Here is a 1,136,139-nt window from a genome sequence, read left to right on the forward strand (position 1 = left end):
GCGCACCTGTAGTCCCAGCTACTCAGGAGGCTGAGGCAGGAGAATTGTCTGAACCCAGGAGGCGGAGGTTGCAGTGAGCCGAGATCACGCCATTGCTCTCCAGTCTGGGTAACAAGAGTGAAACTCCATCTCAAAAAAAAAAAAAAAAAGAGCAGGAATGCCTACTCGGTGTCCATAGAAGTCAGAATTAGTGGTTACAGGGTGGAGTTCTGACCTAGAGAGCCTTCTGGGGTGAGGGAAAGGTTCACTATTTCTATCCGAGGGGTGGTGCCAGCAGTGTTTTACATGTAATGCAACAATTAACTGAGCTCTACGCTTCCCTCCTGTGTACGGTGTGTGTAATATACTAATAAAATTGTTTGTAAAATTTCACTTGGGCCGGGCACAGTGGCTCACGCCTGTAATCCCAGCATTGGAAGGCTGAGGTGGGCAGAGGTTGGGAGTTTGAGACCAGCCGGGCCAACGTGGAGAAACCTCCATCTCTACTAAAAATACACACACAAAAAAATTTTGCCAGGTGTGGTGGCACGTGCCTGTAATTTCAGCTACTCGGGAGGCTGAGGCAGGAGAATCTCTTGAACCCAGGAGGCAGAGGTTGTGGTGAGCCGAGATCGCGCCATTTCACTCCAGCCTGAGCAACAAGAGCGAAACTCTAAAAAAAAAAAAAAAAATATATATATATATAAAATAAAATTTAAAAACCTCACTGGCAGGTAGGGTGCGGTGGCTCGTCCCAACCCAGCACTTTGGGACGCCCATGTGGGAGGATTGCTTGAGCTTAGGCATTGGAGACCAGCCTGGGCAGGATGGCAAGATCCCATCTCTAGAAAAGCTCAAAAATTAACTGGGAGTGGTGGTCCCAGCTACTCAGGAGGCTGGGGTGGGGGATCACTTGAGCCCAGGAGGTCAAGGCTGCAGTGAACTATGATCACACCATTGCACTCCAGCCTGGGCGACAGTGAGACACTGTCTCAAAGAAAACAAAAATAAAGAGGCACTCAGTCTTGGGATAGACAGCTAGGAAAAGTTTTTGTCCTTTCCTGCTACCTTCTTTTTCTACCTGAAGGGAAGCGGTGATGGCTGGAATCTCAGCAGCCATTACAGATCATGAGGGTAGGCTTGTGGGTGGCAGGCATGCAATAATGGTGTACAAATGAAGTCTACCTCCAGAAGGGACGCCTTCTCCCTTTTATGTGACAGAAAATAAAGAAAAATGTTATATGAGCCCCTGCCATGCTGGGCTTTCATTATAGAAAGCTGAAGCTAAATATAGCCAGTACAGGTGCATGCATGAGAGATTTTGGCTTTGTGCGCTAGCTTGAGCAGCTGGGAATGGTACTAATTATCTTCTCAATTGCTTGACTGAAAATTGGAGGCCTGGATGGCTCGTGAATTCCTCAGTGTGTCATAGAGAAAGGAATCCAAAGCACTGAGGAGCCAGGAAGCCTGGAGTGCGTGCCGTGTGCCGTCAACTGCTGTCCTCTGGACAGACCCAGGAAGCCCTCCTCCCATGAAGCCCAGGGAAACATGCAGGGAAGGAGGCACTGGCCTCCAGGAAATGCCCTGTGGCTTCTCTGTGTAGGTCAGAGAGGCTATCTGGAGATGCTGAAATTGAAAGTGCTTCCTGGCCGGGCGCGGTGGCTCACACCTATAATCCCAGCACTTTGGGAGGCCGAGGCGGGTGGATCACGAGGTCAAGAGATCGAGACCATCCTGGTCAACGAGGTGAAACCCTGTCTCTACTAAAAATACAAAAATTAGCTGGGCATGGTGGTACGTGCCTGTAGTCCCAGTTACTTGGGAGGCTGAGGCAGGAGAATTGCTTGAACCCAGAAGGCAGAGGTTGTGGTGAGCCGAGATCGTGCCATTGCACTCCAGTCTGGGTAACAACAGGGAAACTCCATCTCAAAAAAAAAAAAAAGAATAGGCACTTGACTACTGAGCTGGGGAGAGCCATGTCCAAGTTCTGTCTTCCATGTAGCTAGCACGTGTTCAGAGTAGCAGTGCTGGGCACACAATGACTCACACCTGTAATCCCAGCACTTGGGGAGGCAAAGGTAGAAGGATTGCTTGTGCCCAGGAGTTCAAGACCAGCCTTGACAACATAGTAAGACCTCATTTCAGAAAAAAAAAAAGAAAAGAAAGTGCTTCCTGACAGCCATGGGGAGGAGGGGCATGGGACCAAAACAGGCTGGCACCTTGCAAAACCCTCACCTCATCTGTAGCATTCAAAAAGCTCATGATCAGGGCTGGGCCAGGTGGCTGACACCTGTAATCCCAGCACTTTGGGAGGCTGAGGCAGGCGGATCACCTGAGGCCAGTTCAAGACCAGCTTGGTCAACATGGTAAAACCCTATCTCTATTAAAAATACAAAAAATTAGCTGGGGGTGGCCTGGGGTTGGGGGGTGCTTGCCTGTAATCCCAGCTACTCGGGAGGCTGAGGCAGGAGAATCGCTTGAACCTGGGAGGTGGAGGTTGCAATGAGCTGATTGCACCACTGAACTCCAGCCTGGGCAACAGAGCGAGACTCCAATACAAAAACAAACAAACAAAAAAAAACCAGAAAGAAAAGAAAGGAAAAGCTCAGATCCGGTGAACAGGCACTTTGCACCATTACAATAGAGTCCCGGCCGCTCACCCAATTCCTGGATCACCCCGAGCCCTGCAAAGGAAAGGTGAAAATCTCTTAGAGAAAGGACCCTGTAATAAAATGAAAAGGACTTACAGTACCAAGAATCCGCTTCCTGGCCTTCCCCAAAGGTCCTCCTGGCCGTTAACCCAGTGACTGAGCTGCAGGGCAGGGGCTCCGGGGCTGAGGATGCGGTGAGGAGCCTCTCCTGAGTTACACCAGGTGAAGGAAGACACGCCGCTGTTTCAGGTGTGGCTGGCTGGGTAAATGAACATGGCCCTGCACGTGGATGCAGCAGGTGCTGATGGCAATTCCTCCCCCTCCCTGTCTGTCTCATGCGTGTGCACACACACGCCTGCACACACATGCGTGCACACACACATGTCCTGCCTTAGGAGTGCACTGGCTATTTCATTCTGTCTGCTTCCTGCCAACCCATGACGCTGCAGTCGTCACACTGGACCAAAGTGAACACCAGTGGGAGCCCTATATGTGTGCCCCTTGGTCCCTTAGAAGCAGGCCCAATCTCGGCTAGATCCCTGTGAACTTTCGAGGGGACACATGCCCTACTTGGGGAGTGGCTCCTGTCTCTTTACTAGAGACCCAAGTCTGGTGTCAGAGCATGAGGCCACCCGTCTGTTAGTGCAGCTGCCCTCCCTGTGGCCTTAGGATCCGAAAGGCCAGGAGGAGGAGATTGAGATGCAGGAAGCTATGCTGAGGGGCCTGAGGGGCCTGTGGCAGGCCTGCTTGGAGGACCACCCAGGAGCATGCAGCGGTTTGGAGCTGAGCAGGGCCCTCCTTGGCAGGAAGACTCACTCCTTCCAGCACCACCAGCTTTGGCCCAAACACTTGAGCGTGGGTCCTGAGCTGCCCTCCGTGAGCTGGAAGGACACAGGTGGACGTGGCCCTCAGGAGCGTGGGCAGTCCCTCGAGGCACAGGTGATTGGCATCTCACCAAGGTCTCCCCACCCTCTACCCAGGGCACCTGAGGCCTCCCCCAGGGCCTGATGGGGCATTCCCTAATATCTGTGATGGAGGTGGGAGAAAATGCAGCCTGTTTCAGATTGGACTGAGGGCTCATTCCAGATGGGAGTGGTCTGTTGCCTGGCAGAAAGGGACCTCGCTTTGGGCAGAACCCTGAGTGGTCAATCTCATTTTCTGTGTGGCGGGTGGAAGGAAGTGGGCCTGGGTCTTGTGACCTGTGGAAGCGGCTCAGGGTTTGGTAAGATGCCAGGGCTGGAGGGAGGAGGGTGGAAGAATCAGTACCTGTGAGCTTTGGGAAGACGGCAGGGACAGGTGTCTGGAAATAGCTACGGAGGTTCGGATACTTCTGCCCCCTGACTGTTCCCTGAAAGGCCCCATGGTGGTCTCATGCTGGGTGCCTGCCCCAGCATGTGGGGACAGATGTGCCTCCCCAGCCTCCAGGGCCTGCTCTGCTAAGAGGTGGCCTGGCAGGAGGGAGCAGGGCTTTGCTGCCGCATCACCAAGGCTGATGGGAGCAGACCTCATGCTCCATGGCCCTCATTCAGTGCCGGCTCCCTGATGGCTGTGGCTTTCAGCCAACCCTTTCCATCGGAGGAGGCAGCCACTCGCTCCCCAGGAATCAACACTTACTCTAGATCTAAATGCCTCCAATCCATACGGCACTCAGTGCCACCAGCCCTTCGCTGACCAAACACCTTTCTCACCCTCCCGGCCACCCACACAAATGCAGGTGACTCAGCAGCTGCAGCCAGGCTGCAGCCTTGTGGTCACCTGTGTCACCCATCATGCATTCAAGGGCTCATGAAACAGGAAGGCTGGAACGAAGCCTCAGGCTCAGGAGGCTGGTGAAGGGCAAAATGCAAGAGCCTGGCTCTGCGGACGTGCTGGGCATCAGATGAGCCAGGCCCGGAAGTCCCGGCCTCCAGATTGCCCCGTGCATCCTCTCACCACTCACTGGAGACAAGAAGACGCTGTCCTCCCCCTGCGGACGCACCAGCTCGCATAGCCCATCTGTAGTTCTTCCTGTTCAGAATGCGCAGGTGTGGGTCAGGTGCCCTGAGCAGCACCCATCACCTGGAGCAAAGGTTCTACCTGGGCTCTGCTGGCACAGGGGTTCCACACCCAAGAGAAGAATGTTTCCACTACAAGATATCTCCACATCCCCTCGAATTGGCAGTGAAGATGGGGATTCACCTCTGGGACCACTGTGCCCGTGGGTGAGCAGGTGAAGAAGGGAAGAGTGTTTGGGAGGCTGGGATGGTTGGTTCTGACTCTCCCGGGGGAACAGGGCTACCGCCCAAAACTGCAAGCAGCACCGAAGGACTCAAGTGATTTCTCACACCCCCGCATCTACCAGCTCCGCGCAGGACTACAGCTTCCTTGCAGGCAGGACCCCGGGGCTCAGAGTTCTCTGGAAGAAAAACTCCAGTTACCTTTCCTGGCCCTGAGATGCCAGGGAGTGCAGAGCAGGAGAGAGGAGAGCTGCTGTTGGCCTGGACTGAGTGGAGAACTGGAGGCTGTGATTCTGGTCTCTGCTGTGTCTGCCACGCCTCCACCCTGACGTCATGTTTCCTTCTTCTTCCTGATCTCACTGTGGTTTGTCCCCAATAGAGGCGTTGGAGGTGGTCCATGGTGCAATGTAGCCCATCAGCTGCTAAAATGTAAACAGGATCAAAAAAGAAGTCGGGGAGGTAGGCGGGTCAGAGTGGCGCCTGTAATTCCAGAATTCTGGAAGGCCAAGGTGAGCAAATGGCTTGAGCCCAGGAGTTCGAGAACAGCCTGGGCAACAACATGGCAGAATCCCGACTCTACTAAAAATAAAAAAATAAAAAAATCTGGGCATGATGGCTCACGTCTGTAATCCTAGGACTTTGGGAGGCCAAGGCAGGTGAATCGCGAGGTCAGGAGTTCCAGACCAGCCTGGCCAACATGGTGAAACCCCGTTTCTACTAAAAATACAAAAAATTAGCTGAGCGTAGTGTTGAGTGCCTGTAATTCCAGCTACTCAGGAGGCTGAAGCAGGAGAATCGCTTGAACTTGGGAGGCGGAGGTTGCAGTGAACGAAGATCGCGCCACTGAACTCCAGCCTGGGTGACAGAGCGAGACTCAGTCTCAACAACAGCAATAAAAATTATCCAGGCATTCTGGCGCACATCTGTAGTCCCAGGTACTTTGTAGTCCCAGGGGCTGAGGCAGGAGAATAGCTTGGGTCCAGGAGGCAGAGTTTGCCATGAGCTGAGATGGCACACTGTACTCCAGCCTGGGCAACAGAATAAGACCCTGTCTCAAAACAAACAAAAAACATGTGGAGGAGGGGATGTCTTGCCAGGATGGTGAACCTTGGCTGGGTGCACAATCTGGAGGTGGGGGGTCAGGGGAGCAGCTGCCTTGGTGGGCAGGAGGTTTTGTGAGCCTGCTTTTGTTCCCAGCAGTAGCTGTGGGGAAAGGGTAGGTAGGGCGTCTGCCACTGTCTGGCTGTCTAGCACCTGAACCTCCTTGCCATTAGGGGAGCCCCTGTGCCACCTCCTGTTCCAGAGGCCAACACAGTCCACACTCTTGTCTTCCCAGACTCTGGTACAGCGGCAAGCGCCAGCCTGAGCTCGGCCCAGCCAGTGCCTCGTTGGGGACTCTGTGCCTGCAGTGGGCCAGGGAGAAGCCTGGCTGGCAGCAGGCAGCACTCAGTGCCCAGAGCCTGCTATGGCATTATCACGGATGTCCCCCCCCCCGGGCATCCAGTGTGCCCCCAGCCTCCCCTGAGACTCTGTGCTTCCCAGTATCTTTCTAGCACACCTCTCCCCTGCCTCACTCAGCCCCGGCCTGGGTGTCTTTTATTTGTGGTCAAGCATCCTGTTGGTGAGTACTGACATTGTTTCCAATTTTTCACTCTTCCAAGGCTGAGATGAGTCTCTGTCCCCTGTCCCTGTGCACACGGATATCCAGAGTGAAGCTTCCTAACTCCTGCTGTTCTTTCTTCTTCCCTCAGCTTCCACAGTCCGCTGTCTCCTGGTCTCCACCACCCAGCCTGGTCATGTCTTCCAGAGACCCGACCACTCCCGGAGGTGCAGCCCTGACCTTGCCACCTCAGCACCCTTTCCTTCCTGTCAGACATGAGCAGGGGGTCATGCTCTCAAAAGCACACACACTCATAGGCCCAGCGCAGTGGCTCATGCCTGTAATTCCAGCACTTTGGGAGGCTGAGGTGGGCAGATCACCTGAGGTCAGGAGTTTGAGACCAGTCTGGCCAATAAGGTGAAACCCTGTCTCTATAAAAACACAAAAATTAGCTAGGCATGATGGCGGGCACCTGTAATCCCAGCTACTCAGGAGGCTGAGGCTGGAGAATCACCTGAACCCAGGAGGTGGAGGTTGCAGTGAGCTGAGGGTGCACCAGTGTGCTCCAGCCTGGGTGACAGAGACTCCATCTCAAAAAAAAAAACAACCCACACATCTATGCACCCACAATCACACACCCACGTGCACACACTCAGAGGCACGCACCCTCTGCTTGTGTCACACTGTGTCACTGCTCCAGGCTGGGATGTGCTTCCTGCTCCCTGTCTCCCCCACTAGCCCGCAGCTTCATGAGGACAGGGACTCTCCCTCATTCCCTGCCCCCCAGAGCCTGGAACACCCGATGTCCCAACACGGTATAGACCCAGTAACACTTTCTGTACAAACAGATGTAGCAACCACAGTGTAACTGTAATGATCTCAGAGCAGTGACAAAGGCAAACTGAGTGGGGGGGTGGGGTGGGAATCCCAGAGCAACCTCGACCTCGAGGGCGTCTTGGTGCTTCCCAACCTGGAAACTGGTGGGCTGGTGGGAGAACTCCTGGTGCACACTTGTGGAAGCTTCCCAGTAATTTCTACAAGCTGAGCTCTCGGGGGAGTAGGGGGACATCTGGTGGCCGGTTGTTGAAGGTTGTTGCCGAGAGGAAGGGAGCCAAGAGAGAAGCCTGCAGCGAGGGCATCCTGGGCTTCTTGGGTTCTTACCACCCTTGCTCCTGCCGGCCCCTGACCCACGCCATCTAGTCCACGCCCGAGGAGTTGGTCAGGTAGAAGGGGCGGATGACTGTGCGGAAGCTGCTGAAGTGCCCTGCTGGGCAGGGGAAGAAAGAGGTGCCCTTGGAGCTGTTGGTGTCCAGGGCGCTGGGAATCTCGGCCTTCCGACCCTCGAAATCAGTGACGTCTGCCACGAAGAGCCCTTCGCAGAGCATGAGGGCTTTGTTTTCGTAAGCGATGGTACTATCTGAGGGGCCCGACTTGGTGAGGCCCAGGACAGGCAGCTCGTCCGAGGAGCATGAGAAGCCATAGTTCCAGCAGCTCTGGATGGTGGGGAGGTAGACCAGGGACCAGGACACCCACTTGTCCTGGAAGAGGAAGCTGGGGTGTTGTGGGGTCTGGAAGGACTGGTAGGGGTAGTAGTATCTGTAGTCGAAGGGGGCTTGGATGGCATTAGCAGAGTATTTGAGTGAAGAACCCACTGTGGGCCGATAGACCAGCTGTGACTTCCGTGCACTCCAGCGACTGTCCGTCACAGAGGCACTCCAGGTGGGCGAGGTGTAAATCCGGGGCTTGTAGGCATCCTCAGTGAGGTTCAGGCCTTTGTACCGGGCCAGCAACTGGAAGGGCACGGTGTGGAACTCCAGGGCCTGCAGACTCTTCTTCTGGAACAGGGCCTCGTGGCTCCAGTACAGGGACAGGTTGAACTGCAGCTCAAAGAGCTCCTGAGGGAGCATCATGGGGAAGCGGACCTTCTCCACCAAGCCCTCCAGCTCCTCGTGGGAGGCATGCTCCTCCCAGCTCCAAGTGTCCACGGCCTTCAGCAGGGCCAGCTCGCTGGGCACAGCCAGGTCGCTCCTGAGCAGCAGCAATTGGAGCAGGTCTGTGGGGACACTGGGCCAGGCCTCAGCCTGTGTCAGGGCCTCGAAGTTCCAGGCCAGGAACTGAAGGCAGAGCTTCTCCAGCAGGGGGTCCCCAGTGGCCACTGCGTAGGCATACAGGTCCAGGGGCATCTGGAATGAGGGGTCCCGGGGGAGGAGGATGGCAAAGAGGCTTCCGCTGTAGCCCTGCAGCTGCTTGGCCCCATAGGCAGAGGCCAGCTTGTGGAAGCACTTAACCGATGACAGGGTGATGTCGATCCTTCGTGAGTAGAAGTACCTGGGAAGGGTGAGGGAGAGCTGATGCCGGCCTCACAGGACAGCAGGGGAGCCCTGAGCCCGCCTCTCCAGCACAGCCATCTGCGGCACACCAGAGTGTGTACAGCGTGGGAGCAAGTATGCGTGAGTGCAACTGTGTGAGTGCATGTGTGACTGCGTGTATACATGTGCACACATGAGTGTGTGCAGGTGTGCATGTGCGTGTGGGTGTGCTTTTGAAGAGGGGAGGAGGACAAAGCCCCTGGCGGCCCCAGAGCCTGAGGACAAGACAGCTCACCTGAGAAAGTCTCTGACCATGGGCACGCACTCAGCATCCACATGCATGGTGACATTGCTGCCCGGCTCCTCCCACAGGGCCTGGGCCTCCAGGTTGGCAGTCAGGATGACTGTGTGGCCACAGAAGCCCAGGGCGTCCTCACCCTGCACGCTCACGTTGATGGACAGATCGCAGCCCTGCTGGCTGTCAAAGATCTGACCAAGGGCCTCTGAGAGCTCTCCAGAGAGGTCCAGGGTGTGGGTGCTCCTGGTTTCTAAGAACGGGAGGGAGGGAAGCAAGCTGTGTTAGGACCCGGGGCGCTGCCACTCTCTGGGGTCAGCGTCTTCATCTAAAAGTGGGGATTTGTGTCTGCCTCATCCACTCTGGAAGGCTCCTGGGAAGATGAGGAACAGGAGAGACCTGCAGTTTCGGATCCCTGGGTCCTGAAACCCCACCCCTTCCAGCCCTGAGGTCCCACCCATTCCAGCCCCGAGCCCCACCCCTTTCAGCCTCGAGGTCCCACCCCTTCCAGCCCCGAGCTCTACCCCTTTCAGCCCCCCCCCGAGGCCCACCCATTGCAGCCCCCGAGGCCCACCCCTTCCAGCCCCGAGCCCCACCCCTTCCAGCCCAGGGTCTCACCACTTCCAGCCCCGAGCTCTACCCCTTTCAGCCCCCCAAGGCCCACCCCTTCCAGCCTCGAGGCCCACCCCTTCCAGCCCTGAGGCCCCACCCCTTCCAGCCCTGAGGCCCCACCCCTTCCAGCCCCGAGCCCCATCCCTTTCAGCCCCGAGGCCCACCCCTTCCAGCCCCGAGGCCCCACCCCTTCCAGCCCCGAGGCCCACCCCTTCCAGCCCTGAGGCCCCACCCCTTCCAGCCCCGAGCCCCACCCCTTTCAGCCCCGAGGCACACCCCTTCCAGCCCCGAGGCCCCACCCCTTCCAGCCCCGAGCTCTACCCCTTCCAGCCCCCGAGGCCCACCCCTTCCAGCCCCCGAGGCCCACCCCTTCCAGCCCTGAGGCCCCACCCCTTCCAGCCCTGAGGCCCCACCCCGTTCAGCCTCGAGGCCCACCCCTTCCAGCCCCGAGCTCTACCCATTTCAGCCCCGAGGCCCACCCCTTCCAGCCCTGAGGCCCTACCCCTTCCAGCCCCGAGGCCCACCCCTTTCAGCCCTGAGGCCCTACCCCTTCCCAGCCCCGAGGCTCACCCCTTCCAGCCCTGAGGCCCCACCCTTTCCCATCCCGAGCTCTACCCCTTTCAACCCCGAGGCCCCACCTCTTCCAGCCTCGCGGAACCAGAGCAGCTGAGACCTGGCCAATCCTGTCCAGATCCCCGCTAAAGGTCCTCTGCTGCGTTCTGCTCCCTCGGATTCAGGCAGCAGTCCCGCCTGGGGACTTGGTGGTGCTGACTCGGAGCCCCACTCCCCAGCCTCATTCAGTCAATCACCACAGACGCTGCCTACCTCAAACCAAAACCACTACCTGCTTAGATGGCCTGAAAAGTCAGGGTCCTGTGGCAACCCCATTTTAGAACTCTGGGGGTCCCCAAGCAGCCTCCTGTGAGGCACAAGGCCTGGAGAAGTCATGGGAGGCTCGCGGGTCGGGAGTCAGTGTGCTGCACCCTTCCCCCTTCTTTGAGCCCTCTCAAAGCCTAACTCAAAACTAAATCCCATAAGTTCTTTCTTTGCCACAAAGGCTTTAATAGATTTGAAGTAATTGTGAGGTTTCAACCAGGTGGGCTCGCCCTGGGCCTCCTCACACCTGAGGCCCCAGCTCCCTCCCACCTGCTCTTCACCACAGCTCCCCTGCCACAGGAGCCTTTGCCCTGCACCCACGGCCCCACGTGCTCCTCCCACCCGCCTCCCCCCACCGAACCCCCGACAGCCCCATGGTGTCTCCTGGGCTTCCCCCACTGTGAGGCCAGGCTCAGCTCCAGCTACTTGTTTGTCCCCTGTGAGCACAGGGGCTCCCTGGGATTCGATCCCTCCTGTCTTAGGGGCTCCTGACAAAGGGTAGTGGGTGGCAAGCCCAGGAAGAGCCACCTCGGCAGCAGGAGAGGAAAGAAAACCATGAAACTCAAATCCAGCCGGGTGCAGTGGCTCATGCCTGTAATCCCAGCACTGTGGAGGCCAAGTTGGGTGGATCACCAGGTCAGGAGTTCAAGTCCAGCCTGACCAACATGGTGAAACCGTCTCTACTAAAATACAAAAATTAGCCAGGCTTGGTGGCAAGTGCCTGTAATCCCAGCTACTCAGGAGGCTGAGGCAGAATTGTTTGAACCCAGGAGGCAGAGGGCAGAGAGCTGAGATTGTGCCACTGCACTCCAACCTGGGTGACAGAGTGAGACTTCATCTCAAAAACAACAACAAAAAACTCAGATCCAGGGGCTTTAGCCTGCAGAGCTGCCTGGGTTCCCTGCAAATCAGGGTGGGTTGGGAGAAGCAGGCTGCGGCTGTCAGTAACTGGGCCTCCTCTGCCAGGATGCGCTTGAGCCTGTCACGCTGGGGAGTGTTTCCAAGCGGGCACTGGCATTTCAGGTCAGGTGGAGCCAGGTGTCGTGCTCACTGGGGCTGTGTCTCACTGCCTCCCACTCAGGTTCCTTGGGGTGTTTCTCCAGAAGGGGCTGGGGAGGAGTCTGGGCCTGGGGGACTGGGAGCTGGTGGGCTCTCTGGATTCAGGGCCTCTCCATTCGGAGTGGGCAGGTAGTGGTGGAAGGAACCTTTGTGTGCTTCACGTGTGTTGGGGAGGTGCTGGGAGGGGCAGGGGCCACAGGCCCCCAAGGCATGCTGGAACCCCCCACTCACCGTTGGTGCACACCACACCAGCGTCCCTCTCGTGCCTGCAGTTGCTGTGCAGCCAGCCCAGAGATGTGCAGTCAGCCAGCGAGGGCTCAGTTCCCGTGCACTGGACCTCATCCAGCATGATGGGGCCCGATCCTGTGGACGCAGCAGATGGCAGGGCTGGGGGCCTGAGGACTGCACCCAGCAGCCCCACAGCGAAACTCAGCCCTTTGTTCCCCGCGCCGGCCGGGCAGGTCCTTCACCGGTAAACCATGGTGGATATTCCAGCGTGGGTTGGATTTGTGATTGCAACGTCAGGCCATGAACTTAGCCTTCATGCTTATAAAGCTTACTGGCTGCTGCAGACATCAGATTCATGTGTTCTAATTGTGTGCCTATCCCTGCGACATCAGGTTCATATACTGCAATTGTGTGACTATCCTTGCTGCTAAATAGTGGGTGGATTATTTCTCTTTTTCCCAGAATCGCAACTGCTGCATCAGTGAAAATCTTCTGCCTACAGACTTCTCTTTTGAGGGGAAATTGTTTCAAGAATATAAACTCCCTGGAGTGGAGTTTCAGGGCCAGAGCAAATGAGCCCAGCTAAGGTCTTGAACCTGCCCAAGCTCCAGCCACCATCACAAGCCAGGCATGGGTGACACAGTTCCATTGGAGCAGGACCCACAGGGCTTCTGCGCCATCCAAAGTGTTTGCTTTCAGGCTGGGTGTGGTAATCCCAGCACTTTCAGAGGCCGAGGTTGCAGATCACTTAAGGCTAGGAGTTCAAGACCAGCCTGGCCAGCATGGCAAAGCACCGTCTTTACTAAAAAATACAAAAATCAGCCAGGTGTGGTGGCAGGTACCTGTGATCCCAGCTACTCAGAAGGCTGAGGCAGGAGAATCACTTGAACTCAGGAGGCCGAGGTTGCAGTGAGCTGAAATCACATTGCTGTACTCCAGCCTGGCCGACAGAGTGAGACTCCATCTCAAAAAAAAAAACTTTTTGCTCTTGCTAAATTAATAGGAATACAGTTTGCATGTCTTTGAAGCCTGGTTGTCTTGTCTTAGGGGATTCACCCCTCCCAGGAGCTGGCTATGCTGTGGGTCTCAGCCCCAGAGGACAGGGACAGCAGGTCCTACCTTGCCCAAAGGCAGCTCTGCCCAGAGCCTGCGTGGCGTTCTCAAAGCCCAGGGCCCGGCAGACGACGCTGGCATCAGTCAGATCCCACAGGCTGTCACACACAGTGCCCCACTGGCCTCTGTAGAAGATCTCCACACGACCCTCATTGGCAGTGGCCCCATCAGCCAGCCGCATGTCACCATCGTTCACGGCTGCAGGGAGAGACCAACAAGGGTGAGGCTGGAGCCTGCAGCGCCCCCCCCACGCGCCAACCTCTAGGGCCCCCACGCTGTCCTGGGACTCCCCTGCTGAGCTTGTTTTCCAGTGCTTCAAGGTCCCCCTGCCTCTCCGTGAGGGGCACCTCTGTGAGGGGGAGTGGAAGATACATACAGACCCCCTACATGGAGGCTAAACATGCCGTTCCTTGTTTTAGGGGTCTCAGCCCTTCACTCCATAGACAGAACGGGGCAGAGAAGCCCTGGGTTCTCCAGCACTGGGAGTGGAGGTGGCAGGACCCCGAGGGAAAGGCGGCTCCATGCTAACCCCTCCTGAGGGTGTCTGCAGTTTGCGGGTGCTGGCCTAGTGGGGACAGCAGGCCTAGGGACCCCTGGGAGCACAGGCAGAATACTTCCAGGGCAGAGAATGGGATTCCTACCCCACACATGACCTTCTGGGACTCTGCCCACTGACATTCGCCCCTACAGGAGCTGGCAGAGCCTGGTAGGAGCTGAATTCAGTTGGGGGCACGTCTGGCTTCTGTGGGGCCCCCAGGATGAGCATGAGTCTCCAGGGGCTCACAGGGTAAAGAATATGAGGAAAGGCAGCCAGGACCCTCTGGAAGCTTGACCTGCATCCAAGGCCATGGACCCCACAACACCCCGTGACTGCTGCTTTGATCAGCTCCTCTGGTTCCCTCTGGATGGAATGGAGAATTCCCTGGTGTCCTCTCTATAACCTGCAGCTCACCTGAGCCCAGGTGAGCCCCTGGAACCTCCAAGCCATGATCACTCAGGATACCGGAAGAGAGAAGATTCGGCTAACCACCGGGCCTCAGACCCCAGGCACAACCTCTTTTGGGCATTGTGCACAGACCCAGGGTGCAGCAGCCTCACAGACTTTTGCTTTTGGCATTTCCCAGGGACTCAGCTCACCTTGGGTCCCTGCAACCAGCAGCCACATCCAGAAGAGCCTCAGAGGGACCATGGCCTTGCCTGGACGCATGGATCCTGCTGTGGATGGAAGCGGTGGAGTGAGGCACCGGAGCCCGGTGGCCCGATGCCGGGGGACTGGCCTGCCCATCCACCCTTCAGCCCGACCTGGGCTGTGTGGCAGGCAGGGTACCTCTCCTGCAGAGCCCACTGTGGTCTTGGTAAGTGTGATGGACGCTGTGGTTGCCCCCACAGGGGCTCCTCACCTGGTCTGCAGCATGGTCCTGGAAAGATGTGTTAGACTTGGCTAGATGAAGGGGTGGGCTGGGGGTGGCCCCTGGCAGTAAGGACAGCAAGAATTGGTGACTGGAAGTGAGTGAGCCCATCTCAGAAAACCAGGTGCCGGGCAAGGCTGCCGCACAGGCATGGGGGAGGGTGGAGCGGGAGGAGGCCATGGGCGAGGGCCTTGGAAAAATGGCCAACTGGCCAGGTGCGATGGCTCATGCTGTAATCCCAGCACTCTGGGAGGCTGAGGTGGGTGGATCATTTCAGGTCAGGAGTTCGAGACCAGCCTGGCCAACATGGTAAAACCCCATCTCTAATAAAAATACCAAAAAAAAAAAAAAAAAAAAATAGCTGGGCACGGTGGTGTGAACCTGTAGTCCCAGCTACTCAGGAGGCTGAGGCAAGAGAATCGCTTAAACCTAGAAGGCAGAGGTTGCAGTGACCTGAGATCATACCACTGTACTCCAGCTTGGGTGACAGAGCAAGACTCTGTCTCAAAAAAAAAAAAAAGTGGACAATGAAGCACCAGGCAGGCACCATTGCTGCCCTTTGGGTGGCAGTGGCTGGGTATATTTCCCTGATTCTTTCATATGGAAAGTTGAGACCGGCTATCTGTGTTGACCCCTAGGGTGCCTTCATGTGAATTGAAAAAAAGGTACCCTTCGTTGGGGTGGGTGCAGGCCTAGGCTCAATGCACAGACCTGAGAGGGCCAAGCTGATTTCCAGCCCACTTGCCCCTTTGGCTGGTATCCTTGTGTAGTAAGCAATCTGCCCAACTGTACAGAGATGGGCCTGGGAGCAGCAAGGATAGCTCCAGGCCTATGTGCAAACAGGGAGGAGTGACCCCCATTTGCCTGTGTAGAGAGAGGGGTGCCCTGGCTGGGCACGGTGGCTCACACTTGTAATCCCAGCACTTTGGGAGGTCGAGGCGGGCAGATCATAAGGTCAGGGGTTCAAGACCAGCCTGGCCAACATAGTGAAACCCTGTGTCTACTAAAAATACAAAATTTAGCCAGGCATGGTGGCAGGCATCTATAATTCCAGCTACTCGGGAGGCTGAGGCAGGAGAATCTCTTGAACCTGGGAGACAGAGGCTGCAGTGAGCTGAGATCGCCCCACTGCATTCCAACCTGGGTAAAAAAGTGAGACCCTGTCTCAAAAAAAAAAAAAAGAGAGAGAGGCGGGGGTGCCCACCTGAGAGCTGGAGGCAGGAGCTTACCTGGCTGGAGCGGCTGTGATGGCTGTGCTGGAGCCTCCTTGCTTCCAGCTCCAGGAGCCCTCTGCAGACTGGTCCTTCGACCCAGAAGCCTCTCCCAGTATGGAGCGTGGTCAGGCTGATCCCAGGAAATGCTTCAGGAAACAGTCAAGTTTCGATTTCCAGAAACCATCTGACATAGATGCCTTCTGGGATTGGCTGCTGACGACACTCCCGGGGGCCCCTCTCTTTTGTCTCAGCTCTGCATGTGGGTGTCAGTGCCGGGATGGCAGAGGCCCAAGGCGGGAGTCTGGCTGGAGCAAGGCCCGAAAGAAGACTGACAGCCACAGTCAGTTGGAAACGCCTCCAGGCCGGCCAGGGGCTGGCGTTTGGGGGACAGGAGGGGAAGAAGCAGAGGCTGTGGGCCCAGACAGTTTGTTCCTGTGGGTGACAGAGCGCTCTGAGTCCTTTCCTGGGTCCAGCACATTGCTGGCTGGGTGGACACTGCACAGGTGGTTGCTCATGTGCAAATCCACCCTCTCCGAGCTCTTGGCATGCTCACCACACAGAGGGCCTGTTCCCTGCAACGCTGCGCGGTACTGTCCCCTGTCCCAGGGGAGGGAGGCCCTGAGAGCCAGGTGTGCAGCTGGCCAGTGGAGGAGCTGGACCCCGCTCCAGCACCTGACCCTAGACCCTGTGTTCACACTGCTGGACCTGTGGCTGCTCTCCTGTCTCCCCCTCAGCGGGGCGGGGGACAGAGCCTCTCTGGGGTGACATAATGGTTCTGTCCACTCATACCCATTCCTTTTCCCTACTCTGAGCACCCCTTCCCACTCCTGGCTGTGTGGTTCCCAGAGGGCACCCGGCTCTTGGCCTTCAACCACCCCAGGTCTGGCTGTCTGAGCCCTGAGGGGCCCTCCAGGCCACATGGATGGTTCCAGGGTGGAGCTGTGAGCCCAGCCAGCCCAGTGAGAGCTGGCTTCCGAGTGAGAGGATGTGGGCCCAGGCTGCTGGGGCCCATGGGGCAGAGCAGAGAGAAGCAGAGATGCTCCCACCTGCACCCCTGGGTCCAGCTGGCCTAATCTGTGGTCAAGCCCAGGCTTCACCGCTCAGTGAGGCAATCAGCAGCCTCTCATTTCTTCACTTGCAACCCATGGTTCTGGGTTGAGCCTTGGGATGTGCCCAGGTCTCTCTGACCAGTGGTTCTCAGCCTGGCTTGGACAGAAGAATCATCAGGGAGTCTTACAAACTCCTAATGCCCAGGCCCAGGAAGTCACCATCTCTGGGAGTGGGGGACAGGCAGGGGCATTTTAAAAGCCCCCAGGCAGTCCCAACGCGTGGAAATCCCTGGTTCCCTGGCAGCTTAGAGTCTGAGACACGGGCCCAGAGGACAGACACTGAATGACTGTTTCCCTCAAAATGTGAGGTTTTAGGCAGCTGCGCGGTTCGCCTGATCCCTCCAGAGGAACTGTGGAGATCCAGGGGCAGATGCAGCTGGAAACAGAACTGGCAGAGAAGGCTGTGGGGAGTTTGAAAACCCCATCCAGATTAAGGGCCTCAGTGCCAGCTGACACAGAAACCCAACATCCTCCCTTCTCGGCAGTGCTAATGACTTCTGCCCAGGTAGTGGCCAGGGAAGGGCAGGAAAGCATCTCTGGGAAGTGCTGGGGAAAGGTTTGTTTGTTTTTTCAGACAGAGTCTCGCTGTCACCAGGCGCCAGGCTGGAGTGCAGTGGCACGATCTCAGCTCACTGTACCCTCTGCCTCCCAGGTTCAAGCAATTCTCCTGCCTCAGCCTCCCGAGTAGCTGGAACTACAGGTATGTGCGACCACGCCCAACTAATTTTTGTATTTACTTTTAGTAGAGACAGGGTTTCACCATGTTACCCAGGATGATCTTGATCTCTTGACCTTGTGATCTGCCCGCCTCAGCCTTCTAAAGTGCTGGGATTACAGGCGTGAGCCACTGCGCCCGGCTGGAGAAAGGTTTTAAAACTCAGGTGCCGAATCTTTAGCCCCAGATCATGGGAAAGTCCTGAGCCATCCAGGCAGGTAAAATGGAAGACCCAGAAGCCTCCTTGTGGAATCAGAGCCCAGTACCTGCTTCCCTGGGGCTCACAAGGGCTTTCTGATGTGTGATGACCACGGGGTGGCGGGAAGTGCTAGGGGACAGGCAGGGAAAGGGGCAGTGGCTCAGTCCTGAGGTGAGAGCCTCAGACTCAAGGGCACTGCTCTCATCAGGAAGCCGCTCCAAAGACGGTAGGGAAAGCGCGGGCGTTTCAGAGAGGAGAATGGTGAACTGGCCTGTAAGATCATCTTTTGTGCCTCTACCCCAAACCCCTTGATGTTTTGCAAAGAGAGGAACGCTCCCTAACAGCTAATATGGATCTCACCTGGCATGACTGTAAACCTTGCTGTGAAAGGCAGGCATTTAATACTTCTAGCCACAATGGGACGCAGCTGCTCTTATATTCCCTGTTAGAGATGAGAAAACAGACGCTCAACGAGGCATCGTAATTAGCTCAAATTGTGCACCTTGAAGAAGAACTGGGAATTCAAACTCATCCTTTTCTTTTTCTTCTTTTTAAAAAGTGGCTTTGTTGCCATATAATTTACCTGCAAAGTTTTGGTAAGTGTGTAGAGATCATCCTATGACAGCATTATTACCTAGGGTGTTTTAATCACCCCTACGAATTATCTTATGCCCCTCTGCAGCCAGCCTTCTCCCCCCAGCCCCTTCCCAGCAGCCACCTGTCAGCTTCTGCCACTGCTGGTTGCCTTTCCTTGAATTCCATTTTTTTTTTTTTTTTTTTTAAGACAGTCTCCTTCCGTCGCCCAGGCTGGAGTGCAGTAGCACAGTCTTGCTCCCTGCAACCTCCATTTCCCAGGTTCAAGAGGTTTTCATGCCTCGGCCTTCGAGTAGCTGGGATTACAAGTGCGCCCACGACCACGCCCAGCTAATTTGTGTGTTTTTTAGTAGAGAAGGGGGTTTCTCCACATTGGCCAGTCTAGTCTCAAATTCCTGACCTCAGGTGATCTGACTGCCTCAGCCTCCCAAACTGCTGGGATTACAGGCATGAGGCACGACTCCTGGCCCCTAGAATTCCCTTAAATGGAATCACATTGAACTTGATGTTTTGCATGTGCCTTCTTTCACTTACCACAGTGCTTTTGAGATCCATCCCTGCTGTCTCTAAGATCGGTAGCTGGCTCCCGGTTTTGCTGGGTAACTGTTGGTGCCTGTTTGCACTGATGGACATTTGGGTTGTTCCATCTTCCACTATTATGCATGAAGCTGCTGAAAATATTTGGATACAAGTCTCTGTGTGAACTTAAGTATTTCGTTTGTGTAAATACCTAGGAGCAGGATTACTGGGTCATGTGGTAGATACATGTCTACATTTGGAAGAAACTAAGACTGTTTTCCAGAGTTGCCGAACCATTTTGCAGAGTCCTTCAACGTTGCTTTTCTTTTTCAAAGTCAGGTCTTTAGACCCATGAAGAAGTATACTGTTGTATTCTTTTGGATCTTTGATTTCTTTCATCTGCATTCTGTAGGTTCCGCATGTACATGCTGCACAGCTTTTGTCGGATTTATATCCAGCTATTTCCTGATTTTTGGTGCTATTGTAATTGACAATGTTTAGAATTTTTCAATTTCTAGTTGTTCACTGCAGTTATAATAAACTTAAATTTTGTATGTGGAATTTATATATTAAATGTGACATTAATATATTAAATTTAGTATATGTAGTTTTGGTTTTTTTTTTTTTTTTTTTTGAGACCAAGTCTTGCTCTGTCACCCAGGCTGGAGTGCAGTGGTACAAACACTGCTAACTGCAGCCCCAACTTCCTGGGCTCAAGTGATCCTCCCACCTCAGCCTTCCATGTATTGGGGACCACAGGCTTGCTTGACCACCTCCAGCTAATCTTTACATCTTTTTGTAGAGACTGGGTGTTGCTATGTTGCCCAGGCTGGTCTTAAACTCCTGGGCTCAAGTGATTCTCTTGCCTTAGTCTGCCAAAGTGCTGGGATTACAGGTGCGAGCCACCGTGCCCAGCCTCGTAGTTTTTGAAGATTTCTTAGGCTTGCCTAGCTAGTCAGTCTTGTCACTGGCAAATAAAGACAGTTTGACTCCTTTTCAAATCTGAACAACTTCCTTTTTTTTCCTTTTGCCTAATTGCACCAATAGGATGAGGAATAAAAGTGATGGGAGCAATGTCACTTCCCGGGTTGGGTAAATGTGCTGTACTTATGTGATCAGCACACTGAATGCTGCACAGAAACACCACGGCTGGCCCCGCTTACCTGTGGTTTCGCTTACCGCAGTTTCAGTGACCCGTGGTCAGCTGAGGTCTGAAAATACTAAATGGAATATTCCAGAAAAAATTCCTAAGTTTTAAGTTGCACACTGTTCCTATTGTGATGACATATTGTGCCATCCCGCTCCTTCCCTTCATCACAAGGACATGTATGGTACAATAAAATATTTCGAGGGAGGACACATGCACATGACTCTTATTTCAGACTGTTGTTATAACTGTTCCATTTACTCTCTTACTGTTCATCTGTTACTGTGCCTGGTTTATAAATGAAGCGTTGTCACAGGTATGAGAGTAGAGCAGGACTTTCCATACTATCTGTGCTTTCAGGCATCCACTTGCGATGTATCTCCCACAGATAAGGGGGATGGATACCAAGTGTCTGAGACAGTTCTGAATCCATTAATTTGCCAAGGTTAAGGTTAAGGTTAAGGGCAAGGTTAAGGGGAGGCAAAATGAAACATGACAAAACGGGGAGTCACTGAACCAGCCTGTGGTCTGTGCCTTTCTCCAAAGATGACTTTCAGGGCTTCCACGTTTAAAGGGGAAAAGCAGGCTGGAGGGGAATAAGGGAGGGTCTGGTCCTACTACTGACTCCGTGGGCAAGAGAAGAGGAGCAGAAGGGGAACAGTCAGTCATGTATTCTCTGGTGCTCAGTAAACTGGCACTTCACGTAAGATAAGGTGAGCACAGAAGCCACCTGCGGAGGTCTTAACCTTTCCTCTGTTGCAATCTGCTTCGGAACAAAAGCCAAGGCATGGCTCAGCTCTCAGCTTCCTTTTTTCCCCCTTTTGGCAAAGTGAATTGGGGTTTTCATTTTCCTTTCACAGCACCTACTGTATTTTTGCAACTTCTATGTGGTTCAAACTCTTATTTCAAAAGAAAAAACGATGGGAAAAAAAGTACTGAAAACAGACATTCTTGCCTCGTCGCTTGGGGGAAAGCATTCAGTCTCTTAGTTGTGGATTTCTCACAGGTGCCATTCATCGGGTTAAGGACGTTCCCTAAGGGGTTTTTTTTTTGCCTTTTGTTTTGAATTGGATGAATGGGTGTTAGATTGTCAAAAGCTTTTTCTGTATCTTTTGAGATTATCATGCTTTTTCCCGTTTTAGGTTTTTTTTTTTTTTTTTTTTCTAAGATGGAGTCTCATTCTGTCACCCAGGCTGGAGAGCAATGGCATGATCTCGGTAAACTGCACCTCTGCCTCCTAGGTTCAAGTGATTTTCCTGCCTCAGCCTCCCAAGTAGCTGGGACTACAGGCATGTGCCACTACACCCAGCTAATTTTTTGTATTTTTAGTAGAGACGGGGTTTCACCATGTTGGCCAGGCTGGTCTCTAACTCCTGACCTCAAATGATCCACCCACCTCAGCCTCCCAAAATGCTGGGATTACAGGCGTGAGTCATTGCACCTGGACCCTTTTTAGTCTTAATATAAAATATTATTTCATTGATTGATTTCAGAATATTGAACTAACCCCGCATTCCTAGGATAAACCACACTTACTGTGAGGTATTCTTGTTAGAGGTGTTTGAACCAGAGTGACTTCATCTTGAATTGGAGCTGGGTAAAGCACGGCTGACCCCTGCTGGGCTGCATTCCCAGGAGGTGAAGGCACTCTTGGACACAGGATGAGACAGGAGGTCAGCATAAGATACAGGTCGTACCTTGCTGATAAAACAGGCTGCAGTAAAGAAGCTGGCTAAAACCCACCAAAACAAGACAGCCACGAGGGTGACCTCAGGTTGTCCTCACTGCTACCCTCCTGCAAGTGCCTTGACGAAGGCTAGGGCAAGGTCAGCAAGTTACCCTACGTGGTCTAAAGAGGGGAGGCATGAGCAATCCATCCCTTGTTTAGCATACAAGAAATAACCATAAAACACAAAAAGGGACCAGCCAGCAGCCCTGGGCTGCTCTGCCTTGGAGTTGCCATTCTTTATTCTTTTACTTTTCCTAGTAAACTTGCTGTCACTTTATTCCACGGACTCGCCTGGAATTCTTTCTTGTGTGAGACCCAAGAACCCACTCTTGGTGATCTGGGTCGGGACCCCTTTCCAGAATGTTTCCAAAAACATTCTAATTTTCAATTATTGATGAATTGGGCTTGATAATCTGTGCTAAGGATTTTTGCATCATGTCATGAGGGATACTGGTCTGTATTTTTTCTGGAAGGTATTTGTCTGGTTTTGATATCGGTATAGTGGTGTCCACATATAATGGCTTGGAAAAGCGTTCCCAACTTCCGGAGTCATGGAAGGTTTTGTGCGGGTACAATTCACCAGTGAAGCCATCTGGGCCTGCGGTTTTGTGTGAAGATATTTTATTTTTGCTTTATTTAATTATCTTAACAGTGTGAAGGGATAACTTACCTTGAGATTTATCAATTTAAAGTGTACTGGGGCTGGGGCAGTGGCTCATGCCTGTAATCCCAGCACTTTGGGAGGCCAAGGCGGGCAGATCACTTGAGATCAGGAGTTAGAGACCAGCCTGGCCAACATGGTGAAACCCTGTCTCTACTAAAAATACAAAAATTAGCTGGGTGTAGTGTTGCATGCCTGTAATCCCAGCTACTTGGGAGGCAGAGGCAGAATTGCTTGAACATGGGAGGCGAAGGTTGCAGTGAGCTGAGATTGTGTTACTGCACCCCAGCCTGGGAAACAGAACAAGACTATCTCCAAAAAAAAAAAAAAAAAAAACGCATACTGGAAGGCAGGACGAACATGTGGAATGAAAGAAACTTAATCTTGGTTTTTCGTCTAGTCGGATGAGTTGCATGCTGGACATGAGTGTGGAGTAGGCAGTTACTACCCCCGAGTCCCGCATGTCATGGCTTCTTAAAGAGACAGTCAAGAGCTTACATGCAGTTCCTTATCCTGGCCCTGCCTTGGCCGATGTGCCCTGGGTTCTTCTGGAACGGCTCTCCCGTGGATCCTTGCCGAGAACACCTGGTTCTCCTTGCTGCTCACTCTCAGAAGAGACAGAGAACTACACGCCCTCAGACGCTTTATTGTTTACAAAACTGATGGGTCTCGGAGGGAAGGAACACAATCATTATGCTGACAGCAGCGAACAGAGGGAAAGAAAAGGTGAGCTTTAGAGTAATGGCAAATCACTGCCTGTGTGAAGAGGCTGCTCCCGGGCACCTGGGCTGTGGCTCAGGCACTGATATGAATACCTCAGCAAGGTCTCAAGTCCCCCAACCTTCCTGACTGCATCTCTGTTTTACATGACCCAGCCTGGACATCGAGGACAATGATCAAGGAGGCGGTTCAGAGACACAGCCAGGCAAAGTCAGGACAGACTCGGGGCTTCCAGGCTACGCCCGGTGAGAGCTGAGCTCTTCGGAAACGTGTCACATTCGGCATTCACTTCCTTCACTTCCTCCGCCACTTATGACATAGTGAGGGAAACAGACAAGCAGCTCGAGAGGGGTCCCTCCTGGCTGCCCTCCTCATAGCTGTGCTTGAGTTTCAAAAGAGGTTTTCGAGGGACCGGCACAGGGGCAGCCAGAGCCTCGCCCTCCCGTCCAGCATGGTCCCTCTGATGACGGGGGTGGGGTCGGGGTGAGGTAGTGCTGTGCGAGAGCACTGAGATGATGGAAACACCCTTCTCAGCCTGACCTCGGTCTAAACTCCCACTCTGCCTTCACCCTGGAGTGCCGGGAAGACAGCAGCGGCCCAGGCCTGGCCAATGCTCATGTGAGGTTTCCACAGAGAAGAGGCTGCAAAACTCCCTCTGGAAGAGGAGAAACAAAGGCCATGGAAAGAAACCCCAGGGAAGTGACAGGCCTGATTCACAGACCCTCCCCAGGACAAAGGAGCCCTGGGGCCACAGGTCACCTGAAGCCACGTCAGAAACCCCAAGGCAGGGAACGGCAGGGAATAAAAAATTCAAGTCGCTCATAAAAGTCCTGAAAGGCGTGACAATTTCTGACAGTTGCTGGGAAAAAGCAACATTTTATCTTTGCATCTGCTGGCCAAGAACTCTGAAACCTGATGCTTGGTTCACCAACTGTCACTCCGTCCTGCCAATCTCCTCTGCGGCTGGAGCGGGCTGGACTTCGCTCTGCGTGATAAGAGGTGGTGATTCCGTTTTATAAGAAAGGAAACTGCTTCAGTGAAAACGGGTTAATCATTAAAACTTCAAAGTGCTACATGGCCCCAGAATTCTCCCGAAGGGAGAAAGCAGTCACTGGCCAGATGAAGTGGAGATGGATTTATCAGAGGCCTGCCTGTGCAGCTGTGGGAGACGCATCCTGAGGGGCCTGCCCTCACTCGCTAATGGCCATGCAATGCCCTGCAATGGAAACATTTTCTTTTCCAAGGATCTGCAGGGGTGGACATGATGCCCCAGGCTCAGAGGAGGAAGAAAAGGGTGTGACCTGGGGGTCCCCAGCAGGCAGGTCCACCTCATGCTCACTGTTTTCTTGGGGTGAGGCACAGTGCTTGACAAATGGTAGGAGCTCCAGGGATATTTACTGAACAAAAGAACATAGAAAACAAAGGTGAGACGGAAGAGAGGGCCTGGCCACTTCCACAAGCTTTGACTCAATGCCTGAAGTGACCAATCTCACCACCAGAGGGCAGCATGGGGTGTTCAGAAGCACCCCTGCCCAGCCCAGGACCGGGCTCCCTGTCCAGGCCTCCAACCCAGACACAGTTCCCAAAAGCACAAATCAAACAGAAGTGCCCTCCTCTGGTTTTTATAAAAGCTGAGTCCTGATGGCCTTGCCCAACGTCTCCTGTTTTGAGCTAAATGAACTCGATGCCTTCGTACTTCACGCTTCCAATCTTGGTCTCGGGCAGGAGGAAGCGCCCGTCCAGCGTGAAGGCCATGATGTAGGTGGCCACTCTGCCGCTGTCCTCTTCGGACTTGAGGGCCACGATGATCTGGTCGTCGGTGTTGGGGATGAACTTGAAGGACGAGAAGCCGTGAGTGGGGACCACTTCCCCAACGTGGCTCACGGCAATGTCGCTGAAGTCGGGAGAGGCGCTTAGCAGCAGGTTGGTGCCCTTGTGCTCGTCATCCTTCTCACTGTACCGCTCTTGGCTGGCGCGGCGCGGCAGGAAGAACCAGCGCTGTAGCGTGTCGCTCCAGCAGGCAGACTCGTGGATGAGGTAGCCTGGGGACCGGGTGACCGTGGGTCAGACATGCACGTGGCCTGGCGCGCCCAGCCCCACGCCATCAGGCCGTGTGCAGCAAGCACGGGGCTGTGACCGCCAGGGGCCCACCAGCCCGCAGCAGCCCCCTCCCCAGCTCTTCAGGCTTCTGTGTCTACCGTTATTCCACACCCGGAACTTGTAGTACCCCCTTCCATCCTCCGAGAGCTGCCTGTGAGCTGCATCAGGGCTCTGGCTAAATGCAGCTTCCTTGGTGCCGATCCAGAGGAGCTCAAGGAAAAGGAAGAAACTCGAATTGGATGTGGGGAGGGATCTGGTGGGGAGGCTGCCAGGAAGAGGAGACAGTGCCTGGGCCCAAGGTGTGACTCAGTCACTTCCTCCTGAGCCTCAGGCACCTGAGGCCTGCTCCATCCTGAGAAAAGGGAGGCCACTGTGCTGCCAGCCCTGTGTTGGTGTGCACACCACAGCCCAGCACCAGCGGGGGGCGGACAGGGCCTGACCCCCAAACCACCCCCTGTGCAGACAACAGGGCCACAGGCTGGGATTCCAGGAGGCCAGCTGCCAGTCGGGTGGGTGGGGCAGGAAAGAGAAAATGGCTAGCTTGCCCCCAGAATCCACTGGCCTGAGGGAAGCCACCATCACAGGCAACCAAAATCACTAAAATCAAGCAAGAAACAGGCCTGGGAGGCCAGGCGTGGTGGCTCCCATTGGTAATCCCAGCATTTTGGGAGGCCGAGGCTGGTGGATCACCGGATCACCTGAGGCGTTCGAGACCATCCTAGATAACATGGTGAAATGTCATCTCTACTAAAAATACAAAAATTAGCCAGGCATGGTGGCACACACCTGTATTCCCAGCTACTGGGGAGGCTGAGGCAGGAGAATCACTTGAACCCAGGAGGCGGAGGTTGCAGTGAGCAGATAGCACCAATGCACTCCAGCCTGGGTGACAGAGCAAGAAAAAGAAGAAAAAAAAGGATCCTGGAGGCAAATGCAGGTGGGAAGTAGGTTCCCAGCGAGGGGCTGCAGAAGCCACACTGCGGGGCTGGGGAAATCTTACCTGGTGGCCGGATGCCGGCAGCGGCCCGCAGAGCATTGTAGTTGGACACCCAGTTCTCGTGGTCCACGCTGCCCTTGTGACCCACCACCTTTACCCATTCCGGGTTCTCATTCACCACGTCACCCGTGGTGGTCGTCCACTCCTTGCCCAGGCCGCCCACGTACAGACGCTCATCCTTCACCGCCAGCCACTCGGCCTTGAAGCCTGGCCAAGCAGAGCAGCATCCTGAGGCCCCGCACCTCCTCCTGCCCTCCCCTCAGTTCCTGAGGGTCCAGCCACCACTCGCAAGTCTCCTCTGATCCCCAACTCCCTGCTCAAGCCGTAACCCCCAACCTCAAGATGATCGTTCAAGGCTAGAAAAGCTGAGAAGTGCAGCACTCCAAAGGGGCACGTGTTTCCTGGGGAGTGTGCGCGCACCCTTGGCCGCACCTGAGCTCTGACGGAGCATCACTCTAACACCTGCAGCTGCAGAGGGGCTTGGCGTTGGGGCTCCCAGTCTTCCTTTCAGTGTATTTGTTCAGAAGCTGTTTTTGCTTTTTCTGAAACTGATTTATTTAAAGTCAGCCTGACTTTGAAGGCTCCACCCAGTTCAGGCTGTGTGGAGCTTGTGTTCTTCCAGAGGATTCTTACCATCCCTAGAGCCTGGTGTGCTCACTTCCGTTTGCTTTCCCTAAATTCTGCCACCCTCTCACCCTGAGAGCTGAAGCTGTGCCCCTCAACCCCCTGAGACCACAGCAGCTTCTGTATAGGGCCCTGGAGGGACCTGCTGTCTCCTGGGTCCCTTGTGCCATGAGATGCTCTCCACCCCCTGGGTCTTCCACCCCACCCGGATGACCTGAGCACAGCCCAACTCCAAAGCTCCCTTGACCCCACTTTCCTCCCTACCCAAGGGAAGGACAGAACTATGCCAGGGTTACCGAAAACCCGAAAATGCGAGGCAGGAAGTAGGCGACCAGCACTTTCTCTGCTTCCTCAGGTGAGGTCTGTCCCTGCCCGGCCCTGTGCAAACACTGAAGGTTTTATCACTGGGTGTGAGAGGGCTTGGCCGGCCAGGAGTTGTGTGTGCAGTTACTCCTTGACCTGAGAGAGCCTGCGGTGGCATGTAGCTTTCTAGAAGGCAGGGACCCACTGCCAGCCCAGACAAATGGAGCCATGTGCAGCTCCTCTGCCAGCGTCCTTGGTGCCTCCCGGCCCCTCCCTGCCCTGCAGAAGCAGCACCTCCTTTCTGGTGAACAAAAAGGCGGGACTCAGGCTGCACTGCACGGGGGGTGGCCGCAGCTCACTTGCCCCACCCTGCTGGGCTTCAGGGAGAGGAGGGCTGGGCAGCAGGGAGAGGAGGGCTGGGTAGCAGGAGTTCACCCTTCAGTAACATGAAACCAAAGTTTGGGTTTTACGTGAGAACCATCTGACCCATGGCTGTTGAGATACATCCCAGCATGCTCCTGAGAAGCTCTGAAGGTTCCCAGAGGTTCTCACGGCAGCCGCAATGCAGCCGAAAAACATCCAGGAAAGATCCCCACTTCTCCCACAGGCCGCTAGTGATAAGCTCTCACACCCAGAATCTGCTCGGTGTGAAGTGACAGAGGCTGCCCTCCCGCCTAGGGGTCAGGAGGCCGAAGGTCAGAGCAGGAGGGAGACATGTTCTCCCATCACGCCGCCGCCTTCTGGGCATGTGAATTCTTTACACTTGCCTGTGTTTGCCAGCCAGCCCCGTGCCCCTACACTCACCCACATCTCCATAGCCCTCGGGGTCCACTTACCTTTCTCCACGGTGCCGTCGCCGTCAGACAGAATCACCCAGGGCACGGCTTTGCTGCCTGCGATCTGGTAGACGACCCCTGTCCGGTCATCCACGGAGTAGAGCTTCCCATTGAACACAATCAGGTCAGAGAGCTCCATGCCTCTCCCCTTCTCCGCCAGGTGGGACTCCAGGACCCCGTGGTCTTTGTCCCACTCCACGGCCACCCTGTCCCCGCTGTCTGACAGGGTCAGGTGGCCCTTTTTCAGGTAACTGAACCAGGTGTTCTCCTCTGGGGCCCTAGACTCTGTGTCCAGGTCAGCGATAACTGCAATTCGGTACCGAATCCCAGCCGGCGTCCTTTGTGGGGGCGAAAGGGGGTAGGTGTCATTGTACCAGTTGGCGGGTGTCCGGCTGAGCCTCCAGTTATGTGCGTTGTGGGTGGGGGGCCTGCCGGGGGCCGGGCGGTGGGAGCAGAGCAGCCAGAGGATGGCGGCCCCCAGGAATAGCAAGATGACCTTCCAGCGGAGGCGGAAGCGGGGGTCCGCAGCCTTGGTCATGGACGCCAGCACAGGAAGGCCCCCCACACTGATCCGGAGGGAGTGCATGGACTCATTCCATTCCGGGTGCTCAGACAGCTGCAGGGACATCAGCAGGGCAGTCAGGCAGGTCCTGCATAGCCAGGGAGGGAGGAGAGAAGTCAGTGTGCCCACAAGCTCAGTCCCGGCTCAGTTCCGGAAGCTGAGCGCTGGAGGCTGACTCTCCCGGAAGAAATGGTATGTCACTTTGTGGCCATTCTTACTCCCTTGGCTTCATGAATCCCTGACTCTAGCAGCATCTTTGTTTACTTTCATTCAGCAAGACGTGAAGTCTTTCCAGAGCAGAATTGTTCCATCTCCTGACCCAGCTGGCATGGTAAGGAAGCTGAGTGAGAGACGGGAGTTCCATGTGGGCTGTGCTCTGTGATCCTTCTCAAGAGAGAAGTGCCGGAAGTCAGGTGGGAGGGGAAGGTTGATGGGTGGGGTGGGATAGGGTCACAGACAGGGTACAGGTCTATATTTTACTCAAATGCCACCTCATCCAAGAAGCCCTCCCTGACTGTCCTGCTGCCGACATCACCCTCCGTCCCTGAGTCCTTGGCACTTGTCCCCACCTGATGAGAATACAGTACACAGTTATTGGTTTGTTTCTGTCTCCAGCTCTGTATCCCCGGCATATCTGTGCCTTGGCTCCAAAGAACTGCTGGGCTCATCGTGGGGCCTGGCTTAGCTGCAGGCCCCTTCCAGGCCACCCTCCACCCCAGGCGTGGCTCTGTGGAAGAGCCCCAGGGTCAGGGTGCTGGTGGCAGCCAGGAGCTGCAGCCCTTCCCCGCTGCTGCCAACCCCACTTTCTGGGCATACAGCACGATGGTCAGTGCAGCCACAGGGCGCCAGGCCCGTCTGCACCGCCTCGGTGAGAGCTGCCTGTTTCCAGACAGCCGACAAGTGCCACTCGGGGTGTGGGGAGACGGCTCCCGATGACCATTGACCCTCATTGAACCCTGGCCTGGGAAGCTTCCCTGGCTGGGTCCTCAAGCAAACAACAGAACAGCAAATGTGTGGCTTTATGGGCAGACGCTGTCCTCCCGGCCAGGGCTATTGTCCCCTGTCCTCTAATAGGCTAGAGTCCTAGTCAGCTCTTCTGGGAAGGGCTTGGGGACTCCAGTGGCTTTGTGCAATTCTGGGCCCCAAATGCGTGGAGCATGAGGCCCTGGTGCATAGTGGCCAGGGACAGACACCCCCACCAGAGATACCCCTTCTCCAAGCTGCGGGCCGCTGGGCTGAGAAGATGCAAAAGCAGGATGACAGTTCCACGTGGAAGCCTGCCCCCGGAGCTTTCGGGCAGGTTTTAGCCCCCAGGGCCAGGTTCAAAGAGTGAATAAGGCCTATAGGTAGGGCCTGCTGCTCAGAGTGAGCATCCTAACAGGAGAGCGGAGCTGCCTGCAGTTCCTCCAGGCCCACAGAGAAGACTCCTTGCTCCCTTAAAGGGGCAGGCCTGTCAGGACCCCCTGAGGTGGTTACAGGGCTGGTCATTGGGGCCTTCCAGGCAGCAGGGCTGGAGTTCCCAGCACTGGACATCCTCCTCTGGCCAGGCCCGGGCCCCGCCCCTCCCAGCCCCTTTTCCAGCTCCGAGGCTTCAAATCCCAGCCAGGCCCCAGAAGTCTCCTCTGGGCTCTGAAGTACTCTACTTCACCTCCTGTGCAAATTCCACCTACATTTCTTTTTTCGTTTCTTTTTTTGAGAAAGGGCCTCACTCTGTTGCCCAGGCTGGAGAGCAGCTGCATGATCACGCTCACTGCAGCCTCAACCTCCTGGGCTCATGTGATCCTCCCACCTCAGCCTCCCAAGCAGTTGAGAACCACGGTCATGTGCCACCATGCACAGCTAATTGTTAAATTTTTTATAGAGATGAGGCCTCATTATATTGCCCAGGCTCGTCTTGAATGCCTGGGCTCAAGAGATCCTGCTGCCTCAGCCTCCCAAAGTGCTGGGATTGCAGGTGCCAACGCCCGCACCCCACCTTACCTGCATTTCTGACATGTCTTAGACACGTTTCAAGACACAAGTACTATTCAGCTCTTCCCTCAGCCTAAGTGCTCCTGATCTCCCTGTGGGAAGGGTAGTGGTGACTCGTGGCCACCGTGTCCACAGTGGCCTGGTTCAAGCTCTCTTGGGACCCTGGGAGCTGTGCTATTCTGTGTGAATATTATACTCCGATAAAAACATAAGACAACGCCACCACAGAAAACCTGAGTGGCCTCATCCTCTGCTTTCCCTCCTCAACACTGACTTTGGGGCAGGTTCTGTCCTCTTGCACGGCCCTTCCTCACTGTGCCACACCAGCTGCCTCCCTCCATCCCCCCGGCTGCTTCCCCACCCCCAATGCTCACCATGGAGTCCCTGTGCCAGCTGCCACCCCACCACTATCCCGACACTCCCTCGCCACCCGCCATGAAGGGGCGTCCATTAGATGGCACACTCCCAGCTTCGGCGGCTTCCTCAGCTCCCTGGGATGAACCCACTCTGCTCCCATCACTCAGCCCTCACACTGCACCGTCTCCTCTGCCTGCCACCAGCCATGTGGGCCTCCTTCTGTCCCCTGACCACATTGGCCTCGTCCCCAGGGCAGAGCCTGCAGTTCCCCTGCCTGGAACAGCTGGGCCTGCTCTTCATACAGGCACTCAGTTTCTCCAACAGGGCATCGGCAACTCAGGAACACCTGCCCGGCCGCCCTCCCTCCCATGCAGCTCCGGCTCTCCCACCATCCCTCCCACCATCCCTGCCTGGCTAGGTGAGTATTTATGCTCCGGGCAGGGACTTGCCCACTGTCACAGCCCTAGCACCTGATGCACTGCCAGGCAGGGAGCAGGTGGTTTGCACACATTGGCTGAAGGGACAGAGATGCCAGGTGGGCCATCAGCTACTTCAACAGCCCCTCTGCACCCTGCCAGGGGCCCACCTTCATCCTACTGTGAACCCACGGCCCGGATCAAGCCCCAGATCAAGCTGCTCAGCTGCCGCACATGAGCTGTAGGCCCAGGAAGACGGTGCCTGCCAGCACAGCCTGGGGTCAGGCACTGTGCTGTGCCGCCGCCGGCCCCTGGAACCCTCATGTTCCCCATTCAACTCCCCCAGCACTCAGTGAATCACTGCACCTTCACCAATCCTGACAAACCTCAGGCCCACTTCTCCCAGGAGACCACTCTGTGGCCACCTTCAGCAGCTGAGGCCCGTGGGTGCCACGCAGGTCAGTCCCCCCAGCCGCCAGGTGCCTGCTCTTCTGGTTCCTCCCTCCCATCCCCAGGTGGCCCAAGTCTCCCACCTTGTCACCATCTCACCTCCAGACCCTACACTCCCAGAGACACTCAACTGCTGCCGAATAAATGGTGAATCTGAATCAAGGAAAACCCTTCTCTGAGTCCCCAGCACCTCTGTCTCTCCCCACCACTGCCCAGGCCCCTCACCCACACCTACACCCTCTCTTCCTTCTCGGCTAATCCTTGAAAGCAGTCGACCTGAAGCCTGCACCAGCGGCAAACCCAGAGACCACATCCCCCGGTCGTCCCTCCTGGAGGTAGGGAGGCACTCTCTGCTGGCCTCCTCCCAGGCAGGTCTTCCAGTCCCCAGTGCTGGCAGGGGACAGAGCCCACTGACCTCTCCCAGGGCCTGGTTTCTAGGGTGAAGACCCCCACACCTTTCTAGCCTGACCCAGTCTCTCAGCCTTGTCCCACAGGCACCGCAAACAAGGTCCTCCTCCCCTGGCCCTCAGGAGCCATCATGGGAAGCAATTAGTACTAACCCTCCTCCCTCCTCAGCCCCACATGCATCTGCCCAGCTCTAGACCTGTCCCCTTCTCCCCACCCATCCACACAGCCCAGCTCCAGTTCCCTCTCACCCTGGTGACTCTCAGAGGCCTCCTAATGATCTAGACCAAGCTTGTCCACCATGTGGCCCGGGATGACTTTGAATACAGCTCAACACAAATTCGTCAACTTTCTTAAGACATGATGAGATTTTCTCTTCAGCTCATGAGCTATCAGTGTATCTTACATGTGGCCCAAGACAATCGTCCCAATGCAGCCCAGGGAAGCCGAAAGATTGGACACCCCTGATCTAGACCATCTGGGCTCAGCCAAGGGACTTCTCGGCTCAGTTTACTTCCTGGAGCCATGCTGACGGCCAGGCCAGATGCTCAGGGTAGAGAACTCTGCATAGGGCCTGGCTGCTACTGCCTCTCATTCACTCTACAAGCACCCTCTCACCTGCTGGAGAACTGCAAACTACCATCCCTGGGCCAAATCCAGTCCCCCACCTGGCGTATAGACGCGGCCTGGTGTGTGGACGTGGCCTGGTGTGTAGGTGTGGCCTGGTGTGTGGACATGGCCTGGTGTGTAGGTGTGGCCTGGTGTGTAGGTGTGGCCTGGTGTGTGGACGTTGCCTGGTATGTAGGTGCACATGGCCTGGTGTGTAGGTGCGGCCTAGTGTTTAGGTGCAGCCTGGTGTGTAGATGCAGCCGATTAAAGCCAGCTCAGATTCTTTCCTGGCATGCTGAGTCCAACTGCAGAGCTGGGTGGTCGCGACAGACTGTGGAGGCTGAAAACACCAAGTCCCCGTCCCCTGACAGATCCCTGGTCAAGACCATCTCAAATCATCCTTCACAAAACCGACAGAAGAATTCTTCCAAAAAAGCAAATCTGGATTCAAACTCTAGTAGATCTCAATGCCTTCCATCTAAAGGACAAATGTCTCAGCCTGCAGAGAAAGCCTCACTGGGTTTCTCTGCCTGTCTTCCCAGGAGCGGGACTGCTCCCAGGTCCCTGTGCAACACCGCACGCCTTACTGTCTCGGACTCCTGGCATCCACACTGCTGCAGATGCTGCTCCCCAGCTGGGATGCTCACCGACCACACGGAACGGTCTTGCTGATTCCCCAGAGCTAACAGAGGGGCAGAGACGCTGGGGACTCAGATTACCTTTGGTTAAACAAGGGAGTGACTACTTTCAGTGACAAGAGAACTCTGTGTACCTTCCAGAGAATTCCTTTAACTTCAGTACCAGAACACCTTCCCCTGGGCTTCATCTCTCCTTCAGTACCCCAAGAAATTACTTTTATTTTGCTGAAAAGTTTCAAATCAGATGACTCTGCCACGGCCTGTGCTGTGTATCAGCTACCACTGGCTGGAAACTGCCTGGGGTGTCTGGGTGCTGGGGCCTGCTGCAGACAAGAGCTAGCATGTTCTTTGCTGGTGGGTGAGGGTAGGGGGTTCTTTGTGTGTTCCCAGACAGGAACAACAGAAATGAACCGGTGAGGGTAAGACATAAGATGGATAACAAAGCCCTTTCCAGAAGAAAGGGCCCCTGTGAGGCTTCTCCCTGCACTCCTCAAAGCTTTAAGCAGTTTAAATGTTTGCTTTATTGTAAAAAGAAGTTTTTCAACCCCAGTGCCTGCAGCATAATGTTCTGATTTTAGATAATCAGCAACAAGAGGACCCAGAAACTACAGCAAAGTCGTGGGTTCAAGGTCAGCCAGGCTCTCCTGTTCAGGCGGGGCTGCAGGCTCAGGGGCCTAGGGGACAGCACCCCTGCTGCTGCCTGGAGAGCACTCACAGGAGTGGCAACTACCTGAAAGGCTCATAGGGACCATGAGGCATCTGTCCATCCCACAGGATACTCCCAGAGCAAGAGTGAAGCCATGAGTTAGGGAGGAGGGGTTAGGGTGAGGGGAGTTAGGAAGGGGGGCAGTTAGGAAGAGGGGGAGTTAGGAGAGGGGAGTTAGGAAGGCGGAGTTAGGGAGAGGGGAGTTAGGAAGGGGGAGTCAGGGAGGGGAGTTAGGGAGAGGGGATTTAGGGAGGTGAGTTAGGAAGGGGGAGATAGGGAGAAGGGAGTTAGGAAGGGGGAGTTAGGGAGAGAGGAGTTAGGAAGGGGGGTTATGGATAGGGAGGCTGGGAGGGAGTTAGGGATGGGGAAGTAAGGGAGGGGAGATTTAGGGAGGAGAAAGTTAGGGAGGGGGAGTTATGAAGTGGGGGTTGGGGAGAGGGAGGTTAGGGAGGGGGTGGTTAGGGAGGGGGATTAGGGAGGGGAGATTTAAGGAGGGTTTGGGGAGGGGCGAGTTAGGGAGGTGAAAGTTAGGGAGGGGGAGTTAGGGAGGTGGATTAGGGAGGAAGAGTTAGGGAGAGGGTAGTTAGGAGCAGGGAGTTAGGGAAACAGTTGGCTTTTCTCTGTGGGACCGCGGGGGCCTCTTCCTGCTGCTTCCTTTTCCCAGGAGCAAGCCATGGGCTCAGGGGCCACCTACCTCCCGAGGCTATCCCCAGGCCTGCCGCTGCCCTCTCTGAAAGTCTATGTTGAAGGGAGTGGTGACTCCCTGGACAGCAGACAGCCGAGAGAGTCTGTTTCTCCCGCTTCCTGCAGGGGTGGAATAGGACAGGTGGCAGAACCAGCAGCTTTAGTGAGGGCTGCCCGGCTCCTCCCTTTCAGGGTCTTGGAAGGGCAGGAAGCAACAGCATCAGGTTGAGAAGACACTACATCCTAGCCCCCACCTCATTGGCAGGGACAGGCAGGCAGGTGGCGGACACGCCAACCCTTTATCCTTGGAGAAGAGCTACCTAGAGAGCAGGCAGGCAGGCCTCACAGTGCCCACTGTGTTCACAGAGCAAACCCCGCTGACCTCACACTCTTCAGCACGGCCCAGGCAGCAGCCAGGGCCTCCAAACACCCATGCTAACAGCGCCAGAGAACACAGTGGTGCATCTGAAAGAAACATTTATTAATGCCTGCTGTGGGCCAGACGCCTTGAAAATGTTACCTGATTCCTGCTTTTGCACCTGCGAGGCTAATTATCGTACTTGAAAATTCCGTTTCAAATCCACACTGGGGTGGGCAGCACAAGGAAACCAGAAAGGAGGGAGAAGGTCACAGGGAGCCTGTCCTTTAGGGTTACTGAGGCCATCCTGCCTCCACAGATAGCACCCTCCTTAGAGCCAAGCTCAGGATCTTACTGTCTTCTGCACCTGTCCCCAGTGTCCCGTATCTGGCACACAGCAAGCAGCAGGCGCCGTCCTGTAGACCAAAGCCTGGCAGGGGTCATGGGCTGCACTCCTTTCTCAGGCTCTCAGGAGAAGCCATTCCCGTGCCTCTACCAGCTTCTGGAGGCACCTACATTCCTCGCCTGGTGGCCCCTCCTCCTCCTCCAAGCCCCACCCACCACACATCTCCAAGCCTCTTGGCCTTCACTTCCATCTTCTGTTCTTATGGACTCTGTGATGACACTGGGCTCCCTGGGAAAATCCAGGATCATCTCGCTATTTTATGGTGGGCTGATTAACAACCTTAATTCCCCTTTGCCATGTAATGTAGTATCTTTACAAGCTCAGAAGGCAGGACGTGGACACCTCGGGGAGCTATTACTCCACCAATCGCAGGAGAAAGATGGGGAAAGAGTCCCCAGGTTTTCCAAGGGCCAGGACCAGTCACTGTCTATGGGGTAGGTGCACAGCTTCAGACCCTGTACGGTTTGCACTTACTGCACCGTAAAGAGGCTGTGTCTGCTTAATTTTTATCATTGATGTTATACTTGGAGGGATTTTAGCCAAAAAGTGACCTTGGAATGTCCCAGTTGAAAGGGACATTCCAAATGGCACCACACATCTGGAAAGCTGTCCTTTTCCAGAATGTGTGAAAATAAAGGGCTGGGATCATCCCCCGATGGAGCTGGATCAGGACTGGCTTCTACACCACAGTGGCGCCTCTGTGAGCCACCTGCCCACAGCCACTCTCTCATTTCACACTTTCCTCAGGGCCTGGCTCCTGGGACACTAAGGCTGCATCTCCAGGACTTTCATTCAACCCAGCAAGACCCTCAGAGCCATTCTGGGGGGTCCCAATTTCATCTCTGCCCCACCCCCACATGGTAGCATCAACTCTTGAGCCAGACTTCGGCACCTTCCTCACTTCCCATAGATCCATCCCAGAGGAACGGGGAAGCAGTGTCCTGCCTGGGAACCAGGAGCAGTGGGCTCCACCTCCCCACTGCACACAAGACAGAGACGAGGAGGGGCCAAGAGAAAAAACAGAACAACTGCACAAACAGACTTCTCCATCGTCAGAATCATTCTTTCCTAATTAACCGTCTTGATTAAAAGAAAAGGAAAATCAACGTGAACATTCTTAAAAATCAATATAAAAGTTTTTAATTCGCTTGATATTGGCACTTCACAAGAGCTTTCCAGGAAATTTTGACAGCTGAGAGAGAACTGAATTAAAAGAATCAATGCTATGTCCCTTCAGCACCCCGGTACCATTCTACAAACAACAGAAAAAGGACTTTTGTCATAGTACTGACCCATTTCAGGATGTGGACAATAGTTCCAGGTCTCAGACCTTCTGTTTGTGAAAGAGAAAACACTACAGCATTTATACGTCTACTTACATGGCTCAGAAAGTACTGAGACTCTGATGACGGGCGGTATGTACTTGTGGGAGCTTGCACAGGCACAGACACCCCGAGAGCCACATCCAGGGAGCAGGGTAAGAACGCCCACAGAGCAAGGAGAACTGCTCCTCCCACATCCTGGGTCTCCTCAGAACTCTGCAGCTCAGGGGGCCCTGCAGCTCAGGTGCACAGTGAGGTGGAGTACCGGGAGCTGACCCAACACATTTACTAAGCTGCCAAGGGCTAAGAAACTATGGTTATAGCCTCAGGATAAGAAAAGAGACCTCTGGCGAACAGAAGTGTCAAACCACAGATGTGCTCCTCCCGTGGGGGTGGGGTCTCAGGGTCCAGGGGTCCTACCCCACTGCCAGTGGACGGTTTCCTCTACCACCTTGTGACATGTCATTCTCTTTTGTGATCAGATTCATTTGGACATGAAAAAGTGACAGAAGACCTAGAATTTGGGACAGTGCCTGGACAAATCCATGCTTCACCTGAGTCCTGGCCCTGAAGACGCTTGGGACTGCCCCAACAGGAAACCCTTGCCACATCCAGAGGGGAGAGGGCTGGCTCCTTCAATGTGCCTTTCAGCAGGGGCCTGGGCTGGGATAGAGGGCTCATTGAGGCCAGTAGGGAGGAGCACGGGGAGGAGCCTGCAGCCATTCCACAGGCTCCAGGCAGACTATCAGGCTGAGAGGCCTGGGGTGGGGCTGGAGGGAGGGTCTGTGGCCCAGGACCTTTCTCAGCAAGGCTCCTCAGAGGGAGAGGGAGGAAGAGCTGGGAGGCGTGGTGGCTCCAGAAGGGCTGCAGCATCAGCTTCCTTTCCGGAGCCTTCTAGGACCTGACACTTGTTTCATGTTTGGTTGATTACACCGGAGGGCTAGCCAGATTCACTTGACACCAAGAGACTCACGTTCCCAAACCTCTGCTTTGTTGAAAATGTGGCAGGAAAGACTTGAGCATACAACCCCAAGAAGAAAATGAGAAATGGAGCTGGGCACTGAGACTGCTATGGAGACAGGGGCCACTAAGGCGGAAAGGTGCTTGGGAGAGAGGGACGTTAGCGTGGTCACAGGTGCTCTGTGCCAAGCCGAGGGATGCAGAGGGCAAGGGAAAGACCATTCGGAGGCAAAAGCAAAGGCAGCAGGCAACATGGATGGGCAAGGAGGTACCAGTCCCGGGGAATGAGAGAATCCAGACCAGAGGGCAGCAGGGGTGTGAGACAGGTACCGTGGGGAGGGCAAATCCTTTTTTTGCAGAAAGATGAGACTGAGCTGTGCTGCCTGGAGGAAGGCTCTAAACTGGATGAGGGCAGGGAGATCAAGGACTGGGATGGGGTGGGGAAGCCTCGCCTGCTACAAGTGTGACAAAGTGCCAGTAAGACGGAGAAAATGCCCTTATCAGTCAAGAGAGGCCCTGCATAGACCAGAGGAGGGGCGTCTGATGTCAGAGAGTGGTGGGAGGGGGTCATTCCCGGGGGTGTGCCCCACCCTAGCCAGAGGCGGGAGATGCCCACACTAATCAGAGGGAAATGGTCCCCACACTAGTCCCAGGGAAGAGGTGTCCCAAAAGTCAGAGAGGGTGGTGTCCACCGCCTGTCGGAAGACGGGAACTTTCCTCACAGGTCAGAGGGCGGCGTCCCAGTCCACTCTGCAAGTCAGGGGACAGAGGTCCCGCATGGGTGGGACGGGAAGCGGGCCTGAGGGGTCAGGGGGCGGGACGCGGTGGGGTGGGAGGGCGGCGGCAGGCTCCGGGACGGGGGCATGGCCCTCCGAGTCCATGGCGGGGACAGGGCGCCGGCGGCCGCAGAGTCACTCACCCGCTGCGGGGCCAGCTCCGGTGCCCGCGGGCGGTGGGGCCAGGCGGCGCGAACGGCCACGACCGAGCAGGGCGGCGGACTTCCGCCCCACAGCCGCTCGCCCCGCCTCCGGGCTCTCGCGCCAGGCAGCGTCTGCTCTGCGGCTGCGCCCGAGCGGCGCTGGTGCTGCTGGGAGCTGTGGTTTTTTTGTGTCCTGCGCCGGCGCGCTGGAGGAGTGGCGGGCTGGCTGCAGGCTGGAGGGGCGCGGGAGTCGGCGCTGGCACAAGAGGGCCCTCTTCCACCGCGTTGCGCTGGGAGGTGGGCCAAGCAGATCTTCTGGGGTGGGAAGCATGGCGGGGGGAAGGTGAAGCCTACCGAGGAGGGAAGTTCTCATTCCCTGAGCAAGACCCCTCGACCCTCGTGGTCTCGGGAGGTGGAAAGGCGTGAGCCACCCTCTTTCTCAGAAAGACAGCCCCTCTCCTTGGCCCTTCAAAACAGCCGCCTCCAGAGTGCTGCTGACCAGTTTCAAAAGCCAGGATCACGGAGGTCTGAGGCTGTAGGGTCCCGGGGTGGGGACGGTGGGGATGTTTCTCTGCAACCAATCTGCAATCCACAAACCTCCTGCCAAAAGAGGGTCTCTGATTCCTCCTTTCCCCTCCCTAGCCGCCGAGAACTTTTAGTGCACTGTGTTAAAAGGTTTCCCGGCCCCCCACCAATCTCAAAGTCCTAAGGAAGAAGGCTTGGTAGCCTTGGAGCCTCTGGCAGGAGAGCTTGGCAGGAGGGAGCACCAGCCCCCTGCCCACCTGCACTTTCAGCTTTCCTGCTCCATGCTAGCTACCTCCCCCGGCTTTCCCAAAAGCCTTCCGGTCAGTAACAGACACACAAGAGGAGGAGTTCAAATTATATAAATGATATGCAGTGAAAAATTAGCCTTACATTGCCGCTCTCCGTTCCCTGCCCAGAGGCGATCGCTATTTCTAGTTTCTTGTGATTCCTCTGAGAGATGTTATATGGTATTTAAACACGTCATAAACACATATCTTAAATTACCTTTAAATAGAAATGTGCTAAACACAGTGTTATGCACTTTTGGCTTTTGATTTTGGAGAGGAGACAGACCTTTCTGGAATTCATTAATGTTTCTGTCATGCTAAACTGAGTCCCAACCATGTTTCACATAGTACTCATTGTTAGGTCTCCAAGTCCAAGCTTGGCCATTATAGCCTTGGTGTCCCACATGTACACCTCCGGATGGTCTCCAGAAGCCAGAAGGTCTGAGGTAACGGCAAGTAACCAGGTGGTCACAGAAAGAAGTGAAACAGCTTGTTCCTGCCTCATCTAATTGCTCTACCCCTGCAACCTGCAACCATTGTTTCTGCTCAGCCTTGTGGAATTTCCCCTCTGGATACTGGGTTTCTCTAGGCACCCACCCCTGTGACTGTGTAATTTACAGCACCCTCCCCTCTGCTTGCAACCCATATCCTGCACCCTCATGATAGTGCCTGTTTGTAACAGATGACCCCTACCCTTGTGATCATGCATCTGTGATGCCCTTCCCCTCCCTAAAATAGATTATCACCTTTAACTGACCACTTGTCCCAACCTATAAAACCAACTCCTATCCCACTGCCCTTGGCTGACTCTCTTTTTGAACTCAGCCTGCCCGCACCCAGGTGAATAAACAGCCATGTTGCTCACACAAAGCCTGCTTGGTGGTCTTCTTAAACGAGCAACGTGCCTAACACTCATTATATTCAAAGCTTTGATTTTCTAAAAGATCTACACATGCCTTCCAGCTTAAGAAACAACACATTATTCCTGTATTTTTAAAGCTCTCCAGGTTCTTCTTCCTATTCTCAACTCCCCACTACCTACCCCGAGGTGGTAGCCACAATCCTGAATGTTGTGTTAATCATTCTCTTGCCTTATAATTTTAGCACACAGGTATGTGTCCCTAAACAATATATTGTTTAGTTCTGACTGTTTTAACCTTTGTAAAATGAAATAAAACTGTATTCAATGGATGAGAGATCCAGTTCCTCTGTCAGAGGCCTTTGAACCAGAGCAACTCCAGCTTGAATACGGGCTGTGTGAATGAGGCTGAGACCTGCTGGGCTGCATTCCCAGATTAGGCATTCTTAGTCACAGGAGGAGATAGGAGGTTACAGGTCACAAACAACCTGCTGATGAAACAGGAGGCAGTAAAGAAGCTGGTCAAAACCCTTCAAATTCAAGATGGCAATGAAAGTGACCTCTGCCATACTTGCTGCTAATTATACGCTAATTATAATGTATTACCATGCAGAAAGACACTCCCACCAGCGCCATGATGGTTTACAAATGCGATGGCAATGTCAGGAAGTTACCCTAGATGGTCTAACTGGCGAAAGAGCCCTCAGTTCCGGGGAAATCCCTGCCTCTTTCCCAGAAAACTCATGAATAATTCAACCCTTGTTTATCATATGAGCAAGAAAACAATAAAAATAGCCAACCAGCAGCCATTCTTTTATTCCTTTACTTTCTTGATAAACTTGCTTTCACTTTATTCTGTGGACTTACCCCAGATTCTTTCTGGTGGAAGATCCATGAACCCTCTCTTGGGGGCTGGATCAGGACCCCTTTCTGGTAACATCTTTCGCAAGAAACCACGAAGGGATCATACTGGAGAGACCTCTGACCCAAGGGAAATAGGCTGAGGCACCAGTTGGCCAACTTTGGGTAAGCAGTGGGTATTTTACCCAGGGTAATGGATGGAATTGGGTTTGAGGCCCCAATTAGGAGAGTTAGAATCCCTTCTAAGACACAGGGAGTTAGAGACCCCTCTTAGTAAACAACAAGAAGGCTTGTTGAAACGTGGATTCAAGACCCAACTGAGGAAAATTAGAAGTGACCCTTGGTAAGACCCCTCTTGCCTAAAAATGGACTCAGCCCTGCAGGATGCTAACCGCTATTCTCTTTGGATTTATTTGCCATGCCCTCTTTGCTGACGGCAGTGGGAGACAGGATTAAGTATGTGCAGGATCATGGGACCTGGGAATCTTTTTTCCTTCTCCAAAGGGGAAGACTTGAGAGCTGATGGGACTGCTAGGAAAGATCCCTTTTAACAAGCAGCTGCCTGAACTTTTGATTCAGTGTCACAGTAATGGATGGGTCTTTCTCCGGCTTCCTTTAGCTCCTCACCTCCGAAATCTACCACAGGCAGTGGTCTTCTCCCTTCCCTTTCCTCTCTCTCTCTCTCTCTTTCTTTCTTTCTTTTTTTTTTTTAAGAGGCGGTTTCACCATGATGGCCAGGCTGGTCTTGAACTCCTGACCTCAGGTGATCCACCCACCTCGGCCTCCCAAAGTGCTAGGATTACAGGGGTGAGCCACCGCACCTGGCACCTCTCTCTCTGTTTCTCGCCTTTCCCTCATCTGTCTTCTCTGTCACTCTGGATGACTGTCTACTCTTCCATGTTGTCCAAAACCACTTGTTGAAACTTCTGGTTGGCAGTCATTCCACCCAACTTTGAATGGATTAGAGACTACAGAGACCGACGGGGGAATTTTTGAGCTTGCCAGGTCAGTATTTGGTGCTGAGGGGGTGGCTAATGTCTATGTTTTGTCAAGTGTGTTTTGTTCTGCCCGGAACGGACAATGTGGATTTGGTTCCTGCAATGCAACGTGCTGAGCAGCACCTTGCAAAATTGAGAGGCTTTTGCCTGGGTTCCATGAAGTGGAAAACAGTGATAATTCCTTTGTGGTGTGACTTGGCCCCCACAGTTATGGTGCTGTGAGGCAGGGTGGCTAGGGCTGCGTAGGGAAAGGGATCCCAGAAACCTGGCATGTTGGCAAAAGGGTAAGAATTTCTTACTCGTCAGGCCTCTGAGTAATTATAATTGTCTCTCCCTCTCTGTGCAAACCATTTGAGTGAATGCTAAAAATCATGGTCTCCTCTGCAAGGTTTTGATGAATGGGAGAAAGGATTTGTGAGGCTAGTCTTAGGCTGTGATGAATCTGGTGCACTTTGCGCTATGAATTTGTCTTTCTGTGTCATTCTGTCATAAATGGGATATCATAGGATAGAATGTGGGCCTAGGACCGCTGTGAGCCCACTATTTGGGCTGGCCCAGCAAACTGGTCAGCTGCCAACTTTGCTGCAGGCCACTGGAACAAAAACTGGATGTGGATTCCCCCTCGTCTTGTGTTATGTCCTTGGGAGCTTGACCTTGTGACCATGTGGGGGTACTTACTCTCGGTCTCCACCACCCGCGTGAGTCATATTTTAGTACCAAAAATACATAAAAGAGTTCTATTTAATTGGCTTAAAGAAAAACAAGCAGTTAAATAAAATATTTCACCAGAAAAATTAAAATATTAATGCCTTTTTGTTCACATGACTTTAGTAATCTTTGGAAAAAAAAGGCAGTTTTAAGGATTATTGGTAAAATAAAAATGTCTTCGAAATTTAGACATTAGGTCTAAATTAGTCAGGTCAGATACTATGTTCGATAAACTACTTCTTTGACTTTTGATAATTGTTCAACTTACCTCCTTTGGAGCCATTACGTGGGAACATATGGAGTTAGCCATGCCCCTAGCTATGCTGGAAAGAATCAGACCTTATCTGCACCTTTGTCTGGTGCCCTAAGCTCCACACCTGATATACAAATAAAATCACTTACTTACCAGGGTTTTTTTGGGCCAAAAATGAAAGTTCCTAAGAGTTAACACTGTAATACGTGTAACAGATTACTGGAGAGTAATCTCATGCACAGAGTATAAGGAAAGTATAATGTGTACTTGGTAAAAGATTATAAGAAGGCATAGGAAGACAGGATGTTTTGCCTGGTTTGGAAGGTTGAAAGATTGTTCTTAGATAGGATGAAACAGAAGGTTTAAGCAGCTTGTGGAAGGGTTGTGAAAGATGAATCTTATAGAAGGAATTCTCTGTGTGAACATATTGGCCAAAGTTAAAGGAGTATTAGTCAGTTTCTCCCTACATTGAACACTGGAATAAGAGCACAACAGGGTTTTCTTAAAGCATTGGGATACTCTTTAACAAAAAAAAAATTGTAAAGGGTTATAAAAGGTTTATGAAAATCTTACCTTATGGTCAAACTGATTGAAGTCAGAAAAGTTTGTCTGTAAAGTTTTACTGGGAATCGAATTTGACATCAATAGTATACTATTGCAAAGGTGAAATTTGGCTTTCTCTCTTGAACAAGATTTTCATGTAATATTAAAAGATAATGAAAGATTTTTGTTTGCCTTTTAAATAAACTAGAGGAAGAAGAAGGGAAAGAAAAGAGACAGATTGTTTGGAGAGTTAAATCTTCCCTCTATCAATGGGTAAAGGTTTTTGTCTTTTTAAAATTGTTGAGTTACCATTTTGGCTAAATAAATGACTTATGGTGACCTGGAATTTTATTTTATAATATCAAGTGTTTTAAACTTTGATATTTGACAAACTTTCCAAAATCAGATTCTAAATATGTATTTTTCTGACATGATTAATCCTTTTAGATGGTTAAAAACCCTAAAGTCCAAAAGAGACTTATTTGGTATATTAAAATTGTACAGGAAGCATTGTCAAATATGAAATGGTGTTTGGCTTTCTTTAGACCATATTTGAATAATATGTTATTGGTATGTGTTCTAAAATTACAGGAAAATTCCTATAATGACTTAGTGTATGTTATTAGTGACTTAGTGTATATTATCAGTAATAATTATAATTGTTATGTAAAATTGTGTGCTACAGAAGTAATGAAATTTCCTTGTCAATTGCATCTTTGACTGTGGCTGTTCTAAGACTTTTTGTCATTCACAGACAATTATTGTCTTGTTTTAATCCTCTTCAAATGAAGGTTTATAACCAGCTATAGGATACTGACAATTACTCTTAAATGCAAGCCTCTGATAACTTTGAAAAGTGTGCCATTAAAATACAGAGGAAGAAAAAAGCTTCCAAGACTCTTTTGGAAAAATAATGTGTTCTTAAATATTGTGCATAACAGAAATTAATTGCACAGACTAATGAAAGATGGAAATAATCTTTTTATGACTTTTTTCTTAAAATGTTGCTGATCCTTTCTGTTTTGTTTTTCGGAGTCAAGCAAACTTTTCTTTTGAACTATTTACAGCTTTTAACAGTTGAGTAAAATATATCTCGGTAAACAAAATTTGGAGCATATTTCTTTCTCTCTACCTGATTTATCCAAAATTTGAAAACTATTTGTGAGTATTCTTAATTTATGGCAAGATATTAATAATTATTTGCATAAGTGCAATAAAAATCTGTTTTCTTTTGTAACAGGACACAATTGGAGAAACTGGTTTATATCAAGGCTTTGAATGGAATGGTATGCTTTCAAATATAAACAAACTGCCTTAAGGAATCAAAGTTGACTTATAGAGCTAATAAAATGTCCTTGGGAAAACTGGCTTTATACCTTGTCTGTGCAGCCCCTGTACAGGGTTCCTGACATGTAGTAAGTAGAGAATGTCACTTTGTGACAGGTCCAGAAGCCCTAAGTTATATTGGGACCTTGAGAGGATCATACAGGTAATTGAAGGTATAAGCCCATGGCTGGGCAAGGCTTTAAAAAAGTCAAATATAAGATTCCTTATGGAACAAGGTTCCATCAAAGCCAATTTTAAAAAAAAGAGCCTATATGATGAATAATTATTCTTGCTGCACTTTATGCAAATAATCATGCCAAGTATGGTAAGACTAAAGCTTATTTCACAAGCAAGTCCTACCATTATTTGTTTTTAATAAAAATGGGGACTAGAGAGAGAAAAATTATGTTTCAAAAACTGTGGTACGCCCATTGTTAGATTCTAGTCTCACTGATTGTTTTTTTTTCCCCTACAATCTAGACTGACCCTGCTTATTTCTGTGAACCAACCAGTGATCTCTGGCTACAGCTCAGAACAAATAATAGGGATGGGTAACATAAGAAAAATCTGGATTAGTATTCTAATGCGGCATATATTGGAATCTGTTAGCAACCCCATATCAGCTTAGTTCCAACAGTTGGGCAGTTATTGGAATGCCTTCTTATTTAATTTATTTGGGACAAAGCATTAGTCCATTCAGACACTGCTATAGAGAAATACCCCAGACTGGGTAATTTATAAAGCAACAGGGTTTAATGGCTCACAGTCCTGCAGACTATACAGGAAGCATGGCAGCATCTGCTTCTGGAGAGGCCCCAGGGAGCTTTTAGTCATGGCCTAAGGCAAAGTGAGGGCCAGGTATCTTACATGGGAGGAGCGGGAGAAAGAGAGAGAGAGGGAGAAGGAACCATACACTTTTAAACAACCAGATCTCATGAGAACTCACTCACTATCAGGACCAAGGGGGATGATGCCAAACTATTCATGAGATCCACCCTGTGATCCAATCACTTCCCATCAACTTTGGGGATTATAACTGGACATGAGATTTGGTGAGGACACAGATCCAAACCGTATCAGATAATTTTACTTATTTTGCTTTACTATTGTGGAATATGTTGCTGTTGCATACCTTGCATAGGAATGGAGAATAAGCTTGCCCAACACTGAATATTTGCTAATCTTCCAGATACCACCTTTTGTTGGAACTCAGAGTTATGAATGGCCCTCACTGTGCTGATGCTTTCTCACTGAATTCCTCTCTACCCTGAATACAAAAGACCTTCCTAGTCAGGTGGGAATATCTTTACTCCTATTTAGCCTGAAGAAACTACAGAAGAGGAATCTTCCTACCTTTACAACCCGTAGGATTAAGGGTCCTCTTGTGAAATGGAGGGGGAAATATGTCAGAGGCATTGGAATCAGAGCAACTTCAACTTGAATAGGGGCTGGGTAAAATGAGGCAGAGACCTGTTGGGCGGCATTCCTGGGAGGTTAGGCATTTTCACCCCCTGGGGTCTGAGATGAGATAGGAGGTCACAAGTCCAGGCCACAGAGACCCTGCTCAGATAACAGGATGCCATATAAAAGCGGGCCACAACCTGCCAAAACCAAGATGGCAACAAAAGTGACTTCTAGTTGTCCCACTACTCATTATATCCTAATCATAATGCATTAGCATGCCAAAAACACTCCCACCAGTGCCATGCCAGCTTACAAAGGCCATGGCAACGCTGGAAGTTTCCCTGTGTGGTCTGCGAGGGGAAGGAACCCTCAATTCCAAGAAATTTCTACCCCTTTTCCAGAAAGCTCATGAACAATCTACCCCTTGTTTAGCATATTATCAAGACATAACCATAAAAATAGCCAACCAGCAGCCCTCAGGGGCCTTCCCTCCTTCCTTCCCTCCCTCCCTCCCTTCCTCCTTCCTTCTCTTTCTTTCCTTTGTTCTTCTTTCCTTCCTTTTTTCCTTCCTTCTTTTCTTTTTCTCTTTCTTTCTTTCTCTCCTTCCTTCTCTCTTTCTCTCTTTCCCTTTCTTTCTGAAGGAGTCTTGCTCTGTCACCTAGGCTGGAGTTCAGTGGCATGATCTTGGCTTACTGCAACTGCTGCCTCCAGGGTTCAAGCAATTCTCCTGCCTCAGTTTCTTGAGTAGCTGGGACTACAGGCACATGCCACCATGCTTGGCTAATTTTTGTTTGTTTGTATTTTTAGTAGAGATGGGGTTTCACCATGTTAGCCAGAATGGTATCGATCTCCTGACCTCATGATCTGCCTGCCTTGGCCTCCCAAAGTGCTGGGATTACAGGCGTGAGCCACCGTGTCTGTCTTACTTCTCACCTGCTTGCCTGCCCTCCCTCCCTCCCTCCCTCCCTCTCTCCTTCCTTCCTTCCTTCCTTCCTTCCTTCCTTCCTTCCTTCCTTCCTTCCCTCCCTCCCTCCCTCCCTTCCTCTTTCCTTCCTTCCTTCCTTTTTTTTTTTTGACAGAGTCTCACTCTATTGCCCAGGCTGGAGTGCAGTGGCACAGTCTTGGCTCACTGTTACCTCCACCTCCCAGGGTCAAGTGATTCTTATGCCACAGCCTTCTGAGTAGCTGGGATTACAGGTATGTACCACAGTGACAGGCTAATTTTTGTATTTTTAATAGAGACGGGGTTTGCCATGTTGGCCAGGCTGGTCTTGAACTCCTGACCTTGTGATCCACCTGCCTTTGCCTCCCAAAGTGTTGGGATTACAGGTGTGTGCCATTGCATCTGGCCTCCTTTACTGTCTGATAAATTCGCTTTCACTTTACTCTGTGGACTCATCCGAAATTCTTTTTTGCTCAAGATCCAAGAACCCTCTCTTGGGGTCTGGTTCGGGACCCTTTCTAGTAACAGCTCCACAGACACCATGAGATGTTTTAATTTTGCCAGTCTGATGGTAATAAGTGTCTGCTCATTGCCTGATTATGGCCAGGTTGTGTATCTTTTCTTATACCTTTTGGCCATTCACATTTCTTCTTCTGTGGATGCCCCAACATCTCTGTGTGTCTTTAGGAATTGATCCATCCTTTCCCCATGAATATGTGTGCAATGCCAGTTTCGTCATAGATCAAGTTTTCATACACACATGGGGCATTTGTCGGGAGGGGCTTTCTATTACATCGTACTAAGATACTTGATCACATCTGTTCAGTACCAGTATCTTCAGTATTATGTCTTTATAATAAGCTTTCCTAGGGTGTAGGACAAGTTCCCTCCTACCCTACCCACCTTCAGCCTTGTGGGATTTTGAGTGGAGTTGCTTTGAATCTATAGTTTCATTGAACAAGAACTGAGATTTTGTAATAATATTGGGTCTTCTAAGACCATGTTTTGCTTTTCCATTTCTTTGGATTTTCTTTCACGCTTTTCAGTAAGAGTTTGTAGTTTTTTACTTAACAATATAGCTTGGAGATTGTTCCGTATCACATGTAGAGAGCTGCTTATTCTCTAAAGAGCTACACGGTATTCCCCTGTGCGGAATTTATTTTACTAGGCCCCTAATGATGCCGTTTGAGGTTATCTACAATCTTTTTTTCACTATAGCAATGCTTCAGAGGATATCCTTGAACTCACCTATTTGATCAGCACTCTAAGTTTATCTGTAGGATAAACCCGTAGCAGAAAGGTCACTGGGCCAAATGGTATTTACATACTGTGAGCAAACATACTGTACCTTCCAGAGAGGCTGTGCCATAAAATCACTCTCCTTAAGGTCAACACATACAATCAGGCTGCCAGTGGATTTTCATTCTCCTTGTCTTCTTTGCATCATCAGAGACTTCACCATAGCCTCCTCCTGGAAATTCCCTTTAGTTTCTGTGTCTCTGCGGAAAAGACAAGACATTCTTCACTGAATCATTCATTCACGTGTTTACTGACACATTTACTCGTTCGTTTCATAGTTAAGTGCTTGGAACTGGGGAGTCCACCAGGGGGCCCTCCCATCTTATTTATCAGGTAAAATATTGCCTAATTGTCCATTATGCCTGTCTCCCTGTAACTGAAGGCATTCATTGCCAAACAGAATAAATGTTTAGAGATGGGGAAACTGAGGTGTAGGGAAATTAAATGGCTTGATAGAGCTGTGAGGCATGTACATGTCCTCAGGGGAGAACCTCTGCGGAAAGGCGAGGCTTTCTTGGAGAGGGAACGTTCTTGCCCTCCTGGTTTTCTGCAGGTGTGAGGACCATAAAGAAGCCTATTCACCTGGTCTGCCTTGCAGCTGCCAGTCCTGATCTCCACCTGTCCCGAGCTGCCCGGAATACAGGCAGCGCCATCCGGGAGCCACGAGCATGGGCCAGCGGCCAGGGAGGCTGGATCTGCCTGCCAAGTTTCCACGCTTCCATCTCAGCAGCTTCTTCCAAGCTCTGTGGAGACTCTCCCCACCCCCAACCCTTGGCTGTGGGACATCACCATCGGAGCCGGCCGGTCGCTACCCTTGGGAACAGAAATCAAAGTTTGCAATACCAGTCTCTGCCCTTGTGGGATGACTGGGCGGCCCAACCCAAAATAGTTGGGAAAGGCGGGATGGGAGGGCTGCAGTGGGAAAAATCACAGTGCTGCTAATGACAGGCCTATCTGGAACCGAGTGTCTTACAGACTTACCCGAGGTCACGTTGCTTTTTCCTACAATGAGCAAACAGACCCAGTGAGCGGTGGTGACAGGCCCAGGAAGAGAGAAAGAATTGCCAAATCCGGGAGGACCCGGAACGTGCTGCCTCCCCTGCCAGGGGTTCCAGGAAGTATATCTTCCCTGTGAGCTTGGAGCTTCACATTTTATGACCTATCCTTGACTGAGACTATGGGATGATTTGGGAATATTCAGGAAACTCTTAGGGGTTTTCGCCCAGACACCCTTGTGCAGATGTGAGCTCCTAGGGAGCTTTAGGATGTGTTTGGGGAGCTGAGAGACCTTGGGGAGGGGACTCAGTCTTTCTGGAAGTTGGCTTTGACTTCTGACCCATAGTCCCAGGGTTGCTGGAACCCCCAGGTACTGTGGCTGGCTTTGTTTTTGATTTCTGCTGTGTTGTTTGTCCTGACTCTCGTCCTAGCACTCTCAGGATCTCTGCCCAACAGGAAAGGATTTTGCCAAAGGGAAAACCCCCTGTCTTTTGTTGCTTGGGGGGCCTAAGGCAGGGATGGAAGAAGATCAGCCACTCTGCAAGGACAGCCCTTGCTTGCCCAAGTTTCTGTCTTCCTGCTTACAAGGATGAAGCAGAGGTGAAGTTGATTACAGAGCATTAGGAACCTGGCATGCTCTCCATTTTGGACTTTTTATTGAGGACTGGCTTGTGTTCTCTGGGAGGCTGGCCTTGTGAGTCTTTGCCCACCGCCTGCTGTCTTGAGTTGTGAGCCAAGATGGCAGCACCTAAGATGTACTCAGACCTCAACTCCTCTTCTTTGAAGCTTCTCACACCTCTGAACCTTGGGTCTCACACAAGATCTCAGGAAACCCCAGGTTCTTTTTGTTACATCTGATGCCACTCCTCCCCATCCCCAGTTTCTGCCTCAAGGAAAATGAGTAGCCTCTTTTCTGATCTCTTCCTCCTCTCCTCTTCCCAAGAGCAGGCAGATCCAGGGTCCCGGGCTGCTGGCCCATGCTCGTGGCTCCTGGATGGCGCTGCCCATGTTATGGGCAGCTCAGGACAGGTGGTGAAGTCAAAGAGGAGGGAAGGAAGATTATACTTGTCATGATGATAGTTGCATCCATCAACCTTTTTATTAATCGTGTGTGAAACTACAGGTTCGCAATCACTTCTCCCAAATCCTGGAAATGCAAAAACTTTGAAAACTTAGTTTTCCTCTAAATTTGGCACTTACAAATTTGGCAGAACAAATTGGCCTGAACTGTCCTGAGGCTAAGGATGGCTTGCCTTTGTCCCACTGTCGCACATGCAAGTGTTTGATGAAGGGGCACCGCCCACAGCCCTCTGGGTAAGATGCTCCGTGGGATATTTGCATCTGACTCTGGACACAGCTGGCCTCCTTGGTTCCAGATAAGAGACCCTGGACCTATCTCTGCCTTATTGATAAGGAAGCTAAGGCCCACTGAAGTACGGTAGCATCCCCAGGCTGCCTCAAGGTAGGACAGAGCCAGGACAAGGGGCTCCCAGTAGGATGAGCCAGGCGCTGCTGGAAGAGATGGCCAGCTTTCAGCTGTCTTTCTAGAATTTCATACTACATTGGGTCTCTAGAGTTTCTGTCTTGGAATTATGTTAAAGATAGTTGTTTCTCAGTTCTTCAACACCAAAGCTATCTTGGATGGGGTAAAGAGAAAGAATAACTCTTCCATCATCCACAATTACTTTTTTTTTGAGATGGAGTCTCGTTCTGTTGCCCAGGCTGCAATGCCACAATCAGGGCTCACTGCAGCCTTGACCTCCTGGGCTCAAGGGATCCTCCCACCTCAGCCTCCCGAGTAGCTGGGACTACAGGTGTGTGCCGCCAAGCCCAGCTAATTGTTTTATATTTTGTAGAGACAGGGTCTCACTATGTTGCCCAGGTGGGTTTCAAACTCCTGGGCTGAAATAATCCTCCTGCCTCAGCCTCCTGGAGTGCTGGGATTACAGGTGTGAGCCACCACATCATCCTCATCTCTTTCTCTTTTGAGTCATCCTTTGTGTCCACCTTTGTGAATTCTGATATCTGCCCAGGACTTCTCCGAGTCTGAGGCTCCCGGGCAGCACAACGAGGAGCCTTCCCATTGCATTGAGGAAGTTTCCCAGCTCATAAGTTCTAGAAAGGCCCAGATTCCCTGAAGTATGGACAAAGGTCTCATAAGGGCTGCGAAAAATGCTGTTGCTTTCTCTGGTACCCCTGCAGCAAGGGCTATTTGAGGATAGAGTAACTAAGGAAAGGTCAATCTGTGTGCTAGGCCTTGCTCCTGGTGACTGGGAAACGTCCTCGCGTCACTTACAGGAATGGAGACAAGCTTATCTGTGGCTTTTCCTGTATCAATAAGCAACCAGGGATGTAGGTTTTGCCAAGCCTCAGACATGTATGCCAAGAACACAGGCGAGCCCTGATCTCCTAAGCCTCGCAGAGGCCCTGTCTCTAGTTGGTTAAGTAGTGTTGACTTCATGTTGCCATCGTGTCCTCTGAGTTCCCCCTGAGTGCCAGAGGCCTGGCAGCCTTTCTCCCTGTACTCACAGGAAGGGCTGGCACACGCAGCCAGGGCCTCTGTGGAGTGGCTGTTGGGCGGCTCACCTGCCCGGAGGCGTCCCCTTCTGTTCTCATCCATTCATCCTCATGTCTACCCGAGTGCTGGCCTCACCCCGCCTGGGGCAAGGCAGCTGGCATCGAGCATGCACCCTCTTCTTCCTCTCCTCTGATTCTTTTCATCTGTCCCGTTGTTGGTGCAGCGGATGGGAGCACATTCCAGGCAGGGAAAGGTAAAGCCTCTAGCGCTCTGAATGTCCCAACCAGCATCCCTGTTTTCATATTTCCTGTTTAGATGTAGCCAGAGACAGGCCCTCACAGGAGTGATGACAAAACCAAAAAACCCAGGTACAGCATCGAGTCGAAGGGCAGATCAGAGAGAACAGGGCAGCAGGGCTGAAAAGAAGCAAAAAGAAAGTGGGGAACGCTGCTATCATCAGAGCAGACTTCCCATCTCTGGCCAGATCCTCCCCTGCTAGTGATATGGTAATTTTCCAGAGAGAGCTGGGCTGATGCAGAGTCGGAGGATAGAGACTGGGCCCCAAACAGGGCCGGCTCTGGAGAAGCCCGGATTAGGGATCCGGATTGGAGGGCGGCCTACGGGGATGGTTCAGAAAAAATGTTTGTGTATGATTGAGAAAATGTCAGGTCTTCACATCAAGGAATGAGAGGCCTGATAGAGATGGAGGAATGCTTCCATCACCGTGGGTCCACTCCTAACCATTAGATCACAGAGCTCTCAAGACCCTGAACAAAACAGCACAGTGGACCATCGTCTTCCAAAGATGTGTGTGCGTGCACACTCACACACACATGCACACACACGCGCGCGCTCACGCACACATATCGCACACACACGCACAGACACACGCACACATTCGCACACACGCACACGCACACACACACATACACACACGGGCGCACACACACACTTTGGCATTTTTTTGTAGGGTGCTCACAGATTCCCCCAAATCTCTGAGTCCCGGATGATGTGCGGGGTGTCTCAGGTCTGACACTGAAGACCTGACCCCTTGGGGTTGGCTGCAGGGGATCCCCAGGCCTTGGAGCCCACCCCCTGCTACCAAGTGACTGGGGGTGCTCTGCCCTGTGGGCACCCCCGTCCTGCGCGGGGCATCCTCGCCCGGGATCGCACCCCCTCCACCTCTGCACAGCCCTCCGGATGCACGGAAGCGGCCCTCCCCACTGCCAGCCTGGCGCGATCCCCAGGGGCGGGAGGAGGCGGCCGCCGGCGTTCCTCGGGGCGGCGGGGCACACACAGTTAATCCTCCGCGGCTGCTGTTTGGGCGGAAAGCGCTGGGAGTGTTGGCGGCTCCTCGCGGCTCACATCTGGCTGGGCTTCGCTCCGTGCGCGTCTTCCCACTTTCTGCGTCTCTTCCTTTACTTTCGAGAAACCGTGCTTCCGCTTCTGGTCACAGGGACCTCGGAGCCTGGGTGGCGGACCAGAGGTGCTGGGGGGACCCGCGGCTGCTCGCACCGCCCCCACCCTCATTCTGTGCACCGTCGGCCTCGAGGACTGGTCTCCCCGCTCTGTCTCCTTCGGCGGGTCTGCGCGTCTCCCCGAACCCGGTGGGGAGGAGGCTCGGCCTCCGGGAGATGCTCTAAGGGCGGCGCGGGAGGAGCGGCCGGCGGGACGGAGGTAGGTGGCCCAGCCGCAGGGACCCGGCGCCACCCCGCCCCTGTCCTCGTGGCTTCAGCCCGGTGGCCAGGGCGGGGCGGGCAGACACCTGGGCCGGGAGGGCCGGTGGGAGCGGTGGAGGCGCAGGGGCAGAGGGACCCCAGATTTGGGGGAAGCCCTGGCGCCCAGCCCTGGCTCAGCCACCCGCATAGGCGCCTCTGTGCGGAGTCGCTGTCCTGGGGCTCCCTGCCTGCGGAGGAGCCGGACTCTTCTGCACATGGATACTGTCGGGAGCCATCGCACCTTCCCCCCAGCTTTTTGTGGGGGGTTTATCTTGCTTCACTCTTCTCTGGTGCGTTTCTGAGGGTGTGGAAGAGGAGTGGTACTAATGCCCACGGCCGCACCTGGCGGGGATGCCCTCACCCCTCCCCAGTCTCACCGGGACCACCTGACCGCCGGGTCTGCCAGGCCCATCTGTGGCCAACCTGGGTCCTTCATGGAATAGGAAGGCTGACTTTGGTCCCCGAGTCTGACAGCCTTGGTGTCCTGGAGGGGGCCCAGCTTGGGAGGGAAAAAACAATGTTGCTTCCCCAGGGCCCTCCTGGGAAGCGAAGCTCTTGGTGCCCGTGCCGCTGGGAGAGGTCCCTGGCCTGGGGCTGGAGCCTCTGAGCCACCTGGGTGCTTCTGGACCGCACCTGTCGACCTACTGCCCACCACTCAGCCCTCCAGGCTTCTCCGCGGGTGCAGGTGTGGTCCCCACCCTTAGCCCGGGTCACCCTCTTCCAGCCCCAGAAAGCCAGATTCTCTTCTATGGACCCTCCATCGGCTTCAGGCACCTTTGGGCCAACTACTCCCTGCTTGGGAGGGAGGGAGGAAGCCGCCCCTCTGTGAGGTGTTCCTGACTCTGCTGCCCCACCTAGTTTCTAGGAAAGGAGGCAGCACGACATGCTGGGAGCTTTCTCATCCTGAGCTTTGAACATGAGAAATGCCATGAGAAACTGTTCTCTCCACTGCTGGTCACTTCACGGCCCCAGGGGAGCATGTGACGTCCTCACAGGCTGCCCAGCCTCTGCTTTTTATAGTGCGAGAAAGTACCGCTCCCCGGCAGGCAGTGGAGCCATGAGCAGCTGCAGATGGAGGCACTGGCTGTTGTGTGTGATCAGGAGACCTGTCCAGTACCCGCCAACCAGGGAGGAGGGAACCAACACAAGGGAGATGGGAGCCGAGGGCTGAGGACAAGCAGAAGTTTCCCCACCCTCCCTCTTAGACCTGTAGAGCTGGAGAGACCCTTAGAGACAGCTCAGCAACAGTGGCAGCCATCAGCGTCATCATCATGTGAGCCACAGATTTGTGTGTCTGCTTCTCACATGGCAGGTGCTGAACGTTATATTAATAATTATTATAATTGTTAATTCGCAACAGTTCTATCAAGGGAACTCTCACTTGTGGAAAGAACAGAGCTGCAAAGCTCAAGAGGCTCACGGCTTGCCTGAGGTCCCAGAGACAGGGATGTAGGACTCAAGACTCTGATCTGTGTCTTTAGCCCAAGGGCATATGCTTTTCTTTTTTTTTTTTGAGATGGAGTTTCGCTCTTGTTTCCCAGGCTAGCGTGCAATGGCAAGATCTTGGCTCACTGTAACCTCTGCCTCCAGGTTCAAGCAATTCTCCTGCCTCAGTCTCCCAAGTAGCTGGGATTATAGGCGCACGCCACCACGCCTGGCTAATTTTGTATTTTTAGTAGAAACTGGGTTTCACCATGTTGGTTAGGCTGGTCTCAAACTCCTAACCTCAAGTGATCCACTCGCGTCAACCTCCTAAAGTGCTGGGATTACAGGTGTGAGCCATCGCGCCCAGCCTCCAGGGTGTATGGTTTTAACACTCCTCCCTGCTGTTGGGAATATGGCACTCAGCTCTTCAAGCTGAGGCTGGTAACTTCTCTTTCCCAGCTGCCAACAGAGAATGCCCAGGGGCAGGAAGGACACAGGTCCGCTACCCAGGGACTCTCAACTTCTCCCGCCTCTTTCTTCTCTTCTTGTCTTGCCAAGGGAGGTGTCCCCGGTGAGCTTGTCAGGGAGGCAGAAAGCAGGGTGCAGGAAGCCTTGGGTGGGCACTGTGTGGCCACAGGACGCCACTGCCCCTCCCAGGCAGGTGCCGCCAGCTGGCAAGGGATGCCCTCCCAAGTGGGAGCAGAGAAAGCCCAAGCTGTCCCAGGAAGGGTATGGGCTCCCTCCTTGTTCCTGGGAAGTGACCCCCTGTCCAGGGCAGCCAGCACTACAGAGGTTTTTGGAACATGCTTCTCTCTGTTGTTCTTCCTAGTGCCTCCCCCCAGCTGTAATTAGCATGACTCATAGACCAAATATTCTGGCATTGAACTTTGCTCATCAAAACAAAGATGAAAAGAATTTCGTAGCTACAGTGTGCACAGGGACCGGAGCTTCCCATTTGTGTCTTGTCCTCAGGGGTCCCTGTTCCTGGGGTTGGGGGCTGTGACTGAGGCTCCAGAGCCTTAGGGAAGGGGTGGGGATGACAGACACCAGGAAGGGCAGGAAGAAGGAGCAGGTTACCGTCCCCTGGACAGTCCTGCCTCTGCCTGACAATAGCAGCCTCCGGAGATGTTCAAGTGGGGATACTACTTCTCGGGCCATGGGCTGCCATTTCCCCTGCTAACCTGCTGAAACCAGCCTTCTGCTGGTGTCGAATGGCACAGGGCAGCTCTCTGGAAGAACCCTGGCATCTCCCTGACTCCTGCATTCAGGGTGAGAACTCACCTGCCCACTTTAGAGAGCAGTCTAGAAGAAACAGCAATGCCAGCTCAACAACGAGTTTCTTTTAGGCTCTCTTGGGGCATCCCAGCCAGCTGCACTCACGAGCTTGGGATCCTTGGGGCCCTACCCTGGGGTCTGTGTTGGGGTCCTTGGCCTGGAAGGGCCAGTCCTGATCTTAAGCAGGGACGTGCAGCCCCAGGGCATGCTCACCCCTTTCCTCCTTCCGGAGCTCCCCCATGAGACGCTCCACCTGCTGCCACCACTGCTCCAGTTCTCCGGGAGAGGCAAGCGGTGTGAGCAGGAAGGGGCTTTGGAGCCATGTGGGAAGGATCTGTATCTCTGGGTCCTTGTTGAGGTCATGGCTGTGACACTTGTGCTGGGGTGATATGAGCAGCTCCTGGCACATCAGCACCCCTCCAGCTGCCGGTTCTTGCCCATATTCAATTTCCAGAGCTGGGCTTGGCATCTGAATGTGGTTCAAAGGGGGATGGTTTCCAGCAGGGGCACTGGGACCCCCACAACCCCCATAGCACACCAGGCACCCCTGTCTTGGCTCTGAGGCCCCCTGGAGCCAACCCCTTCTCCAGCCTCAGATGGGGCTGGCACAGACTACAGGCCTCTCCTCGGGCCCCCGTCCTGTCCAGGACGGCCATCGGGATGGCTGTGGCCCAGCCCCAGTGTCTGCCCATCTCCCAGGCTCCTGTAGGAATTTTCCTTGACATGAGACAGAGCAGAGCAGGAGATGGCAGGCAGGAAGGCAGGCATCGAGGGGAGGAGGAGAAGAGGCAGACTGCAGGCGGGCAGGCGGGCATGGGGAAGTCAAGTTCTCAGTGCCCTGTGCTGGGTCAAATGTTGCTGTTGGCCATGGCTGAAGCCACACTTGGTAGAATGCCCAAGCCCTGTGCTTTGGGTTGTACCCATCCCCCTCAGCCAGTCATCTGGATGCCAGCCACCCTCTGCCCTGGGACCAGCAAAGGAGAAGGGCCTCGCCTGGGAAAGCTGCCAGCCCTGGGTGGGTTTGAGGCGGATGTAGGCCAGAAGGTGGGCAGGGCCCACAGATTCCTGGGGCCAGTCTTCAGAGCTAGGGACGAATGTGTTCAGAAACACTTGGCCCCATTCTGCTTGTAAAGAGTCTAAAGTGAGAGATGGAGGGATCTGGGTGGGTTTGGGGGTGACTATGGAGCTCTTGCATCTTCCGTCATTCAGGGAAGCCCCCTCCCCCATGAAAGGATATCGATGAGGGCAAGACCTGCGGCCCTGTGGGTCCTCCCTGCATGGGGCGTGAATCAGATTCCTTTGCAGCCCAGCACTCGGGTCTGCTTCTACCCATCAGAGGGCACTGGCGGGGAGAGAACATCATCTGTACCCCTGCATGTGGGCCTTTCCCTCCCTTCTTCAGAGCTTGGAGCATGCTGGCCTCTCTTCACCCTACAAAAGCAGTGTCCTCAAAAGGCACATCCAGTGGGCAACACTGCCCAAGCCCCTCACATTTTAAGGGGTGTGTGTGTGTGGATGTTCTTGGTGATCCTGTGCCTAAACCCAAAGGAATTCAACTGCAGTGGCGCATTTGAAGATGCTAGCAGGCTGGCACCAGGGAGATCGTAGCACATTGCATCAGGGAAGATGGTTGCAGGTTTCCCTGGTGCCCCGTGCCATACCTGGCATGGGGTGGGCTCTCAGTAATCCTCTGTCGAATGATGAATGCAAGGGCTCAGCTGCTGGAGACAACCCTCAAAGTCAAAGGCTGCTGCAGCTGTTCCAGCCACAGGCAAGTAAGCAAATTGGTGGGCACCCTAGCCCTGAGCGGGTGGGAACAGGCGCTGGCCCATGACTTGGGAGGAGGAGGAGCCTATGCTCTCTGGCATTTTTCTGGCCACCCCTCAGGGTGAAGTGTAATGTACTTTGCTGTCGGCTATACCTAGGTCTAATCTGAGCTCCAGCACCTCCCCACTGTGGAACCTGGGGCAGGCGGCTTCATTGCTCTGAGCCCATTTTCGCATTCTAAGGATCAGGCTCAGTGGTGAACTGAAGGCACCATGGCCAGAGCCTGGCTCTCGGTGCCTTTTCAGGGGTAGTGGGGCTTTGTCAGAAGGAATCGCTGATAAACACTGGGCTACTCCTGGTCCAGGAACAGGCTGGTCATTGCACATCATGCAGGGGATGGGCTGCAGGACTGGGCTCCATTTCCTTCTGTTCCCCGGCTGCAGGCCACGGGCCCTACACAGGCAGCCTCCTTCAGCAGCAGCGGCCAAAGACCAACAAAGCCCCCTGCTGCTGGGAAAGCGTTCTCTCTGGCTCGCCTAATTCCAGTGCCACCCTGCTGTGCTCCCTATGACCCGTGCCCTTCCTGGCCCTAACACCATAGCTGCCAGGGACTCTACTGCCTAGGGGAAGGGACATCTTCTTGTTCCATTCAGCACGAAATCCAGCTCCCTGCTGGGTACGTAGTAGACACTCAGTAAACATCTGTTGAACGAATGAGCGAAAGAGCGTGAGACTTCAGCACTAGGCCGATCTGTATTCCTCGTGGCTCCGCTTGAGCCTCTAACGACGCAGCATCAGCAAACCCTCTTTTCTCCCCAACCCACTTTCCTATGCATCCAGTTGAGTTTCCTGGAATCAACAAAGTGCTCCCTTAGTCCCCAGGGTGGGGCTTATTTGTCATTTTTCTAAGTGGAAAATAATGTGTATTTACTGTGAAAAAGGATGCGACTATTACAGGGGAAAGAAACAGAGAGGCCGAAAGAAAAAACGGTAACAGCATCTGTATTCTCATCAGCGCGGATCATCGCTGTTGGCGGCCTGGTGGGTGGCCTTCGGGTCTTTGTGGTTGTGCGTGCGCGTGTGCACGTGTGTTTGGGTCTGCATGTTTTCAATCTGCATTTTCACTCGTTACTGCTTTATAAACTTTCTTTTCTTTTTCTTTCTCTCTCTCTCTCTTTCCCTCCCTCCTTTCCTTCCTCTCTCTCTCTCTTTCTTTTTTGAGACAGTCTCGCTCTATCACCCAGGCTGGAGTGCTACGGCGCCATCTCTGCTCACTGCAATCTCCACCTCCTGAGTTCAAGCAATTCTTCTGCTTCAGCCTTCTGAGTAGGTGGGATTACAGGTGCATCCCACCACACCACATACTAATTTTTGTATTTTTTAGTAGAGACAGGGTTTTACCACGTTGGCCAGGCTGGTCTTGAACTCCTGACCTCAAGTGATCTGCCTGTCTTGGCCTTCGAAAGTGCTGGGATTACAGGCGTGAGCCACCGCACCCGGCCCAAACATCTTTCCATGTCAGTAAATATTCACCTATTTATAGAGACTCCCAACTGGTGCTGCTGGCTGATTCTGTGCCCCCAGTCCCTCCATATTCTTTCCTTCTTTCAACGTCTTTAGAAAAAACACGTTTCCTGGTCTGCCACAGTCCCCACCCCGCCGATTGTGGAGTTCGCCACTCTAATCAACCACCTCGTTTCTCTAGTTTCCATCATGTGGATGCACTGTAATTGTTTTTTTTTTTTTTTTTTTTTTTTTGAGATGGAGTTTTACTCTGCCACCCAGGCTGAAGTGCAGTGGTGCTATTTCAGTTCACTGGAACCTTGCCTCCCAGGTTCAAGCAATTCTCCTGCCTCAGCCTCTGGAGTAGCTGGGATTACAGGCACGTGCCAGCACGCCTTGGCAATTTTTGTATTTTTAGTAAAGACAAGGTTTCACCATGTTGGCCAGGCTGGTCTCAAACGCCTGACCTCAGGTGATCTGCCCACCTCAGCCTCCCATGCTGGGATTACAGGTGTGAGTCCCCGAGCCCAGCCATGTATTTCAGACTGTCTTCCTGAACATCAGTGTTTCTTAACCTTGGTGAATGGAGGCTGTGGCTTTGTCTCTTTGAAGGAGTAGCCTTCTGAGTTCAGATAAGAGGAGGATTTCTGGGGAAGACGGCCACATGGCCGCATCAGGAGTCAGCGTTCTGGTGACAGTGACGTACCTTGGATCCCTGCATCCCCACCCAGAGTTAGAGAGAGATTTGGACAGGTCTGTGGCTGGGGCATGTCGTCTTTGGATGATGGCTCTGTACTTGGGATTGGTTGGAGGTGAGTGGAGCATTCGAGCCCTGCTGAGAATTAGACATCAGATGCTGGTGATTCCTGAGAAATGAGATGGGGCTCCCATGTCCCAGGGACTTGGAGTCGTGGGGATGGACCAGGAAACCAGCGACTGTAGACTGGTTCTGTCCGGATGTGGGGGAGGGGCACCTACAGCATGCCCTGGGTCTGGGCAACTTCCAGGAGGAGGTGGCCTCAGGCTGAGTTCTGGAGAATACACAGATGGAGAAGGTAGAGGAGAAATGGGTATCCGGGCAGAGGAAAGAGCTTGTGTCAGAGGACGAGACCTCAAGTGTCACCTGTTAGGGACTGAGTGGCTCCAGAGGGCTGGAGTGAAGGGTGGGGAAGAGCCAGATGGAAATGCTCAGGGCTTACTGCCTCCTTTATTGGCATGGGAAGCCCTTGAAGCCAGGGGTGGCATTCAGATTTGCATTTTTCAAAGCTGCCTCTGGAAGCAGTGTGGGAGACAGATGGGAGGCAGAAAACCAGCCAGGGCTGGGGAAGAAGTGACGAGAGGAGAGGAGACGTGCAGGGGTTGGCAATGGATGAGCCGTGGTGGGGGCAGGGAGGGTGGCATCCAAGTGGCTCGCAGGCTTCTGGCCCAGGACCTTGCATGATGGCACGCATAGCTTTCACCAAGCCACAAGCCACAGGAGGAGAAGCCAGTGTGGTGAGGGTTGGGGAGAAGCGGATGAGTTAATTGGGGGGTTAAAAGTCTTAGGGCAGAGCAGGTGGGCGAGGTGGTTCACGCCTGTAATCCCAGCACTTTGGGAGGCTGAGGTGGGTGGATCACCTGAGGTAACGAGTTTGAGACCAGCCTGGCCAACATGGCAAAACCTCATTTCTACCAAAAATGTAAAAATTAGCTGGGCATGGTGGTGGGCACCTGTAATCCCAGCTACCTGGAAGGCTGACGCAGGAGAATCGCTTGAACCAGGGAGGCGGAGGTTGCAGTGAGCCAAGATCGCGTCATTGTACTCCAGCCTGGGTCACAAGAGCAAAACTCCATCTCAAAAACAAAAACAGAGAAAAAAAAGTCTTACAGCAGAGCAGGGGAGGTGTTCAGCAGACGATTACATATGTGATTGGCTATGTGGCTCTAGACGAGTGCTGCCCAGCAGACCCTTTAGCCGTGAGGCAAGGTGCTGAGAGCTTCGCTGTTACGGCAGCTGCTAGCCACGTGAGCACCTCCAATGTGGCTCCTGTGGCTAAGAACTGGGTGTTCCATTTTGTTTAACTGAAATAGCTCCATGTGTCTTGTAGCCACGGTATTGACTTGAACATTTGCAAGCCCAGGTCTCAGCAGCCAGGTCAGTGGTGGGGACGTGGACTGGGGCATTGTCAGTTGAAGACATGGTGTGAACCAACACAGGCAGAAAGAGATCAGGCGCGGTGGCTTCAAGCTGATAATCCTACCTGCTTTGGGAGGCCAAGGCTGGAGGATTGCTTGAGACTAGCCTGGGAAACATAGTGAGACCCTGTCTCTAAAAAAAAAAAAATTTTTTTAAATAAGCTGGATGTGGTGGCATGTGCTTGTAGTTCCAGTTACCCAGGAGGCTGAGATGGGAGGATCACTTGGGTCCAGGGGTTTGAAGCTGCAGTGAGCCATGACTGTACCACTGCACTCCAGCCTGGGTGACAGAAGGAGACGCTGTCTCCAAAACAAATAACTGTAGGAGAGTTAGGTGCAAGAGGAGCTGAGGGCCAAGGCACAGCCTGGGAGAGCACCTGTCTTTGGGGGTTGATCAGGAAGGCTGAACACGGGGAGACAGTGTGGGCCACACCCAGGGCTGAAGAAGAGGGCCGTCAATATTGGCAGATGCTGAAAGTGTGCACGAAAGCAGAGTGCAGAAGGGTGTTGGGTGCCACGACGGTCATGGGTGTTCGCAGCTAAGCAGTCGGGGCAGGACCAGGCAGGAGGGGGACCAATGAGACCATGAGATGAATTCTATTCCTGACCCAGACGCCCTAGGCTTGGGACAAAGCTCCATCTTATGCCAGGCTTCCTCAAGAGCTGCCTGGAAAATGCTGGGGCTTATCCAGGCCCCAGACAACCCAAGACATCCGTGCTGCTTGTACAGGGCTGGGTGCAGTAGGGCACCAGGCCATAGAATTCCCAGGCTTTTTCCGCCCTCTGTCTTGGGAGCAGTCAGCCCCCAAGGGTGTCCCCACTGCTGGTGCTGGGAAGCGGGCGGTGGGCCAGGCCACCTGCAGAGTGGGCGCAGGGCAGCCGGCAGTGCCTCTTCCCTCTCACACCATTCTCAAAGCAGGGGCAAGCCTGCCGCCCGAGACTTTCCAGCTGGGAGGTGAGCTGAGGACAGCTGCTCTACTCAAGGAAGTCTTTGTTTCCACTGGGAGTGAATGGAGCTCTGGAGGCTGGGCTGGCCGAGTGCCCCAGAGCCCGATGCCTGGCGGCTCACGAGGCCTCCTTGTTTGCAGGGCCTGGGCAAAAATTTACAGTGAGTCCCACTCTTTGCTCCAGGTGAGTCCTTCCTGGTCGAGATGCAGTTGGTCCAAGATGGGAGGGAGATGCTTTAGGATGGGAGAATTCTTAGCCTCTCCTCTTTTTCGTCCCAAGCCAGGCCTCAGTCCCATCCAGGGAAGAGGAAACCTCTGCTAATTAACTAGAAAGTAGCCCTGGAAGAACCTGTATTCATCCCTGGACTTGGGCTTTGGAAGTACCAGTTAAACACCTGAGCCTTAAAAAACAAACCCTCCTTCTGCAATACAGAGGGCAGCTTTTTGCAAAAGTGAGAGAGGGAGATTGCAGGAGGAGATGGGCCCCAGGACCTTGGCATCTCTCAGGAAAAGGGGCTGCTTCCACCTGACAGAGTTCCTTCCATAAGGGACCCCCCAACCACCACGAGGTCGAGGGGAAGAGGGAGTCTGAGAACAGCGAGGGCAGTGCAGTCACAGCAGGGAACATCAGCTATTCAGTGGGCTTCTAGAAGAGCTAAACACATGTCATTCATCACAGGGGAGCCACACTGCCCGCCTCCCGCCCATCACTAGAGGACTTTGGTCAGTGGGCAACTAGTGTGACAAATGGCTTCTGGAAGCAGGGGAAAGGGCTGTCAGCAGATGTCACCTGTCGGAAGAACACCCCGATGTGGCACCCCAGTACCTGAATCTTCTTGCAACAACAGGAGGGCTCTATGTTTCTCAACAGAGTTTTACTGGACGTCAGAGCTGAGGGGAAGTGGACTCAGGGCTTCTGTCCTAGTTGGGAGGATTCTGGGATGTTCCAAAGGTGGCAGAAGCGGGGGTGGCACGAAGGGGTGGTGATGGCTGAGGGGCAGTTGATGCTGTGTAGAAACCAGGAGTGTTTGGGTGCTGGGCCGAATCATATATATATATATATATATATATATATATATATATATGTGTGTATTTTGTTTTTTTAAGAGAGAGTCTCACTCTGTCACTCAGGCTGGAGTGGAGTGGCACCATTTCGGCTCACTGAAACCTCTGCCTCTCGGGTTTAAGAGATTCTCCTGCCTCAGCCTCCTGAGTAGCTGGGACTACAGGCATGTACCATCATGCCTAATTTTTGTACTTTTAGTAGAGACAGGGTTTCACCATGTTGGTCAGACTGGTCTCGAACTCCTGACCTCATGATCTGCCTGCCTCAGTCTCTCAAAGTGCTGGGATTACAGTCGTGAACCACTGAGCTTGGTCTTTTTTTTTTTTTTTTAGATGGAGTCTGTCTGTCGACAGCCCAGGCTGGAGTGCAATGGCATGATCTTGGCTCATTGCAACCTCTGCTTCTGAGATTCAAGTGATTCTCCTGCCTCAGACTTCTGAGTAGCTGGGATTACAGAAACACACCACTGCACCCAGCTAATTTTTGTACTTTTAGTAGCAATGGGGTTTCACCATGTTGGGCAGGCTGCTCTCCAACTCCTGGCCTCAAGTGATCTGCCCACTTCACCCTCCCAAAGTGCTGGGATTACAGGCATGAGCCACTTTACCCAGCCTGAATTCAATTCTTGACCTGGAAAGCACTAGGTGTGGATAAAATCTTATGCCAAGCGTCCTTGGGAGATGAATGTAAAATTTTGGGGGCAGTGTCCAGACTCTGGAAAAGCCAGATGAAGACGCTTGTCTTGGGGGAGCTGAGGTCTGGGGGACAGTGGAGCCCCTGGAGAGCATCTGATGCAGGCACAGGACAGAAGGGAGGGTTGACCTCTGGGAGCTATTCAAGCAGGCTGGGGATGGGTGAGATGCAGATGGGAGAGAGGAAAGGGTCTAAATGACTCCCAGATTTCTGGCCTGCTGTCTGTCCGGTTCCTGCTTCCTCCCCGATGACTTTATTTTAATCTAGAACAGAGCTGTCCAACAGAACTTTCTGCAATGATTGAAAGGTTCTGTCCTGCATAATATGGTAACCACTGGCTACATCTGGATTTTTATTTTTGTTTTTTTGAGACAGGTTCATGCTCTGTTACCCAGGCGAGGGTGCAGTCACTGCAGCCTCAGCCTCCTGAGATCAGTCAGTTCTCCTGCCTTGGCCTCCAGAGTAGCTGGGACTACAGGCACCATCATGCCTGGCTAATTTTTGCATTTTTTATAGAGATGGGGATTGATATATTGCCCAGGCTGGTCTTGAACTCCTGGGCTCAAGTGATCCTCCCACTTTGGCCTCCCAAGATGCTGGGATTACAGACATGAACAACTGTGCCTGGCCTACGTGTATTAATAGTTATTGAATGCTTGCAATGTGGCTAGTGTAGCTGAGGAACTAAATTTTGAATTTTCTTTCATTTTAATTAACGTGCATTTAAATAGCCACACATAGCAGCCGCTGTACTGGACGACACAGGCCTAGACCATTACCCACTTAGCATTTAGATTCAGCATGTGCTGCTTGTCTTGAGCTATAATTGGGTACGTGTCTGTTTCCTTCACTAGCCTGTTATATTCCTGAGGTCAGGGAATAGATTTAATTTATGGTTGAATCACTTCCTTCCAGGCTCTTGCACAATGCCATGCAAATCACGGGCATTCAGTAAACCCAGCCTGTGTTCGACTGTCAGCTGAAAGGGCAGCTTGGACTTGTCTGCCAAGACTCCTTGCAATTCAAGGAGATTATAGGCTTGCCTCGCAGAACAGCTGCTCACCTGATGAGGATTAAAGGGAAAGGAAAACAGTGTTTACAGAATGCTTTTGTCAAAAGGCCCTGCGCTGGGTGGAGCATCAGGACAAAACCCAAGCTCACGGTCCCCAAGTCCAGGTGTCCACTGTCAGCACACAAGCGTGACAGCATGGAGGTGGGGCAAGAACATAACAGGACCCATGTATTTATGTGAGATAGAGTCTTGCTCTGTCGCCCAGGCTGGAGTGCAGTGATGTGATTTTCAAGGCTCACTGCGGCCTCTGCCTCCGCCTCCTGGGTTCAAGCGATTCTCCTGCCTCAGCCTCTGGAGTAGCGCCACCATGTCTGGCTAATTTTTTGTGTGTTTGTTTTTGAGATAGAGTCTCTGTTGCCAGGCTGGAGTGCAGTGGTGCGATCTAGGCTGACTGCAACCTCTGACTCCCTGGTTCAAGTGATTTTCCTGCTTCAGCCTCCCGAGTATGGGATTACAGGCATGCGCCACCACGCCCAGCTAATTTTTGTATTTCTGGTGGAGGTGGGGTTTCACCATGTTGGCCAGGATGGTCTCGATCTCTTGATCTCGTGATCTGCCTGCCTCAGCGTGTGCCACCGTGCTTGGCCAATTTTTGTATTTTCAGTAGAGACAGGGTTTCCCCATATTGGCCAGGCTGGTCTTGAACTCCTGACTTCAAGTGATCCCTCCGCCTCGGCCTCCCAAAGTGCTGGGATTATAAATGTGAGCCACTGCGCCTGGCCAGTAGGCCCAATGTGGAACAAATATAAGGAACCGTGAACGTGTGGGTGATGACTGTCTCCTTAAAGAATCTACCACAGAGCCACAAGGCGTGTGAAGGGATAAAAATTATTGTTATTGCCACAGGATCTCTGTTGCCCAGGCTGGAGTGCCGTGGTGCGATCGTGGCTCACTGAAGCCTTGACCTTTTGGACTCAGGTGATCCTCCTACCTCAGCCTCTTGAGCAGCTGGGACTACAGGCACACACCACCATGCCTTGCTAATTTTTGTGTTCTTGGTAGAGATGTGGCTTTGCCATGTTGCTCAGGCTGGTCTTGAACTCCTAGGCTCAAGTAATCCACCTACCTTGGCTTCCCAAAGTGCTGGGGTGACAGGTGTGAGCCACCGCACGGGACCAAGGGATACAAATTATGAACAAGGAAGTGTCCTCAGGCTTCCTGTCCTCCTCCACGTCCTGTGTTCAGCCTGATTTCTCTTTGTCTGCCTCCCTCCTTCTGGAAAGGGGGATGTGTTCTCGTCGGGGACAAGGCTAGGTGTAGGTGGATGGGTGCTGAACAGCTGCTGGTCCTCAGGGGTGTGGAGGGAGGAAAATGGCCATGAAATTACTGTGGAGATTAGCTCTTAGTAGTCACAGGATTTGGGACAGGCAAGTAAAGAGCTTGAGTCACACTGGAATTGTCTTCAGTTGCCTTCACTGGAGACCTTGCAATGCAGGCTGGAGACACAGGCACGTGGGTCTGGATTCACGCGGGTTACACACCACTGGTCCACGTGTGCTCATGGCACTTTCCTGGAAGCGTGTAACACGTTCCTCCAGACAGCCTCCTCGGGGACACGGCCTCCCCACTGTAGGGAGGTTTTTGCTGGAAATCACTAACCGTGTTCTGGGGCCAAGTTTGGTTAGATGTTGGGCAATAATGTTTTTGCCCAAAAGTGACTAAAATGATCATAATGCTATGAGGCTGGCTTTGCCATGGGATTTGGTAAAATGGTTAGATCTTTTCAAGAAGGAAAGGTTTCAGTCTAGGTTTGCTCTGACTCCAAAGAGGAGGCTCTTGAGGAGAGCCACCACCGCAAAAGCGACCCTCGGCCTATCAGCCTGAGCCTGGGACTCTCTGCTGCTTTCTCGGCCCCACCCCACCCCGGGGGACAGCCTCATCCCCAACCCAGCAGCACCCTGAGCCCCATCTCTGCTGACCATGGTGCGGAAAATCCTTTTGCTAGACTAGAAAGAGATACACATTTTTTTTTTAAAAAAAGGCTGGTTCTTAGTTTCTTAGCGAGGGGCAATTCTGCCCCCAAGGGACAGGCATGTGACGGTGTTTGGAGACATTCACTAGAGGCGGTGGTGCTAACGGCATCTGTGGTGGGTCCAGGGTTACTGCAAGCATCCTGCAGCACACAGGCTAGCCCCACCACAGGAGATTCTCTAGACCCAAACATCAATGGTGCCAGGGTTGGCCGGGTGCAGTGGCAAACACTTGTAATCCCAGCACATTGCGAGTATGAAGCGGTGAGGTCAGAAGTTCAAGACCAGCCTGGCCAACGTGGCAAAACCCTGTCTTTACTAAAAATACAAAAATTAGCTGGGCGTGGTGGTGTGCGCCTGTAATCCCAGCTACTAGAGAGACTGAGGCAGGAGAATAACTTGAACCCAGGAGGTGGAGCTTGCCGTGAGCCGATTCATGCCACTGGCACTCCAGCCTGGGTGGGCAAGGAGTGAGATTCCATCTCAAAAAAAGAACAAGCAACAACAAAAAAACCCTCAATGGTGCCAGGGTCGAGAAACCCTAAAGTACAATAATCCAAGGTAGTTTTTAAATGCCTTTTATAGTTACTTTCCAACTTATCTGAAATAAATATGTGTGTATATATATGTGTACATATGTATTTATATGTAAATATGTGTATATATCTATAATTTGGGATTCAGAAAAAAATGTTTAAGGAAAGGAAAATCAGGCTGGGTGCAGTGGCTCACGCCTATAATCCAAGCACTTTGGGAGGCTGAGGCAGGTGGATCACGAGGTCAAGAGATCGAGACCATCCTGGTCAACAAGGTGAAACCCCGTCTCTACTAAAAATACAAAAATTAGCCGGGCATGGTGGCGCGTGCCTGTAGTCCCAGCTACTCAGGAGGCTGAGGCAGGAGAATTGCTTGAACCCAGGAGGCAGAGGTTGCGGTGAGCCGAGATCATGCCATTGCACTCCAGTCTGGGTAACAAGAGCGAAACTCCATCTCAAAAAAAAAAAAAGGAAAGGAAAATCTCTTTTCCTTTTAACTGCTACAAGTTTGCCACTTAAAAGGAAAAAACAGAGTAATTATTAAGGCGCCAAGTAGAAACAGAGGAAATACAGAAATAGAGAAATAAACAAATTTAGAGAATTCACTCTGACAAATATTTGCTGAGCACCAGTGCTGTTCAGGGTGCTCAGGATGCTTGACTGGGGACGTCCCAGCCCTGGAGGAGGTGACACATGGTATGCTGAGTAGACACAGGCTGGACAAACTCTCTGCAGTACGAGACAACAGGAAAAGCAAAACTATGGTGCCCGCCTATAATCCCAGCACTTTGGGAGGCCAAGGCGGGTGGATCATGAGGTCAAGAGATTGAGACCATCCTTGGTCAACATGGTGAAAACCTGTCTCTACAAAAATATAAAAAATTAACTGGGCATGGTAGTGCCTGCCTGTAATCCCAGCACTTCAGGAGGCCGAGGTGGGTGGATTGCTTGAGCTCAGGAGTTTGAGACCAGCCTGGGCAACACGGTGAAACCCTGTCTTTACGAAGCTAGCGGGGCATGGTGGTGATGCCTGTAATCCCAGCTCCTCGGAAGGCTTGAGGGGGGAAGATGGCTTGAGCCTGGAGGGTGGAGGCTGCAGTGAGGTGGAGTGAGACCCTGCATAAAAAAAGAAAACTCAAACAGGATGGAGTTTTTTTTCCCAGTTGAGATGTCTCCAGCCTGGGTGACAGAGCGAGACTCCATCTCAACAAAAGCCCCCTAACGCCGTCTCCTCCCAGGCTCCAAAGCCCCCGAGCCATGGTGTGCCTGGAAGACGTCCCTGGCTCCCCGACATGAGTTAGATGTCGTGGTCACCTGGGTGTGTGATGTGGGCAGAGGAAGAAACCTGTCTCAGGACTTTAACTTCCCTTAAACATGAAAGGAGCCAGAGTCTAGCCCAGGGCCTTTGGAGATAAGCCTTTGCTTTCACCCTTTGTGTCTCAAGAAAGAGCTGGAGTCCATGCAGGCCTGGCAGCTGGGATTGTGGGACACTTCTCACCCACTTTCTCACTGGGCAGCTATGAGGGGGAGTGAGGTATTGCCTCAGGGCTTGCGATTTTTTGAGTTACATGTTTTGGTGAAAGAAGAGAGGTTAGAGTTGACCACATCGCCAGCCCCACGGAGGGGAGGTTTTCGGGCCACCTGAAATGGCTGAGCATGCGACTCCTGATGCCAGAGTTCCGGGCGAGGGGGGCGAGCTGCTCACAGGGTGGCAGGTGGGTGTTTGCCTAATGTGAGCCCACGCACCACCCCTCGCTAGCTCCCTGGACTCCCCATCCCCTCGAGCGCCCCTTTTTAGAAGGACCGTCCCAATCCTAGATGAAGAGGGTCCTGACCCAAGTTTTTGCCAAAAGCTCCAGGAGTGAGAGACATGTGGTTGGCTTCCTGGAAGGATGACTGCTCTCCGGGGTGGGCTTCACACATCCCTAAAGTAGTTGCCAAGGACACTGGCTGATATGCCACCTGGCGGCCAGAAAGCAGCTTGGCACCGCCTTCCTACCCACCTGCCCACCGGAAGGACCCGGTCAATGAGCCAGCGTTGCTTTGAGTCAAGGGATGTAGATCAAAGCTTACTTGGGCTTTTTCTTGCTGTCCTAAAAAGGGTGGTAAACAATTGTCAGTGGGGCCAGGGGCTGATGGACTCTCCTTCTGGAGAGGCTGAGTGGGCAGAGACAGCACCTTGCTCAGCAGCACTCAATGCCAGCCTGACTGGCTGAGGCTCTGGGGCAGTGTGTGCACACATGAGGGGATGTGTACATGTGAGTACATGTGTGCATGAGTGGATATGCATGCCTGTGAACACGTTGAGTGTGTGCATGAATGTGAGAGCATGCATATGTGCATGTGAGTGTGCATGTGATGTGGGTATGTGTAGATGTGAGTGCATGTGATTGTGTACACGTGTGGATTACATGTATGTAAATAGAGGCATGTGTGTGGATTGCATGTGTGTACATGAATGTGTGGATTGCATGTGTACATGATGTGGGTATGTGTACATGAGTGTCCATGTAAGTATGCATGTGTTGTGTGTGCATGTGTGTGTAGATTGCATGCGACAGTGTGCATGTATGGATTACATGTATGAGTGTGTACGTGTATGTTAACATGTGTGCATGTGGTGTGGGTATGTGTGCATGTGTCGAAAGTGCATGTGAGCATGTGGATTGCATGTATATTGAGTGTGCATGTGAGTGAATGGGATGCATGAGTGCATGTGATGTGGGGATATGTGTGCATGTGTGCACAGGTGTGGGCTTATATGTGTGGATTGCATGTATGTGTGTGCATGTGTTGAGAATATGTGCATGTCTGTGGACTGCATGTGTGTTGTGTACATGAATGGGTTGCATGTGTCTATGTGAATGTGTGTGAATGTGTATGTGTGTGAATTGCATGTGTTGAGTGTGTGCCTATGTGGATTGCATGTATGTGAATGTGTGCATGTGTGTGGATTGCATGCATGTTGAGTGTGTGCCTGGGTGTGAATTGCATGTATGTGTGCATGTGTTGAGAATATGTACATGTGTGGATTGCATGTGTGTTGTGTACATGTGAATGTATGGGTTGCATGTATGTGAATGTGTGAATGTGTGTGCATGTGTGGATTGCATGTGTTGAGTGTGTGCCTGTGTGAATTGTATCTGAATGTTGTGCATGTGAGTGTGTGGATTGCATGTGTTGAGTGTGCCTGTGTGTGGATTGCATGTGTGTTGAGTGTGTGCCTGTGTGTGGATTGCATGTATGTGAATGTATGTGCATGTGCATTTGTGCACGTGTGAGAGTTAGTGCGTGTGTGCCTTCATGGGCGTGAGAGTGGATGAGTGCGTGTGAGTGTGGCTGTCCTCCCAAAAGCCGTGTAACTGCAGTGCTTCCCACAGCCTAGTGGGGGACTGGGAAAGCACCTCTGATTTCCAGGCCATTTCTCTGTGCAGCTCCTTCCTAACTTGGCGCCTTCCCCGTGTGTTTCTTTCCTACCAGGGCCCAGTAGGAAGATGGGCTCCCATGGACAGGGACTCTTGCTGGCATGCTGCCTGCTCCTGGCCTTTGCCTGTGGCCCGGTCCTGAGCCGTGTGCCCCATGACCAGCGGGAACAGCAGGCGTGGGAGGGGAATGAGGAGCTGCCGTCCCCGCCGGACCATGCCGAGAGGTGAGGGGCCATGAGGGTGTAGTAGCGGGAGCTCCGGCTCTGGCTAGGCTGAGCCTGGGGTTCAGGGCCTGCAGGGGCTGGTTCACCGTGAGATGTGAAGATGAGAAAGCCGTAGCTGAGCTGAGGCGTGGCCCTGCTGGAGGTGGGTTCTGAGGGATGGACAGGCCCTTCCTCCTTTCAGTGGCTTGGGCACCTCACGTGAAGCTGGACAGTGATCCCGCCTCACCCCAAGTCTAAAGGAGCGGGGTCTGCAATTGGCTTTGCAGCCACAGCCGACTTCCTAAGTAAGGAGCAGACCAGGCTCTCAACCCACCCTCCAGTTTCTCCTTTTGTTCCCACGTGGTCCATTGAGAATGTCTGCCAGGGTTTGAGGCAGGGAGAGGTGACGAATGGCCTTGGGAGAGATGCTGGCCCAAGAGCTGGTGTCTGCTGCCCATGCGCCTCACAGACTGCAGGACAGGAGAGGACAGGGGAGACTGGGCAGGCCAAGTGCTGGCTTCCCTTGAAAGGTCTGGAGGACTCTGGCTGGCATCTGCCTTCGTGTCTGCAAACTGCAATGGCGGAGACTCCAGTTGACCTGGGATGTTTCCTGGGGAAGCACAGAGTGCTTCAGCAAATGCCATGCATCCAGCCTGAGGTCCTAGAGACCCAGGGACAGCTCAAGCCTGGCTTGGAGTCTCTTTGTTCTTTTGAGCACTGGGCCGTCTTGATACTTGAGGCTTCAGGGTAACTTCAGTGTACAATACGATCGGGCAGGATTTGAGGCTGAGTCACACCATTCTGTCCTTCCTCTCCCTCCTCTTTCTTTGATTGAGCTCCTCCTATCAGTCAGGCCACCCCCATGCACGGTGGGGGGACACACGAGTGGCACAGTCCTGGCCTGCAGGAGCTCTGAGACTGAGAGGGAGACAGACCCATGAGAGACAGGGGCAGCGTGGCAGGCTCTGTAGGAGGGGCGCGCTCATGATGCTGGGGGCAGCAGAGGGAGAGGCAGGACCCAGGAAGACTAAGAGGAGGGAACTAGGTCTTGAAGGACACCTGGGGCCTCCCAGGTGCAGGAAGGAGGGGAAAGCCACCTGGGAGCCAGAACGACATGTGCAGAGCCATGGCTGGCAGTGTTTGTTGGGCTGGTGGGTGGTTTGGGATGGTGAGACCCAGTGCTGGAGGCCGGAGGCAGCTGGGTCCAGCTGGGGAGGGCCTCGCCTGAGCTCAGTCCTAGAGAGAACAAGAGGAGTCATGGGCAAGCTGCAATTGGAAAATTGCCCAGGAATGCCCGAGGGAGGCAGCAGAGAGGATGAACTGGTGCGGAGAGGGGCAGATTCCAAGCAACAGTCAAAATGGCAGTGGTGCATCAGAGATGATGAGGGCCCTGGGCTCGGGTCTGGAGGTGCCTTGAATCTGGGAACCCAGGACTCTGCTGAAGGTTGCAGGGGGCGGGGGTAGGGGACACTGAAGTCTCCACCCTGGGTACCCACTGTTGACACCAGGAACAGAGCTCAAGAAGAGACAGTTCCGGGGCGATGGGATGGGGCTGGGGTTTCAGTTTTGCGCAAATGACATTTATCTCCAGATGGAGACTTCTGGCGAGAAGTTTGAAGTCAAGGTCTAGGGTTTAGGAGAGAGGTCGGGGTGAGTAGGGGTGAGATTTCCATCTGGGAGTCCTGGCTTATGGGTGGGTGGCTGAACTTGGGGCATAGAGATCCATTTCCTGGATAGCCTGGGGCGTAAACGTGGAAGCAGTGTTAGATAAGGAGCTGGCCCATCAAGGGGGACTTGCTGCCCCCATGGGTCTGTGCAGCTCCACAGCCTGGGCCAGAAGAGCCTCAACCCAGACCACATGCAATGCCGAAAGGGGCTGCAAGGTGGCAGCCGGGAGCCACTGCCATCCATCCTCCCCGCGGGCCGGTCCTTCCAAAGTCAGGTTGGGAACGTTGCAGTCTCCAGCGGCTGCAGCTCAGAGGAATCCTAAAGATCCAGTTGAAACGTCTCATTTATAGATGAATCAGCCTCCTACGTTATTTGCTAGCATCATGGATATATGACAGGGAGTCCTGGCATTGTCTTACGTCACCCACAAATCCCCTCCTAGGGGTGTGGATTTCTCCTGAGCAGCCCCTGACTTGCATGGCGCTCAGTGGTGTGTTTCCAGGACTGTCATTACCTTTAGCAAAGGGCAGGGGGGCTCATTCTGTAGGAGGACCCCAGCGTGGCCCGTGATCCCGCCAGCACGAACATAGAGACCGTGGGCCCAGGTGAGAGGCGGAGGAGGCAGGTCAGGCATGCCAGACCTGCTGGTGGCAGGAGAAGCGTTTCTAGGCCCGAGAGTTCCTGACTTTCACTGTGATGATTTATTCCCTCAGGGCTGAACAACATGAAAGATACAGCCCCAGCCAGGGCGAGGGGCTCCCGGCTTCCCAGTGTTTGCGCTGTTGCGACCCTGGGACCTCCATGTACCCGGCGACGGCAGTGCCCCAGATCAATATCACCATCTTGAAAGGTCAGACAGCTGCAAAGACAAGCACAGGGGTGGCCGGGTGGCTCTGTGCCAACCTGGAGGAAGGCATGGAGTCGTCAGGGTGGGGCTGAGCAGAGTGGCTCCCTCGGGACAGTGAGCAGAGGCAGGCAGGCTGTCATCCACAGGGAAGGCACAGGAAATTCTGATTTTGAGGCTCTGGCCTTTCTCCAGGAGGAGGGATTGGAAAGAGGCCCGTAGGGCCCGGAGCAGAAGGAGCCCAGAGGCTGCTCAGGGCCTTGTCCCTCCACTTGTGTTTAGACGCAGGCTTCTAAACCCTTTAATTTGGGGTTTGGTGCCCCCAGTCTGCATACTGAAATGCCACCCCCTCGCCGTGGTCCTGCAGATGGCAGATAACCCTACACAGCCTGTGAAATCTAACTGGGAACACTTGCCACCTAGACCCTGAGCCGAGCCCGGACATCTGCAGTTCATTTGCTCAGAGCGAGTATGGGTCTGGCCACAGAGACTGTTGCTTTTGGATCAACCTGTATGATCCTTTTTTTTTGGCCCGTGCTTTCCAGAAGGAAAAAAAGTTATTGCTTCTGGGTGAAAATAGAACAGTCGTTGAGGTTGAGCCTGTTTGCTTGGCTTTGGGAATCCAAATACCCCTGTGCTGGCATGGGAAGCCGCCCGTGGTGGGGGGCTGGGGGCAGGATCGAAACTTCTGCCGGGTCAGGGCTGTGAGGACGAATCGGGATTGCTCCAGGGGCCACAGCGTGAAGAACCAAGCCTCAGGACGCCACCTGATTGCTCCATTAACAGCACGTGTTTGCCTGTCCCTTTTAGGCGAGAAGGGTGACCGCGGAGATCGAGGCCTTCAAGGGAAATATGGCAAGACAGGCTCAGCAGGGGCCAGGGGCCACACCGGACCCAAAGGGCAGAAGGGCTCCATGGGGGCCCCTGGGGAGCGGTGCAAGAGCCACTACGCCGCCTTCTCGGTGGGCCGGAAGAAACCCATGCACAGCAACCACTACTACCAGACAGTGATCTTCGACACGGAGTTCGTGAACCTCTACGGCCACTTCAACATGTTCACTGGCAAGTTCTACTGCTACGTGCCCGGCATCTACTTCTTCAGCCTCAACGTGCACACCTGGAACCAGAAGGAGACGTACCTGCACGTCATGAAGAACGAGGAGGAGGTGGTGATTCTGTTCGCGCAGGTGGGCGACCGCAGCATCATGCAGAGCCAGAGCCTGATGCTGGAGCTGCAGGAGCAGGACCAGGTGTGGGTGCGCCTCTACAAGGGCGAGCGCGAGAATGCCATCTTCAGCGACGAGCTGGACACCTACATCATCTTCAGTGGCTACCTGGTCAAGCACGCCTCCGAGCCCTAGCTGGCCACCCACCACCTTTCCTCTGCCACCTTCTGCCCCTGCGCTGTGCGGGCCCCACCACCTCTTCCCCCATCCCTGGACTCCGCCTCCCAGCTTTGGCATTCAATGAGATACCCTGCATGCCTGCAAAGCTGGAGCGGCCAGTGCTCCCAGATCCTGCAGCCTCTGGAGAGAGCTGACGGCAGATGAAATCACCAGGGCAGGGCGCTTGCAAGAACCCTTGGGGGACTTCCACTGCCTCTCTGCATGCATCCTCAAGTGACCCCATGCAGTGAGACGTGTGTGGCGGCAGGGCGTCCCAGGGTGCGGCACTGTGGCTCCAGTCCTTGGAAACAATTAGGCAAATTCTAAAGGTCTCAAAAGGAGCAAAGTAAACCGTGGAGGACAAAGAAAAGCGTTGTTAGTTTTCTTTCCAGCCAGCCTGCTGGCTCCTGAGAGAGGGGCTTTTTCACTTGAGCTCCACTTAAGAGAGGATCCAACGTTAAAGCCGTGGGGCCCGGGGAGGGGGCTGGGGGCAGGAAACCACCTCTGGCTTAATTCTTTTAAGCCACGTAGACACTTTCTTGAGGGACAGCTGGACCTCGACATACCTGTGGCCTTGTCCAAGAGCTCAGCTGGTCTTTCTGAGTCATAGCTGCAAAGGGATTGGGTCTGGGGTCGAAAGCGTCAGCCCCCCAGAGGAACCGCTGAGTGTGCTGCCATTGGCTCTGAGCTGGCAGAAGCAGCCAAAGGGCTCCTGACAGTGGCCAGGGACCCCTGGGTCCCCCAGGCCTGCAGATGTCTCTATGGGGACAGAGCTCCTGGTGTATCCATGTGTGGCTGCTTCACCCCCTGTGCCACTCCAGAGCCCTGGGTGGGGTCCCTGGTGTCAGCTTTCTGTGCTGCCTCCTGTGTGGACCAGCCCCAGAAGGCCCCAGGGCCTTGGCTTCTGTTTTTTATAAAATGCCTCCGGCAGCACCGCAGTCTCCTTGTGGGCTAAGCAACCCCATTTCCGTATGTGCTGTGTTGGTTTGCAGCGAGGCTGATCCAGACCCCTTCCGCCCCCTCTGCCCTCACCCCAGCCTCTGACCAGCAGCCTGAGAGGGACTCTCTCTGGGCTTCAGAGCAGGGGGAGTTGGAAGGGGCTAGAAAGCTCCTGCTTGCCTGTTTCTCAGGCTCCTGTGAGCCTCAGTCCTGAGACCAGAGTCAAGAGGAAGTGCATCCCAACCCCCCAGATCAGGACTGACTCTCCGGAGCTGGGTGGCAGGAGAGGCAATACCCCTGCGGCAATTTCCAGACTACCTGGAGCAGGGCCGCGGTGTCTCTGCAGTGCTCTGGCATGGCTGCCAGCGTTCTCTGCTCTCCAGGAACCTCCAGCCCCTCTCCACCTCACCCCACGCTGATGCCCAGGGTCACTCTTGCTGCTTGCTGGCCCCTAAACTCCCAGTGCCTATCTTCCTTCCCTCCCCATCCCCCACCTGTTTTTGACTAATCCTGCTTCCCTCTCTGGGCCTGGCAGCCGGGATTGGGGTCCATATATCCCTCTCTTTAAAGAACTTCCTCGGGTCTTCTGAAAGCCGAGTTCCCGTGGGCGTGCCTGGAAGCAGAGTGTCACTCACTGTTTACTCACGCTCCCCCAGCTCTTTCAGAAAACATAAACTCAGAACTGTGTTTCTCAGCATACTGCCTCGTCCGCTTGCTCATTAAACTGAATCCTCCACATCTTCTCTCTAGCCCAAGGCCCACTCCTGCCTGGGAGGCCCTCAGCTTCGTACCTGGGGACACTGGTACCCAGCAGGGGCATGCTGGCCTTGTGTCTTGCTCCTCCCTTGGGCGCAGGCTCCCATGGGTGGGGCAGCCAGAGCCTGTCTCAGCTGCAGCTGGATGTGTGCCCGAGTTGGGCTCCGGGGGCCTGGGTAGGTCTGGGGACTCGTGAGAGGTGGGTGGGAGGCAGGGGCTTGTTCTCCTGAGGCAGGTATCTGTCCCCCAGGAGGGAGAGACACGTGGAGGTAGCAGTTTGGCCAGGTTCTGCAGCCTGAACACTGTGTTCCTTTCCGAGGGCTGCCGTGGAAACTGAGGTTGGGGTATGGGTAGCATAAGGCTCTAGTGGAGGGTCCTTTCTGTCCCTTCCAGCTCTTGGTAGCCCCAGGCACTCCCTGGCTTGCGGCTGCATCTCCCCAGGCTCTTTGCCCGTCTTCATGTGGCCCTCCCCTCTGTGTGTCTCAAATTGTCCTCTCCCTTCCCTTACTATATCTGCCGTTGGATCGAGAGAGTCAGGTAAATATTTAGGGCCCACTGTAAATCCAGGATGGCCCTCTCTCTAGATCCTAACTTAGTTACGTCTACAAACACTCTATTTCCAAATAAGTTGACAGTCACAGGTAGCAGAGGTGGGACTTGGACATATCTTTTTTGGGGGGATACAGTTCACCCACTGCAACAGCCTGCAGCTTGAATACACCCCTCAGCAGCCCCCTCTGTTCTCCAGCGGTGCAGGGCAGATGTTCCTCCTTCTCCCCATCACTTGCCAACTGGGTTAGCAGCCAGGCCCTGATGCAGCTGTCAGTGGGGAGCACAGAAGCTCCCTTGCTCTCTGGTGCCAGCAGGCTGCAAACAGCTGATCTCCTTCTTCTGCCTGCCCCTGGGGTGAGCCCACGTGGTCATGCTTGACCTTGGGCTAGGCCAGACTAGATCAGGCAGACCCTGCAATCCTCCTCACCGTGGGAGAAGGAGCAGGCCTCCACCTCCGGGGAGTTCAGGCCACTCAGCAGAGGACGCACTTCCCAGGCAGTGGGGAGCAGGGGCTAAGCGCCCTTCCCAGAGGTGTCTAGAGGGAACCAGCCAGCTTCATACAGGTGCCCAATGACCACCCTCTCCGGGGACAGAGTCATGTGGACCATGTAACATCTTTTTTTATTTTTATTTTGAGATGGAGTCTCTCTCTGTTGTCCAGGCTGGACTGACCGCAGTGGTGTGATCTCGCCTCACTGCAACCTCCGCCTCCCGGGTTCAAGTGATTCTCCTGCCTCAGCCTCCCAAGTAGCTGGTACTACAGGCATGCACCACTATGCCTGACTAATTTTTTGTATTTTTAGTAGAGATGGGGTTTCACCGTGTTAGCCAGGATGGTCTTAATCTCTTGACCTCATGATCCACCCACATCAGCCTCCCAAAGTGCTGGAATTACAGGCATGAGCCACCATGTAACATCTTAGAAGAAAGTCAAGGCGTACATCTTCATGACCTTGGATTAGGTAATGATTTCTTAGGTATAACACCAAAGGTACAAGCAACAAATCCCAAGCTCGCATGGGAAAGGAGGCAGGGTCTCCTCCAGGGCCTGCCCCATGCTCCTTTAAACACCCCTCTGTCTTTGTGGTTTCCCCACCCCCAATCTTTTCAGGCTGGCATTTACGCTCCACCCATTCTTCCTCCAAACATTTCCCTTGCTCCTGCTTTGTGGCAGACCATGTGCTAGACACTGGAGGCATAAGGACAGATAAGATATGGTCCTTGGCTTCCTGAGGACTTTCCCAGGGTTTTGACTGCAGTGTGACACAGAGGCCAGCCTTCTCAGAAGAGCTGCATGCTTGGTACCAAGTGATCTGCTCCACCTGATCCCCTCCCCACACAGTTGATCTTGATGGGGTCCTCTCCCAGTTTCCTGTTCCAAACTGGTGAGAAATTGGCTAGCCATCTCAGTTGCAATACAAATATCAGTGTTTTAGCAAAATGACTTAGATATGGCTGATGACTCAGCCAAAGGAAAGAACTGCTTATATGAGGACTTTCAGGAGCTTTTGTAGTCAGTCAGGGGTGGGATGGGGAGGGCATGACCCAACACTAGTCCTCAAAGAGAATTTTCTGTAAGTTCCCCTATGGGAACACAGTGGCATGATGGCAAGCTGATTTTATTGAGCCATAACGACTGGGATGAAATGAGACATTGTTGCCCAAGTTATTTAAAAAACAGAACGTAACAGAAAATAATAAATAGTGCTAGAGGTCCTGACATGTGAAAGAATGGAATTGGGCCCCTACCTCACACCATATACAAAAATTAAACATGGATCAAAGGCCTAGATATAAGAGCTAAAACTACAAAATTCTTAGGAGAAAGCCCAGGTGCACATCTTCATGACCTTGGAGTAAGTGATAATTTCTTAGGTATGACACCAAAGGTACAGGCAAAGAACACCAAAAAAAAAAAAAAATAGATCAACTGCACATCATCAAATCTGTAAATTTCTGTGTTTCAAAGGACACCATTCAAGCAAATAAAAAAACAACTCAGAGAATGGGAGAAAATAGTTGCCAACCATACATCTGATAAGAAACTTGTCTCTAGAATATATAAAGAACTCTTGCAACTCAATAATAAAAAGACAAATAATCCAATTAAAAATGGGCAAAGGAGCCCACACTTCTCCAAAGGAGATATACAAGTAGCCAATACACACATGAACAGGTGTAATCATCAGGGAAATGTGAGTCAAAAACCACAGTGAAACACAGCTCTATGGCCAACGGGAAGACCGTAGTCAAGAAGACAGATGACAACGTTTGTCGGTGAGGATATGGAGCTGCTGGAACCCTCACCCACTGCTGTCAGGAATGCAAAATGGTGAAGCCTCTTTGGAAGACAGCCTGGCAGTTCCTTAAAATGTTAAGCATAGACCTACAGCTGACCCAGCCTTAACACTTCTAGGTATATACCCAAAAGACATGAAAATAGGCCGGGCGCGGTGGCTCAAGCCTGTAATCCCAGCACTTTGGGAGGCCAAGGCGGGTGGATCACGAGGTCAAGAGATCGAGACCATCCTGGTCAACATGGTGAAACCCCATCGCTACTAAAAATACAAAAAAAATTAGCTGGGCATGGTGGCGTGTGCCTGTGATCCCAGCTACTCAGGAGGCTGAGGCAGGAGAATTGCCTGAACCCAGGAGGCAGAGGTTGCGGTGAGCCGAGGTCACGCCATTGCACTCCAGCCTGGGTAACAAGAGCGAAACTCCTTCTCAAAAAAAAAAAAAAAAATTGAAGGCATGAAAATATATGTCTATGAAAAGCTTATAGATCGATGTTCATAGCAGCATTATTCATAATAGCAAAGTAGCAGGTACAGCCCAAGTGCCCATCAGCTGATGAACAGTTTATCTATCCAGTGAGTATGATTCAGCAATAAAAAGGAATGAGGTACAGTCACACTATGACATTGGTAAACCTCAGAAACGTTATCTAAAGGGAAAGAAGTCAGACACAAAAGGCCATATGTTGCATAATTTCATTTATACAAAATGTCCAGAATAATCCAAACTAAAAGTTACTGAATTGTACACTTTAAACGGACAATTCTATGGTATGTAAATAATAAACAGCGGTTATAAAAACAAACAACATAAAACCAGAAAATCAGGTGCCGTGTCCTTCTCTGTTGAGGGTCAGGAAGTCCTGGAGCTCCAGAGTCATGACCTTCAGAGTTGGTCCTGTTGTTCTGGGCTTGGCTTATGATGGCGCTGGGCCAAGGGCCAGTGAGATGGGATGGGAGTGTCAGGGTTGCTTTCTCCAAGAACATTGTCGAATAAGCATTTTTGAATCAACTGGTGGGTGAGATCACAGAGTCCACGGGAGGCTGATGCAGGTCCCAGGAGAAGCATTCCACCAGGAATGACTAATCGAAGACCATGTCTTCCTTTCTAAAGTCCCTCCACAGCTGGGGCAGGCATGGGAGGCTACAGTGACCTCAAGTGCTCCCATATCCAGCCCCTCCTAGGGCAGAATGGAGTGAGCCCATTTCTCATTATGCAGATGGCCAGGCAAGGACAAGGAATTTCCACTTTAGAGACTTTTGCAGATAGGATTAGAAGTCCATATGGTCTGAAAAATTTGGAAACCTCCTTGTCTAAAGACAGGAAATGCTCCAACTGATCAACTCACATAGCCACTACATTAGGTTCTCCACGCAAACCGAGATCCCGCCTACTATGATATTCCATAAGAATGTATTAAATGCTCACCACGTAGGGGAAAAAAATCTCTTACCATGTAGAGTGTTTTATCACAATCAAAATATAAAATAACTATCCTTGCTACATTCCAGGAGATAAAAAAAAACACAGGATCGATAATCGTGACAGAAAACTTTAATGATGATGATGATGGTGGTGGTGGTGATGGTGATGATGTGGTGATGGTGATGGTGGTGGTGGTGATGGTGGTAATGGTAGTGATGGTGGTGGTGATGGTAGTGATGGCGGTGGTGGTGATGGTAGTGATGGCGGTGGTGATGGTGGTGGTGATGGTAGTGATGGTGGTGGTGGTGACGATGGTGGTGGTGGTGATGGTAGTGATGGTGGTGGTGGTGACGATGGTGGTGGTGGTGATGGTAGTGATGGTGGTGGTGGTGATGATGGTGGTGATGGTAGTGATGGTGGTGGTGGTAATGGTAGTGATGGTAGTGATGGTGATGGTGGTAGTGATGGCGGTGGTGGTGATGGTAGTGATGGTGGTGGTGGTGATGTAGTGATGATGGTGGTGATGGTGGTGATGGTGGTAGTGATGATGGTGGTGGTGATGGTAGTGATGGTCGTGGCGGTGGTGATGGTGGTGGTGGTGATGGTGGTGGTGGTGGTGGTGATGGTGGTAGTGATGGTGGTGGTGATGGTGGTGGTGATGGTGGTGGTGGTGATGGTAGTGATGGTGGTGGTGGTGATGGTAGTGATGATGCTGGTGATGGTGGTGGTGGTGATGGTGGTGATGGTGGTGATGGTAGTGATGGTGGTGATGGTAGTGATGGTGGTGGTGATGGTAGTGATGGTGGTGATGGTAGTGATGGTGGTGGTGATGGTAGTGATGGTGGTGGTGATGGTAGTGATGGCGGTGGTGGTGATGGTAGTGATGGCGGTGGTGATGGTGGTGGTGATGGTAGTGATGGTGGTGGTGGTGACGATGGTGGTGGTGGTGATGGTAGTGATGGTGGTGGTGGTGACGATGGTGGTGGTGGTGATGGTAGTGATGGTGGTGGTGGTGATGATGGTGGTGATGATAGTGATGGTGGTGGTGGTAATGGTAGTGATGGTAGTGATGGTGATGGTGGTAGTGATGGTGGTGGTGGTGATGGTAGTGATGGTGGTGGTGGTGATGTAGTGATGATGGTGGTGATGGTGGTAGTGATGATGGTGGTGGTGATGGTAGTGATGGTGGTGGCGGTGGTGATGGTGGTGGTGGTGATGGTGGTGGTGGTGATGGTGGTAGTGATGATGGTGGTGGTGATGGTGGTGGTGATGGTGGTGGTGGTGATGGTAGTGATGGTGGTGGTGGTGATGGTAGTGATGATGGTGGTGATGGTAGTGATGGCGGTGGTGGTGATGATGGTGGTGGTGGTGATGGTAGTGATGGTGGTGATGGTAGTGATGGTGGTGATGGTAGTGATGGTGGTGATGGTGATGGTAGTGATGGTGGTGGTGGTGATGATGGTGGTGGTGGTGATGGTAGTGATGGTGGTGGTGACGATGGTGGTGGTGGTGATGGTAGTGATGGTGGTGGTGGTGATGATGGTGGTGGTGGTGATGGTGGTGATGGTAGTGATGGTGGTGGTGATGGTAGTGATGGTGGTGATGGTAGTGATGGTGGTGGTGATGGTAGTGATGGTGGTGGTGATGGTAGTGATGGCGGTGGTGGTGATGATGGTGGTGGTGGTGATGGTAGTGATGGTGGTGATGGTAGTGATGGTGGTGGTGATGGTAGTGATGGTGGTGGTGATGGTAGTGATGGTGGTGATGGTAGTGGTGGTGGTGATGGTAGTGATGGTGGTGGTGATGGTAGTGATGGCAGTGGTGGTGATGATGGTGGTGGTGGTGATGGTAGTGATCGTGGTGATGGTAGTGATGGTGGTGATGGTAGTGATGGTGGTGATGGTGATGGTAGTGATGGTGGTGGTGGTGATGATGGTGGTGGTGGTGATGGTAGTGATGGTGGTGGTGACGATGGTGGTGGTGGTGATGGTAGTGATGGTGATGGTGATGGTAGTGATGGTGGTGATGGTGGTAGTGATGATGGTGGTGGTGATGGTGGTGGTGATGGTGGTGATGATGGTGGTGGTGGTGATGGTAGTGATGGTGGTGGTGACGATGGTGGTGATGGTAATGGCGGTAATACAAAAAAGCAAATGGAAACTCCAGAAGTGAAAAAGAAAACAAATGAATCTAAGAGCCAGGGCAAAATGGCAAAATCACATCTTTACCAAAAAAATAAAAAAATTAGCCGGGCATGGTGGCACACGCCTGTAGTTCCAGCTACTTGGGCAGCTGAGGAAGGAGGATGACTTGAACCTAGGAGGTGGAGGCTGCAGTGAGCTGTGATTGCACCACTGCACTCCAGCCTTCCAGCCTGGGGTACAGAGCTAGACCCTGTCAAAACAAAAGGGAAAAAGATAAAAAGAAACTAAGAACTCAGTGGATAAATATACCATCATACCGTACAGAGCCAAGGTGAGTGGACTGCCTGAACTCAGGAATTTGAGATAGCCTGGGCAACATGGTGAAACCCCGTCTCTACTAAAATACAAAAAATTAGCAAGGCATGGTGGCATGCGCCTGTAGTCCTGGCTACTCAGGAGGCTGAGGCAGGAGAATTGCTTGAACCCGGGAGGCAGAGGTTGCGGTGAGCCGAGATCGTGCCACTGTACTCCAGCCTGGTTGACAGAGCAAGACTCCATCTCTTAAAAAAAAAAAAAAAAAGAAATAAAGAAAGAAAATAATAATCTTGGAAACCATTTGGAAAGTTCTCAGAATGCTAAACGCAGGGTTGCCACATAACTCAGTCCTCCCACCAAGTATGTACTCAAAAGAAGCAAAGCTGAGCTCCCACACAAAAGCTTGTCCTGCAGTGTTCTAGTGGCGTTATTCATAATAGCAGAAGACACAGAACAACCCAAACGTCACCCGCGGGTAAGTGAATACATAAAGTTGGTGTGTCTGTGTGATGGAGTATTATTTGGCTAGAAGAGGAATGAATTAACGACGCATGCTACAGCGGAAAATGAACCTCCCAACATTCCACTGTGTGAAGGGAACCAGACACAAAGACCACATACTGTGGGATTCCATCTGTACGAAACCTCCCAGGAGGGCACATCTGTGGAGACAGAAGGCAGATGAGAGGTTTCTGCGGGCTGCACGAGTGTGGTGGGGGACTGGAAAATGACTGCTAATTGGTTTCTTTTTGGGGAGACAAACTGTTCTAAAATTAGGTTGTGGTGACAGTTCAAAACTCTGTGAATTTTGTTGTTGTTGTTCATTTGTTTCTGGAGATGGAGTCTCACTCTTGTCACCCAGGCTGGAGTATAGTGGCATGATCTCAGCTCACTGCAACCTCCACCTCCTGGGCTCAAGCAACTCTCCTGCCTCAACCTCCCGAGTAGCTGGGATTACAGGCATGTGCCGCCAAGTCTGGCTAATTTTTATATTTTTAGGAGAGACGGGGTTTCACCGTGTTGGCCAGGCTGGTCTTGAACTCCTGACCTCAGGTGATCTGCCCGCCTCAGCCTCCCAAAGAGCTGGTATTACAGGTATGAACCACCACACCTGGACAAATTGTTAAAGAAGACATTATATAGTGACGCTTGTTAAGGCATGGTAAGGCAGAACTTATCAGGAGCATTGAGACAGCTACAGGGACCATGGCTACGGGGTCCTGCAGTGGAGGAAAGAGACTGGGCTCAACCTGTAACACAGCATGGGCAGGTGGGCGTTTATAGCCGAGGAGCAGGGTGGAGGTCAGTGGGTGGAAAATTCCTAGGAGGAAACGTCAGGGGTGACGGGGTTCTGGCGATAACCATCAGGTTTTTATTGTGCTCAGCAGCTGTGGGGTATGTCGGGCTTTGGGTCAGTACTGCTTCCCAGTACATATGTTAGTTATGTGGATGGATGCTATGCTCTCGTCTATTCAGTGTGCCACAGCATTAAGTCTTATCAAAAATGTACATACCTTAATTTAAAAATACTTTATCGGCCCAGACACAGGGGCTTATGCCTGTCATTTCAGCACTTTGGGAGGCCGAGGCAGGGGGATTGCTTGAGCCCGGGAGTTTGAGACCAGCCTGGGCAACACAGTGAAATCCCATCTCTACAAAAAAAATCCAAAAAGTTAGCTGGGCATGGTGGCATATGCCAGTAGTCCTAGCTACTTGGGAGGCTGAGGTGGGAGGATCGCTTGAGCCCAAGGAAGTCAAGGCTGCAGTGAGCTGAGACTGCACCATGGCACTGAAGCCTGGGTGACGGAGTGAGACCATGTCTCAAACATCAACAACAACAACAATAATAATAATAAACGACTTTATGGGCTAGGTACACTGTCTCACACCTGTAATCTCAGCACTTTAGGAGGTTAAGGTAGAATATCGCTTGAGCTTAGCAGTTTGAGACTAGCCTGGGCAGCAAAGTGAGACCCCATCTCTAAAAAAAGTAGAAAAAAATTAGCCAGGCATGGCGGTGCACAGCTGTGGTCCCAGCTACTCAGGAGGCTGAGGTGGGAGGATTGCCTGAGCCCAGGGAGGTTGAGGCTGCAGGGATCCATGATCGCATCTCTGCACTCCAGCCTGAGTGATGGAGCCAGACTCTATCTCAAAACATTATAATAATAACAACACAACTTTGGGAGGCCAAGGTCACCTGAGGTCGGGAGTTTAAGACCAGCCCGGCTAACATGGTAAAACCCTATCTCTACTAAAAATATAAAAATTAGCCGGGTGTGGTGCTGGGTTCCTGTAAGCCCAGCTACTGGGAAGGCTGAGGCAGGAGAATCGCTTGAATCCGGGGGGGTGGGGGGGGTGGAGTTTGCAGTGACTGCATCACTGCACTTCAGCCTGGGCGACAGAGCCAGATTCTGTCTCAAATAAAACAAAACAGACACAAAACAAAACCAAAACTCTTCAAAGAAAATGACCAGGGCTAGAATTTAATATTAGAAGCAGCAGAGTTTTCTTCTGAAACATGCCATGTCATCCTCGGTCTTAAAACCCCACCTCGCCGCTATTCCTCATCACACTGACCCCAAACCCAACACACTCCACCACTGCTGACTGCCACAAGAACCTAACGGCCAACACCAGAGTCAGGGAAACAAGTTCCCCTTTTGTGTGTTTTCTTTAAACTAGCAACCCACAACCCCCACAAAAAAGAATAAGAGAACGCCCATGAGCCTTAATATGGACCTGATCCCATGGGTTCCCATCCCCCCGCCACGTACACATCCTCTCCCGCCGAGGCTGGGTGAATTCCCTGCTGTCTCTGGACTGCCCATTGGCCTCTCGGGTACCCTGTTCTCTCCAGAGTCTGTGAGTGATAACTTGATCCTGATACACTGTGTGTTCTGTAACGATGCTGCCTCTAACCTAACGCCTCCTGGCCAGGGCTCTTCTAAAGAGTGGCTGTCTTGATAGGGACACAGGTCACACAAGAGCCACAAGAGCTTCCAGTGGAAATGAGTTTCCTGGGAGAGGGACACTGGGTCACATGTAGGCATTAGGCCATCCACCAGAATAAAGCAGCCTCCCACAGCCAGGCACGGAGGCTCATGCCTGTAATCCCACCACTTGGGGAGGCCAAGGGGCACAGATCACCTGAGGCCAGGAGTTCAAGACCAGCCTGGACAACATGGTAAAACCCCATTTCTACTAAAAATACAAAAATTAGCCCGGTGTGATAGCAGGTGCCTGTAATCCCAGCTACTCAGGAGGCTGAGGCAGGAAAATCGCTTGATTCCAAGAGGTGGAGGTTGCAGTGAGCTGAGATTGTGCCGCTGCACTCAAGCCTAGGTGACAGACCGAGACTCTATCTCAAAAAAAAAAAAAAAAAAAAAGAAGGCTCCCATGAAAGGCATACTGCAAACACCCACCAGGACTTCCCCTGGAGCCCTGTGAGGGCTAGAGTTTATAGCTGCTCTCCGGGGAAGAACTAAAGGCCACACTGGAAATCCCACCACCCCTGAGGGGTGCACTTCAAATGGGTAAGATAGCAAATCTTATGTTACGTGTGTGTTACCACAAAAAAAAAATCTGGGCACTGGCACCAAAACAGAGATATAGACCAATGGAACAGAACAGAGGCCCAGAAGTAACACCAGGCGTCTACAACCACCTGATCTTTGACAAATCTGACAAAAACAAGCAATAGGGAAAGGATTCCCTACTTAGTAAATGGTGTTGGGAAAACTGGCTCGCCATGTGCAGAAAGCTGAAACTGGACCCCTTCCTTACACCTTATACAAAAATTAACTCCAGATGGATTAGACTTAAATGTAAGACCTAACACCATAAAATCCCTAGAAGAAAACCTATAACACGGGCATGGGCGAAAACCTCATGACTAACCACCAAAAGCAATGGCAACAAAAGCCAAAATAGACAAATGGCATCTAATTAAACGAAAGAGCTTCTGCGCAGCAAAAGAAACTGTCATCAGCATGAACAGGCAACCTAAGGAATGGGAGAACATGGTTGCAGCCTACCATATGACAAAGGGCTCATATGCAGAATCCACATAGAACTTACATTTACAAGAAAAACACCAACCCCATCAAACAGTGGGCGAAGCATATGAACAGATGCTTCTCAAAAGGAGACATTTATGCAGCCAACAAACATGAAAAAAGCTCCTCCTCCCTGGTCACTAGAGAAATACAGATCAAAACCGCAGTGAATACCATCTCATGCCAGTTAGAACGGCCATCATCAAAGTCAGGACACACCGGATACCGGAGAGGATGTGGAGAAATAGGAACACTTTCACACTGTTGGTGGGAGTGTAAATTATTTCAACCATTTGAAGACAGTGTGGCGATTCCTCAAGGATCTAGAACTAGAAATACCATTTGACCCAGCAATCCCATTACTGGGTATATACCCAAAAGATTATAAATCATTCTGCTATATAAAGACACATGCACACGTATGTTCATTGCGGCACTGTTCACAATAGCAAAGACTTGGAACCAACCCACATGACCATCAATGATAGACTGGATAAAGAAAATGTGGCACATATACATTATGGAATACTATGCAGCCATAAAAAAGGATTAGTTCATGTCTTTTGCAGGGATATGAAGCTGGAAACCATCATTCTCAGCAAACTAAACACCACATGAAAGCCAAACACCACATGTTCTCACTCATAAGTGGGAGTTGAACACGGACATAGGGAGGGGAACATCACACACCAGGGCCTGTCAGGGGTGGGTGCTAGGGGAGGGATAGTATTAGGAGAAATACCTAATGTAGATGACAGGTTGATGGGTGCAGCAAACCACCATGGCACATGTATACCTATGTAACAAACCTGCACGTTCTGCACATGTACCCCAGAACTTAAGGTATAAAAAAAATCTGGAGTAAAAACAGCAGGGGGAGAAGTGATGGTGGTTGGGGCTGGGTAATGAGTACATTGTGTTTTGAATTCTACCTAATATGCATTGTGTGAGGTGCACATATAATCTCTTTAGTATGGAAAACCAAGCTAGCAGCTGGGGATGGTGGCTAATGCCTATAATCCCAGCACTCTGGGAGGCCAAGGCAGGTGGATCATCTGAGCCCAGAGGTTCAAGACCAGCCTGGGTAACTTGGTGAAAACCCACCTTTAAGAGAAATACAAAAATTAGCTGGGCATGGTGTCACGCGCTTGCGGTCCCAGCTACTCAGGAGGCTGAAGGAAGAGGTGTAGCAAACATCATTGTTGTCTTTTTTTTTTTTTTTTTGAGACAATCTCTTTAGCCCAGGAGGTTGAGGTCATAGGGAGCCACGATTGTACCAGCTGCATTCCAGCCTGGGCACAGAGCCAGACCTTGTCTCAGAAAAGCAAAATAAAACAAACAAAAAAACCCCCAAACTTGCATAAAAAGCTATATGCCTTTATTATGGAAAAAATATTCAAATAGAAGCTAGCTATTTTAATTTAAAATAAAGTATCAGGCCAGGCATGATGGCTCACACTTGTAATCCCAGCACTTTGGGGGGCTGAGGGGGGTGGATCACCTGAGGTCAGGAGTTTTGAGACCAGCCTGGCCAACATGACGAAACCCCATCTCTACTAAAAATACACACACACACACACACACACACACACACACACACACACACAGCCAGGTGCATGCCTATAATCCCAGCTACTCAGGAAGCTGAGGGAGGAGTCCTGCTTCAACCCGGGAGGCAAAGGTTTCAGTGAGCCAAGATTATGCCACTGCACTCCAGCATGGGTGACAGAGCAAGACTGTCTCAAAAATATAAAGCATCTCTCAGATGAAAAAACATATCTCATATATATATTAGTAGTAACACTACAGTTGCCATAGACAGCGATTCCTCTGATGGATCTGGGCAAGTCCTGTCAAAGATTCCCCATTGTAGATGACATTAAGAACATGCATGATTCACGGGAGGAGGCCAAAATAATAACATTAATGGGAGTTTGAAAGAGCTTGATTTCAATCCTCATGGATGCCTTGGAGTGGCCCAAAATCCCAGTGGAGGGAGGAACTGGAAAGTGGGTGGAAACAGCAGAGAACTAGCATTAGAGTGAAGCCTGAAGATCGGGCTGACTTGCTGCAACCTCATGATCAGACTTAAATGGACGGGAGCTGCTTCTTACGGATGAGCAGAGAATCTGCTCCTGGTGAAGATACCGTGAACATTGTTGAAATGACAATACAGGATTTAGAATAGTCCATACATGTAACTGATGAAACAGCAGCAGGGTTTGAGAGGACTGATTCTAATTTTGTTTTGAGATGGAGTCTTGTTCTGTTGCCCGTGCTGGCGTGCAATGGCATGATCTTGGCTCACAGCAACCTCTGTCTCCCAGGTTGAAGCATTGCTCATGCCTCAGCCTCCCAAGTGGCTGGGATTACAGGTGCCTGCCACCACGCCTGGCTAATTTTTGTATTTTTTAGTAGAGGTGGGGGGTTTCACCATGTTACCCAGGCTGGTCTCAAACTCCTGACCTCAACTGATCACTTTGAATCCCAAAGAGCTGGAATTACAGACGTGAGCCACCACACCTGGCCTGATTCTAACTTTGAAAGAGGTTCTTCTGTGGGCACGATGCATGCTGTGGAGAAACCCTTCTGGGATGGAAGAGTCCCTCAGTGTGGCAAACTTCATTTATTGATACAGTGTCTCACTCTGTTGCCCAGGTTGTGCAGTAGCACAATCATGGCTCACCGCAGCCTTGACCTCCCCAGGCTCAGGTGATCCTCTCACCTCAGCCTCCCCAGTAGCTGGGACTACAAGCTGTTCCACTACACCTCACTAATTAATTAATTAATTTTTTGTAGAGATGGGGCTTTGCCCTGTTGCCCAGGCTGGTCTTCAACTCTTGGGCTCAAGCAATCCTCTTGCCCCAACCTCCCAAAGTGCTGGGATTACAGGTGTGAGCCATGGTGCCCAGCCCTGTTGTCACATTTTAAGAAATTGCCACGGTCACCCTCATCTTCAGCAGCCATCACCCTGGACAGTCAGCAGTCACCAACATTGAGGCAATATTCTCTACCAGCAAAATTATGACAACTAGACTTGCTGAAGGCTTAGATAATCACTAGCAATTTTTAGCAATAACTTTTTTTTTTTTGAGATGGAGTTTTGCTCTTGTTGCTCAGACTGGACTGCAGTGGATCTCGGCTCACTGCAACCTCTGCCTCCCAGTTCAAGTGATTCTCCTGCCTCAGGATTACAAGCGTTTGCCACCATGCCCAGCTAGTTTTTTTTTTTGAGACGGAGTTTTGCTCTTGTTACCCAGGCTGGAATGCAATGGCACGATCTCGGCTCACTGCAACCTCCGCCTCCTGGGTTCAGGCAATTCTCCTGCCTCAGCCTCCTGAGTAGCTGGGATTACAGGCACGCGCCACCATGCCCAGCTAATTTTTGTATTTGTAGTAGGGACGGGGTTTCACCATGTTGGCCAGGCTGGTTTTGAACTCCTGACCTCAGGCGATCCACTTGCCTTGGTCTCCCAAAGTGCTGGGATTACAGGCATGAGCCACCACACTTGGCCACAATAATGTATTTTTAAATTAATGTGGGTACCTTGTTTCTTAAGACACAATGCTATTGCACACTTAATAGACTGCAGTATAGTGTAAACATGACTTTAAAATTAGATGTTTTTATTTTAGAGATGGGGTCTCACTCTGTTGTGCAGGCTGGAGTGCAGAGGTGCCAACACAGCTCCCCTCAACCTCCAACCCTCAGACTAAAGCTGTGCTCCTGCTCCAGCTTCATGAATAGCTGGGACCACAGGCATGCGCCCCCACACCCCGCTAATTTTTGTATTTTTCTGTAGAGACCTGGTCTCACAATGTTGTTTAGACTGGTCTTGAACTCCTGGGCTCAACTGATCCTCCTGCCTCAGCTTCTCAAAGTGCTGGGATTACAGGCTTTAGTCAAGGTGCCCAGCCCACAAACGTAGCTTTTATAGGCCCCAGGAAACCAAAACATTGTAACTCACTTGTATTAGTTGTTTTCATGCTGCTGATAAAGACATACCCAACACTGGGCAATATACAAAAGAAAGATATTTCATGAACTTATAGTTCCATGTGGCTGGGAGGCCTCACGATGATGGCAGAAGGTGAAAGCACATCTCACATGGTACCAGACAAGAGAAGAGAACAGAGCTTGTGCAAGAAAACTCCCCTTTTTACAACCATCAGATCTTGTGAGACTTATTAACCATCATGACAGCAGCAAGGGAAAGACCTGCCCCCTATGATTCAATTACCTCCCACTGGGTCCCTCCCACAACACGTGGGAATTCAAGATGAGATTTGGGTGGGGACACAGTTGAACCATATCATCACTTTATTGCAATATTTACTCTACTTTGATGGACTCAATTGAACTTGCAGTATCTTTGAGGCAAGCCTGTCCCGAATTAATTACATTGTTGCATAACAAACCACCTGCCTAGTGGCTGAAGGAGAAACATCAGTTCCTCACTGGTCATGATTGTGGGGGTTGGCAGGTGGAGCTGCTGGCTTTATTTGGCTCATTCATGGGGCTTTCTGCAGCAGGCAGTTCAGCTGGAACCGGGTGGCCTATGATGGCCTCACGCAGGAGTCTAGGGCCTCAGCTGAAAGGGCTGAGATAGCTAGGTCTCTCTCCCCCCATCCTCTTTCATCCCAGGCTTCGGAGCGTGGCGATCTCAGCACAGCGCTCCAAGAGGGCAGGAGAGGAATCTGTGAGACCTACTGGGACTGGGCCTCGGAGTCACACCGAGGCCCCTCCAGCCAGTCACAGGGCCAGCGCAGGGAAGGGGTGGGTAACAGACTTGACCTTGTCATGGGAGGAGATGCAGAGAATCTGCAGCCATCTTTAACTCATCAGAGAGGCCACTTACAAAATGTCATTTACCCAGAGGAAAATATATATATATATATATACATTTATATATATATATATATATATACACACATTTATATATATATATATACACACACATATATGTATATTCACACACACACACACACACACACACACACACACACACATATATATATTCGAGATGGAGTCTTGCTCTGTTGTCCAGGCTGAAATGCAGTAGCACAATCTTGGCTCACTGCAACCTCTGCCTCCCGGGTTCAAGTGATTCTCCTGCCTCGGCCTCTTGAGTAGCTAGGTTATAGACCCCACCACCATGCCCAGCTAAGTTTTTGTATTTTTAGTAGAGATGGGGTTTCACCATGTTGGCCAGGCTCATCTCAAACTGCTGGCCCACCTCTGCCTCCCAAAGTGCTAGGATTAGGGGCATGAGCCACTGTGCCCAGCCCCAGAGGCAAATCTAACAATTGATGTGTGAGACCTGTACACAGAATTGTAAGAAGTATAAAATCAAATCCATGGACAGCACGTGGATTCTTATTCTCTGAAAAGACGCCAAGACAGGATAGGAAGTCCATGAGATTTATTTAGGGAAATGATTGTGAGGAATAAAGAGGGGAGGAGGCTGCAGTGGGGACCTTAGAGCACGTGGGAAAGAGAGAGCAAGGAAGGGGGACTGGGTTGGAAGAATCTCCAAATATGGCACAGTTTCTGGAAAGGTTCACCAGGCTAACGGGCAGCCCTTGAGCTAACGTGATCCTGTGCAACACTGCTGTGTTCAGTCATGGGCTAGGAGCAGCCTGTGGGCAGCGTGGCCTCAGCTTGGCTTTGTGAGACCCTCAGAGACAGCAGCTCAGCCTTCTGGTCACCTATTCCCCTGTGCCGGGCAGGAGATCTGGGCGCTACAGAAGCTTGGCCTCCACAGAAGAATACCCCATACTCACACCCTGTCAAACCCAACTCCATAATGATGTCAATGTTTTCCCAACCTGGAATTTCAATTTTATCTCAATCCAAATTCCAACAGAAATCAACAGAACGGCTGGGCTCAGTGGCACACTCCTGTAATCCCAGCACTTTGGGAGGCTGAAGCAAGCAGATGACTTGAGGTCAGCAGTTGCAGACCAGCCTGGCCAATAGAGTGAAACCCTGTCTCTCTACTAAAAATACAAAAATCAGGTGGGCATCATGGCCCCTGCCTCTAATTCCAGCTACTTGGGAGGCTGAGACAGAAGAATCGCTTGAACCCAGGAGGCAGGGGTTGTGGTGAGCTAAGATGGCACCACTGCACTCCAGCCTGGGCGACAGCATGAGACGCCATCTCAAAAAAGAAGAAAGAAATAGAAAGCATGATTTTAAAAGTTATATGGGGCCAGGCACAGTGGCTCATACCTGTCATCCCAGCACTTTGGGAGGCCGAGGCTGGTGGATCACTTAAGGTCAGGAGTTCAAGACCAGCCTGGCTAACATGGCAAAATCCCGTCTCTCCTGAAAATACAAAAATTAGCTGGGTGTGGTGGTGGGTGCTTGTAATCCCAGCTACTTGGGAGGCTGAGGCAGAAGAATTGCTTGAACCCGGGAGGTGGAGGTTGCAGTGAGCCAAGATTACACCACTGCATTCCAGCCTGGGAGACAGAGTGAGACTCCATGCCATAAAATAAAATTTATATGGAAATATAAGGACCAATACTGTCCCTGTTAATCTTGGAGAAAATCGGGGTGTGAGGACTTGTGCTGCTAAGCATCAAGATTTATTTTAAAGCTTTGATGTGAAGACTCTAGGATTTGCACAAAGACAAATGGAATAGAGGACTCGGGCACGCGTGGGTGCATGGCTTTCCAGAAGGGGGCACTGCAGAGCCATGAAGGAGCCTTTCTGGAAATCATGTGATGACTGGAGGGACATAGGATAAAAATAAAACGTGTCCCCTTCCCTCACGTCGTAAATAAAGGCAATTCCAGGTGAGCTGCAGATTTGAAGGTTAACAGCAAAACAATAATGCCTGTAGAAAATAACAGAGGATGGCGTAGCCCGTGAGGTCATGCCTGAAGTAAGGAAATCTCTTTAGAAAAATCCGCAAAACTGCAAATCGTAAGAGAAAAGACTGATGAACTTTACTACAGTAAAATTAAGGACTTTTTTATGGGTTAAGGAGGAGCTAAAAGTAGAAATTACAGAGTATTTAGAACTTCATGAAAATAAAACACTACCCATCAAAACCTATGGGGTAACCAGAGAAGTGATTCTCAGAGGGACACGTGTCCCTGAGACTGCATGCATTTGAAAACAAAAAAGATTTGAAAATAAGTGAACCCCAATTCACAAGTGCAAAATCGTGGACTAACCCAAATTCCCATTATTCAATGAGTGGGTAGGCAGTTAATTATACATGTAGTAAATATATATGATGGAAGACTACTCAGCCATAAAAAAGGAATGAATCAATGTCATTGCAGTGACCTGGATGAGATGGAGACTGTTATTCTAAGTAACGTAACTCAGGAATGGAAAAGCAAACACCGTGTATTCTCACTGACATGTGGGAACTAAGCTAGGAGGACGAGGAGGCATAAGAATGATACAACGGACTCTGGGGACTTGGGGAAGGGTGGGAGGGGCAAGAGATGACAGACTACAAGGGTGCAGTTTACACTTCCCAGGTGACGTGTGCAGCAAAATCTCACAAATCCCCACTGAAGAACTTACTCATACAACCAAACACCACCTGTACCCCAATAACCTATTATTGGGGTAATAATAGGGAAAAATTAAAAAAAAGAAAGAGAATAGAAATTAAGAAAAAGTGAACCCAACTTTCCACTTTTGAAACCAGAAAAATGGCCAGGCCAGGGGGCTCACACCTGTAATCTCCGCATTTTGGGAGGCCAAAGCAGGAGCATTGCTGGAGCCCAGGAGTATAAGACCAGCTGGCCAACATGGTGAAACCCTGTCTCTACAAAAAACATATTAGCTGGGCATGGTGGTATGCACCTGTAGTCCCACCTACTGGGAAGGCTGAGATGGGAGGATCGCTTAAGCCGGGGGGGGGGGGGGGGGGGAGGGCGGGGGGGGCGGTGGGAGGGCGGGTGCAGAAGGTGTAGTGAGCTGAGATCTTGCCACTGCACTCCAGCCTGGGTGACAGTGAGATCCTGGCTCAAAAAAAAACAAAAAACAAAACAACAAACAAACAAATACACACCCCCCCAAAAAAAAACCAAACCAGAAAAACAACGACATAAATCCAAAGAGCACAAAAATATTAAAAGCAGAAATTAGTGAAACAGAAAACAGAACAAAATAATGAGCTTGTTTTTTGAAGAGATGAAAAGACAGTCCTTCAGCAAAAAAGCATGAAAAAAAAAGGAAGAAGACACAAATAAACACAGAGAGACAGCATAACCAAGAGATGAAAAAAGATGACCGGGAACAACTTATCCCAAATTTGAAAACCCTGATGAAATGGACACTTTTCTAGGAAAACAGTAATCAGCAAAATTGGCCCAGAAAGAAAGAAAAGTCCAACCGGATATGTCAATAACCAAAAAGGCAGATGAAATACTGAAGACCTACCTCCCGAAAGGCGTCTGAATTTGTAGATGTAAAACAGACAAACCCCCCACACAATCAAGCTAGAGAATTATTAGCCAAAAATGCAGGAGAAAGCTTTGGTGACCTTGCAGAGGGACTGCGCTGCTAAACTGGGGAAAATAGCAAAGTCACAGTGGACAATATCGGTCCATCCGACCACACTGAACTATAACCTACTGATGTTACAAGAGACGCTGAAGGAGTTCAAAGACAAACAGCACACATATTTGCTCCATTTATAGACAGCAAAGGCAAAATATGAGCATCTGGGCCACGCAACAGACCCCTACATACCAGGAAGAAAAGAGCATAATTGGCTGGACGCAGTGGCTCAAGCCTGTAATCCCAGCACTTTGGGAGGCCGAGGCAGGTGGATCACCTGAAGTTGGGAGTTTGAGACCAGCCTGACCAACATGGTGAAACCCCGTTTCTACTAAACATACAAAATTAGCTGGGCGTTGTGGCACATGCCTGTAATCCCAGCTACTCAGGAGGCTGAGGCAGGAGAATCGCTTGAATCCAGGAGGCGGAGGTTGCAGTGAGCCGAGATCGTGCCATTGCACTCCAGTCTGAAAGACAAGAGCGAAACTTCGTCTCAGAAAAAAAAAAAAAGCATGATTGAAATGAACAAAGGGCTTAATGGGATTGTCACAGAAGATGTAACACAGGTCCAAAGGGCTAACTGACATTACAAGCTGTGCAGCTTGAAGTTTTTTTGTGTGTGTCTCAAGTTTTTTTTTTTTTTTTTTGAAGACAGGGTCTCGCTCTGTCACCCAGGCTGGAGCGCAGTGGTGGCATCTCAGCTCACTGCAGCCTTGACCTCCTGGGCTCAAGCAAGCTTCCCACTTAAGTCTCCGGAGTAGCTGGGACTACAGGCGTATGCCACCATGCCTGGCTAATTTTTTGTATTTTTCGTTAGAGACGGGGTTTTGCCACATTGCCCAGGCTGGTCTTGAACTCCTGGGCTCAAGTGATTCATACATGTTGGACTCCTAAAGTGCTGGGATTACAGGAGTGTGTTCCCACGCCCAGCTGGTTCAGATTTTTTTAAGAGACAGGCCCTTGCTTTGTCACCCAGGCTGGAGTGTAGTGATGCTGCTTTAGCTCACTGCAGCCTCACTCCTGGCTCAAGCTATCCTCTTGCCTAAGCCTCCAGAGTAGCTGGGAATCCAGGTGTGTACCATAACGCCTGGCTAATTTTCTTTAGAGATGTGTCTCCGGAGTAGCTGGGACCACAGGCACACACCGCCAAGCCAGGATAATTTTTTGTATTTTTTGGAGAGATGGAGTTTCTCCATATTGCTGAGGCTGCTTTCCAAGTCCTGAGCTCAAGCGATCCTTCCTCCTTGGCCTCCCAAAGTGCTGGAATTTTACAGGCATGAGCCAACAGGTCCAGGCTTGAAAGTTTTACATGTGCTTTTTGCTTTTCCTCCAGCTGGTCTGAGGCATGCATCCGAATGAAGAGACAGAGATCTATTGCAGAAGGAATGCAATGAGAATGAACAAGGTAAGAAGATTTTGAATAACAAAAAAAAAGGATACCAGCCTTGCAAGCAGGCTGCGGTTTTGAGAGGGTTGTCTAAATTCCAGGGTTCACCCCACTCATCTTAGATACAGCTACTGCAAAAAAATGCCAAGATAGTATCAGCTTAAATAAGACAGACGGGTATTTACAGAAGGGTATTTCTCTCATTTGAGAGTCTGGGCTGGCCGGGTGTGGTAGCTCAGGTGGGGAGGCTGAGGTGGGCAGATCACCTGAGGTCTGGAGTTTGAGATCAGCCTGGCCAATATGGTGAAACCCTGTCTCCACTAAAAATACAAAAAAATTAGTCAGGCATGGTGGTAGGTGCTTGTAGTCCCAGCTACTTGGGAGGCTGAGGCAGGACAATAACTTGAACCCAGGAGCTGGAGGTTGCAGTGAGCCTAGATCATGCCACTGTGCTCCAGCCTGGACGACAGAGTGAGACTCTGTCTCAACAAATAATAATAGTAAAAAGAAAATAAAGTCTGGACATAAGCAGTCCAGGGCGACACTGGTCTTGCTGTTGGGGACCTAGGCCCCACCTACCCCTTCCACAAGTGGCTTCCATCTCATGGTCTCAGATGTCTGCTGCCGTTCCTGCCATCACATCCTCGTCCCTAGCTGGCGACCAGCAGAAGCAAGGAAGGAGAAGTGGAGGGCGTGCCTCCTTTTTTGCAGGCACAAGCGCAATTGCACATATCACTTTGTTTCTTGTTTCATAAACCAGAACCTTCTCATAAGTAACTATACGCTGAAAGTGTAAGTGCTGCCGCTGGGGAATGCTGTCTTTATCTGGGCTACCACGTAGTCAGCAAAAGCGTGGGGCTTCCGTTCCTCAAGTGTGGGTGAGGAAGCAGCAGTTCCTGCCACACTCTTCAGTATCTCAGCAACCACGTCTGGGGGTGGGGGGCAGGTGGTGTCCACTTACCTGGTTCTCGTTTCTGGCTCCCTGGGGGGCCATGAGGGAGGAGGCAGAGGAAGGCAGAGCACGCAGGTGTGAGTCTAGATGCCCACTCTGGGCATGGCTGAGGGGTGGTGCGGTGGCAAGGGCAGGCACTGTGGGGGTGGGGGCATCTGCAATAGGAAGCTGAGGGAACAGCATGGTCAGGCGGGGAGGCCCCAGGCTCAGCTGTCCCAAACCAACCAGGCTTCCTGTACTGGTGTGAGCAGAGGCCAGGACAGCCGAGAGCCTGCAGTGAGGTGTCAGAGGGGCCCCTATAACAGGACAGGGTGGCTCTCCCGAGGCTGTGGTGCAGATTCACAGGAAGGAATGCCAGACTGAGCAAATGCACAGGCAGCGTCCTAGTTCAGTTTGAATTTTAGATAAATATGCAATAACGTTTTAGCATATGCTTGTTATTTGGAATTCAACTGGATTTAACTGGGTGCTCTGTATTTTACTTGGAAACCCTAGAAGGTTAGCGTTTTAGAGGGCCCACTCAGGCCTCAAATGGGTCCAGAGCCCCAGCGTGAGCCAATGTGAGCTCAAGGGCAGACATGGCTCCTCCAGGCTTGGTCTGACCCCCCAAGAGACCAGGAGCCACAGGGGCTAACAAGAGGCCACAAGATCTGAGTCCTCTCTGTCCTCAGGGGCGTGTGGGCGACTTTCACCTTCTTGCTCTTCTAGACCAGAGGCCTACTCTTTGGAAAGGAGAGACGAGAAGGGAGGTTTGGGCATAATTTTTTCCCAGAGACTAAGCATTACGCAAGGGCTGTTCAAAGTATCCCTTAGAACTGTGTTCTAACCTGGGCAGGATGAAAGTTTATCAATTTGTATTGATAAGCTACAGGTGAGGGCTTGGGAATACCTGGGTAGAGACACACCAAATCAAGACTGACTATGTCCGGTGCACTCCTGAACATGGCAGGAGTTGTGGGTAACCCCCCATATAGGCGCCGAGGAATGAGAGCTAAGCAGAACCCTGGCACAGTTAGGGCTTGAAGAATATCTCACTTTATAGTGTTACTACTCAGCTATTTCCTTTTATATAATTCTTTACATAATCATATATTAGTTTATAGAAATAGCGCTTGAAGAATCCCTTTATATAATCCTCCATATATAATCAAATAGTAGTTGATAGTATGAGTGCCCAAAGAATATTTCCCTACATATATACCTATAATGATATCTTAGTTCATAATCGGAGGAATGCCTGGAGTGGACACAGGACAGAGCATGAATTAAGGAATCAGCAGCTTATAATCGGAGGAATGCCTAGAGCAGACACAGTGCAGAGCATGATTTAAGGGAAAAACAGTTATACCAGGACAAGAATCCATGGCCCAGGCGGCAGCGTTCACTATCCTAAAGATATCCGCTGGCTGTATGACAGGCTTGGGGTGAGAGCCACTCCTCCTGATAAAGGAGTTGTAGGACCTTGCTCCAGTTCTTGTGGAAGGCTGCCCTCAGAACGGCAATCCACCTTGGTGACTGTGAACTTTATCAGCTCTTGCTACTGTGCTGCTTGAAAAGCATCTTCCCATAGAACCCATTGGAAGCTGACAGAAGGTGGTGGTAACCTTGACAGCTCTGTCACTGCTATGTGACTTAAAGCATCCCCCTATAAATCTTCTTAGAAGTAGTTTCCCACAGATAGAAGTATTGCACACTGCACCCTCTTCACTGCGCACGGCCCACCTTCATACCTCGGTGACCTAATGGGGGTGGACCCCTTACTGCGCACGGCCCTTGCCTTCATGGGAACGGGCCCCTTGCTGCACACTGTCCACCTCCTGGCCTAGGTGACCTAATGGGGGTGGACCCCATGTTTTATTGCTCACGACCCTATCACTATCCTTAAAGATGACTTCACTCACTGCCCTGCCCCCTAACCTATACACAATAAATACTCACACTTTTGGACATTCGGGGCCTCACCTGACTCCGCTTATAGGTGGTGTGGCCCCCTGAGCCCAGCTGCCTTTTCCTTGTACTTCTGTGTCCTGTCTCTTTATTTCTCAGATCCTGCACCTCAGCACAGCATAAGGCTCACCCCACGACCCTGTGGGGCCATCAGCCCTACAGGAGTGAGCCTGGTGATCCACTGCCCTCGCCCACTGCAAGGGCTGAAGCCCCAGAGACGAGGCCTCTGCCATCTCTGTTGTCCCCATGGGTCAGCGTGTCCTCTGGCCCGTCCTTCCTACCTAACTTGCTGGCCTGCACCATGGCCCATATTCAACAACCTCAGTCATAGTTCCCACCCTTGGCGTTTATGGAAGCTTGGAGCCTCATAAAGTTCAAAGTCTGCAACAACAAGAAAGGCCCAGTCAGCTTGGCTCGGGCAGTAGCCACAGCCCGGCACTGGAAGCTCCTCGTTGCGGAGGGGCGTTGGGTCCTGGAGGGAGGAGAGCCTTGGCCTGCCCTGTGGGGCCCACCCTTGAGTTCTAGCTTCCAGGCCTCTGTTTTATCATGTTTCCTGTGAACTCCTTCTGTGCCTAAGATGCTGGGCAGTGCCACCCTTGCAGAGGCGCCACTCCAGGCCCTGCACACTTATGGGCAGAGCAACTACTACTGTTGAACACGGGTTTGGGGCTGTGGAAAGAAATCTGTGTTTCGCTGGAAAACTATGCATCCTACAGAGGGCACCAGCTCCCACGTGGTCAGATACTAACTTTCATCTTTTTTTTTCTTTCTGAGACGGAGTCTCCCTCTGTCGCCCAGGCTGGAGTGAAGTGGCACAGTCTTGGCTCACTGCAGCTTCTGCCTCCCAGGTTCCAGTGATTCTCTGGCCTCAGCCCCCTGAGTAGCTGAGATTACAGGCATGCACCACCACACCCGGCTAATTTTTGTATTTTTTTTTTTGAGACGGAGTTTCACTCTTGTTACCCAGGCTGGAGTGCAATGGCGCGATCTCAGCTCACTGCAACCACCGCCTCCTGGGTCCAGGCAATTCTCTTGCCTCAGCCTCCTGAGTAGCTGGGATTACAGGCATGCGCCACCATGCCCAGCTAATTTTTTTTTTTGAGATGGAGTTTCGCTGTTGTTACCCAGGCTGGAGTGCAATGGCGCGATCTAGGCTCACCGCAACCTCTGCCTCCTGGGTTCAGGCAATTCTCCTGCCTCAGCCTCCCGAGTAGCTGGGATTACAGGCACGCGCCATCATGCCCAGCTATTTTTTTTGTATTTTTAGTAGACACAGGGTTTCACCATGTTGACCAGGATGGTCTCGATCTCTTGACCTCGTGATCCACCCGCCTCGGCCTCCCAAAGTGCTGGGATCACAGGCGTGAGCCACCTCACCCGGCCTCATAGTCTTTTTTTTTTTTTTTTTTTTTTTTTACAGCTCTTTGTAGGTTGTGAAGATCTGAGGGACATGCACATTGTTTTGTGCAGTAGGGGTGCCACAACCTCCCCCGTCACCACTTCTACGCCCAGCCCGTGGAAAGACCCCTTCTGCCTGCTCCCACATCCATTTCCGGGCTCCACCTCCAACAGGAGCCTCTCTTGGGAGTCCACTTTGGACCGGATATATATTAAATAATAACACTGATCTGGTTCCTTGGTTGATCAATGAATAGAATAAAATCCTTAACACGTGTTGATATTTATACTGTAAAGAGAATCAGGATTTTACCGTTTTCATTTTTTGGGAGGGAGGACGGAGTCTCACTCTGTCGCTCAGGCTGTAGTGCAGTGGCGCCATCTCTGCTCACTGCAACCTCCGCCTCCCAGGTTCAAGTGATTCTCCTGTCCCGGCCTCCCAAATGTGCTCAGATCACAGGCGAGAGCCACCGCGGCCGGCCTGAAAATTATCTTCTAATAGGGATTAGCTGGATGAGTTAGTCTCATTTCCACCATTTGGTGACTTTGTGCCCTTTGAGAGACTGCCTAATCTCTCTGGGATAAACCTCAATTTGTTCGAAAAACGAGGCTGGTGAGGCTCAAGAGAGAACTCGCAGATTGGGGCCTTCCGAAATCTTCTAGAGCCTTCTAGAACCCTGGACTCATACCCAAAGATGGGCAATAACAAAACGACGACGAACCCTGGGCTCGAACTCGACCAGACCACGTCCCTCAGCCCCGCCCACCTTCGACCCTGCCCCGCCCCCGGGCTGTCTCCGCTACAAAGTCCCCGCCGCGGGGCCCAGTGGCCGGGAGTCCCTTCCTAGCGCGGCGTGAGCGCTGCGCACTTCCTATTGGCCGAGCGCGGCGCGGGGGCTGGCCTGGGCCTACGATTGGCTCACGGGTCGGGCGACGCGCCACCCGCGCGGACGGTGTCATGGAGGCCGCGGCGGTGGCGGTGACCCGGTCGGCTGCGCGGCGGCGGCGGCGGGAGCGGGAGCGGCAGGGGCAGGCGGCCGCGGAGTCGGGGACGCCGGAGGAGGAGCAGGAGCCGCGGCCGCCGCGGCGGCGGCGGCCAGGGAGGAGGTGGGACTGCGGGGCCCGAGGTTCCCCCGCACTGGCGCGCCGAGGGGCGGGGGGCCGGCGCGGGTGTCCGCTCCGAGCACAGCAGGGGTCAGCGGGTGGCAGCGTCCCTCCGCCCCGGTTCTTCCCGCCGTCCCTGTGCCACTGCCGGGCAACCGCCTCCGGCCCCCGTGCCTGATCCCCAGAAATGCAAACTCGAGTGGCCGTGGGGCCCGGCGGGAATCCCGGCGCCCCGGCCAGACCCCTGCCTCCCACGCCGCCAGTCTGTGCGGAAGATCCCGGCGGCGGTGCTAGTGACTCAGTGGATGCCAGCTGGTGGAAGGGGTGGCCTTCTGCAGGGGTGATATTAGAACTGAGTCCTTGGGGAGGAGGAAGCCTTCAGCAGGTGGAGAATGGGAGTAGGGTATCCAGCGGTGGGGAACAGAATGGGCCAAGGCACAGAGACAGAAAGAGACGACGTGCCCCACTGGGCCAGGCTTCCTTCCCTTCTGGGACATCTGCCCGCCCAGTAAATCTCCCCTCAGTAGGTTGTGGGGGCGGGGCGGGGAGAGGGGAAGTTAGGAGCACTGACTTGGCTTCTGGAAACTGCAGCCATAGCTTTGTTAAACCCAAAGCAATGAGACTATTGGCATTTCAGCCTCGTGATGGCGGGATGGGGGCTGGCAGGAAAGGTATTTTTGGACAGGAGGAATGTGGAGATGGCTGTTTCCCTCCTAGTGGAGGAATGACAGGTGACAAAGGTGACCTCGTGTGGGTGAGGATTGCTCTGAGAAGGCCCGGGAGGGGGCAGCTGAAGGATAATAAGGACATCAACAAGGGAGGGGGCTTGGGAAAAGGAAGGTGGAGAGGAACACTTTCTGTGGCATCTCTGTTTGAATCTGCCCCACCCCTGCAGTCCTCAGGGTCTCTCAGTGCCATTCTGGAGGCCCCGGGTCAGTGTTTGGTGGTGGCAGAAGCTACCGAGGACTCTTGGCCACAGGCCTCTGAATGGCAGTGGGGTGCAGACAGATGACAGCTCCGTGAACAAAGAAGTGGCCTTGGGTGATAGTCACTGCAATGTCTTTCTGATCTTAAAATAATTATAATTTTTTAGGCCAGGTGTGGTGGCTCATGCCTGTAATCCCAGCACTTGGGAGGCTGAGGTGGGTGGGTCACCTGAGTTCCAGATTTTGAGAGCAGCCTGGCCAACATGATGAAACCCCGCCTGTACTAAAAAGACAGAATTAGTCAGGCGTGGTGGCAGACACCTGTAATCCCAACTACTCCAGAGGCTGAGGCAGGAGACTCACTTGAACCTGGGAAGTGGAGGTTGCAGTGAGCTGAGATCGCGCCACTGCACTCCAGCCTGGCGCCTGGCAACAGAGCAAGACTGTCTCAAAACAAACAAAAAATAATAAAAAAATAAAAATAAATAAATTTTTTAACAGGAAGTGGTTTGAGATGTACTCAGGGCCTTTCCACGTTAATGTGCTAAAGGAACTCTTTCTCCTTGTGACATCCATGCATGAACAGCACGGAAGGCGCTGAGGGAAGCATGGCCTACGTAGAAAGCCTGGCCCCTGCTGTCTTACGACCTAAAAATTGCCCTTTGGCCATAGCAAATCCTGGGTACCCTGTGAAGTGTATATGTCTGGTCTTTGGAGTGTGATATTTGGGTGGCTGCTTTAGAGGGTAAGGTTTATTCTATTTATTGTTTTTGAAACAGAGTCTCGCTCTCTCACCCAAGTTGGAGTGCAGTGGCGCAATCTTGGCTCACTGCAACCTTCGCCTCCCGGGTTCAGGTGATTCTCCTGCCTCAGCCTCCCAAGGTGCTGGGATTACAGGCCTGCGCCATCATGCCTGACTAATTTTTGTATTTTTGGTAGAGAGAGGGTTTTGCCATGTTGGCCAGGCTGGTCTTGAACTCCTGACCTCAGGTGATCCACCCACCTTGGCCTCCCACAGTGTTGGGATTACAGGTGTGAGCCACTGCGTCTGGCCTAGGGTAAGATTTATTCTTGGGAGTAATCATTGCCACGTGTCCATGCAGAAGCCAAGCTCTGGTTGCTAATACAGGGGACCTCAGGACTGTCACACGCTACTTCATTGCTTTATACAATGTTTCTATAGTTAATATTAAAAATGTAAGCCAGATAATCTCTCTCCCTCCATGTTTAGGTAAAACGTGTCCATTTGCTTCTAAGTCTATTTTTAAAAAAAATTTATAAATGTACAACTCCTTCTTTGCTTAGAATCAAAGATGATGAAGAAGAGACAGTTTTTCGAGAAGTGGTCAGTTTTTCCTGGGACCCCCTGCCAGGTGAGGAGACGGAGGCTCTGAATACTGACTCCACCTTCACGCCTGGGGCTTTGGGGCAGGTCAGCCCCCACCCCCTCTCAGGTTCCTTCTCTGTTATTATCAAAGCGTTTCCATTAATCCTGTGACAATTTCCATTCATTCCTTGATGTTTCTGTCCTGGACCAGTTAGATATTATGACAAGGACACCACTAAACCTATCAGCTTTTACTTGTCTTCGCTGGAGGAGCTCTTGGCATGGACCCCCCACATGGAGGATGGCTTTAATGTGGCCCTGGAACCCCTGGCGTGTCGCCAGCCCCCTTTGAGCAGCCAGAGGCCCCGAACTTTGTTATGCCATGATATGATGGGCGGGTACCTGGATGACAGGTGAGGACCTGGCCTCACATTGATTGTTTTCCTTTGCTGGAGTGGGGGCTGGAAGGGTGGGAGAGAGTGCCATGTGTAGAAAGAGCACTGGGTGGGGAGTCAGGAGATGGGCATTGGAGGGACTGTACTGAGAGGAAGGCAGCCCTCAGTGTTCATCTGTAAAAAGGGAAGATTGGGCTGGGGGTGGTGGATCACGCCTGTAATCCCAGCACTTTGGGAGATCAAGGCAGGTGGATCACCTGAGTTCAGGAGTTTGAGACCAGCCTGGTCAACATGGCGAAACCCTGCCTCTACTAAAAACACAAAAATTAGCCAGGCATGGTGGCGAGTACCTGTAATCCAGCTACCCAGGAGGCTAATGCAGAAGAATTGCTTGAGCCATGAGGCAGAGGTTGCAGTGAGCTGAGACTGAGCTACTGTACTCCAGCCTGGGCAACAGAGTGAGACTGTTTCAAAAAAATAAAGGGGGGAGGGGAAGACTGGCTTAGGTAATACCTTATGTCCCATTTGACTCCTTAAAGCTCCTCTACTTGGAGTCTGGTAGATTGGAGTGGGCACAGCAGGCAGGGGGTCCCCTTCAGCTGCTGGCCCCCACCCTCGAATCCTCACTCAGTTTGATGTTCGCCTCTGCTTAAGCTCCGATCCTGTTCTGGGTCGCTGGGCTCTGGCTTTGATGCACAGAGATGTCACACACCGCACCCACCCCAGCTGCAGACGTCCCATCCGAAGTTACCAAGGAGTCCATGTGGCGTTTTTACATGTCCATAAAACAATCTTGGACCCTGTGATTGATGGGAAGGCTTGAGTCAGAGCCTGTCATCAAGGTAGAGACAGAGGCAGGTGATGAAACCTTGGGCACAGCTCACCCCGCTCTCAGCCCCAATCTTTGAATTCCAGGAGACTGTGTCCTGAGGGACTCCCTGCCCCTCTGCATAGAAGGGGAAAGCAGAGATGGGACTTTGACGTGAGCCTTCCTGCTTCCCTTCCCTTCTCTTTGTTCATCTGCTCATAGCGAGTGGCGATGCTCCGTCCATCAGATTTGATGGCAAATGCCTAATGTCCCGGTCAGAGCACTTCGCCTGCGGCCGCAGGAATAGCAGCTGACTCCTGCCTCTCTCCCTGGCTGCACCGTGCCTGGACATGTCGGGCTTCCGGGAGTCTTGACTGAATGGAACTAAGGAGAAACCTTTGGGGATCCCTGTGGTCTCTGTGTCCTTATTCTGTTTTCTAGGACCTGACTATTTTTTTTTCTTTTTTTTTGAGACAGGGTGTTACTCTGTCACCCAGGCTGCAGTGCAGTGGTGTGATCTGGGCCCACTGCAGCCTTGACCTCCTGGGCTCAAGTGGTTCTCCCACTTCAGCCTCCCAAGTAGCTGGGACTACAGGTGTGCGCCACCACACCTGGCAAGTTTTTTCACTTTTGAGGGGAGAGGTGGTTTTGCCATGTTGCCCAGGCTGCCCAGGTTTAACCCTGGGTTCAAGTGATCCCCCTACCTTGGCCTCCCAAAGTGCTGGGAATACAGACCTGAGCCACCGCAGCCAGCTCCATGCTGTTTCCTTCCCCAGGTTCATTCAGGGCTCGGCGGCACAGACCCCCTATGCCTTCTACCACTGGCAGTACATCGACGTCTTTGTGTACTTCAGCCACCACGCAGTCACCATCCCCCCAGTGGGCTGGACCAATGCTGCCCACAGGCAGGGGGTCTGTGTGCTGGGTAAGAGCCAGGCGCTCACCTCTGTCTCAGCCAGACTCAGCTCACCGACTGGGGGACCCCGTGATTAGGAGGCTCGGGCTTTGCCTGCTTCTCAGTGCGCAGAGCCCCTCGCTGAGGGCTGCCTCGGCTGCAGGAATGGCAGCTGACTCCTGCCTCTCTCCCTGGTCAGGACAGGCATCTACGGGTTTTTTCTGGAAAGGACCAGATAGTATTTTCAGCATTTCAGACCATTGGGTCACTGTAGTGATTATTGGAGTGACAGCAGTTAAACAAATAGGCGGGGCCGTGTCCAATAAAATTACATTTACACACATGGGTGGTAGCAGGCATGGGCCCCAGGGCCACAGTTTGCCGATTCCTGGGTCAGAACAGGTCAGGCTGTAGCCTCAATCCCCATCGTGTCACCAGGACTGCTGGTCCCCGCTGGCACGGTGTCTGATTCACTAGCTATATGGGGGTTTGAATGTCTACCAAGTGGTCAGGTGATACTGAGGCTGCCGGTTGGGGAACCCTGCTTTGAAAACCGGTCGAGGGAAAGCGATTCCTGCGGCCGACCTTGTTTCTCTGCTGTCCTCACAGGGACGTTCATCACGGAGTGGAATGAAGGGGCAAGGCTCTGTGAAGCCTTTCTGGCCGGGGACGAGCGCTCATACCAGGCAGTGGCCAACCAGCTGGTCCAGATTGCTCAGTTTTTTCGTTTCGATGGCTGGCTGATCAACGTCGAGAACCCTCTGAGTGTGAGCGCCCGGCCCTCGCCCACCCCCGCTCCTTGCTGTTTTGCTGGCCACCTCCACCTCTCTTTCCTCGGCCTTACCTCACTCCACACCTGGGCTGCAGGTGGCGGCAGTGCCCACTCTGAAATCTTAGTTACTCGAAGTGAGACAGAATCTCCTCTGACCTCCTGGGCTGGCTCGCCTTTCCTGCTCCTCCTCTGCTCACTGCTGGGGCTGGGTGTGTGGCTTCCTTCTCTGGGATCCTTCCCTTTCTGTGCACTCTTTTCCTGACTTCTGCTTTCGTGTCCTTCCTGCCGCAATAGGAAAGGACAGTCGTCTGTTTGGCTGGACTCCACGTTCGAGGCCGTGGCGGGGAGGGCCTTTCAGGACTGCAGCTTCTGTGGATCCATCTGCTCTGGGCCCCCGTCTGTTCAGCACCAGATACTTCTCAAGATAGACGAATCTGGGGCTCACCGACGCTCTCACCTCCTTCCCCTCTTTCAGCTGGCCGCTGTGGGGAACATGCCTCCTTTCCTGCGGTACCTGACCACACAGCTGCACCGGCAGGTCCCGGGGGGCCTGGTGCTGTGGTACGACAGTGTGGTGCAGAGCGGGCAGCTCAAATGGCAGAATGAACTCAACCAGCACAACAGGCGAGCCTGCAGACGGGGCTGTGAGGGGCGGTGCCTCGTGCTATGAGGGGCGGGCGCAGTCTCCCTCACGGAGGCTGCACATGTATGACTGCATTGGGTAAAAACACAGAGAACGCAGAGTTCTAACAATCTGAGCCTCAGCAGATGCCATGCGTGCTGGGCAAGAGTTTCAGGTCACCATCTGGGGCTGCTCCCTGCCCTTGGGGACCAGGCTGTGTCTTAGGTCCTGGAGGCAGCTCCCAGCCTGTGAATTGCAGATGCCTCTGGGCTCTAAGAGGGGGAAGGCTGAGACTGTGTGGGGTGGGGCGGTGGCCCCGTCCCTCTGGGCCTCACAGCAGGTCCTTGTTGTTCCTCAGGGTCTTCTTCGATTCCTGTGACGGCTTCTTCACCAACTATAACTGGCAGGAGGAGCACCTGGAGCGGATGCTGGGGCAGGCGGGGGAGCGCCGGGCCAATGTGTACGTGGGCGTGGATGTGTTCGCTCGGGGGAATGTGGTCGGAGGCCGATTCGACACAGACAAGGTGGGTGGTCCCCTTTGCCCAAGGCCATGGCCCAGTGCCTCCCCTGGGACCTCATTTCCTCATGGACCTTCCATTCCCGCCCGCATCTCAGAGGAACTACAGCAGCTGTTCTTTCCGGAGCAGGGACCCTGTGGCACTGAGAAACAGGGTGTCCTGCCTGGCCAAGCTGTGTCCCCACTGAAACCCCTTCCCAGCCATTTCTACAGTTGGCTAGTGTGTTTCTGCGTGGATGTTACTGGACAGAGGCGCCCTGTGCCCTGCCGTCTGGTCTTCATGGGCCTAAGCCTCCTGTCACTGCTGCATTCTTTGACCTCCCCTCCAGGGAAGCCTGGGTGGTCTCGGAGGGGTCTGCTGCACCTCTCATGAGGCTCAGGGGTGAGGATGGGGGAAGCGCCCAGGGTTTGGGGAGCGGCAGGTATCACGACGAGGAGCATTTACTGGCAAGGCAGGTCACACCAGCATAGAGGAAGGAGCGGGGCCGGGCTGGTGCCCCTGGCGTGGGATGCGCAGGGCTCTGCCTGCCTCTGAACTGTCAGTCCTTCCCAGAGCCCCAGGGATGTTGTCAGATTAATTTAGCTTCAGATGAGTAAATTAATCCAATAATGGGAGAGCCTCTTTGCTGCCCGGGATTCTGATAATCGAATGAGAGGTGTGCCAGAGGGCGAGGGGACCGTGGCCACAGCCAGTTAGCTCCTCCTGCCCATGCAGCAGCGCTGACCGCCTGGCCGCCTCTCCCACCTCCTCTTCTGGCCGGCTTGTGGAATGACGGGAGTGACGCCCTGCAGCCCCCAGGTGCAGTTAGGAGGGAGGCGTTGGACAGCTTCCCCATCCCGTTTCCCAGCTGCCCTGAAAGCCCCTACCCCTGCCACCAGTGTCCAGGAGCCCGTCTGGGCTCTGTGGTTCTGGCGTGCCCAGGGTCTCCCTGACGTCTCTCTCCTCAGTCGTTGGAGCTGATCCGGAAGCATGGCTTCTCCGTGGCTCTGTTTGCTCCTGGCTGGGTGTACGAGTGTCTGGAGAAGGAGCATTTCTTCCAGAACCAGGACAAGTGAGTCCCGCCATCCTGGGTGCTTAGTGCGGGCTGATGGGTGGGAAGGGTCCCTGGTTTCTCTAAGACATGTTCGTGCCCTTTAGTGACCCTCCCTGGGGGGTGGTAAAGGAAGATGAAGGGAGAAGAAACCAGCCACCCCGGCTGCTTCCAGGTAGGGACCAAACCCAGGACTGCTTCCTGCAGACGTGTTTCCAACACCTCCGTAGCTGGGGAGGCTGCAGTCCTCCCAGAAGTCCTGTCTTGGAGGGTGCAGGAGAGCCTCGAGTTTCCACCAGCAAGTTCCAGGGACACTGGGAGGCTCCCTCCGTTCCTCAGGATCGGGCTGTTGCCCCATGTCTCTGGCAGGTTCTGGGGCCGGCTGGAGCGTTATCTGCCCACACATAGCATCTGCTCCTTGCCTTTCGTCACATCCTTCTGCCTGGGCATGGGTGCACGGAGGGTCTGCTATGGCCAGGTGGGTGTACGCCTTCCATCGCGTCTGTCTTCTGGCCTCAACTGGGACAGGTGGGAGGAACCTGGGGCTTGCTTGAAGGTGCAGTGGTGGTTTGCCCCTCCCTGCTGCTCCAGGCACATCTGCCCTGTTGGTATCTGCTGAGTGCCCCCGTTCTGCCCTTTTCTTCAGGAGGAGACGGTGGGGCCCTGGTACCACCTGAGCGCCCAGGAGATGCAGCCCTTGTTTGGAGAACACAGGCTGGGAGGGGATGACCGGGGCTGGGTGAGGACACACTGCTGCCTGGAGGACGCCTGGCACGGGGGCAGCTCCCTGCTCATCCAGGGTGTGATCCCGTCAGAGGCTGGAAATGTGGCTGTGAGGTGGGTGAGTGACGGGGGACGTGCGGGCCCACCAGCTTTTCCCATCACACGTGGTGGCTGTGGAACTGGGCAGATGGGGCAGTGGAGGCCAGAATGAGGACAGAGGACAGTCCCAGATTGGTTTTTTAAAATTGTGGTCAAAAGTGCATTCACATGAAATGTGCCATGTTCACCATGTTGAAGTGAACTGTCGGGAGTGTGGACTCTGCGTGTGTTGCTGTGCGACAGATCCCTAGAGATGTGTCATTTTGTAGGACTGGACTCTCTCCGTTGCTCATTAGCCCCCCATCCTCCCCCAGCCCCACAAAGCCACTGTCTACTCTGCATCTGTGAGTTTGGATACTTTAGATGCCCCATATGAGGAAATCATATAGTATTTCAGAATTGAGATGTTTCAGCCCACAAAAGAAATCTGGCCTTGGGGAGGACTTGTCCCTGGCCACGGACAGGACCACTCTGTGGGAGTGTTTGCTGCTCAGGCACCCCGATCCCCAAGGGATGATTTGGAGCTGGCTTCTATTTCTCAATGATTTCTCTGTGGCACTTAGCACAGGACCTTTCTTCCACAGGTTATTTTCCCTGCAGGTCCCCGTGCCCCCCAAAATTTTTCTATCCATGGTATATAAGCTTGAAGGGCCTACGGACGTCACAGTTGCTTTGGAGCTGACAACGGGGGATGCTGGCAGCTGTCACATCAGTGGCATCTCAGTGCTGAATGGTGAGGCGATGGGGGCCCAGGCCTGCCTCTGCCCAGGGAGAGCTCAGGGGACAGAGTTGTGGAAAGGGTCATGGAGTGTGGGGAGGAGCTGGTGTGGACAGTGCCTTTGCTAGAGTCAGGGCATCTATGGTCAAGGCCTGGACAGGGAGGATTCACTTCTCAGCCGCAACCTCTGCCTTGTGGCCTCACTGGGCCACTGAGGCATCTATGCAGGGTAGACACTGGCCCCTCCTGGAGACCTGAGCTGCACACAGGCTTGCTGCTGGCCCTGGTGTGGAGAGGGGCAAGGAGATGGGGTGGGAGACAGCAGGCTGGAGGAAGCCAGGACGGGTGAGAGTGTGGCCGACTCAGACATGAGTTTCGTTTGTGCCTGGTTGCTTCTCAGTACCTGCGAGCATCTGGCTTCATGGGGGGTCTTCTCTGGACTTCAGGGGCTCCCTTGGTGGTCCCTCCCAGCGCCTTTTCCTTTGAGATTCTCCTTTTTCAAGTCCTGTGTCTCCTCCAGCAGAAACAAGCTCAAGACACAGCCTCCGACCCCTCCGGGTACCTCCCACCAAGCTGGCCAGATGGGTGGGCCGCTGCGGCCGGCAGCTGAGCGGGGGCTGGGTCCAGCAGTAAGTCCCCCTCCGTCACTCACGTCTCTGTTGAAAACCCCAGAGCTGGAGGGATGGAGGGGCCCTAGGCTGGCCCCTGGGTTTTGGGCAGCCCTGAGACATAAGCCCAGGACAGTTGCTGGAAGCCCTGCTGTCGGCCCGGGGTCCCCCTGTGGCTTGGGGCCTCTGGACCGGCTCACCCTGGAGCACTGGGCTGAGCCCGGCCTGTGATCAGCCCTTTGGCCCCTCCAGTTGCTACGAGGTGAGCCTGCGTGGGTGCCTCTTGCTGGACCTCTTCATTTGCTTCACACGGCCGCCAGGTAGCCGGGAGGAGGAGAGCTTCACCTGTCGCCTTGGAGAGATCCAGGTGACACTTCCCAGAGGGGCTCGGGCTGGACTGGCTGTTTGTCCAGCTGGAGTGGGGGTGGAGGCTGCCCCAGGCTGCTCCCTTTTCGGGTTCAGTGGGGAACTGGGGCGGGGGAGTCAGGGAGGGGAAATGTGTGGGTGGGGGTGCCCTCTCCCAGCCCCCTAGCTTCCAGCCATGCCGAGCCTTTTCTCCTGCCAGGTGGTAGACGCTGCCAGCCTGCTGTCCCCACTGCCCCAGGTGCAGGCCGTCACTGTCTCTCACGTCCGCTGGCAGCCGGCCACCTCTGAGCGGGAGGGACCCCCTGCTGTGCTCCAGCTCAGCTGCACCCTGCACTGGTCCTTCCTCCTGACGCAAGTCCGCTGCTTCCGGATCCACTGTTGCAGAGGGACGGGCGATAGCTCTCCAGGCGGGGAGCCGCCAAGGTCAGAGAGGCCCACGTTCCTGGGGTTGGCTTTTGCCACCCAGTACCGGATAGTGGACCTGCTGGTGGACGCCGCCAAGCCTGGCCAGGATCGTCGCATTGGGTTTCTGGTGGAGCCTGTACCCAAGGAAGGGTTCCAGGTGCCTCAGACCGAGTGGGGCCGGGCGACTCTGCTCTACTCGGCCCCTGAGTGAGCGGATGCTAAGGCCTGGTGGTCTGGCCTTGGGCTGAGGCCTCTTCCCGGCCATCTGGCCCTGGCCTGTGGTGGGCCTGCTAAGTGCCGGCAGTGGTGGCGAGACCCAGGTCACAGGGCTGGGGCGGAAGACCCCCGGGCTGAGTGCTGTGGCTTTTTGGTGGGGGCGGGGGGGGGTATTGGTGACAGGAAACCAAGTGGGGGGATTGCAGTGTTGGTCACTGCGAGGTGAGTGGCAGGCCCTCTGTTTCTGCCTAACCCCTCCCCACGGTACATGGTTCCCACGTGAATATGAAAGGGGGGAGGATGTTTAGGACAGAAAATTCCATAAAAAGTATTTCCTAATAGGCTGCAAGATACTGATGCTGAGAATGATTTTTTTCCCTGCAGATGAAATTATGAGAAAGGTGCTTAGATTGTGGCAGGCAGGCAGGCTTTGGGGCAGGCCCCAAGACGTCCCTGCAGATGAGGATGAGCTACAGGGGCTCCCAGGGTGGGGCTGCCTGCAGGTGTCAGGAGAGGATGCCCTGGAGACCCCTCCTCCTAGTGGGAAAGGCCTCTTTCCCCTGAGGAGTGGGTATTGTGGGCCAGGCCCGCTGCTGCATGTTCCCTGGAGCTGGCAATTTACTGTGCTGCTGAGCATGAGGTCATCTCTGCAGTATTCTCACCAGCCCCTGGCCCTGCTGTGTCCCTTCCGGGCTGTGGGGGTGCAGGGAAGTGGCCCTGAGGCAGTCTGCACTGTGGCCCTGCCTCTGCCCAGCGAGAGGCCATGGGCTCTGGACAAGCTGCCTTTAGGCTCAGGTCACAGGTCAGGCCAGGCCAGCAGCAGCATCTGTTCCCCATGCCAGCCCAGCCCCCTCCTACGTGCAGGAGCTGCAGGAGCCTTGGGGTCTTTTCCAGCTATTCTGTTCCTTCACCTCCTCCCTTCTCAGCCTCACCCAAGCACCAGGGAGACCTCCAGGCTTACCCTTGAGCAGGAGGTGGCACAGGTGCGTGGGGTGTGAGGGAGGCCGGGTCCTCAACGCAGGCCGCCTTCTGTCCTTCCTGCTCTTCTCTAGCTGCCTCCCCTCTGCTAGGCTGCCCAGGAGGCTTCCTGGTGTGCTCTCTAGACCCCACAGCCTTGGGTCATCCTGCGGCTGGTCTCGGTGGAGTCTGTTGTGGTCCTTCCATGGAGTAGGTGGCCTGAAGTCCTTCGCTTTTGGGGGGGGTTCCCCTTGATGTTGGACAGTGAGGGCTGGGATGCCCTGTGACCCCAGCCAGAGCCCACACCTATGGGCTGGCATCCCCATCATTTCGCCCTGCAGTGAGGGCAAAGGCCGCCAGGTGGCAGCCCAGTCACACCCGCTCCCATGTGCGGAGGAGGAAGGCAAGGCAGGTGCCCAGCAACCGCTCTGAGCTGGGGCTCCTTTCAGGGGCTGAAATCTGCCTCTTTCTCCATCTTCCCTGTCTGCCAGGGTACTCGTGCCAAGCAGAAGGCCCTGGGATTAAAGGTCTGGGCTTTTGTCTAATTTGGAATATTCTTCAAGGATGTGGGGAAGGAGGGTCCCTCTGCTGACCCCTGTGGCCTGGAACCGCCGGGCGCTGTCTTGGGTGGAGGGCAGGTAAACACGAGCTGACTTGACTCTTTTCAGCTGTGACGGTTCCTGGGAACCTTTGAGCCTCTCTCTCCCATTTGGGACCAGGGGGATTTGGGGAGGGGCTCCTGGCCTCTCCATGTCCTTTGCGGTGGTGAGGGTACAGCATGCAAGCTGCTCTTCCTTCATGAAGTCTTTTAAGTGCTGGTTTCTCTGAATATTTTATGCAGAGGAGGGAAAATTTATAATGGCAATTATTTTCTCACAGTCTGGTGAGCAAGCAATTAGGAGTAAGGGGGCTTAGCAGAGCGTGGCGTGTGGCAGAAACACACCGTCCTGGCTCCCCAGCCCCACCAAGCGATTCTCCTGCAGGGCTTGCGTGCGGGAAAATTAACATACTGGCGTGTAAGCCTGCATCCCTCTGCTGGGTGTAACTGCTCTGAAATAAATGATCCGATGCTGTGAAAAACCCTGGAGTCCTGGCGTGATGGGCAAGGGCAGCACCGGCCCAGCCTCGGATGCTGGCTCCCTGTTCAGCTCTAGCCCCCGCCCATCCTGGGGGGGGCGCTTCTGAGCTCCGGGTTCAGGTTCTGCCACTCACCTTCCTGTCCCATCTTCAGCTGACCCTTTGCAGCTGTGCTCTAGCTCCTGTGGATTTACCTTGAAGCAACAACGGCTCCTCATGGGCCCCAGCTTGGGCTAGACGGGTGCAGAACCAGCTGGGGCACCAGCCATGTTTGCCTCTGTACCATGTCCCCCCGCCCTCCAGGTCTGTGCTCTCTCTAGCATTGGATTGACCAAGCACAGCTGTGTGGTCACCAGTTCTAACCCTTCTGCCTCCTGGGGTTCATTTTTTTTGAGGGTGGGGGAAGCACAGAGTCTTACTTTTTTGCCCAGACAGGAGTGCAGTGGCATGCTCTTACCTCACTGCAGTCTCTGCCTCCCAGGTTCAAGCGATTCTCCTGCCTCAGCCTCCCGAGTAGCTGGGACTGCAGGCATGCACCACCACACCTGGCTAATTTTTTATTTTTAGTAGAGACAGGGTTTCACCATGTTGGCCAGGCTGGTCCTGAACTGGCCTCAGGTGATCCGCCTGCCTCGGCCTCCCAAAGTGCTGGGATTACAGGCGTGAGCCACCACACCCAGCTTCCTGAGGTGCATTCTGCTTTATGAGGTCACGCTGTCCCAGTGTGTGCTGTGACCAGGAAAGAACGGACTGAGGCTGGCCTCGATCTGAGTCCAAAAGGCAGGCATGACACAAAGCTGCCATGAGCTGCCACCACCCAGCCCATCCTGGGGCGGGATGCAGAGGACCCACATGGACTTGAGGACTGGGACTGGAAAGTCTTTTGTCTAGAAGGGCCTTCTGATGCCACTGCCACCTGGCTACAGACCAAGGCAGGGCTTCGTCCCACCCTGTTCCTGCACTCTGGGCTGCCATGCCCTCCACCCACTGGGTCCGGGAGCTGCCAGAGCATACAGAGTTGTCCTGGTTTGAAGAAAGAAATCTTTATTAATAATCTTAATAATACTGTTAATTTGAATGGTCACACCTTGGAAGCATACAGAATGGTAAGAAAGGAAGCCCGGGGCTCGGCTGCAGTCCTGGGGATCTGGGCCGGGGCGGGGGGTGAGCTGCTGCAGGAGAAGGGTCCGGAACAGCAGAGGGACGGGCTCTGTACAGAGGACAAAGCCAGAGGCAGGGCGGGGGGCTATGTACAACGGGAATAGAAAAGGAGAATTCCATTTCGAGAGCTTCAGTAGCTGATGCTGAATAGAAAGTGAGGTGTATTTTTAAATTTTTGACGTTTCATGAGAGAGTGGAGCTGCGCCGGGAGCCTGGATTTTTTGCTGCTTGCTTACTCAGTGCTCCCTACCTCAAGAGGGGCTCCTCCCTGCCACCTGCTCTATTCCTGCTCTGCCTGCCCGAGAGCTTGGCTGTCCTTGGTGCTGCTCCTGCCACCTGGACACCTGCCCCGGGAGCAGGGAGGGGCATGCTCAGGCTCCCTCACCCCCTGCCCTTCCCGTGGGCCTCTGCTCTGGCTGCATCCATCCATGCCCACAGCCACTGTGACTCCTAACCTTGCAGTGCAGCCGGGTGCTGGCCCATCCCTGGGTGTCCCTGGTGGGACTGGGTTCACAGGGGCAATGGCAGGGAGGGCTGGGTCCCAGCAGGCAGCACGAGGTCAGCCTCAGTGTGCACAGGCCCCCGGTCTCCTCCAGAAAGCGAGTGATGGCCAAGAGCAGCATGTCCTTGGCCTCAGGGCCCGCCTGGCCATGCTTGGGGTGTGAGGAGTGGCTCCTGGCTGGCCGGGGTTCTTTTGTTCTCTGGGGTGCTCCTGAGTCCTGGAGCCAGGTCAGCCCTTTCTGTTGGAGTCGGCCCTGGGCTGCTGTTGGACGGCTTCCTCACCAGGCTGGGGGCACGGGTGGGACTGCCGGGCACGAGGGAGGTGGGATGCAGAGGATGCGACACAAGGGTGACGGGGCCCAGTGAGCCCCTGGGATGAAAGCGCCCGCACCCCCAGCCCCGCTGGCCCTGCCCCGGCACAGCTGGCCACAAAGGTAAGTCTTGTTCGCAGTGCCTCCCTGCTCAGGCCTGGCCTGCTCCGCGCTGCCGAGCCCCATACTGCCTTGGGAGTAGGGGGCTGGGAAAGGAAGACTGGATGGAAAACAGAGCCCCCCCAGGGGCCCCGAAAGGGAGGCCCCTTCCCCTCCCTCTTCCCCACTGCCTGAGATGGAGGGGGGCATCCCCACTGCGCTGCCAGCCTGGGCGGGGACGAGCGACGAGGCCGGGCCGTCCTGTCCCGGGGCTCCTTGCGCCCCTGCCGCGTGCTCCCTCGGTGCGGGCGTGTGGCCGGGAACAGGACGTGGATTCGCTTGGATGCCTCTTGGTTTGGTTGGTTGGATCTTTTTTTGTTGCTTGGATCTTAACATCTTTTTTTTTTGTTTGTTTTTTGTTTTGTGATTTTTTTTTTTTTTTTTTTTTTTTTTTTGCCCTTCATGGTCCCAGAAGGAAACGGTGGAAGGTTTTCACTACAACAGAAACAGAAAGGCAGGACTTGCAGCTTCTCAGGGGCAGGTGCGGCAGGCCTGAGGGCAACAGGCCGCATGGCATGGGGCCCCCAAAAACTGCTCCCCAGCTTCCAGGACCCTCATCTTCCAGGGCTGAGTGTGGGTGGATGCCAGGATGGGGCCCAGGCAGCCCGGGATGGGAGGAGATGGAAATGGGCAGGACAGGGCGAGGGGAGAGGCTGGGCCAGTGCAGGCCCCAAGGCAGCCTGGGTGAGACCAAGGAGGGTGAGGGTCTGGCCATGGGAGGTGGGGAGCCGGGTTCCCCATGGCAAGGGTCCGGCGGGTGGCAGGACCTCGGCCCTGGCTGGTGGGGAACCTACCCCTCCAGCTGGCCTTCCTGTCCCAAGAGCCCAGCTGTGGCACACTTGGAGCCTGAGGCTACTTTTCTGTCATGGAGGTTCAGATTTGTGTGCCCCAGGCCAGCCCCAGGAAAGGACCGTACCCATCTTGGCTGGCTTTTCCCAGTCGAACCAGTGGCTGCCCAGGGCTGTGCTCCACTGAGGTCGCAGCCAGTGTCTCTCCAGAAGTGCCAAGCGCCAGGCTGGCCAGTCCTAGGGCTGGGGAGGGAGTGGCCCATGGGCCGCAGGGCCCTCCCTGCCTACAGTCCCCCTAATGGAGGGCGGGCCTGAGCAAGGGCACATCTGCCCCTCATCGGCTCTCCTGTTGAGGACCCCTCCTTCTGGGATGTATCCCAATAAAGACATTTCGGGGACTGGGGACAGGGAGAGTAGGCTGTGCCTCCAGGACAACCCCCTCCTCCTGGCCTGGCTTCCACCCTGTGGTGCTAAGGGGCACCCTGATGAGAGGCCAGGACATGCCTTTTCACATTGCTGTTTCTTGCAGCAGCAGTGCTAAGGAGTCGCGGAGACTGGCGTGACCACAGCAGTTTGCACACCACGCGACATGCTTATGACTATGTCAAGGATTATCGTCAATAAAATTTAATTAAAAATATTAGTTTCAGCCGAATGGGGCAAGGAGGGGCAATGGCTGGTCCTGTGGTTGGCTGGTAGAGGCCGGCGGGAGCACCCTCAGCCGGGGACCCACACCTGGTGCCTGGAGCCCCTCCCTCTCTGCGTCAGGGCGCTGCACACTAGGGCTGTGGCATGGGGCTGGCTGGGTGGCTCTGGGGGAGGCCCTGCTGGGCGTTTCTGCCACTCTGTGCAGCCTGGCAGGTCAGGACATGTGGCTCTTGCCCACACCCCCGGCTCGGGGGCTGCCTGGTCTCCCGGCCCAGCCTGGACCCCGCGGTGTGCATACCGTACCTGCATGGCTTGGGTGGTACAACATCAACAAATGCAAAATAGGAAATCACGGTTTCAGACATACAGGAAAAACCAGGGTCAAAGACACACACACCAGCACGGGTGGGGTGGGGAGACCAGCTGGCTGGACAGGAAAACTATGGATTTTAGAGTCGCTGAGGGCCAGCCGTGCGTGTCGCTGGCCGGGAGGGGTGCACTGTCTTCCTGGTGGCTGTGCCTGGTTTTGGGCTGTTGGGTGTGGTTTGTGAGAGGCAGTCAGTGTGAATGCTGTTAGGGGCTGGGTCTCTTGCTAGTAGGGGGTGAAGCGGCTGTACCCTCCTCGGCAGAGGCTAGCCTGCAACATCAAAGATGAAAAACAGCCAATCAGTACCGCCTTTTGGAAGAGGGGGAAAAAGCAAAAAGAAAAAAAAAACCAAGGGAAACCAAAAAGAGAAATAGCTAAATCTTGTGTTCGTTCCCCCTACAGTCCTGGGGGAGAAAGGAGCTGGGTTGTCAGGTCAACAGGAGGGCTTGGCCTGCCTCTGTCGTGGCAGTTTGGGGCCAATGGTGGGGGGTGCTCTGGGGTCATGGCCAGCAGTGCTTCTGGGTCATGAGCTTTGAGTTGTGTCTGGCTCATGTCTCTGGGCTCAGGCCTGCCTTCTCACTGTCCTTATCCAGAGGGGGGGTCCCAGCTGAAGCCCCACCTCCTTGCACCCCAGCAGGGCAGCACAAGGCATCTTCAGAGGATTGAGGGAACTCCTGACGGGTTCCTGGGCCTTGGCTCAAGAGCTTGGGGCCAGTGAAGCTGGTTATGCTGGGAGAAGCAAGTCTTCTGGGCACAGTGCCAGAACCTTGCTCTCTGGGGGTCCCTGGGTCCTCCTGGGCCCACCTAGGGCCCAGCCCTGTCCTGCTGGGGAGAACTGGTGCTGGGTGTTCCAGCCTCCCATGTCCTGGGCTGCCCTCAGTCATGGAGGGCTCCAAAGGAGACTCCCACCCTCCAACCACCCAGTTTTGCCAGAAAAGGGAAGAACACGGCAAGTGTGTTGAGAAGAAAAATTGGGGAAAAAATAGAAAATCTTAAAAATAAAAAGCGAAGACACAAGAGGGAACCCTCTGTGCATTAATGAAAGCCTTTAGCTTGCAGCTGCACGGAGGGCCCGGGAGCCAGGGGATCGTGCCTCCATCTGGGTGGGGCTGTGCCGTGCCCTGTCAGATCCGCTCCTGTCAGTCTGCTGGGGGTGTCTGAGGCTCGTTAAAAATGGAAAAAGACAAAACAAAAATTGGAGGGAGTCATCAAAACCAAGGAAGATGGGAAAATCCATCTTGCCTCTGAAGCTCCTCCCTCCTTACTCCCCCAAGATGTTTTCATCTTTGATGCTGGATGCCAAGATAGCTAAAACTTCACATCCTGGGGCTGGGACCGGTGGGCACAGGAGGCAGGTGTCCGCTGGAAGCAGCTCTGGGTGCAGAGTGAGCTGGGCTGCACGTGTCGACAGCTGGCCACACACACACACATACAGACACGCCACCCGCACACCTCCCGCCCCGCCCTCTCCACCCCAGCCCAAGGGAGGAGGCTGGGAAGAGCAGGCAGTTTCCTCAGGACCCCAGGAACCCCCAGGAAGCTAGGAGCCAGGGCCTGGTGAGAAGCAGCCAGTGGCCTGTACTCCCTTCCTGGGTGTGAGGGGCTGCAGTGGTGCGGGCGGGCCGTGGGGGTGCAGCATGGGCAGAAACAGCCCCTGGGGGGCCCTCGGGAGCCTCTGCTGGGAAGGGAGTGGCCCTGGTTTAATTTCAGTTTTCCCGGTGGTGGGAATGGAGAGGCCTTAACAGGACTTTATTATAATGATGGGGTCAGGGAAATGGATCAGGCACACTCGGGTGCTTCCCAGAGGACCATATGGCCTGGTGGGCTGACCAGCCGTTCAGCCTGCTTCCCCGAAACCAAGAGTGGGCATGAGGGGCAGGCCCTTCCCTCTTCCTAACTCACATCCAGGCCCAGCTCCTTCCAAAGTCTCCGGGACCAAGGCACTGGTCAGAGGGCTCGGCCTCTCCCCCCAGGGCCTCACCACCCACCCCAGCTGCAGTGCTGTGCCCCGCTGTTAGGACTGGCACCCAGGGCTGGTGGGCCCGGGCTCCTTACCATGGTTCCAATGCTGTAGGTCGCCGCGGGCCCAATGGTGTGATGGTACGGGTCAGCAGCTGCATAGACTCTGCCGTAACTGGAGAAGAGCATGGAGAGGGTGTGGGAGGAGGGTGGGGCATGGTGAGGGGCGGCAACAGCCTCCCACCTCCTTCCAGACACTGCAGGGGCACCCTCCAGCCAGGTCCCATCTGCAAGGTACCCTCCCTCCTTCAAGGCCTACTCCTCTTTCTTGTTGAGAAGGAAGCTTCTGGAACACAATAGATTACACTCTCAATATGCCCACTGAGTGCTGACCCTGACGGCAGGGGGTGGGGGAGTGTGTTCTACTCAGTGCTACGTTGGGGGGAAAAGCGTCCTCACAGAGCTTGCCTGCAGGGAAAGCAAACTTCCACCCCAAAAAGAATGGGGTAAATGCTGGGGAGGGTTTCAAGAGAAGAGAGGGAGGGCCAGTGGGAGGGACCAGGGACACTGCCCTCAAGAACGTGACACTGCGCCCCTCACAACTTTCCTTTCACCAGTTTGTCTGTGCAGGGAACTTAGCTCCTTAGAGGGCAGAGCTGGGCCATGGCGCCCTGTGCACACATAGACTTGACAGGCAGATGGAGCCAGGGGCTTCCGGGAGGGAGGGGTTGCAAGCAGTCCCCAGGCCAGAGTGGTGGTGGTCAGAGGCCAACAGGCCAGATGCCCAGGGGGAAAGGCACTAGGCTAGGCTGCCCAGGGAGGAAGCACTGAAGCATCTGCCCCCGAGACAGCCACGGTGGGCGCGGGGGCAGGGGGCTGGGAGTCAGAGATGCTGTCTGCTATCTGGACTTTCCACAGTCTCCCCACGCGGCAAGCAGGAGGTGACTGAAGTCAGGAGCTCACTGGCTCAAGGGCCACACTCAGCCCTGCTCCAGTCCTGACCCTGCTCCCACCAGCCCTGGAAAGGTGGGTTACGCCTCCTGCCTGTCTGGGCCCAGCCCCCCAAGGGATCCCTGCCCATCTTTTGCCCATCCTGCTGTGGCCCCTGGCCTTACCTGTCGCTGTAGGCTGCTGCTGCTGCAGCGGGCTGAGCGTATCTGTAGGCTGCATAGCCTCCCTGCAGGGTAAGTGGGAGGAGAGACAGCAGAGTGGCTTAATGGGGCTCCCCAGGGAAGGGGTGAGTGGGGAGAGACAGACCCTGTGCAGGTGGGGCCCGGGAGGGATGTAGTCCTCCCAGTCTCGGCCAGGGAAGGGGTAGGTGGTGCTTGGCCTGGGCCCCTAGCTCCCTAATGCAGATCTGAGGACTGCAGATGGCCAGCTGGTACAGTTTGGGGTGAGGCACGTCTGCCTTCCACTCCATTCATTCACTCATTCATTCACACATCCATCTGTGCATGCCAGCACACTAGCAGGTACCGATAACGCATCTGGCTGGGTGCTAGGCCTTGGCACAGAAGAGGTGCTCACAGACCTGCCACCAGGCCAGTGAGGCCTGACTTGGATGCTGAGGGGCTGGGAGAACCCACAGTGCCCCCCCGATGGTGTCCTGGACACCAGGAAGGGTCAAGGGCAAAGGGCAAAGGAGGACATGAGCTCAGATGATGTCCCGCATCAGATGCGCAGGTAACTGAATTGTGGGCAACTGCCCAGGACTGAAGGGAGGCTGGGTACAAGGGGTGGGGCCATCGATGAGTCTGAGCCAGAAGCAGCAGCAGGTGCTGCCCCATGAAGGGGGAGAGAGGCTAACAGGCTTCCATCAAGGTGGGTAAGACCACAGCACAGGCACGCAGGGGCCCTGTCTCCCGGCCCCTCTCCAAGCCCGTCCTGGACATGGGCACGTTAGGGGGCTCACTCCCTGACCACAGCATGGTTAGGGACGTGGCAGAGTTCCACTACCCCCAGTATATGAACCCTTGCCAAGAAGAAGATGCCTTCAGCTTACAGGGCTGCTGGGTGACCCATTAACTGCTCCATTGATGGACACAGGTCACTAGACTGTGCTGTGCTGGGACTCCCAGGGATGTCATGCTCTGGGCAGACATGGCGCCCTCCCCCTTGCGGCTTCAAGGGTGGGGTGGGATGGGAGGAGTGGGGAGATGCTGACTTCTCACTGAGACAAACAGAAGGCCTGATCCCACCCGCCCCTCCCCTCCGGGCTGCACTTACATAAATCTCAGCACCATAAAATCCATCCTGATACACGACCCTGGAAGCAAACGGACAAGAAAGTGGTGGGAACGCTGGAGAGGTGGGGTAGGCCGGCTCCGGTGTCTGCTGAGGAGGGAGGGGGCACGGTGCCAGCCCCGCCCACGGGACTGGCATTTTAACAAGCGTTTGCTCCAGTGCCCTGTTTTGGTATAACAATAGAGTAACACCCTTGCTGATCAGCTCCTTTCTCCCACAAACCCCGGGGCCCATGGCCCACCCGACCCCAGGCAGCTGTGCCCTCCCTTTCAGTGGTGGAGGGCACCAGATCCCAGGGAATAGGACTGAGAGGGCTCAGAGAAGTCCCTCGCTCAACTCAAGGGTGGACCACGCCCCCATTAAAGCATCCGGATAAGGTTCAGGGGCCCTGAAAGTCCCCGTAAATGCCAGGGACCTCGGCAATGCCTGCCGTGATGGGGATAGGGGTGGCGGTAACGGAGGCAGTTGCAGGGCTGCGTTCTGGGGGCTCCCACGACCCCCTCCCCCAGGTCTGGAAAGGCTGCCTAGCCCCTCGCACTGTGCAGGGCCTCCCCAGCTCCCCCTCCGGCTCCCTCCTCCCCGCCCTCCAGGCCTCCCGGCCCAGGTACTCACGCTCCGTAAGTGGGGATGGGGGGCGGGGGCGGCGCAGCCCGAAACGTATTATATACGGCCCGGCCCCGGCCCCGAAGATGTGCGCCCCGGTAGGCAACGGCTGTGCCGGTGGTGGGGTAGGGGAACCCCGTCACTGCAGGAAAGGGGGCCGAGACATGTGTGAGAGGCACGGCGCGGGGCCCACCCTGCCCCGCCCCTCGGGCCCCCGGAGCGCCGCGGGGCCGATTGGCTGGTCTCATCCCATTCAGGCCCCGCCCCAGCCTTTACCTGCATAGAATTCAGGCCCATAGACGGCGCCGACCACTGGATTTAGCTTCCAGCCTAAAACAGAAGCAGAGACTAGTCACTGCCTTCCGACCCTTTTCGCCTAGGCACCCCAGCGATACCAGTGGAGCCCTTGGGAACACTCCCTGTGCCAGGCCCTCTCCCCACTCCGACTCCACAAGTGCTGGGTTCAAAACACCAGGGCCTGCTGGTTCCTGACCCTTCCGCCTGAGGCTGTTAGGATTCTTTCCAAATTGTGATCCTCCCCAGCCTGCCCCTGAGCTACCCTCAGCCCTTGGCATCATCCCCAGAAGCCTGGGGTACCCACCTCCCAGAAGAGAACTGGGGAAGGGAAGTGGAACTTGTAATCTACCTGCCTGCGGCCATAGGTGGGATGAGGGTTTCTGAAGTCAGACTCAGCACCACCCCACCATCCAAGCTCCAGTGGCCAGAGGCTGCAGGAAAGGCCCTTGGCCTCTGCCCATAGCCTCTCCCCACTGCCTGCCAAAGTCCTCTCCCACTCCCTCTTGCCAGTGCTGGGTCCAGCTATCACTTTCCTCCCATCCTCATCTTTCCTCAGAGGGGCTTCTGGGAGGCTGGCATGGGGTGCAGGTGGAGGAGGAAAGGCCGTTTGCACTGAGGATAAGAGGATGGCCGCTTTTCCCCAACGCTCTGTGTGAGCCACAGACTGTCTGAAACACACTGGGTCCTCACTGCCCAATAAGCCATTGCGCCCTCCCCATTTTGCAGATGAAGAAACAGAGGCCTGGAGAGGCACCAGCTGGGGAGTGGCAGAGCCAGGGATCCCAGCCTGCAGCCCCCAGCCAGACCCATGTTCCTGGCCATGCACTGGGTCCCAGGCTGTAATCTACACCCCAGCCTCTCCCTTCCTGCAGTTGGGCTGGTCTTCCTCTCCCACGGGTGGACCCAGGAGCAGGGCAAAGACCTGCTCCACCTGGTGGCCTCTGTGGGGGAAACCAGCTGCCTTGGAGCGGGTTCTGGCTCTAGGCATTCTGACAGCTAAGCAGGAGGGCTCCTTTTCAAGGCCCATCCCCTCACCCCTCCTCAGTGGACCCAGGTCTTATCTTTGCAGTGTGCCCTGTGGGCCCGGCTCCTTGTCCGTTTGCACTGGCTGGGGAGGAAGAGCAGGGACCAGAGCCTACTGGCCAGCAGGGGAGATATATCTGGAGAGGGTGGCAATGGCCCCAGGTCACGTGTGAGCCCCTGACCCAGATTCTACCAACCCCATTACAGGACAGGCAGACTGGAGACAGTGAGGACAGAGTGGCAGGGTCTGTTCCTCCCTCAGATCACCTCTTCACCCCACCCTGCATCCCCGGCCACCAGCACATGACCTTGTGTCTGGACCTCATTGCTGGGACTTTGGAATCATCCGGAGGGAAGAAACATTTTTTTTTCCCTGGGGCCGAGGTGGGGACAGGGTCTTGCTTTGTTGCCCAGGCTGGAGGGCAGTGGACAATCACTGCTCACTGCAGCCTTGACCTCCTGGGTGCAAGCGATCCTCTTATCTCAGCCTCTCGAGTAGCTGGGGCCACAGGTGGCTGCCACCACACCCCCAGCTAATTTAAAACATTTATTTGTAGAGACAGGGTCTCCCTGTGTTGCTCAGGCTGGTCTTGAAGTCCTAGGCTCAAGGGATCCTGCCACCTTAACCACCCAAGTGCTGGGATTACAGGTGTGAGCCACGACATCAGGCTGAAAGAAATGTTTTGTTTTCTGGGAAAACCTCCAGCCCCAAGAGCTGACTCTTCCTACTAGAAGGTCCAGGATGGAACAGAGTCCTGGAGACCCTGAACCCCAAGCCCAGGCTCCCCCAGGCTCCATCCAGTGGCTCCTCTGGGTCCACTCTGGGTGAGTGACACTTAGAGGCTGTATGTTTGCCTCACATGGCCCTAGGCACCTTGACCTGTTCCTTCTGGCTTCCTGGGTGCCCCCACCTGTCAATTCTAGCTCTCTGGGGGCCTTCACCTGTCTCTGCTGGCTCCATTTCAGTGTCTGGACCCCAGATGGCAGAGGCAGCCTGAGACTTGCCTGGATGGCCTCCATTTCTAACATACATAGTTAACACCTGGGCAAACCTGGTAAGTTTGTTTTCTACAGTGGAAACCTCTGCCCCCAGCTAATGAGCTTGAGTACTGGGGAGTGCTGAAGCCAAGTCACACTGCACTCAGGCCACCAGAGCCCATGGGTGGGCAGAGGTTGCCACCTCCCTCCATTCCCTGATGTCCCACTGGCATTGGTTCCATGCCCCTCATGAGTCTCAAAGCCCGAGGCCATTCAGGAATGGGTCCGTTCTGAATTCCGTGTTTCCCTGAATTCTCATTTCTGCCCAGATAGCAGTAGGTGTGGCTCTTGGGTGCAGAGTGGGCAGCTGGTTGATCACCTATACCCAGTAAAAACATCTACTGCTTTTGCTTCCTGTGCCAAGTGCCAGATCACAGAAGAGTCACACCCAGGAAGCACTCGGGATGCTTGCAAAGCGGTAGCACTCTTGTTTTTTTTTTTGAGATGGAGTCTCGCTCTGTTGCCCAAGCTGGAGTACAATGGCACGATCTCAGCTCATTGCAACCTCCGCCTCCCGAATTCAAGCAATCCTCCTGTCTCTGCCTCCTGAGTAGCTGGGATTATGGGCATGCGCCACCATGCCCGGCTACCTTTTGCATTTTTAGTAGAGACGGGGTTTCACGATGTTGGTCAGGCTGGTCTCAAATTCCTGACCTCAGGTGATCCATTTGTCTTGGCCTCCCAAAGTGCTGGGATTACAGGCATGAGCCACGGCGCCTGGCCCACATTCCCAAATTTTTAAAAAGCACTTGAGATGAGTAAGTCTTCAGAAAAGCAGGGTATGAGGCTGAGAGAATCAAGTCTAACTTGGGCCAGGCCAGAGTCCCGGCCCCACGCCAGCACCAGACACCAGGAGAAGAGCTGGGGAGAGAGGTGGTGCATCGGGCAGTCCTGTCCAGGCTTCTGTGCTGGTCCCCACCTGTGCTAGGAACCACGTGTGGCCTACCACATGGGGCCATGAGAGGCCGGGGTGAGCAGTCTGAGAGTCCAGGCCAGCAGGGAGATCCATCCTGTCTAGGAGCAGTGCTGAGGCTTTTAAGGGGTCTGAGTGAGAAGCTGCTCACTGTCAAGAATGAGAAGAGGCCCCAGCGCATGCCTGCTCACAAAGCAGGCCCCTCGCCTGATGGGAGTGAAAACTCGCAGCAGCCACCAGTGGGCCCTCTACCTCTCCAGAGCCAGCACTTAGCATCGGCAGATCCCTCTCCAAGGAAGACTGGCCACCTCCATTTGCAGTGTGGTGTGCACACGCCGGATTCCTCAGTTTACCCATGCATGCTGTGGACAGCAGGGTTCAGCCTGGGGTCTCAGTGCCCCCACCCACCTCGCAAAGCCCCAGGAAGGCAGTTCCTGTAATCACATCCCACGCAATCTGAGCACCTCCCCACCGGGCCCTCGCTCATGGCGCTTAGAGATGTCATTTGTCATTGAACAGCTCTGGGGGGTGTTGTCACTGTTCCTGCTTTGCAATGAAGAAACTGGAACTCGGGTCTAGAAGCACATCCAAGGCCTCCCGTGCCCCCGCTGCCCTCCCTGAGCCTGTCTACAACTGCGAATCGGTGAAGCAGGTCTCAGCACAGGAGCCTTCAAACTCAAGGTCCTGGGAGGAAGGAAGTCCTAAGCCAGGAAGGCACTGCTGTCCCACTGTATCAGATGCCTGCATGTGAGGCCTCTGGGGGCCACACACGCCTGGGAAAGCAAGACTCCAGGTATGGCTGATTGTATGGGGCCAGGAGCGGGGTGAGTGGTCGCCAGCTCTCCCTCTTGCCTCCTCTGCCCCACCTGCTTCTGACAGGGAGCAGAGCAGCAGCCCGGGAGCTTGGACACTGGGGGTGGCAGCTGCCTAGAATCCAGGAAGGTCAACCCACTGTAGCCTCAGCTCCCCCAGGCCTCTGTCCTGCCCATGATCCCGGCAGCCTTCTGCCCCTTACCATTGGTGTAGGGGTTCCCCGTCTTCTTATTGGTCATAACTCGGGCCGTGGCATTATTGACCTGTCCAGAGAGGGAAGAGAGAGGGAGAGGGAGGATTAGCCTCCTGCTGCCTGGAATCCAGAGCCTTGGTCCCCACTGCTCCCAGCATGGGCTAAAGCCCCGCCTGGCCCAGGACACCCAACCCAGGCCTGCTGGCCTGTGTTCTTCACATGGCTATTTCCATAAACTGAGTCCCAGGCTCCTAGGCACCCCGGGACGGCAGGAGAAGCTCCCTGGTGGACTCTCCACAAAGTGCTCTCTGACCAGAACCAGCTAAGAGGCTGGCCTCCAGGATGCCCTCTGCTCCCTGAGGATGCCAAGCCTCACCTAGGCACGGGAACCAAGATGGCTACATGCCCCTCCCAGATAATGCACCCTCCCCCGAGGCCGAAGTCCTCAATGCTGCAGAGCACAGAGCTCTGCCATGGGGCCTGTGTGCCCCAGGAGGACGAGGCTGCCAGGGAGGGGGCTCTAGGCACACAAGCCACCTATTTTCCACACATAAGCCCAGGTGAGGCTGTCCAGGGGCAGCCTGGGATGGAGAAGACGAGGCACGTGTGGAAGGGAGTCGAGAATAGCAGAGGTGATGGGCCCCAGGAAGGGGTCTGGGCTGTTCTGCCTCCCCCACATCCTCAGTGTGAGCCCCGAGGGCATGGGGCTGCAGCCTGGCTGAGACAGTGCTGTCTGAAGTCTGGAAACCTCCTCTCAGGCCTTCACCGCCTGCCCGAGGACTCTGCCTTGGTGGCTGGCCCCGGCCCTCCTCCAGCCACCCTCTGGCTGCTCTGCCTACTGGGGGACCCAGCTCCGGACACCCAGGCTGCAGCAAGGAAACACAGCCACTAGCACTCTGGGCCTCCGGGGAGCGGGGAAGGACAGGACAGAGCAGGGTGGGTGTCAAGGAGGGACCCAGCGCCCCCTCTCCCTGCTTCTCTTCAGGGCCGGGTACCTTCCTCTGCCCTGGCCATTGCCAATGCTAACTCTGCTTCTACACAAACAAGGGGTGGAGTGGGGCCCAGGTGGGGCAAACTGCAGGGCCTGGGCCGGGCCATGTGGGGATGGGCTGGGGAGAGCCGCCGCTCCATGGTGAGCAGGGTCTGGGGATTAATGGCTCCTTGGCAGGGTGGGCTGGACATGGTCCTTGAAGCTGCTGAGCCCCAAATACAGGATTTCTGGGGCTCCTCCAGTGTCTGGTTGGGGATAGGGCATCTCCCAGGAAAAGGAAGGAAGAGGCAGGGAAAAGGGGACCTCGGTGAGCCTGAAGGGGTGACAAGTGACAGGGCTCAGCAGGCAGTGACCTTGGCCTTAGTGCGCCCCTCCTCCCACCCCAGGGGACCCTGGCCAGGCTCTCTGAAGGGTGCGGCAGTGGCGGGGTGGTCGCCTGGGGGAGGCGGGGAAGGTAGGCGATCTCGGGCATCCCTGCCGCAGCACACTTATCTGAGCACCTCAATTTTCCGTCCCTCTACGATCGTCCCATTCAGCTTCTCCCGGGCTCGGTCAGCATCTGAGCTAGTTTCAAAAGTTACAAACCCAAAACCCTGTGAGCAGAGGAGAGGGAAGGACAGACACGGAGAGAAGGACATAGGGCGAGGAAGAGGAGGAAGAGGCGGAAGAGGAGGAGTGGGTGGGGACCAGGGGAAGGGGGAGAGAGAGAGAGGGGGTTGAGTCAGGTGAGTTGAGGCAAGAGACGCAGGCAGCCCAGAGGTTTGTTGTGGGGCCACCGGCAGGATGCCAGGAGGGGTATGGGCCCTGGGAGGGCAGCTGCTGGCCTGGCCTGGCCTGAGCCCAGCCTGAGCGGACTGCCTGGCATTTCCAAAGGGCCAGGCCAAAGCCACATAAGAGACGCTACCTGACCACGGACCAGGCCTGCCCACTGAACCCCACCTTGGGGTGGGGGGCCCAGGCTGGGCTTCAGGACTTGCAGGGGCAGCCCACCCACCTCCACCCTCAGAGCCCAGGGTGGAGGGTCATGCCTTCCCGGAAGGGGAGCAGGGCTTGCCTCCGCTGGCCACCCTCCCCAGCAGGCCCTCTCTGCAGCCCCTCCCTCAAGCCTCAAGGCCAGTGGTCCCCTAGGGTGAGCAGTTAGTGGGGGTGGGGCCCGGGCGCAGGGGCCCAGGGCTCTGGGGTGCAGGCAAGAGGTCCTGGTGGCTCAGAAAGAAAAAGCAGCGGCAGCAACAACACAGACAGCTGGGGTGGGGGCGGGGCGGGGTGGAAGAGCGGGGAATACAAGCACCCGTGTCGCTCAGGGGTCCTCGGGCGTGAAGCTCTCCAGGAAGGAAACGCACATTTCACACGTTAGCCTGGCGGGACCTACAGCCGGCGCGGTAAGGCGGCAGCTCCGTGCGGCACCCACCTTGGAGCCCCGCTCGTTAAAGATGATCTCCACGTCTAAGATTCTTCCGAATTGCTGCAGAGACAGAGAGAGGGGGAGCAGGGCAGACGGGAAAGGAAGGTTAAGACCAGGCCTGGCTTGTGCTCGGCCCTAGGCTCCCAGCTTGGGAGAGGAGCCCCGGGATCCCCTTCCACCTCTGGCCATGGAGCAGCTGGGACTTGGCCACTTGGACGGGATAATGGTGGGGATGGGGGCCCAAGGCGTCACCAAGAGGGTCCTTGGTGTGGCGTGGGGGCAGGGACGGCTCTCCCAGCCTCTCCTGGAGGCCCATGTCTCCCTTCCATCTTGGGGAGTTTTTCCTGCTGGGACACTGCCTCCAGCTGCCAACTGGGGATGGGAATGGGCATATCACCAGTGACCCCCTCCTCGCCCTCCTGGGACTCGGCCACTTGGAGAGGGCTACAGTGGGGATAGGGTACCCAAGGCATTACCACCACCCCCACCTCACACTAAAGGTCTGCTGAGAGACCCTTCTCCAAAGGAATCTGAAGGGGATAGGGAGGGACATGAGTCCCCGGAAGGGAAAAAGTGCCACAGAGAAGGGGAAGTGCCGGGGTCAGGAATTGGAGGTTGAGGCCACTGGGGAGTAGGACCCCTGGTTGGGAAATGGGACCCTCAGGCCTCCCTGAGATGGGGAGGAGGTTGGACAGGGTCAAAATGGGGTAGAGGGCATGGGACGAAGAGGGAAGTGGAGGGAAAGCCTGCTCAGGCCCCTGGGACCCTGCACAGCCTGTTGTGGGGCTGTGCTGGTGTGGGGTGCTGAGCAGCAGTGACCTGGACCCAGGCCTTCCTGTGCAGGACGTGAGGGCCAGCAGGGCCATGATGTTCTGCTGCCTTCTTCCCGCCCGTTGTTGGCCACAGTCCCCATGGGACAGCCCTGTCTCTCTCACGGGTTCTGAGACCACGAGCCTGTGAACGGCTGGCCGGAACAATAGCTCTGAGGCCCCTAGGGCCTGTCCTGAAGCCTGCAGTGCAGGCAACTGATGGGGGTTTCTCAGCCACCTCCACAGAGCCCTGGAGGTGTGGGGCATGGTGGGCAGCAAGGCCCAGTAAGGCCAGACAGCGATGAAATTCCAACTCTGCCAGGTGCTGAAAAGAGGGGGCAGCAACCCCGTCCTGCGGGGACCCAGGCCCAACTGCCAGGTGCTGAAATGAGCGGGTAGCAACCCCCGTGGTGCAGGGACCTAGGCCCAAATCTGCCAGGTGCTGAAAAGAGGGGAATAGTAACCCCTGTCCTGCAGGGACCCAGGGAGCTGACGGGGGATGGTGCCCTGTCCTGCAGGGACTGAGTGAGTGTATGTAAACAGGCCCCTGGCAGGGGGCATCCAGACAGGGCCCAAAATGCCACCCACCGAGGGCATCCAGCCAGAGCCCCAAAATGTCAGCTGCTCTTAAGGGGCAGCCCCAGGCCCAGAGAAATGTGGCAGTCTGCCCAGGACCCAGGATCGAGAAGGGACAGAGTCCTTGCCATCTGATAATTCTAGGTCATGCCAGCCCTGCAATGAGTCTAAGCCTTAAATCCAACCAGGCCTGGCTCCTGAGATGGGAGGTGGACTTCTGGGGGTCACATCAGGGGGCAGGTGGAGGGGGACTTCTCCACCCTGGAGCTGCCTGAGGCGCCTCCAGTCTGCCTGGCAAACCCCAGTTGGGTCAGGGTGGCATGAGGAGAGAGGCTGGGATTCAGGAACCAGAGGCTGCCTACCTGTGCAGCAGAGGTGGGTGGGCGCACGGCAGGCAGGGGGAGGAGGAGTTTGGAGGGAGGGAGGAAACACGGCCAGGCCGTGTGGTCCTCTGTGGCTGGGGCAGGCCTGGGAGCCAGGATGAGCTGCCTGGCTGCTGCTCCTCATCCACCCCTCAGCAGCCCCAGCACTGGCCGGGCACATTCAAGTCCAATAACAAAGTGACCCAGGACCCAGGGGAAGGCCTGCACATTCTCACACTGACCCGGCCGGGGCTGAGGCCTGCAGTGGAAAACCTGGAGTCCAGGACAGGCCTCCCTTCCCATGCACTGTACGTCCTTCCCAAGCTCCCACCTGGAAACCCAGGGGACGCAGGCCCAGAGAGGTTGATGCCTGGCCTCCAGGCACACAGGACAGGCCAGAGCTGGGGCCGATGCTCTGTGGGAGGCTGAGCTGCCCCTCCAGATACCCTCTGATGAGGAGCCAGAATATTGGAATGGGGCAGTCATAACCAAAATGGCTGCCAGGCCCCAAGGTACTCTATGAAACCCCTGAGGTCAGGTGGTGTGGGGGCCATGGGTGGATTTCCAGCTGGGCGCAGGGGGGTGGGGTTTGAGGGGCAGCAACAACAGATCCCCCAGTCCCTCAGCTTGAGGCCTTCCTCTGCCCTGCCACCCTCCCGGCAGGTTCAGGTCAGGGCAGGGCTGGGCTCGGGAGGAAGGAATCCTGGGGCCTGGGAGGCTCCCTGCACTGTGGGAGGCAGGAAGCCCTGGGAGCATGCGTGGGCAGTAAGGCAGGGCCCGTGGGCACCACCCTGGAGCTGGGGCGGGTGTGGAGGGCAGCGCGGGCGGGGCCGCACACACTCACCCCGAACATTTGCCGCAAGTCGGGGTCCCTGAACCGGAAGGGGATGTTGGAGACGTGTAGCCGCTTGGGCTGCCGCTTCTCTGCAGGGTCGGAGGGCTGGAGCGGCTGGCTGTCCGTCTGTGCCGCCTCATCTGTCTGCTGCAGGGAGAGGACGGCTGTGGAGGCTGCCTCCCGCGTGCAGGGCTGCCCATGCCTTCCACCAAAGGGAGTGGAGGGTGTCAAGGCCAGATTCTCCCCACCGCTCTGGGCCTCTCCCATCCCTGGGCTGGGATCCTTGGCAGAATCTGGGTGGATGGTTTCCATGAAACACTGCACAAGAGCACCTGAGACAGAGGCCCCACCTCCTGGCCTTTGCCCAAACCATGCCAGGGAGGCTGCCTCCCCAGGGCAAGACCTCCTGGCCTGCTCCATTCTCCGCTCCCACAGCCCAGGTCTCTCAGCCCCACTGACAACTCAAGGCAGTTCTGGGAGCCCAAGGGCCATGCTGGCTCGCAAGCGCTGACGATGAAGTGGAGACAGATGTCAGCCTGGCCCGAGGGTCCAGCTATCCGCAGGTGCTGCCCCTCTGCATCTCCCCCCCCCACCCCGTCCCCTCTAGGCTCCTCCTTATTCCAGCTACTGCCAGCACTCAGAACCTTTGAGGGTCACCTCCAGAAGCATCTCCCAAGGCAGGGGGTGGCTGAGTCAGTCCTTTATGACCAGTCCCCATCTGGGCTCAAACGCAGGTGGGGAAATGGGCTCCCGAAGACTTGGGTCTCAGGAAATAAAAGCCTCCCCAGCCCCCAGCTCCCAGGAAGAAGACAGGGGTGCCCCCCAAGGCAGGGCAGTGTGGCCCGTGGGAAGCTCCTCTTGCATGCTCCTCAAGTGGACTAGCCACGAGCTCACAGCAAGGCTGGCCTTCAGCCTGGCTCGGTCCCGGCTGCATCCACAGGGCAGGAACTCCGGGTGTGCAAGAGGTGCTTCATCCACTGGCGAGGTGGATGCACAGGTGACTGTCCGGGTGGCCATTAGCTCACCACGACGGGGGCCCAGGCCGGAGGTGCTCTACAGGCCAGTCCCATGAATACAGCCAGACCGCAGGGGCCAGCCTCGAAGGCTGTTTTCCCGTTTGGCCCACTGGCAAGGCGGTGGATGGCACAGAAGCACCAGGGTGCAGGATAGGCCCTCTGTGAACAGGCACAGATGGGTACATGCCCCGGCTCCCACGGGGTGCCCTGGAGGGGCTCTCACTGTCCCTACTTCCGCCAGCTCCTGGAGCTCAGCTGCCCACAGGAACAGCAGGCTGACAATGTATCTGTTACTGGCTTCCTTCACCTTCCCGCCTTGATGCCATGCTGCCCATTATGGGTTTTGTGAGATCATCTCCCAGATACACCCTTTGCGCTTGAATCCTTGGCTCTGGGCTTGCTGACACTCCCAGGGGACAGTTGGAAGCCACACATGGAGACCCTTCCTCAGAGGCCAACTGGCTTCTGGGACAGGAATTCAGTCGAGTGAAAGGTAGGAGGGTCTTGGCTCCAGCCATCCGGATCCTTTCCAGAGCAGTGGTAGAAAAGGCTGGGTCCTTTAGAGGCCTACACTGCAGTCGTACAAATGGAAGGCTGGCAGCGTGGTCTCCCATGTGGCCTGCAGAGCAGAGGCAGCCAGCCTGGGAGCAAGAGGAGAAAAGCCAAGACGAGAGGTCCCAGAGAGCCCCCAGAGAGCCATTCCCACGCATCTCCAGCCAGGAAAGCACCTGGCTGCTGAAGCCACTTTCCGGCAGGCATCTGTCTCGGGCAACCAAGGAGTGCTGAGTCAGGATGCTGAGCAGGGAGCCTGGGTCACAGTGCCCGAGGCCTCATCCCATGGCAGAGGAAATGGAGCCCAGAGGAGCAGAGCATTGCCAAGGTCACACTACAGCTATATGGCCAGAGCTTGGTCCCTCCGGTCCTGTCTGAGTGGCTGTCCGTCTGTCGCTAATCCCTGCATGGCCACCTTGGTTATCCTTTCTGGAAGGACAGGCCACTCCTCTGCATTTCTGCATGTGGTCAGGAGGCCTCTGACCAGGCTCCAGGGCAGCAGGTGCCCCTAGGTGACCAGAGAGGAAGTCGCCACTTCCTGGGCTGCTCAGGGAGGTAGAGGACATAACCTCCCCCATACCGAAGCTTCCTCCCTGGTGACAGCCCCTAGCTCCGGCAGTGAGGCAGGTGGGGAGTGGGGTCCAGAGGGCTGCAGGACTGCGGGGCGCCTGTGTCCATGTCCCTGATGCAGCTCTGTCCCCTGCATTGAGAAGTGAGGAAGCGGCACATATCTCACAGCCTGGGAACTGCCGTCCTGGCACTCACCTGGGCATGCGCTACAGGCCCCATCTCAGCAGACTGGCCATGTGGTATGCTGACCCAATTCTGACGAGTGTGTTCTCAAGGCGTGAGGCTGCGGGTGGTCCCCCATCTCTCTTGGGACCCCAAGAGGTGGAAAGCAGCCATGGTTCTTGGAGAGCAGGAGCCCCCAGGCTTGGAGAAGCTGGGTGGCTGCTCCTTAGGGTTCCCTGACATGAGCCACCCCCATCAGTGGGGGCTGGACTTTGGCATGGAGGCATCCGTGGTGGGCACAGCTGGCAGAGCCAGGAGGGTGGATGACAGATGTCCAGAGCTCCTGGTCTGGCTGGCATCTGGCCCCCGGGGGGGCAACACAGGGCTGCCACCCCCATCAGTGGGGGCTGGACTTTGGCATGGAGGCATCCGTGGTGGGCACAGCTGGAGAGTCAGGAGGGTGGATGACAGATGTCCAGAACTCCTGGTCTGGCTGGCATCTGGACCCCGGGGGGGGGCAACACAGGGCAGCTGACTCTGGCTCCACAGGGGCATGTGGGGGGCTCCTCCATCCAAGCCTGGGGACCTCGACATGCTCAGCAGCCCAGCTTCCCAGTTCTGCTGCCGTCTGCTTTGGTCCCAAGCCTTCTTGCAGAAAGCAAGCCTGTGCTAGACTTCTGAGGGGATGACCTCACCCTGAACCCAGGTGAGACCATCCAGGAATCCGCTGATCCTTATGAGGTCTGAACCCACCCTCTAGTCCGAAAGGCACGGCTCTTTCCTCCTCGGTGGGCAGGGACTCGCCCTGTGCCCTCTGCTGCTCTTGGGTACAGGTGACTGAGTCATCCCAGCCTGGTTACGGGCACACAGCTCCGGCCTCTAAGCAGCAGAGGGCGGCCACATTGACAGGAACCGGCCCCACCCCCACCCAGGGGAGCTGGGACACCCACCCAAAGCCTTACAGGGGAGCAGCTGAGGGTGAGGTGGGAGGCGTGGGGTAGTGGGGTATGAGTGGGAGGAGCCATGAGTGGGACCAGGACACAGGTGAGTAAGCAGCCGCTCTGCCCTTGCTCCTCCAGCTCAGCCCTGGGCAGAGGGCAAGTGGGTCCCATGGCTGTGAAGCTGGCCGGTGTGCGGAGAAGCCCCGAGTGTGACTGCACACGAGCTGCCCCGGGCTGGGGCCCTCCTCCCACAGATCACAGCAGTCAAGCAGCCTCCACCGCTTTGCTACCTTTCTCAGGGGCTTTCCCCATTTTTTTTTTTTTTTTAAAGCCGACTTTGCCTCTGGTTCTAAAATTCGGGGAAAGAGAAAATATCCTTCCCTCCCTGCTGGCCTGGAGGTCCTGATTCTGTGTCCTTCCCAGCTCTGTCCTGGCCCAGCCATTATGGATGCCCCCCCAGCCCATTCAAGTTCGGGGTGGGGGTCTAGATGCCATAAGCATCTCTCACTCTCCACATCCTCTGAGGAGCCTGCACCCACTTTCGCCTGGGCCCCCAAGCTTGGCACAGTGAAAGGCAAAGGGAGTGAGCTCTCGGCGGGGGCTGGGGAGCACAGGCAGACCCTGGACAGCAGGTGGGACCTGGTGGTCGTGTTGGCATGGAGCCAAGCGGTGCTGCCGTGGCCCAAGATGAACCAGCATTTGCAAATCCCTTCCTCTGTAGCGCTGTCTCTTCTCATTCCTCCAGAGACCTCCTGGGCACTCAGGCAAGGACCCGATTTGGTGAGCCTCTGGCGGGCGACCAGTCACCCTGGGAGGAGGGGTTCTCCATGTGTGGTCTCAAGCCATCCACTGGGGTGTCTTCTTCAGCCCCTCCTTGGGTGGAGCTGTCGGTTCCCACGTGGCATTTGAAGGACACAGGACTCTGAGCCCGGCTGCTGGCCTCCACACTTGTGGCATGGGTAGCCGACTGCCGCCTCGTCCACTCCCACCCCTTGCCTGGGTAGGGGCATCTCAGCTGAGCCTCGCTGTGGCGTGGCTTTGGGGACCAATGCCTCCTCTCTTCTGCCTTTCTCATGTCAGCCGCCAGCCACAGCCTACCCCTCACCCCTTCTGTAAGCCGTGAGAGCCCAGATCACAGTGACCGAGGGCTGCGGCTCCTGGTGGAGAGAGGGCCTTGAGCAGGACGGTGAGGCAGCAGTTACAGATGACGTGGCCCAAGAGGAAGATTGGGGAAAGTGCGGGAGCTTCTGAGAGGAGGCTCAGGCCCGACGGATGGCGGAGTGGAAAGAGGTTAATCTTGGGGCTGCAGGTCACCAGGCAGAGAGGCCTCCGGGGACCTGGAATGAAGCCAGAGGTGCAGAGCCCAGATCCCCAGTGGGCAGTGGGGCAGGTGATGGCCCCTTGGGCATCAGGCCCTTCTGACCCAAGGGAGGTCCCCTCTGGCAGATGGAGGAGCCCACGTGGGCTCTGGAAAACAGTGGTCTCATTCCGTCTCCCTCTACATGGCTGAGCCTCTACAGTGACCCTCTGTGCTTTGTCTGGCATTTTCTTTTTCTTCAAGACGGAGTTTCCCTCTTGCCACAGGCTGGAGTACAATAATGCAATCTCAGCTCACCGCAACCTCTGCCTCCCGGGTTCAAGCAATTCTCCTGCCTCAGCCTCCCCAGTAGCTGGGACTACAGGCATGCGCCACCACGTCCAGCTAATTTTGTACTTTTAGTAGAGATGGGGTTTCTCCATGTGGGTCAGGCTGGTCTTGAACTCCCGACCTCAGGTGATCTGCCTGCCTTGGCCTCCCAAAGTGCTGGGATTACAGGTGTGAGCCCAGTTGTCTGTCATTTTCTATCCATATGCTAATCTCTCCCTCTCTCTTGTTTCCCTCGGAGGCTCACTTTGTCGCCCAGGCTGGAATGCAGCGGTGCAATCTCAGTTCACTGCAACCTCCACCTCCTGGGTTCAAGCGATTCTCTTGCCTCAGCCTCCCGAGCAGCTAGAATTACAGGTACACGCCACCATGCCTGGTTAATTTTTATATTTCTGTAGAGATAAGTTTCTACCATGTTGGCTAGGCTAGTCTCAAACTCTTGACTTCAAATGATCTGTTCACCTCGGCCTTCCAAAGTGCTAGGATTACAGGCGTGAGCCAGTGTGCCTAGCCCATGCTAGTCTCTTAGCAAAATGAAGATTCCTTGGGCATAAAAACAGTGTGTGACCCCCAAGGGCCCACAGTGCCCTTCAGAATGGCTTTCCAAATGAATGAGGAAACTTTCCAATGGAGATCTTATTTGTTTGGACCTGCTTAACATTATTCAGATATCACAGTCACTCCTAGGCTCAACTCCAATTACCGAACATTGTTTTTCCTTCTGTGCTTTTTAATTTTTATTTTTATGTTGTAGTTTTTTAACATAGAGATGGGGGGCTCACTGTGTTGCCCAGGCTGGTCTTGAATTCCTGGGCTTAAGCGTGTGACCCTGAGTGAGTGAATAAGTCACTGCTCCAGATGGTGACCCCTGCCAGGGAACACAGACTCTGGGGTGGCTCAGGGCAGCGAGATGGGGTCCCAGGTCCTTCTGCAGGCCCTCATCGTACTCTGTACCCTGTGCTGCTTTTGTCCAGAGAAGGCAGGTGACTTTATGGTGAGAGGTGAGAGCAGCAGAGCCTGCATGCGGGTGTGGGCGGTTTTTGTCGCATGTCCCTTCCCATCCTGGATGAGTGGAGACGCCCCTGCCCCACCAGGAAGGAGCCTCCGTATTTCTGGATGGTGGAAAGAGGTGTCCTGCTCAGAGGGGAGGAGGCTTCCCAGGGAATGACACAGCTAGAAAGCCACTGGAGGTGGTCGGGACTCACCCGAGGACGCCAAGACCACACAAATCAGCACGTGCTCTGCCTTCTGCAGAAGTCTCAGTATTGGTGAGGGACTAGTGGCCCCCAGGAACCCTGCTTCTCTCTGCAGGGTCAGCTGTGCCCCTGTGACCAGGGGTTGGGGGTACATCCCACCTGGGTGGTGGAGGTGTCATGAAAGGCCCTGAGTTGGCTGAACATGGACTTCCCACTGATTCCTGGCTGGAAATCCTCCAGAGGGGAGGGCAGCAGGGAGAGGCCTCATGGTTTCAGAAATTCCAGTTAGGCCTTTCCCAGGCTGGGGCCCAAAGTGTATGAGGGCCCTGGAGTGGAGGAGACAGGGAGGCAGAGGTGCAGGAATGGGGGGCATGGGCCACTGCTCTCTCCCAGATGCCATCAGCCCCAGGTCCTAGATGCAACAAGCTGCCTGTGGGAGCTCTGGACCTGGACAGGAGCCTGCTGTCTAGTGGCCGGCTCTGCCACAGCTACCAGCGGGGCTGGTGATATACGGGCTGGACAGGCATCCCGAGTTTCCCCTTTCCACTGGCCAGGGCCACGCCTCCTGCCAGGGCAGCTCATGTGCACCAGCAGAAGAAAGTCCCCTTGGGGGAGAGGGCAGGAAGCCCCAGTGGCCTGGGTGGCATCTGGGTGCAGGGAGTGTCCGGGGGTTGCATGCCCTGACCTAGTGCCAAGCTGGGCAGCAGGATCTTGGTGGGGGGGGTACCTGGGTGGCACTTCATGGGTGGCGGGGAAAGAAGAGACCAGAGTACTTGGTGGCTGCATGAGGGCCCTTGAGTGTCCAGGAGCTCAGGGAGACTCCGACTTAGGCAGGTCTGGATCAAAGCTCTGAGCTCACCCCACTTCCTATCCCAAAGCTCTGGACCCCAATACCAGTCTGCTTGGGTCAGGGCCAAGGGGAGGCTGGCGTGAGCTAAACAGTCCCTGCTGAGACCACAGGGACAGGGCCTGGGGACACCAGAGCCTGCATAGAGGTGTTTGGCCTTCAGCTGTGAGTGCCGGGTAGCCTCTGGGAGGAAGGGGCTCCTGGAATCTAAAACACTCTCTCCAGCTGCCTTCCAAGGTAGGAAGGTTCCACTTGAACAAACACTCCAAGGTTGGAGGGCACACGGCCGCCGAGGCCACCCACGTCTTCATTCTTTGTGGGGCACCATGCTGAGGTGGCCTGGGTCCAGGTCATAGAGAATGACTCTCTCCTCTGAGTCCCTGGATGAAAGATCTGCAGACCATGACCCGAACTCTGCCAGATCTGAGAGATCCTAGCCCGAGGAAAGGAAGGTCAAAGCCATCCGTCTGTCCCCCGGGCTCTGGGTGCTCCCCGCCTGGGCAGGCTCCCTGCGAGGCTCTGGAGGCTGGTGGCTAAGCAGTGAGACCCCTATCCTCCTAGTCGGAGAGAACTTCATCAGGATGCAGCGCTCGCCTTTGCAGCAGCTGCTGCTCACTCGGATTCTGTCCACAGTCTGTGGACTCTCACGGGCGAGCCAGGCCCAAGACAGCCTCCCTTTCTGACTTTTCCATCCATGTGTGGCAGGAACCGGGGGACAGGGCTGGGTCCTTTCTCCTCTGTAGCCTCCATGCCAATTCAATGCCTGGCACACGGCAGGTGCCCGGCAAACGTCTGCTGAGTGAAGGAAGACTTTACGTGTGTCCCAGTAGGCTGTATCTGGTGGCACCAGGCGTCCAGGAGGCGTCTGTCCTCAGTTCTGTTGCTCAGTTCGAGTGCTAGGTCCGTCCCCGCTCTGTTATCTGTGCATCTGACCCTCCTGCTTCCGGCTTTCTCCTAGGACAAACCCCTGGGTCTCACCATGAGAGACACCTCGTTTGTCCCTAAGGTCAGAGGTTTGAGCAGACAAGCCGTGTCTACCGGAGTCTGTGGGAAAGAGACCTCACCTGCTCCAGCCCCGCTCGTTTCCGCTGAACCCGCCCTGGCTCTTGGGATAATCTTTTCTAAGCACACACAGGGTGTCAGTTTGATGAATCAGAACCAGAGCAGCTGGGGAAGTATGGCTTGGCCCCTGCTTCTACCACCCTAGGGCCTGGCCTTTTCCATGTGTGGCCTGTGGCTGTAGGAACCCCGGGAAGACATTCAGGATGCTGGGGGGCTAGAAAGGCTGATGGTCTCGGGGCTGACTGAGGCTGGGCAGGGCTCCAAGCAGGGAGGAAGGGCACTGGCTGGGTGCCAGGTGAGGGTCAGGTCCAGCCTAGGAGGCAGCCGGGGGGGCTCTCTCCGCAGAGGGCCTGGGTGATGCTGGAGGAAGCCTCTGTTCATGCACACACTGAGGGAAGGCTCCTATCTGGACCCACGCAGAAAGTTGGGAGCCAGGCTGGACTGCAGAAGGGCTGAGGGAACAGTTGGGAGGGGACCCCCATTGGGATCCGACAGGACGGTGCCACTCCCAGGCAGTGCAGAGAGCTCTGGCCTCCTGCCCAGCCCTGCCAGCTAGCACAGCCAGCAGCTGGGACAGGGCCAGCAGGAGCTCCAGAGCAGGGGCAGGGGAGGCACATGGGGATCTCAGTGGAGGGGACCAGAGAAAAGGAAGAGGCTGGCAGGGGCTCCGAGGAGTGGCAGGAGGCAGGGCCTGGGCTTTTGTACCCCGGGCCCACCCCAGGCCTGCCGCTTGGCCACGCCCTGCTGGCTCTCTTTGCTCTCAGGAAATCTGAGAAGTGAGGGCTCAGCACTTTTGCCTGGGAGCTGCATTACAACCACATAATTGAAGCTATCTGATTGGAGGCCAGCCAAGCAGGTAGATTACAAGTGATTAGAAATGATAGGAGGGCCTGCAACCCGAGACAGCTCGGAGGGCCCTGGGTGGCCTCTGAGGCTCTGCCTCTGCCCTTCACTTTCCACCAACAGGTCTCTGGCAGCAAGGACACCTCCCCAGCTTGGGTGAGAGCTTGCTCAAAGCAGCAGAGCCAGGCCCAGGCGGCTGCCACCCCGCCCCTCAGTGCCCAGTCGTCCCTCCAGACGCCTGCTTGTCACAAAGCTCCTTGGTGCTGGGGATCCAGCAGGGCTGGGAGCACCTTTGCCGGGGGTGACGACTTCTGGCCCAGGAACCCCGTAAAAGGCCTGTCATCCACACACACAGGAGGGCAGGCCTCTTGGGCTCCTGGTCCTGCTCCTGTTATCCTCCACTGCAGACACAGCCTGGGGCCCAGGACCCCCTGAGCAGGCCCCCCATCCAGCTGACACCTCAGGCCCTCCTGGGCCACCCTTCTTCTGGGTGGGTGCTGTTCCCTGAAGTTCCAGGTCTGGGCCTGGGTTGCGGGGGCCCTTACCGGCACTGTCTGGGTCCCGGCGATGGGCTGTGTGCTGGCCTCGGAGCCTGGTTGCTCAGGGTGGGTCTGTGCTGGTGTGTACAGGGTCATGCCATGCTCTGGGGGGACTGGGGTCTGGCCGGAGTAGTCCTGCGTGGGGTGCGGTGGGGGAGGGGCATACTCGGCAGGGATGCCGTTCTGTGGTGGAGGGGGGTACTGGGCGGGGGGGTAGGGCTGGGCCATTGCTTCAGGCGGAGCCGTGGCGTCCTGATCGCTCTGTGGAAGGAGAGAGAGCAAGTCCTGGTTAGAATCTTGTCCCCTTCCCAGAGCCCCTGAGGATGGGGCCTTGCAGCTGAGCAGAGCTTCTCCAGCAGTACTTTCAGCAGCCTTTTCCCAGCCCCTACATGGGGGGGTCCCCAGCATGGGCAGCTCAGAGCAGGAGTGGGTGCTTCGCTGGGGATGCCGAGGAGCCTAGCTCTGGACACCCCTGGGTTTGAGCCCGTTTACTCACACTTGTCAGACCTGAGGACACGAACGACTAAAGGGTTTTTTTAAACCACCCGATTTTTCTAAAAATTAACCATTTTAAGTTAACTAGGCTCATGCAGCTGTAAATGATAATAGAGTGTTCCGTATACCTTCTGCCTAGGGTCCCCACCGTAATGTCCATAAAACTATCGCCACCGGGAAACCTGGCATGGATTCACTCTAGACACAGAATGTTCAAGAAGACTACTCCTCCTACCCTTTAGAGCCAACCCACCTGCTTCCTGAAGAATTTTAAGTCTCGGCGGGTGGATCACCTGAGGTCAGGAGTTCAAGACCAGCCTGACCAATGTGGTGAAACCTGGTCTCTACTAAAATTACTAATCCCAGCTACTCGGGAGAGGCTGAGGCAGGACAATCACTTGAACCTGGGAGGCAGCAATTGCAGTGAGCCAAGATCACGCCACTGCATTCCAGCCTGAGCAAGAGCAAAACTTCATCTCAAAAAGAAAAAAAAATTTAAGCCTTGATTTTGTCATTGGAAAGCAGAAGTGAGAGGATGACACCCAGACCGCCCTGGATCCCTGGACGTGACTGCAGAAGCTGCACTCCGGCCTCCTGTCCCCCCAACCAAGGCTTGTCAGTGGGGCTGGGAGGGTTCCAGCATCTGTCTCAGGGATCTCTGAGGAGCCCATGAAGATCTGTCTGTGCCCCTCGAAGGCTGGCTGGCTGGCCAAGGGGGAAAAACGGCTCCCCAAGCCACTCTCAGAGGCTCTTGAAAGCCCAGTCCCTCCGGCAGGGCCCCAGCAGCGATCTAGGGCAGTCCCTGTCAAACTGAAGTGCCTGGGCCCGCAGCATCAGCAGCACCTGGGAGCCTGTGGGTGGGCCATGCAGATTCCAGGGTGCACCCCAGGCCTCCTCCAGCAATCTGGGTGCGGTGAGAACTGCTGACCTAGGACCTGAGAAGTAGCCCTGGAGGGAAGCCCTATGACCCCAGGAGGAGGGCTGGGGCCTTCCACAGGTTGGGAGAGCAAAGTGCAGCTGGACGCAGCAGAGGGGATGGGTTCTGGCCTCCCCCACTCTCTGTCCTCCGCTGCAGACACAGCCTGGGGCCCAGGACCCCCTGAGCAGGCGAGGCACTCGCCCCCCAGGAGTCTGCAGTATGGAGGCCCCACTGCCTGGAAGGACAGATGTTGCCTCTGCCTGGAGTAGCCCGCCCGAGGATGAGGACCCCTGCTCAGATGTGGATAGATCTGACAATCACAGCCACCCTGGCAGGGACAGGCAGGAATCCGAGTCCTTGCTGAAGGTGGGGTTTGCAGTGGCAGGGAGGCCACTGCCCGGCAGGGAAGCAGCTGCTCACCTCCCTCTCCCGTACCTCTGCCCCATGATCCTGTCTCCCGGGGCCACGAACACTTTGTTCACACCACACACGTGAATGAGCACCTGCTAGATGCAGGCAGAGGCTGGGGGCTGCCTGTGCAGGGTGGTCTCTCTCCTGCCTCCCTCCACATCCACACACCCTGTCTGCCTAGCTCCTGTCTTCCTGGGCTCCGGGCAGTGCCCCCCCTGGCTGAGGAGGAACCCCTCGTACCCATGTTCCCGGCACAGGTGGACCTTGCATGTCCACCTCTGTCCTGCCTCCCCTATCCCCTGCCTGTCCTCTGCATCCTTCATTCATTTCTACGAATCTGCCCAACACCTTTTTTTTTTTTTGGAGACAGAGTCTTGCTCTGTTGCGCAGGTGGGAGTGCAGTAGCCTGATCTCGGCTCATTGCAAGCTCTGCCTCCTGGGTTCAAACAATTCTCCTGCCTCAGCCTCCAGAGTAGCTGAGACTACAGGCGCTCACCACTATGCCCAGCTAATTTTTGTATTTTTAGTAGAGACCAGGTTTTACCATATTGGTCAGGCTGGTCTTGAACTCTTGACCTCAGGTGATCCACCCACCTCGGCCTCCCAAAGTGCTGGGATTACAGGCGTGAGTCGCCATGCTCAGACAACCCCACAACTCTTGCATGGGTACTGTGAGGTTTGTCAGTGGGGCCGGGAGGGCTCCACCCACTGTCTCAGGCCCATGCCTGAGTGCCAGGCCCATGCCAGGGCAGGGGCTGTGTGGGTAGCAACCCCAATACCTCTGCTCCCTGCTGGTGGGGCTTGCAGTCCAGTGGGGAAGGAAAGCTTCAGAAAACACCCACCTGGATGTCAAAGCCTTGTTACAGCACTGGGAGCTGCACTGGGCCTGGCAGCAGCAGGGAGATGCTCCCCAAGCGATGGTCCCAGGCTGCGTGTTCTGCTTCAGGCCCGGCCACATCTCCTGTTTATTGGCCCCAAACCCTCTGCCCAGGGGCCCAGCAACCTGGGGCAGGTGTGCCCAGCTGGAAGGGTAGAGCCTGCGTAGCCCAGCTGTGCCCTGCTCCCTGATGCCCCCAGTGCCCACCATCCCTAGGCTCTGCAGCGGGGGCTGTCTCGGTGCTCGCCACCCTGTGACAGACTTGCTAAGCGAGAACCTAAGGAGCAGAAATGCGGTCCTCCTCCTGTCCCCACCCCTCTGCAAGCAAAGCCAGCTGGTCCCCTCCCTCTCTCTGCAGACTCAGAAACTGGGGCGGCATTCGAGCTCCTGGGCCACGGGAGGGAAGCGCGCATGGGTGCATGCACATGCTCGAGGGAGGATGCCGGCTCACTGCTCCGAGGCAGTTGCTGAGGCCCTGTCGTTCGCTGTTAGCAAACGTGTTGGTGACCGAGTCCAGTGGGAAGGGGTGGATCCGTGAGGGAGGAGGAGAGGGAAGCGGGGGCACCCAGGAGGGCTGGAGAGCATCTAACTAACACCCAGGATGGCCAGAGACAAAATCAGAAAAACCGGAGCAAGAGAGTGAAGGGAAAGTGGATGGTGCAGCACGAGGGCCCTGCAGACGTGGGGGAGATGACTCTGCTGATAAATATTTGATTGCAGCCTTCACCAACTTGCACCATCTTTCCAGCCCCGCTCCCACCTCCTCCAAGGCCTGAGAAAGGGTGGGCTCCTGGTCGGGCGTGGTGGCTCACGCCTGTAATTCCAGCACTTTGGGAGGCTGAGGTGGAAGGATAGAATTGCTTGAGCCCAGGAATTCGAGACCATCCTGGGAACACATTGAGACCCACTCTACAAAAAAATAAAAAAAATGAGCCAGGTGCACACCTGTAGCCCCAGCTATGCGGAAGGCTGAGGCAGGAGAACTGCTTGAGTCTGGACCCTGAGGCTGTAGTGAACCAAGATCACACCACTGTGGTCCAGCCAGGGCCACAGGGCAAGACCCTGTCTCGGAAAAAAAAAAAGAAAGAAAGGGCAGCTCCTGTCCCATCTGCTTCCTTCTCACCCTGCCTCCAACCCTCTGCAAGGCCTCATCCCTGTCACTCTACTTGGGGCTGAATGATAGCTGCTGGGCTGGAGCCCAGAGCCCTGAGCTAACAAGTGTCAGGGGAACCTGCCAACATAAAGGGGGGGCTCCGGCAGTGTGTGCCAGATCCATGGGCATCTGTGGTGGCCCCTAGGAGATGGGGACATTTTAGGGACATTTGTGACACCAGAATAAAATCAGTGTATTTGAGCCCATGGTGCTTCCTGATTTTAAAGATGTTCACTCATAGAGTGCACGTGTCCCCATTTCCCAGCTAATAAAACTGAGGTGCAGAGACAAAGTGATTTGCCAGGCTAGTACAGGGCAGCCTCAGAGAGCAGCGCTGGCAGCCGGGACCACAAACCCACCGTCTACACCTCCACATGGAACTGAAACCATGCCTGGGGGGCTGGCAAGGAAGGAGAGGTTTCACAGCTGAGTGTAGGGGTCTAGACCCTGGAAGGCACAGGGATGGGCTCCAATGCCCCCTTAGCTACCAGGTAGTCCTGGCGACTGCCTGTCCTGTCTGCACAGGTTCCTCCATCTGAAACCTGTGGTCACCACTGAGCCTGGGCAGAGAAAATGCAGAATGAAAGCCAGCCAGCGTGACTCTGGGGGTCTCAGGGCGACCAGCATCATCCCTGCCCTCCGTGTCCTCCACACCTGCACTGGGGTGGCTTTGGTCCTGCTAGCGGCTCTCAGAGCTGGCTGCTCATCCCAGTCACCTAGAGAAGTGTCCACACCTGGGCTGCACCCCTGAACAATGGAGGCCACTTAAACCAACGTTTCCCAGGAGACTCTGACATGAAGCGCTGGTGGAGAGCCCCGGACCAGACTCTGATGGAAAAGCAAAGTGTATCAGGTCCATCCTGAGAGGGCTTGTGAATGCCCAGCACACAGAAGGCTGTGCAGCGAGGGTCTGTCCCACTGCTCTGCTCTTTCCCAGGTCTGCTGGGCTCAGAGTCAATGAGGGCCTGGGCTTGGGTGGTGTGAGTGGAGCAGTTTCTGCTGGGCTATGGGGCTTACCTCCGATGACCTCATTGTGGACCAGCTTGTGGAAGGGTCTGGTTCCCCAGAGGACTATGAATTCTCAGAGAATGGGGGTCACTTTCCTCACCCTTTGTCCCCATATCCCTGCACTCAGCACAGCACTCTGTTGTAGTCAGAAGAGTCTTAGTGTACATGGATGGGTGGGTGGATGGATGGACGGATGGAGGGGACGAGTGCATGGATGAGCTGGTGGGTGGATGGAAGGATAAATGGATGGTTGGATAGATGGGTGGATAGATGGATTGCAGGATGGGTAGATGAGTAGATGAATCAGAAGGTGGGTAGCTGGATGAGTGAATGGATGGATGGAAAGGTGGACAAACGTGTGGATGGCCGAATAAATGAGAGGGCAGATAAATGGGAGGGTGGATGGATGAGTGGATGAATGAATGGATGGGAGGATGGATAAAGGAGTGGATGGATAGAGGGATAGCAGGGTGATGGAAAGATGGATGAATATATGGAGAGAAGAGGGATGAAAGATTAGTGGGTGTGTGGATCATGGATGAACGGGTGGGTGGGTGGCGGACAGAGGGGTGGGAGGTTGGATGGATAGATGGGTGGCGGACAGATGGGTGGGTGGGTGGGTGGATAGATGGATGCATGGATGGATGGGTGGATGGATAAATAAATGAATGAGCTCAAAGACCATGGAAAAGTTGTTATCCCCCTTCCTCTACAAACTTGCCCCCCTCCTCCATCATCACTTGCACCTGGCACTGCCATTCAGCTCTCACAACCCGAATGCTGATTTCACTCCTCCTCCTCCTCAACCTTCCAAATGTTCTCCTTCACCCTTACTCTTGGTGAGACCTTGCTTCCTGCTTTCCAGGAACCAGGAGACAATATCCACTCTCACTTGCTCACCTCCCTGCCTCGTAACCCACACTGTTACACCAGGCCTTCCCTTCTGTCCCTGGGGATGAGCACCCATGCTCCCAGACACGACCAGCCACTGGACACTAGAGACCCGTGCTCCTCACCATCATGGGCTTGAATCTCTGGGAATTCGTGCCTTGCACCCACAGCCATCAATGCTTCCCTCCTTCTAGCACCCTGGCAGGCTGCAGTCTCTCCCACGATAGGGAAAGAAAACCCTCCTTCACACCATGGCCCCTTTATCCTGCGAACCCAATTCTCCACTTCCCTTGGGGCAAAACTTCCCAAATGAGTTATCCATACCTGTGGCCCCAATTCCCTCACGCCCATTCTCTCTTGATCCCACTCCAAGCCAGCGTTCCTAGGCACCATTCCCTGAAACCACCTCTGTCAAGGTTTTGACATGCACCATGCAATGGCCACTGTTCAGTCCTCGTCTGGCCTGGGCCTTCAGCAGCGCTGGACACAGTTGGTGGCTCCTGTGTACAGACACTTCCTTCTCTTGGCTCCGCTGCCCCACCCTTGGTGGGTTCTACTGACTGGAAGCTTCACTTGCCTTGCTGATTCCTGGGCGTCACTCCAACACCTGGATACTGATGGGCCCCAAAGCTCCGTACTTGGACCCCCTTCTTCCCCGGCTACACTGACTTTCTGAAGGTTTTGATTTAGTCTCAAAATTGAAAAAAACCTCCCCAGAATTCCAGCTGCCACTTGCAGTCCCTACTTGGAGATCTGATACACTTTGGGGGCACAATGTGCCCCTGAAGGGACATCTAACCTCCTGTCACCCCCCCCAAGGGACCTCTGACCTCCTCCCCATCGCCCCCTCCCAAAGGGACCTCTGACCTTCTCCCCGTCACCCCCTCCCAAAGGGACCTCTGACCTCCTCCCCATCGCCCCCTCCAAAAGGGACCTCTGACTTCCTCCCCATCGCCCCCAACAAGCCCATCTCTGTGGTTGTGCCCATCTCAGGAAACACCTGTCCCTGGTCCAGCACACAGTCCTAACCTGGGCATCACCCTTGACTTTGTTCTTTTGGTCCACACCCCACAAACAATCCAGGAGCAAACCCCACTGGCTCTGCCCACACACGCCTTGAACTGCCCACTGCTCCCACCCTGGTTGGGCCACCATCACCTCCTGTCTGGTCCTCTACGTCCTCCCTGGCTCTTACAGTCTGTCCTCTGCAGAGTGGAACCCAAAGTCCTGAGATGCACCCCCAGGGCCCTGCACAGCCCCTGCTCCTGCTTCTCTCTTCTCCCTTGTCTACTCCAGCCACAAATGTCCCTGCTGTTCCTTGAACGTGCAGCGCCACCTAAGCAACCTGGCACACAGGTATAAAAAAGGTGCTCACCATCACTGATCATTAGAGAAATGTAAATCAAAAGTATAATGGGATATCATCTCACCCATTAAAATGGCTTAAATCCAAAAGACAGGCAATAACAAATGCTAACAAGGATGCGAAGAAAAGGGAACCCTCATTCCCACTGTTGGTGGGAATATAAATCAGAACAACACTATGGAGAGCAGTTCGGAGGTTTCTCAAAAAACTTAAGATACAGCCACCATAGGATCCAGCAATCCCACACCTGAGCATACACCCAAAGGAAAGGAAACCAGCATACGGAAGAGGCATCTGCATTGCCGTTCGCTGCAGCACTGTTTATAACGGCTACGATCTGGAAGCAACCTCAGTGTCCATCAGCAGATGAATGGATAAAGAAAATGGGTGCACACATGGAACGGAGCACTATTCAGCTATAAAAAACATGAGGGCCTGTCATTGGCAATAACACGGATGGAACTGGAGATCATCAGGTGAAATAAGCCAGGCAAAGAAAGACAAACATCCCACGTTCTCATTTATTTGTGGGACCTAAAAATCGAACCGGTTGAACTCACGGACACAGAGAGTAGAAGGACAGTGACCAGAGGCTGGGAAAGGGAGGGGGTGGGTTGGGGGAAGGTGGGATGGTTAATGAAATAAAATCTACTATTTGGTAGTGGGAGCTATCACCTACTAACATGTAACAGGGAGACTACAGTCAACAATAACTTAATTGTACATTTAAAAATCACTGAAGGAGTGTAACTGGATTGTTCGTAACGTGAAGGATAAATGCTCAAGGAGGTAGACGCCCCATCTTCCATGATGTGCTTATTACACACTGCATGCCTGTATCAAAACATCTCATATACCCTGTAAGTATACACACCTACCATGTAGCCACAAAAATTAAAAATCAGAGAAATGAAAACTGGTGTCTCTTCATCCTGCTGGCACTTCCCCGCCCCGGCCCAGTGCTGCCCGTCCCCCTCTGAGCGCCTCTCGGCATCCATGAACACCACCAGCCTCTGCCCCCAGAACTAGTCAGGAGACCAAGGACTCTGTGCCCCCTGCTGCTGAATTTCCAGCATCCAGAGCGGTATGTGACACACAGAAGGGACACGCTAACAATGTCCCAAATGCATGGATCCATGCGCAAATGAAGAAAGAAGCCCGCGTGGGCATGCTGGCTGACCAAGCTCCAGGGCACCCCAAGGGCCATCTCATCCAATCCCCACAAGCCTGTTAGGGAGGTTCAGGTGCCGGCCTTGCTCTGCAGATGAGGAAACGCAGGCTTGGGCAGACACTCTGATAGCACCTGGCAGGCAGGCCCAGGTACCTGCCCAGGTTCACGGACAGACTGTCCCCTCCCACGCACACTACTGCACAGGCACACTTCAACACAGCTGCAGTGGAGGCCGTGGTTGGCTCACCCCAGTGTGTGAGTGCCATGGGGCGTGCTCTTTACAACTCCAGGCCTAGTGACCACATCGGGAGCCTGAAATCGGCCCTGTGGGAGCATTTATATCACAGGAATCGGCAAAGGCTGCACATCGGGGCTGTGTGTGGATCTGTCACAGGAGACAGGGCTGTCAGACACCTGCCAGCACACCACTGCCCGACTCCCTTCAATCACACATCAAGGTGCTCACCGTGGCTGCCCTGGAGGCCCGATGTGGTGGCAGGTGAATGATACTGAACAAGGCTGTCTGCAAAGACTGCACTCAACATTTTTAAATTAAATGCAATTCATGCAACAGTTAAGGAGTCCCTCCTCTGGGCCTGTATTTAAAGGTGAACGAGACAGGGCTATACACTAGAGGGTTTCTGGCACCACAGGGAGCTGACCATTCCCAGCAGCAGCAGTGAGAGCTGGAAGGGGGTGAGCTCCAGAAAGGCTGATGTCCATGTGCCTAGACAGGTCAACCGGGGCCGTGACAGAGGGGGAGAATGGGCTCGGGTGTGCAGGCCGAGGAAGGTGTGGCGGGGATGGTGGCAGGGCCAGGGCTCTGGGATACCCTCTGCATACCTTACTGGCTCTGCTCCACGAGGCTCGCCAGCCTGGCCTGGACCCCCTTCCCCTGTGGCTTTCTGGTGACAGTGGGGGATGGGAGAGAAGTGTGGGCCTGGTGTACTTATTTCCCTGGTTCCCCACTGGGAGGCTGTCATGGGCTGGCTCTGTCCTGGACCACGGTGGACTGACCTCGTCTTGGGGCCCAGTCCACACGCACCCCACTCCCTGGCTCTAGTCACCGCTTCCTCCACGTGTTCCTCTGAGTCTGGTATGGCGACAGCTCTGTTCTTGCCAGTCCCGGGGTCCTGTGGTGTCCCTGGTGGTCCCTCCAACCCTACCCTCTAGACACCTCCTTTAAAATAAACTCGACTCCAATTATACGGGAATGAGGGAGCCACCTGCTACCTGTTGGATCATCCTGCTGACGTGACGGTATGGGGTGAGGCCCTCCATAGCCCAGGACAGCAGGCGAGGCTCGGGGTAGGCTGGGGCTGCAGCCCCCGATTGTCCGAGCTGCTCGGCTTTGCCCGGGCTGTGCTCTGGATGGACATGCCCTTGGTCCCAGGACCCTGTGCACTGGCCCCACCACCTCTTGTGCTTCAGCACTTCAGTTTGCAAGCTGGGGACACTGACTCATCTGCCTAGAGACAGGGCTGGCAAGAGGACCCTCTGTCTTCCAGACCTAAGCTGAGGACCCTCAGAGGTCTCTGCCCACATCGCTGGCCCAGTGCATTCTCTGCCTGGTCTGTCCCTTGGCCAATGTGCTCTCCAGTCCTGCCTGGTAAGGTCCCCCAGCCTACACGTGGGATGATGGGCTGGCAGGCTGCTCAGGGAGCAGGCGGCGAGGGGACGGGCCAGTCTGTCCGCCGACGGAGCCCCGCCCTGCCCCACATGGCCTGGCCGCCTTCCCTCTGCACAGCCCTTCCTGGCTCCCTCTCCTCTCCGGCCCTCCAGGACAATGAAGCTAATTGCCCTTAGATGCCTCCCTCCTGTGGGAAGGGCGCCACGTGGCCCTGGGCTGGCAGGGCAGGCTGCAGTGGGAGTGAGGCTGGGCACCGGGCCATGTCTCCAGCACCTCTGGGCAAAGCCAGTTCCAGCCAGAAATGGGAAAGGGAGGGAGGGAGAACGCGGGCCCCCATCCGAGGAGCTGTGAGGTGTGTTACAGCCTGTGCCACCTGCGCAGGTAACCTGCCTGCCTGAGGCGAGTCCACCCACCTGCAGATCTGTGCTGCCCTCACCCTCACAGCCACCACCCCCCACTGCACAGTTAATTCTGCTGACCTGAAGAGGTGAATGCCACAAGCTGAGTTTCACGGAGGGGACACTGAGGCCGGCGCTATGTGGTCTGTGAGCAGGAAAGCCCCTCCCCTCCCTCAAGGCCTGGGACACCTACGAATTCCTGGACACATCCTGCCACACTCACAGTTTGAATGTGGCTGGTATACACACGTGTGACAGGCTGGTGGGAGGAGGGGCTTGCGGCTGTCAGCTGCACATGTCCCTGTAATGGAGACCAGAACTGGACAGATGGATGTCCACTTCTGGAGTCTGGGGTAGGGGCCAGAGTCTGGCACATGCGGTGCCTTCTTGTGGCAGGTGGCAATTAACAGGCAGCCACGCCCTGCCTGGCCCACAGCCCTCCTGAGATCCTGGAGGAATCTGGTGTTGGAAGGGGAGGCTGGGGACCCAGGGGCTGACCTCTGGCAGGCAGGGGGTATGGGTTCCAGTCCCCAGGGTCCCTGATGACGGGTGGACCAGGTGACCTTGTTACTCTGGGTTCCCTTGCCTGGAAGCAGGGGTGGTCCTTCCCTCCTCCCCTCTAGACCCCCGAGGGTGTGCATGCGAGGCCCTGTCTCTGCATGCCAGGAATTCTACATCCTCATCTCTGGCTGTGATTGAGCAACCTGAACACTCCTTCAGTTTCAGAATCTCAGAACAGGTAGTTCCTGCAGGAGACACCCAGCCCAACCCACCAGACAGTCTCCTCTGTTGCCTCCCTGACCGGCACCCCAGCTGTTGCTCAAACAAGCCTCCTGATGGGCGCTTTACCGACAGGGAGGCTACTCCAGCCCAGCCGAGAACAGCTCTGCCACTCACTGAGCTGCAATCTGCCCTCCGGAAACTTCCACCTGGCGCCAGGCTTTGCACACGTCCCAGAGACCTCTCTGCGCAGGCTGGCCCTCCGAGGACGCACAGAATCCGCCTCTCTATGATGCTTGGCTGAGGTGAAACCTCATTTCCTGAGTGGCCAACTGCTACCAGCCTTGCCCGTGCTGGCTGCTCCTCAGTACGACACCAATGCTGCGTTCAGTCCCAACTTACAGGTCAAGAATGACAGGCAGATGGCTCTGTTCAGATCTGAATCTGGGCCAACCTCCCAAATTGTCACCCAGTGTCACCAGCATGCAGGTGCCATGTGCCCACATGGGTTCACCTTTCCTTCCTCAGGGGCTGGGAGCAGCTTTACGTCTTGTACCCGTGTGCAGAAAGGGAGGCTCCCCAGCTGTGCCTGCCCCGGTGGCCGGTTTAAGAGCAGAGAGGGTGGTTTCCACCAGCCAGATCACAACCCAGAGAGAGCGAGTGAACAGGAATGGCGAGTGGGAGTCCCAGGGGAGAAGCAGGTGTCCACAGCGGGGAGAGAGCAGAGGAGGTGGGAAGGACAGGAGGAACAGGAGGCCAGGCATTTCTGGACAATGCATTTGTTTCTTTCTTGGCGGTAATGTTCCTATTTTCTTTTCTTGTTTTAATGTGCACATTGTAAGTCAGTGAAGTTTCAGGGAAAATAAAAAAACGGATGAAGCTGAAGCTGGGAAACGTGATGTCAAGGGAAGGCCCAGATGCCCCCAACCGGCACCCTGTGTCCCCCCCCAGGAAGAAGACGAATGCCGGTTCCTCTTCCTGCCTGCTGGGGTTGGGCCTGGCTCCTGGAACCACGTGCTGCTGTGGTTAAAGCTGCACTGGGCTGGAACAGCACGGCTTATGTTGGTATCTCCAAGGAGGGTGTGGCCCTGCTCCTAGGATACCCGTGACCCCAGATCCCAGGAGGTTGGAGCTGAAAAGTGTCTCAGAGAACGTTCTGTCCACTTTGTCAAGGAGAAAATGGGCATCAGAGAGGCCGACTTGCCCCGGCACGCTGCTGATGCGGACAGGAAGTGCTGGCGTTCTTCACATCCGCACCATTGGGAAAGTGAGCAGTGGCATGCATGAAGCTGCCCACAAAAGGTACACCATGTGACTGCTTGGTGCCAGGTTCTAGATGTCCGGGGCACACCAGTGGGTAGAGTCCTACCTTCAGGGAGCAGGCTCTTGTTGGAAGCCCTACCCAGCATTAGCTAAACTGGAGATGGGGGATTTGACACTCGGAGGTCACCCACTTGCCTCTCTACAATGCTTGGCTTGGGTGAAACCTCCAGATTCCCGAGTGGTCAACTGCTACTAGGGGCTGGGTGGGAGGTACCCTCGAAGGCTGGGCATGTCCTCCTGGCACTGAGCATTTGCTTCAGTGACTCCTAAAGAGGCTCCCCCATGTGTGGGTGAGAGGGGAACTGCTTCCCAGGAGCACAGATGCAGAAATAAACCAACACGGCCCGGCGTGGTGGCTCACGCCTGTAATCCCAGCACTTTGGGAGGCCGAGGCAGGTGGATCACCTGAGGTCAGGAGTTCAAGAGCAGCCTGCTCAATATGGTGAAACCTCGTCTCTACTAAAAATACAAAAATTAGCCAGGCGTGGTGGTGGGTGCCTGTAATCCCACCTACTCAGGAGGCTGAGGCAGGAGACTCACTTGAACTGAGGAGGCGGAGGTTGCAGTGAGCCAAGATGGGGCCACTGCACTCCAGCCTGGGTGACAAGAGTGTGACTGACATAAAAACAAACAAACAAACAAACCATCATGAGAGTTTTCTAGGATCCACTGAGATCCCAGAAGCAGGTTTCCCCCAGGTGCTTTTGGACCCAGGATCAGCCAGGGCTTTCCAGGCACGGAGGTCGCAGGTGGAAGAGGGGACAGGAGGGCCCGGGCAGCCAAAGTGCTCTCTCCTGCACCACGTTCCTGCCTCCAGACTCAGCTGCTTCCTTTGCCCAGAAACAGGCCACTTCCACAGCTCTGGGGCTCCTGATGCCAAGGTCTGTGGTTCCGGCTGGACTGGGAGAGTGTGCATCCCTGTCAGATGAGAGCAGAGGCTCCGACCAGCCTGGAACACCCCCGAAAGCCAGGTTGTAGCCGGCAAGAAGGTGAGAGGCCTGGGAGCCGGGGGCTGCCCCTGCTCCTGTGGGGACTCCTCCCTGCCCCCAAGCCTGCCGTGCCAGGACAGGCAGCTCAGGAGACCTCCTGCTCCAGGGCAATCTCATGCCTCCTTACCAAGAGCTCTTCAGGAGGGTCTCAGACCATGAGACCCTGAGCACAAGTGCTTGTGCTTCCATCACTGAGTCCCCAGACGCTGACACAGTTCAGGCGCATAGCAGGTTCTCGGGGAATGCTGAGTAAGATTGGGGATGCTGCTGATGACAGCGGTGATGGATGGCAGTCGAAGGTTATGAGTGCCCAGCACGGGGTGAAGTGCTCAAAGTACATCATTTAATCTTCAGTGAGCTGAGCTAGCATTCTTGATGCAAGGGAAGAAGCTCAGAGTGGGGAAGTTACTTGCTCAAGCACACACACCAGGATGTAGCAGACCTGGGATTTGAACCTAGGTCTGTCTGACCCTGGAACCACCTGCTGCTGCCCAACAGGTATGCACTGCTTTCCAACTGGGAGCAAAAAGAGGGTTTGCCCTCTACCCAGGGCAGGGAGGAGGGGTGGGCAGCAGGGTGATGCTCTCCCCTTCCCCAAGCCCCCCAGGCTCCTACTGAGCCAGCTGTCCCGGCTTCCTGAATTCATTCTAAACTAGCAACCAACCAGCATTTCCCGAGTCCCTGGTATGCACCTACTTGTGTGCTTGAGGCTGTCCTTCAAGGTGCAGAGGACACACGGCCTCTGTAGGGGCTGACTCAGGACCTCCCTCACTCCCATGGGGAGAGGTAGTGGTGTGCTGGTAACATCAACAGCTGGCTCTGTGGGGAAAAGCCTCTTTGTGGCGTTTGTCAATTTCCCAGGTGTTAACACTCCCACCATCGCTGATTCTAAGCTACCAGGCTAAAGTCTCTGAAGGTGCAGCTGAGAAGAGATAGTTGCAGTCCAGAGCTTATATGAGACTCCAGCCCACCTCTGGGAGAAGAGGAGGGGGAGGACCTGCCCCAGCCGGGCTCCAATTCACCCTCCTTGCCCCAGCAAGAGGTCTGGGGAAGCCCAGGGATGGGAGCTGGCGAGCAAATGGGAGCTCTGCAGAGGAGGGTGGGGGCTGCTCCTCAAGGTGGGAGGAGGCTGGAAGCACTGCTTGCTGGGGAAAGGCTCAGGAGGCCTGGGGCAGGCACGCACCTCACGCACCTGAGTGACTTGCTCCTGCCCCATCCAACCCCTTCTGTCCCGACAGCAGGTTTCATATCTCTTATTAATTAGGGCTGTCGGATGGCCCACCACACTGCATATTACTTCATTCAGGGACCATTAGGTCTCCGTGTTCCATAGCCACTGGCTCTCAGGCCCCCTTCCCTGCTGCCTTCTCCATGAGGACTTCCCAGAAGGCCCAGGGCAGATCAAGAGTGTGCCCCCACCCCTCAGACTGAAGGGGCTTCAGGGATCAGCCAGGCAGAGCCGCAGTGCAGGTGAGCAGGGCTCTGAGGCCCAGAGTCACTGAGCAAGCCAACAGCCCGCCACCAAGTCGCACGCTCTGCCACCTGCTGTCGGCAGTGGAGGGCCGCTGCGGTCCCTGCCACCACCCAGCACCCTGTGCCAGGAGCGTGGATTTCCCCACCCTTTCTCTCCTTTGTTAGGTCCACAGCTTCACATCTTCCCCCAGGGCCTCAGGGCTCTCCCACAGTGGCATGAGGGCAGGCGGTCCAGCAGGGAGGTGCTGGGTGGACCACGGGCCGGACCTCCCTGCAAACTACAGGCCTTGGCGTACAGCTGGCTCTCCAGGCCCTGGGGGACACGCCTGGGTCTCACAGAGCCCCAACACAGCCCAGGAGTGAGTGGAGTGCCCTGTCCCTTGGCCTGGGCTTGGTGCAGGGTGGGCACTGCCTTGCTCTAGCTCTGGCCTCCCTGCCTAGAGGCAGGACCTGGCCCAAGCTCATCAGTGAAGACCCCGAGCTGCTGTGGTGACAGGAAACGGTGTGCCGGAACCAGCTCCGCATCTGCGAGGCAGCATGCTCTGCGTGCCCTGTGTGTGTGGTCACGTGTGCTGCAAGTGCCCTGTGTGTGCTGTGTGTATGGTCATGTGTGCTACATGTGCCCTGTGTGTGGTATGTGTGCTCATGTGTGCTGCGTGTGTCCTGTGTGTGGTATGTGTGCTCATGTGTGCTGAGTGTGCCCTGTGTGTGGTGTGTGGTCATGTGTGCTGCATGTGCCCTGTGTGCGCTCATGTGTGCTGCGTGTACCCCATGTATGCTGTGTGTACCCCGTGTGTGCTGCATGTCGGCAGCACCAAACTCCTTCCGTGTGTGCTCATGTGTGCTGTGTACCCCGTGTGCTCATGTGTTGTGTGTGCTCATGTGCTGTGTGCTCGTGTGCTGTGTGCTCATGTGTGCTGCGTGTGCGCCATGTGCTTGTGTGCTGCGTGTGCCGTGTGTGCTCATGTATGCCCATGTGTGCCCCATGTACCCCGTGTGCTGTTCTCCGTGTGTCACATGCTCACTGTGTGTGCTCTGTGTGTTATGTGCACTGTGTGCCCTGTGTGTGCTGTGTGGCCTGTGTGCTCATGTGTGTGCTCTGTGTTTTCTGTGTGCCCCATGTGTGGTGTCTGTGCCATGTGCTCATGTGTTCTGTGTGCTGCATGCTCACTCCCCATGTGTGCTTCATGTGTTCTTTGCATTCTGTGTGCTCTATGTGTGCTCGCTATGTGTGTGCTCCACGTATGCTCTGCGCAATCTCTGTGTGCTCCATGCATGTTCCATGTGGCCTCCGTGTGCTGTGCTCTGTGCATGTCGGAAACAGCACTAGGTTGTCTGTGCTTCTGGACAGGAAAACAAGCTCCATGTCTGTCTTTACAATCTTGCAGCTGAATGCTGGTAGCACCTCCATCCACAGACGTGGCAGCAAACGCCAGGGCGTGAGGCCGGCTGACCCGGGACCCACCATCCCATTGCCACTCGCAGAAGCCTCAGGCCTTCCTGTCATGCCACCACTACTCCACTATCTGCCACCTTCCCACTCACTCAACTCCAAACCTGGGCCTGGTCTCTTGCATGTTAGGAAGCCACGGATGATGGTTTCATGTATGCCTATTTTCTCTCTTGGTAACTATATCTCAATATAATCGGTTTCCTTCATAATCCTCTATGTTTTATTTTGTGCATTTAAGACCATTATTGGGAGAAGGGGTCAGACACTGAGGGGTTCAAGGCAAAGATTTGGTAGAAACCTCTGGCCCAATGATGCCAGGGGCCTCTCTGCTCTGATGGCTGAGAGCTGGCCCAGAATCCTGCTCCGCCACCTGGCCCCAGCCCAACCCCAACCCCAGCTCCAGCCCAGACTCAGTCCCTCCCTGCTCGGGTCAGTACAGATCTCAGCTGAAAAGCCCCAGGCGAGGGGACAGATTTTCACACGATTAAGTGGTAATTCTCTCCAAGCTTACTGCATACAAATCATAAATAATGTGGCTCCATAAATCCTCTTCTCCCACCAGCTTCACCTCCGCCCGACTCTGCGTCTTGCCTGGGGAAATTGGCAAGGAGCTGGGCATCTGGCTGATGGGGCTTGGTGGGTAGGCGTGCGGGGAGGTGAGCAGGGGGCGGGGAGGCGCAGAGTGAGGTGCTGGGAGGCAGGTTCACCTCGATGGTCAACCAGACTAAACACCAACAGGTCCCAGTTCTTGGGGTGTGGGGGCGAGGCTGCTCAGACCTCAGCGCAGGGGCGACCACAGGACTCTTTCCTCTGCCTCCAGGGAGGAGGGGGAGCTCATGGCGACCTCCTGCCCCTGCCCACAGGAGAAGGGTGGGGAGCAAAGGTTTAGAGATCCCTGTAGGTTACCAAGGCAGGGGCCAGTGGGAGAAGCCAGAGGAGGCTGCTGGAGAAACCCGGGGAGCGGGTCCCAGAGGAGGTCGGGCCCAGCCTTGTCCACCCACGGTCACTACCGACTCTTAGTAGAACTGCACTGCAGCTCCCGCCTCACCCTGCGCCTTCCCACTCACTCAGGTGAGATCAGTTTGCTGAGCACCTCCAAGCCATCTCTGGGATACCGTGGTGAAAAACTATCACCCGTGTGGTGTCACAGACAGCCTTTGCGCGGGGCTTCTCTGCTGTGACCCAGGTCTTCCCTCCTCGATTCCTTGAGGTGTCCAAACACCTCCTCTGGGAAGCCTTCCAAGCTACCCCTACCCAGCTGTGATCTCCATTGTACTCAGTGTCTCCTCCTTCCTTACTGAAGTTCTGCTGAGGTGATGCTGTGAGTGGATAAGCAGATGAGCACACGAGCATCTGTGGTGCACACGGCATCTGGCCCACACCTGAGGGTGGACCCGCAGATACCAGGTTCCTCCTCAGTGGGACGGCAAGATCATTATCCAGGCCAAAGCTCCCTGCCAGGGCCTTGCGAGGACAACGCAACAGGTCAGCTGTCAAGTGACCCACCCGAGGAGAAGTGCCGCAGAGAACCCGCCCATCCTGGCTGTGAATATCAGAGCAGCCCCTGGGCCCCTCTCCCCCAGGGTCCCAGGGCAGCTGGCTCCACCAGGCAAAGAGGCATCCCTGTTTCTGTTTTCTGCATATACACTAAGGAATACTAGCATTATTAATGGCCCATGGTCTTCATTTAGCAAATGGAACAGGATGTTACACACAGTGCCTAGGACATGAGGTGGGCAGGCTGGGGTGGAGACGGCGGGAAGGCAGGACCCACTCTTGTGTTCTGCGCCCAGCAGCCTCAGGTCTGGGACATCCCCCTGTCCCTCCCACGGTGCCCTGGGGCTTCCAGCAGCCACCTCCTAGTTACTGTGAGTTCCAAGAAGGCGGCTTCAAATGAACATTTGCAAAACGTAATTAGGAAGGTAAATTTCCTGGCAATGAAGATTACATAATGCATCCCACGGCCACACACCCACCCGGTGGAATCTGATTTGAAAACTGAATTTATTCATCATTTGGAATCAGTCCCCTGACGATCCCTTCTGTAATGAGGGCATCAGGAGCTGGTGGTCCGGGCAGTGTCTCTGGGAGGGAGACTGTGGGGACAGAGCCCCTGGGTGCTGATGCCTGGTCGGTCATGTGTGGCTGTGCGTGGCAGCTGCGCACATCTCTGCGGCCTTGTGGCTGGGACACAGTGAGGTCTGTGGCGCATGGTGAGCTTGGAGACTCTGCCCCTCAAAGTCCAGCCTGAGGACCCTGTCATCTGCTAGAAATGCAGATTCCTGGGCCACACTCTGACCTGCTGCCTGGGAATCACAAACCACAGGTGTCCCAGGGGAGCAAGCCGGTTGGCACCTTGACCACGTACGTTGGAGCCACCCTAGGGCCCTGGCTGTGGTAGGCCGTGAGCAACACCAGGAGAGCGGAAGAAGCTTCCATGCAGGGACACAGGGGAGGAGGCAGTTCTCCCAGGCCTGGGCCCAAAAGGACACGCTGCTTGGAGCATCAGGGACAGCAGCCATCGGTGGACACTGGCATTCCCACCAATGGTGCTGAAACAGCCGGGGGGCCTTGAAGAGGGGTCTGGAGAAAGACCACAGAGGGCAGGCTTCTAAGTCCATGGGAAAGGCCAGCTGGGTACCCTTAGTCATAGCAGAGCTTGAGGAGGGGGCAGAGACTTGGCGAGGCAGGGGGGACTCTGAGTGCCATCCTCCAAGAATCACACTGAGTGACCCCATCTAATCCCATAGATGGTGAGGCTAGGGACACAGCACACCCAGATGAGGACACAGTCACGAGGTGAGTGGCACCAGCTGGTCTAGAAACTAGGCTTGGGTGCAGGAGGTGCTTTCTGCTTTACCTGTTGGTACCTGCCCAGTCCACTGCCTGGCCACAGCCAGGGAGACAGTCAGGGCCTAAGGCCACCCGGAGCTGTGTTTAACTTGTGAAATGGGACAGGCAAGGGAAGGCGGTGGGGTCCCTGGGGAGGTGGGATGGGTGGCGGTGGGGTCCCTGCGGAAGGAGCCAGGCCACCGTAAGTGCTGTTCTCTCATAAGGAAAACCTCGCTGCCCAGCCATCGGCCTCTCCTCCAGCAGGATGCACCTCCCGGAGCCACACCCCTAAGGTCACCGTTGGAGTGGGCTGTTCTGGGCTGGACACAGGGAAGCTCCCTGGGAGACCTGAGCCCTTCACAGGAGGCCCCCATTCCCAAGTGCAGGAGCAGGGCTTCCAACCCTGGTTTCTGAGCAAATGCCTGGGCTGCCCGTGACTGGCCTGAACTTTCTTCCCGGTGCTCCCAGTGCAGTGGGGACATCGGGTGAGGGATTCCCTGTGGCATGTTCCAGCCCATCTCCATACAGGATCTCTGTGGACCACTCCTTGCCAACCTTTCCCCAAAGGACCAGAAACTGTCCTCACCCGTGTCCCTAAAATCAGCAGGCAGCCTGGCATCCCAGGGTTCCCTGCCCTCCCTGCTGTTGGTAAGGCAGCATCCAAGGACTCAGAGACAGATGCTTCAGGCTGGGGGACACCCGAGGTCACAGAGTCCCTCCCTGAGACACCAGCCAGGGCACTGCAAGCTGCTGAGAGCTGAGCACGGGTGGCATCCACAGCTCCTCAGCCACTCATGCTAGATGGGGTCATAGTTCTTGGTATCAAACTCCAATCCCCCGGGCTGCAGTACGAACCCATTTCCTCCTGCTTTGTTCTGTTCCTAGATGGGCAGAGGTCTGGGTCTCCCTCCTGCAGACCTGGAAGGTGTGGACCAAGGTCCTGGCACCCCGTGGGCTGCCTGCTTCTGTTTCCCTTCTCCACACATGCCCACCTCAGAGATGGGAGACATTTGCCCTGGAGAATCTGCTGTGTCCATCACGTTCTCCCCAGCTCAGCCCTGACAGTCCCTGCAGTACGCATGCACCCCACACTGCTGTCACCCCCTGCCCAGCCCACAGCTGGGCAAGGCCCTCTTCCCTGTGACCCCTCCTAGCCAGAGGGAGTGCCAGGGGATGGGCCGATTGCACCCCTAGGTCAGGTGGTGGAGCCTGGGCTGGGTATGCACTTCCTCCACATGCTGGTACAGGCTGTGGCAGGGGTGTGAGGATAAGGACATGCCCGGCCCAGGAAGGAGGGGACCCCACGCTGGGAAGAAGCCCCCCCCCACTGCCCCCAGGCTGCCAGACTTCTTGGTCAGAGTGGGGCAACCCGCAGTGAGACAGGCCCCCCACGTGCTGCTGGCCACTCACCTTTCCAGGTACAGGGGCCCCGGCCTCTTGCCTAAGCTCTGTGGGCCAGCTTGGCCTGGCCTAGCACTGCCTGAGCAGTGGGAGATGGGAAAGGCGCTGGGAAGCACCGGGAAGCTGATGACCCTCACCCGGAACCGAGCTCTCAGCCAGGGCCCTTGACCAAACGTCTGAGTCCTCAAATGCTTGTCCCAAGGCAGGTGTCGGTGCCAGGGCAGCTCTCATCGGAGCCTGCTCTGCCCCCATAAATCAGCAGCAAGCTCCTCCTGGCCTGTGACAGCCGCTTCCCAGGAGACAGCTGCCACCGGGCAGGGGCCATGCCTCTCATACCCTGAGAACAGAGCGGACAGTTCACACTTGCTCTGAGAAGCAGGCCCTGTCCCAGGGAACGGCCTTGCATGGTCCTGGGATTCTGCACACTCAGCCACACGCCTCTGATCTCCACAACCTGGTGTCCCCTAGGCCTCCCAGAAGGGCCTTATCCTACTCGAGGCCTTCCCTTCACCAGAGGCGCCCCATGTGTGGGTTGTGAACCCCAGAGGGGTAGTTCCTGGATGCATCCTGAAAGAGACACACAGGTGCTCACGTGCACGCACTCACACATACATGCAGCCCCTGTGCACACATTCAGGCCTTGTGGACGTGTGCCCCAGTCCCTCTTTATGAGTGTGCATGTGCATGCGCACACACATGCAGCCCTGTTCACATACACTCCCAAGACACGCAGTCCCTGTGCACATGTGCGCGCAAACACACACACATTCCCAGTGCACATTCTCACACAAGCACCCCTGGATGAAGGAGCATCCCCAAGCCCCCAGACCATTGTGAAATTATCAAATGTCCCTAGGCAGGGGGTGGGCAGTCACCCCCTGTTGAGAATCACTGAGCCGGATGCGCCTTACCTGACCCCTCCACACACGCACGCCTGCAGTGACTGTGCATGCAGCAGCGCACCTGCATACCTACAGACATTTCTGAATTCCCAGGCCACCTGCCCGGACTTGGGATTGCTCTCCACTGCCTGCCCCCTGGCAGCAGCCCCATCCCCCGTGGCCTGAGCGCCTCCTTTCCTCCCAGCCAAGCTGCTGGCGCCTGGCCTGGCCCAGGCACGCGGGGAGCGTGTTGGGGGGAGGGAGGCGGATGGCTTCTTTTCCCGTTAGGCGCCTGGCTCATGGAAGAGGCGAGTGTGGATCTAATCTTCGGCTGATTAAATGTCCCTCATTAATGAGTTTCTTTAATTAATGAAGTTTTTGGGTCTGCTCCACTTGCTTTATTCCAGCCACACTCTGCCTCCTCAGCACAAAGCGGGGCCATTTCCTCCCGGGTAATTGAGGGAGCCGCGGCCCATTCCTGCCGACGCTGCACTTTGCTGATTGCGCCTGTCAACTTGGGGCTGACAACTCCATTTTTAAACATTTTCTTCTCTAGAAGCCATGTGCACATGTGTGCTGCACGGGCGGAGACACATCCCAGGCGGCCCCCCACCCCACTCCACGCACTGTCTCTGTCACATGCCAGGAACACACACATGCCCACTCACACGGACAGGTCTGACCTGCAGCCCAGAGCCTCTCCAGCCACCCAGAGGGGTGCATGTAACTGAGACTGCGAGGCACACGCCCACCTGCAGGAGCAGCATGTACCTGCCTGCACACGTGCACCAGGCACACCCACATACAGACCATGTGTACCTCCACATACCTGTATTCCTCATGTGTATACACACCATATATGCTCTCACACTGTGCACTCAACCCTGAGCACGTTCGTGTGCATGTCAAAGGCATGCACACCCACATGCACACACCCTACACATACACAATGCACATTCACACCATGAACACTCACTCCCAAGCGTGTGCACATTCACACTATGTCACATCCCCGTCCAGGTCTGCACGCACTGTGCATGCTCACTTCTGGGCACACACACCACACCTGTGTCCAGGTGATGCACCCCTTCTCACCCACACACATGCACACAGCACATATACTCATAGTCCTGCCCTGGCACGCTCACACCAGGGCTCGCACCCATGTCCACATGCATTCCAGTTCACACACTCACGTAAGGCACCCTCCCCATAAACATGTGGCCCCCACACACAGGGAGACCGCAGACACACAGGCGTCAGGCGGGGCTGTGCCCACCCTGGTGGAGGAAGAGCTAGCTATGGATGCCTGCCCACGAGGTGACTATGTCCACAGGTCCACCTGTCATCGAGAGGACCTTCCCAGCCGCCCCTTCTGGCTGCCCACCTGCTGTGACTGGGCGCCAGCTCCAGGCTCAGGGGCCTGGAAGGACAATTTACACCTTCTCATCAGCCCTTGAAGAGCTCTTGGAATTAAAAGCATTCATCTTCTCCTGCTGACTGGGATGTAGACTCCTTCCCCATGAGACTGGCCGGAACTGGGTAGTCAGGGTCACAGCTCCAGAGCCGAGGAGGAGGAGGTACTACCTGCCAGATGCTCCTGCCAGTGGGCACATGGCTGCGGTGCGGTGGGGGGGCCAATGGGATGATTCCTTCTGACCAGGATCTGGCCACCGACAACCGTATAAAAAGCAGATCCTCCACAAAGGCAGACAGGAGTCCTTCTGCCAGGAGTGGCTGTGCCTGGGGCAGGACAAGCATCTCTGCACTGATGATGCTGGAGGGGCAGTCCCACTGTGTGTGTCTGGGAGGACATTTGGCTGACATAATCCCAGCCAGATGACGTAGGTGTCACCATCCCCATGTTACCAATGGAGAAATGGATGTCAAGAGAAGCCAGTAAGTCTCAGGCTTCCCTTGTGGGTAAGGGGCAGAGACAGGCCTGGTGCACCACTCTGTCTCACTCCCCAGCCCAGCTCTCCTCGTCCCACAGCCCTGCCAGGCACCCCCACCCTGTGACTACCCCAAGATGGTTCTGGCGTCCCCATGGGTGGCTCTCCCACCCAGCAATGACTGCCTCGCCTATCACTGACCAGACTCTTCCTGCCCAGCCCTCTGCAGAGTCCTCACCACACCTGAGGGGCACCTGCTGCAGTCTCCATCATACAGATGAGGAAACCGAGGCTGCAAGAGCCTACCTGGCTATGAGCAAGTCACGAGGCTCAGGTATAAAAGCCCAGCTCGTCTCCGAGCGCAGGGCTATTTCCATCTCTCCACCCTGAGCCCTGTTTCTGTACCTCCAGCCCTGGCCCTCGAGAGTGAACTCTGCTCAATGCCACACCCAGCCTCTGAGCTGAGGCACCACCACCTGGGCGCCAACCACACACCTGTCTCCAGGTGCCGTGCGTGGGCCAGACACAGTCAGCATGTGCCAAGCACCTGCCACAGGCTGGCACCTGCACCCACTTTAGCCGTAAAGCTCACAATGGCCCAGGTGGTGACAGTCCCTGCTTTTGCAGATGGGGAAACTGAGGCTCAGAGAGAGAGAAGGATGAGCTACAGTCCCACAGCTCAGAGGCACAGCACGATAGACCCACCCAGGCATGTGCCACAGAGCTTTGGTCTCCCACAATGTTCTAGAAAAGCGCTCCATGGCCAGACTTCCTGGGGGAAATGCCACCATGCTGTCCCCAGAAAAGGCCCAGAGAAGTTCTGCAGTAGAGAGATAGGTTTAACCGTGCCGACCACACCGCCTCTCACACTTCTTGACCCGGAATCGTTCTTTTTGCTAAAGACCTATTAGAAGTAGAGATATTTGGGGAACAGAGCCAGATGCCATGCTGAGAGCCAGGGGTGGTCCTTTGAAAGGATGCCTGGCTGTGCTCACAGAGGGTCCTCTTCTGCCAATGCTGCAGGCTCTTGCTGGGTGACAGAAGGAGCCCGGGTGGCTTCCCAGGGATGGTCCTGGGATTTCCTGAGCACTCCCTGAAGACAAAGCCCTCTACTTGGAGAGTGCAGGGCAGCAGCTGTCTGGTAAACAGGGCACACCCTGGCTCACACACTGTCTACAGGCAGAATGGAGGCCTGAAAAGCCCCTGGGGTGATAAGCATTGTGGCTGGGGACAGAACTGGGAAGGGCCAAAGGGCTCTGGTCTTTCTGCAGTAAGTGAGAAGGACTGCACCTAGGATTAGAGTGACTGGGCTCAGGAGCTGGAGTCAGGACAGCAGAACACTGTTGGGGGCCAGTAGAACACTGCTGGGGGCCCACTGGGAGCCCTCCTCGCTGCTGGGCATTACCCGGAGAGCAGCGAAGGCAGAGGCCCTGCCTAGGGGTCCAGGACGGTCCCTCCTGGGCATCTGATTCTGAAATCGCAGTTCTTTTTTGAGACAGGGTCTCACTCTTGCTCAGGCTGGAGTGTAGTGGCACGATCTTGGCTCACTGCAACCTCTGCCTCCTGTCCTCAAGCAAGTCTCCTGCCTCAGCCTCCCATGAAGCTGGGATTACAGGCACATGCCACCACGTCCAGCTAATTTTTGTAATTTTTAGTAGAGACGGGGTTTCACCATGTTGGTCAGGCTGGTCTCGAACTCCTAACCTCGTGATCCGTCCTCCTTGGCCTCCCAAAGTGCTGGGATTACAGGCGTGAGCCACTGTGCCTGGCTCAAATCACAGTTCTATCACAAGAAGCCAGGGCTGGATTTCTCTTCCTACAGAGGTTCAGAGAAGGTGAGTGTGGGGGCTGAGGTTACACAGCACCTGAGCAGGAGAGGGTCAGGTGGTTGGGGTGGGGCCGAGTATCCTGATGTCCTAACACTTACAGAAAGCCACAGTTCCTTGGCAATGCGCCCAGTTGGGCAGGCTGGAGCTTGAGTCCTGAGGAGTTGGGGGGAGGGTCTCTTGTAAGTCCCTCACCTCCCTGGGGTCCTGTTTCCTCATCTGTAGAGGAGGCATAACAGAGCCCCCCAGCCAGGCTGTATGAGGACACAGGTGAGCGGACGGCACCGTACCCCAAAATCACAAGCGAAACTGACAGTGATGCGGGAAGTGAGCATTAGGCAGCCAGGCCTCCCATACCTGAGCTCGTAGGGAGAAAGGGCCGCACACAGCCCAGATAGCAAAGAAAGCCTGAGAAACAGGAGGAGACGCAGTGGGGCCCGGATGGGATCCTTGCCCACTGCCTGAGTTTGTGGGAAGACAGAGGGAAAAGGTTGGTGCTGTTATCATTTTACGACGCTTTGAAATACTGTCTGGATGGAGGGAAATTAAATATCGCAGCTTTTAACTGGAGCCACACCGAAAACACAACCTTGCAGTAAATAAAAAGACGATTTGCCACCGTGACACTTTCATTTCACAAAACTCCCCGTGCGCCTCATTTGTAATTATTCCCTCCTGGCCTCTGGCCCCTGACTGTAGCACCTGCCTCTGGGGATGGGGAGGTGGCTGCGGAGCCCCCAGGGGTGGGAGCAGCTCTGTCCTGGAGGCAGGAGGGATCTGAACGTGGTTCATTATGATTGAGATTAAACTGAAAAATCAATTTTTAATTGAATGTATTCTTTGAACAGGTGCTGTTGCCCATGGCTGAGCACTAATGGAATTTCCATCCTAAGCCACCCCTTCTCCTTGACGACCCCTCCCCAGACTTCTGACCCCAGCAGGACTGACCCAGCCCGCAGATGTGCCCCTGCTGGGGCTGTAACTAAACTCGGCCCGTGGGGCATAGTGGCAGGAGGCTACTCGTGGGTGTGAGAGGTGGGGAGGGGCTGGCTGGCGGAGAGCCTGTCTTCTCCATGTAGATTGGCTGGCTGGCTGGGAGGCGTCAGGGCCGCTGCTGTTTCTTAGCCCAGTGTGGGCTTATGAAGTTGTTGAAAGATGGGTCTGGGTTTCTGGGCACAGGGGCAGGTACGCAGGCCCCAAAGTCCTCTACTTCCCAAAAGACTTTTCTACCAAGAGCCACATTCAAGGATGGAGGGAGAACCAGGCTCCTGGGAGTACTGCCCCCCATAACCCTGAAGACCATTGCCCCCACCCCTGCAAGTGGCCCCTCTTGGTATCCCACTGAGTCTAGGCGCAGGACTAGAAGACGAAGGGGGAGGCCCAGGGCAGTAGCATCCTAGCGCATGGTGGGCTGCTGTGTGAAGGAGGCTGGCACCTGCCTCCCATCTGTAAGGGGCTCACAGCAGGCTGCATGGGCTGGGCTAACAGTAAAAAGGGTGGGACCACCTGCCCACCCTACTTTGGACCCCACAAAAGGGTGGGTCCCTGTGCCTGTTTTGGACAGCCTCACATCTGAGAGTGGCGACGGGCACCAACCACATCTCTGCTGTGCCAGCTTGCCCGAGTCCACCCTGTTCTCTGCCCACTCTGCCTTTGTTCTCACAGGCCCCCTGAGGAGTTCCCTGAGCCTGTTCCTGGGGAATCTGGATTCTGGGGACAGTTCCATCGATGGTGCTGTCCTCACTGGTTGGTGGGGGCTGGTCTATAAATCCGTCTCAGCCATTTCTCCTTCTCCCAGCCAGCTCTGCCTCTGACCCTCTTCTCCACTCCCTGCTTCCTCCACAGCTCTGAAGCCAACCCACCCACAGCACAGGGATCTCCTCCCAGGCTTGCCACAACCCTGCACAGAGAAGTTCCTTGATGAGGCTGGGCCTTGGCCACCAGAACCAGGGTTCTTCCCACCAGGGACACCTCTGTTCTGGCCACAGGTGACCCCCTTCACCCCGCACCAACGCCACGTGCAGGGGCTCCCTAGGGACAGGAATGGAGCCCTCCTGCAGGAAGCACTGACTCATGAAGACCTCCTCCATTTTCAGTCTGTGAGGACCCCTGCCCTGCACGGGCTGCCCCCTTAATGGCCACCCCATTCCTATTTCACTGCAAGCCTGGACGGACACCCCCATCCTTCCACTGAAGGGTAGCCATGAAGGGGGGCCGAACTGCTTGGCCTACACCTGGATGGTGGCAGGGACCTGTGCCCAGCTCTGCCCGTGATACACTTTGGAGAAGAACACATCTAAGCCACAGGCATTGAGGGGCCCGGAGATCTCCCTGCAGAGGATGTTGTGTGTGGGTAGAGGGATCGCTGAGCTGGCTGAAGAGGGTGGCCTGCGTCCCCCTGCCTCTGAGCCAGGCCAGGCCCTCCAAGCCGTCCTGGTGGTCAATGGGTGGCCAATAGGCCTGCCCTCAGGGCAGGACCCGTGAGGCCTGAAGAAGCCCCATTCTACCCCTACCCTGTGGCTGCCTTGTTTAAAAATGGGCCAAGATTTTGCAGGAAGGCCACAGAGGATGGGGTGGGTAGGGTAGGTGGGAGACGCTTATCAAAGAGGTGCCATGTGGCCTCCAGCCTCCCAAGGGCCCTTCCCAGGCCTCCCAGCTGCTTCCTGCAGGCCTCATTCAGCTTTTTCCTGGCATGAGGCAGGTCCGAGTCTAGATGTTTCTAGAAGCTCAAGCATGCCCTGCTCTCCACTGCTGGGGCCTGGGTGACAGAAGTTGGGCATGGAAGGGGCAGGGTTCATGCCGAAGACCTGAAGCCAAGCCCAGAGCTGAGCCGCAGGAGGAGCGAGGGGCACCCTCCCTCCCCAAAATCCCCTTCCTTCCGCCCTGGGACCACGGTTCCAATCTTTCCTCTGTCCCCAGCTGCTGAGTGCCTCCCCGAAGCCCACAGAACCTCTCTGGGTTTCAGTTTCCCCAACTGAGGACTAGGTGCCCCTCCACTCGGGCATGGGAAGGCAGAGGCCAGGTGCCAAAGACCAGTCTGAAGTGCAGATAAATGCCCTCCCTTCAGATGGCTCCCGGCCCACACACGGGGCACACAGGCCACTGCTTTGCCCACCTCTGAGCTGTCGCCAGGTTCCGAGTCCAAAAGAGGTAAGCCCACTGGTGCCCCCACACGCTGGGTTCCCACCTGAGCCAGGCAGGAGAATCTGCGATGATGCCTCCGGGCTCTCAGCAGGGAACCCACACTGAACTGCAGCATGGCGGGGGTGGGACAGGGTGTGAGGATGCTTAGTCGCTGCTTGTCCTAAGATACCTGGGGAAACCAAGAAACGGCCCAGAAAGCAGCTCAGAAGCCCCGAACCCGAGTTTGGACACAGATTCTTTCCTGTCACCGAGTTTGGCCAGGACCCTCAACACAGGAGCCCGTGCACGTCACGCCCGAGTGTGCACCTGTGTCTCCTGGGGTCTTGCAGAGACTGATTCCGTGGTATGGGGTAGGCCGAGTGTATTTCAAATAAGTTCTCTACATGTGTGGTGCTTCTGAAACACAGCCATGCCCTGAAATCATCTCAGAAGCTTAATAAAGTACTGGTGGCTAGGTGCCAACCCTGGAGGGTCTGATGTCACTGGTCTGGGGTGACGTCTGGGCACAGGAACTTTTAAAGGCTTCCGAGGTGATTCTAATGTGCAGCCAAGTTTGGGAAGCACCTGCTCACTGTGCTCTCCGGAGCCAGCCCACAGGCCAGCCCCTAAGCTGCCCTGGCCCCAGCAAACAAAGCCAGTCGCCTCTGAGGGAGCCCGCCCCGCCACCCTGGCCTTCCTCTTGGGGTGCAGAGGCCTGCTGAGCACTTCGCGCAGTGGCAGCAGGGAGGAAGTGGGGTGCTGGCTGCTCTGTGGTTGTGTTTTCTCTGCCACCGCCACAGGCAGGGCGTTCGGCGAAGTGAGCGCACCAGCCCGCTCCGCACCTGGGGCCCAAACCTGGGCTCTCAGCCAGGTGACGGTGCCCTGCAGGGGACATGGGGTGATTTTGGTACCAGGGACTGGTTTCGTGGAAGACAATTTTCCCACACACCAGCGGAGCAGGGGGCGGTTGGGAGGGATGGTTTTGGGATGAAACTGTTTCACTTCACCAGGCATTAGATTCTCGGACGGAGTGCACAGCCCAGGTCCGTTGCTCGCTTCTTTGAGAATCTCACGTGGCTGCTGATGTGACAGGAGGTGGAGCTCAGGCGGTGATGCCAGTGACCAGGAGTGGCTGTACGAACAGAGGAAGCCTCACTGCCTTGCCTGTTGCTCACCTGCTGTGCGGCCCGGTTCCCAGCAGGCCGAGGAGGGGTGGAGGACCCCTGGTGTAGGCTGTCACAACTCGGGGTGCCCCTAGAAAGGCCAGAAATGCTGCTCTGCCTCCCACAGGTGCCCACCAGAGATGGACCCGGCCCATCCTGGCCGTTGTACCCTGGGCCACGTGATGGGAGGCTCAACCTCACCCAGGGCAGGCAGTTTCACCACCACATTAGAATGGGTCCTGGAGGGTACATGACTCTGTCCTAAATGGGTGCTGCCTGGGCTTGAATTCAGGAACTGGGTTTAGTCTTAGACCTGTTCTTTCCCTCTCTGAATTGTTCTGGTTCAATGTTGTGGGCCTGGAAGGGCTCTACATGGCATTCTGTTTCCGGGCAAAGCCAGTCGGTTCCCAGGTGCGTGCAGAGCAGCCAGACAAGCCTCGTGCCTAACTGGGAAGCAGCTGAGGGGCTGGTCTCTGTGTGTGTGACCAGCTGCCATCTGTGAGTCCAGCCCCGCCTGGCTCTGGAGCAGAGCTGTGCCCGCCCAGGGCCCAGAAAAGCTTGTCCATGGTGGCCCATGCCGGTGGCCTGTGCCAGCGGCCTGTTGGTCATGTGGGACTGCTGCAGGAGGTCCTCCAGAAGCTGGGGAAGATGGTGGGTCTCCTCTCTGCAGGCTCAACCTCGCCTAGGGGACAAGGCAAAGGCCTCAATAGGGTGGGTGTCCTGCTGCTGGCCCCTGGGCAGGGTGTCTAGCAGCTCCTTGGCTGACCCTCTGACTTGAAGGAGGCAGCCCCTTGCCTGCCTCCTGGACACACCCAGGGCCCAGATCCTTTACTTTGGATCTTATGGAGAACACAGGACAAAAGAAGAAACTGTGCTGGCCTCCGAGTATCCTGGGACAAGCCCCTGGAGCCAGGTTCCCAGCCTGCTGTGCTGCTCTCTGGACACCGGAGCCAGGACCCACCAACTCCAAGGCTGATCCCCTTGTCCTCCTGCCCGTGTTGTCCTCAGAGACAGCACTGCCCAGGTTAGGAGGCCACTATGGTCCCAGTAGGGGCTAGCCATCTGGCCTTCTGGAGGAGGCAGGAAACCTGCCCAGTGCCCACCTCTGCAGGTACGCCGGGTGCTCACAGCTGCATCCACATCTCACACCAGCCCTACGAGGGCCATGTTACAGAAGCAGAAACCCAGATGCAGAGAAGACAATTAACTTGAGAATGTCAGAGCTGGGGTTTGAGCCCAAAGCCTAGAAGAGGCTGTGAAGGCTGTGAGGTCGCCAGCCTTCCCCCAACTCCCTGGGAGCCTTGTCTGTGCTATGCACCGAGAGGCCTGGGGAGTTCTCTGCTGCCCTGAGAGGCAGGCCCTGGTCCAGAGATCAGAAGGAGCTCGCTGGGGAGTGTGGGGCCTCACCTTTAGGTAAGAGGCTCCTGGGGCCCACGGCTGTCCCCTGCCCTTGGCAAAGCCGAAAGCAGGTAGTTGGCAAGACCCCAGAAGGCAGAGCACGTGAGGCCTGGTCAGCCTTGCACACCCCTGGCTCTGGGCTGGCCACGGGCCTCGTCCACCACCCACGAGTGTGCCCAGGCAGGCTCTGTGCCCCTGGCACCCAGCACCTGGCCAGGGCTGCCGGTGGGCGAGAAGGCGGTAGCTGGCGCAGGCTTTGCCAAGTGCCTTCGATCCAGCCTCTCTCTCATGCTAATGACTGTCAACATGAAACAGAGGCTCTGAAGGGGAAGAAAATCACTCTCTGAAAAGGAATTGACTGATCCTCATCATTTCTCAAGGAATCACTGACCTGTGAATATTTCATTACCCAAAATGCTGCACCATCTATACAGAGCCACCGCCGCGGGGCCCAGTGGGAAGGGTGGATGCACAGGGACAGGCTCTGGCCGGCGACCCAAATTTCCTCACCTGTGGGACCCCAGGGTGTGGCCCTGAAGAGTGGCAGATGGGAGCATGGTCACCTCTGTGTCTCGGAAGTGGTCATGGCTAACACTCCTTGCCGTTCTGTTCCATGCCTGGGGTCTCCATTCTGGTAGGCGGCCTGGGGTCCAGTTTCCACAAATAGTCCCCTACTCAGCCTCCCAGCTGCCTCCAGTGGGCCTCACTCAGGAACTAATTCCTAGCATGGGGCAGGTCCAAGCCTAGATGTTTCTAGAAGCTCAAGCATGTCCCATGCCCAGTGCTGGGATCTGGGTGATAGGAGTTGGGGGTAGGGGGCAAGACTCATAGCGCAGACCTGAGCCACAGGAGGAGGGAGAAGCCCCCCTCTCCAGCCCTGGGACCACAGTCCCAATCCTGCTCTGTCCCTGGAGGCTGAGGGCCTCCCACAGGCCACTGAGGTTCTCTGGGTATCCGCTTCCTAATCCTCGCCTGAGGCTAACAGGTGGGGCCACCTTACCGGCTGATGAGAATAAACTAAGATCAAGATCTAATCTCAGTCCCTGACAGGAAGCAGCTGCTCCCTGGAAGTGAGGATAGCTGGGCAACTCTATCCTGGAAGCGCAGGCCACAAGGTCCGAGGACACAGAGAGGGAGGCCCACCCTGCCGGGGCTCCTGCAGCCTCCAAGGGCCCTGTGGGCCTGGCTGGGGGAGGCTAAGCTACAATCCCCAGAGGATGGGAGAGGCTGGGACCATCCTCGAGGGCCCTGATCAGCTCCTGAGTTTGTAAGATCATGAGGGAAGCGGGACAGCCTGGGCTTTCTCCAGGAACCTCAAGGGGCTGCAAAAAAAATTCATTCAAGACACGCTAACCATAAAGCCCTCATGCTGTGCTGGGCTTGGACTGGGTGGGATTCGAACTCCCAGTCTGCAGCTCCCCCACCCCCCCCATGACAACAGTACACCCTGAAGCTGAAGGAGCATAAGGAGACCCTGCAGGGCCCTGAGGCTCCCATAGCACCCAGGCAGAGACCCCCGCTGCCTGCCAGAGAAATGCGACGTCTGGCTATTATTGTTAGGGTTACACCGGGGATGGTGTTTCCAAATTAGCAGAGGCAGGGGAAGGCGGCAGGGCATCCATCTGGGGATAAGTAGAGCATGGGAGGCAGCATCTCAGGACCCCTCCCTGACGCAGCACAGCCTCCTGGAGCCCAGATGCAGGCAGTGGGGGGAGTGGGGCGGGAGGGGGGCATGGGGGAGGACAAAGGGCACTTGGCTCGGGCCCAGCCCTGACCCCTCCTGGTGGCTCTCTCCACTTGCTGGGTTGGAACACGGTCAGTGCTATCCTGGGGAGGAGTGGGGCTGGACACGAGGGGACCTGGCCGCAGCAGGAGGGACTTTGATGGGCTCCAGAGAGGAGCTTCAGCAGCGAGGTGCTTCGGGCAGTGGGAAGTGTGCCTGGGGGTGTCTGTGGACAATTCCTTCTTTCGGACTGCTTGATGGCCGCCTTCTCTGCCAGCTGGACTGTCCCCACACACTGCAGAAGGCTGGGGGTGTTCTAGGGGCTCATGCCCGCCCGCTTTCTCCCACCTTGTTGGACCCAGGACTCTGGGACGCTGAGTGGGGTCAGGCAAAGGCACCCACAGGTCCCAGGAGGACAGGGCAGGGAGGCTGCTGGGTGTTGCCATGAGCTGAGCTTCCTCGGAGCATCTCTGAATGCCGGGGCAAGGGGACAGAGATGGCTGCCAACCTCCCCCTCTGCGGCCTGGAGATGGGATGGGGACAGCCATTACAAGCAGCGACTGTGGCTGCACTGAGGACTCAGGCTAAGTGCTGGGGATGGGGTGGGGAGGGAGTGGATCTAGTTGGGGGCAGATAAGCAGGGGCTCTCAGGTATCCACAGGGGAGGGACAACCAGGACCTACCCTTGAGGTCAGGACAAGACGGTGGTGGCAGCAGCGGGCCACAGCCGCCCCGTCCCAGGAGACTGAGGCTCCTGAGGCACGAAGTCTGCTGGAGGGTCCTGGCTGGGCCAGGGTAGCTCTGCTTGGGTAGGGCACTCTGGGCCAAGGAGCAGGGGGCTGCTGTGGGCCCAGGGAATGCAGACAGTAAAGGCCTGGCCTCTCTCTGGGCTCTGCAGGCTGCCAACTCCCCAACTCAGCTCCATCTGCACCCCCCATGCCCTGCTCCCCAGCCCCGGCAGTTCCTCCAGCGCCTCAACCTTACCCTGGTCCTGTGCGCCCCTTGCTCAAGACAGGAGGCGGCTGAACTGCCCGACACTGCAGATGGCCAGACCAGCTCGGCTTCTTTGAGAACCGGGGGAGGTGGTGGGAGGTGCAGGCCACCAACACCGTCACTGAACGAGGGGATGCCTGACCACCTCTGGGGGCAAGGCCAAGCCTGCCAGGGGCTGCGGCAACAGATTCACCTCTCATTGCCTCCTCTCCCTGGCAACCCCACACCTGCCCTGTGTTCTCAGCCAGAGCAGAGGCAGGTAGTAACGGGCACCTCCGGGAAAAGAGGAGGGAACAGAGGTGACGGTAGCTCTGGGGCCCTGGGCCCTGGGCCCTGGGCCCAGACCTGCAGAGGCCACATGGTGTCTCTGAGGGGCCAGGGGGCCTCAGGGCTGTCACCTAAGCTCCAGCCTCAGAGTCCCTGTGTGTGCAACGGGAGGACGAGGGCTTGCTCACGCTTCATGCCGCCCGAGAGGGAGCCTCAGTTGGCAATGCCTGGCTCGCTGCCTGCCAGAGGAGGGCTGTGCGGCTCTCACCGGGGCAGGCCACCTCTCCGGGCCCTGCTCTGCAAGGGCTCAGCACACACACACCCCTCCGCCATGCTGGGCCCCGGACTCTCCTAACCACAATAAACGCAGCTTTTGGCGCAGGTTCTGGGTCTGATCCTCGCACTGCCATCCCCGCCCAAGGCAAGCAACGAAGCTGACAACAGACCCCGGGCGCTGACCACCCCCTGCCCTGGGAGGGCTGAGGGGCCTCAGGAGAAGAAAAAGACAGGCAGCCCAGAGGGAGGAGTGAGATCCAGTGTGGCGGTGGAAGGGACCCCGGGAAGCGGTATCACGGGAAGGAGGGGAAGGGGCTTCCTGGCAGGAAGCGAAGGCACCAGGCTAGGAGTGGACCTGCAGGGGAGAAGGGGAGATGAGGATGGGAGATGCAGGCTGAGCTCCCACATCCCCTCACCCCATCTGCCAGTCCCAACACATGATGGCCTACAGCCAGTCTCAGCTGGGAGCCTGAGATGGTGTGTAAGTGGGCGAGTGGGGGCCCACACGGAGGGGCTGGGGTGGAGAAAGCCCCAGAGGGCTCCATCCCTGCAGGGTCTGAAGCCACGTCCAGGCCCAGCTGCTCTCCAGAGCCTGGGATCTGGACACCCTCGGGGCAAGATTTCAGGGCGCCTCCTCCAGCCCATCCTCAGTGGAGCTGAGATGCGCTGCTTTGGGTCAGCAAATGTGGACACTGCCTTCCACATAAATCAAAGCGCTGCGCCAGCCGAGGCCCAGACAGCCGCAGGAGCAGTGCAGGCTCCAGGGAAGCAGACTCCTTAGGGGGGACTAGGGTGGGGGTGTCTCTTTCCAGCTGGGCCAGGGTCAACCCAAACTTGAGATGAGGGCACTCATTCTGTGTGCTCCCCATTTAACTCCCCACAAGCGCCCTGGTCCCTCTGTGCAAGTCTGCAAGCCGCAAAGGTGGGCAGAGACCCTGGGAGCTGGGAGAGGCAGCGGGACCCTGGAAGGAGACAGATTAGGGGAAAGAGGGAAGGAAAAACAGTACAGCCATCGAGAGGGCTAGAGCAGGGCAGACACGGCCTCGGGGGACCCAAACCAGATCCACATTCCGAAAGGGGCAGGACCAGAGGCGAAGCAGGGCCGAGGGGCAGAGCAGCCTGGGCGCAGGCGCCAGGACGTGCCCCATCCTCCGACACCAGGAACACCACGCCGGCCTCCAGGCTGTGGCCACGTTGCCTGCTTCTTTCTTGAGGGTGTTCACAGGCTGCCAGCACTCCACACCTCTGACTATGCTTGGGGGGTTTCCAGCCCCTCTGGTGAGGGCAGGGGAGGCCTGGGGGTGCCTGGGGTCGGGTGGGCCCACGGTCCAGACACCCTGCCACACCCTGCTCCCTAAGTGCAGGGCAGGACCTCTACCTGCCAGGGCCACCCTCTTTCCTCTGTCCCCGTCTCGCCCATAACTGATGGAGCAACTCACTTTTCCTGCCTTGCCCTGGGCGGGCTGTGTCTGCCCCTGACCCCTGGGCCTGCTCTGGGGTCCCTCCCATTTTGCAGAACTGCTGACCCCCAGATTCTTGGCTGGGGTGGCAGTGGTGGACACAGCAAGCAATGACCATCCATGGTCACCCCATTTCCTTGCACCCCGTTCTGGCCAAGATGCCCAGAGGGTGTGGCCAGGGAGGCAAATAGCACAGGCCTTCTAGAAAGAGCTGAAGGAACTTCATGCCTCATTGAGAGAATTTCCAAATTCTCTCTGCTAGAAAATTGTCTCTTTCCACGAGAAGCCCATTTTTCGGTTGGAGGGGTGGTAACAGGTGTGAGCCCAGCTGAGTCCCAGTGTCAGGGCTGGGAACTTCAGAATGACAGGAGTGGCTAAAGCTGACAGGTCCCTGGGAATCACGGTGGGCCAGGCTTCCCATTTAACAGAGCCCAGAGAGGCAAAGGGGCTTGCCCAAGGACACACAGCACTGAGAACACCAAGCTCCCCAACTTCCCATTTGGGTTTTTCTTTTCCTTCCTCCCAATCGTCACTTGCTGCACAGACATTGTACATACAGGAAAAGAAACCAGGGGAGAATCACGTCCTCAATGTCACCACCTGCACCTTGGCAACCTGGCTTCCCACCTCCTCCTCCCGCCTTTGCCAATGGGCTTTCTACCTGGCAGGGACCGTGGATGTCGATATTTGGCACCTGCCATTGCAGCCCAGCCCTCTCCCACCACATGCCCTCCCAGGCCTGAGCCTGCTGCCCATGGTGGTCTCCAGTCCCATAACCAACTCCACCCTCAAGTGACAACCGCAGAACCAACTGTCCTGAGGTGGGTAGGGGAGGGCCCAGTTCCAGCTCCCACAGCAGTCCGAGAGATGGAGTTAAAACAGCACATACTGGACTGTGCCTCTCTGCTACCTGAAATCTCTGATGATTCCCCTTCACTCTGAAGAAATGCACCCTCCTGACCTCAGCCCACAAGGCCCTACTGGTCTCCTTCCTGCCTCCCTATCCAGTCACGCCCGGACTGGCTGGCTCTAGTCACCAGAGTCTGCAATCAGTTCTTTGAACACGCTAAGCTCCGTTGCCTCTGGGCCTTCATATGTGCTCTTCCCTGTGGCTACAATGCTGTTCCCTCAGTCTTCCTTGCCCAGCGCCTTCTGTTTCAAAGCTGTCCCTCAGAGATGTCCTCCCTGGCCACCCTGTCTGAAGGGGGTTCCCCTGTTGGCCTCTGTCTCAGGGCCCTGCAGACTGTGAGTCTGTGAGGACCAAGACCTCATCTTTCATTCTCTGCTGCACCCCAGGTGCTGTCACGACGCCTGGGACAGAGCAGGTGTTCAGTAAAGGAGTGGGTGTCTAAGCAGATGAGTGGGGAAGAGTGGTTGGAGCAAGGAAGCCAGGAGTCTGTGCTGAAGGGCTCAGGACCTGACCGGGGAGGTCTGGCTGAGGGTAGACAGAATGAGGAAGGATGCCAGCCAGCCGCCCAGCCAGGCACAAGCCAGAATGAGCCAGTATTCGGCTGGGTCTCACCGTGGCCTCTCCCAGGGCGAACCTACCCTGCCCAGTCCCCACCTGGCCTGGACTGGGGTGGGGTGAGATCAGCTGCACCAAAGGCGTCAGTACTCGGAGCCACCGACACCTGCCCCACTGCCCCGCAGGCGGGTCGCTGCTTCCCTGGCAGGCCAGTGTCGGGGCCTCCCCAAACCCTCCCCTCAGCAAGCATGAGCCCCCCTGCCAGGCACCCGCACACGTACAGGCGGGCAGTGCACCCCCATCTCCCTCCCGCTCTCCCGAGGGCCCCTGGGACCTGTTCCTCCCAGGACGCCTCAGCCTTAGTTGGGTGGCACTGGCAGCCCAGCCTCAGTGTCTGAGGAAGGGGAGGCAGCCGTGTCAGGCATACAGAGGGTGGGTGGGGGAGGGCGCAGTGGGCAGCTGTGAATGGGGGCCACCCTGTCAGGGCATGTGAGCTCTGCCCAGCGGTTCCCAGGGCAGCAGCAGCCTCTGACTGAGTACTGTGCTAAAGTGGCCAGCCGGTGTCACGTCCCACTCCGCCCAGGGCTCTGTGTCTTGGTGAAGTTTTACTGTGGACATCGAGCCCACCAGGTGGGGGTGTGGCTGCCGGAGTGCTGCTCGGAAAGTGCCCCACACCCCCCAGCCCCAACAGTACCCCCGGCAATCACTCGGACTCCTCAACACTTGTCCCCTCCACTCCTTGGGCAGCCCCAACTCAGCAGAGGAGCCGGGCACTGCCTGCTCTCGGGCAGGAAGCCAGTGGGCAGGGAGGTCCGGGCAGCAGGCTCCCAGCTCCATCAGACGGATACCTCGGAGCGGAGCCAGCATGAAATATTCATGCAGTAAATGGTGCAATTTTGTCTGCATTCAGCCGACTTCATGTATATTTCAGAGTATTATGAAATGGTAATGTTGTGTGACACAGTCAAGGCGGCCAGAGATGGGGCAGGGGACCTCGGGGTGAGGATGAAGTGGGTGGGGAGAAGGACTCTCCCTTAGGGGCACAGGACGACCAACTCTCTGACTGGGGTAGGCAAGAGAACGGGGGTGTCAGCACCTCCAGAACGGGAGAGGCGAGGACTGGAGGGTGGGTGGTGGGAGCCCCCAGGGTGCCACAGCCTGGTAGGAGGAAGCCCACTCCTGTGCCCCCAAGGTAGAGGCATCTCAGAGGCACTCCCCTCCTGATGGTGGCTGGGGACAGAGCTGGTCCCACCCATACCTCTCCTCTCTGATGGCCACAGGGCCTGGGTGCCTGGCCAAAGCCTTGGTACCAGTCCAGCACCACTGCCTCCCAGGTACATACAGCAGGGCCTCTTGGGGATGCCCCAAATCCAGACCCTCCTTGGCCCTCCAGCTGGGCTTCATTCAGTGGCCTCGTCCCTCAGCCCTGGTGCCTGAGTCCAATCTGGCTGCTGTTCTAGGGACTGACACGCTTGGGGGCAACAGGAAGAAAGTCTTGGGAAGGAGAACGCACCTGCCTCTTTTGCTAGGCTCTGAGCCTTCTGGGGGTCTTGGATGCAGAGAGATGGGGCATGCAGGGAGGCTGTTCTTCAGCCTCTGCTGTCCAGGACTCGGGATGTTTGGGGGTTCCATGGTGGCCATCCCAGTCCTCTAGTCTTCATCCACCCAGAACCAACCCTCCCAGGGCCTGCACCAGAGGATGAGCCCCTGGCTGGGAGGGTCCCCATTCTTAGGGACAGTGACCCTGGACACCTGGCAGCCCCACACACTGCGGGGGCAGGGGACTGGGTTTCTTTGGCCACCCTCACCCCTTTCCCACATCTCCAGTTGGGCAGGTCTAGGGTCCTCATGATCAACAGGGAAAACAGACAAAATTCAGCCCTTGGGCCAAATCTGGCCCACTGTTTCTCTGCATAAATAAAGTTTTATTGGAACCTGGCCACACCCACTTACTCACATATTGTCTGTGGTGGTTCTTGCGCTACCAGCATCAGTGAGGAGCTGCAACAGAGACCACACGGCCCAAAAAGCCTGGCCTTTTACAAACCCGGCTGGCCAGCCCCTGAGCGGGACAGCAGGACAGGGCGAGCCTGGCTTGCTGGAGTCCTCGGCTTCTGCTTATGGGAACTGGCCCTTCTACAGGAGGCCTGGGAGGAAACAGGGCACGCTGGCAGGCACAGGGACTCCATGCCCTTGGCTGGCTGCATTTGCCCCGCTGTGGCAGCTGGGTGAGAATGAATTTCATCTCTGGCAAGCTACAGAGCCACACTGTCTGGTCTGCAGCCTCCCCCGCCACTGCTGTGGGCCAGGGAGGCGGGGGAGGGGGCCCAGGGCAGGAGCCTCTGGAGGACCCCAGGGACCCAGAGAGACCCCTCTGGTGTCCTGGTCCTGACACCTCCCTGCTCTCTCCTTCGCATATCTGGCTGTGGGCTCCATTCTAACTCCCCATTTCCCACCCCACGACCCCCATTCTGTCCTCACGTTCCCTCTGCTTTTGCCCTGGGCTGGCGCCTATTAGCACCCAGGCGCTGTCCAGTGTGTAGCTGGCCCTGTGGCCTGGCCAAGAGCCCACAGCTGCCCATCCCCTCTGTGGACAGCCCACCTGCTGTCTACACACCCCTTCCACAGACACTGACTGCAAAATTTCTCCGTGAGGCCCCAGAATCTGATCAGGACCCTCCAAAGGGACCTGCCAAGAACACGGATGCCTGGCTTCCCCCTGGGTCACTGAATCCAGCCCACAGACAGTGAGAACTGGCTGGTGCCACTTACTGATGTGCCCAAGGGACCCTGCATGGTGAAGTCTGGGGACCCAGGGGTGAGGCTGTGCAGGGCTAGGTCTCCCTAAGTCCCTAAAAGCTGAGACGCCCTCCCAGGAGAGCCAGCTCTTCAGGGGGACAGAGGCCAGGGCATAAACAGTCCCTTCCGGACCCACGCTGTCCCCACCACCACCTCTTAAGGCTGGCAGTGCCGTGTTCCACCCAGCTTGGCACATGGTAGCCCTGATGACCAAGGGCACCCCACTCCCTGGCTGGCCAGCCCCAGATGAATGATGAGTGCTGTTTATGGTCACTGCAGGATTGGAGACGCAGCATGGGGGTGGCGGGGTTGACTGCAACCTAGGATGGGGTTGGACGGTTGGGGGAGCTGCCTCTGCTGCTGAGAGGGACTGAGCTGTGCCACCTCCTCTAACTCCTACACTCAAGTCTGAACCCCTCATACCTTAGAAAGTGGCTGTGCTTGGGGACCCGGACTTTAAAGAGGTGATGACGTTAAACTGCGGCCACTGGGGTGGCCCTAATCCGATATGACTAGCGTCCTTATAAAAAGAGGTGATTGGGACACAGACACGCACACACGGGGACGACCATGTGAGGACGCGGGGCGAAGGCGGCCATCCGTGGCCAACAAAGGGAGGCTTCCAAAGGAACCAACCCCGCCCACACCTGGGTCTCAAACTCCCAGGCTTCAGAGCTGCAAGAGAGAAACTTCTTTTGTTTATGCAACCTGGTCTGTGGCAGACCAGCACAGCTACTTACTAGTCGGCTGGCCCTGGGCAGGCTTCCCATGCCCTCTGCCCCTCAGTTTCCCCTACTGTAGAATGGGATAGCAATGTGCCCACCTCTCAGGGTGAGCCAGTGAAGATGTGAAGAGCCTGGGGCGGGCTGAGCCTGCTCCTGTTCTTCCACTTCTCCACACCTCTGAGGCTGGGGGCACTAGGCACCTGGCTTGTAGCTCTCACTCCTGCTTACTCCCAAGCACCCCAACCAGAGCCCCTACAAACAGAGCCAAATGGGAAAGAAGCAGGCTGGGTCTGCTTCCGACAGCCCCTGCTAAGGACGCCGAGCCATGGCTGGCGAGGAAGGCGGTGAACAAAGGGCTCCGGGGTGAGCAGGGCATGGGGGTGTCCAGGTCAGGAGCCGAGCTGCAGGTGCAGCCCCATTTATGTGATTTTAGGACCTGGAAAGGGACCTGGCTCAGCCCACGTGGGAGTGTCTTCTCTAGCGTCCCCAATGGCTGCCCCAGGATGGCTGCTGGGACTCCCAGAGATGGACACTCAGGGATTCCAGGGGTGCAAAGGAAGGGACAGTGGAGTGTGCTGTAAGGCTTAACCAACACTGCTTGAGCACCTGCTGTATGCTAAGTGCTTTCATACTCAGCGAAGGCAAGGCTGCAGGCCATGTCCAGCTCATGGATGGAGACACCAATGCCACCCAGGCACCAAGATAATGCAGCAACCAAGGCCACACGAGGAGCAAGTGGGCATCTCTGTGGCAGGTGGGTGGCGGGAGTTGGTGTGAGTTGCGGAGCGGAGACTCACAGAGCTGTGCTGGGTGGCCAAGAAGGCTCTGACTTAATGCCCAGCTCTGGGTGAGCTGATCTGGGGGTGCCCGGGTATCCACTGCAAAGAGAGCAGGAGGCAGGGGCAGTTTGGGACGGGAGTCCCAGGGGCAGCGCTGGCCCAGGCAGTTTCTCCTCACGGATTCTACGCTGGAGATAGAGGTGGCTCCGGGCCTGACTGCCTGTGGCCCTGGGTCTCCAGGAGCTGAGACTGGTGCCCCCGGCTTAGCCCAAGCTGCCCAGGGAAACCACCCTGTGGACCGAGCCCGGCATACCTGGAGGGCTGGGCTCCACACGCATCTGTGGCAGGCTCCTGGAGACCTCTGCGTTCCCCCCCATTCTCAAGCAACATGCCTTTGGGAAATGCTCACCTGGTCTCAGCTGAACCCAGGAAATTGACTGCCACTCACTCACACACTCAGAGTTCAGCTGGGGTGTTAGCAACACACGCACAGCACCGTGCCCATACCCATGCTGCATGCCTGCAGCTGGGGGACACACACACACAGAGTGATGTGCAACCGTCACTTACATCCACACTGAAACACACACACGACTTCCACATACACCCTACAGCTGCTGAGGAACGTGAGGACAGGTCACTACTCCCACCTCCCTTCCAGGACGAGGGCAGCCTCAAAACGGCTCGGCGACTTCAGCAAGGGTGTATGTGCGCCCACCATGTGTACCTGTGTCCCGGAGCACTTCTCCCTGCCACTGTTGATGCAGCCCCCACTGCCCCCTGAAGTGCAGACAAGGTGGGGGGCAACTCTGCCCAGGGCCTCCCTGGCCCCGGGAAGGGCCAATGGGCAGTGAGGGCTGCCTTCCCCAGGAACGCTGTGCTTGAGTAGTAAGTGACTGTCTAGCTCCGGCCCTGGGGGATTCTCCTGAGATCCGTGAGTAGATGAAGCTGGGATTAGGGAACGCAGACACAGCTCCAGGAGAGGAGGAAAAATCCATGTGTGATTCATGATGCTCTCCCAGACGTAGGGCGAGGCAGGCGGCCTGGAGCCAGGGCTGACACCTGGAATCCTAGCATTTCCCCGAACCCAAGGGGTGGAGCTGGGGCCCACGAAGGCCCCTGTGCAAGGGGCGAGCATGTGAGCTTGCAGCAGACAGCCCGGCAGTGTCCCCCAACCTCAAGCTGCACGGCAAAGCACGACAGACCCATGATGGTCTCTGATGGGGTCTCAGCTATCCTGTAAGGCCAAGGCATAAGTTCTAGGAGCTGGGCAGTCCCCGGGTATGTGAGGCAGTCACAGCCTGCAGCTGTCCCTCCTGCTGTGTATCCATCCCAAGCTCACTCTGGAGCAGGCCTGGGCTCCCAGGGCACCCCCATATCCCACCTGCCCAATCTCAAATGAACTTTTGGGCCAGAGAACTCTCTGAAAAGCGACAAGGACTTGGGATTCATTCATTCATCGATTCATTCACATTCATCTTTTTAATAAACATCTTGGCAAGTGCAGTGGCCCATGCCCGTAATCCCAGTACTTAGAAGGCCAAGGTAGGTGGTCATTTGAGGTCAGGGGTTCGAGACCAGCCTGGCCAACATGGCATAACTTTGTCTCTACTAGAAATACAAAGATTAGCCAGGCGTGGTGACGCACGCCTGTAATCCCAGCTACTCGGGAGGCCGAGGCAGGAGAATCACTTGAACCCAGGAGGCAGAGGTTGCAGTGAGCCAAGATCATGCTACTGCACAGCCTGGGTGATGAGTAAGATTCCATCTCAAAAAAAAAAAAAAAAAAAAAAAAATCTTGCAGACTGGGCACAGTGCTGACTGCTAGCAAAGCCCAAGGCAAGGAAGGTGTCTATCTGGTCCTTGCCCTCCAGGAATTTGCAGGTTAGAAATACCGCTGCAGATAATCTGCAGCAATACAGAAAACAAAGCCTGGCTATGGTGGGGCTGTCCAGCCTGAGGCACTCAGGGGAGGCTCCCTGGAGGAGGTGGCTCAGCTGGAGCCTTGAACGATGCACAACAGTGAGCCAAGGAAGGAGCCAGCACAAGTCAAGTCACAGAGGCAAGAAGCACAGACGTTTGTTGAGCCCAGGGGACAGGTCAGGTTGGAGGAGGGACGTGAGAGGCCCCAGGAAGCTGGTCCTCTGCTGCCAATGACCCCTCCATGGAGGTGTGGAGGCACTGCACAGCCTGGGCACACACCCCATCCCCTCACTTGGGTCTCTGCAGGCCAGCGGGGAAGCTGTTCCAGGAAGGGACCTCGCCTTCTGGAGACAATGTGTCCTCCTGCAACCCCTCCCCCTCGGGGGTGTATGGAGGCCCTGAAGCTGGCCTGCCTGTTCTCACAGCTGGTGGCTGAAGTGCCCTTGCTCCTCCAGTTGTGGTTCTTCCGTTTTTTTGAGACAGGGTCTCGCTCCGTCGCCCAGGCTGGAGTACAGTGACGCAATCTTGGCTCACTGCAACCTCCACTTCTCGGGTTCAAACGATTCTCCTGCCTCAGCCGCCAGAGTAGCTGGGATTACAGGTGTGTTCCACCATGCCCAGCTAACTTTTATAGTTTTAGTAGACAGGGGGTTTCACCATGTTGGTAAGGCTGGCCTCAAACTCCTGACCTCCTGATCCGCCCGCCTTAGCCTCCTAAAGTGATGGGACTACAGGTGTGAGCCACCGTGCCTGGCCACATCCACAGTCTAGGGGAACCAGAGCCTCCTGTCACAATCAACCCACAATAGTCGAAGGAGACTATGAGGCCACAGCAGGACTTCTGGGGGACAGGAAGGGAGGAAATTCAGGAGTAGACAGTTCATAAAACAGCTCTCAGCCTTCCTTCCCTAGTTGCCCCTGCTGAGCATTGGGAGCCAGAAAAAGGAGGACGAACCTCGGGTAATGTTCATGCTCCTTTGTAACCTCCGGTCCCATTAAACTAGCGGCACAATCCCAGCTTTACCTTGCAGAGCCAGATGTAATGGGGCATTAGAGGGGAATTGAATTTCCCTTTAATTACAATGGCCCACAGATATTGTTTAATTTGTAATCGGGAGTTAATGTGGTTTTCCCCTCTTGCAGTCATGGGGCCGCCTGCACACACATGTTTTCATTCACCCGGCTGGGGTGTGGGGCCCACCCGGCAAGGTGAGACGTCAGACAAGACTGTGCCCGGCCCGAGGAGTGCCGTGCCCCGCCCTGCCTCTCACCTGCCTCCAGCCAGGCCCACCGCACGGAGGACGTCAGTGTGGCTGTCACATGTTACATGCATCGCACATGCATGGAGCCATTCTAATAGGCAGGCAGGAGCATAATTTTTCCTCTAATTACATATTCAGCACTTCTGAGAAAATGAGATTTTAGTAATTCAATTGGACTGAGAAGCGGGGCTATAATAAAATGAAATTTGTAACAATCGTGCAGTTAAATTAGTTAAATGGAGAGGAAGGAGCTGTGGAAAATTGACCCCTCGATCTCCTAAGGACTAATCAGACATTTGAACTGAGTTGTGCTAACAAAGCCCTTGGGTGGTGCGGGTGGCGGGGGTCTCCCTGGGCAGGTGAATGTGGGGACAGTGGGAGAACAGGGAGGGGCAGAGGACGGCTCAGGGCCTGGGGAAGTAGGTGCTGGATGGAAAAAGCCAGCGGCATGTCTTCTGATCAAATGGTTCTCAAACTACCGTTTTCAGAACATCCTCCGGTGCCACCTGGAGGGACAGAGTCACCCAGAACAAGGTCTGTGTCACGCAGCTCCTGGGTGCTCTAGAGCAAAGGCACGCCAGGACTGCCTGGGGGAGAGAGGACAACACCAGGACCAAGACTGTGCCCACCTCGCTGCCAACCCTAAAACGGAGTGGTCCAAGCTGGGATAGAAGAGCAGCTTCCAGCCGGGCATGGCCACTCTGACAGGGAGGTGAAGAGTGGACCCATCTCACCTGGGAGCACCTGGCCCGGGGACCCCAGCTGTGTCCCCTCCAGCCCAGACCAGCTCCCTCCAGGGGGCCAGGCAGCACACTTGGCTGAACACCAGGTCTCACAGAGGAGGCGACTGTTCCTGTCCCACCCGCTGGAAAACTGCAGCCCTGGGGCCTCACGGGCCCAGGCCTCAGTGTTCTAAGGGTGTCAAGAGGGGAGGTGTGGACCCCAAGACTTTGGGGGAACTGAGAAATCCCAGAAAAAAGGCTCCAGTGAGGCTCTTCAGGCTGTGGTGGGGCCGTGGTGGGGCAGAGTGGGGAGGCGGGGACATCCGAGTATTCTGATGCTGCCCCAGACCCCTCCGGTTTGCAGAGATCCTGCCATTCAGGAGAATATTCTCCCCAGAAACCCTGGCCATGTAAAAAGTCAGGGAAGTCCCAGAGCCAGTGGGGAGGATGGGAACCAGGAAGGATGCTGCTGCCACCTGGGCCACCCAGCACTGGGTGCAGAGTTTCCTGGGAGGGGAAGGCACAGAGAGATGCCACCCACCCACCCACACCCCGCCTGCTGCCCTCCTGGCTGATGCAGAAGCTTTGCCAGCGGGGTGCCCCACCTCCCTCAGGCACCTGGGACCCCAGTATTTCCCCACACCTGGGATAGCCAGATGCAGAGCAGGTCTCCTAAATTCAGCTCCTCCTTGCCCAGGTGCTGTGGGTGTCTCCAGGACAGATGGTGTCCAGACAGGTCTGCTGGAGCCCACCCAGCCCAGGCCTCCGGAACTGTTACGCTGAGCCATGTAAACAGGCTGGGGCCACTTGGATGGGGGCTGGTGCCTGGGAGGGTGGAACGTGCGCCCTGCCCTGCAGCCTGACCATGCAGCACATTCTAGAACATCAGCAGAAGTGGCTTCCTGCTTTCCCCTGCAGGCAGGCCCACCTCCACCCCACGGCTCAGATGGAGGCAGCGGGGAAGTGAATACGGAAGCTGGGTTCGGGAAAGGGTGAGATGGGGAAGCTCAAGGTTTGGGATGGGGTAGAGAAAGAATGGGCTAAGAAGATCCCAGAGACCCCAGGCTTCTGGAAGGGGTGGACATGGCCGCGCCCCAGGGTCCCCACTTGGCAGGGGCTGTGGCCACAGTGCCCAGGCCGAAAAGTGCAGCTGCTCTGCGGGAGCCTGAGGTTAGGGTGTCGTGGGCAGCTGGGAGAAGCCAACAGCTGAGGACTTTCTGTGGGCGGCACCGTGCTGAGCTCTGGGGCCATTTTGCTTCACCCTGAAGACTCCTGAGATGCAGGTGCTGGACTGTCCTTGGCTGTGGAGTCCACAGCTTGGGTGAGAGTCTCTATTGGGGGTGAGAGGCTTCACCCTTCAGTCTTAGGGGGAGGTTTTGCCAATGAACACCTTGGGTGCCTTGGCACATGGCCAACTTTGCCAATGAAAATGATGCCAGTGGCTCTTGGTGGGAGACCCGGTGTCAGGTGTGGCCACAGCATGGCAGAGCAAAACCAAAGTGCAGGAGTGGAGGCGAGCCCTTCTCCTGGCAAGGGCGGGGGTCCAGGTGCCCTCCTGGGAGCCTCACCTGGGTGGTGGCTGTTCTGATGCCCCAGAAGCTGGTCTTCCCATGGGCATGGGCGGCAGGCTGGGAGAACCAGGGAGAGCCACGCTGTGGAAAACGCTGTGGCCCTGGCAGGAAGAGCTCACCCTAATTTCACTCAATCCTCTTCTCCCTGTACCAGCATCACCCAAGGGACCCAGTATTTCCCTCATCTTTCCAGCCTTAGCACCGGGAGGAAAATGAACACTCAGAATGACATCTGAGACTAGACCACACCCTCATCTTTCTAGAGCAGGAGGAAGGAGCCTCCGACATGGGCCCCTGAACAAACGCAGCTGGGCACACCTAACAGGCAGGGTGGGAGGGGCAGGCATGGGGAGGGACGGGAGGCGGGAGGCACAGGCTGGCATCCTCTGCCCTCCTGCGCAGCCCTCTGGGCTGGCGTCCACCTCCCAGGCTGCGATGAGCCATTCCGATATTTATCCTTGTGTCATCTTCCGAAAGGGGAGTGAAGAGAAAGCAAGAGGAGGGAGGGAGGAGAAACAAATTGGAGTTTCTCATTTCAAAGTTAATTAGTCTAATTAGGTCTAATTAAGAGCCCCCAACACAATGCAGCTCACAGATGAAGTGGTGGCTCCTCATTTCCTTTGGTTCTCATTTTAGACTGAGCTGGGAAGGCATGGGGAGGAGGTGGTGCCTGGGGAGGCCTTGGAAGGGCACAGCAGGGTCCCATCCCTCGTGAGGACAGGTGGTGGGGAACCCTGGGCAGCGCTGGCAGGTATACATCTCGATTCCTGCACACCAGCCATCCCGGCGGGGTGACGGGATGAACTTTTAAATCCTATTCTCAGTGCTCCCCTGTTTCCTGGTTCTGGGGCCCCCTGTAGAAATTCTGGCTTCACCAACCAGGGTCCCTGCCTCCTTCCCCAGGTGTCACAGAGACAATCTTCAGACCTGAGCAAGGGCTTGGGTCCATGTCCAGGATAGGCCCCTCCCCCAGGTCCTGTCAGAAGTTAGCCCAGGTCACAGGACCATTAGGGGCTGATCCTGGTTTGGGGGCCCTGTGCCTACCTGGATCACCCCAAATGAGGGCAGGCCAGTTGCAGATGCCACGAAGCACCTTGAGGCTGTGGGCCTTCTGCCTGCAGCAGGGCTAGGAGCCAGTGACACAGGCCGGCCGGGCTGCTGAGGACACTGAGCCAAGGCCCTGCAGGCCTCACAGGCACTGGCTGGAAAGGGACGTGCCCACAGGCCTCGGGTTTACACACAGGGAAACTGAGGCCCAGGGAGCCAGAGTGAAATGTGGCACAGGTCTATACCTGGCGTGTGGCAGAATCGTGACTGGAACCAGGTATGACAGATGGATACAAACGTGGGCACAGCCCACGCCCACCCCTCCTGCTCCCCCCAGGGCAGGGTGAGGGCAAACCTTGGCCCCAGACAAACAAGGACTCGACTCTGCAAACACCAGCATGGGAGGGCTTCCTTTCCCTCCTGCACTCCACAGTGCAGCCTCCCGTGGGGTGTGCTCAGGAAATGAGGCCGGGGCAGGTGTGGGGAGCCCGCTGGCAGCTGTGGCCGCCCCGGGCTCCGACTCAGGCCGCCAAGGCTAAGCCGAGCAGCAGTGGGAATGGCCGGAGGGGCTGATGTCTGAACCAAGATCAAAAGAATTGAGTAGGCTCAGCTCTGAGCCACAAAGGAAGCGGGTCCAGAGCCACCCATGGGGAGCAGAGATGGGGGACGGGAAGGAGGGGGCTTCAGAAGGGTCCCGAGGGAGGGCAGAGCCTCAGGGAAGGCGAGGTCGGGGTAGGAGCCCAGCCCCCTCCCCACATGCAGGTCAGGATGCAGACCGTCGGCCCTCACCACCCACCTGGCTGAGGGAAGCTCCCGGCCACTCAGAGCCCACCCACCCCTCCTGCCAGGGCCGTCCCAAGCCAGGTCTGAACGTGGATGGGCTGGGCTCACTGGGAGAAATGAACAAAGGGAAGTGGCCAAGAAACTTTTTGGGGGATGGAAATTCGGAAGCTGGCTTCTGGGATGGTCGCACAACTAAGGATGTCTTAAAAGTCACTGAATTGTACACTTTTTCCAGAGTGAATTTTACAGTATGCAAATTATACCTCGATGAAGCTGTTAAAAAATAAGCAGGGGAAGAGACGGGTAGCCATGCCTCTGGGGGCCTAGAGACGGCCTCGAACAAGGGACCAGGTGGAAATCCAGAGAACCCAGCTCTCTTGAGACCCCGGCGAGGTGGGCACGCCGCCCCCACCACAGGTGTGTTTCCAAGGGCGGCTGTCTCAGCCACTCTGGGCAGCAGTTCTTCTCTTCTGTAAAATGGGAAGATCGACTACATCCTGGGGCTTCTGGAGGCTCAAGTCAGAGACTTCCAGAGTGCCAGGCACATGGCCAGAAGCAAGCCCAGCTACAATGCCAGGGACAGTGCCAGCCTCGGGGGTGCCAGCCCCTCTTCCCTTCCTCTCCTCCCTCTGGGGTCTCTAGCAGGCTCTGCAGTCCTCTTTGTTGAGCACCCTACAAGGAGACACTGACTTGAGGGGTGCAGGTCATGGGACCTCGGCTGTAAAGGGGCTGCATGGTCCCCGAGCAGCCTCCCGTGGGTCATGGAATCCTTTCCTGGCCACCACAGGCTTGGCGGAGTTGAGGAGCCCCTTCACAGATGAGGGAACCAGGCGCTCAAGCCTGTCTCTGTCTCCCTCCCTCACCCTGGGCTCAGAGGCTAAGGAGCCCAGAGGGTTCTGATATCCTGCCCCATGCTCAGGGAGGTCCGGCACCAAGGAGCACTGGCTGAGCTGCTGCCTGAGCCCCATACCGGCCATGCCCTGAGGAGGCCCCCACTAGGCAGGGAACCTGCGGCCTGTGCCTCCCAAGCACGCTTCCAACCCTAAATTCAAACACGCCCCGCCACCAACTCATGAACAGCACAGCTGCATGGCACCGGCCTGAGAGTGTTCGAACCGTGAACTGACCACACAGAAACAGTCAATATAAACTACGCATTTCATGACCTTATCTTAGCAAGGTCTTTACCGGACATCACAGATCCACGGCTTGAGAGATGAGAAGAGGCCTGTGGCCTTGGGGGCTGACCCCGCAGCTGCCCTATGTCCTATGGCCCCCCCAACTCTGCCAGCTGGGAGGTGTCCTCACCTCCACTGGCCCATGAGGAACCTGAGGCTCTGAGGGGAGAGGGGTCACTGGGCAGGTGGGCAGCCTGGCCTGCTTGTCCACACCCGCTAATGAAAGCACTGAGGTGGGAAGGCCTCAGGCAGGCCAGCCACACAGGGCTTCGGCCTCTCTGTGGTGGCCTCCTCTGTCAGCCAGTGTGTTTGGGAACATGGCCCATTTGCTGGTTCATCTCCCCAGCTCACCCTGTCCTCCCACTGGGCTTACACACCGGGTGCACCCTTGCCGAGCCCCGGGTCACACGAAGGCCCTGCAGATACATGGAGGGCAGAGACCCCACTCAGTCCTCGTGGTACCAGGTCCATAGCAATGCCACCGCGGCCCTAGATACACAGCTGTGGTACACGCCTGCCACCCCAGAAACATAACCAGCACCCAAAACATGCACACAGGCTTCTGCCACACTGCCACTGAGGGGGCACCTTCCAAATGCCCCCCAGCCCTGCTCAGCTCCCAGGAAAGAGCCCAGCTGCACAGGGCTGATCCATGGAGACCATGTGAATCCCAGTGTCATTTTCTACCTGGGGCTGTGAGCCTCGGAGAAGCTGGGCCTGTAAGAGGGATAAAGGCAGCACTCGCAGCCTGATTCAGACATGAGGTGGGTGCCCACCACTGCCCGGGCCCAGGGCAGTTGGCAACCTGGGTTTCCTCAGAGGGGCTGGGTTTTTCTTTTACACACACCCCAGCCATCTTGAACTCAGATGCTAGGGTAGCAGTGAGGATTCCACATAGGAGAAGGGCGGGACCACCCCCTGGGCTGTGCAGAGAGGGGGTCCCTCTCCTTCCCTGCTCCTTCACCCAGTGTTGCCAGGACAGGCCTGCAAACTGCTTCCACAAGGCCCCTCTAAAAGCAGGTAAGATCACACCCCACCCAGGCCCCAGGACCCTGCCTGCCGCCCCCAGGGCTGCTAGTCCTCCGTGCAGAGTCCACGCCCTCCTGCCACGGGACCCTCGAGAAACAGGAGGCAGCACAGACGGCCCCACCTGGTGTGGTCCCATGGCATGAAGCAGCCACAAACGGCAAATCCACAGAGGTGGGTGGGGCAGCCACATGCAGGCGGCAGGGAGGCTGGCAGAGGCTGGGAGGGGAGAACGGGAGGCGGCTGCTACTCAGCATGGTGCTTCTTAAGATGCTGAAAACATTCATGGAACTAGAAGTGATGATGGCTGCACAACGTTGAGAATAAACCGAAAACCAAGGAACTGCACAGTTTGTGAGGGTACCTTTACGGCGTGTAAAGCCCACAGATACAAATGATTAACAGGAAAGGAAATGAAGAGAGGAAGGAAGAGAAAGAAGGAAGGAGAAGAGGAGAGAGTGAAAAAGGAAGAAAAAAGGAGGAAAGAGAGGAAAGGGCAGGAAAGAGAGAAGGAAGAAGAGGGAAGGGAGGGAGGAAGGAAGGATGGAAAGCAGGGAAGGAAAGGAACGAGGGAGGAGGAAGGAGGGAAGGCAGGGGAGGAATGGAAGGGTCAGAAGGGACTGCCTCAGCTGCAGCAGGTGCTCATGGAGAACAGCAGGTTAACGGTGTCAAGTTTCCAGGAGGGCCAGGGGTTCACAGCTGGCTGGGGTACCAGCTCCAATCCAGCCAAATGGGCCAGAGGGGAGATCAGAGGAAAGAGCTGGATCTGAGGGCCCCCTGCCAGGGGCCTGCAGCCCAGTCTGGAGCCTGAGGGAGGGCTCCAGGGCCAGGGGAGGGAAGATCTTTTCTCCACCAGGGAGCCAGGGCCTGTGGGCTCCTGAGGGCTGGGGTGCAAGGCCTGGTCAGTGCAGGCCCGAGCAACCCATCCCCCATGTGTCTGCATCATCCTCAAGCCAGAAACCACCCCTCCGTGGTCTGTCCGTCAGACCTCCCGGGTATACCTCTCCGGCTAAAGCCCCCCGTTCACCCCCACTGTCCCTGCTGCCGCCTTTGCCCACACCCCTGCTCTGGCCGACCTGGGTCTGTAGCTTTCCGGCCCCTCCTTTTCCATCCAAGATGAACTTTTCTGACTCGTAAATCTGATCCTGTCGTTCTCTACTCAAAGACCTTCTGTGGCTCCCTATCACCTACTGGAAAAAATAAAAATCTCTTAGCCTAGAGCTTAAAACACTCACTCCCTTGAACCCTGGGTACCAGGCACTCCAGGAACCCCTGTGATCCCACTAAACCCTAGTCTTTCCATGTAAACTGCTGCCTCTGTGTGGATGGCCCTGTTTCCAGATCACTGCCACAGGTCTGCACCCTAAACATGGAAGGCAGACCCTCACTCCTGAGACACCTGCCTAGGTCTCTGGTGGAGATAACCCTTATTCCTTCTAGATCTGAGCTGTCCACCTCAGCAGCCACTGGCTCCACGTGGCTGTGGAGCACTTGAAATGGGTGAAAATTACACAGTGGATTTCGGAGATTCAGCATGAAAAGAGAATGCCAACTATCTCAATCATGTGGATATTGATTAAATGTTGCAATGAAAACAGTTTGGACTGGGTTACAGAAAACACATCATTAACAGAATTTCATGTTTCCTTCTACTTTTGTAGATGAGGCTTTAGAACACCTCACATCGCCCGTGGCTCCGTTACCCCGACGTCTGCGGCCAGGGCTGCTGTAGGCCAGGGGATTGGCTAATGTTTTCTACAAAGGGCCAGAGAGCAAATACTTTGAGCTTTGCTGGCCGTATGGCTCCTGCTGCAATGGCTCAGTTCTGCTGGCGCCCAGCAAAAGCTGCCACAGACAACACGTAAACAAATGAGCGTGGCTGTGCTCCAATTAAACTTTCAGAAAACCACACGGGGACACATTTGTTCCACAGACCCCTGCGCTAGGTCCAGGGTTTCCAGACTTTTGAATCCCACTAATTACTAACATTTAATTATTTTTTTATATAAATTAAAAACAAACAAACAAACAGAAGGTCTTGCCATGTTGCCCAGGCTGGTCTCAAACTCTTGAGCTCAAGTGATCCTCCCATCTCAACCTCCCAAAGTGCTGGGATTACAGGTGTGAGCCACCACACCCAGCTGTAATATTCAATTCAAAAAGGGTGGAGGATGGGGAAGATCCATTAGAATTGCCAAACTTTGGCTGGGCATGGTGGCTCATGCCTGTAATTGCAGCACTTTGGGAGGCCAAGGTGGGCAGATATCTGAGGTCAGGAGTTCGAGACCAGCCTGACCAACATGGTGCAATCCCGTTTCTACGGAAAATACAAGAATTAGCCAGGGGTGGTGGCGCACACCTGTGATCCCAGCTACTCAGGAGGCTGAGGCATGAGAATCTCCTGAAGTCGGGGGTGGAGGCTGCAGTGAGCCTACGTTATGCCACTGTGCACCAGCCAGGGTGACAGAGCGAAAGTCTGTCTCAAAAAAGAAAAAAAAGAAAGAAAAAGAAAGAGAATTGCCAACCTTTTATATTACCAGATAAGGTCGTTTTAAAAGATCAACAGTGGGTATCACTATCACATCACAAAAATGGGCTCAACACAAAACGTGACCACCTTTATCTTCATGAAAACCATCACTACATTACTCTGATTTTGCCCACTTTGCCACAGATAGGTGAAAACTTTGTCACAGACACAGCCAGTTGTCGCCTGGTGCAAGATCTGGGAGGGGACCAGCCTGAGTCTGGTCTCAGGCTTATGGCCATGGGGGTTTCTTCGAGGCTACCCCATCCACATCCCCCTGGTGCTCCCCATGTTCTAGGGCAGTGGGACTCCCTGGGCCTCCATCTGGTGCCGATTCCAAGTGGATGGGGAGCCATAGGGCCCGAACTTCTAGCTGGCTCTCCTTATCGCATGGCCAGAGGGCGTATCGAGGCCCTAGAGTTGCTGTGTCCAACAGAAAAGAATGCTCTATATCTGCCAGCACGTTAAACCTTGAGACCCTTGTGGCTACGGGTACTGGAAATGTGGCTCATCTGAACAGAAGGGCTCTGTTGGTGTAAAATCCTCACCCAATTACAGACAGTACAGACACAAGAACGTGAACCATCTGTAACAGTTTATCTCATCTGATTATTCTGGGGGATAAGATTTGAGGTATGCTGGGTTAAACAAAATGTATGATCAAAATTCGTCTCATCAGTTTCTTTTCACTTTTTAAATACGGCTACTAGACGGGCATGGAGGCTCATGCTTGTAATCCCATCACTTTGGGAGGCCAAGGCGGGCGGATCACCTGAGGTCAGAAGTTTGACATCAGCCTGGTCAACATGGTGAAACCCCGTCTCCACTAAAAATACAAAAAATTAGCCAGGTATGGCAGTGCTCGTATGTAATCCCAGCTACTAGGGAGGCTGAGGCACGAGAATCATTTGAACCCAGGAGGCAGAGGCTGCAGTGAGCCGAGATCACGCCACTATAGTCCAGCCTGGGTGACACTGTGAGATTCTGTCTCAAAAATAAACAAATAAAAATGACTACTAGAAAATGCAAATTTTCCTGTGGCGAGCACTGTATTTCTACTGGACAGCGTTGCTTTGGAGCCTCTCTGAGAGCCAGCCGGGCTCTGCTGAATTCCTCTGGTGACAGGGAACTTACCACCTCACGAGACTGCCCATGCTAAAAGCATTAGCCCTGGAGACGTCCTTTGAGGTGTCCTTCCCACTGCCATCCCACCCTCCGGTCCTGCCAGCCCTGGGCTGACTGATGGGAAGGGCCTATTCTCTCTAAGGCGCCCACCTGCAGACTTTGAAGATGGTCCGCTAAGATCCCAGTTAGATGCCCCCGATGCTCTTAGCTGATCTTCCCGTCAACCTTCTGAAACGCACAATGGCTTGGCAGCGACAGCATGACACTGGATGTGCAGTGGGTCTGGGCGACCCTGACCCCATCCTGTCTGCTCACTGGGTGATAGAGCAGGGGTTCTGGGAGGAAAGCAGTGAGCTGGAGCCACTGCGGGATCTCAGACTTTCCTGATTTCACCCCACGATTCCCCCACCGCCTCGCTGTGCAGCTGGAGATGGCTTCACTGTCTACATCATCCAGCTATCGGGATGGGACGGACTCTCCATGGGCCATCCTGAGGCCCTATCCCCACGCTGAGTATGGAGCTTGGCACGTGCCACGTGCTGAAGCGGAGCCTGCTGGGGGTGGGAGGTGTCAGCGACATCTTCGTTACCCTTGACCCTAGGGTCATGGAATCTCCTGTCTCCTTTTGGTTTCCCTGGATTGGTTAGTCTAGTTCCTTCCAAAGTCCCATCTGCTCAGCTACACCGGGAGACGCAGAGGAAAAGAGAGAGCGTTTTGGCCCCAAATGGGGAGAACAGGGCTTCTTCCCTGGCATGGTGGTGGGGACCAGGGAAACCACCAGGGTGAAAACACGTGGTAGAAGGTGCCCCGGGGCAGGGATGAAGTACTCATTATCACGTAGCTGCCCTCTGTCTTGCCCTATAGTCAGTCTCCCACACACATGCACACAATGCACACTCACGCCACACGCACACAATGTACTCACATGCACTCACAGGCACACATTGACACACATCCACAATGCGCACTCACATGCACTCACATGCCACATGCACACGATGCACTCATGCACTCAGACACATGCACACACAGACACGTGCCACACACACACAATGCACTCACGCAGACACACGCACACACACACATCCACAATGTGCACTCACATGCACTCTCACATGCCACACGCACACAATGCACTCACATGCACTGATACACGCACACACTGACACACATCCACAATGCGCACGTACATACACGTCACACAGACACATGCATACACAGACATGTCCACAATGCACACTCACATGCACTCACATGCCACATGCACCCAATGCACTCAGACACATGCACACACACATCCACAATGTGTACTCACATGCACACATGCCACACGCACACAGTGCACTCACATGCACGCAGACACACGTCCACAATGTGCACTCACATGCACTCTCACGCCACACACACACAGACATGTCCACAATGTGCATGCACACTCACACGCCACATGCACACAATGCACTCATGCACTCACACACACAGACACACATCCACAATGTGCACTCACATGCACACATGCCACACGTCCACAATGTGCACTCACATGCACTCTCACACGCCACACACACACAATGCACTTGCACAGACACTTCCACAATGTGCACGCACATACACTCTCAGGCCACACGCAATCACTCATGCACTCACACACACTGACACACATCCAGAATGCACTCACATGCACTCATGTCACACACAATGCACTCACACAGACACACGCGCACATACAGACACACATCCACAATATGCACGCACATGCACACATGCCACATGTACACAATGCACTCACACGCACTCAGACACATGCACACTGACACACATCCACAACGCGCACCCACATGCTCACACGCACACAATGCACTCACACGCACTCACATACACACTGATACACATCCACAATGCACTCACATGCTCTCACATGCCACATGCACACACACACTCAGACACATGCACACTGACACACATCCACAATGCGTGCTCACATGCACATGCACCATGCCTGGCATGCACTCACACGCACACAATGTACTCAAATACACACTGATACACACACACAATGCACTCACATGCACAAAGATACACACAATGCACACTCACATGCACTAACACATGCCACACAGTGGTCACTCACACAAAGACACAATGCAGTCACACACACACTGACACACAATGCACGCTCACATGCACTCACACTGACACATGTCCACAATGCAGTCACTCACACACACTGACATATGTCCACAGTGCAGTCAGTGACATACACAATGCACAGTCACATGCAGTCACCCACATGCACACACTGACACACATCCAAGGCACACTCACATTACTCACACACAATGCACACACATGCTCTCACACACACACGAACACATGCACACAATGCAGTCACTCAAGCACACACACACTGACACAATGCACAACCACTCAGACGCGTACACACACACTTGCCCCCCTCAGGATAGGGCCCAGCACAGTGAGGAGCAGGTGACATCTGTCTAAGTGAGACTGAGGCCTAGGAGCAGGCGACCTGGGCCCAGCAGAGCTGAGCTTCCCCTTACAGGGTGACACCATGAACCCAGCAAAATTCACCTTCATCTGCAGCAGCCTCTGCCTGGACTGGTTCCTCCTCCCCCTGCTTGCAGGCCTCAGCTCAGGGCCTCCTCTGCCCCTCTGCGAGGCCCCCTCGCTCTCCCAGGCATGCCCCTGCGCACTCTTCCCTCTTCCTTCCTCTTCCTTCACACCTGGCAAGTCTACCTGCCTCTTTAAACACACCCTATTTCCCTTCCCCACCTTCGTGATAACTCCACCAGGGCAGGGGTACTCACAGGGGTCTGACACAGGGCTGAACAGCGCATGGGCAGCGTGAGGTCCCTCGCCCTGAGCACCTGCCAGTTACTCACTGGAATCCTCGCTCTTGCAGATAAGGAAACCGAGGCTCCAAGGACCCCCGGGAGCTCACTCTAGGCCACCAGGCTGGTCACTGAATGGGCCCAGGACAGCAGCCTACCCCACCCATCCCTCTCCTTTGGAGTACCTGTCATAATGGCTTCAGATGGACCTATGACCACTCCCAAGGAGTGACTCTCCCAGGATCTCCTGGTGCGGGTGCTGGCCAAGCATGGGGTGACTGGGGTCCTCTCCCGCTGGCATACTGCCCACTGGAGTGTAAGGAAGCAGGCTCCTTCCTGTCTCCAGGCCTGGCAGACACGCCGCCGGGATCACTCTCTCCTGCCTGGCTGCTCTGGCTCCCCAGTGCCCCCCGGACGAGCTCCCCAGGGTCAGATGCTCCAAGCTGACTCACCACGACTCAGACACTGGGCACGCCCAGCTGCCGGCTCCTGGGGTGGCGCCTCTGAGGGCGGTGAAGAGGCCAGGCTGAAGGCCGGGACTGGTGCTGGGCAGGTCCGGGCTGTGGGGCGCAGCAGCCTCTGCAGCCCCAAAAGCTCTCCGGAGAGAAGATGTAATGCCCTGCCTGAGAGCCCTGGACACAGACGCCCTGGCCAGAAGGGCAAGACGGCTGGTGGGTCCCCACTCCCTCTGACCCCCTGGGGGCTCACAGGCACAGCCAGGGCTGCGGAGATGTGCCTGTCGCCCCGGGGATCAATTCTGTGGTTGAATTGTGTCTGTGAACCCCAGAAAGGGCCAGACAGAGTCATTTTCTCCCAACTCTAAACGCAGGGCCTACCACAGTGCTTGGCCCCAACAGCAGTGTCTTGAGGAACTGGTGGGAGGCTGGCCTCTGGCGGTGGTGACCCCCACCTCTTTCCTTCTCCTTGTCTGTGGATTCCCTGAGCTGGGCTGGGATCCCAGGGCGAAGGCATGGTCCTTGGGTACAAAGACGCTGCCTGCCCCCCAGAGGTCTGGGCCCAGCAGAGACAAGACTTGCTCCAGCACCCTTCCATGGCTGTCAGGCCCATTGCTGTTGCAGCTGGTAGGGGACACACTGGCCACGGTTGGACTGGACCCACGGGCACCAGAGCCCGCAGTACCCCCAAAGCAGGGCCCATGACATGAGCCCAGCAGCTCAGCAGAGCAGCCCCAGGCTTCCTGCCCAGGCCCAAGCCCCTGGCCCCAACTAGGGTCTCCTGCCAGGGCTGAGCTTGCTGCCGGGAGGGACAGTGAAACCACAGACCATGTTCCAGCTGTGCTGGTCACACAGGAAGTCGGAGTCAGTCCTGTGGTCTTGAGTAACAGGATCTGTAAGATCCGCACAGCCCCCGACGAAGCCAAGTCACCGCTGGGCACGTGGGGTGGCTGGAGGGGGTTGCCCAGGGGCCTAGTTAGAACCTAGAGGACGAAGAGGGGCTGGAATCTTCTCTGAGGAAGTAGGGGTGCTTCTCCCCGAAGGAGAGAAGCAGAGAAAAAAATGACTGTGGCAGAGAGCAGAGAAATTATGCAGAGAAGGAAGAAGGCGAAGAGGGAGAAGATGAAAAGCATGGAAAATTCTAGGGGCCATAACTGATCACGAAGGCAGCAGAGAAAGGGTTAATACCAGTCAGGAAGATTGAGACAGGTGCTCCAGAGAAGGAAGCCCAAAGGAGAGAGAGACAGTGACCCAAGAGCTCCTTCACAGACGTCCCAGCTGCTGTCCCAGCTGGGTCGGAATCCACTAGCCTCTCCCCATCCCCGCTGACCCCACCATGTCCCCTGGGTCCCACACCACCAGGCGCTCCAAACCTCCCTCTGGATGCCTGCCCATGGGACTGCCTGTCCTGGTCCAGGTGCCACATGGCCTCGCCTGGGCTGAGCTGGGTGCCAGGGGTTGCGGGCACCTCCCCAGAGCTGGCCCAAGGCCACCAATGGCCTCTTCCTCTCACCCCCGCCCTCTCCCCACCTTCGGAACCTGATAATCTGCTTTAAGCCACCTTTGGGTAGTGTCCCCAGGACCAGAGGACAGGAGACAGAAGGGCACGTGGGCTGGGCTATCTTGGCCTCCACCTCCACCAAGGACAGCAGCCGTTTGTGCTTCCCGAGTTGTGTGGCTCAGCGTCTGCCCCGCAGGTCTGGCGGGCAGCAGACACCCTGCTGTGCCAGGGTGGAGAGGAGACTTGAAGGCACATTCATTGTGTGGCCGCAACGTTCCTCCCTGCCCTCTGGTAACCTCCCAGCATGCTGAACAGCCGCCAGCTTACCCCCTCCCCCCGGCCTTGAGCTAAACCTGCTCCTCTGTCCCGTACCAGCTAGACAGCCAGGGGCACAGTGGCACTGCCCATGCTGCCCACCAAGCCAGGGTCCTCAGGTGGGACAGGTGGGAATGGGCATTCTCTCCATTTCCACCCCAGAGCCTGGGTGCAGGCGGACCTGGTTCCTAGACCCTCCATAGGCAGGGGTGGGGGATATGTTCGCGGAGTGAACATTTTACTAGTGATTCCTGGGAACTGGGGCATGATTCAAACCTTAGTATGCTTAGCCACCAAGACGAAGCTTTGCAGCCTCTTTAATGGAACTGAAAAATCCTACCACCCTGTGAGAGGCAGAGTTAGCTGCTCCCCATTGCCTGGACCATCCCTGGCCCCCACCCTCTCTAGCCCTTGAGATATACACATCTGTCCACATTGGGAGGAGACCCGGTCTCTGGGCAGAGACGACCCACAGGGAAGTTGGAGGTCCAGGGCTGCTGGCCCCACACAGCCCACATGCTTCGCTGGGTCTCAACACTGAGTGACCTGCTACCCCTCCTCCAAGCAGCTTCCATCTGTGCCAGGGGCTGGAGCCTTCTCCTTGGCCATCAACGCCCAGCTCCTACTTGCTCCTTCCCCCTGCCACGTCCACCATCCAGCCAGAGCTCCCTGCTCAGAGAAACCCACTCACCCACAGAACAAGACACCACACAGAGGATTCCGAGACAGGACTCTTTCACTTTCCCGAACCCAAAGGAATCTCCTAAACGTCGCTGGGTGTCAGGGTTCAGGGCAGATCAGGCTAAAGGCCTGTAGGAACGCTGAGAAAAAGCTTAAGCCATGAGAAGGCTCCAGATAATGCATGCTTTCTTCTGCACATGGCCAAGAAAAGTAGTTGGAAGGGGACCAGAACGTCCCAAATCTTCGCTGTTCAGGAGAAAGCGACGTGGACTCGAGCCTCAGTTCTGGAATCTGCTGCCTGGATTGGAATCCAGGTTCTGCTTCTCAGCAGCTTCCCGAGTCAGTATGTTACCCAACTTCCCTGTGCCTCAGTTTCTCCAATAGAAAATGCGCATGTCCACGCTCTCAGCAGGTTCCAAAACACACTTCAGCTGCCAGGGGCAGAACCCACAAATGTAACTGAGATACTTCAGTGACCAAATGACATCAGGGGAAAGAGGTTTCACCGCATAGACTCGCGGCTCAAAGCGAGGGCCAAGAACTAACCTTTTCCCCTAATCCTTCCTAGGGAGTGAGGGCTCAGGCCTGCTTCGTGGGTTCCTTCAGAATAAACATCACCTGACCTCAACTACTTGTCTGGTTAAATTCTCCAGTTAACAGGACAGTGTTTCAGATGTGGCTGCAGCCAGCACACCAGACCCGGACAGCAGTGGATGCTGAAGATGCCACGGGTACATGATGCAGTGCAGTGCCCTCCTCCCCGCGCCAGCCAGCAGTGGGCCATTCTCTAGCCACCCATGCTGACCCGCAAGCCAGCATGTCTCAGACGGGGTTCCTGGAATCCCACCAAGTCCACAGGGGACGCGCCAACAGCTCAGGGAACAGAGACGGAACGCAAGGTGCAAGGGGCGGTGCTGCGTCTGCCACAGTAATTAATCCTGATTAAAAATGCCTGTGATTAGCAGCCTTGCTACCTTAGAGGGAAGAGAGAATGATTATTAATAAGAACAGTGCCTCCTAATGAATCTCAAAACAGACCCCAGAATCCCCGGGCCCCTCGGTGGAGCCTTTGGGTTCCACAACCGGAGGGAATGTGCCCTGCTATCAGCAAGTCCAAGAAGCCATGGGCACCGTGACGCTGCGCGGAAACACCGCATCCTCCACGGAAGCTTCCGGTGCCTGGTGAGGCTCACCTCGGCGAGGGAGGCTATCTGTGATTTCACCTTGATGGAGCACAGATGAAGAGCGAAAGCAACAGAATTCACGACGCGCCCCCCAGGAAGCCTCCGGGTCTTCTCAGGGCTGGCCCCTCTCCCCCCGCCAGCCCCCTCTCTTCCCCTTACAGTATGTTAAGACCCTCACAGCCCTCTCCCCCAGAGCCATTTCCCGGCTTGCCATCGGATGGAATAAGATTCTCTTTTATAGGACACTGCAGTTTAATAATAAAGTAATTACCATGACAAAATCGAATTTTTTCGAGCTTGGGGTTTTTTTTCCTCCTATCCTCTAAAACTTGCTCCAATGGATGCCCAGGCTGGGCCTCCCAGGGTGCCCTGCTGATAGTCTCGATTTTCAGATAAGCTCCTTCTTGCCCTGAAAGGTGACCAGTATCAGCCCCACTCCTCCTCACTGGCCACAATGCACCAGCAATAAAGCTTCAGGATTCCCAGGAGGGGTCAGGTGTGGGGGGGATCGTGGCACCCTGCAGGGAGCTAGACTGGCCCTAAGTGGGGCTCCTGGAAGTGGGCTGAGTGGCCAAGAAAGCCTCAAAGGGCATGAGTGGGTATGGCCCAGGATCACCCCTCATGAGCTCTCAACAAATGCCAGAGCTCAAAGCACAGCAGGAGTTCTGGTGTCAGATGACCCAAAGTCATCCAGGGAGGGTCAGAACTCAGCAGTATCACCACTGCCGCTGGGAGAGGGGCTGAGAAGACAGAGGGTCCAACAAGTGACTCTGATAAATCACAGAATTGTGGTGTCTCAGGAGGGACACGCCCCATCCCCAGCCTACCTGGGGTCCCACCCAAGGCAGCAGGAGAAGGCTAATGCTTCAATAGATCAGAATTCCACTGGGTGAGGTTTTTAGTTGGTAATTTCCAGTTTGAAAGACTAGAGGCTTAGAAAGCGTGCCTGTTTAAATGCTGCATCTTAATGCGCCTCAAACTACGTCTCCTGTCTTGCTTGATTTCACGTCTTTTGCTCCCGCTCTTGTTATCAAATGTGCTGTTGAGATTGAATATACAGCCTACATATGGCGCCAACACTCACTCACGCAGAGGACCTGCAGCCCCCACCTGGGAGGCTGGAGCACCGCCAGCTCTCATTTCTGAAGGCCTGGGTGGGTGTAGCCCCAGCCCCTTCCTCTTGCGGCCTCTACCTCCAGAGGCTGCTGCAGGCTCTGGCTCTTCCAAAGGTGGTTTGGGATAAGCAGGGTCCCAAACTGAATTTGTTTTCTGACGGCCCTGGACTGCCCCAGCTGTGTGTACTCCCATAAAAACACACACCCACAAATAGCCAGGAAATTGCTGCATTCTAGACCTTTCTGAAGTCCACTGAGACACACGGCCAACCACCCAGCAGAACAGCGGCGGGTGAGGGAAGGAAAGTGGGTGGTTCAAAACCTGGTGCAATGGCAGGCGATGGCTTTCACAGGGACAATCTGGGATGGCTTCAGCTCCTTGGAGGTCCTTTTGCCTTCCCACTGGCCCTACAGAAGGCTCCGAATGCCACAAGTCAGGGATGCAATCACTTAGCACTGAAGAAATCAGGGTGTCTTCCTCATGGGACATGTTGGTGGACTCACCCCAACTATGAGCACTGGTCCAGCTCCAACAAGACAGCGCCAAATGTGTGGCTGCCATTTTCAAAGGTTTGCCTCGACTTCATTTTAACTCAGCCCTCACATTCAGCCTGTGAGGACTATGTCATACCAGGAAGACACTGAGGTTCAGAGTGGTGAAGTCACTAAGACAACAGAATCAGTGAGCCAATGGATTGGTCTCCAGCCCAGGACTCTTACTCTGAACCCTAACTCTACCAGCAGAACCCAGAGCTACACTTCCTGCTGCCTAAGACACTCCTGCTGTGCCTGGGGGAGTGCAGGGCAGATCCTAGCTACTGGGAGTGTGGTCTGCCCCAGTAACCTCACCTGGGCACCCCAGAGATTCCCGAGTCAGTTTTGTGCTTCTAGAAAGCTGGGAGGGGCTGGGGACCCCCCCCCTCCGCCGGGGAGGCCTATCCTGACTCCCCGTGATTCAGTGTCAGCTGGGAATTTGGGGCAATGGTCATGGTCTGGGCTTGGACAACTTCCTGTCTACGGGTCTGGGGGCTCCCTAGTGGCTCCTGGGCTGTGTCCAGGGGTCTCCAGATGTCACAGGTGGTCCTGGGAAGGTGACACCAAGGCCAAGGGCCCCAGGCTGTAGGCCACTGCCAGCCACCTTCTGCTCCTGCACCAGCCTCTGCTCCTGCAACAGTCCCCTGCCCTCTGCAGTTGCTATGTTTGGAAATCCCTAATGCATGGGCCCTTGCAGCAGGCTGACCCAAGTGTTCAGCAGCCTAGGGGCTAGATGCCCTGGGCCAGCTCAGAAGGCCTCATCTTTGCCTTCTCTGTCCATTGTTCCTCCTAAACCACAGTCTAGCTCCGTGGAGAGCCCAAAGGGCACAAACAGGTAAGAACCTATCACCCAAAGGCCCAGACCCCTGGAGTCTCTGTCTCCAACACACATATTCTCACACACACACTCTCTCTTCTCCATTCCTTGTTCGAACCTTCAACGAGTGCATGGAGGTGGGGGTGGGGAGACCTCTTCCTGTGGACTCTCGGCCTGGCCTGGCCAGCTTCCTTGGGGTAGGCACCCTATACCCTCTCCCTCCAGTCTCCAAGCCCAACACAGGGTGCAGAACAGGGCCTATGGAAACCCTCCCACTGGGCCCAGCAGGCCCCAGGATGCAGCCTGAAGCGCTCACAATCCCACCAGGCTCCTCCAGCAGCCGCCCCCACCCCTGCAGGCCCAAGCAGAGGGTGAGAGTGGGAACAGAAAAGAAGGCAGACGCCACAGCGCAGGGAGGGAAGGGCAGGCCCAGAGGTGTGGGCAGCCAGGGTGGGTGAAGCCAGAGTATTAAAGACCGGGCCAGGCTGGCGCCAGGAACCGCGGCCCACAGAGGCCGAGGGGCCTGGGAAAGACGAGGGAATCCCCTCTGTCCCCAGTGCAGGCCTGGGACTGCACTAATTCCGCATTGGGTGGCAGCGAGGACCCCTGCCCCCTCCCCCCACGCCCTGGCCGGCCGGCGGGCAGGCGGCTGCTGATGTTCTGTGCGCACCTCCCCACGGGGCGCCCTGGGGATGTAGGGGCTCAGAGTCGCCGACTTTCCTGCCCCCACCCATCCCCAACTCGCCAGCTGGAGCTACCTGCGCAGCACCCAAGACTGCAAAAGTCTGGCCCCAGCCCCCTCCCCGGCCAGAGCTCGTGGAGCCTCCCTCGCCTGGCGGGTGGCCCGCCTCCCCGGAGGCCCGGCGCGCGGTCTGCGCTGCAGCAGAGCCCGGCGCCTCCACCGCCGCCTCCGCGCGGCCCCCCGGTTTTCCCGACGCTGCCAGGGAGGATGCCCGGCTCCCCGTCCCCGAGTCCCCAGCGGCCCGGCGCGAAGTTCCCCAAAGTGACCCGGGCGCCGAGAACCCCCGCCCCCTCCCCTCGGGCTTCCCCGGAGACTCCGCCCGCCGCCCCCTCCCGCGCCTTCGGAAAAGTTGCGAGCTACGCCCCAAACTCCGGCCCCCCAGCCCCGTGCTGCACGCGCCCCGGGCGCCCCCGCGCAGGGGCGCAGTTTCCTCTACCCCAGCCCAGGCGCCATGACGCGGGGAACGCGGCGGGGGCCACCGGCGGCGGCGGCGGCAGCGGCGCGGAGGCGGCCAAGTGCGGGCGTGGGCAGCAGCGCGGGGCGCACGTGCGCCGGGCCGGGGGCCGGACCCGGGCCGGGGGCCGCTTACCTGTTGGAGGTAGAGGAAGGCGGGTGGGCAGGGCACGGAGTGCGGGAGCATGCTGCCGGAGTGGGACAGCAGGAGGCAGCCGGAGTTCGCCATGGAGCACAGCATGGGGCGGCAGGGGGGCGCCCGGCAGCCGGAGGAGGCTCTGCGCTCGCTGCGTCCCTCGGAGTGTGCGCGCGCCCTGCCTCCCGGGCGCCCTCCCGGTCTCTCCTCCTCCTCCGGGCCTCCCCTCCCCCTCGTGGCGCTCTTTAAGAGGGAGGCATCGAAAGGAGAGCTGCGCGCCTCTGCCGGGTGCTCTCCCTACCCGGGTGGGGAGGCTGAAGAGAGCGCGCGCGAGAATACGGCCGGAGACAGTCTGTGCGCGAGAGATCGGGCGAGCGGGCGAGAGCGGGAGTCAGTCACTTTGGAGCCTCCGGAGCCCTGTCTGCAAAGAGTGGTGCGTGTGCGTGTGTGAGTGCGCGCGTGTGCGCGCGTGTGTAGCGGTGGGAGGGGGAGTCCCTGGCGTACTCCAACATCAAACGGAGCCCCGCGCGGAGGGAAGAGAATCCGGAGCGACGGCACAACAGCTGATCCTACACTTAACCCCTCGCCCGCCGGCGCCGGGGCAGCCCGCCCTTCCGCCCTCCCACGCTCGGGCCCTCGGGCGTCCCTCCTCCTCCCAGCTGCCAGCAGTTGCTCCCGGCCTTGAGGTCCAGAATCTCCCTTTGCCCCCGTTCCGTCCTCCGGCCGCTGCGGAGAGGAGGAGCGGCTCCGCTGGCTCTGCGGCCGACCGACCGGAAGGCGCCTCGTCCTGCTTGGCGTTCAGAGAAGCGCCTTTCCTAAGGGAGGCCGGCTCAGTGGCGGGGATGTCGGTGATGTAATGAGGGCATCTACGCAGAGGTTTCCGCGCTGGGGAAGCTTCTCGGGCTGCCCAGGGCTTGGAAATCCAGCCTGAGCCCCCAGGAGGGCCTCACGACCTCCTGCTGGCCCCCAGACCCCATCACACATCCCAGGCTCCTGCCACACGCACCTGGGCTTGTGGATAGAAGATGGGGGTGGGGGACACGGGCACGGGCCACAATGCATCTTCCCCTCCCTGTACCCAGGTACACTGGACTTGACGTGTTTTGATCCCACGGCAAGGCGTGCACAGGTCTCCACCTCCTTGGCCCACTCAATGCGTGGCAGAGGTCTCGGCATTGCCCCTTGTTCCACCGTGTGCACACACCTGCAGCTTCAGCGGCCACATGCACACCCACTGGCCTGCCTCGAGTCCACATTCACCAGCCCCCCAGGGCCAGGACAAGCCACAGGTGAGCTTGGCTGCAAGAGGGATGGACTGCCAGTGGCCACTGTCTGATGCAGAGCCAGTGGGGTCACGCCTAACCTTGCGTCTTCCAGGAAAGGGGCAGATCCCAGGCGCCCAGTACCCATTCTGAAGGCACCTGTCCTACCTCAGGGCACCTGTGATTCTGCTCCTCTCACTGCAGATAGTGAGCCCTGAGCTCAGGGAAGCCGGCCTGGGACCACGTGGCTATGGGCCTGGCGGTCATGTTGGACCACTTGCTGTGTGATCTCAGGAAGGTGGATTGTCCCCTTGGGGCCTTGGTTTCCACATCCAGCCCGAGAGATGGGTGGGATGTTGTCCAAGGTCCCTGTTGCACCCACTGAGGACATGCAACCTGAGGGCCATTGAGGGAGAGGGAGCAAGGAGGGAGGGAGAGATGGGTGGCCTCTCTAAGCCCAGTTTAGGAGGCTCCATTTGAACAAGGCAGGTGGGTGTGGACATCTGGGACCATTCTCTCAGGTGCCCCATGTTCATCTTCCTCATGGAGGAACAGGGATGTGGAGTCTGGGATGGAGGCAGACCAGGGCTGGGGGAGAGATGAGGCGGGTGAGCTGGCCATCTCACCATGTGGTTCGACCTTCTGAAATCCTGCTCTGTGGTCCCTCTGGGGTGGTGCTGGCACAGGACAAAGATGGGGGGCTTGTCTGGCTCCCTGGGGTCTTGGCTATGGACTCCATGAGGCCTTCCCTGCTGTCAGTACCTTGGTCTCTCAGCCTAGGACAGTGGTGGGGTTCCCAGAGCGAAGGCCTGGGCCAGGAGGATGAGGCCAGGTATAGCATTTGCAAGCTGAACCTCGAAGAACGGCTCCCTGTGAGTGTGGCATCCCAAACTGGCCCTGGCTGCCTCCCTCCTGAGTCAGGTTTTTCTGACTTGTTCCAGATGCCATCCCTCTTTTATCTTCTCCGGTCATCGGTCCGTCACCACTGCCCTGCTGCCTCTTCCCTAGAAGATGCTCAGGAATTCGGGATAGCCACATAGCATTCAGCCTAAACCCAGGCTCCAAATCCACCCTGCCTGTGAATGATTTGCTCTTAACTTGCCATTGTGACCAAGTATCTCTGTGGAGTCAAGGCCTCATCCCTTCCAGAAAGGGATTTGGGAATGCTTCCTAAGCCATGCCTGACGCAGAGCCACTCTTTGAGTCAACAGTACTGGTTTTCCTTATTGAGAAGCCACTATATGCAGTTACTGTAATCTGTGCTGAGCTGCAGAAGTCAAATTCTCTGCCCTGGAGTGAGCACCCGGTCTAGTGGGGAAACCCAGCTGGTAAACGAAGACTGCAGCCTAATGTACTGAGAGCTGCAGCAGCCCAGGACAGGGAGAGCTCAGATCTGGGGTGGGGCCGGGGAAGGTTTCCGGGAGGCACCCCTGAGCTCAGTCATTGGCCTGAAGAAAGCCGGGGTGGTCCCTCCTGTCTGACTGTGCATCACTTCTGGCAGCCCTGCACCTGGTCACCTGCGTGCGTCTCTGCCCAGCCACCTGCCTTCCAGCCACACCTCCAGATTGCACCGGGCCTGGGAGCATGTCTGGACACCTGCCTCCGTCAGGCAGCTCATCACACCCAGCTCCAGAGGACTGAGAATAGCAGAACAGAATGAAAAGACCTCCAGAAAAAGGAGCTGAACAACGTGTGTGTCTGGCTTATTTCTTGGGCCAGGGGCTGTGCCTGCTGCCTCTCATGCTGAGCTTCAGCACCAGCCAGTTATCAACAGCACACACCTCAGTGCTCTGCTGTGATTGTTTCAGAGTCTCACGCAGGCCTGACTGTGCCGACTCCACCAGCAGGAGCCATGCCCTCATCACCTCCTACCTCCAGTACCTGGCACTAGGGCGGTGCAGAGTTCTTCAGGTCCCCCAGGCCCCGTGCAGCCCTCCCGAGTCCCTGGTGCCTCGTGGACTGGGGTGGGTGGCCCTGAGCAGGGGGTGGGGGAAGCCTGTGCTCCTGGTGGCTCTGCTGCCCCCGCTCTCCCAGGGCGGAGGGAGGCTGCGCACCGGGAAGAGCTGTCACTCCGGTGCTAATATTCACTCCTTAAAAAAAAAAGGCAAGGAAAAAATATCCCATTCGCCCTGAATCTGCGAAGGGCCTTGTTAGGCAGGCAGGAACTGAGCTGTAATTATTTCTGCGCTCCTGGGCACCACTATAAATACCAGGCAAGGGAGGCACCTCAAAAGGTTCTGATGGTTCCAAGGCTTTGGAGATCTCCTGGTTCCTTCCTGCCCCCATCCTGTGTCACCTTCCCTGGTAGGGGCCCTGGAGGGTGTGGGCACTGCCTTTCCTCCAGTTGGGCAGGGCCTGTCTTCCCCAGCTTCCCTGAGCATGCCTGCCTGGGAAATCCTGGCCCACGTAACCTTGCCGGATGCCCTGAGTGTTTTTAGCGTGCACCTCTGTGAAATGGGTACACAGGGTTCTCCCTGGGAGAGCATTTGCTAGAAAGTATGCAGGGAAATACTGGCCTCCAAGGTGGCCTGTGCCTTTAACAAAAGGTGGGCCAAATGAGTCCTGTGCTCAGATGACTTGGGGGAGTATTTTTCCTACCCACGTTCTTTGGAAATTCCCAAGGAAGCAACTCCGCGCTCCCTTTAGGGGAGGAAGGGGGGTGAATACCTCTTCCTCCTGCCCCTCTTTCCCCTCTGGGTGCCCAGGCCGACTGTCCTTAGGTTTCACCTGAGCCCTGAGGACAGTGTGGAGCTTGGCAATGGCATCCCAGGACAAGGAGTGAGCTCAGAGTCTCTGATTGCAGCTGGGCTCAGCCGCACCAAGCTGAGCCTTAGTCAACAAATACTTGGTGCTTTCCACAGAGGCAGACCTTCCTGCCCCAGCCCTGGGGTATTTGGCCTGGGCTTGGGCATGAGCACTGGGGGAAGAAGGGGCAGAGTGGCAGAATGGGATCGCCACAGTGGGGTGGGAAGTGCATGGCTCAGGGCAGGGAGGGTGTGTGCACGCCTGTGTGTGTGATGGGGTATGGGGAGAGCCAGGAAGCCACTCTGACCGGCCAGAGTCCTGTCACCACGGAACACTTTCCCTGGGGAATTACTGTCCCGACTTGGCAGCCAGAGCAACAGGGTTGGAGTCAGGGAAAAGTCCAGATTCCCAAAGGAGACGGCTTCCCTATTTTGGGAGTAGGGGGATGTTTCCACTTTGTCCTGGCCTGTTTAATCTCATTAGAAGGGCAGAAAAGCTGGCAGAGGATCCCCGAAAGCAGGGGTGAAGCAAGCCCAAGGACCAGCCTTTGGTGCAGCCCTGGCTGGCGAGGCCTCGCTGGAGGTGGCCAGCAGAGGGCCCACTCACACCGTCTTCACTGGCCAGCCTTCGAGAAGGGGCCGCTGGAGTGCTCCCCATCCTCAGCCCCCTCTGCCAGGGGTCCTCAGCCAGGCAGAGGGAAAGCTAAGCCCAGTTCAGGCTTCTGGGGCCAGCACCCACCTTCCGGCTCAGCCAGGGGTCCCCCACCCACTGGCACTGTCCCCCTGGCCCCAGCAGAGACTGCAGCAAAAGTAAAAATCGGCGTGCAAAGGAAGTTTATTTATCTGTTTAATTAAGAGGCGTTTGCCAGCCACATTCGGGTCCATCCGTCTCACTTACAACCATGTCCCAGCAAAATTAAACATAATAAATACAAGGAGGCTGAAAGCGAAGGGCACACTTGAGATATATGGGCAGAGCCAGGAGTTGCACAGGGTTGCAGTTATAAGCACATCTTTCTTTTGCAAGTTCCTCTCCCCTCGGGGGCCCAGGAGCCAGAGGAACACGCTCAGAGAAGGGGCTGTGGGTGCTGCTCACTCTGCTCTTTCCACCCAGCACTGTTGCCAAGCTTTATTTATTTTAAATGAGCCCCCAGGACTTCTCCCTTCTCCTCTTCTGTGGAAGAGGAGCAAGCTCTGCACCGAGCAGAAGGAACATCTGAAAGCAGCCAGCGCTGTGATGTTCCACCCCAGGGCGGTGGGTAAGAGGCCTCGGAAGCTGCAGCCCTGGAAAGCTCGTTGCAAGCTCCTGCTGCATCTGGGCCATGAGCTCCTGGCAAGGAGGCAGCCTGGGCTGAGCAGAGCCTGGGAGAAACAGATCTTTGGTCTTTGGTGCCAGCTGTGGCCAAGCCACCATTTGGCAAACTGGCCCTAGAATCCCACAGAAGCCAGAGGAGGAAGAGGGGGCACTCTGGTTTCTGTCTCTCACCTGAAGGCTCAAGAGCCTGGCCATTTACTTAAACTTCTCAGGAACAGCAGCACACAAAGGGAGAAAATGGCAATTTATGATGATTGATTGTTCACGGTAACAATACCTTGTATCTGCTCACTGCTTTCCTAACCTTTTCCGAGAGCCATGATGTAACTCACTTGATCATCACAAGTCAGGTAGGAAAGGTGTAATGGTGCCCATTTGATAAGTGACGACACTTTTAGGGTCACAGAGGTGGTACAAGGTCACACTAGTTAGAGGCAGTCTGGGCTAAGAGGCGAGACTTCCAACTTGGATTTACAGGAACCCTTTTCTTCCCTTCGACTACCATGCTGGGCTCATGCCCTTCTGCAAACATGCTCATCATTAGCCCTTGGCTCTCTGTCTCCTAACAGGATCCACCCGAAACCCAATCTGTTAATGTAATCGTCATTTGCAACAGCCTGGGCATTTCCTAATCACACCGCTGCTCCGTCAGTGCGGCAATTATCTCGCATTTCCTCTTTCTCATTAGGCAGGAGGTCGAGAAGACTCAGTGGGTTGCTGGGCCTGGTGATGACACCAAGGAGAGGAGCTGCCGCTGGACCGAGGAAGCCCTTCCTCAGCGTTCCTAGCTGATCTGCACAGAGCTCGGTTTCCTGGGCCCTCACCCCGCGCTCAACCTGACCCGCCAGCCCGAGCCCTCCTGTCCTGTCCAAGCCTCTGCATGGGTACTTGGTACCTTTGTGCCCAGACCATGCATGGCCACAGAAAAGAGAGTCCTGAGTGGCTTGGGAAGTTGTATATTTCCTTGGAGATGATGACTCCAGCTCAGACTGGGCACCCAGTGAAATGCCCCTGGATGGTTGGGTCCCTGGTGCGGATATGACATGACAGCCTTTGCTCCAGCCAGGGTAGGGATCACAGGACACCAGCCAAGGAAAACCTGCCTCAGTCACTGCACCACGCAGCCCACCCAGGAGGCACCCAGCACTAAAGCCACACCTGGTACCCCCACTTGCTGTCCTTCAGTATCAGGGTCAACTCCAGCCTCTTGCTTTGAGCACACCTCCTTCCCCCAGTCACAAAACAGAGCAAAGAAGAAGAAAAGAGCCCTCAGGGACAAGGGTGATGGGGCTGGAAGGGGAAGTGGCATCATGTCGCCCAGTCCCGGCCTTCTAGCTGGCAGTCACCGAAGCCTTCAGTGACATGTGCTGTCTTTTTTTTTTCCCCCTTGAAGCTCTCCACTGTGGGACACCCTGCCATTTCTCTGGGGAGCCCAGTTGGGTTTTTATCACTCGGACTCCCAAGAAATTCTGCCTCATGTTGCACACAAACCTTTCTGTCTTAATTTTATTCAAAGGGTGAAGGCTTTGAAAGAGTGACAAGGGGGATCTTAGATCAGAAGCTGAAGTCACCGTCACCCCCTGTGACTCCCAGGAGGGATGGGGCCACTCACCAGAGCTTGTAGAGTGAAGGTGTGCGTAGAGGGAGGGGTCTGAGCGGGCACAGCTCTGGCAAACCGAATAGGGAACAGGAGCTCCGCCCACTCAGGGCGTCCAGAAGGGGAGATTGGACACACATGTGGGTACAATTTGGGTCGCTCCCTTGCTGTGGCCGGCATGAATTTGCATCACGCTCGGTGAGAGTTGAACTGAGGAAATGGAGCATTCAGGGTTCCTGGGTAGAGACCCACAGGAAGAGGTCAAAGTTGGTTCAGCATTGGGGGCGGGGGGTCTGAGCTGATCCCTGGGTGGAGGCAGTAAGGGTCCGTCTCCAGCAATGAAGTCACTGGGTGCCCCCTTTGCCATCCATTTTTAGAAAATCTTACTTAACAGAGAAACCAATGCTCCTTCCTCCAGCACTGGGCAAGGAGAGGCCTGAAGGAGAGAAGCCAGGTATAGCACTGTAGAGAGGGAATTATGGCCCGGGGCTACCCTACTCCCAAGGACAGGGAAGCTAGACCTCCAAACTCTGAACAGACCTGAAAGGCTGGATAAAGCATCTGCCTGCAGCCCCAGCCCCAGAACTCAGCCTGCTTGAAGCTAGGACCTCCAAACTGACCAAACCTGAAAGACTCTGGATAAAGCATTTGCCTGTATCTCCTGCCCCAGCACTCAGTGAGTTAAGAGGCAACCGCGAGGCCTCTGGAAACAGAATGTGAGGGGCAGGCACTCTGCTGGTCCCCTGCCCCTTCATGCTCCCTAAAGCCAAAGCATCAGCTCATTAAAAGCTCATTAGGAGCCCGAGGCACACAAAGGCCCAGAGAGGCGTTACTGTCCTGGCATAGTATGTGGCCCTAGGGAGGCCGATGCACTGTCAGGCGGCTGGTGCCAAGCTGCAGACAGGAGCCGGGCCACAGAGTGATGAGGCGGCCGGCGGCAGGAGGTGGGGGTGCAAGGCTTTTTCAGCGAGGCCTCATGGGAGCTGAGCTTGTCTCAGGACTCAAGGGAGTGGGGACAAGCATGTCTGCCAGGAAGCAAAGGAACAGATGCAGACAGTAACCTGCAGACTCACCTCCCCACACCTCCACAATCACAGAGGCCAGACACCAGTTCCTTTCTCAGGCTTTGAGAGCAAGGAGAAGGGAGGGTTAGACAGGGCCCTGGGCAGCCGCTTCCCTCCCGGCAGCCTAAGACACACCAGGGAAGTTGTGTGAGTTGCTGCCGGTGAGCAGAGATGGGGCAGTGGATGCTGATGTGTTTTAGTCCCTAACAGTTGCCAAAGAGCAGGGGAAGTGGCCTGTCTGCGGGGTGTGGGAGCTCGTCTTGAGTTAGGTGTGAGGCTACTCTGGGGCTACCACCCCTGCTGCCTCCACTTCCCTCTCCTCCCTCTTGATCCTGGGAGTAAAACTCCCCCCTTTCCTGATCCACTCTAGCATTGGGGTCCAGCGATGTTCTGGCAGCAACACAGCTCTCCAGTTCCAAGGCATGAGGTTTCTGAGAATTCACTGGCAAGGAGGTTTGGGGAAGTTGGCAGCCAGCTGAGGGCCCTGTGCTGCTCTTAGCAGCTCCTGGCCTTTCCTCCCACTGAGAGTTGCTGCATCAGGATTTGGTGGGGAGAGGGGTGTCTGTTCCTGCTCTTCCTTCCCTAGGATGCTGTGACTTTTGATTCCTGCTTGATTAATATACAGCCAGCAGAGACTGTATTTAAGGCAGCTTTAATTCTCTCAGGTCACCAAACTCGGGAGCAGCAAAGCTGCAAGGAGCCAGCCCCGCAATAGATCAAACACCAGGACCTTCAAATCGCTCTGCGGCCCAATTTCTCATTGCTGCTGCTGCCTGATAACCCTCCCAGCCTGGAGCCAATAGCTCCTTTTTCTGGGGGTGGACATGGGGGCTGGATGTGGATGTCCATGGCTGAAACCCTCCTGGCAGCACGGAAGGAGAGCTGGAAGGACTGGGCACTTCAACCCTGCAAGAGCCAGCCCGTCAGCACCGGGGACAGCTCCAGCCAGCCCAGGGAGCCACCAGTGCTGCCTACACCTTTGCCTTCCTGGGCCCAGAGAAGCATGGGTGTCAGTGAACTGTCTTGTTTTGCAGTGGCAGCCAGTGGCTTGCCCTGCTGATGGCCACGTTTCACCAAAATATTCTCGTCTGCTGAGTTAGCCTCCTGCTTCCTGTTGGGCCCTACACACTGGCTCCATCTCCCTTTAGGAGATCCAGCTTTCTCCATCCCTGACCCCCAGCGAGAAGCAGGCTGCTGTCAGGACTATCTGTCTGGCCTCTATGCAAGCCCCTGGTGCCCAGGGCTTCTGTGGGCCCAACAATTTCCTTCCTGGCTCAACCCCATCCACTTCCAACTTGCCTCATTAGCATCTCCTGAAAGGCAGGCTAATTCCTCTGCTGAGCTCCTGGGTGTTCACTTGCTTGGTGGGGGCAGGGGTGGGCATGCCAGCCTGGCTGCCATTTCCTCCCGAGCGCATTTTATAGGCCTGGTCCATGTTGCAATTCGGGAGGCACCATGGAGCAGCACAATGTGGGGAGATTACACTCGGAAGCCGGGTTTGTAAATTGCCTCCCAGTGGGGGCAGGGAATGTGCCTATTAACGTAGAACCTGGTGCACACAACCATTCTCATTTAAGAGCAGGATCTTCCCGGATCAGACTCTGATCAATCCTTGCTGCCACCAACACACCATATATTAGGAAGAAATGTTTGCATCGAAGTTGGAGGAAGCCCCAGACTCACCTTCCCACGCTAACCCCCTACTGCTGTTTTATTAGGATTTTCTCTAAGCCCAGCCCCACTGGATGTATTCCCCCTGCTCTGCCTCTATCCACTAAAAAATATCGTCTATGGATTTTCAAATTATTGCTACACTTCCTAAGAGAAGGATGCAGTGGTTAAAAATTAACAGCAAATGTATAGGAATTCTATATGGCAATTACAGAATTATAATGAAGTGGTTGCCACTTGGCCGAGTGTGGGTAATTGGAAATCCACGCTGGGAAGACTAGAATCTTTACTGTACCAGAATTGTATTTTTCAGAGCAAATGCCCTGGAGAGGGTCAACGGAGCCTTGAGTTGGCCAAGTTCTTCTCAGGAGGAAAAAGTGGCCCGTTCAGTGCCTACTGGGAGGCAATTTAAAAAGAGAATCACTTCTACCGGCCCACAGGAAGGTGGCCAGAAACACTGGGGGAGGTGGGTGTTCTGGGCTAGGGGGCAGCCCTAATGGTGGAGGACGCAGGAGAGCATGAAGGGAGGGAGGACAGGTCATCGCCAGCAGAGGGAAGGCCCACTGTGGTGCAGATGGAGCCAGACAGAAGGCAGCACTGAAACCCTGATGTTCACCCTGCCCTGTGGCTTCATTTTCCTTGGGAAAAAAATTGCTAAAATAACAGAGATTGGCCGGGTGTGGTGGCTCATGCCTGTAATCCCAGCACTTTGGGAGGACAAGTCGGGCAGATTTCCTGAGCTCAGGAGTTCACAACCTGCTGGGCAACATGGTGAAACCCTGTTTCTACTAAAATACAAAAATTAGCCAGGTGTGGTGGTCTGCACCTGTAGTCCCAGCTACTCAGGAGGCTGAGGTAGAATTGCTTAAACCCCATGAGGTGGAGGTTGCAGTGAGCTGAGATCACACCTTTGCACTCCAGCCTGGGTAAGAGAGAGACTCTGTCTCCATTACACACACACACACACACACACACGCAAAACAGATCACTTTATTGTGAAGACATCGATGGTGCTCTTCTTTCACATGGTACTTCCTCACTCCCACAACTGCTGTGGTAAAAATGGACTCCTCCACAATTCTTTAGGGTCTTAGTGGATGAGATGTGGAGCAGGAGGCTGTACTAAGGGAGCTCTGCCAGGAATCTAGGTGTAAACTGCCTCCTGGAAGCCGGGCGTGGTGGCTCACCTATAATCCCAGGACTTTGGGAGGTTGAGGAGGGTGGATCATTTGAGGTCAGGAGTTTGAGACCAGCCTGGCCAACATGGTGAAACCCCATCTCTAGCAAAAATACAAAAATTAGCCAGGTGTGGCAGGCGTGCCTATAGTCCCAGTTACCAGGGGACTTCTGCTGAGGCAGAAGAATTGCTTGAACCTGGCAGGTGGAGGCTGCAGTGAGCTGAGATCACACCAACCACTGTACTCTAGCCTGTGTGACAGAGCAAGACTGTCTCAGAAAAAAAAAAAAAAAAGAAAGAAAAGAAAACCAAAAACCACACTGCCTCCTGGTTCTTCAGGCATTTTGTCTAGACCTGGTACCGTTGAGTGCAGGCACCATGGCCACATGTGACCTTTCAGAACTAAAACACGGCCGTTTCGCATGGAGACACTCCCTGTGTATGTGTAAAACACATGGGATTTTGATGACTTGGGACCATAAAAAGAGGGAAAAAATTGTTTGTACATAGATTACGTGCCAAAATGTTCGTTATCAGACACACTGGGTTTCATAAAGTGTGTAAAGTGAGTACCCCCAGTTTTTTAACATGTTCAGTGTAGGGGCTGGAGAGTTAAGCGTTCCCATATGTGTTCTGCGTCATGCTTCCACGGGCAGATCTGGTCTAGAGCACAGGCAGATATCTTCCCTCAGCCCCACCGACATCAGCTCACCGTCATCCCCATTCCCTGCAGCACTGCCTGGCCCTGGGTACCTCTCAAGAAGAAATGCAGGCCGGGCGCAGTGGCTCACACCTGTAATCCTGGCACTTTGGGAGGCTGAGGCGGGCGGATCACCTGAGGTCAGGAGTTCCAGACCAGCCTGGTCAACATGGCAAAACTCCATTTCTACTAAAAATACAAAAAATTAGCTGGGTGTGGTGGTGGCTCTCGTGCCTGTAGTCCCTGCTCCTTGAGAGGCAGAGGCAGGAGAATCATTTGAACCCAGGAGGTGGAAGTTGTGAGTTGACATTGCACCACTGCACTCCAGCCTGGGCAACAGAGTGAGACTCAGTCTCAAAAAAAAAAAAAAAAAAAAAAAGAAAAGAAGAAGAAGAAGAAAAAGAAGAAGAAATGCAGAATGCAAAGCCAGCTGCATCTCTTCTTAGAGTGAGGCCTCACGCAAGCCTGTGTGTGCAGGAAGCCTGCACGGATCTCCTCATGCCAAGCACAGACACTGCGCAACAGGGTCTGCTCCATCCATGTCTGTGTTTCTTGGTTTCTATTCACCTGATCCTGATATCTGAGACTGGGCTCCTTATTTTGTCTGGCCATTGCCACTGTGCCGGCACAGAGTGTCTGCTGAGGCCAGTGGTGGGGTAGGGGGTGGCTTTCCTTCTGTGCTCCCTCCCCGTCGGCAGGACAGCACCAGGAAACCAGTGCTCTGTTTTGGGGCTTGGGGATGAGCTCGTGGGCAAACACTTCTGCCTCCTAACCTGCAGCCTGCGCTAGGAGAAAGTGTCCCAGCCGCTGGCTCCCAGGCGGCTGCGCTCACTTGCATCTGGCTCCTGGGTGAGCTTATTGATTTTTCTTTCCAAGGTAGAGGGAGAGGCCTCGGAAATGCCATTCCAGTGAAACTAGGCACAGTGATAATTATCATCATCAGAACGCCTTGGACAGATCGGATCGCAGGCGCCCAGAGCACCTTCAGCCTCATGCTCCACCCCCTCTGAAGACAGAGGGAAGAAAGTGGGAGGGTAAATATTATTCTTCCCATCTCGTTCGATGGTGAAGCTGAAACCCAGGGTAGAGGAGTGTCCCAAGATGGGAAGTGGAGCCCAGGACATGGGATTTCAGTCATTGTCCCCCTCTACTGGAGGAACAGAAGCAGAGCGGGCTTGGATAGTCTTGAGCTCCTAAAAAACCTGTGGTCCCATATTCATACCTTCCACAGCACACCCTCCTCCAAGCAGGAAATGGGGGTCACTCCAGCCTGGGAGGCACAGACCTGGAGTCCGGCCAATCTCTGCCATCGACCACCAGTGGGACTCTGAGCAAGCAGCTCAACATCTCAAGCATTAGTGTCTGTGCCTGTAAGAGTGAGACGGCCGTACCTCCCTCGGTATTGAATTCCCACAATACCTTGTGGGGATTCAAAAACATGTCGTACACAAACCAGCTGGCACATAGTAGATGTTCAATAAATCATGTTAATTAATTCAACAAACACTTATTGAGTGTTCCTTGGTGCCATGTTTTGTTCTAGGTCCCTTCTCTCTGCAGTGCCCAAATGAGACCGGCAATGAAATTTCCTGTCTCTCGACCTGGACAGACCACACTTGCCCTGCTCATCTCCCAGGCCGTGGCACAGAAGGTGCAGTTGACTCTCAATTATCTATGCAAACGAGTGGAATGTTCCACTAATAATTCAGAAAGAGCAGAGAGTCTACAGATAATTCTTATTTTAGTTAGGAATGCATCATGCTTATTTTTGCGTGGGGTTTACCTTCCTGATTACTGTTTGTTCTGGCTTATGCTCACGCTGGTTTGTAATCTCAGAACTCACATCGGTGTGGTGAGGGGTGTGCCATGGAAGTGTACTGGGGCTGCCAAGTGGAAGCCAGCCACAGACCGCCTCTCTGCATTGCCCCCAGCACCCCAGGTGGACTGACGCCTGCTAAGAGGGAAGTAGTAGGCACTGGGACTGCTTGGCATCTGCCCAGGAGGAATGGTGGCAGCTCCTTGCATGTCGCTTTAAGGCTGTGCCCATATGGGTGACTGGGCACTGGTGGGCACACTGGCTCCCGTGAGCTGTGTTTCCACCCCAGGAAGTCAGGCACAGAGAAAAGTGGCATCTTCCTGTGCTGCCTTCCACGTGCTGTTCTCTGTCCGGGTCTCTCCTCTCTGTGCCCCACTCTGCATCTTTCTTTGCGTCTGCATCTCTGTCACTCTCTGCCTCCCCTTAACGGTGCCATTCAATGCATTCTTCTCCCTGGGACGAACCAGAAAACAGATTCCTTTTTTTTTTTTTGAGATGGAGTCTCACTCTGTCACCCAGGCTGGAGTGCAGTGGCATGATCTCGTTTCATCGCAACCTCCACTTCCTGGGTTCAAGTGATTTTTGTGCCTCAGCCTCCCAAGTAGCTGGGATTACAAGTGTGCACCATAACACCCTGCTAATTTTTTTTTTTTTGTATTTTTAGTAGAGACAGGGTTTCACCATGTTGGCCAGGCTGGTCTCAAACTCCTGACCTCAAGTGCTCTGCTGGCCTTGGCCTCCCAAAGTGCTGGGATTTCAGGTATGAGCCAGTGCTGTAAAGATATTTCTCTCTACAGACACATCTTCCATGCAGCCGGGCTGGGGGTGGCTGGGGCTTCTGTCCAGCTGGGCAGCTCCTCCTGATGCTACTCCATTCCCCTTTGTACGCAGGGAGGGATGGAGAAAACACCAACCCAACTTCCCAAACTACTGGCAGGCCAGGAGCTGGAAACACAACAAAAAGCCTGAGTCTCTGTGTCCTTCCTCTCCTCCCCGCACTCCTGGTATGGAAGGGGGTCTGCCCTGCACCAGGAAGCCAAGATGCCATCTATCTGTGAATGCGGTGTGTGCTTCTGACGTTCTAAGCATGCCGAATGAATCCACCCCAGGTGTCTCTGTCTGCGTCAGGAGAGTGTGGGGTGGGCTGTCATCCTGGAAGTGCTATGGGTGCATCACTGGGCCATTCTCAACACTGGACCAGACCAGAAAGTGAACTCATGGATGCCCACCACCTCTGGCCAGCCCTTTCTGCCCTTGCCCTGGCACTGCCCCTCTCCATCCCACACAAGGGGACCTTGCAGGCACAGGAAGGATGGAAGGACAGCCTGCACCTGAGGGGTGGTGACTCAGGGGATGTCCTTCCAGCTCTCTTGGGCCTCAGTGCTAAGGTGACAGTGGAATGCTGACATCTGTGTCCCACCTGCCAGCTCATGGAGTATGTTCACAAATGTCACCTCAGTATGCCTCACTCAAGCCTGTGGGACAGATGGGTACAGCTGGAGACTGAGGCTTGGAGAAGCTCAGGGACTTTCCAGAACACATTGCCGACGTCACGGGTCACTCTGATAGGATTTTTAGAGATGCAAGAAGCCTCCCTGGTTTTGAACTTTCTCTCTCTTTTATTTTTTATTTTTTTTTAAGACAGTCTCGCTCTGTTGCCCAGGCTGGAATGCAGTGGCATGATCTAGGCTCGCTGCAACCTCCACCTCCCAGGTTCAAGCTATTCTCCTGCCTCAGCCTCCCAAGTAGCTGGGATTACAGGTGCCCACCACCATGCCTGGCTAATTTTTGTATTTTTAGTAGAGACAAAGTTTTGCCATGTTGGCCAGGCTGGTTTCAAACTCCTGACCTCACGTGATCAGCCCGCCTCAGCCTCCCAAAGTGCTGGGATTACAGGCGTGGGCCACTGTGCCCAGTGGAACTTCCTGATGCCTAACGTTCTACTGCTTCCCAGTGGTTAAAATAAAAGTATCTCCAGCAAAGTTGCTGAGTTTGTGAGGCTGTTGACTGCAACTGGTTTTCAGGGAGATAAGGAAAAGACCCAGAGAACAGTGGGAAGCAAGTGGGGGCTGTCTCCGTGGAGCGGAAGCGGCACAGCAAGGGGTGCAGCTGTGGGCGGGGCGGGAAGTCACACTCTGGCTGGCTCCCTCTGCCTTCTGAGAATGTAGAGGAGCTTTCAGAAAAGACCTCCCCAGCCCCCGACCCACCAGCTGTGGAGCTGGCCACGCCCCTTCAGCAGGGCTTCACACCTGCATGGCACTCCCTGGCTCTCATTCATCCTGCCTTTCTTCCCCCAGCTGGCCAGAGGGTCAGACTCAGAGGAGGGAGCATTCCCAGGAAGCTCCGACCCTCTGCCTACCACCCTATGCAGGAGCTGCAGATCTTAGGCTCTCTCGCAGTGGGGGGTGGGGGTAGAGGGGGAACAGTCCAAGTGGAATTTGAGGAAGAGGAGAGGAGAAGCCCAACCATCTGGATGGCCTGAGCCCAGCTGTAGACAGGGCTGCCAGACACCTCTGCGGTGGGAACAGGTGACCTAGAGCACACTGGTTTGGCCCCAGTTCAAGAAGTAGTTAGCTATGCTCTCAACGAAGTCCCCAAAGCTTTAATTAAACTTCAGTAAAAGTGAGGCTCAGTCCCTTTGTTGCATGAGCCTCATTTCCAGCAGTGACACGTGGCTCCTGGTGACCGTATTGACACAGATATAGGACATTGTCACTGCTGTAAGATTTCCGAAGCAGCTGAACAAATCCACCCTGAGAGCTTCAGCTGTGTCAGGAGAATGTCTGTTGTACAGCCCTGCTCTAAAGCTCCTGAATCTCAGCTTCTTTTTCTGTAAAATGGGGAGAAGAGGGCCGGGCGCAGTGGCCCACACCTGTAATCCCAAGACTTTGCTGAGGCAGGTGGATCCCTGAAGACAGGAGCTCGAGATCAGCCTGGCCAACATGGTGAAACCCCATCTCTACCAAAAGTACCAAAAAAAAAAAATTAGCTGGGCATCGTGGTGCATGCCTGTTATCCCAGCTAATTGGGAGGCTGAGGCAGGAGAATCACTTGAATTGGGGAGGTTGAGGTTGCAGTGAGCTGAGATTGTGCCACTGCATTCCAGCCTGAGTGACAGAGCCAGAATCCATCTCAAAAAGGGTAGGGGGAGAAAAGTACCTTCCCTAAGTCCTTCCCAATGAGATGACAGATGGTCAAAGCCGAGTGTGCAGATCATCAGCAGAGCGGCCTGTGCCCAAGCTGCTAGACAAACCCTTTTAGCCACAGCCACTCCCAGGGAGCCAGAGGGTGGGGCTCCAGGGAAAGCCACAGCTCCTTGATCAGGCAGCCGGCATGGGGGCCACCAGCTGTCATTCAGGCGCCCTGCCTAGTCTAAGAGCAAATATAAGAAAAAGAAGAAAGCAGCCCCACAGACAGAGCCACAAGACAGGAGTGGCCGCAGCACAGGGCCAAGAGGGGCACAGGTGCAGCTGGAGGGACAGCGGTGGCCGAGCAGAGGCCAGGGACCCCACATCACCTGGCTCCTTGCAGAACCAGAGGAGGGCTCTTGGGGGAAGGCCCTGGCGGGCTGGGCTGCCAATGTCTCAGCCACATCCCTGTGGAGTTGAGAAACCAGGAGAGTTCTGCTGGGCTGCCGGGAACCCTGATGTGAACTCAGTAATAAAAGCAGGGGGGAACTTTGCATGGAGGGTACAGCTCTGCTGGGGAGGGGAGAAAATTCACAAAACTAATGTGGGAGGCACCTGGGACCCCTGGTCCTTACCACCTGATGTAGTGACAAGTCCCCTCCTTAGACCATATGAGGGAGGCCAAGGCAGAAGAAATCCACCCAGCCTTTCACTCCGTCCTGCATCCTCATCTCTGTGTGTGGCGGGCGGCTGGGCTGGCCCAGTCCCGATTGTCTCAGGATAAGCCTGACCCTCCCAACCCTTCGCTGCCCTCGGCCCCTCCCTCAGCCATTCCCACACGCCCGTGTTCTCCCCAGCACCCCTTCTCTCCGCTCTTCCCACCCTCTCCTTGTGTGTCCGTTTTAAACATCACTTCTTCCCCAAAAACAACAACAACAACAACAACAACAATAAAAAGTGGTGCATGAGCTCATCCTGACCCAATGGAGCTGTAGCCGGCTCCGAGGCAGAGCCCAGCATTGCCGACACACAGCGTCCGTCCATCTCCCCCGGGGATGCTCTCTCCTGGTCTCCAAGTTGGAATAGATCTATACTTCTGGGCTCAAAAGGTAATCATGAGAGGGGGAATTCTGAATGGTTTAAAAAGGGAATGTGGGGGGCAGCCTGGGTGGGAGAGGGGAGAGTGGGAAATAGGAGGGTATTTTGCTCCCAGCACCCCCAGCTGGGCAGATGCTGCCAGAACTCCGATGAGCTCAGGGAGGGCTTTCCAGGGCTGGGGGGCCCTGCCAGGCGTCTCAAGGCTGCCTGGGCTGCGCTTCCTGGTCCTGAACCTTCCTGTTCTTCCAGCATTTTTCTCCTAACTCTGGGGCATTCATGATTTCTGTCCATCCTTTTAAGAGGGGATTGTTCGCCATTTCTCCTCTCTCTCTTTGTATTTCCCAGAACACAGGAAGTGCTTCTGACAGGTGTATCTCATCTTCCAAAATCATAATCCTCCCACCACTCGGAGGTGGCGGAGGTGGCCCACAGCCCCTATGCCTGCCCAGGGCCAAGCTCACCCATAGCACCCCTGCTTTCTCTGTCATTACCACTTCCCACGTGCTTTCTCTCCTCCACACTTCCTCCACTGGAGGCTGGGGGAAATTGACGAAGAGCCTGGGGCAGACTTGGGCAAACTTTGTGAAAAGTTGCCTTCCACTTGCTGGCCTCCTCTCTCTGAGTCTCCTCCCCTGCAAGAGACCCCAAATGCTCGGCTTCATGCTGACACCGTCTTCTCTCTACAGCTCCTGTCTCATCCTCCTCCTCCTGCCGGCTTCACTCAGAGCTGTCACAGTCTCAGGGTGCTGACACGTCTCTGGAATCTCAGCAGTCATTATTGGGAGAATGCCCTCGGTCCCCTGGGTGCACTAACAGGCTTCGCTGGCATGGAGGGTAGAGTGGGGAGGGTCCAGGAAAGGAGGGCTCTGGAGGAAGACACCCCGGGGTGTGGGGTGATCCCTTTGCTTGAGCTGGAACGTTCTGTCCCACTGTATCATCTTCTACAGGGACCTCTTATCCCCAGTAAAAGGGGAGGAGCCCGGGAGCAGAGTGGGATTGGCAGGAGAGGCAGCCCTGGGGCATCTTTGGGTCTGTGTCAGGTACCACACTTATGTTTAATAATAGGTGACTGTTCCCCCAGACCCTGAAACCCCCCCACCATGGTGTTTCTGTGTTCGCACAGAGGTGCCTTAGTGAGCCCTGCAGAAACAATAGACGCACAGGCATGGCTTCTGCTGTGGGTAGAGAAGCTCTGAAGCCAGAACCTCACAGCAGGCCACTCACTTCTCTGTATCCTGGTAGAGTCAGCCACTGCAGGGGTGCTGGGAGCCAGCCCTTACACAAGCGCAGAGCAATACAGCTTATGAAAACTTCACCAACACAAGCTTACAAAGTCTCACAACCCCATGGGACAGTCATGACTATGTCAGTGTTACACATGGGAAGAGTGAGGTCCAGGCAGGGGGCTTGCCCAACATCACCTGGCTTGAGCCTATGCAGCAGACACCTCCCCAGTCCCACCTCCCTCTCACCCTTTTACACCAGCCTTGGCTGTGGCTGTCAGAGCACTCATCGGGGATTCCACAGCCCCTCACCCTAACACTCTGCACAGCGCTGCCTCCCCTGGGCTCTCCCATTACTGCCATGTGGGATCCCTGCGGAGCACACTCATCCACGCAGATGTACTGCCACGCCTGGAGGTGCAAAGGACAGACCCTCCATGTGGGTCAGTCCTTGATCGGAGGGGGTGGGGACCTGCTGAATAAGTTGTCCATGGAACCTCGAGGGTACTAAGGCCCCGGTGGCCACAGTGGTCTCAGCTCAGTAACACATCGTTGAATTCCTCCCCTTCCTCCTCCTCCTCCTTCTTTTTTTGAGATGGAGTTTTGCTCTTGTTGCCCAGTCTGGAGTGCAATAGCATGATCTTGGCTCACTGTAACCTCTGCCTCCTGGGTTTAAGCAATTCTCCTGCCTCAGCCTCCTGACTAGCTGGAATTACAGGCGCACATCACCACACTCAGGTAATTTTTTTGTATTTTTAGTAGAGATGGGGTTTCTTCGTGTTGTCCAGGCTGGTCTTGAACTCCTGACCTCAGGTGATTTACCCGCCTTGGCCTCCCAAAGTGCTGGGATTACAGGCATGAGCCACCGAGCCCGGCCAGATTCCTCCTTCTTTCCCTGTTTTACTCTCCCTAGTGCCCCTCCCTCCAGTGTGCTTCCCAAAATATGCTACCTGCATGCAAGCACTTCTCTTGGGGTCTGGATTTCGGGGGCTCTCAAGCCAAGGCAGTTAGTTCCTAAGACACCTAGAAAGTGGCCCCTCTGGAGGGGCCAGACATTGCTAAAGACCACACTGCTGGTGACAAATGGGGCCGTGACAACCCCTGGCCTGTGGGAGCATCGTGATCACACAACCCTCACCAGTGGAGGATGGGGAAGAGGGGCAGGTGCGTGTGAAGCACTGGCCAGGCTGTCCCTGTGGCAGTGGCTTGAGGGTGAAGGGGCGTGTAAGGACTTCGGGCTTAGAAGCTTTGAAAAAGGAAAACGACTGTCTGAAGCTAGCTGACTGTCAACTCAGGGCCCCTGGCCTTCATGACAACATGTAACTAGACCTTCAGCTTCTAAAGTCCAGGAAGTAATTGAAAGGGCATTAGAGTCACCAAGGAGCCTGAACCCACACACGGCACTTCTCCCCTACCTAAGTCCAAGCCCTGTGGGAAAGAGTGAGACTCTGGGATGAGCGCATTTGTATGGATGAGCCTGAGAACTTTGCCCCTAAATTCCCTGAACCCTCTGTGCTGGTGGAAGTAGCCCCTTCCATCCATTCTTGCTAAAAGAAAGCAGACTTTTCTCACCTGGAGAACCAGCAAAGACCTCAACTGAGAGTTTCTCACGAGCTAACACTTGTTCCCACTGAGCACTGCCCCTGCCTCCCCCACTGCCATGACAGCAATAGCTAGAGTTGGGGTTCAGCACAGGCCAAGGGGGCAACAGCCCCAGCTGAGGAGGAAACCAGACACACACCCAAAGAGTTCCAAGACCCAGCGGACACACACCAGCAGGCGCCAGGGGGCAGAGGGAGCAGCGCTTGAGGGGGTGGGGTGGGGTAGAAGGTCTGACTGAACAGAGGAGAAATGACGGACATGAAAGTGACTTTTCATGACTCAGGGCCAGTCATGAATATCCTGGAAAGGACACATGGGCCAGTCCAGTGAACAGCTCCTGGAAGCACAGACATGCCAACAGCATTCAGTCAATGAGGTCAAGGTGCTGGAACTACTTTGACGGAGTATTAAAGAAGGAGTCAGAAGGCCCCAGATGGAGTGACCACCAGAGAACCGACTAGATGACCCTGGGTCCCAGGAGGGTACAGGGGCCAGTCCCTTCACTAAGGCAGTAAGAAATGCATTGCTGGGGCACGGGACCGCCAATGCATTTAGAAAACTTAGTGGTGAATGTGTTCATTTAGTGGCATTAGAAGATGCTGCCACTAACTGGGCTCCCTAGTATCAATGAGGATGAGAAGATTCCAGAAGAGCCAGGGCCAGATAGTTTTATGTAACCATCAGAGGCAAGGTGGAAGTAAATACCACCGGGGTCAGCAAGGCTTTGGAGATGACCAGGGCTCTTTGAACTACGGAAGTCCATGCTAATAAGCCACGGTGTTCCTGTGGATGAAATGGATGGGTGTCCAATTAGCGTGTTGCTTGACTTGTCTAGCCAGAAAAAACAAGAGCTGAGAGCAGAGGACTCCTCAGTCATCACAGTGGGAAACTGCAGCACCATATCCAGCTCCAGGTCCCAGGCAGTTCTCCCGTCAGAGCTCACTGGTGGAAGGGAGACCAGGTAGGACTTAGCCATGGACTGCGATATTTATAATGATAGCCTCCCCATCCTTCCCCAGACGGACCTGTGGATACTTGCCGGAGAACCTGTGTCCTGGGGAAGGGGACTATCAGAAGTTTGCAGGCAGCAGGGCACACGGTTAGAGCAGACACTGATACCAGTGAAACGAAAACACCATCATTTCCCCCAGGTAGAGTAGAGGTTCATGGAAACTCAGGGATCTATGACAGCCTGAACCACATCCCTCTTACAGCAGCTCTATCAGGTTCATGGACCCATCCTGTGGTTTGTTCTCTGGTCTCCAAGTATGCATTTAGACAGATACACTCGGCATCTAGCATAACCTGAATATGAGTTCCCTGACCTGGGAGGGCCAGATGGGAGCCTATGAAGCCTCCCTAACCCCCAGCTAAGACAGCAAATCAGAAAAAACAGCAAGTGCCAGGGAACTTGCAAAAATGATATCTACCATCAAATATTTTAAGGAAGCAAGGATGGGGGTCCCCATCATATCCCTGTTCAAGTCACCTCTAAGGACCCCACAAGCACCGATGAATCATAGTGGGTGGCGGCGGATTACTGAAAACTTCACCAAGTAGTAGCCTCTGGTTATTCACAGCAGTGTGGTATTTACTGGAATAGCTCCACAGGGAGAGCCTCTATCAGTTGGTATATGGTGATTGATATGAAAATGTATTTTCCAGTCCCTGTCCATAAAGAGTCAAAAGCAGTTTACTTTTTTTTCCCTTAAAGTAGTTTGCTTTTACATAGGAAGTACAGCAACACACATCTGCTATCTTGCTACGAGGCTGCCATCATTTTCTTGCTCTTTTCCACAAATAATCTGCAGGGACCTTGGCCGTTTTGACATTCCAGAGAATATGCTCATCCAGTACATGGAGGAAATCAGGCTCATCAGACTAGACAGGTGGGAAAGAGTGAGTCCACCGAGTGCCGGAGGAAGACCTGCATGTGGGAGGGTGCGAGGTAGAGCCTAGCAAGAAGGTGTATGGCTTGTCACGTCAATGAAATATTTAGAGTCTGGGGCTTTCTGGAACATCCCCTTGAAGATCAGGTAAAAGCAAATCATTGCACGCCTTCCACCAAGAAAGGGGTTAAGAACTTGGTGACCTATTTGGATGCTGGAGGCAGCGAATATTCCCCTTGGGAATACTGCTGTCATCTAACAGTTCCAAGGGCTACCTGTTTTGAGTAGGTCCCAGAGCAAACGGGGGCTCTGCAGCAGGTCCGAGCTCAGTGACGGCGTCCCGGTGGTGCCCATGGTACACTGTGGTGGAGAAGGCTGTGTAGTCTCTGGCAAGTCTCAATGGGAGACGCAGCACTTACTGCTAAGGTGGCGGAGGCTGGCTGCCATCTTGAAAACTGTGATGAGCCAGACATAATATGGGAGTGCAAGAGGTGGGTGGTGGCAGATGCCTCCTGTGTCCAGCTGGCCTCCACTAAGTCCTTCTTTTCACTCCAGCCTTTGCTGCAGCAATCAGATGTCCACAGATATAGCCTGATGGCATCTTGCCTTAGTGAGTCTCTCCAGGCCACTGAGCCTGCCAGCCAGTTAACACCCCATGGTGCACCCTGCCCTGTGGGCCATGGCCATGTGGATGCAGCCTTCCCTCTTCCATCCCTGAGGTGGACAGCTCAGAAAGTGTCTTCTCCACCCTCCTCAGAGAAGTCCTAATTGGATTGAGCCTTGGAATCGCTCCCCTCATCTCATTGACTCAATAGTGCACCTGGAATGGCTTTCTTCCTTCCCATTTCACTCCTCCCAGTCCCCTTTCCTACGGATCATTTCCCAAAATAACCCTCCTGCATACAAACCCTTGTCTCCAGCTCCGCTTTGGGGAGAAAACTCTAGATGAAGACAGATAAGATTTGAATCTGAAGTTTCCCACGCAAAGAAAAAAACCACACAGCTTTTCTCTGTTTGCCTGTCTCCCCAGTAGAAGAGTTTCCAAATGCTTACTGGGTTAAAGGTACTTCTGCCTAATATTATAATCAGTAGGGTTGTTTTAAAATTCAGAAAACAGAGGAAAGTGTGAAGATAATTGCCTGTGGTCTAGTGAGTTTACTGGGGTTAATGGTTCGTATTTAACAGGAACCGAATGCTCCTTTTCCATGTCATGAGGACAAGTACAGGGCTGAAACTTCCTCTCCATGTGCCCAAACTCACTGCTGGACCCAAGTGAGACCCCCCAGTGTCCCTTGATTAGCCACCTGCTCAGAGTCAGCGAGCTGCGCTCAGAGGGTGCCTGGGCGCTGTTCCACCCCTAGTGAGGCCTGAACCTTTCCCAGCATGGCACCAGGGGCCCTTTCGAGCTTCACCGAGAAGCCTCCCGGGCTATTCCTTGTGGCCAGGCGAGGGCTGGGTCCCTGGGCCTATGGGCTGTGGGGTGGGCCCACTGGGAAAAGGGATCTGGGATTGCTTGGGACAATCTCCAGGGATAACAGGACACTCTGGAACACGCCCTCCTCTCTCAGGCCGGAGCTCCCTTCCCGCTTCCAGGGTGGTGTCTGCAAGTGTCAGCGCTGCCCTGGGAGGGCTTGCCTTCAGGGACTTTCCCGTCGGCCTCTTGAAGACTGGGGTGCACACCAGGGCACCTCTGGCAGCGCCTCCGCCTCCGGCACACTCACGCCTCCTTTCCCTCCTCTTCTCTCTTCATGTTCATCCTTGGCTCTGTCGCAGCCAGCCAGTCTTGCCCCCGAAAGGAGGAATGGTTATTTGTTTAGCTATACAATTCATCAGTGTCTTGGCTCTTTCTTTTAAAACAATATGGGCTACAGGTCCGGGACTGTGGGAGCCTCCGCAGTCCTCGGCTGGGCTGGGTGAACGGTGGCCCTTCTCTGGCCAGGCTCTCGGCATCTCCCTCCCTTTGTTCTCCCCTCACTCCCTTCTTCCTGTGGCTGGAGGGAAAGGCTTATTTACAGTCACTGCAGAAACACTCCCTCTCTCCTCTGTTGGTAGAACCGTAACCAAGCAGATACAGCAGAGCCGGGATGCTGCCGACAGTGCGGGTCTCCAGCTGTCAGCCCCGAGCTGTGGCTCTCAAGACAGGATTTAGGCACAAAACCAAGACTCTTGGTCCTTCCTGCCCAGCCAGGCTGGCTCTGTCACACACACACCCAGCCAGTCCATCCCAGCCAATAGCCACAGGCCTTGACTGCCTGGAAACCAAAGGGGCTCCCCTCAGCCCTCCTAGCAGTCTGGGAAAGAGGTGGAGTTGGGGGTTGGTTGGGAAGGTTGGGTCCAGGAGAAGAGGCACTCGCTTCCCTTCTGCTGGGGTCTCCAGCCCCTGGCTGACTTCTGTCTTTGGAGAACTTCCAGCTTCTGGCGGTTTCTCCGGGTGGTATCTTTGAAAACATGGTAAGCTGTTGATCTCACAGAAGCGTGGGTGCCAGGCAGGTGGCATTGAGCAACCCTGAGGGAAAGATGCCCACTTGGCTGGTGGAGGCCCTTCCCAGGCAGAGGCAGAGGGAGAGGGGAGAATCTTGGTGGGGAGATGTCATCTGAAGCCAGATGTATTCTGACAGTGTCCCCCGCTTGCTCCTAGGGCCCTGCTCCTGCGTTATGGTGCCCACGGGACCTCACCCCCATCTCCATCCTGGCTGCTCTCTCTGTACCTGCCCTTTCCTCCCCTCTCCCACCAGGCCACTCATCTGAGTTGTGGCTGGTGAAGCGGCCGGGCCAGCCCTCCTGCACAGGCTTTCTGTGGTGTGCCCTATCCCGGGAGCAGGCCCATGCCTCCTCCTGGGTTCCCTCTTTGTTTGAACCCCATCACCATGCTTGCACCTGGCCTGTATCTATTAATGCATGGCTCCAGGACCTCCAAGGGGGCAGGGACAAGGCTTCATCCCCGTGTGTCTCCGGGGCTGAGTGTGGCGGGCAGCACAGAGGCAGTCAGGACACACCCACTGAACCAAACGGAACTCCCACTTCCAAAGCACCATGGAACAAAACATGGCCGTTACTGCAGGGTAGCCTCTTGTCCCCCATACTGGAGACTTGCCTTTTTCCTCCTCTAGGCAGTGAGCACCTGTGCAGAGGGATGGGCCACCTCGGTATCCCCAGGGCCCAGCACAGGTGCCTGCATATTGTACCTGCCCCATAAAAATAAACAGGAAGAGCTGGGCGCAGTGGCTCGCACCTATAATCCCAGCACTTTGGGAGGCTGAGGCAGGTGGATCACGAGGCCAGGAGTTCGAGACCAGCCTGGCCAATATGGTGAAACCCTGTCTCTACTAAAAATACAAAAATTAGTTGGGCGTGGTGGCGCCCACCTATAATCCCAGCACTTTGGGAGGCCAAGGTGAGTGGATCACCTGAGGTCGGGAGTTCGAGATCAGCCTGGTCAATATGGTGAAACTCCATCTCTACTAAAAGTACAAAAGTTAGCTGGGCATGGTGGTGCACGCCTGTAATCCAGCTACTCGGGAGGCTGAGGCAGGAGAATCCCTGAAACCCGGGAGGCGGAGGTTGCAGTGAGCCGAGATTGTGCCACTGCACTCCAGCCTGGGTGACAGAGAGATACTGTCTCAATAAAAGATAAATTCATAAATGAAATACACAGGAGGAGGTTGCCTGCAGAGACACAGCAAGAGGTAGGGTACATGGCTCACACGTGCTATGGAAGGGCTGAGTTTCTGTGTGTGTACCTGGTGCCTTAGTGAGCCCTGTAAAAACAACAGACGCACAGGCTCGGCTCCTGCTCTGGCTGGAGAACCTCTGAAGCTCAAGGGAAGAGTGTGCCTGCCTGTGGGGAGGGATGTAGGTGAGGAGTGCAGGGGGCCACTCAGTTAGGGCAGTGGGCAGGCGCTTGGTCCAGGAGGGAGGCTCTTCTTTTGTGAACTCTTTTTATTTCAATATATTTTCAGAGTCGGACCCCTGGCGTCTTCACGCTAACACTTCATTTATCTCTGGCTCCATCTGCTCTTCATCTCCGTGCAGTGATAGTTTTTACCTCGCTCTAATCAGGAGTCCTGCTTTTTTGCTTGACGATGTTCAGAGACGGCTTCCCTGGTATTGGACTTCCTACCCATCAGGTCTGACGGCTGCACAGTATCCCATCGAGTGGCTGCTGCATACCTCACTTAACTATCCCTTGACGGTAGACAGGTAAGATGTTGCCAGCGGGATTTCTTCTGCTGCTATAAATACCTTGGCACATCAAACTTTTTTCACCTTTTGAATTATTTCTGAGGGATATGGTCCCGGGGCGGGATTATGGAGTCGAAGGGTTGGGTGGCTCTTGTCACATTCTGCAGGTTGCCCTTTCAGAGACAGGGCTGGGGTAGGTAACGTGGAGGAATGCCCTACTGCCCTCTACCTGGCAGGGTTGTGCGGCGTGGGCGGAGGCTGCAGCCCGCAGCGGGAGCTCCAAAACGCCATGAGGGTGTTGAATTCTGGAGGTTACACCACGTTCTCCAGCGTCCGGCGGTCTCAGTCCTGGCTCGAAAGCATGGGGCCGCAGAGCAGAAGGCGGGAACACAGGCTTCCCAGCATGAGGCAGGCTGGCCTGGTGGGCGGCTGTGGCTTCCATCCCCTTCCTGTGGAGGGGAGGGACTAGGCCTGAATCAGGATGCTCATTTTGGCTCAGGGCAGCCTGTGCCTCTGACCTGCCAACGCCAGCGTCTGCCGCCTCCCGCCCGCTCAGCCTCCGGAACCGTGAGCAGGACGTTCCGGATCCGAGCTGTTGACAAGCCACAGCAGGCAGGAAGATAAATGGAGGGGTCCTTAATCCCAACTTCTTTCCATAATTAAGTTTTGAGATCGCCGTATGCTGAACCCAGGTTTCAGCAGAGCTGCTGGGACCGGCTCCAGGTGGATGCTGGTGCACGGTAACAGGGGTGGGGGCTGTGCTGCCGCTGCCAGCAGCTCGGAAGAGCCCTGCTCCCCCCAGGCGATGCCTCTTCTCCATGCTCAGACCCTGGGGGTCTGGACAGATGGCGGGGCCGGGGTGGGGGGCAGCTGCAGACACCCCAAGGTCAGAGCCCCGGGCTCCGGCAGGGCTGTGCCCTGGTCCGTCTCCAGCCCTGACTCCCCCAATCCTAATATGACTTCCCCCTGTTGGTTGGGTTATTTCTAGATCCCATTCCCAGAACCACAGGCAAGTCTCCTCAAAGCAACCACAGTGCTTTGTGCCCTGGTCCTCCTTAAACTCTGGACCTGCAGTTATGCCCTCACTTGGCACCTCTCCTGGGCACCCGGGTTGTGCCAGGCTGACTGCACAACAGGACAGGAATATGGGGGGAGGGAACAAGACATATGAGGCCCCTGCCCACCAGGAACTCCCGCAGCGGGCCCAGGAGGGTGTGGCCAGGCCAAGCTCCTGAAAGCTCTGGTCTCCTGGGGCATCGGAAGACAACCAGCCAGCACCCTTCCGCCTGGAGACCTGCCACATTGGGGAAATTGACCACACCCAAAGGTGGGGCCCTGCCTGGGAATCTTCGACCATGCCAGGGACAAGATGGCGGAAAAATGGCCCCAGGGAGAAGGGCAGGGGTCTCTGGACTCTTCTCCAGGAAAATCTTCAAACCCTAGACACCCTCAGTCATGCCCTGCCCTGGGTTCTTCCGGGCTGGGGCTAGGGGACAGGGCTGCTCTGCTCAGGCTCCTGGGTTACTCCTCTTGCCACCTCCCCTCCCCATTTACACCGGAGGAAGACGCTGCACCTGCCCCAGACTCTCTGACCGTTCTTCCCTTCTCTCCTGCAGCCAGGCTCCTTGTGCTCCCTGTTCCCAACTTCTCCCTCCTGTAGGACCCCTGCAGGGACCACCCTGCTTTTAGGGGGTCAAATCTCACCCCTCAAGCCCTGCTCTGCAACCCCCCTATCCCACTCTGCACTTCCTTCCTTGTTCTTCATAAAGAGTAGATTTCAGAGCAATTTACTTCTTTCACAAGCAAATCCCAAAGCCTAGTCCTTCCCCAGCCCTGCAGTCCTTACTCTCTCTGCTCTTTTTCAATCACAAATGTCCTGAACAGACCCCAAACTACCCATGTCTCCCCTTTTGTCCTAGAATGAGAAAAGCAGGCTGTGGGGGAGGGTCAGGGGAAGAGGAGAAAGTGTCAGCCTCTAAACAGGAGCCAGGCTCCTTTCCTCCCTTAGGACACCCAGCCAACTTCCTGGGGTCTAGAAACAGATGTCCTCTCAGCTACAGTTTTTGAGTTGGAGTCTGGCTCTGTTGCCCAGGCTAGAATGCAGTGGTGTGAGCTCGGCTCACTGCAACTGCCATCTCCCAGTTTCAATCGATTCTCCAGCCTCAGCCTCCTGAGTAGCTGGGATTATTCAGGCATACGTCACCATGCCTGGCTGACTTTTTGTATTTTTAGAGGAGACAGATTTCATCATATTGGCCAGGCTGGTCTTGAACTCCTGACCTCAAGTGATCTGTCCACCTCGGCCTCCTAAAGTGCTGGGATTACAGGTGTGGGCCACTACACCCAGCCTGGACATGAATATTTTAATGACAGTGAAAAAAAGGTTAAAGTTCCCGTTTCTCTTGTGAGAGAGTCAAGGGTTTAGGGTGGTGTTGTGGGAGCAGGTGGCTCCCCCGCCTCTCTGCCCTCAACTCACCCAGGAAGAGGAAGGACTTGGGGGAGCACCTGCATCCTCGTGCCTGTGGATTCTGCTGCAAGGGAAGCTGTGTCTTCACCAGCAGTCCAGGCCTTGCCCAGCAGTGTCAAGCCCCCAAAATATGTACCCACATCAGCTACCGGGACCTGAGTCCAGCAACAGCCAGATGGGGCAGGGTGAGATGAGGGCCAAAGGCAACGGCTGGTCCTCTCCTTCCCTGCCTCCCGTCCTGCTGTCCAGAGGTTCCTCCTCTAGGGACAGCCCTACCCTCCCCGCCCTCCCCTTTACCCACACGCTTGTTGCTTGGTGAGATTTCCCAAGTCCTTCCATCTTGGACATCCTGAGCCTTCCTGGGGACTGTTACGGCTCAGGCCACTTTGCACCTTATAGGGTGTATCCATTCGGCACCGCCAACAACGCTGACCGACTGATGGCTCAAATCTCTCCTCTTGTCTTCAACCCCTACCAGATATAACTTTGCGAACATGTGTACTCCAAGGATGACGGGCTGCGAATGTCACGGGAAACCTGACTTTCCCCGTGACATTCGGCCACACCCCATGCACAAGCCCAGAGGGTCTCCCCCGCCACTCTGTACTGGGCACCGCTGGGTTTTGGGAATTGCGGATGTGGAGGAAGCCAGGACCTTGAGTGCTGCCTGTGACCTGTGGCAACAGCCCCGAAACGCTCAGCAGATCAGACCTGCTTCTGTTTTCGAAGGTGGTGCCGGGGCGGATGTTGGGTGGCCCAGCGGGCCACAGCCGACCCTCGCATGGCACTGCCCTGCCCAGGCCGGAGGGGCTGAAATAAACGGATTAAGTGAGCTTCTTGGGTGACCCATGATGGACCTCTCTCTGGGAAGTGGCCCTCACCAGAGCTTTACCACCGTGGGTTCCAGGCCCCTGATAAAGTCTACCTCTCTGTTGATGCACAGGGCTGTCTCACAATGGGAAAGTGGCTGTGCTGGTTGCCGGCATGGAAAAACACTTTGCTTAATGATTTTTAATAAAAATCAGACATGGTTGTGGAGGGGCCTCCTGGAGGAAAGCCCTGTCTCCTCATTAGTTAGACAAGCTCTCCCGCCCGCAGGTGGGTGTGGGGCTCTCTTCTAGAGGATAGTGATGCGAACACACTGGATCAGTGTGACTGGGAGGATGCTGCTGCCCACCCACCCTGGCACCCAGGGAGGAGAAGAAGAAATGGGGAAGAGGGGCTCCATAGGGCAGGGCAAGTGGCAGGGACATCTGGGGTCTCGGAGGAAGCAGGAGGGGTTGGCTCTGGCTGTCCAGGGAGAGGCAGGAGGGGCCTAGGCTCCCAGGTGGGGCTGAAGCGGGGTCTGGACCAGGTGAGGGGTATTCTCCGGACTCATGGGAGGGCGGCCATCTGGGAAACCAAGGAGCGGAGGCCGGAGGCCTGGGGGCTCCAGTACTAGGTGGCCCTAGGAAACAGACACTCAATCCTCATTACAAGGCTTTTTAAATGCACAGACAGGATATTAGCGTTTAAACAGCTTCTATTACTCCAGGGCAAACTTTAAAAAACATAATATTTATGGAAAGCCTCATTCAGCTCACCCTGTTTGTTCTTTATTTCTCTGGCAATTACTGCTAATTTGGAGATGCTCTGCTTTGGCATCTTTGCCTGGTGCCGGTCAATTATGAAGCCACCCACTGGTGCTGCCCCCACACCCGTCTCTCCTGCCCCTGAAAGACCTGGTGGCTGCAGGGCTTTGGGGAGTGACACTAGCCCACGCGGGCTCCCTGCCCTTCCCCTTCCCCTTCCTGGGCAGAGAGATTTTCACACGCCCCAGGCTGTCTTCCAGCACCATCTGTTTGTCCCATCCGGTAGGCTCTGGGGGAAGAGGGAGGTGCTGGCCGCTGCAGGGCCCCGGCAGAAGCTCCCAGGCCTTGAACTGCACGTGCCGCCCTCCTGCAGCTCTGAGCTGAGCCCAGCAGTACTGAGGCTGTGGAGGGCAGGGAGAGCCTTTGCTCTGGGCTGCAGCCCCTGTCAACCGAAGAGTCACACTGGTTTCCAGACCCATGGATGTTCCCTGGTAGGAGCCACCTCTGGAAAGTGCCCTGCCCATGCTCAGAGGCGTGGTCCCTGCTCTGCCATGCTGAGAACGTACCACTGTCAACATGCTCCCTGCCTCCCGCCAACCTCCCTTCCTTCTCCATCTGCTCCTTGAGTCCTTGCCAAGCTCTCCCCTTTCCAGGGTACTGCTGGAACCATTGACCGCTCAGCCTCATTTCCTGCCCACATGGGGCTCACCGTCTGCCAGTGCCCTGGGTAAGGCAGGTGCCCTGGTGTGCAGGGACTCACAGAAGATGGGAGGGAAGGGCAAGGAACAGCAAGTGGGGGAACAAACTGGTCCCCAAAGGCTGTGCAGGGCTGGACGTAGGACAAGGCCTGGGGTGGGGCCGGGGGAGGATGTCGGGGCAGAGGCCCAGCAGGAATGTGTCCCCATGCCTGGCTTTGCTGTGGGCAGCTATGCCATGCTGGGCACAGCCCTCTCTCAGCCTGCCCTGAAGCGAAGCACTCAGCACCTTGGTGTATGCTGGTCACATGGCTGGGCTCAGCGTGTCCTTTGCTTTTCTCTCTAAGGCAGTGGGAAGCCATTAGCGGCTGTGGACACTGGTGTAGGCATTTGGATGTCATCCTGAGGGCTCCCCGAATGGAGGGCAGAGCCGGTGTCAGGTTTAATCCGGTAGCCTCTCAAGCAGTAGGGGCAGGGCTGGAGCTGATGGTCTTGGGATCACCCAGGGGTCCAGCACTTGTCCCCTGTCCCCAAGGGTCCTTGGCCCAGCAGGGGTCAAGATGCAACTGACTGGGCTTTGGAGGCCTGGTTCTTGTTCTGGACCTCACAGTTGAGTTGGTGACCTGAATACATCCCTGCCACCTCTGTGGCTCCTCGTGGGGAGAGCAGCCCAGTCTGTTTGCCTCCCCGGTGTTGGTGAGGTGAGCTGAGGAGCCATCTGTGAGGAGGTTCTGAGAGCCACAATGGTCTCTGCCGTGTGCCATGTTCTTAGGACATGTGGTCCACGTGAGAAAGTGGTGGCCATTGACAGAAGAAGGCGGAGACCACACAGCAGGCGGGGAGGGGTCTCCTGGGCTGGGACCACTTGGAGGGCCTGGAGCAGAGATGGACTGGGGGCAGGTAGGAAGGAGGGGCGGGGTGTTCCAGGAGCAGCTTAGAGGCAGGACCAGCATGAGGCCAGGGGCTGGGAGTGTGGAAAAGGAGGAAGAAGAGAAGCACGTGGGGCTGAACCCATCTCCTGCAGGGAGGAAGGTACTGTGGCTCTCCAGACCCAGAGCACAGGCCCCATAGCTGGTGTGGGCTTCTCTGTGGCAGTGAGCAGAACCCAGGTGGGTGACAAGAGTCTCGTGCCCACTCACCCTGGGGTCCCCCCGTCCTGCTGGCAAATATCCCTGTCCTGCTTGACCGGGCATGGAACATGCAAACAGTAATTCTCACCCAGCCTGCACACTGGCGTTGCGATCTCACTTTACAGAGGAGCCACCGGAGACTCAGAGAGACCTGGCGACCTGTCCAGGGTCACACAGCTGCCGAGTGGCAGAGCCAGATCCCAGGGAAGGCCTGAGGAACACGAGTCCCCTGCCTCTAGCACTGGGCCTACTGTCCAGACCCCAGGAGCCATTTTACCCCCCAGACCCCTGTCTCCCTGTCGGGGTGGTAGCCCTCCTCCAGGGGGTGTCCCCAGATGAACCATCCAAAGGCAGAGATGCCCCCAAAGCAGGCAGGCCCCCCACCTCGGGCCTCTCTCACAGAACCGCAGTGACCTCCACACCCCCTCTTGCCTCCCTACACCACCAAGCTGAAAGGGCCTGGGGCAGGTTCCTCCCTGCACCCAACCCCTGCTTTGCCAAGGCCAGGCCCCCCCTTCACAAGCACAGAAATCATCGGCCACAACTTTTGCCAGTTTGGAAACGGGAGCGGCAATATCTCCAGTGCTGCCCTTGAAAAGCTACGCCCATAGGAGGTGAAGACATGCTCATTCGGGGATGGGAGAGGAGGCTGCACCTGAGTGGGGAGCCCTACAGAGCCACTGCTGCAGGGAACACCTTGGCCAGGCCCCTTCCTGCACTCAGAAGACTCATTTCCTTATTCAGTCACTTATTCATTTCACTGTTTAGGGTTCCCAGAACCTCAGCCAAACATCAGACACAGAGCAGGTACGTGGAACAAGAACTGAATAAGACCCGGCAAGGGAGCTCAAGGGAGCTACCGGCAGAGGGGAGGTGGAGGGGTGAACGGTAACAGGAGCACCCAAGGATGAGGGCAGGGGTGCAGAGGGGGAAATGACATTGGCTGCGGGATGCTCTGGGAGGGCTTCCTGGAGATGGTGACAGCTAAGCAGCCTTTGACTCCATGCCTGCAGCAGCCCCTAGTGTCCCCCTGCCTGAAAGCTCACTCTGAAGTTAAGCAGGAGCCAGCTAAGGGGGGTAGGGTGGGAGGGAGGGAGTTTTTTTTAGGTGGAACAAGCCTGAGGGAGAACACGGCAGATGTTGGGATTAACCTTGGAGCAGCTCAGCTTGGCTGGCCCACGGTGCTTAGGGAAGGGCTGGAAGGAGGTGCGGGTGAGGTGGAGCTGAGAGGGCAGGGTGGGGAGAAGTTGGCGCTCCTTGTTGGTTGGGGCAGGTGGGGCTGGGGATGGGCCTGGAAGCTGAGTGGGAAGTTGGGGGTGGGCAAGAGGGAGGCAGGACCCACCCCAGGAGCTGGGGTCGGGCAGATGGTGGCACCCACTGGTGATGGGCAGGGCAAGGATGGAGGAGACAATCTGAAGGAAACAGCAGTTTTCAAGGCTCCGTTTTGAGTGTGAATTTGAGGAGTGTGTGGGCACCAGGTGGACAACAGGAATGGCGCTGGTGAGGCTGTGAGGGGGCCTGGCGGGTGGCAGCGTCTCGGTGTCGTCTCCCACACTGGGGTGGTGACATGGCTCAGGGAGGGAGAGCAGGCGAGAAGGAGGGTCCTTCTGTGGGGGCCCGGTTCTCTGTCCAGCTCCGAATCCCAGCCTGGAAGTGGAGCTGGGGAGCTGGCTCCCGGGTAGATGAGGTTCCTGATCAGGTTCCACCCCATCCTAAATAGCCTGCAAGGTACAGCAGAGGAGCCTGGCCTGGCCCCAGGGCTTGGCTGAGCAAGGCTGAGGACAGGCAGAACCTCTGCTGGGGAGAGGGGGCATTCTGGGAGCCAGACCCCCAGAGGAGCCAGGCAACCAGACCCCCACCAGAGAGGGAAGCCCCCTCCGGGCTCTGAAGGGGCTCCTGGGCCAGCTCACATATGCCAGGTCAGGACAGGGAGCTGAGATGGGGGAGGCCGGGAAACAGTAGTCCATTCTGCCTGTGGGTTCAGGGAATGTTTTTGGGGAAGTGGCCCCTGAGGCTGGCCTTGAAGAATGAGGAGGGGGACTGGTGGGACATGTCAGGACATTCTTGGTGGAACAAAGGCCTTTGTGCAGACTCGGAGGCTGGGGCACCTGGCCCCAATTTTGCCCTGAATGGGAGCGAAGTCAGCAGAGCTCAGCCTGTGGGGTGACAGGTGGTGAGCCTGACCATGGCCATTCAGACTCCCGGGGGCCATCAGCCCTTCTCAGAGGCTGCCGTGGCTTCTGTAAGCCTCAGCCTGCTCTGCAGACCCCTGCTTGGCCCATGGTCCAGCTGCTTGGTGTGGGCCTCACAGGCACCTGTGCAGGCTCAGGCTCTCCCAGTGGGGCTCCTGGACCTTGAGTCCTCCTCCTGGTGACAGGGCTGGACTGTGGCTGGGGAGTCCCAGTTGCAGAGCAGGTCATTTCTGGACCTGGGAGGGTAACCTGGAGGAAGAGGTACCCGGATATGGGTGGCCCCTGCCTGGGTCGTGTTCCTGGGCTGAGGCTGCTGGCTGGGCCAGGGGAGACACTCACCCTACATGGAAAGCACAGGAAATTCACGATTTCCAAACCACCTCTGTGCAAGCCTAGAGGCTGATGATCCCGGGATATGCAGCCTTCTCCAAAGTGTGAGCATGTGCACACACACACACACACACACACACCCTAAACCTTTCCTTCTCCTAGTTCTGCCCAGCTGAATTAGGATGGCCTGGTCCTCCCCTCACAGTGAGGCCCCTTCCTGTTTGGCCTTGTCAGGTGCTGCCCCTTCCCACCCCTACTCTGGTCTTTCATTTCCTTTGCCAAAAGGCACAGGGGCTTGCAGAGGAAGGTGGGGGAGGCCGAAGGGTGGGGGCACTTCCTCTCCCCAGGACCTCTGCAAGCTGCTCCTGTCTGGGCTCAGAGCCCCGGGAGGCCGGCTCCGCCTAGCAGGGTGATCCTTTCCTCCTTCCCAGGGTCCAGTTTCCCACACCTGATTTTGAATGGGAAGGGGAAGAGTAAAGGTGCAGGATAAGGAGGAGGGGAGCTCGTGGGGCTGGGGCTGGTGTGCTGGGTTCCTGGGAGCCATTTAAAGTTTGGGCTGGGGGAATTTGCCAAGGTTTTCCTTTAAGACCAGGCCGAGGAATCGCCCAGAGAGGGCTGGGCTAGCGTAACCCCTGCCGGCATTTCTGGAGCCTGGGCGCAGCCCCCTGTCTCAGCCCCACCTTCTACATCCGAGGCCCACCCAGAAGAGTGGCCGAAAGCCAGCGAGCGCTCCCTGCCTGGGGACACCTCCGACTGCACCCCTGCCTGCTGGGCCCTGGGGGAAAGGCCGGCATGGCCTGGGGAGGCACGGCGGCGGGGGGGTGTGGGCACGCTGACCCTCCCAACATCTCAGCCCCAGATCTGCCCAGAGTGAAAAAGCAACACGCAGTCCACGCTTGGTACATACCCAAAAATACATCATCATTTTGGAACTGCGGCTCCACGGCAGGCTCCTGGGGAGGCGGGGACAAGACCCAATCAGGGGAGCAGCGGCTGGAGGCAGGTTGGTGGGGTGGGGGTTCGGTCCCCCCACACTGGCGCTCAGTTTAGCTGTCACTTGCAGCTGTCTTAGCAAGTGCGATTCTCTTCCCTGCCTCCAGCTCGCTCCTGCTCACTCTGGGTCCTCCAGCTCGCTCCTGCTCACTCTAGGTCCTCTACCCCTCCCTGTGTCTCTGCCTCTGTCGGTTTATTTCCCCAGGTTGCTCAGCTCCTTGCCTGCTCTCTGCTCGCTCATCGATGGGGTCCTGCCTGGCACTGCCCCATCCTGGACATTTCTGCTGTCCAGATCTCTGCTCGGAGTTGAGCTACAGTGTCCTAACTCCAGCGCTCGCCAAGGAGGGGACACGGGGGGGGGTGGGGGGCGGGTGGCACAAACCTTCCAGCCTGGCAGATCTCACGGATACTGGAATGGAGACGGGATGGGGACAGGGATGGGGAGGACATTTCACTGAAGGTTAGTACAATTCTCGGAAGGCCTCTCTTGGCTTCAGATGGTGGGAGATGAGATTTGGAAGTGATGGAGAGGTAACACTGCCTGGAGACCCCAGCCCCCAGTCTGGAGCAGCAGGGAGAGAGGAGGAGCAGCTTCTGCAGAGGTGGGGTGGCGCAGCTCTCTAGGCCTGGAGCATGGGCCAATCAGAGACAAGGCGCAGAAGTTGAATGTGCATTGGGTGCAGTGGGGGTGAGAGGGTGGATTGCAGGGAGGTGGGGCCGCCTGCCGGAGAGTCTGCGTCTAACGTCTGTCCTGCCTCAGCATTTTCCAGGACGCCCTATCCAAGAGGGACTTGGGTGCCTTCTCCACTAACCCATGCTGCTGGGGGCCGGGGCCTTTGGGGACTCACTGCCCTGCAGTGGGGATTTCTGCTTAGCGCTGCTGAAAGGCCCATGCTGGCTGAGCTGTGTGGACAGGAGCCTCCCAGCCAACCTGCCTTGCTTACAGCCCATTGTCTCTGGCCAGTGCCACCCATGTGCTGCATACACCCAGTGACCCAGCCCCAGGGCCAGGTGGGGAGGCCGCTCCACCATCGGCCTGAGGGCCAGAGCCCGTGTGCTGTCACCTGCTCTTTGAAGAGATGAGAGAGACTTCTTTCTATGGTTTTCAGAGTTTCTTCCAACAAGAAACACTGAGGCCCAGAGGCCCGTTCATGTTGGGGGCTGAGGGTGGGCGGCTGTGAGGAGTCCGACGCCCCTGCTCTGCTAGTTCTCATGCTTCCACTCTTCCCTCTGGAGAGCCCTGTCCCCCTTGGCCCTGGGCTGGTGGCCTCAGGGGCCAGCCCCAGACTGAACACCCAGGACTTCCTTTCCCTGAAGGGTGACTTGGGTTTCCCAACCCAACCGTGTCCAGCTGCGGTAAGGTGGGGTCCAGGCGAATTCACGATCGTCCTCAGGGAGTGCTCACCCCAGATCCACACAGGTCCCCCACCCTGTCACTCCTCCACTGGGGACCTGGCTGAGTGGAAGGAGGGCCAGCTGGGAAGGAGGAGGTGGGGGTCGGCCACTGGAGCCTCTGGCTCTGCTCTCTGGTTCCCCTCCAAGGCCCCCACCCATAGCTCCCTGGCTGGGCAAGCCCAGGGGCAGCGCCGGGATGCAGGCAGCATCTTCAGCTTTGAGTCTGTGGGGCTGACACAGATGCCTGGTGGAAGCGGGCAAGGGTGGGGGTGCAGATGGGGAGGGTGCAGAGGGCAGAAGTATGAGAGGAATACCAGAAGGCAGAGCATCCTCTGCTCACATTGCAAGCTCTAGAATGAGACTGCCCGAAAACCTCCACCAGCCACAAACACTGCGGGGGTGGGAAAGCAGGTGTCCACCAGAGCCGATGCCCTAGGGACCTGCTGCCTGATTTCTAGCAGGTCTAAGGACCTTTATGGCTCCCTGGGGATCAAACACTTTGTGCCAGCTCATGCCAAGGAAGCAGCCCTGGCCAGAAGGTACAGAGGCCTGAGATCCATCTAAACCCAGCCTGCTGCTGCCAGCCTTGCAGGCTGTGGGCCACGTCACTGCTCTCTGCCTCAGTGTCCTCATGTCCAAACTGGGGCGGCAGGGCCAGCCCTGCTCCAGGGTTGCTTGGGGAAGTTCCTATCTCCTGTTCTTTTCAAAGGGCTAGAGGTCTGGGGAGCCTGAGCTGGCACAATCCCCTGCACTGGAGACTCTGGGTGGTGTTCTGTGGCCCCTTGCAGCCACATTTCCCCCTGCATATGTCCAGAAAGCTGAGCTTTGGGCTCAGAAAGCTCACAGGATGGCAGTGCCTGCCAGAGATGGTCGTGAGCCCCTCCTTCCTGTCCCCTCACACACGGCCTGGTCATTGCATGTGGACTGGGCTGGCCCTGCCCTGGGCACATGGGCAGCTCCTAGAGGGTAGAGGCTCAGCCACACCTGTTATGTTCAGGTGGCCAGCATGGTGCAAATGCCCAAATGCTGGCTGTGGGGCTGAATAGAGAATGAAGAGGTGGCCGAGCGAGGGGTGGGCTGCTCTTTAGAGAGGACAGCTGAGAAAGAAGCAGTTTCCTCTGGATCCTGTGCCCCTGGGCTCCAGTCTGGAGGGTCTGAGAAGACAGTGGTGAATCTCCCAGGCTGCGCCTTTGGGGTGTGGAGGTGTGGTTGTGCTACCTTTTCCTGCATGCACTGGGGTCCTGCCCATATGGCGTGTCTGCCTTGAGCAAGCTGCCTGTCTCCTGGATCCTCTAAGTTCTAGGGTGGCCACTCCATCACCCTCCTCAGAGAAATGAGCTCACAGGCAAGACCTCTGTCAAGTTAAGTTCCAGGGTTTCTGCTCTAAAAATCCACACTTGGAGTGGACATGGGGCAACAGCAGACCACACATGCAACTGTACGTGTATCTGTACACACACACATGACGCCCCCAACACACAGCTGCGTGTACATCTGGACACACACATGCATGGATGCCCTGATATCCCCTGCACACACACACACACACACACACACACACACACACACGACTCCCCCCCATACACAGCTGCATGTACATCTGGACACATACATGCATGGATGCCCTGATATCTCCTGCACACACACACAGCTGCATAGCATGTGTGATCACACACACACCTCTGCATGCAGGAAATGTACCTTTCTCTAGAAATGTACCAATGTGGCAGCCCCGCTGGGGCAACCCCCAGTGGACAGAACACTTCCATACATGCCCTGGAGGTCTCAGCTGGTCCCTGTAGACCCCAGCACAGAGACCCGACCCTGTACCTGGGCCAGGTGGTGACATTTGCTGCACATTCTGCCTGCAGCCCTCTAGGCTGGTGGCTTGAGACGTGGCAGGATGCCGCATGTCTGGTCAGAAAGCCAGCAGTTATGAATAAATAATGATGAAGGAGGAGAAAGTGGGGCTGGGGTGCAGGATGCTCCCCCACCGAGGGGTTCTGGGGAAGGGATTCTGTGGCCTGGGCAGCTGTCCTGGGCCAGCGATGCATTCCAAGCTCAGCTGCTCTGCGGCAGTGTCCCTTACCCCAGCACAGCGATAAAGCAAACAACACTTTCAATAATTCAGCAGCAGGAGAGGGGACTTAGGAAGGGAAAATCCACCTCAGCATCGAGAGAGGGGCCAGGAGGAACAAGGCGAAGGTGTGTCTATTGGGGGGCAGAGAGAGACAGCAGAAGGGAAGATGCGGCAGGCTGAGGGAAGGCCATGCGAATGCTGCCTCCCGCACACCTCGCCCACTCTCTGCGTGTGTCCTGATCGAAAGAGTCTCTGGGCAGATTCTTCTTCCCAAACAGTAATATACAGTGGCCACCGAGGCAGGACTGCCAGCAAGAGCCTGAGACTCACCTGGCCCCTCCCCTCCCAGGACACAGGAAGTTCCTCTGCAGCCTCCCCACCATGGATGCCTCCAAGGACCAAGGACAGAGAATTCAGGGGGCCCACCCCCTGGCTGCCAGCTGTCACCTTCAGAAGTTCTTTTAAGCAGCCTGAAATTCATCTCCTCCAGACTCTCCTTGCTGATCTTAGTTCCACCATCTGAGGCCACAGGCATTGCGTGGCCTTCCTCCTCCACAGGCCAGGCGGGCCCTTGAACTTTCCAAGACAGACCAACCAGCTCTTTCCTGGTCTGGGCACACAGAACTGGTACCTGGGGCCGTTTCCCTTAGGGTGTGTTTGGACATCCACCTCATCTTTTCCACTTGGCTACGAAATATCTCCTGGCCCTGGCTGGGAAGTCCAGGGTGAACCTAACATTCCAGGTGGCTCTGAGGTCCAGGGATCCCTTCCAGTGATTGGGAGCAGACCTCACCTCTGCCATCTAAACAGAAGCAGCTTTGGATGGCAGCCACTTATCCCTGGAGTCACGATGCCTCCGGGTTTCCCGGGACACGACTGGTTTACACCGTAATGGTTAACAGCGCTCCAGTTTGAAGGATAGTCTTCCAGTCTCTCTAACTGTCCTGAAGTTGTGATCAATGGTAGCCCCTAAGTCTTCTTCCTCCTGTACTCATCCCACTAGTGTTTTTGGAACTCAGAGCAAGATTTTACAGTTAGACTTGTTACATATAGTTAATCGCACCTCTGGCGCTAGGCTGCAGACCAGGCGAACTGTTAGCTATTCCTCTCATCAGCAGACCGATCACAATTTGATCATCACACCTACTAACAGGTTACATAAGCCGCCGGCAAAAGGCGTGACTAAGACGGGGTTGAGAACGGAGGCTTGTGGCACACCGTTAGAGACACCCCAGGAGCCAGTGCCCTTTGACCATTCACACGTCACCTCCGAGAAACACGCCCCTATCATCCAGTCCTCAATGAAAGGAGACCAGCAAGTACACAGCCCACATGGTACGCACTGTCAGCCTCTCTTCCCCTTTGGAAAGTTCAGCCATCTCCCAGTCTCAAGCTCCCTCCCCGGGCATCACTCACTGGCCAGCCCCCTCCCCAGCACTGCTCTTACCCCACTCCATTCTTTTTTTGTTTAAGACAGGGTCTCACTCTGTCACTCAGGCTGGAGTGGCAATGGCACCATCTTGGCTTTACTGCAACCTCCACCTCCCGGGTTCAAGAGATTCTCATGTCTCAGCCTCCCAAGTAGCTGGGATTACAGGCATGCACCAACACACCTGGCTAATTTTAGTATTTTTAGTAGAGGGAGGGTTTCACCATGTTGCCTAAGCTGGTCTCAAACTCCTGACCTCAAGTGATCTGCCGGCCTTGGCCTCCCAAAGGGCTAGGATTAAAGGTGTGAGCCACGCATCGGGCCCCCTGGATCAATTCTGTAAGTGCTCAGCTGGGTGCTTGGTTGCTGGATTGACTCTGGAACTCCTTGTAGCCAAGGGAAGTGTGTGTCTGTGCCTCGAGGACCAATGGACCCCAACTGGGCAGGGGGCTGCTGGGTCCCTTCTGCCTCATCAACAAATCCACAAATGTGTGTGGGGTGCCAACTGCAGGCTGGGCGCTGTTCCACACAAGGGACCCAGCTTTCAACCAAACAGGCTAACTTTCCTGCCCTCCGGTGCTTTATCCTGTACCGGGGAGGAAAATCAACAAACATAATTAATTAGAAAATCCTCTTGCATGTCAAAGGGTGATAGTGGCGGGGGAAGTAGGGTGGGGGTCTGGGAGGGCAGAGGAGGGGGCTGCAGTGTTCAGCCAGGTGGTCAGGGTGGGCGTAACTGATGAGGTGATGTTCAGGCCCATCTGGATGAGTCCAAAGAAGGGGATCTCAGGCTCTCTAGGGAGAATATTCCAGCAAAAAATACCCCTGGCAGAGGGCGTTCCACATCATGGGGATGTGTCTAGTTATTCAGGGAACCAGTGAGGTGGCCCATGGGCTGGAGTAATGAGAGTGAGCAGGCAGCAGTGGGACAGGTGGTCAGATCATAGGAGGTCTTATAAGGGAGGGTACTGTGAGGACTTTGGCCTTTCTCCAGGAGAAGTAGGAGTCACAAGAGGATTTGGAGCAGAGGAGGAGCATGGTCCAACTTGGAGTTTTGCAGTTCTAGCATCACCCCCAGCAGCGCATTCCCTGAACAAGAGGTGGGCCAGGTGTCTAAAGATGAACCTCACGACTATCTCCGCTCAGCCTGAGGATTTTGTGAGGGCTGCTGTTCACGGGGAGGTGGGGGTGGCTTCCTGGCCTGATTAGCAGTCGCCTGCTGTCTATCCTTCCCACCGTGGCCAAGAGAATGCATGGGGTCTGTGACTGCACCCAGCGTGCCCTGGGCAGCACTCTGCAGGGCAGGAGCCTAGGATGCGGCAACACTCAGACCTGAGCTCAAATTCCAGACCAGCTGCTGTCCTGCTGGGAAGCTTTGAGGAGATTACTTAACCTCTCTGAGCCTCTGTTCCCTTTTTGGTAGAGTGGGGATGGCAACATCTACCTTCCTGGGGTGATTATGGTGGTTTAGCAATCACCAAGGGGGAGGGTCTGGCACACAGGTACTGGATAAAAAAGTCACCACTAATCAAGGGACATGGGCATTTGCAGGTATGTGAGTTAGGAAAGAGGGAGCTCGAGGCTGGTAAATTTTCCACCAGCGTGAGACGGGATAAGGACAGATTCTGGCTCTCCCAGATTGCTCGGGAGGCTCTGGGACCTGGCAGGCCTGGGGGAACCCACTCAGCATTCTGGACAGTGACCTCTCACTCTGGCCTGCACGGAGCATCTGCAGAAGCAGCAGAAGGCTGCGGTGCTTCCAACCCTGCCTCGCTCCCTTCTCACTCTCCCTCCTTCCCTCTCCCTCTAACTCATCTGCAAGCGCCAGCCAGTTGGCAGGCTAGACTCCCAGCAAAGGAGCCACGGAGACTTCTTGCTGGCTTTGGCCGAGACCACCAGTTCTGTGTGCTGAGTCCCCAGGGGCTCATTCCAGCAGAGTAAGACAAAGTAAGTCCCGAGAGACGCAGTGAAGCAGTGGCCGGCCGGGAACACCTGCAGAGGCAGGTTGGGCCTCAGTTTCTGAGTGCCTTCCCCTTTTCTTCCTGGGCTGGTGTCCTTTAATCCCATAGACCAGACACAGGTGCCCCATGGATGTCAGAAATCCAGCCCACCCCCGGGAGGGGCGAGTGCTGTTTGAGCCTGAGCTCACTCAGGGCAGAGGCTGTGTCCGGCTCCTCTGCATCTCCAGCATGTCGTGTGTGCTCACAAGAGGAACAGGTCACTCGTGCCACTGAGGACTCTGCCATCGAGAAGGACTCAGCACGGGGCCTGGCTCACGGTCACCTGCCTGGGGCTGGCAGCATGGGGAGGCTGCCTGGAACTGGCGGCGTGGGGAGACTGACTGGCAGGGGCACCCTCTGCTCTATGGCTTGTAACTGGACACATGAGATGGCCGAGAGGCCAAGCACTCCGGGAGGCCCCGACCAGCCCCAGGGACGCAGGCAGGTGGCCTCAGTGTCCAGCGAGGTTGGGAGGAATCCAGGGCAGGGGAAGGTGTGCTCGGGCCTCTGTGTTGGTCATGCCGAGGCCAGCGAGGTCCTGAATTGTAGCCATCACTGTGCAGGGTCCTCCACTTTGCTTAGCAGGGAGCAGATAGGTACTGCAGCTTTTCAGACACCAATAGGGATCACACCGGCCTTCTCTGTGGACCTCCCCCTTCCCCTGTGAATCCCTCTGGCAGTTGGCATCAGTGCAAGGCCTGCAGGGGCAGAAGGACCTAGGTGTGGGCAGCCAGGCTGGCCGGGGGCTCATGTCTTCCCTGCCCTTCCTCCATCACAGGGAGCTGGGCCTCCTCCTCCTCCTAAGCCGCTCACAGGCCTCTCTTGTTGCCTGTTCTGTCTTAGGTGGAATTCTGTCAAGGGCTCACTATCTTGCCTGTCCTCCCTGGCCCTATCTGCAGGCTCTCTGCATTCCCTCTGGCCCAGGCCTTGGCAAAGCTGTCCGCTCCAGAGCAGGCTGGGTGGCCATGAAGCCGGGGAGAGAGGTGTGTGTCCTGCTCTCTGCACCGTGACGCCTCCCGCTCCCCGAAAACCAGGGAGAAATTACTCTGCCCAAGCGGAACACGCCTGGACAAGTCTCCTCTCCAGCTGTAATTAATACTCTGGGGAGAACACAGGCGCGGGGTTTTTATACTTCCACACAAACACACAAACACACGCACACACACAGACTTCTTTCTGCTCTCCTCCGATTCCAGCTCAAATGTTTAATGCCCTGCTGCTTTCATGGGTAGCACAAAACCACCCAGCTGGATATATCCAGAAAGCCAAGGGAGACACCAGGGACCCTCTTCTGGTTCTGCGATGCAGAACCTGAGAGTTTGGGAGCTGATTTGCCAGCAAGCAGTGCCCACGCTGCATCCCTGATATGGAGCAAAGCAGCTTTGGCCTTCTCAGAGTCAGACGTGGCTGAGAGTTTGCGTTAACCCTTTGTGGTCAACATTCTGGGGCATCTCTTTATTTCCCCCACCACAGAAGCTGAACTGATGCACTAGCCCAAACACATGCATGTGTACACCAAGCACTCCTACCACCTGACGCGTATTACAGAACCCTCTGGTGAGGCAGGAGCCGTGCAGTCCTATGAAGCTAGGACGCTAGCAACTGTGACAGTGGAAATGGTCTCTCAAAGGACAGGAGAAGACCAGGCACGATGGCTCATGCCCGTAATGCCAGCTTTTTGCGAGGTCTGAGGCGGGCAAATCACTTGAGGTCAGGAGTTCAAGAACAGCCTTGCCAACATGGTGAAACCCCATCTCTATTAAAAATACAAAAAGTTAGCTGGGCCTCGTGGTGTGTGCCTGTAATCCCAGTTATTTGGGAGGCTAAGGCAGGAGAATGGCTTGAACTCAGTAGGCAGAGGTTGCAGTGAGCCAAGATCGCACCATGGCATGACTGAGTGAGACTCTGTCTTAACAAAAAACCAAACCAAACCAAAACAAAACAGAAAGGACAGGTCTGGGTGTGTTGGCTCTTGCCTGTAATCCCAGCGCTTTGGGAGGCTGAGGCAGGCAGGAATTTGACACCAGCCTGACCAATATGGCAAAATCCCATCTCTACTAAAAATACAAAAATTAGCTGGGTATGGTGGCGCATGCCTGTAATCCCAGCTATTCAAGAGGCTGAGGCAGGAGAATCTCTTGAACTCTGGAAGCAGAGGTTGCAGTGAGTTGAGATGGTGTCACTACACTCCAGCCGGGGTGACACCGCGAGACTCTATCTCAAAAAAAAAAAAGAAAAGAAAAGAAAAGAAAAAAAGCAGAGAGGAGAGCTCATGTGCGTCCTCTGTGTCTCCCACTGGTCAGAGAGCTCCTTTGGGGCGGCATGAGGAGGCACAGATGGGGGTAGGCTCAGAAATTCAAGCCTATGACATCTGCAGTCTCCTACAGGGAGCCTGGACCTCTCCAGGGAGATTCTCAGTGTGAAAAGAAGCCAGAACAATGAGGGCTGTGGCCCTGCCTTGGCCACTTCCAACGTGGGCCTGGGCAAATGACTGACCCATCCTAAGCCTCAGTTTCCTCATCTGTAGAATGGGGACACCAGCGCTGCTCCTGCCTTCCAAATAGGCCTATTGCAAGGATGACACAGGATGGCAGGTGTCACTTGCAGTAACCTGTGTCCAAGCTCCTTGTCAGTGGGAGATACTGTGTCCAGATAAAGGATTGAGTGTGCCTGAGCCAGCTGAGGCAGGTGCAGGGATCGTGATTTGGAACACCAAGCAGGCTTAGCTTCCCATGGGTCCTCTTCAGCTATTCTCACTGAGGGCGAGGAGGGTGTACCTGGAGGCGCAGTGGCACATGGTGAGAGAGAGGCTGGTACGTTTGCTGGGGGCCTCTAGATTCCCTTCTCCCTGGTATCTGACATTCCCCACCACCCAATCTTTGAGAGTTGGAGGTATTGTTTCTCTCTCTCTTTCTCTCCTTATTCGTTTTTTTTTTTGAGATGGAGTCTCGCCGTGTCACCCAGGCTGGAGTGCAGTGGCACAGTGTCTGCTCACTGCAACCGCTGCCTCTGGGTTCAAGCGATTCTCTTATCTCAGCCACCCAAGTAGTTAGGATTGCAGGCATGTGCCACCAATAATTTTTTATATTTTTTAGTAGAGTTGGGGTTTCACCATTTTGGCCAGGCTGGTCTCGATCTTCTGACCTTGAGATCTGCCCACCTCAGCCTCCCAAAGTGCTGGGATTACAGACATGAGCTATGGCACCCAACTCTCCTTATTCTTTACAATCAAAATTTTCCTGAGAAGAAACGCTGTGAAGCGCCCTTGCTAAGCCTCCAGAGCTAAGTCCCGGCTCCTGCAGAGCGCTCCCCGTTGAGGAGAGGAGGCTCTTCTCAAGGCCTGGGAAGCAAAGGTGTTTGTCTCTACACTAGGACTGTGTGTCCCAGGCCCACGAGTGCTTCTGACAGCCCTGCACGCTCACTCCTTTCCCCCGAAGGGGACTAGGGACAAGGGCCAGGCCCAGCCTGTGTATGTGCCTGGATGTGTTCCAGCAGCCAGGCAGTTACTGCGGAGACGGATCTGGTGTGACGAAGAAAAGCGTTCTGCTTCTGGTCAAGATGGAGAAATGGGGACTGATGTGCCTGCCTCCTAGAACAATAACAAGCTGAAGAATAGTTTTCATGACACTGAACAAGACACCATGAAGTGCAGCGACCCCCAGCGCTGGCCATAGAGGAGTGGCACAATCGTCCCAGCTGACTGGAGGAAGTTTTCAGGCCATGGTGCAGGGACCCCACGTGAAGCCTCATGTACTCCCGAGTTGAGGAGACAGGGCTGAGAGGTGGGGAGACAAGGTGGCTAGAGTTGTAAGACAGAGCAGGGAGAAGGAGCTGGACAGAGAAAGAGCTCTATAGATACTCAGAGGGTCCCACTGAGCACTCAGCTGAGCACTGATCAGCACAAGCTTGGGAGGAAGTCACCCAAGGCTGAGGCAAGAACTCCCTGGAGGGACGAGGGACTAGGGACCCAGTGCTCAGCACCCTCACAGGGCCAGGAATAGCTCAGTCCTCACTAGTCAGATTGGACCGGGGGAACTCTTTACTGTTCATGGGGCACTGGGTAGAGCATGCAGAGTCTTGCCTTAGTAGCAGGAACAATACAGCCCCGGGCACATTGGGGCTGTATTTATTGTAAAATAAGATTGTCTTTGTTAACACAATCATTTATGTAGAAAACCTGATGCAATTGACACAAAATCTACTAGAACTAGTAAATGGATTTAGCAGGACACAAGATCAATGTACAAAAATCTATTTTATTTCTATACACTAACAATAATCAATCAGAAACGGAAAGAAAAATATCATTTTAAGAAGCATTAAAATACGAATGACATTGGCAATAAATCTAAGAAAAGATGTGTAAAATCCATACACTGAAAACCACAAGTCATTGATGAGAGAAATTAAAGAAGTTCTAAATAAATGGAGAGAAATACCTTGTTTATGAGTCAGAGGGTCCAGTATTGCTAAGGTGTCAGTGATGGCTGTATTTGTCCATTCTCATTCGGCTGTGAAGAAATACCCAGTAATACTGAGTAATTTATAAAGAGAAGAGGTTTAACTGACTCACAGTTCCACATAGCTGGGGAGGCCTCAGGAAATTTACAGTCATGGTGGAAGACACTTCTTCACAGGGCGGCAGGAGAGGGAATGAGTCCAAGCACGGGAAATGCCAGACACTTAGAAAACCATCAGATCTCATGAGACTCACTCATTATCACCAGAACAGCATGGGGAAAACTGCCCCCATGATCCAAGTACCTCCACCTGGCCCCGCCCTCGACACCGGGGATTACAATTCAAGGTGAGATTAGGGTGGGGACATGGAGCCAGACCATATCAATCCCTCAAACCTACAGATTCAATACAATCCCGATCAAAATCCCAGCTGGCATTTTTTTTTCCTTAGAAATTCACACACTAATTCTAAGATTCATAAGGAAATGTAAGGGGCCTAGAAGAGCCCATACGACTTTGAAAAAGAAGGACGAAGAACAGGAAGATTACCTGATTTCAAGACTTACCGTGAAGCCATAACAATCACTGTAATAGCTGTCGGAGGCCTGGTGTCCGGACAGACCAGTAGATCCAAGAAACAGAATATCGAACCCAGAACAGACTCACAAACACTGACAACTGACTTTTGATAAGACTGCAGGGATAATTCAATGGGGGAAAGGATGATCTTTTTAACAAGTGATAGTGAAATCATTGGACATCCCTAAGCAGAAAAATAAACTTCAATCCACAGCTTGCCCCGTGCGAAAGCTAATTCGAGATGAATCATAGAATGAAATGTAAAACCTGAAACTGTAGAACATCTAGGAGAAAGCACAGGAGAAAAAAAATCTCCTTACATGTTAGCAAAGAAGACATAATAAATGCCAAATGACCCCGTGAATAGATTCTCAACATCATTAGTCACTAGGGAAACATAAATTAAAACTCCAGTGAGCGGCCACCACACACCTAGTCAAACAGCTCGTTATAAAGACTGGCCACACTGAGGGCCGAGGAGGATGAAGAACTGCTGTTCTCACCCGTGGCTGGTGGGAACGCAGAGTCAGGTGGCCACTCCGGAAGAGTTTGGCACTTACTTCTGGAGTCAAAATGCACTTCCCTTGGGATCCAGCCATTTCACCCATGAGAAAAGGAAGAATATGTCCATGCACAGACTTGCACGCAAATATTCCCAGCAGCTTTATTTGCAACAGTCCCAGATGAGAAGTAGCCCAAATGTCCTCCAAAGAGTGAATGGGTAAACGCCCTGTAGTCCAATCCTGGCGTGAAATACTACTCAGCCAGAACAAGGAAGAAAGTATGTATAGGCACGACAGCACCGAGGAACGGCCAAATAACTACGATAAGTGAAAGAAGCCAAGCAAAAAGTGACTAGAGATGCTACGATCTATTTATCTAAAACTCCAGAAAATAGCAAATGTTCTACAGTGACAAGAAGCAGAGTCCCTGTTTGCCTTGTAAGAGGGGATTGGGTGGGGTGTGAGGAAGAGATGAGGAAGGGGCACAACATAATGGTTGGGGGTGGTGAATATATCCATTATCTTGATTGTGGTGATGGTGTCATGGGTATCCATACATATCAAAGCTTATCAAATCGCACACTCTATGTGAAGTTTATCATACGCCCATTGGACTTCAGTAAAGCTATTTAAAATATAAACATGCAAAAATCCAAGTCTACAGGGCCAGGCAAATTGCCACATCAATACTTAGAGTGCAAATAGATTCTTCCTTTTCTTTTTTAATGGAGTCCTCTTTGTTGCCCAGGCTGGAGTGCAGTGGTACAATCTCGGCTCACTGCAACCTCTGCCTCCAGGGTTCAAGTGATTCTCATGCCTCAGCCTCTCAAGTAGCTGGGATTACAAGGGCCTGCCACTATGCCCAGCTAAGTTTTGTATTTTTAGTAGAGAAGGGGTTTCACTACATTGGCCAGGCTGGTCTTGAACTACTGACCTCAGGTGATCCGCCTGCCTTGGCCTCCCAAAGTGCTGGGATTCCACAAATGGAATCTTTATATTCTGTAAATGACTCACCTGGAGGCTCCTTCTGATGCTTCCCTGTAAAATAGATTCTGTTTACAGTGGTGGCATCTCAGGAGGCAGCTGTGTGAAGGCTGCTGCCCTCCTCCTGGTGAACACTTGGGAGAGCCTGTGAAGCCAGCCCCGGTGCCACTCCTGTCTCCTCCCACAGAGAGCTGCATCTAACTCGACAGACACTGGGCAGCCAGTTGGTAGAAGGGACCCTGTTATACACGCCCACCATGGGAAGCCTGATGCCATGTGTGGGGGACCCCTGGGCTCTGTCTCTCTGTCCTCTCCTTGCTGGAAACTGGGAAAGCCCAGAGTCCGAGCCGCCTCTGCCCACAGCCCTGAGTGGCCCCACAGCTTTTAGGACAGAAGGACCTGGCTCAGCTCTAGCCCCAGGCCATTTGCTCAGTGTCCATTTCCAAGCCAAGGGTGGGCTTAGGGCAAATGCAGTATAAAAAGATTGCCAGACTTTTCTAGTTTTGGCTGAAGATGATTTCCGACTCCTTTAACCCTGATGGCTCTTCTTTCTGTTCCTGATTTTTGAAAAACACTACGCTGGCCTTGTGCACGCACCACCCAAAACTCAGGAGCTAGCAGAAGAGAGGCCACCTGAGGGCCAAGGGCTGCAGATACATGGCAAACCTGCATTTCCCAACTCTGTTAACAATAAATATACATGACGATGGTTTCCAGCTTGCAATGGTTTGACTTATGATTGACTCACAGTTTTTTGACTTTATGTTCGTTGGGTTTATTGGGGACATTCAGTGCATTTTTTCTTTCTTTTTGGAGATGGAGTCTTGCTCTGTCCCTCAGGCTGGAGAGCAATGGTGTGATCTCGGCTCATAGAAACTCTGCCCCCTGGGTTCAAGCAATTCTCCTGCCTCAGCCTCCTGAGTAGCTGGGATTACAGGCGCCTGCCACCACACCCGGCTAAGGCTGATTTTTGTATTTTTAGTAGAGACAGGGTTTCACCTTGTTGGCCAGGCGGATCTCAAACTCCTGACCTCAGTTGATCCACCCACCTCGGCCTTCTAAAGGGCTGGGATTACAGGCGTGAGCCACTGTGCCTGGCCTGCATTTTCTAATTTTATTCATAATAAATATGTATCACAGATGGTCACCAGCTTACCACGCTTTGACTAACGATTGACTTACACTTTCTTGACTTTATGTTTGTTGGGTTTATTGGGGGCATTAAATGCATTTTTTCTTTTTTCTAGAGTCTCGTTCTGTCACCCTGGCTAGAGTGCAGTGGTGAAATCTCAGCTCGCCGTAACCTCCGGAGTTGAAGTGACTCTCCTGCCTCAGCCTCCCGAGTAGCTGGGATTATAGATGCATGCCACTACACCCAGCTAATTTTTGTATTTTTAGTAGAGACAGGGTTTCATCACATTGGCCAGGCTGGTCTTGAACTCTTGACCTCAGGTGATCTGCCCGCCTCGGCCTCCCAAAGTGCTGGGATTACAGGCTCGAGCCACTGCTCCCGGCCCACTAAATGCATTTTCGACTTATTATATTTTCACCTATGGGTTTACTAGGACGGAGCCCCATCAAAAGTTGAGAAACATCATACTTTTATAATAATCCCCCCAAAGTAAAACTCTGCAAGTAAATCCGAGGAGGGGGTCAGCCACACGTGGGTAGTCAGGGTTGGGGGTACAGAGCGAAGGACTGACAGGCTCAGGCAGTAGCAACCAGTCCCCCAGTAAGGGTCGACACTGGGAACTGAGCTGATCTCTGAAGCCCCTTCCCCGAGGAGACCGGGCCATGGAGGTGAGTCGGACCACCCTGGACCAGCGAGCTGGGGCTGCCTGAGGGATGGGTGGCCAAGAACTGAGCACCTGGTGAGGGGACCTCGGGGCTGGGGGAGGGAAGGGATCAGGAAGGACATGATACTCCTTCACAGGCCAGCCAGAATCGCCTAAAAACCATCGTCCTCCATCCTTACCCCATTCATCCACTTCCCTTTCAGCCCCTCTGCCCTCCATTCCTGCCTTCCCAGCACATGTTGGGGTTGCCCATGGGGGACAAGAGAGAAGACAACACAGAGGTGCTAAACGGCGCCCAGCCTCCCTCCGCAGCCCCCAAACTCTTCCTCCCTCTGGTGGCCAGGAAACCCCAGAAACTCCTGGCTTTCATTATCAGAAGCTCCCGAGATGTTCAACATGCTCATATCTGTCAGAAACTATTCAGGAAAAATAGAGAAAGTCTTTATACCTTTTATTCCGCCAATTTTCCCCGAGGCACTCTGGGCTCTCTAAGAAAAGAAAAAGAGAGAAAGGAGAGAGAATCACAATCAATGCTGTCATCATGCATCTGGTCGCTGGCGATGCTGTTTGCTCATCGACTAGGGAAGTCTGGAGGCGGAAGCATCTCCCCAGGAGTCCAAGGAAACCTGCCCAGGTTAACCTCCGGTTGCCATCTGCATCTCAAACATGGCTGGGAGGTGGTGTTTATATAATAGGCAGAGCTAAAACAGAACAGGGCACTGTGGACTGGCCACCCAGACTCGTTTTCTCTGACTCTGGCATGTTCCTTTTTTTCCCCCTCTTTCTTTCCTGTGCCTCAAACTCCAGGCAATCCCTTTCCCCTTCTCCTAGCACCCCTGCAACCTGGTTTTGAGGTTGTCCACAAATGTAGGCTCCATGGCTTGTCCACAGATGCAGGCCCCGTGGCTTGTTGATGCTGACGATTAGCCCCACACTGGGTTTCCTCTACCACGCTGCGGGGATTTGCTTCCTCCTCCAGCTGTGGGTGGGGGGTCACTTTGAGGACGATCACAACATGCACACTCATTTTATTTATTCGTTTGTTTTTGGAGACAGGGTCTCACTCTATCACCAGGCTGGAGTTAACAGTGCAATCTTGGCTCACTGCAACCTCTGCCTCCCAGGTTTAAGTGATTCTCGTGCCTCAGCCGCCTGAGTAGCTGGGACTACAGGTGTGTGCCACCACACCCAGCTAATTTTTTGTATTTTTGATAGAGATGGGGTCTTGCCATGGGACTCAGTGTGGTCTCAGTGTGCCACCTATGGCTGACCCCCTCCTCGGATTCACTTGCAGAGTTTTACTTTGGGGGGATTATTATAAAAGTTTGTTGCTTCTCAACGTTTGATGGGGCTACGTCCTGGTAAACCCATCATAAAGTGAACATATTATAAGTCAAAAATACATTTAATGGGCCAGAAGCAGTGACTCGAGCCTGTAATCTCAGTACTTTGGGAGGACAAGGCAGGCAGATTACCTGAGGTCAGGAGTTCAAGACCAGCCTGGCCAATGTGATGAAACCCCGTCTCTACTAAAAATACAAAAATTAGCTGGACGTAGTGGCGTGCACCTATAACTAACTCCTCAACCTGCACATTCATTTTAATATCATTAAAGAAAAGTCAGTGAGCAAATTCTAAATCCCACCAAACATAATTCTAGAGACAGTAGCTGTGTGTTATTGTGTATCAGTGATGAGGACAGACTGGCAGGGACCACACTGACTCACTTTATCGTCTGAGGCCCAAGGCCAGGGTATCTGCTCCTGCCCAAAGTCACAGAGCTAGCTCCCGGGGCCTGGGACTGCACACATGTGCCGGGACACCTCCCTTTTCTGAGTAGGTCATTGAGGAGTTTGGAAACAACGGGGTATGTGTACAGCATGCTTTAAACAAACAGATTTTCTTCCTTCATTTGAGTAATGTTTCATAATTTTCCGTGTACATGACTTGCACATTTTCTAACTGTGGTAAAATATACATCATATAAAACGTACAATTTTCAGCATTTTCAAATGTACAGTTCAGTGGTATCAAGTATGTTCACACTGCTGTCATTCCCCACCACTCTGATGCCTGAACCGTCTCACTCCCCGAAAAGGAAAATCCATCCCTGTTAAGACACCACTCCCTGTCCCCAGCCTCCCGTGCATTTGTGAATGCGTGCATATTTCTTTACGCTTAGCCTAAGAAGTAAAAGCAAGTGAAATGCTTCTGGAGTTGAAAGACGGTCAGACTCAGCCTCTTTGTTGAGATGTAGAAAAACCACCACCGCTATCCTCATCCACATCACTGTAAAAAGGTAACCACGGTGATTTATCCTGCATGTTTTATGAGTCAGGCATTTCCTGTACACTGTTTCATTCCGCCCCCCCCCCACCCCACGACAGCTCTAGCAGGCAGATCCTGGGTTCCTGGGATTACAGGCACGTGCCACTGCATCTGGCACACTTCTTACTCCTCCCATTCTTCAGATAAAGAAACCAAGCCCCAGTTGGCGAAGCAACTGCAGCCACAGTGACTGGGTCAGCCGACCCGTCCCCCAGAGCAGGTTCCCCAATCTCCGCTACCACCCTCCCCACCGCCGCCCTGTCTCATCCACAGGTGGGAAGGAGTACCCTGCCCTGTGGGAGGCGAGAATGAATGTGGCTGCAGATTGCACAGGGCCTGGCTTCCCTGCTGGAGTCTGTGTAGATCACAACGGCAGTACTGCATATGTCACAGGTGGGTCCCTCCCAGCCCCATCAGGGAGGACTGTGGGCGGAGGAGCAGCTGACCTTGAATTGGGCACTGGGCAGGCCATTTCCAAGGTGGCCCCGTGGAGCTCCTATTCTCCTCCCCAGGAAAATGGAAAAGGCAACTTCTGGCCCATGGAGCTGTTTCCATGCACAGCTCACAAAGTGGCACTGAGAAGGGCAGGGGTGATGGGAAGACACTGCCAATGAGTCACTTCGAAAGGAAATGTGTCATCTGAGCGGCTTTCACCAACTGCTGCCTTTGCTGATTTGGGAGATTTTTGTTTTCTTTTTTTGAGACGGAGTCTCACTCTGTCACCAGGCTTCAGTGCAATGGAATGATCTCAGCTCACTGCAACCTCTGCCTCCTGGGTTCAAGTGATTCTCCTGCCTCAGCCTCCCAAGTAGCTTGGATCACAGGTGTCCGCCACTATGACTGGCTAATTTTTGTTTTTTCAGTAGAGACGGGATTTCACCATGTTGGCCAGGCCGGTCTCGAACTCCTGACCTCAGGTGATCCACCCATCTCGGCCTCTCAAAGTGCTGGGATTACAGGCGTGAGCCACGATACCCAGCAGAATTTTTTTTAACTGGTGATTTCTTTTCTTGAAGTGAGTTGTGCTTCCAACTCAATACAATTTGGTTCCATTGAATCCAGCCCCACTGAAAAAACACACAGCGGGGCATTTGGATGTGGAGCCAGGACCTGAGTGCTGGAAGGGTCATCTGCAGATCTGCTGGAGGCGGGACCTGGCCCGAGGGCTGAGAAGGCGAAGAAGGACTAAGCCAAGCATTCGGGATTTCGCCTCTCTTCCCGAATGCCTCGTGTGTCTGCCCTTTCTCCTCCACTGGCCCAGGTTCTGTGCCCAAGCCCTCGGATTTCCTCCCAGCACAAGAACAACTTTCAGCCCTGGAATTCCCAGTCTTTGGGCCACATCAGCCCAGATGGGAGCTGGCAGAGCGCCCCGTCTGCCCCACCTTTCTCGCCTCTGCGGTGGGGGGGGCCCCCGCCCCCCCGCCCCACCCGTCCCACCTTCCCCGCTTCTGCGGGTCCTTCTCTTCCCAGTGATTCCTGATATCCCCTGAGTTCTCTTACATACGTCATACACTTGCGAGCATCTTTATTTGGTCAAAGTGCAACACGTCCTACCCGCACTGCGTGAACCCAGGGGCTGGGCCCCATTTGAATCACCAAAGAGTCTCCATTTTTGAAAGCTCCAGAACTAGAGGGTGGTCAAAGAGCCAGCCAAGCTTGATGCCTCAGCAATGGGTCCAACCTGTCTCCCTGGCGCTTCGGCCAGGAGTTCCCTCAGCCCAGGTTCGTCCTCCATCCTTTCACAGAACCTCCAGGTCATGGAGTTCCTTGCGCCTCCCCAGAGGCCCTTGTGTGTGGGAAGGAAGGTGGTCTCCCTGCGGAGACTACATGGTCTCCCGCCCATGTAGTGGCACAAGGAACTCCGGTAGTGGCCTGGCTGCCCGTCCCTGGGACGGCACCTGGCTTCGTGTTTCTGAGATGAATGTCAGCCCCTCTCCTCTTCTATGCTCTCAGCATTTTCTATCTCTCTGGCTTCTGTCCCACCTGCCCACTCCTGGAGTTGGGGGAAGGAGGGAGCCCTCGGGCTGGGCCTTTCGGATGCCATCCCACCGCGTGCTCCCAGGGTCGGGAAACACGCAGCTGAGTCTCAGCCTCGATGTTAGCAAACACTGCTCTCAGCCGCTCAGTGGGATAATCATTTATGGTAATTTTTGCCTCATGAATCGGGTTCCTGGAGGAACACAGGCATCAGCACAGTGGCGGTGAATCCCGCCCCGCCCCCCCCTACTGTACACCTGCAGTCACGCCCTCAGCAAAGTCCAGAGAGGGCAAGACCCACCTGCCAGGCTCAGACTGTCTCCACACTCCCAGCCCACTCCCCCAGGAAAGGGTGGGTGTTGCACGGTTCCACACTCTTCCCCGAGGAGCAATGTGGGCTGTGGATGGGGTGGGCGCCCAACGTGGAGCCCCTGGTCTGCCTTCCCACAAGACTGTGAAGCCCCCATGGGCAGAGACCATATCTTAGAGGTCCTAGTGTCCCCAGACACTGGTGTGGCATCCATGGTGCCACCATGGATGGGAGGCAGTGGATGTTTACTGCATGAATGAACAAAGGAATGAACTTGTAAAGGTGAGTGTTTGCCTCCAGAGGTTAGAACTGGACCCCTGTTTTTTTGTTTTGTTTTTGTTTTTTTTTTTGAGACAGAGCTTTGCTCTTGTTGCCCAGGCTGGAGTGTAATGGCACGGTCTCGGCTTACTGCAACCTCCGCCTCCCAAGTTCAAGCAATTGTCCTGTCTCAGCCTCCCGAGTAGCAGGGATTACAGGCATGTGCCATGATGCCCGGCTAGTTGTTTTTTTTTTTTTTTTTTTGTATTTTTAGTAGAGATGGGGTTTCACCATGTTGGCTGGGCTGGTCTTGAACTCCTGACCTCAGGTGATCCACCTGCCTCGGCCTCCCAAAGTACTGGGATTACAAGCGTGAGCCAACGCGCCCAGCCTGGCCTTCTGTTTTGAAGCACAGGATCGGATCCTTTAAGAGTGATATTTGCTCCTGGGGAATCCCAGCCACGGCTGTGCATTTATCCACCCGGAAAGGACTTTTCTCAAGTTCTCCTTCCCTGTCCCATTGCTCCTTTAGGTCCCTTATTCCACCTGGCTCACAGCTCAGCCTCCCACCTTCTCACCAGTTCCTCCAAAGATGAGGTCCTTGTGGGCTTTTCTCTGCAATTCTCCTCCAGGACATGTGATTTATTTAACTCCGACCAAACGACGGAGGTCTCCCACCTCCCACAGACTTTAACCCTAGCTATCCATAAAAGATTTCATTCTTCAGAAATTAAACCGTGGCTTCCTTGTGTGGCCCTTGAAGAGCACAAGTGTCCGTTAGTAAAATTCATTGTTAGTGAATCAGGCAAGACAACTGACCAGAAAAAAAACCCTCATGCTGAACTCAGACCCCTCCCACTAATCGGTGGCTCTTCAGCTGCACGGTCACCCATACATCTCTTCTCTCCCCAGTTAGGTGCGAGTTACTTGATTCTGGGGAAGGTCTAGGAAGGCACAAAGCAAGTGGAACATGGATTTCTTCCTGGCTGTGTCCTGGCTCTTTGATAAAGTCAATTTATTAACAGCAGCCGCGTCTTTTATTTAATGAGCATCTACTATGTGTCAGGCAGTGAATATAATCATTGACCGAAAGTCAGTCCCATTAGGGACACATTCCTACCCTTGATTCCAAGATGAGAAAAGGGATGCTCTGATGCTTTCTGATGCTTCTCCTTGTCTGTTTCACTTTGTTTTTGAAATTTTTCATTAAAAAAATTTGGGGCCAGGCACGGTGGCTCATGCCTGCAATCCCAGCAGTTTGGGAGGCAGAGGCGGGTGGATGGCCTGAGGTCAGGAGTTCGAGACTAGCCTGACCAACATAGTGAAACCCTATCTTTACTAAAAATACAAAAAGTTAGCTGGGCGTGGTAGCAGGTGCCTGTAATCCAGCTACTCGGGAGGCTGAGGCAGGAGAATCACTTGAACCTGGCAGGCGGAGTTTGTGATGAGCCAATATTGCACCATTGCACTCCAGCCTGGGCAACAAGACTGAGACTCTGTCTCAAACAATTTTTTTTGGAGCAGGATCTTGCTCTGGTTGCCCAGGCTGGAGTGAAGTGCCACAATCATAGCTCACTGTAGCCTCGATCTCCTGGGCTCAAGTCATTTTCCAGCCTCAGCCTCCCAAGTAGCTGAGACCACAGTCATGCACCAACATGCCTGGCTGGCTATCTATCTAGCTATCATTTATCACAATTTTTTTGGTAGGGATGGGGTATCTCAGTATGCTGCCCAGGTTGGTCTTGAACTCCTGGCCTCAAGTGATCCTCCCACCTTGGCCTTCCAAAGTGCTGGGGCTACAGGTGTGAACCATGGCACTCAGCCTGTTTCACTCTAACTAGGTAAAGCCCTCTGTATAACACCATCCTGCACTTCTGGGGAGTTGCTATGTGGAGATTCCATCATTTTGGGACACCTGCACCTCTTCTTAACTCCACTGGAAAGAACAACTGAATCAGTCACAAATGATGGCTGAGAAGGGGGGCAGAGAACAGAGGGACCTGTCCTGGTGCCAGGGTTAGGAGAGCTGACCCAACGGATGCTGTCGTGGAAGGTGGCGAGGAAGATCACTGTGACCACATGGAGCTGCCTGTGTGGGAGGAAGCTTGAATGTCTGAAGCAGGGAGATGGTCTCCATCTCTTTGGCTGCCATGATAATACCATAGACTGGGGGCTCAAACAACAGAAGTGTCTTTCCCCCAGTTCTGGAGGCTGGAAGTCTGTGATTAGGGAGTAGCGTGGCGGGTGCTGGTGAGGGCTCTCTTCCTGGCTTGCAGACGGCTGCCTTCTCACTGCATCTCCACATGGCAAGGAGGCAGCGTGAAACCAGGCTCCCTGGTGTCCCTTCTTTTAAGGGCACTAGTCCCATTGCACAAGGGACCCTCCCTCATGAACTGATCTAACCCTAATCACCTCCCAAAGTCCTGGTCTCCAGATACCATCCCTCAGGGGGTCAGGGCTCCCACATAGGAATTTTGGGGGGTGACCAACATTCAGTCCAGCACACACAGTTTCCGCATATTCACTCTATTCTCTGCTTTTCTTCCTTCCATGTTTTCCTAAATGTGCAGTGACAGTGCCTGGACCTAGTTTGTGGTCAGAGTAGATTTACTGGGCATTGTGCAAGTTCCCGCAGCAGAGGCACTGGTGCCAGGAAAGGGCTCAGGAGCTCTGGTTCCCAGTGTGCTGCTGCTGGTGGCGGGGTGCCACCTGGGGAGCATTGGGATGGGGCTGGGCCATTCGGAGACATGCCCACGCACCGCTGTCTTGTTGTGTTACTTCGGATTTTATGAGACGATCTGCTTGTGCTCATTCCCTAAGGGGACTTGGAGGTGAAGGCACAATTTTGTCAATAAAAAATCAGCTGTGGGTGGCTTCAACCTGGCTTGTGATGATGGTGATCAGAGCAGGAGAGACACATCCATTTAATCTGAGGAGAGGGGAGGGGAGGAGAGGGTAGGGGAGCATCAGGCAGGGGAGGGCAGGGGAGGGCAGAGGAGGGCAGGGGAGGGGATCTGGCTTATGGCTCTGAGCCATCATTAGGGAGACCAAGGAGTTCTAGCAGGTTCTGGCCATCACAGTGGCCCCTGCAGTGGCTTTGGGCTCTGAGTACACAGCCCATACTTAGGTCCATCACTGGGCCCTTACTGGGCCTCCACAGAGCAGCAGGGCAGGGGTTAGAGTTACATGCTGTGCTCAGAGCAGTTTGGCCTCCTCTCCCAGGAAGCCCAGCCAGGGCTTGGAAGCAACCTGCCTGCAGTCCCACCTTCAAGGTCCCTCCGGGCACGCTAGGCCTTTAGTTCCGCTCCAGTGGGGCCTTACTCTCCCTCTGCCTGCGTGGACACTGCTGTGGGCCCCATGACAGCAGCATGCACACCTCGTGCTTGCCGAATGCGTGCCAGGCCTCCTGCTGGGGACTGTGCTTTTCTGGGTTTTTATCACTGATGATATCATTCCAGCTTTCCAAACACCCCTGGGGGCAGGTACCACCATCACTTCCAGTTTCCAGACATCAAATCTGAAGCCTGGGGAAGTGAAGCAGTTGGCCCTAAATGCCTCAGCAGGTGCAGCTGGGGTTCTCGTCGAGACCCGCCTGACCACAGCTGATCATTCTGCTCAGGGCGAGCACTCCTGGATAGAGCCTGGAGCATCAGAGAGAGTAGGGGGCAACCCCACTTGGCCCCGGGTGCAAGCCCACTGTGCTTCTTTTCCCATTGCTGGGTCCAGTGCCAACCTGCCTCCAGCCCCAGCACATGTGCCACCTCAATGCACAGTGTCAACCCAAACCTTCTGTGACCAGTTGACTCTTCTGGCTGTGCTGGGCTCTGCAAGGCCCATGTGCCTTTGCCCAGGGATGTCATTTGGGACTGCAGACTTGGCCACAGTCAATTGCTTGAGTGAGATGTTAGGGGTTCTGTCTGGTGGGGTGAGGTCTGCAGGCACCTGGGGCTGCCCTTAGGTGGGGGGCTGTGGGGAAGGGGCCGTCTTTGCCTGAGTGGAACTTAGCACACACCTGTGGACTGAGCTGAGCTCACTGGCCTACCACTGAGCGACATTTACAACACCCAAGGCGTGCCAGGGACTCCATCGCCTATCCTCCACCTGTCCCCGTCAGTCAGGCTCAGAAACAGAAGCCCAGAGAAGGGATTTTCCCAAGGTTGACACAACTTCTAAGGGGCAGAGCCAAGAGAAGAAGGCCCAATGCCACCAAGCAGATGGCAGCGGGGAGACAGAGACCCCACTAAGGCTGCAGAAACGACCCTTGGGCCCAGAGGTGTGGGGCGGGTGGGAGAGCCAGAATGGCATCTACACCCTGGAGTGCCTTGAGACAGCCAAGCTTAGGGGGCTGGAGCCCAGCGTTGGGTCATCTCCACCCATCCATAGACACCCACAGCCTTCTGCATGCAGAGAAGATGCTGCCACACGGGCTGGAATGCTCTCCCCGGAGTCCATGTCTGCCCAGAACCTCATTTGGAAACAGGCTCTTTGCAGATGTAATTAGTGAAGATGAGGTTGGAGTGGAACGGAGTGAGCCCTCCATCCAATGCCCGGGGTCCTCGTAAGAGGGGGAGAGGACCCCAGGGGACACACACGGGGAGAAGCGGTTTGAGGATGGACGTGGAGATTGGAGGGAGGTAGCCACAGGCCAGGTCGCACTGAAAACTGCTGGGGCTTGGAAAACAGGAGCCTGCCCAGAACTTTCAGACGGCAGGGCCCTGTGACACCTGCATTCCAGACCTCATGGCTCCGTCTCCAGAGCTGTCAGAGAATAATACATCTCTGTCCTGTGAAGCCTCCCAGTGTGTGCTCGTCTGTTAGGGCAGCCTCAGGGGAGTAGCTCACCTGCCCTCCCCTCGGCTGTCTCTCACCTTCAGGGCAGTGCCCACGAGGGCTGTGGGGCACAGTGGGCCTGGCTTTCACCCCGTGCCTGTACCCCACTCACCCTGGGCTTGCTGGGACTGGTTTCCAGAGCACGGTGGCCCTTTCTTCACGGTCATTGCCCTTCCACAACTCCATAATGTTATTCCTGACTACGCAAACCCTGTCACATATGCCCCTCCTAGAGCCCTCCCTTCTCCTTCCCTTCCCTTCTTTCCTTTCCTCTTTCTTCCCCGTTTCCTTTCCTTCCTTTTCTTTCTTTCTTCCTTCTTTACCTTCCCTCCCTTCCTCCCTTTCTTCCTTCATTCCCTCCCTCCCTCCTTCCCTCTCTTCCTCCTTCCTTCTTTTCTTTCACTTTCCCTCCCCTCCCCTCTCCTCTCTTTCTTTTTCCCGTTCCTTCCTTTGTTCTTTTCCTTCTTTCATTTCCCTTCCCTTCCTCTCTTTCTTTCTTTCCTTTCTCTCCTTCCTTCTTTCTTTCTACCCTCCCCTCCTCTTTTCTTTTCTTGATGGAGTCTCACTCTGTTCCTCGGACTGGAGTGCAGTGGCACCACCTCGGCTCCTCCCACCTCAGCCCCCTGAGTAGCGCCGTCTACAGGTTCGCGCCACCACACTGGGCTCATTTTTGGGTTTCACCTTGTTGTACAGGCTGGTCTGGAACTCCCAATGGGGAAGACTGGAGGAACCTAGAGGCCACATGCCACAGTGGCCTCACATCCCGCGAAAGACCTTTCAGACTAAAGGACCCCAGGAAAATGGTTCTTCCTTTGATGCATATTTGGAAGCCACTTTTTTGTTTTTTTTTGTTTGTTTGAATTTTATGTGGTAAAATGCCCATAAATTAAAAGGTACCATTTACACCACCGGTCAGTGCATGGTTCACTGGCATTAGGCACGTGACACTGCAGTTCCCCCATTCCCACCACTCATCTCCTTGACTTTTCATCTCTCCAAACTAAAATTCTGTCCCCATTAAACAACCCCCTCCACTCCCCCTCCCTCAGCCCCTGGCGACCCCCTTCTACTTTCTCTCTCTCTGAATCCAACTGCTCTAGGGACACTCATTACACAGAATCAGACGGTATCCGTCCTTTTGTGCCTGACCATTTCAATCAGCATAATGTCCTCAAGGTTCATCCCTGTTGCAGCCTGGGTCAGAATTTTACAGAATTTCAGTCCTTTTTAAGGCTGAGTGATATTCCATTACATGGACTCTAATGGGATATATTTATCCATTCATCTACAGAGGGACATTTTTTTTTTAAACATCTTACTCTGTCACCCAGGCTGGAATGCAGTGGCGTGATCTCAGCTCACTGCAACCTCCACCTCCTGGGTTCAAGTGATTCTCCTGCCCCAGCTTCCTGAGTAGCTGGGACTAAAGGCATGCACCATCGTGCCCAGCTAATTTTTATATTTTAGTAGAGACGGGGTTTCACCATGTTGCCCAGGCTGGTCTCGAACTCCTGACCTCAGGTGATCCACCTGCCTCAGCCTCCCAAAGTGCTGGGGTTCCAGGCAGCAGCTACTGTGCCTGGGAGGACATTTGGATTTTAATCCACTTTTTAAGACAATGAGAATCATGTCATTGGCCACATTTCCCATTTTTCTCCAGCCACGAGCAAGTCAGAGGAAATATAATTCTGGCTCAGGCTTGCTGGTGGTATCTAGAAGCCCCACAGCCTCATTTTCCTGCCCTCCGCCTTCCATTGTCTGACCTTGACTTCTGTCTGCTGACACGTTTCTGTCTGATTTCACGTGGCTATGACAATGGATGAAACCATCTACAGAACGAGATGTAGACAAGCTGAAACCACCCTGTCTAGGTCATTCTCCAAGTCATCCCTGATGGCACAGCGGGCTGTGTGCCTCTGGGAGGGAGAGCTGCCTTCCTCTCCCCGCCCTGCAGCCAGGCACAGGGCACAGCGTTGCATGAGAGCCACACAGCCCCACCCCCGACTGCGCATGGACTGTGTGCCACGAGCACCTCTGGGCTCCCAGATTTCTTGGTCACCTTCCCTTGCTGGTGTCTGATTACGCTGAGCAGGATGTTCTTCCTTCTAATTCGTACTTAGGGGAAGTGGAGTCCCCGTCTGAGCTGTCCCTTTGGAGCTGGCGCTGCCTGCTAAGTTCCCTCCAGCACTCAGCTGAAACGGAGTTCGGTAATGATGATGTCTGGATGGCCATCCGGTCCCCACGTGGCTGCTGTGTCCTGCTCCTGTCCCCCTGCCCCTAAGCGTGGAGAGTGAGCCTGGCTATGTTCACAGCCATGGCTGGGATTTCTCTCCTACGAGGGTGAGGTTTTAAGACCCATCTGACATTCCTTGGCGAGATGAAAACTGAGACCTGAAGAGAGGGACATGGCTGGACTGAGGATGGGAGCCTCCCAGCAGAAGGGTTGGGAGTGGGGGGGCATTGGGTTTGGTCCTCCCCAGGTGTGGCTGTTAGCAATGTCAATGGGATGGGGGGTGGGTGGGAAGAATGGCGGAGACAGGAAAAGCAGCTGAGTTAATACAGGGCAGACGCCACCACTCAGCGCACGGGCAGCTGGAACACACCGCTTCTTAGATGAGCGTGCTTCCTTATCAATAATTTAGACATGTCCTTTCTCCTTTGGGAGATGGGAAAAATCTCATTTCCTGAGCAAATCCCCTAAGAAACCAACCTGTTCATTCCTTTAAGATTTTCAGAAATGCGTCTCCATCAACCTACTTACAAAATAAAAGTAGTTAATAGGCCAAGCGTGCTGGAGGCTGGTTGCTAGATCAGATGGTCTGTGGAGCCCACGGGAGCCGGGTGGGAGTCAGAGAGATGCCCGGGACGACGGGTGGGATATGGCCAGCCCCATCCCCCTACCCCAACTACCTTCGGTAATGCCACAAGATAGACACACATGGAGAACATCATCGTGTTTTTTTTTTTGGAGATAGATCCTTACTCTCTCGTCCAGGCTGGAGTGCTGTGGCATGATCTTGGCTTACTGCAAACTCTGCCTCCCAGGTTCAAATGATTCTCCTGTCTCAGCCTCCTGAATAGCTGGGATTAGGTGTGTGCCACCATGCCTTGGTAATTTTTGTATTTTTAGTAGAGTTGGGGTTTCACCACGTTGGCCAGGCTGGTCTCGATCTCCTGACCTCGAGATCTGCCCACCTCAGCCTCCCAAAGTGCTGGGATTACAGACGTGAGCTATGGCACCCAACTCTCCTTATTCTTTACAATCAAAATTTTCCTGAGCAGAAACGCTGTGAAGCGCACTTGCTAAGCCTCCAGAGCTAAGTCCTGGCTCCTGCAGAGCGCTCCCCGTTGAGGAGAGGAGGCTCTTCTCAAGGCCTGGGAAGCAAAGGTGTTTGTCTCTACACTAGGACTGTATGTCCCAGGCCCACGAGTGCTTCTGACAGCCCTGCACGCTCACTCCTTCCCCCCAAAGGGGACTGGGGACAAGGGCCAGGCCTAGCCTGTGTATGTGCCTGGATGTGTTCCAGCAGCCAGGCAGTTACTGCGGAGACGGATCTGGTGTGACGAAGAAAAGCGTTCTGCTTCTGGTCAAGATGGAGAAATGGGGACTGATGTGCCTGCCTCCTTTCGCTCTATTGCCCAGGCTGGAGCGTAGCAGCACAATCTCAGCTTACTGCAACCTCTGCCTCCTGGGTTCAAGCAATTCTCCTATCTCAGCCTCCCAAGTAGCTGAGACTACAGGTGCTTGGCTGTAGCACCCGGCTAACTTTTGTATTTTTAGTAGAGAAGGGATTTTACCATTTTGGCCAGACTGGTCTTGAACTCCTGACCTCAAGTGATCCACCCACCTCAGCCTCCCAAAGTGCTGGGATTACAGGTGTGAGCTGCTGCGCTGAGCCCCCATAATGTTTTGATTTAAGGCAACAACTAGATAAGCATTTGTAGAGTCAGAGAACAGCAATACAGTGATTTGCATTTGGGGAAAAATCACAGGGTGAGGCATCTGCCGCTCTTCCTGTGCCAGAGAAGAGAAAGTGAGGCAGGACCCTGGCTGTGCGCAGAACTTGGATCTGGCAGTTGATCCACGTTTTGGGTTAAGCCTGGGATGTCTGGTAAACCTCCCGGGGGTTACTCAATGTCAAAGTGCCTCCGTTTACTCACATGTAAAAGCAGGGGTGACATCGGGACCCCCACCTCTAGGTGTGGGGATGAAAGGCAGCCAGGCCTCAGCACAGTGCCTGGCCCATGCTGGGGGGACACAGCCGCCCCAGGCAGTCAGGGCAGGACCTGCTTGGGGCTGAAGTGAGTTGGGTGGGCAGACTCTGAGCTGCAGGTTTCACCCAAACAGGGCAGAAAGGGCAGGGCTCTCCTGTACCTCCGGGGCCCAGGAGAGGGAGGGACGTTTGGAACAAACCCCAGGAAGGCTTCTGCATCTCTTGGCCCCAAGTGATTAAAAGCCTGGGGCCAAGACATGCAGAGTCTTCCTAGGGTTTGTTCCGAACGTCTGTCCCTCTCCCAGTTCAACCATTGTGGAAGACAGTGTGGTGATTCCCCAAGGACCTAGAAATAGAAATTCCATTTGACCCAGCAATCCCATTACTGGGTATGTACCCAAAAGATTATAAATCATTCTGCTATATAAAGACACATGCACACGTATGTTCATCGAGGCACTGTTTACAATAGCAAAGACCTGGAACCAACCCACATGCTCATCCATGATAGACTGGACAAAGAAAATGTGGCACATATATACCATGGAATACTACGCAGCCATAAAAAATGATGAGTTTGTGTCCTTTGTAGGGACATGGATGAATCTGGAAACCATCATCCTCAGCAAACTGACACAAGAACAGAAAATCAAACACCATATGTTCTCACTCATAGGCAGGTGTTGAACAATGAGAACACATGGACACAGGGAGGGGAACATCTAACACTGGCGTCTGTTGAGGGGGGCTAAGGGAGAGACATTGTGGGGAGGGGAGGGTGGGAAGGGATAACATGGGGAGAAATGCCAGATACAGGTGACGGGGGGATGGAGGCAGCAAACCACCTTGCCGTGTATGTATCTATGCGACAACCCTGCATGATCTGCACATGGACCCCAGGACCTCAAGTACAATTAAAAAAGTGGGAAAAAAACCCTGAATTTCTAAAAAATGTAATTAAATTGGAGCAAAATCGAGATTAAAAAAAAGGCTGGTGGCTTTGAAGTTATCGACAGCCAGGTGTCTGTCCCTGAGGGTGGGGGTCCTAGGCACGTCGGTGGGGTTCACCCGACCAAGGTGCCCTCCTGTCCGGAAAGAGCTCAAACCTGGACGAATGCAACATCACTTCCATGTGTTAAACGGCGCTCCGCAACCTTAGCTAGTGTCCCTGGGAGGTGACGATGTTCAAAACGAAACCGGGAGCAGCTCCCATGGGCAACGCTGGGCCGGTGCTGGGCGTCCCCTGCCGTAATGGCTGGAGTGCCGGGCACCTCTCAGAATCCTCTCCACAACCCTGCCAGCAGGGTGCTTGTGTCCCTAGGCACAGGTGAGGAGCTGAGGCAAGCGGGTCCCTGGTGGCTTACTCTCTCTGGGGACTGAGGCTGGCAGCATCCAGCCTGAGCTAACAGCAGGCCCCAGCTCTGCAGAGATTCTCTTTCTGGGAGGCCTCAGAGCCCCGCAGCTTAGCAGGCAGCCGGAGGGCCCACATCCCCTGCCTCTTCTGTGGGAGCGTTCCCACCTGCCACTCGCCAAGCCCCTATTCTGAGCTGGGACCTGCCTCCGCAGGCTGGGATGCAGTGGGGGCTTCCAGCCAGCAGGGCCAGAGCCCAGAGCAAGGCTGCCCGCCCTGGGTCGGCCACACCGCTTCGCTTCTTGCAGCGGACAAAGGACTCCTGAGACCACTAACCCTCCCAAGCCCTGGAGAACCATCTCTGGAACCACCCTGAAGCCTGGGGACTCAGGCACAGGAATGGATGCCTGCTGGGGTGGTGGCAGCCAAGCACGCTTAGGTGTTCAAAGCCGCTGTTTGTGCTTGGGATTCTGGCTGGGGAGACGCTAAGCTGTGAACAAAGTCAGGGCCCAGAGCCCACTCGTAACCACCTTCCTCTGTTCCCAGAGTCTCGGTCCGCTTGGCTCCAACCCTGCTGTAGTCACCGTCTTTTACTGTCTGTATCCTGATGCTTTGACATCTGAAGCCTTGCTGGCCCTGTGGAGATGGCCCCTCCCAAAGGAGCAGATTCCTAGAGGCAGCAAACAGCGGGCCTCTCACCTGCAAACCAGTCGACCAGATCCCACCCCCAAGCCCCTCCTCTACTGGGGTCCCATGTTCCAGGCCACTGTTTACCTGTTCTCATCACCCCAGAGCCCGGTACAGACGATCAGAGCCAGCCCCACAGCCCAGAGCTCCCTGAAATCATCCAAACCAGCCAGCCCCAACCCCCTTCCCCTGCCTCGCCTATTCCTTCCTAGGAAACCACAGTGAAGACCCCTGCCCATGCAAACCCCCATTCCCTCTGCCTCCTGACCAAGCCTGGTACCTCCCCAGGTGCCTGGTGCCAGGCCCCCTGTCTCTAGGGATCTGTCCCTAGATAGGCTTCTTCTGCCATGCCAGTCATTTCTGCATCTCCATGTCTTATTGTACCCCATTAAAACACATTCCAGGTCTCCTTGGGCACCCAGCAGCCTCACCATCCTAGCTGCACCTGCTGCTGTCCCTGGCATCGCTATGGCTTTTGTGAGAGGGAGCCAGTTTTAAGGATGAAACCTGACTGCTTCCCCAGGGGGAAAGGAGTTCCTTAGCACTTGGTACAGCTCAGAGGCTGCTGGCTCAACCAGATTCGGCGTTTTCACGGCCGGAGCTGCCTCAGAAAGACTATGACTGCCCAGCAGTTGCCTTTTGGGATTAACACATCTCTACTCACACGATCAGTTTCAGCCTCTCGCTGGATAAGGCCTCAGAAGTGAAAAGTGAACATGGACGTCTATCACACACATGTCCCAGGAAACATCTGCCTGCAACTAACCTGCATGGAGCAGCGGCTAATTTGCAGATGGTGCCTGTATTGACAGTTGGGTTTATTTAACAATAGATAGTTGCTGTCTTCCCTGGATTCTGTTCACACAGAAGGTCTTTGCTGAGACGGAACACACGATACATTGTGAATGTGTTTACACGGACATTCCTGAGGCCCTGGCGCTCATGGTCAGACTTTAAAGAATAATAACAAAAATAATTTTTGTTGCAGGAGGAGTCCCTGATGAGGGCGGTTAAATGAGCTGATCACTCAGCCTGGGCAGGCTGAGCACCATGCAGGCTGACCCAGCTTCACTGGCCGGCAGATACCGAACGAACATTTGCCTCAACAGATAAAAGTGCTAGGGTGAGCTTCATGTGTCCTCCCATGCTTTGAGGACCTCTGATTTATAAAATTAAAGCAGCATCCAGATGCTACAGGACAGTTGGCTGTCCTGTTTCCCTCTCTCCCTCCCTCCCTTCCTCTCTCCCTCCCTTCCTTCCTTCTTCCCTCCCTCCCTCTCTTCCCACCTTTCCCCCTTCCTCCCTTCCCCCCTTCCTTCCCCCTTTCTTCCTTCCCTTCTTCCTTCCCCTTTCCCTCCCCCATTCCCTCTTCCCTCCTTCCCTCCTTCTCTCCTTCCTTCCTCTCTATTTCCCAGGCTGGAGCACAGTGGCACAATCTCAGCTCAGGGCAACCTCTGCCTCCCAGGTTCCAGCGATTCTCCTACCTCAGCCTCCCGAGTAACTGAGACTACAGGTGCTTGGCTATAGTGCCCGGCTAACTTTTATATTTTTAGTAGAGATAGGCTTTCACCATGTTGGCCAGGCTGATCTTGAACTCCTGATCTCAGGTGATCTGCCCACCTCAGCTTCCCAAAGTGCTGGGATTACAGGTGTGAGCTGCCGGGGCTTCCCTCTTCTTTGTCCCCTTCTGGTCCTAGTGACCTGCCCCGGATGCTCTTTGTGGCCTGGCTCTATCCGCCACCTGCTGCCAAGAACTGCATGCAGGTTTCCAGTCCAGATCTCTGCTGCCTCCTAAACCTTACTCCCTGATTACTCCTGCCAAAGTCACTCAGCATGTGGGACAGAGAAGAGATGAGGGCCCCTCCAAAACCTCCTCCACCCCTCCCCTCCCAGTATAGTCAATGGTACTACAGTTGATCTAGCACCCCCAAACTCACTGAAATTGATCCAGCACCTCTAAACTCATTGAAATTGATCCAGCATCCTAACTCAGATCTCTGGCCACACCCCTCTCCCTCCTTTCTCCCCAGTGCCCACCCAAGTTGTCTCTAGGTCCTATTCATTCTTCTTCCTTATCACCTCCTGTGCCTGTGTGACTCCCGCCACCCCACAAATCCACATGGTTCAGGCCCCCTTCTCTCCCTAGAACATGGTGCAGCCTCTGAACTTGGTCCTGGCTCAGAGACCCTCCCATGTTCAGCCTCAACTCAGCTGTCAGACCAGTCGGCTGCATGGCAGGCAGGTTCTGCCCCACTGTAGGCTTCACAGCTGCCCATAGGCTGGGGGAAGGTTCAGGACCTCTTGGGGCTGGGGCCGAGGATGCTCACACCTCATACCTGCCTACCTGCCTGGCTGCTTCTCCCTCAGCTCTCCCACCAGGGATCTGCTCTCAGGCTGAGGAGAGCTTCTTCCAGCTCCCCAGTGGCAGAGCTCACACTCCAGGATCTTCCTCTCCCTGCCTGAAAAGACCAACTCCATCACTCTACCCAGCAGCTTCTTACCTGGAGACCTGGTGGCCTGAGCCTTTCTCCATCTCAGCAGGGTGTGAGCCTGCTGACCATGTCTTGTGCCTCTGGAAGCACACTTTGTCCTGGGCTGGCCCACACCCTCCTGGTCTCCTCGTGGCTCTGGCCCTTCCTCTTGCCTTGACCTAGTGGGTAACTGAGTATCCTGGGACCCTTTCTCTTTCCACCCTTTACTTTAGCTCCAAGCAACTTTGAAGCTCTGGCTTCAACCCCCACCCTGATGCTCGTGATCCGTGCTGGTCCAGCCTTTTGCTTCCCTTAGTGTCTCCAGGACTTTAGTTGAGGTCCGTGTGGGTCCAGCCTTTCGCTTCCCTTAGTGTTTCCAAGACTGCTCTGCCCCACGTGTCTGAGGATCAGGGTCTTCTCCAAGAAACCTGGTCCTAGCTTGGTGGTCCCTATTTTAGTCAATGGAGCCATCACCAATCCAAGTGAGCAAGTCAGCTGGGATCCACTCTGACCCTCCCGCTCCTCCTCCCCCATCCTCCAATCCATCATTGTCTGTCAGTTTGACCCTAGAATGCTTCTCTCACCTCCATAGCATGGGGCACTTCACCCACTCCTACACCACCTGAACCTCTTCTCCCAGATCCATCATCCTTTCCTCAGACTCTCATGCCCCCAGCTCTAACCCCATATGGGACAACTTGGGATTGCTTCCACTTTAAAAGCCTCTGAGCTGTCCGCCTCCCTCTTGACCCCATGAGGGGATCTGTGCTAAGCTCCTTTATGCCAAGGCGCGTCTCACCTGAGATGTCTGCAGAAGTCATACTTTAGCCCCTCTGATCCCAAGGGACTGAAGAGCTTCCAAGTTGATGTGGATGGGGCGGGGGCTGTGCTCATCACCTCCCCGAGGGCCCTGTGTTCAGCAGAATCATTCCCACTGCCCCAGATGTCCTATGCCCTGGAACCAGTGCCCACCTTCAGACACAAGCCACCATGCCCATCTACTTTTTATATTTCAGTAGAGACCGGATTTCACTATGTGGGCCAGCATGGTCTCGATCTCTTGACCTCCTGAGCTGCCCGCTTCGGCCTCCCAAAGTACTGGGATTACAGGCGTGAGCCACCGCACCCAGCCCTTTTCGGGTCTTAATGTGCACAGAGAGTGAGGCATGGACCCAGCCTTTCTGCCTCTCCAACGAGACAGGAGGGCAGGGAGCTGAAAGATCTCCAATCTGCTGACCCCACCCTCCCTCCTCTATCCAGCCTGGCAAGCCCCAGCTCCCCAAACCCCAGCCTTCTCTGCCATCTACACTCAGCAAAATCAAGCCACTCTCTGAGCAGCCTCTGCTTCCTGGATGGAGCCGCTGACCTGACCCTGCAGAGTGGGTGCTGTGTGGGAAGGCCAAGAAAAGGGAACACGTGAAGCTTGACAAGGCTGCCTCGGGTCCCCCTTCTTCTTTCAGCCACGTTGATCCTGGCTGCCGACAGACACCCCAGAGGGTGATAACCAGGAGTCCTCCTAGCACAAAGCACCCGGTGCTCCCTTAAGAGCTGCTAAAGCCAGACAGGGCCCATCCTTCCCCCGCCTCAAGTATCCATCCTCCACCACATGCACCCGGATGCAAAGCCGGGGAGGACTCAGATTAATTTAACTTTTAATTATATTCACTTAACAAGATTATCCAGCTGAGGTTAAATAAAAAAGTCTGCCTCCCCACCCAGATGAAAAAACCCCTTCTTTATCTATTTATATCCCGTATATACATAACCAGAAACGAATATTTCTTTATGGACCATTAAAGGCCTAATGTTTAATTTATAGCCGCTTTCTCTGGCGGGGTGTCCAGGCACAATGTCAACATTTTTAATTAAATGAATTTTTTTTATCACAAAGGAAGATATATATTTTTAAAGCCACATTTGCGCCAGTTAGCAACAGCCCTGAGTCGCTGCTTCCAGGTGGCGTCGTGGGTTGAAGAGGGTACTGGGAAAGGGGGGATGTCTCTGCAATTTCAAATCCCAGCCTGGCCGGTCTGTCTGCAGTTAAGGTGGGAGGGGCGCACCCAGATGAGGGCACGGCGGTGTGCCTAGCAGGAGAGGCCCCCAGCTGCTGTTTGTTGAACACCTTCTGTGTTCAGGGCAATGCCCTAGAGGGTTGTCACATGCCATCATCTTCAATTCTCCCAGCAATGGTCCATGGGGTGGTCGTGGGATGGGAGTATCCTGGAGGAAGCTCAGAGAGGTTCAGTATCCTGCCTGAGGTCACACAGTAGCAGATGGATGAAGAAGCCATGTGGGGGTCCAGGTCAGATTCCCAAACCTAAGCACTTTCCTCTTCCCCTACACAGCCTCTGAGAGTGGGCACAGGAGGGAGACTTCTCCCCAGCTGGTGTCAGGACTTCTGAGTCCTCCATGGCGAAAACCAAGTCACTGCAGCGCCCAGGTCCTGGACAGGGAGGCAAGTTCCCCACTGCATCCCCAGCATCCAGGACATGGGAGCCTCTCAGAAGTCATTTGCTGAGTTTTGCAGTTCATGAGAGTCAAGGTGCTTTTCCAGAAGGTTCTCAGATGTCCTGGCTTTAGGGAGCCCCTGGACCTTGATGTCTGGAAGAGGCTAGCTTCTGCCCAGTGCTATTCCTGCCTCGTTCAGAACCCTGCCCAACCCCCAACCCCCAGGTGGCAGCAGGTGAGGAACCCCACTCACTCCTGAGACCCTCAGCCCCAGCTCCACACCCCCGACCCTTTCCCTAGTCCAGGATATGTGGCACTGGGGCCCAGCCTTGAGGCTGACCAGCTGGGCTCTTGCAAGCTGACCTCCAAACACAGATGGAGGGAAGGCCCTGAGTTGCTAAGCCCGTAAGGGACCCTGACTGAGGGTTCTGGGGCTAGAGACGGAGCTTCAGGAAGCTGAGCCCTTGAACCCTCAGCTGGTAACCAGTGCTGGCCTCAGGGACCTCCCACTTGCTTGGGTTGGTCTGATGCCACCAGGGGCCACTTCTGAGCCCTCTTGGCAATTCGTAGACTTGCTCCCATAACGCACTGTTAGTCCAGGCTGTGCATGAAAAGCCCACCCTGGACAGTATCCGAGTGGACAGCTGCCTTGTCTTGGCTGGGCCTAAGAGAGGTCCCAGAATGTCTGGAAGTGCTAGATGGCCCCGGTTATGGCCACTTCGCTGTGATCAAGGTCTGAACTCTATAAGGACAATGTAGGGTTTCAGGCTGACAAGCTGGGAGGGGCAACACCCCAGGCTCTCACTCTAGGTAGGGTATGGGGCAGCCTAGGTGCCCAGAGGCCTCTGTCCTGGGCAGGAAGTGTGGGTCAGAGCAGGGCGAGGGAGAGCTTCTCCTCCGGACCTTGCTGATTTCCTGCCCCCAGGGCCTCTATCTGCTTGGCCTCCCCTGCTCAGCCAATCCTTCCACTCCTTGGAAACCTGACCTCTCTCCAGGCTTTTCCCATGGGGCCCTGCCCAGGCCACACCCTCCCAGCCAGTCTTGTGCTGCCTCCAGGACAGAGACTGGGAGCTAAATGGCCCTGTGGTCATGTGTGCGTGTCTGTGTGTGTACTGGGGGTGTGGCATGAGGAGGAGCACTGGAGAGGGAATCTGGGGTGATAGTGCCATAGAATCACTATGGTGGGTCTCAGCCCAGTAGCCAGACATCAGTGACGCTGTTAAAAGAGACACTTAGACACTCCAACATCTGCCCTGTTCTTCACAGGGAATAGTCCCTGCCGCCATTCTCCACCCTCAAGCCCTGGCCTCCCATCTGTGCTCAGGAACAAAGCTGTGTTCATTTGAACCAAGGGTAGAAATTAGAGACCAGCATGAGCCAGCGGCCTTTAATGGGGGGCTCCATCTTCCCCTGCCACCGGCACCTCCCAGGAAGACTCGGGAAGCTGCTGAGTCAGCAGTGCATGGGCACGGTGGCGGCTGCTCAGCAGCAGCATGGGGCCTGGCCTCTTAGCCTGCTGGTCTCTGTCCCAGGGGCACCTGCAGCTCAGGTGCAGCGTCCTGGGCTTCTCCTTCTACCCTGCTACAATTCCCCTTCCTCGAGGCTGCAGACAGGAAGACCCTTCTGCACCTCCCAGGGACGGTGGCTGCTGCTGGAGCAGGGTCTGAAGCTATGCCACTCCCAGGACTCCCTTCTTCTGCTTGGGGCCAGGGCTCTTGGACCCGCTGCCCGCCGAGCACGGAGGGGCACAGCTGCCTCCCCGGCCAACTCCCTAGGGAGCTTCCAAAGCAGCCACCCAGAAAATGCCTGGTCATAGTCCTCTAGGAATTTCTGGTGCTGCCTTCCAACACCATGAACTTCCCTTGTGCAGATGGAAGGGGCTGACCCACCAGTCCAGGGTAGGGAAGCCTCAGCCCATTTTCAACCTCCCACCCTGCCCCAGCCCTGCCAGGTGTGCTCCTCCCACCTTGCTCAACCTTCATTAGCTGTGGAGGTCAAGAGCCTCATCACTCTTGTAGCTCTGCTCCTCCTGCAGGGAGCACGCCTGTCTCTGGGGCTTCTATTCCCATAAACCAACCCTTCCTTTCTCATGTGGATCCACTTTAATTATAAAGCTAAATAACAAGAAGGAAATATTAAAATTAAAAAAAAATCCCCACACAAAGCAAGTTTGCTTGCGCCGGCCACCAGCTCCTGGAGCTGGAGCCCAGAGTGAGGATGGCACCACGCCACTCACTAAAAGCATGAGTGTCACTAAATCAATAATTCATTTACTTTAATGAGATAAGTACTTTGAAAACTAATTGCAAACCTGCTCCATTTACTCCGACCCGTTATAGCCCTTAATGTAAATCTCAGAACCATGGCCGTGGGAAGGAGAAACTCTTTAGGTGGAAGACACCATATCATCTTCCCTTTTCTTCTAAGACAGGGAAAGAAGTTTGGCCAGGCACGGTGGCTCACGCCTGTAATCCCAGCTCTTTGGGAGGCTGAGGCAGGCGGATCACCTGAGGTCAGGAGTTTGAGACCAGCCTGGCCAACAAGGCGAACCCCTGTCTCTACTAAAATACAAAAATTAGCTGGGTGCAATGGTGCATGCCTGTAATCCCAGCTACTCGGGAGGCTGAGGCAGGAGAATCGCTTGAACCCAGGAGGTGGAGGTTGCAGTGAGCTGAGATCATGCCACTGCACTCCAGCCTGGGTGAGAGTGAGAAAAAAAGACAGGGAAAGAAGTTCATGACCCAGATGGGAGGAATTTGGGGAACTGGTGAGTCCCGTGGCTCCATCTGTCCTGCTGTGAGAAAGGGGGAGGGTCACCCAGCATGAAGCTCGACTCACATCCTTCCCCTGGGAGAGAGGTGGCACTGGGAAGCCGGAATGTGGCAGCGCACACTTCAGTCGATGCCGGGAAGCGACTGTCCTGGGCCTCCGGGACTCCTGTGAGTCCCTCCCCCAGCAGGTGTTCTGAGCAGTCCTTCCCTGAAGCCCTGAGCCCCAGGAGGGACGTGCGGTTCCAGAGATGCCGGCGTGGGGATAGTTTTCAGCTCATGCTTGGCAAGTGAAGTCCCAGAGAGTCCAATGTTCCAATAGCTTCCCCAGAATACAAACCTGAGACCAAAAAGATGCTCCGACAAGCAGGTGCCCTGAGGAGTCTGCTGCCAAGATGCTGAGGGCACAGCCTGTGCTGAGCGGAGGACAGAGTGGCAGACTCGGAAGCTGTCCACTACCAGGGGCTTGGCCAAAGGGCTGCAGGACCAATGGGGCCAGGAAGACACTTGGGTCCTCCTCATTGTCCTTTGCTTTTTTTTTTTTAACTCTGTGATAGTCTTGCTCTGTCACCCAGGATGGAGCACAGTGTCGTGATCTCAGCTCACTGAAACTCCGGCCTTCCAGGTTCAAGCAATCCTCCCACCTCAGCCTCACCTAGTAGCTGGGATTACAGGCACCTGCTCCCACGCCCAGCTAATTTTTGTATTTTTAGTAGAGATGGAGTTTCACCATGTTGGCTAGGCTGGTCTTGAACTCCTAACCTCAGGCAATCCACCTGCCTCAGCCTCCCAAAGTGCTGGGATTCCAGGCGTGAGCTACCATGCCCGGCCTGTCCTTCGCTTTAGTTTTGGGCAAAAAGAAAAAAAAAAAGCAATGATGGTACATTTTTCAGCTTCTAATCTTGGGATGGGGGTCTCAAATCCGTCTTATCTCTCCCCCTTTATCCCCTTCTCTCCCACAGTCTCTTTTTCTGGTTTTTTGGCCTTACTGGGAATAGACACCAATGCCTACACAGAAGTCCAAGGTTGCTTCTTGACATTTTCAGGAAGAGCCTGCAGAGTTCAGGGACTGTGACGCTAAACATCCTGGGAAATGCGGAAGAACCGACTTCTGCTTTGCTGCTAGATGGTGGTGGAGTTCCCCAAGGTGAACAGCTCAGCTAAACCCATGCAGCTCTCAGGGCTGACCCAGTGCAGGCAGTGCCACACTCACAGGCATCGCTGAAGCACCAGACGGCAGCCTCCAATGATACGCCACAGACACAGAGAAAGTATCTGAAACGGATTCCCGCTTAATTCTCACACCCTGCTCACTACTCCTGTACCAAGGCAAAAGCAGAGGATAAGATCTCCATCCCTCAAAACCCACCAGGTGTGTGGCCACGGACCACAGGCAAGGTTGCTGCTGTCACAATTCAGCATTTACTGAGCACGGGAATGTGCGGGGCCGACCCTTCTCACCGGGGTCCTGTCTACATGGAATACAGGTTCTCCAGGCTGCATGGAGCCAGGGCCACTCATACCACTCAGCGCTCGGATCCTGGGCAGATTAAAAGGAGCTCTAGAGTCTTAGGCCAAAGGGAGCTTGGCGATGTGCTTCTCTGGTGCACCCGGCAAGAGAGATGGACAGGTCCTTTGGGAGATCGGGACTGCTTGGTGGGGACTTTTCCCAGAGCTACTGAAGGGGACCCTGCTCAGGAAGGGCTTACCTGCTAGTGGGAATGCCACCCTCACCACTCCATCGTCCTCCTGTTCTGCCAGTGACCAAGAAGGGGCCCGAACCTGGGTTGCCTTGTACTTGACCCAGCTGTCACAATCTCTGCCATGGCAGGTCAATGCCACAAGGAAAGTCTGTCCCCAAAGTTGCCCTGCTTTCTCAGCGCTGCGCTGGAGGGAAGGCTGAGCTTTTTAAGCGGCTGCAGCTGCTTTTGCAGAGTTGCTTATCACTTGCAATCCCAGCTCTAAGTCATTGCTCAAAACCAGGAACGTCAAAATTCTCTTTTCCTGATAATTCTGCCCTTCAGGGTAAAGTGTCTGCAGGGATGACAGCAGGGCACTGGTGGGTGCCGAATGCTGTCTTTCTGTTCACCCACTTGTCTCTCCGAAACACTGACCCAGCACGCCGATGGTGTCTGGCCCACCCTGGCATCTGTGGACTCTGCCCCAGTGGGGGCTGTGCTGGCCTCAGGTCGAGGGTGGAGCAGGAGCGGGGAGTGGGCATGGCACCGATCTTGGGCAGAGTCCACCTGCAGGACCTGTAGCCCTGCAGCGAGAGGATGTGTTCTGGGGTCCCAGCCCTTCCATGGCGAGGGCAAGTGCCTGGAGCCCAGAGGCAAATGGGAAGCTGAGGACAGGGGCAGGAGGCATGGGAGATGGATCATCGCCAGGAAAGAGCCTCCCTGTGCTTGAGAAGACAAGCTGCAAACCAGCCGCATCTGTGAGGCAAGGCCTGAGGAGGGAAGGGGGCAGGCAGGTCGCTGGGGGCCCAGGTGAGATGCGTCATTGCCCCTGGAAGGGAAGGGCGCTCAGCTGAAGCAGGAGCTGCTGGGGGGGTGCTGAGAGCAGGGACGTGCTGCTCAGTAGACCTGGCTCCCTTCGCTGAGCCTGGCAATCCTGCATTCCCCAAGAGCCGGGAGATGCAGGCGCAGGCTGGGTGTGGCCCGGGTGTCTAGGGTGCCCCCACACCTCAGGGTCATGGTAGCCACAGGGACTCCGTGGCAGGTGCGTTCTCAGCACTTCGCTGCATTTTCTCTCACTCCCCCCAGAAGAAGCTCGTCTGGGCATGATCCCCGTTTTACGAATGAGGAAACTGATGCTCAGAAGTGTCAACTGTGAGTGCAGGGGGGATGTGAATCCAGTCAGGTGGGCTGGGCAGCCAGCCTTGGAGCCCCTCCTGGCCGCTGATTTTCCCTGGGTGGAGTGAGGACTGTGGGAGCCCCCCTGGTGTGTGGAGCCCTCTGCACAGTGGAGCACTGCCTGCATGCCCTGTGTGCCCAACCAGCACTTACCCAGTACCCCGGGCCTGGCCCAGCCCACCAGCCATCTGGTTCAATCAACAAATAAGGATGTAGGGAAGTAAGAGGAATGGGAGCCTGCCTTACCCAGCTCCCCACACTCCTCTCCACTGGCCAGAGTCAGTTGTGGAGGACCCTTGCCCTGCTGAGGCTCAGCTTCTCCCAGGCCCCTTCCCACAAAGCAGCTCCACCCACAAAGCAGCCCCACATGCCGGCTACCTGCTTCTCGCCACGGTGGACCCAGCATGGTCTATGGCCTCTGCCCCACATGCTCTGAGCCCTGAGTGGAACCTAGATGGGGTCTTGCTCTTTCCCCTGCACCTTGGAGCTAGGACCCCTTAGAGGAAAGAATGTGGTCCCAGAAGGGCCCCCGGAAGAGCCATGAGGTGCCCACAGTGGGCACCAGTAGAGCAGAGATGCCCACTGATGCCACCACAAGTGAGAGGTCAGCTGCTGGGGTCAGGCCCATGCCCCTGACTCTGAGGGCAGCACCTATGGCCAAGGCCAAAGCCAGAGCCCCAGGGGCAGCCAGAGAGTGGTGGCTACACTGGCCCGAGGCTGAGGACACAGCCAAGCTGCAGCCAGCTTGCCCGGCCTTGGGACCTGATTCGACTGTGATGCCCCTCACCTAGGGATAGGAAAATGACCAAGGGAGACACGGTAATGTGCGAGAACGGGACATAAGAGGGGATTTTCAGTCCACATCACAGAACAACTCCAAATCCTTTCCCAGCTCCGAGGCCCACCTGCTCTGGCCGAGTGCCAGGCTTCATCACCCTCCTGCCTTCTCCACGGGCTCCACACAGGCTGCTTCCTTGCTGGCCCGGGCACCTGCCAGGCACACTCCACCCAGGGCCTTTGCACCAGCTCCAGCCTCTCCCCCGTCCATGTATGTCCCTCCCTCCCTTCTACCCCAGGGCCTTTGCATCAGCTCCAGCCTCCCCCTCCCCCCGTCCATGTATGTCCCTCCCTCCCTTCCACCCCGGGGCTCTGGCCTCTCCCAACTCTGTTTCTTACTTCCCTTAGATCTTTGTCCAGATAATTCTTTTCACCTCAATTAAAACCAAAGCCTTCACACACCCCATCCCATGGCCTTAGCTCCTACAGCACCCTGCAAACATATTTATCTGTTCTCCCAACTGCCCATCTCCCCCACTGCAACGTAAGCACTGCAAGGGATTTTTATTCGCTTTGTCTCCGAATGCGAACACTGATGTGTCTCCAGAGCCCAGGCCTGGCACAGAGCAGACAGTAAATGTGTGAGTAAATGCAGGAGGCACAAGCACCCCCGAAACCATGGGCACAGGGTTTCTCTTTCTTTTTTCCTTTCCTTGTTCTCTCCCGAGACCCAGGACCTGTTTTTCTCTTGCAGAAAGTGGTGTCCTAAGGGGCATGGACTCCTTGGAAGGAACTGGAGGCAGAGGATGCTGGTGGTGGTGCTCCATGGCCAGAGTCCCCGAGGAACCTCCCAGGCCTGTGAGGCTCTCACTCTCCTGCACGGGATTCCCCGGAGGGCACGTCACGGTGCAGATTCAATGCGGCAGATCTGGGGTGCTGGGGGTGCATTTCTCACAATGTCCAGGTGGCGTGGAGGCTGCTGTCTCAGCAGGAGCCCACACACAGGCAGGTACGTGGCAGGGCCCTCCCTATCCCATCCCTGCCGGTCGCCACAGGACCTTGTGTGGACCCAGGATGAGGGCTGCGCACCCCAGGCTTCCCCTGTTCATGCAAGAGGCTTCCCTTCCTGTTTCTTGGCGGTTTCTGATGGAACCTGAAGAGGGGACCTCAGGTACCCACGGCTGGCCCAGCGGAATTGTGGGTTTGCTTTTACTGGGCTTGTGGAGTGGGGAGGTGCACGAACACCTGCGGTATTCATGCAGGACTGCTGGGCATCCGGACTCCTTCACACACTCAAAACCTTGCTTTCAGTTCCTCTGAGATGCCTTTTGAGGTTTGAAATGACTTTTGAGATTCTTTTGAGTTTGAGTAACTTTGGGCTTCCCTTTCTCCACCTGGGCTGTATTCTAGACCGAGACCACTGCTCTGGAAAAGGCCCTCGTGGTCACAGCTCAGCAGGCACAATGTGGCTAAGCGGTGCCCAGGCCAAGCCCAAGGTGTGGCGATTCTGAGCCTCAGCTTCTCCATGGAGGCTCCCACAAGTCCAGAGCTCTGCAGCCGGGGTCAAGTCCTGCAGCCACTGGGGATGTGGACGGGGGCTGTGGGTAGGAAGGGGGTGGCCAGGACCAGCCTGGGAGCCAGCCAGGACCCTGCACAACCAGATCCCACCGAGGGGACACAGCCCCTCACCTTGGTTTCCTGGCCGGGACTTGCACAATTCTCTATGAATCCCACCTTGGTTGTTCTCCTTTCAACAATTGATGGGCAGATCTCCATCTATCACACAGGGTCAAACTGATCAGGAGCCTAAATTAGGTCAGCGCCGCTGTCCGCTCAGAGGGTAGGACCCCTTAATCCTGCTCCAGTCTCCAGAGGTGGAGGGAGGTCCAGGCTGGGAAGGGCTGTGGGCCCTCTCTGCAGGCTCACGGTGCTGGCTGTGGACAGGCCTATGGGGCAGGAGCAGAGCTGCAGATCTGTGGCTGCCCCGTGTGCCCCACAAGGCTGGAATCTATCTCTATGTGGGGCATGAGGATGGCCGGGCCGAGACTGGTCCAGTAGCTCCAGTTGCTCCCTGTTGGGTGGAAACCTACCCATATGCCTTCAGCCATGAGCATTGGGCAGCCCCGATAGGGCGGAGCTCCTGCCTGCTTCTTGGCTGCAAAGCATCAGCTCCAGTTGCCTTCTCCTTGTTTCAGGTGGTCTGGCTGCCAAAGCTGTTGACAGACACTTGCTGGGCTGATGAGCTCTGCAGGTGAGGCTGGAACTGGGAAGGCCTCAGCTGCTTCCCCCGGGAGGAGTTGCTCTTGGCCACTCTGGGTGGAGGCGACTTAGCTGAGCAGGCTCCGGGCCTTCAGCTCAGGCAGTGTAGCTTGTCCAGGTCTGGGGAGCCCCCTCCTGGGTTCCCAGGGCCCTGTGAAGCCACTCTGACCTGAGCAAACCCTGGGGCCACCCCCTGGCTCGGCTGCCTCCCCCCATCTTTGGAGGGCTCAGACTCAGGAAACACTCAGTCTAGAGGGAGAACACAGCAAGGGCACACTTTCTGTGATTTCTGTTCTTTCTTCTCTCCCGGTCCAACATTGGGAAGGTGGCCAGCACTTTTAAGGAGCAATCCAAGTGAATGCTCGTAATTTATAGGCACTTCGTAAATTCTGCAGTACTTGAAATTTGTGTGATTTGTTTGGAACACTGGAAGGCACGTGGACTTTCTGCGGACTTGGAGGCCTTCTGCTCCTGGTCAGGGTTTTACTGGTCGTGGCAGGGCCCTGGGTCCTGGTTGGGAGAGTCCTGTGCTGCTCGTGGCAGAAGCCCTGGGAGCGGCTTCCTGAGGCAGGAAGGCAGAGGCCGCCCTGGCTCGTCGTGAGCCAGTCCCACCTGCTCTCTAGGGTGGCCAGGTCGTACCCACATGGAAGGCAGACCAAATGCCCCAAATGCCACCACACCCTCTCTGCTCTGAGCCCAGGCTTATGAGAGCTAGGACTCTGCCTGTGGTTGCCTAGAACGGTGCCTGACTCACAGGGGGAGTCCACGAATGCCTGGATGAATATGCGCTTACAAGCGGCAGAACTATGTCTCAGCGAACCCCTGGATAAATGCACGCTTGCAAAGGGCGGAACTACATCTCCAAAAAGGTATGTCCATTCCTCCTCCCCAGAGCCTAGAATGTGCCCTTTGGAAAAAGGGTCCTTGCAGATATGATTACATTAAGGGTAGTAAGATGAGATCATCCTAGGTTTAGGGTGGGCCCCAAATCCAATGGCTGTTGCCCTTGAGAGAAGGGAGGGAGGTTTGGGACACACGAGGAAGAAGGACTTGTGGAGCCAGAGGCAGAGATTGGAAGATGCAGCCACAAGTCAAGGAATGCCTGGAGCCCCCAGAAGCTGGAAGAGGCAGGAAGGACCCTTCCCGAGAGCTTTGGTGGGAGCACGGCCCTGCTGGCATCTTTTTTTTTTTTTTTTTTTGAAAGGGCGTTTTGTTCTTGTTGCCCTTGTGTAGTGGCATAATCTCAGCTCATTGCAATCTCTGCCTCCCCGGTTCAAGTGAGTCTCATGCCTCAGCCTCCCAAGTACCTGGGATTACAGGTGCACACCACCATACCCGAATAATTTTTATATTTTTAGTAGAGATGGGGTTTCACCATGTTGGCCAGGCTGGTCTCGAACTCCTGACCTCAGGTGATTTGCACACCTTGGCCTCCCAAAGTGCTGGGATTACAGGTGTGAGTCACCATGACTGGCCTATTTTTTTTTTTTTTTTTTTTTAAGATGGGGTCTCTCTATGTTGTCCAGGCTGGTCTCGAACTCCTGGGCTCAAGTGATCCTTCTGCCTCAGCCTCCCAAGTTAGTAGAATTACAGGCAGAAGCCACTGCACCTGGCTCCTGCTGACATCTTGATTTCAGACTTCTGGGCTCCAGAACGGTGAGAACCCATTTCCATTGTTTCATGTCACCCAGTTCGTGGTCACCTGTCACAGCAGCCCCAGGAGATTGATCTACAAGCTCTGATCTGGAGCTCTGGTCTGGCAAGAGCAGATCCTCCTTGTAGCTTCCCCAGTTCACCCACCCGGGCCTGTTTCTGTTTTCCTCCCTGGGCCCTTAATAAGGACGGGCCCAGGGTATAGGCGGGTTGGTGTGTCCCATGCGTACTGCCAGATGGGGTGTGCCCTGTAGACCGGGCCTCAACTCCCCCATGTTCTGTGCCTTCTCCTTGGCTCCTGCACCCGCTGGAAGGTTCTGTGGGGTAAGCTGGGTGGGAGCAGAGGGAAGTGTCCAGCATTGCTGGTCTGGCTGCCACCACTGCCCTTGGAGGCCCTCAGTGCGGAAGGAGGGGGTGCAGATTCGTGGTAATCATAAAAACTGCACCAAACTACTCCAGAAAGAAGCCCATGCAGCCTCCGTTTCAAGTGGACTCCCCACCACCTGCCCTGCCGGATGCCACGCTCAGCAGTGACTGCAGAGTGAGGCGGGCAGATGCGGTCCAGACCCCCGTTCCAAAGGACAAAATCAGAACACAAACAGTTCCAAAGAACAAAATCCTCTCCCTGCCCCTCAGCCTGGAGGAACTCTGGAAATGAAACCAGGCTCCATGAGCTTGCTCCTGTTTTTAAATGTAACACCGTGTCCTCCCTAAAGTCGGCCCTGGGGGGCCACAATTGTTAACTGTCTGCAGGCGGTCGTGGGGAGCAGCTGGCCTCTGGGGCTCCCACAGCCTCTTGCTTAACGAGGGTTTCAGCAAGACACTGTCCTCTCTCTCGGCTTTTCCTTTGCCTAATAGTCTCTCACGAAGGACCTCATCAAAAGGTTTTTGAAAACGCAGGTAAATGATGTCCACTGGGCTGCCAGAATGACTGCCACTTTATTAACTTTTTAGAGCACTCTGGTGAGTTGGAGAGTCCGATTTCCTTTTAGATATGTGTAGCTGTTTGACCTTATTACCTCTGGGCACATGCGTCTGTAATTTCCAGGGTCTCCCAGGCTGATGGTAGCGACTTTCCAATTTCCAGAAAGGGCTTAGTTTCTGAACGCCTTTCAAGATCACTGCTATTTTATACTTTCTAATTCCGTTAGGTGAATCCTCTCCCATTCCGGAGATTTAGTGGGCTGGGATTTTGCAGGTAAGCTTATAAACGGCTTCCTGAGAGCCTGCGGCTAGACAAGACTGCCAACCCTGGGCAGGTCGTGTCCAGCTCCAGGTGACTTTGGACAGGTGGCTCAGAACTGGCTTGGGGAGGGGGCCCCCAACGTAGCTCAAGTCAAGGAGGCTCAGGGCATAGCATCCAGACTGCTTAGGCAGCAGGAATTGAAATCTATACAAACACTGTGCAAATCTGTTCCTGCTATAACAGATTTAGACCAGAGCTGGCTTTTCCCACAGGGCCGCTCACCTGGACTGGGCAGGTGAGGCTGTCTGCTCCAGCCTTCCTGCCCCGTTCAGCCTTCTGTGGGCATTGCCCTGCCCTGCATCCTTTGATTCCAATGGGAAAAGATCCTGGTGATAGTGGCCTGTTCCCCCAGGGCAGACACAACCTTGAATGAAGTGAGCAAGTTTCCGGTCTGGCCTGGCCTCCATCCCCAGCGGCTGTGGGAGCCTGGACTTCCTGGCGAGTTTCCCTTGAAGACATTTCAGCCTCTTGAAGGGAAGTGTCCTCCTCCTGGTCCAGGCACCTTCTCACCTTGTTTTCTTCCGCTTCTAATTTACCTGCTAACGTTAGTGCTGTGCCCCCCGTCTCGTCCAGATGTGATTCCTGTGCTCTGTTGGGACTGTTCCATGAGTCTAGCTCTTTCTGTGCTTTTCTTTGGGGGGTATGATTTGGAATTGTTTTGCTGAGTTTCTGTGTTCTGTGACTTGACTTGCAGGGGTGCTGTTATGGGGCCTGGTTCCCAATGCAGAACTCCAGAAGTGCACGGAGTTTCCCACACGCCAGGACGGTCTAGGGAAAGTTCTCAGATGACTCATGTCGGCGCCTAGATAAGATAGCTTCAGGACGGGTGTGATGAGAGGGCTGAGACTTCAGACTGGCTTAACCTCAGGAGAGGGAGGGGGCTGGAGATTGGGTCCAATCAGGTGGACAAGGACATCATTCATCATATCTACATCATGAAATCCTGATTGGAAAAGCTCTGGACCTCTAAGTACTGTGGAGCTTCCTGCTTGGTGAACACGTGGGTTTGCCTGGAGAGCCATGGGGTGAGGGCATAGGAGCTCCACAATCCTGCTCAGACCTCGCCCTCCCTGTATCCTTTATAATAAAACTGGAATCGTTTGTATGTAGCTTTCTTGAGTTCGGTGAGAGGTTCTAGCAATGACTGAAGCTGAGGAGCTCATGGGAAGCCCAGAGTTTGTAGCTGGCTGGTCGGAAGCTGAGTCTCGAGACTAGCAGCTGGCTTGGAAGTGAGCGTGGTCTTGTGGGGGACTTGGCCCTGCACCTTGGAGTCTGAGGCTGACTCTGAGCAGTGAGTACGCCGGAACAGCACTGAGCCCGCCCACTGCGGTGGGGGTGGTGGGGGCGGGTGGCGGCATGTGCCGATCACCTCCAAAGTGTGCTGTTCCTGCCTCTCTCCTGAGCTCAGAATCATCTTTCCAGGTGTACTGACCTGTCTGCTAGGGTCCCTCAGATACCCGAACCACTCAGGCTGATCTCAGTACCCTTCCATAAAAGCCTCCGCCTCTCTTCCTGCACTCCCCAGCTCAAAAGCGGTTACCCCTCCCCTGTGTTGCTCAAGTCAAACTCCGGTGGCCCATCTGCCATGCCTCAGTCTCCGGTACCCAGGCCTGTCTTTTCCTATTATGTAATATGGCCACTTTTCTTCCTTCCCTTTGCCACTGGGTGCGAACAAGGGTCACCATTTCTCACCAAATAACACGACGATGCCAGGCCAGGACGCACCACTAAGGGCATTTAAGACTGGTCCCCCTCCGAGTGCAGGGCCTGGGAAGAGGAAGGAGGGGAAGAAGGCTGTGCTGGTGGCCCTGCTCCTCCTCCCTTGGGCCTGGGGAGCAAGGTGGGGCAGTCCTCCTGCTTTAATCCACAAACACACAGAGGGACGACGGCCTATGCCCACTGGCATGACCGTGACAATATGCCTTGCACCGAGCATGTACTATAGGCGATCTTCATCCCCAGTGGCTTCCCTGTTAGGAATTTGAAAAATGTTCCCGTGTTTCAAGGGGCATCCTGCTGGGGCTCTGCCTCCCAGAGGTAGCACTGACTCCCTCCGGGGCTTGGAGACAAAGAACAGAGTATGACTTGTGTCCACCAGGAGTGCCTGGCAGGACCTAGCTGCCTCCCACTGGACGGGTGACGCTGCCCTGCCTGTGCCAGCAGATCTGGGGTGTTCTTGGAGCCCCTGCAGCAATCTGAGTCAGCCCTTCCACAGCCGGCCTCAAAGCCCCTGGGGGGTACCCAACACCAGGGACTGCGGGCCACCTGCACTCTCGTTATTTTTTGTTGGTTATGGGGACAGGGCTGAGACCAAAGTCTGTGTTCAGAGCACTCTGCCTGAAACCTGGTGTAATGAGAATTTTTCAGGATGCTTTGGGCTCCAGGGCTGTGAGAATGCAAGAGAGTGTTTTGGAGTGGGGGGGATAGGTGGGTTGTTGGGGGAGATGTGCAGAGGCCTGTACTTAGGAGGTTGCCCTGTGCCCAGAGTCCTCATGCTGGTCCCCCAGTGAAATCACCAAGCCAGGCTCAGCTTGGCAGGCTATAGGATAAACAGGGATTCTGGGGGAACTAGCAGATGAGGCTAGTCCTGGGGGGCAGCATGAGGCTGGCCCTGGTTCTGGGACATATAGGTGGCCCCAAGATGGGCATTGGTATCGTGGAGCTCAGCCCCGTTGGCGGTGATGTCTGATCCATGCAGATCTGGGATGGCTGCCGTCAGGCGCCAGGAGCTAGCTTCAGTGCAAGAAGAGTTAAAGTCCAAGGACAGGAAGACCCCCAGGCTGCAGGGGGCCCAGGGCCTCCCGTCACAGTGACGAGCAGCATTTGCAGGGGGGAAGGAGGCACCTTCTGCCAAGAAGTGATCTGACCTGGCCTGGCCAGCCAGAGCTGCCCCAGGCTTCCGCCTCCTCCGTTTCCTGCAGGTCCATCTCTTCCAGGGTTGGTGATTCAGCACAGGTGCACCCCAGATTAGCATCCAGCACCACCCTGGCTGTGTGGAGAGTGGGTCAGGTGTCAGCAGAGCTGCTGAGCTGGGGCAGGGGTGGGTGCTGACCCCCTGCACACAGTTGGCCGAGTGAAGGCCTTGTGCCCTGGCGGGTCCTCCCACCAGCAGCATCCACCTGTCTGAGCACTGGCACCACCTGTCTGGGCTCTGGTACCCCTCCTGCAATTGTTCTCAAGGCGTGCTCCTGCCTTTTGGCTAGAGACTAGGGTGGGGTTGGATATCAGGATGGCAGAGAGTTTCCTGCCCATGTGACCTGGCACAAGCTTCAGGACCTTGCTGCCTCAGTTTCCTCATCTGCAACACAGGGAATTAGTACTGCCTCATCTGGCACCATGAAGATGAAGTGAGGGGATTTTAAGATTGCTCAGCAAAGGGCCTGGCCCGTGGTAAGTGTTCAGCCAAGTCGAGGCATCTCAGCTCTTCTCTGCACTCAGGCAGGAGGGAGCTCCTTGGCGCTGCTGTGAGGCTGAGGAGTTGGAGCTTCCATATCTGGATGAGGGTCTGTGCTTTCTTCTCCCACCTGCCCTCGGCAGAGACTGTTCCCAGTTGTGGGGCTCAGGGAGCCTTGTGGGGTAGGGGTGCAGGGCTGACTCAGTGGCACCTGGAAATGCCACCTCCGGGCACCCAGTAGGGTCCCTTCATCCCCCAAGAGGTTGGGGCACATAACAGATGTCTCCACCTGGCTCACTCCCTGATGCTGGCCCCAGACTTTTCTGTCCCCAGGAAACATCTTCCCTGCCTGTGGCTTCAGCCAAAGCCCGGGAGGCATGCTTGGCTCCTGGCCATCTCCCTGACCCCTGCCCCTGCCAGCACAATCCAACCAGGCAGTCTCTCAGCCCTTCCTCCAAAAGCGACCCAAAATCCCCTTCTCTCTACATTCTGCTAGCACCCCGATCAGGTCTCCTTCACCCTTCCCCATACCAGGGTTCCACAAAGCCTCTGCAGGCCTCCCCATCTCACCCCTGTCCTGCTTCCGTCATTCATCATCCCCAGAGCTAGGGGCCGACCTGGTCCTGCCTCAGACTCTTGGCTGTGGCACCCTTCCTGAGCCAGCCCGCCTCTCCCCCATCCCTTCTCTCTCCATGTCTCTCTCTCCCCTTCTCTCTTTTTCTCTCCCTTCTTTCTGTCTCTCTCCCTGCTCCCCTGGCCTCATGCTCCTTCCCTCCTCACTAAAGTTTCCTCCCAGATTCTCCTGACCTTCTCAGCTTGTTCCGGGCTAGGGCCTGCACACCAGCTGTCCCTGTATCTAGCTTGCTCTGTCCCTGATGTCACCGGGTCATTAGGTCTCAGAGAGGCCCCTGACCACCAGGCCTGAAGCACAGCCTGGGACTCACACTTGTTCTGTTCTCTGCTGAGCACTCACGTGACCATAGTTTCCTGTTTGGGAACTAATGGTGTCCCCCTCCACTGCCAAGATTGTGGGCTTCATGTGCTCAGGGACACCCATGCCCCCAATACCTGAACGGTGCAGACCACACACTCACTGAAGTCCCCGAAGGGAAGGGAAGGGATGGGTGAGGGCCCCTCCCCACAGACACAGAAGCACAGGAGGTATCAGGCAGGGTTTGCCATCACGAGCCTGTGCCTGGCTCTCTGCCAGGTGCATCCCCGCTCTCAAAGGACTTAAGATCTGGCTACAGCAGTCCCCCTACCCCACGTCACCCCTACCAACACCGTGTAGTCAGGGGCTCACAGTAGGCTGTGGACGGCCAGGAAGTGGGAGGCTGTCAAGCTGGGCTTGGAGCTGGAACACTCGGAGGTGGCGTTTCCTTTAAACACAGAGTCCCCGGAGGACCTAGGTGTTCCACCCCAGTGTATACCCAAGAGAAACAAAGATGTACGTTCAAACAACTAGCTGTACCTGCATATTCACAGCAGCGTCATTCACCACGGCCCCAAAACGGTAAACAACCCCAATGTCATCAAGTGCTGAGGGGCTCGACGCGCTTCAGTTCGTCCACACAATGGACTCGTGTTGGGCTGTAACCAGCAAGGAATTTGGGACACACGCTGCAGCACCAATAAACCCTGAAGACGGCACACTCAGAGACAGAAGCCACGCAAGGGCACCGTGTGGCATGATCCCACTCATGTGATGCGTCTGGACAGAGCCATCCAGGGATGGAAGGCAGAGGACAGCCCCCAGGGGCTGGCGGAGGAGGACATGAGTGACTGATGGGTCGGGTTCTTCTGGGCAAGGAAATGCTCTGAACTGGATTATGGGGATGGCTGCTCAACTCTGAGTACACTAAAAACCAAGGACAGAAAGACCCAAGCTGCAGAAAGACCCGGCTGAATTGTACACCTTAAAGCAGTGAATGACATGGGAATCATTATCTCAATAAAGCTGCTTTTTAAAAAAAAAAAATAGAGTGTTTTTGAAACTGCTGCAGTGACCAGGTGTGTTCTCTGCAGTCTATGTGCATTGATTCACCCAATGGGCAAGCTCTGGGAGGCATGAACAACCACTACCTCTTTTGTATGTGAGGGAAACTGAGGCAGGGAGCATCTTCTTGCTCAAGGTCTCAGGACTGGGAAGGGGTGGAGCAGAGTTTGCAGCCAGCTCCCTGGGGCTCTAGGTCCTGCAGGCTCAGCCGTCCCATCTGCTGTGGCTCCTAGTGATCACATCAGCCTTGGCCTTCTCCAAACTCCAGGGTGGCGGTGCCAGCTCCACTTTTCCCTGGAGGGTGGTGGGTGACCCTGGGCACATTGGGCCTTGTGTTGCACGAGGGACTGGAGGAAGCCCAGCCTGCTTCTCTGCCCTTTCCTGGCACAGCCCACAATGCCCCCCAGGCTGGCACCAGGTTAGGGTCCTGCACATACAGCACAGCCTGGTGCTGCGCCACCTGCCTGGCTCTGCCAAGATCTTTCAAAGCTCTGAGGCCTCCAAGGATTCCAGTGGGGGTGGGGGGTAGTGCTGCTTGACGGGTACCTTATACTGTAAATACAGATATAAGCATTACAATTGAGTTTAATATTTAATACAATTGGGTTAATACGCATTCCAAACTCCATAAATAATCATTAGCTGAGGGTTCTAATTGTGCTGGTGGGATCCAACTTCATGACTAATTTAAAGACCAGAAGACATTCCCATACTCAGCTCCCCGAAACACCATAAATTAACCTGCAGCCCAATCTCTGCTGTTAGAGCTGACGTGGTGTGTTTGCCAAGGATGGCCTGGCCGCTGCGGGCCTCTGCCCAAATCTCCCCGCTCACCACCTGGACAGGGAGGGGTGGCACGTAGCGTGCTGAGCCTTGAAAATTCCACTGGGTCAAGAGCCAGGTCACTGTTGCAGGTGGAGCCTTGGAAGGAGGGTTGGCTGGATGTGGGGGCTGGTGGGGGCGAGCTGCTTGCAGGGGAAGCAGAGGACAGGGCAGGCCTGAGGGCTCAGCGGCAGCGTTCGAAAACATGGACCCTAGGCATATCCCCGGAGCCCCCAGCAGCCCGGCACGTTGGGCGGGGGACTGCAGAGATGGGAGGCTGTCTCCACAGAGCTCTGGGGAGGGACTCCAGAGCTGCCAACCAAGCAAAATCCCAAGAGCTTTACATGCAGGAGGGCAGGGGCCATTTTCTAAAGCTGTCTGGAGACTTCTGTGTGACACGAGAGAGACTGGAAAGGAATGTACACAGAACGCCGACATTTCAGGGGAGTGTGGTGATAACGAGGGGCCACACCTGGAACTGCGATGGGCCCAGGAAAGCTGGGATGCTGGCCTGCGGCAGCCATGGGGGCCCTCGGGGGTCCAGTCCTGGAAGTGGGAGCACCAGGACTCCACACCCCTGCTCCCCAGACGGATGGAGCTCCCTGGCCTGTGGCTCCAGGCCACCAGCTGTAACAGCATCACGGGAAAGAGGGTCTCTGTGATGACCCTCTCAGCCTCCTCAGAATGGCTGAGGACCCTGGCTCCTGATACCCCAGAAGTGGGGCCCCTGATGCCAAGCTGTTGGCATCACCCTGGCTGATGGGTGCCTGCCACATGCAACCTGCTCCCAGAGGGTGGGGTTGAAGCCAGAACCCTGCTGCCCCTGCCTCTTGGTGGGCACCCCCTGCCCAGCTGTCTCCCACTGGGAAGTGGCCTGTCCAGTGGAGTGGGGAGCCAGGGAGCATGCAGACCCCCACCCGGCCTGTGTGCTGTGGGTGTGGCCTGCTGTGCTGCCTGGGTCTGTGCCTAATCTTGGCCTGGAGAGCTGCCCTGCCAACTGCAGCCCACACGGCTTGTGTCACTCTGCCTGGCATCCTGGTGCAGTCTCACACTAAAGGTACCCCTGATTGAAGCCCCGACCCCGTCCAGGATGAAGATGCATCCACATGCCCAGGGCAGCAGCCCGTGGTCGGCTTAGTGGAACAGCCAGGGCACATGATGCCAGAACGTAAGGGACTGAGTCTCCTGGCCCAGCGCCTCCAGGGACAGATGAGGAAATGGAAGCTGTGGGAGGAGAGGTGGGGGAGTGGTGCCAGCAGCCGGCTCTGGTTGAGCACCATCAAGCCAGCTGCTTCTGCCTCTATCACCCGACCTGCATCTCCACACGCTCCTCTGACAACTTGCAGAGGCACTTGTTAGTTATACGCCCATTTTACAGATGAGGAAACTGAGGCTCAGAGAGCTTCAGCCATCCAGTTCTTAGTGGCAGAGCTGGGACTAAAGTCCTGGCTTAGAACCACACTGTGGTAGGAGAAGGGAAGAGGTCAGGGGAGAGGTGGCAATGGGGTGAGTGGGTATGGGAGGTGGTCACAAGGCCTCAGGAACAGCCAGGAGAAAAAGGCACAGAATTGGATTAGTAGGAGATATCTCTGCTTCTCTAGGTTGGACATTTTGGGGACACCAGTCCTGGCACACAGTAGGTGCTCACTATTTACTGACAGGGTTCCCTGGCACTCAGGACATTCCTTCCTCCAACGTTTGCATTCTGGGACTTCTAATGTTCCAGTTCCCTCTCATCATTTTTCTGGACCTAGATGTTGAGATTCCAGTGGGTAGGGGGCGCATCCCCACCATCCTCCCGGCACAGCATGGCATGGCCTGGCACAGTACAGCGCCATCACAGCGGGTTGTGGGCACATGATAGATGCTGGGTGACCAAATAGAATGAGTGCATGACCCAGTCCAAATAACCTCTGCGTGTTTCTGCCAGCCAGCTGTTTCTGGCCACCTTGCTCTGTCCAGCTAGCATTGCTCAGTAAACACAAACTCACTGCAGACAGGCCTCAGCTCCCTGTGTCCAGCCAGGCCCTCCCGCTGCAGACAGCTCTGCCCTGCAGGCTCGCGGGTGCAGATGCAAACCTTGCTCCTTGGGAGCTCTGGGCTCCACTTCTCACCCCAGGGGAGGTGGGGGTCACACTCTGAGAAAAGGGGACACAGGTTAGTGTTCGTCACTAAGAGTTTGGAAGAAAAGGACTCATGTTGTCTAGGGAGGAACAACTGGAAGGTCTGAACAAGTCCAGGCACCAGAGACGTGAGGTGTGCTCCAAGGGGCACCGTGTGTGTGTGCGCGTCTGTGTGTGCCCGGTTTGCATGTGTGCCTCATCTGTGTGTGTGTGCGTGTGTCTGTGTGTATGTGCCTGGTGCGTGTGTGCTTCATCTGTGTGCCTGGTGTGCATGTGTGCCTCATCTGTGTGTGTGTGCGTGTATGTCTGTGTGTGTGCCTGGTGTGTGCCTCATCTGTGTGTGCCTGGTGCATGTGTGTGTGTGTGCCTGTGTGTGTGTGTGTGTGTGTGTGCTTCTCAGAACAATTCTAGAATCGTAGTGGGTAGTCCAGAGGAAAAAGCCTGTCACAATTAAGAATGCCACCACACTCCTATGGGAAGAGCAAAGGAGCAGCTAGAGTTGTAGACAGAAGGCACACCATATACATACGTACTTACACACATATGCACACACATGCACACACACAAAAACCACACACCATACATACATGTATGCACACACAAACCACACACCACACACACACGTGCACACACACAAACCACACACCACACATACACACACATGTACACATTCTCACATAACACATACATGCACATGCATACATACACAAATCATACACACACACATGCACACACACAAACCACACACCACACATACACACATGTACATACTCTCACATAACACACACATGCAGATGCACACATACACAAACCACACACCACACATACACACACACGCACACACACTCATACCACACACACATGCGCTGCACACAAAAGTCACACACCACACATGCACACACACGTGCACACACACACACCACACATGCACACACAGCCCCATAAATGCATACACACATATGCACACACCTCCCACCCACACACACACCCTCTAAGGAAACCATCAATGCAACAAAAAGAAAACATGTGAGTCCTGTTGGGGCTGCCTGTGTGAGTGGACACTGGAGGAGGCACACCGAAGGCCTGGGCATAGGACGCATGCAGGCTGGAATGCAAAGCCCACCCATCAAAGCTGTGATGCCTTCCTGCGACACCTCAAACACCAGAGCTCAAGCTGTCCATGGAGGGCCTCACCCCTGCCTTGAGGGACTGGAAATGCCTTGAGAGTGAGCTCAGGCTCCGTAACACCTTTGAGGAGAACATGCTGGTTCAGAAGGGTGTTCCTTTTAGGGAGTCATGTTTTGGTCACAGTCGTGTAAATGGGCTTTGTGGCACACGGCAGGCAGGGGTGGCGTGGCACATGTGCACATCCTTGTCTCAAAGCCCAGCAGAATGAACAGAAGCGTCTAGGTTTGCCTCTGCTCTCCCAGGAACCTGTGACTGCACATCACCCTGAGACCAGGACAGAGTTGCCAGGCAGGCTGGCCTGTCAGGAGGAGCTCCTGCAGGCGTGTGGGACACAGCTCTGCCATCCATCACATATTACTTAGAACATTCTGGGCAGAACTTCCCATCAATCAGGAGTATGGGAGAAGAGGCAGTGAAGCGAGCACGTGGGTGAGGACAGGGGCTGCTGAAAGATGATCCCCTGTCACCTCCAGACCACATCTATCGCCCCACTGGCAGGTGGCAGTGACAGATTTCACAAGTGCTTCAGAGCCAGACACACCTGGGGCCCAGCCCTAGCACGGACCAGCTCTGAGTGTCTTCCAACCTGAGCTGCTTTATTCGTAAAATGGGAACAGCCTTGTGGCATTGAGGGAAGGATTCGGACAATGATGGGACTACCCAGGTGCCTCGGGCCTGGAGGAGCCGCGGGCTTGTGGAGTTAGCTTGGGTTGGCCCTCCTGCCCTTTAGATATTTTGTCAGCACTCACGTCTCTGCACGGCCAGCCTGTCCTGCTCAGTGGTCAAATAAACCAGTGGTCTTGGCTGGAATGCCACCCAATGGTGGATGCATTTAACTGTCCTCCTCAAGGGCTTTTCACGCATCAAAAGGTGTTAAAATCAGTAAGTAGCCTTGAGGGTTTTTTTTTTTAAGTAAAAGATGCATAATCTTGCACTTGGCCAAGCTCACCTGACCTGGCACTGGGTGCTTGGGGTCCCAGCGAAGGGAGCCATCATCAGGGAACCAACAAGCCATTAGGCTGCAAACAGACACAGGCACAGCCCAGTAATTTTATCATTGTTGAGCTGGTCCATGGACTTTGCGGAGACAAATATATCAGGAAAGAAACACTGAGAGGGCAGGGGACGGCTGGAGAGTGACGTGAATTCAGAGGTTGTCGGCTGGGGTTGCAGTTTTACTTGCTTTCTGAAGTAGTGCTGACCAAAGGCCCCGAAGCTTATTAGGAATCCAGGCAGTTCTGGAGGGGGCTTGGAAGCGCCACAGGATGGGCATGGGGAGCTACGGGCGGAGGAGACTTTCCCACAGACAAATCCATGAGAAGATTGATTGAGAACACGGCCACGAAAGCAGGGGTAATGGAGGGGATGTGAGGAGGAGAGGGACCTCACCCCGCTGGCTGAATAAAGTACAGGAAAACTTCCATGTCAAAATGTTTTTCCCTAAGGGATTCGCTGATGCATTTCCTTTCTAGAAAAGGGTTCTTTTCTGCTCTCAGGAGCTTAATTTCATTCGGAATGAAAAATGATGAGAGTGAATTGGACCAGCAGCTTGTACTCAGCCTGAACTGCTGGCTCAATGTGCTTCATGTTTATTTAGCTGGAAGTCTGGTCGGGAAGTCATTACCTTTACCAAAGCAAAGAGAAGAGGGTTGTGGGCTGGGCAGGGAGGGCCACGCCATGGGTATGTGGGTGCTGGGTGGGCTGCTGACTCAGAAGGGGTCCTGGAGGAGGAGGCCATAAGAGGCACTGTGCAGGGGAGACCACTTCTGCCCTGCATCTGCCTGGACTCCAGGCAGCTGTCTGTGTTCCCCGGGCATCAGGGGCCTCAGCCTGCCTCTTCCAAACCCAGCACAAGCAACACAGTATCAGTCCAAAGTGTGAGGGCAGCTGCAGGCTGGGCCAGTTCCTGGCCCAATGGAGGCTGGAGAAAGAGGCTGGTCTCGTGGACACCCACAAAGCCAGACAGACGCTCAGCTCTGCCTGGTGCCTGCAAGCATCGACATCTTTGAGGTGGTTCAGGTGGAAGACACCCAGCCAGTGGCTCTCACTGTATTTTAGCTCATGTGAGGATCAGAACCAAACTGAAAAGGAAAGAAGCCATCAGCATCACAGGCATACAATCTGAGTGATTTTGTTTTCAAAGCAGGCCTGGAAAATTTTAATTTTCAGGAGAGAAATCAAGGCAGGGGCGGGAAGAAAATGCTTGCTAAAGGCGTCAATATTTTGTTACACAGAACAGAAGCAGCCGCCGTTAGAAGGTTTTGCCTCCTTCGTGGTTCTCTGTTCATAGCTTCTAGAATAAATAAGGGAGATGGAAGTCTCCCTGTGCTAAGGTAATATTCTTATTTTCTTTTCTTTCTTTCTTTCTTTTTTTTTTTTTGAGATGGAATCTCACTCTGTTGCCCAGGCTGGAGTACAGTGGTGAGATCTCAGCTCACTGCAACCTCTGCCTCTCGGGTTCAAGCAATTCTCCTGCCACAGCCTCCTGAGTATCTGGGACTATAGGCGCATGCCACCAAACCCAGCTAATTTTTGTATTTTTAGTAAAGACAGGGTTTCACCATGTTGGCCAGGCTGGTCTCAAACTCCTGACCTCAAGTGATCTGCCTGCCTCGGCCTCCAAAGTGCTGGGATTACAGGTGTGAGCCACCACATGTGAATTCGGTCTGGATTTAGAAGTACACAGAATGACGGTGAGATCTGTTGTGTATACTTGTGAGAAGTCTCTAGAACCTGGTGGGAGGATGCCCCGGGCAACCCAGAACTGCCTTTCGAGACCCTCTGGCTGGTGACACTCCTGATATCAGATCCCAGTCCCTGCCTGTCATGCGGAGCAGTCAGTGGCCGTGGTGGCTCCAGCCTCCCTGTTTGTGCTTTGCTGGATCCATCGCCTGGAACTCTATGACTGCTTCGAAACCAACTAATTTCCCTTCGTTTGAGACGCTGTGTCATTTGCTCATTTCAGTCCGTATCAACGGAAATGCATTGTCAGGCCAGGTGATTCTAAGCTGGGCCATGTTTCCCTGGGCATCGGCACGAGCGGACTGTCTGTCTCAAATGCAGGGTTGCTCGGGAGAATTGTTTATGAAGTCTGTGTGCCACTTGGGGTTCAGAAAATATTTTGGGGAGAGTAAAACCTGAGTTATAATATTTAATAACTTTCCTCAATGTTTTGTTATTCCAAATACACAACCCAAATGTTTTGGTTTGTTCAGAAAATAACAGCAATAACAAGAAATTCATAAAAAGATAGGGAGGGGAGTGCATGGTGATGGAGATGGGCCCTCATGGGAGCTGAAGGCTCAGAGCAGTCACAGGGAGACGGCTGGAAGCAGACTTGGAGGAAGAGATGGGCCTTCTCTCTCTCTCTCTCTCTTTCTTTTTTGAGATGGAGTTTTGCTCTCAGTCACCCAGGCTGGAGTGTAGTGGCTTGATCTCGGCTTACTGCAACCTCTCCCTCCCAGGTTCAAGGGATTCTCCTGCCTCAGCCTCCTGAGTAGCTGGGACTACAGGCATGCACCACCACACTCACCTAATTTTCGTTTTTTTTGTTGTTGTTGTTGTTTTTCTTTTTGAGATGGAGTTTCGGTCTTATTACACAGGCTGGAGTGCAATGGCGCGATCTCGGCTCACCGCAACCTCTGCCTCCTGGGTTCAGGCAATTCTCCTGCCTCAGCCTCCCCCTGAGTAGGTGGGATTACAGGCACACACCACCATGCCCAGCTAATTTTTTTGTATTTTTGGTAGAGACGGGGTTTCACCATGTTGACCAGGATGGTCTCGATCTCTTGACCTTGTGATCCACCTGCCTCAGCCTCCCAAAGTGCTGGGATTATAGGCTTGAGCCACCGCACCCGGCCTAATTTTCATATTTTTAGTAGAGAAGGGGATTTCACCGTGTTGGCCAGGCTGGTCTCAAACTCCTTACCTCAGGTGATCCACCAGTCTCTGCCTCCCAAAGTGCTGGGATTACAGCGTAAGCCACCATGCCCAGCATGCCTTCTCTTTTATGACTGCCCTGATGGACTTAAGGGTTATGAAGGGGCTGGAGACGGCAAGCTTGGGGCCCTTCATCCTCTTTGGGCCCTGGTGTTCGGAGGGAAGAAGGGCAGACACAGTAGTAGACCTCGCTTTGTAAATGGTCATGGATGCAAAGCCTTGTATGGATATTTGCAGCCTGTGTGTCACCCGGCAAGTAATGCCACTCCCTGTGCCTCCATTTTCTCATCCACAAAATGGGAGTGGTGCCACCTGCCTTGCAGAGGTGATGGAGGATGAGCAAGATGATGCTTGAAAATCTCCTGCTATGAGGCAGGCTCGCTGCAAAGAACAGCCAAGCCCCTTCTCTGGGCCTCAACCCTCTCCCAGCTCCCGCACAGAGAAACTGCCAATGGTGCTGTCCTCCTTTCCTGCCCTAGCCAGGTGGATAGCCAAGCTGCGATTAATATGCCCACAAGAATTCCCATTTGCTCTTTCCTGATTTCAAGCCATGATTAGCTAATGAAACAGACCTGCTGATGAAAAGTCCCATGTGGATGCAAATGGGGCTAGTTCGTAATCATATATTCCTGCTAATTTACATGATACTCCCAGAGATGTTGTACCTTCATTCCTGACCATCTTCAGCTAACACGGGCTCCACATACTCTAGCACACAGTCTTTTCTGCCCTGCAGCCTCTCCATCAAGTAGGTAATGATCTGTAAACAAATACTGAAATGCACGAGAGAGGAGCTCGTCCTACAGGAACCCTGCAGTGAGTCCATGTGGCTTCCCAAAGATCCACTGACAGTGCCAGAAACCACCTGCTCCTCTATCTGCTTTGATAAGGCTGCATTTTTGTGCATTGGGTTTTTTTTTTTTTTTTTTTTTGAGATGAAGTCTCACTCTGTAGCCCAGGCTGGAGTGCAATGGCGTGATCTCGGCTCACTGCAACCTCTGCCTTTTGGGTTCAAGCGATTCTCCTGCCTCAGCCTTCCAAGTAGCTGAGATTACAGATGCCCACCCCCATGTGTGGCTCATTTTGTATTTTTAGTAGAGACAGTGTTTCGCTATGTTGGTCAGGCTGGTCTCAAACTCCTGGCCTCAGGTGATCTGTCCACCTTGGCCTCCCAAAGTGCCGGGATTACAGGTGTGAGCCATGGTGCCTGGCCTGCACATTGGGTTTTGTTCAAGTGGGTACATCTGTCCTACACAGAAAGTCAGTGGGCAGAGTGGTTACTGGCTCGAGACTGTTCCCCTCCAGCTGAGACAGTGATCTACTAGAAGTTGAGTGCTCATGCAGTCTATTGCAAATAAATGTCCCCGTCCTGCCTCTCAGAGCCCTTGTGAGGGCCCTCTGATGTCATGTGGCTACTTTGATTGGCATTGCAGAGACTGCTCAGCTCCTGTGTCCTAGTGGCACCACCTGGAACTTTCTAGGACCTTCTGCCTCTTAGGAGAGCCTGGCAATCCCTGGCTTCTCAGCTACAGGTCTTGGACTCAGTGGAGTGAGGCCCTGAACGCCCCCTTGCAGCCCCTTTGTCTATGCCCCTGGCTCCCCTCTGCCATTCTGGCCCAGAAGTATAGATATGACTCTCCCATCCGCATCCCCTCCTACATCACCAAACCGCCCCAGCACCTCTCTCTCCCTGCAGCCTGCTCCCAAAGACCAGCAAAGCCTGTTGAACAGAAAACACAGAGAGAGGGTACTTCCCGCCCGGACCCTGACGCTTATTAACTGTGCACTGAGGGTTTGCACATCCCTGGACTGGTTTCCTCCTGATGTGTGACAGAGCTTAATATGCTGCGGCTCTGGCCTCGCCAGCCGCCCCGAGAGAGCTGCCTTTCACAAGCCTTTTGTTAACCCCCTACTGGGCCGATTCCGTGACTTTCTGGTTCTTCTCCCTTGGTGTTAAGAACGGGAAGGGTGGGGCCCTAAAGAGGATGGAGCCAGGCTGTGCATGAACACAGAAGCTGGAGAGGGAGGTCCCACCCTGTAGAACTGCTTGCTGGGGGAAGGTGGAGGTGCCCAGCGAGGAGATACCCGCTGAGGACCCCTGGTGCCCTCCTCAGACATTGGCAGAAGCCTGGTCTCACAGCATGGGCTAAGAGCACTGTGGAGTCAGGGTCCCCCAACCGACCCTATGCTCATGTCATATGGGGTCCTGTGGCCAAAGACCCTGAGAAAGCAGCATGAAGCCAGGTTCACTAGGGTGCTTCTCCACATCACAGAGGCCCTGATGTGGCTCACAGGGCTCACATGGGGTCAAGCGGGACAGCTTTACCCAGAGGAGGACAACTCGCTGTTGGCAGAGCAGTGATAGGGCCTTTTGTGGAGCAAGGGGTGCTCTTTTCAAGAGGACAATCGCCTCTTCGCCCTGGTGCTCTGAGCATGTCTGAGGTCCTCTGCTCGCGGCAGAGGGTCCCCCTGCCTTTCTGCTCCCAGGTGAGACAAAGGCTGACAATTGGCACTCCCACCTGGAAGGCACCAAGCTACCCTGCCCCCCACAGCTCTCCCCACCCACAGGGAGCCCTGGGCACAGAGTTTCTGTGCAACGAGGGAAAGAAATTGGGTTTCAATGGATTCATTTTCCCTCTAGATTAGGTTTGCATTGAGTAGGAAGTGGGGGGGTGTGGAGGGGGAGGAAGAGGTGGATCCGAGGGGGTATCAGGGATGCTGTGGCCTCCCAGAGTAGTGTCTCTGGGGGTGGGGGTGTCAGGGACACCTTGGCCTCCTGGCTCAGTGTTTCTGGGGGTGGGGGTGTGAGGGACACCTTGGACTCCCGGCTCAGTGTCTCCCCTTGCTGCTCTTCGGGGGCTCCGGAATATGCTCGGCAAATCCACAGCATGAGCGTCTCCAACCAGTGCCCCGGGCAGGATCAGACCCACTGATGTGAGACCAGCCAACAGCCGGCTGGGGCTAGCCAGGGGCCAGGCCAGGGTCCTGGGGCCTCTCCCACCCTGAGAATCAGGGATCCTGAGGTGGCCTTTGCCCTGTGCCAGCACTGACGAGGGTGGCAGAAAAGCTTAAAGAAAGAAGGGCTCAGTTATGGCTGGAGGGACAGATCCCACAGGGGTCCGGGCAGAGTGGGTTCCCCTGTCTCAGAAGCTTCCTGGACACCGTAGCCTGTGCTGACCTCCTGGCTTCCCTGCTCCTGGGATTGATCATCTCGTGGGATTCGCTGCCAGCTGTTTCTCAGGATTGTCACACTGTTCTCCGTGGGGCACCGGGCTCATCGTAGGCAGTGGGTGCGGGTGTGCATGGGACGTGCTCTGCCAGTTGTCAGGCCCTGCCGGGCTTTGTTGCGATCCCTCTAAGGCTCCGCATTTCACTCCCACACACACGGTGTAAGTCCCCACAAGGCCCTGCCTGCTATGCCCAGCACCTTCCAGATTCCACCTCTGAGATTTGGCTCAAATGCCACCTTCTCAGTGAAGCCTCTGATCTCCTCCTTCCCCTCACCTCCCTGATGCCCCTGCCCTGCTCCCACCTGACATGTGATGGATCACACCACTTGCTCACTGCCCGTCCCCTCTTGGGGCCAGGGAAGCTCACCAGGGCAGGGTTTCTTTGGGAAGTCTGTTTTGAGAAAGGTGATCCCTGCGTCCAGATGCCACAGGCCACCAGAGAGGACGGATGGGCACACAAATACCATCAGAGAGAGAAGATAGACCCCATCTGTCTGCTCAAAGAAAGTCCTTCCATGATGAGAGGAGTCCCAAGGCTTCTTTTGCAGACTGAACTTCCTGGTATTGGGCTCCCATAACCACCGCCCACTTCCATTCTCCGCAACCCCCAGCAGCTGGGTTCCCAGCCCCTCCATCATGGTCAGCCTGTGGCCAAGAGACTCTCCAGATGCAAAATGTGACAGGTGGTTTCCGTCCTTACTGTGCCTCTCCCCACCTCCTTCGTGATCCCTCACCCCTCGACCCAGAGGCTCTGCTCCCCGCTTCAGTGGCCCACACTCCCGTTCAATGCCTGGGCGCCTCTCCCACGGCCTCTTTCCCCTGGGCCTGCCTTCAATTCACTGGTCTTCTCACCTCACAGCAATGTGCTCTCCTGAAAGGATCTTATTTACCTCCATGGTTCATGTCCCCCAAAATATAATGCCCCCCAATTGATACAGCTGACCCCAACATCCTCCCTGATTGTAGAGTTCATCAGAGAGCTAATGGGGAGGAGTAGCGTGTTCTAGGCAGAAGGAACACCGCATGAAAAGCACAGTCCTGATCCTGTTGGGGACAGAGTTGTTTAGCAAGGATGGAACATGGTGGCAGGGACTGAGGGGTGCAGGCCAGGGACTGGGGTGGGGATGGTGCATCCACGGGGATGGCTGGGGGAGTCACTCATGGCCGCCTTCCTGTCATTATCACATTCAGAAAGTGACCTCACCAGAACATGTCATCTCTAACCTTCTGCTGCCCCCCAGATCCGAAAAGACACCCCCCTACGGCAGAGCCAGGGGCCCCAGCCCTCTCCGATAGGACCAGCACAGCCTCTGCCCACGTTGTAGTCTCAGGCCCAAGTCAGTGGGTCATGACACGTGGCAAGAGCCATCTGGAGCCCTGTGGCCAGCTCGAGCCTCAGTCCCTTCAAGGCAGAGGGATGGGGATGGTCATAGAGTGTTCTCCAAAACTCAGGCCTGTTTCTGCCCCAGAAGTTAGTTTTGACACCCAGGACCAGCTTTATAGACCAGCGAGCACTGGGACCCAGCGGCCTCGTCAGCCATCAGCAGCCACAGAAGGAGCCCAGCACTCAGCCCCTGCCAAGCCCTTCGCCGGCCTTTGCCCCTGACTTCAGAGCTGAGGTTCCCTAAAATCATCTCTGCTTTTCTGCTCAAGCCACAGCTTCCCCTGACTTCTTCCTTCTGTGTTGGTGACAGCCCAGGGTCTGTGCCTTTTCCAGTACGATATTAACTCTCTGGTCCCACTTCCCAGCTCATGGGACAGCCCTCTGGGGCTTTTCCCCTTTCTGAGTCATCTTTAAAGCTGCTTCCTGCACTCAAAGCTGCCTCCCAGCTCTTGGCCTCCAGTTTAGAGCTTCCCCCAGAAAGTGGTGTATTTTATCTTTATGTGTCAGGATTTATATAAAGAGGGGATAGTTCAACTCTAAATGTAATGAGTTGGAAGAACAGCTCTCTGGTGGCTTTCTGTAGTGAACATGACATCAATAACATTGATTGCTAAAAATAACTAGTAACACTGGTCTAGGGGTGGCCAGGGACTGCTCCAACCCCACCCTAAACCGGATGCAAGGAAGACAGGCCCTTGCTTCTAAACAGACACGCCTCCAACAGGTGAGTTCCCAGAAGAGTTCAGACAGAAGGCGGAGAATCAAGATGCCCAGGGGGTCTGAGGGGGTGAGCAGAAGTTTCTCAGACATTGGAAGCTCCTTGGAGGGCAGGTAGCCAGTGGGAGAAAAGCAGGTGCTTTGGTGGGGGTGGGGGTCTTCACATACCAGAGTGAGATGCGCACATCCAGAAGGGGAACCTTCTCAAGCTGGAGGAGGCATCTTGGAACCTTGTGAAGGAGACCTCTTGGGAGGCCCACAAAGATGGCCAAGGAACAGGGAAGGAAGGAGTGGGGTGGGGCTGGCTCACAGCTAGGAATGCAGGCTCTGGGGTGAACCAGCTGGGTTGGATTCCTGGCTAGCTCTGTGGGACGGGGCAAGCCATTTAGCCTCTAGAGGCCACAGGTTCCCCATCTGGAAAGTAGAGACATGATTCTCCATGCTGTGACAGTGTCACAGGCTTCCTGTGGGTATCGGAAAACACAGCCATGTGCGGTTCTTCGCCTCATGCCTGGTGCCTGGGGGACAGTTCAATACACACCTGCCGTTGCTGCGTTTGTTCTTGGTATACTCACGGGGGGGGCTCCAAGAGCTAGCAGTTAGCAAACGGAGTCTGAGGTTGACACAAACGACCCTTGCTAAGGGCCTTCCGAGGTCAGGCCCAAGGGAAATAAATGATATTTGGGATGAATGTTTACCAAAATCAGAGCAGCAATCGTTTCTGACAAGGCAGACAGACAAGCATAGGTACGTGCATCTCATCACACCTCCAGAGGCTTCTCCTCTGGGTTTGATGACTGGTGGCTGGAGAGGCTCCACTTTAAACGTGCAATCAATTCTCCCATGCCCTTGGCCCTGGCCACTCTGCCCTTGACACCACTGGCTGTCTTCTCCCAGAAATAGTTGTGTTCATGGATTGGAATCTCTGCTGGGGCGAGGGGCGCCTGCAGCAGGCGGCTCAGCTTGGATCAGCCTGCATGGCTGTCTGCCTTTCTGGAAGGATTAGCTTGTCTAACCTCTCCCAGTGCTTCCCACCCATCTCCTGGGACTTCAGGAGAGGAAAGGCAAATGAAAGGTGTGGCACTTGGGGCTGGAGGAGAGAAAGACCATGGGAAAACGCCAGCCTGCAGTTGAGGAAGAGAGTTATTTAGTGGGTCAACAACAAAACGAAGTGGATAGAGAAGAAATGACTTGTTTTAAAATTAATAGCATAAATGTCAACACTGATGGCCAGAGCATCTTTGTGCGGCGGTTTTCTCTCTCGGATGTGCCCTGGGCAGGAGGAAAAAGCGAGAGCTCTCTCTGCAGTGCTGCGTTTCGGATTCCGGGGTAACTTCATCAGCTGGGTTAGAGTGTGGTAGATAAGAAGTTGCTATGAGGCTGTGTTCAGTTGGCCTGCATGGATCTGACGTTAAATACAGTAGAAATCTGCGGCACTCAGCTTCAAGTGTGGGAATTTATTGAAGTCTTGCAGAAGCTCTTGGTTGGGGATGCTCCTCCTCTGGGCAGGAAGAATGGGGCTGAGGGCACGCTCAGAGCCCTGTGTCAGGCGTCCACCCCCTTGAGCCTCACAGTCCCTTACTGCGTCAGTAGCAGGGTGTGCAGGGCTGGAATGGCTCACTGCCCAGGAAGGCAGGACCAAACGGGGAGTTTTCTCTGATGTCTGCTTTGATCTGTGTTCTCAGGGACAGGCAGCAGTGTGGAAGAGTCCCTGTATTCACAGAACACAGAGAGTACATAGCCCCTCTCCCCTGGCAACTCCTGGAGCCTTTCTGGGCCTCATGTGGCTCCTCTGTGTTCAGGAGCAAGCAAGGGAACTACCTTTGCAGGTTGGCTATGAGAAACTAGGGCACCACGTGATTTAGTTAGCTAATTCCAACATAAAAACTTCACCACGGAGCTGAACCTTGGATTTCACAATGTCCAAGTCTCAGACCTGGGCTGGAGGCATGGGTTTAACTATAACCAGCCTCCATCCCTACTGAGATGCCGCAGCTTAGGATCCCCAAAGCCAGCCACGGAACTCCCACACTAATTCCCCCACCCTTCATTCCAGGGCTTTTTCTGGTGATCAATATTTTGGGGTTGCTCTGGATTACTATGAAACTTCCAATAATCATACTGTGGTAATAGAGGGGTTGTCTGAAAACCACAGGAAGCCAGGAGATGCCTAGCACCAGGACACGTCACAGGACCTGATGAACAGCCTTAGGTGGGGACTAAGAGCGAAGCCAGGGTAAGGAAGGGCAGGGAAAACCGCACTCATGTGCATCTTCACAGACCCCACAAGTGTCAGGACCCCTGACACCTCCAGTACAGCATTTATTCCACACTGTCTTTCTTGTCTATGTGTCTCCCCACTAACCAAGAGCAACCAGGGGATAAGGGGACTGTGGCACCAGTTGCTAGGATGCGTCCAGCACATGGACGGTTCTCAATGAATGCTGGTTGGAAAAAGGAACTAAAATGTTAGTCTATAATGTAACGTGGTTACGCTCACACTTTTTTTTTTTGAGATGGAGGGCAATGGTGCAATCTCATCTCACTGCAACCTCTACCTCCCAGGTTCAAGTAATTCTCCTGCCTCAGGCTCCCGAGTAGCTAGGATTACAGGCATGCGTCACCACACCTGGCTATTTTTTTTTTTTTAGTAGAGATGGGGTTTCACCATGTTGGCCAGGCTGGTCTTGAACTTCTGACCTTGTGATCTGCCCACCTCAGCCTCCCAAAGTGCTGGGATTACAGGCATGAACCACCATGCCCAGCTACGCTCACACTTATACTCAGCACTGTACACACACACACACACACACACACACAGAGGCACACAGGCACAGACCCCGTGCACTGCCCTTAGAAGTGTTTGATGCGGCAGAGGACACTGCTCTCACTGTGTAATGAGGGAACAGCAGTACGCCAAGTGCTCAGAAAAGATCCTTTTGCTTTCTTTCCTCCGCTCGATTTTGCCACTAGAGACCCTACTGTTGTATTCTGATTCCACCAACATGAAACTACGTTTGGGGGGAAAATCACCTGCTGCCTTTATATTAGGAAAGTAAGAAGCAAACAGACTTCATTTTGGAATTTAGTCTTTCTTTGGGGAGTTGGTATAAAAGACAATTCCTCCCTGGAGGCTTTACTTTGGTTTTATAGGTTTCTTATATCTGCCACCACCTTCCATCCCCCTTGAAAACAGGCCCCTGAAGAGTTGGCTTGGCTGGAACATCGCAGACCAAAGTCTGAGGAGCACTTCTCTTTTACAGTGCCACTGTTAGTAATGCCTCACGTTTATATTATGTTTCATAGTTTTTCAAAGCCACTTAAAGATATTGTCTCATTTGACCTTCCCATCAGACCTGGAAGGTCGACAGAGCGCATCTCATGATCTTCATTTAACAGGTAAGAAAACTGAGAATCTGGAGGGTAAAGTGACCTGCCCAGGGTCACATGGGGTCAACAAAAATGTTCCAAGTTGCTTGTCTGCTGCTCATATCAAGTCTCTTTCTCCCTTTCTCTATTCCTCCCTCTCTCTCTTTCTCATTCTCTCTTTCTCTCCCTTTCTTTTTCTTCCTATCCTATCCTATCACAGAGTCTCACTCTGTCACCCAGGCTGGAGCGCAGTGGTGCAATCTTGACTCACTGCAACCTGCACCTCCCGGGTTCAAGTGATCCTCCTGCCTCAGCCTCCCGAGCAGCTGGGATTAGACATGTACCACCATGCCTGGATAATTTTTGTATTTTTAGTAGAGATGGGGTTTCACTATGTTGGCTGGGCTGGTCTCGAACTCCTGGCCCCAGGTGATCCACCTGCCTTGTCCTCCCAAAGTACTGAGATTATAGGCATGAGTCACTGTGCCCAGCCTAAGTCATTCTTTATTTAGATAAGCTGCTGCTTTGGGGCTGACAGATAAGGAGGAATGCTGCCCTATAGCAGTGGCATGGTCCACAAATGAGCCGGATGGAGGAGAAGAGAAAAATAGGGAGGCTGTCAGGGACCCATTCTGGTTAGGATTTCAGCCCCAGCTGCTGTTACAGGATGGGGAGATGAAACAGCATTGAGAAAGAGCCCTCAGCTGGCATGGGGTCAGGTAGGGCAGAGGAAGCAATGGCATAGACTCACAGAGTCACCTGTCCGACTTCCAGAGCAGGCACAGATTCATACTGCAGCCTACTATACATGCCTGCCTTATAGAGTCAGAAAAGCAAGGCAAATTGAGCCAGCTTTCTAATCTTCTCCAACAAGCCACCGCTTTTCCCTAACAGGTTCTCCACACTGATAAACTTCTTCTCCAGTCCCCTCAGCAGAATTGTGGACTGGAGAAGAAGTTTATCAGATTAGATGGGGCCTACCTTTCACCCAGTTCTAGTCTTGAGTGTCTGTGCTCGACTCTGGTAGCAGACACCTTTGCTTTATTTTTTTTGGACAGAGTCTCACTCTGTCTCCCAGGCTGGAATGCAGTAGTGCAATCTCTGCTCACTGCAACCCCCCACCTCCTAGGCTTCTGCCTCCACCCCCCGAGTAGCCGGGATTACAGGTGCCCACCACTATGCCCAGCTAATTTTCATATTTTCAGTAGAGACAGGGTTTCACCATTTTGGCCAGGTGGCCGGGCTAGTCTCAAACTCCTGGCCTCAAATGATCCACTTGCCTTAACCTCTCAAAGTCCTGGGATTACAGGTGTGAGCCACCACGCTTGGCCAGACACGTTTGCTGCCTTTTGCTGTTGTTTTGAAATGGAGTCTCACTCTGTTGCAACCAGGCTGGAGTGCAGGCTGGGCTCAGCTCACCGCAACCTTCGCCTCCTGGGTTCAAGCAATTCCCCTGCCTCAGCCTCCTGCATAGCTGGGACTACAGGCATGTGCCACCACGCCTGCCTAATTTTTTGTGTTTTTAGTAGAGACAAGTTAGCTAGGATGGTCTCAATCTCCTGACCTCGTGATCTGCCCGCCTCAGCCTCCCAAAGTGCTGGGATTGCAGGCGTGAGACACCTCGCACCAGGCCGACACCTGTTTCTTAGAGAAACAGGAAAGATGGGGAATGGAGGCGGGGGTCGGAGGGAAAGGCAGGAGTTCAGCACCAAGGACAGCGACCCACGGTGGGAGGCGCTGCCAGCCGGAGCCACTCTCTGGACTGGGAGCTGCGTTGGAGAAGGCCTTGGTTCAGCTCTGCCCCGTGCCCCACGGGGCACACATTTATCATCTGGAAACAGTGGCCAGTGCTCAGGAAGGCTCATGCCACTTCAGACCTGCCTTCATTTAATTCAAAACACAATTGCTCGTCACTTGCTTTATAATTCATTTCCCTGCCAACTCCCTGTTTGAATAGCTTCCTAAAGTTTTGTCCATCAAAAGGAAGAGATTCTCTTTTGGGGGTGGGTGAGACTTTGCCATGGAATAGGTCAGGGGCCAGTTCAGGCAGCGTGGACTTTCACTGCGATCGTGGTGTGTTTCTGTGTCACTTGGAGTCTAGCTCGTCCTTCCTAACACCCTTGGCCCTGGTCAGAGACTCCATGTGAGAGAAGATGGCCACAGGGAACGTGTCTGGATTTGGGAATCTTCTCGGAGGCCACGGTTTTACCTGACACCAGTGGCTGGGGCCCATGAGCCATGCAGCATGCAGATGACATCTGCCTCGTGTGTCCTCGCTAAATCCACAGCGCTAGAAATGCATTTAAAGGCAATCCTGCCTGCCCACAGCAGATTTTCCATACCCTGGCAATCGGAGCATGGTAAGGACGAGACACAGCTGCCAGGTCTGATTTCTTAAACCAAGATTCGTTTTGCAGGGAGAGCAGGAGGAAAAAATTAATGCACAACCTGGCAAGGTGAGGGATCGAGGGAGGGATGCCTGCCGCCTTGGCAGCTCTGTCCACTTCGGGTGGGAGCCAATTCCTTTCCAGCAAGTGACTTCCAGCTCAGGAAAGGGGAGGGGCTTCCCACAGGCAGCCTGGGATGAGCAATGCCTGGCTCAGGGTCTGAGTGCTGATGGAAAGATCAGAAGTTGTTGGCTTACAATTTGTTTGATTTGTTTTTCTCTGAGTTTTCAGTCATTCTCACCACGTCACACCTGGTTTCCTGCCCTGCCCCCACCATCAGCTCCCCTCGCTCCCCCAGCACCGTGTGTCCATCCCACAAGGTTGGATGAGCCGAGCTGCTCAGGCACAACTTGGGGGTGGGGTGAAAAACGTGAGATGTGCTTGAGGATGGGTGATAGCAGCACTGGGAGGGGGCTGTGCAGCCTGATTGGGTCTGTCTGTGGCAGTGGGGAAGGGCAGTTATTTGTAAATAATACTTAATTGAGGAGATTTAAATAATAGATGAGCCAGTGTCATTCCCGGTGGCCCAGCAGTACTGACGGCCACCTTCATTCTTCCATTTCCCAGTTACAGTTGGGTGGGGCTGGACCTGGGGAGGGGGTGTCCAGAAGGGGGTGGAAGAGGGCAGGGCAGCAACAGGGTGAATTAGAGATTTTTGTTGTATTTAATATCAATTCATTTTGAAGGCCGCTGGCACAGCCAGATTTAACGGCTCCAAATTTATGGGGCTCCCCAGTGCACAGACGCAAAAGGAAAATACAAAAGAACTTTAAAAAAAACGACCTGCCATCACCAAAAAATTAAAATGTTAACCCTCACCAGCAAAAAGCCACAAACATACACACACATACACACGCCACACACACACAGTCTGATTTTCATTTCTCATGTGGTCAAGGGACTCGTCTCATTATGTAATAATCACATCATTCGCTAGAGCTGGGCTGGGCTATGCTGCTCCAAGGGCCGACTTTATGTGACGTCTGCAGATAAAAATCACAAGTATAGAGAGGACGTCACTAAAGGAACACGCTGAAGAACAGGCACAGTCCCCCGACTGGAGCAGGGTGGCCCCAGTCTAACCCCTCCGGCCGGGCTCCCAGGAAAATGCCCAGAGGAAGAGTTCATGCCTGGCCTCCAGCCTGGGAGGTCTGCTTCCTCCACACACATCAGCTGTAGACTCTCCTCCCTCCTCTCCCTCCTCCCCTTCCTCCTCTTCCTTTTTTCTTCCTCCTCCTCCTCTGTCTTCTCCTCCACTTGTCCTTCCTCCTCTCCCTCCTCCTTCTTTTCTTTCTCTCCTTCTTCTCCCCTTCCCCTTCCCCTCTTACTCTCCCTCCTCCTCCTCTTCCTCCCTGTCATCCTCTCCTTCCTCCTCTTTCTTTTCCTCCTTCCTCTCCTCTCCTCCCCTTTCTCCTCCTCCTCCTCCCACTTCTCCTCCTTTTCCTCCTCTTCTCTCTCTTCTCCCCTCCTTCCTCCCTCTCCTCTTCCCCCTCCCTCTCTTCTTTCTCTTCCTCCCCCTCCTCTCCCCAGCAGCTCTGGCTTTTTCCTCCTGATCTTGGCCAGTGTCTTGCTCTGTGTTTGTTCATTTTCTTAAAGTGAACCCCAAGGCCCACTACCTGCCCCCTCTTCTCTGAGCAGCCATGAATTGGGGACTGGGGTCACATAAGAACTGAATGAGAATGACTCCCAGCAAACGCTGACACCCTGGACTCCCATCTAGGGATTTAGAGAGTGCTCCTTCCACAGGCCCCATGGGATCCAGCCTCCCAGGCAGGCTTACCTATGACCAAGGTGCCCTTCATGTGAGCCAGCCCTGTGGAGAAGCACCAAAGCTGGGAGGCTGCTGCACCTCCTGGGCCAGCCCCAAGAGGAACTAGTACAGCAGGTAAGGTTCATCTCTCCCTGTTGACATAGCTTCCTGGGTCCATCCCCCTGGTACGACTGAGACCCCTTCTAATCTGCAATCCCAGCGTCCCAGGAGCAGGCTGTGTGCTGGTCTCCAGGAGAAAGGAGCAAAGCTGATGTAGGACAGACCCTGAAAAGCTGTGGGGCCTAGTGCCTGCCACAGAGCAGGGGCCACAGGCCAGGGCACAGCATGCCTTTTCCAGGGACATGGGGGTCAGGCCCAAGTCGTGGTTTGTTCACAATAAACACAGCTGGCCACACTGACCAGTCCATAGGTCCCAGCCCACCTGGGGGTGGCCCTCAGAAAGTTATGCCCTTGGAATCGGGCCACAGGAGCAGGTCCTCAGGTCCTCAGGCAACTCAGGTCCTTGGTGCTTCCTCGCCCCACTCCAGCTACTTTTTAGAAATTGTTCTAGACAGTTGAGCAGAAAAGCCTATTTGTCTGATGCTACCCAAATGGTCAAATTTAAAAAAACAAGCCTATGAATTACAAACAAAGCATGTGTCTGGGAAGATGGAATGGGTATTAGTGTCCCATTCTGGTAGCTTCTCCTTGTGGAGAGTTTGCTATCAAGTAAATATAAAATGTCTTTGGGTTAAGTCACTGGACTCAGCAGCATCTTAGAGTAAACAGTTGAAGGTAGACGTGAGGCAGCTCAGATCAGGCAGGTCCAGGAGCACTGGGAATGTCCTCTGGAAGTCAGAAAAGCATCTGCAGCTACTTTGCAGCGCCCCATTGAGCAACACCCCAGGGAAAAGGAGCTACATTTGCATTTAATGGGCAGTTTGTTAGATACCAAATAAGTGCTGGGCACTAGGAAGGCGTGGGTGGGGTCAAAGCTAAATTGCAACAAATCTCAGCTTTTAGCTGCTCCCTCCTGGTAGAGAAGGGACTGGAGGCAGAGTCTGGTGTCATGACGGGTGAGTGCAGAAAGCAGAGAGGCGGCACTGGGAGAGTCGGGGCTAGCTTCTCGGAGAGGACGCCTGGATTAAATATCAGAAGACAAGCAGCTTTTGACTAGCAAGGGCTTTCCAGGCCAGGAAGCAGCATGGCCAAGGGTGCAGCAGTCAGCAAGGCAATGCTTCACTTGATGGAGAGGGTCAGGAAGATTCTGCGGCCACCAAGTCACCAAGTTGATGCTTGGTAGAAAGCGGGGCACTGGGAGAACCGTGTTTCAAACCCAGAACCTGCCAAGGAAGCCAACTCAGGCCAGTGATGCGTCAGAAAGTGCCCCTGAGATCTGAGGGTCATCTCAGCTGGGCAAGCTGGGGGCCTCTCCTCTGGACACTGCCCCCACTTATACACCCTGAGTTAGAAGTGTCAGGGGTAGTGGGAGAGCTGGAGTGGTTTTTCAACCAAGGAAGTGGAAGAGTAGAGGGCTGTAGTGTGGGCATCGCTGCCACATGTCACTGCCACTGGACACGAGTGATGTTGACCTTGATGGCAGAACAAGACAGCAGCAAACAGTCTCCAGAGGCGCAATCGATCAGGGCTGGGTGGTGGCACCGGGCGGCAGCCTGCTGATTTGAGGCTGGGAGGCGGGAGGCCGTGAGTCTGTAACTGGAGAGGTTTGTCTGGATTCAGCATTGCTGAAATCCTCCCTGGCAGCAGATGCAGCTGGCCTTGGAAATATGGGAGGGACATGGGAAATGAACTGATAAGTAAGAGGCCAGGTGCAGCATCTCGGTGCTGGCAAAACAGAGGCCAGAGAGGGCGGGATGTAGGGGTGGGTCCCATTCTGGAAAGCTAACCTGGCAAACCCTGCCCAGCTTACCCAGACACAACCTGGACAGTGTCAGGCACTGTTAGGGCTGAGTTTTGTCCTCTCAAGATTCCTATGTTGAAGTCCTAACCACTGGTCCCTCAGAATGGGACTGTACAGGTGGCCCTCTGGATCTTAGGGTGCTGCATCTGCAGATTCAACCAACTGCAGATCAAAAGTATTAGAAAATAAATAAAAATAACAATCCAATGATATCAATGACAGGAGTGAAAAAATACAGTGTAATCGCTATTTACATGGCATATACATTGTATGAGGCCTTGTGAGTCGCCTAGAGGTGATCTGGAGGGTACAGTAGAGTGCCAGTGGGTTACATACAGAGGGCCACGCTGTTTCATACTGGAGTCTTGAGCATCATAAGATCATGGGGTTTCTGGAACCAACCCCCTGAGGATACCAAGGATCACTGTGTTTAGAGATACAGACTTTGAAGGGGAAATTTGGCTAAACTGAGTTAATTAGGGTGAGTCCTAACCCAGCGTGACTGGTCTCCTGAAGAGGAGATTAGCAGGGACGCAGACAGGGGGATGGGCACGTGAGGACATGGAGAAGATGGCATCTACATGCCAGGGGGAGTGGCCACATCCCTGCCTCCAGCATTTCCTTTTAGACAGCACCTCAGTACCCCACAGGGCTTTCCTTGATTAGGCCTTTGAAGGAAGCTGCCAACACCTTTCTATTTTATTTATTTTATTTTATTCTGTTGAGACAGAGTCTCGCTCTGTGGCCCAGGCTGGAGTGCAGTGGCATGATCTCGGCTCACTGCAACCTCTGCTTCCCAGGTTCCAGTAGTTCTCCCACCTCAGCCTCCCAAGTGGCTGGGCTTACAGGCACCTGCCAGCATGCCTGGCTGACTTTTGTATTTCTAGTAGAGACAGGGTTTTGCCATGTTGGCCAGGCTGGTCTCAAACTCTTGACCTCAAGTGATCTGCCCGCCTCAGCCTCCCAAAGTGCTGGGATTACAGGCGTGAGCCACCATTTCTGGCTTTTGCCGACACCTCGATCTTGGACTTGCATGCTCCAGAGCCACGAGAGAAGAAATTTCCATGGTTGGGGCCACCCTCTCTGTGCTGTGTTATTGTAGCCCCAGGAAATTGATACTGGTCCCAAGTACCCAGCATTGCCCTGGGAAGCACCCAGCATCCAGCAGAGATGGGAAGAACCAGAAAGAAAAGTGGGTGATACCATCCACATGGGGAGATGGGATCCTACTAAATTGCAGCCCTGATTAAAAAAAAATCTCTTTTATTTCTTAATAAAAATGAAATAGAGGCATAGACTTTGGGAGGAAATCCTGGAGGAGGGGAGAATCTGTGTGGGGTAAAGAAGCTTAAAACCGTGAACAACAGAAAGATCTACCAGACAGTCAGTGACGAGACCAGGAGGCCAGGGCAGAGTGGACCTGCGTGTTCTACCAGAACTGATGGGGGGACTGTTTCAGATAAAGATGACACTGCTGTGACTATTGTTACTGCTGTTTTGCCCGATGTGATCAATGTCCAGGGCATCTGGTTTCCAGGCCAGCGTTTCGAGACTTGGGGGGAAACCCAGATGTGACCCTGTGCCTCTGCTCCAGAGACCTTGGTGAGGCACTCGGGGCTGCAACTGTATTGTAAGTTTCTAGAAGAGATGAATGGGTCTTGGGAGAAAATGGACATTTCAGTGTTTCCTTTCCAGAAAATTCTTCCTTAGGTGGCCACAAAGCTTTCATAAACGAAGTCCCAAACAGGAGGGGCATGGCCGCCAGGACTGACGCAGGGCCCCTGACTCCTGCCTTTGCTCTGAGAGAACACGCCCTTCTTCCCTGCTGTTGCCTCCTGAAACCTCACGGGCCACCAGGTTACCCCTTCCCAGTCCCTGCCCGTTGGGAGTTTTAGCACACATAGGGCCCAGGGAGTGACCTCTGGCTAGGAGAGGCTCCCCAGCCTCAGAGGCCACTCTCTGGGTCCCGGCCCATTTAATGTAGTTCCTGTCATATGAAGAAGGACTTCACACACCTGGACCAAGCCCTGTAAGAGGCCCAGTCCTCTGGGGCCTTGACTTATACATCTGGGTCACACCCAGACCTGGAATCCCTCTGGGGTGAGCAGTTAATAGAAGACAGGGTGTCCCAGGGCGCTGCAGCTCTGATAAGCCTTGTGCAGTGCCGGATGAAACGCTGCCTGGTGGAGTGTGTGTTTTCAAGCCTGAGACCACAAAGGTGTACTCCAAACAGTCTGGCACTCAGGGTAGCCCTGACAAGGCTCTGGCCCTGCTCATCTAAAGGCCGTCTGTGGGCCAGTCTCACAGGATTTGCCTTTATGTATGAGAAAGCAGGGGAGGAGCACCCACTGGAAAGCGAGTTTCCAAGTCGGTCCATCTTCCATCACACAGTGGCAAGACAGCCATAAAAATCCAGACCCACCCACAGCAGCACTACTCCCAGTGGCCAAAAGAGGGCAGCAGCCCAGGTGTCCACCCTGGAATGGATGGAGAAGCGGACTGTGGTCCACCCATACACTGGAATCGACAGGGCTTTAAAGAGGAGGGAGATCCTGACACAGGTCACAGTGTGGATGAGCCCCGAAGATGTTATGCTGAGTGAAATGAGCCAGACTCAAAAGGACAACTACTGTGTGATTCCACTCACGTGAAGTCCCGAGAGTCATCAACTCACAGAGATGGAATGTGGGATGGAGACCTCAGGCGGCTGGTGGTTGGGGTGTGGGGGTTCTAAACTGGGGGTAGGTATTTTTTAATGGGAACAGGGTTTCAGCTTTGAAGACGAAGCGTTCAGGAGGCGGATGGTGTGATGGTTGCACACAACGTAGATGCACTTATACCACTGGCCTAAAAACAGTCAAGATGTCAGCGTTTGCTCTGTGTGTTCTAACATAATTAAAACAAATGTGAACAAATGTGTGCACCCGCTGAGCTCTCACTGTGTGCTGGGCACTGTGCTGCTTCCTTCACATGCAATAAATAAAGACCCCTCCCCTTCATCAATAGCCGTTCAAGAAAGAAGTTATTGTCCCATTTCATGGATAAGAAACCAAGGCCTAGAGGTTAAGTACATGATCCAGGCTCACTCGCCAATAAGACGAGCCAGGGCTCCACCCAGATGTTTCTCTTCCTGGCAAGCACTACAGAAACCGACGGTGATGGCCAGGTGCGGTGGCTCGTGCCTGTAACCCCAGCACTTTGGCCAGCCAAGGCCTGAGGGTTTCTTGAGCCCAGAAGTTTGAGGACAGCTTGGGCAGCATAGTGAGACCACATCTCTATAAAAAAAAGATTTTTAAAAATTAAAAATGTTTAAATTGGTTGTGATGGTGTGTACCTGTGGCCCCAGCTACTGGGGAGGCTGAGGTGGGAGGATTGCTTGAGTCTGGGGGTAGAGGCAATAGCGAGCCGTGATCACGCCACTGTACTCCAGCCTGTGCAGCAGAATGAGACCTTGTCTCAACTAGAATATAATAGTCCATTTTATCCTATGAGTTTTAATTCACCAAATTATTTTAGAAATATGTATACCTGAAATTAAACATAAACATACCAGAAATATGTTTACTGATTATTTGGTATATGGTTACATAAATACACACACAAACGCTTCGCCTGTGGGCAGCAACCTCTGAGTGGTCTTGGGGAGGTGGGGGCCTCAGCTGGACTTGTTAGGACAAAGATGCTCTTAGGGGCTCCACCGTGTGCCCCTCAGGTGCTGAGGAGCCTTCAGACGCTAATCTGCAGGCCTGGGATTTGGGTTTCTTTTAAACCTTGTTTTATTAAAAGTCCCCTGAGCATCGTTTCCTCTGAGGTTTGTGTGCTTGCCTCCTGAAATAATAAGTCTTGTGGGCTGGGGGGCACTGACCTGACCAGCCTCATCAACATCTATCTCCCTTTGTCCTTTAGAGAGAAATGATAGTTTATCCCCAGGAACGGTTGCTAGGAGCAGACCACCTGATAAATAGATGTGAGTAATAATGAGTTAATTAACATCACCTTTAGCTGACAATGAAGACATGTGTGTATGTGCCTGTGTGTGCTGCACACAGTGTGCACATGTGTTTGTATGTGTGTGTACATGTATGCCTGTGTGTGTGTGTGTGTGTGTGTATACATGCCCACACGTGCCTCTGGCGGACCTGGGAAGGATCTCCATGAAGGAAGGAACACGAAGTCAGATGCGCCACCCACTCTGCAGCTGCCTGTGACTTGGGGTTTTACCCACTGCAGGAAGTTTAAATGCCCCAGGGAGCCCATTTCTCAAAGAAGCTCTTTGGAGTGTATGTTTGCAGACTCCTTCCTAATGTGAATAATCACTTTCTAATTCCCGTTTGGAGAATTAATCTTCTAGTTTCTTAGAGTGTAGCACAGAGTTTTGGACATAGGGTCGGTGGCGAATGCGTGTCTTAGCACTTGCAAACAGGCTCGAGGGATTGGTTAGGGTTTTTCTGTGCAATGGAATGATATTCAATCACGAAGAATGAGGTTAACAGCAACCTAAAAGTATGTTCCTGAAAATACTGTCTAGTGAAAACAACAGGTCACAAAACAAAAAATATCTATGTATATATATGCTGGAAGATGACACACATCACACACACCGAGGTGTAAGCTGCGGTTATCTCTGACAGATTACTTGTTTTTTTGTCGGTAATTTCCACAAAAACATTTATCTCTTGTGTAATAATAAAAAGATACTGACCTGACTTTAATTGAAAAAGAAAAATATTGATCTTGCGGAAGGTGCCAGACCCTCCTGACCCCAGGGGAAGGAAGTTGATGGGATCAGAATGATAGAGGATGGAAATGAAACCCGGGGCCTCTGACTTGGTTCCAACTCTCAGATTCCCCGAAGGTGCTGGTGGCCACTGGGCTGCATGAGGGAGGCCTGGCTGTGAAAGGGGCTGTGTTCTCGGGGCAGAGTCTTGCTTACACCTGCTGGTGTCTGTGGGAGAACCAATCCCTCACCTCCTTCCCTCGGCTCCTCCCTCACATCGCGTCTCACGCCCGTGCTCTCCATTACTTCCCACGGATGCCATCCTGAGCCCCGTGCCTAGGGGGCCGGGTGGATACCCCTGTAGCCCTGCTCTCAGAGGATGCTATTTCAGCAGGGTGGGTGGGTCGCCACCCGGCCAGGGCAGGAAGCACAGCTCTGGTTATTCTTAATCAATCATCAATCCCTCTGATGGCCCCGGGGGCTCAGTTCCTGAAGATCAGGCAGATAAAGCAGAGCCAGTAAAAGTTCTTGCCTGTGTGGTGGGGAAGGGGAGAGGTGGGGGTGGGGGACTAGAACCCTGTGGCCAGCCACGCCCTGCTGTCATAGCTATTACTGGGGTGAAGGGGTCAGTTTCATCCTGCCTTTCAATCCCTATGTTTTTCTTTTCCACCCATCCCAGCTCCCCAAAACAGAATAAGGTAAGAAACCCTAAAAAGCTCCACAAAATAATGAGCAAAAAACAAGATGAGGCAGAGCGGTCCCTGGGGGCTTGTCGTTTGGTTTCAGAGACATAGGCTTCTGCCTCCATTTCCCAAGCGTGGGCAGAGCCCCGTCCCCTTGTCCACCTGCTCTGGACAGACAGACGTGAAATGGGCTCTGGCGCCCCCTCCAGTGAGCCCCTGAGCAGGGGAGAAAGCCTTTGGAGGAGTCACTGTCAGATCTTTCTGCCTCTCCCCCAGCCCTGCGACCTCCTCCTGCGCAGACTGTGTGGACTGGGGCGGGGGGACCAGCTGCACAGCTCTGAACAGAACAAACTCCTGAAAGGGCAGGGAGCCTCCACTGGGCCATTTTTCAGACTTTAATTCCATTGAATGAGACTTAAAAAGGCCTTTCTGTTTGCTCAGCCCAAATTCCCTCTCTGCCGTGGGCAGCCAGCCTCTCTCCAAGGAGAGCAGAACAACCAGCAGAGAGTGCACGGCCTGGCTGACTGTCCAGGGCTGACCTGCCGTAGTCTCTAGCGTCCAGCCCTGGGCAGTGGCTGTGCAGGCCAGTGGCTGGAGGTTGCCCGGACTCTGCCATCACTGGCCACCCTGCTAGAGCTCAGCTAAGGTCAAGTTTCATAAAAGCGGCAGCATCCACAGTCTGACTTCATGTCCAGCGGGTGAAAGCCAGAAAGCACAGACGGAATCTAGCCGATAGGGCCCCAAGCTCTGCAGAAATATCCTGAAATGAGGCCTGCAGGCGGCTGCTGCAGCCAGATAACCCACATCCGGTCTTCAGCTCTGCCAGTTCCCAGCTGGGTGGCCGTGACCTCCCTGAGCCCTGCTAAGAACACCCGTGCACGTCAACGGCGGAAAGTAAATGAGACGGGGCTGTGAGACGTTTCCCCGACCCAAGGCACTCAGCAGCGCTAGCTGACAACAGGCCAGGCCAGGGCAGCTCACACATCCATGCAGAATGCCAGCCACGGCCCGCACTCATGTGACTCTCCTGAAATTCGGCTGATCAAATGAATCAGTGCGGCAGAGCCTGCTGCCAGCCCACCCTGGCACGCCTGCCCTCGGAGCTCCCCTCCCCTCCCTGCTTTGCTCCTGGGGGCTCCCTTCTCTTACTGTTTCCAACTCAGGCTAAATGATTCCTGCTGCAGCCTCCTGGCCTGGGAGAGGATGAGGATGGGGTCTTCCTCGGGGGCCATCCCAAGGCCACTTCCTCCCTTCCCTTCCACGCTGCTGAGTCGGCAGAAGGACATGAGAGTGTCCAGGCCAGAAGGAAGGTGTCAGAAGGTCCAGGGCGCCCTCCCTCCCTCCTTCTCTTGGCCGCCCAGATGCCAACAGCCCCACCGACCTCCTTGGCCTCCTGTGGCCGGTGACCTCCTCCACCCTGGTTCCATGGACTCCTGGGAGAGCTCTGACATGGCTGGTCCTCAGACCTGCCAGCCTGGGTGTTGGGCCTCTGTCAGGAGGGATATGAGAGGCTGGGGGAAAAGGAAACCCCTCTCCTGGTTTGGGGCCTGACAGCCATGAGTCTTGGAGAGCCTGGGAGTGTCTGGCCCCCGGCCCTCTGAGGGAGTTTTCTGTGATATTTATTAACCCACTTTCTCTCTTGGCACTCAGAGCAAGGAGGGAACCTCAGCCAAGGCTATTAATAGGCCAAGGCCATCCCTGGGGAGAAGAATGAGCTCATACCTACAGCACAGGTGCCAAGTATAATAAAGGCTTCCAGCTCGGGCCTAAATATAGGCTGCGGCCACCTCGGGGCGCAGAAGGAGGGCCTTGCATGAGCCGCGAGCACTGGCTTGGTTGCCATCCGGCTGGCCGCTTGGGCAAAGCTTTTTGACACCTGTGCTCAGGACAAGCTCCACCGGGAGAGGATGTATCGGTCACACAGTGCTGTTCTGCCCTAGGTCAGCCCCAGTGGGAGCCACCCAGGAGGTGGGGGAGGCGAAACGGCATGCAATATAAATGACTCCTGTAAACAGAGAGTTTTAATAAAAGGCAGTGAGGGGATTTATGGGCAACCCAAGGATAATTACAATTATTTATCTACTTACCTCCCTCGCTGGCTGATCAGTCTATTAATTATCTATTATATACTCGCTGATTTGCATTTCAGTGGGGGGACTGGGGAAGGGCAGGTGAAAAACACAGAAGAGTTGGGGAACCCTGTGGTGGGGACCCTCCTCTCTGCAGACCAAAGCTCCCCCTGCAGACGCCCTCATGTGTCGCTCCCCCATTGCCATGGGCCACCCCAAGGCCCGAGAGAAGCCCCCATCTGAGAACCAGCTTGTGGGGAGCAGAAAGCATTGCGTAAAGAGACTCGTACCTGTGTGCAGAGGGATGGCTCCAGGAACAGGTTCCCAGCGGGAGGGGCTGCAGACCAGCTCCGGGAAAATGGTGGCAGAATTTCCTCTGGCTGCTGTGACTTCACATTGCATTTTAAAAAGAAAACAAGAGAACGAAACCATTTTCAACCTCTGACTATCTGGACCACATTAGACACACACTCTCTTGATTTAAAATATTACAGGACAGAGGGTCACGGGAACTATGTCTTTTGCATGATGCAAACAGGAATGCGTCAGGTTGGGAGAAGTGGTAAGAAGGTGGCCCTGCTCACCACCTCATGGGTAGAACTTGCCCTGAGCTCCACAGACCTGGAAATTGCAGGTGAGACTCACGGTATCAAAACCGAAGCTGGGGTTAGAGGGGAGAGTGCCAGTGGGTGATGGGGTCAGGCTGGAGGTTGGACAGATGGGGGATGGCCCAGTTGCCTGTCCCCAAGACGGGCCCTGGGTCTTTCTCAAGCCAGCAGAGCCTCCCTGCGGATAAATCAGCAGCAGCAGCCCCATTACCAGGCCCAATTTCCAAGCCCTGGGCTGCATCCTAGAGGACGTGTAACGGCCACTGTGGGTTGAGCAGCCCCCGTGGTTTGCACTTGCAGCCTGGCTACACCCTTGATGGGAAGCAAGGCTGTTTTCTTGTCAGAACCAGTCAGTGTCACCACGAGCGACTGTGGATTCTCCTTCTTCATCTTAGGCTCCCCTAGGATTGACAGTGTGAATGCCTCTGGCCACCAGGCTTCCCTGCTAGATGCTGGGTGGGGGCAATGTCAAGGGGGCACCTGGCTTCTGCCTCTTAGTGGCTCAGTCTGCTGATCTGTGTCAGCTGTGAGCAGGGACTAGGTCTGCCATGGTCTGAGTGTTTCTGTTTCCTCAAAGGCCGAATGTGATGGGATTTGAAGGTGGGGCCTTTGGGAGGTAATGAAGTCATGAGGGTGGGGCTCTCCCAGTGGGATGAGTGCCCTCATAAGAGCCTCTCTCTCTCCTCCAGGTAAGAATACACCAGATGTGTTGGCACCTGCATCTTGGACTTTCCAGTCTCCACAACTGTAAGAAGTAAATGTTTGTTGTGCCAGGTGTGGTGGCTCACACCTGTAATCCCAGCACTTTGAGAAGCCGAAGTGGGCGATCACTTGAGGCCAGGAGTTTGAGCCCAGTCTGGCCAACATGGTGAGACTCCATCTCTATTAAAAATACAAAAGTTAGCTGGGCATGGTGGTGGGTGTCTATGATCCCAGCTACTAGGCAGGCTGAGACAAGAGAATCACTTGAACCTGGGAGGCAGAGATTGCAGTGAGCTGAGATTACACCACTGCACCCCAGCCTGGGCAACAGAAAAAGACTGTGTCTCAAAAAAAATAAAAATGAAAAAGTAAATATTTGTCATTTAAGCCACCCACATCTTGTTATAGCAGCCCCAGTCCACTAAGACAGAGCCTCATGTGGCTTGTGTTCCTCAAAGCAGCTGACAGTGGGTTTTGTACAGGTAGGAGGAAGGCAGATGGGGCAGCAAAGGGTATCACATGATCAGGGACTCCACTGAAACTCTGGACTCTTCCTCCCTCCGCCTCTTCTGAGCCTTCCTCACCCACCCTGTGCCTCTGTTCCTGTGGGCACTGCCCTATCCCCTACATGCCCTCTACCCCACCATCCCACTTCTCACACCTGCTCCTTGCTCCCCCTGCCCCACCCATGGGGCCTTCTGGTTGGATTTGACCTGAGGGTCCTCGCACATGTCGTCCCCTCCTCCAGGTATTGGACAACATCTGCTTGTTCAGGCCTCCTCCCCCCACCAGAGAAGCCCCCAACCATCGTATCGGAGGAAGCCCCTGCCCCATTGCCTGCCACATCTGCTCCCGGCCTGTCGCACCATAATACGGGTTGGCTCTGTGTCCCTGCCCAAATCTCATTTCAGATTGCAATCCCCACATGTGGAAGGAGGGACCTGGTGGGGGGTAACTGGATCATGGGGGCGGTTTCCCCAGTGCTGTTCTCGTGATGGTGAGTGAATTCTCATGAGATCTGATGGTTGGAAAGCATTTGGCAAGTTCCCCCCGCCCCGCCCCGCCTTTCATCTCCTGCTACTACGTAGGATGCACATTGCTTCCCCTTCGCCTTCCGCCATGATTGTAAGTTTCCTGAGGCCTCCCAGACACCAGGAACTGTGAGTCAATTAAAGCTCTTTCCTTTATAAATTACCCAGGCTCAGGTAGTTCTTTAGACACCACAGTCATAAGGCAATGTCATCATGTACTTCATTTGTACACGATGCCCTGAAACGGAAGCTTCCTGAGGACACGTGGAGTGGCTGCATGCCTCCATGCTGGAGTAGGGCTTGGCATGCCATAGGTGCTCAGGGAATGAGTGAGGAGTGAGGGGTGAGGAGTGAGGAGTGAGGAGTGAGGAGTGAGGACTGAGGACTGAGGACTGAGGACTGAGGACTGAGGACTGAGGACTGAGGACTGAGGAGTGAATGTGTGAATTTGTGGCTGCCCCAGATGCTGTCTTCCAACTCCTATTTGCACTCCTAGCCTTCAGCATGTCCTTCTTAGCATGGATTCCCCACCCTGTCCCTAGAGTAGAGTTTTAAAGCACAAAGGTTGTTTAAAATCCCTTGAAGGACCCTCAAAGTCTGGGGTTTAAGTCCAGATTTCTGAGCCTGAGGGTCTAGGCCCTTCACAGTCAGTTTCACCTCCTTCCCAGGGTCCTCTCCCCATGATTGGTGCAAATCTCAGCCCGGCCGTCCCGCCCAGGCCAGGGTGAGACCTCCCCTATGTCCCCAGCGCAATCTGTCACCACGCTCCAGGTTCCTGTGGACTATTTTCTGCACTCCTCCCAGCAGAGGCTCCCATGGGTACCCCCAACCCTGTCTCTTTTTTCTCTCCTACCTGACCCCTGGCCCCGCCCTGCTTCCCAGACAGCCAGCAGTGGCTGTCTGTTTCCCCACTGCAGAGGGTCCTGTCCTGTCGGGGAGGCAGAGCTCTTGCAGGCTCACAGAGGAGGACCTCCACCCTCCTCCCACATTCCCCGGCCTCTGCCTGGGCATTTCTTTGGAGGGAGCACTGCTCTGTCGCTCACTGGCAGCACAGACAAGTCACCCCCAATGCTGCCTTGGCATTAAACATCTAATGCAAGTTAGAAGCCCATTTTCCATAACGCTCAGAAACAGTGCTGCTTCCAGGAGCTCACTGCCCTCTAGGCCCATCCATCGAACCCTGGTCAGCAGCTCTTGGGGTCTTGGGACATTTGATGGTCAGTGTTAAGCATCTACTTGGCCAGGCTGTTGTCCCCTGGGATTCAGTCCAGCACGAACTCAGGTGTTGCTGGGTGGTATTTGGTAACTGGCTAATGACTAAAATCAATTGATTTCAGTATAGGATACGGCCTTTCATAATGTGGGTGGGTGGGCTTCATCCAGTCAGTTGAAAGGCCTTCACAGCAAAAACTAAGGCTATCTGGGGAAAAACATTCTACCTCAAGAAGGCAACACCAGCTGGGCATAGTGGCTCACGCCTGTAATCCCAGCACTTTAAGAGGCTGAGGCAGGTGGATCACCTGAGGTCAGGAGTTCGAGACCAGCCTGCATGGCGAAATCCCATCTCTACTAAAACTACAAAAATTAGCCGGTCACGGTGGTGGGCACCTGTAGTCCCAGCTACTCAGGGGCTGAGACAGGAGAATACCTTGAACTGAGGAGGCACAGGTTGCAGTGAGCCAAGATCGTGCCATTGCACTCCAGCCTGGGCGACAATAGAGAGACTTCATTTCTAAATAAATAAATAACTGCAGCACCAATTCCTGCCTGAGGTTCCAGCCCATCCTACAGAGTTCAGATTCAGCAGCCACTGCAATAATGTGACCTAGTTCCTTAAAATCGGTTCTATCTATTTATCTTTCATCACCTACCTACCCACCTAGGTCCAATTGACTCTGTTTCCCTGGAGAACCCTGAGTCAGGGCCTCTGGGGTCTCTCCCAGATTGGGATTCTGGAGCTGACCCTGTCCATCAGCAGAAGCAGCCAGCTCCGCCACCTGCCCTCATCGTGGGGACCCTGGTCTAGTCTGGCCCAGTGCTTTCACTGGGATGTAGACCACCTCTTCATGGTCTACCCAGCATGCTGTTTGGGATGGTGGAGTGGGCAGTGGTGCCTCCACCATGACAGAAATCGGGTGAGGAAGGAGGCTGCCCAAGGCCTCATGTCTGCTGAGGGACAAGGACTGCACTCTCACAAACCTGGAACACACCAGCCCTCCCAAGCCTATGTAAGGTCAGGTGTGGCTGTGATGAGATCGACCCAGGTGCCAGCTTCAGCTCGGGCCTGAAAATCCCTCTCCTGTCAGAGCTGACATTTCAGGACAGGCGTCTCCCCTCTTCCTTCTCCTCCCCCTTCCTGACTATCGCTTCTCAATTCTGATGATGTATCAATAACTGCAAAGCAAAATGCCACAGTTAGCAGCGCCACCGTACTGTAACTAATCATTTTCTGAATCGATTCTCAGGGTTGCATGTGCACAGCGAGGTGGGGCTGCGGCTGCGAAGCCACTGCAGCCTTCAGGAATTAGGCGCACCCGGAGAAGTTTCAGGAGACAAAGAGGAGGGCTGGGAAGAGCAGGGGGCAGGCAGCAGGAGAGACAAGGGAAAGCGCAGATTTTCAAACAATGAGGGCCAGGGGAGGTTCTCAAAGAGACAGAGAAGCTGGCGGCAGCAAACCATGGCCTGACCTGCCTTCCTAGGGCGCAGCAGAGGTGAGGAAGGGGCTGCGGCCTGAGCACATCTGATGAATGAGGTGTGGTGGGCAGGAGGCAGGTCACCAGCATTGCGAGGGCAGGAGCATGAGTCTGCCGGGCTCTGTCCCATGCTCTCGCAACATCCGAGCGAGGACAGTAGGCCAAGCCAGACCAGGGTCCCCAAGATGGGGGAGGTGGCGGGGCTGGCTGTCAGGTGACAGGTGCCTTCCTGGGATGGGGACACAGGGGAGAGGGCAGATTACTGCACACCCACCTGTTCCAGGCAGCAAGAAAGACTCAGGCCCAGGAAACCCTCCAGCTCCTTCGTGCACATAAAAAGACCTTAGGGGTCTCCGGAGCTCATGCACTTAAGATTTTATTGGCTTAATAAACTGTGCTGCTGCTGCCAGAGGGTCTTCCTTGGCCTAAGCACATGTGAGGATGGTGGCGGGGAGGGTAGCTCTCTGAGGCTGCTGTAGTCTCCTCGAGTGGGAGAGAGCTGGTGGGAGTGGGAGGGAAAGGACAGGCAGCTTAGACAGGGCTGCAGGCCACACTGGGACCGAGGGAAGCCCTTTTTGCAGTGTAACCCATTAACCCTTCCAGTGACCCTAAGAGGAAACTGAGGTATAGAATGCTAGAGAACCCACTCTAAGGCACACAACCAGCATGCCAGCAGACCCGGGGGCCAAACCCAGGGGAGCCGGCCCAAAGGCCGGCTCGGCCACCTCCATGCTAAGCTCTCACTCTCACTAAGGTCGACCAGCTACTGACTCAGTTTCCCTATCTGTAATTTGAACTCTAATAGCTACCCCCTTGCTTCTGGCACCTCCCAGGCTCTTGCATACCTCACTGGGGTGAGAATTACCAAAGGGGTAGGGCAGACAGGGCTGGGGGAGGTGCCACCTGACTCCAGGGGCTTTCTTAGCGAAGTGTCAGAGATGGGACGGATATCCCCACAAACACCCAGAGCACGGCCCTCCCAGTGAAGCACAGAGAATACCTCGGCCTGGGTCCATGCCTCACTTCCTCACTCACTCACTCATCGACTCATTCATTTAGCCATGCTGCACTGGGCCTGTTCACCTGATCCCACCCCGAGGTCTCACCCCAGACCCTCTGCAGGTCCCACAGCCAACCATCCCAGGCTCTGGTCAGTGTAGGGGAGCAGCTACAGAGCCCCTGCAATCCCAACCAGAGTCCAGGAACACACTCAGGGGAGCGAGCGAGGGAACGGGCTGGGCAGGGCCTCATCTATTCTTCCTGGAGGCAAAGTGAGGCTGGGCCAGGCCTTTGTTCTGTCATGGGCATGCCTTGCCCAGAGCCTCCCTTCCCACTTCCAGATCCCTGGGGCCTGTGGCTTCACCCCAAGCTCTCAGCAAGGCTCCTGAGGCAGCAGCATCTCTGTCTGGGGATGGAGGGGCACTTGCTCCCGAGTTTCAGAGCCCAGGTCTTGAGACTTCCACACCCCCCACAGCCACCCAAGCCAAGGGGCTCCCCTGCCCACCCTTCCAACTCCAAGAGCTACTGTGTGGCCACCCCAAATATCTTCAGCCTCTGAAGACAGGAAGGCTGATTATCCTTCCTTGCGTGTCCGATACTTGCCCTAAACTGCTGGGAGGGTCTGGGGTCTCAGGTAGCCGGAAAGCCTCAGAGGGCAGCGAGGGGTCACAGTCCTGACATGGCGTTTCAGTCACAGGCTCGCGATCATTCCTGGGGGTCTCCAGACAAAGGGATGTAGGATGTAACAAGAGAGCCAAAACTTTGTGAATGGGTCGTACTTTGTTTATTTTACCAGAATGGCTTCATGTTTTGCTCTAAATCTGTCTGAGGTGCAGGCTGCTTTCCTGAGTAAGAAAGTAGGAGCTGGGGTGCCCGCAGCTCCCCAGGAGCGTGCCGGACCCCCAAACCCACCGAGAAACAGAGGACAGAGGCGTGGTGGCCAGGAAGCTCCAAAAAACAGCACGCCGGAGCTGCGCTCTCGTGGGCCCAGTGAGAACGATGGGCTTGGCGTCAGTGACGCTGGGAGGAGACTGAGGTCATACATGGGGCGGGTGGGACAGGCAGGTCCAGATGCCCTAGATGGGACCCGGACAAGATCTGCCACCCACAGCCAGGTACACGCCCGAGACAGAAGGCAGCCAGCAAGAATCTCACGCGGCATTCTCCGAAATAGCCGCACTTTGCCAGCTGCCGGGTGTTTCATGAATGAAAGAGTGGACAAAGAAAATAGGGTGGGTTTCTAAGTCAGATTCGATACAGTAAATAAAAGGAACAGATCAGAAACACACCTGAGCTGCCAGCACCACGTTCAGTCAGAGGCAAGTCGCAAAAAGAGGTCATGCACGTGCATTTGAAGGAGACCTGAAGCAGTGTGCGCTCTGGCTCATACTTACACGTGTGCGTAAATGATTTTTCAAGGGACAGAAATAACGGATGCCAAATTGGCGCTCAGAGCGGCCTCGGTGTGGGGAAGGGGAATGGGGCTGGGGCTGCTGGGAGGGGACTTGGACTTTATCTGTGAGCCTTCATTCCCTTTTTTTTTTTTTTTTTTTTAAAGATTAATGCAAGATAAAGTGTTAGTTATTGTTAATTGCAGGTAGAGGGGGGTAGACATTTATCTTTTACCTTAATTATAAAAATGCTCCAGTTTTTTTTTTGAGATGAGCATGGTTAGATTGATGGCCACTTGCAGGAGAGAGACCCTGATTACACACGCGTGCGTGACACACAGGTGGTGTCAAAGCACAGTGGTGTGTATGATTAGTGGCTCTTGGCTCCGCAGCATCTCATTGGCTGGTGGCCTGATGACCAAGGAAATGGAAGATGTACAAGGTGGCGTGATTCCAGAGGGAGCCACATCCCAAGAGGAAGTCAAAGCCATCTCATCCCCAGTGACGGCCTCGAGACCCTCTGTGTCTCCAAGAGCCAGGCTCCCCTGCGTCCGACCCTCTGGGGACCCAGGCCCTGGTCTTCTGAGCAGAGCGTTCTCCATACTCTTGAGAAGGAGGCTAGCAAGTGCTGGATGCAGAGGTGGCTTCTCTCTCTTCTCACGCCACCATCTGCAGGCTGACAAGGAAGACAGAGGGGCCGTGAAAAGAGCCACATCTCCCATCCCCTGACTAATGGGACCCGCAGGGTGGGGGAAGAGCAGCATCTCCCAGGCTGTGCCTTCACACTTGCTGGCCGCTGCGGCTGGACAGATGTGCACCCTGACAGATGTGCGCCCTGGTCCTTGCTTTGATCTCACACGGTTACACTTTTAGTGTTACAAGCTCATAAAAGCCGCACGATCAAATTCCAGGTCATTACTCAAGGAAAGGGACCCCTCTGTGGTCGACAGCGACAGTTTCAAACCAATTAAAATAAGCCTGGCGTTCCTGCAGGCTGCCGCTGTGCCACCACCCTGGGGGTCTGGGAGGGCCTTGCTTGCAATGAGCAAGACGTGGGAAATGTTAATGAAGATGCTTAAATGGCACGCTGAGGGGATTCTAGTAAATAAGGCCACGCGGAAGGGGTTGGGGAGAGGCCTCCCGAGCTAACCCTGGAGAAAACTTCAATAAACACGAGATTGGACTAGAAACAATTGACTCCGCCAGGGGTGGGTCCGGCGGCAGCGCTGGGAGGGGTCTTTGGGGGAGGAAAGCTATTTCATTTCCTATTAGCTCCCCTTTGCAAGTGTCTGTGCCCCCTGCTGCTGGCATTGGAATCTGCCAAGGCCTGACAGCACCCACTGAGCAGGCTGGGAGCACCAGGGTATAATTTGCCAAGTAAAAATTGGAGACGGTGGGAGAGGCTGCGCAGAAGAGGAGAAGGGGTGGCTGGTGATGGTGGAGGGCAGAGGGGCCGAGGACGGGGCTCTGCAGTGGCTTTGTGACTGTCTGTCAGTTGCTCCAAAACTCTGCAGGGTCCTGTTTCGGGAAGATCGACCGTCACTCCTGAAACAGAGACGTTTCCAGAGAACACCACCCCAAGCCCAGGCCGGCAAGTAGATGGGGCCAGGTCAGCAGGCTGTGGGCAGTACTGTCCAGCTCAGTGCAGACTCAGGGCCCACCTGAGGTGTGGGCAGCCCCCTGCAGCAGGGGCTGTGGCTATGGCCTCTGCTTCTAGCCAGGGACCATTGCCCAGGAGGTCGGCAGTTCACAGCTCTGCTCAGTGCAACGGAAGGCACAGCAAATGTGAGAAAGGGAAGGGGGCTCTTGAGCAAGACAGCAACGTGAGGAGCCTGGGCCACACAGCCTGGGTCCTTCCTCCCAGAGCCCTGGCCCCAGGCCCCTGCACATCTGTTTTTGTGGGCCTAACCTTCCAGCCTAAATAACAAAACCTCATTCCAGTGACAGTTTCCAGATTTAGCAAATCAAACTCGTGAATATGCAGTTAAATTAGAAACTTCAGATAAACAACAGATAATGTTTCCCTTGTTTGAGGAGAAGTTCATACTATGCAGTATTTGGGAAGTACTTACATTAACAATTTTCCACTGTTTATCTGATATTCACATTTAACCAGGCACCCCGTATTTTTATTTGGCAACCCTAGCTTCCAGCTGTCTGATCACTCAGCTTAAACACACACAGGCACACATATGCCAGCACATGAGGTGTGCACACTCACCCACACATGTGTACATGCACGCACACACACACACAGGTGTGTGCAGACATGTGCACACACACATCCTTCAAAGAAAGGAGCTGACCCCCCATGAATGCTACCAGGAGCTGGCGTTTCCTGTGTGCTCCTTCATGGAACCCTCCTCCCATCCCTCCATGGCCACCCCCCTCATTCAGACAAAGAGGCGCAGGTTCCAATTGCCACTTGTTCAAGGCCACACAGTCAGCACACGGTCTGGCTGAAATTGCAGACCCAGTTCATTCGTATTCCAAAGTCTGCACTCTTTCCACCAAGCCAGACCCAATGCATCAAATTTTAGATGTTTCTTTTCAAACAGAACGGCCGTAAGGAAGTTGCTATTGATTCTGCAGTCAGGTCAATGGCCTTGGCTCGGACCCACGTGGACCTCAGAACAAAGATGCAGGTTTGAGCTGGTGAAGCCCCTGCGGGCTCAGTCTCACTGGGGTTCATCAGTGGGGCTCGGGGGAAGTATATCTGGCTTCCACACAGAGGCTGGTGTTTGGGTCCAGTCCTGAGCAGGCGCTGGAAGCGGCACTGATGCCCATGGCGAGGCATCCTGGACATGGGAGAGGGGACGAACGCAGACCTGAGATTGTCTGCAAAATGGCAAGCAGTCCCTAAACTCTGGCTTCCACTAATTAACTAGTTGCTTTCCAGGTAACTAGTAGGCACTTTAGGCACTTGCTATGTGGTAAGAATCACAATCTTAAAAGAATAAGAAAAAGAGTTGCAATCTTGGATGAGGCCAAGGTGGACCTCGGGGTGCCACCTTGTCTACGTAGGCTGTCCCTTGGCAGGGAAAGAGATTCGACCTGGCTGACAAGTCTTGTTCTTTATGTGAGCAGGACAGTTCTCAAGTTACATGGTAACTTCCCTATCCCGAGTTGTTGGTTTCGTGATGATTTTACTGGGAATGGGAGTTAAGCTTGCCATTCTGTCATTTCTAGAAATGTCTTTACCTCCTTTAAAAAAATTGTCTATGGATCGGGAAAAACCTCTAGCCCCTTCTTACTCAGGCCTCATCTCCTAAACTGCCGGGCTGCTGCTGACAAAGTTGCTGAGTAGACAGAGCTTACAACTGGGGAGGCGTCAGCTGGAGCCCTTGCCATGGAGGTGGCTGATTCCTGTCATGAGTAGAACAGGAGCATTTGGGGTCTAAAGATCTTGATGCTCCAGGTGGTGTTTGCTCAGCTGGCGGCCAAGAAGCCCAGCAAGGAGGGGAGAGGAGAAGGTCTGTGTGCTTCACCCGAAACTCCAGCGTACAGGAGGACGCTGCTGATTGAAAATCCCGTAACTCCAGCATGGAGGATGCTGCTGATCGAAAATCCCGAAAACGAAACTGCTGGGGGCAGAGGAGCCAGGGAGGTCTGGGAAATAGAAACAGCAGCAAATTTCCCCACTTCACCTTCATAGCCACCGCCCCACACCATGTGCCCTCCCCTCTCAACAACGCAGTCGAGCAACCATCTGAGCCACAGCATACTGGTGAGGGGTTCACGATTTGCCTAATGAGAGGTTTTATTGGCAAATTTCATACTAAGAGTTGGGTGTTGAAATTTGGCTATGGAAGGAGGGAAGGCGTGGGGTGCAGGGGAGGGAGAGGACACCACTGCCAGATTTGGCTCTCCCGGATGCAGCCCACTGGAAAGTGGGTTTAATTATAGGCAGGCTGTTGTTTTTCAGGTGACCTACTTCCCAGATGGGTTTCCTGCGTTTCTTTCCTGTCACAAAGTTATGATACATTGGAGCCGGGAAGGAAGAAAAGTCATGCTATGTCACCAAGAAGTAGGGGACCTGGGGGCTCAGTGATCCACAGCAGAAAGGAAGAGGGGAGGAAGGTGGGAGAGGCAGAGAAGGAGAAGAGGCAGAATGGGGACTGGTGGAAGACAGATGGTGTGTGGGGCTCCTGCAGGTGCGGAGATGAAGCCCTGTCCTGGAAGGTCCCACTTGTGCTGCTGGAGTGTGATGACCCAGGGTTTGGCCTGGGTTCTGGCTTAAAGCTGAAGACCCACTGGCCTCCGCTCAGCCTGAGCAACCTGAGAAGCCCCCTCCGAGATCAGCCTGGGCTGATGGTCTTGTCCGGGCTGATCATCTTGTCGGGTCTGATGATCTTGTCCAGGCTGCTGGTTTTCTTAGGTGGTATGCACAAGGCTTGAGCAGCTTGTGTGTCCTGAGACTAGAGACCTTTCCAGAAGGCTGTGATGGACTTGCTTCCTGACCACTGCTGGTGTGGCTCCTGGAGGGGGTGGTTGGAATTCACTCCTGCATGGAGCCCCTCTTGGTGCTGACCCTAATCCCAAGGCACCACAGGGACCTCCCAGAACTAGAGGGACATTGCTGGCCGCCCAGACCCCTACCCATGCTGGCAGCCTCTGACAGAGATGGATCTGGATACCTTGGCTACTCAGCAGGATCCCAGGTGGTCCTGCCTGGGGCACAGACTGGAGAGTACACATCCGGTCACTTCCCGCCTTCAGGCAGGAGCCCTCATTAATGGCCTTTGGTTCTGCGAGAATTGGTGCTACTTTAAACACTTTCCAGCAGGGAGCTCCCCATACCTGCCCTTCCGTGGCAGACCCTGCCCATATCTAACCAGCTTCACTTCCAGAATGAGTCCTTCTTCCCGTCTCTCCAAAATCCTTTGCTGTGAACCATGAGTCTGTCCCTGCATTCTGTCTGGAGAGTGGCTGCTCACTACCCTCTGGGTGTTGCGGATAGAGCCTTTGACTGAAACCATGCGCCTCACTGCGGGAGCCCCGCCCGCCTGCTCTTGGTGTGTGTCTGTCCTCCCCACTAAAACCTTGGAGCAGAACTGCTGCTGTTTGCAGCAAAAACAACTTCAAGGGACTGTTCAGGTCTCAGACTTGGAGTTCAGCTCTCCCCACCTCTAACAGGTAGGAGGAAAACAGATTCTTCAGGCTCCTGAGAAGCCACCTTCTCTGCACATTCAGAGTCCAGCACATTCTGCCAAAAGCTCCCATCACGGCAACACTGGCTCCTAAATGTAACTGGTGGCACTGCCAGGAGCCATTCACAGAAGCATGAGGGTCCCGAGGGAGTGGATCCTAGGAGCCCCCGTGCCACTGCCAATATTCACATGCCGCGAGGCAGCTCACTGATTGAACTGGTGGCCTTTATGCTGAAGATTGAGATGGGCCCACAGGTCAGATAAGAACTTCAGTGAGCTCAAAGGACATCCAGGAGCCCAGGGCACAGGGACCACTGTCTTTCACGGGCACATTTCCCAACTACAATGTACAGCAACGCTGGGGTCTCTACCTCGTGTCTCCCCCGTGTCTTCACCAACTCCTCAATGTCAGGGAAAGAAAGTGAACAGAAAATCAGGACCACCTGCACTGGCAGCGGGACCTACAGAGGCCACGGCAGTCAGGTCCCCTGAGCCAAACATTCAACCGGACCCCTCCAGATCCGGCCCTAACAAGCCCATTCCTAATCTGAGCTGTGCTTTGAAAACTAAAAAATGCAGGGGGCAGGGAGAAGAGGGGGCACCCCAGGAAAGAAGGGAGAGAGAGCAAGAGCAAGAAGCTGCTCCGAAGAAGCCCTTCAGAGCATGACACAGAACCACAGACATCTAATTTTCCCATGGAGTGCACGTGAGAAAGTTCTCATTCAAACTGTGGCGATGTGGGAGCTCCACCGTCCCAGTGTCCTAGCAGATGAGAGAGGGGATGTCAGGGGCAGAGGGAAGGAAGCAGTGAGTCCTCCTCAGCAGGCACAGAGGACCCCATAGGGTGAACAGCACAGGATGCTAAAGAGCAGGAACTGTGAACTGGGCCTTCAGGAATCTGGACTCTTTTTTTTTTTTCTTGAAATGGAGTCTTGCTCTGCCTCCCAGGCTGGAGTGCAGTGGCACGATCTTGGCTCACTGCAACCTCCGCCTCCTGGGTCCAAACAATTCTTCAGCCTCAGCCTCCCAAGTAGCTGGGACTAAATCTGGGTAATTTTTGTATTTTTAGTAGAGACAAGATTTCACCATGTTGGCCAGGCTGGTCTCAAACTCCTGACCTCAGGTGATTTGCCCACCTCGGCCTCCCAAATTGTTGGGATTACAGGCATGAGCCACCGTGCCCAGCCAGAATCTGGATTCTAAGGCAGGAATGGAAGCTGATCTTTGAACTATTCTCTATGTTACCGGCACACCAATTATAAAATAAATATAACAAGTGACAGAGAAAAACGCCGGGGCCAGGAAAGAAGAGATGGGTGTGACAGGGAGGGGTGAAAGGACTCCCAGGTGAGGGTCAGTTCTGAGCTGTGCTTTGAAAATGGAAAAAAATGCAGGGGGGCAGGGAGAAGAGGGGTCACACCAGTAAAGAAGAGAGAGCAAGAGCAAGAAGCTGCTCTGTGGAGCAACCTGGCGCGCAGTGGAGGCTGGGGCTGCGGGCTCAGAGCCGGGATGCAGAAGGGCTGGGGGAGAGTCCCAAGTCATTAAGTCAGATGGCACAGGTAGGGCGCCCAGGCAAGCTGCCAAGCACAGAGCTTGGCACCAGCACACCCTGAGTGGAAGCTAGCTCCCTTCCTCTCCTTTCTCCATGTCAAGAGTAACAGATTGGGGTAGTACATTGCAGAGCTGAGAGCCTGGCTGGAGAAGCTCGCTTTCCCAGGGAAGATGAAACATGTGTCATGCAGCATCTGAAGGCAATGGTGAGCTAAGCATGACCCCGAAGGATGGGGGTACGGAGGAGATGCAGCCAGAACCCCAGCCACTGAGACAGGGATGCCTAGGCAGGGGCTGAGGATGGACCAAGCAGCTTCTAGGGGTCTGGGAAGGCCCCTCTGGGCCTGTGTTTTCATAGACTCATGCTGCAGAGGGAGGATACCAGGCTTGTTTTTGGTTCTCGAGGGGGGTCTATGATACTCAGTGAGCTCACTGGCAGCCATCTAGCTCCCCAAGTCCCTTGCATTGAAGCTGCCTTCCCAGCTGTCTACACAGCTGACTGTCTACACAGCTCAATTGCAAAGCACTCAGATAAGCGTATTGGACTGTTGGCACTGCATGTGGCCAGCTGGCCCTGATCTCACTTGTCACAAGCATTAGTTTGGAAGTAAGAAGTACATTGAGGCATTGTGCTAGGGGACATGAGGGCTGGGACCCAGGCAGGCCTGGTTTAGACAGATTTCTCAAAGCCTTCCTTAGGAGGGGCTTCTGCAAAGCATTCAGCTTTTCTGAGCCTCATTGTCTCGGGTGTCAAAGGAGGACTCTTGTTGTTCTGACTCCATGGTCACTGAGGTTGGAAATGATGCTGGTGAGAGACACACAGCACTGGCACACAACGGGAGCGAATCTGTGATTGTTTTCCATGATACCGAGAAAAGCATGGAGCTAGGGGATCTCAAGGAAGCTCTGTGGATCTGGAGAGTTTATTTCCAGGAGCTGCTTACTCTCTCAGTGTTTGTGCAAAGCCACTGCTGTGGCAGAGACATGGATGAATGTTCTCCCAAGTTCATATGACCATCCCCTGAGGCAGTTTCCCTGAGATGGGGACACAAGAGCTGCTTGTGACACGTCAACTGTACTGTGAAGTGAGGTTTTAAGCCCCACCTTGCCAGCCCAGGACACTGGGTGACAATAATGGTAGCATGTTTTGCAGCCAAGATGACAAGGTAGCATGTCATGGCAGCTGAGGCCACCAACAGATGCAGGGTGCTCAGTGACTCTACCTACCCGCCCAGCTGGACCTCCTCCCCAAGCCTCCCTCTGGTGGGGGCTTGCTCCTGGCCTTCGCCCTGCATTTGATGCTGCCAGGATTACTGAAGAGGCAGCGCGCTGCTCAGCTCTCTTCTGCCTTGGCCAGAGATGGCCGTGTGCTGGCAGGAGAGGCATGTTCTGCTCGTGGCTGATGGTGCGTGGAGCAGTGCACCAATGCGAGCCCGCAGTGAGGGTTCATTACCGTGCAGATGCAAGTGGGCAAATGGAGACCAATTGTTTGGGCAGATTGCTTGCTGTCTAGCTAGAGAGGCATGGTGAGACTCAGGATCTTGCATTTCTAGGCTATTCTGCAAATCTTCAGGTGCCCATTTCTAGGAGGAACTGAATCACTCAAGGGCTTCTGTGGTGCTGCGTGCAGCAGGTGGGAGATGGAGAGGCCTACTTCCTCTTGTTCAGCCCTTCACAGGGGTCACTGCTGTTCCTGGGAGCTTGCCAGGGCCACACAGCTCACCTTAGCTCTGTATCCTTCCATGGGTCAGGCTTGGGGACTGCCACCCTCTCAGAACCTCCCTGCAGGAGGAAAGGGCTGAGGGATGAGAAAGGAGTCACTTGCCAGCCTGCAGGGAGCTGGGAAGGAACAGGCTTTGGGGGCTTGGGCCACTGTCACAGCCAGGAGGAGCAGCAGCACTTTCCCTCTGCTTCCAGAGCAATCTGCCATGGCCCAGTGGCAGCCCCAAAGCTGGCTGACATCTGGCAAATGAGCGGTGGGATGTAGCTTGAGCTTCCAGAGTGTGAATGCTCCATTCTGGGGAGACCCCAGAGGCTCAGGAAGCCTCCGAAGTAAACTGTTTTGAAGGGCCAGTGAGGGGACAAAGCTGGCAAAGCCCTTCCATTGGCAGTGCCCATTCTTGGATGGAGGGCATGTACCTCATCCCCATCCCCTAGCAGTAGCCCCTCTGGTGGGCAGACAAGCAACTGATGTGGGCAAGCATTTATGCAGATGAATCTGCAGGTGTCCAGTCTTTGAGCACACCCCCCTAGCTCTGCTGCTCAGAAATCCTCGCCCTTCCCTGATCTGGAGTTCAGAGGAGCTGGCTCCTGGGTAGAGGGAAGGGAGACCCTCAGAGCAGGCAGCCTTCCTGCTGCAGTGCGGCCACAAGGCCACCACCTGGCAGAACAACCTGCACCTGGAGGAGGCAGATGCTCATTCATCACCTGTGAAGCTCAGCCCCTGCTTCCTCGGCCTCTGGGCAGGGAGAGAAGTGGGGAGAGAGCTGAAGGGCCATGAAATACTGCCCACAGTTCAAGGTGCAGTCACCATCCCAAGGACTCTCCTCTGCCTGGGATTTTCTTTAGGTTTGTGTACAAACACCAGAGCTCAGGCCTTGTGTATCAAAGCAGGAAGGTGTCTAGGAACTGCAGAGGTTTAACACACTCAGCGTTAAGCATCCCCAGCCTTGATGACTCTAGATGTCAAAGCCCTTCACGAATGTTGAGGCCTGAGCCAGTTTTCCCCCAACCCTGGGCAACACCACCCCTGTACTCATTCCTGCTGTGTGCTAGGCCCTGCATCAGGGAGGAGCAGAGAGAAGAAACTGAGCCGAAAAACAAATGGTGGCAGGGGAGCTGCCCCCCCTTTGCATCCCCAGCCACCTGGGTGGGCTCATCACTGGGGATTCCACAGGTGGCCAGAGCAGCCTGTGGGTGTGGCCTTCCCTGGAGATGAAAAGTTTATAGCTCCCTGGGCTCAAGGGTGGCAGGAAATTTGGGGACTTGGGTCATCTCACTGGAAGAAACAGCTATGGCATCAAAGGGTCCAGCAACATTGTGGGGGAAATCTACTTATCCCTAAATATCAACTACCCAGTTATTTATGTTTTCCCAACCAAACGGTCCCACTGACCTCAGTCCTCCCTGTGGGAGACCTGATAGAGACTTGTCCTTGGAATGGAGGGAAAAGGGGGCCGAGAGAGAGTGTCTTTAAAAGGTCACTCAAAGCCACCTCTTCTTGGGACAATACCACCTCCAAAACCTGAACAAATAATAGATAAAAAATAAAATAAAATAAAAAGCACAACCTAAATGTAAGTACAGCTGCAGTGGCTCCTCCTTCCCTCCCCTCACCCCCCCATTGCATCCCTGCTTTGAGCTCCAACCTCTTGGATATTTATTGTTCGCTCCCTCCTAAATCATTCCTGACGGCTGGACTGCTCACACTCCATTACAGGGAGAGGCTGTGCAGAGTCGCAGTTCCGTTTAGCTTGCAGAAAAAGGAGCCTCCTAGGAAAAACCCACCCGGGAGCTGTCCAGTGCTGAACTCCGGCATGATGGACGATTATGGACCATCTGCACTTTCAGAGGGGGATAGATTTATGAGCGGGAGAGACAGCTAGAAGAGTGTCCATTACTATAACTCACTGGCCTCTTCAGAGATATTCTAATCAGGCATCCTCTCCTACCACCGAAAGGCCCAGGTTAAGAACTAGCAAGAGGGGAAATCAATTACATACTTCAGGGGCGGGTTTTTCCAGAGCATCACTGTCAGTGGTGTTGGGGGTGAGGGCACCAGGAGGCCGAGGGGTGGGGGTGGATGGTGGGGGCCCCTCCACCTGCCAAAGTAGGCTTCCCAGCAGCATTTCCTAGCACCTCTCATCACACCACTGCTCTGGATTTCTTGCAACTGGTTGAGAAGCTAGGAGGCGCCTGGATGTCCCTCCCTTCTCACCCTTCACAGATCTGGTTGAGATTTACTGACAACCCAGGATCATGCAGAGGGCCGCAGTGAGAGTATCTGGGTCTTCGTGGTCATCCGTGCACTTTGACACTGTTGTGCACAGGGGAAGGGAAGAGAGTGAACCTCGACGGGACGCTGGCCCAGGGTCAGGCCCTGTGCTGGATGCCCTCTGTACATTGTTTCACCATAATCTTATTCTTATTTTATAGGTGAGAGAACAAAGGCCCATGGAGGTGCCAGGTTTCCAGACCAGGCCTGTCCAACCCTCTCTAGACAAAACAATGTCCGCAGGTACAGTTGGCAGTGCAGAGGTACCCCTGGGCACTCCCTGCCAGAGGTGGCCAGCTCCCTCTCCCCAGCTCCCCTCCAGCAGCATGACTCCTGACAGGTCTCCTCTGGGCCCGGACCTCCCAACCTCTGATGTGGCCTCAGTGTGAACCCCCAGGCCCTGTCCACTTGGACACCAGCCTCCTAGAAAAGACAGCTACAGACAGACTCCTCTATTTCTACAGGACTTCAGAGTTTACAAAGCACTTTGACACTGCTGAACCTGACCGCAGCCCACTGCAGTGGGTCTAAACGTATAATTCTAGTCCCGTTTTAAAGATAAGGACACTAAGGCCCAGAGAGGTTAAGTGGCTTCCTTGAAGCTGCACAGCTCACCAGGAACCAAGCTGGAACGAAGCCCATGCCTCCTGGCTCTGCAGTCAGGCCTCTCTGGCCTCACCCTCTGCTTCCCAGGAGGCTGCTCTGAGCATGGTACCCTTGAGCACTTCCTTCTCCACGGACCAACCTGGGCTGGGTGTTCCCCATGCCCTCCCCAAAAGGCTCTCCTCTCTGTGGTTCCAGATCTCCTCTCCTTTACCCCTTCCCTTCCCTTCCCTTGAATCACCACCAGGTCAGAGAAGACTGGATTTTCAGTCAGCAAAGTGATGACACCACACTTGAGGGTGTCCTTGGTTCACACCTCCCTGGGAAGTCCCTCCAGCTCATGGGGAGGCCTTGGCAACCTCACCCTGGCACAAGCTCTGAGACTCCAGTCAAAGGCTCTGAACATCAGGAAATGCTCCCCCAACCTCCTGCCGGGACCCTGCTGTTCTCCAGGATGATGGGTCAGTAGCTTGAGTGATGGCATCTAGCTTGGCAGCAGTGGCCACTGACAAGTGCTCTGGAGCCAGGTCCTGACCGGGATGAGATCAGCCTGCAGCTGAGAGCAGCAGAAGCTCAAGGGGTCTTTCTTTTGTTGCTTTTATTTATCTTTAAAAAACCCCACAAAACTGCAAAAAGTCCTCCCTGCCTCACCTGGGAGCTCACCTGTGGCTTTTTCACTTGAAAATCCCTTCTGGTTTTGCCAAGCCTGCTGCAGTCATCCACTGATTCCTTCTCTCTCTTATGCACATGAACATTGAAGACAGCACCTGACCTTGCTCTGGGCTATGGGGAAAGGTTCTCTGCAGGAGGTCACACCCCACTGAGCAGGGCCTTATGGGGCATGGAAAAGGCGGTCAGGTGGAAGGAGAGTGGAGGGCACAGCCCACCAGTGCGAACACGGGCAGGACTCACGGCATATCATTCCACATGTCTGGAACGGAGGTGGGGATGGAGCATAGGAGGCATGAGGTAGGATTGGCAAGCAGGGGCAAGGACCCCTTTCCCAGAAAAGCTTTCCCTCAGCCTCTTGCCCTTCAGAACTGGCCACTTTCTGCTGAGCATTCAGGCACAGGGTCACACGCTATGCAGACTGCACTGTCCATTGTGGCAGAGCCATCTGGTAGCTGGGGTGACCCTGGCCACAAACTGTGGCTGAGGTGCCCAGCCCCATAGCCACTGGCACATGTGGATTTTGAACACTTGAAGGTTTTTTGGAGCCAGCATGCCTGAGGAACAGAATTTATCATTGTATTTCATTTTAATTTGATTAAATGGAAATGGCCGCCCGTGGCCTGTGGCCACTGTTGCAAACGGCACAGCTCCGGGTGGTGAGATGCTGCTGCTGGCACCCAGGTCTCACACAGCCTGACCCCCGCAGGCCCTGGCTGCATGCCTCCTGTTCCCAGGACCCTCATGCTCCCAGGCTTTGAGACCTGAGCAAATAGCCGGCAACAGAGCAATGAAGGGGGAGTATCTCTCTCCACCTGGAAACATTTGGCTTCACTTGTGAAAACAGCATCAACTTGATGAATGGCTGTTTCCTGCACTTTGTGAAATTAAGTTCTCAGCTTGGACCGAGCAGCTCATGGTTAGCTGTGGCTGCCCAGGGACAGAGATGGGGCATGAAGAGGGAGCCTGGGCAGCAAAGGGCTCAGGCTCTGAGGTCCTGGCAGCTGCCACACATGGGGCGGGGGAGGGCATGTAGGCAGAGAGCTGAATCAGCAGGTGCCCCAGGCATGGGCTGAAGACAGAGGGGAAGAAATAAAGAATTAAAATGCAAGAAAGGACCCACCTGGCTGGGAGGGTCAGAGAGGAGGCTGGCTGCAGAAAGAAGTCCCCACCCTGCCCACTAAATCCCAGCCCTGGCCCCTGGGGCACAGTCACTGGAGAGCCAGCCCTCTCCAGGGAACCAGTCACATCCGCTCTGACCTTGCCATGGCCCTCCTTCCATCTCAGACAATGGAGAATGGAGGGATCCCTAATATTTCCAACCCAACTCCACTCTCTATGGAAACAAACTCCCTTTCCATGCCATCATCATCATCATCATCATCATCATCATTGTCTTCCTTAGCTCTTGGTGCAGGGTACCCGTCATGGCCATCCTGGGGCTTCTACCAAGGGCTCTTCACCCATCCTATCTCCCATCCTGGTCATACTCCTGCCTGCGATCCTGTGCACCCTGGGGAGGAAGGCGTGAAGCGGCTTCCCCAGCCTCTTCTCTCACAGTAGCAGTTCCTGTTGATGGTGTTACGTGGTCATGCCATCAACCCAGATCACCCCCAGAGCTTCCTTCATTAAAGGCCCGTGATATAACCTGAATTATTCCACACTGTGTCCTCTCTTCCTTCCCTGGAAGGAGCTCTGCAGGCCTGGTGGAGGCTCTAAGCAATGCCCTCTGGTCCATGTCTCTCATCTGCAAAGGTCTAAGGAAGGTGGAGCCTCCCCCACACCCTGCCCTGGCCCAATGGCCAGCCCTGGTGCATCTTCAGGAAAACACAGAGTATCAGATGAAGTGCAGAGGATCATGTGGAACACAAAGGCCCCAGCCAACACCTGTCCTGGGTTCACCCCTTGCTCTCCTGGGAGGTCTCCAGCTGTGGCTCCTGTCCTGGTTCCTCGTTACGGGCTTCTCTTTTAAAGAAATGGTTGCTCTTACATTTTAGCCTGGTGCCACCAGGGGTCCCACCTGGAATTCAGCTCCTTCTCAGACCCTTCAGCCCTGACCTCTCATGCTGATCTGTCCGGAATGGAAGAAATCTCTTGTCCCTCTAGCACCTCTGCTCACACCACTAAGTCACAGCCAGGAAACAGTCCCTTACGCCCACCGAGGCCTGCCTCTCTCAGGTCTCCATTCAGAGCTGAAGGGCTAAGTTACCCAGAAAAACTGACCATCACATGAACCCCAGAAACTCTTGTGTGTGCAAGTGCATGTGGGCATGTGTGCTTCTCCAGGTGAGGCCAACCCCACTGTCTTCTCTTTCCCCTGTCCCCCCAACCCACAGGAGACACTAGGCAGTGCCAACCTTACTGAGGAAAAATTGAAGGGTTTGGGGGTCCTGTCCCCCTGACTCCCAGTAGACACTAGGCAGAGTCACCCTCATTAAGGTGAAATTGAAAGGGTTGGGGCACCATGCAGGTTTCACTGCCAGGCAGGGGTGTCCCCTCTTGCCCCAGATGGTTCTGGAATTGCCCCAGGACTACACAGAAGTCCCCTGGTTTCCTCCCACTCAGACCCTGACTGTCACTGTCAAAATCCCCTCCCTGAGCACAGCGATGCCACCTGCTGCGGTTTCCTTTCCACACTGCAGAATCTTGGGTCATTCCTGCAGATGCTTTAAATAGATGAGGGGATGCCCAGGTTCCACAAACTTCTCCATTTTACAGAGGGGGACTTTCAGGATGGTCCTGCCTGTCTCCTCAGGCCTCCCCCACACCCCTGACTCTCACCAGGTTCTGGCTCTGGGATGGGCAAATCCAGCCCCATGGCCACCATGTGGGCTTTGGGGACATGAAGTCATGTTGGGGGGCTTGTGCCATTGGGGTCTTCTCTAGGCCTGAAGGTCCTCGGGTTGCTCCTTCTCAACCAGGTCCTACTCACTCCCAGCTAAGGCCAGACGCTCCCTTAGGAGAAGCCTTCCCTGACTCTGCGGCCAGCGGGCCCTCTTCTCCCCTCCTGGTCTCAGGGCTCTGACAGTCTGGGGCGGTCGCTGGCTATGCCTCACTGTGCTCCGACACCCTGCCTCTCGGGTCCACGCATCATCTCACTGTAGTGTTGCTCTTGTTTCATGAACGTGGGTCTCATCCCCCTCATAGACCCCTACATTTTTAATAAACCTATATCTGCAGCTCCAGCCCTAAGCATCTGTTTCCGAGTATTTACTGAGTCTGTCCCCTCCCAGACCACCCAAATCAACATGGAAAACTGCAAGAGCTGTGTTCCTGACACCCTGCGTGTTTCTGTTCACCGACAACCCCTCCCTGGGCCTCAGTGACCTCAAGTCCTACTCTCCCCGTGGCCGCCGTCTCCTGTGCTCAGCCTGAAATTCTTTCCCCTGCAGTTTCCCACTCCCTTCCTTACAAGTGGCCCCTGGTCACCACGTGTCTGGGATGGCTGCACTGCCTCTCCCCCTCCCATTCTGTTGACATTACCAGAGTCAACAAGCCCCTTCCTGCCTCCAAAACCTCTGGGGGTTTCACTCTCAGGGTGGGTGTCAAGGCCCACCCCAAGCTGACCCTGGGGACCTCATGGACACATTCACCTTCATCCCAGAGGCCTCTGCCTCCCTGGAGCCCTGGGGAATGCCCCTCCCATGGCTGCAGCCTGCACCACTCAGTGTGGTTATTAGACATTTCCACAGATGCAGATTTAGATCTCCAAAGAGACTGAAGACATTGCTTCCCAGAAGACGGCACACTCACTGTTGTCCTCTGCTACCCCGCCCCGGGGCTGGGCATGTAATTGACACTGCAAGGACTTTCTGAACTGAACATGTGCTGTGGCCTGCCCACCATTAGCACCCCGTCTTCCCGCTGGAATTGAGGCCACCCAGCTCAGCCCAGGTCTTTAGTGGCACTACAGGGGACAGCACAGAATCCCAGTTTTCTTGACTGTTTTTCTCAATGCCCATAGAATCACGAAGGGTCCTGACCACCCAGTGTGAAGCCCTCCTGTGAGGCTCATGGGGCCAGCCTGGTCCTCTCAGCAGAGACGTGTGCCCCCCAAGATGACAGCCACTTCCCACTGCTCCGGACTCTTCTTTACGTTTTATTTCAGGGCTGAGCAAACACGTGTGCAGACAGGATTGAGGGCTCGATAAGAAGCTAGGAGACCCTGCCTGCCCCCGACTTCTAGAGGCTCCAGAAGCAGCCCCAGGCCTTCCACCAGGTCCACTTAGGTCCCACCCACGGGGTCATCTAAAAACCAGAGCAGCTGTGAACTAGCCATCTTAGCAGCTGCCCGCCCTCCTTCCCGAACCCCTTGCCTCTTCCTGCTCCTTGTCTTCTGCCGTCTGGGCTGGAATTCTGTCTCCAAGTTGGAGATCACTCTAGGCACTGAGGACTGGAATTTGAGCCCTAGGAGGAGAAGGAGCCATTTGTAGCTCTTTTCTTTTTTTATGCTGCTGAGCAAAGCAGGGATCAGGCTGAGCACAGCTGCCAGGGAGGTGTTTTGTGATAAATCAATAAACTGCTCGGGGTGGGAGAGGGAAAGGGAGAGACAGGGAGCCCCAGGGTGCTGGAGAGGAGGCAGGCTCTGGGGCCAACGGGAGCCCCTGAGTCAATGAACAAACAGAGATGAGAGACGGGGTGCAGAGGGGAGGGGAGCATGTGAGAGGCAGCCACAGACACAGACAGAGACACAGAGAAGGGTGGAGGCATGGGGAGACAGAAACACAGAGACAGAGAGCAGAGACACACACAGAAAGGATCAGAGAGATGAAGACAGGCAGAGACAGAGAGACAGAGATAGACAGAGAGATAGACAGAGAGAGAGACAGAGACAGAGAGACAGACAGACAGAGCCTGAGAGACAGACAGCAGAGACATAGAGAGACAGAGACAGAGAGAGAGACAGAAAGACAGATCCTGAGAGACAGAGAGCAGAGATGCAGACAGAGAGACAGAAACAGAGAAAGAGATGGGCGGAGAGGTAGACAGAAAGACAGAGATGGAGAGACAAAGAGAACTGAGACACAGAGAGGGACAGAGTCAGAGGGGCAGACACAGAGAATGGGGAGGGAAAGAGACAGAAAGAGAGACAGAAAGAGAAACACAGGAAGAGAGAGAGATGGGGTATGGGAGAGATGGACAGACAAAGAGAGACAGAGACTAGAGAAAGGGGAGTGAGAGACAAAGAGACAGAGACATAGAGAGAGAGAGAGAAACAGGCAGAGACAGAGGAAGACTGGAGAAACGCCACCGTGTCTGTGCAGGGTGGGCTGGGCCGGCTGGGAAGAGGCGAGACACTTGCTTCGTGCCACGCGCAGGCAGACAGTGAGAGACCCTGCCAGCCTTTACCAGGGAGGAGACTGACCTTCTGAAACCGCCCTATACGCAGCCGACCAGCACACAGCCTCAGTGAGGGCTGCACCCATCAAAGCATTTGGGGGACAGTTTCCTCGCTTTCTGAACTATTTTCATTAAAAGAAAAAGTTGCCAGGCTGGTTCCGGATGCCGGCCTCCTGCGTAATGTGCTCTGCAATGCTCTTGCTTTCTTTTGTTCCAGAGACACAGAACTGTTTAATTCTCATCCCTTAAATCAATACCTGGTGTCATGTCATCTAGAGCCATTATTTTTACACCATAGAAAAATGGAGACCGAGCACAGTGTAAAGAAGAGACAGAGGAGACAGAAACCATTGCTTCAGAGGCTGCAAGTGGAGACCTTGCTCGGAGCCACCCAGCCTCAGCATCATCCAGCTGGCTCTGCAGGTCTCCTGGCTCCCAGAACAGAAGCACCTGGAGGAGAAGCAGGTGCAGGAGAGGAAAGGTCCTGGGGGAAGAACGTCCCACGACCCCAGAGGGGTCTGTGTGATGGCAAACCGCTTCTTCCCAGAGACACACCCACAGTCAGCCCACAGGATGGGAGTTCAGCCCAGGCTAAGTCTCCCGCCAGCCCCCCAACCCTGTGCTCCTCACTGTCCATCCCCATCACAGTGCCTCTGCCCCATTTCTGCCCTTCACCCCACGAGCACCCTCAGCTTCCACATCCTCAAGAGGCATCGTCCTAGGACCTTCCCTGCTGCCAGATGCCCGGTGTCTCCTCTGTCTCCTCCAGATTCTGCCTACATTACTGCTTCACCCCTTCCTAGGAACTGCAATCTGCCTGCATTCCCGCCTCTCCCTCAGGCATTCCCAGTGATCTCCTCACTGCCAGATCTAGCAATCCGTCTCAGTCCTGGCCCTTTCTTGTTCCTGTTGCCTTTTGCCTGATGATCCTTGAAACTGCCCTTTTCCGTCACCTCTTCCTGTTTCTACCCTCCACCCATTCCCAGGGCCCCAATTCCTTCCCCATGCCTCCAGCTACTTCCTAAAGCACCATCTTTAACTTGGACCTCTCTCTGTTGAGACTCCTGTGTCCCAGCAGACACTTTCACCTGGAGATGTGCCCCAGGTGACTTCACCGGCACCCAGTGCTCCTCCTGTATCTGCTGTCTCAGGCAACGCCATCGTCGCCAGCCTCATGCCATTGGACTACAAACTGGAGTCAGTGGGTTACAGGGACCTGTTGGTGTCCTGGAACCTGTCCCCTTCTGGGTATCCACACTGCTTCTGACGCTATGGCTGGAGTCTTGGAATTGCATCCTCAGTGGTCAGATCTTGGAGCCACTGTTTGAAAATCTCATCTCCTCCTTACCTAGAGATGGGCTTCTTAACCCTTCAAGGCCCCTGGAAAACTTCTTCCCGGAAAAGACACATGTGCACAAAATTTTGCAACCATTTCAGGAGGCTCACGGGCCGACTGGAGCCCACCCATGAGGCCTACAGTGGAGGAACCCAGGTCTGCAGCCCAAGACAGAGCTCTCCAGGGAACCAGGATCATCGCACTCCAGCTCCCACACATCCTTCCAGCCTCAGTTTCTTCATCTGTCACATGAGAGCAGTAAGGGGCCCACCTTGGAGGATGCTTGTGAGCTTGAAGATGCAGTGAAAACCACATCGAGCTGTGCCTGCGCCTGGCGTGTAGCAAGTGCCTCGAGTCTTACCAGCCAGCCCAGCCCACCCTGCACAGACACAGTGGCGTTTCTCCAGCATGTCGGATGCCTTCCCTCACCAAAGCTTGGACATGCTGTCTGTCTAGAATATTCTCTGTCAGTCAACCCTCTCTTGCCCTCCAAAACTTGGCTCAGATGCCGCCTCCTCTCTGCCACCTGGAGCCTCTCTGGGGCTCCCAGAGTTATTGGTGTCACATTGTGTCTGCCTCTGCATCCAGGTACTGCAATAGAGGGCCGTGGCCTCTCCCTATGTAGACAATGCTGCCAGAGGACGGGGCTGGCTGGTTCCAGCTTCTCCTGCCCCCTGATGATGCACAGGCTCCAGCACTCAGCAGGTGGCCAGTGTGTGTGCATGTTTCATTTGAAAATGGAACAGATGGAGACGTCTATTTGCCACCAAGAGGAGGTGCCCAGGACAGAGTCCAGGGGAACTGCATGTGACTTCTCTCACCCTGGTGGGGGCTGAGAAGTAAATTGTCATAAACCTGTGGATGTGTGTGTGTGTGTGTATATATATATATATATATATATATATATATATATATATATATATATATATATAAATTGGATCAAGAAAATGCAGTTGGGCTGGGTGTGGTGGCTCACGCCTATAATCCTAGCACTTTGGGAAAACACACACACGCACATATATATGTGTGTGTGTTTTCACGTGCACGTATTGTTATTTACTTAAACATGCGCAGACACTATCGTCACCACCCTCATCTTACAGTGGAGGAGGCTGAGGCCTGATATCTGGCCAGCCCTGACACCTGGGTCCTCTGGAGTCAGGACTCCAGCCAGCCTCTCATCTCTGGGTCCAGGCTTCCCTGGAGTGTCCGCATACACACCCCTTGACGCTGTACAGCCAGCCCCCGCCATCGGGCTCCTGCTTCCCGCCCTGGTTTTCCTCCAGCGACATCTACGCCTGCCCTGGGTCCGGACCTGCTCCCCTATGCTCACGTTCGCGGGTGCCGCCGGGCTCCACCTGAGCCCCTCCAGGCCCCACTTGCTCCCCTCCTCTCGTCCTCCACACCTCAGATCCCCAAAGCCTTCGCCGGCAGCAGACCCTCATTTCACCCACCCCTGCACTCCACGTGGCCTGCAGCCACCTTAGCCTTTTCCATCCAATATTGGAAATTTCCAGAAATGCTACCCTCATTCTCATCCTTAGCCCATTCAACGGTTTCTACAGAAAAGAAAACCCGCTGTTTCTCATACCTGCTGGTGTGCCTGCACTGCGTCTAAACACCTCCCTCCCTCCTTGCTGTTCTCCACGGAGTCCAGGGAGTGTCATCCACATTCCTTCATTTCACTCCATCACAGCCCTGTTCTTTTAAATCTCACCATTCTGGCCGGGCATGGGGGCTCATGCCTGTAATCCCAGAACTTTGGGAGGCCAAGGTGGGCAGATCACCCGAACTTGGTCAGGAGTTTGAGACCAGCCTGGCCAACATGGCCAAACCCCATCTCTACTAAAAATACAAAACGTAGCCAGGTGTGGTGGTGTGTATCTGTACTCTCAGCTACTTGGGAGGCTGAGGCAGAAGAATCACTTAAACTCAGGAGGTGGAGGTTGCGGTGAGTCAAGATCACATCACTGTACTCCAGCCTCGGCGACAGAGACTTCATCTCAAAAAAAATTAAAAAGAATAAATTCCATTGTTCCAGGTGGGGCAACCGAGCTTCTGAAAAGCTGAAGACCCTGTCTGGCTGTGCATGGAGACAGAACTGTGCAAAGGGGTGGGTCACATTCAACTGACCTCAGGTGACCTACCTGCCTCGGCCTCCCAAATGCTGGGAGGCCCCATCCTCTCTCCTCTGCACTGGACCTTCGGTAAAGAATGTGCAGACCTCAGGGTGGATCCCAGCCCTGGCTCCCCACATGGAGCTCATTCAGCAGGATCGCAGCAGGGAGGTGGCCGTGAAGCAGGAGGTGCATATAATGACTCAAACAGAGGATCCCCCCACACTTTGGGTTTTACTGCTGGCTGATGGTCTTCAGGAGGCAATTAAAAAGGAGAGCAAAAAGGTGAAATGGGCCAGGCGCAGTGGCTCATACCTGTAATCCCAGCATTTTGGGAGGCCGAGGCAGGTAGGTCACCTGAGGTCAGGAGTTTGAGATCAGCCTGGCCAACATGCATCTGTTTTTTACATCTATTTCATGTGTTTGCTGGCATACTTCTCCAGAATTTTTTTTTTTTTGAGACAGCGTCTCACTCTGTCACCCAGGCTGGAGTGTAGTGGTGTGATCTCAGCTCACAGCAACCCATCTCTACTAAATACAAAAATTAGCAATGCATGGTAGTGCACACCTGCAATCCCAGCTACTCGTGAGGCTGAGGCAGGAGAGTTGCTTGAACCCGGAGGCGGAGGCTGAAGCGAGCTGAGAACGTGCCACTGAACTCCAACGTGGGTGACAGAGTGAGACTGTCTCTCAAAAAAGAAAAAAACAAGGTGAAGCGCTCATATTTCAATCGTCCTGACTCTCACACTACGGGAAAGGACCACATCATCTCGGCTCCTCCTATGATCAGACTCCAGGCTGGAACTTTTCAAAGGAAATATTGTGCTTACCTAATAAAAACATTAGTCACAGCTGGAATGGAGCCACATGCCCTAACAAGCTTCTCCTTGGCATCTCTGGCACTCCCACTGCTATTTCCAGAACTACTGCTCAAAGCCCACGCATAGCACAGCTGCATCCAGGCACATGCACGCTTGTGTGTTTGCACTGACATGCATGCCTCCTGTCTCTGTGTGCACATGCATGTGCAAGAAGAGATCATTCACAAATCGGATCAAGAAAATGCAGTTGGGCTGGGCGCGGTGGCTCATGCCTGTAATCCCAGCACTTTAGGAGGCTGCAGCGAGCAGATCACTTGAGGTCAGGAGTTTGAGACTAGCCTAGCCAAGATGGTGAAACTGAATCTCTACTGAAAATACAAATATTAGCCAAGCCTGGTGGCTCACACCTGTAGTCCCAGCTACTTGAAAGACTGAGGCAGAAGAATCACCTGAGCCCAGGAGGTGGAAGTTGCAGTGAGGTAAGACTGTGCCACTGCACACTCCAGCCTGGGCAACAGAGCAAGATCCTGTCTCAAAAAAGAGTTTACTGTATAACACACACACACACACACACACACACACACACACACACACACACCTTATAGCCTACCTCTGAAAGAAAAGAAAGTAACAGGCATGCGTCTCTTTTTGTCAAGTTTTTGCATCTATTTCATGTGCTTGCTGGCATACTTCTCCAGATTTTTTTTTTTTTGGAGACAGAGTCTCACTCTGTCAAGCAGGCTGGAGTGTGGTGGCTTGATCTCAGCTCACTGCAACCTCTACCTCCCAGGCTCTAGTGATTCTTCTGCCTCAGCCTCCTGAGTAGCTGGGATTACAGGCACCCACCACCATGCCTGGCTAATTTTTGTAATTTTAGTGGAAAGGGGGTTTCACCATGTTGGCCAGGCAGGTCTCAAACTCCCGACCTCAAATGATCCACCCGCCTCAGCCTCCCAATGTGCTGGGATTACAGGCGTGAGCCACCATGCCTGGCCTTCTCCAGACATTTTTTAATGGGCTGGAAGGAACTGCAGTTTCTTTGTGATCCTCCCAGTTGTCGCCTGCAGTGTTGGGACAAGGACCGGGACTGTGGTTTGTGTAGGTAGCTCTCCATGGTGCTGCCCTGAGCTGAGACTATCGCCAAACAGGGAAAGTACTGCAACACCTCTATGACTGTGGTCTGTAAAATTTCTGTCTTTCCTTGGAATTTCAGGGTGATGGTGGTGAGGTGGGAAGAGTCCCTGTGAAACGGCTTTTCCAGAATTGGGTTTGGATCCCCCATAGCTCAACTCCCTAGGTCACCACTGTTGTTAGCCCGAGAACTTATTCATCAAAGAGTTCCTCTCATCTGCATTGGTTTTCAGCAAACTATACTCACTTAATGGGTCGACATACATCCCCCAGGAGTGGAATCGGTGAATATACCACTCACTGCTCCCTGTACTTTCTAGAACTTGCATTGCTACACATGTCCCCAAGTGCTTCAACAGCCACAGAGGGAGAAGAGGCAGGGGGCAGGGTTAGCTGTGTGTTCTGGAGGACACCTTCCTGATGACTGTTGCTTTTCCTTGTTAGCCCTGGAGACAAATAAAGAGCTCGCTGAAACTTCCTTTGCCCTGTCTCTACTCTTCCTTCCCATAATCCTTAGGCTCGTGGCTGTGTTTGGCTGTGTATCAGACGTTTGCATCAAAGCCACAAGTGAGAAGGACAGTGGTGGTTCTATAAAAATTAGAGTTGTGCTCTATACCCACTGAATCTGAATTCTAGGGGAAAGAAAATCTGTTTACCGAGTTGTGCAGGTGATTGCTTTTTTTCTTTTTCTTTCTTTTTTTTTTTCTAGACAGGGTCTCACTCTGTTGCCCAGGCTGGAGTGCAGTGATGCAATCATACCTCACTGCCACCTTGATCTCCCAGGCTTAAGCAATCCTCCCTCCTCAGCCTCCCGAGTGGCTAGGACTACAGGCATGCACTACCACACTGCGATAATTTTAAAATATTTTTGTAGAGACAGGGCTTTGCCATGTTGCCCAGGTTGATCGTGAAGTCTTGAGCTCAAGTGAGCCTCTTGTCTCAGCCCCCTAAAGCTCTGGGGTTACAAGCACGAGGCATTGTGCCCAGCCTTGACTCTTAGTCACGCTATGTTTGGAAAACCATCATTCTCAAAGTGAGAATTGCTCATCACCTGCCTCCACAAAGGCACACTGCAACGCCAGCATTACCCAGGAACTCCTTAGAAAGACCGATTCTCACTGGAGCTGGGTGTGTTCCTTACTGGAGCTGGTGGTGATGGCGGTGGTGGTGGGAGGTTCCTTAAAACACAGATTGCTGGGCCCCAACCCCAGAGTTTCTGATTTAGTATATGCGGAATGGGGTCTGGTAATTTGCTTTTAAACAAGTTTCTGGAAGGTTCTGAGCCTGCCAGTCTGGAGATCCTGCTGAGAGATGTGCTGTCTCAGAGGCGATGGCCCAGGCTGGCACAGTGAGTGTTGGGCTGGATGTTGGGATCTGGGTCATAGTTTCGATCCTAACCTTAGACAAGTCACCCACGTCTCTTCACCTTTTTGATTCAAAAAATTTTTGAAATAAACAGGAATGGGTTGAATGGGGGTGCAGGTCGTTTCTAGCACCTGCATTCTACGACTCCAGCCCTTGCTGAAATGCAGCAGTCACGGTGACGAACAGCTAGCGGAGAAGCAGAGCCCCACTGGTGCCCCCCGTTCTCCCTCTATCTTTTAGACTCCTGTACCCTGCTGATGTGAAACCTCTGAGCATGGACCGTGGCTCACACCTGTAATACCAATGCTGGGAGGCGGGTGGGTGGATCACCTGAGGTAAAAAGTTAGAGACCAGCCTGATGAACATGGTGAAACCCCATCTCTACTAAAAATACAAAAATCAGCTGGATGCAGTGGCACACGTCTGTAATCCCAGCTACTTAGGAAGCTGAGGCAGGAGGATTGCTTGAACCTGGGAGGCGGAGGTGGCAGTGAGCCGAGATCACATCACTGCACTCCAGCCTGGGCAATACAGACTCCATCTTAAAGAAACAAAAACCGAAACAGAAGAAAAACCCTCTGAGCATGACCGAATCTATGTTGGGAGCCAGGCTGCCAGCGGCTGCCTTCCACAAGCCCTGCCTCCCAGAGTGAAAGATTCTATTTGTTCTTCCCCATGGGGCAGGGCTCCCAGAGTTGTGGCCTGAGCTACCCTCAGTACAGTGATTCTCAGGCTTCTGTGTAAAGACAGAATGTGTTCCCCTCCACACCTCCCCAGCTGCACGGGACACAGTGACTTCACTGCACATCCTGGTATCTCTGAAAAGCGATGTGATTTGGGGGTGATTAAAGGCAACCCATGTTTGATGAGCACGTAATTACTGCCTGTTTTGTGACACGGGTCTGGCACTCAGAAACCTGGAGACGCAAGCCGTTGCAGTTTTCCGTGACAGCCTGACTTTATTTGATGAATAAAAAAAGGAAAAGGAAAAGATGAAAACATCTGTAATGAACATCTGGATTCCATTGCTAACCATGAAAGCAAATTCCTCAGAGTCAGCACGCCGGAGAGGGCTGGGAAAGGGTGTATTTATAAACAACTGTGGCACTTGAATCGGAAAAAATGGCCCCAAACACCACCCTTTCCTGTTTGAAAACCTTTCAGAATGGAGCAGCATTGAGTTCAGTTCTGTGTCTGTGCAATGGAGAAACATTTACACCTGCAAGTCAAGCTCTGGATCAAACAAGCATAATTACAGCCTCTGGGCTCAGCAGTTGGTTCCCCTAAACAGTCATCTGAAGAAAAGATTCAAATGCCTCCCAGTGTTTGCGGGCATGTATGTAGCCATGTGAGTGCACAGACATGCACATGGGAACGCAGACGTGTGCACGTAGGCACAGTGTGTGTACACGGTCATGCACACCTGTAGGTGTGTGCAGAGTCTCACACACACAAGAATGCAGGCAGGGGCACACAGGTGTGTGTACGTGCACGAGCACAGCTGTGCACACAGAAATACAGGCATATGCTCGTGTATGCCTCATGTGCGTATGCACACACGTAAATGTCCAAGAGTTCATACACTGCAGCCCACTTTTTTACAGCCTCCTTTACTTCCTCATCCTGTCCAGCTTCATGCCCTGTTATATCTTCCCATGATTCACACACTTCTCTGCAAGTTCTGCCCTCTTTGTGTGGAACAAATTGAGTTTGTGGAAGCTGTTGCTGGGTCTGGCAATCACAGCACAGTGGCGGGTGTCACGAGCCAGGGAAGCCGAGGCTAGGCACCATAGCTGTGCCCCAGCCCTGGCTGGCTGTCCTACATGCCACATGGGCTATACACACAGAGGTTCCTTGTTGTCACCTTGGAAAGCCTTAGGGTCAATTTCCCTGCCTGCAGAGGCAGTCACTGCCCTTTGGTGCATGCATAGGGTGCAGAGCCAGGATCGTCTCCCTCACTCCCTCTCTGAGTTCTGAGCTCCAAGCCCCTTGCATAACAATCTCAACAGGAAGAGGAGTGGAGGGCCTGTCTGCTCTCATCAATGATGCAACCCTGCAAACCCTCTAGCCAGGGCTAAGGGAAAAACGATTTACAGCCGGTGGTTCTTAATAGATGGAAATATCTGTATCTGTGAATGCAGGTGATGCGCTAATGCGAAAAGAGATGAAAGAAGTGGAATTCATTTGGAAAATTCTGCCTTTGGCCCCCCAAGGCTGGGGAAAGAGGGTGTCCTCCATCCTCCATGGCTGGCCCCCTCCCTTGCCTCCTTCTGGCCTCCCTGTGAGCTGAGGGCAGCCTGGCCTGACCTGTTACCTGGCCTAAGAGGTGATAAAAACCATGTGCTTCCCTAGCCTCGTTGTGCAGCTCGTGTTTGAGGCTCTGGCTTTATCAGTTTTTATTTCGTGTAATATTCATCACACTGGTTTATTTATGGGGCCCTTGTTGGGAAGTTATTTTTCAGGCCTGGTGAATAAAACATTAGACTTTGCGGCTTGTCAGGGTGACTGCAGCTCCTCCGATGTCAGCCTGACAAACCGCCTTTTCTTTTTCCCAGCGACTGCACTTTTAGAGAAATTTATTTGTATTTTGTTGGGCATTTGTTGTTTTTTTTTTTCTCCTTTTGGCTGGTGGATGTTGGTCAGAGTCGAAGTTTCTCTCTCTTGTCTGATTAAATGCTGGAGCCTTCACTCGCTGAGAAAGGTAGTATGTTGAGCAGGAGGAGTGAGGTGAGTGCCTCGGGCCTCCAGAACCCAAGTCCTGGTCTAGAGGAGAGCCTCGGGGTCCCATGGCCTGTGGTGAACCCCCTCCTGCAAAGCCTAGCCGCTCAACCTGGATATTCACAGCCAATGAACAAAGTGCTTTAGTCATGCAGGTCAGAGCCGAAGGATGACCTGGAGGAACCGCTGGGGACATTCACGGGGCTTTGTGGGGAAAGGCAGAGGGCGCAGGGGTATGGGTCCTAAAATCCTCATGAGAATAATGGGAAAAAAATCCCACTAAATTAAAAACAAAACAGGCTAAATGTTGCTTTCAGCAAGTTCTCAGTGAGAAAGTCTGCACTTAAAGAAAACTAGGATGAAAAGACTTACTTTACAATGGGGCTTGTCACAGTATTTCTCAGTGATTCTCATGCACTTAAAATGTGGATTACTTTACATATGACTTTTCAAGGTTTGTTAAATAGAGAAAGAGAATGGGGCGGGGGAGAGAGGAGAAAGAGAGAGAGAAACCTGGTAATGCTGTATTTCAGATTGAAGAGTGTTGAGTTTTTCTTTCTTTCTTTCTCCCCAGAAATCAAAAGGATTAAGAATACTTCGATCAATAAAAATGCAGCCGGTTGCTGGTGATTCACTGTGACTTGTCCTTTAGATGGTCTAGTGCAGGGCATCTCTTCATTAAGCGAGATCTGGACTGTTGTCATCCTTGTCAATAACTCATGAAATCAGCCACTCTTTTAAAACTAGAGGAAGGGCAGAGTGCGGTGGCTCATGCCTATAATTCCGGCACTTTGGGAGGCTGAGGCAGGTGGATCACCTGTGGTCAGGAGTTTGAGACCAGTCTGGCTGACATGGCGAAATCCCGCCTCTACTAAAAATACAAAAATTAGCAGGGCGTGGTGGCGCATGTTTGTAGTTCCAGCTACTTGGGAAGCTGAGGCACGAGAATCACATGAATCTGGTAGGCAGAGGTTGCAGTGAGCCGAAATAGCACCACGGCACTCCAGCCTGGGCGCCAGAGTGAGACTCAGCCTTAAAACAAAGACACAAACAACAAAAACTGGAGGAAGAAAATGTGATTTGCCTTCTTGGGCAAGGTCCCCACCAGACCAAGGGCATCTGCTTCCCTCCTTGGATTCCCCCCTGGATCGGGTGTCAGCTGGGATGGCTGCACATGACCCCTAATAACGGAGGCTACCATTTGTGGGGTATGTGCAGTCAGCCAGGCGGTGAACAAAAGGATGCCATCATTCATCCTCCTTCATTCATGAGACAGGTCCTGCCGCCCGTCGCACAGCTGAGGAGGCTGAGCTCAGAGGTGGAAGAGCAGCCCAAAGTCACCCAGAGGTGCCATGGGGCAGGATTTGAATGCAGAACCTGCCCACAGTCTGAGCTGTTACACAAAGCTCCCTGCTCATGGGGTTGCATTACATGCACAGGACCGTGGGATCAGCCCCCAATCCTCTCCAGAGATGTCCCATTCAAGTGGCGATGGGAGATGCCAGGAAGATGCCACCATCCATTAGTGTCTGTGACAAGGACAAATGCTCATGAAAACCATGGTCAAATCTCCAAGAGAGGTTACTGTTGGCTGCATGTGCCCCTGTCAGAGGTGTACGCAGATGGGATGGATGATTTCAGAAACAGGATGGTCATACACAGCCAGGGGTCTGTGTCCAGGGTCCTGAGGCCAACATCTTTTCCTCCAGATTTTAGGGGTTGAGGTCAAATGTAAAAGTGCAAATATATTTTCCAAAAAACCCCGTGATTGGGGAAAATTTTAACTGGCTAATTTGAGTCAGGGTAAATGAAAAAACTCCAGAGTGCCAGTGACTACATCCTTTGAAGGCTCTACCATTCTCAAAAGCTTTCAAACAACCTCTGGTGAGTCTACAAACACCAATAAAAACAAGGCGGACTACACCTCTCTTCCAACAGCCACCCCCTGCCGGAGCTGCTGTCCTCGCCCTCTATCCCCTTCCTCACAGGTTTCTCAGTCATTTTCCTGCAGAGGATGGATTCATTGGATACATGCCCTTCTCTTGGCTTTTCTTCTTTGTTTTCTATTTTTATTTTTTGGATTCTCATTGTACTGCCCAGGCTGGAGTACAGTAGTGCAAGCTCGACTCACTGCAACCTTCACCTCCCAGGTTCAGGCGTTTCTCCTGCCTTAGCCTCCCAGGTAGCTGGGATTACAGGCGCCTGCCACCATGCCTGGCTAATTTTTGTATTTTTAGTAGAGACAGGGGTTTCCCCATGTTGGCCAGGCAGGTCTGGAGCTCCTGACCTCAGATGATCCATCCACCTCGGCCTCCCAAAGTGCTGGGATGACAAGCGTGAGCCACTGTGCCCAGCCATCTGTTTGCTTTTTACTCCACCCCGAGCTGCCTCTGCCCCTCATTGACACTCTCCTTTCAAGGTCACTTTGACCCTCTGATGGCAGAAGTTGCAGCCACTTGCCTGTCCTCAGACTGTACTTGACCACTCCCACCTTCCTTCTAGAAACAAGTTTTTCTTTGCTTTTGTGACACTAAACTGCTGACTGTTCTCTGCTGTTTTTGCTTAAGTCTAAATGCTGGAGATCTTCAGAGGACAATTCTATCTTCTTCAACAGCACTGTTCCTCTGAGAGCTTCTCTTTCCCCCTGTTTGTTTGTTTTTAAGAGCTGGTCCATTTTCTCTAAATCATGAAATTTACATGCACAGAGTTGCCTGTAGTCTTCCCTTATTGTCCTTCTAATGGCTGCAGGTCTGTAGTGATGTCTCCTGTTTCATTACTGAGATTGGTGATTTGTGTCTTTTGTTTAACATTGTCAATCTTGCTAGATAGAAGTTCATCAATGTTATTGCTCTGTTCATAAAGGAATCAAACCAATTTATGCTGCCCTTCTTATGAATAAGAAGCCTGATGATCACTGCCTTTTCTGATACTTGGATTTTTTAGGCTTTTGAAAGTCTTGCCAATCAAATGGAGGTGAAATGCTACTCATTGTTGTGTAGATTTGCATTTCCCAGCTGATTAATGAGGTTGAACATCTCTTTTTATGTTTATTGATTATATATTCTTTTCTGTGTCTCTTCTATATGAAATTCCTGCCTGTCCTCTGCCTTTTTCTCTATTGGGATGTTTTATACTTTTCTTCTTGATTTTCAGTTCTTTAAACATTCTTGATACTAATCTTTTGTCAGTTGTGTGTATTGCTAATATTTTCTTCTAGTCTTTTCACTTTTTAAAGACTTTTCACTTTTTCTAGACCTTTCAATATATTGAATTTTAAAAGTTCTTAATTTTTTATTAACTTGAATATACTCAAGTCTGTCAATCTTTTTTATACTCATCTTTTTGATGTGTCTTGTTTAAGACCTTTTCCTCTATATTTTCCTCTGAGCTATATATATATTTTGAGATGGAGTCTTGCTCTGTCACCCAGGCTGGAGTGCAATGGTGCAATCTTGGCTCACTGCAACCTCCACATCCCGGGTTCAAGAAATTCTCCTGCCTCAGCCTCCCGAGCAGCTGGGGCTGCAGGCACACGCCACCATGCCTGGCTAAGTTTTTTGTATCTTTAGTAGAGTTGGAATTCCACCACATTTGCCAGGATGGTCTTGATCTCCTGACCTCATAATCCACCTGCCTTGGCCTCCCTAAGTGCTGGGATTACAGGTGTGAGCCACCGCGCCTTGCCTGGTGTCTTAATCTTCTAAATCATCATGTTACTAGGCTCCATTTGGGTATTAATCAGAATTGCATTGGCTGTAGTCAATGTAGATCAATATGGGGAAAATGGCAGTTTAGTGATATAAAACCTTTCTATTCATTTATTACAACTCCTCTGCTTACACTTCATTTTATATTTTGCCTGCATAAGTCTTAAGGATTTTAAAATTAAATTTATTCCTCGGTATTTGACATTTTCCAATGTCAAATAATGTCTTCTCTAAAAATAATGTCTTCTCTTTGAGTTTGTTTGCTGCTGGTATATAAAACACGGATACAGATAACTTGCTAAACTCTGCAGTTTCTAAAAGATGCTGCATAGATTTGCTCAAGGGTTCTACATAAATGATCATATCATCTGAAAATAATACAATTCTTTGTTCTTTCTGATCCTTATACATCTAACATCTTTTTCTTTCTTTCTTGCGCTGCGAAGGAGAATGCATAAAGGGAAGTTTTACTATGCCTTCACATCTGAATGACAATTTGGCTGCATATAAAGTGCATGCTCGATATTCTTTTACTCTGTACTTTGAATATATCTCCCCATTGTCTTCTTGCATTGCTGTTGAAAATCCTGAGGTCCATATGATAACTTGCTCTTTGTATGTGATGTCTTCCTTTCTGGAAACATTAAGAACTCTTATCTTTGTCATTCTTAAATTCCATTGTGAGTGTATACAGCTTTCATTTCCCTCTTCTCTCTTCTTTTTGGCGCTCTGAGACCTTTTCAACTTGGTCTCTTTCATCCTTGTTCTTTAAATCCCAGAGATTGTATCTCCACATTTTCTTCAAGTATGTCCTCTGCTATAGTTTTATTTTTGCCTCTTTGTAGGATGTCTGTGATCCAGATGTGCTCAACGTGAGCACGGCAGCTCCTTTCCTCCTTGCCTTAGAACTTTTCTTTTGTATTTTCTTTTTCTTTGTGCTTTTCCCTATGTTTTTCTGGGCTGAGACATCAAGCTCGTCCTCCAATTCATGAACGCACTCCTCTAGTACTTTTCTCTGGCATTTCACTCCTTATTTCCACAGCTACACCTTAATGCCGAACATTTCAGCTCAGTTCTTTTGTATATCTTCTTGATCTTATTTCACACTGCTAATACGTCCCTCATCTCATTTAGGAGGTTTATTAAGCTTACTTTAAAACTTGGTCCCTCTGTTCTGGTGTTTCTGTTCTGATGGAATCTGGAAGCTGTAACTCAGTTTGTTGCCTTACAAAAAAAAATGCTTGTGCTTCTCAAATATCTTGTTATTTTGCCTGCCAGCTCATTCCCTCCGGTGGAAGTCTGCTTCTCTGCCCTGCCTGGTCTGAGGAGAGGCCAGCAAAGGAAGCTTATGTGATCTCAGGGGGCAGTAGGTGAATGCACCCCAGGTACAGAGGTTCCAGAAAATCAGCCAACTCCATCTACTCCACCAAACTCCTCCCTAGATCAGCGCTTCCCCATTCCCCTCCTGAGAGAAGCGGCATTCAGAGGGACCTCCCCAAGCCGGAAGTAGTATGGTCTCCTGGCGGTCTGCAGAAAAGTGGGGGAGTGACTACTGGGGTCAGGTGGGCTGCGCCTGTTTTGCTTGGCTCCCTGTGAGAACAGGTCCCTCTGCTGCTATGCTGTATTAACGCTTGCACCTGAGCCCTGCATGGCCACAGGTGCAGACAGGCACGGTTTCTCCCAAGGCAATGGTGGCTGGAGCTGGGGTAAGAAAGAACAGATGTCAAACTTTTCCCTTCATGCTTATTCTTCCACAGCTGTGCTTGGCCCATCCTTGCTCCAGGCCAAAGCCATAGCCCCTTGCACACGGATTTGAAACCCCTCACCCCCTCCATCTACTGTCTCACTGGTTTCCCTCTATTCTTCCCCTAGAGGTGAGTTTGAAGCAAGGAGCTGGAGGTCTTGCTGGTCAACATCAGAACAAACCCACTTTCTTTCTTTTCTTTTCTTTTTTTTTTTTTGAGACAGAGTTTGGCTCTTTTTGCCCAGGTTGGAGTGGTTCACTTTGCAACCTTCGTGCCTTCTCCTCCCACCTCTCAGCACTCACCACACAGCCGTGCTGGGTCTGGGGTCACTCTCACTCACCGACTTCCTGCCTCACGGGGCCCCTGCTCTTGCTCCTGCTTCTGTCTGTCACCTGTCACCCTTCTCCTCCTCCACTGCTTCCAATTCCTACTCACCCTTCAGCTCCCCACTGAAATTCTGCTTCACAGAGAACCCCCTTACCTCCCACTGAGCACATGACCCCCAGGGCTCCCTGTTGCATTTCCCTGACCGTGCTGACCACTATTCTGTGTTTTCACTTGTTTGTGCAACTGTTGTCTGATGCCTGGTGATCCTGGCAGGCCCGACAATGCCTGAAGATGATGCCCTTGCTTATTTCCTTTCCCCTGTGTCCACAGGGCCCAGCACAGCCCTGGAATACAGCGAGCGCTCAACAAAGATGCATCATGTAGGTGGATGTGCCAACAAGAGACACCATCCCTGGTGGATCCCAGCAGGGCCTCACTTCCTGGGGAAGCTGAGGCAGGGACAGCCGTGATCACCAGATCGAACAAGTTCCCTGAGCCTAGACCATGGGACCCACAACCACCATTGGGTGCCCTCCGCTCTAGGAGGAAAGGCTCCAGAGAATCACAGTCCACACCATCCTCTCCACCAGTCATCCTCAGGTCAGGTCTATACATCCCTGGCAGATCCATTCCCACCCCACCTGCATAGAGAGAATCAGACACTCAAGCAGCTTGCAGAAAGGTTGGCCAATGGTGGCCCAGGCACGGGGAGCAGAGAGCCCGAGATGCCCTCTCTCTGTCTGCTGTCCTTCCTCCCCAGGTAGTCCTGTTTAATTCTCCAGTCCCTCCCTGGTCAGTGTAACTGATTCTTGGTTTGAAATGCTCTCTCTGAAGCTCTCAGATGGGTCTGCCTTCTCCTGGGGGGACCCTGACTGAGACATCCTGTGACTATAGGTTAATGGTTCTTAGAGTAAAAGGCAATTTCATTTCATAGTTCTGTATTGATAGGGTGACCAGTGAATCCCAGTTTTCTGAGACTATCCCAATTTTAGCAGTGAAAGTCCACATTTCAGAAACCCCTTAGCCCTGGGCAAGTCCAGCCATGCTGGCCCTGGGGACACGGTGGAAGGCAGGTGTGGCTGTGACCCCTTCCCCGCCACACCTCTGTCCCAAGGAAAGCAAGAATGACTGTGGCTCACACACTAGTAGGTGTGTCCCTGTGGCCTGGTGCTCTGCAGGGAAGATGCGCCATCCTGTGGGAGCCTCTGACAAGGGTTGTGATGGACAGGGCTCAGGCAGGGCAGCCTGTGGGGTGGCCCGAGCTGGCCTGAATCGTGAGGAAAGAAGGCCTCTCTGAGCTCAGGCACACCCATGGTGCCTCTCTCACCCTCCAGTGCCCTGGCTCTCCCCGCATTTTTTTTCTCTTCCTAACTCTCCTTCCTACCTTTTCCCCTCCCTGGCAGCTCCTGGTAACCTCCAATCCACTTTCTTTGTCTCTGAAGCTGCCTTCTCTAGGGACCTCATACACAATGAAGGGTTTGGTATTTGCCCCTGTACGGCTGGCTCTTTCACTGGCATGATGTTTTCAACGTTCCTGTGTGCTGTAGCACATGCCAGAATTCCCCTCCTTTTGCCAGGCTACATACTATTCATGGACAGACCATGTTTTGTGTGTCTGTTCATCCATCAACAGACCCTTTGCTTCCAGGCTTTGGCTGTTGTGAACGATGCTGCTGTGAACACTGGCATGAGAGTCTCTGGGTCGCTGTTCGTAATTCTCTGGGGCATGTCCCTTGAAATGGAAGTGCTGGGCCACGGGTGGGGCTCTGCATAGCTTCTGAGACACTGTCAAACTGTTTTTCCAAAGCAGCCGCAACAATTTACATTCCCATTTGTAAGAAACAAGGGTCCCAGGTTCTCCCCATCCTTGTCCACTCTCATTTTTTTATTTTTTGAGCTGGAGTCTCACTCTGTCACTCGGACTGGAGTGCAGTGGTGCAATCTCAGCCCACTGCAGCCTCCACCTCCTGGCTTCAATCCTGCTGTCTTCTCTTCTCTTGCAGACATCTCACTGCGTGCCAGGTGGAGACCTGTCGAGGTTCTGACTTGCATTTCCTTGGTGATGATGGTGTGGAGGATCTTCTCATGTGGCTGTTGGCCATTTGTATGTCCATTTGGAGAAATGCCTAGTAAGTCCTTTGCTCATTTTTAAAAGTGAGTCATTTGCCTTCTTGGTGTTAAGCTGTAGTTCTTGATGCATCCTGGGTTTTAAACTCTCATCTCAGATACGAAGTGTGAATGTTTTCTCCCATCTGTTCATTGCTTTTCCGCTTCCTCGATAGCGTCCTCTGATGCCTCAGGTTTTAATTTTGAGGAAATACAATTTTTATTTTGTTGCCTGTGCATTTGGAGTCCTACCTCCCCGCCCCCCGCTCCCCCGCCGCCCCATTTTTAAGGCCTCCTTTACATTTGTTTCCCTAGAGAGTCGTTCAGGGCCCTCAGGTCCCTTAGGGAAATCAGGATGGAAGGGGATCTTAGAGGCCTGTGAACCCAGGCTTCTCCCAAGAGGAGAAGCTTCTCTATTCCTGGTGGAGCGGGCACATCTGCCGGGACCATTAGCACCATCCCCATTAGTGCCACCTCGTTCTGTGTCCTGCCTTTTCCTCCTTTCAAGAGAAGTGCTGTGGTTTGGCTTTGGGTCCTCACCCAAATCTCATGTTGAATTGTGATCCCATGTGTTGGATATGGGGCCTGGTGGGAGTGATCACGGGGTGGTTTCTAACGGTTCAGCACCATCCCCCTAGTGTTGCCTTGTGAGTGAGTTTTGATATCTGGTTGTTTAAAAGCGTGTGGTGCTGCCCCCTTCCATCTCTCCTGCCACCATGTGGAGATGTACCTGCTCCCCCTTTGTCTTCTGCCATGATTGTGAGTTTGCTGAGGTCTCCCCAGCCATGCTTCCTACACAGCCTGCAGAACTGTGAGCCAATTATCAATGTCTTTTCTTTGTAAACTGCTTAGTCTCAGTTCTTTACGGCAGTGTGAGAATGGACAAAGACACAAGTTCCCTGTGGGAATACATGGTCTCCACATGCTTTTCATTCACTGGCTGGGCACGGCTGCCTCGATCACATTCCCAGCTTACCCCTAGAACATTCCCTCTGGAAAGGCAAAAACTCCATCATATCAGAGTCCACACTTCCTGGGGTTCCCTTACATCCACAGTGAATGAAGAAAGGCAAAGAATAGTGCACAACAAGGCGTGGCTGGCAAAGAGCCTGCTGCCCCCCAGAAATGACCTTGCAGTGTCAGGTCACCTGGAGACCAGCTGGTGGGGCTCAGCCTCACAGGCTCTGCATCCCCAGGCTGTCTGTGCCTGGGAATGGGTCCTCCTGCTGGGCACTGGGGCCACGTCAGTTCTGCTCATTGACAATGATGGCACACTCCAGCAAGCACTGCCAGAGCCTCCCTTTTGGGCAAGCAGACGGGGAAGTTTGCTCAACAACACAAAGGCACTGGGAGCATCCACCTGGAGTGGGAGAGGGAGGATCACAGAGGAGCTGCCTCAGGACACAGGATGACATGGTCTGACCTGACGCATCTGCTGCACAGGAGAGACACTGTCCCATGACAATAAAACTACGAGCCCGAGTTGGCCTGGACGGCCTCACCCTGAACAGCACATCAGGGAGCTGCTCACCAGGGCCTCTGCGGCTGCTATGGACACTGGCGTGCAAGTGCCCATTTGAGTCCCTGCCAAAGTTTCCTTCATCCCAGGGTGGCTGGTCCCACACTGACTGCACTCCCATCCTCTCCTCCATGGGGTAGGATCTCCCCTTCCCCTGAGATCTTCAGTGCCTCTAGCCAGCTCCGTGGCCTCTCCTGTGAGTGGGCACACACTTGTATCCTCCTCCTCCTCCTCCTCCTCCTCCCTGCCACTCACTAGGTGCCCAACCTGGGCGATGAGCAAGCTTTGTTTGTTTAAGCAAAAAGAGACTCATCTAACAATCTTAGGTACCGAATTTCTGGGAAATCCAATATAGCGGCTAAGATGCCACTAAATGAGAAACAACATTGCCTGGAGGAATACCCGTCATTCACTGGTGCTGCCGTGAAGCTACGGACCAAATGCGAAACCTCCAGGAAATCGCTGCAAGAAAAAGCCACGTGACTCCACTCATGGCCTCTCCAGAAACCCGCATGTCTTCTGGGGCCTGGAGCTTGCCTGACCTCCTCCGTCTCAGCCAGGTGCATTCGTGCACCACTGAGGCTTGGCCAGGTGCCTGGCTGAACGTGGAGGAGCACCAAGCAGGGTGGTCTTGAGGCACCAGGGGCCCCTACTGACCCTCTCTCACTTCCCTGGGTGAACCCTGCATTGTCCTGTCTCACAGACAAGGTGTGCGGTGGGGGCCGCTCTCCGTGTCCCCACTCCCAGTACTGCCCACTTGACTGTGGACCTCCAAGACCTCTGCACCTCTCTCACAGGATCTTCCCTTTCACCACTCAGCTCTTATTTTTGTTTTTAATAGGCTTAATGTTTTTAGAGCAGTTTTACGCTCACAGTGGGATGGACGGGAAGGCATAGGGTTCTCAGGGACCCCCTGTCCTCCTTGTGACATGCACAGTCACCCATTGTCCACATCCCCCTCCAGAGGGTACATCTGTTCAACAGGCAAACTACGCTGACAATGTCATCATCACCCAGCATCTGGGGCTTATGGAGGACTCACTCTCGATGTTGTGATCCCGTGGGTTTAGGCAAATGTATAATGACGAGTGTCCCCTATTCAAGTGTCATGCAGGGTGGTGTCACTGCCCTAAAGAGCATCTGTGAGCACTGGGGCCACATCAGTTCTACTCACTAACAATGAATGGCTCACTGCAGCTAGCCCAGCCAGAGCCTTGGTCTCAGGCAGACGGATGGGGACATTTGCTCATCAATACAAAGGCACTGGGAGCGTCTGCCTGGAGCAGTGGGGTGAGGACGCCCCAGCCCCCAGCATCTACAGATACTCTCAGTGGGTCCATAGTTCAGCCCTCACTCTTGGTGTTTTCAACGTTTTCCTCAGAGCTAATCCCAGGACAGACTCACTTCCACCACGGGGATGAGTGGGAAGCGACCAGCGTGGAAGGCAGTGGAAAGAAGACAGCGTGAAGCAGACAGCATGAAGCAGACGGCGCGAAGCGGATGGCGCGTTCAGTGCAAAGCAGGTTCCGCTGCCTCTGGGGCAGCTGCGGGGGGAGAGGAGCCCTCAGGAGGCTTTCTCTTCCCAGATGTGTGAGAGACTCAGGCACAGGAACCTCACCCCCAACGCCGGCCCCTCAGAGTGGGGTTCATTTCCACATTTCATGATTAATCATGACTATAACTATTTTTAGTTCCACAAGATGAGGTAGTTTAACATGCTGTGCATTTCTGCAAGGTATCCTTGATCCTTCTAAAGTAAAATTAAAGGCTATAATTAGCTTACTTACTAGAGAACTGCACTTGGTTCGGTGTCAGCTAACAGTGGGCTCCCCTCCCCGGCGGTGGGATTATTCATGGGTGTTGTTTTGCTAACAGTCTGCCCCTCAAATGAGGGCTCTTCCTGCTGGCCTCTCCTCTTTATTGCCCCGTATGGGATCATTCTGACTCTCGGATTCTACCTTCTCGCCAACTTCCACGAGGTTTGAAACACGACCATGTGATCAACACGTTTAACATTTAACATGGGGCACGGCACTGTCTGGGTCAGGGGTCCCTGTTCAGAGCTGACTCTCCCTGAGAATAAAGTACTTCTGAGTAGAGGCATCGGGGCTTTGGCTCTGAACAAATGTGTGAAGCCTGCAGAACCATCGAGGTCTTTGGGGAGACATGCAGTTTGCAGAGCAGGCTGACTTCTGTTTTGAGGCACTGGGGCACAACTCTCATTGACTTTGCCAGGCAAGCATTTCCTCTCTGCATGGGATACCCACCCCTGTTTCCAAATGCTTGTACCCAAGCCAAGTGGCCCCGGGTGATGGTGGCAGATGCAGCTCCCCTCCAACCTCTCCAGGTCCTGCTGCGTGGGAAGCCACCTGCTCCTGGATCCCTGAGTTCAATGCATCATGGCAACTAAAAGTGGAATATATCCCAAGCGTGTGGATAAACTGCTTTTTTTCTTTCTTTTTGAGACAGAGTCTTGCTCTGTTGCCCAAACTGGAGAGTCTAGTGGCTTGCTCTCAGCTCACTGCAGCCTCTGCCTCCCAGGTTCAAGCAATTCTCCTGCCTCAGCCTCCCTAGTAGCTGGGATTAGAAGCACATGCCATCATGCCTAGAAAGTTTTTGTATTTTTAGTAGAGATGGGGTTTCACTATGTTGGCCAGGCTGGTCTTGAACTCCTGACCTCAGGTCATCTACCCACCTTGGCTTCCCAAAGTGCTGGAATTACTTTGAGCCACCGTGCCTGGCCGAACTGCTTTTGAAAAATTATGTTTCTTGTAAGTGCAAGGAAAATTCCAGCTCTGCTAAACGCTTGACATCCTTATGTAATATGTGACTTAGGTAATTTCCATAGTCTGACATCTGGCTCACTCTTAACTCCAAATATCACTTTGTCTGTATAAAGTCTTTTTCCTCTCCTGAACCGGAGCATGAACGTGGAGATGCGCTTTGGGCGTTCACCCCGACTGAAGTCTAAACTCAAGTGTTCTTGGCTCTTGACTTGCAGCAAGAACTTGAGCTGACATCGGTCCTGGCTGCTGCCTGAATGCTCCTGTTTGTAACACTTGGAGAGGCACGTTCTTCCAGGGGCTGGACGTACTAGCAGACTCTCTGGCAGACAGGGTGGGGGAGAGAGGAGCTACCTTATCCCTCTGGGGCACTGCCAAGGTGCCTCTGTAGTGGGGCACACCCTCTTTACCTCTTAAGAAAGTTTTAATTTTTTTATGCCATTGGAGAGGGACATAATTTAGTGATAGGTTTGAATAACTATTTGGAAAATAACCATTTCTTTCCTAAAATATGTCCAGAGAGAGACCAAAGTTAAGAATTTGTTGGGGAGAATCATAACAAGTCAGTTTCACCTTCCAGTTACAAAGGTGTTAAAAGAGCATCTAGGCCTGCCTGGGCCAGCCACTGTCCCTGCTGTAACTGTCGGTCCCCCTCAGCCAGCTCCTGTCAGGCTGAGCCTCCCAGTGGCACTGAGATGGGACTCTTGGCTACCTGCTTCATGCTTGAGAAGCTATTCCCTAAAGTGTCCCCCTGAGCACTGAAAACAGAGACTGGGCACAGTGGGGTTATGGTGCTCTCCGTGTCACATTCCTGCTCTGTCCCAGCCTCACCGGGGCCCTAGACACTCCCACACCCACTGGTGACAAATTCGGCCTCCCCAGGTGCTGTGGCTGCTGCTCTTACACACACGCCCTAAAACGCAGTTGCAGGCAGGCTGTACACACATGTAGTGTGTGTGTGTGTGTGTGTGTGTGTGCTGAGATTGTAGTAAGCTGAGATCATGCCACGGCACTCCAGCCCGGGAGACAGAGTGGGACCACATCTCAAAAAGTGTGTGCACACTCACCTTTAAGCAGAAAAAGAGCCACTTGCAAGCTGCCCCAAAATAAACACCAGCCAGGAGCAAAAGTAAGCTTCATTTCAATGTTTAAAAAACTCTGAAAGAGGCTGGGAGTGGTGGCTCATGCCTGTAATCCCAGTACCTCCAGAGGCCAAGGCGGGTGAATCACCTGAGGTCAGGAGTTCGAGATTTGCCCAGCCAACATGGTGAACCCGTCTCTATTAAAAAAAAAAAAAAAAGTTAGCTGGGTATGGTGGTGCACACCTGTGGTCCCAGCAAAACTCCATCTCAAAAAAACCCAAACCCAAACCAAAAAGCCTCTGAAAGAGGATTTCAGTCCTTGTGCTGAATTATGTATGTTCACTGCCGCACTGTTTACAATAGCAAAGACCTGGAACCAACCCAAATGCCCATCGATGATAGACTGGACAAGGAAAATGTGGTGCATATACACCATGGAATACTACACAGCCATAAAAAATGATGAGTTCATGTCCTTTGTAGGGACATGGATGAATCTAGAAACCATCATCCTTAGCAAACTGACACAAGAACAGAAAACCAAACACCAAATGTTCTCACTCATAGGCGGGTGTTGAACAATGAGAACACATGGACACAAGGAGGGGAGCATCACACACTGGGGTCTGTTGGGGGAAACTGGGGGAGGGACAGCAGGGGGGTGGGGAAGTTGGGGAGGGATAACATGGGGAGAAATGCCAGATATAGGTGATGGGCAGCAAACCACATTGCCAGGTATGTACCTATGCAACAATCCTGCATGATCTGCACATGTACCCCAGAACCTAAAGTACCATATATATATAAAATACGCTATTTTTTAATCCCTCTGGGACCTAGCGGTAGACATGAGGGGGAGGTAGTGAGCTAGAACTGTCTTTCCCTCCCCAGCTCTGGTGAGGAGGGTCATGCCATGGGAAGATCCCGCCATCCACACACTGCCCTCCCTTCTGACTCAGGCTGAAATCCCGCCTGCTCCAAGAAAACCTTCAAGTCTACACTGCCTCTCCCTTTTACTTTTTCTTCTTTTTGAGATGTGGTCCCACTCTGTCTCCCAGGCTGGAGTGCTGTGGAATGATCTCGGCTTACTACAATCTCAGCCTCCTGGGTTCAGTGATTCTCCTGCCTCAGCCTCCCAAGTAGCTAGGATTATAGGCATTCACTACCACACCCTGCTAATTTTTATATTTTTAGTAGAGATGGAGTTTCACCATGTTGGCCAGGCTGATCTTGAACTCCTGACCTCAAGAGATCCACCTGCCTCGACCTGCCAAAGTGCTGGGATTACAGGTGTGAGCCACAGCCTTGCCCTCTTCCTTTCCTGAGTTCCAGTCACACACAGTGTTTCCAACACCTGGTTTGACTGTTCCGTTTACCACCAGGATCCTTGAATTTCTCATGTGTATCAGCTCTACCTTCCCACCAATTGCTAGAGAGCCACTTGGGAACCAGAACAAAGTGCCCTTCCCTCTTTTCCCAAGCACCCCCAGAGCGTTCTTGCAGAGCAGACACCAAGAGTGGCACAGGGAAGCCACCCTCTGCCCCATACCCAGACCAGGGAGGCACAGAGCACCGGAAACTTCCATGGGTAGGTTTGCACCAGGCCAGGTGTATCCATCAACACATCCTGTAATCCTCTCAACAACTGTATTTTATGAGTAAGCAAGATTCAAATTGGTTAGATGGATTTCAGCACATCCTAATCCACCTCTTAATGACCCCACAGACTCAGGACAAGAGCTGAGGGGCTGGGTGATGGCAGCACCTACTCCAACCCTCTCCAAGGCTGCCAGTCTTAGCAAAGGAAAACATAGGATATCCAGATTCTTTTGAATTTCAGATAAACAACAAGTAATCTGTAGTACTAGTCTATCCCAAATATGGCAGGGAACATATTTACACTAAACACTATTTATTGTTTTTATTGTTTTGTTTTGTTTTTTTGAGACAGAATCTCACTCTGTTGCCAGGCTGGAGTGCAGTGGCATGATTTTGGCTCACTGCAACCTCTGCCTCCTGGGTTCAAGTGATTCTCCTGCCTCAGCCTCCCGAGTAGCTGGGAATACAGGTGCATGCCACCATGCCCGGATAATTTTTGTATTTTTAGTAGAGATGGGTTTCACCACATTGGCCAGTATGGTCTCGATCTCTTCACCTTGTGATCTAGCCACCTAGGCCTCCCAAAGTGCTGGAATTACAGGTGTGAGCCACTGAGCCCGACCACACTATTCATTGTTAATCTGAAATTCAAATTTAACTGAGCAGCCTGTATTTTGTCTGGTAACCTAGGCTCCACATCCTTTCCTCAAAATTCAAAGAGCATATTTTGCTGAAGGTGTGGCATCAGCCCTCGAAGGATGGGGACAGCATGTGGTCACACCTGCCTTCTCACTGGCCCCGAATCTCTGCACCCAGACAGGCCAATCACATTTGAACCACTTAGTGGAAACTCCTTGGCAGAGAAGGGAAAGTCACCAACTTCTCCACCCAGACTAAGGCAGGACCACAGGACAGGGCTCCAGGGAGGGCTGGCTCTGCAGGGCCTTCTCCATGGCTCTGCCAGGTTTGACTATCTCCTGGACCTGGTAATTCGGGTCATTAATTTTTTTTAGATAGGGTCTCACTCTGTTGCTCAGGGTGGAGTGCAGTGGCGATCGTATCTCGCTACAGCCTCAAACTCCTGGGCTCAAGCCCCCTGAGCAGCAAGGACTACAAGTGCCTGCCACTGGGCCCGGCTAATTTTTGTATTATTTGTATATAGGGGGACTGACTCTGTTGCCCAGGCTGATCTGGAACTCCAGAACTCAAGGGATCCTCCTGTCTTGGCCTCTTAAAGTGCTGGGATTACAGGCGTGAGCCCCGATACCCAGCCTAGCTCATTGATCTTTATTTTTTCCATGTTGGCATTCAGGGTCCTTGTGACTGGATGTTTTGCCTTTTCTCTTTCCGAACTCCATGCACCTTAACTTAAGGAAACACCGCAAGCACGCTGAGCTCATGTGCAAAATACTTAAGGGTATTGGAGGTTTTGTAGGGGGGTGCCCAACTAGCCCAGCTCTCCACCCTAACGACGATATCAATATTTGAAGCAACCAAGAAAAGAAAAGCCAGGGTACAGCAGTGAGCTTGGAAACAGAGACTGGCCTGTCAGCCTGGGCCAGCAGGGAACCCTACACCCTGCTGGGCACACTGGTCAGACTGTAGTCCTGTGGACGCTGCTCACCTGCCCTGCCCAGTGCCGCACCCTGGGGCCCCCACCCGTCAGCTTCTGCAAAGGTGCTGGCACTCAGCAGGGATGTGAACAGCTTTCCTGATGCTCCATCCTTATTGAAGTGAAATCCACGCAGCCAGCATCAGAGATGATAAAGTGGGACAAGCTCTCACCACTGCCAGTGGAGGGATACCTGGCTGAGACTCAAAACCCCTTTTACAAAAATCAAACCATTAAAAAAGTAGCCAGGAAGAAGCCAGGAGGTTTCCTCCACCGTCTGTTAATTTATAGGGTTACTGGTGTCAGCAATTTAGGAGAAGTTAAATTATATCACAGCCCCACTCACGACTCTGCCATGGAAACTCAGAAATGTAATCACAAATTTTAATTGAGAAAAATTGCTCTGGATCAAATTCCATGTGTGTGTGTTTTTTTTTAAGAATGGATTAAATTACGCTGGGGGGAGGGGAGTGACAATATGAGTTTTAAATTAGTTGTGATAAAATTGAGGTGTGATTTGTAAACCAATTTGTGTTTTGTGTATTGTGAGTAATTATTGGGAGAGAGAAGGCTATCCGGGTGGTTTCTGCTGAATGCTGCATGCCTGGGAAGAATGTCAGCTTTTGGAAATAGAAGTTAGTTCACTTCTCAGGCAAAGGAAGGGAAAGGAATAAATGGTCAAATCCCTCATAAGTCAGGAAAGACACACATTTGGCTCCAAAGGTTTGGAAGCGAGTGACAGACAGCTGTCACCCTCCCTCAGCTCACATCAGGCTGTTCCCCAGACCCACCCATCTGCAGGCAATTTCTCCTGGACCAGTCCGGTTCACGGCTTGCCAAGCCCCAACCTGGCCTCTTCCCTCTCCCCTGGCTGCTGGTCTGCACCTTGATCCATCTGCCATCGGGGTTATCCAAAATTCTAATCAACGTGCTTACCCACTGACAGCTCTGTGCAGCCGGCATGAGCTTGCGTCTCCCACTGCCTTCCTTGTGGAGAGATTAAACATCTCTCAGGTGCTGGGAGACCCCGCACAGTCCCCTTAGTTACTAGAGTCACCAGGACCTGTAGCACCTTGCCAACACCCTGGCCACCACCTCTTGCCTCTGTGCCCATGCGGCTCTCTGCGCCCCAGCTGGAGGGGGCCCGGCTGGTCAGCAGCTCTGCCAGGCGCCATCCAGCGCTTCCCTAGGGGACACGAGGCCCATGCTTGTCTCTCCTCCTCCTCCCAGCATCCCCTCCCTCACTCTGCCCTCAAATAGCATTTCACTCCATCATTCATTCCTTGGTCTTTGGGCCAAGGTCACGTGTGTGTGCATACATGTGCCTTATGCAGGGTGCCCGGTGTCATGTCCTGCACTTACTTATTTATTTTGAGAAGCAGACAAAGTGGAGGTGTTGCTGGTTCTTGCCGTTTTATCTTGATTTAGTCATTTTTATATGGCTCGAAAGGCATAGGCAGATTTCTCTGTTTCTTTATTTGTTCATGAAAACTTCAATAAAAATTTTATAAAAATGCCTTATTTTGGTAGTTAATTGCCATTTCCATTTTAATATGCAAGCGGTGTCGGCTCTTCTCTGAGATTCTCCAAGTCTCTCTGTAAATAATACAGCTGCCTTGGACGAATGTTCCCTGCCTGCTGTGTACTTACTCAGCCATCAAGGGGCAAACGCAGCGGATAACAGGTCACTCCCTCCGCGAGGATCCGCTCCAACCAGCTCGCACACGGCCCTCCTCAGGCCACGGCCAACAGAGTTTGCCCCACACCTGGGCCTTTCAGCCCAAGGTGAGCACCCCGGAGAACTTCTCAGGTTTTCAGTTATTGTCCTGCCTTTGGGAAAAGGCACCTGTCTCCCTGTGTTTCGCTGAAGCCTGATTCCAGGCCCTCCAGGGCAAGGCTGAGATCCCTGGCCAGCATCTGCATAGGATGGTGGGAGAGGCTGAGAGCAGCGTCTTTCAGAGCCAAACAGGGCCCCAGCTCTGAGGCACAGGGAGAGGATCGCCCAGGGGGCTGGGGGTGGGGGTAGCGGTGGGCATGGAAGGATACCTGCACTGGGCCTGGATGCTACCAGGCTGCAGGGAGCAGGGTGAGCAGTGTCAGCCAGAGCCTGGCTGTGGCTTGGTGACTAGACGGGAACCATTGTGTTCCTGCATGTGAGGGGCCCACAGGCCTCTTTGCAAGGCCTGAATACCTGGCGCTCCAGGAAAATGAGAGCCAGCCTGTGGGCGACTGCTTCCTGTGACTGAGCCAGTTCCTGGAGCCTCGTCTCTGCCAGCTCTGAGCTGCAAAGGCCATTAGAAACCATGGGAGGGGCCTCCGAGGAGCTCTGGGGCTTCCCCGAGGCCACTGGAGCTGAAATTTGTTGTCAAAGCCTCAGGAGAAGGGTAAAGTGGAAACATCAGAGAACCCTGAATGCCCAGCTCTGAGCGCAGACCTCATTCTCCGGTGCTTCAAGGCCACGCAGGTGTGAGGGCCCCACTCCCCAATTGGTGTCCCCAAATGCTGGTGACGCCCTGTTCTGAGTCCAGGACCCCTCTAGAGTTGGAGCAGGGTAAGGCCCAGAATATCTCACAAGTCAGACCACCTTCTCCATGTCCAGAAAATGGAGAATTATGAGAAAGTGAGAATTCCACGGCGTGAAGCACTCACAAGCGAGGTTTCCGGGTCACAGTGGGCCATGGGGGAGATGGGGGGACAGGTGCGTGACTCCTGCCTCTGAGGAGGCTCCTGCACTGCTCAGCGTGGCCAGGGGTCTGTGGTCCCAGCCAGGCTGATGCACAAAGAGGGGACATGGCTCACAGGTGACATTTAGGGTCAATGTGCAGAAGAACCAGGGGACAGTTAAAGGGCAAATGCACCGTGAACCGAGCCTCTCTTGGCAGTGCCAGGGACAGGAACAGGAGCCCTGGGAAACCCAGGAACTCCATGGGCTGCTCCCTCTGGAAAGGGGGCGCTGAGGTGTTCCCAGCCCTGGTCACCTCCACCCCAGACTTCTAGCCTCTTCTGTCTGGCTGCCTCCGCAGCTTTTCCAGAAGCCTCACGAGTATCTCAAATCTGGCATGTCCGACACAAGGCTCAATTCCCCTCCCTGTTCCTCCCCAGCTTCCCTGGGGGCTCTCCGTGAGCAACACGCGTCTCACCCGGGGGGCCCAACCGAGATCAGGGCCTTCGAGTCCCTTCCTTCCTTGATGCCAGTATCCAGGTGTGCCAGGGACCTCTGAAACACCTCGAGAGACCCCCAGCCTCCACGCTCACCCCCATAACCCCTCTACATCCCAGCAGCCTGGGTCCGACTGAGGAAGGTCAATCAGCCCGCACCCCTGCCCCGCTCAGAACTCTCTAGGGCTGTCCACCAGACAACAGGCTCCTCCAGCCTCCTAACTCTCACCCCTCGTCCCCCTTGCCCACTCTGCTCTAGGCACCCTGGCCTCTGGCTCCTCCACAAATCACAGCCTGTGCCCCACTGTGCCCTCCTTTCCCACCAGGCTTTATGGGCTGTGACTTCTCAGGCCTCAGCTCAGATGCCAGGTACTCAGAGAACCCAGCCCCACAGGAAGCAGCATCAGCCACCCACCCCATGGATTTTTGGGACGGCACATACCACTCTGGTACCATTCACTCATTCACTCAAACAGCCCCATGCCCAGAAGGCAGGTTCTGTGGGAACTGGGGTTCAGCCTTCCACTCTTCCACACCCCCACCCAGAGTGGGCCTGGCACAAAGTGAGCAGACGGTAGCCATAGGTTGACAAGGTCACCAAACCCCAAATCTCCAGTTCCTGCTGTTCCTGGCATGAGGTTTTAGGCCAGTCCTCAAGTGGCTGTGGGTTCACAGCCTATAGAAGACGCACACTTGGGTGTTCCTAGAATGACGGGGCTGATGGAGATAAAGCTCCAGTTCAGACACAGGTGGACTCTGAACTCTGCCTGGAGAGAGATGCTCTCTGCAGCTGGGGACAGTGCCACTCTCCCAGGCCACGCATGTCTCCCAGGCATCTGATGGGTGCCTGCCTGTGGGTCAGTGGGCAGTTAACAAGCATGTTGGCTTCACAGGCACTGCATGCAGCTCTGAGGATGAAAAGATGGGTAAGACAGAGGGCCGGGGTTGAAGGATGACAGTGTGCTGGCGAGTGACGGGGAGCAGGTGTGAGCAGGTTGGATAGCCCATTGTTTGCTTTCTGGTGGGAAAGCATGTTCTCCACTGATGGGGTGCCCCATGGGGGGCTGGGGACCTACAGGAACACATTAGAGCCCATCCAGCACAGCCCCCAGGGAGAGGACCCTGAAAAGCCCTAGCATGTCTACCCAGCCCACCCATGTGGCCTTTCCCACAGCCCGGGTGGCTCCTCAGCTGGAGATGCTGCTCTTTGTGGCCAGGGCTACTCAGCCAATGTGAGGCTGACTCCTGGTACTCAGGGAGTGGCTGGGCAGGAGCCACCCAGCTGTGGGGCTTGGGCAGTGGTCAGCCCATGGTTCAGAAGGGCAGCATCCAAGGCAGAGGGCAGATGCTCCCTGGGCCAGCCCTGGACACATTAAGCAGAGTTGGTGAGGGAGGCTGGTCTCTTGGTATTTGGTGAGCCCCCAATGAAGCCCTTCTACCCTGAACATGTTAGTTTCTGCTCTGGATGTGCACACACCTGCACACACATGCACACACACGCACACACACATGTACACACTCGTGCACACACACCCACACAATACACACATATGCACACACTCATGTACATACACCCACACACTCATATACATACGTGTGCACACACTCATGTACACACATGCACACGCACACATGCACACACATACATGCTCATGCACACATGCACACTCATGCACAGGTATTTCTGGGGAGAATCTTAACTCCTTGCTCCTTTTAACTCCTTTCAAAAATTACTTAGGCTTGTTCCAGTTTCATTCTCCTATGAACAAAATATCCATTCCAGCAGAACTGGGAGGGGTGACCGTAAGTGTGGGGAAATAGCAGCCCCTTTGATGTTCAATAACAGGGAAAACTCCTAAATGAAAATCCACTAAGAGAAAATGAAACAGAAAGCTGCCTGGGCATCAAAAATTGCAAAATGAAACTGTTAAAGAATAAAACTCATTAAACGCCTGTGATAACACTTTATTTTAATAGTACATTTAATTCATACTTAATTCCAGTGTGCTCTAGCAGCTGCCCTGGCGCCCCTACACAAACACCAGATAAATGGATTATGGCGAGTCGGGAGACAGTGCCCGCTGAAGCCATCATGGCGGCAGGTGGAAAATGCTTTCACAGAACATATTTCCCATACCTGAATCACCAGCACACTTGATAACACCTTCCACAGCAGTAACCCTAAAGGAATACATCTTCCCGACACTGACAGTGCAGACTGAACACTTTTACCCCACATTCTATGCGGACACTGCTATCCGATTTGGAGCTCACAGGATTCACGAGGTAGAGACGGCAGGCTCAGGCGCCTGGCAGGGTCAAGGGGTGGTAGTGCCTGCCACCCAAGAGGGAAGGGGGCTCCCCAAGAACACAGCAGCCACACCTCTGGGTTCCCCGGAACCATGGAGATGGCAGCCCTTCCTGGGTACCACACTCTCACACCAAAGATGCCATCAGCATCGTTACCAAGCTCAGAGTTCTGCCGCCAAACATTTCCGATCAGGATCACCGATCACCAATGGAGATGAAGCTCCCATTCAGACGCAGGTGAACTCTGAACTCTACCCAGAGAGAGATGCTCTCTGCAGCTGGGGAAAGTGCCGCTCTCCCAGGCCAAGTACGTCTCCCAGGCATCCGATGGGCACCTGCCTGTGGGTCAATAGGCAGTTAACGAGTGTGTTGGCTGCACAGACACTGAGTGCAGCTCTGAGGATGAAAAGACGGGTAAGGCAGAGGGGCCAGGAGTTGAAGGATGAGGGTGTGCTGGTGGGTGGAAATCTGATCCTGATCAGAAACCAGGAAGGCAGCATATAGGGACGCTTCTGCCCACGGGGACATGCCATGCCACAGCCTGGAGCCCCTGCATGGAAAGCCGCCTCGGCAAAAACAACCAGGGCAAGTTTCGAGGCCAGTAAGGCAGAAGCATCAGCCAACCTGGTCACTCGCAAAGCTAACTGGACAGCTGACGAGAGGCAACCCATGGCCAGCCTGTGCTCCAAGCCCTGCCCAGGCACCACACTAGCCTTTCCAGTAGACGATCAGGCACGTCGGGCACCATCGCTGGTAATGCGGCTGCTTCCTGTATAAAGAACAGCACAGCTCAGCCACTGAGTCTCTGACCGCATGGCTCTAGCTGTCCTATGCTGTTTTTTCTTTTTCTTTAAAGTATTTATTTAATTCTAAAGGAAGGGTGGGCTCCGGCAGCTAACGCTTGCTCTAAAAGCAAGCCGTGATTTTATGGTATATTGTGCCAGCACCACATTTCAATCTTATCAAAGTCAGTGTCCCCAGAGCCCGAGAAATCAAAACATCATGAACAGAGCACCACTTCCCGGCTCCAGCTGTCTGCTGGCGAGAGCACTAGCCCAGTGAGCAGTGCCTCACTGATGCTTCCACCATGCACAGGCCACCTCACCACTGGCCCAGCGTCTGCTCAATTAGAGGAGGATGAACGCAGGGCCCCAGCCCCACAGAGGCAGCGTTTGAGGAGCTGGAAGGCTTCTGCCTGTGGACACCAGCAGGACTGAGTCCCGGCCCCGCAGGATGACCCTTGACCCTCCTAGCAGATGCTGTGCTGGCCCACCTTCACCTCCCTCCAGGGAGCTGCTCTCACCACAGCTTCGGGGACTCTGGGCAGCTGACGGCTCGGAGAGCACTGTCCTCGGAGAGAGCCACCTCGCCCAAGGTCCCTGGGGAGGGTCCACATCCATGGCAGGTGGGCGGAGGGGTGCAAAGACCCATCCTTTTGCCTCAAGGTGGGGCAGCTCCCAAGCTCCACATAGGTCTGCTGGGCCAGTGTTGCGATTGCCTCATGGCCTAATGCCTCCCTTGCCCAATTCTGCTGCCTGCGCTCCCGCATGGGTGCTGACCCCAGGGCTACACGTCACCATCACAGCGTCAGCTCGGCCTCAGACACCCTCCTCTCCTTCTCTTCCTCCTCCTCTCCCTCCACCCTTCTCCCTCCTCCCCTCGTCCTTTTCTTCCTTTATCTCCTCTTCCTCCTCCTTCCCCTCCTTTTCTTCCTTCATGTCCTCTTTCCCCCCTCCTCCTCCTGCTCTTCCTTCCCCTCTTCCCCCCAGTCTTCCTCCTCCTCAGGTGCCCTGACCTTCTCCCACTGCTTGACCCTTCTCCAAAATGAAAATCACTTTGGCCAGATTCATGCATGCATCACCTAGGAGTTAGCGCTGAGCATTCGTGAGCCCAGGGCCCCAGGCATCAGGAGAGACTGGGAAGAGAAGACACGCGGTAGGAAGGCAACGCTCTCCCTGGTATTAAGGTTTACGTTGCGTAAGTCAGATTTACTCAAGCCAATAACATGAAAATGTTTCTCCAGCCACCTACCACGGGATGCAGCAGAGGAGAAAATGGCACCACCACTCACCCCTCCAGGGAGGACAGGCAGAGGGAGCCACAGCTGGTGGACACCATGGTGGGCCAGACAGGCAGCTTTCTGTGGTAGCCAAGGCACATGATGGAGGAGGAATCAGAGACTGCCTGGCCCCCAGGAAGGCTGCTCACCTGGAGGCAGGCACCGTGGATGACCCATAGACAATTGCTCACTATGAATGGGTTTCTCCTGCCTCCAAATGTCTGGGGCACCCCAGCATAGCTCTGTGTGCATCCAGGGATGGGGAATTAACTTCAGCCAAAGATGAACAACCGAGCTGGAGGGACACTTGAAATTCTTACAGGAGATTCTCAGCACACGGCAAGGTGAGTCCCAGTGAGAATTGCTTTCATTTCCTGCTAATGAGATTAAGAGGTGTGGGGGCAGAAGTTCCTGTCCACACTATTCTTCATTATGCATTGGCCCCATCTTTCCGTCCAAGGGCCCTTCCCACACAGGGGATGGGTTCTTTCACAGAACAACTCTCCCCCTCTCCAAGGCCATGCACGCTTCATTCTGCAGAAGGGCTGAGCCTTATCTAAGTCACAGGGGGCTGCAAAGATGGGGGTCCCACAGGAGTACCAGCTGAGGAAAGAGGCCCCCCCAGCCCACTGACTCGGGGCTGTGGCCATGCCATGCCATCCAGGCTGGGGACGAGGAAGCCAGGATCCTGGGGCCTTTCCTGCCTCTGGCTTTCCCAATGCGGCTTCATAATGCTGTTTGACTGTGTTAATTTCCAAGCCTGGCATGCCTGCGTTTGAAGATGGACAAAAAGGCTACACTTGGGAGCCAGTCATGGGTTCCACTGGCTCCCTGCACCCGCTGCCTTGGTCCCGGCTCCTCTGCAGGACAACTGAGAAGCCCATGGGTGAGTGACCTCGTGTCACCGTGGACACCACCACTCCCTGGATTGTTAACCATCTGAGAAGGCACTGGAAGAGCTGACCAGGTTCCAAGCAGCAACCCACCAGGAGGTCCTCACACACCAGCCCAGCGCTGGTCCCGGCCCACACTCAGCCTCCTCCAGCCAGACACATGGGCGTCTGGGAGGTCGACCCTTAGCCAGGGCTGATACTGTTAGGGCCATGAAAATGTCATGATTTCTTTTAAAATGAGAAGAACACATGAACTCTAAGGGTTCAATGATGCTTCTGTCTTTGTATCCACACTGTGGCAAAATCTACTTTTCACTAATTTTTGATGGTGGGAAATGACCCACGCAGGGCTCATGACAGTCGGGATGCAGCCACGGGTTAGTGAAGCCGGGAAAAGGCAGGTCCCGGTCACCTGCCCACCGCCACCTGCTCTCCAGCTCACAGCCCACTGCACAAGGAGGGCGAGAAGGGGCTCCAACCACACCAGCTCCACCACTTTCGGACAGGCTGGGGGCAGCCCCTCCGAGCCATCTCGCTGTGCCCAGGGCAGCTGGTGGGCATCCAGTGGCCCTACGCACACTCTCCAAGCACACAAGCAATGGGCAGCTCTGCGTGGGGAGGGGCAGCCCGTCAGCCGGGGTTGACCTGCAGCACCGGGTGCCAACACCATCCTCCCACCTCCCCAGGCATGGAGCCACCTCCACATCTACACCCAAAGGCGCCAGCGCTTCTGCCATGGGCCGCCCCCACTCCCCAGGGAGGGCCTGATGGGGGCTCACTGGAAGGGGTGCCCTTGACCCTGGCTGTGACCCCTGCCGTGACTGCTGGGGTGAAGGACATGTGTTTCGGGGGTTTGTTATCGTGTCCAGAACTCAAACAGCCTTAACATAACGGCTTGTCTGGGGAGCCCCTCCAACACCAGGTATACACATGGCGCCTCCTCCCAGGCCTTCCCATTCTGCTACCCCAAACTCTGGATGTGTGTTCTGGGGCATGGTTGGTGTTGCTCTGGTTAGCATTTAACGTGGTTCCCCGGCCACCAAGATCTCAGTCTGTTCTGCCCGAAATGGCCTCGGGAGCCCACGAGTGTCTCGAGGTGATGTCTCCCCTCCCGAGAGGGCCTTTTGGGTCCTGCAGCTCCTGCTGCTCCAGCTCAGGCTCTCTGCAGCCTTGGGAAAGGTATCTGCTCTGATGGATGCAGGTTTGGTTGAACCTCTGAGTGTCTGCCCCCAGCCTCACCTCTCTTGTCCCCACTTTCCCTCCAAAAGAAGCTCCCATGGAGAGAAAATTCCAGCTAAGTCGGTGCAGAGTGGCCTTGGCCAAAGGTGAGCACTGGGCTGCAGGTGCACGTTCCCCCCAAGCCCCACTGCATGCCCTTTGTTGGAGTCTGGGGTCCCACAAAAGGGAAGGCTCTTGGCCAGCAAGAGAGCTCACACCTGGGTCCTCTCTGGCTCCCAGCCCTTCCTGATGCTCCTGCTTTGTAGTGACTGGGTCCTGGTGCCAACCCCATCGTCACTCGAGCACCTCTCCCACCAGGAGGCAACACTCACCGAGCCGAGAGGAAAGAAGCCACTGACAGCATCTGGACATCAGAAAATCTTCCAGATGGATTCCCCAAGGAAGCAAAGATGGAAACACCACTGTGTCCAGTAGCCACGTCCACTGCCCTCCCATCCCCTGCAGGCCGGAGCCCCGCGCAGTGCCTCACTTTACACTGGCAGAATGCACTTGCTGCTGCCTCAATACTGTGGCCAAGGCAGACACACCCAACCATGCTCACATGCTCACACACACTCGTACACACCTCACACACACACCCTGACATGCAAACACACTAATATACACTCACACATGTGCTCAGTCACAGGCATACAGGAACACACACGTGCATGTCTCTCATATACCCTGAAAAGCAGCCACACACACTAACACACACACATGTGCTCTCACACATGCAGGAACACATACATACATGTCTCCCACGCCCCCTGAAATGCAGTCACATACACTAACACACGCGTGCTCACTCATACACACAGAGGCACACACAAGTGTATGTCTCTCATACACCCTGAAATACAGTCGCAGGCACTAACACATACATGCTCACACATGCACACAGGCCCACGCTCACATACACACGCCCATGTTTCACATGCATACACCTTGATATGCACTCACACTCACCTGCATGCTCACTCACACAGGCACACAGGCACACGCATGCTTCTCTGGATCCTTAGTTCCCAGCGCCAAGCACCTCCTGCAGAGAAACTGGTGCCCCGGATGGAGGGCATGCCAAGTGCACCTGGAGCCTCCACAGGGAAGATAAACCCCACTTTGCTCTGCCTGGGCACCTGGGTTTGGAAGGTTCTGCTACGTTCCACTGTGAAATGGGCACATCCAAAGGGCTGTGAATATCTTGCTGCTTTGAAACAAATGAGGAAGCTTTGCCCATGGCCAGATTCCGGGGTAGCCCAGGGCTTCCGTCTTCTCCGCTGAATGCCCGTGCTCACCCTCCCCTCTCCTGCTCCCTGGCCACAGAGCTGCCCTGCTCCTGGGCTCCCTAGGCCCGGTGCTGTCTGTCAGGGGCTTTGGCTCCTCAAGGCATAGCACTCCTTGCTGCTCCCGAGACCACCCTGTTCTAAGAGGAAATCAAGACCCCCAAAGTGTCCAGCAGCCCTTGGGGTGGGGCCACTCAATGAGGAAGCTCCCACCACCCAAATGTGGTGGGGGGACCTGTGCACCTCCAGGACAGCCCTGGCAGCCCCCATGCTCTTTCTTCTCAAAAGTGTGGAAACCATGTGCTAAAGATGGCAGATCTTCCCAGTGGCAGGGACTGGGGCTTGGGGCCACCCCTGGGAGAAGAGCCTCACCCTGGTCAGCCATGCCCTCAGGGGACTGGCATGGTGAGAAGCACGTCTCTGCTGTGTTATGGCACTGAGGTGGGGAGCTGGGCTGTCCCCACAGGAAGCCTTGCTCAGTTCATACTGAAGCCAGGATCAGAGGATTGAGGCTCCCAAGCAGGCCAAGGAGAATATGGAGCAACCACAGCCCACAGGCATGTTTGGGAGACCCGCGGATACTTCACTTGGGCTGAGCACAGGAATGTGCCCTCTAAATGCCAGTGACTGCGAGGATGACGACGGCCACATCAGCCCTCAGCAAGGCTCCACCCAGGGCTGTACGGGCTCATTCCCCTGCACAGCCTGCTCCAGACAGCACTGCCTGCTCACAGAACTCTGTTAGCTGGCTCCCCTGGCCGGTCCTATGGCCCCCATACTATACCCCCCAATCCCATGGCTCCCCTGGGGTCCTATAGGGCCCTATCCTATATACCTCCTGTTCCATAGACCCCCCATCCTATAGACCCCCATCCTAGAGACCCCATCCTATAGACCCCCATCCTATAGACCCCCATCTTACAGACTCCCATCCTATAGACCCCCATCCTATAGACCCCATCCTATAGACCCCCTATCCTGTAGACCCCCACCCTGTAGTCTCCCATCCTATAGACCCCATCCTATAGACCCCCATCCTATAGACCCCCATCCTATAGAACCCCCATCCTATAGACCCCCATCCTAGAGACCCCCATTCTCCCATCCTATAGACCACCATGCTAGAGACCCCATCCTAGAGACCCCCATCCTAGAGACCCCCATCCTAGAGATCCCATCCTATAGACCTCCATCCTATAGACCCCCTTCTTATAGATACCCATCCTGTAGACCCCATCCTGTAGACCCATCCTGTAGACTCCCATCCTGTAGACACCCATCCTAGAGACCCCCATCCTGTAGACCACCATCCTATAGACCCCCTTCCTGTAGATCCCCATCCTGTAGACCCCCATCCTAGAGACCCCCATCCTAGAGACCCCCATCCTATAGACCACCATCCTAGAGACCCCATCCTATAGACCCCCATCCTAGAGACCCCCAACCTAGAGACCCCCATCCTAGAGACCCCTATCCTAGAGACCCCATCCTAGAGATCCCCATCCTAGAGACCCCCATCCTGTAGACCCCCATCCTATAGCCCACCATCCTAGAGATCCACATCCTATAGACCCCCATCCTATAGACCCCCATCCTATAGACCCCCCATCCTATAGATCCCCCATCCTATAGACCCCGCTATCCTACAGATCCCATCCTATAGACCCCCCATCATATGGCCCCCTATCCTATGTCTCCTTCCCAGTCCTACAGGTGCCGCTCCCCATCCTTGGATCCCCCTAACCCTATGGGCCCCCATCCTATGGCTCTCCTCAGTCTTATGGCCCCCCAGTTTTATGTCTCCCCTCTGGACCTACGGGACCCCTGGTCCATGGCTCTGCCTCTGTGTGATGGGTGTTCCAAGGCCTGGCCTGGGCACCCACCTCTGGGGATCTTTCCCCATACCAAGTCCCCTAGTCCCTGCCAGATGAACAGCCCAGCCCAGGCTAGCCTCCCCAACTGGAGACTCTGGGATGCCAGCCCCGCCATGCTTCCTGGGGACTTCCTCCCCACCCACAGGGGCAGGGCAGGGACGAAGGTGCCAGACACACTGGATTAACCCTTCTCATGCTCCAGAGAAAGGGGAGTCTGGGCAGGACATTTGCCCACCCTTGGATGGGCATTGGGAAGACCCAGCATAGAGGTAGAGCCCGTGTCCCACTGGCCCCAGGTGTGCTGCGGGAGCTGACTGACAATATGAGTCTGCCCCTTATTTTTTTGTGGTTGAATCGTGTGAAATGAATCTATAAAGGGGAGCAAGGTGGGGCGGACGGCTGGCAGGAGTCAGGGGCTGACGATGAACAAGGGCCAGCATCTGGAGCCCAGCCCAGGGTGGATGGGGCTGGCCCACTGGACTTGTATCTCACTCCTTGGAAGGGGAAGCTCACGTGGCCTCTGAGCAGGTGGGGCAGAGCCCGGACCTCCAAAGCTTGCAGACACAGGGATGATGGCAGGGGAGTGGGGTGATTCCAACCCCTTTCCACGTGTTATGAATGCACCAGCCTCTCCAGCTGTGTTCTCAGCTATGGCCCAGGCCTCAGGTCTACGAACCCCACCACGTTCTTCCCTGTCCTCCCCCCCCACACCCTCAGCTCCAGCTCCTTAAGGATCTAGTACACACCCCTTCCCACATTTCCATTTGGAGAAAATGAAGCTCAGAGAGGAAAAGGTGCTTGCCAAGGACCCAGCTCCACCCTACCTGGCTCTCTCAGGCTGGCATGCTCAGAGCCCGTGATCATGAACAGCAGGGCCAGCCTTGACCCACCCTGGCTCCACTCAGAACACACGTGAAATCATTTCTCCAAAGTGCTCTGTGAAATGGGTCAGAGGGGCCAGATGGGTGTTTTTCTCAACAAGCATCTGAGCACTTCTCAAATCCTCTGAGGACGTGAAGGCTGCTGGCCTGAATCTGTCTTGGTGGTTTTATAGCCCACACCAGAGGCCCTGGGAGTGCCAGCATCATTATGTGTGAGTTCCACACACTGCTTTCTCCTGGACAGAGTTCCCCCAACTCCCAAGCAGGAGCTGCCCAGCAAGCCACAGGCCACCCTGGAAGGATACACCTCCTTCCTCCAGGGGATCCTAAGTGCAGGGACCTGTTTCCTTCCATCTCCCTGCAGTTTTGTGATGTTCTTTTTCTTTTTCTTTCTTTTTTTTTTTTTTGTTGAGACAGTCTCACTCTCGTCACCCGGGCCTAAGTGCAGTGGCGCAATCTCGGTTCACTGCAACCTCTACCTCCTGAGTTCAAGCAATTCTCCTGCCTCAGCCTCCGGAGTAGCTGGGAGGCGTGCACCACTATGCCTGGCTAATTTTTGTACTTTTAGTAGAAAATGGTTTTGCCACATTGGCCAGGTTGTTCTTGAACTCCTGACCTCAGGTGATCTGCCTGCCTTGGCCTCCCAAAGTGCTGGGATTATAGGGGTGAGCCATGGCACCTGGCCTTGTGATGAGTCTTCTGAGCACCTGGTGCAGCCGCTTCCTCTACAAGGAGCAGATTCCAGGGAGAGGGGGAGCTGACAAGGAGAAGCCCCGGCCTTCCAGGGCAAGGCACCCCTGTCTCCCAGAGGGGTTTCCAGGTGAGGGGGCTGCTGTGTGGTGGTGGGGGTGTGGGACAGGCTGCATTGTGTCCAGGCAGAACAAGGCTGAGAGCCCTTCTTCTCTGGAAAGGACCGGCTTTCCAAGCAGAAACAGGGCCTGCTAATAGACGAGAATTAAGAAAACCCATTAAAGCTAATGAGTTGCTGCGGAAGACTTAGGGCAGCAAATAAAAACTGGAAGGGAGGGCTTTCAACATTTGCTTTAATTTAAATTGAACCAGAGCGATGAGAAAATGCGAGAGCTGGCTGTGCCCAGGTACAAGCAGCAAGGTGGGCACACACCCAGCACACGCCCAGCACACAGGACATGCGCACAGCACACACACAGCACACAGGACATGCGTACAGTACACATGTGCGGCACACACACACGCAGCACACAGGACATGTGCACAGCACACATGCACAGCACATGCACAGCACACACAGCATACAGGACATGCACAGCACACATGTGCAGCACACGCACAGCACACAGGACATGCACACAGCACACATGCACAGCACATGTGCAGCACACGTACAGCACACACACAGCACACAGGACATGTGCACAGCACACACGCGCAGCACATGCACAGCACACAGCACACAGGACGTGCACTGCACACACAGCATACAGGACGTACACAGCACACACGCGCAGCACACACAGCACATGCACAGCACACACAGCACACAGGACATGCACACACACAGCACACAGGACATGTGCACAGCACACATGCGCAGCACACACAGCACACATGAGAGTGCTCGAGGCTCCGCTTGTATGTATACGGGCCTTCCCTTGTTTCCACATGTATAGGTGCACCTGGCTTTTAAGAGCACTCCATATCAAGACAGATAAAGGAAGATGTTTTGCATTTAGCAAAAGAGTTGTTTTCTGGGAAAGATTTCTGGCAAGATTTCTTTACAGACTGAGCCTCCCCCAGTGCATTTAAAATATGATTTAACTGAAAGAAACTATTTTGATGCAGCATCCACAGTCCTTGCTCCTCTCAACCCTGTGGCTTCCCTCTCTCCCTCCGGCCCCAGCCCCACCCAGCTCCTGGCCCCTGCAGCTCTGCCAGCCAAGGGCACCACTCTCCTAGCCTCTCGGGACCCAGTCTCCTGGGCTCCCCAAGAGCCAGCACACCAGCTCCCTGTAATTGAGAGACACCCTGTGTTCCTGCAGTAATGTGTGCCCCCCCGGGCAGTGACACAGCCCTCCTGAGTTCCGTCATTTGGTCCAGACACATTTTCCTCCTGGAGATTCTAGAGATGAGTCAATGAAGGAAAATCATTTCCCAGGCAATTGATCAACAAGCATTGATTATTGATCAACCCACTCTGCAGAGACTTGTGGAAGGCTGGGTGGGTAAAGAGGGGACAGGGCGCCGTCTCTAGGAAGCGGCTGGTCCAGTTAGGTAGACAGAAAACATTCACACACACACGAAATCTCACACCACATGAAGCTCCTCAGTGTTGGGGATGTTGGGGGTGATAAGAGACAGCATCCTCTCGGCCCCTGGGGGAGGCCTCACAACTCAGGGTAGGACACACAGGTGTGCAAAAAGCTTCTGGGGGCTGAGTGGACTCAGGCAGGGAGCTACAGTGATGGAGGTGGGGTGGGGGGATGGTGATGGAGGTGGGGTGGGGGGGATGGTGATGGAGGTGGGTGAGGGGGGATGGTGATGGAGGTGGGGTGGGGGGATGGTGATGGAGGTGGGGTGAGGGGGGATAGTGATGGAGGTGGGGTGAGGGGGATGGTGATGGAGGTGGGGTGAGGGGGGGATGGTGATGGAGGTGGGGTGAGGGGGGATAGTGATGGAGGTGGGGTGGGGGGATGGTGATGGAGGTGGGGTGGGGGGATGGTGATGGAGGTGGGGTGAGGGGGGATAGTGATGGAGGTGGGGTGAGGGGGGATGGTGATGGAGGTGGGTGAGGGGGGATGGTGATGGAGGTGGGGCGAGGGGGGATGGTGATGGAGGTGGGGTGAGGGGGATGGTGATGGAGGTGGGTTGAGGGGGGATGGTGGAGGTGGGCGAGGGGGGGATTGTGATGGAGGTGGGGTGAGGGGGGACTGAGGTTCCCCCTTGGAGGCCATAAAGGACACAACTATGCCCTATTCAACCTCACTGCCAGGATGAAACCCCTTCTTTGAAAGGGCTGCTGAGCCCAGAGGCTGCAGGACACAGCCCCTCACCATCAGGTCCACGACAAGGTGAGCCTGCCTGCTGCCAGGTGAGTGGGTTCCAATCCTGGACCTACCCTATATCAGCTGTGTGGCCTTGGGCAAGTTTCTTAACCTCTCTGTGCTCCGGTTTCCTTGGCTGTAAGACAGGGGCTGTAGTCACGCCTCACTCACAGTGTGGTGAGGGGATTTGATGAGACTCTGTGGAACACTAACATCCATTTCAAGCACAGTGTGACTGCACAATAAATACATGTGGAGGTGATTCTCACCCTGATCATGGCCAGATGTGGAGTCTGAATGCCCCAGAGCCCAGCCTCCCCTCCCAGGCAGCATGGTGGGCCTGTGCCCCCCACGCAGCACCCCCTCCTTCCTTTCTCCAGCAGCCCCTGGGAGAGGAGACTGCCTTCTCCAGGTATGTCTCTGTTCACTGGTCCCAGGGACTCCCAGCCTGGAATCGACTGGTTAGAAGGAAATGATCTCCTCACATTTTTGGTCCCACTTGGAGAAAGACCGCTGTTCCTGAAGCTGCCTTCCCAGTCATGGGGTGCCAGCGAGGAGGAGATGTGGGACGCACAGGGAAGGCAGGGGTGGCAGGGGCTGGTCAGGCACCCGCAGGACCCTCTCTCTGTGAATACTGGGGAGACTGGAGCTGCCGAAATGAAGAAAGCCCAGCCTCAGGTGGGAACCCCACCTCAACACACACATAGCTGAGTGTTCAGCTGAATTGCTTTTCAAAATATTGTAAGAGAAGTCATATTCCACCGTGAGCAAACGGACTCAATTAAATTACCGGGGCCTCCCCGGCCCAGCCCACTTCATGTTTGCTCAGCTCTCAGAAGCAGAAGCTGCTGCCTTGCAGCCAGGGCTGCAGGAGGCTGGAGGAAGAAGAGGGGTGCAGATTCCAGGTGCAGTGACCACAATTTGAGGACAGTGTTTTCGGCACATGGAGAGGCTCCCAGGGGGATGGGGGGACTTCTCTGTCACCTGTTCTTTTCTATCCCTCCACCGTGGAGACCTTGTGAGCACGAGAACAATCTGGCTTCTCAGGGGTCCATTCCATCTTCCTGGATCCCTGAGGCAGGGGAGCTTTGGGAGCCCCGTCCTCTTCTCCCTTGCCCACTGCCACCCCAGCCTGGGGCCTGGCATCTGCCCCCACCAGCACCTCCTGAGGAACGAGGCTCCCTGCTCCCACCCGCCTGCTTGCTGGTGGAGTTTGGGGTGTTCTGTGTTGTTCTTAAAGAAACTGCAGCAGGCAAAACACCCCGGCTCAAAACACAAAATACTGCTCCTTCTAGAGACTCCTTTTCCTAATTAGGCTGCTTCTGGGGCGCGGCTCTGGATTGCCACCACCCAGCTGGTCTTGCATACGGGTACACAGAGAGGCACACACACTACATAGATGCACGGAGAGGCACAGATGTGGACCACAGATACACAGACACAATTACACGGAGACACGTACAGAGCCCTGCATGGTCATGCGTACAGACACACACACACACATGCGCACACACAGGTGCACACACCCACCTGTAAACAGAAACACATGTACACACACAGACACACACATGCCATGCTCAGTGACATCACTCCCAGTTGGTGACATCCTCATGACAGCCTCATCGTGCTGCAGGTGGGACTGCCGAGGACCTCCCCTCTGGTAGGAGCAGTGGGAGCAGGAAGATGGAACCGCATCATGTCCGTGGGGGAGGGCAGAGCTTCTGAGAGCCAGCATCACAATTGGGGGCCCCACTTGGGGTCTGTTTGCCCCTCTGCTCTGCATCCCTTTGGAAACCGTGGAAGCCCACTGCTTCTGAGGCATGCACGTCCCTGGTGACCCGAGGTCGCCCCCCTGTGGGAGAGCAGCCTGGGGCCATGATTTGGACACATGTGGGCACTTGGCTGCCTGCTGGGCCGGTCACCTGAGAATCCCCAACACTCCGGAGGGGGACGGGGCACATCTCTGTCAGGCCCGGGGCCCGTACAAATGCTTTCCTTTCTTTTAAAAACAGAATAAACAAACATTTAGGTTGGTGAAAATGTCTTAATATAGGATATGAATATATTCATTTTACACGAATGTAATCACAAACTATAACTTAGTATTTATGGAGAAGGCGCACGTGCCCAGGCTCCACAACTCCCAACGCAGCCCCTGAGGGCACATTCATCTCATGGGGGATGTATGGGGCCCCAGCGGGTCTCCACCGAGCCCAGAGTCCTGGAGAGCACCATGCCTCCCCGTGGGGGCTCAGCTCCCATCACACCCAAGACAAAGATCTCAGTCTCTCCCACCAGTCCTAGAAGACAAGAGCGGGTCCAGGAGGGGCTCAGAGAAAGGGACAGAGCGGCTGACTCCCCTTCTGGAGCCTGGAATAGGGTTACGAGGGGGGATTCCACCTTAGTAACACGTGAGTTAGACACAGGCATGCCCAGACCATAATTTCTATCCCAAGAGCGGGTAGAGGATATATTTAAACAATACGATGAACAGCATTAAAATATCACATTTGCCCGGGTGTCAGACTCGATAGGACATAACCCAGGGCTGCCCTTTCAGAACCATGTTTACAGCCTCCAGGAAGCCAAGGACAGGATTCGGATGGGTGGGCTGAGCCCTGGACAGAGCCTCCCAGGGGCTGGGGCCGTATGGGGGAGCCGGAGAAAGAAATCGCCTCCTGCTCTCCTGCTCCACACCCTCCCCTGTCCCCCAGCCCCACCTGGGAGCCAGGCCGTGTCCCGTGTTAATGCAGCTGTTTCCATAATTACCCCAAGTTTCTCCAGCAGGGGCCTAATGGATAACATTTGCTAATCACCGAGAATTGATCTCAGCCTCGGTCCCGTAACCCCTTCCCCGGTGAAAGGCTGGCAGGAACGTGGATCCTGCTCTCCACAGCTACACAGTGGGTGCAGGGGTCAGGAGTCTGGTCCAGCACATGCTATTCGCCTCTACTCCAGCCCCAGGGCCCAGAGGCCCCTGTCCAGGCTGCACAAGCTTCAGAAAGTGGTTTGGAGCCTGGGTTCTATGTTCGAGCCCTGGCTCTGACTGGCTGCACCTCCTGGGCGGCGGATTCTCACCTGTAGAAGTTGCCACCGGGGACGTCCCTCCCAAGCTTGATGGACACGTCCCACCACCTCTGCTACTCCCGGCCCCATCCTGGCGCAGGGGGACAAAAGTCCCACAGCCTGCTTATCTGTGGCTGTATCTCAGCTCCATACAAATAAGGCTTGTCTGTTTCACCCCCAGGGCTTAGAATGGGCCTGCACATCTTGGGGTCACAGTCAGAATTCCCGTCTCCTTGCCTGCCCTGGGGACTCAGGTCTTGGGAATGACCTGCTTCTGAGAGCTGACAAAATTTTCCTGTGAACAGAAAAGTCCAGGAAGGGACTAATTCTAACCCCTTTTCATTTTATGGGCCTCCCTCATTTACCTAAGGGAGCCACCTGTGTCTCCTCCATCTTCACACCTTTCTCAAGGTCCTGGATTTCCTACATTAAGCCAGGATGACTGTTTTGGCCAAACACCTCTATCATTTTAACCAGAGAGAATCACACCCGGGCCTTGGATGAATGAAGGCAGGTGAGCAGGGGCCTCGGAGCCTCTGCCTCTCAGGGGCAGGGATTCTGGGGGCGGGTGCCGGCCCCACAGCTGTCACGCTTGTGGTAAGGGCCACGTAGCTCATCCCCTCAAACCCCAGGTGGACTTGACTGCTCCCCCTAAGACAGCTTCCCTCACACTCAATGCCTGGTCCAGGGTGTTTCATGCTTTCAGGCCCCCAAGACGCCATCCTGGTTCACACGTGTGACCCACAGTCCCCTCCCTCTAGTTACCCACCTAAGAAGCATAGAGCAGCTCTTAGGTGGGTAACTAGTGGGTAACTCGTGCCAGCACGAGTCTATGCATACATCCTGGAGCGCCTGCGGCCGTGGCCTCCCCCGCACCCCCTTGGTACAACTTCTCCCTCCTTGTCCCCTCGTCCCCAGCTCGGCCGTCTGCTTCTCTCCCGAATTCCTACCCTGGCTCCGTTTCTGTGTTAGGCCTCTCCCTCCACCCCACTGCAGACCCGTCCTCTCCTCGTCCGTGACCCCATGGCTGTCATCTCCATCTTTCCCCAACCCTCAGCATGGCCAACCCTCCCCGTCTAAGTCCCCCACCGAACAAGTCTCCGCCCTCCCCCCCACAACCCCTCCCCCTGGCTGCCAAGCCGGTCTCCAGCACAAGGGGCGGATCTTACAGCAGAAGGGTTTAATTGCATGTCAGAATTAAATCTCTTTTGATGAAGAACAATTCAACTACGGCTCTGCCTAATCAAATTAACAAAGTCTTTTTTGATTTTCAATTATCTTCTTCACGGGAACACTTTATCCGAGGCTCTTGTGATGTGGCCGACAGGCCGTGCATTCACAATGAGCGGCCCTGGCCTGGACCTGCTGACCGTGGCCCCAGCCATCAGTGCCCCTGGCCTGGGGGAGGACTGCACGCACCCCCAGGGGCTGCCCAGAGCTCCTTGGCCTCCTGGAAGCCTTTCCTAGCTGCTGAGCCTGAGAGCAGGGGTGGTTTACTGCTGCATTCGTCCTTTGGAAACAGGAGAAAAATGGGCAAGGGGCAGGCACCTGGGGAAGGGGCTGGAAATTGTGGAGCACCAGCTTTGCCCCGGGTACCAAGCTGGGCATTCTAGATGCATTTGGTGAGCAATGGATCCCCAGTGTGTCTCAATAGACCTAGGAGCCTGGGTTCTGCCCACATGCTCTGGCGCCCCAGAGCCTGATGGGCGCATTCCACCACCTCTGCCATTCCCAGCCCCATCCTGGCACAGCAGGACAAGCATCTGTCCCACAGCCTGCATCAGGGTGGGCCAGCTACATGCCTGGTCACCTGTGGCTGCTCAGCTCCACACAGATAAGGCTTTGTCTGTTTCACTCCCAGGGCTTAGAATGGGCCTGCACACTGCAGTCTCACAGCCAGAATTCCCATCCCCTTGCTTGCCCTGGGGACTCAGGTCTCGGGAATGACCTCCTACTTCCAAGAGCTGACAAAAATCTTCCTGTGAACAGAAGCCCAGGGGCAGAACAGCAGAGCTGGGGACAAGTGTGCCAGCCTCCGCCACACTTTCTAAACACCTGAATGAGCACTTCTGTATTTGGGTGTCATTCTCTGAGGCACCCATAAGTGTCAGCAGACGCTGCTGCCCCCCAAGACCAGCTCTGTCCAGTGAAAATGCAAGGGAACCACACACATTTTTCTATTTCCTGGTAGTCACGTTAAAAAGGTAAAAAGAAATGGGTGAGATTCTCGTTAATAATTTGTTTTCACTTAACCCAGTATATTCTAAACATGTCGATGTGTGATTAGTGTAAAAGCCATGCATGAGGCGGTGCAGGGACTTTTCTCTGTGTGGACTCTGACGGCCAGCGCGTGTGTCCCCATCATGGCACCTCTGGCTGCACTGTGAGCGCTCAGGAGCTCCTGGGGCTCGGGGCTGCCATGTCAGACAGCACATCCTGGGCCACAGATGCGTTAGGGCTGGTCAGGCAGGGCATCTTCTGGTGTCCGGACTCCCCTCACCCCACACATGGGGCTTGGCAGCCAGTTGTACGGAACAGACACTTGGTGCGTGAAGAAACTGACCACCCTGTATGACTTTGGTGTGTTGAGGTGGGGTGAGGCTGGGGGCAGGACTCTGCAGCTAGGGGAACCATCCCCTCTTTCCCATTTTCTGAACTCTGGGGGACCCTCAGCAGCCAGAAGTCTCCCAGGCAGGCCTCATCGCCTTCCTTTCCCATCTCCAAATGCTTCAGCTCCCTCCCTGGACTCAAGAGCTCCAGGAGCAGGTGATTTGGAAATGCAAATGGAAAGGACCTGGCCTCTTAGCAGGGCCCGAGGGTGCATCAAGGAAATAAAACCCAAACCTGGAGTCACCATCATCACGAGATGTATTTGACAAAATGTGTCGGAGGACAGCTCAGTTCCCCGCGCACCCATCACCCTCCCAGCAGCAGCCACCAGCAGAGCTTCCCAAGGCATTGCAGACTCGAGGTCCAGAAAGACCAAACTCACACACAGCGGGACCCACAGGATGTGAGACCCTGCTGGGCTTCAGACCTCGCCCTGGGCTGGCCTAGCCAAACTCAGCCACCCAGACTCAGTTTCCTTGGGGGTCTTGTGCCGCCACTCAGTGGGAGAAGATGGTCCCATTCACTGAAGCAAGCTTTGGGCACCGGGCACTCACACGTTGGCTGTTGATGAAAACCAGTTGTCAGGACAGCAGTGCCATCTGCCCAGGCTTCTGCTGCATCCCTGGGGGGACGGGGGGGCTCTAGACCACTCAAGGTTGGGGGCTGAGCCTTTCCTGTTTGTGTCCCGCCAACCATGTCACCTAACAACCTGCATCTTGTCACAGTGGCACAAAAGCTTCTGTTCCCAAGAGCAGCACAGGTTGGCAGTGCATGGTTACTACACAGGTGGCTCCTGGGCACGCCTGTTCCCCACGTCCTCCGGGGCAGCGGGGCTCCTGAGAACTGGCTCCGCATGTGCTCACTGGGGAAGGCAACTGGTGCAGTCATGGGCTACCCTTTCTCTGAACCAAAGACCTTTTCAGATTGGCCAAAACCACACTCAGGTGTATGGTTCAGTGCCGGCATCCTCGCAAAGCTTCTGAACGCCATTCACCCCATGCGGTCCTGGGCGGCCCCCTCCTTGCCCATCTCCTTCCGGGCTCCTAGCAGCCTCACGCCAAGAGAACAGGGCTCCTGCCACCCTGGAGTCCATAATTTGGGTGCTTGCTGGTGGACACCATCAGGGGAGCCGGGGTGGGGCATTTCCGGAACGTTGCTGGCCTCCTAATGAGGGTGAGGGTGGGGAGGCCAGGGTGACTAACTTGAATGGCCGGTTTAAAGTTCCTTTATGGTGGGCTTTAGCTGTTAGGACCACATATTCTGGGCTGTGTGGCACATTTCCAAATCAATCACACACACACACACGCACACACACGCAGAATCCACATCGCAAGCTTCACCAGAGCCCTGGGGTCCAGTATCTGATTACTGTCCTCCCGACACCACGGCACAGAAGACCATGGGAAATGGGGTGTATGTACAGGCCAGGGACAACACCACATCACACAGCCTGCCCTGGGGGACAATGCCACATCACACAGCCTGCCCTGGGGGACAATGCCACGTCACACAGCCTGCCCTGGGGGACAATGCCACGTCACACAGCCTGCCCTGGGGGACAATGCCATGTCACACAGCCTGCCTGGGGGGACAATGCCACATCACATAGCCTGCCCAAGGCTCCAGCCATCCCCTCTCCTTCACCCCGGTTGTCTGGCCTCTCCCCAGGACAGCTGTTGTCTAGAAGGTGTAACACAGCTGGCCACGTGGCCACTGCCTCCCCAGGCGGCTGGAGAAGACACAAAGGCCCCCTCCGCCACCCAGGGCCACAGCAGTGCACCAGTACGAGTAGTTAACTGTATCTACCCTTCAGCACACAGACTTGTTTGATCAAAGATTTAGTCACTTTTTCTCCCCTTCCAGCACAAAATCATGGGCTTTCTTGACAGAGAATGAATTGCTGCTGAATTTCATTGCTGAAGGAACATGCTTCCCTGGAGGAGTCCCCCTGATGGCTGGCTCCTGCCCCAATGTGTGGAAAGTGCTCCTTGCAGAGTCAGAGCCTGGGGTGGCCTGGGGGTTCCTGGGGACTTTCTGTGGGTGCTCTATCAGGAAAGCACTAGAAAATGCGGTGAGAATCAGACCAATGCCCAGAGCCTTGGTGGGGGAGGGTCAGGGGACCCCCTGGCTGACTGCAAGGCTCAGGGGGCTCAGTCTCCACTGTCCCTCCATCACCTTCTGTTACAGATGGGGGCTCCATCACCTCCTATGACAGAAGGAGGCTCCATCATTCTCCATTGCAGACAGGAGCTCTATCATCTGCCACAACAGATGGGGGCTCCATCACCTCCCATGACAGAAGGAGGCTCTACACCTCCCATTATAGATGAAGGCTCCATTATTTCCCATTACAGATGAGGGCTCCATCACCTCCTGTAGCAGCTGGGGGCTCTATCACCACTTTACACATGGGGAAATTCGATAAAAGAAAGTTACTAGTCCAAAGTCAACAGCTGGAGAGTGGCAGGGCTGGACTCCAAGCCAGGGTCCAAAGCCAGAGCCCTCGTGCTGTCACTGTGATGTCAGTGAGTGACAGAGGAAGGAGCTCCTGATGTTCTGTTCCCACCAGGTCCTACAGAGCCAGGCCGCCTTCCCCAGGGTCAGTGTGAGCTCCTGGCCAACACCCACGGGCACCTTCCCCAAGGTGTTCCTTCCCCTCCCAACATCCTAGCCCTGCTGCTCCCTGTATCCCTTGGGGTCCAGTCCCTCCAGGCTGCCAGACCCTACCCCCCACTCTTAGCAGGACCAGATTTCTGACTAGCCAGCCGAGAAGGCTAAGTTTTCATGTCTCCACCCACCCCGCCTAGTGGCAAAGGGCAGTCCCCAGCACCCATGTCCACGTGCGGCGAGGCAGAACCCTGTGTTTTGAGACTGCTGTCTACTTGGGAAGACAGGTCTACTTATGAGGGAGAAAAACAGAACTCCCAATTGGAAGGCAGAAACTCTGCTTTGACAAAATTCTTTTTCACTATTTTTTTACATGATTTTCCCCACCCCATTCACAGGCCAGTACTTCTAGTACTGAACAGGGTCAGGAAAGCAGGACCCAGGGCTCCCTGGGGACCCTCTTAAGTTCTAGAAGATTCTTTACTGAGTCCTAGTGTCCAAGCATGGCGTCTGGCCACACTCGTGCTTACACACAGCATTTCCACTGGGTGACTTCGGTAATTTGTTTCTACAGTAAAAACTGATTTGATACAGCCTAGTAAAGGGTTTTATGTGCTTTTCTCTTTTTCTTTTTTTGAGATGGAGTCTTGCTCTGTTGCCCAGGCTGGAGTGCAGTGGCACAATCTCAGCTCACTGCAACCTCTGCCTCCCGGGTTCAAGCGATTCTCCTGCTCAGCCTCTTGAGTAGCTGGGATTACAGGCATGTACCACCATTCCAGCAAATCTTTGTATTTTTAGTAGAGATGGTGTTTCACTGTATTGGCCAGGATGGTCTCGAACTCCTGACCTCGTGATCAGCCCACCTCAGTCTCCTAAAGTGCTGGGATTATAAGCATAAGCCACTGTGCCTGGCCTTGAGTGTGCTTTTCATCACAAAAAAAACCCATCATCCTTAAAGGTTAAGAAAAATCGGTCCTATTATTTTAACAACTCACAGGTGTGAGTGAAAACAAAGGCAAACACACTCTGGGGACACTCGTTAGAGTCCCTGAAAACAAGTCCCAGGTCTTTTTAAAGCAACCTCAGCTTTCCAGCGAGGCCTGATGTAGGGGTAAATATGGCCGGGGCCTGCAGGGTCCCACCGACTTTACTGGAAGACAGCTGGTGCCGTCTGCGTGGGCTGGATGAGAAAGCTGAGGCCGGAGAGGACAGGCTTCTCCCACAAGCCAGATACACAGGCAGGGCCAGGGGCTCTGCCTCGCTGTGGTTCTGACCACAGCCTGCGTGCCACGCTGATGGACTGGGGGCCCCCACGCTCGGTGCAGCAGGGTCACTTCATTGGGATCAGGAAGAAGATTCTTCTTCCCTCCTGAAAACCCATAACCACACTGCTGGTGGCCCAACACTTGGAGTTCAAGGGAGGAGCCTACTCCTTTCCAACCCATACCCCAAGAGCAGCACCAGACTAACGTGTGCATGGGTATGTGGGTGCTGTACAGTGTGTGCGCCCATGTGTGAGTGTATGTGCAAGTGTAATTGTGTATGCATGTACATGTGTGTGCATGGGTGTGAATATGTATGTGTGCATGGCTTTGAATGTGTATGTGTGCCTGTGCACATGTGCATGTATATGCATGCATGTAGGAAAGTATACCCGTATGTGCATGCATGTGTGTACAAGTGTGCATGTGATTATGTACATGTGCACGTGTGTGCATATGTACATGTGTACCTCCATATATGTGTGAACATGTACCTGTGTGTGCATGCATGTGTGAACATGTACATGTGTGCATGTGCATGTGTATGGATGTGAACATGTACACATGTGCGAGTGTGCACATGTATGTGTGCATTGTATACTATCTGTGCATATGTGTGCATGTGTGGGTACATGTGCACGTATGTGTGTGTGGTTGTGTGTGTGTTGGCAGCTCTCTGACCACACAGACTGGGCCATAACTGCACAGGCCTCCTGCTGCTGCTGCTGCTGCTCCCGAGCCCCCACGTGGTCTGTGGGTTGTGACTGGGGTGGGGGTTCTGTCACAGGAGAGTCATGCCCAGGCCAGGAGAGCTTGAGAGTCAAGGAGCGGGGCTCTTCCAGGCCTCAAAAGCACCCAGGTATGACCATGGCGGAAAGAGGATGCTGGGGCCCCGTGCAAGGCCCTCTCTTAGGAAGCCTGGCCAAGGGACATTCACCTCCCCAAGCAAGGAGCCTGTTCCCTGTTTCTTCACAAACACATGCAATCGTTTTCAGCTGGGTCCAGATGCCTTCCCACCTGCACACTCCTTACTTAATCACCACAGCCAGGCATTTTTAAAAGAGATTTTTAATAAATCTCTTTTAGAATAGGGATAGAAGCTGGCTCTGAGCGCCCTGCTCCAGGAGGCTGGCTGCACAGCCGAGGGCTGGCTCTCCTTCCCACCCGCAGCTGCACTGCTCTCTAGTGGCCATGTCGGATGTCCACGTCCTGGCCCCCGGCTCCCCAGCGGTGGCCTCCAGCCACCTCTCCTGCCACACGCCCCGGGGCTGCCCCAGCCTCTTGCCAAGCATCATCCCCACAGCCCCAGTGATAATTCCTCTTGCCCCCAACCACTTATTTCTGAGCTGCGGTCCCCAGTCACCATCCTCTCTCAGTGGCAGGGAACAGATTCCCTTAACTCCTCCCAGCAGCCACGCCCTCCAATCCTTTAAAACTGGTACCTTGCCTCTCAGCTTCCTTTGCCTCCTGCAATAAGCATTTCAGAGGGAGACCTGGCCGCACCGATGGCCTTTCCTCTAGATCCTTCCTCCACACTGACCACGAATAAGAACAGAGATGGAGGGACAAGGGAGTGGGCGCGGGGTGGTGTGGTAAACACCTTGTCATAGGGGAGGAAACTCATATTAGAAGTGTGGGGCCCTGTCCTCTCTACCTCGCTGCCTTCCAGGAGAGCGCTAACAGCCAAACAGAGGCCCTCGGGTCACTCAGTCCTTGGGTGTACAGCGAGAGTTGGTGGTCACGTGACCGATGAAGGACTAGGGGTAGAAACATGAAGATCTGGGGACCCCTAAAATGAGATGCCAGATAGACAGTAGCTGAGTATTCCCCAGAGCACCCCTGCCCCTGGGGGTCCCCTTTTCTGGACTTCTAACTTCCCCCCATCAGTAACGCTGGGGCTGGTTCATACTTTTCAGGAACTCTGCAACCCAGCTGCCAGCATTGGCCAGCCCTGGAGAAAATATTTACACCAGGGGAACTGGCAAATGCTACAGACAAGCATACTTCAGCTCCTCTGGAAGAGCCTACTGTTAAATGCGGAGTCCCCCACTCCGCATCTGCCTCAGTGGGTCTCCACGTGGGTAAAGGCAGCCTCACCGACACATGAGCGTGCTGGGCCGGATCACAGACTGCCCGACTCCACAGTCTGGGTAGGACAGATGACGTGCATTCTTGTACATTCCTGGGTAACGCCACTGCTGCCGGGCTGGGAACTGTACTTGGGGAACCAGTGCTCAGTGGTTCATCGGCACAAATTAATTTATTCAAAGGCACAAAAGAAAATAGCTTAGAATGAGAAGAGATGGAGGGGGCCAGGCCAGGCCAGGGCCATGCTCAGATACTGCAGGGCTGGAGACTAGCATTGTCTGTTTCCAAGGCAAAGCGGATTTCGGCTGAGAAAGAGGCTTTGAAGCAACCAGAATCACGTCTCCGCAGCCCGCCTACTGCAAAGCAAAGCACTCCGACTACCCAGCCACCCAGCCGAGGGGCTGGCTCCACAGAGGAGGTCCAGCAGCAGAGAAGGGCAAGTCCACAACATTCCAGGGTGTTCAACCACTGGGATGCTGCACCAACTTTCAAAGTGCCCGGAGGGCCTCCGAGAATAACACGCCCCTCTGCCTCGGCATCTTGCAATCCTGAGCACGCAGACACCAGCGTCCCGGGGGGATTTCTTAGACTCCGCTCTGAGCTTGGTTTGGCACACGGTGGTTTCCTCACGACCATCACAGTCTGGTGATGCGTTCCAGCTCATTTGGGGCTCAGCCCCACCTGCCCACTTTGGGGCTGGGAAACATGCTGAGTCCAGCCAGCGTGCAAGGGAAGTACACTCTTTGTGCCACTGCCCATTCTGGTTTTTTTTTGAGATGGAGTTTTGCTTCTGTCACCCAGACTGGAGAGCAGTGGCACAATTTTGGCTCTCTGCAACCTCTGCCTCCCAGGTTCAAGTGATTCTCCTGCCTCAGCCTCCAGAGTAGCTGAGATTACAGGCACCTACTAATTTTGTATTTTTAGTAGAGACACAGTTTCACCACGTTGGCCAGGCTGGTTTTGAACTCTTGATCTCAGATGATCCACCTGCCTTGGCCTCCTAATGCGCTGCCCATTCTAAGCTTTCCAGAGGCAAGTTCAGGGTGGGGGTCCTGGCCATGGGAAGAGCACACGGAGCATCTGGGACTCAAGGCTGGGGAGCCCCTTGCCAGGGGGAACCTTCCTACTGGGACACCTAGGGACGAGCCCCTGGAGGGAGTGCTGGGTGCCAGCAGGGAGTTTCTGGACCCTTGGGGCCCAAGCCAGCTCTGCTTCTCCCTTCTCTCTTCCCCATTTTCTTCTCCACAGCCCCCAATTCCTGTGGATTCTTCCTTGGAAGCCTTTCTTGCTCTCTCCTCAAAGTTTCTCCTCCACCTGCCACCATCAGAGCCTTCCCACCTTGGGTCTGGTGGCTTGTGACCCCTGCCAGTCAGGGCCCCTGATAACAGCCTCTGTATTTCCAGAGGGAGCCTGGTGAACCTTCCCAAAACCTCACTGCCATTGTACCACACCTCGCTCCTCTTCAACCTGCAGTGACTTCCCCACTGCTTGCAGGATGAAATCCAAATTCCTCTGTGCAACCCTCAGGCTGGGGTCTCAGCTCCAGCATCTCTCACCTGACACTCAGTGACCAGCTATCTTGGGAATAAAGAAGGGAGGGTTTAAAGCCAGCACACCTGGGTTCAAGTTCCAGCTCTCGTTCCCATGATTGGTGAACGCGAAGGCAGGTTACCCCTCAGAGAAGGCTCAGAGAGCCTCAGTCTCCTCAGCTTAATAACGGGTGTTGGCCGGGCACAGTGGCTCACGGCTGTAATCCCAACACTTTGGGAGGCTGAGGCGGGCAGATCATGAGGTCAGGAGTTCGGGAACAGCCTGGACAACGTGGTGAAACCCTGTCTCTATTAAAGATACAAAAAGTTAGCCGGGTGTGGTGGTGCACGCCTGTAATCTCAGCTACTTGGGTGGGGCTGAAGCAGGAGAATCGCTTGAACGCAGGAGGTGGAGGTTGCGGTGAGCTGAGATGATGCCACTGCACTCCAGCCTGGGCGACAGGGCGAGACTTTATCTCAAAAATAATAATAAAAATAATGGGTGTTATACTAACATCTCCCTGAATTATCTAAAATGTCAAGTTCATGACTTGTCCGCCCAAATACAGCAATGCCACCGATTTTTATCTGACTCAAAACCAACCCTGCAGGTGCTGCCTTGTTTTTCAGAATGAGGAATTTAGTTTCAGGAATGAAGACATGAGGCCCAGAGAGGTACATGCACACGTGTAGATGTGGATACATGTATGTGTGTATATGCTGACCTCTGCACGCACGTGCATGTGTGTATGAGTTAGGGTGGGGGTATGTGGAGACACCAGGTCCACCAACATGCATGACAAGCAGAATCGGTGTGCATATGTTTGGGGGACAGCACACCCTCACTTGGGGCCTTGGGGCCTGAATCTGTAAAAGGCTCCAGGATGGACAAGCCCCAGGTCCCCTCCTTCCAGGTTCTGAAGCTCATGGAGCAGGGGTTTGCTGAGCAGGCACGTGCTCCACCTGGTGGAAGAAACGTGAATGGCAGTGCTCCCGCCAGGGCCCAGCAATGGTCAGGCTTTCTGCGGTCTTGGAAACAGACCCTGACAAGCGACAGGGTTCCCGTCGTGCCCGGGCACCTCTGACTGGGCGGGATCTTGGGCCAACTCTCTTAGCCTCAGCACCTTCCTCTGTGACACGGAGCCAATACAGCACATGACGGAGCTAATGGTGGAGAAAATGGAGGCAGCCTCCTCACCCTCGTCCCTGCGCCTATCAGTGGTCAGTTATGACAACGGTTGTTCCGGAATCTAAACTCACGCAGCAGAGAGAGGGGCAGCTCCGCATGTGGACTTTGTAGCCAGTGGGTCGGCATTCCGGCTCTGCCACTCACTAGCTGTGTGATGTAACCGTCTGCGCACTGTGGAGACATGAAGATTCATGAGCTAACTCTCACACAGCACTGAAAGCAGGGCCCGGCCACTCACAGGTTCATGGCAATGTTGGTGCTGCAGGTGTCCTGTGCCTGTCACCGGGGCTGTTCATCATCTTCTGGCTCCTGTTCCTGCTGGAGCCAGAGGAGAGCTGCCCTTCCCACCCATTTGAAGTGAGCACCATCATGTGACTTGCTTTGGCCAATGAAATGTGAGCAGAGGCGCGTCACTTCCAGCTGAAGTTTGCAGAACTAGCAGTGTGTGAGCACCGCACCTTCTCTTCCCTCCATCTGGTAAGCCTCAGGCGGTGGCTCTATGAGCTTGGGTCCTGAGTGAGGGCGACAGCACAGCACAATGCCCCCAGAAACCCACACACATGTGAGCCATAAATCAGCCTGTAATTGCCACAGAACTCTGACGTGGGATTGTTTGTTACTGAGCATAACTTGCTGCTAACTGAGACACTCTGACTCGGGCAGAGCTTCTCTGAGGAGAAAGGATTTCTTCTCATTTATCCTAACATGTACTTACTAAATAGGAATATTTATCAATTAATGAACACACAGTTCCTTCCCCCAAACCTAGACAACCAAACAAGAGAACCATGAAAATTTCTATTCCAAGCACATCGTGCTGGAGATCCTGAAAGCCCCGGCTTGACCACTATACAGTTTATACATGTAACAGAACTACACGTGCCCCTCACATATGTACAAGTTGTAAAATGTACACAATGAAGTATGATATTAGCAGGAGATATAATATAGCAGAGTGTGAAGGAATTTTTTCTCTAACACACAAATCCTTTATGGAGATGGATTTTGGGTTTCATAATTCAGTTCTGCCCGCGCAGCCTCCTGCTGAGGCACAGGGGAAAGGCAGCTTCGGGCACCTCTTCTACCCACACCCCAGCCCCACACTTCTACCTGCACCAAACTTGCTTATTAGAAGCTAGCAGGGTCGTGGTTACAATGCAGTGGGAGGGAGACGCTGAGTGACGGGAGCCCCCGGCCGGCGTGTAGCCGCAGGGAAACGCTCTCCATTCGCGTGGTCCCTTGCGCCACCTCGTGGCTCTGGCTGGCACTGCTGGGAGCCGGTTCCGGGCTGGCAAACTGCCCCCGCTCCTGGCCGGGGCAATAGCACATTGGATGCTGAGCCGGTCACCATGGACATCTGAGCCGGTCATCACACACATCTGCGTCCTCACCTGTGGGCCCAGGGGCCCTGGGATCTGCGGGGATGGACAGAGGGCCCAGGATGGAAAAGCATGAGGGACCCGAGGATGGCCTGTGTCCAGGTACAGGGAGGAGCTCACCTCCCCCTCGGCCCCAGTAGCAACAAATCTCTCAGATGCTCACTCCCCACAATGCAGAGAGGAGCCTGAGACCGAAGCCCAGCCAAGTCCTGTCTCCACCTGCCCTGGAGCAGGTGGGGTTCATCTGTCCACCTGGAAAACAGTCTTCAACATCCACCCCAGACTGTCACCTGGGGTGAAAACCCACCCCTTGGCTGAAAATGGAGCAAGCCATGCAGGCCTCAGGGGCCCATCCTTCTCCATCCACTCCAGGACAGGCGGCCGGCAGGTAGGGCAGCAGGTGCAATCCTCCCAGCAAGAGGAGTAAATGCTGGAAACAGCTCCACAGAGGAAACAAACAGCCCCCACTCCAAATGGGCTTGTCTGACGGCTTGGGCCGTGCCTCTCTATCCAAGGGGCTTTGTACACATGACCGTTCCAACACTGAGCCCAAGCCCCCGCGGACCCACAAGGCTCTCTCCTCATCTACCCCAGGCTCCTTGGAGCCACAGCCCTGTCCCCACTCCTGAGAAGTCCCAGGCCCTCGCTACGTGAGTGACCCGATGGGGTAGAGGGGTATAAGAAGAGGTAGGGGTAGGGCCTGGAAATGCAACACAGGTGCTCGGGGTGTGTGCAGGGGTGGGGGGTGACGCCACACGTTCCTGAGAGGAGGCGAGCTGTCAGGAGGTGGGAAGGGTGGGTGAGAACCCCGGGGGTAGGTACAGCCTTCCAGAACAGCCTTGAAGGCAGATCAGCTGCCTCAATGGTGGCCACGGCTGCCGTCACTCAGCGCGGCTGATGGGGATCCAGGCTCTCAAAGCAGTGCTCTATGTGGGCCTGCCGTCAACCCTCTGCCGGGGACCAGGGCTTTGAGGATCAGTGGCAAAGGGCTAGACTTTTTGTTAGTTCCTTCATTGCATGTCCAGCCACTATGAGCTCACACCGGACCCGGCCATGTGTGGAGGCCTCTGTCAAGAACACTTGAAGGCTCTATCTTGGGCAAGCCTTTTGGCTCCCTGTCTTGGAGGACCCCTCCGAGGGGATGGGGCATTCCACACCTGGACTGAGCACAGTGGAGCCCACCTCTGCTCGGTGCCAGGAGAGACCACACTTCCTGGGAACATCGCTGAAACTGCATCACCGTGAGCCCCACACAGGCTCCATTTGCACAGGTGAGCCTCGCTGAGGTCAAAGGTGTCTTAAAGACCCACTTTCCCAAACCAGGCTCAGCCCTCAACACACAAGCTAAGAGTCCTGGGCTGCGGTTTACGGTGGATGGTGAGGCCCCCTTCACACTGGATGGTGACAGCTGGGGCCCACCTGGCAGTCACTGTGTGCCAGGCACTGGTCCGGGGACCTCCGGTGGTCATCTCCCCCCAACCCCAAGGGTGAAACTGGTGGTCTTCAGCTTTGCAGAGGAGGACGCTGAGGCACAGGGCAGAAGCACCTTGCTTCTGCCAAGGTCAACAACAGCGAGTGGCTGAGCTGGGATGTGCCCAGGCGCCCACCATGTTGGCCCTGGATCATTGGATTGAGGCTGCCTTGGGGACTCAGGAGGCTTGAGATGCCCTCCTGGCTGTGGGAGCAGAGCATCCTGCAGAGGGGTAGACCTGCACCTGCTGGTGGGGCCACAGCTGGGCTGTGGGGCATCCCTCACCCTGGGTCTGGGGTGCAGGTGCACACACGGAGCCCGCCTGCCACTGCTTTCCATTCCAGGATCTGGGTCTGGTGTCAACCAGATGCCCAAGCTGCCGGGGCCTGAGGATGTCTGAGCCCTGGGGCCCCTCCCCAGAACTCTGAGCGTCTCAGAAGAAACAGGGTAGGCTGCAAAGCCATGTCCCCACCTGGGGCCAGGGGCCCCTGCCTCCAAAATCCCCCTCCCACCTCCTGGTTACCACCTGGGCTGCCTGGACCTCCAGTGGAAGGAAAGATACCCTTCTGGAGCAAACTGACTGGGGAGAGCCGGGGAAAAGGCTGTGGTTGAGCTCGGAGCAGAGGAGCCTTGAAGCTTCCTGTGTCTGGACATCTGAGACGCTGGAAAGGCCTCTGCTGCCCACAAGGCCTCTGGCTTCTCTCCCTGTTCATCCTGGCCTTGCCCTTTAAAATGCAGCATCCTACAGAAAAGGGGCAGCCCTTCCCTGAAATAAACCTCTGTCTTCTCTTGCACAGTGATTCCAGAAGAATTAAGGGTTTCTTTCCAAGGGGGAAAAAGACCTTCGTCTTTAATGCAAATTTTATTCTGACTCCCCCAGATATCCCCATATCCCCTCCCTGGCCCTGTGCCCACCCTGCTCTCTAAGGGGAGGGCATCCTCACAGGTACTGGTCACCCCTGCCATTTTCCAGAGAAAAAAGGGACCCGAACTCAGGAGGGCTATAGTTGTCCAGCTGGCCTGGGCAGGCCCAACCTGCTGTGTGGAGGGATGAGAGCTGCCCCCTGACCCCCACCCCGGGCCCCAGGCTGTGGCCAGGACCAACTATGTAATCTGCAGGGACCATCTCCACCTTAAAAAGTTGCTCAGAATTCCCAGATGGTGACAACTGGGCGTGAAACCCAGCCTGGGCCCCCTCTGAGCACAGCTTCCCGTGCCTCCACTGGTCACAGGGTAGGACCTGTCACCCACAGCAGGAAGTCTGCAGGGAGAAGGAACCCGTCACAGCAGCAGGGAACACACGCCGGGCTAAGCTGCAGAGCCAGAATCTTGCAAATGCTTCCTGGCTTTGAGGCTGATGTGTTTCAAGGGGTGGATTTGGGAATAAAGAAACACAGCTTTGTCACTTTCACTGTGACAGCGTTCCCAGGAGGCGCCTCCCTGTGGCCCCTCACACAGACAGGCCTTCCTTGCTGCACTTCACATCAGTAACTACCCTTTTAGGAAGTGCAAACCCCTGGAAGAGTTTAGAAAAGCCCATGGAGAGCCTGCTCGGATAGCTCATTTCCCCTCAAAATTAACCAGGGCAGAGCTAAGCTTCGGGCCAGGTCCGCTGGCCACAGTGACACAGCTCACACCTCGCTTATGTCTTTTCCTTTCCCATGTGGTCCAACGGCTGAGATAAACTTGCTGTGTTACAGGAGTCATGGGAGGAATCTGCTACCACCCCCAGGAGGCCTCCAGGTCTTCGGGGAACCTCTGCTTTTCTGGATACCTTTCTCAGTCCACAGGGGTGAGCAGGGGAGGTGTCTTAGCCTTGACAGTTCGATGCCAGCACAGAAAACTACAGCCACAAACAGAGGCCCTGGGGCTGAAGGGATGGATTTTCCATCCTGGAAAATTGTCAGATGCCGCCCCGAATCTGTCCAGCCGCTGGACAGAATATTCTGAGATTCTCAGAATATTCTCATCTGTGGTCCTGCACACCCCCACCCAGGCGGCTTTGGGGTGCAGAGAGCATCACAGGAGTTTAAAGAGGAGGAAGACGCGGAGCCGGAATGAGGCATGGCGGCTTGTCGGGCCAAGTCAGGGCTTTGCAGCTGGGCCGTCACTGGAGCCCAATCGAGTGCTTTGCAAGAAAGAGAAGATACAAGCAGTGTTGAGAGCCGCCCTGATCCTGCTGGGCCGTGGGAGGCTTGTTAGGGACCAGAACAGAGGCCTGCAGAACCTTCCAGAACCCCCACCAAGTACAGGAGCAACCCTGAGGCGCTCTGGCCTAGACGAGGCTTCATTGCATCGATTTGCACCACAGTATCAGAAAAGCGGGAATGGGTGAAGGTGTTGTCACCCCAGAATGCCGGGACGCACTGTAGGGTGTGAACTGGCGAGGCCAGGCAGGAAGACAGCCTGAGGAGCTCCATCAGCGTTTAACATGCGCACAGCACAGAAGTTACATCAGGGGTTCTCCACCAAGAGTGATTCTACCTCTTAGGGAGGGACACGTGGCAATGTCTGGGGACATTTTGGGTCATCATAACTGAGGGAGGGGCTTCCAGCATCTGGCGGGTGGAGGCCAGGGCTCCTGCTGAATGCCCTGCTGTGTACAGGGCGGTCTCCACCGTGGGCAGTGACGCAGCCCCGAAAAGCAGCAGCGCTGTGGCCGAGAGCGCAGAACCACCCTGGGAAATGTTAGCGCATTAAATAACAAGGGCGAGGGCACAGCGGCCACCTACACGGTGTTTACCGGGGTCAGGCACGCGTGTGATCACTTTTCACACGGGGACCCACTTCACCCACTCAACATGCACACGCTCAGTGGTGTCCTTCCAAGATATGTTGAAGCGCCCACCCCTGTGTGAACAAGACCTTATTTGCAAACAAAGCCTGTGCCAATGTAATCAGGTAAAGGTGAGGTCACTGGCATGAGCCCTAACCCACCATGACTGGCATCCTTGCAGGAAGAGGAGGACCCCATGTGAAACATGCATGAGATGCCGGGCGCGGTGGCTCACGCCTATAATCCCAGCACTTTGGGAGGTCGAGGCGGGTGGATCACGAGGTCAAGAGATCGAGACCATCCTGGTCAACAAGGTGAAACCCCATCTCTACTAAAAATACAAAAATTAGCTTGGCATGGTGGTGCACGCCTGTAGTCCCAGCTACTCGGGAGGCTGAGGCAGGAGAATTGCTTGAACCCAGAAGGCGGAGGTTGTGGTGAGCCGAGATCACGCCATTGCACTCCAGTCTGGGTAACAACGGCGAAACTCTGTCTCAAAAAAAAAAAAAAAAAAAAGCATGAGAGAAGGCTGCGGAATGGCAGAGGCAGAATTGGAGCGACGCGGCTGCAAGCCCTGGGGTGGCTGGCGGCTCCCAGAGGCTGAGAAGCCACAGGAAAGAAGTCCACCTGGGGTCTCAGAGGGAATGTGCCCTTGCTGACCCCTTGGTCTGGGGCTTCTGACCTCCAGAATGTGAAAGAAAAAGCTTGTGTTTCCAGCCATGTGGCAGTTAGTCACAGCGGCCATAGGAAATGCGTACAGTGGTGAGGCTATCCCCGCCTTATAAATGGGGAAACTGAGGCACCGGGAGGCAAGGGTGTGTGCCCACCCAGGCACAGCTGGTAACTTGGCAGTTTTGCTTCTGTGCATGGCTTGCACTTCTGATTAGAGTGACAGTGTCCGCACCAGCTTTCGTGAAGGGTTTTCCTGGCATGACTGCAGGTTCCACGTGGAGGGGCAGGGAGAGTTTGTCATCTGTTCAAGACAGTGGTTCAGGGAGGACCCGTCACCATCAGGGGTCATTAAATTTAGTGAAATCCCACAGGGTGGCCGTGCCAGGGCCCAGCAGGCCACCCTCTCCCAGCAGTCAGAAAGGAGAAAGACAAAGAATCTACCTTTAATTGTGTGGGAAAAGTGCTGCTGAAACCCAAAGACAATGTCCACGATGAAAACCTGTTTTTCATCTCTGCTGCTCTCATCGCGTTTTCACGCTGGCGTCTCGGGCAGATGCGGCTGGAGCTCCTCCCTGGGGAGTAGCAGACGCCACAGACCCTCGTGCGCTCCCACCTGCAGCAAGCATGAGCACGGCCGCCAGAAAGAATGCCGGCTTTCTCTCCAAGTGAAAGTTGTCTTTAATTCACTAGTGCAGGAGATCCTAACACCCACGCCAGAACCTAGACACCATCCCCATCGCTCAGAAAAGGTCTGGGGACTTCCAGATTCACCCACTGCTTGTCCCGACCCAAAGATTCTCTCAGCAGTGCTGGAAGGACAGTGGAGCCACCACACATTTAACAGGTTTCCAGCCACTTTCAGCGCTGCCACTGGGATCAGGATTCTCAGGGAATGGGGTTTGGAGTGGAAAAAAAGTCTGAGAGTGAAACAGCCATATCACAGGGCCCTGGAACTCCTTTTCTGGCTTGGGGACCCCTTAAACTCCCCATGGTGTGGACAGAGGGCTGCCACAAACTGAGTGGCTCAGAACAACATAAATTTTTTCCTTCATATTCTGGAGGTCAGTAGCCCCAAAGCAAGGGTTCAGCAGGGCCAAGCTCCTGCTGAGACTCTGGGTAGAGTTCTTCCTCATGGCTTCTTCTCCGCTGGGGCCTGCCAGCCACCCAACGGGCTCCCGACTTGTAGCCAAGTCTCTCCAGCCCTGCCTCTGCCAGCACCGGGCCTTTTCCTTTGTCTTCACACGGCGTTTTCCTTCTCCAACAAGGACACTGGCCTGGAGGGTTAGGGCTCACCCTGGTGACCTCATCTTGGCCTGATCACATCCGCAAAGGCTGTTTCCAGATAAGGTCCGTTCACGGATACCAAAGCTTGGTGCTTCAACTTATCTTAGACTCAGCTCACCTGAAACACCCACCTCACAAGGTGTTGGGTGGGTCAAGTGAGTTCACGTGTGACCCAGGAATTAACCAAATATTTTAAAAATGCAGGAGGCTCAGATGCAACAGGAAGATACAGCTGTAAGCAGCAGCTCCTGCTGTAATGCCTGTCGGCTGAGAGGCGGGAACCTTGCTGGGGGCACCTGTACCCTGTCACTGTCCTGACTTGGGAGGGTCTCTGCATCAGACTCAGGCCACCTCCGAGGCCAACACCAAGTCCCCACACTCTCCCAAGCTGGGCCGACCCCCTGAAAACTGCCACAACACAATGCCACCTGGGGAGCCCTGAGATGGGTCTACAGACAGCCTAGCTGGCATCCCTGTGCCAAGAGGACCTCCTCCGCGCAAAAACGAGACAGAACAGCAACACGTCTTCACAACCCGACTTCCAAAGCCACAGATCCTGGTGCTCGTTTTTAAATTCACAGATGCAGAAGCCTCTCAAGGGCTGCCCCGCAGAGCAGTCAGCCACGCTGGAGCTCACTTCTGGAGCTGCTTCTAGAATGACAGCGGTTCCGCAGGGGAGATCGATTCAGATGGGAACGATCAAAGAGAAAGGTAAGAACTTCGGAGCTCGGTGCACAGCAAGCATCTCCAAAGGGGCCCTGGGCCGCGGGAGCCTCGCCCCTGCGCAAGCGGCTGCTCAAGCGCGCCACCAGGTGGTAGAACTGGGCGACTACCACTTTAAAAATAGGTCAACTTCAAGCCAAATAGGAAGGAAAAAAAAATGAAGAGCCAGTCAGCCCCCCACACGACTCCTTCATGATCCAGGGGTACATTCCACCAATCAGCCAATCAACGGCACCACCTTGGGAGAGTCAACAAAATGCAAATGCCTTATTCCCCGTCCTGCGCAGCATTCACCGTGTCCACGGGAGACCCTGCCTTCTGTGCAGAGGGAGAGGGGAGGAAATGGGAGAGGGGGACCTATTTCTTTTGTTCCACTTTAAAGGAGACAACACTCCAGTATTTTCCACCTCACTTCTCCCTTCACCCCGATCCCATGCCCTGTATTTGGCTGCTTGCTGAGTTTGCCCCGTGATGGGTCATAAGTTCCTATGAGGGGCGTCCTCTCTGTGAGCCTCAGGGCACCTGACTTAGCAGTTCATGGTCTGTATCCACTCAGACATCACTGTGGAGCTGACGACCGGCTCCAGATACAGCAGCTTGACACACCAGCCCCCAGCCTCTGTCTCTCCTGTCCTGAAGTGGGACACGCTGAAGATTGGGGCCAGATTATTGGGCACACTTGGGTAAAGGGTCTCCCAGGACCCTGGAGGTATCCAGATGTGGGCATCTGGTGAGTCTAACAGCCTCGGTGGTAAATAACTTCACCCAGGAGTGGGTTGAATTGTGACTTCCTCCCCCCAAAAAGGTATGTCCAGGTCCTAACCTCCCAGGACATGTGAATGGGACCTTATTTGGAAATAAGGTCTTTGCGGATGTCATTACATTGGGGATCTTGAGATTCGACCATCCTGGATTAAGGTGGGTCCTGAACCCAATGATGGGGACAAAGAAAGTCCATGCAGATCTGACACACAGGGACATGGTGGGGTGGGGGAGCATCCTGTGACACGGGGGCAGATGCTGGGATGCTGAGTCTACATGTCAGGGGCTGCTGGAACCACAGAAGATGGGAGAGGCCAGGGAGGACCCTCCCCTGGAGCCTCCTGAGAGAGCTGGCCCTGCCTGGATCCTGGAGTCTGGCCTCCCGAGCTTTGAGAGCATGAATGCTGCTGCGGAAGCCACACAGTTGTGGTCATCTGTTCCAGTGGCCACAGGGACCACGCACAGCTCTCTTACAGATGAGACCGTCTGTATCACCTGCATAGTAGCCACCTGGGAGTCACACCGGAGAAAGAGCAGAAGCAGGGAACTCTCCGTGGCCCGCCACCAGGAGCCCAGGGCGGAGGACCCGAGGACAGCTGGGCATGCCCAGAGGCTGCTGTCCCCACGGCACTACTCAAGGAGAAAAGGGGTCTCTGGAGAGAGATGAAGGGAAGGAGCCCTGGAGGGAGGCAGGATCCACTTGGCAGCTGCTCAGATTTCGTTTGCACCTCCTTTGCCAGTGCAGAAGAAAACAAACGACCTGCGAACTGAATGAAAAATGGTGATTCATTACCCCTGATGTGTGATGATGGCTTAATTATTTTTCTAACTGGGGAGAGACGCTTTCTGACAGCAGGTGCAAATGAATTCTCCACTGTTTTAAGGAGTGATTGGCCCAGGACAGGCGGAAAACTGGAAAACCTAATTAAATCGGGAGCCCTGTGAAGTAAATGGAGCGGGGAGTTTGTTTGCTTTGCTGATGGGGATTAACGATTCCTGAGAAGCTGTAGGGCCCCCGCCGGGGGGTGGGGGGACACAGACAAAGCGGGAGCCATGTGGGGTGGTGGGGACCCCAAATTCACTGCACAGGAAAGCGTGGCCAGGGCCTGGATGCTGAGCTTCATGACTGCCTATCATCTTTGTTTGTGAAAGAGGAGGCTAGGCTATGGGAGGAGCAGGTGAAGGCTCAGTGCTGGCGAAGGGGTGGGATTTCAGAGCATGGTACGGCATCGGGCAGCCTGGGGTCAGCCAGCGTGCCTCCTGCCTCTGACCCGGATCCAGCGGGGATCCTCGGTTTTCTCATCTCTACTATGGGGGTGTGAGCAGCACCCACCCTCCCGGAGGTTGTGGGGCTGCCCCGAGGTTGCAGGCCATGTTCTTGGCAGGAGCCTGACCCCCGGTTGTGTCTGGCAAACAGGGGGCTCGTCAGGATCGCATCAGATCGTGCTCAAGGCCTCGAGCTCCAGGATGTTTGTTTTCTACGTTCCTTTCCTCTCACTTCCCTGCCAAGGGTAAGGCCAGCGTCTGGTCCCCACTCTCAGCGGAGGACACAGATCTGGGGGAGTCTGACGGGGACAGAATGAGCTGGAGGGAACCCACAGGGCTGAGGCCAGTGAGGGCAGTGGGCATGGGCAGGGTCACAGCAGTGGGAGCCCTCCATGTCCCAGGCCCCAGGGGCCTGGCTGGGCACCAGTTCCTCCCTCCCAAGCCATCTCTTTGAGGTGAGCAAATGTACACTCTGGGCAAGAGGGATGCAAGGAGCTGGAACCAGAGCACAAGTCAAAGAGCCCCAGCCTGTGGCTACCCCAGACCACGTGGCCCCTACACTGTGAAGCCTTCTGCCCAGGTCACGCAGCTGGCCCAAAGATGGCGGGAGACACAGATAGACACAGAGGGCCAGCCTGTGAGAGGCCAAGAAGGACTGGGGTCCAGTCCCAGCCCTGGTGGCTTCTCCTCCACACACATCCAGGCCACCAGCTTCCACAGACTCTCCTGGACTCTCCTGTCCCTCCCCTCCCTCTACCCAGCTTCCAGCCCTCATCACCACCCCTGTGGTCCCTCAAATCACTCATCGGGTCCAATCCTGCTCTCACAGCCTCCCTCCTGCAAGAACCATCCATGGCTCCCTGTGGCCTGGTATGCTCAGACCTCAGCTGCCTGGGCCATTCACCTGTCCATCATCAAAGTGCAGCTGTCTTCCTACCACACACCAAGTTTTAGGCAATTAACTCTTTCCTCTGTAGGTGTTTGACCTCCCAGCTAGTCTATAAAATTCTAGAAGACCAGAATTACAGATGTTCAAAGGAGTAGATAGCCTCAGTCCCATCCTCAGGACCTGATACCTAGTCTAGCCCAGGAAATCGAAGGCCTGCACAGGATCGTGCCACCCACAGCAGGCTGCTGGGACTCCCAGACCAGGAGGGCCTCTCAAGCACTCACCAGAGCGAAGCACGCTGCCCAGGTCTCTCCAAAAGTAGCCCTGTATGCATGCATCTTACAGCCAATTCCCACAACACTTTATTACCAGTATATTCAGACATACGGAAAAGTTTGACAGTGACGGCCGCACCCCACCAGCTTGATGTAACTGGGGCATTCTCCTCCACGTGAGGCAGCACAGATCTGTGCCTGTCTCCACCCGCCGCCACCCGTCAACCTAGTTTATTATTTTTGTTGAGTTTCGAAGTAAGCTGCAGACGTCTGCGTACTTCCCCACATACTTCAGCATGGTTATCATCAATGAGGGGTTGACATTTGTTCCCAATTTTTTTTTCTTTTGAGGTTAAAAACTGACAGTGAAATGCATGAATCTGGGTCCAGCACAGCGGCTTATCCCGGCAGTTTGGGTGGATTACTTGAGGCCAGGAGTTCGAGACCAGCCCGGGTAACATTTCGAAACCCTGTCTCTACTAAAAGTACAAAAATTAGCCGGGTGTGGTGGTGCTCACCTGTAATCCCAGCTACTGGGGAGGCTGAGGCATGAGAATCACTTGAACCCAGGAGGCAGAGGTTGCAGTGAGCTAAGATCACACCACTGCCTTCCAGCCTGAGTGACAGAGTGAGACTCTGTCTCAAAAACAAAAACAAGAAACAACAAAAAAAGGAAACGCATGAATCACAAATGTACACAGCTGCGCAACTTGCCTGCCAAGATGCCGACCATGGCCCTCAGGGAGGCCCCTCATGCCCCTCCCAGCCATTCCCACCTCAGCTCACGGCAATGGGATTACAGGCACCTGCCATCATGCCCAGCTAATTTTTTGTATTTTTACAGAGACGGGGGTTTTGCCATGTTGGCCAGGCTGGTCTTGAACGCCTGACCTCAGGTGATCCACCTGCCTCAGCCTCCCAAAGTGCTGGGATTCCAGGCCTGAGCCACCACACATTGCCTGTTTGCATGTTTTTTTAGTAAAAGCAGCAACAGAAATCTCGTGAATGAACAAAAATCACTCAACTATTGTATAAAGGTCTGAGAGTATCTGCCCTGTTGTTAAGGAGGCTCCCCTGGGGGAGGACAGGAAGGAGTGAGGCTTTCACTTTGTGTGTGATGTGCTTCCACATCTGACTCCAGTGCTGTGAGCTTGTCCTGCCTTCTTTCACAGCCGTATGTAATTTGGCTGGAAAGACAAGACGGGAACATGCAGTAACTCACAATGCAAGGCAATCAATGAGGTCATGAACTTGACTCCCATTCAAACTAGAAGGAGAGGGTTGTCTGGAGGACAGAGGGTCCCTCAGGACTGGGGCACAGCAGTGGGGAGTTCTGCAGGTTGGCGAAGGAGGAAGGAGAGCTTGGCAGCGGGGGGCAGGAATTCATTCAAGGTGGCTTGGGGGAAGGTGGGTGTGACACCAAGATCAGAATGCAGAGTACCCTGCGAGAGGGCTTGTGAAAGGACCCCTGTTCTCAGGGTCCTCTTTGATAAGACTGGAAGCCACAGAGCATCATTCTTTGACTCGTTTGCATTATATAAAGATCTACTACGCACCCAGCACTGGGCTGGAGCCAGAATGCAAAGATGAAAGGCCGGCTCCTCCTCTGTGGAGCTGTCAGTGTGGAACCAGGTCCCAGCTAGTTTATCTCCAGGGGGGCTCTGGAGCCCACCAGTTCCACTTCCAATCCTGCCCCCGAAGCTTGACAGCCTTGAGACCCCAGGAAGCTGCTTCTGTTCTCCAGGGTTCTGTTTGCTCGTCTGTGAGTGGGGGTAGAAGGAACCCTCGCCTCCTGGGGTCATTGTGGGGAGGGAGGCTGCGTACGCAGAACACTCAGCCCAGGCCGGGTGCAGGGCCTCTCTTTCATCACGGCGAGAATTGCCCCACCCAGGACAGGTTCACCCAGTGAGACCAGCAGGAGCGGGGCGCGGCCCCCACGCAGCACTGAGCTACGAGGTCAAAGATGGGGACCTGAGTCCACATAGTGGAATCAGCGACAGAACTTACATGGAAAAGGCTGGAGTGGCCAGCGGGCGGCTGGGATCTGAGCAGGTCGAGAGCCCGGGGTTCTGGGGCTCACAGCTGCCCCAGGAGCCAAGTCACTCTGTGGGTTTGTTGTTGTTGTTGTTTGTTTTGTTTTTTTCCTGAGATGGAGCCTCCCACTGTTGCCCAGGCTGGAGTGCAGTGGCATGATCTCTGCTCACTGCAACCTCCGCCTCCCAGGTTCAAGCGATTCTCCTGCCTCAGCCTCCCCAGTAGCTGAGATTACGGGTGCCCACCACCCCGCCCAGCTAATTTTTTGTATTTTCAGTAGAGATGGAGTTTCACTATGTTGGTCAGGCTGGTCTCGATCTCCTGCCCTCGTGATCCGCCCGCCTCAGCCTCCCAAAGTGCTGGGATTACAGGTGTGAGCCACCACGACTGGCGCACACTCTGGGGTTTTAAAGACTGCGACCTGTGAAACTACGGGTTCCCCATCTGCTGCTCAGGGCTCCCCACAGATCTAGATGTGGTTTCTAAGGGGACACTGGATGGAAGGCAGGTCCCCAGGAGACCCTGTTCCGAGAAGCCAATTCTTAAAATGCACTTAGCCCATAAGGCCCATGTTGCCTGGCTGCATTAATGCCAAATCGCATCTGAAAAGTAATAATGACCAGAATTATAACAACAGGTAAACCTGAGCCGATGGAATCGTCGCCATCATTGTTCTTGCATTAATGGTCTTTTTCACCAAGTAATTCTTCTGTTGTTATTATTTATCGAGGTGAAATTCACATTATACCAAATTAACCAATTTAAAGTGTATCATTTAGTGTCGTTTAATCCATGATGCAACCACCGTCTCTATCGACTTCCAAAACATTTCCATCACACCAACAGAAAGCCCCCACCTGGTTAAACAGCCTCTCCCCATCGCCAACCCCGCCTCCTGGCCCTCAGCCCTTGGCTACCTCCAATCTCCTTTCTGCCTCTATGCATTTACCTATCCTGGGTATTTCATATAAATGGAATCACACAATATGTGGCTAGACACAAAAGGCCACCCCTTCTGCCAAAAACACTGTTTTCAGGGTTCGTCCACGTGGCAGCCTGTATTGGAACTATATTCCTTTCTGTGGCTCAGTGGCACTCCCTTGTGTGGCCCTACCACGTTTTGTGTGTCCATTCCCCAGCTGACGGGCATTTGGCTTGTTTCCACCTTTGGGCCCCTGTGAACGGTGCTCCTATAAACATGTGTACATGCATTTCTTTGAGCGCCCACTTGCAGTCTTTTGGAGTGTGTCTAGGAGCAATCCTGCCAAGTTGTGTGGTAGTGCCATGTTCAATATTTTGAGGAACTGCCACCCTATTTTCCAGTGGCTGAACTACTTTACACCCCCACCAGCAATGCACAGGGGTCCAATTTTTCCACATCCTCACCAACACTTGCTATTTTCTGGTTTGTTTTCATTCTGGTGGCCTGCGAAGTGGCTACCAATTACTTCTGTAGATACATGGCCTTCTGAAATCCATCAGCCATGTGCACAGGATAGTGGCTTTGTCCATATGGAAAGTTATAGGCAAGAAGTGAAGCACAAGGGCAGGCAGCTACGAGGCACCATGTCTAACACCCCAGAGCAGGTGGGCCTGAGGCCTGGAGCTGGCAGGCAGCTGGAGTGTCCACATTCCCACCAAGGGGCAGGCAGGTTCCCGGAGACCAGTGTCATGGGGTCAGTGTTGGGGGTGGGTACTCCTGAGAGGCAGCAGGAGGCCAGCTCTGGGGATGCCATTTGGCCTCTGAGAGACATCCCCACCCACCCATTTCTTACTCAGCCCCTCTGGGCCCCGCTGATGGGGTCAAGTGGCCCCAGCCTGGAAGGTGCAGATTGGTGGGAGGAATGGTGGCCACCTGGCTTCTTGTGTAGTGTTTGGAATGCAGACGGTGCAAACGAAAGGGTGTGTTGTGATATCCTTTAGGTCAACAGGTCCTCTCCTTCCTTCCCACCTGCTCCTCTCTGCTGCCACTCTGCCCTTCAGCTTTGTACACCTGGATTGTGAACAGCTGTTCCCACCCTGCTGCTTCAGCTCAGCATGCGTGTGTAATGCCAGACGACCCCTGCACACAGCGCCCTGGCCGCCTGGCTACCTGGGGCAAGGGAGTGTCTCTCATGGGCGGCCAGGTTCCTCTGGGACACGGGCTCCCCCTCTGCACACAGGCTGTTCCCAGTCAGCGGTGCCTACCCTGCTGCACCCAGAACGCTTCATGCTGGTTCTCCTCTCCATGCATTGTTCTGGCTGCAGCAGGCAGAGTTCCAAGTCAGCACCTGATGTACACACATCTCCAAGTAATTCAACCAAACACAGGCCGAGGTGCGGCTATGAGGGATTCTGCAGGGTCATTAAGGTCCCAGGTCAGTGGACCCTGACAGGGAGCTGACCGGGTGGGCCTGATCTAAGCAGATGGGCCTTTGAAACAAAGTTTTCTCCATCTGGTCTCGGAAAAGAAAGCCAGAGGGATTCCACAGTGAAAGGGATGGGGCAAGGGGGAAATTCTCCACTGGTGGCTTGAAAATGGAGGGGTCACGTGGTGAGGAATGTGCTGCATGGTCTCTAGGAGCTGGGAGCAGAGAAGCCAGCTATGTGTGCCTGGACTTCTGAGCTTCGGAAAAATGCTGTTGCTTAAGCCCCTGAGTTGGAGGTGTTTTGTCCCTTATCAGTGGGGCACACATACCCAGGTCAGGAGGTGCCTCCTGCCTCCTGAGCTCTGTAATCCCTCCTGCCTCAGTTGCCCCGAAGGCTACTCCCCTTGACTGTTGGCCCCAGGAAGGCAAGCGCCCCCCAAACCAGGTGCTGACCTCTGGCACCAGCAGTGGCTCTCTCACTGTAGGTTGGAAATGAGCTGGCAGCTGCTCACAGCCCACCCCACCTCTGCACCGCATGGCTGGGCCGGGCGTTTGGAGACCTGGGCTGGGTGCAGAGTCACCACTTTCTACTCATGTGACCTTTGCTAGCGACTTTGGCATTTTGTGCCTCCATTCCCTCCTCTGTGAAATAAAAACGGCAACACGAACCACCTCGAGCACAGTCATTTCTTCGTGTCCCTGTCACTGAGCTCTGTGTCTGACAGAGCTGACACGGTCAGATAACGGGGTGGAATGTTCCCAGGACTTCCTGTGTGCTGCCGTCCTGTGCCCCATTTTCTGCATGTGTATTCCAGCTTCTGAAATGTGTCAAGGTGTCCTGAAGGCATTTTGGGGTGGGGGCACCTCATAGCACATCAGTTATGTGCTCACACCAAATGCAAAACCCCAAACATACTGAGACTCATTCTGGAATCACCTGCAGTTACCCCAAGTAGCCATTGTCTCTTCACCCACCAGGTCCTGTGTCTCTTCACCCACCATCCCTCTGTGTGGAGCACTCTTCCCTGGGGAGCACGCTCAGCCTTGGCCTCAGCTCCGGGGCCTCCTCCTCCAGGCTCCTCCCTTCAGGTCTCCATCAGTTCCCTCCTTTGGGCCTCCCTGGTCCCAGGCTTCCCTGCTGTGCCCTCCCTCTGTGCGGTAAGCACCTGCCTGCCTCCCTGTGGTCCCCACGCCCCAACCTGCGCAGGGAGGCTGTGAGTTTATGAGGCAGGATCATAGCCCCAGTCCCTGTATGACCCCGGTCTCCCAGGGTGCCTGACTCGTAGCAGTTGCTCATGCTCTGACCCCGCACACAACTAGCTGTTCTAGAGCACCCTCAATAAACGAGCCAGGCCCCCACCTTGTGGAGCCTTGGGCGAGCGCTTGGGGCCCGTCTGCCGAATGAATGAACAATGAATGCTCATACTTCGTCCAATTAAATAGAAAACATGGAACAGTGTGTGCGTGGTGTGTATGCACGTGTTGTGTAGGTGGTGTATGCATATGTGTGTATATGTGTGGGCATGGCAGGTTATAAATGTGTGTGCTGTGTATGCACGTGTTGTGTGTGATCTCTGTGTGGTGTATGTGAGTGTATGCACATGTGTGTAAGTGTGGGCATGGAATGTTTATAAATGTGTGTGCTGTGTATGCACATGTGTGTGATCTGTGGTGTATGTGTATTTATGCACAAGTGTGTATATGTGTAAGGGCATGTATATGAATGTGTGTATGTGAACGTGTGTCATGTATGCATGTGTTGTATGTGATATATGTGTGTGGTGTGTGTATGCATGTGTGTATATGTGTGTGAAGGCATGGTGGTATATGTGTGAATGTGTGTAGCGTGTATACATGTATTGTGTGTGACATGTACGTGTATGGTGTGTGTATGGTATGTGGGCATGTATGCACATGTGTGTATGTGGGCATACTGTGTATATAAATGTGTGTGGTGTGTATACACATGTTGTATGTGATATACGTGTGGTGTATGCATATGTATCTGCATTTATGCACATGTGTGAGGGTGTGGTGTGTGTACAAATGTATATGTGTTGTGTATGAAGTGTTGTGAGATGTGTGAGTGTATGGTGTATGTGTGTATGCATATGTGGGAATATATGTGTGATGGTGTGGTGGCGTGTGTGTGCATGACATATGACATGTATGTAAGTGTTGTGTATGATGTGTGAGGACATGGTTTATATAACTGTGTGGTGTGTATGCATGTGTTGTGTGTAATGTGTAAGGACATGGTTTGTATGTGCATGTATACACATGCGTATATGTGTGAAGGCATGGTGCCTGTGTATAAATGTGTGTGTGGTGTATGCAGTGTTGTAATATGTGTGTGTGGTATATGTATGTGTGTGTGTCTGTCTATGCATGTGTGTATGTGAATGTATGTGAGGGCATGGTGCATGTGTATATGAATGTATGCACGTGTCATGTATGTGGTGTACGTATGTACATGTGTGCATCTATGCATGTGTGTATATACATGTGAGGGCATGGTACGTGTGTATGAATGTATGCATGGTGTGTATGCATGTTTCATGACGTGTGTGTGGTGTACATATGTACGTGTGTGTGCATCTATGCATGTGTGTATATACATGTGAGGGTATGGTAAATGTGTATGAAGGTATGTTTGGTGTGTATGCACGTGTTGTGTGTGGGGGGGGCATGATCCCTGCCCACAGTACAGGGGTGACTGCCACCCTCTGACCCTGAGCCCCTCTTCACCCACCCCCGGCCTCCCTTCTGAACTGGAACGTCTGGACCACACTCTCGCAGCCAGAGGAACCAGCCCCTCTTCCCTGTCTCCATCCACCTCTTCTAAGAAGGAAAACTGGGCACTTTCCCAAAAGGTTCTGCGGGTTTAAAAGCCGGGGGTGAGGGAGGACGGGTAGGGGTAACTGCCTGTACATGTTACTTGCAGATGAAATTTCTGAAAGGTGAGAGAAACCAAAACAAAAAGCCCACACCAGCTCAGACCCAGCCTGGAGAGGGTGGGCTGGGCACCCCTCCCCTGCAGCGCACATTTCTGTGCCAGCCAAGAAACTGCTCTGGCTATGAAGTCTGCCCTTTCTCAATTTCCAAATTATCCCAAAGGCAGGATGTGTAGTCTCTGAGTGCAAGAGCAACCATTAACCTGGCTCTCCTTCCAGAACCTACTGCATCCAGAGGCTTTCTGAATGTCAATGGATGTGGGGAGGAACCGTCACACAAAAAGTGACCCCCGGGCTGCTGGACCCTGCACCAACAGCAGGGAATCCCTGGAGCTGAAGCGCCCCCACTCCCACCCAGCAGGCCTGGGCCGTGAGCTCTTCTCTTCCATGGCCACACTTCCTGGGGAGCAGGTTTCCACCTGCAGCGTGGGGAGTCTGAAGTCAGTGAAAAGGAGGCTCTGGGCACCGCAGCCCCAGTGAGAGACCCTTCTGCAGGTGCACACCTGGGCGACAGGTGGAGGGGAGGGGGCTGGAAGGCAGCCCACGGGGAAGCCAGCCACGAGTCCATAGGGCACAGGAAGAGCCCGCACCTGGGCACCCAGCCTGAGCCATCCTTCTGCGGCCTGGCCAGCAGCCACGTGCACTGGCTGCCACAGGGCGGGCTGCTGCCATTCCATCTGCACCTCAGCAGGGGCCTGGGTTCTGTGCCAAGTGGCCCCTAGCAGCCTCACACAGGCAGGCAGTGGTGCCCTGGGCAGGTGGCATGGGCTCTGGGGGTGGGAGTGCTGGGCATGTAAGGGGCTGTGAAGCTGTGTCTCAGGGGAAGCAGGGGCAGGACAGTACCCAGTTGGCAGAGGGGGCCCAGCTGGGTTTGGGCAGCTGGAAGGAAGCTCCCCCCGGCTTGGCTGGCCTCAGCCTTGTTATTCCACCCAGAGTTCACAAAGCCCCCAGAAGAGGCTCAGGCAGGTTCTCTAGGACACTCCCGGAGTCCCCCTCGGGCCCCACTCCTGTCCATATCAGGGACTTGAGGCAGCATTTTCTAATAAAATGCAAATCAGTGATTGCCTTGCTGAAGAACAAGAGGTAAAAAAAAATCACTGTAAACAAAATTTCTGTTGCCATGGAGACTATTAAAAATAGATTGGCCACGCTACCCCCTTTCTTCTGGGTAACGTACAGCAAGTTCCTTCACACCACATTATTACTACTTTTTAATTATGAATAATTTCCTCCTTTCCATAGGAAGATGGATTAACACACAGAACTTCCCCACAAAGCCCCCTCAGCATGTATTTCAATATGCAAATACGGCGGGTCCGTGTCCGTGCGTCCAGGCCCTGGGGCAAAGGCTCCGCGTGACCCCTTCCACCCCTCCTGGTCTCCCTGCGCTCTCAGCTTCCAAAGCTGTATCTGTCTGTCTGTCTGTCTGCCTGCCTGCTTGCCTGCTCCAGGTTGTGGATTCAGAGACAGTAAGGACAGGCCTGGGAGGTCCAGCCTGGCAGAGCTGAGGAACTGCTGCTTGGGGGAAGCAGCAGACCCTGAAAGAGGACAGGCACCTGGGAAGGCACCACATGCCCAAGGGAAGAGATGAACACCCTCTGTGCTCCCGCTGGCTAGGCAAACAGGCTCTGGTGAAAACATGGGTGTCGTAGCTCCTTGCTGCCATCTTTCCATTCAGCCAGTAGGAGCAGTGTAGCCACCGCCTGGCAGTGGGTCTGGGACGGAGTTGAAGGCAGCAGGAGCCAGGGCAGTGGGAGCGGCCATCACCGTCCAGCCCCCGTCCCCAGAGGGCTCCTGAGCCTCTGATGTCCCCAGCCTCCAATACACAGGCCTGCTCCCCCGGGCAGCCTCCACAGCCCCTCACCACGGTCCGCGTGCAGATGAAGACCCACACCAATCACAGGCTGCGATTTCATCACAGGGTTCTGGGTCTGGGGAGTTCAAGTGACTTCTGAGACCACTTGGGAGGGCCACCTGCCCAGTGCTGCCTACAAGGACCACCTTTGCCGAGGTGCCAGGGCTGAAGCCCAGCCACACCTGGTAGAATCTTTGTATTCTTTTAAGCCCAGACGAGTTCCAAAGAGCTAGACCCTGGCACAGAGTCCTGACTTTAGGAGGCTGCCTCCGGCTGGACCCTGAGTGATCCCCACAAGAAGCCGGGTGTTAAATACTCCAGGCTTCATCTTTTGATCCTAGGGGTCACAGAGTACCTCCCTGCCCCCATCCAGAGAGAAGGGGGCCCTGTACGCCCTGGAGGCCAACCCTAGCTGCCGTGGAAGGGGTGAGGAAACCTGGAGGTCCTGGACATCTTAGCTGTTGTATTTCAGCACAGCAGATGCAGATGGTGGAGAGAGAAGCTCCCTCCTGGTGTGTATAGGCAGCCCCAAGTGTGTAGGCAGCCCCAAGCTTTCCAAAGCCACTCTGCTGGCTCCTGGGGCCACCAGGGCGGGCAGCTGGACAACCAGGTGGCAGGACAGTCGCACAGTCACATGCAGCTCATTACAATGGGCACACAGGGAGCAGGTTCTAGGAGGAGGAGCAGCCTGGGTGGGGTCAGCTCCCTACCTGACATGTATGTGAAACTGCTTTTCTGCTTTCATCTGGGCCCTGGGAGGCAGCATCTGTGTGGGCCACAAGGAAGGGTCTCTGCAAAGGGCAGCCTGCAGGTGCTGGGGCTGTGGGGAAGGAAGAGGGTCTGCAGGGGTCTCTGAGCATGCTGCAGACCCCAGGGGAGCCCCCCACACAGAGCAGGCCCCTCCCACCTCCTCATGAGCAGATGCCCCCAGACTCAGAGTCTCTGCTCCCCTCTCCACTGACATAGGCACCAGAATTTCAGGAGGGTCCTGAAAAAGGCTATATCCATGCCTCCTCTGCCACCTCCAGGACCCATAGGGCACAATGGAGTCCTTCTAGCACCCCCAGGCAGGGCAGGGCTGCCCATAGGTGCCCCACCCAAGGCCAAGGGCTGCCACCTACATGGACAGGTCTCAGCTCACCCAGGAGGGCCAAAGGGCAGCTGGGGTCCCCCCTGGGAGCAGCTGGCAGCACCTGCAGCCATTGAGTCAAGGAGTGGACCCTCGGGCTGATCCCAGTAGCCTCCTTGGTGGGGAGAAGCACAGAAGAAGTAGAGGCTGGCCCTCCCCACACCCACCCTCCAGGTTGGGACAGGGCTGCTGCTCTGGCTTCAGCAGCCACTTGGACCTTTCTGCCTGCACTGCTGACCCCTTGATATTGACAAACACAGCTGGCTGTTTCATAACCCTTAGGGTCTAAAGCAACACAAATAGAGCAGCCTCTTGCTTTGAAAGTGTGTAGGGCAAACTGTGGGCCCAAGGGCTATGCTGTTTTGGGGATGCGGCTCCTCCTCCTGCTGGCTGCACCTGGCTGGCAGGCTGAACAGGGCTCACCTTCTTTACCCACAGCAGAGAAATCCCACAGCTGCCTGTCGAGCCCCAGGCCCTTAGGCATGGTGTGCAGCAGGGTTTGCACAGCAGGGCGTGGGAAGGCGGCCCCACCTCGCCCCTCCCACTCTCCCTGGCTCTGCATAAGAGGCACATCTCTCTGGGAGGGTGGAAGGGGTGACCAGCTGCTTTGCCAGGACAGCAGAAAAGGGGAGAAGTGGCTGTGACTTGGTTTATGTCATCAGCACAGCCACGGGGAGGGGAGAAAAGATCACAGAGGCAGAGAAGCTTCTCCCTGCTCCCTGTAAGAGTCTCTCAGCCTCCCAGCCTCTCCCAAAACCCCTGGTCAGAGGCAGAATACTCACTCCTGCTCAGGGGCGCCTCAGCTGAAGCTCTCAGGAAAGGAGGAGCCTGGCTCTGCAGTCCTTGAGGACATTGGAGGACTGCAATGTCACGATCCCTTCCAGAGAGCACAGTGGCCCAGCTTGCCCCTGAGTGTTAAAAAGTAGCTGTTCCCCAAAGCCTTTCTTTCTTAGAAGGATGTGCCCAGCCAGGGGAGAATCCTGACCCCACGGCAATGGGCTGCCCCATAGTCATTAGGGTGGCTGCCATTGAAAGCACAGAAAGTCACTAGGCATCAGCAAGGGTGTGGGGAAACCAACCCCCGTGCGTTGCTGGTGGGAAGGGAAGACAGCGCCACTGTGGTGGAAGATGCAGGTTTGGGGGTTCCCTCATCAATCAGATGGAATTGTCATGTGGTCAGCAGCCCCACTCCTGGGTACACCCCCGGGAGAATTGAGAGCCGGAACTCCAATGGGTACAAGCACCGGCGTTCATGAGAGTGCCACTCACCACAGCCATGGAGGCAGCAGCCCAGGGACTGTGGATGGATGGATGGAGAGACAGAACGTGCTTCATCCATACGAGGGAATACAAGCCAGCCTTGAAATGGGAGGACATTCTGACGCACACCACCATGTGGATTAGCCCTGAGGACATCACGCTGAGTGAAATCAGTCAGTCACAATGGGACCAATCCTGTGTGATTACACTCACGTGGGGTCCCTAGAGTCTTCAGATTCAGAGACAGAAAGAGCTCGGCCACCTGAGGGGAGGGCGGAGGAAAGAGGCCTTGCAGTGAGGAATCTCACCCCTGCCACAGGAGGGATCAGGCCTCTGCCCTCAGCTTCTAGGGGGATGTCTAAGCCCCTGGAATGGTCTGCTGAGGAGTGTCTTTATTCACCTGGGGTCTTGGGATAGCAGGAAGTGACAGTGTGATGTGGGGGGCTGGGGCCTCATGGGATCAGTGACCTCTGGAAGGCCTGGAGCCGCCGTGGTAATGCCAGTGAAGACTGAGGAATAGAGGAGATGCCAGGGGCTGGGGAGAGGGGAAGGGAGAGTTTGTGTTTCCCGGGGATAGAGCTTCAGGTTGGAAAGATGAGACATTCGGGAGATGGATGGTGCTGGCTGCACAACAAGGTGAATGTACTGAAGCCACTGAACAGTGCGCTTAAAAACAGTTTAGACGGTACGTTTTATGTCATGTATATTTCACTACAATTACGGAAAGTTTTTTCCAGGCTCAGGGATGTATGTGCTCCACCCAGCTGCCTAGTTCTCCCTCCTTGCACACCCACCCATGCACACGTTTCCCATGCTAAAAGATGGCCAAGTTCTTCCTACAGCAAAACAAAGGTACCTGCCCCCAATTTCCCCTCCATTGAATAATCTATGTCTTTGAGCAATTTTATAAAGAATGATCCAAACTGCCAAGTGGGAAAGCCACGTGTGTCAGCCAAGAGCCTGTGACCTCTGGCCAAGAGCAAGAAGAAAGGTGCAGAACACAGATGCCCACACACATGGGGTGCTCAAGTCGTGGGGCCAAGTCTCATGCAAGCATCACAGCTTGGGGATGCTTCTCAGCAAGGAGATCAGGGGAGAAAATCAGGAAGGGGCAGACCAAGACCAAGACAGAGAGGGATGGATGGGGCTGTGCCAAGTGCTTTGGCATTCCCCAAGCCTGGGTGGCAAATCCACTGCTGCTTGAGAAGGAGGTTTGGGAGAGGAATTCCTGCCCAAAAAAGTGAGGGAGGACATTACACCGAAGACCCAGCTCCTCATACAGCCTGGCACCAGGCGGTCGGTTAGAGGAGTGGGTACACCCTTCTCTGCGCTAGCTCAGATCAGGTCACCACCCAGCTACAAATGTATCCTTATTTAATTTATAGCAATTATACTCACATTCTGCTAGACAAATAGATTTTACAAGCCCTCAGTGAAATGTGGATAATTGCGTCTGCTGGTATCAAGGGACCGTATCGTCCAAGCTTGGGAGGAAGAATGGCTTCCTGAGTCCTCCTAATGCCGTAAATTAGCAGAGAACATTCCCGTGGCAGCTAAGCAATTATCCATGATTTCATTTTTCCCCATGCCCCCTCCTCACCTCTCTGGGCTGCCCGGCCATGCTGATGTACATGTGTGTGTGGGGATGTTTCGGGCATACATGGCTGGGAAGGGCTCTGCTGTCCCTTGAGCTGCCCACTAAGATGCCTTTTCCCCGTGAGATGCCTCTCCCCACGTTGGGATGCCACCCACCTCTGTGCTCTCCCATGCCAACCTTTCTCCTGAAAATGGCCATCGTCAGAGGGGTTTCCAGAAAATCGAAGACAAGCCAAAGCCTCACTACTGCCAAGACCTATGTAATTGCAGGGCTCTTGAAGATGCAGAAGGTCAAACAGGAGGTTCAGAAGGTGCACAGCAGGCAAGAGGGACCACCCAGTGATCACAACGGTTGCCTGTGTGCATGTGCACACACAAGTTCACGAAATCCAGAGGCACTCGGGCACCCTGAGGTTCACAAGTGCCTGTAGCTCTGCCACCTTTACACAGGGCAATTTTGGGGAAGCCCCTTCATTTCTGGACCTTGGCATGTGAATCTCGAATGGGAGACGTGATACCCACCTCCCACCTCGCACCTGCAGTCCCCTCACCAAGTGGTCACAAAATCATATGTGATGAAAAATAGGAAAACATTTTGAAATGCACAAGCACCGATGAAATAAAAGGCAGGGCTGCTCATGTGAGTTCTGGGTACCCTGGTGTCCAGCATCCTCTCCTCAAGCAGATTCATGAGTGCTGTTAACAGGTGTGCCTCCTTTTAGGCAAATCTGATGTTTAAAAAACACAAATTGGCTGGTGAGTCACTTTACAAAAGGTCCCTTTACTGTGGAAATGGAAAGTTCCTGAGTGCATTTCAGATCTACTGCCATTTTAAAAAAAACTTGTTTATCTACAAGTTTCTCAGAACATATGTGCAGCGCCAAGTCAGGGACTCCCAATTAGAACACCCCCACCCACGAGGGGAGCATGGGAGGAAAGCCTGAGTCAGCGGCCCCAGGTCGGTGCTGCAGGGCGGGGTTCTCTGCCAGCCTGCCTGCAAGAGTCCCCTGGGACCTTCTCCCTCCACGGCCATGTCTAGTTCTGTCCAGCACCTGGGCCTGCCCCCACCCCAACCCAGGAGAAGGGGTCCACGTTCTCACATGGCACCACTGTTAGCAGGTGGGGCAGGCCTGGGGGAGGGGAGTGTACGGGGAACCCCTTTGCCTCCCAGCCACTGCTCTGCACCTCAAGAGCTTGGCCACCCGAAGGGAGGGCAGAGGAAAGAGGGCTTGCAGTGAGGAATCTCACCCTGCCATAGGAGGGGTCAGGCCTCTGCCCTCAGCCTCTAGGGGGGATGTCTAAGCCCCTGGAATGGCCCGATGATGAGTGTTTTTATTCACCTGGCGTCTTGGGCTAGCCAGGAAGTAACCATGTGATGTGGGGGGCTGAAGCCTCCTGGGTCAGTGACCTCTAGAAGGCCTGGACACACAGGTCAGCCATGGACACCACCCAAGCTGCCAAGGTGAGGCTGGCGAAGACTCGGGCATGGAGGCCGAGGGGCTTCCCTGCTGGGCAGGCCCCCCCCCATTGCTGTTAAACTTCAGTGCCGGCAAGACGGGAAGATGATACTGTCCTGACCCCACGGCAGAGGGCAGCATGCTCCATGTCGCCTGCAGGTCCCTACCTCCACAGCCGCTTCTCTCAGCCAGTTCCATTCCGTGCCTCTCAGCCAAGACGAACCCTGAGCATGAGAACAGGGACTGCTGAGCTCCAGTTCCTTTATCGAAAGGCTGGAACTGAGCATGGTTCTGGAAGCCTCTGTGCCTGGTGTCACAAGTGGGGCTTCTCTAGGTGGATGGCTCCCTCTGTGTGGAAGGAGGCTGGGCCTGCCTGCCAAGCCCAGGGACCCCTCCAGGGCTGGTGGGCTATAGCCACCAGCAGGACAGCCGCTCCCACCTGGTGAAGAAAGCACGTGGGGAGGGACAGGGCCCAGGGCCTCACCCAGACGGGGGGGCGAGGCTCAGATGACCCTCACTGGCAGTGGGTGACAGGAGGGGCCCCAGAAGTTGAGGACACAAGAAACATGGACCCCTCACCAGAGCACGTGGGACCCCAGGGGCATACCCAATGTGGTCACTATGGGACCAAGCAAGCTGATGCAGGTCCCTGGCAAGCCTGAGGCCTGGGCAGCAGCCATCCTCTTTCCGCCTGTTGGGGGAGGTCTCCTTGAGGCCTCGGGAGAAGGGCAGAGAGAGAGAAGGGGAGGGAAGTGGTCAGGTGCGGGAAGGCCTCTGTGCAGGTGGCCCACGAGGCCCACGGGTTCTAGGTATCCACGCCCCACCCCAAGCTGCCCAGTCTGCAGCAACTGGCCCCGTGTCCCACAGGCTCAGCAGCTCCCCACAGAATTCTAGGTGCTGCCTGGATGAGGTGAGGAGGGACCTTGCAGGCTGCTGGCCTCCAGCCTTGTGGGGGACAGAGGCGCCCAGGGAGGGACAGAGAGGGGAGAAGAGCTTTAAAGGGGCTGTTTTGAGAGGGACAGGACTTGGAGCCTGGGATCCCTGGGGAGAAGGGGGTGGGCTGGGGAGGGAGAGGAGAGTTCCTAAGAAGCCCCTCTGAAGACGACCGCTCTGGAGAGGCAGGAGGGAGAAAGAGAAACGGGGAAGCCGGGTGCAGACAGCAGCTGGCGCGGCATTTGGGGAGGGCGGCCCGACAGCAGTGGCACAGCCTCGTCTTCCTGGTAAATCATCCTGCAGCCTCGCTGGCAACTGTGACCAAGATCAGATGCCCACCCTGCTCCCCACGTCCAACCCCCCTCTCTGTCCTGCACCACCACAGTACCCCCACCGACTCCCTGTGCTCAGCCATCCCCGCCAAGGGTGCAGAGGGCCAGCCTCACGCTCAGGCTGGTGCCTCCAGGAAGCCCGGGGGTCACCTGCCCAGGCCAGCTGCTGAGGGCTCTGTGTTTCACCCAAGACTTCCTGGCCCAGGCTGCCTTCTCTGTCCCCTGATCCCTACGCACCTCTCCACCTGCGGAAGCTGCCAGGCAGACACTCAGTCTGGGGAAGGCCCAGGGTCCAGCAGCCGCAGGCCAGGTGGGACCAGGCTGGGCATATGCTGGGTCTTCACCTGTTTCTGAAGCACACGTTTCACCCCAGCAGTGCTCACGTCTACCTGGGCGCAGCAGCGGAAACCCAGGGGCGCCCTGGCTCTTTCTTCTTCATCACCAGCTGTTATGGTCTAAATTGTGCCCCCTCCCCAACTGCATATGTTACAGCCCTAACCCCCCAGTGCGGCTGGATTTGGAGGTGGGGCCTCTGACGAGGCCATTAAGGTTCAGTGACGTCAGAGGGCGGGACCCTCATCTGATGGGATTAATGCTTTTATAGGAAGAAACAGCAATGTGCGCTCTCTTCCTCTCTCTCTGTCTCTCTCGGTGTTTCTCTGTCTCTCCAGGTGTGCACAGAAAAGGCCATGTGAGCTTGCAGGAAGGAGGCGGTATCTGCACTGGGAGTCCTCACAGCACGGGATGGGCCAGCCCCTGTGACGGGACTTCAGGAGCCCCAGGTACCATGAACTCTCCTCTGTCTCTAGCCCTGATCTCCTTCCAGACTCCAGACTGTTGGGTCCAGTGGCCAACTAGTCACCCTCAACAGAGTTTACAAAGGCCTCTCGGCATCACGTATCCAAAACCAAACTCCTCCCGTCCTGCAGTCTTCCCCGAGGAAGCCACTTCTTTCCAGTTTTTCAACCACAAGTTCTCAGCGTTGTCCTCGATTCCTCGACTGTCCCCACCACACCCCCATTGACCAGGATGCCTGGTGGACTCTGCTTTCAACGCTTCTGCTGATCCCACCCCACAGACCCCAACCCCACCTGCACCAGGGCCCGGTGCCACTGCCTCCCCCCATGTTTGCTGCCTCCCTGCCCCCCTGCCCACCCCCGGCCATTCTCAGCACAGCAGCCAAAGGGATTCCTGTAAAATGGAAGTCACATCCTCCCAGCCCTGCCGACACCCAGCACTTGGGGTTCTCCGCTGCCTCTCCAGGCTGGACACTGCCCCCTGTAGAAATGCAGCCCCCACCCCTTCGTCCTGCTCCATTTTCCCCAGAAATATTTGCCCCCCTTGGCCTGCTCAGTGCCCATAGGCAAGGTCAGCTCGAAACATATTTGTTCAAGAAACGGACAAGGAACAAACCCAGCAGAGCCGCTGCTGGGCAGGGTTGGGCAGGGCCGTCCATCAGCAAACCCCATGCAACCCCTCTCTCCCATCATCCATGCGGCTCTTGGTGACCCCGTCCCAGACACCCTGCCCGGGCACACACTCAATCTCTGCACTACCCCGAGCATGTCACATGGCCCCAGTTCCCTGAGGCCTCTGTCCCACTGTGTCCTCCACCCCGAATGCCTTCCTCTTCTCTCCTGGCAAGGGCCAGCCAACCTCAGCCGTAGCCACCACCACTTCATCCAAGGAGACCTCACTGCCCCTCTGTCAGGGTTAGGAGCCCCTTCTGCGGGCAACCTCTAGGCACCCTCACTCACCCCACACCAGGGTGCTGCCAGCCTTCAGGCCTCCCTGTCTCCTGCTCACAGCAGAAGTTCCCTGCAGCCAGGGGTGGACCCTGTTCACCAGTCTCCCAGGTGCAGAATCCTCCAGGAAATACCTTATGTGATGAATGAGCTCAAAGTAGGGGGGTCTCCCAGGACAAGTGGCATGGGAATCACAGCCTATCTGGGCCTCCCACCCCTCCTAGGAGCACAGGGGTGAGTGCCTCTCCCTCCACACTGACCGGGCGCTAGACAAGGAGGTAACAACCAAGGAGCTCCTGCCACCTGGAAATGACACTGGGGCTTGGTGGGAAAGAACCCATGGCAGAGCCTGTCCCAAGGTCCACCCGTACCCGCCAACTGAGCTCCGACTCTCAGCAGCCGTGGGTCCTGCTGCCTGTCTGCCATGCTCTTCCCTGTGACATTCCTTCCAGCTCAAGTCACCACTGGCCTGGGGCTTCCTCCTGTCTCCAGGGTGGGGCCCACTCAGTCTCCTTTACCGGGAACACCCCCTACCCCACCAGGCTTCCAAGGGCTCGGTCCAGCCCAGGCTCTCTTCTCCTCTCTGGCCTCATGCAGGTCTTTGGCTCAGGAGGACCTGCTGACAACAGCCACGGTCTTACCCCCAGGCCTGGCTGGAGCTCCAGCTGCCACTTTGGGGATCCTCAAACCGTGCCTGTCTGGACGAATGCTTGTGTATCCCGACTTGCCCCGTCTCTGCTCCTGGTAGGTAGCCCTACCCACTTAGTCACCAAAGCCCAGCCCCACCATGGTCAGCTGCAAGCTCCCGGAGGGAGGCACATTTCCCCGTGGCCCCGCTCTACACCGACACTTGTGGGCCAGCCCCACCTGTCGCCTAATGGCTCACTGTTTAGCATGTATCAAGTGACACCCATGCCCTGCTAATCCTGCTGAAAGCTTCCTGGTTTTGGAAAATAAAATCTGCGCTCCTTACCCAAGGCCTGTCATGCTCCACCCTCCTCTCTCACCTCCTCTCTCTACACTTAACCCTCCAGGCACATGGGTCTCTGTCAGCTTATAGAACATTCCCAGATCCTTCTGCCCAGGCCACTGCACCCTGCAAATCCTTCTTCCTGGAGCACACCCGTCCAGGCCTAACCCCATCCTGGCTGGTTCTCATTTCTGAGGCCTCAGCCCCCTCTGAGTGACCCGAGCAGGTCCCCTCCCTCGAAACCTCCTGGAGTGGGGAGGCTTATGTGGCTTCATTGCTCACTGGGAACCCGCAGTGTGTGGTAGAGCAGAGTCAAGCCCCTGGGGCCCCGCCAGCCTTCCTGGTTACCGAGTGACTTCCTTCCCAGGCGGCACTGCACTCCCAGGGGAAGGAGGTGCCCACAGCTGCCGAGGGTGGTACCCTAAAAGATCCTCACTTCCTTCAGAGGAACAAAGCCCGAGATGTCCATGAGACCCAACAGGACACAGAGGGGCCATGGGGTAAATAAAGGTGGATCCTACTGAGGACACAGAGGAGCCACGGGGTAAATAAAGGTGGATCCTACTGAGCTGTGCACTTGGGATCAACCTCGGGGTGGCACACACAGCCCAGAAATGAGCAGAGCAGGGATGTGGGAGAAGACAGGTGGGCTGTGGACCAGAGGAGGTGGTGAAGGGACAGAAGAGGGGAGGGGGTGAGGACGGGGAATGGTGGGTGCAGAGGCCCCATCCAGGGGTCTTGCTGCAGAGGGAATGGGAGCCAGGCCTGTGCCTGGGAAAGTGGGTGTGAGGAGGGCTCTTGCTGCAGTGGGAAGACAGACACGGTGACCAGTGTGATACTGGGAGAACCACGTGGGAGAGCAGAGAGGAGGGGAGAACAAGGCTGCCGGACTCACAGCCTTGAGCTGGGGAGGAGAGGGGGACACAGTCCACAGGCAGAGCCATGGTGGGCACAGATGCTGGTGGGCTGGGTTTGACGAGAGAGAGGAGCAGAAGGCGGGGCTGGGGCATGAGGACTTTCAGGGCCTGGTCGTGGGGCCCACCTTCCTGGCAGCACCCCAGCCCCATGTCACATGTGTCCCATGCAGGCAGGGCCCAGAGGGGAGGCAAACAGTTGAGGACGGCTGTCACAGGTGCTGGGAGTGGAGGTGTTTTTATGAACGCACAGTGTCTTTCTTGCTTGAATAGTAAATAAACCCTCAGGGGTGGGGGAGCAACACACATTATGAACCGGTAGCCCTGAGAGGTAAGGACAATGAAGAGTGATGCCAGGCAGGCTGGGAGCCAAACGACACAGCGCTCTGTGGTTTCAGTCAGACTTTGTCTCCAGCCACTGGGCAGGCACCTACCATCTCCGTTTCACCAGTGAGAAAACTGGAGTCCAAACGGGAGCTGATGGAACCTTGTGTGCAGCCCAGAAGTGCCCTGGCACACAGCTTGGCTTACTGGTCCACACCCTACCTCGTTTCCAACGTTTGGAAGGGACAGCATATCCCTAAACCTTTAGGGGTCCTTTTTTTTTCTTTGAGATGAAGTTTTACTCTTGTGGCTCAGGCTGGAGTGCAGTGGCGCCATCTCGGCTCACTGCAACCTCTACTTCCCAGGTTCAAGGGATTCTCCTGCCTCAGCCTCCCAAGTAGCTGGGATTACAGGTGTGTGCCACCACACCCAGGTAATTTTTGTATTTTTAGTAGAGATGGGGTTTTATCATGTTGGCCAGGCTGGTCTCGAACTCCTGACTTTAGATGATCCCTCCTAAAGTGCTGGGATTACAGGCGTGAGCCACCATGGCTGGCCTAGAAGTCCCTTTTCTTAGTTTATTATCTGCAGAAGCAGGGAACTGACTGACAACCTGCAGGCCCTCAGTTTTCCGCAGCCTCCCCTCTCCAGACATGATGCTCAGAGCAGCAGCTCTGCCTCTCAGTGAGCTCGTAAGAGATGCTGACGGGGGAGCCCTGCCTAGACCAACCTATTCAGAATCTGGATCCTGATGTGTCTGGGGAAGCAATACAATCGGGGAGGCTCCATATCACCCAGCACCGTTTCAGGGACGCTGCTCTAGGGAATGGAGCAGCTGAGGCTCCCAGGTCCTGGGAGACATACTTCGACCCTGTTCACAGAAAGGTTCCCCACACCAGTGGGCTGGCGGGAAGCACCCATCTCTGAGAGGTGACCGCAGGGGGACTTCCCAGGCCGTGCCTGCTCCTTGCCACACTGGTACTGTGAGATTCCCAACAAAAACAGGGAGTGGTGGGGCCAAATACACTTGGGAACCCACCAGTGATTCTGCCTCACGGACGCTCCTGATGAACACAGGCCCGTCGAAGGCACTGAGAAAGTGTGGGTGGGGCCTTTGCACCTTCCTTGATCTGGCATTTCTCACACTTACCCATGGAGCCCCTGATTAGGACACAGCTAAGACCCCAAAGAAGGACCCTGTTGGGGAAACATCCTGAGATAGGAGGTGCAGCGAGCAGAAAAGGCAGAGGCTCCTCGTGGGCACATCCACATTCACCCTTCTGACAGACCCCGTGTGCACACGCACATGCACACATGTGCACGCACACATTTGTGACATGCACACATATATTCACAATACACACATGTGCACATATGCATTTGTGACATGCACACACATTCACATGTGCACACATGCACAGGTGTGTACACATGTACACACACACTTCCCTGAGGATGCTTTGCCTCCCGGCCACATCTTTTCCAAAGCAGCTGTTGGCTGAGCCCCATGCCCCCAGCAGATGGAACCCGGCCTGCTGGTTATGGCTGGCACTTCACCTGACGTGGCCACCACAAAACCATGGCATCCCCACACTCCCTCCTCCCGTACAACTGAATGCCCAGGCCAACCCCACACTCAGCCTTAGGAAAAGGGGCTGCAAGGCATCCACCATGCTGAGACAGACCCGCCTGCAGCAACACCCTCGCTCTCCTCTTTCCCTCCCTCTCTGTCCCTTGAAGGTCCTGGTCCACTGTACCTGGCTCCTGGGTATGGCCCCAGCACAAACCCTCCTGTCTTCACAGTCACACCCCCGAGCCATGGTTCCCCCAGTCTTTGCAGTGAGGGAGGTGAGGGAGGGCAGGTGCCCTCCTGCAGACCCACCCTGGTCTGGGGGCTGCTCTCCAGCTGTGTCTGCCCTCACCCAGCCTTTGCATGCAGGAATGAGTCCAGGGACATAGCATCAGGCAGAGCCAGCTCCACTGATGGGGCCCAGAGCCCTCTTAGGCTGGTCTTAACTTTCCACCTGTCCCCAACTCAGGGCTGCTGTCCCCCGAATGTCACCACAGCCACGCCAACCCACAGGTGACCCACAGGCCTTCTGCTTCCCTCTGGTTCCCTCAGCCACACCCACAAAGAGCCTCCGACAGCCTCAGGAGAAAGAGATACAGTCTGCTTTGACTTCACCGATGCCCACATCCACACCCCTGCAGGTGGGATCCATGGTGACAGCGCCCGTAATGCTCACATCCCCAGCAGGATGGGGCCTGTGGCCTCCCCAGGTCAGGACTGGGGTAGGTGACACTCCCTGCCCTCCGGCTCACCTTCTCAGAACTGGCAGTGGGGTGCTGATAGGAAACCAACCATCTAATTTCTAATTTCCACGCACCTGCATGGAGCCTCGTCCACCCTGAGGGGCCCTGGGATGGTCACGAGTCCCACTCTTGCCCGTATGGGAGAGAAGCAGAGGAGGAACACAGAAGAAGAAATGCTTGAAGACCCCAAAAGGGGACTGATAAGGTGGTGAGGCAGCAGATGATGGGGGAGAAGAGACGCAGGTGGAGAGTGAGTCTGGCAGGCTGGGCCAGAGGAATGAGGTTATGCCATGGGCCAGGCAGGGTTTGTATTTATGGTTGGCTCTCACTTGGTCTCAGGCATGGCACCTTCACAAAGTAGCCCAGTGTGGCTCCAGCTGCCTGCAGTGGCCAAGGTTGGGTCCTCAAAGGGGCAGCTGGGAAGCCCAGGGGAGCCTAAGCAGGCCTGAGGTCACACCTGAGCCAGCTGAGACGCAGACTCTAATGCCAGCAGTCCTGCCACCCTGAAACCAGGAGCTCCATTTTACAGAAGACAAAACCCAGCCAAGGGATCAGTGAGTTTTTGGGGCCATGTGCTTCCCGAGTGAGATCCAGGATCTGACACCAGCTCCGTGGGGCTCCAGAGCCCAGCACCCTACATTTGTTCTTCTTTCGGGAGGAAGGGGAGGGCTTGTGGCCTTTGTTCTATAAATTCGTGGTTCTGCTCAACTCGGCCCTGTGCATGAGGACTTGACCTTGGCAAGGGAGTCCGTGACCTCTGCAAATGCAGAAAGGACAGTGGGTGGGAGGATGAACATCAGACGGTCCGGACAGGGGGCTGCCGAGGAGAGGAGTGGGGCCCTGGGGCGTCACCTAGCTCCCTGGAGATGCAAGCAAACCAAGCCAGCTCTTAGACTGAGTGATTTCCCCAGCGTTGCACTCGGACCGCAGGGGCCAGCCAGCCTTTGCTTTGAAGACGACTTCAGAGAGAAGGCGTTTGATTTCTACAGCAGCCCAGTCGCTGCGAGAGCCATTGTTTCTACAATAGCAAGGAAAATTCTTAGGTGAACCCATCAAAACATCTTCCAAAAAAAAGCAGAAAGCAGGTAAGAAAAAAGTGAAAGATAGACTCAAACATAACATGCCTAAAAATCCTTCAGCACATCAGTAAATGGAAAACCCCTGCCTACAGAAAAGGAGGCTTCCCCAACTACAGGTCATCTAACTGTCCTTTTAGGAGTCTCTTAATTAGAAAGGTGATTTCAGTATCAAATGTGCTTTTGAAACTACTTTTATTTCTCAAGTATAAATAGTATGTGTTTTATACTGTGCTCAACAAATATTGTTTTTTGAGACTGAGTCTCACTCTGTCACCCAGGCTGAGTATGGTGGTATGATCTTGGCTCATGCCAACCACCGCGTCCCAGGTTCAAGCGATTCTCCTGCCTCAGCCTCCTGAGTAGCTGGGATTACAGGTACCTGCCACCACACCTGGCTAATTTTTGTACTTTTAATAGAGACAGGGTTTTGCCATGTTGGCCAGGTGGGTCTCAAACTCCTAACCTCAGGTGATCCACATGCCTCAGCCTCCCAAAGTGCTGGGATTACAGGCGTGAGCCACCACGCCCAGCCTGTGCTCAACAAATATTATTTCTCATCTGCCAACAAATGCTCATAACATCGTCGGGCATGAAGAGAAAATGGACATGCTCAGAGTCCCACGGTCAGATTGCTACCTGTGGACATCCACTTCACCAGAAGCATGGCTGACAGGTGCCAAAGACTGGAAATTCACTGATACCTGCAGCCAGAAGAACAACGTCAAATTTCCTGGATCAAACCAGAGAATCATTCTTTACAGTAAAGTCTAAACACGTGAGGTCAAGCCCGATTGGTGATCATGGGTGTTGCCCACGAAAAGGATCAGGGAATCCAGGGCCCAGCTGAGGAACATGGAGGTGTGAAATGGAAGTGTGAAACACAGGGTCTGTTCTCATTGCAGCGGCTATGCTCTATGAAGACCTCTCAAGCCCTGACTTTGCAAGTACTCAACCGTCATTCCTGGCGGAAGTGCAGGGTTAGGCTCCCAAGAACCTCTGGTCACATTTTCTTTCTGTTTTTATTTTTGAGATGGAGTTTCACTCTTTTTGCCCAGGCTGGAACGCAATGGCATGATCTTGGCTCACTGCAACCTTTGCCTCCCAGGTTCAAGTGATTCTCCTGCCTCAGCCTCCCAAGTAGCTGGGATTACAGGCACCCACCACCACACCCAGCTAATTTTTGTATTTTTAGTAGAGACAGGGTTTAATCATGTTGGCCAGGCTGGTCTCGAATGCCTGACCTCAGGTGATCCTCCTGCCTCAGCCCCCGAAGTGCTGGGATTAGAGGCGTGAGCCACAGCACCTGGCCCACATTTTCATTGACTGACCAACATATCTCTTTTAACCATGACTGTCTTACATGTACAGTCAATGGCATTTGGCACATTTGCTTTGCTGTCCAGCCACCCCCTTCCATCTCCAGAACGCTTTCATTCTCCCACACTGAAATTCTGTCCTCATTAAACACTCCCCAGATCCCCTCTCTCATGGCCTGGTGACCACAGATATAATTTCTGTGTCTATAAATGTAACTGTTCTTGGGGCCTCATCTAAGTGAAGACGTACAGGGTTTGTGCTTCTGGGTCTGGCTTCTCTCACCTAGGCATCACGCTTTCGGGTTTCATTCATGCTGTGTATCGTGCATCAGGATGTCCTTCCTTTTCAAGGCTGAGTAATAGTCTATTGCTCGGATGGACCACATTTCATTTCTCCATTCAACTCTGGATGGACCCTTGGGGTGTTTCCACCTCTTAGCACTTGTGAATAATGCTACCATGAACCGGAGTATGTCTTGTCAATTCCCTGCTTTCAACCCTTTTCAGTGTATACCCAGAAGTGGAATTACTGGGAGAGTCTTTTAAAATATTTTATTCTGCCAGATGCAGTGGCTCACACCTGTAATCCCAGCACTTTGGAAGGCCTAGGTGGACAGATCACCTGAGGTCAGGAGTTCGAGACCAGCCTGGCCAACATGGCAAAACCCCGTCTCTACTAAAAATACAAAAATTAGCCAGTATGGTGGCACATGCCTGTAATCCCAGCTACTAGGGGGGCTGAAGCAGAAGGATTGCTTAAATTTGGGGAGTGGAGGCTGCAGTGAGCCAAGATCGTGCCACTGCACCCCAGCCTGGGGAACAGAGCGAGACTCCATCTCAAAAAAAAAAAAAAAGGTTTTTTTCATAGAAGCAAGTATCTACATGGAGCTTTACTTCTTGGGCCAGGCTGCAAAAGCCAGCTTGGCTCATGGAGGAGCTAATCACACCAGCATCAGTTACCTAGGTCAGTGTGACATCTGGAAATGCCACGTTTTCCCACCGGAAGCACCTGCTCACTTCCCAGTGGTCACTAACAGCCTTTGTGTGTGACCTGTTTCCTCAAAAACATCTGCCTCATTTGTTTGAAGCAGAAACAAAGGACGGTTAATTAATTTGCTAATTATTCTTCCCTCCTCCTCACGCACACTGGTATCAAAGGCCCCGTGTCCCAGATGTGAAGGGAACAGGCTCGTCTACTGATGAGAAACCAGGGAGATGCCCTAAGGCAGACAAAGGGGAAAAAAAGGCCAATGTGGTACAAGCTTTTAGAAAAGAAGACAACATAATTGCAGCGAACCTAGAAATTCTGCAGACTCCTCTTCTCAGTAAGACAAGAGGGTCCGCAGGACAAGGGCCACGGCTCGCAGATTTACACTTCACTTGGCAAGAGCATGAACAACGTCCTTAAGTAAAATGCTTAGAATCTGGTCGCCCTCCTCCCTCTTCTCCAGCTCCCCCCTCCCCAGCATTAATTAACTAGTCTCGTTTTCTCTCCCTCTCCCAGCACAGACTCCAGGTCACGTCCTCATCCTGCTGGTGAGGCCGGCAAGCTTGCCTGTGTCACTACCAATGGGACACGGATGTCTCTGCAGGGAGACACGGCCACTCAGACACTCAGGGCCAGGAGCGTCCAGGTGCCATCAGGAAAATGGTGTGAGTCACCCCACTTGCAGCTCTGTTCCCGGGGCACCCTCGGAGAGGTCCCACCTCTGTCTCTGGGCCAGGGCTCCCTCACCACAGACCTGCTCCCATCCCAGCTACCCAGATTTTAGGTCCATTGACCTGGACATCCTGCCCGTACCCCTGTCTCTTAAGCAGACACAAAATCTAGGTGTGGGGAGGGGTGTTGTTCCCATCGTCTACCACGTGGTTTTGCACTCCTCCCACGGAAGCAAGGGTAACACTCCACCCCGAGATGCTGGGCTTGGCCGGATGACTTGTTTTGAGCAACGGCATGTGAGCAGACATGGTACACAGAGGCTCCAAACGTGCTTATGCAGCTGGGCTTGGCTGGGAGAAGAACCTCCCGTGGGAGCTGCTGCCCCTGGACCCAGCCGATTCCACGTGAGCAGGACTAAGCCATGCTTGGCTGGCTCACAGCTTGAAGCAGACACAGCACCCAGCCCAGCCCAGCTGACAGAGACCTGCAGAGCCCACGAGCAAGGTGCAGATGCTTCTTGACATCTGCAGTAGTTACTATCAAGTTACTGCCTGCGCTGAATCAGCCAATACTTGACCTTGTCTTGAACTCCTGACCTCAGGTGGTCCACCCATCTTGGCCTCCCAAAGTGCTAGGATTATAGGCATGAGCCACTGTGCCCTGCCCTTGAATCAGCCAACACTAAACCAAGGCTCCTGGGAAAACACACAGCTAAGTTCCTACAGGCTTCTGGTGACAAAAGTTTTATCGATCTATCAGGACCTAACCTTGGTTTGGGGGTGTTTCCATTGAAAGACATGGTATTTAATATATACTGTCGATTGTGAACATCAAACTCACGGCTAACAGCACTGTATATCACGCACTAGAGGAAGCACCTCTGGTGTTCTCCCTAAGACACGTCACAGGCTCCTGGTCCTCAGGAACACTAGACATTAGCTCTGCTGCACTGGGCTTCAGTACCATTTTAAATGGTGAACCCCCCACAGAAAGCACAAAAACACGAAGAATATCGCACTAAGCAGATCTCAGAAAAGATGCTTTTTAGTTCGAGAGCTGAAGCTGGAAGGCCTTGTTTGACCTCAGCTGGGACCACAAGCATCCGGCCACTGCAATTTTTTTGCTGCTCTGCACAGGTGCAGGAAGGACTACGAAAGCACCCTTAACCTCAATTTTGGGATCACAAATAAATCTTAGCAAGTAGGTGAATTTGCAAATACAGAATCCTTAAATAATGAGCATTGATTGTAAATGTCTGAAGGCGTGGACTCATGGGGCAGGTTGTTACGCAGCAGGAACTGACTTACACATGATGATGACCTGGAGAACCCATGCCCCCAACTTCCAAGAAGGAGAAGTCTTCGAGTGTTGAAAACACCTGCGTGAAGTCCATGATGTTGGAATTCTCTTTATCCTATGACAGTGTAAAAATCCCAGTGTTCACATCACAGTGGGAAATAAAAGCCTGCTGTCTCTCTTTCAGACAACACAGCCTCTCTCTCACCCCAATACATTCTAGGTGAGTTGCATCCAGCTGTGTGATTTTGTATGGGGGATTTAGCCAAGGGAGCAAGGAGGCCCAGATAATTGTGCACCTTACTTAGGAAAAAGAGGATTCAATTCATAGTACTTCAAATCCTATGACTCTGAATTTTAGGGAAAGTTCTGTCTTACTCAGGTTCATTGATGGGGAGAGGATTTTTTTCTCTGGAGATACACTTTGGGGCCATAGGGAATCAGGTGATGGCTAAGCACGGCCAGGACCCTGAAGAATGAGGTGAAAGTGCTCAGAGAATGACGGTGCTCCAAGCAGGCGCCTGTCCAAGCAGGTGGAAATGCAAGTTCTAAGTCAAGACGCTTGTGGATCTGTGCAAAGAAAATACCAAGGAAGGTAACCTCACGAAAAATACAAGTTTCTCCAAAACAAAAAGACATGCTTTTGGTGGCCTCCAAAGCCTTCCCATTTTTCTTCAATCTGGGACCCCAGTAGCTGGCTCTGCTGGGTGCGTGCTGGTGCCAGTATCTGCCTCCCACCTCTGCATAGTGGGCAGTGAGTTGTGCCCTGTGCCTCTGGCCTGCCCGCTGGTGACCAGAGGAAGCCGGTTCTCAGGGTGCAGGCTCTGTCCCATGGAATGGCACCACACAGAGGCTGGAGCGTAGGCTCTGAAGCCAGGATGCAGGTCTGCCACGGAATAAAGGTGCCTGCTTGTGTTTTAAAGCAGGGAGAAGGAAGAAGGTGTGGCCGTCCACAGGCTGCCAGAGCTGATTCAACACAGGCTTGTCCCCATGCAGAATCTGCTGCTGTGTGGCACCCCTCGATCCTGGTTCCAGAGACTATGCTCCAACCTCCACATGGCTCCCATCTCTGCACCCAGCTTTACCTCCCTGTAGGGGGAGAGTCAGCACAGTCCCCACCTTCTCTGGGGCGTTTAGGGGTGAATGAGTCCACGGGAGGAAATCCCTGCAATGGTGGAGCCCGGTGCCTGTAGGCACTGACCAATGTTGGCCTCTGGGCTCAGGCTGGGGCCTCTGGGCCCTCCAGCCCTGTCCCCAGTTCCCTTTTGCTGGCCAGCGGCTGACATTCACATCTGCTTGCACTTGTTAGTTTACAGGGTGTCCCCATACAGGTGGCTCTTTATTAGTGGCATATGGCTTATCCACAACAGCCTTCAAGTCCCCGGCATCTTCCTGCAGCCCTGCACATCCCCGGCCACCTCCTCCCACACCCCAGCTTTGTGTTCTCAGGGAACGCGAGACAATTTCCACAGCCAAACGTAATTGGGAAGGTAAATCTATAGCAGCAACGGAACCACAGACTGCCCTCCATATCCACTGAATCAGCGCCAGGATCTCAGAGGCACCCTGCAGCTGTTTTCACCCCTCTAGCCCCACGCCCTCTCCAGAGGCCTGCAACCCATGAAACTGCAGAATGAGCCTTGCTTCCCTAGGCCCACGTGTGGATTCTTCATGCTGGTAGGTCCACACCACAGAGCGAGGTTCTAGAAGAATGTCAGCAACCACCCTAGGCGGGCATCTGCTGGGCATCTGCTGTGGGCAGGCACGGGACATGGGGCTGCCCATAGGATGCCTGGCCTGGACAGGCCAGCATTGCCAATTGGCCAGCTCCATTGGCAGCTGCTTTGAGGCAGTGCTGTGTAACAGACCAGGGCAGCAGAAGGCCATTCAGAAAAGCACATGTGTGTGTGTACATGTGCCTGTGGGCAGCTAGGCAGAGTGGCGAGGCCCTAGCTGCACCTAAGCATGAGTAGGGTGGAAGCAGAGGCCACATAGAGGTACCAAGACCTGGCAACAGAGGGCAGCCTGAAGTCCAGCCCCATGTGGCGGGACAGGGCCGGAGAGCAGCTGGAGAGCTGGCAGAGCCTGGTACACCGGGAGGAGTTGAGTCTGCAGGGCACCAGGAGCAGGTGGAGGAGCAAAAGGCAGATAGATCCGTGTGGCGACGGAAGGCAGCAGTATGTGCCTGGGCCCAGAGGGGACCAGAGAATTAGGAGGCCAAGAAGCTCCCACCTCAGCCTTGGAACAAAGGCGCCTGCTTATGCTTTAAAGGGGGAAGAAGAAAGAAGGCTCATGCCCTGAGTGTCTCCTACACGTGGCCATGCACAGGCTGTCACAGTGGATTCCAGCACAGGCCTGTCTCTATGCAGGAGCTGAGGCTCAAGGCACTGGGACCCCACCAGCCTATGGCCAGGGAGCCCAGGGTTCACTTTGACCAACAGCTGCCACCCACCCCCTCCCACTTGGCCCCTCGGAGAGCCAGGGGCAGGAGGACGGGTGCTGTGGCCAAGCCACCATCTTCTATCCTGGGAGGCACTCTGTTAGAGATGGAGGCCCAGACAGTGGAGTCTCAACTGAGGGTGAAAAATTTCAGTCGGCCTACAGGCTGCCCTGACTCCGTTCTTCAACAGGGACCTCTGTGTTCTCCCCTCTGGATTCTCCATGCTGACCTCATCGCCAGGTCTGTGGGGCCCACCCCTCTTTGGGGCCCCCCCTTGGATCTGGGGCTGCTCCCATCCCCAACCCCAGAGGTTGGCTGGTGCCTCCACTGGTGCCACCTGGCCCTGACTGACAGCTGCTTCTGAAAATATTGTCCATTCCAAGCTCTGGCCATGGGGCCGGGTCCATCTGCCCACCGCCTCCTCCTGGGGCTCCTCCAGAAGTGTGAAGAGACGACTCAGTACATAATGAGCCCAGGGAGATGCGGGAAGCCTGTGGTACCTCTGAGCTGAGCTGCCTGTCACCGTCACTGCCACTCTGTGATGCCAGCCCCACTCCAGGCTCTGGGATCATGGAGGACTGATCTTCAGGAGTCTCCTGGGCACCCCAGAGTCTGGAAACCCCATTCCCAAATGCCGGGCTCCCCAAACTTCCCACCCCAGGCTGGCAATGAGGCCTTGGTCCTGAAACCTGTGTTGCTAGCCTTAGGGTTTTTCCAGAAGGCATCTGGCTCCTGCCTGACTGCTCTGACCTTTGGGAATCTGAGAAGCCATGTGCTCTAGGGCCTGACACACACAGCCTTCCTTTCTTCATGAGCAGACCTGGAGAGGTACATGCACACACATACACACACGTACACACATGCAGACACAGGTACATGCACAGAGAGCCACAAGCATACCATGCACACACAGGCATGCACACACAGTCATACACACAGGCATACACACACACACACAGGCATGCACACACACATACACACAGGCACATACACACAGTCATGCACACACAGTCATACACACAGGCATGCACACACACAGGCACACACACACAGTCATGCACACACGCAGTGATACACAGGCATGCACACACACAGCCATGCACACACAGTGATACACACAGGCATGTACACACACAGTAATACAGGCATGCACACACACAGGCACACACACACACAGTCATACAGTCATGCACACACACAGGCAAGCACAGTCACACACACACAAAGTCATGCACACAGTCATGGACACACAGGCATGTACACACACATTCATATACACAGGCACACACACACAGGCATGCACACACACAGTCATATACACAGGCACACACACAGTCACGCACACACACAGGCAAGCACAGTCACACACATACAAAGTCATGCACACAGTCATGCACACACACAGGCATGCACACACACAGTCATATACACAGGCACACACACACACAGTCATATACACAGGCACACACACACAGGCACACACACAGTCATGCACACAGGCACGCACACACACAGTCATATAACAGGCACACACACACAGTCATGCACACACACAGGCATGCACACACACAGTCATATACACAGTCACACACACACAGGCACACACACACAGTCATGCACACAGGCACACACACAGTCATGCACACAGTCATGCACACACACAGGCATGCACACACACAGTCATATACACAGGCACACACACGGTCATGCACACACACAGGCATGCACACACACAGTCATATACACAGGCACACACACACAGTCATGCACACACACAGGCATGCACACACACAGTCATATACACAGGCACACGCACACACAGGCATGCACACACACAGTCATATACACAGGCATGCACACACAGGCACACACACAGAGTCATACACACAGGCACACACACACAAAGTCATGCACACAGTCATGCACACACACAGGCATGCACACACACAGTCATATACACAGGCACACACAGGCATGCACACACACAGGCATGCACACACACAGTCATGCACACACAGGCATGCACACACACAGTCATATACACAGGCACACACACAGTCACGCACACACAGGCACACACACACACAGTCATACGCACAGGCACACACACACAAAGTCATGCACAGAGTCATGCACACAGTCATGCACACACACAGTCATATACACAGGCACACACACACACAGGCATGCACACACACAGTCATATATACAGGCACGCACACACAGGCACACACACACACAGTCATACACACAGGCACACACACACAAAGTCATGCACACAGTCATGCACACACAGGCATGCACACACACAGTCATATACACAGGCACACACAGGCATGCACACACACAGGCATGCACACACACAGTCATGCACACACAGGCATGCACACACACAGTCATATACACAGGCACACACACAGTCACGCACACACAGGCACACACACACACAGTCATACGCACAGGCACACACAAAGTCATGCACAGAGTCATGCACACAGTCATGCACACACACAGTCATATACACAGGCACACACACACACAGGCATGCACACACACAGTCATATATACAGGCACGCACACACAGGCACACACACACACAGTCATACACACAGGCACACACACACAAAGTCATGCACACAGTCATGCACACACACAGGCATGCACACACACAGTCATGCACACACAGGCATGCACACACACAGTCATATACACAGGCACACACACAGTCACACACACACAGGCACATACACACAGGTATACACAGCATACTTGCACACAGGTACAGGCACACATGTATACATGCACACACACAGGTGCACAAGGCACACATGTATACATGCACACATACAGGTGCCCGTACATGTGTGCCAGTGTGCTTGTGTACCTGCATACACGCACACATCACCACCAAGGCTCTAAATGCAGCTGCAGTGAACTTCATGTTGTTGAAAAGAAAATCTCCTTCTGTGCTGCCGAGTAGGGTCCCTGGCAGCTCCTCCTGCTCTGGCCCCTGAGCCCAGGTCCTCAACCTGCAGGCCCAGCAGGAGCACCACTAGCGCTGGGTTCTGTGTATCCTATCTCCCTCTATCCAATCCATCCAGCACTCCCACAATAGTAAAAGTGAACACGAAGTAAAACGCACCCTGTTTTTCATGGAAGGATTGAGAAGGATCTGTAAGCTACTCTTTTCTCTCCTCTCCGAGATTAGCTGTTGAGCTTCAGTCCCCAGCATATGACTCTCCACTCCCAGGCCCGTGGCTCTGCTCTCCCCATCTCTAAACGCTGATCTGGCCCTCCCAGATCTCCAGGAAACAGCTTGAACATTGGCCCCCAGGATAGCGATAGCAGGCAGCCAGGCTGCACAGCCGTGGGCTCCTGTCTCTGGGGTCACTCTCCCTCCCCTCTCCTGTCTAGGAAAGCCTGGCCCAGTACCACATAGGTGGAAAGGGAGGGGTGCCCCTGAGCAGGAGCAGAGGGGAGGGATGAAATTCAGAAGTCATCACCTCAGAACTGGTCCACAGCGCGGCAGTAAGAGAAAATGAGGTCTGGGTGTGAAGTCCCTGAAGCTCAATATTTTGGTCTGTCCGTACGTGGGGCAGGAAGCTGGGAAAATCTCCATTTTTCCCTCCTCCCGAAACCATCAGCTTCTTTACAAATTCCCCAGTTCCCCTGATTTTAATTTTACGGTTCACATTTTCTCCCAGCAGAATCCCAGGATGACGAGGTAGAAAGTCTGCCTTGATTAACTGTCCCTCTGGCGCTGAGCAGGGCCCGGCGTGATAAATAGCAGGAATAAAACTGAGAGCGGCACGCAGCAAGCTGTCGGCAGACCTGACCGTAAATCCCTGCTCTGATGGGGCCGAGATGAGCTGCGGGCTTTATGGAGGGGGAGAGAGGCTGCTTGCAGAGCGGCGCCCCCCTCCCCCAGCCCCTCCCCTGCCCTCCTGACGCCACGCAGTGGATATAGTTTAAGTAAGATAGAGTGAAATCGCTCTGTTGTGTCATTGATTTTTAATGAAAACAGGTAACGAGCTGCAAATCTCACTGTGATTTCATCTCCCCTTGCCTTTGCCTGGATGTCCCGTAACCTCCTCTAAGGGCTCCATCCAATCGGCGGTGACCACGACTGGTGTCCAGGAAGGGGTGGACTCAGGATTTTTAGAGGTTTCCAGGAGATCAGGGCTGTCTTCCTTCTTTACACACATACACATGCACATACATGTGCATGAATACATGTGTGCATGCAGGCTCACAAGATATGCATGTCATGTACACAGCACAGATGCACACTGATCACATGTATGTCCATGCATGTGCAAGCATGATTGCATGTGCATGCGTGCCTCTGTGCACATGCACACACTCAGTGGCACACACCACATACATCACACACACACACACACACACACACAATTTACCCACTCTAGACCATCCTGGGAAGAGGCACTAGCCAACACTGAGCTCTCCTCCTGACCCAGCTCTACTCTCTGGTGACCTTGAGTCTGTTGTGAATAATCCAGAACATTCCAGGAGTAGGAGAAAGCACACATGTGCAGACGGGAACACAGGAGAGGCGTGGGGGGAGGAGGACACAGGGAACGCATCAAGCAGCAGGGGAGGGGAGCGTCCCCGTCAGACTCACAGGGCCGCCTGAGCCCTCACACCCAGGACGGGGGAGGGCACTGGGGGGAACCGGCTGAGCGGCAAGGAGGACACAGGCCAGGTGATAACCAGGCCTCCTTGGGAGGCCTCTGTCACTTTCACCAGCATTACAGAACAGAGATAAAGCTGCGTCTAATTTTCAGCTGAAGCAGGCACCCTGTTTACCTGTTATCAGGGTTAATAGCGTCCATCTGAGCTGCAGAGGCAGCGCTGTCCTCCGGGTGGGCCATGTGTTTCCACGGCGTTTCCCACGTCTCAGGGCATTTTTGAAAATGGTGGCTTCCTTTAGTGTCACGTTTATTGTCCCCTATGACTGCAGAGGCAAGTACCATCCTCCCCATCTCATGCACCTGCCTGATTTCCCAGCCAGCTCCCTGCCAGGGAGGGCTCCATGGGCTACACCTGGGACTTCCCACCTGGTCCGGCCAAAGCCCCGACCAGGGCAGGGAGCTCCGTGAACAGCCTCCTGGCCCGGCCTCTCCTACAGCAGGGCGCTCTTCAGATTTGCCTCACTGGCCGTCCCCCCAAACTTCATTTTTAGCCATGGAATCTGCAACGAAATAACCTCTGGACCCTGGACCCTGCACCCCAACTGTGAGAGACTCACCCAGAGGGCTGACCTTTGCTCTACAGCTCTGGTTCCCCAGCACAAGCCGCTCCCATACCCCCCTTCCCCATGGCCATCAGCCCCTCCCCACCCAAAGGAGGGCCCCCTGCACCCCCTCATTAGCCCCCACACCCCTGCTCCCACCCACAGCCTCCCTTCACCCAGGGTTTGTCCCTCAGAGGCCTCCTGGTCTCCCCCACACCGCATTCGAGGGGCCTTGGAGCTCTTTGCAGCCCCAGACACTGCACGATGAGCTGGGACCAGATCAGACAGGCACAGTTGCTGCACAGGTTGGAAACATCCCACCAAAGCTGGCTCGGGCCAGGGGTGGCTTTACAGGCAGATTATACACCTGGGGGTGCAGGGAGAGGATGCTCAGTAGACCAGGACCCCAGGAAAGGGCGTTGATGGAGGCAACCAGAGACACAGCAGAAAGATTTGTGGAGAGACAAATCGCCTGGCACAAGGCCAGCAGGAGGGGGAAATGAACTCAGCCTGGTGATGGGTCCAAGCATGAGACGTAGCAGGTGTGACAAAGGTGGGCCGGGCTCTGAGCGAGGGTCCTGGATGTGCTGCCTTCCTTCTGAAGCCTCAGGCCTGCAGGGGCGCAATAGCCCTTAAGATTCATGTCCTCCTAGAACCTGAGAATGGACCTTGTTGGAAACAGCCTCTTTGCAGGTGGAAGTGGGACCGCCCTGGATTAGGGTGGGCCTCAAATCCAAGCTAGAGAGACAGGAGACACAGAGGCATACCCAGGGAGGTGGCCACATGAAGACAGGGCAGAGATCAGAGTGACTTGAGCCGAGGGTCCCCAGAGGCGGCGGGCAGCCCTGGGAGCTGGGAAGGGGCCGGGGACAGATTCTCCCTCCAAGCTTCTGGCAGGAGTTAGCCCTGCCGATACTTTGGTCTTGGACTTCCAGCCTCCAGAATGGCAGAGAATCTGTTTCTGATGCTTTAAGCTCCCTAATTTGTGGCTATCAGTTATAGCAACCTGGGAAAGCAGGTTGGAAAATGAGGGTGGAGCCCCGGCAGCCCCAGGGTGGGTGGGAACACACAATCGTGGCCCACAGGCCTTGGTCGTCCAGGGGGTTCAGCCCTGGACCAGGCAGGTGCTCAGTGAGGCAGGTGAAACCAAAGGTCTCGTTGAATCAAAACAGGCGGCTGTAGAGAAAGGCAGACCAGCAGGTCAGGAGGCCTGGCCTCATCTTGACCCTGGAAATCTCCCCAAGCACCCCCTGTGAGGAAACACGTACTCTGGGCTCCAGTCCCAAACTTCTCAGGGAAGCTTCCAGAGCAAAGATGCTCTCCAAAGGCCCTGGGGTGGAAAGGATGTGCTGGGAGACCTGCCGGTCCTCAGCCCTCTCCACTGTCCCTGCTGAACCTGGTGCTGGGCGGGAGGAGAACCCCTCCAGTCTCCAATCACAGCTGCTGGGGACCACTGGCAAGAGAGAAGAGGAGGAAGGGGGAGGGGAAGAGGGAGAGGGAGACAGGAAGAGGGAAGGAGGGAGGGAGGGAAAGAGAGGGAGGGTGGGAGGCCAGTCAAGCAAGGCTGGGTGAGTTGGGTGTCAGGGTAGTAAGGAGCTCACCGCGCAAGGCCCCTGGTGGTGAGAGGCATATGGTAAGATCTCCAAATAGTGGTGGCTGCTGTTGCTGGGATTTCCCGATAAACTGCAGATGTAAAGGACAAACCCAGTGGCAGGAGCCTCCGAGGACTCTGCTACAACTGTGCTTCTGCCCAGCACCTGCCCTGGGGGCTGCTGGTGCCCCACCCGCGCTTCCCATAGAGTAACCTGCATTGCTTCCCTGGGCTGCTGCAACTATTAATGCGAGAGGAAGCTGGAGGCCAGAGGGGCAGGCTAGGGGGAGGGCAGGGCGAGGAGGGGAGGACAGGAACAGACGGTTTCTTCGCCTCCCAGCTGCTAGGAGAATTGGGCCATGCAGGGTTTTACCCCGTGCTTCTGGTCTGAAGTTCTCAACACTACAAAGGAAAAACTGAATGACGTGGCCGTATTGAGGTCCCAGGCCCTGGCAGTCCCTGAAGCAGGGGCCAGGCAGCTTAGCATTGGTCAGGAGTCTGCCTGCCTGGGCAACCCTGGGAAACATCCACTTGGGCCATGAGGCCCTCAGAGGCCAAAGGTGTGCATGGGCGAGACGGTGTGGCCTCTGCCCCTGTGAACAAAGCCAGAGCTCAGCCTCCCACGCACCTCCCCAACCAGCCACCTCGGAACCCCAGGAAGTCAGATCAGCTGAAGGGACCCAGCATCCAGTGCAATCCTGGGTGCTGCTGGCGCTCCCGAGGACCAGGTCCCCTCTGCCCCAATGAACTGCTGGGAACTGCTGGGCGTGTGTCCCCAGGCCTCCGCCACCTGCCTTGCCCTGGGGGAACCCAGGCCACGGCCTTGCCAAACACGCACACATATGCATGCAGTCATGCCCAGACACACACAAATGCACACTCACATACACTCGCCTCTTGCACACTTGCCAGCACATATGCTCACAGGTGCAGACTCACGCACCACACAAGCACACTCACATACATGCACAAATCCACTCTCGTTCACATGCCCTTGTTCACTGTCTCACACGCACACTCATTCTCGCACGTGTACAATCACTGTCTATTTGCAATCGCCGCCTCTTCTCCCTTGTCTAATGACGGCACCGTCCGGCTGCCTCCCTCGGCCCCCAATCCTTCATGTGCCGAGCCCTGGGGGGACCTTCTGGGGTAATGGTGGGGGCACAGGCCATGGAGAACTTAGAATGCCAACAAGGAGAACAGAAGCCCCACAGGGTGCCCACGACTTACTGGGACCATTCGGGGTGCCATAAGTGATGCTTTGTCTCACAGCACCCCTGAGACTGGTGCTGCCACCCCTCTTCCCATCTCACAAAGGACCTTCTCATCAGTTGATAGACAGTGGGTTGCTTCCACATTTTGGCTGTTGTGAACAGTGCTGCCGTGAGCACGGGTGGGTGTGCTCGTGGCATCCACACGCTTTCAGTTCTCTTGCATATATTAGGGAGCACATTTTCTTGTAAGGGGGTCCCACTGCCCAGAGGGAATGTCAGGTGATGCTCAGGCTGCTGGAGCCAAGGATGTAAACTGAGTTTCTAAACAACAGCGGCCTGGGTAATGGCCTTTGGCATGCAGGAGGCGCTGTCGGGCTCTGGGTCTTGGAGGAGGAGACTTGCTTCTCTAGGAAACCTCAGCCACAGGCCTCGGGACCGGCCTGTATTTCCAGGGCTGTCTACCCCAGCTCACAAGCATGGTGATTTCCAGATCTTCAAGACAAGCCCACTTCCAGGATCATCTCTCCCCACACCTCCTCCCCTGCCATTTCCCCTCCTCGCTGTGCTGAGCTCAGAGTCCACAAAGAGCCTCTCTCTGCACAGCCTGCTTTCCTGGGGGCATTGTCTATGTCACAGCAAAGTCTGGGTGGCAGAAGAGTCCAAGGCGGGGCATTCCAAAGCCCACCGCTTCCTCCTCCCTGTGCTCCCAGAGTCCCAGGAAGCTCCCTGGCTGGGCGTCGCCCTGTTTTATTGGTTAAACCTTCCGATTCAGCTGGGGTTTGCAAGACAGTCCCCAAGTCACTTGGCTTTGGGAAGGGTTTGCAGAGGACAGGGGCTCTCTGGATCTGACTGGTGGACCTAGGGCAGTGGCCCTCAAACAGGGGTGGGTTTGACCCTGGGGCCATTCGGTGGTGCCTGCAGACATTTCCAGTTGTCACAGCTGTGGCTGGGGGTGATGCTGGCACATGGTGAGCAGAGCCAGGGATGCTGCTCATCCTACAATGCATGGAACAGTCCCCCAAAGGTCAATAGTACTGAGGTTTAGAAACCCTTCCCTGAAGGGTAGGGCACTTGGCAGGTAACAGCTCCTCTGAGGCTCTGAACGCCTCACCCAGCATGGCCAGTCAAGCTGAGAGCACACTGGCCCTGTCAGGAACCTGCAGGGCACTAGCAATGCTGTCTCCATCTGAAGTTCTGTAATCTGCTTTCAGCATGTCTCCCTTTTTTAATCTAGCTGGAGCTTCGCACAAGCAGATGCAACCCAGGCCTCTGTCAACTTCTGAGAGGTCCATGAGCAAATCTCTGGGCTGGAGCTCTGAGCCACAGGGAAATTAAATGTACAGCCTCGTCCAGCCACCTCACTGCACAAATGGTTCCAGAAACTTCCACAGCCCCTCCACAGAGGCCATATTTGCTGGCAGAGTGCTGGCTTCACCTGGAAGGTTGTGCTTAACCGAGCAGGAATGACTTGGCTGTGACAGCCTGTTACCCTCTGTCTACTGGGCAAGGTGATATGATGCACAGGCCCATTTACAGAGGGACCAACTGAGGCACAGAGAAGTCAGGAGGTTGCCCAAGATGCAGCAGAGAGGGCTGAGGGCCTCAAATTCAGGACTGTGCCCAAGCCTGGTCTTAAAGCACCATCCTCACTCCCTTGCCTTTACCTTGTAGAGATTTTCTTGCAGGCGGTTGGGGAAGGATTTGGAGGGCTCCTTCTCTCTCTGAGGCTTCATGCCATCCATGTGAGCACTGCTTGGCAGAGCAGGCTGTGGGCCATCCTGAGGGGCAGCCAGGGTGAGCCCCAAAATAGGTGATATGGTTTGGCTTGTGTCCCTCCCCAGTATCATGTCAAGTTGTAATCCCTAATATTGGGGGAGGGACTGGTGGGAGGTGACTGAATCCCAGGGGTAGATTTCCCCCTTGCTGTTCTCATGATAGGGAGTGAGTTCACACAAGACCCCATTTGTTTGAAAGTGTGTAGCACATCCCCCTTTGCTCGCTCTCCTGCTGGCATGTGAAGATGTGCCTACTTCCACCATGACTGTAAGTTTCCTGAGGCCTCCCAGCCAGGCTTCTGGTACAACCTGTCGAATTATGAGTCAATTAAACCTCTTTTCTTCATAAGTTACCCAGTCTCAGGTAGTTCCTGACAGCAGTGTGGTAACAGACTAATACAATGGGTCAGGAGCACCCAGAAGAGGGGGTGTGAGGGTCTGGGAAATGGGGCAGAATACCCTAAACTGAAACCTTTGGACACTGTAGTGGGTCAAACTGTGTCTCCCAGAAAGATGTGTCCAAGTCCTAACCTGGGTCCTCAAACTGTGACCTTATCTGGAATGAGGGTCTTTGCAGACAAATTTAAGGTAAGGATCTCAAGATGAAATCCTCCTGCATTAGGATGGCCCCTAAATCCAGGGATCGGTGTCCTCACGAGAAACAGAAGAGAATAACACACAAACAAGACAGAGGCAGAGACTCTCCAAGTGCATCTCCAAGCCAAGGAGCACGTAGGGCCAAGAAACTGGAGGAGGCTGGACAGGCCCTCCCTGCAGCCTTTGGAGGGAGCACAGTTACACCCACACCTTGATTTCAGACTGGGGTCTCCAGAAATGCAAGACTCTATGGCTTCTGTTTTAGGCCCCCAGAAAGTGCTCACTTGTTATATTAGACGCAGGACACTCATACAAACATACTCCAGGACTGAAGCGAAGGAGCTTCAACTTAAAGGAGTCCCCAGGGCAGGGTCAACACCAGGAAGCTGGGCTTGCAGGTTCAGAAGTAGGCCATCTCCCTTTCCTCGCCGGGGCGGCAGCTCCGGAAGGGAAAACAACCCCCAGACCTCTCATGGAGGCTCCCTGACAGAGAGAAAGGGGCCAGGAGGATGTGGCTCCCACAGTGAATTTGGCTCAGGCTTGACGTCCTGGGCACCAGAAGGGTCACTTTGCCAGCCATGCTCCCCATGGTCCCTCATGTCTTCCTGCCTCGCCACTGGGTTGGGGCTGCTTTGCCAGATTGTGGGTGCGCAGATATTAGCTGGGAGGTTCAGGGAGGGGTCTGGATGGGTTTCTGGCACTGTATCGTTTTTTGCTTCCATGAAGAAAATTAACTATTACAGTAGAAGCTGCATAAAATGTAAGTGGGGAGGCTGTCACTCACCTCTCCTGCTCCCCCCAACCCCACTCACCCCTTTCCACCCCACAATCCTTCCTCCCTACAGCCTAGAACCTGGGCTGTCCCCAAACCTTCTCCCTTGCAGTTCCCAGGTCCCCCTCTCAATCTGCCTCCAGGTGAGTCAGCAAGATTTCCGGAGCTCCCCTTGAACCCCACCCCAGACACTTCTATCCAATTCATCCAACAAAAACCGTTCAGAAGCCTCCAACGACTTCCACTCCGAAATATTTTAAAATTTTGCATAATTGCCAGTTAAGATCAGTTTTCATCATTCAATTATAGGTGAATATATCAATATACTTATTCAAAACCTGCATGTGTGTGCACACACAGGCACGCGTGCGCACACACACGCACCTTGAGTCTGGCCACCTGTAGACCCAATGGAGCATCTTTGCTGGTGGACATCGCATTCTGGATGCTGGATGGCAGGGGGCTCCAGCTCCAGGCGTGCACATGCGGGGACATAACCTCCATACTTTTACACAAAGAAAGAAGGGTGATCTGGGCAGGAGAAAACTCAAGGGTTAAAGTCACGACGGGCATGCCATTGTGGTGGGTGGCTGGCTCCCTCCTGGCCATTATTAAGCAAGGTCAGCATATTTCCAATCTCTAGCCAGCCCACTCATTAATTAATCACTCATTAGGCTAATCACAGTTATCTGGTTTCCCACTAGGGGGGAAGATGTTAGCACAGTGGAATGCCAAGCCCAAAATGCAACTAATGGGCCTGCGTGAAGGCAGAAAGAGCGAGCGCAGAACGATGGGACATTTCTAATTCCTGACACACACACACACACACACACACACACACACACACACACAATAAGACAGAGGGTATGTGTGTGCAGAAACCCTCTCAACATAGGTGCCAGACTCAAGGAGGTCAAAGCCACCTGTGGGTGTGCAGACGCTGTGGGCTCCCCTCCCACCCTCCCATAGGCGAGAGTTAGGCAGAAAGGGAAAGAGGCCATTTCCAATTTCAATTCTAATCACTTCCCTTCTCAGGCTGTGAATTAAGGCCCAGGCTTGGAACAAGAGCTACTTTGGCAGTAGGAAGAATAAAAGGGGGGAAATCATTGGCGAGCAGAGGAGCACCTCCCTACAGATGTGAGGAGGCAAATGCCAAGGTATTGGCACAGATGTCCCCGTCGGAGCCATCCTGGGATGGGGATCCCAGGAAAACAAATCACCCAAAAAATTCCGAGAGGAATTACAAGTTCATTCAAACACAGACCGCCCTCGACTTACAACTGTTGTGACTTTACGGTGGGCTTGTCAGGGTATTAAACATATTTTCGACTTGGGGATCATTTCGATTTAAGATGGGTTTGTTGGGGTGTGACCCATCACAATTCCAGGAGCACCTGCAGGTGGGCTTGAGGGAGAAGGAGGCAAGAAGCACTATCAGCAACTCACCATGATCTGAAGTGCTGCACTACCGAAGATCAGGAGGAGCCTTGTCCAGCAAGGACTCCACGGAGCTCCCAGGGTGGCCCACAAGGAAACGGCTCTGTGCAAGGTGCTGCTCTCATGGATAACAATACAAGACTAGTCCCAAAAGATGTATTCCAAGAGGGGAGAAAACGTAAAAACTCTTGCTAAGGAAACAAATTCAAGAAGTAAAACCTACTCTTAGAAAAGCACAAAATGAGATTTTCTAAATCAGAGCTGGCAGCCTTCTTAGAAGGGGGTACAACATTCTCTTCCCAGCGCCCTAACTCCCAAGCCCAAGCTCAGGGCACCCAATTGCTCAGCCAAGGCAGTGCTTTCTGTCTGGAGGTTTCCACCCGCAAATGCACTAAACCCATCCTCTCGCCCGTCTTGCTTCATTCGGACAATGTGCTTTCAAAAGGCACAATTATCAGGGGACATGTGACATTTAGGGGCACCATTGGAAGAAGTTAAATCGAAACACCTGGGTGGTAAATGAGGGAAAAAATACATTAGGAAATGTGGTTTTAAATGTTTTATGCTAATATATTCAGCTCAGTCAAGTGCAGTCAACCCTGAACCCCTGGGACTGTCAGCGTGGGTGACAATCACAGGCAAAGACGTGCTGGGAAGATGTTGTCACCTTCACCAAGCTCTGAGCCCAGAAGACAAGCATGTCAACATCTCAGAAGCATCATCTTGGGGACAGAGAGAAAGCCGGGAAGTCTGTTCAAATCCTCTCTGGAGACAAATCTCTTCACCTTGACTGCAGCTCCACTGTTCAGCCTGAATCAGGGGTGAGGCACGCCCTTGAATTGAAACTGGCAGGAGGGAAAATGACCTATCATCAGACAGCAAGCACCTATGAACCATCACAGTGAGTTACCCTCAATGCAGGAAGCATCTGCAGAGCACCTGCCCCTGGCGAGGAGGCACCCCAGGCTCAAGCCTCAGCTCTGACGCTCATGGGCAGGGAGGCCCTGGGCAAACTGTGGGGTCTCCCCCAAGCTTCCATTTCATCCTCAGAAAAATGGTGACAATAACGGTACCAGCAGGATCAGATCATCATGAGTACCGAGTGATAGTATCTCAGTGTTCGGTGTTAGGTGGGGCCTCGTGCCCAGCAGATCACACATGCTTCACACCCAGAGACTCCTCCACAGAACACCTTCCTCCATGCCCACAGCATCCCTGCCACCCAGCACTGTCACCCTCGTCCACACAAATTACAGGGTGGTGCCAACACCTGCAGGGCTCTTTTGAGTCCGAGAGAGCCCAGGGGGCTTTATGCTACATTCCCTGTGGCCACAGCAGAGGAGAAAGAACTCAGCTGGCCTAGAATGATGGGTAGAACTCTGAATGGCTGAAGTTAAGGAGGACTGGTAGAAGGCATGGGGCAGAGGGGAGCATGGAGGTGGGACCTGTTGAGTGGTGTGATCTGGTGGGAACTGGGATGTTTGAGGAGGAAGGCGGAAGTGAGACTATAGGAGCTAGTTGGGAACTTAACTTTTTAGAGAGTAAGCCTAAGAGCTCAGCAGGATCATTGGCAGTGCAGGATGGAGGCTCACCCTGTCACCACCTCCGCTGCAGGGGAATGCAGCCATCATGGTGGAAGGGAAGGCGGGTGGGCATTCTTTGTGCACGCACCTTTGACACAGAAGGCGGAGCTCCAGCAAGTCACTAACACTCCACTGTCTTGGGACAGATGGATGCTCAGACATGCATGTGCTTTGTGAGTGCCCAGGTTAAGGCTGTGGGCTCTGTCTTCTCCAGGGAGACCGTCCCCTGCCCTCTGGCTGCTGGCATGCAGCAGCAAGCAGGTCATTAAAGATCACTTAGGGGTGGGGGAGTGGGAAAGGGAGGTGAGGGCCGTCGGGGGATAGCGGGGTCACAGAGCGGAGTGGGGAGCCTCCAGGAAGAGAGAAGCCACGCAGCAGGGCTGAGGGAGGGACCGCTGGGACTTGGTGGCCACAGCCTCTGCCAACTGCCGGCACCTGGCATCAGTGGAGGAGCAGGCTGGGCAGGGGCAGGCGTGGGAAAGGTGAGGGAGGGCACAGAGAGCTTGCACAACCCTGGGGCGTCGCAGGAAGAAACACCCTTGGCAGGCTCAGGGCCTTTGGACCAAGAAGCCAGTGGAAAGAAGGCAGCACCGTGGTCCCATCCTGCTCACGGTACCCCGGCCACCGGGGCCACGTCTCCCCTCCAACACTCACTGAGAAGTGCCGCTTTCAGCATGTGGCCTCATCTCTCTGGGTCTTGGTTTACTTATCTATGAAATGGGGGTAGTTGCAGGGCCTCCCTGAGGAAAGTGCTTTGAGGATCAAATGCGTGAATTTCTGCAGCAGTCCTCAGCCTGTAGTCATGGCAATGTGTCCCTTCTGTAAACCCAGGACGAGATGCTAACAGCCACGTTGTTCTACACATGCTATGCTGGAGCTGAAGCCACCAGCTCTACCAAGGCCCAGCGGCTGTACTGGCCACACTGCAAGTCCAGAGTGATGCCCAGAGAACAAACCACTCTGGGCCCTCTGGGGGTGCGGCTTCATCTCATTTGTCAAAGAGGGAGCTGTGTGGCCAGCAGAGATGGCCACAGAAGCTAGGGCATCTCAGTGGGACCCCTCCTCTCCTCCTGGTGGCAGACGGGGCTGCTGGCCCTGAGTAGCCGGCTCAGTGATCACAGAGGGACAGACCTCATCTCCTTGGCACCCTTTGGGGTGGTGGAAGGGAAGCTGGTGGGAAGCAGGGTTGTCGTCTAGAGCCCTGGGATAAGAGAGGGGAGCAGGCAGGCTGCCCGCTTCAGTCCCACAGCTGCACTGAGGTTATGGAGAGAAGTAGTGCCATGTAAGAGTGTGCACAACAGTGGGTGCAGAGACGTGTGGGTATGTGCAAGTATGTGCAGGCACGTGGGGTGTGTGTGATGTGTGTGCAGTGTGTGCTGGCATGTGCACAGGCATGTTGGCCTGTGGGGTGGTGCAGCTGTGTGTGATGTGTGTGTAGTGTGTGCTGGCGTGTGCACAGGCATGTTGGCCTGTGGGGTGGTGCAGCTGTGTGTGATGTGTGTAGTGTGTGCTGGCATGTGCACAGGCATGCTGGCCTGTGGGGTGGTGCAGCTGTGTGTGATGTGTGTAGTGTGTGCTGGTGTGTGCACAGGCATGCTGGCCTGTGGGGTGGTGCAGCTGTGTGTGATGTATGCACAGTGTGTGCTGGCGTGTGCACAGGCATGCTGGCCTGTGGGGTGGTGCAGCTGTGTGTGATGTGTGCACAGTGTGTGCTGGCGTGTGCACAGGCATGCTGGCCTGTGGCGTGGTGCAGCTGTGTGTGATGTGTGCACAGTGTGTGCTGGCGTGTGCACAGGCATGCTGGCCTGTGGCGTGGTGCAGCTGTGTGTGATGTGTGCACAGTGTGTGCTGGCGTGTGCACAGGCATGCTGGCCTGTGGCGTGGTGCAGCTGTGTGTGATGTGTGCACAGTGTGTGCTGGCGTGTGCACAGGCATGCTGGCCTGTGGGGTGGTGCAGCTGTGTGTGATGTGTGCACAGTGTGTGCTGGCGTGTGCACAGGCATGCTGGACTGTGGGGTGGTGCAGCTGTGTGTGATGTGTGCACAGTGTGTGCTGGCGTGTGCACAGGCATGCTGGCCTGTGGGGTGGTGCAGGTGTGTGTGATGTGTGCACAGTGTGTGCTGGCGTGTGCACAGGCATGCTGGACTGTGGGGTGGTGCAGGGGTGTGTGATGTGTGCACGGTTTGTGCTGGCGTGTTCACAGGCATGCTGCCCTGTGGGGTGGTGCAGGAGTTTGTTGTGTGTGGTGTGTGCATGTCCCCACAAGGGCCAGGCTCCTCAGGTTCCCCCAAGCTGCACATTCTCTCCCTCTGGGTCTCTAGGACAGGCCTAGGGTTGGCAAGCCTCACCCTGGGGCACCCAGGGGGAGAGATCTTCTCCCATGTTCTGCCAGCTTCCTCAGGCCCCCACACAAAGCCACAGCCTGACAGGCATAAGAGAGGCTCTCAAAATCATGTGGCTGGCAGAGGAGAGAAAAGGGGGCTGACTCTATGCCCAGGTGCCAAGTTCTGAGATCCCATGGACACCTCTCAGCCCAGGGTGGACACTGCTGTCCTCGGGGCTGTGCTGGGCGTTATGAACCCCCCATGGTGAGTTGGGAAGCATTTTCGGTGATGTCCTATGTAGGAAATGCCCTCTGATGAGGGAGGGGCTTCCCAGGAGGGCACCTCTCAGATGTGCCAGGCATGGCAAGGGCCCCTGGAGCTCTGCCCCACCACCTCTGCTCTGGCCCCCACGCCGGCCTGGCACCTCCTCAGTCCCTTGTGCACCTCTCCTCTATTCCCCATCACAGAAGGGCCAGCTCTCCCTGGGTGGCCGGAACCTATTCCCCACCCAGCCATACTCCCTGGGTCTGGCACATCATTCTCCTGGCTCCCAGGGCCCTCTCCCCAGGCCTCTTCTTAGCACATCCCCAAACCCAGCTTCCAGGGAGTTGGAGGCCACCCACATCTGTCCCGCCCCAGGGCCAGGCAACTCTGTCCACTGCCTCCCTACTCAGCCCCTCCTGCCCCTCCTGGCCTGCCCTGCCACCTCTCCCATCCACCAACCTCACCTCTCCTGGGATCAGGAGCACTGCCACTCCCCCACCTTGCCCACCGAGCCCCCTGGCACCCCCGATCCCTAGTTATCTGTAGGTCCTCCTGGCCTGCCCCCAAGCAAATAGGTCCACTCACTCTTGAACCCAATCAAGAAAGTCCAAGGAAGAATTTCAGACTGTCTGGCCCTGTGCATTACCACACAGGGAGAAATGGGAGTTGGGCAAGGACTCAAAGGCCCGGAGAGGTTAAGTGACCTGTTCAGAGTCACACAGCTCATTGGGCGAAGACATCTGACCCATCCTAGGGCTCTGGTGGCCCACTCCAGAAGCAGCCCTATTCACACTGACTGGAGAGACTTGGAAGATGACATAAGCCAAGCCACGTCTCATCAGAGAACCCCATGTGGTGATGGGACCACCCCCATTGCAGCTCCTCAGTGTTCGAGGCCTGGGGTTCAGGGGCTTTGCACACAGAGGCAGAAGACGCTGCTTCCCTGCACTCACTCAGACCAGACTGCTGGAGAGTCAGCCACATGCATGGAGGCCCGACAGCATCCCTTCTGTGGGGTGTGAGCAGGCCCGACAGCATCCCCTCCATGGGGTGTGCACAGGCCCAGCAGCGTCCCCTCCGTGGGGTGTGAGCAGGACCGATAGCATCCCCTCTGTGGGGTGAGTGCAGGCCCAGCAGCATTCCCTCCGTGGGGTGAGTGCAGACTGGACAGCGTCCCCTCCGTGGGGTGAGTGTAGGCCGGACAGCGTCCCCTCCTTGGGGTGTGCATGGGCCTCACTTTCCTTGTATCTTAGTAATGAGCCCCAGAGGAGGCTGGACGTGCTACTCCCAGGTCAGCAGCCACAAAAGGATCCAAAGACGGGCAGGCAACTGTGCCGTAGGAGAGGAGATGGGGCAAGGTGGGCCCTGAGCAGTGGCGTCTGCAGAGGAGGAATTTGGAAACTGTGGGCCAAGGAGAAACCGCACCACGCTTCTGCCCAGGAGAGACCACCTGAGGGTCATCCAGGAGGGTCAGTGTTAACTGAAAGTGGGACTGAGTCTAGGAGAGTGGCCATCTGGGCCCAGAAACAGCCAAGCAGGGCTCCTTGGGTCATGCCGCCACAGAGCCCCATGGAGAGGCCACAGGGCCCGTGACACCTTTGAGCAGAGGCCAGGGAGGGTGAAAGGGGGAGGCCAGGCACACGAGTGTGCGCACACACACACACACAATTACACACAAGCACAGGACGCTCAAGTTCCAAGGAACCCATCCACACACACCCTTCATTCATGCAGCCACACAGACTTCCACAGCCACATTGGCAGACACACACACTGCCACACACTCGCTCACAGCATGTGACACAGACACTCACACATTCCACACTCACACTCATCCACAGAGCTTCTCTCATGCACAATCACACACAGCACTGCACGATCGAACACACTAACAGCCCATGCTCTGCACCCACCCCTGTCACCTGCAGCGGCATCTCCAGCCCGGCCTCCCCCAGGGGTTGGCAGGTGTGCAGTGCTGCAGAGCATCTGCCTCTCAGACATCACGCTGACCAGGCTCATCCCAGGCCTGAAGGACTCACGCCGACTGGCCACACCCCAGGCCTGAAGGACTCACGCTGACCAGGCCCCACCCCAGGCCTGAAGGACTCAGGCCGACTGGCCCCACCCCAAGCCTTAATGTGCTCCCGAGCCTGTTCCTCTCCCATGCAGTCTTTATTTCTGCTGCTCAAGCTGGAAGTCCGAGCGTCCATCCTTGCTCTGTCCTCCTCTCCCAACCCTCATCCCGCCAGCTCTGCTCATTCTGTCTCCCACTCTGACCCTGTCTGTCCTCTCTGGGGTCTCCCTCCAGGCACCACGGGCATCTGGGGCTGGGTTCTTGGTGGGGGCATCCTGCGTGCTGTGGGATATTCAGCGGCATCCCTGGCCTCCACCCACTGGATGTTGGGGCAGCCCCTTCCCCAGCTGTGACAGCCCCGGACACTGCCACACATCCTCTGCTGGGGAGAACCGGCCTGGACCAAGCCCCAGCCCCTCTCACCTGAACACCTTGCTGGGTCCCAGGGGGTCTCTCTGCCTCTGACCTAGTTCCTTCTAACCGCTTACCAAAGGATTCTTTTAAAATATTAATCGGTGAATTTCAGAGATGCCATCATTTTTAAAGACACTGTTAAATACATATTTATACAAGGCCGGAGCCCCTCCTGAGTCAGACCTTCCATGCTGAACACCTCCTGGGAGTTCCCACCACACTTGAAATGATTCGAACCCCTGTGGCCCTCCAGAGCCTGCCTCTGCCCGCCCTGACCCGGCCCCCTCCATGTCTAAGCCACAGCTCTCTCAGTCTTTCAAACACAAGCTCAAGAGGTCTGGGCACATGTTGGTCCCACTTCCTGGAACAGCCCTCTCCTCTCTGTCCCCAGCCACCCACTGAGCACAGGGCTGTCCCCTCCCATCCTAAATCCCCTCAAGTTGTTCTGTCTCACAGCACCTGCCCATTTCCGTGGGAGCCCTTCCAACAGTTAGTCATGAATTGTATGCGCATACTCTAGGCAGAGGTATAGGCATAGGTGTATTGATAGAGAAGATAGGTAGGTTGACACAGGTGACACACATGTGGCACAGGTGCAGATGAGTAGGGTGAGATCTGTGGGTACCCTCTTCCCCAGAGCATGGGCCCCTGGGGGCATGGCTGCCCTACTTCCTGATCCCCTGAGCAGAAGCCCCCATCCCATGTCCAGCATGTAGTAGGGACTCGTCAGAATATTTCTGGGTTGGTGGTCAGACGGATGAGGGCCTTATGGCGTGGCCTTGGGTGGCTGTGGAAAAGGGACTGCCGTGGAGACATAGGCTGGAATTGACAGCTCTCATCGTGTGGTGTGTGCAATCACTCCTTGCTGGGGTGTCGGGGGAGGGATTGTTTTAATATGGCTCATGAATGGGGGGACGGCCTTTCTAATCTCTGCAAATGTCACTGACTTCCAGAGATCTGTGAAACACCTGACCAAGACACGTGGCCGCTAACGCGCTAACTCCTTCTAACGCACCTCATGTCTTTCTCAACATTCCAGCAGCTCTTCCTGAGGCCTGTGGCCAGCAGCCCTGTGCAGATACCCTGCAGCATCCGTGTCCAGGGCAGTTGGGCTCCTTTCTCCCCAGGTAAGCGGCAGTGGGGCAGCACAGAGCCACAGCTGGTCACAGCTCCCAAAGAGATGCAGGGAGTGAACATGTCCTAGGCCAGCCAGGCCCGGGGGGCTGTCCCCGCAATGTCCCTGCACACAAGAACCATGAGATCCCTGCCCTCAGGCAGCAAGTCCTGAGTGGGGAGGTGAGGCAAACCCTCGAGACCCTTCAGTGCGTAAGGAAACGGAACGTGACTTCTCACAGCAGAGGCGACTTGAACAGAGCCCAGCCCAACAGCATAAAGCAGCTCTGGTGCACGCGGATGTTCACTGCAGCACAGTTTACAACAGAAAAGACCCGGAACCAACCCGAATGCCCATCAATGATAGACTGGACAAGGAAAATGTGGCGCATAGACACCATGGAATACTATGCAGCTGTAAAAAAGATGAGTTCCTGTCCTTCGCAGGGACATGGATGAAGCTGGAAACCATCATTCTCAGCAAACTGACACAAGAACAGAAAACCAAACACTGCATGTTCTCACTCATAAGTGGGTGAACAATGGGAACACATGGACACAGGGAGGGGAGCATCATACACCAGGGCCTGTTGCGGGGTTGACGGAGCTAGGGGAGGGAAAGCAGGGGGTGGGGGGATTGGGGAGGGATAACATTAGGAAAAATACTTAATGTAAATGGCAGGGGTGGGGTTGGATGCAGCACACCACCATGGCATGTGTATACCTATGTAACAATCCTGCATGGTCTGCACAGGTACCCCAGAACTTAAAGTATAATAAAATAATTTTTTTAAAAAGCAAAAAAAAAAAAAAAAAGTAGAAGCAGCTCTGGTGTTGAGGAAAAGGTGTGGTTGCCAATGGATTCCTCCGGAAAACACAGTGGGTGGGGAGCCGGAGGTCCCTGGCATCCAGCAGTCACCTCACCTGGGCCACAGCACCACCTCACCTGGGCCAGAGCAGCAGAAGCTCCTATGTCCCCCGCTTCGCAGTCATGCAACCAGGCCCGGGCTCTTTGAGCGGGGGACCTATGTATGCCTCCCCAGGTGGGTAAGAGACAGGCAGTTGGGCAGGGAAGGAGCAGGGAGAGGTCTGTCTGCCAGGCCCACATGGCAGGTACTCAGGGTCTCTAAGCAGTCGGGGCACACAGTTACCCTCAATGGGACTCCCCTGCCTGACTCATATGCTCTGAATCTGTCAGAGCCTTGTTTTTGTTTTTTATTTGGAAATAATTATGGTTTCACTAGAAGGGGCAGAGAAACATACAGGTGCCTGGCACCTGTCACCCGGCTTCCCACAATGTTGATGTCTCACATAACCATCATGGCGCCAGGAAACAGAGACAGTGCAATACACGGGGCTTATTCAGATTCCCCAGTGATGTATACACGTGCGTGCCTCTGTGCATGCATGCCTGTGTGTGTGCGCGTGCACGCGTGTGTGTGTTCGTGCATGCATGTGTGTGTGTGTGTAACTTGTAGTCCTTTGCCATTTTATCACATGTGCAGTGCCAGGCAACCATCACCACAAAAGCCTGGGCCTGGGGCTTTATTTACTTCATTTTTTAAAAAGGTTGAGAACTAAGAATTGTCACATCAAGTAAGTGAGCCCCTCTGCAGTGCTAGCGCAGCTCGGCTGAGCTGGGCAGGGGCGGCAGCTTGGCTGGCTGCTTCCTGAGCGGAGGAGCCATTTCCTGGTGTCCGGGGACTCTGGGTGGCAAAGCAGGGAGAGAATAAGGACAGAGATGTTGAAGCCTTGCCCTGCAGCAGGCGGCCCCGCTGAGAAACAGCCAGCAGTTTTCCCTCCTGTTCCTGCCTTCACACTCCCCTCCACCTCTGGCTCCTGGGCACTGTCCCTTCTCTCTGTCCCTCAAAACAGCATGACTGGATTTGACAAACACAGGAGGCTGGGGCACCCACCAGTGCAGAATGTGAAGCCTGGGCGTAGGCTGCCAGGCCTCCCAGGGCTCCTCCTGTGCCCACTTTGTCCTTCTCAGAGTCTTCTCACCTGCATCATCTCTGCAGTACCCAGACCTGCAGCCCAGGCACACAGGACCCCTCCCCTAGGCACCCCAATGCCTGCTTCTCCCAGGAGCAGGGTCCTCAGGTCCCTCTTCTGGCATAATCTGCAGGCTTAGGTGGGCTCAGGTGGCTCTCAGAGCGCATAGGGACAGCAGCGATGCCACAGTATCACCTCTGTGGGGCCCTGGAGGTTCTGAGGCCAGCTCTGGAAGCAGGGAGGGCTGGTGCTCTTCCACCAGCGGGTGCTGGCCACATGGGAGGCACTGGGGAGGTGTGCAGAGCATTTAGGACTCTCTGCCCTCCAGCCGCCCTCTGAGGGTGGACTTCATTTTTCTCCAAGAAATGGGGAGTCCTGGGGAACCTAGTGTGGCCAGATGGCACAGAGCACAACGGGGTGGATGGCACTGGGCAACGTCCTGCCTGGCAGAGGAGGGGATGCCAAGAAGCAGATGGTACTCAAGGCCACAGGACACCAGGCAAGGGACCAGGCAATCACGGGGCGGCACTGTGTTCCCCTGGAGGTCAAGTCCACCACCCCCACCCCAGTCCCAGAGACTTCCAGGCCATCCTCAACACTGGCTGCCTTCTTAAAGCCTGAGAATAATGTCCTTTGACACAATGGCAGGTATTGGAAGACACCTGTTCCTTGCAGGCGGGACACAGAGATGATGATGGTGAGAGGATGATGATGACAGGGCAGAGAGGGGATTTAAGAGTGAGGGTTATGGGATTCAGGTTTACCGTTGCATTTCCTCATTCCACGAACACATTTTGAGCACCAGAAAGCTCCCTCAGAAAACAGCCACACAATGCCTATTGAGTGGCTCAAATAGTCAATCATCAAACATCCCTGGATGGATGAATAGATAAACCCAACGTGGCAGGTCCAAGTGTCAGAAGATTACTCAGCTGCAAAAAGGAGTGAAGCATTAACTGGTGCTGAAATGTGCTGCAAAAGGACAGATGTGACTGTTTCGACGAAATACTCAGGACAGGCAAATCCACAGAGACGGAACGCAGAGGAGCGGCTGCCAGGGGCTGTGGGACGGGGTGGGGAGTGATGATAACAGGTGCAGGATTTCCTTCTGGAGGGACGGCGACGTTCTGGAACTTGACAGAGGTGATGGCCGCACAACATCCTCAATGTACTGAATGCTACTGAATCGCACACTTTGAAGCAACTAATAGTTCAAGGAAATTTTTACCTCATTTTTTAAAAAACTGGGCCCCTCTCTGCTTCTTCTGCTGCCACGAGAGTTCAGTTTTGGCCTCTGCACCTCAACTCCAGCAGCAGCTTCCTCAAAGGCTTCCAGGCTACCACCCACCACACTACCACCACAGTCAGCAACCCAGAATCAAGCCCACCAGGTCTAGCTCTCCCTCCCTGCGGGCAGAGCCCACAGGACCACGGCAGCTAGGGCCATGCCCCCAGCCTCAAGGCCCACGCCCCAGCCACTCTAACCTCTCTTGTTCCACTTAAACATAAGCCACTCTATGATGGTTTAAATGTCTCCCCAAAAGTTCACGAGTTGGAAATTAATCCCCAGTGCAACAGTGTCGGGACGTGGGGGCTAATGAAGGCGGTTAGGTCGTGAGGGTTCTGCCTTCATGAACAGATTAACACAGTTATTGTGTGAGTGGGTTCATTATCACAAGAGTGGGTTTGTTACAAAAGTGGGTTCAGCCCCCTCTTGCTCACGCTCTTTTGCCCTCCCACTTTCCACCATGGCAGCATGCAGGCCCGCACCAGATGCCAGGGCCATGCTCTTGGACTTCCCAGCCTCTGGAACCAAGGGCCGAATAAACGGCTACCATTTATAAATTACCTAGTCTGTAGTCTATTACAGCAACGCAGAATGGACAAAACAGTACCTTTTTTTTAAACCTCCATGCCTTTGCTCTGTGTGCAGTTCCATGCTAACCAATTCTTCCTAGAAAACTTTTACACATCCTTCGAAATCCACTCAAAAGCCTTTCCATTGGGCCCCCAAAGTGTTTGTTCTGCCTCACTGCAAAGGATGGAGAAGCTGTAGCCTATCCATCTCCTCCATGAAACAGCAAGCTCCCCAAGGGGACTGCAGGTGGGAGGGGGACACATTACACTCATCTGGGATCCCCAGGACCCAGCATGCTGACTAACACATCCTTCCATTTCACAAATACCATTGATGGCCCAGGATTTGACGAGGAATGAATAAAAGAGAGTGAGTCACGAGAACTCAGCCCATGAGGACCTCTGCCTGCCACAGGGAAATATGCTCTTCTCATTCACATTCTTTCTGTTCTGCTTCCAAATACCACCACCCAAGTCTTCTGTTCTCCCCAGGATGGTGAGCTGAACAGCTGGGAAGGAGGAGGAAGATGGAGAGATGGCGTCTCCAACCATATTCTCCTTCTTTGAACTCCAACAGCATTTGTAGGTGGAGCGATACCATTTGAACAAGTATAGATCACGTCTCATCCTTTCCATGCCTTGTGAAGTGTCCCAGCCCTGCTGAGCGCAGGGTCTCAGCACGCTGCCCATTTCCCCATGGCGAGCATCACTTACTGCAGTGTGTTAACAGTGGACCTCCGAAACTCAGATTCACCCTGAGCCTCAGAAAACGACCTTATTTGGAAATAAGATCTTCACAGATGTCATTTGTTAAGGATTTTGGGACGAAATCACCCTGGACTTAGGATGGACCCAGTCCAATAACTGGCATCTTTGTAAGAAAAAGGAGAAGGAGGTTTGGACAGATGGACACACAGAGGGGAAGGCCACACGAGACAGACGCAGAGGTGGGAGGGATGCAGCCGCCGGTGAGGGGTGCCAGGGGTTGCCAGCAACTCCAGAAGCAGGAGGGGCAAGGGAAGTTCTCCCTCAAAGCCTCCAGAAGCAACCAGCCCTGCCAACAGGCATCTGGAGTTCTCACCTGTGGCCTCCAGAGTTGGGAGAGAATACATTTCTGCTGCTCTGAGCCACCTAGATTTTGGTAATTGGTTCTGGTAGCCCTAAAATATTCATCCACTTGCTCACACACTGTATAATTTACTGATGTGTTCACTGCCTGCCTCTCTCTCACACACAAGTTCTACGAGGGCAAGTATTTCTATCTTTATCCACCAGCGAGTACCAAGCTCCTAGGACAGTGCCCCCCACATAGTAAATGATGGACACACACTCATTAGGTGGATGAATGATGTGATGAGGAGGCACACAGGCTGCCTGAGTCTGACCACTGATGCACTAACGCTGTGACCTTGGGTGAGTTCTGTGACCCGCTAGATGGCAGATTTCTCTTCTGAAGGGTGGAAATAATGAAAAAAAAAAAAAAAAAAAGAAAACATCATGGAGTGTTACACAGATTAAATGCTTAGAAAGGCATATATGGGGCCGGGTGAAGTGGCTCACACCTGTGAGCCACACCAGCACTTTGGGAGGCTGAGGCAGGCGGATTACCTGAGGTCAGGAGTTTGAGACCAGCCTGGCCAACATGGTGAAACCTCGTCTCTATTAAAAATATAAAAATTAGCCAGGCGTGGTGGCACACACCTATAATCCCAGCTACTCTGGAGGCTGAGGCAGGAGAATTGCTTGAGCCCAGGAGACAGGTAACAGTGAGCTGAGATCGTGCCACTGCACTTCAGCCTGGGTGACAGAGCAAGGCTCTGCCTCAAAAAAAAAAATAAATGAAAGAGAGGCATATACGGTGTCTTACACACAGTTAGCCCTCAGTGTTAGATGTCAGAAATGGAGTTGCTTAAGAATAAATTAACAATGATTCTCAACTGGGGGCAAGTGTCACTCCCCAGAGGACCTGAGACAAACGCTTGGAGACATTATTTGTTGGCACAGCTTGGTGGGGGGATTGCTACTGTGTCCAGTGGACAGAAGTCAGGGTGCTGCTCAGTGGCCTAGAGCCCAAAACATCAACAGTGCTGAGGTGGAGAAGTCCTGATATAAAGAGACAAACGTTTCTGGAGAGAAAGCAGCAAGACAGAGATGAAATTCAGTCCCAGATACAGAATTACAGAAGTGGGGAAATGCATACATGCACGTCTATCTTTCCAACCCATTGGATGCCACATTGAGAGCTCCCAAAGGAGGTCTCCTGCCCGGACACAGGGGCTTTCTGACATCTGCTTCTTCTGGGACTCTCAGCCCAGGCCCGCTGTCAGGTGAAGACAAGGCAAAAAAAAACCCTCTTTTAGCATTTTTCAATTGCTCTCTTGCCACTGCCACTGCCACCGCCGCCGCCACTGCCTCCACCACCACTGCCACCACCACCACCATTGCCACCACCACCACCACTGCCACCACCACCACCATTGCCACCTTCACCACCACTGCCACCTCCACCACCGCTGCCACCGCCACCACCACTGCCACCTCCACCACCGCTGCCACCGCCACCACCACTGCCACCTCCACCACTGCCACCTCCACCACCACTGCCACCTTCACCACCACTGCCACCTCCACCACCATTGCCACCTTCACCACCACTGCCACCTCCACCACTGCCACCTCCACCTCTGCCACCTCCACCACCACTGCCACCTTCACCACCACTGCCACCTCCACCACTGCCACCACCACCACCACTGCCACCACCACCACCACTGCCACCTCCACCACCACAGCCACCAGCACCACTGTCACCACCACCACCACTGCCATCATTGTAAGGCTGGTTGCCTCGCCAGGAGCTCAGACACGCCCATCCCTCCCGCCTGAAAATTATGTCACCAGAATATACCCATCATCTAGCTCCACCTTGGAAATCCCCTCTGCACTCGGCACTCAACCCCGTCCTTGGAAATCCCCTCTGCACTTGGCCTGCCCTTGGAAAGCCCCGTCAAAATCTGCCCAATAGCACATCGCCCTGTCTGGAAATCCCGCCTATCTACCTATAGCAGCTTGCCACGTTCATGTCCTGTTTCTCCACAGCCAATCAAACGCCTTCACTCCCTCTAAAACGCCACGCCTGAGAGAAGTTGGGTGTGACTTCTCTGGCCTCTTTCCCCGGAACCACAGAACCTCGCCCAGGAGCCAAATAAATTGGTGTCTAATTGTTCTCATGCAGGCCTCAGTTTCCTCATTTTAAACTCAGCAATAAACCTCACAAGACAATAACCCTTACAACCACCACCACTGCCACCTCCACCACCACTGCCACCATCACCACTGCCACCACCACCGCCTCCACCACCACTACCACCATCACCTCTGCCACCATCACCACCACCACTGCCACCTCCACCACCACTGGTAGCAGCCATGACAATTTTCTCAGGCCTGCTCTGCAAAAGCAAACCCCTCCTGGGCTTCACCCTAAGCCCTTGGCAACCATCAGTTATGGGGAACTTGACTGCTGCTTTGCTGGACCCAGACCAGGAAATCCAGATGGGAAGACGCGGGAGCACACTAGCTCCACTTGCTCTGTGGCGAGGGCTTGGAGAAACAAGCACATATCAGGAAACGTTCACTGTCCCTTCACCACCAAGGAGACTGGCCAATTTCCTCTCCTCCAAAGTTGTTCTGATGGAAAGGGAAAATGGCCAGAAAGGTGTTTTCTGGAAATGTCAGCGACAGCCCGGAGAAGCGGGGAATGTTTGCGTGGACGGGCCTTTGTGCCTGCCCTGGGTACCGTCCATCAACACAGCCAACCGGGGGAAAATGCCCATCAAGGCGGAGCTGGGGCACAGAGGTGTCACGTGTACCTCGGCCCACAGAGGAAGGACGCCCGGTACATCTGTTGGGGCGGCCGGAGGACAGGCGACAGATTCCCCCGCAGACATCTGCCTGCCGGAGGAACGTGCAGTGATACAGACGCCGGGGGGAAGCGAGGAGAGGGGAGGAAGGGAGGCAACTCTTTTTATAGCAAGTGAGCAAACAAACAAACTGTTTTGCCTTAAGAAGCCAAAAAGGAAAAAAAAAGAAAGAGGATACATCTCTGCCACTGCCAGGAGCATAGTAAGAGCCATCTTGGTTGGCCTAGGGAAGAAATACAGGGTTCCAGGCACACTGAGGCCGAGGCCTTCCCTCCAGGGCCCCAAGCACAGCTGAGAGCAGGCCAGCCCAAGCTGCTCAGATGCCAGCAATGTGCTGGCACAGGGCTGGCCCTGTTGTGAATTAGTCCTCACTCCCTGCAGAAGCTCAGGGAAGTCGGATGGTGGCTAACCCGATTTTCCAGGTGAAGAGGGTGAGGCTCAGCCAGTTAGCAAGTGACAAACCAGGACATGGCCCCATCTCCCAGCCCCCCCCAACCCCACCACACCATCATGGGGACCCAAGCAACCCCATTCATGAGCTCAGCCTTCTGAAGGTGAGGTGGAAGGGAAGGACTGTAAGCCCCAAGCCAAACCCACACTCTGGTCTCCACCTCCCTCGTGTCTTCCTCCTCTGGTCTTCAGACCCGTGTGCCGATGAAACACACACCCTTGGCTTCCCAAAGCGGCCTCCCCTCACCCCGACACGGGAGCTGACATTGTGCATTCCATTCAGAGCTCCCTTTGTTCAGGCCACACAGAAACCGGAGCTGCTCGTCAGAGAAAAGCTCCATCCCATAATAAACAGCATGAACTATTTATAACCCTGAAAACAACTTTATTAGTATTTTTCTTCCCTCCAGAAACAATCTCACACAATCCTGCTAAGTACACACCGCAGAGGACTGGAGGGCAGCGGGCTGGGGCTGCTTCCCCTGGCCCTGCCCAGCAAGCAGATGGCAGCGTGGGCGTTAGGTACCAGCCTCCTGGCAATCCGAACATCTGTTCCCGTTAGAAAATGCTAATTGCCATCAATCAGGACAGCACCTACCCACATTTACATGCGAGCACACATGCAAAAAAGAAAATACATCTAAATTTCTCCAAGCACAATGCTCCCTGCATGCTAACTAGCCTGAGCTGTGCCTCAGCCTCGGAGGAGCAGCCCCGAGGCCAGCGTCTGGTCAAGAGGGCTCCCGCCGGGGCCTGCCCTGGGCCCCCAGCAAGGAGCAAGGTTAGGGGGCCACTCAGCAGGCAGCCCTGCACAGCCCCCCATGACCTCTCATCTGCTCAGCAGGGAGTGAGCGTGGGATCGTGGCCGGGGCAGTGCAGGCCACCTGGACAGAATGCTTCCCTAGGCTAGATGTTTCTCTCTGTGTCTCCATGAAGTCACCCCTCCTGCTCCATCTGTCCCCGACGTCTGCACCCATGCCCCTCTCCCTGGGCAAAGGTCATCCCCACAGCCCCCAGGAACGACCCAGCTGGATCTTTCAGCCCAGAGGTCATCTCCATGTCCACAACCAAGGGCTCGTCCATGAGGCTTCCTCTGTCGGAAGTGCACGTGTGGATATGCCTGACTGCTCCAAGCCAAGGCCCCAGGGCTGGCCTCCTCTGGGTTGTGTTTTCTACCCTGTGGGGCTGGGGACAAGACCTCTCCAGCATGTCAGAGGGCACTGGGCCCCAGTGGCCTCCTCCCTCCTCTGGCCTAGAAGCCCAGGCCTTGGGAGACCCTGGCACCCTCCCCTGGATTGCTCTCTGTGTAGCATCAGCCACGGGCCTTGGTGATCAGGAATAGTAATGGGGGGCGGGTGGGGTGGAAAGGAAGCGAGGGTGCCCCAGACAGGTGGGTGACTCAGGAGGGAGAAGGGCAGCCGCCATGAGTGTTTGCCCCTGCGGGAGCTGAGGGCACAGCCTCCCTCCTTCCTCGCCTGGCTTTCTGCAGAGCCTCTGACCCAGGCTGCTCCCTGGGACCTCGGGAGGGTCACCGGCAGCCCTTCTGGAGACCACAGTGACCAACAGCATGCCACAGTGACCTCAGGCCATGCGTGCCATCGAAGGACCCTCTGCGTTTCCAGAAAGTGAGCTGGAAACATTGGCCTATTATATAATGAAAGTCCCACACACACATCCTCCCCAAGAGAAAGCGATTTTGCTAATTTTTCTCCTGGGCGGCAGGCGCCGTTGCCAGCCTTGGTTGCTATGGGGCCCAGTGACTGGTTTGAGTGGTAAACTCAGGGGATTGGAGGAGAGGTTTCCATGGGAAGCCACACAGTGCAGGCGATGAGAGGCCACAGGTGCCCCCACCCAGGACAGCCCATACGACTGGGTGTGAGGAGAGCCCCCTGGACCCAGACCTGGCAGGTGACCCCACAAAAGGCATGAGCCACCTCCATGACTTCATAACAGGGTCTTTTAATGGGGACATCCCTGTATTAGAACCAGGTACAGGCTACTCAGGTGCACATGTATGACACATGCCATATGCATGTACTGCACACATCTAGGTACGGTGCAGAGCTGGCACCACCATGGGCATGTGTTATGATCTCATGGAGATGGCTCAGGCCTGTGGTGGCATCACCTGCCAGGTTTGGGTCTGGGAGGCCATCCTCCCCCACGGTGGTGTGGGCTGAGGCAGGTGGAAGATCTGGGGCCTCTCCCCAGCTGCCCGTGTTGCTTCCCATGGAAACCTCTCCTCTAATTCTTAACAGGGGCTGGTATGTGGTCTCGGTCCGCAGAGCAGCGTGCCATTCTCAGAGATGTCAGGTGATAAATGACAAATAAGGAAGTGGGTGGGGTGGGGGCAGAGGTGGGAGTAGGGAGAGAGGTTGGAAAAACACATAGAACCTTGCTTCCAAATTTTTTAAAAATTTGGCCTTCTTTTAAGAAGATCCCTCTCTTGGCACCAGGTAAACCCACGTGGATGTTGAGGACATGAGGCTACCTGATGTCCCAGGGGCATGTCCCAGCTGTGCCCCTAGGACCAGCATCCTGCTCTGCCTGTGTGACAGAGGCTCATCCCCCACGAGCAGCTGCGCTCCTGAGCTTCTTGACTGCAGAGGGTGGGGTGCGGCACTTACTCCGTGGGGCTCAGGCCCTCCAGCTCCCATCCACGAGTGCTAGGGTCCCTGTAACATGTGGCCTATCTGCCTCCCACCAGGATCAGGAGTCAGCACATCTCCCCATGCTGTGCTTTCCCTGGACTCACCATGGTCTTTGTTCAGAATCACAGTGCTTCTCTCTGCTATGGGCCTTTGAGTCCTGCCAGGAAGGGGTCTTGAGCAAGGTCTCCAGGAAGTTGGCCTCCTCCTCTGCTTGCCCCTCCCACCACACCCTCTGAGCCTTTGATTTCTCTGCAGCTCCTGAGCATGACCTGTTTCTCTGTGAGGCGCCACAGGTATGAGGACCCAGGAGATGGTTCTTCTCCAACACCTGGGGAGGACGTGGTGCCCCCTCCCTGCCTCTCACTCCCCACTTTGCAGCTTTACTGCCCGAATTGTTTGGTTTCCTGAGCCCTCGGAGCCAAGAGAGGCTCTGGTGAAGCACGAAGGACCGCAGAGCCAGGAAACACAGCCTCAGTCATTTGCCCTTCCCACCCTGACCCCCACATGCTAAGACTGAAGGAGGATGAAGTTTCCAAAGTCAACTTCACAATAACAATAGAAATTAATGAGTTCCACATAGATAGGCAGATAGACAGGGGATGATGCGTGAATAGATGGATACCTGCATAGATGGATAATAGATAGATGAGTGGATGGATAGGCAGATGAATAATAGACAGACATACAGATAGACAGGCAGGCAGACAGGTGATAGATGATTAACGGATGCATAGATAGATGATGGATGGATGGACAGGTAAGTAGACAGATACACAGGCGGAGGACTGAATAGATACATAATATATCAACAAATGGATGGATAGATGGATACACATGTGGGTGATAGACAGATACCTATACAGACATCGATAGGTAAGTAGGTAGATAGACAGCAGATAGGCAGGCAGACAGACAGGAGGGTGGAAGGATGAATGGCAGGATGGATGGATGGACAGGTAAGCTTGCCAGCAGGCAGGCAGACAGGATGGATGGATTGACTGACTGATTGACAGACAGGTGGATACAGATAGGTATGGATGTAGCTCTTCTATAGAGGAGAAAATATAGAAAAAAAAAACCCTGTATTTTCCCCTACACCTTCTCCTTTATGGGTCATTCAGAAAGGTTGGTCCAGGCCCTGACACCGAGTTGGTGGCAGAGGAGCCAAGGACTCAATCCAGATGAAGTCTCACTGGTCACGAAGGGTCTGAAATGTACGCTGGGTGGGCTCAAGTCCAGGTCTGTGCCCATCTTTCAGCAGCACTGGGGCCTCTTGACCGCCCACATGGTCCTGGGAACCCCCTCCAGGCACCAGGGACCAGACCTGACCTGGAACAAGGATGTGCATGGAGGTGATACCACTCTACATCAGGGCGCCTGCTCCTGCCTAATGCTTCCAGCCTGGACAACCGCCCTGTGCCCATGCCCTGCAGGTGCTCACACCTCCCATCTCCCTGTGGCACATGCCCTGCCCCACCACCCTTTAGGTGTCACGTTGAACCTGCCAGACCAGACTCCCTCCCTCTACCCACAGCTGCACACAACTGGATCTGGAACCCCAAAAAACAGGTTCACTTCTAGGTCCCAGCTCCTCCGGGGAGGCCTCCCTCATCCCACCAGGATTGGGCAACCTAAGCCAAGACAGGGCAGGACCTCCAGTCAAATGGAATGGGGAGGGCAGCTTGTTCACATGGAGTCAGGAGAACACACATGAAGGGTGATGGATGGATGGATGGATGGATGGATGGATGGATGGATGGATGGATAGGTAGGTAGACAGATACATAGATGGATGATCGAACAGATAGATACTATATCAACAAATGGATGGATAGATGGATAAACACATGGGCGATAGACAGATACACATACAGACATAGGTAAATAGATAGCAGATAGGCAGGCAGGTAGGAAGTCAGATAGACTGGATGGATGGATGGATGGATGGACGGATGGATGGACAGGTAGACAGATAGCAGATAGCAGGCAGACAGACTGGAGCATGAAGGAGTGAGCATGGGGAAGAGCGTGCATGAGGGAGAACCTGCGTGGAGACGGAAGGCCATCTCATCTGCAGGCCCTGGCTCCTCACCCTAAAACACATCCCGGCAGGTGCTCCAAGGAGTGACTCAGAGCCAGGGCAAGGGCTGTAAGCACATGCGGGGCCTCCTGCAGAGCACAGGTGTCTCGGAGGAGAGGCTGCCAGGGGTCATCTTCCTGATGCCATTATGTTGAGCTCCACACACAGAGCCCTGGCCCCGATGCAGACCCAAAAGTGTCCTGCAAATGTTGGAGAGTGAGTAGATGTGTCCTTCCATTTCACCTGAACTCAGGAGCTCACTACTTGAGACACAACCCCAGCCCCACTGGCCCACATGTGTGTACCTGGGACATCATCCTCTGCCCACCCTGTTGGACAGCGGGGAAAGAGTGAAGGCTGTCAACAGCAAATCAGACAGACTGGTGGGTGGGCTAAGGCTGGGGGCAGGGCTGTCTTCACTCAACAGCTCCCCGCCCCCAGGCTACTGGCTCCCCATGTGAAACGTTGCCACATTAGCAGTAGAGCCTTGTAAAATTTCACAGGGAGGTGGCATTAAAATCCTTGGACTCCAAACCCCACCTCAGCACACAGGCATCTAAGGTTAGAATCCCTTCCCCGACATCCTTCCCAGTACTTCTCAAACTAGGGAACCCCCCCTCAGCCCCGGAGGGTGTGCAGAGGTGAGATTAGGGTGGCTCGCCACACAGTCCACACGTGTGCCTCGTCCTACAACATCCGTTCCAGCCAGTGTCTGGGGGAGTAGTACTGTGAGGTCACAGCCAGCACGAGCATACAGCGGATTCAACGTAAGATGTGTGTGAAGTTTTAAGAGAGCAAATAAGACTTCAAAGAAATGTCACGCTTTCTCTGGACCCCTTCTGGCAACAGTTGCCCAGTCCCTCGGGGGTACAGGTTTAATATTTCCTCTCTTCTGGAGTCTTCTAGGGAAAACGCATGCCTACAGGGAAATGCTGTGTGCCTCTCTGTCATCCGAGACAAGCTACTTAAATCTCCCTTTGCCTCAGCAGAGTCCGCTGCACGCGTGGTCCAGCTCTGTGATGAACCACCACAGGAAAAGAAAGCACAACAGAACCAGCCCTTCCTTCCTACTCAGTGAAGGAGAAAAACTTAACAGAATTAACTGCTTCGTGGACAGTCAAAATGAGCTTTCTGCCAGCCTCAGTGACAATACCAGACGGCCATACTGCAAAACAGAGGTGAGTCCTGGGTCCCTGGCCCCCCTGCTGGTGCTGGAGGAGACCAGGACACATGAAGGGTCTCTCGTGGGACCCACCCATTGTGGCTGGCTCTCAGTCGTGGAAAGTGGGGTACACGACGAGCACTGGTCAGGGTTCAATGCTTGGGGTATCCACTGAGAAATGAGGGCAACACATTTTGCAAAGAGCGTACAAGGCCGGGCAAAATACTACCTAATTCAAAAGTCAAGACGACCCTGCCCTGGCAACTTTTGGAGCAACAGAGTGGTTTCAAATAGTGACCGATCCGACGACGTTCTGGTTCACAGATAAGAGACAGTATTCCAATGCCACTTCTGCTCACCCCTGGCCTGAGGGACATTTGTTTTGGTGGCTGAGGCAGCTGCCGATTAGCCAGCACTGTGGGTGCAGGCACGAGCTTTCTCAGCTACAAACAGCACAATGTAAAAGAGGAAGGCGCGTGCACGCCTGTCTCCTCCCCGTGAACTGCAGTATTTAAAGGACAGTCATCACCCAAAGTGCTTCGTGAAACAAGAAAAGGGCTCTGTGAGTGCTGTCAGGTGAGTAGCACCGCCTGCCTCCCTGTGGCCAGGATGTGGGCAGAGCCTGGGTGGACGCAGGCAGGGGGGTGCGCCCAGCCCCACGCGACACTCCTGCATCACACCTAGCGCCCCGTGTAAGACCCGGGATCCCACTGTTCTCTAGGGTCAAGGGAGAACATTTTGAGAGGCGACTAAAGCTCTGCCAGGCACATTCTATCAAAGACGCCTCAGGAAAACCCTTTATGGAAACCTACTATGTGCAATACTGTGGGAGAAACAGAGGAAGCTGGAGCCTGTGCCCTTAAGGAACCCCAGAAAGGAAAGGGGACCGGAGCAAAGGCAGCTCCATGCGCAAGTGACAAGGATGCGCAGGACCAGAGGGCAGGAAGCTGAGGTGGGGGCGGGCTCTGGGTCATGTCCACTTGGTCTCCACCCCAGAGAACAGCTCCCCAAAACCTAGAATGATGAGTGTGCCTGATGGAACCAATCTGAGATAAACCACAGACAGTGGCCGTGCTAGCTGGTGGCAAAGGGCTGGGAGTGGTAGCCCTTAATTAGAATTACATATAATAATTAATAATTACAATTTGAGATAGCCCTTAAATTATTTGGAAATAGCTTAAGAATCACAAGAAGTTGCAAAAATAGGACAGAAAATTCCCGTGCACGCCTCTATTATGGACTGAATTGTGCCCTTTCAAAATTTGTTCGTTGAAGCCCTAACCCCCTGTACGTTAGCTGTGACTGCATTTGAAGATGGGACCCTTACCAGGCCATACGGGTGGGCCCCATCTGCTCTGGCCAGCGTCCTTCTAAGGAGAGAAGATCAGGACACAGACATGCACAGATAAGGGATGGCCATGAGAAGACATGGGGAGAAGACGGCCATCTACAAGCCAAAGAGAAGCCTTCCGAGAAACCGGCCCTGCCAGCAGCTCGATCTTAGACCTCTGGCCTCCTGGATTTTGAGAAAACCAGCTTCTGTTGTGTGAGCATCCAGGCTGAGGGGCTTTGTCATGGCAGCCCAAGCAGGCCACACACCTCCCCACGTCTCACGAACACCCTCCATCCTCTCTCTTTTTTTTTTGAGATAGAGTCTTGCTCTGCTGTCAGGCTGGAGCACAGTGGCACAGTCTCAGCTCACTGCAACCTCTGTCTCCTGAGTTCAAGTGATTCTCCTGCCTCAGCCTCCTGAGTAGCTGGGACTACTCAGGCGCCTGTCACCATGCCCTGCTAATTTTGTGTACTTCTTTAGTAAAGATGGGGTTTCGCCATGTCAAGTCAGGATGGTTTCGATATCTTGACCTCATGATTCGCCCCGCCTTGGCCTCCCAAAGTGCTGGGATTACAGGCGTGAGCCACTGGGCCCAGCCAGCCGGCCATCCTCCATTCTCGAGCGAGGACACTGTCCTGGGTCCACTGGTCAGCTACAGAGCTCACTGAGACGTGAAAGGTCTGTGATCTGCTGTGTGCGGCCTCTACACCGGCACTTCCCAAGCTCTCTACGGTGAAGGACTCACTAGTTTATTTCCAGGTCATTCTGGACATACATTTTTGTTTTGTTTTGTTTTGTTTTCAAGACAGGGTCTCACCACGTTGCCGAACTGATCTCAAACTCCAGGACTCAAGCAATCCTCCCACCTCAGCCTCCTGAATAACTACGATGACGAGCCCTGTGCTTTTGGTGTTTAGAAAACCTATAAAAAGAGGAATCACTGGAAAAATGGAAAAAAGAAGGCACAGTAAACACAAAGCTCAGGTTCTTACAGTTAGACCCGTCAGACCTAAAATGACTCCTTCAAATGACTGCGGAGGATTCTAAATGCTCACTCTCAGCTTCCGCACTCGATGGTAGGGATCAGGAGTGGCAGCTCACCGGCAGGCACCCGTCCATAGCCCTCACTTTGAGAAGCCGGGATAGGGGTCAGGTGAGACATGTCCTGAGCCTGTTGCTAGGGAGCTGCTGTGGGTTCGAGTTCTGCATGGCCCTGGGCTGATGGTTTATTGGCAGCTCAGCTTCCTCATAGAGGCTGACGTGGAACTGCCATGAGGATTCACGATGATTCATATAAATTTGGGGATGAGAACCTTGGGTAAGATAACCTGTGTCATTCAGGGATGTAAGCCTGATGGCTTTCCAGGCCTTGCACCCTGTTCTGGACATTCTGGGCACACGGATGCCTCCCCATGAAGTTGTGCTCCGAGTGTGTTATTTGCTCTACGTTGAACTTGGGATTATCTTTGCTTTCAGGCCTCCCATGGTGCTGACATCCTGATGAACTGTGCTGGCAGCTGCAGGGGCCACACCCAGCAAGCTCCCTGCAATTCTAGCCATTACTCAGCAACGCTCCTCGATGCAAGGTCACTCAGAAACACCATCTGTCCAAGCTCCGTCTCCCTTCCTACCCTAAAGGGAAAATTATTCTGTTCCACCTTCACGTTTCTCCTCCTCCTCCTCCTCCTAAAAACACACACACTTTCTCACACACACACACACACACACATACACGCACTCTCGCATACACACTCGCACACACCCTTGAACACACCCAAGCACACATATACACATTCACACACGCACTCACACACCCAAACACACTCGTACTCACACTCGCATGCACACACATGCACTCATGCACACTCTCAAACACACGCATAGAGCTAAATTTAGGCTTGCCTTGACCTCTACTTCTAAATTAATTTTCCTTCCTCAGGCATCTGCAGGCGCTCCTGTTCTGTTCTTTCCCCCACAGAACGCAGATGTCTTTGAGAGCACCAAGTCTGAGAACACTTGGTGTATCCTTGCAAATCGGGTAAAAGAATAATTTTCTCTGGCCGGGCATGGTGGCTCATGCCAATAGTCCCAGCTACTCAGGAGGCTGAGGCAGGAGAATTGCCTGAACCCAGGAGGCAGAGGTTGCAGTGAGCCGAGATCGCGCCATTGCACTCCAGCCTGGGTTACAAGAGCGAAACTCCATCTCAAAAAAAAAAAAAAAAAGAATAATTTTCTCCCAGTTTACACAAGTCCTCGTTCGCCCCTTCACTTTGCCATGGAATTCACTGGCAACCCCCTCCGAGGAATGTACATGTCGGGGCAGAAAAAGAAAATGAAGAAACTCTGGAATCACTTTGAGAGGACTCAGCCCAGGTTCCATCTAAGAGTGAGCCAGCAAGACCCACTCAGGCGCTTAGGTGCCGTTGACTCGGCTCCTTGATAATAACCCATTTTGAACCTAAAATGAATGGATTTGTAGAGATCCGCGTGGAATGTTCCCATGTTTCTCCGCCCAGAACGTCTCCATGACTGCAGTTACTGCTGCGTGATGGGGCCTGTTTGGATCACGCGTGCACACGTGTCAACATGCCATCCTGGAGTAACCCTCCTTACTCTCCATGGATGGTGACAGTCATTTATTTGCTCTCACTGAAGACACGGCCCTTATCAACAGGAACTCAGCATCGCAAAGGAGGGTAGGCCATGCACGCGGAGGGAAGACCAGGGGCGAAATCCATGCAGGTCACCTCACTCACATTTGACTTTTGCACCTGCGAACTTCAGTGCAGCGCAAGCTCAGGATCTATTTCTGCCTAGATTTCCCCTTGTCCCCCTGTGCCATTAGTTCCTTTTCCTAGAATCCTCACGGGTCTCCCCTAGCCCTGGACTCTCACCTCCACCATCACCTCCTGGCTCGGTCCCTGCTGCACGCCCACTGGCCTGCCTCGCCGCCAGAGCCCTGTGTCACTAACTTCAGCACCCCTGCCCCCCCAAAATGTGTCCACATCTCTCTCCCCAGAGGTCTCTTTTTCCCTCTGCTTCGCTGGCCTGACTCCGACCCTTCCTTCCAATATATTCCTTCTGCACCTCGAGAGCCCCCCGGAGAGACCCCATGGCTCCCCTTCCCTGGCCCGGCTCTCCAATGCCTCCCTCTCCAACGGGCACAGCGAGACTCCCGTTTCTCTCCTGTGACAAAAGTGTGTGCCCAAAACTTGCAGCACGAACTGTTTATTTTTAGGTTGAGATTTGGGGTCTGGCTGTTTAATTCTTAGTTAGTTCTCAAGTCCGATCTCGGCAGTGGGAGGTGGGAAGTGGGTGGGGACTGAGAAGGATCTCAGCCCATTGCACCAGGCACCTCCCTCTCCTCTGGGTCTGTGAATGGCCTTCTGACCTAGGGGCCTGGGGCTCTTCTGATGTCTCCTCTTACAGCTCCAGTCATTCTGGCATTGGTTTTACTGCTTGGCCTGTACACCTTCTTATCATTGTCTTAAAATTGGCCAAGGGATTGTTCTTTTCCAGAGTCTCTCAGTATCTGGGTGAGATCAGGGCTGTGAGGGCCGGGGACACCGTAGGATGAGTTGTGGGCTGAGTTGTGGGCTGTAGGGTGATAGCACCTGGGTTCTCCTTCCTCCTTGGCAGCCTTGAAAGATACAGTAGGTAGAATCATGACCACCCAAGACATGTTCCAGCCCTAACCCCCAGGACCTGGGACTGTGGCTTTAGTTGGAAATAAGGTATTTGCTGCTGTGATCAAGTTAGGAGGTGGCCCTAATCCAGTGATGGGTGTCCTTAGAAGGTGAGGAAAACGAGAATACACACGCCCACGCAAATGCATGCATGCATGCACCCACATACACACCTGCATGTACACACCCATGTATGCACACACATGCATGTACACATACACACCCATGTATGCACACACATGCATGTACACATACACACCAATGTATGCACACACACCCCACATGCATGCACACATGTGCCATCCATGGAGTCATGCATTCACCCACATGTGCACATACATGCACACACATGTACGCACATACATGCATGCATCCACATACATGCATATATGCACACATATACACACTCATGTATGCACACATGCATGCATGCACCCACATACACACATGCATGCACACGTATACACCACACAAAAATGCACACACAGGAAGGTCACGCATGACACACAGCAGACAGGCACAGGGTTGGGGGCATGCCTCGCCATGATGGAGGCAGAGACTGGACTCACAGTGCGTCTATAAGCCAAGGCCCCCAGAGGATGGCCAGTGGTCCCCAGAGCCGGGAGACAGGCCTCGGTGTGCCGGGATGGCTTCTCCCTGAGAACCAGCCCCACTGCCTTGCTGACTTTGGATCCTGGCCTCCAGGACTTTGCAAGCACAAAGATCCATTTTGTGAAGCCTCCTGTCCGTGGTGTGGTGTGATGGCGGTCACAGGACACTGACACAGGTGATCTGAATTTTGAGCCCCACTGGCCAGGCTCACTGTCCCAGGGGCTGCACCTGGCACCCTGGGCTCCAGGGGCCACTGACACCCTGTGGGCCAGGCCCTGCTGGCTCCTCTCCTTGGATTCTTTCTCTCTGGGGAGCCGCGGCAGGACCCTCCCTTGCACTCCAGTGCTGGCACTACATCTGGAAGCTCTTCTCACCCTTAATTGTTCTTAACGCTTTAACACGAGGAGTGACTAATGGGCTCTAATTGGGAGTGGTGTCCTGGGGAACCCGCTGACAGCGCCCTCAGCGACCCGCTCAGCCTCCTCCGCTGCTCACTCTCTAAGCTCAAAAGTCATCAAGCAAAAATATTGGCCCATTCTTCTATGTTTTAAAAAATGTCACACCAATGCCAAAAAGCAGTTTTATCCTTCAGCCAACAAGTATAGGGCAAAGAAAAGGATAGAGGGAAGCCAAAAGCAGATGGGACAAAATATCACAAATGCCACTGAGGTCTGTGACATCTGCCTGGAGACAGAGTCCTTGGAGGCAAACCCCACGCTCGCTCCTTAATTAAGGAGGCGTGGAGGATTCCAGCCACACATTTCTCCCTGAAGGGGGATAAGCCCTCTCTGGTGTCTTCTCATCTCTTCCCTGACCCCTGTGAGGAGTATGTGGTGACTGCCAGGACACCAGGACTGCAGAGAAGGAGCCAGATGATAGAGAGCACAGGCAGCCAGATGATAGAGAGCACAGGCAGCCAGATGATAGAGAGCACAGGCAGAGGTGAGGGGCAGGGGGATTGGGGCCCTGGGAGAGAGTGCAGAAAACCCTGAAATGCACACAATTCCTCCACAGGGTGGGAGGGACAGGGAGAGACAGAGACAGAGAAGGAGCCAGATGATAGAGAGCACAGGCAGAGGTGAGGGGCAGGGGGATTGGGGCCCTGGGAGAGAGTGAAGAAAACCCTGAAATGCACACAATTCCTCCACAGGATGGGAGGGACAGGGAGAGACAGAGACAGAGAAGGAGCCAGATGATAGAGAGCACAGGCAGAGGTGAGGGGCAGGGGGATTGGGGCCCTGGGAGAGAGTGCAGAAAACCCTGAAATGCACACAATTCCTCCACAGGGTGGGAGGGACAGGGAGAGACAGAGACAGAGAAGGAGGAAGAGGAGGAGGAATGAGAAAGGAAAGGAGTAAGGGGAGAGGAAAAAGGAGGAAGAGGAGAAATAGCAAAAGGATGAGGAAGAAGAAGAGGAGGAGGAAGGCTGGGCGCAGGGGCTCACCCTATAACCCCTGGGAGGCTGAGGCGGGAGGATCACTTGAGGTCACAAGTTTGAGACCAGCCTGGCCAACATGGGGAAACCCCGTCTCTACTAAAAACACAAAAATTAGCTGGTGGTGCATGCCTGTAATCCCAGCTACTTGGGAGGCTGAGGCAGGAGAATCACTTGAATCCGAGAGATAGAGGTTGCAGTGAGCAGAGATCACACCACTGTACTCTGGCCTGGACAACACAGCAAGACTCCATTTCAATCAATCAATCAATCAATCAATCAATAAAGATAAAAATTTTTTAAAAACCGGGGGGAGGAGGAAAGGAACAGAAGCAATGGCGTGGGGCATTGGGCCTCATCTTGTGTTCTGTTTCTCACAGGCACATCCTGAGAGTGTGTTCTGGCGGTAAACAAGGAGGGCAGCAGAATCAAGGAGGCTCAGAATGAGGGCTGCAGTGGCTGAGCTTGGCACCCTTCCTAAACATTTTCCAAATACATTTACCAACAGAAAAGGAATCACGGATGTGTTTAGGACCCATGCCTCCAAAGACTGGCTGCAGCTAAAGTCTTCACATTAAAATATTGAATCCAAGAAGGAAATAAGACGCCCCTGCAGGAGGGAGAGACCCCAGCCACATTCCCCAGCTGCGCACCACCTGTTCCACCCAGGAGCACCCAGGACCGGCTCACTGCAGCAGGATGCGTTCACGCAGGCCTGGGAGCCACGTCCCATCCGCTTCCGGTGTAACTCCATGAAGCCATGATCTCCCTCTCCCCGATGCCAAGCAACACCCATGCCTGTGCTCCAGAAAGTCCCTCGAGCATTCCCACTGCTGATACGGGCAGCCTGCGCTTGGCCCTCAAGGGTGCCATGCTCCCCTGTGATGGATTCCAGTTTAACAGCTTTTAAAAACAAGCAGACAAGAGAGAGGCATGATGGATGAGTGCAGGAAGAACACTCATTTGAAGATGATTTATGGGAAGTCACATGATGCCATCCCCAGGGTGGGGGCTGGGGTAGATGGATGAGTTCTGATAGCGCAAGCTGCGCTACCACAACAGGCTCACGCTCAGCCCCATGGCGCACGGCAGCCCCGCTCCCGTCCCACGCTGTCTGCTTCAGGGCAGAAGACTGTTAATCTCTCAGCTCCAGAACGAAGGTGCTCCCAGCCCCCAAAAACATCTGGAGAAGAGACAACCGGCCACACTCCCTGGCTCCTCTGAGTGACCCCAACAATGCACAGCAATGTGGTTTAGAAAAATGCTGATTCTCCCATTTTGAGAGGCAAGGGGGAGGGGAAAGGAAGGGAAGGGTGTGGGTTCGAGGAGCAGATGACGCTCCGCTGGAGTTTCTGCTCAGGCCCGTCTCTTCCCTGTGGACCCAAAGACCCGTCTGCCCCAGGCCCCAGCCACTACACTACATGTGACAGACAAATCTCGTTTTGCAGATGAATTCCATCCATGTTTTTAATAAGGACTTAGAATTTACTATACAGTAAAACCCAAATTGAATCCATATTTAAAGGGATGAGCTTTAAAATGGGATCTAATAGATGGGACCCTTTCCAAGGCAGAGGAAATGAAGCAAGGCTGAGGCCATGTCCCAGGAAGAAGTGGCTTCCTCCCTACACCCTCCTCTGAAGCGGACACTTGCCTGCAGTGATGGGGAGCCATGCTCGAAGGCCTCCTTGGCAAGGCCATTACTGAATCAGAAATCCCACCCCTGCTCACTGGACAGAAGCTGCAGGCTCTTCCCTGCCCAGGTTTCTCCATCATGGATGTCCAAGCCTCTCTCAGGAAGCCCCTTCCTCTAGTGATATTCCTCTGAGCCACGGAAGGCATCCATGTGCCAGAGCTCTGGTGGCCGGGGAGTGGTTTTGGCAGCCCCTTCTCTGAAGCCCATGTCCAAGCCACAGGGAAAAGAACCCAGCACCACGTGGGGCAGGAGGGTGTCTGCAGAGGTGCAGAGCCAGGCACACCAGACCTCAGATTCATGTACCTGGCCCTCTTCCTTCGGACAGCTACCACCTACCCTCCTGAAGGTGACTAAAAGGCAGACAGAGCCTCAAAGCCACACGCAGGCCTCAGACTGCATTGCTCTTTGCTCAGAGGGGCTTCCCCCTCTCCCCTTGACCTCACCCTTCTAGAAAGGGAAGACTCTCAAATGCAGATTCCTCACTTTGCAATTCAGAGCGCACCTCCTGAATCAACAAGGGGCTAGACAGTGAATGCACCAGGAGAAGCAGCTCAGGCCCAGAAGAGCTTGTGGGGTGACCCCAGCAAGCCCTGGACTTCCCAGACACTCCCTCAGGGTGGGCCGGTCTTGTGCTTTCATGGCTGATGACCCGAGGGTGGAAGGAGCCAGAAAGCTTGGTGGGATTCCTGCCCTCTAAACAGTCACACTGCTGTGTCTCTGTCCTGGTACAGGCTGGGGTACGTGGCCTTCTCTTCTGGGTTCCCTGAGGGGTCCCTGATGGTTTAGGGAATGGGGTGACAGCTGTTTCAGCAGTGGAAGGGAGTTGTTGACGGGCTTATCTCAGACGTGGGCACAGATCCACTGCTCCTCTCCTCCTGGGTCCATGGCAGAGCCAGTGCTCCCGGGGACAGAGTGGGACAGTGGGTCTTTCGGTCGTCCCCAGCTTCCGCTCATCCCCTCACAGAAGGCGGAACATCTTCATAGGACTCAAATCAGGCCATTCAATCCCTCACTCAGAGCCCTGCAGTGGCTCCCACAACCCTTAAGACAAAATCCAAAATCCTCATCTCCAACCTAAAGGTCTTTGCACCCAGCTGAGGATCCTCCACATCATCTCCCTCCTCCACCTGCACAGCCCCCGGGCCCTGGGATGCCAGCCCTCTGGCTACTTCTCCAGCACACCCTCCCCTCGCTGTCTCCGCACGTTGGCACTGACCACTCCCTCTGCCTGGAATGCACTCCCCTCAGAACTCCCGGGTCCTACCTCCCTTCCTTCCGTCTCAGAGCACAGCATCAGCACCTGAGGCCTGCCCTTCTGCCCTGAGCAAGCCACAGCCCCCACCATTCCCTGTGGTCTTAGTGCATTGCACTTATCTTCACAGCCTCATCAGTACCTGGCATACATTTATTCTCTGTGTCCCTGCTAAAATATAAGCACCATGAGCGCCGAGACTTGACCTTGTCTCTGCTGTGTCTCCAGCACCCAACAAAGGGCTCAGCAGATCAGGGCTCGAGACTGGAATGAATAATGCAGGACAGTCTGGATCAATGAGCTATGCCCAGAAGCCCTGGGCAGAGAAGAGCACCCATGGTCCTCACCAGAGAGAAAGAAGCAGTGCATGTCTGGAGATGCAACAGCCCATGGGTGGAGATTTCCAATCCTGAGGGCTCTGGAAAGGGCATCTTCAATGGGTATTGAAGGGACCAGCCTGTGTCCCAGCCTCTGGTCTCTTTGCCCAGGGTTCTCATCAGCATCATCTGCTCAGCACAGAAAGGGTCATCCCACAAGCCTGCCTGCCTGCAACAGGCTCCAGTCCTCCCTGTTCAGGGTGGCTGACCCCCAGCTCTGTGCTGGCTATCAGCAGGGAATGGGCTGCATGAAACCCCACAGAACCCCACGGAACCCCACAGAACCCCACGGCAGTTTAGGAAGGAATTCACCTGATGTCTGTCCCTGGTTCCTGGGAGGTGATCTCTCAAACCTCTGGAGTTTCCAGGGGATAGGAGCATCTTTTGTTACTCAGAACAAGCCACCTCTGACCACACCTGACATTGTGCTGACCTGGCAGCTCACAGTGAACCTTAGGAAGCTTCAGGTGTGAGGCCTGCCGTGCAGGTGATTAGAGCGTTGGAAATTTCACTCCCCACCTCAGGGAGCAGAGAGGGGCTGGAGACAGCTCAGTCACGTGACCCAGGGAGTTTTGGTTGGTGACGTTGGGGGCAAAGCGCAGGGTGGCGCATCCTAACTCCACAGGAACAAGGGTAGGTGCTTCCTGCCCAGCACGCTGCCCGGCCTCACCCTGTGTGTATCCTTTATCACAAAACTGTCGTTTTTACTGTACTGCTTTATGTAAAATTCTGTGAATCACTGCAGCAAATTATCGAAACTGAGGGATCCTGGGAACCTCCAAATTTGCCATTGGTCACAAGTGCAGGTGGCCCCGGCAGCTTGCATTCAAAGTGAGAGCCGTCTTACAGAGCGCTTTGCTCAAACCCTGTGGAGCCTGATGCTGACTCCGGCGGTGAGTGTCAGAGCTGAACTGCAGTCACCCTCTGGGGGTGGGAACGGAGCCATTATGCCATCCCTTCTAGAGCCATGCAAAGGCTTCAGGGCCCGCCCTGGGCTGTGGGGCAATCTGGACAGCAGGGTAAGAACCCTGTGTGGGAGGGTCAGGTCCGACCTTGGCCTCTATGACAGCTTTGCTAACAGCAGACAGCGGACCCCCACGCCCCGCCCACCCTCCTTCAGGACTGACTGCCCCGCAGCCAGGCTGACGGGCTTCAGGGTAAGAATGGTCACTCCTTCAAAACTCTACCCCATACCTTCCTGGACAACCATCAACACTCCCCGTCCTACCCCACAGACACCATGACCTGAAAACTGGAGACCAGCACAGAATGCCCCCAGCCCACAACCCTTTCTGTAAAATAAAATCTCGGCATCAGACCGTGTTTCCTCCACAGATGCAAACTCTGGGGATGGGCACGGTGGACACGTGGGGCCGCCCTACCTGGTAGTGGGAGGAGACGTCTGCTTTGCTGTACAGGGAGGCCCCAGAGGGGCTATTTCTGGATGGTCCTTGGCAAGGAGGGTTGCCAGGGAAGAACAGGTATCACAGGAAGAAGGTTAGGTTCTCACAGACAGAATTTCAACCTGCAGAAGGAAAAGAAGCAAGTAAAAAAAGTTGCCTTTGAAGGAAACATCTTCCTTTTGATCTAAAACAAACATTTGGTGTTAATAAACAAGGGAGGGTGCAGCTTCAAAGCCAACTGTTTACCACCAGGGATCGGTGCCCTCCAAAGGGCACCTTGCTTTGTATGTCCCAGGGGAGTAAAAGGAACCTTGTAGAAAACACATCATTAGGACCCTATTGCCAACCAGCCACGGCACAGTCATCCCCGGTCTGCCCCTCTCCTAGCCCACTGCCACTGGTCCCCTAACCCCAGCCACTCTTCCTCTCCACCATGCTGGCCCCACCCCATTGCCTCTCCCACCACTGCCTGCTCTTGCTTCCTCCCCATCCAGCCGAGATTCCAGGACCCACCACTGTCTCCCCTCCCCCAGCTACTATGTCCCTCTCTCTTAAAAATATTCATCAGATAATGTCACTATCCTGATCTGGCGACACAACCTTCCCCTGGTGTCCTGTGTCATTTGGAAGAAATGCTTAAAGTTGCTTCAGTGGCCTGCAAGCCAGGTGAATCTGGCTTATATGATTTGGTGGACTTCCTAAGAAAATAAGATGTGACTGGGCGCGGTGGCTCACGCCTGTAATCCCAGCACTTTGGGAGGCCGAGGCAGATGGATCACAAGGTCAGGAGTTCAAGACCAGCCTGGCCAACATGGTGAAACCTCGTCTCTACTAAAAATACGAAAGTTACCTGGGTATGGTGGCAGGCACCTGTAATCCCAGCTACTTGGGAAGCTGAGGCAGGAGAATCTCTTGAACCCAGGAGGCAGAGGTTACAGTGAACTGAGATTGTGCCACTGCACTCCAGCCTGGGACACAGAGCAAGACTCCATCTCAGGGGGAGCAGGGGGAAGAAAAGAAAGAAAGAAAATAAGATGCAAGTTCTGACATGGGGCCCATGTGTTTATAGATAGCTTCCTGGTCAACCTTCCTTTGCCTGCAGGGCTCTTGACAGTCTGGCCCTCTCTCCTGGCTAACTCCCTCTCTTCCCTGCAGCCCCACTGGCTTCCTGGCCATCCCTCCATGTAGGCACATGCCTACCCCACCCCACCCCACCCCTGAACCACGACTTTGCACGTCCACTGCACGGAATGCTCTTTCCTGCACAATTGCAGGTTTCACGCCTTCCCTCCCTCCCTGCCTCAGTGCTGTGTACATAAAGCACCTTTCCAAGGCCATCCAGGAATAGAACACCCCATCAAAATAACCACCATCCCTGTGGCATTCCCTTCTCCTTTTCCCCATGAATCTCCTCCTGGGGACTCAGCACATTTGATTTTGGGTGGATGTGCTGGGATCCCGTCCCGCCTCGCCTCCAGTGGAATGCAGTCTCCATGAGGGCAGGCACTCACATCTGCTAGATTTAGTGCCGAATCTCCCATGCCCAAGATGTGCCTGGCACATAGCTGGGGTTCACTCCATATTTTTGTGAATAAATAAATGAATGAACGAATGAGCCCACAAAAGTTACTCCCCCATTAATACTTCTGAGTTTATTTAGAATTGCATCCCACCATCACAATGGAGAGCAGGAATTCCCAGGAAACAGAGGGGGCCAGAGGATTCCGTTTGTGTAGTTGGTGGGGGCTGGCAGGGGGCAGGAGGCACTCGAGTCTGGGAAGTCTTCTGCTTGCTTAATTTACTCCAGCCCAAATTGTGTGTGTGCCATCGGCCAGACAGGACACAGAAACGGTGGAGGAGATCCACTCTGATCAGCCCAAGAGACAGTTGCTGAGGTAGAGTCATGAGATGGGGTGGCCAGGGAGTGGCTGGGCTGTGTGTCCCTGAATTGCCCCCACCACAGAGAAATACCTGGGGACAACTGCCTTTTCAGCAACCATCGGTGCCAAGCCCGCTGCCCACTGCTGGACGTGGGAGCCACTGTGCAGTGGCAAAAGTGTAAGTAATATGAACGACTCCATGGATGAAATGCAGCCATGGAGGTGGTTGGAAGAAGGCCTGGGTGCAGGGGACCTGGGCAGTAGACTCAGGTGGAGGTAGCAGGCAGCCCAGGTTGGGTGGGAAGGGGTCGCACGAAGGGGTGCTGACTGGTGGGGAGGGAAAGCAGGCAGCAGGCTTCTCTGTGACCTCAGTGCTTGACTCTCAGCAGGAGCACAAGGCAAGGGCTGGGACTCACACTGTGCCAGGCCCTGGGCAAGGAAGTCTGGAGCGGACGAAAGCTCTGCAGCCTAGCCCCCTCCGAGCCTGGCGTCCACACCCTCACATAGCCCCGGCTTCCAGCTGCTCCAACGACTGGAGGAGCAGAAGCTTCCGAAAGCCTTCCAGTCTCCCCTGGTCCCCATGGGGCTCCAGGGAGAAAACAGGATGCCCTTCTGGCCCTGGAGGTGATGCCGAAGCATCTGCTTTAACTCTCAATGTGGCCTCCTCCCCAGACAGGGCTCCCAGAGCCAGCATAGAGGCAGGTGGTCCAGGGAGACTCCTGCCCCTCCTCTATCCCACACTCCCAAAGCAGAGGCGGCCCAGGACCTGGGTGGGAGGAGTGCCTGGGGAGGGAGGGCTGTTTGCCAGGCATCACCTTTCCTGGCTTGTCAGTGCTCTTGCCTTCTAGGTAGACTTCTAGGTAGACGGAGCTGCCCCCCCCAGATCAGCCCTGGCAGGGGTGACCCCACAAGAAGGAATGGAAACAGATACCATCCCTGGGGATCCTGAGTCATTCCCCAGGGCCACATGGACACCGATGCCACCCAGCCTGGCAGCTGGTCCAGGGCCAGGGAGCCTAAATCCTTGAAGGAGATGGGGAGGAATTAGAGGGAGCAAAGATGGGGGGAAGACATCAGGAAGGAACACAAGAGAAGCCCCAACCCCACCACTCCCCTCCCCAGCACAGAGATCTTTAAGTGTCATGCCTGAAACGCAGGCCACCTTCTCCAGGGGCAAATGCCTTCACTTCCCTCCAGAGGCTGAGCTAAAGGGGGGTGTCCCGGCACCCACACACCTCTCCACTGCACCTTGCAAGCCAAGATTGTGGGAGAAGTTATTTCATTTTAACTGGCCATGCCCAGCCCCACCTGCAGCCTCTTGCTTAGAGGACGGAGACGGGAGCGATCCACAGGCCTGGAGTCAGGGGGGCGGGCACCACCCCAGTGTAGCTGCCTCTGCCTGGGCTGAAGCCTCTTTGGCGTTGTGGTTGGCGCGTCCCCAGGAGCTCTGCTGCAACCCTCCCCAACCCCCCACAGGCCCAGTCCTGGGGCCAGAGAGGAGGCCTGTACGCCCTGCACCCCTCCCGCACCACTGGCTCCACAAAGGCGCTGTGTCCCAGCCCCACCGACAGGCCCAGACTGGTTTGGTTTTCCTCGACCTGAGCTGAGTGGGAGATAACTTAACAGCTTGTCCCCAGTTGTAATGGCATGTTTTTCCCACTCCGCAGTGGGAAACACCATCCATCACCCACAGAACACTGGCCTATGGCTCCCTCCACATGCACCCCTGTGCCCCAGCCCCCACCCATTGGTGCCTCGGGGTTTAGGGGACCTCAGGGCTCGCCCTTAGGCTCGCAGCTGCCAGAAGGAGCAGAATCGTGGTGGGAGGCAAAAGGTCCAGTGACCAAGTCCCCTAGAAGTCTCTTGAGGCCCCCAGCCCGGCAGGGGTGGGAGCAGAGTCCGGTGCTGCAGTGGGGAGCTGCAGGTGGCTTCTCAGGGCACGCAGCCCAGGGGCAGGGGCGGGGCAGGGACCAGGGAGGGGGAGGCCTGGTCCAGGCCACAACCTGCCATTCCCCCACTTGCTGGGACAAAAGGGTCCAGCCTGTCTCAGGATTGAGCAGCTCATTCCTCCTCACTCTCTAAGCCGTGTTTGTTGCCCCTCACCAGGAGCTGAGCGCAGCACGCTGAGCGCAGCACTCAGAGCGCAGCAGAGCCACAGGGACGCTCCACTGTTGACCTGCACAGGGAAAGGTCTCTGCGGCCTCCTCAACTCCCTCTTACCTCTCCCTCTCCTGGAAGGTCAGGTGGGGAATTCCGAGACCCCATCCTGTCCCCTACACACACTCTCACATGTGCACACATTCTCACATATGCACATGAGCACAGACAGGCCATCCCCAACCCTACCCACCACCTGCTTTGCTTCTTCAGGACCTGATCCTCTTGCTATAATGACAGGGACACCAAATAATATAGGAGTCCAGGGAGAGGCTTAAGCACCCCCAGAAGGCTGGCCATGGGTAGCAGGACCCCCGGAAGAACTGGGAAGTGTGAGGAGGGTACTACCTGGGGTGTGGGCTGTCTCTGGGGCTTGGAGGAAGGCCTCAGTCCCAGAGAAGGATTTTAAGACCCCCGCACCCCCATCTGCAGCTGGCCAGTTTCCTGTTCCCTGTTCTCAGACTGGCAGCTCCAGCCTGCTGTGGAGCCAGCCGGCACTGCTCCCAAGTCTGAACAAGGCTCAGGCAGCCCCTGGTGCTCTGCCTCCCAAAGGACTCCTCTCAGATTCTCGTCACTGGAAAGAGAAGACGGAAAAATAAACATCTAGACTTCTATAAAGTGTCATTTTTTTTTTTGAGACAGTCTCACTCTGCTGCCCAGGCTAGAGTGCAATGGCGTGATCTGGGCTCATTGCAACCTCCGCCTTCTGGGTTCAAGCAATTCCCCGTCTCAGCCTCCCAAGTAGCTGGGATTATAGGCATCCACCACCACGCCTGGCTAATTTTTTTATTTTTTGGTAGAGATGGGGTTTCCCATGTTGGCTAGGCTGGTCTCGAATTCCTGACCTCAGGTGATCCACCCGCCTCGGCCTCCCAAACTACAGACACACAAAGGGAGACGGAGGTAGGGGAAGGTGTGAGAGAGACCGAGGGAGGGAAGAGAAGGGAGGAAGGCCCCTGGGGACCAGGTGCGTTCACCCGGCCTGGACAGGGGAGGGTTGGGGAGGGCTGTGGCAGAGGTGTGGATGAGGCACATGAGGTAGCTAGAGCAGAAGCCACAGGCAGATAGCTCAAAAGAGACGTGCTGGCCAGGCGAGAGGAGGCTAGGACGGCAGGCCCTGGAAGGGCAGAGAAGGCAGGAGTCAGATGACCTGCCCCGGCTAGCCATGATGACCTTGGACTCACGAGTTGCCTTTGGTCAGAAGTGTGGGCTTGTGTTGACCAAGATGCTGCTGAGGCCGTGGGGGCCAGAAGCAAGGGACAAGCACAGCTAGAAAAGAATGTGCTGAGATGGGGGAGGGGAGAGCCTGGCCGAATCACCATCCTCATCGTCGTCCTCAGCCCTGTCAGTGTTTGCTCGCCATCATGCCCCAGTGCCCGGACAGTGCCAGCACACTCCAGGTGCTCAGCAGTTCTGGTGAAATGAATGCTGCAAAGAAGGCAGGCAATCTGGGTGAGTGGTGTGGGCTGGGGAATGCTTCTGATGCAAATTCCTAGGTGACCTGAACGCCAAGTGAGATCAAGAGGAAGTTGTCACTGCTTTGCATCTGACCATGGGATGGTCCCAGGCTCCCAGAGGTGGGGGTGAGGTGGAATGACCTTCTCATTCTGCATGGCAAAGCAAACAGACGGAGCCCACCTAAGAGCCCAGGCATCCTGAGACCCTAACACTCAGCCTCCATGAAGAGAGGACACCCACAGCCAAGCATACATCCTGGATTGCTTTTTCCCAGATCTCCAAATAGAAGGGCACACTTAGACTTCAGGATGCAAGGACAGGCTGGGGACATCTCTAGTCCTTTATAAATTAAGGGTCATCTGAGGACGTGGCTTCATTTATGGTATTCAAGATGAGGCACCACAGAGAGGCAGAAGTGGCCCGTGAGTTGAGGTGGAGCTTCCCAGTCTCACTCCCCTCTCCCCGGGTCAGCCGACAAAAAGCACATGGGGGAATGAGATGATGGCCCCTCTCTGGGCAAATGCGGCCCCGCCCGTGCAAGACTTGAATTCTGAGGCTGTTTCTCTGCTCAGGGCATCCTACACTCCATTCTCTGCAACAGCCTGGCGTGCCTTAGAACATTTCAGGTGATGGCAAGGGAAAAGCTTGGAGCAGGACCCATAGCCCTGGGTTCTCCCCCAGCCCATCACTGTGTGACCTGGACATGCTGACTATCCCTGAGCCTTTCCCATCAACTCACAGGAAGCGCCCACTGTGCGCCAGATGCAGGCCCAGGTGCTAGGCATTCAACAAGGTGCGGCAGCAAACCCATCCCTGCCCAAAGTGCCTGGGATGTCACCTTCCTTGCCCCCTGCACAAGACACACAGAAAGAAGACACAAAGGGCTTTGCACTAAATCACAGCTGCACTTTCTCGGAATACTCCAAGGAGTCCAGTGACCTCTGAAGGCCACCAGAACCACAGGCCCCCTTGTGGTGATCAGACATGGGCTTGTGAAGGAGCCATTTAGGGACATAGCATAGGGGACTCTGAAACCAGGAGCTCCAAAGGAAGGGCCCTAACATCATCTCATCCAAAATCAAGTCTGGGTTTTTATTGCATTTTGCTCATCTTTTTTTGTTAATGAGGATATCGATATCACCAGAAAGGTGCCGACATTCTTATTTGGCTTCCTGGAGGGACTCAGAAAATGGCATCTGCAAAATCTCAGAGGACTGAACTTGCACATTTTAGAATTGGGCTTTTCTCCCCAAACTGCACCTATGCTGGTTCATTTTATTGCAGAAAGGGGAATGTTTTAGCCTTCTAGTCCTGCCTGGAAGAAAGTTAGGAAAAAGAATCAGAGTAGTGCTAAGGATTCAACATTCTTTATTTTTTGAGTCAGGGTCTCACTCTGCCACCCAGGCTGGAGTGCAGTGATGCAAACACGGCTCACTGCAGCCTCCACCACCCAGGCTCAAGCAATCCTCCTGCCTCAGTCCCCCAAGTAGCTGGGACTAGAGGTGTGCACCACCATGCCTAATTTTTGTATTTTTTGTGAGATGGGGTTTCATCACGTTGCCCAAGCTGGTCTCGAGCTCCTGAGCTCAAGCCATCAGCCCACTGTAGCCCCCAGAGTGCTGGGATTACAGGTGTGAGGCACTGTACCTGGTCCAACATTCATTTTTCAAAGGAATGGAATTCTCCAAATGCACTGGAGCTGCACACCCTGCCACCTGCAGCACTTCCTCGGGCATGCAGCCCTCTGGAGCCTGCCCAGGGTGCAGGTCCGTAAGGCACTGCTCTTGTTCCACCTTTTCTTAAGCTAGCTTCTCCCTGGGTGCCAGTGGCCCCACTTCTACCATCTTTTTTGGTTAATCCCTCTCGTGATACCTTTCAGGGCTGCTGGCTCTTCTCTTCCGTTTCTCATCACCCCAATTCCTCCTCAGCCTCTGCACCCTGCAAACACAAGCTCCAAACCTCAATCAGAGTTTAAAATGGGCCTTGAACTAAGACAGCAAAACTTGCTCTTTTTTTAACCAAGACGAAACCAACATGGATGGAGCACCTCATTTTAGCAGAAACGGTTATAGGGAATATTCAGTGCTCGGAATAAATGAACCTCCTCCACCCGTTTTTAAACCACTCTTGTGAAACCAGCCGTTCCTGGCTCCCCTCATGCCTTCTGAATCCTGTCTCCGGCGAACATAATTTGGGTTTCATTCTTCTGGCATCTGGTGGGAGTCGGTGACAATTTTACTGTAGCAGCACTTCTTTTTTAATACCAGTGTGTTTTAATAATACAGTGTACCTTTTGGTATTGTTGAAATGTTACATTATTCAACGTATCCAACGGGAAAGGGAAGGGCCTTCTGTAATTTATGTGTCCTCGGTGCTGTGTTTAAAGCTTGCATAGTGGAGGGCTGTAATTTGGGAAGCAATTTTCCCCAAGGTCGGGAGAACAGTTTCTGGAGGAGAGGCTGGAGACTGCCTGACCCGGGTTCCTTGGGATAGGGGCCTGGAACCCGAACCATGAGTCTGAGCCCAGTGGTAGAGAGTACTCCAGGCACCAAACCAGGCACATTCCCCAAAATACAATAGAAGCACATCCTCAGCCCAGCTATGGCTGGCTTGCTAGGCCACTTGGGTTTCAAGCAACTCATCTAGTTTCCAGGTTCTGGCCCTTTCAGAGAGCACCATTCATGTGCTGAACATCCATGAGTCCCTCCTGCATGGGAACACCAGGTGCCCCTGTTACCTGAGCAGGTAAACCTGTTCCTCAGGAGAGGGGGGGTACGGCCTCCTACGAGATGGCAAGCTCTAGAAGGTCGGGGCCTGATTTTTCTCAGCGCCGCAGCAGAGGCCTTGAGAACGGTGCCTGGAACAGCCCAGGTGCTAAGTAAACATCCCTGAGTGAGTGCACGAACGAGTGAGGCGCCGATAGAGAGACATGGGTGGTGGGGGTCTGGGAACCTAAGCAGAGGTACTGCACCCAGGGGAGGGGGTTCTGGCTTCCTAGGGTGGGTGACTGACCCTGGAGTGAATCACAGAGGAGAGGGGAGGGGAAGGGAGGAGAGAGGAGGGCAGGTGCAGAGCCTTGGACGGAAGAGGTAGGGGACATGTCATCTAGGGAATACAAATAATAGAGGAAGTTTGGGACTGGGGGTACCAGGAGATGAGGCCAGACATGTAAGGAACCAGATCGGGAAGTACCTTGAACACCATGCCAAGGACTTTAAAAAGCCGTTTGAGGAATTTTAAGCAGCGGACGATGCAGATTTGGGTGTTAAGAAGCATGCTCTGGTGCCGGTGTGGGCCGAGTAGAGGGGAAAAACCAAGGCAGGAACCTTATTGGGGAGGCAGCACAGGTGATCCCATCGTGTGACTGTGAACACCAGGCCTCGGTGACCAGTCCCACCCACACGGGAGATGAGAAAGCCACCTCCCAGGTTTCGGGTTCGTCCAACAGCATAAATAGGGGGTCAGTTTGTGATAAGGTGAGGAAGAAGAAGGTGGCCTTGGGAGACTGTGGTATCAGAGAAGTTACAGTACAGGAGCCTTCAGCTTGGCGAGGGTGTCCTTCATTGCACCACTACCTGCAGCCCACTCTGCTATTCCTTACACCTTTTCCTATGTTAAAAATGGCACAAGGCTGCGTGTGGTGGCTCACGCCTGTAATCTCAGCACTTTGGGAGGCCAAGGCAGGTAGATCACTTGAGGACCAGAGTTCGAGACCAGCCTGGCCAACATGGTGAAACACCGTCTCTACTAAAACACTACAAAAAATTAGCCGAGTGTAGTGCCACACACCTGTAATCCTAGCTACTCGGGAGGCTGAGGCAGGAGAATTGCATGAACCCAAGAGGCAGAGGTTGTAGTGAGCCAAGATCACGCCACTGCACTCCAACACAGATGACAGAGCAAGACTCTGCCTCAAAAACAAACAAACAGAAAATGGCATAATATGATGTTTCAAGGCTGATAGGGCTGAGCTCACACTGGACATGCTGAGTTTGAAGAGCCCCTGGGATGGCTGGGAAGGTGGCTGGTCGGGGGTGGTACCAGCATCCAAGCTGGAGAGAATCCTGTCCGCACTGGGGACTGTGGCAGACGGGCTTCAAGACAGCCCCTGTGTCTTCACCTCCTGGTGCCTGGAATTGTCATTCCCCCCTTCCACCTCCGGTCATACCATTACTGGTCTGTGTGGCCAGTAGAATTCAGCAGAAGTGAAGGTTCACCAATTTCAAAATTAGGTCTTAAAATACCTCCATCTTTCTCTCACTCTGGAGGAAGTCAGCTGCCCTGTCATGGAGGCACTCAGGCAGCCCTACAAAGAGGCCCACCTGGAGAGGAACTGAGACCATAGCCAGCAGCCACAAGAGAGACCAGCTTGGAAGCAGAGCCTCCAGCCCCAGTCGAGCCTTCCCATGCCTGCATCCCTGCAACCTTGAAGGGATGCTGAGCCAGGCACCTGGCTGAGCCCCTCCCAGATTCCTGAACCTCAGAAACCATGAGCTAATAAATGACTGTTGTCTAAAGCCATTAAATTTGGGGATGATCTATTACACAGCAATAGATAACATGGGGATTACAAAAAAATATGAATGATGGCTGGAGCAGAGGCATGGATGAGACGCCAAATGAGAAGATGGGATGAGAGCAGATCACAGAGGTGGTGAGGGTCACACTGGGACACGCCAGGAGGCAGTGGTGGGAGACAAAGGCCTATGAGGAGGGATAAGGAGGAGCCCCCCAAAAGAAGGAAGACAAGGCTGAGAAATACCACAAAATCCCAAGGATGAGAGTTCTATATGGCTGCTTTTACGTTGCTATACAGAAATGCCTGAGGCTGGGTCATTTATAAACAAAAGAGGTTTAATTGGCTCCCGTTGTGCAGGCTATACAGGAAGCACAGCGTTGGCATCTGTTCCTGGTGAGGTCTCAGTAAGCTTCCACTCATGGCAGAAGGGGGGGGTGGGGGTGCAGGTGCATTACAGGGCAACAGTGGGGAACAAGAGAGAGGGGAGATGGGGGAGACACAACCCTCTTTTAAACAATCAGCTCTCACATGAACTGAGCGACAGCTCACTCATCACCAAGGGGATGGTGCCAAACCACCCGTGAGGATCCACCCCCAGGATCCAGTCACCTTCCACCAGGCCCCACCTCCGACACTGGCAAATGATTTCAACCTGAGAGTTGGAAAGGACACACATCCAAACCGTCTCAAGAGCATTTCCAGGAGAGCGTCAGATGCTACAGAGGTCCTGCTGGATCCCGGCTTCCCAGGGACCAAGTTCTCCCCCTACCCTGTCTCATCCAGAAATCCTCACCTGCCACCTCCCTGCCTGGCTGCTGGCCCCATTGCATCTCCCAGACCCCACCCCTGGGGTCTTCAACCTTCAATGAGAGGCCTTCCCTGACCACCCAAGCTAAAGGAGCCCCCAGCCCCAGTTCCCGGCCACTTTCTGTCATGACTGCCTGGCATTTGCTGCGAGTTGTAATTATGTCTTCATTTGCTTCCTTACTCAGTCATGGTCTATGAAGGCCAGGAAATATCCATCCTGTTCGATACCATAAACCAAATGCCTGATGAATCCTAGGTTCTCAGTATTTGTTAGATAAATGGATGGAAAGAAAGAAAGATGAAAACCCTGAGGTTCACCTGGAGGCCCAGTTCAGTTGGTGGAAAAACCCTTTCTCTCCCCCACACACCCGCCTCAGCAGTAGGGCTCCTTGGCTCTAGAGGAAAACACAGCTGGGCTGCGGGAGGAAATGGGGAAGGACAGGAGACTCTGAAGGTGACCCAGACTAGCTCTCCCATCATTCTAAAAGTGGGGAAGCTGGACACGGTGGTGCATGCCTGCAATCCCAGCTACTTAGGAAGCTGAGGCAGGAGGATCACTTAAGCGGAGGAGTCTGTGGCCAGCCTGGGCCACATGGCAAGACCCCATCTCATATCTCATACATAAATAAATATTAATTAAAATGAGACAGTCTGTAGGATGTCCAAGAGGCCACCGTATTTACTTAACATATCCAACAAACACTGGCAGCCTAGGCGCTGGGGCCCATTTCCTCAGCAGTTCAGGGTCTTGATGGGGAAGCTGGCAGCCACACAGGGTGGGAGAAGATGCAGTGGAAGGGGTGCAGCCTGAAGGCTGACTGTCCCCTCCCCGCTGCCTGCCCAAGCCGTGAGGCCCTGGGCAAGTTGAAAAACCTCTCTACACTTCCACAGCCTGCCTGTAAGCAGGACTGCTCCCACCGCACAGGCTGGTAGAGCATCCTCTTTGGTTCCTCACCAGCAAAGCACCTGGGCCTGGGCCGGAGCCTAAGTCCACGTTGCCATGATTTCAACCGGTAATTACAATACACTGCAGAGAAGCCACACAGAGCTCCGTGGACACAGGGAGGGGTGGCATGGACCGGGGAATGAGCGGCTTTCGAAGGAGGTAACAACAGAGGCTTGAAGGAGAGGGAGGCGTGGAGCAGAGAAACAGCTTGGAGACATAAACCCTCCCATGCCCAGGCAAGGAGGCCAGAGGGCCTGCCCAACTGAGGGCTTAGGCGGCAGGACCCAGGCTGGAAGTGAGGCCCACCGAGGACTGAACCCAACCCTGCCGGCGGGGCAGCATCTGTGGCTACTGGCACGGTCACCAACACCAGTATCTGGGCCAGGGCCACAGCCTGAGACAGCCACACCCAGCAGAGGCACAAGAGGATTCACACAGGCCATGCAGAGCTGGAGGTTAATAATGTTCCTCTGAACAGGGAGCTGGGCAGGCCCTGAGGAGGGCTTGGAACTGCCCCAGTCTGCTCCGTCTCTGAGGGTGGCTGTCTGTCTGTACAGTGGCCATCTGGGATGTGGAGGGTGGCATGTTCTCCACAGTTCAGGTTCATCCCCACGCTGGCCTCCCCAAGTGCTGTGCCCAGTTAAGGGTCGAAGCCCCTCCTCACCTCCCATCCAGTTTCCCAGCCCTCTGGGGAATCTCCACAGGTGAGTTACCTGGCTCAGGTCGGGTAAGAGGTGAAGAGAGGGACTTGTTGCTTTTCTCCAGCTTGGAAATGAGTCCTTGAAGTAGGCTTCCTGAAGGGTAGATGGGAGGGACAGCTGGCAGAGGATGGGAACACCAGGGGGGAAGTAGAGAAATACAGGGAGTTGGGGGGTGTGGGGGACTTCAGAGAGACAAGGAGGGGTACTAGTGTACAATCCAGGTTGGGGTGGGGTACAGGGGCACAAGGAGGCAGGAAGGGGGAACAGGGTATGGAGACGTGGGGTGAGGGAGAGGGGCAGGGATGGGGTGCAGGAAGGCAGGAAGGTGGGGGAGGGGTACAGAGGGTAGGGAGGTGGGGGAAGAGGTACGGGGGCAGGGATGGGGTGCAGGAAGGTGGGGGAGAGGTGCAGAGGATAGGAAGGTGGGGGAAGAGGTACAGGGGCAGGGATGGGGTTCAGGAAGGTGGGGGAGGGATACAAAGAGTAGGGAGGTGGGGGAAAGGGTACTGGGGCAGGGCTGGGGGTGCAGGAAGGTGGGAATGGAATGCATGGGACAGGGACAGGTACAGAAAGGTGGTTGAGAGACACAGGGGTGCAAGTGGAGAGAGGTGAGGGAGGGTATGACAGGGTGGTGTGCAGGGGCAGGGGAGGGGTGTGGACACCCACTGTCTGGGTGCAGGGGTGGGGTGCAGAGGTGGCTGGAGTTGCAGGGGGTGGATGGGGTGGAGGTGAAGGCAGAGGCCCCTGCGGGCTGGAACCCTGCACTCCCCCAGCCTCCGCACAGCCTGAGCAGCGGCAGCATGGCAGGTGGGAACCTGCAGCGGTATGGCCCCTAGTAAATGGGATTTGGATTCGGAACAGCTGACATGTTTTCCGAGACTGGCTTTACACCACACATGGAGGGGACCACGGCCTTAATAGGATGCTAACTTTTGGGAAGTGGAGAGAAATGGAGAGAGCCAGAGTAGAGGACCGAGAGTCCCCCTCTGGAGACCAGGGCTACTGGTGACCAGGGCTTCCCGGAGTTCAGAGTAGGCATTTTAGCTTCTGGGTCCTAAAAACCAGTGAGGCTGGATGGGACTCATTCCTTGGCATCCCGTTACAGCAGCAGGAATGACCACCGCCCCTCAAAACCCCCCAGCTGGCCCTGAGACCTCCATCTGCCCATGGTCTGGCTGCGTCTCCGGGAAGACTTTTTATTGCTCCCATCCTGGGGCTGCACCCTTCTCTCTGGGCCCAGCACACACTTCCAGCCTGCGCATCAGGGAAATAACTCAAAACCATAACACTCTTTAAAAAACACACTCGCCAGCAACCCCCACATTTGCTTGGCACAAACATTTCAAGAGAATTCCCCGGATAGCGCTGCTGCTGGAGAATTCCAGCCACTAGGAAAAAACTGTGGGAGAATTCTAGTTGCCAGGAGAAAGCTGCCCAGGCCCCGGGGATGGTGACGCACGGCCTCTCAGCAGTCCCCAGCAACCTTGGGGATGGGTTGCAAACAGGGACAGACAGCAGCAGAGAGACTTGAGGCCAGAACAGTGAGCAGAATTTCCTGGCAGGATGTGTCACTAGATCCTCCTAGAGATGGGTCTTACCTCACCACTTTCCTGACAGCCTAGGGCACAGCAATGCCCACCTCTGAGCCTCACATGCATTTTCTCAGGTATTCACGAGATTGTCATGTGAATGCCAAAAGCCTGCCTGCCTCCTACGGAGCTGGGAGCTCTTGAGGACAGTGCCTGTTATGTAGAAGGGCGTGGAAATCTTCCTGAGTGATTTGGGTGTTATCTGTGTGGAGCCAATGACTTTTCACGGTCCTTGCCTGCCTCAGGACCCCTGTCCTGGCAGGCTGTCCCTGCGCTGTCCCTCCCAGCCAGCCCATCAGCTCAAACAAGCAGGGCTGTGATGAGCCTGCACCAGCTGAGGCCGTCATGAGAGCCCTGTGAAGGTGGAAGCCCTGGCTCCACCTCCGCATGGCAGCACCCACTCAGGTGCACCGGCACTCCTCTGCCTCCCCCATGACTCAAGGAACTTTCTTGGGAGCTGGGAAAGATGGGAAAGGTCTAATCTCAATTTAGGCTGTGGCTATAATGGTGCAGACATTTGTCAAAACTCACTGGACCGTACTAAGACCCATGCATTTCATAGCATGTAAATTACCGTCAGTTTTTTGTTTTGTTTTTATTTTTTGAGACCAAGTCTCACTCTGTTGCTAGGCTGGAGTGCAGTGGCACAATCTCAGCTCTCTCGGCTCACTGCATCCTCCACCTCCCAGGTTCGAGCGATTCTCCTGCCTTAGACTCCTGAGTAGCTGGGACTACAGGTGTGTGCCACCACACCCAGCTAATTTTTTATATTTTTAGTAGAGATGGGGTTTTACTGTGTTAGCCAGGATGGTCTCGATCTCCTGATCTTGTGGTCTGCCCAACTCAGCCTCCCAAAGCGCTGGGATTACAAGCATGAGCCACCACGCCCAGGCCAGTTTTTTAATTTAAAATTTACCTCCTGGACTGGAAACTTGAGTGAAAGCCACGACCTCAGACTCCTAAGGCTTCCGATGGGCTGCAGAGTCTTTTGATCGGCCAAAGTCAGCCAATGGAACCCAATCAATATGTCTGGGAAAAAAGTAACAATCAATGTAATAACAAGGAAACTGTCCCGCAGGCAGCATCGGGAGAGCTGCCTTGGTGAGTTTCTAGCAGTAGCAGGAGGGCCAGAAACCATCCGTGTCCACCCCAAGCCTGGCTCTTTCCTCAACAGTTCTCTTGCAGTGAGGAGAGAGCAGGAGTAAACAGGGAGCTCTAGAACAATGTCCTCCTCCCAGCCCCCGATGCTGGCTGCCTGGGTGGAGTGCCAGGTAGGGATGAACATTCCATGCACAAGGCTGGTTGCACTGAGGGGGCACCTTATAGCAACACAGGTGGGCATGTTCACAGCTGCTCCCCTCCCCTCTGGAGCCAGTGGTCACCCCAGCAGGTACTGAGCCAGCACTTAGAGTCTGCCCAAGACCTCCCCAGGTCAAGAGAGGCTGCTGCAGGACTCCTGAAGCTTCCATGCTCCCCCTGGCATCGACGAGGCCCTGGTCTTGGACCAGCCACCAGAACAGCAGATGTTAGGCAGATGTGCAGGAGGCTACAGAAGGTTATGGTGGGAACAGCTGTGGATGCTGAGGAGCAGACAAGAGCAGACAGGAGAGGAGCAGAATGGAGATCTGCCTCTTTGGCAAAAGGCTCTTCTGACTACCCCTTTCCTGTCTTCTGGGTAAGAAACACAGGCTGAGGCCTGGCAAGAGAAGGCCTTGCTACCTGAGCCTGGGTTGACGCAGGGCCCATTTTGACCCTCAATGTGCTGTCCCTCGGGGATCCTGCCATGATATCTGCCTTCGCTGGAACTCATTTTCCTTTTGAGCTCCTTTGGGCAGCATTCTTACAATCCAACAGAAGACTTCTGGCTCTTGGGGAGTTTCATGAGAGGGAAAGACCCCCAAAACCAGTATGGCTCAACAAAGCTCCATCCACCCACTCATCCATCCACCCATTTACATACCTACCCAACCACTCACCCATCCATCCATCCACTCACACAGCCAATCTTCCACCCACCCACCCATCCATCCATCCATTCCTCGATCCACCCACCCATCCATCCGCCCACCTACCCATCCATCCATCCATCCATCCATCCATCCATCCATCCATCCATCTATCCATCCACCCACCCACCCACCCATCCATTTATATGCCTACCCATCTATCTACTCATTCATCCACTCACCCACCCATCCATCCACTTACCCATCCATCCACTCATCCATCCATCCATCCACTCACACAGCCATCCTTCCACCCACCCATCCTTCCACTCACCGTCCTTCCACCCACCCATCCATCCAAACACCCATCCATCCATCTACCTATCCATCCACCCATCCATCCATATGCCTACCCATCCATCCATCTGCCTACCCATCCATCTACTCATCCATCCACTCACCCACCCATCCATCCACTCATATACCCATCCTTCCACCCACCCATCCATCTACTCATTCACTCACCTACCCATACACTTACTCATCCGTCCACTCACATACCCATCCCCTCAACCATCCATCCACTTACACAGCCATCCTTCCACCCACCCATCCATCCACCCATTCACTCATATACCCATCCACATGCCTACCCAGCCACCTGCTCATCCATCCTGTCATCCATCTACACATTCATCCATACAAACATCCACTCACCCAGCCATCCATTCACTCATCCATCTACTCACTCATCTATCCACTTACCCACCCATCCATCCATCCACCCATCCATCTACCCATTCACTCATCTATTCGTCCAACCACACATATACCTACTCATATATCCATTCATCCATCCATTCACCTACCTCTTCATCCACTCATCAATCCACTCACCTACCCACCCATCTACCATCCATTTATTCATCCATTATTCATTCATTCACTCATCTATCCATGCATCCAACTTTCCATCCATCTATATATCCATCCATCCATCCATCCATCCATCTATCATCCATTATCCATTTATTCATCCACAAAGAAACCCCAATGAGAGGGGGCAAGAAGGCCCAGAGCAGAGCAGGGTTTGGAGGGCAGTGCTACACAGTCTGACACGTGAAGCGCCTACATTCTGGGCTTGGGTGTCAGATAATCCTGGATGCAAATCCTGGCTCCCTTGTCACTATCTTTGGGCAAGTTACTTAACATTTCTCAACTTCAGTTTAACCACCATAAAATGGGGCAATAATAACTCTCTCATTGGAACACTATGAGAAACAAAGGGGAGCATTTATCCAGAATGCCTGCTTTAGGGTCAGGTACACGGCAAGCATTCCACATACAGTGGCAGCTGTCATCTGCGTCATCCTCGGAATCGGCCACCTTCCACACCAGCACCAGAGTATGAGTTAATGGGACTCTTCATTCTTTCTACTTCATGTCCTTTGCCATGTGATTTTGCAGCTTTTCCTGCAAAAGAGGTGAAGTCTCCTTTCCTGTGCTGTATGAGTCTGGGCCTGTCATGGGACTTGTTTCGAAGGAGGCGGAAGAGCTGTTGGCCCATTTCCAGGCCTCGGCCAGAAGAAAGCTGTGTATTTCCACCTGTTCTGCCAATGCCATGCTTGGCTCCCTGGTTCCAGGACGGCGAAGAAATACGCATAGGTCACAGCTTCCCCTGCTAAACAAGCCAGGAGCAGGGCCACTGAATCAACCCACAGACCCACGAGGGAGGCCAGCGGGGGTCAGCCAACTCCCAGTGCCCCAGACTGGTGAACCATAAACAGAAATGATGGGGTTTTTTGTTGTTGTTTTGTTTTTTAGCGACCCCTGGTGCTAAAATGATGGTTGTTTTAAGCAACTGGTGTTCGTAGTTTGCCATACAGTAATAGCTTACTGGTCTACCCTGCCCCTTCGGTTCCCCCATTCCCCTTCTCCTTTTCCCACATCAAAAGACATTGATCAAGGAACATCTACTTCTGTCTCGCTTATAAAGCCAGAAAAGGAAAGACTTCTGCAGAAGGACCTGTGAAGCCTCAACTCCCCTGCCTGCAGCTCCTGCCTGCTCCCTGGAAACAGAAAGTAGCAATGAAGTCCAGGAAGGGGAAGGACATGGAGGGCAGGTGGGCCAGGCTTGGAGATGCAGCTGCCCATGCTGGGGACGTATTTGCTCATGTTCCTTTGTCTACTTAAGTACTTTTAATTCAAGGTAACCCAGTTTCAGAATCTCCAGGGAGTGGGCTCTCAGACGTGGGAAGTATCAGAATTTGCTGTGGAAATCACTGCCGAGGGGAGATTAGGGCTTCCACGGAGGGTGCTTAGCTCTTTCCTGCAAGCCCATTAGGGATTCCGCACGGCGCACGTGGCGTAAATCACTTCCTATTCAGGCCCGCTGATGAGGGGCTCTGAGGTCGATTTTCCATGGTTATGACAACAAAACCTAAAATTGGGTCAAACCTGAAAGGTATTATCTTCCTCCGAGCTGCTAAACGCACAAGAGTAATGAGGTTGGTTCAGCAATACACACCGGCCTGCTCGCGGGCCGCTGGGAAGACAGACAGGCCAGTTAAGTGGGCGGGCTCAGCCGCCCTGCCACACCTCCACATGTCCAGCAGAAGGTCCCGGGCCCTTCATCTTGCTGGCCACAGAGACTGGTTGTCTGAAGCCCTTGGGCCCTTCTTCCTGCATGTGGAAGCCTCACAGCTACCAAAGAACAGAATGTGCAACATCTCCAGAAAACCTGAGTCACCAGGGGTGCAGGGAGGCTGCTTTTGTTCCTGAGTCCCCCCGTCGTGACAGAAGCAGGTATGAACCTGCACAGCCCAGGGGCTAAGGATTTGCCCCAGCTCGGCCCCTTCCTCCGAGGAATCTGGGCCTCTGACTGTGGCAGATGCCATGCCAATACCTTGAATTTGCATAATGTGCCCTTCTCTGTACACATTATTGATCTGTATTCCATGCACGCCAGGCCCTGCCTGGAACCCATCCGTCAAAGCCTCACTGTCAACAGGCTTCAAATTAGACCCATCATCTCAGGTTATAGTATTTATCAAGTGACCTGTCCCACAACTTGGAGTCCTTCTTAGAAACTGCCCTGCCTTGTCTCAAGAGAAAGGGAAGAGGGAAAACAGGGGAGATAGTGAAAGCAAGAGGGTATCCCTCCAGAACACATTTTATTCTCGAAATGATGTGGCGATCGTTTATGAAGGTGGTGGACAGGGCCTGTTGGCAAAGCTGGAGACACACTGGCAGCACCCAGCCGGGGTGAAGTGAGAAGATCCTGGAGAGATGTCTGAGAATCCCATTCATTGCCACACTCACAGGCCACGTGACCACGAAGCAGGTCCCAGTGAGCATTGATATAAGCCTCAATGTTCTCATCTGAAAAATGGGGCTAATATAACCTATATGCAGGGTCTGGGGAGAGTGGAGTACAACTAGCTACAGGAAAGGGCTTTGAAACTTTAAACTATATTCTGATACATGAGTGAACCTCGAAAACATTATTCGAAGTGAAATAAGCCAGACACACAAGGACTAATACTTCACTCATGGGAAGGACCTAGAATAGTCGAATTCATAGAGACACAAAGTAGGATGGTGGGTGCCAGGGATGCTGGGAAGGGAGAATGAGGAGTTGGAGTTTGATGGAGACAGAGTTTTCTGTCAGGGAAAATGAGAGCATTCTGCAGATGGAGGGTGGTGATGGTCACACCATAATGTGAATTCACGTAACGCCTCCCAATGCTGCACTTGAAAATAATCAAGATGGTAAATTTTGTTATGTACATTTCACAATAAAAAATGGAATGTTTAACTATGATACAACTGTGCAGTGACGTTATCTTAGTTCCTGTGTCTTTCAGGAACATTTATTTCATGCCCCCAGCTTGGAACTGGAACCCTGCTCAGGCAGAGGGAACAGCTCCAATCTTGCCTTTGAACTGGAGAAAAACGGGGTTCCATTCCTTGCTGTTGCCTCTTCGGCCTTTACCATAACTCACTCCTGCCATGCCGTGGAAAAGAATGGATTCCACTCCTGGGCATAGACCCAGAGTTTGAGAGGGGAGGCCGGACCTCCCCATTCCCCACCCATGGGATTCCAGGAGGCTTGCAAGAAGGGGGACCCTGCTGACACCACCCTGGCCAACCTCCTCCAGCCTTGCAGAGAACCCTTTCAAAGTCTTATCCCAGTCAGCTCAGGACCTCTTAACAATATCACAGACTGGGGGCCTTAAAAAGACAAGAATTTCCCACAGTTCTGCAGGCTGGGAGTTGGAGATGATGGACCAGTGTGGTTGGGTTCCGTGGAGGGCTCTTCCGGGCTTACAGACAGACACCGGCTCCCTGGATCTTCACATGGGAGAGACGGGGAGACAGCAGGCTCCCTGGCATCTCCTCCTATAAGGGCACTGATTCCATCACAAGGGCCCCACCCTCCTGACCTCACTTAACCCTGATCACCTTGCAAGGCTTCATCTACAGATACCATCACATAGGGGCTTAGGGGTTAATCATATGCATGGGGGCACCCAATTCAGGCAGCAGACCCTTCAGAATAGATCTGTAGCAAATAAGCCAGTCTCCCTCTGCCCGGAGCTGGGACAGCCACCCAAAAGTGTCTGTTGACACATGGGATTTTACATGTTCAAGGAGACATATTTAAAAAAATTAAACACCAGAAAAAGTAATTTCATGATATGTTTATTTAATGCAATATACTTGCACTATTATCATTTTGACATGTAATCAATACAGAGACTATCCATGGGAGATTTCTCATCCTCTGCCTCACACGCAGTCTTACGTATTTTGTGTGGGTTTTACACATGCGGCCAGCCTGTCTCCACCCAGACTCCTATATCTCCAGCTCCACAGCTGCATGTGGCTCGGGGCTGCCCCATTGCACGGTGCAGGAGAGGATCCCCCTGTGTCCTGCAGCCCCACAACCAAGGGACATGGGGCCCCACGCTGCTTGCAGGTGTCCCCCAGGAGGGGAAGAGAAGCTGGTTCCCGGGAGCTGTCTTCTTCCCGGCTCCCCCATGCAGGCACTTAAGCCACAGCTCCTCCACACTGGCTGTCATCTGAAGGGTGCTTGCCTGATAGAATCCAGAGGGGTGCAGAGCTCACGGGGGCTCCTGGGCAAGGACAGGGATGCAAAACCCTTCCTCCTGACTTAGACTCCAGAGGAGCTCATGCACGTCCAGCTTCCAGACTCCAGTCATGGAAATGGGAAGGTGCTCCAGTGCCTCACCTCAAGCTCCTGAGCACCAGCCCCTGAGAGAGTTCCCATGACCGCATGCCTCACCTGCAGCCACTTCCGTCACGGACACATAGAAGCCCAGTCAGGGCCTGCCCACATGCAACCACTCAGTCACGTAAGCATTTATGACATTGGCATGGCCCCCAGTCAAAACCTGGCACAGAGGGAGCCTCCGTAACAGAGTGATCAGCAGCAGATACGTAAAAGTCCTGGCTTCTCCCTTGCCGAGTCTGAGAGTGGACACGGATACTTCCCTCCCACCTAGAGCAGCTCGCTCGCCAGCAACGCGGTGTGTTTCTTTATGACACGACATTAATTTCCTCCTGTTCCCGCAACAAATGACCACATACAGAGTGGCTCCAAACAACGGAAACGTCTTCTCTCACAGAGGGAGGCCAGAGGTCCAAAGCCAGTTTCACTGGGGTGAAGTCGAGGTGTGAGCATGGCCAGGCTCCCTCCAGAGGCTCCAGGGGAGAACCGCTGCCTGCATCCTCCAGCTTCTGGGGCTGCAGGGACTCCCTGGCTTGTGGCTGCCTCACTCCATCCTCTGCTTCTGCGGTCACATGGCCTTCTCTTTTGTCTGTGTCGACTCTCCTTCCTCTCCTTTATAAGAACACTGGGTTCTTATAATCCAGCACAATCTCCCCTCTCAATATCCTTCACTTAATCATAGTTGCCAAATCTGCCTTTGACATAGAAAGTAACAACTTTAGGCTCCGCAGATTAGGGCATGAATATCTCTCGGGGGTCCTTATTCAGCCAACCACAGACATGCATGAAAAACACACAGGTGTGTGCATGCGTGTGAGGAGTGAGATGAGACGGGTTCACTCTCTGGTGATGAGGCTGTTGGCCACAAGGAGATGGTTCTTGGTGAGATGTCAGCATTGCCTAGTGAGGGCTGGTACCTTGTAAGGTAAAGCACCCACTGGCTGGCCAGCTGCTCTGAGCATCCCCAGAGCGCAGCATCCGAGGCCCAGGACAGGCAGAGAGGTTCACAAGGAGATGCCACCCAGAAGCTGCCTAATGGGGTAGTGGGAGGGTTAGACTCTGGCACCATGAAGGAACTCTATCAGCTCTCAGCACCGCCGTCATGATCACTTCAGAAGAGGATCCGCAGAAGACCCTGCCCAGGCCCCGCACACCCACCTTAAACACTTCAGTGCACACAGCCCCATGTGACCACCAGCACCTGCTTGGGGGCCAGAGTACCCCTGGAGCAGCCTCAGTTCCTGAGCAACAGAGGCGGGTGCATAAATACCCCAGCTCCCTCTCCCCTGGGCTGGAGAACCCTAAGTTGTGTGTCCCACACTTGCCTTCAGGGTCCCCACTGTGATTCAGCTTCACTTGCCCACAGGGACCCTGGGCTGCCTCTCTTCCCTGTCCCACCTCCCCTTCTCCCCTCTTCTGTCTCCTTCAGCTATCCAAACACTTGTCCTTAGATACTAATTGCAGAGTCTGCTTCTGGGGAAAGCCAAACTGAGACACGGGCACTGTCAGAGCAAGGAGGTGCCACCACCAGCTCAGGACTGGGAGCAAAGGCAGAGGTGTACGAGCCTGGAGGAGTTTGGGATGAAGGTCAAAGGGGAAATGAGGTAGCTGGTGGAACAGTCCTGCACTGATCCGATGGCCCCTACACCACACGCCTCTAAGGGCAGACATTTTGACCGTGATATTGATCTCTATTGCTGCTATGAAGTGTTGATGCTGTAAACACGAGGCACCGTGCTGAATGCGTAGCCTGCACATGTCATGGAATCCAGACAACTGAGGTGGGGTCTGGCACTGCCCCTGTGTTACAGCTGAGGAAGCAAAGCCCAAGAGCACAATTGGGCCAAGGTCACAGCACTCCTAAGCAGCTACAGGTGGGTTAAAGCCTGGACGCCTCCCCCATCCCTCACTCCCATACACATCAAACACAGAAGATGCTTATGAAAAATGTTTTAAAGACCCCAGACTATGGATAAAGAGTAAGAGAGAAGTAAGCGTTTGAGGAAGAAGAGTCAGGTAAAGTCAGGAGAGAGATGAGGAAACAGATATCACGTCCCTGCGGACCTTGCTTCGCAAAGGGAGCGGCCCCTGGACGTCTCCACTTCCAGACTTTCCTCCATCAGAGCCAGAAAAGGGAGGAGGAAGCACCAGGAGGAGGGTCCATAAGGGGTCAGGAGGGACTCGAGGGGGTCAGTTTCCTGCCTGGCTGGGCCATATGGCTCTGCTTGAGAAGGAGCGAAGAAGGTACACAAACTTGCAGCTTGTCCTTGGCTCCCACCAGCACTGCATCACGCATCAGGAAATTCAAGGAGATGCTGAGTGGCCATCTGTCTGTGTGGAGAGCTGGGCCAGAGGCTGGGCTGGGTGACCTCCACACTCCCAGCCCCCTCTTAGACTCCAAGGATCGTCAGATGTCACGTTAGGAGTGCCCCAGTGGCCCCTACCTTCCTGCGGCACTGTCCACAGAGCACCTCAGGCCATGACCAAGGAGCTGGACCCCAGATGCGAGAAAAGAGCCACGGGGGCTGGATGCCACGGCCAGGCCTGGGGACTGAAGCACTGAGCAGGCCCAGCCCATTCACCTGTTCTGTTTGTCAGAGGTTGGAAGCTGGGGCTGGGCCGGGTTCCGTGAATCTGGATGGGAGACTACTTGAAAGCACCGAGGACAAATGGGTCAGGATGTGGGTCAGAGAGGAGCAGCGGCTGCTTCTGGTGCAATGTGGGCTCCTGACACTGCCCAGCTGGGGAGCTGGGACCCTTCTCCAGTGCCCCCAGGATCCAGAGATGGGAAGTTCTAAAGACAAAGTCTCTAACACGGTCATAACGGGAGGCCTGCACAGATGTGGCCTGGGATGGGTCTCTGGATGTCGCTGGCTGGTAGGTGTCTGCTTGAGAAATCGGGACCCACCCCCAGGAGGCAGCCGGAGCCCCTTGGTGGAATCTGATGCTGGCTGGGAGCCCTGGGGGCAGGAGAGTGGAGGAGCCCAGCCAAAGGGGCTGGCTGTGGTGACAGACCCCCAGGGGAGGCTAGAGAGACAGCCCCAATCTCCACACCCTGCTGCAGACCCAGCAGTGCCCTCTCCTGCCTGCTCCTCATCAGACATCACCTGGATACCTCCCCCATCCCATCAGACACCACCTCCAGGGCCTCAGAGCTCCAGCCACGCCCACACCACCTGCCACTCAGGCATTTTAAATGGGGCAGTCACCCTCTGATAACCCCCAGCCCCTCTTCAGCAGCATGGGTCTAAGCAGCCCCTGGGACCCAGACTTCTGAGGCTGGTGGGCCTTGAAATTTGGCCTCCAAGGGGGCCGCCATGATGGGGCTCCCACCTGGCAGTCCCTGCCCTGCACATGAGGTCCCCATGGGAAGCCAGGGGGTTGGCGTCGACTCCACTCTCAGCCCCAGGGTGGGGACGGGGAAGGTGGGCAGTCCTACTCCCTATTGTCCAGTCCATGTCTGAGGTCAGAAGACATTCAGGACAAACATGAAGCCCCCCCAGAGGATATCCCCCATGCGGGGCAAGCAGCACCTGGTACTGGCTCTCAGAGACATTGGCTACACCTTGCAGTCTCAGGAGGAGATGCTTCATTGATAATGGGACCCTTCTAGAAGGTTCCAGAGGATTCTCTAATGACCACCCCAAAGGAAGAGTCTCCTCTTTCCTTTACGGGTAAAAGAACCAAGACAGGCAGCAATGCAGCTGCACAGTGCAGGCCAGGAAAACCACCCCGGAGAAGCAGAGCCTCCCTGGGCCTGGGCAGCCCGCCACAGTGACAGGGCCAGCAAGGGGGCCACAGATGCCAGCACATGCCTCCAGAATCCTTCGCCAGAGAGCTTTCCTCTAGTCCTCCCAACAAAGACCTGACTGGGGCTCAGGAAGCCCCAGATGGGTGCTGTCGGGGACACATGGCCGGATCTGGCCCATGGATTAGAAGCCACAGTGGGACTGACTGGTAAACTGCCTGGGAACATGGAAAACACCAGCGGACTCCAGAGGCCACAGCAAATCGGGGACAGGAAGGAAATCCAGGCATGAAGATGACAGCAGCCCCTGCGCTCGCTGGCCTCCCAGAAAAGCCCAGGCAGTGGGGCGCTGGGAAGAGCAGGTGCCATGGAGGGCGGCGCTGGAGAGGGGTTCCTCCAGCACAGTGGACTTTCAAAGGGAAACTTCCCGGTGGTGCCACCCCAGCCACACTGCTCCCTGGAGGTTTGCCAACAGTGGGGTTGTCCTGAGCTGCCAGCCCTCCCAACCTCCTCCACCTGCCTGCCGGAGGCCAGGCCACCGCCCACCGCCTCCCTTCTTGTTATTCTCCTCAGTGCCTCCTCCTCTCTGCTCCCCAAGCCCCTGCAGGCCTCTGCGGCACCGTGCTGGCTCGGCCGAAGCTGACTGGAGTTTTAATGATTTGTCTAGGGTTGAGGTGGCCTCTCCTGCCCCAGGACCCCCTGCTGGGTCCTCAGCAGCCAGCGTCCTCCAACCCAGTAATGGGAGCTTCCAGCTGTGCATGACCCCTTTGCTGGGAGATTTGGAGAGCCCACCCTGCATGCTCCACACACCCCACACCCCACACAACACCCACATACCCTGCACACCCCACACAACACACATGCCATCCACCCTGCACACCCCATACCCCACACAACACACGCACCACCCACCCTGCACACCCCACACAACACACATGCCACCCACCCTGCACACCCCACACCACACATATGCCACCCACCCTGTACACCCTATACACCCTGCACACCTCACACAACACACATGCCACCCACCCTGCACACCCCACACCCCACACAACACACGCACCACCCACCCTGCACACCCCACACCACACATATGCCACCCACCCTGTACACCCTATACACCCTGCACGCCCCACACAACACACACGATGCCCACCCTGCATGCCCCACACAACACACACGATGCCCACCCTGCACGCCCCACACACCCCGCACACCTGTAGCTTAGCACAGCCATGTGTCCCCAGGGCAGAGCACAAGGTGGGTGGCAGGCATTCATTCGAGGTTTCTACAGGGCACAGCAAAGCCAAGGGCTTCCTCTTGCATGACAGATTTTAAAACCTCCCCAGCAGCCTCAGACCACACCCCCAGTCCACATCAGGCTCTCAGCCTCACCTGAAGGTCAGAAACACCTGGGCAGCTTGGAACCCGACCCATACCCAGGCCCACCCCCTGCTGACGGAGTCAGAGTCCAGGGCAGGCAGGCACTAGTGTAGCAGCGTTCCAGCTGGTTCTTTGACTGTTCTGAATGGCCCTGGCCCTGGGGTCTAAATCAACCACTGCCTCCATGAAGCTTTAGAGGGGTCCTGGCAAGGGGCTACAGAGCCAGACACAGCAGGAGGACAGCAGGGTCCCCAGGGCAGCCTGGTTGAGAGGAGCGCCAGAACCAGCATTTTGGCGTGGGCAGCTCTCTCTCCCCAAGATGCGGAGCTACAGAGGCTAGACAAATTGACGGGCAGAGAGGGCCCCAGTCCTCCCCCACTCCAGCCCCAGAGTGCACAGCTCAGAAAAGCCAGAGGCCCAAGCTCCCACTCTGGGACTGTGTTTGTTCACTGTGACCTTGACTGCAGGTCAGGAACACCTGGGGAGCTTGGAAACTGACCGATGCCTGGGCCCGTCCCAGGCTGACGGAGTCAGAGTCCAGGGCAGGCAGGCACTAGTATTTCAACAGCATTCTAGCTGGTTCTCTGGCTGGTCTGAATGGCCATACGATTTTCCACCCCAACCCCTCATTCCCTAATAATAATGGTTCCACAACAGCATCGCCCGGGAGAGCTATGAGGCCTCAGGGACCCGCCCTTTCCTTTCCCTCCGTCATCCATTAGCCATCACACCCCAGGCCCTGGGTGACAGCTGGGGCAGAGCCCAGGGTTAGAGTGAGGGCTGGGAGCTCCAGACGGGCATGGAGGGAGGAGCCAGGAGCCCAGGGCCTTTCCTAGTGCTTCCGTGGACTCAAGGATACTCCACCCCTCCCTGAGCCTCAGCTTCCCCAGGTGTCAAGAGCAGGCACCGAGATACATCACCAGCAAAGATCCTTCCAATCCTACGTATTTGGACATGAAGCCTGGGAGAGGAGGCATCACCAATATTTTCTAATATGCATATGTTACCTTTATAATCCAAGAAAAATCGACTTTACAACAGGAGTCAACGTGGAAGGGGCATTCACCACATCACCTCGGGTCTGTCCTCAAGTGGCCGCGTGAATGGCCTTGCATAACTCTGCCAATGGCCGGATCCACCCACCAGAATTTGGCCCTGCGGGTCAGCAGCCGAGTCTCCTGCAGCAGATGGGTGGTAGAACTGCCTGTGTGGACAGAGGTGGCACGGAAAAGCCGCCGGCTCCTCCCAGGGCCCACGAGTTTTGTGCTCCCGGCCAGCCCCCAGGGCTCTCGGCTCCCTGCACCTGGCAAGCCCCGTGCAGCCAAGCCCCCACACTAATGCTCTGCACCTGACCCACCACGTACCTGCCACCCAGTCTGACAAGCACGCAGGACACGACGAGGGGCCGAGGCAAGCTGCCCCCGCTGCTGGCACCCAGCCACCCTACCCTCAGATGACACACTCATTTCTGTGCACCGTCAGCCGTGCCAAATCCCATAACCTTCATGTTCAGGGCCACAGGGAGAGGGGCACCATGCCTGTGCAACCCTCCATCCGAGGCATCAATTAACATTCCCCATGTAAAGTTGGGGCTGTAATTACAGCAAGTGATTAACAGGCCTGAGGTAGGCTGTCTCAGAGGGAGCAGATTAACAGCAGAGCCTGGGAATGCCTGCGCTCACCTCGGAACCACCGGTGCATCTTAAACAGGACCCGGCGCCCCCACGAACCGGTGATTAATAGAGGGGATGAGGACAGAGGACGTTTCCCTGACACCAGTCACCAAACTTTCTCCTCTGGGCACCTCCCTGGCTGGCCAGGCACAGCGGAGGGTAGGGGAGGGCAGCCAGGACTTGGGGCAAGCACCTGGAAGCCCCAGGTGGGACCCCAACCACGGGCCTCACTCTGACTCCCCCTGGACCACAATGTACCCATGGGGAAGCAGCTTCCTAGGGAGAAGGAGCGGGAGGGAAGCAAAGCCCACAGGGCCGAATGCACCCCAGAAGCCAAGAACCTCGCTTTTGTCCAAATAGAAGATCCAAGGCTGCTGCTAGAACCTCCTCCAGCCCCAGGCAACACTCAGGCTGTGCTAACGGGCAGAGGCTCTGCCAGGAGGTCATCATCCATCGGGGTGCCAAGGCCAAGGCGAACACCTGCTCAGTTGGCAGAGGGCTGGCAGGAGCCTCCAGCTGGGCTGTGTCCTGAGGGTCAGGGAAGAAACGGGAAGGGACTACCCTAGGCTGGGAGGTGTTTGCAGGGTTGTGATGTTTAGATATGCACTTAGATGGAACTCCATGTGTGCAGGCATGTTGTGGGGTGTCATGCAATATGACATGCTACCTATGCATCTAGGTTTTTTTTCTTTGAGACAGAGTTTTGATCTTGTTGCCCAGGCTGGAGTGCAATGGCATGATCTCAGCTCACTGCAACCTCTGCCTCCCAGGTTCAAGCGATTCTCCTGCCTCAGCCTCCTGAGCAGCTGGGATTACAGGCCTGCGCCACCATGCCTGGCTAATTTTGTATTTTTAGTAGAATTGGGGTTTCTCCATGTTGGTCAGGCTGGTCTTAAACTCCTGACTTCAGGTGATCCACCCGCCTCGGCCTCCCTATATGCTAGGTTTATAGGCGTGAGCCACCACGCTAGGCCTAGGTTTTAAACTACCCCCCCTTTCAGTGCCTGTAATGTGTCAGGGGCTGGGGACACAAAGACAGTTTAGGGATGATCATCCTGTCCGCAAGGCTCTTGGTCTTGCAGAGGAAGAGAGTCGTGGAAATGGGATTATTGCTGGAGGGCTCTGTGAGCAAAAGCTACACAGCGAAGGCAAAGGGGATGCAGTGGTTCTGCCCATGTGGGGTGGGAGCAGCAGTAGAAAGGGCTTCATGGAGGAGGTAACTCTTCCGTGAACCCTGATGTCAGGTGAGAATTTCTCTGTCAGATAACATGGGCCAGATGCATGTTACCACCTAGCACAGTCCCATGGCCAGATGGCACACACCAGGATGCATGTCATCATCAAACATGGCCCCATGGCCTGAATGCATTCACCATTGGGCACAGCTGCCCTGACCAGGTTGCACACACCTGGATGCATTCACCATTGGGCACAGCTGCCATGGCCAGGTGGCACACAACTGAATGCATTCACCATTGGGCACAGCTGCCATGGCCAGGTGGCACACGCCTGAATGCATTCACCATTTGGCATAGCTGTCCTGGCCATACCCCCATCCTCCTGTGAACCCCCATCCCCACAGTAGGGGCCTTTCTTGGTGAAATGGCACAGCAGGGTGGTGAAAGGGCCACCTTGGAACCAAACTGCTTGAGTTAAAATCACCGCTCAGCCTCTTATCAGCCATGTGGCCCCGGGCAGGCTGCATGATCTCTCTGAGCTCCAGCATCCTCCACTCCACAGTGGGAGCCGCAAAGCTTGCCTACTGGAAAGAACCGTGGGTGATGTCAGTGAGGCAGCGCAGGTGCCGAGCACTTCACCCAGCCTCCCGGGGCCAGCACACAGAGCCATTTCTCCCCAGTGGTTCCTGGGTCTATGTGGGTGCACATGCCCCAGTGGCCTGCACAGGTGGCCTGGGTCTGCCCCTGCGCATGTGATAGCCAGCTTGCCCCCACTTCCCCTAGTCTAACTTGGAATTTGGCTAGGGCTGCCAGTCAAGATGGCCTGCCCACCATGGGCATGTGACCTGCCAATCCTTGAGGCACTATGATTGGTCCAGGGGTGGGCATGCAACCTCAGCCAGGCCCATCGGTGTCCTTCCCTGGTATTTCTCCTAACTGAAGGCCGATGGGGAGAGGCCCTCCACCCCTCTGGGGTTGCTGGGTGGGGACCATGTGTACCCGACTTGCCCATGACACGCTCCTGCCATCTGCACCCTGCACAGGACAAAGGAAGCCACTGGAAGCAGCAGAGAATGTGGCCGACACCCCTTGGATTCTGCTCACCTCCTGGCATCCACACAGCCAGGCACCCCTTCACCCCACCTTTCCAAACAGCACACACCCTCTGCAGTGGGCTACATTCAGAACATGCACCCAGGAATCCCACACACGGGAACACACTCAGCGGTCACACAGACACGCACTCCATCCCTGAGGCCCGGCACTGGTCCAAGCCTCACTGAGTCTCACTGGTCTATAGTCCAAGCCTCACTGGTCTGTTGCCTCACTGAGTCCTCTCACACCTGCCAGGCAGGTTCTGGAACCGTCGCATTCAGAGATGAGGCCACAGGCGCATGGCCACAGACACACACACAGATAGCCTGAGCCACGCCTCGTTGGTTGTGATCTTGACAAACCACCCCCGTCTCCTGGATCTCAGTAACCACACAGAGACATCCTGCCCTTCTGTGGCCACTGCCTGAAAAGCTCTGGGGCCACAAGCAAATTTCTCTGGCCGATGCCACACCCCTAGTGTCCCTCAGCAACACCCCAGCCTCCCCTAGTAACCCTGGCCCTAACGCACAGCATTGAGCACAAGCCTCTGGGTGGCACCTGTGTCCCCCATGCCACGTGGATCCACTGGCCTGTGAAGCATTTGTATTTGGCGAATGCCACAACTTGGGAAAGACAAAGATGGCCCTGGCCCTGTGCACATGGAGTCCTCTGTGCACTGTGAAATGGAACCAAGCAGAAGCTGTGGCTTCTGTGGACTTGGTGGGGAGCTTTCCAGCAAGAGCAGACAGGAGTCTGGGACCCGACACCAACCATTCCTTGTCCCTACTTCCCTAGAGCCATCACCTCTTTGATGTCTGGGCTGAGGAAGTTCTCCTGATTCTCTAGCACACTCTCAGGTGTCCTGAGGCAGAAGTTGGCCTCGGCCTAGGGCCCTAGGCACCTGGTAACACCGGGCACCACCCACGCATCTGCGGGTAGGTAGAACTTGGCAGAAGGGCAGGAGAAACTTTCCGGAGGAGCAAGGATCAAGGGAAGCGCTGGGCTTCCATCTGGATCAGCAGAGACCTGCTGTGGCAAAGCCTTGTGACAAGCCTCCCACTGCTCCCCAAGCCAGGCCACCTCATAGCTGGGTCCCCAGTGGGTGTGCAGTGCCAGCCTGTAGCTTGGGTACAGTGCATGACCCAGGGCCCAGTGATCTGGGCATGCCCCCATCTGACCCCCACACAGCTCCCTGCCAAGCCACTTGGACCCAGGTCTCTCCATCTCCTGTGTTACACTGAGCCCCTTCCCTGAGACACACAGGAGCTCAGCAGCAGGGTTACAGGAGAACTGCCACCAGAGAAGAGCCCCCGGCACACAGAGGGGACAAGGAATGTGACGTCTGGCAGCACAGTTACTTCTCAGAGTCTCTGCTCTACTCTTCCCTTCTCCCTCAGAAAACCTGTTTGCCCTTCAAATTCAACTCAATGCCACCTCCCACACTGCCCCTAAGTACCCACCCTCCTCAAGGAGGTATCTGCCCCTTTTCTGGCCCCTGCCGTGGCATCCACATGCCATGCGAGTGCGGGGGGCAGGCATCTGAGGCTCCTGATGGAGGCTACACCACTTCAGGGACACTCGCCACCCTTTGCCCCTGCACTGAGCCCCACACGTGGTTGAGCATGTCACAGGGACTAAATTGCTGTTGGGTGGATTGGCTATAGGCCTTCTCCAGCATGGCACATACTTTATCTTCTTCCTTCCAGAAGCCTGGCTTTAATTGAGGCACTCACCTCCAGGACCTAAGTCAAGGTCTCCTCCACTCTACCAGCCTCAAGTCCAAGGCTCTGTGTACCCACAGCCAAGAACATTTCACCAGGCCAACAGAGAGAGAGGAGCGAATCAGAGAGAGAGAGGCAGAGAGAGTGTGCACAGCCCTGGCCAGGAGCACCAGCTGCTGCTCTATCAGTCTGCATTCTCTGGGCATGACAAACGTTCAACACAACAAATGAAGAAAAATGAACTATTTCCATTGCCTAAAATACTCCCATCCCCATGGGGCTTAAGATAAAAGTAAGAAGGGACAGGCATTGAGTTGAGGAGAAGCCAGATGGCATGAGCTCTATGAAATGCCCATGTGTGGCACACTCCCCTCCCTGGGCACCCCTGTCCTTCCACTAGCATGCCTGGCCCTGCCCCCTGCCCTGGAGAACCAGGATACCCAGCTCCTAGGCAGAGAGACACAGGCTCTCACCCCATGTAGGATTAAATGAGGCTGACTCAGAGAGCTGCTTCATAAATATTCACACCCAGCCCAGAGGTGCTCCCCACCATAGAAAGAGCCAGAGCTCTGTCCACACTCAAGATCAGAGTTCATCCCCAGAAGGGGCCTGGGGACCCTCATTCCTCTGATTATTCCTGAGAGCCTGGCCAGTTGGCAGAGATGGGATGGAAAGTCTCAGGTAACTCAGATGAGAAGCTAGGATGGGTGAGATGGGGCCACAGACTCCGGGCCTCCCCAGGTGTGCCCTCTGAAAGCATGCTGGAGTAACACACTGTGCACGGACGGATGGACAGATGGATGGACGCAGTGCACCGCATCCATGCGCTGGTACAATATCCACCCCAAGAAGAGAGGAAGCTTTGGCACATGCTGTGATACGGACGAACTTCAAAAACACGGCACCTAGACAAGCCAGGTACAAAAGGTCACATGCTGTACAATCCATCGATGAGGGCCCTCAGGGAGTCATACTTGTAGACACAGAAGGTAGAATGGGGTTGCTGGGCTCAGGGCAGGAATGGGCAGCTGGCGTTTCCTGGGAGCAGAGCTACAGTTGGGGAAGCTGAGAACTTCATTGGCGTCAACTCCCAGCCCCTCTTAGACTCTAAGTACTGTCAGATGTCACAAGAGGTCCCTGGTTACCTCGGGCCACACTGTCTCAGCTTGACCCCTGGAGTGGCTGGAGACTGAAGTCAGCCCCTGAGTGGTCAGTCACGTCTCTGTGACTGAGACCCAGTAAAACTCTGGACACCAGGGCTGGGATGAGAACGTTCTGGAGGTGGATGGTGACAAATGCACAGCAATGTGAAGGTGCTGAATGCCACTGGGTGAACTGTGCACTAAAAATGCTTCACATGGTACATGTTATGTCATGTATATTTTATCACAATAAAAAAAAGGAGGGCTGGGCACAGTGGCTCACATCTGTAATCCCAGCACTTTGGGAGGCTGAGGTGGATGGATTACTTTAGGTCAGGAGTTCGAGACCAGCTGGCCAACATGGAGAAACCCTATCTCTACTGAAAATACAAGAATTAGCCAGGTGTGGTGGCAGGTGCCTGTAATCTCAGCTACCTGGGAGCTGAGGCAGGAGAATCGCTCGAACCTGGAGGGGGTGAAGTTTGTAGTGAGCCAAGATCGCACCACTGCACTCCAGCCTGGGCGACAGAGCATGATCCTGTTTCGAAAAACAAAAGGGAGGAAGGAAGAAAATGCTGGGTGTAGGAAAGGAAGCGTGTGGAACTCTGGGAGCCAGAGTGGGGTGCAGGGGCCCCCATTCCTGCTGGCTGAGCTCTTGCTCAGTGCTTCAGTCACTCGGCAGGGGGCAAGACTGTCCACCCGAAAACCCCAAGGTGCAGTGAAAACCCCACCCAGCCCCCACTGGCCTCTCACCCACGGCTTTAAAGAGGGAAAGCCAGGGAAAAACCCCGTCATTAAAAGTTATCATTCTGGTAACATCGACAGTAATATCGGGAAATTTCCACTTCTGAGACACGTGATCCCCGTCCTTTCCCTCTGGCAACTTCAGGAGCCTCCTCGCCTGTTCCCGACTCAACAGCAAAGCTCCCGGCAGACCCCTTGCCTTCTCGAAGGCAGCTGGCCCCAGGTCTGACCCGGTATTGATCGTGCAAATGCAGACAGGAGGCAGCCAGAGAAACCCGCTGAGACTCCCATCATTACAAGGAGATAAGACTATCAGGTGTAATTAAACAATCGCCACGGGCAGACCACTCGGCTACATCCTCCATGTCTCCCTCCCTCCTCCTCCTTTTCCCCAGGACTGCAAAATAAATTATCCTGTGAAGTCAGCGGAGGCTGAGCTATGGAGACAATCAAATAGAAATTAAATCTAATTCATTTATACTCTGAGCACAAGTGGATAATGTAGGTTTTTTTCTCCCTCTCCTCTTTTCGCCTTGGTGTTAGAGAGGACTATTATGGGAAATTAATCACGAGACATGGCAATGAAAGTGATCTATCATTCGTTCAAGTGCACAGACCAGCTATATACGGTCTGTGATAGCAGCTACAAGTGTGGAGGTGACACTGTTTGGGGGAAGGGGGTGGGCGGGGAGGGGGCAGGCGCCTCGTGGAAGTCCGGGTGATGTCCCGGCCGGGGCGCAGGACCTCCGGGTCGGATGGTGCTGTTGGGAGCCTTGCACATGAGCTTCTCTGGGCTTGTTCAGGCATCTCCGAAGCCTGCCTCATACCCCTGTGGGGAAAACGCTGTCATCCCCGAAGGCTGGGGGAGCTGGGGCCTGGACGGCTGTGGGGATAACTATCGGATTTTTCTCCAGCCACTGGAAGGGCAGGCCTGGGAGAACAGCCCTAGGAGGAGGACCTGTAGAGTCAACCAGGCCTCAGACTCCCCATCCAAAACCAGGGATGAGGCCTCCTGCCCTGCCTCCTGCCCTTCCTCCTGCCCTGACTCCTGAAACAACAGCATGGTGCCGGGTAGGGGGCAAATGAGCAAACACATGGGAGGCATTGAGAAAGGAAAAGCACAGAGTGGGGTCCAGCTCTGGGCCCAGCGAGCTCACTCCAGCTTTCCTGCTTTCAAGAGAAACAATTTGGAAAATGGTTTTCCCGTCGTAGGGAGGGTGGAGATTGCATAAATAGAACATTTCCTCCAAATGAAGGGAGGGCCGAGGCGGCTGGGGCCAGCCATCGCAGGAGACGCGTCTTCATGATGCTGTACCCTGGAAGCACCAAGAAAAGCCCCGGACTGGGACGTCCCCCTAAGGCCTGGGGGCACCAGGCCTCCGAAACATGCTCCGGAGGAAAACCAAGCAGCTGGGCAGCTGGGAAAGCCCGAGCTTTGAACTCAGCATAAAACTCGGAAGAAACAAAGGCCAGTTTCTATTCTGCTTCTCTCCTGAAGGGCAGGCAGCCCTTTCGGCAGATGGGGCCGTCCCTGGGAGCCCACACACCCCACCCCCGACAGGGCTTGCACACCCCACAGAGTCCTCCTGCCTTTGCTCTCAAGGAAGCAGAGCAAGAGACCTGCAGGTGACAGCATGCAAAGGCATGTCCTGCAGGTCCTAAGCCCTCTGGCCCTGGAATGGCCCTGGCTTTGCAGCCCATCCTGCTCAGAGGTGGGCCCGAGCCAGCCAGGACCAGGATGGGCACAGAGAACAGAGCCCCTCAAGAGGGTGGGTGCCACAGCCCTCCTTCCCAGCTGAGAGGAGACGGCCTCCCCACTGGTTCCCTCCCTTTTACCCGTCCTGTCCATGTGGTCAGAATGACAGTGTCGTCACACTGCCAAGCATCAGTCTTGCCCAGAAGGTTTGGCTCTTGTCCCTAGTTCCTGGGAGGTCACCCCTAAGCCCTTGAGTGTCCTGCCTGGAAGAGCGTCCCTGTTTACCTCGGGCCATGCCATCTCAGTTTGACCCCTGGAGTGGCTGGAGATTGAGGTCAGCCCTGAGTGGTCAGTCACGTCTCCATGACTGAGACCCAGCAAAACTCTGAACACCAGGGCTGAGGTGAATGTCCCTGGCTGTGTGCCGCCCCACATCCCTGCTGCGGGAGGAGCAGTGGAGCTCCAGGCTCGTCCCCACGGCCCTGCCCAGCCTCTGCACTGCTCCCCATGGTCTGTTTTCATTGGCATCCATTCACAGGAATAAACTGTCACCATGAGGATGGTGGCTGTGATGAGTGCTGGTTCCTTCTAGCAGCCCTGAACCTCAGTGGCCCACAATGCATGTTGAAAGTCACCAAGCCAGGTCTCCCTGTGTTGTTGAAGGCACCAAGGCCCAGGCTTGAGTGAATCACTCAAGTCACGCAGCTCCATGGGCGAGGGGGCTGGGACCAGTGCCCTTCCCCGGGACAAGGCTGTCCCCTCCCGGCCTCTCCTGTGGAGCAGGCCTTGCCAGGCAGCGTGTCAGTGGGTGGCGGAGTGACAACGCCCCAGGCTGGCCAAGCAGGTGACGAGGCAGCTGAGCAGGAGGCGGCAGGGGTGGGGCACAGGCTGCTCCCATCAGCCAGAGACTGGGGACGTGCAGGGTGGCTGCCAACCCGTGTCTCTGGGGACAGCAGCAAGGCTTAGAAAGAACGTGTTGGGCCAAGGCAGGGAGCAGCCGGGAGCCACAGCCGGGCAAGCTGCCCTCCTGCGTGCACGTGCCAGGGTCCAGGGGGCAGGTGCCAGGAACACAGGGTGCTCATTAAAACCCCAGCCCATACTCCCATACCCAGACGCACATGTTCCCACACCACTTGCTCCCCGCCACCGGCCCACCAGCCACCTCCCTCTGCCCTGCCTCACGCACAGGGCCAAAGGTCTAGAAGTGATTAATGTCCTCAGCCGCCTGAGCCTGGCACCTCGGCCTGGGGGCAGCCGGCCCCCACGACACCAAGAGGCCAGCACCTGCCATGGGGCCTCAGGCTGGCAGAGCATGAGGGTGCGTTTGTGCTGGGCTCCCCTCCAGGGCTGTAGGGAAAGAGTGCTTCAGGCCCTCCCGGCTGGCCAGGTGCCACGCACATCCTCCCACAGCAGACACACTTGCACATGGCTTCCAGACCGGCTTCTATTTGAAGTTGCCCCATGCTGCAAGAGGTCCTCACCAGATCCGGCTACACGAATTATAGGCCTCGGAGCAAAATGTAACTGGGAGGCCCTTGTTTGAATCTCACAATGGTGACAGCAGAGCACTGAGCCAAGCACAAGCCTCCCGAGCAGGGAGCACATGGGGGAAGCCAGCCCCGGCCCTGCTGCCAGAGCCTCTCCTGGCTGTGTGGGAGGGGCCCACAGACATGAGGGACACAGCTTGTCCCCCTTACAACAGAAGCTGGGGACCTGCTGCTTAGCAACCACAGCAAAGCACCAGTGCATACAGGCTCACACACTCAGACACACACTCACACTCACATACAAACACACACACAGATACACACTCATACTCAGACACACACCAACACACACTCAGACATAGACACACATTCAGACACAGACACACAGATACACACTCAGACACACACATTCAGACACAGACACATACATTCAGACACACAGATACACACTCATGCTCAGACACACACAGACACAGATACACACTCATACTCACACACTCAGACACATTCACACACTCAGACACAGATACACAGACTCACAGACACAGACACACATTCAGACACACTCAGACACAGATACACACTCATACTCAGACACACACACTCAGACATAGACACACACACTCAGATACACACACATACACTCCAGACACACACATTCAGACACATACACACACTCATGCTCAGACACACACACTCAACACACACACACCCACATACTATCATACACACACACAGACACACACATTCAGACACATTCACAAAGACATATGCAGATATATACACTCACACACAGATACACACATTCACACACACACTCATGCACAGATATACACGCAGACATATTCACATGCAGACACACACAGTCACACAGATGTACTCATGTACAGACACATGTATACACACACTCGTTCATGCTCACATACAGAGACACACTCATACACACACAGGCACATGCACATATACAGACACAGACACACACACAGACAAGTGTGGACACACAGAAACACACGGTCATACCGGCACATATATATTCTTAAGGTACTTTTTTGCTAAATAATTTTATCTCAGGTCATTGAAAGTCCTAGATAATTGTGCAGCCAAACTCAGGTCCATTGCCAGTGAAGTAGACATGGGAATTTTTCAGTGAAGTCGGTGGCTCAGGGACTCAGGGCCAGAGTAAGTGGCAAAGGAGGGCCGTACTGCTGCTCCCCCACAGAATCTGGGATCAGTGCAGCCCACATGGAGGGGAGACCCCAGAAAAACTCAGGCAACTGGAAATGTTCCTAAACTGTGTGGTTGCCTCCAATGCTGAAAACCTGTTTTCACGGCACTGTGACCCCTGCCCCCCGAACAGCTCCCTACTCTCTAAGTCTCCACCTTTGAGGATCTGGTTCTCTGGTGCTGTTTTTCTAGAATGTTCCCTGCCATTATTTTTCTAGAAACTGCTCTAGCCCAGAGGCCCCGTGTCGTGCTGTCTTCCTAAAGGCACTCCGAGCCTCAAGTCCACCAGTCTCTAGAGATTCTCTCCCTCCTCAAAAACTATCTTCAGGAGCCGGAGTTTCCCAAACTTACTTCCAGATACAGAAACTCTCCTGCTGGCAGCAGGGCTGGAGCCCTAAGGGGCCATCCCCACTCCACACCACCCCCGAGCTAACTTTTACCCAACTCCAACTATTTTCAGGGTACATTTGGGTGCTTGAGAGATCCTTAGTTGCATTAAGACAGTATCATCTTTAGAGTCCTCTCACACAACACACACACGCGCGCGCACACACACACACACACACACACACAGCCTCTCCCCCAAGAGGATATGAGATTAACCTCAGGAATATCACATCTCATCCAAAGTAAAGAGGGCTGGGCGTGGTGGCTCATGCCCGTAATCCCAGCACTTTGGGAGGCCAAAGTGGGCAGATCACCTGAGATCAGGAGTTTGAGACCAGCCTGGCCAACATGGTGAAACCCTGTCTCTACTAAAAGTACAAAAATTAGCCGGGTGTGGTGGCGGGAGCCTGCAAGCCCAGCTACTTGGGAGGCTGAGGCCGGAGAATGATTCCTGAACCTGGGAGTGGAGGTTGCAGTGAGCTGAGATTGTGCCGCTGCACTCCAGCCTGCTGACAGAGCAAGACACCATCTCAGGAAAAAAAAAAAAAGCAAGGAATTTCTGACGCAGGCTGCAGCAGGGACAGACTTCAGGACATTATACTGAGTGAGATCAACCAGGCAGAAAAGGACAATCCCATAGATTCTACTGATTACGAGGTTCCCAGAATAGCCAAATCCATAAGGACAGAAAGAAGAATGGAGGTTGCCAGGGGCTGGGAGGTTGGAGGAATGGGGAGCTGCAGTTTCCAGGGGACAGGCGTTCAGTCTGGGAGGATGGAAGGTTCCGGAGATGGTGGATAGCTGTGTGACAATGAGAATGTGGTTAATACCACTGACTTGTAAATGGCTACGATGGCAAATTTTCTGTGATGTATATTTTATCACAATCTGAACAGCAAAGTTTAAACGTCTCAGTATGGAACTGAACTTGCCTAAATGTCACCAGTTACCACCAAACCCCACTGTGTTGTAAGTGTTCACAGGGCAGGAAACGGGTTGGAGGAAGGAGAGGCCCTTCTGTGTCTAGACATGTCACTGATGTGTGGACACAGAAGCTTCCATGACTGTCCTCACATCCCTCACAGTGAAAAGACCCAAGTTCTCAGTGGCAAGTTTCTATTTTGAGTTCTGGGGTCCCTGGTGAGACAATCAAAAAGAGGATGTGATCAAGGGTCCTATCAGTCATGGACAGAGAGTTCCTGAGCCTGGTGGAGCTGCAGGTGAAGGCTCAGGTGCCAGGGTTCCAGCGAGGGATAAGGCCAGCTGCCTGCCCTCGGTACTCACAACCACGTAGGGCAGGAGACAGGCAAACACACAAATTAAACACAAGGTGATAAAACGCAGAACTAATAAAAGGCAAACTTCCTAAACCAGCCAGCAGGTTTTGAGTGGTCCTCGATTTCAGAAGGTAGACAAGAGTTCGGCATCCTGATACTTTATCCCCCACGGCCTCTCCACACCCTGTATCTCACTCCTCCTGGCCACCTTGGTGGGACTGGAAAACGTGGCCAGACCTTCACAGCCTTGAGTGGAGGAGGTTCAGGATTCCATACTGCCCTAATGACCCCCTTGTCTCTCTTCCCTTCTGACCCTCAGTTTACCCATATTAAAGCCAGGGAGTTGGTTAAATGGTCCCTAAGATCCCTTTGAAGTCCCCCATTCTATAACTGGGGACCTTTGAGTTTTCCTCCTGAGAGAGGACCCAGGATCACAGAGAGTTCTGAAATAAAATAATCCTGTTCCTCATTTGGATTAAAAAAAAGAGTTTGGTGGAAGAGTATTGCAGACAACGTTTGGGCTAGCTTACCAACACACAGCAGACACACTGCGGGTTCAGAGCCACTTCCCTGGAAACTATATTTACAAACACCCTGTAACAGCATTAATGCAGGCAAATAGCTTCACAGGAGTTTAATGGAGACCTCTCCTCCCCCAGCTTAATGGAGGCAACCTCCTGATGGTTTTAAAGAGGAAAAACAACACGCCTTCACTCTCAGAGTGCGCATTTAGGCCGGCTCTGGGATTTCACTGCCAGGTGACTACCTCGAACCTATGGCAGCACCCCCCTCCTAGGATGCCAGCTTCAGGTCGTGAAAGCTCTTTCCCCTCTCCCCTAGCAATGTGCAGAACTAGGGGTTAAATCCTGCTGCCCCAGCCGGGCCGGGAGCATGGAGCAGGCATAGGCACTGCATCTTCCAGCACACGCCCTTGCCCCACAGCAAGGAAGCCCTCGTTCACATAGCTCCTCAAACACGGCGTCATGAGTGGGTCCAAGCCAAATGTACATGCCTCTGCCCCACAGCAGGTGTGAAGGGAGCCCAAGTTTGCACAGTGCCTCAAACACAGCATCCTGGGTGGGTCCAAGCCGAATCTTCTCAGGCCCTGTTTTGCTCTGTCCTACGAGTGCTTAAGTTCTCCACGATTCCATAGTTGGCTAACAAGGATTCTTGTACATTCTCCACCATCAGACAGCAAGCACCCTGCCATGTTCCTCAAAGCGTATCACCATCATGGGCTCTGGTAAAGAAAGAGCCTGACCACGCCTCCCAATCTTTCAGGATGGCCTGAAAACCGGAGTTTAGCACTGTTGACATGTGGGGTGGGAGCATTCATTCCTAGTTGTGGGGCCAACCTGCGCATTGTAAGGTGTGGAGCGGCGTCCCTGGGCCCCTCCCACTGGATTCCAGGAGCACTCCACCCCCCACTGGAAAAATGGAAGATGTCTCCAGACATTGTCAAATGTCCCCCGGGGGCAAAATCACCCCCTAGTGGACAACTGTGCTATAAACTAAAGCACCACAGGCACATCAGGGGGCGAGAATCACCAGTTTCCCAAAAAAGACTGAGCCAGAGGCCAGGGCCTCCTGTTCTCATGCCACGAAGTCACCAAGTTACAGGTGAGTTTACCAAAAAGTGAGAAAGACTGTTGTCTTCAATTCCCTGGAAATGCTCCCCAATCTTTCCAGAGGGGCCAGCTGCCAATATCAGCTGGATTTGTGCAACACTGCACTCTCTCTCACCCCATTCCAGAATTACCTGCACTTCTATAAAGTTTCTATAATCACATACATGTAATCAAATTGAAGTTGTTAGGCTTGCCAGGAGCTCCGTGTCTGAAGGAACATTGCTGGAATTTCTTGGGAAGTAAATTATAATTCTAATCACTGTCATCTATTTTTCTAAGCTTGGATTTCTGTAGAGGAAAGTTGCTTCCCTGTTTAAGTATATATTCTATGAGTACGTTTTAATTCAAAAGAGATCAAAACTTATTTTTTCTTTAGAATTTCAACCCAGCTCTTGTGATAACTGGAAAAATGTTGGAACCCCCAATCCAGGATAAGAATCACTGACCTACAGCCTGAGCGGAAAGCCCAAGAAAAGTGGCTGGATTAGGTAGGACGAGCTGGCTGCGGAGACAAGCCGCCACCACGCCCGATGCCCGTTGGCTCTGCTGCAGCTCAAAGGTTTGCCTCCAGGCTGTGTTCAGGTTGGGGTGCACCAGCGGCACTGACACCATCCAGCCGCAACAGAGGGAACTGAGCCAGGAAAGGAAGTCCCTGCAGCCAGCACTCGGCCACTCCACCCGGAGGTGACACCAGCACTGCCACTCACCATCCCTCAGGAAGAGCTAGCAAGTCGTGTGGCCTCACCACGGGGGGAGTATGACTCCCAGGTGGTCTCCCACAGAGGGTTGGCCAGAGCAGCCATGAACCCCGCCTGGAGGGGCCATGCAGCGGCAGCCCCCATGTGCTCATGGTGAAGCCAACCTCATCTACAAAATGGGACTGGCTTCCTTCCCAAAAGAGAAGAGAACCCAGGATGGTGATCATGCATTTTGTCACCTATCACACAGTCCTAAATCCTAGGGAATTTCTGCAAGGCTCTGTCTCCCCCATTGACAAGCACTGACAAAGAGTGAGATCGGGACAGTGATATAAGTGCCCCGAGTGGTCCTCGGAGCCACCCTCAGACCAGTCATAAGATAGGAAGCACCGTGATTGGTAGCAAGGGGTCAGAGCAGAGGATAGCAGGGTTGGCAAAGGGGAAAACCACAAAGGCAGTAGGGGAAGGGCACCGCCGTCCTGAGCAAACCAAGTCCTCACGGCTGAACGTAAAACGGACATGGGCACTCAGTTCCACAGCCCGACACGTGGAGATTGAAGGGTCATGGTGTGCACAGATGAGCCAAGCAGGCCTCGGTCTCCATGGAGGGTTTTGTACAGTGATTCACCTTGCGCCTTCCCCTCATACCTACTTTGGGTGAGGGAACTGAGCACATGAGAAGGTTTGGAACAAAACCGTCGTGTGACACTAGGTCAGCCCCCTCCTGCTCTTAGCTCTGCAGCCAGCCAGGCTGGGGGCTATGAGGTAACCAGACATAGAAGGACCCTACAGGTGGGAGACTCACAAGTCACCTGCCAGCCCCATCACCACTGGCCAATCCCCCAGGTCAGACATCTGCCTCTGTCCCCACCCTGGGCAGCCTGAGCTCCACCTCTATCCTCCTGGCTGGGTCCCATCTTCTCTCCCCGCCGCTCTGGGCTACTTCTGCCTCTAGGTACAGAAGAACCTCCCTGCCACCCGCCCAGACAAAGGAGAATCTTTTAGCTCTGCTTGGTCTCCTGTCTGCACCTGGGGATGCAGAGTGTTCCCGTCACCTCTTCCCTGCCAGGAGCTTCAATTCAGCTGGCTGGAAGCTGAGCCCTTCCTTTTCTTTCTTTTCTCTCTTTTCTTTCTCCAACTGCCCTTCTGGGAGAGAGAAAGAAAGCCAGGTCTTCTTGGAAATGCCCATCCTGCCATTGCATGGATCCACCAGCGTTGAAATCTCAACACTAAAAAAGAACCCGGGGAGCGTGGCTCCACAGCTGTGCCTGGTACTTCTGTGCTCAGCGACGCCATGGGTTTCGTACCCTCTCCCGGCCAACTCCCTCCCCACCAGCTTTGTCTCTCTCATGTCTATTTTAGTGGCTGATCGGTGCGCCTCTGTTTCCCAACCCAGGGTTTACGCATGTGTATTTCTATACATTATTCCCTCCACGGAGGCTTCTGAGCCATGAAAATGGCTCCTTATGCAAATCAAGGGCTCCTCCATCTGCTTCCGATACCCCCACTTCCCCTCCTAACCTGTTTGAAGGGATGCGGTACAGGCAGCAGATGATGCGACTTTATTTTTGTAAACCCAGTTGGTCCTGGAGTGCTGGCAGCCACAATAATAGGAGAGTATGCCTGTTGCTGCCTCTCCATGGGAAACCAGCCGGGAGGGGCTCCTGGGCACAAGGGAGGGGACGGCTCGGGGTCTCAGCAGAGAGGCCGACTGGGTCCTTGCCCTCTCTGCTCCTTAATGTGCCCCTCTTCCTGCCGGGTCAGGGCTTGCTGTGGATTGAACTGTGCTCCCCACCAAAAAAAAGACACGTCGAAGCCCTAACCCCTGGTGCCTCTGAGTAGGAAAAATTAAGGTGTAATTAAGAGAGAAGTTAAGAGGAGGTCATTTTGGAGCGGGGCGGGCCCTCCATCCAGCAGGCCTGGTGTGGTCCCAAGGAGAGGAGGGGACGCAGAGACACATGCAGGGGAGAAGGTCGTGTGAAGAGGCAGAGGCTGGAGGGAGCAGTCACAGCCACGGAGCACTGGGGGCTGCCAGGAGCCGCCAAAGCCAGGAAGAGACGAGGGAGGACTCTCCCCTAGAGGCTTCAGGGACAGCGCGGCCCTGCAGACACCCTCCCCTCGCAGGGGATGACCGCCCAGCAGCGCCTCCCATCTCACAGGCGCAGGTGTGACTGGGACAGCGCTTGTCCTTCTGTTTGTCTTCACTCCCCACTGCCCCTCAGTTCCCGCTTCAGGGCCTCAGGATAGGTGCTCAAAAAATATTTGACAGAATGAAGGCGGAATGTCAAGGAACTGTCCCCAGGTAGCAGCACAGCCACAGGTAGAGGTGGGGACAGGAAAACACACCTCCATGTGAATGGGTATTATCTCTTGAGACTTCATTTAACACCTGAAGGACACTTACATGCCCCTTCCCGAAGCTGCTTTCCCTGGTGAAGGGTACCCAGGATTCCGGGCACTTCTGCAACTTTCTGTGAGTCTATAGTTATTTCAGAACAAAAGGTGATGGTCACTTTTTTTTGTTTTGACAAGAGGCTGCAAAGCCCAGCAAAGGCCAATCCATCACCACCTCACCCAATCCTGAAGCTCCAGAAGACAGGGTTTGACTTCCCAGGAAGGAAGGCGTTTAGGGAGAACTGTCTCTTCTAATCCTCTGTTTTCAAACCTCCATGGAACCAGCTGTGTGGCTCACAGCAGACGGAAGGAGACTGGGGTGCGGGAGTGGGATTTGTGCAAAGAAGTGGGTGGCTGAAGTGGGGTTGGGCCAGCCAGCCAGCAGGATGGTGCCCCGGCTGGAGGTGGTTGACCCTGCAGTGATGAACCACACGTGCTCTGCCGGGGCTCCGAAAAGTAGGAGGATGCTCATGTGAGGTCAAGGGGTAGAGGACACAGGTCTGTGACAGAGGGAGAACAGCTACGGCTAGCCCTGGGACACCACGGAGGTGACGCTGGGGTCTGGGTGCACTCCTGGTCAGAGGAACCAAGGGAGAGTGGATTGTGGAGGAAGGAGGGAAAGTGAAGAAGGAAGGGTCGAGGGCACTGCTCATCCTGTCCCTGTCCCCCGAGGCTCTAGAACAGGGGCTGGCAAACTCCTGTCAGGGACAAACCCAGCTTTGCCAGCTGGGGGAACCGAGGGTTCCCCCAGCTCCCCTCACCCCACTCCCTTGGCTCCCCCAATGCCCCCTACTCCCCAGCTCCCCCGACCCACTCCCCCGGTTCCCCCAGCTCCCCCGACCCCCCCAGCTCCCCAGACACCCCCCAGCTCCCCAGATCCCCATGGGTTCCCTGGCTCCCCAGACCCCCATGGCTCCTCCAGCTCCCCTGACCCCCTGGCTCCCCAGACCCCCACGGCTCCCCCGGCTCCCTTGGTTCCCCTAGCTCCCCCCACTCCACTCCCTCGGTTCCCCCAATGCCCCCCACTCCCCAGCTCCCCAGACCCACCCTCCTGATTTCCCTGGCTCCCCCAACCCCCCCCACCGCAGCTCCCCAGACCCCCATGGCTCCCCCAGCTCCCCGCCTGTGCTTGTGAACAACGTGCTCCTGGGACCCAGCATGCTTGCTAGAGTTCATCCATGGCTGCCTCCCTGCTGCACGGCACAGCCGCGTGCCTCTGAGAGGCTGAGACCTTCTGGCCTGCCAGGGGCCTGGAGTATTTACAACCTGGCCCTTGACAGAATTTCGCCAACCCCCACCCAATCCAAGTCATCCCCGCCGCAGAGGAGCCAACCTGAACACCCACAAAGCCTGGATGGGAGGGTGTTTTAAATGAGATTAGGCAGCATTGAGCACATCCCATGGAGAGGAGGAACCGGCATAGTGAGTTCTCTTCGTACTTGCCCCGGAGAAAGCCTCCAGCAGCGCGCCATGGACAGAGTGGGCTTTGCGGGGGCCAAGCTGGAGTGAGGCACCTGCTCTGTTATCAATTTAAAGTTGTTTTTCAAAGCAGGGATGGTACCACGGAGCAGCAGAATTGTCCTCATCACCCTGGCCCTCGGCCCTCTGCCCTCAGTGAATAGATCCCCCACACGTGGCCCCGTCCACCAGCAGAGCATTCTCACCAGGACCTGCCACAGAGTATGAAATGCGCACGGCGCAGAGCCCTGCCTCCTCCACCTTTGTGCCACAGACTGGGCTCAGTGACAGCTCGCCCGACAGCTCATCAGTCGGGGGCCAACTGACACTAGCTTCCTTTGAGGCCATGATGGAATCCATCATGAAATTCAGCACCAAGAGGCAGCCCAGCCCTGCAAGCCAGACCACAGACATCAGAGTGGAGGATGACCGCCCCAGCAATTCCCTTGATCGGCGCCAGCCTGTGTAGGCCCTGGAGCTTCAAAGACGAGTGAGCCTCTGCTCCAGCCCCAGGCACCCCGCAGTGGGGCTGGAGAGGCCATGAGCAAGCCCTGCCAGGTTCATCACCATAGCATGATCTTCTGGGGAGGTGCCCACCAAGTGCCATGGGACCACCGAGGACAGAGCCTCCGGGAGCTTCCAGAGCAGCTCTGAGAAGACCATCTACGCTGGGAAACGGGGTCTGTTTGCAGTAGTGGATTCTAAGTACCTCACATTGCAAATATTCCAGGCCTGGCCGGTTAGACGGTCTCGGCCTGTCAGAGCCACGTGGCCATGCCGTGCAGCAGGAAGGCAGCCACAACGAACGTGGTGGAGTCATACTGTGGGCTGGTGACATTCTTGGACCTCTGCCCTAAGGTCAATGGGGCTTTGCCCCCAAGTCCAGGAGCTGCTCCAGGCTCAGGACTTAACAATCATCCACGCAGAGCCTGCCTCCTTTCTCCTCGGAAGAAGCACAGGCAGACTCCTTCCCGGGACGTACTGCATGGAGAAGCCCCGCTGTCACTCCCAAGTCCCCAGACCCCACTTAGCCCCACATAGACTGTGCTCACCCATGGGGGAGGGACTCCTGCCGCCATCCCAGGAGGGTCTGCAGTGCAGGTGCCCACCCTCCCTTTCAGCCTCTGCTCGCCGCCCGGAGGCCCCAGGTGGACATGAGGAGGCTGGCTGAGTGTGCGGACGAGGGCGGCCCCAGCAAGCAGGTGGGCCTGGGCAGCTTGGCGGCTGAGCGTTCTTAGCATCCGAGGCAGCTTCACTTTTCGGCAGCCAGTGAAGGACAAGCGCCCTGTAAATTTAGAACGCGTGCTGGCTGGCTGCTTTTGGTATTCATCTGAGTTCATGGGGGAGGCGGAATAACCCACCCTGGCCATGCCCTCACATCTCAGCCCACGTCGGTGCTTGCAGAAGGGAAAACCTTTCCCAAAAGTAAGACGGTGATGGGCCCCTCTAAGGCCAGTCCCAACACCAGCCTTGGCAGCCTTCCAAGGGGACCCTCCTCTCCTCCTCACATTTAGCTAAAAATAAAGCCCTTTTTGGCAGCAAACGCACCCAGTTTCCCCAGAACATAAGCTCCCTGGGAATCTAGAATCGAAAGAGCTCTACCTCTCATGAAGCCCAGATGGGTTCCTGAAAATCTGTGTCCATGCAATTTGGGCAAATCAATCACGTTCTCCATGACTCACCTTCATCAGGGATGCATCCCTCACAGCTGACCACCGGGGCCGCTGACCACTGCTCCGCACACAGCAGGCCGGACAGTGCCGGCTGCAGCAAACCCTGCCAGAGGGGCCAGCTGCTGCCGGGGAGGGACCTCCAGGGGTGTGCACGTCAGGGGCTCAGGTTCCCACAAAGTAAGGCAGACCTGAATACAGATGACCCCCTGCCACGTGTGGGGATTCTTTTAGATCTTGGCTTAATTTCTTCTCAGGTGGCAGCACCAGAATTACCCTGGAGCCTCTCACCTGACTTCACAAAGTTGTCCTCAGGGCAAATGATCTGAGTGTGAATAACTGCCCTGGAAAGGGGAAGAGGGAGGAGGAAAAGAAAGGCTCAGTTTCCACTTTGTACACGTTATCCCATGCAGCTCCTAAAGGCAGAAGACTTAGCCCGAGGCTAGCCAGTTGCAGGCTGGGACTCCATGCAGAGCCTGGGGCAGCACAGAGGGGGCTGAGGTGGGGCCCAGGTGAGTTAATTTGCGTTGCAGAGAAGCCTCTGGATTCGGACAGAGGAGGAACCAGGTTGCAGGCAGGGAGGCTCGGCCAGAGCTGATAATGGTGCAGTGGCTACAGATATGGACAGAAAGGGTCAGATCCAAGGCGAGTGGGCCACATTTGGGAGGCTGGAGGAGTGGAAGTAACCTAGTCAGCAGTGGAGGTCCACGCTCCAGGCTGGGAGCCACAGATGCCACCACAGGGAGCTTGCTCTTCAGGAAGGAGCAGCCGGGGGCCCCTGCCTCTGTCCCCACTGTTGACAAGGTGGAAAGAGGGCATGGGGCACAGAGTCTTGGCCTTGCTGCCCTCACATTGCCAGGGCAATAACCTTCTATAATCCTGGGACACAGACAAGGCCACAGGCACCGATTCCTGCCCCGTGACCCTCTTTCCTCAGGTGACTATTAAACACGTGTGTGTGAGTGTGTGCACACATGCATGCTGCATGTTGGAGAAGGGGCAGCCCCTGCCGAAACTGCTCTCAGCAGGTGTGTGTTTGATTCAGCTGACAGACAGAAGCTCTGGCAGCGGACTTTACCAGTTTACACCAAGGGAAAGGGCAGTCCCCAGCTGGAGGCAGCATTCCTTCAAGGAAAGAAAGACGCAGCACTTGCCCTGTCTCAGGTCCACGCAAGGTCCTGACTCTCATCATTTCTTTCAGCTTTCACATGCCTGTGAAGGAAGCATTGTCCCCATTCTCTAGATGAAGGAAACTGAGCTTAGAGAAGTTCCTAAGAACCAGCTGGGGGAGCTGGGATTTGAACCGGGCATTTCATGCCTGCTCTACTTCATGGCCTCTGCCCCATGTTTCCTTTGCAGAATGGCCCCAGGGCAGGGACAGGCTGAGTTCTTTGTCCCCCCCCCCCCCCCAGCTGGAGGCAGAGAGTCGAGTCCAGACCTCAAAAATCCTCCCAAGGCTGCACCTGGCCATGCCCATTGGCTGGTGGCAGCAGAACAGGAATGGTGACGCTGCCATTGAGGGTGGCCATGAAAACCCACCCCTCCGTGCTCAACATCAAACCCATGGCTCTGTGCTCAGCACAGTCTGCACCTGCCGGGGTGGGGCCTCTGGGCTTCCATGACTGTTTCTTTCTCTCCCGGCCAACTGGGGGAGTTTTCTGAAAAGCATTTCCATTACTTCAACCCTAACAAAAACCAGCATCAACTCTGCACCGCCAGGGGCCCCTGAGCATGAGGCATTGATACCCAGCGACGGGGAACGGGAAGTTCTCAGGATGTGGCCCCACTGGGGAGCCCAGGGGCTGGTCATGGGCGCTTTGCAGCATGGGAGGGCAGCCTGGGTCATCTCTGGCCAGGGAGTCTGAGCAGCCTCTAGAAAGATCTGTGGTATCACTTTTTCCTTATTATAAAAGTTATACATATTCACTGTAGAAAATTTAGAAACTACACATATGCAAAAAGAAGAAAATAAAAATAACCCATAATCCCACTAACCCGAAATAACTCCTGTGAAAATTTTGAGCATATATACACTCCCAGACTTTCCTATGCATAGAATGTATATTTTGGGTTCTAAGTGGGATCATACTGTACATTCCATTTTGTAACTTTTTCCCTTTTAACTCTATGTCATACCAAATCATTAAGTATTCTTCCACAACAGCATTTTTAAATGGCCGAATTAGACAGCAACTACCCAAGGGATGGTTGAGGGCAGGAGAGGAAATTTCTCAACACGGAAACTGGCAATTAAGCATTCAGTATGAAAATGCCCTTTGCAAACAAACGTGTTTTCTCTCTTTAGTCCAAATTCTACAATATCAAAAAACCAAAATGTCATCTGGCTTGAGACAGGACACCCCATTGCCCATAGCTGGTGACGGCTTCGGGAGGAGCCAGCGTCACTGTTCTGCAGGGCTGCCTGCCCCTCCCTGCAGGTGGGACGTTGTCTGGATATTTCTGAGGCTGTAGGACTGCAGTCGTCAGAGGGAGGTGGGAGGGGTTAGAACGAATCCAAGGGGGTCCCACAGGACTCACTTCGGCTCTGGGAAGAGCGAGATGCTTCCCTCACATATGAAATGGGAGCTCTGTGGGGTCTGCCCAGTGATCCCCAGGTCCTAGAGGGGCTGACACCCTCTCCAGTCCAACCTCGGAAATGGCCAGAGGCGGTTCCACACCACTGGTCCCTGAAGCTTGGTAGCAAATCCAAGAAAGAGGGTGACTCCGGGGGTAGAACCAGCAGTGAACACTCTTTGCCATGCCAGCCCCCAGACCCACCCGTGACCTAACAGTGGCATCTGGAGATGAAATCATGCTCATCAAACATCACTGGTCACATATCAGGTCTCCCCAGTTAATTCCAGTTTCCCTTCTCAATGTGCTTTAGGGAAGCCCCTTCAGGAAAATGCTCACCTGCCACGTGCAAAATGGAGACAGAGGGAGGTGGTCGCCCTCCTTGGAAGTCGGTTTGACAAGTGCCCCAGGGACTGGGCCCAGAGAGACGAGGGCTGAGGGGAGAAGCATGGGAGACTCAGCTCTTGGGGGCTGCCATGCGGGCAGCTCTTACACCCAGAGGAATCCCAGCTGAATCAGGATACTTTCACCTGCACCAACAGAAACCTGACCCAAACTTGCTGAAGCCACAAGGAAGCGTGCTGGTCATGTGACAGGAAGTCCAGGCTGTGGCAGCTGCAGGCCAGGTAATTCAGCCCCTCCCTCTCTATGCCACAAGGACACGGGTCCTGTCCCCTGCCTGCTCTGCTGCCCTCAGCATCAGCCTCCCCCTTGGGCTAGAAGCCGGAGCTCCACGGCAGCACCCCAAGGTCCCTCTCAGAAGCCAAGTGCTGTTTACAGAAGCCAACTCCTGTCCTCCCTCCCCCGAAAGACACTTTGTCTCATTGGTGGGATCTGGGGATCACCCATAGGTCAGGAGAAGAGGGAGGATGACAGAGGGTCCCGGAAGTCAGCACACCAGCAAGGCCTCTCTCCAGCAAAGCTCGCTCCTACCTGCCTTCGGAGAGTGTCATGAGGGAACAGTGGCCTCCAAGCTCTCGATTCCTTCACTTTCTCCCCTGTTGCCCAAGTGAATCACCCCAAATGAATGAGGCCCTCAGATGACCCACAGGGTAGAAGGGGGCTGCTTGCCGCTCCAAGTTTCCTGGGCTTGCAGGTCAGCTGCATGGCTGGGAGGCCTGGCCAGACCACATTCTGGGGGCTCAGGATAGCCAGCCCGCAAAGACACAGCATGCCTAACTAGGCAAGGTTGTCTGTGTTGGTGACAGTCATCCTGACACAGGAATAACCTGTCCTCTACGCCCAGGAAGCCTGCAGTGCTGAGCTGTCTGCATTTTCAAGGGCCACCATCTGCCACTTACTCCAAGGAACAGGGTGGGAAGAGTCCACACAGAGAGGGGCCACGGGTTGGTCTCTGCTCCCCCTCAGTCACAAACCCCCTCCACAGCTCCCCCAACCACTGCACCCCTGCCCATGACCAGCAGCGGCAGGGTCATCTCCACGGGGCCCTCTCTCCACAGCTTCCCAAGCATCAACAGGCCCGCTCTCCCTTCCCTCTCCCAAATTCCATTCCTGGCTAGAATTAAGCTGGCCAGGGAGAGAGAGCTGCAATCCCTATGGCCAGGCAGTCCAGTCTCAGACACCCTGACTCTGTTGCCCAGACTGGAGTACAGTGGCACAATCTCAGCTCGCTGCAACTTCTGCCTCCCAGGCTCAAGTGATTCCCCTGCCTCAGCCTCCCAAGTAGCTGGGATTACAGGTGTGCACCACTACTGCCTCGCTAATTTTTGTATTTTTAGTAGAGATGGGGTTTCACCATGTGAGCCAGGCTGGTCTCGAACTCCTGACTTCAAATGATCCACTTGCCTCAGCCTCCCAAAGTACTAGGAGTACAGGTGTGAGCCACGACACCCAGCCCACCCCATTATTCTAATCACTGTCAGACGTGCCCTTGTCTTGCCCTGCAGAGGCCGGGTTATGTGTGTTCCAGTAAAATACAGCACTGAGGAAGCCTGGGCATCTATAATCTGCCAGCCCAGTGGCCCTGTTTAATTACAGCTCCAAAACACCCACCTTGGCTGCCTCAGCCCCGCCAACGGTGATCCACTGCCCTGATGGAAAGCCTGTCACCCTTGGGCCTCCTCAGCCACGGGTGTTTTCCCACTGAAGGAACCAGCCACAGGGCAAGTGTGCCCCGCCCTGGATTAGCACTTTGCAGAGGCCCACACTATATCATCCATCCTCTGATGGAGCCGGGAAGCAGGACAGGGACCTGCTTGGCAGGCATGTGTGTGATGTGTGGCTGCCATAACAAATCACCACAAACGTGCTGGCTGAAAGCAACACACATTTATCTTCTCACAGTTCTGGAGGCCAGGGTCTGAAATCAAGGTGCGGGGAGCACCCTGCTTCCTCCAAAGATGCTAGGGAAGGCTCCTCCCTTTCCCCTGGCGTTACCAGCAGTGCTCAGTGCACTTGGCTTGTGGCCCCATCACTCCCAGCTCTGCCTCTGTCCTCATGGGCCCTCTCCTGTACATCTGTCCTCCCCTCTTTTTAGAAGGGCACCAGCCATTGGATTTAGGGCCCACCCTCATTTTAACTTGATGACAAAGACCCTATTTCCAAGTAAAGCCCCACTCACATGTGTGGGAGGTTAGGATTTGGCTATGAGGGGTACACAGCCAGCCTGCCACAGTGGGTGTCCCCCACAATGCCAAAGAGGGGACAGGGTCCTTGCTCCTCCTGGGCCATGCTGGACAAACGACTCCCTTAGACTGGCCAAGTTCTGTTTCCCTAGAACCCTCGCCCACAGGTCCTGTTTCTGCCTTTGAACAAAAAGGGACAAATCTACTTCCTCCTGCCCATGACAGACCTTGAAACTGGGGAGCAACGTGACAGGCCTACCCTCTCCCCAGTCCCCCAAGGCTCCCAGCTCCAATTATGACCCTTGCCTCTCTACCCCAAATTGAGGAGGTGAGTCCCTCTGTGCCTAGCTCCTGGGCCAGGCCAGCCCTAGGTGGTCACTGTCCCTCCTACACAGCAAGTCACAGAATGGACCCCAAGTGTCCCAGGAGGACAGGCTAGTGGGGGCAGGGTAGATACTTCCCTTCAGATGTGCATCGTGCACTGTGAGTGGGGGTGCTGGTGGAGGCAGCACTGGGCAGGGTCTCCACACGCAGCACTCTGGAGCCCAGCACAGGGGTTGGGCAGAGACGCCAGTCAGCTCTTCCCCTTGAGCCGGGCTGTCCTTTCACCATTTGACTATGTTGCAAACACAAACCCCAACATGTAAAACCTCCCGAAGAGGAGCCGCCCCTTCCCTGGCTGTAGTGAATACACGCAACAACACAATGAGTCTTCTCTCCCGCAGGCTAATGGCCCTGTGGCATCAGGAGCCTCTGTGTGTGCCTGGCGTGCAGCAGGAATTTAACTAAGCCATTTGGATGGACAGAGGAATGAACGATGCACAGATGACCTGGCTTCAGCAGAGACAGGCAGCTGGAGGTTTTCCTTTCTATGCCCCTGCCCCCCACCTGGGAGCCCATGAGGCACCTCCCTGTGGTGAAGGGAAAATTTGGCCTTGGGGAAGGCAGGGACGACCAGTCAGGGCAGGAAGCCTCTGTGCCACCTCCCTTCCAAGGCCAGGTTCCCTGCTCTGGAGCTGAGCTTTCCCTGGGCCCAGTAACAGCAGGAGAGGAAAGGCGGGTGGGCTTTGAGAATCATCCTGGCCAACCCCTGCCTTTAGGGCAGTACCGGCAATGCATTCATAGAGGATCTTGGGCTCTGTGTGGTTCCTTCATACCCAAGATGAGATTGGCAGGCAACAGGTGCCCATGTGTGGGCTGGACATCTGTCATTCCCAGGAGACCCAGAAGGCCATCACAGTGAGCTCAGGTCTCAGCCCCAGAGATCAGGGGAGGGTCTGATCACAGCGGCCCAGAAGCAACGTCAACACTGTATATAAAGCCAAGCATGGGTATGACCCATATGTAAAGAGTACCCTGAAATTAATAAGAAAACGACCCCATGGAAACAAGGAAAATGTATGTGAACAGGCTGTTCACAGAAATACACATGCAAATGACCAAGAAACGCACACAAAATACTCAACCTTCCTCAACTGGGAGATGCAACTAAAATGAGATGTTTTATATGCTCAGAATGAAAAATAAGAAATAAAAACTGCTCAGGTGTGGTGGCTCACGCTTGTCACCCCAGCACTTTGGGAGGCTGAGGCAGGAGGATTGCTTGAGCTCAGGAGTTTGAGATCAGCCTGGGAAACATAGCAAAAGCAGTTCTCTACAAAAAAATAGAAAAATTAGGAGGGCATGGTGGCGCACACCTGGAGTCCCAGCTACTTGGGAGGCTGAGGTGGGAGGATCACTTGAGCCCAGGAGGTCATGGCTGCAGTGAGCCACGATTGCACCACTGCACTCAAGCCTGGGGGACAGAGTGAGGTGCCGTCTCGAGTGGAAACAAATAAGAACTGGTGTTGGTGTGGGAATAAAACAAAGACTCACACAGTGTGGAGGGATGTCAATACTTTTGACTTTTTATAAAGTAACCCAGGTATAGTTTTAGGTTAAAATGTAAGACGCACAGACCCTTGCCCCAGTAAGTCTATTGGTGGGATTTTCTCCAGGAAACCTGCATGTGGTGCACGGCAGGGTCTCTGCACTGGTTTGGGAGGAGACATTGGTTAACAACTTCAAGTTAACAGTGGCTAACAACTGGAGGTCAGAGGTCGCCCCAGAAGCATTGGATCCGGGGAGGGAGAAAGCAGACCATTAATTTTCTGTGTTGTAAGAACAAACAACTTTATAGCTCTCGCAACTGAATTTTTAAATGACCAAGACCATGATTTCAAAGTAAAGCCTCTCAAGTCTCTGTGCTGTGGCAGGTAGGGTCCTAGATGTAGGGAACAGGAACACGGGGCACGGTTAACTTTGAGTCTCAGATGAACAGCACGGTTTTGCTTCGGTGTTTAGTGTAAGCAGGTCTCATGCGATAGGCGATGTGTGGCACATACCTGTACAAAAAACCTCCGTCTTTCTTCTGAAATCCGAATTTCACTGCATGGCCTGTGTCTTGTCTGACAACCCGAGGGACAAAGGGAGGAAAAGGAGGAAAGCTTCACCAACCTCTGCCATTTTAATGGATCCACCTCCTCTCCTTCCTCATGAAAACCTGCTGTGTCCAGGGTGATGCCTCCTCCTCCCGATAATCACACGTACACACACACACTCACAGGTGTCGACCACTTATCACCCTCCAAGAACATTCTGACTCTGCCCCAGCATTTCTATGGACGCCGACGTTCAGCGTGGCTCAGACCTGAGAGCCAGGATGTCGCTTCAAACTCATCCTGCTGAGACCTGAGCCTCTGAAGCAGGGTCCGGGGCTTTCCAGCGCTGTGTCCCAGCCTGGTGGTGCCCAGCACAGGGAAGGGAGCTGGCAAATGCAGGGAGACAAATGAACAGTGTGGGCCCTGGCGCACGGCAGTGGGGCTGGCACCCACTTCCTCAAGACACAAGGCATCCGGGCCCCAGTCCCAGGCTCCTCCTCAGCATGTCAGGCAGGACTGCCCCACATCTACCCCAAAGCTGGCATCCTGGGGGGTCTGCCCACTGCCAGGTGCTCCTTCTGTCCTCTCCTCCCACGCAATGCACACTCCCCCGTACAGAGGGGCCCAGGCCACTGCTTCCAAAGGGAGGCTCCATGTCACGCGTGTACTGCCATAGTACATGGACGTGGGCTGCATTTGGGCCTGGAGGTTGTGGATTGCTCGACCTTCTGGAGCTTCAGTGCTCCCATCTGTAAAAGCAGAGGTCGAAGAAACATTCTTGAACAGGTTTCTAAGCATTTCCGAGAGTTTAGGGTCGGTGGCATCCTCAGCTGAACAATCCAGTTAGTGCCAGCTGGAGTCGACTTCCGAGCGTCCCAGCTGGACACCCAGGACCACGAGTGGCAGGAAAGTTCCCTCTCACCCCTCTCCTTGAGGCCTGGGTGGCTCTGCAGGCCCCGGTATCCTCCGAGGAACTGCAGCTTAACCCGAGTGCTTGCTGAGCCGCAGCAGCCACAGACGAGACATTAGTGTTACAACCCACACTGATCTTTGTCAATTACGCTCCAGTATTTGAGCTCTAACCAGCTTTAAATTGAATCAGGACAAAATCATCAGAATAAAAAGAGCCCAAGCCACAGCCTTTCAATTCCAGCACTGGAAAAAAAAAGTTATACATTTCATAATGGCCTTCTACCCCATAATGAACAGGAAAAATAAATTAGATTCCAAGCTAAGGGTATATTTATGCAATTTCATTATGTGCCCATGAGCAAGCCTGGTTTTCACCAAGATAAAAATGAGCTCTCAGAAACACTCACACTAAATAAATGGAGTGATTTAACAGCTTAACGGGGAGCGTGGAAGAGGAACTGAAGGACAATGTCAAAAACGAGAAAATAAAAATAAGAGAAGCTTACAATGTACCACCCTACTCGGTATACAAAGTGCCCATGGTGCCTGGAGCCTGTGGCCCGCAGCGGGTCCGCCTGTCCCTTGGGAGGAAGCAGCTCTGTCCTTAGCACTCCAGGGACCTAAAGCCAAGAACAGCGGAAGGGACACAGCTTCTCCCCTTGACACACAAGCCCACGTGATGGTGACGGGAAAGCCGCCGCGGCTCTCTCTGTACCCCAGTCAGTTACGCTGTTGCCATCAGACCCCTAGGCCTCAAGATAGTTCTTCAGGCCCACCCAGCTCCTGGCAAGACACCGCCACCCTGGAGCAGGATTTAGTGGAAGGTCTGGCTTTGTCTCAGCCCTTTCTGTTCTGATCAGTTACCTTTCTTCATCTCCCCAGCAGGGTCCCTCTCCGTTCTCTCTTTTGCTTGTCGCAGGGCCCTCACGTTGGATGGCACCAGTTTTGAGAGCAGAGTGACACCTCCTGCCAATGTCACCAGGTGGGCCACAGAGCACGGAGCTCCTCCAGGATCCCCACAAGGGGCTGCTGGGGCCTTCCTGTAAGTGTTTCTTTTCACAGAACGAAAGCACGTCCTCTGCTGCCCTGAAACTCCAGGAGAACGCCAACTTTTTTTCCATGTATTGTTTATCGTGCAGCGCTCCGAGACCTTCATGTGAGAGGTGTTTTATAAGTTCAGGTTGTTGTGAAGGTTGACAAAATAATAGATTCCTTTTTATTTTTTTCAATGGATATTTACAAAGCTGGAAATTGTTTCCTGAAAACGCTAGCAGTATCTAACTGGGGCAGACACAAATTCAGACAGCTCAGGGGTCTCTCCCGAAGGGCAGAGCAGCTTCACCCTTCCTAGCTGCCCTTCGCAGACTCACAGGGGTGCCCCAATGCTGTTAGCAAGTGCCAAGGAGAAGGGAATGAAATTGTGCAGGAAGCTGGGTTTGGACCAGTCTGTCTGACAGAAATAGCATGCCAGTCCCACGGGCAATTTTAAGTTTTCTAGGCTGGGCGTGGTGGCTCACACCTGCAATCTCAGCACTTTGGGAGGCTGAGGCAGGTGGATCACCTGAGGTCAGCAGTTCAAGACCAGCCTGGCCAACGTGGTGAAACCCCGTCTCTACTAAAAACACAAAACTTAGCTGGCGTGGTGGTGGGTGCCTATAATTCCAGCTACTCCAGAGGCTGAGGCAGGAGAACTGCTTGAACCCAGGAGGCGGAGGTTGCATTGCAGTGAGCCGAGATCACGCCAGTGCACTCCAGCCTAAGCAACAGAGGGAGAGACCCCGTCTCGAAATCTAAGGGTTTTTTTCACAAAACAAGTAAAATTAATTGTAATCACATATTTAACCCAATATATTCCAAATATTTTGGGTCAATATGTAAAATCTGTATAAGCGTTACTGGTCCTGCGTTTCACATGCTTTGTGTGTGTTCTGGGTCTTGGAGTTGGTCTGCGTTTTTCACTCTGCACATGTCAGTTCCCCAGCTCTCTCCTGTGGCCGGCAGCTGCCATCCGGGTCCAGGCAGGCACAGACCCCTGTGCGTCACAGCTGCCTCCCTCAGAACCACAACCCCAAGCCTAAAAGACAACCATTCGGACACATGTAACCCAGCATCCGGCAGCTAAGCCGTAAAGGAGAATACATCCAATGCTCAGAACCATATCTCTGCAACCTTGGTAATGAGTGATTTTCCAAAACCACCAGGAGACCAGCATGAAATCACCTCCGCCACGGCTTCCTGAGCATCTTCTCTGTGCCAGGACCACAGGACAGTACAGGTGCGGGTTTGCTGCATCTGCAAGGCTCTGTGAGCCCAATGCTGCCTTCACTGTGACTCCCTGATAAGCAAAAGCTCAGATAAGCCGCCCAAAATTGCATCACAGTGGCCCCCAGCGAAAGGCTACCTGAAACCTCAGCATTCACCCCCCTCTGAGGGTAGATTTCCACCCCTGACAAGCAGGACCCCCTCAGAACCACACAGGTGCTCAACACCCTCCGTCTCTCGCGGGGTAGGCTTCAGCCACTCAGAACAGAGCAAAACCAAGCCCTTCTTGCCAACTTCACACTCCCTCCTTCACCAGCTCCTCCTTGATCAGGGCCTCCGAGGAAAAGGAATAAACAAACAAGCTGATAAATAAACACCAACCAAGGTAGATGAAATGCTCAGTGAAGATTAAGCATGCAGCGCATGTTCCAGCCCCACGGTCTCGGGTACAAAGCCCATTAACTCATTAGTGCAGATGGAGCTTGAATTCCACAGCACGGTGTGATTCTTGGCTACCGTCCAGCAGTAATTCAGAGCTACTGGTCAACAAGGAAAGACACAGCCAGGGTGGGCCGGGTGGGGCAAGGGTGGGATGCAGAGTTAGCCCCCTTCTCCCGAGCCAGGGTGCCCCCAAGCAGCCTGAGAGGGGGTAGTCGGAGGAACTCTAGCACCAAGCAAGGGAAACGTGCACCTCGGAGCAGAGGCTCTGAAACGCCCCTCACCCCATCCCTGGGCAGTGACAGCTCCTCCAGTGTGCTAAGGTGGAGGTAAGGCCCACAGACGGTCCTGCTCTAACCTCACAGTGACCCTAGGGGTCAGGCACTTCCATGTTGCCAGAGACTAAGCTGAGCCCAGAGGGCTGGTTGGTGTAGTACCTGGACCGACACTGGCCAGTCCCTATCTCACTATCACTTGCGTGGCATTTCATCTAGCCTCGTGGAAGAAACCTGGAGATCTATACAACGGAAAAGTACCAGAATCAGCCCCCAAGGAAGCTGTGAGCTCAGGCAGGCTGGCACATTGGGCCCTCGCCGTGGGCTGACTCTGTTCAGCGCGGTGATTGCTGGTGGAAGGAGGCATCGAGGAAATACAGAAAACGGGGGAGCTGTCTCCCCAGTCACTGGGGCACTGATTTGGAGAAGGAGGTGACAGAGAAGCAGAGAATGAAGAGGAGAAAAGAGAAAGAAGGCGCAGGAAGATCAGGAGCCCCCCTTGCAGCTTCGAGAAGTCTGCTCCTCCTGCCGGGGTGCCCCACCCTCCATGCCTCCCCTGCCAACCCTGACTCCTGCCATCCACCTGCCCTCGCCGCACCTGCCCCACCACAGCCACCAGGATCCCTGCAGATGCACCTGGCTGCCTTCCCAGGGCTCAGGGTGCAAGCCTGTGTCCTCAGACTCTGTCTAGTCCCCCGAGCCGCCTCCTTGAAGCTCTTACATAACTCGGGTCCTTCCTCACCTCCTGAGCAGTGACGCCCTCCCCCCACCTTCTAGACATGGGGGAGTAACATCTGCTCTCCTCTCTCCTCTCCAAGAGAACTCCTTTCCCAACACCCGCACCCCAAACTCAAACACCACCACCCTCCCCCAAAGCAGCAAGGGACAAAAAATAACATAAAATAAAAACATGCTACCACCGCCACCCACCACATCATTAAGGGGGGGGGGGGGAAGAAAGAAAGAAAGAAAGTTCCTACAAATAAAACTCTTTCCTTCTTGTTCTAGAAAAACAATAATGAATCCTGGGGGGAAGGAGCACAGAAGGGGGCAGACAACGCTGCTCTACCTTTTCATCTCCACTGCTCAGAGCATCTTTGATTTGGCTTATTTTTAAAAAGAAAGAAGTCCATGTCGATCCTTGCACCTGCATCATGCTAAGAGCAGGGATCAGAATCCCACTCTGGGAAGGGTGTCCAGGGTCCCCATTCCCTGCCCTCTCCCTCATCCCTGCCAGAGGGGCACATCTACCCAGAAAGACAGAAGGGGCCAGAGTATTCGGGTTTTGGATCAAGAGGCCAATATTCGCCTGATGGGAGGCTCCCCAGCAACATGGAGAAGAAAAGAAAGCACAGCCTGGCTGAGGACACGGCCGCAGGGGCCCCTCCTGAGACCACCCCAGGCCTTCTGCCCTTGCCCCTGCCTGGCCTCTCACCACTTTGGCCACCTTGGCAACACTCAGTGTCCGGGGTCCCAGAGGGAGCAGGGGCCCCCCAGGCCTGACTTGGTGTCACCGGCTTCCCAGGTCAACTTCCTTCCAGGCAGCCAGTTAGCTCAGTGTCTGCCTTCCCTCCAAGCACTTCCAAGAAAACAAGAGGCAAGGCCTTAATTCCTTCCCCGGGGGATGCTGTCCGACCCACCACCTGTTATCCAATTCCGCCTCCCAGCTGACACTGCCATTCCCCTTACAGCATGTTCCCAGCTGCTCTGAGCCCTCGCCTCCCTGCTCCAGGTTCCCACAGCCACGAGGACGGCTCCAGACACACACACTCAGGCACACACATGCACACCCAGGTGCACCCATGCACACCCATCCCGCCAGCTCGCTCGGCTCACTCCATTTCTTTGGCGGTTCTCATGGGGCATGGAAGGTTCTTTGATCATTCCTATATGGCTAGTTAGAAAGACAGACTCTGTGTGTGTGTACATGTACATACGTGCCTGTATACTGCTGCACAAGCCATCATGCTTCGACTCGGATAAATCTCAAATGTGTGGCTACGTCTTGCAGATTTGCATAATGACCAATTTAAAGCAAATAATGTTCAATGGCTATAGGTGAATCCAGAGAGGTCAGAGCCACAGTCCGGCTTCCTGGAGTTTCTATCTCCCTGATCTACAGTCCGCTGCCACCGATGAATGACAACCATGCAGACCTGCCCAGGACCTCGGGGAGAGCCCGAACCGCAGGCCACTCTCGCCAACAGGGAGGATCCAGCTTGTCACTCCAGAAAGGAAGCACAGTTTACGGAGCACCGGCGGGTGTCTAGAGTCTCCCTTTTCAGCCACACAAACGGCCATCAGATGAACCTCACTGCCAAAGCCCTGCTGCTGAAATGCGGCTCTGGATAAACAGAGCCCTGTCTGCTCCAAGCCCTTGATTTCCAGTGCCCCAAAAAGCAAGACTCCCCTAAACAGGGATGATGGATGGCTTGTCTGTAGCCCCCCATACCCGCCCCCCTGGTGGCACTCCAGCAGCACCAGACGCAGCACAGGGCTTGGTTCCCCTGTGTCTGCTGGAGTTCCCAGCAGTATCTTCCTCAACCTTTTCTCTTTTTTTTTTGAAACAGAGTCTCCCTATGCTGCCCAGGCTGGAGTGCAGTGGTGTGATCTTGGTTCACTGCAACCTCCAACTCCCAGGTTCAAGTGATTCTCCTACCTTAGCCTTAGAGATTACAAGCATGCACCACCATGCCTGGTTAATTTGTGTATTTTTAGTAGCAACGGGCTTTTGCCTGTTTGAGACCAGACTGGCCTCAAACTCCTGACCTCAGATGATCCACCCACCTTGGCCTCCCAGAGTGCTGGGATTACAGGTGTGAGCCACCGCGCCTGGCCCCTTCCTCATTCTTGAGACCCGCTACTCAGCAGGGGTTCTGCCCAGGAACTGAAAGGGAAGGTGGGTGCTAGGCTTGACCCTCCTGTCCAGGGCTGGACAGGGAGCCTCCAGGCAGCAGGTGAGCAGTTACCTTGGGGCACCTGAGTCCACCCTGGGACTCAGAAATAAAAGTATCTTTCAAGCCACCCCCAACTGTTCACTTTTCTATTAAAAAATCCATTACTTGCGGGGAGGGACAAAGAGACCAAGAATAGGACCTTCAGGAGCTGAGTCCCCAGAGAAGCCCTCCTGTCCCTCTCTCCTCAGAATTGGAGCTGAGCGCAGTTGCCCAAGCACACACACACCCCAGCACACATGAGAACTGTGTGTGCTTCACTTTTGGGGAACGCCTACTGGGGAGAAGAGACCAGGGTACTCCATCCAGCGGCGGCCGTCCAACACCTATGGACACCAGCGGAGCAGGAGGGAAGACAGAGGGCTTTAGGGGGCAGCAGGTGGGGGCTGCACCACAGCCCCTCTCCCTGGACAAAGCCTGGGCTGGGTGTCTGGGCTGCACTCACACCCACGAACACGCACAGATCCCGGACCTCAGCTGACATCCCCGGCACCCCAGCGAAAGACTTGAAGCTCCAACCCTCCAGTTGACCTAGCAACCAGTGGGTTCATCTGATGGAGGCCCCACCAAGGGCTGGCGGTCCCCCAACCCCCTGGGAGGGACCGGCTTCTCTCCTTGCCCTATCCTGGGATACTCTGAACAAGTCTTTTCCTGTCTCCCCCGACTTCCTCAAATATTATGAAAACACCAAATTCCCTGCAGTTTCTACTCAGGGCTGGTGGCTTCTACCATGGGCTAAACCTCCCTTGCAGGAAGGGCAGGAGGTGGTGGTGGGCACAGCTCCCAGCACCCCCAGCTCCTGCTCAGCTCCCAGAGTCTACCCAGGAGGGCCCAGCCTGACACAGCAGTTTGTTTCAGAGGTCACCAGAGCACTGGAGTCTCTGGCCTGAGGCTGCCCTCTCTGGACAGGCCCCCACCTCACCCTTCCACGTGCTCCTGGAGCAGAAGGCCTGGCTTTCGTGACTCCCAAGTCTCAGAGGTCCAAGTCAGCATCCTGCCTATGGGAGGACAGCAGCTCCCTTCTTCTCCAAAGGGCCCGGCAGCCCCATGGCACGGCTGTTACCATCCCTCAAAGCCTGCAGGAACCGCCGCTGCACCCAGGATGCTGGTATGAACTAAGAGGCTGTCCCAGGAGCTCCAGGACAAATGCAGCTCTTCAGGCAGCGTCAGATGCTGGAGAAGGGCCAAGCGCAGTCCTCGGTTTCCCCAACTGTAAACTGGCGGACATTCCATCCTGTGCAGATGCTGCAGCCCACCGCCACTGCCATTGAGAACAGCCTGCTGCCATCTACATGGGATTTGTGTGTCTTCCGGAACGTGCTACATGGATTGCTGTATCCCCAGTGCCTGCTTCAGGACCTGGCACACCAGTACTCAAAAAATATCTGCAGAATGAATAAATGATGGCTACCTCATGGCATTTTATTTTATCCTCATGAAAAGCCTACAAGCTAGCGAGAGCCATCAGTCCCTCACTGGAGACCATGGTAACCATGGCTGTATCAAATCCACGTTGACCATAAGGGACTTTGCTGGCATAACCTCATGCCTTCCTCTTCTCCAGGCTGTGAGGTGGTGGAATCATGGTCACTGTTTTGTGGATGAAGAAACTGAAGCTCAGGACGGGCAGATGCACTGCCCAAGGTCCCTTGTCCCCAGGGCAGAGCAAACACCCATTATAACCAGGCCAGGCTTTGTCTGCCCTTCCAGGAAGGCTAAGGAAAGCCTGGCCAGTACGTGACAGCTGCACAGCCTCAGGATTTTCATGAGTCTCTCTGGGTTCTGCCAGGCACAAGCTGGCCTTACTTTAAAGTCCTAAGGGAGGTTGATGGGCTTAGCCCGCAGGTAGGAGCTACAGTAGAGAAGCTCTGCTCCCTGGCTGATCCCAGCTCACTCCTCCAGGGCTGGTCCAGCACAGTCCCAGGTATGAGTTCATGGCCTCCCTTTTTCCACTGGAGACAGGGAGAGGGATGTGGCTCCAGAGTAATTAGAGTCAACTGTGGCTTTGAGGCAGCAAAGCTCAGGTTTCTGCAGAGACCCGAGAGCAAGTGAATCTGATACCAGGGTTACAGAACCAAACACATCTTTAAGGATCAGTGATTTGTGTCTGTGTCAAAATGGGGTGGTGATTCCAGCCTCCCACCCAAAGGGGGGCTCTGGGGACACCCAGGATGATGGGGACTCTCAGTGGGGCAGGCCTGAGGCCTTCCTGTGGGCACTGGGGGAGGAGCCCCAAAGAGGGAGACAAACGGAGGCATGGCAGGTGCTGCTCCCCACAGCGAGCCTCATGCCCTATCCCTCTGACCACCACCATCGGGCCAAATATCACAATGGAGAGGGCACAGCAGCTGTGGCCCAGGCCTCGGCCTGGTCAGATCAGGGAACGTGAATTGTCATAAAACGTGAGAAAACTCCGGGCTTTACAGACATGATGGATGAAGCCACTTCACTAAAAACCTTCATGATCTGGGAAGACCACACACACCAAAGAAACCGGTGGGCAGCTGCCCTGCAGGGCAGGACATGGGCATGCTGACCACCATGCCAGGCACCGCCCAGAGCCCTCATGCATCCCCGCGTCAGTTGCTCCCTGTTGGGACCATCTTCCTTTATTTTCTGAGGTCTGGGAAACCATCCCTGGCCAGGGCCCCTTAGGGCCATGAACATGAACAAGAATAGGAGCACCCAGGCAGGAACACAGAAGCTTGGGGATAAAGAGCACTGGAGCCCAGGGAAACAAGAAGGCCAGAGGGTATCCCAGCTCCTAGGAGTATCACCCTAAAAGCTTATGGAGCTTTTGTGTGTGAAGGGCAGCACCATGAAGCCAGACCTCTTCCATGGAAGCCAGCTTATTAACTAGCTCAGGCAGGAGGAGTCACAGACTTGAGAGATTACGGTGCAAGGAAGGCTAAACTGATACAGTAAAGGGGGTCCAGACATCAGGGAGAAAGTCCAGATGCATGTCCTCAAGCTCATAGTAAGGAAGTGCATCACACACACACACACACACACACACACATGCACAAACACACATGCCTAGTACCCAAGCCTGGGATAGAGGACAAGCAGACCATTCTATACTTTTTATTTAATAAGTATTTATCAAAGTACCGCTGCATGCTATCATCATTTACAGAATGACAAAATGGCTAGATGAAGAGATGGATGAGTGGATGGATTATGAGTAGACATATGGGTGGGCAGATGGGTGAATAGATAGTGGATGAAAAGACAGATGGATGGGTAGGCAGGTGGATGGGTAGATGGGTAGATGGATGAGTGGATAAATGGATAGAAGAATGGATAAATGGATGGGTGGATGTGTAGATGGATGGGTGGGTGGGTGGATGGATGGACAGAGAGCAGGATGATGCTCTGTTGAGATAAATGGAAACAAATGGACAGAAATAATTTGACTTTGCAATAAAAAATTTCTCAAAATCTAGGATGTGGTATATTCTACATCAGCGCCATCCAATAGAACTTTCTGTGAGGACAAGAATGCTCTCTACCTGCACTATCCAATATGGTAGCCACTAGCCCCATGTGGCTGTTGAACACTTGAAATGTGGCTAGTAATCTGAACAAATGACACTTTAATTTTATTTAAATAGTCACATGTCACCAGTAGTTGCCGTATTGGACAGAACAGTTCTAGAGTTTTTCAACACACCTTGCTGCTACTTCCTGGGAGGCCCTTCAGAGTCCAGGCTGTGCAAGGGCAGTTGGAAGAGATGACTCTATGAGAAGCTGATATCAACATGAGCAGGGCGATTCCCCTCTCTCCCAGCCCCTGATTTCTGCTGAACAAGAAGGGAACTTGCAAAACCTGGGGATAGGAAAATGCTTTTCAACTTTAACATGTAATATAATTTGGATATTTGTTCCTTCAAAATCTCATGTTGAAATGCAGTCGCCAATGTTGGAGGTGGTGTCTGGTGGGGATAAGTAGATGAATGGGTGGATAGATGGGTGGGTGGGTGGGGTGGATGGATGCCTGGTTGAGTAGATGAATGGAAAGGTGGGTAGATGGATGGGTGGGTGGGTGGATGGGAAGACGGATAAATGGGTAGGCGGATCCCTCATGAATGTCTTGGTGCCAACCTCCATTTGGGTCATGGGGGTGGATCCCTCATGAAAGGCTTGCTGCCAGCCTCCTGGTAAAGATTGAGTTCTTGCTCATGAGTTCACATGAGATATGGCTGTTTAAAAGAGCCTGGAACTTCCTCCTCAGGGTCTTGCTTCCTCTCACCAGGTGACACTCTGGCTCCCCTTCACCTTCTGCTGTGATTGTAGGCTTCTTGCTCCCCTTACCAGAAACAGACGCCAGCACTATGCTTCATGTACAGTCTGCAGAACCGTGAGCCAAATAAACCTCTTTTCCTTGTAAATTACTCAGCTTCAGGTATTCCTTCATAGCTATGCAAATGGACTAATACAAAGGACCCAAAAATTTTGTTTAAAATGCAGATCCTCAAATTCAGTAGGCGTAGGGTGGGATTCAAACATGGGTATTTCTAAGAAGCTCTTACATGATGCTGATGTTGGTCCAAAGACCACATTTTGAATAGTAAGAGTTTTGGAGGCTTTCCATTCCAGAAAAACAAGGTTTTATGGGGTAGCAGAAAGGAAAGACCCTGGAAGACCAAGAATAAGTACAGAGAATCTGGCATATTAAAAGAAAAGTTCAAATCTTTAAAATTTGATAATTCAAACAAATTAATGTATTGGAATCTTTCTATAGGCCTGTATGCCATGGAGAATGCAAGGAGCTTCTGAGCTAACTCAGGATGCAAAATAAACACGTGGAAAGTTAAACAATAAATGACTTAAAGCAACGGCTGAAACAGCACACGTCAGGAGAACCTCTCATGACCCCTGCTCTTCACGCTGCAACCTCAGCCGGGCTCCTCTCCCCACAGCATACTTTGCCATAAGAATTATCATTATCTAAGTTATAGTACAATTTTCTTATTTATTTTTCCCCCCCAGACTGCAAGCTCCAGAAGGGCAGGAATTTCTATCTGTTTAGCTCGCTGCTGTATCACCAGTGCCTGAACAGGGCCTGGTGTATGGAAAGCATTCAAGTCAGCAAATATTTCTTGAATTGCAATGAATCCATTGTAATTCAAGAAATATTTGCTGACTTTAAGTCTTGGCTCCATTTAGAGTTTATGGAGGTGTAAAAATGCTCTTCAGGAGTGTTGTAAGTTTTCTACACATGCATTTTGCACATTTCTTGTTAAGTTTATTCCTAGATATTTAATTTTTGTTGTTATCATAAATAGGGGCCTTTTCTCCCATTGTATTATTATTGAAAGACAGACACACATATACATATGGACATGCATACATGCATACATAGGATTATCTTGTTGGCTGTAGTAGTATTTCACGGATTCTCTAGGATTTTCCAAGTATACAATTACATCATCTTAAAAAGGGTAATACTTTTAGCCCCTCCTTTCCAATATTTATTCTTCTCATTTCTTGTCTGATTGCATTGGCTAATGCTTCTGCTACCATATGAAATAGTAGTAGCAAGAGTAGGCATCCTTGCTTTTTTCTTAACTTCAGTGTTTCCACATTCAGAAAAAAATGGGTTTTGAGTATGATTGCAGTCATGTTGAGAATGAATCAATTTCTGTTTTGCTGAGTGTTTATCAAGAATGAATGCTGAATTTTATTACATGCTTTTTCAGTATTAAAAAGATGATAATGTAATAATTCTCTTTATATTTATTAATATCATGCATTATATAAATAGATTTCTTCATATTAAACTATTCTTGCATTGCTAGAATAAACTGCAAGTAGACACAGGGTATTATTAAGATGGTGCTCGGATCCTATTTGCTAATCTGTTAAATTTTTGCATTGATATTTATAAGTGTGACTGGTCTATAGTTTTATTTTTGTACAATATTTGTCAGATTAAGAAAAACATCTTTATTCTCACTTTAGGAAAATTGCTTAGACTTTTTCTTCTTTATCTCTGCTGTGGAATACTTTGATTGGCATTGGAAGTACCTGCTCTTTAAAAGGTTTTGTTTAAATTCCCCCGTGGGACCGCCCAGACCACACGCTCTCTGTGGGAGTAGCTTAAACATTTTCTATTTTCCATAGAAATTGGTCAGTTTGGTAAATTATATTTCTCCCTTGTTATTTCTCATCATGTGTTATATGTTCCTCGGGCTTTCTCGACTACCTTTTGTGAGACGGAGTCTCTCTCTGTTGCCCAGGCTGGAGTGCAGTGGTGCGTCTCTGCTCACTGCAACCTCTGCCTCCCAGGTTCAAGCAGTTCTCCTGCCTCAGTCTCCCCGAGTGCTGGGATTACAGGCACACACCACCACACCGGCTAATTTTTGTATTTTTAGTAGAGATGGAATTTCACCATGTTGACCAGGCTGGTCTCAAACTCCCGACCTCAGGTGATCCACCTGCCTCAGCCTCCCAAAGTGCTAGGATTACAGGCATGAGCCACTGTGCCAGGCCACTTTCTTGATTTCTAACCTTGACTATATTTGCTAGAGGTTCATCCAACTTTTTTCAGAAAACAGCTTTTATTTACAGGTCCCACATTCTATTTCGTGGCCCATTCATTATTCTATTAGTTTGTTAATGGCTTCCTCCTACTTTTCTTCAGTGTATTATTTTTTGTCCTTTTTTTTTTAACTTTTTTGAATCATAAGCCTAACTCGGTTACTTTTGTTCTTTCATTTTTATTGGCTGTGATTTAAGGCTGTGAACCCTCTCCGTCCACACTGATGGTCACCCCTCACCCAGCCCCACTGGCCCTTTCTTCATGCGTGCTTCATGCCCTGTTATGAGTCTGACTTCCTTGTGCTGTGCTGTTTACACTATGGCTTCCCCAGCAGACTGGGCTCCTGGGAGGTGGGGACCACATCCTGCTCAGCTCTGGATGTCCAGACAGCACCTAACACGGGGTCTCAGACATGGAAGGTTTTCAATACTCGTTTGTGGAAAACATTACAGAGTGGATAATAATTTTGATGTAATATACAATCGTTATAATTCTAAAACTAATATTTAAGACTTAATTCTACACCAGGCACTATGTTAGGTTCTGATTAGCATAATTTTTTTAATCCTCAGACACCCCCATGAGGCAGGTTTTCCTCTCTCTCTTTTATGGTGTAGGAAACCCAGGCTTAGAGAAGTAAGGACATCTCCAAATCACAGAGCAACAATGGACAGAACTCAGCCTCATAAAATGTGCAGTCACAAAAGCAAAGGAAACCAGCCTGAGGGGAATAAAGACGGCCGACAAGGCACAGCAGTCAGAGTGCAGGCTTGGGTGTCAGACAGACTGGCGTTGCAGTCAGATCTGCCAACACTAGCTGTGGAACCCAAGGCAAATAATTTATCTGTGCTTCAGATGTTTCACCCCTGAAATCGGGAGAAGGGTATCTATATCCCCAAAAGACAGTTGTAAAAACCACATGGGGTAATAGATACCACACACCTGACACGGCCCATGGCAAGCACTCAGGAAGTGGTGGTAGTGATGATGGTGGTGATGGCCGTGGTGATGATGATGATAGTGATAGTGGTGGTGATGATGGTGGTGGTGGTGGGAATGGTGATTATATCAGTGATAGGGTGCTGGTGGTGATGGTGATGGTGATGGTGATGGTGATGGTGATGATAGGGATGATGGTGGTGATGGCCATGGTGGTAGTGGTGGTGATGATGGTGGTGGTGGTAGTAGTGACGGTGATGATAGTGATAGTGGTGATGATGATAGTGATAATGGTGGTGGTGGTGGTAATGGTGATTATGTCAGGGATAGTCATGGTGCTGGTGGTGACGGTGACAGTGATGATGGTGGTGGTGGCAGTGGTAGTAGTGGTGGTGATGATAGTGATGGTGGTGATGATAGTGATAATGGTGGTAATGGTGGCAATGGTGGTGACGGTGACAGTGATGATGGTGGTGGTGGTAGTGGTGGTAGTGGTGGTGATGATGGTGGCGGTGGTGGGAATGGTGATTATATCAGTGATAGGGTGCTGGTGGTGATGGTGATGATAGGGATGATCATGGTGATGGCCGTGGTGGTAGTGGTGGTGGTGATGGTGGTGGTGGTAGTAGTGACGGTGATGATAGTGATAGTGGTGATGATAGTGATGGTGGTGATGATAGTGATAATGGTGGTAATGGTGGCAATGGTGGTGATGATGGCAGTGATGATGTTGGTAGTGGTGGTGGTGATGACTACGGTAATGGTGATAGTGACAGTGATGGTGATGGTGATTATCGTAATGGTGGTGGTGGTGGTGATGATAGTGATGGTGGTGATGATGATGGTGATAATGGTGGTGCTGGTAATGGTGATTATCATAATGATGGTGGTGATGATAGTGATGGTGGTGATGATGGTGATAATGGTGGTGCTGGTAATGGTGATTATAGTAATGATGGTGGTGGTGGTAGTATGGTGGTGGTGGTGGTGGTGGCGATAGTGATGGTGGTAATAGTGATGTGGTGGTGGTGGTAATGGTGATTATATCAGTGATAGTCACGGTGGTGGTGGTGATGGTGGTGATGATAGTGATGGTGGTGGTGGTGGTAATGGTGATTGTATCAGTGATAGTCATGGTGGTGGTGGTGATGGTGGTGATGATAGTGATGTGGTGGTGGTGGTAATGGTGATTGTATCAGTGATAGTCACGGTGGTGGTGGTGATGGTGACAGTGATGACGGTGATGAAGGTGGTGATGGTAATGGTGGAGATGGTGGTGGTAAAAGGCAGTGGCAGCAGCAAGGTTTTGGCAACAATTACAACAATTACATCATCCTGGAATTCCAACTACACCAATGTCACTAAACCCAATACCATACAGTGAAGACAGGCCCCATTGGACAGATGAATCAATGCCCACAGAGCAGAAGAAATGGAAGATTCTAGAATGTCAGCATGGGAAAGCACACTCACAATCATCCAGATGCAATCCCACTACTTTACAGATGGGGAAGCAAAGACCAGGGTTGGGAGAGCAGTGTGCCCAAGGTCTCACATCAGCTACCAGCCAGGCCTAGAGTAGATGCAGTTCTCCAACCCAAGCTGGTCTCCACTCCTCCCTGCTGACCCCTCAGACACCAGTGAGCACTCACTCAGTAGCACTGGCTTAGGTCCTGGAAACCAGAAGAAATAAACACAGGAGGGGACATCAGGACATAGGGCAAAACAGACAGCAATTCTATTTGGTGGAGGGAGGAGGAGGAGTGCCCTGTGTGGCTTCATAAAGCATCTGAAGGGCCAAGGAGGGGATAGACAGTGCGCTGGAAATGAGGTTGATGGAGGTAACTCTGCCCAGGCCATCCACAGGAAGGTTTACAGGAGGCTGCAGGGCAGCAAGTGTTGATTTTAGCACAAATGAGCAACAGAAGGAGGAGCTGTAACCACATCTAGAGCGGGTGGGGAGAGAAAATCAAGTATACAAATTAGGCCTATTTGAAATTAACGGCTACCTAAAAGACTCATACTAATTTAATAATTTTGTCAGTAATGAAAAAATATGAAATAGGAAGAAAAGATGGGCAAAATATTTACTGGCAAAAGGCAAAATAAGAAAATATCTGAGAAGGCAGCACATCCATCAACGTCTTCAGATGGCAAAATTCCTAGGAAGGGGGGACTTTCTGCAGGCACACAGTCAGCCAAAGGGGAGCGCAGGGAAGAGGACAGGACCAAGGACTCCTCACTGGCAGGTGTTGCTGCTGCCCAGGGGCTCACCCCGTGTCCAGCTGGCGCACAGGGCTTTACACGTCCATCTCCATCATCCCCAAAGAACTCTACTGAGAAACTGTGAAGGCCAGGCATGGTGGCTCACACCTGTAATTCCAGCACTTTGGGAGGCCGAGGCTGGTAGATCACTTGAGGTCAGGAGTTCAAGACCAGCCTGGGCAACATGGTGAAACCCTATCTTAAAATATAAAAATTAGCCAGGCATCCTGTAATCGCAGCCACTCAAGAGGCTGAAGCAGGAGAATCGCTTGAACACAGGAGGCAGAGGTTACAATGAGCCGAGATTGCACCATTGCACTCCAGCCTGGGTGACAGAGTGAGACTCTCTCTCAAACAGAAAGAGAGAGAGAGAGAGAGAGAGAAGTTGCCCAGAGAATGAGCAGGTAGGCTGGAATTCCAGCCCAGGCAGTGTGGCCCCAGGCCCTGGACTCTCAGTCTCTATCCATTCCGCTCCCCCTGCCCACCCACCCAGCAATGGAGAAACCAACACAGGCCGCCCTTCAAACCCCGAGAAGACCCAAGGTCTGCACCCCGAGAAGACCCTAGGGTGCAGGTCTGCACACAGCCAAGCCCCCATCCCACAGCTGCAGCCTCTGAGATCACAGAACATTCCTGAAGAGACCACATCTGAGGGTCTGTGGGAGCCCGGGGTGGGGGTAGCAGTGAGGGGAAGAGGAGCAAGGGTCAAGTGACGGCCACGGACCACCAGCTCATTTTCATAGGTGCCACCAAATTAGTGGCTGTTGGTGAGGCCAAAAGAACGCGTCTGAAGAAATGTTCTGTGCGAAATTGGACTAGATTGGCTCCAGTATACACACAGGCACAGGCAGAGTGAGGCTGGACAGCATAAACAAAGGCTAACGGCAGATGTCAGTGTACCGGGCAGGCGGGGGCATCTCATGGGAGGCCTCCCGGGCCACTGCAAAGCCCCAATTTTGTTTAATATCCAAGCTAATGATCTGGAAGATAGCAGATAGGTCATAAGCAAAACCTGCTGAGGACGTGGTGGGGGGCGGCACTGTAGCTGTTTGCTGGGGTGGGGGATGGCTGGGAGACAGAGGAGACCTGGAGGGAAGATAAGTAGCTCCCAAGTACATTGAGATTCAGCTTGAAGAAAAATTACAAGCACTCAAATCTAAGAAGAGGAAAAAACAGCCTGAAACCGCTATTTGCTGAGAGGAGGAAACCCAGGAAACAGGGAACGGCCCAGACCATCACAGGGGCCCACTGGGGACTGGCTTATGACGTCACATGGGGAGGGCACAGACCATCACAGGGACCCACCTGGGGACTGGCTTGTGACATCAAGGAAGGGCATGGACCATCACAGGGTCCCCTGGGGACCAGCTTGTGACATCAGGGAGAGGGCACAGACCATCACAGGGGCCCACCAGAGACCAGCTTGTGACATCAGGGAAGGGCATGGACCATCACAGGGGCCCACTGGGAACTGGCTTATGACATCACATGGGGAGGGCATAGACCATCACAGGGGCCCACTGGGGACTGGCTTATGACGTCACATGGGGAGGGCATAGACCATCACAGGGGCCCACCTGGGGACTGGCTTATGACGTCACATGGGGAGGGCACAGACCATCACAGGGACCCACCTGGGGACTGGCTTGTGACATCAGGGAAGGGCATGGACCATCACAGGGGCCCCTGGAGACCAGCTTGTGACATCAGGGAGAGGGCACAGACCATCACAGGGGCCCACCAGAGACCAGCTTGTGACATCAGGGAAGGGCATGGACCATCACAGGAGCCCACCAGAGATCAGCTTGTGATATCACATGGGGAGGGCACAGACCATCACAGGGGCCCACCGGGGACCGACTTGTGACATCACATGGGGAGAGTGGTTTGTGTTTTGTTCACTGTTTGGGGAAAGACATCCCCTCAGAGGAGCTGAGAGCACCACGTGTCCCAGCACAGGGGTCTACCTGGTGGCCTCCTTGCTCTGAGGGTTCTGGGCACAGAGGCAGGAAGGAAAATTGGAGTTCAGAAAAACATTTGCTAAATGGAGGGAGTGGGAGCCAGGATCCCCTGCCCCATGTGCTCGAGAACCAACCCAGTGCCTATGACTGGCACAGAGCAGGAAACCGTCCAGAGGGTCCAGGCACAGAGACCAGCTGGGGGCAGTTAAGGGGCAGGGCTGAGGGCCCCAGGGTGCAGGTGGATGGGAGGATCTTCTAAAGCAGAAACACCAAGGTCCACACTTCCCAGCTGCCCGGGAGGGAGGTGAGACCACAATCAGGACTGGCCCCTCCAAGGTGGCGCCAGGCCCCCAAACACTTCCCTCCTAGACAGGCTTCCTGCGCTCCCTGCTTGAGAGGAAACTAAAATTGTCGGCCTGGACACATTTGGAAATTTACTGGAGCATCCTTCCCCTGCCTTGTGGGGATTGGGTTAGTCAACCTGTTAACCACATATTCTCACCACCCACAGGGCGCGGAGGCTGCGTGGGCCTGCAGGGAGCAGGAGGGAGAGAAGACAGAGAGAGCCGAGGCCGGCCGCACAAGAAGGACATTGACAAAGGGCCGGAGTCTGCCCAGGGACGCAGGGCCGGCACGGAGGGCCTGGAGGGGCCGCTTGCTCAGGAGCAGGACCATTGTGGCCCAGAGGCTGTGCTAGTTCCACATGGGCAGGTGCCCTCACATGGTGAGCTTTTACTAGGTGTTGCCCGTGCCAGCTGCTCAGCTGAGGGGCAGCAGCTGGACTCCTGAGCATCCTCACCAGGATACTCTGGGAGCACTAGCCAGGCTGTCTCAGGCCTGGGAGCCCCAGCCTCACACGCACAGCAGCGCCGATGACCTCACCCTCTGCCACATCAGTTGCTCTCCCTGGACTAGAGCTCCCTGAGGATGGGGGAGGGGGGGTCTTTTTTTTTTTTTTTTTTTACCATGGTTATCTTACTGGTGCCTAAAATTATACCTAGCAGGCATTAAGTGCTTACTATTTATTTATAGAATGGACAGATGTATAGATGGCAAATGGTGGGTGGCTGGTGGCTGGTGGGTAATAAATGGTAGATGGGTGGATGAGTGAGTGGTAGATGGGGTGGATGGTGGATAGTGAATGGGTAGATGGGTGGGTGGGATGGGTGACTGGATGGATGGGTGGATGAGCAAATGGGTGGCTGGTGGGTGGTGGGTGGTAGATGGGTGGATGGCAGGTGGGTAGGTGGATGGTGACTGAGGATAGCGCATAGTAGATGGGTGAGTGTTGGATAGTGGATGGTAGATAGTAGGTGGTGAATAGATGGATGTTTGGATAGATGAAGGCGGGGTGGATGGCGGGTGGTGATGGATGAATGGGTAGCTGGATAGGTGGATGGGTGTGGATGGATGGGTGGGTGGGTGGGTGGGTGGTGGATGACTGGGTGAATGAATGGATAGATGGGTAGATGGTGAATAGTGGATAGATGGATGGGTGGATGAATGGATGGATGGGTGGATGAATAGTGGACGGGTGGATGAATGAATGAGCGGGTGAATGAATCGTTGGGCGGGTAGATGCATAGGTAGGTGGGTGGATGGATGAATAGATGGTTGGGTGAATGCTGGGTGGATGGATCTTGTGACACCCCTGCTGCATCTTCAGCAACTTCTAGAAAATCAGGTCCAACGTAACAGCCTCCCTCACCCACCATCAATCCTCATCCCAGCCCCAAAAGACTGAATGTAGAAGTGACTGGGCTGAAACGGTTGCTGGACGGTCACTGAGCCACAGCAAAGCACAGGGAGAGGCCGAGGGGGACCCCAAAAGCCTAACAATGCCCAGCTCTCGCCTCCACAGAGACACGTTGCAAACTGACTGCAGAGCAGTGAACTCGCATGCGTATCCACACTTCATTCTCCATCCCACTGCTGGCGGAAGGTGTAAGAGGGCAGCCTCTTTACTTCTCCCTGACTGGAGCCCAGGACCAGCCAGAACAGGTACTCAATAAACAACAACTTCATCTTTATGTTTACTGGGACAGCAGGCACCTAATGGGCAGCTACTGCCCACCCAGCCATGCTGTGTCCAGGAACATCGAGAAATGGGCACTCCAGGAACCACGAGGTTCAGTGGCTCATGTCCCAGCTCCAACTCTCCAGATCTAAGACTGCCGGCCAGCACTGTCACGGCAACCTCACCTCACCACAGCCAGAGCACTGCTGGCAGCAAGCCGTTCCGTTGCCTTCATCCACAGATGCCCCACCCACTTCCCCGCCCATGACAGCATGGCCAGGCCGACAGCCACGGCATGGCCAGCCCGAGAGCCACAGCTGCAGGTGCATGCTGAGCCTCCGCCTGGCCCTGGGTGAGTGCGTCCTCTCCTTTTCTCAGCTGCCGCGTGGGGTAGGAAGGATACTTGATCCCATGTCACAGTTGGGGAAACTGAATATGGGGATTAAATAACTTCTCCAAGGTCACATGTGTAATAAGAAGTGAGGCCAGCATTCAGGCCCCAGCCAACTCCATAGGCCAGGCTCCCCCTGCCGCCACCCAACCAAACACAGCTAGGGGCTCTTGGCCTCTCCGCATATCAGCTCCACCCTCAAAGGGGGAATGTGTCCACAATTCAAACCAATAGACCTCGCATCACAGTAATCCTCTTCCAAAAGAGGAGTCCCCAAATCTTCAGAGATTTGAAACAGATGCTTAGAACCCACAAAGGTGACTACTTTGAAAAGGGTCCTTTTGCCATTTAAAGAAATCACTTCCCTGTATCTCCCTGAGGGCTTTAGTTCACCCCAGTGCTCCCAGGGTTCAAAGGGAGGGTCAGGGATGCCAACAATGGAGCCCAGCCTTGCCAGGGCTGAGTGACCAGCAAGCCCAGCTTCCAGGAAGAGGCACTGGACAGTCAGACCTTTCCCAGGCTCTCCAGGTCCTAGACTCCTCTCTGCTTCACACACCCCCAAGGACAGGGGTGAGCAGAGACCACCACCAGAGATTCAGATGACAGAGAGCGAGCGCTGCCAAACTCAGGAGTCCCCAGACACATGGACAAGGCTGACCCCAGACCCCAGGTCCATGAGGCCATTGGGTCAGCACCTTTCCATCAGCTGGTATCACCACTAAACTGAAGAGTGATGTGTGTCCAGAGGACATGCAGTGAGTGCCCAGGACATGCAGAACCCTCGAGGCAAGCACCACTCAGCTGGGCCTCAAAGCAGGTGTCCTCACAGCACACTCTGCAAAAGGAGCCTTCCCTTCATCTCTGCCCGAGTCACAGAGCAGGGACCAGCATCCTGGGGGCAGCCCTCACCTCTTCCCAAGGGAGGGGCACACCAGGGTAAGGACTTAGACCCAAAGCAGGCCCAGGCTCCTGTCCGCACCTGTGCTGTGTCTGGTGGGGATGGGCAGGATTGTCCAGCAAAGATGTCCCTGGCATTGGGGGAGGCACATTGGGCTTTTCCTGCATGGTGCCATGAGTCCCATTGCTGGGTGGGCAGCAGAAGAGATGGGCAGTTGCCCACACAGCTCACCTTGTGGGGATGAGTTAATCACTCCATTCCCAAATGCAAGCTGGCAGCCATCAGCAGCCACCAGAGGCCACCAAAAGGGGAAGACCGGTAAGCCTGTGGCAAGCATTAGCAAATTCATTAGTGAAATTAATTCTCCCCGAACAGCTGAGACTGTTAAGCAAAGCCTTGTAGAATGGTTCGTCAAGTCCTTTTTTCTTTATTCCCGCCTGCAAGGAATAGCACACAGTCCGCGACCACTGGGAAACCAGGAATGGAAGGTCCTGAGCCCTCACCCGACTCCGCGGCTTCCACATCCACGCAGGGAGCTGAGTGTCTCTCAGGCCAGAGTCCCACGGCTCTCCCCGCTGTCCATCTCCTCTCTTGAGTACTTGTCTTTTTTCTTCTTTTCCCCTTGAAAAATCAAGTCCCATGCATGTTGGGTTTCGCTGGATGCTACAGATTAGATTGCATCTGTCTGGATATAAATAATTTACTGCTTGATGGTCAGAGGGAATTTAATTAGTTCTTGTTCTCCTGATAGAATCAGCCCACCATTGCTAAAACATTTCACTCCGAATTAGTCTGAAAGGGGCCAACAAGGCAATGCTAATTTTATACACATGACGTCCCCCGCAGCTTCTGAAAATACACATCCAGCACAAAGCACCACCCGGGCTGTTGCTGCTGCCGCTTCGGTGTCTGGGGGTGCCAGAGAAAGTCCGTGGAGGCTGGGCCGCAGCCCCGGCTGGAGAGAAGGGAATCAGGGTGGGGACCAGAACCCTGCTGCCTGCCACGTACAACCTTCTCCTTCCAGCTCTGGAGAAAAGGAGCAGGGACCTTGATGACGTGAGCAGGGTGCATGGGGCCCAGGTGAGGGGCTCGCACCCACCGCAGGAACCCAGCAGGAAACACTCGATAGAGCTGTGCTGCATTTTTTCCCCCTTTGCAGAGCACGGCTCTGCTGGACGCCTGCCTCCCACCTGCCTGGGGAAATCACAGCTCAGATGAAAACCTGGAGATGAGGCCTGGTGCCAGCAGCACTCGCCCACCGCCTCTGCCTCCGCCTGGCCCCTGCACGGCAGCAGAGCAGGTGGGGGAGTGAGAAAGCCGAGTTTGTCCTGAAGTTCCCTCTAGGAACATTTGAAATGAAGCGGGTCTCAGAAAACAAGCCAACAGGATCAATAGCCCACAAAAACCACCAACAAAAACATGTTTTAAAATATGGGCCTGGTAGCCAACGGGTCCTTGAAATAAAACAAGAATCTCTACGGAATGTTCAATGAGAAGGAAGAGGATGAACAGGCCAGAGGCTGACTCATCTATCGATCAGACTGTCCCTTCAGAGACAGCAGCCTGGTGAGGCAGGAAATGAAACGCCTCGCTTCTGTCTGCAAGGAAAGGGCAGGATCCCTGCACCCCACTGCCCTCAGCGGCCCTGTTAGAGGGAAGACGAAGGCAGCCACTTCTCAGGGTGTTTAGCTCTCTGGCCTGCAGCACATCTGATTTCATGTCGTGATTGAAAGAAGTGCCTGTTTCACCACAACTTCCCCAGCATTGCACGTTAGCATTTTTTCAAAGTCTTTTCTAACAATGTGGGCAAAGGGGTTTCGCGTTGTTGACACTGATTCGGATTTGACTACTCGTGAGATGTTTTCTTTCCATATACTAAAGGAATAGAATAGGTCTTCTTTCTCTCTTTTTTCTTGGCACTTTTTTTTCCTTTGGAGTTAAACCAATCCATTCTTCTGCGCCTTGCCCAAAGCCCCTGCTGGCCGGGAGTGTACGTCTGAGGGCGTCTTGTGGCTATTTGCTTGTTCGGTACATGTTCTCCACCCACAGAGCTGGCATTTAATAAATATTTGTTGGAAAAGCAGAGGATGGAGTTGAGGAAGTTTCCCTGTGATTCATAAAAGCATTCTCCACACAGACAAAAGGAACAAGAATAATGATTCTAAGAAAAACGTCTCCCATTAATTGAGCACTAACGATGCCACGCACCCTGTGCCAGGCTCAGTCCTCTGCACATTTCATGGTTTTGCTTCCCCACTGCCACACTCAGTCCCAAAGCAGATGGGGGGGCCTGCATCTTCCTTGGGGTCAGTATCTTACCCAAGGGCACACAGCTAAGGTAAGAAGCAGCATTTAAATCAGGCAAGCTGGCTTCTGGCTCTGCCCTGAGCCACACTGCTCTCCCCTGAGCCCAAACCATCGGGCTCTTTTTGCCAGGCAGCTCCCACGTGACTTCCTTTCATTCACTGAACAGTCCTTTCCTGTGCATTTTGGGCCAGATGAAGCAGACAAGGTTCCCAATATCAGCAAACCCAAAATGGCGTTAATCGTGCTGGGAAGAAAACCATGAGCTGGTGTAATGGGAGCCTGCCTGAAGGGGCAGCATTCTCACCTGTTACCTTGGTGAAGGTGGCATCTGAGCATAATGGCCAAGCTGGCCTTGCTGGCTGGTGGGCACATGTTAACAGGAGCCAAATTTTCCCGGAGGACACCTTAGCAAAACGACGCTGGAGCCTTAAAAACATTTATTTTCCTTGACCCAGGAATTCTACTTCTAGGAATTGATCCTACAGAAATAATCAGAGGCGCAGACCAAGATTTATGTACAAGGAAGTTAATCACAGGATTATTTATAACGCAGAAAAAAACTGGAAGCAACCCAAACAGCCACCACTGTACAGGAAGGAGGAAACAAATTATGAATTTTGGGGACATCCACGGCACGGGCCAGTCAGCAGCCACTAAAACATGTGGTTGTGGCGGGTGCTTCAAACCACGGAGTGGGGCTCACCATGTCGTACAAAGTGAAAACAGGGTGCAGACCACACATAAACATCACTCTCATTGTCTTTTTAAATATGTATTTAAAAAAAAAACGACTAGGAAATATACTAAAATGTGAAACTAGTTATCTCTGGGTTGGAAGATGAAGGTAAGGTTATGGTTGATTTTTGTTCCCATTTTTACCCTCTTCTGTGCTTTCTCTACTTTCTGCAAAGAGAAACTATTTACTATAATCATAGAAAATATTTCTTAAGAAGCAAACGATACATTTAGCACATCTTTTTTTCTTTTCTTTTCTTTTTTTTTTTTGAGATGGAGACTCGCTCTGTCACCAGGCTGGACTGCAAAGGCATGATCTCAGCTCACTGCAATCTGTGCCTCCTGGGTTCAAGCAACTCTCCTGCCGCAGCCTCCCAGGTAGCTGAGATTACAGACATGTGCTACCATGTCCGCTAATTTTTTGGTATTTTTAGTAGAGATGGGGTTTTACCATGTTGGTCAGGCTGGTCTCGAACCCCTGACCTCAAATGATCCCACCAACCTTGGCTTCCCAAAGTGCTGGGGTTACAGGCATGAGCCATGGTGCCCAGCCTAGCACGTCTGTTTTTTGACTATAGAATTCATTTTGGAGTTTTACTTGGATTGTCAAAGTCCTTTTCAAGTAGGGCATAAAGATCTTAACACAAGACTCTGGCAGTGACCTATCTGAGAAAGGGTTGATCAGGGTCTCCTCCTTTCTTCTGCAGACCACACTCCTATGAATGCAGCCCAAGACCACTCTGCATTTTGGAGGCAACTCTGTCACACTGCTGGCTCACACTACAGCTTGCTAAGTCATACATGCGGCAACCACCTAACTCTGTCTCACCATCACAGGCTTGGAGATGTTGGCTATTTGGACCCCAGTAAAGTATTTTGGGTTCTACTAAATTGTATTTTGTTGGCTTCAGCCTCCCATTCTGGCTGCTGAGATATATTTAGATCCTAAGCCTGTCTGTGAAGCACTCTCCTCAACCCTCCCTGCTCCATGTCATCCTCAGATTTGATAACTCTGCCACCTGCACCCCATCCGAGACATCAGCACCCACAAGGAGCAGGGAGAAGGTGCGGATGGAGCCCTGTGATGCACCTCTAGAGACCTCCCTCTACATTTCTTCTACTTCGTAATCAGCTTTCATTTGTTACTCAACCAGTTACGAATCATGAATGAGCCTTCCCTTTTCGTATGCATATCTTGCCATGGTCCCTGTTTAAGCCTCACCAGGCTGGGCCCGGGGTCTCCACTTGTCCACTATAAGAAGTGGCCAGTGCTAAAGAGTCTTCCTCAGTAGCCCCATCCTCCATCACCACGGTCCTGCAGCTCCGGGGGACTCTCAGGTGCATGCAGGAAAACCGGGAGGATCGGACTTGGCCCCGCATCGCACCCATCCACGTCGGCACATCCCGGAGGGGGCCAGGGGACGGGGGAAGGAGTTGAGGCCCACAGCAGATACTAAAGCCAAACTCGCCAGAACCCCAGTCTTTCCATGCTTTGAGGAAACTCTTTCAATGATGGACAGAATCAGCCAGTGGAGGTGGGGCTGCGCTGTGCCCCGGGAACCCAGATCGCTCCAACCACGATGCTAACCTGCCTGTGGGCCTATCCACCCCAGAGGCAGAAGCCACGCTTGCTGCCCTTGATAACCAGTGTCTGTAGTTCATTCGTTCAATGGGACATCTAGAACCTTCAGCCAAGCATTGCCCCAGAGGGGACATAAGGCCACTACAATGGCTGGGCCCTTTACCTGGTGGGAAACACAAGAGTCACCAGCAATTTGCTTCACTTGTTCTTAGAGCAAATTACCTAGCACATCTGCACCTCTGTTCTCTTCTGTATAAAATGAGGTCACACTAAATTATTGTTAACTGAAGTCACCCTGCAGCTGAGACTCACTCCTCCTATCTAGCTGCAATGTCAGGTCTATCACCAACTTCTTCCCATCTTCCCCTTCCCAGCCTCCGATACCCACAATCCTCTCTCTGCTTCTGTAAGCTCAACTCTTTTTAGCTCCCACATATATGAGTGAGAATATGAGCTATTGTTCTTTTCTTTTCTTTTTTTTTTTGAGACAGCGTCTTGCTCTGTTGCCCAGGCTGGAGTGCAGTGGCATGATCTCAGCTCACTGCAACCTCCACCTCCGGGGTTCAAGCAATTCTCCTGCATCAGCCTCTCTAGTAACTGGGATTACAAGCACCTGCCACCACGCCCGGCTATTTTTTTTAATTTTTGGTAGAGACAGGGTTTCACTATGTTGGCCAGGCTGATCTTGAACTCCTGACCTCAAATGATCTGCTCGCCTTGGCCGCCTGAAGTGCTGGGATTTATCTTTCTGTGCCTGGCTTATTTCATTTAACATGATGTCCTCCAGGCTTATCCATGTGGCCATGAATGACAGGTTTCCCGGATTTGATCATTACACCTTGTATACATGCATCAAAATATCATTTTGTATCCCATAAATATGTGCAGCTATTGCGGTATTAACTAAAAATAAAGGGAATAAGTAAATAAATAAACAAGGTCACTCCTTGTCCCTACCTGTCAGGGCTGCTGTAAGAATTCGCTGAGATGCTACGTGCCAAGTTCCTGGCAGGGAGGGGCCATCGTTAACAGAGGCCTTGCTGGGACTCCATCTACAGGCTCTCCACGGCCAGGCTGACCAAGTCAAATCAATAAAGAAAACCTTCTTTCCTTCCAATTCAACACATTCAGAATTCAAAAATCAGTCCTAAATTGATATAAAATAACCTGCCTGACCTTTACCTCTGCACTTTCTATGAAGAGATCGTTGGCAGAGCAAATCGATAATGTCAAGTCTTCTGGAAGCCTTCAGGGGTGCTCCGGGACCACAAGGGTGCCCACGCTCTGGTGACAGTCACACCACAGGTACTTCTTACCTTCCAGAGCAACAGCCTGCTGGGGGGCGTGGAGGGGGGGTCACACATCTGGAGCACAAAGACTCCACCTGGTCTTGGAAGCAAACAGGCAAGGCCCCCGCTAAGCCGCACTGTGCCGTGAACCCAGCACAGTCACCGCAAGCGAGCCGTGTCCTGAGAGACACAGAACCACTTCCTTTCTTCGTACAGCCTGGGTATCTCAAATATGAAAGTCCAGAATGCTCCAAAATCCAAAACCTGAGCACAGACGTGCGCTCAGATCAAACACGGAAGCATTCCAGTTCTCAGATTTTCAGGTTTGGGATGCTCCACTGGTAAGTAGAAGGCAAGTATTCCAAAATAAAATATTAAAAATCCAAAATCTGAAATGCTTCCATTCCCAAGCATTTTGGATAAGGGGTGCAACTAGCAGCTCTAAAAAGCAAACTTCTTCTGGTTCCCCTGCCTCCCACCACCCTAAAGCTGGAGGTAGTGCCCCTACTTCAACGTTTCTCCCATCCTCGCCCTCCGCCCCACACCTGCCCCTCTGTCTTGCAGCACCAGCAACAGCGACCCCCTACTCTATCATGAAGCACCAGCAGCGCTGACCCCTACTCTGTCATGAAGCACCAGCAGCGCTGACCCCTACTCTGTCATGAAGCACCAGCAGTGACCCCTACTCCATCATAAAGCACCAGCAGTGACCCCTACTCCATCATAAAGCACCAGCAGCACTGACCCCTACTCCATCATGAAGCACCAGCAGCACTGACCCCTACTCCATCATGGAGCACCAGCACCAGCGACCCCTACTCCATCATGAAGCACCAGCAGCACTGACCCCTACTCCATCATGAAGCACCAGCAGCACTGACCCCTACTCCCTCATGAAGCACCAGCAGCACTGACCCCTACTCCATCATGAAGCACCAGCAGCACTGACCCCTACTCCATCATGAAGCACCAGCAGCACTGACCCCTACTCCATCATGAAGCACCAGCAGCACTGACCCCTACTCTATCATGAAGCACCAGCAGGACTGACCCCTACTCCATCATGAAGCACCAGCACTGACCCCTACTCCATCATGAAGCACCAGCACCAGCGACCCCTACTCCATCATGAAGCACCAGCAGCACTGACCCCTACTCCATCATGAAGCACCAGCAGCAGCGACCCCTACTCCATCATGAAGCACCAGCACCAGCGACCCCTACTCCATCATGAAGCACCAGCAGCACTGACCCCTACTCCATCATGAAGCACCAGCAGCACTGACCCCTACTCCATCATGAAGCACCAGCAGCACTGACCCCTACTCCATCATGAAGCACCAGCAGCACTGACCCCTACTCCATCATGAAGCACCAGCAGCAGCGACCCCTACTCCATCATGAAGCACCAGCACCAGCGACCCCTACTCCATCATGAAGCACCAGCAGCACTGACCCCTACTCTATCATGAAGCACCAGCAGGACTGACCCCTACTCCATCATGAAGCACCAGCACTGACCCCTACTCCATCATGAAGCACCAGCACCAGCGACCCCTACCAGTAAACCCATCATCGGTACTGCCCCCACCCCCAGGACAAACGGGCACTCCGCTCTCCCCGAAAAGGGGTGTGAATTTTGTTGTGAATTTTGTATGGAGATGGGAGGGAACTTGGAGCACCTGATCCCCTGCCTGGGAAGACTCAAGAGACCACCATGTTGGGTATAGTGAACAAAAGGCTAATTTCCCAGCTGTCCCCCAATAAAAAAAAAAAAAAAAAAAAAAAAAAAAACCTTCACCCTGAAGGCAACTGGTTGGCCTATAAGCCAGGTTCCTGCATCCCACTCATAAACCACCAGCAAGGGCAAACTGGCCAGACCCCCAGGTCCTGCTCTGTGGGAAGCACCTGAGTCAGTGAGACCCCCACCGCCCCCACATCCCAGAGCTCAGGATATGAGGATGTGCTGAGGGGCAATGCAGGACACCTGCCTGCTAGATGGGTAGGTGTCTGCCTTCTCCTCAACCCACCCACCCTCAGGAGGAATACCCCCACTGGCCTCTCAGGTAGTTTTCTTTTTTTTTTTTTTTTTTTGAGACGGAGTTTCACTCTTGTTACCCAGGCTGGAGTGCAATGGCACGATCTTGGCTCACCGCAACCTCCGCCTCCTGGGTTCAGGCAATTCTCCTGCCTCAGCCTCCTGAGTAGCTGGGATTACAGGCACACGCCGCCATGCCCAGCTAATTTTTTGTATCTTTAGTAGAGACGGGGTTTCACCATGTTGACCAGGATGGTCTCGATATCTTGACCTCGTGATCCACCCACCTCTGCCTCCCAAAGTGCTGGGATTACAGGCTTGAGCCACCGCGCCCGGCCGTTTTCTTTCTTTTTTGAGATGGAGTTTCACTCTTGTTGCCCAGGCTGGAGTGCAATGGCATGATCTCAGCTCACTGCAACCTCCACCTCCTGGGTTCAAGCAATTATCCTGCCTCAGCCTCCCAAGTAGCTGGGATTACAGGCAGGCACCACCACACCTGGCTAATTTTTGTATATTTAGTAGAGACGGGGTTTCTCTGTGTCAGTCAGGCTGGTCTTGAACTCCTGACCTCAGGTGATCCACCCACCTCACCTCCCAAAGTGCTGGGATTACAGGCATGCGCCACCGCATCCAGCCTTCGGTAAAGTTTCTTCATTCTTGCTTTAGGGAATTTTTTTCATCGTGGAAACATCTATAGCAAAACAACAACAAAAAGAACTTGCCATTTCAAACCATTTTTCAGTGTACAACTCAGTAGCCTTAATTACATATCAAACGTTGTGCACTCATGACTATGACCCACTTCCAGAATTTTCTATCACCCCAAACAGAAACTTCATTCGCCTTCCACAATAACTCCCCACTCCCCCCAACCCCTGGCAACTACTCAACTACCTCCTGTGCGTATGGATTTCTATTCCAGTTATTTCCTATCAATGGAATCATGTGACGTGTGGCCTCCTGTGTCTGGCTTCTTTCACTCAGCAGACCATTTTCAAGGCTCACCCATGCTGCAGCCTACGTCAGCCTTGTTCCCTTCTGTGGCTACATAATATTCCATTGTGTGGATATTCGACATTTGGTTTACCCGTTCATCTGCTGATGGACATTCGGGCTGTTTCACTATTATGAATAATGATGCAGTGAACATTGGCATACAAGTATCTGTGTCCTTGTTTTCAATCCCTTTGGGTATATGCCAGTAGATTTCTTTCTTTAATCTGCCAATCTGCATTTATTCCATTTGCTATTACTTAGGGAGGCCTGGTGCCTCCCTGCAAACATTGTACCAGATGCAAGATATTCTCGTGGCCAAGGTCAAAGTCTAAGCATTTGGATGGAGAGAGAAAATTGAAGGATGATGGATAGATGGATAATAGATGGACAGTGTATGAACAGATGGATCATGGATGGATGGCGGATGAACAGAATAGTAGAGAATGGACAGACAGATGGATGATGGATGGATGGATAAGTGGATTATGGATAGACGGTGGACGGATGAATGGTAGATGGACAGATGGATAATAGATGATGGATGATGAATGGATGGATGATGGATAGATGATGGATGATAGATGGGCATACGGATAATACATGGAGGATGAATGGATGGACGGATGGATAGACATCACAGCCACGTTGCTCCTCCCCTCCCCCTACTGACTGGCATAGCAGCAGTCTAAGAACTGCTGAGCTGGCCTGCCTTCATTTGTCTCAAAACTTGTCTGTATCCGAGTGATACTTCCCACCAACAGTGTGGGCTGCTGCTAGCTCTCAAGCCCTCCTGTCCCTCAGGGTCACCTGGACAGCATTTTCAAAGTGATGTTTACAGGCCCCCTGGAGACCCTGACCCCACACTCTAGGGTGGAACCCACAGGCAGTGCTTTTCATGAACTCTTAGAGGATCGGCCAGGGCTGGGAACCCCTCACGCAGGGCTCACGTGCTTCCAGGAGTTGGCCTGCAGGCCGGGTTGCTTTGCATGGCTTGCAATAGCTGGGGGTTGCTTTTAAAAAATAGAATGTCATGTCTCGGGAAGGATGAAGAAACGTGTAAATCACAGATAAGAGACTCTTACTGGAGGATGAGGAGGGGCCCTGGGAGGAAAGGATTTTTTATAAAACAGAGTGGCAGGGAGGAGGAGCGAAGCCAGAAATGCTGCGATGAAGTTAATCTATTAGGTAATTATCGTAATGCCAGCTCCATGTCCCCGGCCCTGGCCTAGCTGTCATTTAACTCGTTGAAAAGGATGTTTCTCATTACTGGAATTTTACCCTTTGGACTAACAATCTGGTGGCATCAGGCATTCAAGATTCTCAAGGAATCCCAGGGTCCCCTAGCATCTCTGGGTTCTTGAAAGTCAGCACTGTGGTTTCCAAATAAATATGCCCAAATCGGGAAAATGGCAGAGCCTGCCCTAGACCCAGCAAATGATGGTCCCTGCTGTACAACTGACCCCTGAGCGGAGTCCTGACCTGGCCCCTGTCAAGCCTGCCTAGGACAGGCCACAGCCAGGACCCCCCGCCCCTCTGCCCATGCCAGGGTGGGTCTCCTCCTCTCCATCAGCAGCCCAGAGCCTTCCTCATGGCCTGGCCCCACCATAAAAGTGATGCCAGTATTTTTTATCTGGTTTTGTGTGTAGTGTGCCTTTCTTTTCTTTCTCTCTCTCTCCCATCACAGAAACTCAGATTTAAATGCAACTATACCAGGATAATTTGATCAGGGCGTCTTAAGCCTGGAGTCTCACATTTGTGATCTACAGTTTTAATTAAGCTTTGAATCTCCAGAGCAGGATCTCGTGTTATCTTGCTGCATTGCACCAAGCAGGGGTGGTGGGTCAGGACACAGCAGACCTGGCCAAGACTGGACGTTTGTGAACTTGCTGCGGGGGTCCACCTTCCTCTTCCTGCTCCTTGGAGTAGACTCTAATCCAAGGATCCCTCAAGGTTAGCCCCTTTTCTCCTCCTTCCTGGAGGCTGCCTGGGCTCTTTCTACAAGCCTCATTCCACCCAAAGAGGAATAGGAATGCATGGGGACCCAGGGAGAGTGTGAAGTCCTCACCCCAACCTCTCAGTGCACAGATGCTGCCCAAAGGCCCTGGAGAGGAGACAACAGCGTCAAGCAGGAAGAATCCAGGGCCTGTGGCTCAGGCACTCAGTCAACATTTCCTGGCCACCTACTACAGTAGGGGACAAAAGATCCCCTACTGCTGGCTGACAAAGCCAGCAGCAGCTGCCCTCGCCCCTCCAGCCCATTCCCAGTCTGCAGTGGGAGTGCCTGTTTGAGAATGCAGGTTCCACGTGTCAGCCCTGGCTTAAGCCCTTGATTAATTTCATCTGTCAATCGAGTCTACCTATCCCTACCAAGGGCCGGCTGTTCTGAGCAGGTGGATGTACAAACAAGAGCCCTGGGGCCCCCTTGATCTTGTCCTTCGGGGACTGACCCTTGGGAGGGTCGAGGGTAACAAGTGGATGAGGCACGACATTGCTGGGCATGACTTCAAGAGCCCAGAGGGAACAGGGTCGGCAGCAGGAAGGCCTGTGGTGGCGGCACAGAACGGGCAGAAGACAGTGCCTATGAGCCCCTGGTGTGGTTTGCTCACTTCCCCAGCATCCCCTCTCACTGCCAAGCCCTCACCTTCAGGACTTTTGTCATAAGAACGCCATTTTCTTGAAGCCATTGAGTGCGAGTCATGACTTTGTACTAAGTACTCTCTCATTAAATCCTCTTGGCCATCCTGGGAGGCAGGTGTTTCTATGACTTCCCATCTTACACTCGAGGAAACTGAGGCACCAAGAGGCTATTAGACTTGCCCAGGGTCACACAAATATTAGGGCCGTGAGGACAGGGCTGGGAAACAGAGCCAACCAGAACACCTGCTGCCCAGACCAGGGCACTCCCCTCCTCTGGCAGTGAGTCTTTAGGGAAGCATTCCCCTGCCGCCTGGCTCAGCTGTCCCTGTACCCACAGACTTTGGGGCAACTGGAGTTGCTTCTCCTTGACCAAGGTGCTCATAGCGGCCCTGGCACCCAACACCTGGCACGTGCCTATCCACTACGCACAGCCATGGATGAAGTCGAGGCTGATCCCACCCCTCATGCCCCCTCCCCCAGACCCCTCCCTGGTGGGCCCTGAAGGCCTTCAGCCTCTCAACAGGGTCGGGGGAAGGAGGGGTGGGGTGAGCCAAGCTCAAGGCATTGGGAGCTGGGCACTTTCCTGGGAGGTGGCCCCAGGTGGGTACCACAGCCTTAAGTACTTATTAACCAAGGCAGGAGGGCAGCCAGCCTGTCTGATTACTTTATGGCCTACAGCGGTTTGCAAACGTGCATGTTTCCCTCGGCTCATCCATCTCATAACAAAGGCCTGGGGAAGCTCAGCTGCTCATTAGGACTCTGAGGACCCAAATCATGGCCACGCCATGGGGACATGGAAGCTGCCATCCGTGCTGCCCCAAGGTGCCTTCCAAATTCCCCACCCACCTTGACCCCACTCAGGCTTGCCAGATGTCGCAGATAAGACAGCATGGCCATTAAAACACTTATTCCAGAGAGAGGATAAAAATTGTAGAAGTATACCCCATGAAGTCTTCGGGACATACTCATACTAAATGATTATTGTGCATCTGGGATTTCGGTTTACCTGGGTGTCCTGGGCACACCTGGCAGCCCTACCCCCATGGCACCTGCTTGTACCTCAGTCACTTCCTCTTCTTTCTGTTCCCTCTCCCTGAAGACTCCCAGAGGGGCAAGAGCCAAGCCCAGCCACTCTAGAAGTCACCCTCTACAAAGTGCAGCCACAGAGCCACCGGAGATACTTTCTCCAAGCCTGAGCCAGATGAGAAGGAGAGAAACACCAAGGCTGTGAGGAACAAAGGCAGAGGGAGCTGGGCATGGAGACCATGCTCTGGAAGGAGCTGCCCTTGGCACCACGTCTACACGCACCTGCTGTCCACGTACCCACTGTCCACACGTACCCTCTGTCCACGTGCAGCCACCTATGGGAGGCCTCTGGGTGATGCAGTCCCCAGCCATGATTTGAGGCCTTCCAATCTTGCAGGACCTCGTGCAGCCTGGAAGAGGGGCTCCCAGACTGAGCACTTGGAGCCCACAGCCCCGGAGACCCTCTCTGGTCTGCAGAGGGGCTCCAGGCAAGGAGAGAAGCCCTTCAAGCTTTCACCCTGGCTTCCCCGGCACGGGAAGAACAGGCACCTGTCCCTTTAACAAGCCCTCTCCATCCTGCAGCTGCGGCCACTTGATGTGAATGATTGCTGCTGAGAACCTCATCTGGGATTTTCCAATGCAATGATTCAAGCCTAGCTGTGTTCAAAAACTTCCCTGTCAAGCCTAAGTGATGATTTCCGCCTTGCCATCTTCCTCTGGAATGTTCTGTCCCCTCCCCTCCCCCCTGTATCACCTGCCTCCGAGCTCCATCCTACTTGGGGTTTTTCTTTCTGAATCTGCCAGTGGGGGAGGGTGTCCAAAGCAGAGCCAGACCGGCATGTTCACCAGCTGGAGAAAGATAATGCCTCCTTCTCCTCCCTGGCTCAGAACAACATTCTCTAGGAATAAACTAAATTCAGAGGTGGGAAACCATGCAGGGAGGAGACAAATGGAAACTCCGGCTTCTCCACCTGTGAAGAAGGGGTTGGACCCCCAGGGACGGGCTGCAGACTGGGGGAGGTAAGATGACGCTCGAGGGACCGGATCAGCAAGGAAAGGATCCAGAAGGAGAAATCCAAGGAATTGTTTAAAAGTCTTCACGGAGAAGTTACAGAAGATGGATCTTCATCCCTCTGCAACCCTTAGGATTAAGGGTCCCCTTGTCAAAAGGACGGGGGAAATAGGTCGGAAGTGTTTGAACCAGAGCAACTCCATCTTGATTAGGGGCTGGGTAGCATGACGCTGACACCTGCTGGGCTGCTTTCCCAGGAGGTGAAGGCATTCCTAGTCACAGGATGAGACAGGAGGTCACAAGACACAGGTTGCAGAGACCCAGCTGCCAAAACAGGATGCGGTAAAGAAGCCGGCCAACACCCACCAAAATCAAGATGGCAATGCAGGTGAACTCCAATCGTCCTCACTGCTCACTATGCTCTAATTTTCATGGATTTGCATGCTAAGAGACACTCCCGCCAGTGCCATGACAGTTTACAAATGCCATGGCAACGTCAGGAAGTTACCCTGTATGGTCTAAAGAGGGGAGGAACCCTCAGGTCCAGGAAATTCCCACCCTTCTTCCAGAAAACTCATGAATAATCCACCCCTTTTTTAGCATGTAATCAACAAGTGATCGTGATTCCCCCGCTGCGCTGCCTGTGCCACTGCGCTGCCTACGGAGCAGTCATTCTTTTAGTCCTTTACTTTCCTAATAAACTTTCTTTTCACTTTAAAAAAGAAAAAAGGCTTCGGAAGTTCACTGAGCAAGAGTGTGGTAAGCCACTGCCACACTGGCGCCGGAGACAGGCCAGGGTCCAGCCTCCAAGGTGGGACCTGGAGTCCTCCTCAAACCGTCATGTGTGCCCCAGCCACGTGGGGATCTCACTGAAGGGCAAGCTCTGAGTCAGCAGGTCTGGGCCAGCCCCTGTGTGATGCTGCTGCTGGTCCGAAAGCCATACTTGGAGTGGCACGGTGGCTTCCAACTCTTAGTGCACATGGGAACCAGGCAAGGAGTTTCAAAATGACTGCTATCCTGGGGCCCACCCCCTAGGTTCTGGAAGCAGCATGGGTGCAAAGGCTGTGAAGCCCCCCGGGGGATTCTAACATGTGGCCTGGGCCCAAACCCCTGATCTAACAGGAAAGGCTGCTGGTTCAACATATACCAAGCAATTAGTTTTCAATTACAGTGTGGACGTCCTGCAGACAAGGACAGGTATGGAATGCTGTGAGGGCATGCAATGGGGAAATGGAGGCTTTTGAGTTAGGGGGGCAGGAACGAATACTTGGGGGAGGCGGGAAGAGCAGGGGTGGCAAAGGAGGCCCTTTCCAGGGCCCTGAGGCCAGAGAGGCAAGGTGCTAAGGACTCTGGGAGGCCACAGAGCTACAGGGGAAGCGGGTTAAGGTGCAGGGCAGCCGGCAGGGCTGGGGGGTGGACCTCATGCTATAGCCAGGAGTTCCGTCTTCCAAAAGCCACCGGAAGCCCTTTGAGGGGTTTTGAATATAGTAGTGACAAGATCAGACTTCAGCTTAGAGAAGTGGGTTGTAGGGAAGCACACAGGAAGAAGGAAGAGAGTCATTTAAGTCCTTGTCACTCACCCTTTGAAAAACCAATTCTAAATGAGGCTAAAAACTGGAGAACTAGGGCACCTCTGTCTTAGCACTAAGCAAGGGGTCAAGGCACTTCCGACTTCCAGGAAGGAGCTAAGTCCCTGCCGGGGGCAGCCTACCAGAGCAAACCCGGCCCTAGATCCCTTTGACATCACATGCTATTTTTAGTCTGGCCCCTCCCCGGAGGGCTGCAAGTTATTTCAAGGTATTCCTGTGATATGAGCAAGCCCACTTTCTCAGTTAGGCTGAAACCACTGATCAAAACCAAACTTCCAAGCAAAAGTCGCCAGTCCTGTTGGGAGCTTGGAGGGACGATGTGCTAATCAGTGTTGTGTCCCAAATGGCCAGGCTATAGTCTCCAGGGATTCAGTCCAACATAGATTGGGTGTTGCTGAGATGATATTTGGCCATTGCAGTGAACATCTACAATCAGCTGACTTCAGTAAAGGAGACGAGCCTCCAGAAGGTGGATGGGTGGGTCTCAACCAATCAGTTGAAGGTCTGAAGAGCAAAAACTGAGGTTTCCTAGAGAAGAAGAAATTCTTGCCTGAGGACTGCAGCACAAATCATGCCTGTCCTAGAAATTTCAACTTGCCAACACCTGTAATCATGTGAACAGATTCCTTAAAATAAATCTCTTGATAGTTGGAGGTATGAGGATGGAGATGAAGATGACAAAGAAAATGAAGATGGAGATCACTGAGATGATGGAGAAGATGGAGGTGATGGAGATGATGGAGAAGATGGAGGTGATAGAGATGATGGAGAAGATGGAGGTGATGGAGAAGATGGAGATGATGGAGAAGTTGGAGATGATGGACATGATGGAGAAGGTAGAGATCATAGAGAAGATAGGGATGGTGGAGAAGGCAGAGATGGAGAAGATGGGGATGATGGAGAAGGTAGAGATGATGGACATGATGGAGATGACGGAGAGGTTGGAGATGAAGAAGATGGAGATTATGGAGAAGATGAGGATGATGGAGAAGGTAGAGATGGAGAAGATGGGGATGATGGAGAAGGTAGAGATGATGGACATGATGGAGATGATGGAGAGGTTGGAGATGATGAAGAAGATGGAGATGATGGAGAAGATGGAGATAATGAACAAGATGGATATGATGAAGATAGAGATGATGAAGAAGATGGATATGATGAAGATGGAGATGATGAAGATGGAGACGATGAAGAAGATGGAGATGATGGAGAAGATGGAGATGATGAAGATGGAGATGATGGAGAACATGGAGATAATGAAGAAGATGGAGATGATGGAGAAGATGGAGATGATAAAGAAGACAGAGATGATGAAGATAGAGATGATGGAGAAGATGAAGATAATGAAGAAGACGGAGATGAGGATGGAGATGATGGAGAACATGGAGATGAAGAAGACAGAGATGATGAAGATGGAGATGATAGAGAACATGGAGACCATGGAGCAGACAGAGATGATGGTGATCATAGAGAAGATGGAGATAAAGATGGGTAGAGAGAGCCTACTGGTTCTGTTTATCCAGAGAATCCTGACTAATACAGAGGCCCACAGCTCTGGCCCCAGACACTTGTAGTCCCCTCCCACCTGGCTATGGCTTGATGTTTACTGCTGTCCACCTTCCTATCTTAAAATGGAGTTCCTGAAAGCCCCAAAACCCAGACCCCAAAGGCCTGACAAACATGGTGGGGGATTACTCAAGCCCATAGAACCTGCACACAAGTAGCACAGAGCATGGAGGTCTCGCTCCAGACTCTTCACTCTCCAGACCCCCATCCCAGCCTCACTTGAACCCCAGGAAGTGATCTTGGCTTTGATGAAGATGGAGAGAGCTAGTGCAGGATATGTCTGTCTTCCAATGGCCGAGATCTAAACTTTTCTAAAGTCAGATTTCCTGACAGTTCTGGCTAGAACTGAAAAGTAGCGGGTAAATAACACATTGGAGAACCTGGTGGGGCGCAGGATTGCTGAGGGAATCGGGCACCACACACAGGGCAAATGGCACTGTCCACGGGGAAGCAATTCCCTGAAGATGGAAGAAAGTCAGCAATTCTTCACACATGCGGGCAGACTCACTTAAGCAGGGGAAATGCACCAGAGGAGAAAGCAGTGATGTCCAAATTTGTCTCTGAGCTTGATTATTTAAACATTTCTCATCAAACTTGAAGAAATAAACTCAAAGGCCATTTTAATGGCATACATAGGGACAAGAAAAGCGCCTGTGTTTCCAGTGCCAGGTTCCCTTGCATGAACGACAGAAGCTTCTGCAAGTATAGTCAAAGGTGATGGGTATCTTTGCCAGCGAAGATCCCACTTCCAGCACACAAACATCTGTGGCTTATCCTTGCTGACTTGTTTCAGAATTGGCTCCAGCTCCCGAAGCAGGTGGTCAACCCACTTCCTCCCTGGAAAACCCGGAGGAGAAGGGGAGGGAGGGAGGGAGGTGGAGGGGCCAGGGAGGCCAGCATTAGGAGGACTCAGGCATGGCGCCCTCTGGACCAGAGCAGCATTGAGCACCCTTTGTGAAAAGCTCTGCAATGCCAGGCTAGGTCCCCCTGGTACGAGGGTGACTCTGAACCACTGCCACAGAAGATGGAGCTCAGGGGCCCATGCAGACCCGGTGTGGGCATCAGTGCCCACAAGCTCCTAAAAATAAGCATCCGCTCAGCTTGGAACCCTGCTGTCCCTCCACCTGGCCCCAGAGCATCCTCACTTCCTCAGCCTGAGCACTGCTGGCATTCCGGATGGGCAGGGGGCAGAGCTGAGCCCCGCCCGGGTGGCGGTGGAGGGAAGGGGGGTGGCCCAAACTTGTCCAATAGAAAGGACCACCTGGAGCGCTTCCCTCACCCGTAGGGGGTTTTGGCAATGCCGAGGACAACCACAAAGCTGGGAAAGTCAGGAGCTTTGCAACAAAACCAGCCCTAGGGAGCATGAAGGCACTCAAGCTCTCCAATCCCTATCCCCAAACAGTGCATGGTCAGTCAGGAACCCAAAACAGGCAGCCCATCAGATACAGAGCAAAACCAAACAAAGTCAGGGTGCTCACTGCCTGGCACCTCTTGGGGAAGGCTGCCCACTGCCTAGCACCTCTTGGGGAAGGCTGCCTGTGCATCCTCTTCCATGTGGCCACTTGGGTGCAGTTCCTTGGAAAGGTGGCTGTGGGTGCATGCACACAGTCCCCACTCAGTCCCTCCTGTGCTCCTGCCCTCCCCTGGAGGCAGGTGGATGAGGCGAAGGCCGGGACGTGCCAGCCATCCTGAGACCCCTCTGGGCCAGGCCCCGGCACAACCATGCACCTTTTCCACATCCTCAGCAGAGACTCTTGGTCTAGATGCTGCATGAATTCACCACATCTGTCTGTGGGAGAGGAACTCCCTAACTTGGCTCTGAAAACATAATAATAAAATAATAAAAATTTAAAACAAAGTGCAGCTTCTTCCAGAAAGCCAGAAGTGTGGGTAGCTGGTGTAGGATTTGCTTGGCATTGGGATTAGAGCACAGCAGATCATTCCAGAATTCCACCATTCTCCTGGTACAGGGTCTCTGCCCAGGGCTGAGCTCAGGGCTTACCCCATCTCCGCCAGACCCCAGTGGCACAGCTGTGGTTACAGGGAATTCCCTGGTTAGTTACATTCTCTAAGATGCAGCGGCCTTGACTCGGAATGGCTGTGCCTCAGGATTGGCCTCCCGCCCCGGCAACGTCCTGAGCATTGCTTGGTCTACCTCCCACGTGTTTCCATCGCGTTCCCCCTTCCCTTCTGAACAGGACAGGCCTTCATGCCTTTCTCTTCCTAGCCAGCTCTGCTTCCCACTCCTGCCCTTGCCTAACTGTTCTCCATGCCCTTTGGGGGAACCTCATCTGGTCCTGCCCTGTGGGGAGGCACAGACCCGACCGGGCTCCCTGTCCCCAGCCCGAGGCGGCCCAGCCTGACACTCCTGCTGCGGTAGACAGGGAGCTGCCTCCGCTGCCGGCCGCTGGCCCGTGGCTCCTACCAGAAAAGCCCACAGGGGAGGCAACAGCACATCAGCCGGTTTGCTCCCCAAAACCAAGAACCGCACCCACATTTTGGCTTTGATATTCACAGGTCATTTTCCTTGGATACTCAAGAAGGTTTTGTCTTGCAGACCAATCTGCACAAAGCATGGCCTGGGACCCGCTCGGGGCCAGGCAGAGGGGTCGGCGGTGCTGAAGGAGGCTGTGGAGAGGAGTTCATCCGGCATGCAGAAGTGAGGAAGGAGAGAGGGAGGCGAGCTCCAGGGCCAGCAGGAGCTGGAGAGGACGGGCCGAGAGCCATCAGGAGACGGAGCAGAATGTGGTCAGTCAAGAGCACGAGTTATTGGCCCAGGCGTCCACCAAGACTCGGCACCATGGCGGGGAGTCACTGGTGAGACGGTTGGGGAGCCACTGGCTGCCATTCGCCCTCTGTTGTTGTCTCTAAAATGGGAACAGAGGCCACGGGACCTGAGGTGCCCCCGGGGTAGCTGCACCCGGTACCCTCCCAATCACATCTCTGAGAACTTGCCATCCCAGCCCCATCTCCCGAGTGTCCCCTGGGCTCCTGTGCTCCGTCCACCCACCACAGCTTTGCTTTTGGGATCGTCTTAACTGCAGTCCACCCAGTCCCTGCCCCAGCCCCACCATCACTATCATCTCCTCCTCATCCTCCCGCTGCCTTCCTCCTCCTCTTCCTCCTCCTCCCCCTCTCTTCTTTGATCATCCAGACTTGATCTATCAGCCAACAGCTCCCTCATCCCACCCCCAAGCAACAGTGTGTCGTATCTTTTCGTAGGTTTAAAGCACAGCCCCCCAGCCAGGCAGGCAACCCCATTGGACCAAGACAAAACCCAATCCCATTCTTACTGCTTCCATCCCTCTGGGCACAGACAACTACTGAGCGGTGCCCCCCAACATCAAACCACTGCCAAAGGCTGAGGGACTCCAGCCAAGCACCCCGGCCAGTCAGGAGCAGGAGGCTCCACTGCAGCAACAAGCAGCTGCCAAATCATGTCACTTTTCACAGCAAAGATTGTCTTGCCCATACTATGTTCCTATCATGGGTCCATCTTGCTCCTCACGCAAGGGGCCAGGCTGATAAAGCAACCTCTCTCCGGAACATTCCTGGTGGTCATGACAGAAGGAAGGAGGAATGGCCACCCTCCATCCTAACCCGTGGCAGACGTGACTTCCAGCCCCATATCTATGACTTTGGTCATTGACCAAAGAAAGGCACGGAACTCCATGACAGCTCCACAGCTGGGCAGAGTAGAGACACCAAATACTTGTGACCAAAGTGAGCCCGTCTCAGTGACACCAACCTCGGCCAACACAGATAATAAAACACCTGCGCACTCAGGATGCCTCTGGGTTTGCAGAAACAAGAAGGAAGGCTTCCACTCGGGCTCAGGGTGGATCTGACCCCTCCTCCAGGGGTGGCCCTTAGCTCGGCCAGATTGCAAGCTGGATGCTCTGGACACCAGAGCATCAGGCGGGAAAGAAGATGGAATGAAGCAAGAGAGACAGAGTCGCTACGTCACTCATGTCTTCCATTTCCATGCACGTGTGCACCATGGCAAGAGAGACAGCCCCACAGAGAGGGACATGCCTTGTAGATGCTCCCTGGCCTGCCCTGCCCCAGGGCTGAGGATGCTCTGCCCACTATTTGCTATGCAGGAGGTTTCCACTTGGTTTCCTGTTGCAGGAAGAGAGGAGAGCTGTTCTTGTGCCCACACAGCCAGGGGCTGGAGGAAGGCAGGTGCCACCTGCTCCGGACCTGGCAGGGGACCATCTCTTGCCGTTCCAAGGAGTTTGGAAGCTGGACCCAGAGGGACTTGGCATGGTTTCCATAGACACTGCCATGGAGCATCTGCCATGGAGCCAGAGCCACTTGGCCACCATAGGGAACCGTGCTAGCTCAGAGGCCAGGTTGCCCCTCTGCTAAAGCCCCCCACATGCCTGTGTGTGCCTGTGCCTGCGTGTGTATGTGTGTGTACTTGTGTCTGGCCCTGGAAAAGTGGGCATTCAGACTCACTTCCACTCTGTGTCTGCTCCTCTTCCACCTCCCCACAGCCTCTCTTTGTCCATCCCTGTTGACTTGGGGAAGGGGAAGATAAGATCTTTCTCTACTCAATAAATCTCTGATCAAGATGCAATTCCAACTGTGTGCAGTGGCTTGTACCTGTAATCCTAGCACTTTGGGAGGCCGAGGCAAGAGGATTGCTTAAGCCTATGCGTTTGAGGCCACCCTGGCAACAGAGCAAGACTTCATCTCTAGAAAAAATAGGAAATTAGCTGGGCATAGTGACGCATACCTGTAGTTCAGCTATTTGGGAGGCTACTTAAGCCCAGGATATTGAGGCTACAGTGAGCCGTGATCACGCCACTGCACTCCAGCCTGGGAGTCAGAGCGAGACCCTGTCTCAAAAAAAGAAAAAAGATGCAATTCCTGGAAGGACCTGAGTGGCTAGCAGCCCCCTGCCCTGTGTGACAGCCCAAGGGATGTGCTCAGAGAGATGCTCCTTCCTGAAGGATGAGTTGCTCTTCAGGCCTGTCGCAGCTTCCCAGAGCCATGGACCTCTGGTACCTGCAATGGCCCTCTGGTGCCCGCCTCCAGCAGGGCTTCCCACAGATGTGCCAAATCATAGGCTGTCATGGGCACTGCAGGGGACTTGCAAGCTCATTTCTGAGGGTCCACATCAAGCATGAAAGACCCAGACACACGGAAAACAAGGAACGGAAGCCATGCCATGTCAACACTGGGTGCTGAGTCAGAGGAGCGCTGGGGACTGCACGGTGTGGACCCAATGGCTCTTGCTTGACATGTGACCCTGGCCTCCCCAATCCTTGGCGTCCTCGTGGTAAAGCGGGCTCCTCTTTCGCTGGGATGCTTTGAGGATGCAGTGAGCTGATGTGCATGAAAGTCTCCGACACAGCCATTCACTGACAACCTCGGCCACTGTTTAGTCTTTAGAGAGTGAGCACCATGGCAGGTCCTGGGACCCCGTGGTGACTAAGGTCGAAGGGCCCATGACCTTACAGAAGACAGACAGATGTCACACAGTGCCCCACAGTGATTGTGCTCAGCTGGGGTCAGAGCTTCAGGGGGCACGTGGGGTACAAGAGGAGCTAACTGGGACCCCTACGTGGGGACAGTAAAAGAAGTCTTCCTTAAGGGAGTGACATTTGAGCTGAGCTCTGAAGACCAGGTTGGGATCAATGACAAGGCCAAGGGGAGAGGGAGAGGAGGCATTCCAAGCAGGAGCTGCCCGTGCAAAGGCCCTGAGGCTCCAAGAGTGCAACCTCTGGAGGAACGGACCGGCCAGGAGGAAGGTGGCTCTGGTAGCATTTTGTGAAGCACTGTGATCATGTTTGCATTTTTAAAAGATGCTCTGTCCATGCTCCCCTCCAATCCACCTCCCACTCTGTAGCCAAAGCCTGTCAACCCAGACAAGAGGCCAAGGACATAGTCCAGGCTGAAGAAGGTGGTGGCTGTGGGAAGGAGGGAAATGAACAGAACGAGGGCTTTAGGAGGTCAGATGGGCCTTGAAAGCAGAGGTGGCAGGGGATGGAGAGCACAGAGGGAGGTGCCCAGCCTCTGCCTTGTACAAAAGTGGGATGGGGCGGTGCTGTCCTCTAAAATGGAGTATGCTGGGAGAGGAGGAGGCAGGGGCAGGAACCACAAAAGGCCTGGGGCTAAGGACAGAAACAGACGGTTCGAAAAAGAAGATATACAAATGGCCAACAAGCATACGTAAAAACACTCAACATCACTAATGATCAGAGAGATGCGACTCAAAACCACAATGCGATGGCACCTCACTCCCAAGAACAGCTGTAACCAACACACCCAAAATAAGAGATGCTGGCGTGGATGCGGTGCTCAGGGAACACTTCTACCCTGCGGGTGGGAATGTCAACTAGCATAGCACTGAGAGACAGTGTGGAGCTTGCTTAAAGAACTACGAGTACATCTGCCCTTTAATCCAACAATCCTACTACCAGGTGTCTATCCAGAGGAAAAGAAGTCACAGTACAAAAGAGATACCTACACATGCTGTTTATATCAGCACAATTCGCCATTACAAAACCATGAAGCCAGCCCAAATGCCCATCAAATCAATGAGTGGGTAAAGAAAATGTGATCTACACACACGCGCGTGCACACACACGGATGCACGCACACACGTGCTCACACACATGCACACGCACACACACAGACGCACACACACGTGCACACGTACGCATACACAGAGGATGCGTGCACACATGGACGCACACACACGGATGCATTCACACACACGAACACACGCACACATACACACACGGATGCACGCGCACACACACACCATGGAATACTACTCAGCCAAACAAAGGAAGAAAATGATGGCATTCACAGCGACATGGATGGAACTGGAGACTATCGTTCTAAGAACTAACTCCGAAACAGAAAACCAGGCATCGTATGTTCTCACCCATAGGTGGGAGCTCAGCTAGGGGGATGCAAAGACACAGGAATGACACATTGGACTCTGGGGACTCAGGGGAAAGTGTGGGGGCAGCAGGGGATAAAAGAATACTCATTGGGTACAGTGTCCACTGCTTGGGTGATGGGAGCACCAAAATCTCAGAAATCAGCACTGAAAAGTTTATTCATACAACTGACACCACCTACTCCCCAGAAACCCATTGGAATAAAAAAATTAACTAAAAAAAAATTTTTTTCATACTTTAAAGAATTTATATTTTTTGATTATAAACGTGACTGAACACAACTAAAAATTTTTACAAGGCCGGGTGGTGGCTCACACCTGTAATCCAGCACTTTGGGAGGCCGAGGCGGGTAGATCATGAGGTCAAGAGATAGGGACCATCCTGGCCAACATGGTGAAATCCCGCTCTACTAAAATACAAAAATTAGCCGGGTGTGTTGGCAGACACCTGTAGTCCCAGCTACTCAGGAGGCTGAGGCAGGAGAATCGCTTGAACCCAGGAGGCAGAGGTTGCAGCGAGCCAAGATCATGCCACTGCACTCCAGCCTGGCGACAGAGTGAGACTCCATCTCAGAAAAAAAAAAAAAAAGGAGGATGAAGCGTCAAGGAACTCCCAGCAGCAAAGTTCCAGCAGAGGATGAGCCCAGGAAGCAAGAGGGTCTGAACTCAGCATGTATGGATGAGCCTGATGGGCCGAGAGACAAGAGAAAGTGAAATGGCAGGACGGGAGGACGGGCTGGGTGAGGCCAAGCAGTGAGCAGGGACTGGGCTGGAGAGGAGCTGGACACAGGCCTTCTTTGACTAAGTCTTCCCGTGTCCTGGCAGCGCTGACCTCCAACTGAGCTCCAGCACCCACCAACCAGCCTTCCCATCTCCCAGGCCAGGGCCCTCGGACCGGGGTGATTCCCAGCATGGATGCTTGCACCTGGTGTGGACTGAGCAGAGATGCCCCAGCTGTCCATGGAAACATTGCCTTTGCAGTGTGGCCAGGCAGGGTCTACTTCCTTGCCCTTTGAAGCGGGGCTGGCCTCCAGACCAAACCATGTCTTAGACACGAGGGTTCACCAGTTCCAGGTGGGGCCTCAGCAGGCCTTGCTCACTTCTGGTTCTGTCTGGGGACCCAGGCACGGACGTGTGAGCAAGCCTGAGCGAGCCTGCTGGAGAAGGAAGAGCCAGGAGAAGCAGGCTCAGTCAAGTCCGACAGCCTCCGGCCTGCCTGCCAGCTGACCACAGAGGCCCCAGCAAGCCCAGCTGGGACCAGCCAACCATGACCCAGCCCCATAGACTCACGGGCAAGAATGACAACGCCGACTTCAAGCTACCGTGTTCCGGGGCGTTTTCATGAGGTGGCAGTCACTAACTGGTACAGCCTTCCCCCAGGGGCATGAGGACGCTCCTCAGCTTCATCCTGCTTCCCAGGATTAGCTAGAACCCAACAGAGCCGTGAGGCTAAACCCATTCTGGTCGGGCTTGTAATTGAGTTACTGGATGAGATCTTCGGTTTTATTTTCTCTTTTCATACGTTTTCAATCAGAAATATCAGAAGCTGTTTTGAAGGTCCCTGCAGAGTTCCCAGAAGCATCCTCTCCCAGGTTTCTCTGGAGAGCCTGTCTTATTTGTTGGAGAGTGTGTTCTCCTGCAGCTTTTCAAATGCTCCATTCTCCTCTGACGGCTGCCGGGGCTTTCAATTGCCTAAGAGATGATGACGTGACTGCAATGGCCGTCGATACTCCTTTATGACTCTGAATTTGCATCTGTGCGAGGCTGGTAATACTTATCTGAATTCCAAGCACAAACAAATGAAACTTATTTACAATAACTGGGAAAATTCCACACTGGAGGTAAAATTAAAAATGGCTTTGCCGCTACAGATGCAGAAACGAGTCCGAGCAAGACCACTGGGAATTCACTCAACAACCGGTCGGTCCCGAGAATCCTGTCGCCAGAGTAACCGGCAAGGGCAAGGCAGAAAACTGGATGATGGAGGCCCAGACCACCCACCCTGTGGTGTTTCCACTCTCCAAGACCCCCCGCAACCCTGAGAACAGGAAGGTGGAGTGAGAAGAAGGGAGCACAGCTGGTCACGAGAGCCCCTTCCACACTCGGTCACTTGTAGCACTGGCATCCTTCCTGTGCAACGTAAGGGGTAGCCGTGGTGCCACACTCCACGGGAGAGGCCCCACGGAGCCAAGGTGGTGCGACCTTACACAACATGTCCACGGCAGCCAGATCCCAAGACCTCCATCTTGCAGTCCAGTGTCCTTTGCAGGCGATACCAGCAAGGCTGGGGACCAGCCCCGGCCATTTTCATCCTAACTGATCTGTTGTGATGGCCAGGCCAGTCATGTTCAGGAGAAAGGGGGGGCACTGAGAGTAAGCAGGAGACCCCAGCATCATCCACAAGCCCAGCGAAGCCACCCAGCCAGGACCCTCAGCCCCACGCTGCACAAGCCACCCAGCCAGGACCCTCGGCCCCACGCTGCACAAGCCGCCCAGCCAGGACCCTCAGCCCCACGCTGCACAAGCCACCCAGCCAGGACCCTCAGCCCCACGCTGCACAAGCCGCCCAACCAGGACCCTCAGCCCCACGCTGCACAAGCCACCCAGCCAGGACCCTCAGCCCCACGCTGCACAAGCCGCCCAGCCAGGACCCTCAGCCCCACGCTGCACAAGCCGCCCAGCCAGGACCCTCAGCCCCACGCTGCACAAGCCACCCAGCCAGGACCCTCAGCCCCACGCTGCACAAGCCACCCAGCCAGGACCCTCAGCCCCACGCTGCACATGCTGCCCAGCCAGGACCCTCAGCCCCACGCTGCACATGCCGCCCAGCCAGGACCCTCAGCCCCACACTGCACATGCTGCCCAGCCAGGACCCTCAGCCCCACACTGCACATGCCGCCCAGCCAGGACCCCCAGCCCCACGCTGCACATGCCGCCCAGCCAGGACCCTCAGCCCCACACTGCACATGCCGCCCAGCCAGGACCCTCAGCCCCACGCTGCACAAGCCACTCAGCCAGGCGAGGCCCCCACACAGAGCAGCAGTCTGGCCGGAAAGCTTCAGACCACAGGCCTCAGACCAGGTGGCACCTAGGAAGGGGGAGGGTATGTAGCCAGGGTCCCCCTTGGAGGCAGGGGAAAGGCTGGGAGAGTAGAGATGAAGGAGCCCAGGGGGAAGTGGGCAGAGCTACTTCACAGGAGGATGGAACATTTGAGTAGGGTCTTCTTTCTTTTTAGAGATGGGCTCTCGCCCAGGCTTGAGTGCAGTGACACAATCATAGCTCACTGCAACCTTGAACTCCTAGGCTTAAGCAATCCTCCCACCTCAGCTTCGTGAGTAGCTGGGACAACAGAGGCATGCCACCATACCTGGCTCTTTTCAAAAATGTTTTTGTAAAGAAGGGGTCTCACTATATTGCCCAGGCTGGTCTTGAACTCTTGAGCTCAACCCACCCACCCACCTCAGCCTCCCAAAGTTCTGGGATTGCAGTCGTGAGCCACATTACTCAGCCTGAGTTGGGTCTTGAGGCATGCATAGGAGTTTCCAGGCGGGGTGCGGTTGCTGGAGGTGGACCATGCAGCCCCAGCTCTAGAGCTGGCGGTAATGTTCACAAACAAATGGCTCTGAGCCTTATGTGAGCCAGGCCCGAGACTGGGCATTTTCTCCCGTGTTTTCTAATGTACTTGGCAACCGATCTTACTCTCCCTGAGGGACTCCCAGTGTAAGGAGACATTCAGGGCCTCATCCTGCCACTAAGATAAAAAACATCCTGAGGCCCTGAATGTTGGCTTCAGATCCTCCTTCTTCCACTGCAGAAGCTAAACACAGACCTTGCTGCAGCCAGGAAAATAATCAGAGTTGACCAAGTACTGCCCACCCTCCCCCAGGTCAGGAAGGACCCACACGCCTATTTCTCTTTGATCTGTGGAACGATGGCCCACCCACACCCACTTTGCTGCTGCTTGCTTCCCTAAGAATGAACAGCAGGTGTCCCCACCCTGAAGCAGCCCTCCCCGGAAAGGGTCCAAGGTCCTGAGCTTGGACCTGGGTGGTATAGTGAGATCCCATCCTGAGCTCGGACCTGGGTGGTATAGTGAGATCCCATCCTGAGCTCGGACCTGGGTGGTATAGTGAGATCCCATCCTGAGCTCGGACCTGGGTGGTATAGTGAGATCCCATCCTGAGCTCGGACCTGGGTGGTATAGTGAGATCCCATCCTGAGCTCGGACCTGGGTGGTATAGTGAGATCCCATCCTGAGCTCGGACCTGGGTGGTATAGTGAGATCCCATCCTGAGCTCGGACCTGGGTGGTATAGTGAGATCCCATCCTGAGCTCGGACCTGGGTGGTATAGTGAGATCCCATCCTGAGCTCGGACCTGGGTGGTATAGTGAGATCCCATCCTGAGCTCGGACCTGGGTGGTATAGTGAGATCCCATCCTGAGCTCGGACCTGGGTGGTATAGTGAGATCCCATCCTGAGCTCGGACCTGGGTGGTATAGTGAGATCCCATCCTGAGCTCGGACCTGGGTGGTATAGTGAGATCCCATCCTGAGCTCGGACCTGGGTGGTATAGTGAGATCCCATCCTGAGCTCGGACCTGGGTGGTATAGTGAGATCCCATCCTGAGCTCGGACCTGGGTGGTATAGTGAGATCCCATCCTGAGCTCGGACCTGGGTGGTATAGTGAGATCCCATCCTGAGCTCGGACCTGGGTGGTATAGTGAGATCCCATCCTGAGCTCGGACCTGGGTGGTATAGTGAGATCCCATCCTGAGCTCGGACCTGGGTGGTATAGTGAGATCCCATCCTGAGCTCGGACCTGGGTGGTATAGTGAGATCCCATCCTGAGCTCGGACCTGGGTGGTATAGTGAGATCCCATCCTGAGCTCGGACCTGGGTGGTATAGTGAGATCCCATCCTGAGCTCGGACCTGGGTGGTATAGTGAGATCCCATCCTGAGCTCGGACCTGGGTGGTATAGTGAGATCCCATCCTGAGCTCGGACCTGGGTGGTATAGTGAGATCCCATCCTGAGCTCGGACAGATCTTTCAGGAACAGCAATGCTCAAGGGTGGGGAACTTAAGGAACTGCCTCAGAGGGGGCATTCACACTGGGGCTGCCCTTACACAGGACCATGCACACTGGCAGCCACAAACAATGGCAGGGACCCCCTCGAACTGCGTGAGGCTGCCACCCGAGTTGGGGTGTGGACCACTGCAGGTGAGCTCTTTCTGGGGGCTCTGAGTGAGAATCCGCCCCAGGCCTCTCCTGGCTTCCAGTGCTCCCCTGAGTACTGGGAGCCTGTGGCCCACTGGCCCCAGCCATGTGGTGTCTTTCTCTGTCTCTCCACATCACCCTCCTGTTTGTGCCTCTGTGTCCTGATTTACCCTTCAGATGAGGACATCAGTTCTGTTGGATTAGGGTCCCCCATGCCCTTGTTCTAACTTGCCCCTCTGAAAAGACCCTGTCTCTAAATAAAGTCACATTCTGAGGTCCCGGGGCTTAGGACGTCAGCACAGCTTTTTGGGAGGACATGATTCAGCCAGAACAGGTAGCCTCTTCCCTCCCAGTCACCTCCCTGCTGCCTGCCCAGGCTCCTGGAGTGTCCCAGGGAGGGTGGGGGCCACACCAGAAATGCACATCGAGGAGCTGGGACCCCCTGGAAGGGGCTCTGGAGAACAGCAGTGAAGAGGGGCCACACGTACCCCAACACCCTCCATGCACCCCGACATCCCCCACACACCCTGACACCTCACACGCACCCCGACACTCCCACGCACCCCAACACCCCCATGTGAGTTTGGCCTGCATCGTCCCACCACGGGGGGTCTGTCCTTCCAGGTCTCAGCCAGGCCCGGGCACGCTGGGGAGGACTGTCAGTTCAAGGGTGGACACCAGCGTTTGATGTGGAGATTTGGCAGTGAGAACGGATATGCCTCAGCACGAGGTTTATATAAAATGACAGCTTCTGGAAAATGAAGCCCTCAGATTAAAAAGGAAGAAGAAAAGGAAAGAGGAGGAAGAGGGCAGCGGGGAAGGTGCCCTCCATCCCCCATGCATTCCCTGGAGGGCACTGCAGGGGCTGTGAGAGACCGGGAAAGAAATGCCCCATTTGGAGGTGCCCAGTGCGCCTTAGCTTTGCCCCAACACCGCCTCCCCCTCCTCATTCAGGTCAGATCCCCTCCCAGGCCACAGCTCCTTCCTGTGCCCGCAGTAAGAACCCCAGGGAACGAGGCCCTGGCAGGGGACAGACAAGCGCCAAGACAGCATGTGGTCAGAGACAAGCAATTATTTGGAAACTTGCACATTACCGACGTTTTAAAAGGGTGGGGGCTAGATGGAGGCAAAGACTCCAGAATCCTTCCCAGGAACACCGCAAGAGCCAAGACGATCGCACACAATTGCCCTTTTGTTTCAGAGGCACATGGACATTCCTGCAGAGCTGGAAACTCACTCTTCACACAAATAAGCTTCCAAACATTGCAACCTATTTGTTGCTGAGTTTGGGTCTGTTATTTCCTTCCCAGCCCACTTGGGTCGCTTTTTTTTTTTTATGACCCGAAATGTAAGTTGCCTTCCCTATGAGTCTCCTGGGCTCAGACGAGGTCTCAGGAAGTCTGCCTCCCAGGACATCCCAGCTGGAGCTCCTCCAGGAAAGGAGGCTTCGGAAAGTCCGGGAGACCAGTGAAGTTCATTCTGGTGCCTGGCACCGAAAGTGGAGCAGGGGCCGGACCCCTTCCCCTGCCTTCCCCCTGGATGCCGTGTGTCTACTCCCTGGTGTTCAGTGGCCCCTTTCTCACCAGAATGGAAAGGACTCAGGGTCATCAGCTCAGCCCTGGGGGAAGAGTTCTCATCTCCACAATGCCTGGGGGGAAAATAGCAAGCACAGCCAGCGTGGACCCCACCCCAAATCTCAAAGAAATCTTCAAAGAACCCCAAGAAGGGGCTTCAAGACTGTAGCCAACTTGTCAGAATTCACCAAACATCCAACCTCTCAGGAGTGCAAAGAGGCCTGTGAGCAGTTTTCCCAGCCCTCGGAGGGACGAGCCGTTCCTGTGTCTGCTGGGGCCCCTGGGAGCAGGGAACTCTCACCGTCCCTTCCTCGCAAGCCTGCTTACTATTCCAGAAACGAGTCTAGAAGGAGAGCCAGGATGAGGGATAAAGGCTCCCACAACAGGGGAGATCCCAGAGAGGCCCCCTGAACCCGGCAGTCACACAGTTCCGGGGGTCGGCACCCATTGCCATGTGTCCCCCGTGGCACAGGTATTACCTGGACCAAGGTTTTAGAAGTCACTGCTGCAATGAGCCCACCTGCCTTGGGGGCTTCCTTTGTCTCAAAACTCAGGGTGTTATCACAGCCACGCTGCCACTCTAGAATTCCTGGGGACAGGAGACACACCAAGGCCAGTTCTGGCACCAAAAAAGGAGAACCCCCGGCCAGACTCTGCCCACCCGAACACTGATGGACACCAGACTCCTTGGTACACATTTATTGGGCACCTACTGTGTTCCAGGCACAGTCCAAAGTGACAAAAGCAACAGTGGCAAAGGTCCCAGCAGAAGGTGGCAGCCCCCACCCAGCCCCCAGCCCCATCCCTGTCTTCTTCCTCTTGGGCCGCCTGTCCCCTCTGGAATTCAGCGCCAAACAGTAGTGTGTTCTTTGTCGGGTCACTGCCTTTGCTTGGAGCCCCTGAAAACAGAGCCTAGGACACAGATTGCTGGTTTGAGAGCAAGGCCAGGAAGCTGGTGTGAGGTTATCCGGGAGCCTGACGAGGAAGAAATAAAAGCTGTGAGTACATGTGTGGAGGGTGTGCAGAGGGGTGTGCATGTGTGTATGTGTGCATGTGTGTGATACGTGCAATGTGTGTAGGGGTGGAGTACTGTTGTGTGCATACATGCATGCATATGTGTGTGGTGCATGCATACGTGTGTACGCATGTGTGTATGTCGGTTGTATGTGTAATGTGTGTGGAGCATTGTCATGTGTGTGGTGTGCATGTGTGTATGTGTGCATGTGTGTGATACGTGCAATGTGTGTAGGGGTGGAGTACTGTTGTGTGCATACATGCATGCATATGTGTGTGGTGCATGCATACGTGTGTACGCATGTGTGTATGTCGGTTGTATGTGTAATGTGTGTGGAGCATTGTCATGTGTGTGGTGTGGGCACACCGGTGTATACATGTTTGCATGTGTGTATGTGTGTGCGTGTGTGTAGTATATGTGGTGTATGTGTGTTTATACAGTGCTATTGAATGGGTCACCCTGTGGGCAACTGGAGCTTGATCCCTGGGGACCTTCCAGGGCACCCTGTCGACTGCTTGTCCCTGGGAAGGCTGGGCAAGGAGTGGTTCCCTCCCCACACTCCCACCTGCGAACACACTCCCTCCTCTCCCACCGAGCTGAGCCCAGGACAGTGGGCTCAGGGCACTAGGACTCTCCCAGGATGGCCACTCCCAAGGTGGTCCCGGCAGGCCCCAATCAAGGCCATTTTCTGTTTCAGACTGGGCACTGCAGGATGGGACCCAGGCAGTCCTGGCGCATCCCAAATGTTCTCCGTGATGGCAGCATCCCACAGCCACGTGCTCCCCTGCCCCTTCTCCCCCCTCAGCAGGAGCCTGGCACACCCCTCACCCGCCACCCCTGCTCCTATGGCCCCCTGCACTCCTGACCTCGCAGACCCCAAACCACAGACTGCTTAATGACAGCAACCGCAGAGAGAAGCATGCATGCTCAGAGGTAGGGGTCAGGGAAGGCCGTCCCCACTGGGCTGTTGCCACTCTCGGGGACAGAGGCGGGTGGCAGCTGCTCCAGGGAGGGGCGCAGGTGCAGGGGAAACTCCTGAGACAGGAAATGTATGTCCACAGCCCACTCTTGGCAGGCAGATGCCCCCAGGAGACCCCACATCCCACCAAGGCAGACACCATCTGCCCTTCTCTGGCAGCTCCTGATCCTTCCTCACACCTCTGGCTCTTTTTCTGTAAACTAAGTCTCCGGTTTCTGGAGGGCACGTCATGTGTGCACGCCTATACATGCGTCCCGAGTTTTTATTCCAATCCTTAAATGAGGTCTTTGCTGAGAATTTACAATTCCCCTGTGGCCTCAATCTTGCAAAGATTGCTTTTTTAACGCTGTGAGGCCTTAATTCTAATAAGCCTCCTCCTTATTACAGAACCAGGTCACACAGCCTTGACACTGCCAGAAAATCTCTCATCGGCCGCTGGAGGGTGGGCGCGGAGAGAGGGGCTGCCAGAGGAAGGGGCAGAGAGCCGGGAATGCCGGGGAGGAATCCTTTCTTAATTCAATGAAATTCTAAAATAATCTAATTTCTGAGAACCAGAGCGGCCTGCTCACTTTGGATAACTTTGTGAGGCGATTGCTGCTCCTACAAACGTTCATTTTCTTTTTTGTGTCTTGATTCTGAAGATGACAAGAGGAGCCGGGGAGCACCAGAACCCGACGGGCACCCCCAGCACCGGTTCAGGCCCCAGCCTCGGGCAGTCGGTCATCTGCAGCGACCTAGCATCTGTTCTTCCTGCCCCCAGGGCCAGGGGAGGAAATTGAGGGAGGATGGCACCAGCAGGCTCCAGGACAGAAACCCTAACCCACGGGCACCTGCTGCGGCAGGAGGCACTCGGACCAAAGGGTTTGGGCACCTGGGAATCCATCAGTCAAACTCTCCCTCCCCCTCTTCCTGACGCAGTTGTGTTTAGGTTCAAGGGGATACAGAGGAAGCACACAATGGAGGAAAAGGAACCTGCCTCTGTCTGACTCGTCAGGAAGGAGCAACAGTCCCTCCTGCACTGATTAAGCACCTACTACGTGCCAGGGAGAGGAGAGGCATCTCCTGACCCCCCTTCTCTGCCAGAAGTAGAAGGATCTCACAGCTAATGGCTGAGATGGTGCCAGAATGTTCTTTAAAACCCCTGGAAGCGTTCAAGACTTAGGGGATGAGTTCAAAAACAAGGTATTTCTTCTAGAAGGTTCTGCATAGGGAGCTGTGGAAATGACACCCTGCAGGGCAGTGGAGACAGACAAGAGGCAGAACACACAGCCCCGACCCCCTGGAGGCACCCAGGCCACAGCAAGGAAAGAGAAGGAAATGCCTTGCTGCCACCAGCAGCCAGCCCCGTCCAGGCCCTGTGTCCCACACACTGACTCCAGAAGCTGCCCACTCAAGGCCACCCGGGCCCAACACCGACTGTGCGGCCCGGCCCCTGCGCAGGGAAGACTCCAGCCACACAGATCCAGCGCCTTCAGGCTCTCGTTCCTGTCCCTGGACCTGCAGGACCCAGCAGCACTCTTCCTCAGGGGCAGTGGGGGCAGGGCCAACTTTTTAAATGTAGAATTGTAAATCAATGTGGAGTCTAACATCAGGCGCCTTACAAATCAGAGGCCATTTCTAAAACTTGGCTGCCAAAGAGTGCCACGTCCAAGCTAAGGTTCTGACGTCCAGGGGCCAGGGGTGGACACAGCTGTGAGGCCTTCCAGGGTCCCCCTGAACGTGCAAGGAAGCACCCACCCAGCACTTCCCCAGCCTCGGCGCACCCCAGAAGCCTCCACTGGGAACTTCTGAGCTATAACATGTGGTTCCTCTTATCCTCCCTCCCCTGTGGGTGCCACAGAGGGCCAGAAGGTTTGCATTTACTGGGTCCCCAAAGAGGAGACCAGACTGGACCAGGGTTGGCACCAATGCTGACCAAGACAGCCCTGAGGACACACCCCCAGGAGCCGCTGATCCCACCCCTGGATGACGCTCCCCATCCCACCCTTGGGGTAACAGAAGGAATGACCCCCACCCCACCTGGAGGGCCATCAGTATTGAGAAAAAGGAGCCACCTTCCAAGGCTGACCATGATGGAGCCACCAAGGCGCAAGGTCAAGCAGGCCACAAAGAAACTGGCGCACAGACACGCCTGGAGCAGACTCAGGTCCCCAGCCTGGAACCCGATCCCCGACTGAGCCCCACAGTGCCCCAGCAAAGAACATGCTCAGTCAGCAACTGCTCACAGCGCACCTGCTTTGTGCCACGCACTGGCTTACACACTGAGGAAACCAGGTGAAGATGAGATAGTGCTTTAGGATTAAATCGCACTGACGGTCCTGCCAGCTTTCTTTTCCACCACAATGGACTGTGGCTTCCACATCCGTGGACAGCAGCTGCTTGAAACCCACTGTGTGTGTGTGAATAGTTCATTCCCTCCTTACCGCTTCAAACCAATCTCCTGCTGCATGGAGCGTGTCAGCAGTGGGGACACCTGTGGGAGGTGGTGTGCCAGCCGCGCAGAGGGGAGGATGGACCTGGCGCCTCACTCAAAGCCGGCCGCCAAGTCACGAGGGGCTCCTGTGCATTCCAAAAACCCTCCTAGAGGAAGAGCAAGGTGGCAGCCCTTGGCCCGTGGGCAGCAGATTCTTGGATTCTGCAAAACATAATTGTGAAGCCCAATCTGCCAGCAGAGAAATATGCAGCGCATTCACAGGCTAAATATAAATAATATCGATTCGTCTGCCATCTTGAATTATCCATTTCACTTCTGCTTTCCATTAGCATCAATAATCGCAAGTGGACTCCCCTGTGGATGGGGTACATCACGCTCCGAAGGATGCAGCCAGTCCCAGGGTCACACATCTGGAGGAGCCTCGGGATATCTTCCCAAAATATCTGGCATCTTCTAGAGCAATTCAGAACCTTCCTGACACTTTTTCCTCCCTCCGATCTACTCCTCACTCAAAGCCCAGGGAAGAGGGGTGACTCAAGGAGACATCTGAGACCCCCCTTTCGGAGGCAGTCTGCTCTATTTGGCAGCTGACTCTGGTACCGGGAAGCAGTTGCACATGCTCCAAGGTTCACTTCCAGGGAAGGTAAAGGGAGGAAGCTCCTGGGGCGGATCACAGCCCAGCTAAACCCTCGGGGCAGAACCAGGGCCCATTTCCTCTCCAGGCCAGAAGCCACAGTGGCTTTCCTGAAGATCAGCGGGGTCCTTGTCCCTCTGACAGCCCTCTGCCCCCAGGCCTTGGGCTTTCTAATCAGCAGGCAGAGAGCGTGCCCAGCACCAGCCAGGAGTGGGCCAGGGACTCCGGCACACCCTTCCACGCCAGGTCAGCGGAGCCTCTAGAGACAGAAATAACCAGGGCACAGAAACCCACCAGGGCCACCTATCGTGGGCCCAGCCAGGCCACAGAGCTAATGAGGCACAAAGGCCCCTGCCCCCCAGCCAGCTGTCAGAATTCAGCAAACGTCGATTGAGAATGGACTGTAAGTGGACAGCCTCACTAGGTGGTCTCAGGAGGCGTGGATCAGCGGCAGTCCCTGCCCACGAAGCACTTACAGCCCAGTACGGGAGACAGAGCTGCAGACGCCCACCAGGATCTGTGATTTTTGTTCTTCCTTCTCAGTGCTGATTCCAGCTCCAAAAAAGTGCTACGGAAAGCAGGTGCTGAGGCCCAGAGGGAGGCTTCTCATGTCCTCTACGTGCCTGTCTACATCAGTACACCCCACTGGCTCACCGCCTTAGATACATCCAGCGATAACCTATGACCTCGCTATGTCCCATGTTGATAGAAGGATCTAGAACCTTTCTTCTAGCCTTAACCATCTACTTAATGAGCCACACCACTCCTAGGATTCTGCAAGAGAAATGCCGGGGTCACCCCTGGCCTCAGCCTCCCTCCTGCTGGCCACATGTAAGAAAGGACTTCACGAGGGGGACCCCCGTGGCTGCCACCTACATTCACCCCAGATGCTTCCTGGAGAAGGCACCTGCCCTCACACTGCCAGCTCAGGAATCTGCCAAAAAGACGATGCAGGAGCCTGACATCACCTCCTGTCTTGCTGCTAAAATATCCCTGCAATGGAAAAGCAAGACTGGCCCAAACTGGGTGATCTGGTCTTGACAGCCCCGCTGAGCTCCAGGGACTCTGGTTTGCACTGGGAATGAGAGGGCTGGCCGGGTAAGATGGCAAGAGACACAGTCCTCCCACGGGCTTGTGGAGGAGCTCTCTGCCCACCCCCAACCGGGACAGAAAGAGGGGGTGCAAGGGAAAACAACAAGAGCCCGGCCAAGAATAAGCCCCTGCTGTCGCCTGTGTGTGGCCTTGTAGCCCAGCACCAGGGCTTGGGGCAGTTCACCCTGCCTGACAGGAGGAAGGGATGCCCCAGTGAGGTGGGGAAGCAGAGGCAGAGGTTGAAACCACTTTGGACAAGAAGGGCCGTGGAAGGTCCTCACCTGTCACTACAGCTCGACACTTGGAAGGTACCACCTGATTTCAGCCCCTGCATCCACGGCCACCTACTAAGTGCCTCCCATGGGCAGGGTTGGCTCCTGCCTTCCCAGGAGAAAGGGAGGACAGCCTCACCTGAGGCCAGCAGGGAGCAGACACCCCCAAAAGCCGCTGGGGCTGTAAAGCCCCCCAAAGTGAAATGAACTGCCACTCTGTCCACCCCATGGGAGAGAAACCGTCAGACCTGAGGCAGGGGGCATTCAGGGCAACAGCTGGCCACAGCACGGACTCTCCTCTCTGCAGCTAAGTTTTGGGCTGCATGGGCCACGTCTGGGCCCTGGGACTCCCCATGGATCCATGGCAGGTAGGAGGATGGAACCCCACTCTCTGAAGAGCAGAGAGAAGTCCGGCCAGAAGGAGCCTTAGTTTCTTTATTCCTCCTTGACCCACCCTCTTCCCACCATCCCTCACTAGCAATTCTCCCCAAAATCCCCCTGCAGAAATCTGCCCTCCAAGAGCATCGCCCAGGCACAAGCCATAGGAGCAGGAAGGGCTGCCTGCTGGAGGCTGGCCAATGCCACTGCCTTTACACACATGGCCAGTACAAAAATGCACTCGGAGAGGAAGCTGGTGGCAATGCAGAGACAACCATACACACACGCACATGCACACACACGCTCATGCATATGCCCGCACACACACATGATCATGCATATGCACACACACATGCACACACATGATCATGCATATGCACACATGTACATGCACACATGCTCATGGGATGCACACATGCATGCACGTGCACGCACGCACGCTCATGCATATGCACACACGTGCACCGGCATACATGCTCATGCAATGCACACACATGCACACATGCTCATGTACATGCACACACATATGCACAAACGCTCATGCACATGCACATGGCATGTGTGCATGCACGCTCACACACATGCACATGCACACACATGCATGCATGCACACACACGCTCCTGCACATGCACACATACATGCACACACACATGCACACGTGCACACACCCTCCTCGTTGTTAAGGACCTTAACTTAGAACCATATATTCTCTGTTCTCCTGGCTATAATTATTTTAGCGTGGGAGACAAATTCTGTCTCCAGCATCTCAGAAGTGCAACGTTGAAAAATCATATCCTGGAAGATCCCTACCTTCTCCAGCTCTTTTCCTCCCTACCAGAGCACAAACAGGCCTTCTAAGGGGTGAAGCTCAGAGGCTTTCATTTCTCCTCCGAGCAGCTCCACGTAGAGCAACAGAGACGCGAGGACCGTGCAAGTAACCATGGCAACTCCAAGAAGTTAAAAAAAATAAGTTTGTGAGTTGTTGAGTTGTTATTTGGTGCTAGGTGGGTTGGACCCTTGCCTTCCTCTTTGAGATGACAAGGCCTCTGAGCGGTGCTTTTCATCAGCATTGTGGGTATCGTGTGGAAGGCAGCCCCTCCCACCAGACATCTCATGACCTTGGAAGCTGGAAGCAAGTGTCTCATGTCAGTCCCACAGAGTCCCAGTCAGGTCTGTCCTCAGATCAGGTTGGTCTCCGTGGGATGACCTTGAGCCAGTGTGGCCCCTTCCCAACCTTCCACCCACCCACAGAAGTGCTCCATTCCTCCGGGACCCCAGGAGACCTGACATTTACAGGAACTCATACAGTTCCTGCCTACTCCACAATCCAGACCCCCCAGGATCCCAAATATTCATCCCAAGACACCCACAGGGGCAAGTTCCCATGCATGCATCTCTTAAGTCGGGGAGAGGGTCAGGCTAACCCTGGGAGTGTCCTGATATGCCAGCCAGCATGCGTGTGTGCGTGTAGAAGAGACCGGTACAACCACCCACACACAACACAACCCTGCCACCCACACTCCAAAATTCCCAGGGCCCCTTGAAGGACCCAGCTGGCCTTGGTGGAGGCAAATGGGAGCTGCTGTCCTGGGGCTAGCCCTTCTCTATGCAGGCAACAGCAGCAGGTGTTCGATGCCAAGGGTCATCCTCATGCATACCAGTGGGGTATGCATGTGCTCACACAGGCACAAAAGCATGCATGGACCATCCGTGCCGTGACTGTGAAGCCACCACAGCAGGCCATGTCCTGTGGCTCCCAAGGGCAGGCTGCCTTGACCGCCCGCTGAGCACCTCTGGCAGAACAATAGTGGAGGCCCAGCCCCCCAACAAGTGTTTGTTGCAGGTGGGTGCCAGGAAAGCTGAGGAGCACTTGGGGCCAGCGCACCACTTGGGCCACAGCTACAGAGGCAAAGGGCTGGGCTATCTGGCTGGGGAAAAAGTAATCTTTTCTTAAAGGGAGAAAAATCCTAAATGGCCCTCACAGCCTCTCGGCACACGTAACTGTAGTATCCAGGTTAATGAAAGGCCTGGCACATGGGCTGAGTAATAGCAAACACCGGCCCTGCGCCTCACGTGCAGCAGCTCCTAGAAATCAGACCACGGCGGGCAGGGGCTGGGGGCAGGGGCAGGAAATAAAGAGCGTTTCCAGGAATGGCAAGTCTCCCACGCAGGATCATATCATCAATTAGCCAGTGGGAGGGCCGAGGAGCACTGGCATCTCATTTCCACAAAGACAAAGTTTCCTTGAGGAAATTGCCAGTGTCTTCGAGGTACTGAAATAACACACAGAACAAATGAGGAAGGAGGGCTGCAGGGCTTGGCTGATGCTCAGAAGCCCAGTTCCTGGCGGCCTTGCAGAGGTGCGTGTGGGTTTAAAGACACAAGAGGAGCCTGCGATGCCCAAGAGGCAAGCACCAACACCCACACACGACACACATGTGCTCACGCATGCACTGCACACATATGCTCATGCATGCACACATGTACATGAGTGCACATACAAATGCGGAAACACACTTGTGCATGTGCACATGTGTGCATGCACGCACACATACAGGATGCACACACATGCCTGTGTGCACACTCTACACACTCATAAGCACACATGTGCACATGCACGCACCTATGTGCACATGTGTGCACAAGACACAGGCACATGCACACACACACTCTGCTTGCAAGTGGGGGTCCACCATCCTGACTCCCAAATGTTTAGGTTTGAAGCTCTTGCAGAGGCCAGATGCCATGGAGACAAAACACCCTCTAAACACATTACCCAGAATTTTCCCTTCATTCCCTACAGCACATGCCCCATTTGTGAGGAGACCCCCAGGGTCTTCAGGCTCTGACTCTGATGGAGCTCAGAGTGTGTCAAACCCTTGAACAGTCCATTCCGGAACCTTCAAATCCACACCCAAGGGGGCTCCCGCCTCGAAGGCCCGGGGAAGCAGTCTAGCTCAACCGTCTAAGTGGAGGTGACTGATTTATTCTGACCATCCTGACTCTTAACGACACTGCTCTCCTCCAACCGTGCACGGCTTTAATTGTCCATCAAGCAGGGCAGGGAGGAACCGTAAATCTTTCCTCCTGCTGCTCTGAGCTCAGCCTGCTTGACCTCCAATTGCCAGCCCCTTGCCTGCAAGCCGCCTAGAGAAGTCCGCTGGCTCTGAAGGTGAAGGAGGGGAGTGAGGAAGGGGAACACAGGAGAGGCAGAGGCTCGGGGTCAGGAGGGGAACAGAGAGAGCCAGGCAGGCGGCAGGAGAAAGCAAGCGGCCAGCCACCATCCTCCAGCTGCTCCACCCCTGGGCCGCTGCAGAGGAATGAATGCCTCAGCCGGACTGCAGCTTCGAGGGGCAGCAGCTGGAGCGTCTACACACCTCGCCTCCCAGGCTCCGCCTGTCCAGCAGCGGGACCCTGATAAAGTGAGCCGCCCCTCAGGGAGTCTTGTCATTCCCTTGCCAGGCTATAAAACATAACAGCCCCAAAAGGAGTCCCCTGTCGGGGATACTGCTTCTCCATCCAGGCGTGCAGTTGGGCCCCAGCTAGGGGCACAGAAGCCCCTCTCAGGGCAGGTGACTCCACAAGGGCAGGGACAACCAGGGGCCACATAGCCCCAGCCGTGGCCCAGGGAACCGAGCTGGTCCAGGAGGTTTAGCCACAAGCTACAAAGCATGCCCCCTCCCCCTGCAGCAGACTTAATATTTTCTGTAATTTTCGTATATATTAATGCATTTCAAAGTGGCGAACATTATAGTTATGATTATTACCTAAACACTTCCTTTATAGCCCTCATTTTCTAGTGCTCATTACTTTCTGAAAAATTATGCTTGGGGCCTGAAATTTCCCCAGTCTGGTCTTGTGAGTTTTCTTCTTAGGTTTTGAGCAAAACATATCCAGGAGCAGGAGAAATGACTTCTCCCTACATCAGTCTCCTTGGTGACTTCTGCCAAGGAAAGAATCCCATGGGAAGGGGGCAGCCTGTGTCTTTAGCATGTAGATACTGATACTGGTATCAGTGACCTGGCCTGAGGTGCGCCTGTCTGTTCTGGAGAGATGGCTCTATTTTTAAAGTCTCTCCACACGACATTCATCTTGTGTATGCCGAAGCATGGGCGAGTCGGGACACTGAACGCTGCTTATTGCCATGCTGCTGATGCACACGCAGGCAGACGTATTTTCCAACATGAGGGGAGATCTGCAGAAAGGCCCCGTCCGTGGCCTGGGGGTGCTGGCAGAGTTAAAAGCATGCAGATTCTAGGAGTATCTTCAACTGCCCTAGGATGAGATCTGCCAGTGAGAGGAAAATGTACCCGCTGGAAGATGGCCTTTAATCTCCCATAAAGTGGTCCCAGACACCATCACGAGCCTTTAATAGTGAGGAAAAGGGAAGCTGGCTCCCCCATCAAACACAGGCCATCATCCACCTGCTCTCCCTCCCACCTTTTGGCCATCAGCTAAAGGTTCCCAGCTGTCAAGATATCAAACAGACTTCTGGACGATAAAGCCCGACACAGCGTTGGCTGTCTGGGAGTGTTGATGATGTTACGCCACTGACAACAGTAATTCTCACTTTAAATTTCTTCTCTTTTCTGCTAAGATTCCAAAATACTTGAATAACGTACCCTTGGATAGCACCCCTGTGAGGTACACAATCAACCACTATGGGTCTCCTTCACAGCAGCTGGGAGCACCTGACCAGGGAGGTGGGTGCACCACATCCTCTGTCCCAGGCCTACGAGGAGCCTGTGGTCCCTCGGGTCTCCAGTTCCACCTCACCTGACCCTGCCGTGGGCCCCCGGCTGTGCCCGACAGCATCACGTGGCTGATAGAGTCACTATTCCAGAAAGACAGCATGCACGTCATTTCTTCCTAATGGGCTTTGCAAAACTGTACTTTGGTTTCTCATGAGACCTGAAATCCAAAAACACCTCCACGTGGAAGGCAGGGGTGGGCTGGAATCGCTCAGCCTGCCCGGTAAGCGATGTGGCAGCAAACTACAGGCTCAGAGGAGCCGGGAAGGGCTGGGGAAGGGAGGCCATGATCCTTCTTCCTTTCCTACCCTCATGAGAAATCCAGCTGGCATGGTCTGGAGCCTCATCTCTGATCGTCCAACGCCACACCCTTTGTAAAAGCAAGAGGACCAGCTGCAGCCCCCTCTCTCCTTGTGATACTCTTTTTTTCTTCTTTTTTTTCTTTTTTCTTTTTTTTTTGAGACAGAGTCTTGCTCTGTTGCCCAGACTGGAATGCAGGGGTGTGATCTTGCCTCACTGTAACCTAGACCTACCGGATTCGAGGGATTCTCCTGCCTCAGCCTCCCAAGTGGCAGGATTACAGGCGTGCACCATCATGCCTGGCTAACTTTTTGTACTCTTAGTAGAAATAGGGTTTCACCATGTTGGCCAGACTGGTCTTGAACTACTGACCTCAAGTGATCTGCCCTCCTCGGCCTCCCAAAGTGCTGGGATTACAGGTGTGAGCCACCATGCCCAGCCCCCTGGTGGTACTCTTGACACCCCGCTGGCAGTGGAGGCACAGGGAGAGGGCAGCGAGACATCAAGGGGACACAGCAGGAGCCCGTGACCCCGGACGGCGTGATCAGGGTAAACGTCTGAGTCCGCGCCCCACAGACAGGGCCTTCACTTCCTTCTGCCTAGCTGGAGGGTGCTCCTGAGGACATTGGCTGCTGGGGGCCCCTCCAGGGAGCCCTTCCAGGTTCTCCTCATGACCCCACCCTCTCCATAGAGACATGCCAAGAGTTGTTTCCATCCTGGTATCTGCGGGTTGATCAGAAACTCTTTTAAAGCAGCATTATATTGTAGCCACAGGAAACAGTCAGAATCCATTCCTTAACCCTGACCGAGGAGCGACGTGCTCGTTCCTCTACCAGGTGGATAGCCCCAGGAAGAGTCCCACTCAGCAGCACTGCTGCACGTCAGTAGCTTTACAGAGATCACCTAGTCCACACAACCGTCCCTGCTTCTCAGCTGGGTAAACTGAGGTTCCAGAGCCTGCCCTGGCTGACAAGGCTGGGAAGGGTGCATGCCTCCCTAGCGGTATGCTGCAGGCACACTGCCATCATCAGAAGTCAGCTCTGGCCTCAGGCTGTCCCTGCACAGAGCCCTCCCAGCAGCCAGCAGGTGCAGGCTGAGTCCACTCACCACACCCACAGGTTGTGTGGCCAGTCCTGATGGGCTGTGAGGTCTCATGCAAGGTAATGTATGTACTGCCTTGTACAGAAGTCACTTCCATTTCAATGCATGTGTAACTGTGTGGGCCCCAGGGCAAAGGGTGATTCTTATAAGAATCAGCTGATGGGAGTGGGGAGCTGCCAAGATGTACAACCTCAGAGCCTCCAACAAGTAAGGAAACTAACAGGGCAGAGACTCGGCCCTGGTGAAGGGCAGGTGTCGGGAGCAAGTCAGTAGTCTTCCCAGAGCCCATCAGGAGCCTGTGCATGGACCCAGCTTAAGGCATATTCTGGGTTTCCTTTTTTTGCTTGGATCTCAAGGTGACAGGTAACATCGGGACATAACGGTGTGTGTGGCTCTCTCATGTGATACATTAAAAAGTCATCCTCATATCTCACTGCTGAAAACAAAAAGCTTTTTAGCTCTTTAGCCCTTCTTGTGATTGCTTTTTAAAAAGTGGGGTGGAGTGGGCTGGGGTGGGGTAAAAGGAGTTATCACTCGGTGCTTGATTCCAAGGTGCCCAGAAGCTCTTAGGAACAGACCCTGCAGCTTCAGCCAGCCCCCAGCCCTCAAAACTTCCAAAAAAAAAAGGAGTTATTTTTTATGTAATCCAGGAGAGAAACCTCTAATTTGCATTGAGTGAGAGTTTGAAGCTCTGAAAGTTTAGCGAGAAATGATTTCTAAGGGCACCAGGATGTTTGTACTTCTTTAAATCCTTCTCCAAATTGTGGTCCTTTCTAATACAAGGAAACTCTATGTCCTTTGGCCTCAAAAGAGGTTCCTATTTTTCCATGAAAAATCTCATTGCTGAGAACAGCCTGCTTCTCCGTGTTCTCACGACCTTTGCCTAAAAGAAAACAATCCCAGCCGGGCGTGGTGGCTCATGCCTATAATCCCAGCACTTTGGGAGGCCGAAGTGGGCGGATCACGTGGTCAGGAGTTCGAGATCAGCCTGGCCAACGTGGTGAAACCCTATCACTACTAAAAAAACAAAATTAGCCAAGTGTGGTGGCTCATGCCTGTAACCCCAGCTACTCGGGAAGCTGAGGCAGGAGAATCACTTGAACTCAGAAGGCGGAGGTTGCAGTGAGCTGAGATCATGCCATTGCACTCCAGCCTTGGTGATAGAGCAAGACTCCATCTCAAAAAAAGAAAAAATGATCCAGAGATATGAGCCTGGCCAGGAATCGCTATCTGTCTGGTGTCCAAGCATGTGAACTGCAGGATGCGAGCAGGGACAGGACAAGCACCCGGACTCCGGAAGCTTCTCCTACAGGAAGCACCGTTCCTGCCATCCTCATCCCTGGGTCTCACCTGGTGTCACAGACAAGGAGCCGTGGGTGAGAAGGACTGCAGTCCATGGTGTGTGCCAGCTGCGCACAGGCAGAACTCTGAATGTGCCCTCAGTTTGCCTGGTACTCTGCCTCCACTACGTATTGGTGGCCCTGCAGAAAAGAATCTGATCTGGATGTCTGGGTTACTTTTGTTTGTTTGTTTTGATGGAGGGAGAATTTTGAAGCAGGACAAGATGGAGAAATAAAGGCACACAGGATTCTCCTCTCTGTTACAAAAGATCTCCACCAGGCCTCCAAACAAGGACATGAAACTGTTCAGGGTCTGGCTGGTGGCAGTTTTCTACGCTCAGGCAGTTTCCTCGCCAGCAAATGGGATTATTTTCTCAAAGGGCTAAAATAGACATACCCGGCCACCTTCGTCGCCAGCTGGTTTCCACTCAGCCCAGCACTCCAGGAAGGGTGGGCTCTTCCCCAGGGAAGCAGCAGCCAGCCCAGTGGAGGCCTGTGCACATGGAGCTGACGGCCAGCAGTGGGTCCAGGAGGGAGGTGGCCAGGTCCAGTGCAGTGGCTTCACCCAGGCCGCTGTTCTTCTAGAAACTTGGGAGAAAACTCTCAGCACAGCTGCTAAGCAAAGCCATAAGCAAGTAAACTCCTGCTGAAAATATGTATATTCTCGGTGTTTCTTTTTTCTGCTGGGAATATGTTACGAGCACAAATAATTAAACCTCAAAAGAATACTTGCAATACCAACTGCTTGGCTCTTGGTGGAAAGAAGAAACCACAGAGGCTGAGGACCCACAACTCAGGCTGACGCCGGCAAATTATAACCCACCTCTCCGGTGAAATCTGTGGGGCCTGGCCCCGACCTACACGGAAGGAGTGGAGACTGGATCCAAAGGAAGGCTGATTTTCACTTCTACACAGCCTCCCCAGGCCGCAGCTTGCTCAACCCACAAGGGGAGCACTCCCCACAGAGGAGACCACCCCATCCCTTGTTCTTCTGTCACCTTTCCTCCGACTGCAGAGCCTTCGATGTCACAGTCTTGTCAATGTTTCGAGTACAGACAATTGGCAGGAGCAGCAGCAGTGAGGAGGGAGAGGACAGGCAGAGAGACCACCTCGAGCTGCTGGTCTGTCAAAACCTAGAGACCAGGAAGAAACCAGAAGGACACCCAGCCACGACAGTCAAGGCCTCCACGTGTCTTATAGGTAAGGGCCAGGACCAGAGGCCTGATGACACCGAGCTTCCCGCACCCAAGAGTTGTCCTTTGCTTTGGGAGAAAACATACTTGTCCCCTTAGCACTTGTAATTTCCGTACAAGTCCTATCACACAGTGGAGCCCTAAGTTTAAAAGATGATTGATGGTCTATTCCCAGGCCAAGAGGATGACTCCCCTGGCACCCGAGCAAGAAGTCTCCAGAACGGCTCCTTCCACCTAGACCCTGGCCACGATTTCCAAAATGCAACTGACAGACTATGAGCTTGCCCCGAGCTACAAATAAAGTCACGCACTTGATGCTGTTTATGATTCTGGTCTCCTTCTAAGGCGTGTTTTGGTGTCAGTTTATGTGTTGGAGAAACTGTGGTAGCAAACTAATTTACTAAGTGCACTGCACTTCAAAACATCTATTTTATACACCAGATCAGTCTGCGTCATGTGGTATTTCTTGAAGGGAGGTGACTCATCTGTCTGCGGGTCCCCAACCCTGCCGTGTACACAGCCATGCCCGCCACGCAACCAATAACCAAGAGCCATCCTCAATGCTCATGGGCTGTGTAAGGAGGAAACCACACACCGAGCATCCATGCCACACACAGAGCACAGGAGGAAAAAAAGGAGTGAGGGAGAGGAAAAAAGGAGTGCGGGAGAGGAAGAGACAGACGGACAGGGAGAGAGGGAGATAGGCCCAGAATGTTCCAGAGGACAGCCTACTTCAGAGAGGCAGCAGAAAGTAAGATGTTGAGGCTGCTTGAATGTTTCATGAGCCTGAGAAAATACCTCGCTGGTTTAGAAAAGAACGTGGAGAGAGGCTGCCACTCACCAAAGGGTGGAGGAGCAAATGGGGGTATTCATAGGGCCAGTGCCTGTGCCGGCAGCAGAGGCCTGTGGCAGGCAGGGATTTAGGGGATGGCAGTTTCCCCAGGAAAAGGGTCCCTGGGGTGGGTGGGTGGGTTTCAAGATGGCTTTTTCCCCTTCACTTGTTTAAAAATAAAAAATTCCTCACCAAATGTCAGCTGCGTGTCGGGTTCCATTTTTCTTTATAACAGAGTATCAAGCAGGAGTGTGGAAATAAACACAGGGAGACAACCGACCAGAACTTGTAGGCTCTGGGCTGGGACGGGCTGGGCTGGAGGAGGGAAGCCCCACCCTGCATGGGCTGAAAAACAAGGTTACAATTTCGCATTCAGCACTGGGGCTGTGGCCCACGGAGATGCTGTCCTGTCTTTACTGCCCCACCCCCCACCGCCACCACTCCAGCACTTCTGGGTGGGAAAGGAGCGTGACTTGTGCACTCCTCCCAAATTGCACAGGCATCATGGGTCAGACCATGCTCTGCATATATGGGGAGGGGGCAGATAACTGAGCAGAGCTCCTGCCCTCGGCAGCAAGGCACCCCCAACTGCCACATAACAGCGTGAAGTTGCCTTAGGCCAGGGCTGAATGTGGCTAGGAGAGAGGTGTCAAAGAAGGCTGCAGGGGAGAGGCAGCAGGGCTGAACCAGCCAGGGAAGACAGCATTTCTCTGGCCACTACCGTGCTTGGTGCATCCCCAGACACCAAAGAGCCGGATAATCTCTCCATTTCACTGATGCGCCATCACATGCTCCAAGTTGAGTAAGTGACAGGCACAGGACAGAAGGCACACTCTGGAATGGCACCCAGGAGGCCTCCTGGCTGTAATTACCTCTTAGAAGACCCTGTGCTTTGCTGGCTCTTGAATGAGCCTCGGGAGCCCTCCCCAAGTCTTCAGCAGCCTGAGGGCAGGTGCCCCCAGCGCCTCTAGCGGCCCCAAGACCTTGTCAGAGGAGGGAGGGTGATGAGGGCAGGCGGTGGAGCCCCCAGCCCTGTCCTCGGTGCTGGTGCCCGCCGTGAGCCCGCTGAGCCACTCAGAGGCAGGGGTAACCCATGCCGCCACCTTCCCTCCAGCCCAGCTTCTGGTCCCTGCGGAAATGTAGTGAATACTCCCAGCCCTGCTGTGGCTCCCGAGCTAGGTCCCGGTGTATAGAGCATCTGCAGCAAAGGCCCCATCTGAGAAAGGGGCTGAGCCTCGGGACTTCCCTGGACTCCTGGCTCTTCCTGGCAACCCGAGGTGACCTGAGGTCCCTGGCGTGGGCACGGGTCTCTCTAGACTCCAGGCCCCTAAGGGAAGGTGGATCAAAGCCATGATCCAGGTTCCCTTTTGTTTGGGGTGGGCGGGGGAGGGGGGCAGCTGATAGAAATAGGCAACTCACGCCAGAAAACCTCAGCTGTGCAAGTGCAAACAGCCCAGAACCAGTGGCAACCCCCACCGCGGGCACGCAGCTATCTCGCCAGGCCCAGGCCTTCTCGGCTGGAGTGCAGGTGCGCCCCTTCAACAGTGCTTCTGCTCCTTAACCCCTTCGGTAGTCCCCACGTCACCCACTCTGTCGCCCTCCTTGGGACAGCCTTGCCCTCCCAGAAGCTATTAGCCAGGAAATGAGGGGTTCAGCGTCGGTTCCAGGAGTGTGCGCTGAGTGCCGCGCCCCCGCAGGAAGGCCTCCAGCCCCAGGGGGAAGGGCGGGGGTGGCAGCCTCGGTCCTGGGCCGAAGGGAGCTCCTTGCCCGCAGGAGGCAGAGGGAAGGCGTGCGCCCGAGCCTGGATAGTTCCAAGAAGCCTTCTCTCCTCCGCCCCCACCCCTCCGGCGCTCAGCGGCCTGGGGTGAACTACCCACCCCCCTCAGCAGCCCATACCCTGCTTTCATCAGGCAGGGCCTTCTTGGCAACTTTTCTTCTCTTTCCCTTCACAATTTTCGCTCACCTGGAGGGTCTGGTTTTAATTAGTGTAATATGCCCGTGAACAACGCAGCCTAATTAAGACATCCGCCCGAATCCGCGATGCACACTTAATGAGCAGGTTCTGCCGCAATGTTTACACTTTTATTTTTTCATTATTTTTTGCAGACCAGTAAAACCGAAGCCGACTTCCGGCTGAAAGACCTCATTACGGAGACCCCACTCCATTAGCCTCCTACCTGCTCCACGCTAAGTGCCAGGGGCGCCCGGGTGCGCGCCCAAGGCGTCCCCGAGTCCAGCCTGCGTTTTCAGCAGGAAATTAGCCACCGCCGCGCCCGAGAAGCGACTTCGCCTCGAGCTGGGGCAGGAGGGGGAACCTAAGCCCAGGGATGGATCCCTTGGGTCTCTGTCCTTAGCCTCCACTGCGGGGTGTCTCGCGCTTCGGGACCAGAGGCTCCGCAGGAGTCCTTTTTAAAAGTGATCATTAAATAAATCAGGTCCCCTGCCAAAGCCGGAACGGAAAGGGGAGGGGGAGGCAGCTCTGTCATCCAGGAGTTTCTCCCCACCTCGCTGGGCCCCCGCCCCGCCAGTGGACTCCAGGGACATCTCACCCCCACCCCACGTGAGACTAGGGATCCCAGGGCCCTTTGGGGACCCAACGGGTTCCCGAAGCCCCTCCACTCGGGGCGCCGCGCCTAGATCCCCGCGCCGACACTGCAGGGCTGCGCGCCACGGAAGGCTCCGCGCCCGGGGGAGGGAGGCTGCCACGCGCAGCTCCAAAATGACCACCGGCTTCCCGCCCCCCCCCCCCACCCCACAGGAGACCACCCTCCTGAGGGGACGAGCCCCAGACGCCCCTGGTAAGCCCTGACACCGACCGGGGCCACCGGGGCAGAAAGTTTGGGCCAGGGGCGTGCCCGGTTTCCCAAGCCTGACCAGCGGCTCGAGCCCCTGGGGGCTGCCAAGGCTTCGGAGAGGCAGCCTCCTCTCCCGCTGGAGCCTTCCTAACGCGCTAGCTCGGAGACTCGGCCGGGAGCGCCCCCAGCCCGCCCCCTGGAGGGCCCTGCGCGCCGCTCGCTCACCCCTAGCCGCTCGGCCCACGCGCATGCTGCTGCGCCGCGGGCCCAGCTCCTATCTAGGGAGCTGTGGCAGCCCCTTCCTCCCCACAACTCCTTTGGGTCATCAACCTCTCAGCGATCCTCCTTCCAGAGGACCCGGCAGGGCTCTCTCGGGGCCTGGGGACCGCTACAGAAGCACGTTGCACCACCGCCGGGTCGCCAGCCCCTCTCCCACCCGCTCGGGCTCCGGCTGCCTCCCCGGACGCGCCCCGCGGAGCCGGGATCTCCGCGCGCCTCGGCCTCCCCCCGCCAGGGAGTTCCCCGCGCCGGGCATTGTGCCGCCGCCACCACCGCCACCGCCACCGCCACGCAGCGCGCGCGGGACTCCCCGGCGTCTCCATGGAGCCCGACCCCCGGGCCTTCCCGTTCACAAAATCTCCCCTCTGGGCTACGGCGGGACAGAGCGTCCGGACCCCAGCCCCGCAGGGACCCAGGGACCGGACCCCACGCAGGGACCCCTAACCCCGAGGGCGCCACCCCTCCCCACGCGCCCTCAGGTCAGCCCCGGCAGCGCTCCGCGTTCCGCCTCCCGCCGCAGGGTCCCGTGCGCCCCTCCCGACAGTGACCCCCTCCCCCAGCTCAGCCCGCCGGTAATGACCGCCACAGGGCTAGGCGGGCGACGAGGGCCGACTACTCACGGGCTCAGCGCTCCCCGCGGCAGGTGACGGGGGGCCGGCGGCCATGCCCCGGCTGCATCCCGGCCGCTGGCTGAGCGGGCAGCGGAGTCCCGGGGCCGCACAGGCACCCGCGAGCCGGCGGCAAGGGGCGCGCGAGGCCGGGCTCTGGCGGCCGCGGTGGCAGCTGCTTCTCCTCCGACCACGCAAGCTGCTGAGGCCCGGCTGGGGCCGCTGTCCTAGGAGGTTCTGCTAGCTCCGGAGCAGCCCCGCGCTCGCTCTTCCCTCGCCGCCTCCCTTCTCTTCTCCTCTCTCTTTCTCCCCCCCTCTCCCTCCTCTCTCCGCCCTCCTCTCTCTCTCTCTCTCTCCTCTCTCTCTCTCTCTCTCTCTCTCTCTCTCTCTCTCTCCCTCTCTCTCTCTCTCTCTCTCTCTCTCTCTCTCTCTCTCTCTCTCTCTCTCTCTCTCTCTCTCTCTCTCTCTCTCTCTCTCTCTCTCTCTCTCTCCTCTCTCTCTCTCTCTCTCTCTCTCTCTCTCTCTCTCTCTCTCTCTCTCTCTCTCTCTCTCTCTCTCTCTCTCTCTCTCTCGTTCCTCTGGCTCGCTCGGCTGGAGCGAGGCGGCAGCAGGAGCACGCGGCGGCGGCGGCGGCGGCGGCGGCGGCGGCGGCGGCGGCGGCGGCGGCTCCGGCGGAGCGCGCAGCGCGCTGCCAAGGGAGGGGGCTCCGGAGACCGCGAGGCCAGGGAGGGCAGGGAGCGGGGAGAGACATGGCCGGGTGGGCTTAGGCCGTCGGCACTCTGCAGCCTTCAGCACCATCCCTCGGGGCAGGAGCTTGGAAGAGGTGGGTACACAGCGAGGATCTCAGAACCCAGTGGTGCCCTGGCCCCCTCAAGGGCAGCTCCGAGCCTGCAGCTTCTTTCCACCTCCAGATTATCTTGGGGGCTGTCCAGCCCGGGTGACCCCTACCAGGACCCCTACCCTGGTGACTCACTGTCCCTAAGGGCCATTTTTCTGTCCCAGGCCCAGGGATCCCCAGCAATGGGACGTGGTCACTGAGCATCAGGGGCCAATGCCACCCCACCCCGCATGCCATGCCATGCCTTCGAGTGGCCCGCATGCCCCATACCCCTTACCAAGCCCAGGTGCCCTGACTTCTGGGGGATCACCGGAGAGGATGCGATAGGGCCCACTCCAGATTGTTAGTCCAGACTGGCCAACCAAACTTCCAACTGTCCACCTGCTCGTGGCTAGAGAGGAAAGGCTGTGGGGGTCAGCTCAGGATTTGCTAAAATCAGATCAGGCAGCTCCTGTCCCCAGTCCCAGCCTTCCCCAGCCTCTCGGGTAAGGGGCCTGGTGTGGGGTCTGGGAAGGTCTCTATCCTTGGTGCAGCGAGAGCAGGAGAGCAGAGGCTGAGAACACGGTGGAGTGGGGACCCTCTGGACAGGCAGGAGAGATCTACCGCTGGGGTCAGCCCACCACTGGCACACTGCACCAGAGGTGGGAGAGGTGGGCAAGAAGGCCCAAACAGGTTTGTGCAGGCCTGAGCAATCGTTTCCAAAACAAAAGACATTCCGGTGCAGCACCCGGGCTGGAGGAACTGGCCTGCACCCTCAAAGGACATTTCCAATCTAAACCCATCCCCGGGTTGCTTTTGCTCCTGAAGGCTGCTCCTGGAACAATTAGCCTCCTCCTTGCACCTGACTGTCCTGCTTTTCCGTGTGAGGCAAAAAGCATGTCATGGAATCTCGGGTTTGGTAGGGGTCTGGAAGACCTGGAGGCTGGTAAGGGTGGGGCATGGACTTGGAGCTTCTCCGTGCTAGGGGCTCTGGGCTGCTGGCTGCCCGCCCTGCAGGGCAGCAGAGATGGTGGCCAAGACAGTGGCTGCTGCCCTCTTACGATCTTCATGTTTTGAATTTGTGGCCCTCTAGCCTGTCTGTGTCACTGATCTGTCTTGGCTGGTGGGAATCGTGTTATACAATTCCAAGCACACAGCTAAACACCCTACAGCTAACCAGCAGATAAACGCCTTGTCTACGAGCAAGGCAGCTGCCTGGTTGACTGAACCTTCCCCAGCCCCCGGATTTGAAATGGCGCATCCCAGCTCAAAAGCCCTAATTGGGCCTCTCGGTTCTCTGCTGTCAGATGGTCCAGGCTTCCTGGCCTCCAACTCCCCGGCTGGGCCCAGTTACTGCCTGGCCGGCACCGGTCTCCCTGCAGGCAGGGCTGTGCCAGCAGCGCCCCCTGTCGGTCCCGCCTGTCCCCTGACCACATTTCTTCTCCCCTGGGAGTCCTTTCCTCCCTGGTCCAGACCCTACTGCCCTTCGGAGCCTCCTCACAGAAGCCTCTCAAAGAATGAGGCTCGAGCCCACCTCTGTCTCCCTTCAGCTCCCCATGCAAGTTCTGCCTGTGTCTGTGAAGTGGGGACACATTTACCTGGCAGAGCTGTGTGCCCGAGTGGAAAAGGTGTCCCTGCAAAGCACAGGACCCCATAAGTCACTCCTCAGGGACGTTCTAGAAGAGCTCTCTGAAAACAGCACCAAATCTTATTCCAAGCGCCACTGGGCCCAGCCCCATACTCGGGACACAGTGGCCCTGCTGAGACACCCAGGTGGCAAATTGAAATTGCCCTCTGTGGTTTGGACTGGCCACAGGGCCTGCGCGTGAGGACGCCCCCTGGGGACAGGCCCCTGCCAGGCCGGCTTCATTGCCAGCCCCAGAGAGTTTGCCCTTCACGCTCGGCTGTCATAGACGGATCTGGCCGGAAGAGAGCGCGTGTCGGGCCTGCAGGATACAGCAGCACTAACCAGGAGCGTTTCCATTTGGGGATATCACCTAAGAGAAGTTTTTAAACCTCTGATTTGGAAACTTTAATTTTTAAAGAATGAGCACACGGGGAGGACTGGAGCGTCCTTGGCAATACTCACGAGGAGAGAAACACAGGGAGGCTGGGCTTGGGGCCAACAGGACAACTGAACACACAGAGCTCATTCCGTCCCTCTGAAAAATCCCACTAAAACTACGAAGAGAACATTTGTGAAAGGGGCTGGACAAGGTGGCTCACGCCTGTAATCCCAGCACTTTGGGAGGCCAAGGCGGGTGGATCACTTGAAGTTAGGAGTTCAAGACCAGCCTGGCTAACATGGCAAAACCCCATCTCTACTAAAAATACAAAAATTAGCTGGGCGCAGTTGTGGGCACCTGTAATCCCAGCTCCTCGGGAGGCAAAAGCAAGAGAATTGTTTTAACCCAGGAGGCGGAGGTTGCAGTGAGCCAATATTGCACCACTGCACTCTAGCCTGGGCAATAAGAGCAAGACTCTGTCTCAAAAAAAAAGAAAAAAAAAAAGGCATAAACCCCCAAAGACCTGGAGAACAGGAGAAAAGAGAATGGTAGCTGGCTGTGGGCAGCGGGGAGGCACAGGATAAGTGGCAGCCGGCCCTCATGGAGCTGAGTCTTGGCACAGTGGCAGGGAAGGCTGACAAAGGAATCTCCCAAAGGCTCAGGACCAGTGGGACCCAAGGCCTGGGGAAGCCTGGCCCTCTGGAGATTTATTCCCTGGTGATGCTGAAGCAACCTCTGTGGCCTGGTAGCCACCACACACTGTGGACCGAGGGGCATCCTGCACAGAGAACCCCCTTCCCCCCAACAGCATTTGTCAGGATCCTGACCTCCAGCCCCCAGAATCTCCTCTGGGGAAATCTGATCAGCACCCAGAGGGGAAACCCGAAGACAGCTTTGCTGCTTCCCAGTGCAGGCCCCACTCCCTGCTCGGAGCTGCCAACCAGCTTTGCAGCCCCCTAAGGTGAGCAGAAAGCCAAAGAGGACCAAATGCCTGCGGAAAGCCTTCCCGAGAAAGAGCCGCCAAAACACCCACAGCGCGGGGCCTACTTCGTGGAAACAGCCGTTAGGCAGGGAGGAGAAAATATCAGAAATAGTCATACTTAATATCCTCCCAGAGATCAGAGGACATACCGCATCCATGAACCAAGAGCAGGGTGCTATTTTAAGGACATTTAGAGAACAAAAAAAGCTGGGAAGTTAAAGCATGAGCGCAGAAACAAAACATCTCAACAGACTGGCCAGAAGAGAAAAGTAAGGGGATGCCGCAGAAGGCAAAGAGGAGAAAAAGAAGAAACAGGGGATGAAAAACTAGATGGTCAATTCGTGCAGCTCAACGCAAAAGGAATCTTGGCCCCTCCCCCACCCCACCCCGCGGGGGCCCCCCCCCCACCATAGAGCCTCCAGAGAGGAGCAGGAGGAAAAGAAGAAAGAAAATCATCATTTAAGAATCTTTTTTCCAGAAATAAGTTTCCAAATTGTCAACAAAATCAATGGAAATTGACCCATATCAAGGCATATTATCTTGAAAAGCAAATCACTGGGAATAAAAAAAAACAGTTTCCCCAAGTTTCCAGGCACCATAAAAAAGAGCAGAAACGAGAATAGCTTCAGAATTCTCAAAACAGGGCAAGCTAACTAGTCATGAAGTGTGCCTTCAGAAGCTGACAGAAAATGATTTCAGGACTGGAATTCCTCGCTTTGCAAAATTAACGATCAAATGTGAGATTAAAATAAAGACATTTGCACATGCAAGGTCTCAACAAAATTATTTCCCACACTCCCTCTCTCAGCTACCAGAGGATGTGCTCCAACAAAACCAGGGTGTAAAGCGCGAAAGAGGTCAATGAGAGAGGGAAGAAACAGAGGATCTAGTAAGTGGGGAGGGATCCATAGGGCAGCTGTGTACCGGGCAAGAGGTTGCCAGTCCAGATGACAGCAAGGTGGTAGCATGTCCAGATGGTGGCATGTCCAGCTGTCTAGGGCTCAGACATGTGGAGTGCTGTCATTACCAAGATGCCTCCTGCCATTGTACCAGCGCTTCAATGCCAGGCGAGCCCAGCCCTGCTCCCCTGTGAGCCCGGCAGCTCAGGCCATGTTGCAGTGGAGTGCCTGTTTGCGTCTCCACGCACTGCCACCTGTGTAAGCTAAAGACCCTCATTTCATGCCACAGAAGCACCTACTTTGATCTACTCTTAGCAACAGGAGGCAGTCATGGAGAGCAAAGAGACAGAAAACACACGTGAGCCCACCAACCCGCCAGATGTCCCAGGCAAGGAGGCCCTTGGCTCCCTAGGAGCCCTCATGCCTTGCTCACGAGCTCCCTAAAAGAGGCTCTTGTAAAGTGTGGGGCAGCTGTGGTCCCAGACTTTCACCTTCTCTTCTCCCAGGCTCCTCCATCTAAGGGTAGCAGCCCCAAATCATCACGGACAGAATCGTGGCCCCACTTTCATATTCAGCACTGGACACGTCCACGGATAGGAAGGAGGTGAAGGTCCAGCTGCAGAAGAGTCGAAGAAAGCGGGGCCTACTTTTCCCTTGCTGGACGTGGGTGTTCTTGTGAGGTCCACACACAGCCGGCACTGACGGCCTGTTGGAGAGCCGATGTCACCCCATCAGCGGCTTCGCTTGCTCTCTCAGCCCAACAGAGTCAATTATAAGGTTACTCAATACAGCTGCAACCTCCTTGTTAAGACTGGATCACTTGGCCAGGCTCGGTTGCTCACGCCTGTAATCACAGCAATTTGGGAGGCCGAGGCAGGCAGATCATCTGAGGTCAGGAGTTCAAGACCAGCCTGGCCAACATAACGAAACCCCTCTCTACTAAAAATACAAAAATTAGCCTGGTGAAGTGGCAGGCACCTGTAATCCCAGCTACTCGGGAGGCTGAGGCAGGGGAATCCCCTGAACCTGAGAGGCAGAGATGAATGCAGTGAGCCGAGATCGTGCCATTGCACTCCAGCCTGGGCAACAAGAACAAGACTTTGTCTCATATAATAATAATAAAAGGATGGATCTCTCTCTACATACACACACACACACACACACACACACACACACACGTTTCAACTTCCCCACTACTGCCAGGCCTGCTGACCGCTGTTGTATGCATCAGGTCTCCCCTTCGGGCCACCATCCAGGCGCCCTGTGGGACCCTGTGCAGCCCCCCATCAATAACTCCCACTTAGGGAGAGCCCCACACACCCTGAGGGAATGTATGATCAACACACCCCACTACTGTTTCACAAACACACGGGCAGACAGGCAAACACTGACACTCTGTTGGGCTCTTGGGGGTTATGCGCCTGTCTGGGCTCTGTGGAATGTAGGTCACAAGGAGACGCTGGAGGTCAGAGATGCTGGCCAGCTAACTTCAACAATGACATCACGGGGCCGGGCCGCACTCTGTCCAGCAGCTGGAGGAGAGGCGCTCACACACCCAGCCTCAGCCTCAGCTGTGTCCGCCGGCTGGCTCTCCGCTCTTCACTTTGGTCCCAGGATTTGTTATCCCTCATTCTCCTGACCCTTTTTCCTGGCAGATGGTGGCACAGTTTCACCTGGAAGCTAGAGCCTTCCGATGGGAGCAGCTTTCTCCCTGCATGCCTTCTTCCAGCTTCATCTCACCTTCCTCCTCCCTTTCAAATTCTCCTTCCATTTTCTCCCTCCATCCAGCCCTCTCTTGCTCCATCCTCTTCTGTCTCTCCTGCTCTGGGGGGTGTTAGCCCACAAGCCTAAAAACCTTATCTGGCCTTCCCCATCCTTCAAGAAGCGTCCCTAGATGCTCCCTCTCCCCTCGTCCCCCTGCCATCCTTGTCTTCCCTTGATGACAAGCACCCCCACCTCCACGCCCACACCCACTGACACCCCAGGGAAGCGGCTCTCTGGGGTCACCAGGGAAGGTCCAATCAGCAAACAGGAGGCCTGCGCTCCCTCCTGGGTTTACTTGATTCTTTACAGCAGGTACCGCTGCAACTGAGTCCCTTTCTAGAACCCTCATCTTTATCCTCCACCGCTGTGCTATCTCCCACTCCTCTCTCCCGAGGTGCACGGCCGGATCTCCACCTGTCTTTCTCTGCTTCTCCCTAACCACCAGCTTCTCCTTTCTCCCAGGTGTTTCTATTTTTTCTCCCAGTGAGCTCCTCCCTCCAGTGGTCTCACTGTTGTGGAAGTCATCTCTGCATTTTGAGCTGGAAGTGACTTCAGAGATCATGTTGCACAGCCTCCCCATATTACAGATGAGAAGACTGAGGCCCAGCATGTCCCAGTGGCTTGCCAGCAGCTCTGGGCCCTGGCCTGGGATGCTGCCGACTGCGCCGGCCCGCTGCCCCGCCACCTCTTGTCACATGCGGGGAGCAGGCAGGCACATCTGCAATGTCACATGTGCGCTTCCAGGCTTGATATTTCATTTAAGAGCGTGCGGCTCCATATCAGTGCCCAGTGGCTTTCAGTTCTGACATTTATCTTCTTGAGAGGAGGATGAGCCACTTGCACATCGCCCGTCTCTCCTCCCACGTGGCTGGGAAATGTCAGAGGGAGGTCCAGGCAGCCTGGGGTCCCACATCCACACCACGAGGATTCTCTTTTTTTGTGCTGCTTCATGACACAGCTGCATTTGGGGAGCGGCGATAGCCTGAGAAACGCACAGGTGGAAACAGCAAAGGTTTTCTGAGGCACTGCCAACTTCTGCAGCCGGGACAGAGGCCAGTGTCACCTGGAACTGGTGCCGAAGTCCACTCGGGGGCCCACGGGTTCTGCCTCATCTTCCATCTCCTTGTCTTGAGTGGGACATGAGCCGTATCTCTGAGCTCAGCCTGTGATTGCACAATAATACCACCCAGAAAACAAATTAAAAATAGGAAAAATCCATCCAAGCCGTGTGTCTGCTCAGGCAGAATAGTGTCAGATTGCTAGGCAACTCCAGGCAGTCCTGGGGGAAGGAGGGCCGTGCTCAGCTTGTTCTGCAGAAGTAGAGTCCTTGTCCCTTTTGTGTGGATGTAGTCAGCCGAATCTCGGCAAAAGTCATGAACAGAAAGGAGAGGCAGGCTGCACAGGCTGGCGGAGCGCACATCCGTCTGGACAAATGGATTTTCCGGAGGACAGAGAAGAGACAGGGGCATCCACGTGATGAGAAACATCTGGAGACGCACTGGAAAAATCAATCTGATTTCTCCGTGCTTCCCGAGATCCAGGTGTTCATAATCATGTAGGCAAAGCGTCCGAATGCTAATGAAGCCTTTCCTCCCAATATCCTGCGTCTCCTTCACAAGAGGCAAATGTAAACTAGGCTCAGCAGGCCTGGGAGAGACAGGGAGCAGGAGGAGGAGCGAGAGAGACCCGGGCAGGGGAAGCCGGGAAATGGAACTGGGAGATCACACGGGCCCAGTCGGGGTTTCTGCTCCCAGGAAGGAGATGGAGGCAGCAAGGCAAGAAAGACACGTGCATTTCCACTGTTCAGTCGGAATCATAATCACGTCAACATGTTAGTGGGTGCTAAGACATTGGCTATAAGCATCAAATACTTTTCAAAGAGGGAGGCAGGGGACGTGGCATCGTGAAAAACAGCACGAATTTTCCAGTGGATTGTAAGCTCTTTGGAACACCCGGAGAATAGCGCCTTGACAGCGTCTTCCCATTTAGGAGGTGCAGAGATGCCTAGGGCCAACACAAAAGCATGGACTTACGTCCTCGGGCTGCCACAACAAAGTCCCACAAAATCCGAGGCTGAAAACACAGAAACATATTCTCTCACAGTTCTGGAGGCCAGAAGTTTGAAATCAAGGTGTCAGCGGGGCCAGGGTCTCTCAAAAGGCTCCAGAGGGACTCCCTAATGTGTGTCCCTCCTCTCCCCTGAGAGCCGTGGAAAATTCCAGATGCCCCTGGGCCTGTGGCTGCGTCCCTCCAGCCTCTGCCTTTATGTGGCCTTCTCCTCCGTCCTTTTGTTTTACAAGAGCAGCAGTTAGTGGACTTGGGACCCACCCTGATTCTGTATGACTCCATCGTAACTAACCATACCTGCAAAGGTACTCTATCCACAGAAGACAGGCTGTGACGTTCTCGGTGGGCATGAACAGGTGATGGAGAGCGGCTCAGCCCACTACAAGGACTTGTTAAGAGACTCAGGCAGGCCTCGGGGCAGGTGGACTCCAGCGATCCTCTCATCTCCTCCAACGTCCCTGATGGACAGGGTGTTACCCAGGGAGCACTACAGGGACAAGCCATCCACCACCTCCCCTCCCCCAGCCCTGGGGGAGCCCCACTGCTGGAAAACGTCCTTTTCAACAGAAACCAAAGTCTCCCCTGACTGTCTTCCAGTTTGTAGTTCAGACCTACCTTCTGTAGTAACAAAAAGTAACAAAAACAGCGATCATGGCTCCTTCCTGCACCATGGAGCCCAAGCCAACCACACACACACACACGCACACACACATGCACACATGCACATACACATGTACACACTCGCATGCACACGTGTACAAGTACACACACAAGCACACGTGCACACACATACACACAAGAACACATGCATACACACACATACACATGGGTGCACGCACGTACACACGCACATGCACACATGTGTACACACCATCCTGTAGGTATTTACAAATGACCCCGTTCACACGCTGATGCCCTCCTGGAACCCCACACGATTCTCTGGCAGTTCCTCAATGGACCCAGACCTGGCTCCACCCTCCACAGCAGGGCAAATGGCAGCGGGGGACCATCATTCCTGCCCTTCAGACCCAGGCTTTCCACTGTGATGTCCTCAAAGACCACATCACATCCAACCTCATTTCAGGCTGGTTTCTTCTACACCATTCCTGGGCACATCCAGATATCAAAGCGGTGCTTATTCACTTACTCCTGTTAAAGTTAATCCAACTGGCCATCGTGTGTGTGTGTGTGTGTGTGTGTGTGTACATGTGTTGCCCAGGTGGGAGTGCAGTGGCATGATCTTGGCTTACTGCAACCTCTGCCTCCTGGGTTCAAGCAATTCTCCCGCCTCAGCCTCCCAAGTAGCTGGGACAACAAGCACGTACCACCACTCCTGGCCCATTTTCCTATTTTTAGTAGAGACAGGGTTTCACCATGCTGGCCAGGCTCATCTCGAACTCCTGACCTCAGGTGATCTGCCCACCTCAGCCTCCCAAAGTGCTGGGATTACAGGTGTGAGCACCACACCTGGCCTGTCCTTCACTTTGTATCATCCCAAAGTTGAAACCCAGCACTGAAGGGTTCAAAGTGAGCCGGGGGAAACTGTTGAGCAGGAATGAAGCCCTGAGCAACCCTGCAAAGCCAGTGATACCCAGCGGGGAGTCATTGTGAATCTATACATTTTAAAGGTACAGCTATTAAATAACCATGGTAAAAGCACGTCTCTACCAATAGGCAGAAGTGAGGCTTCACTGAATAGCATTGGATGGCTTTTGTCATTAGAGCTTGCAATACACCGAGTGCATCAATAGAAAATTCCAACCCGTACAAGTGTCCGTAAACTTCTCAGTGATGACGCTGGGTCAATGTCAGTTTCATCCAGGCATAACCCAGTGTTCTTCAGAAACCAAGTTCAGGACTCATGCATGCCACTAAATGCTCACATGTGAATGCAGGGCTCAAGGGGACATGGGAGGCAGCGCCTCCGGACAGCCCCTGTGGGCAGCCTGCTGCTAGCACATTACTCTCACCCGTGTGAAGGCACATACATCATACAAGATGGAGTATGTGTTCATGACCCACTTAAGAGACACCCAAATCCGGGGAAAGGATGAGGGACAGGCAGTAGAGAAGCCTACTCTCAGACCTCTCAGACCCTGAATGGTGAGTGTCTTTGAATTCACCCTTAACATAAATTTCCTTCTTAGTTCAAGATCTTTCCAAAGTAGGCATTTTCTAAGGTGTCTTTCATGCTCATCCTCCTGGAGACTCTGTGCGGGCTTCTCTTCAGCCATACACATGTTTCTAGGTGACACAGGCTAACCCAGCCACCACCCACAAAGGCAGCAGCTGCTGGTCACCACTGCCAGCCAGACTCACATCTTGGCACACCTCTGGACTACCTGCCCATGGAGCCTGATGGGGTGGGGGGTGGCAGTACTGAGCCCCTCCTTCCAGTTCCAACCTGCTCTTGGAGAAACGTCTGTCATGTGGAGTAGCAGCCCTGCACCCTGCAGCCTCCCTGGGCTCTTCCTGCCTCCCCAAGACTCAGCCAGAGGAGGTGGGGCTGGGAGAGGGCCTCTCCCTCTCCCAGGACCAGACCACCACCGCTCCCCTTCCCCCATGTCTGAGTTGGTGCAGGCCAGCGTTGTAGAGGACCTCAGACTGTGGGTGTAAACATTCATTCTCCCGCAGATCTTGAGGCGGATGTCCAGGATGGAGATGTCAGCGGACAGCTTCCTTCGGAGGCCTCTCTCCTGCTGGCAGGTGGCTGTCCCCTTGTCGTGTCCTCCACAGCCATCCCTGTGTGGCCTGCATTCCCTCTTCCACTGTGGACACCAGGGAGGTTGGATTAGGGCCCCTCCCACCACCCCATTTCACCTGACTCACCTCTTCAAAGATCCTCTCTTCAAATGCGGTCGCATGCTGAGGTCCGGGGGCTGAGGACAGCACCATATGGATTTGAAGCGTCCGTAACACACCTGCTCCTTCTATGCACGTCTCTATTCCACCACAGCCACAGTGATTCCTGTTCTGCAAAAGGGCGGAGACGCCAATCCTCCTTCCCCTCTCTAGCTGCCATTCCCCGTCAGCCGCGGGCCCCGTATCTACCACGCCCTGTCCTCTGTGCCTGCCCCAGCCCAGACCCTCAGCTCCCTGCCCCACACCGATGTTCGAGCACACCTGCCAGAGGAGCCATTACCTCCCCCGCAGAATCCTTCCAGGCTGGAGAGGAAACCACCTCTGCTCAGGGTCCTTCCCTGGCCTCTGCAGCGGCGCCCATCCCCTCTACAGATTAAGACACTGAGGACTTGATAGTCACAGAGTGGGGTGTGGGGTCAAGACTGGGCTTCTAGAAGCAACCAAAACTACCGAAAACCTGGTTCAAGAACACCGCCATGCCCACTGCTGCCCTGGGCCTGGGCGCTGAGTTGGAGATACCCACAGGAGGGAGGTGGAATACTGGCCCCCAAAATGCCCACTTCCTAACCCCTGGCACCTGTGACTATGTGAGGTTACATGGCAAGGAGGAAGGAGGGCTGCAGATGGGACTGGCTGCTCACTGGTGACCTCGAGATGGGGGATGACCCTGGATGATCCGGGGCACCCAGTATAGCCATAGCGTCCTTCAAAGTGGAGGAGGAGACCGGGCAAGGTGGCTCACGCCTGTAATCCCAACACTTTGGGAGGCCGAGGGGGTATAACTTGAGGTCAGGAGTTCAAGACTAGCTTGACCAACATGGTGAAACTCTGTCTCTACAAAAAAAAAAAAAAAAAAATTAGTTGGGCCAGGTGGCACATGCCTATAGTCCCAGCTTCTTGGGAGGCTGAGGCAGGAGAATCACTTGAACCTGGGAGGTGGGCTTGCAGTGAGCCGAGATCGAGTCACCGCACTCCAGCCTGAGCAACAAGAGCAAAACTCCATCTTAAAAAAAAAAAGTGGAGAGGGAGGCAGGAGAGTCGGCATCCCAGATGTGATGATGGAGGTGGGTCTGGGAGAGCTGACTGCAGGTAAGGGTGAGGGCTTCCGTCCTGAAGAAGGAAGAGGGAGCTGGGAGCGAAGGAGAACAAGCAGCCTCTGGAGACCAGAAAAGGCACAAAACAGACCGCACCTTAGACACTCCAGAAGGGCACACAGCCTTTCTGCATTTTAGCCACATTGGACTTCTGACCTCCAGAACAGCAAGATAATGAACTTGTGTGTTTTAAGCCACTAGGTTTGTCTCCATTTGTTACAGTGGTCCTAGAAAACTTAATCTACCACTTCTGCAGCAAGAAGGGTGACCCTTCAACCACCCCCGCTACAACCTCCCCGACATAGAGGGGATGCCTCGTCTCCTTCCCTGAGACCCATCAGCTCCTGGATCGAGGTCTGCCATGGACACACCTGCTGAGCCAAGTCCGGGCCACATGGCTGGCCCTAGCTGCAGGGGAGGCTGAGGAAGTGAGGGAGCCAGCCCTCACCCTACGAAGGTCCATCATTCCAGAAAGTCCCGTATCATGGAGAGGCCTCCAGTTAGCAGGCAGCCAGAAAGACGGGGAGGAGCCCCTCAGCAGGGGATTTGGTGGAGTCTGAAGACTCAAGTCCAGTAGGAGTCACAGGCGCCCTCTCAGAGACCAGCAAGTCCGAACTCAATCCAGGGCCAGGCGAAGGGGGCAGCTCACCTCTAGTGCCTGGAGCCACCTCGGTCCTCTGTCCAGAGCTGGGTGAAGGGGGCAGCTCACCCCTGGTACCTGGCACCACCTCGGTCCTCTGTCTCCATTGAGGATTTTCTTGTCACCTGCTCTCCCTTGTGTTCATGACGGCCAAGGTGCTTTGGCACTTTTGGAAGTGAGAACCCTGCCAACCCTCCACACACAGACAGCCTTTGGTGCCTGCAGATACCTCCCCCATGTCACTGGCAGTTCTCCACCTCTGAACTCACCCTTAGAAGGCGCCCCCCTCATCCCTCAAGGAGAACCGTCCGGAGCTCCCACTTTGGGCATACTCACTGCTGGCCAAGCCCAAGGTGGGGGGCTCCACCACAAAGCAACCCAAGGGCAGGACTCCTGCTCCATGGACTCAGGGACTCAGGGGAGGGTGTGTGTGTGTGTGTGTGTGTGTGTGTGTGTGTGTGTGTGTGCATGATTGCTGTATGACTGGCATACAGTGCACCACCCATGGTTAAAGCATACAGTTTATATGCTGTGGCACGCAGAATGCCTGTGAAAGCATCACCACCATCAGGATAGGGAACACACCCATCACCCCCAAAGCTTCCTCCTGCCCTGATGTGCTCTCCCTGCCTCCGTCTCCTATATCCTCCACCCCAGGCAACCACTGCTCTGCTGTCACTGCACATGAGTTTGCCTTTTCTGGAGTTTACATAAGTGAAATGACACAGTGCATGCTTCTTTTCTGCCTGGCTCCCTTCTCTGAGATGCAGCACGCCCTTGCCTGCACCAAAGGTTCACTCCTTTTCATTGCTGAGTAGTATTCCATCACACAGATGTGCTACAATTTGCCTCTCTGTTGTTGGTGCACATTTGAGTTATTTCCAAGTTAGGGCTACTGTAAATCAAAGTACTATGAACATTTGAATGAACATGTGCTTTTATTTTTAAAAATAAATGAGTTGGGGCCAGGCACAGTGGTTAATATCTGTAATCCCAGCACTTTGGAGGCTGAGGTGGGAGGATCACCTGAGGTCAGGAGTTCAAGACCAACCTGGCCAACATGGTGAAACCCTGTCTCTACTAAAACTACAAAAATTAGCCAGGCGTGGTGGCAGGTACCTGTAATCCCAGCTACTCAGGAGGCTGAGGCAGGAGAATAACTTGAACCCACCCAGGAGGTGGAGGCTGCAGTGAGCCGAGATAGATCCATTGCACTCCAGCTTGGGCAAGAAGAGCAAAACTCCATCTCAAAAATACATACATACATAGATGCATGCATACATACATACACGAGTCGGGTAAACGTGAGTGGCCCACTCTCACCCGCCCACACACATATAGAGTGGGGCAGCCACGGCCGCTAGGGCACGGGACGCAGCGCCCCTGACTGTCAGCAGAAGCCCCAGCTTTGGGAGTGAGGGGTTTTGGGGTACCAGGCGCTGTTTACAGTTTGCAGTCACTGCAGGGGAAAGGCGAGCTAATGACCAGTTAGTGGGAAATAGTTTATTGAAGTGAACAGAACAAGAGCACATTAAAATTATTCAGATTGTGGCCCAGGGCGGTGAGCAGCATCCTGTTTTCTCATAGTTTAGATGAGAGGGAGAGTGCAGGAGGTGGGGGAGCAGGCTGGGGGGAAGGAGATGCAGGGAGGCCTCAGCCAGGGGTCAGGAGGACCAGAAGCTTCCTCCGAAGGTGAGCATCTTCTAACAGACCCTCCAACCTTTGCACCTCCCACCCCATCGCACTCTGGCCACAACAGTGCCTCCTAGCCACCTGTCTTTGCTTATTAACAGAAGAAAAGGGGAAAGCCTTTCTTCCCAGCCAGGGCTGGACACTGTCTCACCACCTGTCTCAGCAGGCCAGCCCTGTAAGCAGGAAGCGGCCACTGTGCCTTCTACAGGGGAGGAGTGGGCCTCCTGGTGTCCCCGGGGCTTGTTTAATACTAAAATTATCATCTCCCTTCTGGAACCAGGATTCTCTCAGCCCCACCTGCATTCCCCTTTCATGTAATAGCAGAATTCTTGGTATTCAGCTGGGCACCTCATGTCCAGGGTAACGACCACGCCTCCCAGGCTGGGTGTGATTCCGTCATTACACTCCCACCAATGGGATATAAACGGAAGCGACAGCTCCAGCTCCCAGGTCACACACTAAAGGGGGCATCCCCCCATCTCCACCGCAGGTTCGGAACATGGTGAATTTCGAGCCTTCTTGGGCTAAGCATGTGGGTCGGCACCCTCAGGACAGGAAGTTCCAAGAGAGAAGGTCCCCAAGCCTCCGGTGACCTCCCAGGGCTCAGCCACCTGCCTCCGGATGGTCACTTCAGAGAAAATTAACTTCCAACGTATGGAAGGCCCACAGAAGCCTGGAGCCTCCGTCATGCTCAGCCTCGTGTATGTCTTAATGGAAATAGCATTTCTATCTCAAGTCTATCTCACTTCAGCCTCCGACCCCAGAATGAACCAGGAAGATGCACCTGGCAAATAATACTTTTGACATGTGACTAATAAAATAAGGAAAGGAAAAACCTGGGGCTCCGATGGTCACCTGATTTGCCAAGAGCCACACATGGAGATGTGACAAGGCTGGGGACTGTGGCAGCCCTGGCCCTCCCTGTCCAAGGAGTATGCCCTCTGAGGAGGCAGGTCTGTGACTCTATTTCCAGAAGTAGTGATAAAGGACCCTGGGCTCCCAGGTTACTTTGGCCACCTGATGTCACCTTCCCTCCCAGGTGCATCTTCAAGATAGCTGCCCCTACCCCCGGAGTGTCCAGGCCGGACCAGCTGGGGCCCACAGCACCTGAGAAACAGAGACAGCCTCCAGGGTGAAGCAGAGGAGAGTCTAAGCTAGGACTCAGCCTGCGCCGAGGGCCTGGGAGGCCGGGCTCAGCTCCGCCTGCCTGCCGGGGATGGGACCAGGGCTCAGCTTTCTCCTCTGCTAAGGGGAAAGACCCCACAAGCCCTTAGGCCTGACTCCAGGAGTGAGACCTGTGATTCCATCTGCAACAGCCCGAGGCTGCCCACAACAGCCAAAGAATAACAGCCCGTGCCTCTCCAAGGCTCTGACACCTATGCAGCCTGGTGCCTTCTGCAAAACCTCTTGCTGCTTCTCTCCTCAGGGAGTGGCAGCGGAGGTGGCTGGGGCGGTAGGGAGGAGGGATGAGGTGCGTTTTGTTGGAGAAGCCCTTCCTCTCCCCTCCTCCTTCTCTGGGCAGCTCGTTCTTTTCCAAAATAACTCCTCTGCCTCCCTCCCCTGGTTGCTAGTTTCTGTCTCCTCCAGGCTTCCAAGTGCCCCCTGCAAGGGCAGCTGGCAGAGGGAGCTGGGGAGACCAATGTTCTCAAGATGCAAAAGTGCAAGGGTAGACAAGGAGATCCCCACGGTCCCCCTCAGCCCCCACCTCTGGGTGAGCCCCCATCATCCCCCTGGGCTGCCTCTCTCTCCTGGCGGCAGACCACCTGGACAGAGGCTCTGCTCAGGCCTGCTCCCTGCCCAAGGGTCCCCACAGCATCCCAGGGCTCAGGGAAAGGGGCTACTTGAGCATTCAGAAGCCCCTACAGGGCCAGGCATGGTGGCTCGTGCCTGTAATCCCAGCACTTCGGGAGGCTGAGGTGGGCGGATCACAAGGTCAGGAGTTCAAGACCAGCCTGACCAACATGGTGAAACCCCATCTCTACTAAAAATACCCAAAAAAATTACCCAAGCATGGTGGCACATGCATATAATGACACCTACCCAGGAGGCAGAGGCAGGAGAATCGCTTGAACCCGGGAGGCTGCAGTGAACCGAGATCACGCCACTGCACTCCAGCCTGGGAGACAGAGACAAACAAATAGAAGCCCCTACAGGGTCAACTCCCCCTCCTCTGCTCCAGGACCCCCAGCTTCAAACAAACAGGTGTGCTGACCTACGCTTGAGCAGGCCAAAGCCCTGGTCCCCAGCTGCCCTTGGCTCAAGCCAGCCCTCAGCCAGGCACATCCTCCTGTTCCCCACCCCAAAGAAGGACAGGCCTAGGGGTGACCAACCCCAGCCTGGCCCTGATGCGCCTCCTGCTCAGACCTCTGCAAACCAGCTCATTTCTCCGTCAAAGACTCCCCTGGACTGTGGGACCCCAGCTCTGATCTGAGCTCTCAGGGCTGACACAGGAAATTAGGGATGGGTGAGATGCAACCCTGGTTCATCCCATGGCAACAGAGTCCTTGTCTGCCATGACATGCCGGGGGTTAGACTCTGAAGGGGCAGGAGCTGGGGCCAGCAAGGGGAGCCCTGCACTGTTTCTTTTCATGGAGGTAAAATTTATATTACATAAAAGCAGCCATTTAAAGTGTGCAATTCACCGGCACTCGGGGCCTTGACCATGGTGTGCAGCCAGCACCTCCATCTTCCTGCACCTTCCATCATCCCCGAAGGAAAGACCCCACCTATGAGGCAGCCATTCCCTGCCTCCCACCACTGGGCTGTTTGTTCGTGATGATACATAGACAGAAGGCAACCTTCCCCTATTATTCTTGCTTCACAGCACCAGCTCCTTGGAATAGGAGCATCACACTGTCCTTGTCCCCTGGGCTTGACCACTGCCCCAAGCAACACCATGGGGCGTGAAGACCACAGCAATGTCCTGAGCTGCCTTTGAGATCAATTTTACCATTTGCCCAAAGAAAGGAGAAGCTCATGCGGGGCCTTCGTTCATTCATTGACTCAACAACTATTCTTTGGCATCTTCGAAGCACCCGGCTCTGGGGCAGGTGGGGCCCACAGGCATGAGCAAGATGCAGTCCTGCCTCCACATGCTGGGTGTGGAGCTGAGGAGACAGATGGGTGAACAGTGGATAACAAGACCACCTGGTAAGTGCTCTGAGAAGAACATGAAGAAATACTCCACCTACGGGGCGCTCCACCATCTTCTCCCAATATTGTTGTCCAGATTTCATGCAGCCATCTTCCCCTCCCCAGCAGTCTTTAAATACCTGCCCCAGGGCCACATATGCCAGGTGGCATCTCAGCACGCAGGGACTTGAAGAGGCCACCCGCCAAAGAAGACTGAGAAATGACCCCAAAGCAGGGACAATGATGAATCCCACCCATCACCAAAGCAATGCAAATCTAAACAAAAAAAGCCCACTGCCATTTTTTCCACCTGCCAGATTTTGAAAATGCCAATTCCACCCAGTGCTCTGGGGGGTGCGGGAGATGACCTCTCATTCGCTTGCTGGTGGGATTCAGAGTCAGTGCAGTCTTTCTGGAGGGCAGATTGGCACTCGGATCAAAAGCTTCCCAAATGTGTTTAACCTTTAACTCGGCAATTCCACTTATAGGAATTTACCCTACGGAGAAACTCAGGAACAAACGCAGACTGAGCTGGGAAGATTTATGTACTAGAATACTTGCGCCATTGCTTATGCCATCAAAAGATTGAAAACGAGCTCCATGTCCAGCTCCAGGGTGCTTGGTAAATAATTTGTGCACTCATTAAAAATCCTATTGTAGAAGAATATTGAATGCCATTGCAAAGCGTTCGTATAAACCATTAAACGAAAGATTTCTAAAACAATGTGCAGTGCAATCCCATTAGGCGCCCCAAGCCTCCAAAGCAGGCTGGAGGGACACGCTCCCGGGCCTGGTGGCGGTTGCCACTGCGTGAGCGGATGACGGGCAATGTTGTATTTTCTTTTTTGAATTTTATGATTATATTCCAAATTTCTACATTGGGCCTGAATTGTATTTGTCATCAGGAAAACCATAAGGGAAATGTTTTTAAACTTGATTAGACATGTCATGGAGCCAGTTTCTCCCCCAGCTGCCCTTGGCTCAAGCCACTCCCCAGCCTGGCACATCCTCCCGTTCCCCACCGCAAACAAGGACAGGCCTAGGGATGACCAGCCCCTCCTGCTCAGACCTCTGCAAACCAGCTCATTTCTCCCTCAAAGACTCCCCTGAACTGTGGGACCCCAGCTCTGATCCGAGATCTCAGGGCTGACACAGGAAGTTAGGGATGGGTGCATAGATGCAACCCCTGGTTCATCCCATGGCGACAGAGTCCTTGTCTGCCATGATGTGCCCGGTTTAGACTCTGAAGGGGCAGGAGCTGGGGCCAGTGATGGGAGCCCTGCACTCTGTTTCTTTTAATAAAGGTGAAATGCATATAATGGAAAAGTAGCCAGGGGAAGGAAGACTAGAAGGCTGCTCCCTGATCAACATAGGGTCCGCCTGTAGGGTTTCCACGATTCTCCAGAACCCCACAGTCTCAGGCCTTTGACCAAGAAGACTCCAGAGCAAGCACCTTAGGGAAACGCGGTTGGCCAAGCGTGAGCACCCCTGTGCCCCGACTGGCTACGGCACTAATGATGCAAAGGAGTCGTCGCTCAGTCAGGGGGATTGGGCCTCGTTGCTGTGGCTTTTGTTTGTTTTTCAGTGGCCAGACGCAAACGTGTTACATAAGAGCCACCCAGAGGCGGCCTGCGCTATTCTCGGAGGAAGTGTGGGTACTGAGTCACTCCATCCTCCCTCTTGACAGTCCTTTCCAGGTTCAAGTTTAAATGGGTTTGCTGGTAAAGGCCGGGCGTGGTGGCTCACACCTGTAATCCCAGCACTTTGGAGGCCGAGGCGGGTGGATCACCTAAGGTCAGGAGTTTGAAATCAGCCTGGCCAACATGGTGAAACCCCGTCTCTACTAAAATTAATACAAAAAATTAGCCAGGCATGTTGACAGCTGCCTGTAATCCCAGCTACTCGGGAGGCTGAGGCAGGAGAATTGCTTGAACCCAGGAGGCAGAGGTTGCAGTGAGCTGAGTCTGTGCCACTGCACTCCAGCCTGGGCAACAGAGCAAGACTCCTTCTCAAAATAATAATAATAATAATAATAATGATGGGTTTGCTCATATCAGGCTGTTAGGGGCTCTCCAAATGCTGGTGAAGCAAATGGTCCATTGCAGAGACACGTTTCTAATGTGGCTTCTCATCAGTGGCTTCTCGGGAAAAGGCCCAACCCACAATTATTATTTGAACACAAGTTCTAGAAGTTTTGTCATTACGAAATAAATATTTTTAAAGCTGATGGTTCAGGAGAGGAAGAGAAGTAAGTAACATTTATTGACTCCCTACTATGCACTAGACATCTAACTTGTGTTTTCTCATTTAACCCCCAAAATAATGCTGCGGGGTCTGTGTGACCAATCCCAGTTTACAGATGTGGAAACAGTGACCCAGACCTGCCAGCTTTGCTCAGCACCTGACTGCAGGCTTCCACTAAAGCAAGCAACCCAGACAAGCACAAAAGCCCCCGCCCCCCAAGGTAGAGGCTGCAGTCTCTTCATAACCTCATGGCCGGGGACAGCCATCAGAGCCAGCATCCACTCAGACAGGAAAGCAAGTCTTCTCCCCATGCCCCGTACCAGTGGCTCTCGCATTTGGATGAACCAGGGCGATTTCTAAGTCTGGACGTCCAACCTGCAGCCCACACAGTGTGCGGTCAAGCCCCAGGGTGGGGAGGCTCACATCAGGACACTGAAACCTCCCCAGGCGGCTCTGGTGTGAAACCCACTGCAGGTGGCGGAAGGAACCCTCCAGTCTCCCAGTCACCACACATGCCTTAGCCCTTTCAAGAAACTCATCAGGAAGTGTGGGCTCAACATTCTATAGATACCTCCAGGGTCAAGAAGGAGACCTGGGCCGTGAGAGTGCTTCCAGGAAGAAAGCTGTGGACTGCAATTCACACAGCGCAGGGGGCTATTTGGAGGCTTAGTGGACCCAGATGTGAATTTACAAGCCAGTGTCAGATGGCAGGTCACACACCCATCTGCCTTTCAGGGACCAGGACCTCCCAGACCAAGAAGGAATCCACCTTTCACACCCAGACCGGGGTCCCTGAGGGGCCGGCAGAGTTGACCTCACAAGCTGGGAAGCACCCCCCTCCCTGTTGTTTCTCATGGCACTGACCTCTGATGGTTTATTTCCTCAAGTCACCGAGGAAGTTTCTTCTCACCGAAGTGTCTCAGGAATCCCCAGCAACCCTCCCCAGTGGCTGACCTCATGTCTCAGGAGGAGATGCCCACACCTCCCTAGAGCTGGGAGCAGAAGACGGAGAGATGATGGAGACCCATCTTCACAGGTCTAGTTCCAGGACACAGGCAGGCCAAGCCACCCTCAGGCTGCTCTCACTGGAGGAAGGACGCCAGCTCTGTGGGTCCCTGGAGTGTCGTTTATAATTGCCCTTGCATGGCGCCCTGATGGAGGGTACCCAGCAGTTCCCTAAAGGTTCTTGCTGCCCCCAGAGAATGAACGGCTCAGCGATGGCAGAGCTCGTGTCACACGCCTGCCCCTGTCAGGGCACGAGAGATCCTGGCAGCTGATGCACTGTGGTGCCTGCAGCAGGGCAGGCTGCCCAGGGAGACAGGGACCCCCACCCCTGACACACTGCGCTACAGGAATGAAGTCCCCCTTCCTGGAGAATGCAACGTTTCAGCAACCAAGAGACAACTCTATTGGGAGAACAAGAGCTAATTAAATTTACTGGGATCACTGAAGAGGAAATTATTTAATATTCTGAGCGGAATGTAATATTTGAAAGCATGAAGCCTCGGTCCGTTGTAGACGGGTTTCCCATCACTAGGGTCTGCACCAGGCAGGGTCGGTGTACAGATGAGGGGCAGGGCTGGGGATGTGCTGCTTCTGAAAACTGGAGGAGATGGGAGGGAACTGGAAATGGGCAGGAGGGCAAAGTCCTCTTCTCATCCTGGACAATCCTGCTCCGCATTTCCAGTGGGGCCCCCTTTGTGTCTCTAAAGTGATAGAAAATCACAGATGTGGTTCCGGGACCCCACGTTTGGGGTCTCTGACCGCTGCCTGCCTTCGCTCCACCTATCTGTCACCCAGGGTCATTGCTGGCCAAGTCACATGGCGAAGTCAGAGGATCTGGAAGCAAATGCTCTTCCCTGGCAGGCATGAGTCCCTGGCCACGCACTCCTGTGGTGGGGGGCAGTGGCTCACACCTGTAATCCCAGCACTTTGGGAAGCTAAGACAGGCAGATTGTTTGAGCCCAGGAGTCTAAGACCAGCCAGGCAACATGGCAAGACCACGTATTACTAAAAAAAGAAAATTAAAAAGTTAGCCAGGCCTGATGGTGCACACCTGTGGTCCCAGCTACCCAGGAGCCTAGGGCGAGTGGACGGCTTGGGCCTGGAGGTCGAGGCTACAGTGAGCTATGTTCACACCATGGCACTCCAGCCTGGGCGACAAAGCAAGACCTGCCTCAAACAATTAATTAATTAATTAAAAACACTCCTGTATCCCACGGGGGACATTGAAAAAGAAATGGGCACTTTTACCAAGTCTCTAAGACGCCCACGTTTAAACCCAGTCAGGATTTGCTCAGCCATCTTTCCTAATGTCACTCCGCAGACCCTCCATGACGTCCTTCAAGGAGAATTTCTCCGAAAGGAGCTGTCAGCCCATGTTGGCCACGCCCCACGGCGCTCACAGGGTCACGACTCAGCTTCCAAATTCCGGGGCTCGGTTTCCTCAGATACCCTGGAGAAACTGTGAGTACAGAGCCCCGGAGCCACAGCTCAGACTCACCTAGGGCTCCTGCACTGGCAAAGTGGCCTCTGGGATCATCCCTGGGGAGCTTGCCCGTGGGGCCCCAGACTGGAGCCACTGTCAGCGCCAGCAAGCAGAGCCACCACCAACTGGGGCAGGTCTGGGCTCAGATCACTCTAAGTGTACCCCCTCCCCAGGAGGCGGGGACAGCTGCAGAGAGAACACAGAATGTGTGTCTGTCCACTGTAGGGAGGTGGGGCTGGGCGGGCCAGTCCCAGCGTGAGCCCTGCAGGGCCCTGGTCTCATGGATGCACAGGTGAGCCACCTCCTCACTGCCTGACCAAACCCCAGATGGGCAGATGCCATGGCAGGCCCCAGCAAGACTTGGTGCCAACCAGACTCCGGCAGCTGTTTTTCTAACTGTAAGGGATTCTGTGTGCTCCACACCCTGGGGGCCTGGAGATCCGACATGCCTGGTAACTGAAATTAGAAGTCAATAAACTGAAGGCCAGGGAGGTCAGTAGAATATTCCACCATGAGGCCTCAGAGGCTGCTCTCGGCGTGCGATCCTGGCTCCTTCTCTGTCCTTCCAACCCTGCACCCCGATGAGCGGGAGTTTCCAAGAGCCCCGTGTCCTGATGTGCCACCCTTGGAAGAACAAAACCCTGAGACAAGCTCGTATTTTGCTTTTTATAATTGTCTCTCCCACTTTGCTTCCTGTTCAAACAGATTATCATACACATCTGTAATCCCCACTTAAGCACCTAAGACCCCCTCTAAAATAACCTATTAATCGATTCCCACTCCTGTCTGCTGCTATTAATGTGTTTGTCTTTGATGCCTTTGGCGGCTCATCCCCTTCCTCGCCGAGCTTATCTGGCTTGCCCGGCATTGGGCATCCCATCCAGGGGCAGGAGGGGCAGCCGCCTGCAGCCTGGAGGGCAGGGCCACCTCCACACCTCTCCCGTGCTTCGCAGATGCCACCTGCACACTCTGCTTTCTGTACTGGTGGAGATCGGTAAGAACTGCAGATCCACCTGCCGGTGGCCATGCGTCAGCCCTGTCACCTCACTATCAGAGCCACTGGTGAGCCGGAAAAGCTGGGGACACCTCCCCTCATTTCCCGATAGGAAGAGTGAATCCCACTTCCACCTACAACCCCTATTCCATTCCAGGGGATCCAAAGGCCTTTCACCCCTGCTGTCCCCAAGACAGGCTCAAACCCACTCCCAAAGTGGGCTTTCTGGGCCAACCAGCCATGGACGCAGTGTGCAGCCTGCAAAGCCTCCTCGGACCTCAGAGCTGCCCCGAACCCCAGCATTCCCACAGACCCACAAATGGGGGTCTATGGAGCACCCACTGCATGGGCAGCTCTGCCTAAAGACTTTGGGTAACACAGGAGCATGAGGTACAGAGGGTCCTCAGGGAGCCTTCAGGGTAATTGACGAAGTTACCCCAAAGACAACGGGAGGGAGCACATGGTCTGTAAGTGGCTTGGTTGAACACAGAGAGGCCTCTTCTGCCATTTTCCATCCTCACATCCTGAAACTTTCCTTCCATTTCCTCAATTATAAAGCTGGGGCCAGGCACAGTGGCTCACACCTATGATCCCAGCACTTTCAAAGGCCAAGGCGAGCAGATTGCTTGAGGTCAGGAGTTCAAAACCAGACTGGCCAACGTGACAAAACTCCATGTCTACTAAAATTACAAAAATTACCCAGGCATAGTGGCATGCACCTGTAATCCCAGCTACTTAGGAGGCTGAGGCAGGAGAATTGCTTGAACCCAGAAGGCAGAGGTTGTAGTGAGCTGAGATCACCCCACTACATTCCAGCTTGGGTGACAAAGTGAGACTCCATCTCAAAACAAACAAAAAATGGCACTGATATAGATGATATCTAAGGTTCCTTCTGGCTCTCAAATTGTCTGCTTCTGTAATTCAGCTGTGAAGCATGGGTAAGATATCCCCAGAGTCTCAGTGGTGCCTGGTTAAGGGCTGGAGGGGGCAGGGAAAACTTCCTGGCATCACCAAGATGCAGCCCAGATGCTCACAGGCCCTGGCACCTGGAACCATTTGCTCAAAGGCATCACGTGGCAACCTGACTGTCTTGTCCTCTCCCAAAGCCTCAGAAGAGCAGCTGAGGAGTCCTAGGAGTCCTGTCCCAGTGCATAGGCGCTTCCCTGCCACGTTTCCTTCCTGCCTCCCCACCGACAATGCTCCTGGATGCAAAGCAAGAATCCGAGGAGGCTGAGAGAAAGCACTTTCGCCAGACGATAATATTACACATCATTTTAAAACCTTAGCATGGAGAACGATGAAACACTGTGTAAAATGTAGAAGACATTAAGGAAAAACTTTTGGCTAAAAATAAACAACTTCCATACAGGAAAAAATACACTATAAACAAAAAAAATAAAAGAAATATTACACATAACGAAAAGTTATGGTATATTAAAAAGTAAAGCACGAACAACCCGTGGGAAAAGTGCTGTTTCACAGAAAAATATAAATGGCCATTAAACATTGGAAGAGAGGTTCTACCTCACTCACAATTCAAGAAATTCAACTAATAGCAACTTGTGATTATGAAGTGTCAAAGTGGCAAAAATATTAAATAATACCAGTATAGAATAAGGTATGTGCAAAAAGACATCATTTGATATACAGTAGGTGAGTCTATAAATTGATTTTAAAAACCACTTGGAAGACCTATTTGGTGACATTATTTTGTAAATGCTCGTGCCTTTGATCTGAAAATTCCATTTCCAAGAATCTATCCCACTGATTTACTCTTACAAATCAGCCGAGATGGACGTACCATGCGTAAGTGCAACAGAAACGGGAAATACACTATAGGATTTCAAATACACTATAGGACGTATTTTCAAAATGAGCTAGAGCTATATGTGCTGATAGAACACTATATCCAAGACATATTGTGACAAAAAAAGTGCACATAAAATTCCATTTATGTAGGAAAAAAGGATTGTAAAGGATCGTGTGTGTGTACAATTTTCTGAATATATATATATGTATTATACATATACATGTATAATTTTCTGAAAAAATACACTACCAATTTTACTGCTGGGCTGTGGGAATAAAGGGGCCATTAAGAAAAGTCAACCTGGGAGATTTTAGTTTTCATTCTTTAATCTTTCTCTACTGTTTTCATGTTTTTGCTATGAGAAAATATAATCTTTTTATAGAAAATGGTTTTAAGAGAGATTTTTCTTTAAAATGATTTTAAGAGCAGAAAGTATTTACTTTTACTTAACTTCAATTGCATACAAAACTTGTTTGTATGGAATGTGATCAGCTTCAAATAGACTATTATCACTACAAGATGTTTTATGTAAGCCTCATTGTAATCACAAGGAATAAAATCTAGTGGATACACAAAAGAGAAAGGAATCAAAGTATCCACTACAAAAAAAATCAACAAATCATGAAGGAAGACAGGAAGAAAAAGGAAATACGTAACACTCACAAAACAACTTAATAAAATGACAAGAGCAAGTTTTCGCTTGTAAATACTTTAAATGTAAATAGGGTAAATTCTCCAAACGTAAGACACAGAATGTCTGAATGGATTTAAAAAACAAGATTCAGCAATATGCTGCCTATAAGAGACTTGCTTTAGCTTTAAGGATGCACTTAGAATGAAAATAAAAGGATGGGAAAGGATATCCCATACAAATGGTAAGAAAAAGAGACCGGGGTGGCTACGCTTATGTCAGATAATACGGACTTTTAAGTCTGCCAGGCACAGTGGCTCATGCCCATAATCCCAGCACTTTGGGAGGCCAAGGCAGGCAGATCACCTGAGTTCGGGAGTTCCAGACCAGCCTGACCAATACGGAGAAACCCTGTCTGTACTACTAAAAATACAAAATTAGCTGGGCATGGTGGCACATGCCTGCAATCCCAGCTACTTGGGAGGCTGAGGCAGGAGAATCACTTGGACCGGGAGGTGGAGATTGCGGTGAGCTGACATCATGCCATTGCACTCCAGCCTAGGCAACAAGAGCAAAACTCCATCTCAAAAAAAAGAAATAGAGTTTAAGTCAAAAACTGTTATAAGAGAAAAACTATATCATGATAAAAGGGTCATTTCTACAAGAAGATATAACAAATATACATGCACTCAACATCAAATCACCCAGATATATAAAGGAAACATTGACAGATCTAAAGGGAGAGATAGATAGCAATATAATAGTAGGGGATTTTAATAGTTCACTCTTTATAGTAGATAGATGATTTAGACAGAAAATCAATAAAGAAACAGCAAAACTGGCCGGGCGCGGTGGCTCATTCCTGTAATCCCAGCACTTTGGGAGGCCAAGGCGGGTGGATCACGAGGTCAAGAGATTGTAGACCATCCTGGTCAACATGGTGAAACCCCATCTCTACTAAAAATACAAAAAAAAAAAATTAGCTGGGCATGGTGGCGCGTGCCTGTAATCCCAGCTACTCAGGAGGCTGAGGCAGGAGAATTGCCTGAATCCAGGAGGCGGAGGTTGCGGTGAGCCGAGATCGCGCCATTGCACTCCAGCCTGGGTAACAAGAGCAAAACTCCGTCTCAAAAAAAAAAACAAAAAAACAAAAAAAGAAACAGCAAAACTAAGCAACAGTATAGACCAAAAGAACCTAACAGACATATACAAACTTTCTGCTCAATAGCAGAAAAATACACATTCTTTTCAAGTGCACATGGAACATTTTCTAGGATGGATCACATGTTAGGTCACAAAATTCAGCCAGGCTCAGTGGCTCCTGCCTGTAATCCCAGCACTTCGGGAGGCTGAGGCAGGCAGATCATCTGAGGACAGGAGTTTGAGACAAGCCTGGCTAACATGGTGAAACCCTGTTTCTACTAAAATTATACAAAAAATTAGCCAGGCATGGTGGCATGCACCTGTAATCCCAGCTACTTGGGAGGCTGAGGCAGAAGAATAGCTTGAACCAGGGAAGTGGAGGTTGCAGTGAGCTGAGATTGCACCACTGCACTCCAGCTTGGGCAACAGAGTGAAACTCTGTGTCCCCACCCAAATATCATGTCTAATTCTAATCCCCAATGTTGGAGGAGGGGCACGTGGGAGGTGATTGGATCATAGGGGTGGTTTCTCATGGTTTAACACCACCCGCCTTGGTGCTGCCATGGTGATAATGAGTTCTCATGGGATCTGGTTGTTTAAAAGTGTGTGGCACCTTCCCCTCTCTCTTCCTCTTGCTCTGGCCACGTAAAGAGCTAGCTCCTCCTTCACCTTTCACCATGATTCTAAGTTTCCTGAGGCTTCCCTAGAAGCAGATGCCACCAAGTTGCCTGTACAACCTGCAGAACTGTGAACCAATTCAACTTCTTTTTTTTTTTTTTTTTTTGAGACGGAGTTTCGCTCTTGTTACCCAGGCTGGAGTGCAATGGCGCGATCTCGGCTCACCGCAACCTCCGCCTCCTGGGTTCAGGCAATTCTCCTGCCTCAGCCTCCTGAGTAGCAGGGATTACAGGCACGCGCCACCATGCCCAGCTAATTTTTTCTATTTTTAGTAGAGACGGGGTTTCACCAGATCTCTTGACCTCGTGATCTACCTACCTCGGCCTCCCAAAGTTCTGGGATTATAGGCTTGAGCCACCGCACCCAGCCCATCTTTTTTTTTTTTTTAGTAAGTTACCCAGTCTCAGGAATGTATAGCAATGTAAGGACAGATTAGTACAAGGACATTATATTCAGCGAAATAAGCCAGACACAGAATGACCAATGCCACATTATCTCACTTATATGTGGAATCAAAAAATGTCAGACTCATAAAAACAAAGAAAAAACCATGCTGGTTGCCATTGCTGAAGGGTAGGAGGGAATGGGGAGATGCTGGCCAGAGGACACAAAGTTTGGTTATGTGGGATAAATGAGCTCCAGAAATCTAACTAACATACATTGTGGTGACTACAGTTACTAAAACTTGAAATTTGCCAGGACGGTTGATCTTTAAGTGCCTTCACCACAGTAAAAAATACTCTAACTGTGTGAAGTGATGGGTATGTTAATTTGCTAGATTGCAGTAACCATTTCACAGTGTATATGTACACAAAATCATCATGTTTTACAACTTAAATATATACAAGTTTTATTTGTCAAGTGTACCTCCATAAAGCTAGAGGAAAGTATTTTAAGAAAGCCATGCATGCTCTCATTTTCTTGGTAAATTTAGTGATCTCTCCCACTTTTTTATTGTTATTTATAATATGGGCTTATTATATTATAATATAATATGAAGTCTAGATAAAGTAAAAAGTACAACAGACGAAAGCTAATATGTAAATTAAAATGGACACTAAAACAAACAAAGTTAACCACAGAGAAGGAGGTACAAATTCGTGAGAAACAGAGGACACAAACGGAAAATGAATAGGAAGTGATAGGTCGATTCTGGCCATATCAGTAAGTACACAAAATACTAATGGACTAAACCTTCCAGTTACAAGGTGGAGGTTATCAGCTACAAATACAGACTGAGAATTTTTTAAAGGATTAAAATGAGCCTGGGCAACATAGATCCTGTCTCTACAAAAAATTAAATTAGCTTGGCATGGTGGTGTACTCCTATCGTCTTGGCTACTCTAAGGCTGAGCTGGGAGGATCGTTAGAGCCCAAGAGTTCAACGTTACAGTGAGCTAAGATCACACCACTGCACTCTGGCCTGAGCAACAAAGTCAGACACTGTTTCTAAAAAACAAGAGGCTTAAAAATTATAGCATAAGCAGGCTAGATGGGTGACATTAATGACAAATAAACTAGAACTGAAGACAACGGATATTAACAGAGATAAAGAGTCACATTTCATAACAAAATACTTAATTTTTAGGAAAATGTAAAATTTATAAGCATAAAGAGCCTAATAGAAGAACTTCACAATACATAAGGAAAAAATGGAAAGAATTAAAGGGAGTAATCTATAATTATAGTTGGAGATTCTAACACCCCTCCCTCAACAACTGATAGAACAAGTCAAGAGAAAATCTGAATAACATTATCAACTGCTTTGTCCTAATAGCCATTTATAGAACAGTAAATTCAGCAACTGCCAAATGCTCCTTCTTTTCAAGTTTATATGATATATCCACCAAGATAGATCATGTGCTGGGCCATTTTTTAAAAGTCCTCATACATTTCAAAAGATTGAAACTTGCTGAATATGTTTTCCAACCACATGGAACTAAATTAAAAATTAATGACAATAATATATGTGGGACAATCCCCCAACGATTCAGAAATTAAACAACATATTTCTAAATATTCTATAGGTCAAAGCAGGAATCACAAAGAACAGTTTAAAATATTTCAAACTGAATAGTAATAAAGAAACAAATATCAAAATTTGTAAAATATGGCTAACACAAAGCTTAGAGACAATGTGGAACTTGAATATGTTTATATTAAAAAAGAAGCTCTCAAATTAATGATTTAAGTTTCTACCTTAAGGAACTTTTTTTGAAAAAAGCAATTAAAAGGAAAAATCCAAATAGCAGAAATTGAGTAAATGGTAAACAGACAAAAGAGAACATTCACAAAGCTAAAAGATGGCTCTTTGAAAAGATTAAGAAAAAAAGACAAAACACAAAAGAGGGATACCTCTAGAAATCCTACATATATTAAAAGGTTAATAATGAAATATTAAGAACAACTTTATGCCAATAAATTCAACAATTTAGATGAGATGGACATATTTGTGAAAATACAACTTACCAAAATTGACACAGGATGAAATAGCACATTTGAATAGAGACTGACTACGTCATCAAAAACTTTCCCAGGAAAAAAATTCAGGTCCAGGTGGCTTTACTGGTGAATTCTAACCAAACATTCAAAGAAGAAATAATCCTACTGAAACTTTTGCAGAAAATAAAGAAAATTAAATCTTCCCAGTATGTTTTATGAGTCCAACAAAACTATGATGTCAAAACTGATAAAGACATTACAGAGAAAATCACAGTCTGACACACTTCATGAATACAGAAACAAAAATTCTCTAAAATGCTAGCAAAATCAGATTAGCAGTAACATTGTTGAATTTTCTCAGCAAAGCCAGGTTATTTGTATTTAAAAATCCTAAGGAATCTAGAACTAAAAGTGTATTTATCAAGATCATAATATACTAATCGATACTTCAAAATTAGTCGTATTTTTATGTTTAGAGGTAAAAAATAATAAATAATATTTTTTAATCCACTTGCAATGATGCCACAAACAATATATTTTAAAATAGGTTTTAATAACATGTGAATGAAGTGTACATTGAAAATTAAATATCTCTAGAAAATTTAAAGCATCCATGGAAGAAATTAAAGAAGACCTAAACAAATGAAGACGTATATCATGATTATGTGAGCAGAGAATTCCATATTGCTGCGATGTCATTTTCTTCCACTCAATATAGAAATTCCATGCAACTGCAATTGGAATGCCAACAGGCTTCTTTGTAGGAATCGACAAGCTGATTCTAAAATTTGTATGGAAATATGGAGGTCTCAGGAAATGGCGACTTCATTCTTCCAATTGTTCAGGAAAACATAACACCTGTAGTCATCCTCACTCCTCTCTTCCTTTCAGGCTTCATATGTAATCCAGCGTAAAATTATGCTGACTCTGCCTTCACAGTATATTCAGACTCTAATCACTTCCCATCAGTTCTGCCGCCACTGCCCAGGTCCAAGCTGCCCTCACCACTCACCTGGGCCATTGTAAAGCCCCTGAATGGTCTCCCAACATCCACACTGCCCAGGTCCAAGCTGCCCTCACCACTCACCTAGGCCATTGTAAAGCCCCTCAATGGTCTCCCAATAACCCGCCTTTTGATTCTCCTTCTTTCATTCATTCTTAGGTCAGTTCGTGTCCCTTCTCTGCTCAGAACCCCAAAGCCTTGCATGTAATGTCCAGCAAGTGCACATGTGTGGTGTGCCCCAGCCCTCAGTTCCACCCTCCTCCTTCTGACTCACCCCATGCCAGAAACACCGCATCTTTATGAGCCACCAAATGCCAAGCACACTTTGGCCACGGAGACCTTACACTCTTGGTGACCTCTGCCTGGAATAATCCTCCCCAGACGTCCTCAGGCCTCTTCCCCACCCTTCGAGATGATGCTGAATGTCACCTTCTCAGTGAGGCTTATCTGAGGACCCTCTTAAGACCTCATCCTTTCCGACTGCCCCTTCTCTCCATCCCCTGCTTCCAGCCCTACTCTTGCCACTGGATCTGCCAACTGCCCAGCCCAACCCAACCCAGGGAGCCCATCCCTGGCATCACCCAACTGCCCAGCCCAGCCCTGACATCATCCAGTTCACTGCCTTTCCCTTAAACACTAGATGCCTGGACCCCAGCAGCCTCCTTCATTTAAGGCACAGGGCAGCCTGGGCAGGGAAGAAGTGAAGCAGTGGTGGCAGCAATGAGCCCTCACCTGACAGGAGAGGGTCCCTCCGTGGCAGGCAGATGGGGCAAAGTAGAGGGAGCCTCGAGATCCCCCATGGAGGGGCCCAGAACCAACCTATGAAGTTTGTTGGGACTCAAAAGGAACCTGCAATAATTCGACATCCTTGATTTAGACGGATGTTCCTGCATGTCCTGCAAAAAGCACGTCCTCTCTTCACATCCACCGCTTTCAGCCACTGCCCCCCATTCTCTCCCTTGTGCTCAGTTCCACCTCTTCTCTTGGTCTCCTGGCCTCTTCCCCTCCACTCTTTTGCAACTAGTGGGCTTCGTCTTTTCTCTCACCCCCAACCCCCAGCCACTCCCTTTCCCAAAAAGGCACCTTGATCTATCATGCATGTGCCCAAAATGCACACTTGATTTTGTTCTTAGGAAACTCAGCTTCCATCCCTCGTCACACACACTGAGACCCAGGGTGCTCTTGGAGAACAAGTTTGCAATGTCTCAGATATTGTTCAGAAACAGCCGGTACAATGGAAGATATTGTCAAAAAATGTGACATGACAAGTTTAACAAAAAACTGAAAAAAGAAAAATGAGTCCCATTGTGTTACTCTGTTCTCACGCTGCTAATAAAGAATGGGTCATTTATGAAGAAAAGAGGCTTAGTGATCTCACAGTTCCACATGGCTGGGGAGGCCTCACAATCATGGCAGAAGGCAAAGGAGGAGCAAACACACGTCTCACATGGCGGCAGGCAAGAGGGCTTGTGCAACGGAACTCCCATTTATAAAACCGTCAGATCTTGAGAGACTTACTCACTACCACGAGAACAGCATGGGGGAAACTGCCTCCATTATCTCCACCTAGCCCTGCCCTTGACATGTGGAAATTACTACAATTCAAGGTGAGAGTTGGGTGGCGGCACAGCCAAACCATATCATGCCTATCGCAAAGGCCAAACCTGACCTGCCCATTTGCTACCCACAGCCCCGATATCTCTCCTATCTGGCTCTGCCCTGTTGCCAGCACCTGTCCCTCCAGTCTGTCAGCCTCCCTCCCGCCCCAGTACCTTTGCAAGTGCTAACCCATCTGCCTGGCCTGCTTGTCCCCAGATACCCACATGGTTCACTCGCTGGCCTCACTCAGGTCTTGGCACAGCATGGCCTTAGCTGAGAGGATGGCCCAGTGTACAACTATAGCATCCCCAGCCCAGCAGTGGAGCCAGCGGACAGACCAACCCCATTTCTCCTTCTTGGCTTTATTTCCTCCATGACATTTTCACTGCTGTGTGTGTGCATAATCTCCTTCCACTAGAATGAGTGAGAGGACTTCATCTGCTCATGGCTGAGCTGTTGCCCTGATGCCTAGAGCCATGCCCAACCATGCCCAGCAACGGAGCACCTTTCCTAAACAGCCATGAACTGAGCAGGTGCTGTTGGCATCATCCCACACGTGTTACCCGGAGAAAGGCTGACACATCCATGGAATGGCTCTCAGGAATAACACATTTTCCTGAAAATGGGCAGGTTTCTCTCCCCCATAGCCTCCAGTTTCCCCTCTGTCTCTCCTCTGCCTCAGCACAGTGCTAGGTCTCTGCACAGGAAAGCAGCAGCCAGCCCCACAGCACAGCAGCTGCCACTCATGTCAGCGATGCCTCCAGCTAATTCGTGTCACTGCCGGGCAGGATGCCTTAATACCTCTGCACCAGACAGTCATTACGTCTAAACATAGCTGCTTCCACACTGTCTCCTTTGGCGCTGGGATATCTCCAGCCCAGAGTCAGCTCTCTGCCACCTCCCCCAGCCTCAGGAGCCCAGGGCCATCTGCCATCCCACATCCCATGGGAGCACCAAAGAAGCACATGCCACAAGGGCACCCCAGCCCATGGGCCCTGCCGCCCCCAGCTGCACAAGGCCATGACACACTGCATGACCAGGGCCCGGTGGCTCAAGGCTTCAATCCACCCTGACTTCTGTCTCCTCCCCAACCCTTCACGCTGCTCTCCAAAGGCCTAGGTCACCCTGCCCCACCCAAAATTCACATCCGTCTCCCACCTCCAGGGCCCACCCCTGCCAGAAGGTGCAGTGGTGGAGACAGAGCCTGCCTAGGGGTGCAGTGGTGGACACAGAGCTGGTCTGGGGGTGCAGAGGTGAACGCAGGGCTGGTCTGGGGGTACAGAGGTAGACACAGAGCTGTTCTGGGGGTGCAGAGGTAGACGCAGGGCTGGTCTGGGGGTACAGTGGTGGATGCAGGGCTGGTCTGGGGGTGCAGTGGTGGGCGCAGAGCTGGTCTAGGGGTGCAGAGGTGGACACAGCTGGTCTGGGGGTGCAATGGTGGATGCAGAGCTGGTCTGAGGGTGCAATGGTGGACGCAGGGCTGGTCTGGGGTGCAGTGGTGGATGCAGAGCTGGTCTGGGGGTACAGAGGTGGATGCAGAGCTGGTCTGGGGGTGCAGTGGTGGACGCAGGGCTGATCTGGGGGTGCAGTGATGGGACCAGGGCTGGTCTGGGGGTGCAGAGCTGGGACCAGGGCTGGTCTGGGGATGCAGAGGTGGACGCAGAGCTGGTCTGGGGGTGCAGTGGTGGATGCAGGGCCGGTCTGGGGGTGCAGAGGTGGACGCAGGGCTGGTCTGGGGGTGCATAGGTGGACGCAGAGCTGGTCTGGGGGTTCAGTGGTGGATGCAGGGCTGGTCTGGGGGAGCAGTGGTGAGCACACTGCTAGTATCTCAGAAGAAACAGGTCTCAGAGTCGACAGCATCAGGCATGGTCAGACAGCATGAGACAAACTGGATGGACATGTGAATCTGGTCATGGAGACATAAGATGAGCTCTGCTCATGGCCAGCGTGGGACTGGCAAGAGTGTCCGCAGGACAGGGAGGGGTGTGGACCACACAGGTAATGGAGCCCTAGAGCTTGGCTGAGGCCTGCACAGTCAGGGCCTAATTCATGGTCATGTTCTCCCCAGAGGCAGGTCACCCAGGACCTGGGTGGCTGAGGTATGAAACTGGGTTTCCATTCTGCTCTCTATTACTGAACTCTCCAGACCCCTGCAACAGCATGGCAGGGACAGGTGTGGCCCCACTGCAGGGGCTGGTAAGGAGCCTGTGCCTGGGGCATGTCCAGCAAGCCCTGCAAACAGCAGGCATTCCACAATGTTCGCTGTGGCTGTGACTCTGACATCCCTCCAGAGGACCTGGCCACCTCTGCCTTGTTGGGGCAGATGGGGGCGTGGCAGTACATCCTGGTAGTAGGCTCCAAGGACACCCCCAGAGCCATGGCTGGATATGAAGTTGGTTACTTAACTCTGGCAGGGGCTGGGGGTGCTCTCCAAACATCCCCAAGCCATCAAGGTTTCCCAGCCTCCCTTGTAGGAGGCTGGATCCATGTGGCTGATGGGTTTAGGGCAGAAGTGATGCAAGCCGTTTCACACCTGGCCCTTAAAACCCTCCTGCTCCAGCCTCTCCCACCCACACCTATGCCCCATCACAGCCGCCACATTCCAGATGTGATGTTACATTCCAGATGGCAGGGCCATAGGATGAGGAAGACAGCTTGGCCCACACCAGCTTGGCATGAGTGAGAAATAAGTCTTTTTTCTTTTTTTCTTTGAAACAGGGTCTCACTCCATAAGAGTAACCCAGGCTGGAGTGCAATGCTGCAATTGTGGCTCACTGCAGCCTCCACTTTCTGGGCTCAGGTGATCCTCCTGCCTCAGCTTCCTGAGTAGCTGGGACTACAGGCACACACCACCATGTCTGGCTAATTATTTTTATTTAAATTTTTTTTGGTAGTGATGGGGTCTTGATATGGTGCCCAGGTTGGTCTCAAACTCCTGACCTCAAGTGATCCTCCCATCTTGGCTTCCCAAAGTGCTGGGATTACAGGTGTGAGCCACCATGCCCATTTGGGAAATAAATCTCTACTGGGACAAGCCAGTGAGATGCCTGGGCTTGCTGGTTAGCACAGAAGAACCTGGTTTATCCGGAGTCACCCAGCAGGTTTGAATGCACCTACATTAGTTTGTTCTTGCACTACTATAAAGAAATACTTGGCCAGGTGCAGTGGCTCATGCCTATAATCCCAGCACTTTTGGAGGCCAAGGTGGGTGGATCACCTGAGGTCAGGAGTTCAAGAACAGCCTGGCCAACATGGTAAAACCCCATCTCTACTAAAAATACAAAAACTAGCTGGGCATGGTGGCAGAGGCCTGTAATCCCAGCTACTGGGAAAGCTGAGGCAGGAGAATCACTTGAACCTGGGAGGTGGAGGTTGCAGTGAGCTGAGATTGTGCCACTGCACTCCAGCCTGGATGATAAAGTGAGACTGTCTCAAAAAAAAAAAGAAAAGAAGTACTTGAAAATGGGTAACTTTTTAAGAGGTTTAATTGGCTTACGGTTCTGCAGGCTATACAGGAAGCATGATTCTGTCATCTGCTTGGCTTCTGGGGAGGCCTCAAGAAACTTACAGTCAGGGAGGCAGGCAAGGGAAGTAAAGCGTCTTCTGTGGTGGAGCAGGAGCAAGCCAGGAGGGAGGCACTACCGGCTTTAAACAACCAGATCTCACAATAACTCACTGACTGTCAGGAGGACAGCATCAAGGGGTGGGTGCTAACCCATTCACGAGAAACCGGCCCCCTGATCCACTCTCCTCCCACCAGGCCCCACCTCCAACATTGGGGATCACGTTTCAACATGAGATTTGAGCACAGACACAGATCCAAACTGTACCAGTCCCCATGCAAGGACCTTCCGTCATAAAAACATGGTTTCTATGGCAAACTTTGCCAGAAGTTCCCAACAACTGATGGTGAATGATCCCCATTTAAACTGGGGGGATTCATTTTTTCCACTCCTTTCTCCAGTCACCCAAGACAAACAGATAAGAGCAGAAACAGAATGAATTAGAGAGGAATGCTGGATGCCCAGGCCTAGGGAGAAGGGCAGAGCTGGGGAGCTGCGGGGTGGGCCAAGAACGGGGCTGCCGAGGGCAAGCAAGTTGTGTTGCCCTAAGGAACCTCCAAAACTCAGGGAAAGCAGAGGACCCAGGTACTTTAAAGGCCCAGGGGAGGCTGAGGCGCTGGGGGTTCTCATGAGGACTCTGCACCCCACCAGCTTCAGTGCAACCACATCTTTCTTCCACCCCCTGAGGTGCATTTCCAGGAGGATGTGAACCAGAGAGGCCCAGAGCTCAGTGATGTCAGACTCACAGAGAGGGGGACAAGCATGGTACCCAAGGAAGATTCAACGGAAGTCTCCGGCCCCTCCACTGCCTGTTCCAGAACCCAGGACCTGCCCCAGGCAGGAGATCAGAGGATGCTTTTCTGGAGAGACTAAAGCTCCCCAGAGAACATACCTATGAATACACCAACACTTGAGAGTCACAGTGGAAAAGCAGCTGTCCACCCATGGCCCCCGAGAGAAGCCTGCCGTTGACATCAGCACCTGCCAGTCCCCAGCATCTCTGAGTACCCCTAGGCTCCAGGGTGGTGCCAGCCTCTCCAAGCCTGAAGCTTCTCCTAAAACCTCGGAAGATGGCTCTGCCCTCGTGGGGGTGGCAGGGTCCTGGCCTTCACCCTCTGCTTCCCCTAGAGGTCTGGACCTGGGCCTAGACTGAGGTGGGGCATAAACACCCCAGTTGCACCAGCGCCACCTGGGGCGGGGGATTCTAGGTATGCATTCTGCCCTGTTCCTCAGCTTCACCAGCGCCACCTGGGGCGGGGGATTCTAGGTATGCATTCTGCCCTGTTCCTCAGCTTCACCAGCGCCACCTGGGGCGGGGGATTCTAGGTATGCATTCTGCCCTGTTCCTCAGCTTCACCAGCGCCACCTGGGGCGGGGGATTCTAGGTATGTATTCTGCCCTGTTCCTCAGCTTCACCAGCGCCACCTGGGGCGGGGGATTCTAGGTATGCATTCTGCCCTGTTCCTCAGCTTCACCAGCGCCACCTGGGGCGGGGGATTCTAGGTATGCATTCTGCCCTGTTCCTCAGCTTCACCAGCGCCATCCGGGGCAGGGGATTCTAGGTATGCGTTCTGCCCTGTTCCTCACCTTCACCAGCGCCATCCGGGGCAGGGGATTCTAGGTATGCGTTCTGCCCTGTTCCTCACCTTCACCAGCGCCACCTGGGGCGGGGGATTCTAGGTATGTATTCTGCCCTGTTCCTCACCTTCACCAGCGCCACCTGGGGCAGGGGATTCTAGGTATGCGTTCTGCCCTGTTCCTCAGCTTCACCTGCACCATCTGGGGCGGGGGATTCTAGGCATGCTTTCTGCCCTGTTCCTCAGAGTTCTCTGCAGGGCTGAGTTCCAAACACATGCACTGCAGGATTGAATCACCAAGTGGCTGGTTTGGTGACATGCCCCTCCTTGGCAGCCTACCCTTCCAGGGCCCACGTGCCCACTTCCCTCCCTGGGCTTCCTGCACCTCCCCAATAAACTGCTTTCCCCCAGGCTTTGGCTCAGGGTTCTACAGGAACCCAGATAGAAAGGGTCTGTGACCTCCCCATCATCAGCTCAATGCTGCAGGTCTTAAGCATGAGGGAAGGACAGACAGACAGCGCCAGAGAGTCCAGAAAGTCTCCAGTGTGGACAACAGCAACCAAAACAGCAGACGGTGAAGATGCGGATCGTGCTCTGGGGCACCAGACATGGCAGTGTCTGCCTTCCGGTGGCCGCACCCGGGACCATCCCCTCTGACACTGTTCCAGGTTGGTCTCTGTGACCCATAGAGTGTGGCACACAATACAACTGGTGATATGGCACTTCTGAGACTGAGCTATAGGAGATGCTGTGGCTTCCATCTTGGCTTGTCCTCTCCCCTTCTCCCTTTCTCTCTTGCCCCCTTTCCTCTCTCTTTCTCTCTCTCTCTCTCTCTCTCCCTCTTTCTTTCCCTTCCCCTCTTTTTCTTTCCCTCCCTCTCTCTTTCTCTCCTTCTCTCTCTGCCCCTCTCTCCCCCTTTCTCTCTCCTTCTCCCTCTCCTCTGTCTCTCTCTCTTTTCCTCTCCCTCTTTCTCTTTTTCTCTCTCTTCCTCTCCCCCACCCCTATCACTGGCTTTGAGGGAAGCCACCTGCCATGTCAAGCAGCCATATGGAGAGGCTCACGTGCTGAGGAACTGCAGCTCCTGCCAGCAACCAAGTGACTGAGCTTGGAAGCGGATCCTTCTTCCCCAGTCACACCTTAGATGACCCCAGCCCTGGTCAACATATCGACTGCAAATCTGCAAATTAATGACACACCCCAAGCCAGAACCACCCAGCTAAGCCCAACCAGATCCCCCGCCCACAGAAACTGTGAGATAGAAGCCATTTGCTGCTTCAAGCCCCTGTGTTTGGGGTGATTTGTGACACAGTAATAGATAACTAGTACAAGTGTACACTTTGCAAAGAGAAGAAAACTTTAAAGAATCCATTAATATCATCACAGAGACAAGGAAAGATTCTACATCCCAGAAACAAGTAGAAATAATTAGAGAACAAGAATGTTTGGAAGTTAATATAATAACATAAGTTGGGGTCAATAGAAGTGCTAGAGTATAAAATTGATGCTTGAGCCCAGTAGGTCGAGGCTGCAGTGAGTTATGACTGCACCAGTGCACTCCAGCCTGGGTGACAGGGCAAGATCCTTCTCCCAAGCAAGAAAGGTAGAGGCAGGTACGTGTAGAAGAAAGGAGAGGGGAGGGGAGGGGAGGGGAGGGGAGGGGAGGGGAGGGGAAAAGGGAGGAAGGAAGGAAGGAGGGAGGGAGGGAGGGAGGGAAGGAAGGAAGGAAGGAAGGAAGCAAAGAAGGAAGGAAGGTTGGTTGGTTGGTTGGTTGAAAACGTTTCCCAGAAAGCAGAACAAGAAGGCAAAGAAACGTACAGTATTTTTTTGTTTAACTAAAGAGTTAGGTAATGAAGCCAGGAGGTCCAGCATTTGACAAACAGAAGTTCCAGAGAGAACAGAGAAAATTAAGGGGATAAATTATCAAAGAAATAATATCATAAATGTCCCCAGAACTGAAAGACGTTAAGTCTTCGGATTTAAGGGCATTCCACGTGTCCAAAACTATAGGCACACCTTATGAACATTTCAGAACACTGAGGATAAAAGCTCCAGAGAGAAGAAAATCAGGTCACATAATAGGAGCAAATCTGAATGTCATCACACTTCCCTACAGCAGCGTGGAAATCAGAATTTAGTGAGGAAAATGCCTTCAAAATTCTAGGTAAGAATAATTTCAAGCCCAGGATTCTGTAGTCAAGCAAACTGTTAACTGGAATGAGAACAGAATAAGGAGGCTTAGGATGTTACGAGAGAATGTGCTCCACTAAGGCTGAGCAGTAAACAAAAAGAGAAAGCTGCCAGATCCAGGAACATGCACTTCGGCACAGGAGGGAGCAAGGGAAAGTTCTGGACAGGAGCCCAGCAGCTGCCTGAACAGAAGCTGTGTGTGTTCCAGGTCCCCAGAACAACCTCCCCAGGCAGAAAACGGGGCTGATCAGATTTTCTGACCACATGAAAGATTGCATGAAAAGGCATGACGGGAGGTGCACAAAAACCTAAGCCATTATTAATTCCAGGATAAACAGAAAGTTGTAAAACAAAAAAAGAAAAAGTTACACTTATGATTGTCATAGTAAGAAAAACCTTAATGTACATTTCACGAAGATTGAGATTTCATGGTTTAGGTGTGAGTGAGATAAAAAACCTGATCTACCATGAAAGAAAGCTTAAAGAGGAAGTGTAAAAATAATGAATCAATACATTACAGTGTATGAGTAATGTTCAGAAAAGCAGAGGTTAATTCTGGAAGAGACAGGTAACAACAGCAAGAATAGGCAGAAGTGGGAAGGGGGAAAGAGAATGCTGGTGTTTATCATAAACGTGGAGCACAATTTCGATTTTAAAACTATTTGTGTATCTTGGGTTTGTTGTTTTGTTTCTAAGTTAGTTGAATTCTTAAGCCGGACCATAGACATTTTGATCTTTAGAGTTTTCCATGTCTTCAGAAAAGGATCAAGAATATGGGCTGAGCCTTCTAGACATGCCCCAGCCAAGGTAACCTTTTCTGATACCTCTTTCATTTGCTTAGGAATGTCTGAAACTAATTTTCCAGTGTCCTCCCTTTCCCTTCTCCCTGCCCCCAGTGCCAGACCACCTGCCCTAAAAGAAAGCACTTTGGGAAGCGGAAGTGGGAGGCTTGCTCAAGACTAGAAGTTTGAGACCAGCCTAGGCAACATAGTAAGACCATGTCTCTACAAAATAATAATAATAATAATAGTAATAAGTAATTCAGCTTTTTAAAAATAATAAAAATAAAACATTAGGGCACATGTATTGGAAAGTCTCACCAATTCATAAAAGTTGTGTGGTTTGTATAAATGAAAAAAAAAACACCTGAACAGTATGATTTTGAAATAAATACTGCTCTTTTTTTTTCATCTTCACAAACTGGCTAATCTAAAGCAAGCAGTTTTGCTAAAAGGATAAACTGGGCATAAAAGAAAGAGGGAGTCATGGAGGTTGTGGTTGTATACAGCTGACAAATGCCTTCCAGTTTCCTGGTTCAAGCCACTCGTTCATTGCACAGGCTGGTAAATCGAGCCCCAGAGAGACTGTGCTTACCCCGAGGGAGGCAGGTAACGACCATCACAGCCAGGCTCCGACCAGCTTTCTGACTCTCCAGCCCCTGAGCCCCTCTAGACTACCCTCCAGAGAATTTTTGCACAGTGGGAAGACTCTTTTAGGGCAGGTGGTCTGGCACTGGGGGCAGGGAGAAGGGAAAGGGAGGACACTGGAAAATTAGTTTCAGACATTCCTAAGCAAATGAAAGAGGTATCAGAAAAGGTTACCTTGGCTGGGGCATGTCTAGAAGGCTCAGCCCATATTCTTGATCCTTTTCTGAAGACATGGAAAACTCTAAAGATCAAAATGTCTATGGTCCGGCTTAAGAATTCAAATAGGCATGGGCACCAACCGCCCCCAGGGACAAGCCCCTCGGTATGACAGAAGGAGTCTATTACAGGAGCTCTAACTTCAACAGAATGACCTGATTTCCAAATACAAAGAACTGGGCTTACCCAGATAGCAGAATTGTGTCCTTCAGAAGAGTTCTAGCACCTTGTAGGGGAGGGCCCGTTTTTTAAACACTATCTCATTTGGAACATCTGGGAACACCCCTTTGAGAGGTGGCCTTCAGAGCCAGCATAAAAGGGCTTCATGGGTCTCTCCCTCTCTCTGAAGCAACGCTATGCAAATGCCTCCTGGCTGCTTCCACAAGGCCAGCCTACCCTCTAAGGACTAAGATCTGGCTCCGTGGAAAGGCAGTAAAAACAGAGCGCACCGTACAGTCTGCACCGGACTCAGGAGCAGATTCCAAACAATGTGACCGCGGTGTTAGCATAAGCCTGAGGCTTGGCTTCCGACAAGGGTGTCGGAAGGAAAAGGACCCACGGAATGAGCATGCCAGGCTGTGAGTTAAACATCAAATGGAAACTCAGCTCAGTCCACCCTGCTGAGCACTATTCCGTGTCCTGCACTGGTCCCTGGGGTCACAGGAAAAGCCCTGCACCAAGACCAGCGTGAAGAGGGCACAGGTCTGACCTAAGTTCACAGGGGGTAAGGGGAGACAGGGAAGTCACTGACTGGCCGGGCCCTAGGTTCATGTCTCAGCTCTGACCTCCCCAACCAGGTGACCTTGGAGCTGCGTGCCCAGGGTTATAACCATGTGCCCACCTCCCAGAGCCATCTGTAGGACTCCAGGAAGCAATGCATAAAACCCGCAGTGACTGCCACACAGAAAGTCCTCAAGCAACATAAGCTGTGACTAAGTGCCCAAACTCCTTACCCTAAACTCAAAAATAACAAAATCTCTGGAAGCCTAAAGTCTTACTTTCTAACTTTGGCACTAAAACTCATTTGGTGGTGGAACTTGACCTGAACCAGCGGGAGGCCATGGGTGGACTTTACTGACCCAGGCTGGGACTGGCTGTGCCTTTTGTTTCCAAAACGCCCATCTGTGAGGACGAGGTACAGCCCCAGACTCACTGAGACTCTTATGAGATAGAAAGCAGGTGTGGCCCATGAGTTCTCTAAAAGGAAGGTTCTGGAACAGTCAGTGTGGTCAAGGGTTGTCCAAACCTGAACCCAAAGTCTTCTCTCAGTAGGGGGTATCCACCAATACTCCTGACTCTACCAATGCCACCTCACTGCAGCCCCACACCAGTCACTTATGGGAGATATCCTCCACCCTCCCACTCCCCCACCTGCCTGACCCATCCAGACCCTAGTCCTGTCCACCCCAGCCCCTAAACTTCTGGGGCACCATTCTCTACCTTCCTGAAGGCCTCACAGAATGGCCCCAGTGTCTTCTGCAGGGAGCCCAAGGGAACCTTCGGGCTGGGCCCCCTCCCCGCCTCACTGCCCCCGACCCCGCACTCTTGCTTCTGAGATCAATCACTCTCAGGTAAACCACCTGCACCCCACGTCCTCGTCACAGCTCTGCTCTCTGAACAGCCCAAAGGCAGGCAGCTTTTCAACCCAGGGGTTAGAAAACTTGCTGTCAGAGGTCAGGAGGTGAATATGTTTTGCGTTTCAGGCCAGACGGTCTCTGCTGCAACTACCCCACCCTATACTGGTCTCCAAAGCAGCCTCTGACAATGTATATATTAATGGGCAAGGCTGTGTGCCCATAAAATTTTATGAATGAGGCTGGGCATGGTGACTCACACCTGTAATCCCAGCACTGAGGGAGGCCAAGGTGGGCAGATCACTTGAGGTCAGGAGTTCAAGACCAGCCTGGCCAACATGGTGAAACCTTGTCTCTGCTAAAAATATAAAAATTAGCTAGGTGTGGTGGCAGGCACCTGTAATCCCCAGCTACTTGGGAGTCTGAGCAGGAGAATTGCTTAAACCTGAGAAGTGGAGGTTGCAGTGAGCCAAGATTGCACCACTGAATTCCAGCCTGGGTGACACAGTGAGACTCCATCTCAAAATATATATATATAGACAAAAACAGGCAGTGAGCTGGATTTGGCTGTGGGATATAGTTACCTGACCTCTGTTCCAGCTGCACCCACTCCCTCTGCCCTGTTCCAACAGCGTCTCCACACAGCAGGTAGGGGGGCCTTTCAGAAGGCGGATATGACCAGGTCACCCTCAGCCCAAAGCCCTTCCATGGCTCCCCCATTGCAACGTGGAAGAAGAGAAGAATGAGGAGGAAGGGGAGAGAAGGGAGAGGAGGGAGAGGAAGCAGCCACACGGCAAATGGATGCCTTCTCCCGGGGGAAGATCCTCAGTTGCCTGTCCGAGCAGCTAAGGGGCAGACTTCAGCGGGTCTCGAAGCAGCCAGTGCCCCGCTGCACCCCCACACTCCCCTAGTGTGCTATCAACATTCCAGCCACACACATCAACTCCGAGGCTAGATTCTAGAAGTGAGCATAAAGAACAGCTGGGGCTGGGCGCGGTGGCTCACGCCTGTGATTCCAGCACTTTGGGAGGCCAAGGCAGGTGGATCACCTGAGGTCAGGAGTTCAAGACCAGCCTGAACAACGTGGTGAAACCCCGTCTCTACTAAATACAAAAGTTAGCCAGGCATGCTGGTGGGCGCCTATAGTCCCAGCTACACAGGAGGCTGAGGCAAGAGAATCGCTTGAACCTGGGAGGCAGAGGGTGTAATAAGCCAAGATTGCACCACTGCACTCCAGCCTGGGTGACAGAGCAAGATTCCATCTCAAAAAAGAAGAATAGAGCTGGACACCTGGAGCACCCAACAGGCTTCTGCTGTGAAATGCAGCCTTAAACTACAGGGAAGAATGCAGGGGCTCCCATGCAGGTTTCAGATGTCTGCCAAGCAATGAACACAGGTGCTTCCCTCCATTTTTAAAGAAGGCTTAAGCTCCGTTGGGCAAACGTATCAGAGTAACACCAAGGAGAAGGCCCAGCAGGGCCCCAGGCCCTCCCAGAGACACGGAGGGCATCTTCTGGACAGAGTCCCTCAGGATGACAGGAACCCAGGCTCGCGTTAGCGGAGAGAGAGACAGGCTGAGAACAGCCTGTTCCATAAGAATGACACACGAGACCTTTGAGTTTCAATGGCCCAACACAGGCAGCACAGGACTTACTTTACTCCTGGTTTTTTTTAAGTCCAGGAGAATTTGCTACTATAAAAGGGAAGGAATGGCAGTGCCCATAAAAGACAGAAAACAGATGATGACTTAGAAGGGAGCGTGGAGTCGCTCTGTTTCCCATTTCCTAATTTAAGCAAGTGAAATGGTCCACGCCTCCATTTCTCTCTCCTTCCCTGTGTCCTCCTCCACCCCTCCCTCCCTCCCTCTCTCCCTCCTTCTCTCTTCCTCCCTCTCTCCCTCCTTCTCTCTTCCTCCCTCTCTCCCTCTTCCTCTCTCCTTCCCTCCCTCCCTCTCCCCTCTCTCCCTCCCTCCATCTCTCCCTCTCTCTCCCTCCCTCTCTCCCTCTCCCCCCTCCCTCTCTCCCTCCCTCCCTCTCCCTCCCCTCTCTTCCTCTTTCCCTCCCTCTCTCCCTTTCCCCTCTCTCCCCTCTCTCCTTCTTCCTCTCTCCTTCTCCCCTCTCCCTCTCTCTCCCCCTCTACCTCTCTCCTTCTCCCCTCTCTCCCTCTTTCCCTTTCTCCCTCCCTCTCCCTCTCTCTCCCTCTCTCCCTTTCTCCCTCCCTCTCCCTCTCTCTCCCTCTCTCCCTTTCTCCCTCCCTCCCTCTCCCCTCCCTCCCTCTCCACTCTCTCCCTCCCTCCCTCTCTCCCCTCTCTCCCTCTCTCCCTCCCTCTCTCCCTCTCCCTCTCTCTCTTTCTCTCTCTCCCTGCATGTATACTCCATCATGCTTGCACCCATGGATAATTCTACCCCTCACCGTGGCCAGTCCCTGCCTGCCCAGAGTAGACACTGATTACTGATGGAGAAACTGCAGCTCAGAACAGTAAAGCTGTCTTGTGCAGAGCTGAGATGCAAACCTAAGAACCCATGCTCTCTCCATTCCCCTGCTCCTCCCCTGAGGCCAGTGTTTCTGCCTTCATTATCCCCTTGGCACAGCACTGAGTGCCTTGAAAGAATTTTGCTGAGCTCCTATTTTGTGCCAGGCATGTGCTCATTCACCAGCCCTGAGAGCACAGAAAGAAGAGCTTACATTCTAGACACAGACACAGACAGGAAACCCACAGGCAAGTCACTCATTCAACAAGATAACCTCTGTTTGCAATGAGTGCCCCCTGCGCTGGGATAGTGTAGATTCTGCTGCAGTACAAAATATACCCACATCTCATAGGTTTGCGGAAAGGTTTATTTCTGGTTTATATCACAGTTCACTGTGGTTCGGGCAGCTCTTCTTGGCAATGCTCCTCCTAGTGGTAATGCCAAGACCCAGGTTCCCCACATCCCTGAGCCATTCTTCCTGACATGAGTGGCAGCCATGGTCATCACACAGGAACAGTGAGTGCGGACCACGCGGAGGCCCATGACAACATCTGGAAGTGGAATGCATCACTTCCGTCCACAACCCCCAACCCCGACCTCCCTGCAAGGGAGATCAGAAAATAGAGTCCTCCTTTAAATCTTCCTGGAAACAGAAATAGAATTTGGTGAACACAGGCCATTGTCTCTAGAATAATAAAGGAATAAACAGGATGAGGTACTGGAGGGTGTCTGGGGCGAGGAGCCCGTTTTGGATAGATAGGGCAGGGAAGGTCCCTTTAAGGGGGTGACTTGCATCCGGCCAGGAAAGAGCACTCAGAGCCCAGAGAACAGCAGGTGCAAAAGACTGGGGCGGGAAAGCACCTGGCAAGTTCAAGGAACAGGAAGGTCAAGGAGATAGGCAGGTGGGAGCGACAGCGGGAAGACAGGAGGGCTGCACAGGCCAGGGCAGGCAATGACCCCAACATAGATCAGAGCCACACCCCAGATGCCACAAAACCTCCCTTGCTGGAGCCTCCCTACTCCCCAGAGATCTGACCCAGTGATTCTGGCCTCGGGACAGACTATATATTTGTTACTGCCATGTTTAATTTTAAGAAATAATACATATGCTCAAAAGTACACAAATCATTAGAAGAGGCTCAATGAACAGTCAGAGTGGACAGTCCAGGCAACTGCCACTGAGGTGGAGAAATAGAATGCACAGATCCCCTGAGAGCTCCCCTTCCCCCCAACCTCCCACCTTTCTCCTCCCTAAAGGGAACCACTATCCAGATTTCCATCAAAATCTAAGCTGAGTGCAATGGCTCAAGCCTGTAATCCCAGTACTTTGGGAGGCCAAGGCAGGTGGATCACTTGAGGTCAGGAGTACGAGACTAGCCTGGCCAACATGGTGAAACCCTGTCTCTACTAAAAATACAAAAATGTGCCTGGCATGGTGGCAGATGCCTGTAACCCCAGCTACTCAGAAGACTGAGGTGGGAGAATCACTCGAACCTGGGAGGCAGAGGTTGCAGTGAGCCAAGATCACGCTACCGCACTCCAGCCTGGGTGACAAAATGAGACTTCATCTCAAAAAAAAAAAAAAAAAAAAAAAAAAAAAATCTAGGCAATACCATTCAGGACATAGGCATGGGCAAAGATTTCATGAGGAAAATGCCAAAAGCAATTGCAACACAAGCAAAAATTGACAAATGGGAGCTAATTAAGGAGCTCTGCACAGCAAAAGAAACTATCATTAGAGTGAAAAGACATCCTACAGAATGGGAGACATTTGTTGCTATCTATCCATCTGACAAAGGGCTAATAGCCAGTCTATAAGGAAGTTAAACACATTTACAAGAAAAAAAACAACCTCCTTAAAAAGTGGGCAAAGGACATGAACAGACACATCTCAAAAGAAGACATACAGGCAGGCAACAAACATACGAAAAAAAGCACATCACTGATCATTAGAGAAATATAAATCAAAACCACGATGAGATACCATCTCACACCAGTCAGAATGGCGATTATTAAAGATAGATGCTGGCAAGATTGCATAGAAAAAGGAATGTTTTTACACTGTTGGTGGGAGTATAAATTAGTTCAACCATTGTGAAAGACAATGTGCTGATTTCTCAAAGATCTAGAGGCAGAAATACCAGTTGACCCAGCAATCCCATTACTGAGTATATATACCCAAAGGAATATAAACCATTCTGTTATAAAGATACATGCACGCATATGTTCACTGCAGCACTATTCACAATAGCAAAGACATGGAATCAACCCAAATGCCCATCAATAATAGACCAGATAAAGAAAACATGGTACATATATACCATGGAAAACTACCCAGCCTTAAAAAGATCATGTCCTTTGTAGGGACATGGATAGAGCTGAGAGCCATTATCCTCAGTAAACTAACACAGGAGCAGAAAGCCAAACACGACGTGTTCTTACTTATAAGTGGGAGCTGAATGATAAGAACACATGGACACATGGTGTGGGGAATAACACACACTGGGGGCTGTGGGGCAGGAGGAAGGAGGGCATCAGGAAAAATAACTAATGGATTCTGAGCTTAATACTTAGGTGATAGGAAGAGCTGTGTAGTAACTACCAGAGCACACATCTACCTAAGTAACAAACCTACACATCCTGCATGTGTACGCATGAACTTAAAAGTCGAAGACTATTTTTTTCTGTTTAAAAAAAGATTTCCATCTTGCAAATTACTGAACTTCATATGAGTGAAATGCCTGGATTCTTTGATTCTACATTATTTGGTGAAGTTCATAGAGTGTAGAAGTTCTGTTTAGAATCACAATTGTATGATATCATAATTGTATGATTTCAGTATTTGTGATGAAGTTCATAGAGTATAGAAGCTCTGTTTAGAATCATAATTGCATGATATAATAATTGTATGATTTTACAATTTATGGTGAGGTTCATAGGCTGTAGAAGTTTTCATAAGAATCATAATTGTATGATATAATTGTATGATTTCATTATTTATGATGACGTTCATAGAGCATAGAAACTCTGTTTAGAATCATAATTGTATGATATCATAATTCTATGATTTCACTATTTATGGAGAGGTTCATAGAGTGTAGAAGTTCTCTTTAGAATCATAATTGTATGATATCAAAATTGTGTGATTTCACTATTTATGGTGAGGTTCATAGAGCGTAGAAGTTCTGTTTAGAATCACATTTGTGTTTTATCATAATTGTATGATTTTACTATTTATGGTGAGGTTCATAGAGTGTAGAAGTTCTCTTTAGAATCATAATTGTATGATATCAAAATTGTATGATTTCACTATTTATGGTCAGGTTCATAGAGTGTAGAATTCTGTTTAGAATCAAAATTGTATGATTTCACTATTTATGTTCACTATTTAGGTTCATAGAACGTAGAAGTTCTGTTTAGAATCACAAATGTATGATATCATCATTGTGTGATTTCACTATTTATGGTGAGGTTCATAGAGTATAGAAGTTCTCGTAAGAATCATAACTGTATGATTTCACTATATATGATGACGTTCATAGAGCATAGAAGTTCTGTTGAGAATCATAATTGTATGATATCATAATTATATAATTTCACTATTTATGGTGAGGTTCATAGAGTGTGGAAGTTCTGCTTAGAATCACAAATGTATGATATCATAATTGTATAATGTCATAATTGTATAAGTTCACTATTTATGGTGAGGTTGATAGAGTAGAATTCTGTTTAGAATCACAGTTGTATGATTTCAGTATTTATGGAGATGTTCATAGAGTGTAGAAGTTCTCTTTAGAATCAAAATTGTATGGTTTCACTATTTAGGTTCATAGAACGTAGAAGTTCTGTTTAGAATCACAAATGTATGATATCATCATTGTGTGATTTCACTATTTATGGTAAGGTTCATAGAGTGTAGAAGTTCTGCTTAGAATCATAATTGTATGATATCATAACTGTATGATTTCAATATTTTTGGTGAAAATCATAGAGCGTAGAAGCTCTGTTTATAATCACAATTGTATGATATCATAATTGTATGATTTCACTATTTATGGTGAGGTTCATAGAGCATAGTAGCTCTGTTTAGAATCACAATTGTATGATATTATAATTGTATAATTTCACTATTTATGGTAAGGTTCATAGAGTGTAAAAGTTCTGCTTAGAATCATAATTGTATGATATCATATATGTATGATTTCACTATTTACGGTGAGGTTCATAGAGTGTAGAAGTTCTGTTTAGAATCACAATTGTATGATGTCATAATTGTAATATTTCATTATTTATGGTAAGGTTCATAGAGTGTACAACTTCTCTTTAGAATCACAATTGTATGATTTCATAATTGTATGAATTAACTATATATGGTGAGGTTAATAGAGCATAGAAGTTCTGTTTAGAAAAAAATTGTATAAATTACTAATTGTATGATGTCATAATTGTATGATTTGACTATTTATGATGAGGTTCATATAGTGCAGAAGTTCTCTTTAGACTCACAATTCTATGATATCATAATTGTATGATTTCACTATTTATGGTGAGGTTCATAGAGTGTGGAAGTTCTGTTTAGAATTGCAATTTTATGATATCACAATTGTATGATTTCACTATTTATGTTGAGGTTCATAGAGTGTAGAAATTCTCTTTAGAAATACAATTGTATGATATCATAATTGTATGATTTCACTATTTATGGTGAGGTTGATGGAGTGTAGAATTCTGTTTAGAATCACAATTGTATGATTTCAATAGTTATGGAGAGGTTCATAGACTGTAGAAGTTCTCCTTAGAATTAAAATTGTATGATTTCACTATTTATGGTGAAGTTCATAAAGTGTAGAAGTCTGTTTAGATTCACAATTGTATGATATCATAATTGTATGATTTCACTATTTATGTTGAGGTTCAGAGATCATAGAGGTTCTGTTTAGAATCACAATTGTATGATATCATAATTGTATGATTTCACTATTTATGTTGAGGTTTGTAGATCATAGAAGTTTTGTTTAGAATCACAATTGCATCATGTCATAATTGTATGATTTCACTAGAATCACAATTGTATGATATCATAATTGTATGATTTCACTATTTATGGTGAGGTTCATAGATCATAGAAGTTCTGTTTAGAATCACAATTGCATCATGTCATAATTGTATGATGTCATAATTGTATGATTTCACTATTGATGGTGAGGGTCATAGAATTTAAAAGTTCTGTTTAGAATCATAATTGAATGATTTCAATATTTATGGTGAGGTTCATAGAGCGTAGAAGCTCTTTTTATAATCACAATTGTATGGTATCATAATTGTATGATTTCACTATTTATGGCGAGGGTCATAGAGTGTAGAAGTTCTGTTTAGAATGATAATTGTATGATTTCACTATTTATGGTGAGGTTCATAGATTGTAGAAGTTCTTTTTAGAATTACAATTGTATGATATCGTAACTGTATAATTTTACTATTTATGCTGAGGTTCATAGAGTGTAAGACATTCTGTTTAGAATCACAATTTTATGATATCATAATTATATGATTTTACTCTTTATAATGAGGTTCATCGAGTGTAGAAGTTCTGTTTAGAATTACAACTGTATGATGTCAAAATTGTATGATGTCATAATTGTATGATTTCACTATTTATGGTGAGGTTCATAGATCATAGAAATTCTGTTTAGAATCACAATTGTATGATGTCATAATTGTATGATATCACTATTTATGGTGAGGTTCATAGAGTGTAAAAGTTCTGTTTTGAATCACAATTGTATGATATAATTGTATGATTTCACTATTTATGGTGAGGTTCATAGATCATAGAAGTTCTGTTTACAATCACAATTGTGATGTTCATAAAGTGTAGAAGTTCTGTTTAGAATTACAATTTTGTGATATCACAATTGTATGATTTTACTATTTATGTTGAGGTTCTTAGAGTGTAGAAATTCTCTTTAGAAATACAATTGTATGATATCATAATTGTATGATTTCACTATTTATGGTGAGGTTCAGAGAGCATCGAATTTCTGTTTAGAATCACAAATGTATGATTTCATAATTGTATAATGTCATAATTGTATGATTTCACTATTTATGGTGAGGTTGATGGAGTGTAGAATTCTGTTTAGAATCACAATTGTATGATTTCACTATTTATGGTGAGGTTCATAGAGTGTAGAAGTTCTGTTTAGCATCACAATTGTATGATGTCATAATTGTATGATTTCACTATTTATGTTGATGTTCACAGATCATAGAAGTTCTGTTTAGAATCACAATTGCATCATGTCATAATTGTATGATGTCATAATTGTATGATTTCACTATTGATGGTGAGGGTCATTAAGTTTAGAAGTTCTGTTTAGAATCATAATTGAATTATTTCAATATTTATGGTTGGGCTCATAGAGCGTAGAAGCTCTTTTTATACTCACAATTCTATGATATCATAATTGTATGATTTCACTATTTGTGGCAAGGTTCATAGAGCGTAGCAGCTCTGTTTAAAATTACAATTCTGTGGTATCCTAATTGTATGATTTCACTGTTAATGGTGAGGTTCATAGTATAGAAGTTCTGTTTAGAATCACAATTGTATGATATTGTAATTCTATGAATTCACTATTTATAATGAGGTTCTTTGATCATAGAAGTTCTTTTTAGAATCACAATTGTATGATGTCATGATTGTATGATTTTACTATTTATGGTGAGGTTCATAAAGTGTAGAAGTTCTCTTTAGAATTTAAATTGTATGATATCATAATTGTATGATTGCACAATTTATGGTGAGGTTCATAGAGTGTAGAAATTCTGTTTAGAATCACAATTGTATGATATCATAATTGTATGATTTCACTATTTATGGTGAGGTTCATAGATCATGAAAGTTCTGCTTAGAAGCACAATTTTAGGATGTCATAATTGTATGACGTCATAATTGTATGATATCAATATTTATATTGAGGTTCATAGAGTGTAGAAGTTCTCTTTAGAATCACAATTGTATGATATCATAATTGTGTGATTTCACTATTGATGGTAAGGCTCATAGAGTGTAGAAGTTCTGTTTAGAATCACAATTGTATGATGTCATAATTTTATGATTTCACTACTAATGGTGAGGATCATAGAGTCTAGAAGTTCTGCTTACAATCACAATTGTATGATATCATAATTGTATGATTTCACTATGGTGAGGTTCATAGAGCGTAAAAGTTCTGTTTAGAATCCAAATTTTATGATATCATAATTGTATGATTTCACTATTTATAATGAGGTTCATAGATCGTAGTAGTTCTGTTTAGAATCACAATTGTATGATGTCATAATTGTATGAATTTATAATTGTATGATTTCACTATTTATGGCGAGGGTCATAGAGTGTAGAAGTTCTGTTCAGAATCATAATTGAATGATTTCAATATTTATGGTGAGGTTCATAGAGTGTAGAAGCTCTTTTTATAATCACAATTCTATGATATCATAATTGTATAATTTCACTATTGATGGTGAGGTTCATAGATCATAGAAGTTCTGTTTAGAATCACAATTGTATGATGTCATAATTGTATGATGTCATAATTGTATGATTTCACTATTTATGTTGAGGTTCATAGAGTGTGGAAGTTCTGTTTAAAATCACAATTGTATGATATCATAATTGTATGATTTCATTATTTATTGTGAGGTTCATAGATCATAGAAGTTCTGTTTAGAATCACAATGGTATGATGTCATAATTGTATGATTTCACTATTTATGGTGAGGTTCATAGATTGTAGAAGTTCTCTTTAGAATTACAATTGTATGATATCGTAACTGTATGATTTCCCTATTTATGGTGAGGTTCATAGAGTGTAGACGTTCTGTTTAGAATCACAATTACATGATGACATAATTGTATGATTTCACTATTTATGCTGAGGTTCATAGAGTGTAGAAGTTTTGTTTAGAATCTCAATTGTATGATATCATAACTTTATGATTTCACTATTTATGGTGTGGTTAACAGAGTGTAGAAATTCTGTGTAGAATCACAATTTTATGATATCATATTTGTATGATTTCACTATTCATGGTGAGTGAGTTTCAAACATCATAGAAGTTCTGTTTAGAATCACAATTGTATGATGTCATAATTGTATGATTTCGCTATTTATGTTGAGGTTTATAGAGTGTGAAAGTTCTGTTTAGATTCACAATTGTATGGTATCATAATTGTATGATTTCATTATTTATTGTGAGGTTCATAGTTCATAGAAGTTCTGTTTAGAATCACAATTGTATGATGTCATAATTGTATGATATCATAATTGTATGATTTCACTATTTATGGTGATGTTCATAAAGTGTAGAAGTTCTGTTTAGAATCACAATTGTATGATGTCATAATTGTATGATATCATAATTGTATGATTTCACTATTTATGGCGAGGTTCATAGATCATGGAAGTTCTGCTTAGAAGCACAATTTTAGGATGTCATAATTGTATGATGTCATAATTGTATGATATCAATATTTATATTGAGGTTCATAGAGTGTAGAAGTTCTCTTTAGAATCACAATTGTATGATATCATAATTGTGTGATTTCACTATTGATGGTAAGGTTCATAGAGTGTAGAAGTTCTGTTTAGAATCACAATTGTATGATGTCATAATTTTATGATTTCACTACTAATGGTGAGGATCATAGAGTCTAGAAGTTCTGCTTACAATCACAAATGTATGATATCATAATTGTATGATTTCACTATGGTGAGGTTCATAGAGCATAAAAGTTCTGTTTAGAATTCAAATTCTATGATATCATAATTGTATGATTTCACTATTTATGGTGAGGTTCATAGAGTGTAGAAGTTCTGTTTAAAATCACAATTCTATGATGTCATAAGTGTATGATGTCATAATTGTATGATTTCACTATTAATGGTGAGGTTCATAGATTGTAGAAGTTCTCTTTAGAATTACAATTGTATGATATCATAACTGTATAATTTCATTATTTATGGTGAGGTTCATAGAGTGTAGAAGTTCTGTTTAGAATCACAATTGGATGATATGATAATTGTATGATTTCACTATTTATGATGAGGTTCATAGATCATAGAAGTTCTGTTTAGAATCACAATTGTATGATGTCATAATTGTATCATGTCATAATTGTATAATTTCACAATTTCTGTTGAGGTTTATAGAGTGTGGAAGTTCTGTTTAGAATCACAATTGTATTATATCATAATTATATGATTTCATTATTTATTGTGAGGTTCATAGATCCTAGAAGTTTATTTTAGAATCATACATACTATTGTATGATGTCATAATTGTATGATTTCACTATTTATGGTGAGGTTCATAGATCATAGAAGTTCTGTTTAGAATCACAATTGTATGATGTCATAATTGTATGATGTCATAATTGTATGATTTCATTATTTATGGTGAGGGTCCTAGAGTGTAGAAGTTTTGTTTAGAATCATAATTGAATGATTTCAATATTTATGGTGAGGTTTATGGAGTGTAGAACCTCTGTTTATAATCACAATTGTATGATATCATAATTGTATGATTTCACTATTTATGGTGAGGTTCACAGAGTGTAGAAATTCTCTTTAGAAATACAATTGTATGATATCATAATTGTATGATTTCACTATTTATGGTGAGATTAAGAGAGCGTAGAAGTTCTGTTTGGAATCACAAATGTATGATTTCATAATTGTATAATGTCATAATTGCATGATTTCACTATTTATGGTGAGGTTGATGGAGTGTAGAATTCTGTTTAGAATCACAATTGTATGATTTCAATAGTTATGGAGAGGTTCATAGAGTGTAGAAGTTCTGTTTAGCATCACAATTGCATCATGTCATAATTGTATGATGTCATAATTGTATGATTTCACTATTGATGGTGAGGGTCATAGAGTTTAGAAGTTCTGTTTAGAATCATAATTGAATTATTTCAGTATTTATGGTTAGGCTCATAAAGTGTAGAAGCTCTTTTTATACACACAATTCTATGATATCATAATTGTATGATTTCACTATTTGTGGTGAGGTTCATAGATCGTAGCAGCTCTGTTTAAAATCACAATTGTATGATATCATAATTGTCTGATTTCACTGTTTATGGTGAGGTTCATAGAGTGTAAAAGTTCTGTTTAGAATCACAATTGTATGATATCAAAATTGTATGATTTCACTATTTATAATGAGGTTCTTAGATCATAGAAGTTCTTTTTAGAATCACAATTGTATGGTGTCATAATTGTATGTTTTTACTATTTATGGTGAGGTTCATAGAGTGTAGAAGTTCTCTTTAGAATCACAATTGTATATCATATTTGTATGATTTCACTATTTATGGTGAGGTTCATAGATCATAGAAGTTCTGCTTAGAACCACAATTTTAGGATGTCATAATTGTATGATATCATAATTGTGTGATTTCACTATTGATGGTGAGGTTCATAGAGTGTAGAAGTTCTTCTTACAATCACAATTGTATTATGTCATAATTGTATGATTTCACTACTTATGGTGAAGTTCATAGATCATAGAAGTTCTGTTTACAATCACAATTGTATGATGTCATAATGTATGATGTCATAATTGTATGATTTCACTATGGTGAGGGTCATAGAGTGTAGAAGTTTTGCTTAGAATCATAATTGAATGATTTCAATATTTATGGTGAGGTTTATAGAGCGTAGAACCTCTGTTTATAATCACAATTGTATGATATCATAATTGTATGATTTCACTATTTATGGTGAGGTTCATAGAGTGTAGCAGCTCTGTTTAGAATCACAGTTGAATGATATCATAATTGTATGATTTCACTATTTATGGTGAGGTTCATAGATTGTAGAAGTTCTGTTTAGAATCACAATTGTATGATGTCATAATTGTAATGTCATAATTGTTTGATGTCATAATTGTATGATTTCACTATGGTGAGGTTCATAGTGTGTAGAAATTCTGTTTAGAATCACAATTTTATGATTTCAATATTTATGGAGAGGTTCATAGACTGTAGAAGTTCTCTTTAGAATGAAAATTGCATGATTTCACTATTTATCGCGAGGTTCATAGAGTGTAGACGTTCTGTTTAGAATCACAATTGTATGATATCATAATTGTATAATTTCACTATTTATGGTGAGTTTCATGGAGTGTATAAGTTCTGTTTAGAATCACACATGTATGATGTCATAATTGTATAATGTCATCATTGTATGATTTCAATATATATGGAGAGGTTCATAGAGTGTAGAAGTTCTCTTTAGAGTCAATATTGTATGATTTCACTATTTATGGTGAGGTTCATAGAGTGTAGAAATTTCCTTTAGAATCACAAATGTATGATATCATAATTGTATGATTTCACTATTTATGCTGAGGTTCATAGAGTGTAGAATTCTGTTTAGAATCACAATTGTATGATTTCAGTATTTATGGAGATGTTCATAGAGTGTAGAAGTTCTCTTTAGAATCAAAATTGTATGATTTCACTATTTATGGTGATGTTCATAGAGCGTTGAAGTTCTGTTTAGAATCAGAAATGTATGATATCATAATTGTATGATTTCACTATTTATGGTGAGGTTCATAGAGTGTAGAAATTCTGTTTATAATCACAATTGTATGATATCATAATTGTATGATTTCACTATTTATGGTGAGGTTTATAGAGCGTAGATGCTCTGTTTATAATCACAATTGTATGATATCATAATTGTATGATTTCACTATTTATGGTGAGGTTCATCTGTTTAGAATCACAATCGTATGATGTCATAATTGTATGATTTCACTATTTATGGTGAGGTTCATCTGTTTAGAATCACAATCGTATGATGTCACAATTGTATGATTTCACTATTTATGGTGAGGTTCATAGATTATAGAAGTTCTGTTTTGAATCACAATTGTATGATGTCATAATTGTATGATGTCATAATTGTATGATTTCACTATTTATGGTGAGGGTCGTAGAGTGTAGAAGTTCTATTTAGAATCATAATTGTATGATTTTAATATTTATGGTGAGGTTCATAGAGCATAGAAGCTCTGCTTATAATCACAATTGTATGATATCATAATTGTATGATTTCACTATTTATGGTCAGGTTCATAGAGCATAGCAGCTCTGTTTAGAATCACAATTGTATGATATCATAATGGTATGATTTCACTATTAATTGTGAGGTTCATAGAGTGCAGAAATTCTCTTTAGAATCACAATTGTATGATATCATAATTGTATGATTTCGCTATTTATGGTGAGGTTCATAGAGTGTAGACGTTCTGTTTAGAATCATAATTGTATGATTTTAACTACTGTTGAAGGGTCTTGGTCCAGGTTTCTTCAATCTTGAAGCTGTGGAAAATTGTGCTGCTATGTGTTTTCAGTGGGAGACATCTAGGGATAGAGTAGCTGGGTCTAGGGATAGAGTAGCTGGCAGGTGGGTGTTCAGTTTTAGCAGATTCTGCTAAACATTTTTCCAGAGTGATTGTTCCCGTTTACATTTCTACCAGCAATAAAGGAATGCTCCAATCATTCCATATCTTTACCAACCCTTAGGACTGGCAACCTATTCACTGCAGCCATTACAGTCCCTAGATGGCAGTATCCAGTTCTGTCTGATGACTAGCAAAGCAGTTTGTAAAGTGCTTGTTCAAGTCTTTTTTCCCGTTTTTCTGTGAGCCCTTTTTTGGCAATATATACTGCAAATGACTTCTTCCATTTGGACCTTGCCTTTTTACTCTCTTAATTGTGCCCTCTGATTGTGCCCATTACTCTTATTCTTAATCTAATCCAGTTCATTAATATTTCCCTTTGTGGATACTCTGAATCATGAAGATATTCTATGACTTTTATGTTATCTTCTAGAAGACAGATTTATTTATTTATTTTTTTTTTTTTTGGTACAGTGTGAGGTAGGGATCAAGCTTCCTTTTTATTCTGAGATGGCTCTTCAACTGATCCAGCACCATAGGCTGCAAAAATCCACCATGCCCTCCTCAACAAGGCCACTTTTGTCATGCACCAATCATATATCATACACCCACACGTGCTGGTTCGATGCCTGGGCTCTCTGCAGTCTTCACTAGTCTATTTGTTTATCCTTTTATTAGAATCCTTTCACTGTCTCTTGGTGATTCTGACATGCAGTCAGGGTTAAGAATCAATTCAGAACCTTGAAGTTCATGGTAACAGGTCTGAGTGTTAGTCTAAATGCAATTATGTGGAAACCCAATAAAGAATTTGCAGAGGAAAAATAGATTAAATTTGGAGCATGGGAAGAACAATGGTAGAACCATGGGGAAGGCACCTGTGGAGTGGGTGAGAGAAACAGGTAGCAGGCCTGAAGCTGAAATCTCAGAGCAATCCAGCCAGCTGCTCTCTTCTCCCCTCTCCAGACCTCCAGACCCTCCCAGACCAAAGTGCAAACAAGGAATGACAAATGTAGGAAGGAAACGTCGCTGTTTAAGTCTTCAGCCAAATTTAAGGAAATCTGATCCCTCCTGCAGCCACGTTTTATTCCCTGGTTACCCTGGCACTTCCTATAATTAATGGCTAGGTTTTAATTAAACATTGATTAGCCACTAATTAGTCTAATGATTCGTCTTGGGGAGGAGACATGGCTGTCAACACTGCAAAGGAGAAAGGAGAGACGGTGAAAGATTATGGCTTAGGTAGAAATGCTATTTCTACCTTCCTCCAAGCCAAATGTTTTCTATGATTTGGGTCTATTATAAATGATGTTTTCAATGTGAATTTTCCTAATCAGTTTGAGCCTGATGAAGTCCTAGGTGACTGATGACAGGAGGGTTGAATCTATTTGCCTTTTCATCAGATTTCAGACTCTTAAGGCAGCTAAAGAGCTTCTTCCCACTTAGAGAGGAATTTGTTTCTGCTTCCACAATGAAGTCAACCTGGGCTGAGGCTGTTCTCCTCCCAAGTCCTTTGTAGTGGCGGGGGTGGGGGTCTGACCTTGCCACGGACTTCTGAGATGCAGACATCTCAGGGTGTTTCCCCCAGAGAAGATTCCGCAAACACCTAGTGCCCCATGTACTTGTTCCTCATTCTTTGCCACTTTGTCCAGACCTCCTCCCAAAATATTGACACAGCTTTGGTTTTATCTGCAAACAGAATACCACTTGTGTGTAACTTGCTCTCAATCAAGGATGTATTTGCCCCCTCTGACCCTCAGCCAATAAGGAAAGCTGAGTTGCTATGCATGGACACAGGTCATATTAAATTACACTGGAAGATATCCTACTAGAAATTAATAATGCAGTAAATCTTGGGGTAGGGGCTGGGACGGGGGTGATGGGATAATATTGGTTAATCATTCCCCCAAGGATCTTTTGTAAGTTTGAATTTATGTAGAACAATACAAAATTCCCTTGAATCCCAATCTTCATGTTGAGCATAAAGCTTGGGAGAAAACAAAGACATGAAACTTGAAATCCAGATAGGACTGGGGCAGAGGGAAAGATGCTGACTACGGAGGAAGGCAGGTCCCGACGAGCAGATCTCGCCAGCCCTGGAAAGCCTCTGAGTTTGTCTTTTGGGTTCCTGAGCTACCAGAAACGCCTCTGCTGGGGTGGGAGAAGGCATGGGAAAGGCTCAGAGATGGCTGGGAATACTCATGCTGTTCTTTTTGTTTCTTTGAACACACACGTTAAATGTACCATTCTCACCATTATTTTTGTTGTTGGCTTTTTTTTTTTTTTTTTTTTTTGAAACAGAGTCTCACTCTGTTGCCCAGGCTGGAGTGCAGTGGTACAATCTCAGCTCGCTGCAACCTCTGCCTCCTGGGTTCAATCAATTCTCCTGCCTCAGCCTCCCAAGTGGCTGGGATCACAGGTGCCCGCCACCATGCCCAGCTAATTTTTGTATTTTTAGTAGAGACAGGGTTTCCCCATGTTGACCAGGCTGGTCTCGAGCTCCTGACCTCAGGTGATCTGCCTGCCTCGGCCTCCCACAGTGCTGGGATTACAGGTGTGAGCCACCGCGCCTGGCCTATTCTCACCATTTCTAAGTGCACGGGTCAGTGGCACTACCTTGCCATTATTGTATAGCCATATTAGACAACACCTCCACGCCCTCCTCCCCCCAGTCCCTGGAGACCACTGTTCTCCTCTGTCCTCAGTTTGACTACTGTAGGAACCTTCTGTAAGTGGAATCGTGCAGGATTTGTCCTTTTGTGACCCGCTTATTTCACTCAGCATCACGCCCTCAGGGTTCACCCATGTTAGTGCACGGGTCAGAATCTACTTCCATTGTTAAGGCTGAATCTTATTCTGTTTTCTGGAAAGATCATGTTTTGTTTAAGCATTCTTCTTTCCACAGATGCTGAGGTTGCTTCTGTCTTTTGGCTGGGAAATCCTCAAACTCCTTGATCTGGCATTCAGATTCAGATATTTGAGTCTTCAGATGAACAGACGTCAGGTTAGACGGGGCCCCGTACAAGTCCCCCGCCCACCCACCAAACCTCTGCCTTGCTCTGTTTAAATCAGCAAGGAGAAGCAAGATTTGTCTTGAGCTCTCAAGACTCTATCAGAATTTTTATGTCTCTATTAAATCCCCTTTTTATCTCTCCTACTTGCCATTTTCCAATAGCTTTTGCCAGAAGAGCACATGGGACACATTCTACACAAACTCTTATCATCTTGCTGAGATGGGCCCGGAGCTGCTGAAGCCTCCCTACCTGGGAGAGGCCTGGCGTGGAGTGGAGCAGAGGAGGGGCCTGAAAACCAAGGCTGGGATCCAAGCTGCAGCTTTGCCAGTGACTTGGGCAAGGCCCCTGGCCTCTCTACTCCCAAGTGTAGATGAGGGCTTGTGCCTCTGGCTCTGACAGCCTTGGGATGCATTGTTTAAGGACTCTGCACAGTTGCAGGGGCATAAAAAGCGGCTGCTCCACAGCCCCACAGGATCCATGCCAAGTGTGTGCACACAGCCAACAGTGGCACATGTGGAGACTCTGGCTGTCAGCCCCAGACTTCAGAAATGGAAGGAAAAGGGCTGAGCGCAGTGGCTCTTGCCCATAATCCCAGCACTTTGGGAGGCCGAGGCAGGTAGATCACCTGAGGTCAGGAGTTTGAGACCAGCCTGGCCAACATGGTGAAACCACAACTCTACTAAAAATAGAAAAAAGAAAAAAGAAAAAATATATATATACATATATTTATTTATTTATCAGGTGGATGTGGTGGCACAGGCCTGTACTGTCAGCTACTCAGGAGGCTGAGGCAGGAGAATCACTTGAACCCGGGAGGCAGAGGTTACAGAGAGCCAAGATCGCACCACTGAACTCCAGCCTGGGCGATAACAGCAAAATTCTGTCTCAAAAATAAAAAAATAGAGAGAGTCTGGGCACAGTGGCTTTTACCTGTAAACCCAGCACTTTGGGAGACTGAGGCAGGTGGATCACCTGAGGTCAGAAGTTTGAGACCAACCTGACCAATATGGAGAAACCCTGTCTCTACTAAAAATACAAAATTAGCTTGATGGTGCATGCCTGTAGTCCCAGCTATTAGGGAAGGTGAAGCAGGAGAATTGCTTGAACCTGGAAGGCGGAGGTTTCAGTGAGCTGAAATCGCACCATTGCACTCCAGCCTGGGCAGCGAGAGTGAAACTCCATCTCAAAAAAATAATAATAGAGAGAATGAGAGTCAAGCAAAAGAGGTTTCCCTTATGAAACCGTCAGATCTTGTGAGACTTACTACCTTGAGAACAGTACAGGGAACAGCCCCCATGATTCAATTATCTCCCACTGGGATCCTCCCACAACACATGGGAATTATGGGAACAACTCAAGATGAGATTTGGGTAAGGACACAACCTGACCACATGGCACTCCACCCCCACTGCATGCCGACAGCGCCAAATGTCTGGCTCTAGTCCAAGGAGTGGAAATGAAAAGTGCAGCGTCTCTTCCAGGATGAGGGGCCACATCCCTGTCTTGGAGAGGACACTGTCACAGGACGAGGAGCGGCCCAGCCTCTCTTGTGAAGGACACCGTGAGGAGGAGCAAGCATACATGTGGCATGCTGCATTGCAGGAGTGGTGGGGGGACTGCTTGTCACAGCAGTTAACAGGACTGACTGATACACCTCCTGCCCAAGCCCCAGGGTGACCTCTGGCCTGGTGAACTGGATCAAGGAATCTGTTTTGGAGGGAAGCCATTCCCATGCCTGCTCCTCACAGACGACACTAACATGGGACTCAGCCACGCACTCTCCCTGCTGAAGAACGGCTCTGCTCAGCCTCCCTAGTTGGGGCAGCAAGCCTTTGTGGAGAGCTGATGTGTGCCAGGAGCTTGTGGTACAGGGAGGAATAAAACATAGCCTTCGGCCTCAGGATGCCAACAAGATAAATGAAGACAGATGGGCCGTGGGTGGGAAGATGAGGTCCCTGGACACTTGGCCCAACCAGAAGCTCAGGAAATGCTTCTTGGGTGAGATGAGTCCTCAGCTTGGTCTTAAAGGATAAGCACCATGGGCCGGGGGCAGAGAAGCAGAGAGGGCAGTCCAGACAGAGCGCACAGCACAAGCAAAGGTGCAGAGGCAGGAGGAGGGACGTTCGGGCTGGTGCTTGGGCACCTTGCAGAATCAGATCTGGCCCACAGACCTGGAACCTGCCAGAGGTGCCCAGCAGCATAGAGTCATGGGCAACCAGGAGCACTGGCGCTGGTTACAACAGGGGAGAGGCATGAGCGGGTCCCACACTAAACACGCCAGCCTAGCTCAGTGCAGGGCATGGCCTAGGGGGACAAGGCCGGAGGAGACCCTGGAGAGACGGCCCCTATGGTCCTGCCAGTGCCCCTGCTTCTGAAAGGCATGCAGCAGGCACAGAGCAGCAGGGCTGGTCACAGAGAGAGATCAGGTCAGATTTGAGACTTAGCTTGAAAACATCAACACAGCAGCGTTACTGTAAATGGTCACCTGCCACCTGGGACAGAAATTGAGGGAATTTCAAAATCCATCTTTCTCTCAAAAAGAGACCCCTTGATTAGGCCACAAGGGGCAATTGATAATTATTCCTACTGAGCAAGAAAGAAAAGGCTGCAGCTGTCATGCTTGAAGGGGACAACTGTAATATCTCTGAATTATCTCCCCTAGCAGCCAGAGAAGGAGCAAGCACCTGAGCAGGGAGGAGCATCTAAGCAGGGAGGAGCACTTCAGTGGGAGGAGCACCTCAAGGATAACCTGAGTGGGAGGAACATCTAAGCAGGGAGGAGCACCTGAGTGGGAGGAGCACCTGAGCAGGAGGAGCATCTGAGCAAGGAGGAGCAACAGCGAGCCCCAGCTGCCTGCAGCTGTGCTACTCAATGCACACACCCCAGCCTGGGGACTCGCTCCCCTCTGTCTCCTCCCCTCTGAGCCCAACACTTTCCGCTGACTTGGCAAATACCCTGAGACAGATTCTCCCTTCCCTGCACCAAGCTGCTCTTGCTCTTGCTCTGTCACTGAGCCAGCTGCTGCCATTTTGAGGGCATGCCAGCCCACAGGCCACGTTTCTGTCCCAGGTGGCAGGTGACCACTTACAATAATGCTGCTGTCCTCCTACAGCCCAGGCCCCCATGCCTCAGGAAGCTCACTTCCAGACATGAAGGATGACGGCACCCTGGCTTACCTGGGCTCAGCACAGGGGCACTTTCCAGGCAGACAGCATATTGGAGACAGCTTCTTCCCAGCTGGAGGGGACCCCAGGAAAGTTGGTCCTCATTCTTGATGGACCTTGCGGAACGGGGGTGCATCAGGTGTCAGAATCCCAGCTGGATGGGCCTAAGGAGAGAGTGGGGAAGCCAGGGACACGCTGCCTAGTTGGATGTATGGGCGCTTCTCAGGACCCCAGGCTGCTGGTGGGTCCCTGGGAGGCTGAGATGGGGCTGGGCTGTGCTTAACCATCTGGGAGCACAAGATCCCCCCACTCATGCTTTTCTTTAATTGCTGCAAAGAATGCTTGTGACCTGCCCACCCGCCCTCCAGGCAGGGTGACAGATGCAGAAATCAGTGGACAGGCCCATGCTCCAGGGAAAAGCTTCTGGCCACCCAAAAGACTACAAACAGCAGCAAGTTCCAGGAGTCCACAGAGGGAAGGGTCACCTCTAGTTGGAGGCACACAGAAGGCTTCCTGGAGGAGGTGACAGTTGAATAGTGTTGTGAAGGACGTGCAGGATTTCAAATGGAGGAAAGAACCAGGCCCATGTCCCACACAGAGGTCCTGGGCCAACACTGCCCAGGGTTGGAGAATATCAAACAGTGACAAGATGCACATGGGGCCACCAGAAATGTAGAAGCCCCATCAGCCAGAAATTCACTCAGTCATTCAACAAACATGTGTGGGCTGCCCAGGACTGGGCTGAAGGCACTGAAGCTACAAACTGCATGGCTGAGTACAATAGCAAGGCCGGGTGGTAAGCAGCGGCCCAGGGCCAGGGGACTGAAGCTGAGAGCCAGATGGCCAAGAGCCCTCCAGCAGGCAGCTGCCAGAGACTCTGGAAAAGAGGTGAGACGGGGCCAGCCCACGCCCTCAAAGGAAGATGGTGGCAGCTGCTTGTTCATCTGGTGGGTCCCCATCCTCAGGACCAGCACACTCAGAGTGGCCACAGAAACGTGGGTCACAGTGGCCAGCGGGCTCCTGGGGAGCAGCTCCGGGGACTGCAGGTGACTTCTCTGACCATGTAAATTACTGACCACATCCAGCCAGGTCCTCTGACCTGTGCTGCGGCTGCGCCTTGCTCATCACCATCCTGAGTTTGGGGTGCTCCCTCTGGCCACAGTGGTGAGTTTTCCTATGACCTGGCAAGGCCTGCCCATGTGCTGGTCTCCCTGGCGGGAGGTTCAGGCTCCACCCTCCCCCTGCCCTCTGCATTCACTGGCAGGACTGCTGACCTATTGATCACTGTGCACTCTCATCAGATGCAGATGGGGGGAAATCAATGGGGTTAGGTCACCAAGGGGGAGGCAGGGTTGGGGGCAACCCCCCTCGTTGCAGGTCCTGCCCAGCAGGAGCCCCAGGGAAAGCAGGCTCCTCCAGGCTGGTGTGCATTTGAAAGATAAGGAGGCAGCTGTCCCCTTTCAGAATGCATTTAGGGATCTCAGTCTCTTCATGCGGGGAGGAAAGGCCCTCTCAGCTGCAATCTGGGGTTCAGCACAGCCTTAAAACAAAGCAGCCTCCTTTGCCTTCAGGGTGATGGTGGCAGTTGGCACCCATCACTGCCAGCCATCTCTTCAAGTCGAAAATCCCTGAGAGGTTACTGAGACACAAATCAGTGGTGATGAAGAGTAAAGCTGGAGCTGTGAACCCAGAGAGGACCAGGCAGCTGAGGAGTCATCTAGGGCAGCCCAGCCAGACATGTGCCCAACCCCAGCTGCTCGGCACCCACCCCAGCCCGGCAGGAGCCACTTCAGTCCCTGAAACTCCAGAAGACGCAGGCGCGCACACACACATCCCATTATTATCTTGCCGCACCGGCTGAAATTTATTAGCAGCGGGAGCGTCAAGGCCCTTTTCCAGGCTTTCATGCTTTTCTACAAAGTAATCTTCCACGGGTGCTTCTGTGTTCCTTCCCTGTGCAGAAGAGCAACATCTCAGCCGGCAGGCCCGCTGAATGCTAATTTATTTCAGGACGCGAGCAGTTGGCTCCAGGAGGTCCTCCTGGCAGGGAACGGAGGGAAGAAAAGGTATTTCTCTCTCCAACTCTCCACGTGCCGGCTCCAGCTGCCCCCATGCTGTTTACCTGCCTTCTCAGCCTACCAGGAGGGAGTAGAGCAGGGTGTCCATGGGGGCTGCAGCGGGGGTTGGTGGGGGCCAATAGCCCAGCCCGCACCCGCAGCTCCCTCCTCCAGCCAGGCTCAGAGCCATGTTCCCAATGTAAGGCCCCATGGGAATGAAGCAGGCACAAATGGCCAGGCTTCCTGGGCGAGGCAGCTGTGCCAGCCTCACTGGGGGCCTGGAAATGGCTTCTGTCTCAGTGGCATCCGGAGGGCCATTTCGGAGGATGCTGAGAGGTCTCTTGCATCCTCCGTGGTGGGGATAGGTGTGGCCCTGAGTCACAGAGGAGCACAGACAGGCTGACACTGCATGAGTCAGAGGCAGGTCAGCCCCCAGAGCAGCTACTCCACCACTCAAAGTCCCTCCCTGGCAAGTGGGGATGCCCATTGGGCCAGCCTGAGGCCCCTCTCAGCACCAGTCCCTGCTGGGTCATGGGGCCATGGTACCCCTGGTGGGAGAATGCAGAGCACACAAACAATACAAGCAATGATGTCACCACAGGTACCTGCGTGGGCTTTGCAGAGAAGAGACGCGTGGCGAGGTGAATTGACTGTCTTTAGGTTGTTGGGAGGCCTAAACAGAGGGCATTGGAGTTGAGATTTCAGTGACAGCGAGACGCAGCCACCAGCATTCACAAGCGAAGTAGGGTCACCAGGAGGCTGTGCATGGATACCTGCTCACACGCATACACTGGCCTGGATGCCCAGGTGCACACACAAATGCAGACACACACAGATGCACACATACACCTACACACATGTGCATGCCTAGATGCACACACACACACGGAGGCATGTGTACCTAGGCACATGCACACAGATGTACAGTACATATATAGGTGCACATATATCCACAAGCACATAGATAGAAACTCACGCATATATGTACTTGCACACATATACTTACATGCATATGCATATAAACATATACACATTGATGGATGCATGCATATGCTTGTACACAGGCACATACAGAGATGGACACATACGCATAAATGTACGTAGATGCCTATGTGTGTATACAAACATGAAACACACATGCATATCTCTACACACACGTAGATATATCCATACTTTTACATATACACATACACGTGCACATACATATACGTGCACACATGCATATACACACGCACAACTGCACATATACATATTCATACATGTGCATATGCACACATACAGGTACCCACACACAGGCACACATATGAAGAGATTTTTCTACGAAGTTCTGATGTCATACCACAATAGAGGAGCTGGTTAAGCCACCTTGCATGAGGAGTTTCAGGTCCACAGGGCAGACAGTGGAAGAGGGACAGTGATGTCAGGTGGCATGCGGGAGGTGGGTGAGAGAGAGGAACCCAGGCACGGGCTGGAGCCCATGAGGATGGGCTGGGCCTATGGCTGTCCTTGCTGCTTCTGAGCATGGTGGTGTGGGCATCCTGCAGAAGCCAGGCCCTCCGTCATAGAGCCAGTCACCCACGCCTGGCTCGGGAGCAGGCTGTGCTGGAAGAGTATCAGGGTTGGAGCAGCTGCAGCCCAGCAACTGCCTCTGCTCTTTGGGGGCCAAGCTGTGGGGCAAGGCCAGCACTTAGGAGGTTTCACCCTTTACCCAGCGCTAGGTGGAAAAGATGGGGGAATGCAGACCATGGCTGCTGCAGGGAAATAGTAAGAAGGGCTTGGTCTCTGGAAATGCTTGAGACAAAGAGCAAACAGAATGTGTAGGTGGGATGGGGTGCGGATGGAAAAGAGAAACCCGGGGTGCCCTGTAGCTCGGGCCCAGCACACTGGGTGGTTGGTGTTTCCACTCAGTCCCCATAAGAGGAGAGGTTTGGACAGAAAGGATCTGAGGAAGATGGGAAGGGGGAGGAGAAATTAGACTTCACCCTGCTCCCAAAATGTCCCAGCTCCCAGGTATTCCTGGGGTGCTACGGAAAAACCAAACTTTCAGTGGGGCCAAGAGACAGAGGAGCCATGGGTATGTCTGGGCCTGATTCCAGTCCTCCCCCATCCACACCTTGGAGCCCTCATGGAGCTCATGGTCATACCAGACTCAACTGCCAGCCAAGTGGTAGTGGGCTCTGCTCGCAGTCCTGGGAAAAACACACAGGGAGGGATCAATGGCATCTATAACTGGGACTTCTCCACTGTTCTACAGAGAAAGTTGGAAAATGCTTCTAGAGGAAGCACAGGGAGCAATTGTGGTTGGTGGGAATGGGTTGGGGAGACAACAGGTAGAATGGCTGGTGCCTAATCTGTCAGCAGCATCAGCAGACCCACAGGAGCCACAGATGCTGGAAATCACCCATAGAGGTGTTAAAACAATATGCTTAAGGAGAGAAAAAAAATAATCAAAAACTTGGATTTTAAAAAATGCATAGATTTGAAAAAGAACACATAAATTAAAATCCCAGAACTGAAAAATGTACTGACTGAAATAGAGGACCCCATGGATACGTTTTAAAGCGATTAGATGTAACTGAAAGAATTAGTAAACTGGAAAGTAAGTCGCAGAAAATGTGCAGAGTGAAACCTGGAGAAGCCAAAGGGCAGAAGAGAAAAAAAGAAAAACCAAAACAGAAGAGGAACAGGAGACGCACAGACATAGCGAGAAGGGCTGGCATGAAGCAGAATTCCAGGAGGGAGTGAGCCCATGGGCAAGAGCAAAATTGAAGAAGCAAGCACTGAGAATTTCCTGTAACTTAGGAAAGACATCAAGCCATGTTTTTCAAGAAACCAAACAAGCCCCAAGCAGGACAAACCAGAGGAAACCCACACCCAGACACAAGATAGCAAAGCTGAAGAAGAAAGACCATGCCATCCACCCACATCATTCAAGTGGCTGAAGAAGGACTTGAACCCTAAAATAAAAGGTGGTTTCATCCAAAGGACAGCAGGAAGCTCCTAAAAATCAAGAAGAAACCTGGGGGAACAGATTCAAAGAGAGACAGCAACCAGGTCACCCCAGGAGGCTCTAGCGATGACCTTGGCTGTACCAATCCCCCCAGGTATAAGAGGAGGGTCCCTGACTTGGTTGGGGGGCGGTGCAGCAGGGCCCTCTGGCTTCTGTGGGGGAAATACAGGTGTCTGCCTCCCTGTCTCTTGTATACCACGCTTTCCAAGAGTCCCCAGCAGTGGAGCATGGGCCTCTAGTGATGCAAAATTTTTGGTTTTACTCAACTGTCACCTTGGAGCACAGGGCACCCCAGGATAGGGCTTGGTCACATAGGTTCAAGTAGAACCTCATGCAGTCCCCAGAAGCACTGATCCAGCCACACTCAAGCACTGTTGTGGCTCTAACCAGCATCGAATATCCCCCGCTCACTGAGAATGTTATTTCAGGGGTCTCACTGCCCTTCCTGCATGCTGCCTCCCAGTCCCCTCCAAGCCCAGTCCACCAATATGTCTACATCTGAACCCCACTGGGGAATCATTTCCCCTAGGGTCCCCAGGCTGCACAGAAGTCAAAGAATGGGCCCAGCCTCCTGGCAGGAAGATTCCACAGCAGACAGTGTGGCTCCCTCATCCACAAGCTTGGCCACAGAGGCGTGGCCAATACCTCTTGGGTCAACTTCGACCCAGCCATGACATCTCTCACCCCACGAGGCTTAGGGCTGCAGAAGGAATTTGAGATCCTAGTACAAGCCAATCTGACTCTTCAGGGAACATGGACTGGACAGGGCTTGGGCAGAAGGTACCCTGGACACCAGTGGGCAGGGCTGTGGCAGCAGTGACTCACACTGGATTCAGATCCTCAAGCTCATGGCATAGTGGTGAGAACATGTCTCTTATGTGGCTCCACCCACATCACCGTCTTCGGCACCTGCTTCCCTGGGCAGCAGACGCTGTGCCTGTGTGTCCTGTCCCCTCGCCCTTACCTTAGAGTCACCTTCTGAATGCCAGCACCTGTGGTTGTTTGCCTGAGGGCTTTTTCTGGCCTTTAAAGACACTTCGTCCCCATCCGCCCCACCTCGCATCCCAGGCACCAGGATGTTCACACCCCAAGGGAGCAGCCCTCAGAGGCTAGTAGGGCTGCTGTGCGAACACCCAGCTCCTTTGCCCCCTGGTGGGATAATCCCAGGACATGAGCCATACTCCAGCAGCTGGCTGGATAATCCCCTGGATGGGTTGCCCTCCGCACCCGTCTCCCCCACTAGCAGGTTCTGCATCCCCCAACAAACTCCTTGCACCCAGTCCTTATCTCAGTCTGCTCCTGGGGAAACCCTATCAAAGCACCCACTGCAGGCTGCTGAAGGGAAGAGCTAGGAATTGGAGAGGACATCAGACCCCGAGCAAGCCAACCCCGGGGCTGGATGGTACAAGAAGGCACCACCTCCCGAAAATGGGACTAAATCCATCGAGGCTGGGGACATCAGGCAGCGGTGGGCACCTCAGGGTCCAGGGGAGTCAAAGCAAAACCCTGAGGGTCAGGAACAAGCAGCAGCCACTGAGAAAACAAGCAGTGCAGTGAACCTGACAGCTCCCAGGAAGACACACAGAGGGCCAGGGCCACACGGCAGTGCTCAGAGCCCTCAGTCATCAGGAGAATGCAGAGCTAAGCCACAGTGAGGCACCACTGCATACCCACCAGCATGGCTATGATTAAAAAGTAGAAGATAGCAAGTGCTGCTGAGGAGACAGAGAAGTCAGAGCCCTCAGCACCGCTGGCGGGGGTATAAAACGGTGCAGCTGCTTTGGAAAGCGGTCTGGCAGAGCCTCAGAAAGCTAAATGTAGAGTTACCATTGACCCACCAATGCCACTCCTAGTATATAACTAAAAGAATTGAGGCCGGGCACAATGGCTCACTCCTGTAATCCCAGCACTTTGGGAAGCTGAGGCAGGCAGGTCACAGGATGTCAGGAGTTTGAGACCAGCCTGGCCAACATGGTGAAACTCAGTCTCTACTCAAAATACAAAAATTAGCCCGCCGTGGTGGTGTGTGCCTGTAATCCTAGCTACTCTGGAGGCTGAGGCAGGAGAATCGCTTGAATCCAGGAGGTGGAGGTTGCAGTGAGCCAAGATAGTGCCATTGCACTCCAGCCTGGGTAACAGAGGGAGACTCTGTCTCAAAAAAAAAAGCTGAATTGGCATTTAAACAAACTGTGTGCAAATGCTCATAGCAACATTAGTCACAACAGCCAAACAGTGGCAGCAACCCAGGTGTCTATCACCAAATAAATGGAAAACACAGCAAGGTCTGAACTCTCATTCAGCCGTGGAGTGGGATGAGGCACTGACGCATGCCACGATGTGGACGAACCTGAAACTGTCACACTAAGTGAAAGAATGCAGACCCAAAAAGCCACATGTCACATGATTCCACTATACGAAACGCCCAGATAAGGAAGCCCATAGACAGAATGGAGACGGTGGCTGCTGCGGGATGGGGAGAAAGGGGAGGGGAGCGACTGCTTAATGATAACAGGGTTTCCATTTGGAGTGATAAGTTTTGGAAGTAGATAGAGGTGATAGTTTACGACATTGTGAATGTACTGAAAGCCACTGAATTGTTCACTTTAAAATGGTTACATGTTACATGACGTGAATTTTGCCTCATAAAAGAAGTCCATCTGTATCTCCAATTTAAATATGTCTTCCTGGTAGTGCCTATTAAAACTATATTGACTTCCTTTTATTATTATGAAAATAAACTGCGCTCAGGTGGAAAAGCAAGCAAATTTCTGCCACATGGATTCTTGGAGGGAGGGGGTGGTCGCAAACCCTGCCCAGGAGGACACACGCAAGGGCAACCGTCTGGGAATGTCACCATGGTGCCCCCCCACCCCTTATCCATGTGAGTCCTGGTACTTTCACCGTTCTCCCTAAGAAAGCATCTGCCCTGCTGAGCTGATGAGCTGCCACTTGAAAACGCCTACAAGGATTGCCTGTACCACTTCGTTCTCACACACTATAAAGAAATACCTGAGACTGGATAATTTACAAAGAAAAGGGGTTTCATTGGCTCGTGGGTCTGCAGGTTGTATAGGAAGTGTGGCTGGGGAGGCCTCAGGAAACTTAAAATCATGATGGAAGACAAAAGGAAATCAGGCACTTCTTACCTGGCTGGAGCGGAGGAAGAGAGAGGAGGGGGAGATGCTAGACACCTTTAAACGACCAGGTCTCCTGAGAACTCGCTCGCTATCACGAGAACAGCAAGGGGGAAACACCCCCAACACATGACCCAATCACCTCCCACCAGGGCCCTCTCCAAACACCGGGGGTTACAAATCGCCCAACACGAGATTTGGGTGAGGACACAGGTCCAAACCATATTACTGACGTTATGAGCAGTACCTGCAGGTGTCTTCAGTGGGACGGCCTAGAAGGAGCCCACAGGCTGGAGATTCTTGCTCAGTAGGATTTCCAAGCACAGGGTTTCCAGGAGTGGAGGGAGGGAGGGAACCCGTGTAGGGCAGGGGTGAGGCTGAACAGGCATGGCCTCAACAGGAGGCCAGCCTCAGCCGGGGCCCAAGAGAAAGCTCTGAGAGCAAATGGCACCAGCGCCCCTGCCACCATGGGACCAGCCCTTATGCCTCCTGTCACCCAGCCAGGCACCGGTGGGCAGTTCCCCATGGAGGGCTGCTGTGGGTTGACAGAGGGCTGACCCCTCTCCTCCTCTCCCCCAGTGGCCTTGAAGGCCAGAGCACAATCCCAGGGAGGGTGGCAAAATTCCCTCCTTCACCTGAAGCCAGCCCCGAGCCAGCTCTGCAGGCCTCCCAGCAGCACCGCTTTGCAGACCTGTGTGAGTGGCTGTTGCCAGCACCTTCCAGGCTGCCCAAAAGCCTCTGGAGTGCACCTGTGACAATTACGGGTTTCGTGGCACTGACAGAAGTGACAGTCATTAGAAGGCAGCCCGGGCCGCTGTGTCGGTTCTTGTTTAGTTGTGCTTGGAGTGTAGTTAATCTTAGAGCTAATGTTCAAATGGCAAGAGCAGAAATACATTGCGTTCTTTTTTTTCCCCCTCTAAATAGATGTTGCCCTCACCCGGGGCATGGCTAGGCACGAGGCGTTGCTTACAGGCCCTGCCGTGCCCCGGGACTGGCTGCCCTGAAGAGCCCACAGGGGCCGGATTCCTTACTGCCACTTCAGCCAGTGTTCCTGCAGATTTTATGTGGGGACGGGCGTCCCCCGAGTGATAGCCATGCAGACCCCAGCACCCATAGAAACCAAGCCACCAAAACAATACGGCCCAACAGGAGGAGACCCACAGGGCTCCTGAGCAGAAGGCTGGGCGGCAGAGGAGTCCCGGCAGATGGGCGCCTATTTAAGTCCTCAGGGGCAGACAGAAGGTTCCAGAGAGGTCCTCCCTGCAGCTGCCGCCTCCCGGGCTGTGCGGGGCTCAGGGGCAGTTAATGAGGCCTCATTAGCATGGTGATGGGCTGCGCCATGTCCACCGGGACCCTTTCACCGTGTTGGTTGTTGCTTTTGCTGTTAATGATGTTCAGGCTGGATTCTTCATAAAAGACACCGCTCCCCTCCTCCCCAGCCTTTTCCTAACAGAGCAATGCCATTTTCCCAGGTGGGCCTCCCTCCAGCCTCCACCTAGCCCAGCCTACTGACCCCAGATGCTTGCTTGTGCCATGACCCAAGTCGTGCCCATTGGCTTCTCCTCCCCATGTGGCTCCACAGGCCAATACCAACTTCCAGGTTTCTCCTGCTTTCCTCTGAGCAGCCCATTCATCCTGCGGCTGCCTCTGGCCCAGCAGCTCCTTAACCTGGGGATCTGGGAGGCAGCGGCTCCAGGGATCACTGGGCAGGGACCTTGCAGGGGAAGTCCAGGGCCAAGGCACCCGGGGGCCAAGTTAAGCTTGGAACCTGGAACGACTGAGCGCATGCCCCGGGAGCTGCCTCTCTGGTGAGCACTCAGGATTCTCATGAGGAGCTGGGGGCACCCGTAGTCACCTCTGAGTGAACGTTTCTTTCCCAGATGCTTTGGCAATTCAGGAACAAGCTCAGGTGAAAGGTTGGTAATAAGTGCAGAGGTCTATGCCCAGAAGTAGGGTGTCTCCTCTGAAACCACCGTGGCTTTCCACAGCCGGGCTCCAGAGTGCCAGCCCACCCCGCCCCACCCCCTACACCTCCGCATGACCTGGAATCCCTCCTCCATGTCCTGGAATCCCCTCCACACACTCCTTGAACCCCTCCATCTGAACCCTCTCCACCCCCTCCCTGAGTCCCCTCCACTTTGAACCCCCTCCACCTTTGAACCCCCTCACCCCCACCTTCAACCTCCTCCACCTTGAACCTCCTCACCACCACCTGGAAACCCCTCCCCCGCCTTGAACCCCCTCCCCCCGACCTTGAACCCCCTCCCCCCGACCTTGAACCCCCTTCCCCCACCTTGAACCCCCTCCCCCAACCTTGAACCCCCTCCACCTTGAACACCCTCACCTCCACCTTGAACCCAGCACACTCAGTCCCTGTCTCACTACTGCCCCTTTGCAGGCCTCATGCCGTTACCCGCCTCCCTTGAGTCCCCTCGGCCACCATATCTACTTCTGAAGCTCCCAGCCTCAATGCTGTGTATTCAGCGACTGCAGGGATAACACTGGGTAGCAAACTGCCGCCATGTCACTTCTGGCCTGGTGAGCCTGCAGGCGGGTCTGAGCTCCGCTGGTTAGAGACAGGCTTCACTGGCAGCTCTGCTGCAGCTGTTTCAGGAGAGCCTCCTCCAGACCAGGCTGGGCCCAGACCTGTTCCTCCTGTGTTCATTCTGAAGCCCAGGCTGCAGGAGCAGTGGCTGCCTGAGGCCTGCTGTTCTCCAGGCATCTGTCACTGGAACTCAGGAACCAGGCCAGCCCCGTGAGACCTGCGTGCGTCTTGTCCGCTGTCATCTTGCTGGACAGTCAGGCCCTGGAGCATCAGCAGGGAAGGGAAGTCCACCCTGCCTGCAGTGGGAGAAAGCCCAGGAATCCTTGCTAGGAATCATACTAGCTTGAACTCACTTCCCGGGCTACACCACCGGCCCCCCCAGCAGCCAGAGTCTAGAACCCGCCATGGGCCTCCTCCAGCACAGGCCCTGCAAGGTGCCACATACGCTGGGGTGCAAACGCCTACGGTTCTGTGGCCTCTCGTGGTACTGTTTACCTGCACCGCCCTTTGTGTGGTCCCTATCATATAGTAGATGCTCTACACACATTCTGTAAATGCACGACTGAAAACTCCTGTGAGAAGTAGAGAAGTTCCTTTCTAAAATTTCCTTTCTTGTTAAAGAATAACCGTGTTAATAACTTTGTTAAGCCCTATCCCATGTAGCTATTAGACATGCCATGCTTACAGGCACGTAGTACATTCTGTGTCCTTGTACTTTAACCAAGATATCTGTACTGGACGTGCTCACAGGCATGTCCCAGATCTCCATTGCTTTTACCTGTTTAGAAAAGTTTTAAGTTGGCCAGGCGCAGTGGCTCACGCCTGTAATCCCAGCACTTTGGGAGGCCGAGGCAGGTGGATCACAAGGTCAAGAGATCGAGACCATCCTGGTCAACATGGTGAAACCCCATCTCTACTAAAAATACAAAAAATTAGCTGGGCATGGTGGTGCGTGCCTGCAATCCCAGCTACTCAGGAGGCTGAGGCAGGAGAATTGCTTGAACCCAGGAGGCGGAGGTTGCAGTGAGCCGAGATCGCACTGTTGCACTCCAGCCTGGGTAACAAGAGCAAAACTCCGTCTCAAAAAAAAAAAAAGTTTTAAGATATTAGCCATCGGGTTTTAGTTTAGATTGTGAGGTCTGGCTCCGGCCAACGGAGATCAGACGCAGCCGTAAGGACGACCCCAAATGCATAAGGGATAAATTTGTGTGTTTTCCTTTGTTCATTGTTCTCTCGTGGCAGGATAGCTAGCGAGGGTGCCTTTCCTGCAGCCCAGGAAGTAAACATTGCATTGTTGAAAGAGCCTTTGTCTCAGTGCTGATTTTCCTTGTGGCACCCAGCATCTACTTCCGGCATCTATTTCCAACAACTCCCCATGCACTAGGCTTTCTCTCCATCATTCAGAGGGGCCACATTCACCCCAGCATCCCCATCCCCACCCCCACAGCTCAACAAGGGAGTGCACTTGCCCCACAGGTTTGGGAGGCTTGGATGTGCTAGCCCTACCCAGGCCTGAGGCAGCAGCAAGGGGGACCAGCTGTTCTCCTCTGCCTCAGCCTGCCCTGGCCTCTGCAGGGACCCCTCCAGCAGCTCTGTCGCCATCACTGCCACTCCATCATGCCCTCTGCCAGCTTTCCTAGTGTGGCAACAACACACACTCTCTAGCAGGGGTTAAATCATCAAAACTTAAAAGTCCTGGTTAAGACTCAGGGTCAGGAAGGGTCCCCAGCGCATATGCTGGTGAGAATGTAGCTTCACTTCTCCCCTGCCGAGCCATCTGGAGGCTGGCAGGCATGGCAGCTCCATCGGAATCCCACCCTGCCCCAGGCAGGGGGCCTGGGAGCCAAAAGCGGGACTGATGCTGGGTCTAGACACACTAAAGCGGACAGGAGAGATGCTGGAGGGCATTACTGACCCAGGTTGAGCATCAAAGAAACGTTTGTGGAAGGAAGTAATGAACAATGGACAAAGCATTGCTTCCACTGCACCATGCTAATGTAACCCCAAGGGGCACCATCCCCACAGGCTGGGGAGGCTGGGATGTGCTGGCTCCACCCAGGCCCGAAGCAAGGGGACCCATTTACCCAGGACCGGGGGGCTCCTGGGATGCAGGATTTTCAGTGCTCACATTAGGAAAGTAGCAGGCAAACTGAGACAAATGGGTCAGCCTACGTGAACAAGGCGATTCTTAAGCCCCTTCCCTGTGGCTCAGCTTGGGATGGGAGAAGCAGAGGCCAGAGCCCAGCGGGTCCTCCCCACACACTTGCCAGAGCCCAGGGGGTGCACCAGCCCCTGGGGGGGTCCTGCCATGGCCACCCACAAACTGCTCCAAGTGGAGATAGTGGGACCCCTGGCGGCCAGGAGCCAGACTCAGCCTCTCCAAGGCGGGGCCAGAGCCGCCTCATCTCATCTGCTCATGGACACACCCAGAGTTCTGCTGGCAGCAGGAAGCAGGCGCTGGTGGCTTCTCTTTGCTGATGTCTGTCCTGAGAGGGGGGTGGGCTTGTTTCTGGGACAGCCAAGAAGCAGAGAAGCAGGATTGCGCCCAACCCAGTGGCTTCCGCCTGGCCAGCCCACCACCGAGTCACTGTGGCTCCTTCAGGAATCACAGACTGGGGTTTCTCAGGCACCGCCGGCTCAGGTGACAGCACTGACTTTTTACAGGAGACATCTGAGCCCCTGACGTAAGCTCCGCTGCTGAGGGCCGCCGAGGCACACAACAGGCCCCATGAATGAACAGCTCCTGAGAGAGAATGAGAACATGCCTGGGGTTCCCAAAGCTCAGATCTACGGCTAAATGGGGTGTTCTGCTTTAAGCAGGAACCCAGGACGTGTGCTTCAGAAAGAGTGGGGAGAGAGAAGGGAGACGAGAAAGCTGGGGAGAGAGAGGAAAAAAGGGAGGAAGAGAGGTGGACAGGGACGGGGAGGGAGGAAAGAGACACGGTGAGAAAGAGGGAGAGAGGGACAGAGAGAGAGGGAGAGAGGGACAGAGAGAGAGGGAGAGAGGGACAGAGAGAGAGGGAGAGAGGGACAGAGGGAGAGGGAGAGAGGGACAGAGGGAGAGAGGAACACAGGGAGAGAGGGACACAGGGAGAGAGGGACAGAGAGAGAGGGAGAGAGGGACAGAGGGAGAGAGGGACACAGGGAGAGAGGGACACAGGGAGAGAGGGACACAGGGAGAGAGGCACAGTGGGAGAGAGGGAGAGAGGGACAGAGGGAGAGAGGGACAGAGGGAGAGAGGGACAGAGGGAGAGAGGGACACAGGGAGAGAGACACAGTGGGAGAGAGACACAGTGGGAGAGAGGGACAGAAGGAGAGAGGGACAGAGGGAGAGAGGGACAGTGGGAGAGAGGGACAGAGGGAGAGAGGGACAGAGGGAGAGAGGAACAGAGGGAGAGAGGGACAGAGGGAGAGAGGGACACAGGGAGAGAGACACAGTGGGAGAGAGACACAGTGGGAGAGAGGGAGAGAGGGACAGAGGAAGAGAGGGACAGTGGGAGAGAGGGACAGAGGGAGAGAGGGACAGAGGGAGAGAGGGACAGTGGGAGAGAGGGAGAGAGGGACAGTGGGAGAGAGGGAGAGAGGGACAGAGGGAGAGAGGGACAGAGGGAGAGAGGGACAGAGGGAGAGGGACAGAGGAAGAGAGAGAGACAGAGGGAGAGAGGGACAGAGGGAGAGGAACAGTGGGAGAGAGGGACAGAGAGAGAGGGAGAGAGGGACAGAGAAGGTGAGAGGGACAGAGGGACAGAGAAGGTGAGAGGGAAAGAAGGACAGAGAGAGAGGGACAGAGGGAGACAGGGACAGAAGGACAGAGAGAGGCAGAGAGAGTGACACAGGGAGAGAGTGGGACAGAGGGAGAGGGGCAGAGGGAGAGAGGGACAGAGGGACAGAGGAAGCGAGGGAGAGAGGGACGGAGGGACAGAGGGAGAGAGGCAGTGGGAAGAGTGGGGGAGAAAGAACCTGCTGAAATGCGAAGACGGAGACGGAGATCCAACCAGAAGCAGGAAAGAGGGCTGAGGAGGAAGGAGAGAGGTGGAAAGCTGAGTGAACCAAGGAGAAGGAAGGAAACGCCGTTCCATGCTCATGCCCAGAAAACAGGTGCTCGGAAATTGGCGGCTCTGAGCCTGGGGATGCCCTGGGGCTGCCCGGATGCTGCAGGGGTCAGTCACCTCCCAGAGGCAGAGCGTAGCTGGTGTCGCCTCCAACCCTCATCTCCTGGCCCGAGGTGAGCCGCACGCATTTCTACACACAGAAAGGAACTGTGGACCCAGAGAGGGTGAGCCCAAAGTCCAGGGCGGAACATTCAAGGACCAAGCACAGCCAGGACGCCCTGACCAAGAGCACCCTGGGGTGAGGGCAGGGCCCTGCCAGCAGCTAAGACGTTATAGAGACAGGCTAAAGATGGCAGCAGCAGGCAGCACTGGACTGACTGGCAGAGAGACCCGTGGGACGGGACGGAGCCCCGGGCAGCCCCATGCACTGATGTGAGCTTGGGCATGACGGAGTTCACGCTGCAGGCGGTATCGCAGGAAATAGCGCTTGGACTTGGGTTATTTACGTTTTAAAATAAAATTTGATACCTACCCCCTAACAAGTTTAAACTTTCTTCAAAGAAACGATTTATGATCTGTGGTCAGTAAGAAGGTCAAAAATCCACGAGCCATAAAAGAAATAATTGAGCAAATTTACCTGCTTAAAATTTTTAATAACTTATTCAAGGCTGGGCGGGGTAGCTCACACCTATAATCCCAGCACTTTGGGAGGCCAAGGTGGGCAGATCACCTGAGGTCAGGAGTTCAAGACCAGCCTGGCCAACATGGTGAAACTCCATCTCTACTAAAAAAGATAAAATAAAATAAAAAATTAGGTGAGCATGGTGGCGAGCACCTGTAATCCCAGCTACTCAGGAGGCTAACGCAGGAGAGTCACTTGAACCAGAGAGGCGGAGGTAGAGAGCAGAGATCGTGCCACTGCACTGTAGCCTGGGCAACAGAGCAAGACTCCATCTCAAAAAAAACTCATTAGAAAAAAACATACAAAACAAACAGAAAGTGGGAAAGCAAACTCAGAAGCCCAGAGACGTGTGCAGCACACAAAGCTGACAAAGTTTATATTCAGAATGCATTTAAGACTCCTAAAAATCAATGTTAAAAACACAAGACAATCAGAAAATAAAAGACCAAGAAAGGCGTTTTGTAAGAGGAAGTGTATATAGCCAATACAAATGTGAAGCCGTATTCAACCTCATTAGCAATCAGAGGTATGGACATTGAAGCCGCAGTGAGAAACCATCGTATAGGATCAGATAATCAAAGCATCCTTAATGGGGTAGTATCTGCCATTGGCCGGGATGTGGGCAGCATCAATCAGACATGACTGGTGGGCTTGTCACCGGTGCAGCCACTTTGGAAACAATTTGGCCTCATCTCAGAAAGCTGAAAATGTGCCTCCCTAAGACTCGACAACTCCTTTTCTTAGCGAATGTTCTAGAAGTCTTCCTCATGTGCACCAGGAGACGTGGACATTCTCAGCAGTGATGGCAGAACTGATTAAAATTGTACCCTCCACCTGGAGAACCAAGGGTCGCTGTGCACTCAGACGCTGGAACTCCACGCAACAACTCCACGCAACACTGCAGAAGTGGGCCACGGCCACGCATCAGTCCATTCGCCCATCTCAGAAACCACACAGAGTCCAAAAAAAAAGCAAAATGCAGAAGAATTACACAGTGGAATTCCTCCAAATAAAGCTCAGAAATAGACAACTGAACCACATGTGATTTAGAGTCAGAAGCACAGCAGACAAAGCTATGAAAGCAAGGGAATGGCAGACGCCACGCTCAGGATGCTGTTCCCATTTGGAGGAAGCGGGAGAAGGCAGGGAATGAAACCGAGGGGCGGGCAGGACCCGAAGGCCACGCCAGCCATCTGTGCCTCCGGCCGGCGGTGGACACAGAACACATCTTGCTTATTCATTATTTACACGCAAATGTCTCTGCATATTTCATGATGCACAGAAAGAACACAAATGAAGGCGAGAAGCTAACGCCACAGGACAGAGGGGCCAAGGGAGGAGCAGCCGGGTGGGGGGGGCTCCAGCTGCAAGAGGCTTGTTCTCGACTCCCCCGGCTGGCTGTCGGAGGCTGTGCCTCCCCCACCGTCTTCTGATGCTCTGTCCTGTCCCACAGAAGCAACTGGTCTCTGAGTCTGACAGCCGGAACGTGAGCGTCCCCAGGCTGTGAGGGGCAAGGCGCACCTGTGATCCCCGCCTGGGGGCTCATGAAACACACGTGTGGGCTGTGCTGCACTGACCCAGGCTGGTTGGGGATGTGTGGGCACAGCTGCTGGTTGGAAATGTCCATTGTGCCACTGGCTGATGGAGGAAACCACGTGGCTGAACCACCCTGAGGGGACCTGGCTTCTCCCTTCCTTGCCCAGTCGACTCCTTTCCTTCCTTCCCTCTGGTCCTCACTCCGACTTAATTCACAGCTTCGAGTGGGCTCCTTCCTGCCTCAGTGGACCCAGTGGGCAAGGAGGGGTGACCCCTAGGATCCTCAGAGGAACAAACCCTCTCTGCAGTGCCTCTCACTGCCCCCCATTTCCCCGGGTGGGCGAGGGCCACAGTGGCAGCCAGGTCTTTTTCAGTGCCTCCCTCCGCCTGCCCCGGGAGGGCACCCTAGAACCCCACTCAGCACCCACCAGTGCACAAGCCGGAGCAGCTAACTTCTGCCCAGTGGGAGGAAGACACCCTTGGGCCAGTTCTTCCCCGCTTGCCCCTCTGGGCAGACAGTCCTGATGGCCTTTCCAGGGTCTAAGGGGAATCCTGAGAGCCGGAGCTGCCAGTCCTGCTGGGGGATCACTCACCTTCGAGTGGGCTCCACCTGCTTCCCTGCCCTTCCCCTAGGTGTGGGACCCTGTGCCTCAAGCTCTGCCTTCCAGCTGCCTAGGCTGAGCCCCCAGATGACACCCCAGAGCCTCCACAGAGCCTCTGCCAAGGTCCAGCCATGGGAGGGACCCCAGCTCTCCCGCTGGCTCCAGCTCAGGCCTGCGTGGCCTCCTGATCTGGCTCCCAAACCAGCCTTCAAAGCTACTCACTGTGGCAGACACAGGAGGAATGCCGCATCCTCATCCGAAGTGAGGACAAAGGACGGAACCGCCTGTCAGCAGTGTGAGAGTGTGAACCTGCTTGGCCCAGGGTGTTCAGCTTCTACTTCTCAGGAGACAGAGGCACCAACTTTTACCAAACACTGGAATAGAAGGAAGCTCCATTGGGGCGGGGCTCTGTCTGTCTGTCCCTGGTTAACAGCTATTGAATGATGGACGGAGGGCACGTGTCTGCAGGATTTTCCAATGTCTCTGTGGACTACTGATGACAATTGGATTTTTTAAATCCTAGGGCACAGTGAGTTTCACTCTAGAAATCACACCGTGATAAATCTGAGCAAAAATCTTAAGGACAAAGGGATGGGGAGAATCTGTCTGTTCCCCTGTCTCCAGATGGCCCAGCCCATAAGTGATCTGGTTGTCCATTCTACTGGCCATCCCTCCTGTCCCCTCAGGACAGACCCTGCTTTTGGCTCTGTTACTACAGAGATCAGTGGCACCTCCCCGCTGCCCATGGCTCCTCACACACAGGCCCAGGAGACAGTGTGGGGCAGGCCCTGACACAGTCAGATGCAGCATGCAGGGCCCACCTCACCCAGGCAACAGAAGGCGCAGAAGACTTCCTGGAGGAGGTGCATTTTGGGGGCTGCATAGGCATCCACTAAGTAGAAAGGGATGGAGAGGCTGGTGCAAGCTGAGGAGTCTGGGTAAGGCTGTGGCATGGGCCACAGGGAGCTGGAGGATGTGGCCGACATGGGGCCAAAGGGGACCCTGGGGAAGAGTCAGGAAGAGCCTGTCCACCTTGCTGAGGAATCTGGATTCTATCCCATGGGAGCGCTGGGGAGCTTTAAGCAGGAAGCTCCAGGACTGATTCTGTGGTTGGGAAACTGAAAAGGCAGAGACAGAGGTGGGCACACAGCCAGAGCCACGGAGGGACTGAGTTCAGGGAATGTCGATTCCAAGTGCCTGCAGGGCTGTGCAGTGACCTGTCCAGAGAGTACGGGGACGTGGACACAGGCACCATCATCACTCCGTGGTGGACAAAGCGACAGGCTGGCCATGCAGAGGAACAGGCAGAGGATAGGGCCCTGGGAAGCACCAGAGGGCACGGGCAGGCAGAGGCCACAAGCCAAGGGGCCTGGCCGGGGAGGATGGGGAGGCCAGGAAGCCGCAGGGGGGTGTCCGAGAATGCCAAGGGCTGTGAAGGCACCAAAGTGAGACTGAAGGTGGTAGATGGCAGCCAGACCACAGTGACCGGGCACAGAGGCTTCAGAGTGGGGGAGGGCTGGGAGCCAGAGTGCAGGACGTGCCTAAAACCCCTCACCCTAAATGCCCCTGAAGACAGAGCTCTGGTCATCCATGCTGCAGGGCCCCCAGGGAAGGCGACCCCCAAGCCTCAGGCTTCCTGACCCATCCTGGAGCAGGAAGCCCCTCAGCAGAGCTGGGGGTAAAGCCCAATGCCTCCAGCCAGAGGACCCCGGAGTGTGCCTGGGGACCCCGAAGGGTCCCTGAGAGCCCTCCAGGGTTTCTCAAGGTCAAAGCTATTTGCATATTTTTAACACTGAGACAATTTGCCTGTTGCACTGAGTGGATTCTCTCATGATGGCCCAAATGCAATGGCAGGAGGACTGCTGGCCCACAGGGTCAGGGCTGAGCCCACACCCTCGACCCCGCCCTCCTCCCGCACACACTTGCAGAGGGAAAAGCGAGTTGAACAAAGTGAGCCTGTCACTCCAAGAAAAATAAATGACAGTCTTTGTTATCAATGACAATTTTTTTTTTTGAGATGGAGTCTTGCTCTGTCACCCAGGCTGGAGTACAGTGACATGATCTCGGCTCACTGCAACCTCCACCCGCTGGGCTCAAGCTATTCTCCTACCTCAGCCTCCCAAGGAGCTAGGATAACAGGAGCCCACCACCATGCCTGGCTAATTCTTGTATTTTTAGTAGAGATGGGGTTTCACCATGTTGGCCAGGCTGGTCTCGAACCCCTGACCTCAAGTGATCCACCCACCTTGGCTTCCCAAAGTCCTGGTGTTGCAGGCATGAGCCACCGCACCTAGCCAAAATCTTTTCTTTTGAAGAGAAATTAGAATTTGGGGAAATTTTATCCATTACTGAGAGCTCGACAGCCCCCCAATAGTTCCAGACTTTGCTGATGAGAACAGAGGCGGGATTAGCAAGTATGATTTTTGATATTGCAACAAAAATAGTTTTTGTTATGGAAGAACATTTTTTTCCAGACCACTGATGCATGATGATACAACATCATATGTGGCTAAAAGATTCATGCAAAGTGTAAGACAGACCAGTGGATTTTAGCATAACAGCAAACACACTCATTAGTATGCTTTCAGTTTCCACATTACAACTAACCCTCGAGAAATGACTACTCGTGAAGTGTGAGTGCAGCATCAAAGAGGGGGTGCCCCAGCTCCCCAAGCTGGGCACAGGAGCAGCTACGAGATTCCACCTGTCCTGTGACACCCGAAGGTAAATTTGCTGAGATGTAAAACCGTGCCACTTTTTTTTTCTTTGGAAAAACTATATTTCGTCATAAATATTTATACCAACATGTAATGACCATGATCTTTAATAAATTAATATTTTTTTCTTTTTTCTTTCTTTTTTTTTTTTTAGATGGAATCTCCCTCTATCGCCCAGGCTGGACTGCAGTGACACAATCTCGGCTCACTGCAATGTCTGCCTCCCAGGTTCAAGCGATTCTCCTGCCTCAGCCTCCCAAGTAACTGGGATTACAGACACATGCCACCATGCCAGGCTAATTTTTGTACTTTTAGTAGAGACAGGATTTCTCCATGTTGCCCAGGCTGTTCTCAAACTCCTGACCTCAGGCGATTCGTCCTCCTCAGCCTCCCAAAGAGCTGGGATTACAGGCATGAACCACTGTGCCCAGCCAATGAATTAACAAATATTTTTCCAATGTCTTAGTTTAATGACTAAGATAGTAAATATCTATAGATAGAACTTACATCAACAAAACCTCTTTGGGGTCTTGGGTCATTTCTAAGAGGGCAAAGGGGTCCTGGTACAGCAGTGAGGAGGGCCACCTTTCCATGTGAGGCACCTCACTGTGTCTTCTTGTTCCATCAAGAGGCCTTGACAACTAATCCAGGCCGGTGGTGCATGAAGGATGCTTGGCCTTAGTCCTCAGTTCCTGACACAGAGCTCCTGACATGAGTGACAGGGGTGAGAGGAGCTTCTTTGGTTCTAAAGAGAGACCCCTGGCAGCTTCTAGGTAGCTTCGGGGTGGGGTCCAGAAACACCAAGCCCTGGTTAGAGGGTTGGTGCTTTCAGACCTCGTACCCCTTGACCTCAGGGAGGGGAGAGGAGCTGGAGACTGAGTTCATCACCAGTGGGTAGTGATTTAATCCATCATGCCTCAGTAATGGCGCCTGCATCCCGTCCCCTCAATCACAGGGCTGGGAGGGCCTCCGAGTCAGCCAGCACGTCCACACCCCACGTCCACCAGTGCAGGGGCTCCTGCAGTCTGGACATTCTGCATCTCACTCTATGAACGTCTTGGCCTCTCCTTTTTTTTTTTTCCGACAGGGTGTCGGTCTGTTGCCCAGGCTGGAGTGCAGTGGCACCATCGTGGCTACTGCAGCTTCGACCTCCCGGGCTCAAGGGATCCTCCCACCTCAGCAACCCCAGTAGCTGGGACCACGGATGCACACCACCACTCCCAGCTAAGTTTTTGACATTTTTAGTAGAGATGAGGTTTTGCCACGTTGCCCAGGCTGGTCTTGAACTCCTGGCCTCGAGCAATTTACCAGCCTCAGCCTCCGAAAATCCTGGGATTATAGACATGAGCCACCACATTCGCCTCATTCCTCTGCATCTTTTATAATAAGCTGGGAAGACACCTTCCTGAGCTCTGTGAGCTGTTCTGGGAAATTCTCAAACCCAGGAAGGAGGCTGTGGGAAATCCAGTGCAAAGCCAGTCAGTCAGAAGTGTAGATGCCAAAACTCGAAACTGCCGTCTGGAGAAGGGGCAGTCTTGGGGACTAAGCCTTCAGCCTGCAGCTTCTGACGCTGTCTCCAGGTAGCTGCGAAGTTAAATTGAATCAGAGAACACCCAGCTGGTGCTGAGAGTGAGAGGGAGGCTGCTCTCCTGTTAAAAGAGACAGAGCCGGCCAGGCACAGTGGCTCACCCCTGGAATCCCAGCACTTTCGGAGGCTGAGTTAGGTGGATCACAAGGTCAAGAGATCAAGACCATCCTGGCCAACATGGTGAAACCCCATCTCTACCAAAAATCCAAAAATTAACTGGGTGTGGTGGCGCATGCCTGTAGTCCCAGATTCAGGAGGCTGAGGCAGGAGAATTGCTTGAACCTGAGAAGTGGAGGTTGCAGTAAGCCGAGATAATGCCACTGCACTCCAACCTGGCAACAGAGCGAGACAGAGAGAGAGAGAGAGAGAGACAGAGAGAGACAGAGAAAGGGAGAGAGAGAGAGAGAGAGAGAGAGAAAGGAAGGAAGGGAGGGCGAGGAGGGAGGGAGGGAAAGGAAAGGAAGGGAAGGGAAAGAAATCGAGAGACCTCACATTTGGCGTCAAGAGGAGAAAAACAGCCTCTCGCCAGCTCACAGGAGAAATCATGCTGATGGGGCCATTTCACAGTCACATTTCTCTTCTTGGGTTCAGTCTTCAGAGCCGGCGTCTGCCAAATCTCTGCTAGTGTTTCCCACTCAGGCTGTGTCAGGCGAACTCCTGTGCCCCTGAATCCAGTGACCCTCAGCCGTCTTCCCCAAGTGTTCAACCCCCAAAGCCAAAAACGCAGCAGGCCCAGACTGTCCCGCCTTGCAATGTCCTTGCAAGGAAGAAAGAGACGGCCGCAGAACAAGCCCGGACCCTGTGTTCTTACTTGCTACATGACACTGTGCTGAGTTTAAATATACAAATGTACGCAGGGTTTCTAATGAGTACGGAGAAATGAATGTGTGGATCTGTCACAACTATGTTTATGGGCCAGAGCTGCAGTTAATAGTTGGTTAAGAATAAAATGTGACAAGAATTAACAGAATATTTTTATTCACAATTAAATTTGAGACCTAATTTTAAAAAAAAAAGCAAAGGAAACACTACTGAATCTGATATACTCAAGTCACACCTGCTGGGTCTCCCCAAGATGCCTTCCGCCCATGACCCCAACAAAAGGGATCCTTGTCCTCCTGTTCTAAGACATTCATGTGGCCTCTCATATCAGTATCACTGCAGAGGGACAGTCCCCTCTCACAGCAAGAGACCCCCACAACCCTCACAAACAGTGGGGGGACTAGGGGTCTCAGCCCCAGCACCACCTCCACTACCAGAATCTGTGCATGGCCTCTGACCTTTGAACCTCAGTTCCCACGACCTCCTCCTCCCATTGCTCTGCATAAGTCAGCAGTTCCGTACCCCTAAATCTCACAGAAAACCTCACGGAGCACAGAGGGCCCCAGACAGCACTCACTCCTCCCTCAGCCACTGTCCTGGACCCCCACAAGCCACACAGCAGCCCCATCCATCACATCCTCTGTCTCCTGTGGCCTATAGTGTTTGGCGTCCTGATTTCCAGCTGGATCTAGGAGGCAGGCTGCCTGGGGCTCCCCTACACACATCATGAGGTGGGTTTGGACTGAGGTGGGGCTGCTGGGCTGCATGGAGCCTGTGAAATTGGGCTCCAGTGCTGAAGTCAGCCAGCACCTGCTCTGCTGTCCCACGCCAAGGCCTAAAGGAGAGAAGGCAGCCTGGGGTCCAGGAGCTGGAGTTTCCCGTCCAGTTGGTGATGACGGGGGGACGGTGCATCTGGAGAGTCTCACTGTGCTGTGCTGTAGGGCCTATGAGAGGCCCCCAGACTCACATAGACTCACAGGGCTTTGGGCTTCTCAGCAGCCTGGAGAGGAGGGAGAGGAGGAGCAGGAGGAGGGACTGGAGGCCTCCTGGAGTCCCTCAGGCCCTAGGGCCACCCTCAGACCAAGGCCACGTCAGCCCCTCTCCGGCTAGCTGCTCTAAAGGGCCTTCGTGTTCCCAACACCCAGCCAGCCTTGTCTTCCTCCGGCTTTGCTCCTCAGGTCTCTGGGCCATGAGACACTCACATTTGAATCCCTCTTGACCTGCAGCCCCACACAGGCACATACACACACGTGTGTGTGAACACACACACATGTGCAGATGAACATTAGCACACAATGCAAATGCACACACACGAACATAAACACACACAATGCAAATGCACACATATGCACAAGCACACACAAACACACACATGCACATGCACACACAAACACAGTGCAAATGCACACACATGCAAATGCACACACAAACACAATGCAAATGCACACACATGCACATGCACATGCACACACACACATGTGACTCCAGGGCTGCCCCTTCATACAGCTTTGCCTGCCTGGCTTCTCTCAGGTCCCAGTTCCCAAAGCCCTCCCCTGACTACAAGGCTTTCAGACTGGCCTTGGGTTTGGCCCCACAATGGAGGCAGAGCCAGGCACCACCTCAGAGATGGCTCAGACCACCCGCTGCTGCCAGACCAGGTCAGAAAGGCCCAAAGAGGCCACATCATGCTGAGGTCACCTGGCCTGGCTGAGGGAGCTGGGTCCAGGCTCAGCCCTCCAATTCCTGGGGTCTCTTCCCAGACCCCAGGAGGCCTGATGGGTGAGGGGATCTAGGGGCCTGTACTGTGACTGTGAATGTGGGATGCGGAGCTGGGCCAGGCTCCAGAGCACAGGCTGCAGGAAGGGACTGGGCAATCTTGGAGGGAGGAAGAGCCCACAGCCGTCCACCCTGCTTCCCGTCACGCCCAAAGCAGGTGTCGGTCAGCTGGGACAGGCCATCTCGAATTGGCAACCACCCTGCTGAAATACAAGATTTTAAGTAAGCCCCGCTCTGCAACTCTGGCCAACACAGCTCTCCACATTTGTTTGCCTAGCTCAGAAGGGGGAAAAAAATACCAAGAGGCAAGCGCTTCCAGTGAAAATGTATCCAACTCCCCATCAAAAGGTTGTGCTGTGGGCCCACGGCCAGGGAGTATTCTTGGATTGGACCTCTTCCCTTGCCCTAAATTTAACCAGCTGGAAATCTTTTTTTAAGCTGCATCCTATTCAACCTTTTGAAATAAAGATTTGCCTTTTAATGGGAAATGTGCATTCCATTGTGGAGAAGGAGCCGGCACCCTTGGCTCAGCCCCGCTCCTCCTGGCACACGGCTTCCCGGTTTTGGCTGCAAACCCAGGAGAGCTCACATGTGCGGGGGTGGAGGCCCCTGACCGTCAAGGCCACCGTCCCTGGGCCGATGGGACATTCTGAGATGGGCACAGAGGCTTTCTTAGGGAAAGCAGGAAGTTAAAAGCAACAGCAATGAAAAGACACCCTGCCAAGAAAATAAAGACGACGTTCTTCCACTTTTGCTCATGAATGTGCCTCACGGCCAGGGAGAAACACCCACACACACCGGCTGGGTTCAAATCTCACCATATCCCTCCTAGCTCATGAAACGTCCCTGTGTCTCAGTTTCCCCATCTGCAAATCAGGGCGATGACAGCACTTGCCTCCCAGGGAGTACTACACGGATTGAATCAATAGCGGTTCGGCACACTGGTAAGAGAACAGCCGGGGCCAAATAATACATGCTAGATGAAATGAGTTCTCTCCTGGAAACGGCTGGCTACCGAATCACACAAGAGGGAGAGTCTGGAGAGGGCAGAAACTTTCCATCCAGGTTCCATTCTGTGCCCTCAGGTGTGAGGCCGGTGCCATCCAGAGGCTGCAGGAACAAGATGTGGCTCTCACCAGCATGGAGAGATGAGGCAGATGTGGAGGTGGCCCCAAAGTGGGAGATGTCAGGCAGACCTGGCAGTCGGGACTGTGTTTAGGGACAAAAGGGGACATAAGCCAACCCCAAGGGAACTGGGCAGACAGAAAGGGCAGGGCCAGCATGGGAGCAACTCCCATCCTCCAGCAGACACACTAGGACGCCAGATGACGACGGAGCCTGTGTTCTGCGCCTGGTCCGGGTGGAGGCAGTGCAGGTTGGTAGGGCCCAGGAGAGGAGGCAGGCACTGTTCCAGGACCCTATGTATGTCGACAACTTGCTTTTCAAATGTATCACAGAAGTGACTGGGCCTGTGCAAGGTATGAGGACCTGGTGGAGACTTCGAATGGTGATAGAGAAGACCAGAGAGAACCGCCCATCGGCTAAGTCCCAGAGCACCTGGGGCGTCCGGTCCCTTGCACAGGAGAGAAAGTAGGCAGTGCATAAAGGAAGGCACCCTCTGGGGATGGCACTGAGGGCCCCAGCCAGCCCCAGACACTGGAGGGGGGACATGGAAAGCTGAGAGGAAGTCTGTACAGGCACAGGGCGCTGTGAGCTGTGAGTTCCAAGGACAGGACTGCACAGGGCACGGCCACCTCTGCCCAGTAGATGCTGTCCAGGAGGGCACAGGGGAGCCTGAGCAGAGTGAGGGGTGCACATGTGGAAAATGCACCCAGCTAGACCTCTACTGCACAGCTACCTGAGCACATGTGCATGTGTGTGTGTGTCTGCATGTGCATGTGTGCCTGTGTGTGCATGTGTCTGAGTGCACATACATGTGTGTGCATATGCAGGCACATGTCCCCAAGACGAAGGAGGGCAGATCCTGCAGGCCCCCTGTAAAGAGGGAGGGGACCCCTGGCCTAGAGCAGCAGATCTCAGTAAGTCCAAATCAGGGATTCGTTCTCTTCATTGTAACCTTGGGAGAAGAATTCTGGAAAGTTATGAGAACAGCAGTCACTGCCTGTGTGTGCCCAAGGTGTACGCACTTGACCGTACGCATTACACCCGGATGAAAAGTTCACTGGGATAGAATATTCGCATTGTTGTATGTCAAGCTGTACATTATTTTGGTAGGAAGGTTGGGGCTTCATGAGATGACCTCTCAGAGTTCTCAGGTTTCTTAAGGACTATAAGGGGGGTGGAATAAAGGCCCCACACATGGCCACATCCTCATCTCCAGAACTCATTCCCTGCTTCTATGAACCTACTCTCTGTGAACTCATTTCTTTGCATGGAGGAAGGGACTCTGCACATGGGAATCAGTTAAGGATTTGGAGATGGGAGACAATCTGGGTGGGTGGGTGCGATCCCAGGGTCCCTAGAAGTGGGAGGCAGAGGCAGGAAGGTCAGAGTAACATGACGGATGGAGCTGGAGGAGGGCACAAGCCAGGGAGTGCCATGCCTCAAGAAGCTGGAAAGATAAAGAAGCAGAATTTTCACCCTTTGAGCCTCCACAGGGGAACACGGCCCTGCCAACACCTTCATTTCAGCCCAGTCTAACCTCCAGACTATAAGATAATGAATCTGTGGCTGGGCACAGTGGCTCATGCCTGTAATCTCAGCACTTTGGGAGACTGAGGCAGGATGATCACTTGAGCCCAGGAGTTCAAGACCAGGCTGGGCAGTGAAGTGAGAACCTGTCTATACTTTTTTTTTTTTAATAAAGATAATAAGTGTGTGTTATTTAAAGCCACTAAATGTGTAGTGTTTATTAGGGCAGTAACAGGGAACTGTCACACACTGTAAGTCTCCAGGCACTGGGAGTCTCTCTCCACCCTGCCACCATCCTCCCAAGGAACTTCCTTTCTTCCACCACCCTCAGGAACTTCCCCCTCAACAGACAGGAATGAAGGTGCATCATTGGGAGGCCGTGTGCCATGAGCATCTTAAGGGACAACATGCCAGCAGAGACGCACGTGCGCCACGGAGGAGGCAAAGGTACCCTGCAGATGGGAAGACGCAGAGCTGCTCAGGGCGTGCCTGGCCACACACTATGGCAGTTCCTACACCCAGGATGCAGGCGGCTGGCCTGTGGGCTTATACACACCACACACACACACACACACACAGGTGTGCACGTGTGCAGTGGCCAGCTCCCTCCAGCCAGCCCATCCCTGCTGGGAGCCAGAGCGCACATCTGGACACCGAAGGAAGCAGGCACTGCACGTGTCCCTTCCACCCCGGAGTCAGGTGCCAAGACCTCCCAGCTTCCCTCAGCCCCTCCATAGTCACAGCTCAGAGCTTGCAGGTCCTGCTTGGAGGGCCATTCATCAGTCTGGTTTCCCAGAAGAGCTTTCCTGACATGGGCCTGTGTGGGCACCTGCACCCATGTGGACCTTTTGTAACCAGGGAGGCTGTGCCCCTTCTATGGGTAGTTCTGAGTGCACATGCTGGAAGGGCACACACGTGTGGGAACATGCATATGGGCATCCAATGGCATGCATGTGTGGGAAGAAAGTTGCCCAGGTGCCATGGCAAGAGACTAAAGGCACAATCGGTCCCAGCATAAATGATTAGATATAGCAATGATACCAAATATGCTTACTGATTAATTATAGCAATGACACCAATTAGACTTAGATACAATCACATAATCAATTATATACTCAATCTTATTACATTATTATTCTCTATGATTAACCTTTTCGTTAGTATTACAGTGTAGGAACATTTTTAGCCTTATAGAAATAATTGGGTGAAACGTAATTTCGAACTGAAGGGACATTATGAGAAGTGATCAGGAGGTGAGAGCAAATGCCAGCGCCTGGGGAGGCACCCATGGCTTAGCAGACCGAGAGAGGGACTTTCCCGTTCACTGGGGAGTTCAGAGAACACTCTGCTCCATCCAGCTCTCGAGGAAGGTCTGACACTGGCCAGGCTGGCCCACAGACATCCTGGGGCTTAAACACCTCTCCTGGTGCTGCGCTCCGACGGTCACTATCCTCGTCCACCTTCATGTTCCATTTTCCCACCTGACACTCTTGCAAATTCTTAGGTGTAAGAATAGCGGAATCCTAAGTCTTTGATCTCTCTGATAAGTGCACAGAAAGACACTGACGTATGTGCCTCCCCTCCTTGCAGCAGCTACCTAAGAGGGAGGGGCCCTCTGTACTGTACCTACGTGACCCTCTGAACTGTACCCACATGGCCCCCCGTATTGTAAGAATGTGATTTGCTTGACCCCTTCCAATCACGTTAGATGAGTAACTGTCCAGCCCTGCCCCCCTGCCTTGAATACAATAAATATCAGCGCGTCCATGCATTCGGGGACACTGCTGGACTCCGAGCCTTGGTAACAGTGGTCCCAGCCTAACTGAATTCTTCTCTTATCTCTGTCTTATGTCTTTCGTTCCTGCGATCTACTGTCTCTGCACACAAAAGAACACCCACCAGACCCTGCAGGACTGGACCCTGCATGCATGTGCATGTGTGACAGGGGCTGGCAGGTCCAAGGTCTGAAGCTGCCTGGAGTCAGAACCCTGTGGCCTCCTCCAAGCACCTGCATCTTCCCCTACTGAGGTCCCTGAGTCAACGTGACACTTGGTGCCCAGCCTCTGGGGTAGCCAGCCCAGCCCAGCCCTGCCCTGCCCTGCCCCGCCCACCAGAGGGTGGGAAGTTCCCTCTGGAAGTCCCTGTCACAGCTGCACCTAAGAGGCCCAGCTCTCAGCACAGGTCCTGAGGGACAGCAGTGCGGACCAAGACCGAGGAAGTTCTCATTTCCATGACAACAGCGGGCAGGGGTCATAGGATCTGCCAGAAGCTTGGAAAGGCAAGGAAAGACCCCCCTCCCCAAGAGAATCTCGGGGAGAGCGAGGCCCCACTGGCACCTTGACCTCAGGCTTCTGCTCTCTGAGACCGTGAGCGAGCACATGCCCGTTGCCTTCAGCTGCCCCATTCGGGGTCTTTTGTTACAGCAGCCGCAGGAAACGTACATGGCTCCTGCCGGGGTTTGCGCCCATCACCCACGCTCCAAGTACAAAGTGGTCCCCCAGAAACCACATGGATGGGGAGGGCCCCAGATCACAGCCAGGGTGCAACCCACCCACAGGGGCCACGTGCCCGGCCCTGCTGTTGTCCTAGGCAGGATGCCCTGTCATTCCGGTTCAAAAATGTGTTTGCTCCCTGCAGAGCTATAAAAACACTTCTTCGCTGAATTCAGAAGATCTTTCTGCCTATCCAATTCCCAAGTTCGAAGAACGATGGAAACAAGAAACACCGCCAAGCCTGAGATGGCAGAACTGAAGCCAGCCCTATTCCCCGGAGAGGAGGTGGAGGTCAGGTGGCAGGAGCCTGGGCAGAGGCTTGGGTCAGGACAGCAGCCCCACCCCTGAGGGTGAAGAGCAACATGGGAGAAAGAGGCCAGGAGCTGGGCTCTGTGCGGGGTCACTGCAGGCTGATCCTCACCTGCTTTAGCAGGGTCAAAAATATGACCAAGTATTTAGAAACGAGAGCTGGCCAGGAATGGGAAATCTCCTCCAAGAGAGACCAGAGGTGCCTGGGAGCACTTTCTAGAGTGTGCATCGTTTGCGCCTGCTCTAGGGGCAGGTGCCCAAAAGTTCCATTTTCCAAGACCACCCTGGCCTGCCAGGCCCCCATCCTAGGCCTATAAAAACCCGAGACCCTAGAGGGCACACAGAAGCCACTAGACAGCGACAGGAACACATCGGCAGAAGAAGACAAGTGGCTGGACACGGAGAGGCCATTGAGGGGAGTGCAGCCTGACTCCAGGGGAAAACCAACTCCCTTCTGGCTCCCCCAGCTGCTGAGAGCTACTTCCACTCAAAAAAACTTTGCACTCATTCTCCAAGCCCGTGTGCAATCTGATTCTTCCAGTACACCAAGTTAAGAAACGCCGGGACACAGAAATCCCTCCATCCCTGTGATAAGGCAGGGTGTCTAATTGAGCCGGTTAACACGAGCTGGCTATAGACAACTAAACTAAAAGAGCACCCGTATCACACGCCCACTGGGGCTGCAGGAGCTGCAAATCCACCCCTAGACACAGCCATGGGGTCGGAGCCCCACATCCTGCCCGTCTGTGTGTCCCCAGAAGTGTGAGCAGCGGGTCACTGAAGCAGCAGCCACTCCCCATCGCACACCATACAAAGGGAACAAGGGAACCTTTCTCGTTTCACCTCTGCCACCCTCTCCTTCTCCCTACACACTTTCTGTCTCCTCATCTCCCCACAGTCCTTCCTGCCATCATCAGGGTTTCAAAGGGACAGTCCCCTTGGCATGGAAGGAACCAGCAATGACAGTCCTGTGGCTCTAGGCAGCACCTTCAGCTCTAGAGGCCCAGGTGCTTCCTCCTGGCCACTATGAGGAGGGTGGAGATGAGGAAAGTCGATTCTGAAGCCAGAACAGAACAGTCCCCGAAGTTCCTGGTACAGTCCCCACCACCCAAGCCGTTTCCCCCGAAAGCGTCAGTTTGGAGTTTGTCTGTTTACAATCCTCAGCATCACAGAAAGGACGGGGGCAGCCATTCATTAATAACTCATAGAAGCCAGGGGATCAATTAGAACGGGTTTTCTATTTCAGGGCATGCCGGAAAAGCCACTGGGACCAGGAGCAGCCATTCCAGGAGGGGGTGGGGTGGGCAAAATGGTGGTCAGAAAAAATCCTAGAGGAGGAATCGTTTCAAGAAAAGATATTAAAATAGAAAGCAACGATCCATTGTTAAACACGTCACATGTGTTTTCCCAAAGGTCCCTGCAACTTACTTCTGGAAGAGCAAATGGAAAACTTTGGGAATGTAATTTTAATTGTCTATTTCACACCCACGTGGCCTGCTCCCTCCCCGCCCCCGTGCAGGAGCTGGGCACTCTGCATCACGATCCTCTCTCTCTGGCTCCAATGGTGGCAGTCGTGGCAGAGCGGCTGGGGACGCAGCAAGCAGGCAGCAGCCCAGTGCACGCAGGGAGCGGTCAGGCCTTCCCAGGATTTTATTGTATTATTTAACACCCCAGCCTTTCAGTGTGTGCCTGCTGCACAGTTTATGTTCCCAGCAGAGGGACAATAACTGAAGGAATATTTGCAAAAAGCTGAGTTAAGTAAATATTTTATGCCCGTTAATGCAATGGCTCAGGAATGATGTGTGGGGGCAGGCGGGCAGAGGAGTCAGTGGTGCAAATGTGCAGAGGGTGACGGGTTCTCGCGGGCTGCAGCCAAGCTCTGCCGACTCTCAGCTCACCTTTGAGGCCACCTAGTCAGAGGGTGGAGGGGGCGTACAGCACGCCTCCTCCGGGAGGGAGCCACAAGCCCCCTCTACCCTCTCTGACTTGGCTTGGTTCCAGCAGAGGTTGAAATGAGCACACCTGAAGCCCTGAGGTCACCACTTAAAAAGACAAAACTTCCCATGAGCCCACACTCTTGGTTCAATTAATTCGCTTCTCAAAGTGGGGTGCCTGGGGCATCAGCTGGTTAGAACCTCAAATTCTCAGGCCATGCCCAGACCTATGGGGTCAGACACTCTGGGGGTGGGACTCATGAGCTGTGTTACACGAGCCCTCTGGGGGAGCCCATATGGTCGAGTGCAGATTCACCGACAGGGGCCACCAGCTCTCCAGCTCCCATGTCCCTGTCCAGGAAGGCCCTTCCACCTCTCTTGGTGAAGCCGCCCTGATGGCCACACCATGGGCTGTGTCCATCTCTTAGGTTCTCAGGATCCAACAAATGACATGATGACCCAGCTAGGGAATCAAGTATCCCTCACACAGCATCACACACCTGAGGATGGGGCTGGGATTTATGTTCCAGCCCTGAACCCACCCACTGGCACCCAAACCTGCCCACTCTCACCTCAGACCCACCCAGTCTCACCTCTAGACCTGCCCACTCTCACCTCAGACCCGCCCACTCTCACCTCAGACCTGCCCACTCACCTCAGACCCACCCACTCTCACCTAAGACCCCCCCCACTCACCTAAGACACACCCAGTCTCACCTCTAGACCTGCCCACTCTCATCTCAGACCCACCCATTCTCACTTAAGACACACCCAGTCTCACCTCAGACCCGCCCACTCTCACCTTAGACCCTCCTGGTCTCAATCTGGGCCCTCCCACTGTCACCCCAGACCCACCCACTCCCACCCTGGACCAGTCCACATTCACATGGGGCATCCTGCCTACTGGAGGGGACCTGAGTCACTTAGAATACACAGAAGCTGGGGGGTGCTGGTAGCTGTCTTGGTCTATTTCACAGGCAGGAGGGGACCCAACTGCACCCCAGCAGAGGGTCTGGAGCAGGCGTTTGGAGGAACCGGAGCTGGGGGGTGGGGAGCAAGGAGCTGAGGCCCAGCCCGCTTTTATCTATCTGAATCCTTCAGTGACTGCTTATGCTGCTTGCTTTTTGTGGGGGAGACCCCGCCTTTCCTAGGCTGGAAGAGGAAGAAGACACCAGAGCACAGAGTCGAGGGCTGGGGGTTCCCTCAGCCTCACATACAGGCTTCATCCAGGCCAGGGACTGTAGCCCCAACCAGGAACCCCACCTGCCCAGGGCACCACGCCCCCCACCCCGGCAGGCAGCATCTCCTGGCCTTCCTCCCCCACCACAGGGCTCTGGGATGGGGGCGTCCGAGGGAGGGGTCTTTCCTAAAGCCAGGCAGTTCCTTAAAATGACAAGGCAGTGTCTCCCCTCCCACAGTCAAGTTCAGAGTGGAAGGTCTGCATGTGAGGATAACAGGGAACCCTGGAAATGACATGCCCCCACCCCCCACCCTTCCCTGATGCCTTGTTCTGGAAGCTTCTTCCTCCCAGCCAGATGATGTCTCCTCTCCTGAAAAAGGGGTGTGCACTCTGCCTTCCTTCTGGAGCCTAGAGAGGAGATAGGGCCTGGGATGGAGGGAGGGGATAAAGGGAGGGCAGGGTGGGGAAGCCAGGAGGGTGCTGGGAAGAGCACAGGGAGAGACAGGGGGTGGAGGCAGGGGTGGGGACTGGGTGCTCCGGTCTGAATGTTGTGTCCCCTCCAAAGTTCACCTGGAAACAGTCTCCAGTGGGACTGTGTTAAGAGCTGGGCCTTTAGGAGGCAATGAGGGCCTGAGGGCTCCTCCCTCGTGCTGGGATTAAGGCCACACACAAGAGGCACTTTGTGCCCTTCACGTCCTGCCACAGGAGGACAGAGCAAGAGGCACCATCTGGAAGCAGAGAGCCACCCTCGCCAGACACCCAGCCGCCAGAACCTTGATCTTGGACTTCCAGCCTCCAGAACTGCAAGAAAATAACTGTCTTTTCCCATAAATTATCCAGTCTCAGGTATCTTGTTCTATAGCCCAAATTAACTCAGACATGAAGGCAGGGAGGGGCACAGGTGGGAGGGTGGGGGAGGGGAGGGGCACAGGTGGGTGGGGGAGGGGCACAGGTGGGTGGGGGAGGGGCGCCGGTGGGAGGGCAGGGGAGGGGAGAGACATGAGTTGGAGGGGATGGGCACAGGTGGGGAATGGGAAGGGGAAGGCACAGGTAGGAGGGTGGGGGATGGGAGGGGCACAGGTAAGAGGGTGGAGGAGAAGCAGGGGCATCTGTAACCCCAGGACTGGCGCAGTGAAGCATTGGAGGCCACCACGTGCAGTAAGACGGCGCTGGGTCAAATGAGCCTCTGCGGAAGATCAGTGGCCGCCAGAGCCATTAGCCAGGAAAATGAGACAGAAGAGAAGGCCTGACAGGCGATCGATGCCAGGTCACCCAGGGCAGACAGGAAAGGGTCCAGCGGAGGACACCAGAGGCCAGCGACTGACATCGCAGACTGAGGAGGCAGCGGAGCTGTCTGTCACACACACCCCTGGCCACAAGCCTCCCACCTCAGGGACCTGCTGTCACTGACACAGCATGGGCTCAGTGTGGCCTGGGAGAACTGCAGGAACCACCGGATACCCGAGTCTCCTGGATTCCGGAATCCCCTGGGGGTGGGTTTCCTGGACAGCCTGCAGGCAGGGCACCCCTAAGAAAGGAGGCCCTGGGTGCATGCACAGATGGGGAGGCTGGCAGGGGCAGGTCTAGGAAGGACGAGGTACACACAGGCAAAGGAGGGGCTGAGGAATCTAGGATGTTCCACAGCTGGGACAGACCAGCCCGGTCCTCCCTCCCATCCAACTTCTCTCCACCTAAAGCTCAGGGGCCTGGGAGAGGCATGCTGGGGCTCCAGTCCAATCCCACCCTTGCTAGGTGAGAGGCACAGCTCCCTGACAGCAGGAGAAGCGTCCCTCTCTGCCCACCCTAGCACCAGGGTCAGGATGGAAGAGAGAGGCCACTCCCACTCCTCCATTCCTGCATGTTCATGGCCGCTGTGGCAGCCCTGTGACCTCGGGCAGGCTGCTGAGCCTCTGAGCTCACCTCACAGGACTCCCATGACAGTCAGGTGAGGTGACCAGTACAGAGGGGTTGCCCAAGGCGCGGCACACATTTTCCCTACCACAGAGAGTCTGCCTAAGCAGGCAGGTGTGCATGGATGCCCACATGTGTGCACGTGTGTGCATGTGTGCCCATGTGTGGTATGCATATGTGCAGTGTATGCCCATGTGCATGTGTGCACGTGTTCTGTGTGCACGTGTTGTGTGCCTGTGCAGCGTGCATCTGGGTACACATGTGCCCGTGTGTGCTGTGCCCATGTGTGTGCCTTGTGTGCATATGTGCCCATGTGTGTCCAGTGTGCATAAGTGTGTTCTATGTGTGCATGTGTGCCCATGTGGTGTGTGTATGTATGTGCAGCGTGCCCGTGTGTGGTGTACATATGTGTGTATAGTGTGTGCCCATGTGTGGTATGCATATGTGCAGTGTGCCCGTGTGTGGTGTGTGTATGTGTGTGCTGTGTGTGCCTGAGTGAGGTGTGCGTACGTGTGTGTATGTGTGTGCCCGTGTGTGGTGTACGTGTGTGTATGTGTGTGCCCATGTATGGTGTACATATGTGTGTATGTGTGTGCCCATGCATGGTATGCATATGTGCAGTGTGCCCGTGTGTGGTGTGTGTATGTGTGTGCTGTGTGTGGCCGTGTGAGGTGTGCGTACGTGTATGTGTGTGCCCGTGTGTGGTGTACATGTGTATGCACTGTGTGTGCACAGGTGCTTTCTCAATAGGGGAGAGCTGTTTGAGGGAAAGGCGACCCACAGGAGCTAAGGGCTCTCTTTTCTTCCGAAGACGCCGATTTCATTTTGTTCGCTGGACTGCAAAGGCCCTCATGAGAAAGCAGGAGCTGCCACTTCGATTTGCGAATCTCGCTGAGAAAAACGTGACACACACGTTTCCACCAGGCACTGGAGAAAGAGCCAGGGGACTTGGGCAAGACAAAAATAAAACCAGTCGGGGTGAACATGGGGAGCACATCCACCCTGCTCCACACACTCCTCTCTCTGCAAACCACAGCAGGCCAGCAGCACCCTGGCTTCCTCTCCCTCCTCCACCATGTCCACCTCCTCCTCCTTCTCTTCCTCCTCCTCCCCCTCCACCTCCTTCTCCTCCATTCCCCCTCCTCCCCCTCCTCCTTCCCTCCTCCTCTGCCACTGCCACCTTCTCTCCTTCTTCCTCCCCCTCCTCCTCCCTTCTTCCTCCACTCTCGCCTCCTCTTCCTCTGCCTACTGCTCCTCCCCCTCTTCCTCCTCTCCCCACTTCCTCCTTTCTCCTCCTCCCTCTCTTCCTCCCCATACTGCTCCACCTTCCCTCCTTCTCTGCCACCACCACTACCGCCTCAGCCTCCTCCTCCTCTCTCCCTCTTCCTCCCTCTCCCCCTCCTTTACCTCTTCCTCTTCCCCCCACTCCTTCTCCTCCACCACCTCATCATACCCCATGCAGCCCCTTCAGGTCTCAGTCCCATCAAGCTCAGGCCCGGACCCGCACAGACCCGGGTCAGGTGCTGGCCCCTCTGCAAGACCCTTGCTGGGCCCCAGGGCCACCTGGGTCCTTGCTGTCGAATGGGAGCACTAGTTGTCATGGTGACAACCCCAGCAGTGCCCAAGGGGCTGGAGCGCATACCAGGTGGCCCAGCCTGTCCCTAAGTGGATGGCTCCGAAAAGTTCTCTGGGCACAAGGCTTTTCTTTGTAATCACCCAGTCTCAGGTGGCAGGTGGCACCCAGTCTCAGGTGGCAACCGTCCCCGGGTTCTCCTGGGAAAACACGAGGCCCTCCCTCCTGGGCTTCCAGGCTGCAGGGACGATGGGCAGGAACTGCTCCAAAGCCAAGGGCCTGGGGCAGAATCAGCAGCAGCCAGTGGCACCACAGGGTTCCCAAGAAAGCCTGGAAGATCTCCACAAAGGCAGGAGCAGAGGGAGAAAGGACACCAGGGTGGACGAGGAGCAGACATGGCATTGGTGGTGAGAGGGGAGAGGAGGAGGAAGGCAGACCAAGGCTGCCCACGGGGACGAGACCAGCGCCTTTCAGCATGCCCACAGCAGCCATGCCAGTTGGGACCCCAGCCAACCAGGCACCAGCCTGGGAAGGCCAGACAGGAAGCCCCATGACGGAAGGGTGGGGATGTGCCCAAGGGAGAGGCTCAGAGGCACCCCAGAGCGGCTGAGCTCTCTGTGCCTCTGTTTTCCCACACACAAAAGGGACACAGGGTTGCAGCGCTGCAAGAGTGGGGGTAGGAGGCGGCGTGAGCCTCGTAACAAGCAACAGCGCGGCTGCAGTGGTTGTTTCTGAGAGTGCGAGGATCACAAAAGGGAGGCAGACGGTAAAAGTTAAAACGTAAAACAGGTGTGCAAAGCCAGGCGTGGGGCACAGCCATTCGGGAGGACCACGCAAGCCCAGGAGTTTGAGACCAGCCTTGGCAACGCAGTCAGACTCTGTCTTGAGCAATTAAATAAAATAAACAGGTGTTCAAATAAAACCTTGTGCAAGCACGTTCACGGGGCCCGATTCGCACTGGCCAAAGGGTGCGCGCAGGCAGTGGAGCACCACCCAGCGAGGCAGAGGGACGAAGGACTGACTCCGGCCACTACACGGAAGACGCCTGAGAACATTTGCTTGAAGAAGCCAGGTGCAAAAGGTGCAAATCCTGTGATTCCACTGATACAGAATGTCCAGGACAGGCAGCTCCAGAGACAGAAAGCAGATGCGTGGGTGGCAGGGGATTTGGAGTGACCACTAATGGCTAAGGTTTTCCTCTGGGGAGATGGGAATGTTGTGGACCTAGATAAAGGTGGTTGTGAGAGTCCGTTCTCGCATTGCTGTGAAGAACCCCCTGGGGCCGGGCACAGTGGCTCACACCTGTGATCCCAGCACTTTGGGAGGCGGAGGCTGGTGGATCACCTGAAGTCAGGAGTTCAAGACCAGCCTGGCCAATAGGGTGAACACCTGTCTCTACTATAAAAAATTTACAAAAATTAGCCAGGCGTGGGGGCGGGCACCTGTAGTCTCAGTTACATGGGAGGCTGAGGCAGGAGAATCACTTGAACTCGGGACGCGGAGGTTGCAGTGAGCCGAGATCCCATCACTCCAGCCTGGGCAATAGAGTGAGTCTCGGTCTCAAAAAAAAAAAAGCCACCTGAGACTGGGTGATTACAAAGAAAAGAGGTTTCCTTGGCTCGCCATTCTGCACGCTGTAGGGAGGCACAGCTGGGGAGGCCCCAGGAAACTTACACTCACGGCAGAAGGTGGGAGGAAGCAGCAGGCAGGTCTCATGCAGCGGAGCTGGGGAAGCGGGGAGGGGCTACACACTTTTAAACAACCAGGTCTCCGAGAACTCGCTCCCTGTCAGGAGAACAGAAAGGAGGAAATCGGCCTCCGAGATACCATCACCTCCCTCCAGGCCTTTCCTCCAGCCATGGGGATTACAGATCAGCGTGAGATGTGAGCGGGGAACGAATCAAACCGTGTCCGTGGTGGCTGCACCTAATGCCTATGTGCTAAAAGCCACCAATTCTTCACTATAAAATGGTTGATTTTATATTTCGGGAATTTCACCTGGATAACATAAAATTTTTAAAATAAAGTTGAAACAACAGCAATGGCCTGGCATGCTGGCTCATGCCTGTAATCCCAGCACTTTGGGAGGCCCAGGCAGGTGGGTCACTTGAGCTCAGGAGTTTGAGACCAGCCTGGGCAACATGGCAAAATCCTGTCTCTACAAAAAGTACAAACATTGGACAGGTGTGGTGGTGCACCTGTGGTCCCAGCTACTGGGGAGGCTGAGGCAGGAGGAGACATTGAGCTGGGAGGTTGAGGCTGCAGTGAGCTGGGATCGTACCACTGCACTCCAGCCTGGGTGATGAAGCAAGACTGTGTCCCAAAAACAGCAATAACAATAATAATGGCAGAAAGCACTCAGGAGGCGCCCCCTCTGAGCCGAACAGGATTCTGAGGGCTTTGGCCCAGTGAATTAAGGCAGGACCCTATGGGGTGGGAAATTCTCTGTTGCCTTTTTCCTGCTGAAGGAACTGAAGCTCAGAGAGGGTGAGTGAATTACCCAAGGACACACAGCCACTAAGAGGCCAGGAAGACAAGAGAACTGAGTGTGAGGAGGAACTCAGGAAGAGGCTGAGCAGGGGACAGTGGGCAGCTATCCTCACGATGGTCCCCACCTTGCAGGCAGCATCCTGGCTCCCGAAGGTGGCTGCAGTAGGTGGGGCGGGAGGGGCCTCCTGAGCCCTCAGCGGGCTCCTTGGAGGGTGATCTGGACTACAGTCTAGACCCTGGCACCCCACCTGCACTTCCCGTGACACCCCACGCTCCCACCCTGCGCCAGCTCCTCTGACTCAAGGAAATGGACGGACCCCCTTTGAAGAGCCGTTCCTGAGCCTGGGGAGCGTGACTTCAGAGCCTGTCTGAAAACACCAACCACCAAAGAAACTTACATTGTGCTCCACAGAATGCTGCCGATGGGAAAGGGCTGCTGCACGTTTCTCTTTGGAATTGGCTTTTTGTTCAGAAATTTTTTGATTAGTATCATCAACATTAGAACTCAGCATGAGACATCCTCCTGGCACCCTCACCCCCCGGGATACACCCGAGGCACCCCGCCCCTCAGAGGTTAAGAACGGGGCCAGGGAGGTGCTCTCCATGCCTTGGCCAGACATAGCACCCTCCTGCAGGCTCCTGCAAGCCCTGGGGCTGGGCATTTCCCATGCCGTCCCACCCCACCCACCCACCTTCCATCCAGGAAAGAGTGTAACTTGCCTGGGCTCAGCATCCCCTCCTTTGAGACAGAGCCTGGCCCTGTCCTGGGTGCCCCTGGTCCCACAATCCCTCCTCACTCCCATTGACGTCACCTGGTCTGGGGGATGAACCTACAGCACAGACATGTGACTGAGCATCTTCCTGTCCTGGGGCCTCTTGGCGTCAGGCCCTAGGAAGCCCCTCCACAGAGCTGCAGCCCGCCACCCCATCCACTTGCAAAGCCCCTCATCTGTAGTGGCGGCTTTGTTCCCAGGATGCACCCCACGCCCTGCTCAGGCATGGCCCCAGACCCTCAAGAGCCCCCAAAACATGAGACCACCGGCCACCTGCCAGCTGCCAGGAGGGGCTTCAGGACCCCAGATGAGCATGGCTGAGCATGCCCCAGGGACAGAAGACCCAGCGCGACAGAATCCAGCCTGAGCCACAGCCACCCACGCAGCCTCATCGTGGTTCAGCGCAGGACGAGGTGGATGAGAAAAGTCCCACCAGGGGCTGGAGCAGATGGGGCGAACTCCGGACCCCTGCCCCGCCACCATCTGTCCTGCCAGTCGGTCTGTCTACCCAGGCAGCCCATCCTCCCGGGCACCATCTGCCTGGCTGTACTAGGCCCTCCTCCTGGCTCTTCCAGGGCCCTCGGGAAGAGACAGAGCCGGAGCCAGGACCCAGAACTCCACTGCCTTGGGCCTGCCCCATCTGGCACCTCCAGGAGAAGAGGGCAGAAGGAGTTTGTCCAGGGCAGGGGCACTCCAGGGCAGCCGAAGGCCCTTGCCAGCTGTCTCACCACGAGATGGGCAGAGGGAGGGGAGAGGAGGAAGGGGAGGGGCTACAGGAAGACAAGGGCCCCTCCCCTCCTCCTCCCCTGCCCCTGTGGCCCCGGGTGGGAGGGGGATGCCGGTCAGGAGCATCCCGGCCGGTCCAGACCTCTGCTCCCCGCAGCTTCTCCTCCCTGGCGGGCAGCCCTTCTGGGCTCCTGAGGTGCCGTGCAGCCCCATCCCCAGCCCTGGGACCCCCAGTGCCTGAGAAGAGGAATTCTTCCATGGAGGGTCCAGTGCAGGCAGGGGGGTGGGTGGTGCTGGCCCTCAGGATGCCAGGTTCCCAAGACATAGGGACACGGGATGCCCCGGCTCTGCCTCCAAGGTCCAGCAGCCCCAGATCCCCCTGCTCAGAAGCCAGCGGTGGGAGGGCAGGGCAGGGCCTACCAGTGGGACCAACCTTGGGCGCAGCAATCACCGGACCCTGGGCAGACAGCAGCACAGCCTGTGAGTCCAGGGCCGGGCAAGTCGGCAAGTGCACCCCCAGGGGTGGAATGAGAGGCGCTCCTGTGGATGACGCCGGCAGCCCCCGCCCCTCACTCCACCTCCAGTCCTGAGGAGACACACGGGTCCCCCTGGCTTATGAAATGACCCTAGCCTATTGCCCGCTCTGGGTCCTCCTCACTCTGTGGCCTGCAGGGTCAGGAGCGTGACTTTGGTGTCAGGAGAGGGCCTTCAGGGAGAAGTGGGGTTCATTGTAAATTACACCCCATGAACCCGGCTGTCAGGTGAGGGCTGGGCTGGGGTCCACCCTGCTCCCTGCTGGAGAAGAACTCCTCTTCTCATGCACTGGGGGTCCCAGGGCTGGGGAAGGGGCTGCACAGCACCTCAGGAGCCCAGAAGGGCTGCCTGCCAGGGAGGATCAGCCCCAAGAGGTGCCTGGGCAGGTCCTCATGGCAGGCCGGGAGGACACTCCCTGGGCACATTCCACCCCCTCTCTATGGTCCCACAGCCTCTACCCAGGAGAGCACCTGCAGGGAAGATGCCAAGGGGCTGGAAAGCAGGAGCCCCGGCTGAGGCTGTGACCCCAACTCTGCTCCCCAGCACGTCTCAGGACCAGCCAAGACCCAAGGACAGGTGGACAATCAGGGCCAGGTGTCCACCCCCTCCCCCCCCACCCCCATCATGGCCCTCCTGTGGGACCCTTAGGAAGAGCATCTTCCGTTGACCGAGGACGGAGGACGCCCCCCTGCTGACACTCATTCCCCATGCACCCCGGAGCCTATGAGTCCCCTCCCCACCTCCACTGCACTGGGCCAGCCCGGTGCCCACGTGCCCTGGGAGCCATGGATAATCACACAAACATACATTTTCCTTGTAGGAGCTGGCAGGTGACAACCAGTGTCTACTTTCCTGCGTTAAAACACCCCAGTCAACAGGGCAGAAAGGGGCCCAAGGGAGGGACCTGAGGGAACCAGCTGGGCACTCGGCCTGCTTTGCTGAGGGATGCACCAAACTCCCATCCGCGCTCCCTGTGAGGCCCAGGAGACTCGATCCTCCCTGGTTCCCCCTGGGATGGACGTTGGCCAGAATGGTCTCCATCTCTTGAACTCGTGATCCACCCGCCTCGGCCTCCCCAAGTGCTGGGATTCCAGGCGTGAGCCATCGTGCCTGGCCACTTTTTTTTTTAGTGGAGTTTGGAGTAAACTGGGGTGGATGTTGTAATAAAGTGGGGACAGAGACCCCAGCCCTGGAGGTGCCTGAGCGCAAAGCTGGGCTATTTATGGCTGGACAGCACCACCTGGTGGACATATTGGAGATTACCAAAGCCAAGCGGCCACTTCGTTCTTGGTTCTAGGATTTTCTCAGCTGGGGCTTCCTTTCCCTCTCCCCAGCATCGGGGGCTTTGTGACTACCAGAGACGCCTGCCAGGCCTGGACAACATGACAAGATCCCATCTCTACCAAAAAAAAAAAAAAAAAAACACCAAAATTAGTGAGGCATGGTGGTCCCAGGTACTCAGGGGGCCGAGGTGGGAAGATCGCTTGAACACAGAGGTCGAGGCTGCAGTGAGGCGTGATCATGCCACCCGCACTCCAGGCAGGGTGAGAGAGAGATCCTGTCCCTAAAAAAAAAAAAAAAAAAAAAAAAAAAAAGATAAGCCCAGTTACAGGCAAGAGCCTGAACCACCCTGTGATGCCCTTGCCCCGTCATTACAGACCTCATCCATGACCCTCGTGAGAAATACTTATTTCATGGGAGGTGGCTTTGAAATCGCGATTTCTCTCATGCTCTCATATCTTTACAGTGAGTAGCTCAAGCAGTGACAAAAAAGGCTGGGCACCGTGGCTCACGCCTGCAATCCCAGAGCTTCTGTGGGCCAAGGTGGGAGAGGCCAGGAGCTTGAATCCAGCCTGGGCAACATGGCGAGACCCATCTCTACAAAACAGTAAAACATTAGCCAGGTGTGGTGGTGCGCACCTGTAGTCCTAGCTGCTCAGGAGGCTGAGGCAGAAGGATTCCTTAAGCCTGTAAACAGGCTCCAAGAGCAGTGGCTCTTGCCTGTAATCCCAGAACTTTGGGAAGCCAAGGCAGGCGGATCACCTGAGGTTGGGAGTTCAAAACCAGCCTGACCAACATGGAGAAACTGGGTCTCTACTAAAAATGCAAAATTAGCCGGGCATGGTGGCGGGCACCTGTAATTCCAGCTACCCAGGAGGCTGAGGCAGGAGAATCGCTTGAACCCGGGAGGGGGAGGTTACCATGAGCTGAGATTGCGCCACTGCACGCCAGGTTGGCAACAGCAAGACTGTCTCAAAAAAAGAAAAGAAAAGCCCCTGTCTTCTAATCAAATATTTCTGGTTTTCAATGAGCCCAATCCAGGCACTTAAAATAAGGCAGAAAAATAAGTGCCCCTAGAGAAAGGGTTTCTCTTCACCAAGCCCTCTACCAGTGGGGACGCTGGCACTCACCCACCATCCAGGGCAACTCACCCTTCCTCCCCCACTGACGGGAGGGCACCCCAACCTACCACTTCTGAAGGAAAACAATAGAAACTCCTGGCCGAAGAGGGGACAAATAAAGCCTACCATCAAGACGTGATATCTGCTTTTAAAATCTATTTATACTTTTTGTGTATTCATTGTGTAATTTTTGTGTATTCATTGTGTAATTTTTGTGTATTCATCATGTGATTTTTGCGTATTCATCGCGTGATTTTTGCGTATTCATCGCGTGATTTTTGTGTATTCATCGCGTGATTTTTGTGTATTCATCGCGTGATTTTTGTGTATTCATAGCGTGATTTTTGTGTATTCATCGCGTGATTTATGTGTATCCACTGTGTGATTTCTGTGTATTCATCGCGCGATTTTCGTGTATTCATCGTGCGATTTTCGTGTATTCATCATGTGATTTTTTGTGTATTCATCGTGTGATTTTCGTGTATTCATTGTGTATAATTGCTGAATACGAAATGAATACACAAAAGCTGTAAATAGATTTAAAGAGAGAAACCGAATCAAATCCAAACCCCACCTGTAATCAGCTGGGAAAACAGGCTGCAACCCTCTACTCTGAAAATTGCCAATTAAAAGAAAAGAATTAAGAATTTCCCTTTTAAACTATATTTCAGGATAACTCAATGACTCTAGTGGACGAGAACCAGCTTTTTGGGGGGTTTTGTTGTTTGTTTGGTTTTTGGTTTTTGTTTTTGAGATGGAGTCTCGCTCTGTCACCCAGGCAGTGTGATGGCACGACCTTGGCTCACTGCAATCTCCACCTCCTGGATTCAAGTGATTCTCCTGCCTCAGCCTCCCGAGTAGCTAGGATTACAGTGCCTGCCACCACGCCCTGAATTTTTTGTATTTTTAGTAGACATGGGATTTCATCTGCTAATTTTTTGTATTTTTAGTAGAGACAAGGTTTCACCATGTTGGCCAGACTGGTCTCGAACTCCTGACCTAGGCAATCCACCCACCTCAGCCTCCAAAAGTGCTGGGATTACAGGTGTGAACCTCTTTGCCTGGCCTGTTTGGTTGTTGTTGTTGCTTTTTTTAAGAGAGAGGGTCTCACTCCATCACCCAGGCTGGAGTGCAGTGGTGCAATCACGGCTCACTGCAGCCTTAACCTCTGGTGCTTAAGGAATCCTTCTGCCTCAGCCTCCTGGGCAGCTAGGACTACAGGTGCGCACCACCACACCTGGCTAATGTTTTACTGTTTTGTAGAGATGGGTCTCGCCATGTTGCCCAGGCTGGATTCAAGCTCCTGGCCTCTCCCACCTTGGCCCACAGAAGCTCTGGGATTGCAGGCGTGAGCCACGGTGCCCAGCCTTTTTTGTCACTGCTTGAGCTACTCACTGTAAAGATATGAGAGCATGAGAGAAATCGCGATTTCAAAGCCACCTCCCATGAAATAAGTTTCTCACGAGGGTCATGGATGAGGTCTGTAATGACGGGACAAGGGCATCAAAGGGTGGTTCAGGCTAGGACCACCGGCACCCCTGGGCACCCTTAGCATCACAGGTGCCTTCATGGGACTCTCACAGCTCCGCCCACAAAGCCTTCTGACAAAGCAAGATGAGCCTGAATCTAAGGGCGATTCTGCAGCACAGCTTCAGTTTGCAGGAGACTCAGGTTGAGGGGACCTCAGGGAAGCAAACAGCTGCTCGACAGGTGATATCTTTGCAGGACAGCCAATCTGTTTCTGCAACAAATCACAAGTGGTGGAGGGGGGGAAAGGGAGCGGGGTGGCACCTGATCTAGACTCAGAGAGGTTCAAGAGACGCCACAACAAAATTTAAACTGGGGCCCTTGTTAGGAACCCTTTTGTTCCATCTGACTGAAGCAAACAATCAGAGGAATGTGATTCTGGGCGGGGCCTGCGCGGATGCCAAGGAGTGCCTGTCAATTTGGATATTGTCCTAAGGGAGCCGCAGGTGTGCTCCAGAGTTTCCCGTACTTGGCGTTTTGGATCCCAAAGTTCACAGGAACAAAATTTAAGAACGTTTGCTACAGGATGAAAAATGCTTCGGCCAAAGAGGAAAAGCAAAGAGAAAGACAACAGCAATCGATGAGGCATGCCTGGCGTGGCGATTATTCACCAAGCAAGGGTGGCGACTGTCGATGAGGCGTGCGTGGTGATGATCAATCACATGTGCGAGTTTATTTGAAAATTTACATTAAAAAATTTTGAGGCCGGGCATGGTGGCTCACACCTGTAATTCCAGCACTTTGGGAGGCCAAGGGGAGCAGATCACCTGAGGTCAGGAGTTCAAGATCAGCCTGGTCAACATGGTGAAATCCTGTCTCTACTAAAAAAAAAAAGCAAAAATTAGCCGGTCGTGGTGGCAGGTGCCTGTAATCCCAGCCACTCGGGAGGCTGAAGCAGGAGAATTGCTTGAACCCAGAAGGTGAAGGTTGCAGTGAGTCAAGATCTCACCATTGCACTCCAGCTTGGGCAACAAGAATGAAATTCCGTCTCAAAAAAAAAAAAGAAAATTGAAAAGAGACCAAGCATGGTGGCTCACACCCGTGATCACAGCACTTTGGGATATGAAGGCAGGAGGTTTGCTTGAGGCCAGGAGTTCAAGACCAGCCTGGGCAACATGGTGAGAGGCACCCTGCCAATCTCTTAAAAAATAAAAAAAAATGTCTCCCAAGACATGTGCCTGTAGTCCCAGGTCCTTGGGAGGCCTGGGAGAGAGGACTGCTTGAGCCTGGGAGGTTGAGGCTGCAATGAGCTATGATCGAGCCGCTGCACTCCAGCAAGGGTGACAGAGCAAGACTCGGTCTCAAATACGAAAGAAAGAAAGAAAGACGTAGCCTTTCTCTTACAGGCATGAACGGGCGTCACGGAAATCTTATCAAAGAAGTCGCTCACCCTTCACCCCTGAGCCTCACCTCTGTTCCAGGGAATCTGAGTTTGAGGAAGGAAAGTCTACGGGGTCCTCACTTCTCCCTGTGGCTCCTGCCCACAGCCATGAGCCCCCCGCATTGGAGCCGGGTGCCTGAGCAAGTCCTGTCCAGCCCCACTGAGATCCAGCACCCTGGATACCTCACACCACCCCTCCTGGACTTTGTGCTGGGGATGAGCTCCACTTGGGAGCCCTGATGAGGGCTGGTCCCTCCTGGATACCCTCTGCACTGGGCAGCATGGTCCCCCCAGGAGACCTGAGTCCTAATCCCTGGGCTGTGAATGGGCTACTTCTCATGGCAAGAGGGACACTGCCAGGTGACATAGGGCCCTGCGATGGGAGACTCCCCGGGGTCATGCAGCTGAGCGCAAGGTCATCACAGGCCCCCTGTAAGAGGTAAGCGGGGGTCAGAGCAGATGTGGTGTGAAAGCAGAGGCTGTGGGGATGCCCCAGCCTGGGACTGCGGCCAGAACGCCTTGGCCTTCAGAAGCCGGGAAAGGACAGGAGATGGATCCGCCCCAAGCCTCCAGAAGGAGCAGCCCTGCTGACTCTGTGGCTTTAGCCCAGTGGGACCCCAAGGGACTTCTGACCCCCAGAATCTAAACTAATAAGCGGGCATGGCTTTGATTCTTTTGTGGATCATGTGCACGATGAGGGGGTTTTCAAGCTCTTGTGTGAGACGTGAAACGTCTTTAGAGCAGCGGCACATGACCTGCCTGATGTAGGAAAAAAAAGAGAAATAAATAAATAAGTTTGCATTGTTTTAAGCCACTAAGTTTGTGGTCACGTGTGACAGCAGAAACAGCAAATGGATGTGCCCTCCAGGGCTCTGTAACGTGCCTGCAAAGCTCAAGGACACTGCAGAGGGTCACCCTGGCCATCTGGGGGCAGGTGGTACATCAGGACCCTCCCTCCCCCATCACCACCCACCTCCCCATCACCGCCCTCCCTGCCCAGTTGCCATCCTCAAGGGCATGGGGGCCAACCTACGAAGCAGCCAGACCGGCTGGCTGTGCCAATTCCCTGCAAGGCAGAGCTGTTCCTCCAGCCTCAGAATGCAGCCAGTCCCTGCACGGTTGCACTGGGGGACAGGACCCTGGGCTCTCTCCTCTCCTCTCTCCTCTGGCCCCAGCCCTGCCTCTCTGCTCCCCCTGACCCCCAGCTCTGCTGCCTTGGGCCTCCCTTGAACTCCCAGGACAGGTCTGCAAATTGCTATGTGTGCAGATTTCCTAGGGAGAGTCCACAACCATGGTCAGAGTCCCTCGAGTCCAAAAAGAGACAGAGCCACAGCCTTGAGCAGCTCCTCGGGCCACGGGTCCTGAGCTGGAGTCCCCGAGCCAGCACTTAGTCCATGGTGATAGACACCTGATGATGCAGCCTCCTCCTACCTTCCCCAGAAAAAAGATTAGGTGAGGCTGGCAAAAAGAACATTCTTGGCTGGCAAAACACTTTCATTGGCCACCAAAGGCCCCCGTCCCTCCAGCCCAAGAAAAGGACAGCGCTCCCTCATCCACACGGGCTCTGGGCCCTGTGCCCCATGCCCTGGAGTGAGCCTCAGCCCTGCCCTGCGATCATAGTCTGGGTGCATTGTGGGGTGTGGGTTTCCCCCAACGTCCAGACCCTTGAGTCCTCGGGAGCAAGGACTGGCCTCTCTGGTTCCCCTTCACACAGCAGGTGCTGAATCAGTGCCCAGGAACTGAGGTGTCCCGTGAGGCAGCAGAGGCTGAGCTGGAGAAGGCTCCCCTGAGACCTGCACAGATTCGGGCGTGATCATCCCCGAGGCACACTGAAGGAAGCCAGGCTGCAGTGGACACAACTCCAGGCTCACACTGCAGTGGCCCGGACGCTCCTTCATGGGGCCCTGGAGGGGGTCTATGCTCTTCGCCCTGACCTTTTGGCAGGTCCTGGCTTGCCCAGGCTCAGCCTCACCCCTAACCAGGTGTCATGAGGCACCTGCTCAGCAGAGCCTATTGCGGTCCAGACACTGCAGTTGGTGATGATGAGACCAACACCGACGGCCCTAGGGCTGACCTCAAGATGCTTTCCTACCCAAGGACTGCAGCAGAGGGACACCCTTCCCCACCCCCACACACGAGCTCCAGTCCCCTGATGGGAGAGAAGGGGGAGCAGGCCCTGCAGTGACCTGCTGGCTGTCTCTTATCCACCGACGTGGCCAAAGGTGGCCATGTTATCTCCCACGGCGCGCCCTCTCCTCCGTATCAGGACGCAGTAGACATCCAGGTGCCTGTACAATAGACGTTTCTGGAGATAGCAGGCCCATCACGGGCTCTTGGGAAAGATTCTGTGATAACAGGCCCTGGGAACCGAGATGCCCTTAGTTTAGCCACACGGCATCCAGGGGACACCGCCCCTCTGGCCTTTGGGCCAAGTCAGCAGCAGCCACTCCCACCCCACCCACCACCTTCCTGCGCCCTGCAGCCTCCCCTCCCTGCCCACCAGGGTGACCGGACACTGGCCGGAGCCAGGGGAGGGGCAGGCACTCTTCACAGTTTCCCCAGGAAACCCTGGACCCTGCCCCCAGCCTGGCCTCCAGACAGTCACACCCAGTCTCCCCCTGCCCACCGGAGCTCAGCCTCTGAGACAACACGGGACCCTGTTTACATCAACGCACCTAAAAATAACCTTGTGGAAAATTCCAGGCCTGAGTCCTGAGTGTCCCCAGAGTCCACGGCCAGTGGCTGAGGGCCAAGAAGATAGAGACAAAGAGGATTTATACCCCAGCACTGAGGGGACAGTGACAAGGCAGCCTCTCTGCAGGTCCCCACAGGAAACGAAACCCACAGCTCAGCTCCATGGAGCGGGGGCTGCCCGTGGAGCCGGGGCTGTCTCTGTGGAGCGGGAGCTGTCTCTGTAGAGCGGGGGCTGTCTCTGTGGAGCGGGGGCTGTCTCTGTGGAGCGGGGGCTGTCTCTGTAGAGCCGGGGCTGTCTCTGTGGAGCGGGAAGTGTCTCTGTGGAGCGGGGGCTGTCTCTGTAGAGCCGGGGCTGTCTCTGTGGAGCGGGGACTGTCTCTGTGGAGCGGGGGCTGTCTCTGTAGAGCGGGGGCTGTCTCTGTAGAGCCGGGGCTGTCTCTGTAGAGCGGGGGCTGTCTCTGTGGAGCGGGGGCTGTCTCTGTGGAGCGGGAAGTGTCTCTGTGGAGCGGGGGCTGTCTCTGTGGAGCGGGAAGTGTCTCTGTGGAGCGGGAAGTGTCTCTGTGGAGCGGGGGCTGTCTCTGTGGAGCGGGGACTGTCTCTGTGGAGCGGGAAGTGTCTCTGTGGAGCGGGGGCTGTCTCTGTGGAGCGGGGACTGTCTCTGTGGAGCGGGGGCTGTCTCTGTGGAGCGGGAAGTGTCTCTGTGGAGCGGGAAGTGTCTCTGTGGAGCGGGAAGTGTCTCTGTGGAGCGGGAAGTGTCTCTGTGGAGCGGGGGCTGTCTCTGTGGAGCGGGGGCTGTCTCTGTGGAGCGGGAAGTGTCTCTGTGGAGCGGGGGCTGTCTCTGTGGAGCGGGAAGTGTCTCTGTGGAGCGGGAAGTGTCTCTGTGGAGCGGGGGCTGTCTCTGTGGAGCGGGAAGTGTCTCTGTGGAGCGGGGGCTGTCTCTGTGGAGCGGGGGCTGTCTCTGTGGAGCGGGGACTGTCTCTGTGGAGCGGGGACTGTCTCTGTGGAGCGGGAAGTGTCTCTGTGGAGCGGGAAGTGTCTCTGTGGAGCGGGGGCTGTCTCTGTGGAGCGGGGGCTGTCTCTGTGGAGCGGGAAGTGTCTCTGTGGAGCGGGGGCTGTCTCTGTGGAGCGGGAAGTGTCTCTGTGGAGCGGGAAGTGTCTCTGTGGAGCGGGGGCTGTCTCTGTGGAGCGGGAAGTGTCTCTGTGGAGCGGGGGCTGTCTCTGTGGAGCGGGGACTGTCTCTGTGGAGCGGGGGCTGTCTCTGTGGAGCGGGGGCTGTCTCTGTGGAGCGGGAAGTGTCTCTGTGGAGCGGGGGCTGTCTCTGTGGAGCGGGAAGTGTCTCTGTGGAGCGGGAAGTGTCTCTGTGGAGCGGGGGCTGTCTCTGTGGAGCGGGGGCTGTCTCTGTGGAGCGGGGACTGTCTCTGTGGAGCGGGGGCTGTCTCTGTGGAGCGGGGGCTGTCTCTGTGGAGCGGGAAGTGTCTCTGTGGAGCGGGGGCTGTCTCTGTGGAGCGGGAAGTGTCTCTGTGGAGCGGGGGCTGTCTCTGTGGAGCGGGAAGTGTCTCTGTGGAGCGGGGGCTGTCTCTGTGGAGCGGGAAGTGTCTCTGTGGAGCGGGGGCTGTCTCTGTGGAGCGGGGACTGTCTCTGTGGAGCGGGGGCTGTCTCTGTGGAGCGGGGGCTGTCTCTGTGGAGCGGGAAGTGTCTCTGTGGAGCGGGGGCTGTCTCTGTGGAGCGGGAAGTGTCTCTGTGGAGCGGGGGCTGTCTCTGTGGAGCGGGGACTGTCTCTGTGGAGCGGGGGCTGTCTCTGTGGAGCGGGGGCTGTCTCTGTGGAGCGGGAAGTGTCTCTGTGGAGCGGGGGCTGTCTCTGTGGAGCGGGGACTGTCTCTGTGGAGCGGGGGCTGTCTCTGTGGAGCGGGGGCTGTCTCTGTGGAGCGGGGACTGTCTCTGTGGAGCGGGGGCTGTCTCTGTGGAGCGGGGGCTGTCTCTGTGGAGCGGGAAGTGTCTCTGTGGAGCGGGGGCTGTCTCTGTGGAGCGGGAAGTGTCTCTGTGGAGCGGGGGCTGTCTCTGTGGAGCGGGGACTGTCTCTGTGGAGCGGGGGCTGTCTCTGTGGAGCGGGGACTGTCTCTGTGGAGCGGGGGCTGTCTCTGTGGAGCGGGGGCTGTCTCTGTGGAGCGGGAAGTGTCTCTGTGGAGCGGGGGCTGTCTCTGTGGAGCGGGGACTGTCTCTGTGGAGCGGGGGCTGTCTCTGTGGAGCGGGGGCTGTCTCTGTGGAGCGGGGGCTGTCTCTGTGGAGCGGGAAGTGTCTCTGTGGAGCGGGGGCTGTCTCTGTGGAGCGGGGACTGTCTCTGTGGAGCGGGGGCTGTCTCTGTGGAGCGGGGGCTGTCTCTGTGGAGCGGGGACTGTCTCTGTGGAGCGGGGGCTGTCTCTGTGGAGCGGGGACTGTCTCTGTGGAGCGGGGGCTGTCTCTGTGGAGCGGGGGCTGTCTCTGTGGAGCGGGAAGTGTCTCTGTAGAGCCGGGGCTGTCTCTGTAGAGCGGGGGCTGTCTCTGTGGAGCGGGGGCTGTCTCTGTGGAGCGGGAAGTGTCTCTGTGGAGCGGGGGCTGTCTCTGTGGAGCGGGAAGTGTCTCTGTGGAGCGGGAAGTGTCTCTGTGGAGCGGGGGCTGTCTCTGTGGAGCGGGAAGTGTCTCTGTGGAGCGGGGGCTGTCTCTGTGGAGCGGGAAGTGTCTCTGTGGAGCGGGGGCTGTCTCTGTGGAGCGGGGACTGTCTCTGTGGAGCGGGGGCTGTCTCTGTGGAGCGGGGACTGTCTCTGTGGAGCGGGGGCTGTCTCTGTGGAGCGGGAAGTGTCTCTGTGGAGCGGGGGCTGTCTCTGTGGAGCGGGGACTGTCTCTGTGGAGCGGGGGCTGTCTCTGTGGAGCGGGGGCTGTCTCTGTGGAGCGGGGGCTGTCTCTGTGGAGCGGGGGCTGTCTCTGTGGAGCGGGAAGTGTCTCTGTGGAGCGGGGGCTGTCTCTGTGGAGCGGGGACTGTCTCTGTGGAGCGGGGGCTGTCTCTGTGGAGCGGGGGCTGTCTCTGTGGAGCGGGGACTGTCTCTGTGGAGCGGGGGCTGTCTCTGTGGAGCGGGGACTGTCTCTGTGGAGCGGGGGCTGTCTCTGTGGAGCGGGGGCTGTCTCTGTGGAGCGGGAAGTGTCTCTGTGGAGCGGGGGCTGTCTCTGTGGAGCGGGAAGTGTCTCTGTGGAGCGGGGGCTGTCTCTGTGGAGCGGGGACTGTCTCTGTGGAGCGGGGGCTGTCTCTGTGGAGCGGGGACTGTCTCTGTGGAGCGGGGGCTGTCTCTGTGGAGCGGGGACTGTCTCTGTGGAGCGGGGGCTGTCTCTGTGGAGCGGGGGCTGTCTCTGTAAAGCCGGGGCTGTCTCTGTGGAGCGGGGGCTGTCTCTGTAGAGCCGGGGCTGTCTCTGTGGAGCGGGGACTGTCTCTGTAGAGCGGGGGCTGTCTCTGTGGAGCGGGAGCTGTCTCTGTAGAGCGGGGGCTGTCTCTGTGGAGCGGGGACTGTCTCTGTAGAGCGGGGGCTGTCTCTGTGGAGCAGGGGCTGTCTCTGTAGAGCCGGGGCTGTCTCTGTGGAGCGGGGACTGTCTCTGTGGAGCGGGAGCTGTCTCTGTAGAGCGGGGGCTCTCTGTGACACTGGGACTCACAAGGCGGTGGCGCCAGGCAGGGGACCCCGGAGAGCCCAATTCAGTAGAAGCTGTGAGAGGATGGGTCCTGAGACCCCAGCCCAAAGCAGGCAGTCAGGAACTAAGTGACATAGGTACGCTGGGGGCTACAGGGCAGAGGGAGGAGAGTGTCTCTGAGGCTCCCTTGCCATCCTTCAATGCCAAGTCAAGCAAAGGTGGTTTTCTGGAGCAGGCACTGATCCCCCTCATGACCCCAACTCCCGACCCAGCGGCCTCTCCCGGGGGCTGAGCAGCTCTGAGCAGGGGTGGAACCATGTGGCAGGCTGGGGCCGACTCCAGGGAGGTGGTGGGGGAGGCACCCACCCAGGCCCCACTGCCTGGGAAAAAGGCTGCTGCATGTATGGCAAGCTGATCCCAGGGCCCTGGGCAGGGGAGGGGGACATCGTGTATGCCTCTCCCTCCTTCTTACCACGGGCTCCTTGGGGGCTCCTGGCCTTGGGTGAGCAGGGGGGACCCAAGGCACCTCAGAGGGAAGCTTCCTGGGCAGACAGACAGTGTAGGCCATGGCTCCCCGGCAGAGGTGGGGGAGGGAAGGGGAAGGGAGGGCTGCCCTGCTGGGCCCACGTGTGTCCTCTGCAGCAGGACAGCCTAGCCTGCCCCTGGCTGTGCTGAGCCTTGCGGCTCTCCTCTCCGAGACACTGTGATGACAGGCAGAGGCGGCAGGGGCACGGGGTGGCAGGGGCACAGGGGCGGCAGGGGCACAGAGGTGGCGGGCAGAGGCACTGTTGAAAAACCTGCCCGAGGCCCTGCCCTTGGCATCTCCTGGACCCACCCTCATCTTCCCCGAGGCTATTCGAGTGCTTTTCCGGGTGGTATGTCCTCCGTGGGAACTCGGGAAGGCTACTCATCTTGCCGGGCACAGCCCCACATGCCGGTGGGGAGGGGATGCTAATGATCGCCCCCAGCTCACAGGTACAAGAGGGAGGCCTGGGGCAGGGGTAGCCCAGGGTCTTGGCTGAGCCACTCAGAAAAGCAGCTCAGACCCTCTACCTGCTGGGCTCATCCTCCCCAGGTTCCCAACCACGGTCCAGCAAAGCATCCTCTTCCACGTGGTGGGCTCCCCACTGGGTTCCTCCAAGGTTCTGTGAGTGAAAGCCTGGTGGTCACCGACAGAGGTCTGCAAACAGCAGATTCCTACACAGACGGCCCTGCCTTAGGACGGCTCCACCGACGGGCTCCGACTTCACCATGGAGAGAATTCGACCAGAACTCAGCAGACATGGCGCCCTGCACAACCATTCCCTTGCAGGACAGAAGGCCACAAATCGCACAAGATTCTCAACACTTTATTATAAAATAGCTTTGTGAGCAGGGCACAGTGGTTCACGCCTGTGATCCCAGCACTTAAGAAAATCAAAGCAGGAGGGTGGCTTGAGCCTGGGCAACATGGCGAGACCCCATTTCTACAAAAAAAAAACAAAACACATTTTTTAATTAGCCAGGCATGGTGGCACATGCCTGTAGTCCCAGCTTCTTGGAGGCTGAGGCAGGAGGATTGTGTAAGCCCAGGAGTCTGAAGCTGCAGTGAGCTATAATCATACCTCTGCACTCCAGCCTGGCGGCAGATTGAGAGTCTGTCTCAAAAACCAAAAAAAAGCAGGCTTTGTGTGCACTGATTTTGCCCACCCATAGACTAATGGGAGCGTCCGAGCGCAGCTGAGGTCGGCTGGGCTGAGCTGGCCAGCATACTAAATGCACTTTGTATATATATATATATACAGTCTCACTCTGTCGCCCAGGCTGGAGCACAATGGCGCAATCTCGGCTCACGGCAACCTCTGCCTCCAGGGTTCAAGCCATTCTCGTGCCTCACCCTCCTGAGTAGCTGGGATTACAGGCATGCACCACCACCACACCCAGCTAATTTTTGTATTTTTATGAGAAATGGGGCTTCACCATATTAGCCAGGCTGGTCTCAAAGTCCTGAGCTCAAGCTATCTGCCCACCTGACCTCCCAAAGTGCCGGGATTACAGATGTGAGCCACGGCGCCCAGCCAGCAAATGCATGTTTGACGTAGGATATATTCCACTTGCAATGGTTTCCAGGGCCATCACCCCGTCATGAGCGCAGGAGCCTCTGTGCGTTCAGGACCCAGCCGAGCACCATGCTTGTTAAACTCCTGCTGCTCACAGAGGGCATCACCCAAAATCACGAAGAGGAACGGACACAGCCACACAACCCCCACCACTGCCCAGTGGCCCCCAAGCTGCACCAAGGCCAGAGCGCCCAGAGACCACAGCTCAGGCCTTGCTGCCTGGAGGCCCTGGAGGCCACGGCTGCGCCAAGTCTCTGCCTCTCTGTCTGGCCCCACCCATGCCCCGCTCTCCAGGGGTGAAGGCGCCTCACTGTTCTGGTGCACCTCAAAATCAGCCTCAGTACCTTGGAGTTTGTTGTCATGTCACAGGCCACTGGGGCCATTAAATAAATAGTGGAAGGATGCGGAGGTGGTGAGGATGAGGTTTGATTGCTCGGGAAGACACCCAGGAAAGGACGGGCACAGGGGACAAGGCAGGGAGAGCTGAGGGAGGGGCCGGGCTGGAGCTGCAGGCACCTCACACAGAGGCCTGGGGAGGGTAAGGGAAGGGAGAAAAGGTCTCAAGCTTGAAGAAGAAACCCCAAGGAATGAACAGCACCAGAAAGAGACAGTGGCACGTCAGCGGCCCCCAAAAATCACTGCCCATCCAAGCCGGCCCAGGGTTCACTGGGCTGCCCCCTATCTGGCTGGGTGAGAGCTTAGTGGACAATGAGGAGGGAGTCCCGGGCACTCCCCCAGCTCCCATCCTGGCTTAAACCCAGCAGCCACTGGGGTTGTTGACTGTCTTGCAGAAAGACCACTCACCGGGAACGGGGAGATGCGAATCCTAGGCTGGGGGGCTCAGTGGGCCCTGGGGAGAGCTCCAGGCTCCTCAAAGCTCCATCCATCTCTTCTGGTGAAAGGCTTCACCACACGCCGCCATCCTGCAGGCCCCACCTGAGCGCATGTCCCGCCGTCATGCTGCATCTGCTGCAAATGTTCTGTTTAATTAGTTACACCTGCTATCATGGGTGGCAAACAGAAGCCAAAATACCATCTCTAACACAGTCTAACCTTGCACACACAGACATACGTAACATATATAGAAGAAAACTCATGTGTAGACGGCCCCACGGGGTGTAAGATTTAAAATCAAATCTTATTTTCCACCTATGTTCGAATTTTCTGAAATAAGTATGAATTATTCTTCAATTATCTTCTAAATTACCTTTAAACTTTTTACATGGCTTGAGTTACTCTTCACATGGGAGGACAGAGGTGTGGTGAGTGTGGTTTCAGCTTGTGTCTGTCCTCCACCAAGGCTGGGGACCCTGTTTTTCTTCTCCTTGCAGGGAGAACCCCAACACAAAGCGGGGTTCTTCCGGGGACCCCATCATTACTAGGGAATTGTCTCTCGACCTGCAAGACAGAATCTAGAGCTCTGTACCGCTGCTGCTGAAGTACCCCTAGCATCCTCACCAGCTCTGAAAGGCCCCAGGATCATAGGTTCTTTTTATTTTTTAATTGTTTTGTTTTTCTGAGACAGAGCCTCACTCTGTCACCCAGGCTGGAGTGCAGTGGCACGATCTTGGCTCACCACAACCTCCGCCTCCTGGGCTCAAGTGATTCTCCTGCCTCAGCCTCCCAAGTAGCTGAGATTACAGGTGCCCACCACCATGCCCAGCCGCTTTTTGTATTTTTAGTAGAGATGGGGTTTCACCATGAAGACCAGGCTGGTCTGGAACTCCTGACCTCACATGATCCCTCCACCTCGGCCTCCCAAAGTGCTAGGATTACAGGTGTGAGCCACTGCCCCTGGCCTATTTTTTAATTGTTAATTATGGTGAACATGCATGAAACATAAAATGTACATTCACATTGTGGTTCAGTCATCACCACCATCCGTCTCCAGAACTCTACATCTTACGAAACTGAAATTCTGTCCCATCAAACAATAACCTCCCACTTCCCTGCCTGCAGCCCCTGGCAGCCTCCATTCCACTCTGTTTCTGTGAATGTGACTTCTCTAGGGACCGCACATAAATGAAATCACACACCATGTGTCTTTGTGTGATTGGCGTGTTTCACTCAGCATAATGTTCTCAAGGTTCATCCATGTTGTAGCCTATATGAGAATGTCCTTCCTTTTCGAGGCTGAATAATATTCCATTGTGTGGATGGACCATGTTTTATTTACCCTTCACCCAGGGGTAGACACTTGGGTTGTTTCCATACATATATATATATATATATTTTTTTTTTTTTTTTTTTGAGACAAGAGTCTCACTCTGTCACCCAGGCTGGAGTGCAGTGACACAATCTTGGCTCACTGCAACCTCTGCCTCCAGGGTTAAAACCATTCTCCCACCTCAGCCTCCCTAGTAGCTGGGATTACAGGCACCTGCCACCACTCCTGGCTAATTTTCGTATTTTTAGTAAAAACGGGGTTCCACCATATTGGTCGGGCTGATCTCGAACTCCTGACCTCAGGTGATCCACCCGCCTTTGCCTTCCAAAGTGCTGGGATTACAGGATTGAGCCACTGCGCCCAGCCTGTTTCCACATTTTTGTTTTTGTGAATAAGCTGCTATGAACACCTGTGTGCAAGTATCTCTTTGAGACCCTGCTTCCAGTTCTCTTGAGCATATGCCCAGGAGGGGTACACATGAACACATAAACACAGGACACGCCAGGCTTGCCTGTAATCCCAACATTTCAAGAGGCCAAGGCAGGAGGATCACTTGAACCTAGAAGTATAAGACCAGCCTGAGCAACACAGGAAGACCCTGTCTCTAAAAATACATTTTAAAAATTAGCTGGGCCAGGTGTGCACAGCTGTGGGCTCAGCGAACAGGAAGTTGAGGCAGGAGGATGGCTTGAGCCCAGGAGGTCCAGGCTACACAGTGAGCCATGATCTCACCACTGTACTCCAGCCTGGGTGATAGAGCGAGATCCTGTCTCAAAAAATAAATGTAGAAAAACACAGGACACAGAACGGCCACAGAGGGGCATAGACTCACACCAGGAAATTCTAGGTGTGAGCATTGAAGCTTCCAGAGAGGAGGAAGGTAGTTCATCAAGCATACGGGTATTTTACTGGTTGCAGCGTGATCCCCCAAAACGATACAACCCTATCCTAGTTCCCGGAATGTGTGAATGTGGCCTTTTTTGGACAGAGGGCCTTCGCAGATGGAATTAAGAGAAGGATGTGGAGATAAGGTCATTCTGGGTTATTCGAGCAGACCCTACATCCAAGGGCTGGCATCCTTATAGGAGCCACGTAGGGACAGACACAGAAAGGCCTCGTGAGGATAGTGGCTGAGTGGGAGGGATGCAGCCACAAGCCAAGGACACCCAGGCCACCAGAACCCATGACGGCTGCTTGGAGCCACTCCTGTGGTCATTGGTTACATCAGCTAAGCCAGGTCTGCACACACCTGCAGAGCAAGAACTCCGGAGGAGAAGCCAGGCCTGAGCAGGGGCAGTTTCCCCTCTGGCCAGAACCTCACGCCATCAACCCAGCTGCCCACAAGGCTGCTGCCCAAACATCCCAGGCCTACAGCTGTGAGCCCACCCTGGGCTCAGCCAGAAGAGGGAGCAGTGACTAGTCAGCCCTGGGCCCCTTCAAGGAGTCAATGACCCCCTCCCTTCCTCCCTCATGCATACATCCCTTCATTCATTCATCCATTCATCCATTCATTGCTCCTTCTGTAAACAGGCCTGGCACCTGCCCTGTGCCTAGATATGAAGGCAGTATCACTGTGTCCCTTTCAGGGGCTCACAGCGGGTGGGTAAGCACACCCACAAATTCATGACTCCAGAGGGGACAGGAGGCCCAACAGAATGATCACATGGGAAGCCCAGAAGGACCCCAGCTCTGCCTGGGGCTACAGGGAGAAGCCCCCCAGACTGGTGTCTGGAGGCCCACCCTGGACGGACACAGAGGCTTTCCTGATGGGCAAAGAAGGAGAAGGAGGCCTCCCTCTGGTTTGTGAAGGAGACGGTGTCACGGGGAGCTGAGGTGAGATCCTGGGTTTTGTCCTCCAGGTGACAGACACGGTGGGGGGGGGGCGGTGAGGACAGGCTCAGCTTTATCCAACTTGGTGGAAAATTGAAAGTGTGTTCCAGGAGAAGGACAAGAAAGTCTGATACAGTCATCTGGAGGCTGCACAGCTCTGAGCTACGGGACAGGCGGCCCATCCTCTCTCCCACATCTCCCGGCTCCTGCTCCATCTGCCCCCAATGCCCAGCGCCTCCGTGGCCAAGCCTGGTGTCCTTCAAGCAGTGGCTGCCAACTCTAAAGGAACTTCACCCTGCTGCCGGGCAGGGCAAGCCCCACCCAAGGCAGCGTCAGCCACCCAGAGTCCAGGTCCAGCCCTCGCCACCCTTATCCCAGAATCAGGACTGATGCAGACCCCTGGCTCCTGGGGCCCCCATATGGAGCCCCTGCTCCCAGGAAAGCAGTGAGGGAGGATGGAGAGGGAGGGGCTGCGAGGGAGGGGAGCGCCTGGCCGTCCCCGGAGAGTACAGCTAACCCACAGCTCATAATCCTGTTAAAAAATTAATCCTCATTTAGCTGGGCGGCAAGGCAGCCGCTGAGATAAAGACCCTGAGAAGCAATAAAAGGCAACAGTGATTGATAAAGCAGCGAGGCCGCTCCTAAAACCTGCTGCAGTGAAGGTCAGGCAGGTCCCAGCAGGCAGAGAGTAGTCACCAGGTGCTGGGGTTGGGGGAGCATTGCCTCACAAGCCCCAGCTCCTGCAGAGGTGACCGCTTTGGGCAACAGCAGCTGAGGCTGATGGCGGAGAGAGGGAGACAGAGGGGAGGCTGCTTGCTCAGCTCCTCCCTGCTTGGCCTCCCTGGGTGGCCGAGGCCCTTCGGTCCTTGTCTATCTCCTAACCTCACAGCCATAAAAGACACAGCCCTCCTGGGGCCCAGCCGGTCCCAGAGCTACCTGATGAGCCCAGCCTGTCTCCTGTGGCTCCTGGTGGCCCCTGCTGTCTCCCACAGGCTTGTCCCAGGGATAGGACAATGAAGAGCCCACCCCAGCCCCATGCCAGGGGTCTCACCTGGAATCCTCCCAGACAGCAGGTGTGGTCGCCACTGCATCTGGCGTCTGCCTGCTGGGGAGACTCATTGCCATGTCCCCACATCCAGCCCCTCCTCATAGTGCATTCCATTCCAGCCTAACAGCATAAACAGCCCCATCCTCCTTCAGGGGCCCCAAAAGCCAGTAATGGACCCCACAAAAGGGCACTGAACTGGGAGGCAGGAGAGACTCACTGAGACCCAACGTTGTCACCACCAGTCACGGTGGAAAATCAGGGGAGGGCGCTCAATGCTCCACCACTCCTCCAACAGAGGCGACCACCCACAGGGGTCAGGGCCCAGCTTCTGAGCCCACACCCTCACCACGGCATCCAGGGCTCCCTGGAAGCACTGGGCTGCACCCCGGCCAGAGGAGTAAAAGAGTGATTCCCAATGTGGTCTCACTCCAACTGCAGCCTGGAGACTACTCAGAAGCAAGGAGGTGTGGCAGAAGGCCGCTGCAAGGGTCCTGACCATGCTAATGCCACCCACGGGAGATTCATTTATTCAACACCTACTGCATGCCAGGCATCAGGCCAGGAGCTGGGGTTACCGTGTTGCTCACAGTCTTCTAAGAGACACCTAAACAATGGCAATAGAATTCCTCATATTGTGTTATTAATGAGAACAGGAAGTTAGCGGCAAAGCTGACCTGGTGGAGGACAATGCCTGCCTCATGGCCTGAAGCCACAGCTGAGACACCAGCAGGCCTGGGCAGGCAGCCCCAGGGCCCAAGCTCCCTGCATGGCTCATCTGCATGGGCCTGTGCCAGCATCAAATCCACCCGGGCCCCAGGCCAAGGAGGCCTCTGGGATCAAGTCCTGCTGGGCTCCCAGAGCCCCTAAGCAAGAAAAGCAGTGAATACCCACTTTCCCACGTGTCCATAAGAAGGAGCCCTCTCCCCCACGGACACCGGTTTGCCCATAACCATCGTACCCACAGTGGCCATCAGCCCTACCTCTCTAAGCTCACATCCGTCTGCTTTAGGTGGGGAGTCCTTAGCCTCAAGAACGCTGGAATGACGATTTTAAAAATGCTTTGCCCCATCCTAGTAAAAGCAGCCCACACAGCTCCCAGACATTGGTCTCTAATAACATCTCCAATAAAACAAACCAGGCTACCTGGGAAACTCTGGATTCTAAGGCAGAGGGAGGAAATATATAAGATGAGCCTGGAGCATCTTATAGTGCTCAAAACACACATATGCACACGTGAACACATACGCACACATGTCTGCACACGTGCACGCATGTGCACACACCCACTTGTATGAACATGCACACACACTTGCACACACACATACACACATTCACACACATGTGCTACACACATGCAAGCGCATGCACAAACATACATGCATACACATGCACACACGTCCTATACACACATGCATTTACACACACTGCAGGGATATGTGACATAGACCAGGAGCCAACTGAAAAACTGCCCAGTGGCCAAAGGTGGAACCATTGGAGCTGAAAAATAGAGAAATATAGGATCACCACTCAAAGTATAAAGTACATTGTTACCAGTCCATACTGACATAAAAAAGTCATTAAATGAATAACAAATGGGGTCGGGGGGGGCGAATCCCCCACACAGAATTCCAAGTAGCCTATGCAGCCACTCCACTGTCACCTCCACTCCACTGGAGGTGAAGCGTGACCCCTCACTCTGTGAGCGTGAGTGGCAGGCACCGCCTTCCTTCCAAAGAACAGGGTATGAAGTGGGTGGAGGGCAGGAAAGACAGCAGCCTCCAGGAGACACCCGAGACTCTCCTCGGCTCCGTGACTCAGGCCGCAACTCCGGTGATAAGCCCTGTTGATAACGTGTACCTTGATGTGACCTGATGGGAACGGCTCTTGCTTGTTTGGTTCCAGTTTTTTTGAGACGGAGTTTCACTCTTGTCACACAGGCTGGAGTGCAGTGGCATCATCTCTGCTCACTGCAACCTCCGCCTCCCAGGTTCAAGCGATTCTCCTGCCTCAGCCTCCCAAGTAGCTGGGATTACAGGCATGCACCACCATGCCCGGCTAATTTTTGTATTTTTAGCAAAGACAAGGTTTCCTCATGTTAGCCAGGCTGGTCTCAAACTCCTGACCTCAAGTGATCCACCAACCTCAGCCTCCCAAAGTGCTGGGATTACAGGCCCGGCTGGGAATGGCTCTTTATCTCGGCAAACCTTCTCCCATAAAACTGTAACCCCAGCCTAGTGATAAGGAAAACATCAGATAAATCCTAATTGACGGACATTCTACAAAACACCTGACCAGCCCTCCTCAAAACTGTCAGTGTCATCAAAAACAAGGAACAGCTGAGAAACCATCACAGCCAAGAGGAGTCTGAGGAGACCTGAAGACCGAATACCATGAATTCGTTGTCCAGGGGGTTGAGGCTGCCGCGAGCAGATATCGTGCCACCGCATTCCAGTCTGGACAACAGAGCAAGACCTTGTTTTAAATAAGAATAATAACTTACCAGCCGGGCACAGTGGCTCACAGCTGTAATCCCAGCACTTTGGGAGGCCAAGGCAGGTGGATCACCTGAGATCAGGAGTTCAAAACCACCCTGGGCAACATGGCGAAACCCCCGTCTCTACTAAAAAAAAAAAAAAAAAAAAAAAATTAGCCAGGTGTGCTGGTGCACACCTGTAGTCCCAGCTACTTGGGAGGCTGAGGTAGGAGAGTTGCTTGAACCCAGGAAATGGAGAATGCAGTGAGCCAAGATCACGCAATTGCACTCCAGCCTGGGTGACAAGAGCGAAACTCTGTCTCAAAAAAATAATAATAATAACTTACCAATGCTCGCTCCTTAATTGTGCAAAGTACCACACTAATAGTCAATGTTAATAACGGGGGAACTGGGTGCAGGGAACGTGGGAACTCTGTATTGTCTTCGCAATTTTGCCGTAAACCTAAAATTATCTTAAAATAAAAAGGTTTGTCAAAACAGAAACTATGGTAGCTATTTGTATGCATTTGTCCTCTAAATTTATTTAGATTGCGCCACTGCACTCCAGCGTGGGTGACAAGAGGGAAACTCCATCTCAAATACGTGTGTGTGTGTGTGTGTGTGTGTGTGTGTACACATATATGTATATATATCTCAATGACAATCTCACTTGTATATCAAGTGACAATCTCGGCTCACTGCAACCTCCACCTCCCAGGTTCAAGCAATTCTCATGCCTCAGCCACCGATTAGCTGAAATTACAGGTGCACGCCACCGTGCCTGGCTAATTTTTGTATTTTTAGTAGAGACGGGTTTTCGCCATGTTGGCCAGGCTAGACTGCACCATTTTTCGAGAAAATGTTGTCAAGAGCCCCAAAGGCTGACAACAGGATCCCCAGTGAACAAAGTCTGGTAAATTGCTGCACCTCGAAGCAGCTGAAGCTGAACGCTAGGGCTTGGCGGCCAGAACACTTGGGTTCAAGCTCAGCTCCTCCAGTCACCAAGTAACTTTAACCTCTCTCTGCCTCCATGTCCCACCTGTAAAGTGAGGATTTTGCTACTTCCTAACGCAGGAACTACCTCCCAGCTTCAATGAGTTGGCGGTTATTGCTGACTGCCTGGACTGCGGGAAATGCCAGGTAGCCATGAGCTACTATCAACCACTGCAAACTCCTCCATGCGTTTTATGGGACCAGGGAAGAACAAAAACCTATGTGGGGTGACCCAAGGAGCTCCCCAACAAAGCGGGACTGAGGTACAGAGCGAAAATCCGGAGGAAGAGTTACCCCAACATGGCTGAGCTGAGCTGAGAGGGTCAGGAGGCTGACCTTCCCTGCCTCTCCAGACCTGGCCCAGGCTGGTAAGAGCACACTCCCGGGGGCCGATAGGAGAACGTGCAGAACCACGGACCCCACACCTGCAAGCCACCAGGATCTGCGCGCCGGCCCCAAGCACACCCCATATGCACCCAGCCTGGACCACTGCCTCGCTGCTTGCTCAGGCCCTGCCTCCACGGCGGCCCTCCCGAGCCCCACCCCACAGTCAGCTCCTGCTTAAACCCAGCAATGCCCCCCAGGCCTGGAATTCCATTATCAGCTTGGACTAGGTCCCGCTGAGGGTGACCGGAAACCTAAATAATGGAAACTGCAACGAGGCAGTGTGTTGAATTCTCCCCGGGAGGACGCAGCCCGGGGCTGAGCTACCCGGAACGCTGGGGACCAGGCGCCTTCTGCGCACCCCGCCATCCCCGGGAGCCCCTCATCAGGCGGCTCAGGGCGGCAGCCGGAGGCATCAGATGGAGGGGAAAAAAAGTCAAAAAAAGAAGAGGTGCAAAGCTAGCTTCTAGCAAGAGCCTGGGGACTGAGATGACATTCTCCTTTTGCCCCATTGGCCAAAGTGTGGTCACGTGGTCGTGTTTTGCTGCAAGGAATGCTGGGAAATGTAGTCTTTCTTCTTGGCAGCCATCTTATCATAAAAGAGGGGAGAACAGATATTAGGGGACAGCTAACCCGCTTTGCCACAGCAGAAAATCCAGACCCCGCCGTGGCCTACGGTCGACCCCCTCGGGAGCCCGGGAGCCTCCCTTCCTCCATGCCTGGTCCCTCTGCCTGAAGCCTTCCTGCCCTCTCTCCTGGCTCCAGCCATCCTATGGGTCTTCCCCAAAGCTGGTGCCAGCGAAGCCCGACCTCCTCTCCCGAAGCCGCCTGCACTCCCCCGTGCGTGCATCGCAATCTGTGTGTCCCTGACACAAGGGCATCCTTGCCCTCCCCAAGGTCTGTGCTCCCCAGGCAGGAGCCGCACCTCTGGGAGCCCTGAGCACCAGCCCAGCAGAGCAGGCTCCCCACGCGGTGGTTGCAGGAACCAGGCGGGGGCTCCATTCTGGTTTTCAGCCTTTGGTGCACAGAAGCGTGAAGAAGCGGGGTCGCTGGCACGGAGGCCTCCTTGAGAGCGTGTTCCAGTCGGCGGGGCCGGGAGGGCCAGGGGTCCGCACGAGTGGTCCCTGCCCACCGGGGTCAGGAAACACTGGCCTCGAGGAAGCTGCGGCCGGCTCTGCGGTGTCATCTGAGTTCCACGGCCATCGCTCTGAGGTGGCGTCAGCTTACTGCAGCCAGGCAAAAGCCTTAAGGAAGGCGGGGGCCACTTTTGGCAGGTGCGTGGCTCCAGATTGAAATGGTGACAGTAACCCCCAGCCACGCCCTTCCATCCCCCGTGCAATCCTGTGCACCGCCTCTCAGCAAAACCTCCAGGATCCACCTCAAACCCAGCCCAGCCCACAGCCACCACCCTGGTCTGGGCCACCAATTTCTCTCGCTCAGACACAGGCAGTCACCTCCCCAGGGAGCACGCAGTGTCTATTCTGCCCTCATTCTGGTCGTCCTTCACCGGCAAATGGAGAGGGTTTTTAAGCATTAGATCAGTTCATGTCATTCTCTTGCTTAAAACCCAACCCTGGCTTCCACTGCTTGGCATGAGAATCACCGCCGCCTGCCCTACAGGACTGGCCCTGCCTCCCCTGTCACCTGCCCCAAGCCCGCTCCCCTGGCTCAGGGACCCCCAAGTCACTGGCCCCCACCACCCTCTCAGTGAGGCTCCGGCCACCCGGTTGCATGCTGCCCCGCCCACCCGCCAGCTTCTCCATCTGGTCTTCCTTCTTCCTTTCTTTTGGGAAACTCTATCTTCTTTTCTGGTTTGTTGGTTTTACTTTGTGTGTCCCCAACTCGAATGGAGGTCACCAGGAACACCGTCTCATTCGCTTCTGTGTCCCCAGAGCCTAGAACCACGCCTGTACACAGAATGTGCTTAGTAGGTACTGAGACAGAGACATACAGAGAAGGAAAGAGGGAGAGACACAGAGAAAGAGAGAGGATAAGAGAAGGGGAGGGAGAGATGGTGGGAGGGAGGGAGGGCTACACCCTGAACTCAGGGTTCCCCTTCCACCCCTCATGTGCCCATGGTAACAAGGGAATCCCCCTCTTCTGACCCCTTGTTGTCAAAAAGTCCAACAAGCAAGAATGTCCAAGCCCCGGGCCCCCTCTGATATTCTCAAGAAGGAAGCACCCCAAGAAAGAAGGAGCACAAGATGCTGTGCTGGAGCCATCAGGTTCCAGGTCGGCTCCCTACCCTTCAGGAGCCCCTAACAGGAGCAGGAGGGGAAGAAGAGGCACCCAGCCTGGGGTTCCCCCTGGACAAGGCCATGCTGTGACCCAGGCTTGGTCCTAGCCCTGGCTACAGGAAGCCCACCCCACGGGCCCTTGCCCAGGCAGGCCTGAGGCCCATGTGCCCCCAAAGGCCTGGTGAGGGGGTCCCACCCCATCCTCACTTGGGTCCCCTGGGGTCAGAGTGATCTGGGGCAGAGGAGCCACCGGTTGCTACGGGACGGGGAGAGGATACAACTTTGCCAGTGGAATGGACTCCTGCTGCTGTGCCCTGAGCCCTGTGTCACCATCCCCACTCTAGGGAGGAGAGCCTGGAACCCTGAGGGCACAACTGGTAATAAAGGCAGACACGCCCAAGTTGATGCCAGCCCACGCACTCGAGGCTGGGACCAGAGGTGGCACCAACACTGCTGGGGAGCCCACTCCCAAGGTGTGACTGACTGGGGCCGCAGCCACAGTGCAAAGACGCACAGGATGAGATCAGCCCCCGTGACCCTGGGACTTTGCCCTCCTCCTTGGCAGAAGCTGGCCTGGCACCCCGTGTGCCTGTCCATCTGGAAGGCCCAGCATGAGATGCCCAGCGATCCTCCTCACTGTGGCTCTGGCCACACTCCTGGCTCCAGGAGCCGGGGCACCGGTCCACAGGCAGGGCTCCCGGCACAAGCTGCTCCTGGTGTCCTTCGACGGCTTCCGCTGGAACTACGACCAGGACGTGGACACCCCCAACCTGGACGCCATGGCCCGAGATGGGGTGAAGGCACGCTATATGACCCCTGCCTTTGTCACCATGACCAGCCCCTGCCACTTCACCCTGGTCACTGGTGAGCAACGCCCCGGGATGGGGCCTGGGGGCGGGTGGGCCTGAGAACCCAGGTGGCACAGAGCTCTGTCGTGTGGGATGAAGGTGAGAGGTCTTGCTCCATGCACAGGACACAGCCCAGTGCCTCATCCCTATAATCCCAGCACTTTGGTAGGCTGAGGTGGGTGAATCACCTGAGGTCAGCAGTTCAAGACCAGCCTGGTCAACATCCCCTGTGTCACCATCCCCACTCTAGGGAGGAGCCTGGAACCCAAAAATTAGCCAGGCGCGGTGGCGCATGCCTTAAGTCCCAGCTACTCAGGAGGCTGAGGCAGGAGAATTGCTTGAACCAGGGAGGCAGAGGTTGCAGTGAGCCGAGATCGAGCCACTGTACTCTAGCTTGGGTGACAGAATGAGACCCTGTCTCAAAAAAAAAAGAATTCTCACCATTGGTAGCAACAGATCTAGGATGAAGAAAAACACCCAGTGGGATTCTTAAACCATGGCCAAAGCCAGGGCAGCAACCCCAGAGGGCTTCAGGAGAAGGGAAGTGTGGTGGGCTCAGGGTCTGGGAAAGATGTGCTGGGCTTCCCACTGGTTCGCACGCCTCCCCTCCTGCACCCACCCCTCCAGGTCTCCTGGCTGTGCCAGCCTCTCCCTCTCCCTTCCATCCTTTCCATTTCCCAGCCAACACCTCCCTGACAGATCTTCCCAGGCTGTAGACAACACAGACATAGGTTTCTAAAGAGCCAAATATGGGGCTGGGCACAGTGGCTCACACCTGTAATCCCAGCACTTTGAAAGGCTGAGGTGGGAAGATCACTTGAGGTCAGAAGTTCAAGGCCAGCCAGGCCAACATGGTGAAACCCCATCTCTACTAAAAATACAAAATTAGCCAGGCGTGGTGATGCATGCCTGTAATGCCAACTCCTTGGGAAGCTGAGGCAGGTGAATTGCATGAACCCAGGAGGTGGAGGTCGTAGTGAGCTGAGATCGCACTACTACACTCCAGCCTAGGCAACAAAGCAAGACTCCATCTCAAAAAAAAAAAAGAGGGGGCCGCGGTGGCTCCGGCCGGTTGTCCTGGCACTTGAGGAGGCGAGGCTATGAGTTCAAGGCCAACCTGAGCAACATAACAAGCTCTCATTGATTAACAAAAAAAGAAAAAGAAAAAAAGAAAGTCAAATATGGGAGGCCGAGGCAGGAGGATTGCTGGAGCCCAGGAGGTAGAGGCTACAGTGAGTTGAGATCATGCCACTGCACCCCGGCCTGGGCAACAGAGCAAGACCCTGAGTCAAAAATAATAATAATAATAATACAAAGTCAAGTACCACAAAAATGGTGTTAGAGAGTGAAAAGCAAACATCACCGGCCCTCCCGAGGGGCACAGCCATGGCTCAGACCTGGGTCATCCTCCAAAGACCCTGAGCAGGTGGCCCAGGGCTGCTGCAGCAAGAACCACGGAAAGGGATCTGCGATGCCCAAGGCCAGGGCATCGCAGGCTCTGGCAGAGGCTCCCTCCTCACCTCTTCTGGCTCCTGGGGCCCCAGGAATCCTTGGCATTCCTGGGCTGGTGGCAGCATCCCTCTGACCTCTGCCTCCGCCTTCCCAGGGCCTCTCCCCTGCGTGTGTCTGGACTCAGCTTCCCTCTTCTCTCAAGGACACCAGCCGCTGACTTGAGCATCCACCCGTCTCCAGTACACATCCCCTTACCTAGCTAATTCCATCCGCAAACACCCGACTTCCAAATAAGGCTGCGTTCTAAGGTTCCAAGTGAGCATGAATGTGGTGGGACCCCATCACCCTAACACAGCCAGCGCGTCCCCACAGCAGCGTTTCTGCGACCTCGGCCCCTTCTAACCACGAAGGGAGGTGTGCAGTCCTCCCATCCATGAGCACCTTTCACTCCCCGCATCACAGATGAGCACAGGAGGAAGGGACTTTCTGGGAATCATTTATCCTCTGGCACCTTTGGACTTAGTACCATAGGCACGTGTTTCCTGTGCAAAAATAAATTCAAAAAATCTCATGGACCTCCATGCGGTTCACTGAAATTCCTGCCTGGGATTTCATCTGATGGCTCGGCCAGTGTTTACTTAATTACTTCCTTCCTGATGGCCGTGGAGGTCACCCCCAATCTTTTGCTAAAGCAAACAAGGCTGCCACCAGCATCCCTGCACGTGCGTCCCTGCTGATGTGCCCGGCCAGCTGCAGGACAAACCGAAAGTGGAAGTAGAATCTCTAGGTCAAATAATTCGTCTCGGACATGACCTTGAACCCTGGCTCCCAGGGGGCAGTCCAGGAGGAAGTCCGCTCCCCCTAGCCCTGCCCCAGGCCTGCCTCCCCACCCAGCACACAAGGGAAACTGGGCCGCTTTGGCTCACCTCTTCCAGCCCTGGGTCCGGCCTCCTCTGTGACCCCTGTTCCCTCCCACCGCCCTTTTCCCCTTCCTCCCGCAGGCAAATATATCGAGAACCACGGGGTGGTTCACAACATGTACTACAGCACCACCAGCAAGGTGAAGCTGCCCTACCACGCCACGCTGGGCGTCCAGAGGTGGTGGGACAACGGCAGCGTGCCCATCTGGATCACAGCCCAGAGGCAGGTAATGCCACCCCCGCCCACACTGAGCTTGCCCAGGTGAGGCTTGGGACCAAGTGAGGACCCCTTCCCCACTCCAAGGTCTCAGGGCTCCTAGCCTACCCCAGCTCAGAAGAGTGTGAGGCAGGGCCCCAAAAGGGGCGGGTAGTGGGTGCTGGTAAAAACTAACCTGCATCCTGCTCGGCCCATGCACGCAGCCCTGAGCAAGAGGGATTGCTCTGCCCCCCCACCCCGCCCAGTCAGAGGGAGAACTACACCCTCGGCCCTGTGGCATGGGGGTGAGGGTCAGCAGGAAAGATAATTGTGACTCCACGAGAAAGCAAGTAACCGCTAAATGACTTTCTCCCTCCCCACGTCTCTGTCTGAGCTGAACAGCTAAATTCTAAAGGGCCAAAGAGGAAATGCGAGGTGGGTTATCGTATTGGCCCAGGAATCTCCCCACTTTGCAATGTCCTGGAGGCTTCCTGGCCCAGAGGCGAGGCTTCTAGTCAACAAAGTCAGTGGAGGTTTCCAAGATAAGGCTGGAATAAATGCCAGAGCCCACGGCCACCTTACAGCCAAGGTATCCACTTGAGCTGGAGTTCCCTCACTGCAGAAGGACCCACAGACCCACTCAGGGCTCCTTCCAGGGACTCGTGAGCAAGAAGCCAAAGAAGGGACCCGGCATCTCATGGCATTTCATCCAAGGAAAGAATGTCCCTAGGGAGTGGACGGGAGGGGACAGATGAATTCTAAACAAAGCACCAAGCGACTTGGGGCAGACAGGTGGCTAGGCAGAAGGCTGGAGGGGCAGGTGGAGGGGACACAGGTGGACAGACAGACAGACTCATGCCTGGACCAGAGCCTGGCAGGGCAGACCAGACTGAGGGTGAGAAGTGGATGCTTTCTGGGCAATGTGGCCTCAAGGCAGGCATTACAGCCCAATGACGAGACAGACAGGGTGCATCCAGGAACATTTGTATAGTGACGTCTCATCTAGTGCTCAAGTCTAGTGGGCACCTGTCATTTCCTCTATGAAATTGAGTTTTCCCCCCATGGAACATGAGATCAGAGATGTTTTAGAAATGAAAGGCCCTGAAGCTGCAGCTAGGAGCAGGGGTGGGTGGACAGAGAAGGAGGTGAGCCAGAGCAAATGTGCTCACAGGCTTGGGGCGAGGGGCACCACTGAGGAGTCCTGTCTTTCATGCTGCCTTGTCTGGCAGGGCCTGAAGGCTGGCTCCTTCTTCTACCCCGGCGGGAATGTCACCTACCAAGGGGTGGCTGTGACGCGCAGCCGGAAGGAAGGCGTCCTGCACAACTACAAAAACGAGACAGAGTGGAGAGCCAACGTCGACACGGTGATGGCGTGGTTCACGGAGGAGGACCTGGATCTGGTCACGCTCTACTTCGGGGAGCCAGACTCCACGGGCCACAAGTACGGCCCCGAGTCCCGGGAGAGGAAGGAGATGGTGCAACAGGTGGACCGGACCGTGGGCTACCTCCGGGAGCGCATCGCGCACAGCCACCTCACAGACAGCCTCAACCTGATCGTCACGTCCGACCACGGCATGACCACCGTAAACAAGAGGGCTGGCGACCTGGTCGAGTTCCACAAGTTCCCCAATTTCACCTTCCAGGACATCGAGTTTGAGCTCCTGGACTACGGACCAAACGGGATGCTGCTCCCTAAAGATGGGAGGCTGGAGAAGGTGTACAACGCGCTCAAGGACGCCCACCCCAAGCTCCACGTCTACAAGCAGGAGGAGTTCCCTGAGGCCTTCCACTACGCCAACAACCCCAGGATCACGCCCCTGCTGATGTACAGCGACCTCGGCTACGTCATCCACGGAGTGAGTTGCCTGCTGGAGGCACCACCTGCGGGGGCTCCCTCCCAGGGCTTGGGTCTCCTTTTTTTCTTTTTTTGAGACAGGGTTTGCTCTATTGCCCAGGCTGGAGTGCAGTGCCAGGGTCTCAGCTCACTGCAGCCTTGAACTCCCAGGCTCAAGCGATCCTTCCACCTCAGCCTCCTAAGTAGCTGAGACCACAGGTGCATGCCACCATGCCTGTCTCATTTTTGTGTGTCTTTTTTTGTATTTTGTTTTTGAGAGAGAGTTTCACTCTTATCGCCCAGGCTAGAGTGCAATGGTGTGATCTTGGCTCACTACAGCCTCTGCCTCCCAGGTTCAAGCGATTCTCCTGCCTTGGCCTCCAGCGTAGCTGGGATTACATGTACCTGCCACCACACCTGACTAATTCTTTTGTATTTTTAGTAGAGACAGGGTTTTGCCATGTGGGCCAGGCTGGTCTTGAACTCCCGGCCTCAGGTGATCCCCCTGCCTCAGCCTCCCAAAGTTCTGGGATTACAGGTGAAAGCCCCCTCAGCTGGCTGATTTTTGTGTTTTTTGTAGAGACAGTGTTTTGCATGTTGCCCAGGCTGGTCTCAAACTCCTGGGCTCAAGCAATCCTCCTGCCTTGGCCTCCCAAAGTTCTGGGATTACAGGGGTAAGCCACCGCGTCTGACCTCTCCTTCCATCTTTGTAGAGATGGTCCCCAGTTTGAGGAGCATCAGCACCAAAGAGACACACCCCTCACTATGCAATAGTGTGTGTGTACCTGTGTGTGTGCCCTCCACATTCAGGCCCCAGGCACTGTGCAGTAGGCGTGTGTGTATGTGTGCACATCCATGTGTGTGTGCATGAGTGTGCATGCACACGCTCGCAACCTACATGTCCAGGGTAAAGTGTAGAAGTCCAGCCCCAAGGGTGACACGGAAGAGGCAGGAAAGAGGCAGGAGCACAACTTCCCCTTAGCAGGGAGCATGGAGATGCTGAGCCGGAGGCAAAGCACAGATTAGGGAGCAGACGTCTCCAGAAAGGAAGTGACCAATGGGCGTCAGCACTGGACACCGCTCAGGAAGCAGGACCTGCAGCCTGGAACTGCCCACTCCCCTCCCATTTACTCGGGGTCTGGTCTCTGTTCATTTCACAGGACCATCCCTGACCTTCCCTCTTTAGGGCGACTGATCTTTAGAGGCTCAGAATTCAGGGAAACTGAGTCTTAGAACCCCTCCAGCCCCCATGCTGGTGCTCCTTCCTAAGGGGTGGGTGCTCATAGGGTGGATAGGGTGGGTGGAGAGGGTCTGTTGCTCCCAAAAAGGACCCGACACCCTTGCCCGCTCCCGGCAGAGAGTTAACGTCCAGTTCAACAACGGGGAGCACGGCTTTGACAACAACGACATGGACATGAAGACCATCTTCCGTGCCGTGGGCCCCAGCTTCCAGGTGGGCCTGGAGGTGGAGCCCTTTGAGAGCATCCACGTGTACGAGCTCATGTGCCAGCTCCTGGGCATCGTGCCAGAGGCCAATGACGGGCACCCGGGTGCCCTGCGGCCCATGCTGCGAACAGGTGAGGGCAGGGGGCCCCACACCCTGGCCTGCTCTCTGCCCACACCCCGGCCTGCTCTGGACTGCACGTGTGTACACGTGGGTGCCTGCACGACTGTGACCAGGACACCTCTCCAGCCCTGAGTGAGGCCACCCCCCTTTCTTTCTCCCTGGATTCGGGGAACACCAAAATTCCTCACATTCCCACAACACATGACCTCTCACAAGCACCTTGTGCATCTCAGGGGTCACGAAAGGGTGAACCAAAGGAGGGGGCAGGCTTGCTCAAGAGGGGGCCGGATGGAGTGAGGGTGGCCCAGGGGGCTGCTGTGCAGAACACACCGCTGGATCCCCATGCCCCACTCCCCATCACCGTAACCTGAGGGCCTCCTTTCTGGAATTTTCCAGTATCAGCCTCCCACGCACACAGCTCCCTATCTGAATCTGACCCATCTTGGGGACAAAGGTCACCTGGAAACTGACAAGGTGGTGACCCTGGAGGGGCCTGGCCGGAGAGGGGTGGGCCCCACTGAGCAGGGCTATGGAGGGCTATGGTAGACAAGGGCCATGGGACCAAGGGAGCCATGAAAGAGGAAGTCAGGGGCTCGTGGGGAGGACCAGAGGACCCTGAGTCTATGGTGGAGGAGCTGGGTAAGGAGCCACCCCTGTCTCCCTCACCGGCCCTCTGGCTTTCCTCAGAGTCTGCTCTCCTGCCTGATGGAGGGTCAGCTCTCCTGCCTGATGGAGGGTCAGCTCTCCTGCCCAGCAGCCAGCCGCTCCTCATGATGGGACTGCTGGGGACCATGATTCTCCTGTCTGAGGTCGCATAACACCCCACGGCTCAAGGTGAGAGACCCAGAAGGCAGAGGCAGGAGGGTGGCCCCATGCTCCCTGACCCTCTACCCTGAGGTCCTAGGCAGCCAGAACAGAGCTGCTGGCCCCCCACCAGGCCAGTGACTACCACTGACCTGGTTGCCACCGAGAGGCAATCATCCTGGGGACCCCAAAGCTGACCCTTCCAGCCTCTCTGCTTCTGGTTTCCAGAGCAGACCACCCAGACCCGTGGCCAGAACTCCCACCCTCCCCCAGATGCCAGAACTCCTCAGCCTCTGGCCAGAGCTGCCACCTACCTCCTTCCTGCCATGCCTCTGTGCTCCACTGGGACAGCTCGGAAGCCATCACAGGGGGTGCTTTTGGGAGCAGAGCTCTGGGACTGTGTTCCTGGAACTCCCCGGGAGCCTCCGAGGACAGTGCTCCCTTGTCTGTCTGTGCGGCCACAGCCTACTAGGCCAAGCAGAAGAAAGTCATTCATTCATCCTGAAAGTATGTAACGGGAGCCAGCTCCAAGCCAGGCTCTGGTCTGGGCTCAGGATATGCAGCAAACAAGACAGTCCAGTCCCTGGAATCCAGGACCTGCCATTTAAAGGCCCAAGAAGGCAGAGAACACACAGCAAATGAATCCACACGAGTGCTCAGAGGGTGGTGATGGCAGAGAATAGGCGGCCACAGGCAGGGATGGAGCAGGGGCTACCTTTTCATTTGTCCGGACTGGAATGGCCTCTCCGAGAAGGTGGATTTAGGGAGAGACCAGAATGACGAGAAGAAGCCAGGCACGCCAGCCTCCAGGAAAGAGATTCCAGGCAGGGGAAAGAGCCAGTGAAAGGCCCCTTGCGGGGGACGGGCCCGGCATGTTCTGGATGAGACAGAAAGAAGGCCAGTGTGCCTGCAGGCTGGCACGCGAGCAAGCTCCAACACGAGCTGACCACAGCCCCGAGACAGGAGGTCATTTGATGCGCACGGCGGGGGTGGGGGAAGCCCCAAGCTGAGCTTACACAGGGTCTGAGGTCCGTGATTCAATGAGTCACTGTCACTGCTGCGCCAGGGACACAAATGGGAGCAGGAAGTGGCCATAGGGCCTAGTGGGACGGTCCAGTGGCAGGGATGGAGAAGCTGCAACGTGCACGGATTCAAAATGCCTATGCAACATTCCAGGAGTGTGGACAGACTAAGGGGGAGGTGAAGAAAATAGAAAAACGAAGGACGGGTCCGATGCTTGGGTCCTGAGCCACTTGCTAAAATGTTAGGGACAGGAGTCAGGGGAGCCGAGAGTTCTGTTTCGGCCGCAATCAGTCTCAGTGCCAGCAAAGGGGCCACGTGCAGCTGTTCCTGGCACAGGTACAGATGAGTCCACAACCAGGGATGCCGTGCAGTCGGGCAATTTACATTGAGACTTGTCAGTGCAAGCTATGGGACTCAGTGAAAGCCCCCGCCAGAAGGAGTGGACTGAGAAGAGATGGGGCCACAGCATTCACTGGGAAGACGGGGCTGCTGAGATAGGAAAAGCCAAGGGCTTCTCATGAGTCAAGAGAGGAATGAGTCCGGGCGTGGTGGCTCCTACCTGGAACCCCAGCACTTCCAGAGGCCAAGGCAGGAGGATCGCTTGAGCCCAGGAGTTCAAAACCAGCCTGGGCAATATAGTTAGACCCCGTCCCTATAGGAAATTTATTTTTAATTAGCTAGGTGTGGTGTTGGGTGCCTGTAATCCCAGCTACTGGTAGGGGAGGTTGAAGCGGGAGGATCACTTGAGCCCGGGAGGTGGAGGCTGCAGTGAGCCTTGATCTCACCACTGCACTCCAGCACGGGCAAGAGTGAGACCCTGTCTCTACAAAATAAATAAATAAAAGAGAAAGGAGTGGGTTTGGGGTTGAGAGAAGCAGGAATGTGGAGATGCATGAAGTGGAGAGGAACATTCATGCAAAGTGTCACACCCAAAGGGACCAGAAGACCCTTCAGCCCAAACCCCTCATGCAGACGAAGACACTGGAACCCAAGGCGTTAGCTGACTGGTCCAGCAGCACCAAAGAGTGGCCGGTGGCCTGTAAGGTACTGGTCCTGAGTACGTTCGGCCACAGCGCCTGCCTCTCTAAGCCCTGGGGGCTCTGGTCCTCGAAGCCAGTCTTCCAGCTCTTGTCAGGGACATGATAAGCTTTCCACGGCGCTAGAGACCACAACCATTTGTTCTCCACATAAACTAAGAGAGGGACTCAGAAAAAGTCATTATTCAGACTCACATGCGAGGAAACTGAAGCACAGAAAATCGAAGGCCACGGGACTATGCACATTCTCACGAGCGGCAGCCACAGTGGCGTCCCGGCAAACCAGCTCTCTAGATCCCCCTCAGAAAGCCCTGCTGTTGCCCTTACCCACTTCGTGGTATGGACACTCTCACTGTGGCCCATTTCAAGCTACCAACGTGAGGTCACAGAACGCAAAGCAGGGAAGAAGGCCGAAGAACCATCTTTCGCAAGCAGCATCTGCTGGCCTGAGCAGGCTGCTAAGAGCTGCGGGAACCAGAGTTATCAAGGCAGCCTGGTCAATTCCATTTGGAACTAGAGTGTTCTCTGTGGCCAGCTTCTTTTCTTTTTTTTTAGACAGATTCTCACTGTGCTGCCCAGGCTGGGGTGCAGTGGTGTGATCACGGCTCACTGCAGCCTAGACTTCCTGGGCTCAAGCCATCCTCCCACCTCAGCCTCCTGAGTAGCTGAGACTACAGGTGTGCGTCAGCACGCCCAACTAATTTTTTTATTTCTAGTTTTAAAAAAATAGTTGTTGCCCAGGCTGGTCTTGAACTCCTGGCCTCAAGCAATCCTCCTGCCTTGGCCTCCCAAAGAGCTGGGATTACAGGCATGAGCCAGGGGCCCAGTCACTGGGCCAGCTTCTTTTCTCTAAAGGCAGTGTTGAAAGTACATGTGGCAAATTAAAGGCACATTGTGGGGGCCAGGCATGGTGGCTCACACCTGTAATCCCAACACTTTGGGAGGCTGACGTGGGTGGATCACGAGGTCAGGAGTTCGAGACCAGCCTGGCCAAGATAGTGAAATCCTGTCTCCACTAAAAATACAAAAATTAGCCAGGCGTGATGGTGTGCCTGTAACCCCAGCTACTGGAGACGCTGAGGCAGAGAACTGCTTGAATCCAGGAGGCGGAGGTTGCAGTAAGCCAAGTTCGCGCAGTTCGTGCCACTGCACTCCAGCTTGGGTAGCAGAGTCAGACTCCATCTCAAAAAAAAAAAAAAAAGGCAGATTGTGGACCAGACGCAGCCCTTTGCCCTGACTTTACAGAGTCCTCCTTCCCCAGCAAGGAGAACAGGCAGAAGACTAGGGGCTGCTCTTCTCTCTCCTGGGATACCCACACTGACAGCCAGACCTGGGACAGTGCCAACCCCTCCCCTCCCAGCCCACAGCCCTGGGAGAAGGGTCTGAAGCCTCACATCATCGTGTACCCCCAAGTCGACACCTGCCCCCAACCTGTGCGCTCCCAGGAATCTCCACACAAGCCCTTCTCAGCGCAGCTTGGCAGAGCTGCCTCCCCCCCCCCCGCCCCCACAACCAGCCTGTTTCCCACGGCCCCTGCCTTCCAGTCCAGCCACACCTCTGCTCCACCTGTCTCACGAGACCTGTCATCAGCCTGCCCCGTCCTCTCCTCGCGGACCAACCCGTGTTGCTTGCTCTTCCAGGAAGCCTCTGGGAGCCGCCTGCAGCCCTGGGCCGGCCGGCCCGCTGTGATGCTCTGCTGAACGCGGACGGACCCTGCCTCCCCAGCTTATCCCAGGCCATAGGCGGCATGCCACTGTCCCCCGCAGCGCCAGTCCCTGCTTGGCTGTTACGGTGCTGGTAATAAACCTCGCAGCCCAGGTCCAGGGCTCCCGGCGCGCCGGCCCCAAAACCCTGCCCCTGCTCCTCCTGCCCTTCCCTGTCGGGCCCCCTCCTCCCTCAAAACCCGCTGCTGAAGCGGCGCTGCGGTCTGCGGCCACGCGGGGGCGCGCGAGAGCTCTGCGGGCGCCGGGACCTGCAGACCCCGCCTCTGTCACTTGGGAGAAGCCCGCCCGGCACCACGTACCCCTGGGAATAAAGGCCAAGCCGCGACCGTCAGCACGGGGAAGTCTTTTCCCTAAAGCCTGCCAGCTTCCCGACGGTCCCACCATTGGCACCAGCGCGGGATAAATTTCTATCTCCTTGCCAGGCTTCACAAGCCCGGGGACCCCTCCATTCTCGCTGGGGTGGGCCCTGGGTGGAAGGCTGGTCAGTCCTGGAAAAGGGGTGAGCTTCCTAAGAGGAGGTGGGGAAGGCATGAGGGGGCTCTTTGTGAATGACAGGGAAGCAGCATCTGTAAGCCACAGTGCTCGGCAAGAAATAACATCAAACAAGGCGGAAACATGGCAGTGAAAGTCACGTTGATTGACTCTGACACGGGACTTGGGCGGCCGTGGCCAGGAGCCGAGGGACCCATCCCCACCTATTCTCCTGTGCATTAAGAGCATGGGCTATGGAGTCAGAGAAACTCGTGTTCCAGCCCCGTCCCCCATCCAGCTGCCTTGACATTGGCAAAGCAGTTGATCTTCCCCAGCCTCAGTTTCCTCACCTGTAAAGTAGGATCATGAGGACCGTGCCCGCCTCCCTGGGGTACCCAAGAATGAGGTGGACACAGTAAGGGGAGGGGGTGTGGCACAGAGGCTGGCCCCAAGCAGGAGCTCAAGGATGGCAGCCCCTGGGGGGATTCAAATCCTGTCTTGGGAGGTGCTGGCGTGTCACTGCCACTCTGCAGAGTAAACCAGCCAGGGCACTGGGAGGTGAAGCCTGTGAAGTCTGAGTTGGTCAGATCTGCCTATTTCCCCACCTACGAAGCCCGAAGTCCCCAGCCCCCACCCGGGTCTCCTGCTTCTGCCTGTGGCTTCAGCACCATCCAGTCCCCAGGGCCCATCCCAACCTGTTCTCCGAAGCAGCCTGACCGGCTGCCAGGGGCTGAAGTCCTGCCTCGGCCTGAAGAGCCTGGACTTTGGCCTGGTCTGGGGGCCCCCTTCCCCACAGTCCAATTGCTCTTCCTGGAAGGACTGCCCCAGTCCCCATGCCAGTGCCTGCAGACACACCCCACGATACCCAGGCCAGCTACCCACCCACACCAGCTCTGGCTCTATGGCTGGGCCTTGGGGGACAGGGGCGGGACACTCCCTGAACAGGCCCATTCCAGTCTCAGCCCACCTGAGCCTGTCCCACCTGGCCAGAGGAGACCAGGTGGAGCCCACATCCACGTCCTCGGAGTGGTGAGCACTCACAGGTGCCAGCACTGCCACTGCAACACCGGTCTCCAAGAGAAGCCCCGCCTTCCTCTGAGCCCGGCCACCACCATTCTGGTGTCCTGCGCCCCGTTAGTTGGCTTCGCAGGGGCTGGGCCAACAGGAGCTGTGAGAATTGCTTCATCCACAGAAGAAGAAAAGAAACAGGAGAAAGAGACAGGAAAATAACCAGGCCTATCTCAGATTAAGTATTCCATTACTCCAGACATCTGGTGTCACACAGGCACCACTGAAAGAGTCCTGGTCGCTGGCTGAACCCTCGAATATCAAGCTCCCTGTGTCAGGAGCACCGGGGCTGAGGCCTGGCGGCAAGAGTAGGGGGTGGTTGTCGTATCCATGCATGCCTGGGTGTAAAACGTTGTGGCTGCCGCCCTGAGCAGCACAGTCCTGATTCAAATCCAGCTCCCCTTCTCCCACCTGCTCTGTGGCCCTGAGCGAGTTGCTGACCTCTCTGGGCCGGTTCTCACCTCTAAATCCAGGACGAGGACAGGACCTGTCTCTTAGGATGGCCTCAGTGATAACGTGAGCTAATATCAAAAACAGCTAAGAACAGGGCCTGGTGCGTGGAAGGCCTGCGTGTTAGGAAGAGACAGGATGGCAATTACCTTGTATCACATTGTGAGAAAGTCATCTGCTCTTTTAGACCCACCTCCAAGCCTTCTTGCTTCTCTGGCAAAATCTTTCTGGTCCATGAACCCCACCAGAGCCCTGAGCCTGCTGGCTTTCTTCTGTGGCGTGAAGAAAGTCAGCAGGCTCGGGGCCCTGACAGCAGGCACAGTGGAGGATGAGCTGTTGCCACAGCTTTATTCGCCTGTCTTTGTTTTTATAATCACCTTCAATTTTTGGGTAGTGCCACTAATTTTCTGTTGACATCTATTTTTTCTTTCTCCCTTTTAAAATTAAATTAAGGGATCTCTTGACAGTCCTTTAAAAAGTCTTTTTTTTTTTTTTTTTTTTTTTTTGAGACAGAGTCCCTGTCACTCAGGCTGGAGTGCAGTGGCATGATCTCAGCTCACTGCAATCACTGCTTTCTGGGTTCAGGTGATCCTCCTGCCTCAGCCTCTCAAGTAGCTAGGATTACAGGGCACCTGCCACCACACCCGGACTAATATTTGTATTTTTAGTAGAGATGGGGTTTCACACTGGCCTCCAACTCCTGACCTCAACTAATCCACCCACTTCAGCCTCCCAAAGTGCTGGGATTACAGGCAGCGAGCTACTGCATGCAGCCAAAAATGTCTTTAAAAAAATTAAATTAGCCAGCACATGCCTATAATCCCAGCACTGTGAGAGGCAGAGGCAGGAGGATCACAAGCTCAGGAGTTCGAGACTGGCCTGGGCAATATAGTGAGACCTCATCTTTACAAAAAGTTGTAAAATTAGCCAAGTGTGTGGCACATGCCTGTAGTCCCAGCTACTCAGGAGGCTGAAGTGGGAGAATCCCTTGAGCCTGGGAGGTTGCAGTCAGCTGAGCTTGTACCACTGTACTCCAGCCTGGGCAACAGAGAAAGACACTGTCTCAAAAAAAAAAGTCATATTAAGTAACAAAGAATGAGTTGATTTCAAGAGAAATGTTAAATAATGAAGGCAGCTGGGGGACGTGACAAATTATAAACAAGAGATTAGTCAACAGCAGACCTGCTGGGGTCATCAGGCTCCGGCCCACCTCCTCCACCCAACTACCATGTGTCCAGCCCAGGAAGCTTCTGGAGGGCAGCACTGGCCTCCCATGAGCAGCATCCAAAGATTCCCCCCAGTCTTCCCTGCCGAATGCACGGTGTTTCCCGGGCACCCTGCACCCTTCCTGGCAATCGGATGACCAAGTTCAGAACTGCTCAACACTGACCTTGCAATTGACTATGCAAAACTCATTTTACCATCAGCCTTGCTGAAACAGCCTCGGAAGAAAACCACAGGTGACGCAAACCATGCACTGCATCCTGGAGCCACTCGGAGCTAACTGGGGACGAGTCACACGGAGGCATCATCCACGCAAACATGTCCACCCAGATCCTCCTGTGAATTTAGCCCGTCCAGGTGCCAACAGTAACACACAAATCATCCGGGTACTGACTGGGAGGCTTCTTGCAAGGCAGGTGGTACCACCGAGACACAGAAAGCCGGCTTGCAGACAGGCGCAGTGGCTCACACCTGTAATCCCAGCACTTTGGGAGGCCGAGGCAAGTGGATCACCAGAGGTCAGGAGTTCAAGACCAGCCTGACCAACATGGTGAAACCCCATCTCTACTAAAAATACAAAAATTAGCTGGGAGTGGCGGCACCTGCCTGTAATCCCAGCTTCTCGGGAGACTGAGGCAGGAGAATTGCTTGAACCTAGGAGGCGGAGGCTGCAGTGAGCCGAGCTCCAGCCTGGGTGACAGACCGAGACTCCATCTCAAAAAAAAAATGATTAGCTGGGCAGGGTTGTGGGTGCCTGTAATCCCAGCTACTGGGGAGGCTGAGGCAGGAGAATCACTTCAACCCAGGAGGCAGAGGTTGCAGTGAGCCAAGATGCACCATTGCACTCCAGCCTGGGTGACAAGAGCTGTCTCAAAAAAAAAAGAAACCCAGCTTGGTTAAGAGGTCCCTCCAGGGTAGAGTCCGCTCTGTATGCTGTCACCAGGAGGCGGCGCTCTTGGGCCCCTCAACATTCCGGGAAGCCTTCCTCAAGCACCTTTTGAAGCAGTGAGAATTGAGAACCCCCTTCTGCTCCTCCAGCTCCTCCTCCTCCTCCTCTTCTCTGAAAAAGCTTCAGTCCTGCTGAGACTCAGCTTTGGGATAATGGTCAAGGAAAATTGTTAGCTGAAGTCTTAGATGGACTCCCAAGTGAGCACTGGTAGTTCAGAGAAGAGAACTGGAACCCTCAGGGCGAGGTTTTTTGGGGATCCCCTGAGGGAAGGGATCAATAGTCCCATCCCTAACACAAAGACCACCCTGGATCAGCGGTTTCCAAATCTGAGCAAGCCTCAGAATCACCTTGTGAGAACCGGTGCGGGGTGGGTACACACATCCACTCCCACACTCCTGAACTTGCAGGCCTGGGGTGGGCCTGAGACTCTGCATTTCTGACCAGAGCCCGGGTGATTCTGCTGCTGCTAGCCTGGGCCCCACACTCCAGAATTGCTGCACCTGATAAAGGTTATGAATAAATGAATGCATGAGTGAGTGAACGCAGGTCTAGCCCGCCCTCCTCAGGTTTAGACAGGATGAAAAGGCAGCACCAGCCCTGCGTCAGGCCCTGGGCAGAGGAGGGAGGAGACACAGTCACCTCCAGGCTCAATCCCTGTAGGGCCTGGCCAGCCCCTTCCCAGAGAGGCGCTGCCTGCGTATGCAAACAAGCCCTTTCTTTCCAGAGTCCCGGAAGCACGGGCCCACCTTCTCTCCTCTGCACTGACGTCCAGCCTCGGTCAAAGGCAGGGGCTTCCTTTTTTCAATCTCAGCCTTTTCTTGGGTCCCGGGAGGGAACAGGAGCAATTGTAGGTTCCTGTAACCGACAAGTCTGCTCGCGAGGCGGTCCTGGGCTCCCCATCTTTGCAAAGGGCGGGTTCGTCTCCCACAACCGGATCCTAAGACCTAATAGCCATGCCCGCGGCTTCCGACCTAGGAGCTGCAAATGCCCTGGTGCGGGGCGGTAGGGGGACACTCTCTGGGGAAAGAAACAACAGGAATTACTCTGCCCCCAGCCCCAGGCCCGCAGAGGACCGGAGTGAGGGTCCCGGGTTCCCCAGGCCAGCATCAGGGATGGAGCAGGGCACCACGTCCCGACCCCTGCCCCGGCTCCCACCAGGAGGGATGTCAAGGCGAGGGAGGATTCCCGGGGTGCAGCCCAGTCCGTCCGCGGGCTTCTTCGGGACCAGCGGCCTCCCCTACCCGACGCCAGCCGTCCGAGGTGAGCGAGACACCGCCGCGGCGCGGGGCTGCAGGAGCATCTGTTGCCATGGTTACGGGCGGCGCTGCGCTCGCGCCGGCAACCCGGGGACCCCGCGTCGCCGCCGCCGCCACCGCAGTCCGCGAAGCCCAGAGCCGGGGCTCGGGCCGGACCGGGACACGCGCGCCCCGCACACACGCCACACACTCTGCACCCAGCACGCTGCGCACCCGCGCACTCACGGGCACGCTCGTGCGCTTGCCACCCATCCCCCACCCAGACACAGACTCAGGACACACAGCGCACGCACCCGACACCGTGTGCACCGCCCACACCACGCCCAGCGGCTCACGCGCCCGAACGACACACTTCGCACACACCGCCGGACGCGCCGCGGCCCTGTACTCACCACATCACGCACCCACCCCACACACCCACTCGGGACCCCGACGCGAAGGGACAAGCCGTGGGAACGGCCCTCGGGGCGGCCGAAGCGCGCAGGGCTGGCGGCGGGGGTCGCACCCGGGTCCGCGCACGCGCAGCAGGCTGGTCCCCCGCCTCCGCCCCTAGCCCGGCTTTGCGCGCGCCCCGCCGCCGGAAAGCCTGGGTACTGCACCCCAGGCCCCGGCGCAGCCCACGCGCAACCCGCCCGGGTCAGAGGCGCCCGCGCCTGGGCCGCCGGGGACGCGCTCCGGCGACCGGGCCTCGGGACCCCCACCCCCGGGACGCCTCCGTCCCTAGCCCGGACCGCGTCCTGAAGGAGGTCGCCCCTCTAGCCCGTGGGGTGGGAGGAGGGACGGGGCACCTCCGGAGCGGGGCAGGGACCCGGGCCCCTCGCGCAACCGCAAAGCCGGGAAAGCGATCCCCGAAGGCCCAGAGTCTCTCCCGGCTAATCAGGCCACGTTTTTGGCTTTGGTTTTGGTGACAGATCACTGTGTGACTTTTGGCTTCAGTGTCTGAAGAGGTTCAAACAGTGGAGAGACGTAACCCTCACGGAGCTGCCCTTCACCACGGATCAATTTACATAAACGAATTTTCTCACGGTCCAAGCCCATGAAAATAAAAGCAGGTTTGGAATTGATTCTGGACTGTCTCACATAATAAATAATATTTATCTAGTGACACCTGCACCATTGGGAAGAGACAGTCCCATCCATCTCATTGAGGTATAGTCCAACAAAAATTTAACTTTTATGTATATAATAAACATAATCTGCAATTTTAATTTATTTATGCTAGTTTGAGCAATTTAATATTCAATCCAGAATAAATTTCATAAATACTGAGAGCCTTAGAGTCACAGGAAATAAAATATTTTAAATCTAAATTATGATTCAAATAATATTTCTAGATCTGGTCTAACTAAAAGGATTTACTTGACGAGCATTTTTGAGACATCGGTTAATATTTTTTAAAGTTTGAATAATTGATGTGCCTGCTCTTGTTACAGACACATGCTTGGGTGATCGGTGAATTACTTTCAAACATAAAAATATTTCTTATTAAAATAAGGTTCTGTGTAAGAAATGAAACAGAACCCAGAGGTAGAGGAGAAAAGAATCAAAAAGAACCTGCACTTACATGGGGTCACATTCTACCTTATTAGATACGCTTAAAAGGATTGCCCAAGGCAAGCTGGAGACAGACTGCACTTAGAAAAAAAGCTTTCTTGCAAAGGAGTCAGACTTCAGAAGGACTGGCTCACCAAAAACGAAAAGCCACAAGTACTTAAAATTTAAAAACCCAAGAGAATCAAGGTTGGTAAGTTTACACTCCTCCTTCCCTGGTGGGTGGCGGCAGCTTCCTCACGTGATTATGCTAATCCTAAGAGCCAGGGCGCGGATGGGAAGAGCAAAGGTCAGAGCTGAAACTCCTGTTATTGTAGAGCGCAGTCTGCAGGAAGTAGTTAAGGTTTTATAATTTGGGGACTGTGATTTTTGGTTTATCTCAGATACAACGTGGTTTGCCGGCTTGCTTTGGTTTCAACTGAGGAATTGTGACTTCTTCAGTGATATTGGAAGCAGGATAAAATGTCAGGTTCGGCTTCTACAGAGTGAACAGCTGTTTTATTTTTTAAATGTCAGATTTACACTGGACATCATATACTTTGCAGCCATGCGAATGTCATGGTGAAAAAATGGTAGCTGTCCATCTTAAAAGGTGTCAAGGGCAATTTAAAAATTCTTTTCCAGGCCATGTGGGTGAAGACACACGAAGGCCATGACACTGGACCAGTTCCTTTTTGGACAGATGGAGAAACTGAGGCTTAGGGGAGGAGAGTGACCTGACAAGGGAGGCAGTGGAAACGCCCAGCAGCCCAGGAAAGATGGCCCCCCACACACACCCCGTTATGAGGGAAAAGTACATCAACACCACCGAGAGATGCCCCTGCACACCCCCTAGGATGGCTACAACTTTTTATTTAAAAAAAAAAAAAAGCAAGGCGGGGTGGCTCAAGCCTGTAATCCCAGCACTTTGGGAGGCCGAGGCAGGTGGATCACGAGGTCAAGAGATCGAGAACATCCTGGTCAACATGGTAAAACCCCATCTCTACCAAAAATACAAAAATTAGCTGGGCATGGTGGTGCACGCCTGTAGTCCCAGCTACTCGGGAGGCTGAGGCAGGAGAACTGCCTGAACCCAGGAAGCAGAGGTTGCGGTTAGCCGAGATCGCGCCATTGCACTCCAGCCTGGGTAACAAGAGTGAAACTCTGTCTCAAGAAAAAAAAGAAAAGAAAAGAAAATAACAAGTGTTGGTAAGGAGGGGAAATGTTCCAGCCTCGTCGACTACAGGCAGGCGTGGAAAACCATGCATCTGCTGCAGAAAATTTTGACAGTTCCTCGTAAGTTACACATGGAATAATTGATTGAATTTTTTAAATTATTTGAATTAATTTATTCACACTTATATTTTAGATGGAATTTTGCTCTTGTTGCCCAGGCTGGAGTGCAATGGCGCAATCTCGGCTCACTGCAACCTCTGCCTCCCAGGTTCAAGGGAGTCTCCCGCCTCAGCCTCCTGAGTAGCTGGGATTACAGCCGCACACCACCAGGCCTGGCTAATTTTTTGTATTTTTAGTAGAGATGGGGTTTCACCATGTTGGCCAGGCTGGTCTTGAAGTCCTGACCTCAGGTGATCCACCTGCCTTGGCCTCCCAGAGTGCTGGGATCACAGGCGTGAACCACCACGCCCAGCCTCAAACTTTTAAAAATAGTAATGTATGTCTTTTAAAATGCTCATCAAGTAAACTCTTTTAGAGTTAAATTATATCTGGAAATATTAATATTTGAATCAGAATTTAAATTTAAAATTTCCTATGTACACATATGACTCAGCAATTCCACTCATGGGTATACACCCAAAATCATTGAAAGCAGGTGTTCAAAGAAAAACCTGTACACAGATGTAGCAAGCAGCATCATTCACACTCACCAAAAGGTAGAAACTAATCGAATGTCCATCAAAGATGAATGGACAAACAAAATGTGGTCTTACTATATAATGGAATATTATTTGGCCATGAAAAGGAAAGAAGTACTTAGCTGAGGATGGTGGCTCATACCTGTAACCCCAGCACTTTGAAAGGCCCAGGCAGGAGGATTGCTTGAGCCCAGGAGTTCGAGACCAGCCTGGGCGACATAGCAAGACCCTGTTTCTACAAAAAGAAGCGAAAAAAATAGCCAGGCATCATGCCACATGCCTGTAGTTCCAGCTACTCGGGAGGCTGAGGTGGGAGGATCTCTTGAGCCCAGGAGGTCAAGGCTGCTATGACCATACCACTGAACTCCAACCTGGGTGACAGAGGGACACTCTATCTCAAAAAAAAAAAAAAAGGAATGAACTACTGATACATACTATAACATGAATGGACCTTGAAAAACATGCTCAGTGAAAGAATTCAGACATAAAAGGCCACTATTGTATGGTTTCACTTTTAGAAAATATCCAGAATAGGGCCGGGCCCGGTGGCTCACACCTGTAATCCCAGCACTTTGGGAGGCCGAGGTGGGAGGATCACGAGGTTAAGAGATCAAGACCATCCTGGTCAACATGGTGAAACCTCGTCTCTACTAAAAATACAAAAATTAGCCAGGTATGGTGGTGCATGCCTATAATCCCAGCTACTTGGGAGGCTGAGGCAGAAGAATTGCTTGAACCCAGGAGGCAGAGGGTGCAGTGAGCCGAGATTGTGCCACCACACTACAGCTTGTCAATAGAGCAAGACTCCATCCCAAAAAAAAGAAAGAAAATATCCAGAATAGGTAAATCCTTAGACAAAAGGAGACGGGAGGTTGCCGGGGGCTGGGGAGGAGGATGGGAAGTGATGCTAATGGATTTCTTTTTGGTATAATAAAGATGCTTTGGAGTGAGATAGTGGTGATGGTTGCATAACATTGTACATGTACTAAATGCCACCAAATTGTATCTTATTTTTTATTGTTTTGAGACGGATTCTTGCTCTGTCGCCCAGGCTGCAGTGCAGTGGCACAATCTCAGCTCACTGCAACCTCCAACTCCTGGGTTCAGATGATTCTCCTGCCTCAGCCTCCCAAGTAGCTGGGACCAGCCCACCCAGCTAATCTTTGTGTTTTTAGTAGAGACAGGGTTTCTCCATGTTGGCTAGTTAGGTCTCAAACTCCTGACCTTAGGTGATCCGCCTACCTCGGCCTCCCAAAGTGCTGGGATTACAGGCGTGAGCCACCCTGCACAGCCCTGTTATGGGTATTTTACCACAACTAAAAGGAAACAGATTCTGAAGCCCCATCTTAAAAAAAAAAAGAAAAGAAAAAAAGCAAAGGCCATATAATGGCCGTGTTTCAGACAAGGTTTGCTCAGTGGCTTCCAAAAGAGCTGTCCCATCCTCGGGGTAGTTAACAGAAGCTTCCGTTGGGAGACTCAGCGGGAAGGGCTGGGGGAAGCCAGTCACAGGAGCGGCCTGGCCTATCCTCACCTGAGCTCTGTCAGCTCCCACCAGAGCCCGGCAGGAGCCCGCAATCCTTGGTCGGAGAAGCACAGGGAAGGTGGCCAAGGGCACCGCAGAGACCCCCAGCAAACTGCTCCTTTGGACTTCTCTGGCTGCCAGCCAAACTTTGTGAATTGACCCTCGTGACTCGACATGGAAAAGACTCTCTGTCATCCGATTCAAACAGTCATCAGATTCCTTTTGGTGTCGGAAGCAGGGCACGCCTTAGCAAACACCTCCCCAGCTGTCCCGTTTAATCAAATACCCAGGTTGAATGTATTTCCGATGTCTGGAATTAATCAGGGAAGTGGGTTTTTTATTCTGCAGCTCTCGGGAGAAACCCATTCTGGAGAACAAAGGGCAAGAACCAACCTTCTCAACAAACCAATCTGCACAGAAACCCCTCTGCAAGTCCAGTGTCTTAAATGAAAAGGTTCGCTACACACACAGCGGAGGGGCAGCTCCCCCAAATGTGTAACTGTCTAGCCGTGGGTGTATCTGTCCACGGGTCACGTCTTTCAAGCTGCACAGGCCTATAGGAGAACCCACCCAAAAAAATGCTGTACAAGGTTGCCTCTTGGTCATTCAGTTCTTAACATGGTTGCTCGTAAGACTGTGTTAAAGAATTAATGCTTTTAGCCGGGTGCAGTGGCTCTGTAATCCCAGCACTTTGGAAGGCTGAGGCAGGAGGATCGCTTGAGTCCAACGTGGAAAACCTCATCTCTACTAAAAATATTAAAAATGTAGCTGGGCATGGTGATGGGTGCCTGTAATCCCAGCTACTCCAGAAGCTGAGTCATGAGAAACGTTTGAACCTGGGAGGCAGAGGTTGCCGTGAGATGAGATTGTGCCACTGCACTCAGGGGTGGGCGACAGAGGGAGACTCTCTCTCAAAAAAAGAAAAGAATTGATTTGGCTGAGGGCAGTGGCTCACACCTGTAATCCCAGCACTTTGGAAGGCCAAGCAAGGAGGATCACTTGAGTTCATGAGTTCCAGAGCAGCCTAGGCAATCTAGGGAGAAAGCATCTCTACAAAAAATTTTTTTAAATTAGCCAGGTGTGATGGTGCACACTTGGGGTCCCAGCTACTTGAGAAGCTGAGGTGGGAGAGTTGCTTGAGCCTGGGAGTTCAAGGCTGCTGTGAGCCATGATGGTACCAATGCGCTACAGCCTCTCTCAAAAAATAATAATGAATAAGAAAAGAATTAATGTCTTCCATTTATATCGTTTTCAAAGGAGGTTTGCTCTTCTCATATGAAACTGAGATGGTCAATTCTGCAAAGAAATTCAAATGACCAGTAAGCAAGTATAGGAAAAGATGTTCATCCTTTGTAAGTAACCAAAAGTTCCAAGAACAATGAAATGCAATTTGGATCTCATGATTGATTCTGAAGGCAATACTTGAAGCTGGGCCCTGCCACTGCCCACCCAGAATGAGACCCGTCAATCACCATCACCCAGGGTTTACTCTTTCTTTTTCGTTGTAGGTTCCATATCCAGCTTTGCCGTTGATTGCACACAAGGCCTGGGGCAAATCATGAACTCCCTCTGTGCCCAGTTTCCTCTTTCCTCAGGTGAGGAGCTCCATACAGTGTGTGCACTGTAGGGAGGGCGAGACCCTTTGCTATTCCGTAGGCTGAGTGGGGCCCCATCCTGCTACAGTGACCCGAAGGCAATCACGAACACAAGGGAAAAGCGTTCTGTGTTTTGTGTTGTTTGAGTCTGTTCCTGCTGCTCTCACAAAACACGGAAGACTGGGTGATTTATCAGCAATAGAAATTTAGGCTGGGCGCGGTGGCTCACGCCTGTAATCCCAGCACTTGAAGAGGCTGAGGCAGGCAGATCAGCCGAGGTCGGGACTTCAAGACCAACCTGGCCAACATGGTGAAAGCCCATCTCTACTAAAAATACAAAAATTAGTTGGGCATGATGGCGGGCGCTTGTAATCCCAGCTACTTGGGAGGCTGGGGCAGGAGAATCGCTTGAACCCCAGATTCGGATGTTGCAGTGATTGTGCCACTCCAGCCTGGGCAACTGAGCAAAACTCCATCTCAAAACAACAACAAAAAAAGGTAATAGAACTTTATTTCTCATAGTTCTGAAGCTGGCAAGTCCAAGGTCAAGGATCTCTGCTTCCCAAATGGCACTTTGCTGCCACATCCTCCAGAGGGGACGAATGCCAGGTCTTCACATGGAAGAAGGGAAGCTATTTATTTATTTATTTATTTATTTTTGAGGCAGAGTTTCACTCTTGTTGCCCTGGCTAGAGTGCAATGGCACGATCTTGGCTCACTGCAACGTCCACTTCCCGGGTTAAAGTGATTCTCCTGCCTCAGCCTCCCGAGTAGCTGGTACTACAGGCATGTGCCACCATGCCCAGCTAATTTTGTATTTTTAGTAGAGACAGGGTTTCACCATGTAGGTCAGTCTGGTCTCGAACTCCTGACTCCAAGTGATCTGCCTGCCTTGGCCCCCTAAAGTGCTGGGATGACAGCGTGAGCCACCTCACCCACTGAGAAGCCCTTTTATAAGGTTTTAATCCTGCTGTGTGTGGTGGCTCACACCTGTGGGGACTTTGGAGGCTGAGGCAGACAGGTCACTTGAATTCAGGAATTCAACACGAGGCTGGGCAACATCGCTAAACCCTGTCTCTACAAAAAATTTTAAAATTAGCCAGGTGCGATGGTGTGTACCTGTGGTCCCAGCTACTCGGGAGGCTGAGAAGGAAGGATCACTTGAGCCTGGGAGGTGGAGGTTACGGTGAGCTGAGATTGTGCCATTGAACTCCAGGGTGGGCAACACAGCAGACTCCCATCTCAAGGCCGGGCACAGTGGCTCACACCTCCCAGCACTTTGAGAGGCCGAGGCAGGTGAATCACTAGAGGTCAAGAGTTTGAGACCAGCCTGGCCAATGTGGTGAAACCCTGTCTCTACTAAAAGTACAAAAAGATTAGCTGGGGTAATGGCCAGCACCTGTAATCTCAGCTCACTGCAACCTCCACCTTGAGGGTTCAAGTGATTCTCCTGCCTCAGCCTCCCCAATAGCTGGGATTACAGGCACCTGCCATCATGCTGGGCTAATTTTTTATTTTTAGTAGAGACGGGGTTTCACCATGTTGACCAGGCTGGTCTCGAACTCCTAACCTCAGGTGATCCACCTGCCTCTGCCTCCCAAAGTGCTGGGATGACAGGTGTGAGCCACTGCATGCAGGCGGAACACTGGTGATTTGGGCCCACATCTCCCTGTGTGCATGCTAGGTTTGCAGGAAAGCCCTTTCCCTGAACCCAGAGACCCTCTGCCAGTTTTTATTTTTTGCTTTTGATAGAGATACAGGTAGTGGAAATATTCTGCTTTTTTCTTTTCTTTTCTTTTCTTTTTTTTTTTTTTGAGACGGAGTTTCGCTCTTGTTACCCAGGCTGGAGTGCAATGGCGCGATCTCGGCTCACTGCAACCTCCGCCTCCTGGGTTCAGGCAATTCTCCTGCCTCAGCCTCCTGAGTAGCTGGGATTACAGGCGCGCACCATCATGCGCAGCTGATTTTTTGTATTTTTAGTAGAGACGGGGTTTCACCATGTTGACCAGGATGGTCTCGATCTCTTGACCTCGTGATCCACCCGCCTCGGCCTCCCAAAGTGCTGGGATTACAGGCGTAAGCCACCGCGCCCAGCAGCTTTTTTCTTAACTAGAAGAAAAGCAACAGCATCAACAGTCACAAACAGTGGTCAGCCTCTGGTCTCAGCGCTGAGTGACCCTAGGGAGCGCTGGGATCTGTGGCAGGAATGAGGGGCTGGGGAGGACACTGCCCATCCTCATGCGTCCATAAGCCCACAATGGCCCGATCACCCTATTTTTCATTCTTTTTTTTAAATAAGACATAGTTTTGCTCTTGTTGCCCAGGCTGAAGTGCAGTGGCGTAATCTCAGCTCACTGCAAGCTCCACCTCCTGGGTTCAAGTAATTCTCCTGCCTCAGCCTCCCAAGTAGCTGGGATTACAGGTTCATGCCACCACACCCAGCTAATTTTCTGCATTTTTGGTAAAGATGGAGTTTCATCATGTTGGCCAGGCTGGTTTCGAACTGCTGACCTGAGGTGATCCACCCGTCTTGACCTCCAAAGTGCAAGAATTACAGGTGTGAGCCACCATGCCTGGCCCCGATCATCCTATTTTTCATGAAATGCTGGACACTGGGTTTTTGAAGGGATGAAATCTTCCAATTAGGCTGGGCTCAGTGGCTCACACTTGCTAATCCTAACACTTTGGGAGGCTGAGGTGGGAGGATCACTTGAGCCCAGGATTTTGAGACCAGCCTGGGCAATATGAAGAAACCTCATCTCTACAAAAAATACAAAAATTATCCTGGTGTGGTGGTGTGCATCCATCATCCCACTACTCGAGAGGCTGAGGTGGGAGAATTGCTGGAGCCCAGGAGGTAGAGGCTGCAGTGAGCCATGATTGTGTCACTGTACTCCAGCCTGGGACCCTATAAGAAAAAGAAGGAAGGGGGGGAGGGGAGGGAAGAGGAGGCAGGGAGGGAGGGAAGGAGGAAGAAGGAAGGGAGGGAGAAAGAAGAGAGAGAGAAAAAGAAAGAGGAAAAAAGAAAGAAAGGAAGAGAGAGAAAGAAAAGAGAGGGGAGGGAAGGAAGGAAGGAAGGAAGGAAGGAAGGAAGGAAGGAAGGAAGGAAGGAAATATATTGAGCTATTTCCTTAAGAGCTGTGCTCTTTACTAAATGTAAGTTATGTCTCAATTTTATAAACTTTTCATGAGCATATGTTACTTTTATATATGGAAAACACAATATATTTTTAAAAATTAAAAAGACAGGCTATAAGTGTATTTTTATCATGAGCCTGCATATCTTATATATATAGAGAAAATAATATATAAAATAAATTTAAATATATATGTTTAAAACATAAAATATGAATATCTACTTTACAGAAAGCATATATTACTTTCATACACACAGAAGGAAGACACAAGACCAGCCCCTGAAATGGTGACTCTCCTCCCGCCACACACTGGTCCCTCTCACTTGGGCCTCCCCAGCGCAGACGTCTCAGTCTCACCGCCCCCTTCCTGGCACCTGGCCACCAGCTTCACAGCTGGAGACATTTCTTGATGCTGGCACTTGGGAAACGGTGAGATCCAGAGGAACTCCTTGCTGAAGGCCTCACCCAGGAGCAGGCCTTGGCCCGGCTGGAACTGCATCTGGAGTCGCACAACTTTGCATCGACAAAGACGAGAAGGGACTCTGGGGGGCTCTGGGAGGCTTCCAGCAGTCAAGGAAGGTTTCCTGCCGAGAGACTGCAGTGGGGCGACTGAGGGCAGAGGGCAGGTCCAGGCAAGCCTCAAAGAGGCCCAGCTGTGGCAGCCCAAAAGGCACACCGTCTTTCCAGCTGTTGACTTCGAAGCTGCAAGCTCAGGGCCCAAGATGGTGGAGACAAAGGCCCAAGATGGTGCTCCAGGCGAAGCCCCAGCCCCAGCCCCATCCCCCAGCCCCGGGCAGCAGTGTGGATAACCCATGTGGTCTGGAAGTGGCAGGTGGAGTGCTGGGGCGCACCCTTGGGTGGGCTTCATGTCTTGTTGGTCAGACCATCACGGCTCCACGGCCTTGGTCCAGGGAGAAACAGGGAAGCAGGAGAGACACTCACGCGGTGGGTGACCTCTGCCAGGCCGGCCCTGCTCTCCTCCCAGGGTGCTCCTGGGCCCCTGCTGTCATCCGGATGTGGTGGTTTTTATTCCCTAGGTGGAACCGCCCATGTCTCCAGGCTTGAGAACAAGCACCAGGAAGGTGAGGACCACTTAGCACTTTGTCATCCCATCACATCTTTCAGCTGGAGGCCAGGCTGTCAGCATAACCCTTGGAGGGCCAGGCCAGAAGCCTCTCCTCTTTTCAAAGAAGTGGAAGCCAAGAAGTGGGCAGGCTTGTTCCCAGCTGAGGCGGCTGAGAAGGCCAAGAGCACCTCCTCCATTCTCACTCTCCAAACGCCCATGCCAACCCAGACAGAGGCCTCAGGCTCTACAGAAAGCCAACCAGAGGGACGACAGGATAACAGAGGGGTGACAGTGCTGTAGAAAAATTACATGGTCATTGGCCAAGTGCAGTGGCTCACGCCTATAATTCCAACCATCTGGGAGGCCCAGGCAGGAGGATGGCTCCAGGCCAGGGGTTCAAGACAGGCCTGGGCAACACAGTGGCACCCTGTCTCTACAAATAATAATAATAATTAGCATGTAGGCCAGACACGGTGACTCACATCTATAAACCCAGCACTTTGGGAGGCCAAGGCAGGCAGATCACTTGAGGTCAGGAGTTCGAGACCAGCCTGGACAACATGGTAAAACGCTGTCTCTACTAAAAAAAGTACAAAAGTTAGCCAAGTGTGGTGGTATGTGCCTGTAATCCCAGCTACACAGGAGGCTAAGTCAGGAGAATCAATCACTTGAACCCATGAGGCAGAGGTTGGGTTCACCAAGATTGCACCACTGCACACGAGCCTGGGTGACAGAGCAAGACCCTGTCTCAAAAAGAAAACAGACAAAAAAATTAGCCTGTAGTCCCAGCTACTCGGGAAGCTGAGGCAGGAAGATCATTTGAGCCCAAGACTTCGAGGTTGCAGTGAACAATGATCACCACTGCACTCCAACCTGGGCAACAGAGTGAGGCTCCATCTCTTAAAAAGCAATCAGCTGAGTGCAGTGGCTCATGCCTATAATCCCAGCACTTTGGGAGGCCGAGGTGGGTGGATTGCCTGAGCTCAGGAGTTTGAGACTAGCCTGGGAAACATGGTGAAACCCTGTTTCTATTAAAAATACAAATATTAGCTGGGTGTGGTGGCAGGCGCCTATAATCCCAGTTACCTGGGAGGCTGAAGCAGGAGAATCACTTGAACCCGGGAAGCAGAGGTTGCAGGAGGCCAGGATCTTGCCACTAGACTCCAGCCTGGGTGACAGAGCAAGACTCTGTCTCAAAAAAAAAAAAGTCTTAGTGTATGTCTACAAGGCAACAAGTCCTTTGATACAATGACGATGAAATAATGTGACACAGCTGCCAGCCACGCACCAGCCCCTGCCAGGCTCCGCTCCCTCCAGAGTTCTCTTTGTCCTGACGGTCTTCCCACGTAGACTCTGCTACTCCAAACCCTCCCAACCCAAAGGCAAATTCTAAATCCAGCAGTGCTAGCCTCTGGAGGCCCTGGCCTCATCCCAGTCCCTAAGCTCTTGTTCACACCATTTCCATTGCTTGCTGCCAGCCACTGGCCTGGCCTCTCCCCAGAGGCTCTGAGGATGCTCAGCAGAAAAGCCCTGGTGCTGGGCAGGTTTTCACAAACAAGACTCGCAGCTCCTCTTGGACCCACATCCCTACCTCCGGGGACCCATAAGAGAGAAACCTGTGGCACAGGTGGCCGTGGATGGCTCCCAAAGGGACTGAGTCTGCAGCAGCATGCAGCGTCGGGCCAAGCTGATCCTACTCCACGTGGGGCATCTCCTGGGAGGCCAGGGCCGGTGGGTCCCCACATTTAGAATGACAGACAGAGGCAGGAAAAAGAGGAAGCAAGCCAGTGCCCACACAGGGAGAGATCTGTCTTAACATTCATGTTTTTCAAGAGATGACAGAAATCCGAACTTGAAGTAAAATATCCCGTTTCTTAAATTTCAGTTCTGATGAGAAAGAACATGTGCACATTAGGGAAATGCAGATCAAAGCCACCATGAGATGCTACTTTGCACCCACCAGGATGGCTCAAATCAGAAGGGCAGAAAACCACAAATGTTGCTGAGGATGTGGAAAAATCGGGACCCTCACACATTGCTGGTGAGAAGAGAAAATGGTGTGGCCACTGTGGAGGCGTTTGGGAGTTCCTAAAAAGCAAAGCATAGAATTCCCACATGAGCCAGCCATCCCACTCCTGGGTATACACCAGCAAAAACACACATGCAAATGCTCCCAGCAGCATTATTCGTAAGAGCTCAACATGGAAATACCCTCAGCTGTCCACCAGCAGCTGAATGGATACACACAATGTGTCTACATGCCATGGAAGAGTATTCAGCCATCAAACAGTGAAGAGCTGATGCTCATTACTACATGTGCACCTAGAAAACATCATGCTCAGTGCAAAACGCCAATCACAAAAGGCTACATACTGGCTGGGCACCGTGGCTCAGGGCCTGCAATCCCAGCACTTTGGGAGGCCATGTGGGAAGATCTTATCAGCTCAGGAATTTGAGACCACCCTGGGCTACATAGGGAGACCTTGCTTCTACACATAATAAAAATTTTTTAAAAAATGTTTAAGGCTACATACTACGAGATTCCATTCATATGAGATGTCCAGAATAGGCAAAGCTGTCGAGATAGAAAGCAGATTGTCAGAGACAGGACACTTGTTCTTAGGGACCACAAGGAAAAATTAACATCTAGACAAAAAGTTTTCTCAGCAAGGCAGTTGTACTTTCTGCAGAAAGGGTGCTGTTCACCAGCTATCTTGCCACAAAAGCACAATGAACAAAGAGAGGCAGAAATATTTATCCTTTATGCATTTGATCCTTAATTTTGTGTCTGCTCTCTGCTGATTGGAGCCAGACCTCACAATCTAAACTAAACTTGATTAGCTAACTACTTAAAAGTTTTCTAAATACATAAAGGCAATGGAGAACAAATGAAAAGAGGAAGTCTAAATAAGGAAGGAAGAGGAAGTTGCTTGTGAAAGGACTTAGAAAAGTAACAGCATAAATATCTTGGTTAAAGTACAAGGACAAAGAATGTACTATGTGTCTGTGAGCATGCCCGGCACAAATATCTTGGTTAAAGTAGAAGGACATAGAATGTACTTATTTCTTTATATCTACCAGCCACATAGGATAGGGCCTAACAGAGAGTTACTAGCAAAAAGCAAGAAGGCTGGGAAGAAAGTTAGTCTTTAAAAGAGACTATTATTTCTATCATGTAGGATTCTTCTTCTTTTTTTGGGGGGGGGGAATGGCAGGAAGGGAGGAGGGAGGGAAGAAGGACGGTAGGGAGGAAGGAAGGGATGAAGGATGGAAGGAAGGGAGGAAGCGGGGAGGGAGGGAGGGAGGGAGGGAAGGGAAGGAAGGAAATCAAGCAATGAGAGAGACATTGACAACCTGGATCTAGAGGTTTACAAGTTGATTTCTTTTTTTGTGTGTGTGAGAAGGAAAGAAAAAAAAAATAAGTAAAGGAGAGGAAGAAAGAGGAAGAGAAAGAGAGAGAGTAAATGGAAATATTGCTTTATTTTGAAAAAAATTGGGTATTAATAATGGCCAATCAATGTTTCATTTAAACTTATGGGTAGGTGTGATGTGGTATTGACAAGAATGTATATTTTGTGTATTTGAAGTGGAGAGCTCTATAAATATTTATTAAGTTTACTTGTTCCGGATCTGAGTTCGAGTCCTTGATATCCTTATTAATTTTCTGTCTCATTGAATCTAAGTTTCGTATCTGGGTGTTAGGATCGTTAGCTCTTGTTGTTGCATTAATCCTTTTACCACTATATCTTTGTTGCTTTAAAATCTATTTTATCTGATATGAGAATTGCAACTCCTGCTTTTTATTTATTTATTATTTATTTTTGCTCTCCATTTGGTTGGTAAATCTTTCTCCATCCCTTTGTTTGAGTCTTTGTGTATCCTTGCATGTGAAACAGGTCTGGATGTAACATGCCGTTGGGTTTTGGCTGTGTCTTTTGATTGGGAATTTAGTCAATTTAAATTTAGGGTTACTGCCATTTGATGTTGACCGGCTGTTTTATCCATTCGTTGGTGTAAATTCTTCTTTATGTTGGTGCTCTTTACTTTTTGGTGTATTTTTAGAAAGGCTAATACTGGTTGTTTCTTTCTGTGTGTAATGCTTCTTTCAGAAGCTCTTGTAAAGCAGGCCTGGTGGTAATAAAATATCTGAGTTCTTGCTTGTTCATAAAAGATTTTATTTTTCCTTCAGTTGTGAAGCTTAGTTTGGCTGGATATGAAATTCTGGGCTGAAGGTTCTGTTCTTTGAGGATGTTGAATATTGGCCCCCACTCTCTTCTGGCTTGTAGAGTTTCTGCTGAGAGATCTGCTGTAAGTCTGATAGGCTTGCCTTTGTGGGTAACCTGACCTCTCTCTCTGGCTGCCCTTAGTATTTTCTCCTTCGTTTCAACCCTGGTGAATCTAACAATTATGTGCCTTGGGGTTGCTCTTCTTGAGGAATACCTCTGTGGTGTTCTCTGTATTACCTGGGGTTGAATGTTGACCTGCTTTGCTAGTTTAGGAAAATTTTCCTGAATAATATCCTGAAGGGTATTTTCCAGCTTGGATTCATTCTCTCCATCGCATTCAGGTACACCTATCAAACGTAAATTTGGTCTTTTCACATAGTCCCACATTTCTTGGAGACTTTGCTCATTCCTTTTTATCCTTTTTTCTCTAATCTTTTCTTCGCGTTTTATTTCATTAAGTTGGACTTTGACCTCTGATATCCCTTCTTCTGCTTGAACAATTCGAGTGTTTAAACCTGTGCATACTTCTCGGAGTTCCTGTATTGTATTCTTCAGTTCCATTAATTCACTCATACTCCTCTCTAAGTTGTCTATTCTCAATAGGATTTCATCAAACTTTTTTTCAAAGTTCCTAGTTTCTTTACGTTGGGCTACAACGTGTTCTTTTAACTCACCGAAGTTTGTTATTATCCATTCCTTGAAGAGTGATTCTGTCATCAGGAGGCGCTCGTTCTCCATCAAGCCTTGTTCCATTGTTGATGTGGAACTGTGATCATCTTTAGAGGGAGAGGCGTTCTGACTTTGAGTATTCTCAGCTTTTTTACACTGGTTTCTTCCCGTCATTGTAAATTTATCCTCCTGTCGTCTTTGAAATTACCAACTTTCAGATTAGGTCTCTTGATTGGACGTCCAAGTTGTTAGTTCCCAGGGCCAGAGCAGCGGCGTTGAAACTGATGGTGCTTTTCTGCCCAGGATTCTCCTGTCTGGCTTCCTTCTTGTGTCCGTAGTAGGCGACTCTGCCTTCCCGGGGCTCCCAACCTCGGTCAGAAGGGGAACCGGTCCCGTTTACTCTTCGCCGAGCGCTGCCACGCCGAGGTGCCCTCACAGCCGCTGCGCCGGGCTCTGGTGTTGTGCTGGGGGCCCGTGTGGGTCCTCCGAACCTGTTTACTCTGCTCCAAGAGCTGCCGCGCCAAGGTGCCGGCGGAACCGCTGCGCCCGCCACGAGAGTCGCACTGGCCACCCGTGTGTTTCCTCCACTGGGGGATCTTCTGCTCCGTGTGCGACGAGAATTTATCTGAAAGTGTGGCGTCCTCTAGTTCTCCGCGCCTTCCCTGAGAGCTGCAATCCCGGGATGTTAGCGATCGGCCATCTTGGATCGTTCTCCAGGATTCTTCTTCTTTAACAAGAAGGGAAACTTTGAAGAGGAACTTTTTACTTTCTACACAGATTGAGGGTTTCCAGGAATAGGGGAGTGGGAGACAAGTATGGGAGATTCTTTTGGGGATGGTAGAAATGTCCTAAAATGGATTGTGATGATGGTTTCACAACTTTATGAATATATTAAAAACATTGAATTTTACAGTGTGCAATGGTGAGCTTTACGTTTGTGAATTATATTGCAAATAGTGCAAGCAAAACCGAGAATATCTACGGGCCAGACTCCAGGGGACAGCAGCCCCTCTCCCCTTCAAGCCTAAGCCTGAGTGCCCACCCCCAGCACTCAGTCTCACTGTGGGCTGGAAGCACTTTGGCTTGCTCCCACTCTAAGACAAAAATGTGCAGTAGAATTCCCCAGTGAATACCCTGCCCCCGACACCCTCTGCTGCTGGTGGTGGCAGCAGCCAGCCTCTGGTGAAAGCAAGCTACAACACTTGGCCCAGTGGAACCACAAGGGGCCTCATCCGAGGGAGGCAGGAGCATGAGGGTCAGAGGAGAGGTCAGCGGAACACGACTGCTGGCTCTGAAGGTGAAAGAAGGGGCCATGAGCAAAGCAAAGTGGGTGTCCTTAAAGAACAGGAAGGGGTGGGGAAACGGATTCCTCCTGGAGCCCTCAGAAAGAACCAACTCTGTGAGCACCTTGGCGTCGTCCTCGTGAGAACCTGTGTCAGACTTCCGACCTCTAAACGTGTAAGAGAATACATTTGTCTTGTTTTAATCACTAACTGTGTGGTCATTTGTTCTAGCAGCAACAGGAAACTAATACAGCAGGTGATTAAGACTTAAGTCTTCATTTTTAGGCACAGGGGCTCCTGCCCTTAATCCCAGCATTTAGGGAGGCCAACGCGGGAGGATTGCAGGAGCCCAGGAGTTTGAGACCAACCTGGGAAACATGAAGAAATCCTGTCTCTATAAAAAATACAAAAAATTAACAGGGCATGGTGGCACATGCCTGTAGTCCCAGCTACTAGGAAGGCTGAAGTGGGAGGACCACTTAAGCCTGGGGGCAAAGAGGCTGCAGTAAGCCAAGACTGTGCCACTGCACCCAACCTGGGTGACAGAGCCAGACTCTGTCTCAAAAAAAGGACTTCCTTCATTTTTAAAATTATTATTTAATAATTTCACCTGCTTACTAATACAAAGCAAGGATTAAATGATATCATCTTTGTAAAGTGGTCGTCACAGTGCCTGGTACATAAACAATCAAGACGAGTGTCCAATGACAGTTGTACAAGCATGAAAAATTGCATTTACAAGGAAGCGTATCTATACGCGGAAATGCTCACAGCATGCTGACGGATGGGAGAAACTATAAAAACTGTATGCATGGGAAGAGGCGAGTCCGGTCTCAAAATGGAGGTAAAACCGCCGCCCGGTCGCCCCCAGCCCGAATCCGGCCGTCAGGGGGAGGAGGGCCATGATCCAAAGGAACCAGAGCAGTTGAGAAAACTGTTTATTGGTGGTGGTCTGAGCTTTGAAACTACAGATGATAGTTTAAGAGAACATTTTGAGAAATGGGGCACACTTACAGACTGTGTGGTCATGAGAGATCCCCAAACCAAACGTTCCAGGGGCTTTGGTTTTGTGACTTATTCTTGTGTTGAAGAGGTGGATGCAGCAATGTGTGCTCGACCACACAAGGTTGATGGGCGTGTAGTGGAACCAAAGAGAGCTGTTTCTAGAGAGGATTCTGTAGCGCCTGGCGCCCATCTAACAGTGAAGAGAATTTTTGTTGGTGGTATTAAAGAAGATACGGAAGAGTATAATTGAGAGACGACTTTGAAAAGCATGGCAAGATTGAAACCATAGAAGTTATGGAAGACAGGCAGAGTGGGAAAAAGGGAGGATTTGCTTCTGTAACTTTCAATGATCATGATACAGTTGATAAAATTGTTGTTCAGAAATACCACACTATTAATGGGCATAATTGTGAAGTGAAAAAGGCCCTTTCTAAACAAGAGATGCAGTCTGCTGGATCACAGAGAGGCCGTGGAGGTGGATCTGGCAATTTTATGGGTCTCGGAGGAAACTTTGGAGGTGGAGGAGGTAATTCTGGCCGTGGTGGAGACTTTGGTGGAAGAGGAGGTTGTGGTCGTGGAGGTGGAGGCAGCAGAAGTAGTTATGGAGGAGATGACGGCGGATATCATGGATGTGGCGATGGTGGTAACTATGGCAGGGGTCCTGGTTATAGTTGTAGAGGGGGCTATGGTGGTGGCGGGCCAGGACATGGAAACCAAGGTGGGGGATTTGGTGGCGGTGGTGGAGGAGATGATGGTTACAATGAAGGAGGAAATTTTGGTGGTGGTAACTATGGCGGTGGTGGGAACTATAGTGATTTTGGAAATGATAGTGCACAACAGCAATCAAATTATGGACCCCCATCGCCTCAGCCCAAAAACTCCTGAAACTGATAAGCAACTTCAGCAAAGTCTCAGGACATAAAATCAATGTGCAAAAATCACAAGCCTTCCTCTACACCAATAACAGACTTAAAGAAAGCCAAATCAAGAACAAACTGCCATTCACAATTGCTACAAAAAGAATAAAATACCTTGGAATACAACTCACAAGGAACGTAAGGGAACTCTTCAAGGAAAACTACAAACCACTGCTCAACGAAATCAGAGAGGACACAAACAGATGGAGAAACATTCCATGTTCATGGTTAGGAAGAATTAATATCATAAAAATGGCTATATTGCCCAAAGTAATTTACAGAATCAACGCTATACCCATCAAGCTACCATTGACTTTCTTCACAGAACTGGAAAAAACCACCATGAACTTCATATGGAACCAAAAGAGAGCCCGCATAGCCAAGTCAATTCTGAGCAAAAAGAACACAGCAGGGGGCATCACACTACCGGATTTCAAACTATACTACAAGGCTACAGTAATCAAAACAGCATGGTACTGGTACCAAAACAGAGATATAGACCAATGGAACAGAACAGAGGCATCGGAGGCAACACAACATATCTACAACCATACAATCTTTGATAAACCTGACAAAAACAAGCAATGGGGAAAGGATTCCCTGTTCAACAAATGGTGTTGGGAAAACTGGCTAGCCATGTGCAGAAAGCAGAAACTGGACCCCTTCCTGACACCTTACACCAAAATTAACTCCAGATGGATTAAAGACTTAAACATAAGACCTGGCACCATAAAAACCCTAGAGGAAAATCTAGGCAAAACCATCCAGGACATAGGAGTAGGCAAGGACTTCATGAACAAAACACCAAAAGCATTGGCAACAAAGTCCAAAATAGACAAATGGGACCTAATCAAACTCCAGAGCTTCTGCACGGCAAAAGAAACAGTCACTAGAGTGAATCGGCAACCAACAGAATGGGAAAAAATTTTTGCAGTTTACCCATCTGACAAAGGGCTGATATCCAGAATTTACAAAGAACTCAAACAGATTTACAGGAAAAAAACAAACAAGCCCATTCAAAAGTGGGCAAAGGATATGAACAGACACTTTACGAAAGAAGACATATATGAGGTCAACAATCATATGAAAAAATGCTCATCGTCACTGGTCATCAGAGAGATGCAAATCAAAACCACATTGAGATACCATCTCATGCCAGTTAGAATGGCGATCATTAAAAAATCTGGAGGCAACAGATGCTGGAGAGGATGTGGAGAAAAAGGAACACTTTTACACTGTTGGTGGAAGTGTAAATTAGTTCAATCATTGTGGAAGACAGTGTGGCGATTCCTCAAGGCCTTAGAAATAGAAATTCCATTTGACCCAGCAATCCCATTACTTTGTATCCAAAGGACTATAAATCGTTCTACTATAAGGACACATGCACACGAATGTTCATTGCAGCACTGTTTACAATAGCAAAGACCTGGAACCAACCCAAATGCCCATCGATGATAGACTGGGAAAATGTGGCACATATACACCATGGAATATTATGCAGCAATCAGAAATGAGTTTGTGTCGTTTGTAGAGACATGGATGAATCTGGAGAACATCATTCTCAGCAAACTGACACAAGAACAGAAAATGAAACACCGCATATTCTCACTCATAGGCGGGTGGTGAAAAATGAGAACACATGGACACAGGGAGGGGAGTACTAAACACTGGGGTCTATTGGGGGAAAAGGGGAGGGCCAGCGGGAGGGGGAGGTGGGGAGGGATAGCCTGGGGAGAAATGCCAAATGTGGGTGAAGGGGAGAAAGGAAGCAAAACACACTGCCATGTGTGTACCTGTGCAACTGTCTTGCATGTTCTGCACATGTATCCCCAAACCTAAAATGCAATAAAAATTTAAAAAAAAGACTGTATGCATATATCATCCATGGAAATGCAAAAAAGAACAATTATGTCAAATATTAATATTTCTTTTTTCTGGGTGATTTTTATTCTATCTAAATTTTCATATATTATCTGTGGATGTTTTACTTTTCTTCTCTTTTTTTTGTTTTGTTTTGAGAGACAGGTTATTGCTCAGTCACCCAGGTTAGAGTGCAGTAGAGGGAGCATAGGTCACAGCAGCCTCGAAGCCCCAGACCCCAGCAATCCTCCCACCTCAGCCTCCTGAGTAGCTGGGACTGTAGGCATGTACCACACGCCTGGTTAATTTTTTTACTTTTTTGTAGAAATAGGGTCTTGCGATGTTACCCAAGCTGTTCTGGAACTCCTGGCCTGAAGTGATGCTCCTACCTCGGCCTGCCAAAGTGCTGGGATTACAGCCACCGCATCCAGCCTACAATATTCTTTATAGCAATGAGGTATTCTGTTTATGTATATCCCGGAAGAACAGCAAAGGTAATCCCACGCGTATGAACACTCCACACTATATTGAAGCTGAAAGCACACTGAGGACGCTGAGCTAGTTCCAGGTTGCTCACCAGCTTTACTGCAGTGAATGCATTGGCACATTAATACATCTCTCCGTGTGTCTCTGATTATTTGCAAAGGTAATTCCCAGGATGGTGAAGGAAGATTCTAGGACTACACGTCCCCCCACACGGTTTTGGGAGTTCCTGCCCGAAATGTCACAGAAACAGAAGCACTGTAGCAGTCCTTCGTGTCCAGCTTCGTTCATTCTGAGCACCACTTTGCAACTGATCCATGCTGATCGCTTCCTTTCGGCTGTGGAGTAATAGTCCAGAGATGGACATGCCACTGCCTCTTTCTCTGTCTCCCAGACGATGGGCATTTCAGCGGCTTCCATGTTTTAGCTATTGTATGACTGAAGCTCCAATGAGCATTGTATGATCGAACCTCTGATGAGCATCATGTGCCAATCTCTGCATGAACGTCTTTCCAATTCTCTTGGTGGACGGCTCTCTTGGTGTCCAGCTCTCTTGGTGGACAGCTCTCTCTTGGTGGACAGCTGTCTTGGTGGACGGCACTCTTGGTGGACGGCTCTCTTGGTGGACAGCTCTCTTGGTGGATGGCTTTCTTGGTGGACCACTCTCTTGGTGGATGGCTCTCTTGGTGGACAGCTCTCTTGGTGGATGGCTCTCTCTTGGTGGACAACTGTCTTGGTGGACAGCTCTCTTGGTGGACGGCTCTCTCTTGGTGGATGGCTTTCTCTTGGTGGACAGCTGTCTTGGTGGACAGCTCTCTTGGTGGATGACTCTCTCTTGGTGGACAGCTCTCTCTTGGTGGACAGCTGTCTTGGTGGACGGCTCTCTTGGTGGATGGCTCTCCGGGTGAACAGCTAGGGAGATTTCTGGGCCATCTGGTAACTACCAAACCCCCCAAATGGTGAAACCGTTTTTGCGTTCCCACCAGCAGAGTTTGAGAGTTCCAGCGTCCCCATCCTCCTCAGCATTTGGTATTGTCAGTCTTTTCAATTTCATCCGTTCTTGTGGATGTGTGGTTTTAACGTACATTTCCATTCCCTAATGAGCAGTGTTGCTGAGCAGCTTTTGTGGTGCATTTTGGACCTTGTGTGTCTCCTTCGGTGACGTGTCTGCTTAGACTGTTTGTTGATTCTCCCCGCCCCTTTCTTTTTTATATTAGTCTCCGGTTTTAATACATCATAATCAGAGACGGGGCCTATATGGGTTCTACTTTTGGAAATTGGTATTCTTTGTGGCCTAGAATATAAATAAGTTCTACAAAGGGTTTATGGGAAGCTGGCCTGGAAATGTGGTCTCAGGTTGTTCAAAATAGCAGAAACTCAACTCATGCTAGCGGAGCTTCCACGGGGGTCTCCTAACTAGGAAGGTCCTGCATGGGTCCAACGATTTAGATCCCATCTCAGGGTTCTCTATTGCGCTGTCTTCTCCTTACTCTTTTTCTCTCCAGGTGCTGGTCTCAGGGTCTCTTATGACAGACCAGCTTATCGCTATGGGCCTGGCGACAGATGCTGCTCTAACTTGGCAAGCTCAGAGGAAGCAAGAGACCCTGCAGGGCTCCTGTGCAAACACCAGGGAAGGGCTGTCACTGCCCCAGCGTGAGCCGTGTCTGTCCCTGGGCTAGGAGCAGCTAAGCTCCCATGACTGATGCCCACCCCCCACACATACACACACAAAATAATCCATTCTGTTCTGGAAACCGGTGTTCCATCAGGACAAGCTTCCCGATGGCGAGGCTCTGGTCCTGGAAGGCCCTCCTCGGTCCTGCCTGCTTGGTCTGAGACTTCCCAGACGCGTGCTCAAGTCTCACGGTGCAAGTGTGCTTTCCTTGATTGTTCTATTTCTAACTGGTATGACTTGCTGCATTTTAATGCTACCTTTCCTGGATTAAGTCTCATGAGTAGAAAATCTGGAGGGGCCATCCAGGCGTGGTGGCTTACGCCTGTAATCCCAGCACTTTGGGAGGCCGAGGAGGGCGGATCACTTGAGGTCCAGAGTTCGAGACCAGCCTGGCCAACATGGCAAAACCCTGTCTCTACTAAAAATAGAAAACTTCACCAGGAACAGTGCCATGCGCCTGCAGTCCCAGCACCTGTGGTCACAGCCACGCTTATGGACACACCACACACCACACTGTATTTAAGTTGAATACCCACTGACAGACACTGAGCTAGTTCCAGGTTGCTCACCAGCTTTACTGCAGTGAATGCACTGGTATATTCATACATTGCCTTGTGCATCTCTAAGTATTTGCTTATTTCCTTAGGATGGTCCCTGGGCATGGAACTACCTGATAAATGGGTGCGAGAGACTTGAGGATCTGGAATCACATTGGCAAACGACTTCCCAAATCACGGAAGTAGCTTCCATCCCTACCCCTGTGCACGGGCACCCATGCCCTGCATGCTTTCCTAACCTTCACCAGTGCCTCTGGATTGGTTTTTAACTGCACTGAGGAACTGACAACCTAAAACCACAAATACGCTCAGTCCTGGGATTAATTCACCCCGTGCCAGTTGCTGTAGAGCTAGAAAGACGCCCCACTGCCACTCCTGCCCTTAGGGACTTGCATCTGTGAAAAGGACATTTAAACCAAGAGAAACGTAACCATTCACAAACTGAATAAACCAGAAGACTGTCATTTACTTCCAAGGAGTTTTCAAGCTGGACAAACCTGAACAGGATGTCAGGGTGAGGACAGAAGTTGTCTTAACAGAGTGGGCTTGGGTCAGGGGTGACAAGCGGAAGTAATTCTTCTGGGGGGCTTTCTGACAAATCATGTCAACAGCCCTAAGAACACTTGGATCTTGGGGCCAGGCACGGTGGCTCACATCTATAATCCCAGCACTTTGGGAGGCCAAGGCTGGCGAAACACCTAAGGTCAGGAGTTCGAGACTGGCATGGCCAACATGGTGAAACCCCTTCTCTACTAAAAATATAAAAAATTAGCCGGGCATGGTGGTGAGCGCCTGTAGTCCCAGCTACTCCAGAGGCTGAGGCAGGAGAATTGCCTGAACTCAGGAGACAGAGGTTGTGGTGAGCCAATACAGTGCCACTGCACTCCAGCCTGGGTGCAGCGTGAGACTCTGTCTCAAAAAAAGAAGGAAAACACTTGGATCTTACAGCGGGGATGTGAAACAGAGAAGGTTGATGAACTCTGATCAGAGGTACAAAGAAAAGGGCTGGCCTGCTGGCCAGTATATACTGTCCCTGGTCCATGCCAGCCCCTGATACATGCTAACCCTGGTACCTACTGTCCTCTGATACATGCTCTCTCTGGTCTGTGCTACCCTGTGGCACATGCTGTCCCTGGTACATGCTGTTCCCTGGTATATACTGTTCCTGCTACATAGTGGCCCCTGGCACATGCTGTCTGTGTTACATGCCTGGTACCATCCCTGATACATGCTGTCCCCTGGTACATCCTGACCCTGGCACATGCTGTCTTCACCATCCTTTTTCAGGGTGACATGGTGGTACATAAACTGGTCCCACCGTTCCTTTAGCACTGGGAACCCCAGGCTGGGTTGTGCCTCCCAGGTGATAATGGGATGTCCCTTGCACATAGGACACAGAGGTCTGCTCCAGCTCTGCAGCGGCCGTTCCAGACAGTGGAAGGCAGCCCACCAGCCTGTGATGTGCACTGCCCAGGCACAGCACTGACCCCACTGGCTTCCTGCCCATAGCCCCACGGTACCCCGGGTCCCCGGCCACTTTGCCTTTGAGCAGGCAGGTAGTGCCTCCTTCACTCACTCCACCAATAGGCGCTGGTCATGCTGTGTTCCCAGAACTACGCAGAGGGACACAGCTGCGAACCAGCTGAGCAGCGGCCTGGCCTGGCCACATTCCCCGCCTAGTGTGTTAACAGTGATGGATTTCGGGTTCAGAAAGGCCTAATGCTGCATCTGCTCTCCCACATTTACCAGCTGTGTTCATTTCCTGTCACTGCTAAAACAAATGGCACAAGCTAGTGGCTTACAAAAACCCAAACGCACAGTCCTTCAGTCCCCGAAGTCAGAAGTTTGGAACGGGTCTCGCTGAGCTAAAATCTGGGCATCTACAGGGCTGGTCCTCCTGGAGGCTGTAGGGAGAGTTGCTTTCTTGCCTTTCTAGTCTCTAGAAGCTGCCTGCATTCCTTGGCTCTCAGCCCCTTCCTGCATCTTCAGAGCCAGCGCAGCTGGTCAAGTCCTCACACCTCATCACTCTGACACTGTCTCTCCTGACTCCCTCTGCCACTTCTAAGAATGCTGATTACATCGGCTCACCCAGGCAGTCCAGGATCATCTCCCCATCTCTGAAGCAACTATTGACCAACCTTAATTCTTTTTTTTGTTTTTTCTTTGAGACGTCTTGCTCTGTCACCCAGGCTAGAGTGTAGTGGCGTGATCTCGGCTCACTGCAACCTCCACCTCCCAGGTGGAGGTGTATTTTTAGTAGAGATGGAGTTTCACCATGTTGACCAGGCTGGTCTCAAACTCCTGACTTCAGGTGACCCACCTGCCTTGGCCTCCCAAAGTGCTGGGATTACAGGCGTGAGCCACCACACCCGGCCTACCAACCTTAATTCTATCTGCAACCTTCATTTCCCTCTGCCACATAACAGAACATGTTCTCAGTCCCAGGAATTAGATCTCTGAGGCCATTATTCTGCTTATCACACTATTCATGTGATTTTATGCAAATTACTTAATCTACAGATTCTTCTCTAAAGATTCTTTTTTTTTTAATTCACAAGTCTCCTGTGGAGTTTTTTTAAAAGTGCATGCCTCCTAACAGTGGTGCCAGTGGCTAGAAATTCCCCCGGCAAATACATTCACACAAGTAGCCAATGACTATGGTTCCGGATGCTCATTGCAGCATTTGGTTTAGTGGAGGCACCAACAAGGGAGGCAAAACTTGCACATTATCAAAAAATGCAGGAAGCAGCACGTGCAGTCGGCTTCATTCACCAGGAAACCAGGGCTGCAGAAGTGAGGACGTCGCCCGAGGTTGTGGCTTCTGAGTGCGACTGGTGGGATTCTATCCAAGGTACTCTGACAAAAACCCATTGGGACAAAGCACATCCAATTTGTTCTTATGACCTAGTCATTGATTTTTAATCCTTTAGGCCCAAAGTAAGTTTCAATTTTTGTTAGGCTTTGTTACGATAGCAACTCTTAACTCCAAAAATCTCCAAAGAAGCTGGGCCTACATGGTTTTATTTTTTATTTATTTTATTTATTTGTTTATATACTTTTGAAACAGTCTCACTCTCTTGCCCAGGCTGAAGTGCAGTGGCATGCTCTCAGCTCACTGCAGCCTCCGCCTCCCGGGTTCAAGCGATTCTTGTGCCTCAGCCTCCGGAGTAGCTGGGATTATAGGCGCGCACCACCACCTCTGCCTAATTTTTGTATTTTCAGTAGAGACGGGGTTTCACCATGTTGGCCAGGCTGGTCTTGAACTCCTGAGCTCAATCTATCCACCCGCCTCAGCCTCCCAAAGTGCTGGGATTACAGGCGTGAGCCACCATGCCCGGCCAATTTTATAAATGCCCTTGTATCCTTGTAGTCTGAGCTACTCCAGTGGCTGAGGCACGAAAATCACTTGAACTCACAAGGCAGAGGTTGTAGTGAGCTGAGATCACACCACGGCACTCCAGCCTGGGTGACAGAGTGAGACTCTTTCTCAAAAAGTAAAAAATAAATTAAAAATAAAAATGATATCATCTTTAGTGAACTACCTGTTGAAGTCGTTTGTCCATTAAATTTTTTTTTTAATTCTCTGTCCTTTTTTTTTTTAATTTGTAAGAGTCCTTTTTATATTCTGGATACAATTCTTTGTATTACAAGTATTTTCTCCCAGTCTGAGGCTTTCTGGCTCATTTTCTTAATGGTATCATTCGAAGAGTGTAAGTTTTAAAATCTGACAAAGTCTAATTTGTCAATTTTTTTTAAATAACACTTGCTTTTTAGAAACCAAGAGACCTTTGACAACCTAAAAGTTGCAGATATTCTTTTGTATTTACTTTTTTAATTTAATTTTTTTTTTTTTTTTGAGACAGTCTGGCTCTGCTCTGGAGTGCAGCAGCACGTTCTCGGCTTACTGCATCCTCTGCCTCCTGGGTTCAAATGATTCTTGTGCCTTAGTCCCCCAGGTAGCTGGGATTACAGACATGCACCACCACGCCCTGCTAATTTTTGTATTTTTAATAGAGATGGCATTTCGCCATGTTGGCCAGGCTAGTCTCAAACTCCTGGCCTCAAGTGATCTGCCCACCTCAGCCTCCCAAAGTGCTGGGATTACAAGCATGAGCCACAGCACTTGGCCATTTATTTTATTTTATTTATTTTTATTTTTTAGGAATAGGGTCTCACTCTGTCATCCAGGCTGGAATGCAATAAGTAGTGCAATCGTGGCTCACTGCAGCCTCAAACTCCTGGACTTCTGGGCTCAAGCCTCCTCCTGCCTCAGCCTACCAAGCAGCTGGTACTACCACAGCTGGTTGCCCCACCACAACCAGCTAACTTTTAAAAACTTTTTATTCCCCGGGCTGGTTTCACACCCCTGGCTTCAAGAAGTTCTCCCACCTCAAACTGTATCTACTTCCAGAAACTTGATCATCTTCACTTTTGCATTTAGGTCTGAGTCAGCTCAAATTAATTTCCATGTGTCACATGAATTAGGGGCCAAGGGTCTTTTTTTTTTTTTTTTTTTAACCAAGCTGTCCAACAATACTTGTTGAAAAGAGTTTTCTGTCCCTGATGATTTTCTTTTGTCAAAAATAAAATAACCAGGCTGGGCGTGGTGGCTCATGCCTGTAATCCCAGCACTATGGGAGGCCAAGGTGGGCAGATCATGAGGTCAGGAGATTGAGACCATCTTGGCCAACATGGTAAAACCCTGTCTCTACTAAAAGTATAATAACTAGCTGGGTGTGGTGGCATGCACCTATAATCCCAGCTACTCAGGAGGCTGAGGCAGGAGAATCGATTGAACCTGGGAGGTGGAGATTGCAGTGAGCCAAGATCACACCACTGCACTCCAGCCTGGGCAACAGAGAGAGACTCCGCCTCAAATAAATAAATAAATAAACAACCATATTCATGTGGGTCCATTTCTGGACTTTCTTTCCTGTTCCATGAATAGTGTTTGTGTATTCTACGCCAAGTCATAGTGCCCTGACTATGTAACTTTATAGTTAAGTCCCGAAACGAGGTCATATGAGTCCTCCAGCCCAGTTCTTTTTAGAGATCGTTTGGATAATTCCAGGTTCTTTGCATTTCCCTGTAGATTTTAGAATTAACTTCTCCATTTCTTTCTTTGTTTTCAGATGCGGAGATTTTGATGAGGATCATGTTCATCCTTAGATGCATTTTCGGGGAACTGATGTCTTCCAGTCCATAAACCCAGGGTCTTCTGTATTTGAGTCTTCCATAATTTATCTCAGAAATAAAATCATCAGCATATATTCAGAGAAGAGCAGGGCCTGAATATTTTTATTGTAGGAAATCTTTATAAAATGTGTTAGCGTTTTTTAAAAATACATTAAAATGTAAAGAGGCTCAAAGTCTTGAACCCAGGAGGCGGAGGTTGCGGTGCGCTGGGATCGCGCCATTGCACTCCATCCTGGGTAACAACAGCGACACTCCATCTCAAAAAAAAAAAAAGAGGGAGGCTCAAAGTAATCCATGAGCTTAACAGCTTCCTAGATAACTCAGGAAGCGGTACTTTATGTAAAGTTACAGGTGCAGAAGGTAAAAATCTGTGAATAGTTCACAAATCCATAAATCAATCGTCTCTTCATTGCCCTCAAAAAGTAACCACTGCCGTTGGTATCTGAGGTCTCCTCTTTGAAAACAGGCATACATCTAACAGCATACAAGTCCCTTTTGTTTGCACCACAGAAACAGCAGCGTATCTACTGGTACAATATCCCTCCCAAAAGAGAGATGCCAAGTCCCAGCACTGGTCCTTGTGAATGGGGCCTTATTTGGATACAGCATCTTGGCAGCTGTGATTAAGTTCAGGATTTTAGAGGAAATCGTCCTGCATTTGGGTTGGGTCTTAAATCCAATGGCTGGTGTCTAGAAGATAAAGGAGAGGGAGATTTGAGACACACACACGGCAGAAGGCCATGTGAACAAGGAGGCAGAGGACGGAATTACGCTGCACCCACGAGCACCAAGGACTGCAGGTGACCCCCTGCAGAAGCCAAAAGACAAGGAAGGAGCATCCCTGAGGTCTTCGGAGGGAGCAGGGTCCTGCTCACACCTCGCTTTCAAACCTCTGACTTCTACGACTTTGAGAGAATGGATTTCTGCTGCTTTAGGCCACCCAGTTTGTGGTCATTTGTCACAGCTGCCCTCTAAAACCAGTACAATACTATTCTACACTTAGCTTTGTAAAGAGTATGTACCTTGGAGGCTGGGCATGGTAGCTCACGCCTGGAATCCCAGCACTGTGGCAGGCTGGGGCGGGCAGATCGCTTGAGCTCAGGAGCTTGAGAACCTGTGGACCGCCAAATCCAGATGCTGAGGCCCTAACTCCCAACAGCTCAGCAAGGGACTACATTTCGTGATAGGATCTTTAATGAGGCAATTAAGTTAAAATGAGTGTGGCCCTAACCCAACTGGTGTAGCCCTAACCCAACAGGACTGGCGTCCTTAAGAGGAGATGAAGGACAGGCGTGGTGGCTCAGCCTGTAATCCCAGCCCTTTGGGAGGCCAAGACCAGCTGATTACTTGAGCTCAGGAATTCAAGACCAGCCAGGCCAACATGGTGAAACCCCGTCTCTATAAAAAATACAAAAATTAGCCAGGTGTAGTGGTATGTGCCTGTAATCCAAGCCGCTCGGGAGGCTGAGGCAGGGGAATCACTTGAACCCAGAAAGCGGAGGTTGCAGTGAGCTGAGATTGCACCACTGCACTCCAGCCTGGGCAACAGAGCAAGACTCTGTCTCAAAAAACAGAAGAGGATATGAGGGCACAGATGTGCCCAGAGGAACTGACCCTATGAGGATGCAGGGAGAAGACGCCATCTACAGCCAAGGAAAGAGGGCTCAGAAGAGGCCAACCCTGCCCACGTCTTCATCTAAAAGACTCAGCCTCCAGAACCGTGAGAAAATTAACCCCTGGGAGCCCCCAAAGGCCTCCCAGGCCATGGGACTCTGTTGTGGCAGCCCCAGCAGATACACCAAGGGAATAGCCAGCGCCCCATCCTGCAAGTCTAGGAAATTCAGAATCTACCACTAATTTAACACAATCCAAGCAGTGCTGGGCTCAGCGGCTGCTGAGCTGTTTTCTGATCTGACCCTCTGGAGAGGGGATTCTTCCAGTTCCTGTGTGGTCACTCATTTGCGACTCCTCTGGTCAAGAGGTTGGAGTTTACTTCACGTGGCTTCCAGGCAACTTGCTGTGGCCCCTGGGATGTCAGCAAACATGTGACCTCAGCTTCCACTGGAGCCCCCGAGGACAAGAGCCAGCAGCAAGCACTAGCCACACAAGAAAGACCATCCCAGGCCATCCAGCCCCAGCCAAGCTGAAGCCACATGAGTGACCCCGGCACGACCATCAGGAGCACTGAGGAGCTGAGCCCAGGGATGACGGGTCAGGGTGAGGTGTCCCCTTGGCTAGGCCACAGCCCCCAGGTACTCAGGCAAAAGCAAATCCCATCTCTGCTGTGACTTGAGGTGAAGCAGGTTACCCTGAATAATCTGGATGGGCCTGATCAATACATTGAAAAAAAGAAACTCCACCTGCAGACCGCTGCATCAGCTCCAGCCTGAGAGCGTCCCCGCTGCCTCTGAGGAAGGCTTGCCCTGCAGTTTGGAACCTGCTTCTCCAGACCCCACCATCACATCAGCCCGTTCCTTGCAGTAAATCTCTTTGAATACTGATTTTTTTTTTTGAGACGGAGTTTCGCTCTTGTTACCCAGGCTGGAGTGCAATGGCGCGATCTCGGCTCACCGCAACCTCCACCTTCTGGGTTCAGGCAATTCTCCTGCCTCAGCCTCCTGAGTAGCTGGGATTACAGGCACACGCCACCATGCCCAGCTAATTTTTTGTATTTTTAGTAGAGACAGGGTTTCACCATGTTGACCAGGATGGTCTCGATCTCTTGACCTCGTGATCCACCCGCCTTGGCCTCCCAAAGTGCTGGTATTACAGGCTTGAGCCACCACGCCCAGCTTTGAATACTGATATTGATATATATTGGTTCTGTTTCTCTGCAGCACCTGGCGCTCTCTGCTGAGCTGGGGGCTCTGCTTATGCGTTTGCCATTCCCTTAGCTCCTGCGACTACAGACTCTGTGCTTCGTCATCGTTGCTGGCCCAGTTCCTACCTGCGCTGCTCCTCCAGGGCATCCTGCAAATGTCCTGTTCCACCGCCTCTCACAGCACTGGCAGGAGCAGCATGAGAAGGATTCATGACCACGCCTCAATCCTGAATTCCCCTCGCCAATTACTCTCTGGATACAATCTCACAACATTGTCCTACTTCCCCAGCTTCAGAAGGCTTAGATGTGCCGTCCTGGGGTGCACATGTCCCCATGAGCAGCATTCACACAAGACAGAGCCTTGAAAGGCAGTGAGTGCAGGATGCAACCTGTACGGAACCCAAAGAAATATGAATGTGAGGCTGGGCACAGTGGCTCACACCAGTAATCCTAGCACGTTGGGAGGCCGAGGCAAGCAGATCATTGGAAGTCAGGAGTTCGAGACCAGCCTGGCCAATGAGGCAAAAGTACTACTAAAAATATGAAAATAAGCTGGGCATGGGGCACATGCTTGTAATCCCAGCTATTTGGGAGGCTAGGGCAGGAGAATTGCTTGAACCCAGGAAGCAGAGGTTGCAGTGAGCTGAGATCACACCACTGCACTCCAACCTGGCTGACAGAGTGAGACTCTGTCTCAAAAAAAAGAAAAGAAAAAAGAAACATGAATGTGTGGTCAATGGCAGCCCTTCCTACTGATGTAGCAGGGACACAGAAAGTACACGGCTTCCGCCTCAAGGAGGAATATCCTATAAGCATCCCTCAAAGACAGTGGCCATCCCTGCCAGCGTCAGGAGCCCATTCTTTCCAAATACACACAGAGGACATGCCAGGCCAAAGAAGCTGAGGCTGCCAAGAATGTTTCTCTGCCCTGTGAGTTAAACTAACAACATTTTGGTGCACAATGGCTCACACCTGCAAATCCAGCCCTCTGGAAGGTGAAGGCAGGAGGATCTTTTGAGCCCAGGAGTTCAAGACAAGCCTGGGCAACATAGTGAGACCCCCTAATTTCTACAAAAATTAAAGTAAGAAAATTAGCCAGGTCTAGTGCACACATCTTAATCCCAGCTACCTCGGAAACTGAGGCAAGAGGACTGCACGAGTCCAGGAGGTCAAGGTTGTGGTGAACTATGATCACACCACTGCACTCCAGCCTGGGCAACAGAGCAAGACCCTGTCTCCAAAAAAAATATTAGCATCATGGCTGGGTGCAGTGACTCACACCTGCCTGTAATCCCAGCAATTTGGAAGGCCAAGGCAGGTGGATCACCTGAGGTCAGGAGTTCAAGACCAGCCTGGCCAACATGGCAAGACCCCTGTCTGTACTAAAAAATACAAAATTAGCCGGGTGTGGTGGTGCAGGCCTGTAATCCCAGCTACTCAGGGGGCTGAGGCAGGAGAATCACAAGAACCTGGGAGGTAGAGTTGCTGTGAGCCAAGGTGGTGCACTGCACTCCAGCCTGGGCAACAGAGTGACACTCTGTCTTAAAAAATAAAATAAATAAACATTTTTTCAAATTGTGTTTTGTTTCTGCAGTCACCATAGATGCTTCTGCTGGGGGCCTGCTTCTCTCAAAGTTCAAAAAAGTTTCTGTATAGGAACTTTTTTTTTTTGAGACGGAGTCTCATTCTGTCACCCAAGCTGGAGTGCAGTGGTGCAATCTCGGCTCACTGCAACTTCCTCCTCCCAGTTTCAAGTGATTCTCCTACCCAGCCTCCTGAGTAGCTGGGATTACAGGCGCACACCACCAGGCCCAGCTAATTTTTGTATTTTTAGTAGAGATGGGGTTTCACCATGTTGGTCGGACTGGTCTGGAACTCCTGATCTCATGATCCGCCTGCCTCAGCCTCCCAAAGTGCTGGGATTACAGGCGTGAGCCACTGTGTCCAGCCCACTTTTTTTTTTTTTTAATTTTAACAAATGCTACTCATGGCAGCAAAAGCTAACACTGGAGACAACTCAGCATCCATCGACCACAGTCGGGTACAGAAACTACGGGGCATCCCACCACAGAACAGCAAGGGGAGGTTCAGCGGACGAAGGCAAGTCTCTCTGTTGGACCGAGAGTGACCTTCCGACCATATTGCTAAGAAAAATAGCCCAGTACAGAGCAGCCCGTGGTGTGCCACCACACTTGTGACAAAAAGAAAGAAGGAGGGCAGCTCTGAGAAACGTTCCCAGGGCCCTTGCTAGGATAGGCACACCTCTCTGGAAGGGACCCTAGGAAGAGGCAGCATTTGCTGCCTGCAGAGTGGGGAATGAGGGTGCTGGGGCAGGGAAGGAGGAAGGCTTTTCAGTATATATCCATCTGAACCTTTTTATTTCGTCACCTGGGCATGCCTCTCTCCCAGCTGAGTTGACAGCCGCCAAGGCCAAAGGTGGTGGAGGAGGCACAGCCTGACTGGCAAGGTGCCATCCTGCCCCGGTGGGAGCCCAGCCTCACAGCCTCACTCACCCAGGGAACCTGGATGCGCTCTGGGCTGCCCTCTTCTCATCTATAAAACAGGATTTCCCAGTCCCTTCTTCTAAACTTCCCTGACGCCAAATGCAACTCGTCTACCACTGAGAGTTGCCAGGCTGTTTTCTGAACAGGAATTTCTTGGGCAGATCTTTACACTCTCCCACCAAAAAGCAGCAGGATGCAAGACCTTTTTGTGTGTGTACATTAAACAACATTTCTGTGTTTGGGCTCTTTCCGACAAGAAGTAACTCGGCTGATGAAGGGGGTGAAATGAAACAAGCGTTTGATTTAGAGGGGGTCTTTCGATGCAGTTCTCCAATCTTTAAACCCGTGGGTCGTCCCTAAAGGATTTATGGAGGACGCTGAGGCCACCCCAGGAGAGAGGAGGAAGGATTAGCACACTCAAGAGGGGTGTGCTTCTTCTCATCACTGAATCCCTGAACTATCGTTTCTAAGCAAGGCTTCGCCCCTAGACTTTAGTTAAAGTGTATGGGGTTTTTTTGTTTTGTTTTGTTTTTGAGGCGGCGTCTTGCTCAGTCGCCCAGGCTGGAGTGCAGTGGTGCAATCTTGGCTCACTGCAACCTCCGTCTCCCCTGTTCAAGCAATTCTCTGCCTCAGCGTCCAGAGTTGATATTACAGGCGCCCGCCACCACGCCTGGCTAATTTTTGTATTTTTAGTACAGACGGGGTTTCACCATATTGGCCAGGCTGGTCTTGAACTCCTGACCTTGTGATTCACCTGCCTTGGCCTCCCAAAGCGCTGGGATTACAAGCGTGAGCCACTGCGCCCAGCCTGTTACTTTTTAAATTGTGAAACTATTGCATTTCACACTGGAAAATTACACTCATAAACCGTTTTGCACTGTAACAATTCTGCACCAGGCAAAGGCCTTGGAAAGAGCCAAGGTGGCATGTGTGCTGAACCGCCGGACCAGCTGAGCATCAAGGTCGCTCAGACATCACGGGATCACTTGCAATTACTAGGGCTACTGAGAAGAGGGGACAGAGCCAACCCCATCGACCCAGGGTGTGAGTGTGAATGAGTGCAGACCCTCAGAGGGCAATTTGGCAATAGCTAACTCAAAACAGTAGAGCCACGTATCTTTTTTTTTACCTTTCTCCCATAGAGAAGACACAGCTTTTTAATATGGCACTATGCATGCTATTCTGTAGCTACGCCAGCACTTTGCACACGGGAAGTTAACGATGTTCATCGGTACACTGAATAGTAAAAAACTGGAAGCAGAGACTGATCTGATTGCGAAATTAATAAATGACACCCTTTAAAATAAACGCTTCATGCAACAGAGACCTCCTGCAAGGAGTCTATCATCATAAAGAGCCCATCGTGCATTTCCCACCTCCTGTAACTGTGTTCCTTAACCACCCCCTGCCTCCAGGATCCAGTGGGGAGGCAGGGGGCTCCAGCCTGGGCCGGTCTTTAGGCGGGCTGCAGTGGACTAGGTGGTCTGAGGGGCAAGGGTGGGGGTTCTCCCAGGAGCATAAGGGGTTGCTCCAGCCTTTGACCTTGGAAGGCCTCAGGAAAGCAGCTTTCTCCACCACTTCCAGAACAGCCTGCCCATTTGCCCTCCCAGGCAAACACGGGAAACGGCAGGACCAGGCTCCATAGCCCTGTACCTGATAGAGTTGGTACCAATCTGCCTCATCTGCACAGCGCTGCCTTGGGCAGGCTGCCCTCTGTAAGAAGTGTTCTAAACGCTGAGAGCCCTGGGCTGCCTCTGGGGTGTCCTGGGTCAGGATCCAGGGGTGGACATTTGCATCATGTGTCCAGGGGTCCTTGGGCAAACTGAAAGCTTGAGGAGTCCTGCAAGCACCTGAACTGTGCTTATTTTTACTTGGGCTCTGATCCAAAAGCACGTCTGTCCTGGACATGTAATATTTACTTACTACACACACAGAAATGGCATCATGTTAACGCAGCTAGCCTGTAAGTCACACAGTAGTCTTGTCAATGTGCAGAGGAGCTGGGGGCGAATTGTTACACAAAATATGAAATATTGTGTGACGTCTTGTAAATCCTGAGTACATCCCATGCAGATCGGCTGGCGGTGGTGTCTGTTTCCTCCTTTTAGCCAACGCCGCTGATGGCGGTAGGGAGTCGGTATTTTTAGAAAACCTAAAAGTGGTGCAAACCTATTTGTAAGAAGTAACTAACACTATCTAGTTTTAGCTGCCAAGTCCAGGGTCACTGGATTGATCTCAATTCCTGACCTTTCTATTGACTTCAGAGTAAGTCATTCTTTGCTTCGGTATCTTTAATTTTCACAAGCCTAGCGTGAAAACACTTACGCTTTCTTAGTAGTATTTCAGACATGAATGCGTTAATACTTGTCCTTATCACTTGCGTAGAAAGAAAATCAGCACTAAACAAAGTCTGTACTCTCTGAATGTCCCCCCGTGTCTGTATTTTTTATATCTTTTTTGTATGTGTTTTAAACATTCTCATATACAATTTTTTTTTTGAGACAGCGTCTCACTCTGTCTCCAGTACAGTGGCGCGACCTCGGCTCACGGCAACCTCCGACACCCTGGTTCAAGTGATTCTCCTCCCTCACCCTCCCCAGTAGCTGGGATTACAGGCACATGCCACCATGCTCAGCTAATTTTTGTATTTTTAGTAGAGACGGGGTTTCGCCATGTTGGTCAGGGTGGTCTCCATCTCCTGACCTCATGATCTGCCTGCCTCAGCCTCCCAAAATGCTGGGATTATAGGTGTGATTTTGGATCACACCCTCACAGTATGTATCTGATTATTTTATTCTGGCCAAATCTGTCATATTTGTTTCTCCAAATGAATTACCTAAATATTATGTTACCCAAACTGAGTGTTTGCATTTAGGTAGATGACATACATGTTACACCTCCCAGGACACTGATTTCTTTTTCGATGTGCTAGCACCAAATTCTAGCAAGTTTATTCCTTAGGCAAAAAAAAAAAAAAAAAAAATTCCTTTTACAAAGCCTTCTTTTCTTTAAAAAGAAATCAAGCAAGCATCCCAGCATACCATGGGTCAAAGAGGAAACTGGAAGATTCCAGGGCAAAATCTTAGACCCAAGATGAATTCTGCAAGGAAACGTGAGTTGAAACTGGTCCAGCTATTTGTAGGATTACAATAAATACACCTTTGCCCTCAACTCCAGAATTTACTGACAAGCTCTACCACACAGCAATACAAAAGGAGCCGGTGGAGAGAGACTGTTAGCGGATCCCTTCAGTCCAGAGGCCAGTTTGATCCCAACACAAGGATTCTTTACTGCCTCTGCCCCGAGTAAACACCTTTCCCTCAAGCAAATTTCCCTTTCTCCTGCCTTTTTTGCAAACAACTGAATTTGCACGTTCTCGCCAGGAAATCAAATGAAAGTAACCTATTTAACCAAATAAACTGAAGAACACGACATCGACGGACAGATGGGTTCCTACAGTTCAGTATTTTTACAGTAGGCCTTTCTGTTAAAACAAAAAAACACATTTCTCCTGCAGAACCCTTTATAAATATGGTTTTGATGATCACAGTTACATTCAGTCTCCTACAACAACAAACGACTTTTGGATCTGCTCAACAGAAAGTGGACTTTGCAGCTGTGTTCAAGGAAGCAACAAAACCATAGAGTGAATTTTCAGTGAGTCAGATTGCACTGAGACCAACGAAGCTGAGGCTCCGGTCTAGCGCTTTCATTACGTGTTTGAGTTGCAGATTCAAAATGTAAATAACTTAAAGGGTGGTTGTTCATGAAATTCGAATTTTAATACCAGAATAAAAGGGTAGCCCACGGACAACGATCCGAGGGAGGACGCGGGGACACGGGGACACCCCCACTTCCAGAACGTGGTCTGGTCCCTTTTCTGCCGCGCACCATTGATCCAATGGACTCCTGCCTCCCAACCCTGACCGGCCACTACTGACCTAGTCCTAAGTTAGGAACAGCCCTGCAGACCGCCCCTTCCCCTTCCATTTCATCAAAACCGGGGAACAAATTCAGAAAAGGTGCAACTGGCTTTCTCCCTACTCGTGCCCTAAAACTCGGGGGCTGGGTTCCACTTTTCCTGGATGTTTAATAAGAACTCCGGGCAGTTCGCATTACTTCTTTCTCAAAGTGCCTGGTGGTTTAAGTTAATGCATGTTCCTCTCTCGCCTTTGGGGAGAAAGCCTGGGCAGCTGGGGTCTGCGGGCCCCTCCCCCGGACTTCGTCTTCCATTCCTTCCCCAGCCCCCGACCCGTTTTGCTCTCCTGCAAAAAAGGGAGACACCCCCCCCCACCGACCAGGAAAAGCCCGCTCAAGAAGGGTGGGGCCCCGCGCGCCCCGGAGCAGCGCCCCTGGAAGGCCGCGCCCCGTCCCGCTTCCCTCCCTTCGAGCCAGAACAATGGCCTTTAGCCCGGAAAACGGAGTCGGAAGCAAAGCCGGGCGCGCCCTGGGGGCCACGCGGGACTCGGTGGGCGCCACAGGCCCGAAGCCCCGAGGCGCCTCCTCCCCCGGCCAGGGGCCCGCCCGCGCCCCCACCCCCACCCCCACCCCCACCCCCGCCCGGGACCCTCAGTGGGAGCGCGAGGCCCAGCCCGCCGCGGACAATGCGCGCCCCGCCCCGCCCCGCGCCCGCCCCCCGTCGCTGATTGGTCCGCGCGGGATTTGGGCAGCGCGCGGGGGCGGGGCGGGCCGGGGCGCGAGCGCGGGGCGGTGGTGCGCGTGCGCGGGGCGGGCCGGCGCCGGGCGGGGGCGGTGTTTTGTGTGCAGCCGGCTGGGCGCGCGGCGGTGCGGGCGGGCCACGGGCGGCGGGCGCCGCGGTCGGGCGGGCGCGCGGCAGCATGGAGGAGCTGAGCAGCGTAGGCGAGCAGGTCTTCGCCGCCGAGTGCATCCTGAGCAAGCGGCTCCGCAAGGTGCGTGCGGCCCGCCCGGCCCCCGCCGCCGCCAGCCGCCCGCCGCCAGCCAGGCTCACGGTCCCTCTTCTCTCCCCGCAGGGCAAGCTGGAGTACCTGGTCAAGTGGCGCGGCTGGTCCTCCAAGTGAGTCCCCCGCGACACCGCGCCCGCCCTGCCACCCCCTCGCCCAGGGCTGGCGACCTGGAGCCCCTCGGCCGCGCCGTCGGGGGTCCTGGGGGCGCCCGCGGGCAGGGCGGGAAGTTCGTGGTGTCCCCGCGGACTCCTCCGGCTCCGAGGGGGCGGGGGCCGCCCGGCCCGGGGTTGCCCTTTGTTTACAAGTCCGCGGGTGCGGGGCTAGGCGGCCCCCAGCGCCGGAATCCCTCGGCCCAGGGCCCACGCGCCACGCTCACCCCTCCCCTGCCCCGGTCGGGAGGGAGGCGCGGAACGCGAGCCCCCCTCCTCTTGGCCAGATTCTCCCCGCTGTAACCTGAGCTTCCTATTGATGGATGTAGGGTTTCTTTTTCTTTCTTTCTTTCTTTTAGTGGAAGGGAGGGGATTTGGCGTCCCCGGAAGGGGCTCTGGCTCTGCACAGCTGCTCCCGCGGCCCCGTCTCCCGAGACCCCACTCTTCTTTCTTCGCTTCCCCTCGAGGTGCCCCGGCCCGCGCTCCACATTGTTCTGGATCTCGGGCTGGGCGCCTGTGCCCCTCCCTGCATCCTGGACCTGCCTTCCCTTCCTCCTCTGGCTCCGGGCCAGGGTTTGGGGGATTCCCTCTCTGCAACTTTGCATTTTATTGGGATTTGTTTTTCTCCCAGGCAGAGACTGTGGGAGTCCTCTTGTGGCCTCGTTTTAATTGGGGGGTTGGAGCGGCAGTTTCCCTTTGGGTCTGTGGTTAGTGCTGGCTTGGTGGGGGGTGGCCAGCCTCCAAAACCTGGGTTTGGACTTTGAGAAGTACCATGGTGCCCTCGGCCTGAGTCGAGGAGCGGTGAGGACGGGCCGCCTCGGACTGCTTTGCAAAGCCGCGGTCATCAGCCTGGCGCCTCATGCTGCCCTGCCCTCTGCCTTGCAGACATAACAGCTGGGAGCCAGAGGAGAACATCCTGGACCCGAGGCTGCTCCTGGCCTTCCAGAAGAAGTGAGGACGCTGACTGCACAGTTGGGAGGGCGTGTGGGGGGCGGGGTGGGGCAGTAGCTGATTGGAGAGTCGTGCTGGGCACTGCCCGCCTGACCGGAGGGTGAAGCTGAGGCTGTGGTCTGAGGTCCCTTAGCAAGATTGTCTCCAGGGTCATCTCTGTGGCTGGCTCTAAAAGTTCCCGGGCAAACTGTATCCATCCCCGATAAGACCCTAAGTGAGTGCTGCTTTGATCTTTCTGACAGCCAGACTTGTAAAAACTTTTTTAGTTGCTTCAGGTAAAGATTGTTAGCTTCTCTGAGCCTTTTCTGCTGAATAATTTACAAATGGCTTTAACAAAAATCCAAGATAGCAGGTTTGCCACAATGCAGGCCTGTCCTTCCAGCCCTGCACACGTGTGCCATCAGGCAAGAGAAGGCTCAGAGGGGGGAGCTGGAACACACAGCTCGAGGTTGTGCCTGTTGTGTCTGTCTCAAGAACGTAACATTTACTTTGCTCTGGACTGCAGAGCATACAGTACCGAGTAGCTCCATGGGGCTGGGTTGGACCAGACTTGTTTCTGTAATTCTAGATGTCATTTCTGTTGTTAGGTAGGAGGCTTGGGTTGAGAGGAAGGCCTCCTTGAGATGTTTGAGGGCAAGGGGTAATGACGAGAGGGCAGCAGCGTGAAGAGCCAGGAAGTGCTGCTTAAGCAATGGCAAGACGTGAGGCGTTGCACTGATGGCTCCCCCGGCTGCCCGGGCTGGAGTTGCCTTGTGGATAGAGGCAGAAGAATTGCTTGTTGGAGTCTTTCCCAACCAGGGTCCATCTGGTAGGTTTGTTCTCTGGTAGCAAAAGGTGCATTCACTTTTTTCCACTGTAGCAGGACATTTTGGGTCTTCCCAGTGGGGACATGACAGTGGGGAAATAAAGGTAGGGTAAGCGAAAAGAAAAAAGGTCGGCCTGTGCTTGCTGAAATCCCTTTGGAAAATTGTAATGGCAGCCCGTTTTCTGTTCCTCTCTGGGTCCCTTGAGCCTCGGGGTGGGGGGATGACTAGACCCACTTCAGAGGCTGGCACATTTCTCTGCATCTGAGACAGCGTCCTAACTTGAGAGAGATTGTGCCCTTGCCCTTGGTTTTGGTTATAGCAGAGAAGACAACAGCAGGAGTACCTGAGACAAGTTTAAAACCCATGGGTGGCCTGGATTACGTCGTGGAAGAAAGAAAATGGGGAGGGTGGCTGTTGGGCTATCTCCATATACCAAATGCCCCCTGGGCACTAGGAGCTGACCGTTACCTGCTTGTTATTAGCAGGGCTGGAGGTGTGGCCTTTGCAGCTCACAGCACTCAGTGTGCAGGTTAATATTTCAGCAGAGGAGACCCATGCAGCACCCCATTGCCCTTTTAGGAGATTTCGGGTTAAGGACCAGCACTTAATTGGAGTGTGAGCTTTGCCTGGTACTGATCAGATCTGTGTTTAAGAGGTTGCCTTCCAGGTCCCAGTGGGATGATGTTTGCCAAGTGTAATTACCAGGGCCCTTTCCCTTGAGAGTAGCCTGAAATACAAGCTTTCTCTGGGGGCTGGAGGCTCTACGTAGTTCTTCATGACTCCGGAGCTGCTGAGGCTCTTCAGGGGGTACTGTGGGTGGTGCATGCGTTGAGCCCTGCGTGCTTCAGAACACGGCACCTCTGTCATCCCCGTCGAGAGTAGAGTTTAGAAATAGGCAGGTATTTTCACAAAGGAAACAAGGAGAGCCGTGCGCCGGCAGCCAGGCTCTACAAGGGCTGGAGGGCCCCTGGTGCTCCCTGCTCGGGTGAGCGTTCTATGCATAAGCAACTGCCAAGGGGATGGGTGGTATCTCCCTGCCCTGGGCTTCATTCTCCTGTTGGAATTTAGGAGGTTGGACCATTTGTCCAGTGAGGCCACTTGTAGTTAGAATATGCTAGAATTTCCACGCAGCAGTGCTCCTGCAGGAAGGTCAGAGAAAACGGGGATCACTGGTTTCCCAGCATTGCTCTGTCTTCAACTTGTCATTACCCAAATGGAATGGGATGGCTGGTTACTGATCCTAGTGCAAAGAACGGGGTCTGATCTCTGCCTTGGGTATTGATGATATGTTTCCAGCAAACAAGATGTGCTATTACAGGCCCCCAGGAATAGGGTGCTGCAAGCCATAGAGTCCCATAGGGTGGAGGGGGTATGCACAGGGCTTCTCTTCCGTTAACTAGTGGTGTGCCTTCAGGGAACACGAGAAGGAGGTGCAGAACCGGAAGAGAGGCAAGAGGCCGAGAGGCCGGCCGAGGAAGCTCACTGCCATGTCCTCCTGCAGCCGGCGCACCAAGCTCAAGGTGGGTGTCTGTGTCTGGTGTGCTGACCCCACCTCCTAGTACCCCCTTGGGGTGGGAGCAGGCAGAGGGAGGGTTTGGGGCCCTCAGGAAGGGGGTGGCACTTCTGTCAACAGTCTGTCCCTCTACTCGGAAGACAGGAGCCTCTTTTCTTCCTGCCTCTCAGTTTCTGCTGCCAGGGACCCCAGCTGGCTGAGAGTTCCTCCCCGCCCCTCTCAGGGCCTTCCTGCTTCTGCTCCAGTCTGTCCTGCAAGCGACTCTGCCCTCTGCTGCATGGCAGGGTCAAACTGCTGCTCACAAGCACTTCTCACTCCAGGGGGTCCTCTGGGGACAGAAAGGAACAGGAATTGTGCATATAGTAGGTGCTCGTGCATACAGTAGGTGCTTGGTGGATTGCCAGCTGGATATGACTCACAAGCCCAAGATTTTGGGCTACTCCATGCCAACCTCTCAGTGCACCTTAAATCGAGGTGGCCAGATGAGGCAGGGCTGACTGAATAGCCGGGGGTGCCGGAGGAGCCTTGCAGGAGGGCAGAGGCAATGTGGGGTGATGATATACTTGTTGTGACTGTCCCGTCACCCCTCCCTGTCCCGTCACCCCTCCCGCTACAGTTATGGGCTCATCCTGCCTCAGGTATGCCTGTACCCCTGGGGTCCACAGCACGGCCCCTCCCTCCCCTGAGGACAGATGAGGCAGGACAGGGGCGGGGAGGAGGGCTGGCCTCAGTCCTGGATGTGTCTTTGATTCCCTCCTCCGAGCACTGTCCCTGGACCTCCACATGATGTGGCCACAGGCTCAGTCACTTACCAAACGCGCTTTTCCAGGAGGGTTTCCTGAATGAACGTTTTTACTAGCCTTACTTTTGTCTTGAAAATCTTCTTTTGAGCAGGAAGGCGGGGCTGCAGAAGCCCTGCTGACTGAGGAGGGCCACGAGGCAGCGACTGATGGCTGTGGGGGGAGCGGAGGCCCTCCAGGTCTGACAAAAATCACTCCTGTTGAATTCAGGAGAATCGGGCAGTAGGGAGGCGGTGTTGGAGCTGACGCTGTAAATTTAATATTTAGGGTGATGGCCAGAAGGCGAGGAGGGCAGTGGTTTGTTTCCCTGTGTCCTGGGAGGCTCAGACTGGGAAATGGGGATACTGACGCCCACTTGGTTTAGGCCGCAAAGCTGGGCCTGCTGCTTCATACAACCTGGAGCCTCGTGAGTCCTGCAAACTGTGATGCTCTGGATACAGTTAGTTCCCTCTGAATGTCTGCTCTGCAGCCCGGATTTAAATCTGTGTCCCCCTTGAAAGCTGATGGTGGACGGGGTGTTCTGCTGTGGACTCTGTCCTTACTCTGACTTCGTTTTTATGAGCCACCTATTTTTCTCTTTATTCTACCTTTAATTTTGCCTCTCACGGAACTGAGTGTGGTGAGAGGTTGCCCCTTCCTGACTGCCTCTCTGGTCTGAAAGCCACAGGAGGTGCTGGCTGCTCTGGACCCTGGGAGCAGGCAGTGGAGATGGGACATCTTTATCTTTTTTTCCTTTTTTCTTTTTTTGACATAGTCTCACTCTGTCACCAGGCTGGAGTTCAGTGACGCAGTCTCAGCTCACCACAGCCTCTACCTCCCAGTTTCAAGCAATTCTCCTGCCTCAGCCTCCACAGTATCTGGGACTACAGGCACATGCCACCACACTCAGCTAATTTTTGTATTTTTAGTAGAGCTGGGGTTCAGCCATGTTGGCCAAGCTGGTCTTGAACTGAACTCCTGACCTCAGGTGATCCACCTCCCTCAGCCCCCAAAGGGCTGGGATTTCAGGCGTGAGCCACTGCACCCGGCCAACTTCTTTATCTTTCTAGGAACCCGATGCTCCATCCAAATCCAAGTCCAGCAGTTCCTCCTCTTCCTCCACGTCGTCCTCCTCTTCCTCGGATGAAGAGGATGACAGTGACTTAGATGCCAAGAGGGGTCCCCGGGGCCGTGAGACCCACCCAGTGCCTCAGAAGAAGGCCCAGATCCTGGTGGCCAAACCCGAGCTGAAGGACCCCATCCGGAAGAAACGAGGCCGCAAGCCCCTGCCTCCAGAGCAGAAGGCGACCCGGAGACCCGTGAGCCTGGCCAAGGTGCTGAAGACGGCCCGGAAGGACCTGGGGGCCCCGGCCAGCAAGCTGCCACCTCCACTCAGCGCCCCCGTGGCAGGCCTGGCAGCTCTGAAGGCCCACGCCAAGGAGGCCTGCAGCAGCCCCAGCACCATGGCCACCCCAGAGAACCTGGCCAGCTTGATGAAGGGCATGGCCAGCAGCCCCGGCCGCGGTGGCATCAGCTGGCAGAGCTCCATCGTGCACTACATGAACCGCATGACCCAGAGCCAGGCTCAGGCTGCCAGCAGGTTGGCACTCAAGGCCCAGGCCACCAGCAAGTGCAGCCTCGGGCTGGACCTGAAGGTGAGGACGCAGAAAGGGGAGCTGGGAATGAGCCCTCCAGGAAGCAAAATCCCAAAGGCCCCCAGCAGCGGGGCTGTCGAGCAGAAAGCAGGGAGCACTGGGGGGCCCCCACACACCCATGGCATCAGCAGGGTCCCTGCTGGGTGCCCAGGCCCCCAGCCAGCCTCCACCCAGGAGCTGAGCTTCCACATCTTAGACTTACAGAGTGTTAAGAATGGCATGCCTGGGGCGGGTCTGCTCGCCCGCCACACCACCGCCACTAAGGGTGTCCCGGCCACCAACCCAGCCCCTGGGAAGGGCACTGGAGGTGGCCTCATCGGGGGCAGTGGGGCCACCATGCCCACCGACACCAGCAAAAGTGAGAAGCTGGCTTCCAGAGCAGCAGCGCCACCTACCCCTGCCAGCAAGAGGGACTGTGTCAAGGGCAGTGCCACCCCCAGTGGGCAGGAGAGCCGCTCGGCCCCCGGAGAAGCCCGAAAGGCAGCCGCGCTGCCCGAGATGAGCGCAGGCGAGGAGAGCAGCAGCTCTGACTCCGACCCTGACTCCACCTCACCGCCCAGCACTGGGCAGAACCCGTCAGTGTCCATTCAGACCAGCCAGGACTGGAAGCCCCCCCGCAGCCTCATCGAGCATGTCTTTGTCACCGACGTCACCGCCAACCTCATCACCGTCACAGTGAAGGAGTCTCCCACCAGCGTGGGCTTCTTCAACCTGAGGCATTACTGAAGCCCCCGCGCCACCAGCTGCCCGGTCTTACCTCCCCTTCCCTGTCTCGGGTTTTGCTAAGTGACTCCCAGCCCAAGCCCCCTTAAGGGTCTTGGTCGGGAGGAGGAGTAGGTGGTCTCCTTGAAGAGCAGGCTTGGAAGGGGCTTCTCCCCCGCCCCTACCCTGCCTTGCTGGCCTGGTTCCTACCTCTGTAGGCCTCTGCTCTCCCCTCCTGCCTCAGGAAACGTGATGGCACCCGTGGCTCAAGGTGACTGTCTTGAACAGAGCAGGCTTCTTCATGGCTGCATTAGTGCTGGGTTTGAACTGCCCATCCCTGGCCTGCAAGACTGAATTGCAGCTTTGCTCCCGTCTCCCAGGGTCTGGGGCATCAGGAGGGGGCTTGTGGCCTACCTCACCTTCAGCCTTGGGTGGCAGGAGAGTGTTGTGGGGAGGCAAGGCCAATGGGACTCGTGTTCCCTCCACGTGGTGACAGCTTTTGGGACATGGGGTGGGTGGGGGTAGGCCTAGTTAGCATGGCCTGAGCCAGCAGTGGTAGGGTGGGGAGCCATCCCCTGACAGCTGGGGGCTGGCTAGGGCCTTGATGTGAAGGACAGTGGCTGGCAGCTGGTGTAGAGTGAGCACAGGAGCCCTAACAGGTTTTGCAGCCATCTAGCCCCAGTTTAGGGCAGCATCTGTGGCCCCCACACAGGCCAGCATGGGTGGGGTGGGGGTGGGTTCCACCTGAAGAGCCTCCACACTTTGGAGCAGGAGGCAAGCTGTGGCCACCGCCCATCCTCCTGCTGTCCCAGTGAGAAGGGACGGATGTGACCTGAGTCTCCTTCCAGACCCACCCCCTGCCCAGAGTCCACTGAAGCATCTTCCATTTCTAAAAAGTCCAGAGTTCAGTGTCCCAAGGAAAACCTGACATGGAGGTGCTCAGGCCCAGAGGAGTCCCATGGGCAGGACCCTCGGCAGGCAAGCCCCTCCCTCCACACCCAGGACTGACTTCTGCTAAGGGACTGACTTGGTCCTAACTGGTCCCGCGACGATGGGAGGGCCAGCACTTTCAAGTCCATACGCCTTATGCCGGCTCTGCCTGTGCTGCAGGTGTTTGCTGTGGGTCCTGCCTACGTGGATGAGCCATTCCTTGAGGAATGTCACTCCCTGACAATCCCCCCTCACTGTTAGGGGTTCCCTGTTTGGCTCCTCTTCAACTGAAAATACCTGTATCATTTGGGAAGCTGGATGAAGTCTGGGCAGCCCCCCTGGTATAGGGCCTTAGAACGCCAAATCTGTCAGCCTTGGCCTTGAGGCTGTGTTAACTCAAGAGTTTGAGCCTATTCCAGGTAGTGACATGGGAGCTGCCTTGTATAGCTTCTGACCAATATCAGGATTTCAGTTCTGAGAGCAGCTTAGGCAGAGACAGAGAAACCCAGAGGTGGTAGCAGCAGGCAGTCTGGCAACTGGACCTTTGTGAAGCCAAAAAGAGAAGTTAGAGGGATTGAGTGGTCACTTTCTTTTCTTATGATTGGATGAAATCAGCCCGCAGGTGTGGGGCTATTCCAGTGCCTGACCACAGAGCAGCCCAGACTCGGAGAATGGGCTCTGGTTTCAGGGGGTCAGTCCTGCAAGACCCCCCTAGTACCTCACCGTGCCAAATAGGAAGAGGTGGCCTTGGTGTAGCCAAATTGATCTCAACAGTGTGCCTTTGGGGAGGGACCCATTTCCTTGGCTTCTTTGAGGGCCATCCATATGCCACCTAAGGCCAGCCCACAGTGGCTGTGTTGGCCGCCACCGGAATGGTGCCCACCTCGGCAAGTTGAAGGGCTGAGAGTTCCAGTCAGCTGGGCGGGAGCTGGAGGCAATAAGGGGAGGAGCTGTTCCCACAGGAGATTTTCCAGCTCCCTGCTCAACCTAGGAGGAGTGGATCCTGGCATGTTGGGCCTCAGGCACCAGCCTCCCTGTCCCCAGACAGCCAAGTCTGTGGCTCCTTCCTGCACAACACAGTGCTGCCTTCGAGGCTCCAGAGCCAGGCTGACAGCTCTCTAGGCCTTCAAGGGTGACGGCTTCCAGGAGTTGTTGGAGAAATGAGGATGTCTCGCTGGGTGCCTGGACTGACCAGACTCCTCCCCAGCAGCCAGGTCTCCAGGCCCTGAATCGGTGCCTTTCTGTTTACCAGCTACTTCAGTCCCAAAGTTTGAATCTGCAGATACGTTACTCCCAGCCACTTTGCCTTCTTACTGTGTTATGTGTTTTTTCTGGTGCTTAAAGAGTGTGTGTACGTGTGCAGGGCAAGTGCCACCACCAGGGAGCTGCACCAAATGCTCAAACTTGGTTGTCTTATGTTTACCAATAAATAAAAGTAGACTTTTTCTATTTTTATTTGCTGCTATTTGTGTGTGTCTGTCTGTCTAGGTATCTGGCACATCTGACAAGATGCATTGTTGCTTTTTCCTGAAGGTCCCACAGCGACGGTGGCAGTGTGTATGTGTGTGGAGTGGTGTGTTAGTCCCGTCCTGTTGGCTCCTGTGTTGAACAGGAAGCAGTGGCCAGTCTGCCTTCCTTACAGGTGTTGGCGTATTTTTCTATGTATATATTTTGTACCAAAAAGAGTGTTCCTTGTTTTGGTTACACTCGGAATTCTGATCTAGCTGGAGAGGGCTCTGGGCTGAGACGTTTCATTAAGGGGAGACTTTGGGGGAGGATCAAGCTTTGAACCAAAGCCAATCGCTGGCTTGATTTGTGTTTTTTAATTAAAAAAAAAAAAGCCAAATCATTCATGTATGCCACTTCTAATTGCTTTCAACTATGGCTGTTTGCTTTCTCAGAACGAAAGTAGCTGTGTTACTGCCTTAGGAAAGGGTCTGTGTTGAAACAGGACAGCCTCCCAGGGCCCACACTGAATTGGGATCAACCAGTTCAAGGAGATGCTTCCCCCAGAAGGCCCCTAATGGTGTGGGGAAAGGGAATGGAGTTGGGGACAGGTAGTGCCTAGATGAGCAGGTTTTACCCAAGTGCATCTCATGATTCTGTGGGTTTTCTAGCATTTTTGGGAAACTAGCATAGGTTGCAAGGTTTTTTCATTTTTTAGACTGATGTTAATTTATTTTGCCAGGGAAACACAGCAAATGGCGTCAGAAGATTTTTGTCCTTTTGTTAACTGTTAGTATTTCAATAAATTTTTTTAAAAAAAAACTTTTGGCCTGGTGTACATCATGAATGATCCCTGGAAGCACAATCGACTCTGCTCTTTTCCTTTCTCGAGGCAAAATAATTCATCTGGCCATGGGCTGAATACTTGTGGCAAAGAAAAATCAAAGAGTAGTAGGGTGTGGTGGCTCACACCTGTAATCCCAGCACTTTGGGAGGCCGAGGCCGGTGGATCACCTGAGATTGGGAGTTCGAGACCAGCCTGACCAACATGGTGAAACCCCGTTTCTACTAAAAAATACATTAGCCAGGTGTAGTGGCGCATGCCCGTAATCCCAGCTACTTGGAAGGCTGAGGCAGAAGAATCACTTAAACCCAGGAGGAGGAGGTTTCAGTGTGCCGAGATCGAGCCATTGCACTCCAGCCTGGGCAACAAGAGCAAAACTCTGTCTCAAAAAACAAAAGAAAAAGACTTTGGGAAAAGTTTGGCCACTTGCAGAGGGTACAGAAAAATATGTTTTTCTAAGCAAGGGATGGGGGAGCTTAAGAGTCCATATACCAGCGGGTCACAACAGGGAACAATCTGGCATCCCAGGGGACACCTGGCAGATCTGGAGATCTTGCTTGTCACGCTGTGGGGTGGGTGCCACTGGCAACTAGTGGGTAGGTACCAGGAGTGCTGCATCTAGTGGGTAGGTACCAGTGTCCTGAGGTGCACAGGACAGTCAGTCCTCATGACAGAAAGAAATGATCCTTCCCAGTATGTCAGTAGTGCTGAGTTTGAGAAACTCAATAGGAAAAAGAAACACAATGCAGGGGTGGGAGGCAGGGGCGGTGTCACCGGCATCTGCTAGGTGGCGGTCGGGGATGCTGCGATACATAAACTCACTCTGAGACTCAAAGGAAACCAAAACTCTCCCTCTCCCCACCCCCACTGTATCCAAAGATGCTGTGTCGGAAAGCCACTCTACCCCTCGAAGCCACCGTCTGTGCTAATGCTTTACAAGGATGCAGCCATAAAATTCCAGGGGAGTCACTGAGTTAGCAGCTACTGCAACTCCTAAACTAAGGCTCCTGAATAAAGAGGTGATTTGCTTATTATAGAACCTTCCTGGAGCCCTTAAGGCTTGCACCAACCTCAGCATGAATTTATTCATAAATTCCAGCCTCCAGGGAGAATAGAGCTTCTTTGAAGTCAAGAGAGAAGCTGGGCCTAGATGCTGCGGCCACAAGGTGAAAAACTACTCGGGGCAAGGCCTGAATCTTTTGGTTCAGGAGAGGGTTCCACTATAAATGGAAATGTGACCCCAGCACTAGCCGGCTCTAGGAAGGCCTGCGAATTCGAAATCAGCCTTGCAGAGAAGGCTGCTGCTGGCAGGTTCTCTTTTGTTGCCTTCGGAAGACTCTGGATGTTTTGTTTTGGAGAAAGTGGGCAGGGGCGACCCCAGCGGGCCTGTCGTCTGGTTTATCAGAGCTGCAGAAAGGGGCTGGAACCGCCAGGAAGGAGCAAGCTGGCCGAGCAGGAGCAGGCGCGGCCCCGATGGGGAGCCACGATTTCGGGACAGCCCATTTCTACAGGGATTCCGCCAGACGGGTGCCGGGCCGCGCTTGCTCGGCCTTTGTCAGTTTCTGCGCTGCTGATGTGATCGCCTAATCCAGCGCCCCGCAGAAGAATAGGCTGGGCTGCCACGGGCCCCACCCAGCTCCAGGGCCCGGCCCCAGGGCCGCGCGACCTGCCGGAGGGCGCCAGGAGCGATGGGTGCAGAGGGGCTGTGAAAACGCTGATCCGGGCGGCTGGACCTCTCCTTCCTCGCCTCGGCTCTCGTGGCTCGAGCGCCGAGCCTCAGGGAGGACACAGAGGGGGCGCCCGTGGCAGTGGGCGCCCAGCGGTGACTTTGGGTGGGGAGAGATGGGGCTTTCTCTGTTCGGGTTCGGAACCAGAAAGGCACTGGCCCCCCGGGGTGAAGGGGTGGGCGCCGACCACCCGGGCCGAGGCCGCCACCTGCAGAGGGCGCGCGCGTCCCACCAAGGTCGGCCGCCGGCCCTTTGGACGGACGGGGGAAAAGCCAGCCGCGGCTCCAGGGTGCCCGGGATGCAATCGCGCCAGCTGCAACCCGGTCACCTCCGCCTCCAAAGTCTCAGGAGGAAACCCCCGACCCAGCCCGCAGCCTCTCTCGCAGCGTTCATCAGGACCCGAACAGAATGGACGGAACAGAAACCCGCAGGGCCCTGAGCCGCGCCAGTCTTGGACTAAAGTTGGGTCCGAGGTTCCTCTGGGCCTGGAGGGCTTTTAGGTGAGAAGAGGAAACCAGCACAGGAGCCGGGGCCGGGTATGTGCGACAGCTGCCGGGGCGCAGAGGACGGCGCCTAGATCAGGATGGTGCGAAGCTAGCATCGAAAAGACGGAAAGTAATCCGATCTGACACTCCAGGAAGAGCAGGAACCTTCCAGCCCAACCAATGTGCAGGGCCAGGTTCCCCGCCGCGGTGGCCACACAAGCCCGCCCTGTCCTAGGGACACAGGGTAACCGGTCTGCCCTGAGGCCGCGGCGCACATCTGGTATCTGCAGCTGTGGCGGGGGGCGGGGGGGAGGGTTCCCCGGGAATCTGCCCAGGAAACGCAAATCCGCGAAGGCGCTCCTCAAAGCCGAGGCTGGTGATGGCCAGCGAACCCAAAAAAGGGGCAGGGTCGGCAACCTCCTATCTGCTTAAGCAGGAGCCCATGCCACTGCCCCACACGCCCACGAGTGGAGGGGGGAGGGAACCCCGTCCGAGCGGCGACCGTCGCGGGGGCCACCCCACCCACCTTCCCTTGACTCTCCCTGCTCGCGCAGAGACCTCTTGTTGCGGCGGGGGCAGCCTCGGGCGGAGGACTTTGACGCCTGGCGGCCAGGACTCTCCTCGGCCGGCACCGCTGGCCCTCACGTCGGAAGGAGACACAAGGCTCTGTGACCCGCTGCCCTGGGCCGGGGCGCCAGGAGCTCCTGTCCTCTCGCGCCCTCCCACACCGGTCACAGCTAGGGAAGGGGGAAGCTCCGCCAAGGGCCGGGCCACTGACTCCTCGGCAAGCGGCGGGAGATGCTTGAGCGGCCCCGGTCCCCGTCCCTCCCGGCGGGCTGTACGGGTGAGCCCGAATCGCGGCTTCTGGGCAGGGCGGGGCACGATGGAAGCAGAACTGGGTTTAATGAGGAGCCTCTATGGGGATGCCGATGGTGGCCTTCCTGTGCGGGCTTCACGACCCCGCCCCCACTGCTGTTAAGTCTGCGGCCAGAAAAGGCCAAGAACACCTCCCTCTCCACCCCCACCCCGCACTCTGCTCTCCCCGCACCGACCCTCGCCCAGCGTTGGGGTTTAGGCCCGCCGAGGAGACCTGGGCCGGGGAGGCTGCGGGGACTCGGGGGCGGGGGCGCGCGGGGCTGCAGTGCCGAGGCTCCAGGTTCACTAATCACATCAGCAGCGCTCTGCGCCGGCTCCGAGCAGGCAGTTGCCTAGCAATACCCGCGAATTCAATTCCTCAATCAATAGGCGCTAGGCTCTGCATTTCGGGGAGCGCTAGCAAGGTTGCATGGGTCTAGGGAGTGGGTCTCACGACAGCTCCGAGGAGCAGGCCCGGGAGGCTGTGGGCAGCGCGGCGACGCCCCGGGGACTCGGAGACCAGACACCTCTGGCCTGGGGGTGTGGCGCGCTTGAGGAGCCCGCCAAAAAGGGGAACCCCCGACCCCAGGCGCATCCTCCCGGGATCCCCAGATTCTGCCCGGGACCGGAAGAAGTGCAGCCAGCAGGTGCGAAGAGACACGGCTTCCCCCGGACGGGCTGAGAAGAGTCGTACCCCGCGGCCTCCCACGCCCACCTCTATTCCAGCTGGGTGGGTTCCCCAGTTGGGGAAGGGCCTTTTCAGGAACCATTCCCCCACCGACGGAGGCGAGGATGGCGCCGGGGGACGGAATGGATCCTCTCCTCCCGGGATGCCTCTTCCCTTTGCTCGGGGGAAAGAAAAAGAATAAAACCAAGACAGGTCTCTATTTACAAAGTATATATTTAAACACGTAAAAAGCAGTATTGGATACAGACATTCACGACCGCAGAAGATAGGTACTGAAGCTTCACTCTTGAGCTGAGGCGGAGATCGATTGGAGATTTGTACAAATCTTAGAATTAAATAAACCCAACAGCGCACACATCCTGCGCGGTTGCAGACTCCCAGCCACACGGCCCCCGGCCCCTGCCCACCCACCCCCCCCCCCAGGTCAGCGTCGCAAGAGCGAGCGAAGAAGACACACACGCACGGCCACGGACAAACAGCAGGACGAGGGCTGCAGGGACAGAAATAGGCTGGCTGGAGGAAGGTCCAAGGGAAGGGGCAAAGTCAGCCCCAGGAAAGGAGGGACGTGGGAGTGAAGGGCAGGCGTGTAAGAAGGGAAGGCGGCGGCCAGGTGAAGAGACGCGTGTCCCCAAGTCCGGTCCACTCGGTAACAGACATGCCCTTTCAGTGAAGTTTCATCTGAAAATAGCGTCGACATTTAAATAGATACACTCGGTCAACGGCGCTTCTTTATACAAAGTCTAAAATACCAGTTTTACAAATGTGAGCAGATAAAAATCCCCACTCCAGGGACTTCTCTTTATAGGCGCAATTTGATATTCAAAGACAACCAGAATCCTGTAGTACACCGTTTCCCTCCTGTCCTCTCTTTAAAGGCAAGAAAGTCTGGAGGAGAGAGGCTGAGATGCCCGAAGTACGGAGGACGAGGCTGGGGTTCCCTCCAGGACTCCCCACCCCAGGCGAAGCTCCCCATCCCCGACTCCCGCCTCGCTCGCCCCGAGTCTGTGCTTCCTCTGGAGCGCAGGGCCCCCACACCCCTCCCTCGACAAGCGAAGTTAGATACTCGCTGGCCCTTTAAGGGCGGGGAGGGCGGGGAGGCCGCGAGATCCGCGCTCTCAGGCACCGGGATGGAGTGGAGAGGACTGTTTTGTGCTTTTGAGTCAAAAGAGGGGCGCGCGTTCTGGGCCCTGGAGGGGGAGCGGTCAAGTCCGCCGGGCAGGGGCGTCCCGGGCCCCGCCGCCGCGCACGGCCTCCCGGGCCGCGGCCGTGTCCCCACTCCCATCTCCCCGCTCTTCCCTCCCCCTTTTGGCGAAGTTCGAATGTCGAGTTCAAATAGAGAACACTGCGAATCGAAAAGGCCTATAAATTATAGCTTTTGCTTTTAAGAAGGACCGGGGCGGGGGGGGGGGGGAGAAAGGGAAAAGCAAAAGTTCTGATGGGCATTCTTGGATGAAACCCCGCCTCTCCCCTCCTTCCCCTGCCCCGCTGGAGCCGCGGGGGTGAGTCCAGCCCCAGCTCCGAGCCCCGAGGCCAGGTCCTCTGCGGCACTCCAAGCGGCAAGAAGAGACTGGGTGCGAAGCCGCTGCTCCCAGCAGCGCCGGCCGCCCATCGCCCGCCGCCGCGCCTCCCTCCGTGGGTTCCGCAGGGTGGGCCTGTCTGGCCGTGTGTCCATCGCAGAGCTGGCGGCCCGCCCTCCCCAGGCAGGGAGGCTTGTCCAACTCTTCCTGGGAGGTGGGGGCCGCAGTCTCTTCTCCTGGCAAAGCTAGAGGACGCGAAAAGGAAAAGTCCACCCCAACACTTTTCTTGTAAAACAACTGTCTCGAACTCTGAGCACTGACACGCAATCCTCCCAATTTATCCTGGCATTTCGGGAATGTAAACAGATTCGCTGGATTTCTTTTCTTTCTGCGGAGTAAGGAAAGGAACGAGGGAACGGGGAGATTTTATCCACGTGACATACACACGATCTGCGTGTACCACACACACACCCTCCTTAAAGTGCATTTCCTGGTGTGGTCCTGGGAAGAAACCTCCTGTCCCTGCCTGCCGGTGACTTTTTAACTTCAACATCACACACGAAAAGCTTATTGAAGTTAATACTTTTTTCTCCCTAATAGACTTCTTGACCTTAAAAAAAAAAAAAAAAGAAAAGAAAAGAAAAAAGGAAAACTGACTGACCCCACCCCCCTTTTTTCTGATTGGGGAGCCAACCTTTTGTTGGCCTGCCTAGCCAATGGGAAGAGAGAGCAAATCTGGGCCTGGCCTTGGTGCCAGGAGTCTGGCATTGGGCTATGGGAGAAGGGAGGAGGGGTGGGTGGGCAGGCCAAGCCCCTCAGACATTCCCAGAAACCTGTACCCAGGCTCCCAACTTCCCTAGGGCCCTGGGGCAAGGGGACCCCTCCTGCCCCAACTCTTTCGGCCTGCTCCAACTAAAGCACAATGAGAGTCTCTCTCCTTTAAATAAAACAACTTCAAGAGTTGAAATATATATATTTAGATATTTTTCTTAAATAACATATTTACATCTAATAGAAAATATAACTCTAGAAATAATCTTTCCAACAAAAACTGAGGGGAGGAAGGAAGGATGAAAGGGGCTGGTGGGGCTGGGGGTGAAATCAGGGATGGGACCAGCCAAAGGCCACATCCCACCCAGAAATAAAAATCACTATGCCAAGCTCACGCTCACTGTCTCCCCTGCTCTCGTCCTGGGCACACCAACCCGGCATTCATCTTTTCTCTTTAAAAAAGCCTTGGTCCGTGTTACTTTCCTTAATGGTGACGGTCAAAAAGTTTGAGGTCACGTCCGTGACCACCACCTTCTCCAGGTTAGTCAGGGAGGGGCTCCAGGACTCTTCCTCCGGGTCCCCCAGGATTCTGGCCACTGGAATCCTGGCGATGAGGGAGGGCCTTCCCCCCTGAGCCCCCATGTCCCGGTACAGGCCCCCCACGGAGCTGGGGGGGCCTGAGCCATGTCGGACCCGGGCACCACTGGGATCCAGGGCACCCTGGCCTTTGGTCTCCAGGAAGGCAGCCCTGTGCTTTATCACCCTGGCCGGGAAGGTGTCCACAGCCAGCTTTCCCGTGGCCTCGGCTGAGCTAGGGCTGGTCACACCACACTGCACCAGGTCTGAGTCCTGCCTTCGGGCCAGCTGGATCACGCTGTGGCCGGCTGGGAACTTTCCTGTCCCGGAAGGGGTGTCGTCCATCTTCCTGCCCTTGAGGTACTCTCCGAGGCTGGCGCTGGGTTCGCCCAATGGCCTCTGTGAGGGGTCCGGGAGCTCCTTCCGGGGCTTGGGGCCTCTCTTCTTGGAGCTGTCCCCTGGCGAGCTGGGCTTGTCATCCACTCGGCTGGCGCCCCGCTCTCGTTCCCTCTCACGTTCCCGCTCCCTCTCTCTCTCCCTCTCCCTTTCTCGCTCCCGCTCCCGGTCCCTATCCCGGTCCCGGTCCCGAGGGGGCTCTGCACGGCAGGTGCTGCTGGTGCTGGTGCTGCTGGCTGGTGGGGACAAACCCATGTTCCGAAGGCCTTCTCGGGCACGTGAAGTGGAGGCCAGGTCCTGGGGCGAGCGCCCGGGGTAGGGGATCCGGATACCCCTGGCTGAGTCACTTCGGAACTCGTAAGTTTTGGCCTTTGCCTTGGCCTGGGCCTGCAGGAGAGAAGATGGTATCAAGAGTCGGGCAGAGCCCCGTCCTCCACAGGACTCCTCCTCCAGCCCTGACCTCCTAGCTTTACCCTTTGATATCTGGGAACTTCTACATGGGTGGGCGGGTGGGTGGATGAATGGGTGGCTGGGTGGGTTGGTGGTTGGAGCTGAGATGTGGCAGGGTGGGGGAAGATTTGTCTGGAAGCAGTCATTTGCAAAAAGCACACATTTGGCGTTTGATTACATATCCATTTGGGATGGGGGGAGGGTAAAGGAATTCTAGTATGGCCAAGCCCATTCCCCCAGACACGGCTTGGTGCTGCCACTGACTTGGTGACATCTTGTCAGGGAACTCCCTCCTAGATTACAAATAGGCAACATGTGTGGTCACCCCATTGACTCAAAGCCCTGAGGGCCCCTTCCCAAGAGTAACTCAACATTGTGGTCCACCACTGGACAGTGCCAGCCTACCTTGAGGAGGAAGGTTTTGGGCTTGGGTCCTCGCTTTTTGGGGCCATAGAGCTCCATCTCTCTTTCCCTGGAGAAAGAAGGGAAGGAGAAAGGGTGCGTGAGTAAAGAAAGCAAGAGGGACTCTAGAGCAGCTGGAGAGAAGCACTCTACTTGTTTCTAAGTGAGTGGCTAGGACTTGGAAGGGTCTGTACCTTTCCTCAAAGGCCGCCAGCAAGCGGGCATCCAGGATGTTTTCCTCCGGTTCCCAGGTGCTGTACCTAAAGGAAATCAGGAAGAAGTCGGCATCAGTCCCAGGAGCAGGGTGAGAGCTGAGGCTGTATGTGTGTGTAACTTTTCTCGTTGCATTGTATTGTATTTCAACGTAAAGGCAAAAAGAGGAAGAAAGAAACCTTCTGAATAACAGTCTGGGGTTGAGAATTGCATACAACCTACTTACTTCTGCGACCATCCCTTCCATTTCACGAGGTATTCCATGCGTCCCTGCGGGTGCAAAGGGGATAATGTGTGTGCATGGGGAGAAATGCATGACGAGGATACAAGAAATGCATGCGAAAATGCATGCACCAGATGAATGCTCGAAACCCCGCCGCAAAAGGCACGCGCCCACTGCATCACCCCTGCACCTAACGCTGCACAAAGTGCATGCACCGGCATTCATCGCCCACCCCGCCCCCCACCCATGCAATCCGTGCATCGCTGCAAGTCTAAGGAAAGCGCTTGGGCTCAGAGCCACCGCCGCCGCCGCCGCCGCCGCCACGGCCGCGGCCGCTGCTGGGACCTGGGGGAAGGGAAGCTGGGCTGCAGCAGGGGGAGGGAACCCGGGCCGGGAGGGGAGGGCCCGGCCGCAAGGAGGCCCAAGGCCCGGGGGCACCTACTTTCCTTATGCGCCGCTTCAGGAGGGCTTCGGCCGCGAACACCCGCTCCCCCACCGCTGAAAGCTCCATGTTGACTCGCCGCTTCCCCCCTTGGCCGCTTCCAGGAGCAGAAAAGCAGCAGCCAGCGCACGACAGACCATAATACTCTCCCGCTGACGTCAGTTCTCCTCCCCCTCCCCGCGCACTCGCTCCCTCCCGCGGCCCCCCTCCCGCGCTCCTCGGCTCGGCCCCCTCCCCTCCGCCCAGCGCTTCCTCCCGCCCCACGTGTTGCTAACGACGTTGCTAAAGCCGAGCGGCCGGAGGCCTGCGCCCCCGCACGCTGATTGGGCGAGCTCCGAGCCACGCCCCTCTCCCTTTCTCCCCCGCGTTGCTACGTGACCCGCGTTCCAATCGCCAGGGGGCGGAGTCCGAGGCGACTCCAGAGACTAGCGCGCGAGTGGGAGGGGGCGCCGCAGGAAGTGACGCTGCGGGGAGGGCGGGCCCTGCCGCTGTCAGTCTGCGGGGCTGGTGAGGGGGGTAGGCCGCCCTGTGTCCTCGCCGGGGTCCCCCTCCCCCGCCACCAAGTAGTCCCTCCGGTGCTCGACGTCCCCCACAGCTCTCGCTGGGATCCCCGCGGCGTTGTCAGCCTGGCTCCGCCCCTCGGCAGACCCCGGCCCGCCCCACCCCCCACCGCCTAGGACTCGCGCTGTCCCCTCCCCCCACCGACCGCGCCGCACAATGCACAATGCACAGGTGCTGGGGCGCCGCGGGCTGCGCGCGAACCCCGAGAGCCGGCGGCGCGCCCAGGGCCGGCCTCTCCACCGGTCCCCGGCCCCCGCCCCCGCCCCTCGTGCCGTACACCCGACCCCCGGTCTCCATGGCAACGCCCCCTCCGCCAGCCGGGTCCCGCTAACAAATCAATGTGCCTGTGTCTCAGGCTCCTGTCGCGCGGCCCTGCCCTCGGCCACCCTCCGGGCCCTGCGAGTCGGGCTGACTGGAGCGCTGGTCCCCGGCTCCGAAGCCGAGCACAGACCTGGTGGAGGCCGGGCTGCTCCTTCCGGACCCCACCAGCGGCCCGGGACCCCGCAGAGGATGTCATGCGGCTTCTTCCTGCCCCCCCCCCACCGTCCCCGACGCCAGCAGCCACCTGCCCCTGCCCTTAGCTCCCGCGGCCGGCCCCCGCCAGGCCCTGGCCTGGAGGCTCGCCTGCCCTGGCCGCCCTCTGCCCGGGGCCTGAGTGGGCTAAGGGTATCTGGGCAGGGCGCGCGGCTGGGGGTGCGTCCGGCTTCCCCCGGACCCCAGCGCCCGGCCCGCGCACTTCCTGCCCACCGCCCTTCCCACCGTGCGCGGCCGACACCCTGCGAGAAACGCTGGCACGGGAAGTTGGGGGACGCCGCCCGGTCTAGTGCGGGCTGGGCGAGAGGGTTTCACGCGCGAAGATGGGGAGCTCCTGGAGAGGGACAAGGGCCGGCCGCGTCTGCGTCGGGTGCGCACACACGCACGTGCACGGCCGACCCTGCCGGCGGCTTTGCTGCCGGTGACCCGTGGCGGGGCCGGCGCTGGGGACAGCAGCCGCACTCTGGGCCCAGCTCCCTCCCACCCTGTTCTCTTATTGCCCAAGCTCCTGATTACAACTCCTACTCCTTGGAACCCACGATTTAGTTCAAACATCGATGATCAGCCGAACTGGAAGCGGTTTCCCTTGGCCAGAGCTGGAGTGGAAGAAAGGGAGGGTGAAAAAAGAGAGAGGCAGAGAGAGAACGATGGGAAGCGAGAGAGAAGCAGCCAAGGAGTCTGACTCGAAGGGGCAGAAAGCCCAGAGCGGAAAACTGGCCTCCTGTCCAAAGTGAGGCGCGCGCAGGCGGCGGCAGCCCCGAGGTCCTCGACCCGCGGAGCAGGCAGGGAGCTTCGCCCATCTTCCCTCCCAGCCCTGACCCAGCGCCTGGAAACACGGGTTTCAGGTTTTGGCCTCGCTCCTAAACTTCACAAGGTAGCCGCTGGTCGTACAGTCACATCTCTCTGGCCTTTCTGTCTGAACGAACAGCGCGTCGAGGACGCTCAGATCTCCCGGTGACTCTCCCGGGCCGCCCGTGGGAGGCCGCCGACGGGCGCGTCCTTAATCATAAAAAGTCATTCCCGGTAACAAATAGTTTCGTCGGCCGGTGCCAGCGATACAGCTGTTTCTGTTTAAGCTTAAATACTTTCCAACAGTTTGGGCAGTAAAAATAAAGTCGGCCTCAGCCGCCTGTAAGTGTCTGGTTTCCCCGCCCAGAGAAAGCCCACCCTCCACCCTGGGTCCGGGTCGCTCAGCCTGTCCCGCCCGCCCCCTCTTGGAATCCGCTGCTTGCGGAAGGCAACCGCTGCCGCTGCGAGTCCGTCCCAGCCCCGCACCGGCCCCCTGAACTCCTCGGGCTGGCTCCAGAGCCACCATGGAAGTGGGAGAGAGGGGGCCTTCCCGGAGTGGGCCGGGGGACCAGACCCGCCTGGCCTCGCGCCCTCCCCCCACCCCTGGCAAGGTCTCCCGCACCCGCGAAGAGCGGTGGTTTTCCTTCAGATAGAGTTTCTGGAGCTGGGTTCCCGGGGGGTTGTGCTTGCCCTTGATGCCTTTACAGTCCGTGGGGTTTGCACTAGGCGTGCAGAGGGCGATGGTTTCAGTTTCACCCCGAAGAAGATATCTTTAGTCCTTTCTCCATGCGTTCTTTCCATTTTCCTTCCTTCCTTGCTTGCTTCCTTCCTCCTTCCCTCCTTTTTTTCTTTCCTTCCTTCCTCCCTTTTCTTGTTTCCTTCCTTCCTCCTTCCCTCCCTCCCTCCCTCCCTTTTTTCCTTCCTTCCTTCCATGTCCCTCTCTTTCCACCTCATTTTCCCTTCTTTGCCTAAATACCTGTGAAACTTAAGTGAAGAAATGAAACTCCTGATGCTGGCAGGTACGGCCCCTCCTCTGGACAGGGTATTAAGTAATTAGCTTACCTTCCCCACCCAATTTCCCACCCATCTTTGTGCCTGATGGCGATTATTTCAGAAATGCTTGCTCTGAACAAAATTACCGCTTGCGAAGAGTCTGAGTTTGCAAACGTCGGGGATTCCTGCAAAGCCTGTGCCAAAGGTGGAACTCGATTCAGAAGGAAAGAAGAGGTATAGGATAATCTGAGGGCAAGTAGCCCGCCTCTTGTCAGCAGCAGACGCGCTCACTCCCGCCAAGGAAGGCAATCCCCAACGGGGCAGAGTGCGTTTCACCCCTGCCTGGGGCACCCCCTTCCCCCCAACAGCCCCCAAGAGAACAGCGTTGCAGGGGGTGTGAAAACAGGTCAACTGGCAACCTCACTCCTGGACAGTTTGGAGACAAAGGGAGGTGGCGGTATGAGAAATGGGAGCCCAACTTCGGGGTCTGGCTGTGTGGGTACCGAAGGATGTCCTGTCTGCTGGGAGAGAGCGCTGGGAGAGGGTGCTAGAATGCGTGGGGGTGCGGGGGAGGAGGTTTGCAGTCATTCCAGCCGGGTCTAAACCAGACCCAGAGGACAGGTCAGCTGGTTGCATGGTCTTAGGAACCCACAGAAAGAGGATCCTTGCTCCCTACCTTTCTTATCGAACCCCCTTCCCTGACCCACTCAATTCTCGCCACCTCCCTTTTCTCCACACAACCACTTTCATTGTTCAAAGTTAGATAACTGCCTTTCCCACCTACACCTCCCAGGAGCAAACAAAGTTGTAAAAGACAAGACACGCTCGCTACTCCTAATCCCATCGCTCGGCTGTCCGCTGCAGAGGCTGCGGCTGTTGGGTTCGCGTGCGCCGCCTCTGCAGTAAATAAGGTAACTGCTTCCTATTACTTTAGCCCCATATGGCTGCAATTTGAGTGTCTTTAGAGACAGTGCGTGTGTTGGGGCGGGGGATGGGGGGAGTGAAAGTGGAAATCAAATGCTTTCAGATAGCATTTTTATGAAGGAAATTGTCGGCGATTCTCTTAACGGCCGCCCCCTCTCCAGAGACGAGCTGCCCAGTTTCTTTGTTTACGGAAATGCGGGCTCCCGCCCGCCTGGGGACACCTGCTTCCCAAACCCCGAGGTCTCCGGCCCGATTCCGCACTCTTGCGACGTGAGTGCACGGCCCGCGACTGCCCCTCCCGACAAAGGGTCTGCGACCTGCTCCAGGGAGCCCGCCCTACCCTCGGCCTCAGCCACTCAAAGGTGCCCGGACTCTGCACTCTCTGCAGCCTCCTGAGAGCCCGGAGTTTAGGGGCCCTCTTAGGCCTCCCTGGGTCCTCCCTCCGGGAGGGAGGCTGGAGGCTGGAGGCTGGCGCAGTACGAGGAGAGGGGCTGACTGGCCCCAGCGGGGCGCTGGGCTCCTGGGTCGCCGGCTAGGCCGACAAGCCCTAGCGCGTCCTGTAGCTCGAGGATGAGGCCGGCCCGGTTGTTTGGGAGCGTTTCAACTCCGCGGCTTGGCGGGCGTCGGACCTGCCGGCTCTTGGCCGCGGACGCAGGCAGATTTGGAAGCCAACCGTTTGCCTTGCGCGGCCGGCAGCGAAGTGAGCGCCGGCGGCTCCGAGGCGTGGCCTTATGGCCGGTGGCTTACCTCCCGGGGCCCCGGAGCCGGAGCCGGAGCCGGGAGGGCGTCCCGCAGTGCTGCTTCCCCGACGCCGAGCTAGGGCTGGGCGCCTGCCGCCTGCTATGGGAATGCCGCAGGGTGACCCGACATTCTGGAAACTGGTCCCAATGCCCAGCCTAGGAGACTGGAAGGGAGGTGGTCCAGGATTTTGGCCTTGGTTCCCTCTGCTAGTTATTCCCAGGAGCAAGAAGCTCCCACCTTTTCTGTCCCGCTTTCTCCTCCCTAGGAGACATCCACAGCTCCTCCTTGCTAGAGAAGCACTAGAACCGGGTGCAAAGGATACGAAGGGGCTGCCTGCTCTACAGGAATCTCCCACGAGGCTGCGCACACTCTAGAAGCCACAATTCTGCCTTAAACCCCAGAAACTGAAATCAGGCCACCTTTCTTCCCCTCCACAGGGGAAAATATTCCCTCAGAGTTAAGCAACATCTATTACTTAAGTAGTTGCCCTATGTCTAGTGCCTGTGTTATCCCAGTTAAGATTCACAGCAGCCAGGTAACATCAGTTCTATTACCCCTATTTTCTAGATGAGGAAAGCGAGGCATAGAGGGTGCCAAGTCACTTGCTCAAGGGCACAGCAGGGGTTCTGCCTGAGAAGCCCAAAGCAAAGCCCGACGCTCAAGCCCCTAAAGCTTCATGGCGGGGGCATTGGATTCTTGTGAATTTCAGTTCCTCCAAGGCTTGAGGAAGAAATTTAAGAAAAGTCCGGTGGAGCCTCCTGGGAGCGTAGAGCAGTGCTCCAGCAGGAAGACTCTCAGAGCCTTCAGCAACAAGGATGAGGCTGAAACAGGAGTTCCAGGAACTGCAGAGCGGTGCTCCAGCGGGAAGACTCGCAGAGCCTTCAGCAACAAGGATGAGGCTGAAACAGGAGTTCCAGGAACTGCAGAGCGGTGCTCCAGCGGGAAGACTCGCAGAGCCTTCAGCAACAAGGATGAGGCTGAAACAGGAGTTCCAGGAACTGCAGAGCGGTGCTCCAGCGGGAAGACTCTCAGAGCCTTCAGCAACAAGGATGAGGCTGAAACAGGAGTTCCAGGAACTGCAGAGCGGTGCTCCAGCGGGAAGACTCTCAGAGCCTTCAGCAACAAGGATGAGGCTGAAACTGGAGTTCCAGGAACTGCAGAGCGGTGCTCCAGCGGGAAGACTCGCAGAGCCCTCGGCAACAAGGATGAACTGAAACAACAGAGATGGGAGCGAGTTCTAGGTGCCAATTTAAGCCAACTGGAAGCTGGACGTTCGTGGGCAGTTTTGCTTTTTATTTATGGTAGAACGCAGTGGCCAAAAAGGTGGGTTCTGGGGTCAGCCTGCCTGGGTTCCAATGCGCTTGCTGGCTGTGTGCCCTTGTGCAAGTTACTTAACCTCTCTGTGCTCCAGCTTCTAGAACTATAAGAAAAGGAATATTAGTATGTTTTCCCAAGTCCATGGGGGGGTTCAATGAGACATGGACGAACCCCCACACTGTCAGCCACAGGCAAATGTTCAATGAATGTTCATTATTAGTTACTGTTGTTGCTGTTAATTGGTGTTTTGAGACTAGAACAAGCTCATGGGACCTAGTGATTCTGATTTGAGTGACTTAGCTCGGGCTATCCCTACTTCCCCATGAGGGGCACGCCCAGAGAGGGCCTCAGCACACACCCGTCCCCCCTGGGAAGCCGACGGTGTGCTGCTTAGACGCAGTTTTGATTCATTCCTCGGGTATCTGCCCCTGGACCGGTTGGGCCGCGTAGGCTCACTGGGAAAACGCGCGGGCGTCCCCTCGGAGCGCCGCGGCCGAGCGAGCTGAGGGTCCGGTGCCACTGGAGCACGCGCACAGCGCCCGAGCCAGCACGCATGCGCGCCGCGGGCAGGCCCCATTTCCCCCCACCCCCTCGCCCCCTCCCCGCAATCGCGCGCCCGAGCCCCGTGACTGCACCCTTGAGAAGCAGAGAGGGGCGGCCCGGAGTTGGGCCGGACAACCGCAGCCTGGAAGGAGTCCGGGAGTTCTTGGATTTGGGCGCTCAGTTCTAGTGGTCTGGGGAAAAGGGGCTCTGACGGGGCGGACTGGGCACAGCCAGGGGCGGGGGCTTCGAGAGGCGAGGGAAGGCCGGCAGGTCAAGGTCTTGGAGTCCCGTCTGAGAAGAGGACGTTATCAGAAAGCTCCAGCCCCAATCCCGCCTGGAAGATGCCGGGGGCGGGCCGACTGTAGCGGTGCCAGCCCGGGATCTGACGGCTCTATGCGTGGGCGGCAGCCTGTGGTTTCGGATTCCCCAAGTGGAGAGTTTGATCCCAGGTTCTGCCTGCACGGACAGCCTTGGCTTTGCGGTTACGGGCCACGGCCCCTGCGCGCCCCTCCTCCCGTGACCCAGCCCATGGGAATGGCAGGGAGCACCAACCCTCCCACGGGAAAACACGCGGTGAGGCTGGGCGAGGCGAGGAGTGGTGGCACCAGAGCCTGTGCGCAGAGGCAGCGGGACCTCCTGGGATCTCTTGAGCCTGAGCGCCGCCAGGGTGGGCACTTCTGCCTCCAGCGCTGCTGGATGCCACAGTCCTCCCTTCTCCTCCTGGACCCCACGCGGCTCTCCAGAGTCCCAGGGAAGCTCCAGGGACTCTTCGGACTCCCTCTGGCGCTTCCCGTTTTCTCATTTCCTACCCCGCCCCCATGCAGAAGGAACTGAAGTGACTTTTTTGCTGGGACGCCTGGACCTCAAGCCAGTTCCAAAGTGGAGGTCTCTGAGCCAGTGTCGTTCCCTTGCGAGGTTGTTCTCGCCAAGAGCCACAGTCCAGCTTCCCCTATCAGAGCTCCGAAAACCCTCCGTACCGGAGCCTGCCGGGTCATTTGAGGAGGCACAAGCTGCGGAGGCCAGCCTCGGGCCTCTCGCAGAACCTCAGGGAACAGAGGCGTCTGCCCGGCCGCCCACCCTCCGCGAGAGTGGGCCACGCGGGCGGCAAACCCGAGGGCAGACGTTTGGGAGCCGACCGAGAAGACGCTACGGTGCCCGCGAGGTTCTGGGCGAAGCCTCGGCGTCCTCCACGGCGGTCGACGCCTTGCCTCGCAGCCCGGGTGCAGGGTTTCCTCCGGACACCCCCAGCCGTTGTTCCGGGAGGAGGCGCTGTCTGGGACCCGACCGGTCTCGGCTGGCGTCGAGGCTCCGCGCACGCCCAGAAGCCGCGTTGCCGGTTCCGGGGCTGCCGGAAAGCGTGGGGCCAAGCGGCTGCTCATTTGCCCGCGCAAGCGCTTCGCTGCCCTGGCGGGACCTTGCTCTCTCCGGACGCCCTCGGCCGAGGGGTGGCTCAGCATCCCGAGTGTGGACGCTGACGGCCACTCGGCCGGGACACCCTCGGCCAGGGAGCTGGGATGACTTTTCCCTCTGCAGCTGAAGCCTCCGAACGGCTTCCCCGCCCTTCTGTAAGAAATCAGATTCAGGGAACATGGTACCGTATTTACCCGCACAACTTCCTCCCTTGACATTTTGCACTCTCGAAGTTGGGGCAGAAGTAATTATGCAAACATCTGGGTCTGTCCCGCGCCGCTACCGGCACCGTCTTATTCATCCTGAGAGCCGCACTCCCTCATTTACATAATAATGGCTTATCTGGAATAACACAGCAATCAGAGACAAAATTAATTTTCTTCAGCTAGTCCTTGAGATCCCCAAAACAGAGGCTTATGGCAAGAAAAGCTGGTTTTTGCAGAGGGTGTAGGGTTCCTCACCAGGACCGAGGAGAAAGTTTAAAGCAGTGGAAATGTGATGTTCACGCTGTTTCTGTATTTTTCTAGTTTCAACCTCAGAGCTTAGTTACTTTTTGGCCAAACGGATGAAGGGCTAAACCACCGTGGAAGTCCCAGCAGACACCCCCACCTTCACCCTATCCATCCTGGTAGGCTCCGTGGCCCTTGAGGCAGAGACGACATGGACTGTGGCTGGGGCATTGGGGCCGATGTTCATTGTGGTGGGATGTGGAGAGGGTAGACTGGCAGCCTTCTGAAGATTAAGGGGGTGTCCTGTAAACCAGCTCCTGGGTCTGAGTCTGGACCCTCCAGGGACTCAGTTTCCCACTCTTTGAACAGATCGAGACAGAGCAAGCACTTCCTGCTCTGGGATGGTCGCCTCTGCCACCGTGACAGAAGTCGTTGGATTCAAAGCAGAATAAAGGGATCCGTGGGTGGTGGAGGGCACATTATGTGCAGGAAACATCTTTTATACATTAAAAAAACTTCTTGATCTTTTTTAATATGAAGAGGAGTGGGCGGAGAAAATCCACAAATAAATATGGTAAGTGAATTTGGACCAGAATTGTAATTGCAGGACCACTTTCAGGGCAATTCCAGGCTCCAGAGAATTTTTGCAGCAAAACGTGTTTCCTCCGAGGGCACCATCCCCACTTTTGCAGTTCACAGAGCAGAGAGTGACAGGAGCGCCAGAGGGCTCTGCAGCACCTCCCCTCACCCCTCTACGGATGGACAGGAACGTCCTATCTCTTGGAAAAGATGCAAGTTTTATATTTAATGAGAAGGTGCCCACGGTTCAGGCTTGCAACTAAGAAGTTTGGTATCATTCTTAAGTTCTTTCGTAAATGAACTTTTAAGAAGTTCAGGGTTGCAGGAGGAAGCCTAGGAAGGAATGGCTGCCGGGTGGAGCGAGCTGTGGGGTGAGATGGGCAGGGGGAGGGAAAATGGGTGGAGGACCTCGGTCCCACTGTCAGAGGCTGTTTTGGGGGGAAGGGAGGAGGGTGCCAAGGGACTGTGGGGCCTGGGAAAGGGGGTGTCTCTGGAGAGCCAGGCAGCTGGGCTGGGACAGGTAGGCCTCATTTCATCTCCTTCCTCTTCCCTCTGCAATCATCCCCTCCACCCTTTAGAGGCAGTCTCTGACTTCTTTACACCACCTTGATGGCGCAGGCTGACTTTAGAGGTATCATATCCTTTCTAATATGTGTGTGTTTGTTTGAGAGATTGAAGGTCCCCTAGGGGAAGGGGACACTCTGGGGGAGAGGCACTCCAGGATACCCGAAGAGTCCAGCTGTCCCTAGGTATTTTCCCAGCCAAGAAAACTCAGGGGGAGTTGGGATTCCAGGCCTTCCATTCAGTCCCAGGATTCTACCTCAGTTTCTCCCTTTTGAAGAGTAGAGAGGACCTGGGATGACTAGAAGAGAAAGTGGCCAGCAGGAAGGCCTACTAGGGTTGCCAGTTCTCCTGTTCCCTGAAACCTCTTCTTAGGTCTGCAAGAGAGGATCTCAGGCAGACCTCTTTCTCCAGCCTGCTCCAGGCATTTTGGAGTTCTGGAATCGGGATGACCAGTCCCTTGGGAAACTGTCCTCTCTACCCCACCCCCACTCTGTCCCAAGCTGAGGGAAGGGGTTAGACCTCTCCTCTTGAGGGGGGCGCCATTCAGCCTGGAAGGGCCTGAGCAGTGGGAAGGGCACCCATTGGACGGGGGCAGGGCACTGGGCTTCAGCCTTGGCGTGGTCTTGCAGCTCCCCAGTGAGCGATGGCGGAGCAGGTACAGCTCCCTCTCAGGAGTCGGGAATGTCTAAGAGCATATCTCCAAGTCCAACCCTCACTTTGTACAAGTCAGTGTGCGGTGGTATCCAGCTGAAATGAGGGTGGGCACAGGTGGGCATGGGGAAATCGAGGGTCTTCAGGAGCAGGTGGGGGCATCATTGGAAGAGATCACAGAGATGTGAGTCCCAGGGTGACGGCATCAAGTGTAGGGAAAGAGAAGGGGAGAAAGACAGGGGATGTCAGGGGAGGTGCTCTGCTGCGGCAAACCTGAGTCGCTTTCTCCCACAGCCTCTCCAGCTGCTGCTCTCAACAGTGACTGCCAGCCCCTTCAACTCGTGGGACTAGGGGCTTGGCAGAATCTGGGAAAGTGCCTCACATGCTTGCACTGCAAGATCAGAGCTCTCTCCTGGAAATCAGCATCCCACCTGTAGAATGGGCCAGTTCTTGCCCATTTTGTTGCTATGACAGCTGTCTGTAATGAACCCACAGATGAGTGTTTTGGATCCCAGGAAAGCAGGACTCCCCGCTCCACATGCACACACCTGCTGTTTTCAAAGATGAGAAAGGAGTCCCAGGCTCGGTTTCTTCCCCAGCTTCTGTGGGTTCAGCCATCCCCTTCCCTGGAGGGAAAGCTTCCGGAGCTGTCTACACCATAGTTCTGAAGATGCCCTGGGAAGTGGGTGTGTGAAAGGCTGTAGGGCCCTGGACTGTCACAGGGGGCAGGACAGGGCAGAGGATGGAGCTAGGCAGGACTGGAAGAGATTGTGAAAGGGTAGGAAAGGGGTTGGAGCTGATACCCACCAGCCACTCACTAGGACATCTGCTAGGGAGTGCCGGGAATGTCTGCTTCTACAGTGGCTCAAATGGACGTGATGTGTTATGGTGTTTGTATTCCACATTGGTATCTAGCCTGGCACAAGAGGGTGTTCCAGAGTGCTAGTACCTACTCTGGACAGACATAGCAGTACCTACCATCCGCTGAATGAGGGCTGCTCTGAGCCGGGCTTTCTGCTGGAGGCTTCCCGGACTCTGCTTCTTTCTATTCCTCATCACAGCCCTTAGAGGGAGGCTTATTAACCACATTTAAAGACGAAGAAACAGGTTCGGAGGGTTAAGTAACTTGTTGATGACCAAGTTGTCACAAGACAGAGCTCAACCTAAATCTGTCACCCAGGAGTTTAAGAGCCTAAGGGGAGGTGTCTGGGGAAGAGCCTGAGGGGAGGTGTCTGGTAGCTCTTGCTGGTGTGGGACCAGGCACTCAGGGGAGCCAGGCATGGCTGCGCTGCTCTAGGGCTTGGGGCTGGGCGTGAGAGAGCTGCCTGTGACAGTCAGTGGCTCTAGCCAATCCCAACCTTTGGCGGGACCAGGAGCATAGCAGCCTGAGACCAGAGACCTACTGTCTTTTCCAGCCTCTGTCCAGCTGCTTAGGGAGTAGGACTGGCTGAGATCCATGGTAGTCAGTATCAAGTCCCCACGCTAGGGCTCCTGGGTTCCAGGACTGACAAGCCACACTGACAAAGAAGCCTGTGCCTGGACTGCTGCTGAGATGCACCTGCATAATGCAAAAAGTGGTGGATGAAAAGAGCGTTCCCACCCAGGCTCGCTCTGCCCTGGCTAGCTGCGTTACCTTGGAAAAGTCTCTTTCTCCAAACCTGTTCTCCCTGCAAAATCAGCGTTTGGAGCAGGCAGCTCTGGAGCCACCCGTCTGGTCTGCAGCCCTGGAGCCACCAGTCTGGTCTCCATTTTAGACATCTCAGGATCATTTGTGTAGGCATATGGGTATTCCTGAACCTTTTGGAAATACTTCTTGACTGTTGAGTGCTGACCACTGGCGCACATGCCCAGGGCAGTACACAGAACCCTGGGGTTTGTGCCCTTCCAGGAAGCTGGGGACTCCTAGTAGGAGTGGCAGATTCCTGTTCCAAACACACTAGGTACTGGCCACCATTTCCCCAATGATGCCAGGCCCAGAGCTACCAAATACCCACCTAGAAGACCCAGGACGGCAAGAGAAGCCAGGGAGGCAGAGAACCCTGGGTGACTAGACCACCACTCCAAGCTCAACTCCAGCAAGGAACAATCCAAGGGGTGCTCCTCCCTCCAGCTCCACACTGCTGGCAGCATGGCTGCCGTGCAGACTAATTCCAGGTACATTCTATAGGTGGCATCATGCTACTGGAAATGGCCTCATTGGAGGGAGAGGCTCTCTCAGCACCTCCAGGCACTGGGGAGCGGAGGCGAGGCTGACACAATCACAGTCTCGACTAGATGGAGAAGGGCACCTGAGGGGCGATGGGTATGTGCTGGGGGCCAGTCCTCTCCATCTCAGGGGCCGCTGCTCCAGGTGCATAAGCTTCTTCTGTGCCATCTACTGGTGGGGCCTTGGGAACTGTGAGTGTCGGGGAGCCTCTACTGCCTGCTGCCAGTGGTGGGAGGTAAAGGCCTCAGTCTGCACCTGGTGGGGGTGCTGGGTGGGCTACCTCCAGGTTCACAACAGCATACATCTGAACCACGGCGCCGTGCCACCAGGCTGGATAAAAGAACTGGGTCAGGGCACGTGTCATAATCAGAGAGGCCCCTGCGCACTCCCTAAACATCCTGGGGCCACTCTCACGTCCAGACCCTTGCAGAGGCAGCTCAGGCTCCTCTTCCGTGGGCAAGGAGATCAGCTACAAGTGGGGAGATAGAAAGCAAGTGGAGCGTCCTGTTTCAGATGGATATTGAGGTCGCCAGCACAGGCAGGCGTCAGTCTGACCAAGGCTGACCAGGATCTCAGAAGGCTTCACCCAGGTCCCACCACCCCTCAGACAGAGAATCCCTGGGATGACTTCTTCATGACTTCTTCCTCGCCCATATCAGGCCCTGAGGGCTCCAATCCTCTGACCTGGTGTGGGGGGGGGCTGTCCCCTGTCCCCACCAGCCTCTTGTAGCCTGCCCTCAGGAGCAGGGCCGGCACAGCGAAAGAGAAGAGAGGCGTGACAGCGACACCTCTCACCTCTCCTTTCCACCACCTGGCTGTCGCCAGGCCGCCAGCGCCTCCAGGGCACAGAGCCAGTGGGTCCTCGTGGCCGCTGTTCTCGACCTCCTGGCGCTGCGGCTACTCGCGGCACTCTACCGGCACCCCCCTGCCCAGCCCCTAAGGCTCTTCCTCGGTTCTCTCCCCGAGGCGTTCTGCTTGGTTTGCCAGTATCCCAGGCCTCTGCTCAAACTCAACACTGACTGGCTCACATTTTTTTAAACAAAAGCAATTAGATTTCAATCCCGGTTCATCTGCATTTGCACCTCGAAACGCTGGGTGGGGGGGTGGAGGAGCGGGAGAGAGAAAGGAGGGGGAGCGCGGTGGCGGCGGATGGCGCCTTCCGAGCGCTGCAGCTGGCCGGGCTGCCATTGCTCCGGCCACATCTGGCCGGAGCCGGGCGGCCGCCGCGGCCCCCTCCCCGCCGGGTCCCGGGACCCGCGCGCCGCAGCCCACTCGGCGGCGCGCTCATCGATCGCCCGGGCCGCGGCCGGGCGAGCGGAGAACAAGGTATAGCCTGTATTTAGGTTCCTGCCCTTATATGGCGATGTGCGCGAGCGCCCGCCGAGCGGCCGCACCATATAAGGGCACGCGGCGGGCGCCGGGCTGAGCTGGTGCGCGCTCATTGGCCCTCGCGTCTCTCGGCAACCGGCTCTCACGAGTGGAAACCAGCCAGTCGCCCCCGCCCGCTCCCCGCCCCCTCCCTTTCTTTCTCCCCGGGTATCTCCGCCTCTCGCCTCGGCACCCCAGCGTTGCTTAACCCCCCTTTTTGCCTGCACCCTTTCCCAATTTTTCTTCCCGTGGTCTTCCTCCTCCCCCCTGCATCGTTGTCATTCTTCTCCCGTGGCTGCTCGGCCTGTCCTCTCTCCCTCCGCGCACGCTCCCACTCCCACCCCACGCACCCCCTCCCCAAACCCGGCGAGCATCGGCGGAGGAGCGGGAAGGCCCGGATGCGGGAGGGGAGCGCGTATGTGCGCGTGTGTGCGTGCGTGCGTGTGTGTGTGAGTGTGTCGCTGCCGCAGTAGCCTCTGCAGCATCAGGTTCACTGCGTGCACGCACGGGGCTCTGGGAACAGTCCGGCTCACCCCCCCACCACCCCTCTCCGCCACCTCCCCCTCCCCAAGATAATCAGAGCAATTAGCTGCAAAAGAAATGTGCTTCCGAGGCTAGGGATGTGCTAAACCGTAAGCAGCCCTAGGTACCTCCAAATTAGCATCTCCCAGGGTGTCCCTTCGGGCTGGATTTCTGAATGCAATCATAATAATGGTAAATCGATGTCTCATTTAAAGGTTACTTTAAAAACCTGCCAATTGTTGAGGGAAAAATACATCCCGCGTGCGGGGAGAAAAATGCACTAGAAGAGCCACTCTCGGGTGTCCAGGCAGAATGCAGTGGAGCGGTGGCTGCGGGTTGTTGGTCAGGTGCCCGGCGCCGGGCCCACCCGCGGGATGGGAGCGGGCGGAGAGAGAGGCCGTCTCTATGCCTCTTGGGGATAAGACTCTCGATCGCTTTAAACTCAGGCAGAAAGGGCACTGCGGATTCGGGGGCGCCCCTCGCCCCCTCCCCAACCGCCAAGGCGCGCGCACGCGCACCCATGCACAGGTGTCCGGCTGACCCCTCCGGCTGTCACAGTTCCGACGCGCATGTTCTAGAGACGCTGTGGAGGCCATCCCCTCGGAGACCCACTCCTGTCCCGAGGTCACCCGAAGAGAACAGCTAAGACAATGGACACCCTAGTGCCCTTAGGGACTGGGCCTGTGACCGAGCTCGCCTCTAGGGCTGCCGCCTCCCGGAGGCGCCCGGCGATGCCCCCTGCTGGGCAGCCTGCTCCTGGAATACCGCGCAGGTGGGGGTCGCGTGGGAAGGCCAGATAGAGTGGGGGATGGGGACCAGGGCGCGACGACCAGCGCGACCTCCGCCCGCCTTGGGCATCATCCCTGACACTCGCCCTCCTTCCCTTCAAAATCTCAAATTCCCTAACCTGGTTCCTCCCAGAAGAAGGTAGTGGGGGTGGGCACTGCCAGGGAACGAGGGTTCGAGATTGGGGAAGGCGCTGCCTGCTGGATAGAGTTAGCTTCGGCCACCTCCTCCTCGCTGTTTCTGCGGAAGGAAGCGCTGCGGCGGCAGCAGCCCTTGGTGCCAGCATGTATCCCTCCCTGACCTTAGTTGAGATTCGCTGCCTCGGTGGTTTGCCCAGCAGAAACCAGTTTCCCTCCAGAGTAGGGACTGGGGGTGCCCTCGAGGGGGAGAGTTTGCCTGGGTTTTCGCCCAGCTTCGGATCTCTGCCACTGAGACCTCTCCGGGTCCTGCAAAATCCATGGATACCTGGGTGCTGCCTCTTGGTGCCCCCGAAATACCCCATCCCTGACCGCTCTCCCCACGCCCATTTAGCCAGGTCGTTTATAATAAATCCCTGTCTTCAAGTTTCTGCGTGCTTAGGTGCATGAATTCCTCCGCCCAGGTGGGGGAGGGGGAATGCGGACCCCCAGATGTCCCCCGACTTCTCTCCGCACAGGAACGTGTCTCCTTAAGTGCGCCTTTTCTTTTCTGCTCTTAAATCCCAGGAGCAGAAGGCGATCCCGAATCTGGAAACCCCTTTTCCTGACCTTTTGGCTCCTGGTCCCTGGCCCCTGCCCTCTTATACACTGAATTTGAATTTTCCAGCCACGGGTGGTGAAATCTGGAGTCGAGAACGCCGCTGGCGGGGAGGGATGAGAGAGAAACTTGCAGAAAGAGAAAAATAAAGCACCAAATCTACAGAGACACCTCTCCCCGGCCCGCCCGGCCTGGGTTCCCTTGGGTTGAGGAAGTGGGGGTACGGATCCGTGCGGCTGTGCCAAGAGGTCCCAACTCCAGAGCCCAACCCCACCCATGGGTTCTCTTTGCGCACTTTTCGTTTATGTCTCAGCAATCTCGGCCCTGGAGCTCCTGGAGCGATTTCGTCCCCCGCCCTGCTGCGCCCCCGGCCCTTGCCCTGAGCCCACGCCCTTGGCCGGGTGTCCAGCTCGCCCTGAGCTCCGCTTGGCGCCCGGATAAGGGTGCTCGGGCCTGTGTGGTGGGGAGCGGCGGGGTGGCCGCCGGCGCCTCTTCGGCGCGGGTGGCTCTCGGCGGGGCCGAGGCGGGGGGTCGGAGAGCGGCTCCCCGCCGAGAGGAGGGTGGGCTCTCGGCACCTGCTGAGCTGCCGCGGTGGCCGCGGTTCATGGCGCCCGAGGATCCTCCCAGATCTTCTCCGCCGAGTTCCGGGCTTGGCTCTTCTGTAGTCGGCACGCACACAGCTTTGTTATATGTTATTTTTTTATTTTTCTGCGGGGAGCGTCGGGGTTGGTCCGCCCAGCTCCAGCGCCGGAGGGTGCGGGGGAGACCGATTTCTAAATGGGTGGGGGCGGCACGCGGTCACAGAGGTCAGCACCCCATTAACATTTCCCCACTCCAGAGCAGCGACCTCGCTAGGGCACCGGGCACCCGGGTGGGGGTGGGGACAAGCCGAGCGCGCCCTTCCTGCGCGGTCCCCGTCCGCCCCACCCCGTGTCCCCTCTGTCCGCAGGTAACCGCCCCTTCCCCGTTCGCCCCGCTGCCGCCCCCGCCCGCGCCCCCAGGAGGGTCTCGGAGCCCGGCCGAGCGTCCCCGGGAGGGCACCCAGAGAGGGGCTAGGGGCTGCGGCACCCGCCCCAGCCAGGGCAGCGTGGCGACTGGCGCCGCTTTGGCAGCCATTTTCTGCAGCTGCCGCGGCCGGGGCTCTGCGGAGTGAGGCGGAGGCTGCAGCCGCCAGACAGAGGCGGCGGGGGCCGCGGGCTCGGGGTCAACGGCGGGGGGGCGCCCGGCTGCCGGAGGGGGTGGGGCGGGCGCTGTCGCCGGTGCCCCCGCCCCTCCCCCTGCTGCATTGCAGGCAGAGCGGGGCCGCTCCGCGTGGCGAGCGCCTGCGATCCCACCCTTTCCCCGCCATCTTGTACCCCGGCTGGCGCCTTCCCAAAGCCGAGCTGCCGCAGACAAAGCCCGCCCCGGGCCGGCGGGGGCTCCTGCAGCCCACACGGGCTGCGCGGCCTGGGGGCCCTGAGGCCCGCACCTTCGCCCCTCCCCTCCCGGGGGCCGGCGGCCCCCCACCCCCAGGGGGGCTCTGAGTGCGGCGACCACTTACCCAGCCCCAGAGGGCCGGTCGGGACCCCCCTCCACTCCCGATCGCCGGGCTGGACCCGCGCCCAAGCCCAAACACCGGCCCACCCCGGTTGCGGGAAAGAGCGGAGGTCCCCACCGCGCGGCTCAGATGAGGGCTGGGCACTTTTTCCAGGTCTGGGTTCCGTCTCTCTTCTGATGGGGTTGGGGAGTCACTAGCCCTGGAGCCCCCGTCATCCCCTCGTAGGGCCGCCTCAAGCGCCCGTTTTCCCACGGAAGAACTGCAAGAAAGACGGCAGCGTGGGTGGCTCTCGAGACTCCCCTCCCTGCCCAGCAGCTGCTGAAACCGGGAAAACTGGGCACTTCATTCTCTGCGATGGGAGCACTGTCGCCTCGATCCCCCAGTTCCCTCAGCCCTTTCTCTCGACGCCCCTGCTCAGGGACGCGGGACCTAGACCCTGGACTGCTGGGGGAGAGGGTGAGACACCCTTTCCTCAGCCCAGAAACACCGGGAGCCGGGAGCCGGGTGCCTGGCAGCCTGTGTTGCCAAGTGCCATGCCATTCCGTGGTAGGAAATTTGCTCCCCAAAGATTCCATTTTCCTGTCTTCAAGTCCGCAGGCCTGGCGGTGGGATGGGAGCGCCCACGGCCTGTTCCCAACAACCGATTGTATGTCCTGGGGACAGCTCGACCCCAGGGGAGCACGTGGTCGCCAGCTCTGCCGCCCTCCTCCTCCCGACACCGACTCCAGGAGTCCTCATGCCCCAGTCTGCCTAGACTCCCGGGAGCTTCCGACTGGAAAGGACAGTGGTAGATGAGGAAACTGAGGCTGGGGGGGGAGGTGCGTGACAGGAGGAGGGCCATTCCTAAAGCTGTGGCAGAGCTGCCTCTTCACCCCACCCCCATTTCTTTCAGATGTGGAGATCAAAGCCCAGGCTCACTGGTGGGTCGGGAACTCCAAGTACTCTTGGCCAACCTCGGGGAGCCTGGCGGCGGGGGGGAGGGGCACGGGCACCTGGGGGTGGGGAGCGGCCAGTCTGCTGGTCCACACCTGAAAACCGGCTTTCCCCAACCGCATTCCTGCCGTCCCCCACGCTTCCACTCGGCGGGGTCGCCTGCTAGGTTCGGGAAAGGCAGCATCCCGGGGCGGCCTCCCCACCGCCGCCCTCGGGGTTCGGTCCTCCCTCACCGACGCCTGCCAGCCTGCGTGGATTCCGAGCCCGGCTCCGGAAACCAGTCTGACCACTTCGCCCATTTCCCAAGCCTCCCTGGGCGGCGGCCGGCCAGCTTCCAGGGTGGGGTGAGCTAGGCTCGGCCGCCGCCTCGGCCGCCTTGCGATGAATGGATCTGCCCAGAAGGCCAGCGAAGGCCAGCGTCAAAGCGACGCTCCCGCCCGCGCGCCCGGGGACCTCCGCTCCCCTCCCCATGTCCCCACATTGCAGAACGGACGGTTGGATGCTCCGCTCCCAGGCCGGGGTCGCCTGTCCCCCGCCGACCTGGCGCAGAGCCGCTTTTTGCACCCGGCCCCGTGCCGCCCTGGGAGCGCTTACGGCCAGGCTGGGCCACCGAGCTGAGCCGGGAATCGAGCGGCTGGCCGCGAAAAAGGCGGCCAGGCCCGCATGGGCGGCCGCGCAAGGTCCCAGAACAGGGCCCAGAGAGTCCCCAGGCCGGCCTCGAGGGGACTGCGCGCGGGACAGGGGAACAGCTGGCATAGGCGCCCGGCCTCAGCTGCCCGGCTGCGGTGGGAGGGTGGGCAGGTGGCCCCGCAGCAACCCGCGCACAGGTTTCCAAGGCGCCAGGAGCAATTCGCCAGGTCGCTGCAAGAAAGCGACTGCGCCCCACGTCCAGCCCACCGCTCCGTCCATGAGAACCACCTGGAGGGCAGGGCCCAGTGCCCTGGTGCCACCCGCGATGTGGTGACGGCTCTGAGATGGCATGGGCCGGTGCGTGGCCGCGGGTCTGCGGTCTCGGAAGCTGTGCGGGTCTGCTCTTTGGCAGACGCCGGAACGAGGGGAGAAAATGGCTGGAGGTCGGGGCTGGGCCAAGGGTCGCGGGAGAGCGGGCTGGTGCGGCCGCTGGAGGGGAGCCGCTCGCAGGATTCGGTCAGGCGGCCCCTGTGACTCCTGGACCCGCGGGTCCAGTTTTGCGAGTCAGCAGGACCCCGCTGTGCCAGGTGCGCTTCCCCCAGCCCCGCCCCCTTCTCTCCCCATCTCGCTTTTTTGGGAGAGGAGGGTGGAGCCGTCAGCACCCACTGGCAGTGTTGGTGCTGCGTTAGGGGTCCTCTCAGACCAGCCCCTCTTCCCGGTTGGAGCTTCCGATCCATCCCTTCTCCCGCCAGGTTCCCCTTCCCAGTAATTAACCTGCGGAGGGGAGGAGGCACCGTCTGCACCTGCGGGCTTCTGCCTCCGCACGGGGGGCCTAATGGCTTGCCCATTCCTTCTAGGACAGGTTGAAAGGTTTTTAAAAGCAGGTGGGGGTGCCAGGGTGGTGGGAAAAACAAGAAAAGACACTGCTTTTTAGCTCCATGCTAGGCAGAGCTGGTCTCCTTTCTGCAGCTGCTGCTGGGAGTTGAGTGGGAGCCCACTGCTGGTTCGGGCCCCTTAACAGTCCCCTGCAGAGTGAGCGCTGGGAGTCAGCCCACAGGCTGGGGAGCCCTTCTGGAGGGAACTCCTGCTTAGGTGGGAGGTTGACCTGAATGGCATCTAGGTCCTCTACCTCTGAGATTCTGAATTTTCGGGGAACAAACCAAATGGATGTATGGCCCTTACCTGGGTTTGAATCCCAGTTCTGGCTTTTGTTCCTCCAGGCCTCCATTTCCTTGTCTGCCCAATGGGGCCACGGTGAGAACTCTGAAATAACACCAGCTGCCTGGTGCTTGGTAGACGCCACATTAGAAAAGCAGTGAGAAGGAGGGCCTCGGGTTTCCACACCGGCGTCCATGTCCTTCAGACCCCGTTGCCACCCTGACCACGGAAAGCTTTATTTCATGCTCCAAAATGTTCCTCAATTCCTGGCACTGTTCTGGGTCCTGCACCCTGGCCAGTATGAACAAGGGGTCCAGAAGGTCCCATGCATCACCAGCATGGAGGTAGCAGCAGAAGGGAAACCAGGGGCTCTGAGAGTGGGAGACTCTACCCATCCACCTCCTCTTCTTGGAGATCTCAAGATAAGACAAGAGACATCAACCCGGGATTGGGTTTCTGGGCAAAGTGTAGAAGTGAGCTCCTCCTGTCTGCACACACAGCTTCCCCTAGTACTGGGATATTCCAGATACCTTCCTAGGAGAAGCCCAGGCAGCTTCTCCCCAGTTACTGAGATGGCCCAGTTCCCTTTCTAGAAGCAGCTCACAATGCTTCCCTCATTTACTGGGATATCCCAGATCTCTTCCTAGAGCCAGCAACCAAAGGAAGAAGAGGACAAAATACCAGTGACCAGGAAGAAGAAAAACTTAGCCTCAGTCACCAACCACTGGGAGCTGATATCAACCAAAGGGCTGGAAAGCCTCTGGGACAGTTTTTGTGGGAGGCCTCCAGAGCTTGGAGAGACTGCAAGTGGGGCAGGAAGGTGGTGAAGAATCAGAGCAATGACCCTGGGCACTCTTTGCCTCACTGTTCTGCACAATGAGACATTGCTCATCTTCAGAGAACCATGCCGTTCTGGCCACCTGGCATTCTAGACGATTTTCCACTCACTGTTGGTATCCAGCCATCCTGCCATCTAGCCTTCTAACCACTTTTCTGTGCTGGTCAAGCCTAGTGCTCAGGGTTAGGGATATTTTTATGACTAAAACAGACAGCTTCTGCCCTCTTGGAGCTTACAACATGCAGTGAAAGGAGATGGATCAAAACAACACACACATGTAATTCACAACTTTGGGAAGTGTCAAGAAGCGGGGAAGTGTTGGGTGCCACTGAGAGCATTCACAGAGGCTAACCAGGGGCTGAGGTGGAGGAAAGGTCAGATGGAAGTTGTCCAGCCACCTGGGCTTCTGATTTAGGATGTGTAGGGCTGGCAGCTCAGCCCATGAGGTTGTGTCCTGAATTTGAGTACTGATGGAATAGCTATAGAAACAGAGCAACCAGGAAGTGAGGCTGGTGGATGAAGAGCCTCTTGTCATTGCTGTTGTAGGACAGGGGAGGCTGCAAGAAAACAGGTGTGAGGACGGTGAGTGCACACATGGTCACCAACAGCCTCTTTTTTGGAGGCTACTCTGAAGCCATGTTCAGCTTGGGAGGCCTCCTGCGGGGCTGACTGAGTTCTGGAATGAGCCAATGTGTTTGGATCTGAACCAGGACCTGAGCAGATCCCATCCCATATCCAGCTGAGCAGTCTCACCCAGTCTGCATTGAGTATTGGTGCCCAGTAGAGACCACAGGGAGGAGTGCTGTTTCCTAGTGGTCTTAGATGCTTCATCAGCTAAATCGTGGGGCTCTGTCCCATGGTGTCCACCTGTAAAGTGAGAGTGGTATCCCAGAGTCTCTCCAAAGCTCCTTGTGGTAACTCTAAGCAACCGTTCGCTGTATAGGGTTATCTCAGTGCACAGCTGATGCGTCTGATGTGGGGTGGTTGTGGCTGCGTGCCACTCCCGTGGGGAAGGCGTCCTGGACAGCATGGTCTTTGCACCTGATGCCTCCCTATGGCAGCCGCACAGCACTGTGGTCAGGAGACCAAGCTACATGGGCTTCAGCCCCAGATCTTCCACTGACTAGCTGTGTGACCCTGAGCTAGGGACTTGGCCTCTCAAATCATCCATTTCTTCATAGAGGTAATCATAGTATAGGTAACCTCAGCTTATTGCATGGATTAAAAGAGAGAAGGCAGGTCAGGATTCCTCCGAGGCACCTGGCTCAGTGAGCAATCTGCAGCTGTGAGCGGTTGTCACGAAGAGGCCTTGGGAACACTAGTTGGTGGTGTGTATATCCAGGGGTGTGTGTCACTTCTGGCATTTCTCCTAAATTCAAGCTGATGATAGAAGTCACCAGAGAGAGAGAGAGAACAAAATGCCCCACAAGCTGTGACAAAAGGAATCTCTATTTCGTAAATCAGAGAAAAGGACAGGGACCAGACCCAGTAACTAGTGTTTAGACATGTGGAGAGAGGGAGAGAGAGAGAGATGCCTCCTCTGCCTCCCACTACCATGGGCAGATGGGAAATACCACCGGCCCTGGGGACCCTCGGATGGTCCCTGAATGTTCTGTGCCCCGGGAGCCTGGCGGGAGAGCCGGGCCAAGAGTGGTCATGATCCCCTGGGAATTCTCCTCTTTTCTAGGCAGTAGCAGTGACTGAGGCCTTATACACAGAACTCATTCATTCAGTTGGTATTTATCCAGGCCTTCCAGAAACTGTGCTAGGCTGTGCTGGAGAGTAATAGTGAAAAAGACACAGTCCCTACCAGCTAGAGACATTGGGTCCAGCAGATGAGCAGGACAAGACTAGGTTCCCTTCAGGGCATTACTGAGCACATGGTCTCCATCTGGAACTCTAGACACATTTTTTTACCCTAACCGGGGGTGCACTGGGGATTTAAAACCCCCAAAAGCCAGGGAGCTTTCCCTCCCCATCTAATTTCTGGGCAGCTGTGCCTCTTCAGGGCGATTGGAAGGATGAGAGCCTTCCAGAGTGGCTGTGGAAAGGCTCCTTGTTCCTTGCTCTGTGACCCTGGTCCCTGCTAGGTAGGGAAGACAAGCACAGCTTTTCCTTCGGGAGCTTCCAAGGTTCTGGATGAGAGCTAGCCAGCTCTGCGTTTTGAGCAGAGAGAAGTAAGCAGCCCGTGCCTGCGGAGCCTGCAAGGCTCTTTGGAAAGGGCCACTCTGAAAAGCATTATTTATAGATCTGTTTGCCCACTCTTATCTTGAGGACAGGAATTTGGGACACCAGGTCACAAGTCAGTCTCTTCCTTTGTCAGCAGTCCATTCACCATGGCAATGCCCACACCTTCCGCACGAGGCATGACGACATGGAGACTGCTTGCCTGCAAGAGACCCAGCTGGCCCCGGGTTGGAGGCACATTTCATTTCTCTGCCCAGCTGGCCAGGCGGCTGGAGCAAGCCAGGAGATCGCCTCAAATGTTTTAAATGTCAGTATGGTCCCTCCTTGCTGGCTTGCCAAGATTTGACCAGCTAAATGGGCCTGTGTGGTGTGTTCCCTGCAGGGCACAGGACAAATCTAGATCTTTCATCAATGCCATAAGGGAGGCGAGACAGACTCCAGCAGCAGTCAACAGCACCAGGCGAACCCCCAGGGACGCTGTTCTGAGGGCTTCCACCTGCATCTTAGGAGCTACTTCCTGTTTCTTTGGGGCTTGAGTTTCCATAAGGTTCTTCCCTTGGGCCCTAATTGGGTTGTGGAAGGGACTGGTCCCATCTGGGAATCCACAGTCCCCTCAGCACCCTTGGTGAGCTTCGTGGGTTCTGCAGTCCTGCCTCGTGGCAGCCTTCTAGCAAGTCTAGCAAGTCAAAGGTCAGGCCCAGAGGCAGGTCTCTCATTCTCAGGGAACAACTTGCTCAGTCATTCCTCAGCTAACCAGGCCTGGCAGACTATTTTCTACAGACTTTGCCTCTCTCCCATCACAGGGAGGCAGGTGGAAGAGCAGAAAGCGTCATTCCTCTCTAGCATGGTCCGCTGTCAGGAAGCGGACACCAGCCCAGCACGAGGAGAGCAACTGGGGACTGAGGGGCCTTTCTTTCAGAGTTTCACTCCGTCGCCCAGGCTGGAATACAGTGGCATGATCTCGGCTCACTGCAACCTCCACCTCTTGAGTTCAAGCGACTCTTGTGCCTCAGCCTCCCAAGTAGCTGGAACCACAGTCATGCCCCACCATGCCTGGCTAATTTTTGTATTTAAGTAGAGATGAGGTTTCACCGTGTTGTCCAGGCTGGTCTTGAACTTCTGACTTCAAATGATCCGCCTGCCTCAGCCTCCCAAAGTACTAGGATTACAGGCGTGAGCCACCTCACCGGGCCCCAAGGGCTTTAGTTTGAGAATCTTCTCATTACAGGTGTGGTTGAGTATTTCTGGGGCCCAAGCTGTCTCCAGAAGCTGGTCCCATATCTGGTCCCACCATGACAAAATAATTCACCCCTCCCCAGTCTACCCTTCCCCAGATGAAATCAAAATGACTGGGAGTCCAGATTAATGACCGGATCCAAGCAGAACGTGCTGGCTCTGAGCAGCCCGGGGCCAGGCAGAGGCAAGCTTGCCAGGTACATGCACACTGGATGGTGTTGCTGCTGCTTCTGGGCTCACACTACCCAGGGCTTTCTTTAGCTCATCTCTAGGTAAACGTTCTGCCTCAGGAGTGATCACCTCTGCTTTCTTAGTGAGAGGTTCAAGGACTTCCCTTCCTTCTTCCTCCTTTGCCATTCCCTCCCCTTCCCTCCTCTTCCTTCCCCTTCCCTCCTACTTCCTTTTTTCCTTTCCCTTCTTCCTCCCTTCCTTTAGCAAATAGCCCTGGAGCAGCTGACCAGTTCCAGAAGCTGAGAGCAGGGTGACAGGTAAGAGGGACAAGGACTTGCTCTCACGGTATTTACATTCAAGCAGGGTCAGGGGACAAGTCAACAAATCAATAATATGAGATAAGGACAGCTGCTCTGAGAAGAAAAAATGGGGAGTGAGATGGAGTCCACTCTAGGCCGGTGGTCAGGGACATGGTCAGGGGTGGTTTCTCTCAAGAGGTGGCATTTAGGGGACTAAATTGTAACAATGAGCTGGCCTTGGGCAGCTCTGGGAGTAAAGCCACCAGTGCCAGGGCACAGAACTGGGAAGTGCAGAGTGGCTGGTGCCCACGGCCCGGTCTGAACCCCTAATCCTTGCTCTTTCTGCCACATCCTGCCTTCCCACTTGGCCAAAGAATCATGGTTGGCCAAAGGCGGGGCTCAGCTGTACGTTGGGAAGGGCCAGGCTGAGCCGGAGGGGGCCAGGAGCCACCCCGTACAGGGCCCTGGTGCCAGGGTCCTTGCCCTCCCAGACTCCTGTTTATGTGTGTCGAAGACATGGGATGAAGGATCTGAACATGCACTCACAGGCAGATGACCCACCCAGACCGTGCACAGCCGCGGCAGCTCAGTACTCTCCACTCACTTGGCATGTGGGGGGAGCGGGGGAGGCACTTACAGTTCTTCCCAGACCTGCCGTGAGGCTCCGGGGCCAGCGCCTATCCCCAGCCCCAATGTGGCACCCCCAAGAACCTCTTTTAAATCTCAAGCCAGCATTTCTGTTGTTGTTTTGAGACAGCTCTTGCTGTGTCACCCAGGCCAGAGTGCGCTAGCATGATTGTGGCTCACTGTAACCACAACCCCCCGGGCTCAGGTGGTCTTCTGACCTCAGCCTCCTCAGTAACATTAGTGCGCACCACCACTCCTGGCTAATTTTTAAATTTTTTGTAGAGGTGGGTCCTCACTATGTTGCCCAGGCTGGTCTTGAACTCATGGGCTTAAGTAATACTCCTGTCTTGGTCCCTCAGAGTGTTGAGATTACAGGTATGAGCCACAGTGCCTGGCCTCCACCCAGCCTTTCTGGCCGACTTACAGAAAAGCCGCAAGGTAAGTAAGGGCAGTTGCCTTTATTCTTTATCTGGGTAACTGGGTATTGACATTTGCGCCGTTTGCTTCGTCACTGTGCTCTCCCTGCTCTGTGTCTATTCCTCCCCGTGTATGTGTATATATATAGATTTCTTTTTTCTGTTTTTTTTTTTTTTTTTTCGAGATGGAGTTTCGCTCTTGTTACCCAGGCACAATCTCAGCTCACTGCAACCTCCACCTCCTGGGTTCAAGCAATTCTCCTGCCTCAGCCTTCCAAGTTGCTGGGATTACAGGCACCTGCCACCACGCCCAGCTAATTTTTTGTATTTTTAGTAGAGACAGGGTTTCACCATGTTGGCCAGGATGGTCTCAAACTCCTGACCTCAGGTGATCCTCCTGCCTCAGCCTCCCAAAGTGCTGGGATTACAGGCACGAGCCATGCACCCGACCAATGTCATTCTTTTTTTATGGCTGCCCAGTGCAGTGTTTTTGAATCACACTATCTCTCAGCCTCCTCTGGGCCTTCGTGTCTTCCTCCTCATTGTCCTGAGTGTTCCCCGTCATCCTGGGCGCTCCTTGTTGTCCTGGGTGTTCCATCGCCCTAGGTGCTCCCCATCATCCTGGGTGCTCCTCGTCGTTCTGGATGCTCCTCATGATCCTCAGTGCTCCTCATCATCCTGGATGCTCCTCATCATCCTGGGTGCTCCTCATCATCCTGAGTGCTCCTCATGATCCTGGGTGCTCCTCATCATCCTGAGTGCTCCTCATGATCCTGGGTGCTCCTCATCATCCTGGATGCTCCTCATCATCCTGGGTGCTCCTCATGATCCTTGGTGCCCCTCATGATCGTGGGTGCTCCTCATCATCCTGGGTGCTTCTTGCCCACTTCTGTCTGTTTCGTTATGATGCTTCTCCAGTGTTTGGTCCTGACCCTTTGGCCTCCTGACTTCTGTTCCTGTCTCTGTCTTTATCTCTGGTCTTCTCTTGGTTTCCTTCCTCCCTGTTGCCACCTCTTCCCTTGATTTTAGTGCTCTCTCACCCCTTTCTTATTCTCTCTCCAAAACACTGAAATGTCCATGAGTGCAGCTACCACCTAGATCAACCAGCAGATTAGTCTGCAGCTGAAGACTTCACGAGGTGCACCCTCTGGTTTGCACTTTTTCCAAAGAGGAATGAAACGGAATTGAGGAGAGTTCCCTCTGTGCAGCTGAACCTTGGAGGCATCATACTCTATCCTAGGCGAGACTCATCCAGAAACTCACCTCCAGGCCCAGGAGAAGGGCCAGCCTCAGGACCAAACATTCCATAGGAAAGCTCCTCTCCCTGCCATCTGACTGCCTTCTGCCCACCCATAGGTCCTCCTGCACGGGAGGGCGTACAGACCCCAAACTCCCCTGTGAACCTAGGGCTGGGGTTCACTGTGGTTTGGCTAGGGCTGAGCAAATACTGTCTCTGCCAAGGCAGAGCCAACTCCCAGCTCTGAGGTTAGCAGGTTTCTCACCCTTTGAAGGACTGGGCCCACAGCAGCCTTTCTCCCCACTTGGTGGTCACCGGATTGGAGGAAGACCAGACCCTCACATCTTTCTGGGTTAGGCCCCAAACCACAGTCTGGAGAATGGAAGCCAAACCACGGGCCTCTAAGAGCCACACTTGACCACTCACTCACTGCTTCGGCATTGAACTTTGAATCATGCTATCATCATTCCCATTACTAAACCCGACGTTATAGCTGGTGATTGGTAAACACTGCTCCTGATTGGAACTCAGATATCCACTTGTAAGCAAAGAATTATCTCTCTTGGGTGATATCAGTAATTCTCCTTGATGTTGACTTCAGTGTTTGGGATCTCGCTTTCCCCATTGTAAAACAAAGGGCTTGGAACAGAAACCCCCAGCCCCTCTCTATTCTGAGCTTCCAGGAGCTGTCGCTCCATCATCAGTGGGCCAACCCTTTCCTCTGGGAGGCATGGATGACTGTTCACTCCCAATGGAGCTGACTCTGCGCCAGCTGTGGTCTTGGTTATGATGGTGATTTGGTATGTTTGTGTGTGTTTCCCTTCTGGACCATCCCCTGGGACTTTCCACCCTTCTGCTTCATCTGCAGACATTTGTTTTCATCCTAGTCTATGGAGCAAGACATCACTAAGGACCAGAGTGATGCAAAAGACAAAGGGGAGAAATGTTCCTGGCCACCCGCCTAGTTCTTCCTGCCGGGCCAGGGGCTGGGTAGCTCCATCTCCAGCCTCAGGCCCTCAGCAGTCGCAGGGTTTGCCAAGTGCAGGTTAGGAAGCAGCTCAGAGGCTGACCTACCTTTTCTGTGCCTCTGCAAGTGACGCAGCACAAAGGACGTCACAGCCAAAGGCCTGGAGAGCTCATACACCACCCAACCCTCTCCTTTTGCAGATGAGAAACTCAAGGGCCAGAAAGGGAGCGCAATGGCCATGGCGGCAGCAGAGCAGGGGCCGAATCCCAAGGCTAATGGCTTCGATTCGGCTCTCCAGCATTTGTCTACCCCGGATTTCTCAGCTCACCGGCTCGATAACTCTCTTCTCTCCCCAGACTTGTTGGCAGGCAAGAGGAATAACTCATGTGAGTCAAAAGCAATTTGCAAACATAAATAATTTTCGATGCCAGGAGAGGAGACGTTGGGAAGATGCATGGAAGGTTGAGAGGAACACAGCCAGCGCCAAGCCTCCCTCGCCCTGCCGGGCACTTCCTCTACCCTCCTCGGTGCTGGTGGGAGAGTCGGAGAGCACCATAAACAAGGCAGGAAACAGCTATCATGATACTCGCTTCCGCTCTTCCTAGAAGGGATTCTGCTTGCCAATCTCTCCTCTCCCCACCCCCCACCACGCACACTCCAGCTCCTCTGGAGGCTCCAGAAGAAGAGATGGTCCCACCGCACTGGCCTGGGCTTCCTCTACCTGGCTTGTCTTTTTCCTTGTCCTCAACCCCAAACAGCAAGTATCCCAATAAAGAATGGATGACACACTATTATTTTTGTGACATTCATATTCATATTTGTGTGTCATATACCAAAGGAGCTTGACATAATTGTCCCGCTCCTAATCTGGACACTGATTTACCAAAGTGTGGTGACCATCGGAGACTGTTCTCTGACTGTGTGACAGGTATTTGCTCGGTTCTCCATGGTACTAAAGCTCTTGGATGCTGACAGCCAGCACAACCTCTTAGGAGGGACCAGAGGGTGCTGGTGAGGGAATGAGCATGGAGCTGTGTCATTTTGGAGGGCTGAGAGCATTCCACACACCTTCCCGAAGCCCACCCCGAGAGGCTGTCCAACACAGGGAGAAACAATGAGAAACCAGATACCATGGAATTAGTGAAGAATTTCTCAGATGAAACAGGAAAGGGAGGAAATCCAGAGGGGTTTACATTACACCTGGCTCAGGTTGAAAGGATTCAGGGCCAGTTGTTGGCAATATCAAACTCCAGGCTGCTTTTGAAAGGGTCTTCACTCGGGCGGCCAACGAGAGGTGTTCCTGCCAGGACAGGTTGTGTCACTGCAGAGCTCCTCCAGCCCTATGGGCACACACACGCGCACACACGCCTGTACACACATGCATCTTGGACATCCCTTGTTAATGTCAGCCCTCTGCCCCAAACTAGATAGATTTGAAAGTTTGCAGGTAATTGGTTAAGAGAAATAATCACAGCCAACAGTTAGTAAGCTGTGCCAGGCCTTATCCAACAGCTCACCTGCAGACCAGATCCAGAAATGGAAGAATATGTGCTTGGTCCTCTGTGTGTTGCTAACTGTGTGTGTGTGTGTGTGTGTGTGTGTGTGTGTGTGGTCACATGCACGCCCACATCTCTGCATCCTGAGTTGCATGTTAAAGCTGCCTACATAAGGGTAAGGTGGTTGCCATGCTGTTAGAAATGAATAAGGTGGCTGGGCGTGGTGGCTTACACCTGGAATACCAGCACTTGGGGAGGCCGAGGTGGGTGGATCACTTGAGCTCAGGAGTTCGAAACCAGTCTGACCAACATGGCAAAACCCTATCTCTACTAAAAATACAAAAAAATTAGCCAGGTGTGGTGGCGTGCACCTGTGATCCCACCTACTCGAGAGGCTGAGGTGGGAGAATCACTTGAATCTGGGAGACAGAGGCTGTGGTGAGCTGAGATCACATCACTGCACTCCAGTCTGGGCCACAAGAGCAAAACTCAGTCTCAAAAAAAAAAAGAAAAGAAAAGAATAACATGTACCACTAGAATAAATACAGAAATTCAACCAAGAGCCTTCTGGAACTTACTCCAGGATTATCCTTAGGGTCTGTTTCCCCAAATTCAACTACATAATTACCAGGGGTCTCCTAAAATCCTCACAAATAGATCAGGTGGCGAGCCAGGAGGCAGCAGGACCCCAGAGCAGCTGAGCGTGCACATGTCTGCTCTGCCCAAGGTGGGAGAGAGAGAACAGCTTCTGGGCTGCGGAGAGATGAGCCTCCTGAATGCTGGGGCTCCTGGGGGCAGCCCTGGGACCTTGCTCTGTGGGTGATATCAATGGTTTGCGGAGCAGAAACTGGCTTCCCTGCCCGACAGCTCCAGTCTCTCACAACACACTCACAGTTCCATACAGACACTTACAAGGCATTGGATTCTGAGATTTCTATTTAAAAATTGTGCAGAAGCTGAGAGTGCAGAGGACACCCCAGACACACCAATTTCCTTTCAGGAGCTCCAGGCTCTGTCTAGTTAGAGAATCCAGGCCCATGCATACATGCGTGGTGCAATGTGCAATTGATTGACAATGAGTAGTGGGCGGGGTGGGAGGCAGTAAACAGTGAATACATCAGTAATTCAGCAAAGCAGGCCCTGGTAAAGGCTGGAATAATCCAGGACAACCTCAGGGAGGGGATGGGGCCTGAGCGGGTTCTCTACAGAACCCTGGAACCTGGGAGCGGGACCCTGGGAGGCAGACAATGCTGGCTCTGAATCCTCGTTCCTCACTGACCTTGGGTAGGTTACTGAAGCCTCCATACTGCCACCTGTGAGAGAGGGACAGTGACGTTCCCCACCTCATGTAGCTGTGAGGATTAAATGAGATAATCCCCCTTAAGGGCGTGGCACAGAGTAAGCTCAATCAATGTTAACAGTTATCGTGCACTGCAGAGGGAAGACAGGAGCAGGAGGGGGGAGTTGGGGGCGTGGTGGCTACAGGAAGTAGACACTTGTATCCAAGAATAACAGCCTTCAGTAGTATTTCCTCCGCCCAGCAGTCACCTTCTCAGATGAGCAGCCACCAGAACACAGAACCAGAGAATATGCTTATTTGGAGAAGAAAGAGGATTTGGTTTTGTCCAGGTGCAGGTTTGCCAATTTTCGGCTAACTCTCTCCTGTCCCAATGCCACTCCTAGGGACCCAGGATAAAGTTGGAGAGGCTGAGGTCCCAGATCCACATATAATCCCCTCAGCAGGAACTGAGGGAAGAAGGCAGAAAGCTTTAGAGACGGGGAGAGGGGTCAGGAGAGTTCTTCAGAGGCAAATATGACTGCGTGTCCATCCCTCAGTCAAACTAAGGCTCCAGGGCCAGAAGTCATTAGAAGACATTCAGATCCGACACAGGGTGTTTAATCTTCCCTGGTGAAGAAATAACCTGTGTTTACTTAGGGGTTTTTCCAGGAGTGCCCAAGGTTCTCTCCTGACCCAATTCGCCTTCAACATCACAGCTCATCTTTTTTTTTTAGATAGAGACAAGGTTTCACCATGTTGGTCAGGCTGGTCTCAAACTCCTGACCTCGTGATCCACCCGCCTCGGCCTCCCAAAGTTCTGGGATTATAGGTGTGAGCCACTGCCCCTGGCTCACAGCTCATCTTTTAAGGTAACCAAGAAATGGCGCTGTAGGCAGGTGAAGGTTCTCTGGGGAGGGGAGTGGGGGCATCTGCCCAGTGTGCTTGCCCTCCCTTGTTTGTTCTAGAAGTTTGCTGTTCATGCTGGTGGGAGTTGGGGAGGTGCCCATTATGGGCCAAATAGCAGAGGGACCCATTCTGGTCTCCCCAACTTCTCTGGATAGAACCCCTACCTAGACCCCCCTAAATACCAGGCAAGGACCCTACCATCATGCAGTCATCCAGCAACATACCGTATGCCTCACAACATACAGTGTCATTGTAACCACAGTGGCTGGACAGGTGGCTCTCAGCTTCCATGCCTTCTCACTCCTCCTGGACTAGAATATCCCTGTGGGCAGGGACTGACCGTGTTGACAACTCAGGACCGAAATAGGGCTTCCAGATGAAATCCAGGATGGCCGACTAAAGTCTGGATTTTACGTAAACAACACATCCTTTTTTAAAAGGTAGAAATATGTCCAAAACATTTCACGGGACATACTTCCACTAAAAAATTATGCATTGTGCATCTGAAATTCAAATTTCACTGGGCGTCCTAGATTTTTATTTGCTCAATCTGCCAAAACTGGACCCAAAGCGCCCTGGAACTGTGCGTCTCTTCTCGGCTGGCCCCAGCGGGATCCAGGGATGGAGCAAACGCTGAAGGGCTGAACTTGGCTCTTCTGCAAATGAGCTGGGGGAGGGGCAGGCTACAAAGAGACCAGGGACTGGGGCGCGGCTGCTGCAGGCAGGGCCGGATTTGCAGCGATGGATACACAAGTGCTCCTCTCGCTGCACTGGGTGAGCTCCAGCCTGGATGCTGGAGGCTCAGCCCCAATAGATTCATTTTGAGAAAAAGCTAATATGTGGTCTTCCTAGTGTGCAGCGTTAAGACCCGGCACCCTGCTTTCCTTCTCTTCCCTGAGCTTGGGCTCAAAGAGAGGTTTTACCACCCTTCGCTTGTGAAGTGCTGGGCACTGAGGGACATCCAGGGTTAGGGAGAGGCAATCTACACCCAAGAGAACTGGAGCACCTGGACTCTCCCCACCCCAAAGGTCATTGGGGAGAAGCCATCCTGTCCCAATGCCAGGGTCACTGACCCACTTGGAGCATTTCCAAATCTTGGACACCTTGGAAAGCCTGTGTCCAAGAGGCCCTGGGGCAGGTGGCCATGGGGCATCTCCTGCAGGTGGTGGAGCAGCCAGCTGAGCTCTAGAATAAGCATGGAACCTGGGCAGGCTATCTCCCTATCAGAACCTCAGACGCTCCTCCCACAGGAAAGCCCAACCCCTGTGAGGGCTGAATTGAACAAGAGGCACAAGCCCAGAGACACCTGACATGTCTCAGAAGATTAGCAAATGTCCCATTCCCTCTAGTGGAAGAGGGGGCCTTGGACACTCTAGGGACAGAAGGGGACTTGGACACTCTAGGGACAGAGGGAGTCTTGGACACTCTCAGGGAAGAGGGGGCCTTGGACACTCTAGGGACAGAGGGGGTCTTGGACACTCTAGGGACAGAGGAGGCCTTGGACACTCCATTGGGTCTGGCACCATGCTGATATCCCAGTAGCTCTGCCTGGCTCCCCCATGCTTGCTGCTCAGTGTCTGCCTTCTGACCTCAGGCCCCAGGCTCTGCCCAGGACCACCCTCCTCCACTCAGAGGGCTGTGATAGCAGGCCTGGTTTTGAAGGCCTCAGGTCACCTGCTGGCCATACCTTTTCAGGAATGGGAGTGGAACAGTTTCCTTCCCTGCCCTACCAGACTGCCACCCTTCACCTTCCCTCTGCCACCCCAGACTCAGCCAGGCAGAAGCCACCCATAGGGTGGGGGCACCACCAAGGCCTGAGGTCACTCTGGTCACAAACTGCAAGTGCCTGAGCCAGGGGCCCCCTTCCCATCCTGAGTCTTCAATTTTCCTCAGCTAGAAAAACAGGGAGAGGACATCTATGCCTGGCATGGGCCTTTGTGTACCAGTCAGTGAAGGACGGGCCCAATTCTCGTGCCCAGCAGGCAGTTTGCCAGAAGCGAGATCACCCTCCTTCCACTCCCAGGGTGGCAAAGGGCATTCATTCCGTGGAGGGGGAGGAGTGTGTAACTCACTCTAAATAGGGCTGGGGTGATGGCGGGGGGAGGGGTGGGGGTGGGGGTGAGGTGGGGGGTAGGGGGGAACCACTCACAAAAGCCAGGGCTAGAAACTCCCAACGGCTTTTTTTTTTTTTAAAGAACTTCCCTTCCCCCTCCCCTCCCCGCTGGGCTCCCCTCCCCCACCTCCAGCCGCTGGTGGCCTGCAGCCAACACTGGCCACACTGTCCGCTTTCAGGCCTCCCCGCCCTCCTGGCCCCATCTCCCCAGCCTTCCCCACACTGGCTCTCTCACCACCACCCCCCCACTCTGAACCACGTTGACCTCTTCCGCCCTGGCGCCCCGCACAGGACCGGGCCCCTTGGTCCAGGCGGGCAGGGGAAGGGCTTCCGAGGCCGGGAGCAGCCCCAGCGCCGCGGCCCCTGGCCCTGCTCGGCCACCTCGGCCCGGAGGAAGATCGCTGCGTCTGCAGAAACCTGGCCACGGCCGCCGCACTCCCGGGTCGCGGCTTCCTGGCCCGCCGAGCCGCACCCCGGAGTTCGGCCCAGTCCCGGCGCCCCTCTGGGCCCTTAACCCTTTCCTCCCCCGCCACACCAAGGGCCCTCGCCTAGCCACCCCAAGGGAGAAGGGTGAGGAGTCCCAGCTCTCCTCGCTAAGGGAGTGGGGGTGGCAGGCCTCGGTCGCCCGTCCTTCTCCCGGTCCCCATCCATCTCGCAGGAAGCCCCCCGCCCTCCACCCGGGCCGCGATCGCCGCGCCTCTAGTGGGAACCTCTGGCCTCATGGTTTCCGGGGAGAGAGCCCGAAGAGCCAGGGCCTCCGCGGCTTCCTCGGCGGGGAGGGGCCGACGATGCCAGGCAGGGACGCTGGAGAGAGGCTGGGGGTCCCCGCCCCGCCGAACCTGCCCTACCGGGCGGGATTATTAGAAAGGAACTTCCCTGCCTCGCCAGGGCCTGCGTCTGGGTGTGTGGAGCCCCAGGGGTGGGGGCTGGGCGTGAGGATAGCCAAGGTTCAGCCGCTGCCGGGTGGGTGCCGAGAGGGAGAGTAGCCCCACCCGCGTGTCCGTGCCGCCCACCCCGGCACTCCCTCCTCCCCTACCCAGAACCCAGGGTTTGCCAGTGCCACGGGCACCGCCGGCCGGAAAGCCTTGGGGGCGGGGACGGCTCCCACACCCGCCCCGTAGGAATTCCCCTTTCCAGCCGGGCGCCTCTAGACTTCTCAGGGAGCGGGGTCACCCTCCCGCGCCGGCGCGCGGCCCGCGAAACCGGCCCACGTCGCTGGTGCAAAGGTTCAGCACCCGGCGCAAAGGCGGAGTTGGTGGTGAGAGGGGTCTGGCCCCTTCTTGCCTCCGACGTTCCTTCTGCGCTCATCTCAAGCAGTAAAAATGCACCTTCAACATCTCCATTTAATATTTACATTCAAGCAGGTAATAGTTGGAAGCTTATAGTTTAGACATTTCTAGTAGCAGCAGTTTCTAGAGAGCTCGAGTAGCCTTTTAACAAACTTTTTTTTTTGCACATAGAAACAACACATCCATGTGTACAGTATCAAAAAATATATACCAAGGTTACTGGTATTGCAGTTCCTGGAAGGGAGGAGAGGGAGGAAATGAAATCAACCGAAATACTGGATGGAGGGGAAGAAAAGTCAAAAGAAAATAGTTTGTCTGATATAGAATATAACATGATCTAGAGGAAACTCCATAAATCTAGGTTTTTATATTTCAATATATAAATACCTACAAATAAATATATATATAGCAGCCCGAAGGGGGGTGATCGGGCCTTTTGAGCTCAAACAATACATTTCAATAATAACACCACGTACAAACGGGAGTAGAGTCAGCACTTGACAAGTTAGCACGGTTAAAATATAATACTAGAACTCTGAGACCGAGGCGCAGGGCTGCCCTGTCCGTTCCGGGGGTCCGTCTCCAGTGGGGAAGGGCAGGAGAGGGCGAACCCCGCCGGCACCACGTGGAAGGGGCCTCCCAGCAGCCGTGGGGGGCGGTACGTGGTTACCTCTTGTTCTCGCCCTGGGGGCCAGCCCGGATCTCTCTCGTTTGGCGAGAGGGGAGCGCGCCCCGAGGCCCCAAGTGCTCAGCCCCCACCTGGAGGGAATAACGCTTCCCCTTCCGGCGCCCTCCAGCTACACCATCACATACTCCTTGAAAGTAACGGTGAGGCAGTTCGCAGTGACGTCGGTGATAATTATATTCCCAAAGAAGGGCTTGAACTCGCTCAGCGACTCGGCTGGTTCGTCCTGGGCCTCGGCTGGAGGTTTCTCCGCCGCCGTGGCGGGCGCTGCTGCCACCGCAGCCGCTGTCGCGGGCGCCTCGGGCTTCACCTGGAGGGAGTTGGGCGGTTCCCCAGCCTCGCTGCGCGTCTTGACGCAGCGCAAGTCTATAGGCTCATCCAGGTCCGAGTCCAGTAGGATGACCTCGGGCTGCGGGAGGGCGGCGGCCGGTGGCACGTCGGCAGGGCGCTCGGCGGCCGGGCTGCCCCCCAGGCAGGTGGGGGTGCTGATGCTGCGCGCCGTCAGACGCTTCTTGCAGGGCTCGCGTTCGCCGTGGGTCTCGGAAAGGCAGCGCTTGCGCACGTGGGAGAGATTCAGGCCGACTGCGTGGTTGTGGTGGTGGTGGTGGGGATGGGGATGCGAGTGCGGGTGGTGGGAGGGTGGGTGCGTGCTCCGGGCCGGGTCCCAGGCCAACAGGTCGGGCTTGGTGGTGAGCTGCAGGGGCTGCTCTCCAAAGGCCTCCTTGGTTGGGGACAGCTTGCGGGAGCCGGCATCCTGGGGCTGCGGATCGCTGGCCCCCAACACCTCCTCCTCCCTCCTCTTGGGCGTCGCCTCCACCTTCTTCTCCTCTGCACCCGCAGCCTTTTTAAAAGTCCTGTCGGCAGGGGGGTGGCGCTCCTCGGCTGCCCGCTTCTTGTGGCTGGGGGAGCGAGCCTCCCCCTCCGCCACCTCGCCGGACTTGATCTTTACCGCCTGCATGCCGTTCTCCATGTATTTGCTCATCACGATCACTATGCGCCCGTTCTTGTTCTTGTTCTTGACGATCTTCATCTTGCCCCCGATCCCGTTGCCCGTCACAGCCTCCTTGGGGGCCGGCATCATTCCGTTGGGGGGGCCCTTCTCGGAGACTTTGCCTGGAGCACCCCCCGCGCTAGCCAGGGGCTTCACCGCCCCCAGGTAGCCCTTGGCCCCTGCGCCTTGCGCCCACTTGTCGGGAGGGTGGGTCTTGGCCCCCAGGTCCGGGCAGGTGGGGCTGGGCGCCTCCTTGTGGCCGCCCTGGTACTGCAGGTCGTACATCTTGGGGTCGGGCTGGTAGGGGTGATGCTTCTTGCTGTTGAGCTGGTAATAGTACTTGCCGCTCTTGCCCGGCGGCGGGGGCTTACCCGCCCGCTCCTTGCTGTGCGGCTGGTACTGGTGGTGCTTCTTGCTGTTGAGCTCGTACTGATGCCCCTGGCCCTTGCCCTGCGTGCCCAGATCCAGCTTGGCACGGTTGTCAGTGGAGGAGTCCTGGAGTCCGGTCAGGACATTGGAACGACGGGCAAAGGTAGGCACCTGAGGGAATGGGTGCAGAGGTGAGAAGAGGGAGAAGGTGGCCCCATAGCATGCCGGGAGTTTCTAGAGTGTCCCAGCCCCCACCAGATCCGCAGCTGCCTCGGGGAAAGCCGGAGGTGGGAGGTCTAGTAGACAGGAAGCAGGTTTGGGGTGCTGGGAGGAACCCCCCAACCCCAGGCCTGAAGGCAGCTCTGGTGGCCACGTCAAGGGGGTGCCCGGGGGCGGCCGCGTGTATTCACCTGCACCACCAGCGGTTTGGGCTTTGGCCCTCTCTTCCGATACCCCATCAGCTGCTCTTGCCGTTCCCTGGTGGGAGGGTACAGAGGGCAGTGCTGTTAGCCTCAGGGTCGCCCCCTCCCGCTAATCCCAGAATCTTCTGTGATGATGCCACCCCCCAACACCTTCAAAGAGCACCAGGTAGGGCTGGAGGGACACAGAGGAATCAAGAGCTCAGGGAGAGTCAAGCCCCAGTGCCCTCCACCCTCGCACCAACCCTCCTCTGCCCAAGAGGTCCTGGGCAAAGGGCTCTTCCACTTTGATGCCCACACCTGAACCGGCACTCCCCAAGCCCTACCTCTGTGCTCAGGAGGCAGAAGCTCAGGGCTGCACCTCTGGCACTTGTGCCCACAGCCTTGGGCCCGTGGCTCTGGGCGACTCGGAGTGGACGCGGGGGTCCAGGGATGACAAACCCGCCCAACCGAGGTGTGCACCGACCTCATCCCTCCCGGCAGAAGCGCGGGATGCTAATGACCTCATTAAGATTCCGATAACGAGTGCCTCCAGCAGAAGGGAGGACTCTTTTTCTTAAAGGCCAGGCACTAAACAGGGGGAGGGGCTGTGCCCTTGTTTACACAGCGGCAAATGAGCCAATTAGAGGCTGGGGGCGGGGGCGGGCCACCAAGGCCAGAGTCTGGCCAGGTTTCTAGCCACCTGGTAAACGCTGGGCTCCTCCCAGCTGAGCAGGTGGGCGGGGCCAAAGCAGCTTGGAGAAGCACCGCCTCCAAATTATGAATAAACCCCGGGGGCGGAGGCACCGGTCACTACATCCACCTCCTGCCTGCAGACCATCTAAGGATGATCCGTAGCTAGGGCCCGGACTTTCCGGGCACTACCCAGGCCTCCACAGGAGAGTGGGATGCCTCTCTAGCGTTTGCCAAAGTTGTAGCCCATTCTTGGGCCAGAAGCAAGTTCTTCACAGACCCTAGTCACCACTCCCAAGCCCCCTCGGACTAACCCCGGAGAGTTCTGAGGTGCCCCAGGGCGGGGGCCAGGGCCTGACTCTGAAGTTGCGTGGCATTGCAACAGCCTGCACTTTAATTCTTCAGGGACCCATTATGTAACGTGGCATCAGCCGCTGACATGGTTACGGGGTGGTGAACTCCCAGGTTGGGGGGGGCAGGATCCCCCTACGTGCCCTCCTGCATTTCAGGAGGGCAGCTTCCCCGCCCGGCCGGTAGCTAGCTCAGAGGGTCTACAGTTTATATTTTAGCGCCAAACGAGCCACAGGAAATAATGCAAAATAAAAAGGGGAGGAGAGATGGAAGGCAGTGGGGTGGCCGAGCTCCAAGGGTTCCGGCTGCTCTTCCCCTCCTCGCCCTTCCCCCTTCTATCCTCTCCGAAACAGAGAACCACAGCCACGGGCGCCCAAACCCAGCTGCAGCAGCTGCAGCGTGACAAGCAACCGTGCGAACGAGGACGAGCTCCCCAGAAGCAGCCACCCCTCCACCACCAGGCAGCAACCATCCCGGCCCTTGGGCCAAGCCCCCTCTGCCTTGAGAGTGGGTGGCCCTGCCCTGCCAAGCAGCCCAGTTGGCGGGGGGGGGCAACCCAGCACCCTATGGAATCTACTCCGGACCAAGGTTAAGCTTCCGGAGGATGCGGGTGCAGACTCGAAGGCCATGTCAACTTTCCTCCAGTCGCCAACAGGTTAAGTTCAGTTCCATGACGTCCAGGCGGTTTCACAATGCCAGCTCTCTCAGAGCTGCACCGAGAAGCAGCACCGGTGCCAAGGGCCAGTGGCTGCAGGACAGCAACACCTAGGCTCCAGGGTGGGGCTCCAGGTTGCAACAGGAGGGGCCCCTGGGGAACCAGGCACAGCCACAAGTTCTCCGGGCAGCTGCAGGGCCACCCACACACCCTTCCCAAAATTCCCCCAAAACCCAAAGCTGGCCTTCCCTGGCCCTGCCCCACCCCCACCCCAAGCTGCAGCAACCGCCAAGGACGCTGGTCAGAGGAGCTGGGGCCCCAGCCATGCCCGTCCAGGCCGGTTGCGTGGGAGCTCCCACCAGCCCCCCTTCCTGCCCATTTCCTCCTACATCGTCGCCCACTTTGTCATTCCCATATACGGTCACGGGTGGCGAGCGGTGGCTGCGTGGGGGACGCTCACCTGTTCTGGAAGGCGATCAGCAGCCTGGGGTCCAGGATGTTCTCCTCTGGTTCCCACGTGTTATATCTTGCAAGGGAAAAGGGAGGGGGACAAGGTAAAAAAAAAAAAAGGCCAGCTTTCAGCTTTGCCTCGGCCTCTAGGTAGGGAGTAACATAAGGCCCTACTCCGTCTTCATGAACATTTATCTGTGAATGTGGAGGGTAGATTTCTGCAGGCCTGACACAGTCCCTGACACGCTGCCCCCGCTCAAATAAACACGCAAGGGCAGGAAGAAAGGGGAGGGGGAAGGAAAATGAAACTAGCAGTTTATTTTGCAGTTGTCAAGAATTTTAAGCATGTTACTGCGACATGTTCCAAAGCCACTTTGCTCCCCAGGAACCCTGCGTGCAAAGCAACCGAAATGCAAAGTCGCAGTCCCCCTCCTCTCCCCAGCCCCAAGTCCCCGCAAGGGCTTCAGCCGTTCTCCATTTGACCCCTAATCCGATAACCCGAAGCCGAGTGCCCCCCCCACAACCCCTCGTGGCCCAGGAGCCCGCTGTCACGGGCAAGCAAACCCCAAATACTCAGCAACACAAAAATATGCCTCCGTGTGTGTGTGTGAGTGTGCGTGTGCCTGCGCGTCTATCTCCATCCGGTGCCTTCGCATTTCAAATTAAAGAAAAAAAATTCTCCACCAAAAGCGCCGCAGTGACAGTTCCCAACATTTTCCGCCTTTCTTCTTCCCCTCCCTGCACCACTAGGAGGGAGGAGGCACACAATTGCATTTTCGTCGCTTTCTAATTTTTTTTTTTTTTTTGGTTTTGCAATATGGAGCCGTTCGGTGGAGGGAAAGGGGAAAGGAGCCATTTTCTGCTGCACATCAGTCAGTGCCTTCGCCCTCCCTCCCTCCGCCGGCCTCCCCGGCTCGGCCCCGCGTCTCTCCAGCTCCTCCGGCTCCTTTTAGTGCATAAATTAGTGATGGCATTTCCCGGAGAGCGGAGCACAACACAGGGCGCCGGGCTCGGGCTCGGCAGCTCGGCTTCCCCAGTGCCTGCCACCGACTTCCCCACCCCCTCCTCCCTCCACCCCACTCCACCCCGCCTCCCGTCCTCTCCCCCCACCCCCCCCAGCAGCTCGGCGGGTCCGCGGCCCCGAGCCCCGCGCCACGGCCCCCGGGCCCCCGGGCCCCCGCCCTCCGCCGCGACTTACTTGGGCGACCAGCCTCTCCATTTCACCAGATACTCCACTCTGCCCTGGGGGGAAGAGACAGCACTCCATCAGCTTCCGCGGGATCCCCGGCCCGGCCCGCAGCCTCCCCACCCCCTCCTCGTCTGCTCGCGGGCTGCTCCGGCCGCCGCTCGCCGCCCCCGAGCCGCCCTACCTTGCGGATCCGCTTCTTCTCGATGCTCTCCACCGCGAAGACGTGCTCGCCAACAGCTGGCAGCTCCATGGCCGAGCCGGAGCGCACCGGGGCGCGGGCGGCCGGCGCGGCTGCAGACGCTGCTAGCTCCCGCCGGCGCCCCGCGGCCGTCGCGGCCGAAGCGCCCCCGCCGCCGCCGCTGCTCGCCCCGCACCACCCCGCCGGCCCGCCGCTGCCCGCGCCCGCCCGGGCTCCCGGCTCGCGCTCGCTCAGACAACTGAGCCCCGGCCGCGGCAGCACAAGAACTCATGCAAATCCCGGACGTCAGCGGGCGGGGCCTCGCCGGGCCCAGCGCGGCGTCAGGGGGCGGGCCGCAGCGCGGATTGGCGCAGCCGGGCCTACCGGAGGCCCCGGGCCTGGGCGGCGGGGGGAGGAGGAAAGGGCGCGGGTGGGGGACGCGGAGGGGAGGGCGCCGGGGAGGTGCAGGGGGAGGGATCGGCGAGCCTGGGAGAGGGAGGCTGCAGACAGGGAGCGAGACCGGGAAGGAGAGGTGTGCCGGCCGGGGCGGAGAGCTTGACAGCCCGGCAGGGTCTCGGCGGCGACCCTCCGCCCGCAGCCCGGTGCCCGGGCCTCCCCCTCGCGGCCGGTTCTCAGTGTTCACGGCCCCGGGACCCCTGTTGGGGGCCACCAGGCGTCCGCCGTCGCTCCCAATGGCACCGAATTGCGTCACCGGCGGCCCGGGACGCGCGGGCCCAGCCGGCAGGGGGCGGAATGGGGCAGGGGCAGCTCGCGCCCCACTGCGGGGCCCCACCTCGCCTCTTGGCGCCGGGCATTTAGGAGCGCGAGGAGGGAAAGGGACAGGGCGGGGAAGAGGCTGGACTGGGTGGGTGCCAAGGAGAGCTCGAAGAACGCACGAGGAAGGGGACGGACGACCGGCCAGCCCCGGGGCCTGGCGCCCAAGAACCTCAGTAGAAAGGACTCCGAATCCGATCCCACCCCATCCTCAACGGCTCCGAATTTACGCTGGGTCCTCTTTTTGGCGGGACGACATGTCCAGTTTCTAGCAGCCTCCAGAGCCAAGCTGGGCGAGAGGCGCGGGAGGCAAAGAGAGCAGGCGCGGGAGGCAGAAAGAGCAGGCGCGGGAAGCAGAGAGAGCAGGCGCGGGAGGCCCGGGTCCGCTTGGGGGCCTGAGGGGACTTCGTGGGGTCCCGGGAAGGGCCTGGAAATAAGGAGCTGGGAGGGCGGGAAGAGATTGAGGCCGACCAGGGGAAGAACGGGCAGCGCGAAGGGGAGATGGACGGAATGGCCGAGGAGCCTCGCATTTGCCATGTGTCCGCGGACCCTCGTCCTTCACAGGCGGCCAAGCCAAGGCCCTCCAGAGGGATGCGGCCTGAGCAGCCGCGAGTGTGAAGTTTGGCACCTCCGGCGGCGAGACGGCGCGTTCCGGCGCGCGGCTCCTGCGTCCGGCTGGTGGAGCTGCTGCGCCCCATGCGGCCTGCCGAGGGCGCAGCCGAGGGCCCCCGAGCTCCGTGGGGTCAGGGGTGGGGGACCTGGCGGGGACAGGGCGGCCTGAGGGGTAGGGGCAGGAGCGCGCCTGGCCTGGGGTGTGTCTGGGCCCCGGCTCCCGGCTCTTGAAGGACAGCGAGCGGGAAGCTTGCGCAATCCCTTGGCTGAGCGTCCACGGAGAAAGAAAAAGAGCAAAAGCCGAGCGAGAGTGGAACGAGCGATGGGGGCGGGCAAAGAGCCATCCGGGTCTCCACCACCGCCCTGACACACGACCCGACTGTCAGTGGGGGACCGCGCGGGGGCTCGGGCGAGCAGGGGAGGGACCAGCCTGCGTGGGGCTCGTGTTCATCCAGGAATCCCTGGGAAGCCTGAAGACAGTCTGGTGGTGAACGCACACGTTGACTCCATTTCATTACCACCTGGCAGCTCTTGCACCACGGAGGCTGCTACTGCCTGGAGGCTGCCGCCCACGGAGACCCACGTGGCCCCTCCCCGAGGGATGCTGGGTTGAGGGTTGTCTTCTGGTGGCTGCAGAGGTCTTCGGTTTGCGACTGACCTCTAACGAGCTTCAGGCGCAAACCTGGGATTCCCTGAGTGTTGGGGTGCGGGTGGGAGGCAAGCCAGGTGGAACGACGCCTGCCTGTTTTCCCTGACTAGGTGCGGTGGGGGCGGAGGACGGCTCTTCGGGTTTATAGAAGCTGGGTGGGCGCACAGGAAAAGATTTTTCTATTGCCGTGTTTGGCTTTTCCCCGGCATTCTTGCCCAAGGCGAAGAACTGTCGCGCGGGGCTCCACCGCGGAAGAAGAGGGGTCGCGAGGCTGGCGCGGGAAGCACTGTAGGCGGCAGTCGCCGGTCTACGCCGACCCAGAGGCACAAGCCGGTTGCGCCGTCGTCCATCGGGAGGTCTGCAGCAACTTTGTCCCGGCCAGTCCCCTTGTCCGGGAAGGGGCTGAGCTTCCCGACACTCCACCCTCCCCCTCTTGAAAATCCCCTGGGAAATCTGTTTGCAGTGGGTGTTTCCGCGGCGTCCAGGTCGGGGGCGCGGGGGGAGGCCGAGCGGCGGCTGCAGCCTCCCTGCCGCCAGGGGCGTCGGACTCCGCTTCGCTCCCTGAGCCCAGGGCCATCAGGGGCCCACGCTCAGGACCTCGGGACCACACGGCAGGACCCGGTGCCCCCACTACGAGTTTGCGCTGGAGCCAGGCTGGGCCAGCCGCCGAGCTGGGGAGGAAGTGGGGGGTCCGTGCAGCGGATCTTTTCTGGAGCTGCCTGTGCCGCGGCCTGAAGCGTTTTCTGGCTCCCCAGGACTCCCGGAGGGGCCGCCCAAGCACTTCAGAAGCCCAGGGGGACCCCGGCCACCGCCGCTCCTGGCCTTTTTCCGACGACTTTGAAAGTGAAATTCACAAGCACCAGCAATTGACTTCCCTTCCGTGGTTGTTTATTTCGTCTTCGTGGATGGTAGGCAGATGGGGAGAGAGGGCCCTACCTGACATCTGTGGCTGGTCCCTAGAGCACCCCTACCAGCGGGTGTGGGGAGGAGCTCGGGTCCGTGGAAGAGCGAATGGACGCCAGGAGGTGGGACAGAATCCTGGGAAGGTACAGTGGGAGCCCCTGGAAGCTCCCCTGATGCCCCAGAGAGCCCTTCCTAGGAAACCTCCCACGGAGCTGCCCCATGCCGTCCCACCCCGCTGTCTTGGCCCCTCCAAGGGAGCGGCAGGAGACACTAGCCCTAAATCCGGGATTCCCTGAGCCTTCTGCTCGGGCTCCTGTTCCCGACCTCGGACAACAAGAGCCCCACCGGCCGCCGAGAACGGCCGCTGGCCTGCTCATTTGATACTGTCCCCTCCCAGACAGGAGCTGCTTGAGCCCTTGGTCCTGCTGCCTGACTGAAGCCTTCCAGATGCCACCTCTGTTTGGGCCCCCGGGGCCCTCAGGGGCCCCAGGAGAGGAGAGCTGCTATCTAGCTCAGCCACAGGCTCGTTCCTGGAGGGGACAAGGCTGAAGGAGTGGACCCTGGAGAGGTCGGGAACCTTTTAACAGCCGTGGACTGAAGGGTGATTACTGAGAGTCCGGTCTGGGAAGAAGCATGATCCGCGCCATCCTGGGGAAATAAACGACTTCTTAAAGGAATCCTCTCCCTGAGCCGGTGCTCTGAGCAAGGAGATGGCCACCGCCCGCCCACGGAACCCACATTTGGGCTCTGCCCTGAGGGGGCTGCCTGTGGCTTCCCGGGCAGGTCCCCGACTCGGAAAGCTCTTGAGTTGTTGTCGTTTTCGGCCCTCAGAGGTGGACTGCAGATCACCCAGGGGGGATTTACTAGTAACCACTACAAAATCTACCCAGACTTTATCAAAAGCACTCATTTCTCTCCCTTGTCCTTAGAGAAACTTGGCGCCGGCTTCAATCATATAGTCCTTGGTGCGGTGATTTAGGGGCGGCGGAACTGGTGGGATTGTGCGTGGAGGGGGAGGCAGGGCGGGGGCCCCGCACTCCACCCCTCCACCCTCCTGGAGGGGTGATTTGTTTCTCAGGGCGCCCCTCCGCCCTACGGGTCCCCACTCCAGTATTTCTGCTCTTGGCCACACCGCCCGGGAAAGATCGGCTTTCATTTGGGCGGCGAAGCCTCCGACGCCCCCAAGTTCCACCCCGGCGGGCCGTGTGGCTCGGCAGCCGGGGGTTCCTGGCACTGGCCCCACAGGGTGCGCGGGCGGGGAAGCAGGCCCGGAGCACCGCGACACCACGGCCCTTGGGCAGGGTCCAGGCATTCCTCGGGGCCACACCACCGCCCGCAGGGCCGCGTCTCCGCATTGCGGCACGATGGGGTCGCGGGCGCCGAAGCGGCACGCGCTGTTTGCTACGACGTCCGTGCCCCCCGGCGTCAGGGCGGCCACCGCAGACCCGCCCCGAGAAGGCCACCCGGCCCCCGCCCCGCACTCAGCCACGAGGCCCGGCCGGCCTGGAGATCTGCGCCCCCGGGATCCATATTTCAAATATGATCTTTGGAACCGCTTCTACCGCCCGCCGCCGCCGCCGCCACCGCGTTCACAACGGCCTGGGCGCACTGTGTGTTTTTATTTGGGTTTCGTTTCTCAAGGTCGGCCCGCGGCTCTCCTGTGCGGCTGAGGTTCACCCCTCTGCACGCCCGCCCCTGTGTTTCCCTCTCGGGTGTCCCCGTCGCGCCCCCCGAACCCAGCGGGGCCCACACACACTGCAGATTTCTTTCTTCCTTTTTCCAACCAAGAGCTGCTGCAGCGAGCCAGGGAATGAAGTACAAATCGCTAGGCGGACCCCGAAGTGGTCGTCAGCCGAAGCGCAACTGCCCCTCCAGCTTGCTCCCCCACCCCTCCCCCCGGCTACCCCTCCCAGCTCCCAGCCTCGCAGCGCGCCGAGGGTTAAGCGCGCGCCCGAGGGGGGGGTATTTGGCTTGGGAGGGGGACGAGAAAAGGGGGCGCCGAGCGTCGCTGGCTGGAAAGCTGGACTCGCTCTAGTTCCCTCTCTAGAGGGGCGGCCCGATCGGAAGGGCCCGGCGCGTCTCCGCCTCCCCCGCTGGCCTGGAGCCGGGCCTGGCCGCGGCCCGGAACCGCGAGGACGCTGCTCGGAGGCCGCGTCTGCGTAGCCCGAGCGGGGGAGGGGGCGGAGGTTCCGAAGCCGTGGCCGCGCGTCGCCCGCCAGCCGATCGATGCCCAAGGGCGGGAGTGCGGTGAATCCCCCCCCCCGGACACCTGGGGGGGCCCCCGTGCCTCTGCGGGACTGAGGGGCGAACGGAGAGGGGCTCAGGGATCCTGTGGCCGTGGGATGGCGGCCGGGAGGGCCCACCAGACCGCGGCTTGCCCTGCACTGCAAGGCGGGTGGTAACACTTCGGGCACCTCCAAAATTCCATATTGTCTGCGTGGGGCCCAGGCTTTGGACACTTCCGGAGCCGAGTCCAGTCTCAGTGAGACTTCATCCCTACCTGTCCAGCCCCCAACCCACCCCCAGCCCCGATAACCAGGTCCTGGGAGGCGGTCACCCCAGTCCATCTGGGCTCCCCGCCCTCCCGAATCCTGGTAGAAACGTTCTGGTGTCCCCTCGCCCCCACCTCCGGGAAGATATCAGGGTGTGCCCTAGAAGTCCCCCTCCCCAGCTTCTTCCAGAAGGCCGTTTCTTGAAATGATCTTGGGGATGGTCCCTGAGGACCTTCCCCCCATCCTCCCCGGACCCCTCCCTGCCCTCCCGGGCTCTCCGTCGGCTCCTTGCCTGCCAGTCCCGGGTGCCCAGGAGGGGCCCGGGCAGGGGCGCAGAGGAGCTTGCACTGGCCACGCCCTCCCCTAGGGGGCGGGCTCCCCCTGGCCGGCCCGGCAGCCTCTCCGCGCCTCTCCCGCAGGGGGAAGGAGGTCCGGACGCGGGCAGAGCGGGGGTCTCGCTGCAGTGAGAGGTGGACGGGAAAGCCCCGCACACCCCGCCTCCTGCACACCCCGTCCCCTCCCCCTCCCCACGGCCGCCGGGCTGCTGCTTTCCCAGCCAGAAACAACCGGCTCCAGGGGACTTTGAACCTGGGAGCCCCTGCGCCCTGAGCACGGAACAGGCCTCGGGGTGCGGGCCATTGTCCCAGAAGCAGGCCAGTGCTCGCGGCCCTTCCACTCCCAGCGGGAAGTCCACACGAGCAGCACACACATATCTTTTTATATGAGAGTTTGAAAGGAAATCTGAGGTCCAGAGGATCACAGAGCCTCTTGTTCTGCTATCAAAGGACCAATAAGAAGGAAACTGATATTACAGGCCAACGTTCCCAGGCAGCCCAGCCTGCTTCCCTTAGGAGTCAGAGTCCTGGGAAGGAGAGAGCCTGGAACCACAGCCCCGCCAGGAACTGCTTCCCCTAAACTGAGGTTCACTGAAAAAAATGTTCGCCTGGCTGATAAATGTCGCTTCTTAACAGAGTCCAGACATTAACGTGCTTTCCCCGGATTGCTAATTGAGGACACAAAAGCCCCAAGAAATACCCCGGGTCGGTGGAAGGGGCCCGAAGACCTAGACCTCTGATGGAGACCGTGGCCTTGAGAGGATGGGAGCTGGGTTGGAACACTGGCGATTATTTATAATCGCTGGGTGAAGCTCCAGCTCGACCTCAGTATTTCCTCTTTTTCTGGGCTCAGACAGACACAGACTGGGAGAAATCCTGTGGGTGTAGCTGTGGGAGTGGTTGGTTGATAAAGGGCATGTGTGGCACAAACCCTGTGCCCCTCGGGGACGGGGGGGGGGTGGTGCGGGTGGGGCGGCTCTCCATGAGGCCAAGGAGGCTCTGTGCAGGGCCCATGAAAATGTTCTAATAAAAAAAAAAATCGTTTATTTAAAAAATTGTGGTAAAATACATATAACACAAAACTTACCATTTTCACCATTTTTAAGTGCTCTGCTCAGTGCCATTACACACATTCATGTTGTAGTGGGGCCGTCACCACTGTCCATTGCTGCAACTTTTTCATCTTTCCAAACTGAAACTCTGTCTTTATTAAACACCAGCTCCCTCCCTGATAGCCTCCATTCTACCTTCTGTCTTATGAATTTGACTCTTCTAGGGACTTCATCTAAGTGCAATCACACAGAATTTGTCCTTTCTGACTGGCTTACTTCACTTAGCACAACATCCTCAAGGTTCACCAGACTGTCGCAGGAGTCAGAATTTCCATCCTTTTTCCTTAAGCCAATATCTCCAGGGAATTTTTTTTTTTTTTTTTTTTTTGAAACGGAGTCTTGCTCTGTCGCCTAGGCTGGAGTGCAGTGGTGTAATCTCAGCTCACTGAAACCTCTGCCTACTGGATTCAATCAATTTTCTGGGATTATAGATGCATGCCACCATGTCCAGCTAATTTTTGTATTTTTGGTAGAGACGAGTTTGACCATCTTGGCCAGGCTGGTGTCAAACCCCTGACCTCATGATCCACCCACCTCAGCCTCCCAAAGTGCTGAGATTATAGGTGTGCTCCACAGTGCCTGGCCTCCAAAACACTGAATAATATTCCCTTGTGTATATATATAATTTACTTTAAAATCAGAAGAAACTCGCTGGGTGAGGTAGCTCATACCTTTAATCCCAGCACTTTGGGACACCGAGGTGGATCGATTGCTTGAGCTTAGGAGTTCAAGACCAGTCTGGGCAGCATGAGGAGACCCCCATCTCTAAAAAAAAAAATACAAAAATTAGCTGGGCATGGTGGTGCACACCTGTAGTCCTGGCTACTTGGGAGGCTGAGGTGAGAGGATCCCTTGAGCCCAAGAGGTGGAGGTTGCAGGGAGCCAAAATCATGCCACTGCACTCTAGCCTGGGTGACAGGGCATGACCCTGTCTCAAAAAACAGACTATGTTATTTAATTTAAAAAATATATTGATTTATTATTTAGATAGAATCTTGCTCCGTCGCCCAGGCTAGAGTGCAGTGGCTCAATCTCTGCTTTCTGCAACCTCTGCCTCTTGGGTTCAAGCAATTCTCCTGCCTCAGCCTCCCAAGTAGCTGGGACTACAGGCATGTGCCACCCTGCCCGGCTAATTTTTGTATTTGTAGTAGAGACATTGCCATGTTGGCCAGGTTGGTATCAAACTCCTGACCTCAGGTGATCCACCCGCCTTGGCCTCCCAAAGTCCTAGGATTACAGGCGTAAGCCACCACACCCAGCCAACATCAGAATTTTTTTTTTTTTTTTTTTGAGACAGAGTTTCGCTCTTGTTACCCAGGCTGGAGTGCAATGGCATGATCTCGGCTCACCACAACCTCCGCCTCCTGGGTTCAGGCAATTCTCCTGCCTCAGCCTCCCAAGTAGCTAGGACTACAGGCGCGCACCACCATGCCCAGCTAATATTTGTATTTTTAATAGAGACAGGGTTTCACCTTGTTGACCAGGATGGTCTTGATCTGTTGAGCTCGTGATCCACCTGCCTCAGACTCCCAAAGTGCGGATTATAGGCTTGAGCCACCGTGCCCGGCTTAAAATGTAATGTTAAAGAACTTTCTATGGAGGAAGGGGCCCGTGAAAGTGAGGGCGAAGTCCTGCTTCTGCGGAAGTTTCAAGAATGGTACCACTGAGATCTCATGAGTCAGGACCACCAGCTTCCCATGTGGATGCCTTCAGTGGAATCAGCTATTGGCCGTAGACTGATGGCCGTGGTGGCCCAGAGTCCACCTGCCTGTGTGCCCTGGAATACAAGGACAACTTTGGGCCACTTCTCCTCACTATTGAATGCTGGCTTCTGTTCGATTCAACTAAAACAAAAAGCATGTCAGAGTAACAGGGAAAGGGGAAGAAACACACAAGCCTGCCTTTCTCTTGTGGTTTTATTCAGCGTTAGTTCTGTGGGGCTCTGGAGCATGGTGGATTCCTCCCGGATGTCCATCTGGCCTGTGTCAGGGAGTTGATTGCCCTGTGATTTGACAGTAATGATGATAATGGGGTGATTTTGTATTCTTTGACTCATTCAGATTGGAAGGTTCAGAAATAGACCCATGTCCTCCACCCCCAACCCCTTGCTTGAAACTAGTGTTTTCTTTGATTCTAAAGAAATGGCAGGATCTCATGGAAGAAGAGCCACAGAGAAAGGATGCCTCTCTTTTTGAAGGTATTGAGGATGACTGGGTTTTATCTTTTTAGCCCAGAGACCAAGAACTAGTGCCATAGAAGGCAATGTATGTTGCACAGAACCAGAGAAAATACTGCCACAGAGGCCTGTGTGGGAGAGAAGTCTTTCTCAGAACTTTGAAAAACAGCCACAGCTGTATATACGCCGAGCGATCTGAGGAGAGCTCACTCCCACATTCTGCTGATGTCACTTTTTCATCTCCTTCTTGGTTACCCACGGGCAAAGAGATATTCTCATGTGCACGAAGCCTGACTTCTGCCTTCCTTCTCCTGACAGCCGGCAGACAGACAGACGGGTGCAGACTCAATGCTAGAGGCGTTAAGCAATCAGACCAAAGGCAACTTGGCCCCCAACAATTTCTCACTTGCTTCTCAGCCTGACCCAGGGGAGCCACACCTGCCTTCTGACGTGCACATTACAGGAATTACCAAGAAATGCTATGCTGTGCTGTGGCACCTCTGTGTCCTGGAGGACAAGTCCCCGCTCTGGGGCATCTATGGTTTTCTGGAAAGGCAAGGTCGGTGTTGACAGACGTGGCCTGCTGAGCTGGTGCAGGCTACTCCTGAGCAACATGGATTGTGCTGCCGTCATTTTTCATGTCTCTCATGAGCAGTCTGATGGGGGCGATGCATGTCTGTGACTTCCCCTCAGCACAGACCCTGCAGTCCTGCAGAGGCGTTGTTAACTGGACCTGAGGGTTTGCATATCCTACTTTGGAGCATGCAGTCGAGGGGTGAAATACATCATCTACCTATGCAACTCCTGCCCTAGGTAAGCGAGCTTTTTTTTTTTTTTTTTTTGAGACAGAGTCTCGCTCTCGCTCTGTTGCCCAGGCTGGAGGACAGTGGTACAATCCTGGCTCACTGCAACCTCTACCTCCCGGGTTCAAGCAATTCTCCTGCCCTAGCCTCCCAAGTAGCTGGGATTACAGACACATGCCACCATGCCCAGCTAACTTTGTATTTTTAGTAGAGATGGAGTTTCACCGTGCTGGCCAAGCTGGTCTCGAACTCCTGACCTCGTGATCTGCCTGCCTCAGCCTCCCAAAGTGCTAGGATTACAGGTGTAAGCCACCATGCCTGGCCTAAACAAGCTTTTTTGTGAGGTCCTGGGACTGGGGTGGGGCCCGGAGGAGGGGACCCCTTGCTGCACAGTGGTAGTGGGGCTTCGAGCTGGACAGAGAGGAGTTCTCGCATCTTCTGCTGGGGCATGCATGGCCTGGTCTCTTCACTGGGGTCATGCACAGTCTGGGAGAGGGTGGAGATGTGCCTTTAAGACCAAAGGGACGCCAGGAGGTAGAATCACTCACGGAGGAGCCAGGCTGCAGGTTGCCAAGGTGAACTTGTCAATATCGTATTGAACAGGCTGGTCCGACTGGCAATAATTGTCTGTTTCAAAACAGCCAGGCTCTTGTCCTCCCTGCATGGTCCACAGGCAGGACCCTAGCTGGGCAGAGACATCTGGGAGAATGAGCACTGGGTTCCCAGGACAGAACCCACCAGCACCCCTGCCTCTCCTGAGGGTGCTTGGGTCTGAAACCTAAGGTAATCTAAGAAAGGTTTACTTCTTTCCTCATTCCTACCCTGGCCTGTGACTCGAGGTGACACAGAGAGCATGCCAGCTCCCTGGAACCTGTCCCTTTTTTATGCAGAGGACTCTGCCTGGAGGGACCCGTTCTTGAGAGTTTCCCAATTCCCTGCCAGCCCCAGACAAGTGTGGAGTGGGTAATGTTCACTTCACAGGGCAAAATGAAAATGTGGGGCTCCTTGCTTGATAATTATTACCGATTTCAAGGTGTTGGACCACGATGCCCACCTGGGGCCATTCAGATCCCAGGGCCGCATAGGTCTGTGCAGTCCCGTGAGACCAGCCCTGTCCCCTCCTCTGGCAGCTCACTGTCTCCTGGTCTCTGCTGGCTCTTGTGGCTGTGATTCGGCTCCTGTCTGGTCTCTGCTTCCCTCTGGGTCCTTTGGCTTTCAGTGCCCCCCTCCCCAAACAGACCAGCTCATTCCAGCAACCAGAGTCCTCCAAGGTTGAGAGCTGTCCTGTTAATCTCCATTATCCCTGTGGGGGGAACTAGTGGTGGTCCCGGGTCAGATGTCCAGCTCCAGTCGGGATGAGCAGGCTCACGTGGCTGAGGGGAGGAGGAGGGACCTGGAGCACGCTTTCTGGGCTGAGGCCTCATCAGTCCCCAGATCTGCTGAGTCCCCAGTAGTGGCGTTTGCACACTCGGTCACCCTTCTCTTAGCTACACTACACGTGCCCTTCCTTTTCATTTATTTATTTAGAGATGGAGTCTCACTCAGTGAGTCAGGCTGGAGTGCAGTGGCACGATCTTGGCTCACTGCAACCTCTGCCTCCCAGGTTCAAGCAATTCTCCTGCCTCAGCCTCCCCAGTAGCTGGGATTACAAGCGAGCACCACATGCCCAGCTAATTATTATTATTATTTGTATTTGTATTTTTAGTAGAGATGGGGTCTCATCGTGTTGCCCAAGCTGGTCTTGAATTCCTGAGCTCAGGTGATCTGCCTGCCTCAGCCTCCCAACGTGCTGAGATTATAGGCGTGAGCCGCCATGCCCAGCCCCTTATCCTTTTCACCCCATTGAGGTTGCACCTCCCTAGGTCACCGACACTGAGCAACTTATGCGTCGGGAACGCCCCTGCACGTGGCTGCACCCCAGTGACTTGCATGCCACACTATACGTGATTCATCTACTCATCCTAGACAGCCTTGTCTTTAGCTTCATGCGGGAGCCTCCTTGGGCCCTGGGTCCTCACATCTGGTAGAGTCTCTTTTCCTCCCAGCTGGCCCCGTGAGCTCCCAGGCAGGGGTCCAGATCTAAGGCACTGGCCAACTCTTGGCCACGACCAGCTAGGACTGTTGAGACAGATAGGAGCCAGGGCGCTGTACACCTGCTGACTGTCCCTTTGCCATGTGGAAGCTGGAGCATGGCATGGTGAGAGCAAGACTGACCTGGGCTTCTCCCAGCTCCCCTGCTGGCCACTGCTGTGACTCCGGGCAACAGTGTGTTTATCTGCAAATGGGAGAGGAGACTTTCTTGGCTCAACACCCTACGAAGTCGTCCGACATCCAATCCAAGTCCTGCCTCCTATGTCCCCGTCACCTCCTGGCTTTCTTTCCCACCACTCTCTCCCTTGCACACTCTGTTCTGGGCACACAGGCCCCTCCACGAATCCTCAAACACTCACGTGGTGTTGCTTCAGGGCCTTTGAACTGACTGCAGTCACCACCTGGAATTTTTTTTTTTTTTTTGAGATGGAGTTTTATTCTTGTTGCCCAGGCTGGAGTGCAATGGTTCAGTCTTGGCTCACTTCAATCTTGGCTCACTGCAACCTCCACCTCCCGGGTTCAAGCAGTTCTCCTGCCTCAGCCTCCCAAGTAGCTGGGATTACAGGCATGTGCCACCATGCCCAGCTAATTTTTGTATTTTTAGTAGAGACAGGGTTTCTCCATGTTGGTCAGGCTGGTCTTGAACTCCCAACCTCAGTTGTTCAGCCTGCCTTTGCCACCCAAAGTGCTGGAATTACAGGCGTGAGCCACACCACCCTGCCACTGCCTGGAATATTCTGGCTCCAATATCTGCATGGTTCTTTTTCACTCAAGTCTCCACTCAAATGTCATCTTGGTAATGAGTTGTCCAGATCGCCTGATCACTACCATCCTGGGCCTGTCCCCACCCACATTCCCAATCTCCCTATTCCTACTTCCATAGCACACTCGCCTCCTAACAGACAGTATCCTCTGAGTGTTGATGGCACCTCCGGCCTGCATCTCCTGCTGGAACATAAGAGCTGCAAGGGCGGGGCAGCCCCACACCCTTGTTTGATGTGTGCCCGGTATCGAGCAGTGCCCAGCACATACCTGGCAGGTGAATGTTGAATCAATAGGATTTTTGTGGGGACCAAGGTGAGCTCACACAGCCAGGTGAAGCTGGCCTACCCAGACAGGCTTGCCAGAGACATTGGCCACCTTCTCAGGCATTTCGTGAACCCGCTGTTGAACAGAGCCATCATTACAAATTAAATGATTTACAATTAAGTTATGTAAAGAACAAAGATAAGTGCTCACAACTGACGCCTTCCTAACGATTTCCTAATACTCCCACGTTCTCGGGTTCTTTGCGTCCCCGTGTGTGTGGTGGGAAGGCTGCGCGCCTCCGCCCAGCTCCGCCTTCCGCGCTGTTCTATTGGTAGCTTGAAACCAGCCATGGTTGGAGCTTTTACTTAACAGAAATTGGTCAACACAACAAACGCATGACTTGATTTTCTGTTGTTTGTCTAAGACTTTAGAAAGTGATAGAAAAAATGTTAATGAGGCAGATTAAACTTAAAAGTGTCTCCTGTTTATAGCCATTAGGCCATTATGTTCTTTATTTTTCTTCTTTTTTTTTTTTGAGACAGGGTCTCGCTCTGTCACCTATGCTGGAGTGCAGTGGTACAATTTTGGCTCACTGCGATCTGCACCTCTTGGGCTCAAGCGATCCTCTTGCCTCAGCCTCCAGTTGAGTACAGGCGTGCCGCCATGCCTGGCTAATTTTTTAATACTTTTTAGTAGAGATGGGTTTTTGCCATGTTGTCTAGGCTGGTCTCAAACTCCTGGGCTCAAGTGATCTGCTGGCCGTGGCCTCCCAAAGTGCTGGGACTACAGGCATAAGCCACCATGCCCTGCCCATTGTGTTCTGAATAGCACAAAAATGGAGGAAGTAGTATTTAAAAACTACGACCTGACTTATCAGAGAGGTTACTGACACCATTATGAACAAGTGAAGTTTGACCTGTCCCTTTTTGTTTCACTTTTATTTTACTGGTTGGCTTAAATGAAAATACCCACAGCCATGCAAGTCAGAACCACATCCATTTATCAAAGGCAAGCCTAGGCTGGCAACTGATCCCAGAGTTTGGCAAAAAAGCAGCAAAAGCGTTCTGCAAACCAGTCGGTATATGGAGCTTACAATGGAGAGTAGCTTCTATTTTATTATTTGTGAATGGTGTACTAGGCATCTTCTATATCAGTAATATTTATTTACTTTTTTTTTTTTAAGATGGAGTCTGGCTCTGTCACTCAGGCTGGAGTGCAGTGGTATGAGCTAGGCTCATGGCAACCTCCACCTCCTGGGTTCAAGCGATTCTTCTATCTCAGCCTTTCAAGTATCTGGGATTACAGGCGCCCACCACCATGCCTGGCTACTTTTTGTATTTTTAGTAGAGATGGGGTTTCACCATGTTGGCCAGGCTGCTCTTGAACATCTGACCTTAAGTGATCCTCCCACCTTGGTCTCCCAAAGTGCTGGGATTACAGGGGCATGAGCCACGGAGCCCCGCCTATCAGTACTATTTACAATAAATAAATAAATATATATGCATGCACACATTTTTTTTCAGAGAAACAACTGCTAATGCTAAACATGTACTAGCATCTCATACAAGGACCAGCCCAGAGGAAGTATTTAGATTATTGTAAATAAATGAGAGATATTTCATGAGGCAGAGCTGAGGGGATTAATTCAGCTCCAAATATAGCCAACCCCTAAAAAGGCCAGGAGGCAGGAGGCCTGACCAGGCAAAGGGCATGGATGGTAAGAACCAGGTGTCAGTAGGGCAGGGGGCCACGGCGGGTTAGACAGGGTAGTGGTGAAAGGCGCTGCCCAGGCCTGAGGATGGTGAACTCGGCCTTTTGGGACAGTATCTTTAGCTCATGCTCCCAGGACGAGAAGTTCCTTTCTGCAGGCTGCGTACAACCCTGGAGCTCTAGGCCTCTAGGCATCGTCCTGAAGGCTGAGGGCCCCAGGCCCCTGGATGCATGTTCCCTTATCTTTGGGGCTGCCCGATGCTGCTGCCTTCTCTCTGTCATCCCAGCTGTTTAGGGACCGACCATGTCTACTCTCCCACCATCTTATATCTGCTCAACCCAAGGAGAGCTGGTCTAACCCTGGCCCTGACTCTCCTCTTGCTGTTGGTAAAGAAATATCCATTTTCGGTTTGTTTTTAAGTATGTTTGTATAAAGTATGCTGTAGGGTGACTCATCAGGGAAGGCTCACTGAGGGAGGAGTGTGTGACTTGTCATCTAGGTTGGGGAGGAGCTGGCACAGCGGGTGCAAAGGCCCTGAGGCAGGCACCTCCTGAGTGTGTTTGAGGACCAGAAAGAGGACAGGAGAGCTGGGTGGGCAGGGTTTGAGGGCAGGCTGGAGGAAGAGAAAGGCAGTTTGCCTGAGTGTCTGTGACTCAGAGTTTGAACTTAAGTCTCATTGCTATGGGAAAGCTTTGGAGGTTCTAAGCAGGGAAGTGTGGGGACCGGACAACGGGATCAGACCCTGGGGCACAGAACAATTCCTGGGACTAGAGGAGGAGCTGTGGGATCAGCAAGGGCTGGGGGTGGACAGCAATCATGCCACTGCCCCGCCCGGCGGCTTTTCTCCTTCAACAGATCAGCGTCTCCAAGGTATCGCAGAAGCCTCATGTCTCCCTCAAAGGAGGATGAATTTAAAGACTCAAAGTCCAAAGATGGAGACACCGGCAGCCAGGTTGCATAGCTTTGTGCTCCAGCGGGGCCGTGTATTCACTCTTTGACCTTGAGCAACTGATTCCACCCCCCGTGCCTTGGTTTCCCCATCCTGAAATTAAGGCTCATGATGAAGTGGTTAGTGGTCATGGAGGTTAACTGGATTAATAGGCAAAGTGCTTAGCGCTGCATCCAGCAAGAGTGAGCGTGCCACACATAGAAGCTGTCACTGTTCTTTCTATTGTTATTATTGCTGTCGGGACTGAGAAACGGCCAGGCAAGCTGGTTCTCGCCTGTAATCCAGCACTTTGGGAGGCCAAGGTGGGCAGATCACCTGAGGTCAGGAGTTTGAGACCAGCCTGGCCGACATGGTGAAACACTGTTTCTACTAAAAATACCAAAAATGAGCCAGGTGTGGTAGCACGCACCTGTAATCCCAGCTATTTGGGAGACTGAGGCAGGAGAATCACTTAAACCTGGGAGGCAGAGGTTGCGGTGGGCCGAGATCACACCATTGCACTCCAGCCTGGGTAACAAGAGCAAAACTCTGTCTTGAAAAAAAAAGAAAAAAGATAAGGACAGAAACACCCAGAACAGCCAAGCCCAAGCCAGGATGCCTGACTACACTGCCCTGTTGGCAGAGCGGCTGGCAGGGAAGGCGGGGAGCCTGTGACCAAGGCTCGTGGGTCCAAGCCTGTTGGAGTAAATCTTCCCCAAGGCCTGGCTCTGCTCCCCGCATCTGGCCTGAGCTGCACACCCCGCTGTGTCTCTGGGGCAGTAGGTGTTATGTGGAGTCCAGGCAAAGGCTCCAGAGCTGGAGAGGCTGCACATCTGGGGCCACAGAGCCCCTGGAGCCCTCAGGACTTGGAGCCTAAGAGCTGCCACTGCTGTCCCATTGGTGCCCTTCACTCCCTCCAGCCTCGATGGTGACCCTGGGGTACAGGTGTTGGAAGGCTTTTGTCCTTAGCTCAGGGTTGACCTTCTGCTGGGTCTGTTTATTCCCAGTAAGTCCTCACTGCAGATAGAAAGGCTGGGCTTGGCGAAGACACCAGGATTGGAGCTGAGCACGAGCGCTGCTGAGGACAGGGCCCTGTCTGAGAAGCGGAATCAGGGTGTGGAGAAGTGTGCTGTGTATTTGGGGCCTTTGGCTCACTGCATGTGAGGAGGAGATTCTAATGCCCAGTTGCATGCCAGCCTTGGACACACAGCTTGGGAGGCTTGGCTGGGCAGCAAGGTGAGGAGGGGACAAGAGGATCTCGAGAGAGGAACCAGGGTGCCACCCAGCTCCTGGGAAGCCACTGGCTGGCTTGTGTCGACGACTGGAAACCGAACCTGACTATGTGATCAGGATGGCAGTGTGTTGTGATCACGCAGCTTATACCTCACCGTGAGAGGAGCGTCCTATCCCCCCTACTTACAGAGGGGAAACTGAAGCGTCCTATCCCCCCACTTATAGAGGGGAAACTGAAGCGTCCTATCCCCCCACTTACAGAGGAGAAACTGAAGCGTCCTATCCCCTCTACTTACAGAGGGGGAAACTGAAGCGTCCTATACCCCCACTTACAGAGGGGAAACGGAAGCGTCCTATCCCCCCACTTACAGAGGGGAAACGGAAGCGTCCTATCCCCCCACTTACAGGGGGGAAACTGAGAAGCGTCCTATCCCCCCACTTACAGAGGGGAAACTGAAGCGTCCTATCCCCCCACTTACAGGGGGGAAACTGAAGCGTCCTATCCCCCCACTTACAGGGGGAAACTGTAGCTCTGGTTAGGTGTGAAAAGCGGCAGCAGAGCTCGGACTCAAACCCAGGGTTGCCAGCCCCAGGCACCTGCTCTGGGCCCTCCCACCTCCGGCTGGAGAGCAGCTCCAGGGCTTCTCCTCCATTCCCTGACGCTGATGAGTCCTCGGTGGGCTGGGGATGTGCAGTGTGATTTGGAGTGAATTTAACAGACACAAGTCCCCACTGCCTCAGAATTTACAGTTTGTGTATGGGGCTTTTCTTGTTTTTATTTTTTGTTGTTTGTTGTTGTTGTTGTTGTTGTGTGTGTGTGTGTGTGTGTGTGTGTGTTTCTAGAGACAGGTCTCACCATGTTGCCCAGGTTGGTCTCAAACTCCTGGCTTCAAACGATCCTCCTGCCTCTGCCTCCCAAAGCTCTGGAATTACAGATGTGAGCCACTGTGCCCGGTCACAGGGTTTGCAGTTTTAGAGGAGGGGCTGGTCTAATCCCGGCCCTGACTCTCCTCTTGCTGTTGGGAAAGAATTATCCTTTTTTTTGGCTTGTTTTTAAGTGTGTTTGTATAAAGTATGCTTTAGGTTGAGTGGTCAGGGAACTCAACCTAAGCCAGGTACCCGGGTTGGGGTCGTGAGGGCTGAGAACGGCCTGAAGGTGGCTCATTCACCAAACACTGGGCTGAGTTGAGCACCTGGTGAACACATTCCCATCTTATCCGCACAAACACTGTGTGAGGTTGTCCTGCTTATCCTCAGCTTCCCAGAGGAAACTGAGGCCCAGAGAGCTGAGCAATGAGCAAGAGGGCATGAGGGGTGGATATTTTGTACAGATCGGGACAGTGTGGATTTTGGGAGCCACAGGGTGGATTGTAATGCACTCAACACCTGCCTCCCCCAAGTAATTGACTCCCTGGAACGTCAGCATGTGCCCCTATTTGGAATACGGGTCTCTGTGGGTGGAATTAAGGTGAGGATCTTGAGAAGAGACAGTCCCGGATTGGAGTGGGCCCTGAATCCAATGGTGGAAGAGACTGAAGCAACAGGACCCACAGAGACATTTTCCTGGCATCTGCAGTAGAACGTGGAGAAGAAGATGGAGGATGGAATGACACAGCCACAGGCCCGGGAACGCCAGACAGGAGTCCCTCCTGGAAACTGCAGGGAACACAGCCCTGATGACACCTCGATTTAGGACTTCGGGCCTTCGGAACCAGGAGAGAATCCATCTGTGTTGTTTGAAGCCCTCCAGGTTGGGGTGGAGCCAGAGCCTGCCCCTGAGGCCCTGCTGCCTGCTCAGCCTGGGCCCTGGTGTAAAAGTCCCGCATCCTTTTCTTTTTTTGAGACAGAGTCTCACTCACTCAGACTGCAGGGCAATGGCACGATCTCGGCTCACTGCAACCTCCACCTCCCAGGTTCAAGTAATTCTCCCACTTCAGCCTCCTGAGTAGCTTTGATTACAGGTGCCCACCACCATGCCTGGCTAAGCCTTTTTTTTTTTTTGATACAGAGTCTCGCTCTGTTGCCCAGGCTGGAGTGCAGTGGCACGATCTCGGCTTACCGCAACCTCCACCTCCTGGTGGAGAACTCAAACAATTCCCTGCCTCAGCCTCCCAAATAGTTGGGATTACAGGCTCCTGCCACCACATCTGGCTAATTTTTTTGTATTTTTAGTAGAGGCAGGGTTTCACCACCTTGGCCAGGCTGGTCTTGAACTACTGACCTCATGATCCGCCCTCCTCAGCCTCCCAAAGTGCTGGGATTACAGGCGTGAGCCACCGCGCTGGACCCAGCTTTGTATTTTTAGTACATTTATTTATATTATGTACTTATACATCTAAAAATACATGTATATTTAGACGGGGTTTCACCATATTAGCCAGGCTGGTCTCGAACTCCTGACCTCAGGTGATCCACCCGCTTCGGCTTTCCAAAGTGCCGGGATTACAGGTGTGGGCCGCTGCGCCCGGCCTCCATCCTCTTCTTATTATCTCTGAAGCACCTACTATGGGCCAGGTGCTGTGATGTTTCTTCATTTAATTTCTGTTCAGTGTGAAGTCTTCACTATTATCCATGTTATAGATGAAGGAACACGTCACACGTGACACCGACCTGGCACTGAGAATGTGGGGAGGACGCACAGAAGGGGAGTTCCTCTCCCCGGAGCTCTTGTTTGCCTCTGCCATGGCTCACCCAGGGCTCTCCAGAAAAACAGACTGGATAAGATACATGGAGACTAGTAAGAGGGGACCCCGGTGGGAATTCACTCACACATGACGGAGGCTGAGAGGTCGCAGGGTCTGCCACCTGCAAGCTGGGGAACCAGGGAAGCCAGCCGAGATATTCATTCTGAGTCTGAAGACCTGAAAAGCAGGAGCTCTCATGTCTGAGGGCAGCTGGAGGTGGACGGCCAAGGTAAAGCAGACCCAGTGTGGCAGCCTGCTCCAGGCCTTCCTGGAGTCCTCGGGGCTTGGTTAAATGTCACAGGTGCTGTCTACAAATCCAAGTGGGAACCTCTTTGGGAAACACCCTCTCAGACTCGCCAGAAAAAATCTTTCCCCTCGATCTGGGCATCCCTCAGCTCCCTTAGCTGACACCTGAAATTAATCATCTCATCCCCAAAATGCCCCTGAACGTGCAAGCTACAATGGGGAAACAAGCAGGTCACTCCATGGACTCAGCATGATGCCATTCAAATCCCTGCAGTTCACTGGGCACAGTGGCTCACGCCTGTAATCCCAGCACTTTGGGAGGCCGAGGTGGGAGGATTGCTTGGGTCCAGGAGTTTGAGACCAGCCTGGCCAATATGGTGAAACCCCATCTCTACTAAAAATACAAAAATTAGCCAGATGTGGTGGCGGCACCTGTAATCCCAGCTACTCAGGAGGCTGGAGAATCACTTGAACCTGGGAGGCAGAGGTTGCAGTAAGTCTAGATGGGGTCACTGCACTCCAGCCTGGGCAACAGAGCAAGACTCCATCTCAAAATAAATAAATAAAACTCTCATCGTGCCCGCTAAACATACATGAAAGTTCTGGAAGGATAAACCTCCGAGGCTGTTCCCAGTCCTGCCCTGGGTCCAGCCATCATCTCTGAGTGCCTGGATTGGGGCAGGTGGCACAGATCTACCTTCCCTCCACCAACCCGCCCCACCTTATCACTCATTCCCTCCCAAGCTGCTCAGTTCCCTGGTCTGAGCACCAGAGACCTTCTCCCAGCACCTGCCTCCTACCTGGAACTTCCTCTTCAGCCTTATGTCTGTTCCCTTCTTCTCCCTGCTCCCCTCAGAGAAGCTCCATCGCAGCTGAGCAGCCTCCCTGCAGCTCCCCTTGTGGACTCTGGCCTGCTCAGGCGGTGCCCCTGCTTTTTCAGGGAAGGGAGTTGGGGGAGGACATCTACAGAGCTCAGCACATCTCAGGAGGCCCTTTACCTGCACCCTGGGTCTCCCAGGAGCCCTCACGTTTCTTTTCTGAGACACAATCTTGCTCTGTTCACCCAGCCTGGAGTGCAATAGTGTGATAGCTCACTGCAGCCTCAACCCCCTGGGCTCAAGCCATCCTCCCACCTCAGCCTCCCAAGTAGCTGGGACCACAGGTACGTGGCGAATTTTTTTATTTTTATAGAGATGAGGTCCATTATGTTGGCCAGGTTGGTCTTGAACTCCTGAAACCCCATCTCTACTAAAAATACAAAAATTAGCCGGGCATGGTGGCAGGTGCCTGTAATCCCAGATACTCAGGAGGCTGAGGCAAAAGATTCACTTGAACCCAGGAGGTGGAACCAAGATCTCACCAGTGAACTCCAGCCTCAGTCACAGAGGGAGACTCCATCTCAAAAAAAAAAGAATATAAAATTATTCATGGGCGGGGAGCAGTGGCTGACACCTGTAATCCCAGTATTTTGGGAGGCCAAAGAGGGTGGATCACAAGGTCAAGAGGTTGAGATCATCCTGGCCAACATGGTGAAACCCGTCTCTACTAAAAATACAAAAATTAGCTGGACATGGTAGCACACCTGTAGTCCCAGCTACTCTGGAGGATGAGGCAGGAGAAGCACTTGAACCCAGAAGGCGGAGGTTACAATGAGCCGAGATCACACTACTGCACTCCAGCCTGGCGACAGAGCTAGACTCCGTCTCAGAACAAAAATTATTCATGAAATATTTACATTGTCATTGTCATTGGATCTTGTACTCAACAGCCTCTCTCTGCCGGACCTTGTCGAATTCCAGCGGCCCCCATAAGCACCCATGGCTCGTGGCTCCCACAGTGGACAGCAAGCTTCTGGGACAAGATGGGGTGACTTTCAAATCCCAGGTGGAGCAAATTCCTCTGGGCTCTGCCCCATTAGAGCTTTATGGTATGTCCCTCACAGTCATGGAGCCCGGGGCAGTATCGGTGGCTGAACCTGGTATCAGTGGTCATGTGGTCATTTACGTGTCAGGTATGGCCAGCCTGGCAGCAGACCTGGCAAGGGGGCTTCATCTGGGCCCAAACAAGTGCAGACAGCCTGGTCTCCAGGCTGCCTCCCGGGAAGACCTCCCCAGGTGGACTTAGGAAAGGAAGTCAGAGGTGGGATGGGAGGTGGCCTTTGCGGATACCCAGAGGGGCTGTGGAGTTGGGTCCCTGGATCTGGAAGGTCACATCAATCATGTGTCATCTGCTGGTCAGCGACCACTGCAAAGGCTCCCATCCCAGGAGACAGCAGTTGAGCGCTGGCCTGGAGGTTGGCTGGCTGGCAGCCGGGGCTGGGCTTGGGTTTCCTCCGGGGTAGGGCCCCTTCTTCCCTCGTACCCATCCAGGGCTTTGGTTACAGGCACTGAAGCCGCTGATGTCAGCGGGCCTGCGGCCGCCCCTCCAAGGTGTCTGTGGCCTGCCACCAGAGCAGCGGGTGGGGCGGCCTCCTGCCTGAGCCTGCTCATGTTTTAAGTGGAGACTGTGCTCTGGCGGCTGAGGGTAATTAAGGGGCTGCGTCCTTCAAGACTGGTCTGCGCATGTGCTTCTCACGGGGCTGGTGGCCCAGGCGGGGCTGCCTTGTGAGTCAGCTGCTCAGTGAGATGTGAAGAGCTGGGGCCAAGCAGGGCCTTCTGTTGGCAGCAGCAGAGGCCTGGGACTGGAACGCCAAAACCCTCTGAGGTGGAGACAGGGGCCGGTGGGGGTCATGCCATCTACAGGGTTGTCCCAGGGACTCTGACCTCCTGCCACCAGCCACAAACTCTGCTCCAGGGTGTCCACCGCCCTGGCTGTTCCTCCTCCGGTCTGCGTCCCTCTGTCCCTCTCTTCCTTCTCTTCATCCTCCCTTTGGTCCTTGTTCAGCAAGTCCCACTCCCTGGCCTCAGCATCCCGATCCTCCCACCCCTTGCCTTTGCTGGGGCTTTTCCAGGCTACTCCTGCTGCCTCGTCATTTTGTGGCTGGGATGGCGCCAGGAGTTCAAATAGAGTGCCCTCTGCCCCCACACTCATATCCACCCGGGGCCTCAGAATGTGACCTTGTTTAGAAATAGGGCTTTTGCAGATGCCATCAAATTGAGATGAGGTCATGCTGGATCAGGATGGGCCCCTGATTCAATAAAACGGCTGCCTTTTTTTTTGAGGCTGACTCACCCTGTCGCCCAGGCTGGAGGGCAGTGGTGCGGTCCCAGTCATCGCAACCTCCGCCTTCTGGGTTCAAGCAAATCTTGTGCCTCAGCCTCCCAAGTAGCTGGGACTACAGGCATGTGCCACCACACTGGCTAATTTTTGTGTTTTTAGTAGAGACATGTTTCACCATGTTGGCCAGGCTGGTCTGGAACTCCTGACCTCAGGTGATATGACCCCCTCGGCCTCCCAAAGTGCTGGGTGTACAGGTGAGCCACCGCGCCAGCCAAAACTAGTGTCTTTCCAAGAAGAGAATATGGTGGACAGAGAGGGAAGAAGTCCAAATGAGGACCAAGGCTGAGATGGGAGGGACACGGCCACAGCTGAGGTGTACCTCGGGCTGCTGGCAGCCACTGGAAGCCAAAGGGGCAGGAAGGATTTGACCCCAGATCTTCAAGGTAAGCCTGGCCCTGCTGCCACCTGGATTTTGGAGTCTGGCCTCCAGGAGCCAGAGAGAATAACTTTCCATTGTTGAAAGCACCTAGTTTTGGTTATGTGTGAAGGCAGCCCCAGGAACTCCTACAGCCCCCTCACCTGGGCTCGGCCCTTTGAGCAACAGGAAAATCCCCTCAGCTGACCGTGCTCTTATGGACACCATCAAGCCTCAGCAGGCTGCTCCTGAAATCCAGCTGTGCAAGCAGAATCCCTGAGCTCACACGCATTTTCGGGGATAATGGTCTTCAGAATTCCAAAGGATTTATTTAAGCTGGCCAGATGAGTAGGTCACAGCTGAGCTGAAACACACACTTGACAAGTGATGCAATCAGTGCTGGACTCTTGACAGTGTTTTCGGGAGATCAGGTGGCAGCAGGGGCTGGGTGGACAGGAGCTGGCAGACAGGAGCGGGCAATTGCAGTAGCATCAACACCTGAGTCGAAGGGATGGCGTGGCGAGTGGCCACAGACCCCAGGGACCAGCTGGGGAGCAGAGCATGCCCAGCAGAAGGAGATGATGCTGGCTGAGCAGAAAGATCACCAGGTGGGGTTGCAGTGGCCTGAGCAGCCAGGAGGATGCTCTGCAGGCAGCCAGTTGTAGCTAGAGGGGAAGGCTGTGTTCGGGGTGGTCAGAAACCATCTGTACTGGTGTCCTGGCCCTGCCCTGACCACGGCAGGGACTAGTCCTGGGTCTCAGACTCCTCTCTGTAGAGGGGGCCTTATGTGGCCCACCTCCAGAGCCCGAGGAGGCTGAGTGTGGGGAGGACAGTAGCCCTTGGACTTCCCATTGCTGCTTGGTGCTGTCATTAGCAGCCTGGAATGTGCTGGAGCTATAGACTGGGTCGCTCTCTGCGGAAAGTAGAGGAACGAGACACAGAAGGTCATGGGCAGTTCCCGGGAAATATCAGAGGAAGGGCAGCCGTGGATGCAGGCCAGGGAGATGGTCCCAGAGGCCGCAGCAAACATAGGTTTAAGGAGGAGGGGAGGGTCAGGGAGACCCAAGGGTGGGTCAGAGACAGGCTCCAGGGACTGAAGGGGGAACTTGGACAGAGAAGTTTCATAGACAGAAAAGAGCAGACAAGAAACTATGGAGGGTTGGAGTTGGATTTGTGCACACACACACCCACACACACTCACAAATACACACATCAGCACATACATACACAAATACACACACCAGCACACATACAAATACACACACACCAGCTCACACACACACAAAGACACACCAGCACACACACACAAATACACACACCAGCACACACATGCAAATACACACACCAGCACACACATACAAATACACACACACCAGCATGCACACACAAATACACACACCAGCACACACAAACACAGATACACAAATACACAAGCACACACATACAAATACATACACACCAGCACACACACAAATACACACACCAGCACACACAAACACACATACACAAATACACACACACCAGCACACACATACAAATACACACACACCAGCACACACATACAAATACATACACACCAGCACACACACAAATACACACACCAGCACACACAAACACACATACACAAATACACACACACCAGCATACACATACAAATACACACACACCAGCACACACACAAATACACACACCAGCACACACAAACACACATACACAAATACACACACACCAGCACACACATACAAATACACACACACCAGCTCACACACACAAAGACACACCAGCACACACACACAATTACACACACACCAGCACACACATACAAATACACACACACCAGCACACACACACACAAAGACACACCAGCACACACACACAAATACACACACCAGCACACACACACATACAAATACACACACCAGCACACACATACGAATACCCACACACCAGCGCACACACAAATACACACACCAGCACACACGCATGCACATGAATACACATGCACACACATGAACACATACATACATGCACGTGAATACACACACATGCATGCACATAAATACACACACATACATGCACATGACTAAACATACACACATGCATACACATATGAACACGTGCATACACATGAACACACATGCACACGTACACATACACACGTGCACATACATACACATATAGGCACGTGAATACACACACACACACACACACATGCACAGGTGGCAAGACTATTGTCTATGTCACCCAGGCTGTCAGAGAGGAGAGGTGAGCGAGGGGCAGGGCTGGAGGGTGGCAGGGGCCAAGCAGAGGTGTGTGTATTTCGTGACAGAAGAGAGAAGCGGTGGAGTAAGGAAAATTGAATATGATGGAAACACTGTGGGAGGGTTTGGATGGGGGTGAGTGTCTACCTGGGAAGGTGCAGAGACGGCAGGAAGGAGGGCAGATCAGGCACCTAGCTCTGGAGTGCTGGGAGGGAGGGTCTCAGGGGTGCTCACCCTGACTGTGGTCTTTTCAGGAAAGCCAAAGACAAGCTCCTTGCACAGTGTTTGTTTCTAGGGGAGGCTGGGGCTGCACGTGGGGTCAGCAGGAGACAAGGGAAGAATGGCTGCTCAGCAGGGAAGCCCGGCCAGGCAGGGCAGACCCCACAGAGGCTGAGGCTGCCCCATCCTAACCCTGTTCCTGGTGAAGACCTGCAAGCGGCCTCCAGATGCACAAAGCAGCGGCTCAAAACAAGGGCTTGGCCTGGCCGGTGTCCAGGGGCTGAGAGCCTGCTGTTCATTCAGATGGGCTGGAAGCGGCCCAACTCCCCTTCTCTCCCTGCCTGTTTGGGGTCTCAGGATGCCGACAGAGAGGTCTGAGCCGAGCATGCCGGGGGGAGTGATCCGTCACACTCTGTAAACTGTGAGTTTGCACAGAGGTGTGTGGAGGCATGTTTCTCCATTTCCTCACCTCCGGGCAGTAGTGTCTGATGAGTTTTGTTTCTTCCTTTGCTCTTTTGTGGTTTATTCTGTTTTATTTATTTATTGTTTTGAGATGGAATCTCGCTCTGTCACCAGGCTAGAGTGCAGTGGCACTATCTCAGCTCACTGTAACCTCCACCTCCCAGGTTCAAGAGATTCTCATGCCTCAGCCTCCTGAGTAGCTGGGATTACAGGTGCCCACCACCATGCCTGGCTAATTTTTGTGTTTTTAGTCAAGACAGGGGTTTCACCATGTTTTCCAGCTGATCTCGAACTCCTGACCTCAGGTGATATGACCACCGCCTTGGTCTCCCAAAGTGCTGGGATTACAAGCATGAGTTACCACTCCAGGCCTCTTTTGTGATTTTAAATTTAGTTTATTGGCAGGGCACTGTGGCTCATGCTGGTAATCCCACCCTTGCCTCTTCTCTCTGCATCTCCCAGGCAAAGGACTGTCCACTCACAAGCAAATGTGCACTGGCAAGTCTCCTGCGACCCCTCCACCTTCTCCAGCGACTGCCCACGTCCCTCTTCTTCCTCCAGCTTCTCTGTCAATTTGCCTCGGGCGGGGTCTGTGCTTTGGGATGTGATCAGTGTTCCCCAGGCGATCCTCATGTGCAGCTGGGGGTGGGGAGAGCCACCAAGTCACAGCCTTCCAGAAATTTCACCTGTCCTTATTGCCTTAACCCATGGCAAGCTGGTAAATGATTAATAGTCAGCTCTGGGGCACGGGGACAAAGAGCCCTGATCTGTATCATTAACCAGTTTCTATGGTGTAAATATTTCCACCATGGCCACTTTCAAGCTGCCAACAGGAAGTGAACTGGCTGTCAAAACTCCTGCAAATGTAACAACCCAGGACAATCCAATCTGTGGGTGGCATCTCCCTGGAGCCTGGGTCCTCTCTCTGAGCTGGCTTACCTGTCCGTCTGGAACCTGGTTAGGCCATGGATGAAACTCAGCTTCGATGCCCATTGCAGAGGGAAGTAAAGGATGCTTGCACTGAGTGACTGCTAGTGCGGGAGTTTTACAAAGCACTGCAGTGACCTCATGTGAGACTCAAGTCTAAAGTGCAGTGGGCAAGCCCACACAGCAAGCAGCTTCTAGAGCCAGCCTCAGGCCACCCAGCCTTGAGAGCCTCTGGGAGGAGGTTTTCTAGCAGGTGAGTGGTCAGATTCTGTCTCTGTCCTGCCGGATGAATGGGCGGCGCTTGGCAGCTCTCCTTCCCCCTTGCCCACTGCGGAGAAGGCTGGAAGTTGCCTGGGAAGTAGGAAGTGATGCAGGGGCTCCTGACGTCTTCTCCGCAGGCTTGGTGGTGGACCGGTTGGGCCATCTTCCAGGAGCGGGTCACTGGCTCTATGGGTGTCGAGAGGAAAGGCGAGGTCTATTTTTTGGCCAGGATGAATCCAGCAGGTGTGGTAAGTCATGGCTGCTTGCTGACTCATGAGTTGAATGGACGCTCTGGAGCTAATGGTCCTCACATATCCCGCCATCCTGATGTGGCAGAGCCTTGGCATCTTGGCAGGCCAGTTTGGTGGCATCTGGAGAACCATAGTGGAGGCTCAAGGTGCAGCCTGCTTCTCCAGCTTTTCCAGGCTTTTTGTGTGTTTATCATTTCATTTCTGTCACAAGTAGCCACAGGGCATTCTGTTTTCTGCGCTTGAGCCTTGACTGATTTTTTTTTTTTTTTTTGAGACGAAGTCTCCCTCTGTCTCCTAAGCTGGAGTGCAATGGTGTGATGTCAGCTCACTACAACCTCCACCTCCTGGGTTCAAGTGATTCTCCTGCTTCAGCCTCCTGAGTAGCTGGGATTACAGGTGTGCACCACCATGCCCAGCTAATTTTTGGATTTTTTTGTAGAGACGGATTTCACCATGATGGTCAGGCTGGTCTTGAACGCCTGACCTCATGATCCACCTGCCTCGGCCTCCCAAAGTGATATATCTTTTAACCTTGGTCACCTCCAGTCCTTTTGTCCTGTGACCTTCATTCAGGTCCCAGGCCTCCAGTTCCATGGGTTGTGTTGGAATTTTTTTTTTTAAACAAAAGGTCTCACATATTTATTATTGAATCCAACCTAATGTGGTGACACTTTCCTCTTGGTCTGGTCAGATGATCATCAGGTGAGCTGTCTCATGTGCAATTCCTCATAGACCCAGGTGCTTCTTCTCCAGGGTCTCCCTGTGGAGTTGTACCTGCTTCGATGACCAGTTTCCATCCAAATCCACTGGGGAATGGAGCGGTTTTGCTTGTTTCTTGGCCAGGAATCGCTTAATCCTGGAAGGCTTGTGAGAAAACATGGCGAGAAACAGGTCAACCACACACCGTGATGGTGGAGAAGGGAAGAGCTGCGTACTTTCACTGCCATGGAATTTGGTCGTACATACTAAGAGATGTGGAGTCCCAGCCAGGACCTAGAAATATTCTCAATAGGTCCACTTACTTGGCAAACAGTCGAGGTGGAAAACAGTGACAATCCCGCAGCACAGAGAATCCAGCAGCTGGGAGAGGAGACGCCCTCCAGCCGAGCACCCGAGGCAGCCAAGAAGCCTGTGAAGCACGCCCTGGGGCTGACCACGGTGCTGTCACTCAGAGCCACTTCCTCCAGCTTCACACACCATCTTGATTTTTTTATTTTTTATTTTATATTTTGAGATGGAGCCTTGCTCTGTTGTCCAGGCTGGAGTGCAGTGGCATGATCTCCACTCACTGCAATCTCTGCCTCCCCAGTTCAAACGATGCTCATGCCTCAGCCTCCCGAGTAGCTGGGATTACAGATGTGGTGCCACCACGCCCAAGTAATTTGTGGGTTTTTTTGTTTGTTTTTTGTTTTGAGACAGAGTTTCGCTCTTGTTGACCAGGCTGGAGTGTGATGGTGCGATCTTAGCTCGCTACAACCTTTGCCTCCTGGGTTCAAGCAATTCTCCTGCTTCAGCATCCAAAGTAGCTGGGGTTACAGGTGCCTGCCACCATGCCCCGCTCATTTTGTATTTTTAGTAGAGACGGGGTTTCTCCATGTTGGTCAGGCTAGTATCGAATTCCCAACCTCAGGTAATCTGACCACCTCAGCCTCCCAAAGTGCTGGGATTACAGGCGTGAGCCACCACGCCCAGACTAATTTGTGTATTTTTCGTAGAGACCGGGTTTTGCCATGTTGGCCAGGCTGGTCTGGAACTCCTGACCTCAGGTGATCCACCCACCCTGCCCTCCCAAAGCGCTGGGACTACAGGCAAGATTCCCTGCGCCTGGCCCCACACACAGTCTTTTATAACCGCATGGCCTTTTTGTTGGTTCACAGAGGGTGAGACGGGAGGTGTGGAAGTGAGAATGGCTGTGAGGGCAGGCATGCAGACACGGAGTAGGGACAGTTGACAGCCGGCAGGAAACTGAAAACTATAGAAACAAAAACTAAGTGCAGGAACTCAAAAGCACAACATGGGTGGGGCAGGGTCCGGAAGCACCACGGGGGCCCCTCCCTGCTCCCAAAGTCCTGAAATCACCACCACCTAGGCTCAGTCCTGAGGCGCCGTTAAAGCCAAGGCCTCAGATGCAGCCTGGAAAGGATGACCCGTGCGGGTAGGTGCAGCGAGCGAGGGAGCTTCCCTCCCGGGACCTCACAGGGACAGGAGGCTGAGACCTGGGGCTTTCCCTGCTTCGCTCAGCCACTCCTTAACAGTCAACCACATTTTCACAAGATTCTCCACGTTAGTGATTCTTTTTATTTTATTTTATTATTATTATCTTTTAGACAAGGTCTTGCTCTGTTGCCCAGGTTGAAGTGCTGTGGCATGATCCTGGCTCACTGCAGCCTCAGCCTCCCAGGCTCAAGTGACCTTCTCACTGAGTAGCTGTGACTACAGACACAAGTCTAGCCCGGCTAATTTTTGTAATTTTTTTTTTTGTAAAGACAGGGTTTTATTATGTTGCCCAGGTTGGTCTCAAACTCCTGAGATCAAGTGACTTACCTTCCTTAGCCTCCCAAAGTGCTGGAATTACAGGTGCGAGCCACTGTGCCAGGCCCCTAGTGAGTGGTTTCAAATATATTTTTTATCATAAAGAAATACATATTAACTGGAAAATGTTGCAAAATTCTAAAAGGAAAGAAGGGAGCAGGGGAAGAAGGAAAGAATAAAAGAAAGAAGAAAGGAAAAGGAAGGAAGGAAGGAGAGAGAGATGAAGGCCAGTTACTTCTAATTTTGTGACACAGAGATAGACACTGTTAGCCTTTGGAGATTTCCTTCCCATCTTTCTTCCGTCTCTGTCTCAGGCTTGGGTGGTGTCTATATCTGAGTCATTCTATGTGAATACATTAAACACATTAAATTTTAAAAATAATGAGGCTACTTGCAGTGGCTCACACGTGTAATCCTACCACTTTGGGAGGCTGAAGCAGACGGATTACTTGAGCTCAGGAGTTCGAGACCAGCCTGGGCAACATGGTGAAACCCTGTCTCTACCAAAAAATACAAAAAATTAGCAATGCGTGGTGGCACATGTCTGTGGTCCCAGCTGCTAGAAAGGTTGAGGTGGGAGAATCGCTTGAGCCTGGGAGGTGGAGGTTGCAGTGAGCCGAGATGACGCCACTCCACTCCAGCCTGGGTGACAGAGTGGGACTTCTTCTCAAAAACAAAACAAAACACAAAAAACAAATAATGATATCCTGCTTTTCACTTAACCTTTTATTTGGTTTCTTTTGACTCCTCTCATCAGGATATTTGAAAAAACCAAAGCCAGTGGTACAGCGGCTCATATCTATCATGTCAGCACTTTGGGAGGATGAGGTTGAAGGATGACTTGAGCTTAGGAGTTTAAGACCAGCCTGGGCAACAAAGTGAGACCCCATCTCTACAAAAAATAAAAAATATTAGCTGGACGTGGTGGCATGCACCTGTGGTCCCAGCTACATGGGAGGCCGAGGCAGGAGGATCACTTGAGCCCAGGAGATTGAGGCTGCGGTGAGCTGTGTCCATGCCATTGCACTGCAACCTGGGCAACAGAGTGAGACTGTCTCAAAAAAAAAAGAAAGAAAGAAAGAAAGAAAAACCAAAATCCCAACTCAAACTCCAGTTGCTTGGCATCTTTCAGTGAGGATTTCTAGATTTTGTAATTAAAAATATAAGACACCCATTTAAATTTGAATTTCAGATAAACGACACCCTCCCAGGCAAACTGGGGACAGACTTACACTAAAAGACGATTTGTCGTGTGTCTGACATTCAAATGTAACTGGCCCATGTTTTGCCTGGTGACGCTCCGATCCGGTGCTGAGTGGCTTCAGATGCTGGGAGGTTGCTGGCTCCGGCTGCTGGCTCACACCTGGGGGTCTGAGTCTAGCAGATACTGGCTTGAGCCCCTCCTACCTGTCAGGCACCGGGCTGGCTGTTTTGTCCTCATTGTTTCACCTCACGAGAACTTCTTGAGCCCATATTGCAGAAACAGAAGAGAAGCTTCGGGCTTAGCAACCGTCCAGGATTTCTGGGCCGGAAAGAGGCTTGGAACCCAGATCTGACTGACTGGGGTCCCCCTTGCTGGGACGGAAAGAAAATTAGAAGGAAGCTAACCCAGGTGAGCAAGTGGGGCCAGAGAGGCCGTGAGCACACACCCTCCCCAGAGAGCCCCTCCCTAGGACACCCCCTCCCTAGAGTCCCCTCTGAGCCCTGGGGAGGCCTGGCCCCCACCCCAGCTGATGGAAAGCCCCTGACTGCCCTTGGGGTTCTGGGCTTTTGAATTGCTGGCAAGTGTCTCCTGAGCCCTCAGGGCTTATTTAAAAGGAGTTAAAGTGCCCCAGTCCCTGGTGGGAGAGGTTAAGTAGCAGGGGTGGAGGATTAAGTGCTGGCTTGGGGATGGGCGGAGTCTTTGGAAGGCTCTGGAGTTGGTTGCTCAGTCTCTCAGCTCTCATGTCTCCCGCAGACCCCCCCAACCCTTTCCCTCTGGTCCTCAGCAAGTTTCTTTTTTTTTTTTTTTTTTTTGAGATGGAGTCTCGCTGTGTCACCCAGGCTGGAGTGCAGTGGCGTGATCTCGGCTCACCACAGCCTCTGCTTCTTGGGTTCAAGCGATACCCCTGCCTCAGCCTCTGGAATAGCTAGGATTATAGGCATACACTAGGACGCCTGGCTAATTTTTTTTGTATTTTTAGTAGAGATGGGGCTTCACCATGTTAGCCAGGTTGGTCTTGAACTCCTGACCTCAGGTGATCTTCTCACCTCGCCCTCCCAAAATGCTGGGATTACAGGGGTGAGCCACCACCTCCAGTCTCAGCAGGGTTCTTAGACACAGATGTGCCCACGGATCCCTAGCAGAGGTAGAAACTGAGTGGGTCAGAAAGGCCTGGGACTCTGCATTCAAATAAGCACAAAAAGCTGTTCCCGACACTACCCCTGAAGTGCTGGCTTCTGAGACCCCACCATGTAGATCATCTTGAGAAAGGCGGCAGAGGTGACCCCTAAACCTCCTCTACCCCACCTCCTCCCCCCACTTCCCCTCCTTTTTCCCTCCCTCGCCCCCTCCTTCAGTTAGGTGCCTATCCCTTTCCTGGGGGCTGGAAGTCTCAGGAGAAGCACGGGCTGGGTGGGCCCCTCCGGTGGGCCCCTCCCAAGGACCAGGCAGCATCTGGAGGCCCGGCCTCTTCCTCCTTCCCAGCAACTCCTGAGCAGGGAGGTGGAGAGGTCCACTCCTTCGGCCCCTGCCCGTCCCACCCTCTCCCCTCGGGCACAGGCCCAGGGCCCCGGCGTGTCAGCCTTGGGGGCACAGGGAAGGAAGGGCCTTCATTAGCCTAAGAGACAGAGTAGCCACATAGTTCAGCTCCAGCCAGGGGCCAGCCTGGGACACAGGGGACTGGGCTCTGTCCTCTGGGACCACACATCTTGGACAGGCTGCAGCAGCCCCAGGCTTTTATTACGGGGCCTTGAATTGAATTGAGCTGGGTCCCTGCAGGCAGTGAGGGGAGTGAGGGGTTTGCTGAGTGCTCAGAGCCACTCCCCGTTGGCTGCTGGGCTGGGAAGGAGTTTCTGGGGTGAGTGAGGAGCAGGAGACCAGCCAACCAGCACCGTAGCGGCCCCCAGATGGGCATGAGAGGCCAGGACAGGAGTTAGCTCGGGTGCAACAGCATTGCTTGGGGCCTCAGCGGTGGGTGGGAGGTGGATTTGGGCTGAGCTGGGGAGGCCAGGAAGGTCTCCGATCCTTCATGGGTGCCTGGGCACTACAGGAGGGATGAGGATGTGCCATCTGCCACTGGCACGGAGCGGAGGCCTCGATGCAGCAAGAGGGATCTGGGCAGGGTCTGGGGGGCGGGACTTGCTTCCTGGAACACATGTTTCCAGAAGTCTCCTTGCAGACTGACGGGGTCGCAGGTGCGTTCAGAGGCAGCTCCCCTTGGTCCCACTCGGGCTGAAGGAGGGACATGCAGGCTCCTGCAAGTGCAGCGTATGATGGCAGCCTGGCCTGGAGACTTCGGGAAGGGGCTGGTGGGTAGCTCACTCCTGAAGAAGTCAGGCTTCCCGCAGGTGGTGAGCTGGGCCCACGCGGCCTTCGCCCCTCGGGCCTGTGCAAGCCCCTCCTTGGTTCCAGCGTCTGTTGTTGCTGTCCTGATGACCTCCATACGTTTTGAGCACGGGGCCCGCACGCCCCTTTTGCACCCTCCACATGTTTTGAACACAGGGCCCGCACGCCCCTTTTGCACCCTCCACTCATTTTGAACACGGGGCCCGCATGCTCCTTTTGCACCCTCCATACGTTTTGAACACGGGGCCCGCACACCCCTTTTGCACCCTCCATACATTTTGAACATGGGGCCCGCACGCTCCTTTTGCACCCTCCACACGTTTTGAACACAGGGCCCGCACGCCCCTTTTGCACCCTCCATACATTTTGAACATGGGGCCCGCACGCTCCTTTTGCACCCTCCACACGTTTTGAACGTGGGGCCTGAACTCTCCTTTTGCACCCTCCATACATTTTGAACACGGGGCCCGCATGCTTTTGCACTGGGCCTGCAGATTCTGCCTGCTGTGTGCCGGGGAGGCACCTGTTTCACCTGCAGAGGCCAAGTGCGCCTGGCAGGTGGTGCTTCTCGCAGAGGGAGGGGCTGAGTGGGGGGGGCTTGTGTCCTTCCTCCACAAGCACTGGTCCCACCACCAGCTGGAGCGGGGCCTAATGTGTGCCCAGGGAAGACTGCCCAGTGGAGGGAAAGAGAGGTTAGGGCATGGACAGTCCAAAGACCAAATGAGCCTGAAGCCATCGGGGTAGAGGCAGAGTGCGCCCAGGGCATCAGGAGCTCAGAGGAGGGTGTGGGAGGAGGCAGAACCCCACTGGCCTCTGAGATCCCCACTTTTCACCCTGTGAGCCCCTTTCACACCTGGGAAGGAGACAGAGAGAGCCAGGAGGACCAGGAGCCTGGAGGAGGGGTAGGGAGGAGGCAGAACCCTACTACCCTTGGCGATCCCCGCTTTTTACCTGGTGAGCCCCTTTCACACCCAGGGCTTCCTTTACTGCATTTTCTCCCATTTCACAGTGGGAGAAACAGATGCTCAGAGGGTTCTGGTTAGGAACCCCAAAAATGAGTATGTGGCTGGTTAGAGCAGAAAGGCAGGCTGCTGCTTCCAGGAAGTCCTTCCACAGGCCCAGGTGGAATCTCAGATTCCCGTTTCTAAAAACTCCTGGTTTGGAGACTTCTGTATGAAGCCTTTGCCCAAGGCCACCCCCTGGAAGATACAGGAGGGATGGGAACATGCCCATCTGCCTCTAGCATTTGGTTCCAGCCCCATCACAGCACAGCTGCTTTCGTAACACAGGGGAGGGACTTGCTGTGCCAGCAGCAGACAGACAGACAGACGGACAGACGGGGCGGCAGGACTGGAGTGAGTGCAGTCAGGAGGCAGTTTGGGTTTGGTTTCGTTTCTTTCTTTTCTTTTCTTTTTTAAACACCAGCTTGAAAGCCTGAACTAGATTTTATTTATTTATTTATTTGAGGCAGAGTCTTGTTGTGTCACTCCCACCTTAGCCTCACAAGTAGATGGGACCGCAGGCACATGCCGCCTTGCCTGGCTAATTTCATTTATCTTCCCTCCCCTCCCTCTTCCCTCCAGTTCCCCTCCCCTCCCCTCCCTCTCCCAGTTCCCCTCCCCTCCCCTCCCCTCCCCTCCCCTCCCCTGCCCTTCCCTCCTCTCCCCCTCCCTCCCCTCCCTTCCCCTCCACTCCCCTCCCCTTCCCTCCCCTCCCCTCCCCTTCCCTCCCCTCCCCTCCCCTCCAGTTCCCCTCCCCTCCCATCCCCTCCCCTCCAGTCCCCTTCCCTCCCCTTCACTTTGTTGCACAGGCTGGTGTCAAACTCTTGGGCTCAAGCAATCTGCTTACCTCAGCCTCCCAAAGTGCTGAGTAGATTTTGTTTTAAATTAACATTTTAATGTTGAGATAATTGCTTATTTACATGTCGTTGCTGTAAGAAGGAATATGGAAGGATCTGTGTCTCCTAACCCAGAGTCCCACCCGTGGAGCTGTCTTGTAAGACTAGAGCACAACGTGACAACCGAGACACGGATATCGATATAGTGAGCCAACCTTGCTGACATTTCCCTTTCGCTCTTACACATCTGTGTGCATTTCCTTTCTGCAGTTCTGTGACTGCGTGGCTTCTGGCATCACCACAGCAGTCACGATGCTGAAGGCTGCGGCATTGTGAGGACCCCTGGGCTGCTCTTTGCAATTGCAGTGACCTTCTTCCTCCTCCTAAGCTGTCTCCACGTCTCCAAGTCTGTTATTTCAAGAATCGTATATAAATGGAATCATACACCTTGTAACCTTTTGGGAGTGGCTTTTTCCCTCAGAATCATTCCCTGGAGACTCCTGCAAGGTCTTGTGTGGCCCAGCCAGGGCTTCTTGTTTTCCATCCATCCCTGACACGGAGGCACCACAGCCTGTTTAGCATCTGTCCACTGAAGGTCACCTAAGTGCTTCCAGTTTTTGGCTGTTATGAACAAGCTGCTGTGAACACTCGTATACAGGTTTTTTTATTTTTTATTTTTATTTTTTAGAGATAGGGTCTTGCTCTGTCACCCAGGCTGGAGTGCAAGGGCACAATGACAGCTCACTATAGCCTCAAACTCCCAGGTTCAAGCGATCCTCCCCCTTCAGCCTCCTAAGTGGCTAGGACTACAAGGGTGGGACTGCCACCACACCCTAATGTTTAATTTTAATTTTAATTTTTTGTAGAGACAGGGTCTTGCCATGTTGCCGAGGCCGACCACGAACTCCTGGCTAAGTAATCCTCCCACCTCAGCCTCCCAAGGTGTCGGAACTACAGGCGTCACCCACTACACCCAGCCTTGTGTATAGATTTTGACGTGAACAAAAGCTTTCATTTCTCTGGGATAAATGAGCGCAGTTGCTGAATCTTATGGCAACTGTGTGAGCAGTTTTATAAGAAATTGCCAAATTGTTTTCCAGAGGGGCTGGACCATGTGACAGGCCCAGCAGCAGTTTCTTTTTCTTTTACTTTTTTTTTTGAGACAGAGTCTCACTCTGTTGCCCAGGCTGGACTGCAATGGCATGATCTCTGCTCACTGCAACCTCCGCCTCCTGGGTTCAGGTGATTCTACTGTCTCAGCCTTCCGAGTAGCTGGGATTACAGGCACCTACCATCATGCCTGGCTAATTTTTGTATTTTTATAGAGTTGGGGTTTCACCATGTTGGCCAGGCTAGTTTCGAACTCCTGACCTCAGGTCATCTGCCCACCTTGGCCTCCGAAAGTGCCAGGATTACAGGTGCGAGCCACTGCGCCCGGCACCCAGTAGCAGTTTCTGAGTGATCCCATTTCTCTGCATGCCCACCAGCATGCCCACTATTTTTAGTGGCAACTATTTTTAATTTCTGATAGGTGTTTGTGGCATCTCACCGTGGTTCTAATTTGCGTTCCCCCGATAGCTCGTGGTATTAGACATCTTTTCATGTGCTCATTTGCCATGTGTATCTTCTCTTTGGTGAAATATCACCATTGAATTTGAAGTGAGTTTCTTGTAAACAGTGTCTGGTTGGGTTATTTTTCGAAAAAATAGACTGCCAATCTCTGCTTTCTACTTGGTGTGTTTAATTTACCTTTAAGGTAAATTATCAATATGTTAGGACTTGAGCCTGCCATTTAAGTATTTGTTTCCTCTGTGATTTCTCGCTTTTCTGTGGATTACTTGAGCCTTAGGATTGGGATTCCAACTTGGTTTATTTATAGGGAGGTAGAGTGCATTTATTTGTATCACTCCCCTAGTGGCCGCTCTGGAGATTACAATGTACCTTGGTAACATTTCACCACCTGCTGAAACCCCCAGCTTTCTATACCAGCTGAGAGCCTGTGGGCATGTTACGCAGCATCTCTGAACCTTGTGCTCCTTCTCTGTGACATGTAGATTGCTAAACCCACCTCACAGGGCTGTGAATGTGGAAGCCTTACTTCCACGCAGACTCTTTAACCTTTCCCCCTTTTATTTTCATTTTACATTATTTTTGAGACAGGGTCTCACTTTGTTGCCCAGGCTGGAGTGCACTGGCACAATCATGGCTCACTGCAGCCTCAACTACCTGGGTGCAAGGGATCCCCCCGCCTCAGCTGCCTGAGTAACTAGGACTACAGACACATGCCACCACGCCTAGCCAATTTGTTTACTTATTTACTGTGGAGACAGGGTCTCGCTATGTTGCCTAGGCTGGTCTTGAACACGTGGGCTCAAACGATCCTCATGCTTCAGTCTCCCAAAGCACTGGGATTACAGGTGTGAGCCACTGCATCCACCCCCCACCCTTTTAAATATCACTGTCTTGAATATCAGACAGTGTTAGAATTTTGGCTTTAATCATTAAATATGATTTATAAAGCTCATGAGAAGGATCATCTATCGCAGAGTCCATCTATTGCTCCAGGATTCCATTTTATTTTATTTATTATTATTATTATTATTTGAAATGGAGTCTCTCCCTCTCACCCAGGCTGGAGTACAGTGGCTAGATCTCAGCTCAGTGTATCCTCCACCTCCCAGGTTCCAGCAGTTCTCCTGCCTCAACCTCCTGGGTAGCTGAGATTACAGGCATGAGCTGCCACACCCAGCTAATTTTTGTATTTTTAGTAGAGACAGGGTTTCACCGTGTTGGCCAGGCTGGTCTTGAACTCCTGACCTCAGGTGATCCACCCACCTCGGCCTTTCAAAGTGCTAGGATTACAGGTGTAAGCCACGGTGCCCGTCCTTTATTTTAAAAATCATTTTATTTCTGTTTGAAAAACTTCCTTTAGCTGTTCTCTAAGGGCAGATCTGCTAGCGACAAATTCATTCAGGAAAAAAAAGATTTTCTATTATTTCATTTGTTTCAAGAGAACTTGTAATTGCTGTTGAAATATTTTTAAGCCACTTTAAAATCTGAGAATGTCTTTATTTCCCTTCATTCCTGAAGGGTGGCTTTGCCAGACATGATTCACTGTTGGGAATGCTTCCTCTGCAGTACTTGCAAACTGCCACCTTCACCTGGCCTCCGCTGATGAGAAATCTATCATTTGAGTCAGTTCTTCCGCAGGGAATGTATCATTTTGTTCTGGCTGCTTTCAAGACTTTTTTTCCTTTCGTTTTCAGAAGTTTAATTATCAGGTGTCTCAGCATGGATTTCTTTGGGTAACTATTTGGAGTTTGCTCAGCTTCTTGAATCTGTATGTTTGTCGTCTGGCAAATTTGGGAAGTTTTCAGCTACTCATTCTTTTAATACTCTTTCAGCCTCTCTCTCTTCTTCTTTTTTTTTTTTTTTGAACAGATTCTCGCTCTGTCACTCAGACAGGAGTGCAGTGGCGCCATCTTGGCTCACTGCAAGCTCTGCCTCCTGACTTCAAGTGATTCTCCTGTCTCAGTCTCCAAGTAACTGGGATTATAGGTGGACCCCACTTTGCCCAGCTAATTTTTGTATTTTTAGTAGAGACGGGGTTTCACCGTGTTGGCCAGGCTGGTCTTGAACTCCTGACCTCAGGTGATCCACCCACCTCGGCCTCTCAAAGTGCTAGGATTACAAGCCTGAGCCACCACTCACTGTCAGCCTCTTTCTTTTTCTCCTCTGTTTCTCGGTGACTGCAATAATATGTGTTTTGGATCTTCTGTTCCATTGTTCCATATTGCCCGAGGTGCTGTTCTTTCTCCCTGCACTGGTACACTTTCTGTTGCTCAATTTAGGTAAATTGTTTTAATCTGCTCTGAGGTTTACTGATTCTGTCCTCTGTTACCCCATTCTACCATGGAGTCTGTTCATTTCTGTAATTTGTATCCTATTCTTGTTGATAACTATTTGCTGAGATTTTCTGTTTTTTCATTTGTTTCAAGATAACTTATAATTGCTTGCTAAAGCACTTTTCTTTTCTTTTTTTTAAGATGGAGTTTCCCTCTGGCCCGGGCTGGAGTGCAGTGGCACAATCTCAGCTCACTGCAACCCCTCCACATCCCAGCTTCAAGTGATTCTCCTACCTCAGCCTCCTGAGTAGCTGGGATTACAGGCCTGCAACACCATGCCTGGCTACTTTTTGTATTTTTCGTAGAGACGAGGTTTCACCATGTTGGTCAGGCTGATCTCGAACTCCTGACGTTGTGATCCACCGGCCTTGGACTCCCAAAGTGCTGGGATTACAGGCTGAGCCCCCGCACCCAGCCAAGCATTTTTGTGCTGCTTAAAGTCCTGGCAGATTATTCCTACATCTGATTTATCCCAGTGTTGGTTGTCTTTTCTCATTCAAACTGTGGCCTTCTCAGGCCTTAGTATGATGAACGAGTTTTTTTAATTGTGTCCTGGACATTTAAGCTGTTACATTAGGAGGCTCTGGGCTCTCGTCAAATCTTTTGGCCAGTGTGGTGGCTCACACTTGTAATCTGAGCACTTTGGGAGGCTGAGGCAGAAGGATCAACTGACTGATCCTTGAACCCAGGAGTTGCAGACCAGTCTGGGCAGCATAGTGAGACCCCCATCTCTACAAAAAATTTTAAAAATTAGCCAGGCGTGGTGGCACCTATTTGTAGTCCCAGCTATTCGGGAGGCTGAAGTGAGAGGACCACTTGAGCCTAGGAGGTTGAGGTTGCAGTGAGCTGTGATCATTCCACTGCACTCCAGCCTGGGCCATGAGTGAGACCCGGTCTCTAAAATTATAATAATAAAATAAATTAATTAAAATAAGTCTTTTAGTAGGCAGCCATGCTGCTTAGGCTTAGCATGTGGGTCCTGCCTTACTGTTATGGGCTGCGGTTTCCATGACAACCTAATTAGCAGAACCTTTTCGGTGTTAGTTTGGTTTGCTTGGTTAATCTGGTGCCACTGGGGCTGCTGCTGGTCCCTGCTGGTTCTGCTTCGGTGGCAGGAGTGTCTGTGGGTCAGGCTGTCTGGTGCTTCTAGGTGGGTGAAGGGAGTCTCTGGCCCAGAGGGACAGAGAAGACAAAGCTTCCTCCTGCAGGTGACCCCCGCCCCTGGCGTCTCTCGGTGGGGGCGGGGAGCCTTCTCCTGCCAAGTCTGGGGAGCGGAGTGATGGGGTGGGTACCTGCTCGTTCTCTTGCTGATGCCACCAGCTCACCATGCGTTGTGGGTGGGACTCCCATTTGATCTGAGGACAGAGAGGACTCTGTCTGGTTTGTCTGTTTTTGCTGGGCCTGGGTTCCCTTCCTTCACAAGGTGGAGGGCCATGGTGCTCTGCCTCACCCGGGCACTCAGTTTACTGTCTCTGTCCATCTCTGCATTCCCCTTGGGTTGTATCGTATGTTATTTCCAGGGCTGATGGTTGTGCTTCAAGGGGAGGAGCAGAAAGAAATGAGCCTGGATCATCTTGTCTGGAATGCAAGTTCTGTTTTGTTCTTTAAGAGGGGCCATATGGGAGTAAGTTTGGAAACCAGTGGGAAGGACCTGGTGGAAGGTAGGCTGAAGATGCAGCCTGCGAGGAGAAACTGAGGACATAGTAGTCCCCCAGGGCCAGGGCTGGGATCACTACTCCATCACCAGCACCTCCTACAGCTCCCACAGGAGCTGCGCACATGGTTCAGGAGTGGAATTGACCCTGAGCTTACAGGGAGAGATTCTGCTTGTAAGGGCAGGGAAGGGAAAAAGAGTGAGTTTGATGGTGGTGGGAGGGGGGAGGATGGGGAAGATCTGATGGCCGACACATCCTGATGCTGGCAAAGACATGAAAAGTGAGGGGTGCTGGGCACTGGGAGCTCTGTGAACATAGAGGGGTTAAATGACAATGAATCCCAGCACAGAATGGTGCCTATACCCACCCCAACGTCATCACCTGGAAGCTGACATCACCGCACCTGCCAGCCTGACACCAGTGCTCCCCAACCCCACAGCCTCCTGCAATCAAAGCCTTAAGAGTGGAGCCTCAGAAGCAGGAGGGAGAAATTGATTTCCTTTCCACATGTCAAAAGCTGCTCATCCAAAACACCCCGTAGAGACATCAGGTGGAAGGCATCTGCACTGAGGCTCCTGGAAGCTTCTCCGGCAGGAAGTGGGAGCAAGGCCTGGCTCCATTTGCCTTCTGCTGGTACAGCCACTTCCTGGGTGGGGAGGGTGGAGACCAGGGGTGCTGGTCAGGGGTTCTGGGGCATGGGGTGCAGGGACCCCTAGCTTTCCTCATGCGGGTGTCAGGAATGGAAGAGAATATTATAGCAGGACAAGTGGGGTCCAACCCTTTCCAAGATCTGGATGAGCTTCTCTGTGCACACCCACAGCCCTGTACCTGCCCTCCACTCCACGCCCACCCCTCCAGGCCCTGATCATCCTGCTGGACTGTGCCCAGGATCATGCCCTTCTTTTGTATGGGTGTGTGTGAGAGAGAGAAAGATGCACATATTTCGGTATACACATGTACACATGATGTGTGAGGCATGTTTAATTTTCTCAATATTCGAAAAGCCCACAAATTTAATAAGAAACAGATAACCCGACAGAAAAATGGGCATAAATATAAACCAGTAATTTGTAGAAAAGGAAATTCACAGTCAATTGCATTTAAAAAATAGCAAACCCCAGTAAAATAGAATATTATTTAAAGATAAGGTACAATGACCAACATTGTTTCTAGTGAGCAAACATGAAACAATGTTTAGCCTCACCAAAAGGAAAATGCAAATTAAGGCCATGAAGTAATACACTGCTCACTCTTTAGGTTGCTAAAATTTAATGAAAGCACTAAGATCCACTGAGGCAAAAAACCTGGGGGAAATAGACGTGGACATGGCTGGTGGAAGTGTGAATTGCAATTACTTTCTGGAAAAGTGCTCTGCCAATACCTACTAAAATGAAAATAATACACAGAGGCTTTGACCCAGTGTTCCACTCTGGGGAACCTCTCTTCTTCAGAAACAAAAACAATGGGGTATGAAAATAGATGTAAATGAATTGCTTTTCCGGCCAGGGGCGGTGGCTCACTTCTGTAATCCCAGCACTTTGGGAGGCCAAGACGGGTGGATTGCTTGAGGTCAAGAGTTCCAGACCAGCCAGGCCAACATGTTGAAACCCCATCTCTACTAAAAATACAAAAATTAGCCAGGCGTGGTGGCATGCGCCTGTAATCCCAGCTACTCGGGAGGCTGGGGCAGGAGAATTGCTTGAGTTCAGGAGACAGAGGTTAGAGTGAGCCAAGATTGCAACACTGCACTCCAGCGTGGGCGACAAAGCAAAACTCCATCTCACAAGGAAAAAAAGGAATACTTTTTCGGCTCTATGGTGGGTGTGAAACCGGAGCAAAACAAAAAAATAAAGAAATTGGAAGTCATTTCTGAATGCGCATCTTTATAAGTATTTAACTGTAGTATATTTAGGCTGGGCACAGTGGCTCACACCTGTCATTCCAGCACTTTGGGAGGCTGAAACAGAATGATTGCTTGAGCCCAGGAGTACAAGACAAGCTTTGGACGACATAGTGAGATCCTATCTCTACAAATAATTTTTAAAAATTAGCCAGCTATTGGCTAGGTGTGGTGGCTCACGCCTGTAATCCCAGCTCTTTGGGAGGCCGAGGTAGGCAGATCACCTGAGGTCAGGAGTTTGAGACTAGCCTGGCCAACACAGTGAAACCCCTTCTCTACTAAAAATACAAAAATCACCTGGGCGTGGTGGCCCCTGCCTATAATCCTAGCTACCCAGGAGACTGAGGCAGGAGAATCGCTTGAACTAGGGAGATGGAGGTTGAGCCAAGATTGTGCCACTGCACTCCAACCTGGGTGACAGAGTGATAATTTGTCTAAAAAAAAATTTAGCAGGGCATGGGGGCACATGCCTGTGATTCCAGCTGCTAGGGAGGCTGAGACAGGAGGATTGCCTGAGCCTGGTAGGTTGAGGATGCAGTGAGCTGTGATAGCTCAGCTGTCCTCTAGCCTGGACAACAGAGTAAAATACTGTCCATTGCCCACCTCCCCCCAGCCCCCCGCACACAAATGAATTGTAGCATATTTAAACATGGCAGCCTTGAAGTGGAATGAGTTAAATCTATGCCAGTTACCATGGCAGGGAATGTCCACCGAATATTTGATAAAGGGGGGAGTACAAAATAGACACTGTATGATATGAGCTCCATTTTTTCATATGAAGCAATAAATAATCCTGTTACCCTCCCCCACTGGGGTATGAACAGGAGAGCTCTACAGCCCAGTCCCAAACTGGCTGCTGACCCTGCATGCGTTGGAGAAGCGAGGTTGGAGGAGAGGTGGGGGAAATGGTGAACTTTTCCTTCTTCATCTTTGCCTGATTCCATTTGCTAAAGCAGGAAGGTGTTACTTTTTAAAAACAACTCTACTGATGTGTGTGTGTGTGTATATATATATATATATATTTTTTTTTTTTTTTTTTTGAGATGGAGTCTTGCACTCTGTTGCCCAGGCTGGAGTGCAGTGGCATGATCTAGGCTCACTGCAGCCTCCGCCTCCCAGGTTCAAGGGATCCTTGTGCCTCAGCCTCCCGAGTAGCTGGAATTACAGGCCCGTGCTAGTAGAGACGGTGTTTCACCATATTTTCCAGGCTGGTCTCAAACTCCTGACCTCAGGTGACGCACCTGCCTCAGCCTCCCAAAGTGCTGGGATTACAGGCATGAGCCACCACACCCAGCCCTGATATATAACTGAGATAACAAAAACTCACAAATTTAAAAGGTATACTTTGATAAGTTTTGACATGCATACACCATGGAATGAGAATCCCAATCAGATAGTAAACACGTCCATCACCCCCCAAAATTTCTTCTCCCTCCATCCCTCCCTGCTTCCCCGCCCCCTCAGTCCTGACCCCCCGCAACCACACTCCGCTTCACGTCACCATAGGTCACTTACTTTTTGCAGAGTTTTGTATAGATGGAATCACACAGTCTGTCTTCTTTTTCATCTGGATTCCTTCACTTGGATAATTATCCTGAGATTCATTCCTGCTATTGGCTTTATGAGTAGATCGTTTATTTTTATTGTATAATAGTATTCAATCGTATGCAAATAACATAACGTGTTAATCCATTTATCTGTTGATGAGTTGTTTCCAGGCTTTGGCTAATACAAATAAAACTGTTGTGAGCATTTGTGTACCAGTCTTTGGACGGGCTTTTATTTCATACGTTTATACATTTCATACATTCATACATTTCACACTTCAAACGTTCATCTGTTTCATACATTCATGAAATGTATACTTTCATTTAAATACCTATGGATAAAATGGCTGGGCCACACGCTAGGTGTATCTTTGACTTTTTAAGAAACCACCAACCTTTTTCAAATTCATTGTACCGTTTTGCATTCCCAGCAGCAGTACATGAGAACTCTATTTCTGCCACATCCTCACCGAGCATTTGATTTCATCAGCCTTTTTACTTTAGATATCTTAATTGGTGGGTACTGGTATCATGTCGTGGTTTCAATCCGCATCTCTCTAATAAATATTCAGCATCTTTTTATTTTCTTATTTGCCATACATATGTATTTGCCACACATACTATAATATAAAACTTCTTTGGTGAAGTGTCTATGCAAATCTTATGCCCAGGTTTTTTTTTTCTTTTTGTCAGTTGGGGCTGTTTGTTGTCTTATGATTGAGTTATGAGCATTTTTCTCACATTCTTTCTATGTGTCCTTCATTGGATGAATTATTACAAACACGTTCTCCTAGTTTGTGTCTTTCCATTCTCTTAACAGTGTCTCCCAAAGAGCAGAAGTTTTTTTTTTTTTTTTTGAGACGGAGTTTCACTCTTGTTACCCAGGCTGGAGTGCAATGGTGCGATCTCGGCTCAACGCAACCTTTGCCTCCTGGGTTCAGGCAATTCTCCTGCCTCAGCCTCCTGAGTAGCTGGGATTACAGGCACGCGCCACCGTGCCCAGCTAATTTTTTGTATTTTTAGTAGAGACGGGGTTTCACCATGTTGACCAGGATGGTCTCGATCCAAAGAGCAGAAGTTTTAATTTTTTCTTTTTAAAACTAAAATAGCTTTGTTTAAATATACGTCATATACTATACAATTCATCCATTTAGGTGTACAACTCAAAGATTTTCAACATACAGTTGACCCTTGAACAATATGCATGTTACCAACATGGCTCCACTTATACACAGGTTTCCTCCCACCTCTGCTCCCCCGACACAGCAAGATCAAGCCCTCCTCTTCCTCTTCCTCCTCCTTCTTCCTTCTCCTCCTCCTCCTTCTCCTCCTCAATGTAAAAACCACGAAGATGAAGACCTTTATGATGACTCACTTCCACTTAATGAACAGTAAATATATTTTCTCTTCCTCATGATTTTCTCAATAACATTTCCTTTTCTCTAGCTTTATTTTATCACAAGAATCCAGTATATAATACATGTAACATGCAAAATATGTGCAAATCAACTGTTTATGTTATCTGTAAGACATAAGACTTCTGAACACAGTAGGCTCTTAGTAGTTATTTTGGGGGGAAGTCAAAAGTTATACGTGGACTTCTGACTGCAGGTGCTCGGCGCCTCTAGCCCCTGCGTTATTTAAGGGTCAACTTGTATTAACAGATATGTGCCAACATCACCACAGTCAACACTAGAACATTTGCACCACTCCCACAAATTATGCTATATCCACTAACAGTCAGCCCCATTTTCCCCATGCCTCACCCCCGCCCCCGGCCCTAGGCAACCCCTAATGAATGTTTTTAATTTTGATAACTTCATGTATTAGGCCATCTTGCATTACTGTAAAGAAATACCTGAGGCTGGGTAATATATAAAGAGAAGAGGTTTAACTGGCTTACAGTTCTGCAGACAGTGATCGGATTCTGGGAGGCCTCATGGCTGAAGGTGAAGTGGCAGCTGGTGTGTCCTTTGGCCAGATCAGGAGCAAGAGGGGGGTGCCACTCTCTTTTAAACAACCAGGTCTCCTGAGAACTCTCTCACTATCAAACAGCACCAAGGAGATGGTATTAAACCATTTATGAGAAATCCATCCCCATGACCCAATTAGCTCTGACCAGGCCCCACCTCCAACACTGGGGATTACTGCAGCCTTCTAGTAAGTCTCGACATCGGATAGGTTAGCTATTCAACTATGTGCTTGTTTTTCAAAGTTATTTTGACTAGTCTAGGTCTTTTTTTTTTTTTTTTTTTGTTAGTTCATGTCTTTTATTAACTCGGTTATTTGTCTTCTGGTTTGTTAAAGCAGTAAGTCAGACAACATTTGCCACAATAATGTCTGTCAAAGTGGCTTGCCATAAACACTCCAGCACCACATTCATCAGAAGGGCATTCTCGACGAAGGCGACTAATTTTGCCATTCTCATCCACCTTGTAATATTTCAGGACAGCCAGCTTAACCTTCTTTCTCTTGTGCTTATTCTTCTTGGGAGTGGTGTAAGACTTCTTCTTCCTTTTCTTAGCACCACCACGAAGTCTCAACACAAGATGAAGAGTAGACTCCTTCTGAATGTTGTAGTCAGACAAAGTACGTCCATCTTCCAGTTGCTTGCCAGCAAAGATCAGTCTTTGCTGATCAGGAGGAATTCCTTCCTTATCCTGGATCTTGGCCTTTACATTTTCTATCGTATCAGAGGGTTCAACCTCGAGGGTGATGGTTTTTCCCGTAAGGGTTTTCACGAAAATCTGCATTTTGGTGGCGGCCCCACGTGAGGCACAGATGGCGGATCGAAAAGCTAGTCTAGGTCTTTTTATATTTTCACCTTAATTATAGAACCAGCTTCTAATTTCTACCGAAAAAAAAAAAAAAAAATTCTGCTGGGGCTCATGCCTATAATCTCAGCACTTTGGGAGGCTGATTATTTTTTGTGTTTTTAGTACAGACAGGGTTTCACCATGTTGGGCAGGCTGGTCTAGAACTCCTGACCTCGAGTGATCTGCCTACCTTGGCCTCTCAAAGTGCTGGGATTACAGGCATGAGCCCCCGTACCTGGCCATATTGCTATTTATCCTGAAAACTTGCTAAACACTCTTACCAGTAGTTTCCTTGTGGGTTCTGTTTTACTGTCAACATAGATGATACTGTCCTCAGATAAGGCTCATTTTACTTTTTCCTCCAATTGGGATGCTTCTTTTTCTTCCCTTTTCCATAGGCTAGAACCCCCAGTACAGTGTTCAACAGCAACAGTGAGAGCAGGAATTCTTGTATCGGTCCCAGTCTTTGGGGGAAAGTGCTTCATTTTTCCCCCAAAAACATTGTGATGTTTGCTGAGCATTGTTTTCATATGTCTTTTATCAAAGTTCCCTTCTCTTCCTACTTTGCTGAGAGTTTATTTTTGTCATGAATGAATGTTAGATTTTGTCAAATGCTTATTTCTGGCTGGGCACGGTGGCTCATGCCTGTAATCTCAGCACTTTGGGAGGCTGAGGCAGGTGGATCACCTGAGGTCAGGAGTTCGAGACCAGCCTGGCTTACATTGTGAAACCCCATCTCGACTAAAAATACAAAATTAGCCAGATGTGGTGGTGTGTGCCTGTAATCCCAGCTACTCAGGAGGCTGAGGCAGGAGAATTGCTTGAACCCAGGACAAAGAGTTTGCAGTGAGCCAAAATCACACCACTGCACCTGGTTTACAGAATGAGACTCTATCTCAGGGGGAAAAAATGCTTATTTCTTCATCTATTTCGAGATAATCATGTGGTTTTTCTTTTTTACTTTGTTAATAGGGTGAACTACATTGATTGACTTGCAAATGTTAAGTCAACCTTTGCTCCTGGGATAAACCCCACTTGGTCACAATGTATTACTATCTTATTAATATATTGGTGGATTTGATTTACTAAAACTTTTAGGATTTTTACACCTACATTCTCAGGGGCTCAGGTGATCCACCTGCCTTAGCCTCCCAAAGTGTGGGGATTACAGGCATGAGCCACCACACCCAGCCCTCTATCTCTATGTAGTTCCAGAGCATTTTCATCAACTCATGGAAATGGAAACTACACACCTGATAAGCAGTCACCCCCGTCTCCTTGCTCCCCCAAGCTCCTGGCAGTGATGAGCCTGCTTCCTTCCTGTCCCTAGGGAGTGTCTGTTCTGGGCGTTTCATGGAGCTGGAATCACAGAGGCACATGCCTTCTGCGTCTGGCTTCCGTTGGCACAGCGTCTTCTGCGTTCATCCTGCTGTGCACACATCAGAATCATGCTCAGAATCAGCTGAATGCTGTTCCCTGCATGGAGAAACCACATTTCGTCTGTTCATCCACGGATGGACATGTGTGGCTTTCACCCTTTCCGACCATGACTAATGCTGCTGTGAACACATGTGTACCTGTGTCCATTTGGGTCCCCATTTCCAACTCCTTAAGGTCTATACTCGCAAGGGGAATTGGTGGGTCTGTGGCTGTTCCATGTGTAGCTGTTGGAAGAAGCTCTGTTGCCTCTTGGCGCTCCCTGCTAAGCACGTCCAAAGGAACTTTCCAGGAAGGGTCTGTGGAAGTCAGACTTCCTGAGGCCTGGCCTGTCCCCCACTCATCACAGACGCCGTAAAAGCTGCTCCTCTCTCTCCCCGCCAAAATCCAGAGGGCTCTTCTGTAAGAAAGTGGATGCCCTGGCGCCAGGGTGCTAGGATGCAAAGCGCAGCCCCATGTCAGCATTCCTGGGTCCCCGTCCCTGCCAAGACTCCCTTGCCCATAGCTAACAGGAAAGCAAACCGCACAGTTCTGCTCGAGGGCTCGAGGGCTCCTCACGACCTGACCTCACTTTGTTTGCACGACTGGCCAAGTGCAAGTCCCTGGGGGATGGAGGAGGAAAGGGTGCTCAGGGAGGCAGAGCCCTGCTCCAGGCTCAGAGGGAGGCAAGGCAGAGCCTGGAGCCCTCACCCTGTGACTCCATGCCAGGTCTCCCTGACTAAAGGTAAGGGACCCGGGGTGAGGTCCAGGCTCAGCAATCTCTGGCCAACGTGACTCTGGGCATGGGTCTTAGCCAGGGGGAAAATGGGGACCAGGATAGAGGAGGTATGGGAGCCTGGGCCAGCAAAAGGGGAGAACATAATTCCAGGGTGGGGAGGGAGGTCAGGGAAGGCTCCCTGGAGGAGGAGGTTCTGGGGGCCAAGACTTAAGGATGCAAAGCAGATAGTTAGGAGGAAGGGGACTAATGGAAGGAGGGTGACTCCAGCAATCACAAAGCTTGGGTGAGGTGGGAGAGTGGGAGCAGTGATTGCAGATGAAACTGAGTGGACGGGAAGGGGCCCTTCCAGGAAGGACCTTGATCGCCAGGGCAGATGTTTAGATTTTATCACGAAGGCCTTGGGAGGCCCTGGACAGCTCTGGAGCAAGAGGAGCTGTGGGGTTGGGAGGTCTGATCTTGTCTGGAAACCTCGTTTGGGATCAGAGAGGAGAGAGCCAAGGGAGGGACGCCCACCACCCAAATCTCTGTCTTGCAGGGCTGGGGTGACTGTTAATAAGCCACTGGCTGGGTGCGGTGGCTCACGCCTGTAATCCCAGCACTTTGGTAGGCCGAGGCCGGTGGATCACGAGGTCAAGAGATCGAGACCATCCTGGTCAACATGGTGAAACCCCGTCTCTACTAAAAATACAAAAAATTAGCTGGGCATGGTGGCGCATGCCTGTAATCCCAGCTACTCAGGAGGCTGAGGCAGGAGAATTGCTTGAACCTAGGAGGCAGAGGTTGCGATGAACCGAGATCGCACCATTGCACTACAGCCTGGGTAACAAGAGTGAAACTCCGTCTCAAAAAAAAAGCCACCAGCCAGAGAGGTAGAGCTCACACTCAGGGGCTCGGGGTTCCCTGGAAGCCTCATCCACCCTCCATCTCGCCCAAGCTTTCCTGCGAGCCGGGACCGCCTCATTTCCCCAGTCCCTTCCTCCTGAATACCCCACGCAGCCTTAAGTGCATATACCACCTTTTGCACAAAGCAGAACCACGCGGCTTCCAGCTTAGTTTACGTGTGAAAATTAAAAGACCTAAACTGCATACCAGCTTTCACGTGTGCAGCAATTGTTTCTCTGCACCCCATCACTCAACGACCAAGTCTGACACTTAACTTGACAGGTGTGGAAACAGCTCGCAACTGGGCTGCACCTGGCTCCTCAGGGGCAGGACAGCAGTGGCTGCCAGGCTGCTGGTGGGCAGTTCAGGGCCCACAGGTATATGGGCTCTGCCCCATCTCCCCGCCAAGCCCTCAGTGGACGTGGACCCCTGGGCTTTATTTCTTCAATGCTTGAAGGCTGGTTGACAGTTTGTTCTCAGCGTGGCTTTGAGTCTGGGGACCCCAGGCCAGGATTGGTCCCTGCTTTTCTGGAGCGACTGTGGCTTGGAAACAGCCATGAAGATGCCCAGCACCAGTCAGGGACCCAGGCAGGGGCCCACAGGGGTGTAAGAGAGCCCTGCCCTAGTGGCCATGTCACCAGACAGGGCTGGAAAGATTGCCTCAGGATGAAACACGGCATGTTCTAGAAGCCTTTGTGATCAGGAGAGGTAGAGATTTTCCTGAGGGTCTCAACCAAGCCCTGTGGGGCTCCTTGGGGCCCCAGCCCTCAGAGGGCCCTGCTGGTGGAGGAGGGGCTAGATCAGGAATTTTGCCTTCCTCTCCAGCTGGTGACCTTGGGCAGAGCAGCACTGGGAAAGCAAATTCTCCCCTTACTCCCACCCCATGAGCACGACCCTGAGTGGTTCTCTGTCTATTCTGGACCTCATCCTCTCCATCATCAATGAGCAGACTGGAGCCAACCACAGAAGCTTCCTATAGCTCTGGCCCATATTCTGTAGCTCTAGACAAGCCAGACCATCACGGCTCTTCCCCCAGGACAGATGAGGAGCAGAAACAGAGGGTGTTTTTCTCTAGATCATGCAGCAGAGGGATACCTGAGTGGAGGACAGAGGTTTCTGAGCCACTGCCCAAGGCTCTTGTTGGCAGCAAACCAAGAGGTCCAGTGGGTGCAGGGCAGTGTGTGTGTGCTGACACGCAGGCATGAGACCATGTGCACACGTCTCAGTGTGTGTTTGAGGGAGTGGGCTGGGCCCACTTAAACCTCACCCCAACCCTCAGCCCTTTGTCCAAACAGTTCCAGGCAGCCTGGGTAGGATGGGGCATGGGTCTCTTTTCCCGGCCTCTTGACCTCCCCTGGAGGCTGCGAGACTTCCCCTTCTCTTCATCCCCAGCTATTTTTAGGCCACCTCCCTGCAGGCAAGATCCCCGGAGACCATGGTGCAGGCAAGTGTCTGCAGCTGTCACCTGGAAGGCTCCTTTCAGGCCAGCAGCAGTGGGGGCAGGGTGTGCAGCATGAAGGGGCCAGTGGTACCTGTGGACCTGTGTTCTCTCAGTGGTAAAATGGGGAGAATGAAATCAGTGGTTGGTGGGAGGTGATGTGAGCTGATGCATGGAGGTGCTTGATGCATGGATCCTGGCATTCAGCAAAAGTTTGACATGAGCTGATGCATGGAGGGTGCTTGTCACGGATCCTGACATTCAGCAAAAACTTGACAAACATGAGCGTGGCCCCACGTCCCAGGTACACGTGTCCCCATGTCAGCCATAGGTGCTACAGTGTGTGCACAGACTTCATTAGGTCTCATCCTCACAACTGCCCCGGGGATGAAGGCAGCCCTTGCCGGCCTCCTTTCTCTCCATGCTCCACACCCTGCTCGGTTCCAGGAATCGGGAAGGAATTTGGCTCCCCCAGGCCTTAGTTTGTCAATCCTGGCAGGGAGGTGACTGGAGAGGGAAAGGTCTGGGGGACTCTCTGCAAGGCTGGCCTATTGATCTTCCTGGGCACCATGGTGCAGAGCCAAGGGGGGCTGGGTAGAAGGGGCTGGATTTACTACGTGACAGGGAGCATGAAGAGCATGGAGCACCCAGCTGGCGGCATACCTCAGGCTCCTCATCATCATCACCATCGCCCTCTTCTTCATCACTGCTCACCAGCATCTCCATCATCATCATCACCACCAAGAGCCTTCCTCTCCTCTTCCTCATCCTCATCAGCAGCATCACCCTCATCAAAATCGTCATCATTGCCACCATCATCACCACCGTCACTCTCATTATCCTTCTGGGATTGGGAAGAGGAAGCAGTGGGCAGGGTCTCATCCCATTCCTGACATTTTGCCTATCAGTGTCAACCCAGAGTTGTCGGGGGCCTCAGCCCCCATCTCCCATGTTCATTCCAGTCTTGATACCACAAGCAGACCCCATCCCAAGCCTCGAACCCTTGAATCCTCTTACTCTTCCACCCCAACACAGGTGATGGGCTGCCCAGCAAGGAAAGTCAAGGATGTCAGTCTGCACGCTCCTTCAGGAACTCTAGGGGGGCATATTGCTAAGATCTGATTCTTCACGGTCCTTCCATTCAGTGTTGAGATTGATCTTTATGATGGCTGATCATTAATTTATCTGCTGCTTCCACAGATATCAGCGAAAGACACAGTCCTGGCCCTGACCCATGCTCAGTGCTCTGGAGAGAGCCGCAGGGCAGCAGGTGGGGTACCAGATGTGAGTCATGAGACGGGGTGCCCCCTTTTGGGGCTGCCTAACCTGGGCCTGACTTTGTCGTCGTTGCTTTTTAGAAGATATTTCCTTCCTTCCATTCCCATTTAAGTTGCTTTAGAATAGGTCACACAATCACTTGCTTCAAAATTCAAACGATGCCAGAGGTTTGAAGTCTTTTTTCCGTCCCTGTGCTGGGATTGCCAGGGCCTGTGCAAAATGAAAACATGGGCCCTTTGATAAAAAATAATTAAGGATCATTAGGAAAATGCAAATCAAAACTATAATCAGGGCCAAACATGGTGGCTCACCCCTGTCATCCCAGCACTTTGGGAGGCCGAGGCAGGAGGATCTCTTGACCTCAGGAGTTTGAGACCAGCCTGGCCAACACAGTGAGACTTCATCTCTCCAAAAAAAATTTTTAATTATCCAGGTATGATAGCATGCACTTGTAGTCCCAGCTACTCAAGAGGCTGAGCTGGGAGGATCCCTTGACCCCCAGTTCAAGGCTGCAGTGAGCAGTGGTCATGCCACTGCACTCCAGCTTGGGTGACAGATGAGAGCCTGTCTCAAATAAAAACAAAAACAAAAAACCGCAATTAGATACCACCTCAAACCTGTCCAAGTGACTACTATTAAAAACAACAACAACAGAAAATGTAAGTGTCGGGTGGTGAGGACACGGAGAGGACATGGGGAAACTGGCGCCCTCGCGCACTGTTGGTGGGGAGTAAAACGGTGCAGCCACCGCAGAAACAATGTGATGGTTCCTCAAAAAATCAAACACAGAATTACCACATGATCCAGCAGTTCCACTGCTGGGGATATACTTGCTCTGATGGGAATAACGGTCCTTTCCAAAATGTATGTTGAAACTCAGTTTCCAACGCACTAATATTAAGAAGTGTGGCTCTGGAGGTGATTCATTCGTGAGGGCAGAGCCTTCGTGATTGGGATTCACATGATTATAAAAGGTCTGGAGGTTGAAGGGAATGCTGTCTTGCCCTTCCGCCTTCCGCCATGTAAGGACTCAGCAACAGGGCACCAGCTTAAAGGCAGATAGCAGGCAGACCGCAGTCCTCACCACGTACCATGCCACTGCCTTGATCTTGTGCTTCCAAGCCTCCAAAACCACAGGAAATAAACATATGTTCTTTAGACATTACCCACTCTAAGGTATTTTGTTTCGCAGCACAAATGGACTAAGACAGTATTTAAAAGAATTAAAAGCAGAATTTTTTTTTTTTTTTGAGACAGGGTCTCACTCTGTTGCCCAGGAGTACAATGGTGTGATTTCAGCTCACTGCAACCTCTGCCTCCCAGGTTCAAGCAATTCTCATGCTTCAGCCTCCCTAGCAGAGGGGACTACAGGCACCTGGCTAATGTTTTGTATTTTAATAAAAACAAAGTTTCACCATGATGCCCAGGCTGGTCTTGAACTCCTGACCTCAAGTGATCCTCCCACCTCGGTTTTCCAAAGTGCTGGAATTACAGGTGTGATCCACTTTGCCCTGCTTTTTTTTAAATTTTAGTTAGGGTCTCACTCTGTCTCCCAGGCTGGAGTGCAGTGGTACTTTCATAGCTCACTGCAGACTTGATGTCCTGGGCTCAGGTGATCCTCTCACCTTAGCCTCCTAAGTAGCTGGGACCACAGGTGCAGGCCACCATGTCTGGCTAATCTTTTTGTACATTTTGTAGAGATGGGGTTTTGCCACATTGCTCAGGCTGGTCTCAAACTTCTGGACTCAAGTGATCTGTATGCCTCGGCCTCCCAAAGTGCTGGGATTACAGCCACCGTGTCCGGCCAAAAGCAAAGTCTTAAAGAGAGGTTTGTATACCCATGTACATAGCACTATTCACAGTAGCTAAAACGTGGAAGGAATGCAGGTGTCTACTGCCAGAAGAATGGATTAGCAAATGCTCTTATCCAGACAGTGGAATATGATTCAGCCTTAAAGAGGAAGGAAAATCTGACAAATGCCCCAACATGGGTGAACCTCGTGGACACTGACATGCTAAGTGAAATACAGACACAAAGGAAATACTATACAATGCATTTTTGAGGTACCTAGAATAATCAAACTCACAGGGACACAAAGTAGAAGGGACAGTACCAGGGGCTGGGGAGAGGGAGAATGGGGAATCAGTGTTGCATGGGAACAGAGTTTCAGCTTTGGAAAGATTAAGAGTCTGGGCCAGGCACAATGGCCCACACCTATAATCCCAGCACTTCAGGAGACCAAGGCAGGTGTGGTCAGGAGTTCAGAGACCAGCCTGACCAATATGGTAAAACCTCATCTCCACTAAAAACACAAAAATTAGCTGGGTGTGGTGGCAGGCACCTGTCATCCCAGTTACTCAGGAGGCTGAGGCAGGAGAATCACTTGAACCTGGGAGGTGGAGGTTGCAGTGAGCTGAGGCTGCACTATTGCACTCCAGACAAGATTGCGACAAGAACAAAACTCTGTCTCAAAAAAAAAAATTCTGGAGATGTATGGGGGTGATGATTGCACAACCATGTGATAGTACTTGATGCCACTGAACTGTACACTTTAAAATGGTTAAACTAGTACATTTTTAAGTTATGCATTTATTTTTTGAGACGGAGTTTCGCTCACTCTTGTTGCCCAGGCTGGAGTGCAGTGGCACGATCTCGGCTCACTGCAACCTCTGCTTCCTGGGTTCAAGCAATTCTACTGCCTCAGCCTCCTGAGTAGCTGAGATTACAGGTGTGTGCCACCACACCTGGCTAATTTTGTATTTTTTTAATAGAGAAGGGGGTTTCTCCATGTTGGTCAGGCTGGTCTCGAACTCCCAGCCTCAGGGGATCCACCCACCTCAGCCTCTTAAAGTGCTGGGATTACAGGTATCAGCCACCATACCTGACCAAGTTATGCATATTTTAACACAATAAAAAATTAGAAAAAAATCAGGGATTTCAAGACGGTGACAGGAGACCATTAAACTGTGTACGGGGCCCCTCAGTGGCTTTGCAGGTGCCATGCCCATGAAGCCGACCCTGTCTGTCCCTCACCTTGGGGCTTCTCCAGGAGCAGCCAATACTGTCTCTTCTATCCCTGTTCAGAGATACCCCATCAATGCGCAATGACTGTGTGGCTGTTTTACTTTCCACCTGTTCTACTTACACAAACCAGGGCACACAAACCTCTGTGCCTGGCTGCTTCACCTTGTGTCCTTAAGCACTGCTCCATCTCAGAGCAGAAAGGGCATCCTCATTTCTCTGACAGCTCCCGAGTTGTCCATTGCCTGGAGGTGTCACAGTTTATTTAACTGGACTACCACTGATGAGCCTTTAGGTGGTTTCCTACTTTTGATAACACAAATGATGTGGTAGTGTTTGTAAATGCACACTAGCTGCAGGTACACAATTTCTCAGTTTGCCGGTGTATTGAGGAAAAATTCCTAGACCTGGAATTGCTGAGTCAAAGAGTCACTTTAAAGAAGTTGGGCTGGGTGCAGTGGCTCACGCCTGTAATCCCAGCACTTTAAGAGGCCAAGGTGGGCAGATCACCTCGAAGTCAGGAGTTCCAGACCAGCATGGCCAACACGGTGAAACCCCGTCTCTGCTAAAATACAAAAATTAGTCAGGTGTGGGGGCAGGAGTCTGTAATACCAGCTACTCAGGAGGCTGAGGCATGAGAATTGCTTGAACCTGGGAGGCGGAGGTTACAGTGAGCAAAGATCATGCTACTGAGCCCCTGCCTCGGCAACAGAGTGAGATCTTGTCTCAGAAAAACAAAAATAAAGTTAGGTTGGGTGCAGTGGCTCACACCTATAATCCCAGCACCTTAGGAGGCCAAGGTGGGAGGATTACTTGAGCCCAGGAATTGGAGACCAGCCTGGGCAACATGGTGAAACCCTGTCTCTACAAAAAAAATTTTTAATTAGCCAGGCATGGTGCCACATGCCTGTAGTCTCAGCTACTCTGGAGGCTGAGGTGGGATATCACTTGAGCCCAGGAAGTCAAGGCTGCAGTGAGCTATGATTGTACCACTGCACTCCAGCCTGGGTGACAGAGACCCTGTCTCTAAAAAAAGTTTGAACTAGAAGTCATACTAATTTATATGTATGAGAAACGTGTTTACCCACCAATGCAGAGTGTAATTAAAGTTTCTGATTCTTAACAAATAAATAACTGAAAAACTTGTATTTCAGAATGGTTCTAATTTTTGTCTTATTAAGCAGAGTCGATGTCACCAAAAGTGTGAAAGCAAAAGAAAGAAACAGACGAATTGGACTTCATCAAACGAAAAAATCTGCAGATCGAAGAACATGATCAAGAATGTGAAAAGACCACCCACAGGATAGGAGAAAACATTTGCAAATCATGTGTATTAGTCCATTTTCACACCGTTATAAAGAACTACCTAAGACTGGGTAATTTGTAAAGATGAGAGTTTTAATTGGCTTACAGTTCTGCTTGGCTGGGGAGGCCTCAGGAAATTTACGATCATGGTGGAAGGGAAAAGGAAGCAAGGCACGTCTTACATGGTGGCAGGAGAGAGAGAGAGAGAGAACGTCAAACACGTTTAAACCACGAGATCTTGTGAAAACTCACTCACTAGCATGAGGACAGCATGGAGGAAACCACCCCCATGGTCCAGTCACCTCCCACCAGGTCCCTCCCTCGACATGTGGGGATTACAATTTGAGATGAGATTTGGGTAGGGACACAGAGCCAAACCATAGGTATCCAGAATTTTAAGGAACTATTACAATTTGGCAATAAAAAGACAACTCAGTTAACAAACGGGCAAGGGCCTTGAATAGACAGTCTCCAAAGAATGTACTCAAAGGACCAGCAAACGTGAAAACATGCAGGCCTCACAATCATCGGGGAAATGCAAACCCAAATCTCGAGAAGACGCCACCTCACGCCCACTAGGGTAGCTATGATTTATTTGTTTGTTTTTTGAGCAGGAGTTTCGCTCTTGTTACCCATCGTGCAATGGCGCGATCTCGGCTCACTGCAACCTCCGCCTCCTGGGTTCAGGCAATTCTCCTGCCTCAGCCTCCTGAGTAGCTGGGACTACAGGAGCTACGCGCCACCATGCCCAGCTAATTTTTTGTATTTTTAGTAGAGACGGGGTTTCACCATGTTTACCAGGATGGTCTCGATCTCTTGACCTCGTGATCCACCCGCCTCGGCCTCCCAAAGTGCCGGGATTACAAGCGTGAGTCACCGTGCCCGGCTGCTATTACTTTTTAAAAAGGGAGAGTTGGGCTGGGTGCGGTGGCTCAAGCCTGTAATCCTGGCACTTTGGGAGGCCGAGGCGGGTGGATCATGAGTTCAAGAGATCGAGACCATCCTGGTCAACAAGGTGAAACCCCGTCTCTACTAAAAATACAGAAATTAGCTGGGCATGGTGGTGCACGCCTGTAGTCCCAGCTATTGGGAGGCTGAGGCAGGAGAATTGTTTGAACCCAGGAAGCAGAGGTTGCGGTGAGCCGAGATCTCGCCATTGCACTCCAGCCTGGGTAACAAGAGTGAAACTCTGTCTCAAAAAAAAAAGGGAGAATATCAAGGGTTGGCAAAGGATGTGGAAAAACTGGCACCCTTACACATTGCTGGTGGGAATGTAAAACGGTGCAGCTGCTGTGGAAATCGGTTTGGCATTTTTTCAAAAACTTAAACATAGAATTACCAGATGGCCCAGCAATTCCACTCCTAGGGATACTCCCCAAAGCACTGAAAACAGCAGCTCTGACATATACGCACATATTCATAGCAGCATTATTCACAATGGCTAAAAGGTGAGGACAACCCAATGCATCAATGGATAAATGTGGCCCCGCCATACGATGGAACATTATTCAGCCATAAAAAGGAATGAAATTCTGATACATGCTACAACATGGCTGAAATGCAGAAAGCGTAACCATGAGAAAGAAATCAGACACAAAAGCCTGTATTTTGTATGCTTCTATTTATACAATTTCCTTTTGGGGTGATGAAAATATCTTGGAACTAGATAGGGGTGACAGTTTTACAACAACTCAAAGGTACTTACTGTCACTGAACTGTTCACTGTAAAATAATTGATTTTGTTAAGTCAATTTCACTTCAATTTTTAAAAAGTGAAGTTGTCAGGGAGAGGGAAACCCCGAAAGAGCCGAGGCAAGGGTCTGAGGCCTCAGTCTCTTTTCATATAAATATTGAATTAGAAAAGAAATAGAGATATAGTTATATTGTTATTCCTATATAGAATCATAAATAATCACATAGCTATTCACATGTAATCATAAATATATATTTACCTCACCCTGTCACTGACCACCATTACCACCCCATCTACCCTGCTCCCTGCCCTGTATTCAATAAAAGTCAGAGCGTCCAGGCCCTCGGGGCCACTGCTGGACTCCGTGCTTCGACTGGCAGTGGACCCCTGGGCACAAACTCTCTTTCCTCTATCTCTGTGTCTTGTGTCTTTTTTTCACTGTTTCTCATCTCCACACCTGTGGAGAGGGACTCACAGGACCACAGAGGGCTGGACCCTATAAAATTGAGCATATTTTAATGTGTTCAGGAACCGTGTGGACTTCCTTGTCTTTGACCTGGGGATACCATTCGAGCATTTTTCTATTGAGTTATTGATTTTTTAGAATTGATTTGTAATTCCGTTTTTTAAAGAAAATGATCTTGCGTGATACATTACAAATCATTTTCTCAGTTTTTAAATTTTTTTTTTCTGAATTTGATTATGGTGATTTTTGCTCTGAATATTTAAAAATAATACAGTAATTATAATCAAATTATTTCTTTATTCTTGCTTGTACAGCATCTGGTTTTGGAGTAAGATTTGGAAAGATCATTTTAAAATTCCTCCACGGTTTCTTGTAGCTCTCTCTAGGTTCTCAGATTTTTGAGCCATCTGGAGTTTATTTGGCATTAGGTGCGAGGTTCGGATTCAGCTTTTTTCAGGATGGTGTCTGGGGCGTTCCAACACATTTATTACATCATCATCCTTTCTTCTCTGGGTTGAGATCCCTCATGGGTCAGTTCCTGGGCACGGGACTCAGAGACCCTAAGCCCTGGGCACTATGGGTTTAGTGAGGGGCTCTCAGGAATGACACCTATGGAGACCAAGGTAGGCAAGATTGGGCAGAGGAAGTACAGGTGCCCCTCACAGCTGTCAACCCAGCACTTTGGGAGGCCGAGGCAGGTGGATCACTTGAGCTCAAGAGTTCAAGACCAGCCTGGCCAACATAGTGAGAACTCCATCTTAAAAAAAAAATACGAAAATTAGCTACGAGCGGTGGTGCATGCCTGTGGTCCCAGCTACTCAGAAGGCTGAGATGGGAGGAACACTTGAACCCAGGAGCCAGAGGTTGCAGTGAGCCGAGATCATGCCACTGCACTCCAGCGTGCCTGAGCCTTCCTAAGAAAAGAAAGAAAAAAAGACTGTGCAGAAGGCAAAGTTGGGCCGCAGTGCAGTGGGAAGAGCGGCCTCTGCCCACCACAGGGAGCTCTGGAGCTCGGATAGCCCCACAGAGAGGTCTGATTGAGGCCAGGGGCCCGGGCCTTTGCACCCTCACGTCAGCCAGCCATGGAGAAGTGCAACATAGGGAGGCAGTGCCTGGGAGGAACCCAGCCAGGGACAACCCTCCTGCAGCTGGGGATAAGCGCCCATGTCCTGAAGGGGGATAGTGGGCAGCACAGCACAGCATCTGCGCCCCTGCCCCTCACACTGGCGGCATGCACTTCCACGTGACAAGCTCACCCCATCCAAAATGACGCCTCCAGGACCCTGGGTGCTCCCTGTATTGACTTCTCAGGGCTGAAACTAGGCATAAAAGGAAAGAGATGTAACCTTCGCGGCTCTAGAGGCCAGAGGGCTGAAATCAAAGTGTGGGCAGTGGGGTGTCCCTCCAGAGACGGTAGGGGAGGACCCCTCCCTGCCTTTTTCAGTTTCTGGGGCCCCAGGTCTGGCGCTTCATCCTTCTCACTGTGGCTCTGCTGTCACATGGTCTTTGCCTCTGTGTCTGTGCAGTCTCCTCTTTGTGTTACAGAGATACTTGTCACTGGGTTTAGGACCCACTGGGTAATGTAGGAAAATCTCATCTCAAAATCCTTAACTTCAGTACAGCTGCGAAGACCCTTTTCCAAATGAGGTCACAGTCACAGCTTCCTGCGGTTAGGCCTTGGGTTTATCTTTCTGAGGGCTCACCATTCAGCCCACGCCAGTCTCTATTCCTGGGGAAACTCACAAAGGGGAATGCATTGTCCAGACGTAACTCCTGCCAGCAAGCTCCTGCAGCTGGCACCCGGGGGGATGTCATCTTCCCCCCTGCTCTCCACCCGAGAGCCCCCTTACCCTCAGTGAGTATCTCTGCTGGCTAGGTGGTTTACCTAGTGGGGGAACCCAGACTTGAATCCTGACGCTCTGAGCCCCCAGTCACCACATCCTCTCAAGCGATGGCTGCTGCCCTCATGCATTTGCTGTAAAAACTGGGCACAGGAGTAAGAAGAGATGTTTTGCTGAATTCTCCCCTCCATTCTCCCCACTTCCCGCTAGGGAGCCACATCCCATTCTCCACACGGACCAGGATCAGCTGCCCCTACCAGGATGGTGACTCCTTTTCTTGCTTGCTGGCTCCCTAGGAGCCCAAAGTGCTCAGCCAGCAGCCATAGTGCCAAGTTTAATGGGGCCCTTGACGTGAATCCTGGTGGAAGGGTCCCACTCTGGGGATCAGGTCTTGCAGACTCACCAAACCTAGAGAGGTGGGAAAGCAAAAATTCCCCCAAGTGGGCCACTGGAGTGATAGTAAGCGGAGACATTCCTCCTTCCACCCTCTGCTTCCCGGATCAATGTATTCTCCCTACTGGGCACACGGCCCCTATAATGGTTGTTGATTTCAGATATATTCTGCATCTGGGAAGATGATGTCACATCCTCGTATCAGCTCAGCCATGCCTTCGAAAGGCTGTTGTATCACACTATGAGGCCAGTGGCTTCTGGGTGGTGCAGCACGTGACAGAGTCGGGGACCCCCTGTCTACTCCCCCTGTCTTCTCCTGCACCTTTCGGCCATTCATAGGTCCCTTGGTCTAACGTGGGGATTTTCACTTTCCATCTCCCAGGCTTTTTCTTTATTTTTTTTGAGAAGCAGTTTCACTCTTTGTTGCCCAGGCTGGAGTGCAGTGGCATGATCTCAGCTCACTTCGACCTCCGCCTGCCGAGTTCAAGCGATTCTCCTGTCTCAGCTTCTCCAGTAGCTAGGATTACAGGTGCCTGCCACCACACCCGGCTAATTTTTGTATTTTTAGTAGAGATGGAGTTTCACAATGTTGGCCAGGCTGGTCCTGAACTCCTGACCTCAGATGATTCACCCACCTCAGCCTCCCAAAGTGCTGGGATTACAGGTGTGAGCCACCACACCGGCCTTATCTCCCAGACTCTTGAGGGTGGCACGCGTGGCTTGCTTGTGCCTCTGGTCATGCTCATGCCCGATTTTGATGGAAAATTTATTTCTTTCTTTCTCTCTCTCTCTCTTTCTCTCTTTTGACAGAGTTTCACTCTTGTCGCCCAGGCTGGAGTACAATGGCATGATCTCGGCTCACTGCAACCTCTGCCTCCCGTGTGCAAGCAATTCTCCTGCCTCAACCTCCTGAGTAGCTGGGATTACAGGCATCTGCTACCATGCCCGGCTAATTTTTGTATTTTTAGTGGAGATGGGGTTTCACCATGTTGGCCAGGCTGGTCTCGAACTCCTGACCTCAGGTATTCCACCTGCTTCAGCCTCCCAAAGTGTTGGGATTATAGGCATGAGCCACCACGCCTGGCCTTGATGGGCAATTTCTATCTCACGATGGATCCTGCTGGGTCTACCTGACCTGCTGGCTTGGTGGGTCTGAAATGTTCCAGCTTGTGGCAGACTGTTCTAGCTGCACGCCTGTTGATGGGGTCTACGTGACCTGCTGGCTTGGCGGGTCTGAAATGGCCCAGCTCCTGGCAGATGATTCTAGCTGCACGCCTGCTGATGTTTGATAGCCAAGCATTCCATCTCCAGCAGGGCCTGGAGCTGTTTTTCAAACAATGTTCTCTGGTGCGAGTGGCGTGGCCTGTCTCCAGTCAGGGCTTGTCATCTGCGATGCATGGCATCTTTTTTCCTGCACAGAGCCTCTAGAACCATCGAGCCAGCAGAGCCATGAGGCCTGGGTAGCAGAGCTGCCCCTGCTGCAAAGCCACATCTTGCTGTGGGTCCTCTCAAAGCTGGCTGCCTTCCATGGATTCCCAAGTGCAGAACATGCTACCTCCAGGATCCAAGTGACCTCCAAGCACCCCTTCATGGTGGGAGCAGGAATTTGTCACTTTCAGTGACTCAGCATGCCTTAGACATCCAGACCCATACAAATCTAGGAGGCTTTTTTTTTTTTTTGAGATGAAATCTTGCTGTCACCCAGCAAGGGCACTGGTGCAATCTCGGCTCACTTAAACCTCCGCCTTCTGGGTTCAGGCGATTCTCCTGCCTCAGTCTCCTGAGTAGCTGGGATTACAGGTGCGTGCCACTGCACCCGGCTAATTTTTTCAGATTTACTAGAGGTGAGATTTTGCCATGTTGGCCAGGCTTGTCTTGAACTCCTGACCTCAAGTAATCCACCCACTTTGGCCTCCCAAAGTACTGGGATTATAGGCATGAGCCACCATGCCTGGCCCATTATAGGCTTTATCTCCTGCCCCCGGAGTGCAGCTGTCTTACGAGGTCTCCAAAGTATTAGCCGCTTCTTGCCCATCTTATCTGATTGACACGATGACATCAGTATAGTGGACTTCCATGATATTCTCCTGGAAATCCAGGCCCCTTAGGTCTGTACTATGACAGATGGAAGGAGAGTGAGCAGAGCTCTGGGGCAAGACAGCAAACATTTACTGCTGTCGGTTCCATGTGAACACAGCCTGCTTCTGACCGCCTTTGTGATCAGGATGGAAAAGAATGCACTTGCTGGGTCAATGGCTGCCAGTCACCAACCTGGCGTTAGCTGAGACGGCACACCTGGAAGAACAGCCGCCGTCGGGGCTGCCACTTAGTTGGGTTTGCAGTCTGCTCTTATCCTCCAGGATTTACTTGCGCTTTTGAAAGTCCAGTCAGTTATCAAAGTCACGGTCCCCAGCCCAGTTTTCAGACCTACGACAATTCTCAGATCCAAAACCCATTGGCTGCAGAGAGTCTGGGTCCCCATGAACAGTGTGTACAGTCATGACTCCCCCGGTCCTTCCCCAAAGACCTGTGGCCGCCTGCTTAGGTTACCAGCCACGGAGAAAGGGGACTCTTCACACAGTGTCTGGGCGAGCAGGCGGGACCGGAAGTCCTGCACCCGGAGGCCGTCTCCACTGTTCCCCCAAGGATGCAGTACTTTTTTATAGACACAGTCTTAGCTGGGGGGCAGTGGTGTATGAGGTTACGATCGCTGGCGATCGCTGCTGTAACATGACACTATACACTTGAAACAACGTCAGCTTCAAACAACATAGATTTACTATCTTACAGCTCTGAAGCTCAGAAGCCCAAAACAAGTTTCACGGAGATAAAAATCAAGGTGTCCAGAGAGCTATGCTCTTTCCTGGAGGCTGTAGGGGAGAATCTGTCTTCTTGCCTTTTCTCCCTTCTCGGGCCTCCTGCATGGCTCACGGCCTCTTCCTCCATCCTCCAAGCCAGCAGCGTTAGGCCGAGTCCTCCTCCCACCACATCGCTCGGACTTCTTACTAGTCACCTCTCCCTCTTACTCTCCTGCATTTTTTCAACCGCAAGGACCCTATGATTTCACTGGGCACACCCAAATAATCCAGAACAATATCCCCATCTCAAACTCAGCTGGTTGGCAACCTTCTTTCCAAGGGCAACCTTCACTCCCCTTTGCCATGTAAGGTGACGTAGTCACGGGTTCTGGGGATTCGAGGGCAGACATCTTCCAAGAGCCATTATTCTGCTGCAACGCTCTGAATGTTTTTTGTCCCTTCCTCCCTTCCCAATTGATGTATTGAAATCCTGACTCCAAAGGTGATGGTATTGAGAGGTGGGGTCTTCAGAAGGGATTAGTGCCCTCATCCAACAGACCCAAGGGTACTCATTCATCCTCTTCCTCCATGGGAAGACAATGAGAAGCCATCATCTGTGAAGCAGGAACTGAGCCTTCGGCAGACCTTGAATCTGCTGGTGCCTTGATACTGGATTTCCAGCCACCAGAGCTGTGAGTCCTAGACTTCTGCTGTTTCTACACATTCCAGTTTACAGCAGTTTTTTCCAGCGGCCTGCACGGACTAACACTGCCTGCCACCCAGGGGTGCAAGTTGCAAAGGCTTCCACCTGCTTTCCTCATTTTGACAGCTCTCACTGGGATGAATGGACGAGGGCAAAGGTTATGTCCACACCATCTTTACATTCAGGGACTAGGAAATGACCACTGGGTGGGCCCCTGGTGCCAGAGTGCCTGCTGTGAGCCACTAGGGCAGGCTGATATGTATTACATGGCCCTCACACTCTAACAGAAAGATTATGCTTACACTTTGGGTCCCCAGGTATCAGCTCAGGCATTGTGTGAATGGTCCTCTTTCTCTGTGTGTGGTAACCTAAGTCAATGGTCCAGGTCCCTGGGAAAGAACTGGGGGAGTCACGACTGTACACACTGTTGATGAGTTTGCACATGGGACCCAGCCTGTCCTCAGCCAATGAATTTTGGAGCTGAGAATTGCTGAAGGTCTGAAAACTGGGCCGGGGACCGTGACTTGGATAAGCAGCTGCCTCCATCTCCTGCTGGTTCACGCTTGGCTCTGCGAAGCTGTGTGAGTAAAGGAATGCCCCTGCTGGCTGCCTGTCTATCACACCCCTCGGGACACTGTGTTCTTTTCTTTTTTTTCTTTTACTTTTTTTTTGAGAGAGAGTCTCGCTCTGTTGCCCAGGCTGGAGTGCAGTGGCAAGATCTTGGCTCACCGCAACCTTTGCCACCCAGGTTCAAGTGATTCTCCTGCTTCAGCCTCCCGAATAGCGGGGATCTCAGGTGTGCACCGCCACACCCAGATAATTTTGTCTTTTTAGTAGAGATGGGGTTTCACCTTGTTGGCCCGGCTGGTCCGAACTCCTGACCTCAGGTGGTCTGCCCACCTCGGCCTCCTGAAGTGCTGGGATTACCAGCGTGGGCCTCTGTGACCGTCTCGGATTTTGTGTTAACCACCCTCAGAGCCCTCTCTGGGTCAGCGCCCCCACCCTGCTGCCATTCTGCCCTCGTTGCTTTTTATGGGAATTTGTAAGGTTGTCCCTGGATTCTACCATCCCCTTCAGTGTCTGGGAGCCAGTGCTATGCCGGCACCTCCCACAGTCAGTCCTTCCCACAGACCGGCTCGGTGCGTCTTCCCTCCCCACGCCCCTTGTTGCTTGGGTCTCCCATGGAACACGAGGGCTGGGTGCAGCGTCCAGCCTTCACGTGGAACGCCACTCCAGCACCGTCACCTCTCTCAGCCTTTGTCTCTTCCTCTGCTGTTGGTCACGGTTGGTCTGGCATTTTTGCTGTGCTCAATGTAGACAACCCTTTTCTCCAAACAGGAAAAAGAGCCATTAAAGGCACCGAAGTAGGAGGCCTTTCCCTTTCTTCCCTCTGCGGAATCTCTCTCTACTCACGGGGTTTTCATGTGCTACTTAAGGCCACTCTAAGTAGAGAAAAATTGAAACTTTAAATTATACATGCACTTCACTATTGGCCTTTATAAAGTGCGATGACAGTTTCAATGGCAAATACAAGAGCATTTAACCCATGTGGAATCGCTGAAATATCACAACTTTCGTTTCGTAACTTGTTCACGGACACGTGCTCCGTGTTTGGACGCAGAGTGGAGACACCGCACCACCAAACTCAGCTGTGTGTATTTCACTTGTTGAGACGCATGTTCTCCCAACACTTCCCACCTCCAGCCTCCTGGGGGTAAGGAAGGACTGAGCGGAAAAGAGCCGTAGGCATAGCCGGCCCCACCTTTCCCTGTCCTTCTATGACATCACGTCAGCCGACACAGGGAAGTAACGCAGGTCAGAAAGGACGTCAGGGTTTGCCTTGGCCTTCATGTTTCTTAGAATTCCGTTGCGTTATTATTTCTGTGATTGAAGCAAGTTCTGGTTGGAACAGGAAGCGTGGGTGTTTGGAACCATCTGGGTCCACTCTTCCTCAGCTGCAGATGTGACATGCTCACTCCGAGTGTCATTGAACACCCACGGGCGTGGCTCTGCTGGGACACTGTGCTCGTGGGGCTGTGCCAATGTGATACGCCAACAGGGCAGGTCTTGCGAGTACCCAGCCACGTGTGTGCTCCACTACCCCGTAGACCTCAGCCACAAAACACAAGCTCAAAGATAAAATTATTATTATTATTATGTTGAGACAGAGTCTTGCTCTTTGCCCAGGCTGGAGTGCAGTGGCGCCATCTTGAATCACTGCAGCCTCAAACTGCCAGGCTTGGCTGGGTACAGTGGCTCACGCCTGTAATCCCAGCACTTTGGGAGGCCTGGGCAGGGAGATCATCTGAGGTCAGGACTTTGAGATCAGCCTGGCCAACATAGCAAAACCGTGTCTCCACTAAAATTTAAAAAACATTAGCTGGGTGTGGTAGCATCTGTAATTCCAGCTATTCAGGAAGCCGAGGCAGGAGTATTGCTTGAACCCGGTAGGTGGAGATTGCAGTGAGCTGAGATCACACCACTGCACTCCAGTCTGGGCGGCAGAGCGAGACTCCTCAAAAACAGCACCAACAACTCTCAGACTCAAGTCATTCTCCCATCTCAGCCTCCTGAATAGCTGGGACGAGGCACACACCACGGTGCCTTGATAGTATTTTTTATCGTTTGTAAAGATGGGTTCTCACTGTGTTCTCCAGGCTGGTCTTGAACTCCTGGGCTCAAGTGATCCTCCCACCTCAGCCTTTCAAAGTGCTGGGATTACAGGCATGAGCCATTGCACCCAACAAAGATAAAATGGTGAAGAATTTCCAGCTGGCAGGGGCAGAGCATTAAGCCAAGCACAGGGTCCTTCTGTGCTGGGGGCCGTGTGTGACCCAGCAGTTGTATTCCTGCAAAACCGGCCGTGTTTATACACACGTACACAGCCGTGTGTACACGCCATTGAAATGTCTTACAGCTTTCTTGTTTTAACTTAATAATAGATCTCAAAAATGTTCTATACAAGAATATGCCTTACATATTCTTTAAAAATATACTTAGTGCTTTTAAGAGGATGCATAATATTCCATTAAATGTATCAAAACATATTTAGCCAGCTTTCTTTTCATAGACTCTCTTTTCCTCGATGTTTCCCTCTTACAAAGCAATACCACTTCAAATGTCTTCATGCACTTGAGCAAATGCTTTTGTCTCAATATTTCTACGGGTGAAGTTTCTGGAAGTGGAGTTGCTGGTTCACAGTGTATGAAATTGTATGTTATAAGAGATAACAACAAATCACCAATTTATGTATTCACCCCCTGCAATGCACACCTGTTTCCGCAGGCCTCCACCGACACGTGGTATTATCAGAGTTTTAGATCTTTGCAACTCTGCAAAAATGCCCCATTGCAATTTTCCTTTTTCTTTTATTAAATCATCACTGAGATTGAGAATTTTGTCACATTTGTCGATCCATTTGCATTTCTTCTTTTATAAACTATCTGTATTCTTTGAATGATGTTCCATTGCTTTCAAAAACAGTAAACTTTTCATGTTAGAATGATTTTAGACCGCAGACACATGTCGAAGACAGTGCAGAGAGTTCCCGTGACCCGAGCTGGTTTCCCCTACCGTGAACATCTTTCTTTAGTCTGGGTATTTGTCACAGTTGAAGAGCCAACGTTGCTGTGAATGTCAGCACTTTCTCCGCATTGCCCTGGCTTTTACCTGCCATCCTTTTTCTTTTCCAGGATCCCACATGAGATGCAGTAGTCAGGTCTTCAGGCTCCTCTTGGCTGTGACAATACTTGGACTTTCCAGGTTTTTGCTTTCTTTTGGTTTGGTTTGGTTTTTGAGATGGAGTCTCGCTTTGTCACCAAGGCTGGAGTGCAATGGCTCACCACAACCTCCACCTCCCTGGTTCAAGCGATTCTCTCTGCCTCAGCCTCCAGAGTAGCTGGGATTACAGGTGCCCACCATCATGCCCAACTATTTATTTTATTTTATTTTTTTGTATTTTAGTAGAGACAGGGTTTTACCATGTTGGCCAGGCTGGTCTCGAACTCCTGACCTCAAGTGATCCACCTGCCTTGGCCTCCTAAAGTGCTGGGATTACAGGCGTGAGCCACTGTGCCCAGCCTGGTCAGGGGTTTTGTAGACTGTCCCTCTATTGGGATTTGTCTCAGTTTTTCTCCAGGGGCAAGGATCATGGTGGTGAAGTGCCTTTCTCACCCCACCTCACGCAGGGCCCGCGCTGTTACCCGCCGTGTGGCTGTGATGGCCTGCATCGCGTGGCTGAGCGGGAGGTGTTGGGTTTCCCCACGGAAACATTACTCTTTCCCCTTTTTCATATTGCCCTGCCACATTCTGGTTTCTTTCTAATTTGATTCATGTATCCAAAGATAAGCCCTTTAAACCCGAAGGCAGAGCGGCTTTCTCTGGTCCGCCTGTGGTGCTGGGCATCTGGACTCCTGGTCTTGGTGCTCGTGGCCTCAGTGCCCACAGTGGCTCAGTTCTCATCACCTCTCCCAGCATTGCCCACAACCCAAGGCTCGGGGGTGCCTGTCCGCGTGGTGGGGTAAGGGCCCTTGGTTTCAATCCCAGCCTCAAGAGCTGCCTTTGGCAGGACCTGGCTACACGGCAGTGCCCAGGCCTGTCCTGAAATCCAGGCATCCTGCAGGAACTTCAGTCTCTACACGGCCAAAACGAATGTCTTCCCATGCAGTCCTGACTCCCCTAAGAGCCATCGATTGTCCCCAAACATTCCCAGAGTCTGCTCCGTCCTTTGCCAGCCTCGCTCTCTCTCTACCTGATGTACCGTAAAGGTTGATGATGTACCAGCCAGGCTGACCCACTGACCGGGGATGAGGGCCCCTCGGGGAGTGGCTGTCCGGTGCTAACACAGACGTTAGACACCCTACAACTTGGGGCCCCTCATCTTCCCAGCTTTCCTCCCACCAACGCTCGACCACAGGGGCAAGGGAGTTCTTTCTGTGACTCAAATTCCTTCTCTTTTCTCTTCTGCCCAAGGCTCCGAAGCACCTTCAGGATAAAATCCACCCTAGAGGATGGTTTAGGGGACTGTAAAAACAGAAACACACACAGGAATGAAAGAACCCACCCCTGTCATGGCACAAGAGGCTTTCCCCTTCCACCCTGGGCCTCCGCCCCGCCCCGCCTGCCCTGCCGCTTCAGGGCAGTTCCGAACCAAATGCTATGTCTTGGGGAAAAGGTGGCAAACAGGCTTGTATAGGACAGACTGCGCCTTTCTGTCTTTAATCATTTGCTTCTGACATTGCATTAGTTTCCTGCGGCTGCCGTGACACTCTACCACAAACGAGGTGGCTTCAGCAATGGAAACCTACTGTCTCGAAGCTCTGAGAGCAGGAGTCCCCGGTCCAGGGGCCGTTGGGCAGGTTCCTTCTGGGGCTCGGAGGGGCAGCCTGTCCTGGGCCTCTCTCCTGGCTTCTCAAGGCTGCGGACAACCCTAAGTGTGCCTCGACTTTTAGATGTGTGACTCCAGTCTCCCTCCTCTTCCCACGTGTGTGGGTCTTGTCCTCTCTTCCTTTTACAGGGTCACCACTGATGAGGTTTAGGGTTCCCCTGAAATCCAGGATGGCTGCACCAAGATCCTTAGCTAATTACATCTGCAAAGACCTTATTCGCTCCTTTCCTGAGGTTCTGGGTGGACAGGAGTTTGTGGGGAGCACTAGGCAGCCCAGTACAGACATCCTGGAGGCTGAATATGCTGTTGGGGAAACTGAGGCAGGTGTCTGCATCTGTTCACAGGATTGAGGGTAAGTGGGATGACTTTGTGAGGTCCTGTTGCTTGTTTGCAGAGTTGGGAGTGCCCTGGGCAGCAGGCTAACAGGGAGGCTCCTGGTTGCGGGTAATCAGCTCTTGGGTTCACGTGCAGAGAAGCAGCAGATGCCGGAGGCAGGACTCAGCAGAGTGAGGGGACAGCTGTGGCGCAGGCCTGAGGAACCAAGCATCCATCCTTCGGGAGCTCTGTAGATGGAGGCCCCCATGCTGTCCTGGGGTGGGGAAAGACTGCTGGGCCTTCATATCAGCCTCAGCGGTCCTTGGAAGCCCCTGCCCTGAGAAGGACATGCCATTGGCTGAGGCCTCTCTTCCACTGAGGCAATCCCCCAAGGGGGCCCACAGCAGAGGGCCACTTGATTTCTGAAAATCCAACCTTTATTTTATTCTGGAAGCAGGATCTGGTGTCCACCACAGTGGACCTTAGGTGGACCTTTCTGTCTCTGAAACTCCCTGGGCCTTGTGGGCCTTGGCTTGTCCAAGCAAGTCAGTGTGCTGACCCCCTGACCAGACAGGGCACCCACCCTTGACTGATGGCCACGGTCACCCTGACACTTGCCCATGCTCATGCCCTCCATAACCACATCTGTCCTGGCTTAGAGCCTCCCTCACCCTAACCCCAGCCAGGACTCCAGTGTGGAACCCGACTGGGGACCCAATGAGGAGGCCAGTTTTCTGGGGGCTGTCCAAGCGGGGGGGAGGGGCAGTCGTGGCTTCAGAGCAAGGGGACAGGTTTGGGAAGGAGGCAGCGGGAGGACTGGGAGCTTTTGCAAAGTGGGCAAAAATTTGGGGGCAAAATCCTTCAGATTCATGAGAAGGAGCTTAAAACGTCCTGGGTCACCAGGGATACGTGTATAAACTGGGAGAGGAGGCTTAGCAACCCAGGGCTGGGCCCTGGGGACAGATCCTGGGTTGGGATGAGAGACCTTACAATGGGCATAACCATGATGATGGTTTTGATAGCAGTCGTGTCCAGAAGCACAACAGCAGCCATCACGTGTTAAGCACAGACTCCATCCCTGCGCTTTGCATCTGTCCTTTGTTGGGCTATGCCCTGCACTGAGCCTGGGAGATCAGTATTTTCACCATCTCTGGCAGTGGAGGTAAGCAAGGCTCAGAGAGGTGAGGTCACTTGCCTGAGGTTACACAGCTGGAAAGGGGCAGAGCTGGCATTCAAAGCCTGGTATCTGGTGTCCGTCACTCCCTCCTGTGGCCTCTGTGCTGAGGTGAGTCTTCCATCAACCTGGCCTTCCCTGGGCCAGTGCCCACTGCTGGCTGCACCTGTGATCCCCAGGGCTCCCCTGGGTTCTGGAGGCAGCAGGGGCCGCCAGGCTGCCAGGCTGCCCTTCCTCCCTGTCCACCAGCCTGCAGCAGGCTAACGGAAGGGGAGGGATAATTGTGGCTATTTATTCATGGTCACATACTTGTCGCCTATGCAGTTGGGGCCTGAGGAAGGGCTCCCCGACCAGCTGCATGGGGGGCCAAGCAGCCAGAGATGTCTGCCTTTGCATCCTCATCAGCAGGACTCGGCTCCCAATTTAGAGACAGACTTCCTTGATTGAGGGCCAGGGAGCTCCCAGAGCAGCCAAGCTGACCTCTGCCTCCTGTCCCCAAACACTGTGTCCAGGAGGCCTGACCCCAGACCCCTGGTCCACACCATCTGCCTTCTTAAAAGCTGCCACCTGGGCCCTGGACACTCCTTCTTTGCTCCCACCAGGGCTGAACTCACCCACCACGGCCTCTCCAAGCCCCCAAGCCCCTGTGAGGTCAGGTGGCCACCCTGCTCTCAGGGCCCCCTTGCTCAGCCCCACTCCAGCCTCGGATGTCCTGTGTGGCCAGGAATAACCAAGTGACTCAGGCGGTGCCTGCAGCAATGACCCCACTCCCCAGGCATGTCCCCTTACAAGGCTGTGTGCACCAGCCCAGAGGGGCAGGCGGGACCACTGCCTGCCCTGCTTCATTCCTTCATTCATTCGTTCATCCACCATTTATTTATTGAGTCAGCTCTTTTGCAAAGCTCTGGGACTGGGGAGGCAGCTCTCCACCAGTTCCATGCTGCTTCTGTTCTAACAGTGGAGCTGGGCGGCCAGCAAAATGACCAGGTGGCAAAACACGGTGGACAGAGTGGAGCTGGGGACAGGGTAGCACAGGGAGGGGCTGGGAGAGCAGGCCTGCATGTGCATGTACATGTGTGTGTGTGCCTGCTTGGGTGGGTGGTCAGAGGAGGGTGCAGTGCAAGTGACCGTGGGGAAAAGCTGGGCAGGGTGGCGTCTGAACCATGTCTGGAGGACCCAAGTGTCAGGGAGAGGGCAGAGCAGGAAGCCACAGGTGAAAGCTGAGCGGGGGTGGGGGAACTTGCGGAGCAGCGGGAAGGACAGCCAGTGAGGGAGCAGAGGGAGCCCCAGGCAGCAGGAGGAGGTGGGATTCGGGGCCCGGGGACTGAGGGGGAGGTGGAGGAGGGCTCTGGGTGTAGCTGGTGGTGGAGGTGGAAAGCCAGGTGAGGGCAAACCAGAGGGCGCAAGACAGGCAACATCACGGCTCAGGGACTGTGGTTTTGTTTGGAACTCAGAGTGAGAGTCAGGCCAGGTCCCGGCCCCAGGCCCCCTGCCCGCCTCCCTCCTGGGCCAGCTCCACTGCCCGGCCCCTCCTGGAGGGTCAAGAGAAGCCCAGCTGCTGGACGATGCCACTGGGGCAGGCTAGGGGTGACCTCTCCTCGGGAATGAGGGAACGGTGCAGCCCACCCGCCTGCCCGTGGGGTAATTACTGGGGCTCCTGCCTGCCTGCTTTGAGGAGCCGCTGGAGCTCACAGCCAGAGGGGCCCGCAGCCTCACCTGCCCGCCCTGCAGGCCCACAGCATTCTCTCTTCTGGGAGGGGCTGACCCTGGCCGCTGGATGCCGCTGCAGCTGAGTCACGGGTCACCTTGGGCAGGGAGGGGCTGGGACAGGGGTGAGGCTGTGGGACGGCAGCATCACCCCAACTTTAGACGGATACTGTCCCCTGGCTGTTTGCACACGCGGAATAAAACATTTGCTTGGTTCCTTTACTCAGACAAAGCCGCTGTTGATGTTTGGTGTATTTCCTTCTAGTCTTTCTTCTATATGTGATCATGTATTTTTTTAAACAATGAAATCAGAATGTACATACCGATGAGTAACTTCAGGAGCATTTCCCCATGATACTTCAAGAATTTAACAGTTTTATGGACATATAATTAACATACCGTAAATTCTCCCACTGAAAGTATACAGTTAAATCGTTTTTAGTAAATTTCTAGTTGTGCAACCATCACTGTAATGTAATTCTGCAACACTTTCATCTTCCGTCAAAGGAAACCTGTACCCATGAGTATTGCCTCCCGTTCCCCTCCTGCCCCTGCCCCTGGGCAAACCGCAAATCTCCTTCCTCTCTCTATGGACTGGCCCGTTCTGGACATTTCAAGTCAATGGAATCACACAAAGGTCTCTTGGGACGTTGATATTTTTGAAGCCCCAGATTAAATGGCTGTCGGCGAGCCATGCATACCCATGCCTCCTTGTTGGGTATTTTGTTTTGGGCATGGCTCTGCTTTGGATGGGTCCCCGCTGTAAGGCCTGAAGGAGGGGTCATAAAGGGAGGGACAGAATTTGTGTTCCCCTCCCCAGCCTCAGTGTCCCCCAAGAAGAACACTGTCACAAGCTCTTCCCCAAGAACAGGGCCTCATCTCCTTTCCCGCGAGGTGTCCCCAGCACTGCCAGCATGGGCTGTAAGGGCTCCACAAACATCAGATGACACACACCTCAGGGCTGTGGCCTCTCCATCAGGCTTGGCCTTCCCGTACGGTGCCGTACTCCCGCCGACGCCAGGGTCACATCAGGAACTCCGATCCCAGCAAATGTGACCAGGGTCGCCTTTCTGATAGGAAGCCATCATTCTCCCATGATGGAAGGAGCCACCCAGTTGGGGTCAAAAAGGTGAGCCATCCTCTCGGAAGGAGGACTTATTGCTCGACCCAGGGAGAACCAAGGCGAACCTGGACAAAGCTGCAAAGTGCCAGGACAGCAGCGTCCGGGTGTCTTGTCAACTAATTCTAAAAGGCAGTTCCCAAAATATTCTCAGCCATGGCCAACCACTAAAACCTCTGTGGACTGACCCAAAATGCTGGCTCCCTAGGACTCTGTGGGAAGAGGGGTGTTTTTGTGGGAAGTGTGGGGCCTTGGGAAGCGTGTGCCCATTTTCCTTCCTGTGCACAAGGGCGGAGAGGTGCCAGTTCTGGCTTCGGGGCAGAGATAACAGCCTCTCCACTGGACACTGCTCAGGGTCCCTGGAAAGTCCCTGCCCTTGCAAAGTGCTTAGTATGTCACCAAGAGACCCTGGCAAGGCATTGACCCAAATGCTGTCCTCTGTGTGTGTGTGTGTGCATACACACCGAACACCTGCCTGTGGATGGTGTACATACAAACACACCCACCCTGCACAGACACAGAGGCAAGGAGACGTCCACACACCGAATCACCTCCTCAGGGGAAGACACAGTACAGTGAACCTGGCATTTCATTTTTCTAGTTTGGTTGTGTCCAAGCTGGCTCCCCTGGTGCATGTGCCCCCCTGCATCCAGGCCCTAGTGGTCCGTGGGTGCAGTAGTGTGTGGGGGACAGAGGAAGGCAGGAGCTTGCAGTGCACCCCACTACTGAGCACCAGATGAGGCCGGAGAAGCTGGCCGCCTCGCTGGCCCCCCGTGACTGCATCTGCTTGCATGCTCTGCCAGACCTTCCCACTACAGCATGGTCCCCCCAAATGCCCAGCCCTACCCACCTCCTTCAGCACAGGCCAAGCCTCCACGTCCCTCTCCCAACGCCCGCCCTCCCTGGCCTGTGCCTCAGCATGGACTCCTGCCTTCCTTCCCATCCTTATGCTGCAGTCCTGAGCAGCCCCTCCCTTCCCAAGCCATGCACCAGGCCCAGCCCAGTAAGGCCACGTGGTGAATGGATGACCCATGGCCTCCACCAGGACAAGTGGGGCTGTGCCTACCAGAGGGCTTCCCTTTGCCACAGTCCCGGGTGCCAGGGAAAGAGGCAAATGAGGGTGGTGGTGGGTCCGTCAGCTAGATCAGAGAGGGCCAACTTCCCAGAAGGTGGGAGGGTCTCTTTTCAAGTCATAGTAAGTCACACACCTGCTTGAGATAACAGTGGCACTTTTGGTATCTGCTAAAGGCAACCCTGACTCCCAACCCCACAATGCTGTCAGAGGAATTTGCATTTTGTCACAACAGAAGCGAGATGACTGGGTTGCAGATCGAACCTCAGATGAAGGAACCATCTGGTTACTTGGTTAACTTTCACACAGCGTTTGCAGGCACCGGGGTTGTGGGTTGTGCAGAACGCCCAAGCAGGGCTGCAGGCCACAGGCTGGGACCCCCTGTCACACAGGACAAGGGACCTCCCCTGGCAGCCTGTGCTAGCCCCCCAGGCCAGGCAAGCAGGGAAAGGAGTTAGGGGTTCAAGCTGATCCCCTGACATTCCTTGTCCTCAGTTCCAGCATGTGGCTCCCAGGCCTCTGGCCGATGCTGGCTGGGTCCCCTGTGGCAGGAGCCGGCCATCCTGGAGTTCAAGGGGCCCTGAAGGGCTGGCCCCACCTGTTCTTCCTCCCCAGCTGCCTCTCCGCTCCAGGGGAAGTGAGACAGCCCAGCCCAGGCGAACAGGTCCAGCTGCTCCTGGCAGCCAGTCCCGAGAACGCTGCCACACGGCCCTCCCAGCTGACCTCTGCACACCCTCAGCGGCGCCCTGCCAGGCCTTATTCATGGGCTGGCAGTGCCAGAACCTCTCCCAGAAGCGGGGCAGAGAGGCAGCTTCTCGGCCCTGTGCCCAGCCCAGGCCTGTACCCGAGGCAGGCACTGATCCCTGATCCAGGAACCTCCTCTCTCTACAGCTGGGAGTGAGCAGCTAGAGAGGGAGAGAACCTTGCTTGGTGCCACCCAGCAAGCTGGTCACCAAGGGGGCAGAGGGAGGAGCAGCTCTCGCTGGGCGTCACACAGCCTGGAACCCAAGTCCAGCTCTGCCTGCCCTAGCAATAAAGCCTCAGGTAAGTTACTGACCACTCAGTTTGAAGGAAACATCCTGTCTCCCTTGAAATATGTCCCTTTCCATCCTCTGGGGGCCCTCGCACGTAAACAGCCAGGAAGGTTGGAGCAGAGCTGGGCTGGCGGCAGTCACAGCAGCCTTCTCTCCTGAGCTGGCTCCAGCAAGTCTTGCTCAGACCCCGCTGGGTGGGGAAGGTCATTGAGGCAGGGAAAGGAGTTAGGGGTTCAAGCTGATCCCCTGACATTCCTGGTCCTCAGTTCCAGCATGTGGCTCCTCTGACAACCTCGGGGTTGTCCTGCCACCCTCCCTGGCCCCTCGAGTAGAAAGGTGCGTGAAGACCATCAAGGGTCCAAGGGGCACAGGCAGGTGTAAGGGGATTTGTGGGGGTGGGTGGGGTGGAAGAGAGAGCTTCCCAGCCCAGTGCCGGGTCCAAGCCCACCCTGCTCACCACCCCTGCCTCATGAGGCCTTCTGGGTTGGGGACGCCCTGGGGGCTTTTGCACTATAATCTCCACTGGCAACAGTGTGGTTGCTAGGCAACCTGTACAGGCCCCCATGACGTGGGAAGCCCCGAGGGGGACGGGGGTGCCCCCACTCAGGTGCAGCCTCTCCTGTGGTGGACGGGGGACGAGGTGCCGACGGCAAAGGGAAAGCACTCGCCCACCCCAGGTCCAGCCGGGAGGTCCTTGCTGGAGCGGCTCTCAGGCACTGGGGCACCTGGGCAGCCATGTGCTACCACCCAGGAAGGCAGGAGACCCAGGCTGCTCCCTGGGATCCTGGCAAGCTCCTCTTCTGGAACGATAGAGGCGGCAAGGCCTCCCCAGACTTCTCGGGGGACTGGGCGAGGAGCGAGGGCCTGCTGGTGTGAGGCGCCTGGTGAGGCGCAGATCAGAGGCTAGGTTGGCCTCCGCAAAGCTCAGTGCCCATGAGCAGTGGGTAGAGGGGCCATTGCAGGCTGTGGGATCCAGGATGCTCACGGTGCCATCCAGCTCTGGTCTGGTCCCTCTGGGGTCAGCTGGGGGCTGAGGGCAGCCGCTCTAGTGCCTCTTCCTGGGCCCTGGGAGCTGACTGCCCACAGAGCCCAGGCTAGGAGCTGCTGGCAGTCACTGTGATTAGGGGTTCCCCATGGAGTGCCTGCATTTCAGGGAGACATTAATCACCTCTGACACCAGCCTGATTTGGGGTTTAATCACCACTCACAGCCATGCATTCCAACCAAAAAGTTATAGCCATCCCCACCTCAACCCCACCAGCACCAAACCCAGGAGTGAAGCCAGTGAGCTTGGACAAGCAGCCTGTGCCAGGGTCCTGGTGGAAGGGGGGTTTTGGCAGCTGCAGGGGGGAAACGTGGCTTGGCCTCTCTCCTGGGTCTGAGGCAGGCTCCAGTTCAGCAGCCTGCCATCAGCACCTGCAAACACAGGTGAGCTTTTACATACCTGGGCTTCTGTGGTTTCCCAAGGGCTGGTGAGGAAACAGGCTTAGGTGCTGAGAAGGGATACATAGGAGCAGTGACACTCGGCCAGGGTGGCTGAGTCCCAGTGCCACCGTTCCATACCCAAAAACCTTAGCTGTGATGCTTCTCTTACCTGGAAGCCAGGGGAGATCCCCCCACCCCGTGCCTTCTCTGTGCCGACAGGTACCCAGCCTGAGCTCCCCACCTCCCACGGTCTGAGTCGACCTCTCAGAACCCTTGGCCTTTCTACAGGGCCTCCGAGGGCCTGTGGTGGACCCTGCACCTGCTCTGCAGTGCCCCCTCCAGGCTTTCCCCTCTCACTAGAGGCCCCCGCCTGGCCTCAGAGGGGCTCAGTGGGGCTGGACCACATCCCAGCTGCGTGACCTTTAGCAGGTTTCCTGACGTCTCCGGGCCTCAGCTTTCTCACTCTGTAAAATGGGAACAAACCAGGCTCAGTGAGGCTGAGTGCGGCTGCAGTGCCCGTGAGTGCTTACGTGATTCTCACTCCTTCCCCAGGTCCCCTCCAGCCCTCCCTTTTAAGCCACCCGAGGTCTAGCCTACATTCCCCCTTGCTTCTTTTGCGGGGTGTTTCTTTCTTCGGCTTCTTCCTCTCCCTATGCTCTCACTTCGTTTCATTTCATCTCCGACCCTCTGCCCTCCCCTCTTCACTATCGGTTTCAATTCTCAGCTGAAACCTCTGAGGAGGCCTGCCCGCCCCACTGCCCCACTGGCCCTGCGCGCAACACCCACCCTGCCTGGCTTCTCTGGGGCTGGCCCTCCCGTTGCCCAGGAACTGGGGCTGAGGAAGGCAGCGCTGACATCATGGGCGTTTATGCACTGCTCCTGCCCAACGCAAATTTCATCCTCGTTCTCTCTGAATCAATTCACTTTTATTGCCTCAGCTGCTCAAAAGCAATTTTTCAAGAACAAAAAGGTCAGCACGTCCAAGACTAATCAATTCTCGGAGAACTCCTGCTGCCGCCAGGGGAGCTGGGCACCGGCGGCCCCATCCTTCCCGCCAGCTTCCCCCCCTCCGCCAGCCTCCCCCACGCCAGCCTCCCCCCCGCCAGCCCCTCCCCCCACCAGCCCCCCCACCAGCCTCCCCCCCCCACCTGCCCCTCCCGCCAGCCCATCACTTTTATTGCTTCATGATGTCTGTCATTAGTGGTGTGTTTGAGACGCCCCATGGTGTTCTTACAACATAAAACCTGGGTGACTTGGGGGGGTGAGGGCGGGTGTATTGATGGGCCCTCGCCGGCTCCGGACAGTAACAGCCGAGCTGATGGATCGCCTGCCTGCCAGGGTAGTCGCTCAGGACGCCTCCAGCCACTTGCTTAAAAGCAGAGCCGGGGCTGCCTGCCTGCACTCAGGCCCACCCCTCTGCCCCTCACCTCCCCATCACTGTGGCCTTGGCATCAGCCAGCTGTTATGCCTTCCAAAAATCTGCCCCCAAGCCCACCCTAGTCCCCACCGCAGACCTACACCCCCCTGCCTGTCCCCCTCCCCTCTGCCCGCCAGGATCCTGGGCTCCGACCCTCCAATATGGTGAGGTCTACATCACCATTTTGCAGATGGGGAAACTGAAGCCCAACGTCACGGAGTAGGAAGGGGCACACGTAGACTTGGAAGGATTCTGTGGCCTGTTGCAGGTTCCAGGCATGAGCTGGGCATGGTGGAGAGTCAGGTCTGCCATTCCAGGCTTTGCTCTCCCAGGCCCCTAGCTGTCCATGCCCCATACCATCCTGACACCTGACACCCGTGTCAACAATGGCTACAGTGCATCATGGCCTTGGGACATGGCGCTCAGTGCTCTGCCTGGCTGAGCCCTGTATCCCCATGGCGACCCTACCATGGACATTCTTACGTCCATTTTACAGATGTGGAAACTGAGACAGGGAGATGCAGTGCGGTGCACAAGCCACACAGCTGGAAACGTGCAGTGGGGACTGGAACCCCTGGCCTGCTTTGGCTCCTTTAATCCTCATTTTATTTTTATTTTTATTTATTTTCTTCTGAGACAGAGTCTCATTCTGTCACCCAGGCTGGAGTGCAGTGGGGCGATCTCAGCTCACTGCAACCTCTGCCTCTCGGGTTCCAGCCATTCTTGTGTCTCAGCCTCCTGAGTAGCTGGGACTGCAGGCATGTGCCACCACACCCAGCTAATTTTTTGTATTTTAAGTAGAGACAGGGTTTCACCATGTTGGTCAGGATGGTCTTGATCTCTTGACCTCAGATGATCTGGCCTCCTCGGCCTCTCAAAGTGCTGGGATTACAGGCGTAAGCCACTGTACCTGGTCCTTTAATCCTCTTTTTAAAACACCTTAGGATATGAAATATCCAGAATGGGCAAATCCATAAACACAGAACACAGATCAGTGTTGCCAGGGGCTGGGGGGTGAAGAGGAACTGCTGAATGCGTGCAGCGTTTCCTCCTGGGGTGACCAGCACTTTCTGTGACAACAGATGATCGCTGCGCCACATTGCACATATGCCAAACACCACCGAATGGTACACTTCAGACTGGTTGATTTTATGTTATGTGAACCTCCCTCCAATACATTCTTTGAGGCTGGGCATGGTGGCTCACACCTGTTATCCCAGCACTTTGGTAGGATGAGATGGGTGGATCATCTGGGGTTATGAGTTGGAGACCACCAGCCTGACCAACGTGGTGAAACCCCGTCTTTACTAAAAATACAAAAAAAAAAAAAAATTAGCCAGGTGTGGTGGTGCACACCTGTAGTCCCAGCTACTTAGGAGGCTGAGGCAGGAGAATCGCTTGAATCTGGGAGGCGGAGGTTGCAGTGAGCCAAGATCGCGATATTATACTTCAGCCTGGGTGACAGAGACTCCGACTCAAAACAAAAACAAAACAAAACAAAAAAAATTATTATTAAAAAAAAAAAAAAGCTGAGGCTTTTCTGCTACCTGTTTGGCAAGTGTCTGGGTGACCCCGCAGCTCTGGGTGACATCCTCCGCCCAGCAGGAACGTCTGTCACCTCTCCCAAGAAGCCTTCCTGGCTGTCCCCAGCTGCTCTGAAGCCCCAGCTCTCAAACACCGTGGCCTGTTTGCTGTCTGAGGCACAAGCTGCTCCTGGCTGGCCACAGTCTCATCATGCATGGCTCTGCCTGATGATTCACGGGCTCTGTCCACAACACCAGGGTACAGGGGCTCTTGGCTGTCCTAGGAGCCAGGACGAGACATGCTCATGCACGTATTGCCAGCGTCTCCTGGGGCCCTGGGTGCTTCCTTGGCCCTTGGCCCTCCCTTGGCCTGAGCTTCCCACCTCCCAAGGTCTGAGCTGAGCTCTCAGAACCCCTGGCCTTTCTGCAGGGCCTCCGAGGACAGCTGGTGGACTCTGCACCTGCTCTGCAGCGCCCCTTCCTGGACCTCTTACATGGGACAGTGACAGGGAGTTCTGTCTTAGAGCAAGTCCAGCGGGGCTTCCGTGGGGTACCAGGTGGCCTGCTCTGCCACAGAAAGAGTAAGCCTTGTCCCCTGTCTCCCAGACTCCTGCCCAGTCTGAATGTCCCCAACGTGGGCCCCTCCCCGGCTGCCCCTCTTGCTCTCCAAGTCCAAGCCCACCAAGAGCCTAATCCCTCAGAGACCCCTCCCACCTGGGAAGATGATACTGGGGCAGGGGTCTTTTCTGATGTCCGTGTTCTGTCCTGCTGGCCTTGGGGAGCCTGCCCCTTGATAAGAAGGGGTCTCAGAGCAGAAGAAAAGCCTCAGACAGGTGAGTTTCCGTGGCACCTGGCCCCAGAGTCAGCCGCACGGCTGGGTTCGGCCCCTGCCAGGACACTGGCCAGACAGCTGGCCAAGCTGACCTTGACCAGGCCCCTTCCCTTCTCTGAGCTGGGATCGTGCCGGGAAGACTGAAAGGGCGAAGTTGGTGGTAACGCCCGGGAGAGAGGAAATGTGCTCCTCTAAGCATGTCTGTGTCTTTACGGCAGTGACCACTATTTGTGAGCCATCTCTCTGTCTTAGGCCTGGCGCTATGTGCCAGCAAAACCTGCTCCCCCTGAACCTGGCCAGCCAGTGAAGAAACGGCTGGGCCTCGGAGGTGCCACTTTACAGATGGGGGCACCAAGGGGCAGGGTGGCATGAGGCCTACCGGACATTCCCCACCAAGTGGCAGCCCCAGCGTACACACCCGGCAGGCACCACGCTGACCCGAGGCCTCCCTGCCAGCACGCCTGGCTCCCCAGCCTTGGAACTTGATCTGCTCCCTCTTCCGGACACTGGGGCTCCTGCCAAGTCCTGGGCTGGGCAGCAACTGTAGAACATTCTAAGAAATCCCTCCCAGGGTTTTCTCAGGATCCCGGGTGGGGCAGGAAGTCCCCAGGGGCTGAGGGGACCTCGGTGGCAGGTGGCGCCCAGAGCGGCATTCTCCTGAGGTCCAGGCTGTTGGTTGGGACACAGGCAGGATCCTGAGGCCTAGCATAGGGCCTCCTGCTGGTGGCCGGCACCCACGGGTAGTCTGGGGGTTCTGCCAGCAGGTTGGGGTCCCCATCTGATGCCCTCACAGACCTTGCGCCTTGGAGAGCCAGTGTGCCTGGGGCCACAGAGCCACACCTCCTGGACGCTGGCTCCACACAGCAGCAGGCGGCCTCCGAAGGGTCCCGGTCTCAGGGCCTGCTGCTGCTCCGCACTCAGATGAGTCTGTGCCGGCTCGGCCCGTTGCCGAGTCCTACTGGCCAGGTATGAGCAGGGAGTGAAAATTATCTACCAATTTCATTTCTTAATAACCGAAGAAAAATAAACATTGGTGGCTTGACACGTAACTACGTATTTTCAAAGGCAGCCAGTCCGGGGGTGCTGCCTCCAGGTGAGTTACGCACAGCTGAGCGTCTGTGAGACGTTCCTCGGCTGTCCTGTGGGCTGTCTCTGGGCCCCCCCACCCTGGCCCTCCTTTGCCGCCCTCTCCCCAGCCCCCACTACCCTTTCATGCTTCTAAATTCAAGGGCCACACTGTCCCCTGAACACACCAATCACAATGGGGTCCATTATAGTTCCAACGATACCGAAAAAAAAGGTGGGGGGTGTCCAGGAATGCAGCCGCACCCCGGAGAGCAGTACAATCAGCCATTGTTGTGCTAGAAGTTTCTCTGTGATAAGAAGGGAATCTAGAAATGCCGCCTTCTGAACTGATTGCAAAACAGAATAGAAAGTTCAAGGCCATGAGATAGCCGAGCTGGCAGCCCCTCCAGAGCAGCCCCAGGACACATATCCGGGCCTTCGGGCTGGTCAGCCCTGTCCTTGAGGGCATCTGCCCAGGGCTCCTTGGAAGGGAGCCCGGCTCCACGTCCCCCACCTCATCTCCTCCCCCTCCAGCCGGGGAGGCTGGGCTGGCTTCCTGCACTGAGGGGACCCTCCGGCCTCCTTCCTGAAGCAGCTGCCCTTCCCGGTGGGCCTCCTGAGCGAGGGCCTCCGACGTTCTCTCTTCAGTGCTGTCAGTTCTCCCACAGATGCTGCCTGACCCACCGCACAGAGGGCATGGCCGTCCTTCCCTCGAACAGGCAGGGATACTGAGGCATGGAGATGGGGCCGACGGCTAGGGCCTGAACTCCCAGCTGTGGGCCCTGGTTTCTCATCAGCTCAGGCCACTCCCCACTTCACAGACGTCCCCCGGGGTGTCTGGTTTGCAGAAAGGGCCGCCACTGGCCTTGAGATCCCGGGGTCACTTCTGGGCGCTGACGCGTACATTTGCTCTGACTGCATCACTGGGACCCAGGCCAGGTGACGCTGGGCCAGCGACACTCCCTCCCTGCAGCACCCCGCGTCCTCCTCGCAGCCACCCCTTCCCCAGCAGCTAGGTGTCCAGGCCCTGAGCTTGGCCAGCCTTTCCCCGGGACACCATCCCTGAGCTGTCATCCTCTCTTGACAGCAAGCTAGGGGCGACGATGCTGGGGTGGGGCGAGGCATGGAGAACTGATTCTGACTGAGGGTGGACTCTGGGCCAGGCTCCCGCTGGTTTGAATACAGTTGGTCTCTAAGCAGCTGTGTGACCTTAAGCAGGTGACTTAACCGCTCTGTGCCTTGGTTTCCTCATCTAAAAAATGGGGCTAAAAATAGTCCTGTCCCACATAGTCATCCTGAGGAATGGCTGAGAGCCCTCCATAGGTGCCCACAAAGCCTGAGCTTCAGCCTAAGCTCCTTGCTGGGTAGACTCAGCACTGTGGCCCAGAATCTCAGACCCTCATTCATCTGAATCTGGTACTCTTGCCATCCCAGAGGTCACCTTTCAGAAGCGGCTGGTGAGTCTGCCCCTCCCTCCACCAGCACCAGCAGCCACTTGGGAGCCCTGAGCCAGGTTCCCGGCCCTTATGCAGCAGTACCAGCCACTCACTAGGAGCCAGCAGCCACTGGAGGCCCCTGGGCGGAAGGCATCAGAGGCCGCAGCCACTGGCAGAAGGAACCCTGGACCTTGGAGCTTCCTGATGAGCTGCCAGTGGGACTGTGGGGGCAGGAAGGGCACTGTCAGTCAAGCCCCTGCCACTTCCCAGCCTCCTAGCGCAGGGCCCCATGCCCCTTCCCATGCTTGGTGGCTCCTGGCCAGCAGCCCCTGTCCTTGGTGCAGCCTCAGGTCTCTCCCCAGGATGGAGGCCTTGGTGCAGCTTCCTACCCCCACCAGGGACATAAGACCTTCCCAAAACAGTGGCCCTCGTCCTGGGGTCCCCTCACCCTCAGGGGGCTCTGGGGACCCTCCTTGCCTGCTACCCCCTCCCCCAAAGCAGGAAGGCACCCCAGCACAGTCACTATGCCCCAGGCCCTGGCCCTCAGCTGAAAACAGACCCGGGAAACACTCGGATCAGATCCTACGTGGGAGATCCCCGCTTGCTGCCTGGCCCGGGTCACATCCAGCAGACACCGGTAAACACTGCCGGGGCTGTCTGTTTCCAGGCCCCACCCAGCCCGGCCCAAGCAGGGTACACAGGGCCCAGGAGACCTGAGTGTCACAGCAGCCTCTGTGGGTGGGCAGGCCTGGGACTCTGTCCCTGACCAAGGCAGGCTGGGCATGGGTTTGCAGCCACCCCAGGCTGTGACTGGGCCTGGGCAGCCTTCCCAGCCTGGGATGCCCATTCCCTCGTGCTCATGGCCCCATGCCAGAGCAGGGCCCTCTCCTCAAACCCGGGTCCGGTTTGACTCTGGGCCACAGTCAGGCATGTCCCCAAACCCCGTGCCTCCATTTGCTCATTTGTGCAATGGTCCAGGAACTGCCCGCCCACAGGGCGCCATCAGGGCTGGAGAAGCGGTGAACGGAGACAGCTGGGCCAGTGCTGCGGTCCCTACCCCTGCCTCCACCCCGCACATCTGCTGTGGGGCGGTCACCTGAACCCTTGGCAGGTGAGGCCAGATGTGGGGCTGTGTGTAGTTGGGGTTTGTGCAGGCAGCAGCGACTGGAACACCTGAGTCAGGTGCAGCTGTGTCCACTGAGCTGGAGGCCACCCACGGTGCTCACCATGCAGAGCAGGCCCTAATCTCAAGGCTGCACCATGAGGGCCTCCAACGGGCTGGCCCAGGAGAAGTGCCTTCTGTGTTTGGTCCTTCACGCTTTGCCTCTGGTTCCTGAAATGGGCACTGGAGGTGGGCACCGTTACTGTCCACATTTCACAGGTGAGCAAAGTGAGGCTCAGAGAAGCTAAGTAACTTAGCCAAGGTCACACAGCAAGAGAGGGGCCTCGGTCAGAACCAGAGGGCCCTCAGTGCACAGGCAGAGGGTGTCGCAGATCGGCAAGGCCCTCTCAAACCCGGCTGTGAGCAGAAACTCCTCCCGCCTCCCCCGGCCCACCATGGTGACCTGTGGAGTGGCTCCATGCCCAAGACCTCTTATCAACCCATCAGCACCTGTCACATTTGCTTTTATGGTCTGTGTATTCTCGTGGGTCTGTACTGGCGCGACATTCCTTCATTCAGGCAGTATTTGCTAAGCGTCCAGCAGGCCCCCATTTATTCATTTATCATCCAGCAAACACCACGAGGCGGCTGCTGGCCAGGGCTGGGCTGGGTGTGGGCTCCCAGTAGGGGTGGCCATCACAGGGGCTCTCCATGGCAGATGTGGGGAGGGTCATGATGGAAGGGCCCAGGTGTGCTAGCTGTGCACAGAGATGCTGGGGTCAGGGGGTCTCTTCCATCACATGGCCCTGAAGCTGAGGGCTGTGGGTGCACTAATGTTGAGGAGAAGCTAACTTCCTTTCACTGGAGCCCCCACAGTTTCTGGCAGGGATAACCAGTATCCTAGTGGCTGACATGAAGTGCAAGGAGGTCACAGGATGTGCTGGAACCAGGAGTTCAGGGTTCAAGGCCAGGCCTTCTCGTGTTGAACGCACCTCTCCTGGGGCCATGGGGAGCCCTTGAGCCAGAGCCCCTCATGATGGGCATCTCACAGTGCGTGGGACTGGGCCTTTGCCATAGCAGCCCATGCAAGGCTGTGGGGCTAGAGCCAGCCATGCAGGGACTCTCCCTGCACTATTCTTCACGTAAACCATGGAGGACAAGAGGAAGGAACATCCCGGGCCTGGCTGGCCAGTGTGGTGACAGCTCTCTGTGCCTCGACCCCCAGGGATGCTTGGATCCAGGAGTGGACACAAGACAAAAGGGCAGCTTCCCGATGGGGTGGCGGGTGGGTCTGGCAGACAGGGGTTGGGGGGATCCTGGAAGAGGCCGTCCTGGCCCAGAGGCTGCCAGGCTTGGCCTGGAGCTGGCTCCTCTTCCAGGAAAGGTGTGAGGCCTCTGTGGCTCGGCACTTTAGAAAGTCAGCCCAGCTCAAAGCTTACAGGTGCACGAAGCTTCCATTTCTGTGGTTTCAAGAATATAAAAGTGGGGATGGCGGCGGCGGGAGGGGGGGGCCGGGAGGTAGTTCTGTGTGGGGGCAGCCAGTAGGGGTCATGGGATGGGGAATGAGGTGGGGGATGGAAGAAGACATGGGAGCAGTGAAGTGGGGGGGGGCTATGGGGAAGTGGGGGGGCAAGGAGGAAGGGGCAGGTTCTGTGAATTCAGCCCTCGTGGCCCTGATCTGTCTGCAGCACCCGCTCCTGCCCTTCCACTCGGACAAGGACAAGTGTTTCCTTCCCTTCCTGTCCCTCCGAAGAAGTGACCTCTTCCTATTTAGTATACAACAGGTGCTCAAGGTGTGCTCCTGACAAGCAGGACACAGCGCAGAGCTCAGCCCTCCCCTAGCCTCCCGCCGACACCTCCCAAGGCAAGAGCTGAACCTAGTGGTCTGGCTGGGGGCCCCCACCAGCCTCCCCCCCCCCGTGGACAGGGGTAGCACCTCTTGAGGACCAGAGAGTGCAAACATGACATCCAAGGTCACATGGTGAGTCCAGACCACACAGCCTCCCCCTCAGGCCCTGGGGTTGTGCAGGGGGAATCCAGAGACAGAAAGACCAGCCCAAGGGCAGAGGGTCACGCCCTGCCTGGAGTGAACCTAGATGACCAAGATATTTAACAATTCTTCTGGGGTTTCCCCAAGGATGGCCCCCAGGTGCGCCATAGTAATGAACTTCCCCTGGGGGTTCCTCCTACAGCCACCTGGGAGGGACGTGGGACTGGACGGGTGGTCCATTTATCCCACACAAGAAGGAAGAGCCAAGTAGCCCATCCTGACGGGCAGCCCCTCCACCAGGGGCCGAGGCTGGGGCCAGGCTGCTGGAGCATGGCGCGCAGGAGGGTCCAGGCCTGTGCTGCCCCCCAGGCTGCTGGAGCATGACACACAGGAGGGTCTGGCCTGCACTCCCCTCCAGGCTGCCTGTGCCCTTGTCTCCCACTCCAGCCTGGCCTGGGCCAAGCTGCCGAAGGCCAAAGAGTATCATGAACTCACAAGAGGGACCCACGGAAATCTTCCTTTGAAGAAAGAAGACACTGTAAGCCTGTGGGTCCCCATGACAAGGGTCCCATCAGGCAGGCAGACTGGACTGTGCTTGGGTTGGTGAGGACTCTGCCTGACTGCGCCTGCTGGGCCCCAGTCCTGGTGGTCACGGCTGTGGCCTCCTGCCCTCCCACCCAGTAGGGAGCTGCAGGGAGCTCCAGGGGCTGCTGCTTTTCTGAGGCCAGAGGGTCTCCTGCCTTTGCTCAGGTTTTCTGGAGGGTCACTGGACAGGGACAGGCGAGGCTGGTGGCTGAGGGTGAGGTGGAGGGAGTGGTGTGGGCCTCAGCTACAGGCGGGCTCCAGGGCTGGGCTGAGTGAGGGCTTCAGCAGGGTGGGTGGAGGTTCAGAGGCAGCTGGGGTGGGGCCTGGTGGGTCCTGTGCTGCCCTGGTTGGGAATGGGTGGTTCACTGCATGAAATCTACAGCAAGTCGGAGGCCTCAGAACTAGTGAGTTTTCTCTGACTTTCGGGACTCTCAGAGGCTCGGCCTGCTCTCCCTCCTCCGCAGCCCCTCTCCGGGATTTCACCTCGTGATGCTCCAGCCCACAATGTCACCGCCACCGTGTTATCACCTTGACCTGCCGCACACCTGATGTGGCTGGATAAATGGGCCGGGTGGGGGTGCTGCGGGACCCTCTTCTTCCCCCTGCTCCGCCCCGGCGCCCTTCCCTTCCCCTGCCTCCCCCGGTGGCGGTCCCAAGCCTTCTCGTGTCGTACGCGCCCCTCCTCCCCGCCTCGGGCAGAACCTTGCGCAGCAGCCGGGAGGCCAGGCATGTGCCGGGCGGGATGGCGCGCCCGCTGGGGTGAAATCAAAAGAAATGCAACAAAGCCCCTTCCGTGGAAAATGGGGTGGATGTGAGCGGCGCCGGCCTCTTCCTCCTGGAATGGGAATTAGAGGCGAGGATTATTTGGAGGACGCGGGGTCCCATCGTGCCCACACGCGCCTCCTCCTGCCAGGTCGGTGGGGTTCGCGGCGCAGGGACCCCGCCCCCGAGGCCTCAGGTGGGCTGGGGGCTCCGGGAGGTCGCGCCGCCCTCCGTCAGTCCCTGGAGAGCCGTTCCTGATGAGAAGCCGGCGCTCTGCAGAAACCCCACAGCAGTTCTGCGTCTCAGAGTGAAAAACGCGGCGCCTTCGTGGGGACCGCAGGAAGGAGGGGGTGGGGGGCGGTCCGGCCTCACGCAGAGCCGGCTGGGGTCTGGAGACCGTGGCTGCTTTGGGACAGAGGCGTCCCGCTTTCTGTCTAAGCCTCCCTCTGCCAAGCAGGCCCCAACCCAAGCTTTGGAACTTGCTTTCCAGAAAGGACAGCACCCGGGGTCCGTGCCGTGGGCATGGCAGTCCCTCAGGTCCGGGGGAGGGGAGGGGACACACTGGGGAGGCCACAGCGAGTCTCCAGGTATCTCTCGGATGCTTTCTGCTGGGGTATCTCCTCTAATCAAAACCATCGTGGGCCAGATTCTGGGGAGCGGGCAGCCCCCCACACACAAACAGACCTTGGTGCCTTGGATCAGTTTCAGGTAGGTGATGGGGTGGGGGGGTTCGGTGCAGAGGCTCAGAGACTGGGCCAGTTTGGTGAACCAGCAGCTAAATTTCAGACTCTGGGGTCCCCAGCCCTTTCAGAGACCCTGGGACTGCTTTGAGCTGCCCTGGAGGCTGCATTTTGACCCAGAGGATAGAGGGGAAGGGCACAGTGCTTTTGCTGTCAAATCTCCTGGGATCGGGTGGTTGGCCACCCTGAGGCCACTGCACGGGGAGGGAGAGAGGCCACTGCTCCGGGAGCACTGGGACGGAGAGAGGAGGGGAGGGGGAGGCGGAGGGGAAGCTGCAGGCAGGGAGTGGGAGGGGACTAATCCCGCAGGGTGCGGCGGGGGGTGGGGGGTGGGGGGGGTGGGTATGCTGTCCCCACTGTGGGCACCTGATGTGACACCTGTGGAGGCAGCTCCTCCTCTGACCTGCACTAACCACTAATCCAAAGCCAGATCCTGGGACTTGCCCACCCCGAAAGCCCCCATCCTCAACCCCATTGGCAGCTCTGGTGTGCATTTCCAGCAAAATCTGGAAGAGCTGTTCTTCGTCTCAGCCTCCCAGGAAATAAACAGTTCACCTCCCCTGGAATGTCCTCACCCCCTTGCCTGGGTCCAAACACCCGCCCCTCCCCCCAACTCCATCTCAGGCTGGCTGCCTCTGATCCTAAAAGTCCAATTCTGTTTGCCTGGTTGGTTGGGGCACTCATCTGTGGCCCAGTCAGACAGAAAGACCGAGACCTGGGGAAACTCCCATCTACATGAATCATGGGGCAGAACCTGGGGATTTATCAAGAAACCAAGAGGGCGCCTGGTCTTTCGAGAAAGGCAGCAAGTGTCCAGAGGAGTCTTTAGGAGCTGGACCCACCCTGCTGTTAGGGTGGGTGGTGGCATTTCCCAGGGGGCACCTGGGCTCTTGCCTGCTGGCCCGTGAGTCCCTGGTACTTTATTTCTAAAGTTGCCCACATCGGCAGGAGGTGGGTGAATAGATGGTGGAGGCCGGGTACCTGGAAACTGCTCCGGGAGCTGTGGTTGGGGTGACCCAGGGGCCACCTACCTGAGGTGTGGTCTTGGTTGCTTTTGTCTGAGTTGGTTGTTTGCTTGCAGAGAGGGAACCCCAAAGCCAAACCAGAAAACAGGCTTCCAGGGTGGTGAAGGCGAGGGCTGGAGAGCCCGGCCCACCCCATAACCGCCTCTGCACTTGGGTGGTCCTCACGGGTCCTCTACACCCCGGGCCAGATGGAGAGGCCTCTTCAACAATGGCTGTCCCAACAAGGAGGAAGCCCCCACCAACAGCACGCACTCAGAACCCGAGTCTAGGAGGCAGAATGGATGGCACCAAGGGTCAGCAGTCTACGGTGGATTTCCTGTGCCTGCCCTGTGGCAGCGCCTGACGTGACCACTGGCACCTTTGTCCAGTTCTTCCCACTGGAAATGTGGAGAATGGCTAGATGGTGTCCTCCCCATTAATTCATAAACCTGGATGGTATTTATGATCCTTAAGTCTTTATTTTAGACAAGGCCCCCGTCCTTTACCCTTCCAAAGTACTTTTAGACATTTTCCTTCTGCCCAGAATCCTCTGTGCACCCCGCTGTAGCTAGTGTCCAGACACTGGGCACAGACCTCCACTGAGCCCGGTTTAGAGCTCTGACCTCCCATCTCCGAAGGACTTCCTGGCCCTTGCCCATTACATCCTCTACTGTTAGATTTTAAAACTGCTAGACCATGTGCCAATTCACCATTGACTTGTAGCCACTAGGACCCTCGGTGTCTTTTTCTATTGTGTTCATTCATGGCTGGGAATCAACGAACTCTATCAGTAGACTTTGGGTGTGGCCTTGATGAAAGCCTCCCATTTTAATGACTTGCATGTGCCCCTCTTTGTTGAGGGGGTTTTGAGTCAGCTTCTGCTGCCAGGGAGCTGGCTGCTGTACCCAGCCTGTGGCCCTGTACTCCTCTTTTGCACCATCCTAATTTCAACCTTCAGATGTTAATTCAGAAAATTATTACATCATTCTCTCTAATGACTTGAAGAAGAAAATGTCCTCTTCTGTCTCGTTGAAGAACTGATGGCATTGGGCCTGTCAAGTCACACTTCTTTTCCCAGTCCGAGATCAAATGGCGTATTTTCAAACCACTTTGTCTAAATTGCATGGCACACACCCCAAGACCCCAAAGCTCTGCTTGCTCTCCTGAGATGCAGAAAGGAGAACCCACAGGTGGCGGAGGGGGGATGGAGGAGGAGCCATCACTTCTGAAGCATCAAAATGTCAAAATCTGTTTTCCACAGGGTCAGCAGCAGGTGTCTCCCAGTCTGGAGAGGGCATGGAAGTGCCGCAGGTCTGGACCTGTCTGGGTGGATGTGAGGGAAGGCGCTCGAACTGGAGGAAGGGCTGGCTTGAGGCCTTCAGGTTCTATGTTGGGGTTGGGATATTGAGGGTCCCCCTCACGGGGACGAGGAGGGGGCACAGATGCAGGTATGCCCGGGCACCTGAGTCTCAGCTAAAGTGGCAAAGCCAGACCTCCTGGGATTCCTTGGGTTTGGACAAAGGGTGTCCCCATGACGATGAAGAGCCTGGAGCAGAGAGCCTGCGCCTTGCCTGGGGCCCCTGTCCTGGGCACAGGAGGAAGGGGCACCCCCGTAACAACAGAGCCCGCACTAGACTATGGGGGCTCACAATGCGTTTCAGTTTGATCGAGAGAAAATAAGGTTAGGGACACTTGCTCACCTGAGTCTCTGGAGTAAGAGTCACGCCTTGGAGAAGGAGGGCAGGCCAAGGCCACACGGAAATTGGGGGTTCAAAGCTTGCCCAGCTAGCCCCAAAGGTATGGGGTCCACATGGCCTCATCCAGGGGCCAGCGGGAAGGCTTGCTCATTTGAGGATGTGCAGGGTACATGTGTGTCTGCCCCAGGAACCCAGGAAACCCCAACCCACTCCTGCCTTGCTTCCCTGGAGCGAGCCCAGGTTCCACGGTCCTGCGGAATGAATGCATGAATAATGTGGAAGAACCCCCAGCTGGAATAGGGCTGCAGACAGGATGCTTTCCCTGACATGAACAAGGACCCCAAATAACCTCCCCTCTGGAGCCTCTGCAGCTGGCCGAGATGGGAACACTGAGGCATGCATGCTGCCCAGCTGTGTGGCAAGAGAGCACTCCCCAGGCATGGAGCGGGCAACACCAGCTCTGAGGACTGTGGGACAACAGAGCCAGGCCTGCCTGAGGTACCACCCCTGAAAAGTGTGGCTCACTGGGTGGCACATGTGTCCCCTTGGCCGGCGTGGATAACTACACAGTTGGCATTTACAGGAGAAGTAGGCATAGCAGAGGCGAACATGAGCATGATGCTGCCTGTCTGGGCCGTACCCCGGGAACCAGCTGCTGGACAGGTTGGAAGGGCCCTTCCTGGAGGGACAGGTCCAGTTGGTAGCCTAAGGTGGGGTCATCGTGGGCCTTGTCCTCCTGCAGGGCTGACCTGTGGGGGTGGGATCATTCGTCCTGAGGAGCTGTCTGGTCCAGTCCTGTTGCCTTGGAGGTGGTAATGTCAGGGGCCCCTGAGTCACCAGTCCCCTCCTTCTTCACTCAGCCTCCACAGCTGTTGCAGATTCCACGGTAAGAGCCAGGATGTGGCTTCCAGGCAGGATGAGGAAGCACCTCCCACCCCCACGTAGACAAAGATTTCTTTAAACAGAGCCACCAGCCATGCCTGGTAGTGGGTGCCCTCCCCAGGCAGGCAGTGCTGCCTCTGCTGTGTTTCCTGGGAGAAGCCCATCGCTCTTCCTAGGGCCTGACCCGTGGCACCTGCCCAGCCAACCTTGGGAGGGGCACCCTGGGCATGTGGAGAGGAGGTGATGAGGCTCTCAGATGTCTAAGCCAAGGCCAGGTAGGTGGCAGGTGAGACAGGCCCTCAGACATGAGACCCCCAGTGATGTAGATAAGATGACTCATGTTGCCCCCCCCCACCCCGCCCCCTGGCAGGCAAAAGGGTAAAAGACCCACAGGAAACAACAGAAAACAGCTGGAAACCCCAGAGGGCGTTGGTGAAGGGCTGGAGCTCCGCACCCTCTGTGCTCCCAGAGAACCAGGAGGCCGGCTCCCCCGGCCGCCCGCCTTTGCCCATCCCTCCCCCATCGCTGCTGCGAGCTTCCCAGAGCTTGGCGGGGCAGCCTGAATTCTCCAACTCCCAGCCCTAGCAAGGTCAAATTCACCTTGTTTGCCTCTTAAAAAAAACTCACAAGTGCAAGACTGAGGCTTTTCCTGAAACCAGAGCCCCGCAGCTAAGGCTCAACAAAATACTGTTTGTTTCCCGGCACCAGGGCCAGAGTGAGGCTCCCAGGTGCTCAGAGTTAACGGGCACTTGCCCTCGTGAGACCCTGCGAGCCCACGTTAATTCTCCCATCACCCTCCATTGCTGCCTGCTGGGGCCTGGGGCTGCCCTTCCTCTGAGCAGCCCACCCTGGAGGCCTAGTGCTGCCCACCCACAGCCCCCACCCAGCTCTCCTTTGCACCTTCCCCTCCCCCATCTCAGATCTCGGGAGAAACCAGGCCTGCAGGCTGACCTTGGGCAGCCTCGGGCCCTCTCTGCCAGCACAGAGCCTGCCTCGCTCTGACCCAGCAGTCCCACTGGACCGTCTAGAGGCGCTGCACAGTGTGCATTTGTTGTCAGTACAGTTTTATTTGCTGTGGAATCCAGGAAAGCTGGAAGCATAGTTGGGGCTGTGGCTAGCACGGCTCAGACCAGTCCTGGACCCCAATGGACGATTACATTTAAAACACCGAACGAAACAGAATGCCAAGAACAAGTCATTTGCCATGGACGTCAGTCGTCTCTTGGTTAATGGTGGAAATTTGATGAAAAATTCCCCTAAACTGTAACAGAAACTGTCCTTACTCCAGAAGTGCTGGAGGAGAGATGGTTGCATGAGATGATCTCTTTGAACTTGAAATGTTACCTTCCTACCTGGAAATGCAACGTAATATACTAAAAAGGCCAGATGGCTGCAGGTTGTCTGCACCCCTGGCTCTGCCCAGGAGACCAGAGTCTGCAGTCCAAGGGAACCTCAAGCCCGAGTGGTAGGACCCGCAGGGCCCATACCACCCTCCTGATGGAGAGAGCTTTGCATGTGCATTCATGCGAACACACTCCTGGCAGGATGGCTGAGAATGGGTCTCCTGGCTGATTTTTCTTCGCGGTAGGAGTGGGCAGAATGGGGTGCATTTCACAGAAAAGTCACATAGAAGCTGGCCCTTGGCAGAGGACACACAGCTGGGTGGGTGTGTGGAAGGGAGCGCAGGTTTGCTAACTCAGAACCAGGGGATAGGTCTCGGTCCCTCCCCTTTATGATGCATGTGGCTGATGGCTGAGGTCAGCAGTCTCTTCCCTGAGTGGCAGGTTGGTCCCTGGGACTTCATAAATCATCCTCAGGACAGTTTTACACTCAGAGTCCCCACTGCAGTCCCAGGAGGTGGCCCGGGCAGGCAGGCGGCGTTGTTCTCCTTACAGGTGAGGAAACTGAGGCCGGGGGAGGCAGAAGGCCACATACTTGGGAGAGTCACAGGCAGCAGGGTGGGTCCAGGGCCCCTTCCACAGCACCCCCTCTTGCCCCACCATCCCCCATCCTAGAGCATGCCCTCTGGCTTCATGAATCTTCAGGGGAAATTAGCTTTCTAGTTTTGGGGTGGTTCCCTCTGACTAGACAGAGGGCCCAGGACAATGCATTCACACCCAGGAGCGGCCTTGCAGCCTGGCTTGGAAACAAGGAACTGAGGGGATCCTGAGGCTGACTCATTCCCTGCAGACTCCAAGAACCGGGCAGGCCCGGCTAGGCAGCCAGTCCTGACCTGGGCTGTATCCCTGCACGTGTGTGTGTGTGTGTTTCCCAGGGGACCTCTCCTCCTTCCTCTGAGGCAAAGTGGCCTGCAGGAGCCTCTGCAGAGCATACGGGGAGGTGCTTCCTTCCCTCAGCCCAGTGAGCCCAGGGTGGAGCCCTGACACCCCCAGCCTCCTGCAAGGGAGAGGGAGGCCACACCAGAAACACATCCTTCCGCAGGGCACAGCACGGGCAGATTCTCATCACTTGGGGGCTGTGCCCAGCATTACTTCTGCCAAACTAGAAGCAGGCAAGGGGGCTCAGAGGGCAGGCCTTACAGGATTGGACGCCCCACCCAGCACGGTCTACAGCCCGCACCCCATCTCCTGTCACCACCCCACCTCCATTCCCAGTGACCTCCAACCAAAGGCCAGAGCTGGGCAACCTCTGCCAGCCACTGCCCCTCAGTCCAAGGGGAGCCCTCATTCCAGAACCAGCATCTTCGTCTTGCCCTGATGCCCTGCCGGACCCCGCAGGCTTCAGACTGGGCTACTGTGGAAAACTGAAAGGTCAGAGGGGGGAGGGCCTCTCCCTCCTGGACACAGAAACTCCTCCCCTGTGCCCGACGCTCTGGCTGGTCAGGAACAGTGGCTGCTCAAGGAGCTGCCCCTCCCACCTTCAGACCCTCCTCCTCCACCGCAGGAGTGGGCTGGGGCCCTCCTTCTATACTTAGTCTGTGGCTTGTGAGTTCTGAGTCCTTGGGGCTGAGACTTGAGTCAGAACCTTCTGGAGCAGTCCACATTTCCCCTCTGCCCCTGGTGAGGATGCCAGGCTCCCTGCTTCCTGCCCAGATCTCTGAATGCTAACCTGACCCCCAACCCCAGCAGGACCTTCCAGGGCGGCAAGAATCAAGCCTGACCATGCTGCCCCTCAGGTGCCAGCACACCCACATCAAAGGTGCCCTCTCTTCCCAGAGGCCCTGGGCAGCACTGGGCGCCACTGTCAGCGCAGACATTAGCAGCAGGGCCGAACCATGCGTCACCTTGTAAGTATGCGCACACACGTCCGCCAGCCAATAACATTAAGTGTCATTTTAAAAAATGGGTTAAATAAGCGGCATTGCTGAGGACGGCCGTGCAGGGCTGATTATCCCCCATTTGCACGTTCTGGCGGTGGGAAGGCTAGAAGTCTAATGACTGAATTATCGCCCTAATGCCTCTCGCTGGCTGGGAATAATCCCGGGGCAACAGCTGCCGCAGGTCTTTGGCTGCTCTCCTCTAATTGCATCCAGATTAAGGGAGTTGCAGAGAGCGGGGCTTCTCCACCCCCAGCAGCGTCTCCTCCATGGAGCCCTGAGTACCCAGGTCAGGGCTTCCGAGGTCCTGGCTGGCCTGCGAGGTGCAGGCCTCACTGAGGTCTGGGCCAGCCCATGGGGAGCGTGAGGTATGAGCAGTGCCTGGCAGGGGTGGCACTTGGTGCAGAGATGCGGCTGATGGGTCTGGGTCAGGTCTTGGGGAGCAGCAGAGGTGAGAAGCTGTAGGGCCAGGAGACTCAGAAGGAATGGCTTCTACTAGGACCCTCCCAAGCGAGGGGAGCCCTGGACCTGGCCACCCTCTTCCTCCCTCCCAAACAGCACCTCAAAGGCACAAGGTATCTAGTGAAATGCAGGGACCATTCTCCTGGAGAGGGGGAGTGGGGAAGGAGTGCTCCAAAGCAGCAGTTATTAGGACACAGACTCTCTGGAGTCCCCGTTCTTCAGCCCTCCAAATTCTCAGCCTACTGCCACCTGACTGTGCAGAGGGGACACTAAAGTGGCAGGTCCGTCCCCCACCCCTTAATGCTGAGCCCAGCCACATGGCTTGCTGTGGCCAAGGGCAGGGCTGCAGGTGTGCTGTCTGCCAAGGCTTGGAGAGGCACTTGCCGTCTCTCCTTCCCTGCCTTTGGCTCCACCATGGCTGGTCTGCAGTGGGGATAAAAGAGACCACAGAGGAGTGCCAGGTCTGACCTCTGCACCAGGAGCATCTCCTGGGACTTAGCAGCCCACTGGCCCCAAACAAGCAAACCCAGCCTATACCGGCAGAACCGCCCCGCCCAGACTGCTGACTCCTGGTCCAGGTCTGTGCTGACTGCTGCAAGCCACCGGCTGCTTCGGGATTCACCGCACAGCATTGCTGTGGCAATGGAGAGAACTGGTTTCTTGGGGGGTCGGGGCAGAAGCTCCAGCCACCTCCCTAACAGACCAGGAGCCAGCCCAGAAAGGCAACCCTCTCTTCCCAGAAGCAAAGTGGATGAGAAGCCCACCCCAGCCCTGTCGCAGGACCCCCACTGCTAGACAGTAATGGTCGGTACCCCAGGATCTGGGCACTGATGGGGCTCCAGGAAAGTCTCTCCAAAAGGCTCTTGGACAGACCTGGGCTCATGGAGAAATGAGAAGAGGAGGAGGAGGAGGAGGAGGAGGAGGAGGAGGAGGAGGAGGAGGAGGAGGCGGCGGCGGCGGCGGCCGGTAAGTGGTGTCCTCCTCTTTCCTGTGGAGAAACACTGCTTTGACGTGGCATGGTCCAGCAGTGCCCACCCTTCAGGGAGAAAAGCTTCAAGTGGGAAGCCCCCTGTCCCTGTCCCCATGATGGGTCTCAGCACATCAAGGGGTTTCTCCCTAGAAGGACGCAGTGGAGGATTTTAGGAGGCATTTGGTCTCCTTGCTCGAGGAGTAGCTTTCTGTGCAAACGGCTCAACATGTCTAAGCTGGCTGGAAGCTCTCACAGCAGAGATTGCATGCCCTTGTCTGTCCATCTCTAAATTCCAGAAGGAGCAACTGACAGTCTTTTGGCGGAGGGAGAGTGTGTCGGGAAGGCAGAGAGTCCAGAGTGCTGGCTCCTTCACTGTGGTCTCTCTCACGCCCGACCACCTGAGAAGCTGACGTGTATATCTGAGTGCACAGCAGAGACTACCGGCCCTGCAGGGAAGTGGAAGAGTCTATCTCCAGGTGTCCTTGTCTCGGTTGGTCAGCTAACATACTGCCCTGGGTTGTAGCAGATCTTCAGAGGATCTTCCAACACAAACACGCATGCACGCAGGGACACACAGAGCGACCCACTCAAGCCCCAGCTGGCTGCTCTATTTGGTGGAGGTGACCTTAAACAGTGTCAAGGAACCTCATGTCACATAGAAGACCCCCACTTAAGAAAAAGGCTTCGGATGCTTCTCCAACAGCCTGAGGCTCAGGGTCCCGGGCAGGTGGGTGGTTCCCTTCATGTACCAGGAGGACGAAATGTTTAAGTGGATAAACATGACATGCCCCAGCTCCTCAAACCTGACTGCTCTTCCACCTCTCCGTCCCCATATCAGTTGGGCTGCTGGTTTTTTTAAAATGGCAAATGTCTTTCCATCGGCATCCCAGCTGTGGCTGGGGAAGCTGTGGGAAGTGTGTCTGGCTCACTCAGCATGAGGTCTCATGAGGAAGTGTGTCTGGCTTGCAGAGATGTCCCTGGACCTGGATGGGACCCCGCTCTGTTCTGCAGCCCTCGATGCTGCTGGGTGAGCGAAGCCGCCTTCTCTCATCTCTGCTCTCCTCATTGCCTGGCAATGCTGTCTGGCTGCCCGAGAGGCTGGAGCAAATCCTGGACGTGCTGAAATCCTCCAGGGCAGCCGGCAGGAGAGCCTGGCCAGCCTGCACCTCAGGCACAGTGGCCGCACGTTCCACCGCAGCATTCCGGGAGCTGGCTTCCCTCCAGGCGGCTGCAGGTCTGACTTCTGTCACTTCCGGACCCTGATTTTGTTGCTAATACGAAAAGGTTCCTCTCACATTGCCCAAAAGCATTTTCCTTAGGTTCCTACCGTCCCCTATCCCCTCCATGCCCAGCCCCACCCCCTCCCATGCCCAGGGCCTCCAGGGAGGTCCCCTCAACCCCTGTCCAACGCTGGGGGCCCGACCTATCTGCGGAAGCCGAAGCCGTCCTGCGGCGTCTTTGGGCCCTTCTTGCCTTCCCTCGGGGGCTTGGGAGAAGGCATCTCCACTGTGCCCCCGTAGGGACAGCTCTCCGAGCCGGGGTGTAGGCCGGTGCACTCCACGGCAGGCATGCAGCCGCTGTCCCACATGCCGGTCCCGCACAGCTTACATAGGTCATGCAGGCTGCAGGGGATCCGGGGCAGGAGGCGGAACTGGTACAGCAAACTCCTCGCCTGCAGAGAGAGGATAGGAGGTGAGGAGGTGCCGGGGGATAGCCTGGCAGCCCAGGGTCCCCACGGGAGTGGCTGGCAAGGAGCAACAGCAGCAATGGTCTGCACCTGGGGACTCACTGAGTCCTGGGCTCTCTGCCTGCGACTCCCCCATCACCGGCACAGCTCTGGGTCTTAGGGGGCTGCAGTGATGGGCTGTGAAGGTGAGGAAGGCCCCTGGACGGGCTTCATTGGGAGGGTGAACAGGACCACAGCAGCACAGGGCCCGGCCTCGTCCAGCCAAGCCCACCCATCCCTTTGGCAGGCCCCTCTCTGACTCTTTGCCCCCCATCTTGCTCTGCCCCCCCCCGCCCTGTCCCCCAGCAGCCCCTCAGTTCCTGCAGGATCTGCGTGCTATGCCAGAGGATACCACCAACCTTGGGATGCCACCTCACTGCCCTGAGGACCACCACAGAGCCAAAGGGCAGTGTCTTCAGGAGGAGTCTGGGAAGCGGGGGAGGGGACCAGAACCCAAGCCCCCAGAATAGCCACCCCACAATTCTGGCCACCCCACCCACCGGGCCCAGTCTCAGCGTTCCTGGCTCTGGGTTGTAAGTGAGGTGCCCTAGGGTGGATCAGCCCGGGAATTCTTCCCTCCTCAGCCAGCGAGGGAGGCTCCTGTGTCAGGGCTGGAACCCCAGGAGAGTGAGGGGACAACTGAGGCAACACAGCCAGGTGCTGACCCTGATGCCTTGGCAGGGAGCTCCCAGCACTATGGGAGGGGGCAGGGCTGGCGTCTGGGGTCTGGGACAGCCTCACCTTCCTGAGCACCAGCTCCCCGTTCATGTGCATGGCCAGGTTTCCGAAGTGCAGGAGCATCTGGTCCGTGGCCAGCTGCTGCTCAATGACGTCATCCCCATAGATGGCCACGATGGCCACGCAGATGAAAAGGTGGAAGTAGTCTGTCTGTGGAGGCGGGGAGAGTTCAGACTCGGGGTCTGACCGAGCCCCAGGCCCTGCCTCCGGGGGAAACTGAGTGCTGAGGTGCCAGCTAGGGCTTCAGAGCAAGACGTCTGGGCTCAGAGCCCAGCTCTGGGGCCTTGAGGCCCTGGGCAAGCTACATCGCCTCTTTGGCCCTCAGTTTCCCCTCCTGCACGTGGGGTCTGTCCTGGGACCCACATGCCTGGGCTGCTGCGATATCCAAAGGGGACGATGCTGAGCTCAGCACCCAGGGGCTGCTGCTGCTCTGCTGGGTGGCAGTGTGATCTCCATGACGGGAGCCAAGAGCATCCTTCCTCAGAAGGCCTGGCCTGTGCTTGTGGGGAGGCCTCACTTGTAATGGTCTTGAGCAATGGTGAGTGGGGAAGGCTGGGTCAGAACTCACTCCAGCGGGCTGTGGAATGTGCCTCTGGCAGCCACCCAAGGGTCAGCCTGTCCTCCTGGCTCCAGGCCACACCCCCCCAAATCATGCCCCAGAGACAACTCAAAGGTTTGTGGCTAGAAAGTGGGAAGATCCTAACAGCAGGCACAGCAGCTCCCCAACGGGGTGGCTGAAATGACCCCACTGTCCTTAAGCCTCTCTTCAGGAGTCCTCGCGCCCTTTGAGGACTCCGCTGCCCTCCCTTTAGGCTACCTCTGGGGCCTGCCAGCATCTCGCTATGTGCAGCAGGAAGCCCAGCCGGGTCCTGACCACGCATCCTGTGTGCTCTCTGGCCGGGATGCCTCGAGGCGCGCCGCCTTTGATGCATGCGTGTTTCCGGAGGCACAGGAAGGACGGGGGCACCGGGAAGTCCATGTTTAGTCTCTTGACATTGACCACACAAGCCAGCGGAACGGTGTCCCCAGTCCAGGCTGCAGAGCACACCATGAGGGCAGAGGCTGTGGACAACTCCCACGCCCCGGCCTGCTCCGGGAGGGACCGTGCACCAGGCTGTCCCACTCCTTCCTCTGAACTCCTCCTGACGGTCTTATTTTGGCTCCGACGGTTCCTTTCGCTACAATTTGAACTGTGGCTGGGGTGAGACACGGTGGAGGAGTTCCAGGAAGGTGGACGTCCAGCTTCTCTGGGAGAGGAATGTGGGGAGGGAGAGGGAGGGCCTGCTCTCCACGGGCTGCCCAGCACAGGCAGATTTCAGTTCCCAGGACAGGCGGGGTGTGGGCTGTCCAGCCCCACCACACATGGGCAGCAGATGGGTCACTGGGCAGTTAAAGGCCTCACCTGACAACAACCTTCCCATTCCACAGAGCTCACTCCTGGCTCCTTAGCAGCCCAGCCCCACCCCATAATACCACCAAACTGATCAAGGGACGGGACCAACTGTGGCTAAGTTCAGCCCATAGTCTGAAAACAACAGAAACTTGCTGTGTGGACTTCCAACAAAATGGCAGGCAACAAAGATGAGGCGCATGTCACACGGGCCCCTGCTGCAATTCCGACTAGATCTCATCACACTCGGACATAGAAGGTGCCCGGGACAGGGCCCACCCACTGGGCCACGCCTCCAGCCGGCTCCTAACTGCCTGAATGCAAAGGAATGAGGGCAGCAAATGTGCCACTGGAAAAACGTGTAAGGAGATACAATTTTTTTTTTTTTTGGTGGGCGGGGGTGGGGGGGAAGCAGCCTTTCGGTCCATCCTGACGCAGTTCCCTTTATTAAAGCAGATCATCCGTCCTGCACATCCATGCAGAGCAGGCTAAGCCAAGAGGGAAACCCGATCGGGCCAGGGTCGAGCCGATCGACGCATGCAAAGGCGGCCGTGGCACCGGCACTCTGTGGCTCCAGACTCGCTTTTATCAGACATCAGCCCCTGCGGTGTGAGTGAGGACGGGAGCGCTGACGCAAATGTCTTTGGGCAGATGGGTGTTCTCATCCATCTCAGGGTTCTCTGACCGAGGCTGCTGGAGCTGCCGTGGTGGAGGGAGCCCGCTCCTGCAACAGGGTCCAGCCCTCCCGGATGTGAGTTTTTTTTAAGAGGCTGATGGATTCAAAGAGACTTGCTTATCTTTTGACATCTCCAGCTTGTCCCTAATTTGGGCATTACGGCCATGTGACAGAGCCAGTGCTGTGCTCCAAGGGGAATTTACTGAGAAGATGCTGGTGACCGTGGATGGCGAGTGGGAGGTGGCGTCGCTGACGGGGGCCCTCTGGAGGGGCCAATGGGGAAGTGGGGTCTCAGACTGGTTCTCTGCACAGGAGGGTAACGTTAGCCAGCCCTCATGGCAGGCCAGTCCTGAGGGGGCAGGGCAGTGCTGGCCCCCGCTCGTGGGCACCAGTGTCCCGGGCTGCTGTGGCCTTGCGCAGGCCCCGACGGTGTCACTCACACTGATCGGTTGTGACAGGAGGGAGCTCAGCCCCAGAAAGTGGTAATGAGCGCAGTCAGTGGGCAATTTGCATCGATTTCAGTGACTGGGGAAGCGACCTTCGAGGTTTGGAGCCAGCCACGTGGGACTGGAAGGCAGTTGCCTCGTGGGGGCTGATGTGTGGCTGTGGGTGGGGGGCAGTGAGGCAGAGGGGCAGGGGGCAGGGTGGCCACAGTGGCTCAGGGGCCATGGTCCCAACCTCCCCAGCCCCAGGCCCCTGCCCTGGCTCACCTGGTAGTGGGCCCAGCAGGCCTCCCAGATCCGCAGCGCTTCGGCCTCAGGGAACTCACGCTTGAAGCACAGCAGGAGCCATCGGTGGCAGAAGAGCATCTGCAGGCCATCCTCGCCCAGTGAGACCAGGTGCTGGTAGAATCGCAGGTGCGTCAGCCGCAGCAGCTCCCGCAGGTACAGCTGAGGGCGAGGCCAGCACCCGTTAGCCCGGCCCCTTTCGGGCCTGCTGCCCAGGAGGCCCACTCCCAGGGGGGCCCTTCCTCAGACCTCCCCGACCTGGAAAAGCACACCCGGGGCCTCTGCCTGCTGCACCTGCCTGTCCCCATTACTTTATTCCACCATGAGAATTGGCTCACACCTGTCTCTGCCAGTTCCTCCCAGACCTGACTGTTCGGAGGCTGTGGTGTGGCCCAGGATGAGTATTGTTCCCCAGCGTGGCAGAGGCTGAGCAGCCACTACACAGCCAGTAAGGCTCCCCAGCCTCAGTGGACACTTGGGAGCTGTTTCCCACCTCCACCCCTCCTGAAGGTGAGTGGATCATCCAGGGAACCATCACCCCTCACTTTGGCTCTGCTCATCTTCTATGTGGAAGATCTATCATCTTTTAGAGCTGATGGAGGGCAGGAAGGGGATGTGTCTGAGCCCCAGGATGCTCAATTCCTGACATTAAGGTCACCTCCCAGTGACACGAGACAAGATTGGGGCTATTTCTGGCAGCACCTGGCCTCAAGACACTGACTTCATCAATGCCTCTGGAAAATCAATCTCCAGCAGTCAATGAGTCACCCAGCCATGTGCTGCCTTGAGCCGTCAGGGGCGAACGGTGTTGGGCTCTGTAACTGCCTCCCCAGGCAACGTGGACAACTGATGTTACACCCACTGGGTGATGCAGAGTGAGGAGGCTCGGTGAGGGTCAGCCTGCAGCCAGTGGGGGCGGGGGTTAGATCACAGCTGGGGGGATCCTGGGGCAGGGTTCAGGGGCACATGCCTCTTCCCACACCTCTGGCCCATTGTTCCCACGGGAGACTGCGCTGGAGCTGTGTGGCTGCCCTCCGCCCTGTGCCTGCAGCTGGGCCAAGTCCCCCCATGTGGACGATACCTTGCAGACACTCCACTCCCACCCCATGCAGGTGCCTGCGCCACCCTGCCTGGGATCCGTTGCCTTCCAATCCTCTCTGTTGGCTTCAGCTCTCCCAGCCTGTCATCAGCCACCCCTAACAGTTAGTGTATAGCAGCGGTCCCCACCCTTTGTGGTACCGGCGACCCGTTTCCTGGAAGACAGTTTCCCATGGACCAGGTAGTGGGAATGGTTTTGGGCTGGAACTGTTCCACTTCACATCATCAGGCATTAGAGTCTCATAAGCAGCGCAGTTCACAATAGGGTGCTAGGGTTCGAGCTTCTATGAGAATCTAATGCAGCTGCTGCTCTGATAAAGGAGGAGCCCAGGGAATGCACTCTGGCCCGCCCACCGCTCACCTCCTGCTGTGCGGCCCAGTTCCTAACAGGCCACCAACCAGCACCAGTCCTCAACCTGGGGGTGGGGACCCCATTCTATTAGAAATGCTCTGTGACCACGGGGTGGACCCCATTCTATCAGACACTCTCTGTGTCCTGGGGTGGGGACCTCCGTTCTATGAGACAGGCTCTGTAGCCTGGGGGTGGGGACCCTGTTCTGAGACATACTCTGTGGCTGCAGGGTGGGGACCCTGTGGCCCAGGCCTGTGAGGCCCTCCATCAGCTCTACCCTCACTACTTGTGATGGGTCTGGTCCAGGAAGACTGGGTTACCCAGTGCCACCACCAGGACTGCTCCACTTAGCCCAGCCTTAGTGATGCTCAGGGACAGACCCCATGTACCCTGGCTGTCCCCAGTGCCTTCCTGTCCTTATCACAGGTGCCTCCTGCAGCGCTCCTGACACCCAGTGTCCTCTGCTCACAATGCTGGCTTCCTGACCGTGTCTCCCGGCCAGAAGGGTGAGTGTCTGCTGCCTGTGCCCAGCAGGTAGTTGGTGGACACGGGCGATGTGTGCTGAGAACACTGAGTGGGGAACACTGAGTGGGTGCCCCTGGCTCCGTCCCTGCACTGCACAGTGGCCCTCAGGCCCTGCCTCATCCGGCTGGGCTCAGCCACACCGCCAACATTCAGAGCTTCCTGGTCTACATAGGGCTGATCCTTTTGAGGAGGCCTTGACGGGAGAGGTGTCAGCTGGGCACCCCAGGGAAGGAGTGGGATGTGAGGACTGACCCCGCGGGCCCCACGGGGACATCAGGAGCCCCTCCTCTTCCTATCCCCACTCAGAAGCCCTGGCTGTGTTGACCCCTGCAGGGAGCATTTTATAAGGCGCAGGGAGGACTGGGTGTGATGGGGCCTCTCCTTCTTTCCCAGCCAGGGAGTTTGGGCCAGGCTGTCACGTGTAGGGGGTGGGGGGAGGCCACAAGAGCCGCCCACACCACGTGGCCTCTGGACCTGCAGGGAGTTGGGGGGCATCCCCAGAGATAAGGGCAAAGCCACCCATATCCCATGGCAAATCCTATCCTGGCTTTTCCGCTGCCCACTGACCCACAGCAGCCAAGCCACATGTCACCACGGCAACCCTGGCTACAAGGGGAGAGGCAGCCTGGGCCCTCGATCCCTTGGATGCAACCATCCCTCTGAGCCTCACCAACTGTTTCTCCATGTCCTCGTCCCGAGGGGAGCTGACAAAGATCGTGTTCTGCATCAAACCCACAAAGCACCAGAAGGTGTCCGATTCGTCCAGGACCTCGGCCAAGATGGGCGCCACCAGGTCCGACATGCCCTGGGAGTAGCCGACGGCTGGGTTGTAGACAGCATAGTTCAGCAGGATCCTCCTGGGAGGTGGCCGAGACAGCAGAGGCTGGGGATGACCCTCACCGTGGCACACTGCCCACCCCACAGAACCCTGGGCCATGGACCCTGCCTGCCCCGCCTGCCTTCATCTCGGTGGAAGGCAGCTCTGCCACCATCTTAGAACCCAAGCTGAGGTTCTGGACACATAGACTCTTGCTTTGTAAAGGTAATGGCCTGGCCAGGTGAGGTGGCTCATGCCTATAATCCCAGCACTTTGAGAAGCCGAGGTGGGCAGATCACCTGAGGTCAGGAGTTCAAGACTAGCCTGGGCAACATGGTGAAACCCCGTCTCTACTAAAAATACAAAAATTAGCTGGGCATGGTGGGGTGCACACCTGTAATCCCAGCTACTTGGGAGGCTGAAGCAGGAGACTCAGGTTGAACCCAGGAGGTGGAGGTTGCAGTGAGCTGAGTTCATACCACTGTACTCCAGTCTAGGTGACAGAGCAAGACTCCGTCTCAGAAAAAAAAGCAGTGCCTGCTAAGCCTAGGCCCAGAACCTGAGAGCAGGAGTAAGGGGGAACACGGGTCTGATTTACAGAAGGATGGACTGCCTGTGGCAAGGGGTGGGCTGGCAGGGACATTTCTGTTGGCTGTTAATTTTGTGCAATTATTTGCTAGGCTGCAGCAGAATGTCACAGATGCCAGCCTCTGGCTCTGTGTGCCTGTATGACTGCAGGACCACCCACGGGGAGGTGGAGGGGGTGCATGGGGAAGCTGGTCCATGGTTGGTATGAGCCAAGCAAGGACAGGCTTGGTGGTGCCCAGGGGATGGGGGTCTCTGTGGGCCCCACTGGTTTCCCTGGGATGCCGTGGCTCTGAGATGCCGACTCGAGTAGCTCATGAGTAGTGTGTCCTTCACTTCTGAGGCTTTGATGTCTGAACTTGGAAAGAGAGCCCCTGTAGAAAGTCACTGGGGGCTCATCCACTTCCCGGAGGGGTTGGGAGAGGCTTGCAGACTTGCAGATGGGGAACGGGCTGGCTGGGAGGAGTACCTCATGCTCTCCACATTGGGATTGTCGTCCCCTCGGAAGAACTGGTTGCTCCGATCAGTCCGGACCACGTCTTTGTCCACGGTGAACTGCACGTTGCGCCAGAATGCTCTGTGCTCCTCAGGGGTCATGGAGAGCCTGTGTGGAGCAGAGCACCCGGCCAGGGTCAGCAGGTGGCACCTGGAGGCATCTCGTGGGGACACACTCTGGGAAGCCGCCTTCCCTCCCAACCCTGTTCCCTGGATGGGAGCTGGGCTGCTGCTGCCAGCTGCTGACTCTCCCTGACGCGACGGATGGGTGGCGTGCATCCAAGGCTCTCCCTGGTATTAACTCAGCCTCACAGGCTCCAGTGTCCCAGAGAGAAGAGAAGGTTGCAGCCTAATGGATAATGAGGCCTTGGCCCCGAACCAGCGCTCTGGAGGGAAGCTGAGCACAGGCCAGGAGCTCACCTCCTGGAGAGAGAGCTTACCGCAGCCCTGGGTGAGTGGACCCCAAGTGGGACACGACACTCCCGCCTCCGGGGCCCTTCACCCCACGAGGCCCTGCTCCTAGCCCCAGTCTTCAGCTGTGGGACGTCAGCGCCTAGTTAAGTCTGTTGAAGGAGAATTCTAAAACCTTGACATGTGAGCTAACGAGCCCGCAGTTCCGAGGCCCGAGTGCTCGGTTTAATGACTGCACTTAGCCCACCCTATCACTCACGTTCCTGGGAGACCCATTTCTGAAAGAAACTATGGGTCACGAAACATATTATCAATGCTGAATTGCACCTCAAATTGCCTTTTCAAATGACATTTTCCTCTGCGGCTCGGCAGGGCGGGCCAGGTGGTTACCTCCTCCGCTGGATGTCAGAGTACTCCTTCCGCTTCTGCAGCCGCAGCGCCTCCCGCTCCTCCGACGTGGACTCGTGGCTGTAATAGCGCAGCAGGAAGGGCCAGACCTCCCCCCGGATTGACACATCAATGCCGCCAAAGAAAATGGCCTAGAGGAAGCGGCAAAAGTTGGGGAGGGGATAAAATAGGGCAGCTCAAAGAACCCCCAAATCCCCAGAGATGTGTGTTTTGGTGGCTTTGGTGCGCCTTGATTCAGATCTCTGCAATTTGCATGTTTACAAGGGGAAAGCGGTGGCCTTCAATTCCCATACAGGACACAAACCCGGCTCATTTCAATGTCAATGCCCCCCCTGGGGTGGCGCTCAGATTAACCTGTCGTTCTCACGTCGTGGCCTAATCCCTGGTTTTGGAAATGCTGCATTTCACTGCAAACCCTTCTATGCAGGCTGACAAGGTATCCCCCCAAACCCGAGAGGGAGGTGTTCTTTTTTTTTTCAACACAGCGGCTTTGATTGCTTTATCGGTGTGTTCACAGAGAACCTCACACAAGAAAACGGGGCCCTCCCGAGGAGATGGCCCGTGGGTGCGGGCGGGCGGCCAGGCCCTGGCCCTCCTTCCTTTTCACTGCCTGGTTCCTGGCCGGCTCTCCATAGAGCCGGCCGGGCGGGCCCAGGCCTCACCTTACGCAGCTTGTACTCCTCCTCCACCTGGCCCAGCTCGTTCAGGTGGTTGAGCCAGGCAGAGACATCCAGCCTCTTGTACATGCTCTCCTCCGGGTGCGTCTCGGAGGACGGCAGCTTGGGGCGGCGGATGGAAAACTGCATGCAGGTCTTTTCGGGGGCGACCTGCTGGATGGGAGGAAAACTGGGCAAAGGTCAGGATCTCAGCCGCCAGCCTCAAGGCCAGCAGTGATTTTCCCAGGATGAAAAGCCTCTCTCTCTTCTGAAAGGAGGGCAAGGGCCGTCCCCTGCATACAAACCCCTAAATGGCGCGCGTAATTAGCCGCAATTAAAATGAAAATACCTTCATCTTAAAATCGGTTTCCCTCTGCGGCTCCCTTGTCCCCGGCCCACTGTGCCACCGCCCCCCACTCTCTCCAGCGCCAGCCGCAAAAAACGGAATTAATGCCTCGTTGGGCCTAACTTCCCTCTGCCGGGAGGGCCTGCAATGAATTACATGTGATTGGCCACATACAAAGGGATGGCTGTTCTGCGAGCAGGGAGCCAGCCTGTCAGATTGTCTCCGCGCACAGTCACGAATCCAGGGCAAAACTGCAGCTGACATTTAATTCAAAAATCAAAGGTTGTTCAATGCAGGGGAGAGAAAGCCACGCTACTGTAATAAGGGAAGCCAGCAGGAGGCTCTGTGGGAAGGAAGGGAATTTTAAAGTCAGCCCCGTTTCTAATAAGCACATACAGTACCTTAAACAGATAATTAAAGAGCTCTTATTACATTTGTACGTAGATTGAGCAAAATATGGCAGGAAGTCTTGTCAAAACATGATTTTCAAGTGCAGAGCACTGACTTTACAGAGAGCCCTGGGCACAGGTTTCAAGCCCCAAGTTGCCGCTTTGATGGCCGAAAGCTACCGTGGGTCACACCCCGTAAACCCCTGGGCCCGGGGACCCCAGACACAGGACCCAGGCTGGAGGTGGGCCCCTGGGGCGGGGGTGGGGAGTGTCAGCCTCAGGGCGTGCTGGGGCCGTGCGATGGGCTACCTGGTCTTTGAGCTGCATCTCCGTGCAGTATTTCCACTGCTGGAACACGTCAGACAGCTTGTCCAGGCCGCCGTGGTGGAAGTGGAAGACCTTGTACTGGCTCTCTCTGCTGGCGACGACCAGCTGGCCACTGGTGCAGGCCTCGTCGCTGAAGGGCCATCGGAGAGGGGAGAGGGAAGCCCGATGAATATGTAAACACGGGGTTTTTATTTCCAAGTATAATCAGAGGCCACTGTCACCAACCTCAGAAGCAGGAAACAGTGAGTCCCAGTGGAGCTAGCTGCTGGTGGGCGGGGGCAGAACTAGACCCGAACACAGACCATTACCCGCTTTGCTGAAGATGGCGAAACTGCTCCTTCCTGGGGGGCCCTGGGGCTCCTCTCTGGAGACCTGCCAGAATGGCCCTCTCCCCACGACCACCTGCCCTGCTACATGGTCCCTGCCGTCTGGGAGACCTGGGGGGTGGATGCTGGGTGCCTGGAATCCGGTTTTGAGCCCGGTGGGGCGTGTGCTAAGAGAATCTCCTGGGAACAGACTCCTCCGTTGTGTGTGGGTGGAACTCTGGGAGAACCCTCCAGGGAAACTCACTAAACATCCGTCAGTGCTGTCAGCCCAACCCCGGCTGCCCTTAGATGAAAGGCTGGAATGTGGCTCTGGGTTTAGGAACCCCCCTAGCTTCTGGACACGCCGGCTTCTTCTAAGCCCGTGCCTCTTGTTGGAGCTGTCTGTGGCTGGGCGGTCCTGACTACAAGGAAGAGGATCTGATGTGGGGAGGACGGCAGGAAAAGTGGCATCGCCCACCCGTCACAAAAGGAAGGGAGCCTCTGTCCGCAAAGCCACGGCCTGGCCCGCATGGGTGGCGGAGCTCCAGAGCATCTCCCCAGGATCAGAGTGGCCCGCAGCTGCTACTCTCTGCCCTGGTTTGGTTTCTTCTCCCAAGCCAGAGTTGGAAGCGACCACGAGCTACGTCACTCAGAAGGCAGGGGAATGAGTTTGGTAGCTCGCCCTGCCTAAGAACTGCCGGGGAGCCGCAGCGGGGAACCACTGCCTCCGAGACCAGTGCAGGAAGAAGAAAGACACCTGTGAAGACTCCAGCCAGGGCCCTGTGTCCCCACGCCGTCCACTGCAAAGCCCAGGCTGCTGGGAAAAGCACACATGGCCAAGTCCCAGGAGGCACCCAGAGACACATCCTACCTGAAGAAAAGGCGGAGGGAGCGCATGTGGCCCAGGTCCACGCGGAACACGCCGCAGATCTGCTCCAGGGCGCATACCCGCTGTGGCTCGTCCCAGCGCGGGGTCTGCAGGAGGCCGTTGCTGTCCGGGAAGCGCAGGCTGGTGTCGGAGCTGGACGGGGGGCTGGTGAAACAGTTGGTCCTGTGATGATGGCCACATGCTTCCCTGCCCACACCACCCAAAGGGGGGGTTGGGGGGCAGGGGGAAGCCATTTAAACCTACACACCAAGCTTAAACACACAAGGACAGCTGAATATGCCCAGTAAACACCTGTGAATGAATGAATGAATGAATGAATGAATGAATGAACCCCACTGCACAATTCCATTTTCATGATCGAATTCCATTCCCCTTCAATAGAGGCAGTAAGTCATCATAGTCCTGACAGCCAAGGTCACACTGACTGGGGTTCCTTGCTTATGACCTTGGCCAAGCTACCAAGCCTCTCTCAGCCTTCGTTTCCATGTGGATAAAGGGAGGAAATCAACAAGGCTTGGTTTGCCTACAGCATGGGGCTTCTGCCATGGTTTCCACAGGCTCGTCATGTTCCTGGAGGGTAATGGTTCGGTTTGTTTGGTAAGAAAACATTTGGGTTATCAGTGAGTGTTGCTAATAACATCATGAACACTTATTAAAACACTGACTATGGGCCTGGACCTGGGCTAATGCTTCTCAGGTGCTTTTATTGCATATAATCTTCACAAAAAATCCTCTGAAATGAATAGTGGTATTACGCCATTGTAAAGAAGAGGCAACTGAGGCCCAGAGAGGTTAAGTAACTTGCCCAAGGTCACACAGCTGGCAAGTGGTGGAGCTGAGATTAGAACCCAAGCTTTGTGGCCCATGTTCTCACCAGCATGTTGTGTAGCCTCTGTGCCTGCAATTCACAGTACGACCCCATTTATTCTATTATGTTTTATGAGTTTGTTACATTCCAAATTGTGAAATATTTTATTATACAGATTCAGCCACACCACAGGTTAAATCCTGTGTCTTGAGATTTTTTTTGAGACAGAGTCTCACTCTGTCACCCAGGCTGGAGTGCAGTGGCACAATCTCGGCTCACTGCAACCTCTGCCTCCAGGGTTCAAGCAATTCTCCTGTTTCAACCTCCCGAGTAGCTGGGATTACAGGTGTCTGCCACCACGCCTGGGTAATTTTTGTATTTTTTAGTAGAGACAGGGTTTCACCGTGTCGATCAGGGTACTCTTGAACTGAACTCAGGTGATCCACCTGCCCTGTGCTCCCAAAGGGCTGGGATTACAGGCGTGAGCAACTGTGCCCGGCCCTCTCTTGAGATTTAATAGTAATGTCTAGCAGATGCCTGCTGAAATAAAACCAGAGTAAAGGCAACACTCGGTACTGGCCTCCAGCTGCAGCATTCCCACAGAGACCTGGCTGCAGTCGCCGCTCCTGCCTTCCTGTTTGAGCTCAGAACATAGTGTCAGAGGTGATCAGTCCAGGCGCCTCCTCCTCCAGGGAGCACCAGGTCTAAGTATAAAGCTCCTCTGGAGGCTTCCAGCACAATCCCTCCCCACTTGCAACTTCCACAGAGAGAAAAGACTGGCCTTTCTAGAACCTGCTGCTGCATCAGGAACAGCACTGGGTCTGTGCTGTGGTAGGCAGCCTTTCTCCCCCTCCTGCCTAAGGAAGTCAGCACAGCAGGTCCTCCCACTGCTGGGGCCCTGAGCTCTCGAGGAAACCGAGTCAGGTAAAACTAGATCAGAGATGGTTACATGGGTCTATCACCCGAACTGCTGTGGCTGCACCATGGACAGACCCAGAAGGCCCAGGGCTCCCGACGTCTTCCCAAGTGGACCCTGCGGGAGTCACGCTTTGGAATCATTGCTCAAAACACAGGGCAGGTCTCGGGTCTGAGGCCAGCCCCACCGCACCCATGGATGCCGCCTTTCATAATCTGCTCGTTGAACTGTGGGGCTGCTGTGGCTGGAGAGCCGCTGCCCTGAGTGCTGCCCCCCAGCCCCACCCACCAAGTGGGGACAACAGAGGGTGGCATCCTTTCCAGCCTCCTCCCCGAGCCTTCTTACCACACCCAGCAGCAGAATCCCCCAAAACTGCACGTCCCTCCCAGCACACTGGGTCCTGTCCACCCCACAGGGCAGGCCAAGGTCTCCAGAAACCAGACACAACACAGAGACTCGCGTTGGCAGTCACAGGTGGAAGGCCCCGCCCTGCTGCTGTGGCCAGAGACTGCTGGTCCTTTGGAGGGTCAGAGCCAGTTCCAAACCAGGCCTCCCCAGTAACATGCCTGCAGGCAGATGTTGGCTTAAACCCTCTCACAACCCCTTAGGAGCAAATTATTTGCATTAATTGATTGATTGATTCATGAATTCAAGACACCGTGCTTGGGACCTACAGCTGGGGTTCCATAAGCTCAAACTAGGGCAAAGGTGATGGATGCCTCAGTTTGCTTTGACTGAGGTACGTCTGGTAGCACCACCCTGTGTGGTCATGGAGGATGAGGTGCCCCTCAAGGCCGGCCGCTGTGGGTTGGGGGTTGCGTCGTGTCTCTTCATCCTCAGCTCCCGGCCCTGGCTTGGTGCAGAACACACAGCCATTGAATGCTCATGCCTGAAGTGGAAATGTAATGTGTCTGGGAATGCTGAAGTCATAGACAACAAATTCTTAAAGAAAATAAACGACAGGGAAAATGAAATATGCATAGTGTTTTATTTTTGCTTATCTTTCTACGCACGTAAAGCAATTTGGTTTTAAGAATATTCATATATGCTGCAAATAATTTGGCTTGTTCATAAAATTATGTGATGCATTAGCACTAAAAGGATGGGTTTTTCAGGCAGTAACTCCCAAGATGCTATTAAGTTAAAAATGTCTCTTACATAAAACCAGAAGATGTTCAACTTTAGGAGATGTGGCAGTTCTTCATTTCTATCATTTACTGAGGATCACCAAAATGTGAAACCAGCAGTGTCACTGCAAACAGAATGGTTCTCTCTCCACACAGTAAACTATGCCGTGTCAGCCACGGAGACTAGGTTTCAATGTCCTCAATTCTTCACAGCTCATGTTATCAAGGGTAGCGCCTGTCTCTCCACACCTGAATCTCCACACCTGAATCTGGGGGTCCTTGCTTTGACCAATAGAATGTGGCAAACACGGTGTCAGGTGAGCTCTGAGGCCTGGGTGGCCCCTCACTCTCCCTCTTGGGACCATGTAGGTGAGACAGACAGATGAGAGCTCACGAAAGAGACACAAAACTGGCAGTCAATGCCAGAGCCCCGACACCTGTCAATGGAGCCATTCCAGACCCTCCACCCACCCGCACCTCCACCCACCCGCACCTCCACCCACCCACGCCTCCCGCTGGCTAAAGCAACCTGAGTGAACCCCAGGGAGCACAGCAGAACAGCCTGTCCAAGCCCAGCCCAACCCGAAGGCCTGTGAGTGTTTTTGCTGTTGTTGCTATTGTTTTGGTTTGGTTTTTTGTTTTAAAAAAGACCTGTATCCACCTCGCTGAAGTATGGTGGTGCAAACACGACTCACTGCAGCCTCAACCTCCTGGGCTCAAGTGACGCTCCAGCCTCAGCCTCCCAAGTTGCTGGGACTACAGGCACTCACCACCACACCTGACTGATTTTTGTATTTTTTATAGAGACAGGGTTTTGCCATGTTGCCCAGGCTGGTCTCGAACTGTTGAGCTCAAGCGATCCATCCGCCTTGGCCTCCCAAAGTGCTGGGATTACCCGCGTGAGCTACCACGCCCGGCCTGGCAGTTGCTTTAAGTTGCTAAATCTGGGGGTGGTTTATTTCACAGCAATAGATCATTGACACATGGACACATGCAGGATACTCGGGCTCTCAGGAAAAGCTTGACGGGGAGGAAGCAACCTTCAAACATATTGAGCGGTGGTTCTCAAGGTTGGGACACCAGGACCAGATCTGACCACTATTTAAAATACCCAGACCGCTAACCTTCCTCTTTTCTTTGCCCTGAGCCTTTCGAGTTGGCTGAACAAAAAGTCGATGGGAACCCAGCTGTAGGTCCCAAGCCAGTGTCTTGAATTCATGAATCTATCAATTAATTAATGCAAATAATTTGCCCCTAAGGGGTTGTGAGAGGGTTTAAGACAACTTCTGCCTGGAGGCACATTGCTGGGGGAGGCATGTGGGGGCCCCGGTGTCCGGGACTCTTGCCTGGTTAGAAATTGGCTCTGGCCCTCCAACTGACCAGCCTTCCCTGGCCACAGCAGTGGGGATGGGGCCTTCCACCCGTGGCTACAAAAGCGAGTCTCTGTGTTATGTCTGGTTTCTGGAGACCTTGGTCTGCCCTTTAGACTGAGCAGGACACAGTGTGCCGGGAGGGACGTGCAGGTATTGGAGGATATTGGAAGAGTGAGCAGGGTGTGTTGTGTGCTGCTGAGGATGGGAGACGAGGCCGGAAAGAATGCCACCCTCTGGTGGTCCCCCATAACTGCCAAAACTTGTAAGCCACCAAGATGTCCTTTGGTAGTGAATGTACTCATAAGTTTAAATGACAGTGGTGCAGCCAGACACGGTGGCTCACACCTATCATCCCAGCACTTTGGGAGGCCGAGGTGGGCAGATCACTAGGTCAGGAGTTGAGACCAGCCTGGCCAATGTGGTGAAACCCCGTCTCAACTAAAAATACAAAAATTAGCCAGGTGTTGTAGAATATGCCTGTAATCTCAGCTACTCAGGAGGCTGAGGCAGGAGAATCGCTTGAACCTGGGGGAGGCAGAGATTGCAATGAGCCAAGATGGCACCACTGCACTCCAGCCTGGGCAACAAGAGCAAGACTCCGTCTCAAAAAAAAATAAAATAAAAATAACTGTGATGCAGCTAGACAAGGGAATATATTATTCATCGTTAGAAAGAAATGAGCTGTCAAGCTGTGAGGCAACACGAGGGAGCGTCACTGCATCTTAGAAGAGGTTTGCTAAGGGAAGGGACCCAGTGTGAAAGCTGCACCCTGTGGAATTCCAACTCCAAGGCACTCTGGAAAATACAAAACCACGGAGACAGTGACAAGATCAGTGGTTTCCAGGAGCTGGCGGGGAGGGAGGATGGTGAAGCGCAGAGAACTTCTAGGGCAGTGACACACTGGCATGACGCCAGAGTGGTCACGGTGACTCCTGTCATTATACATTTGTCCAGACCCATAGCATGTACAAGACCGAGGGTGAATGCCGATAGAAACTATGGGTGATAATGACGTGTAGGTTCCTGAGTTGTAACTACTCTAGTGGGGGAGGCTGTGAGTGTGCGTATGGGGAGAGGGTGGAAGAGAGAATTCTCTGTACCCTTCACTCAGTTTTGCTGTGAACGTAAAACAGCTCTAAAAATTAAAATCTATTAAAAAAAAAACACAACAAAACAATGAATAGCCAAAGAAACTGGGATGTATATATATATATGAAAGATGAACATCTTCAATGTGTAAAAAAGCACGTAAATTAAAAAGAAAACAAATCAATGTCCAACAGAAAACTGGCAAAAGGAAATGAAAACATTTAGTAGACAATAAATACAAATAACCAATACAATTTCCAGGCCCAGGGTAATGAAATAAATGGAAGTGGAAACAAGATAGCATGGGGAGGGGGTGGTATATGAAATTGGCATCAATTAACAAATTATAAAATCTAGTGTAGTAAAGGATTTGGGGAAACTGACACTCTGGTTTGGCTCAGGGGGAGGAAGAAAATAAATTGACCAAATATTTCTTTATTTTTTTGAGACAGAGTTTTTTGCTCTCGTTGCCCAGATTGGAGTGCAATGGCACGAACTTGGCCCACGGCAACCTCCACCTTCCAGGTTCAAGTGATTCTCCAGCCTCAGCCTCCCGAGTAGCTGGGATTGCAGGTGCCCACCACCATGCATGGCTAATTTTTGTATTTTTAGAAGAGATGGGGTTTCACCATGTTGGCCCAGGCTGATCTCGAACTCCTGACCTCATGATCCGCCCACCTCAGCCTTCCGCAGTGCTGGGATTACAGGCGAGAGCCACTGCGCCCAGCCCTGACCAAATATTTCCAAATGGCAATTTGGAAACAGGATGCCAAAGGCTTAAAAGTGCTTACCCATTTTGACTTTTCACTTTCATTTCTAGGAATGAATCCTAAGGAAATAGCTGGAGGTGCCCACAAAAAAGGCAAACAGGCACAGATGCAGAAAAGCACTTGACAGAAATCCAATGCTCATTTATGACAAAACTGTCCACAAACTATGAATGGAAGAGAACCTCCTCAAACCCATAAAGGGACCCCCAAATATTCCACCATGAGCATCACACCTAGTGGCAAAAATGGGATTGCTTTCCCCCAAGAGCAGCAATGAGATAAGGATGCAGCTTCCACCACTTCTGGTCCATGTTCTCACAGAGTCTGTGGCCTCTGCATCAGGTAAGAAAAGGAAATAAAAGACATCAAGACAGGAAAAGAAGGAATAAAACTGCTCCTATTTTCAGCTGATACAACTGTTCACACGAAAAATCTCATGGAATTTATAAAACAACTTTTAGAACTAATAACTGAATTTCATAAAACTGTAGGATAAAAGGTTAATAGAGAAAAATTAATTGCATCCTTAAACACTAGCAGCGTACAACTGGAACATGAAATAAATAAAACATTACATTTATAGTAGTTTAAAAAATCCCCACATAAAACACTTAGGAATAAGCTAACAAAAGACTTTCAAGAACTTCACACTGAGAAACACAAAAATTGCCGAGATAAATCAAATAAGACCTGAAGAAATGGAGAGATATACCATGTCCATGGAATAAAATCAACATGGTTAGGATGACAGTCTTGCCAAACTGATCTACAGATTCGACACAAGCCCAATCAAAATTCCAACAGGAAGTTTTACTTATAATTGATAAGCTGACCCTAAATTTTGAGCTAGTGTAACCAGAGCAACTATAAAAAAGAACAAAGTTGGAGGATTCATCGGATTTTGAGACCTACAAAGCTATCATCACGAGAGTTTGGTGCTGGTGAAAAGATTACAATGGTGAAATAGGCAAATAATCACTGCAACATAACAGAGTCCAAAAATATTGATTATTTACAAAAGTGAAAAGACAGTTCAGCAGAGAAAGGATGGCTTTTCAACAAATGATACTGGATCAACTGGATATCTGCATGAAAAAAATTAACATCAACTCTTTCCTCCCATCATAGCCCCAAATTAACTCAAAACAGATCATGGACCTAGAAGTGAAACCTAAACTACGAAACTTCCAGAAGAATGCATGAGAGAAATCTTTGTAATCTTGGAATAGGCCCAGGTTTCTTAGAACACAAAAAAACACCAACTGTAAAATAATAAACTGGAAAATTAAAGACCTTTTTTTTCATCAAAATACTCCATTAAAGGAAACAAAAATGAAAGTAACAGACTGGGAGAAAATATTCACAAAACAAATAGTCAACAAAAAACTCATACCCAGAGTATGTATAAGAAACTCTTAAAATGCAATAGCGTTGTTAGAGTTTTCTTAGACTGGACACCAATGTATGACCATCACTTTAAAAAAAGGATAATTTCATCTTCATTAAAATGAAAACCTTCTATTCTTTAAGAGATATTGTTAAGAAAATAAAAAGATAAGCCATAGACTGGGAAAAAGACATTTGCCAGATGCTTATATGATAAAGGGTTTATCATATAAATCAGTTAAATGCTTTAAATCATCATTCTATACAGAATACAGAAAAGGTCCTCAAAACTTAGTAATAAGAAAACAACACGCTAGGTGTGGTGGCTCACACCTGTAATCCCAGCACTCTGGGAGGTGGAGGTGGGTGGATTGTGACTTCAGGAGATTGAGACCATTCTGGCTAACATGGTGAAACCCCATCTCTATTAAAAATATAAAAATTAGTCCAGCATGGTGGCATGTGCCTGTAGTCCCAGCTACTTGGGAGGCTGAGGCAGGAGAATTGCTTGAACCCGGAGGCAGAGGTTGCAGTGAGCCAAGATGGCACCACTGCACTCCAGCCTGGGTGACAGAGCTAGATTCCGTCTCAAAAAGAACACAATCCAAAAATGGGCAAAAGATTTGAAAAGACATTTCACCAATGAGGATATTTAGATGGCCACTAAGCACATGAAAAGGTGCTAACATCATTCATTATTAGAGAAATGCAAATGGAAACCTCAATGCAATCTAAGGGAACATGATGTGATCCAGTACACATCTATTGGAATGACTAAAAAACAAATGAATGAGGCCGTATGTGGCAGCTAAAGCTTGTAATCACAGCACTTTGGGAAGCTTAGGTGGGAGGGTCACCTAAGCTCAGGGGTTCAAGACCAGCCTGGGAAACATGCTGAAATCTCGTTTCTACTAAAAATACAAAAAAACTATCCAGGTGTGGTGGTGCACCTCTCCCTGTAATCCCAGCTACTCGGGAGGCTGAGGCAGGAGAATTGATTGAACCCCGGAGATAAGGCTGCAGTGAGCCGAGATCATGCCACTGCACTCCAGCCTGAGCGACAGAGTGAGACTCTGTCTCAAAAAACAAACAACAAAACCCAAAGGAATGAAGCTGACGCTGTGGTGCTGGCCAGGAGGCAAGCAACGGAATTATCTTACGTCATGGCGGGAAGTCAAATGATAGAGCCACTCTGGAAAATTGGCAGTGTCTCATAAAGTCAAATATACCCCCTACCAAATGACTCAGCAATCCCCCCCAGGTGCTGACCCAAAATACATGGAAAATGTTCACATGAAATATGTGTGTGAATGTTTACAGCAGTTTTATGCATCGTCCCAAGAAACAAGAAACAACACGAATGTCTTTCAACTGGTGAATGGCCAAACAAGCAATGGTACATGTGAACAAGGCGACACAGACACTTCAGCAATAAAAAGGAGCAAACCGCTGATGTGCGTGGCGATGGGGATGCATCTCAGATGTATTGCGTTAAGTGAAAGAAGCCAGACACAAAGGCCTACAGCAGAAGATACTCAGCCTCCCCAGTAATCAAGGAAATGCGAATTAAAACCACAATGAGAGACTCCTGCTCACCTGTTAGAATGGTTATGGCGGACAAGACTGATCATACCAAGTGTAGCTGAGGACGCAGAGGAGCTAATGAACTCTCATGAACTGCTGGTGAGATGCAACATGGCACAACCACTTTAGGAAAAAGTTCGGCAATTTCTTAAAAATTAAACACATGCCTATTTCCAGTTATTCCATTCCCAAGTATTTACCGAGAGAAATAAAAACACATGCAAAGTCTTATCCATAAATGTTTGTAACAACTTTATCTAAAATAGCTAAGAACTGGCCAGGCATGGTGGCAGTGTCTCATAAAAGTCAGATACACCCCTATTTAGGCAAAAGATTTGAAAAAACATTTCACCAAAGAGGATATTCAGACGGTCAATAAGCACATGAAAAGGTGCTCAACATCATTCATTATTAGAGAAATGCAAATAGAAACCTCAATGCACTCTAAAGGTACATGATGTGATCCACTACGCATCTAATCCCTCACACCTACAATCCCAGCACTTTGGGAGGGTGAGGCAGGTGGATTACCTGAGGTCAGGAGTTTGAAACCAGCTTGACCAACATGGTGAGACCCTGTATCTATCAAAAATACAAAACATTAACTGGGCATGGTGGCGCATACCTGTAGTCCCAGCTACTTGGGAGGCTGAGGCAGGAGAATCACTGGAACCCTGGAGTCAGAGGTCGCAGTAAGCTGAGATCACGCCACTGCACTCCAGCCTGGGCAAGAAGAGCAAAACTCCGCCTCAAAAAAAAAATTAAAAATAATGAAATAAAATAGCTAAGAACTGAAAACAACCCAGTGGTTATCAACGCAGTGTAGTAATGAATTGTGGTCTGTACATACCATGCCATTCTACTTAGCAATAACACACAGCAACATGAATGCATGGCAATATAATTACACCTACTGAAAGAAGCAGGACAAAAACCCAGCACAGGCTGTGTGATCCCATTTCCACAAAATTCTGGAAAAGGCAAATGAACCAAGCACATGCTGTCTGATCCCATTTCCATAAAATTCTAGAAAAGGCAAATGAACCGAGCACATGCTGTGTGATCCCATTTCCATAAAATTCTAGAAAAGGCAAATGAACCGAGCACATGCTGTGTGATCCCATGTCCATAAAATTCTAGAAAAGGCAAATGAAGGCCAAGGAGGGTGGATTACGAGGTCAAGAGATCAAGGCCATCCTGGTCAACAAGGTGAAACCCTGTCTCTACTAAAAATACAAAAATTAGCTGGGCACGGTGGTGCACTCCTGTAGTCCCAGCTACTTGGGAGGCTGAGGCAGGAGAATTGCCTGAACCCAGGAGGTGGGGGTTGTGGAGAGCCGAGATCCTGCCATTGCACTCCAGCCTTGGTAAGAACAGTGAAACTCTGTCTCAAAAACAAAAAAAAAGAAAGAAAAGGCAAATGAATCTAGAGTGATGCAAAGCAGATGCCACTTTTTCCCTTTTCCCAATTATTCTATTGTGTCAAAATATATCTATCAACAAATGTACCATCTCAATCATTTTAAATGTACAGTTCAGTGGTATTAAATACATTTCTACTGATAATCAGAAATAATAAGGTAATTTTTGGTACTAATTTTTTTTTGAGGGTGAGCCTCACTCTGTCGCCCAGGCTGGAGTGCAGTGGTGTGATACTGGCAGCTCACTGATATTCAAGCAATTCTTCTGCCTTAGCCTCCCTTAAATTCAGGGAGGCGGAAGTTGTGGTGAGCCAAGATCTTGCCACTGCATTTTAGCCTGAGTGACAGAGTGAGACCCTGTCTCAAAAAAAATAAAAAGAAATATTCTTTTATCAGTTGAATTGTTTTAGCAAGCTTGTTGGAAACAATTGACCATAGATATGTGGATTTATTTCAGGACTCTCAATTCTATTCCATTGATCAATATGTCTATCCTTATGCCAGTATCATGCCATATTGATTACTGCAGCTTTGTAGTAAGTTTTGAAATTAGGAAGTGTGAGTCCTAATTTTTCAATATTGTTTTGGCTATATTGGATCTCCTGTATTTCCATATAAATTTAGGATTGACTTGTCGATACCTGCAAAAAAAAAAAAGCAGCTGAGATTTTGATAAGAATTGTGTTGAGTTGAATCTGCATATCAATTTGGAGAGTATTGCCATGGTAACAATATTAAGACTTCTAATCCATGAACATGGGATGTCTTTCTAATTATTTAGGTCTTTAATTTGCTTTGGCTTTTATAGTCTTAAGTGCACAAGTCTTGTGTGTGTGTATTGTAAAGAGAATTGTTTTATTAATTTATTTTTGCATTTTTCAAAACAACCAAAACAATTGAGTCCAGAAATAAACCCACGTATCTATGGTAAATTGTTTCCAACGAGTTTGCTAAAGCAATTCAACTGATAAAAGAATAATCTTTTTTTTTTTTTTCTTGAGACAGGGTCTCACTCTCACTCAGGCTAGAGTGCAGTGGCGAGATCTCAGCTCACTGCAACCTCCGCCTCCTGAATTCAAGGGATTCTCATGCCTCAACCATCTGAGTAGCTGGGACTACAGGAGTGCGCCCCTACACCCAGCTAATTTTTGTATTTTTTGGGTAGAGACAGGGTTTCACTGTGTTGGCCAGGCTGGTCTTGAACTCCTGAGCTCAAGTGATCTGTCTGCTTCAGCCTCCCAAAGGGATTACAGGCGTGCTGAGATTACAGCCATGCACCACTGTGCCCAGCCGGGTAAAAGAATGGTCCTTTCAGAAAGTAGCATGGAGACAACTGGAGAGCCACATGCAGAGAATGGAGTCCGACCATCGCCTCCACCTGCAATAGGAATCACGACTAGTGCAGGAGCTACAACTATCAATCTCTTAGAAGAAAACATAGACACTTTGATATGACATCAACAGGACAATCAACCAGAGAGAAAAACAGATACATCTGACTTCATAAATGTTTAAAACTCAAAGAACACTATCAAGAGAGTGAAATACAACTCATACAATGGGAGGAAAATAGCTACAAATCATGTATCTGACAAGGGACTAGTACCCAAATATTTTTTAAAAACACTTAAGATGTAGGAATAAAAAGACAAATGACTTAATTTAAAAATGGGCAAAGAATTTAAATAGATATATCTCCAGTGAAGATATAAATGGCCAATAAGCACTTGAAAAATTATCCAAATCATTATTCCCTGAAGAAGTGCAAATTGAGGCCAGGCGCCGTGGCTCACACATGTAATCCCAGCACATCGGGAGGCCAAGGCAGGCAGATCACCTGAGGTCAGGAATTCAAGACCAGCCTGGCCAACATGGTGAAACCTTGTCTCTACTAAACATACAAAAATTAGCCCGGCGTGATGGCGGGTGCCTGTAATCCCAGCTACTCCAGAGGCTGAGGCAGGAGAATCCCTCGAACCTAGGAGTTGGAGGTTGCAATGAGCCAAGATCGCACCACTGCACTCCAGCCTGGGCAACAGAGCAAGACTCTGTCTCAAGACAAACAAACAAAAAGAAATGCAAGTCAAAACCACAGTAAGATACCACTTCACACCCACTGGGATGGCTATAATAAAAAAAAAGGGATCACAAGTGCTGGTGAGGAGGTCCTAGAGAAGCGGGAACGCTCATTCCATGCTGATGGGAATATAAAATAGAGCGGCCAATTGTGGAAAACAGGATGGTAGGTCCTCAAAAATTAAACATACTGTTAACATGTGACCAAGAAATTCCACTCATGGGTATATATCCTAGATAATAGAAAATAGGGCCGGGCTTGGTGGCTCACACCTGTAATCCCAGCACTTCGGTAGCCCAAGGCAGGTGGATCACCTGTGGCCAGGAGTTCAGGAGCAGCCTGGCCAACATGGTGAAACCCCATCTCTACAAAAAATCTAAAAATTAGCCGGGAGTGGTGGCATGTGCCTGTAATCCCAGCTACTCAGGAGGCTGAGGCAGGAGAATCGCTTGAACCTGGGAGGCAGAGGTTGCAGTGTGCCGAGGTCACACCACGGCACTCCACCCTGGGCGACAGAGCAAAACTCCATCTCAAAAAATAAAAAATAAAATAAAAAGTAAAAGAAAACAGATGTCCATATAAAAATGTGTATACAAATGTCCATAGCAGCATTATTCATAGTATCCAAAGAGAGAAAAAGATAAACATGTCCATCAACTGATGACTGGCTGAACAAACCGTGGCATCCGTACAATGGAAACCCGTTCAGCTATGAAAAGGAAGGAAGCACTCACACACTACGACACGGATGAATCCTGAAAACACGATGCTAAGCGAAAGGAGACAGTCACAAAAGGCCACAAGTTCTATGATTCCATTTATATGACATATCCAGAATAGGTAAATCCACAGAGACGGAAACTAGCTTAGTGGCTGTCAGGGCTGAGGCAGGGAGGGCTGGGGCATGACTGTTAAGGAGTGTGAGGTTTCTTTTTGGGGTGATGAAAATGTTCTGGAATGAGGTTGTGATGGTCGTTACACAACTTCATGAATGTACTAAGTGCCACTGCACTACACACTCTAAAAGGGTGACTTTCATGCTATGTGAATAAAAAGTCATTATGCACCCGCTCTCTCCCGTCTGATTTATCTCGTACATCTCCCAGCAAAGGGGCTTGTACAAAGCATGGACTCAAAAAACATCTGTTCTGCAATAAAAAGTTGTGAGTGGCCCCCTGACCTGCAGACACTGGGATGAGGTCCCCACCTGTGCAGAGCTTCATTCTGGTGGGGAACCAGGCAGCAAATGGTAAATGGGTCATGGGGGGCTCCAGCGGAATGAGCACAGGGTGGGAGGCGGAGGGGCTGGGAACGGCCACTCTAGAGAGGTGGATTTGGGAGGGGAAGAGCCAGCCGAGAGCCCAAGGGAAATGAATGCCTGAAATAAGCTAAGCACACCAGAGAAAGCGTCAGTCCTTATACTATGAGTCCCAGTGCAAAAGTGATGCCACGCTGGAAACGGAGATTCAGCTTGCTCTTCCATTGCCGAGTTTTATACTCCTCCCAGTGTGGGAAGGGAAGTGATCTCATATTGTAAATAATTTTACAATAATACACACTGCCCGTATTTTTCTTTTTTCTTGAGATGGAGTCTCGCTCTGTCGCCCAGGCTGCAGTGCAGTGGCGTGATCTCGGCTCACTGCAACCTCCACCTCCTGAGTTCAAAGCATTCTTGTGCCTCAGTCTCCTGAGTCACTGGGATTACAGGCACTCGCCACCATGCCCATCTTATTTTTGTATTTTTAGTAGAGATGGGGGTTCACCATGTTGGCCAGACTGGTCTCGAACTCCTGACCTCAGGTGATCCACCCACTTCAGCTTCGCAAAGTGCTGGGATTATAGGTGTGAGATACTGCACCCAGCCTACACTCCCAGTATTTTTTAAAATTGCTTAACATTTGCAGGTAATAAATAAATTCATGTTGCAATTAAAAATTTAAAAAACACTGAAGTGTGCAGAATCAGCATTGGAAGCCTGTCTCCCAAGGCATCCTGATCAGCAGTTGGGTGACTCTTCTTCCAAAGTTCCTTCTGAGCATTTACACACACTTGCAGGTGTCTTCCCATGTTGCTGGAAGACACCATTTTGGAATAATGGCTCAGGAGAAATGAGAAAAGAACCGTCTTTAATGTATTCTTCAACTTGACTCATAAAATAGAGTCAATCAGTCTTCTCTACAACAGTCAACTTCTCTCAAGGAAGACCTGAGGAAGCCAGTCCCTGACCCACCAGGAGACAGGGACCTCATAGGAGGTGAGCTGAGGACGAGGACAATTTTGACACCACCTTGACTATGAGCTGCTGGGAGGTGTAAGATGGGAGCACCACACGGGCAGGGATGGGGGCTCTAGGAGGCTTCCTCTCGGAGTGGGTGGCACGGGGGCTGGCTGTGGGGGTCTTTGTGGGGAAGACAGAGCCTGAGCGGGTACAGGGCATGTGGGGAGGGGACGAGGAGGTTTGTGGAGGACTGGCCGGAGCGCTCTGAAAATGGCCCTGACGTTGATTTTTAAAAAGGGTTCTCCAAAAGAACTGAAAGCAGGGACTTGAATAGATAAGCATCCTCGCGTATTCACAGCAGCGTCATTCGTGATGGCCAGAGGCTTAAGCAGCCCAGTGAACATGGAGCAGCGAATGGAGAAAGAAAACATCATCCCCTCATGCAATGGTAGGTTATCTAGCTATAAAAAGGAAGGATATTCTTCCCCCGCCCCCCGCGAGGTGGAGTCTCGCTCTGTTGTCCAGGCTGGAGTGCAGTGGTACGATCTTGGCTCACTGCAAACTCCGCCTCCCGGGTTCAAGTGATTCACCTGTCTCGGCCTCCTGAGTAGCTGGGATTACAGGCGTACATCACCACACCCGGCTAATTTTTATATCTTTAGTAGAGACATGGTTTCACCATGTTGGCCTGGCTGGTCTTGATCTCCTGACCTCATGATCCATCCATCTTGGCCTCCCAAAGTGCTAGGATTGCAGGTGTGAGGCACTGCACCCAGCTAAAAAGAAAGGAGAGTCTGACACAGGCTACAGCATGAATGAAGCCTGACATTACGCTAAGTGAAAGAAGCCAGACACAGAAGGTCAAACCCTGCATGATTCCACTCCTATTGGGTCCCCAAGCAATTAAACTCAGAGACAGAAGGTAGAAAGGAGGCTGCCAGGGGCTTGGGGGAGAGGATATAGGGAGCTGCTTAATGGGAACAGAGTTTCCATTTGGGAAGATGAAAGAGTTCTGGAGGTGGAGAGTGTGGTGATGGCTGTGTCCCATGTGAATATACTTACTGCCACTGAAGTGTGCACTTAAAAATGGTTAAGTCCGGTGTGGTGGCTCACATCTGTAATCCTAGCAGTTTGGGAGGCCAAAGTGCATGGACTGTGTGAGCTCAGGGGTTTAAGACCAGCCTGGGCAACATGGTGAAATCCCATCTCTATTAAAATACAAAAAATTGGCCGAGGCGGGTGGATCACGAGGTCAAGAGATCGAGACCATCCTGGTCAACATGGTGAAACCCCGTCTCTACTAAAAATATTTTAAAAATTAGCTGGGCATGGTGGTGTGTGCCTGTAATCCCAGCTACTCAGAGGCTGAGGCAGAATTGCCTGAACCCAGGAGGCGGAGGTTGCGGTGAGCCAAGATCGTGCCATTGCACTGCACTCCAGCCTGGGTAACAAGAGCAAAACTCCGTCTCAAAAAAAAAAAAAAAAAAATACAAAAAATTAGCCAGGCATGGTGGCATCTACCTGGAGCCTCAGCTACTCGGGAGGCTGAATTGCTTGAGCCTGTGAGGCAGAGGTTACAGTGAGCCAAGATTCCCCTACTGCACTCCAGCCTGGGCAACAGAGCAAGACTGTCTCAAAAAACAAAAATGGTTAAAATGGTAAATTTTATGTTATAGTGGTGCCTTCTTATCCAAGGGGGATACAACCTAAGACCCCAGTGGACGCCTGAAACCTTGGACAGTGCCAAACCCTATAAATGCTACCTTTGTCCTATACATACACACCTACGATCAGGTGTAATCTGCAAATTAGGCACAGTAAGAGATGAACACAACAATAATAAAACGGAACTGGCCGGGGGCGGTGTCTCATACCTGTAATCCCAGTGCTTTGGGAGGCTGACATGGGTGGGTCGCTCGAGCCCAGGAGTTCAAAACCAGCCCGGATAACTTAGCGAGACCCCATCTCTATAAACAATTTAAAACAGGATGAGCGCGGTGGCTCAAGCCTGTAATCCCAGCACTTTGGGAGGCCGAGGCAGGTGGATCATGAGGTCAAGAGATCGAGACCATCCTGGTCACCATGGTAAAACCCCGGCTCTACTAAAAATACAAAAAATTAGCTGGGCATGGTGGCACGTGCCTGTAATCCCATCTACTCAGGAGGCTGAGGCAGGAGAATTGCCTGAACCCAGGAGGCAGAGGTTGTGGTGAGCCGAGATCGCGCCATTGCACTCCAGCCTGGGAAACAAGAGCGAAACTCCATCTCAAAAAAAAAAAAACTTAAAACAAAAGATTATCCAGGTATGGTGGTGCACGCCATCATTCCAGCCTCTTGGGAGGCTGCAGTGAGCCGTGATCGCACCACTGCACTCCAGCCTGGGCAATGGAGCAAGACCCTGCCTCAAACAAAAACCAAAATAAAACCCTCCCAAAAAAACAACATCCCGTAATAAAAGTTCATTCTTAACATAGATCTTAGCCACCTCAGCACAGAATTCTATTTTTTCCGTACTCAGTTGGAACTTCCACCTTCTCAGGAAAAGGAAGCATTTTACGGCTTCTCTTTGGCATACCCACATTGTCAGCGTCACTGCTCTTGTGTGGTGGGGCCGTTATTAAGTCAAATAAACACAAGCACTGAGATCCTGGGGCAGCCAGTCTGATCACCCAGATAGTCGGTGGGATGGAGGAGAGGGAGGGAGACTTCATCACCCCCCAGAATGCTGTGCAATTTAAAGCTCGTGAAATCTTTATTTCTGTAATTTTCCCTTTAATATTTTTGATTTTTTTTTTTTTTTTTGAGATGAAGTCTCACTAGGTCGCCCAGGCTGGAGTGCAGTGGTTTAATCTCAGCTCACTGCAACCTCTGCCTCCAGGGTTTAACTGATTCTCCTGCCTCAGCCTCCCAAGTAGCTGGGGTTACAGACATGCACCACCATGCCCAGATAATTTTTGTATTTTTAATAGAGACGGGGTTTCACCACGTTGGCCAGGCTGGTCTCAAACTCCTAACTCAGGTGATCTGCCCACCTTGGCCTCCCAAAGTGCTGGGATTACAGGCATGAGCCATGCCCCATTTAGTATTTTTGGATCGTGGTTGACTGAGGGTAACCGAACCTGCAGAAAGCAAAGCTGCAGTGAGGGGCATGTATGCAGTAAATACTAATATGTATGTATTTTATTGCAACTAAAAAACAAAAACCAGGTGAATGTCATAGAGTTCCTTGGCTTCCTCCACCTAAAGCACATTCCCTTATCTTCCCTGGCCCTCCCAGGCTCTTCTCTGGCGTGGCACCCACACAGCAGGGCTGGCTAACCCTGAGGAGCCTGGTAGGAGGTTCAGTCCCACCTGTGGAATAGGTTCAGAAACACTCAGAGGGAGAAGCCTGGGCATCTTGCCATCAGAGTGACTTTGTGGCCACCTCCTTGTCCAATTCCTGATATGGCCTCAGTTTTCACCTTTGACCTGGAGTTGGGGGGACCTCTGTACCACATCTGGAGCCACCCCTGCAGCCGCCACCCCTGCAGCAACTGCGTCCTCTACAGGTAAGAAGGCCTGAGGAAGAAGCCGTCCGCTCTTTCCCCCCCTCACTCTGTCCTCCCCGCTGCCAGCAGGCGGGAAGCTACTTGCAAGGCGACAAAGACCTGGAACAATCTGCCAGCGTGCGCGTCACTCCTCGCCCTCCAGCAGGGCTTGGGATTTTTGGACAGTGCATTCCATTTCGTTTTGTTTTGTTTTTCCCTTCGCATTTGGCAAACCCTGTGTCAGGAAAGCTAGTCTTTGGGGTTCAAGGAAGAACAAAACAAACCCGATCTCCTGTAATCTACCTGGATTGAACGCCCAGCTTTGTGCAGCCCGAGCTCTGGCCGACCGGTATTTCTGCTGGGTCCTATTCATACCCTTGGCCCCAGCTGGCTGCGAGCTTTCCTGGGAACCCATGCCTCCTACATGGCCTACTTACAAGGCTGCTTGGAGCCAGCCAGGTGTTCTTTAAGCCCCTGTGAAGATTCCTTGTTCAGGTAGACAAAAAGCTTACTCGAAAGAATGGGACTGGGAGAACTGCAATGCTTTCTGGAGCCCCAGCTCCTGATTTCAAAGGATCAATGAGTGACAGAGGGCTGGGGGGGGTAGTGCATTAAGAGAGCCACCGCCCACAACAGGTCCGCCCCAAAGCAAAAGGCAAATTTCATTTTTCCTCCAGTCCACAACCAAGCATGCACTGCTTCGGGACCCCCAGCCAGCCCAAAGCTGCCACTGGCTGCCCACTAACCCTCCCTGCAGACCTTCGCACAGCACGGGTTCGGGCAATGCCTGCATCCGCCCACACCTGCAGAGCTTGAGCCTCACTTTGGAATGGACGGGATCTGTGCAGAGACCGGGCAGAGCCTCTGGCTTCAGGATGGCAGCAGCTCCAGCAGGCAGCTCTCCAGGCCAGGAGGTGAGCACAGACCCTCCTGCACCCTCACAGCTTCTGCAGGTTCCCAGGTAACGTCGCTGGTCAGGCTGTGGGGACGCCAGGCAGCAGGGTCAGAGCTAACCATTTCCAAGTTCTGTCTTGTCCCTGCCAGGCTACCTCGTGCACATCCAGGTCAACCTGTGACCTTGGCCTTACTTACCCTTGTCCGGGGCAAACCTGAGATTGAGGACGGAATAAAATAAGAACCAACCTAAACAGGGCAGTGATAACGCTAAAGGTTTATGCCAGGGCCCCTGCGCCTCTGCCGGCACCTCACCTGTCGGATGCCAAGACTGAGGCTCGGAGAGGCCTGTCACTGCTCACATCTGCCCCTGCACTGTCGCAGGCGGCCTCTCTTGCAGCAAGGGAAACGTCTCTTTAGGTTCTGCTATGTTTTAAGTGTAAGGCATTTTCTCACGCAGGGCTTTCAAATGCTGGCCGACAGACAGGAAGCCCGATGAACATCTGGGAGGAAGGGTTCTAGAGAGGAGGATGGAGGAAGGCCAGAGTCACGGCAGTGCATGTGCAGTGTGTGTGTTTACACGCCTGAAACACGAATGACTGTGTCGGTCGCATCTGCGGTGTGCCCACATCCTCCCCAACAGAGACAAGCCCAGGAGGGTGAGGGAAACAGCCTGTGCTAAACCAGCTTAGAGGATCCCAGCAAATGTGGAGAGATCCAAACAGCAAGACCCCTGCAGCTCCTGACTCAGCAGGGACGCTGCCTGCAAACCACCATCATACACTGGGCCCTGCGGTCTTTTCCAGGTCATTATCCTGGAGGGTTAAGTCCACCAAGGCAGGGAGCCAAAGGGAGCAGCAAGCTTGAGATTTTTCTGAAGTCTCTTCCACAGACGGTGCCTTTCCATTCATCTGAAACAAACTCCGAAGGGCTCCTCTCTATGGAATCGGACCCTAGAGGTGGAAGCTGCTCCTCCATCCCAGCCCCTCCTGTCCCCTCCTCTCCGGCTTCACACAGTCCAGGTGAGGCCTGCCCTGCAGAAGGCTACAGGGAACATCGGATACAGCAGTTTCTACCTGCCTCCTGAGCTGCTCCGGTGACTTAAAACAAGTCCCCGGACCCTCTGGCAGGAGGAACGGGAGGAGTAAAATCCAGCATTCAACCCAAGCATCTCTGCTGCCCAGGAACTCATTCTCAGTGATCCATCCACCAAAATATCCTACTTTGCCTTCCCCAACAAGGCGAGCCCTGGCCCCACGTTCAAAGCTTTCCTGAAGCCCCACTGCCTCCTCCACCCTCAGTAAGAGAAGAAAAGGAAAGACGCGTGAAGCCTTGCCCCATCCCAATGATGGCAGGTGCACAGGGACGTGCAGGTCACACGGATTACAAGGCTGAGGAGGGGATGAGATGGGAAGGGGTCCGTGTGGAGCAGCAGCCTCCACCTCTGGGTCTCTGACTCCAAAGAGGGGGAGATCACCTTCCCCGACTCCTCATCCCTCCACCTGAACCCTTCCCAGTATCTGCGACCCCTTGTGTGTCTTGGTCCCCCAGACAAGGGCAAGGTCTCAGCCATCTCTCCAACCCTTGCCCACAGGGCCTGGCATGAAAGAGGATGAGGGAGACGGAGGAGTCGTTCTCTGTCCACACCTTCCTTCCCCCACCTGTGAGACGGCGATGAGTCGGCTGGAGGCTACGGTCTCTAGGAACCCCATTAGGCTCTAAAATCCTGGCAGTTTGTAAAATGCACAGTAAGCTAACTGTTCCCAGCCACACTGCAGCACGTCTGGCGTAATTAGCATCACACACACATGTGCACAAGGCGGTACTGGATCCATCCACCCTCGAGGCTGGACTCTGCCAGCTTCCTGCTGACCACAGAGGCCGCCAGGCCCAGCTCTGGGGTCTGCTCGCAGAGCCCAGCCGGCTGTGCACAGGAGGGCGATCGATGCTGCTGCCAGGACGAAGAGGCAGAGCAATAAACCCCGGGTGGCTGCGGTGACTTCTGCTGCCAGGGTGGGCTCCTAAGCCCGTCGTCAGAGGCCTCAGTGCTGAGGGACCCCTGGGAACCTGGCTCTACTAGGCTCAAACTGCCATTTCTGACATAATGGAACGTGATGAGTGCACAGTCGGCCTGATTCTGCCATCCCAGCCCTAGAACCGGCCCCATGGTTGAGCTCGGGAGGGTCATCATCCTGCAGGCGCCGAGACAGCCTGGCTTTTCAGGCCCGAGGGACTGGGAGCAGTGAGGCAAGAGAGTGAAGGGCCAAGTGGGCGGGGATGAATCTCAGCTCCTCACGCCGCGCCTCGCTCAGAGCCAGAGCTGCTGGGAACTGGGAAGGCGATTAACTCCCCGATCTGTGCCACCACGTGAGCTAATTAGGGAAGGTGTAAATCACCCGGAGGAATCGGGCAGGCACATCCTTCAGGCTGATTACCAGCACAGTTTAGGGAAAAATAACCAGGCCCGGCCTTTCTTCTGTTCCTTTGCCAGCCATGGGGGCGGGGTGGTGCTGTGATGGGCTAGCAAGAATCTGAGGCAGGTAGGAGGGGAGAATACACCAGGCCTTTGGGTGCTGTTTTTGTTTTAATTTTTTTTTTTTTTGTAGTCAAATGGAGTGACCTTGTCCATTTCCCGGGCAAATGAAGAAACATTTCACTGAACGGATTCACGGCTGTTACGAGTTTCTGAGCTTCCGTGGGGCTGTGCACTTATGACTGTGATGACTCAGGCCGTGATGCCGTCCATTCAGCGTGATCATGCGGCGTCATTCATTACAGGCAGGAGACTCCGATGGCAGGAATAATTTGTTTGTCTTTTTCCCTCAAGGCATTTGCAAATACGCTTGGAGGCAAAGGGACGCTGGGTATGTCTAATAAATAAAGCCAAATAATTAATAGCTCGAGCAGTCTAGAGACCACTCCCAGCTGCTGCTGATCCAGCTCTGAGAGCCAATCTTTCTGTTTTCATTCCCTCCCGACTTCACCCTTAAAATATACATTACTGGGAAGAAAACAGCCAAGGGAGTTTTCTGAAACCAAGTAGAATGTTTAAATTTTTTCCCCTAGATTTTATAGGAGCTTAACGTGGGCAAACAAATGAGATTATTCTAAATCAAAGCGCCTTTGTGGGCTCCACGCTCTCTGCCAGTCGATCAGCCTCACACCTGGGAGATTATGTACAACCTAGGGAAAGGAGGAGCCCCAGGAGCTGGGCCCTGACAGGCCCACAGAAGCCCCCGGGCGACACCCAGAGCTGGGCAGGGAAGGCCAGAGCACACACGCTCCGGACCGCACACCTACTCCCTGGACCCCAGCAGAGGGTCCAGGAACTCAGGCGTCCCCAGTGCCACCAATCCGTGGCCCTCTCAAGTGATGCTGAAGCAATGTGTGGAAACCCAGGGGAGATGGAGGGGGAGGGAGGGGGAGGGAGGGGAGGGCAGAGGCTGGAGGGGGAGGGAGAGGAGGGCAAAAGCTGGAGACTTGGAGGATGGCATAGCTCCAGCCCGTGCACCTGGGCATGAAAACCTGTGTCATGTCTGCAGGACCAGGACCAAACATTCCATTATTATCTAAACACTTTTAGGGGACACAAAGAAGCTCATGGTTCCTCTCACAGGTCCAGGTTACTCAGTGCCATAAACAGGCATGCGTCAACCTCCCATTCCCTGCAAACACTCCTGGAATGTCAGCCCAGGAAGGAAATGGCCCTATAACCTGTTGGGCCCCAAACGCCATGGTTCTCACCAGGAGCAGGAAAGGACCCTGATCTCCCTTCACACCCACCAAGAGCCCACCCTGACTACAGAACCACGCAGAGGTCAAGGCCAGAGATTAGCCAGGTAGCCAAGAGGGGAAGGTCTTCACTGAGTGGGGCCCTGCTATTCACAGGCTCTGGCATCCAGGAGGTGGGCTCTGCAGGTCAGAGCTCGGGCTGATTGAGGCCAAGGTCCAGTTCCTGGCATATCCATTGGCCAAATACAGGAAGCCCTTAGGCCTGCCCGACTCAGCTGTGGACACCGGTGCCTCCCCAGACCCTCTGTGCAATGCATATTTGCACCTAGAGGAGCAGCCACCATGCCAGGGAGGGTGGCCTCAAGGTTCACCAGGACCTCCATGCCTCCCAGCACCTCCCACTGCTCTGCAGAAACAGAATAATCACCACCCAGGCTGGTGGCTTCCCAACTTTTCCCTGACGTTCCCCTAGGCAATTTAAAAATGGAGTGAATGCTAATAGTAATTTGACTAAATTTAGGTGTTCCCCTTAGGCATCTGATTAAATTTCATGAAGTCTTTTTCAGGCTTCCAGCCCAAATTCCCCTTCTCTCTTGGCATCACAGTGAGGTCTGCCTGACCATCATGTAGGGTCAGCAAATTCCACCTAATAGGCCGAGCTTTCCTTCCTTCCCAGAGGAACAAGGCACTAAGGAGAGGTTCCCAGGGGAGCACGAAGTGGGAGTCTGGGGCGCTACGTTGTTGGGTGGTGTAACCAGGGTTGTCCAGAAAAAGACACAGAACCCGCAGGCCCTGAAGGACCTTGAGGGTCACCAGGCCCTCCCTGTCTGTTCCTCCCCCTAACCAGGACACCGAAGCCCAGAGTGCAGAGGGACTGGCAAAGAGACACAGCTGGTGGCAGGAACGGGGAATAGAAAGCCAGAGCCTTCCAGATTCTCAGCCTCTGGGCTCTGCCACATCCCACACAGCTTGGTCCAGCATTTCAGCCCCGCCAGCGTTCACCAAACCGCTTCCTGGTGCCCCAACAGCAGAGGTGTGCGGGCCTGCTTGGGGCTTCCCAGAAATCTTCCAGGACTCAGCGACACACCTGGGACTACCCGAATGTGTGCCCTGGTCCCCGCTGCTGTCCCTGAAGACTGGAAGGGCAGCCTGTGAGTTGACCCAGCCTGACTGGGAGCTGCTGGGACCATGGCTAGGGGTTGGGATGCGACCTGGGCCCTGGGAGGCCCTGCAGGGGCTGGTGAGTATTCAACATCCCAACCCCAAAGCACAAACCATCATAACAATCACGGACATCCTTTGATAGGACCTTGGCTACTCATTAATATTCATTTAAATTCCATCCAATGCTCAACATGGCAAAGCTGAATTTTGTATCTGGCCCCTCATGGCAGGGGTGACGGAAGAACAGAATTTGTGTAGAAATCCTTTCCTCTTCCTTGCTCCCTCCTTAATCTACACTCGGCTTTTTTTATTCTCTGGGTCTGGTTTCAGGCGACGGGTACCTTCTGCATGGATGCACTGCTTGGCTTGGCTTGGGGGATTTGACGCAAACCAGGACCAGGGCCCTGGCTGACAGGAAATTCTATAGAGCACAATGGCTGCTGACCAGCAGTGGCGATGGACTTAGGCTGCGTCCCAGGTGGTGCGGTCACCCTCCATCTGCCCAGGCCCCGCTGGGAGAAGGCCTTGGGCCTCCACTTCCAGCAATCACCTAATACCTCCTCGGAGCTTTCCAGGGGAGAAGGGATAAGGACAGGGAGGCTTTGGGTGCCCCCGACATGTTTAACACCTTCCATCTTTGGCTCACACATCACAAAAGACGACACCAACTGAACAAACAGGCAGAGTTATATTCAAGATCGATGGTGATAAAGAAACGCGAATGCACAGGATTTTTAACCATCTACCAGCAACGCTTCATTTTCCAGAGCGGGAGGCCACTGCTGGGAGGGCTACAAAGCAGCACCCCCCACGCCGGAGATAAGGGGCACGCCACCCTCCCAGTGGCTCCCGTGGCTCTTCAGTCATCTCAGCAAGAACCTGCTCATCACTGCACAAACGCGGAACCCGCCACAGTGCAAGGCAAACCCGCAGTCATCCCTGCAGCAGCCTTGGCCCAGCCTCAATCCCACTCCTCCAAGGGAGCTCCAGGGAACAGCAGGGCCGGCCCTCCAGGGCTTCCCTGTGTGCATGCACACACACACATACACACACACGGGCAACATGCACACAAACATGCACACACGCCCACACACGGGCACAATGAACACACACATGAACACTGCACACACGGGCACAATGCACACACATGCACACACGCCCACACAGGCACAATGAACACACACACAAACACAGTGTACACACGGCACAATGCATGCAAACATGCACACACGCCCACACACGGGCACAATATACACACACATGAACACTGCACACACATGAACACACACCCACACAGGCACAATGAACACACACACGAACACAGTGTACACACGGCACAATGCACACAAACATGCACACACGCACACACGGGCACAATGCACACATGCACACACGCCCAAACAGGCACAATGAACACAGTGTACACATGGCACAATGCAAACATGCACACACGCACACACATGGGAACAATGCACACACATGCACCCATGCTCACACACGGGCACAATGCATGCACATGCACACACGTCCACACAGGCACAATGCACACATATGCATACAGGTGCACACATGTGCCCAATGCACACACATGCACACATATGGGCACAATGCACACATATGCACACAGCACGTGCACACATGCACAGTGCAAACACGCACAGTGCACACACGTGCACACATGCACACACACTCACAATGAACACACGAACACAGTGCACACATGGGCACACACACGCACAATGCACACACAATGCACACACACACATGGGCACAATGCACACACATGCACATATATGCACACAGCACGTGCACACATGCACAGTGCAAACACGCACAGTGCACACACGTACACACATGCACACACACTCACAATGAACACACGAACACAGTGCACACATGGGCACACACACGCACAATGCACACACAATGCACACACACAATGGGCACAATGCACACACATGTGAACAATGCACACACATATGCATGCACATGTATTAAAGCAAAAGTGAGATCATGCTGTTGACACTGTGTTACACCTGGATTTTTTAGTTAATATATCCAGGGCCTTAGCCCTATTGGTATGCAGCAAAAAGCTGACCCTCGTTTTGAGAGCCACTTCAGATTCCACCTTTTCTTTAAACATTCCTTACAGATAAACACTTGGGTTGTTTCCGTTCTCATTTGTCTGTAAAGTCAATAATATCACATTGAACTTCTCTGTGTGTTCACGTCTGCACACAATACACTGAAGCTGTGTGTGCACATGTGTGCAGATTCCGTAATCTCTTTAAACATTCCCTGAGGCTGGGTGCGGGGGCTCACGCCTGTAATCCCAGCACTTTTTGAGGCTGAGGCAGGCGGATCACCTGAGGTCAGGAGTTCAAGACTAGGCTGGCCAATATGGCGAAACCCCATCACTACTAAAAATACAAAAATGAGCTGGGCATGGTGACCAGCGCCTGTAATCCCAAGTATTTGGGAGGTGGAGGCAGGGGAATCACTTGAAACCAGGAGGTGGAGGTTGTAGTGAGCCAAGATTGCACCACTGTACTCTAGCCCGGGTGACAGAGCGAGACTCTATCTCGAAGAAAAAAAAATTCCCTATAGATATGATTGGGATGTTTCTTATTTCATTTTCTGTAAAATAAATAATATGACATTGAACTTCTTTGTGCACACATGTGTGTGTACACGTAAACACGGAACCTGTGTGCCATCCACAATTCCGTGGAATCCCTGTGTGTGCACACTCACCCACCTGCACCTCTGTGTGCAAAACTCCAAGCACAGACGTGTTCATCGAGGGCAAGTGAGAAGCTGGGAACAGCTCCACGTCCATGGAAGGGGCTTGAGCAAGTGAAATGTCACGTCCCTCACCAGCAGGCCACCGTGCAAATGTGAAACCCGGTGGCCGTTCAGAAGACGCAGCGGGGCGTGGAGGTTTATGGCAGGGCATGAACTGAGAATGGCAAGACAGATTAAGTAATCCCAGAGGGCTGTCGGCTGGCCCAACCCCAGGGAAAGCAGTCAGTGTGTCTTAGGAGGTTGAGTGCACACAGTGGGGCCCAGGTGTGTCCCCTCGAAGGGACTCCTGTTCCTCTGCACCAAAGATGTGCACAAGAGCTGTCACATCGACATCATTCACAGAGAAAAACACAAACTAAACCACACGGTCACCAACAGGAGTGTGGACAACCTGGGGAACAGCCATGGAGACAGCATCCCCCTGTCCCGCCGCCGGAGTAAGCAAACTGCAGGAGCTCAGGCAGGCAGAGGCTTTCCTACGCCTCAAACTGAGGCAGAATGGAACGGAGCATTGTTGAGGAGACACATGTACAAAGCCTGCTTTTGGAGAGGAAGGCAGTGCTGCCCACGGCATTCTGGAAGGCGGTTCCTCCTGGAGACCCGGGAACAGAACCATGACACTGGAGAGGAAGGAGTGGAGCCTTGCCCTTCCGGGAAGCTCTAGTTCAGACACGGGAGCTCCGGGTGATGGGGGTTCATTTCATGATCGTGTTTCATGGTTTACATGCTACAAATATTTTTTTGCATGTATCAAACATGACAAAATATTTAAATTTTTTAAAATTTTTTAAATTTGTTGAGAGACAGGGTCTTGCTCTGTCACCCAAGCTGGAGTGCAGAGGTGTGATCTCGGCTCACTGCAGCCTTGACCTCTTGGGCTCAAGTGATCCCCCTCCCTCCTCAGCCTCCCAAGTAGCTGGAACCACAGGCCTGTGCCAGCAAGCCCAGCTAATTTTTAAATTCTTTTTTGTGGAGACGGGTTCTCAAGACGTCGCCCAGGCCTCCCATTATCCTCCCACCTCAGTCTCCCATAGTGCCAGGATTACAGGTGTGAACCACTGTGCCTGGCCTAAAATTAAAAAATTTAAACCAAGAAACTAAATTTTACATATGGCCCGCCTGTCTACAACTCTGTAAAATAACTTGAGCAATGGATGCAAAAATAAAAAATAAAAATAAACACAAGGCTGAAGGAAATACACCAAAAAGTTAAGGCCAGACAGCTGGGCAGCAGGGAAAGTGTGGGAAGGTGTCCCTTCCTTGGTCTTTTCCTTATCTCCCAGAATTCCTTAGGAGCAGGTGCTACTTTTACAATTAAAAAAAAGAAGACAGGGCCGGGCCTGTTGGCTCATGCCTGTAATCCCAGCACTTTGGGAGGCCGAGGCGGGTGGATCATGAGGTCAAGAGATCAAGACCATCCTGGCCAACATGGTGAAACCCCGTCTCTACTAAAAATACAAAAAAATTAGCTGGGCGTGGTGGCGCGTGCCTGTAATCCCAGCTACTCAGGAGGCTGAGGCAGGAGAATTGCTTGAACCCAGGAGGCGGAGGTTGCAGTGAGCTAAGGTCGCACCATTGCACTCCAGCCTGGTGCCTGGTGACAGAGTGAGACTCTGTCTCAAAAAAACAAAAAAGAAGAAAGAAAGAAACAGACAAAAGCCCTCCAAAACATGAAAAACACCAAAAGTTTTTTTTTTTTTTTAAAGAGCAAAATCCACCCTCCCCCGAACAAAAATAACCCCAGGCAATCCATCCAGGGGGTCCACAGGGAACTAAGACAAGCTGGTGAAAAGACCACACCTAAGTCGGACTCAGCCCGTAGCAGAAACGAAAAGCAGGTCCTAAGGCCTCCCTCTGGCTGCCCTGCACCCGGCCTGCCATCCTTCGGCTTCGGACACTGCCCGTGATGGAGCTGGGGGGACACAATATTTCCCTGCTGGGATGAGGGCGCACAGACTAGAGGCCTGAAAACAACAGAAATGTACTGTCTGACAGTCCCGGAGGCCACAAGTCTGGGTGGGCCATGCCCCCTCTGAAGGTTCCAGGGGAGGGTTCCTCCCGCTTCTTCCAGCTGCCCAGCTCATCCTGGATCCTGGAAGCCCCCAAGCCTGCAGTGGTATCACACCCCCCTCTGCCTCCACCTCCCTGCCCCTCCAGTGTCTGTGTGTCCATCTCTGTCTTTTATTTTATTTATTTATTTTTGAGATGGAGTTTCACTCTTGTTGCCTAGGCTGGAGTGGAAAGGCGCCATCTCAGCTCATTGCAACCTCCACCTTCCAGGTTCAAGTGATTCTCCTGCCTCAGAGGCCTCTGGAGTAGGTGAGATTACAGGCATGGGCCACGCCCAGCTAATTTTGTATTTTTAGTAGAGATGGAGTTTCTCCATGTTGGTCAGGCTGGTCTCAAACACCCGACCTCTGGTGATTCGCTCACCTTGGCCTCCCAAAGTGCTGGGATTACAGGCATTGGGCCACCGCACCTGGCTGTCTCTGTCTTGTAAAGTCTGTTGGATTTAGGACCACCCTAATCCAGGCCCACCTCATCTACATCCCCCCCTTGTTCCCATCAGCAAAGACCCGATTTCCAAGTAAGGCCATAATATTCTGAGGTTCTGGGTGGACATGAATTTGGTGGGGAAGGGAGTCACTATCCAACCCAAGGCAGACACGGTTCCCCAAAACTGAAGATGCGTTTACTCCCTTTCTTTGGACAGGGAAGTTCAGCTATGGGTGCAAGGTGGGCCTGCCCCTCCAAGGCCAGGTAGGTCCTCGAGGAGCCTCTCCCAGTCCGGTCCCAGCCGCACCAGCCTGGCACTCACACTTGGGATGGGGGGCAGCTCCTGGTAACGTCGGCCAGTCCACATCAGTAACCCCCACCCCAGACTCTGAGACTGGTGCTGGGTCCAAGGGACCCCGTCCAGGGGCCGCTATTCCTCATTCATCTACATTTGCTTTTCAGACGTGCACTTCCCATCATAAACTGCGCTAAATGCCATTTAGTAGCTAATTAGCTTTCTGTGTGAAGACCTCTCTAATTGCGCACGCTCCCGCCTCGGCCGGGTCCTCGGGGACGCCCAGCTGTCCTAGGGCATTTGTTCCGCTGCCTCCCACCTCGCAGCCACACCTTCAAGCCCTGCAACAAACTGCCAATCAAGGCTGTGGAGGTCAAGGGGGACCCAATCAGGAGCCCTCTGCTACTACCAAACTCTCCCGGCGAAGCTTCATTTAAATAAGAAAGCAGAAAGGTTATGAAAAACCATTTTTCCCAACGAAACTCTTCTGCCAGGCGGCAGAAGGGGCACCGTCCTCTGCTCTTCAGAACGGCTGGTTTCTGCTTTGAAGGGTCCCGACTAGAATCTGTTTATATTTTGACTGCACTGGCATCTGCCATCCCTCAAACAGAGAGATAATCAGAAAATAAAAGCTTTTGATGAGCAGCTGCATCAATCACTGCACTGCCAAGTTCCCTATGTCCCAACGTGTGGGAGGCGGGAGGCGGCAGGCCTGTGTGCTTGGCCCGCCTCACCCACTTGGGGCAAAGCCGTCTCTCACTTTATTCGCTGGTCTTGGACTCTGGGCCTGAGGTCTATATCCCAAGGCCACATTCATGTCCTAAATGCAAGGTGGTGTCTGAGCACCTGGTAGACAAAAATCCAGGCAGGTGCAAGTGTGCAGAGTTGCCAACCAGAGCCCAGGAGCGGATTCCTCAGTGTGTCAGCATCAGTGTTGCAACAGTGGGTGAGAGGCCCCAGGATTTTTTTTTTTTTTTTTTTGAGACGAAGTCTGGCTCTGACACCAGGCAAGAGTGCAATGGCACCATCTCGGCTCACTGCAACCTCCGCCTCCCAGGTTCAAGTGATTCTCCTGCCTCAGCCTCCCAAGTAGCTGGCATTGTAAGTGTGCATCATCACGCCTCGCTAATTTTTGTATTTTTTGTAGAGACGGGGTTTCACCATGTATAGCCAGGCTGGTCTCAATCTCCTGACCTTTTGATCTACCAGCCTCAGCCTCCCAGAGTTCTGGGTTTACAGGTGTGAGCCACCACGCCCAGCTGAGGGGCCAGGATATTTTTAGAGGGCCCTTCCTGCGGAGCAATCATGTGATGACTCCCTACCCCAGGCCTTTCCATCAGAAAAGACCAAAGAGAGACCATACACACCATCTCCTGCCAGAGCCTGGCCTTTGAAGGATGAATGGCAACGGGGATGTCTGCCCTGATGGAGTGACCAATACCCGAGGCGCCCAGGTTCTCTGCCTCTTATTAATGAGCAGAGCCACCGTGGCAGGTGAATGAGCTTCCTGGCGGAAACCAATATCCTGGTCGGGTTTTCCATTCCAAGGCCTGAGCCTGTAGTGGGAGATGATGCCTCCAATCAGGTCCATGGGAAGGTGGGGGTGAATGAGAAGCCCGAGGCTGGGCCAGTGCAGGGCTGGGAGGGGGTGACACACTGGAGGAGCTGGACTGCGGTCAGCCGTCCCCTCTCACCCTCCGGCCTCTGCTGCTGTGTTTACTCAGCTCTCTTCCCCGGACGGCCTTGCAGCAAATCCACCTGAGATACATTTTGCTTCCACAGAGGGACCCTGAATTCGAGGTGGGACCAGAAAATCTCCCTTGAGGGCCACAAAAGGTCAGGGCTGGGATGGGTCATGGGGCTGTGCCCAGCGTCACTGCCCAAGGCAGAACCAGCCGCCAGCCAGGGGAAGGAGACAAGAAGGTCTTTCCAGGCCTCAGTCCCAAACTCAGCCAATGGAGAAAACTGTTCAGAGCATCGTGGTCTGGGTGGGAGCGGGAAATAAGCATTTCTTTAAAAAATTTTTTTTTTCAGACTGGGTCTTGCTCTGCCACCCAGGCTGGAGTGCTGTGGTGCCATCATAGCTCACTGCAACCTGTCTCCACCTCCTGGTCTCAAGCAATCCTCCCACTTCAGCCTCCCCAGTAGCTGGGACCCCAGGGGCATTCCACCATGCACAGCTACATTTTGTAGGTTTTGTATAGATGGGGTCTCGATATGTTGTCCAGGCTGACTTTGAACTCCTGGGCTCAAGCATGCCTCCTGCTTCGGCCTCCCAAAGTGCTAGGATTATAGGCATGAGCCACCATGCCTGACCTCTTTTTAAACTAGAGTAAACGGTTACAGGAATTTGCCTGGTGACTGGGAGTCATTACTCTTTCTGAGTGAAGGTGGGGGATGGGGGTGTCCCCATGAAGGTGGCCCCGGGTGGGCATTTTCCACTCCCAGCCTTGGCCTCGCTCTGTGGGCAGAACCCTAGGTGCTGCAGGGAGCGGGTTCTCGGGGGAAAGGGTGTTAAGTCAGTGTTGTGAGACGTGGGTTCCGCAGGGTTTAGGTGCTCCTACAAACAGCGGCTTACAGATTGGTGAGGAATTTCCCTTCCTGAAGCTTTTAACACAGATCAACGCAGGGGGCGGGGGCGGGGATGGGGGCGGGGTGTTGGGGGACGCAAAGGCTCAGAGAAACCCTCCCACGACCTTGGATTTGATGCCTGCATGTGACCTCGAGGCAAGAATCTTAAATGTTGGGAAACGAGGTTGCCCAGCAATTCTGAATGTGATTTTTAAAAAAATTAGGTGGAGGAGAACGAGATGATATTCAATATTTTCTTCTGATTCAAACAAAATACTTCCAAGTTCTTCTCTGTGAAACTGTGTGTTTAGGAGGGAGATGGGTGGTAGTGCTCCCAGAACCCATTTTATTTACCAGTCTGGCTGTTTTCCCTGACACCTACCTGGGAGCTGCTTGTCTGGCCACCAGCCCGGGCCGTGGCTCTTCAGCAAGCAGGCATCCGCCGAGCCTTTGATGTATGCCCCAAAGTCACAGGGCAAAACCACCGTGCGGAACAAACACCACCCCGAGAAGTCACCAGCCCACGAGCCTCTCCCTGGCTGCGGCTGTGGATGATTTTCCCAAACTGAAACCTTTTCCTTTTGTCAACTGTAGACACCTGTGAGACAGGTCCAAGCTCCACTGGGCATGTGCCCAAGGGGTACAGAGGGCAGAAATTGGACAGAGGTGGCCCAATCATAAGACCATGGTTGAAAGTCAAACACACCCAGAGCCCACAGTTGCCCACCTCCCTGCATGCCAACCAGGGTCCTGGTGAACCCACCTGCCTGCACCAAACAATTCTGTCAACACACACCAGCAACTTAACAAATCCACTCCAAAAAGGGGGAAAAATTAACATTGGGGCCAAAAGACTCTTTCTGGAGGGTTCTATGCACCAGATGTTGGCCCTTTAATCAGTCGTCAACCTCAAAGCAAAACTTAGGAGGCCCCTGCTTGTTTTCTCACAGAAACTCAAAGTCCAATCCCACCAAGCATGGCGCCGTGTAGCCCGGACAGCCCCATGGAATTCCTCAGCATGGTCCCGTCTTCCAGGCTCTGCTGGGCCAGACGGTGCCACCCTCCCCAGCCCACACCTGCCCACTGGCCCCATGCCCTCCCTCAGGACCCAGCACCCTCAGTCCTCCCACCGAGGGAAAATCTTTCATCAGTAAAACAGAAAAAGGTTTCCCCAAAGGAAGTCTCTTAGCCTGAAAAAACACCATGATTAGGGAAACTTGTCCATCATCTGTGACACAGACACAAACTCCCAAACACCTGCCAGTCCCTCTCGGGGCTCCCCATGGCCCAAAGGACCCCCCAGATGTGGAGGATCACTCAAACGCTCAAATGCAGCACCATGTGCCCCACAGCAGATGAAAACAAAACTGGCAGCTGTGCAGCGGCTCATGCCTGAAAACTCAGCACTTTGGGAGGCCGAGGTGGGCGGATCCCGAGGTTGGGAGTTTGAGACCGGCCTGACCAACTTGGTAAAACCCCATCTCTACTAAAAATACGAAAATTAGCTGGCCGCAGTGGCGCGTGCCTGTAATCCCAGCTGCTCATGAGGCTGAGGCAGGAGAATCGGTTGAACCCAGGAGGTGGAGGTCGTAGGGAGCCAAGATCACACCATTGCACTCCAGCCTAGGCAATAAGAAAAAACTCCATCTTAAAAAAAAAAAGGAAAGAAAACAAAATTGACCAGCACAGGAACAGCTTTCGCCCATGAGATACCTACAGCAAAGTCCCCAAAGCCAGAATCCCTCCCCGGTCCTGCCCAACGGGTTTTCTCCCTTGAGGCAGCAAAGCCCCCTCAGCGGTTGGTTCGGAAGAGTCCTGGGCTTCTGGCTTGCCCTGCTCTGACGGCTCCTGCACAGTGGCCTGGATCGGGCCCTTCTCTCTGTCCCTGCTTTGAGTAACGGGCTCCCATGCAAACACTGCGCTGGGGTATTTCCAGGATGGAAAGCCAGGGTTCGCTTCCCTGCCACGGACGGAGTCCTCATAAAGACGCCTCTACCCAACAGTCTGGCATGGCGAACCGACCTCATGCAGTTCGGAACTGTTCTCGATACTGCCCATTCATTCTCCAGCAACTGTGGCTGCTTCTGCCCAGACACTGGCACCGCCAAAGGCTGAGAGGCCAAGACACCACAACCTCCATTCAAATACATGACATCCTCACTCTACAAGCAGAGCAGAGCAGCCTCAGCCCCGGCCCTCAAGAGTCCCACCAGAGAATGGCAATGAAAAGCTTACTGGGGTCAAGAAGGGTGGAGAGGGACCTGCCCTACCCTCATGGCCACTCCAGCCCTTCTGTGATGACCCCCTCTGGGTTCCCGAAAGTCAGCCAAGCAGTCCCCATGATCCTGGGATGGCCAGGCCTCTGTGCATTGTCCATGCCCAGAAACCTGCGTGCAGATTTCCAAATTCTCAGAGACAACAGGGAGAGTCTATTTTTCTAGGCTTACTAGGTAAAGTGTTACTTCCTGATCTAATCTTGACGGGCTCTGGAAGCTTTTGTCAAGGTTTTCCCACACTTCATGTCAGGTCTCTGACATGAACCAGCTTTCGGAGCCTAACAACCAGATTTGACTTTCAGCTGCTGGGACAGAGGCTTCAAGTCAGCCTGAATGAGCCATGTGGGCAGCAGCCGGTGCTCTCACCAGGCGTGTGCAGTGACGGGTCTCAGGTGCCCAGCTAATGAGGGGCCGGCTCCAGGTGATGGGAGCCCACGCTCCTGGCCGGCGCTCCAGCCACAGCACGGCACCTGCCCCATGCCAGCCTCCCGTTCCAGCCGGGGCAGAGGTGAGCCTGGGCAGCACCTCCAGCGTCATTTCCCAATGCTTGAAGTTCATGACCAATTGTTGGGGTGGGGACCACCTAACACAGGTTCACAGACCTAATCCAAAAAGTCAGTTCTCGAAAGCCTGGAAAACGTGCACCAAAGGTTGTTTCTCACAGTCCCAGTCACCTTAAAAGAGCTTATTTTTCCTTCTCCCTGTTTATTGTGGTAAATTGTCCATAACATAAAATTCAGCACCTTATGCGTTTTTAACATAGAGCTCCATGGCAATTACGCCATTCCCATTCCTGTGCAACCATCACACCACTCATCCCATCTGCAGAACTCTTCTTCCCAAACTGAAGTTCTGTCCCCATGAAACGCCAGCTCCCCAGTGTCCCCTCCCTCAGCCCCTGGCACCCCATTCTTTCCATATCTGAGCCTGACAACTCCAGGGGCTGAACAGGTGTGGAATCGCAGACAGGAGTGGAATCACAAATCGGACACAGATTTGAGCGCTTGTGTCTTGCTGGTTTCACTCGGCACAACGTCCTCAACTCATCCATGTTGTAGTGTATGTCAGAATTTCCTTCCCAAGGCTGAACATCCCACTGGGTGTGTGTGGAATGTGTGTGAAGTGAACACCCCACTGGGCACGTGTAGAAAGTGTGTGTGAACATCCCACTGGAAGCGTGTGGAACGTGTGTGTGAACATCCGTGTGCATGAACATCCTACTGGAAGCATGTGAAGTAACACACCACGTTTCTCTAGTCACCATCAGTGAGAACTTGGGCACTTCCACCTTGGGCTACGATGGACAGTGCTGCCATGGGCAAGGGTGGACACATGTCTGTTTGAGCTCCTTCACTTTTCTCTAACACTTCTATATGACCATGAATCATCTATGGAATAATTTTAACAAGCAAAAGGTTTGCAAAGTAAATTCTCGACAAGGCTGTCCCAGATACCCAGCTGGGCTGTCCCAGAGGTCCCTGTGTCCACCCAGGGAGAGCAGGAATGCCAGAAATCAGGCTGCCTCTGGCCGTGTCAGGATTCCTGCCCACCCTATCGCCCAGCATCTCTGCTTTGGGGCCAGAGGTCAAACATGTCTGGGTTTCGTGTGGTGTCCGGGGAGGCTGAGGTTGGCGCAAGGTGGAGGGGTGAGGTCGTGCTGGAGGCTCTCCACCTCTTCACACACCAGACATCCAGAGAAGAGGCAGAAACTCACTGGGGAAGACAGAAGCTGCTGAAAGTGGACAGGGCGTAGAAGTGGTGTCTGGGTGACCCTGACTGAGGGCCTGGCCCCAGCAAACGTGTACCCCAGCCCAGTCCTCAGAACTGCTCGAGAGCACTTGCTAGTTAATATCCACGTGATTTAGGGTTCATCAAATCTGCTGGGAAGGAGGCAGGGAGGCAAGAGGGAGGTTAGGTGGGGAGGGACGCAGGCAGCGCCACCTTCCAGCCATAGGCAGGCGGGGGTGGGGCAGGAGGGGAGGGGAGGGGGAGGGCGGGGGTGTGCACTGCAGGCAGCAGCCAGCCCTGGGCTGATCTGGGGGAAGCCTGCCATCTGCTGGGCACCGGAATCCCTCCCTGAGCAGGAGTGCCACCTCCACCACCTCCCAGCAGATAGATTTTCCAAGGGGTGGTGCCGCCATCTTCACAGGGACCCTGGCAGCTCAGGGGTGGTGGTGGGGCTGTGTGGGCCAAGCCCAGTTCCGGGGTGGGAGGAAATGGGCAACACCCTGCAAAGGGCCAGGGGCCTACTGGCCCCCCCATTCTCACCAGACCTCAATGCCCTGTGTCCAAGCCTGTCCCCAGCCATGGCCACCGCCTGGCCTGCCGGGAAGCACTTTCCCCCCGTGGGCCCTACAAAGCCACCTCTCTGCAGGCTCCCCTCGTGCTGGGGGTACATAATGCGTCCTTTCACCCGGGTTGGGTCTGGCAGAGGCAGCCCTCCCCGGGGTGCCCCGGCTGGGCTCCTGACCCCACACCCCATTGCTGTTCTTGGCCTACATAGACCCGTCCCTTTCAACCGCAGTCAGGAAACTGCGTGGACAAGGACTCCCTATTGATCCTGCTGAAGGAGCAGCCTAAGACCATCTCTCCACATCTCCCAGAACGGGAAACCAAGACCCATATCAAACTTTGGCTGTTGGAAAGGTGAACGTACACATGGAGGGAGCCTGGGTCGGTGAGGGGGCGGGTAGTAGCCTTGCACCCGATGTCACTCGACACCCGTCCCGGCCGCCTGCCAGGCTGAGAGAGAGACTGAGCTACCAAAAATAATCCTCCCAGTGTTTAAATATTTACAGCGGCAAGACAGACCCTGATGCCATTACGATCTACCAGAGTCTGCTCCAACTGCCAGTCCGAGGTTCCCAGGAGAGGCCACATGTACCATCCACCTGGTTTTTGGAGTCCCAGGTTGCCTCTCCTGTCCCCCTCCCTGCCTGATACATATCGCAGGGCTCCTCGTCCAGTGATCACATAGTAGCCATGAGCCCTCTCCCTCCTTCCAGAACATTCCCATTTCCAACTCTGGTCTCATGTCACCCCAGCCCGGGCACCTATCTTCCTGGAGCTCCAGCGCCCCTCAGGAAAAGCCTGCTTTCTCTGCAGGGCCTGCACCTCATTTTGGAAACCAGTGAACAAAATGTAACCGAAGTGGCATTTGTCCATGTAACCCTGGGGGCCGGTCTCAACCCCACCCACCTCCTGGGGACAGCAGAGTGAGACTGTACAGTACCAGGCCAGCATCATTCCCAGTGGATGGCATGGAGATAGCCTCAACTCTCAGGACCTGTCCAGAGGCTACTTCTCATGACAGTCTGTGGGGTGGGGACTGTCACCAGCACCAGCCCCATTGTGCAGAAAGGAAACTGAGGCGATGAGGGTAATGACCCAACAGCACACAGCCAGGCAGAGCTGGAATGCGGCCAAGAACTTGACTCCAGGGTCCCACACTTAAAAACCATCTCTGTCACCACCTAGGGGTAATAAGGTCAGGGATATGCCCCAGGCCACCTGCTTCCACCAGCCAGTTTCAAGGAGTGTGGCCGAGTGTCTGCTTGATGGTCAGGGAAACCTTACTTTCAGGTTCCCAAAGCAGTTCCCTGAGGCCAGGGAGCATTTTGGTGGAGGGGCACCAGAAGCCCTGTGTCCTCTGCCCCCACCTTACAGGTGTTTAGGGAATCTTATTTGGATGGGAAGGGCCACGTGAACATCCCCTTCTGTTTACTCTGCTGGGAAGGATATACGGGAGTCTTTTGACCACAAGACAAAAGGTCCTCCGCCCCTACTACCCGCAACTTTTAGGGAAGATTTCATCAGGTTTTGGGTTACATTGCAACAGCCAGGCGTGGGTCCCCAAAGGCATCGTGTGAGGTCCCCTATGCACTGGGAGATAGGTGCTGCCACGTCACCGCCTCTGGGCGCCCGTGACCTCATGCTCAGATCTCTCAGAAGCTCAGGTGGCCTGTGGGGCCCCTGCCAGGGCTGCTGATGCAAGAGCTGGGACCCAGGGGCCTCTGGCTCCTGCTCCCAAGGGCAGCTCTGTGTTTTCAGAGCAGCTCAGGCCTGGAGAGCAGCAGGAGCCCCAGCCCCCGTGCAACCACCAGCCAGGGTTGCGTCAAGGCCTCCCAGAGCAGCTGTCTTGGTTTGCGAGCTGCGGTGGGAAAGGCTGACAAGTTTCATTTCCCTGACCTTGGCCAGCCTTCCTGACGCAGGGAGCACCCGTCCCCCGGGAGCGCGGCCTCTCCAGGAGCCTGAACTTCCTTCCTTTTGCTTCAGGAGGGTTGACGCTCTTATTTCCTCCCTGTCCTGACAGTTTTACTAGAAAGGTCAGCTTTTCAAAGAGCTGTCAGTCCTTCAGAAGACAGTCAACAACAGCATGGTTTTAAGGCAGCCCACCAGATGCAGCGGCTCCACCGACATCTCTTCAGAATCCAGCTCCCTTGGGGGACACACCCGGCTGGTGACTTCTGAAATCCCAGCTCAGAGCCAGGGGGTGCGAAGGCTGCGAACCCCCCAGGAGAGGAAATGAAACCCTCTCCTCTTAGAAGCCGTCCAACCATCAAGGACAAAGAAAGAGGGAGTCTATGAGGAAGGGCTGGCCAGAGAATGTTTTTTTAAAAAAGCAGGTCACCAATCTGTTAGACCCGTGCTGGTCATAGCAGTGACCCCAGGCCACACGTGGCATTGCACTTGAAATGTGGGGAGTCCACATCGAGACGTGTTCTTGGCGTAAAGTACACGCAGGGTTCCCAGGACTCAGTAAACAGAGAGAACGTAAAACACCTCCCATTGGCGGCTGTATATACTGATCACACATAGGAACGACACTATTTTGAATATGCTGGGTAATTTACAAAACTATTTCACCATTTTTGTTTTTCTTTTTTTTTTTCACTTTTAAAAATGTAGCTATGGCTGGGCGTGGTGGCTCACACCTGTAATCCCAGCACTTTGGGAGGCCAAGACGGTGGATCACCCCAGGTCAGGAGTTCAAGACCAGCCTGGCCAACATGGTGAAAACCCATCTCTACTAAAAATACAAAAATTAGCCAGGCGTCGTAATGCACTCCTGTAGTTCCAGCTACTCTGGAGGCTGAGGCAGGAGAATTGCTGGAACCCGGGAGGTGGAGGTTGTAGTGAGGTGAGATGGCACCATGGCACTCCAGACCGGGTGACAAACTGAAACTCCGTCTCAAAAAAAAAAAAAAAAAATGTACCTATAAGACCTAGCCAGGTGCAGTGGCTCATACCTGTAATCCCAGCATTTTGGGAGGCCAAGGTGGGAGGATTACCTGAGGTCAGGAGTTTGAAACCAGCCTGGCCAACATGTAGAAACCTCGTCTCTACTAAAAATACAAAAATTATCCAAGGGTGGTGGCGGACACCTGTAAACCCAGATACACTTGGGAGGCTGATGCAGGAGAATAGTTTGAACCAGGAGGCAGAGGTAGCAGTGAGCCAAGATTGCACCACTATACTCCAGCCTGGGTGACAGTTTTTTTGAAACTCTGTCTCAAAAAAAAAAAAGACCCACACAAATATGCCCAACTGATATTGGACAAAAGAGCAAAGCACTTCGATGAAGGGAGAGCGGCCTCTTAACAAACGGTGCAGGAGCGACTGCGCACCACAGGCAAAAAAATAAACGGACCTTGTACAACTTTCAGGAAAATAACTAGAGAAAGCCCTCAGGATCTCAAGCCAGCTCAGGAGTTCTTGAGCTTGACATCAAAAGCATGATTCATAAAAGGAAAAATGACAGCCTGTATTTCATCAAAATTAAAATCTTTTGCTTTGTGAAAGATCCTGTTAAGAGGATGAAAAAAAAAAAAAACCTGCAGAGACAGGGAGAAATATGTGCAGTCCAGACACCCAGCAAAGGACTGGCTTCTAGAATGTATAACCAACCCTCAGAACTCAGTAGTAAACAGACAAAACGTGGACTAGACTGTCTCCTGTCTCTTTGGGTATCTGTCTTCGCTGCAATGAAGCATTTGTATCCATTGCTTTATTACAGCCGCAAAAGAAATCATGTACTAATCGGAAGAAAAAAGGCAGGTTATTACCTGTCCCCAGAACAAAATGATCACTTCTGGTTGCCATAATAAACCATATCATGACTTTTTTCAAAATCCTCCAACCTACGTTGGTTGGAGGTCCCCAGAAGCCTTTCAGTACATATTATTGAGATATAAGATGCTTAAGAGACAAAGAGGCCTTCCACCAAAGAATCAGATACCTGGATGGCAAATAAACGCACAAACAGATATTCGACATCATGAGCCATTAGGGAAATGCTGATTAAAACCACAATAAGATGTCACTACACACCCAGCAGGATGCTTAAAAAAGTAATATTGACAACCCTAAAAACAGATGAGGGTGTGGAGAAACTAGGCATTCCTAAGTTGCTGGTGCGAGTGTAAAATGGTACAGCCACTCTATACAGCAGCTTAGCAATTTCTTTAAAAACTAACCACACAGGCTGGGTATGGTGACTCACGCCTGCAATGCCAGCACTTTGAGAGGCCGAGGCGGGAAGATTGCTTGAACCCAGGAGTTCGAGACCAGCCTGGGAAACATGGCAGAAAACCTGTCTCTATTTTTTACTAAGTAAAAAACTATTTTAAAAAATTAATCAGCCAGGCACAGTGGCTCATGCCTGTAATCCCAGCCTGTGACCCCAGATTGTCTGAGGTCAGGAGTTCGAGACCAGCCCAGCCAACATGGTGAAACCCCGTCTCTACTAAAAAAAATGCAAAAAAAAAAAAAATTAGCCAAGCATGGTGGTGTGTGCCTGTAATCCCAGCTACTCGGGAGGCTGAGGCCGGGTAATTGCTTATACCCGGTAAGTGGAGCTTGCAGTGAGTCGAGATAGCGCCACTGCATTCCAGCCTGGGCAACAGAGGAAGACCCTGTCTCAAAAAACAAACAAAAAACTAATCATACAATCAATCCACATATGACTCGGCAAGTGCATCCCTGGGAGTTTATCCTAGAGAAATGAAAACTTAGATTTAAACAAAACCCCACAGGTGAATGTTCCTAGTAGCTTTATTCACAGTCACCCCTGAACAGGAAGCAATGGTTCATGCCCTTTAGTGCGCGAGCTCATGGATGATGGAGATCCACGCCTCGGACTACTGCTACTCAGCAGTAAAGAGGAACACGTTCTCAACACACACACGACAGCTTCACGGGATGATGCTGGGCAAACACAGTCCGTCTGAAAACTGACATAATGCAGGACTCCAATCATGTACAATTCTTCTAGAGGAGTGGCTGTCAGGGGTTTGGGAGCTGGCTAGCTCTGTGCCAGGGCAGCACGGAGGAGGGCAGTGGCTCTTCGTCTAGCTAGTGGTGGCAGTTGCAGGAAGCTACGTGTGACCCAGTGGCACAGGATTCTACATACACAAGCACAGAGGGGTACCTGTCACGCCCGTGAGACCATGGACTGTACCCACCCCAGTTTCCTGGCTGAGAGAGTGTACTAGGCTTCTCTGCAGGATGTCACCACAGGGGGAAGTGGGTGAAGGCTGCATTGGGCCTCCCGGTACCCTTTTGTTTTTGCAACTTCCTGTAGTTATTTCAGAATAGAAGCTTTTAAATGTGGCTAACAGAAAAGTTTAAATCAAAGAGGTGGCTCACATTACATTTCTATCGGGCACGGCTGGCCTAAACCCGGGGTTGGAAGACCGTGGCCGGTGGGCCGAGTTGAGGCCACCCTCTGCCTCTGCACAGCCCATGAACTCAGACTTTTGTAAATGAATAGACTTTCTTTTTTAGAGCAATTTTATGTTCACAGAAAAACTGAGCAGAGGACAGCGAGTTCCCCTACACACCCCCCAGTATACACACACTTTCCCATACTATTCATGTCTGGCAAATTTGTGTGGTACATTTGCTATAACTGATGAGCCAGTATCGATACATTTTCAGTAATAACCGATGTTCGCAGCTTCTACTAGGGTTCACTCTTGATGTTGGATCTCTGGGGTTTCACAGACGCGGTGGCAAGAGCCACCATTGCAGCCTCACACAGAATAGTGTTGCTGCAGCAGGCCACAGTGGCTCACGCCTGTAATCTCAGCACTGTGGGAGGCTGAGGCGGGCAGATCACCTGAGGTCAGGAGTTCGAGACCACCCTGGTCAACAAGGTGAAAACCCGTTTCTACTAAAAATACAAAATTAGCCAGGCGTGGTGATGTGTGCCTGTAATCCCAGCTACTTGGGAGGTTGAGGCAGGAGAATCACTTGAGCCTGGGAGGTGGAAGTTGGAGTGAGCCAAGATTTCGCCACTGCACTCCAGCCTGGGCAAAAAGAATGAAACTCTGTCTCAAAAAATAATAATAATAATAAAATGAAAATAAAGAATAGTGTCGCTGCCCTTGGAATCCAGCATCAGCCCATTTATCCTTTTCTCCCCTTGAGGCCCCGGCAGCTGCTGATCTGTTTGCTGTCTTCCTACTTTTGCCTTGTCTAGAATGTCCTAGAGCTGGAATCATGGCATTTGCAGCCTTTCAGACTGGCTTCTTCCTTCCTTCCTTTCTTTCTCTTTCTTTCTTTGCTTCCTTCCTTCCTCGTTCTTTCTTTCTTCCTTTCTTCCTTTCCTCTTTCTTTCCACTTCCTTACTCTCTCTCTCTTTCTTTCTTTTCTTTCTGACAGGGTCTCACTCTGTCACCCAGAGTGCAGTATCGTGATCTCAGCTCACTACAACCTCCGCCTACTGGGCTCAAGCAATCCTTCTGCCTCAGCCCCCAGGTAGCTGGGACTACAGGTGTGAGCCGCCATGCTAATTTTTGCATTATTACTATTATTTTGTAGAAACGAGGTTTCACCACGGTGCCCAGGCTGGTCTCCTGAGCTCAAGTGATCCACCTGCCTCAGCCTCCCACGGTGCTGGGATTAAAGGTGTGAGCCACCACACCCAGCCCAGATTGGCTTCTTTCAGGAAGCCACGTACATTTCAGCCTCCTCCACGCCTGCTCAAGGCTTGACAGCTCATTTCTTTTTGTCGGTAAACAGTATTCCCATGCAGAGATGCGTCACCATTCGCTCGTCCACCCACCCACTGCTGGGTATCCTGACTGCTTCCATCCGGCATGTTGACAGAGCTGTGACGAACACTCACGTGCAGGTTTCCGTGTGAAGGGTGGTTTCGAACATTTTAAAATGTTGAAAAAGAGCCAAAGGAGAATATTTCACAACACATGAAAATTATATGAAATTCCTCTTTTAGTATCCTTAATAAAATGTTAATAGGGCGGGAGCAGTAGCTCACTCCTGTAATCCCAGCACTCTGGGAGGCTGAGGCAGGTAGATGACCTAGGGTCAGGAGTTCAAGACCAGCCTGGCCAACATAGCAAAACCCCATCTCCAGTAAAAATACAAAAATTAGGGCTGGTTGCAGTGGCTCATACCTGTAATCCCACCACTTTGGGAGGCCGAGGTGAGCGAGCGGATCACGAGATCACAAAAGACGTAGACCACCCTGGCCAACATGGTGAAACGTCGTCTCTACTAAAGATACAAAAATTAGCTGGGTGTGGGGGCGTGCGCCTAAAGTCCCAGCTACTCGGGAGGCTAAGGCAGGAGGATCCCGTGAACCCGGGAAGCAGAAGTCGCAGTGAGCCAAGAACCCACTCCAGCCGGGTGACAGAGTGAGACTTCCTCTTAAAAAAAAAAAAAGAAAAGAAAAAGACAGCCAGGTGTGGTGGTGTGCTCCTGTAACCCTGGCTACTTGGGAGGCTGAGACAGGAGAATCGCTTGAACTCAGGAGGCGGAGGTTGCAGTGAGCCAAGATTGCGCCGCCATACTGCAGCCTGGGCGATAGAGCCAGACTGTCTCAGAAGAGAAAAAAATTTAATGGAACACAGCTATGCCAATTAACATACATTGTGTAGTGGCTTCCACAATACAAGGGCGGAGTTGAAAAGCTGGGGCCAAGACTCTTCGGCCCCAAAAGCAGAAAATACTTGCTGCCTGGCCCACGTGTCAACCCCTGGAATAGATAATTACAATTCCCAACTTTGAAAGGCCAGGAAGAAAACCAACCAAAATCATAACAGCAACACCAGAGAGAGCAGAGATCACAAATACTTCCCTTCTTAGTGCTTTCCCCCACATTTATTTATTTATTTTCCTTCCTTCCTTCCTTCCTTTTTTTTTGAGATGGAGTATCACTCTGTTGCCTAGGCTGCAATCTTGGCTCAGTGCAACTTCTGCCTCCTGGGTTTAAGCGATTCTCCTGCCCCAGCCTCCCACGTAGCTGGGATTACAGGCGCCCACCACCATGCCCAGCTAATTTTTTGTATTTTTAGCAGAGATGGGGTTTCGCCATGTTGGCCAGACTGGTCTCAAACTCCTGACCTCAGATGATCCACCAGTCCTGGCCTCTCAAAGAGCTGGGATTACAGGTGTGAGCCACCAGGCCCAGCCACTCCCAAATTTCTAAAATAAGCACAATCCCTTTTGTCCCTTCTGAAGCCCATTTCTATATCATCTTTGCAGAGCCCCTCCCCCACAGCAACCTGTCTGAGGACTCCTGAGCAGACCCACCTGCTCAGCTCTAGGAGTTGACGAGTTTGGGCCATGAGGAACAACTGACAGATGACAGAAATGAGGGGCTGCTCCAGGCCCTGGCTGCATTTGGTTTTTTGCTTTTTGTTTTTCACCAGACTCACTGCTCAGCCGTCACTTTGTGCTGGAGACCGGAGCTCTGCATCTCCATTCTTACTAAAACAGGGTGATCACCACACCGACGTCGGGAGCTGCTTCCAGGATTCAGGTCAGCACCCGTAAAGCACATGCCGCAGCGAACAGTGTTCCCCTAGATTTGTGTCCACACAGAACCTCCCAATGTGACCTTATTCAGAAATAGGGTCTCTGCGATGTCACCAAGCTAACGCAAGGTCACACTGGATTTGGGTGGGCCCTATCTAACCACTGGCATCTGTGAGAAAAAGAGAGGGTACACAAAGGGACACATTCTGTCCATGTGGCAACAGAGGCAGGGGTCAGAGCGACGTGGCCATAAGCCAAGGAACGCCTGCAGCCACCCAAACTGGAAGAGAGCAGGAAGGAGCCTCCCCTAGACTTCAGAGGGGGCGTGGCTCTGCAGACACCTTGATTTTGGACTTCTGGCCTCCAGGACCGTGAGAGGACGAATTTCTCTTGTCTTGAGCGCCCAGTTTGTGGTCCTTAGTCACAGCAGCCCCAGGACACCGATATACAAGCACAATGAACGGGCCTGGCACCTCCGCCAGGTATACAGTGGTGATGACTGTTTCCCTGCCCTGTGTGGAGCCCCCTGTGCTAAGCTTTACAGGCACAGCATTCCTGAGCCCCCACAATGACAATGCCCTCACTTCACAGAGGAGTAAACTGAGGCACAGAGCCGTTCAACAACCCCCAAGCCCACCCCTAGGGGTCTTGAGTGAGGGCTTGGATTCACAGCTGGGCATCTGATCACAAAGATCGCCTGCCTACAGGCCTCGCCCAGCCAAGCCAGCCAGCCCCTTCCCTGTCTAGACATTGTGTGTGAGCCAAAGCCAGAGTCGCACACCAGAGGGCTGGGCATGGTGGAGTCCCGGCCGAATTCTTTGGCAGCCCCTCCAAGCTCCCAGAGCCGAGGGGCAGCCAGGGAGGAGGCCGGAGCTTGGCTGGGGTTCTGCTTGGCTTCTCCGCCTGGCAGCAAGTCCCCCGGGAACAGGCAATGTCCTGAAGCCATTTCTAGGCTGACAGTGGCCCCACGCCAGTCCACGGGGCTTGGACCAGCCAACTGCCCTTCCAGTAGCAGCTTCCCTGGGACCCCCAGCCTAAGCCACCCTCCAGGCACAGGCAGAGCAGCTGCTGGTGGCCACCTTGGCTTGGCGGGGGGAGTCTGGGGGAGGGAAGAACGCTGCACAGAGCCTGCCAAGTGCTACAGAAACAAGACGAGATGAGTCTGAACGACACGCACAACAGATTGCAGGGTGTCGGGCAACGGGATGTTTTAAAGAAATAAATCTCAGCTCCCGGTTACAGAAGCACAAACAAACCCAAACAACAGATCTTCAGGAGCTGCTGGCTTCCTGGCTGCCAGGCTGTGCTGGGGCCGGGAGGTGGCGGGGGTTCCTGGAGCATCCTCAGGGGGCGACGGGCGCTCCCAGGACATCCCAGGGTGCCTGGGTTGGCCCACCACTGGGATCAGGGTTTTGATCCTGAAATTTGGGAGGAGTGAAGGATGTGGCCCTTCCAGCTCCTAGCCACCCCATCTTCAAGGTCTCTCTGGGACCCTGTTGCCCCTTCCTCCAGGTGGCAGCAGTCCTTGGACATATGTGCTGCACCCACCCTTGGCCCCCACTGCTGCTGGAGTGGCCCCTAACACATGCACAGCCCTCCCTCCCCACTTACCCCTTGTCCCTCCTTGCTGTCTCCTGCCCTGGACCCTGCCATGTGCCCTTCCCACCTGCCCCCACTCTTCCCTCTCCTTCTCCCCTCCTCATCCCCCCACTTTGAGTCCCCTTCTCTCTCACTCCAGGCTCTGATTTGCTGGGCAGCTGTTGCACCCCTAACAGAGACGGGAAGGGGCAAAGTGCGTTCCAATCTATGTGTCACCGCTCACTTCGTTCTGATCCACGTGTCACCGCTCACTTCCTCGCCCACCTCCTGGAGTTTCCATTTCACCTCAGCCTTGCCTGGAGGGTTGGGTAGAAAAGGAACTGCAGGACGGTTTAGGAAATTGCCGATCGGAGCAGGAGCGGAGCTTTGCAAGGCTGAGGAGACACTCCCAGGGCCTTCCGTGGGAGATCCTATGAGGATGCTTCCCAGCACTGGTCCTCCCCGACCCGAGCTAGCTCATTGATTCTAGCTCATTCTCAGAGCCTGGATTCTTCCCCGAGAGTCTCGTTTCTGTCCTCTGTGCCGTTCGGGAGCAAGCGTGAACGGTAAGGCCATTAATAATTCAGCCACTGTCGCTGATACTCTGTCGACAGGGAGCCTTTTCCTCCTTAAGGCAAAAGCACTTATATCCACCTCACATGCCCTGCAGAGTGGGCCGGCATCTGCCAGGGAAGCCATGTCAGGCGGGCAGTGGCTGCCCCTTGAGGTCTGCTGTCCAAGTACCGGCTGGCTCCAGGCTCTAGCTGTGGCTTCACCCCCATGACAGCAGCCACCCTGAGGGAGTGGAGAGGGCCTCGTCTTGTCTTCCCCCATTCCTTTTTTTTTTGAGATGGAGTCTTGTTCTGTCACCAGGCTGGAGTGCTGTGGCTTGATCTCGGCTCACTATAACCTCGGCCTCCCGGGTTTGAGCGATTCTCCTGCCTCAGCATCCCGACTAGCTGGGACTACAGACACGGGCCACCATGCCCAGTTAATTTTTTTATTTTAGTAAAGACGAGGTTTCACCACGTTGGCCCCAATGGTCTCGATCTCTTGACCGATCCGCCGGCCTCAGTCTCCCACAATGCTGGGATTACAGGTGTGAGCCACCTCACCCGGCCTCCCCCATTCCTTTTGACAGAGAGTTTTTCAGGCCTGCTCTGCCAGGAGAGTTGCTACATTTCTAGGGTCCACCTTCCATCCTCCCATGAATGCTCCATCCAGACCTGTGCTGTCTGGTGTGGAGGCCTCGCCTCCATGGCTATCAAACTTCACATTCACTGAAGATAAAAAGACAGAAGTCCAGTCGCTTGGCCACATCTGCTGTGTTTCCAGGGCGTGGTGGCCACACACAGTGGGGAGCAGGGACAAGCACAGGACCGTGTTCATTGCAGGACACTCTGCTGATGGGGCTGGCTCAGGCACGGGGAGGACCCCGCAAGGAAGCGCCCGGGAACAGTGGCTCAGGCACCAGGAGGACCCCTCGAGGAAGCGCCCGGGAACTGTGGCTCAGGCACGGGGAGGACCCCACGAGGACGCGCCCGGGAACTGTGGCTCAGGCACGGGGAGGACCCCTCGAGGAAGCGCCCAGGAACCCTGCTGTGGCGCACTAGGGAACCGTGCTGCGGCGCACTAGGGAACACCACTGCCCAGGGCCTTGAGTTCTCCAGAGAGAAAACTCAGGTCCCAGCAGGGTTCACGGAGAAGAAAGTCTTTTCCGCCTTCAGGTGGGCTGGCGTTTCAGCAAGAGAGAGAACATTCCAGCTGCAGGGAGTTAGGTGGGAAGCGGCAATGTTTGAGGTGAAGTGCCCAGTGGGTGTGGGAAAGGGCAAGAGGAAAGCGGGGGTCAAGGAGTCCTGGCAGGACCCCGGAGTGGGCAGCACATTGCTCCCAGCCTGTGCCCGCCTGAGGCCACACCAACCCTCCTGGACTGCGTCTGACCTGGCGGGAACTGCAGGACAGAAACCACAGTACTAAGTGGCCAAACCCTGAGGCCAAGCCACCCAGCCCATCCCAACACCCCAAACCCTGTCACTGCCTGGGCTGGCCGCCCGAGAACGCATGCCGAGGACCCAGGGAGAGAGAGAAGTAAGCACTCGCTTCCCCAGGGAGAAACCCTGCTGGCAGCACTGGACCCAAGGTGGCAGGTTGGCTGCAGAGGTGACACCAGGGGGACCTCCGCGACCAGCTCGCCCTGGGGGCTCTTCATTAATTAGCAAGTACGCAGGGCTATTCAAATCTGCATCAATCAGGGCCAGGCATGTGGCTTGTGCCTGTGTAAGAGGCCCAGGCAGGAGGGTCACTTAAGCCTAGGAGTTTGAAAACAGCCGGGGCAACATAGCGGGACTCTGTTTCTAAAACATAAAATCAATGAACTGGGCATGGTGGCACACGCCTGCAATCCCAGCTCCTGGGAAGGCGAAAGTGGGAGGACCGCTTAAGCCCAGGACGTGGAGTCAGCAGCAAGCTGTGACCGTGCTGCTGCTGCTGTGCTCCACCCTGAGCAATAGAGCGAGACTCTGTCTCTAAAACCAAATGTAGTTAAAAACAATTTTATTAATCAGTATTATGCACAATTAAAAATTCAGTTGCTCGGTTGCACTTGAAAAACGTCAAGTGTTCATGAGCTGCATGAAGCCAGCGGCCACTATGCGGATGGCATGGACCTGGGTTCCGTTTGTCCTGCCAGAAGCTCTCCTGGGCAGCCCTGCCCTGAGGGCCTCCTGCGCACCTCAAGCCTCTTCACAGAGTCCAGCTGCAATGTGCAAAATCATAAGCTTCGTCCTGCTTCGTGTCTGAGTCGCTGTAAACTTCCTCTCTGCAGTATGGCGTGGTCTGTTTCACAGTCCTTGTCAATGCCACATGTAATTCTTTTTTTTTTTTTTGAGACGGAGTTTCGCTCTTGTTACCCAGACTGGAGTGCAATGGCGCGATCTCGGCTCACCACAACCTCCGCCTCCTGGGTTCAAGCAATTCTCCTGCCTCAGCCTCCCAAGTAGCTGGGACTACAGGTGCGTGCCACCATGCCCAGCTCATTTTTGTATTTTTAGTAGAGACGGGGTTTCACCATGTTGACCAGGATGGTCTCGATCTCTTGACCTCGTGATCCACCCGCCTCGGCCTCCCAAAGTGCTGGGATTACAGGCGTGAGCCACGGCGCCCGGCCACATGTTCTTCTATCTGGCAGCACCGTACTTCCAAACCTTTGACGGGTCACAGACCTTTTGGGAAGTCAAATGGTGCCCCCTCCTCATAAAAAGTAAATAAATAAAAGTGGGGTAAGATTTCAGGGACTCATGAGCCCAGGTGTGGGACTCCCTGATCCAACAGAGTGACCTCAGTCAATCCACCTCCTCGGCTGCTGGATTCCTAGGTTCTGCTCCTTTTTCCCCACTGTAAGAAACTGCGATGAACAATCTTCACACAGACACTTTTGGCTTTCTACTTTTGTTTTTTTCTTTTTAAGACAAGGTCTAGCTCTGTTGCCAGGCTGAAGTGCAGGGGCATGATCTCAGCTCACTGCAACATCTGCCTCTCAAGTTCAAGCTATTCTCGTGCCTCCGCCTCCCAAGTAGCTGGGATTATTACAGGCGTGTGCCACCATGCTGAACTAATTTTTGTATTTTTAGTGGAGACGGGGTTTCACTGTATTGGCCACACTGGCCTCATACTCCAACCTCAGGTGATCTGCCTGTCTCAGCCTCCCAAAGTGCTGGGGTTAAAGGTGAGCCACACACCCAGCCACTGCTGTTTTTCTTTCTATAATTTGGATTCTTTGTTAGGATGAGGTCCAGAAGAGACATTTTCACTTAGGAAGCAGAATCTGGTTTTCTTTTCTTTTTTGAGACAAGGTTTCACCCTGTCACCCAGGCCTGTGTGCACTGGTGCGATCAGAGCTGACTGCAGCTGCCACCTCCCCAGCTCAAGCAATCCTCCTGCCTCAACCTCCAGAGTAGCTAAGACCAAAAGTGTGCCCCATCACACCCAGCTGATTTTCTTTTTTTGGTAGAGACGGGATCTTGCTATGTTGCCCAGGCTTGTTTCAGTTCTCTATCCATGTCACCAATGCACATGCCCAGGGTAGGGTCAGTGGACACGGTCCTGGCCCCATGGCACCCTGTTTCCCCACACCCTCGCCCAACTGGCCTTTTAGACTGGACAGCACCTTCCAGCACAGAAACCAAGGGCAGGATGACCAGTCGTGCCTGCTGGTCACCCTCCCCAGCACACCCCAGAGCCTTGCTTTCCGACACTGAGGCTACAGGACCGAGACTTCCTGAGGGGAAGCTCAGGGTCTCGGAGTCTCAGGGCAGGGAGGCGGGACGATGCATTGGCCACAACAGCTCTCTCATCACCCGTCCCCCAAGTCAGCCTTGAATACTCTCTTGGTCAAGGATTTCCAGGCCGTGGCTTTGCTGGGGGCTGGGGGTTCCAAAGGAGCCCTCTGGGTTTGGTAGGTGGGCTCACCTTCTAGCAATCAGGCCCCGCCTAGCCCTACCCTACAGGTAGCACACAAATGTGTCCCGGGGGACACTGCCATTTCTAACCCTGCAGCTCTTCTGTGAACTACCTGCAAATAACCAGATGCGTGAGGGACCCTCAGCTCTGGAGAGGGGTCGGGGAGTTGGCCCTCCTGGCCAATCCCAGCCAGACACGCAGCCTGCACGTGCAGTTCTTCAGATCTGCCACTAGAGGGGACCCTCGAGCCAGCCTACCTGCTCTGCCCACCCCGGGGGGACTCAACTCCCAGTTAATTAATAGACCCCCCCACCCCTCAAAGTGGCAATGGGTACCCCCGACTCCTCAACACCAACACCCCTGCAGAGTGGCCAGTTCTCTGGGGGCCTCAGCCCTGAACACCAAGCGTGCTAGCGCTATCTCCTCCCCCCACTCTCTCCACCATCCTTGTCTCTCTCTGTCCCCCCCACCACCCCAGGGCACCAGACTTGGGCTCTCTCTCTGTGTGCACTCTCTCTCTCTGTCTCTCTTTCTCTCTCTCTCTCTCATCTCTCTCTCTCTCCCTCTCTCTCTCTCTCTCTCTCTCTCTCTCTCTCTCTCTCTCTCTCTCTCTCTCTCTCTCTGCGCCCCTTCGCATCAGGGGTTCTCAATGCTGCCTGAACTTCACAAACTCCCAGGGAGTTCAGAAAATTCCGATGCCTGGGCACCGCTCCAGCAGCCCTGGTTTAATTGGTCTGGGTGCAGCCTGGGCATCAGGATTTTTAAAGCTGCCCAGGGCATTCTCATGGGCAGCGGGGCTGGGGACGCCTGCTCTATAGCATCCAGGACAATTAACTGTCTTAGCCAAGGATCTCCAGTCCCTTCACATGAAGGTCCTGGGGGATGTGGAGGGAGTGAGGAGCACCAAGTCTGCTTCCAGGGTCTACCATGCTGTGGGGACCAGGAAGTGCAGAGGAGCAAGGAAAGGCCGGGGAAGTGCAGAGCCTGCCCAGTCCCTTCCAGAATCCATGTCTGTTCTTTTTCCTTTTTTTTTTTCAGACAGGGTATGTCTCTGTTACCCAGGATAGCGTGCAGTGGTGTGATCACAGCTCACTGCAGCCTCCGACTCCCAGGCTCAAGTGATCCTCCTGTCTCAGCCTCCCTCCCGAGTAGCTGGGATCATAGGCTCACACCACTATGCCCAGCTAATTGTTTCATATTTTTTATAGAGACAAGGTTTTGCCATTTTTCCCAGGCTGGTCTTGAACTCCTAGCCTCAAGTGATCCACCTACCTTGGCCTCCCAAAGTGCTGAGATTACAGGTGTGAGTCACAGCAACCGGCCTCCATATCTACTTTTTAAAAATAAACAAGCTCTCAGCAGTCTGTCTTGGAGACAGGCTGTTTTCACTCCAGCCTCAAGACTGAAGCACACACTTCTGGGGTGGGGGTGAGAGTCCCATCCACATCCACCTCATCCCAGCACAAAGCTGCACCTCACCATGTTCATCAGGCCTCCCCTGGAGCCGGCTAACAGGGGCCTGAGGGGCGAGCCGCGGCCAAGAGGCATTTTCTGAGCCTTGGTCAGGAGCAGCACCCCCCAGCACAGCCTCCAGGTGGGAACGGGACAGGTCCCAGGCCAGGCTCGCTGACACCATACCCCAGGCTGGCGCTCAACCTTCATGCAGACTCCGCCCTACAAGGAGGCTCTTGGCCGCAATTCAGACCCTTGAGGCATCTGCATTTTGGACGTGGGAGGTAACGGCCACAAGATCACATACAACTCGGGGTGATGCCAGGACTAGAAACAGATCTGTCAGGCTCCAGAACTTGTTCCTTCACCACCATCTGTCTCCCATCAGCTGGGGACGGACAGGCAGACAGGGTGTATTCTCAGTGGGGACTCCACAGCAGAGCAGAGAAGGGGGCCATGGGGAGCACCCTCCTTGGCCCACAAATGGCAAAGCCTCCCCAAAAGCTGGCATGAAGGTGCCCCGTCGGCTGGAGCTGAGTCCAGTTAATTAATAGACCCCCTACCCCTCACACATAAAAGCTGGTCAGTTAGGAGAGATGGGAAGGAGGAAGCCTGGGCAGAGGGGATCCCTGACTAAAGGCATGTGGCTAAGAGAGCCCAGGAGATCCAGAGGCAGAGGGGACCATGAACTTGAAGGTGTGCCCAGTGGGCGGAGGAAGAGGGAGCACCATCATTCAGCAGGGGCCAGATGGTGACGGGCCTTGGACCCTTTGTGAAAGAGATGGCACTTCATCCTGAAAACGATGGGCGGCCCCTGGCGGGTCCCAGTCAGAGGGGTAGCTTGGCTTCCAGAGTGAGTGCATGGCACTCCTGACCACTGTCCGCTGATGCCAATTCACTCCCACTCTTGGTGTGACAAAAAGTGTCTCCTGGCATTGCCACACACCCTGGGGACAGAATCGGTGAGAATCACTGCTCTAGAAGAGCCTGGAGGTACCTGGGCATCAGCGTTGGACAAAGGCTTCCCCCCAGAATCCCCACACACACACACACTTACAGCCAGGTTGAAGAACCACCAAGGCGGAGGGTGAGGAAAGGGGAACAGGGTGCATTCTCACAATACCCCCGGAGGGTAGCTATCACCAGCCTCATCTTACAAACGGGGAAACCAAGCCTCCAAGAAGAGTAAGGACTTTTCCAGCTTCACACTAACCAGTGGTGCCAGGATTCAACCAGCACTCAAGTTTCCAGCTCCTAAGCCTGAGCGCCCTACGAAAGGGGCTGCTGGACAGAGCTGACTGGCCAGGTTCTGGCTGGGGTTCTGCCACTGAGTCCTCAGCCTCAAGCCTACCACCTCTCTGGGACACAGCTGGGACCTCCCCTTCAGCTGGGCCCTGGGGAGGCCCACAGGTTCTGCTGCACCGTCGGCTTGGCACCACCAGGGGGAGCTGTGACTGAGTCCAGACGGCGGGACCCAGGCCAGGACCAGAACCCACGCAGCCGGGTTCCCCAGCCCAGGACGCCACCCAGCTCAGTGAGCCTCCTGGGACCTGGAAGCTAATGGCTTCCTTTTATCTGCACTCTCAAATAACTGAGATAAGAGTTACCGGTTCACCTTGGGGCTCGAATGGACCACATCTTATTGGAGGGACGTGATCACGGAAAACCCGCCCCACAGTCACCCCTGCTGAGGCTGCAAAGCTTGGGTCCCTGCATCATGCCCCGCTGATCCTGGGCTAAATCAGCCTGGGGTGATCTTTCACGCTGCAGGTCTGGCGCAGACCCAGCTGGGTTCAAATCCCAGCCTGGCCCAGGCACTGGCTGGGTGACCTCTGGCCAGTCACTGACCTTCTCCGAGCCTGCCTTTCCCCTTCCATACCAGGAATAATATGAGGGCCCACCTCGAGGGGCATGGGGTTGTGCAGAGCACACACATGCACCATCCATAGCCCATGGTGTCCAGCACCCAGGCAAGGCCTGGGCCGCCTGCATCCAACATGCGCCCGGCTCACACCACGAGCTCAGTAGTTACTGACCTGCTCACTGGCTGATGTCAGCCCTGACTGTTGTCTGTGGTCAGCACCATTATTTGCCTAGAAATCTAATGAGCGTAAGGACCATAGCTAGGGCATAGGAAGGGGCTGTGTGAGTCGGACACGGGCCCTCTATGCTGGCTCTGGGGGTTCCAGGCCTAGGTGACCACACTGACGCCCACCGCAAGGCCAGGAGGACTCTCATGGCAATATGCAACCCTTCCCACTCAGGAAAGTCTCTTTGGGCTCCAAGGCCCAGGGGGCCCACCGCAGGGGGTCCGCTAGGGTGGCCACCAAGGGGTCCAGGTGCTCTGGGCAGACTCCCCGGGTGCACAGCGTAGCCAAGTCTGGTGACCATGTTCAACACTGCCTGGGGCTACATTCCCTCCTCTACAGTTACAAGACAGAGGGAGGCTGACACCTCCGGGGACCTCCAGGGGCAGGTCACGAGCCCGGTGGGCTCCAGGGTGGAACAGGAGGCTGGGACCAAGCAGAGCAGCATATCTGGGCTTGGGCCAGCCTTGTGCGTGAGCCTCACGATGCCACCGGACCTCTCGGGCACTCACTTGGGAAGTGACAATCTCTTGCCCTCCCGGCGATGGGAACAGGGACCAGGACTCCAGGGGACCTGGCCTCGGTCATGGACCGGGCAGACCTGGCAGGGTCGAGGCTGCCAAAAGCAAGGAGGGAGAATGTGGAAACCCCGTGGCACCCGCTTCAGAGCCCACGGGGCTCCTGCCGCAGCCGCAGGTGGGTCGGGCAGATGCCTCCAGTGCTTACCCGGCACCGCAGGTGACTGCTTCCCGCCCTGGTCAGGCCTTGGGGGCCTCCCGAGAGCCCCTGCCCAGAGCCAGGAACTCACCTGCTGTCGCTTTCCAGAAACACGGAGCCACGGTTTTCGGCCAGAGCTGCACTGATGGGTGAGAGGCAGAAGGGCGAGGAGAAGGCGTCTGAGTCCGAGTCGAAGGAGCTGTCCCTGCTCACGCCCTCAGCGGACAGCTCCAGGGAGCCATCCTCCTCCCCGGCCTCGGGCCGTGGCTCCCGCCCCTCCTCAGTGCCATCCTGCGAACTGACTGTTGACAAGATCCTGGAGGGGCTGCAGGCAGGCTGCAAGGCTGGCCGGGCACCGTCCACCGCCAAGCCCTGTGCCAGCTTCTCGTCGTCCTCTGGCGCAGGGCTGGCCAGCACACCGTCCGGAATACTCTGGGCCACCACCAGGATGTCCTCATCTTTGGGGGTCAGGGTGGGCCGCAGCTCCGTGGGAGAGGGCTGGTGGGAGGCCCCCGAGCTCCGGGCACGCCGGCCCCGAGGGCGGGGTGCCTTGCGAATGGGGGAGCTCTCTGGTGTGATGTAGCGCAGGGCCTCCTCATCCTGCCTCTGGATGCGAGAGTTGGGGACCCATGCCAGGATGAGGGTGGCTCCCAGCATCTCATCCTTCTCCATGTACAAGCACAGGTAACCTGTGAGGAGCCAAGGGGATGGTGCGTTAGAGGCTGGGATGCTGTGGATCAGGCCCTTATGGCACCTCTGGCAGCGGCTCCTGGATGCCACTGCCCTTTAGTAAAGCGCCAGTCGGGCTTCAGATACAGCCTGGCCCTGAGCAAAAGCACCAGGGGGAAACAATGGAGCTTGAAATGAGGTCCAGCTCCACATGCTTTCTAAGAACACACGCTCCAGCAGGTCCCCGGGCACTGGTCCCCGAGCTGTGGCCTGCCATTTGCCTTTCTGGTTTTGTGTTTTTGTTTTCAAGACAGTCTTGCTCTGTCTCAAGCTGGAGTGCAGTTGCACCATCTCAGCTCACTGCAACCTCCACCTTCCAGGCTCAATCGACCCTCCCACCTCAGCCTCCCAAGTAGATGGGACTACAGGCGCACGCCACCACACTGGCTGATTTTTTGTTTTTTAGCAGAGAGGGGTTTCACCTTATGGGCCAGGCTGGTCTCCATCTCTTGACCTTGTGATCCGCCCGCCTCAGCCTCACAAAGTGCTGGGGTTACAGGCGTGAGCCACCGCATCCGGCTGAACTTGTTTTTTTTTTTTTAATAGAGATGAAGTCTAGCTCTGTTGCCCAGGCTGGTCTCAAACTCCTGAGTTCAAGCAATCCTCCTGCCTCGGCCTCCCAAAGTGCTAGGATTATAGGCGCGAACCACCATGCTTCGGTAATCGTGTTAATATTCTGCCGTCTTATCTGGGGCTTCTCTCTGTATCCTTGCCCTGGCCAAGCAAACGTTAGGGCGTGCCAGTGCAGGCCACAGCCAGGCCACAGGACACGGGGGCCCTGAAACATCCTTTTGGCAGCCGGGGAAGGGGGGGGGCGACAGGAAGAAATGAGAAGAGAGAGTCCAGAGAGCCCTGCAGCCTCACCGCCTTCGCAGACGGCACTGTGCGGCCAAGAGCCGCTCAGCCTCTCTCAATGCCTGCGTCCTACCCATCCACGGGGCCTGCTGGGCCCTGGCCACTCTCATGAGGTTGCTGTGCAAGTCAAATAAAGCAACAGATGAAGAAAGCAATGCACTTATTTGGTCTTCTTTTTGGAGACAGAGTTCCACCTTGTCACCCAGGTTGGAGTGCAATGATGCGATCTCAGCTCACCGCAAACTTTGCCTTCTGGGTTCAAGGGATTCTCCTGCCTCAGCCTCCCAAATAGCCGGGATTACAGGTGTGCGCCACTACGCCTGGCTAATTTTTTGTATGTTTAGTAGAGACAGGGTTTTCCCATGTTGGCCAGGCTGGTCTCGAACTTCTGACCTCGTGATCCGTCCGCCTCAGCCTCCCAAAGTGCTGGGATTACAAGTGTGAGCCACCAGCTCCCGGCCAGTACATTTATTTGTTGCTGCAAGTCATTTGCATGAACGACAAGGGGCCAGGCAGGCCTCAGGGATCACTAACCATCTTTTTGTCCCCCCCTCTGAAAGCAGCAGGGCTGAGGGTCTCACCCAGCCTGCCATGAGCCGGACCTAATACCCCAGAGCCTGCTTCTGTGAGGACAGCTGCAGCTAGTTACACATTCTGGAAAAGGAACCAAATGCACTTGTCTTTCTTCTGTGTGTGGCCTAGGGCCTTGGAAAACCGGGGCCGTGAGACCCTGGAGCCTGCTGGCCCAGCTCACCTGGGTGGTGCTCCCCCAGCCCCTGCAGCCCCTCCGGGGGGTGCACGCAGACATTGTTCTTGGAGTAGATGATCTCTCCATCCAGGACGGAGGGGGACCCGCTGCTGCTGCCAGCCGGGGTGAGGGTCAGGAGGTCCGAGGCTTTGGAGGAGGCCCGGCGAAGGAGGCGGCCCAGAGACATTGCTGGGCAAGTGTTTCCATCCTCCGCACGCTTTGGCCCAGGCAGGGCTCAACAAGACCTGCCTGGGGAGGAAGACAGAGGAGATGGTCAAGGGCGTGGACTTGCATCCCACCTCACAGCAGACCATGTGGCCTCGGCACCTGGTGGATGGTGGTTAACCACAGGAGCGCTTCCTGCTGGTGCACAGCTCCCGTACAGGGCAGGCCACATTCTCCACCTCGGCCAGGCCACCTGTGCGTCACAGGGACTCAACCCATGGATGCCACCAGTACCTCCCTTCCCAGGAAAACAGCCAGAACATCTCCAGGCTTTGCCAAATGTGCCCTGGGGGGCAAAATCCCTCCCAAGCAGAACCACTAAGCTACGGGAACCCTGTTCCCACCTCAACCATTTCATAAAACCCTCCAGGTGTTCTCTTTTCTCAGCTTCCCTCCTGCGTCAGCACAAATGAGCCCTTCCAATTCATCAAAAAGAAATAAATAGGCTGAGCTCAGTGGCTCACACCTGTAATCCCAGCACTTTGGGAGGCCGAGGCAGGCGGATCACTTGAGGTAAAGCGATCGAGACCAGCCTGGCCAACATGGTGAAACACCATCTCTACCAAAAATATAAAAATTAGCCAGGTGTGGTGGTGGGCACCTGTAATCCCAGCTACTTGGGAAGCTCATGCAGGAAAATCGCTTGAACCTGAGAGGTGGAGGTTGTAGTGAGCCGAGATCATACCCCTGCACTCCAGCCTGGGTGACAGAGTGAGACTCTGTCTCAAGAAAAAGAAAGAAGGAAATTTTATAAACAAAAGGATTATTATCCAGAATATATAAAGAATTCCTACAAATTCATAGTGAAAAGGAGCAACATCTCAACAGAAAAAATGGGTGCTCCACACAAGAAAAATGCCAGAGCACTGATAAACATGTAAAAAGATTCTCAGTTTCTTATTTTTCTTTTTCAGACTGGGTCTCACTCTGTCGCCCAGGTTGGAGTGCAGTGCTGCAATCTCAGCTCACTGCAACCTCTGCCTCCCGGGTTCAAGATTCTCCTGTCTCAGCCTCCCAAATAGCTGGGATTACAGGTGTGCACCACCACACCCAGCTAATTTTTGTATTTTTTTTTTAGTAGAGACAAGGTTTCACTATATTTGTCAGGCCGGTCTCGAATGCCTGATCTCAGGTGATCCACCTGCCTCAGCCTCCCAAAGTGCTGGGATTACAGACGTGAGCCACCACTCCTGGCAAGATTCTCAGTTTCAAATAAAAATTCAACACCCAACAGACCGGCAAAGAGCAATTTTAAGTCTAAAACGACTTCATGTTGGAGAGGATGAGGGAAAGGGGAGCTCTCACCAGCCCTGTCTCCTCCAAGGCGAGACAGACCTGGCAGGATCCCGCATCCCTGAGAAGCCCTGACCCACCCAAAAGTCCACCTTTAGGAACTACCTGAGGGAAGTTCTTCAGACTGCAATTTGCAGCCCTATTGTAGATCCTGAAATCAAGTTAATGGGTCAACACCAGCATAAGAGGAATAAAAGGAGAAAAATATAGAAAATGGCATCCAACACTGGCCGTGGCCAGGCTCAGCACTGGGTCAGGGAGAGTCTGCTCCATGAGGACACACCTGCGTGGGTGACAGCCTGGGGCGTATAACGTGTATATACTGTGCGATGTGACCTAAAACACTTGATGGCTCTGCCTGGGGAAACCCAAGGAGACACCTCCTCCAACACTTTACAGCCAGTTTCTACCAACCAAACGTCTAAATGGCCAGAAACCACCAAACGTCTAAACGGCTGATGAGAACCAATGAGACTTCTGTACACCCATGGAGCTCACAAACACACACACCAAGACACACCAGGGAATGACCATGTCGATGAAGAGGCAGGCACGGCCTGGCACAGGGGCTCACGCCTGTAATCCCAACATGCTGGGAAGCCAAGGTGGGTGGATCATCTGAGGTCAGGAGTTTGAGACCGGTCTGCCCAACATGGCAAAACCCCGTCTCTACTGAAAATACAAAAAACATTAGCCAGGGGTGGTGGCACAAGCCTGTAATTCCAGCTACTCGGGAGGCTGAGACAGAAGAATCGCTTGAACCAGGGAGGTGGAAGTTGCAGTGAGCTGGGATTGCGTCACTGCACTCCAGCCTGGACAACAGAGTGGGACTCCGTCACCAAAAAAGCAGGCACAGAGCCATGCTGCATCCTGGTCACTGACGGCGGATGTCCAGGACTCCGACCACAGCTGGGCTGCATGCAGGCCGCCTTCACAAAAGTCTGCAGAGGTCGGGGGGCTGAGAGAGAACAGTCTCAGAGGGGCTTCACCTTCATCTCTTTGAAGGGAAAAAAGACTTGAAGCCAACATAAGAATTAGCAACTGGAAGTGAATAAAGCAAATGTGGTCCAGTGAAATATTATTTGGCCTTGAAAAGAAAGAAAACTCTGATACCTGCTACAGCACGGATGAGCCCCAAAAACACTGTGCTGAGTGAAACAGACAGGTCACAAGAGGCGAGTGCTCAGCTGGGCATGGGGGCCTGTAATCCCAACACTTTGGGAGGCTGAGGTGGGCAGATCACGAGGTCAGGAGTTCAAGACCAGCCTGGCCAATATGGTGAAACCCCGTCTCTACTAAAAATACAAAAATCAGCTGGGCATGGTGGCGGGTGCCTGTAGTCCCAGCTAGTCGGGAGGCTGAGGCAGAATCGCTTGAACCGGGAGCCAGGACCCGGGAGGAGGAGGCTGCAGTGAGCCGAAATCGCGCCACTGCACTCCAGCCTGGGCTATGGAGCAAGACCAAAAGAAAAAAAGGCAAGTACTGCAGGATCCCACCTACGTGAGGCGCTAGAGTGGTCAGGCTCCTAGACGGGAAGCGGAACCGCGGGGGCCAGGGGAGGAGGGGGACAGGGAGGTGGCATTTAAGGGGACAGGGCTTCAGCTTGGGATGATGAAAGCATCCTAGAGGACAGCAGCGGCAGCTCTACCACATCAATGCGGCTGAACCTGATACTTTAAAACGGTCAAAGTGGCCGGGTGTAGTGGCTCACACCTATAATCCCAGCACTTTGGGAGGCCGAGGCAGGTGGATCACGAGGTCAAGAGATCGAGACCATCCTGGTCAACAAGGTGAAACCCCGTCGCTACTAAAAGTACAAAAAAATTAGCTGGGCATGGTGGTGGGCGCCTGTAGTCCCAGCTACTCGGGAAGCTGAGGCAGAATTGCTCGAACCCAGAAGGCAGAGGTTGCGGTGAGATTGTGCCATTGCCCTCCAGTCTGGGTAACAAGAGCGAAACTCCGTCTCAAAAAAAAAAAAAAAAAAAAAAAGATCAAAGTGGTAAGTTTTATGTTATATGTATTTCACCACAATAAAAAGTTAAAAAGTATCCACTGGTGGAGGGTCTCCGGGTATATTATCTCGTTCTTTGAATTTTCTGAGTTTTTTTACACTTTGGATCCAAAGATCCAGAGCTGCTTGAGGGAGGCCCCTAAATCAAGTTCTTTTCACGTCCAGCACTTGGCGGGGTTCTGGATCACCCGGAGGGTGGGTGAGTGGGTAAGGGGACCGAGAACTGGCTCCACTCTGGCAGGACACAGGGGGCAAATCGCAGTGGTGCTGGCCGCCATCCTAGGACCAGGCTGCACAGCCCTCTCTGCCTCTCCCTCCTCTGCCCCCCTCTGTGCTTCAGCCTCCCCCAACCCCGTGTGTGTATTTCCAAGCGTCTCCACGGCTGCTGACTTTCCAAGCACAATATTCGAAGATGTTCCAGCCAGCTCAGGAGTGGCCTTCCCATTCCTGTGCCTTTCATTCCCATTCCCCATCTCAGAGATCCCGATGTCAGCGTCACTTGTGAACATCACCAGTCCTGGGGCTGAGGACAGAGCTTCACCTCCTCAGCCGTGAGCCATGGATGCCCTCTGCCTGAGCTCCACCATGTCCAGGGCCCTCATCCACTCAGCTCTCCCAAGCCACCCCTTCTTATACCCCCACAAATGCCCAATGAAGGCTGCAGAAGGTCGACCCTTGGTGCAGGGGTCAGCAAACTTGTTCTGCCCCACCCACCCCGGGCCCGACAGTCTCCATGGCAACCACTCGGCTCTGCCCTTAGGGTGCAGGAGCAGCCACAGACAGTAAGTGACCCGTTTCACTGTAACAGCGAAGCTTTATTGACAGACATGGAGGCTTATATTCTAGATCATTTTTCACATGTCCTAAAAAAAATTTTTTCCACTTTTTTAACCCCCTAAAAAATGTAAAAACCATCCCTAACTCACAGGCTGTACAAGACACGTGGAAAGCTGGCTTTGGTCTGAGCGTTGCAGATGGCAGTGCCCCAGCATAGACCATCTGACCAAACCCGGGCACTCTCCTCTGCCTATCCAAACCAGCTCCGGATCAGCCTCTCCAGGAAGCCTTCTGGCCACTCCTGGCCATGCCACAAAGTGACATATGACAACCAAGTGATGAAACTTTTAAAAAAAGTCACACTGCAAACTACAAATCAAAAAATGTACTGTCCTTCTCAATGATCACTTGCAAAAGCTATGTTCTATTCTAACGCTGTCCAGAATATTTTTAGAATTTAACAATTCTTTAAGAATTGCAAGGTCAGTTAATAAGCCATTCAAGAAAATTACTCCCCTTTCTCTAGACCAGCCACGTCCACAAAAAACATTACCAGAGACACATATACAATTTTAAATTTTCTGGTAGCCACATTTTAAAACTTAAAAAAAAAAATCCAAGTGAAATTAATTTTAGTAATTTTTAACACAGTATATCCAAAATATTATTTCAGCTTGGACTACAGACGCATGCCACCATGACCCAATAGTTTTTTTTTATTTTTGGTAGAGATGAGGTCTCACTTTGTTACACAGACTGGTCTTGAACTTCTGGCCTCAAGTGATCCTCCTGCCTCAGCCTTCCAAAGTGTTGGTATTACAGGCATGAGCCACTGCGCCCGAACTATTTTATGTCCTTAAAGTCTTCAAAGTCTGCTGTGCATTTTGTACTTAGGCACATCAGAGTTCTGCCCAGCCACATTTTGGATGCACCGTAGCCTGCCTGGCCGTGGTGTCCACAGTGGATGAGGCCACAGCAGGGCTAGCGCTTCCTTCTGTGTTTCATGCAGCATTATTCAGGGTGACGGCCCCAGTCACCAGAGCTGGCTACACACAGCTCTCAGCTGCTTCTCCACATCAAAAACCTCTTTACGTGAAAATGTTTTCCCAGCACGAGGATAATCAAAAGAATGTGCTAGAAGTTTTAAAAGAGATTCCAAAATACAAGTGTTCAAAATACAGTGTTTTTTCTCCCATCCCATGAGATGTGGAATCTCACCATGGCTCTGGGAGGTGCATCCCAAGAGCCCAGTTTTGCAGATGAGACGACAGGTTCTGAGTACCCAGGGTCATTCAGTGAGCGGGAAACCCTGGAGTAGGAGACCTCTGTCCCCAACGTGCAGAACTCTGGCTCCTCCCTCAACTGCCACGTGAGAGCACCAGGGCAATACCCTGCCCCTCTCAGATTGTTCTGGAGAGTCTGGGCTCTTTGGAGACATGGAGAATGTCTGTTAAACATTAGACAAGACTATTTGCTCTCTAAAAACAATTCCACTTATTTTTAAAATGTATCTGCGGCCGGGTGCGGTAGCTCACACCTATAATCCCTGCACCTCGGGAGGCCGAGGTGGGCCAATTGCCTGAGCCCAGGAATTGGAGACCAGCCTGGGCAACACAGTAAACCCATCTCTACTAAAATACAAAAAATTAGCCAGGCGTGGCGGTGGGCGCCTGTAGTCCCAGCTACTCGGGAGGCTGAGGCAGGAGAATTGCTTGAACCTGGGAGGCAGAGGTTGCAATGAGCCGAGATCGTACCACTGCACTCCAGCCTGGGCAACAGAGCAAGACTCCGTCTCAAAAAACTAACTAAATAAATAATAAAATAAGATGTATTTGCTCTTTTGCAAGGCTATCTCATTGAAATTTAACCTAGTTTCCAAACTCTGGTCACCATCAAATTGGAAATGGAGAATCCTTGACATGTTTTTTTAAACTTTTTTTTTAGTTATGAAACACACTCAGAGAAGTAAAAGGAAGAATATGAGTTTCTTAAATTACATAATCCTAAGACATTTGTGTATTTTCTATCTTCTGTGCCCTGTAATGAATGAATTAATTAAAAAACCCACTCCCTGGAATTATATCATATCTTGCTTTCAGTTGGATCATAAATATACTTTCCCAGGTGAAATATATTTATGATATAATAAATTTTAGGATTGAGGTCTATCTTCTAAAATTCCCGTGTTGAAGTCTGAAACCCCAGTACCCAAGAATGAAACTGTTTTAGAAGACAGTGTCTTTATAGAGGTGATCAAGTTACCCTGAGGTCAATATGACCCATGTCTTTATAAAAAGAGGAAGTCAGGGGACAGGTGCCTGTATACAAGGAGTGCTGTGTGAATACAAAGATTGCACCTACCAGCAAGGGGCAGGCCTGGAGGAAGGAAGAGAGCCTGCCAACACCTTCGTCTTGGACTTCCTGTCTCCAGAGCTGTCAGAGAGAAAAGTTCTATTGTTCAAGCCACCCGGTCCCTGCCACTTTGTGAGGTCAGTCCTAGCAAATAAACACACCACATTCAAAAATTATAAAGCCAGGTGTGGTGGTTCATGCCTATCATCCCAGCATTTTGGGAGGCCGAGGCCGGCGGATCATCTGAGGTCAGGAGTTCAAGACCAGCCTGGCCAACATGGTGAAACCCCGTCTCTACTAAAAAATAACAAAAATTAATCGGGCATAGGGGTGAGTGCCTATAGTCCCAGCTACTCAGGAGGCTGAGGCAGGGAGAACTGCTTGAGCCTAGGAGGTAGAGGCTGTAGCAAGCCTAGATTTCGCCACTGCAGTCACTCCAGCCAGGGGGACAGAGCGAGACTCCATCTCAAAATAAATAAATAACAATTACAAATGCCAGCCCTCCATCTTCATAGAACCAGCTGCCATGGCGAGGCATTCGGCTTCCAACCAGTGGCTACTTAAATAATCAACTCCACTTTTTAATACATAAATCTTCATCTATATCCTCATTATTTCCAGGACCACTGTTTCCCCAGGAGGATAAACTGGACCCCAACACCTATTGCCCAGTGGGTTCTCTAAAATGTAAGCGTGCTACCAGGGATTTAAATCGTCACCAGGTTCGGAACAGAAAAATGGTGTTCTGGCCGGGCACAGTGGTTCACACCTGTAATTCCAACAATTTGGGAGGCCAAGGCGGGAGGGTTGCTCAAGCCCGAGAGTTCAAAACCAGCCTGGGCAACATAACGAGATCCCACCTCTACAAAAAATTTAAAAATTAGCTGGGTGTGGTGGTGTGTGCCTGTAGTCCCAGCTACTTGGGAGACTGAGGCAGATCACTTGAGCCCAGGAGGATGCACTGAACAGGACTGCACTACCTACCACACCCCGGGTGACAGATTATCCTATATTTATTAGACATTTGTGTTCACCTGTGAATTATCTGTCAGTGTGCTCTGCCAATTTTTCTGCTGGGGTAGTGGAATTCTTAATATTCGTAACACAGAGATTAAACTAAGATGGAATTTTCATTGATACGTAGGAACTCTTTATATAGCAAAGATCATTATCCTTTGCTGTATTTGTTGCATGTATTTCTCCTAACTTGTTGTTTACCTTTTATTGATATTATCTATTTTGACACACAGAAGTTTTAAACTTATGTAAACTGATGGTAACTTTTTCTTAGTGATTTCCTTTATGACTTTTATACTTAATATAATCCTTTACAAGCTAAAGATCTTTAAACATTGGTCTATATTTTCTTCTATGTTCAATGAACCACCACGCCTAGCTAATTTTTGTATTTTTTTTAGTAGAGACAGGATTTCACCATGTTGGCCAGGCTGGTCTCAAACTCCTGACCTCAGGTGGTCTGCCCACCTCGGTCTCCCAAAGTGCTGGGATTACAGGTGTGAGCCTCCACACCCATCCCTGTTTTTTGTTTGTTTGTTTTGGTTTGGTTTTTTTTGAGACAGAGTCTCACTCTGCCACCTAGGATGGAGTGCAATGGCACAATCTTGGCTCACAACAACCTCCGCTTCCCAAGTTCAGCCTATCCTCCTGCCTCAGCCTTCCATGTAGCTGGGATTACAGGTGCCCGCCATCACATCTGGCTAATTTTTGTATTCTTGGTAGAGATGGGGTTTCTCCACGTTGGCCAGCCTGGTCTTGAACTCCTGACCTCAGGTGACCTGCCTGCCTCGGCCTCCCAAATGCTGGGATTACAGGTGTTAGCCACTGTGCCTTGCCAGGGACATTTATTATATAAAACTTTATGGACAATTTTAAAAGAGGTGCCTTGGCTGTGACCCGGACACCCGTGCAGTTCTCACACTCTAACACGCTCTGGTGAGAGTAACGCTGGTCACAGGCAAGGTTTAGCGTGAGATGGACAGGTGGGGTGGTTTTAATTTCCTCCCCTAGGCCGCCCCTCCACCCTGCCGAATAAAACACATTTTCAGAAAGTCACAGGATGTCCCTTCCAGAGACCAAGCCCAGCAGCTCCTCTCCCTTAATGGTCAGGCGGCCCTCCAGGGGTACTGCCAATGGGCCCTGGTGACGGCTGCTGGGCGCTACCATGGTACCGTGCCCAGGCAGCCAATGCCCTCCATTCCCTCCTGATGCCCCGCAGTCTCACTCAGTGCAGCCACCGTTTCCCAGGAGCCTAGGGCAAGCTCACTGGAGACCATTCCCTGCAGAGGCCCACGACCCCTGCGGCCATTTCTCCCCGGATCTCGATTCTGCTTTGCGTGGCCACTGCTTAAAGAGATGGTCAGGGCCACCTGGTCCTTCCAGAGGTTCCTCACCCGGGTGCAGGCCAGGAGGAAGAACTGCCGCCAGGCTCCGGGGCTCAGGGCGTGGCCCTGCTCCCTCAGTGACCCGCCTGGATTCCCCGGGGGCTTCCCTCCCCCCAGCCCAGCCACAGTCACAGCCACAGTCACAGCCGAGTGTGTCGAGGCTGCCCTCATCTCCCCGCCAGCATCTCCAGCCACAGTATGAATTTCCATTCAGGTTCCAAAATCCACCTTGGCAGCGCCCTCATTCTGCAGCTCCACCGAGTCCTCCAGCCAGGGAAGAGAGATCTGAGTTTAACCCGACCCTGTCAGAGGATGGGGAGGAACGAGCTCCTGGGACAGGGCTCCCAGGTCCCTCCAGGATGAGGCCAGAGGAAAAAACACAGCAGCTCAGGACGCAGCCCTTGGGGAGTTCGGGTGAGACCCAACTCCTGCGGGGAGTGCACGGGCCCAAATCCCTCACCAGCCAGCTAGGGAGAAGAAGCTTCCAGCAACAAAGCACAGCTGTGGGCCAAGCAGCCCTCCCCGGCGCTATCCACAGCCCCCACAGCCCCCGCCCCAACCAGAGGCCCCATCTCTGACCCGACAGGCAGGGCTGCAGGGGGCACACCCCTCGGACCCCCAGCCTCGTGGAGATCCCAAACCCATGGCTGCTGCTCCCGCCCCAGAGGAGTCGGAGGCCATGTGTGTGCACCCACATGTGTGCACCCACCACACACACAGCAGACACACTACACACACATCACAGACACACACGTCACACACCAGACACATACACCATAGACATACCACACAACACACCATAGTCACACACACTACACACACATCATAGACACACACACCATAGACATACACATTACATATACACCATAGACACACATGCCACACACACCACACACCAGACACACACACTACACACATACCATAGACATACCTCACACACACCACACCATAGACACACACATCATAGACACACACACTACATACACACCATAACACACACTACATACACACCAGACACACATACCACACATGATACACCACAGACACACATACCACACACATCATACACACATGCCACACACTACACCAGACACAAACTACATACACACCACACATACCACACACCAAAGACATACCATACACGTCATACACCATAGACACACAGCACATACTACATACACATCATAGACACAAACACTACATACACACCACACACCATAGACACACACACACCACACACCCCATAGATACACACTGTAGACACACACCACACAAACACCATAGATACATACACCACACACCACAGGCACACTGCACACACACCATAGACACACACTACACACAACCCCACAAGCACACACTACACACACGCACCATATATGCGCATTACATAACATTCCACATACACCATAGACACACACCACAGATGCACACATACCATGACAGAGGCACACACACTATGACACACACCTCATGACACACACCATGAAACACACACACCAGACACACACACCCCCACCATGACACCCACCGTGAACAGACACCCTCTGCTATACCAGCTTTGCCTCCATTCTCCACCAGCACCAGTGTTGACCCCCAGCCGCTGCCTGGCCCCACTCCTTCCCAGCTGCCTCCAGGATTAGGGAAGCCCCAGGTGGATCCAGGGCCGCAGGAGCCTCCCTACCAAGCCCCACGCTCGGCTATCTCGGCTAGCTCGGCTATCTCGGCTAGCTCGGCTGTCCTGGGTTTGTAAGCACGTCAGCCACCTGTCATCAAGCGGCAGGAAGTGCAGGCACTGTGAGCTGGGCGGGGGGGGGGGGCGCCTGGGCTCTGAGGACTGAATAAGGGGCCTGGCAAATGCCCCCCAGAGAGCCCTAGAGAGCCTTGCAACAGCCCTGTCCCCTGGGCTTCAGGGCCTGCCTGCTGGGAGCATCCCCCTGCTAGAAGAGCCCCCCCTGCTTGGAGCACCCCCCTGCTAGGAGCACCTCCCTGCTAGGAGCATCCCCCTGCTTGGAGCACCTCCCTGTTAGGAGCACCCACCTTCTTGGAGCACCTCCCTGCTAGGAGCACCCCCCTGCTTGGAGCACCTCCCTTCTTGGAGCACCTCCCTGCTAGGAACACCCCCCTGCTTGGAGCACCCCCCTTCTTGGAGCACCTCCCTGTCAGGAGCACCTCCCTGCTATTGGAGCACCTCCCTGCTATTGGAGCACCTCCCTGCTAGGAGCACCTCCCTGCTATTGGAGCACCTCCCTGTCAGGAGCACCTCCCTGCTATTGGAGCATCTCCCTGTCAGGAGCACCTCCCTGCTAGGAGCACCTCCCTGCTATTGGAGCACCTCCCTGTCAGGAGCACCTCCCTGCTATTGGAGCACCTCCCTGTTAGGAGCAACCCCCTGCTTGGAGCACTTCTCTGCTAGAAGCACCTCCTTGCTGGGAGGACTCCCCTGCCAGGAGCCACCCCCTCTAGAAGCACCCTCCTGCTAGAGTGGCACTAATGGCCACTGGCTTGTCCAGGACAGTGGTCTCTGGTCCCTTGGTTGTGTCTGTAAGAGCCAGGGACCATGGAATGTTCACCTGGCGGTGTCACACGGTTCCTTCCTCACACAGCAGGAACAGAAATGCAGAGAATGGCATCCAGCCCTTCTTAAGGACTCTGGATCCATGAGACAGGAAGCCCCACAGGGAAGCGGTGGCCCCCACTCCCCCATCTCGCCACACACAGCACTCTGCACCTTCTGCTCATTCTTCTGTAAACCTACAACTGCTCTAAACAATAAAGTCCACCACTCGGAAACTGCACACAGCTGTTTAGAGCAGCTTTACTCATGATTACCAACACCTGGAAGCAACCAAGATGTTCTCCAACAGGTGACTAAACAAACAAACTGTGGTCACCCAAATACTGGAGTATTATTCACTACTAAGAAGAAAGGGACAGCCGGGCATGGTGGCTCCCACCTATAATCCTAACACTTTGGGAAGCCAAGGTAGGAAGATCACTTGAGGTCCAGAGTTCGAGACCAGCCTGGCAGATACAGTGGCGAAACCCCATTGCTAATACAAAAATCAGCCAGGCGTGGTGGCGTGTGCCTGCAATCCCAGTTACTCAGGAGGCTGAGGCACAAGAATTGCTAAACCCAGGAGGTGGGGGTTGCAGTTAGCCAAGATTGTGCCACTGCACTCCAGCCTGGGTGACAGAGCAAGACTCTCTCTCCAAAACAAACAGACGTCATCTTCTCGGGGAGGGGAGAATCTATTAGCTTAAAACAGAAAGAGGCCTGAGACCAGGAAGCTTGCATCCAAAGAGGCGTGGAGGAGGCGTGGACGAGGGTGGAGCTGTGTGGAGCAATGCAGAGAGCAGGCAGGCGTTGGCAACAGGCTACAGAGAGCAGAGTCAGAGACCATCTGGTTCCTGGACTGAGAGCCTGGCTGCCAGAGCCAGAGTTGTCTGACGGGAGAGTTTCCTAATGTCCTTGGATCTGCAAGACGCACGACTTTGAAGGGCCTTTGCTCACAGTGGTGCAGAGCAGTTTGCACCCATGACCTTAGGGACCTTAGGGGCGTGGTGTCCTGTGGGGTCTGAGGTGAACAAAGATAACCATTCATCCTGGGAGGCGAGGAAGCTGGATGTCAGAAAGCCTGCCCCAGTATGGAGCTCAGAGCAAGGGGGACACCCAGGTCCCCTTCTGCAGGCCTGGGCTCTTCTTAAGGGCCAGATGTCTTCTCATGAGTACACAAACAGAGGCGGGGGCAGCCAGCAGAGCTCCTACCACGCAAAATGAGTGAACGCTGGAAAGGGGGAGAGCCAGGCCTGCAGCGAAGAAGAGACACCAGGCTTCTCCAGTCTCCAGGAAGGACTCAGAATTAATGAAAATAGCAACGCAAAATGCTCAAAGCACCTTGTGAGGATTACTACAAAGCCCCTCCCCAAATCCTGAGAGATGAAGATGGACAGAGAAGACACTAAGGAGTCCGGGCATGGTAGCTCATGTCTGTAATCCTAACCGTATTTGGGAATCCAAGGCAGGCAGATGGCCTGAGCCCAGGAGTTCGAGACCAGCTTGGGCAACATGGTGAAACCCTATCTCTACAAAAAATGCGAACATTAGCTGAGCATGGTGGAGTATGTCTATGGTTCCAGCTACTCAGGAGGCTGAGGGAGGACCACTTGAACCCAGGAGTTCAGGCCTAGCCTGGGTGACATGGAGAAACCCCATCCCTACAAAAACATTTTAAAAATTAGCCAGGCTTTGTGGCCTGTGCCTATAGTCTCAGGAGGCTGAGGTGGGAGGATCACTTAAGCCTAGGAGGTCGAGGCTGCAATGAGCTGTCATTGTGCCACTGCACTGCAGCCTTGGTGACAGAACAAGACCCTGTCTAAAAAAAAAAAAAAAGGCCAGTTGTGGTGGCTCCTGCCTATAATCCCAGCACTTAGGAAGGCTGAGGCAGGCAGATCACTTGAGGTCAGGGGTTCGAGATCAGCCTGGTCAACATGGCGAAACTCCATCTCTAATAAAACTACAAAAAGCAGCCAGGCCTGGTGGTGCATGTCTGTAATCCCAGCTACTTGGAGGCGGGAGAATCACTTGAACCCGAGAGATGGAGGTTGCAGTGAGCCGAGATCCCATCACTGCACTCCAACCTGGGCAACAGAGCGAGACTTCGTCTCAAAAAAAACAAAAGAGATAAGCAGCTAAGGGTAGATCCTTGGCAATGAGAACCTCGTTCCCCTCGAAGGCATCCACTTCATATCTGTATTTTGAAACAGTTATGTCCTTGTCAGTTTGTATTTTCGGTTATGAGCTCCTGAGTGCGTGACACCTCCAAGGCGTTCCTTTTATAACGTGCCTCCCGGAATGCCATCTTCGTTAAGGTTCCCCATGCCTTGTTTTTGTTGATGGAAAGGATTGGCACAAAGAATTCACAGATGGAGTGAGGCCAGGATCTACAACTTGCATCTCAGCTTGAGTGTACAAAAAAAAAAACCCAATAGCCAGGCAGTGGCTCCTGCCTGTAATCCCAGCACTTTGGGAGGCTGAGGCAGGCAGATCACCTGAGGTCAGGAGTTCAAGACCAGCCTGGCAAACATGGTGACACCCCGCCTCTACTAAAAACACAAAAATTAGCTGGGTATGATGGCCCGCGCCTGTAATCCCAGTTGCTCGGGAGGCTGAGGCAGGAGAATCGCTTGAACATGGGAGTTGGAGGTTGCAGTGAGCCGAGATCGTGCCACTGCACTCCAGCCTGGGTGACAGAGTAAGACTCTGTCTCAAAAAAAAAAAAAAAAAAAAATAGAAGAATGATTTTAAAAGTAAACAGTAAAAGTGCCGGTGCTGGTTCTGAACCATCAGAACAGGGTATGATGACCACTTGACTTCTGTGCGACTCGAAGCCACTGGTGGCAAGTAGGTAGGGCCAGATTTCTGCAAAATAGGCCATTGTGTAATTCAAGAGGAAGGAACAACTTGGTCATCCCTCAACAAAAATACACAGGCTCATAAATCAAAAAACTCTGCAGAAACTCCTCCACCAGACATTCTTTCCCAGAAACCTGCAACTCTTTAAGAATCAGGGCACACCTTCAAGGACCATGGAGTCTCAGCGCCTGCAGCTGGTGGGGGTGTTAGACTGGTGATAAAGGTGGCTGAAGCCTGCTTCCAGGACAAGAGCGCTTCGAGGTGCCTGGAACCGGGGGAGCTGCCTGCAAGGGAAAGACGTGGGAAATCCCAGGAGCCCCAAGAAGAGAGGGGAGGACCGGGGAGGACCGGGGAGGAGAGGGACGGTGGACTTCGTCTTTCACAATGCTGTTGGGAACTGGGCTGCCAGGTTGGAGCTGACACAGGGCGCAGCTGTGGGCCTGCTGTTAACCACACATGGTCCTTTTCCCTCCCCTAGGAGCCACGTGGCCACTGAAACTTGGCCTGGAGCAGCCCGAGATTTTGTGACTCTGTGTGGTGGTGGGGAGGGGCCTTCTCTAGGAAATATTTACAGGGCATGAGGTTAAGACATCTGTTATCCAAAATTATTTCCCAACATTTGGGTGATTTATACCCTAGAAAAGAGAGTCCTCCTCAATGTAGAAAGTGGCAAAGTCACGAGAACACCAGAAGTGAACAAACACAGATAAAGAAATGACACGACAGTCTCCCCTCCTGGCTTCTGAAAGCCCTCATTCCATGAGGAGGCGAGCTTCCGTGGCTGCCGTGACAAAGGACACAAACTTAGCGGCTAAAACAACCCAATGCATGACCTTGTAGTCCTGGGCCTGAAATCTGGAATGGTCTCAGGCGGGGAGGCTCTAAAGGAGAGTCTGTTTCCTTGCCTTTTTCAGCTTCTAGAGACCGCCCGCACTCCTTGGCTCTCGGCCCCTCCCTGGGTCTTCAAGGCCAGCAGTGGCCGGCAGAGTCCTTCTCACACCTCATCTCTCTGACCCTGACTCTCCTGCCTGATCCTGCGATGGCACCAGGCCCACCCAGATAACCCAGGACCATCTCCCATCTCAAGGTCAACTGATGAGCAACCTTAATTCCATTCCCAACTTTAATCCGTGGCCAGGTAACCTAACATATTTACAAATTCCCTGGATTAGGACATGGGCATCTTTGGGGGCCATTCTTCTGCCAACCATACCAAGCTGAGGACACTGTAAGGAGCTGGGGGACCTCCAACCTGCTCACCCACTGACTGTGAAGCCCCCAGGCAGAGTGACTACTCTTTAAGCAGTGGGGTGAGGGCCGCGGCCTAGAGCTGAGGAGAGGAGCACGCCTGAGCCCCGATGTCCCTGAGGGCAGGGAGAATGGACACAGGGGAGCTGCAGGCTGGTGCCCAGGACCTGCCCAGGGAGCTGCCTCCAACCCAGGCCTGGGTTTCCTGTTCTGGCCTAAAGGGCTCTATCAGTTCCCAAACAGGAAAACAAAAAGAACAGAGATGCAAAAGTCTCTTCCAGAAACCTCCTGGAGGCAGCCTGGAGCCACCAGGGAAGAGGTGTGGCCCCACCCTCTTCTCTTGCTCATTCTGTGCCGTGCACTGACCTCAGAGCCACCTTGGGTCAGGGGCCAGGATGCAGTGGTCAGCAGGACAGACCTGGTCCTGGAAACCTGTGGAGCTGACAGTTCCCACTCACCAGAGGGACGCAGCTCAGGCCCACTAGTGACAGGCAGGGACAGAGGTAGGCAGGGTGTGGAGGCCACGGGTGAAGCCCACAGACGATTATTCTCCTGGCTGTGTCCCCACCACGCTGCTCAGGAGCAAAATGCACTGAGCCCGGTCACCTGCCACGTGGCCAGCAGAAACTGGTTCATCTGCTTTGCCCTGAAAGCCCAAGTAACAAAGAACAGGGAAACGGCGACACCATATTCAACACGAGCCAGATACATGCAAACATGGATTGAGCTCCTCCTCCCCCTGGAAAACATCTGCTGCTGACATGCCTTGGATGAGGCCTCAGCTCCCGCTACCTGCCCAGAGCCAGGCAGGGGCCCTGCGCATCTTTCTGGGAACCCCAAGCTTTGCAAGTCAAAGGGTGATATGGAATCCTACGGGCAGCCCAGCTCAGGCCTCAGGCCCCGGGCAGCAGGGCTTAGGGAAGGCAGCTCCTTCAGTCTCATCACCAGGATAAGCCCCTGCGAGGCCGCTATGACTTCTCCCAGCTGTGCTGAACTTCAAGTTACAGGATTAATTCGGAAGAGAAAGACACTGGCTGCACACAGAAGCCACGTTCAGGATGTACCCGGAAAGGCTGGGCCCAAAGATGAGCCTCTACACAGAAGCGAGAACAGGACAGCAAGTTGTATTTAAAATGAAGGAACTAGGGCTTGGGGCATTCACTGCAGGGCTGGGATCTTGGACCATAGGGAAACAAGACCCTGTAACCGGATGGGACCATCACCGAAACCACAGTAAGGGAAAACCCGGTGGCCTGTGTGGCTGTGACTCCTTTTGCAACTGTCCAGCAGTCTCCCCGACTAGCACCCACTCCCCGGAAAACCACAAAGCCTCTGCCTCCAAGGAGAGATCACCTGCCATATCTACACCCTTGATGGTAAGTTTCAAAATCTGATTTTCACCCCAAAGAGCCAAGGAAGTCAGGCCTCGGAGAAGAAACTCAACTCAGAGGTGAGCCTGGATCTGGGACCAAGGCAAGACTAAGCCCAAACGGTAAGGGAAGATGCAGACCCAGCCAGTAAACCAAACACCGCCCGGAGGCTGGCTCAGCTACCTCCTACTTCTCTGCATCCTGCAAACACCGATGCCTGAAGCTTCTCACCACCTGCGAGTGAAGGGAGCAAATGCATCACAAAACTAAACTCAGGTTGAGAGGACGTATTAACAACCCCCAAGAGCAACACAACTGATCCTGCTTAGAGAAAGCATTTTAGTTACAGAAGACAAAAGGCAAGAGGCTGCCAAATGACATCTGTAACGAACGCCCTTCCCCTCACTTCCAGAAGGCTAAAGTAATGACAAACTGTATCAGACCACTGAATTCAGGCCCACTCAACGTGCAAAGCAGCCCACGGCTGAAGCGGGCTTGGCACCTGCAGTACACTGGCTTCACTGTGGCCAATCCAGAGCGACCATGGAGAAAATACTGCCACATTCAGCGTCTGCAGCCAGGCAGAGCAGCAGACACAAGCAGCATCCCCTTCCAACACCTGCAGACTCACTGCCCAAGGCTCAGCAAGAGAAGGACAGGCCGCCCTGGCCGGACAGTGGATTTCTATTCTTTCTCTTCTCTTTTCTGTTATTCGCATGACGGAAGCCACCTCAAGCAGACATCGAACTTAGTCTTCCAGTGGCCCGATTTCTCTCATCCTCTGAGGATGGTTATGTAAGTACCAAAGACAGAGTAAAGAACGTATTTCAAATCAGATGCCACAGACAGCTATAAAAGCAGATTTATTAGAGAAGCAAGACCAGGTGCTCAAAGGACAGACAGGATAAAAACACCAATAAAGCCAATAGGATCGAAAACACCACCACGGGTATGAATGGAAAAAGGCTTCCCACATCTTCGCCCCGTATTTTTGGGAAGGTACAAACTTGTGCTCTCTCCTGTGCGCTGGCCTCATCAACAACCGAATATAATGCAAATGCAATAAAAATGATGTACAACGAACAATTCCATCATAACATCACTCTCTGTCCCTGTCACCTTCACATCCCAGGGCCCTCCACCCCCACCACCTAATGCTGGATGAAACGAAGTAGCTGATCTTACAAGAGAATTTAGGCCTGTGACAAAATCAGGGTCCCTCAGCCAGGGAAGAAGGGGAGCTAAAATCTGCACAGGAGATGGTGTTGCCAGGCAACCTGATCAGCTCTGCTCCCCACAGCATCCTGCAGGGACCCAGCCCCCGGCCGAGGTACAAAGAGTACAAATATGCACAAACGGTGAATCCTACGTCTGCCTGGAGTCACTTTCCACCTGATGGACCAACAAATGTGGACTGAGGAGTCAAAGCACAAACACAAAATGTTTTGGGTCAATCTAGTTAAATGTGGAAAATCCAAATAATGGTCATTAGTATCAACAGGAATTTAAGATGCGTCAGGAATTCAATGCTTCCCAAAATCCTTGCACCAAGTCTTTGAAGTAGGTAGTACTGTTATTCCTACTTTACAGATGGGGAAATTAAGGCACTAAAGTATGTGCCAGAGGAGTTGGGTTTTTTTAGTGTTTTGGTTTTTTTTGAAACAGAGTCTCACTCTATCGCCCAGGCTGGAATGCAGAGGCTGATGATGGCTCACTGTGACCTTGACCTCCCGGGCTCAAGCTATCCTCCCACCTGGCCTCCCAAGTAGCTGGGACCATAGGCACTCACCAGCGTGCCCAGCTAATCTGTTCACTTTTTGTAGAGATAGGGTCTTTCTAGGTTGCTCAAGGTGGTCTTGAACTTCTAGATCCAAGTGATTCTCCCAAGTACAGGAATTACAGGTGTTGGCCACCACACCCGGTCCAGGGTTGGTATTCGAACACAGCAGTCCATCTTTCTAGGCCATGTTCTTAACCACTGCACCTTACTCCCCAAAACTGGGCAGTGCAATTGTAGGTAGGTTCTGCAAACAACGCCTTTGTCCTGAAGCCTGGGGGATGCCTTCCAGACTAAAGTGAACTGAGATTAGCAGCTAGTGAGGACATGGGATTAGTCCCACCTTCCTGCACTTCTATCAACCACTTGGCAGGATGTCTGTAGATGAATGGTGGGCACCCACCACATGAGAGGAGGCAGTGGTACAATGGTTTTCTAGAGCCGGGATGTGCTGGGCCTAAGGCCTACTTCTGTCACTCTTACTGCATGAACTAGGGGCAGTTACTTCTCTAAGTATCACTGTTCCCATCTGCAAATGGGCATATCTGCAGTCCTCACTTCATAAGCTTGTTTTGTGGGTTAAGTGAATGCATGCATGATAATTAGGAACTGCTAACACAGTCACCATAATTGCAAGAGAATTAAATAATTCCACAGATAAAAACTTTCTTTTTTTTTTTTGAGACACAGTCTTGCTCTGTCACCTGGGCTGGGGCGCAGTGGCACATCTCAGCTCACTGCAACCTTCGCCTCCCAAGTTCAAGCGATTCTCCTACCTCACCCTCACCCAAGTAGCTGGGATTACAGGCTGGAGCTACCACACCGGGCTAATTTTTGTACTTTTAGTAGAGATGCGGTTTCAGCTTGTTGGCAAGGCTGGCCTCGAACTCCTGACCTCAGGTAATCTGCCAGCCTCATCCGTCCTCCCAAAGTGCTGGGATTACCTGCATAAGCCACAGTGTCCAGGCATAAAAACTTTCTTTAGCCACAGTCTCACCATAAAAATGCCACTTACAAAAAAATATGCGCAAAAGAAAACACAACCACCCCACTCAGGATACAAACAACCATTTGTGAACTTTGTAGTTAATACTAAAAGTTACTCCTCACTTTACTCTTCATTTGCAAAAGCTTTCGTGGTTCTTAAAAGTGTTTAGTATTCACCAATTTTACTGTTAACGTTTCTAATGAGGATTTGCTAAAACTGAGGCATGGATTTGAACACGTGCTCTGATCGATCGGAAGCAGATTTGGAATGGAATCCCCAGCCCCCGTCTCTGCACCCACCCTCTGGCAACATGCTGCCTCACGTGAGCATCTTGAAGACCGATTTCCCTTTTTATTCCAAATAAAGGAATTAGGTGTCTTCGGTAGAAAACAAAGTAGATCTTTAGGCTCAAGTCGCAGAGGCTGGCCAATCAGCCCAGCTTCTCATATGAACTCGACCCAGGCAATAGAACAAACTTTACCATAAGGAAGACAAGACTAACTTTTGTTAGGTCTTTTCTATTCATTTTCTATTTCTGAATCGAATCTACTACTTTGTGGTCAGCATGCAACACCAGCTTCCCAGTGTGGGAATCACAGGATTTCATCATTCAGTGGCTTCCGGCAGATCCCCTAGGTTACGTTTCGCAATCTTCAGTTGCCTTTTTTTTTTTCTTTTTCTCTTTCCTTCCTTTCGTTCTTTTTTTTTTTCTTTCTTCCCAAAAGAACAAGGGAGGCGAGCCCAGGCGGAACGGAAGTGAGTATCCCGACACGCGGATCTCAAGCAGCCCAGACCGCCTAGCCCTACAGGCCCGGAACGCTGAGCGCGCGCCGCTGGGGAGACGCACACTCCGGGGGCTGTGTGGGCGCGCGCTGGCACCCCACAAGTTCCCATGCCTATTCTCCGCCGATCCAGCCAGACAAAGACCGCAAGTTCCCCGGCCCACGGCTCCAGGCAGGCGGGGACCAGTCTCCCCGAATTAGGCCCGTTCCGGGCCCCCGGTGCCCTCACCCGCCGCGGGGGGAGTCCCTGGGTGCCCCTGTGTGATCGGGATCCTCCCGCAACGCCCCCGCTCCTCCTGGCGCCCTGCGCCCCAAGGACTGCGGCCGGACTCCGGCCCCTCCCCGGTCCGGCGGCTGCAGGCCCACGCGCCCCACGTGCCCCACGCGCCCCGCGCGCCCCCGCCCCAGCTCCGCCTAAGAGCCCTGCCCGGGACTCCGTGGACCCCTCGGACCCCGCCCCCGCGGCCCCGTCCGGGCTCCGATACCCACCCGGGTCCCGCTGCGGGGGCCGGATTCGCGCCGGCTCTGAGAGCCGCCACCGTCGCCTCCGCCGCTGCCGCCGCCAGTGAGGCGCGGCGGGGCGGGGACGCACGGGGAGGCCCGGCCCCCGGCCCGCCCCCAGGCCCGCCCCCGGCCGGGTTCCCGCCCGCCTTCTGGCCCAGCCCTGGGCGCAAGCCCCTAGTTCGCTGCTGGCCCTCCCTCAGGCCTCACCGAGCCCCGGCCCAGGAACTGTGCCCCGGCCGGAGCCCCGCGCCCCCGGGGAAGACATAGGGCCCCTCGGACGCTCCGCGAGCGCGATTGCCCTCCGCTGCTGCCCTCTGCAGGGAAATTTCGGAAATTTCTCCTGTTTGGGGCTAGGAAGGGACGACACCCTCGGGAAGACCCCCGGGCGTCCCTACTTCCCAAGGACTCTCCGTAGGACCCCTGGAGAGGAGCACCGGAGCCCCCCAGGGCCGGAGATGGAGAAGCGCGCCAGGCGCGGGGCACCCGACCTCCGGTACCCCAGCCCGCCGGCCACTCCCCGGCGCTTAGCAGTACGGAGTCCCGGGGTGCCCGGCCGGTCCCTCCAGGGCCTCGAGACGCCCGCTGGGCGCACGCAGACGCCGCTGTCGCTTTACAGAAACGAGTGCGGGCGAGGCGGGACCCGGGCGCAGAGAGCGATCAAGGAAATGCACCGTCGTGCTCTGATCGTAGTAGTCTAAGGGATGACACCTCGGAGGTGGCACAAAGGCCGTTTCGCCCCCGGAGGCCCCCGCCCTCGCCGCGCGCGTGGTCCTGGCCCCGCCGGATGTTGACAGCGTCGCCTAGCAACGCGAGATGGCGGAGCCCGGCGGCGCGGCCGACCGGTAAGCGGGGTCGAGGGGCCGCGGGTCTTGGAGCCTCCAGGCCGCGCTCCCCGGTCACCGCGCCTGGTGGCCCCCGCGTCGCCCCCTGCCTCGCCCCTTCGCCTCCACTGCCCCTTCCTCTCGTCTGTGTCCTCCTTCTCTCGCCGTTTTGCTGGCCTTTCCTATCCACCGCGTTCATGCCCCCACCCCCGCCAATCCTTCTCACTTCCCCCCTCCTGTCCCTTTGTCCTCTCCTAGCCTCCCTCTTTCCACTACTCTAAGCGCGGGACTCTGTCTCAAACTCGGACCCGCTGGCTCTGCAGTCACCATGGCAACCACTCGGCGTAGCGATCCCTGCGCGGAGCCCTCCTGAGAGCAGAGGGTCTTGCAGGGCATGGGTCTGTCGGATGCAGCCCCTGACCTTGCGCCTGGGCCACTCGCTGTGGCCGGAGATCAGGCCGGTCCCACTCCTTTCTCTTGCAAGGACGGATCCCCTCTCGCCGGCTTGGGGGGTGACCCACGATGGGAGAGGTCCCTGCGGCTAGGCGGCCCCGCGATGGACCGCAGTCACCCTCCTGGGGCCTGGGTGGAAGCACTGGGCGTGCACAGGGAGGGCGGCTGGGTGAAAATCCACCCACCTCTGCCACCCGGCCTCTGCTTACTTAGGCTGTTTAAGAGGATAGAAACAATTTGAAAAAAAAAAATTGGCCTTTTTACCTTAGACATTTCCATATTCTTTCATTTTTTTTTAATGTGGGTCTGTAGGTACTGACACAGAAAGACTAAAGGTATTAATAAACTGATAGGCATAAATGTAAAACAGGAGGTATAGTTTGATCTCTAATAAAGGGTGTGTGTGTTTAAAGCACAGAAAAAAAAAATGTTGAAAGACTGTAGTCCTAAATATTACCGATGATTATCTTGGGAAGGAAAGGGAAGACCACAGGACACTATCACTGTCTGTCTTGAATGTATCTGTATTCCTTTGACAGATAAAAATAGCTTGGATCAGGCCGGGCTCGGTGGCTCAAGCCTGTAATCCCAGCACTTTGGGAGGCCGAGGCGGGTGGATCACGAGGTCAAGAGATCAAGACCATCCTGGTCAACATGGTGAAACCCCGTCTCTACTAAAAATACAAAAAATTAGCTGGACATGGTGCTGCACGCCTGTAGTCCCAGCTACTCAGGAGGCTGAGGCAGGAGAATTGCCTGAACCCAGGAGGCGGAGGTTGCAGTGAGCCGAGATGGCGCCATTGCACTCCAGCCTGGGAAACAAGAGCGAAACTCCGTCTCAAAAAAAAAAAAAAAATAGCTTGGATCTTTAATTTTCAAAAGAAGCATATATTTATATATATATATTTAAAGTGAACCACGGCATTCTTGTGCTACATAAATCATGGAGATACTCCGGGTCCCTAGAACGCTCACCCTGATCACGCTACTTTACTATCTATTTCGTTTCCCCGGTTCTGTCCCAGACACAACTTTTCTGGGATGAGCTAATCCTGCTGTTCCTTCGATGTTTTATGAATTATATTTTTCATTCATTCATGGAGCTTTGTGTTTCTGGCACCTCCGCCACCAGACAGGCACGAACTAGTGCTGTGGTTCCTGAAAAATAGGACCAGGTCATGACAACAGCCTGCAGGGGAGGCCAAGAAATAATGAGTAAATCAAGAGACAGGCAGAATTCAGGAGGTGGAAAGTGCCAAGAAAAAGAAAACGATTGCTTGAAACTGTTCAATTATTTCTCTAAAACCAGGTCTCATCCGGAAGATGGATCAGCTTCTGGGGGAGAGAAGGAAGGGGATGATGAAGGCGACATGGTAAAATGCCCTGTGGGAAGTTATTCTGGGCTTGTGTTTACTAGGAATTAAAGAGAGTTAGAGGCCAGGCACGGTGGCTCATGCCTGTAATCCCAGCACTTTGGGAGGCCAAGGCAGGTGGATCACCTGAGGTCAGGAGTTTGAGACCACCCAGGCCAACCTGATAAAACCCCGTCTCTAATAAAAACATAAAAATTAGCCAGGCGTGGTGGTGTGTGCCTGTAATCCCAGCTATTCGGGAGGCTGAGGCAGGAGAATCACTTGCACCCAGGAGGTGGAGGTTGCAGTGAGCCAAGAACGTGCCATTGCACTCCAGCCTGGGTGACAGACTGAGACCTTGTCACCAAAAACAAAAAAAAAAGAAAAGAAAACAGAACAGATACATTGAAGCTTGAAACATCTCTTAGTGATGGTGAGAAGGATATAAATGCAGTTTTCCCATTGGTGTAATTACACTATAAAGAATAAAACCTCACAAGGTCCTTTATACTTTGTTTCCTGATTTTTTTCCTGCCTCACCTTTGCAGGGGTCACCACTAGAGAACAACAATGGCCAGAAAAGTGAAGAAACTGCTGGTAGCACAGAGCGCCCTGAAGAAGTCACAGCCCCAGCGGAAGCTGCAATTGAAGAGGAGGTCGAGGCTGAAGTTGAAGGACCTGCTGGTATCACAGAGCGCCCTGAAGAAGTCACAGCCCCAGCAGAAGCTGCAATTGAAGAGGAGGTTGAGGCTGAAGGGGGCGTTGCAATCGAAGAGGAAGCCACAGTGGAAGAGGAAATTGAGTCTTATGGAGATGCTGAAAGCAAAGAGGAATATGACTTTATGGAAGCTGCATCCCCCAAAAGGGAAATCAGTGCTACAGCTACGACTTACTCATATTTCAGTCCTCCTGGGGAACCGCCCGGAGAGGAGTCATGTGAGAGGCCTAGCAGGGAGGCTGGTCTCGAAGGATCCCACCCAGAGGCCACAGGTCCATCAGAATCCAGAGAAGGAAGGGTCACCTCTGCAGAGCCATCCCACGGAGTCTTAGGCCCGTCGGTACAAATGGGCCAGGTCACCCCTGGGTCAGCGGTGGGCAGATTGGTGAGTAGCCCTGAGTTCTGTTTTGTGCCAGTATCTCACAGCCCACAGGGTTTGTCACCCTATGCAGGGAACTTGGGGATACACTGTAAATACAAATTGCAATCCCTGTTAGAAATTTCTCAGCAAGGCCAGGTGCAGTGGCTCAAACCTGTAATCCCAGCACTTTGGGAGGCCAAGGTGAGTGGATCACCTGAGGTCAGGAATTCGAGACCAGCCTGGCTAATATGGTGAAACCCCATCGCTACTAAAAATATAAAAATTTGCCAGGTGTAATGGGCCACACTTGTTGTCTCTTACTCGGGAGGCTGAAGCAGAAGAATCGCTTGAGTCCAGGAAGCGGAGATTGCAGTGATCTGAGATCACACCCCTGCACTCCAGCCTGGGTAACAGAGTGAGACTTTATCTAAAACAAAAAAAAAAAACGAAGAAAGAAGACTGTGTTTTCCTTTTTAGTTAGTTAATCTGGTAGATCACATTGACTGGTTTTCAGAAGTTAAAGCAACCCCGCATTCTGAGATCAACACAGGGAGCGCTCTGGAGCAATGTGAATGCCTGTTCCTCATTAAACCCTCGGTTTATTCATATTCTTCCATCTGTGTAGACTCAGGCCTCTCTGTGTGATTCACTGGGTTATAACACACATTACGTATTTTGATGCTCAGCTTGGCCAGTGACAGCCACTGAAAGCAGCTTTTGTGCCCTCCGAGGCGCCTCCATCCTTCTGTGAGGACTCCCTTGCTTTCTGGCATAGACTACCCAGCCTCAGAATCAGACATTCCTCCAGGAGCCCTGTTTCTGTTAGTGGAAAATAGAACTTAGAAGGTATGACTTGGATGCTGGGGTCCTCGTGGACGCTGGGGTGTCGCTGTCCCCAGGCCCTCTCAGTGGCAGGAGGTAGGGTGTGTGCTTGTACTGTACAGACTTCCCCCACGTTTATACATGCAACATGTACGCAGACGTACAATCACATCTGTATTTATCGGCATACATCCCCGCCCTGGCCTTGGCTCACAACAGTACCTCTAATTCCATCTCACCTCCATAAGGGATCCCTCCCGATTTTCTCCTCTTCTTTTTTTTTTTTTTTTGAAACAGAGTCTCACCCAAGTAGCTGGGACTACAGGCACTCACCATCATGCCCGGCTAATTTCTGCATTTTTTGTAGAGAGGGGGTTTCACCATGTTGCCCAGGCTAGTCTAGAACTCCTGGGCTCAGTCGGTCTTCCCACCTCGGCCTCACAAAGTGCTGGAATTACAGGCATGAGCCACGGTGCCTGGCCTCCTCTTCCATATTTGTAGCTCCTTTCTCCCACAGGGAGAAGCCTCTCCCGTGATCCTTACTGTATTCACTGATGCAGTCTATCCCCCTGCACGTCACCAGCCCCCACTTTGACTGCCTTAGCTGCCCCCACCCCCAGCATAGCTTAGGTTTCAATTGTTCTGGAAGAGGAGAGAGGAGTGTGGAAGGGAGGTGGGGGAAGAGGATGCTTTATACTTCTGAGCTCCGACTATGGGCTAGACACTGTTCCCTACCTGGATCTGTGTTGTCTCAGAATCCTGACAACCCTGAGAGGTAGGAACGATGATTGTACCCATTGTACAGATGAGGAAACTGAGGGGTGAAAGGTCACTGCATCGTCACCCAGCTGTTGTGACAAGTGGTAGTTCTTGCTTCAAGGCCACCGTTCTGAATCAGAAAGCATCCATCCCTCCCACTCACCTACCCTGGAAACCTCGAAGACTTTCTAAAAGTCACTTTGGAGAATCGCTTGGTTCAGGATTTGGTAAGCCCTAATTAAGTTTTATGATCACAAGTGACAAATATAAAATTGAAACCACTTTTAAAAATTTATCAACAACAGGCCAGGCATAGTGACTCATGGCTGTAATCCCAGTACTCAGAGGCCGAGGCAGGCCAATCACTTGAGACCAGGAGTTCGAGACCAGCCTACCCAACATGGCAAGATCCCCATCTCTACTGAAAATACAAAAATCAGCCGGGTGTGGTGGTGCCTGTAGTCCCAGCTACTCAGGATGCTGAGGCACAAGACCCACTTGAGCCTGGTGGGTCAGAGATCGCAGTGAGCCAAGATCATGCTGCACTCCAGCCTGGGTGACAGACCCCATCCGGGAAAAAAAAAAAAGAATTTAACAACAAAACGAGGGTCTCCACCTCTGTTGAAGTGAAGTCTAGGTCACTTGTTGAGCTGTAAACCCACTTCCATCCTTGGGCCTAGTTTCTAGAAAATACACTGAACAAAGGGCAAGGACAGCCTCTGAGCAAGCCCTGCTGCCCCGGCTCTTGGTCTTTAGAGTAGGACAGCGGGGGGCGGGGGGGGAGTGGTATCCAGGTGTGTGCGTAGACGCCCAGCAACCTCTCCTCAGGAGAAGCCCCTGCTGCACACTCTGGAGATGGGTGTCGACCCTGGGCTCTTGTTAATGTTGTCATAGTTCCAGATGCCTCAGAAATAGTTTCTAGAGTCAACACCATCTGAGGAAGCGCAGGGAGGCCATGCATGGGCTGGAAGCAGAGGCAGCCGGGGCTGAACGTAGCCGGGGCTGCCTGTGCAAACTCTTTAGCATCTGTGTGGCTGCCTCCTGCTATGGATAACAGAAATAACTAGAACCTGACGTGTGGGTTATGGCAAGGGCAGCGTGAGATGAGCTTTGTAACACTGTGTTGTTGATGGGCAGCTGGACCCTGACTTACCATCTGTTCTTACCAACATCCAACCGTTCATCAGCGATCATTATTGTCAGTAGGAGTAACTGCAAAAGTCTCTTTTAAAGCTAAAATGGAGGGGAGGCCAGGTGCAGTGGCTCACGCCTGTAATCCCAGCACTTGGATCACTTGAGGCCTGGAGATCGAGACCAGTGTGGACAACATGGTGAAACCCCATCTCTACTAAAAATGCAAAAGTTAGCCAGGTGCAGTGGTGCGCACCTGTAATCCCAGCTACTCGGGAGGCTGAGGCACAAGAATCACTTGAACCCAGGAGGTGGAGGTTGCAGTGAGCAGAGATCATAGCCCTGCACTCCAGCCTGGGCAACAGAGCAAGACCCCATCCCAAAAGTAAATTAATAAGCAAACAAGTAAATAAATAAAGCTAAAATCAAGCCAGGTGTTTTTTATGAAAGGAAGACATTTTCTCATGGAAATGTCCCTAAAGGGGGCTGCTTTGAAAGGAGAAAAGAGGAAACAGTCCCTGTGGGAGACCCCGGCCGGGAGCCGAGGCTTTTCTGCATGCTTTCATGAAGCAGGTGCTCAGACAGGCAGTTTCCATCTTCATGGTGCCCAGCACGTGGAAGCAAAAGATCCCACAACTCATGCGTTCTCAAGCCCACGTGTTTATACTTAGCTACAGATCCAGACAGGCAGAAACCACTCCTTTATTATTATTATTTTTATAGAGTAAGGGTCTCACTCTGTCGCCTAGGCTGGAGTGCAGTGTTGCAATCATAGTTCACTGCAACCCCCAACTTCTGAGCTCAAGTGGTCCTCCCTCCTTAGCCTCCAGAGTAGCTGGGATAACTTTTTAAATATTTTATTTAGTGATGGGGTCTTGCTATGTTGCCCAGGCTGGTCTCAAACTCCAGTCTTTCTGCTTTGGCCTCCCAGCATGCTGGGATTACAGGTGTGAGCCAGGGAAACCTCTTCTGAATTCCTTCTGTGGGGAGAGTTAGTTGTTTTCCATTTTTAACATTTGTGAAAGTCAAATGATCTTTATATCCAAATGATTTCCTATTACTTTGACAATTATGTTAAGTTTTGAGCAATGTATCATCCGATTATAACAAAAAGAGGGAGGTTCTGTAAAGGAAAATGATATTTATTTGGGGATAGGGCATTACAATGGGAATTCGGGTTCCATAGTAAACTGTTTGCATTCAGAAAATCAAAGTTGATATGGGAAAAATGAGGAGGATGACATCATTGTTTTGCAATAATTCCCCTGGGCTGTAAGGATGAGTGACAGGGTGGCATCAGTCCAAGTTTGGACAGGCAGTTGCTGGGTAGCTGTCCTTGCAGAAGTGTTTTTTTTTTTTTTTGAAAGGTTGTGATGACCTTTATGCAGCATTGTGGATTTTGCAGAGTCTTTTGTGATAGCTTTTGTTATGAGAAATCTTTCCCTTACTGGCTTTCCCCGGCTCTGTTTTTCGGGGTTTTTTTTTTTGGTGGGGGGGTGGTTTGGGGATAGAGTCTCCCTCTGTCGCCCAGGCTGGAGTGCAGTGGTATGATCTTGGCTCACTGCAACCTCTACTTCCCAGGTTCAAGGAATTCTCCTGACTCAGCCTCCCCAGTAGCTGGGATTACAGGCGTGCACCACCTCGCCTGGCTAATTTTTGTATTTTTAGCAGAGACGGGGTTTCACCATGTTGGCCAGGCTGGTCTCGAACTCCTGACCTAAGGTGATCCACCCTCCTCAGCCACCCAAAGTGCTGGGATCAAAGATGTGAGCCACCACGCCCGGCCAGGTTCTTTTTAAACACAGGTGTCTGTATTTTGATTCTGACAACTTTCACAAAGGTAATGAATTAAAATTGAATACTTCCTCAGTGGCCATTCAGCCCTCGTTGAGTTAGTTTGGATTGTTCTTCCTGTAGACAGGGTCCACAGAGGAGCCCCCACCGAAGGTCTTCCTGACAGGCGCGAGGCACCGGCACCGCTTCCGGCTGAGCCAGGGGAGCAGCATGGAGTCCTCAGACCTGGAGGAGTTCTTCTCACTGGAGCCAGGTGCCGTGCCCCCCACTCCAAGGTCACCCTGCCCTGGCAAGGAGCAACCTGCATCGGCCCTTCCGTGCAAGTGACACCACTCGGGTCATGGGTTACCTGTTTTCCGGGTGGCTGTGAGCTGATAAAAAGATAAAAATGTTATTAACAGATACAGATAACACTTATTGGACAGTGACTGTTTGATCTCATTGAACCCTAACAGTGACCAGTGAAGTAGGAGCCATTCTCTATTTTACAGGCAGGTCCCCTAAGGGCATGAAGGCACTGGTCCAATTAGGTGGCAGAACTCGGCCTTCGCCGAGATACAGCTATGCCCAGCGCCATCCCCTGACGGCCCCTTCTCGCTGCCTCCTGGTCTCAGAGGGAGGAGGGCTGTGACAGCACCCCCAGGCCTGCGTCTGTCTGTGAACTTTCAAAGGCTTCCAGAACCCCTGTCTTCTTATGTGGTCCTGGCATCCCAGCACTGTGGACATGGGAGGGCAGATCAGGAAGTTGCAGATTCCCTGTGATACTGACGTGCAGTTGGTCCAAAACCTTGCATTACTTGCAAGTGACATGAAAACGCACATATCTAAACTAGGAAAAAGCAGGCTGGGCACAGTGGCTCACACCTGTAATCCCAACACTTTGGGAGGCCAAAGCTGGTGGATCACCTAAGGTTGGGAGTTCAAGACCAGCCTGGCCAACATGGTGAAACCTTGTCTCTACTAAAAAATACAAAAATTAGCTGGGTGTGGTCGTGGGCTCCTGTAATCCCAGCTACTCAGGAGGCTGAGGCAGGAAAATCACCTAAACCTGGGAGGCAGAGGTTGCAATGAGCTGAGATCAAGCCACTGCACTCCAGCCTGGGCAACAAGAGTGAGACTCTGTCTCAAAAACAAACAAAAAACAAAAAAAAACACAATTAGCCGGGCACAGTGTGTGCACCTGTAACCCCAGCAGCTCGCCACTCCTGAGGGAGTGAGGGAAGCTGAGGCAGGAGAATCGCTTGAACCCAGGAGGCAGAGGTTGCAGTGAGCTGAGACTGTACCACTGTACTCCAGCCTGGGCAACAGAGCAATACCCTGTCTGTAAATAAATAAATAAGTAACAAACAGAACAGGGATCTCTGCAACCTGGAAGCATGGAAAAGCCAAAACTAGAGCCTCATTTATTATTTCCTTTCTTTTGCAGTCTTTTTTTTTTTTTTTTTTGAGACAGAGTCTCTCACTCTGTCACCAGGCACGAGGCTGGAATTCAGTGGTGTGATCTTGGCTCACTGCAACCTCCATCTCCTGGGTTCAAGCATTTCTTCTGCCTCGGCCTCCGAGTAGCTGGGACTACAGGCACACACCACCTTGCCCAGCTAATTTTTGTATTTTAGGGGAGACGGGGTTTCACTACGTTGGCCAGGATGGTCTGGATCTCTTGACCTCGTGATCCACCTGCCTTGGCCTCCCAAAGTGCTGGGATTACAGGCCTGAGCCACCGCGCTCGGCCTCTTTGGCAGTCTTATCAGCTGGTTCACATTTTTTAAAAAATTCAGGCTGGGCTCGGTGGCTCACACCTGTAATCCGAGCACTTTGGGAGGCTGAGGCGGGTGGATCACAAGGTCAGGAGATTGAAACCATCCTGGCTAACAGGGTGAAACCCCGTCTTTACTAAAAACACAAAAAATTAGCTGGGCATAGTGGGGCACACCTGTAATCCCAGCTACTTGGGAGGCTGAGGCAGGAGAATTGCTTGAACCTGGGAGGCAGAGGTTGCAGTGAGTCAAGATCGCCCCACCACACTCCAGCCTGGGTGACAGAGTGAACCTCTGTCTCAAAAAAAAAAATTTCAAATCTAATCTATTAGTTAAGTGGCTATCTTTCTATTCACTGTTTATGTATAAAAAAGCCTCTCTAAAATAATTTCTTTCCTGCCTACCTTTAAAATGGGACCCTTTCTCTGGAATGTGTGGAGTCCATGAACAGACAATTCAGTGAATGATGTTTCCAACCCACAGGACGTTCGGATGCTTTTCTGTCACTTTCCCATTATGCTGCCTAAGGCATGACAGCCGCTGTGCCATTGATGCCCCAGAATAGAATCACTGAGCCTTGGCCAGGCATGGAGGCTCACACCTGTAATCCCAGCACTTTGGGAGACTGAGGCACGCAGATCATGATTTCAAGCCCAGTCTGGCCAACATGGTGAAACCCTGCCTCTACTAAAAAATACAAAAATTAGCCAGGCATGGTGGCGTGTGCCTGTGGTCCCAGCTACTCAGGGGGCTGAGGCAGGAGAATCACTTGAACCCAGGAGGCAGATGTTGTAGTGAGCCAAGGTCGTGCCACTGCACTCCAGCCTGGGTGACAGAGCAAGTCTCAGAAAAAAAAAAAGAATCACTGAGCCTTATCTCCAGCAGCTCTGCAATGGTGTCTCTGTCCCTCCCCCATTGATCCCCCCAGGGGAGCCTGATGCCCCCCCCAGGGAAGGAGACCTGCCAGAGTCCTGGGACCAGATCCCACAGTCCAGCAGCGAGGAAGGGGCCATGGCGGAGAGAACGGAGTCCGAAGAGAGTGACGAGGAAGCGGAAGACCAAGAAGGGTCCCAACTGGTGGTTTTGGACCCAGACCACGTAAGGAAGCCTTCCCAGGTTTTGTTTTTGCCTACACAGATGGAGAGTGACGCAGGCCGCTTTCTCTGCCTGCATCGTGGCCCACTCCTGATCCTGAATACTGTACTTGTATCTCACCCATTTGACCTGCCACTTCATAGGGTAGTCTCCTCTGAGGTTCATATGCCTAAGCCTGTGTTTCTCAGCCCCAGCACCGCCACCCCCCGGGGCCGGGTCACTCTGCTCTGTGTCTTGCATGGTATTGAACAGCAACCCTGAGCCCCACCACCACTACATGCCAGGAGCATCCCCCCTTGGTTGTGACAAAAATGTCTCCAGGCCGGGCACAGTGGCTCACACCTGTAATCTCAGCACTTTGGGAGTCCAAGGTGTGTGGATCACCTGAGGTCAGGAGTTCGAGTCCAGCCTGGCCAACATGGTGAAACCTCATCTGTACTTAAAATACAAAAAAAAATTAGCCGGGCGTGATGTCGAGCACCTGTAACCCCAGCTACTCGGGAGGCTGAGGCAGGAGAATCGCTTGAACCTGGAAGTGGAGGTTGCAGTGAGCTGAAATTGCACTCCAGCCTGGGTGACAGAAAAAAAAAAAAAAAAAAGTCTCCAGTCAGTGCCAAATGTTGGGAGTGTGGTTAAGGGGTAAAAGTGCCCATCTTAGGAGCCACTGCCTTGAGGGTGCCAATTGGATCACGGCTCCCTGCCCCACCCACTGGCAAGGGGAAAGGCAAATGTTGATTTCATTCACCCATCAGGAAAGCTGCAGGGCTCCAGGAGCTGCAGGAAGATGCTGGGGCTGCATGGGGAAGTTCCCTCCCCAGACCACTGCTCCACCCCACCCTCTGGCCCAGCTCACCATCATTTTGCCAAAATATGCACCCAGCTCTGCAAGTGCCTGAGATGAGACCATGAGGTGCCTTTAATTTGTGGCTTCCAGAGTATGGGTCCCAAGCAGAAGCGGGGAGCCCTCCGCATGGAAGTCGTGTGTGCCCTGCCAGAGGGAGACTTTCGGCCACCTGGCTGAGCCCTGCCTGGGAGGGGCAGAAGGGCAACCAGGAAGGTAACCACATGTGCTTTTCTGTTGTTCTAGCCCCTGATGATAAGATTCCAGGCTGCCCTGAAGAACTACCTGAACCGACAGATTGAAAAGCTGAAACTGGACCTTCAAGAGCTGGTGTGTATCCATCCAGCCTCCCACCCCGGCTGGATGCCTGCGTCCTGGTGACCCTGCTTCCCTGTTTGGTCCAGGTGGTGGCCACCAAGCAGAGCCAAGCCCAGCGGCAGGAGCTGGGGGTGAATCTCTACGAGGTGCAGCAGCACCTGGTGCACCTGCAGAAGGCCCTGGAGAAGAACCACGACCACCACTCACTCGTGGTGAGGGAGCGCAGGCAGAAGGAGGAGGAGCTGCAGACAGCGCGCGCGCTCTACACCAAGACCCGAGCTATCGCCAATGAGGAGCGCAAAAAGCGTAAGGCAGCCCCAAGGCCCCACACATCATTGGGTCTTGGAGGGGTTTCCCCAGGGGCGTCCCCAGGTGCCATGAACAGGCATCTAGAAAAGGAAGATGTGGTCGGGCACAGTGGCTCACGCCTGTAGTCCCAACAACACTCTGAGAGGCCGAGGCTGGCAGATCACGAGGTCAGGAGTTCAAGACTGGCCTGGACAACATGGTGAAACCCCGTCTCTACTAAAAATACAAAAATTAGCTGGGCATGGTGGCACGTGCCTGTAATCCCAGCTACTCAGGAGGCTGACACAGGAGAATCGCTTGAACCAGGACCCGGGAGGCGGAGGTTGCGGTGAGCCGAGATCGTGCCACCGCACTACAGCCTGAGCTACAGAGCAGGACTCTGTCTGAAAAAACAATTAAAAAAAAAAAGAAGGAAAAGTAAGATGTGTGTGTCCTGGAGGGGTTCCAACCCTTTTTAGGAAGGGAAGGCACATAAATATCTTTTTTTTTTTTTTTTGAGACATACTTTTACTCTGTCACCCAGGCTGGAGTGCAGTGGCGTGATCTTCCCTCACTGCAACCTCCGCTTCCTGGGATCAAGCCAGTCTCCTGTCTCAGCCTCCTGAGTAGCTGGGATTACAGGCGCCCGCCACCACCCCTGGCTAATCTTTGTATCTTTAGTAGACATGGGATTTCACCATGTTGGCCAGGCTGGTCTCAAGCTCCTGACCTCAGGTGATCCACCCTCCTTGACTTTCTAAGTGCTGGGATTACAGGCATGAGGAATCGTGCCCAGTCATAAATACGTTAAATGGCACCTGTAGGGCAAAGCAGCAAATGCTGACGCTGCTAACGGCCACGGTGTAGAGACTCAAAACCGACAGAGCTCCGAGGGTAGGCAAGACCAGGAGGCGGGAGCAGAGCAGGCGTGCTGGGGTTTCGACAGGTGCGAGTTCGAGAGTGAGGCCGAGGCTGACACGAGGGTGAGTGCGTGGCCAGGGCCCGGCCGTCACAGGACACGTGTGGCAGGTCAGCCGGGAGCTTCAGATCAGATGAGACAGTGGGAGCACGGCAGAGCTATGCCACATTACTGCTAAAGCAGCGCCCTTGCACAGAGCCGGCCACGTAGGTGACTGAGGACAGTGGCTTCCTCTCGCGGCTACGGAATATTCAGTCTATACTTTTCGATGTTTTCAACTTCCTCACTTAACTCTGTATTACTTTCATAATGGGGACATGACCTACATGAATCTGGAAAAAACAGAACCACATGGCCAGCCCCGTTGTTCTGAAAAGAAACTTTTTTTTTTTTTTGAGACGGAGTTTCACTCTTGTTGCCCAGGCTAGAGTACAATGGTATGATCTTGGCTCACCACAACCTCCACCCATTGGGTTCAAGCAATTCTCCTGGCTCAGCTTTCTGAGTAGCTGGAATTACAGGTATGTGCCACTACGCCTGGCTAATTTTGTATTTTTAGAGACGGGGTTTCTCCATGTTGGTCAGGCTGGTCTTGAACTCCCGACCTCAGGTGATCCTCCCATCTCGGCCTCGAAAAGTGCTGGGATTACCGGGATGAGCCACCACACCCAGCCCGGAAAGAAACATTTTAACTCCTGAGAAAAGTGGAAGAGGTTTCTAAAAATTTCAGAGTTAAGCTAAGTGGGCACTTATCAAGAACCTCTCTCCAGTTACCATCAAATTAATAGAAAACACCAAAAGGAAAGAACATGACATCCATGCTGAAATGAAAGAGCCACATCCTCCAGAAGTAATAGAACTTACACCGACCTGAAGGAGGACGCATGCCCCCACCTGCTCCCCATGCTGCAGTGAGGCCAGAGGCGTGGAGCTGGGGTGGACTGCCTGCTGGCTCCCCTCTACTAGGGCTCAAAGAGTGGGTGTGATTCTGAAAAGATCCAAACGCTCTGGTGGACTCTGTGCTCCCTGGAGATTGGGAGAGGCCGGAGCCAAGGCTCTTCAACCCAGCAACACCTGCATCAAACAGCACCGTCTTTGCCTTCTCAGAACTGAAGAATCTGGGCAACGGTCCCAGCCCTGACAGGGGTGCTGACCCTGCACAGTCCCTTAGGTGAGACGTGGGGCCCCGCGCTGGAGAAAGCCCACGGTCACCTGCCTTGTCTGGGAGGGAGACGGAGCCCAGCAGTCGCTGTATTAGGGTTCTCTAGAGGGACAGAACCAACAGGATAGATATAGACAGAGAGGGGAGTTCATTAACTCACAGGATCTCGCGGTCCCACACAGGCCATCGGCAGGCTGGGGAGCAAGGAGAGCCAGTCCAAGTTCCAGAACCGAAGAACCTGGAGTCTGATGTTCAAGGGCAGGAAGCATCCAGCACGGGAGAAAGATGTGGGCTGGGAGGCCAGGCCAGTCTCTCTTTGCGCATTTTTCTGCCTGCTTATGTTCTCGCTGCACTGGCAGCTGATTACGTGGTACCCACCCAGATTGAGGGTGACTCTGCCTTTCTAGTCCACTGACTCAAATGTTAATCTCCTTTGGCACCGCCCACAGGGACACACCCAGGGTCAATACTTTGTATCCTTCAATCCTATCAAGTTGACACTCAGTAACTAAACCTTCACACCAAAATGTGAGTCACCAACCGGAGATCCCCAGACCTGAGAAGAAACAGGCAAACCCAGCCCTGAGTCTGAAAACAGAGCATGCGGAGGTGCCAGCGGGCAGTCTCATGAGATTGCAGAGGACGTTCATCCGTAAAGAGAAAAAGTGTTAGGAAAAGGGGTATGTGGAATTTAAAAATATAATCATCGTCCCCTCAAAAGACACTAGATAAATGAGTGCAGTTGAAAACTGAATTTCTTAACTAAAAAGCCAGTTTGAGGATCCTCCCCAGAAACAGAGCAAAACCCAAAATGATGGACAGCTTGAGGAAGAGACAAAAGACATGGGCAATAGAGAGAAACCATGTCCATAAGAGAGAGGTTTCAGGAGATGAGAGGCAATAGCCAATGGCGCCCAGGAGAACAGATGCGTGAGCTCAGGAAAGACGAATCTGCAGACATGAAGACTGTGACTGGCCACGCAGCTGGAGGAGAAAATAAGCCTGCCCAGATATAGCTAGTGTGAGTTCCAAATTCCACGGCAAAAGAAAAAAACGCTGCAGGCTTCTAGGCGGGAAAACCCAGATGGCCTCTTGAGGCCAGGCCTGCGCTGTGCTTTAATCAAGGTCTCCGTCCGCTGCCCCTTGGAGGAACCAGGGAGAGCTCAAAACCAGCAGGACCCAGCCCAGCCCAGGTTTCAGACTGATTTGTTCTGGGAAGGACCAGGCATTGATTGTTTCTAGCTTTCCTTTTTACCTTGAAGCTTCCAGATGATGCTAACATGTGGCCAGGGCAGATCTTAAATGTAAATCGCAGGATGTCAATGCTGCGATTTTTTATTTTATTTTATTTTATTTTATTTTTGAGATGGAGTCTCGCTCTGTCACCCAGGCTGGAGTGCAGTGGCATGGTCTCACTCACTGTAACCTCCCGAGTACACTCCCTTTAGTCCCAGCTACTCGGGAGGCCAAGGCAGGAGTGTGCCACCATCCCTGGCTAATTTTTGTATTTTTGTTGAGATGGGGGTTTCACCATGTTGGTCAGGCTGGTCTCGAACTCTTAATCTCGTGATCCGCCCGCCTGGGCCTCCCAATGCATACAGAATTCTAAGTGAGAAGGATCATTAGCATTTAACCTACATGCCAGTTATAGACTCTGGAAATTAACAACAGGAAGCCACGTGTGAAGACTTCCGTCTGCAAACGAATCTGCCCAGACAAAACCCATGACAGTTTATTTACATTTCCACCAACAAGACTGAAAACAGATATTCTGTTCAAGAAGCTAAAAAGAGGCAAATAAGCTGAAAGAAGTAGAAAAAGAAACCAATAAGGATCAAAAGCAGAAGCTGATGAAATAAAAAATGAATTGACTTCATAAATAAAACTGCTTTTTTTTAAGTGACCAATTAAGCTTATACACTGCTGGCTTCTCTGACAACAGAAAGGAGATCATGCAGGTAACAGTGTTGGGAATGAGGACACCTTAGGGGAGGGTTTTTGCTTTTGTTTTAATTTCAAGAAAGCTATGCATTGTACTGGTTTCATCATGGAAAATTGAAAATGCCATCAAAAATCTGTTTTCCCTAAATGTACTCGTACTGGAAGGTATTATGGAAGCCTCCTAGTAACCTTTCAAGGATCAAACACTTCCTGTGTTATCAAAGCTCCGGGGGATAGAAGAATCCGGAAACTCCCCGCAGGCTGGTCCTGCAATGCTTAGTGAAAGGCTGGCGGCAAACTCGGACAGCATGCAATCAGGAAACTAATGCAGCCTTACGATCCTCAACAAAACGTTAGCAAATTAGGTAGAATTTACTTCTGGAATTCACACAGGAATACTTCACAATTTAAACATCTACTAATTTAATGCATTATATTTATAAATTCAAGGATGGAGGCCGGGCGCGGTGGCTCACACCTGTAATCCTGGCACTTTGGGAGGCCAAGGAGGGCACATCACCTGAGGTCAGGAGTTTGAGACCAGCTTGGCCAACATGGTCAAACCCCATCTCTACTAAAGATACAAAAATTAGCCAGGCGTGGTGGCACACACCTGTAATCCCAGCTACTCAGGAGGCTGAGGCAGGAGAATCGCTTGAACCCGGGAGGTGGCGGTTTCGGTGAGCTGAGATCGTGCCACTGCATTTCAGCCTGGCTGACAGAGCCAGACCCTGTCTCAAAAAAAAAAAAGTAATTAATTAAAAAATAAATAAAAGGATGGGGAAAAAAGAAAAAGGCTTCCTGGGTGGGTGCCAAATGCGTGTTTCATAAAACTCATCATCCATCCCAAACTAGGATAGAAGGAAAGTTTTCAGTATTTATCAGAAACTAACAAGAAAATGTTACCCAGGGGAAAGACTAGACCTAAAATCAGGTGTGAGATGCGGGCGCCTGCTAGCACAGCAGTTACCCCGAACTGCAATGGAGCCTCCAGCAGTGCAAAGAAAAGAAGACAAAGAAATGAGATCTGGACCTTGGAAATGAAATGCTGAAATTCTCAGCCGCTGCTAATGAAAGAGACAACGCTTGGTGGCTCACGCCTGTAATCCCAGCACTTTGGGAGGCCAAGGCGGGTAGATCACAAGATCAAGAGATCGAGACCATCCTGGCCAACATGGTGAAACCCCGTCTCTACTAAAAATACAAAAATTAGCTGGGCGTGGTGGCGTGTGCCTGTAGTCCCAGCTACTCGGGAGGCTGAGACAGGAGAATTGCTTGAACCTGGGAGGCGGAGGTTGCAGTGAGCCAAGATCGAGCCACTGCACTCCAGCCTGGCACCTGGCGACAGAGAGAGACTGTCTCAAAAAAAATAAAAAGAAAAAGCTGATAGAAACCGTAAGAAATCGATAAAGTAGCTGGATACCAGCTCTGCAGTTTCCTTGTACTCCAGTGATATAGTTAGGAATTATAGCTTTTTAAAAACCTCATTCATAATAGCTATGACAACTCTAAAATACCCAGAAATAAGTCCAACAAGGAATGAGTGAGCCTGTCTAAAGAAAAACAATACATTTTATGAAAGTTCGTAAAACACATTTAAATAAATGGAGTGCCCATGTTACCAGCTGGGAAGATGTGTGATATAAAAACGCCATTTCCCTCCAAATTAGCAATAAATCCATTGCAGTTCCCGCTACCAACCATGGTGAGATGTTTTGGGTGAAATTAAATTTATTTAACATAATTACTTACTTATTGTGGAGAAGCAACAATTCAGAATTCAAGAGTGCTACAATGAAAAGGAAGTTTTCCTCTCTCTAGCCTGTCCCGGCCCAGCCACCAGGGCCCTCCACAGACGCAATTTCGATCCTTGTGGATTCTTTTTGCTTTTGTTTTCTTCGGAGCAGCATCTCGCTCTGTCGCCCGGGCTGGAGTGCAGCGGCGCGTAGCCTCAAACTCCCAGCCTTAAGTGATCCTTGCACCTCAGCTTCCCAAGTAGCTGAGACGACTCACGTGCCACCAGGCCTGGCTAATTTTTTATTTTTCTTCATATATTTTTTTCGTAGAGACAGGGTCTTACTGTGTTGCCCAGGCTGGTCTCTAATTCCTGGGCTGGGCTTACAGGATCTTCTTGCTCCGGCCCCTCAAAGTTCTGGGATTACAGGCACCAGCCACCCTGGCCAGCCCTTGTGGAACCTTATCGAGATATTTTTGCATATATAAGCAAAGTCACAAGGGTGTGTGTATGTGTATTTCTCTCTCTCTCTCATTAAACTAAATGGCTGCATATTATACCTACTGCTCTGTTCCTCATTTTCTGTCCCTTAGCAGCATGTGCTGTGGATATTCCACCTCAAAACATAAAAAGCACCTCAGGCCAGGTGCAGAGGCTCATGCCAGTAGTGCCAACACTTTGGGAGGCTGAGGCAGGCAGATCTCTTGAGCTCAGGAGTTCGAGACCAGCCTGGGCAACACAGCGAAACCTCATCTCTACAAAAAATGAAAAATTGGCCATGCATGGGGGTGTGTGCCTGGAGTCCCAGCTACGTGAGGGGCTGAGGTAAGCCTAGGAGGTCGAAGCGGCAGTGAGCTATGATCTCACCACTGCACTCCAGCCCGGGTGACAAAGTGAGACCCTGTCTCAGAAAACAACTAACAGGAACACTTTATTCTCAACAAATTGATTTTAAAGTTCACCTAGAAGACTGAATGCACAAGAATATCCAAGACAATTTTGAAAAGGAAAGGCATGTTTAAGAATAGCAGGTCCTCAAAGAGAACTGAAAGGAAATTTACTTTGGAATTTAGCTACTGCAAACTATATTAATGCACAGGTTGCTTTTTTTTTTTTTTTTTTTTTTTTTTTTTGAGACAGAGTATCACTTTGTCACCCAGGCTGGAGTGCAGTAGCCTCTGCCTCCCAGATTCTAGCGATTCTCCTGCCTCAGCCTCCCAGGTAGCTGGGATTACAGGTACAAACTACCACGCCTGGCTAATGTTTTTTTTTTTTTGAGACAGGGTCTTGCTCTGTTTCCAGGTGCCAGGCTGGAGTGCAGTGGCACAATCTCGGCTCACTGCAACCTCCACCTCCCAAGTTCAAGCAATTCTCCTGCCTCAGCCTCCCAAGTAGCTGGGACTACAGGCACGTGCCACCACACCCAGCTAATTTTTGTATTTTTTAGTAGAGACGGGGTTTCACCATGTTGGCCAGGATGGTCTCGATCTCCTGACCTTGTGATCCGCCCACCTCGGCCTCCCAAAGTGCCAAGATTACAGGCATGAGCCACCGTACCCGGCCTATTTTTGTATTTTTAGTAGAGACAAGGTTTCACCATATTGGCCAGGCTGGTCTCGAACTCCTGACCTCAGGTGATCTGCCTGCCTTGGCTAACCAAAGTGCTAGAATTACAGGCATGAATCACTGCACCATTTTTTTTTTTTGGAGTCAGAGTCTCAGGCTGGAGTGCAGTGGTGTGATCTCATCTCACTGCAACGTCTGCCTCCCAGGTTCAAGCGATCCTCACCCCTCAGCCTCCTGAGTAGCTGGGATTACAGGTATGTGCCAATACCCCCCGGTTAATTTTTGTATTTTGAGTAGAGATAGGATTTCACCATGTTGGCCAGGCTGGTCTTGAACTCTTGGCCTCAAGTGACCACCCACCTCAGCCTCCCAAAGTGCTGGGATTACAGGTATGAGCCCCCACACCCAGCCAAAATGGTTTTGCAAGTTTAAGCACTATCCTTCAAGAACACCCGGCTCCAGGACGATATGCATGCGGCAGCCTTTTGATCTGTGATTCAGTTTTCTGTTTAGATCCAGCCACTGGAAAGGAGAGCTCTGTGCAGTGAGCAAGTGCTGCCCAGGTGCAGCTTCCTCAGTACATTGCGCCCACTTTATAAATCTATTTCCTGCAAGTTTCAATGAAGGAATCAGTTCCTTGGGCCTTGACCTCCTCTGAGAGCACAGACATAAATCTGTCACTTCATCTGGGGCGGGATGGAGGGTGCTGCCTCTTCCAGCCCCATCCTCTCTGGCCTGTGCTGCCATGGGGAAGTGTCAATACAGGGATGTCGGTGGAGCTCAGCCTGCCCTAGGTGCCCTGGTCTCATCCCGGGGCACTTGAGACTCCACCTACAGTTGCCAGCCTTTCAGTGGTAAGAAACCTACCCAGACAACCTGAAGCCTTCCCACCCGGCACTCCTTCAGTGTATCCTTAGACTACCGGGCAGATCTGCAAGACGTGGTGGGCAGTGGAACAGCTTGCTGCAGTTTGTGGACGTAGATTTCACATATTTCTGTGTCTTCCATGAGATTGTAAACTCTTTGCTGGCAAAGTCTGGGTCTCGATAGTTTAAAGGCATTTTCCCAGTCTTACCCAAAAATGTCAAGAGCTGGCCAGGCACTATGAGTCATGCCTCTAATCCCAGCACTTTGGGAGGCCAAGGTGGGTAGCTCACGAGGTTGGGAGTTCGGGACCAGCCTGGCCAACAGAGAGAGATCCTGTCTCTACTAAAAATACAAAATTAGCCGGGCGTGGTGGTACACACCTGTAATCCTGGCTACTCTTGAGGCTGAGGCAGTAGAATTGCTCGAACCTGGGAGGCTGAGGTTGCAGTGAGCTGAGATCAAGCCACTGCGCTCCAGCCTGGGCAATAAGAGCGAAACTCCATCTCCAAAAAAATAGCGGGAGGGGTGCCCAGAGTGGCTGTTCCCTGCCTCCTCCTGGGTCTCTGCATGGAGTCGAGATGCTGGGACAGCCAGCCGCTCTCTCTCTCCCCCGGCACGTGCAGTGGCAGCTCTGCAGACTGAGATGGAGAACTTGGCCCTGCATCTCTTCTACATGCAAAACATCGACCAGGACCTGCGTGATGACGTCTGTGTGATGAAGCAAGTGGTGAAGAAGGCCGAGGCGGAGAGGATGCGGGCAGAAATCGAGAAGAAAAAACAGGTATTCTGCAAACTCAACACACGTTTGATAATCTCCAGACCATTGAGCTTCAAAAGGGGCCCAGCTGTGCCACCCCTGTGAAGGCTCCCGGCCAGAGGGGGTGGCAGCCGGCCTAGGGGGTGTCGACTTGTATCAAGGGTTGGTGGAGGACTGGCCCTCAGCCATGGACACCTCCTGATGGTGCTGCGTCTCATCCTGTTTCCCAGGACCTGTATGTGGACCAGCTTACTGCTCGAGCCCAGCGGCTGGAGGAAGATGTCGCTGTGTTTGAGGCTCAGTACTTGGCCCAAGCTGAGGACACCCGGATTTTAAGGAAAGCAGTGAGTGAGGTACGAGCAATCCGACCGCTCTCATGGCTGATGCACCAGAGAGTGCCCGTGCACGGGGTGCAGGTGGGTCTATTAGACTGCACCTGCATGCCTGCTGGATGAGTGACTGCAGCCAACTGTCCCATCGAGCCAGCAAGCTCCATGAGGTCTTGCACACCTGCATGTTGCCTTCGGCATCTGTGAACATCTGGCCCACCCCAGGGCGGGGCCACAGTACATCTGACAGGGGGACAGCCTTGTTCCTATTCCTTCCCTGGCTAGCAGGTGGCGGAGGCCTCTCAGGGATTCAGGTACCTGAGTCTTTTCATGACTGCCAGGCCACCTTTCTGGGAGGACGCTTAGCAAGTTCCTTAGCCTACCGGGGCCTGTTCTAGGGAGCACTGAAGTCTTTCTAACAATTCTCAGCCCTGTGGGCAGCCAGCCTCTGGGGTAGCACCGGCATCTATGCACCATGCAGAGTAGGGAGTGGAGGTGACAAAGCGGGTAGAAGCTGCTCACTCTCGGCCCCAGATTCAGCTCTGTAGTGGCAGCAGCAGAAACCAAAGTTACTGCAACTTAAAAAAAAATGTGAGTCACCATCTGCATTTGTGGGTGTGGGAATGACATGGAGGAAACAATGAACTCTTTTTTTCTGAGATGGAGTCTTGCTCTATCGCCCAGGCTGGAGTGCAGTGGTGCAATCTCGGTTGCTCAGTGCAACCTCCACCTCCCAGGTTCAAGCAATTCTCCTGCCTCAGCCTCCTGAGTAGCTGGGATCACAGGGCACACCACCATGCCAGTCTAATTTTTGTATTTTTAGTAGAGACCGGGTTTCACCATGTTGGCCAGACCGGTCTCGAACTCCTGACCTCAGCTGATCCACCCACCTCAACCTCCCAAAGTGCTGGGATTACAGGCATCAGCCACCATGCCCAGCCAATGAACTTTTACTGGAAGCGAAGGAAGAGGGCTTGAAGCAGAGGATGAGCATGCTGGGCTCCCAGGGTAGAGGGAGGGCCTGGGCTGGGCGTTATGCAGCAATGTTCTCTCCAGCTGCAGATGCAATTCAAGTAGAGCACATCCCAATCAGAATCTCAGGAACAAACAATTCCTCAATTAACAAAGCAATTATGGAATTTTATCTGAAAAATAAATGAGGAGGGCTAGCCAAGAATGGTTTTAGAAGGGAAGATTCACACAGGGCAAGCAGACTGTCCCTGTCTGCTCAGGACTGAAGGGGCCCCAAGACGAGGGACTTTCCATGCTAACCCCAGGGGTTCCTGGACACAGCAGGATGGCAGGTCACCCTAGCACTGCCCCACCAAATATTAAAGCATACAGCAAAGCTCCGGCCAGGCCAGGTGGTACATACCTATAATCCCAGCACTTGGAGAGCCTGAGGCAGGAGGATGGCTTGAGCCCAGAAGTTCGAGACCAAACTGGGCAACATGGTGAGATCTTGTCTCTACAAAAAAAAAAAGAAAACATTAGTCCACCATGGTGGTGTGCACCTGTGCTCCCAGCTACTCAGGAGGCTGAGGCAGGAGGATCGCTTGAGCCCAGGAGGTCAAAGCTACAATGAACTGTGATTATCACACTCCAGCCTGGGCTATGGAGTGAGACCCTGTCTAAAATAAAATAAACAAAACAGTGAGTTCTAGAGGCTAAAATAATGTGTTTCAAAGATAGACAGGCAAGACGTTGAAGCCTCTGAGAGAGCCCCCAAACAAGCGGGAGTTTATATAAAAACGTAGTAGATTATAAATTAGCAGAGAGTAATGAATTATGCATCCAATGATGTCAGGACATTTGGTTAATCATTTGGGAAAAAATTAAATATTTTCCTCATACCAGACACTAAAATAAATTCCAGATGGAATCAAGTATTTAAATGGGGGGAAATGTGCCAGACGAAAACAAATGAAAATATTTATATAATCCTGGGCTGGTAGGCCTTTCAAAGCATAACACCGAAAGCAGGAAACTTACAGGAAAAAGACAAGGAGGGGCTGGGCACGGCGGCTCACACCTAGAATCCCAGCACTCTGGGAGGCCGAGGCAGGCAGATCACCTGAGGTCAGGAGTTCGAGACCAGCCTGGCCAACATGGCAAAACCCCATCTCTACTGAAAATACAAAAATTAGTCAGGCATGGTGGTGTGCACCTGTAATCCCAGATACTAAGGAGGCTGAGGCGGGAGAATTGCTTGAACCCAGGAGGCGGAGGTTGCAGTGAGCCGAGATCATACCACTGCACTCCAGCCTGGGCGACAGAGCCAGAATTAGTCTCAAAAAACAAAAAACAGAAAAAGATGAGGAGGGCAACCACGCTCTCAATAAAACCTTTATAGATTAAGGACACCACAAACCAAGTGAAGACAGGAGACAGGCAGGAGAAGACAACTCGCAGCCATTAGTAAATCCAGGGGTGCGAAGAGATGCTAATGGCTGAGGTGACATGCCGTACCTGCTTCCATATGCCAGAGATGGGTGGCCCACGCGGGCTGATGCTTCCTTTTGTATCTCCCACTCTCTCTTCGATGCCGCTCCCCCAGGGAAGGGGCCGCCCACAATTCATTCATTCCTCATTTCCAGCACCCAGAACAGTGCGAGGGGCCACAGAAGGCCCCCCCCACCATTCATCAAGTGAAGTCACAAGTAACCAAAGGACAGGGAGCCCCCGACCAAGTTGGCAAAGATAAAGGAGAGATGAAGGCTGGGTGTGGTGGCTCACGCCTGTAATCCTAGCACTTTGAGAGGCCGAGGTGGGTGGATCACCTGAGGTCAGGAGTTCAAGACCAGCCTGGTCATCATTGTGAAACCCTATCTTTAAAAAAGAAAGGAAGGAGATGAGCCCACCCCTCTGTCAACCGTGAATATACAGATTGGTCTTGATTATCAAAGTCTTTATCCAGGGTCCAGGGTGACGCAGTCAAATGCAGCCATTCCTCCCTGACCCTAACCCTAACCCCCACCCTGTCACTGCTTAGACTCCATTCCAAGGAACCTAGTAAAGACATACGCACATAACATTTTTGTATGTTAAAAACAGTAGAGCCAGGCTTGGTGGAGTGCACCTGCAGTCCCAGTGACTCCGGAGGCTGAAGCAGGAAGATCACTTGTGCCCTGAAGGTCAGGGCTGCCATGAGCTGTGATTGCTCCACTGCACTCCAGCCTGGGCGACAGAGTGAAACCCCATCTCCAAGTAAATAAATACAACAAATAGAGACTCACTGGGGAGATGATGCTCGTCACTGGCTTCTGTGTAATAGGAAACAAAGACCCCGGCTGGGTGCAGTGGCTCTCGCCTGGAATCCCAACACTTTGGGAGGCCATTGTAGGCGGATCACGATGTCAAGAAACCAAGACCATCCTGGCCAATATGGTGAAACCCTGTCTCCACTAAAAATACAAAAATTAGCTAGGCCTGGTGGCATGCACCTGTAAAGCTACTCAGGAGGCTGAGGCAGGAGAATCGCTTGAACCTGTGAGGCAGAGGTTGCAATGAGCTGAGATCAGACTGGTGACAGAGATAAGAAAGAAAGAAAGAGAAAAAGAAGGAAGGAAGGAAGGAGGGAGGGAGGGAAAAACGAAGGAAGGAGGGAGAGGGGGAGGGAGGGAGGGAGGGAAGGAAAAAAGGAAGGAGGGAGGGAAGGAAAAAAGGAGGGAGGGAGGGAAGGAAAAAAGGAAGGAGGGAGGAGGGAAGGCAGGAGGGAGGGAGGGAGGGAAGGAAAAAAGAAAGGAAGGAGGGAGGAAAGGAAGGAAAAAAGGAAGGAGGGAGGGAAGGAAAAAAGAAAGAAGGACGGAGGGAGGGAAGGAAGGAGGGAGGGAGGGAAGAAAAAAGAAGGAAGGAAGGAGGGAGGGAGGGAAGGAAAAAAGGAAGGAAGGAGGGAGGGAGGGAAGGAAAAAAGGAAGGAAGGAGGGAGGGAGGGAAGAAAACAAAGAAAGGAAGGAGGGAGGGAGGGAAGGAAAAAAGGAAGGAAGGAGGGAGGGAAGGAAATAAGGAAGGAAGGAGGGAGGGAGGGAAGGAAACAAGGAAGGAAGGAGGGAGGGAAGGAAAAGGAAGGAAGGAAGGAAGGATGGAGGAAAGGAAAAAAAGAAGGAAGGAAGGAGAGAGGGAGGGAAGAAAAAAAAGGAAGGAAGGGAGGGAAGGAGGAAGGAAAGAAAGAAGAAAGAAAGAAAAAAAGGAGGGAAGGAGGGAGAAACCCCAGCAAGAGGGCATTAGCGAAACCAGTGCTGATATTCCTGGCATCAGAATACCACACCACCAAAAACGGCACTACTGATATGGAAACCTGTCACAATGTTAATTTCTTACTTTCATTTTTTAGAGACAAAATCTCACTCTGTCACCCAGGCTGGAGTGCAGTGGCGCCATCCTGGCTCACTGTAGCCTCAAACTTCTGGGCCCAAGCAATCCTCCCATCTCAGCCTCTCAAGTAGGCAGGACTACAGGCACATGCCACTACACCCTGCTAAATTGTTTTAAATTCTTTTTGTAGAGACAGGGTCCCTTTTGGGGACCAGACTGATTGGGAACTCCTGGCCTCAAGCAGTCCCCCCACCTCGGCCGCCCAAAATGCTAGGATTTCAGGCATGAGCCACTGCCCCTGGCATAATACATGAACTTTTAATAGAGTTGGATGTGGTGGCTTATGCCCGTAATCCCAACACTCTGGGAGACTGAGGCAGGTGGATCACGAGGTCAGGAGTTTGAGACCAGCCTGGCCAAGATGGTGAAACCCCATCTCTACTAAAAATACAAAAATTAGCCAGGTGTGGTGGCGGGCACCTGTCCTCCCAGACACTCAAGAGACTGAGACATCGCTTGGACAAGGAGGTGGAAACTGCAGTGAGCCAAGATCACGCCATTGCACTCCAGCCTGGGTGACGAGACTCAAACTCTGTCTTAAAAAAATTTTTTTTTAATAGGAGCTTACAAAACAGTGTAAAATGTGACTTCATACACATACACATAGGAAATTGCAAACAGTTCTCTGTAACTGGTAGGATTGTTAGCATTTTCATTTTCCTTTTGTTTATTTGCACATTCTATTGGCATAGGGTGAATACCTGCCTTTTTGAAAAGCTGGGAACTCAGTGCAGCAGGTGACAGAAGCCAACAGCCATCGGTATGTTTTAACCTGCATCTCAGTCAACCAGGCCGTGGCTGGCAGCCTCGGGGGCACCTTGGGGAAGCCCCGCACAGGCTCAGTGTCAGGTGCATCCTGGCTGGGTTTGGGACCCCACTTGCCACCCGGGCCAGCTCCCATGGCCCAGTGACACAGAGCAGCCTCCTTAGTGAATAACTTAAACCTGAACAAAACTGTGACCCAGCACGACTGGCCATTTAGCCAAATGAAAGGGAATCAGTGCATCAAAGAAACACCTGCACCCCCATGGCCAGGCTGGTCTGACTCCCGACCTCAGGTGATCCACCTGCCTCAGCCTCCCAGAGTGCTAGGATTACAGGCGGGAGCCACTGCACCTGGCCTAGTTAACAGTAATTTATCGCACACTTTCAGATCGCTAGAATAGAGGATTTTGAATGTTCCCAACTTAAAGAAATAACAAATGCCGGAGGTGATTGATATGCTGATTGCCCTGATTCAAGCATTATACGTTGTACATGTGTCGAAATATCACTCTGTACCCCAGAGATACAGTTATAACCTGTCAGCTAAAATGAAAGGAAAAACAGAGGAAAGGGAAGTCAGTCCTGGATATATACAATGTCCCTTCGTAGGCTGCCCGATACTCCTAAGTAAGCATCTGTGAGAGGGAAAAAAGGCCCCTCATGTTGGTATCCTTAACTCACAGCATTTTAGGTTATGTCATCACGAATCAATGCTTCAGAAACCCTCACAGCCCAGCGCAGTGTCTCCAGGGCAGCGGCCTCTGTCATGCCAGGCGCTGGCCTCGGCTCCCTGTGATGTTCCAGCGCACTGTGGCTTCCATCACTGTCCACCAAGCTTGTCTGGGTGTTGTGGCGCACAGGTACTCCTGGGCCTTGGTGTTCCCCAGGATGCCCCAATTGGCTGGCTCGGGCCGCCAGCTTGCTAAAGTCACCATGCTTGCATTAGGGATGACTCATCAAGAATCCCAAACACCAATCAAAACAAGACCACGATCCAGGCCGTGCTGGGCATGGCAGCATCAACTCACTTGACCCGGCAGCCCCAGAGAGTAGGTGCCCCTGCAGTACCCATGTCACAGCTGGGGACACTGAGGCACAGTTGGTGAGATTCAGCCCGGGCAGCCATACCCCGAGCACAAACAAGCTCCTCTTGCCCTTGGAGTGAATTCCTGAACCACCCACCTCATTTTCAAGCCCCTGCCCTACACGGGCCCAGACCCTTACGGCAGTTGGCCCCTCACCGCCCTTGCCCACTGCCCCCCACAATTTCCAGCCTCTGCTCAGCTTCCTGACCTGCCTCCTCAGTCCCAATCTAGGCAGCCCTGCTACTCCCGACTAGACCAGAGCATCCAGCCCTGGTCATTCTCAAGACAAACACCTCCTTCCATCGTGGGCTCCCTATGGGAAGTAGTGTTGGGCCCATTCTGTGGGACCTCAGCCAGAATCAATGACACCACCCGCCCCACGTGGTGTCTGGGCTATAGCAGGTGTTTCACGGATGCTGGCCAGGATCCCCCTCCTCCTCTCCCACTCTTCCCTCCTTAATCGTCCCCCTCCTCCCTCCTCCCTCCTCCTCCTCCTTTCCCTCCTCCTCCTCATTCCCAAGCACTGAGTGCCACAGGCCCTGAGCAAAGGCTGAAAGCGGGTGCGGGTTTTCTTAAAAGCTACATTGGGGCCATGTCGACCCCTCTACAGATGCATGATAAAGGAAAGCACCAGCAATACAAGGAGAAGAGGCAGATGCAAGACATGTTGGGCTCTGGGGTTCTTGGGCTTTGCTGGCAGATGAAATGAGACAGCTGTCCCTGCCCATCCCCTGTTGGCTGCAGGCCTGCACGGAGATCGATGCCATCGGCATGGAGAAGAGGCGCATCCTACAGCAGTGGGGCACCAGCCTGGTGGGCATGAAGCACCGTGACGAGGCGCACAGGGCGGTGCTGGAGGCGCTCAGGTACTGCCGGGCCACGGGCGGGGAGGACCTGCAGGAACCCGGGGGTCTGCAGCAGGCCCACCCCATGCCCCCTCTCTCTGGGTCCCCCAGATCTCTGGGACAGAGGGTACACCTGGAGCCCTGGCCCAGGCTTCCGTTTGGAAAGCTTTTCCATAAGATTTCGGTAATTCTTAAATCCTTTCAAACACGACTGGCACTGGGAGGAGCGAGGCTTTTCTGCTCAGGTTTCCTGGTGGGATTAAGTAGAAATACAGAGTGCAGGGTAAAGAGAAAGGTACCTTTGGGAGGTAAAGGCATCCCTTTGAATTGCAGTATCACCATCTGAGTGCAGAAACCCCATCCCTTCCTGACTGTTCTGCCCGAGGGCTGCCTTCCAACCAAAATCCTGTTTTTAATCTCCAAAGGAAGGGGAGGGAGAGGCCTCCTCCGGGCATCCCATCACTTCTGGAGGTAGGTGTGTGGCTTGGGGTGAGGTGTTGGGGACACACGTGCTGCCTTCATTCCTAAAACCACCAGGGTGACCATGTCTCGGGACCCAGAGAGCAAAAGCCGGGCGCTGCGGTGGTGCGTGGCTCACCTCCTGAGCTTTTGATTTGCCTCCACCTTTTGTAGGCTCCACCCCTTGTGCCCAGCAAGTGCTCAAGAAAGGCTCGCTGGACAAGGGAACGAGGGACTGGCTGGCCCCTGCCAGCTCCACAGCCAGGCAGCCAGCTTGGCGGTCATCACGCAGTTAGGAGATGCTTTTCCTTTTGGGTCCTGTGATTAAAGAAATGAAACAAAACTGTTTTGTTTTATAAAGTTTTCAGACCAAGACATTTTCAAATGAATGATGTTGGATTAAAAATACTCACAGCTGGGCATGGTGACTCACGCCTATAATCCCAGCACTTTGGGAGGCCGAGGCAGGCGGATCACCAGGTCAAGAGATCAAGACCATCCTGGCCAACTTGGTGAAACCCCGTCTCTACTAAAATGCAAAAAAAAAAAAAAAAAATAGCCAAGCATGGTGGCACATACCTGTAGTCCCAGCTACTTGGGAGGCTGAGGCAGGAGAATCAACTGAACCCAGGAGACAGAGGTTGCAGTGAGCCAAGATCATACCACTGCACTCTAGCCTAGCGACAGAGCAAGACTCTCTAAAAAAAAAAAAAATCATTTCCTTAACTTCCTGAGTCATTGTGGCTTGATACAGGTGATGATGTTTGGCTGAAGATTGGTTCCCCTGTAAAGATGCAGGTAGAGGAACCAGAGTCAGCTGTGGGGGGGCAAGGCAACCGGGATTGCCTGCACACCTGGACAAGAGAGGGCTTGGCCGTCTGCCCACGTGGGTGGCTTTTTCCTCCTGGCCCAATGCTAGGACTTAATACCTGACCTTTTAATTACACAAGTCAGCTGCCTCAGACCTTGAGGAAAGTCTAGGCCGAGGTTCTCTCTGAGGGCCCAGCGCCTGGCCCAGCTCCCCGAGGCTCGTGGCCTGTGAACCCTGAAGGGGGAGGTGCCCCCTCTGCTATGTTTCAGGGAACGGTCCAGCTGTCCCCTGTCTCCCAGATCATCCAGTGTCCTCTCTGCAAACCATCCTCCTTGCCCTCAGAGATGTGGCTTCCTTGGGTTACGAACACTGTAAAAATCGCATTGAATCAGGTCTCCTTCTCCCCAGCCCTGCAGTCACTAGCGCCCCCTCCCATGACAGGCAAGGCTCTTGGTTGGCTGGGATTCCCTCCCGAACTTCCCTGCAGCTGCAAGAAAGCTCATGTGTCCATCGGTAGTCCTCCTTTCCTCCTTCGCTCTGGGGAGCGCCCCACACGTGCTGTTCTGTGCCTCCTTCCTCTTCCCAAGTCAAAACACCAACACTGCTCACTCCTGCCTTTCCACCACCTGGTGTTCCACTGGGGTACTTCTAGGGGGAGCTTCCTGACCAAGGCACCTGGGTGTCCGAGTTCCTTTTTTATTGCGACACTGCTGTAGATACGTAGGGAATGCTCTGCTCAACAGGTTGCTGTAGAATTTGTTTTGTCTTAGCCGTCAAGCCTGCAATTTCTGGGTCTAGCGGGTATTGCTAAGTAGGATTGTGACAGTCACACCCCCAGCAGCAGTGTTTCAAAGTCCCCTGACAGCTCAGCATGTTGTCACACTAGGATTGTGCCAATCTGATCGATGAAAAAAACAGATATCTCGTTTTATAAAATGTGCATGCACAGAATGTTGAGTGAGTATTTTAGCGAAATATGTACACAGACAAACACTTCACGGTGAGTGAGAGAGCCTCCGACTCCACCTGCAGCTCGGGGCACCAAGGCCCTGGGAGGAGTGAGGCCCATCTTTTATTTATTTTTTTTGCAATGGAGTCTCACTCTGTCCCCCAAGCTGGAGTGCCATCTCGGCTCACTCTCCCTCCCAGGTTTAAGCAATTCTCCTGCCTCAGCCTCCCTAGTAGCTGGGATTACACCACCACACCTGGCTAATTTTTGTATTTTCAGTAGAGATGGGGTCTCACCATGTTAGCCAGGCTGGTCTTCAACTCCTGACCTCAGATGACCCACCCACCTTGGCCTCCCAAAGTGCTGGGATTACAGGTGACAGCCACGGTGCCCAGCCAGTGTTTTAAAAGTGCAGGCCTTGGGAGGCCAAGGCGGGTGGATCACGAGGTCAAGAGATCAAGACCATCCTGGTCAACATGGTGAAACCCCGTCTCTACTAAAATTACAAAAAATTAGCTGGGCATGGTGGCGCGTGCCTGTAATCCCAGCTACTCAGGAGGCTGAGGCAGGAGAATTGCCTGAACCCAGGAGGCGGAGGTTGCAGTGAGCCGAGATCGCGCCATTGCACTCCAGCCTGGGTAACAAGAGCGAAACTCTGTCTCAAAAAAAAAAAAAAGTGCAGGCCATGTAGGACAGTGTGAGAAGTGTAAACTGTAATTGCAAAGATTTGCTGTTTGCACCCAGATAGATTTGAAGAAGCAACTTGGAGACAGGTTTAACAGGTCAGGGCCATCGTTACAGAAAGAGATTATGACGTTGCTTAGGACTTCCAGGCTAGGGGTGCAGACTGAACTACACCTCAGATACTGACTGAGATGTTCGGAGGTGTAGAGTGTCTTAGAAAATGGTACGCCCTGGCTGCTGGTTGGGACGGTGGACACTAAGCCAGTACCCTGGTGGCCATCTGGGCATCTGCGGAGCCTTCACCCTGTCAGACCCCCGTGGGGCAGGACCCCCGGCTCAGAAGCTAGGTTTGACATCACACATGCTTGTCCTGGAGCTAGTTTACATGAATCAAGCTTCCCAGAGCCTGACATGTACATGAGAATAACAGCCCATTCATGGGTGTGACGAAATAAGAACATGGAAGAACAAAATGCTCCACGCTCGGACTAGCCAATTCTAATCTATCGGGGAGGACCCAGGAGCAGATGCCACAAGCCACTCTCAGGGACTGGCTGGAGGACGGGGTGCCTGGGCCCTGGCCCTGCCTGCTTCCTCCTTCTCCCCGGAGTGCATGGCCAGCCTGTCCGCACGGGAGGGAGGTGTCCCCCAGCAGCCCTCGCCCTGGCCTTGCTGCCTTTTCCATTCAATGCCCCACCCCTCCTCCTTCCTGACATCCTGGCTTTTTTTCAGATAAGTTCATACCTTTAGATTCCAGCCAAACCTCACCCTTTCTCTTATGCCTTTGTGTCTCTTCACCTATGTCGAGTCTACAACCGAACGCTTTGAAGACAGTCAGACTTCCCTGTCCTTGGTGGGGAGGGACGGTAACCGTAATCTTGCCCCCGCGTCTCATACACATAAGCTGCAAGCTTAGCTCAGATGCTGTGCCTGTCTTGCTGCTTTTTCTTGCTGTCTTCCCTGTTTTTGCAGGAGCTTTGCACACTGTCATAAAAGTTCAGGGGAAACATGAAACATATGACTCTGTTTTCTGTTTAAATCAACCCAAGAACGCTGAAGGGCTGGTGCTAATCTCCCAGACTTCCTTTTCCCTCAATCCTGATGATAGCAGAGACGACTCCTCAAAGGCTCTTCCCCTTGGCATGGAGTGTTGTTGGAGCCTGCCCTAGGGAGGGAGGACAAGTTGGGGCCCCAGACACTGTGAATGAAGGATCAGAGCCAGGCAGCAGCCAGAGCATTCAGTTTCCTAGGTGACAGGCCCCAGGCTGAGCTTGGTCTGGTGTGGCCCCTCAAAGAGGACACTGTCCTTCCAGCCGACGGAGGAGGAAGAAGTGGAGGGCAGTGTGGGATGGGCTGGGTGTGGGTTTTGCCACAGTGTCCCCAGCAGGCCTCCTTTTGGCCTGGGGTCTGGCAGGTAGGGCCTGGTCACCACCAGTGCCCTATATACCTAAGGACACTGGTGACCCAGTAGACCTGAGGCCACAGACCAAAGACAGAGTAACACCCCATTACAAATATGCCCCATGACCGGGTACAGTGGCTCATGCCTGTAATCCCAGTGCTTTGGGAGACTGAGGCAAGAGGATCCCTTTAGCCCAGGAGTTCAAGGCTAGCCTGGGCAGCATAGTAAGATCTTGTCTCTAATATATAAAAATTAGCCAGGTGTGGTGGCGTGTGCCTGTGGTCTCAGCTACTTGGGAGGCAGAAGCAGACCAATCACTTGAGTCCGCAACCAGAGTTCGAGACTGCAGTGAACCGTGATTGCACCACAGCACTCCAGCCTGGGCAACAGAGCAAGACCCTGTCTCTACTGTATATATATATACACACACACACACACATATATATATACACACACATACACACACACACACTTATATATATATATATATATACTTTTTTTTTAATTAGCTGGGCATGGTGGTGTGCATCTGTGGTCCCAGCTACTTGGGGGGCTGGTGGGGGACTGCTTGAGCCCAGGAGGTCGAGGCTGCAGTGAGGTGAGATGGTGCCGCTGCACTCCAGCCTGGGCAACAGAGCCAGAACCTGTCTCAAAAACAAAACAAAGAGTGTCCCCAGACACAAGGCTGTGGGTCACACCTGTCAGGACTGCTGTGGTGGCTCATGGTGTCCTGTCCCTCCTTCCCACCGGGGAATGACCGTGGCTATGGGCACATCCCCCGTCCATCTGGGCCTGCCTGTGGGAGCTGGACACTGCCCTCCCCAGCAGCCGGAAGTCCTGAAGGAGCCATATTTGACCCTCGAGACCAGACAGGCCCCGCCACGGCAGCCCACAGAATCCTTACAACGTCACAGCCAACCTGGGTCACAAGGCTAGGTGAATAACCACGGTGAGCCCACAGTCAGCCTGCACATCACAGATGCAGGGAAATGGGTCACTTTCACTTTCAGAAAACAAAGTCTGCACCACACTGTACCTGGGGGCAGATAACCTAATTAGACTTCACACACCCCTGGGACCTGGAGCCGAAAATGCAGGTTCCCCTGCATCCTCTTACCTGCCTTTGTCCTATTTTCTGGCAGGAAATACAGAGGGCAGACAGGTCTTGGCCCACAGCCAGCCACAGCCCTTTACCCCAAGATGTGAATGAGTCAGCCCCACGGCCTAGCAGTCTCCTCCCAGGCCCTCAGCTGTGGCCACAGCAGCCAGGCAGGCTAACCTGAGGACAGGAGCCATGGGCAGCATCCTGGGCGAGGATGAGGCCTTGACCACAGGCTGCTGGACATCTCCTGTGTCCCCCTTCATCCTCAAAGGCACGGGGCCCAACGCGGGGGCCCTCTTCTAGATTCTACCAGTTCTTTTTGTTTCGTTTATAGACAGTCCCTGACTTAATGATTCTTGGACTTTTCCATGGTACTAAAGCAACAAGCAAGCAGCAGAAACTGGGCTCTGGGTCCCACACAACCTCCCTGCATTTCACTTTCCGCACAGTATTCAATACCTTGCCTGAGATGCCCGACACTATCATAAAACAGGCTTCGGAGAGATGGCTTCCCACCTGGAGGCTAACAGGCGTGCCCTGAGCTCGCCTGCGGGAGGCTGGGCTGAGCTGGGCGCCTGGCAGGCAAGCTACAGGAAGTGCATTTTGGCTTTTTTTTTTTTTCTTTTAAAGACGAAATTTCGATCTTATTGCCCAGGCTGGAGTGCAGTGGCATGATCTCAGCTTATGGCAACCTCCAACCTCCTGGGTTCAAGCAATTCTGTTGCCTTAGCCTCCAGAGTAGCTGGGATTACAGGCACGTGCCACCATACCCAACTAATTTTGTATTTTTAGTGGAGACGGGGTTTCTCCACGTTAGTCAGGCTAGTCTCAAACTCCCAACCTCAGGTGATCCGCCTGCCTCAGCCTCCCAAAGTGCTGGGATTACAGGCGTGAACCACTGTGCCCAGAAATTTTTTTTTTTTTTTTTGAGATGAAGTTGCACTCTTGTCACCCAGGCTGGAGTGCAGTGGCGCCATCTCAGCTCACTGCATCCTCCACCTCCTGAGTTCAAGCGATTCTCTTGCCTCAGCCTCCCAAGTATCTGGGATTACGGGCATGCATCACTACCATGCCTGGCTAATTTTGCACTTTTAATATAGATGGGGTTTCACTATTTTAGCCAGGCTGGTTTTGAACTCCTGACCTCAGGTGATCTACCTGCCGCGGCCTCAGAAAGTGCTTGGATTACAGGCGTGAGCCACTGTGCCCTGCCTGCATTTTGGACTTACGATATTTTCAACTTACAACAGGTTTGTCAGGCTGCACCCCCATCATAAGTCGAGGAGAACCTGTACTTTCTACCAATGCCTGCTAATCTAGGGAGTTTTCAAAATGCAATTTAAAAAAATGATTATCTAGAATACATGATTGCGTTACAGGAAATTTGAAAAACAGAGGAAAGGATTAAAAAATACCGTCTTTCTTCTTTTGTGACAGGGAGGCTCGTTAGCATGTCAGCATACTCCCCAGCACATGCTCCCAAGTGTTAGGAGTTCTGTCACACAGTTTGTAACTGTATCTTTTTAAATTAGACATCTTATTTGTATTGTCAAATTTAGACATTTATAAGACTGCTTCTTCCTAAAAAAAGAAAACGAGTAACTTATTTACTTGAAGTCAGGATGACTGGGGTGATTTATGCACAAAATTGCATACCTCCAGCCCTGGCAGCTGCTGTGCCGCCTTCTGTGCCTACAGCTCTGCCATTTCTAGAATGTCATATAAATGGAATCACGCAGTCTGTGGCTTTTCTTGTCTGGCTTGCGCTCGGCATAATGCTTTCGAGATCCACCCGTGGTGCAAGACGAGCGGTGTGTTCCTCTTTACTGTTGAATAGTATTCCCTCACACAGATATTTATCCACCCACCAACCAATGGACATTCAGGTTTTGCCACTGGAAGACCACGAGGAAAGCTGCTGTGCCTGTTCCGCACAGATCTTTGTATGGATGCACGTCTCTGTTTCTCCCGGGCAAATACAGGCGCATCCCATTTCAACATGCTTCTCTGTCACACTGCGCTGAAATTGCATTTTTCACAAATTGAAGTTTGATGGCAGCTCTGCGTGGACCAGTCCATCCGCCCCATTTTTCCAGCAGTGCGTGCTCACGTCGTGTCTCTGCACCACGTCCTGGTAGTTCTCATGGTATTTCACACTGTTTCTTTCTGTGACGGTGATCTGTGATCAGTGACCTTTGATGTTAACTATTGTAATTGTTTTTTCCACAAGCCACAAACTGCCCCCACGTAAGACTTAATCAATGCATGTCGTGTGTGTTCTGACTGCCCCACCGGCCGGCATTCTTCCATCTCCCTCCCTCTGCTCAGGCCTCCCTATTCTCTGACCAAATGCAACAATATTGAAGTTAGGTCTGCAATGGCCTGTGCGTGCTCCAGCGAAAGGAAGACTCTCATGCCTCTCACTTTATTTATTTATTTTTGAGACACTCTGTCACCCAGGCTGGAGTGCAGTGGCACAATCTCAGCTCACCGCAACCTCCTTCTCCTGGGTTCAAGTGATTCTCCTGCCTCAGCTTCCCAAGTAGCTGGGATTATAAGCACCTGCCATCATGCCCAGCTTATTTTTGTATTTTAGTAGAGATGGGGTTTCACCATGTTGGTCAGGCTGGTCTCAAACTCCTGACCTCAAATGATTCGCCCGCCCCGGCCTCCAAAAGTGCTGGAGTTACAGGTGTGAGCCACCATTCCCAGCCGCCTTTCACTTTAAATCAAAAGTTAGAAATGATTAAGCTTCGTGAGGAAGGCACGTGAAAAGCTGAGAAGCCCGAAGCTACGCCTCTTGCGCCAAGGATCAGCCAAGCTGTGAACGCAAAGGGAAAGTTTTTGAAGGAAATTTCAAGTGCTGCTCTAATGAACACACAAAGGGAAGTGAAGCAGCCTGACTGCCATATGGAGAAAGTTCCAGCGGTGTAGATAGAAGATGAAACCTTCAGGCCGGGCGCGGTGGCTCAAGCCTGTAATCCCAGCACTTTGGGAGGCCGAGGTGGGTGGATCACGAGGCCAAGAGATCAAGACCATCCTGGTCAACATGGTGAAACCCCGTCTCTACTAAAAATACAAAAAATTACCTGGGCACGGTGGCATGTGCCTGTAATCCCAGCTACTCAGGAGGCTGAGGCAGGAGAATTGCCTGAACCCAGGAGGCGGAGGTTGCGGTGAGCCGAGATGGCGCCATTGCACTCCAGCCTGGGTAACAAGAGCGAAACTCCCGTCTCAAAAAAAAAAAAGAAGATGAAACTTTCCACAGCACTCCCTCAAGCCAAAGCCTCATCCAAGGCCCTGACTCCCTTCCATTCTACAGAGGCTGAGAGAGGAAGAGACTACAGAAAAAAAGGCTGAAGCTAAGAGAGTTTGGTCCATGAGGCATAAGGAAAGAGGCCATCCCCATGACGTAAAAGTGCAAGGTGAGGCAGCAGGTGCGGGTGGAGAAGCTGCAGGCTCTGCAGAAGATCCCTCTAAGCTCACTGGGGAAGGTGGCCCCTCAGCAACAGATTTCCAGTGTAGCTGCAGCAGCCTTGTACTGGAAGAAGATGCCATCTAAGATTTTCTTTTTTAAATTTTTTTATCTAATTTTTTTTGACATGAAGTCTCGCTCTGTCACTCAGTGAGTCTCACTCAGGCTGGAGTGCAATGGCGTGATCTCCCCTCACTGTAACCTCCACTTCCCAGGCTCAAGCAATTCTCCTGCCTCAGCCTCCCAAATAGCTGAAATAACAGGCGCCCGCCACCACGCCCAACTAATTTTTTGTGTTTTTAGTACAGACAGGGTTTCACCATGTTGGCCGGACTGGTCTCGAACTCCTGGCCTCAAGCGATTCTCCTGCCTCTGCCTCCCCTAGTGCTGGGATTACAGGCATGAGCCACCGCTCCCAGCTAGATTTTCATAGCTAACAAGGAAAACTCAATGCTTCCCTTGAAGGCTTCAAAGCACAGGCTGACGCTCTTATTATGGGCTAACACAGCTGGTGATTTAAAGTTGAAGCCAATGCTCATTTGCCATTCTCAAAATCCTAGCGCCTTAACAGTTTTGCTAAATTTACTCTGCCTGTGGCTCTGGAAATGGAACAAGGCCGGGCGTGGTGTCTCACACCTGTAATCCCAGCACTTTGAGAGGCCGAAGCAGGCAGATCACCTGTGGTTGGGACTCTGCGACCAGCCTGACCAACATGGACCAGCCAGATCAACTATCTCTACTAGAAATACAAAATGAGTTGGGCATGGTGGCGCATGTCTGTAATCCCAGCTACTCAGGAGGCTGAGGCAGGAGAATCGCTTGAACCTGGGAGCAGAGGTTGCACTCCAGCCTGGGCAACAAGGGCAAAACTCCATCCCAAAAAAAAAAAAAAAAAAAGATTATTGCTTATTGAAAATGCACCTGGTGAGCATGGTAGCTCAAGTAATCCCAGCACTTTGGGAGGCCAAGGTGAGAGAATCGCTTGAGGTCAGGAGTTCTAGACCAGCCTGGGCAACATAGCAAGATCCTGTCTCTAAAACCAAAAAAGAAAAAAGAAAAGAAAGAAAATGTACCTGGTCACCGAAGGCTTTTGACGGAGCTGGAGCTGTACTAGGAGATGAATGTTGTTTTCACACCTGTAACACAGCCTTTATTCTGAAGCCTATGGATCGAGGAGAATTTCAACCTTCAAGTCTATTTCAGTAATACCTTCTGAAAGCTCTAGCTGTCATAGGTAGCAATTGCTCTGATGGATCTGGGCAAAGTAAATTGAAAACCTTCTGGAACAAAGTCACCATTCTAGATAACATTAAGGATATTTATGATTCATGGGAGGAGGTCACAATATTACTTTTTGTTGTTGTTGTTGTTGTTGTTTTTTGAGATGGAGTCTTGCTCTGTTGCCCAAGCTGGAGTGCAGTGGTGCGATCTTGGTTCACTGCGGCCTCTACCTCCCAGATTCCAGTAATTCTCTTGCCTCAGACTTCTGAGTAGCTGGGATTACAGGTGCCCATAACCACACCTGGCTAATTTTTTTGTATTTTTAGTAGAGACAGGGTTTCAACCCTGTTGGCCAGGCTGGTCTTGAACTCCTTACCTCAAGTGAGCCCCTCGCCTCGGCCTCCCAGAGTGAGGCCACTGTGCCCAGCCCAAAATATTACTTTTTTTTTTTTTGAGACACAGTTTCCCTCTTGTTGCTCAGGCTGGAGGGCAGTGGTGTGATCTCGGCTCACTGCAAACTCCACCTCCCAGGTTCAAGCGATTCTCCTGCCTCAGCCTCCTGAGTAGCTGGGACTACAGGAGCCCACCACTAGGCCCAGCTAATTTTTGTATTTTTAGTAGAGACAAGGTTTCACCGTGTTGTCCAGGATGGTCTCAAACTCCTAACCTCAGGTGATCTGCCCGCCTTGGCCTCCCAACCTGCTGGGATTACAGGTGGGAGCCACCACACCTGGCCCTTTGTACAGTGTCTTTTGAAGAGCAAACGTTTTAAATTTTTGTGAAGTCCAATGTATTAATTTTTTTCTTTCCTTGTTCATGCTTTTTATGTTTTTCTCTAAGAAATCTCTAAGGGTCACAACAATTTTCTCCCAAAGTTTTCCATGTCTTGCCTTTAGGCATCTGATCCATTTCAAGTTCACTTTTGTTTTGTCGTGAGTGGGTCCAGGTGCAGGTTTTGCGTGTCTCTCTAGTTACCCCAGAACCCCTTTTTGAAAAGACTGTCCTTTCCCTATTGAAATCCTATGACACCTTTGTCAAAGATCAACTGATCGTGTGTGTGTGTGTGTGTGTGTGTGTGTGTGTATCTGTCTGTCTGTTTCTGGACTCTTTATTCTGTTCTATTAATCTTTTTATCATTCTTTCACCAATCCAACATTATCTTGCTAACTAGAGCTTTATAGAAGAATCTTAAAATCAGATGGTCTGAGTCTTCGATGTTCTACAAAATTATTTTGGCTACTCTAGGCGCTTTAGCTCCCCATTTACATTTTAGAACTTGCTTGTCCGTTTCTGGGGAAGAAATGCCTTCTGAGATGTGACGGAAATGACAGTGAGTCCACAGATCAGTGTGAGGAGAACTGAGGCCTTAGTTATCAAATCTTCTGCTTCGTGGACATGGCAAACCTCTCCAGTCCCCTTTTGGTTTGGTTCAGTTTGGTTTCAGTTAGAGTCTTGCTCTATTACACTGGCTGGAGTGCAGCAGCACAGTCTCGGCTCTTGGCTCACTGCAACCTCCGCCTCCTGGGTTCAAGTGATTCTTATGCCTCAGTCTCCCAAGTAGCTTCGACCGCAGGCACATGCCACCATGCCCAGCTAATTTTTTTTTTTTTTTTTTTTTTTTTTTTAGTAGCGATGGGGTTTTGCCATGTTGGCCAGGCTTCCTTTCTCTATGGATAGCGTCTTATCCTGTGAATAAGTTTTTATTTGAATATTCAAGAAGTACTTTCTTCTTGGACTAGAATAATACCTTATATATTTATCTATCCCCAGTTTTTCAATTATCTTTCCCAAGCAACCTGTTACTGTTTCATAAATGTCTTTCCAGATAGATTTCGTGCATACATATGCATCATTCTCAGGTGCTTGTCTCTCCACTTAAAAATCGCCAGCGGCAGCTTAGTGTGTCCCACTCTGCACCTCGGTTTTTCTTGTGTCTTAGAGTTATTCCACGTCGGAACGCACGGAAGTCAGTTATTCCACGTGGGAACGCACGGAAGTCAGTTATTCCACGTCGGAAGGCACGGAAGTCAGTTATTCCACGTGGGAACGCACGGAAGTCAGTTATTCCACGTCGGAACGCACGGAAGTCAGTTATTCCACGTCGGAACGCACGGAAGTCAGTTATTCCACGTGGGAACGCACGGAAGTCAGTTATTCCACGTGGGAACGCACGGAAGTCAGTTATTCCACGTGGGAACGCACGGAAGTCAGTTATTCCACGTCGGAACGCACGGAAGTCAGTTATTCCACGTCGGAAGGCACGGAAGTCAGTTATTCCACGTCGGAACGCACGGAAGTCAGTTATTCCACGTCGGAACGCACGGAAGTCAGTTATTCCACGTCGGAACGCACGGAAGTCAGTTATTCCACGTCAGAACGCACGGAAGTCACCTTTGTTCCTTTCGGTTCTCTCCAAACTGTGTTCTAAGTGATGCCCATGCCGTAACTCAGTCATCCTCATCGGTCTGCAGTGAGGCCCTTTCCTGTCGGTTCTCTCCAGACTGTGTTCTAAGTGATGCCCATGCCGTAACTCAGTCATCCTCATCGGTCTGCAGTGAGGCCCTTTCCTGTCGGTTCTCTCCAGACTGTGTTCTAAGTGATGCCCATGCCGTAACTCAGTCATCCTCATCGGTCTGCAGTGAGGCCCTTTCCTGTCGGTTCTCTCCAGACTGTGTTCTAAGTGATGCCCATGCCGTAACTCAGTCATCCTCATCGGTCTGCAGTGAGGCCCTTTTCTGTCGGTTCTCTCCAGACTGTGTTCTAAGTGATGCCCATGCCGTAACTCAGTCATCCTCATCGGTCTGCAGTGAGGCCCTTTCCTGTCGGTTCTCTCCAGACTGTGTTCTAAGTGATGCCCATGCTGTAACTCAGTCATCCTCATCGGTCTGCAGTGAGGCATTTTCCTGTCGGTTCTCTCCAGACTGTGTTCTAAATGATACCCATGCTGTAACTCAGTCATCCTCATCGTTCTGCAGTGAGGCCCTTTTCTATCGGTTCTCTCCAGACTGTGTTCTAAGTGATGCCCATGCCGTAACTCAGTCATCCTCATCAGTCTGCAGTGAGGCCCTTTTCTGTCTGTTCTCTCCAGACTGTGTTCTAAGTGATACCCATGCTGTAACTCAGTCATCCTCATCAGTCTGCAGTGAGGCCCTTTCCTGGTTTTTGTCTGTTTCTGATCTCATCAGTGTATCCATAAATATCCACACACACTAAAAACAGATACTGGATGTCTGGGCATGCCTGTAATTCCTGCACTTTGGGAAGCTGAGGCTGGTGGATCACTTGAGGTCAGGAGTTTGAGACCACCCTGGCCAAGAGAGCAAAACCCTGTCTCTACTAAAAACACAGAAAAGAATTAGATGGGCGTGGTGGTGCATGCCTGTGGTCCTAGCTACTGGGGAGGCTGAGGCATGAGAATCACTTAAACCCAGGAGGCAGAGGTTGCAGTGAGCTGAGATTGTGCCACTGCACTCCAGCCTGGTTGACAGAGCCAGACTCTCAAAAAAGAAAAGATTGGCTAGATGGCTGGATGCAGTGGCTCACACCTATAATCCCAGTACTTTGGGAGGCCAAGGCGGGTGGATCACTTGAGGTCAGGAATGTGAGACCAGCCTGGCCAACATAGTGAAACCCCTTCACTACGAAAAATACAAAAATTAGCTGTGCATGGTGGCGCACACCTCAAATCCCAGCTACTTGGGTGACTGAGGCTGCAGTGAGCCAAGCTCTTGCCATTGCACTCAAGCCTGGGTGACAGAGTGAGACACTGTCTCAAAAAAAAAGAGAGGGAGAGAGAGAGGAAGCAATATTTAAAGTACAGCAGAACATCTCAAAATAAAACAAAAACATGCCTCACACACAAAAATTCAAATCCTCATGCTGAGGTAGGAGAATTGCTTGAACCCAGGAGGCAGAGGTTGCAGTGAGCCAAGATGGTGCTACTGCACTCCAGCAAATAGAGGATTTGAATCTGTATTTTAGGTCTGATTATCTGATATCTGTATTTTAGAGCTTGATGTTAATGACCGGTGTCTCATCTCGGCCTGCTGAGGGGAAGGACAATAGAATTTGAAGTGGGCCCACTGGTACTCCCCCGGCCAGGCGGTTTCCTGCAGACCTTGGGCTTGAATGTTAAATGTTCTAAGTCTCAGTGGCCACATCTGTAAAGCTGGAATATTTCCTTTCTAGGATTATTGTCATGATTAAAGAAAATGGGCAGATGAAAACCCCAGCCCAATGTCTGAGCCATGTGTGACTTTCCTTCCCACCCCCCGTAATCATAGTATCAAAGAGTTGTCAACTTGGACTTTTGATGAGTAATAGTTGTATTGATCTATTGGAAAATAATTGTCAAGATTTGGCTGTTGGGTACAAAAATACAGGGAGGGAGAAGGAATGAGGCCCAGTATTCGACAGCACGTCATAGTGGCTGCAGTTAACGGTAAGTCAGTGTATTTTTGAATAGCTAAAGGAGAAGATTTGAACTGTTCTCAACACAAAGAAGGGTAATGTTTGACGTGATAGTTGCCCATTTCCCCAGATTGAAGCATGCTGAATGGTTGTATCAAAATATCACATGTACCTCTCAAATATGTGCCAATCTTAAACATTTTAAATAGAAAAAATTTTTAAAGACTTGGCTACTATTAAAAGAGTCAGTTTCCTGCTGGATACAGTGGCTCATGCCTGTAAACCCAGCACTTTGCTAGGCCAACGCAGGCCCGAGCTCAGGAGCTGGAGACCAGCCTGGTCACCATGGTGAAACCCCGTCTCTACTAAAAATACAAAAAATTAGCTGGGCATGGTGGCGCATGCCTGTAATCCCAGCTACTCGGGAGGCTAAGGTAGGAGAATTGCCTGAACCCAGGAGGTGGAGGTTGTGGTGAGCCAGGATCGCACCATTGCACTCTAGCCTGGGTAACGAGAGCAAACTCCGTCTCAAAAAAAAAAAAAAAAAAAAAAATTAGCCAGGTAGGGTGGCCCAGCTACTCCGGAGGCTGAGGCATGAGAATTGCTTGAACCCAGGAGGCAGAGATTGCAGTAATCTCTGATGGCACCACTGCACTCCAGTCTGGGTTACAGAGTGAGACTGTCTCAAAAAAAAAAAAGAGTTGGCTTCCTAATTAATTTCTCTGTGCATCGAGTTCTACTTGGTGAGCTTCCTCGTGTGGGACACAGCTCTGTACATCAGTTCTCTGATGCCTCACATGTAACTGGCTCTGTCCCCTGCATTTCTGCAGAGAATGCCAGCATCAAGCCAAGTCCATCGACTGTGAGATTGAGGGCTATAAGAAATCAATCATGAAGGAGGAAGAAAAGAACGAGAAGCTGGCGAGCATCCTGAACCGGACAGAGACGGAAGCCAGCCTCCTGCAGAAGCTTATCACCCAGTGCCTGACCAAGCAGGTGGCCCTGCAGAGTGAGTTCAACACCTACAGGCTGGCCCTGCAGGACACAGAGGATACCCTCAGCCAGAATCAGCTGGTGAGTCCGGGCCCGCCCCGCAGGTCACGCCTGGCCCGCAGCACTGCCTCTTCAGGGACACCCACTCTGTGGCTCCTTCTCCCCAGGAACAAATGATCCTCACTGACAAGCTGAAGGCCATCCGCCAAGCCAGCCAGGATGAGCTGGAGCTCAGGAGGAAGATGGACGCCGCCATCCGGGAGAAGCTGCAGGAACACATGACCTCCAACAAGATCACCAAATACTTCAACCAGCTCATCCTGAAGCTTCAGAAGGAGAAGACCAATATGGTAGGTCCCCGCCCAAGGGAGGGGCTGCGCCAAGCCCCCTCCAGCCTGGGCATGTGAGGGCAAAGGCATCCTGGGGGCGGAGGGGGCAGAGTCAATGTGAGCAGAGGGCCCTCGTGTGTCCCCTCCTTTCCATGGTGTTCTGGTTGTAACAGTGATACATTTTTACCGCTGGTGTGGTAGCTCATGCTTGTAATCCCAGCATTTTGGGAGGCCAAGCAGGTTGATTACCTGAGGTCAGGAGTTTGAGACTATCCTGGCCAACATGTATTTTGTGTTCTCTACTAAAAATACAAAAAATTAGCTGGGTGTGGTGGCACATGCCTGTAATCCCAGCTACTCAGGAGGCTGAGGCAGGAAAATCGCTTGAACCTAGGAGATGGAGGTTGCAGTGAGCCGAGATCACTCCATTGCACTTCAGCCTGGGTGACAGAGCGAGACTCTGTCTCAAAAAAATAAAAAAGAAAAGAAAAGAAAAAACCTAGAAATATAGAAAGTCATAGGAAGAAAATGAGACAGTTCCAGTGAGACAGCTCTAGGCCCACCATCCAGAGACAACTTTTCTTAATTTGGTAAATTTCCTTCTGGAAATTTTTAATACAGAAACACACTTGCACCCAACCAGAAACACACACAGTCATTCTCACACAGGCAAACACATTCGCACACATGAACATGCTTGCAATTACACATCCACCATGCACACACATGCAAACGTACACTCAGACTCCTACAAACACACACACACACCTTAAGCACATACCTTAAGCAACACTAGACTCACAACAAATCAGTTCTCAGGCCCATTTTCTTTCTATTATTTATTTATTTAATTTTTGCGTGATAGGGTCTCACTCTGTCGCCCAGGCTGGAGTGCTGTGGCTCGATCACAGCTCACTGCAATCTCAAAGCTCCTGGGTTCAAGTGGCCCTGCCACCTTGGCCTCCCAAAGGTGGCACTGAGCCACTGTGCCCAGCCCCCAGGCCCATCTGCATCCATTTGTAATTCCTTTTACTGAACTAGGACACAGAGAGAATGGGAGTCAGTGAATCTTTGCTACGTGTATAGTTTTGCATTTTGCTATCTTGACCATATTCAGCATAACATTTCCTCATGCCAACAAACACTCTTCTTCAAAAACCTAAATTTTCGTTCCACATAACATCTTATCCTACAAACGTACTTATTTTGTTTAATAAATCTCTTGTTAGGCACTTCAGGCTGTTTCTAGTTTTTGTTTTATCTTATTTTTTTTTAATTTTTTTATTTTTGAGACAGAGTTTCACTGCTGTCACCCAGGCTGGAGTGCAGTGGCATGATCTTGGCTCGCGGCAACCTCCGCCTCCCAGGTTCAAGTGATTCTCCTGCCTCAGCCTCCCAAGTAGATGGGATTACAGGCTCCCACCACCACACTGGCTAATTTTTCATATTTTTAATACAGACGAGGTTTCACCATGTTGGCCAGGCTGGTCTCGAACTCCTGACCTCAAGTGATCCACCCGCCTGAGCCTCCCAAAGTGCTGGGATTACAGGCATGAGCCACTGCCTGGCCAGCCATCCCTGAAGGCTGAGTTCCCTGGGGGGCCGTGGAGTGTGACTTTGACGTCCATGGCAGTGGACCCCCGATTGTGAGCTCACTCTTGCTTCCCCTGGGATGTTGCTTTATCCTTTATCACTGTGGTAGGGGGTGGAAGGGACTTGTGTCCTTAGAAAAACAATTCCTTACTTGATGGTTTTTTCCTTGCTTCAGGCAGGCCTCTTTGGAGGCTGCCACAGGCTGTGGCATGTCCAGGGCAATCCCAGCAGCGGGGCCTGCCCGTGGGTCCCCATTTGAATCACAGAGGAAGGTGACAGATTCCAGACTCCCAAGCTTTTTTGCAATGCCATTTTTGCCCTCCTGAGGGGTGGGAGAGGAGGCCAGACAGAGCTGAAGGGTGTGGTGGGTGTGAAGTAGCCTGTCCAGCCTGCTGCTACACAACCAAGTCCAGTTCCCAGGTGCCTGGTCCCCAAACCCCCAGGGCCCCAGACGAGCCCCTTCTGGGCAGCCGAATAGGTCATACCTGTACTGCTGACAGTGTCCAGAAGAGGGCAGCAAAGAGTCTTGAACCCATTAAGACAATTTTCCAACAGATGCCAGTCCAGCTCTTGAAAAGGGTACCCCACATTTCTGTAAGTGCTCAAAACCCGATGGGCTGATAGAAGGTGGAAAGGGAGGCATGTCCAACTCGTGAAAAAGGTACCCCTAGGCTGGGCGCGGTGGCTCACACCTGTAATCCCAGCACTTTGGGAGGCCAAGGCAGGCGGACCACGAGGTCGAGAGATCGAGACCATCCTGGTCAACATGGTGAAACCCCATCTCTACTAAAAATACAAAAAATTAGCTGGGCATGGTGGTGCATGCCTGTAATCCCAGCTACTCAGGAGGCTGAGACAGGAGAATTGCCTGAACCCAGGAGGCAGAGGTTGAGGTGAGCCGAGATTGCGCCATTGCACTCCAGCCTGGGTAACAAGAGTGAAACTCCATCTCAAAAAAAAAAAAAAAAGAAAGAAAAAGAAAAAAGTACCCCTATTTTTTAACTGGTTAAAGCCCCATGGGTGGATAGAAGGTGAGGTGGGGGGGCATGTGTAGCTCTTGAAAAGGGTACCCCCCTGTTTTTTTTTAACTGTTCAAAGTCCCATGGACTGATAGAAGATAGGGTCAGGGGGCATATCTGGGAGGAAGAGCAAAGTGTGGATGGACGGGACCACCCATAAGGCGCTGGGGTCACCATGGGGTTCAAGCAGTTAATCCAGGGCAGGTGCAGATGCCTGTGGGGAGCCCAGGGTGAGCTCCAGGAGTGGGGCAGGGGAGGCGGGCCTGGCTGTGATGGGGAGGGGCTGAAGGCGACTTGGGAGCCACAGCCTCTGCAGAGCAGTTGGGGAAGGGGGAGGCAGGGAGCCCTTGCGGGGCTCAGATCTCAGGGTGACCTCGGCAAAGGAGGAGGCTGCAGGCTGACATTGCCACGAAACTCCAGATGCTGGGAGCTTCCGCTCCAGGTGGGCAGGGTCTGGGTTCCACAACCTGGGGACGTTAGGTTTCCTGAGAAGTCGCCTGTGGTAGCCGGTGAGAGACATGGAGCCCTCAGCAGGGGCAGGAGGAGAGGCTCAGACAGCCCTAAGGAGGCTGGGGTAGGCAGGAGCCATGGTCTGAGAGAGACAAGGCCTTGTGTGGCAGGAACTGATGGGCAGGGGTGGGCAGGGCAGACATGCGGCCTGAGACCACCTGTCAGAGCCACGCCCTGGGGAAGAGGACCTTGTCCCAGTGGTGACAGCATCTTCCTGTTCCCAGAACGGCTCTGGCCACACCACTGCAGCTGTAAGTGCCTCTGCCCCACTCCTGATTCTCACAAACAGCCTCTCGATAAACCCCCATTGCTAGAAGGGATCTGAAGGAATCTTTCTAATGCCTGCAAAGAGCCCACAGAGGAGGCCAGCACGGGTGGCTAAGACCCACAGGACAGCAGGAGGGGTTGGAGCTCATGGAGGAACCAGTTTCTAACAATTGCTTCTTGCTGCATAAACTGTGCTACAAATGTAACAGAGTATATCACAGCCATTAAAACTTGCAGGACTCAGGATCATAAGACGCAAGTCATCAGATTAAAAAGCAGGCTAGCACCCAGTGCTAGAGTGTAGGGTGTGATCTATTATTGGTTTGGAGAGTAACATAGAAAGGACTGGAAGGAAAGATGGATTCCAGATGGGAATGGTGGCTATCTCATGTCAGAATTGCAGGTGATTGAATGTGTTCTCCTTTGTCCTGGCCTGCATTTTCACATTTCCTCACAATGCTGCTACTATTTGTTTAATAAGTGTATTAGTCTGTGAGAACAGACTATTAATACACTTGATAAAGGGACGAGGTGTAATTGACTCATAGTTCCGCATGGCTGGGGAGGACTCAGGTAACTTAGGATCATGGCAGGAGGGGAAGCGGGCGCTGTCTTCACAAGGCAGCAGGAGAGCGTGTGTGAAGGAGGAACTGACAAACACACGCCATTAACTCACGATCACATAAGAACTCACTGTCTCGAGAACAGCATGGAGGTAACAGCCCCCATGACCCAGTCACCTCCCACCGGGTCCCTCCCTTGACACATGGGATTGTGGGGATACAATTCAGGATGAGAGGTGGATGGGGCCACAGCCAAACCATATCAATAAGAAAAGCTAATACCATGATCTCTCTTTTCTGTAAAAAGCCAACATCTGGGTTCCAACAAGTAGGTCCTTCACTGGGTCCTCGAGATGGCGGGAAACCGAACCTACTGTTCTCCTGTGTGTTTCGAATATCTCCAGAGGACTGACCCAACCGTCAGGGGACAGTGAACCAGCAAACTCATCCCGGGCCTCTTGGGGGGGGCCAATATTCACAGGTGTTTCCTTTCACAAATTCAGATGACACATCTTTCCAAAATCGACGGCGACATTGCTCAGACCACGCTGGATATCACCCGCAGCAGCAGCAGGCTGGACGCACACCAGAAGACGCTGCTGGAGCTGGACCAGGAGGTGAAGAAGGTCAAAGAGCTCATCACCAACAGCCAGAGCGAGATCTCCCGGCGCACGATCCTGATCGAGAGGAAGCAGGGGGTCATCAACTTCCTCAACAAGCAGCTGGAGCGGTTGGTCTCCGAGCTGGGGGTGAGGTCCCAGTCAGGGAGATGCGGTCCCAGGCAGGGAGATGTGGTCCCTGGCTGACTGTCGTGCCCGGCAGGGCAGAAACCCCTCAGGGCTGCACACAGTCAGACAGGAACTCACAGAAGGTGCATAATAGCCTCTTTCCCCACCCACTTTACAGACAAAACAGCACGTGTGCCAAGCGCTCTAAGTCACATTTTCCTGTACAGGGCCAGAGAGTAAAGATTTCAGGCTTTGCGGCCAGTTGGCTTCTCTGGCAGTGACACGGCAAAATGTAAAGAAATGGGCACAGCCGTGTCCAATCAGGTGTTATTCAGGCCACCGAAGTCTGAATTCCAAATCATTTTCACCCGGCACAAAATATTCTGCTGCTCTAAGAGAGGTGGCCGAATGTGTTTGAGGCCCGATGCCGTATACGTCTTTGGGTCCCTGTAACCTGAGGACCCACCACAGGCCTTAAGACACAGAATAGGGCCAGGCGCAGTGGCTCACTCCTGTAATCCCAGCACTTTGGGAGGCCAAGGTGGGAGGATTGCTTGAGCCCAGGATTTTGATACCAGCCTGGGCAACATAGGGAGACCTCATTGCTACAAAAGAAATTTTAAAATTAGCTGGATGTGGTGATACCCACCTGAAGTCTCAGCTACTCAGGAAGCTGAGGTGGGAGGATCACTGAGCTCCAAAGGTCAAGGCTACAGTGAGTTGTGATCACACTGCTGCACTCCAGGATGAACAGCAGTGAGACTCTGTCTCCAAAAAAAATGTTTTAAATCCCATCTGGAGTAGGATGAGCATCTGGGCATGAGCTCTTAACTGGGCCCCAAACATGGGAGAGCCCGTTTTTCCTCTGAAAGCCGCAAAACGGAATGCATGCTAAGGGAGTGAAGCCCCAAGCCCTGAAGTCTCTGCTATTAAGAGGCAGCTTGCGGCCAGGCGTGGTGGTGGTGGCTCACGCCTGTAATCCCAGCACTTTGGGAGGCCTAGGCGGGCGGATCACAAGGTCAGGAGTTTGAGACCAGCCTGGCCAATATGGTGAAACCCTGTCTGTACTAAAAATTCAAAAATTAGTTGGACACGGTGGTGCGCGCCTATAGTCCCAGCTACTTGGGAGGCTGAGGCAGAAGGATCACTTGAAGCCAGGAGGTGAAGGTTTCAGTGAGCCAAGATTGTGCCACTGCACTCCAGCCTGGGTGACAGAGTGAGACTCTGTCTCAAAAAAAAAAAAGGCAACTCTCAAAGCCCCTTTGGGTTTCTGAGGCCCACCCACCCTGCGGGTGCACCAACTGTGGGGAGGCTGGAGGGGGCTGCAGAGTCCCTTGGCCATGTTTCTACAGTGGGGTTTGTGACAGGAGAGCTAACATGAGCCCCTCAGAGTAAATGCCCCTCAGCTGTCGTAGAGTTTCATGACCTCGGGGGCCCAGGCCCTCTGCAGCCCACCCACAAAGAAGACCTCTGAGTCTAAGAAGGCTAATTTTACTTTTTTTTTTTTTTTTTCTTTGAGAAAGAGTCTTGCTCTTTCACCAGGCACCAGGCTGTAGTGCAGTGGTACAATCTCAGCTCACTGGCTTACTGCCACCTCCGCCTCCCAACTTCAAGCAATTCTCCTGCCTCAGCCTCCTGAGTAGCTGGGACTACAGTCGTGTGCCACTATGCCCAGCTAATTTTTGTATTTTAGTAGTGACAGGGGTTTCACTGTGTTGGCCAGGATGGTCTCGATCTCTTGACCTCATGATCTGCCTGCCTCGGCCTCCCATAGTGCTGGGATTATAGGTGTGAGCCACCGTGCCCTGCCTAATTTTGCTTTTTGATGACTATCCCGCCTAGGGGGAAGAAGTGGGACCCCTGGAGCTGGAAATCAAAAGGCTGAGCAAGCTGATCGAGGAACACAACGCCAAGGTGGTCCAGGCCCAGGTGACCTGGCTGCGCCTGCAGCAGGAGATAGTCAAGGTGACGCATGAGCGCGAGGAGCAGCTGGCCTCCCTGGACATATCCAAGAAGGAGCTCCACATCATGGAGCAGAAGAAACTACGAGTAGAAAGTAAGAACCACCGCGCCCACCCAGCCCTGCTGGGATGCTCAGACAAGCTCAGGGCGGGTGTGGCTCCCGGGGGCAGGGCATTCAGTGTGGGTATCTCGGGATTTTCACGCAGCCGGAAAAGCAAATAACCAACGGGCATGCTCCCTGTATTTTGTAAATGTGAACCACTGACTGTCCAGCTGCCCAGTTCGCAGTCACGATGGGAGGGTTGAGAAATTTCACGAAGTGTCTCCAAGTTCACAGACGCCAGAGCTCTCCTTGAGAGAGGAGCATGGAAGGTTATCCCTGCCAAACCAGGGCACCCAGGTGGAAACATGGGCTCAGGAAGAGCCAGGGTCCTGCCGGGCAGGCTCCTCGTGCTCTAGCGAGATGCTGTCCCCGCATCACCTCCAGCTGGGCTTAGAAAACCATTCCACAGGCTCCCTGACCCTTCTGAGGCCTAAAGGGCTGCCTAAGTGCCAGGGTGCCTAGAATAAGGGAGGCGGGCATCCAGCCTGGACTACTCTCCACACACATGGCCACATGCCGAGACATCCGGGTCCCTCTTAGTCTTCGGTCAGGGATCCATGCTGGTCAGGCCTACAGCGAGGCCCCCACGGGAGATGCTGCCCGACACATGTGTGCCCTTCTTGGAGGTCCTGCTGCCTCTCACCCTGCCCATGGGTTGCCCATACCCGTCTGTTGGCGAGTAGCAGATCCTGAAAGACCCTGTGGAGCTGTCGGCTGAATATCAGCATTCCAAGGCGAGAGCTGCTGTGAGATGGGGGAGATCATCCACGGAGAGGGCAGATGAGGGGCCCCACGTGCCAACGCCCTGGGGCAGTCAGCGTGAACTGTGGGGAGAGCAGGAGGAGCTAGAGACGTCCTGGGTGGAGTGGCCAGTGGGTGAACCAGCTGTGGCCTCTCCTGTCCTTCGCCCATCTTGACATCAAGAATAGCTGTTGTGGATGGACACAGTGGCTCACGCCTATAATCCAGCACTTTGGGAGGCCGAGGTGGGCAGATCAGGAGGTCAGGATATCAAGACCATTCTGGCCAACATGGTGAAACCCTGTCTCTTAAAAAAAAAAAAAAAAAAAAAAAATCCCTGATGGTCTAGTGGTTAATGGAAAAAAAGAAAAAAAAAAAGAATAGCTGTTATTTTCTGCCCCTACCCCTGAGCCTGGCTGGGGCGGGGCAAGGGTCTAAGGGCCCCCCACCCCAGAGACTCATGGTGTCTGAGCGCCAGCCAGGTCCCCATGGCCCACAGATCCATCCCACCCATACCTGCTGACCGTCCCCACATGTGGGTCCTCTCAGTTCCCTCAGAGGACTAGGTTTGGGGAGCTTAGCAGCTAAGAATAGACCCGCTCTCCTCCTCTCCTCTGGCCTGCAGGGATGAGCTTCAGGCAGGAGCACCAGGAAGGACAATGGGGAGGGGATGAAGGGAGCTACATACAGGGAGAGACAAACCCTGGCTCGCCTCTCAGATGCTGCTGAGTGCAGGCCAGGACCCGGACCCTCCCGGGGTCTCTCCCCAAGTCTATTCTCTGCCATAGGCAGGATCGAGCAGGAGAAGAAGGAGCAGAAGGAGATCGAGCGCCACTTGAAGGACCTGGACAACGACCTGAGGAAGCTCAACGTGCTAATGAATAAAAGCCGGTGCAACTCAGAGGAGCTGCTGCAGGACAACCGAGTGATGGAGAATGAGTTCGTGCGCTCGCTGAAGGTCAGACCGAGTCCACGTGGTCCTGGGGTCCGGGATGATGGCTGGCGGGTGTGTTCGTGGGCACGGTCCTTGCGGTGGGTGTTTTGCACCAGGATGTAACCCATTGGAGATGCTTGTGGGGGATTAGAAATCCAGCCCGCAGCCCTGCCCTCGGTGCCGGGACTTGGAGGGTACCAGTCTCACCACCCACAACCCCATGGCCCTCCCCACAGCTGTTCCCCTCCTCCATGCAGGCCTCTGAGAGGGAGACCCTCGAGATGCAGGACAAGCTGAACCAGCTCAGCGAGGAGAAGGCAACCCTCCTGAATCAACTGGTGGAAGCAGAGTGAGTCCCAGGCTCCGGCCACATATGGTCATGAAGGTCACTGCGCCTGCAGACCTCTGTCCATTCAGACCTCGTGGGAGGCCGGGGGTGGCAGCTCCAGGCGGCTCACACTCTCACACCCATATCCCAGTGCTGTGGTGCTCTGGTTTTCTTTTTATCTTTTTCTTTTCTTTTTTTTTTTTTTTTTTTTTAAACAGAGTCTTGCTCTGTCTCCCAGGCTGGAGTGCAGTGGCACGATCTCAGCTTACTGCAACCTCTGCCTCCCAGATTCAAGTGATTCTTATGCCTCAACCTCTCAAGTAGCTTGACTGGGGCAGGGCAGGGTTCTAAAGGATTATAGCTAAAGTCGAGTAGCTGGGATTATAGGCGCTTGCCACCATGCCGGGCTAATTTTTGTATTTTTAGTAGAGACAGGGTTTCACCATATTGGCCAAGTTGGTCTCAAACTCCTGACCTCAGGTGATCCGCCCACCTCGGCCTCCCAAAGTGCTGAGATTACAGGCATGAGCTGCCACACCCAGCAATCCCAGTGCCTTGGGATTCCAAGGCAGGAGAATTCTTTGAGGCCAGGAGTTCAAGACAAGACTGGGCAACATAGTAAGACACCATATCTACAAAAAATATTTTAAGTTGGCCAGGCAGGATGGCACACGCCTGTAGTCCCAGCTACTCGGGAGGCTAAGGTAGGAGGATCACTTGAGCCCAGGAGGTCAAGGTTGCAGTGAGCTATGATTATACCCCTGCTCTCCAGCCTGGGTGACAGAGCAAGACCCTGTCTCTAGAAGAAGAAGAAGACCATCTGGGCATGGGTCTAGAACCCACCCCAGTGGATCCCAGATTCCCAGAAGAGCTCTGTCTACCATCCTATGCAGCAGCTCTTGAGCCAGACCAGTTACTGCTGGAAACAGAATGGCTTTCTTTGCAATGACATTTTTAAATATCCATTCTTTTTATGGGGTCTGATTATTCAAGTAAACATACCCACCTCTAAGCATTTTAAACTATTAAGCTACATTGTGTGCAAAGTAGCCAGAGAAAATTGCATATAATTCCAACGCTCTTCACTTCCCAGAAAACCAGTGTGTAGATGTATTCCTGTCTCGTTCTGCTCTGCCTTTTATGCCAAAGGGGTTGTTTCAGAAAGTCCCGGTTGAAGCAGTTGAGAGTGTTCCTGGCCGTTTGCCTCACGCTCTGTTGCAGCTGCTTAGCTCTGCCACTGCAGCTCGAGAGTCTTGTGAGCTCACCGAAGCATCATAAGAAAACCCCTGATTTCTTACCCTGCCTCTCCTACCTCTAAAGACACCAGATTATGCTTTGGGAGAAAAAAATCCAACTGGCGAAAGAGATGCGCTCCTCCGTGGAATCCGAGATAGGCCAGCCGGAGATCCGGGCCATGAAGAGCGAGATCCACAGGATGAAGGTGAGGGAAGGAGAGCACGTGGCAAGGCCTGGTGGGTGCCCCTCCCTGGGCTCCGGAGACCTGGCCATGCCAAGGCCTCAGCTCCCCCGGGGCTCCTGTGGGAACCGCACTGGCCACATTGGCGGGTGGCAAGGGGTGAGATTCCCAGGGAACGCTGGCAAAGCGCACGTCCCCCTTGACCCTCCTTTTGCGGCATTCTTGTTCTTACTGGGCAGAAATATTACGGAACAACATAGGACACACACAAGCGTGTTCGTGTCATTTCACAAAACACGGTTTTCTTCCTACTCCATGAATCACAGAACTCTGCTTCTTTTTGTTCGTTGGTTTGGATTTTTTTTTTTTTCCTTGAGACAGAGTCTCACTCTGTCACCCAGGGTGGAGTGCAGTGGCGCCATCTCGGCTCACTGCAATCTCTGCCTCCTGGGTTCAAGCAATTCTCCTGCCTCAGCCTCCCAAGTAGCTGTGATTACAGGCATACACCAGCATACCCAGCTATTTTTTTTTGTATTTTTAGTAAAGAAAGGGTTTCACCATGTTGGTCAGGATGGTCTCAATCTCCTGACCTGTTGATCCACCTGCCTCTGCCTCCCAAAGTGCTGAGAATACAGGCTTGAGCCGCCGTGCCTGGCCCGCACTCTGGTATTTTTAAATGCTGGTTGTGACCCTCAAACTTTGTGACTAATGTATCCCACTGTGAAACAGAGTCTCATACCACAGAAGGGCTTAGAGAGCACCCCCAACTCCTCCCTCGCAGCCGTGTTTTTTCTCCAAGGTCACGGTTAGATGTCATTGCCTGTAAAAGGCGGGTAATTAAATTGCAAGTGATCATCAAGCCAAAGGTTCGGGGCCTTAAGAATAAACATGAGCAGTTCGTAAAATAAACGGGCCTCACTTTCACAATGCCATTCTAAATAAAAATTCCTCTGCTGAGTTATTTTTCAGATCAAGTGCATATGCTAATGAGATGTTTATGTTTTTGTTTTTGTTTTGTTTTTTTGAGACGGAGTTTCGCTCAGCTCCCTGAGTAACTGGAATTACAGGCATGCACCACCACACCCGGGTAATTTTGTGTATTTTCGGTAGAGACAGGGTTTCGCCATATTGCCCAGGCTGTTCTCAAACTCCTGAGCTCAGGCAATCCGCCTGCCTCGGCCTCCCAAAGTGCTGGGATTACAGGTGTGAGCTACCGTGCCCGGCCAGCAAGTTTGATAGAGGCAATCATGTGGCCACTGGCACATGGTGATATATTTCTGGCCCGGCATGGTGGCTCACGCCTGTAATCCCAGCAGTTTGGGAGGCCAACGTGGGCAGATCACAAGGTCAGGAGATCAATACCATCTTGACCAACATGGTGAAACCCTGTCTCTACTAAAAATGTAAAAATTAGCTGGGCTTGGTAGTGGATGTGGCACATGCCTGTAATCCCAGCTACTCATGAGGCTGAGGCAGGAGAATTGCTTGAACCTGGGAGGCTGAGGTTGCAGTGAGCCGAGATGGTGCCACTGCACTCCAGCGAGACTCTGTCTCAATCGCACTGTCGCCAGGCTGGAGTGCAGTGGCACCATCTCGGCTCACTGCAACCTCAGCCTCCCAGGTTCAAGCAATTCTCCTGCCTCAGCCTCATGAGTAGCTGGGATTACAGGCATGTGCCACCATGCCCAGCTAATTTTTTGCATTTTTAGTAAAAACGGGGTTTCACTATGTTGGCCAGGATGGTCTCGATCTCCTGATCTCGTGATCCACCCGCCTCGGCCTCCCAAAGTGCTGGGATTACAGGTGTGAGCCACGGCGCCCGGCCTTCATTCTGTTTTTAAGATAGAGTCTCTCTCTGTCATCCAGGCTGGAGCACAGTCGTGCTCACATCTCAGCTCACTGCAACTCTGCCTCCTGGGTTCAAACGGTTCTCCTGCCTCAGCCTTCTGAGTAGCTGGGACAATGTTGCCTAGGCTGGTCCCAAACTCCTAAGCTCAGGCAATTCGCCATCACACCCAGATAATTTTTTTTTTTTTTTTGAGATGGAGTCTCGCTCTGTCACCAGACTGGAGGGCAGTGGCGCCATCTTGGCTCACTGTGACCTCCGACTCCCTGGTTCAAGCAATTCTCCTGCCTCAGCCTCCCAAGTAGATAGGATTACAGGCATGCACCACCATGCCCAGCTAGTTTTTTGTATTTTTTTAGTAGAGACAGGGTTTCACCATGTTAGCCAGGATAGTCTCGATCTCCTGACCTTGTGATCCGCCCACCTCCCAAAGTGCTGGGATTACAGGTGTGGACCACCGTGCAGAGCCCACACCCAGCTAATTTTTGTATTTTTTTTTGTTGTTGTTGTTCATTGCATTTTAGGTTTTGGGGTACGTGTGAAGAACATGCAAGATTGTTGCGTAGGTTAATTTTTGTCTTTTTAATAGAGATGGTGTTTCACCACGTTAGCCAGGCTGGTCTCAAACTCCTGACCTCAAGTGATCTGCCTGCCTCGGCGCCTCCCAAAGTGCTAGGATTACAGGCATGAGCCACCACGCCTGGCTGGCCAGCTTCCCTTCCTTTTCAAAACTGTTTTGTCTATTCTGTATGTTTTGCCTTTCTATAAAAATTTGAGAATGCAGAAAAATAAAAATTAGAGAATCTGCTTGTCAGTTTCTACAAAAACTCCTGCTGAGACCAGTACTGAGATTACATTGAGTGTGTAGATCAGTCTGGGAGGAAGTGGCATCTGAACAGCACTGAGTCTTCCCATCTGCGCACCTGGGACACCTCTCCACTGACTTAGGTCTCATTTCACTTCTGTCAGTGCCTTTAGCATTTGGCATCCAAGTCTAGCACATGTTTTGTTAGATTTATATGTAAGTATTTCATAGTTGTAGGTGCCTTTGTAAAGGAAGCTTTTCTTAAAAAAGTTCAATCTCCAATTGTTTGTTGTTAGCATATAGAAATGCAATTGATTTTTGTAAACTGACGGGTTCTGTGGCTTTGCTGCACTCGTTTGTTATCAGCCTTCAGTGTCTGGCAGTCCTCTGCGTGCAAAGAGCTGGCTCTCTTACGTGGGTTTGTGCTGCTGCTTTACCAGCAGCGGGGGCAGGGGGATCGCGTGTGTATGTACACGTGTGCGTGAAGCATGTGCTGGAGTTTGCATTTCCTCATTTGGGGGTCGCCTGTTCTTATCTTTGGCTGGCTGGTTTTCTTTTTTATTTTTATTTTTGGGACGGAGTTTCTCTCTTGTTGCCAAGGCTGGAGGGCACTGGCACATTCTTGCCTCGCTGCAACTTCCACCTCCCAGGCTCAAGCAGTTCTCCTGCCTCAGCCTCCTGTGTAGCTGGGACTACAGTTGCCCACCACTATGCCTAGCTAATTTTTGTATTTTTAGTAGAGAGGGGGTTTCATCATATTGGCCAGGCTGGTCTCAAACTCCTGACCTCAAGTGATCCACTGGTCTTGGCCTCCCAAAGTGCTGGGATTACAGGAGTGAGCCACTGTCCCTGGCCTGTTTTCTTATTTCTTTTTTTATTTGTTTGTCTCTTTTTTCTTATTTCTTAACATTATTTAGGGGTTCCTTACATATTTGGGTTATTAACCGCTATCTTTAATACCTATTTTTTTTTTTTAAGATGGGGTTTCACCATGTTGGTCAGGCTGGTCTTGAACTCCCGACCTCAGGTGATAAGCCCGCCTTGCCTCCAAAGTGCTGGGATTACATGCGTGAGCCACCGCGCCCGACCTAATACCTTTTAAAATCGTGTCTCTGGCCTGTGATTTGCCTTTGCCCTCTTCTTAGGGTGTCTTTTGCCACACGGACTTTTTAGTGCTTCTGTTGTGTGATGCGCCAGTCTTTTTCTTCATGGCTTCTGAGTTTCCTGTTTGCATAAGAAGGGCACCCCAGGCCGGGCACGGTGGCTCACGCCTGTAATCCCAACACTTTGGGAGGCCGAGGCGGGTGGATCATGAGATCAAGAGATCAAGACCATCCCGGTCAACATGGTGAAACCCCGTCTCTACTAAAAATACAAAAAATTAGCTGGGCATGGTGGTGCGTGCCTGTAATCCCAGCTACTCAGGAGGCTGAGGCAGGATAATTGCCTGAACCCAGGAGGCGGAGGTTGCGGTGAGCAGAGATCATGCCATTGCACTCCAGCCTGGGTAACTCCGTCTCAAAAAAAAAAGAAGGGCACCCCAGCCTGGAGCTGCATTCCAAGTCACTTTATGGCACTCCAGCCTTGCTCTGTCACCATGCTGGAGTGCAGTGGCACGATATCAGCTTACTGCAACCTCTGTCTCCCATATTCAAGCGATTCCCCTACCTTAACCTCCTGAGTAGCTGGGACTACAGGCATGTGCCACAAAGCCCTGCTAATTTTTTGTATTTTAGTAGAGACAGGTTTCAGCATGACCAGGATGGTCTCGATCTCCTGACCTCATGATTCGCCCACCTTGGCCTCCCAAAGTCCTGGGATTATAGGTATGAGCTACCGCGCCCAGCACTTTATGATGCATTTTAAACCTGAGTAAGCCTTGTCTCCCTTCACCCTCTTAACTTCAGGATTCTTGCCTATTTTTTGTTTTAAACCAACTTTAGGTGTAACTTTCATACGATAAAATGGGCTTATTTTAAACACAGTTTGGGCTGGGCATGGTGGCTCATGCGTGTGATCCTTGCACTTTGGGAGGCCAAAGCGAGAGGATCACTAGAGGTCAGGAGTTCAAAACCAGCCTGGCCAACATGGTGAAACCCTGTCTCTACTAAAAATACAAAAGAATTAGCCAGGCATGGTGGCAGGTGCCTGTGATCCCAGCTACTTGGGAGGCTGAGGCAGGAGAATCACTTGAACCCGGGAGGCAGAAGTTGCAGTGAACTGAGATCACACCACTGCACTCCAGCCTGGGCAACAAAGCAAGACTCAGTCTCAAACTAAATAAAGAAAGAAAGAAATGCACAGTTTGGTGGGTTCTAACAGGTGCACACATCTACATAGCCACCCACACCATCAAGACATAGGATCTTCCTATGACTCCAGAAAGTTCCTGTGCACACCAACAGCCAATCCTCAAGGTACAACCCAGTCCTCAGCCCCAGGTCCTCCACCCAAGCCAAGGTGCATTGTCACAACTAAGAAATTAACTTTCGTGCAATACTGCTAACCAGACTACAAACTCTAATCAGATTTCACCAATTTTCTCAATGGCATTTTTTTCTGCTGCAGGATCTGACCCTGGGCTGGTTGCTGTTAGTTCTCATGCCTCCGTGGTGTCCTTGGGTCTCGGCCATTTATCTGCCTTGCATTATCTGCCTGCGGATTCCGGGTTCCCACCCAGGGCTGCTGCCTCCACGTCTCTATCCTCCCGGCGGCACTGGCCTCACTGTTTCCCCCCGCCCCCGATCCCCTTGGTGTGGCTGGAGTTTGAGTGAGGCCAGCATCCCCGATGGCTCTCTCTACAGCTGCAGCTTGGGCCCACCCCAGCCCCTCTGTCCTGTCTCCCAGGTCAAGCTCGGGCAGCTGCTGAAGCAGCAGGAGAAGATGATCTGTGCCATGGAGATGGCGGTCGCCCGCAGAGAGACTGTTACCACCCAGGCTGAGGGGCAGCTCAAGATGGACAGGAAGGCGCTCACCCACACCGAATTCCACCGCAAGCAGCTCGAGCTGCGCCGGAAAATCAGAGACATCCACAAGGTGGGGAGCAGTGGAAAGGAGGCAGGGCACCTGTTTCTCTCTCTGGGGCCCAAGGAACATTTCAGGAAAGTGTCTTTCCAGGTTCAGGGTGAGGATGCAGAGGCTGTTAGAGGGGCCGTGCTCGCTTCTGCTAACCTGCGGCTAGTTGCCGTGTCGGGGGTGAGGAGGCAGAGAGACTGTGCTCAGCACTGCTAACCTGCTGCTGGGTGCTGGGTTGGGGGCGAGGATGCAGAGAGACTGTGCTCACTTCTGCTAACCTGCTGCTGGGTGCTGGGTTGGGGGCGAGGATGCAGAGAGACTGTGCTCACTTCTGCTAACCTGCTGCTGGGTGCTGGATCGGGGGTGAGGATGCAGAGAATGTGCTCAGCACTGCTAACCTGCTGCTGGGTATTGGGTCAGGGGTGAGGATGCAGAGGGGCTGTGCTCAGCACTGCTAACCTGCTGCTGCACGGGGCCTGTCTCTGGGAGTTTGCAGAATGCCTATGCCAGATAGAGCCGCTGACGGCCAGAGATGGCCCTGTTTCAGCCCTTCCCTGCATATCAGAGGTGGCATTGGGGAGGCATCAGGGAGGCACAGAGTTCTGGGGAAAAGGCTGGCCCATGCTGGGGAGCCCGAGTGGGTGCTAGGGACCAGCTGATGGGAGTGTGGTGGACTGCCCCAGAGCCTGCATCCCCGTACACCAGGCCACGTTCACTGGGCATGCAGTGCATGGCCCACACTGGGAAGGCCTGGCCGGTGCTGTCCTGTTCTCACCTCAGCTGTCACCAGCCAGGGGTCCTGTGCTCACACTTCCCAGTTTGGCCCCACGGCCCTGCTGACCCACTGTGTGACTTCGGAGCATGTGGGCCTTTCTAGACCTGCAGGGCCTCCGGTGCCAGGGGCAGGGGGGCGGGCAGAGTTAAATGTAATGGCAACCACAGCCATGGGTGGGGAGGTGGCCTTGGGGACAGCTGACAGCATGTCTCAGAGCCACACCAGTCCACTCCTGACTGGGGCATACGGTCTGATCTCCCAGAGCCTTTGGTCTACCAACCTGTGAAATGGGTCAGAGTCACCCAGGTTTCCTGGAGAGTGCTGAAGTCACCCTTGTGGAGAAAGATTAGCCAGAAACGACAAACAGGCCTGGGCTGCGCATTTGGAAGTTTCTGGAGAGAGGCAGCAGAGGGGCCTCTTCTCAGTCCTTTCCCCCCACATTGGCCACTCCTGTTGCCGTTCCTTCCTTAGCTTCCTATCCTGGCCCCTGACCACTCCTTGCCACCCTGGGCACCACCTCAGTCCCCTGCCAGGACCCCTATGCCCACCCCACATCCCTGTCTGCTCCAAGCAGCACCCAAGTCCCCAAGACCCAGGCCCTGCACTCCGCATGACACCGTCACTGCTACACAGACAGGTCCTTGTCCTCACCCCTGCCAGTCCCACCCCAAAGACCTTCCGTGTCCCCAGCCAGCCTTGAGAATCACTCCGGTCTCCTCCATCATCCCCTGGTCCATGTCAGCTGCCAAATGCTGCCTGTGGGTTTTTCTTTATTTTAATTGTGCAGCTTCCCTGAAGGTGGACCACACATCACACAGATGGCACCAGCCTCGCCCCTTGCTCCTCAGAGGCCCCGCCCTCCTGTTTCCCAGGCTCCCTAGCCCGCCTCTTGGCTCTTACGGCCTTGGCCCTGCTCTTGACACACGGCTGCTGAGCTGTGCCAATCCCCTGCCTGGGGACAGACCCACTGCCTGGGGAGCCCCAGAACCGCTCAGGACCCTGTTTCTTGGCCACACCTGCCTTAAGGGAGCAGTGTTCAGTGTGGGCTGGCCTGGGCCTGGCCTCTCCCAGGCCTCACCTCTCCCAGGCTTGGTGTCTCCTGGGCCTGGTCTCTCCCAGGCCTTGCCTCTCCCAGGCCTGGCCTCTCCTGGGCCTGGCACCTCCCGGGCCTCCCCTCTCCCAGGTCTGGCATCTCCCCGGCCTCACCTCTCCCGGGTCTGGCATCTCCCAGGCCTTGCCTCTCCTGGGTCTGGCATCTCCTGAGCCTGGTCTCTCCAAGGCCTCACCACTCCCGGGCCTGACATCTCCCGGGTCTGGCATCTCCCGGGTCTGGCCTCTCCCAGGCCTCACCTCTCCCGGGTCTGGCATCTCCCAGGGCCTAACCTCTCCCCGGCCTTGCCGCTCCCAGGCCTGGCCTCTCCTGGGCCTCGCCTCTCCCGGGCCTCACCTCTCCCGGGTCTGGCCTCTCCCAGGCCTCACCTCTCCCAGGTCTGGCATCTCCCAGGTCTGGCATCTCCCAGGCCTGGCCTCTCCCAGGCCTCACCTCTCCTGGACCTGGCATCTCCCGGGCCTCACCTCTCCTGGGCCTGGCCTCTCCCAGGCCTTGCATCTACCCAGCCTCGCCTCTCCAGGCCACCTGTTCCTGAAGGGCAGCAGCCCCCATTCCTCTCTAGGAGCCTCCCTGAATGGAGCTCGTAGAAGGTGCCTGTCTGCCAAATAGCCAGGCTGGCCCAGTGTGGTCCTGTTTCTCTCCTAGGCCACTGAAGAGTCCACTAAAACTATCCTGGAACTGGAAGAAACTGAGAAAAACATCCACAGCTCCCTCCAAGAGAGGAAGGAAGAGCTGTCGGTGCTGCAGGCAGACTTGGACACACGCGAGGCTGAACTCACCCGGCTCAGGGACCTCAAACAACAGGTAAACGTGTCCCAGGAGGTCCCTGGGGGTAAAGGCACCCGGGCGTGAACGCGCCACTCGTACAGAGGTCCTGCGTGCCCTAGGCTAGGGCCTCCCCTGGTCCCACTCCAGTAACAGCACCACCAGCTGCTCACATGTTTGTGGCTTTGTGATTTGTTCAATCAACAGATATTGATGGAGTATCTGTTATGAGCTGGGCTCCCGTTCAGGGTGTGTGGGCTGCAAAACAGAACACGAAAGACAAACATCCCTGCCCAACTAGGGTCTCCGTCCTGGGGCAGGAGGCCAGGTGATTCGCAAAATAATTTTAAAAGATACAGTGTGTTTTAGCTGGGCATGGTGGCACGTGCCTGTGGTCTCAGCTACTCAGGAGTCTGAGGTGGGAGGATCCCTTGAGCCCAGGAGGTTAAGGCTTCAGTGAGCCAAGATTGCACCACTGCTCTCCAGCCTGGATGACAGAGTGAGATCCTGTCTCAAAAAAAAAAAAGGAAATGATGTGTTAGGTGGTAGTGAATGCTTTGGAGGAAAATAAACCAGAGAAAGAAGCGTCAGGGACATCGGGTGAACTGAGGGGTTGGGAGTTTGAGTTCGGATGATCCCAGAAGGCCTCGTGGAGTCCAGAGCTGAAGGAGTGGACACCCACAAAGCCACCCCAGGCGGACAGCCCAACAAAGGCAGGAGCCTGAAACTGTGCAAGGGCTACCAGAAGCCAGCAGGGCAGGCTTGGGGAGGGGAGGGTGCATGAGACCCAGGCTTGGGGAGGGGAGGGTGCGTGAGACCCAGGCTTGGGGAGGGGAGGGTGTGTGAGACCCAGGCTTGGGGAGGGGAGGGTGAGTGAGACCCAGGCTGGGGGAGGGGAGGGTGAGTGAGACCCAGGCTGGGGGAGGGGAGGGTGCGTGAGACCCAGGCTGGGGGAGGGGAGGGTGAGTGAGACCCAGGCTGGGGGAGGGGAGGGTGCGTGAGACCCAGGCTGGGGGAGGGGAGGGTGAGTGAGACCCAGGCTGGGGGAGGGGAGGGTGCGTGAGACCCAGGCTGGGGGAGGGGAGGGTGAGTGAGACCCAGGCTGGGGGAGGGGAGGGTGCGTGAGACCCAGGCTGGGGGAGGGGAGGGTGTGTGAGACCCAGGCTGGGGGAGGGAGGGTGTGTGAGACCCAGGCTGGGGGAGGGGAGGGTGCATGAGACCCAGGCTGGGGGAGGGGAGGGTGTGTGAGACCCAGGCTGGGGGAGGGAGGGTGTGTGAGACCCAGGCTGCGGGGGTGGGGGGGGCAGGGGGGAGGGTGTGTGAGACCCAGGCTGGGGGAGGGGAGGGTGAGTGAAACCCAGGCTGCGGGGGGGGGCGGGGGGGGTGCATGAGACGCAGGCAGAGGACCAGCCCAAACCATGGGGCCTTGGGGAGAGCATGATCATGACTGGATTTTTCTCTTGGGGAAGTGGGCACACACACAGAGGAGGGCGTTGGGGCTGAGAGATGACTTGGGTTTTAGGGGTTCCCCTGGCTCTAATGTTGCACGTAGATGAAGCATGGATACAGGAACCCCTCTGCGGCTATTGCAGCGCTTCAGGGTGGCCCCTGTGGGGGTGGCGAGAAGCCATCGGGTTCTGCATATGCGTGATGCCAATCTCGCCCAGTGGGATCCCTGCCGGGTTGGCTGTGGTGTGGGCAGAGAGAGGGGTGGATCATGGCTCCAAGGTTCTGGCCTGGCCAACTGAGACCTGGGAGATGATGAGGGGAGGGTACCTGGCACTGGGCCTGACATGTGGCAGGTGTCAAGAGTGTTGCCTAAGCCATGTGCAGTGGCTCACGCCTGTAATCCCAGCACTTTGGGAGGCCATGGAAGGTGGATCACTTGAGGTCAGGAGTTCGAGACCAGCCTGGCCATTGTGGTGAAACCCCACCTCTACTAAAAATACAAAAATCCGCAGAGCATGGTGGCAGGTACCTATAATCCCAGCTATCCAGGTGTGGTGGCAGGCACCTGTATGTAATTCCAGTTACTCGGGAGGCTGAGGCAGGAGAATTGCTTGAAGCCAGGAGTCAGAGGTTGCAGTCAGACTGTGCCATTGCACTCCAGCCTCAGTGACAGAGCAAGACTGCCTCACACACACAAAAATAATGATAATGTCTCCTAGACAGTGATGATGAATAACTCAAAAAGGCCCCGACCCAGGGCCTCTCAGCCTTTTCCCTGAGATCCAGGGGTGAGACACCTTCAGGCCGTCCCTGTTCGGGTGTAGGTCTCTCCTCTGTGGAATTTCCTGGAGTCTGAGTTTGTTGGGGGGGGGGCAGCAGGTACCTTTCTTCCAGTTTGCATAGCCCCACATAGAATCTCCTTTCCCACCCAGAACTTTTCGGAGATCGTGGCCCTGCAGACGCGCCTTAAGCACCTGCAGTCTGTGAAGGAGGGGCGGTACGTGTTCCTGTTCCGCTCCGAGCAGACCCTAATGCTGCAGAAGCAGCGCCTGGATAAGCGGCTGGCTCTCATCGCCACCATCCTGGACCACGCGCTGAAAGAGTACCCCCAGTTCCAGGAGGACCTGCAGAAAGTCAGCCAGATGATCGCCAACAAGCTTAAGTCACTAGGGCCCTCCTAGGAAGCGGCCTGGACCTTGCCTTCCAAGGCCTCAAGGAAGAGATCCAGAATTGTGTTTATTATGAGGGACTTGGAATCTTCTGTGTTCCTAAAAACCACATGTACCCTCAGAAGGGCATTGTTTAAGAGAAATAGGCCAGCCCCACCCGTAGGAATTGTTTTAGCCACTCAGCAGTTTCAAGAAACCAAGTAAAATCCTAGCACTTCCCATGGCATTCCAGTAAGCCTTCCATCGCAAAGACAGAGCCCATGACTGCAAACCCACCCTCGCACACTGGACTCACTCGTCCAGGTAACACCTTGGTTTGCCACACTCCCAAATCTGCACGTGCCTCTCACAACACAGCGCTGGCATCTGTCTGCTGCTGGTGCTGGCATCTGTCTGCAAGCCGGTGGGCTGAGCAGCGGAGGGAAAGTTACAGCAGCTTCAGCCAGCCTTTGCCTGGGAGACAGCTTCCCCCAGCACCTCCCTCTACTAGGTGCGCCTGAAAACCTACAAACCATCTTTATTCAGATTCACAGCATGCAGCCCCAGACGTACATAACAGGGTAACCACTGAGCGGGCTGGGGCATCCACACCAAGAGGCCACACCCCACCTATCTCTTCTCATCATTAACCCGGCACTCTTTCACCCCATCCCTGGACTTCCAAGTACCAGTTACCCTGGGGCTTCTTTGCAGTTTAAAGGGAAAATGTTCTAGGAAATAATTTCACTTTCAAACATTTCAGCAGAATAAAATCTTTCTTCTGAATATCTAATAAGCTTTCTGAGTAAGGATTATTCTAAAACATTGTAGAAATACGAAACCACAACAGGGGTGGGAGGGGTTTTTTATTTGTTTGTTTTTGAGACGCAGTTTCGCTCTTGTTACCCAGGCTGGAGTGCAATGGCGCCATCTCGGCTCACCACAACCTCCGCCTCCTGGGTTCAGGCAATTCTCCTGCCTCAGACTCCTGAGTAGCTGGGTTTACAGGCACGCGCCACCAGCTAATTTTTTTTTTTTGTATTTTTAGTAGAGACAGGGTTTCACCATTTTGACCAGGATGGTCTCGATCTCTTGACCTCGTGATCCACCTGCCTAGGCCTCTTAGAGTGCTGGGATTACAGGCGTGAGCCACCGCGCCTGGCCCTGGGAGGGGTTTTTTAAACGCCTTGTGCCCTACCTACCCAGGGGTAATGCCCGCGTGTTGGTGTGGCTCCTTCGGTATTTTTCTGCACATACATTGTATTAGGAGAGTTAAGGTCATACTGTGTTTTTGTATCTCACATCTAAAAGCGTGCTCCTCTTAACATAAAAGCCTTTTCTTTATGAAAAAATTCTCCCCGTGTCAGTTTAATGTTCCCTCAATGGTCAGTTTTATGGATTATCACAATGTTTTGATTATTCCTTTGTGGAATAAGTGGGAGTTAGGGAGCACATCTGAGGAGTTTCCGAATGTTGGCTGTTTCTAACCTGGCGCCAAGCGCCTTTGGCCGCCTTTCCGATGTTGCCCCCGGGACTCGTTGACAGGAGGAAACCTTTTACAAAGCCCCACGAGCTGCGGGGACCGGACCAGGCCAGCGCGGCCCACGCCCATCTCTGACCCCACGGGGACCGGGGACCGGGCGGGGACTGCGCCAGCGGAAGCCTCTGACCCCAGAGGAACCGGCAGTTGGCAGCACGTGGGCCGGCCTCTCCCCGCAGGACAACGGACGCGGGGCCAGACGCGCTCCCTGGGCCCCCTCCGAGCGCAAGGACGCGCCCTGGCTCGCTCTGTCCAAGCCGCCACTGGGGGGCGCAGCGCGGACGCGCATCCTGGCCTCGAGCGCCTGCGCGGGAGGACGCGTCACGTGACCCGCTTCTGCGCGCGCCCGGGCACGACCACAGAGTTTACGCGGGTGGCCGGGGCGCGCGTACGCGGAGGTGAGCCGGGCCGGGACTGCGGGGCTGCCCTGAACGCGGGCCGTGTGGGTGGGACTGTCGGCTGTCTGCGGCCTCTGAGTTGGGAGAGCTGAGGTTGTCGCCAGGGCCGCGGTGGGGACCTGGGGTGAGACCGCGGGTGGGACAGTGACCCCGGTGACGCGAAGGGGCCCGGACACCTCCAGGTTCTCCTCGTCCGCTCAGGACTCAGCGAGGGAGGCTCTGCGCGTGCCGCAGCTGACGGGGAAACAGGCACGGAGCCCCGCGCTGCCGGCGGTAACACCCCAGACGCGGGTTTGAACCCGCCTGGCCGCGCCCCCAGCCTCTCTTCCCCTGAGGGGAGCTTGAGCCCCGGACCTCTAGTCCTCCCGGTCTTTCTCTGAATTAAGCTTAGAGATGAACGCAGAGCCGCCCTTCTGGATCGGGCTGGGGTTGGAGGCTGCGTCTTTCCCCTTGGGGTCGACGCAGTGCTCAGTCTTGGCCGGGCCCGGAGCCACACATGGCTGAGTCTGAATCCCTGGGAGAAGAGCACCGGGACCTGAGCGGGGGCCCCAGGGCCAGCTCTGAGATCCGAGTGTCTGAATCACGAAGACCCTCTTGGGCCAAGCCAGGGTGACTGTCTCTGTTCCTTGTCCCTGCTTGCGGCACACAGCACCTACAACCCTTGGAAACCGAGTTATGCGAGAGCCTTTCGCTAATGAGGTGACTGATGACTGGGGCCCCCAGGTGGCTTCAGGATGGAAGCAGAGGGCCCGAAAGACCAAAGCTTGATGACAGGGGCTGGGAGAGAAAAGGGGCGAGGGCTGGAGATTGAGTTGATCACCACTGGCTGAGTCAGTCATGCCTGCATCATGGAACCCTGGTAAAAACCAACTGGGATCAGAGGGCTTCCCTCCAGGTGGCTGAGCACACCAAGCCACCAGAGGGTGGTGTGGGCAGAGTGCGGAATCACTCCCGCCCCACCACCGGGCCCGAGCATCTCTTCGATCCGCTGTCCGAGTTTATCCTTTGTAATAAACCAGGAAATGTAAGAAGAGCACTTTCCTGAGTTCTGTGAGTCTGAAGCGGGAGTCCTGGGAACCCCTGAATTATTATTATTATTATTGAGACAGAGTTTCCCTCTTGTTGCCCAGGCTGGAGTGCAGTGGTGAGATGTTGGCTCACTGAAACCTCTGCCTCCCAGGCTTAAGCAATTCTCCTGCCTCAGCCTTGAGGGTAGGTGGGATTACAGGCATGCACCAGCATGCCTGGCTAATTTTGTATTTTTAGTAGAGACAGGGTTTCTCCATGTTAGTCAGACTGGTCTCGAACTCCTGACCTCAGGTGATCCGCCCACCTCGGCCTCCCAAAGTGCTGGGATTACAGGTGTAAGCCACCACGCCCATCCAAACCCCTGAATTTATAACTAATCAGAAGTACAAGTGGCAACCTCGGGACTGCAGTGGGCCTCTGAGATGGGGGCAGTCCTGTAGGACTGAGCCTTTAACCTGTGGAGTCTGTGCTGACTCCAGGTAGTATGAGGACTGAGTTGAATTGTAGGACACCTAGCCATGTCCAGAAAGTTGTAGAATCAATTGGTGTGAAAGAAACTCCCACATTTGATGTCAGAAGTTTGAATGAAACATTTTGCCCTCCAGCCTAGAGAGCCCTCACTTCCCAGTGGCCCACAGTGAAACACCAAGCCCTGCCAGGGACAGAGCATTCCCAGCCCAGCCTTCTGTAACATGACATGATACACCAGACTCCCTAAGGCCCTGCATTCACTTCTTCCTTGTGTGTGACCAGCTCCCAGTACCAGAGAAGGCTTCACGGTCCTCTGCTCCAGGGGCTTCCCTGGTCAGGGGCTTCTCTTTGAAATCCTTCCCTGCCTCTGCTTTAAGGCTCATTCCTCAGAGACATAGACCCCCCCACCCATGACTGGCTTTGGTTTGAGGACCTCCCTGCATTCCTCCCCCCATGGCCTTGCTGCTAGGACTCCTTCCTCCTTCCCTTGGGGTCAGACTCGCATGGATGCAGTGGCTCTCCCAGCCTTCCCCACTCCCTCCCCAGGGTGTATCACACACATCAAAGGGACTCCCCTATTAAAATCCATGCATATTGAATTACATGTGGGCTCCCGCTGTTCCGGGGAGACGCCAGACTAGCAGAATGTTCGTCATTAAATATTAATGTACAGACAAGCAAAACAAAGGTAGTTGTCACTTGTTAACCTTACCAGCAGAGTAATGAAAGTGAACCCACATATCTTGTCTGCATGTGACAATCTTGTCGTGTCTGTACCTGAGGCTCCAGGAGCAGCCACTGTTACAGAGACTGTTTCTCCCCCACGTACCTCAGAGGCTGGGAGTGGTTCTGATCTGCAAAGTCCCCCGAGGTCAAGTCCTTTCTCTCTTATGGCTTCACCACCCCTAGAGTGTCACCCCCAGCTGTGGTGCCCAGGATTCCCAACTGTGGTATATCCGTGCACCAGTCGATGGGAAAGGGAGACAGGGAAGGTGCTGGGTCCGCCTAAGAACGTGTGAGTTGCCAGAATCACTTCCACTGACACCCAGTGGACCAAGCCACACCTTTATGTGGAAGTGGGGCTCCCAGCCAGGTGTGGTGGCTTTTGCCTGTAATCCCAGCACTTTGGGAGGCCGAGGCAGGTGGATCACTTGAGCTCAGGGGTTCAAGACCAGCCTGGGCAACATGGCGAAACCCTGCAACTACAAAATTACAAAATATTAGCAGCCGGGTGCAGTGGCTCATGCCTGTAATCCCAGCACTTTGGGAGGCCAATGCAGGTGGATCACAAGGTCAGAAGTTCAAGACCAGCCTGGTCAAGATGGTGAAATGTCATTTCTACTAAAAATAAAAAAATTAGCCAGACATGGTGACAGGTACCTGTAATCCCAGTTACTCGGGAGACTGAGGCAGAGAATTGTTGAACCCAGGAGTTGGAGGTTGCAGTGAGCCGAGATCCTGCCACTGCACTTCAGCCTGTGCAAAAGAGCCAGACTCTGTCTTGAAAAAAAAAAAAAAGTTAGCTGGGTGCTAATACTAGTGGTATGTGCCTCTAGTCCCAGCTACTCCGGAATCTGCAATGGGAGGACTGCTTGAGTCTGGGAGGTGGAGGCTGCATCGAGCCAAGATCTTACCACAGCACTGTGGCCTGGGCGACAGGCCAGTTTGACTGGCTCGTTTCAAGTGTCTAGTTGTCTTGCTGGTCTTCCTGGGGACGTTCTAAGTATGTTTCATTATAACATTTAGCAGACAGTGCAAGTGCTCTGCACTCCCCTGCTTGGGCTTTTCTCTCCCTCCCTTCTGGCCCTCTCCCCAGACTAGCCAGCGCTGCAGCACCCACACTGGCTGTCGCACCCCACCTGCCTGGGTGCCGCGGTGCCAGCCACGGTTGATGTCTCAGAGCTGCTTTGAGAGCCCCTGAGTGCCGGCCCCCCTGCCTCCCCTCTGAGCCTGCTTCCTGCTCCCGCAGGCCTCCAGGAGCCGTCCAGGCCATCTCTGACCATGGGAGTGAGGCAGCCACCCTGCTCCCGCCAGCTGCTGGCAGTCTGCGCCCTCGTGTCCCTGGCCACAGCTGTGCTCCTGGGGCACGTCCTGCTCCATGATTTGCTGGTGGTTCCCCGAGAGCTGGATGGCTCCTCCCCAGTCCTGAAGGAGACCCACTCAGCTCACCAACAGGGAGCCAGCAGGCCAGGGCCCCGCCATTACCCCGGCCGATCCAGAGCAGCACCCACACACTGCGACATCCCCCCCAACAACCGCTTCGACTGTGCCCCCGACAAGACCATCACCCAGGAGCAGTGCGAGGCCCGTGGCTGCTGCTACATCCCTGCGGAGCAGGCACTGCAGGGTGCCCAGATGGGGCAGCCCTGGTGCTTCTTCCCACCCAGCTACCCCAGCTACAAGCTGGAGAACCTGAGCTCCTCTGAAATGGGCTACACGGCCACCCTGACCCGAACCACCCCCACCTTCTTCCCCAAGGACATCCTGACCTTGCGGCTGGACGTGATGATGGAGACTGAGAACCGCCTCCACTTCACGGTGGGCAGGGGCAGAGGCAGGGGCGGGGCAGAGGGTGCGTGTGGGCCACAGCACACATGCACTTCACAAGGGCCACATGTGTTGCACTGCTGTGTGCTGAGCCCTTGCTAGGAGCAGAGGTGTGAGCAGACATGGCAGCACCCCTCAGGGAGCAGCGAGGACACCACGGTGACAGGTGCACCAGAAGCAGGGCTCGGGGCTCATTCATCTTTATGAAAAGGTGCATCAGGTAGAGTAGGGCTGCCAGAGGTTGCAGATGGAAACAGGACGCCCAGCAGACCCAGACTGCAGGTGCCCCAGGCATGACTTTGTTTTCTCGTGTAAGGCTGCAGTAACTGGGATGTAATTATACTAAAAGAGCTGTTTGTTGTTTTCTGAAATTCAGAGTTAACAGGTGTTCTGTATTTTACCTCCATCCTGGGGGAGGTGCCCTCCTCCTGGCTCTGCTCCTGGCTATGCAGATGAGGAAGCCGAGGCTCGGGGAGGCAGAATGCGCTGCCCATGCTCCCACACCCCTGTGCGGCTGTGCCAGGACCTGACCCATCCTTGGGGTGCAGGCTCCCCCCTGGAGAGAGAGTGAGGAGGGGGTGGGGGACGCAGATACACCCCCACCTCTTCTTCTAGATCAAAGATCCCGCTAACAGACGGTACGAGGTGCCCTTGGAGACCCCGCGTGTCCACAGCCGGGCGCCGTCCCCACTCTACAGCGTGGAGTTCTCCGAGGAGCCCTTCGGGCTGATCGTGCGCCGGGAGCTGGGCGGCCGCGTGCTGTGAGTGTCTGGGCTCTGCACCCTCACCCCGATGGGGAGGGTGACCTGTGTTTTTCACGGGCGCTCCCTGGGTCTTTTACTCCTATAGGTATAAATCTCACGTAAACACGTGCTCTGGCCTGACCAAGTCCCTGCTTGTCATGTAACTCAGGAAAATGCTCGGGAAGGACATTACTTGGATTTGCCTTAATCTTAAGAGGATTCGCCTTCGGAAATGCATCTTTTATTTTTCACTCATTCATTTACTCAGTGTTCACTTACTGACCCCCATGTGCCAGGTGATTTGGATCCTGCTCCCTGGGACAGACACAGAAGGGGAAGCCATAAGCAAGTCCACACAGACACAGCATCAGGGAGTAGTCACACAGAGAGCACTCTAGAAGCCAGCTGTGCAGACATGGGGGCAGGGCGGCCTCTCTGGAAGCCAGCTGTGCAGACATGGGGGGCAGGGATGGCCCCTCTAGAAGCCAGCTGTGCAGACATCAGGAAGGGATGGCCCCTCTAGAAGCCAGCTGTGCAGACATGGGGGGAAGCATGGCCTCTCTGGAAGCCAGCTGTGCAGACATGGGAGAGGGATGGCCCCTCTAGAAGCCAGCTGTGCAGACATCAGGAGGGGATGGCCCCTCTAGAAGCCAGCTGTGCAGACATGGGGGGCAGGGTGGCCTCTCTGGAAGCCAGCTGTGCAGACATGGAGGGATGGCCCCTCTAGAAGCTAGCTGTACAGACATCAGGAAGGGATGGCCCCTCTAGAAGCCAGCTGTGCAGACATGGCGGGACAACGTGGCCTCTCTGGAAGCCAGCTGTGCAGACGCAGGGCGGGGGGTGCAGGGTGGCCTCTCTGAGCTGACCTCTGAGAGACCCAAGAGAAGCATCTTACCAGGCTAGGTGTGTTGGTTCATGTCTGCAGTTCCAGCACTTTGGGAGCCCAAGACGGGAGGATTGCTTGAGCCAGGAGTTCAAGACCAGCCTAGGCAACATAGCAAGACCCCATCTCTACAAAAAAATTAAAATAGCCGGGAGTTGTGGCACATGCCTGTGGTCCCAGCTACTTAGGAGGCTGAGGTAGGAGGATCCCTTGAGCCCAGAGGTTCGCGGTTGCAGTGAACCGTAATTTTGCCACTGCACTTCAGCCTTGGTGACAGAGTGAGACCCTGTCTCAAAAAACAAACAAACAGCAAACAGGCATCTTATCAGATTTCGGCCTTGAAAGCACCAGCGTCTTGCCTGGGGAGGGTGGGCGCGGCGTGAGCATGTCCTGTGAGATGAGCCGTGATGTGTTCAAGAGCGCACAGCTTCCTGTGGACGGGGCTGATCTGGGGCTTTCACTCCTTGGAGGTGCAGTTTGCCTTGCACTTGACCCTCAGCAAACCCCCGGGGCCCCTCTGGGGCATGGCTGGGCGGGAACCTGGGAGGACTTTGGCCACAAGCCCCTTGGACTGGAAAGGTTCTGTTCAGCCCCTGCCCAGCCCTGCTTCTGGTCAGGGTTCATGGGACAGCCACGTATGCCAGTTCTGGTGCCTGCCATTTCCTGGAAGCCAGGGCCTCAGGGGCCGATGGGGTGGTGTGGGCCCAGCCAGGCAGTGCACCTCCTCTGAATGTACCCTCAGTGTTTGTCACGCTGGTGCCATGGTGCCAAGGGCTACAGGGCCTGGCACGGCCACCTGTCCCAGGATCATGAGCCTCAGGGCTGGCCAGGCCACCCTTCCCTCCCCAGGCCAGGGGGTGCTCTCTGGGTGCTCGGGCTTGTCTAGCCCCTCAGGTGCGAGCAAGCCCAGCTGGCCTCTGCCCTGCAGGCTAAACACGACAGTGGCACCGCTGTTCTTCGCGGACCAGTTCCTGCAGCTGTCCACCTCGCTGCCCTCGCAGCTCATCACAGGCCTCGCCGAGCACCTCAGTCCCCTGATGCTCAGCACCAGCTGGACCAAGATCACCCTGTGGAACCGGGACCTCGCACCCACGGTACAGCAGCGGGCAGCGGGTGGGACGCAGAGCCAGGGAGCGCAGGGGCTGACACACCTTCTGCATGTCCCAGCCGGGTGCAAACCTCTACGGGTCTCATCCTTTCTACCTGGTGCTGGAGGACGGCGGGTCAGCACACGGGGTGTTCCTGCTGAACAGCAATGCCATGGGTAAGCTGCCCACTGCCCAGCACCCAGGCTGGGGTCTCCTCCATGCTGGCCGCCCCAGAGACTGGAGGTCCGTGTCAGGGGACCTGAGCACAGTGCCGGGCCTCCTGTTCACTTCTGAGAAATGAGTCCCATGGGCCAACGCCTCTCCCA

The 1,136,139-nt window shown here is 53.8% G+C and overlaps 15 protein-coding genes, 7 long non-coding RNA genes and 2 pseudogenes across 102 annotated transcripts in view; 14 read left to right on the forward strand and 10 right to left on the reverse strand.

Annotated features, from left to right (window-relative positions):
- The window catches only part of TIMP2 (TIMP metallopeptidase inhibitor 2), a 105,833-nt gene extending 98,095 nt beyond the window's left edge, over positions 1-7,738 (reverse strand). Inside the window, exon 1 of the mRNA XM_054257121.2 lies at positions 1-7,738. This exon is cut by the window's left edge and continues 14,206 nt beyond it. The gene's annotated coding sequence lies outside the window, so the exon portion shown is untranslated.
- On the reverse strand, positions 7,298-15,677 carry LGALS3BP (galectin 3 binding protein). Of its 2 annotated transcripts, none has more exons than XM_008997849.5 (6): positions 15,577-15,677; positions 14,076-14,150; positions 12,945-13,136; positions 11,829-11,960; positions 9,051-9,303; positions 7,298-8,774 (listed from the first exon to the last, which is right to left on the reverse strand). In XM_008997849.5, the coding sequence occupies exons 2-6, from the start codon at positions 14,143-14,145 to the stop codon at positions 7,643-7,645; spliced, it is 1,779 nt and encodes a 592-aa protein (XP_008996097.2). In that variant the 5' UTR covers positions 14,146-14,150; positions 15,577-15,677; the 3' UTR covers positions 7,298-7,642. The 2 variants fall into 2 exon arrangements, with proteins under 2 accessions (XP_008996097.2, XP_008996096.2); XM_008997848.4 differs by having other exon boundaries at positions 14,076-14,153.
- Positions 15,678-22,860: 7,183 nt separating this feature from the next.
- On the reverse strand, positions 22,861-38,668 carry CANT1 (calcium activated nucleotidase 1). 2 transcript variants are annotated; one of them, XM_002748807.6, is made up of 4 exons: positions 38,578-38,668; positions 27,815-28,464; positions 26,055-26,258; positions 22,861-24,996 (listed from the first exon to the last, which is right to left on the reverse strand). In XM_002748807.6, the coding sequence occupies exons 2-4, from the start codon at positions 28,440-28,442 to the stop codon at positions 24,626-24,628; spliced, it is 1,203 nt and encodes a 400-aa protein (XP_002748853.1). In that variant the 5' UTR covers positions 28,443-28,464; positions 38,578-38,668; the 3' UTR covers positions 22,861-24,625. The 2 variants fall into 2 exon arrangements, with proteins under 2 accessions (XP_002748853.1, XP_078230924.1); XM_078374798.1 differs by having other exon boundaries at positions 27,815-28,716.
- A 9,712-nt stretch (positions 38,669-48,380) lies between these two features.
- LOC108591884 (uncharacterized) lies at positions 48,381-56,794 on the reverse strand. Its single transcript, XR_013536055.1, has 3 exons — positions 56,522-56,794; positions 49,119-49,396; positions 48,381-48,783 (listed from the first exon to the last, which is right to left on the reverse strand). It is a non-coding gene; the product is annotated as an uncharacterized LOC108591884 (long non-coding RNA).
- On the forward strand, positions 53,461-77,405 carry C1QTNF1 (C1q and TNF related 1). Of its 2 annotated transcripts, none has more exons than XM_003733069.6 (4): positions 53,461-53,774; positions 71,725-71,893; positions 74,254-74,390; positions 75,195-77,405. In XM_003733069.6, exons 2-4 carry the CDS (start codon positions 71,739-71,741, stop codon positions 75,743-75,745), a joined length of 843 nt encoding a protein of 280 aa, XP_003733117.2. In that variant the 5' UTR covers positions 53,461-53,774; positions 71,725-71,738; the 3' UTR covers positions 75,746-77,405. The 2 variants fall into 2 exon arrangements, with proteins under 2 accessions (XP_003733117.2, XP_035157855.1); XM_035301964.3 differs by lacking the exon at positions 53,461-53,774 and adding an exon at positions 62,997-63,091.
- A 25,892-nt stretch (positions 77,406-103,297) lies between these two features.
- On the forward strand, positions 103,298-116,034 carry ENGASE (endo-beta-N-acetylglucosaminidase). 8 transcript variants are annotated; one of them, XM_035303331.3, is made up of 14 exons: positions 103,298-103,572; positions 105,801-105,868; positions 106,034-106,235; positions 107,802-107,950; positions 108,530-108,687; positions 109,168-109,316; positions 109,673-109,838; positions 110,780-110,883; positions 111,232-111,340; positions 111,509-111,699; positions 112,269-112,417; positions 112,923-113,031; positions 113,263-113,377; positions 113,576-116,034. In XM_035303331.3, the coding sequence occupies exons 1-14, from the start codon at positions 103,424-103,426 to the stop codon at positions 113,990-113,992; spliced, it is 2,235 nt and encodes a 744-aa protein (XP_035159222.3). In that variant the 5' UTR covers positions 103,298-103,423; the 3' UTR covers positions 113,993-116,034. The 8 variants fall into 8 exon arrangements, with proteins under 8 accessions (XP_035159222.3, XP_035159224.3, XP_035159223.3 ...); XM_035303333.3 differs by having other exon boundaries at positions 113,615-116,034; XM_035303332.3 differs by having other exon boundaries at positions 112,926-113,031.
- A 1,020-nt stretch (positions 116,035-117,054) lies between these two features.
- RBFOX3 (RNA binding fox-1 homolog 3) lies at positions 117,055-625,496 on the reverse strand. 46 transcript variants are annotated; one of them, XM_078374827.1, is made up of 16 exons: positions 625,212-625,496; positions 497,389-497,531; positions 328,171-328,269; positions 260,148-260,187; positions 208,627-255,887; positions 143,404-143,658; positions 134,034-134,168; positions 131,449-131,502; positions 130,541-130,633; positions 129,059-129,119; positions 125,049-125,102; positions 124,782-124,914; positions 124,152-124,191; positions 123,041-123,102; positions 122,022-122,100; positions 117,055-118,598 (listed from the first exon to the last, which is right to left on the reverse strand). In XM_078374827.1, the coding sequence occupies exons 5-16, from the start codon at positions 208,729-208,731 to the stop codon at positions 118,596-118,598; spliced, it is 1,074 nt and encodes a 357-aa protein (XP_078230953.1). In that variant the 5' UTR covers positions 208,732-255,887; positions 260,148-260,187; positions 328,171-328,269; positions 497,389-497,531; positions 625,212-625,496; the 3' UTR covers positions 117,055-118,595. The 46 variants fall into 46 exon arrangements, 45 of the variants coding, with proteins under 45 accessions (XP_078230953.1, XP_078230948.1, XP_078230939.1 ...); XM_078374822.1 differs by having other exon boundaries at positions 117,055-120,236; XM_078374813.1 differs by having other exon boundaries at positions 124,152-124,332.
- Positions 155,459-159,880, forward strand: LOC144582725 (uncharacterized). Its single transcript, XR_013536056.1, has 3 exons — positions 155,459-155,738; positions 156,600-157,246; positions 157,610-159,880. It is a non-coding gene; the product is annotated as an uncharacterized LOC144582725 (long non-coding RNA).
- Positions 499,140-506,835, forward strand: LOC118154024 (uncharacterized). 2 transcript variants are annotated; one of them, XR_004743956.3, is made up of 5 exons: positions 499,140-499,304; positions 499,403-499,467; positions 499,676-499,913; positions 501,396-501,479; positions 501,879-506,835. It is a non-coding gene; the product is annotated as an uncharacterized LOC118154024 (long non-coding RNA). The 2 variants fall into 2 exon arrangements; XR_004743955.3 differs by lacking the exon at positions 499,676-499,913.
- Positions 625,497-736,936: 111,440 nt separating the features above from the next.
- On the forward strand, positions 736,937-737,032 carry LOC118154422 (small nucleolar RNA U13; annotated as a pseudogene).
- Positions 737,033-756,434: 19,402 nt separating this feature from the next.
- Positions 756,435-767,870, forward strand: ENPP7 (ectonucleotide pyrophosphatase/phosphodiesterase 7). The gene is made up of 6 exons (XM_017972903.5): positions 756,435-756,707; positions 759,145-759,290; positions 760,489-761,115; positions 762,451-762,670; positions 763,348-763,494; positions 767,165-767,870. The coding sequence occupies exons 1-5, from the start codon at positions 756,455-756,457 to the stop codon at positions 763,476-763,478; spliced, it is 1,377 nt and encodes a 458-aa protein (XP_017828392.4). The 5' UTR covers positions 756,435-756,454; the 3' UTR covers positions 763,479-763,494; positions 767,165-767,870.
- A 22,511-nt stretch (positions 767,871-790,381) lies between these two features.
- Positions 790,382-791,466, forward strand: LOC100410091 (heterogeneous nuclear ribonucleoprotein A3 pseudogene; annotated as a pseudogene).
- A 19,871-nt stretch (positions 791,467-811,337) lies between these two features.
- On the forward strand, positions 811,338-820,451 carry CBX2 (chromobox 2). 2 transcript variants are annotated; one of them, XM_035301968.3, is made up of 5 exons: positions 811,338-811,496; positions 811,578-811,621; positions 812,546-812,611; positions 814,832-814,937; positions 816,780-820,451. In XM_035301968.3, exons 1-5 carry the CDS (start codon positions 811,425-811,427, stop codon positions 818,088-818,090), a joined length of 1,599 nt encoding a protein of 532 aa, XP_035157859.1. In that variant the 5' UTR covers positions 811,338-811,424; the 3' UTR covers positions 818,091-820,451. The 2 variants fall into 2 exon arrangements, with proteins under 2 accessions (XP_035157859.1, XP_035157860.1); XM_035301969.3 differs by lacking the exon at positions 812,546-812,611.
- A 4,785-nt stretch (positions 820,452-825,236) lies between these two features.
- On the reverse strand, positions 825,237-830,178 carry CBX8 (chromobox 8). The gene is made up of 5 exons (XM_002748815.7): positions 830,032-830,178; positions 829,593-829,636; positions 829,348-829,413; positions 829,157-829,223; positions 825,237-828,688 (listed from the first exon to the last, which is right to left on the reverse strand). The coding sequence occupies exons 1-5, from the start codon at positions 830,098-830,100 to the stop codon at positions 827,771-827,773; spliced, it is 1,164 nt and encodes a 387-aa protein (XP_002748861.1). The 5' UTR covers positions 830,101-830,178; the 3' UTR covers positions 825,237-827,770.
- Positions 830,179-865,058: 34,880 nt separating this feature from the next.
- On the reverse strand, positions 865,059-871,242 carry CBX4 (chromobox 4). Its single transcript, XM_035301970.3, has 5 exons — positions 870,985-871,242; positions 870,813-870,856; positions 869,625-869,690; positions 867,478-867,544; positions 865,059-867,238 (listed from the first exon to the last, which is right to left on the reverse strand). The coding sequence occupies exons 1-5, from the start codon at positions 871,051-871,053 to the stop codon at positions 865,820-865,822; spliced, it is 1,665 nt and encodes a 554-aa protein (XP_035157861.1). The 5' UTR covers positions 871,054-871,242; the 3' UTR covers positions 865,059-865,819.
- Positions 871,052-874,824, forward strand: LOC103793415 (uncharacterized). The gene is made up of 3 exons (XM_078375437.1): positions 871,052-871,443; positions 871,552-873,924; positions 874,317-874,824. The coding sequence occupies exons 1-2, from the start codon at positions 871,052-871,054 to the stop codon at positions 872,534-872,536; spliced, it is 1,377 nt and encodes a 458-aa protein (XP_078231563.1). The 3' UTR covers positions 872,537-873,924; positions 874,317-874,824.
- A 23,563-nt stretch (positions 874,825-898,387) lies between these two features.
- On the forward strand, positions 898,388-907,084 carry LOC118153893 (uncharacterized). 2 transcript variants are annotated; one of them, XR_004743648.2, is made up of 3 exons: positions 898,388-898,455; positions 898,601-898,711; positions 906,901-907,084. It is a non-coding gene; the product is annotated as an uncharacterized LOC118153893 (long non-coding RNA). The 2 variants fall into 2 exon arrangements; XR_013536057.1 differs by having other exon boundaries at positions 898,601-907,084.
- A 10,821-nt stretch (positions 907,085-917,905) lies between these two features.
- Positions 917,906-918,408, reverse strand: LOC118153894 (ubiquitin-ribosomal protein eS31 fusion protein). The gene has a single exon (XM_035301971.3). The coding sequence runs from the start codon at positions 918,388-918,390 to the stop codon at positions 917,920-917,922; it is 471 nt and encodes a 156-aa protein (XP_035157862.1). The 5' UTR covers positions 918,391-918,408; the 3' UTR covers positions 917,906-917,919.
- A 47,334-nt stretch (positions 918,409-965,742) lies between these two features.
- TBC1D16 (TBC1 domain family member 16) lies at positions 965,743-1,061,408 on the reverse strand. Of its 12 annotated transcripts, none has more exons than XM_078374856.1 (13): positions 1,061,331-1,061,408; positions 1,040,207-1,040,445; positions 1,037,960-1,038,557; positions 982,248-982,409; positions 981,054-981,201; positions 980,016-980,180; positions 979,336-979,484; positions 978,509-978,643; positions 977,308-977,494; positions 974,645-974,824; positions 971,872-972,018; positions 970,828-971,076; positions 965,743-970,675 (listed from the first exon to the last, which is right to left on the reverse strand). In XM_078374856.1, the coding sequence occupies exons 2-12, from the start codon at positions 1,040,385-1,040,387 to the stop codon at positions 970,828-970,830; spliced, it is 2,301 nt and encodes a 766-aa protein (XP_078230982.1). In that variant the 5' UTR covers positions 1,040,388-1,040,445; positions 1,061,331-1,061,408; the 3' UTR covers positions 965,743-970,675. The 12 variants fall into 12 exon arrangements, with proteins under 12 accessions (XP_078230982.1, XP_078230980.1, XP_078230981.1 ...); XM_078374854.1 differs by having other exon boundaries at positions 980,016-980,183; XM_078374855.1 differs by having other exon boundaries at positions 1,040,207-1,040,449.
- Positions 972,852-975,272, forward strand: LOC144582727 (uncharacterized). The gene is made up of 2 exons (XR_013536062.1): positions 972,852-973,619; positions 973,715-975,272. It is a non-coding gene; the product is annotated as an uncharacterized LOC144582727 (long non-coding RNA).
- On the forward strand, positions 975,775-980,798 carry LOC128932192 (uncharacterized). The gene is made up of 3 exons (XR_008481738.2): positions 975,775-975,941; positions 976,539-976,618; positions 977,211-980,798. It is a non-coding gene; the product is annotated as an uncharacterized LOC128932192 (long non-coding RNA).
- Positions 1,061,409-1,062,143: 735 nt separating the features above from the next.
- CCDC40 (coiled-coil domain 40 molecular ruler complex subunit) lies at positions 1,062,144-1,127,907 on the forward strand. Of its 5 annotated transcripts, XM_035301972.3 has the most exons (20): positions 1,062,144-1,062,187; positions 1,063,929-1,063,992; positions 1,064,520-1,065,074; positions 1,069,680-1,069,809; positions 1,072,242-1,072,411; positions 1,073,496-1,073,579; positions 1,073,654-1,073,873; positions 1,082,669-1,082,826; positions 1,083,033-1,083,155; positions 1,090,100-1,090,221; positions 1,105,544-1,105,787; positions 1,105,874-1,106,056; positions 1,110,491-1,110,736; positions 1,112,558-1,112,771; positions 1,114,310-1,114,479; positions 1,114,713-1,114,804; positions 1,116,104-1,116,224; positions 1,121,699-1,121,887; positions 1,124,398-1,124,556; positions 1,126,899-1,127,907. In XM_035301972.3, exons 1-20 carry the CDS (start codon positions 1,062,159-1,062,161, stop codon positions 1,127,145-1,127,147), a joined length of 3,522 nt encoding a protein of 1,173 aa, XP_035157863.2. In that variant the 5' UTR covers positions 1,062,144-1,062,158; the 3' UTR covers positions 1,127,148-1,127,907. The 5 variants fall into 5 exon arrangements, 3 of the variants coding, with proteins under 3 accessions (XP_035157863.2, XP_078230970.1, XP_078230971.1); XR_013536058.1 differs by lacking the exon at positions 1,126,899-1,127,907 and having other exon boundaries at positions 1,110,491-1,110,717; XM_078374844.1 differs by lacking the exon at positions 1,069,680-1,069,809.
- LOC144582728 (uncharacterized) lies at positions 1,088,039-1,090,977 on the reverse strand. Its single transcript, XR_013536063.1, has 2 exons — positions 1,090,799-1,090,977; positions 1,088,039-1,090,450 (listed from the first exon to the last, which is right to left on the reverse strand). It is a non-coding gene; the product is annotated as an uncharacterized LOC144582728 (long non-coding RNA).
- A 1,079-nt stretch (positions 1,127,908-1,128,986) lies between the features above and the next one.
- Positions 1,128,987-1,136,139, forward strand: part of GAA (alpha glucosidase) — a 20,474-nt gene continuing 13,321 nt past the window's right edge. For 2 of the 8 annotated variants that reach the window (XM_054256558.2, XM_035301974.3), the window contains exons 1-7: positions 1,128,987-1,129,052; positions 1,132,522-1,133,090; positions 1,133,715-1,133,860; positions 1,134,012-1,134,138; positions 1,134,768-1,134,922; positions 1,135,654-1,135,819; positions 1,135,893-1,135,989. In XM_054256558.2, the coding sequence (XP_054112533.1) occupies positions 1,132,554-1,133,090; positions 1,133,715-1,133,860; positions 1,134,012-1,134,138; positions 1,134,768-1,134,922; positions 1,135,654-1,135,819; positions 1,135,893-1,135,989 (1,228 nt within the window). In that variant the 5' untranslated portion in view covers positions 1,128,987-1,129,052; positions 1,132,522-1,132,553. Of the gene's footprint in view, positions 1,129,053-1,129,234; positions 1,129,752-1,132,521; positions 1,133,091-1,133,714; positions 1,133,861-1,134,011; positions 1,134,139-1,134,767; positions 1,134,923-1,135,653; positions 1,135,820-1,135,892; positions 1,135,990-1,136,139 lie in introns of those variants that run through there. The other 6 variants (XM_035301973.2, XM_035301975.2, XM_035301976.3 and 3 more) reach the window with 4 other exon arrangements.

Source organism: Callithrix jacchus, chromosome 5 (assembly GCF_049354715.1).
Source record: "Callithrix jacchus isolate 240 chromosome 5, calJac240_pri, whole genome shotgun sequence".
In the NCBI taxonomy this organism is placed as follows: Eukaryota; Metazoa; Chordata; class Mammalia; order Primates; family Cebidae; genus Callithrix; species Callithrix jacchus.

Bases quoted from the DNA above. Each gene is read 5' to 3' on its own strand.
- CCDC40 (XM_035301972.3), top strand. From the start codon at position 1,062,159: ATGGCGGAGCCCGGCGGCGCGGCCGACCG. The intron at 1,065,075-1,069,679 runs GTGAGTAGCCCT...TTCTTCCTGTAG, and splicing joins GGTCAGCGGTGGGCAGATTG to ACAGGGTCCACAGAGGAGCC. The intron at 1,106,057-1,110,490 runs GTAGGTCCCCGC...TCACAAATTCAG, and splicing joins AGAAGGAGAAGACCAATATG to ATGACACATCTTTCCAAAAT.
- CANT1 (XM_002748807.6), bottom strand. From the start codon at position 28,442: ATGTCCCTGCAGCTGTCTGAGCACCCGGAATGGAATGAGTCCATGCAC. The intron at 26,259-27,814 runs GTAAGTGGACCC...CTGCTTGGCCAG, and splicing joins CGACGGCACCGTGGAGAAAG to GCTTCAAGGCCGAGTGGCTG. The intron at 24,997-26,054 runs GTAAGATTTCCC...CCCGGTCCCCAG, and splicing joins TGCCGGCATCCGGCCACCAG to GCTACCTCATCCACGAGTCT.
- TBC1D16 (XM_078374854.1), bottom strand. From the start codon at position 1,040,387: ATGTCTCTGGGCCGCCTCCTTCGCCGGGCCTCCTCCAAAGCCTCGGAC. The intron at 980,184-981,053 runs GTAGCCCATCGC...CCTCCCATCCAG, and splicing joins AGATGCAGCTCAAAGACCAG to CAGGTCGCCCCCGAAAAGAC. The intron at 978,644-979,335 runs GTAACCACCTGG...TGCTCCACACAG, and splicing joins TCTGACATCCAGCGGAGGAG to GCTCTCCATGACCCCTGAGG.
- ENGASE (XM_035303331.3), top strand. From the start codon at position 103,424: ATGGAGGCCGCGGCGGTGGCGGTGACCCGGTCGGCTGCGCGGCGGCGG. The intron at 103,573-105,800 runs GTGGGACTGCGG...TTCTTTGCTTAG, and splicing joins CGGCGGCGGCCAGGGAGGAG to AATCAAAGATGATGAAGAAG. The intron at 112,418-112,922 runs GTGAGGCGATGG...TGTCTCCTCCAG, and splicing joins TGGCATCTCAGTGCTGAATG to CAGAAACAAGCTCAAGACAC.
- LOC118153894 (XM_035301971.3), bottom strand. From the start codon at position 918,390: ATGCAGATTTTCGTGAAAACCCTTACGGGAAAAACCATCACCCTCGAG.
- CBX8 (XM_002748815.7), bottom strand. From the start codon at position 830,100: ATGGAGCTTTCAGCGGTGGGGGAGCGGGTGTTCGCGGCCGAAGCCCTC. The intron at 829,637-830,031 runs GTAGGTGCCCCC...TTGCACCCGCAG, and splicing joins TGAAGCGGCGCATAAGGAAA to GGACGCATGGAATACCTCGT. The intron at 828,689-829,156 runs GTAGGCTGGCAC...TCTCTCCTGCAG, and splicing joins CCAAAACCTTCCTCCTCAAG to GCCCAGGCCAAGGCAAAGGC.
- C1QTNF1 (XM_003733069.6), top strand. From the start codon at position 71,739: ATGGGCTCCCATGGACAGGGACTCTTGCTGGCATGCTGCCTGCTCCTG. The intron at 71,894-74,253 runs GTGAGGGGCCAT...TTATTCCCTCAG, and splicing joins CCGCCGGACCATGCCGAGAG to GGCTGAACAACATGAAAGAT. The intron at 74,391-75,194 runs GTCAGACAGCTG...TGTCCCTTTTAG, and splicing joins CAATATCACCATCTTGAAAG to GCGAGAAGGGTGACCGCGGA.
- ENPP7 (XM_017972903.5), top strand. From the start codon at position 756,455: ATGAGATGCCCAGCGATCCTCCTCACTGTGGCTCTGGCCACACTCCTG. The intron at 756,708-759,144 runs GTGAGCAACGCC...TTCCTCCCGCAG, and splicing joins CCACTTCACCCTGGTCACTG to GCAAATATATCGAGAACCAC. The intron at 762,671-763,347 runs GTGAGGGCAGGG...GGCTTTCCTCAG, and splicing joins GCGGCCCATGCTGCGAACAG to AGTCTGCTCTCCTGCCTGAT.
- CBX4 (XM_035301970.3), bottom strand. From the start codon at position 871,053: ATGGAGCTGCCAGCTGTTGGCGAGCACGTCTTCGCGGTGGAGAGCATC. The intron at 870,857-870,984 runs GTAGGGCGGCTC...TCTTCCCCCCAG, and splicing joins AGAAGAAGCGGATCCGCAAG to GGCAGAGTGGAGTATCTGGT. The intron at 867,239-867,477 runs GTGAATACACGC...CCATTCCCTCAG, and splicing joins CCAAACCGCTGGTGGTGCAG to GTGCCTACCTTTGCCCGTCG.
- LGALS3BP (XM_008997849.5), bottom strand. From the start codon at position 14,145: ATGCGTCCAGGCAAGGCCATGGTCCCTCTGAGGCTCTTCTGGATGTGG. The intron at 13,137-14,075 runs GTGAGCTGAGTC...CTCTCCCTGCAG, and splicing joins GCTGGTTGCAGGGACCCAAG to CCGTGAACGATGGTGACATG. The intron at 9,304-11,828 runs GTGAGTGGGGGG...TCCCGTTCTTAG, and splicing joins TGGTGTGGTGTGCACCAACG to AAACCAGGAGCACCCACACC.
- RBFOX3 (XM_078374807.1), bottom strand. From the start codon at position 625,256: ATGGCCGCCGGCCCCCCGTCACCTGCCGCGGGGAGCGCTGAGCCC. The intron at 143,659-328,170 runs GTACGAGTCTCT...CTCCTTCCACAG, and splicing joins AGCCATCCCTCTGCACACAG to AGCGATCAGGACGCCACGGC. The intron at 120,237-122,021 runs GTAAGGAGCCCG...TTGATGTTGCAG, and splicing joins CCTACAGCATTGGAACCATG to GCTAGCCTCTGCCGAGGAGG.
- CBX2 (XM_035301968.3), top strand. From the start codon at position 811,425: ATGGAGGAGCTGAGCAGCGTAGGCGAGCAGGTCTTCGCCGCCGAGTGC. The intron at 811,497-811,577 runs GTGCGTGCGGCC...CTCTCCCCGCAG, and splicing joins TGAGCAAGCGGCTCCGCAAG to GGCAAGCTGGAGTACCTGGT. The intron at 814,938-816,779 runs GTGGGTGTCTGT...TTATCTTTCTAG, and splicing joins GCCGGCGCACCAAGCTCAAG to GAACCCGATGCTCCATCCAA.
- LOC103793415 (XM_078375437.1), top strand. From the start codon at position 871,052: ATGGCCGAGCCGGAGCGCACCGGGGCGCGGGCGGCCGGCGCGGCTGCA. The intron at 871,444-871,551 runs GTGCAGGGGGAG...ACAGCCCGGCAG, and splicing joins GAGGGGAGGGCGCCGGGGAG to GGTCTCGGCGGCGACCCTCC.